Genomic DNA, 892,415 nt, shown 5'->3' on the forward strand with positions numbered 1-892,415 from the left:
TTGTTAAATGTGCTATTATATTTTCTCGTATATCTTGAGGCAGACCAACCTCATACATATACTGCACATATTAACAACTTTACTGTATAATATTTGTTCACTCGAACTCATCTTTTCGCGGCGCCCCCATCCTTTTAAATTTTCGCGCCATGCTTTTCCCGCGTTTTGGTTCCCGCCAAACTTCTGTAGCCTCGCATCTTGTAACCTTCATAGTGTTTTCACTTCTTTTCTTTCAGGCTACAGTGCATCTCGTCATCGGCAAGAAGAAGGAGCAACAACCGCCTTCCTGTATCCTTTACATCACACTTCTCTTCAGCATCAGTTCTTTTGCATCTACATCTGCAGGGTTATCTCGGTGTCTTTTGTTTGCCCTCTTTATGGCCCTGGCCCCTCAGGCCTTGACCCCACTTGGTGTCCAACCTTGTCGAGGTGGTGGGGCTTACGCACTAAGGGCACTAGAGATTAACCCTCTCTAAAACTATCGCGTTTTCCGCTTCTGGGTGTAGGCGTCTTCGCGCGCCTACAATATTATTAAATAAAATAATGTTTATGTATTATCGGAAAAAACGTTTCTCTGGTATTTTTATGATTTAACTTTTAATGTCCGCCATTATATATTAATTTTCGCGTACCACCAACCAGCAACTACCGCAGGTTGGAAAACGCTGTTCTAAAGATTTAAACATTCTTGCATTTTTGTCACGTTCTCCTAAATTTAGTGGAATTAATTCTTTTCATGCTTTTCGTTCTTGCAGGTCTCTGGTGCAATATTGATCTATTGTACCTCATTAATTTTTATTCCATATATTATATTTTTCATCCCTTATGTTTCTACATTTACAATTAATTATACCCCCTGTTATTTTTTAGGCAAATGTTGTAATAAGAGAGTTGTATTGTGATAGTCTGTCTGAGTACATCACTATTTTGTAGTTAATGAATGCAATAAAACAATAATTCAACTCCAATTATCAAATTAGTAAGATACATGCCTAGAACTACTCGTAAAAATAGTTAAATTTAGCCTCGGTTCTCCTAAGTTTATTTATGTCCATGATATTATTTGTCATATTATGTTCCGAAAGGTGTGTCCATGTACATTTAATGGTGAATATGGGCTTTGTTTCTGATATTGGATTTGCTTCTGGTGGTGACCATTTCTGGTTAGCATGTGACAGGTAGAGATGGATATCAAACCAGTATGACATACCATTACATCCGGTCTACTGCTAAACCCGGATATTATCCCCCACCAGTTTTCATTCACCATATACAAATATTTGTTCCATACATATTCCTCTCTTTTATATCTACAATACATCCACCTCGTACATATTTTTTTCTACAATATACTCTTTTCATGCTTTAACCTTCTCTTCCTAGTTTTCAAATATGTCTAAAGCCTAACTTAAGCATTAATAATATCTTTTTGCATTGTTATGAAGTCGTTTATTTGATGTGTAATCACGTTATTTGTTAAAACTTAACAAAAGAAATCATTTTGTGAGATAATTGCACCTTAAAATGACAAAACGAATTTTTCCAGTTAAATTATTCAAAATTGTGCAAGGATCATTCCACAATACTTCTATACCAATTACCAACCAAGTACGATATCTCGGACTACATCTTGACAAACGACTAACTTGGAACCCCCACACGATACTCAAACGAACTGACCTCAATCTGAGGTATAAAATGTTGAGAAGACTACTCGACAAACGATCAAAACTGACCCTGACGAACAAACGAACACTATAATATAGTATATTATACCGCTCTACTTACCCCAATATGGACGTAAGGAATACAACTCTACGGAAGTGCCAAAAAATCAAACATCAACCGACTTCAAACCTTACAATCAAAAATTCTAAGAACAATAGTTAACGCTCCCTTCTACGTCTCCAATCATACTATACACTCTGATCTCAATATTCCTCTCGTTTCTGGAAATAGCCCCAATCTCGATACACAAAACTCCATTCAAATCTACACAGTCGCTACAACCCTCTGATCCACAACATGTCTACCACAACACTTCCTTCTAATCCACAGCGCAGACTAAGGCTGGAAACATAGTGGCGCGGCGAGCAAAGCGGCGATGATAGCTGCTTCAAATCAAAGAGAGCGACGAGCAGCGAGCAAAGATTCGCATGCACATAGTGACGAGTTTAGACGCGTTTCTCCTTTCGACGAAACAAGATGGAGGAACTATTTTTATATGAAAATTCTTCGTTGAAACTTTGGTATTTGCAGCAGCTTAGTAGTAAGAGCTGCAGTGTACACGACATAAATAAGTTTAGAAATGAACTTGGTGAATTTCATCACTTGTACCAACAACTTCGGGAGCATCCTGGCAAGTTTCATGCGTATTTTCGAATGTCTATATCAACATTTGATTACATATTAGCCCAGTGTAACCCCATTAATCAAAATCAAATTTTATTGTTTTTGAGTAATACAGCTCATAACATGAGTTAGGCACAATATAGAAAAATTAACTATTTAGGTTATTTACTAAATACAAATCTGTGTAACCCCATTAATCCTAGCAGTTACTTTAAGATAAGAAAATCAAAATAAATAAAAATAAAATAGAAATATATGCAGATAAAAAGAAATTAGTCAATTAAAAAAACACAATAATTTTATTAAATCACTACACCATGATTTGTCGTAAATTAATGTTGTTCATCTGAAAAACTGGAGTAGTACGACGCTACAGAAGAAGGATTGGAGAATTCGTTCTGATCAGAAGTAGTAGGACGTGAAAATGTAATTTAATTTTGCCTAGTATTTAGATGAAAGTTAGCATTAAGGGATTGAGAACCAAATTAAATGTAGCAAAAATTACCTGAATTCTCCATTAACTACTAATTGTTAATTAATTTAAACTATTAATTATTAAAAACTATTGTAGCTTCACAAATACTATGGCCCCACAGAGGTTTCTTTAAACAAACAACCAATAATGTATCAATACCCATAACCTTTGAAAAATAACCTTTACAAATTGAGCGCGATGAGAGCGAAGAAATCAAACATGTCATAACGCTTCGCTCTACTCTTTATAGATAGCGTTGCTCTATCTTTGCTTTGCTCGCCACTATGCGCGGTCCCATATGTTTACCTGTGTTTGATTTCGCCGCTTTGCACTTCTCTATCATCGCCGCTTTGCTCGCCGCTCCACTATGTTTCCAGCCTAAAGCGGCGGTGGCCACGCGACCATCTCAACAAATAATGCCGACCTCCTAGGATGGTTACTGCGTAAGCTTGCTAATCTGGCGAACTAACGGCTTCCATCACTGGATGGTCGTCGTTCACTCCAATCACGCCCTTGGCGCACATGCATGTGCGCGTGAATGTATGTACACACATATATCGTATATACGTGCATGTGTATTTGCGTCATCCCTTATCTCCCATCTCTTTTACTTATTGTACTGCATAAAGTTGCAAAATAAATAAACTAATTAAAAAAAATTATTCAAAATAAAATTCATTTGCATTCAAAATTCAGGTTTAGATGAAATCGTACTTTCGAAAACAAATCAAAAAAGTGAAAAATGCATTCAGTGAAGTGGTACTAACAGTTTTAAAATAGTTAACAAACTCCAAATTATAACCCCAGATATTTAGCTCTTCCTTTAAAATGTGAAACCTTCAGAACTGTTTATCTTACCAAAAAAAGTACTTTAGAGGAAAGAATACCCAAGGGAACAAAAAAATATCCTCTCTCAGAGTCCGCTTTATCAAAGTTCCTCACAAAATTTCTCTTAATTAAATTGCAGACCAATGATACATAGTTTAAAGAAGATGTATCTATATATCTATACATCTTAAAGTGTGAACAAGTATTTACTAATAAAATATGTAAGTACACAATTATAAATTTTAATAAAGTATTTTGGATTACAAAATAAAATACGGCGGCTCTATTTTCTTGCTTAATGTGACCAAAAAACCAGAAAGCGTAAGCTAACGAGTGCCGCGTTATTGAATATAATATGCTTGTGGATCTAGAAATATAATATGATACTGTAAATTAGCAAGGTTCAGAACATATATTTTGATATCGCGCGTGTATGTGTGAGTGAAGGCAGAGGTCGTGCCAATTCCATCACTGAATGATAAATGCTTCATATATTTTTTATGATAGATGTCATATTTTTAATGTGCAAGACTGAACAAAAAAAGATCTTCTATTCTGAACTATTTTTAGAAAAAATAATTTCTTACAGTTTTTTGTGTGTATTATATAAATATATGTATTTGTTCATAAATATTTCAAAAATTTTCCCCTGCTTGGAGTTCTGACAGCCATCTATCAAGGCTAATTGAATTAAGTTATCTTCGTTTTATCTTCTATTTCTTCTTCCTTTGGCGCTTCAGCTCTTACAGGGTCTTGGCCTCCTTTAGCAGGAAATCCCAACCATCTCTGACGTCCTTCTCCACTGTCAGACGTCCATCTTTTGCACATTATCCTCTTCATCCTACAGCCAACGCAACCTGACCTCCAGGCCGACCTCTAGGTCTTCTGTCTTCTGGGTGTCATTTATAGAGGAATGTAGTTCACTCAACCTTCCCACTTTTATGACAAGAGTCTCTATAGAGACTCTACAAGAAGGACAAGACTCTATAGAGACAATAATCTCTATAGAGCTATTACAAATTCGGCGTTTTTACGAAGACGGTACACGTCGTTCTCAACTACTGGTCCATAAATACATCACAAATCCTTCCTCTCCCAGCAATTCAATCTCAGCTCATTTGCTACAGTCAACACCCAAGTCTCCGCGTCATATAACAATACCGGCCGGAGAACTGTCTTATATATGGTGATTTTCGCTTGTCTGGAGACTTGTTTATTACAAATCACACTTCTTATCGCTCCCAGACAACTGTTACCTGCCAAGATTCGGCTACTTTGGTTTTCGCCGACCACATTCTTGGAAGTGAGGGGGGGTGGCTCCTAAATATATAAATTTCCTCAATCCCTCGAAACGGGTGGCCCGGCCAGCAAATCTCCGAATTTCCTTGTTCTGCTAGTAGTCACCATATCTTTTTCGGTGTTGATCTGCAGACCACAAGTGGCTGCTCCCTCTTCCAATTCCATAAAAGCGCTTTCTGCCTCGGCAGCTGATCTTGATATAAGCGCCACATCGTCTGCATAGGCTAACCATCCGGTTAAAAACACTGCCTCCTGGATTTAAGTTAATTTTCTTCATGGCCTATCTTCGTTTTATGTTAGCTCAAATTAAAATGTTTAAGAATATTTAAAACGGCAGAAAGACAAATGCTCAAAAATAGGCCAACAGATTTATTTGAAAAGATAATGGTAAAAATAGATTTTAGTTACCAATCACAAAGAAAAATGATTTAGAAAGTTTCATAAAATTTGCATAGCATGGATTTTGTACTAAAGTAATTACTCCTTCGGGGCCATATTGTTTTAGCATAAATACAATGAGTGAATAATGTTACTAAAATGAGACATCAATCAAACGGCGGCAAGAAACTGGCTACAATGTTTTGTTTCTTTTTCTAAAAAAAAAATAATAATTAAGGGAAGGATGAGGATAATTTTGTTAGCGAGCTTAGGCCACGCTATCATTCAGGTTCTGAATGCGGTTCGGCTGCTGCCTGTTAACCTTTACAACTCACTGTACGATGATGAAGAATGTTGTCAGAGAAAAGAGAGAAACTGTCCAGACAGGGCACCAACCACCTCAGATCTCATACCAAAGAATGATAATTATAATTGTAACACGAACTAACCTTATTCGGAAGTTAAACATATACATGTTCATTTGTGACTGGAGATGACAGCAGAGTTTCTAGTAATAACATTGCCCCCAACTGCAGCCGATATGTATTAAAACTGTCCGGTAGTTGTATAAGGGTTGATCGTCAAAAACTAAGAAAAAGCGTAACGTTGAAAAACACCCAACTTTGACAATTTTTTTTCTCTTTTTCTATAAAAGATAAAATTCCCAAATTTTCTTTAAAATAAAGGGCAAATCCTCCTTTATAGCTGTATTTTTTTTTGCAACAACCCAGATCTAATAGGTTTCGAGAAAAAAGTTGCCGAAAATGAGCAAAAACGGCTTTTTCAAAAAATGTTCTTGTTCTTGTTGTTGTTGTTGTTGTTGTTGTTGTTGTTGTTGTTGTTGTTGTTGTTGTTGTTGTTCTTCTTCTTCTTCTTCTTCTTCTTCTTCTTCTTCTTCTTCTTCTTCTTGTTACCTTTTTTGTAAACTGCGTAGCGCCTAAACGCGCGAACCGATTTTCATGAATGAGGTGTCATTCGATTCGGAATTTTATGTAGATGTGCCTTTTAGGGGTCTCGACGCTGTATATCGAATGGGAGAGGAGTTAGCCCCCTTAATGTAAGGCCCCCTCCAAAATTATTATTACTAATTACTCTGTAAATCTTGGCCCGATTTTGAAAAAATTTGGTAGGATGATAGAATTAGGGCTCCCCTACGTAACATTAAAGCGGCGATCAGCTCTTACACTTGTTAAGGGAAAGTATAGCAATCGTTTCAAATTATCGACACGTGAACCGATTTTCATGAATGAAGTGTCATTCGAATCGAAATTTTGTACATATTTGCACTTTAAAAGTCTCGACGCTGTGCCTCATAAGGAGGGGAGTTTGCCCCACCCAAGTAAGGCCCTTTCTAAAACTATTATTACCAATATTTCTATAACGCTTAGTCCGATTTTGATAAAATTCAGCTCGAATAAGTGGTTAAAGCTCCTCTACATTGCTGATGCTCTTGCACCTACTAAGAGGAAGTACTGCAATCGTTTAAATTATCAATGAGTGAACCGATTTAAATCAGTGAATTGTCGTTCGATTAAAAAATCTTTGCCTCTTTGCCTAAAAGTACTGCTATCGCAGTTTATTTTTCTTACTCCTCTTAAAAGGAAGTACGGAAATCGCAGTTTAATTTTGCTATTTACGTACAAATATCTTCCTATGTTATTCAAAACGCTTTTTCCAAAAAAAAATTGTAATTGAGCATTGTTTGGGGGACCGCAACTATAATAATTCTTTAAAAAGATCTCTCCAGAGGTAGTTACGGTTCCGACTTAACACCTTATCAGGTTATAATGATAGAATTGCTTATTCCAAATTTAAAAAAATCTGTAAAGCAGATATGTAACTTTGCAAATAGACAAAAAGGAAAACCTATCCAAAAGGTACAAAAATCTCCTTAACAAAAACTTACAGTTTAAAATGTTAAGTATAAGGGTTGATTAAACGCCAAAAGATACACAAATCAGCTTTGCACCCAACATTTCATTAATATTTAAGTAATTTTACTGCACTAATATTCATTAATATTTTTTAGAATTTATTAGATGTCACAGGCCCTTATGCTGGCCACTTCATTTATAATATTTATTTGTTATAATTATGATAAATCACATATACGTACATGCATGTTAAAGTAGAAAAAGACAAAGTTAGAGTAGGCTACTGTCTTGAATTCGTCTTACCGAAATATTCGTGAGCACAAATAACCCAGTTAATAACAAGTAGATTATTCAACAATTATTGATTTCTCAATTGTAATTTAATTTAGTCCCCCTAATTTTACTTATAGTAAAATACTGGAATAATTAGCTGTCCTAAAAATATGCATATCTTATTTACTTTATATTACATATATACAACATTGTGGGATGAATACCTAGATTGAGAATATAATTGAAGAAAACTATATTATTTGCGATAAAGCCAGATAATTATTACTTATTATTATAAACGTTTGACTACTTCATAAAATAACAATTACTTTAATCGAAGAATGAACTTAAACCGACGATTTTTATTTAAAAATAAAAATAAATAAATAAAATAAACAAAATCATTGATGTATGTTGGTGTAAGCATTTTCTAAAAAAGGTTTTGAATTTTTTAGCCTCATAATTTTTTTTTATTTTTTATAACGTTTTTCTTTTTAACCTGTAATTTTATAAATAACTAGATATTACAGTCAATCTACAGTGCTACTTGAACATATATTTTGTAGACGAAAATGGCCAGCATGAGGGTCTGTGACATCTAATAAATTCTAAAAAATATTAATGAATATTAGTGCAGCAAAATTACTTAAATATTAATGAAATGTTGGGTGCTTGCTGATTTGTGTACCTTTTGGCGTTTAATCAACCCTTATACTTAACATTTTAAACCGTAAGTTTTTGTTAATAATATACATAATTAACTTGCAAAAATAATAAAACAATAAGTAGCAAAAGGCGATGCGCAATAAAAAAGAAAAAAAGTTGCTGGACAGCAACATTTATGTTTCGCATGAGGTTCAGATTGCTGTGTAAGTTCCATTTGGTGCGCTCCTTCAGGGAAAAAGACGAGCTAACATTTAAATGAAAGAGACAAGGACACATAAGCTGAATGGAGCAAATATTATTTTGCTTAACAAAAAAGAAGCATTAAGAATGAAATTAATAAAAAATAGTTAGTAAGAAAAAATTCCTTTCTATAACCAAAATAATTTTCGAATGTCTACCTCAAAAATAAGTATAATGATAAAGCCCTTTCACTTGTATTTAGCTCATGAAGTAAGAATATACAGTGACTCCCATTAATATTGGGACACCTATTACAAAATGATTTAAAAGGAAAATGAAAACAACAGACAAAAGTTTGGATTTTTTTTTTTTTAAATTACATTAGCAACATCTGTGGAAATTATATATAAGTATAAATCGATGAAATTCCAAACTGTTAGGTAGCACTTTTTGAAAAAGTGTAAAATAAGGCTCTCAAAAATATTGGGACACCAGAAGTGCTAGAGTTTAAATGTTCAATATTTAAAATCTCCTACTATTTACTAATTGGTTGTTAATAATTTAATAATTTGCTTTTTGACTTACAATAGCCCTCAAACGATCAGGCATAGGTGAGACAAGTTTTTGGTTAATTCAGGTGGTGTTTTTTTCCCATTCTTCCAGGAAACATCGTTTTAATTCATTTTTGTTAGATATTATTCGTTTTTCTTAAAGCACTGGCTAAATATTGCCATAAATGTTCAATGGGATTAAGATCTGGTGACTGCGGAGAGGTTTGGAATGCTTTTGGGCAATTGTATAACAGTCACTGACGTATCACCCAAGCCGTAGGTTTGGGGTCGTTATCTTGGTAGAATTTAGAAGACCCTAAAATACCAAATGTTTGGGCACTTTTTTCAAATTATATTTTAATATATTACTATAAACCATTTTGTGCATCATTCCATCAATAAACACTAATTCTCCAAATCCTGATGCGGACATCCAACCCCAAACCAGAACTGACCCATCTCCACCCGGAGGTGCAGCTTTAAAACCCTTTAAAGTTGGCTGTAAATTCTTCTTTTCGAGTTCAGCATTCGCTTTCCTCCAGACCATAACCCTTCCATCTGACTGGAAAACATTAAATTTTGATTCATCGCTAGAGTATATCATTCCAAAAGTCACTATTTACATTGGAATATTTTTCGGCAAATTTCACTCTCTTAACACGATTTATCTTACTGACAAAAGGATTCTTCCAGGCTACTCTACCATGATAGTCGAGTTTTCTTAGCACTCTCCGAACAGTTTCTGCTCCATTTTTGCTCTCTGAACATGTCAAAAATTTCACATAGAAGTTTTGGAGCACTAAGTCGGTGATCTTTTTTAATTCTTTTAATATATAACGCTGCTCTCTCTCAGAGAGCAGTTGAGGACGGCCTTTTTGTGGGGTTGAAACAATTCTTTTTTCTTTTTGGTAACGCTGAATGATGTTCCACGCAGTAGATGTTTTAGGTCCGATCAGTTTTTCCGTCTCTCTAACACTTTTTATTGTCTTTGTGCAAAGAAATTACAATTTTTCTTTGTTCAATCGTTGTATTTGTATTTTTGCGCGACATGTTACACCTGGCTTGATTTATATAAACTAATTTAATTATTAATTTCATATTGAATATATGCTTAAGGTAAATATTTACAAATTGTATAAATATTCGGGCAAAACCTTGGACAAACTATAAATTATAATAGTGTCCCAATACTTATGAGAGGTAGAATTTGCTCTTATTATTATATATATTTTTTTTAATCTACCAAAACATTTTTATGTACTTATTTAAATAGTTTTTATTTAATTAATAGTAATTATAAAATGAAATGAATTTATCAAAATTTGAATAAATGGGTGCCACTTTTAATTTTCGTTAATTTTTAACTTCTGTATGTACTGTCCCAATATTAATGGGAGTCACTGTATATAAAATAATATTAATTTTCGATAAAAATGTCTCGATATAAATTTGTTTATTTTAGAAGAAGACGCATATGGAATATATTAAACTTTTACATTATTTAGATAAAGTCAAGTCTTTTTACTTATTTAAATTTTATTGTTTGGATACAAGTGATGTTTCTTAAATTCAGTTAAATAATAGGTCAGTTATTAATATAAATAAATAAATTGATTACTCTGTATTATTTTTATTACCAGATCAATATTACAAGATGTTTGACATGATATAGTACAACATACAATAATTGACGGAGAAATCTAACTTTCACAATCCAATTTTTTTTAACATCCATGAGAACTTATTAATTTTTTATAATTTAGAAATATCTGTTTTATAATCTAAAGAAATAAATTTTCTAAATGTATTTACACTATGTTACATATTACATAATATTTATAATAATTATTACTATCAAATTAACAAATACAGAGCAAAAAAGTCCTGCAATAAGTAAAACAAACTAACTGAGAAACAAAGAGATTGAGAATCCATTAGCTTAGCTGGACTCGCCAAAAGTAACATTAATGATAATCAATACTATCGAAATAACGCGGTCAATTCTGCCTCAGACATTAACTGAAGATTTTGGAAAGAATCTGAGATTGGAAACTGATAACTCTAGGATTACTACAGAGAAGAATGCAATTATTTTATTGGAAGATATCATTTGTAATGTTAATGCCTTAATTGATTCTGTTAGAGAGATATTATATTCGTAATATTATTAGTTATCCGGGAGTAGAATTTCTGATAGTAATGTTCAGAGGAGGTACATGTCAGAATGCGTGGGCTGAATTCCACAATTAAGTTTGTAATTCCAAATCAGTATCAGTAGGGCGTTGTCAGTCTGTAATTTGCTCTTGATTCGTTTAATTGGCTAGTAAGTAGCAAAATTTCTTTAGTTCTTGAGTTTTAAGAATGAATTATACTTGGTCAGAAAATGTGAAGTTGTATTAGGACAAGATAGAAGATCTGAAGTGATTAGAAAAGGTGCAAGAACATAGTTAAGTTCACCAGCTTCTACAGGGTTTAAAAATAGTAAATGGAGCTCTCATGAAAGAATTTGTTTTGAACTTTCACTGTAAAGACTGACTCCAGGTCCTTTTCAAATACTTTGTCATTATAATATGAATTTAAGACATTCCAGTACCTAAAAGATTCATTCGCGCACAGAGATTACTTAGAACATTGCCGTTATATAGATAATACTTTCTCGTTACGGATAACTCTGACCGTTGCCTGATAATAACTAACTGTCGGGGTACCTAGGAAAAGAAACCTCAGGGTTACCAGTTGGGAATGAACTCTCGGTAACTCCACGTTTAGTCTAGTGCACTTTTAGCTAATATCTTCTTTCATAAATATTATTTGAACAATCAGGGATAATAAAAATTCATCAAAAATATCTAAATTTGAACAATACAACCTTAAGTATGTTTACACTAGTAGTGAAAAAATTTAAAATAATAAAGGAATAACTAAAAATATGATGAATTTTTGTTTTCGCTTGAGTGTTTATTTATAAAATATAAATATTTTCTACTTTCTTTTTATTTTTGTATTTCATTCTCTAACAAAGATTTTAATAAAGTCTGGCTTATGTTCCTCTAAGGGTAAGAGTTTGGTGTAGGTCCTGTTTATAACATTAACTTTCGCTCTAATCTTAAACATCTTACCTTAGAGTTAATCTTATCTTCATCAAGAATACTTGATTTAATAAATTTATGATGAACTAAAATTGCATCAAAACAAAAAAAAAAATGAAAAGTTTCTTCGTCCTGAGGTGTAAATATTTTTATTTGAAAATTTACATCTCATTGCCATCTTATCTTTCTACTGCATTCTCGAGTCGATTTTAATGAATACTATTGCACATGTTTCAGCTTATCAAGCCTTCGTCTGCTTTTCATCTTTGGGCTCACTTTTCTCCGAACTAGTATCAACTTCATCTTCCTCCAAAATGGAATTACTGTAAGTTAACAAACTACTTTAATGAACTATATGTTTCATTAAATTTTCTTAAATATCCATGCATTCATTTTACACTTTCACATCAAACATCCTTTTAAGAAAATATTGAAGTCGGTAGGAAATGCCCTTAACTATTCTTTTTTTCGCATTTCCCCAGGCTAGATGAGTTTAAGGAAAATAGAGATTAGAAGATTGGAGGATTCTGTAAATATCGGTAGCTTTGGCTAACCCTTAAAATTCCATTTCTTATGTCTAGAGTCTAGACAAATTTGTGTTGGAGAATATTTGAGGAGAAAAGTCGTTTGTTGTTTAATGAAAATAGTTAAATCAACTATACAATCACAAAAACACTTTCTAAAACTGTTTTAAATCTAATCACGAATTTAATTTCAAATGGCATGGTACGGTAACTCCAGGGATTTGGCGTTAGTTACTAGACAGAGCAAACGGGGCATTGGAGCTGAACATTAATGCTCACACACACGGATCGGATCTGACGCCCTATTAGCATGCCCAATAAACACGCTAATGCAAAGCGATTTTAAGGAAAAATATTTTGAATTCGTTGGGATTAAATCAAATGTACTTTAGCTTATTAAAAGAAAAAAGAAATTTGCTTTTGATTGATCAGAACATTTTAGTCTTTCATGCCAATTTAATATACATATTCTCTTTGGAGTATATGTACCAAATATTAACAAAAATAGGCTAGTCAAATATAAAAATTAAAGCAACTGCAGTTTTGTCGTTATCTAGCTTGACCACCGGAGTTAACTTGATTCAAGAAGAAAAACGGAAATGGGTAGGAAATTATTCCCATAAAAAAAAATTATAACCCTTCAAACAAAATGATAATTACACATAAAGAAAGAAATATTTATTTACTATGAATTGAATATCAAGCTTTTAAAATATCTTATTATTTTACAAAAAGAAAAAGCTGTGTGCTAAATCTTTAACTTAGCGGCTGGACGCTCTTTCTCTTATCTTCATTGGCGCAAGTGTACATGTCACGACGACGATCAAAGTAATACTGAGTAGTGATGGGCTATTAGAGCGGACTCGTTCCACTGGAACGAGTCCGATGGTGGAACGAGTTGATTCAAATCCCTATTTTTAAAAAAAGTGATTCCGCCCCGCCCCAAAAAATTGAGGCAAATTAAAATGAAAATAATTAATACTGTAGTCGTTTACACTAAAATAAAACTGACTTGAGGCTACTATGTAGAAGTTCACTGACACATTCCAACTTGAAAGAGGAATCCACACCAAAATACAAAACCTGGCGAGCTTAAATACTGATGCTTGAAGAATAAAATAAGTTCCAAGGTTTTTTTAGAATATCAATTCTAAAATAACATTCATTTTATTATTTTGTTAATTTCTAAACAAAAGTAGGGGTCGATCTAAGACAGGGAGTCGAAGAAAAAATAATTTCGTACCCAATATAGCGAACCTTGCAAAGAAACACCAGGCACACCCATCTCATTAATTAAAAAGCAATGCTATAGTTACTTTACTTATTATTTAATATATTTTATTTTACATAAAGAAAATGCTGTGTGCTTAATCTTTAACTTAGCGGCTGGACGCTCTTTCTCTTATCTTCATTGGCGAAAGTTAAATCGTATACATGTTACTGCGACGATCAAAGTAATACTGAGCTAAAAAATAGTATTACTGGTTTACTTACTGCTGTATCCCTCCCACTCTATCACCTATTTCACAAACATTCGTCGATTGGAAATAGGTTTTAGTTAAATATTCGTTTCATTTGAAAACAAAAAACATTATAACGCTTCCTCAAGATGTTTTTAATTTTTAAAAATTTGTTTTTGTCCATTACTCTTATAAAATACGAAGAATTTCAAATAAAATATAATATACAAACACAGAATGATCTAGAATGCAGGTGGAATCAGTCGTCGTTACCATGGTAATGGAACCGTTTAACGACTCCGGCCCAACACCAGCAATTTCATTGGTTAAATCCACTGGAATTGGTGGAGTTAAATCCGGAGTGATTTAAATCCTTTTGAAACCGGACTCGTTCCATTTTTTCGTTCACTGAATCTAGCCAATAGAAAATGCTGGAGCTTTGCAAGGTTCGCCATATTGGGTACGAAATTATTTTTCCTTCGACTCCCTGTCTTAGATCGACCCCTACTTTTGTTTAGAAATTAACAAAATAATAAAATGAATGTTATTTTAGAATTGATATTCTAAAAAAACCTTGGAACTTATTTTATCCTTCAAGCATCAGTATTTAAGCTCGCCAGGTTTTGTATTTTGGTGTGGATTCCTCTTACAAGTTGGAATGTGTCAGTGAACTTCTACATAGTAGCCTCAAGTCAGTTTTATTTTAGTGTAAACGACTACAGTATTAATTATTTTCATTTTAATTTGCCTCAATTTTTTGGGGCGGGGCGGAATCACTTTTTTTAAAAATAGGGATTTGAATCAACTCGTTCCACCATCGGACTCGTTCCACTGGAACGAGTCCGCTCTAATAGCCCATCACTATTTCTTATTTCTTACTAATTTAGGATGAGGTAACAGGGCGATCAGATTTCATCCCGCTTTCACTTTATTAATATAAACGCGGAACTTAAATTAGTTTTATGGCACTTATTTGCTGTTAACTAAAGTTTTATTGTACTGTACGGTCTTATAAAATGTACTTTATGCTAACTATAATTTTTCTTAAGTTCAGAATTGGAAATCAATGCTTACTTGAGATCGAATCTTGAGAATTATAGTGAGAGAAAGTCATGTGCGTGTTTAAATCAAAGTTTTTCTTTCAGTTAAAATCTTATCACTCCCGAAACTGATAATTTGCTTCCACTAAACATTGTTGGTAATAAAATTCATAAACGTCTGCAGTAATAATTTTCAACTAGTCGCTACAACAGTATAAGTGTTGAGTGCCTTATTATGGCCGCCTATATAGGCATAAACACTTCAGTGTAGAATGTGCTCTGGTGTGCAATTAACATGGAAGATACTTGCATCTCACCCCCCCATAAAGTATGACATTTTGCTGACAAAACAAATGCATTCATTATCCAAAGTGTCCTTATCCGCCCCTCTTTTTAACATACTTGTAGAAATTCTGACAGTTAAAGTTAGTGTATTTTCTTTTACTGTTATCAAAAAAGTCTTGCTATTCCATTTCAGAAATTGAGCTTTATACCAGGTATAGTTAATATGAGATTTCCTCTTAAGCCGAATTTACTTATTTTAATTTCTACTAACATGAATATTTGAATGTTTTTGTTCGTCAGAACATTTTTTCAACTTCTACTTCTTTAACTTTTGATCTGGCTGAAAGTGAATAAATACCAAGAAATTTGTATGTACTTTCACACGATATTCACTTACCACATTTGATGGATGTTATTTATAAAAAGTAGCCTATTTCAACAAATTCTTTGAATGTTTTCAGTCAGTTTGCAGGAAAGAAACATAACTAAACTCATTAAAAAAGCATCTAGTTTTCTTTCTACGAAGTATAGGGCTTACTAAGACATTCGGTATCTGGCAGTTCAGTACTTCGTCATAATCATTTTCTCGCATACCATATCTTTTCTATTTTTTTTTTTTTTTTTGCCCGTTCGTCTATACTTTCCTATTCTGTACCAATCACCGCTTTCCTGTAACTAGCTCTCTTTTCACATTCTTCTTTCCATCATCACATCTTGATTGTGTCCTCGCCCTCTGTGCCCATCAATGTTGTTCATGCGTCAACTATGTATTTTTGTTTATCTTAACTTCTACTGACTACACTCGTAGGTTGGCCCTATTGTACTCTGTTTTGTCTATTCTTTCCAATCAACCTTTTTCAGAAACCTTAGCTTATATATTTCTTATTTTATGTCCAGGATTCTAACAAGTACGTGTGAGTATCGAGAGAAACGTATATCTATACCCAGACAGTTAGGCTTTCTTGGTTACTTCTCCATTGCTGAGGAAGCCCTTTTTAATCGCAATAAACATTTTATCTGCAGTACTATCCATTTCCTAAGCTCTTTGCCTTCAAAACCGTCTTCACTCAGGTGAGCCCAGAGTGCTGATGAGAAATTCGAGATCTGTTCCACTATTTTACGCTCTACCCCAAACCACTTTCATTCTCCATGGCAGTAGCATCTTCCTCGTTTTATCAGGTTACCATACCGAGCTCATTTAGCTTTTTGTCTAGGTTATTCAAATTGGTAGCTCTCCGTCGTAGCGAGAGGTTCTAAGTATTCAGCGAATGCTATGTGGGTAAAATGTAGCACTTCTTTAGATTAACTGCTTTGTTGGCCTTGTTTTGTCTATAGAATTATAAATAGAAGACTATATACCTCGCAGAATTTCATTATTGGTTTGAAAAACTAGCACACGTTGTGCTGTTCAATACAACCTAAAAAGAAATAATATGATATTTTTGTACGAACGTTGTCAAGTGCGGAGCAGACGATGATTCAAGGTCGATATCTATTTTCCATCTAAGCTGGCGTGAAGACCTTCTCCAATCTAGATGCATCTGATTAAAGTTAGCTTTAAATGATTTATTTACAGTGAGTAAATATTTCTCTCGGATCCTTTATTTTAAAGAATATATACATGTATACTCACATTAAGGATTCGAAAGAAAATATTATTCATTGTTAATAACTAATTTTTTCCATTTTCTCGTATTAAGTGGATTCAGGAAAAAATAGTTATTCAGTTAAAATTCAATTTCAAACATTTAACGCAATCTGGTGTTCCGCTTGATAGAAGAGAGTAGAAATAATGCTATTAACTGCGCTAAAAGATCAGTACAGCAACAAAAAGCTTTTATAAAAATTAAGTTTAAAAAGCAATGACAGATGGAGTTTTATTTGAAGTGTGTGTATGTGTATGGGAGAGAAAATTGTAAATGCATTCTTAATTTCCCGAAGGAGTTTTCTCTTATTCTGTACAGGTGTTCTTAGTCCTCCATAGTGTCTCTTGCAGGGTATGGTGTACCCACTAACAACGGGTACGCCTATGCCCTCAGGCCTTGTAGTAAAGTGACATATTGAATATTTGAACATCTACCCGCTGTTTATTTACTTTAAGAGCTGTCCATCTGACCTCTGGCCAAAGGTAGAAGACAAAATAATTGAGTAAGCAGCGACTGGGTTTCATACAAATAAAAGTGCCCAATTTGTTTTTTGAGTTCTCAGTTTATGGCTGAAATAACACTTTGACCGCATTTGTTTTCAAGGAGCAAATAACTTCTTTATCGCGGGGCTGCATCCAGGTTTTGAATTTTTTTAAAATAAAGGAATTAAATGAAATTAAAACCTATAAGAGGAAGTGGATTAGTCGCTTCAAAGGGATCGGCAATTCTGCAGTTATTCTAGCCTAACACCGATGACTCTCAATCTGTTAATCCTAGTTCGTAATATAATTATACGGAAAGATAATTTATTGTTTTACTATTTGATTTTAGCAGACTCTCAGGCTATTCTCAGCCCCAGCCAAGGTTTATGTTTTTCTTGCCGTAGAATGGAGGGCTCAATGGGAAATTGAATCGAACGCCTTCTCGGAGTAAGAAGCCTTTCCTGACCAACGGAGGTGTTCGTGACTTCCCCAGAAAGTCTACCTAAGCATTTGGATTTAGAGAAGAGGATATATGCTCTCAAAATGGAAAGAAATTCATGCACCAGTTATGAGGCATCCCAATCGTTGGTTTCTTTCTCCTTCTGGGTTTTCGCGAAGAGCTAGTGGATACTGGAGGTAGGATAGCCCCAGGGAGTGTTTCTCTCCAATTTGCCGACACCAACCCTTTTTCTAGAAATCCTGGGTGAGTTGTATTATTATCTGGGATGCTATAGTGTGAATGACCTCACCTGGTACCTGAGGGGTGCAACAAATCAATTTGGTCGCAGGATTCCCAGTAAATCAAAATGTATAACTAAATAAAAATAACGTATTCAAGGTAACGTTTTTTAAAAAAGTATTTTACAATATTAATGAGCATTAAGTATGTTGCGAAAATTCTGAGTCTTAAATAAATCGCTGGACTGGAGAGGAGGCGAAATTTATAAAAAGTACTTCTTTAGGGTGAGACTTAAAACTCTTGAGGTTGAAGAAAATTACCTACCTAGAATGCAAATGAGACTTACCGCTTCCTTCAAAGGACTGCTTATGTATTTACAGCAAACCTGTACATATTGAAGTCAACTAGCATATTGTTAGTTGGAAGAAAAATTGCAAGAAACTGTCTAGACTCTACAGAACTTAGAAAAAGACCTGACAGTTTTTCCATTATGGGTGTAATCCATTTAGTTGTAACATACATGATTAAAAATCACACGAAACTATGTTGTAATATTTTCTTCAGTGAAACTGACAAACAAGAGTTATCAAATTCACACCAGATTCCTACCCAACAGAGTAGTATGTATTCCCTACCCAACCACATTGCACAATATGTATTGTGTTTGTTTGCGTTGTATAGGTATTCTCTAGGGCGTATGTGTAAATACACAACATGTTGGAGAGCTGATACTTGGTAACGGACAGCTGCCAATACCAATAACCTGCCATTTTGTATAGGTTATCTTCCTACCTCTGGAGGTTATACAATACTATTAGCTGTTCAGATTTCTATATTTTTTTTTTATTACTATTAATAAGCTTTTTCACAGTTTTTCCTCTATGTTTCCCTTACTATTATGCTCTTAATACTGTCACATTTTATTTACATTGCCTAATTTTCCCTTGCAGTTAAATGAAATGATTGAAAATGAATGTTACTATTGGGAGTTCATACATCAATTGGTGGTTAAATAGACTGTAGTTAGTGTGCATCGGAATCCAAAATTAAGAAATTAAACACAGTCATCTGTAAGAGAATATATATGCCATTTATTCCATTAGTTCGCTCGATAAGCCTATTATCGGTCTATTATCTGCTTTGACTTCTACCCTCCCTGTGTTCAAACACATTTTATCAAAATCAAAATTTTGCAAATTATTTCACCAGCACAGTTCCTTTTCCAATGATGAATCCATTTCGCTCAGAGCGTAATTGAATTGTAGCGATCAGTTGTATTGACAATATCTACTTCATTTCGCTATATAATACGGGATGGAATCCTAATTATTATATTATTAGTATTATTGATAATATTACTTGTTAATATGAATGATCGATTAGAAAAATATAGAGAATAAATGTACATACTATTAAAGGCTCAAGAAACGGCAAGAATGGTGTTGTTTTAAATAAAATAAAAATATTCTTGTTTTAAATATTAAGTGAACGATGCTGCATAAAAGCACTTTAATTTTAATTAACATACTAATGCTAAAAAAAGTTTAATTGAACGAAGAAGCGTGTAGTGTGAGGTTGGATTAGATTTGCCCAGTTTTTGGGGTAGCAAAATAAGAGATGTTAATTTGCTGGTTTCCAAAGGAGGGTAAAGTAAAGTAATCGCCTATTTTTTCAGGCGGGGCTTAACGACCAACTACCAATTAGGTGTCGTGGACGAAGGCGACTAGCAAACATAATTTACTGTAAATTTCTTTTATTAACCATTAAATAAAATCCAAGGCCTAAGACCGGGGAATCGAACCCAGTACCACAATACATATTAGCTTCACAAGTCTCCTAAGGAGGGTATTTACCCCACCGAAATAATTGCGAGTCTTTATTTGAAAGGAAAATGTTTAATTATATTCTTATGTCCCTAAACCCCGGTAGTTGTTGGCTAAGGACGCCTGAAAAAAATTAAAAGGTATGTCTTTGAAATGATTTTGAAGGGATATTAATACTACAATATCCATTGAACGTCCATAAATAAATTTCATGGGAATAAAGATGACGTACTTAAAATCGAGTTGTTCTTGTAGGTTTTGGCGGTGGTATTAAAAAAAAAAAAGGGTAAAGTTTGTATTTTTTAAGATTCGTAGGTTTTTGAAATGATTTCTTCACACAGATTGTCCCAAGGCCATTCGCTAAAACATGTTCTCAACCTCCGGGTGGTTAGTTAAAAACCTAACATGCGCCAACAGAGGGTGGTCCCAAGCAGTGGATTAAATCTTAAACGTAGTTTAGTCATATTGAGCAGTTTCTAATGGACCTGAGGTGTAGCATCAGAGAACTGCTCAAGACTCTAGAGAAGCGATCATCGCTGCTTGCAATGACAGAAGAGTTTAAATAATTACTTAAAAGATAAGTCCTCCGATTACCAAATGAATTCCACCCGCTAAAAACAGTGGCCAGAAATAACAATGTCATCCTTTTTGAATTTTGTAGATGTTGTTTATTTAATTAAAATAAATGTTTACCTCCTCACTCTAAACTCATCGCCAGGTAAGCTGATTGCCGAAGATGGACTCCTATTTCTTTTGCCAGGTTGAGGAGTACTGTTCAAATCATTTACCATCTGCAAAAAAAAAAATAAAAAATTGCATAAATAAACAGATTAATAAAGAGGTAGAAACATTTAAGTTGGTTAATAATATTCATTTTAAAGTAAAAATGGTGCAACCACTCTCCTGCTTAAAATCTTAATGAGCCGCAGATGAAGGAGACCATCAAAAAAACTGCTAGGTCTTGGTCACTCGTTCTAAAAGCGTAAAATCGCTCAGTGGTAGAAGTGCCTTCCTCTTTAGGCCAAATTTGCTCTAGCATACTGAACGCTTCTAAATTAGTACGAGTATATTTCACGTTACTGCCCTGACAACCTTTTCACATCAATAACACTGACATTTCCACTTCTACGCAAATTTGAATGTTGTTTAACGTGGGGAACCCTCACACAAGACTTAAAAGACAGGGAATTAAACAGATGTAACAACTAATCAAGAGACTGTTAGGACCTAAATCCTTCCTATTGATACTCAACAATATCTTTCTGTACAAAGTACAACTGCCACTAATACTGAATTATTAAGCAGAATTGTGGAGCCTCGCTAAACCTTCCAATATCAGATTACATATCCATCCAGTCCAAGATCCTTGGAAATGCACCTTCCTAAAAAAATGTCCACCCTCATCCAGCAAATCATCCTGGACTCATTCGTCCAATCTTTAAACATCCACACATACACTTCCATTCGGATAATCCTCCAGATCGTTTAAAACAACATTAGTTCCTTGGTATCCTCTTCCAACGTCTTCCTGCAACCTAGATTGCTAGCCCTACCTGGTTTCTACTACCATGTCCTCCCAGATTTGGCGCTAAGAGGCACTAGGTGCACAATCCATTTTTTTAACTTCCCGCGACTTTAGGTTTTTATAGTTATACGCACAGAGATGAATATAATCTGTAAAATCTCCTTTTTTGGGTGTTGGGTATCCAAAAAAACGAGTTTACGGTGAAATCTAATCCAAAAGCGATCCGAATACAATACTTCTTTAAGTAAAAAAAAAATTGTACTAAAATTAAACGAGCGGACAATAAGAAGCAGAGTTTTCCATTTACCCTTGACAAATTTAGGCTCTTGTCAACCACTGCATCCGTTCTCTTTACATTCACCTTTCACTACATACACATGAACGCACGAGAGGAGTGGGTAGTCGTTCCCTATACACTCGCATTCTTCCGTATCCAGATAAAAACTTCATGATATACTGTGATTACCATGGCAACAAGCCCCAGAATAGAGCTCTCCCCTTTTAGATTCTCCCTTTTATCATGCAGAGCTTTAATTTAGGGTTCCTTTGGGTAGAAGCCTTTCTTAATATTTCGATTCCTTTACTTTAAGCCTCTATGAATGATTAAACAATTTTTGTTTGTTGGTTTGTTTCAGATGCGTTCAAAGCGTAGAAATTTATGCAGCCAAGCATTTTTAAAATGGTTACCTAAGCAACAAAAGAACTAAATTAACTACATATGATTGCTAACCAATGAAAGAAGTATGGTAAATTCAACAAATTAGAGAAAAACCTAAAAAGAATTCAATTAGGTTACATTCTCAGTAAGTTCACATTTCCTTCAAAAGTGAAATCTGACTTAAGAGTGAATACAAATATTACAATAAATGTTATTTAGTTATTATTGCTACAACGAGAAGAGAACCAGTAACTTCTAGAAGGAGTTAATCGAAAAGATGGCATAGCAACTCAGAATCAAATGATATTGCCTTTTACCTATCGAGTAACTTAGTGGAGTAACTTATCCTCAGATACAGAGAGCAGTTGATAAGCTCCTGGCTAACCTGGCTTGCGAGCCAAAGGAGGCACCTTTGAAGGCATAGTACATGCTGAACAAGTTGCGTAAAGTGCATTATTTGATAAATTAAGGAATAAGTTTGATCCTTTACACGAAAGATATTGATCACTTAAATATGTTGCAGGTTTCCAATTTTTTTGGCAATTAAACGCAACTCTCCCAAAATTACCAAATAATTATTAAACCTTTTTGTTTGTAACAGAAGGAAAAATTAATTTTTAGCCATTTTGTGTATGCTTGAAAACATCTAAAGCTCTTAACATTTGAATTTTCTTACCTTGGCAATATTTTTAGTAGAAAGGGGATGAAAAAATAAATAAAAATGACCTATAGCGTGCTCTTCTTTCTCTTTGATAACAAGTTAAAAAATTGAAATATGATTAATAAATACCAGATTTTGAAATAGCCTAGCACCTTTAATTTTGAAGATATCGAATTGCGGTTTCTGGTTTCTTTCATAACTTTATATACTCTAAAACTGTGTTTATGAAAATGGCGGTCAACTGTAAACCCTCACTTTTGGACGTGCGACTGCCGCGTATGCCGGGCAGGAATCTAAAATCAAATCACATATTCTGAAACTAGAGGTGACGGGCAACAAAGTTTTCCTCTACCATTTTTCGCTCAGATTAACCGTTTAAGCATGAAATGCATTTGAGCCGTCTTAAAATGAACACCCTGTATACCACTTTAAAGAGAAGTCCAGCCACTCTGTCCGCTCTACAAACCTTACAAAACTAAGTTTCTTATAAAATGTTTAAAGAAGCAATGAACCTTCCAAGTTTAAAAATACAAAATATCACAGGAGTAAAATGTGATTACACCCATTCACCTCATTAAACCATTTCCTAAAATCATTAAATTGACAACTGATTCGTGACCAACCAACAAATTGGAGATTTTTTCTGGTGAAAAAAACTATATTGAATATTTGACAGTATTTCCAATATTTCCATCAACTAATAAAAGAAAATTCTAACAAAAAAAAAGAAATAAATAGAGAGCTAAATAGGAAATTGAAATTTCTTTACAAAAGATTTTATTTGTAAATTCGTTTCTAATAGTGAGAAAGAGAGGATAGAAAAGAGAAGAGTTTCTAGAGAGTTTTTCCTCTAGAACTTTGATTAGGGTAGCTTTAGGTGAGTTTAAGTAGGTAAAGTAAGAAACGGAGAAGAATTACTTCACTTTAAACTTCAGTTGCAAATGAAAACTTGGAAAGCTAGGTAGGAAAAGCTATTTAAAACTTTCAATATTAACTAATAGGTAATAGGTGGTAAATTTCTTTTGAAACTTCTTTTTTGCGAAACTTTTGAAATTGTTAATTTAAGCTACACTACCATTTTATTAGTTACATTTCTTGTAATTTTAACAATCCTAATTCAAATTGAGAATCTTCTTCAAAGATGTAGTTTTTATTACAAATTATGGGTCAATTATTGTCTGTTATCTTTTAAAATGCCCTCATCAGTGGGAACACTGAAGGCACATACTCTTCAAACCACATTTAAAATTATGTATACGATCAAAAGAAACCGCGGTCATTGCATTAATTTATTTAATTGTTGAGCATTTGCAATGTTCAGTAACCCAAAGATTGCTGTATTGAAATTACGGCAAATGTAACAACTACTGTTTAATTTTAATTAAATTAAAATAATTACTCCCGTTTAATTTTGTGGTGATATGGATACCTATCGGGTGAATGTGATTAATTGTTTATTAACTTTTATATCTTTTGCAATGTCAGTGTTTACTAGACAGAAAGAGAAAAATTAAAAATAATAAATAAATAGGCTATATGTCGTGTTTTTAAAATTTTTTTTAGAGATTGAATTCTTATTAACATTTTGTAGATGACAAGACAATACAAGTAACTGTAACGTCCTTAAGAGATATCTAGATAGACGCAAAAGAATTGTTAAAAGCATTTTTCAGACTCCATTAGAAGTTCAAATTCAATAAAATCTGCACGATAAGTTCATGTTATTGAAGGGAGTAATGTAAGTAAAATAAATAATGTAAGATTTTTACAGCCATTTTTTTTTTTTTGCAGTATTTTTACAACTTCTTGCTGCTAATTCTTGAGATAACTGATTTTTTTTGTTTGTAATATCTTTTGTTAATAGATATTGTTTAATATCTTTTGCAATGTCTATGTTTATTAGACAGAAAGAGAAAAATTGAAAATAATAAATAAATAAATAGGCTAAATGTCGTGGGTGTTGAGGATATCTCGCAGTAATAAAAGGAGATGATGACTAAATAGCTTAGTGGTCGAAGAGTTAATTTATATTTTTATATAAAATAATAATGTATAATAAGGGAAGGGATTAGCTATGAGGTTAGCATACTGGACTCCCACGCGGAGGTCCCGGGTTCGAATCCAGCAGCTGACCCTTAGATTTTCTCTTCCTAGGAGCTTCTTACAGCTCACTGTCCGGTGATGGACAGTGTTGTCTGTAACGAGAGAACACTGTCCGGAGGCCGGCAGTGCACTGGAAAAAGCTCCGGGCGCTAATAACCTCAGCTGTTGATGCGCCAAAAAAAAAAAAAAAAAAAAAAAAAAAAATGTATAATAATTATAAGTATATATATAAAGCAAATATAAGTTTTAAAGTATTAATGCAGCACCAGAAATTTAAATATCAAGTACTCCTAATTTTCTACATTGATAGAGTTGAAATGTTTCTTATAGAACAAAAGAAAATGGATAAACATGTGGAACTGGCAGAAGTTGGTAGTTTAGTGTGTATGTGGGTAACATTTGGTGGAGAAACTGGAAATTCTACCAGAAATCAGCGTAACATCTTTGACGGCACGCGGGCGGCAATTAGGGGCACGTGAAACCACACCAGCAGCAGCAAGCACTAGCGCTCTCCTGGAAGCTTCAGAGTTCACTTATTCTTCTCCACTCCACAACGCGCGCGCTCTGCCAATGTTAGTCGGCAACTTAGTAAAATTAATTATTCAACTCCAGTGAGAGTTACTTTGTATGTGAGAGCTGGCTGGTAAGGAGACAAGGGTAAAGGCGGGTTTAGAGCCAGGTTTCTTCCTCACCACTGCTGTAGAACAAGAAGGAATTAGCTGCAGGTAGTGTCTACCGTATGAAAAGCCTCATAACCATGGCAACCACTGCTCTACTGTATAGTCGCTCTCTTAAATTTCAAATGTGTATCATCTATTGTGATTTTCTCAATTATTCACTAATTAATATTAAATCTTAAACCCTGTTAATTATTAACTTCATAATACATTTATTATAAGTAATTTAAATTAATAGAATTTCTTAAAATACGTTTACTACGTATCTCTTACCCATTGCTTTGGCCAAATTTAATATGAATAAAATATTTTTTCAAAATTCGGAATGAAAACAATATCTACTGTGCGACTTTTTTCGAAATTCTATTGATTTTTATGAACATAAAAATCTGCGGTGTATTTGAGACCTTATCTGAAATGGAAGATCTATAAAAGTTTAATTCCATCTCCCCTTCATGATAAAAAAATTGAGGTACTACTAAAAGCCATTATGCTTGTCTATATTGCTTCAAAAATTTCCATTAGTTAAGACTACGAGGTGTGGCTATTAAATAACGAGACTGATGCTGCTACAGAAGAACTATGTATTTGCCAAATCCTAACGACCGACAGCTGTGCAGTGTAAAGCCTTCTCTCTTTCGATTGCAGCGTCTCACGTGTTTGTAGAGAAATCTGTCTGACCGGAACCGTCGTTTATGTAAGAGGTGTTAGTTTCGTTTTACCGAAAACATGATACAACACATGTAGTAGAGCAACGAATTGTGAAATTTCACATGATACTGGGTAAAACCGCTACTGAAACTTATCTGATATTAAAAGAAGTTTATGGCGATGATTGTTTATCACGTGCTCGAGTTTTTGAGTGGTTCAAGCGTTTCCAAGATGGCCGAGAAGACGTCGGAGATGATGACCGCCCGGGTCGCCCTTTCACATCCAAAACGGATGAAAATATCGATTATAATTAATCAACATTACTACCGTGAGGTGCTTGCTTAACTTCGTGAAAAAGTAAGGGAAAAACGACCCGATTTGTGGAAGAACAAGTCATGGGTTCTTCATCAAGACAACGCGCCGGCTCACACTGCAATGTCTGTCAAGAGCCAGGTACAACATCCCAGTTTTAGGCCATCCGCCTTATTCGCCTGACCTGACCCCATATGACTTTTGTCTGTTCCCTAAAGTCAAATCAGCATTAAAAGGAACACGATTTTGGTCCGTTGGGAAGCTGTGAAAGAAAAAGCGGCACGCGTCATGCAGAAGCTTACAGAAAAAGACTTCCAGCACTGTTTCGCACAATGGTAAATTCGCACGGAGCAGAATAGGTCTCAAGAGTGGTAGCTTGCCACCACGGGGCAGAGACAGGCGAAGGATTCATTAAAGGCTATTCGCCGAGGCTGACTGCAGAATTAATCCGTCATGGCCGTGTGTGGCTATAAGGATGATTGTAGGCCTATTAAGTGGCCACTGCAGACTCAGGAAACCCGTGCATCGCATGGGACTGGCAGATGATAGCCTTTGCAGATTCAGGAAACGGCACTGCACGTGTTATGTCAGTGCGAGGGGCTCGTATGGCTAAGGATGTTACTACTCGGGGAAGAAAAACCAATGCCTGTGAGCTTTACCCAAGAGCCGCTCTCCAGCATCAAGAGTCTGATTAAAAGGACAGCTCTGGAGGGTGAGCTTTAGAGTGTGGGGAGCCACAATAGATCCAAAGGGGTCGCAGTGGCGTAGGCCTTAAAGCCGCCCTAGTTTAATCTATCTATCCTCCATTAAGTTGTAAGTCTAAAATCTGTCAACCGTTAGATGGTTATCCGTTACCATTAAAGTTTAATACAAAGTATTTCAATCGAGCTAAAACTCATTTTGAGTTTCTCAGAGAAAATAGTTTTAACTCGAATGCCTTTTAGAAATTGCTCTTTACCGCTCTGTCTCTTTTTCAGACGGGCTTTACGTTTCACTAGCAAATTAGGTGTCGTGAACGGAGGCGACCAGCAAACATACTTTACTATAAATTCCTTTTGTTAAGCAATAAATATTTTATCCATGGCCTAGACCGGGGAATCGAACACAATACCCACTATACATGCGTTACATATACATTAGCTTTGCTGGCCTCGCCTCTTACCATTCGGCTATCGTGCCATCTCTCTTTCTTTTTCTCTCTTATATTACAACTTTCCTGAAACGATATTCCAGCTTTTGCAATTTTAAAAGAAATCAGCCCCGTTTCTCATAGATGCCCTCAATTGAATTTTCTAGGAAAACTGTTTCAAATAAAAGTTATACATTTTTTATGTTTCAATCACTATTATTTGCTTCAATTAAATTTAGTTGTTCTTTTTTTTTTTTTTTTAGAGAAAATTTCAAAATATTTAAAAATCTGTTTAGTGAAATAGCACTTCCAGTCAATCGACTTTTAGACTCACTTTAATCTTTTTAGAGATAGAATTCTTATTAACATTTTATAGATGGCAAGACAATACAAATAACTGTAACGTCCTTAAGAGATTTCTAAATAGACGCAAAAAAATTGTTAAAAGCATTTTTCAGACTCCAGTAGAATTTCAAATTCGATAATCTGCACGAATAAGTTCTTGTTAATGGAGGGAGTAATGGAAGTAAAATAAATAATTTAAGATTTTGACAGCATTTTTTTGTTTGCAGTATTTTTACAACTTCTAGCTGCTAATTCTTGTGATAACTGAATCTGTTTTTGTATATATTAGGATATTGAAATTTTAACTTAGCGTAATTTTAACCTTTACAGAGTGAACCAGTAAGTATTGTCCATAGGCCTACTGTGTGTAGTACATCTAAAGTGGAGTTCAATGACGTATTGACCAACTTCATATTTTCCACTGTTCTTGAGTGACGTAACTTTAATTTTTTTTTCTAAAATCATTACTTTTTCCCAATAAAAATGTTATTACTCAGAAAGTTTTAGTCCGAATTCGATTCTGATGACACGGTTAGAAAAACAGATATATTTTCTAAAAATTGATACCATTTCGAAGCATAAGTTATTCTTCTAGCCTCAATCTTCCTCCTGGATACTGGAAAAATAAAAGTAATAGAATTTTTTAAGAAAACTCATTAGGCTCTTATGTGATCATTATCAGATCTAGGTGCTGGCACTTTTTAGTAAAAGTTTCCTTGTCTAATGGGCTTTCAAATGGTATATCATTTTCCAGGATTCTTTTTATCTTCGTATGAGAAATTACGTTTGTTTTACAAGAAAACGTGTTTACGAGCACTTAACAGTGTTAGTTTATCAAGTTGTTTAATTCATTGAAAACTCTTTTAGATGGATCAGTAGTCAATTTTCTAAAGTAGATTGTCTTAAAATAAGGAAGTCAAAGGTTACGAATTGCACTTTCAAAAAAAAATAAATAAATAAATAAAGGTTTTTTAGGTTTATTCACATTTTTTCTTTTTCAACAGTGTAGTTGTGCGTGTAATTGTAATTTGGAGTAAATACAAACTATCTAACGGTGTCATCAGAATCGAATTCGGACTAAAACTTTCTGAGTAATAACATTTTTATTGGAAAAAGTAATGAAGAACGTCACTCAAGAACAGAGGAAAATATGAAGTTGGCCAATACGGCATTGAACTCCACTTTAGATGTACTACACACAGTAGGCCTATGGACAATACTTACTGGTTCACCCTGTATAATGAGAATCTAATTGAAGGTAAAAATATTTTTGTTGAAAAAAAAATTGTTGAAATTATATAGATGGAAATACATAAATAAAAAATAAACCTAATTGAAGCGGAAAGACATAAAAATACCCTCGGGAAATCATAAAATATTTTCCTAGAAGATGTTGGTCCCTAGAGTAACACTAATACCACTAGTTTATACAGGGCAAATTTTATATCTGTATATATATATATATTTCCCAGCTAGTTGAAATTTCACGAATAGTTTCCACTTACAAAAAGCAAGAGAAGCAGATAACATTGTATACAGACATAGTTGCGAAATCAATGTAGCCCTCACTAACCAGTAGGAGTGCGTACTTGTAGATTTAAAGTACTAATTTTTTTTTCTTCATTTTATTTAAATCAGGAACAGTATTTCTCTTACTTGCTTATCAATGTGGCAACTGAATTAGAGTACAGAAAAAATATACCAATCAAATTTGTTCTTTACCATCAACAAAGTATCGTAGATAATAAAATCCAAGAAAAATTTAGGGGTCAAACTCAGCACCTCTTTCCCAATTTATTAATCCACACTTAAAAACCACTCTGCTCCAAAATTGTAGCACTGAATAAATTATCCCAAATCTACTTAGCTCTACTTTAAATACGGCTATAAATCAAGGCTAAACGATATTTCAAAAACTTTAAACTTTCCAAACTCCAACAATAAATTATACCAAGTTATAAACGACTGTTGTATCTCTTTTTAGGGATGTTACCAAAATATATCTTTTCTATTGGAATTTGCTACAAATTAGTGAGCTTTATCTCAGAACATTCCGCCTAGAGAATGGAGCCTACGCTTCCTTTCTCGCTATTTACCACCCCCAACCCCAACGGGTCAGTTTGGGGTTAGCTGGCAACAGTAGTAGCCAAACCATGCTCCCCTTAACACTCGGCAGCGGGCGGACCTTTGCAAACCAACAACTCAATATTGTTGTGAAGATAAGGCTCTCTAATGCAAGTATTGTGTTCATAAAGCGATTTCTCCGCCCACCACTGGCTGTTCTCAGTTTACAGTTAGATAAAGCGCATTGCCATTGTACGAATGTAATTTGTTGACTGCACGTTCAGAGGGCGTGCCTACAGCAAGTTCCATTAATTAAAGAGAATATCTGTATTGATAATAACTGAGAGTAGATAGCTTTAACAGTTGATAAATAATAGTGGACCTTACCGTAAGACCTACCCACATTGTTAATTGTTGGATCTTCTTATCTGTTAAGATCACTTAAATGGGATAATTGGTATGATTTATTATTTATTACCTGATATAATTCTTAAAATCAAACTCAAACATAAATATTTTTTTAAAATTAATTTGTTAAGTTACATCAGCGCTAGATGCACTATTAGTAACAATGACAATAACTGACCACTACAAACTCACTAATTTAGGGGAGAAGTTACCCAGTGATAACACTCCCTAAGTCGTCACCAGGATTAGCTACTCTCTTCAGAGGAGAGAAGCCACTGGCGTTTTAATCGTCAGGGAGGATGATCTGGAAGGTGAGGAGATGATAACTGGCGGACAAGAGGATTGGAATGAGAACTGATGAAGTTCTGATGAAAACTCTGAAGAACAAGTTCTTTCGATGGTTAGCTTACCGTTTAAAAATCCCGAAAGAAACCCTTATCTATTCCGATCTACAGCTCACTCTCAATATTCCTCCACTTGCTACCAGAATAATTTATTATGATCTCTCTTTCCTCTGTAAACTTCGTCATTCTCAAATAGACTGTCCCTTACCTTCTTTCTCTAATTTCTTTTAATATCTCATCCCATACTACACGGCATTCTTCTCCATTCAATGTACCGTACTGCAAACATAATTACGTTTTTTTACTCCCTTATCTTTCGTATGATGCGGACAGCCAATCATTTTAACTTTTCTTTGGCACAGATATACAAAATTTTCTAAATAAAGCCAGATGTTAAACATTTCTTTGAAGTATTTGTATTGTATAAATCTTTATAATAACCTCTAAAACGTAAAATAAAATACTAAAGCCTAATTATAAATCTAAATTATAAATACCTAAATTTGTTTTTATATGTTATTAATATTGTTGTTTCTGTAAATTGGAAATTGATCCGTTTTTATTTAAAAATAAAATAAAATAAAACTTTTGTAGCGAGTTCGTGCAACCTGGACCTAAAAACGGAATTTCCGTGTGGATAGTTAGATTTGAAATATTAATTAAAATAGTATATTAAAAGAAATTAGAGAAAGAAGGTAAGGACAGTCTATTTGAGAGCGGAGAAGCTTGCAGAGGAAAGAGAAGTCATTATAAATTCTTCTGGTGGCAAGTGGAGGAATATTGAGAATGAGCTGTAGATCGGATTTTCAAACGGCAAGCTAACCACCGAAAGAACTTGTTCTTCAGTGTAAACCATTTTACGTTAACGATAGTGCGGAGAATTTTAGATTGAGGAGTTTGAATTCGTTGAAGATTGGAGCGTTTCGTTGAAGCCCACAGTTCAATACCGTAAGTCCAGGTGGGTTTTAGTATGGAATTGTTAATCAGTCTTTTGTTATTATATGAAAGTCTTGAACGTTGGTTTAGTAGTCTTTTAAGTAGTCGATAACGCCTGTTAACTTCAGTTCGATTAAACCGTGTGCGCGGGTTCCAAGTCAGTCTTTTGTCTAAATACAGCCCAAGATAACGGACAACATTGGCAGGAGGAATTGGAACTGAGTCATAGAAGATCGGGGGCAGAGTGATGCGGCGGAGGATGAAAACATCAATATAAAATCAAACTCTAACGAGCATTCATCCTCTACAGTGATCAAAAAGGAGAATCTGTACATTTTTTAACCACAAGTATCTCTTTTTAGGGGCGACCCCTCCTTTCAAAGTTGACTCCCTTTTGTTTCCTGGACCGAGTACAATTGACTCCATCTCCCTGAATCCCTCCAGCTCTGTTGTTTACACCGGTTTTCAGCCTTACCTCTGCTATAATTGCTCCTCTCCAAAGCATTACTCGCCTTAATTAATTTTTGTTTTCTTTTGTCAAGATTTGTATATCTTTGGAGACACATAAGGGCAGAATTACAGTTTCTAATGAAGTTTGTAAAATGCAAATGTAATTTTGTCTCAACATTTTTTTATTATGAATCGAAAACCGTTATCATTTTTACTGTTCTTGATTCCTTATGTTAACGTAGTTCGATTATACATACGCAACAATGTTTTACTTGATAACTATGATAAAGGTAACCATCAATTAACATATTTAAATGATCTGACCTTGTAATTAGTTTTCCCAAGTTGTGGTGTTGATGTCCTTAATTGTGGATTAGAATTCTTATGGTTAGTTTCAATTGCGGACTTCAATAACATCTTTCCAACTTCCACATTTGAACTGTTTCTACGGCTGATAGGTCTTGTATCTTAAAAAGAATATATCACAAGATTTAAATCAAAGGAATGTTTTTTTTTAATGTTGTAATAGTAAAAGTTTTATATTTTAACTGATTTTTATTTACGCACATTGAGAATGACTGGAGATCTGCGAAAATCCTTAATGCGTCCGAAATTTTTGTTCACAAAGGTGTTAATTTGTGCATTCTGTTATAAAATTAACCACTTATATACGAGGATAAATATTTAAACGGAAATATTAATTAGTAGAATTTATTAATTAGAAATTGCTAGCTTCATTCGGTATTCAATCTCATTATTGCTTTTAATTAAGACATGAAAATTCATTTTTAATGGTTAATGAATTTTTAATGTTAACATTGTAAGAATTGTTATTTATCTGTATTTTAGAAAATTGAAATCTAGAAGAGGAAAGTTTCAGACAGTTCCAATGGATAATTTTTGAAGGTTTCTCTTTGAGTTTGTTCAAAGTACAATACTGGCGGACTGTTTTGAGGAAGGGTCTGAAGTAGGGAGGGTGACAGTGGAACGTTAGAGGAGAATTAATTCACTGGGCCATTCATCATATCCACCCTTCATAACTTCGACCTTGCTTTTCTCCACAGCCCTTCACCACTGGCACAAAGCTGACACGATATTTTAAATGAGCATTACTTTCCATTCCTCGCTTTGAATTTATCAAAGCGGAAATGAAAGAATTATATTCCAACATTTTTATTTTAAGTTCCATACATACTTCTTTTTGTACTGAATACTAATTATTTGCTCAAATGTTTAAAAATAATCTATAATGATGCCAAAATATCCATGATGGGCCCAATGTTATTTAAGTGTTAGGTTCTGTCAGTTAAAGTTTATGTATGATAAACCGAAATAGCAGCAAGGTTGATAAAAGTCTTGAAGAAATGGCTCGCATTTCATCCATTAAAGAGCAGCTCATATTTAACATACAACATCTACAAAGTACTTTTATCCTATTCTTAAAAGGAGTCAACTCTTTTAGGCATTTCTACAAATAATGCTATTATTATTTTTTAAATGATTTAAAACAACGCGTCAACATCTAAGGTTATTTCAGTGCACTGCCGGCCTCCGGGCAAAGTTCTTTGGTTACAGACAACACTGCCCAACAACGGACAGTGAGCTGTAAGAAGCTCCTAGGAAGAAAAAAGGGTCAGCAGCTGGATTCGAACCAGGGACCTCCGCGTGGGAATCGAATACGCTAACCGCATAGCTAATCCCTTCCCTACTGCTATTTTTATCTTTAAAATCGTCTATATAACATTATGAGCAGTTAAATATGTTGTGGGAAATGGATTACCACTTCCCAGTTATATCTGCGGACATTTCAGGAGAATTCTCTTAATAGCACAAAATTTACATATGGCGTGCTTCTAGTTCAGCCCAGCTTGGAATTGTGCCCAGCTTAGAACGACAATGTCGAGTACAGAACCTCCGCTTTCTTTTGACTAACCTTGCTTGAGAGGGCATATTCGACTTCCTCAGAAAGTATGCATAGTTACCATGTGGAGAAGGAGTGAATTCCAATTCTTGGGAAAGGGTTTAGACCCTTGGAAGTATTCCCAGTTAACTGAAATATTAGTTATTCCGATTTTCCAGCCCTCCTCTCTTCCTTCTATTTCACTAGAGAACTGGGTAGTTTGAAGTTCGAAGTGAGATGCATCCTCCCTGAAGATGTAGAGAGTAGAAGGATCTAGCCCCTGGGAGTAGTTACTCCAACTTGTAGGCCCCCTGATGCATAGGATTCCAATAGAAAGTTGTTAGTTATCCGTACGTGTACCTAAACCCGTCTAACTTCTTAATTTGGGGGTGCTTCTTGGAATATCTAAGGAGAGCGTGACAGGAACAGGTGCCAGGATTACAGGAAGTAGTATCGGGAGAGAGCTTATCCTAAGGCCGACATCCCTTTCTTTCTGGAGTTTCCCTCGAGAGGCCGGAAATGTCGCTGTGGTTTGGCTTTATTTAAAACCTGATACTTTTATTTACCATTCTTAACCAAAATTGAATATTAACACGTATTTTTTGGTTTTATAGGTGTTACCAGTGGATTTAGACAAATTCACCTCATACGTTATCAACTCGCTTGCGCCAGTTTAGGCCTCATCTTTCAAGACGTGACAAAAGAACCCCGATCTAATGTTGTCATCATCAAGGATGATTTTTGTATCGTAAGATACCCCACTATTCCACTGAGACCGCAGTCTACCATTCCTGTTAGTACCATTTATGTTTACTTTCAACAACTTTTGTAGTTACTTATTCGGGGATACATCTTCCTAAAGGCCCACCTAACATCCAGATCGCTATGACCACTTCATTGTACAAATTTCTTGGTTCCACATTATTTATTCATTATTAAAAAAACCGATTTTATTCGGTTTTATCTGCTGGAGAGCAGGAAGGCGAAGGAATTTACTCTTAATGTTACTCGAATGTTTCGAGATGGAGTGCAAATTAAGAATCGGAATTGACCATTTGAAAGATCGGGTACGTACTGTACGAATTCTCAATTTACCGACGGACTTAAATCTGCGAAGACTGATTTTTTCATTTTTTTGTAAATCTAATGTTTTTTTTTATATCTTACTGTCTTTTATCGTGCATCCTTCTGGAACTGGTAGGGATGTTCTGATAGACTATTTTGATTAGCATTAGTAATATCTGTGCTAAAAATTGGTATTTAATGGGCCATAATAACAAAATTTGAACCATCTAAGAATAAGATTGTACTGCAAAACTTAACCGTATCTATTTGTTACAGTAAAATTAATTTTATTAATATATTCGCCTTTATATTAATAAATGGTCATATAATATTTCATTTGGAACCAAAGATATCATTAAGGATGTTTAGAAGCTCTAATTGGGTTTGTAATTCGGTATTATCCTTTAAGCACATTCTATAATTCTGTTATGTAAAGAATTTAAAGTCACCTCTTCTATGCTTAAAAATTAGGATAAGTCTGTAAAAGCGAAATCAAATCTAATTTGACCGAGACAATTTATATGAATGAAGACAGAGGGACTTCAATTTAGGAAAATGTATCCTTGAATAATAAAAAGCACGGAAAAGCTTTTAAATTAATAAATGGGCTCTATTGATAACTTAATGATATTTTAGGCGCATTGAAATATAAGTTTTCTCTTTGTTCAAAAATATATTTTAGATTTCTACTCCAGCTTTTCCTCACTTTTTTATTGAAAATAAAATTATTATTTTTATTTTTTTTTGCAAAAGAAAATGTGCCTCCGACTTGTATACTATTGTCCTTCTGAATTGAAGAATCAGTGACCAAATATACTGAACAATATACAAGTTACACATATACACATGTAGCACCGTATTGGAATACTTTTTTCTTTATTATATTATTTTTGGGAGGAGTGAACCACGAATCTAATAACCATTTAGTAATAAATGTGAATCGCCAAAGGGCATTTGAAGTTTTATTTGGGATTCATAGAGGCGCTACATGATAGTCTGCAATCTAATTACAATTAGGTTACTCCCTTCGCAATGCAATTATAAATTTGTGTTCCCTTAAAATTTTAAAAGCAAATAATCTTTCAGGATATTATACTGTCAAATTTTTCAAGAATAATTGTTTTAGATACAAAAAATGAAAGATGAGTATCATACACAATTGTTTTGAATAAATATGCTAGAAATTTGGTTGGTTATTTAGAAATTTGGATTCTTTTCCTAATTCTTTGGCTTTTCATTCACTAAAATGCGAATAATAATGAGTTGCATAATAAGAATAGGTAGTGCATTTTTATATATTTAAATGGTATAGAAACAAAATAAAGTAGGTCCAATACTGGGAAAGTATTCTTGTTACCTGTACTCGTTTATTTAATTTGGGTTTTCTAAACACAGTTAAATAATTTTTGCAATTTTAATTATATTAAATCAAAAAATTTTACCAGTTTATTAATAATTTAATAAACCCTAATGAAATTGGTCAAATTAAAAAAGGAATATTGTGTACGATGGTAGCATTAGTTTGTTGTATCACCAAAAGATAGCATGACATGCTTTAACTTTGGAACATTACAAATGCTCTAGCTTTTTAAATTAAAACTATTTCTCACATAGTAACTACTTAACTATAAATAACATCGAAAATTTATATTCTTATATGTCCCTAAATACTTAAATTTTTAATCATTTTAAGTAAATTCATTCCTAACATAATATTTAGCAGAAAAAAGTTGTTCTGGACATCAGCAGCATTACACATTAATAGCATGAAAATCCAAATAAACCATAAGCATCTTTTGCTTTACCAAATGGTTTCTTTTAACACCTGATTCCCTTCAGTCAATCAAGTTAAGGTGGCAGCTTTTCCGTTCTCCAATTTTCATGTGAGTTTCATGTAAGTGTGGAAAAAAAAAACTTCATTTCTTCGTAGAACAAAAAATACTCCAAAGAATTTTTTCTTTTTAATTTTCTGTTTTAGCATATAGAATATTCTAAAAGTTTTCCATTAGCAATAATCGCACCTCAGGAATCCTTCATTGGTTTCTATATCATTGGTAGTTGGACTTAAACCCCCGTCTGAAAAAATTGGTGATTAGTTGATCCGAATTTTTACTCATATTTCGTTGCCTTCTATATTTGATAGTCACTGTAAAACGATAATTATGAGGGAAGCCAACTCTCCTATTGCTCTATCTACCAAACTTTTCTACATATTTACATCTTGTGTTTTTATTCCATTTAAGTCCTATCATCAAGAGTTATAAGCAATGATTGTTTCAACACTAATTTCTTAGTCATATCTTAAGTCTTTGACAAAGAGCATAATGCAATTAGGCTATTTATTTATTTAACTGCATTAAGTTTCGGTGAAGAATACCCGTGTTATGAACATCTTCATTACTCCAAGAAGATTCTTTCCCAACAAATTTGTTCTATTACCCTCTAATGCTTTCTTGCTGTTTACTTGGCAGAGAAAAAAAAGAAGCTGAACTCCGTTTCTTTTAGTTTCTTAATATTGGTATCAAAATATTATTTATTCAATAAATTTAATTTTGAATACAATAGTTTTACTCCTAACTTAATGTTCAGTTGGTGGGATTATTTTCCTAGGAAGGATGTAAACAATTAAGTTTGATTAATGTTTATATATTATATTTAAAAATTTACCTGTAAGTGATGAAAGGGACCCTCTGTGGTTGAACCTTATCATCAAACTTAATCTTTCGCAGCTTTCTGAGAGTCTTTCTTTTTCATCTTTCTCCAAATCTTCGGAATTGAGTTTCTCAACTTCTCCAGAATCTAAAAAATTTCAATAAGGAAATTATTTACATCTTAACAGGACTTTATTGGTAAGTGGCAAATAGTGACATTAAAAATCAACTTTTGACAGGTAACGAAGATGCTTGTAAGGGTAGTTCCATGAATTTCGGATTAATGACATCAAGAAATTATTTCTGTACCGTCTTTTATAATAATTATATAAACATAGTTTAAGTTGAAGAAAGATTATTGCTAATTTCAGTCATATTTTTTTTATTTTTCGCCTAGCTTTTGACCTAAGGACTACTCATCTTCTGGGATCATGCTTCTAACAGTTATAATATCTCTTACATTGTTACATCTAAGGTTGGTGTTTCTTTTCGGACTGTTTAGGTACTCCTAAAAAAAACAACACTCTATTATGTACTAATTTTAATACTGTCCTACGCTAAACTAACTTGAGATCTAATTCCTTCTCTCAAAATAAGGCAGAAATTATTTTCTATCCGCTAAAGTAGCCTAAAAAAGTTTACTTTCTTCTATTACAAAAAATAAGTTCAAAAAGGTTTGAAATATTTTTAAAATTGTGTACCTTTTGATTTTTCCGTAGTCTCTGAATATTTGTGAAGCCAGAAAAAATGCATTAATCCATATATTACACCTGCAGAGACCGCCAAAAGACCCATCAATCTAAATGATTGTCTAGTTCCAACTGTTCCAATCAGTAGACCACCGAAAAAACTTCCACTACCTCTGCCTTTGACAAATTATATTTATATTGAAGTTATGCTATTATGAAAAGCAAATGTTATGTTGTAATGAAAAGCAAAACAAAAAACAAAAGCGCTTACCTAGACTAAAATGTGCCATTCCTAGAACTCCAATTAAAGTAGCCAAAAGGCTTTTTGGGGCTATAATGGCGCAGTACGTAGCAGCTGCTACCCACATAAGGTGAACTGATAAAGATTCAATTGCTTCAAATGGAAAACACCACCAAGCATTGCTGGAATTCATGATGTTCAAAAAGTTATTTAATTGAAGTGAACACTCCAGAAAATTAATAATTTAAAATACTGACTCGATGTAGGAATAGCCAGTCAGGCGTGCTGCATGAGCAAAAAAAGCCACGACTATGATGTTTACATGTCCATACTTGCTGGTAATCTTCTCTGCACCATAAAGGAAAGGTATACTGCTCAGTGTTCCAACGGATACAGTTACTCCTGCGGAAAAAATATTTTGAAATATTAAGTGAACAATGAGCACTTTTCTTTGTTAAAAACAACAAAATTATCCATATTAAACTTGCCTAAAAGGTAGTTAGAAGCTCCAAGTTCTTTAAGGTATAGAAACAGATATGATTCTATAAAACCCCAACAGTTTCCGAGAATAAATAAAAACAGTATAAATAGTATAATGTGAGGCATTTTTATTAATCTAATCATATCCCTTAGTAGATTATCTGCAGGTAGTTTGGCTCGAATTGGCATCATTAACACAGAGAGTGCTGAGGCCGCCATTAATGCGCTGTAGGTGTAAAATGCAGCCGAATAATCTGTGTATCCTGAAATAAAAAAAAAAAAACTAATTCGTTTATGAGACTAAAACCAATCTAATCATTTTTGCAACAAACTTCATTTTTTTCGAACCTAATTTACGACTGCTGTAATCAATAAGAACTCCAGACAATGGTGAAAAGATGGCCATCCCAATTGTAGAAAAAAGACGTTCTCTTCCAAATTCTCCGCCATATTGTTGTACCATGTGTAAAGCAATAGGGTCCATAACTGTAACGGATGCTGACAACATGGTAGTTCCCAAAAATCTCAATGCAAAATAAGTCCAAAACACATAGTCCTCTGATTCCTTGTAGTCAGGGGGACAAACCTCTGGACCACCATCCCTGTTATCCGTTTTAGAGAAGCAGAAAATTATGTAAACTGAGATTTAATCATTTATAAACTGTGGAATTTAGATTTTGTAATGTTCAATTGACAATTCATTACTCAATTCTGATTGTTAATTAAAACTATTGAAATGGAACCAATGTACTAGTAAATTAGTGATTACTTCTTTTAATGAATACTTTCTGGAATTTTGAACCTAAAGAGACCATCTTCAGCATGCATCAACAACATGGTACATTAACAACTTTACATGAGTAACACAGTCATTCGCTATACAGGGAAAATGTCTATTGTCGGTGAGGTATCCAGGATGGTCTTTTTAGATTGAAATATTCAGTGCTAAATTAAATTGTTCTTAGCAAAGAAGTCATCCTCACTAATAAAATAAAAAAAACAAAAATAATATTTCACAAAATTAGACATAAACATTTCATTTCGTTTTTGAATTTTTAATGCAAGAATAATTTAGATATTTGTTTTTATTCATTTCTGTACAATATTTCAGAATTATGGGGCATGTTTTTGCAGAACTTCTTTACGTTCAGAGAAGCAAGAGTACAAAAGACTGTGCATTTTTTGTCTAGTTTCTTCAGGTATATTTATTTACTAACCTCTATTTATTTATTTGTATGCTTTTTTTATGTTTTATTTTGTGTTGATTTTATCCTTGCAGCTTGCTTTTTTTCTTTAATTCTGTCAGATTACTGATTTTCACCCATTTTTAGTGTTTGATTCCTCGGTTTCTGTAGTATTTGCAGACTACACTCTGAACATGATGAAAATCTTAAACTGTTCAGAATTAAAGAGTGATAGTTGTAATGTATAAATATTAACAATTAACGATATCATGCATAATTGCAGATCCATATTGAACAATTGAAATTTACTTTTAATCTGTAGTTATTATTACTGAAATCAGAATGTTTCACTTCTGTAAGGTACTTGCACTTTAAAAAAAAAAACGGCTACCTCTTCCAGGAATTATATTATTATCTACCTTAAATATAACAAAGGAAATGTCAATGCACTGCCTAAATTGAATCCTAAAATTTCTGAATTAACTCTGTTTGCTAGAAATATTATATGCAGGTATAGTTGCATCAGATCAAATCAATCATGTTAGATTAAATAAGTTATCACTACAAACTACATTTGAAAGTAGAAAGAAGAGGTGTGGGCACTCCGGCCTGCAACCGAAAATTATATCGCTCTTAAAATATTCCTCTTCTAAACAAAATATCATTTCCTAACATACCTCCTCCTAAGTATACTTTTCCTTGGACAGGAATAAAAAATCTGTAATTTGTAGTCCCTATCATGGAGAAGAACTGTGTTGATTAAGTGTCCCAATGAGGATTTTTTTTAAAATCTAAATAATTATAACAGAAAAATCTAGAATAAGCGTGGTGAAAAAATACATTTTACTATCTTCTAAATAGATGTTCAGAAAGCTTGTCTAAATTAAACCACACTTCTTGAGCATCCTCATAATAGGATTTTTGATTTCTTCTTAGAAGTTCAGAACGAGGAATATATTGATCCTTTACGAATAATAATAATAATAGAAAATATATATATAATTATTTTACCTAAACTGACAAATCTGTAGCATACAGTCAGCAGCCAATTCTCTTAGAGTGTCATATGTAAGATTTGTGGCTACTACAAAACCTCCACATCTTAGATCTGATTCTTCCAGGGCTGTATAATTTACACCATTCGTGACTAACATTTCTTTACTAAAATGTTGTCTAAAATCAGTCACAGGTTCATCACTGTCATCTGGTTCCATTTCAATTCCTATAAAGTTCTCATTCAAGTTAGAATATATTTGATATTATATAATAATATAAATAGATTAAATTCTGTCTTTATAACTATTTTTTTTAATTTGCTATGTAATTAAATCAAAATTATGTTATTCTCTAATTTAGGTTTAAAACTTGATAGAATTTCGGATTGAAAGTTTTTCTTTAAGTAAATACTTGATATGGTGGGACAGGAACATTTTTAAGAAGTTATTTGATTGGTTTTAATTGATACTCGTTTCTATGTAGCTGAAAGTGAACGTGTTGTAGAATTGAAATATTTCATTGTTATTTAAAAATGCTACTTTAATATTTGTAGAGTATACATACCATATTTTAATATATGAAGGGTTTGTAATAAAGACAGTATTGATAAGTGAGAAGTAAACATAAGGAAGATAACATATTAATAAATACTATCTTAGGTAACATAGATTAAACAAATAAAGAATCCACTTTGATTAGTTTTTTTGAGAGTAATGAGTTTTGTAGGAACAGTTATGAATTTTATTGCTTTACTCTCCTTTTAAATTGTAGATTAGCATTTTTTTAGTTTACAAATTTAATCAGTATCATTAAAATTCAAAAGTTTCAGTCATTTAATTGGTTACTTTATTGATGTTACTATGTTTGAATTCTTTGTACTTTTTTCTTAATTAGTTTCAAATGCTGTACCTTACCTAATTCTTGTATGAAATCAACTGTTCGAAATTGTGAACCACATCAATTCTATTAGATAAGTAAAATCTTGGCAAATTGTAAGTGATAGTTTTAGATACTGATTACATTTTTAAACTAAATATTGCCAAATCTTTAATTTAAAATGCAAGTAAAGATGTGAAATTCATACCTGTTCCTATAAAACTCACAAAAAAACTAATTGAATTGTTTGTACTTGAGGAATTCCATACTAAATATCAGATTGATCCAATGCAAAATTCAATGAAGTGAAACTTCGCAGAGAGGCTCATTGAATTCATCATGGTTTTATTGAATCTGTTTCGTTGAATGTATTTAAACCTTTATAGCGTATGCATTAAAGTACCATGTTTTTTATTAAAAGCTTTTGGAGAACAAATAATTTCCTGTATGGTTCTGGAGATCTGAGACATCATCTATGAACCCAATTTAAAATTTTTCTAGACTAGACGAGGCGATTTCATAGGTAAAAATTCATATTCAAGAATCTCCAATATCCTAAGAACAATAATAAAAGAAACTTCGTATCTCCATCAGACTTCTATTTAACTTTTAGAAAATAGTAATTTGTTATTGTGACTAACCAATAAGAGAAAGAGTTAATGTTTTTTGTTTTTAATTGCCCAAAAACTTCAGGCCTCTTTGAGGCTAGTTTTCTCTTCTTAAATCATTACCATTTATCAGGAGAGAGTCTAATAATACCGTTTTATGGAATCTTCAAATTCCATACAGATACAAAAAAAAAAAAAGAAAAAAGAAAAAATAATAATCACCAAGATGTTCCACTGGATCCATTAAATCTGGATGCATGTCAACAAGAAAAAAAGCTGACTGTTCTTCTTGGGGAGCCTCCGTGGCATTAGGTTTTAACAAAGTCAGTCCTGTAGAATTATCTTTGCCTTTTGCTTTTCCAGTTGCATTTTTGCCAGAATTCCCAACTTTTTTCTTTTTTCTGTTTGAAGAGAACACTAGTTTATAACATTGTTTTGTTTTTTTTACTCAGTAACATTTTTTGAGTATAACATATTTTGTTTTTTAATATTTACTTACTGAACATTAGTGCCGTTATGTTTTTTCTTTTCCAAATGGAAATGTAAATCTTCAGGTACAAGCCCAAAAGTAGGAATCTTATCATTTACGACAGAACCTTGAACACATCCAACCTATAAGCAAATCAATTTAGTTTAACAAAAATAATTTTTTTTGTAAAAATTTGCTACAAATGCGGTATAGATAACAAAATAGTAAGAGGTTTGTTTTAGAAAATTGTATTAAGGTTTAAGTAAAGCTAAAGTATTGTCTAATGACCAGACGTTACATATAATAAACTGTTTACATTCTTGATTGATGCTATCAGTTCGTCTTATTTTTATACTTTATTGTAATTTAAACTTGCCTCTCACAACTTTGAATAAAAAAATTCTCATACGAATTCAACAAAAATATTTTCTTACTCCGTTAGTGTTAATGAAAGTTGGTGGTCGAACAGCAATGCTTTGATGAATACCAGCTAGCAAGCTAGGTTTTTTCGTGGAATTCCTCAACAAACAGTAATCCTGACAATCATCAAGAACTAAATTAAGTTCTTCTTCTTCTGGACATTCCCTGCTAGGACAAGGGCTCCACCAAACCTGAAAATTGTGTGCCATTCCATTTCAGTAATTGTAATGTTCATGCACTGAAAATCCTTTCATGTACACTGGAGAAAGTTAGCTTTTCTTTCAGGGGAGTAAAGATATTTTCTTTTCACTTAGTCAAAAAAAAAATGCAATTTAATTTCAACGTCTAAAAAAAATAAATGTTTTTGTTTGAAGTACGAGTATAATTAAAGCTTTGCATCAGATAAAAAAAAGAGTAAAAAATTGTGTTAAAAATCTAACCGTTAAATTGAAATAGCCATCTTAGGTTTGGCCATTTTTAGTTTCTTTATATCTAAAGTTATTTTTTACTTTCTAGTGTACTGAAATCCAAAGGTGGTTAGTTTTGATAATGAGATGGTGTGGTACTTTTTTATAAAAAAAAATTGTAAAATTAGTTTAACCGCAAACAAATGATTCTTATATTTTTATTAAATGGGCTACCAGTTCCTAAGAATGAGATAGATACAAGCTCAGGAATTATTTTTTGTAATTTGTCTACAAAGTTGTTAATCTTGGGGTAAACAATGAATGTATAAAATTCTGCATATAGATTTATTATTTTATGGTAATATAATGTTTTAATAAGAAATTATTATCCGTACAGTGTTAATTTAGAAAACATAATTGTGATTTATATGCTTGGTAAATTGTTTTTCTTACTAGAGAACAATGAGACATAATTTACTGTATAGAGATAAGCTAGGAAATCATAATAATTACTAAGAGAGAATCTCACATAATTTGGTTTAGTAAGGTTTATGGCATTTTAAACAGAAGCTAACGTAAAAGAAAAAGAAAAAAAGAAGCTATCGTTTAGCCAAAAGGCCAACATTAGAATTGATGCATTTAAATTCTAGGACAATATAATATTTTTTTTTACGAACTTAATAAATTCAGTTGTGGATCTTAAGAAATATTTGTCGTTTAGATATTTTTTTTTATTTTAAAGCGAAATAAGCATTTTTTAAATTTATTTTCTGCTGGCAAGTAAATGTGCATGTTGTAAATGTGATAAATGCTAAAGGTAAACAGCTATCCACTTACAACCTTTGGATAGAGACGTTTAATAAGCTAACCAAAATGTTTTATTTACCTCAACTTTTCCAGTGTTAGGATGTCTTAAAACATATGCAACTGGCATTTTTCCAGGAATTTCCTTTTGCGGTATCATCATCAAGGCATGATGAAAGATACCATTGAGAACCAAAGCAAATATTACTACTGACTTGTAATGTCCAAATTTGTCTACCAGAAAGCCTTTTGTTTTGCACGAAAAAAAGAAGAAAAATATGTTTTAATTATTTTTTTTTTTTTTTTGCAAGTAATATTGTTAACCTACTCACCTGTCACAGGTGGACTAAGAAATGTTGTCAGTGGAAGTGCCAGATATACTATGGCTATTTCTTCTACAGTTAAACCAATACTTTGCATGTGGATTGTTAGGAATGGAAGTAAAGATGCACTTGCTAGGTAAGGAAACAAAGAAGATACTATTCACTTAACGGATAAGAGAAGAACTTTCAAAACAAATACATGGTGATGCATTTTAATAAATTAATAATTAGCTACGGATATTTATGTCTTGAACTCTGAGAAAGTTTATTATTATAACCTTCTTATTAGAACGGTATCTTATACAGTTTTATTGTAGGTCTCTGATGTATTCTGAAATACAATAAGAAAAACAGTAGACAACTAAAAGTAAAGATCCAGTTTCTTATAGCTGTACAATCTAAAGCTAATCAAGAGAATAATTTCAAGTTCACGAATTTTGGAAACAGAATGAAACATAAACTACTTTTTAATGTCTTAAATGGGTAAAAAATTGTCTTTTGTGATGTTAAATATAAGTTTAAAAGGATCCAAATATTCCAATAATTATTTTTCAAAGAGATTTAACGTTCATCTGTCTTTTTTGCTTATGAACTAATAAAACGATTAATATAACAGAAAAATGATGAAAAAAACAATAGTGTTTCTTCAAGAAAAACTAAGTGTGAAGGAAAACTAATACATAAATGGTATTAGAACAAATTAATTTTTGTTTCTATACTTTTCTAAATAATTCTATGGTTCTCTTTAAGTAAATCCGTCAATTTTGCAGGCACAATATGAGACAATAGAAGTTTATGATGCTGAAAAAGTTGAGGGTGCAGAGAAATAAACCATGGAGAACTGAAAAACAGACGATTATGATTGCATACATGTACTGAACGTGGGAAAGTGGAAATTCTGAAAATTCAATTTTGGATTCAAGTCTAAAATACAGAATTGTAAGTATAGTTCCTACAATTTTCTATTGCAATTTATCATTTCAATTTCTTTGCCTTTCGTTTCATTTTTAATATTCAATAATTCTCATTGTAAAACTTCATTGTAAATTTTTCCACCAAGCTTTCAAGATTAAAGAAACACCTACCTCCATACATCATAAACAGTGTTACTTTCAGCATAACCAAGTTGGGGTTGATTCCAAATTTTTCACAATACATTTCAAAACGAGACGGATTATTTTTTGGATCCAGTTGAGACGGGGATGCTGGGGAATCTTTTTCACCGTCGGACATGATTCCTTTCTATCTGAATAAACCCCTAATAAACCAGAACGTCAACTGCACTTCTCTCTTGGGGGGGTTTTCTTTAGTAGCCGGTCAGGGAATGAGGGAGACTGTTTATTATTTTATCACTAATCTTTTGATTATCTGGAAATAAATATTTGTCAACTTCCCACCAATGAACAGCAGACGGGGGCGGAAGAGTGTGGTCGAGAGGGGGGAAGAAGAGATTGCGGTTACTAATCTTTTATGTTTACATTATTACCAAAGCTTTTAGCATAAGTTCAAAAAAAAAATGTTATCTAGACAAAATTATATTTTAATTAATTATTTTACAAATATATTTTTTATTTTATTGCATACTATTTGACCATTACATGTTAAAGTTAAATAGCTTTAATGTTGTATTCATTATCAAATTAAATCTAAAAAAATATCGTAATCTAGAAGAATGTATTAAAACGAATCTAGATTGGACGTTCAAACAAGTAATTTGTTGAAATAATTTTTATATCAAGCATATCTCCCTTTCAAAACAGACAGAGATGGATTTTATTATTGTACATAATAAGAGTTTTATGCATTAATAGAAATAAGAAGCTTCTGCAAATGAATACTGCTTTTTTGACTACAAGCAGATCAAGAATTAACTTCAAATCATAATTAGAGATAAAAATAACACTAAAATAATAATTTTTTTTTTTGTACCCACATCAATACAAATTAATACATATCAATGCAAAACTGCTTGTAACAGTCTTAAAATCCATCTACAAAATAAAATATATTTTTAAAAAAAACTAGTCATTATTTTATCAATAGGAATAATACTCTAGTTAGTTAACAACTAATTCAAACATAAATTGAACATTTTTTAAATGTACTAAATCATTATAATTATGGTTAATAAACTAAGTACTACCTAAAAAATGCAATTGCTTTAAGAAGCACATATATTATTTATAAAAATAAATAAAAGTAGGATTCTTAACTGCGTTTATTTCACTGTATGACGTTAGTAATTATTTTAAGGGGTTAAAAGTCAAATCAAGAGCTTTATTTTACACATTTTCTTCACTGACTACTCTTTGAATTAGTGGTTCTTCATTTTCTTTGCATATATTTGGCTATCATTACATCTTGCTTTTATGATTTATGGTTTAACTATCCAGATTGGGCATAATCGTTTCACTTTGAAAACATCACTTTTATTGCATATTTGTAAAATATTTTTGAATTTAGTTTAGGAAATGAGATTATAAATCCTCTATGACTTTGGAAAATTGCAATATTTTTGAGTGATGGATGTTTCTACTTTTGGATTGTTTCAAACCAAAAAGTAAACCATTCTCCTTCATTCCGAGTTCATAAACACGGAACATTAAAAATCATTACAAATACAATATATAATTCAAAATAACTATTCAATCCTTTCTGGCTGAATGTTTTTAAATATTTTTGTCCATCACTTGCTTAGATTAGCTTTATAAAAGGGTTATAAAATTGTAAAATTAAAGTTCGTTTGGTTCGCTTAAAAGAATGTCTTCTGTAGTAATACCACAGGACTTATTGAAAAATTACCTATAATTTAATTGAATAATATGTTATTTTGTTAATTTTTTTGAAGTTTAAGAAAATACAAAATATAAATGCCTAAAAATTGATAAATTTTAATGCTTTTATTTTTATAGAATAATTATCTTTCACCACATGATATCTCATGAATTAAATTTGAAAAAAGGAGGGCTCAGCTACTTACAGGTTAATCAAACATTATCGTTGTTTTCTGATCAATTTTATATTTCACTTTTCTCATAGTATTAAGTGAAGAAATAATTATGAATAAATTTTCTTTTAATATTATTATTATTTTAGTAATTTGATGGTGATTCACATTCAAATCCTGAATATATTAGGTTAGCATTGAGAGGGAGGTTATATTATTGTAGTAGTGTCTTAATTCACTCAAGGCCGATGCAATGGAGGCTATATGCATTCTTCACTTCTTTTTTTCATTGAAAGTGGTTTAGTTCCGAGCGATTTTTATGTACAGTGTGATATCAGTTGTTTCGTCGCGTTTAACGTTTATATGGGCCATACGAAATGGCCCGTATAGGAGTAGTGGTTAGTTTAATTTAAACTAGAGTTGGACTATCATGGCTGACAGTGTAAGTATACTCTCTTCGAAAAATTCTGAAAAAAGTAAGCTTACCAATTCAGTTAGCCGTACAACTAGTGAAACCTTACGTCTAGCCGATCCCGATAAAGCGATTAGTCAACCTAATTCTTTATCAACGTCCACGCCAAAGAAGAAAACTTCGTTTCAAATAACTAGTGTGATAGTAGGGTGTAGGTCTAGTAATGATGGAGGTGACGATTCAGCTGATGATTTAGATGAGTCACATACAGAAGATATATCTGAAGTAGTTGACAATTCGAGAGTCACTGATATAGAGAATGAAACACCTAGTTATTCAGAAGATACGTTTTCCAAAGATGATGTTTTCTTCAACGCTTCATCATCTTTAGTGTCGGCTCCAGTAATTCCCACCAGTTCTCAGTATGGTTTAGCAATTTTAGCATCAACTGAGAATAGTGAAAGTGCTTCGAACCAAACTGACAATTGTGAAAATAGTGGAACGACAGTTGAAGTGACAGAAAGTGTTATAAATTTAGGTGTTGTTAGTACTAAACATGATCCTGAAATGAGAGACATGCATCCACCTGCACCTAGAACAGAGAGGTTTAAAGTGGTTAAAATTGAAAGTACTGAACCCTTTAAACGTGGCCGATGGGTATGTATGGATTATTTAGATCATAATATTGCACAAAATCAATCAGGTACTGTTAAAACTGATAGTGACGGTACTCATCAGAATACATTAACGACTGAATATTGTGCGCAAGAGAGTAATACGACGAATAACGTACCAGTTTCTGGTGCACCTGCAGAAGAGGTTACACAAAGTGCAGTCCCAGCATCTGCTCCTGCAACAGTAGTTGCTTCTGCACCTATAACTGAGCAAATTAATAATAATACTGCGAATATTCAATCAGCAGATAATAATCAACCAGTAGTGAATAACATGCCTATTAGCGCTCCATCTACACTTCCTTCTTCTTACACATCTGTTTCACCAGGGCAGTCTCTGCAGAGCAATATGCAGATGGCTCCTAATGCAGTTGTTAATACGCAACAACCCCAGGTGACACAACAGGCTCAAAGTCTGTCACAAGTGCATATGCAACAGATAATGGCAAATTCCAATCAGCATCAAAGCTTGCAGTCGCAACAAATGCAACAAGTTTTAGCTAATGCCAATGTAATGTCAATACAACAACAAACTCAACAACCACAACAGCCACAGCAAACCCAACAACAACCACAGCAGCAACCTCCTCCCCAGCAGCAACCACAACAAGCGCAGATGCAAAACCAGCAGCCTATTCAACAGCCCATGATGCAGCAACAAATGCAGCAAATACCATCAATGCATCAGCCTCAACAGCAGTATCAACCTCAGCAACAGCAGTCTATGGCGCAACAACCTTTTCAGCCTATGCAACAACAACAGCCTATGATGCAGCAGCAACTTCCACCTCAGCAGACCCTACAACCACAACTTCAACAAGTACATATGCCACAGAGTATACCTCAAAGTATTCAGCAAATGCCAATGCAGCAACAACAGGGACAGCCTGTTCAACAACCTCAAATGATGCAGCAACAGATGCCGCAAATGCCTCAACAACCTGTTCATCAAGTATCATATACACAACAACTGACTCAAAACCAACCAACTATTGTCTCCCAACCGAGTGCTCAGCAACAAGTACCTACAGGAATGTTACCTCATCAAATACATCCTCAGTTGCAAAACTTCCAACAAAATCAGATGCTTGCAAATATGCAGCCTCAACCAATCATGAATATTCAATCACAGCCACATCTGCAACCTCAGTATTATCCAACTTCAATGCCTCAAACTTCGACCATAGGAGGTATGCTACCAACCATGTCGCAAGGCAGCAGTTTACCTGTTTCCATGCAAGGTCCTAGTGCAACATTACCACCTTTGCAAACATATACTTCCATAGCTCAACAAATGCAGCAGGTTCCAGGAATGCCTCAGACGCCTCCTGTGCAAACATCAGTACAGTATTCCTTGCCATGTAGTATGGCAGGTCAGCAGCCAATGTCACAACCTCTTCCGAATATTATGCAACAGACGCCTCAAAGTTATGCAAGCATAGGATCTCCTGCACAATCTTACGCTTCAAGTGTAGTGAGTTCTCTACCGTCATCAATTGCGGAACCAGTGAGTGTCCTGTCATCTATAGGTACAACATCAGAGCAACCTCCTTTGGCGATAGCTACAGATTATATGCCAGCACCCACGGCAGCACTCTTAGAATCCCTGGCAGAAGTGACAGCTTCACCTGATGAACAGCAGCCCAGCAGTGAAGATCCTGAAAGGTCAGCCATAAGCTTTCTTTTGCTGGTAGTTTTAAGATATGGCACAGATTGTGAAATTTAGCACTTTATTTCCTCCATTTCCTTCTGTAGATTTTTTTTTCTTTAGGATGTAGATGGGATAAAAAAATTACTATTTTTTTAATTTATTTTTCACCACATGGTCACCATTTTGCTTTATACGCTATTTGCTTTTGAATGATTTTGCTTATTATTAAAATAAACTGAACTCCAAAAGCACTAGAAATTGTTTGTTTTTTGTTATTGTATTTTACGTTTTCTTGTTTCATTTCTAGTTATTTTTACTTTTTGGGGTTTTAGGTTTTCAATAAAAAATAGCACATCTTCATTTTTATTTAATTATTCTTGATTGATGCCCTTTTAATAAACATTTTTCTTAACTGACCTTTTTGTTTTCTCTTTTTGCCATATTATAAACAATGTTGATACATTTCTTTTGTGGAAAAATATTTCTTTTATAAAGTAATTGAAAGTAGGCATCTCCTTATTTTCCGACGAAAACATTCTTATGCCATATTATTAGCTTTTTTATTTTATTATGGAAAGATAATTAACAGTATTAATTCAAAGCTTAAACATTATTATTATGATTACCATTCATCAAATTATCATGTTTTCAGTATTTTAGAGTTTATTTCATTTTATTCCTGTTCAGAAAACTTCAACTTTCGCAAGCTTCATTTTTCTTTTTACTCTTTGTGTTTCAATATTTGCCCGACTAAGAAAATAAGGAGGTTGCAAAGGTTTAGGATCAAGATTTAAATGAAACATTTGGAGATAGATTTTAGAGGATTTTGTTTTTTAAGAAGAAGGTTTTTTTTTTTTTTTTACTTTAAGGACCTTTATTGTTCACTTATGAGAGCAGATTTTTTTGAATAGAATTGTTGTTTTTTTTTTTCTGTTGTTGTGTAGTTTGCGGGGCCTTGCGAGGGCTCTGGCCAGTGCGGCCCTTGAACTACAGCCACCAGCTGTACAACACAGGTGAGAGTGCGAGGTCATTGAAAGAAAAAGAAAATCCAAAGTAATAATCTTAAAATTTTGACTTTCCCCACCACTTACCGTTAACTTATTTATCGATCAATGGGATTTTAATTTTAAAAGTTGAACTTTGTGTGAAATTCAACTCTTAAATAAATTAATGTGAGGAAGATCCTGTGATGATATTTGATGTAAGTTTTTGTACACTATAGAGGATTTCTCTTAAAAAGCTTATCGACACAACCAGTTAATTAAAAAAATAAAGATAAAAGTGGGGACAGTTAAAATTATTGTTTCCAAAAATAAATAAACCTGTTTTTCTCAAATAAAATATTTTAACTCCACTACTACCTTTTTCGGTCCTTTCTGCTTGTGCTTGTCTTAAGTTGTTTTTTTTAGTTGATGTTTTTTTTTCTGGTTTTCAATGCTTACAAATGTGTTTGTATACCGTTTTTGTTTTACTCATTGGTTTGTTTTGTATTTTTGTTTTTTGTTTATTTTGGTTATTCGTTTTTGAACTAATTGCTCCACCCTCTATATCTTTTTAATGATTTTAATAAGTTTACTTATTATTATTATTATTATTTTTTTAACAGTATGTACAGGATGGTAAGTCTAAGTATCCAGTGGTTGATGCTTAAGGTTTTAAGAAAATCTCAAAATCATAAGGGATTAAGTGAAATCAGCATTTGTCCGTTTTGTTTTTTAAGAGCATAATCAGTAATCCTGAAGTTTGGGTGTGTTTTCATAATCAAGATATGATTTAATTTATTTTAAAAAAAGGGAATGCCATTGAGACAAATTAGAACTAGATGCGGTAGTCGAAGTTTATATGTGTTTAGAAAACATGGCAGCAAAAAATATAAATTGTTACGCTTATGTGAATATATTAATTGTTTTGAATAACACTCTTTCATTCAAATGACGAATGTATTTTTCTTTTATTTCGGAGTTTTTTTTTGTTTTTTTTTCACGTGATCTGTTCAATTTTGTGTTCACCATCTTCGACATGTTTGATACACAGTAGAGAGGAGAATGGCTAAAACGAAGTCAGGCTATTCCGAACAGATCTCCGAATTACAAGGCTTTAGATCGTTAACTGTAATCTGTACTAACCGTCAATTAATGGTAAATATTTTAAATTCATTTCGTTCATCTTGATTATTGCTGATCAGTTCTTTCATAGAAAATTTGGGATTGTAACTCTTTCGTTTCTTTTACTTTGCCTAAGTATATCCTGTATCTTTCGTTGTTGAGGAAAGAAAATTAATTGTTCATATAAAAAATGAAAATTTGGAGCATTTGCCCAGCAGATCTGGGGGCTTAAGTTATTAAATTTGGCGAAATAGTTAATTTTTGATCTTAAGAAATGATTTTTTTTTTTTTTTTTTTTGACACATACGAGTACAAAGGGAAAAAGGGAAGTTAGGTTTTAAATTTTTATGTTTTATTTTAATTTGCAAGCATTCAGAGGGATCAATTTGCACTTCTGTCTTAACATACACACGCTATATTCATAGATTTTTTCATAATGTTTATCCAATAGAAAGTTTTTATGCCGCAGAATTGAAAATTTATATATTTATTTTTGAAAAACTATAGTATAGGAACAGTATAACTTAGGGTAGTTCTGATTTATGACACGCCGCTGTTTACTTTATCACTACATTAATGAAATGGAAAAGAATATAAAAATATAAAACAAAAATCTATAATTTAGTAGGTATTTATTTATACTTTTGTAACTTTTCATTTAAATTTGTTTAATTTAACTTCAGTTTATTTAGTGACGATATAAACTGTAAAACTATAATATTAACCAGCTATTTTTTTAAAAAACTATTTCAGTCCTTTGGACTGGACATTTTATGAGTTTTCAGATCCTTGAAATAATGTGTGAATTTCTCATCTGATAAGTGAAAAGAGTCATGTTGTATCTGTTTCTGTTAACAGTATATTTTTAAATGGGTTACACATGGATTGTGTTTGTTTATGCAATATTTTGTAACAGTACTCACCGACAAAAAAAATAATGTTAATTCTAATCGGCTACCAATTCCTTGATTTGAATTTTCTAAAGGTTAATACTTTAAAAGATCGTACTGTACCACAAAATAAAAACGAAATTTTTTTTACTACAAAAACATATCGGTTAACACTGTTTTATACAACTTTTATTTTTTGTTTTCTTGTTTTTAAATACTTGTTCGCCTTGATGCTAGTGTTTATAGAACGTAGAGTCCAACATACTGTAGCATTATTTAAATATACAACAATGCTACAATTTAGAATCAGGTTAGAATCAGGAAAAGAATAATAATTCACTTAGAGATCGTAAGGGGCAGCACAGTTGTCACAATTTACCGAGTTGCTAATTTCCAGCTTTCTTTTAATTTGGTCCATTAACTTTCTGTTTTTATAGAAAAAAAAAGAATCTTTAATTGAATTTATGGGAATCTAATTAGACAGTGTCCAGTTTGAAATAGCTATTTATTTTGTTACATTTAGTTTGTTATTTAAAGTTTCTGTGACAGAATTTCGAATTTAAATTTCTTGTTTGTAATAATTTTTATAGTATTCTCAAAGCTGCAATCGAAATGAGATGTGAGTGGGTTAGTTTATCGATCAGCAAAACACCAAGAAAAAAAATCTGACACTTGAACAAACACGGTTTTCTCTAAAAGCAGCTTACATAACCTTCTTTTTTTCAAACTTCTAAAAGAGAAAAAAAATTATTTCTCTTAATATTCTTCTTCTAATAATAAGTGTATGTTAATATGTGGTGCATGTGGAAGATTTGGATGACTTCATTAAATTAATGGTGAAAATAGATTTGGCTCTTAGAGAAGAGGAGAATCTGAACTATTTGAATGGAATTCTTCCTCCTTTTACACATAATACTATAAACTGGACCTATTGGCGATATTATTTACCATTTAGACTCTCACTCTAAAAAAAGGCTCGAGTTGGTTCGTGTTGAGGATTGATTTGTATCTGACTGAAAGCAAATGTTTAATTGGGGATTAATCTTGTCAGAGTGTGCTCTGTCTCTTGAAACCCTCTTTTAACGGTTAGTTCAGCTCGTCCATAGATAGGCTTGACACTACTAATTGCATGAATATCACGAATTGCTAAATAAATTATCGAATTTATTATTAAATGCTTTTCGTTAAAAGCAGACAATTTACTTTCACCCAGTCTGGCTCACGAATTAAATCTCTGATCATCCTACTTGTTTCTTTCACTTGTTTTAATTTAGAATGTGGCCATTACATTTATTGTTATTTTTATTATTGTGGAAAAGTATTTAATACGTATCTATTAGGGAGGGGATTAGCTATGAGGTTAGCATACTGGACTCCCACACGGAGGTCCCGGGTTCGAATCCAGCAGCTGACCCTTAGATTTTCTCTTCCTAGGAGCTTCTTGCAGCTCACTGTCCGGTGATGGACAGTGTTGTCTGTAACGAGAGAACACTGTCCGGAGGCCGGCACTGCACTGGAAAAAGCTCCGGGCGTCAGCTGTTGATGCGCCACAAAAAAAAAATATGTATCTATTTAGACAATCCAAGATATTTGTCAACATACTTGCGATCAGCGCCTTTTACTTTGATTACTATTATTTATTTTAATAGCGCGACAACATCGGAGGTCATCAGAGCTCGAAACTTTTTTGCAGTGCACTGCCGGCCTCCGGACATTATTCTCTCGATACTAGCAACACTATTCATCACCTGGTTGTGAGCTGTAAGATGCTCTAGGAAGAGAAAATTTAATAGCCAACAGCTTGTTTCGAAACTTGAGATCTCTGCGTTGGAATCCATTATTCGCTAACAGTTAGCTAATTCCTTCTTCTTCCCTTCTACATTATTACAAATTGCTGCCTGTATTATAATCAAGTTCATTTTTTAATACTTTGTTTTCACACATGCTTCTGTTTTTTTTAAATCCGGCGTCTCAAGTTGGTAGAAGAGTAACTTACACATTTAGCTGAAGTAATTTGTTGCCGGCTCATGACTAGTTAAACTCCCTTCATTAAAAGCAGACAATTGCCCGGTATAACGGTAATTGTTGCATAAGAGAAAATATTTAAGTAATTTAAGAAATTAATAAATTAATTCAAAAATGTTTTTTGAATCTCTGAACTGCAGGTATTATTCCTATAAACTATTTCTCTGACTTAGAAGTACAAAATATTTGCTCTGAACTTTATTGCATACTGAAACTAATAAAATAGTAGTACATCCTTGTGACAATTGTTATTATAAGTAGTTATAATGAATATAATAAATTTCACTTTATGTTATTGAGTTTAATTACTCTAAATTTAGAACAACTTTCTTTGTGTTCCAATTATCCATTGAAATATTTGAAATTGTTTTCTGAAATAACCTCTTTATAGCCAAAACCCCAGATAATTTCACTTTACAATCCATAAATGGCCCGTATGGATTTATTTTTTCTGATTTTCAGATCAACTGAATTAGATGACCGGTTTGTGCTGCTGCTAAGTGCACATAAACTTTTTAGAAGTGTGACATTTGGCTGGCATGGTACTTGGTTGTCGCATTGCAGTTGCCCTGTATAATAGAGCTTTTTAAACGCTCATTAGAGGGTGATTTGTTTGTTTAACTGTCTTCTTTTTTTTAAAGAAGTTGTTGCTACTAGTTCTTTTGTTGAATGGAATTTTGTTCTTAGGAGTTGGCGGGGTCACGATTTGAATTTTTAGTGTTAATTGTGCCATAAATCCTGGATTAGTGTTGTTAACAAAATTTGTATTCGTTAGAAATAGTGGTAAAATATAGCTTCCCATCCCTAGGCGCCACGGTAGCCGAGCGGTTAAGAGGCAAGACCTGCAAAGCTAATATGTATTGTGGTACTGGGTTCGATTCCCGGTCTTTAGGCCTTGGATTTTATTTAATGGTTAATAAAAAAAAAAATTACAGCTAAGTATGTTTGCTAGTCGCCTCCGTCCACGACAGCAAATTGGTATCTTGGACGGAGGCAACCAGCAATATACTTTCTTATATATTAATTAATATCTCATATTAACGATTATATAAAATCCCAAAGCTCCTCCAGGAATCGAAACCAGTACGACTTTACATCTTAGCTTTATGTGCCTCGCCTTCAATCCCTCTCCCTTTCTAATTGCCTTAAGTAATATCTATAACTTTATTTGAAACATATTCATTAGCGAGCACTTTTTGGAGATGAAAGTAACCTGTGAAGTATTATTAAGGAACGGATTTTTATGTATTTAAAAATGCCAAATATTTAACGAAAATATGCATTTATTTTCGTCAATTATGTGGAAAATATGTGATTTTCTTAAAATATTTTCTGGAATATTTAAGTAAAATGGACATTTTTTTTATGAAAATGGAATTTTTTTTTGGGGGGGGGCAGTTATAATTATTTATACAAGAAAAGAATATTTTTACAATTTATAATAATTTATTAGGAACAAAATAATTTGTTTTTACAAGTTATAATGATTTATACAGCAAAGAACATTTTTACTATTTATAAAAAGATGTGTTAAATTTTCAATTTTGAAAACTTCACTCTTCGAAATTGTTTGCAACCACATGAAATTTCAAATGTTGGAACGTAAAGTGACGACGATCTGGGCGTAAGATGGACTTGTAACGACTAAAAGATCGTTCAACATCTACAGATGTTATAGGTGCCTTGCTGAAAGAAGTTATCTCGTTGGTTGTAAAGGGTACACGATGTTCTGAGGTGACTTCTGTTCCACTGATAATATCAGAAATCTGGCAGATGGTCTCCCACCCTTTGTACTTGCTCAGTACTTCTACCAGTTTTGATCTGATCAGATCTCCCTTACTCCCAGGTATTCCTTCCACCTTTTCGATGACTTTTTTTTTAACGTTGGACACGTTTTCTGTCAGTCGAACATTTTGGGACTCAAGTTGGGTAATGGCTTGTGCAAGAAATACGCAATTGTCAGAAATGAATGCAAGGTTCGTTCCTTAAATTAGGTTTCTCGAATAAAGACTTGGCTGTATTTATCGCTACTGCTTCGTCTTCGAGATGTGAAAGGACATTCTTGATTTTATTGTAGTTTTCATAGTAATACTGAGCTGCTTCCAGCCAAGTACCCCATCTTGCCAATATTGGTTCTGGTGGAAGGCACAAGTCTGGATAGAGATCTTTTAGCATTTTAATGCAACTTGGTGCTTTTAAAAACACTTTTTTAACCACTGTGATTCACAGTCTATGGTTCACAGTTCCTGTCAACCACCTCCCAATTATGAAAATATGCCCAAAATGAAAAATATGTACATATATTGATTAAATATGTAGAAATATTTATTTATTTTAATCAAATATGTATAAATATGCGATAACATCCAAATATGTGAAATAAAAGTAGACTCAAACAGCTTAAAGAGTGTCAGTATGAATACTTCTAGTTGAAAAACGTCTGTAAATTGCCTAGAAAAAAATATGTAAATACATACGAATCCGTTCCCTAGTTATGATAAATGCGCCTATTAGTTATTTAATGAAACTTTAGATTAAAAGAGTTGTACATTTTTTTAAAAAATTGTTAAATTACAGAATTCGAAAATTTATTACCCTGACATTCATACTTTACTGAAAGGTTTTCCATTTTCTCGCAATTTCCACTTAACTTGTTTAAATTTCTACTCTTCATTTTTTACTTCTCTTCACTATTTATTTTGTATTTATTGAATTTGATTTTTTTTTTTTAAATTCCGTGTAAATTGATTTTTATTTGATTCCTGTAATGTATCATTATTATTTGTTATTTGTTAAATATGTTCATGATATGAAAGAAATTTCATTATGTTACAGGTTTCTGTTTCAAGTTTCTAGAAAGATAAGAATTTAAAATTTAGATAAATAGTTAAGAGAATTTGGAAAAATTAATAAGTGCGAGAATCTAATTACATAAGAAAATCTAGTTTTCTCTGGTTATATATTCCATTATTCTGCATAACAATAGGAGTACGAGGGTCGTTTGAAAAGTCCGTGCAAAGTCAGAGAGACAGCATCACTGGCGCGTATCGAGGTTATGTTTAGTTAGTAGCATCTCTTGGAAGAACACACACCAAGTTTCAGCCAGATCGGTCTATTTCTTTGTGTTTGGCATTCGTTTGAATCGAGGAAGTCGAGTGATTTTCAAAAAATGGACGAAAAAGAATTTCGTGTGTTGATTAAACACTACTTTATGAAAGGCAAAACGCCTCAGGAGACTAAAGAGAAGCTTGATAAACATTATGGTGACTCTGCACCTTCGATTAGAACAGTTTATAAGTGGTTTCAAAATTTTCGGAGTGGCCATATGGGCACAAGTGACGCTGAACGTTCTGGACGCCCTGTTGAGGTTACTACTCCAGAAATCATTGATAAAATCCATGATATGGTGATGGATGACAGAAGAGTGAAGGTGCGTGAGATTGCTAGTGCTGTGGGCATCTCGAATAAACGGGTACATAATATTTTGCATCAACATTTGGACATGACAAAGCTATTGCTCACGCTTGACCAAAAAGGAAATCGTGTGAAGTGTTGCAAGGACGGTTTGCAGCTGTTCCAGAAGAATCCGCAGGACTTTAAGCGTCGTTTCGTCACTGTGGATGAAACATGGATACATCACTACACTCCTGAGACCAAAGAACAATCTAAACAATGGGTTACCAAGGGGGAATCTGCGCCAAAAAAAAGGGCGAAGACCGTTCCTTCGGCCGGAAAGATTATGGCGACTGTCTTTTGGGATTCGCAAGGAATAATCCTCATCGACTATCTGGAAAAGGGTAAAACTATTACAGGTGCATATTATTATTCATCGTTATTGGACCGTTTGAAAACCGAGCTGCAAGAAAAACGCCCACGATTGGCCCACAAAAAAGTCCTTTTCCATCACGACAACGCACCAGCTCACACCTCAGCAGTTGTGGTCGCAAAATTAATGGAAATAGGGTTCCAACTCGTTTCACATCCCCCCTATTCTCCAGACTTGGCTCCCTCGGACTGCTATTTGTTCCCCAATATGAAGAAATGGCTGGCGGGAAAAAGATTTTATTCAAACGAGGAGGTGATTGCAGAAACGAATGGCTATTTTTCAGACTTGGACAAATACTATTATTCGGAAGGGATCAACAAACTAGAGCAGCGTTGGACGAAGTGTATAAGCCTAAAAGGAGACTATGTTGAAAAATAAAAAAGGTTTACCCCCAAAAATGAAGTAGTTTTTATTTTTGCACGGACTTTTCAAACGACCCTCGTATATTCTATTATTGAACTCTAACTCCATTAGTTGTGCAATATTCTAAATTTGTAACTAAGTTGAATCGATAATTAAACTTTATTGCTACAAACAGAATATTCGCCACTTTAAACATTTAAAAAAAAGAAGAGAAAATTAATTATTTATATATAATTAACAACGAATGTAAAACGATATGATGGAATTGAAAAGTGAATCCGTCTGATGATTCTAAAATTAGCCGTGGATAGCAGACATGCTAACGGTCCCGGGTCCGTGCTGCCTCAGAGGTCACGATATCCTCAAGGACTTCTCTCTTCTAGTCGCTGTATCTAGTTTTCTCTCATTCTCCTTCTGGCTCTCTCTTCTTTTACATTTTACACTTTGTTCTGATCTTACTTTCACATCTTTCTCTACTTGAGAGTATTGCAATAGCGACTAATTCTCATAATTCCAGTTAATATCGAGAAAAAAAATAATCATTTAAATAAAGAATAATTTAAGTAATGGTAGTAAATTATTTTTAGAAAATACTGCATGTGCGCTGACATTACTTTAAGATCAAAACTGCAGAACTTTAAACTATATAATGTAAATGTGGTTAGTTCCGCAGAACTGGGGGATATTTTTGATTTTATCCGTAATAGCGCATGCGTGTTTATTGATATCCCTGACTGGATTCGTACTTAAATCTATCATCAGAGGGGGTATCAATCAATTTGATGAAGAGATTTCGATTGCAGGTAACAGAAGCGATCTTTACAGCAAACTGTTCAATCTACTTCTCTGATGATGAATGGAAATCCTGAATCCGGCCAGGTATACAATAAATATGCGTGCTTCGACGGAAAGTATAAAAAAATATTCAAACTATATAGTACTTTTTAAATATTATCATGAAAACTGAAATGAAGTTTCATCTCAAAATCCAAAAAAATTGGAAATGCGTATTTAAGACTTAAACATTATTCACAGATAAATTTTTGCGACCATCTGCTGACATTCACATTAATAAATACGAGGTCTGTAAATTAAGTAATGAGACTGATTTTTTTGTAAATTTTTTTATTCAAAAAGAATTACAATTCTATATTGTCACCTTCAAAATAACTTCCTTCTGAAGCCATACATCGCTGGAGACGTTTCTTCCACTCCTCATAGCAGAGCTCGAACTGGAATAGCCTTCAGCTGGTCGGTTACAGCCGTTTGAATGTTTTCGATTGTCCCAAAATGAGTTCCCTTGAGGTGATTTTTCAACTTCGGGAAGAGAAAAAAGTCACAAGGACTCAAGTCAGGCGAATAAGGAGGCTGAGGAGCCACAGGAATGTTTTTACTGGCCAAAAACTCTGTTTATTGAAATTGAAAAAAGCAAGGATGGCGAAGTTGTAAGATCAAATGCATGCTGATTTGTTTTTTCTATATCCACGGGGAATCTTCCACAAAGAGTTTCTACCTCAAGGTCAAACGGTCAATCAACACTTTTACCGAGAGGTTCTTGAAAAACTTCGAAAAAGGGTCATTCGTGTGAGACCAAACATCAAGAACAAGTGGGTGTTGCAACACTTTTAATACTTGTCACACAGCAATTTCAATAAACGAGTTTTTGGCCAGTAAAAACATTTCTGTGGATCCTCAGCCTCCTTACTTGAGCCCTTGTGACTGTTTTCTCTTGCCGAAGTTGAAAAATCACCTCAAGGGAACTCATTTTGGGACAGTCGAAAGTATTCAAACGGCGGTAACCGACCAGCTGAAGGCTATTCCAGTATCGGAGTTCGAGCACTGCTATGAGGAGTGGAAGAAACGTCTCCAGCGCTGTGTGGCTTCAGAAGGAAGTTATTTTGAAGGTGACAATATAGAATTGTAATTCTTTTTGAATAAAAAAATTTTAAAAAATCAGTCTCATCACTTAATTTACAGACTTCGTACATTCTCCCAATCCAAAAAAATTAAAAAAAATGAATAGAATGAAAAACTTATTTTCTTAAGACTAAGTAAATTTATTGTTGGTTGTGGTCAAAAAGGACTTCTTGGTTTATTGGTTTAAACACTTTTCTTTCGCTATTTACCAAAAGTTTCGGCACGGATGTGTGCCTTCATCAATGTCTAATTTGTTTGGAAGGAGAGTGTTATGCTCTACGGAGTTTGTGCTGTAATTAATTCATGCCTTTTAAAAATTTGCGCTTTCCTCTTTTGTTTTTTTTTGTTCTTAAACTTGCAGTTCCAGTCTTTCTGAGGGATGCATTATACTATCTTGATAACTTTTATGTATAGAAAATAAATTAGGTATACTTTGGTTTAGCCCCAGATATGTCTGTTTATTTGGTTCAATTTAGTTGTGCTCAAATGAAACTGACTTGAAATTAGTCTGACAGGAGATTATGATTCATTGTACTGTATATTTATTTTATAATTTCCTTAAAGAAAATTTCTGTTTTCAATTTACCAGAGCGGTAAGCTGTTACCGGATTTTATTCCAATTTGACAGTTTGTAAAGTCAAGAAAGAATTTTTTTTTATTGATTTCCCCGAAAACTCCGGATATTTTTGTTCCTTTTTTAAAAGCGCGTCTCCATTTTCGGTAAATAGCGGCTGGAGTATTTTTCAGTTTTCGGCCCGCCTCCGGACAGGGTTCTGTCGTTGCAGAAAACAGTGTCTTATCACCGGAGCTGTGAGAAGGCTACTAGGAAGAGAAAATCTTAAGGACTGTCAGCTAGGTTCATTGAGAATCCAGGGCGCTAACTACTCAGCTAATTCCATTGTTTGATTTTTTTTTAATTAAGCTTTTTAGTTTAATGGCGAATTTTAATTAAGTATAAACTTTCTGTGTTTGGTGAAAATCAAGGATTGAGAATTTAAGCCGAGTATTTTAAACTTAATTCTATTTTTTTAAATGTTAGTTTTTGCAATTGCGACTTGTCCAAATTCTCAAGGTAGACCTTGGTCTCTTAAGAAAACTCATTTACCAATATTTGTGAACTTATTAGTTGAGATTGTTATGAAACTAATTAACTTTACTGTTATGACATTGTTGGTTTTGTTAAATTAGTTTTTTAAATGTCCTTAATGACTTTTTAAATCTTTTAAAAGATAATCTTTAAATAATCTTTTTTTATAAACTTAGATGTTTAACGTTTCTGTAGGAACACATTTACTTTAAGCTTCCTTGTAGTAGTGAATAGATGTGGAGTTTAAAGCTGTTGCAATTAAAAAAAACTGAAGTATTAAAGACCAGATAAGAGTTCTAAGTCTCCTGTAAAAAATGTTTGAACAATTTACTCTATCCACCTTTTTTTACCAGATCAAAGCTGAACTGAGAGTTGTTATTGATTTAACAGAGGAATCAAACATTCCATATGCTGTGAAAAGAATGATTATTCCAACCATTAATCTGTATTTATTTCTTTTGCAAACTCCGCGAAGTTATTTTTCTATTGTTTAATTTATGCTAGTTTCATTAATTTTTTTCTATTAATTAAATTAAAAAATAAATGTACTTTTTATCTCCGTAATTGCCACTTTGTATTTTGTTAGTGTTAAATTTTCTAAATTTAAAGTTCACTAGATAAATAATTTTTTTGGCATTCCATGAATATTAATTTTTTTTTTTTCAAAAAAGATTTCAAAATATTGGAAATTGTTATTGCGTTTACCGTCAGATCTTGTTGTGAGTCCAAAATCCTTTGATTGGACTAAACGTTTCCTACTTTGCGTAAACACTTAACGTTTTCTCTATTTATTTTACTATCTAACCACAATCATATCATCCAGCCTTCAGTTCGAAAGATTACAGTACTAAATAATTCGTAGAAATTGATTTTAACCTATAACATCATTCTAAAAGTTTTCGTTGATAAGTTTGTTATGGAAAACCTTTTAAAAATAATCGGGCAACTCAAAATTGTTTAGAATTTCTATTAGTGCTGTAAATAAGTTTTTGACTTAAGTTTTAAATAATTGATTTGAATTTTAAGAGTTTTTTTCTAAATCCGATCTGTTAAGCTTTGTAAAGTGACTGATATTGTTCTAAATGTTGACATATAATAACAAAAACTGGTTAACGTTTACAAGTCAATGAAATATTTCCATGAACCCTCAAGGAGAACAGCAAGATTTTGGAAGTGATGAACGCAGAAATGTATAATGAAGAAGCCCTTTTTTTGCACAAGTGCTTAGTAAATGCCCAAAATGCTTCTAATTAATTACTCGAAGATGCCGAAATTGATGGACGAGGCGAGGTTTCTTTTACTTCGTATGCGATTTATATTTTATTTTTTTTGCGTGCATATCATAGCCTTTGACTAGACCAGCAGTGGTGCTAATATAGCCGACCTCCCTTGTGAGGTTTTGAGAGCAAATCTAGGATGTCATGTAATTTTAAGCAGGCAATTTTTGAAAAAATGCTTAAGTATACTTTTAAGTAAAGTACCGCAAAGTATTAGGCAGCATAGAATTCAAGGAAGGTGTTCTCCGGTTCGCATTATTGTTAGTGATTAGTATTGTATTTTTGTTAAATGTATTTATTTTATTTGTGTTCTTTTATGAATGAGTTATCTAAGAACAGATCCAGTATTTTATGTCAATTAAGCAATATATCTTAGTTTTAAGCTGCACCACTTGTTTGTTTATACTATCTAGTGTAAATAAAGTATTTCTTACTCGAACATTAAACGAACTTGCTCGATCAATGGCTTTAAACTCGAAATTAAACCTTGTTATAAAGTTATTATGAGAAATTAAGTAACTTTTAAATTATTTGATACAAACTTCGTACATTATTCGGTCCGTAATAATATTTCCAATAAGCAAGTATTTTTTTGTTAATGATAAATTTTAACAATTACCTTCATGTTAGATTAGACCAGGTTATTTAAGGAATTCAAGTTTATCTGTTTTCGTTTTTGGGTTATCTCAGAGAGGGAAAGACAGTCTGGATGTGAAACTATGCCCTAAAAATATCATTTCTTCCGCAGGAGACCTTAGAAATCAAAGAACAGTTAGAGAAAGTAACATTGATTTCTCGATATATATATTTTTGTTTGAATAACATTTCTAAAAGGCTGGAAACTGGCCAAAGATGTGATGTTTGGACTAGCTTATTGATGTACAGCTTACCGTCTTATCTCAAGTTCTAATTTATAGATCCTCCTATGTTATGGTTGGCTCGGTTAATCAAATACCATTTAGATAGATATTTTTTGCTTCTGATGTTCTCTTGAATAGGCTTGACTGTGTATTTAGTGAACGTCTTCATTCTCAGTTTCTCTTATTAATGCAAAAGAATTTTTTGTGCTTTAGTGTTCGTCTTTAGCAGTTGGTTTTATTCTTCTTTTACTTCAATGCATTTCTATAAATATAAATTGATTATATTTTCTATTTTTAGAATGGATTTCATAAAACATTTTCTTAAAGATAAAACACTTATTTGTTTTTTCAAACCAAAATGTTTTAGATGTTTATTTGTATTTATGACATGAAAGTGTAAAAGTACGAGGGTCGTTTGAAAAGTCCGTGCAAAAATAAAAACAACTTAATTTTTTGGGGGTAAACCTTTTTTATTTTTCAACATAGTCTCCTTTAAGGCTTATTCACTTCGTCCAACGCTGCTCTAGTTTGTTGATCCCTTCCGAATAATAGGATTTGTCCAAGTCTGAAAAATAGCCATTCGTTTCTGCAATCACCTCCTCGTTTGAATAAAATCTTTTTCCCACCAGCCATTTCTTCACATTGGGGAACAAATAGTAGTCCGAGGGAGCCAAGTCTGGAGAATAGGGGGGATGTGAAACGAGTTGGAACCCTATTTCCATTAATTTTGCGACCATAACTGCTGAGGTGTGAGCTGGTGCGTTGTCTGATGGAAAAGGACTTTTTTGTGGGCCAATCGTGGGCGTTTTTCTTGCAGCTCGGTTTTCAAACGGTCCAATAACGATGAACAATATGCACCTGTAATAGTTTTACCCTTTTCCAGATAGTCGATGAGGATTATTCCTTGTGAATCCCAAAAGACAGTCGCCATAATCTTTCCGGCCGAAGGAACGGTCTTCGCCTTTTTTGGCGTAGATTCCCGCTTGGTAACCCATTGTTTTGATTGTTCTTTGGTCTCAGGAGTGTAGTGATGTATCCATGTTTCATCCACAGTGACGAAACGACGCTTAAAGTCCTGCGGATTCTTCTGGAACAGCTGCAAACCGTCCTTGCAACACTTCACACGATTTCGTTTTTGGTCAAGCGTGAGCAATCGCGGCACCCATCTTGCGGATAGCTTTGTCATGTCCAAATGTTGATGCAAAATATTATGTACCCGTTCATTCGAGATGCCCACAGCACTAGCAATCTCACGCAACTTCACTCTTCTGTCATCCATCACCATATCATGGATTTTATCAATGATTTCTGGAGTAGTAACCTCAACAGGGCATTCAGAACGTTCAGCGTCACTTGTGCCCATATGGCCACTCCGAAAATTTTGAAACCACTTATAAACTGTTCTAATCGAAGGTGCAGAGTCACCATAATGTTTATCAAGCTTCTCTTTAGTCTCCTGAGGCGTTTTGCCTTTCATAAAGTAGTGTTTAATCAACACACGAAATTCTTTTTCGTCCATTTTTTTGAAAATCACTCGACTTCCTCGATTCAAACGAATGCCAAACACAAAGAAATAGACCGATCTGGCTGAAACTTGGTGTGTGTTCTTCCAAGAGATGCTACTAACTAAACATAACTCGATACGCGCCAGTGGTGCTATCTCTCTGACTTTGCACGGTCTTTTCAAACGACCCTCGTAAGTTGTTAATTCTGGATAAATTGAGTCTTTTTTAGTCTTTGCCAATTTAGTTGAAAAAACAACAGGTTTCTATGGCAACACTTGTTTTTATTATTGTTTATAGTTCCATTCATAATGGCTAAAAGGCGTGGTGGTATTACTAATGCTGGTGTGTATGTGTGTGAGTATTTGTTTGTATAAAGAAGTGATTAAATATGTTCACAGCTTAATTGCGTGCCATCGCATTAAGTAACATTGAGGGAAGTATTGGGTCAGTCCAATCGGTTAAGTAGTATTTAGTAGGGCGTTAGTGAATATATTGCAATGAAATTTGGCTGACGTCCCACATTGTAGACGGGCACAGTTAATTATCTGTTCACGAATGCTGAAATAGACGCCACAAGTTCAACTGCAGTAAATACAAACAACACTAGGCACACATTAATAATTTAACCTTGATAATGACTTTGTTCTATTATCTCTTTATCTTATTCGGTTTAGTGCTATTTTTTGTTTTTATAAAATTTGAACAACTTTATGAGTTCCTTCTGTTAGAAATAAGGAAAGGTGTTTATTTTTTGTTGATATCTAAAAATTTGTTTCTACATCTCTTGTCAGAATTAATATTTTAAAAATAAGATGGAAAATTGATTTCACCACCAACTTAATACGTAGTGTTAGACATGGCGCCGTAAATATGTCAAGTATATAAATTGTATGTTAATTTTGATTTAAATAAGTATATTGTTTATTATATATTTTGATCACGAATTTTGTCCAAGGTGATTGTAGTATATAATCTGTATATATAAAAATGAATGTGTGTCTGTTTGTTTGTTTGTACTCGATAGATTCAAAAACCATACATCCAATCGCCGTGAAAATTTGGGAAATTATTAGGTATATCTCCGGGAAGGTTTTTGCAATTTTTTTTTAAAATCAGAGTTGGGGTTCTAGGTACACCCGAATAAATATCCCAAAAATATCAAAATAACATTTAATTAGTAATATTTGTTGAAAGTGTAACCATGGAAACCATGAAAAACAGTTTTTTGCAATTAATTAATACGAGAATAAATTATACCGAAGATGGTGGAAAATCAATTAAACTAAAAGTCTCAACAATACTATTGACGTTGATAATCGTTGGGTAGTACCATATTCTCCATTACTACTAAAAACGTATTACGCACACATAAATGTTGGGTACTGCAATTCAGTGAAAGCTATAAAATATATTTGCAAATATGTGAACAAAGGAAGCGATATGGGAGTGTTTAGAGTGGAAAATACAACTGCATCTAACGATGAAGTCACCCAATATCAACTGGGACGCTTCATAAGTAGCAATTAGGCTGTATGGCGTATTACCTGTATATCATTTTCCATTCATGAACGATATTCAACGGTTGTTCATTTAGCTGTATATCTTGAAAATGGACAGCGTGTGTATTTTACATCAGAAAATGTACGTGCAAGAGCAATGTCACCACCGCCAACAACATTAACTGAATTTTTCACATTATGTAGAAATGATAACTTTGCAAGGACACTACTGTACTCTGAGGTAGGGGTAATTTTATTGTTAATTTTCATTTCGATGTATTTTATACATTTGGTCATTAATAAATTATGTTTCAAAACTGCCTTTTTGTTAAACACAGCAACGTGTGAACGGGTACAGCTAGTTTCTCTATAAATAGTAAAACTAATTTACTAAAAATATTGCAGCCTTTCAACGGTGGGTTGTTGTTACTTTCTAGTAACAGTGCTATCAGATGAGTTAGGCGATCTTGGCCCACAGTATGGTGGATATTTGTTGAGATTCACCAGTTTGTGAAGATACCGAAAAATCTAAGGGGGAGAAAGCACTCAAGAAACTTTCTTTTACTATAAGTTATTGCCTACCGTAAGTTGTAGTTTGACAAATCAATAATGACTAGATTCTCTTTTCGTAGAAGCAACTTACATCTCTGTGGCCGAGAATGGTGTTAGCGTTCTTTGCCACGGTGAAAAAGACTTTACGGAGCCAGTAACGCAATAAGAACATTGCTTTGGATGCCAGCTTACCTCGGATGTTGGATGTCTCCTATAATTATAATGAAAAATACCATTCTTCTTACACCAAATGGTTTTCGGGTATGTTCAAACCTTTTTTTTGGGGGGTCATATTCCTGATTCCCATTCATTTTCCATGACCGAACACTTTATCATTTCTAAAGCAGCCGCTTTCAGTTTCGTAATCTTGACCTATTTTTTTCGCGGTTTGCTGCGCTATTTTGGGAATTGTCCGTTTTCAGTGCACTGTTGGCATTCTGATGGTGTGTTTCGTTTTACTTAACATTATCCACTATAGAAAAGACAGATCTAAGATTCTCCTATAAAAAGAAAAAAATCTGAGGGAAGGCAGATGGATTTGATCCCGGGAACTCTGCTTGGGAATCCAGCGCACTATTCACCCATCTTATCCCTTCTCTTTGGTGGATGAAATTGAATATTCTCCTTAGGCTGCGTCTTCAGTAGAACCTCTTAAATTATCACATTTTAATTTTAGAGTCAATAGTATGTACTATAATTTATATATACATATAATTTTCTTAGCTGATTTTGTTGGTGAAAGTGCATAGGGAATCCTCTAAAGTGCTACTTCAGTCAGTCTATTGATTTAACTCTTATTTTAATATTAAGGAACAGTATTAAAGAATAATATCAGCTGTCTGACAGTGGAACCTTCCGTTTCTGAATTTTCGTTATTTCTCTAAATGGACTGGTACTTAGAATGCTAAACTGTACAAAAAATAAACACTTAATTTATTTTAATTATTTTTATAAAAAGATCGATGTTATTAATGCTACAATTTGTGCATCTAAATGCTCTTAATATTTGTAGATTGATTAAATCGTCCCAAATGTAAGTTATTTCTTATAGGACGGTCGGTTTCCCCGTAATATTTAAGTTTAACTAAATGAACCTAAAGTAGAATTCAGTGATAACCTTTCAGCGGAATTTACAGCTGATATTTATCACCCTCATCTTGGGATAACCTCAAAAGCTGAAACAGATTTTTTGTTAGAGTATTCGTTCAAACTGATCAATGTTGCACCCACTCATTGTAGCTAAACTGACGATAAGCTCATGATAAAGAGAAACTAATCAATAATTTTTCTCAATTGAAATCAATTCCGATTAGGCAAAAAATACAACACTATTCTCTTATTTGCAGATAACAACTGGTCACTGAATGTCCGCCAACTGTTAAATCTTGGATTCTTGTTAGCTACTAAGAAATATGTTACGTATTAGTCGCATTTACAGCGATAAGAAAAAAACAAGTAATGTCTTCAATTACACCATTTAGTGTAAAAAATAATGAAATAACTTTTCTAATAAATAAAAACTGCCACATTTTTGTATAGGTAGCGTCGCCTCATCTGTGCAACGCCAACCAAAATATCTGAAATCTGACTGCTTAGCCTCGAAGGAGAAATTTTAGTAATTCCATAAGAGAGCTCATCACTTAACGCGTCACGAGATAAGGTAGATTTCCAAAGAATTACAGTATATAGTACACACTATTAGGCTACACAATAATACTGTAATTCTTTAATAGATTATTCTCTAGTTGTAGCACTTTTAGAGGATGTAGGTACTCCTTATTTGGCTCTTTCCTCTACAAATCCTGATGGTCTTACGAGGGTCGATTGAAAGGTCCGTGCAAAGTCAGAGAGATAGTACCACTGGCGCGTATCGAGGTTATGTTTAGTTAGTAGCATCTCTTAGAAGAACACACCCCAAGTTTCAGCCAGATCGGTCTATTTCTTTGTGTTTGGCATTCGTTTGAATCGAGGAAGTCGAGTGATTTTCAAAAAATGGACGAAAAAGAATATCGTGTGTTGATTAAACACTACTTTATGAAAGGCAAAACGCCTCAGGAGACTAAAGAGAAGTTTGATAAACATTATGGTGACTGCACCTTCGATTAGAACAGTTTATAAGTGGTTTCAAAATTTTCGGAGTGGCCATATGGGCACAAGTGACGCTGAACGTTCTGGATGCCCTGTTGAGGTTACTACTCCAGAAATCATTGATAAAATCCATGATATGGTGATGGATGACAGAAGAGTGAAGGTGCGTAAGATTGTTAGTGCTGTGGGCATCTCGAATGAACGGGTACATAATATTTTGCATCAACATTTGGACATGACAAAGCTATCCGCAAGATGGGTGCCGCGATTGCTCACGCTTGACCAAAAACGAAATCGTGTGAAGTGTTGCAAGGACGGTTTGCAGCTGTTCCAGAAGAATCCGCAGGACTTTAAGCGTCGTTTCGTCACTGTGGATGAAACATGGATACATCACTACACTCCTGAGACCAAAGAACAATCTAAAGAATGTCCTCATAGACTATCTGGAAAAGGGTAGAACTATTACAGGTGCATATTCATCGTTATTGGACCGTTTAAAAACCGAGCTGCAAGTAAAACGCCCACGATTGGCCCACAAAAAAGTCGCTTTTCCATCACGACAACGCACCAGCTCACACCTCAGCAGTTGTGGTCGCAAAATTAATGGAAATAGGGTTCCAACTCGTTTCACATCCCCCCTATTCTCCAGACTTGGCTCCCTCGGACTACTATTTGTTCCCCAATATGAAGAAATGGCTGGCGGGAAAAAGATTTTATTCAAACGAGGAGGTGATTGCAGAAACGAATGGCTATTTTTCAGACTTGGACAAATCCTATTATTCGGAAGGGATCAACAAACTAGAGCAGCGTTGGACGTAGTGTATAAGCCTAAAAGGAGACTATGTTGAAAAATAAAAAAGGTTTACCCCAAAAAATTAAGTAGTTTTTATTTTTACACGGACTTTTCAAACGACCCTCGTATTTTGTTCGCTCATGCGCATACCTCCGCTCAGGCCTCCAAATCTTATTTCTTCATGTGTTCAATGTTTTTCAATATATTGATTCTTTAATTCAGTTTTTCTTGATCTTGAATTGCTGATTTGTTTTCATTTTAGAGGTTTGTTGATATGTTTTTTTACGTAGGTGGTGGAAATGTAGAGTTGATAGCATAGTTTTGTATTTTCTTCTGAATTAGATCGCGTGACCAACAGACGTTTATTAATATCTGAAATTTGATCTTCTTCATATCTGGTTGCTGTATGAGTTTTGTCTTACAATAGTCACCAAAATAGTCGTTCTATTTCATTTTATTAAATTTATATTTGTCATAACCTGACAACTTGATAATGTTTCATTTTTAATCATATAATGTTTTATTGAAATAGTTGAGGCTGCAAACAATTGTCTCTGGTTTTCAGTAGGAGTTAAATTTAAATTGGCTAAAAAGGAAACAGTACATTGGAGGTTCTTGTCTAGTTACGTAGTTTGTTAGTAGTTTGCCGCCTTTAATAATAAGTTTGATTTGTTTTATATTAGCTTTCAAAGATAATCATTCCCTTGGGGAAAAATTAGCATAATGAGACTTGTTAATTGTTAAGACCCCCCATAAAATAGATCTTTTTTCATTGAGTTTAATTTGCATTTTTTTTATAGATCACTTTTACAGATATTCTAGTAATATTGCCGAGTTAGGTTTCGAATTTTTTAAAGATTTGAAGTCCTCTGGTTTCAATTTAGAACTTACGTGGCAATTAGAGGGATGCCGTAAAAACGTTTGGTTCAAAATTGGCGAACCACAAGTACTTATCTTATTTTCGATACTCTATCGAAAGGCTTTTCTATGATTTTCTTTAATCTAGATGGACAATTCGTATTTATGTAGATCTAAGAGGTTTATTTGAACCATTTTTGTCATGGAATTTTAATGAAACATACTTTTTGGGTTGAAGGTCGAAGAGAGATGGTTTAGATTTCCTATAAAGTGTCTTTTTGTTTATTTTACAGTCCTGTCTCTTATAGTCACTAATAATGAGACTAAAATGTGGGACTACCGAATTTGGATAAAAAACGCCAGACCGGATGTGCTACTAAGTTTAAAGAAAACCTTCAAATTTGAACAGAAAAAAAAGGTTGGGGTGAAAGTTTCACGTTACTTTTTTTGTCTTTTTAAATAAATGATTTTTGTTTTTATATATAAAGTCAAAATGTTAAAAATATATTCACAACCGAGAGTATTAATGAAGAGTATAGAGTTCTTTAGATAGTTTTTCATTTAAATATTCTCCGTGATCTATTCAATAAACCTGTAATATCAAATAATGGTAATTTTGAAAGATGCTTTTGCCTCAATAGGCAAGTCAAAAATGTCTGTTAAGTTTGTGGTGTGGAATTTGGAAGGAATTTTTAAAAGACCTATTGAAAGCCGATGTATCTCAGTCTTTAAACTGCTACATTGGGATTACTAGGTCTATAGAAGGAAAGCTCTAAGTCATTTCTGTACGTATAGAATTAGAAATTTTATATTAGGAAACGATTTGGATACCATATGCCCTGGAACAACCTTTATTGGCCTCTTGAGCTAGCAAATCAGCCATTCTTTCGAAGCTTCTTTAGTATATTGAATGTTTATAGAATTATCTTGTTCGTTATGAACTCAAAGAGCTCTGTGTAAAGGCTGCCATCATCAGCTGCCAGAATAGTATTTAAATTGGCAGGTAACGGACATCCAGTCGCTATCACAGCCCTCCACAATCGTTCTCTTCCTTTAGTATAATTAGCACATTCCAGGATTAGATGGTTGGCGTCTGCTGTTATTCTAGAAGTACAGGAACACTGATGAGATGTTTCCACACCAATCCTGGCTAGATGGTGCGGCGAATAATTGTGGTTAAACCTCATTCTAATGAGTGTTCTAACAAACTTCCTATTGTAGTTTTTGTATCGATAAAACCAAGGTCTTTTGGGGACACCAGATTGGATGGCTGTGTAAAATTGGCCTTTTCTCGCCTTTGACAATTCGTATATCCGCTGCCATTCTGTATAGCACTCCGCTTTTGCATAATTTTTAATATCGGAGACTAAAATTGAGTATGGCGCTGTATGTTGTAAGGAGATCGCTTCCATGGCTTTACGATCCACGATTTCATTTCCTCTCAGACCTGTGTGACCCTTAATCCAGATTAAATGTACCCGATTTGCCTTTTCTTAGAATACTATTTAATAATTTGGAAGTTTCTAAGATTAAAGCGGGAGCATTATTTCCGAAATTTTGTAGTTTTTGGAAAACACTTTTGCGGTCGGTGAAAATTAAATCAAGGGATTGGTCTATTGAATCTACATACTTTAAACATTGATATACGAGGTGTGTTCAAAAAATAAGGTGAATTTTCATTTTTCTTAAAAAATATTTATTTATTCATCGATTTTTATTTTGTCTCCTTCAAAGTAGTCCCCCTCAGATATAATACATATGTGCCAGCATTTTTTCCAATCCTCGGAACAGTTCTGATATGCACTTTTTGGTATGTCCTTGAGCTCTCTCAGCGATTCGGTTTTTATCTCCTCAATCGTCGCAAATCTCCGTCCTTTCATGGGTCTCTTCAATCATGGGAACAGGAAAAAGTCGCAGGGCGCCAAATCTGGTGAATACGGTGACTGAGACATGATAATGTCATTCAACAATTCCTGAGCGATGCTCATGCGACGGTTTTTTTGATCAAAATTCAGCAATTTTGGAACGAACTTCGCTACTACACGCTTCATGCCCAAAATTTCCGAAAAAAAATTGCAGGACATGTGCCAACCGATATGCCGACAACCTCAGCAACTTCTCTAATTGTGATTCGACGATTTTTCTCAACATTTTCATCGGTTGTTGATGTGCTGGGGCGTCCAGGGCGAGCGTCGTCATTCACATCTTCTCGACCTTCTGTGAAAAGCTTGTACCACTTGTAAACATTTTTTTGACACAGAGTACTCTCACCGTACGCCACTCTCAACATTTCAAGTGTTTTTTAACACTTAATTCCATTTTTTACACAAAATTTGATGCAAATTCGTTGATCCATTTTTTCGACAGAAGAAAATCGCCGAACTCGCAAAACACTTGTCTTATTTATGCCTCTAACATACAAACTAAACATGCTATATAGCTACAACTTTGAAAATATGTTCGAGACAAGTGTACCAACATAAAAAAAAAAAGACAATCGAAATTCGAATGTACGTAGCCCGCGAAATTTGAAAATTCACCTTATTTTTTGAACATACCTCGTACTGCAAATAATTCGGCTGTGAATCCTGAAGTGAACTTATTTAATTTGAATTGTAAGGTGACGTCAGCGGAAAGATCAATCATTGCACATCCCATCCCGTCCTTATTCTTAAAGCCATCTGTGAACAACTGATATCTGTTGTCATACCAACCTTTGGAATCCAAATCGGCAGCTAATTCCAAAAATGTTTATAGAATGGGAGAAGTGGGAGAAGGGAAAATATTATTTATTTTAGCAGTTTTGGAAAATTCAGTTTTCTGAATGCATTTTTGAGATTGGTTTGGGTTTAGATGCAGTTTAAAAATAAAAATATTTTCCTATTAATGATGTTTCTTCCATCTTCAAAAGCCATGACGCACTTACAACGTCACCTCCCTTACTTCAAAAACATTCTAGTTCTTCTACTTAATAAAGTATCATCCTCTTCTCAGGAATAGCTACTTCTTTAAATTCTCTCAAAAAAACTGCTCCATTTTTTTAAGGTTCCCGCAGAAACTTCGCGATATTTCCAATTTCCACTTCGTAATAAATATACGAGGTGTGTTCAAAAAGTAACGGGAATTTTTAAATTTCGCGGGTTTGGAGAGTCTGATTGTAAATTTTTTTTTTTTTTTATTATGTTGGTACACATGCCCCTGAAGTACGATAAAATTTTCAGTAATATTCATTGTTTACTTCTTAAGTGACAGCCGTTAAGGTTAGACGTGTTTTTGTTTGTTAAAAAAAATGGATCAAAGAATTTGTATTAAATTTTGCGTAAAAAATGAAATAAAGTGTGTGAAATGTTAATAAAGGCATATATATGGTGAGTCTGCTATGAGTAAAACAAGGATTTACGAGTGGTGTAAGCGTTTCCAAGATGGCCGCGAAAACGTTGAAGATGACGAACGACCTGGACGTCCAAGCACATCAACAACCGATGAAAACGTGAAAAAAGTGAAAGAAATGGTTATGAACGATCGCCGAATCACAATCAGAGAAGTCGCTGATGATGTTGCCATATCAATTGGCTCATGCCATGAAATTTTTTCGGATGTTTTGGGTATGAAACGTGTGGCAGCAAAATTTGTTCCAAAATTGTTGAATTTCGAACAAAAACAGCGGAGAATGGAAGTTGCTCAAGAGTCAGTCAATGAAGTCGACAACGATGCGGATCTACTGAAACGTGTTATAACAGGTGACGAAACATGGGTTTACGGATATGATGTCGAAACTAAGGCTCAATCGTCCCAGTGGAGGCATTCTGGATCGCCAAGACCGAAAAAGGCTCGACAAGTGCGGTCGAATGTGAAGGTTATGCTCACTGTGTTCTTCGATTTTAATGGCATAGTGCATCATGAATTCTTGCCACAAGGTCAAACAATCAATAAGGAGTACTACCTACAAGTTCAACGCCGTTTGCGTGAAGCAATCGGAAAAAAACGCCCGGATTTGTGGCAAAACAATTCATGGATTTTGCACCACGATAATGCACCTGCTCACACACTTCATTGCTTGTTCGTGAATTTTTGGCCAAAAACAAAACTTTAACGATGCCCCAGCCTCCATATTCGCCAGACATGGCTCCATGTGACTTTTTTCTATTTCCAAACATAAAGAGAACATTAAAAGGCCGTCGTTTTACAAGCATAGATGACATTAAAAGCGAATCGCTGAAAGAGCTGAAAGCTATCACAAAGATCGAGTTTCAGAAGTGTTTCGAGGATTGGAAAAAGCGCTGGCACAAGTGTATTGTATGCGAAGGGGACTACTTTGAAGGCGACAATATTAATGTAGATGAATAAATAAATATTTTTTTCAAAAAACGAAAATTCCCGTTACTTTTTGAACACACCTCGTATGTATATTGTAAAACCCCTTTATGAAGTCGGTTATTTGAAACTTATCTCCCAATGGATTATTTTTTTATAAGAGATTATAAACCACTTATGCCTCTCATTGTTCAAACATAAGCGATCAGAAATTACATTGATTGATTAAAAACGAAAAGAAATTTAATTCGTGAAATTGATAAGGTTGCAATCTTGCGGGCGAGTATTAAGTCAAAAGATGGCATCAGCTTTACACCTTTCTTGAACACTAATTTAATCCAATTCAGCTCCCATCTTTTAGTGCTTCTTTACTAATTTAACCACTATTTATGTTCTAAACTCCTTGATCCTAAATAAAAATCAGCTGATTTGTTGTAAGTAATTATTTGTTGTTTGTTTACTTTCAGCAAAATTGAATGCTGTTGCTGACTAAATAAGAACATTTATTATTCATAAAGTGTCAAGCCTTGTGGACGTTATCCCATTCATTGAAGCGTACAGCTTGCTTTCTTTTTTCCTTTTTTTTTTTAGAATACCCACTTCCGATCGATTGCCACCCTGTGATGACGAAATACTACTCCCTATGGGTCATTCTTGTTTGAACGTGCTCACGATTCTCTGTAGCTGCCACCCTTATTGACAGTAAACTAGAGCATAGCAATTCTTTTTTCACTGTTCTATTTCATAGTTTTAGTCTAGGATATCTTCCCTTGTTTCAGTCAAATCAGGTAAAACTTTTTTTGTTTCATTTTATTACTGTTTGTTTACTTTGTTTATGGTAAATTCCATCCTAAGCATTTGAAGCTTGTTTTAATAGGAGTAATTTGAAACCTAAATGTTGATTTCTAAAATCAGAGATTTATCGTTTTTGGATGATTAATGATTTTGAAAGTTTCTTTTGTGTATAGCCAGCCACCTTAAGTCGTCTGAGAGTACAAACCAAACCCTGACCTATTCAAAGCCCTTTCGGATTATAGCTTCTTCAACGCAGTGGTGGTTCATAGTATATAGTCTTGTATTTGTCAGGAAATCCTTGTTAATATGTTACTGTACCCAATGTAGGATGTGTAAGCTCCAAAAATCTATTTTTAGTACGCAGATTTTATTATTTTCAGCCTGCGTGGCAAGAATAGAAGACCTTTTGTAATTATTTTTGTACTAAAAATTAGAATTTTGAAGAACCCAAACTGAATGGGAGAGACTCCATTATGTGTGAAAGCTGGGTATAGTTACAGGTTAATTGGACCATGACCAGAAAGTATTGGTGTTTAGATAGGATGAAAAAATAAATGGCATTTCAGTCAGTAAAATTTATTTTGCTGAGCTTTCGACCTAGGGACTAGGTCATCTTCAGGGCTAGTTTAGAAAGTAATACTTTTACATTTCAGGGTTGGTGTGTCTTCTGTCTTGTCTGTTCATGGACTCTGGTATATCTTCTGTCTTGTCTGTTCATGGACTCTGGTGTGTCTTCTGTCTTGTCTGTTCATGGACATGGACAAGACAGAAGACATACCAACCCTGAAATGTAATAGTATTACTTTCTAAACTAGCCCTGAAGATGACCTAGTCCCTAGGTAGTAAGCTCGGCAAAATAAATTTTACTGACTGAAATGGCATTTATTTGTTCATCCTATAGAAACTATAAATCAGTCACCAAAAACAATGAACAACAATTGGTGTTAAGGTTTACTCTGCGATATTTTTGTTACTAACTTTGTTCAGAATTATTATTAAAGAAGTCACATGTTTGATTTAATTCGAATGGAGTTCCATTGTTTTGAGGAGGAGTTGGTTGGGTGGCCCTTAGTTATTATTTGTTCCATAGAGGTATCTCATTAATTTATTTCGTTTACCTAGTGATAGACTAATTTGTATAAGATTCTCATTATTACAGTGGTTGTCTGGAATACAAACCCCTGCCTACCAAATATCTCTCTTCCACATTTGTAGTAGAACCACGTTACGTGTCTATAAAATAGGAAATTGATATAAAGTTCATTATTATCAGTACAAGTCTGTTTGCCTTGTCGCTTATCTTGTATTGCTTTAAAAAAATATTCGTCTTATTTTTCAAAAGCATTACATTCTTTTTCTAATGTGTTTTATATTTATATGGATATTGCTCTATATTTTTTTCAAATAACTATTGTAGTGAGTATTGGAAGGTAAAGTAAATCGTTACGAGTAATTTCAAGAAGTAGAAAAAATACAATTCCTTTTGATTGATTCTGGTCCAAAAGCTTAGTAAAAACAATATCTTGTGGCACCTAAAGAAATATAAAATTGGAGCTAGCTGCAATTTTTCAGATTTTCAAATTGAGCTACCATGTGAGCTGTTATTTTTTTGAAAGTGATATAAGTCCATTTTTCCATGTATCGAGTGATATTTAAGGTTTGGCATTTGAATTAATTTAAAAATATTCGTAAACCTTAATCTATTCAAGTGATGTTATTAACACTATACATCTTTTAAATTTTATTATGAAATAGTAATTATTACAATTCTTAAAAAAAAATAAACGATTTTTTTAGCTCCAAATGGACTTATACCACTTTCAAAAATAACATATTACAAGAAATAAAAACAGGAGTAAATTTAAGTCCATAATTTTATAGACATTATAGCTTTACTGAAATGGGTTTTTACGTAAAAAGTAATAATTAAAATGAAGACATTTAAATACACGAATAACCAAGTTTATTTTTTTAAATTTCAGTTACATTAATAATATAAAAATGAAAATTTAAGATCTTTAAAGCAAAAAAAGATATTTTAAACTTATTTTTCTTTTACAGTTAGCATAATATCTGCTAACGAGCAGCGTACACTGAAGTAGCAATAATCAAAAATAATTGCAATAAGAAAGTTGTTTTAATTATAATTATTAGAAATGGACTTATTCCACTTTCAAAAAGAATATTTTTGCGATAACATTTTATAGTCAAAACTCTTTTGTTGACTTTATTAAAAAAAAAATCGTACTCCATTGAATGTATGACTATAAATATGGAACGGATTTTTATGTATTTAAAAATGCCAAATATTTAATTAAAATATGCATTTATTTTCGTCAATTATGTGGAAAATATGTGATTTTCTTAAAATATTTTCTGGAATATTTAAGTAAAATGGACATTTTTTTTATGAAAATGGATTTTTTTTGGGGGGGCAAGTTATAATGATTTATACAAGAAAAGAACATTTTTACAATTTATAATAATTTATTAGGAACAAAATAATTTGTTTTTACAAGTTATAATGATTTATACAACAAAGAACATGTTTACTATTTATAAAAAGATGTGTTAAATTTTCAATTTTGAAAACTTCTCTCTTCGAAATTGTTTGCAACCACATGAAATTCCAAATGTTGGAACGTAAAGTGACTGGGCGTAAAATGGACTTGTAACGACTAAAAGATCGTTCAACATCTACAGATGTTATTAGGTGACTTGCTGAAAGAAGTTATGTCGTTGGTTGTAAAGGGTACACGATGTTCTGAGGTGACTTCTGTTCCACTGATAATATCAGAAATCTTTGTTCTTGCTCAGTACTTCTACCAGTTTTGATCTGATCAGATCTCCCTTACTCCCAGGAAAAAGTTCTGCTGGAAACTTGCGAAGATATTTAGCAACCAGTTGTTTGTTTGAGGCCGATGTTCGTGGCATTTCACCCAAAAAAGAATACACTAAGTGACCGAACGAAATGAATTGGACACTTCAACGAACGAGCTGAAAGAGCAGACAACGTCAAAGAACTAACAAGTGCCCGTCACTGTTTAGCAGCATTCTGTGTAAATTACAATAACCATTGTACCCACTGTGATTCACAGCCGTACAGTCTGTGGTTCACAGTTCCTGTCAACCACTTCCCAATTATGAAAATATGCCCAAAATTAAAAATATGAAAAAATATGTACATATTTTGATTAAATATGTAGAAATATTTATTTTAATCAAATATGTATAAATATGCGATAACATCCAAATATGTGGAAATATGTGAAATAAAAGTAGACTCAAACGGCTTAAAAAGTATCAGTATGAATACTTCTAGTTAAAAAACGTCTGTAAATTGCCTAGAAAAAAATATGTAAATACATACGAATCCGTTCCCTAATTATAAATATGGAAAGAATGTGTCTATATCTCACTGAAATTACCATTAACTCATTTTTTTAAAGAAGAAGAAGAAGAAGAAGAAGAAGTCTTTATTTAATTTACAAAATTACATACATGTAAAATAGTATTTCAATTACAGTGAAATTAAATAAAACTAAAAAATAAATTCCTTATAAAGACAAACAACATGGTCATTGACCGTCCGTGGAGTCTATGATTTATTGTTGCATTTTGTATTTATTTATTTTTGTATATATATATATTCTTTACTTCTATTAATATATATATATTTTTTTTAAATTATTATTATTATTTTTATACTCTTATTATTATTATTACCTTATATACTTCCTTCTTTCTGTCTTAACTATACAATATAAAACATAAAGCATTAAACCGAAAATTGGAAAACAAAAAATAGATTTATAATTATCCTGGATTAATAAGTGATACTCGTTTTGCATAAGCTACAGTACAATACTGAACCAAAGCAACCCAGTCTTTGCCGTTCAAATAATCCACAAAGCTCTGTCTAGAAAGAGTAGGCGAACCAAAGTAACGACCGCGCAGTTCAGCCAATGCCGGACAATCCGCCAGGAAGTGTAACAGGTCCTCATACTCATTAGTGACACATAGATTGCATTCAAGGTCGGTATTCTTAAAATATTTGTAATTCAACGGTAATAGATCACCTCGAATTTTAAATATCCATCTCATTGATTTCAAAGAAAAATCATCAGTTAAATACAATTTATCCTCTAAAGTATAATGAAGTTCTTTATAAAATGGGTAATAACTTGTATTAAATACCTTCAGTTTGCAAATGTTATTAAAATCACTGTTTAAAGATTCAATTATAATATTAAGCGTAGTTTTCCACAAAACGCTATTGTTACAATTTGTGAAGTTTAAATTAAAATTAATATTAAATTTTTCAGCCTGACTCTTAATTTCTGAAAATCAAAAAATATTCTTTTTTATTATTTCAGTAGCTAAAATTTTGGGATATCTATTTTCGGAAAGGTTTAAGGATCTGAGTAGATATTTATAGTGCAGTTTTAATGTGTAAAGGAAAATAGGCGGTAATTTGGTTTCGAAATGTATTAACGCTGAGGGTGCGTATTTTGGGCATCTCATTAATTTCCTCATGAAAAAATAAAGAACCCTCTCAACCTCGTCATATCTTTTCCATCCCCACAATTGGGCACCATAGCAAATGATATTTCTAGTAACTGAGTTGAAAATTCTAATTTTTGATGAATATGAAATATTATTATTATCAATAAATTGTGACCATATTAAGTTTACGCTCAGTTTTGCTTTTGATGACTTCTTTTTAAGTGTTTAGACATAGATAATGTGGGGGTAAGAACTATGCCGAGATATTTATATTCACTGACCACTTCAATTCTATTTAAGCCCAAAAACCATTTCTCATTTTTGGCTGGTCTACCGCCATTTCGAAAGACCATGACTTTGGACTTTTCTAGGTTGATTTTCAGGCTCCACAATTGGCAATATTCGTCGAGAGAGTTTATCATTAGTTGGAGTGATACCGGATCCGAGGCCAACAGGGCAATATCGTCGGCATACGCCAACATCTTTATCTTACATTTGCTGTTAACGACTACACCTCCCCCCAGATAGCTCTCTAGGTCTCATTTTTTTAAAAATCGGACTTAAACCACTTTCAAAAATAACAGCTCATGTATTATCCAATTATTATTTCTTAATGGAACTCGAAAACGTTCATTTTTAACAGCGAACTTCTAAATTGTAAATAATTAGCAGCATCTTTTCTGTCGAAATTTAACAAAAATAATAAATGCCCAACATTAAATGTTTAGAATCTTTGTTTTTTTAAATACTTTTTTTTTAATGAACTCTTTTGGCCACAAAATGAACAATACTGTATTTAAGTTTATCTACTTATAATTTACTGCAAATGGCTGTAGACAATCTCCTGTTGTTTACTTCTTTGGAAGTTTATAACCTCAGCGACAATAATTATTGGATCTTTTGTTCCTGACTCATTCTAATCTTTTCTAATCTAAAATAGATAACCAATTAAGTTCCCATTGGAATCTTCCGCTAACATTAAAACTTTCCTTTTATTAAGAAGGTTTTTTTTATGAATTTAATTTCTGAAAACTTTTTTTTTTATCCCTCCTGAGGGAGAGAATTCGTAGCAGCTTTAAGCAGTTGAGTAATGACAATTGTTATTTAATCATCTTATTTAGTAATTAATTCTTAAATAGCAAAACAAAGGCAGATCATTCGATGCTTGCCATTTACGTAAAATACAGTTATGTAGTGTTTTACAAAACTATAGAATAGCTAGACCAAATTTTGTTAAGTATTAAGATTGCAATTTTGATACTCCGCTGTTTCTATTGTATTTAATAGAATTCTCTCTCTTTCAGCGTGTATATTCTTTTATATATTTGAAAGACAAAAATTGTAGCATTAAGGAGTAGAAATCGAACATTCGTCCCAAATGTGTGAATAACCCCATGCTGAGGTAATTGGGTTGCCTAATGTTGGTCAGAAGTTATCGTAGCTAAACTACAAATGCATGTCCCCGGTGTTTCCATTAGATATTGAATAGAATTCTGCTATACTTTAAGAAAATGTTGCCAAGAATCTAAGACCAACTAGCTATTTAGGTTAAAACATATAGTGAGGGGTTGGATAACCTTTACAAACTTACTCTTAGCAAACTAGAGTTTGACCTATTCAACAGTTCAACCCTCTTTTAGACTTAGAGGCTAACAGCCCTTATTTCTGCTGTATATATTTTAGATGGTGCCCCCCCCCCCAAAAAAAAGAAGAATCTACCAACATTTAGCAAATACAGCAAGAAAGTAAAGTAAGTAATAAAGTAAAGTAATCGCCTATTTTTCAGGCGGGGCTTAACGTCCAACTACCAATTAGGTGTCGTGGACGGAGGCGACTAGCAAACATACTTTACTGTAAATTTCTTTTTATTAACCATTAAATAAAATCCAAGGCCTAAAGACCGGGAATCGAATTCAGTACCACAATTCATATTAGCTTCGCAGGTCTCGCCTCTAACCGCTCGGCTACCGTGGCGCCTGCAGCAAGAATAACAGAATCATTATGTTGGAGGGATGGGTCTCTGGTAATATTGGTTTGTGTTTCGATTCATCTAGGTTAGTCCACATCTTGGTACATAAATTTGTATATTGATATCAGCCGGGCTGCTGTTGTAGCTATCTATTATACTGATTCCACAGGATGAAAAAGATTCCTTTTGCCTGCATATTGTTGACTTCACTTACTTCATTAGTATCTCAAACAGCGTTCATACATAATAAACTTAGGAAGTGCTGGTTCGAAAAGTTAAGTTTTTAGATATTTCTTTCTCTGTCATTCTTATGAATTATCGAGAGGTTCACGGACCAGTTTAGTTCCAGTCACACTGTGTCGATTTGATTCCTTCGCATACCAGGACTTGCAGTCATTTATTTGACGTTAGATACTTAAATCTTAAATTGAAATGATACGCTCCCAACTTCTATTACCTTGTGATACCTATTGAAATCTCATTTTATCTGAAAACATATTAACAACAAAATATCATAGCTGCCGAAGATGTAATGTTCCATTTTTACTCAACAATAATCCCGAGATTTTTATATGAGATTATCTGCTCAATTGGAGATACACGAAGTGAAACTCATTAGCCTCTCATCTGTTCTATTTCCTTTATAGTAAAACATTATAACACCTTAATTATTGAATGCATTAATATTACTAATAAAAGAACAATTTACTAAACACAAAATGTTTTTATAGCCATTAAAATAATGAAGTACATCAACTCCGCGCCCTTGAAGATTTACCAAATATATAATTTGATTTGACATTGGTAATTTATATTGATTAAATTTCCTAATTCCTATTTACTGTGAATAAAAAAGTTTGAATTTTCTTGTATCTGTAAGAGCTGTAAAAAATATCAACAATAAATGTAGCAACAGTTTCGTTTGATAATCGACAGAATTTAGTTATTAAAGGCTAAATTTCTGAGGACTCTCTTAGATTAGCGACATATTTTTACTCTACTATTACTCTATTACTACTACTATCTCTATTATTATTCTATTATACTATTTAATCTTCCTTGTTTTGTAAGATTTTGTTTTCCGTGCTGTTCTTGTACAACCTTCTCATAATACGAGGGTCGTTTGAAAAGTCCGTGCAAAAATAAAAACTACTTAATTTTGGGGGGTAAACCTTTTTTATTTTTCAACATAGTCTCCTTTTAGGCTTATACACTTCGTCCAACGCTGCTCTAGTTTGTTGATCCCTTCCGAATAATAGGATTTGTCCAAGTCTGAAAAATAGCCATTCGTTTCTGCAATCACCTCCTCGTTTGAATAAAATCTTTTTCCCGCCAGCCATTTCTTCATATTGGGGAACAAATAGTAGTCCGAGGGAGCCAAGTCTGGAGAATAGGGGGGGGATGTGAAACGAGTTGGAACCCTATTTCCATTAATTTTGCGACCACAACTGCTGAGGTGTGAGCTGGTGCGTTGTCGTGATGGAAAAGGACTTTTTTGTGGGTCAATCGTGGGCGTTTTTCTTGCAGCTCGGTTTTCAAACGGTCCAATAACGATGAATAATATGCACCTGTAATAGTTTTACCCTTTTCCAGATAGTCGATGAGGATTATTCCTTGCGAATCCCAAAAGACAGTCGCCACAATCTTTCCGGCCGAAGGAACGGTCTTCGCCTTTTTTGGCGCAGATTCCCCCTTGGTAACCCATTGTTTAGATAGTTCTTTGGTCTCAGGAGTATAGTGATGTATCCATGTTTCATCCACAGTGACGAAACGACGCTTAAAGTCCTGCGGATTCTTCTGGAACAGCTGCAAACCGTCCTTGCAACACTTCACACGATTTCGTTTTTGGTCAAGCGTGAGCAATCGCGGCACCCATCTTGCGGATAGCTTTTTCATGTCCAAATGTTGATGCAAAATATTATGTACCCGTTCATTCGAGATGCCCACAGCACTAGCAATTTCACGCACCTTCACTCTTCTGCCATCCATCACCATATTATGGATTTTATCAATGATTTCTGGAGTAGTAACCTCAACAGGGCGTCCAGAACGTTCAGCGTCACTTGTGCCCATATGGCCACTCTGAAAATTTTGAAACCACTTATAAACTATTCTAATCGAAGGTGCAGAGTCACCATAATGTTTATCAAGCTTCTCTTTAGTCTCCTGAGGCGTTTTGCCTTTCATAAAGTAGTGTTTAATCAACACACAAAATTCTTTTTCGTCCATTTTTTGAAAATCGCTCGACTTCCTCGATTCAAACGAATGCCAAACACAAAGAAATAGACCGATCTGGCTGAAACTTGGTGTGTGCTCTTCCAAGAGATGCTACTAACTAAACATAACCTCGATACGCGCCAGTGGTGCTATCTCTCTGACTTTGCACGGACTTTTCAAACGACCCTCGTATATGTGTAAGAGAGACCTGAGAAGCTAATATGTATTGTGGTACTGGGTTCGATTCCTTGGTCTTTAGGCCTTGGATTTTATTTAATGGTTAATAAAAGAAATTTATAGTAAAGTATATTTGCTAGTCGCCTCCATCCACGACACCTAATTTGGTAGTTGGACGTAAAGCCCGCCTGAAAAAATAGGCATTACTATACTTTACTTATATGTGTAGGAATAAGTGTATTTTAAATTGAAATACACGTTTAGAGCTATTTAGACTTTGAAAATAAAGTGTCTTTTTGTTGGTCCATCTTTCTGACCCCTTCTATCCCGTCTAACTAATATGGATTATCGAAATTTTATCATAAATTTTTTGTTCTCTTTACAATGAACTTACAATGCTATTTTTTAAACTAAATTTTTCTTAAAATCCTATTTTCATAAGTATTGAATTAGTGTGATTCATGGGAAGTACAGCTAGATAGGCCTCCAAATATACCACCACTTCCCTGCGGTCTAGTGTTCTACAGCATCTGCATTATTATTTACTAATCTGAAGAACGTTATTTCAAATCATTTTAGGAGAGAGCAAAAATCTTCTAATTCCTCTTGAGATCTCTATTAAAATTAATCGTGCTCCCAAAAAAATATTTCAGTAAATCTGTATTTATGCTATAAAACGCTGTTAAAACCTTTATATATATATTTATATAGAGCCAAGTTTAAGCTCTAGTCGAAATCGCTTTCTGAAATTAAACAATACTTTCTGTTAAATTATTTCGATCAAAAATAAAATTTAGTTATAAACCTACCTGGTGAAAGTTTTTCTTCGATTTATCTGTTTTTGTTGAAGCCTTCAGGATGCATAAATCTGTCACAAATTTCCTTTGATGGCAAAAGTGTTTTCTATTAACTTTTGGATAGAGTGGGTAGATTGTGTTCCCGTGAAACGGAGGAGAACCTCTCCCATATTCAGTATCCTTCCGGCACACTGAAGGCCAGCCAATACAATGTGTTGGTATTTTTGTTGTGCAGTAATTGAATTTCACTTGGTATGCGACGTTGAATAGAAAACATATTCAATAGATATTTTAATTTTTAAATAGTTTTCAATTAACCATATTTTTTTAAGTTTTCAAATGTCCATAATTTTATATTCTTCATTAAAAATTTTTATTAAAATGATTATACAGTGGTACCTCGGTTTTCGAACGACTTGATTTTCGAACAAATCGGATTCGACCAAGAAATTCGAGATAATATTGTCCTGAAATCCGAACAAACATTTGGAACTCGATGAGCTGAGTTGTTTTTTATATTTACACTCTTAGATCTTATTTCTTGTTTAGAAACATGTTTTTACATAAAATATAAAAATTAGGCCAGTAAACCGGCATATTTCTGGGGCCTAGAAACGAAATAAACTGCATTATTTCTTATGGGATAAATTGTTTCGGTTCTTGATCAAATTGGTTTTCGACCGCACTTCCGGAACGAATTGTGGTCGAGAACCGAGGTACCACTGTATTATGAATAACGTAACACATAATTGTACCTTAGGTACATTTTATTTTTAAATTATTATTTAACGTGCCTCAAACTTCAAAGATTTATGAGCTATCAGTGCACTCCGATCTCCGCACAGTCGGCTGTAGAGGCTCCTCTAAAAGAGCAGCTCTCCATTCCAGTCCAGCTAGCTAACCTTGGCTTAACCCTTCGCATGGCCTTCTTTTAATAATATTCTAGGTTTTGCTATTTTTTTTTTGTTTTTGTAGACATTGTTGATGATCATCTCTCCCAAGTAGAGGCTCCTGACAGAGAACTATCTGGATTCCTGTAGGGAACTTCGAACAAGAGGAGATATCTTGTTCACTTTGTCTTTCTTCCAAGATAAATGTGACTAAGATAGGGCGGAGGTAAATTCTTGATCCTTGTACTTACAAGTGAGAGTTTATTTTACAAGTTTACTGAGAGTGATACTAATAAGAAAGTATTGTTAAAACTAGTCCTTTATGATATAATTGCAACACTGCCTTATACTTGTAAGTTACTAGTACGGAAAGGAACAGGTTATTTAAAAGTAGCAATTCTATATTTTGATTATTACTCTCTTTTTCATTGCAAAACTTAGAACATATGATCATTTCCGTGGCTACGTTAGTTCTTTAGCTGTGTAATATACCGTCGGCGATTTGCAGTTGTAGTTGTGGTTTCTTTTTTTGAATAGCTCATGCAAAGGAGTAGAATTTGTGTTAAATGTTTAATAAATCACCCGTTGTAACATACTGCACTAAAAAGTCCTCATTTGTTAGGATTTGTAGGATTGCTTTTAGTTAGCAATCCCAGTTTTTCCTGTATAAATTTCAATTTTGTACTCTTTTTAAAAAAATAAATTGCATTTTATATTAAAACAGTAACGTCTAAAAATATAAATTTTAAAAAAAATGTATATTTACAAAGAATGAAAGCATACTAAAAATGTTTTATTTTTTGCTTGAATGTGTTTTTAATATTTTTAACTATAAATAACTGAAGGGGTGGGATGTTCAGTGTATGACCCGCAAACCAACCTCAGTAGACTATATAAGTTACACCGCCATGCCTCAGTCTTTTCGGCTGAACTCACTGCCATCAATAAATGCGCAAATCTAGTGGCCTCGACAGAGGCACAAACAGTTGTCATACTTTCTGATAGCAAGAGTGTGCTCAACAAGCTTAAATGCCCCGGGCATAAAGCCGATTTCACGGTGCTCGAAACTGTCCACCTCCTGAAGAGAGCGGGTCTTAGCGGAAAGACAGTTCGATTGATATGGATTAGGGGCCACTCAGGGATAACTGGCAATGAAATTGCAGACTCTAAGGCAAAAGAGGCAATACGCCTGGAGAATCTAAAGCTCGAGAAACTGTTACCTTCAGATATAAAGAACTTCTCTAAACGTTCCTACTACAGGGCATGGTCTATAGATTACGAAAAATCAAAATATGCCAAAGGTAAATTTTACACCTCACTGCAGCCGACAATACCTAAAAAACCGTGGTACTCTGACTTCGCAGAACGTAGAAAGTTCACTACTACTTTGATACGACTGCGCTTCAACCATAACTTCTCGCCCCACCATCTCAGCCGTATAGGAATTTCAGTCCCTCCAATTTGCTCTTGCCCTTCTGATACAATTATAGACGCCAACCACCTGATCCTCGATTGCAATAGTCACCAGGATGATAGGGACAAACTGTGGAATGCAGTCATCAAAGCGAAATGTCCACTTCCTGCCAACCTGCATACCATCCTCACAGAACCAATATTCGAAACGTATCTGGCTATTTTCCAATTCATTACCAAAAACAAAATCAAACTTTGAAAATAAAAATAAAAACATAAAACATAACAGCAACTAAAACAAAAATAACAATAGTACTCATCATAACACATCCCATTAAATAATACACTAGTACATCCCTGGCTAATCTGCACAGACAGAAAGCCAACAAACAAACAAAAAAAAAAAAAAAAAAACTATAAATAATGTGTTTACTCAAGATTAAATCGTGCGGACACTTACTTATGTTACTTGGAAAGGTCATCGTTTTAAATAAAATCACTTGTGGATATATATTTGTAAAAAAAAATAATAAAGTTAACCTTGTATGGTAATGCGACTTAAATTGGGTGTTTAGTTAGCGGATGATTGCCAACGGGGGAAGGACTCGGATTTGCTAAATAGAATAAACAGACACTAATGTGTCATCCAATAGTTGGGGCCAGTCTTTGAAATATTTAATTGAAACGTCCTGTTTGCAAATTTGTAAATCTAGAGAATATAATAGTTCTGTCTCTCTCTCGTTCGCAAACATATTCTATTTCACTAAAAATTGTTATTCAACTTTTTTTTTGTTGTTGTCCTCTACAATTAGGTGGTTGATTCGTATAATTTATGTATTTTGTTTTTGTGAAATAGGTGCTTATATTAAAAACACTTTTTGTTTTTTGGTCAGGAACAAAAAGCTTCTAGCAAATATTAAATTTGAGTACAGATCTCTTCATCTTCTGTAGTCACAGCTTTCAGGAAAATTAAGAACATCAAATTATATTTTAAAAAAGCATCTGTTTTCATGGACACACTCAAATGAATTTGCATTGACCTCACTTATTTTTGAAAAATATGAAATTTGCCACTTTATGAGTTAAAATAATTTTAAATTATTGTTGAACTGAACTATTTTTACACCTCGTTCACTAATTTCGAACACAAAAAAGCCCTTAAGTTACTTTTATATAAACAGATATGTACAGCATAATGTACGCTTCAGTCACATAGCATTCAACAGTCGAAATAGGAGTGTAAGTGAAAATTCTACTTTTAAAGTAACTTTATCAGAATTTTGTGAATTACAATAAATAGTACACTTCAGTTTACTTATTACATTCGGGTCAAAGTTGAAAACTATTTTGAGATCCCTTTATAAAACAAATATTTTTAGCTCATGGCCTATTTGTGCACAGATTAATATATCTCAAAAGCAAATGCATTGCAGTAATCTCAAACATTATTCTGTTTTGATAATATCAGCTGTTCTGGATTTTTAAGGTTTCGGCAGGTTAATCGGTAGGTTTCAGTATGGTTAATCCTGTAGTACGACTATGCTAAATTGATTTTTATTTTTAATGATATTCCCTCGAAAATGTTTCGCAATATTTTTCCATACCAACTTTGTAAAGTATTTTGTATACACACATATTTATTTTTCCATTTCTTCCTAGGATATTTTGTGGGTGTGTTCTCGATGTGGTGCGACGTTCAACCCATTTTCAGAGCAATTACTTCTACGTCTTCCTACGATAACAATTAAACAAGAAATCATTGAAAACAAACTTTCCGAGTTTATATGGATTTTTTGTTTTGTTATTTTTGTCAACAACGTAATTATTTATCCAATTCTAAAATGGCTTTTACTTTTATTTGTTATATTTTCCAGAAATAAGGAATTAGGATTTTGGAGAATCTGAATTGGTTGAGTACCCATTATTTATGACGTGAAGGGAGCTGGGATTTTGAGTTTCTACACTTGAACGTAATAACATTGACCCTCTCTACTTACAGCAATGGAATTCAATCTTTTTCAAATGAATAAAAAGTTTGCTCTTTACAATATTGTAACATTGGAGTAGAAGAATGTGGTATGTAAATCGTAAGACATTAGATTTTCAAAAATGTTTATTAATACAATTATTAAAGTGGTATTTGCTGGCTACATTATTAATGAACTACTTGATGCTTATGGCATTAATATGCCACCAAAACCGTCTATAAAAACAAAAAAAAAGTGCATTACAACAAACTTCCTTGATTGTGGCATACTCTTTGTCGGCATATTGTCTGTTGTTAGTCACCACAGTATTCAGACTGAAATATGTTCCCAATTTGAGAGAATGTTCATCATGTATATTTATCGGCGGCTTTTCATATGGTCTGCCATTTCAGTTGCTATACATCAATGTACTGTAATTATTGATTCCTTCAAGTAATATATAAATATTACAGCTAATTCAAATCAAATATTTACAATTCGGAAAATTAATAGTGCCATGAAATCATCTATATAACAAAAAGCTGTGGGCACGCATCGCGTGATTCTAATTGATATCTATATTTTTATGATTGTTAGAATGAATTACGCTTATGTCAAACAAGTTAACTAATTTTCGCATGAGTAAATAAGTATCTCGTCGTTGTTCTGATTTCCGTAGGAGACAAAAATCATTCTTTAACGGAGGCTGCAACAGACCAATTTTCGGAATGAGGCAATTTTGATTTTTTTAAAATTTTATTATTATTACTAAACGTTTGCTATTCATTTCTGATTTATTTGATTATGACCGCATTAATAAAAAGTTAGTTTTCATGCAATAAGTTTGTCTTTTACTCGTTTATGCTGTAAAGTACTTTCAACTTTGAAGCGTAAAAATAAGTTTAGAAAATTAAAAAATTCAAGTCGTCTATTTGGGAAATTACGAGGGCCGTTTGAAAAGTCCGTGCAAAAATAAAAACTACTTAATTTTTTGGGGTAAACCTTTTTTTATTTTTCAACATAGTCTCCTTTTAGGCTTATACACTTCGTCCAACGCTGCTCTAGTTTGTTGATCCCTTCCGAATAATAGGATTTGTCCAAGTCTGAAAAATAGCCATTCGTTTCTGCAATCACCTCCTCGTTTGAATAAAATCTTTTTCCCGCCAGCCATTTCTTCATATTGGGGAACAAATAGTAGTCCGAGGGAGCCAAGTCTGGAGAATAGGGGGGGATGTGAAACGAGTTGGAACCCTATTTCCATTAATTTTGCGACCACAACTGCTGAGGTGTGAGCTGGTGTGTTGTCGTGATGGAAAAGGACTTTTTTGTGGGCCAATCGTGGGCGTTTTTCTTGCAGCTCGGTTTTCAAACGGTCCAATAACGATGAATAATATGCACCTGTAATAGTTTTACCCTTTTACAGATAAGCATTATTCCTTGCGAATCCCAAAAGACAGTCGCCATAATCTTTCCGGCCGAAGGAACGGTCTTCGCCTTTTTTGGCGCAGATTCCCCCTTGGTAACCCATTGTTTAGATTGTGTTCAGGAGTGTAGTGATGTATCCATGTTTCATCCACAGTGACGAAACGACGCTTAAAGTCCTGCGGATTCTTCTGGAACAGCTGCACACCGTCCTTGCAACACTTCACACGATTTCGTTTTTGGTCAAGCGTGAGCAATCGCGGCACCTATCTTGCGGATAGCTTTGTCATGTCCAAATGTTGATGCAAAATATTATGTACCCGTTCATTCGAGATGCCCACAGCACTAGCAATCTCACGCACCTTCACTCTTCTGTCATCCATCACCATATCATGGATTTTATCAATGATTTCTGGAGTAGTAACCTCAACAGGGCGTCTAGAACGTTCAGCGTCACTTGTGCCCATATGGCCACTCCGAAAATTTTGAATCCACTTATAAACTGTTCTAATCGAAGGTGCAGAGTCACCATAATGTTTATCAAGCTTCTCTTTAGTCTCCTGAGGCGTTTTGCCTTTCATAAAGTAGTGTTTAATCAACACACGAAATTCTTTTTCGTCCATTTTTTGAAAATCACTCTACTTCCTCGATTCAAACGAATGCCAAACACAAAGAAATAGACCGATCTGGCTGAAACTTGGTGTGTGTTCTTCCAAGAGATGCTACTAACTTAACATAACCTCGATACGCGCCAGTAGTGCTATCTCTCTGACTTTGCACGGACTTTTCAAACGACCCTCGTAGTTTCTTAATGTAACAAACGTCTTCAAAGCGGTGATCAATCGAATTCTCTCGTTCCCACATCCGTTGAACCGCCATCGGATAAACTGGGATCATAACTGCAGTTTTTTGTTTTTAGTGTTAGTTTAAATGTGACAGAAACAAGTTCAATATTACTAACTGATTAACTGTTAAAGTACAAACTCGTTTAATTGAGATAGCTTCGCCAGGGAGTGGCTCTGAGAAAGACTTTCAAGTGACAGAACAGCCTCAGAAATGTGTTAATTCCGTGGTGTCCCATAACGTTTCTTCTATTTCTTGTACGGCTGTTAGCTTCAAGCAAGAAGAACCTTGGCCATGTTCAATTACTCTCTCAATCCCTATCTAACCTCTAATAAGAATCAGTTTTAACATATTGGGGCAATATCGTATTACTTCTAACTTTGGTACTCAAGCGATGTACACCTACCAATGTAGTTCTAAAAGGTAGCTCACAACCAATTTGGTAAAGGTTTTCAGACATTTCTGTTACTCTGCACAGTAATAAAGTGAGAAAAAAGTAATCTGAGCATTTTATCATTGAGTTGTAGTTGAAGTACTTGTTTTGAGTTTAGGAGCGTATCGCTGTAAAAATTCCATCTTTGAAGATGATTGATGATTTAGGTGATGATAAAGACTAGTTGGTGGTTCTGAGAGTTTTACATCAACTTTTTTCATTTCTTTTTCTTCCTATCTGAAAGAAAGGATCTCACCACTCAAGTTCCAAATCGAGTGGATATTGCCCTGACTTGCCTATAAATAGAAAAATAAAGCAATTCTTCATTTGGCTATCTGCATTCATCCTAATTTAAATATAAAATTTATTAATGCCGGTATATAAATAAACTTGGAGAAGAAGTTTTTGAATGCCTATCGTATGTTAATTTTCTCATTGTCTCCTAGTTGCTCTTCATCCTCCTCTTCTGCTCCCTGGCTTGAAGGTCAATAATAGTTCAAGGTCTGTGGACATGGCTTCATTTATTTATACTAAAATATTTTGTTTTATTTTTGATCACCTAGGATTCTATTTGTTATATACATATACTTCGATATTGTTGTAACTACAATTTTATCTGTATGACAAAATCACATATGTCATCAAATTGTATGTTAGAGAGACGGTAGCGACTGCAATTTGTCATTCCAGTTTCATACTACAATGGAAATTGTCCAATTAACGTTAATAATACCTTTGTGTGGTTGGAACAATTGGTTCTGATTGAAATGTACGCACTTCACGAATCGCTTTTATCAATTACGTCAATGAGTATACTAACGGAATTTATTTTTTCTGTATTACAACGACGCAGTATACATTTGAACTTATATAATACAATATTGAACACATATTGTGTATTGTGTTTTATTATTTTATACTGGGGGTTATGAGGGTGCTGACTGCTCATGCTTCTTCTAAAAGCCCCAATCACGAAGAAGCTGTTACTAAAATTCGAAGTAAATAGCTATTTCATGTAGCTGTTGAGGTATTTTTTCTGTTCGTTTATTTGTGCTACAATCAGCGCATTGGCGCTATAAGTAATATTGATAACAGCGAACAGTAGAAGTGAACGAGCTGAGTAGGTACCCAGTGATAACACTTCAAAACGTTAGACTATTAGTTACTCTCTTCATTATAGAGGAGATCATGAAGCCACACTGGCTTGTTGGGTTGTCAGGAAAAATTTTTTTGAAGAAAGATTTGCTGTGATGGTGCAGGTTGAAGTGGATTTATTTAGATAAATACAAAGGAGCGTAGTATTGTAGATTGTAGATATTGAATTCTTTGGAGATTGGTGAGTTTGGTTGAACACCAATATGGGTTTTAAAAAAGCATTATAAATTAATCTTGTCTAAAGTTAGTTTAGATCTATCGTCTTCTTATAGTCTTTTCAAGTTGTCGATAGTGTCTGTTTAGTTCTGTCCTTTTAAGTCTAACTTGGCGATTCCTAGAAAATCTTTGGTCTATGTAAAGCCCAAACTAGCGTGCGATGTCCACTGCTGGTGGAGGTATTAAGGTTATAGAAGACTAGTAGAGGAGAGGTTATGTTTCGAGACTTAGTTTCATTAAGCTCTATAGCCCATTTCTTGGCCTTACGTTTTATGCAGATTTCAATAAGCTATTAACAAGATCATGATTTGTTGGACATTAAGGCGGTGTCATCTGTGTATGTACAAGGATCAGTACAAGGTATGTCTGAAGTGTAAATGGAATAAAGAATAAGACCCAGAATGCTACCCTGTGGAACTCAGCGTCAATATGCTTAAGTGATAATTTTTTTTTTACTTAAATTTAATTAGAAAGTTAAGCATGAAACTGATGTTTGAAAGAGTTACAGTTAGGAATAGTTTTCTTTGCAGAATTTATGTTGAAAGAGTTGTGAGGAACAACTGCAAAATATTTGCATACAACAACGTATTTTCTCGTAGTGTTGAACTATGTTCGCACTTTGTTTACACAAATTGCATTTATAAAGGTTATGAAGAAAAGAACTTTATGCATAGCTAGTAATTAGCGAGGCCAAGTAAAAATCACGTTTTATTTGTTTTAGAAATGATTAATGAAGGTCATTCAACATTTATGGTCAACAGACGCATTGATGGTCCCGTTGATGGTTTTACAGTTTTATTTTTATTTCTTTCCTGCAAAACATGCTATTCATCACTTATTTGTAATCGCTAAATGATTATGTAACAAGGACTTCTAAGTAAAAAAAGGATGTTCGCTTATAGAACTAGCGGTGGATAGAGCTGGACAGTACTGTTCTATCCCACGAAATTGGTATTGCTCAAAGAAAAAATGTGTTCTAAGTTTCAAAAATGAAATTACTTGTCAAATATTCGTCTTAAGGTTCAGTTTGTTAAAAGTGAACGATTTTTTCTTGATATTTGTTAAAACCACCGTGATTGTTTTGGATAGCAAGGGGTTGTTGATCAATATTTATTATTATTTATTATTATTTGTTTATTGTAATACAGCCATGCTGGTTACAAGAGTAGTAATACAAATTATAAAGAAAATACAAAAATTAAAGAGAATTTACATAATATTACACTGGAATATACTTCACATGAATAGTTTACTTTTCTCTCAAACATAGTGGTTTACCTATAAAATTAAAAACTCTGTACATATCTGTATCACCACGTACATTAACAAATTCTCTAATGGCCTCATTCTCGCTCAGCACCGCAAAGATCTGAAACTCCTCCCTAACGGCAGCATACCTTGGGCAACTAAATAACAGATGCTCCAGATCCTCCGTCGCACCCAGGCTGCAGAAGGAACACTCGCGGTCGGTCAAAATATTATGATGTTTCCCCCCCCTGCCGATAGCCTCATTATATGTACCCCAGCTAATCTAATCTGAATAAATAATCGAGATACTTTAAAGTGCACTCCACTGTGGGCCGGGGTCCATCACCATTGAGAGATTATAAAACTTGCTGAATTTAGAATTGACAAGAGATTCAAGATCCCTTGTTCTCAGATAGGATTCAGCCATCTTTACAGATGACGCAAAACCACCGTGATTGTTTTGCATAGCAGGGGGTTGTTGATCAATATTTATTACCAATTATTATTATTATTTGATTTATTTCTTAGTCTTTCTTTATAAACGCAGCTTTGATAATTGTTTGTGTATTATTACTTGAGTTTTATATTATTATTGCTTGTTTGATTTCGTACTAACATTTATATCAAATCTTTCAGATTTAGGCCATTGCACCTCACATTTCCATCTTAATTCAGAAATATGAAATCGTTGGGTGTTTCCTTATTCGCTTGTTTAGTTTTGGTGTGATTTCTTGTAACCTGAAAATAAGCTTTTCCATAAAATCAGCTGACCTGAAGTACGCCATTACTGTAACTATAACTAGTTTTTTTGTTTGTTTGTTTGTTTTGCTTATGGAACCACCGCTATAGGCAAACTTGACCAGAGTATTAAATTTTTGTTTAATTAACCATTCAAGATTAATTGAGGCTGCTGTCCTTGTTAGTACAGTAATTCAATGATACATTCACTCTTTTTTAAATGCCTATTTCCTCTGCTTTTTGATTTATTCAGATTTTTTAGTGTCAGGCAGCAAGTTGTACTAGGAAATGAAGCAGGTGACGTGTAATTTGTTAGCAGTAGGTTCATTGCTGCAAACGGAGTGTGTTCTGTAATTTTTTTTTTAGTTTGTTTAAATTCCAAAAAAAAAATCCATTTTCTATCCATACTAAGTTCATCTTAATTCCATTTAGTTCCTCATTCCCGTTCTTATTTAAAGTTTCTTGAAAGGTTAATTTAGCTGGCGAATAATCACCGCTTTTCAAGGCTGTGGTTTATCAAAATGGATATCTCTTGTTTAAAAAATAATTTATGTTGAAAATTTATTACGCTAGTTGCGGTAAGAAGTTGACATTGTGTGTTTCTTCACCAATCGCCAGATTGTTAATTTTAATTTCTATTTTTCAAACAATTTTCTCACTCATTAGTTACTTTATACTTTATATCCATCCTGAATTTATTTCAATTTCATTTAATATTTACGAGGGTCGTTTGAAAAGTCCGTGCAAAGTCAGAGAGATAGCACCACTGGCGCGTATCGAGGTTATGTTTAGTTAGTAGCATCTCTTGGAAGAACACACACCAAGTTTCAGCCAGATCGGTCTATTTCTTTGTGTTTGGCATTCGTTTGAATGGAGGAAGTCGAGTGATTTTCAAAAAATGGACGAAAAAGAATTTCGTGTGTTGATTAAACACTACTATATGAAAGGCAAAACGCCTCAGGAGACTAAAGAGAAGCTTGATAAACATTATGGTGACTCTGCACCTTCGATTAGAACAGTTTATAAGTGGTTTCAAAATTTTCGGAGTGGCCATATGGGCACAAGTGACGCTGAACGTTCTGGACGCCCTGTTGAGGTTACTACTCCAGAAATCATTGATAAAATCCATGATATGGTGATGGATGACAGAAGAGTGAAGGTGCGTGAGATTGCTAGTGCTGTGGGCATCTCGAATGAACGGGTACATAATATTTTGCATCAACATTTGGACATGACAAAGCTATCCGCAAGATAGGTGCCGCGATTGCTCACGCTTGACCAAAAACGAAATCGTGTGAAGTGTTGCAAGGACGGTGTGCAGCTGTTCCAGAAGAATCCGCAGGACTTTAAGCGTCGTTTCGTCACTGTGGATGAAACATGGATACATCACTACACTCCTGAGACCAAAGAACAATCTAAACAATGGGTTACCAAGGGGGAATCTGCGCCAAAAAAGGCGAAGACCGTTCCTTCGGCCGGAAAGATTATGGCGACTGTCTTTTGGGATTCGCAAGGAATAATGCTTATCTGGAAAAGGGTAAAACTATTACAGGTGCATATTATTCATCGTTATTGGACCGTTTGAAAACCGAGCTGCAAGAAAAACGCCCACGATTGGCCCACAAAAAAGTCCTTTTCCATCACGACAACGCACTAGCTCACACCTCAGCAGTTGTGGTCGCAAAATTAATGGAAATAGGGTTCCAACTCGTTTCACATCCCCCCTATTCTCCAGACTTGGTTCCCTCGGACTACTATTTGTTCCCCAATATGAAGAAATGGCTGGCGGGAAAAAGATTTTATTCAAACGAGGAGGTGATTGCAGAAACGAATGTCTATTTTTCAGACTTGGACAAATCCTATTATTCGGAAGGGATCAACAAACTAGAGCAGCGTTGGACGAAGTGTATAAGCCTAAAAGGAGACTATGTTGAAAAATAAAAAAGGTTTACCCCAAAAAATTAAGTAGTTTTTATTTTTGCACGGACTTTTCAAGCGACCCTCGTACATAACCTTTCTACTATAAATAATAATCACAAACCAATTAACCTATAAACTTTCCTCTTTACCGATTTTTTTTTCAAATTATTTAAAAAATAAAATTAGTATTTAAATAAAAAAGGAAGTGCACTCACATGCATAGGTGTCGCGAATATTTTTATACTGAAATTTAACACTTCCTTTACCTTGAAATGTAAATTATATGTTATGTAACCCGATAATATGTAATTATAGTAATTGTACTTTTAAAAAAAGTTTTTAGATTGTTTTTATCTATCATAATGTTTATGACATATTGTATCCTCTTTCAAATTTATGTAAATTAATGTTAATATATTATGGTTAATGTGATGCCCAAGGACGCGGAACAACTCATTCCCAATGGTCCCTATCCCAAAACCCAAGGGTTTTTTTTTTTGCCCCAGAAGATGCCTATCGACTAGCATTATTGTGAGATATGCTTCTTCAATTGCATATGCTATAACCATTCCATATACTGTTTTTTTCCACCTCAGTAGATGCCTATCGACTAGCATTATTGTGAGATATGCTTCTTCAATTGCATATGCTATAACCATTCCATATACTGTTTTTTTCCACCTCAGTAGATGCCTATCGACTAGCATTATTGTGAGATATGCTTCTTCAATTGCATATGCTATAACCATTCCATATACTGTTTTTTCCACCTCAGTAGATGCCTATCGAATAGCATTATTGTGAGATATGCTTCTTCAATTGCATATGCTATAACCATTCCATATACTGTTTTTTTCCACCTCAGAAGATGCCTATCGACTAGTATTATTGTGAGATATGCTTCTTCAATTGCATATGCTATAACCATTCCATATACTGTTTTTTCCACCTCAGAAGATGCCTATCGACTAGCATTATTGTGAGATATGCTTCTTTAATTGCATATGCTATAACCATTCCATATACTGTTTTTTTTCCCCTCAGAAGATGCCTATCGACTAGCATTATTGTGAGATATGCTTCTTCAATTGCATATGCTATAACCATTCCATATACTGTTTTTACCCCCTCAGAAGATACCTATCGACTAGCATTATTGTGAGATATGCTTCTTCAATTGCATATGCTATAACCATTCCATATACTGTTTTTTCCCCCCTCAGAAGATACCTATCGACTAGCATTATTGTGAGATATGCTTCTTCAATTGCATATGCTACAACCATTCCATTGTGAGTGCATCTCTCGCGAACAGACTTTTGGCGAAATACAGTTTACATTTACCTAGGTTCCCCTTCTATTTCGCCGATTCTTAATTTCTCTATTAGAAAAATTCTTTGTGATGTTATGACCTAAATCCAGTATCCACAGATCGGCCATAAAGATGCCATCTAAACCAACTCTTTTGTTTTCAGATTAATCAAATTGCAGTAAACCTTAGTTTATTTCGGCGAAACATTCTAGTAGAAAAACACTTTTAAGAAAAGTATTTAATTTTTCTGTATATTTCGGGTATTATTGGTGCCTTTCATTAAAAAATTCTGAAAGTCAGCCTAGCTTTCTTCAGGCCTTATGAGGAGGAGGAGGTGGTGTTTTATGGCAAACTAGAAAGAAAGTCTTTTGAAAACTCACTTTGTTGTTCTAAATTTCACTGAGAGATATGGAGAATACGAACTCACTAAAGCACAGGGAAACTCCAATTCAAATTCTTTCTCTAAAACTCCCTGAAATTAATTTTTCAAACAAAAATATTTCAAATAAATAGATCTGTTCAGTGTGCCTAAAGAATTAGGGATACTAATAAGTACTTCAAGTCTGTAAATAGATATAGCGACAAAAAATTATTTGGTTATTGTTATTATATTATTATTATTATTATTATTTTTTTTTTTTTTTTTTGGCGCTTCAACAGCTGAGGTCATTAGCGCCCGGAGCTTTTTCCAGTGCACTGCCGGCCTCCGGACAGTGTTCTCTCGTTACAGACAACACTGTCCATCACCGGACAGTGAGCTGTAAGAAGCTCCTAGGAAGAGAAAATCTAAGGGTCAGCTGCTGGATTCGAACCCGGGACCTCCGCGTGGGAGTCCAGTATGCTAACCTCATAGCTAATCCCTACCCTATATTATTATTATTATTATATGAAATATAAGCTGTCCCAGCTTCAATATACTTATTTATTAACCATTCAGATGTCAAATGCAATACACTTTGTAGAATTACATTAAAGCATAGTCGTAGCTATTTTAGGATTGACAAATCATCAAAAATACCCTTTTAACTTTAACTTTTAGGATTAAAATAAAATTACAGAGTGATAAATTGGACGAATAAGGTGGATGATTCAAAAGAACTGACTTTTTTTTTGTCAATAAACTACCAACATTCATTAAGTTGCATGAGTTGCAGCTAGGTGCATTAACATGCAGCAATATCCAACTGGTGTCATTTCTGTATTCTAGATGAATACATCGATTTTTATCCATTAAATACGCTTTAAAACATTAAAATATTTAGTTCTGAAACTAGACATCTGTAGTGGTTTGTCTGAAGTATTGGCAAGAATACTTAGTGAATAATAACCTAGTATTCGAAGCCAGCACTAGTTTTAAAATATGCTTTGACGTACTGTATATGGGCAGTATAAGAAATATAAACAAAAATAATTGGAATCGATTTTGAGAAAATCGATTCACAAAGAAAATTGAATAAATGATTGATTAATATCAAATTGGAACTATTTTTACTTTTATTTTAGAACCACCTCAAGCGACCGCTTTCTAAAAAACCTTTCAAAGTGTTTGAGGACGTCCAAACGTGTTCATTTCAAGTGAAAACTTAAAAACAGAAATTTACAGATAGCAATGCATTACTTTCTCCTTGTTTGAGATTTATACCCAGTATTGATGACGTAATAAGATGCAATTGAAAATTATTATTAAAGTGAAAACAATAATGTGGAAATTTGGGTAATATTCTTGAGAGTTGGTTTGGAAATGAAAGGTGTGGTGGATGTATCGTTATAGAGTGTCTGCCGCCTGTCTTGAGATTGCTCCTTTCTCCTCGCGTCTAGCCAGACTTGGACATTCACCAAGCCTTCTTTTTTTACTTAGTCACTTGAATGACCTCATTGTTTCTATATGATTACATTGTTTAATGTGGTAGCAGCTTCATTCTATTATCAATTAACTTACCTCTGTTTTCAACAAAACATTATTAGGTACAAGTCTGTTATATTCATCGTATAATTCTAGAATTCGAATGGGTTTTTAAGTTCTATACTTAGAGCATATGTTTTGGCTTTAGTATGTCTTGAAGCTTTTAGAGTTACCAAGTTGTACTTAGTTACATTAGGCCGTTCCACAAGATGGTCCTTTATAGTTTAGTGTTTTATTTATTTACATATTACCTAGTATTTTTTAAATATTGTCTCAAAAATCTATCTATTCTTAGTTTCTCTCAGAAGGTGATTTTTTTCATTTGTTTTCTCGCAATAACGTTTCGATTAGAATGTCTTATCATTTTCAATATTTGTGATCAAAACGTACATATTTGATTTTTAATGTTATTACTTATTTTCCAATATGATGTTCTAGAATGTAGTAACAATGTACAGGTTACTAGCAAGATAATACAATGTGTTTAAGATCAACCCTGTTTGCAGTTGGAAGTAAATATTTCGGACCAATCCAAGGGATGCTGCACCCATTTACGAGGGGGTACCCAAAAATAACCGGAATTGCGTTGCCGCGCATGGAGCTTATGTAGTACGCATTTCTGCCGCTAGACGTGTACAGCGCAATTCCTTGCCAGTTCAGTCCTGCCTGTGTTGTCTGCCTGGCTTGTTCTGTTCATCTGCAGTGATTGTTTTTACCAGCGCTGTTTTGTTCTTTTTTCGTTTTTTATGATGGCAAGTTTAAGTGAACAACGTGCAGCGTTGAAATTTTGTTTTCTACTCGGCAAAAATGCTGATGAAAGTGTTTTAATGTTGAAAACAGCTTACAAAGATGACGCTATGGGAAAAACTCAAGTATACGAGTGGTTTACTCGGTTTAAAAATGGCGACATGTCGATTGATGACAAACCTCGTTCTGGACGTCCATCAACTGCCCGAATCGACGAAAATGTTGAAAAAATTCGAGAGCTGGTGTTCACAACCGTCGACAGACAATTGATCAACTGTCAGAGAGTAGTGGGTTATCTTGGAGCTCGGTTCAGCGAATTTTAACGGAAGATTTGGGGATGAAAAGGGTTGCTGCCAAGTTTGTTCCTCGAGTTCTGACTGACAATCAAAAAGAACATCGAGTTGAAACATGTCGTGCTTTGAAACAACAGCTTGAAACTGATCCAGACTTTCTGTCAAAGGTCATTACTGGTGATGAGTCATGGTGCTATGGTTATGACCCAGAAACAAAGCAACAGTCGAGCCAATGGAAGACGTCATCTTCACCCCGACCAAAAAAATGTCGTCAAGTCAAGTCAAACATCAAAACAATGCTGATTTGCTTTTTTGATGCCAAAGGCGTAGTCCATTCAGAGTTTGTCCCCCCAGGTCAGACCGTCAATCAAACCTTGTATTTGGAAGTTTTGAAAAGATTGCGCAATAGTGTTCGCCAAAAAAGACCCGATTTGTGGCATACAGGAGACTGGTTCTTCCACCACGACAATGCACCTGCACACACAGCCATCTCTGTTACACAGTTTTTGGCTAAAAATTGGCATGGTTCCGCTGCCCCACGCACCTTACTCGCCTGACCTGGCTCCGTGCGACTTTTTCTTATTTCCACGCATGAAAAAGGGCATGAAAGGTCACCGATTTGACAACATTGAAGAGGTCAAGAAAAAAACGAAGAAGGAGCTGTCAGCCATTTCTAAAGATGACTACAAAAAATGTTTCGAACAGTGGAAGCACCGGTGGGACAAATGTATTAGTTGCAATGGAGAGTATTTTGAAGGGGATAAGGTTGTTCTGTAAAAAATTTGTAAATAAATAGCTTTTAAAAAATAATTCCGGTTTTTTTTGGGTACCCCCTCGTATGTAGTTCCAATGGTACTGTGCCAGTTGCCGAAAGTACTATACTAAAGGCCCTGTCCTGGCAGGATAGTGGTCCCTCTACTTCTCACAGCCTCTATGCTTTGTACCTAGTTCTGCATATTTTTGTTGTTGTTCTTCTTCTCTTCTGTATCTTTTAGAAGGATGTTAGTGTAGGGGACTGCCATTTCTTCCATCATTACTGTGCTCCGGTCCTTATCGTGCAGCAGAACGTCAGGTTCTGTTAATGTGCACTGCCTGGTCGTAGTTCAACCTGTGTCTGTTACTACTCAAAACATAGATTAACTATATTATTAAATATTTACATTTAATTACAATGGTAAAGTACCAATTTAAATTTTTACTTTAACCTTCATTAAAGTTTAAGTTTATATCGAAAATAAATTTTACTGTTATACTAAAAATTATTGGCGGAATCCCAAACTTAATATAATTAGAATGAAACGAAGATTTTAATTTAAATTTCTTCATTGAGAAATGAACTCATGTTCTATTGATAAAAGAAAAGTCCACTCAAAACCCAGCTGTTCCTCCAGGATATGATTTATTTGGTTGAATGACGTAGATTACCACTAACGTCATACCTACTGTTGAATAATTCACCAGTTACTATAAAGCAAACAATACTTTTGATTATGTCTCACCAGTTATTGGATTCCATTGTAATTTTCTTAGGAACATTTTTTCTTTAGAATTTATTGTAGTTATAAAATTTGTAGTGTAAAATTTTAAAGTCTTGATCTTGATGAAATAATTTAAAGCAAGTCTGGCTAGAATGTGGTTATAAACCTGAGTACCGTGGCTAGACTTGGGTTACCTTTAGGTTAGCGCATAATTAAAGCTATATATACCCATGGAAACATGATTTTCAAGCAATATTCCGTCTCTTTCTCTCTAAAGAGGGAGAGGATATATTGATTCATTTCTATCCTCAGTAGACTAGACCCCTAGTATACGGACAATCCTGAACTAAACATACCTTCCCGATGGTTTGTGATAAATACGTTAGGTTTCAGTTTAAAGGCAAGGCTGGTTTCTTATTTGCTACACTCAAGAAGTAAGCAATTATAGCTGCCTAGTCACTTGCTAACTCCAAGTGACGAAAAAGAATCTTCTTAGCAGTAAGGGTTACTACATTCCAAATACTTTATTTTGCATTTAAAGGTGCCAAGTAGATCTTTTAGTTAGTAATGTGCGCAAACTTCTCAGTAACTATCCATTCACATCCATCTTTGTAATGATAATTTTTTTTTGTGAAAACTATTTCTGGTCAGAGAACCTACATAAATTGTAAGTAAAGTAATCGCCTATTTTTTCAGGCGGGGCTTAACGTCCAACTACCAATTAGGTGACAGTGGACGAAGGCGACTAGCAAACATACTTTACTGTAAATTTCTTTTATTAATCATTAAATAAAATCCAAGGCCTAAGACCGGGAATCGAACCCAGTACCACAATACATATTAGCTTCGCAGGTCTCGCCTCTAACCGCACGGCTAACCTACATAATTGAATGTCAGAAAGCCAAGGAAATCTTATGGTCTCCTTCGCCGTCTGTTACTCTTTACGCAACACTAGAAGAGTTAAAAACATGCATAATATAAGTTTTACTCTTCAGATCCGAGGGGGGGAAGGGTTCTGGAGAAATCCAACTACGTATTTTCTTAAACTTTACATTGAAATTGAAAAAGTTTATTTACAATTTAAAAACAGTTGTTTACATCAAGTTAGTTGGTTGATTGATGGTTAAAGCAGAATATTATTTTGATAAATTATTTTTTCATTGTTTAAATAAGCTTTCCTCTTTGATATTATTCTTATCTTGGATTAAGTTCAGTTGATTGCTCCCAACTGATTCAAAGTACATTACATTTTTACTTTAAAATTTGTTGATTATACTGTTATTAGAGGAACATTTATATTCACTTTTTGGGCTACTTTTGAGTTTAAAGTATATACTTTTGTACAAAAACTGTAATTAGTGGTGCAAGATCCAAAATGACAAGACGTCATAGGGCAGTGATTAAATGTTATAAATAACATATATTAATAAATCTAACACAATGAAGATGATTGGCAAACAAATGATTATAATTGTTATTTTTAACCATTAGTAATTTCTTTTGATTTTACTTTGTGGCTATTACTCATTTTTCTTTACTTTTTGCTTGTAGACACCATTGAGTTCAATTCACTCGGAAATCTTCAAGAGGAGTTTCTGCAGATTGCTTTATGCACTAAAGTTGCTGACTATCAGAACTCTTGGTATATCTATGACAATATAGAAATAAACTCGTTATTGCGTTATATTGTAAATTTGAGAAAATTTACTCTCTTTATTATCTTGAAAACACACGTAAGTTAGACATTAAGTACAAATTTATATCCTTACTTTCCAAGTAAAAAATACTTTAAAATACATTGGTCTCACTGACTGAGTCAATGACTTTTTGTTCATAAAACAAATATATTTATGTATATACATGGTCCGTGTATAATATGATCTCTCCTTCCAGGAGATTATGGCAGAAGCTAGTTCATGTAGCCGAGTTGCCGGCCGGTTTGAAGGCTAACTGTTGTGATGTGCAAGTTTAATAGGCATGCGCACCAACTGCATAATCCAGTTTTAGAATCAATGCTCCGGCCGTACCAGACACTCGGGGTCGCTGTGGATAGGTCGCGCCACCTTTATTACTTTTGCAATGTCCAAATTAAGTTGGAGTTTACCGCAATTAATTAGTAAATTAACCTAAAATTAAAAAAAAAAAAAAAAAATTAATTCGTTAAACAAATCAGTCTCTATAAATAGTTACAACTAGTGCTTATATTCTTATAAATTAGGAACTTATGATTGGTTCAAAATCGTTTTTCAATTCCTAATATACTTAATGAAATAATAATGAATGTTTGATGGAGTAGCGTGGTTCTCCTATTTGCGTGGACACGCTGAAACCGCAGTGAAACTAAAATTGAAACCTCATTCAACTCCCACTCGCAAGAGAAGTGAAAACTGCTCTTATGCAGTTGGCTGAGATACCATAAAGCATTCTAGTGTTGATAGGGCTTTTTCGTTTATTCGTAGAGAGATTAAATCAAACTAGAGTTTTCACACAAAGACTGCGTTTATGATATAGTTTCAGATCAACTCAGGTATTCTAGTCGCAACTCTCTAGAGTTCAGTGTAAATCTTTTGAATTTCAGACCTTCATATTGAATATTTTTCCTAATTTATTAGATCAATCTACAATTAATTGATGGAACCTCAAATTTTTACCACTTAACCCATTACCTGCGATAGGCCCCATTTGGGGATCATAACTTTATTTAGGTTTTTCTGTCGGCAGAATTGAAAGTTTTGATACTGTACCCTTCTATATCTTTAATAAAACAGTGTGTAAACATTTTAAGTGAGTTTGGAATAACTAGAGTTCTTTTAAACTAAAAAATAACATTTTGAAGTTGTCAACACGCAAGGTGTGCGGTAAGAATAATTATGACTGAGTTCACAATTTAAAAAAAATATCAAGTAGTTAAAAACTTATTCTGCGTTTAATATGTGCCCTATATCTTTAACTTTTGAAACATATAGTTTTCTTTCCAAATGAAGCCTTTTGTTTCGAGTTTTGACCTTATATTTAGTGATCCCCATTTGGGGATTATGGCTGATAGAGGTACATTTTTTGTGAAATCAGTTTTTTTTTGTTTCTCCAGCTATGGGTTCAAAACAACTCACTTTGGGCGAACTTAGAGTCAATAGAAAATGATCCCTATTTTCTAGAATAATTTGATGATGGAATTGAGGGGCAGTGATGTTATGGACGTCATGAACTTACCACCAGATAAAGTAGCTGCTCTGACTGATGACGAGGAGAGTGATGAGAATGTCTTAGAATCTACAGTCCCAAAGAACCTACCAGGACGTATCGAAATTCATAACAATCTTCCTAAAGAAGGTATCAAAGAAGAATTACCTTGCCCGCCTAAAAAAAGCTAAAAAATGTCACCAAAAAAAAGCCTGTGAGGTCATCTTGGAAGAAAATCTCTTTGAGGGTAATAAGGTAACTTTAGAAAGAGAGGAAAAAAGAAAAGGTTCTTCAAGGAAAATCACCTGTACGGATGTTCGAAACCCTGATATCAGAAGACATAATGCTGTATATCGTGAAAGTGAGTGTGTATCTGGCGCTGCCAAAATAATCGTCATGAAATCCATTTTTCTATAGATTGCCTTCGTAAGTTTATTCTATTCCTCCTGCTTACTGGATACCTTTCTCTTCCGCAAGAACAGATATATTGGTACGAGGATGAAGATGTGGAAAACTTAGGAAATGCAGTGTAGGGATACATGTAGAATGTATGGAAAAATGGCGCTCCTATTTTCAAAAATTTGACAATTCTTATTAATTTTTTTTAAACCTAATATTTTAAACACTAAGTTACTTTCTTTTAATAATAAAATCATCTCTGTTGATGTATATACTTAGTTTTTACAAAGATCAAATGTTTTTTAAAAATTGATTTTTTGTACCTGTAGTTGCCATAATCCCCAAATGGGACTTTTCAAAAAAATTATTTTTTTTTAAATAAAATGAAATGTTTAAAAACTATTTATTTAATACTGGAGTTATTAAAAAACTATATTTTTTGAAAAAATAGTAAAATTTCTCAAAAAAAAAATTTGGCAGTTAATGGGTTAAAATGAAACCATCAGTCCAGTTTTAACCGTTCTCATATTTTAATCATTTGTTGTTAAGTTCACAAATCTGGCCAAAATTTGAAGCATTTTATTCATCTTTTTATTTATTTTTATTTAACTAACAGACATTGAAACGCCTTATTCTAAATAATCATGGAAACATGAAACCGGCTAGTTATTATTTAGCCTTTTAATGGCGTAGATTAGGCGCTAACTTCGGTGAGTTCTTTTGGTAAGTTCTACTGTTTTATGTGAAGGGACTAAGAGAATCTTCCTTCACGGTTTAAACCATGTATTAACCCTTATAATTTGCTTCAGACTTCTTGTATTGTACTTCTTGAAGTATTAAAACATCAAGGGTCGTTTGAAAAGTCCGTGCAAAAATAAAAACTACTTAATTTTTTGGGGTAAACCTTTTTTATTTTCCAACATAGTCTCCTTTTAGGCTTATACACTTCGTCCAACGCTGCTCTAGTTTGTTGATCCCTTCCGAATAATAGGATTTGTCCAAGTCTGAAAAATAGCCATTCGTTTCTGCAATCACCTCCTCGTTTGAATAAAATCTTTTTCCCGCCAGCCATTTCTTCATATTTGGGAACAAATAGTAGTCCGAGGGAGCCAAGTCTGGAGAATAGGGAGGATGTGAAACGAGTTGGAACCCTATTTCCATTAATTTTGCGACCACAACTGCTGAGGTGTGAGCTAGTGCGTTTTCGTGATGGAAAAGGACTTTTTTGTGGGCCAATCGTGGGCGTTTTTCTTGCAGCTCGGTTTTCAAACGGTCCAATAACGATGAATAATATGCACCTGTAATAGTTTTACCCTTTTCCAGATAGTCGATGAGCATTATTCCTTGCGAATCCCAAAAGACAGTCGCCATAATCTTTCCGGCCGAAGGAACGGTCTTCGCCTTTTTTGGCGCAGATTCCCCCTTGGTAACCCATTGTTTAGATTGTTCTTTGGTCTCAGGAGTGTAGTGATGTATCCATGTTTCATCCACAGTGACGAAACGACGCTTAAAGTCCTGCGGATTCTTCTGGAACAACTGCAAACCGTCCTTGCAACACTTCACACGATTTCATTTTTGGTCAAGCGTGAGCAATCGCGGCACCCATCTTGCGGATAGCTTTGTCATGTCCAAATGTTGATGCAAAATATTATGTTCCCGTTCATTCGAGTTGCCCACAGCACTAGCAATATAGAACCTTTTTTTCAGTGCAATAACGATCTCCGGACAATGTTCTTTTATATTACCAACAACACCATTTTCTGCAGCTTCTACTACAGCTTGTCATAAAAATCTGTTGGGTTAGCGACCTTTGCATGTCCTATCTAGCCTTACTATCAAAGTCTCATTTCTAATTACCAGGAATTTTTAAACCAATACTTTGCAGCTCAACTTTAAACTTTTTTTTTGTTTTTAATTGTGCGTTAATATCGCTTGAATATTCAAAATTTAGTTCGCTCATTTTCTAATTAAAATTTACTATATCAGTTCGTTCTAACAATAACTAATAATAATTTGACTCGTGCTACTTATTAGTGGATGAAATTTGCCATTATTTTTCATTTTAACATTATCTTTGTAATAGTTACCACAAATTCTTGTAAGTCGTGTAAACATAGGGGCTAAAGACAGCGATATGTAGAGGGTGTTGCTACAAATATCAGGGAATATAGTTTAGATACTAGAGTACATATTGTTGATAACAGATATCGTGCAGGGTCAGTTGTATATGTGGTTATCGTCATACTCCTTTACATTATATGTTTACTCGTATATTATATTCTTATTTTTTTAATGAAATTATAAATAGAATTCATGTAAAGATAATATTTTTATTTTTACTAGTTTTATTTATATACTATATTTACACATTACCTTGGACTTTTATAACTGTTAAAAAATGAACTAACTCATCGTCCAAACATCATGTTTTCTACTTCTTCTCAGTTAGAGAAGTGTTACAAACGTGACAAATTTTCGAATTGAAGAATTAAGTTGCAAAATGATTTAGCTCTCATGTTCTGAATTTTTGAATAGAATATCTCAGAAACTAAAAATTCAGGAACTCATTCTTGGTATTCAGTTTTGTTTGGGATTGATACCGCTTCTGAACTAAAATAATTGAATAAGTTTCTTTATTTCTAAGCACTTTGTAACTTAGTTAATTTAGTTTTCTGCGAATGTGAAAAGCCCAACTTAACTCATCGTCAAACTTCTTTAAAATATATGTTTGAACAATTAATTGTAAATCAATAGGACATGGCAGTAATAAACTAACATTTCAAAATTAATAAATAATTAACCTGGCATGCTGTGAGGTAATCACGTCACTATTGGCGTTCGGACGTTGTTTTTTCGTTAAATGTAACACATCCGTTACCTTAGCACTGATCTCTGAGGTCTTTTTTAAGAAAAAATCTGTGGGACCGTCACAACAATCTAGTACTCGATCAAGGGGGATCATGATCGTTCTGAGTACAATTGAATAAACAGAAATATTGAAAATTGTCCATGGATAGTTATAGTGCAATCTAACAGTTTTGGTGCAGTCTATTCAATTAAAATTGTGCAACAGTAATTATGTCATTATTAGCCATGAAAATAACCTAGTCCCTAGGATTGTTGTAAGCTTGGCAAAATATGTATTAAATCAAATAGACTAAAAATGGCAACAATTTCTCCTCCATTCATACCAACTTGAAAAGCAGCAGTTTTAGCTATTAACACGAAAACCTAAATTTGGCAAATGTATGTATTTACCTGCAGAGATGGCACTGTGCCATACTTGGCAGGAGTATACGTACTGTTTACTCAAATAACAACAGTAATCTACAATTTAATTTTTTATATTCTTTTTGCTCAGAGAGTGCTTTTATTAGAGAGAAATTGTTATATTCAATTACTTCGAATTAAGACTTTTTAATTAATAGTTGAATATTAATTTGAACATTAAATTGAGCTTAAAAAACTCTTTTTACTGAACCTTTTACCTCTCGTTTATTTTTTTTTTTTATGATTTAAGGCGCGTCAACATCTAAGGTTATTGGCGCCCGGAGCTTTTTTTTCAGTGTACTGCCGGCCTCCGGACAGTGTTCTCTCGTTACAGACAACACTGTCCATCACCGGACAGTGAGCTGTACGAAGCTCCTAGGAAGAGAAAAATGTAAGGGTCAGCAGCTGGATTCGAACCCGGGACCTCCGCGTGGGAGTCCAGTATGCTAACCTCATAGCTAATCCCCTCCTTGTTACGTTTATCTTTAAGAATATGACTTCAGTAAAAAAAAAAAAAAAAATCTAAAAAATCATTTAAAAAATTTATTTTTTTTGATGACGAATAAATTCCACAATCTGAGAGGGTTCTAAGGAGGAGGGTATGCTCTTGGTAATTTCTTAGATGTATTTATCTTTAAGGCATTGTACTCAGGAGGTGAAATGGAATTTCTCCCAATAGAATCTGCAAGTACCTTCGTTTACTTAGACCTAACTTCTATAATATAATTTCAGACTTTCTTAGATATTTTTAAAGCTAATCTTTCGGAGCTTTATAGTTATGTGTGTGATGTTAAAAAGAGCCACAAAATAATTTCGGAGATATTTGGATTACAATGTAACCGTAACCTGTCATTCAAGTACTGCTGATAAATAACATGTAATATCACATCAGTATTAAGTGGCCATTGTTACATTTCCATTTTTATGTAGCCAATTTGCAGAATCGTATTTTATAAGTGCAGCAAGAAAAGTGGTGTGCACTTTTCAGATCAGAATATTTTCCTTTTTTTTCTTAATTAATTGTTTTTAACCACAACAATAAATAAAATTAATGACAATGAATGTCTCCTTGGTTAACCGAAGCCACAACAAATCGATCTATTACAAATATAGAACTATCTTACTATAGTTCATTTGGACTACAACTACCCTGTACTTAACTTATATCCCCGTCAAGTGTTTCTTTCTTGGCTGAGTTTAGTTTCTTTTTATTTGTATTATTTTAACTGGTTTTTAAAACTAAAGTTATGACTGGTACTACCCAAACTGGTACTCCATCAAACGATGATCGAGTGACACAACAAGACAGGTGAGCTTCATAAAATACCAATATAAAGTAATTCATTAGTTAAACGTTTAGATCGCAGCACTTGACCATTGTTTCACTTGAGACTTATTTTGGCCAACTTTTATTTTATTGTTATGATTTATAGTTTATATATTTTTTTTTTCATTAGTGACTTTTTATAATGCATTAATTTATAATTTTATTTATTCATTTCTACACCTTTTTGAAATTTTTTGAACCTGTGTTGAAAATACTTTTCCTTGATTTAATTTCAATACTGATCACTTAGGAGGAGCAATTGGCTTACAGGAGCCTCTAGTATTATCACAAATTCACACCTTTTAAAAATTACTTACGAGGGTCGTTTGAAAAGTCCGTGCAAAGTCAGAGAGATAGCACTACTGGCGCGTATCGAGGTTATGTTTAGTTAGTAGCATCTCTTGGAAGAACACACACCAAGTTTCAGCCAGATCGGTCTATTTCTTTGTGTTTGGCATTCGTTTGAATCGAGGAAGTCGAGTGATTTTCAAAAAAATGGACGAAAAAGAATTTCGTGTGTTGATTAAACACTACTTTATGAAAGGCAAAACGCCTCAGGAGACTAAAGAGAAGCTTGATAAACATTATGGTGACTTTGCACCTTCGATTAGAACAGTTTATAAGTGGTTTCAAAATTTTCGGAGTGGCCATATGGGCACAAGTGACGCTGAACATTCTGGACGCCCTGTTGAGGTTACTACTCCAGAAATCATTGATAAAATCCATGATATGGTGATGGATGACAGAAGAGTGAAGGTACGTGAGATTGCTAGTGCTGTGGGCATCTCGAATGAACGGGTACATAATATTTTGCATCAACATTTGGACATGACAAAGCTATCCGCAAGATGGGTGCCGCGATTGCTCACGCTTGACCAAAAACGAAATCGTGTGAAGTGTTGCAAGGACGGTTTGCAGCTGTTCCAGAAGAATCCGCAGGACTTTAAGCGTCGTTTCGTCACTGTGGTGGATGAAACATGGATACATCACTACACTCCTGAAACCAAAGAACAATCTAAACAATGGGTTACCAAGGGGGAATCTGCGCCAAAAAAGGCGAAGACCGTTCCTTCGGCCGGAAAGATTATGGCGACTGTCTTTTGGGATTCGCAAGGAATAATCCTCATCGACTATCTGGAAAAGGGTAAAACTATTACAGGTGCATATTATTCATCGTTATTGGACCGTTTGAAAACCGAGCTGCAAGAAAAACGCCCACGATTGGCCCACAAAAAAGTCCTTTTCCATCACGACAACGCACCAGCTCACGCCTCAGCAGTTGTGGTCGCAAAATTAATGGAAATAGGGTTCCAACTAGTTTCACGTCCCCCCTATTCTCCAGACTTGGCTCCCTCGGACTACTATTTGTTCCCCAATATGAAGAAATGGCTGGCGGGAAAAAGATTTTATTCAAACGAGGAGGTGATTGCAGAAACGAATGGCTATTTTTCAGACTTGGACAAATCCTATTATTCGGAAGGGATCAACAAACTAGAGCAGCGTTGGACGAAGTGTATAAGCCTAAAAGGAGACTATGTTGAAAAATAAAAAAGGTTTACCCCAAAAAATTAAGTAGTTTTTATTTTTGCACGGACTTTTCAAACGACCCTCGTACGTACGAAACATTATGTATGTAAGTGTTAATTGAAGCAATACTTTTATAAGTTTTAAACAAAGTATTAAGCAATTATCTTATTGATATTATCTATTAATTATTTATTCCTTTGTTTTCTAAATAGCAATCTGTAATTTCATTTAAGACAATCTTGTTCGACTCGCCTCTGTTCTCATTCATATAGCGTATCGTTCTTGATTCTTTTTAAATATTGAGAATGTTTATGTGTGACGAGCAACATGAAGATCTCCAGAGAGAGAACTGCTAATATTAGTAAAGTTTACATCGATATGTATCACCGTTATTTCCAACACCTGAAATTGTTATTTGCCCATAAGCCACCTGAATAATTGGCTCATCTCCATTTTACGTTTCTTTATTATTTATGTAATATAACGTGTGCATGTGTGTGTGAGTGAGAGAGAAATAGAAAGAGAGTGATTGGGAATGATGAGAGAAAAGAGTCAGAGCCTATAAACAAATTGCCAGCAGAACTCAAAATATAAATAATCGCTACATACAAAATTAGTGTTGGATACAATCTGATGATTACAATCATATTATGTCACAATAGTTGGCAGTGTCTATTAGGATTCTTTTTTGCTAAAAATTCGTTGATAAAATATTTTTTAAAAAATAATTTATAAGCTTAACTAGTAAGGCAGATTTTTTAGTAATTGAAGCCTTTTTTGGTGATTATACTGTCTATTTCCTCAGTTGAAAGGTTATGAATCCCAGGTTATGAATGTATTTTAACTTCATCTTTGTTTTTATCCGTCATAGTACGCATGTTTATTTATCTATCCCTGACTGGTTTTGAACTTTCATCTGTCATCGTAGGTAGATTAATTATTAGTTTGGTGCAGGAAATTCGATTTTGTTTAAGTTTCCTTCTGATTAACTAAGTTAACACTAACTAATCATAATTGAAATCCAATTTTTTTACACGAACTGTTTAATCTAACTCAATATTATAGATGAAAGTTCGAAACCAGGGATTCAATAAACATTGTGCACTGTGGATGGTTAAAATCAAAGTTATTATGCAGTACTGCGGACCTAACCACATTTTGTAATAATGTTACTTATTACTATCTAAACAACTACATTATTATTCTATTTTGAATGTGAAACAAACTATTTTATGAGAAACTATTTAAGTAGTTGTTTATCTTTTTAGGAATTTGGTGTTAAAAATTGGTAGAAGTCAGGATTGGTTGTAGACATGAAGACTGCAAGCTGAGAAATATATAATGTATTTCAGGTCGTTTGTTGCTTTTCCTTGAATTAGATATCTGCCTTAAGTATGTGAATTCTCATTTGCATTCCCTTTTTTGTTGAACGGAAATGATTAGTTAAAAAATATGAAAAAGAAATGTAGTAGATAAAATTGCTAGATAAGTATATGTTTCTATATACATATGTGCAGGGAATGACAACATTGCAAAGAATGTTTTAATACGCCAATATGTAAAGTTTGCTGTAATTACTGTGATTCACTCGCTCTTAGAAGTGGTCAATAATTGGAACTTCTCTGTTGCTGGGCAGTTCTTAGTGAACTAATTTATTATTTTTTTTAGATAGCCGGTTGTGTATAATGATGTTGAGAATGGATGGCATATATTTAACAATTTTGAGCATTTAGAAATTTGTTATCGTGCTGGAGAGTTAGAACTACGTATAACATTACAATAAGGAAAAAACCAAACATCTTCATATCTTTTTTTTTCCTGATACTCAGAATTATTAAAAATAGTTTTATTGAATATTTCTCTATTCTCTTTGTTGCCCCAACTAACACTAAATTTCATAAACGAAACATTTTATTGGCTCGTAGGCTCGCAATGGCGCCTCGATCAGAAAAATAAAAAGCTTAACTCTCCTAAATCTGAACAGAAATATGCATCCAACTGCTGACTGCATTCTAACATGATTCTCTAATCTAAAAATAGTACACAAGTCTCTAGATTAAGGTAGATTTCATGGGTGTTGTCTTAAACTATTCCATTACTAAGGATAAGTTGCGGTAATCCAATTTCAATAGGGACTCCTGGTTGATGGTCTGAGTTTTTGTTCAACAAAGAGCCGAACTCTCAGCCATTAATACCCCCCTTCACACTGACAGCAAATATTCAAATAGGTGTACAGTTGGTGTAGAGTGATGTCTGACAAACTTACACAGGCTAACCGTTGACAGGTCCATTGCGTTGGCATGATTAACTCAGTTCGCAATGGTCTTCTAGGAGTCTTAGGAATGTCTGAATGAGTCACTTAACGCGATTGGCTAATAATGAAGTTTTTATGCCTGCCTCTAGTCTGAGGATTATCCCAACGATGTATTTTTTTGTCTTTGACAGCTAGTATTTCCGTACTTTGTTCTGCACTACTGCGGCAATTGTGGTTTGGCTTAACTTCATAGGGCTTGACCAGTTCTAGGGCCGCCTGAATTTACGCCTCCAGAATTAATTATCCTTCTCTTATAATCTCAACAGACCAATAGTATTGCAAATGGTTGTGCCTGAAAAGTCAGTTTTCTTGACTTACTGCAGGTCACATTCCTCGGAGTAGCACCGTTTTTCCTTGTTCCGATTCTGAAGAAAGACTGAAGTTTTGACCGAGGATTATTAATGACGTGTCAGTTTTTTTTTGCTTTTTTTTTTTAGGCATTGGCTTTCGCCATACAGCCAGCATCGTCTAGGTGCTTATCACTAGAATATCACTCACTCTCCAGTCTTACTTATAAATACATTCGCTTCACACATTCATCCCTCTTCTATATACAACTATTTACAGAAACTACAGCTAATGGATGGATCAGTACTCTATATTCCTGCCATCCTTATAGCTTAACCGAAATTAAAATCACCGTAATCCTTCTCTAATCATTTTCTTCCATTCATTCTATAACTTTTAAATACATTCATATTTCATTGCTAGCTCTGCTTAGACTTAAGCACATATATGTTGGTGGAGAATATTATGTCTTCGTAGCGAAATGGTGCATCTAAGTACCTGTATATGTCGTCAAACATTCGTTTCCTTTCCACCCCATAACGTGGACATATCATTTATTACATGTTTGAAGTTCTCCTCCTCATTGCAATCTACGCAAAGAGGAGAGGACCTTTTGTTGATCCTGTGAAGATACGATCCACACACTGCGTGGTTCGCTCTCAGCCTGCTTATTGTCATAACAACCCATTTACTAGTGACAGTTCGCTTAAACCATGGTTGTCTAGGTAACTGATCTGCCATAGTTTTATAGAATCTCCTTTTATTACCATTACTGTAATCTGTCTGCCATTTTTGTAGTGCTGCTTCAGTTATTTATGTTTTTGTTTTATAAGAAAGTTATTATCCTAAATTAAGGGATAGTTTTGAAATTTAATTGAATGGATTTACTCCTTAAATCAATCCGCCATCCGAAAATTTTTGACGCGCTCCTGTTATTAATAAGTCGGAACTTAGAACTTTTGAGTTCTTCGCCACATTTCATTAGAAGAAGTAATTAACAAATTTTTCTGAATGTGTTTTGACCTTAAATAATAACGAATACTTGATGTTTTGAAAACTATAATTTAATGCGTTATAACTTTTCAGAAATAATAGCATCAAAACATGCCATCACGAGTCATGCGTGTAGTCATCAATGAAAGCAAAACAGTAAGCAGTACTGTTCGGTAACTGTAACGTCATTTATTGTTGAATGGTGTGACATCATTTAAAAAAAGAAAAATAGGTAATTTAAAAATACATTTTTCTTTCCAAGGAAATAGCAGAAATCTGGCGAGTTGTTTACTTTTTTGTCACTATTCTTGTTGATTATCTTGACAAATGTTTTATCAGTTGATGGAGGAGGATGTCTCTTTCTGGAGGCATTTAGGGGAAGGTGTTGGTTTCAAGTAGTGGTTATCCACAACTGTGCCAGCTCTTCAGCCATCCAGCGGGTTGTCTTGGAAGTCTGCATTATCCCAGTTTCTTTTCATTTGGGAGAGCTTTCTTCTGAATATCTTGAAAAGTTATTGAAAAGAAAAAAAGGTTTAGCGAGTGGAGGTCCTTAACCGCTGGCACCCTCCTCCTTTTAAACCTATCCTGGGAAGCTTAAGGGAGTGGTCAAGCCCAACTGCTCTTTTCTAGGGTTTGCTTGGAGACCCAGGGCAGTTAGCAGGTGTTAGTGAGCTACACACCATATCTAATAACATTTCTTCAATTCATTTTAATTTATAGTACCAAATTTTTGGGCTTTAATTTTGTGATAACAATAGTATCCTTCACTTTTATTATACGAGGGTCGAAATCGTGTGAAGTGTTGCAAGAACGGTTTGCAGCTGTTCCAGAAGAATCCGCAGGACTTTAAGCGTCGTTTTGTCACTGTGGATGAAACATGGATACATCACTACACTCCTGAGACCAAAGAACAATCTAATCATTGGGTTACCAAGGGGGAATCTGCGCCAAAAAAGGCGAAGACCTCTCCTACGGCCGGAAAGATTATGGCGACTGTCTTTTGGGATTTGCAAGGAATAATACTCATCGACTATCTGGAAAAGGGTAAAACTATTACAGGTGCATATTATTCATCGTTATTGGACCGTTTGAAAACCGAGCTGCAAGAAAAACGCCCACGATTGGCCCACAAAAAAGTCCTTTTCCATCACGACAACGCACCAGCTCACACCTGAGCAGTTGTGGTCGCAAAATTAATGGAAATAGGGTTCCAACTCGTTTCACATCCCCCCTATTCTCCAGACTTGGCTCCCTCGGACTACTATTTGTTCCCCAATATGAAGAAATGGCTGGCGGGAAAAAGATTTTATTCAAACGAGGAGGTGATTGCAGAAACGAATGGTTATTTTTCAGACTTGGACAAATCCTATTATTCGGAAGAGATCAACAAACTAGAGCAGCGTTGGACGAAGTGTACAAGCCTAAAAGGAGACTATGTTGAAAAATAAAAAAGGTTTACCCCAAAAAATTAAGTAGTTTTTATTTTTACACGGACTTTTCAAACGACCCTCATATATATAATTCGTTATTCGGTAAAAACGTAACACTTTTACATACAATACAGAAATAGCATGGCTACAAGCCGTCTGCTGGAGCTGCCGCATGATTAAATTAAATAATAGCACTTTTAAATAATGAAAAAAATAAGAATTAAATAAATAAAACTAAAATAAAATTACACAATATTATGAATCATATCCCATATGTGATATATTAGAACCTAGATATTCTGTAAGGAAAATTGGATAATGTTGGACAGGTAATAAGAAAATGAAAAAGATCCTCAGAATCCTGCAAGCACAAAGGACTAATCTCAGTCTCTGGATCCTTCATAAGCCAAGGGACCTTGTTCAACGCCAATAATTCCCCTCTAAGTCTAACCATCCACTTTAAATCGTCAAACTTTAGTTTTACGTACTTATTACTAATAATTTGTCCAAATTGAGGTTTAATAACCATCAGCGTTCTGAATAATAAAAACCGTTCAGTATCTCTTGCTCTTTTCAGAGAGTCTTCACGGAAAAAAAGCTTTCATTTTTATTATTATATCCGAGTGCTGTTTAGGCCACTTTTATTATTTTATTTGGAAATAGTTTATCTCGAGATCTGAATCATTAGATCATTTTTTTTAGAATGGCTAGTTTTGCTGAGATTGATGGAAACACTATCTGCTTATTTACAATTATGGTTGTTACGCCCTAAAACTTTTCAAGTACTTTCAAATATTTGTTCCCCTTTTAATTTTTCGTTAATATCAAAGTAGCGAGATGTTTATTAAAATATGTAGGCCGGCCACCACCTCGTACGAACTACACTTCTGGAGAGCACCTTACACACACTCAAGCACACACTCACAGAGAGATAAGACAACTAAACTACTTAAACAAAGCTATAATAACAATAAGTCGGATAAAGTTACTTAACAAAATATTTAATATATGAATGAACATATATACGCCGCATGGGCCGCAGACAAGAAAAGTCGCAAGTCAGCAAGAGGGAAACTGGCTTTTCTACGAATTTGCAATCCTTGTCTGTATTCCAGCAAGTGCCAACTCTAACTGACAAAATCCTAAATAAAATCATTTTTCACACCAAATCCACAGCTGTGGTTAATAAACATAGCAACTACTTTCAAAGCACTGTTACATTACTCCCCCCTTTGGATAAAAGTGGAGTTACTACTAAAACTCCACTTTTCCAGCTCCGGGGAGATAGTTGATACTGCACCCTTATTCCGCTTCATATTGGCAGCCTTGAATGTTGATGGTCCATGAGTCCGCAGTTACTGAAATGTGGGTGTATCCCATTGGTGAGAATGTTGCCACCTCTTGAACTCTTAACATCTGGGGAAGCTATCGCGCCGAGGGCTCCTCTTGTCTTCCTTTTCCTCACACAGCCTCCAACGCTACTCCTCCCCTCGGTTACGTTTGCCGGGTGAGCCTCTTTCTTCCTAGGCGGTGCCTCGACGATCTCCTTGCCTATGTTTGCTGACTACATAAGGCAATCTTCAGCCCTATGATCTCTTCTCAAGGACACTCCTCTTTTAAATGGCTGGCTGCTTCGGAAATGGGCTGGATTTCCGAGTTGGCCTACCCAAAATCTCTCTTTGCTGGTATTCAGCTCGTAAAACATTCATTTTGATATTAGTTTGTCGGTCCTCTCATTTTCCCACAGTCATTTCTCTGTCCACATCCCCACCGCCGCACACGCCCATCCATATACTACTCATGTGAGCCCGAGTTATCACTACTAATAATTTGATTTTGTTTTACCAGTTAATGTCCAAATAGTTTAGTAGTCAATCATAGGTTTGAGAATAAATTCAGGTAGTTGGCCTTTATTCGTCCTCCATGCACTCTCGACGACGCCTCGGCCGTAGATTGATTCTAACTTCCCTAGGAATGGTGTTAGATTCCAGCTCGCTCTCCCGCCCACGTAACAAATGCATGGTTGTTACGCCCTAAAACTTTTCAAGTACTTTCAAATATTTGTTCCCCTTTTAATTTTTCGTTAATATCAAAGTAGCGAGATGTTTATTAAAATATGTCAGTATTCTAATAATAATAATAATAAAAAAAGTATAAATATAGTATTATATAATATATAGTATAATATAAAAGTATTATTATTATTTTATTTTACTTTTTTCTAACAACAAATATCGATATTTTGGATGCATTTCCAGACTATTGACTATACTTGTAGAGCACAATGAACGCATTCAATATATAGACTAGGTTTGTGGCAATGTAAATGGTAAGTTAACTTGTTTTGAATAAGGGAACGAATGGCCATATTCCTGCATCCCACCTCAAACCTTGCATATATTACGTACGTACATTGTTGTATTGAGAGGTTGATATGGCGGCTTGCAAATGTGTATTTGTTCTATCCCGCCTACAGATGGCCACGTTTGCCCTTGGCTGTACACATATCGCATAGTTATACCCTACACGCCTATTATTGTAGTCATGCTTCAATTATCTTTCTATTTGTTTTTCCTCATTCTTTCATCTTACAGAACCTATATATCTCCAGTCACTGGAAACAATTTAAATCTGTAACTTAATATTTACTGTAATAAATAAACATAGATCTCCAATTGAGAAGTCTCAAATAACCCAAGGACAACAAAAAATTAAACGTATTCCCTACAGCTTTATGAATAAAGTGAAATAATTGCCTATTTTTTCAGGCGGGGCTTAACGCTTACGTTAACGTGGGGACGGAAGCCCATACTTCTCTAAAAACAAAAAAAAGTAGTAATACGCGGGATTCGAACTGGGGATCTCCGTCATACAAAGTCACGCTCCTGATCACTAGACCAACAACCGCCCTTTGCAGCTTTATGTATTTATTTCTCGCCCTTTTCTTTGTAAACTTAAAATATTTTTAAAATAAGAATTTTGTGATGAAGGGAATTAATAAGGGCCCAATATCTACAAATGGTTAGATAAACAAACTTTTTCAGTCTCAATTGGATATTTAAAAAACATCTAGCGCAAAAAGAACTAGTAGGGTAAGTCCTCAACCTCTTTAGTAGGAAAGGTTTCGATTAACTAGAATTCAAAGAAGGAGGGCACAATAAGCCTCTTTTGGCTGCGATGCCATTGGGCACAGGTCCCGCCCCGGTAATTTAATCCTCAACATCAGTCTATAAATACATTTTTCGTGTGTTATATGTGTCCCAAAGTTTCATTTTATTGAGAGAAAAAACTCATTAAGTGGTTATATTGACAAATTTGTGTGATTTGGAAACAGAGGAGTTTGGCTGGGCAAAGTTTCTGTGAAGATTGTTTGCCTACGACAGAGGTATTTCTTTTAGACCATAGAAACAATGTACAGTCGAACCTCTCAATAAGGGTCACTGGCGGGGGAAAGCAAAGTGGCCGCTGTTTGGAGGTGGTCGTTAGAAGGAGGTAGGCAAGTTTCATAATGAAAAAATATGGGTTTTTTCCAAACATCTATTTAAAAATTGTTTATTATTAATTGATTTAAAAACGTACATAATTGCATAATTATTGCAGCTATATGATATGCATCTAATTTTTCTTAATTAACCAAAAAAATTTATCAAAACTATATATTGACTTAATTAATAATCTTTATAACAATTTTTATAATAATCATCACATTTATTCATAACAATAATAATTTATAGTAAAATTATCACCATACTATCATCTATTATTAGAAAAATGGAACAAACCTTTCGGCAAGTTGACGATGGCTCGATTTGGTTTTTGCTAAATCTTCCGACACATTTATTTTCTCTTCTAGAGTTAACCACTTTCGTTTAAGTGGAATATCGTAAAAAATAATATTGTTTGTCCAAAGTAATATTGAAAAATGATTAAAATGATACAAGATGTATGGAGCTTATTTAGGAAACTTTAGGAAAAACCAGAAAAAAAACAAAAACTTGAGAGGGGATAATTCTTTTTATCACCGCGTCAAACGAACTTTTAATAATAAGGTGGTCGTTGGTGGGAGGTGAAACATATAATCCGTTTCCCAAAATCAATGTCCGCGGTCGCTATGTAGAGTGTCCGTTAGGGTACGTTTACAACGGAGCTGTGAGTATAGATGATAGCAGAGATGATAACTGATAGAGTAAAATATAATCGCTGATTAGTGTGCACAACGGAGCTGTGATACATGCAACATGTCGAGTAGTGAAGAAGAGTTTTTATGTTCAGCAGCAACGAAATGGTATATTTAAAGAAAAAAAGATGTAGAAAATATCATGTACAGCCCATAAATAAAAAAACGAAGTACTTTGGGCGAATTTCACTATTTATATAAGGAACTTAGAAATTATCCGGATCGTTTTTTTGAATATGTGAGGATGGGTCCACCCACATTCGACTATATTTTAGAAAAAATAAGGTCAAAATTAAGAAAACTTTGGAAAAATTGTCATGGAAATCCTATAACCATAGAAGAAAAACTAGTGATTACTCTTAGGTTAGTAATGATTTTATTGAGAAAAAAACAACAAATAAATACGCATGAAAATAAATGTAAGCACGATTTAAAAAACAAAATATTGTTTAAAAGTAAATAATAAAATAATAACCAAAAATAATGAGTAAAGAGAGCACTAAATAATTTTTCGACGTCCATTTTGAAGCTCCGATACTGGAGTTCAGCTAGCAGAAAAATGAAAAATTCAATTCTATCATCTATGCTCGTTTATAGCAGCGAGTATAAGTCACTAGTCGAAGCTTCGTTGTGCACGCTCACATAAGAATGTACTAGGTTATTCTATAAGCGCTGATGCATCACTGCTATCATCTCCGCTATCATCTATGCTCACAGCTCCGTTGTGAACGTACCCTAAGACGGAGGTTCTTTTATTTAGAAAGTGTATAGGAGTAAAACGGGGAAATCCAAAAACTGTCCGTAAATGGAGGTGGCCACTAGTGAGAGTGTCCTTTATGGGCTCGACTGTATTACTAATTTTTGGTTGATTTTTGGAAAATTGAAAGTAAAGAAAAGTTCATATTTTAAATCGGTGTCGTGAAAACATATGAAATTCCCTTCATTTTAATTCATTTGTGAATTGTGCGGTAAATACTATTCATGTGCTGGTAACAACTGATTTTGATTCTGTGTGTATCAGACTAAATAGGTAAATGCCTCTTTTTGTGTTAGAATGAGTGTAGTATAGGATGTTTAGGTAGATGTTTGGATGGTGAGGACAAGTAATGGTATTAGAAATAGAGTAAAAGCTATGCTGATATCAACAGTTAGGTTGATTTGGCGAAGTGGCAATCGCCGGGAGTTGGGGGTGGCCGCTTGGAGGATGTCAGGCCGGGGGTGTGGTGCAGAATATCAGGGGAAGACGACGAGACATTGGCGTGTGACTAGGACAAGGTGGCGTGTGTTATTGCGTCGGCTCGGGTCGATATCTATCGCCTCCTCCAAGTTCTGTGTGCTTGGGCTAGAGAGGCTCTAGTGCGCTCTCCGGTCTGTTCCAGCGCGCTGTAATACCCCCCTATCTAGGGGAGTACTGCTGGTGCTGCTACCACTGCTGCTGCCTTTCAGTCGACTCAGAGTGAGGCGCCATGTCGGCCGCCGTGCTTGCCACCACTTCGGCACAATCGCCGGCCCTTGACCCTGTCTACCGATTCATCAAGAACTTCATCGGGTGAGTTTACTTGCGCCGCCCCCAACTGAATACAAAAAAAATAAAAATTATTTTCTCATTCTTACATGATTTGACAAAACCACCCTGTCTCTTTCCCAGCTTCCCAGTTTCTATCCCCTCTCCTCAGCTTTCAGAGCCCCTTTACATCCTTCCAGAGATTCCACATCTCTTCCTTCGATTTCTCTCCTTGTTTAGCTATTAAAGCCTTCCCTCTCTTTCTTATAACCCTACAGTAAACTGAAACGATAAATTTAATTTTCCCTGTCACTTTTTCATTGATCATTTTTACCCTTTTTACTATCTCCCATTTTGCACTTAATTCTTGAAGACAGTAGTGAATAATAACACCAAATTTGTGGGCCAGAATAGACAAGCCCCAACTTTCATGTAAGAATGAGTTCTCCACGTTGTAGTGTGTAAAATTTTTTACGCAACATCATCCCCCACTTCGACTTCACTATGGCTACCTACACATCATCATGTCTCTGTCAAAATAGTCCTGTCATTCATTTTATCACATGGCTTTAATGTTTATGCTGTCTTCTTTTTCAGTTCTAAAAGAAGTTCAGTAATGTAATTTAATTATTTTCATTTGACACCTATTTTGTTGATGTCAAGTATCTATTTTAAGAACCTTTACTATCTTAATTTTAATACCTAATTTTTTTTACCCCTATCAGAGAAAGTTGTTCCTTTTTTCGAAGTTATTTTCTTAAGTATTATGTCTTTTTTAAAAAAAAAATTAATTAATTGTCAGATGATTATAATTCGTAATAATAATAATTATCGATAATGATCGATAATTATAATTCGCAATAATTATAATTATCGATAATGATCGATTGAATCCCCCTCCACTATCCTTATTTGACTTCTTTGCCTATTTGTATTGCCCCACCCTTACACATTTTGGCCTCAGATTGGTCTGATAAGTTACGCTTAATTAGCTGTTTACTATTAATTGGGGTTTACATTTTATTTTATTTCAGAGGCATCTTAATGAAAATTTTATTATATAGTCAATTTTAACAATAACAATAATTAATAAGGGTCAAAAATAGTTGTTTTAATTTTAATGATTGTTTATTGGCGGTAAAAATGATGTGTCTACTTACAAAAATTATTTTTTAAGAAAAGAGTAACAAGTTTGTTACCCGCAATAATATTGTTCTGAGATCCTATACAATTTTTGAAAATGATTAATATACAAATAAATAGAAACCCAGATTTGTTTTTTGATTATTATGTTTGCATGCTGCATTTGTATTTTTGTCTATAAAGTTAGTTAAATAATTTTAGTAATAATTTTTTTTTTTTTTGCGTTTATTGTGCTACAATCAGCTATAAAAGTAACAAAGATACAATAGAGCAATAAATGAAGCAAATGAGTGGAGAAGTTACCCATTTCATTTATTTAGTTACAATCAACGCATTGCGTTATAAGCAACATTCACACATATCAGAGGGGAGAAGTTACCCAGTGGTAACACTCCAAAACATTCTATGGTTAGACACTCTCTTCAATTGAGAGGAGATCACGAGGCCACTGTCTTTTAAGACGTCTTGTCCGGGTTGTCAGTAAGAGTTCTAGAAGAAAGATTTTTGGAGCTAGAGGATTTTATATGAGATTGCAGGCTGAAGTGGAGTTTACTGTATCTTGTATTAAAGGAATGTTAAGGTCAGTGTGTATAGTCCAGGTTGGGAGACATAAAATGGAGCGTTTACAAATAGTTAGAAGTATTTTAGATTGTAGCGATTGAATCCTTTGGAGATTGGAGCGTTTGGTTGAACCCCACAGCTCTATTCCATACGCCCAGATGGGTTTCAAAATAGAAGTATAAATCAGTCTTTTGCTGTCCAGAGAGAGTTTTGATCTTTCGTCTAAGAGTCTTCTAAGTAGTCGATAGCGTCTGTTTAGTTCTGTTTTTTTATAGTAATAATTAAAAAAATAATATAATATTGTTCATTTTAGTATTTGCAGCATTAGTGTCAATGAACCTGAAGATCTGTTCTATTCATTACTGGGTTAGTGAAAATAATACCAGAATGCATTTTAATAGCTCCTAGAGGGCAATCTATCTCTTAAAAATGTAAGCTTTATGGATCATACCAATGGAATAATGGATAGGCATTTTGTTATGTCACTTTAAGTTTATTTAAAATCAAAATAAAATTTGGGACTAGCGCAGTTTTTGTTAATTTAGATGCGCAATTTGGCTAGCCGTAAACTGCATCACTGCATGGACGCACTGCAGTCAGTAAAAATCGCATGTCCAATTAACAGCTTAATTCGAGTCCCCAACTATGTAAGCTCTTCCTAGAATTGTTGCCTTAAAGTTTTTGAATTTTTGCTTTCTTTTACTTGTTTATTGTAGCATTTAATCTAGTTTGCTCTTCCTAATAAAATGTTAGTTTGTTTAGTTCGACCAAAGCAGGAAGTGTCTTAAGGGTTAGCTCCTTGATCACAATGCACATTCTCCAGTCCTCTGGCTCAAGGGATCTACGGTGAACTTCCTGAGCTATATAATACAGGCTAAAAGCCCCACTTGTCTTATGTAGAACTATGGACCACAAATTCCACAGCATGTCGCTCTAACAGGTTCCTAATGGCCTAAGAGCCTCTCGCTGACCCCATGCTAACTAAGCCTTAAGCCTAAAAACCAATAACAACGCCACTCTCAAGAAAGGAAGTTTTCCAGACGAATGAAAATTTCTTGCGGTGATCAACATTTTCAAGTATCGGATGATTTTGTTGCAAATCCTAAATCCTGCTGCATTCATTGCCCTGAAACTGTGTCTTAAACCATCCTGAAATCTACTCAAAACCTGACGTTACCTGTCTTTGTTATTGCACGTTATGTAATTCTTACTCTTATCAGATCTCCCGTTGGTAACATGATTTGCATGCTCTTAGACTTTACGAGGTCTGTAAATTAAGTAATGAGACTGATTTTTAAAAAAAATTTATTCAAAAAGAATTACAATTCTATATTGTCACCTTCAAAATAACTTCCTTCTGAAGCGACACAGCGCTGGAGACGTTTCTTCCACTCCTCATAGCAGTGCTCGAACTCCGATACTGGAATAGCCTTCAGCTGGTCGGTTACAGCCGTTTGAATGTTTTCTACTGTCCCAAAATGAGTTCCCTTGAGGTGATTTTTCGACTTCGAGAAGAGAAAAAAGGTCACAAGGACTCAAGTCAGGCGAATACGGAGGCTGAGGAGCCACAGGAATGTTATACTGGCCAAAAACTCGTTTATTGAAATTGCTGTGTGACAAGGAGCATGCTGATTTGTTTTTTCCACAGAATCGTCCACAAAGAGTTTCTTGACCTCAAGGTCAAACGGTCAATCAACACTTTTACCAAAAGGTTCTTGAAAAACTTCGAAAAAAGGGTCATTCGTGTGAGACCAAACATCAAGAACAAGTGGGTGTTGCATCACGATAATGCTCCTTGTCACACAGCAATTTCAATAAACAGAGTTTTTGGCCAGTAAAAACATTCCTGTGGCTCCTCAGCCTCCTTATTCGCCTGACTTGAGTCCTTGTGACTTTTTTTCTCTTCCCGAAGTTGAAAAATCACCTCAAGGGAACTCATTTTGAGACAGTCGAAAACATTCAAACGGCTGTAACCGACCAGCTGAAGGCTATTCCAGTATCGGAGTTCGAGCACTGCTATGTGTAGGAGTGGAAGAAACGTCTCCAGCGCTGTGTGGCTTCAGAAGGAATTCTTAATTTACAGACCTCGTAGTCCAAAGATTATTAAATGATTACCCTAAACTCTTATTAGAACCACCATTTGTTTTCTGTGCTTCAATGAACGCTGATTGAGTTCAGTTACCATTTCCAGCTCGGCCATATTTCCTCATCATGTCTTCTTCTATCCATTTGAAGATGATCATGACATCTCCCTCAATGTTCTTTTTCTTTTTTTTTTGTATTATTTCTCCAGTCGGAGGGAAGGCTCCATTATCAGCTTTGGGGGGGGGGGAATAAACATTCATGTTGGTAATGCTCTTCCCTGTGCATTTCTGTGAATGTAATCACTTTTTACGAGTAGATAGTATGATTAAAATCTAATCATTAAGAAAGTTCATTAAGAGCGAATGAAAGAGTGACCCAAAGTTTAGAGTTGGTGTTAAATGGAAGTCAAAGTGAGTTGGAGAAGCCCAAAAAAGCATGTTAACTCGCAGCGAGCAAGAGGAGATGACATGACAAGAAGGTCGTCATGCGATCATCTGCCGCAGGTTTTGGTGTTGTGAGAGGCGGTAGTCAGATTTATCTGTTATATGAGTAAGGCACGCCATACAATAGTTAACTTCAGCTAACAGCACTATTATCAGAGCTCCAGTAGAGGAAAAAAGAAAACACAGCTGGGTATCTAGTGCTTAAATGGAGCTCCCTCTTCTACAGATTGCCAAATTGACAATAGTAAATTGGCGAATACCAACATTATCCACTTTTCCTTTTGTTTATACGGTTGTTTCAATTTTCATAGTCCTTTCTTGGTTAATTTGTCTGCTAGGATTGTTCAGTAAAATGGATATGCATTTTTTCCCGTTTTTATTAATATGTTCGCAGACGTTTCATAATGTCGCAACTAGCCTGAAATATGAAAAATGTTCAGAAGCAGATTAATGAAAAATAAGTGGAAATAATAAAATTAGAAGAGACAGAGAAAAAAATATATATAAATCAAATCATAGTAAAAACTAATTATATTAAAACAAATCGACTTTAAAGGTGTAAATGTTGGTTATCCAACGATGACCATCATAAGTCATGAATGAAGTAAATTCGAAGGATGCCTTCTATATTATTAGACCAGGAGGTCGCGAGGGGAGATACTGGTCCTTCTTTTTACTAGTAGGATTTGACTGGAAAGTACGAGTATTACAGGACAAGTTGCGTATATCGAGACTGGACAAGATCAGGATCACAATTTAGGGGATTCACAGATCGGTGTGGTTGGTTGGTATGGTTGTTCACATGAAAGGGTTGCATCAGTAAATGATTCGAAGGGAGTTTTCATGGTTTTCATTGGCGTTTATCCGTCCTAAGGTCCTTTTTTGAAGTAAGAAAAAGTTTTTTTTAAAATTTGGTCTCTGTAGGTGACCATCTTTACTGAAAGACAGGAAACTGCAGAAAGTCCAAATTTAATATTTCAATTTAGTTTTTAGAACAAATGAGCCGACTAAAAGTGCCCACTTTAATGAATTATTATTTTATTTATTTTTATAGTAATTTTTTTCGAAAACGGCTGGCTTCAACAATTTCCGTTTTATTTGTTCACTTATTGAACGCGCAGATCGATGACTGTTTTAAGCCACTTTCCCCCCACCCAAAAAAAAAGTTAGTTTAGTAAATTCTGTGTTAAAGCAAGGTTTAAAAAATTGCCTCTAAAGTTCATTTAAGTGTAAATTACCAGCCAATTTTCTATGAACAGATGTGCTCCTAGACTGAATAAATGAGTTTTTCACACAGTGCAAACAAATTTTTTTTTTTTAAATAAGAAATGAACTTTTCTTTTTGAATTCCCAAAATGTTCTGTTCAAAGAGATAAGTATTTAGTTCAAAATGTTTTAGGATTTAATGCTCCAAATTATTGTTTCGAAAATTTATTTAAAATCGATAAAAATAGTTTTTGTAGATACGAGGGTCGTTTGAAAAGTCCGTGCAAAGTCAGAGAGATAGCACCACTGGCGCGTATCGAGGTTATGTTTAGTTAGTAGCATCTCTTGGAAGAACACACACCAAGTTTCAGCCAGATCGGTCTATTTCTTTGTGTTTGGCATTCGTTTGAATCGAGGAAGTCGAGTGATTTTCAAAAAATGGACGAAAAAGAATTTCGTGTGTTGATTAAATACTATTTTATGAAAGGCAAAACGCCTCAGGAGACTAAAGAGAAGCTTGATAAACATTATGGTGACTCTGCACCTTCGATTAGAACAGTTTATAAGTGGTTTCAAAATTTTCGGAGTGGCCATATGGGCACAAGTGACGCTGAACGTTCTGGACGCCCTGTTGAGGTTACTACTCCAGAAATCATTGATAAAATCCATAATATGGTGACGGATGACAGAAGAGTGAAGGTGCGTGTGATTGCTAGTGCTGTAGGCATCTCGAATGAACGGGTACATAATATTTTGTATCAACAGTTGGACATGACAAAGTTATCCGCAAGATGGGTGCCGCGATTGCTCACGCTTGACCAAAAACGAAATCGTGTGAAGTGTTGCAAGGACGGTTTGCAGCTGTTCCAGAAGAATCCGCAGGACTTTAAGCGTCGTTTCGTCACTGTGGATGAAACATGGATACATCACTACACTCCTGAGACCAAAGAACAATCTAAACAATGGGTTACCAAGGGGGAATCTGCGCTAAAAAAGGCGAAGACCGTTCCTTCGGCCGGAAAGATTATGGCGACTGTCTTTTGGGATTCGCAAGGAATAATCCTCATCGACTATCTGGAAAAGGGTAAAACTATTACAGGTGCATATTATTCATCGTTATTGGACTGTTTGAAAACCGAGCTGCAAGAAAAACGCCCACGATTGGCCCACAAAATAGTCCTTTTCCATCACGACAACGCACCAGCTCACACCTCAGCAGTTGTGGTCGCAAAATTAATGGAAATAGGGTTCCAACTCGTTTCACATCCCCCCTATTCTCCAAACTTGGCTCCCTCGGACTACTATTTGTTCCCCAATATGAAGAAATGGCTGGCGGGAAAAAGATTTTATTCAAACGAGGAGGTGATTGCAGAAACGAATGGCTATTTTTCAGACTTGGACAAATCCTATTATTCGGAAGGGATCAACAAACTAGAGCAGCGTTGGACGAAGTGTATAAGCCTAAAAGGAGACTATGTTGAAAAATAAAAAAGGTTTACCCCAAAAAATTAAGTAGTTTTTATTTTTGCACGGACTTTTCAAACGACCCTCGTACATAATATTTTTTTTTCGTATAGTCTCAAATGTCTAAAAGAATTGTCTAAAATTATGTTTAAACTATTCGACTTAATTATAAGATTAATTTTTTTTTTGTAAGTATAGTGACCTCAACTCCTTGCCAAAAAGATGTAAATTCTTTTGCGCATAAAAAGTGATTGATTGAAATAAGAAATGAACAAGTTTATGTAAAAATAATAATTTCCGTTTTTTAAACACTTTCATCTCGCCGGTTACTTCGAATTTAAGATATTCTTAAAAATTATTATAAGTTTATCGTTGTTTAAATGTCACATTCCACGATAGGAACAGAGCCTACAGGGCAAGGGGTTGACGGTGGAATCCTCTAACGGTGGAGAAGAAAGCAGCGAAAAAAAGCCGATAACACCTGTTGCAAATAGTTTCAATAAATAAGCATGTTTCCACAGGATTGTTAGTTGGTGAGGGGTTTATATTAGGGGGAAAGATTCAGGAAACCATCATTTGGACATATTATTGGATCTTTAAAACTTAATACTCTACTCGTTTCTTTCTATAACTTCCCTACACCGTCTGATTCCCTTACATTATTTGAGTTTGATTCAGACTGCGTTTTACTATTTAGAAATTTATGTATTACCTTCGCTTACTTCTAGTAATATATAATATAGCGTTCACGATGAATATTGGGTATTCAGTGTATTATCCGTTTTGTGGTCCCACAAAAGTTCATAAACTTTTCTATACAGGGTGTATGCGGAGGAGTGGTCGAAACTTCGGGAGGTGATTCAGCAGCTCAAATGCAACAAAAAATATTCTATTCACTTTGGCCCGATTCTCAATAGTGTCCAAGATATTTGCATTTTTAACTTTTCCGTCGATATTCGCGTTTTCCGCCATAAAAACGGCCGTAACTTTTCTATCCTTTATCCTACAACAAATCTGCTTATTCCATACGAAAGAGCATTAAATTTCCTGTAAATTTGCTCAATAAAACGTTTCTTATAACAATGAAATGTTTACTTTAATATCTAAAATGTTCGTTCTCAAAATTCGAAGTTTGTTAAAATTTTCAACTGTATTTTTTCAATGATTAATGAATCCATAAAAAATCCATATGATCTTGTAGCTCAATAAATGCGCAACTTCTTGATTCATTAATCATTGAAAAAATGTAGTTGAAAATTTTAACAAAAATCATCGAGAACGAATTTTTTAGACATTAAAGTAAAAATTTCATTGCTTAAAATGAACGTTTTGAGACTCTGGGTTAAGCTGATTTATAGGAAATTTAATGCTCTTTCGTTTGGAATAAGCAGTTTTGTTGTAGGATAAAGGACAAAAAAGTTACGGCCGTTTTTAAGGTGGAAAACGCGAATATCAACGGAAAATTTAAAAATGCAAATATCTTGGACACTACTGAGAATTGGGCCAAAGTGAAGAGAATATTTTTTGTTGCATTTGAGCTGCTGAATCACCTTCCGAAGTTTCGACCATTCCTCCGCATACACCTTGTATATTGCTAAGAGAAATCCGTGTGGGTATTTCTCAGCCAAGATATTCCATAATCGTAATCCTTTCTCTGTATAGCTAAATTGATCATTTCATGCAAGTTCATTACTTTCAGCTCTCTCTAGGTTATAACCTGCCAGTTATAACCTCAATCCTTTCTATAATGACTCCCTAAATTCAACTCCTCCTTCTTATAGATTTTTCCCTAAACAAATAGAATTCTTTGCATTGTTCCCCTTCACCTACCAAAGAGATATATTCTTCCTCGTTTATTATTAACCTACTTATAATGTCAACCTCCGTTTGCTGTAACTAAACTAAATTAAACATTAAAACGCAATGCCGTAATTGCGTACAATGACCCGCGGCGTGATGCCTTTGCGTGAAGTTTTGACGTTCTATACTTCCGCCCCCCAAACTTACCTCACCAATAGAATTTTATTTTTCTTTTCCTACTGCTATAAAAAAAAAAATTGTGATAACCACACTTGTTGATATTGAGGTTTCATGCTTCCTCAGGAGAAAATTTTCCTTAATGATGTGTAAAGTACATGAGTTATCCTTTAAAAAACTTCGCATACTATTATCATCTTCATTATATTAAGATGCTTTTTGGAAGGAAATTGTTGAAATTTTGTTTCTAGAAAATCCAATCAAAATTTTAAATTCTAACTGTATCACTGATAGTACGTATACTGAACTAGCGTCACTTTCATTGCACCATGCCAGGGGTCAATGCAAAGGCAACAAAACATCTTATTACTGTATAATTAGCTTCTTCTTTTTTACAGTGGTTTCGAATTATATCTCATCTATTTTATGTTCAACAGGAAATTTGGCCTTGAAAAGTTGATTTTACGGAGAGACTAATTGAATTAGAACTCTTAAATTTCAAATAATGGGCACCTAAAACATCTCATAGCTGCAGTAAAAGGAGGTCTGCAAGTATTTACCCTAAAAGAGATCTATAAGAGACGTAAAGCTTGTAAAATAACTTGAAAACGAAGCTTCAGAATTAGGAGATTAGTTACTCAGCGATTGGTTGAATCATAGAGCATTTTTCTAGTCTTCTTATTAAGACGTTGATTCATTGCATTTGTAGAAAACTGTACACTTAATCTTAAAAATATTTAATTTGAAAACTTTTTTTCCATTTGAAGATCATTTTCTATTATCTCAACATAGTTCGGTCAATGGTGGTTTATTTTCTCATTCTATTTTCGAAAATAAGTGCAGTAAATTTTCTATTTTAAATAAGAATCTGTTAAAAATATGTTTAGGTCCGAAGTGCTGGAATAATAAAGCTGATTTTTGACATCCATCATGATGTCCATCATTAATCAGTTTGGGGTAGAGAATTCGATGTCACTTATGTTTCCGTTTCACACGATATTTGCTGACTCAGCTACAACGGATCTCCCCTGTTGTTTATCTTCCTGGCATAAACAAAACTGATAGAATCTACACTTACACATCTGTAGGGTGTTTAAAAAAATGTTGACTTTTAAATTTTAAAGAGCGCCGGGCGGAAAATCAAAGTTCATTTAAAAACAAAAAGTTTCGTTCGAAATAGAGCGAAATCGATTAATATTTAGAGGTCGCTACCATTGATCAAAAAATTGTTGTTTTGCTTTTATTTATAAAAAATCTTTAATGTTTTATATTTTTTTAAATTATTAGCAAAACATGTTATAGTACAAAGTTTACATAAATGTAATTTTATTGTTAAAATTTAAAATTGATTTACTATCAATCAATCAATTCCAAATTATAACAATAAATGCAAAATATTCCCTAATTTAGAAGTTTCAGTAACCAAAATTATTTGTTTTTTAAATTCTGTTCGAAACACATAAAAAAACGAAGTGATTTTAACGTTAATTAATCGAAATCTTTCAAAAATGTATATTTTTCTTAATATTTTTTTTAATACAGTTTCTTTAATTATTCATAAGTTTGAAAGTAATATGGCGATTAAAATGATTCCCACTGCATTGTCTTTATAGCAAATTATATTTAAATAAACTTTGTACGATTACATGTTTCGCTAATAATTTTAAAAGATACAAAACATTTAATTAAGATTTTTTATAAATAAAAAGCAAAACAAAAATTTTTTGATCAATGGTATCGATCTCTAAATATTAATCGATTTCGCTCAAATACGGACGAAACTTTTTGTTTTTAAATGAACTTTGATTTTCCGTCCGGCGCTCTTTAAAATTTAAAAGTCTACATTTTTTTTGAAACACCCTAATGTTCATATAATCCTGTAAGTGGAATAACTTTTTAACGCAAAAAATTAAATAATATCAAACGTTTAGTAAACATACGAGGGTCATTCAATAAGTAACGAGACAAATTATTATTGCTCAAAAACGGTTTATTGAATCAGTACAAAACTTTGGTTACTTTTCAACATAGTCCCCAGCAACACTTATTCACTTGTCCCATCTTTCTGCTAATTTGTAAATGCCCTTGGCATAAAATTCTCTGGGTTGATCTCGAAGCCACTTTTGCACCTGATTTTTTACCTCTTCATTGGATCGAAAATGTATCCCTCGTAGACCATCTTTAAGGGGTCCAAACAGATGGAAGTCTGATGGGGCGAGGTCGGGGCTGTAGGGGGGATGTGGAAGGATCTCCCATCCCAGTTTCTGAAGTTTTTCTTTCGTCAGCTGTGCCGTATGTGGACGGGCGTTGTCATGAAGCAAAATCACGCCTCCAGTCAAGAGCCCACGGCGTTTCGTTCGAATTGTAGGTCTTATCTTGGTTTCCGGCATGTCAGTGTAGTACTGGCTGTTGATTGTTCTTTGGCCTTCAAGAAAATCACAATAAATTGGCCCCCGAAAATCCCAGAATACTGTTAGCATGACTTTACCGGCAGATGGCTGGGTCCTGAATTTTTTCCGAATGGGAGAAGTCGTATGCTTCCACTAAAGGCTCTGTCGTTTTGACTCTGGCTCATAGTGGTGGATCCATGTTTCATCACACGTTACAATTCTTTTGAAAAAACCTTCTCCTTCAGTCGAATATCGATTTTTCAACTGTTGACTGATTTGAAGCCGGGTTTCTTTGTGAGCGTGCGTGAGTTGTCTGGGCGGGCACCCATCTCGCACAGGTTTCCTTGTACTGCAGCTTGTTGTGAATAATGTTATGGACAGTTCCAACATTCGCGTTTACTTTTTCACTTATCAGTTCAACGGTGATACGCCTATTATCCCGAATTAACGCGTCAATCCGAGATTCGAGAGAGGAAGTTCCAACTTCGATCGGTCGTCCACTGCGTTGCTCGTCAGAAACTTTTGTACGGCCACTTTGAAACTGTTCTACCCATTTGTAAACGTTCGAACGATTCAAACAATTGTCTCCGTACACTTTTTGTTCTTCCACGGTGCAATTCTCGAGCGGACTCGCCATCGTTAACTGAGTAAATTTGAGGTTATGTTTACAAAATATAATTGAACAGCTGATCAGATGTCATCGCAAGGTTGCCAACTTTATGTCCTGAAAGTTTCATACGGATCAATTTAGCTGTTTTTAAGCAGTAGTAATTTGTCTCGTTACTAATTGAATGACCCTCGTATGTTGTGAATTGCGGCAATTAAGTTTTATTGCTATTTAATAAATAATGAAGTTAATACTGTACATTGCACTAAATTGGCAGATCAGAACGAAGCCTTAACTCTTCTAAAGAGAAACTTGTTTTAAAAAAAGTGATTGAAACCAAAACATCGCGAAACTCTCAAAAAATTGGTTCAGTATAAACTGCAATTCTATAGGGGGGTACATTTTATGTAAGTCTTACCATCCGTTCGTTTAGAAGTACGTAAATCTGAATCAAATTTGAACTTTCTGCGATTGTTCCAGGAATTTTGCATGTACTGACCACTCACTTTGGCTCTCGCGAACACCATTTGGGTGTTTTAAATCGTGTTTTGAAATTCTAAAAATCTGGGCGATTTCCTGTAAGAGTAGATATGAGAAAAAAATGAGAATAAATAAATAATAAGAAAACTTTCTCTAAGTGTTTCTTGAGGGTTGAATGACCAGCCGGCGAGCTAGTGGTAACTACGTCACAATTACCGCTCATCCCCTAGCAGTTTGAATCTATACACAGGGTAATTGCTACCTCAACCTTTGTGACCCACAATATTTTGTTATTGCTACGTTTCTGGTGTTGCCATGGTAATGTCCTTCCACCAATGTCCTTGGTCATTTCCAAAAAAGAGAAGATAAAAAAAAGGAATTCGTTATTTACAAAATTAGTATTTAGTAAATCTCAATTTATATCTACAATATATTAGTGTAACACGAGGTGTGGCTATTAAATAACGGAGACTATTGCTGTAAAACATTTTATTTTAAATTTATACATATTTAGTTATTATCATCTTCGATATACACCACTCCCCTATCACTACAACGCTCCATGCGAATTTACCATTGTTCGAAACAGTGCGCTCCTGCATGACGCGTGCCGCTTTTTCTTTCACAACTTCAACTGGGACTGAAATCGTGTTCCTTTTAATGCAGATTTGACTTTGGGGGAACAGATAAAAGTCACATGGGGCCAGGTCAGGCGAATAAGGCAGATGGCCTAAAACTGGGTTGTTGTACTTGGCAAGAAACGTCTTGACAGACAATGCAGCGTGAGCCGGCGCGTTGTCTTTCACAAATCGGGTCGTTTTTTCCTTATTCTTTCACGGAGTTGAGCAAGCACCTTACGGTAGTACTGTTGATTAATTATAATCGATATTTCCATCCGTTTTGGACGTGGAAGGGCGACCTGGGCAGTCATCATCTCCGACGCCTTCTCGGCCATCTTAAAAACGCTTGAACCACTCAAAAACTCGCGCATGTGATCAAAATTCATCGTCATAAACTTCTTTTAATAAAAGATAAGTTTTAGTAGCGGTTTTACCAAGTATCTTGTGAAATTTCACGACAATTCGTTGCTTTACCACATGTGTAGTATCATGTTTTCGGCAAAACGAAACTAACACCTCTTACACAAACGACGATTTCGGTCCGACAGATTTCTCTACAAACACGTGAGACGCTATACAATCAAAAGAGAAGGCTTTACACTTGCACAGCTGTCGGTCGTTAGGATTTGGCGCATGCATAGTTCTTCTGTAGCAGCATCAGTCTCGTTATTTAATAGCCACCCTCGTACGGACCCTGAAGAAGGTCCATATATTTACCGAAACGTTGGTAAGATGAAACAAAATTTGTGTTTGAATTTATTGATTGACCGCACCTCCAATATTCCCCAAAAAATCATCAATTAAAAACAGTCTAAAACCAAAATGTATCATTATGGTAATAGAGTTTGGTTCCCAGTCTAGGCCTTGGATTCTATTTATTTAATGAAAAGAAATTTAAGGTAAAGTATGTTAGCAACCCACCTTTCGTTGGAGAAATCTTATGTCCTAAAAAAAACGTTACCTAATTACTGCCTAACCGCTGAACATCTTTGCATTCAGAAGGAAATATGAAGAGGTCACTGATCTTAAATTTGGAGAAAATATGTATGTTAATGCAATTTTTATTTATGTAGTTATTTATTTAACAAGTGTGGAAAGTAGTACTTTTTCTCACGCGAGGCAGGGTTTGCACGCACGAGCGAGCGAAGCGAGGCGAGTGCAAGTGCAAATTGCCGAGTGTGAGGAAAATACTTAACACTCGAGTTAAATATTATATTTTTTCTGCAACCATTAGATTTATTAACTAAAAAAATTAAAAATTTCATTTTTACAGTGTACAAAAAGTAATTTATTTATTATAAACATTTATTGTTATATTACAATTATTTACATTACTTACGTATTTACATTACTTATTACATTTTCTGCTGTTTCTTTTATTGATGGAGGAGTGTTTTCTAAACAGGAATCACAAGAATCCATTTTAAATTTCTATAAGGTAACACTGTAACCTTTTTAACTGTTATAATTAAAAATATCTAATTATTTATTAAAGTATTATTTTTATTTCTATATTCCTTTCAATTTTTATTTTATTTTTTAAAATTCGTTTTTTAATTATTTAGATAAAATAAATTTAAATAAGCTTATTAGAGTTTTACAAAAAATATTTATGTTAATAACAAAACTTCTTATATCAAGGAAGCACAATAAAGTTTTTCCACTCACTAGTGCGGAAAGTGACCCTAATGGGAATTTTTCCCCACTAGAGTGGGAAGTTGGGCATTACACAGCTGATTTAATTTGAGTAATGAGAACTTCCCTACATGGTTGCAGAAAAAGGGAATTTATAACTTCAGAGAAATAAAAATTCACAATTTAAAATCATAGAACGAGCTAGTTTTGTCATGTTTTCTCTCAAATAAAGCGCATCAGATATCACGGGGAAGAGGAAAAATAAAAGTCGCAAAATATCTGACTAACACATTGCCAAGTGGAGATCAATAATTGTTGGGGACGTAAATGAGGTTCGTTTCAAATATTACATACTCGTATTTTATTTACTTCCATCATCTTAGCCAATTACTGTTTTACTCCCTGGAATGGAATTCACATAATTTCATGAATAAATTACCAACCAGGAAATACATGAAAGAAAAGAGGGTTTTTGCTGAAAAAAGCCCAACACGACATTTCATGTATAGCTGGTAAATTGGTATTTTATTCATTATTTAAGGAAGCGTTAGGTTATTGTACTACACTAGAACAAAACTAAGCGAAAACGCTATTAGTTAATATTACGCAGTATTAAGTACTTAATCGGGTCATGTCGGTTTCGCTTCGGGAATAATTTATTTACGAATTCCGGAGGTTATTCTGTTGATTGATAAAAACACATAAAGTGTAACAATTTCCCAGCTTAATTGATGATTTCTGTGTTCTTCTGCAACTAAGTCTATTTTCTTGTTAAAAATTACTTTTTTATTATTATTTATTTTTTTAAAATTTATTTGCTATTCACAATCTACAAAAAGAATAAAATGCAAATTAGTGAATATGATAAAAGAAGTCTTCATGACTGGCTTGAGCTTGAGGAGAGAAGCTGCCCCACCGGCAACACTCTCGCTGGAGTTTCTTGCACTACTGAAGCTGGTCAAGAGGCCAACAGCGTTTCAATCGTCGTGGGGGACATTTCTGGAATCGTTGTGGAAGCAAGATTTTTGAACAAGAAGATTTGTACAGAATGGAAGAGAGTCAAAGAATTTTCTATATTTAGATTTAGATACGTCAAGTTACGTATGAGATTTTGAGGTCGTTAAGGAGGGTGGAGTTACGAGAGACATACTCGTAAAATGGAGAATTCGTAATCTGATGGAGAATTTTGGTTTGAAAGGACTGGATCTTTTGTGAATTAGAAAGTTTGGCTGAACCCCACAGTTCAAGACTCGTAAGTCCAGATCGGTTCAAGTATGCTGTTTTATATTAGTCGCTTATGTACCAGTGGTAGTTTTGATTGTCTGCCAATTAATTGTAACAGTAATTTTTTATTAAAGTAAAGTAAAGTAATCGCCTATTTTTTCAGGCGAGGCTTAACGTCCAGCTACCAATTAGGTGTCCTGGACGGTAGCGACCAGCAAACATACTTTACTGTAAATTTCTTTTATTAACCATTAAATAAAATCCAAGGCCTAAGACCGGGAATCGAACCCAGTACTACAATACATATTAGCTTCACAGGTCTCGCCTCTAACCGCTCGGCTACCGTGGTTTATTTGATCACATTATGAAACGATTATCTGATCACATTGACAAAAATAACCTTAACGGAAAATATTATCGTAATATGATAACAATATATTTTTATACACTCTATATTTATCTCATGCCCTGGAGTACATTGTATCTATTTCAATTATTGAACACAAGCCGAAAATTAGTAAATTCAGCATGTCATTTGTTTTATTATTTTTCAAATTGTTTGAATCTAGATGACATTATTTTAATATTCTCTTTTTTGTCTATTTTGCTGGAAGATTTCTATCCACTTGTTACTCGACAATTTGACTCTATGTAAACGTAGAATAAGTTAATTTTTTTTTTTTTTTTGGAATCGCTAAATAATTGGTACATTAATATACTACAGCTAATGGCCCATTGTTCACATTCCCCAGATCTTCTGAAGGGACCTGGGGATAAAATTTACTTAACTTTACTGCTTGGCAGTACGAGAATCGGGCCAAGTAATATAATTGCCCCAATTCAATTCACTGAGCATTGCTCTTAAAGAAGCATCTTCATGGATAGGACTAACTGCGGAAGCGCTATGTTTCGAAACTAAGTTCTAACTCTTGGATTATGCTAGCAGTTGGCTTGCAAACGATTCCTGCAACTCGAAGTCAATCTGAGGGGTTTAGTTATCTTTCGCCTCTGTCGTGTTATTTTTTTTTTTTTAATTGATATAGAGCTGATTAGAGCTATCTTACGGGATGCACAGTGGACCATCTTGTTGTCTGAGAGCACATTACATCAAAAAATCGAAACGGTCAATCTCGTATATGCGAATGTGTTTGAGGTTACTCCGAGCAGTCATTGCCTTAGATTTTTTTTTTTTTTTTATTGCAATGAAAACTCTTGTAACCTTAATATAACCTTGTCTAAATTTATTTTTAACACAATGAAGCTTTGTTAAATATTGGTTGGAGGGACATTGGGGTAGCGTGCACTTAGCAAATAATACTGCGCTCGTAATGTAGAAAATGTAACTCTATTTGACATTGCAATCGCTCTTATAAATGGCATGTCTGTTCAGTTAATTTTGGCTTTTGCAAAATTTATTATGTATTATTGAACAGAATTTATTATGTATTATTGAACAGAATTTATTATGTATTATTGAACAAAATTTATTATGTATTATTGAACAAAATTTTATTACACATTGTTTCAACGCTAAGAGTGTAGAGGAAATTCTGTGCCCTCATACTTCGTACTTAAATACCTCTAGAAATATTAATTCATATTTAAAAAATAATAATAATTCCATAATTTAATAAAATTTATAATTTTCATAAAAAATAAAAATAAAACTTCTTTAAACGATTTGATAAACTGATGCAATTGTAATTAAGAAAATTCACCTCCACTGTGACTTATGGTAAATTGCAGAGCTTTATGCTGGTGACATCTTTAGTGTTAATCATGGTGACGGATATTAATTCATTTAACTAGATAGTTGTGAGTTAGAGCGTTCTAACACGTTAGTCAACTCAAGAAATAATTTCACTGTCTGCTGCTATCTCTAATGGTTCCAAACTGGAAACAAATTAATCTTTCTGGATCTGGAGCTTGGTTACGCAGGTACAATCACGTTTTCAATTATTTGTTGTTTTTTTTTAAAGCCGTGTTAGAACCCAAAATTAGAGTGAGTACGTAGTAGAACTCCACATCCTTGCTTAAAGCTCTTGAAACTCTTCTGGTATCTGGAGTTGCAGGAGAATGAAGGTATTATGTGTGAGGGGACGCGTTGGCTAGAGAGTAGGGTTCTTCGATATCATTCTGTGGTAAGGAATCAGCGGTTGCTATCACTAAACATTTTTGCAACAAGAGTTTGAGGAATGTATGTTGTAATACGTAGTAGAAACATGAACAGAGCTTGTCTCCAGGTCTATAAGGTTAATCATGGAGATTTTTGCGATGTTTTTTTTATCTTCCTTACTCGGTTTTGGGTTTTTCTTTTTAACAGAACACCTAAATACATCCTTGACTTTTTTAAAATTCTTATCACGGACAGAGAAGCTGCATGCTTGTGGGGCCGCCAGTCCGAGGAGAGACACAGTATGTGTCACACAGATGGTTGCAAGACGGAGGAAGCTTTGGGAGCCATAGAGTATGGGGGGGAGCTAAGCCAAGTTTGTCAGATTTTCGGTTAGCCTCGGTAGTCAGGCTACAGATTTTCAGGCGGAGATTGTCGCAATATTTCCTTTGTGCTGCTAAGATCATCATAAGACGGTTTCTCTCCTTAATAAGGTGCGCTTAATGGGCACGCTTGAGTGGTAGTCAGTCATCTGCACAATACGAACAGGACAGTCAGTTCTTCTGAGTCATGATAAATGAGTTGGGGAAACGGTATACTACTATTTTAAGTCAAGGTATCCTTTGTACTAATAATAGGATCAATGTATACGTGAGAGGCACTCTTAAAAGAAGGCTTAGATATATTTGGAGCTCGGGGATATCTTACCGATATTAAAGGAAGCCGGAGGTAGATTTTACTCGGCGGGACGGGACCCATGCCCCACGGCACTGCAGCCACCAAAGAGGCTTATTGTGCCTTCCCTTAAGTCTAGTAGGTGAAACCTCCCCTTCTGAGAAGGTAGAGGACTTTCCCTACCAGTTCCTTCTGCGCTACAATCTCCTCTGGTCTCAAGGTACCAAAGATATCGTAGCGCAGTCTCTCGAGTGCAACGCAATCGAATAGCAGGTGAGAGGCCGTTTCTTCCTCTTCCTGTCACAATCTGCACATCGGTTCCGAGCTAATAAGCCCTACCTTGTGCAGGTGTTTCCTGAACCTTCCGTGCCCTGTGAATAGGCCTGTAATCAGAATGATCTGATCCCTACCCAAAACCTAGAGTCACTTTGGTTCTTTGTTTGCACAGCAAGGGCATAACCCTCTTGCTGTGTTTGACCCTAGGAAGCATCACCCAGTACTTTTCATGTTCTCTCCAGATCCAGTCTCTGAGAGCCTCACGAACTGCACCCCCTAGTGATCCCCAGGATCCGGGCCAATTAAGGGAGTACTAGCTCCTTTCCTGGCCAACCGATCTAAATCTAAGCCAGAGGTTACTTCTGAGGGTATGTCCTTAGGTTTTTAGTATTTTCGAAGGGTGTACGGAAATGGTCATGCACGATGAACAATAATATATTGACTAATTTTTAATAGTTGTAGACGTCCTTGAGCTACAAATAAAACTTAGTAATTTTAATAAAATTAATTTGAACACTTTGACGTTAGTTAACCGAATAACTTGGCGAGAACATTATTTTCTGTAGACTGATTCTGAATGATCTCTTGTATTTTCTCTTGTTGCTAGAAGTATTACATCGTGTCCAATGTTAGAAGTAAGTTTTATAAAGAAATATCCAAAAACAAAGTTTTTAGCACATATTTTCTGTTATTGGTGACAGAGAAGAAGATGATAGAATGGATAGGAAACCGAGAATGGCTCAACAAAACACAAAATAAGGAAAACCAATCGTATAAAGGACACTTACCAATTTATTAATATTAATCAAAAGATTTAAGGGAAAATTATTACTCTCAAATCGTTCTTTAAGGTTCTGGATAGGGCAATATATTTGGAATTGACTTAGACAAATGGTTTTATTATTGACTCGATTTATTTTCTGGTCTCTGTCTACCATACATCAATACATTAATAATGTGAAAATGGATTACTCCGGAGTTGTACGGGTGGGGGGCGGACTGACTAAAAAAAATAGGTGGAGAGGAGATTCCAAGAAACTAGATCGATAGGATTACCTGGGGCTTGTAGTAGCTTTTGGGCTAATAACCACCTAGTTAGTTCACTGTTATAGGCAGACTAATAGACCATCCTAAGTAAATGGTTTGTTAATGTTACTGCCTATTTGTTCTTTCTACTTTTTTGTTTGCTTTAAATTTTAAAAACTTTAGTTAATGCTTAAAAATAAAATTGTCGCAACCAATAATCAAGTTAAAAAGTATCTATTTGTTTATTAGAGGCAATTTTGAGTTATTTATATCCTTAAAAGCTGTAATAAACTCTTTTACGTTGCTTAACACTAAACCTAACCGCCATTTATGCATAACTATTCCTACCATGACCGGTCAAATGACCGCACTTTAAAATCACTTAAATTTCTTATTTTAGAATGAAGATAATAATTATTAAACCTTGAAAAAGCACAGTCTCTTTTGTTTAAAAATAAATCTCGTAGATTTTACTCTTTTTTGCATCATTTTTTATAATTATAGGCTTCTTAATTGCGAATTTCTCGCATACGTATTTTTTACAGTCTAGACAGCATTTTTTAGTCTTACTGCCTTTGCAGTATCTTATTTGGCTATTTTCCTACCATTTGTTCGTGTACTAATATTTGTCATGCTTTTGCAATGGAAATATAAAGTTTTGCCTTGAAATCTCACTTCCGGTAGTTTTTGATACAAAATCCATGCATTTTATCCCAGGGCTAAGTCTAGGATATTGAAAACTATTTGTTGAGGCAATCTCCGAGATTTTCCACGGTTGTATTTCTTCCACGAGCTAATTTCTGCTAATTTCAGAGCGACAAAACTCCCCAAGCGAAACTATAGGTTCTCTGCTTTCAAGTTTTCTCCAAAAATGGAAAGCCTTTTATTGAATTGAACGCTAGCCAAGATTTGATACCAAATTTGTCCGGTTTATTTTGGCATGTACTGAGTAAATCTGCATCTTGACTTTTGTTGGGAACAAATGTCCTTGGAAGAGATATATGCTCCTTGGTTAGAACAGTTTTGACTGTTCTCTACGAATTTGTTCCAAAATTTAGAAATCAAAGCAAATTTATCGGCTTGTAAGCGATTATTTCTTTGATCCACTCGAATAAAACTCGAAAATTTTCGTCTATACATTTCTGCTCACAGTGTTTGAGAAGAATGCTCGTCCCTATTTTTGTTCCATAGAAAAGGGAAATATCGTACATTTTTCGCCTCATATGCACCACATGCAAACAATAATATAAACGCATTATCAAATTGAGTTTTCGAGAGAATTCTGTTACACAAAAATAATAATAATAAAATAAATAAAATAAAATATTAAAATAAGTAAATAAAATGAAAATATTCAGCCGGTCAAATGACCGGTCGCGGTAGTTAAGACGGACTACAAATTTTTCTCAAAAATCAAATATTAGGAAAAGAAGTGAATATTAAAAAAACAATTGTATACACATTTTAGAAAAAGTCGTGAAGTTTAATGGCGGTATGATGACGCTGTAATTGAAAATTTAAATCAAATTTAAAAAACGGTCAATTGACCGGTCGTGGTAGGTTTAGTGTTAAGAGCAAGGCTACAGCTTTTAACGACTTAACCAATCAAAATAAATCATCGCAGATGGAGATTATTAATTTGGTTGTCACTTCTTACGAGTTTAAATCTTTTATGGCCATAAATAGAATAAAAAGATTCGAGTGAATCATTAACACTAGATTTAGGCATTTCAGGTGTACATTGCAAGGATAAGTAAGCCCATTATTTGTTTTCGAATTTAGATTTCTCTTTCGGTGCAAATCTCATTAGAGCTAAAATTTGAACATCTCATTGCAGCCTGTACGACTGACTGCCTCATCTCACAGAATTGCTTATCCTTCCTTCTTCAAATGGACTATTAAACTTTGTCCGACCTCAATTTCACATTCTATTATTATTTTCTATTACTAGGTAACCTTATATCAGATTGAAAATAATAATTAGTTCAGTGTTTATATGGTAGGGAGAGTGTTGTATCTATTCACAAACCAGGACTGGTGGTGTAACCTCAATGTCATGGCACTCCTTAAAACTATTACCTTTCTCCATGGCCATTAAAAGCCACTTACCTTATTTACTATTTATTTTTTATCCCTATTTTGTAAGAGACAATATCAACTTACTGTGGGTGTACATTGGCCTGGACAAATATTTAACATGCTGTTAAAGTTAGAAGCACACTTATTCTGAGCAATAAAATATATTAGTGATGATACAAATACTCGAAAGATTCCACCTTAATTAGAGAAAAGACCCAAATATAATTACCACATGAATGGGGAAGAAGCAGCAAATTGCCATTCGGCCAGGTGATTGTTACCTACCACAACCATAACCATATCGTCCGTATCATATTAGCCAAAATTGTAAATTGTTAAATGAGCAACTTCGTTGAAGCAGTATGCTTACCTCCTCGTTCATTACAAGCGACTGCATTGGCCGTAATCAAGCAATATTTGGCGAATGGCGTTAGGTTTGACCAGGAATCGGATTTGACGCTCGATGTCACCAATTTAATGGGATTTCCAGCACCCAGTCACTAATTCCTGTTTCTTATTTACTTAAAACATTCATTATGTACTATTGTGTCCCAGTAAATTCAAAATGTAGTGAAACATCTCTCTTTTCCCATCCAATTGTATTCAAAAATCTCACAGGAAAAGGGCTTCTCTCTCCATTCGGCAATGCAGGATGCACGGATAAAATCAGCGTTACAATGAGCTGTTAAAATCATTTTTTAGATTCTTTTTTTTTTACAGTTTTCAATAACTTTTTCTTCGCCAAATTTACGGAGCACTTGGTAAATATAACAGAGGGCGATCGCATGATGTTAGCTAAGGATGAACTTCTCTTGGAGTACCATTACCGCGCAGTTACATACAATTGATGAGGCCCCCAATAAGTACGCACTATTTATAAAACGAATATTGGCTAAACTAAGTGTTGTTGGGCAACGACCTTTATAATTGTGGTAGGGCTTTTTTACTTAGGTCCAGTTTTACTTATTATTTATACCTGGCCCCGTTCTCTACACATTATACACATCAGACATACCTGTACAACCCTCTACACTACTCTGTACATATGCAGACGACACAGCCATATTAGCCACAAGTACACATCCTTCATTAGCTTCATACAAGTTACAGACACACTTACATAAAATAGAATCCTGGGCCAAGAAGTGGCGGATTAAAATGAACTCACAGAAATGCCACGTTTACTCTCCGGCGGGGCTCCTGTCCACCTGTCCTCTTCAACAGCAGTCCTCTTCCTTGTACAGATCTGGTGCTCTACCTTGGGCTCTACGTCTAGAAACGACTGACGTGGTACCACACACTAGACTTAAAAGACAAGCAATGACAAAACGTGCGAAACTGCTTTTTCAGACTTCTTGGACGACGCTCTAAATTACCCATTGAACTCAAACGCTTAATATACAGCACTATTCTCAAACCTGTGTGGACTTACAGGACTAGAGCTGTGGGGTTCAGTCAATACTCCTCCGACAGATAGCTGACGCTCCTTTCTACGTGACTAACCTCACCCTTCACAACGACCTCAACATTCCCTTCATAGACCAACTCGTCAAGACTAAATATCAAAAATTCCTCTCTAATCCTCTTGTACTGTCTCTCGCTTCCGCTGACATCCCTGATACTCCTCGCCGACTGAATCGCCAGTGGCCCCGCGACTTCCTCGTAGTCTGAAGGCCTAAACGCCATTATTCTCCTCTCTCCTCCTCATGATCTCCTCTTCACATTCTCCTCTCTCCTATAGAGAGTGCTACCGCTGGGTAGTTTCTCTCCTCCTGCTCTCCTCCCGCACCAGTTCATCATGCTCTTCTCATTTACTGATTTTATACAGTGTATACAGATTGTAAATTACAAATAAATTAAAAAAAAAAAAACTTATTATTTATTGATTGTAACCGATATTCGACTAGATAGACTAGTAGCCTTTGGTATCCATATTTCACCATACGAAATTAAGTTTATAGTATGAAATCTACTTGACTGACCGGAGATCTGGGATACAATCATTCTTGGCCAGCTTTCTGTTCTAATAATTAAGAACCTATTTTATTTGAAGTTTCTTAATAATGAATCTTGTTTTTAAGCAACCTTTAGTTTAAAGAATTAAAACATTCCATCATTTTATTTGTACTGTTCCTACCTTGTTGCTTATATTATCTCCTAGTTCTCTCTGAAGAAAGGAGGTCAATTCACCTACTTTTAAACTTAGATTAAAAACTTTCAAGGTCGACCAGATGAGATTGTTTATAGATACTTTTTAATTTATACTACGCATACAGACGCAGTCTCTTATCCCACCTCTGTCTGTCTTTCATTCTCTCTGGCATTTTGATATTCTATTTTTACTTCCAGAATAATGTATGCTCTTTCTTTTCTTAGCTATCGATAGAATGTTGGACTAAATTTGAATTAGATATGTATAAGTAGCACATAGGCGCTCTGTATTTAGCGGTTTAGGGCTGAAACTCTAATATCAATACTCGTATGCTATAAAACATATAATTTATACTATTTACATTGTGTGGGAACTTCTTGCTCTAAAACTAAATAAATGGTCTATAATACTTTTACATCTTTATTGAAATATGAACCTGTATCTGTCTGCATCTTAAACATAATTCTCTGATCTAAAAATTGGACTAACTTTGATCAGACCTTGGCACCCTCTGGGTGGAGCATCGATTGAAAGTCTTTCATTAGACTTCAAGCTTGAGGGCTGGAATTATTCGTCTGATAAGTGCCGAACTCTCTGTCATATCGCCCTTTATTATTTCACATTAATTGGGAAATACTTATTTAATCTATCCAAACTATGCAGGCGCAATACAATGCATATGTTCACTCAGTCTGCAGTCAGCAATGACTTTAGTTCATTCAGCCATGGATTAATGCAGCAATAATAAACTTAACGCTAGTGTCTAATCGTGAACTTTCCACCTACAAACGTTGCTGTACCTTTCACCCGCCATTTCTATGAAGTAGTTGTGCGTCCACCACCCTTATTTTCTTGCACTTCTTTTATTTTATTATGTAATAAATGTCTCGAGATCTTTTCGGTATACCACGGGAGGGTTCCTGAATTGTCCAGATTTTCCTGAATCTCTAGATACTCGGTAATGTGCATTCATTAGAAATGTCCATCTAGATAATCTCACACTTCTTTGCATTAACTTCTTATAACTTGATATCCAGCAGATGTCTGAGGAAATTACGATTCTGGTTTTGATTATCTTTCTCTGATAATATTAACATCACAAGTTACTTTCAACTAGCTCTTTCTGAAATACTGTGGCCATTTGTTCGATATTTCACAGAGTGATCAGTTTAAAGTATTTATCTAATAATAATTGTTGATTTCATAACTTAAAAACGACCATATTGCCTAAATTGTTTTGTGAACATAATCTCAAAAATTACCTTCATTGATAATTATTCTGTAATTGAAGGGTCAGTTTAGAAATAAAAAAAAGTAATGCATTTATTTCTCAAACGATTCTCGTTTCCATGGAGACTTATTCTCACCTTGAAGTATATTTGTATTTCCTATTCTTATTTTGTCCATTCTTATAGTAATAATAGTTATTTATTTATTTAACAAGTGTGGAAAGTAGTACTTTTCCTCACGCGAGGCAGGGTTTGCACGCACGAGCGAGCGAAGCGAGGCGAGTTGCAAGTGCAAATTGCCGAGTGTGAGGAAAATACTTTACACTCGAGTTAAATATTATATTTTTTCTGCAACCATTTATTAACTAAAAAAATTAAAAATTTCATTTTTACAATCTACAAAAAGTAATTTATTTATTATAAACATTTATTGTTATATTACAATTATTTACATTACTTACGTATTTACATTACTTATTACATTTTCTGCTGTTTCTTTTATTGATGGAGGAGTGTTTTCTAAACAGGAATCACAGAAATCCATTTTAAATTTCTATAAGGTAACACTATAACCTTTTTAACTGTTATAATTAAAAATATCTAATTATTTATTAAAGTATTATTTTTATTTCTATATTCCTTTCAATTTTTATTTTATTTTTTAATATTCGTTTTTTAATTATTTAGATAAAATAAATTTAAATAAGCTTATTAGAGTTTTACAAAAAATATTTATGTTAATAACAAAACTTCTTATATCAAGGAAGCACAATAAAGTTTTTCCACACACTAGTGCGGAAAGTGACACTAATGGGAATTTTTCCCCACTAGTGTGGGAAGTTGGGCATTACACAGCTGATTTTAATTGAGTAATGAGAACTTCCCGACATGGTTGCAGAAAAAAACTTTTTTAATAGTTTCAGTTTTTATTTTGCGATAAAGGATGATACGGGAACCATGTATGACCAGAATTTCGTAATTCGTAAAAATATATTGGACTAAAGATGAAAAATTCGGCCTTCTTTTTAATATTTATTGAATAATGAGTAAATACTCCTACCAGAAGTAGAAGTTCCTGATCTATGTGCGAATAGATAATGAGTTAAACTTCTCTTTAAACAAAACATGGATGCAATAAAAAGTAGTGTTATTGTAATAAGGGAGATATTACGACAATTTTATTATACATAGACCTAAGAACTATGATTACTAGCATACTAGCCTTCCTCACAAGATACTGAGTAAGTATCTACTTTACTTTCGAGTATAAATTATCATACTTTTATCTGACAGTTAATACATAACTGTAATATTACCTACAAAATAATATAAGGCATTAACCTATTTTTGTTTAATCTATACAGAAAACTATATAGCTACAAACACACACATTATATATGCAATACACATGTATACATTTTCCCCTATTATCAAAATACTCTATATTAAAAAGTTGCGAGACTTCATAGGAATTGGAACAAAGTACGGCGACAGTAACAGAAAGCTGGCCAAGAATGATTGTATCCCAGATCTCGGGTCAGTCAAGTAGATATCTTACTATTTTAATAATTTCTTGGCCTTGCCATTCTATTACAAACATATTGTCCGTTCTATTCCATCATTCCCATTCTGTCATTTTTCCTCCTAAGTATAATTTGTAGCGTTCCAATTAATATTAAGACGAATTTGTAACTTTACCATACATTTGTGGATCTTCTATTTGTTGTGGTTTCTTCTCTTTAAGTTCTTTTTTGTCAAACAATAAGTGCTTAGAATCATTTACACTATCCTACAGTCATTTCGATCTGGTACCATTTGTCTGGAATACCATCAAAAGTGATTGCGCTCTGGAAGTACAGTAGACAATTTAGAGAGAGTTCGTTCACCTTTACTGCAACTAAGTCTCTGCGGAGAGTACGCTGCAGATCAATAAGTAACTTACTGTTTTTAATACTTGTAGGCCTACTGCCAAATAAAGCTTTAAAATCTATCTCACTAATGTAGTGCAGTTTATCTTATTCATTCTAAAACTTACTGTACTCATTTTTGTGATTTAATTATAACTTGTATGTTTTCATTTGTTTACTGTGTCAAATGAATCAAATAAAGTTGATCATATGGGGTAGGTTTATTGGATCTCCTCAATGGAAACTGAAAATAAATCCAAGTACAATGCGTCAAAAGTATTTCAACGCTCCCACTTCAGTACTCATTACATTAAAACATTATTAGTAACAATATTAATTATACAATAAATTAATCACTAAGCAGTAATTGAACATCAGTTAATTTTGATCAATAAAAACAGTTCCAATTTCTAAATATTCAATATTTTACTGATTACATCACTATTTATTGTTTTAATTTATTAATGAAAAGTTAGCAATGGCAAGAAGATAGAGCCAAATAAACTATTTTAAAAAAGAACTTCTAATAAGGTTACCAACGGCATGATCTATGTGCAGATCTAATTTTACTTCTATGAGTAAGATCCTGTTTAGCAGATAAACTTTGATTGCAAGTACACCAGGACCAGTGGCACACTGTGCCTGAAGAGACAATCGACGCCGTGTTTCCAAATCTGGCCCACAATTCAAAACCGGTTTGTTTAATATTAAGGAGAATGTCTCACTATGGCGGTTGGGGCCATATTAAACGCAAGCCACAGAGATCTTCTACTGACCAGCGTACTTATCAGTTATCCTCTCTACTAACCTGTTTCATTTCAACTAATTTCTGCTTTCTAACCTAAAAGCAACTTTTTAGGTTGTTTAAAATTGTATCTACAGTTATTCCTTTACATTGATTAAACTCTGAGCAGACCCAGAGTTTGATACCTTCTTGTGTGAGGGAGCCATCCCAACATTAAGTCTTTAGTCAATGGAATTAGACATTTTACTTTGCAATTCAGTCGAAATCGCATTGCCTCCAAATAGTGTGCCTGCAAGCCTTGTCCATGACAAGTGTGAATTACTGAAGCTAGTAAACAGACCCGGATCGAGGATAAGGCGAGCCAGGCACTTGTCTTAGGTTATGATCAGTATACGGGGAGTCTAATTCATGAAAAATAACAATTAATAAGGATAAGAAAAAGCAACCTCAACCATTATTAACGTAATTTCTGAATTTTTATTAAAAATTGTGTTTGATCTTAAAATAACATCAAAATTAAAAATAACAAATGTCTAACTGGAATTCAGCTTGCTTAAAAAATTAATAATAAATCTATAAGCTCTAAAGCTATTAACTAGAAACGTGCATAATATTATGATTCATAAATTGTTAAATTGTCTTATGCGTTTATAAAAGTAATTCTAAAATTATAAATTTGCAATATTCTTTAACTTCTTATGGTTTTTTTTGCAATTATTCGAGGTGTGGCTATTAAATAACGAGACTATTGCTATAAAACATTTTATTTCAAGCAAGCTTGAATGTCGGCGAATAAGGCGGATGAGGCCTAAAACTGGGATGTTGTACTTGGGTAGAAACGTCTTGACAGACAATGCAGTGTGAGCCGGCGCGTTGTCTTGATGGTAACTCATGACTTGTTCTTCCACAAATCGGGTCGTTTTTTTCCTTACTCTTTCACGGAGTTGAGCAAGCACCTCATGGTAGTAATGTTGATTAATTATAATCGATATTTTCATCCGTTTTGGACGTGGAAGGGTGACCCGGGTGGTCATCATCTTCGACGTCTTCTCGGCCATCTTGGAAACACCCAAAAACTCGCACAAGTGATTAACATTCATCGCCATAAACTTAATAAAAGATAAGTTTCTGTAGCGGTTCTACCAAGTATCATGTGAAATTTCAGAACAATTCGTTGCTCTACTACACCTCTTACAACACAAACGACGGTTCCGGTCAGACAGATTTCTCTAGAAAGCACGTGAGACGCTGCAATCGAAAGAGAAGGCTTTACGCTGCACAGCTGTCGGTCGTTAGGATTTGGCGCATGCATAGTTCTTCTGTAGCAACATCAGTCTCGTTATTACCACGTAGTTCTTATTTTCGCAAGTAAGAACCCCCCTCGTAAGTTATTTTAGAGGTACTAATCCATCCTTATAAGTCTGGTGATTTTGGGTCTAGATCCGGCTCTGCAAGAGAACTAAGTAATGGCAACTTGATATTCTTTATTTATGTTGTGAATCGTTTAAATTATTAATGTCCAGTTCGGTTTTGAAGTCATTTTAGTCTGATTTCCCCAAAGGTATCCCAATATTAATTTCTTTAATTGTAGTTTGATATTTATACAGAATCATCCATTTTTCTCTTCTGTAAGTAATCGTTAATATATTCTCCCCCACTCAAAGAATTCTAGTAATAGTGTTTGCAAGTCCTTGGTCTATTTAATAGGGCACTTAAGTGCCCTATTTCAATTGGACCTAATATTTTATTCATACATCTATTCGTGACATATATCTCATGTAACTATTCTAATAATTTTAAAAAGCTGTAAAATACTTGAATTAATATCCACTATATCTATTTTCTCAGTACATCTTCCTAGCTAAAACGTGTCTCTTTATTTTTATGAAATAACAAATTTTAACTTTGTAGGTCGATCCATTCATAATGCAGAACGACCTGCCCTTGCCCTACTGATACACATTTTCCATTTCATCATAAAATTGCAAACCAAGGTCATTTTGTTTATCTGCTAATTTTTCTTCTTTCTCTTCTAGAAATAGTTTCATGTATACATAAAGAGAAAATAATTGTAATAACAACTTTAAAACCATTGTCAATACATGGAGTTGCAAAAATTTTACTTACTTATAAAGATTTAACTTATATATCCAGCCTAAGGTATTCTAGTCGATAAAAGAATTAATTTATATCAGATATTTTATTGTCAAATGTAATCATTTTTGTTCATCGAGGATGTTCCCTCCATGAACTTTGTGAATTACTAAAAGTTGGACATTTAAATTTTTTGGGAGTGCGTCCACTTACTAGACATGAATCAAAGCATGTGGAAAAATTATGCATGTTCTGTGGAAATCTGTGGCTATATATAATGTTCACTGATTTCTAGGAGTTGCTATTAAAAGGTATTTTCATTCACTTTTGGTGGCAATGATGAAGTAGTATTCAGTCGCTATAGCGATAACATTTTTATTGCTGAAGTGGCACTTTACTTTCTTTAGGGGCAACTAAATAGTAGAAAATATAAGTAGTAATTTGAAAATAACAGATTTATTTTCTATTAATCTATATCTATTATTATTATTACGTGAGATCTACAAGATATTGAACCTTCAGAATGGTTGAATCACTTTGGTTTAATGAACCAAATCTCCTTCACCCTAAAATTTCAAGCACTAATTCTTCATCAACCCTTACCTACTTAATTTAACATAATTTATAGTACAAGGCTTATTTTGGATAAAATTGGAAAAAATTCTTGCAATTGTTGCATCCCAGATTAAATGCGTTTTCCACTCCTCACGGCACAAAGTAGAAGAAGAAGAAAAAGATTAGATGCGATATTGACGCCATTTAGAAGGTAAAAGGCCAAAAGCAGTAATACTTTTATCTGACGCAAAATACAAATAGATTTATAGAAATTTCGATAATGAAGATAAAGTTCTGCACTTGTGGTGTAAATATATCTCGTAACTTTCTTTGCAGAAACTAGTGTCTTGATTGAGATAATTAGTAAATGGTTTATTGAAAGTTTTCCTTCCTTCTCTTTTTATAGATTAATTACTTTCAATTCTTCTAATTAATTATTCCAATAGATTGTAGATTGCACTACTGTGCAGTGTACAAGATATATTCTTATTTTATATAATATCTATAAAATAATAAATACCATTATGGAGGACGTCTTTTCTAGTGTAAATAATGTAACTATAAATTCAAATCCATCCATTTTACTCATCACTAGGTAAAAATTAGTGGCTATGTCCTCAAAACATTTATTACTTTTATTAATTAACATAATTTTGAAGACATACTAATTTATATGCATTGTTTTTTTTACTCCTAATTAAAAATATTAAAAAGTACATTTTGCTGTAAATGATCGTTTAATTGCTCCAAGGAATTGCATCTATTTCCATTTTTTTTTTTTTTTAATCGTTCTACTTTCTAAGTAATTTTATGAAAGGGATTCAAAGAGTGTGCCATTTTCATATTTCGGGGTAGGCTCATGTTATTTACTAAAGTGATGTGCTTCGAAACCAAGTCATGGGAAAAGATCGATTTAACATACAAGTTAAAGCTACATTAAGTGCTCGCTATAGAGCCCAGAAATAATTATTATTAGGATTTTTAATGAATGGTGGTTGTTTTAAGTTAATTATTTTATTCATAATTTTGATTTATCTTCAGCTTTCTTATCTTTATTTTGTATTTTTTTTTTTGCTTTGAAAAACTGCTTTATTGCTTGTTTTCTTAAACACGCTCAGTAATATCATTTCTTAAACTTTGTTTGGCCATTTTTCATTATTATATTCATTTCATTAATACAAATGACATTTTTCATCTGCATATTATCTTCCCCTTACTTTGTAAATACAATTTTTTAATTCATGGCAAAGCTAAAGAAAAGAAAAAAAATTCCTACTTTATTCTTACATTTGTAATTAATTTTTTAGTTAATTAATTAATTCATTTTTTGTTACAGTTCGTCAGGAGCGAGTGCTGTTGCTATTGATAACAAGATTGAACAAGCAATGGTGAGGATATTTTTGTATCAAATTTAGAGAAAATGCTTCTCACTGTAATTATAGTTTAACTAAATGGTATACAAATTTTTGGAGAGAAAAATTGAATTTTACTTATTTAAGGTAAAATTATATAGTACTATGGTTGACCACTTTGTCAGGAATTCATTCTGATCCTTGCGAGTATCTCGTTTGAACAACACGACAATAATCGACGTTCTCAACACTCGTTCAAAATATGCAGAACTTGTAGGGTTAGTTGATGTGCACATAACAGAAGACTACATTTTAGGAGAAAGCACATAGATAAAGGAATCAAGTGAATCCCAATAGATTTCTAGAAAGAATTAGATTTGGTATGATAGCCAAGTTAAGGGGCGTAACCACCATGAATGCAAAGCATGCACTCATTAGTTCTATTAGATCTCAAGTTTATAAAAATAAAAAAAAGACAATCAGCGCTACTTTATGCACAAAAGATTTTTGACATCAACTGGTAAAGCTTCTCAAACGAATAAAATCTTTACTGCCCGAAGAAATAATGGCTCAGTACTGGCAGCTGATAAAACTGCATACTGTTTAATGTTTCTATGTATATTTTAACAACCGGTAACAACACGATCCTGGCGGCTTCTTGTGACATCTCTTAACTTTCTTGCAAACCAAACAATTTAAGGGTTAGGTAGACTTTCAGTTCGTTGCAAACAGTTTTTCGTTCACGTTTTCTCTTTGAATTAATTGGGGCTTCGTATAAAGTGATATGTTGCTTTCTAATCCAAATTTTATAATCTATTGCAAATTATGCAAAAATCACAATTGAACTATTATTTGAGAAAACATCAGTGGTATAAATTTTGAGCAATTTTGAGATTTTTTAAAAAAAATTTAGTTGTGTTCATGCCTGTGAATTCAGGTTACACCACTGTCCAAGTTCTCTAAACATCCTGAGTTGTTTGTAATTCAATAACATCGAAGTGTTGAGAAATATTTTTCTAAATCATTTATTGTTAATTTTTCTTACCACAACGTTTTCCTTCTTAAAATTGTTTATCTACCTTCTTCTTCATGTAGTCCTATGGGCTATGGTTCTGTTTTTCTTAGATAGGAAATTCTGATTTGTAAAATTACAATGTTTGTTGTCATTCTAAGTTCTCCTTTTTTTGTCTTGTTCATAGCTTTTAGAGTTTACTTTATTTTATTAATTTTTTCCCATATTCTTCAGGATGTTTCTAACTGGTTGGAAATTGAACTTAATTCATAATACAATATAATTTCTTTAGCATTGCACTTTTTTTATTTTTCTGATCTACAATCATTTGTTTCAGCACCATTGCCTGTAGATTTTTTTCCACTTCACCTTTTTCAGTTTAATCTGTTTACACACCTATTCCGATTTCATTGTCTTGATTTTTACTGAGGACAGCTTCTAAGTCCGATGTTGCAGTTTCATTTAAAAAAAAAAAATATCTATTTTTTCTTTTTAAAAAAATATATTAATGACCAGAATTTGATTGAGTGGTACTGTAGTTAAATAAATGGTAGTAAGGCTATCTTGTTGTTTGCGAAAATCCCACAACCTAGCCAACATATGTTGCAAATTTGCTTAATTTCACTTATCTTCTGTTTTTTATTGTTAGGGGACCGATCCACTTAATGGGTTCTCGCTCAGACCAAAGCCGTGTACTTACTTAGGTTTCATTTCGATCCCTAGTTTGAAGTTAGTTTCTGGTTTCAAAAGCCGTCCGTGAGAGCATTACAAAAACTCGCTAAGAACAAGAATCTCTTTACCACACTTACCCTCTATGTAAGGAGGAAGTGGCCTTTGTCCTAAGTAGTAATCCTCCTTAGATCAGTTTCCTTATATTTAGATTACTTAGAAAAAAACAAAGTTTTAGATCATGGATGTAGATATGAGGAAAGGTGCACTTATGTATATGTTGTTTTTTTGTTGGCAGATACATCAAAAACTAGAAGTTGCAGAAAGCTCAACCTTGATATTCGTTTTGGTATCGCTATCGCTATTTGGTTATTGTGGTTTTCGATGAAATCAGATATTTGGAAAGGCAATTTCTTAAATCAGTGTCATGTTTCAGACATGTAGGTGACAACAAAAATGTGAACTACTAACTTATAAAAAATTACAGTACCCCTTCAGGCCCGATGGCCTGTTATCGGACGATGATTGGGCAAGATTTACTGCAGAAACATTTCCATTGTTGCTGAAAGCTCGATTGACTTCTTTATAATTGATGAAACGGTCGGTGAGCCCCTTGCCTCATTGCTTCAACTTTAATGAGATGATACATTTTTTAAACATAACTCTTTTCAAATACACCTGATCTTTATTGGGCTGCAAGAAAAAGAATAGTCATTGGTCAGGTTATCAAAATTGTCTTATGTACCTCGGCTTTCTTTATTAGCGTTATTGCGATGTTAGTGGCTTAAATTGATTAGTTTAAAGGTTTAGAATGTTCAATATTAATTTTAATTATATTTTTTGAGGACCCATAATTCAAAAAGGAAGACTTACTTTATGAGTTAGATTGTAGATTTGTTAGGAGAATGGTTATAAAACCAAATCCACCGTGATCTAAAAGCTTCTCTCTTAAGTGGCAGGGTTGGTTTTCATTATAATGTATCTTTGCGTAGATATTATTGGGCGTTTGAGTGGGGCTACTGTTCTAGTTATGCCTTGATTTCTATTTGTCTTAGTGCGCATTTTTTTCTTATGGTTTGTAATTTGCATTCCTCATGTTAACAGAGGAGGTTTTCCACAATAGGTGATCTGAAGTGTGGTGGCAACAAAAGCATTTTAAAAGCAAACCGAAATCTCTACACAATCCTAAATCAACCTCTGATGATAGATTTAAATCAAAACCAGAAATAAGAAAAATATGGAAGCTATTGTTTTTAAAATATACTATTTGCTTTACTTTCTCTAAACTCGCATTTAATTTAACTTGCTGCAACCTGACTTAATTTTGTAGTGGTATTTAATTATATATAAATGCATTGTTTCGTTTCAAAGTAAAATATTGAACAAGATAGATATAATTCTGAACTTGCACCAACTGTTTACTAACTAGTGAGTTTTTTCTGTGTGTGTTAAGTCATTCTTTAATCTTTTGACCACAGATTACCGAAGATTTGAAAATAGATTCCAATAGTTTTGGGATTCTCGATCCCATTTTTCTTTGTTCTTGCATTCTAGTAATTACGATTCGTTTAAATTTGCAACCCATATATGTAGTTCCCAGTGCTGCCAGACCCCCTCATTTACCCACACTTTGGACTTTTAAGAAAAACAAAAATGGCATCTATTACAAGGCAATTTCTGCTGCATACAGGAATTTATGTTGAGGGAATTTCAAAATTCATATGCAAATGATATTCTTGTTCGCATGTGGTGTAAAAGAAGATAACAGTATTGGCAGGTATTTTCTTTTTAACAAGATATCTTATTTACTTAAATCAGCAAAAGACATCCAAAATTTGGAGACTGATGCTAAATAGTGAATTTAAGTGGTAAATAATTTAAGGGAAAAAAGATTAAACATAACTGTCTTATGACATTCGTTCTTCAGTAAATATCATAAACTGTTCAGGGCAGGAAATTATTTGTCTTATCTATCACCTTTTTTTAACTAATCTCACCTAGAGGTAGGACCTTCTCAGACAAGAAGTCGTTCTTAGGCATTGCTTCCTTCAAATAGCAACACTCATCTTAGGATGAGTCAGGCGCGAGCAAGCACTACGACTTCCAGTGCGACCTTAAACTTCAGATAGCATTTGCTATCACTTACGCATTTCCAAAAGAGTAGAAACAGAGTTTCATCTATCAAATTACATTTACATTAAGGCACTTACCATGCTTGTTTCATCTACCTGCCTTTGGGCTCCCATATCCAGCTTAGATTTTACAATTCTATGGTTCCCAGTGATCTATCTAATTCCTTAAACTTTAATAAAACAATCTTTGATTCGGAGACAGTTTGGCTGCAAAGCTTTTTGAATGGCCTAACGCATAGACGAACCTTTAGAGAAGATGACAATTCTACTTGCTGCAATGTTTTTTCATTAAGATATTGGAGGACACAGCTTATATTGGCGAAGATGAACATTGCAGGGTCCAAAACTAAATAAATACAACTCTCCTCTCGAATTCTTGAAGGGCGTACATAAAGTCGAACCAATAAATTGTGTTAAAATGAAATTATTTAACCGCCCTCGACAACCCATTGTGGTAATATTTATTTAAACAAAATATGTTAACCAATATAAATTCAGAAGTAAAGAAATACCTAATGAAGTTGAAATAGCATTTCTTGAAAGCAATCATAGTCGCGAAACAGATAAGTTAGATCCTCAGTTAAAGTAATATAGAAGTTTAATACTTAAAATAAGCAAGCATTGTATAATTATAAATTGTGAATTAGGTACGAGGTTGGGAAGTTAGAGAAGAAATTTTATTCTTTTTATCATTTTGAAGACAGTGAATGTTACTACTAAAACATCAAAAACCAGGCCTAACAGATCTATTTTATTTGTCAGTTGATGAATTTCGTTATTTTATATTTAATTTATAGAGTGCAAGAGCATAGTTAGTAAAACATAATAGCTGACTGTGAATCTAAGATGTGGGAACTCATCAGTAGTGGTTACCTACAACAACATGATCATCTTGCGGTGTTGTGGGCTAGCAAAAGCCAAGTTGCCCACTATGTAGAAAATTAGTTCTGTTTAGTTTTTTGGAGAAGTGCTTCTTAGTCCTACACCTAATTGTTGAAAATCTTGCAACCTCTAAGAAGTATCCTTGTAATATGCTTTATCTTAGTAAAATTATGTTTATAATTCTCCCTCGGAACTTTATAGAATTTAGTGTCTCCTGAAAAAAGTTGCCTTACAAGTATCTGCATTTTTTTAACGTTAAAAAATTTGTTTAAAAAAGTGCTCAAAGAGTATCCTCACGTGGGGCAGTGGGTCACAATAGTTTTTCAAATTATGAACCAGTATCATAACAATAATAACAGTATTTATGGGTAATTACAGTATTTTCAAATTTGAATCCTGTCGAGTTGAGTGTAGATCTTGTGTGTAAGAATGTAGGTCTTGAATGTAGGATTTGTAAGTCAGAAACTTGTTCATATATTTATTGGCAAACATTTCATCACGGATGTATGCCTTTCTCAATGCCTTCTTTCGTAATGATAAAAAGGTGTACTGCAAATGAATGTTATTCTCTGAAAAGAGTATAAATTCCATCCGTGCAGAAATTTAGGTAATCCAAAAATCTATATTTAAGATCTCACCCTACAAGAGCTCAAATTATAAAATGGCGGAATGGTCTAATAAGTGAGCCAGCCCCACTTTTAAATACCTAATTTAATTGTTTTTCTTTTCTACAGGATCTGGTCAAGAGTCATTTAATGTATGCGGTCCGTGAAGAAGTTGAAGTATTAAAGGAGAAAATTGCTGAGCTAATGGAGCGTATATCCCAGTTAGAGTCGGAGAATAATATTTTACGTGCGGGTGCAAGCCCTGAGACCTTGGCACAACTACCAGCTCCGCAGCCGCAGCAGAATAATAACCCTTCATAGGTAAGGTGATTGACGTAATTTAAGTAAAAAATGTGTTAATAATTTCCTTTTGTGATTTTTCATTTATATTAGTTGAAAATTTTTAAGAGGAAAGCAATCGTAAAATAACATAAAACCTGTCAGAATTAAGGGAGAAGATATGACTGTACAGTCAGAAGTGGGACATAAACTCAATAGAATAAATTTTGATCCCTGAATATTTACATTTTTCCTCTGGAGTTTGAGCTTCAAATTCAGAAGAATATTAATAATTTTTTTTTTTTTCTGTTTCAGGCTGGCTGTACTTTCTTCTTGTATTTATAAATTTTATTTTGAAGTTCTAACATTTGAACTGAAGTGTGTTACCCTTCTCCTTATCTATATATCAAGCGCCATTGTTTGTTACACCCTCAAGCTTACCTTTAGAGTTTAGTTTTAGGACAGAAAGCAGGATGTCCTAGCACTCACACTTGATCTTGGCCAGCTTGCTGCAGCCCCAGCCTTCTTGTACACGCATCAGTACGCTCTTATTATATTGCTAGTCAAACAAATTATATATACTTTATATATATATAATATATAAAACCATTTGAATTTAAGGATTTGCACATTATAATTTGATCCTGCCCCATTTTGTTTTTTTTAAATCTTGTAAACAAAAAAAAAAATCCCTCCAAAACAAAACTTAAACAAAAAAAATTAATAATAAAGAAAATGCCTATTTGTCTCGACATTTATTGTATGATTATTAGATAGCTCTGATATGGTTTGTAGGTGTCTACGGCCATTTCTTTCCATATTATTATTCCTTCTTGTAACCTATTTTTATTATTATTCAAATTATTTAAGTATTTGTGTAAACCCTGCAAATAGATTATTATTAGCTTATTATAAAAAGGTGGAAAGTCTATTTTAAAAACAATAAAAGAAAAAAAAAATGTAATAACAATGTGGCAACTTATGTTTTAAGCAATTTCTCTCTTTTGAAAATTAATACCTAGAGAAAAAAAACATTAAAAATCAATGGCTCAGAAATTTGAAAAATCGTGAGATCTTAATGCAGTGTGTCTTGCAAGTGAAGCCGAAGATTGAAAATTTTAACCTAATGAAAGAAAAGAATGAATTATATTTTCGGTTAAAGAAGATAGAAACATTCAGAATGAATTAACACTGAGTCTAATCAAAAACCCGACCTTGACAAAAGTGCAGAATTTAGCATTTTTTATTTGATTCTTAGTTTACGTGAAGATGTAAGTGGTTATCCAGAGATATGCTTAACATAGGAAAAGATGCCAGAATGGCTGTGGTAAGATAGTGAACTATATTTTTTTTTGTCTGTAAAATGTATAAATATCTTTTTAATAAAAATAAGAAATGTTATTTCAACAAGAAATCTTGAAAAATAAATATATTAAATAAACGGTCTAAGTTTATTTCGTAGCATTAGTCTTTGTAGAGCTTTCTTCTACAATCCGTATTTTAATTGTATCTTCATAAAAATAATATATATAGATGTATTTATTTATTACGAGTCAAGTTGATTTAAAAAAAATATATACATGAATGAAAATGAATTGTGAAAAATAGATTTTTACCAATTGCTATAAATATATAAATATGTATAAATAATATCGTATAAAGACGAAAAGAAGAAGGAAAAAAGAAACAATTAAGTGTCTTTATTTAAGATGTAAAAAAAGAGTTGATAAATTTGATGATTGCTTTGATTTTTCTATGAACAAAAATGTCTCGACACCTGTACCTAATTAATCAAAGTTATTCCATCATTTTTTTTTTCTATTTTTGTTTTTATTTTTTTGGAAAAACTTGAGTTTCCTGGATTTGTCATGATTAAATGGTTTTACGTTTTTGAGTTGAATTCTATCTAACTCATGCATTAAGAAAACCAAGATATTCATTGTAAAGAGAAAAAACAAAATTTTTTCCATATTCAATATTGGGAATTATTCATAGTTTCCTTGGGAGGTTTTGTGAGGTTACATATTACTTAAATGCCATCTGTTTTAAAAGGTCTATTTAATAATAAGAATAATAGTAATAATACAAAATAGAACAACTAATAGTAACTAAACAAAATTAAAGTGTAATCGAAGCGAGTGTTATGATCTTCCCAAGAGATGAACTAAGTAGTAGAAAATTAAATTAAACAAATAAAATTGCAAATACCAAATAATAATAATGATAATAAAAATTATTCTATGAAATTTTAGAAGAAATTAAATTAAGAATTACAAATACAAAATAAATAAAACAATGGAGCGCGGTATCAAATTTACTATGTTAATATCATGTTATTTATACCTATGTATTTTTTAATATAAAAAAAAAAAAAGTGTTTATACAACTTTGTAAAAACATTGAATAATATTAAAAACTATTTAAAGGTGAATCTACCCAATATATTTGTTAATAAACAAATAAAGAAGAACTATCAAGAAAATTAAATAAAATAAATTAGCGCATTTTAACCAGCAAAGCAATTTCGCAAAACCCGAGAAAATCTCTCTTGTATCGGACAAAAGCGAAAACTAAAACGATCTAAGACTAAACAAGAATGAACAGTTTTTATTTTTGTAAATATTTCTTCCGGCAGATTGTTAAAATCTGAATAATATTTGTAAACTTGTTTGTAAAAATGGAGAAAACAACGAAAGTTTACAAATGAAAGAGAGTTTTTCTAAAGTAGCCTGAAAGTGAAAGTAGAAAAGTTTTACTAATAAAGAAAAATTTGATGAGATATACAAATTATAATCTGTTTTTTGTGATTTGTATAATTATGTATGGTAATTGTATGTTTTGCTTATATTTGTAATTTATACAGAAGTGATCTTGTAAGTTTGATTTCATTCTGCGGAAGAATCACTTAAATACTGTTCAATACTTTTCTATACCAATTTATTTTTAAGGGTCTATTATCCCTGGATCAAAAATAAATTAGTAGAAAGTGAAACCTTTACACTGATTTCTACCAAATATGACTCTTTATGCAGGTATAATTCATTGTACAACAGTGTCTCCTAAATCCATAATACTTGATAATAACTATACAAATATTGGCTTATATTTTGTAAGATAACTCCCCAAACGGATGTTATTATATTTCAAATAAAATAGTATAATCATACAATTTTGTTTAACAAAATCATCCTTAAATATGTCAAATCTAAAATTAAAATGCTGACTGCAAGCCTTTGCGTGATTATTTGGACTATACGGTAGTTAACATTCGAGATTTACCCAGATGAATTGGGCTTTTTAAATATGGAAAATGTATATTGCAGAAAACGAACATAGTAATTTATTAAATCTAGAATTACTTTATCATGACCGTTTCATTGAAAAATCATATACGTTTATTTTAATCTATTGCATATCTTGTTTTACTTTTTGTTATATTCCATTATTTTGGCGGGCTACTTAGGTGTTTAGGTAGGTACATCTTCTTAAAGGGGTTTGCGCCAATAAGTGTAACCCCGTCAATTTTCAGTTTAATTCTTTTATTAGCTCCAAACAATCTTTAATAAATACAGTGTACAGTTTATCTTTTCAAAATTACGAAAGATTTATATCTTAGAAATGATATGTTCTGATGCATGTAAATCCGGAACGTCCCCTAAAAGACCCGCATCGCTTAAAAAATTCTTCTGAAACAGCTGTAATTTTCAAGGGAATGACACCTCTTACTTCGTCTGCGAAGACCTCCGCTAACTGTGGCTCCGAAAGTCTTCCCTCTGATATAATCTTTGCATTTAAATCATCATTGTCAAAATTACATTTATTATAGTTGTGTGTGGAACTATCAATTCTTTTACTGCATATTTAGGCTTCTAATCACAATTTCTGTGAAGTCTCGCTCTCATCATCAATTACTGACCTCACTTGACATTTTAAGAGATTTGGCTTCCACTCCGAGATCTATGAGTATTCTTATTTTTCTTAAGAGCCCATGCATCCGAAACTATTACTTTTGGCTCCTCACAACTTACTAAGTTCGCTCCAAGTTTGACTCTAGGTTGCTAAGATTGCCCCTTACAACCGTGTATTGATCTATAACAACTAACTATTCCATTAACGTTGACTAGAAAATGTTACCCTAAAGTGATTACTGCTGAAGTTGGCTTAATTGAGATTCTCCCTGACCATGGTAAGCGAGATTCACTAGTAAGCCCTATTAAAGCCTAGGTGATGCCTTATTCGCCCAAAGTACCATCTTCTGAAATTCAACCTCTGGTTTTTTTTAAAGACTATGAATGGCCCTTCTCTCTTGATCACCAGTTTACGTTTCTTTCCGGAAAGGCCAATTTTTTCGTATGTACTTTTCGGTGTTCCAATCTGCAAAACTCTTCGCAGGAAACCCTGTTAGGTCTAAGTTTCATTGCTGGTAATTCTAGGTTAGATTCATGATTATAATGCGTCATTCCTGTTAGATCCTCTCCATACTTTTGTTTTTGTTGACATTCGCGCACATTTTCCGCTAACTGTCCTTTACTTTACTTTCCTTTTTCGCCTTCAACGGCACTTCAAATTGGTATGTTAGAAAAATTACTATTTAAATTGCTCTCTAATGGCTTGATGTATATTTTTTATTTATTTTATTTTAAGTATACAATCTTAGAATGCCTACTGTATTGCATGTGTCATATTTTGTTTGAATCAAAACAATTTTTAGGGTTGCATTGTCGATTCCAACTATTTCGTATTTAGTTACATCAGTCCATTCTTCCGTATGGGATGAAAAGTAAATATATATAAATTTGAGTAATCGGTTAATCTGAAAAATAGATATAAAATGATTAATCTACATTTGATGTTGGAAGAAAATCCGAAACATGTCTGGAATACAGTAAACATGCATGCTGCGACGAATAAAATCGAAGATATACCTAAAATTGACTTCTTTTTTTTTTACTTTAGGTAGGACATAGAACTTGAGTTCATGTTGGTAAGTATTCCTGAATTCAAATTTATTTTAACACTCTATTCTAATATAGAACTGGAGCCTCCCTAGGGAAGAAGATTCACACAAGATGAGCTTTATAATCCTTACTTCACAGGATAACTCTGGTACTTTCATAGTGTGAAAATATAATTTGTATAACACAGTAATTTTTGCAAGACGCTATTTCAGAAGGTTTACTATACAAAAAGACTTCAGTTGTTCTACATTTACATTAAACAAATTTCTGCGAAAAATCAACATAAAATATCCATTGTAGATAAATATTGCAATTATTATGGAGAGTAAAATGACTTCTGATTTGTTACTCTTATTCAACTTTTTGAATCTCAGAGTTTTGTAGACATGATATGCATTATCGGTGATCAAAATTTATCCATATCTTCTTTGACAAAATTTTATAATGGTAGAAAAATTCAATTTAAAAAAGAAAATAGATACAAATTTTTAAAAAATGTTAAAAAAAAGTTTATTTTTAAGGATTTCTTCTTTTTTTTTAATTTATTTTGTAATTTACAATCTGTATGCAGTATACAATCAGTAAATATGAAGAGTATGATGAACTGGTGCGAGAGGAGAGCAGGAGGAGAGAAAGTACCCAGCGGTAGCACTCTCTATATGAGAGAGGAGAATAAGAGGATGAGAGAGGAGAGTAATAATTTAGGTCTTCAGCCTACAAGGAAGTCGCGGGGCCACTGGTGATCCAGTCGGCGAGGAGTATTAGGGATGCCAGAAGAAGCGAGAGACAGTACAAGAGGATTAGAGCTAGTCCAGAGAGTAGTGTGAAATTTTTGGTATTTAGTCTTAGCGAGTTGGTCTATGAAGGGAATGTTGAGGTCGGTGTGAAGGGTGAGGTTAGTCACGTAGAAAGGAGCGTCAGCTATCTGTCGGAGGAGTTTTGACTGAAATGTTTGTACTATCCGTATGTTTGTAGGTTTGGATGAACCCCACAGCTCTAGTCCGTAGGTCCACATAGGTTTGAGTATAGTGTTGTATGTTAAACGTAAAAGTTCTGGGCAATTTGGAGCGTCGTCCAACTAGTCTGCAAAGGAGTTTCGCACGTTTTGTCATTGCTTGTCTTGTCTTGCTTGTCTAGTGTGTGGGTTTTAAGGATTTCTAGAAACTTTTTTGCCCAAAATTAATGGCTTTGTAAAAAACTTACTTCATTTTCTAAACATTGTTAACAATATCTATTTGAATTTGGCGCTTCTAAACAACTGATGAGTAACATAAGTTGACGTCATCACTGATACTACTGAATTGAGAATGTAGGTCTAGCCAGTTGCTAGTTCCACTTAATTGCCAGTTGTCCTTCCTACTGCCTATTGGTGTGTCACGTATTGCTTCCTATAGTAATTTTCGAAGTTTTTTTAATTTAAATTAAACCAAGTATTTAATGATAAGCAAGGTTCTTCGTAGTTAACGAGTTTCAAGGGATATTGTATGTCAATAACCGTTTGTCAATGGTTCTTTTCTTATTAAAAACAATCCTATCTTAATTGTGAAATTAGCTTTCTCATTCTATCCAATTAGTGCTGCTGTTAGTGTATTTAGAGAAAAATGTTTAAATTGAGCCTTCGCAATCTGGGGAAATTCCAGAATGATGTTAAATTATTGCAGTCTCTCAAAAGAGTCAAAGGAAGGTGAGTTTTATTTAAAACTATCTTCTGAAAAATAATTGGAAGATATTTTGCGAATCAGATTTCAAAACAATGTTTAGTTATTGTTACCTTGTTATCAAAAGTAGAATATGACTGCAACATTTCTTCATTATTGAAGGAATGATTGGTATAAGGATTGAGTAAAATTTAAATTAAGGAATAATAAAGCCTATTTGATATTTAATTGCGCTCTTATTCGAGATAAATTTGTTTATTCATAACCACTTTGGGAATCATTTGAAAATTTGCCATTTGTTTTTATTTTTGTATAATCTTGGCAAGATGCTAATGTCAGAAGGTTGTATGTTTTTATAGAACGTATCAATTTGGTCTATATTTACATTAGACTAACTAAAAACCTTATTCGCTTACTACGTTCCTGTATTGTATAATTGGTTTCAAATAGACATGAAATCAGTGATTAATTCTTACTGCAATAAATCCAAACATTCAAATCACATGCTGATTATTTTTATTTTATCAATGCTAATGATGTTTTGGTAAATAAAAACATGCCTCTCCATAGCCACTTGCTATCTAATTCGTTGTATTTCGTAACAGTCTAAGATTACTCACGATCGAAAATCTTGAACTTTGATCGTATCATGTTGATTAAATTAATATCTTTTAAATTATAGGTATTTGAAATTTCTGTCGATATTAATTAGATTTATTTAAAACTTTTGTTTGTCATTCACTAAAGAAATATTTAAAATGAATCCAATAAATTCATTGCTAAATTACTTCTTTCTCGGTTGTTCAATGAAAGCTCTCAGACTCTCGAAGCGTTGTCAGAAAGGAAATTCAGTTCCATTTATTAAATTAACTTCTAATTAAACCTTTAGTTTTTTAGATTTAATTAGATTCATCTAATTTATAGAAAATACGCCACGGCAGCCAAACCAAAAGAAGTAGAAGGTAAAGATAAAGCTCCAAAGGAATCGCAATCATTCATGATGAATCTCTTTCGTGGAGTGGTTCAACCAGTTCAAGTTTTTCCATATCCGGATGTCCTTAACGAAGAACAAACCGACACATTGAACATGTTGGTTGATCCTGTCAGGAAGTTTTTTGAAGTACGTTAGTGAGGAGCAATGCTTTTTTTTATTTTATTACGTGAAAAGAAAGATAATTTTAACTCAGATGTGATGAACTTTCAGGAAGTTAATAATCCAGGAAAAAATGATGAAGATTCAGCTGTAGAGCCCCAAACATTAGATGGGCTTTGGGAGTTAGGAGCCTTCTCTTTGCAAGTACCTCAGGAATATGGAGGATTAGGGTTAACTAACACCCAATATGCTAGATTAGTCGAAATAGTAGGGAGCCATGATCTTGGTGTTGGTATTACATTAGGAGCCCACCAATCAATTGGTTTCAAAGTAAGAACTAATTAGTCTGTTATAATTAGAGTAATCGCAATATATTGAATAAAATGTAGTACAATAGCACCCTCCGTTGGTTCCAATCCTTCCTGTCTAATCGTTCCCAATTCGTTGTCACTTCCGACAGTAATCCTTCTTCACTCCTTCCTTTGTCACGTGGTGTACCTCTAAGGTTCTTCCCTATCTCCCACCCTCTTCTCCATTTACATCAATGACCTTCCTCTTTCCATCTCTCATTCCCAGTATCACCTCTATTCTGATGATTTTCAGATTTACCTAACCTTTTCCCCATCGGATTTGTTTGAAGCTGTATTTAAACTTCAAGAAGACCTCAATAATATCTCAGCATGGGCCACGAACAATAAGCTTACCCTGAATGTAGAAAAGACCAAAGCTATTGTTATTGGCTCCAACCCACTCCTTAAATCATTGGCTCCTCTTCCTAATCTTTTCCTTTACAATATCCCAATAAAATATTGTTCCTCTGTGAAATACCTTGGTATCACTTTTGATCAAAACCTATCTTGGAAAAACCATGTTTCCCAAATCTCTCGTCGTTCCATCCATATCCTTAAGCAGTTTAATAGTTCCCGTCACCTTTTTCCAATTAAGACCCGGCAACTCCTAGTTTCCTCTCTTATATTCCCCCATTTCGACTATGGTTGTTTAGTGTATGGCGGTCTTTCTGGTGATATTGAAGCTAAGCTCAAGCGCCTCATGAACTGCTTCATAAGATTTATTTTCAGCATTTCCAGAGACTCTCGCATTTCGCACTGCTACGATGAGTTGAAGTGGCTTTTTCCTGTCTATCGCCGCCAATATTTTTTGGCTTCTTTCCTTTTTCAAGTCATCCAGTCTCAAAGGCCTTCCTATATTTTTCAACTCCTTAAGTTTAAATCCTCGATACATTCCCGTAATACCAGATCTCGCTCATCCGATCTCTATATTCCCTCTCACCGTACCTCATCCTTTGACAAGTCCTTCCTTATACGTGCTACCTCTCTCTGGAACTCCTTGCCATCATCTGTCCGCCATGCTCCTACCCTATCTATCTTTAAATCCCGTCTATTCAGTTATCTCCTTTCTATTCAGCTTCCTTCGAAATTCTAATTGTTTTAATTTATTTCCTTAATTTCTGCTGTTATTTTTATTTTCACTTTTTGTAAATACTTATTTATTTATTTTCTTTTAATCACAGGCCAAACTATTAAGGCCTCTATTTGTACCTGTATTTATTCTTAGGGGACAATTGTCCCAGAATAATAAATTTCTTTTTTATTTCTATTTCTACAACCTTCTATTAGTAAAATTTACATACGTCTAAATAAAAAACAGTTCAATATTGTACTCAGTTTAATACTGTTTTCTGTTTTTCATAATTCATAACGGTTAAACTTGAGTTATAATATTCCAGTATTATTTACATATCTCTACTTCTAGGGTATCCTTCTCTTTGGCAATCCAGAACAAAAAGCGAAATATCTGCCCAGAGTATCCACCGGCAAGGAATATGCCGCCTTCTGCCTTACTGAACCTTCTTCTGGAAGTGATGCTGGATCTATAAGGTGAAATTCCATAAAATATCTCTAAATCTTAGAAATTTTTTATGAATAAATATAAATAATTCTTTTAAACAGATCTCGTGCAGTCTTATCCCCAGATGGCAAACATTACATTCTGAATGGAAGCAAAATATGGATTAGTAATGGTGGAATTGCTGAAATAATGACTGTATTTGCACAAACACCTGTACAAGATCCAAAAACAGGTATGTATTTATTATGTAATTTTAATAATACGCTTTTCACTTGTAAATATATCTTCTTTTTCAAGTACTTATTACTTCAGGTCTTATTCTCAATAAAATCTGCAAAATTTTACCAATTAATTTTGTGTTATTCTCATATTTAAAGGCAGAGAAGTAGACAAAGTCACATCTTTTATAGTAGAAAGATCTTTTGGTGGAGTTACAAGTGGACCTCCAGAAAAAAAGATGGGTATTAAAGCGTCTAATACCACTGAAGTGTACTACGACAATGTTAAAATACCATTAGAAAATGTTCTTGGAGGTGTTGGCCAAGGATTTAAAGTAAATTAAAAATATATATATACTGCAATTTTAAGAAATCAGAATTTATTTTTTCCATTTTTGTGTATTTGATTATTTATCGTAGGTGGCAATGAATATTCTAAACAATGGCAGATTTGGTATGGCAGCCGCTTTATCTGGTACCATGAGAGCTGTAACGAAAAAAGCTGTCGAACATGCGACCACTAGAATACAATTCGGACGAAGAATAGATTCTTATGGGACTATTCAAGAGAAATTGGCTAGGATGGCCATGCTGCACTATGTTACCGAAAGTATAGCTTACTGCCTTTCTGGAAACATGGACTCTGGTTCTGTTGATTATCATTTGGAAGCTGCAATATCCAAGGTATTCAGCGTTTGCTTTAAAATTTTATTTCTTGGTCATTGAAAATCATTAGGGAAAATTGGTTTACTCATGTAGGCACTTTTTGTTGAGATAATTTTACTTAATACGTTAGTAATTGCGAAATAGATGGACAGCTAAACAGAACATTAGTTCCATGTACTAGTAATGAGAAAGATTGTGGAATATAATCGACAATTTTACTGTGAATAAATAGTTTTAATTGTGAACATTTTTCAAAGAAAATCGAATTGGGGGGGGAGCTCTGATAATATGGCTTCCATATTAATCTACATTTGTACCATTGTTTTCTCCAGTGTGGCGAACTCAACATTTTCAATATATTTATTAGATTACACTGACATTTAATTTCTCCTGTATTTTTAAAAATCACTTCTTTTGGGAAAATTTCTCAGAAATTAAGGAATTTAGGTAAAGGATTCTGATAGATATTTTATTTATTTATTTTTAAACTGCGTAAAATAGCTTTCAATGCAAAAAAGATTGCTACTTATTTATAAGCAACTTTAACATTTAGCGGGGCGGGTGTGGTATAGTGGTCAAGAGCGTGGCATAGTAAGCGGGAGATCCCCAGTTCGAATCCCGCGTATGACTGCTATTTTATTTGATAGAAAAAATTATTTATAGTCAAGTATAAGCTTCCGCCCCTGTCCACGACACCTAATTGGTAGTTAGACGTTAAGCCACGCCTGAAAAAAAAAATAGGCGATTACTTTACATTTAGCAGAAGAAAAATCCAAAGTTATGGGGGACTTTTCTAGGTATAATGATTTCACAAGTTTTAAAATAACAATATTTACTGTAATTATTTAGAGCCTAAAGGTTAATCTGTATTATTGGATCCAATTATTGAAAGTATTTTTATTTCCTGCCAGGTTTTCGCAAGTGATAGTGCTTGGGCAGTAACCGATGAAGCTATACAAATTTTGGGCGGAATGGGATTCATGCGAGAGACTGGATTAGAAAGAGTTATGAGAGACTTGAGAATCTTCAAAATTTTTGAAGGCACAAACGACATACTTCGCCTCTTTGTTGCTTTAACAGGTAAGTTCTTCAGTTGATATATTTAAATTGTACATTTTATGTTCGAAATTTGTTCTTAACGTTTCTTATTGCACCTATAACAATTGTTTAGAAATAGAACCTTCTTTTGGGATAGAAAACCTTTCTTTCAACTCCAATATTTTCTCTGCTCTTTTATGCAGTTCTAAGTTGATTCCCAATATCTCCATCATTGTTTGTAAAAGTTTCGAGTATTTAGGAATTTAATTAGAGGATCAACCATATCGAATGAAACCTCTAAATATTACTGTAAATAAAGGTTTTGTTATTTCTAAAATTAAGATTCATCCAAAATTCAGCGATATCATTTCACAGAAAGATTGTTTACATTTTAATTTTGTCAAGGGATTCAGTTCGCCGGACAACACTTGAGAGAATTGCAGAAAGCTTTTAAAATGCCAACCGCCCATTTATCGCTCATCTTAGAGGAAGTTACTAAACGTGGCCTGAGATCAGTCGGTTTGGGTTCGACACCGTCGTTGGCCCCGCATGTGCACTCTTCTTTACTGACTAGTGCTTCACAAGCAGCAAAAAGCATTGCTCAATTTGGACCTGCAGTAGGTATTATTTAGTATATCAGAAATACACATATTTATCTCTTATAAAATACTTGATTCAGAAATATTTAATAGAGAATATCCAACGTTACTTTGCGATCAAAAGAAACGTCTGATTTTGCTAAACTTGAATTCATTACTCTTTATTCATTTATTATATTGTGGTTTAATTTTTCAGGTGGAGAATATACTGATAAAATTTGGGCGTGGCGTGGTGGAACAACAATTCCTACTGAATAGGTTAGCAGCTGCCGCTATAGATATTTATGCAATGGTAGTTGTACTGTCCAGAGCTTCTCGATCATTACAAGGTGGATATTCTTCCGCAGAACATGAGAGTCTATTGGCAAAAGTTTGGTGTTCAGAAGTAAGTATTTGGCATTAGCATTGCTTGAGGGGTAATTTCTATTAGCTAGATGTTTAATCTTATCAGTAAATAATCAGACGATGAAAACATGAAGTTCAGAAGTAGTAATGCTAATAACACTTTGGTACAAATTTCAAGTTTCTCAAAAAATTATAGAATTTTATTATTAGAAATTTGATGATTCGCTTTATTTTTACTTTCAATATAAAAAAACTTTTTACAAAAGTAACGATCTTTCTCGATGTTCTAGTGACTGACGGATATTAAATCTTTGTAACGTTCAGGAGATATTTGACTTGAATTTCTGTTTTATTCGGAAATAACAAAAACAAAAGTAGATACCATAGCTGGACGCGAATTCAAACAGAACTATTCCACCGAGCTATTGCCTTCTCCTTGATTAAATTTATAATCCTGATCTTGAAGAAAATGTTTGTACTGAATTAAATCAACTTTTATTTCAATTTTAGGGGTTCCCTCGAAATGCAAGTCTTTAATGAAACTTGACATGTTTGAAACATTTTCCGAAAAAAGTGTGTTTTGCAGGTTTAATAGGCGCCATGGGTTCTAAGGCATTCGTCTAAAGCATTTTTTCCACTTTATAAGATAATCTCTCAAACCAAAGTTTAATATTTGCACGTTTCTGATGGAGCTTTTTTAGTAAACAAAACTTGTAATTACGAGGGTCGTTTGAAAAGTCCGTGCAAAGTCAGAGAGATAGCACCACTAGCGCGTATCGAGGTTATGTTTAGTTAGTAGCATCTCTTGGAAGAACACACACCAAGTTTCAGCCAGATTGGTCTATTTCTTTGTGTTTGGCATTCGTTTGAATCGAGGAAGTCGAGTGATTTTCAAAAAATGGACGAAAAAGAATTACGTGTGTTGATTAAACACTACTTTACGGAAAAGCAAAACGCCTCAGGAGACTAAAGAGAAGCTTGATAAACATTATGGTGACTCTGTACCTTCGATTAGAACAGTTTATAAGTGGTTTCAAAATTTTCGGAGTGGCCATATGGGCACAAGTGACGCTGAACGTTCTGGACGCCCTGTTGAGATTACTACTCCAGAAATCATTGATAAAAACCATGATATGGTGATGGATGACAGAAGAGTGAAGGTGCGTGAGGTTGCTAGTGCTGTGGGCATCTCGAATGAACGGGTACATAATATTTTGCATCAACATTTGGACACGACAAAGCTATCCGCAAGATGGGTGCCGCGATTGCTCACGCTTGACCAAAAACGAAATCGTGTGAAGTGTTGCAAGGACGGTTTGCAGCTGTTCCAGAAGAATCCGCAGGACTTTAAGCGTCGTTTCGTCACTGTGGATGAAACATGGATACATCACTACACTCCTGAGACCAAAGAACAATCTAAACACTGGGTTACCAAGGGGGAATCTGCTCCAAAGAAGGCGAAGACCGTTCCTTCGGCCGGAAAGATTATGGCGACTGTCTTTTGGGATTCGCAAGAAATAATCCTCATCGACTATCTGGAAAAGGGTAAAACTATTACAGGTGCATATTATTCATCGTTATTGAAAACCGAGCTGCAAGAAAAACGCCCACGATTGGCCCACAAAAAAGTCCTTTTCCATCACGACAACGCACCAGCTCACACCTCAGCAGTTGTGGTCGCAAAATTAATGGAAATAGGGTTCCAACTCGTTTCACATCCCCCCTATTCTCCAGACTTGTCTCCCTCGGACTACTATTTGTTCCCCAATATGAAGAAATGGCTGGCGGGAAAAAGATTTTATTCAAACGAGGAGGTGATTGCAGAAACGAATGGCTATTTTTCAGACTTGGACAAATCCTATTATTCGGAAGGGATCAACAAACTAGAGCAGCGTTGGACGAAGTGTATAAGCCTAAAAGGAGACTATGTTGAAAAATAAAAAAGGTTTACCCCAAAAAATTAAGTAATTTTTATTTTTGCACGGACTTTTCAAACGACCCTCGTATAATTGTTTTAATGACCCTGTCGTGAAAGAAAAAAGAAAAAAAATGGATCTATTTTCAAAGTTGTTTTTTTATGTTGTTTTTGACATACTATTAAACAGTTTTAAAACAAAAACTATTGAAATAAATTAAAATTTACTATAATTATAAAATATTTTATTTACAGGCATCAGCGCGAGTTGCACTAAATTTAGGAGCCCTAAGTTCAACTGAAAGTTTAGACAATTTTTCAAAACTTAGCCAGATTGCCAAAAATGTTTGTGAAAATGGTGGTTTCGTGCAAAATAATCCATTAAATCTTTAATTTATTATTACTGTTTATTTAGATCGTACATTGCAGTCCATTAAAAAAAGAATGTACTTTGCGATTTTAACCTCGTAAAACATTTTTAGCGAATTTGTAAATAATCATTTTTAGAAGCGTCTCGTAAAAAGAAAGCAAATTTGATATTGTGAAAAAGTTATTAAATGAAACTCAAGTAAGTTTTTCCCAAATTTGGGAGAAACAAAACCTATCATTATCTACGTCAGTCTACAATAGAGAAATTAAATGAATTTAATAATTCAAATCAATTTTTGATAATCACGAACAGACGATGTTTTACGCAACTCACTTATTATTTGTCATTCAAATCCTGTAGCCACTTTACATAGAGCAAAATACTTCACTACATGTACTATAATATTCTGAAATGACTGTCCCTTATTAATATCTTCTATTGATTTATTAATTGTGATTATTTTTTGTTCAAGCTATTTAAGCGGCGTAAATTTATTTTAATTTGTTGTGATACATTAAAGATTTTAGTGAAAGTATAATTTGCAGGAACCCGTTAGATGTAAATTTTGATCCCAAATTACATATATTTAGAAAACTATTACCTCTCTGGTTTCATGGTTCAAATGAAAATAACGTATTTAAAAATTATTTTAAACGATGTATTATATTTTTTAATCTTTTTTTTTTTAAAGACACCGCTATAAACCAAATATAAATTTATAAGTTTTGATCGAAATCAGCTATCAAAGGATTTGTAAGAAAGTTGAAAATAATTTCTTTGTACATAGATGAAATATTGTATACAAAAATTGTACATTTTATTGTATTAATGGTAGAAAACAAAATACCTTAATAAATACATATATTTTGTTATTAAATGCTGTGTAATTGGAGACCCCGACCGCAAAATTTGGTACGCAAGGTTGTGGAGAGGATATCTTTTTTGCAGAAAGGCGTTTGACTGTCAGTAACTGGCTTATTCTTAAAACCACTTACTTTCGGACAAATGCAGCATGATAACCATGACAGTCTCAAATGTGAAAGTTGTGCGAAAAATATTTTTATTATTATTATTCTTTAAAATAATGTATTTTAAGCGGTTTCAGGTTTAGACCTAAGTCTAAATTGATGCTCAAGTAATTTTGGAGACTAGCAGACTATCTTTTGAGATGAGATTTATGTAGCTCAGTAGTGCACGTGACCCACGAAATTCTAATTATACAAAGTTAGTTTATTATCTCTAAATGGAACTGATAGACTTACAATGTAATGAGTTTTAGAATCTTTGCGAAAATATGGAAAATAATAGTACTCACCTACTTCTTCATTTGTGCAGAATTCCCGCTTTCTAGCTCAGTTTTTGAAGGTGATAAATTTGGGAGCTTTACATTTCCTTCATATCAGTTGCTGTATCTCTTGTTCTATTGGTGTAATCTTTCCGAAAATATGTACAATTATAGTACTCATTTACTTCTACAATTGTGTAGAATTGCAGCGTTCTTGCGTATTTATGAAGGAGATACAAGGAGATGAAGTTAGAAAGCTACCTCTTCAATTGTTCTTTGTAGCTCACTAGGGGGTCTAATTAAGCTGATGCGCTGCACATTTAACAGAAGTTATTACCGCTTTACTAAAAATTTATAAGGGTGATGAAAATATCAATTTGTGTTTTAATAATGACAAGTCGGTAAAGTTAACTCACAATATTTTACTATCACAAACATAAGGTGCCCCTTAACCGAAAGACGTGGATCCGTACAAGCTAAGTGTTTTTGTGTTACATGAAAAATAGACTCCAATATAGGTTTGCTTTTTGCATCCAACCACACATGATAGATAGGTTGTACTATACCTGCTTAGAAAATGTGGAATGGTACTTGATTGGATCTCTGCTTGAAACAGCAACTTACTTACCCAGTTAACCGTTTCGACCTTGTTGGAAAATGTGTCCCCTACGTGCGTCGTACAAATTAAGCGATGATGAAAATATTCGTCAAACCCAGAGTATGTTTGATATGAAATTGGGTTGCAATGAAATGAATTTTATATTTGTTTTTTCGTTATTTATTTCATGTACATTTATTTATATTAACATAAATAGGAACCAAAAACCTCAAAAATAAATTTCGTTGCAATCGAATATACTGTTACTGTTGATCTGGTAACAGCTTGCTACACATTGATTTACTTTCTTCGATGGGACTAAAATATTTTCTAAATGACCTTATTATCTCAAATACGCATTCAAATGACAGTGTTATGGAGGAAATCCGACAAAGGATCATAAAACTCGGAAAAACCTGGTGCCACTAAACAGCTTACTCAATACTGCCCTTGCAGAAGTACCAAATTACAAAGAATGCACACTGCTGCAATTATCCCGAGTAAGTTGCAGCATTACAGACTGGTATTTATGCAAATGAATCCCTGACCAGATGATAAAATACCAACAATTATGCAGGGAAATATCTTGGCAGGTTAGTAGCCCACGGCGCAATTTGGATGATCGCTAAATCTTGAGCCAAAAAGAAAGCTCCGCCTCTTGAATACAGGTAAATAGGGAACAAAAGGATCCTCATCCTGTTTTTTATTACCAGGCGCGCCACTTACTGCCATAGTCTAGCCTAACACAATATATGAATTCGTTATTGATTCAGTGATGACTAATAAAAGACAAGGATACATTTACGAAGACTAATTCATACTTCTATCTTCTAATAGTTCTTTTTATTTCGACATGGCCTCAAAATATTCCAAAATTCTTGCAGTTAACTAATATATTTTAGTTTTAACTAAAATTGCAAAATCAACTACCGATGGTCACTACTGAAAACGCATGGCGAATATACTAGTCATAACACAAAATTTTACCTTTTTTCATGACGAATATCTTCGTCATAAACAGTTAACTGGTTAAGATAAAAAATATAAAATAAATCAATCTTTTTTAATGAAATTTTACTTATTCCTCTTTTAGAATTGGGAAGAAATAACAAGTATAACCCTTTTTACTTGCATTGAACTAAAATGCCCATTGCAAATTCACACTACTTCAGATTTATAATGTTTATTAAAGAGTTTGTCGAGACCTGTAAAGCTAATATGCTTTGTGGTGGTTCTGGGTTCGATTCCCCCAGTCTAGGCCTTAAATTAAGATTAATAAAAGGAATTTACAGTAAAGTATGTTTGCTAGTCGCCTCCGTCCATGACACCTAATTGGTAGTTGGACGTAAAGCCCGCCTGAAAAAATAGGCAATTACTTTACTTTACTTTTTAAGAAGTTTGTCTGTTGGTAAAAAAAATGACGCTTTCAAAAAAAAAATATATATATTTATTGTACATTATTACATTAATATCTACTTATTCTGCATGTACAGCTAATATGAATTGGTCCCTTTCATTAAATTAAATACTCTATACAACTTAATTTAAATGTTCTATATTCCCATAGGTTTCTTTATTTAATGCACCAATCTTAATATCAATTTTATTTTTTAACACAAATAAAAATTTGGCATTTAAAAATAAAATATTGTGAGAGGGACCTCATCGGTTTTCAGAACTCTTAGGAAGAGCCTGTAGTCTTGAGTTTATGCCTTCCTAACTAAAAGTGTACTTAAAAAAAGAAATGCCACCGTATGTATTTAAGTTAAAATTCAAATAAAATTTATAAAATATAAAATACAAGCCTAAATAATACAAAAATAAGTTTTTAACAATAGAAAGGTCATTTTATAAATTAGGATTTGGTTTTCTTACTAAATAAAAATAACAATATCACAACAATGTAAAACAGTAACACAACAATAAATATTTGGTAGAAAGAAAATATTGAGAGCTTGCAAGAAATTACCTCCTAGATCTTGCTAAAACTTTTTCCAAACTTTTGCTAGTATCCAAACCAAATGCGTCTATACATCTGCGATCCATTAGAGCAATTCTAGAAAAAAAAATATTAAAAACTAATAATTTTTTATTAATTCACTGAACGCTGACTTATTTTTTAAAGAATTGTTTGTTTTTATGTATTAAACAGAAAGATGTAGCTTGGATGTCAATTTAAATTCAATGCTATCGGAATTGTTTTATTCCATACATTACTTTTGGGCTTAATACAAATTATTAAACATTTAACTTCTTACGTTTTTCAAATTTTGATTCGAACATAAACTACGGGAAAAAATGCATCCTAGAAAATGTAAAGTTTCAGCTTAAAACATTCACTTTCATTCATTTTTAATAATGTTGATTTGCTACTGTTACACCTTTTAGCAAGAATCGAGGTTATCTAATTAGCGCGTTCAAAACTTTTAAGTTCCTAAAGATAAAATTCATCATAAAAAAAAAAAGGGTTATAAAAATAATACCAAAAAATACATTTATGAGAAGCATTACACCAAGGTAAGGGTGCCGTGGGCTAGGTTTCAAGTCACCTCTAATCTTTACAGAAGACATATCCCATACCTAACCTAGCAAGAATTTGTCACACTTCTTTACAATATGGATGGACAGAATTTTTTTTTTAGCCAGCTTGTTCTCACTATTTAATCCGGGACATAATGAAACGGCGTTGAAATGTTTCCATCAATCAGAAAATATCTTCTACATCTTGAGCAGTCTCCTTCAAGAAGCCTGGTATGAGATATTTTCTGTATTACGACAACAGGTCATTGATCACCTCATACGAAATTTTGCAGGTAATTTGTAAAAATTCCATTATCTCTTCTGATAGTGCAGTTACTTTTGGTCGCAGTTTATAATTTTAACAAAGAAATCTAACAACCTACACTGGAAGATAGAAATACTTTTTTACTCACCTTCCTCCGGACATGGCCTGCAGAAAATTCCAATAAGAAGTTCTAAGGTTCAATGGTTCTACGATAGCAACGTGAAACAATATGGCTGTTGAGAGAGCATGAAGAAATACTGGAGCCAATGGTAACTCTGGTACATAACCGTTTTCGCCAGCAAAATTGTAAAAAATCTAGAAAACCAAATTATTGAAAGGAAAAGACGTACTCCTTATAATTGCAAGGATTTTTGTTTACAATTATTAAATAATTAATTTACTTATTGTATATATTTATGAAGATTTTAAATAATAAATTTAAAAAAAAAATTATAAGATTTAAACAATCAGTCCAATTTACCTGGAATGTTTTCCACATGAAGTACAAAGCAATGGAGTTATCTCGATAGAAATAAAATGACAATCCAGCTACAAAACCAGCTGGGAAAGCTATAAGTTTATTATCACAGTCAAGTAGTCGTCTTAGAGCACAACTTACTCCCTAAACATAAACATACTATTAGTATTAATTGTTTTCATTAAAATAGATACAAGATTTTTCTGGGTACAGAATCCGAGTAAGCTGTTATACAGATACCTTCATAAATGGTACTCAAATAAATTTTACCAAATATATTAAATTAAAAATATGCTGTTACCATTGATTTTATCCTCCTCTACGTATGCTTTCCTTTTTTTCAGGTTTGCTTCTAATTTTCATTCGTCATAAGAGATTAATTCAATCAGTTGTAAAGAGACGTTGACTTGCATTTAGAATGTTTCTGTCACACATACACTTACTGATCCAGTCAGTCCATTAAATGATATAATTACGGTTTAATTAACTCTTCCGAATTTCCGATTTGCGAAGAAAAACTTAATTTTAGACACGGAATATCGAGCATGTCTATGAAATTGAAAGTGGGTCCAGTCACATGATTCTAATTACAAGGTTGATGGTGGTGTTAGCAAGTGTGGTGTGTAACAAAAATATTGCAATTAGATGTCTAAATATCTGTACTAAACTGTTAAATCAACCACTAATAATGGATGAAAGTAAGATTCCGTTCAGGAATAAGAAAAACATATGTGATTCGTCAGATAAAATCAACGATATAATGGGCCTAATCATATTTTCAACATATACGGTACATTTTATTTTAAAAATCTTTTATGAATAAGCTTGTTTTAATTTGAAATCATTAATTTAATTTAATTCAAATCATGAGATCGATATTTAAAGATTTTATGGCAGCTTTCTCAGGAAATCTTATTTTGCACAAATAGGCCGACAAAGTAAGTAAAACAGTAAATCTTTAATATTTAGATTTATAAACTTTAAAACTTCAATAGGTAAACGCTTTTTGTTTAAAAACTAAAGTGAAGTAATTTCACGCTTGTTTTATTACGAACGTAAAGGATTAACTACAGCTTTGTTGAAAAACTCGACGTTTAGTTTATTTCTTGATAAAACATTAAATAAATATGTAATATTAATCAAAAAAACTTTAAAAATATGTGCCAAACATATCTATGTGAATTCAAATGTGATAATAAAAGTTCAATTTTCGAATAAAAACTTTTATCAATTAACTAATTTTTTCTTCATTTAGGCGGGCACATCTGAATACCTAGAAGGATACATCCTCGTATGAAAGGAAAATCTAAAGTAGAATTCTAGATCTTAGTTGACTTTACCGCAAAGTAGACTTGAACTTGGAATCGCTTTACTCTAGAGCAGCGTTTCCCGAACTTTTTTGACCGCGGCCCGGTACGAGATTTTAAATTTTTTCGCGACCCACCTTATAAAAAAAACATTTATTTACAAAACAAATTTTATTTTTTAATAAAAATAAATATTCAAGTTATTTGTTTGTTTATTTCATACACAAAAATTGCATAATAATTATATAACAAAAACGTAAGTAATTAAAGACAATCCATTATCTTCATTTAAAACTTAAAGTAAATTTTGTTTTACATATTTTGACCTTAGTGCGAAGGATGATGTTGTTTTACATCACATAGTAATTTCAAATTAGGACTTAATGATGTTAACTTTATTCTCAATTACAGTTTCAGTACAGTTTCAAACACTTTATTAAGATCGGTGTCACATGAAATTTCAATTAAATTATCAACTTCTTGTTCACTAAGATTAAGCATTTCTTCCTTTTCAATATCGACAGAAGGCACTGAATGACGAATCGAAATCAGCCAATCAGAGCATCCGAATTTAAACGTTCCGGTAGGAAACGGTGGTAAAGGGTTGCCACCTGCAGTACTTGAAAAAGTTTCGAAAAATATTAAATTTAGAGCAAAATGTTATAGATATTTTGTGTTTTTACAATTTTTGCCACTACCCAGCTGAATTTTTCTGCGGCCCGGTGCCGGATCGCGACCCACACTTTGGGAAACGCTGCTCTAGAGTAGTATACAGTACCGCTGAGCCCATCCTTGATGACTACTTTAATTCTATTAATACGAGGTGTGGCTATTAGATAACGAGACTATTGCTATAAAACATTTTATTTTAAATTTATACATATTTAGTTATTATCACCTTCAATATACACCCCTCCCCTACCACTACAACGCTCGAAACAGTGCTGGAAATCTTTTTTTGTGAGCTCCTGCATGACGCGTGCCGCTTTTTCTTTCACAGCTTCAACTGACTGAAACCGTTTTCCTTTTAATGCAGATTTGACTTTGGGGAACAGATAAAAGTTACATGTGGCCAGGTCAGGCGAATAAGGCGGATGTGGCCTAAAACTGGGATGTTGTACTTGGCTAGAAATGTCTTGACAGGCAATGCAGTGTGAGCCGGCGCGTTGTCTTGATGGAGAACCCATGACTTGTTCTTCCACAAATCGGGTCGTTTTTTTCCTTACTCTTTCACGGAGTTTAGCAAACACCTCACGGTAGTAATGTTGATTAATTATAATCGATATTTTCATCCGTTTTGGACGTGGAAGGGCGACCCGGGCGGTCATTATCACCGACGTCTTCTCGGCCATCTTAGAAACGCTTGAACCACTCAAAAACTTGCGCAAGTGATTAATATTGATCGCCATAAACTTCTTTTAATAAAAGATAAGTTTCAGTAGCGGTTTTACCAAGTTTCATGTGAAATTTCACGACAATTTGTTGCTCTACTACATGTGTAGTATCATGTTTTCGGCAAAAAGAAACTAACGACCCCGTCAGATAGATTTCTCTACAAACACGTGAGACGCTGCATAGTTCTTCTGTAGCAGCATTAGTCTCGTTATTTAATAGCCACACCTCGTATCGCAACATATATTAAAAGCCAAAACCGATCGATTTTCGAGAAACTATGTAAAGTGAAAACAAAAAAAAAAGAATATTTACTGCTAACTTAAATTACATATCCGGAGGGTTATTAGTTATTACTAATAACTTAAATGCTGCGTTTGAGATTTACATCATCACAATAGTGAATTACATTTATATTTTTAATATTTATTATATTTATACTTTGTACTAACTAATAAACAAAGTAAATAATTCAAGAATACGGCCTATCGCAATGACACATGAAAAAGATAAGATGAAATAAATTAATATTGATTACTTACCCGGTATAACGTAGCAAACAATCCTAAACATAAACCCAGATTAAATGTTTCCATTCTCAAGGGAATATCAAAAAGAAGATTAGGCCTCTTCGTTATCTTTTTAAAATTAATAATTACTTTAATAGCTACTTGTACAACATAACCTTTAACAAATTTTTGGAATCCGCTCTGAAAAGGAAAAGAAATATTAAATTTCTTGTTTTTTCTTATATTAAAACCATTTTATTCTTTTCTTTTATTTCCTTAATTTCCTTTGTAACATCACCTAATATTTCAGCCTATCTGGCCAACTTCAGAGACTTTTTATTGAAAAATTGCAGTTTTAAGGGTTTTTTTTTACTTTATTTATTCCTAACTCCTTAAATATGTAGTTTTCTAGAGGGTTGGCCAGATAAAAACAAATAATTATTTCTTAGGATGCCATTCGTTTCGATCATTTATTTAAAAAGAATCTTCAGTGCTCTAAAGATGAATACATTTGGTTCTATCCTCACCAACCCTCCGGAACAAAGTAAAAAAAAATCCTTGTTCAATCCAAGTGATTAAGAATAAATCAACATTTATAAATTAATAAAAATCAAACATTCACTTGATGTACTTACACTAAAAGCATTGTGAACACAACTATGGTAATGAGGACAACAAGAATGTAGTGATAATGACTTTAATTTGAGTATTTTTGACTTATACCACTGAATAATTTGTTCATACAGGCTAAAATGATTTTTGTTAATTTCCTTTTGATCTGATGCCAAAAATACTTGCTCATCTTGCTTTACATAATCTTTCTCTTCGCTAGGTCCGACAAGGAACCTGCAAAATGAAAAATTTATATCAAATTCATGCTAAATTTCAATATGAAATTACTAAGATATAAAGAAAAGTAAATTAAATACCTAAGTAAAGAATAAACTGCATCTTTAGGAAGGCCATGACCTTTGTAAAAATATAATAAGTTACTAATAGATAGAGCAAAAATTAAAACTTCACCATAACGGATGGGTTTAACCAACTTTCTGGAAACAGCCATTCTAAAGAGAGTTTCCGAGGCCTGAAGATATCCAAAAAGAAAGTTTATGACAAACTTAACCGAACTATTGTATCTAAAAAAAAAACATTTAACTCACAAACTTACCACATTCGTAACGTACAGACTGAGAAGGGCTCTTCTTGATGGACGTTCGATCAATATTGATAATATACTTGACAAAAATGATGGAATGAACGACACAGTATAGAAATTATAATTTCCAATAATCCTTCTAAAGGTGAATTTGGAAAAAATATATCATTAAATTTTTAATTTATTTAAAATAATAAATGATAACATACCATATATTTTATAAATACTACATATATTTTAAACAAATTATTATGTGCAGAGTTGTCAGCAAAATATTCAGTTAACATAAAATAGTTATATGTAATATCTAATTAGGCCCTTCATGGGCTGTGATAAAAAGTACTTACTATCTAATACTGGTTAATCTCTAAAAAGGCCTAATACAAGTTTTATTAAGACCAGCCCAATAACTGTATAAATATCATTTAATTTGGAAAAAAATAAGTAATAAAAAAATGTAGAAAGCTGGCCTACGCAGACGATGAAGATATTACTGGAAGATCTTTCCAAGACGTTAAGAGGACGTTACCTAACCTAGTGAAAGCAGCTGAAAAAGGTGTAGCTCCTTGTAAACGAGAATAAAACCAAATTCTAGCAATTTGGTGGGCTGGCAAACTATCCACCTCTCGCAGAATAAGGTCGATTGAGTGGACTCATTTTTATGGAAGAAATATTCTTTTACTGGAAGCAAACTTAGACTAGAATCTCAATATCTTCTGAAAAATGGAAGAAAGACTGTTTAGTTTCAAAACCAATGACTCTCGGACAGCTATGAGAAAAAAAGAAGTAGGAAAAATGAAAACGGATTCTCTGAAATTCCAGATCCAGATTTCTTTAAGACTTCCATAGGTTTGACACAGCTCTCTTAAAAATCTTATGACCTTCGCCACTGTAAGAGCATTTGTCTATGGGGAAGCCAAAAAGCAACGAATGGTCACACTTCAACTGCTGAAGCCGAATATGTGTGGAAACCATGGAAGCGACTAAAAAAATGCGTGTACCTATATAAACAGTTGACGGAACTAGGTAACCTCCAAGATCCTACTATAACTTCACTCATAGTCAAAAGAGTAGTCAAGTTAACTTATAATTAAAATGGAATAATGGGACACATTGCGACAAAGCATTTCATACATTAGGCGAATACGGATGTAAAAACGCAAACTCTCCATGTAAATTTATGTTAACCGTGTCCTGTCTTTCTGAATTTGCTTAAAGAAAAATATCATCCCATGACTCTAGAGAAAGCGTATTCGTCCAATTATCGATGGCTGAGAATGGAAATTGCAGGTACCATTATATAAATTTAGAAATCATATGTGCTTTTAATGCAAACTTAGAATAAAAGTCTGAGTAAGAAACAATTTCTTTTGTACTGCCTAGCTCTAAAAATTCTGTTTTATAAATGTTATTTTAAATTTCTGAAGCTTTGGTTCAATTAAGGGAACTAATTAAAACCTTCTCAATAACTAATGCATAATAATTTTGCTTTGTGATTTCATTTCAATGACACAATTTTCTTATAATTAGCATTTACATTTATAAATTCACTTTTGAACAAACGAATTTCCAGTTTAACAGATTATTTATTTTTTGCGAGAGTACAAAATTTACAGCCTCGCTATTATCACCAGTTCACACAATGGATGCCGCAATTTTATAAGAAACCTAACTACATTATTATTTTATTTTAATTACATGTAAAAGCACGAATTTCCACATAAATTATTCTAATTACACAATTATGTTAACAATGTAAAGTAAAACATCCTTGGAAAGGTACTTCAATAGGCCTTTAAAAATGTAAATTAAACAAAAAATTACATAATTTTTGTTTTATTTATAGAATCATTTATATTTTTATTGTTTTTCATCACTGTTTTCTTCGTACACTATTCATTAAAGGTTCAACTTATTCAGATGAACTATTGATATCATTACACAATGCGGAAAGGGCTAGTAAATCATTACATCACACTGTTTATTTGACCTCATCTTCATATTTTTTGTAATCCTTTCAAGGCAACATGAACGTGACTTGACACCCGAAACAAACTGATTGTTGAAAACAAAATGAGAATGTGCCGGGAAAAAGTTTTGTTTTTTCCTCATATGTATTCCAGAAAAGTCATAGAGCGGCAATAAAATTGCCCAATTGCAATTTAACAGAAGGTTTTTCAAGTACGGGTTCTCAAGGATTTAAAGAAAAATAGAACGTTGAAGCACTTCACAGAAATATTTAATTATTTCGAAACTTCTAATTTTTGTGTTTTGGTTTCATAAGAACATTAACCGTTCAATTTACTTAAAAATTATGTTATCTCCACCTACTGACCTTATTTTGAACAAGATAGCCTTAACCTCAAATGTTTTGAAATTAAATGAACTTGTAATTCATATACGAGTAATCTGCATGACTTAAAATGAAAAGGGTAAAAAAAAATATTTTCTGGGTAAAAAACCCAGAAAAATCGAATGCATTGCATAAAAACTGTCTGGACGGACTTATACAGCTACTAGAATGCTTCTAGCACTTTAAATGATAATTCTGAGTTTCAAACAAAATTGAAGTTTTACCTGATCAAGCAAAGAACTGCTGAATATCCAACTCCATGAGATGTTAAAAATAAGCAAGACTGAAGAATCCCTAGCACTGTGTTCTTCAAATCTTTTTTAGTAGGAATTTTTCCTTTGAATAATAAAGTAAGCTAAAAAAAATATATATAATTATGAGTTATATTCGTAGTAAACATTAAATCTAACCCGTCCAAAAACACAAAAAAACTTACTGAGTAAGCAGCAATGTATATCCTCAGAGATTCTTTAATGCAAGGGGCCAACAATGATAAAGATGCCAGAACACAAGAATTACTCCAGGGATGAACATATTCAATGCAAGTAGTGTCAATAGTTTGACATTTACTCAAAATCATTGTGGATTACATATATTTTTTATATCAATATTGCTAACTCACTATTACAGATTCGATTCATTCTGAGTTACATAAAAATTAAGCGCTCTACAATTTAAGAAGATCCTCACTTAACGAATGCACAGTCCACAACCAGTACAGGCCCAAGCCTCGAGCAGTAATAACGTGGTTGACGAATCAAATAGTACTACTACAATCTACAATGGTACCTACCATTAGTGATGGGCTATATGAGCGAACGAATCCAATGGTGGAACGAGTTGATTCAAATCCTTATTTTTAAAATAAGTGATTCTGGCCAAAAAATTAAGGCAAATTAAAACGAAAATAATTAATACTGAAGTGACAAATGTTAGACTGAAATACAATTATAACTAACTTGAGGCTATCATTTTGGAGTCACTGACATATTCTAACTATTAAAATCAATCCACACAAGAATAAAAAACCTGACAAACATACTGGTGCTTGGAGGGGGCATAAGTTCCAAGGTGTTTTTGAAGATTGCCAATAATTATAAAAAAATAATATAATTTATTTCGTTTACTACTTAAAACTATATATAAAGCTTTATGTTAGGAACAGTATGTCAGTATGTTGATTTGTTCATAAAATAAAGTAAACAATATTATTTAGAAAGTTATTTCAAAAGTATCAAAGTAATAAAGTATCATAAAAACATCTACACACAAACACCTTTCGAAAGGTATACCATAAATAGTGGTTATTTCAAAAATTGTGACATAATTTCTTATTAATTGCAAAAAAAATAGGGGTCTAAACAGCGTCGGCATTATGAAAGGAATTCACCTACCATAAGAATATAATTGATCAGAAACATCAAATCTAGTAACATTTTTTGCAAACGTGTAATTTAATAATTAATTAATTAAGTTTATTCAAAAGTATAAAATTTAAAATATAAATAATAAAATAAATTGGCTGCTTCAATCTGAAAATTATCATTACTCAATGAAGTAATGTTTTTATAAGTAATAACCATGAAATAAAAAGGGTTCAATCCAAAAATTCTACAAATTAAAACTACCGTTTCTAAAGATATTTTCATCATACAGGAATTAAAGGTATAAATTAAAAAATTGAACATAAAAATTAAAGTTAAAAATTTTAAACGGATTAGACTTTTAGAATGAACTCTTAGCATTGTAAAACATTGTGACAGTAAATTATTTAAATTTGAATTAGGCCGTTGCAATTTTACTTTTATACTAAACTTTTTCTAGTGAAGTTATACTTACTGCCATAGAGTTATAAATCATTGGTTTATTTAGTTTTCTTTTCAACCAAAATAAACCATTTTTCATTTAATTTCCTTAAAACAAGTTAAATTTCGTCCAAAATTATTTAATTTTTATTATAAAAGCTACAGAAATACATATGCCATCTAGAACTGTTGATAAATTATTATTGATAAAAAAACTTAAATCAGTATAAATGAACGTAGTTTAAATAAGAAGTAGCGTTGCATGTCCTAAATAAATGCTTTTAGAACCGAACCTTGTTTTATTAATTTGACAGTTAGCTTATTTGTCAAAAAAATATTACTTTTCTTTGGTTTGAACGTTACCTTCCATTTTCCTAAAATATTTAATGTTTTGCCATATTACCCTACTAATTTTTTTCCCCCACTTATCTAGAATAACTTCTTATTGCCAACATATTTAACCCACAAGGTGCTGCCAACCAAATTGTTTAAAATGTGAAAAAAATTCAATTACTTTTTAAGATAAATAATTCCTTAAAATGAAATGTGTATTAAAATTATATTTTTATTTAAAATACGTTTGCTATGTAAATACTATTTTCAATAAAATGATGTATTTGTTGCAGTCGTGATTGGGCATTGTAGGTTGGTTTCTTTGCACTATAAAAGCAACCTAAAACGTCAACATAGCCGTGCTGGCAGCTACGTTGTTATAACTTTCATTTCAATAGTACCCTTACAGGAAGAAACATTTCAAAAGAGCTTGAATCTTAATTTTTACATAAATAATGGCTCCTAAACAAAGGATGCGTTTTGCAAACGAAAAAGCTAGCAAGAACGTTACACTAAGGGGAAATGTTCCAAAATCAACTGTAAGTATTTTCTGACTGTTCATGTACATGGATGTTTTTATTTCCTCAGTGTTTAGATTTATTTTAAAATTTGTCTCTTCCATCTTTAAATTCGTTTTTATCAAAGCATATCTAACAAGTGGTTGTTAACAAAATTTTCCCCCGATAGGTTCAAATTATAATAAGACAACTTGATTTTTTGTTTTTTATATGTTTTGTTTTTTTAAATCTAATTGAAAATCTTTGTTATTAATATTAAATACTAAACCTCATAGAATGCCAAATTCTAATGAACAAGGAAATTTGAGCGTAACATATGTTAAGAGTTGACCTTACAAATTTGTTTTAGCATTTTTTTTCTCTTTTGCTTTCAGAAAGCTGCGGATGAAAAATATCCAGTCGGCCCTTGGTTATTAGCACTGTTCGTTTTTGTGGTTTGCGGATCAGGTAATGTATTATTCTTTTTAAAATAAAAGTTACATTTGCTTTACCCACCTTGGTTCCGGATATTTTTCTGTACTACGTACATCACTTTTATTCTTTCAGCTGTGTTCCAGATAATACAAAGCATAAGGATGGCATAAACATGAGTCTGAATCATTTTTTTTTACTATACCGAAGTAACAAGAAGTAAATTAGCACAAGACCTTGTGATACTTGTTTCCCACTTACATCATAAAGTTTATTAAAATTCTTAGTTTTATTTAAAATTCCAAACAAAAAAAGGGAATTTTTTTGTATTTTTTATTTCAAATGCATTTATTTCTGTAAAAAATTATTTTCCCCCATTCTCTTGCATTATGCAAAAATGTAAATATTGTAAGGATATAGGACTTTGTTATATAATCAAGCATTCCAATAATGTGCATTGACATTAAATGACATTTTGAAAAGGAATAAATTTGTATCATATACAGAAACTAGTTTTTTTTCCCCCCCTTCATGAAGTCAATAATAGGATAGGGGAGATATCAATCAAAGAATAAAATAATAAAATCTACAAAAGGATGTTTATTTTGTGGCACACATATAAGTTTCATATCAGTAAGCCAAAAAAAAATTATATATATAACAGCATCAGCTATGTACTCATTTCCAGGTAAAGTGGGTTGTTGTTTAGTAAAAGTGCAAGTAAGTGAATTTGTAAAAAAAATGAAAGAAAAATTAAGTTAATATCTTCTGGAGAATGGCACTCCAGAGCCGCTTCCTCCACCTCCGCTACCTCCTCCCATGCCAATTCCTGCACATAATCATACAATTAACCAACCTTAGACGATCTGAATAAATGTATTATAGGGACCTTGAATAAGTTCTTTTTTTTTTTTTTTTTTTTTTTTTTTAATTAATGCTTTACTTTTAACATTTGTGAAAAACCTTTTATTGAAAATATTTTCCATCTCTAGCTACTACTTTTCCCTATTTTTCTGGCAACATTTGAATTCCACGTTGGAAAAATGACATTTCTTTTGAGGAAATACAAGAGTCGACCCATTTTTTTTAGCATCTTCATGGGAATGGAAGTGCTGTTCAGCCAGGTCATGTGCCATCGAGCGAAACAAGTAGTAATCAGAAGGGACAATGTCTCGTGAATAAGGCGGGTGATGTAGGACTTGCTACATGTATTTCCAAATAGGTGTGGCCGATCGTTGCCACGTAGCAAAATCACTGTCGGTGTTTCTACACGTATAGAAGCCGCTTTTCTGTCCACGCTCGGCTCAAACGCATCAATTGTATCCGATATCGATCTCCCGTAATTGTTTCCTGCGGTTTTAGCAGTTCGTAATCAATTACGTCCAGCTGATCCCACCAAATGCAGAGCAGCATCTTCAAACCATGGATATTCGTCTTTGCCGACGATGTTGATGCATGGCCAGGCTTACCCCACGATCTTCTACGCTTAGGGTTATCGCATTGTATCCACTTTTCATCGCCAGTCACAATACGATGCGAAAAAAAACCTTTTCTGCCGTTGAAGCAATTGTTCATAAGTGAAAAGACGCCTTTTAACGTCTCTCGGCTTCAACTCGTATTGGCATCCAATGTTCTTGCTTAATGAATTATTCCAAATGCTTTCAAACGTTTAGAAACCGCTGAATGATCAACTCCTAATGAATCTGCAAGATCAGCTAGCGTCTGACATGAGTCTTTATGATTGAATACTTCTAATTCTTCACCTTCTTCAAACTTTTTCGGTGCGCTAGAGCGTTCTCTATCATCAAGATCAAAATCATTATTTTTGAAACACCCATACTAATCTCGGCATGTTGTTTCCGACAGAGCATGGTCACCATAAGTCTCAACAAGAATTCGGTGTTATTAAAATAGTGCAATAAAATTCCCACCAAATATTCTTTTTTTGGCACGAAATTCGACAAGTTTAATAAAATATTAGGTAAACTGTTTACAATATAGGGCTCAATAACACACTTAAATAAAAGATTGATTGCAGTATCTCCTAACTGATAAGTCACCATCTCATTACCGTACTCACGTTTACTCAGTTCTGCCAACTTTTGGCAAAGAGCGAGAACTTATTCAACGTCATATTAAGTATAAAGTAACATCTTACTTCGGCTATATCCATTTCCACCTCCTCCATAACCACCCCTGTCATTGCTGGGAGAGTCCATGAACAGTTCAATGTAACGGTGCTGCATATGGCTTTTATCCTAAAACAGATAATAATGATATTTATTTTATTCTTTGCGCTCCTTTGATTATAAAAAAAAGCTAAAAGTCAAAACTGTGCGTTGATGCTATGAAAGTTCATGCCCAAAATAATTCCCCAAACCGTGGCCACTTAAATGTAAACTATCTGGAAACATATTTTATTGTTATAATTTCTATTCTTATTAGATTACATTTTTTTTAGACAAGTGGTTGATCTTCTATTTACGTATATAATATAAGAAAAATAAATACATGCATATATAAATTAATGAGAAAACAATATTATCAATTTTACGACGGACGGCTGATAAGTGGACAAGGAAAAAACAAGATAAGAAAACAAATTAATAAAAGCTGACTAAAGTGATTCATTTCATGAATTTAGCTAAATAACCAGTGATCATTAAATAGTTTATACGATACATAAAATGTATAAGTGAGACGTATTTACTATAAAATGAATATAAAAAAAACTCATAATTTTGTTAACAATTCATTGCTTTCTTTGATGAAATACCGTTACACTGATTTTTGACTTAATGGCGACTATTAAACAAGTCTATAGCTAATGTAAAAAATATTTAAAGAACATTGTAGGAATACAGGCTGCGGTATTACTAACTTTAATAAACCGTGAAAAGTATTTCTCTACTTAATCTAGCCCAATTGAATGCATGAAATGAAAACAAATGCTTCAATTCACTTGAATTTCAATTGGGCCATTACTGATGTAGTTCTTGTTCTAAACTACTCTGCTAAATTAATTTTCAAACTAATAAGCGCAAACGAACATTCACAAAGCAGCTGATGCGTTAAAATAAATAAATAAATTTTGTTTGAAAATATTCTGCTTAAATGGCGAACAATTGCAGAAGAATTCTATTATTACAATTTGGGTGGCGCAGTAGCAATACTTGGGTCACACAATATATTCTCTTAGGGTAAATTTAAATTGTGAAAACTTATGAGCATGCTCTAGCTTTCTAAGCTGCCTGTAGAGTACCTATACAAAGCAAAAGCATTTTTACAATTATTTCTTAGGAGACCACAGGTAGGACCAGCTAGTTAATTAGTTTCTGGTTGAACATTCAGGTGGGTTCTAAAATTCTAAAAGAACAATGCTTTTTGGGCTTAATGTTATGTTAAAGAATTTGAAATGTCACTAAAATTGTTTAAATTTATCGAAAGTCCTGATATATGCGACCAATGTTGCTGTTCATTACAAGACACAATTTACGTTGAAAGTACAAAAAATCTGAACGATACCTTGGTCATAGCTTTGAGAGAATCCTCGTGAGAGCTGAATTCAACGTCTGCTTCTCCTGAAGGACGCCCCTGATTGTCATAAAGAATCCTTATACTCACAGGAATGATCGGTCTAAAAAACTGAAAAAAGAAATGTTAAACATTAAAAATAAAATGAAATTTAATTTAATATTAGGAAATAAATAAATAAACTGATCACAGAACATCAAAACTACTAATCCTCTCTTTAGTAAAAACTATTTCTAATTTAACTACTGTAACAATTTGTAATTCCTATTCGATTCGAGTGTTTTAAAAAGATTAAGCTTTTCATTTATTTAGAAAATTATTAAAATATTGTTTAATTAAAAGTTTTTAGAAACTTGACGTTCATTAATCAAGGCAATTATTTAAGATTTAAACAATATAAGAATAAATATAATAAATTTAAGTGCTTTATGCACTTTAATTTATTATGCCAATATTATTATCCTCATTAAATATTACTTCTTAATCCGACCAGCAGCAAATCATGGTGCTTTAAAAGAGCAATATTAATTTAGGCAAGTTTATTTTCTTTCATTCTGTAAGATTTTGGACTTTCATCTATTTTCAAATTTTATGTTTATGTAGGAAAATTTTACTTCAATTTATGAGACATCCATCATCTGTTAGTATTTTTCACTAAATTAAGAAGGTAACTTGAAAATCCAGGACCTGTAGGCCACATTAAGAAAGGAATCAAAAATGCATTGTGCAAGGAAATCATTAACTTGTATTTATAAAATGGAAACTTAATTATAATTAACAGCTAAAATTCTAGTTGTATTATGTTCTAGCTCTATAAACAACTTTATAGAATTAAGCTATAAAATTCATACTAAAAAATCTTGTTTGTAACTTAAAATGGCTTCCTCTCCGCACAATTAGATTTTATTTTTTTTAAAAAAAAGCTTTATTGGTTTTGGTAACCATAAAACTATCGGGAAGTAAGATAAATTATTTTGGATTTAGTGTCTCAATGTAGCCATTCAAGGGGTATAACTGGATCCGGTAGTTCAACCTGAGGGAATAGTGCACTCAGCTGTCAAAAGAATTTCTTTTCCTTCTCTGAGAGGAATTTGAGATCACTGATTAAGGGAAGTCGATTGAGTGTTAATTCCAGATTTTGTAGTTGGGAGTCATAAAAGGTGAGGAAAAATTTAGGAATTTTAAAATATTTCATCGAACAGCTTACACCGTCTGTTCTGTGTTCTGTAATTTTTTTTTTTCAATAAGATGAAAACAATTCCTCAAAATACTAATTACCTGCGCCCAACTAGTACTAGACCAGTAAAATTGTAAGGAATAACAGAGCAATGCTTACTAAAAACAGATTAAGGCAATCCCAATTTTCATTTATCATGTAACGGCACCCAGCTCTCAAAAATGATCATCAGTTACTTTAAAAGATTTTTCTTTGGTTTTAAGTAGTTATTGTCCATATTCAGTGAATTAACTAATTCCAAAATAACATTAGGAAAATACTCTAACGAAACATAAAAATGAGAACTAACGAGTTGCAGAGAACTACGTCGCTTAAAAAAATAAAGTAGAACTTTTTAAATTTTTCGCTTTTATAAATAAACGTTAAACGTAAATTAATTTTTCTAAATACTTAAGTTATAATGTACATATATTTATCTATATAAATGGAACTTAAATAAACACAAATAATGCGCTAAAAATATAGGTTCTCTCTGGATAAATGCTACTCAGGCTCAGCTCAGGAGAATGATAACCAATGAACAATAAAAATCATAATAATACCAATATATATTTTTATATAAATGACTAAACGAATATTTATCTAATCACTATTTCCTCTAAATCCTTAGATAAATATCATGCTAATACTACAGTAAGTAAGAGAAGCCACTGTTCCTATTCTCTAAACTTCTCATCTGTCTTTAAGCCCCTGATTTGGGGCTTTCTGGTAGTATCATGATGAAACGCATGTTGCAAATTCTTTTTGAACTGCATTTTCCGCCAGGAATTCCAATAGCCCAAAACTAACTACGCACATAGGTCAAGATGTTTTACAGAAATTTAAACGCTTTTCTTGAAACATCAGGGTTTTAATTTTCTAGATAAGCGTTATAGATTGTTAAGGGATCTTATTTACTTGCAAAGATATTAATTCGGAATTTTTGTAATGCAGGAATTCGCAACATGCGTCCATAATTTAGAACAAAATTACACCTGGCCGATCTCAGTGATTTAAGAACCCATTTTTTTTTGTATTAATAAAATAGTGTCTAGATTCAGCAGATTTGTCCACTATTTTTTTTTTAACAAATTAAACTGCGGTTAATTTTTATTTGAATATAAAAACAAAGTATAAAGTCTGGATGATGTCAGCCTTCGAAATATGAATTTAATAAAATAATATTAATCTATAAACGGTACTTCTGATTACGATCTTAGCAAAACACAAAATGTACTTCTTAAAACTAAGTAGAAAAAATAAAAATACTACATAAAAAATTTATGAACTGAATCTTAAATTAACATTAATAAAGTTCGATTTTGTAAAACCTGCACAATAACAATTGGACTCACTTCTGCGATGTCAGCTTGTGTGGCCTTGAAAGGGAGCCCCCTCATATGAACACAGTGGGTAGGCGGTTGCCAGTTACCCTGAGGGCCACCTCCAAAACCGCCCCTGTCCATGTTACCCATGAGAGGCTTGATCCCTCCCCTAGGTTCACCCCAAGGGCCCCCGCTACCGCCACCCGCTCCCTGGTCCCAAGGTCCGTCGTCAAAGTCGTTGAAACCACCTCCTCCCATACCCCCCGGGCCGGAGTATCTGCTCGGGGCGCCTAAGCACAACGTTATCATATTATTGTAGAAGCATCAATGACGAACATCAGCTGAGAATTTGTCAATAATTACAATCTAATGTATATATAAACAAAATATGAACATTTATGTATAAAAAAAACTTTTTAGATGTCATTCAGATAACATCAAATACAAGATGAAATGTTGTTTCCAATTTCCCAACAGGGAGTTACCTTTGTGTGCACAATTAGTTGATTTAGGGTACGTTTACAACGGAGCTGTGAGTATAGATGATAGCAGAGATGATAACTGATAGAGTAAAATATAATCGCTGATTAGTGTGCACAACGGAGCTGTGATACATGCAACATGTCGAGTAGTGAAGAAGAGTTTTTATGTTCAGCAGCAACAAAATGGTATATTTTAAAGAAAAAACGCTTTAGAAAATATCATGTACATACCATAAATAAAAAACGAAGTACTTTGGGTGAATTTCACTACTTATATAAGAAACTTAGAAATTATCCGGATCGTTTTTTTGAATATGTGAGGATGGGTCCACCCACATTCGACTATATTTTAGAAAAAATAAGGTAAAAATTAAGAAAACTTTGGAAAAATTGTCATGGAAATCCTATAACCATAGAAGAAAAACTAGTGATTACTCTTAGGTTAGTAATGATTTGATTGAAAAAAAAAACAAATAAATACACATGAAAATAAATGTAAGCACGATTTAAAAAACAAAATATTGTTTAAAAGTAAATAATAAAATAATAACCAAAAATAATGAGTAAAGACAGCTCTAAATAATTTTTCTACGTCCATTTTGAAGCTCCGATACTGGAGTTCAGCTAGCAGAAAAATGAAAAATTCAATTCTATCATCTATGCTCGTTTATAGCAGCGAGTATGAGTCACTAGTCGCAGCTTCGTTGTGCACGCTCACATAAGAATGTACTAGGTTATTCTATAAGCGCTGATGCATCACTGCTATCATCTCCGCTATCATCTATGCTCACAGCTCCGTTGTGAACGTACCCTTACAGAACATATTTTACACAGGAACAAAAAAAATAATTGAAATTTTAATGAACTCAATGCAATAACCTTATTACAGACTCCCTTTTTCGTTTTTATCGCGGATTTAATGCTAGCTATGTTGCGATTTCTTCGAGAGCAGAAACATACTGACAGCAGCTCCCTCAAGATTGCGAATTAAAGAGGAATTTATTATTAAGGTAAAGTAACAGCGTCAACGAAACAGGATGCACAATGCTGCATTTCAGGAAATACAAATTTACGCCACTTTGGTACATTTAAGAATGCTACTCAGCAAAGTGATAAAAAAAAATAATTTAATTCCAAAAAGCGACATGACTAGGTAAAAACAATATTTTTAAATTTGTGTATCTTCGGTAACCTAGCAAGATTTTTCTGTAGACTGTAGACATAAGTTTGTGTAACCAGGGTTCAGCTGGTGGGGATTACATTATGCACTCAATATATACATTACGTTGCGTCCAGACGATCGTTTGACCCTTATTTAGATTTCGATTATGCAGCCTCAACCAGTAGGGTATTTGGAACTAAATTTAGAGGCAGATTCTGAATAATATTTGAGAACTACTTTGTTTTTTTAACGAATAATTTAAAAACTAGTAAGCCATATATTTAAATTTTTTCCTTTTTTGAATTACGCAAATCGAAAACAAATTTATTTATAAGAACTGCAGGGGCAACGTATTCAGAGGGACAAATAGCCTTTTCAGATCTGCCAATAGTGGAAATGCGTTTATCACATCCAGAAGAGCGGATTTGGCTCTGTAGCACAGAACATTACCGCCTTCAGGAACCTCTCTGTATATAAAAGTAGCTGTGAGATGCTAGGAACAAACCAAAATTAACCCAACAAAAATAAATGCTCACAATTAAATAATAAGCACCTTTTTTCGAATGGTTTTTTTTCTTAAATGCTTCGAAAATCTGTAAATGATTCAATGTACGTGATTAACCGTAACATTTTAGTTTCAACAAAAAAAAAAGTTTTTAATTTAAAGGATGAAAATCCAAGAAAATGATAAAATAATTATTAGTAGTAAAATTAAAAAAATAAGCGATTATTCAAACTGCGAAGAAAAATAGTAATATTTAAATAACTTACCTCCTCGAAAACTTCTCTGGCTACTTCGACTTGACATTCCAGAATATCTATTCATTCCTCCGAATCTTTCATTTCGATCGTACGGTGCATGACGTTGGTTCATAGAAAAACCAGATCTCATCTTTGGTCCGCTGGCTAGACGTGCTTCAGCCAAGCTGCTGCGAAATATCTCAATATACCTACATAGGGTGTACAGCCAAGGCAGACGGATAAGAGAGGAAACAGAATAAATCAATAATTCAATTATTTTGAAATGATTCATCAATAAGAAATTATAAACTAAAAAATATCCTAATCATTGACCAAAAATTTCACTAAAATTATAAAAAATAAATTTAATTACTTTATTCTAACTTTTTAAATTGTGTACTGATAATGCAAATTGATGTTACTGATTCAAAAATTATAACTAGTGAAATATAGTTATAAGATTCTAAAAAAATAAAATTTGAATAAAAGAATTGTTTTAAAAATGGCACATTTTCGTGTGCCACTCATTCACTTCAAACTATTTTGAAAAAAATAAACTAAATTCAAAAAAATCTTACATTCAAATACAAATTTATCCCTTTAAAAACATAATATAATTTGGTTTTGGAGTAAAAATAGTTTCAATGAATTAATCCAACTTCATATTAGCAAAGGTAGGTATTCTATTTTCATTCACAAAATTTATTTGACCAATGGTTTCCAAACTTTACGACTATACAAGTTGCTGAAATATAAATAGCAATAATTCTTCACAAATAGACTGAAGAATGACTTAGGTGAAAATTGATAGAAAATAATTTCTAAAGATGCAAACATTCAGGATATGTCCATTCAAAATCTATAGAGGACCAAAAAAATACTAATAGTCCATCACCAGAAGTTCGCTGCGAGTGATTGTCATCAGATATGAAGATTCTGAAGAGCTGCGCTGCGCTAAGACTTGAACCGAACTAAAATATACTCTTACTGAAGGGGAATTTTGACAGATAGTCGGTCAGTTTCAGTTTGGAAACCACTGATATCTAGTTTTTAAAACTCCATATTTACACAAGATTACCCTCCGATTAAATAACCATTAGTTGCAGATAATTTGAAAATAATATATGTAGACCAGTTTATTTTGATATCAAAACACTTAGTATTTTATCGAAATAATTTATTGAAATCTAATATTTTCAGCTCAATTTTCTTATATTTAAATATTAAGGCTTTCTAAAACGTGTAATCGTTATTTAAAGTTCTTTTTCTTCTAAAATTGAAAGCTTATAAGCATTCTTTCAGCTATTACTTGAAAGTAAATTCAAACAAGAAGAATGTTTATTTTTTTTTTTAACACCGCCTCCAACTTGCAGAAGTATCTAAAGCTATGATATTACAGCAGAAAAAAATAATACTTTGTTAGTGTAAAAGGTGACCAAGAATTACTTTTTGAGTCTTTACCAAAATTTTACTTTAAAGTAATTATTAGCAGGAAATTACTTATATATGGATTTTAAAAACAACTGCGAATTGGATTTTAAGTCTATATATAACCTTAAACATCTAAAGATAGTTAAGATTTTAAACATTAAATTCCTTGACTGCTGCAAAACGATAATAACTTAGATGCAGTTAGGCTAAAATGAGTTTTTTTTTTTTTAATAAGTAACTTTGCAAATTAAGAAATGTAAGCAAGCAATCCACTCAAAAGTCTGTGCGTTTTTTACTTAAACTCGCCTCACCTTTACAATAATACCTACTACTCTTCAGTTAAATCTCCGAATAAATAACCATAATGTCTTTTACAAATGGCCCGGTGAGAATGAAAGTGGCGTAAGTCTATTTTGAGCAGTTTTGTGATAAAATGAGTTTTGTGTTTAGCTCTGTAAAAAAAGGCAGATAATAAAAATAGCTTTACTGTTTTTGTTTTTATTATTATTATTACATAGAATCAAATTTTTTGGTGCATATTAGAATGTAATGGTATTTTAAATTATTTTAGAAAATGCAAAAATGTGACTTACTTCATTGTCATTCTCAATATATCTGGCGCAAGGTTAAATAAAGCGGCATTTAAAACCAATTTTAAGGGTTTTATTCCATAAGCCAATGCTTCAAAATGCAGAAGACTCTTCACAGAGACTCATCTTACTAGCAGATCTTATTTCAACATAACCGACTACACTATCCACAGAACTGATCACCCTGATGATTCTGCCCATAGAGGGCACTGCAATTCTAATAAAAAACTGTCTTCAACACAATCTGATCCCAACTAATCCTACCAATTCTCTTCAATCAACAGTCATCTCTCTCCCAATAAACTGAACAGACGATTCAAACTTCTCTCTAGACTTCTCGACAAGCGATGTAAACTCTCACTACAGAATAAATGACACTATGATACTGAAACCTGCCTGTACTTACGGAATGGAACTTTGGGGCTCCGCCAAAGCTTCCAATATCTATTAAATCCAATCCTTCCAGTCAAAAAGCACTCCGTCGAATCGCAAATGCTCCTTACTATGTCCCTAACTCTACCTTGCACCGAGATTTCCTTGTTCCTTATGTTTCAAAAGCTACAAGATCCCTTTATATTAAATTCCACACGTCAATCACCTCCCATCCTAATCCAGTAGTATCCCAACTTACTGCATTGCCTGAATATTCTCCAAGACGGCTGAAGCGCAGGTGGCCACGCGATCTTCTAAATGAAGTAAGTGCCAGTGCACAATAATGAACTCCTCTTTGGGAATGAGTGAATTCTCCCCTCATGTACTTATCTATAATCATGTTGTATCTATCAACAAAGCGTCACTTATTGCAGAAATATATTGCAGTTGTGGAAAGTAAAAAAAAAAAAAAATCCAAATTAAAGTTGAACTAATATCAACAATACTTAGGCTTATTTTTAGTTTTTAGTTGACTAAAACCATACAACAATTTACTAATTAATACCACACGACAATAAACTTCACCAAGGAAATAGACATTAAGAAACAATCTGGTGGACTTACGCCACTGTCATTCTCAACAGTATGAGCTTTTGATTAATTACTAAAACTTTGTGCTTCTCCTGATGGCCAATAAGTGCACTAAGAACTTACTGCATTGTCACTCTAAACAAAACAGTTGTAGAATACAAAGCTGTCGTTACCTTGATTTTAATAAAAAATGGACTTACGCCACTCTCATTCTCACCGGGCCAAATAGTTCCCTTTTTTAATATAAATTTAAAAGATGGTAAACTTTTCAAGTTGAAGTTACTTGATTTAAAAAGGGAGCAACTGCTTTGAAATGATTGTTAACTTACTAATATCACTACCAGAGCCAACAAATAAATGATAATTATAAAAACTAGCAAGTTCAGGACTTCTAAACGTCCTCTACATCCGTGAGCTTATATAGGAAGTTGTTAAGACAGAGACCTACGTCAAATAACTGTAACTAACACCAACCCGTATCAAAATATTTATCTATCAAAGGGAGGTCAAAACTGAACCATAAAAGAGCTATTGAACAGCACTTACTTCTAGAGAACCCTGCAACCAATCCTAATCACCATCTTCGAAACAGCTACACTTTTTGTTTTAACCTATTCAAAGAAATACTCTGTAGCGCTTATCAGCGGTAGTATAGGTTACAAATTGTGAAAGTTTAGAAAAACAAGGAAAAATTCAGGACTCTAATAAAAACTAATGTTTACATGAGTTTTACTAATTGAGATCTGAAGTATTTCAAACAATAATTCAATCGTCACCTATTTCCTGACCGATGATACAGTTAATTCATTTCTTTTATTATCAAACATAACGCTTGTTTTACAAAATATAATGTGCGTGTTATTCATTAATCATACTTGAACTGTTAAAAAAGCACAGACCTTTTGAACCTTGCTCTTTATTTCAATGAAAGATAAAATTAAAAATAATCACAAATTATTAAAGATCAACTCCAAATGCAGTAATTTAGCAAGGCTACATCTTTGAATTTTCCGCAAATTTGATAGGAAAAGACCAAAGCTTTTGAAACTGAAAATACAAAATAATAAATCGGGAGAAATCAGTGTTACTTTCAAAAATAAACTTTTACTGACTCTTATCCTTAAAAATTAGATTTTGTATGACCAATACTACATATTCATGCTAAATCGTAATTATATGAATGAAACAAAGATTGCTATTAACCCTTACCACCATTACAGCGAAGGTTAAAATCTTGACAAATATTAGAATATAAAAACTTTAAAAAACAACCTACCTCCCCTGTTTTTATTTAAAACTTATCAACCCACCGTCATAATTTATGAGTATTATACCATATCCATACCATCACTTCATCATCATCATCCCACCGACATCCCAACACATCTTGGACCATATATTTTCACAATATACGATTCTGTTTTTCATAGTACTGTGTCGGAACCCCACCTGTGTCCTATTTTTTCCTTGTGTTTCATCAGAGCCTTCTCAGCCGTCTCTTTGTTTACAAACTGTACGTAAGCCTCCCCCGTTGATCGCCCGTTGCTCTCCATCGCCAGAACTATCCCGTTATTCACTATCTCCAGATCTACCCAACCAAATAATCAACAATATCCACCTCAGTTAACAATACACAATAATTTTTTTTAAGGTTTGTGTATACTTGTTACTTAACTACAAGAACTAGGCAAATAAAAAAATATTAAGAACTCCATCCCCTAAGGGAATCCCATCGTTGAGAATTGGTACATGTACAATAAAAAAATAATTTAATTTGACACATGGGAACGCTAAAACCAAGGAGCATGTAATATAATTATATTGTTTATTGCATTTTGGGTCTTGTTTTGCACATTAACCATTTATTGTTTTTGAGGGTTTGACAACACAATCAACATATTGGTATTCTCAGGTACTGTTGGCTTTTAATGCCTCAATATATTGCTGAAGAAAACAGCTTATTTTTTCCAACATTCATTTCAAAGAGAAAAGTATACAGATGTATACAAGTAACATCCTAAAGTAATAATATAAAAATCGTTTAATTAATTCGGAATTTCGTTAAGAACGGATTAATTAAGATTTTTAATTATTGTTACGTATTCAGAAACATCAAAAACTTATCATTCCATTACTTATTAATAAAGAAACATGTGCATGTACCAATATTGATTCACGGTGATAATTCCCTGGATGAGATTTGAGGATGTCTATCAACTAGAAGTAATTTGGAGAATCTGTGAAACTTCGCTAACTTAAAAAAATTTACTATACAAAAATATTCTTGCAAAATTATATTTTATTGCTGCAAAAGTTGCTAATTACTACATTTTGACTTAGTTAGCGAAACTTCACTACTATTGCCCCCGTAAAAAATACATCTAACAAGCCTGGATAATTCTTTAAGGCTTTTTTAATTAAAATATTTGTTCAAAATGAAAAAAACAATAAAATTAACGAGATAAATTGATTACGAAAAATTAATAGCTTCCTCTACCTCTGAAAAAATTAGCAATTTCATCAATAGTGCAGTCAAATGGAAGTCCCCTAAGACGTACAGTTGCGTCATCCTTGCTCAGTTCCATGTTGTGTCCACATTTCTCAACTACCCAGTCCATTTCGGATTTCTTTGCTTTGAATACTGAAAATCAAAACGATTATCAAATTACAAAATATTAAAGTACAAGCAATGTGATAAATCAATGTTAACAAATCCAATTAATACCTTCAATATAACGATGACCCATGTAATCTCTATCACGTTTGCATGCTAACTCAACATCGTCCATGGTTTCCATTTCGATGTAGGCTTCTCCACTAGGGCGGCCCTGTGGCGATAAAGTCATTTGCACACCATTTTTCCCATTTCGTATGTTACATTCCGCTAAAATTACATTCATTCATTAAAATTACATTAATCAACACAACAAAACCAAACCTATATATTTACAGGTAAATATTTCATGAAAAAAACCGAAACGATCTTTTCAAGGGCATCTAAAAGTACTAGTTCTAACAAAACATTAAAAAAAGATGCATGAAATTAATTGTACTCACAGAAGAATTTTACGATGTCCTCTTCTGTAGTAGACCATGGTAGTCCTCTAACTTTAACAACACATCCTTCATTATTATTGGCTTGTCCCATTTTTCCTACAAAAAAATTATAAAATGTAGATAATGAACCTAATATTTGGGTATGAAACAAATTAGAAACAAGGGAAATATTAAGCAGCTATTAGCAAACTACCTAATAAAAATTAGTGTAATCAAATTGAAATTTTGCGCTTGTAACAGAACGTTAAATCCAACTAAATGAACTTAATTTAACCAAAGATTGATTCAATTTGGTCAGACACTACAACGAACGAATACGTTTACAAAAAGCATGAATTTCGCTAATAATTTAGCTCGAACGTACACTATAGATTAAACTCCTGCCGTTTCCAAGACCCCAAAAGTTAATTATTCGTACTTGGTTGATAATAAATAACGTCCAATTGCTACTGAACTCTGTTTAGCGTAGCTTGACCAGAAACAAAATGGCGATAACACCAAAGACACTTGGAATCCCAACAGCTTGTGAGATGACGCCCTAAAATTGTATTATTTCATTGGTGGAAGTTGGTCACGTGATGCACTGCATTCTTGATCACTCATGGTTACTTAATCATACTGTCCAGAGAACTCAGATCATCTCTCACAACATTCGTATAACAACAGCTGATCTTGTATAAGCACTAGTTTGTAGAATTTACATTTTACACTTTAATCTGCACATTAGAAGTTTGTGCTTGTAAATATATTTGTATAGTTAAAATGTAAATGGTTTTTCTGTTTGTTTTTACGTTTCTGTTTTATCTGAATCATTTGGCAACCATTTTTTTTTAACCCAAATCAGCTTAAAAAACCACGAAAATTGTAAATTTTTGAAAATGAGCTTCCTATTGTAAGTGTCGGTTATTTAATATTTTACTTTAAATTTATGCTGTTTTCAGTTAAATTGCCGTAATCTATTAACTTTTTGTACTTAGTAACTTGCTAAACGATTTTTTTTTCCTTTATTAAGTCTTAGAGCTTTTGTTTTAGTGGAAGCCGATCCTCTAAAACTTTCAAACCAAAGAAAAATATCCCTGAGGGAACTCATCAGTATGACTTGATGAAACATGCTGCTGCTACATTGGGGTCTGGAAATCTTCGATTGGCAGTTTTGCTTCCTGAAGGTGAAGATCTTAACGAATGGGTTGCCGTTAATAGTAAGTTAAATGAAGTGACTTTCATTATTAAATTTCTGTATCACTTTTTCATTTTTTATTGTTTTCTTTCTTTCGGCTGCCTGTAGTGCTACAGTGAAAAGTAAATTTATGTTAAGTTGGTTTATTGATCACCACTATTGTTTTGATGTTAACTTTCATACTTTTCACTACAAGTTTAATTGCTATTGTTTTCTAAATTTATTATACGTAGTCATTATCAGTTCTCATAAACAGCAAAAACTTCACCCTTTGTGTATTTTTTAAAAATTATTTTAACAAAAAAAGCTTTACTTCCACTTCATTCTTTTAAAGTAGTTGGCGTTTTAGTTGTATGATAGAAGTAGTTGAGTAGATTTTTCAATTGCTCTGAGTTCTGAAAACTTAGACCGAAGATAGTTTTTATACTTCTAATTCTTACTGCCCTATTGACCTTTCGTCTGCTAGAAGATGCCCTTTACTTCATGAAAATGTTAGCAGTTGATATTTAGGTTTATTATAATATTTTGTTGGAACCATGTGTATTTCTTAAAACGAAATTTGACCTATATTTCATGATCAATGATATACTATGATGTATTGCAAGTATTCTTGTATGAGGATTCTTTTTACTGAAACTTTTTATTGAAAAATAATTTTTCGTTAACTTAGTTACTTCCTTAAATCCTGATTCAATCAGGTAAATTCTCTAAAGTCAACTCAGTTTGAACCATACTTTTCCACTAATAATAACAGATGATTCATAACATTTAAGCTTATTGGAAGGTTATTGATTTCTTTGTCTAACTGTATGTAAACAAATTTATTTATATTTAATACGTTCATAGATATTTTTGGTTGCAGCTGTGGATTTTTTTAACCAGATAAACATGTTGTACGGTACGATCACTGAATTCTGCACTGAAGATAGCTGTCCGATTATGTCGGCTGGTCCAAAATATGAATATCATTGGGCAGATGGACATACAGTTAAGAAACCAATTAAGTGTTCAGCTCCAAAATATATTGATTATCTTATGACTTGGGTTCAAGATCAGTTGGATGATGAAACATTGTTCCCGTCCAAGATTGGTGTGTAAATTTTAAAGGAATTAAATAGTTTGTAAAAAAAAGGCGTTGAAAAACCAATAATAATTTCAATTTTTTTTTTTCTTGATAGGCGTGCCTTTTCCAAAGAATTTCCAGTCTATAGCGAAGACAATATTAAAAAGGCTGTTTCGAGTGTACGCTCATATATATCATCAACATTTCTCAGAAGTTGTTTCGCTTGGTGAGGAAGCTCATCTTAATACGTCGTTCAAACATTTTATTTTTTTTGTTCAAGTAAGTTTTATTTTAATTTACAAAAACAGTGAAAAAATAATTATCAGATGCTAATTTATACAGAAAAGAAGTGACTAAAGTACTTTGGTTCAGTCTCATTAATAAAATTATTGTCTTGCATCGTTAAAAAAAGAAAAGTTTTAATACCAAAAGTAATGAATTGATTTCTCAAATCAACTCATCTCACTAAAACGTTGGTGTACCCATAATAGTATCCATTTTTATTTTTTCAATAGCAGATATTTTTTTTTTTTTTTACATAAATCTGAAGCAATTTTAAGTATATTTTTTCAGTGAAAATTGATTTCAAGTATGTTGTGTTGGTGTCGAAACATTTTAAGTTTTTATATTTTCATCTTGGTATTTAATTTTGTGAAACAATTATTTTTTATTTATCTGTTATGTTCGAAGATTAGGTAGAATCATCAGAATTATTTTCGGCAAAATCGTTAAAAAACAAAAAAAAAATTAATTCAGTAAAGTTGCCCTTTTTGACGATTTTGAAGCAGAAGCGACAGGAATGCCATCTTTGAGCCTACTTTGCTTTTAATGTTTTGATATATTTTGTTCGCCCACGCATGCGTTCACTATATTACAAAGCTTTTTTTAAGTTCAAGGCATCTTCTCATAACATGTATTTCTGGGAAAAACTAAATTTCAATAAGTAATACGATTGTGTACTGGGTATAAGAAATATAAAAAAGATGTGCAGTGTAAATGTTAAGGTAATAATTCCTTTCTAATTGTTTTATTACAGGAATTTAGCTTGATTGATAGACGAGAATTAGCTCCATTACAAGAACTTATTGAAAAATTGACTGCAAAAGATGGTCGATGAAAGGTATTTTTTTAATTATTAAAAAAAAAATCCATTGAGTCAAAGATCTTTTGAAAAAAGATTTCTGAAACAATAAAATATAATTTAATGTTCCTTCCAAATTCAGCGTTAATTATGTGTCGGAAAAAAAAGAAAAAAGATGTACACATAATTTTTCTGTGTTTTGAGTGGTAAAAAAAAATTATGTAGGTGTAAAAATAATATTTAGTCATTGAAATTAATAGAGTGTGGAATGATTAAAACTAATCAGTAGCCAAAAAGCAAGCCTTGTGTGAAAGTCTGCAATCGCCTTAACACATTGATAATAATTACAAAATTTCGCCCACAAAAAAGAATTTTTGCAAACTTTTTCTTTAACGTTTGTATGATGCACTCTAAAAAAATTCTTATTGTGCAAAAAAACGAACAACCCAATTGCTATTTTTTAGATCGAAAGAAAAACCTCGATAAATTGAAACTTGTTTCTCCTGATTTTTTCTCTCTAGAATTTCGAAATTGTTTCTAAGTGAAATTCACATCATTATGTATTGAATTTTAAGTTATGCTAACAGTATAAACTGGCTTGATCATTTTTGGCAGTTTCTTCCCATAGAATTTTCTACAATTATTACTAGATTCCTGAAGGTTAGATTGACTTATCCATTTCTGCCATGTTGGTATCACTCCATTGAAATGTAACCATCAGCGCCTACTGTATGTCATGGGATTCTACCAAAACTGAGGGTGATCTCTAGCGATTGTCTGCAGTATTTGCCCGAATATGCAGAACTTTATTTATTTACAAAGAACTATAGTTTTACATTTCTTATCGAGCAATGAAAATTGAGTAGTAATTTTGGAAAAAATGATACTTCTTTTTCTGAGGGGTTCTGAGACCGCATCGAGTTAAAACAAGTACTAGCTATGTTAGATCTTAAGCTAATAATATATGAGGATACGATTGGATTCTTTCTTGGTCTACCACCAAATTTCTGCCCAAGTTGTTGTCACAGATTGTAAAAGAAATTGATTGAAATTTAATGAAGGATGAATTTGAATTTTATTAATTAATTTATTGCAATTATATGCGCTTAAAAAAAACATATTTGCTACACAGGCCGTTGGTTACAAGGGGGGACCAGTGTTCTTGAGCACAGGTTAGAAACAATAGATGAAAATACAATTATCCCTTTCTTATGCCAGAAAATTACATCTGACATCCCAGAAAATCATCCAGAACTTTCGTACACTGGATTTTGAACGGCTTCCCCTTCGTTGAAATCTTTTTTTTTTGCTGCAATATTTGAAAATAATTATTGATAATGTTTTTAAAAAAAACCGCAAAAGTTGTGTAACTAAAGGGAACAAAATACCATATAGTATTAAAAAAAAACTGAAAATACCCCCCTTTCCACTAATAAAATGTGAAGGTGCGTTTTATTTTGTACAAATGATGGATCTTTTATTAGATATCGATAGCAAGATTAGTTTATTATTGCCCTGATACATTTTTTTTGTTCATTTTATTTAAAAGTGATTATTAAACAATCATTGTTTATATAATTTATTGATTATATTGCTTTTATTATTTGTTTTAAAAATATTTATTATAAAACTATTAATAAATAGTACTATTTAGCTTCATATACATAATTACTAGTTTGTCACAATGTCAATAATTAATGAAAGCACTGCTCAGTCGTATATTTAGCTGGCACTTTGTATTGCACAAAGTAAAATTTAAATAATAAAGCTAGTAGTAATCAAGAAGTACTTATGCTTTTCTGTGTAAAAACAAAAACAAACTTTATTCTTTTAATAATAATTGTTTTTCCAATCAGGGTATTTATTTATAATTGTATAAAATTTGATTTTAATTTATTGACTACCTTATTTTTAACAAAAATACATAGTTTTATTACTTTAAAAGCCAGTATTTGATTTTAAGTTTTTCTTATTATTTTTTTCTAGTTATATTTTTGTGAAAATAGTTTGATTTTATCATTTATATATTTCATTTTTTTTTGCAAAATCGTGTAATTTTTTTTTTGTTGTTGCCTATTTTAAATACAACGATATAGAAGAAATAATTAAGTTATATATAGTATAGATACATGACTGAACATATCGAAATTATTGAAATCTTCATTATGAGTGTTTAAATCTGGGCTGTGGAATTAAATTTAGTAAACATAAATCCCTTCCAAGTTCCCTTATAAATTTTCACTTTCATTTCGAAAATGTATAAAAAATATTGTTATTGTAATCTTTTTATGTAGATTGTTATTTATTATGTAGATTGTAGATCAAAATGCGAATTCGTGCAGATTAATTCTTTACTAAATGTGTAAAGTAGAAATGTAATTCGACCTGAAGTCATTTTCATGATTGAAAGTTCCGATTAACGAATTTAATCTTAAACTAATACTTATTTGTGTGTCCTTAAAAGAATGTGTATAAAAGAACCGGACTATACCAAATTTTACCTTATGCACAAAGGTAAATAAATAGGCGCCTCTAAGGTTATATATAAATATGTATACTTCAAACCATATTAACAAAAACAGATTAGAAGTTTCATAATATTTCAATATTCGGTAAAATGAGTTTGATATTTGAAAATTCTAAAAACAACTACTTTGATATATTTTTATAAATGCAGAAAGATAATTAAATAATTATTGCTAATTTTATATTAAAACTGTCCGGTAGGACAGTTGTATAAGGGTTGATCGTCAAAAAACTGCACGAAAAAGCGTAACGTTGAAAAACACCCAACTTTGACAATTTTTTTCTCTTTTTCTATAAAAGATAAAATTCCCAAATTTTCTTTAAAATATAGGGCAAACCCTCCTTTATAATATATATATGCGTTAGACGAGCTTATGATGTTCGTATCACTTCGTTGATTACCACAATATCATAAGTGCAGGTAACTGTAGGCCGAGATATACGGATCGTCACGCTATCCGAATTGCATTTGAGATCATAGTTTTAACGTTTTTTTTCAACAATCCATTCATGCGATCTAATTGACCTATTGCCTTCTATTTCGGTCTTTAGAAGAGATCCACGTTACTCCTCACTACCATTCAGTATTCTTTAACATGCTTCTCACATTTGGAGCTCTCCAAGCCTTGAAAGCAGCCAGAAAATATATTTCATTTTCTTTATTATATCTCTCTGTTGTTTCCCTAACAGCTAGCTGCATTCAGAAATGTCAGTGATCTCTTTCGTGGTGAATCATGGCCAAATTCCCACAGTCTTAGAACTTTCTTTCCAAACAAATCATTTGCCTCCTGCCTGGAATCTTGAGACCAATATCTGCAAACCTAGCCAAAATTCAAAACTCATGCGATTAAGATATATTACTTATATTAAATATTACTATCCTATTAAATTGCTTCGACTGCCTTGGTTCCACAGGCCAGATTAAAGCAATATATTCTGCACATTATTTATGTAAAAAAAAAAAATTGGACTTACCGTTGCTATTGTTTCATTAAAAAAAAAAAATCTAACTTAAATATTAATTAACATCATTTCTCCTCACATTTGGGGATTTTATTTTTTTTAAATTAGTCCTAATTAGGGTTATATCTTATAAAATTAGGGATTTTCTGCAAAAATCATTTGGTCTAATTGTATGTGTTCTTGTTCTCAGTTTTCAGATATAGAAACCCATTAAAACATATTTGCTAAGATTTCTGTCTTTCAAAACTATAGAAAACTGATACTAAAAATTGTTATTCAAAAAAAACAAACCCATAACTATTTTTGAAAATATTTTCATTTTATTTTTTACGACTGACGATATTTTTTATACCTAATATTGATGTAAAAATTTAAATTATGTAGCAAAATGAAAAAATGTAGTCTTTCTGCAAGAGGATTATTACTAAGAAAATATTTTTGTTTGTGATATATTATTGTAAGGGTCAGAATTTTTAATTTATAATTGAAGGATCATTCAAAATTTCCTTAACTTTTTTTTATTTTTTTAAGCCACGCAATCACCATATTTCATTCTGTTAATTTTGTTTCTTGTTAACATTAATCGGCAATGGTTTACATAATTAAAATATAATACAGTCAACCCTCCTATAACGCGGTGAGTGCGTACCGCGTTATATGGAAACCGCGCTATAAGAAACTCAGATTTAACTGTACAAACCAGGCTAATTCGTAGCGCGTTGTATGGAAACCATCTACCGCGTTGTATGGAAACCGTGCTATAAGAAACTCAGAATTAGTACAAACCACATCATTCGTACCGCGTTATATGTAGACCAATAAATACAAAAGACAAGATAAATTATAATATATTTTTATTGAATTGAAGAGTTCATATAAGGAAATGATAAAAAAAAAAATGAAACAAAAATTGAAAGGAATATAGAAATAAAAATATTTAAATAAACTATTAGATATTTTTAATTATAACAGTTAAAAAGGTTATAGTGTTACCTTATAGAAATTTAAAATGGATTCTAGTGATTCCTGTTTAGTTTTTTTTTTTAGTTAATAACCCTAATGGTTACAGAAAAAATATAATATTTAACTCGAGTATAAAGTATTTTCCTCACACTCGGCAATTTGCACTTGCACTCGCCTCGCTTCGCTGAAGAAGAATATTACTTGCAGTATTGTGTAATATTGTCCAATTATAAACCACAAATAAACCGTTTGAGTGCCACGGAGCGATTTTGCGCTTCTTCGCTGTCGCTAGAACAGTGCCAGCAAAAAATTTCTAGAAAAAATTGGTCACCAACGAAACGTACTGTAAAAGAGCTCTGAGACGACTGAAACCGATGTCGTAAACGGCTAAGAGATAAGCTTGAATGTTTATATAAACATATCCAGTTTAAATCATTCATTGGGTGCACGGAAAGAACTACTGATGGGACGTTATTGAACGGAAACCGCGCTGTAAGAGTACCGCGTTATAGGAGGGCTGTCGCAATTTCAGCTCCGCGTTAAATGGAAACCGCGTTCTGAGAGTACCGCCGTTATAGGAGGGTTGACTGTATTTAAATTAAATTAAATTGAATGCGCGATCTCAAGTTATTATTTACAAATAAGTGAAACCAATTTTCAGAATTATGTGAATTAAAAATTAATACTTCTCTCTCTCAAAGTAAAACTTTTCTTTGTTTTCAATGGAAAAGTCATTATTAATTTTCTTTTAGTCAATTTAATATCTTATCATTGGTGTAATTAAATCTGGCATACGATTAAAAAAATGCTTTTATATGTTTGCTTTTTTCTTTATTAGTTGTTATTAATTGAATGTAAACTGGGATTTTTGTCATGTTATATCTCGATATTTTTTCGCTACTTTATTTTATTTATAAAAGAAATAAAGGGAAAAAGTAAAAAAATGTTCCATATATATGTTTTTGTATATACCTATATTATTATAAATTTTACATGTTAATAAAAAAAATTTGTTGATTGCGTAGATTTTTTTTATTACGTTCCTAACAAATGTAAGGCAAAATGCACTCTACTCCCTGTGTTGATAACGCCGAACATTACAGACTGCCTTGTCGATTTAATCTGGCAGTTAAAGGACATTTGTGATATTAGACCTGTGGCACTTGTAGGTTAGAGGAGATAATGCACAAAAATGACTGGTGAAAAAGTCGTGGACCTTGTAAAAGGACGTTTTTTTCTTAGAAGGACTACAGGGCACAATCAGCCTCTCTAGGCTACAGTCCCTGTTGATCAACACTTAAACCCATAGTCTAATTTACAGTTAGTAGATCTGTTATCTGTTCTACATGTGCTCTCTGCAATACAGGTGTAATAGAAAATATAGTCCATCTTCTGGGTAAGTGTCCCGTACTCCAGGAATTTAGAATCAGATGGCTAGGAGAAAATTATTTATCTTATGAAGAGGTGATAAATTATTTGCATGGTGACTACGGCTGGGACAATTTGTATGAATACACAAGGAGAGCCTGGAGTTACAGATTATATTTAATTTCACATTTCAATTTGAATTTTTTCATTTTATACTGTTAAGTTTTCTTTTAGTTTGTGAGAGTCAACTTGTCGGACGGACTACGGTCCATGTACAAGTGTTTTTTGTACATAAATCCAAAATCATTGTATTGTTTCAAAAATAAACACATTATTAATATTATTTACTCCAACCTTGTAGATAAATTAAATTATCTGCATTTAAGATTTGCGTAAGTTCAAATTACCGTAATTGCAATACTTAGAAGAAAGATGTAAGCAGAGCTCCCTCTTTCCAAGATCTTGTTTGTTAATTTTTGCATCAAGAGTTTTTAAAGGAAAATAAATATATATATTTATAATTGGGGGAAATGCCGATATTGCTGGTACAGTGAAGAAAATTCTTAGATCTTTCTGAAATGTCCGGTCACTTATTGATTGAAAAGTGCTCTTAGTTTGAAGGACAGGAAATGGAAGGTCGTGCCAGAATCCCATAATACTAGATGTAAAACTCGATATTAGGCTAATATGAACTTCTCACACAACACAGAAAAGTTATTTTTTTCTATTAAAGGGTTTAAAAAAAATAATGTTTTCTAGTTTTCCTACGAAAGTAATATCTAAGATGATGGTACCGTAGGGTAACTTCTCTCCTAAAGCTTATCACACTAATGTTATAGTTCAGATTTTCTGACTGTAGCAAAATTATGCAGAATTAAATTTTATTTTAATTTGTTTAGATTTTTTTTCAGTCTTCCTAAAGCACACGTAATCACTTTATTAGATAGAACTACTGTAAAGATACTCGTCTGACAACAGCGGAACCCGGTTTATAAATGGGTTTTTCCATGCATCAAAAAATTCATTGGTTGTTGGACAAGAATACGAAACACACTATTATAAATTAGAAATGTACCTCTAAGCGAGCAAGAATTGTTGAGCTACATGTTTTGGTCTGAACCACAGAACAAAATTCAAAATGTAGAGATTCAAAATAATGAGTTTATATTATTTAGACAAAGGACAAACTGTTAAAAGAGGATTTTGTTTTTTACAAATCAAAATGAAGTTGGTGTAGTTAGGTTACACATCACATTCACTTGGTATTTATCGCTTTCATTTTTTATTTCTTTCCTTCAGGATTTTTACATTTTATATAATAATTTGATTATATTTTTTAATTCATTTATTTACATACTCTTTCTTTCCTTAGAATGGAAGAGGGAGGTGATTCCAGATCAGATTAGAATATAAGCAATAATCTTTTAATTTAATTAACTTTAGGCCCTCTGTGAAACATATTCGATTTTGATGTTCTTCTAGATGTTGGAGAGTTTTTACATTCTTATCAAACTTTTCAAAATTATATTTCAGGTGGAGACGAGCTTTTTGAGGTTTCCTTTATTCTTACACATATGCTTGGGTTGATTTTTTTTTTAACGCTTGTTCTTGGCTTTTGATTTTTTTTTTAAATAAAATTCGTTCACTAGTAGCTTCTTCCTACATTGTTACCTCATCAGTACAACGTAAGATGGTGGGTTCCAAACTTTCCATTGTCTACCAATTATGAATTGTTACCCCTCCTGCATATTTGTAACTGTTTAACTTTATAAATGCTCTTCTTACATTACTTTAACCAAATAGCAGTAACAACCTATTAGAAAGCCGCATTAATCGCCATTACTGCCTAGACAATCACAGAATTTTTCAGATGCTGCTGGGGCCTAGCTGAAGTCGCTAAGACTGGTAACTACGTGAAATAACCGTGAGCTGTGCCACGTTGCGGTATATATAATAATGATCATATGTGTTAAAAAGCTGCCACTAACAGAGTAGAAAAGATGGTCACCTCCATTAGTAAGGATAATGTTTTTGAAGAAATTAGAAGGTATTACTAGGGCAGGCGTTGGGCTTCCTTATAGACCCAAAGAAACGACTCCTATTTAACCTTCCGAGAGCAGAGCTTGCTTTAAGCTCATCACTAGTCATAACTTTCTTCAAAATCATCTCTATACAACTAACTGCTGATTCGAGCCCAATACAACGCCCGTTGTACAATAACATCCGTATAAATTTCCGCCTTACAATATATTCATCCATATGACAGCCATTCTGAATGACTGAGTATACTGGGCTGCTACCAGAAAGGCCTGCAGTCGACATAGGCGAAAAATACAATTAATTTAAAGAATCAATGTTAAAGTTTAAGTTTTTAACAAAAAAATATTTTGTGGCTCCACGAAGTATCTACGTAATATTTACAATTTTCTGGCTTGTCTCCTCTTTGTTCTGTTTTGGTTTTGTAGCCACTTTAGGAACAGGATGTATCTAAATATATAAAAAGTGGCATTTCTGATAAAAGCTGCCTTTAAAGTTGTAGAGAATTGTCTGCTGACTAATATCGCAAACTTAACGACACTTAATCAGAACTAGGTTACCTAAGTATTTATTGCAATGATAAGAGAATTTTACAAATCACGATTCTAATTATTAGAAAAAGCCGAGTGAGGATTTCACAGCAATGAACTGCCAATTCTTTAAAACTCTTTACAGCACGTTTGCAAAGAATGGTAAGCCTTTAAAGTAAGGATTTTACTAGAGCTAAGATGTTTTTAGGTATAGGATGAAAGAAGATAAAGAGGGGATAAACTGACTAAGAGATGTGATGTCGCAGTCAGAGAAACATGTCATGGAGAAATGCAGTTCTGTGTCCCCAAAGCGATACTGGCCATCCGGCTCTGACTAAATGTCACTGACTTTATTCCACTAACCTAAATTTATGTTTTCAGTTTTTTTTGGGGAGAAAATGGTAGAAATATTCTTTAGAACTTTGGTATAAACATACATAACATATTTTTGTTCTCATAACAAAGTTAAGCTGTATCTTAGAAAAACTGTGTTTGTAGTTTGAGTATGTGTGAATCTTGCAAAAATCTCTTTTCGTTTTTAACTTTTAAACTTATCAAACATCAAATTAATGACATAAAAAAAGATAATCTTTTTAAGTAAAGGTGTTCCATGGAAATGATAAGGTCTGGCATTTACGATTCTACAATATATTAGCAGGTATACATTAAGATACTAGAGCGTGGCTGCTCCACTATTTTGAGTAGCCTGCAACACAGCTTTCTGATCAGTCTGAAGGACATATCTAAATCTTAGAGTAAGTGTGGATAGGTCTTACAGAGCATGTAATCAAGGTAATGAAGGCTAGTTACTCTCAAAATATATGATGTTTAATTATTACAGAGAATCAACTATAATTGATTCCCCTTGAAGGGACACGCTGCTAAGATCGATTTCCAATCGTTCGAGAGAGCCACACCTTAATTGGGGTACGATTCCTCTCTAACGGAACCTTGGCATTGCTATTATCTTTTGTTGTCTCATCCCAAAGTGCTCCCTAAACTATTCTTCGTAACAGAAAGTACACTTGACACATAGTCCTTCTTTTTTTTCTAGAAAGACAATCATTGGTGGCTCTATAGCGTACGGTTGGGCGCTTGCCACTACCCTTAAAGGCAATAATGGTGGCACATCTCAGCTATCTCTTTCTTACATCTCACATTCTGCCGATTTTCTTCAAGTTTAGAAATTCAGTTCCACTTTGATTCTTATTATCTTAAAAGAAAAGGGAAGATAGTGCAACATACTAATGGCATTTCAAAGAAAAACCTAACCATCCTTGTCTCTCAGAATTGCTCTAATCAGAACTTGTTAGAAAATGTTTTAAATAAAAATTGTATTGCAAATTTAAACATTATTGTTTATAATTATTATTATTGATTATATTATATATTACATTAAATTGTATTTTATTAATTATATTTAATTGTAATTGAGTGATGGCCCGTATTGTAAATATATCTAAATAAATTCATTACATTTATTACAAGAGAAAATTTTAAAAACTGAAATAAAGGATCAGTAGGCTGATTCTTTCGGTTGATCGTTTTGATACAAAAATTTGAGACACATATGTATACCGCTTTTGAAAACCACTTTCTCTTTGTGGAGACCTTAAGACAGATATTTCCGTTGAAATCTAAAAATTTCCACAATTTTTCTTAACTCTTCTTATTAGTAGTTTAAGAGGTATTAAAAAATTGTAGAGGAAAAAAGCGCGATCAGTACTAATAGGAGGACAGCGATGGGAGTGGGGTGCAGTTGGACACTCCAGTAGGAGGTTTGGTCGGCGTTTCAAGTCATAGTTTTCAGTACATGTGCGCCACTGTTTGTGATTAGATCGTCAGAAAGGAGTCATTGAGTTCGTAACAGAGAACGTGTTTCGTTTTATTTTTACAGTGTTTTGCCGTATTACTATGTGCATTTAAAAATAATCATTAAGTAATATTTATGTACATATAATTGGTAATAATGGAAGAAGTGACGCGAAGTGGATCGACTAGGAGAGCCAGATTGGGACGTCGCTTATCTAGGCGTCTTTCTTTGGTTACCAAGGTGCCCAATCTTCTAGGAGCTAGACTTAGGCAGGAATTCGGTTCCAGAGATTCCCTGAGGCAAGCCAGTCTTTACAAACAACCTGGGAAGAGGCTACTTGACATTACTGTCATTGCACCAGACAAGAGTCAAAGAATTGTGAGTAGAATTAATTATTATAAAAAATCGTTATCACTACAGCTTTGCTTTGTTTTATTCTAGTTTGTATTTAACTATGGATTAATAGTTGAAGATTTTTTTTTATTGCTAATGATATTGGAAACTACGTCTTGTGATTATTCATACTTTAGGTCCTGATAGCCGGTTTGCCTAATATGGATCGTAATTTCAGAGATAAAACGCGTAAAGTTACTGGCAAAAAAATAAGAGTAAATAAATGTTGCTGTTGAAAGTTTGAATTATATATCATCTTTAATAAATTAATAAAAGTCAATATTTTCTCTCCCTAGGAGCTTCTTATATCTCACTATCCAGTGATGGATAATATTGCTTATAAGGGAACACTGTCCAGGAGCCGGTGTGCTCTGAAAAGGCTCCTGATGGCTTCATCTTTTGACGCGTCTTAAATTAAAATAATATAACAATAATTTGCTAAGGGAAGGGATTAGCTGTGTGGTCAGTGAATACTGGATTCCAACGCGGAGATCACGGGTTCGAATCCAGTGGCCCTTAGATTTTTTCTTCCTAGGAGCTGTTCGGTGATGGACTATGTAGTCTGTAACGAGAGAACACTGTCCGGAGACCTGTAGTTCACTGAAACAGGGCCCCTGGCAGAGGTTACGCCAAATAAAATAAAGAATAAAAATAATAACAATCAGAGAAGTGAAAAATCTCAACTCTTCTCTAGTAATTAAATGTTGAGTTATTCGAGCCAGTTTAGTTGGAAATGTTGATATTTTAGAGAATTTAAAAAAAAACAGTTGCTAACTGTAGATATACGTTTTACAAATGTAATTAGAAAATTACTAGACATTAAAACTACAACTCAAGAAGTCAATGCTGTTCTGTACTTGTGAGATTGTCAAATTAAAGTGAACTCTGCTTGCAAATTTTTATTCGTGCACTTCCAAAATAATACAATCGTCTACGCTTCTCATAGATGTTGAAAGCTTCCTCGACGACTGTTAGGCAAAATGATGGGTTTTAGTTTTGAACGGTGTAGTTCTGGAATTAGGATTAATAGACAACATAATATAGTGATTAGAAATAAATTTTGTAGGTTCCTGTTTTGCCATTTTTTGTTGTTGTTGTTGTTGTTTTAATTAGGTAGTCAGTAAATTTAGCATTCAATAGAAATGAAACCTTATTGAGATTTTAAATAAAACTTTATTCTCTGCAGTGTAACTAATCTTATTGAAAACATATTTAATTTAATACAAAATATATGAATTAATTTATTTACTTTTTTATTTTATTTTATATTTTATTTATTTATGCTAGATTTTTTCTGAAGAACATGTGTTTGATAATACTAAATCTTCGAGCTAATTACAGTTTATAGATAGTTTACTTTCACTGGGACACGCTTTCTTGCAGCCGTATGGTTAAGCTTTGCCTACAAATGAGATAATATGCACACTGTAATGTGTGCACTGTTGGAGATTTCAAATAATAATTAATTTACTTAATAAATATCTTTTTAATTATTTTTCTTGCTAAAACATCAGAGCATTCCTTTTATTAGTAATTCTAATTAACTTCCTGCTTAAAAGGAACTAAGTTTATATAGTTTTTAAAATAATTTTCAGGTTTATTTATTAAATTGGGATTGAATTATTAATGTTTAGCGTAAACGAAGTTCCTTCCAGTTTATATCTAATTATTAGATGTACATTAAAAGAGTTTTGTTTAGGAGTGGCTGTAAGTGTATGAATGAGCTAGAGTTAGCCAATAAGGGTGGGTTAACTTAAGCAAATCAATCCAATATAGGCTCTGTGAACCTTTTGTTATGATTAATAACAAATATGTTGCTAAATTTCTGAGTCTGGAGAAAATTTATGCAACCAGAATTACGAATTTACTGAATGGACTATTCATTTTTTTACTTTTTTTTAAAAGGAGAAATTCTTTTTTTAAGGAATTCAAAGAATTGGGTGGTAGAAAGTGACATTTCCTTTTAATGAGCAATCTCGAGGATGGTAGTAACAGAAAATTTTATGAGTGATCACTTCGTATTTCTTTTAACTGTGAAATGGATTTAAGCCACTTATGAACATTTTAGTCAATTCTGAATAAGAAATTGTTAAAGTGCAAAGGAATAAAATTTAAAATCTTCAGGTGTCTTCAAGTTTCTTGATAATGGATGTACTATTAAATTAAGTATATACACAAAACAACTTCTTACATTTAATGATATGGCTGGTGCATTAATAGAAGACGATCCATTTATCAATATCGACAAGTAACAACTTTCACCTCATTCATTATTTTTATTACTCCATAATTCTCCAGCATATTTGATACAGATGTCTAATATTAATGTGGATTTTGGTAACACAAGCACTGAAAGTGGTAAATATCGATTAAAAGTAGTGATCTTACTGAATTATTTATTGCTTCTTCTATCATTTTGTATTTTCTATAGTTCCAAGTGTAATTAAAATAACTTCAGGTCATGTTTTACAATTCAACCAAAGAATTCACTTTCTCTTATCCATGTAAGAGCTAACACAGCATTGAAGGAGGAATCACTCGCTTAGCTCCGTTTTATTGCTAATAGGGAAATCTGAATTTATCGATCAAATTTCGTTGAATCATAAATATTACTTTACTGACAGAATATATCTGTTTATTGATCTCCTAATAAGCGATTTTCGATGATTTTTATTCAACATAGAATGGGCACTGTATACTATTTATAGTTCTAATGCCCTATCTCTTTTATGTGTAACATTTTTTTTGAGAGAAAAATTCATTTTAGAATAACTCTGAGTACTATTTCTTGTTCGATGAGACGGCACGGTAGTAGCTTCGTTGATGGCAGTGGTTCTTAACCAAGTAATTCCTGACGTAGGACAAAGGTAGAGCAGTGGGACTTCTTGAAAAAACACCAGAAGAAGTGGAGGTTTCATATCGACTATTGAGGAGGTTCTTGGCCAGACCATGACTATTGTGCTTAATTTCAGCAGGTCTTGGATCTGCTACCTAATCCAGGTGCTGAAATGACATGCTACTCTGACGTATCACCAATTTAATTCCGGTTTTAACATTCACCAATCTGTGAAGCTTGTGGTGTGTCTAACGAAGCCACACTCCATTTTGTAGAGAATTTTTAGCGCTTATGCTAGTACCAGATTTTTTGGGGGTAACGGTTTTTCTTCTTGAGATTTTCATTTTTGATAAGTTTTGCGAGCTATCTAAGTTCATTAAAAGCCCTGGGAGACAAAACTGCCAACTTCCCCAGCTTACCCACCTTTCTGATCAGGGAAAGAATTCTATCCAATCCTTGGTACCCTCTTCAAAAATAATGGGTGGACGGAGAACAGGAGGCACTACTTGCTTGCATTCCTTCCCTTATGGGTGCCGCCCTTCTGCGCAATCACGGCCAATCAGAAATACTATTTCATTTCCCACCTTATTTGTTTCCTTTCGAAACCATTTCTGGTAAACTATCAATTGACATACTTCTAAGATCCATCTTGAAACTAATACTGACAACTTTTTCTTTTTGCTGACTCTGTTCCCGTTCTTTACATTTCCTGCTGGAACAAATAATTCTTTACTCTATCTTGTCTAGTTAATTATTTCATCTTAGTGGCAATCCAGGTTCTTGCGTTATGTAAAAGGATCCCTTTAATATTGTACGTAGTACTCCTATTAGAAATATCTGTTCCACAACGTTTGTATGCAGCTTTTCTCGCGTGTACGCTTCCTTATTCGCTTCAAAATACTAACCTATCCATCCAATCTTATACACTTTTTCTTCTATCTATGAAATAACAAAAACAATAGTTCTAAACAAAAAGTGTCCCCAAAAAAATGTATTTATCTTTACAATTAAGTGGGGCTTACATTGAATTTACGAAGTGGAATGGAATTATATGCTATATTTACTACATCTAGTTCTTTAGTGGACTACATTCGAACAAACAGTGTAATAACGGTGATTTTTCAATATCCGAACTGCTATTTTTTGTTGAGAAAGTCGCTGCGTAATGTCGTAAACACCTTGTCAGGGTTAATTCCAAACCAGTTTTTTTTTGCAATAGGAAGACTTCATAACAACAGATGAAAATCGGAAATAGAAGTGTTTTCTATTTAAGATTGCAAAGAACATCTACAATTTTAATAATTTTTTTATTTGTAAAAAAAAAAACCTTGAATTATAAAAGAGAATTAGTTGCAAGTCAAGATGAAATGACACTTTGTTGTAATCACAATTTCCTCAATGAAAATAGTTTCCATTGAAGTACGTTTTGGAAAAAGTAATGTTTTTTTTCCCTTGAAGTGTGGTTCTCAATGGTTATAGAACTTTATAGAGCTTGCTGAATACATTTCACTTCAGCAAAACACTAACATAACAAAAATTAACAAAGTACCTCTATTGGGAGAACTGTAAATGTATTAAGAACATAAAACAAGTTGCCAGTTTCATTATTGTATTTATAAAAATCAATTAGTTTTATTTTTACTAAAATCATTAGATTTAAATATTCATTTAAAACCTGTGCATAACTTTTAAATTTCTGTTAAATGGTGTTTGATGTTACTCACAAACTTCTATTAGAAAATTTGGTCAAATGAACGACATTGCAACTGCACATTGCCTGCTCTGTTTTCAAGTTTTTCCATTAGTTGACTAATGCCCCCCCCCCAAAAAAAAACAAATGCAACGTTATTATTGTTTATTAATCTTGTCAACAAAAATCCTTTGAGAGAATTCTCATATTTTTAAAAGCAGAGTTAGTGTCTACACCAGATTTTTTTGTATCATTATTGTTTATGTAATGTAATATGTAACGGGTTATGGCATATCGTAACGTGTTCAGTTTCAGTTTGTAGAGTTCCTCTTAGAAGAATTTTAATGCAAACATAATTGTTCTGATTTTAATTAATATAGATAATTGTGGTGAATTAATTAATAGCAGGTTGTGTAAACATTTCATTATAATAAGGGAACAGAGTGTAATTAGGCCAGTGCAATATTGTGAGGATTTTAGAATAATATTAACAATTAAATTCCATGGTTCGTAGAATTGTCCCATGCGCTTTCTAAAAACATCCTTAGGAAAGAAGGCTTGGAACTGATTAGTTTTATCTTTCTGTTATCTATTAGAAGGGCCGCCAAAGATATGATTCATCAAACAAAATCGTCACAATTTGAACTTCTCTAATAGTTGTTCTGTAATTTGTAAATGAAATTAAGCTTTTGTAACGTAGTCACTAATTATTGAAGTAATATTTTATTTGCTGATTAGATTGCTGTGGATATTATTGTTTAGGTAAGATAGATTTATACAATTTTTATCGTCCACCGCTCTCTAGGCAACATTTTTGTCATTTAACGAAAATGCTTCTTTTTATTTTTATTTTGTTGACCTCTTTAGTTACTTACTGTAACGATATGTTCAGATGTTCACTGAGAATTTAGGCTACAATTTTCAGGTTTCAATTTTGTTTACCTTTTCTATGTTTTCACCACCTGTTTATTTTATAGCCGTTAGTTCTTTTTCTATCCTTTTCAGGAGAAACGTTTTGAGTGTCAATGAGAGTTAACTCTGACAGCAAGCGATATTTGATGTGATATTTAAGACTGATACACAAAACACAGCTGGAAGATGAAGTATGATTTTCCGTTCTGATTCAAAAGTTTGGAAATAAAAGACTGCTAATGATCAGATTGCCATTATTGATTTTTTTGAAGTTTGACTCAAAAATGTTCTATAAATTCCATAAACTAAGCTTAGTGCAATTTAGTTCTTTAATTCGGAAACATTTTTCTCGAAGAATAATTTAATGAGATTTTGGGACATGTGTAATCCGACTTCTCTGAAATTAAAATTGCTCTCAAATGAAGAAGTCAATCTAAGCAAATTCTAGGGATAGGGGTCCTTTTTGGTATGAAAATTCGTAAATAAAGCTTTAACATTTCTTCCCCATACATCTTCCACTAATGGGAAAGGCTACTTTCTCTGAGGTAGCACCCGGCACAGTTACCCCTGTGCTATTCTATTCGGCTCAAGTCGTTTAACGCCTTTGTTTGACGTAGTTTGAGCAGAAAAATAATGCTGGAGCCGTGAGGTCCTAAGAGCCCATTACAGCTACAGTGGTCCGGTGATGACAGTGTTGAATGTAATGAGAATTTAAACGCTGTCTTTGTGCCGGCAGTGCCCTCCATGAGTCCCCAGGTGACCTTAGTTAGTAATATGCCATAAATTAAAAGAATAATAAATAAACCGATATAATAAAATAGGTCAAACACATAATTACATTCTTATTCCATTTTTCACATCCACATTGTTATGCAAAATTTTACTTTCTGTTTTTTAATTAAATATTTTATTAATATCTTTTATTTATGGATTGAATTTTATTTAGATTTTGGCATTCATATTTTTGCATGGTTACTCCTTATTCTACTGACCCGATAGTTTATTACTTTCTCTATCATAATTTGGATATCACCAAAGTTTCAAAATTGAATTTGTGATTATTTTGTCTTAAATGGTTTTCCTATTTCTTTCATTACGATAAAACTAAGAGATAAATTAGCAGACGTGGACTTGCAACGAAATTCAAATTTGAGGATTCATAAGAACTATAACATGACTGCCTTTTTTTTTAAAACAAATTTACTCCAGGACTGGGAATCTGCCATAAACTAGAACTGTTGGGAATATCTCTTTACTAAATTGATGTTCAAGTTTCAATTCACTCTAAACATAACAACTCTTATTTGAAAATTATAGTCTTCTGGGGGAAAATAATTGCATCAATACATTAATAAAATCAAGTTCCATGTTATTAGTGAGATAGAGCGCGTTGTGATCGTTTTTAGTAAATGTTTTTAGCCATTGATTTTAGCTTTTGTTTATAATATGATTGCAGCGATAATGGATAATTATCATTAACAGTAGTTCTTACAACGATGGTTAGTACAGAAAATAGAAAATATAGAAACACTATTTAATTGTAAATAGAATAGTGAGCTTGAATGCAATAAACAATTCTCCTATTTCTCTGATTATCACTCAACCAATGTTTGTTAGATTTTCTAGCTGAGGTAAACATTATCATGAAATTTACCTCCTTCTTTCCATATTAGTATTTAGGAAAATTGTAATTTAAAACTTGGTTTTGTATATCAGAAAATCTCTTCAATGAAATGAAAGAAGGTTTAATTTTTGCGATGGCTATGGTCATTGTAGGAGCGATTTCTCGTCATAATATAAGCTGTTTCAGTAAGCAAGCATACAGACTAAAAAGGTGAAATTTATATGCTAGAGCCAGAAGTTAAGATAAAAATTCTATTTGCTGTGTGCTATTAATTGGAGAAAATGGCGAATTTATAAAAAATGAGCAATTTTTTGTTTTAATAAAATAAACTATTAAGTATGACAAATTTTAATTTTTAAAATAATTTCACTTTTATTGCAGAATTTGAAATTTCTTCGAATACCTACTGTGGGAAAATTCGTAAAAAAAATTTAAATTGTATTTTCCCCATTAATAATTGGCAATAAATAATTGTCCAGTCACAATGGAGAATGAAAGCTTGTAAACTAGGTGAGGAATGTTAGGCCAATCAAAAGGTGAGAACTGTTAGTTGGCCACGCCCACATTAAATAGAACACGCCCTTTCCAAATAAAATGTGTTCGAGTGTGTTCATTATGAAATTATTTTGTTGTTTTGTCCATAATTTTTTATTTTTTCTTACTATTGTAACGTGCGAATTTACACCGAAGCTGCACATTCTTAGTTGTCCTTTGTAGTTCAAATTAGTTTGCGAAGTCTAACAAAGTGACCTAGGTTTTTGTTTTTTTCAGATAGGTATTTCACGATTTTTTCGACAAATCTAATCCAATGAACTTATTGCAACTCATTATTGCTAATCTAAATGATAAATTATTAAAGGTTTAGTTGAAAATAATAGAAAAATGCATCAAATAAATATTATTTATTAGATTTTTATTTTAAAATCGAAAGTTATGACCACAGTTCATTGAACATTAACGATAAAACATTGTTACTTTGATATCTATCAGGCCTGTGACAAATTAATCTGTCATTAATAATGATAAAAACCACTAAAATAAATATTTGAGTTATGTAATAAGAAGAAAAAGAAATTTATTGAAAAAATCTCGATCTTTAGGCACTACTCACTAAATCTTATATTTAAGTAGAAAGGTTCTTCAAGAGAGCTGAGCGCACTTAACTCTTGAAGTGTTCCTTGACTACTTAATTAGGTACTTACATAATGATGCTCTTGTCAAGAGTGTTAATACTTGTTCAGGCTGTTGAAATAAGGATGAGCTATCTTATTAGGAGGCAATGATTTGAAGTTATCTCTATTAATGATTTTTATAAGTTCAATCAATAAGCTCTTAGAATGGATTGGTTCGTATAATTTTTTAATAGAATTATTAAAATATAATGAGAAAGTTTTTGAAGAGATTTTCGATCGAAAAGAACTTACTAAATCCAAATCTAATATCAAAACTTTCTTTTTTTAATTCTAAGGTACTGCGTCATTTCAAGAAGTGACTGATAAGTTTTTTTCAGGCTTGGATGGATTATTCAAAATAATAAAGCTCAATGGCGATGGACAAATCAATAGAAAGACATGCTGGGCTTTATTCACCGAAACACAATTGTCTTCTCCATTACCCAAATGTATTTTAATTTTGTTCTGCAATCTTAATGCCTATTATTTTAGGCGTGCATTACTATTGCTTTGGAGATCTGATCGGCTTAAAGTAAACAACTGTTTGGAACTTGATTGAATTCAAGGCCTTACGAGCAGGGAACCTAAATTTACTCTCTTTTGGTCAATTTAAGCCGAAATTATAACTTTTTCCAGGGGTTTTTACACGCTTATTTGAAAATAAGGACGAATCTTTATCTTACATCCAGCTCTGTTCTAATAAGTGGTGATCAGAGATTAAATTTACTCTCTTTTAGTCAATTTAAGGCGAAATTATAATTTTTCCAGGGGTTTTTACACGCTTATTTGAAAATAAGGACGAATCTTTATCTTACATCCAGCTCTGTTCTAATAAGTGGTGATCAGAGATTAAATTTACTCTCTTTTAGTCAATTTAAGGCGAAATTATAACTTTTTCCAGGGGTTTTTACACGCTTATTTGAAAATAAGGACGAATCTTTATCTTACATCCAGCTCTGTTCTAATAAGTGGTGATCAGAGATTAAATTTACTCTCTCTTGGTCAATCTAGGCCGGATTTATGACTTTTCCATTGTTTTTTTATACAATTTATTTGAAAATAAGGTAGATCGAAGTTTTTTTCATTAGAGGACATTTTTGAACGAGAAGGAATTTCCTTTAGTCGAAGGATTTTTAATTTTTATTTATTTATTTTATTATTATTTTTTTTTAAAGTTTAAGGCGCGTCAACATCTAAGGTTATTGGCGCCCGGAGCTTTTTTCAGTGCACTGCCGGCCTCCAGACAGTGTTCTCTCGTTACAGACAACATTGTCCATCACCGGACAGTGAGCTGTAAGAAGCTCCTAGGAAGAGAAAATCTAAGGGTCAGCAGCTGGATTCGAACCCGGGACCTCCGCGTGGGTGTCCAGTACGCTAGCCACTAATTTTTTTTTTTAAAGATTGTCTCTAATACGACATCTATTTCCGTAATTACAAACAAATAGATCAATAATTTTTATAGATTTTATTATTTTTATAGAATAGTTTGTTTTTGGACATTTTTCTACGTGAATTTCCGACGTGAAGTTCACACCATACGGTTCTAAATTTGGAATCTAGGGTGTTTGTGTAGCGTAAGGTTCGCTTACGATGCTATAACAATGTTAAAAGCAATTGGTTATTTATAAATTATGGAAGGTAGGTCAGCCAAGGGGCAAAGTCCTTTGCTACTTTTATTACATTTTCTTTTTTTTAAAGAATGTAACTCTCATAAAACTAATTATAACTTCTTTATGCTATTTGCGCGATTACGTGTACGCACGCTTAAATGAAAATATGTTAACGTTTTGCTATGAAATGTTCAAAACAGACTAATAAAAGTTTACTGAAATGTAATCTGTGCGCTTTCAAATATAGAAAAACTGAACTGTTTAATTTCTGAAAATAATAATATCATTATTTAGATAGGATTTGTTTGAAATTTTTCCAAACGGAAATAATTTTTATAAACATTTTTTTTAAGGTTAATGATATGTTTGTATCACTGTTCGAACATCTAAACATTTGTTAACAGTTTCCTTTGAAAATAGCTAAACTGCGCCTTGGTAAATTTAAATACTAAATTTTACTTAATAATTAAAACTAGATTTGATCTCTCCGAAAAGTAAAGTAATTTTATTATTAATAATAATTATAGTAACTTTAAGTCTATTTGGAATTTGTAAAGACCATATCTTTTAAAAAGGAATGCTTCATTGAATTAAACCACTGGTTCTTTTTCCTAGGTCTCTATGGCCTTTGAGGGAGTCACAGTTACATTCAGAGGACTCTAAAATAATTTTGAGATTTGTGGGGAGATAAGCTCAACAAAGAGAGCCATAGAACTTCTGCCCAGTTGACTTAATGATAATCAGCTCGTAGAATCTCGAAAGATTTTACCGAATTTTGAGAGTTTCTCGCCCAATGGCTGCTACAGATTTTATTCGAACTCAAAGAAGTGTTTACAAATACATATATCCAACAATTTTATTTGAAACCGGTGAGAATTTGATTCAGGATAGTTCTGAGATAGAGTGACTAGTAGATACCTACTTAAGTGATCAGAATTAGATATTACTCAAACGTTCGGAGTTCGTAGAAAATTTCTGAGTTAGAACTCAGACGATGGCAGTGGAGGAAGTCCGTGTGATTATTCCAAATTATTTTGCTAAGAACTTCTACTTCCACTGTAAGAGGATTCTGTGCAGATTAGGCCCAAAGCAACCCAGAGATTATGAATAGTTTTTTTAGAACAGATTTCAGCTACTTATCGCTGTATTTAGTTTCAGTTTACAAAGATAAAAGTAGTGCCTAAATAAGGAGTTTATGATTTTCTATTTTCTTATATGAATGTTAAAATCTCTATTTGCGTTTCTTGTCTAACAGCTTCTAAAAGAGACCGAAAGAGAAATGTTCTAATGCTAACATAATGTGTAAACAAAACATAAGTACATTTGACACATATTAATGAGAATTCTCTAGTTTACACGCAAGTACATCTGTAAGCGACTGAATAATGCCCTCTCTTATTTTCTATTTTTAATATCATCGTAAGCTAACATAAATGTTTTATTCTTTGATTGAGTTTTTGGCTTAAAAAACAATTCATTATTGATTTAATTGTACCAGATTGTACAAATTTAAAAGAGAAACCTCTTGTCAAATACGAATACAGTCGAACCTCTCAATAACGGACACTGGCGGGGGAAAGCAAAGTGGCCGCTATTTGGAGGTGTCGTTAGAAGGAGGTAAGCAAGTTTCATAATGAAAAAATATGGGTTTTTTCCAAACATATATTTAAAAATTGTTTATTATTAATAGATTTAAAAACATATACAGGGTGTCCCAAGCTATATGGATAACGACTTTTTCTCGGAAACTAAGATAGCTAGAAAAAAACTAAAAAATACGTGTTCCCTTAGTTTTTTGATAGAAATCCAAATTTAATTTGTAAATTTTTTTCGGTGCTTCCAGAAGCGAGATACAGGCACCAACTTCATTTTTTCAAATGAGAAGGTGCGGTTTTTATTTCAGAAACAGATTCCTCTATTTTTTTAAAGAAAAATTTACTTGAACGGTTTTTTTCTGTGAGCGATATTTTAGAAGTTAGGAATGAAAACATGATTCTTATAAGAAATGTCAAAATGATAATATTATAACGGTTTTTTGATAGAATAAGAAGAAAAGTACTATTTTATTATAAATTTTACTCCTCATTAATATTACAAATCATGCTCGAAATGGCCTCCACCATTAGAGATGCATTGACATGCTCTTTCCTGCCAATTGCCCCTTACTGCCAAAGAAATAGATTCGGCTTTAACCGACTTAAAGGTATCTATTATTCTCTGCTTTAGTTCATCTACAGATGCCATCCCGACTTGATTCTGATACACCTAGATTTAGAAATGCTTTTAGATAAGCAGAAATAAGGAAAGAAAGAAAAAAGTTATGAATAATCACCTTGTTTTTCAGGTATCCCTAGAGGAAATAGTCCATAGGTGTCAAGCCCGGTGAGAGAGGTGGCTACTGAATCGCCATATAACACGCCCATCAAATTGTCTATCGAGATATCTCTTTACATGCTTGATGGTGTTATATCGACACGGGGGGCGATTCAGTAGCCACCTCTCTCACCGGGCTTGACACCTATGGACTATTTCCTTTGGGTATCCCTGAAAAACAAGGTGATTATTCATAACTTTTTTCTTTCTTTCCTTATTTCTGCTTATCTAAAAGCATTTCTAAATCTAGGTGTATCAGAATCAAGTCGGGATGGCATCTGTAGGTGAACTAAAGCAGAGAATAATAGATACCTGTAAGTCGGTTAAAGCCGAATCTATTTCTTTGGCAGTAAGGGGCAATTGACAGGAAAGTGCATGTCTATGCATCTCTAATGGTGGAAGCCATTTCGAGCATGATTTGTAATATTAATGAGGAGTAAAATTTATAATAAAATAGTACTTTTCTTCTTATTCTATCAAAAAACCGTTATAATATTATCATTTCTTATAAGAATCATGTTTTCATTCCTAACTTCTAAAATATCACTCACAGAAAAAAACCGTTCAAGTAAATTTTTCTTTAAAAAAATAGAGGAATCTATTTCTGAAATAAAAACCGCACCTTCCCATTTGAAAAAATGAAGTTGGTGCCTGTATCTCGCTTCTGGAAGCACCGAAAAAAAATTTACAAAGTATATTTGGATTTCTATCAAAAAACTAAGGGAACACGTATTTTTTAGTTTTTTTCTAGCTATCTTAGTTTCCGAGAAAAAGTCGTTTTCCATATAGCTTGGGACACCCTGTATAATTGCATAATTATTTAGCTACATGATATGCATCAAATTTTTCTTAATTATCCAAAAAATTTATCAAAAAACTACATATTATTGACTTATTTAATAATGTTTATAATAATCATCACATTTATTCATAACAATAATAATTTATGGTAAAATTACCATCATACTATTATCTATTATTAGAAAAATAGAACAAACCTTTCGGCAAGTTGACGATGGCTCGATTTGGTTTTTGCAAAATCTTCCATAATATTGTTCGTCCAAAGTAATATTGAAAAATGATTAAAATGGTACAAGATGTATGGAACTTATATAGGAAATTTTAGGAATACCCAGAAAAAAAGAAAAACTTGAGAGGGGATAATTATTTTGATCACCGCGACAAACGAACTTTTAATAATAAGGTGGTCGTTGGTGGGAGGTGAAACATATAATCCGTTCCCCAAAATCAATGTCCGCAGACGCTATGTAGAGTGACCGTTAGACGGAGGTTCTTTTATATAGAAAGTGTATAGGGGTAAAACGGGGAAATCCAAAAACTGCCCGTAAATGGAGGTGGTCGCTAGTTAGAGTGTCCTTTATGGGAGGCTCAACTGTAATTCGTAAATGCTAATTATACATCATGATTAAAACCATAAAACTTGAAATGACAGCTACAAGAACTAGGAAAGGATTTAGGGCAGTGATGTTAGGTTCCATCAATGCTCTGAAGTCTCCTAGTAACAATGCTCAGATATTTCAGAAATTGTTTGTTCTTCCAATAAAAACTTAGTAAGTGTTAAAGATATCTTGATAAAGATTAAAATAAATTACTCGTATAATTATAGATTACTGTAACAGATTTTTTTAACAAGGTAATAATTTCATCTAAAATAAATAAATAAACCATTGGGACGAAATAACTAAACAAGGAGGCGAATTAATCACAAACGAAATACATTTGTGAGTCTTATTTCTCTTAGTTGACCTCATCAGTTCGAATGACACAAGGAGTTAGTAATGGTTTTCAGTAGTTGTGCCAATAACAAATCTGTCTCCCTTCCCAAGGGATCTATTTGTAAATTTTATGTATTTATATAATATATATCCTTATCAAATCCTTATTTAGAAAGAGCCAAGGCTCATCCTTAAATTTATAAATAATTTTTACGTGTAAAATAGGAAAAGCAATACGCTTATTTCAGCGCATTTATATATTTATATAAATAATAAATGCTCATATAAATCATGTCAACAGAGGTGCCATTTCCGAGACAGAATCCGAGAGAATAAAGTGTTTTTAGCTTCTGTAAAGCATTAAAAATAAGCATTAAAGGACAAGGTTTTAATCTATGTTTGCGGGAAGTGGAGGTTGATTAGGTGAAAAATCATTTTTGAAACCTTAATAAGAGCGGTATCAAAAATAAGTTCAAAATTAGAAATAATGACATATTCCTATATCGACTAATTCAACTATAATATTAAAATTCGAGGGATTCCAGTGAGCTTGTATCGTGCTCCATCTAGCTCGAGACATCCCATATATCTAAATCTTTTATTGTATAGATAATACTTAGATAATAATGTATTTTATGCATAGATAATGTATCTTCCATTGTCAGAAGGTGCTTAGAGTTTCTTACCAAAACATCTGACATTGCGTTCCAAGCTTCTTCTAAGTTGTTCATCTTCTTCTATCTGGGTGGACAATGCCCTGAAAGAAAATCCGTCTTTTCGTAGAATTTATTTTTCTCAGACCGAGGCTTGAGGTTATACAATTGCCTTCCTCAGACCAGTGATACTGGCTAAGAGCCTTCTTTTCCTCTGGGACACCTTCCGGTAGATCTGCAAAAGAGGAATAAACTTAAAACATTAGGGCTATTTTATTTTCTTCTAATTGTTGCAGGCATTGAAAGCCAACAGAATTTGCAATGACAATGGTTGGTTTCTCACAGCCCTACACAATGTAATAATGTAAGAAAAGTAATGTTCAAACAAAAACCAACATATACAAATAAATAATTAAGAATTTAAATCAATTGTGACACATATTGACAAGAACTTACGATCAGATGATTGCACTAAATATAACAATAAAAAAATCAATTTTTGGTTCCATTAAAACAATTTATGAAGTATGAAACATTGCAACTTGTTGCGCATCTTATTTTGCTTTTACATATTAACCGGATTAAGTATTAACTTTTCGAGTTTTTTCTAATTTCGGAGCTCTAACGATTTTATATTTAACTTGTCTTGTAAGTTTTGATAATCCCATAATTATTCCAAATTTTAAATTTTTACTAGTGTGACAATCAAGGGTAAATTGAACGTATACTTAAATTCCGCTTTTCAGAAACGTTGAGGATTTCATTAAGTAAAGCCTTCATTAAAATTATGGTCACCTTAAAATTGATAAAAACCTTAAACTTAATTAGGTATCAAATAAATTAAAAATAGTATAGACTGCTACAAAATGTTGCCCACTGATAAATCGCCCATTCTTTATCGCGGAGAGGGTCTTCAGCGGTTAGCGGAATCGAGAAAGAAAAAAAATCGTAAATTAGCTATAAAACTAGAAATAAATCATGGATATTTGTTTTGCCGAAAGGTTACAATTTATAGCTGTAATATTAATAGTATATTTCTGACTAAAACACCATTGGAAATTATTAGTAAGTTTATTTATATATCTAGGTGAAGTCTACCTTGATGTTCGTTATATAAATCTCTAGAGATTTATTTTAAAGGGTGCATTTTTATATACAAGTTTATATTTACTGATGCCAGTTCTGTAGCTTGTCTTATTAGTTTTATATAGTTCCGTAAGTTAAAGAACTGGCCAAACAGTAGGTTACAAATATGGATTAGTTTGTGATATATTGACAATAAAATATTTATCAGATGTGCATGTATTTGAAGAGCCTTGAACGTTGCATCCTGCACATACAGGGGCATTCTAAACTTATAACAATATTAAACGTTGTTGACGGAAAGTATGATTTCACGGGATTATTCTAGAAGAAATCTTCATTGTTTCCCCTTAAACTTGAAGGCTAAAATAAAATATAAAAAGAAATAGTTTTCTTTTTTCTAAAAGTGATTATTGGAAGACTCAGCATTTTTAACTCGCGCACTTTTACAAAACTTAAAACGAAAGTTTCAATAAGTCAGGGCTTTTCCAGAAATCAACTCGTATTAAGTTTGCGGATTTACAAATGTGTTTTGTCGGCTTTTCATTTAATCAGTTTTCTTTGAACTTAAAATCTGACGGTAATAAATAAAAGGGTGAAGTATGTTTTTTAAAATGGTTCATTCACTGAATTGGGACGTTTCCTGGAAAATGCAGAAACCAGGAAGTAAACTTGATGGTCTTCCGATTATCGAGCTAAACTCATCCATGGGGTGGTAGAATCAAATCAGAGCTCCTGTGCAGATTAATTAAGTTAATTTAAGGCGCCTCAACATCTGAGTCCATTGGCGCCCAGACACTTTTTAAAATGCACTGCCGGCCTCTCAACAATGCTCTCTTTCTAAGGAAGAAACTAAGGCCGGCAGCTGAATTCGAATCCGGGATCTCTGCGTAGGAATCCAATTCCCTAATCTTTGAACTAATCCCTGGCCTAACTGACTTCCAGTTTGCTTGTTAACCCTGGAGCTGAACTTTACTATAAAGGGATGCTTCTCTTTACTAGGGAGTCTTCAAGGTTTAACTTCTTTTGAATGCCTGGAGAACTGGACAACCCCTGTCCAAATTTAATTCAAGTTAAAAATTAATTAACTTAACCTACTTATGACAATTTTTCCTAAGCTGTAAAAACATTTAAAGTATATTCATTTTTCAGCATCATAAATTCTTAAAAGAGAAAAACAAAAAAAAAAACTACAATTATTTTAGAGATAATAATTATTTCAAACTAATGATAAACAAGTTTTTGAGAGCCCATTAAAACAGACCATTAATATTTGGGACAGATTAACATTAATTTAATTCGTTGGGGGAAAGCGCAGACAGGTAAAAACAGAAAGAGTAGTTAATTACAGTGAATCAGGAACTGCTAAAATCGAGTTACCTGGTTACCAGATTTAGTTTTTTTTAGGAAGGAATGTTCCAATTATCGAAATTGTTATTACATTTAGATGCTATGTGATGTGAAGGGTTGACTATTAATATCTTCAATGCTACAAGGATTTTATTACAGCATTTTTGATATAATATTTAATGAAAACGTAGAATAGATTTAAATACATCATTAAAACAGGCAAATAAAAATGAAACTGTTGTTTTCAATAAATGAATTCTAAATGTCACTGGTAAATTGTAAAGTTGCTTAAAAAATGATAACAATCCGTAAACGTAAACTAGCTCAAAGTTATTATAGAGAATAAATTTAGTTATCCTGTTATAAAAAAAACCTTAATATCTTACAAATTGTGACCTTGCAAGTGTGTTTCTCTGCCATTGAAGTAATGCTCTATCCAACCGGTTTACCTCAGACCAGAACCACATTAAAACTTAAAAGAAAGTTCGCTTCTGTGTTTATGTATTGTATGTATTTATATAGCACATTCATAAAAATACAAAGGTGAACTTCAAAATATATTTCGCGTTACAATTTAAAAGGATACGTTCTCTGGATGTGAAAATCTATATGTAAACACACATATGAATTTCTCTAACCTCTTTTTGATTTCAACTAAGGAGTTAATGAATATTTAGTGACATTTTAGAGGCAGCAGGTGAGCTTGGACTTGAAACTGGTAAGATTCCCTATTCGAGACCGGCAGAAGAATAATAGATGTAAATGTGTTGGCAATATAATAATAGCGAAGCATGTCGACTGTTATTGCCTTGGTTTTGAGATTTCTAACTGCGAAACAAGAAGCTAAATGCACGAAAATTGCATTATGCCTTGAGTACAGGATAAGCACTTAATCCTAGCCCAGACTCTTAGCCTTTTGCCTCCAGCTCTGTCTTCGTAATTCATTTTTCATCCATTCTTCTGTAATGGCTATACTATTTTTCGCCTTCTTTTTCTATATCTTTTTAAACATTGCACTTAGTTGCATCTCTTCTCTGATTTCCTGATTAGTTTTCCTTACAATACTGGATACTCGTGCATCATTCTTCCAATACTTCATTTCTAAGGTGCCACGGTAGCCGAGCGGTTAAGAGGCGAGACCTGTAAAGCTAATATGTATTGTGGTACTAGGTTCGATTTCCGGTGTTAGGCCTTGGATTTTATTTAATGGTAAATAAAAGAAATTACAGTAAAGTATGTTTGGTAGCCTCCGTCCACGACACCTAATTAGTGGTTGGATGTAAAGGCCGCCTGAAAAAATAGGCAATTACTTTACTTTACTTCATTTCTATGGACAGCTATTTCTCTTCTGATCCAATTTAATGTCTGTGCCTTCGCTTATAAACGAAATGATCTTTATATTGCTATTCCACAATAGGGTCCAGTTGAGAAACCTTCTGTGCCAAGGTGTTTCTTTGCTACTCTTCTCTGTGTGATTTCAGTGGCTACAAATGGACCAGACCATTCTTATTCTCTTCAACCACAAGATCATCTTGCATACAAAGTATGGGTTTTGTGGACTCAACCTAAGAACTCCTCTAAAAACTATTCCTAGGAAAGTGTCCACAGAATATGCTTCTGGTCACTCCTCGCCATCACAAGGTGAAGAAAAGACTAATGAAACTTCTGGAAGATAAGGGTGTTAAGTGTTTGACGATGTGTGTGGCCTCTGACATTACCGCAAGCGTCGAAAAGAGTCTTATTATTGATGCAACCATTAGATAGGAGACGAACGATTCTGATTCATATCCATAAGAATTTATAAGTGTTAAGTTCCAGTCTTATATTGATAGAACTGCCTTTTTCTGGCGTTACCTTCTCTGTTAGTGATTGATATTATGGTTCTTACTTATGTAATATTTCACTTTTGAACTCCACATTTCCTTATGATTGATTGGAAGTCAGTATCTTAGCAATAACCGGTTGAATCTGATTAGTACTAATTATAGGACATTGCATTTTAAGTATTAGTGATTAATAAGTTCTTTATTAAGTGGTAAATAAAGTTTTATTCCATTTATTTATATTAAACATGCAGAAGATGTAATATGAAAATGGAGTTTCTATTGATTTTAGCCATGTAAATATGTCGGCAATATTTATGTAAAAGAGAAGTGGTTTCTCTTTCTCCCAATAGTATTAGGGAGAAGTCCTGCCCGCGGGCATCTTATAACAAGTTAGCTCCAACCTGTCTCGCCAACTATGTTTTCTTGACTACATTATCCGTAACGCTTCTTACTTCAGCTTCGCCCTTGTCTTCCTTTTTATTAATTTCACTCTCTTCGTCTGTCTGACGATAATATATTGATTCCTACGGATAACATTCTCCACGTCTGCTTTGATCATTTCCCCCCCTCCTTACCCTGCACATAACACACACATAGATTTTGATAATTGGTGCCGACCGCCGCAGCAACTTTCGTCTTCCACCAAGAAGTGGCCGAGATTCCCACGAATGGTTTTGTGTGTATTTGGGCCATCGGGACACTACAAGACTCGTGTCTTCTTCTTCTTCCTTTTATTCTCTCTTTTCCTGTTTCAATTTAATTATCTTTTTATCATTTTTATAATAATTAAATATGTCCTTAATATGTCTGTTTTTTTGCGACAGTTCGCGACATCGAATGTTCTTTCGGGAATGACAATTGTTCCACAAAAACAAGGTAATGTTGAGCTCTGTTTGAAAAGTCTGGAATTGAACACTCTACGAGGTTCTAACTTATATGTTTTCTTCAACTCCTTACTTATAAACTTCTTCAAGAATTTTCTTTAAAAAAATCTACAAATAAAGGTTATTAGATCTTTATCTATATATGTTATCCATATTCGAACTCTTAATAGTGAATAGTCTGTGCTAAACTGGAAACATTAGCAACTCATTAGATCCCGTTAAACTGTATGTAACATATACCAGTTATGCCAAAATTGCATTTTATTAGAAGGGGAACCATTCCCATTTCTCGTCCAAACTGCATTTTCCTGGATAAATATCAATAAACAATTAGTTATCTATTAAAAACGTCTACAGTCATTCTCTTCTTTCAATATTTTATTACTGATTCCCAGTTTTCACCGTTTACTAAACTCAATTATACGAGGTGTGGCTATTAAATAACGAGACTGATGCTGCTACAAAAGAACTATGCATGCGCCAAATCTTAACGACCGCCAGCTGTGCAGCGTAAAGCCTTCTCTTTCGATTGCAGTGTCTCACATGTTTGTAGAGAAATCTGTCTGATCGGAACCGTCGTTTGTGTAAGAGGTGTTTGTTTCGTTTTGCCATAAAACATCATACAACACATGTAGTAGAGCAACGAATTGTCGTGAAATTTCACATGAAACTTGGTGAAACCGTTACTGAAACTTATCTTTTATTAAAAGAAGTTTGTGGCGATGAATGTTTATCACGTGCGCGAGTTTTTGAGTGGTTCAAGCGTTTCCAAGAAGGCCGAGAAGACGTCGGAGATGATGACCGCCCGGGTCGCCCTTCCAGGGCCAAAACGGATGAAAATATCGATTATAATTAATCAACATTACCACCGTGAGGTGCTTGCTCAACTCCGTGAAAGAGTAAGGAAAAAACGACCCGATTGGTGGAAGAACAAGTCATGGGTTCTCTATCAAGACAACGCGCCGGCTCACACTGCATTGTCTGTTAAGACGTTTCTAGCCAAGTACAAATCTGGGCGTAGAAAAATCAAAGTAAAAAACTTCTACACTATCTTGCCAAGTACATAACTCTCTCTCTACATAATTGTATGTATATATACATGTATGGTATGTATAGTAAAGCCTTCGTCAGTTTTTGTACATGACCTTATTGTTGTGTATACATAGATAGCTATAGTTTGTTAATACGTTTTGGAACAATCCTGTTTGAAGGCGCTAGTGTTGTGGCCTGCACATGGAACGCGTGCTCTTCACATATTTTTAATTTATATCTTTTCTCTTTTTTTTTATCTTTCTTTATATTCACAAAAATGGCTAAAAGTGATACTTGGAAATAACTTTCCCTTAGTTTTGGCGCACTAAATTAGACAACTCACTGGCAGCCTCTAAATTTTTTTTGGCACATATCGGTCTGTTTTGTTTCCTTTTATTTCTACTTGAATTTACATTTTTCTTTTAAATTAAGGTTCATTTAAGAAGTAAAAAAAAAAAGTTAATTATATAAAGAAAGGACTGCAATTACTCAATTTTTTTTTAATTTTTCATTAAAAATGTCTTTTTTTGTGAGAGTTCGCAAACGTTTGTTTGAAAATGCTTTGGGTTGGTGGGTCCAGGAGTGTGTGCTCATTATGACTCAAAAAAGTAAAATTGCCCTAATTTCAAATTTAATATTGTCTGGTTAAAAATCGGCATGCCGGTTGCGCCACATAGTGAATCGATTTTTTTTCCAAATTTTCTAAAAAAGCGACTCCCACAATATTCTTGAAACTTGACTGTTTTATCTAAAGTAAGCACACATTAGTTGAAAAGATAAACGAGAAAAATTATGTAAGAATTATTGATATTAATGTACATAACATTCTTTTAAGTAAACAATAACATACACGCTCCTTAATAACTCAAAAGTTAATTTATGTGTGGGAGGTGAGTGTCTAATTTATTTCCTGTTTATCTGATTAACTGTCAGAATGCGTTTTCGTCGATCAAACCAGATTAGTTTGGTTTATTTCTTTCACTCTTTTATTTCTATTCATTCTTTTTCTTTTCTTAAATATATCTTGAAACAATTTGAACACGTCGCCTGACACTCAGTTCATTTCAAAATGGAATAACGTTTATTTAGAAAATAATATTTCTGTTTAAATACATAATAGGGATTTCAATTCTGATGCGGAATGATTGGATCAGATGGTTTGTCGTTTTGAAACTGCAAATAATTGTTGTTTTTTTAATGAAATTCATTATTTATTCTACGAGGTGTGGCTACTAAATAACGAGACTGATGCTGCTAAAGAAGAACTATGCATGCGCCAAATCCTAACGTCCGACAGCTGTGCAGCGTAATGCCTTCTCTTTCGATTGCAGCGTCTCACGTGTTTGTAGAGAAATCAGTCTGACCGGAACCGTCGTTTGTGTAAGAGGAGTTAGTTTCGTTTTGCCGAAAACATGATACTACCTACACATGTAGTAGAGCAACGAATTGTAGTGAAATTTCACATGAAACTAGGTAAAACCGCTGCTGAAACTTATCTTTTATTAAAAGAAATTTATGGCGATAAATGTTTATCACGAGCGCAAGTTTTTGAGTGGTTCAAGCGTTTCTAAGATGGCCGAGAAGACGTCGGTGATAATGACCGCCCGGGTCGCCCTTCCACGTCCAAAACGGATGTAAATATCGATTATAATTAATCAACATTACTACCGTGAGGTGCTTGCTCAACTCCGTGAAAGAGTAAGGAAAAAAAACGACCCGATTAGTGGAAGAACAAGTCATGGGTTCCCCATCAAGACAACACGCCGGCTCACACTGCATTGCCTGTCAAGACGTTTCTAGCCAAGTACAACATCCCAGTTTTAGGCCTCATCCGCCTTATTCGCCTGACCTGGCCCCATGTGACTTTTGTCTGTACCCCAAAGACAAATCTGCATTAAAAGGTTCACGATTTCAGTCCGTTGAAGCTGTGAAAGAAAAAGCGGCACACGTCATGCAGGAGCTCACAGAAAAAGACTCCCAGCACTGTTTCAGAACAATGGTAAATTCGCATGGAGCGTTGTAGTGATAGGGGCGTGGTGTATATTGAAGATAATAATAACTAAATATGTATAAATTTAAAATAAAATGTTTTACAGCAGTAGTCTCGTTATTTAATAGCCACACCTCGTACCTCTTAAACGAAGCGGCAGATTTATTGGCCCGGGAAGGCTCTGCGGGACACTTCATTGGCCCGGAGCCCTGTTTTGGGGTTCCAAAGTGTGTTAAAGACTGTGACCATTAACTTATGGGTGCAGAGTAGGTCTCAGGAGTGGTGACTTGCCACCACTGGACAGAGGCAGGCGAAGCAGTTCATTAGAGGCTATTCGCCGAGGCTGACCGCAGAATTAATCCGTCAAGGTCGTGTGGGACTATAAGGATAATTGTAGGCTTACTAACTGGCCACTGCAGGCTCAGAAAACACATGCATCGCATGGGCCTGGCAGATGATAGCCTTTGTAGGTTCTGTCAGGAAGAGGAGGAAACGGCACTACACTTGTTGTGTCAGTGTGAGGGGCTCGTGTGGCTAAGGATGTTACTTCTCGGGGAGGAAAAACCAAGGCCTGTGAGTTTTACCCAAAAGTCACTCTCCAGCATTAAGAGTCTAATTAAAAGGACAGGTCTGGAGGGTGAGCTTTAAAGTTAGGGGAGCCACAATAGACCCAAAGGGGTCGCAGTGGCGTAGGCCCTGAGGCCGCCCTAGTCTAATCTAATCTAATCTAATCTCTTAAATTATCCTTGTTCTTAATACTTGACTTACCTTCTGTTTATTGCTTTTGCTTGTTTTATGCCTATTAGATATTGTGCATTCAAGCACCACATACTCGTATAACTTATTTCCGTCCTCTGTAATTCACTTCTGTAATGTAATTGTACTATTAAAGTGGACATTTTATGCGAGGAATGTTTTTCTTTTTTTTAGTATAGCATTTTATTAAAGTATTGTGCATTTTTGTGGTTGCACATTTTAAACTTTATTCGATCCGTTGTAGGTCAGTTTATGCCTTCTTCTTTGGCTTTAATCATCAGTGATAAAACATAGTTTCTGTGTAAAACATTGTTGCCTAGTTATAGGCTAAAATCACAGTTTGCTTACATGTACTTTATGTGACAATCTTTTAACACAAATAAAGAATTAAAAGGAAAAAAAAGATATATGTATAAATGGAAGTAACTGTAAAACAATGTCACCTGGTTCTGGTCTATGTGCCAGCTAGTCCGTTACCCCTCCTTACATCGAGTTGCATTACCGTTCATTTACCAACAATTGTATGTTTTACTCGTAAAAAAAATAGCCATTTTTAACTGAAAAATCATACCTGTTTACTTGATTTGATTTCCGATATGTCGTGAGAGTTTTGATAGTTCTAGACTTAATTTCAGTCAAATCTATAGTTGAATAAATTCTCTGAGAAATAAACATTTTCGACTGTGCTTTTTATACATTTATGTCTTTAATTTAACAGTAACAAGATTTAGTGCTCTTCGTGATCCTAGGCCAGCACAAAAACTTGTGACTATGATGGAATAGGCTTCAAGAAAACTTCAGCAAAGACGTATGTAACAACTAGCCTCTCGAGTATCCTACTGTGCGTTAACAAGAGCTTAAAAAGAAACGATTTAAGACCAACCCATGCAGATGTTGCATTTGAAAAACTAAATGTTTCTGCAAAGGGCCAGCAGAAAATAGGTTATACTGAGTAGTTCGTACGTTAAAAATTGAAGGAGATGTCTAATTAAAATCACAAGTCTGGCGTAGTTACTAATAGACCCTCTAGATCGCGTTGAGTAGGCTTGCCCCCCGCAATTTGAAAATTGTGTTTCAAAGCGCTCATAAAACGTAATGAAATTATGGCTTATTCGCCGCCGTTTTGTATTCATTTTTAAATGAATTATACCAAAAATGGTAGAACGTTTTTTGGTAATATGATAGCTTATAAAAGCGTAGATGTAAACATAAAGGTTTAATCTAATGATATGTAGTATAGTGTTTCATCTTATAAAGATTTTCTGAACGTAAAAAAAAACGTTTGTGTGATTCATCATTAAAATACTTAAAGTAATGATTAATCAAGTGAATCAGCTTGCACTTAGGAGAGGTCGTAGGCTGCTAGTTCATCTTTGTTTTACTTAAATCCTATTACTTAACATTTGTTTGTTACGATGCAATTATATAACGATTGTAAAGCAAGATCAATTATTACTAAGCAAATAATATTTCACCATTTTACGCTGATGCTATTCACTAGAGCTTTTAATATGAAAATATGATCTCATTTTCCTAAACGTTAAAATAAATAAACGTGTAATTTACAAAACAAAGAAAATAATGGGCCAAAGTGAACATTAAACTTTTGATTTTCTAAATTTCTACATTCATAAGTAATATTTGTGACATTTGCTTTTTTCAAAAAGAGACAACTCAAAAGAATCTAATGAATTTTTGATTAATGATATGAAATCAAAACAAAGGAAATAAATATACGAGGCTTGTCTTTACGCAATCTCTCCACTACATACATTCCTTTGATTAATGAACTTCTCAAGGCATGTTCAGCAACGAATACATTTGCCATTAGCTGGTACAACTGAATACTTCTTCGAAACTCGCTACAGTAATCATTTCTTTGCCAACTGCGGATTATAACTGGGAGGAAAGTGACTACATTTTGATTAAAATGAAATAAAAAAACTATCTTTACTTTGCGAATATAACTTTTTTAACAATTTTACTTTAAAGCAGATTTACGTGACTGGTATGCCATAATGAGACATTGTTTTATGACAGGTGTACGGTGATTATTTTTGAATAGGTAATTTATTTTAAATTGATTCTATTTTCATTTCTAGGTTTTGCAAATAGCAACCTTCGGCCACAGCTTTCATACCTTTTAATTTTGTTTTTAAGTTTACTACCTGACAGATTTTTTTATAACCTTTGAAGGAGATAAATATATATTCATTTCGAGGCAATGAGGATATGTGGTGTTGAAGATTATCCTCAACTGCCGGTTTTCTGCCCTTCCTAAAGACGAATCTGGATTTGAAATATCACGACCCAGTTTCAATTCGGGGAAGTCTTTTTTCAGAATATCTGGAAAGGATTTGTTGACACAGCAAAGAAAAGTAGGTTAAGAGTGGTTTTTCCGATTATCTTCTGGATCTTCCCTAGAGGAGTGTCCGGGAAGTTACCTGGTGTTGATTTTCTTAGAGTTTCTTTTAATTTTAGAAAGTATTCTTCAGAATATATTGAAGAGAATTGAAGGGAAAGCATATATATTTTACGCTCTTTTTTAAATGCTGGCTTGCAAGAACTTACGCAGAGAATCTGGCCGAATTCATTACTTGGGGATGCTGTAGGATGTTCTCATAAGTGTAGAGCTCGGTCAGTAGATTTATTTGGTCGTAGAACAGTAAACCTGATGATCAAGGTAAATTCTAACACGTGTGCAGCACTGTTAACTTCATTAAAGTTTAAATATGTTCCTAAAATTTAGAAAATAATTCTACTATAAAAACCTCTTTAGGACTTTAGAGTGGGCCTGCATAAAGTTTCAGAACCCTTTTCTGAAATAGACAACTCCAAAATTAAAGCCAAGTAATGGAAGACTGGATTTTAATATCGATGATAAAAGAAAATCGTTTTTCCAGTGTCAGTTTAGCCATTAATATTGATACAATAATCAGTCGAACAGTAACAATAATCTTGTTTAACAGTAAAATCTATTATTACGTTATTCTTTATTTAAACAGTTTATAATATGGTTTAAGCTACCTGCTAGTTGTTAGATATGGCGGATTAGAGCTGAATGCTCGTGCCGGTTGCTGTCCTTGGACCACATTTTATTATGTTGTCGTTATTATTTATATATTTTTCTTGTAGTCCTTAACTAACACTCTGTCCGCCCATTTTACCTTTATCTTTACCTTGTTTTCAATCTCTATATTCCTTCACCACCATGTCTATACACTGTAAATACATGAAGTTAAACTGAAAAATCGTATTTCTGATATAACCGTAATATTTTCTGAACGATAACTACTTTTATCATCTGAGTAAAGAAAAATACAATATTTTATTATTGACAAACATTCTTCCATTTATAATACAAATTCAAGTTTTTATTAATACATATATCTCGATTTCTATCAGTCGGAAGTCTATGTATTCTTGCACAATTATAGACTACAACTAACTCCACAATTGAGTGAAATATGGAGATTGTGGGTGCAATAATAAAAGAAATACAGGGAGATGAAGTTCACTGATCTTTCATAGTACCTGAACTTTGAATCGTTTTATCTCGATTTCTATCGGTTGGAATTCTATGTATTCTTGCACAATTATAGACTACAACTAACTCCACAATTGAGTGAAATATGGAGATTGTGGATGCAATAATAAAAATACAGGGAGATGAAGTTTACTGATCTTTCATAGTACCTGAACTTTGAATCGTTATATCTCGATTTCTATCAGTCGGAAGTCTATGTATTCTTGCACAATTATAGACTACAACTAACACCACAATTGAGGGAAATATGGAGATTGTGGATGCAATAATAAAAGAAATACAGGGAGATGAAGTTTACTGATCTTTCATAGTACCTGAACTTTGAATCGTTATATCTCGATTTCTATCAGTCGGAAGTCTATGTATTCTTGCACAATTATAGACTACAACTAACACCACAATTGAGGGAAATATGGAGATTGTGGATGCAATAGTAAAAGAAATCCTTAACAAAAACTTACAGTTTAAAAAGTTAAGTATAAGGGTTGATTAAACGCCAAAAGGTACACAAATCAGCAAGTACCCAACATTTCATTAATACTTCATTGATATTATTTAAGTAATTTTACCGCATTAATTTTCATTAATTAAGAATTTATTAGATGTCACAGACCCTTATGCTGGCCATTTTCATCTACAAAATATTTGTTCAAGTAGCACACCATTTAACTTAGATTGACTGTAATATCTATTTATCTATAATAATCAAACTATTGATTACAGGTGAAAAAGAAAACGTTATAATAAATAAAAAAATATGAGGCTAAAAAATTAATAAATTTTTTTAAAAAATGCTTACACCAACATACATAAATGATTTTATTTATTTATTTTTATTTTTAAATAAAAATCGTCGGTTTAAGTTCATTCTTCGATTAAAGTAATTGTTATTTTATGTAGTAGTCAATCTGGCTTTATCGTAAATAATATAGTTTTCTTCAATTACATTTTCCATCTAGGTGTTCTTCCCACAATGTTGTGTATATGTAATATAAAATAAATAAGATATGCATATTTTTAGGACAGCTAATTATTCCAGTATTTTACTATAAGTAAAATTAGGGGAACTAAATTAAATTACAATTGAGAAATGAATAAATTATGTTGAATAATCTACTTGTTAGTAACTGTGTGTTATTTGTCCTCACGAATATTTCGGTAAGACGAATTCAAGACTGAAATATTGTTTTAAATCCTCCGTGATTCAAATTTAAACAGTAGCCGACTCTAAATTTGTCTTTTTCTAATTTAACATGCATGTATATGTGACAACTTCAGAATAAAGGGCACATTAAAGAGAAATCAGAAGAATAATTTGGAATAGAGTTAAAATAAAGTACCTATTTATACGAAGATATAATATACATTTTATCACAATTATAACTATTATGAATGAACTGGCCAGCATAAGGGTATGTGACATCTAATAAATTCTTAAAAAATATTAATGAAAATTAATGCGGTAAAATTACTTAAATAATATCAATGAAGTATTAATGAAATGTTGGGTACTTGCTGATTTGTGTACCTTTTGGCGTTTAATCAACCCTTATACTTAACTTTTTAAACTGTAAGTTTTTGTTAAGGAGATTTTTGTACCTTTTGGATAGATTTTCCTTTTTGTCTATTAGCAAAGTTACGTCTGCTTTACAGATTTTTTTAAAATTTGGAATAAGCTATTCTATCATTATAACCTGATAAGGTGTTAAATCGGAACCGTAACTACCACTGGAGAGAACTTTTTAAAGAATGGTTATAGTTGCGGTCCCCAAACCATCCTCAATAACCATTTTTTTGAGAAAGCGTTTTGAATAAAATAGGAAGGTATTTGTAGGTAAATAGCAAAATTAAACTGCGATTTCAGTACTTCCTTTTAAGAGGAGCAAGAAAAATAAACTGCGATTACAGTACTTCTCCCTAAAAGGCAAAGATTTTGAATCGAACGACAATTCATTGATGTAAATCGGTTCACTCATTGATAATTTTAACGATTGCAGTACTTCCTCTTAGTAGGTGTAAGAGCATGATGGCACTTCACAGCCACGTAGAGGAGCTTTAACCACTTATTCGAGCTGAATTTTATCAAAATCGGACTAAGCGTTATAGAAATATTGGTAATAATAGTTTTAGAAAGGGCCTTATTTGGGCGGGGCAAACTCCCCTCCTTATGAGGCACGGTGCCGAGACTTTTAAAGTGCAAATCTGAATAAAATTTCGATTCGAATGACACTTCATTCATAAAAATCGGTTCACGTGTCGATAATTTGAAACGATTGCTATACTTCCCCTTAACAAGTGTAAGAGCTGATCGCCGCTTTAATGTTACGTAGGGGAGCCCTAACCCTGTCATCCTACCAAATGTTATCAAAATCGGGCCAAGATTTACAGAGTAATTAGTAATAATAATTTTGGAGGGGGCCTTACATAAAGGGGGCTAACTCCTCTCCCATTCGATGTACAGCGTCGGGACCCACAAAAGGCACATCTACATAAAATATTGAATCGAATGACACCTCATTCATGAAAATCGGTTCACGCGTTTAGGCGCTACGTTGTTTACAAAAAAGGTAACAACAAGAACAACAACAAGAACAAGAAGAAGAACAAGAACAAGAACATTTTTTGAAAAAGCGGTTTTTGCTCATTTTCGGCAACTTTTTTCTCGAAACCTATTAGATCTGGGTGGTTGCAAAAAAATTACAGTTATGAAGGAGGGTTTGGAGTAAGATTTAAAGAAAATTTGGGAATTTTATCTTTTATAGAAAAAGAGAAAAAAATTGTCAAAGTTGGGTGTTTTTCAACGTTACGCTTTTTCGTGCAGTTTTTGATGGTCAACCCTTATACAACTGTTCTACCGGACAGTTTTAATACAGGGAGATGAAGTTCACTGATCTTTCATAGTACCTGAACTTTGAATCGTTTTATCTCGATTTCTATCAGTCGGAAGTCTATGTATTCTTGCACAATTATAGACTACAACTAACACCACAATTGAGGGAAATATGGAGATTGTGGGTGCAATAATAAAAGAAATACAGGGAGATGAAGTTTACTGATCTTTCATAGTACCTGAACTTTGAATCGTTTTATCTCGATTTCTATCGGTCGGAATTCTATGTATTCTTGCACAATTATAGACTACAACTAACACCACAATTGAGGGAAATATGGAGATTGTGGATGCAATAATAAAAGAAATACAGGGAGATGAAGTTTACTGATCTTTCATAGTACCTGAACTTTGAATCGTTATATCTCGATTTCTATCAGTCGGAAGTCTATGTATTCTTGCACAATTATAGACTACAACTAACACCACAATTGAGGGAAATATGGAGATTGTGGATGCAATAATAAAAGAAATACAGGGAGATGAAGTTTACTGATCTTTCATAGTACCTGAACTTTGAATTGTTATATCTCGATTTCTATCAGTCGGAAGTCTATGTATTCTTGCACAATTATAGACTACAACTAACACCACAATTGAGGGAAAAATGGAGATTGTGGATGCAATAGTAAAAGAAATACAGGGAGATGAAGTTCACTGATCTTTCATAGTACCTGAACTTTGAATCGTTTTATCTCGATTTCTATCAGTCGGAATTCTATGTATTCTTGCACAATTATAGACTACAACTAACTCCACAATTGAGTGAAATATGGAGATTGTGGATGCAATAATAAAAGAAATACAGGGAGATGAAGTTTACTGATCTTTCATAGTACCTGAACTTTGAATCGTTATATCTCGATTTCTATCAGTCGGAATTCTATGTATTCTTGCACAATTATAGACTACAACTAACACCACAATTGAGGGAAATATGGAGATTGTGGATGCAATAGTAAAAGAAATACAGGGAGATGAAGTTCACTGATCTTTCATAGTACCTGAACTTTGAATCGTTTTATCTCGATTTCTATCAGTCGGAATTCTATGTATTCTTGCACAATTATAGACTACAACTAACACCACAATTGAGGGAAATATGGAGATTGTGGATGCAATAGTAAAAGAAATACAGGGAGATGAAGTTCACTGATCTTTCATAGTACCTGAACTTTGAATCGTTTTATCTCGATTTCTATCAGTCGGAATTCTATGTATTCTTGCACAATTATAGACTACAACTAACACCACAATTGAGGGAAATATGGAGATTGTGGATGCAATAGTAAAAGAAATACAGGGAGATGAAGTTCACTGATCTTTCATAGTACCTGAACTTTGAATCGTTTTATCTCGATTTCTATCAGTCGGAATTCTATGTATTCTTGCACAATTATAGACTACAACTAACTCCACAATTGAGTGAAATATGGAGATTGTGGATGCAATAATAAAAGAAATACAGGGAGATGAAGTTTACTGATCTTTCATAGTACCTGAACTTTGAATCGTTATATCTCGATTTCTATCAGTCGGAAGTCTATGTATATTTGCAGGATCCCATAAGTTGTAGGGAGGCATTACGGGAAAGCTTAATGAATAATTTTTCTTGGTACTTTACAAGTCTGAGTCTGAGGAATCGAAATGGAAGAAAGTCGTTGTTTCAAACCAGACTTTTTTTTAAATTGGTCTGTTTTTATTTTTATTTTACTATAAATTTAGAAGAATACAATTATAGCGCGTTAACCTCAACCTTGTAAAACATAATGAATTTTTTAATACGAATTACTATTTTAAAAAAAGAAACGATTTGCATACAATGTTGTTATTAGGTAACTGTTTGTAGGCGTACCGTCTGTACACAATAATCGTACGTTATTTGGGTCCATCTTTTGTTCTTAATTCAATTCGTTCAGTAATTATCTTATTTTCTTTTGAAATTATCTTCTTCTTTTTCTGTTGGTATTCAAGAAAAGTGATGGAGATTCTAGTAGTTTATTTACTTATTTTATTCCAAAGAAGTTCTACATTCTTGTTGAAAGCCATGGTTCATAAGACAATAGAGTGTTTCTTTTTTTTAAATTCCTTGTATAGCTTATTTAGCATAAAGATTCTTCTAAGACAATTCCATCAGAGAAGATGTGTTCATTCTTTCTGAACAAGAAAAAAAGTTGAAAGTTTGTTTTAGAGGGAGCGCCCAGATGCAGTTAGGTTGCTCTACAATTTGCCTTGTGTTTCCAAAACTTGAACCATTAATTACTTTTCATTTTGAAGCAATTAAAGAAGACGATAATTGTTTAGTTATTATAAAAGCAATCAAAATTTGTAATAATTATTAAAGAATAGCAAAGCGGATTTGTATTGTGATGCTGCTATCGATTACCGGCAGAAACTTATGGTCAAATATTTTTATACTCCTGCACAGTACGTGGTAATTAGTTAGAAGTGAAACCCTCCTGAAAAAGTATACTTTTCTTTTTACTAAACGTCACATGATGCGTGTTTTAGCAAAGTTAGGCCACAGTTTGTAAAGGCGTATACATTATAACTGTCCTATCAATGGGATAGTTATACTATATTAGGGTTGATCGTCAAAAACTGCAGGATAAACAAGCATAATATAGTGAAAATACCCAACTTAGGCAATTTTTTTTTTTTTCTCTTTTTCTATAAAAGATTATATTTTCTTTATAATATAGGGCAAATCCTTGATTTCAGGAGAAATCTTTATGCAACAACTTAGCTATAATAGATTTCGAGAAAAACTTGGCCAAAATGAGCACGAACGGCATTTTCAAAAATGGTCCTTGTTCTTTCTGTTTGTTGATGTTGTTTACTACCTTTATTGTTAACATACAATACCTTGTTAGTACCTTTATTGTTATTGTAAACATTTTTCATTTTTTTTTTTCTACTTTCTAATACTTTTTACAAACGAAAGTATTTTCCAGCTTTATTATAATTAGTAATTTATTTGCTAAAGAAGAATACGCCAGCACAAATTACATACAGTTAATAACAAATAAATAACTTTTACGGCTCATATATAAACGTTTTTAACTCTCCTTAAAATCTGTGTAATATATTTGTACTATTCTTAAGTATTTGTAATTGGTGAAGTTGCAAACGGGTGTGCGTGAATGGAGACTTCATCTTATTTCTGCCTCTTTCTCTGTAGAACTTGTTGTATGTCAAGTTAAGTGTTATACTTATTGGAACTGGAGTTGTGAGTCATAATATTAAATTGTTGTTTAAAGTTTTAAGTGTAACGAAAACAATACGATCCGTTACACTTACGTTATTCTATTATCACAAGTAAAGTGATTGGTTTTTCAGTTTATTGAACAAACACAAAGCTGCGATTTAGAAAAGCCTTTAACTAAAAGAAAAAAACCTTCCTTAAATGACAGTAATTAAGGGAAGTGGTACCAGTAACAATGTTGCTTCTTCAGCGCCATGTAATGTACACTGACTCTATTATGATATCTTCCTAAAAATAATTACTAACCAAAAGTTTAAAAATCACCTTAAAAGTCTATATAACTGTTAGGAATTTTGGGTGTATTTATGAATCATTTTTGGTATCACTTTACTAACCAGTAAAGTAGCTCAAATTTAGTTAATTTCTTAATATAGGCATTTAGATAAATCTTTATCGGTTTCACTTATATAATGTTGGGTAATAAAGTAATGCAGGAGTTTCTAATCTTTGAAATTATGAAAATAAATAAATTATGGTAACAAAATAACTTTTTTTTGCTTTGAGTTAGGTGTATGTATTAGTAACAGTACCGGTACCGAGACCGAGACCGAGACCGAGACGAGACGAGCAACCGAGACCGAGACCGAGATCGAGACATGATATATATCTCGTCGAGAAATCTCGGTCTCGTCTCGGTTTTTCAAATATTAATTTTTAGCTACAAAATTATAAAATTGTGTTCTTTATTAATAAATAATCATTAAGGGTATTGAATTAATTATTAAAAGATACGATTTTATTATATATGCTCAATATTACTGCAACTATTTGACTTCGAATTACATAAATAAAGTAAGCAAAGTAAAGTAATCGCCTATTTTTTCAGGCGGGGCTTTACGTCCAACTACCAATTAGGTGTCGCGGACGGAGGCGACTAGCAAACATACTTTACTGTAAATTTCTCATATTAACCATTAAATAAAATCCAAGGCCTAAGACCGGGAATCGAACCCAGTACCACAATACACATTAGCTTCGCAGGTCTCGCACCGCTCGGCTACCGTGGCGGCCCCCTTCGAATTACCTAATTTTTACATAAATTCACTAAATTTCACTATTCATATCATTCATTTATTCAATTTCATAAATTTCACTATTAATAATCTAATACTTTGAACTTTGATATTATTTGAATTATATTTTAGAATTAGTGAATTTGAAAAAAAAGACTATCTATGCACCTAAAAAATATTGCCACAAATTTTCGTTTTTAAGATACACTTTGCCCAAACATTGATACATAAAAGAGCTTTTACTGAGTCAGAAGTTAGAGAAGCCATTATCATCGCAGCTTGCGAAAATAATCTTTCCGATGGTACTGAAGTTGCACAGATACTAAAAATATCTTTCGCCATTCTAAACAAATTTTTGAAGGAATTCTCAAGTGTTTTCCACCATTCTAAAATGTGAACGTCTACTGGTGCTTGGTCTAATTCGGTGTAATTAATTATTTCTGTCTTCCATGCTTCGGTGATATTTGCTGATTTTTGAGCAAATGGTGCAAAAATATTGATGCAGTCGTCGTCGTCGTCAAAAGGTGAATCATCAGATTCTTTATCTTCACCAACAGCCATAACTAATGGAGCTGGAAGTTTGTTGGGAGGTGTATTTTTTATTTCACGTAAACAAAAATTCAAAAAAACCGAGACCGAGACCGAGATATCTCGACGAGACCGAGACCGAGACCGAGATCGAGACTGCATAAAGTCTCGCCTCGTCTCGGTCTCGTGCAGCACTAATTTCTAGTTTATTGGTCTTTGAGAAGTGAAAAAATATTAATATTTAAGGATTTTTTTTTGTTTCTCGTACCAGGTACCATGTAAAAAACAATAATTTATGTACAGTCTTTAACTAATGTGATCAATAATCAATGATAATTCAGTATCAGACCCTTTGTAGTTTGCTCGGCAAAAGTAAATAATCAATAAAATGTAATCAATTCAAGATGTAATCAATTCTCTTCGATATTGGATGAAAATCATTAAGTAGAAGTGCAAATTTAAATAATTAGCCTCTTATCTAAATAAAAATTGCAAAAAGATTTCTTTAATGTAAATATTATTGTTGGTTAGAAAGTAAATAATGGAGTAAATATCATTAAGAAGCTGGAGTAGGAAAGAATCATTATTCTAAGACGTTTCCATTGATGATCTTTTACTATGATCCCTCCATTGTTCTTTCTCCAGCTTCCGCGATCTTATCATCTTTTCCTCCAAGTCGTTTCCTGCTGAAGATTTCTGTCTTTAACTACATCATCAACAGCTTTATAATACGTTCCAGCCTGTAATACATCCTGGAAACATTATAGTAATAATCCACGAGAATCTTTTTTTTTTAATTTATTTTGTAATTTACAATCTGTATAAATATATACAATAAGCAAATAGGAGGTAAATAAGAAGAACTGGTGCGGGAAGAGCAGGAGGAGAGAAGCTACCCAGCGGTAGCACTCTCTATATGAGATAGGGGAATGTGAGTTCTTCAGACAGTAAGGAAGTCGCGGGGCCAGTGGAGATTCAGTCGGTGCGTATTATTAGGAACGTCAGACGAGGTGAGAGACTGTACAAGAGGATTTGAGCAAGTAGAGAGAGTAGTATGGAACTTTTGATATTTAGTCTTGGCGAGTTGGTCTATGAAGGGAATGTTGAGGTCGGTGTGAAGGGTGAGGTTAGTCACCGTAGAAAGGAGCATCAACTATCTGTCGGAGGAGTTTTGATTGAAATGTCTGTACAGCCCGTATGTTTGTAGGTTTGGCTGAACCCCACAGCTCTAGTCCGTAGTCATAGTAATCCATAGTAATCGTTTGAGTTCAATGGGCAATTTAGAGCGTCGTCTTTAAAGAAGTTTCGCACGTTTCGTCATTGCTTTTAAGTATAGTGTGTGGGTTTCGCATGAGCCATCTGTCCATGAAGTGCCCAAGGTAGCGCACCAGCTCTGTACAAGGAAGAGGATTTGCTGTTGAAGAGGATAGGTGGTCAGGAGCCCCGCCGGAGAGTAAACGTGGCATGCTGGCATTTCTGTGGGTTTATTTTAATCATCCACTTCTTTGCCCAGGAACGAGAATCATTAAATTTATAATTAAATTCTCATTCAAAAATAAATAAATATGAAGGTAATTTAAATTTTATGTTCCTGAACAATTAAATTGAAATGAATAATCTTGTTCCTGTAATTTGGGCAGTTAAATTTACTTTAATGTTACAATTAGAAAAAAAAGAAGATCTATCACTGCTTCAGTGTTCACTGTAATCAAATCGAAGAAAGCGATAAGTCTCTACTATCCCAGAATGACATTACATTCGATATTAATTGACAAAAAAAAGTATCAAAACCGAAGTGGTAAGCTAAATATACTCGTTAGGCTTAAATTCAAATAAAACCTTTTAGGCTGCTGCCTAGAAAATGGCAGAATAAATCGTACTCAGTCGAGTGAAAACCCAAAACAGGAAATTAATTGACACAAAATGAGAGAAATTAAAGGTTACAAATGCAAAATATCAGTTATTTGCATATAATTACGTAAATGACCTTATTTAAAAGGAATACAAAATAAAATAATTTAACAGCTTCTTTGAACTCATACTCCTTTAATTGCATGAAGACTATCTTGTAAGTTCCAAATACGATATTTATTCCAGACATTTATGCAGTTTTATTCGCCTTCATTGTATTGTAATTTAAATAAAGATTAACTTGTTCAATCCACCTTAACAAATTTTATTTTAAATTATAATTTTTTAAAGATTTATGGTAAATACCGTTGCATGATTTATTTTTGACTTTGTTTTAAATACTATTTTATGCTCAGGGTTGTATAGGTAATTACTTCTATTAAATCTTAAATGAGTAATAATAGTGTTTTATTGTTTTTGTTCAGAAGTATTTAGATAAAGAATGTTTTTGTAAATTTCATCATTAATAGATGATTTAAAGTTGTTTCAGAGAAACTTTCTGAGAAGATTTAAAACAGAAAAAGCGAATGTTCCTTTTGTTCACAGAAAATTTACTACTCAGATGTTTCGATTGATTATTTTCTTGCAAGATTTGGAAAATTTTCGTTAACTTTTTTTGTTTATAGAATTGTTGCACAGAAATGTTCTAGAAAATTAGCATTCAAGTGCATACTTTTGTAATTAATAAAGGAAAACGAGGATGTAAAGTAATATAATTACTAATTAGAAAATAATTATTAACAATTAGTAAGAGCAGTATTAGTTTCTTGTTATGAGAGTTGAATATATTAGATGGGATTTCTTTATAAAAGCGTAAAAATGTATAATCAGTCAATGATTAAATCAGTACAATAGGAAATAAATGAAATTGATTATTAAATAACTATATTTTAGAGCCAGATGTGTTCCTGCAGCACTCGCAAGTGATTTAACCCAGGTACTCAATGCATTTCACAAGGAAAAAGATTGAGATCTATGAGTTAGGGATAACTATTTCCTGAAGACAACTCACCCGTCCTAGCATTGCTCTTCTAAATATTCTGAAGAAAGGTCCACTAAGAGAGTTCTGGGTAAGGCTAATTCTTCTTCAACTCCTGGTAACTACCCAGGACGTTGAAAGCCTCAGGCTGGATGTCAGGAACAAGAGATATCCGCTAGTGCCTCTCAAACCATATAGGCAGATGTTCTAAAGTAGAAACTTCCAGGTCAAAGGAATCCAGGTCCTTCAAGGAATGCAAGAAAGATTGGCCGATATTCTGGAATAGCCTTTCTGGTGTCCCGTAGCCCTAAACGCCAGAAATCCCAAAATTACTCTCCCAAATTAAAAGTTTAGCATTGTTGTAGAAGAAGTGTACTAATAACCATCCAGTCTCTAGGTAAATCTCACGATACGAGGCAGATTGGTACATCTAAAAAAAGACTAACCTTCTCCAAAGAAAGTGTACGTCATACGCCATTTCTCGAAAACGAAACACTTTTCTTGCTTCTACCATCCATTTCTGTAAAGTTCTAGACAAAGCTAATTTGAATAAGGACTTCAAGAACTTGGGCTGGAAGAAGAGACGGATCTGCGTGCCGCAAAAAGTATCAACATTAACTTTCAATTAAATTTATCGATGCTCGAGCAGTTATCGATGCTGTGGGGAAGGTTCAGGATATTTTTTGCATGTTGCAATTTGTATAAAATGTTTCTTCGTTTTTTGTTTTAAAACCACAAACTATAGTTCTTTTTTTTATGTAATTTAAGACCCTTGTAATTTAAATAAATTAAATATAATTTATATTCATTGATACAAAGTCTAAACTTAAGATAATTTAATTACAGTATTTCAACAAATCTATCGCCAAATTTCGTATTACCTAAACCTGTTGCATTAAAAGAGGAGGGATGACCTAAATTTAGAATGTTTGGTGTTTCGCATTTTTGGTTGATATCTAAGTGTAGGTTTTATGCATGTTAATTTTTTGTAAACAACATTTGGGTTTATTTAATATGGTAAAAGATTTGATAAATTTCTCTTTTCTATTTTTAGAACTTGAACGCCGAATACAAGCGTCTTAAAAGAAAACCCCACATCGTCCTTAATTCCTACTGTATTTTATTTTGTAAAAAAAACTAGTTCTGTACTTCCTCCTGATTTGGTATTAACCAATTTTAAAATTCTTACTTTTTAAAATATGTCTTTACCTACTTATTTTTATTTCTTCTTTTGTAAACAGTTCTTCCAATCATTTCGAGTTAACAGAGAGAATTTGATTTCAGTCAATAAAATGTTCATAACAGAAAAGTATTGCTTTTTTGAACTTTATAAATTTGTAAATTCTTCTACAAACTTCCTTTCTTATCTTGTTTTTAACTTTTTAATTTGACATAAATTCTAAAAGTATTTTACTCTGACAATCAAAATAATTTATATTGATGGCTAAATTGATTTATTATTGTTTAATTTAAAAAAACAACAAATTTTCGTCCTTGATGGTTTTAATCCAGCTGAATGTTACAATGGGTTTTGATTTTATGTAAATGAGGAGTGGCCCAAAATTATTAAAGGAAATTAGGTTTCTCCTTTTATTATTTTATGGCAGGTGGAGTATTATTTAATCACGATATAAAGATTATTTCATGGATATGACAGGCATTGTTAATAACAATTTATTTCCAAAGAATATTTATTTAAAGAAAGAGTGGATGGTTTTCAAAACCATCCACTCTCTCAGTTGGTCAATATTAACTCCTTTTTGCTGATGGATTCTTTTTTTTTGGAATTTCAGAAACTAATCGCCAGGTTTTGTTAATGTAAAAACTCCAAACTCTTTAACTTATAGCCCCTACTTCTTTTGTGAGACCATCCATTCTGTGAGAACACTTAAAACAAACTATAAACTTGGCCAGCATTAGTCCATATTTACTTTCTAGAATTGGAATTTGATATTTTATGTTGATAACTTATAGAAAGAAAACGAGTGATTATTGAGGCAATTCATTGAGTGAATTGCGTGAGATTCGTCTAAGATTAAATTTTTATCTGCAATCGTTTCAATGATTCAGATGATTACATTTAGAGGAAAAGGCTAAGTGATTAAAAAAGCAAGTTTCCCATTTAGATTTACCTTTAGCTTTAGAAATATATATAAACTATGATCAGTTCAGTTTAAGTCAGGGCAGATAATTTTGCTCTTGGTAGTTATTATTATTGTACTAGTGTATCCATTAGATTTCTGTAATTGATTTAATTTTAGTAATAGTATAGTGATGTTAGACCAGTGAGTAAGATATCTATTAGGCTTTACTACAATTGAAATTTGAACTTGATTCTCTAAATTTATTCAAATAATACGCCAATTACGAGGGTCATTCAATAAGTAACGAGTCAAATTACTACTGCTCAAAAACAGCTAAATTGATCCGTATGAAACTTTCAGGACATAAAGTTGGCAACCTTGCGATGACATCTGATCAGCTGTTCAATTATATTTTGTAAACATAACCTCAAATTTACTCAGTTAACGATGGCGAGTCCGCTCGAGAATTGCACCGTGGAAGAACAACGTGCCGTGATCAGATTTTTAAGTCGCGGAAGGTGAGAAAGGTAGTAAAATCCACAAAAGAATGTTAAAAGTGTACGGAGACAATTGTTTGAATCGTTCGAACGTTTACAAATGGGTAGAACAGTTTCAAAGTGGCCGTACAAAAGTTTCTGACGAGCAACGCAGTGGACGACCGATCGAAGTTGGGACTTCCTCTCTCGAATCTCGGATTGACGCGTTAATTCGGGACAATAGGCGTATCACCGTTGAACTGATAAGTGAAAAAGTAAACGCGAGTGTTGGAACGGTCCATAACATTATTCACAACTAGCTGCAGTACAAGAAAACCTGTGCGAGATGTGTGCCCAGACAACTCACGGACGCTCATAAAAAAACCCGGCTTCAAATCAGTCAACAGTTGAAAAATCGATATTCGACTGAAGGAGAAGGTTTTTTCAAAAGAATTGTAACGTGTGATGAAACATGGATCCACCACTTTGAGCCAGAGTCAAAACGATGTATTTGCGATTGCAGAAGAACTGATCTTATTGTAATCAACTAGTTAAAAAATTCACTAAATAAGCACCAAAATTCTTCAATTGAATAGAATAAACGTTATTTCAGTAGAATGTTCGATAACTTAAACAAATAAATTAGGAAGGCCATCAGCTGTCTGTGAAATGAGTCAACTGTCAGGATTTCTTTCTTTTACATTTAGGGCGCATGAATCAGCCAGTAATAGATGGCATTTTTATTATATATTTTGAAGTTCCTTCACAACGTATTCACATTTTTTCAGAGTGCGTTATGAATATTGGTCAGTGCTTCGTTATTCATAATGTTCATTAAGAATTTAATACATAGTATTCCATAATGCGTCATTAGTAAACTATGCGAGTTCTTGTAGTTTCTTTTTAATTAATATAATGGAATTAGTTTATACATTAGGTGTTTAATCTGTCGCATGTCGCAGTCAATAAAGTGTGTTTGCTCATCTAGGACTCAGGTGTGTTGAGAGGAACCCACTGGAGTGGTCTTGGAGGTTATATGACGTGAACAGGAGTAAAATTACGATGGTCTGCAAGGTTATTGTGTAAAACCAGAAAGAGATTATGGATTAGTTCGGTAACGCAGGGTATATTGAGCTGTTTGGGGATAACTGAATTGTAAACTAGTTAAAGTGCTTTGACGATAGGACGTAGAAGATTAGATAAGAACGATTAGATTTACTGAATGTTGGAGAAGCCTTAAAATACCTGAAAAGATCATGGCAGTTCTTTACTCTTCATTTCATTGGGAAATGAAAAGTAAATCGTTCTCGTTTTAAAATATCGTCAAGACAATCGTTTTATATTGTCTCTCTTTTTGAAATCAGGAATGGCTCTCGAATTAATTAATTCTATTTAATAAAACACCATGCGTGGCGATTTATAACGTCAAGAGCCATAATTCTATGTAGATTATGAGACGAAAAATATAAACTTTTTTTAAGATCTTCGAGTGAAGCTTTAAGATGAAAAAGAACTAAAGATCCGTCTCAAACTACACTGTGAGAAGTGCAACTTTGGTTTTTTAATCTTTAGGTGCGGTGAATCTTTAGCATGAACAGGTGCATCGTAACAAATTGATCGGATTAACTATTTTTTAGAAAACTACTAGAATACTATCAGCGGTGTTTCTTTACTTAGCCTCGCCTGAAGCCTTCTTAGTGCAAAAACACTGGCCAACACCGAGTATCCTGAAAAATACGAGAATGCATTTCTAGGCACACAGAAAGTATTGCTAGTTTTACTTCCAAACATGCAATTTATATTTAAATTATGTCAAATTTTAATTAATATTACGTATTAAGATAATAATCCTCTCTCAAACGGTTGGCCCGCATCCTACATAAATTTTTATTTTATTTGCTTCTAATAATGCCAACTTTGATCGAATGCACAAGTGTGTACTTCTTAGCTGATGCGGGCTCAGTCTTTGCATTTTCAATAAAGAAAAAAAAAAACAAGAATCAAAAACGGAAGTAGTTTTTGTATGTAAACATTTTTTATGTAGATACGAGTACTTAACACCTGTTAGTTTATTTTTTAAAAAATAATAATTTCTTGCGGTTCAATGTTTTTATTTCAAGATTTTAATGAACTCTAAGCTCATTCAAAGATACAAATTATAATATCTGATTTGAGAAAAGAAGATTGGTTAAGTAAAAGGAATTGACCAGTTAGGTTCCTTTATAGGAACATCTTGAAACTTCAGTTCCCTTAGAACTCCAGTTTTTGAGGAAAAACAAAAAATCAAAAGGCATTTTAAGTTTAAAGAGGATTTGTTGAAACCATCGATAACCTATCGATCGCAATACATTCTCTCTCTCTAGTTAAGTTAGGTTAAAGTTATAGTTTAGTAACTAATTCACCAACAAGTTATTAATAAAAGAGTTTATTGATTCCTTCGTCTAATGAACTTCACCAGGTTGCCGTTTATCGGTCCAATGCACACGGCTGTCAGTTCTTCCAAACTGATACACTTTACAAGATTTCATGGTAAATCTGAAGTGTGCTGATCAAGCAAGGCCGGCTGTTGATGTTCATCCAACAATATATAATCTATTAATAGTTGAATGATTTTCTTAGCTACATCTTTATTGCAATTAGTTACAAACCACAGATCTGGAAAACACTTTGTACCTTCTTTACTGATGACCTATTTATTGATGGTAATGCATAAAATTTAAATATCGTTTTGATACTTATAATGTTACAATGTGACCAATGTTTAGTTCTGTTCTTTTACGCTGTTCGTTTATTTGAGTTTTATTTAAACAGAAATACTTTGTATTTCATTACAAGATCGGAAAAATCTTTGCTTGAATTCCCAATCAATTTCTCTTACGTTGATTCTCAAAATTCTAACAACCTTTTTCAAACTGCGAATTTAAAAATAATAAATGAAAAACCTTTAATTAAAGTTGAATTTATCATTGGAAACACGCTTTTTTTTTCTATTTCTAACCTCTTTCTTATTTTCATCCTTTATCAGAGGTCAAATTCTCTATAACTGCTGACTCAACCAGTGTTGAGGAATGAAGAACTAAAACTGATCATGAATGAAATAAACGTGCACCCACAATACGGTAATTATTTTGGGGAATCTTATTTTGAGAAGTTATTCAACTTATAAAGTAAAACCAGCTGTATTTTTCTCCCGGGGTAGTGACTCAGGAAAAACGGTTCTGGATTCCTTGAAGATTCTGTAAGAAATTGGAAGAAACATCAATATTCCTTCTGAATAATAGCAAGTCATTATCCAAGGAAGATTTAGGCACCCGGGAAGTAACCCTGATACTGGAGATGGATACTCTTTCTAAAACTCTCTCTGATCCTGAGATATGTACGAGGGTCGTTTGAAAAGTGCGTGCAAAAATAAAAACTACTTAATTTTTTGGGGTAAACCTTTTTTATTTTTCAACATAGTCTCCTTTTAGGCTTATACACTTCGTCCAACGCTGCTCTAGTTTGTTGATCCCTTCCGAATAATAGGATTTGTCCAAGTCTGAAAAATAGCCATTCGTTTCTGCAATCACCTCCTCGTTTGAATAAAATCTTTTTCCCGCCAGCCATTTCTTCATATTGGGGAACAAATAGTAGTCCGAGGGAGCCAAGTCTGGAGAATAGGGGGGATGTGAAACGAGTTGGAACCCTATTTCCATTAATTTTGGACCACAACTGCTGAGGTGTGAGCTGGTGCGTTGTCGTGATGGAAAAGGACTTTTTTGTGGGCCAATCGTGGGCGTTTTTCTTGCAGCTCGGTTTTCAAACGGTCCAATAACGATGAATAATATGCACCTGTAATAGTTTTACCCTTTTCCAGATAGTCGATGAGGATTATTCCTTGCGAATCCCAAAAGACAGTCGCCATAATCTTTCCGGCCGAAGGAACGGTCTTCGCCTTTTTTGGCGCAGATTCCCCCTTGGTAACCCATTGTTTAGATTGTTCTTTGGTCTCAGGAGTGTAGTGATGTATCCATGTTTCATCCACAGTGACGAAACGACGCTTAAAGTCCTGCGAATTCTTCTGGAACAGCTGCAAACCGTCCTTGCAACACTTCACACGATTTCGTTTTTGGTCAAGCGTGAGCAATCGCGGCACCCATCTTGCGGATAGCTTTGTCATGTCCAAATGTTGATGCAAAATATTATGTACCCGTTCATTCGAGATGCCCACAGCACTAGCAATCTCACGCACCTTCACTCTTCTGTTATCCATCACCATATCATGGATTTTATCAATGATTTCTGGAGTAGTTACCTCAACAGGGCGTCCAGAACGTTCAGCGTCACTTGTGCCCATATGGCCACTCCGAAAATTTTGAAACCACTTATAAACTGTTCTAATCGAAGGTGCAGAGTCACCATAATGTTTATCAAGCTTCTCTTTAGTCTCCTGAGGCGTTTTGCTTTTCATAAAGTAGTGTTTAATCAACACACGAAATTCTTTTTCGTCCATTTTTTGAAAATCACTCGACTTCCTCGATTCAGACGAATGCCAAACACAAAGAAATAGATCGATCTGGCTGAAACTTGGTGTGTGTTCTTCCAAGAGATGCTACTAACTAAACATAACCTCGATACGCGCCAGTGATGCTATCTCTCTGACTTTGCACGGACTTTTCAAACGACCCTCGTATCTTGGATTAGATGGGTTTCGCCTTGCACTACTGCATATTATATCTTATTATACAAAATGATTTAGATTCAAACAATATATTTATGTCCATAAATTTAATTTTTTTCATTAACTCACATTGAACTCAAATAACCGACCACACCTGCCTCTCAGTTATTCTACTGAGGAAAGAACTTGACGATATTTTTGAGGTTAAAATTGTGTTGAAAATAAACGCGTAACAAATTAGACATTAGGTGTCCGCGTATATTGTGCCCGAATACGAGTACAAGTTGTTGATCTACATTTCAAACTTAGTAACATATAGTTTACTAAAATTCTGTCTAACAAAACTGCTAGTTAAGTGAGTACATCTAAACCTAGAGAAAAAGAAGTAATAAGCACTCTTAGATAACCTATCTTTAACCAGTACTTTTTAGCTATGGAATTCTCTTTCAACATAATACACATATATATAAATAAAACACTTTTAAAGTTATTTTAACCAAAAATGTCTTCATGATAGTATTGTAATGAGGGCGGAATTAGTGTTAATATTAGATCAGCAGATCGTAAACAAGTGTATTAAATAGTTGACCAGGAAATGCGTACTTTGATTTGTATTGTCACTTTTGAATTACGGTTTTTATTTTTGTAAAATAATTAAGTTGATTCTAACTAGTCTTATCAATAAATAGGGTTACTACAATGGCTTCTTTAAAAGGAAAATCTTGTTACACAAGGAACATTTACCTCTTTTACTATTTTTATGGACTTCTACATCTAAAACTAGCCGACCTACGGTTCATTATCCAATCTAGGCAAAGATATCGAATGTTATGAAGAGAGAATAAGCGATATCAAGTAAAAATACCAAAGATTTCTGTTTTCTCTGCATTGCTACTACCAAAACTAGTCGGCATAAGAGTCAAGTTTGTTAGAAGAACTAAGGAATTTCTTGTAAAACGTCTATGATAGTTGTGGTAACTGTAATAACTATGTCAGAGGCTGTGATAATCTCTTCCGTCTTTTACTTTATAAAAAACAAAATTGTTAGATTCTACAATCTCCGGCAGTGTGATTGATTGCTTGCTTTAGTTATTAATTATGGTTTACCACTAAACCACTAAAACTATCTCAGTGAAAAGTTTATATAAGAGTTTTGTTGTAACTATTAGATGATCCTAATTTTGGATATTATTCAATTCTGATTGCTCAAATCCGATAGAAGCACCTAAACTAGACATCAATGTTTCAGCGATTTTTGAATCATGGTGACCACTCTCCTTAAAATACTCTTCCTTAAATTAAATCAATCGCACATATCTAGTCGATAAGTTACTTAAAACTTACTAATATTATATTTGCAACTAATTAACATCAAGATTACCTACCACTGATGGTTAAGTAAACAATTGAAGGTAATGACAATAATGATCAAAATGAAAATATGATTTATAAAAAGTTAAATTAACGTATATCTTAGCAATTTCGGTAGGTTAATTTTTATTCTTTACCTGTCTGATTGTTAGGGGATAACCTTTACTCTAAATTTAAATTTAATCTTCTTAATTGTTGAAACGACTGCTCAAAAGTAATGCACACTTTCTCGTTTCACTTGCCAGGCTCTTTTGGGCAACTTCCGAACTTAATGAATGAAAACTCAACTTCCCATGATCTTAATACTTTAGTAATGGCAGGCAGATTCAGATTTTTGTATAAACGAAGGAGAATCAAGAATATATTTATTCAAAGCTTGGTCTTTTGAAAGCAGACAAAGTGCAATTTGTTTGCTGAATCGATTAAGTAAATTGTGGTCTAAGTGCTATACGAAATTAATAAATATTATTGAATAAAACATTTATTAGATAGATTGTTTGCCGCACAGAATGTTGGTAAAAGTAGTAACCACAGACAAAAGAGAGAAACGCTGTAGTTCCGTTTTTGAGTCCACCACACGCGTTGTCGGTGTCCACATGTGCATTTTTTTTAAGCGTTTTATGTTGTAATTGGTGTCGTGGTTGGAATTATGGCACGCTTATCTTTTTCAAGTGTCAGATTGTACTAACGCACATAACTGTGTGTGCTGTTTGTTGGGTGTACGTTCGTGTAAGTACATTAGTTCCCATCACATCTGTTTTATGTGTTTTTTTCTTTTGTGCATTCTATTTTGTCGTTTATCTACTGCTTCTTTCCACCCACTAAATCGTTGTTCAGCGGTTTGATAACTTATTCAATATTTGTCACATTTTATTCACAGCTATTCAATTTTATATTTTGCTGCTACCGTTTGATTTATTATAAAGGTTTATTATTTATGTTTAAAAGTAAACTAAAGTAATGCCTATTTTTTTCAGCTTACTACAAATTACTTTTTACATCTTACTACAAATTAATGTCGTGAACGGAAGCGACTAGCAAACATACTTTACTGTCTAGTTCTCACGTTAAACATTAAATAAAATCCAAAGCCTAGACCGGGAATCGAACCTAGTACCACAATATATATGATTAGTTCTACAGGTCTCACCTCTTAACCGCTCGGCTACCGTGGCGCCTTAGAAATGAAGTATTGGAAGAAAGATGCACGAGTATCCAGTATTGTAAGGAAAACTAACCAGGAAATCAGAGAAGAGATGCAAAGTAGTGCAATGATGAAAAAAATATAGAAAAAGATAGGCTAAAAAATAGTATGGCCATTACAGAAGAATGGATGAAAAATGAATTACGAAGACAGAGTTGGAGGCAAAAGGCTAAGAGGCAAGCCTAGGATTAAGTGCTTATCCAGAACTCAGGGTATCATGCAATTTTCGTGCGTTAACTTCTTGTTTCGCAGTTTGAAATTTCAAAAAATTAAAACCAAGGCAATAACAGTCGACATGCTTCGCTATTATTATATTTCCAACACATATAAATTTATTACTTTTCTCGAATAGGGAATCTTACCAGTTTCAAGTCCAAGCTCACCTGCTGCCTTTAAAATGTTAATGTTACTGCTGGCTTCTAACTGAACGTCTATCTTGTCGCCTTTATTTTTGTTAATAAGAAAAGCTAAGATTTAATGCTGCTTTTTAAAGAAGTATTGTTGTTGTGAGTGAATTTTCAAAGTAATTCTGGTTGAAAGAATTTGATCAAAGAACTAGGAGTTAATTTTAGAACCAGAAGGTCCCAAAACGTAGTCCTAAGTTTTGTATATCTGAATATTTTATATATTATTCACTCTCAGAAAAATAAGTATTACAAATTACTAATTTGACTCTATTCCTTCCTTTAATTTTATTCACTTCCGGTAGAAAAAGAAATTAATATTAAGAACATAACTAATCGACTGACATGATCTTTGTGGCGGAACTGGTGGTTTAGTGGCTATAAGGTAGCCAGCCAGTAACTGGAATTGTGGGAAGGGTCAGTAGGGCATCGCTTCCCACCACTGTCTTTCTACATCACGACTTCTGTTTGTCTTAATTAGCCACTTAAAGCCACTTAATTGGACTCAGGAAATCTAAAGAAATATGAAGGAAATCAGATGAAAATTCTAAATAGTAAATTTTACACGATCAATAGTTCCTGTTATAGAAATTTGTGAAAATAGTTGGCGTAATAGTTTTAGGTGTACCCACCTAACTTTGCTTTTCCTTTATTTCCCCCATTAAATACATTCATTAGAAATTATATAACTGTATAAAACTATTTCATAGCAATTCAGTTAAAGGTGTGGTAAAGTCTGTCGTTTCCGTTTTATTCAGAAACACTTTTAAATAAATAAAATTGACACTCAAAAACTATTTATACAATAGTGAACATCCTCCATTGTGAAAATAAATAAATACAAACTTAGAATTACCATTTAGTCAATAAAAAATGACAATTTTCATTGTATCTTTATGACTGATTTTGTGATAAAATTCGTGGGAATAAATGTATTTTTTTTTCTTATTGAGTTAATTAATAATAATTAGTAAAAGCAATTTGGGTGTATTTCTAATCGATGATAAAGTTATTGTCAAAATGTCTGTTGTGAACACGCACATTACTTACAATTACGGTATTGTAATTTGAAAGAATATTTTCTTCTGTTAATGAATTTAGCCGAACATTCAGATAAGTAAGTTGGTAATCGTGGAGTAAAACATGTAAAAGTTCAGTTTATCAAACGTTTCAACTTTTAGAAGTAGTTTTTTAACTTCTGGGTTAACCTTCAGTAACAAAAGTATCAATGGTGAGAGAGTTATTGTCAAGAAATCATAGAAATGTAACAGAAATTACGTAAAAAATAGCCGACATTGGTTAACAGAAGCGGGGCCATTATTGCGTGATAACGCCAGCAAATGCATGTTTCTACAGATTACCGGCCAAAAAATAAAATAGAATGAGTCAGAAAGTACAGCTCTGCCACAGCCTTTTACATTTCTCAGATTTCTCTTCAACGGATTAAGCCATTCACCATTGAGGACAGTAAAGAGAGGCTTTAGTGCAGTGGTTCCCAACCTGTGGTCCGCAAGAACTAAAATATGGTCCGCGAAACAACATTTTTAATGTAATAATATATTTATTTGATATGCGGCCGCGTGTGCGGCGACGGCGCGGTTAGTGGGACGTCGAACGAGCTTAGAGCGTCTAAAAACAAGTCCAGAAGTCGACTAAAAAGCAAACGATGAAGTGCGTATCGCTTTGAGCAATCTCATCAATCCCAGGATTACCCATTTCTTGTTTAAGAAAATGCAAGCCCAAAAAGCACATTAATATAACTGAATATCACAATGTTAATTGTAGTTTATTATTAAAATCTAAAGGTAGTTTATTGTGATATTGAACCTTGTGGTCCCTGCTAACAACAAAAATATTAAAATGGTCCCTGGTCATAAAAAGGTTGGAAACCACTACTTTTGTGGAATTCCTTGAATCTTGAGGACTAATTTTTATAGTGATGGACTTGCTTCTTAGTTGGCAAAGTTAACTTAATCTTATTAGGGCTTAATTCGATTTAATCGAAGAAGTATTAGTCAAGTTACACAATTCTAAAGTATATTTCACATTCTGAAAACCGCAAAACTTTCCTCTCAACGAACAACATTATAATACATTATATAAACTTATTGAAATAGAATTTATGATACAGGATATGACTTTCAACCATCACAATGATAAGATGAAAGTAATTCACTACTGAGTGTGTTCTCTTATAGTACAATAACTATATAAAAAAGGGGTAATATTTATAGTGTAATTTTGCAATGACAATAGAGAAGTCTGGAGATTTTCTGAAAAGAATTGACGGAGATCTTGTAATGTTGGTGATATTGTTTCCATATAATTTAACGCAATAAATTATGGACCAGCAGTGGATATAACCACATTTGTTGTCGAACAATAGGCCGAAGCTTTCCCATTAATAATACTAAAGTTATGAGGGAAAGTGGTTTGGATAACTAGGGCGTAACCACTGTTATACTACACGAAATAATATAATAATTATTTAGTAAAAAAACAAACAATACTACTGTACGAAGTTGATGAGCTTGAAATCATGAACTTGTGTTAGGGCTTATATTCGCCGCTAGAAGAGAGAAAAAGTAATTGCGAATTACGAGTTGTGGCTATTAAATAATGAGACTGATGCTGCTACAGAAGAACTATGCATGCGCCAAATCCTAACGAACGACAGCTGTGCAGCGTAAAGCCTTCTCTTTCGATTGCAGCGTCTCACGTGTTTGTAGAGAAATCTGTCTGACCGGAACCGTCGTTTGTGTAAGAGGTGTTGGTTTCTTTTGCCGAAAACATGATACTACACATCTAGTGGAGCAACGAATTGAGAAATTTCACATGATACTTGGTAAAACCGCTACTGAAACTTATCTTTTCTTTAAAGAAGTTTATGGCGATGAATGTTGTTTATCACGTGCACGAGTTTTTGAGTTGTTTCCAAGATGGCCGAGAAGACGTCGGAGATGATGACCACCTAGGTCGCCCTTCCAAGTCCAAAACGGATGAAAATATCGATTATAATTAATCAACACTACTACCATGAGGTACTTGCTCAACTCCGTGAAAGTGTAAGGAGAAAACGACCCGATTTTTGGAAGAACAAGTCACGGGGTTCTCCATCAAGGCAACGCGCCAGCTCACACTGCATTGCCTGTCAAGACGTTTCTAGCCAAGTACAACATCCCAGTTTTAGGCCTCATCCGCCTTATTCGCCTGACCTGGGACCCCATGTGACTTTTATCTATTCCCCAAAGTCAAATCTGCATTAAAAGGAACACGATTTCAGTCCGTTGAAGCTGTGAAAGAAAAAGCGGCACGCGTCATGCAGGAGCTCACAGAAAAAGACTTCCAGCACTGTTTCGAACAATGGTAAATTCGCATGGAGCGTTCTTAGGGTTAGGGGAGGGGTGTATATTGAAGGTGATAATAACTAAATATGTATAAATTTAAAAAAAAATTGTTTTACAGCAATAGTCTCGTTATTTAATAGCCACACCTCTTATAGAACAATAAACTTATTAGTTATTATTACTAAGGAACGGATTTTTATGTATTTAAAAATGCCAAATATTTAATTAAAATATGTATTTATTTTCGTCAATTATGTGGAAAATATGTGATTTTCTTAAAATATTTTCTGGAATATTTAAGTAAAATGAACATTTTTTTTTATGAAAATGGATTTTTTTTGGGGGGGGCAAGTTATAATTATTTATACAAGAAAAGAACATTTTTACAATTTATAATAATTTATTAGGAACAAAATAATTTGTTTTTAAAAGTTATAATGATTTATACAACAAAGAACATTTTTACTATTTATAAAAAGATGTGTTAAATTTTCAATTTTGAAAACTTCACTCTTCGAAATTGTTTGCAACCACATGAAATTTCAAATATTGGAACGTAAAGTGACGACGATCTGGGCGTAAGGTGGACTTGTAACGACTAAAATCCTTTGAAATGAGGATTTTTAAGTTTGTGGAAAGGGATATCTGCTCTAACCAAAGCCCGACACAGATCTGTACTCAGAGTAGACTTACTTGATGATGGAGATGTAAGGAAGGCTTGATAGGACGTCCTCTCTTTCTTTCTGTTTTTATTCTCTATGTGCGATCCGGTGGCAATATGTTGGGTGACTTGGGAACGTTGAGAGCAAGAAACGCGCTTGTCACAAGCTGTGCAGTACAAAATGTCTCCATCACTTCGAAAAAGTTCTGCCGGAAACTCGCGAAGATATTTAGCAACCAGTTGTTTGTTTGAGGCCGATATTCGTGGCATTTCACCCAAAAAAGAATACACTAAGTGACCGAACGAAATGAATTGGACACTTCAACGAACGAGCTGAAAGAGCAGACAACGTCAGACAACTTCAAAGAACTAACAAGTGCCCGTCACTGTTTAGCAGCATTCTGTGTAAATTACAATAACCATTGTACCCACTGTGATTCACAGCCCTACAGTCTGTGGTTCACAGTTCCTGTCAACCACTTCCCAATTATGAAAATATGCCCAAAATGAAAAATATGAAAAAATATGTACAAATTTATTAAATATGTAGAAATATTTATTTATTTTAATCAATATGCGATAACACCCAAATATGTGGAAATATGTGAAATAAAAGTAGACTCAAACGGCTTAAAAAGTGTCAGTATGAATGCTTCTAGTTGAAAAACGTCTGTAAATTGCCTAGAAAAAAATATGTAAATACATACGAATCCGTTCCCTAGTTATTACATTTACCGAATTATGCATGTAATTCTGTAAAATGCATTTTTTTCAAAGAATGAATAAATAAAACTTATTTAAAAATGATTCCCAGGGTTGCATTATTTTAGTTACATATTATCAATATTTATTATTTGAAAAGTGCATAGGAAATAATATTTATATTTAAATTCTGATTATATATTTCTTGCAACTGAAAGGGTAACCAATTGTTAATTTCTATGTAAAATTCTTCCTCTGTTGAAGAATAAAGTATATATTATTCTACGAGGGTCGTTTGAAAAGTCCGTGCAAAAATAAAAACTACTTAATTTTTTGGGGTAAACCTTTTCTATTTTTCAACATAGTCTCCTTTTAGGCTTATACACTACGTCCAACGGTGCTCTAGTTTGTTGATCCCTTCCGAATAATAGGATTTGTCCAAGTCTGAAACATAGCCATTCGTTTCTGCAATCACCTCCTCGTTTGAATAAAATCTTTTTCCCGCCAGCCATTTCTTCATATTAGGGAACAAATAGTAGTCCGAGGGAGCCAAGTCTGGAGAATAGGGGGGATGTGAAACGAGTTGGAACCCCATTTCCATTAATTTTGCGACCACAACTGCTGAGGTGTGAGCTGGTGCGTTGTTGTGATGGAAAAGGAATTTTTTGTGGGCCAATCGTGGGCGTTTTTCTTGCAGCTCGGTTTTCAAACGGTCCAATAACGATGAATAATATGCACCTGTAATAGTTTTACCCTTTTCCAGATAGTCGATGAGGATTATTCCTTGCGAATCCCAAAAGACAGTCGCCATAATCTTTCCGGCCGAAGGAACGGTCTTCGCCTTTTTTGGCGCAGATTCCCCCTTGGTAACCCATTGTTTAGATTGTTCTTTGGTCTCAGGAGTGTAGTGATGTATCCATGTTTCATCCACAGTGACGAAACGACGCTTAAAGTCCTGCGGATTCTTCTGGAACAGCTGCAAACCGTCCTTGCAACACTTCACACGATTTCGTTTTTGGTCAAGCGTGAGCAATCGCGGCACCCATCTTGCGGATAGCTTTGTCATGTCCAAATGTTGATGCAAAATATTATGTACCCGTTCATTCGAGATGCCCACAGCACTATGCACTAACAATCTCACGCACCTTCACTCTTCTGTCATCCATCACCATATCATGGATTTTATCAATGATTTCTGGAGTAGTAACCTCAACAGGGCGTCCAGAACGTCCAGCGTCACTTGTGCCCATGTGGCCACTCCGAAAATTTTGAAACCACTTATAAACTGTTCTAATCGAAGGTGCAGAGTCACCATAATGTTTATCAAGCTTCTCTTTAGTCTCCTGAGGCGTTTTGCCTTTCATAAAGTAGTGTTTAATCAACACACGAAATTCTTTTTCGTCCATTTTTTGAAAATCACTCGACTTCCTCGATTCAAACGAATGCCAAACACAAAGAAATAGACCGATCTGGCTGAAACTTGGTTTGTGTTCTTCCAAGAGATGCTACTAACTAAACATAACCTCGATACGCGCCAGTGGTGCTATCTCTCTGACTTAGCACGGACTTTTCAAACGACACGCGTATTTATGTATTTTTTTTTATTATTTTTACTGTTCTTTTTTTAAAAAAAATATTTGGTAAATCAAGAAATTGTGTTCGTACCTTCACCATTTAGGTCAGTAAAGAGAGGCTTTAGTGGAGTTCTTTGAATCCTGAGGACCAATTTTTCAGTGATGGACTTATTTCTTAGTTGGCAAAAAAATATTCATCATAAAATTAAACTTTTTCCAATCTACCAGTGTTAAATGATCACAAACATACTCATATTGGAAGAACAGAAAAATGGTTTTATCGCTGTGTCCAGTAAGCTTCAATCTATCAATAAAAGAAAAAAGGATGAATAAAAATAAAAAATTCAAGGATTGTGAATAGAATTTGGTAAACAACATCAAACTTTGTTGGTAGGAGAATGTCAACAAGTGAGAGCTTTTGTTCCTAAATGTGGTTTTGGAATAGTCAAGTAGATTTCTATTTTGTAGTTCTAAATATGTATATATATTGTGACAGATTAATTCTGTAAATAATCTTGTTCTAAACTGAGTATTTTTTAAAATTTAGTGGAATAGCTTGTGAATTTAACTTTAATATTAGTTTATAACAGCTGGACCTTACGGTTTCTTATTTTTATATTATTTTATTTTCGCTGTTGAGGTGTCAGTGCCCTTCGAAGAGGTTATTGTGTCTTTTTCTAATGCTCAGCCTACAATATTGCTCCTGAGTTCCTGAGGAGTTCTACTGTCTTAGGACTTATAAGTTTTCTTCCTTCATTCAATAATATATTCAGTTAAAGCTGGATACTTTTTCGACGTTTTCAGTGGCTCCGTGTACTTAAGGGGTTATAGGCAGTCAGAAATTTGAAAAAAATCGAATTTTTTTTTTTATATATATATATATATATTAAAGTATAGTATCTCAGCATGTTGTCCTAAAATTTCAAGTCGATCCGAGTAAAATTGTAAGAGTGAAAGTGTTTACAAGCCTCGACCGTTCGAATTACCATCGCTGAGCACAGAGCTCAACTTGCTACGCGGGAGGCAAGAATCCTATGCAGACAGCAGAAATCGGAAAACTTGGACATTTTGGAAGACATGGAGGACTTATTTAATGGGCCTGTAATCGATGACACTGTGTAAGTTGAAAAAAAGATTTTCCAGGTTATATTCGCAAACCTTTAACCGCTGAAAACTTTAAACGCGTTTTTCTCAAAACTACGTTTTCAAAGTCGGTGGACAAGATATCTCAAAATCTACTGCACCGATCTTTTTGAAATTTTACGTATTTCTTTTACACATATTAAAATCGTACTTGGACGAAGGATTTTTTTTTTCTTCAATGAATAAAACTTGTTTTACAAACATAAAATGGTCAATTTTTTTAGTGAAAATCGTGAATCAAACTTTAAAGTTGTCCCAAAAATTAAAAATTCAATTTTTTTCTAAATCCTTCGTTCAAGTACGAGATAATGTCATCTACTAACGAAATCTTTTCGAAATTTTGATTTCAGATGACCCAGTCTCAAGATATCATGTCCACGAAAGGGTTGCATTTTTTTGACGTGTTGCATTAAAATATTCGCCATTAGTACAATTATTATTAATTTGTAACGAAAAAATTACAATAAGTTCTTTAAACATGGACTGATATGACGCAAAAGTTCCCGATTAAAAAAGTAAACACGTTTTTCCCCCAAAAAAAATTTGAAAAAATGACTTTTGGCGCCTCTGACTGCCTATAACCCCTTAAGATATGCAATATTTGCCAGGCGTGCTTGAACACCCTAAGTCGCTGGCTCCTGAAGCCTTTTCAGTGTCTGAGCTAGGCTCTGAAAGTGTTCTCTCGTTACACGAGCTCTGGACACTGTCCAGAGGCTCTTAGGAAGAGAAAATATCTAAGAATAACCATTTGAACTTACACTGAAATCTCGACGTTTTGACTTCAGCTCACTACTTTAAAGATAAACTCAGAATCAGAGCCATCCAGGGGCACTATAAAATAATTATTTTCTAAGATTCTCTGGCTTTACAAAATATATGATTGTTGAAGCCGAATTTGCAACTAACTAATTTGTCCAAATCTTCTTTTCAAATCTCAAAGACAACCTTGAAAGAGTGATAACATTTAGAAATGAAAAGAAAAAACGTGTTGCATCTGTTTAAAATTGAACTGAATAAAAATAAACAAGCTAAATTCTATAAATCACTTTTTTATGCACAGATGTCATCTAAAAATGCATTTCTATGAAAACACAATCCCAAGGTGAACATTAAAATGAACTAAAGAACCAACACTGTTTCCCAGCTCGTTCATAATTTGAAAGAAAACAAAAAATTGCAAAAATTCGAAGAGTTATTTGACTAAAAATAATTACCACATCTTTCACAAATATGACCTAAATATTTTTGGATAATCATAAAATTAATAGTCGAATAAATTTACATGATCAATAAGACCGGTGTAGCTTGCAAAATTTCACTTCACTTGTTAACTGCTGATATAACCCTAATAATAAAGTTATTTAAATAATGAAAGCAATCTCAAAGCGTACAGAAATTGAACAATAAAATATTCCTAAATCTCAATTTACATAAAAGTATCATGGTTGAGTACATATACTTATCAAGGTTGTTTTAACCTTGGATTAAAAAAGAAAAAAAAAAGACATCAGATATTTGAAACAATGATTGGGAGTCATGCAATTCTTAGAAGTTCCTAAATTTCAATGAGTTAGAGAAAACGTTTGCAATTTAGTAACAATGGCATGCAAATATCACAAACGTTTAGATAATTGTCTCTTATGTCTCGTTAATCTGAACATATGATCCATATAATGCTTATCGCTTCAAGAATAGATGTGTAAAATGTGCATTCATTGGAATTACTAGAAATAGAATAATATTGTTTTTTAAATATTATTAAATAATAAAATTCGAGTATAGTAAAACAGAAATAATTTTTCTGATTTCCCATATTATTTTTTCGCACCAAGAATTGGAATTGTGACACAGTAAACTTCAGAAGTTTTGAAAACGATCTGAAGTGTATTGTTTCCAAAAGCCAGCGATGTTCACATTCTTTGGACCATGCTATGAAAATGGTTAGAGACCAATCAAAAAATATTTTATTAAGGTTGGACCGAAAGTTTCGCCTATTTCAGAAGGTATATTGTAAAATTGAGTAACTCAACTAATGCTGGTTAGATTTAATTGAAATAAGCACTATTTGCTTTAGCAGATCTTGGGCGAAAAGAAGTTTGTGTATTTTATTTCTTAATTGTAAAACGATAACTAGATTCAAGGTTATATAACGAATGCAGTTTTTGCTTGGATGGTTCCAATTTTGATGGTTAACCAGAGAATTAAAAGTTGGTAATCTGTTGTTGAGAGGTCTAGGAAGAAAGAACTTACATACACCAGCTCATTTAATTTTTAGTCAGCGATTTGTGAAATTGAAAGTGGACTTTGTAATGCAATGAAATTGTCTACAATGTCGCATGTTGTGTCAAAATTTTGGGGAATTTTGGATTCATTTTGTTGGTAATACTTTCTGCATTGATGCTTTCAAAAAGGTTTTTTTAAAAAAAATATTTTACCAAGCCATTCACCACCGTAATTGTTTAACTTTTGATTTTGGGTTTGCTATGTGATCAGCTTATTGGATTCGGACAGCTGCTGGCCCTTAAGATTTTCCCTTCCTAGCAGCTTCTTACAGCTCACTGTCCTGTGATGGACACTGTCCAGAGGCCAACAGTGCACTGTAAAAAGCCCCGGGCGCCAATAACCTCAGATGTTGACGCGCCTCAAATCATTTTTTTTTTTTAAATTGATTTTGGGCAATGGAAAGTATTGAAGGGCTCAGTCTTGTTCTACCAATGTCAATAGAAATGTATTCTATTGTCGTACTGAATCCTATTTTCACCATATGTCACAACTAAATCCAAAAAAATGACCATGTTTGATGATGTCCATTGTACATTCAATGTTATTTTAATCAGATACTTTATTTGAAACATTTGTGAACATTTCTTTTAAAGCATTTAACTGTATAATTCGTTAGTATTTGTTAACTTCGTAGAAATCAAATTATGAATAATTTATGATAAGAAAAACTTATGATAAATACTTTATGTACATCTTATGTTATCAGAGGTCAGGTTTTTATTAGAGTTCATTATTTCTAATTTAAGATCAATGCAACTGTTAATGTGACCCCAGAAAATCATTGTCTCACTCAGCAATGGACGGAAAGTTTAATTTCTCTGATGACCTTCAGTTTCTACATTATCTCACATTAAATAAGTGTTAAGTTATAGTTCATTACATAGTTATCATGATGACAACTGAAGAATAAATTATTTTTAAGCAATATAATAATAAGAGTTACTCTATGACATCTAACTTGAAATTTTTGGACAAATTACTTAAAGCAATTCGTAAATAAATCTCTTTAACACCACGCTTTTTTAGCCCGACAGAATTTAATAGAATGACAGATCTGTATTTTTCTGCTTTCTATTACTTTTGACAAACGTAAGTATTAACCAATTTTATTTTAAATTAGGCGTCAGTCTATAAGTACCATGTTGCTAAGGTCGATTCCTATCGTTCAAGAAAACCCTACGATAATTGAGAGTAAGTTAAGATGGCTCTTAAACTGAATCGCAGACAAAAGTATCACTCTAATGTGCTACTCCCAAAACTTCTCTTCGCCAAAGAGGATACACTTGTCATGTCTTTTGGATAGATAACCATTACTTGCTTTTTGTCGTTTGTTTCATAGCTTAGGTCAGTCATTTCCTTGTCACCACTTATAGCGGCAAAAATGTCGACGGTGTTCGAAGATCCGTCTACCACCCGCAAATGAAGAATTATTTTCTCTCGTAAAATTCATAACTTTCTCCTACAAAATTTATCTTTGTTGACAAGTTTTACCATATGAAGGCGGCAATCGTTCAAGGGCAACTTGTAATGACTTGAAACAAGCAAATGCATTAGGAATTGCAGACTCTTTGCCGCATCTGTGTCACTGCCGTAAACTTATCTTTGAAAAATTATTATTATTGTTACTATTTTTTAAATTGTCATTTCTTCTTTAGCGTACTTATGTTAAACGTTCTGGAATTCCGCTCTTTGTTATAGATTTGTTTTTTGTTTATTTTGTAGAGGAATCGTGCCATAGCTTACTGAACATAATTATGCAATCATTGCACATAGAATTTCGCCCTTCACTTTACAACTAAAATAAACATTTCATTGAATATTAGTTTTAGTTTATCATGAAGACCTATACCCTACATTTTTTCGGTTGTATCTAAAAAAATTAAAATGTTAGAATTATTAATCACCATGTTAATAAATCATGTTCTATTTCTCTTTCAAACTCATAATAACCAAAACTACTTGTACAAAATATTTGAAGAAATATGATCGTACATTAAATCCATTTATTAACAAGCAATGAATTAATCTCATTTTAATTACATATTTTCATTATTCCTCATATTAAATGAGCTAACATTAAATCAAGAATGACTTTATAGAACTACAGAACTTAAATTTAATTTCTTTGCACTTAGAGAATACATTCTTTTAGGAATAAATTTAATGAGTTACTTTATTCTAGGCTCCAAGGACTACTAGTACCTGCAACTAGATCTATTCTCCTTCATCTAGTTCCAACCATCCGTATGTGAAACAAGTTTTGAAGTCAGATTTGAAGGTTACAGATAAATGATTTTATTTTTGTAGGTTCTCTCGAAAATATAAATGTTAAATAAAATTAATGAATTTGTTTTATAACAATCGCAAAGCTAGAATATACTTAAGTCTATCTAATTGGGAACTAGTACTTAACAAACGGAAGAAACATTAATATTAGCCAGGAGAACCAGCAAATTAGTCTATTATTGCGGTCCTTAGTACCGATATCTATAGCAGTTGTAGATTATACATATTAGGTCGCTTTACTATCGAACAAGAACTTCACTTGCGAAGGAAAAATTAAACATTAGCTAAAATAACAAACAAATTCATCTATCGTAGTTCTCCCCACAGATATCTAACATATAGCAAAGCTAGAATTTACTTATTAAGTCGATCTAATTGGGAAATAGTACTAAAAAAACTGAAGAAACTTTTGAAAATATTTGGTAACATGAACCGCAAATTACTGTATTTTGGCTCTTAACTCTTATAACTAAAGCAGTGATAGAATATATACATTTAATTAGTAATTATTAGTTAAAATGTCTAGCAAATTAGTCAATATTAGTTCTCTCCTTCGACTCCTGTATCAGAAATATTATTATTTCTTTACTTTTGTGTTGCAACAATAGAAGAATTATCTATGAAGTGTTATTGGTGCCAAGGAGAAATATTAACATGTCCGGATTTCCTATTCAGTATAACTGAAAAGCTAAGGATGTTCAATTGAGGGTACAGTAAGTGATAAGATATGAACAAGTTATAAATTCTTAAAAGTTATAACTTTTAATTTTTGGTGAATTACTGGCAAAAAAAACGCTAACTTAATTTGTAGATAAAAATAAGGAAAGGACTGAGATCGTGCCCTATTTTCGTTTTCGGAAAGGTTTTCAAAAAATTGGCCAGTGTATGTTTGCTTCGATCTATATGATCATTTTGGCCCAATTGAGCCTCCTAAGACTACAGAACACTGAAGAAATACTAAGACTACATTTTCGGCAATCGTCTGGAGAATCCAACGGCGAAATTCCCCTTAATCTTTTGTTTGTGAGGCGCCACGATAGTCGAGCGGTTAGAGGCCAGACCTGCAAAGCTAATATGCATTGTGGTACTGGGTTCGGTTCCCGGTCCTTAGGCCTTGGATTTTATTTAATGGTTAATAAAGAAATTTACAGTAAAGTATGTTCGCCTCCGTCCACGACACCTAATTGGTAGTTGGACATTAAGCCCCGCCTGAAAAACTAGGCGATTACTTTACTTTTACTTTTTACTCTTCTGTTTATAAAGCTGGAACTCGATGAACATCAAAAGAATGTAGCTCATTTCTGTAAAATACCATTTACCATTTATAGTTCGTTGGATGGCGAAGTAGTTGATATTGTTCATTAAAATATATATAATTTGAACTGTTGTAGTTCTTTAATTGATATTTTGTCCTTAAAAAGAGCTCCCCAATTAAATCCCCCAAAGTTTCCTTTGCATTCATTACAGAGCATCTTGTAATCAAAATCACAATAATCAAAATACTAATAATTGATTTTTGGTTTTTAGTTTAAAAAAATCTATTTTGAAAATTAGTCACTGTATGAGCAGTATAACTTAAAAAACAGAAATTTACAATAAGTTGATATTTCGAATCATTGCCCACCACAGGTCCCAGTAATAAGCTTTAGGACAAAATCAGCCAACAACAAATGCCCCATTATTTTGTCACGTTTTTTGAGATGTTCCCAAAAACGGCTCCTTTTCAATCGTATACTCTTTGTACACGAGTAGAACTTTAAGTTTTACTTAAACATTTTCTAAAGATCTGCAGTTCTGGCAGAGAGGTTGGTTCTCTCTAGCCGAGTGTTCTGATGATTGGCCTCAACATCTCTATACTCGAATCCAAATTTAAAGAAAACAAATTCAAGTAGATTTTTCCCCTAAAATTTAACTTAAATTTATAACTTATTACTTAAAAACATTTTATAATTTAAATAGCGTTAAGAGATAGATAGTTATGTGAGTGATTCTCAACAGACGACCAATTTTTATCAAATTATAAATGGTTAGATTTATGAAATAGCTTTAAAGTAGCATTTCAGCGCCGCCTGTGCAACAAGTTGAAAGATAATCTTCACTAGTCACGCCAAATGAAGAAGTTGCTGTAGTAGGTGGTCGCTACTGAATGAGTTTGCAGTTTTCTTTAATGTCTTTTCAGGCCAGAGTAATCTGTTATGTGCTGTCTGCAGTTACATTAGATTTAAATAATTGTGTGCGAATATTTTCCACAACAACAGTTTGCACATTAGGACTTAACTTGTCTTGCCTCTTGATTTTGATATTTTGTAAATGCTTTTTTATTTTCAATCTTTTTCTTTATTATTATTTCTTCCTTGTTTTCTTGTTTTTAAGTCGGGCAAATTTTGAATTTTAAATCATCATCAGCGATTAAGGAAGTCAATTTTTTTTTAAAATGCATGCTGGGGCACTCTTTGTCTGTGAATTGAATAAATTTGGAATTAAAAAATCTGCATAAGTGCCTAAATAAATTAATTTGGAGATCTCTAAAAATTCCTTAACTGGTTAGAAAATAAGTACAACAATTATCAGTTTCAAAATTGACCGTCTGATGAAATGAATGCCGTGCCCTCATCTCTCTTCGACTACTATTTGAAGTAATCGAAACGCTATAGCCTTAGGATCCTATCAAGGAGTAAAAATCACAAATGGAGCGGATAACACCAACATTTCACATAGTTTTTTGGACGTACAAACTTTTGTCTACATGTATCCAATATCCTTTTTTTATGCTACATTTGTTTACTGAAATATAAGTGGTTATTTTGAAATGATTTTTTTTAACTATTTGTGGGTAGATTCAGTCTTGGAAGCCCTAATATTAAGGCTTACCACTGTACAAATTACAACCGATTCTTTAGATCTTAGAATAAGTTCAGATTTACCGACGTCCGCCAACGAAATTGGCTCTGAAATTAGAAGTACGAGGTCTGTAAATTAAGTAATGAGACTGATTTTTTTAAAAAAATTTTATTCAAAAAGAATTACAATTCTATATTGTCACCTTCAAAATAACTTCCTTCTGAAGCCAAACAGCGCTGGAGACGTTTCTTCCACTCCTCATAGCAGTGCTCAAACTCCGATACTAGAATAGCCTTCAGCTAGTCGGTTACAACCGTTTAAATGTTTTCGACTGTCCCAAAATAAGTTCCCTTAAGGTGATTTTTCAACTTCGGGAAGAGAAAAAAGTCACAAGGACTCAAGTCAGGCGAATAAGGAGGCTGAGGAGCCAAAGGAATGATTTTACTGGCCAAAAACTCTGTTTATTGAAATTGCTGTGTGACAAGGAGCATTATCGTGATGCAACACCCACTTGTTCTTGATGTTTGGTCTCACACGAATGACCCTTTTTCGAGAAGTTTTTCAAGAACCTCTCGGTAAAAGTGTTGATTGACCGTTTGACCATGAGGTAGAAACTCTTTGTGGACGATTCCGTGGATATCGAAAAAACAACATGCATGCATTTGATCTTCGACTTTGTCATCCTTCCTTTTTTTCAATTTCAATAAACGAGTTTTTGGCCAGTAAAAACATTCCTGTGGCTCCTCAGCCTCAGGAATGTTTTTGAATAAAAAAAATTTAAAAAGTCAGTCTCATTACTTAATTTACAGACCTCGTATATATTGAGCTTCTAGTCGCAACAATATAATAACCATTTTTTTTAGTTCCAATACCAATAAAACGCTTCAGAAGTTTACAGTTCATACCAGGTGCGAGAACTACAGATGACTGTTAATTGTGGCAGTGCTAAATCGACCACAATGTCAGCCAGATCCGCTAATTGAGACCGAGTCTATAACTTTCTTTTATTTGTTTTCTTGCCATTAGACAGTTAACCTTTTCTGTTTTACTATACACTATTATTACTACTTAACATTTTTTTTTAAATTAATGTATACATATAAGTGTATGTATGTATACATTAAATTATTCAGGTCAATGGTATTATCATGCCATAAAATAAATTTATAAAATTATTTTAAAAAAATTATATCCAGGTATTCAAATTGTATGTATATTTGTATTTTTTGCCTCATTTATTCGTATTTATTATTTATATTTTGTGCAGAATTTTAGATGTATTCATGTGCACATAAAGGTCACTTGCAATAAACCTTTAAATGTGATTGATCTCATTTTTATGTTGTACGTGTGCATTTTATTATTAATGAAATACTTGTTTTATTTTATGAATACAAAACTTCAATTTTCAGTTTTTTTTAATAAAAATATTTTGTGCGTTGAGAAGTTTGATTGAAACATAAAGTTGGGCTCATTAGTTAAAATATAAAATCTACTTCCTTTTAGAAGAATCTCTTTTTTTGTTGTGTGTGCTATTTCCTTAATGATCCGAGATTCAAAATGTCAACTAGTTCACGCCAACCCAGTGCTAGCTTTATAAAATTTGATTATTTCCTTTAACTTTCTCCCTCTCATTCTCTCCCGCGCCCGCGCTTCTCTCTCTCTCACCAGATAAAACCTATTCATACCCGTGATATTAGTCTTTGCTGTAGTGATTGCGAGTGTGGTCTAGTAAAGTGGGAGATTGCCTGATCGAGGCTGTTGACATTGTGACAGAATAAGTATTTTTTTATTTTATTTACTTATTTGTTTTCTTGGGAATCACCAAGACACTGGATCTGGAGAGAACATGAAAAGAACTGGGTGATGTGTCCTGGGGTCAAACACAGTAAGGGTACGTTCACAACGGAAATGTGAGTATAGATAATAGCAGAGATGATAACTGATTGAGTAAAATATAATCGCTGATTAGTGTGCACAACGGAGCTGTGATACATGCAACATGTCGAGTAGTGAAGAAGAGTTTTTATGTTCAGCAGCAACGCAATGGTATATTTTACTGATTGAGTAAAATATAATCGCTGATTAGTGTGCACAACGGAGCTGTGATACATGCAACATGTCCGAGAAGTGAAGAAGAGTTTTTATGTTCAGCAGCAACGCAATGGTATATTTTACTGATTGAGTAAAATATAATCGCTGATTAGTGTGCACAACGGAGCTGTGATACATGCAACATGTCGAGTAGTGAAGAATAGTTTTTATGTTCAGCAGCAACGCAATGGTATATTTTAAAGAAAAAACGCTTTAGAAAATATCATGTACATCCCATAAATAAAAAAAACGAAGTTATGTAAGGAACTTAGAAATAATCCGGATCGTGTTTTTGAATATGTGAGGATGGGTCCACCCACATTCGACTATATTTTAGAAAAAATAAGGTCAAAATTAAGAAAACGGAAAAATTGTCATGGAAATCCTATAACCTTAGAAGAAAAACTAGTGATTACTCTGGTAAGTAATGGTTTTATTGAGAAAAAAACAAATAAATACACATGAAAATAAATGTAAGCACGATTTAAAAAACAAAATATTGTTTAAAAGTAATTAATAAAATAATAACAAAAAATAATACCGGTTTTCACCAAATGTCTTGAAAAACAGAGGTATTTTGAACAGCAGTCAAATTTGAAGCTCCGATACTGGAGTTCAGCTAGCAGAAAAATGAAATACTTAATTCTATCATCTACGCTCGTTTATAGCAGCGCGTATGAGTCACTAGTGACAGCTTCGTTGTGCAGGCTCACATTCGAATGTATATTGTTATTTTTTAAGCGCTGATGCATCACTTCTATCATCTATGCTCACATCTCCGTTGTGAACGTAACCTATGACTATGATGCCTTGGCTGTGTAAACAAAAGAACCATTGAGACTCAACGCTTGGGCAGTAGCAGGAGATAATCAGATTACTCTGATTACAGGCCTATTCAGGGGGCATGATAGGTTCAGGAAACATCTGCGCAAGGTGGGGGGCTTATCAGCTCGGAACCGTAGTGCAGATTGTCTCAGGAAGAGGTGGAAACGGCCTCTCACCTGCTGTTCGATTGCATTACAATCGAATGATTGCGCTATGAAACCTTTGGCTGTTGGAGACCAAAGGAGATCGTAGCGCAAAAAGAAACAGTAGGGAAAGTCCTCTATCTTCTTAGTAGGGGAGGTTTCGTCTATTAGATCCAAATTGGAGGACACAATGTGCCACTTTTGGCTGCGGTGCCTTGGGGTTTAAGGTCCCGATTCGCTATTGCAATCTTAATCTTACTTATTTGTATTAATTTTTTACCAAAAAAAGTTCCTTTAAATTCCTTGGTGGTGTTTACGATGAATATTTACAAAAAAAGTGAACAAAGAATACACCAAACAAAAAAGCAACCTCTTGTAATATAACTAAATCCAACTAGACATTAATTGAGAAAAAACTATTATCAGAATGAGAAATAATACAAAAATAGCAATGTAAAAAATATCATTAATACTTACCACCATTAACACTAAATAGAACAAGAATGCTGTCACAGTAAAATAGTAAGCCTAAATCAGTCGCTAATGTGCCACTAATCAAGTAAAGTCAAATTAGTTATTTATTGTCAAATAGGATAAAGTAATTTTTCAGACTTGAATGTTGCTCCTCCTGGAGTTTCTCCACTTTCTTTTCCTGATACAGGTAAAAAGTAAATCATCGATACCACTTTTGAATAGCGAATGAATCTCAAATTGAGTTCCATCTTACCTACAGTTTACTAATTTGGATCCAAAATCTAAAGTTCCCGCTCTTCTGAGACCAATTAAATAAAAACTAAATTTTGACACCAAACTTCCGAAATTCTCACTTCTCTTTCTGATTATAAAAGTTTATTTGAAACTAAAAGTAAATCTTCAAATGCATTATTTTCCCCAACATCCGATTGGTTGTGTTCAAGTTGACTAACAAAAATATCAACATTTTTCTAACTTTAGAGAATTTTATTGTATTTTGTGTCTTCGACCAGTTCGTTCCACATTTCAGGAAGTATAATCAAAAATAGAAATGTTCTACTTTTGGATTTCTTTAACTTTGCGACAGTAATAATTTTAGTTCATTACCTATCATAGTTGAAAATCATGAAAGCAATTAACGCTAGAGAGGGAGACCATAATACAGGATACATACATGCAAACTAATTATACCTTAATGAACTAAAAAAGATATTTTAAGTTGTACTAGTTTAAAAAATTACGCAGAATTCATTTTTATTTTTCTCATTTACTTATGATTTTACATTCAACAAGTGAATCAGATCTGGTCGCAGGAGTAAAAGGACAGTAACTACACAATTGTGGCACACTATTCAAGATATATTAAAGATTTAATCAGGTCGGAAGGAAGTTTGTGTGAACTCGCGGTTCAGCAGATTGCAATCAATGCATGGTTCAGGATAAAAAGGGATTGGATCAGTGAGAAAGAGCAGTACGAAGCGGATGTTAAGAACTATTATTATTGACACCTTCGCTTATTCATGACCAACTATTCTACAATATTGCATAGGCAAAAAGAAAACCAATGCCATTAAAATATATGAAATAATGATCCAAACTATTTACATTAAATTTAAAGTAACAATATAACTAACACTACTCCAAAGCAATTAAACATTCCAGGAGGAAAACTGAAATAACAAATCTAAAATTTATCTAGTCAAAATAGAAGGTAAATTGTTAATTTTCCGATGGTTTTTACTTTTTATGCTTTAAATCAGATTAACCGTACGTGTACGAGGGTAGTTTGAAAAGTCCGTGCAAAAATAAAAACTACTTAATTTTTTGGGGTAAACCTTTTTCATTTTTCAACATAGTCTCCTTTTAGGCTTATACACTTCGTCCAACGCCGCTCTAGTTTGTTGATCCCTTCCGAATAATAGGATTTGACCAAGTCTGAAAAATAGCCATTTGTTTCTGCAATCACCTCCTCGTTTGAATAAAATCTTTTTCCCGCCAGCCATTTCTTCATATTGGGGAACAAATAGTAGTCCGAGGGAGCCAAGTCTGGAGAATAGGGGGGATATCAAACGAGTTGGAACCCTATTTCCATTAATTTTACGACCACAACTGCTGAGGTGTGAGCTGGTGCGTTGTCGTGATGGAAAAGGACTTTTTTGTGGGCTAATCGTGGGCGTTTTTCTTGCAGCTCGGTTTTCAAACGGTCCAATAACGATGAATAATATGCACCTGTAATAGTTTTACCCTTTTCCAGATAGTCGATGAGGATTATTCCTTGCGAATCCCAAAAGACAGTCGCCATAATCTTTACAGCCGAAGGAACGGTCTTCGCCTTTTTTGGCGCAGATTCCCCCTTGGTAACCCATTGTTTAGATTGTTCTTTGGTCTCAGGAGTGTAGTGATGTATCCATGTTTCATCCACAGTGACGAAACGACGCTTAAAGTCCTGCGGATTCTTCTGGAACAGCTGCAAACCGTCCTTGCAACACTTCACACGATTTCGTTTTTGGTCAAGCGTGAGCAATCGCGGCACCCATCTTGCGGATAGCTTTGTCATGTCCAAATGTTGATGCAAAATATTATGTACCCGTTCATTCGAGATGCCCACAGCACTAGCAATCTCACGCACCTTCACTCTTCTGTCATCCATCACCATATTATGGATTTTATCTATGATTACTGGAGTAGTAACCTCAACAGGGCGTCCAGAACGTTCAGCGTCACTTGTGCCCATATGGCCACTCCGAAAATTTTGAAACCACTTATAAACTGTTCTAATCGAAGGTGCAGAGTCACCATAATGTTAATCAAGCTTCTCTTTAGTCTCCTGAGGCGTTTTGCCTTTCATAAAGTAGTGTTTAATCAACACACGAAATTCTTTTTCCTCCATTTTTTGAAAATCACTCGACTTCCTCGATTCAAACGAATGCCAAACACAAAGAAATAGACCGATCTGGCTGAAACTTGGTGTGTGTTCTTCCAAGAGATGCTACTAACTAAACATAACCTCGATACGCGCCAGTGGTGCTATCTCTCTGACTTTGCACGGACTTTTCAAACGACCCTCGTATAATCAAACATTTGCCTTAATATTAATCATCAAATGCAAAAACGCCAGATATTAGACAAATTAGAAGATAATTGGCGTTTTTCCATTGGTTTTCGCTTGTTATTTTTCAAATTAAATTGACCCTACATGTCCAATCGAGCATTGGCCTTAATATTAACTATCAAATACAGAAACTACAGCTATCTAGTCAAAATAGAGATAATGTGAGTTTTTTTCCGATGTCATTTTATTTTTTTTCTTTATTTTATTTTCTTTTGTCGGCTCTGGGCACACGTCATTGCCATGGCACTCATAATTAAATTATTTAAATTATTATCTTGTAACCGGAAGATTGTTACTGCCTTGTCTTTTTTCTGCGGAAAGTTATGCTATCCACTGACGCATTTTTAATTTATTAATAAATTCTAATGGAAGAAGCTATGATCACTCTTTAATATTTAAACGGATCTGTGTTACATGAGAATATTAATTATTTAACTTTGCTAAAGTTGCGTGTCATATAATGTCATAAAGTTAAAATATAGTCTTGCAAGTTTTTTCCAGTCATGCAGCTTCTTTTTTAGTAAAGTAATTATTAAAGTAGACATAATTAATAAAACTTACATCAACATGTGAACAAAAATATGAGGTTCCTCTTACAACAGGTCCAGATTTTATTTCTGAAACATTTAATTGAATCGTACATTTAAATTTATTATACAGAATAACTTTGAAATAAATGTTTTTTTCAAAAATAGAGGGTTCTCTAAAGAAGAGATTTGCGAATTTTCTGTACCGACAACTCAGTTCAACTGCATATTTATTTAATAATGTTTGGAAAAGCAGTTGATAAAAAAAGACACTACGCCATATTAACATCCAAACTGGTTGACTTATTTCTTCTTTACAAGTAAGTTCGAACACTAAATGAGTTTTTCTCGTCAGAGTCAAAACTTTACCGGCGTTTTTCGAGAATATTTGGAATACTTAGGTCATTAATTTGTGAGGTATTAATGTAAATTATTCATAGAATCCATTTTACAAAATTCATGTAAGCATTCTCGATGAAAACAAATTCAAAAATTTCTACATCTTTACAGAATTCACTCCTTTTTATAGGGCACAAGGAATTGTACAATTTTAATCTGCCAGAAATACGTCATTGGAAATTAATTGCAAAGCTTACTTGGATCGTAGTGCAATTGATCTAGCAGAAAATTATCTCAACTTTAATGATAAGTAATAACTATGAGTAATATTTACAAATTAGTTCGAACTATGCATCCATCAACATATTAACAGTTTGAGAAATAAGTGCACTTAAATAAACTGAATAGAATTCAGCCATCTCTTATTAAAAGGTCTTACATTAATTTAAATTCTTCTTAATTTACTGTTTTCTATTGCTCTTGGTTTAGTTTTTAAGTTCACTTTAGCTACATAATCGTCGGCATCCTGCTTTACTCTTCTTTAATTTGACTTAACTAACTGTGGCGTCAATTTGTCGCAGATTGAACAAAACTTTGAAGATAGTAGTTGTAAAACAAACGTATTTTGATATGAAAAGTCCCTGAACTAATCAATCAAATTAAAATTTAATTACAAATATAAATACTTAACTTTTATTTAAAAAATAAATTAAAAAAAAAGATTGTTATTTTTTCCCCTTAATATGTTTAAGGGGCTTAATATGTTTACTTAATACGTTCCCTTTTAATCTGTACAAATATTTATCTAATGAGTATATACAGGCGCTAAGCTTAAAACCTCAATTTCTGTATTGTTTCATTTTTGTATGTATACATTACGAGGGTCGTTTGAAAAGTCCGTGCAAAAATAAAAACTACTTAATTTTTTGGGGTAAACCTTTTTTATTTTTCAACATAGTCTCCTTTTAGGCTTATACACTTCGTCCAACGCTGCTCTAGTTTGTTGATCCCTTACGAATAATAGGATTTGTCCAAGTCTGAAAAATAGCCATTCGTTTCTGCAATCACCTCCTCGTTTGAATAAAATCTTTTTCCCGCCAGCCATTTCTTCATATTGGGGAACAAATAGTAGTCCGAGGGAGCCAAGTCTGGAGAATAGGGGGGATGTGAAACGAGTTGGAACCCTATTTCCATTAATTTTGCGACCACAACTGCTGAGGTGTGAGCTGGTGCGTTGTCGTGATGGAAAAGGACTTTTTTGTGGGCCAATCGTGGGCGTTTTTCTTGCAGCTCGGTTTTCAAACGGTCCAATAACGATGAATAATATGCACCCGTAATAGTTTTACCCTTTTCCAGATAGTCGATGAGGATTATTCCTTGCGAATCCCAAAAGAAAGTCGCCATAATCTTTCCGGCCGAAGGAACGGTCTTCGCCTTTTTTGGCGCAGATTCCCCCTTGGTAACCCATTGTTTAGATTGTTCTTTGGTCTCAGGAGTGTAGTGATGTATCCATGTTTCATCCACAGTGACGAAACGACGCTTTAAGTCCTGCGGATTCTTCTGGAACAGCTGCAAACCGTCCTTGCAACACTTCACACGATTTCGTTTTTGGTCAAGCGTGAGCAATCGCGGCACCCATCTAAACATAACCTCGATACACGCCAGTGGTGCTATCTCTCTGACTTTGCACGGACTTTTCAAACGACCCTCGTATATGAAAAGTTTTGTAAATAAATAAATATTATTTAAAAAAAAAAAGACCAAAAGACAGCCCAAAATTTTCTAATTGAAAAATTCCTTATCCGTCAATATCTACAACAAAATGTCAATAACAATTTACCAGCCATAAAAATCACATTTTATTACAAATCTTCTTAGTGGACTTCGAAAAGGCAAAAAAATGAAATATCTACTTCAAAGATTGTTTTTCAAGTTGTATGGTTTACTCCACACATGTTCGCTTATATGCAGTAATCCCTAAAAACACTTGTTTATTTAGGTTGTTTCCATTGTTGGAAATGTGTGTTGGATACTCGACTTCAAAAGAATTTGACATATTTTCCAGTTGAAAAGATTCTAAACTTAACATGCAAGTTAGGAGACTTATTTTGTTGTAATCGTCCCAACTAAATCCCTTCTTTCAAAACCTCTACGCACAACTGTCATTTCACAGTATATTTCCAACCCTCCTGTCCACTACTGAGTTACTCTTTCCTGGCATTACTTCTACCACATTCTTTCCATCTTGTTCTAAAGGGCTTTTAGCAATCTCTTTTCACCACACTTAGTCAATTGTCCGGACCATTTGAGCTGCTTCTTATGACTTGAAGTCCCTTCTAATGTCTTTGTTTTTAATTATATCTTTCTTGGATTTCCCTTCTAATCTTCTTTTCAGTTAATAACAATCTTCCCTTCTTTTCATTTATTGACCGTTTATGTCTCAACTCAAAATAGTACTAATTTGCTAAATTTAAATGCTAAATCCTACCAAGTTCATACACAGAATATAGCTCATTACTAAAGATTATCCAGATGTAAAATCTATTCTTTTTGAGCATTCTTAACTCCTGGAAGATTCCCACATTAAATTCAAATGCTAACATTCTCAATTAAACTAAAACAATACTTTTTCGTGCACACCCGTGTGTATGTGTGTTTAGTTCAAAAGTTTGGATGTAAATCTTTTCGGAGTATGAAATTACAAAGGAAATTATAGAGGTTTCACTCTTTTTTAGAGGTCATTGCAATTTTGTGTAGGTGTCTGTTGTTAATCTGTTGCATGTGAAAACATGCAAATTGCATGTCTCTTCCTATGAATTTTCATGAAACAAATAAATAAATAAAACAAGAATTAGGTATCTATATTTAGATATTGGACATTGAGGATAAAGTCCAAGCAATTTGTTCTACTCTTCTGGATATTTTTGTATTTTTGCGAGAAGTACCGGTATTCTGAAAGTTCCGATATCAAGTGGAGAAGATGTCTTTTATGATAAAAAAAAAAAGCAAAGAAAGAGCAAGAAAAAAAACATCCAGTCGGAGCAAGTAATTCAGGATTAACGAAGTTCAGACCTACTTTCTTCTATACCTTTACTGTTTGACCGCGATATTAAATGAAAATAAGAATAAAACAAATTTAGAAACTCTGGACTTCAATTTAATAAACAATTACTTACGTCTATTTATTTATCCATTTTTTATAGCCTTTTAAACAACTCTTGTCATGTAATGGGAACCTATTTTCATAGCGTTAGTTTTTATTAATATTTTTTGTATTTATTTATAAAGCTAGTTGTATTACTATTTTTTTTTTTTTTAATTATTAAAAACTTGATTTTATTTTTCTTTCGTTACATGAACATCCAAGTAGTTTGTTACGTGTTCTTACAATCAATAAATTTGTTTACATGATCAAAAAAAAATGTTCCTTATCCTGTAAGAATTGTATAATAATATTTTAACTCATATCCGCAGTTTTCTTTAAGGAAATTCTGCTTTTCATGTTTTACAATTATTTAGTTTTATCTGAAGCATGGAGTTTTTTTTTTTATTTCTGGATTTGAGAGTATTAAATTGTAGGTTACATCAATGAAGAGCTCTGTCAACAAAATAAAAGTCCTTAAAATTGTGGCCATGTTTATTGTGTGGTGACTATTTTGAAGATTATAAAGGACTAACTTTTTCAACCCCTAATTTCGCCAGAAAAATGTCGCAACAATAGTCTCATTTTCAAACGTTTTTCAAGACTAGGAGATCCACTGTCGTTTGTCTTTTTCTACTTAGCATTAGAGAAGATCATCATTACTCTGCGACAACCACACGGCTAATAAATGAACATAATCATCCATCACTGAGAACGACCAGATCTAAAAACATCCCTTTTTACAATAACCCAATAAAATATTGTTCCTCTGGTATCACTTTTGATCAAAACCTATCTTGGAAAAACCATGTTTCCCAAATCTCTCGTCGTTCCATCCATATCCTAAAGCAGTTTAATAGTTCCCGTCACCTTTTTCCAATTAAGACCCGGCAACTCCTAGTTTCCTCTCTTATATTCCCCTATTTCGACTATGGTTGTTTAGTTTATGGTGGTCTTTCTGGTGATATTGAAGCTAAGCTCAAGCGCCTCATAAACTGCTTCATAAGATTTATTTTCAGCATTTCCAGAGACTTTCGCATTTCGCACTGCTACGATGAGTTGAAGTGACTTTTTCCTGTCTATCGCCGCCCATATTTTTTGGCTTCTTTCCTTTTTCAAGTCATCCAGTCTCAAAGGCCTTCCTATATTTTTCAACTCCTTAAGTTTAAATCCTAGGTACATTCCTGTAATACCAGATCTCGCTCATCCGATCTCTATATGCCCTCTCACAGTACCTCATCCTTTGACAAGTCCTTCCTAATACGTGCTACCTCTCTCTGGAACTCCTTACCATCATCTGTCCGTCATGCTCCTACCCTGTCCATCTTTAAATCCCGTCTATTCAGTTATCTCCTTTCTATTCAGCTTCATCCGAAATTTCTCCGAATTGTTTTAATTTATTTCCTTAATTTCTGCTGTTATTTTTATTTTTACTTTTTGTAAATACTAATTTATTTATTTATTTTCTGTTAAACACAGGCCAAACTGTTAAGGCCTCTATTTGTACCTGTATTCATTCTTAGGGGACAATTGTCCCAGAATAATAAATTTCTTTTCTATTCTATTCTAAAAACCACCGCCAAGAACTCAACCCCTGGAAAAAGCAGCATCCTAAAGGTTCCACGCTAAAAAAAAAAAATACAAAAATGGTAACTTGACACAATTCTTTCTCGAGCAGCATGATTTTACTCCTCCACTGAACCAATGGGTCCCATTTCTCGAATATTCCAATTCATTTGTCCAATGATCTGAGGACAATTCTGGACCCTACTTTCCAAACTAAATATTGCAAACATTCGCTGCAACTTCAAAGTACCTACGAAAATAAAAAAGGTTAGTAATTTCACCGTATACTTACTTTTATGGTAGATAAAATATAAAGTAAAAATTGATTTATTGCTAGTTAACAAAGTTGTTTCAATTATTTTTCTGCAAAACAACTTTAACCATTTTATTTTATTAGATAAAACCTTATTAATTTTAATTTGTTTGCTTTCCAAATAAAGGGCGAGAGCTCAATTGATTGATGCATCGCTGCATAAAATATTTAATAAACTTAAATTAAAAGATTTAATAACTTCATCTGGAAGTCACTAAGCCTGGTGACTTAACTTTTAAATAATACTTGATTTTGTCTGTAAATAACTATCTATAAAAGTCTCATTTTTGAAGATAATAAAGTCATTTGAATGTTTCACACTTCATTTTTTTTAACAATTTAACTTGAAAAAGAACACAGACGCAGTTTGAGTTTGCTGGTAAATTCCTTATTGCATTCCACTTTCATCTGGCTTCCTGTCTTGGCCATGCAAATTAGTTTAGTCCGGAAACCAAGTTATTAAAAATAATAATAATAACTGATTACGTAAAACTGTAACAGTATCACATAGGGTGCAAGCAAAGAAATAATTTTACCATTAAAGAGTGTTTTAGCATATTGTATGCGCGTAATCATTTTTTAATTTTATTAACAAAAATGAGCACAGTCTCAGTAATCGTTTCATAACATTAGAATTCTAAGTTTCACTTTTTTTATCGTTAGGTCAGATCTTTTAAATGAATTTACTAAAATTCTGAAGGAGTAATGATGGTATTTATTCATTTTCCTTCTTCCTCGGGAAATTGAGAATTCCTTTCTTCGGTGGAAATCATGCGATTAGAAGACTAGTCTGTGATGTAACATCTTATCTATAGCAATAACCCTTTCTCTATGTCTTCAATCAGGTTATCAGTCTCAGGTGAACTCCTAATATTTGTAATTCGGGATCCCTTTACACTACTTCTCCCTTTATCTGCAAAAACGGCATCCGATCATCTTCAATAGTTAATCATCTTCACCTGATTTAGGGTGGAGAAGGTGCGTCAGGTCATTCCTCAAGTTACGGCCATACTGGGTCATATTGGCCAATGTGTGGCTGAGAATTATTGTAACAAAAGTTTAAAAAGTAACTTGAACAACAGCTGATTTTGACCATCGTAGCCATGCATGTTTTTATGTTACCCACATCGATTTCAGACTTGCATACATTGTCAGCGTCGATTAATCCGTTTGATGTAGAAAATGATTCACATTATATTTGCTAACTGTGGAATGTGCCCCAACAGAATTGGAAAGGAAGGAGTGAATTAGAGATGAATGGATACGAGGTATATTACCCAAGGAGATCCGTGCTCTTAATAATGTTTCCACTTTTTCACACAATTAGGCCTTGGATAAAGGAGACAAGATACTGTTCAAGGAAATCAATGAGATGAGATCAAAGGGAATAACAATTTAATACTCCTAACAGGAGCCGACCAATAGTGTAATCTAAGCTGGAATAGCTATATAGAACTCAGTGATTATTACTATTATCGTATGTATAACGGAGATTACGTAACAAGCACGTTTACTATTTAGATTCTTATTATAAGACTGAATTAAATCGGAGGTCAAATAATACTTTATTCTATCAGATTATTAGTTTCTATCATTATGAGTAATATAAAATTATTTATTACAAAAATGATGAATTATTCCATCAGCTAACAAAAATGAGAAGAATCAATTGCGCGTTCTAAATAAAATGCATTTTAAAAATGAATCGGGAAGTTATGAGTAGACTTTGTCAAGGATCTCTACTTTCTCCGACTAGAGCGCATTCTCTCGCCACAATTGTTAATTTATTCCGGTCCAATTTTATAGCCATTAATTGTGTAACATTTCTTAATTCTTTTTTATCTATTTATGTAAACTGTAATTAGTTATTTTATATTTTATTTATTGTCAACATTATTTTTTTACCCATTAATTTGTGTCGATAGCTGCCTAATTAAAATTTGATTTAATTATGAAGGGATGAAATTATAAGGAGATAAAATTAATTTATTTTGGGTAGCCTCAGCTTTGGAGCCCTAAAGGGAAATTATCCCTTTGTAAGAGAGAAGATTAAATCTTTTGATTTAAATCCTCCAATCGAGACCTTTAACTTCATTTCAGTGTGACATTCACAGTTCTTTGAGAAGGGAATTCAAATTCTTTATAGGACAGATGTGGAAAACCACGTTCCCACCCACAACTTTATATAATTAAGTTCAATCAACTTCGATTCAATAAGGTGTACCTAACAGAGTATAACTAAAATCGCTTAAAACTAGTTATGTATCGTTGTTTTGTGTCTGTTACATGGATACTCCTCTCACTCGGTCCTTCTTTCTCTATACACGCTATAAATTTATATTGGTAAACTGCACATGATTTACATATTTCTACAACTGTCGCAAACTTATAATAGAATAAACAATAAATCAAGATATTTATCTTTGGATTAAAGATATATTAGGTATAATTTTTCTTTTAATGAAATTTATGCTACATATCATTTCTTAAAACATTTAGTAGACATTTTAAAATTGTAAATCTATTTCAATAAAAATGTATCATTTTTTTTATATTGTTTTTCACACATTTCTCCTCCTTTAGATAAACATAGTGCTAACTAACAGTAACTTTTTTTTTTGCTACCAATTTAATAAAATAATACAACTAAGGAATTTACTCGGAGCAGTTTTATAATGCTCTAATGAACAGCGTTAATTAATCGCCTAGCACGATTCGTGCTTGTACTTTTTTTTTAAGGGGCAAACCTTTATGAATATAATGTACACAGATATTTTTCCAACTTGCCACACCTTCCGTTAAAAGTGCCTTTAATTGAATTTTCCTAAAAATATTTTTTTAAATAAAAGTTATAGATTTACTTGAATATAATCATAACCCTACTTCTACCCGATTCCTTACGAAATTAAAAAGTAAAGATCCCTTTTTTTGGCAATTGCTACCAAACAGGAGCCTTTTAAAGGTGGAGAGCTTTACCACGACTTAAACTTTGTAACCTGAATTGATTTGGTGGCTGCCAAACTTAAATAAGCTTAAAAGATAGAAAGATTATTGCCTTTTTCAATCATAACATACTTTATATATATATTTTTTTTGCCAAGCTTTCGACCAGGGGACTAGGAGAGCTTCAGGGCTTATTATCGATTTTAATTTGTTTTATTTTGTCAAATCTAAGTTCAGTGTTCTGACCTAAAAAGAAAAATGAATAAATTATTACAGAAATTTGAAGTAATCTTTCTTCTACATTTTTTGAACTTTCTGTCCACAAGCATTGGCCTTAATATTAACGATCGAATACACAAACAGCAGCAATCTAGTCAAATTAGAAGACAATTCGCTCTCTTTCCAATGGTTTTTACTTCTAATTCTTCAAAATAGCGGCCCTAGATGTACAATCCAGCATTGGCCTTAATATTAACTATCAAACGCGGAAACAGCAGCAATCTAGACAAATTAGAAGACAATTCGCTCTTTTTCCGATGGTTTTTATTTCTTATTCTTCAAAATAGATCAACCCTTGATGTACAATCCAGCATTGGCCTTAATATTAACTATCAAACGCAGAAACAGCTGCAATCTAGTCAAATTAGAAGACAATTCGCTCTTTTTCCGATGGTTTTTATTTCTTATTCTTCAAAATAGATCAACCCTTGATGTACAATCCAGCATTGGCCTTAATATTAACTATCAAACGCAGAAACAGCTGCAATCTAGTCAAATTAGAAAACAATTCGCACTTTTTCCGATGGTTTTTACTTCTTATTCTTCAAAATAGATCAACCCTTGATGTACAATCCAGCATTGGCCTTAATATTAACTATCAAACGCAGAAACAGCTGCAATCTAGTCAATTAGAAAACAATTCGCACTTTTTCCGATGGTTTTTATTTCTTATTCTTCAAAATAGATCAACCCTTGATGTACAATCCAGCATTGGCCTTAATATTAACTATCAAACGCAGAAACAGCTGCAATCTAGTCAAATTAGAAGACAATTCGCTCTTTTTCCGATGGTTTTTATTTCTTATTCTTCAAAATAGATCAACCCTTGATGTACAATCCAGCATTGGCCTTAATATTAACTATCAAACGCAGAAACAGCTGCAATCTAGTCAAATTAGAAGACAATTCGCTCTTTTTCCGATGGTTTTTATTTCTTATTCTTCAAAATAGATCAACCCATGATGTACAATCCAGCATTGGCCTTAATATTAACGATCAAACGCAGAAACAGCTGCAATCTAGTCAAATTAGAAGACAATTCGCTCTTTTTCCGATGGTTTTTATTTCTTATTCTTCAAAATAGATCAACCCTTGATGTACAATCCAGCATTGGCCTTAATATTAACTATCAAACGCAGAAACAGCTGCAATCTAGTCAAATTAGAAGACAATTCGCTCTTTTTCCGATGGTTTTTATTTCTTATTCTTCAAAATAGATCAACCCTTGATGTACAATCCAGCATTGGCCTTAATATTAACTATCAAACGCAGAAACAGCTGCAATCTAGTCAAATTAGAAGACAATTCGCTCTTTTTCCGATGGTTTTTATTTCTTATTCTTCAAAATAGATCAACCCTTGATGTACAATCCAGCATTGGCCTTAATATTAACTATCAAACGCAGAAACAGCTGCAATCTAGTCAAATTAGAAGACAATTCGCTCTTTTTCCGATGGTTTTTATTTCTTATTCTTCAAAATAGATCAACCCTTGATGTACAATCCAGCATTGGCCTTAATATTAACTATCAAACGCAGAAACAGCTGCAATCTAGTCAAATTAGAAGACAATTCGCTCTTTTTCCGATGGTTTTTATTTCTTATTCTTCAAAATAGATCAACCCTTGATGTACAATCCAGCATTGGCCTTAATATTAACGATCAAACGCAGAAACAGCTGCAATCTAGTCAAATTAGAAGACAATTCGCTCTTTTTCCGATGGTTTTTATTTCTTATTCTTCAAAATAGATCAACCCTTGATGTACAATCCAGCATTGGCCTTAATATTAACTATCAAACGCAGAAACAGCTGCAATCTAGTCAAATTAGAAGACAATTCGCTCTTTTTCCGATGGTTTTTATTTCTTATTCTTCAAAATAGATCAACCCTTGATGTACAATCCAGCATTGGCCTTAATATTAACTATCAAACGCAGAAACAGCTGCAATCTAGTCAAATTAGAAGACAATTCGCTCTTTTTCCGATGGTTTTTATTTCTTATTCTTCAAAATAGATCAACCCTTGATGTACAATCCAGCATTGGCCTTAATATTAACTATCAAACGCAGAAACAGCTGCAATCTAGTCAAATTAGAAGACAATTCGCTCTTTTTCCGATGGTTTTTATTTCTTATTCTTCAAAATAGATCAACCCTTGATGTACAATCCAGCATTGGCCTTAATATTAACTATCAAACGCAGAAACAGCTGCAATCTAGTCAAATTAGAAGACAATTCGCTCTTTTTCCGATGGTTTTTATTTCTTATTCTTCAAAATAGATCAACCCTTGATGTACAATCCAGCATTGGCCTTAATATTAACTATCAAACGCAGAAACAGCTGCAATCTAGTCAAATTAGAAGACAATTCGCTCTTTTTCCGATGGTTTTTATTTCTTATTCTTCAAAATAGATCAACCCTTGATGTACAATCCAGCATTGGCCTTAATATTAACTATCAAACGCAGAAACAGCTGCAATCTAGTCAAATTAGAAGACAATTCGCTCTTTTTCCGATGGTTTTTATTTCTTATTCTTCAAAATAGATCAACCCTTGATGTACAATCCAGCATTGGCCTTAATATTAACTATCAAACGCAGAAACAGCTGCAATCTAGTCAAATTAGAAGACAATTCGCTCTTTTTCCGATGGTTTTTATTTCTTATTCTTCAAAATAGATCAACCCTTGATGTACAATCCAGCATTGGCCTTAATATTAACTATCAAACGCGGAAACAGCAGCTATCTAGTCAATTGTACAGCTTCCGAAGGACCTACTCTGGCTACAGTAGGTAACTAAAAACCACTACCTCTATCGAACAGAATTATTAAACATTTTCTGAACTTTCTGTCCACAAGATTTTGTACGCGAAGCCACTCTAACTATCTAGTTTACTAGTTGGAAACAATACAATGGACAAAGATGGGATAAAATCATAACACAAGTGGCAGTATGCCAACAGTTGATCCTCTTATTAACAAGTTGTGGTAAACATGGCTCATGGAGGAAGGTAGCTGGTGGACAATACAACGATATGGGGCTACACTAGTGGAGTCGAAGATATTCTAGTACTTTTGTATTCAATGTGCGATCTTGCAGACGTGCAACTACGTCAAGGACCATGTAGGGCCCACTTTAAGGGGAGAGCATTGATATAAAACCTGGCCATCGCCACTTATATGGAGAAGGAAAGTGGGTAACAGTCTCAGGTGGGTATCACGCCTTGTTTGTGCTTTTAGGGTCTACTTTCTCTACTATTGTAGAGAGGAACTATTGTAATCATATCAAATATTACCCGCAGTTCATGTTCCAAGAGAAATACAGAAATTAGATCCTCTTTCTTGCTATGTGTGTGTGAGAATGCGTGTTTTATGCAATAAATGGATCGATAATTGATTAATACCATCTGCAGTTCATTATTGTAAACAATAGTTTCGATTGGTTCACTACAAAAACTAACAAGGCTTACTGAACATGATAGCTTAAACTACTTTATTTCAAATTTTTTTTTTATCTGGCCTAACTAGCTCAAATTTCTTTTCATTTTACCGTCATTTTTCGCAAGCAGTGAGTAGAAAAAGATCTACCTAAGTAGTAAAATATTGTGCTGCCCTGTATCGTTGTTCTTCTTACTGGAAAACACCATTAACCTAACTAGCTCATATTTCCTTAAATTTCTTTCATTTTTCGCATGCAGTGAGTAGAAAAAGATCTACCTTATTTCTAACATCTAGTGCTGGTATCTATAGCCATTCTTTATGCCGAAAAACACCTTTCATCATTCCAAACTAGGACACAGTTTGTTACTTTTTTTCGATCTTCGCATTGAGTGTGTAGAACAAGATCAACCATAGTTGTAACATCTGATGCTGACCTGTATAGTTTTTTTTTTATAATAGAAAACAAACTTTTTCTGGCCAAACTGGCTCAAAGTTCCTGACATTTCCTTCGTTTTTCTCAATGAATGTGTAGAAATAGATCTACCTTAGTTGTAACATCTAATGCTGGCATAAATATTTGTTCTTCTCACCGGAAAACACCCTTTATCTGGCATAAGTAGCTCACATTAGCTTATATTTCCTTCGCTTTTTGCATTAGATTTTATCTAGCCTAACTAGCTCGCATTTCTTTCCATTTCCTTCGCATTTGGCATCCTTTTAATAGAAATAGATCTACCTTATTTCTAACTTCTGATACTGATCTGTATCATTGTTTTTCTTAGCAGAAAACACCCTTTATTTTTCCAAACTAGCAGTTTCACAGTTTCTTACTTTTCTTTGATTTATTGCAATAAGTGTGTAGAACGAGATCAATCTTAGTTGTAACATCTGCTGCTGGCCTCTATATTTGTTCTTCTTAGCAAAAATCACCCTTTATCTGGCACAACTAAACACATATTCATCACTTTTTAAATTAAATGACTAGAAATAGATCTACCTTATTTCTAACATCTAGTGCTAGCCTTTATAGTTGTTCTTCTTATTTTATCAGGCCTAACTAGCTCGCATTTATTTCTGTTTCCTACATTTTTCGCAAGGAGTGAGTACAAAAATATCTACCTAAGATGTCAAATGTGCTGCCTTGTATCGTTGTTCTTCTTACCGGAAAATACCCTTTATCTTTCCAAACTAGCTCACAGTTTCTTACTTTTCTTTGGTTTCTTGCCATAAATGAATGGCACGAGATCAACTTTGGTTGTAACATCTAGTGCTGGCCTGTATAGTGGTTCTCCTTATCGGAAAACACCCTTTATTTGCCCTGAGTAACTAACATTTCCTTCATTTTTTGCATGGAGAAACATAAAACAGACTCTGGTTCTAAAGCCAGAATCGCAAGCAATATTTATCCAATATTATTTCACAAACAACAACAACAACAGCAACAATATTAATCTTTCCTATTAATCTCTGCTGCTGATAGATTTCAAAGTGTGAACGAAATAAAAAAAGAACCCACGCAGATTTTAACACAACTGCCTTTACAGTTCTAAAAGATGAACGGATATTAAATCATGTAGAAGTAGCGTGGTAGCAGCACATTAGATAATATCAGAAGTTATTGTAAGTTCTGGAGCTACATCATCGCTGTTATATGCTAAGACTTTTGGCCAAGGCTAACTGGGTGGTCTTATCGCCTTTCAACTTTACCTATGTGCTCTTAAATTTGACTTTATGGACACCTTCTGGGACTAATTTTCGTTTCATTTTCTTATCTTATGATTTTTTTTTTGTTTAATGCTATTATTGAAACAATAAAAAGGTTATTTAATGTTATTAGATTATTATAGTTTATTGTAAACTTATATTTTTAATGGCTCATAAAGTTTTGGAGATAAAAACAATAACCCTTACGTTATTATACAGATCAGAGATAGTGAGACAGTTTCTAAATATTTATTCCCCTCCTTTGATTTTATTTATTTTTTTTAACTTGTTTTGAAAAACTTTTGAACAAGGACAAATTCTAAAATGAGGTTACCTTCAAAGTGTTTTTTAATGGTTCTATAGTTTTTTATTTTCTTTTAAATTTTGTGTGTAAGAGGTTTTAGGGTTTTTTTCCTTTAGGTTTAAGCTAATGTAACACACTTTATTTGAGGTCTATCTTTTTGAATCGATCCTAACTCTACCTTAAGAAACAAACCTAACATTATTTTGTTTTTATATACAAATGTTTTGTATGCAAGATACTGTCTATTCTTATAAATTTGCAATAAATGTAACGAGTGAAGACATGATAAGACAAGGACTCGGCAAATCCTGACTAATAGCAGAAACAACTGGCGTTTCAAACACTCGTACGTTTTGCAGAGATGGTGTATGTAATTATTTGGGTTTAGCGAACCCACAAGTAGACTCTAGTTCATACCATACATTTAATACTTTCTTGATGCTTTGACGACTTAAATTCGTTAGATTTTTAGTGTTTTTTTTTTTTTTTAAGATGAAAACAAGAAGGAATGGAGTAGTTAATCTGAGTAGTTAACTGAGTAGTCAATCACGCGATTGTGTGATATACATAAGGGTCAAAAACTCCTAAGGGAACTATGAGACTGAACTGTAAGAACTCATGGAAAAATGACATTGTATCTTCCAAGCAATAATTTACGCAACAATTCTACTTAGTGGCCATTGAGAATTGAATCTTGCTAGAGCGTCATGTTCTTTACGCAATTGTCTCAGTAACAACCGCACATTTACTGTTGTAATTTGTCATTGCACTCTCGTCATTCATTTCCCATCAAATTTCTTAAATTTAACATCATCTCATGCGTAGTTACTTTAGTTCCGATCGACTCTTCTTTTAACTCCGTCTTTTTATGCAGTTTTATATTTAATTTATTCCAAGAATTCTGAGTCTATGCATTAATAGTTAAATTCATTATATTCAAATTAAATGTACTTGAGTGTATAAAACAATTTGACTATAAAGTAGTTAATAAGGTATTTGTACTTATATTATTTTAGCTAATACCATTGTGTGTATTATATTTAGTAACTTTGATACGCGATGAACAATAATAAAAACAATAATAATTATAAAACAAAAGATACTCAGTTCCCACAATTAGGCGCTCTTCCTTTTATTAAAAACAAAAATAATAATTATTTATTAACTTAAACGACCTTGCATGGTCACATCCATTTTAATTAAAGTTTGTTTTAAGTAATTTACATATGAATTAATTTGATTGTAAGCTCAACCTGTGGTTCAATTTTTTAAAAAAAAAATTTAGTTAATTTTGCAAATTTATTTGTTGGCTTATTATTAAGAATAATTTTCGAGAAATTGATGTAACAGGATACTTAGCAGATTCTTGCCACACTAACGGCTGCTTAAAATATAGGTGAACAACGTAAATTAGCAATTCTAACCATTAGTTGTGTTTCCATTTAGAATAAATTACCTTTAGAAGAACGTTTTCATTTCTTTCTTTTTGAAATCATTGAGACTTTTGGTTCATTATTTAAGCACTCGTGTGATTTCAAATTTGCTACATTATTTAAAGAAGCAATTCATTGTAAATTTATGCGAAGAACTTGAAGCTCTTTATTTTGATTTCGGATGATGTCGACTGACTAAATTGAAGAAGTTATCTCACAATAAAATATTAGGAAACTGCAGCTCTAATCATGAATTTTCGTTCACTGATAGAGTAAAGGAAAATTAACATTTTACAGTTTAACACTTACTGAGGCTAAAGACCTATCTAGAAAGATCTAACATTTCCTGATAAAAGCTCTTTGAAGAATTGGGTAGCCTTTCTATTTCTTTGAAGGTATTCTATTGCGCAGTACTTGTAGCATCATCTAGTCGGTAAATTCTTCTTCTTCTTTTTCTTCATTGTCATCACAACCCTTTTAGAAACTGATCCTTCTTCAGTTACTTCTCTCCACTCCTCTCTTTGATGTGCCGTATTTATATTCCGACTCATACCGATCACCCAGCTGTATATCATCCAGTCATAGCAACCGAGGTCTTCCCCATTTTCTATCCTTTCCGGGGTGGCAGTGAACAGCCTTTTCGGTATTCTCTCCATTCTCAGTGACTCAATCTCAGTCTTCCCCTTTAAGTTACATCTAGAAGAGATATACCACAATAATTGTAAAAATCTAAGCTGACGATGTTGGTTAAAAATGTTTTCGTGTTTTGAAGAAACAGTTACTCAAAAAAAACTGGTCTGATTACAAAATGTTTTTGTAGCCCTCTAGGCAAATCTCTAAATCAACCAATAAACGCGTTTTTTTTTATTTATTTCGTAATAATTGCCAGTGAGTCTCTGAAATGACTTCCTGCAATATGAGATTTAAGGATTTCTATTTGAACTCGAATCTTTCATATTAAGAAATATTTGAATGATTAACTTTTTTAAAATGGAATTTCCAATAAACTAGATGTGTAAGAACTGTGTGTTAATGACGAAATAAATTAATTATTTTTTCTTTCTGTAATACTACCAATTCTATTCCCTAAAAAAAAGAAATTCTCCGCAAATGTGGACTTTGAATCCTATCTCCCATTTCGAAACGAATGAGCTCAAAAATATGTCAGTATTACTTTCCACACTTTTGGAAATTCCTTCAAAGTGAATACTAATGTTTACAGGAGTTAGTTTTGCAAGAGTAATCTACATTCTACGCCTAAAATTGGTTTAGTCCTGAGTCAAGTACTTCTAAATTATGTTTTAATTATAATTTATTTAAAAATTTTGTCAATTATTTTCATTCTGATGAAATACTGTAGAATTTTTGACCAGCTTGTTGTGTCTTACTCATTGATCCAAAAGGCGCAAGCAAAAGTATAAGCTCTGAAGATGACCTATTTCCAAAATACGAAAGCTTTGGCAAAAAATATTAAAAATTTATGACTAAAATTGGCAATATTCTTTTATTCCTTTTGATAAAAACACTCGCATAAGTCTTAAGAAAATGAAAGTACATCAAACTTTGCTGATTGTGCTGAAAGTTTTTGAATGAGTGTCTAGAAAGTTCAATAGATGAGATAATAGATTAGTAGTAGAAGTAAGTAAGTAGTTAGTAATAAAAGTAAGCGAAGTGATAACGATTAGATTATAAAGACTTTCGCTGATAGTGCGATTATTGAAGAGGGACTGTTACAAGGATGTGAACTATCAGCGACCTTACTTAGTTTGTACGAGTACTTATTGATAAATTCGTAGAAAGTTTACGGCAAGGCGCACCTTGTGTAAATCTATAATACATTGTTTAGATAAAATTTCTAAAAGTAAAAGCCCAAAACAAATTGGGAGTATTGTAATGAATTCGTGATGAAATGTACCTTTAATTTAGTACAAACATTTTATCCTTGGGCGTCCTTTTTTGGACGAACTTTCAGGTCTTGCTTTGGGTGTCTAGAACCATCCTATGTTCTCAAAATCAACGCAGTTATTTCCAGTAAATCAATTAAACATATCTGAGTCATGCTTGGTTACGAAAGCTTTGTTTGCTCACCCAGTTTTTGTGGGAAAAATGGCTTTAGAAAAGGTAGAAAGAACAGAGAATCTTAACCTTAGAATTAACATGTCGTAAAAATTAAGTTGGTAAAAAAATGCAGATTGTCATGTATGCAGTAGAACTGAATTAAGAGCGAATCCTTTGAAATCCTTGAACAGTTTCCTAATGTCCTTCACAAGTAATCTCCACCTTGAACTTTTTCTATGATTTGATGATGACGGAAAATACAATTCTGGATTTCATTAATTGAAATATTTATTTAATAAAAAAGAAGAAGAAGCTCTTACGTACAAAAATAAACATTGTTATTCCAACTTTTCTGAATTGTACAAAGTTTCAGATAATTGTTCCAACGTGTTTTGTATTATTTCCTGTTGAAGTTGTTCTCACTTCAGTGTCAAAGTAATCAAAGAACAGTTTGATGTCCGAGCGTGTACCACTATAACAATAGGATCATTATTATTGCTTTAACAAGAGCCAACATTTATGAATGAACTTCTCAGAAAATAATGGGATTGTTGTCAAATAGTGGGGGAAGTACTCTCACACTTGTTAAGCGGAGTTCAACAATTCACTTGTGATTTCTATCTTTCTGTTAAGGACAGTAATTTTTATAAATCATTTACGTTTTAGATTGCTTTTGGTTTTGCGTATTCTTTAATTTTCTTGATCTGAATATTCGAAGGAAGTTGATTGCTTTTAATTGATTCGAAATTTACTTCTGCTACAAACGTCCTTAACAAGTAAAATAAGAGGTGTAATCAGGCGGCGATTCTTTCTCGAGTATTTATTTAGTAACATCGCCAAAGAAATCGGATGGCTAATGCAGTAACAGCCGTCGACTAAATACAGGAAAAGAATAGGATGATCAGAAAGCTAAGGGTCTGTTGTAAATGCTATAAATAAAATTGTCTAGAAACATAAAAATACCAAAAGCTGTTTCAGTAAAGTATCATTTTCCACTGGTTGATTTTGTCCAGAAGCTTATTGTCATGTATTTTTTTTTTTTGTGAAATCTAAATTAAATAACCAGATTGAAGTTTCTTCGTTTTCTGCTTTTAAGTTATGCCGATCAAACACACCGCTAACTGATGAACGAATTGTCTTCTAATTTGACTCGATTGCTGCTGTTTGTGCGTTTGATAGTTAATATTAATGGCAATGCTCGATTGTACATCTAGGGTTGATCTATTTTGAAGAATAAGAAGTAAAAACCATCGGAAAAAGAGGAATTGTCTTCTAATTTGACTAGATAGCTGCTGTTACCGCGTTTGATAGTTAATATTAAGGCCAATGCTCGATTGTACATCTAGGGTTGATCTAATTTGAAAAATTAAAAGTAAAAACCATCAGAAAAAAGCGAATTGTCTTCTGATTTGACCAGATTGCTGCTGTTTCTGTATTTGATAGTTAATATTAATGGCAATGCTCGATTGTACATCTAGGGTTGATATGATTTGTAAAGTAAGAAGTAAAAACCATTGGAAAAAGAGCGAATTGTCTTCTAATTTGACTAGATTGCCGCTGTTTCTGTATTTGATAGTTAATATTAAGGCCAATGCTGGATTGTACACGTAGTTTCGATCTAATTTAAAATGTAGAAAGTAAAAAAAAAAGTTAACATTTTCAGAAAATGTTCAATTTCAAAAGGAATAATTCATGAATATTATTTTTCTATTAGCACATTTTCAAGTGATAAACTTACTAGTATAGTGTCTGTGACGTTAGAAATGGTTCTGTCATACTTCCACAAATTATCTGTATGAAATAATAGTCACATAATTAGCTCATCAGATATTCATATTTTGCTCGCTTTAGTAACCAAATACGATCTGTTAATAAGGCAATGGAAATCGAAATTAAAACAGAATTTTAAATAAGTGAATGTTGCAGTTTTCAGTATTATTACATTTATACTGAATACTGATTACTTGTAAACTATGTGGAGCAACAAAAGTGTTTCCTAAAGTGAAACCAAAATTGTTAACTGTTTATTGTTTAATTAGTTTTCACTTTAAGACTGTGGCGTGCTTTGCTTCTTAACAAGAAATAAGACTGAGTCAATGAAAAGAGAATTTAGGAAATTGGGTTACTTTTATTGCTAAAGTAAATATATTATATAGATTACTTCGTGCTAATTATAAACTTCTTTTTTCTTTTTTAACTTTCACAAATTAATTTCTCAGTTTTTACCATCACTGGCTTCCTACTTTTTATCCTTAACTTTAGTTACATTGATCTGGTTCTTATTTTTTTTGCTTTAATATTTGGCACAAAATATTTATTAGGTCTCAAGAACTTTTCAGTAATTATAATTAAGGTCAGTCTAGTTATCGCTTATTATTTTTTTAAATTCTCCATTATATTTCTTTCAACATCTTCAAAAAAACAGTGTACTTCTCAACTCTTAAATGCTCATGAATAGTTACGCTACCAAAATTAGCCTTCAGACAACCTTTAAACTCCATTTAATTTCATTTGATAGTAAAGTATCGATTTTTTGACCATTTAAATTGAGAAGTTGGTATTTCTAAGTTTTATTTTTATTTCTAATTAAGGAATACATTTTCACAAAGTTATTAAGAGTTAAGTAATTATTTTTTTAAATTAACGCCGGACCTATTACAATAATATCTACTCGCCAAAAGTAGAACAAGATGCACGCAAGAATAAAGATCATGATGTTTTATTAATGCAATATAATTCACTTTCTGCGTCAGTTTATCGTATGAAGATTGTTTTACTTATTAAGTATTTAATAGTTTCACTTTTTCTCGACTGCTATTACATATTCTTTTCGCTTTTTAATGGTTGAAAATGAAAATATTTTATTCAATCTTTACAAGGCATAGAATCATGACCAAGACATAAGAGTATAATGATGTTTTACTTCAATAACTTCGAAAATTTAAAAAGAAGTTAGAGACATTAAGGAAACGTGATACAATTTAAGGTTATTTGCTGTAAGCTTTCAGCTTAAAACTGGTGGCTTCGTTTTCCGAGGTAGTTAGTTCCCTTGTTTGGGTAAAATCTTTATTATTACTTTCGGGAGGTGCCCCTCAGGCGGAGTATCTAGGACTACCAGCAGGAAACCCTAACTCTCTTCCATCACTCACATTGTAGCTTCACATTGGTTACCTCTAAATCTGCCACTCTCATTGCATTAACTATTCAAATTTACTTTTAAAAAAGTTAATAGTGTACTAAGGACTCGTCAAACCATAATCTGTTGACCCAGTATGAAAATAATACTGAAGAAACCACTCTTGATGGACTTAAAGTCAATGCAAAAATAAAAATCGTTCCCACGAATGCTGAATGATTAGAGACTTGAAGCTAACAAAGTTCAAGAGACTTTAGAGACGCTGGGGTTCAACTCCCGATCTTGGCCTTGGATTTAAGGTGTTAATATAAGCAATTTACAGTAAAGGATGTTTGTTAATTGCCTCAGTTTTATATTTTGACACCAAACTTACAATGAATTCTTCTTTTTATAAAAACAATAAGTCGCCTAACAATATCTTCATCACCATTCTTACACACTCAAGCCTATACAGGGTGTTTAACATAAGACTACGGTAACTTCGGGAGGCGATTCTGGGCATCATTTGCAACAAAAAATTCCATATAAACTATGGCTCGATTCGGCTCCGTTTTGTAGATATTTTTAATTTTATGTCTTTTCTAGGTGTTACTACTTTTTAGCAAAAAGTTGTCTATATTAGTTGAATAGTGCACGGTTTTTTCATATAAAAAGTTTTTGAGAAAAATGAAGTCAAAGTTTTTGGAAAAAATTAGAAACTTGCTATTTCCTATGTTTGGGCTACAAAGTAAAATACTTAATATTATTTTTTTGGAATACAAATTAGCTTATTTAAAAGGGAATTTAACCTTCTTTCTAATGAGATTATTAAAATAACTGTAGCTTTAATAGTTTGAGAAATATAGACCACTTTTTGCTAAAAAGTAGTAACACCTAGAAAAAACATAAAATTAAAAATATCTATAAAACGGAGCCGAATCGAGCCATAGTTTATATGGTATTTTTTGTTGCAAATGATGCCCAGAATCGCCTCCCGAAGTTACCGTAGTCTTATGCTGAACACCCTGTAGATGTAGAAGATCTATTAGTCAACTTATATAAGTTCCTACCTTACCATAACCCACAACAACATCGTGTACAACTTACTTTGAAGGAACTTGGAGAACATAGTCCCAGTTGGCCTTGGCCGAAGTAAGTAGGAAGAGACACTCATTTGATTACAGCTATTGAAGAAGAACGAAATGAATCAGGGATTGAACTCTTGCGAGTTTTTTAAATTGATTTAAGTATAAACTAAACTACTGGACTGCAATAAGATCTCAAAGAAAAATGTAGGTTAGAAACGCCATTCTAAAGTACAATTTTATTGCAAGTTAAATAAAGATTAAGTTTGTGAAATACCAGAAACTTTGCAGGTTAGAACCAATCGTGTGAATGTTTATACCATTTTTTGTGTTTGTTTTCATTCATATCAGTTAAGTGTGGCTAGATTATAGTTTATAGACCCTTCATGTTTTGTGAGTGCTCTTGAATTTACGAGTGTTTGATTGGTAATATTGTTTGATTCTCCTTGTTTATTGTTTAGTGATGTATTATCGTCTAAGTGGTACTCTTAGATACATTGACGAAAAAAGAAGCTAACTGATTGTTGAAAAGAAGTTCACATTCCATTGAACACATTTACAATTGCAGCGCTACTGTGGTGATAGTGACAGCTTGTGGAAGTTAAACTAGTTTTTTGTTTTTGTTTTAAATACATTTTCTTATCTTAGAAACCTGTTTTTTTTTAAAAGTAATAATTTGTTTGAATTGATTATGTCATACATTATAAAACTAACTGCACTCAACATTTTTTCCTCACTTGAATTGATCTCTTAATTTCAGCCCTTAGTCTAATAGCAAAATATGGTTCTGGCCAATAATCATGTCAAAATCAAAGATGATTGATTTGTCATATTCTATATTTAAATCTCTATAAAGCGGGACTATCTTTTTTGCAGGTAAGATCGTGGTGTTTCCGGCCAAATATGTATGCTGAACGCTTTAAGTTTAATTTCATAAAATATAAAGTATGAAATACATTGTCAGCCTGTCGGGTACCTCTGGATCCTGATTTTCGTCGATATTTTTGACTACAATGATGCGTTCCTAAAGCTATAGAACTCAAATTATGTGGCAAAACCTGTACATTCCAATTTGGATGTTACAGTTCCAGCCTGAATCGTATAACTTTGTAAACATTCATTCATGGTGATTGAGAGAAAACTAGATTGGCATATTTAATATGAAAACTCCATTAACAATTTCCATTCTTCATTGTTGAACTTCCATTATTCCAATAGATAATAAACGAAAGAAGAAAAGGAAGTTAAAGGAAGCGGAAATGTGTGACTCTCCCTCGTGTGTTAGTGGAGTTCAATTACATTTGTTGGAACACACCTTACTCTATATTATATACACAAGAGAAATAGAATTAAACGTCCGTTACCATACAAGACACAATGTACACACATATTTTGTGAACGTGTGAGTATATTTGTTACAATTTGCCAGATTGTGTCTTCAATTTACTTTTCTAAACAGCCAGTAGTCTGTTTAATAAGACAATAGAAGCCAGTATTTATGCATATAACCTGGACATGAGTCTTCCAGTCTACTTGTCAAAAAGTTATTCGTCTGGAACATGATCCTCTATTATCACTGCTCATTGTCGAAGTCCCTTGCTTATGACATCTTGTTAGTCCTTCTAAATGTTATCAAGTTTAAACTACTCATTTTTCATTAAACTTCTTTCTTATTTGGTAAGTTATACTTTTACGGAAAACTTGATAAGCTCATTACTTAATAAAGGCGTAAAAATTTGGGAGAAATTCTTACCTATATTGCTGCAAATTTCAATAAAACACTTCTTCGTAAGTTATATAAAATCGATCGGATAGAATCATGAAGATGAATAAAGTGCCGTTTGGAAAGATACCAGGAATTATATTGACAATATTTGCGAAGTAAATGAAGGGGCGATTGAATCACTTGAATACATTTTCATGGAATGCAAAAAAAAAAAAAAATATACCTACAATATTCAATAAATGACTCCCACTTAATAAAAATCCATTCAATTGTAAGCTGTAGGGTGGATTATTTGGGTGTAATTGGAGTGAACTTCATACCTATCGGATAAGTCTTCTTTTAAATGAAGTCCTTGGAATATTTGACTTATCTGAAAATAAAATTCATGTGGATAGTTTGGAGATTCTTATTTTTCAAATCAGATCAACCCTAGATGTACAATCCAGCATTGGCCTTAATATTAACTATCAAATACAGAAACTGTAGCTATCTATTCAAATTAGAAGACAATTCGCTCTTTTTCCCATGGTTTATACTTCTTACTTTACAAATCAGATCAACCCTAGATGTACAATCCAGCATTGGCCTTAATATTAACTATAAAATACAGAAACATCAGAAATCTAGTCAAATTAGAAGACAATTCGCTCTTTTTCCGATGGTTTATACTTCTTACTTTACAAATCAGATCAACCTTAGATGTACAATCTAGCATTGCCCTTAATATTAACTATCAAATACAGAAACTGTAGCTATCTATTCAAATTAGAAGACAATTCGCTCTTTTTCCGATGGTTTATACTTCTTACTTTACAAATCAGATCAACCTTAGATGTACAATCTAGCATTGCCCTTAATATTAACTATCAAATACAGAAACTGTAGCTATCTATTCAAATTAGAAGACAATTCGCTCTTTTTCCGATGGTTTATACTTCTTACTTTACAAATCAGATCAACCTTAGATGTACAATCTAGCATTGCCCTTAATATTAACTATCAAATACAGAAACTGTAGCTATCTATTCAAATTAGAAGACAATTCGCTCTTTTTCCGATGGTTTATACTTCTTACTTTACAAATCAGATCAACCTTAGATGTACAATCTAGCATTGCCCTTAATATTAACTATCAAATACAGAAACATCAGAAATCTAGTCAAATTAGAAAATAATTCGCTCTTTTTCCGATGGTTTATACTTCTTACTTTACAAATCAGATCAACCCTAGATGTACAATCCAGCATTGGCCTTAATATTAACTATAAAATACAGAAACATCAGAAATCTAGTCAAATTAGAAGACAATTCGCTCTTTTTCCGATGGTTTATACTTCTTACTTTACAAATCAGATCGACCCTAGATGTACAATCCAGCATTGGCCTTAATATTAACTATAAAATACAGAAACATCAGAAATCTAGTCAAATTAGAAGACAATTCGCTCTTTTTCCGATGGTTTATACTTCTTACTTTACAAATCAGATCAACCCTAGATGTACAATCCAGCATTGGCCTTAATATTAACTATAAAATACAGAAACATCAGAAATCTAGTCAAATTAGAAGACAATTCGCTCTTTTTCCGATGGTTTATACTTCTTACTTTACAAATCAGATCGACCCTAGATGTACAATCCAGCATTGGCCTTAATATTAACTATAAAATACAGAAACATCAGAAATCTAGTCAAATTAGAAGACAATTCGCTCTTTTTCCGATGGTTTATACTTCTTACTTTACAAATCAGATCGACCCTAGATGTACAATCCAGCATTGGCCTTAATATTAACTATAAAATACAGAAACATCAGAAATCTAGTCAAATTAGAAGACAATTCGCTCTTTTTCCGATGGTTTATACTTCTTACTTTACAAATCAGATCAACCTTAGATGTACAATCTAGCATTGCCCTTAATATTAACTATCAAATACAGAAACTGTAGCTATCTATTCAAATTAGAAGACAATTCGCTCTTTTCCCATGGTTTATACTTCTTACTTTACAAATCAGATCAACCTTAGATGTACAATCTAGCATTGCCCTTAATATTAACTATCAAATACAGAAACTGTAGCTATCTATTCAAATTAGAAGACAATTCGCTCTTTTTCCGATGGTTTATACTTCTTACTTTACAAATCAGATCAACCTTAGATGTACAATCTAGCATTGCCCTTAATATTAACTATCAAATACAGAAACATCAGAAATCTAGTCAAATTAGAAGACAATTCGCTCTTTTTCCGATAGTTTATACTTCTTACTTTACAAATCAGATCAACCTTAGATGTACAATCTAGCATTGCCCTTAATATTAACTATCAAATACAGAAACATCAGAAATCTAGTCAAATTAGAAGACAATTCGCTCTTTTTCCGATGGTTTATACTTCTTACTTTACAAATCAGATCAACCTTAGATGTACAATCTAGCATTGCCCTTAATATTAACTATCAAATACAGAAACTGTAGCTATCTATTCAAATTAGAAGACAATTCGCTCTTTTTCCGATGGTTTATACTTCTTACTTTACAAATCAGATCAACCTTAGATGTACAATCTAGCATTGCCCTTAATATTAACTATCAAATACAGAAACATCAGAAATCTAGTCAAATTAGAAGACAATTCGCTCTTTTTCCGATAGTTTATACTTCTTACTTTACAAATCAGATCAACCTTAGATGTACAATCTAGCATTGCCCTTAATATTAACTATCAAATACAGAAACTGTAGCTATCTATTCAAATTAGAAGACAATTCGCTCTTTTTCCGATGGTTTATACTTCTTACTTTACAAATCAGATCAACCTTAGATGTACAATCTAGCATTGCCCTTAATATTAACTATCAAATACAGAAACTGTAGCTATCTATTCAAATTAGAAGACAATTCGCTCTTTTTCCGATGGTTTATACTTCTTACTTTACAAATCAGATCAACCTTAGATGTACAATCTAGCATTGCCCTTAATATTAACTATCAAATACAGAAACATCAGAAATCTAGTCAAATTAGAAGACAATTCGCTCTTTTTCCGATAGTTTATACTTCTTACTTTACAAATCAGATCAACCTTAGATGTACAATCTAGCATTGCCCTTAATATTAACTATCAAATACAGAAACTGTAGCTATCTATTCAAATTAGAAGACAATTCGCTCTTTTTCCGATGGTTTATACTTCTTACTTTACAAATCAGATCAACCTTAGATGTACAATCTAGCATTGCCCTTAATATTAACTATCAAATACAGAAACATCAGAAATCTAGTCAAATTAGAAGACAATTCGCTCTTTTTCCGATAGTTTATACTTCTTACTTTACAAATCAGATCAACCTTAGATGTACAATCTAGCATTGCCCTTAATATTAACTATCAAATACAGAAACATCAGAAATCTAGTCAAATTAGAAGACAATTCGCTCTTTTTCCGATGGTTTATACTTCTTACTTTACAAATCAGATCAACCTTAGATGTACAATCTAGCATTGCCCTTAATATTAACTATCAAATACAGAAACTGTAGCTATCTATTCAAATTAGAAGACAATTCGCTCTTTTTCCGATGGTTTATACTTCTTACTTTACAAATCAGATCAACCTTAGATGTACAATCTAGCATTGCCCTTAATATTAACTATCAAATACAGAAACTGTAGCTATCTATTCAAATTAGAAGACAATTCGCTCTTTTTCCGATGGTTTATACTTCTTACTTTACAAATCAGATCAACCTTAGATGTACAATCTAGCATTGCCCTTAATATTAACTATCAAATACAGAAACTGTAGCTATCTATTCAAATTAGAAGACAATTCGCTCTTTTTCCGATGGTTTATACTTCTTACTTTACAAATCAGATCAACCTTAGATGTACAATCTAGCATTGCCCTTAATATTAACTATCAAATACAGAAACATCAGAAATCTAGTCAAATTAGAAGACAATTCGCTCTTTTTCCGATGGTTTATACTTCTTACTTTACAAATCAGATCAACCTTAGATGTACAATCTAGCATTGCCCTTAATATTAACTATCAAATACAGAAACTGTAGCTATCTATTCAAATTAGAAGACAATTCGCTCTTTTTCCGATGGTTTATACTTCTTACTTTACAAATCAGATCAACCTTAGATGTACAATCTAGCATTGCCCTTAATATTAACTATCAAATACAGAAACATCAGAAATCTAGTCAAATTAGAAGACAATTCGCTCTTTTTCCGATAGTTTATACTTCTTACTTTACAAATCAGATCAACCTTAGATGTACAATCTAGCATTGCCCTTAATATTAACTATCAAATACAGAAACTGTAGCTATCTATTCAAATTAGAAGACAATTCGCTCTTTTTCCGATGGTTTATACTTCTTACTTTACAAATCAGATCAACCTTAGATGTACAATCTAGCATTGCCCTTAATATTAACTATCAAATACAGAAACTGTAGCTATCTATTCAAATTAGAAGACAATTCGCTCTTTTTCCGATGGTTTATACTTCTTACTTTACAAATCAGATCAACCTTAGATGTACAATCTAGCATTGCCCTTAATATTAACTATCAAATACAGAAACTGTAGCTATCTATTCAAATTAGAAGACAATTCGCTCTTTTTCCGATGGTTTATACTTCTTACTTTACAAATCAGATCAACCTTAGATGTACAATCTAGCATTGCCCTTAATATTAACTATCAAATACAGAAACTGTAGCTATCTATTCAAATTAGAAGACAATTCGCTCTTTTTCCGATGGTTTATACTTCTTACTTTACAAATCATATCAACCTTAGATGTACAATCTAGCATTGCCCTTAATATTAACTATCAAATACAGAAACATCAGAAATCTAGTCAAATTAGAAGACAATTCGCTCTTTTTCCGATAGTTTATACTTCTTACTTTACAAATCAGATCAACCTTAGATGTACAATCTAGCATTGCCCTTAATATTAACTATCAAATACAGAAACTGTAGCTATCTATTCAAATTAGAAGACAATTCGCTCTTTTTCCGATGGTTTATACTTCTTACTTTACAAATCAGATCAACCTTAGATGTACAATCTAGCATTGCCCTTAATATTAACTATCAAATACAGAAACATCAGAAATCTAGTCAAATTAGAAGACAATTCGCTCTTTTTCCGATAGTTTATACTTCTTACTTTACAAATCAGATCAACCTTAGATGTACAATCTAGCATTGCCCTTAATATTAACTATCAAATACAGAAACTGTAGCTATCTATTCAAATTAGAAGACAATTCGCTCTTTTTCCGATGGTTTATACTTCTTACTTTACAAATCAGATCAACCTTAGATGTACAATCTAGCATTGCCCTTAATATTAACTATCAAATACAGAAACTGTAGCTATCTATTCAAATTAGAAGACAATTCGCTCTTTTTCCGATGGTTTATACTTCTTACTTTACAAATCATATCAACCTTAGATGTACAATCTAGCATTGCCCTTAATATTAACTATCAAATACAGAAACATCAGAAATCTAGTCAAATTAGAAGACAATTCGCTCTTTTTCCGATAGTTTATACTTCTTACTTTACAAATCAGATCAACCTTAGATGTACAATCTAGCATTGCCCTTAATATTAACTATCAAATACAGAAACATCAGAAATCTAGTCAAATTAGAAGACAATTCGCTCTTTTTCCGATGGTTTATACTTCTTACTTTACAAATCAGATCAACCTTAGATGTACAATCTAGCATTGCCCTTAATATTAACTATCAAATACAGAAACTGTAGCTATCTATTCAAATTAGAAGACAATTCGCTCTTTTTCCGATGGTTTATACTTCTTACTTTACAAATCAGATCAACCTTAGATGTACAATCTAGCATTGCCCTTAATATTAACTATCAAATACAGAAACTGTAGCTATCTATTCAAATTAGAAGACAATTCGCTCTTTTTCCGATGGTTTATACTTCTTACTTTACAAATCAGATCAACCTTAGATGTACAATCTAGCATTGCCCTTAATATTAACTATCAAATACAGAAACTGTAGCTATCTATTCAAATTAGAAGACAATTCGCTCTTTTTCCGATGGTTTATACTTCTTACTTTACAAATCAGATCAACCTTAGATGTACAATCTAGCATTGCCCTTAATATTAACTATCAAATACAGAAACTGTAGCTATCTATTCAAATTAGAAGACAATTCGCTCTTTTTCCGATGGTTTATACTTCTTACTTTACAAATCAGATCAACCTTAGATGTACAATCTAGCATTGCCCTTAATATTAACTATCAAATACAGAAACTGTAGCTATCTATTCAAATTAGAAGACAATTCGCTCTTTTTCCGATGGTTTATACTTCTTACTTTACAAATCAGATCAACCTTAGATGTACAATCTAGCATTGCCCTTAATATTAACTATCAAATACAGAAACATCAGAAATCTAGTCAAATTAGAAGACAATTCGCTCTTTTTCCGATGGTTTATACTTCTTACTTTACAAATCAGATCAACATTAGATGTACAATCTAGCATTGCCCTTAATATTAACTATCAAATACAGAAACTGTAGCTATCTATTCAAATTAGAAGACAATTCGCTCTTTTTCCGATGGTTTATACTTCTTACTTTACAAATCAGATCAACCTTAGATGTACAATCTAGCATTGCCCTTAATATTAACTATCAAATACAGAAACTGTAGCTATCTATTCAAATTAGAAGACAATTCGCTCTTTTTCCGATGGTTTATACTTCTTACTTTACAAATCAGATCAACCTTAGATGTACAATCTAGCATTGCCCTTAATATTAACTATCAAATACAGAAACATCAGAAATCTAGTCAAATTAGAAGACAATTCGCTCTTTTTCCGATGGTTTATACTTCTTACTTTACAAATCAGATCAACCTTAGATGTACAATCTAGCATTGCCCTTAATATTAACTATCAAATACAGAAACTGTAGCTATCTATTCAAATTAGAAGACAATTCGCTCTTTTTCCGATGGTTTATACTTCTTACTTTACAAATCAGATCAACCTTAGATGTACAATCTAGCATTGCCCTTAATATTAACTATCAAATACAGAAACTGTAGCTATCTATTCAAATTAGAAGACAATTCGCTCTTTTTCCGATGGTTTATACTTCTTACTTTACAAATCAGATCAACCTTAGATGTACAATCTAGCATTGCCCTTAATATTAACTATCAAATACAGAAACTGTAGCTATCTATTCAAATTAGAAGACAATTCGCTCTTTTTCCGATGGTTTATACTTCTTACTTTACAAATCATATCAACCTTAGATGTACAATCTAGCATTGCCCTTAATATTAACTATCAAATACAGAAACTGTAGCTATCTATTCAAATTAGAAGACAATTCGCTCTTTTTCCGATGGTTTATACTTCTTACTTTACAAATCAGATCAACCTTAGATGTACAATCTAGCATTGCCCTTAATATTAACTATCAAATACAGAAACTGTAGCTATCTATTCAAATTAGAAGACAATTCGCTCTTTTTCCGATGGTTTATACTTCTTACTTTACAAATCAGATCAACCTTAGATGTACAATCTAGCATTGCCCTTAATATTAACTATCAAATACAGAAACTGTAGCTATCTATTCAAATTAGAAGACAATTCGCTCTTTTTCCGATGGTTTATACTTCTTACTTTACAAATCAGATCAACCTTAGATGTACAATCTAGCATTGCCCTTAATATTAACTATCAAATACAGAAACTGTAGCTATCTATTCAAATTAGAAGACAATTCGCTCTTTTTCCGATGGTTTATACTTCTTACTTTACAAATCATATCAACCTTAGATGTACAATCTAGCATTGCCCTTAATATTAACTATCAAATACAGAAACTGTAGCTATCTATTCAAATTAGAAGACAATTCGCTCTTTTTCCGATGGTTTATACTTCTTACTTTACAAATCAGATCAACCTTAGATGTACAATCTAGCATTGCCCTTAATATTAACTATCAAATACAGAAACTGTAGCTATCTATTCAAATTAGAAGACAATTCGCTCTTTTTCCGATGGTTTATACTTCTTACTTTACAAATCAGATCAACCTTAGATGTACAATCTAGCATTGCCCTTAATATTAACTATCAAATACAGAAACATCAGAAATCTAGTCAAATTAGAAGACAATTCGCTCTTTTTCCGATGGTTTATACTTCTTACTTTACAAATCAGATCAACCTTAGATGTACAATCTAGCATTGCCCTTAATATTAACTATCAAATACAGAAACATCAGAAATCTAGTCAAATTAGAAGACAATTCGCTCTTTTTCCGATGGTTTATACTTCTTACTTTACAAATCAGATCAACCTTAGATGTACAATCTAGCATTGCCCTTAATATTAACTATCAAATACAGAAACTGTAGCTATCTATTCAAATTAGAAGACAATTCGCTCTTTTTCCGATGGTTTATACTTCTTACTTTACAAATCATATCAACCTTAGATGTACAATCTAGCATTGCCCTTAATATTAATTATCAAATACAGAAACTGTAGCTATCTATTCAAATTAGAAGACAATTCGCTCTTTTTCCGATGGTTTATACTTCTTACTTTACAAATCAGATCAACCTTAGATGTACAATCTAGCATTGCCCTTAATATTAACTATCAAATACAGAAACTGTAGCTATCTATTCAAATTAGAAGACAATTCGCTCTTTTTCCGATGGTTTATACTTCTTACTTTACAAATCAGATCAACCTTAGATGTACAATCTAGCATTGCCCTTAATATTAACTATCAAATACAGAAACATCAGAAATCTAGTCAAATTAGAAGACAATTCGCTCTTTTTCCGATGGTTTATACTTCTTACTTTACAAATCAGATCAACCTTAGATGTACAATCTAGCATTGCCCTTAATATTAACTATCAAATACAGAAACATCAGAAATCTAGTCAAATTAGAAGACAATTCGCTCTTTTTCCGATAGTTTATACTTCTTACTTTACAAATCAGATCAACCTTAGATGTACAATCTAGCATTGCCCTTAATATTAACTATCAAATACAGAAACTGTAGCTATCTATTCAAATTAGAAGACATTCTAAAACGAAGCTGTTTTTGGAACTTGTTGTAATATACAACAAATTCGTTAGTGCACGTACTTAATTTAAAATTATTTTCTTATCATTATATTTTTTTGCTGAAATTTAGTTAGCTGAAAACTAAAGATAAAAACTTATGAGGTACTTCACTTCAATTATTAATATCTGACACTATCTTGACTGTCTTGAAAATATTTATTGCACGAGCCTAAATTTTGATGCTGGCTAGTGTTTAAGCTGATGCCATTACAATAATTACAAACAATTTAATAAAAAGTAATAATAATTTAGATAAAGATTGGAATTACCGAAGTTTGACCAGAATATGGACTTTTAAGTGGTGGTCAAATTCATGGAATAAGAAAAACCTTAATTTTTATATAGATTTCAATATAGCCCTATGAGATGGCTTGTTTGCAATTATTTACACATAAATGGATGCCCTGAAAAATATTTAATCAGCTCTTTAAAAAGTTATCTATTTCTCCCCTTCCGGTGTGAATGATAAAGTGAAATATTAAATCAACTTTTCAAGAGGAAGTTACTTAAATTTCAACAATATATTCAACTTTCCTTATCTTAAGTAACTAATTATAACTGCGCATGTTACAACTTTAACCACTTTTTGTACTTAACGAATTATATAACATATTGAATCTAGTATTACATAGTTTGAGAAATAAATAACAGCTTGCAATGATTACTTTTTTTAATTTTGCATTTAAAACAAGCTACAATATGCAAATGTTACTATTTAAAGAAGTATTAGGCCAAATTTTAATGGTCAACTTTGAAAGTAAAGGATACTAAAATAATGTACATTAGTTTCACTATAAATTATCAAATGATAAATGCAACTCTCTTCATACAGTTGAGGAAACGAAATGTGAACATAAGCAACGAATTACTAAAAACTATAATTAGGATTCAGGCTACCTCAAGTTTTCTTTTTTGCCTTTGCTAATCCAGAGGCAGCAAAGCCAAGCAATCCCTAGATACCAGAATAATAGCTATTCCGTAGGAAAAATTGTCTTTTTCAATCCCTTGAATTATCCTTTTCCAGGTGACGTTCGTTCCTTCATAGATTTCGTTCATCTAAGGAAAAGGATGTTACTTCCTGGAGCTTAGCAACTACTGTCCTTAATTCATATTTGCAGCTGTAGTTGTATGTGTGGCGCTCACATTATGGTGTTTGGTGTCATTTCTCAGAGTCTTGCCCTCAGTATACCATTCGATTCGGGTATACCTAATTAGAGCGAAAACACACCACTAGCTATTAGAGAAACTGGATTCCTAATCAAGAGTTCTTCCTCTAGCAGAAACCTCTACTCATTAATCACTGGTATTATAATTATGGCCACCAAAAAAAGTAATCCTTATATTGGTCTGTCTATCGCTGGATAAATAAGGTTCATTCAATTTATTCAGAAAATACAGGCTTTAAAGTAATGTATTTACTACTTAAAAGTCTAAATAGTTTAGTTAGTATTGGCCAAGTCTAATTAGAAGACCATTTCCACTAATTCTGGGTTATGACTTTACAACTACAATAACTTCAAGTGTACAATCTAGTATTGGCCTTAATATTAACTATCTAATATAGAAACAGCAGCAATCTAGTCAAATCAGAAGACAATTCACACTTTTTTCAATGGATTTTACTTCTTACTTTTCAAAATAGATCGACCCTAGATGTACAATCGAGCATTGGCCTTAATATTAACTATCAAATACAGAAACAGCAGCAATCTAGTCAAATTAGAAGAAAATTCATCCTTTTAGCGATGGTTTTTACTTTTTATTTTTCAAATTAGATCAACCCTAGATGTACAATCTACGTAAATACCATTGGAAAAAGAGCGAATTGTCTTCTAATTTCACTAGATAGCTGCTGTTTCTGTATTTAATAGCTAATATTAAGGCAAATGCTGGGTTGATATGATTTGTAAAGTAAGAAGTATAAACCATTGGAAAAATAGCGAATTGTCTTCTAATATGACTAGATAGCTGCTGTTTTTGTATTTGATAGGTAATATTGAGGGCAATGCTCGATTGTACATCTAGGGTTGATCTATTTTGAAGAATAAGATGTATAAACCATTGGAAAAAGTGCGAATTGTCTTCTACTTTGACTAGATTGCTGCTGTTTCTGTATTTGATAGTTAATATTAAGGGCAATGCTCGATTGTACATCTAGGGTTGATCTATTTTGAAGAATAAGATGTATAAACCATTGGAAAAAGTGCGAATTGTCTTTTAATTTGCGTAGATAGCTATGCACAATCAAGCATTGGCATTAGTATTAACTATCACAGAATCTGAAGCTTTGTAATTCTTCTCATTTTCAAATTTGCTCTACCCTTTTGTATAGCACTGACTTTAATACTGTTATTAAAACAAGAAGTTACTTGTAGTAGTGAAATGGTCCAAATTTCGGGATACATTTTCATCAACCTTATTCTTGGTTTTCGTTTTAGTTTATTTTTTTAAATACTATTTAGTTTTTTATCTTTACTGGTGAATGAACTCATAATGTATTCTTTGGATTAAAAAAAAAAAAATTACTACCTCGTCAGTAGTAATTTCACTTAAATCAGTATTTTACTTATTAGCTCTCAATGTTAGATAAATGTTCACGTTTTTTGCAAATTTTACACTTAGTTTTCATGTTGATTAAAATATATTTAGCAACTTTTTTTTTAGAAAAGTCAGGCAAATTTAGGTTGTACTCAACCAAATGGAGCAATATAGCTGGTAGTTCATTATTTTTAGCTTTCATCCATTCAAGTATTAATATTTTAAAGCTGCTTTACACCAAAGAAAGCAAGAAATTGTATCTCGACGTTGGTAGAAGAACAAAATTTGACATGTTCCCATTAGCTTTCTTACTGTACTAAGAGAGCGAAAGAAAGATGAAGAACTAACTCTGTTGCTAACTAACAGTTTAAGAAACAGTTTCCATATTTTAACACAAGGAACATTTGAACTCATTTACAAATTAATGATCTAGACGGGAAATAGAACTGTGTTTATTGACTAATCTTGATCATGAATGAATTAAACTAATCAAAGAATTAATGAAAATATCAAATCATTCTTATTAATAAAAATGGCTTGTGGCAGTTTTAATACCAAACAGATGTTGAGAGGCTCTATATTCAAGCACAACACTCTTAATATACGGTGACCATTATTTTTGTATCAAAAAACAGGACAAGGAGCAAAAAAACATATAAAAAATATTAATACGTTTATTAACACGATATCGGTTATTACAAAACGATAGCCATATAATATGGCCCATATTCCGCCGAAACTGAGCGACTACTTGCACTATACACTTGTTAGTTAGTAACAAAATGTAAATAGTAACTCTTGTAAATAGAAAAAATAGTCAGTCTTTTAAAATTACAACAAATTTTGTTTTAATGTCACATTTTTTAAAACTATACTAACGACAATAATATACAAATATATCTAATTTTCACAATATGAAGATCAGATCTTAACAAAATCATACATAAATCTTCGAAAAAATATTCATATTTTCATTAATTTCATTAATTGAGTATAATTTAAATTTCATTGAAAAACAGGACAAAACAGTACAAATAAATAAAAAAACAGGACATTTATGCTTAAAAAAAAAAGAAGGACAGCGTCTTAAAAAACAGTACTGTCCTGCCAAAAACAGTACGAATGGTCACCGTATCATAATATAATGACAGCTACTTTTAATAATATTTTTATAATATTTGCGAGGAAGTGTTGAGAAAGAGATAAGGAGTCAATTTATTCATATTTCGTCTTTGTCGGCATCTGTTAAAAGGAAAACGGGTTTTATCTTTCTCAAATAAAACATCAGACGAATGCAGTAAAACTCAATTATCTAGCCAATAACATAAAGATTATAATTTTTGTATTTTGCTGCTATTGAAAAACTTTATACTTTTTTTTATGAAATAATTTTTAATGTATTTAAAGTAAACTTGCCAAGAAAATGTTGTGTAATTTCTACCAAGGCCGCTAAACTTACTTTCATTTACAAAAATAGGATTAAAATTGTATTTTAAATTAAGATATAACCATAATCTATGTTTCTTCTTTCAAGATAAACCATCTTGCGGATTATTTAGGAATCTTCGGAGCTTCTATTCCACAGAAAGTGAGCCATATCTTAAAGCATTTAACTCAGTTAATTTTTGAGTTTGATGGAAACCATTAAATCATGCAGTTAATTTTTGAGTTTGATGGAAACCATTAAATCATGCAGTTAATTTTTGAGTTTGATGGAAACCATTAAATCATGCAGTTAATTTTTGAGTTTGATGGAAACCATTAAATCATGCAGTTAATTTTTGAGTTTGATGGAAACCATTAAATCATGCAGTTAATTTTTGAGTTTGATGGAAACCATTAAATCATGAATCTGTTAATAAGAAAATCAGGTGATACTAATTTTTATTGTTTCAGAAACAATAAGAGTAATAACCCTTAATTACTTATGTCAGTTGAAGTCTCACCTTCCATGTTGAAGACAGTCAGTTCTCTCCATAGCTAATTCTTAAAAGCACGGCCTCTCAAAAAAACATTTTATCCAGGAAAGGCGTTCTCTGTAGGCCAGAAAACAAGACTGGAGACAGAATTGTTTTGATTTGTTCTTTATTAGTTACTCATGTAAGAACTTATCAGTTTGGAGAGGAGTTACTTACAAAGTTCCATATTCTGCGGGTTTACAACCTGCAAAATGTTACAAATAAAATATCTGAAGAAAAGACCGGCTCTCTTCGGTAAACCAATTGTGGCATCGCCGGCAACGAAACTAAGCACCAATGAGCAAAACGAGTGGTGAAATGCTACCAAAATCCTTTCCACTCATAACCTTTTTAAAACTAAAGGAGAAACAGTACGGAAAGTGGATGAAGATAACGCAAGCTCGGCAGATAGAAGAAGATGAGAAATGCTGGTGACAGAATCACTTGACAGTCAACTTCCTAAACGAGGCTTCTTAGCAGTCTTTGTAAATAACTGGAGTACCCGAATTTCTCTAAGAGCACCTGAATAGAAACCATAGAGTAGATTGCCCGCATGTGTAGCCGCAATGAAGAAGACATGGACAAGCAAAAAATCATAAAATATCCAATTTTAGACAACAATGAAACCCCAAAATGGTTTACCTATTCCTTAAGCAATAAACCCTGGCAAGCGAGAAATATTGCATTCTTGCCTTTCCCCTAAAACAAGAGTTACACTATGTATGTGACCGTTCTACCCCCAATTTGGATATAATTTAAAAAAAAATAATAATAATGTAATTATTAATAGTAGGATTGATTCTCAAAATTATTCATTTTTGGTAATCTAATTGGTTTAATTTGTAGACTGATATAACCTCGTTTCAGTGAGAGAATGGCATTGAATATACTTTTCCTTTTTTTAATCTACTTCTAACGGTTAGTGTAAATAATTTCTTTTGTTAAATTATGTAACTTATTGATTTCTGTGGTTTTTTTTAAAGGATTTCCACGGTAATATGATTAACAGTATGTAAACATCGAACAAATGCTTCAGCCTTGTAATTGTAAATCTCACATTTATTTTATTCTTTTCTAATAAGAATAGTTATTCATTACCTTTGAAGGTATAGCTGCATGATTTGATTTCTATTTGTTTAGTTAATTCAAAGTGGCAAATATTTCTAATTCTCTCCCTCAAAAACTATGTAAAGTAAAAATAATTGTGAGAATGATGTCTTCAATATCTTTAATTTATTAACATAAAATATTACACAATTGACAAAAATGCCACAGATTATTTATTTAATATAGCTAAATTAATTTTTGAAATATACTACTCATTTCTTACATATAATTTTATCTTTGTTTTAACAATGTTCTAATTGCAATCATATTATTTTTCAGCTATCTGGTGAATCACCTCAGACTGTCATTCAATTGCTGTCAGATTTGGCCACAGAATTCTCCATAACTGGCTGGCCTGATGTAAGATTAGCGGGAAGCCAAGCTGAAGTAGATCCAGATGCGGATGTATCACTGTTAGAAGCAGAAATACTTATCGTGGAAGATAAGCCCTCCACAATATTATTTGGTACGTTAGCAAAAACAAACAAACATGCTAGAATATTTTAAATGGTTACTATTAAGTCTTTATTTAAATATCTGGACATGTACAATGGAAGATAAATAATTAAGTCTAACGTAAAATTTCTAAAGACGCTTACCATTTCCAAAAGCTGCTGGCGATGACTTTATAAAAATTACAAATATAATAAGTAAAATAAATGTTTATACCTTATTTTATAAGTACACATTTACAGCCGAAATTACTTCTGTATTTTTCAATTGAAATAGATCTAAATATTAGCTAGGCTTGCCGTCTACGTATGCTATCCTTTTTTGCCCTAAAAGAAACATTCTTCAATTTTTTCTTTTAACAGTCAAATTGGAAAATAAATAATTTTTTTTTAATGAAAATAAATATCCCTATTAAATAAGATAAATTATGAATAATTACTCAGTTCTAATGAAGAATCTAAATGAATTCGAAAAATACCAATAAAATAAATTCATTTTTTAAACAAGCTAGCTAGTAATTAAACATCTTATGCGATCTAGCGGTTTGATTGTAAACTACTGCTTAAGAAATTTCTGTTAGCCTTAATTGCTGGTCATAAGATTAGTTCTCTTGTCCACCGCTAGAGTGCATAAGCTGTTTAATTTCAAGGTAGCTTATTATTTATTGGCGTATTATTTCTTGTATTTACTTGTGAAAATGCATAACAAATCATTTAACAAAATTGTGCAATATTTAGGTGATAAAATTTGACTTTATAGTTATTAAATTTACAAAACAATTTGGACAAAATACCTCTTAAAAGCATTATGAAAGTTAATTCTAATTGTAAAATACCATTAGCAATTTACTGTTGATTTATATTCTAGTTTCGATATATCGGAAAATTCACTTCTTGTAAATGGTTTGAAATCTCAGGCTTTTCGCATGAAAAGATAGAATTTTTTTTCTGGTTTTCTAAGTTGAAATATGAATAGAATAATTAGTAAATCATGCGAGAAAGAGTGCAGGACAGTCCATAAGCCCATTAAATATGACAGTAATAACAATCTAAAAGGATATTAGGAATTTAAATTTAAGCTTCGAATAGTATTTTTAAGTTGCCCTCAAATCCAATAATCAGATCAAAAAATTGAAGGAGTGATTGATGTATAAATTTAAACAGTTTGTGATTGAATGTAGTTTAAAATGTCCTTTTCTTCTATTGGTTTTTATTTGTCATCAGCTTCTAGCAGTTTGATATTTATTTTTTTTATTGGGAAATTTGTAAATGAATCTAAATTCGTAAATATAGATATGAATACCTTATATTTACAGCGTATGCTCCGCATTTGGTTTGGCGAAGTGAGTATGTAGGCATCGTGGCCTGTAAATTCTACCAATGGGTAGTTCTCACTTAGACCGCAAGAGCGCACATGATGTTTGATTTCAAGTCAGTTTGCATCAAAAGTTAATTGTTTATAAGTAAATTGTATGAAATTTCGCGGTTTGGCTGGTTCATTAAAGTGTTTTGATTTACACCAAATCATATTTCTGCAGTATGAATCGTGCTTTAATAGTTAATGTAATAAAATGTTAACATTATCTATAACGCTAGTGAATAGTTAAGTGTAACATTTTTTTCAAAAACGTATTTAAAAAGGATTAAGGGAAGCCTTCTTAGTATCTTCTTTAAAATGCATTGACAGGATTAAAGTGCTTATATAGGATGCACGTTACAATCAAATTATAAGGTAAGGTTCGTATTATTTATCGGAAAAAATTAGAAAGTAGAAACAGTGAAAATAAAGTAATTGTAACTTCAATAATTCTCATTGTGAGTTATTGGGATGTTGTATCTAAGTCGATAGTCATTTAACATTAACCAGGGAGTGCATGTACTAATTGTAAGGACGCAAACAATTTTATTACACAGCTGCAGCCAACTGCAAATAACCAAACTGCAGATATCCAAATATCTGCTTAAAGAATAATTAAATCCTCTTTCAAAGAATAGTGAAGTTGTACCGGAGTTAGACAAAAGGGAAGTGGTGACCGACAGTTATTGGTAATTCGCATTCACTTAATAGGAGAGAAGTTATAGCATGTTTCCATTTGATATCAGTGTAAGACTAATTTTCCGTAGCTTCTGCACAGATTAGGTGCAGTGGATAGATCTTTTATGTCCCAAGTGATTCCTAGGTGAAATGGTTGAACAATGCCTGCTTAAATATGATTGCGAGAAGCTGAGATGCTAACGGCTAGGCGTTAGAGAATAATAATGGTATAAAATAAAGATTTTACCAAAAAACAACTTTTAATCTAGCCAATATATCTTAAAGTTTTTTGTTTCATCGTGAGTTTCATTTTATTATTTTTGGATGGACCTAACAAATCGTAATTTTTAATTAGTTCATTGTCATTTTTTATAAATCTCATTAATCATAATTTTATTTTGGCTGTTTTGGCATTTTTCATGTGAATAAGAGATTCTCCATTCCTACTGATAAATGGAATTCTTGGCATACTCCTTTATCATTTGGGTCAGTGTAATTATCTACTTAGAAAACCTGAAATTTAGGTGTTTAATTGAATAAATTTGAAAAGAATAAGGAAGAGACATCTTAAGGTTGAGTTGGCCTAAATTATTTTTAAGTGGAATGATTTTTTTTTTTTCTATCATTTTAATCTTCATATTTTAGAACATATCACATTTTTAATTTTCTAAAACTGAAGAAAGGAACTGTAGTAATATGATGAAAAGAATATATAAAAAAGACACAGAACCTAACCTTAATCCTAACTCCAAAAACCTATTTTCGTTTTGATTTAGTGCCTTTGTATCCTGTATTATCAAAGTGAAATCTCTTCTTTTCTTTAATGATACTGTATATTTCAACAGGTGATAGAGGTCGTGACCTATGCAATAGCTGGTTGTCTGATGAACGGGCACACGTTTCTAGACTAAGAAGTTGTGTACCACTGTATGGCTCACCTTTGACACAGCTAGGTGTACTTGGTCCACAAGAGTTTGCCAGATTGTGTCAACCAATTGCAGCGCTCGCCGAAACATGTCATGCAGCTGCTAATAAGGTAGATTTTTTTTTATTTCTAAAGTTTTTAGCAAAAATACTTTCTTGTTTAAGTGGAAATTAATTTGTTTAAGCTGTACGATGTAATTGTTTTAGTCCCGTGTGATCGAAATTACTTCTTACTTTCTCGTGAATAAGACCGACTGTGCTAGATTCTTACTATCCGTTATCTGTCTCTCCTAATCTATAGGTTTCCTAACTAAGTTAACCTTTTTGTCCTCTTTTTGCAGATAAAAGTTAGCGCGTGCTGGAAATCTAACTTCCATTAGGAAACAACTGAAAGTTTCCAATTTTTTGTACAATTACAGTGCTACTTTTTTCGAATAGCATGTATATAAATATGTTTTGCAAATTATGTATTTTTCTCCTCAATTCATCCGATTTTTACTGGCGTGCCCAAGGCAACATCCCAGCTGTATTTAATTTGTACACATCCTGCTGACACACCGACTCCTCCAGAATACATCTTCGCTATTGACCAAATGTTGTTCTGGTCATCGTTTTCTGTTCTATTCAAAACTACCTAACTCTTCTTGAGATAAAATTGAATGTAGATGTAAATATGTAGCAACAAAAAATTTATTTACGGTAAACAACAAAAATAAACCTCCCTTCTAATTATCTAAACGGAATATCCATCCCATCGGTACACGGATGGCTCCAAGATGGAGGAGGACGTGGGAGCGGGAGTGTACGGGGCGAAGCCGAAATGTGGGTTCTCGGTTAGCCTAGGCAAACTAGCTACAGCTTTTCAGGCTGAGCTAGCTGCAATTAGGTTCTGCGCTGCCGAGATTAGCGGGCGAGGAATTATTAATTCTAAGGACGTAATTTTCTCGGATGGTCAGGCTGCTCTACGAGCTATAAGTTGCTACCAGGTCCAAACTCAAGGCTGGTTTGGGACTGTATGGGTGCCCTGAAGGAAATTAGTGCCCAATGTAAGGTCATTCTAGTTTGGGAACCTGGTCATTCAGGACATAAGGGTAACGAAGCGGCAGATTTATTGGCCCGGGAAGGCTCTGCGGGACACTTCATTGGCCCGGAGCCCTGTTTTGGGGTTCCAAAGTGTGTTAAAGACTGCGACCATTAACTTATGGGTGCAGAGTAGGTCTCAGGAGTGGTGACTTGCCACCTCTTGACAGAGGCAGGCGAAGCAGTACATTAGAGGCTATTCGCCGAGGCTGACCGCAGAATTAATCCGTCAAGGTCGTGTGGGGATATAAGGATAATTGTAGGCTTACTAACTGGCCACTGCAGGCTCAGAAAACACATGCATCGCATGGGCCTGGCAGATGATGATAGCCTTTGTAGGTTCTGTCAGGAAGGCGAGGAAACGGCACTGCACGTGTTGTGTCAGTGTGAGGGGCTCGTCTGGCTAAGGATGTTTCTTCTCGGGGAGGAAAAACCAAGGCCTCTGAGCTTTACCCAAGAGTCGTTCTCCAGCATTAAGAGTCTGATTAAACGGACGGGACTGGAGGGCAAGCTCTAAAGTCGGGGAGCCACAATAGATCCAAAGGGGGGTTGCAGTGGCGTAGGCCCTAATTTAATCTATTCTATCCATCCCATCTGCCAATCTTGTATACTATTTTGTACTATACATAGGCAAAAGATTGGAATCCTCACTCATGTTTCTGGGATTGGGTTCTGCAATCTCCTTCAAATATTACTTGAATATGGTAAATGAAAATTCAAGTCCAAACAGCTGATTGTGGAACCATTTATCTCTTAGGAACAAATAGATGTGTCATACTCTCTCTCAAGAAAGTTTGAGCTATAGAATGATGAAACACATTTTTTTTCAATATAAATATTAGACGAAACAGGTGTATCCCTGATAGGTACGCGCTTATAATAAAGAACATAAACACTTGCCTTCAACATTATGTAAAAACCAACACACATTTTAACTTGACATTTTTTTTTTTTTTACTAAAACAAATCAAAAAAATCTAAAATATCTACCATAAGTTTATAGGTTATTAACTGTCAATTTGACGTGTGATCGGATTAGCCTAAGGTTGTCTTCCGAAACTTTCTCTTTGAATGATGTTTACTGCATCTTTTCATCAGATAACTTTTAAAAGTTCTTTAAAAATCTTTTAAGAAATTAGATTTGTTTACTTCTTAGTTCTCTCTTTTAAGTTTTAGTTTTTTTAAATAACCAGATCTGTGTTTCTCTAATTAAATAACTTTAAAATACATCAGAGATTTAAGAATAATATTAACAAAATAAAATGATCTGTCAGAAATACTATGACAGAATTACCACCAATTAAAGGAGTTTTAAAGTCGTTGATTTTTCCAATAACCTTGGCCTATTTTCTTAATAGACAACACTACTTTTAAATGATGAGCCTTTTCTTATGCAAGTAGGTCTTTGCCACCATCTTATGTTCCATTTTGATTTTTGATTTAAATTTAGTAGTAGAGTTTACGAATCTTTTAAGATTTGGGAAAATGTATACGGCTACAGAATGATATTTAGTATTAGTATGTTTTTATGGAGACAATGATGGCAGGTTTAGAAGAACTGTAACATTAGGCTAAAAACTCTTGATTTCAAGTTTTGTTGAGATCATTAAGGTTGCTGACGGATTTCTTAAATAGAACGACTCACAACTAACCAACCAGAGTTGGGCGAAAAATAGTTACAACTAATAACTATGAATTGCAACTAAATGAGTTACTTCAAGTTCAAATTATTAGTTATGAATTCTCTCTGCAACTAAGAACTATGAAACCAACAACTAATTCGCAAACTACAACTTGTTTATTATTTATTGTCCCTGAATTCTAATAACAAAATGCTATCTACGAATCTATGCAAAATTAGTGGCCCTGAATGCCTTCTATAGAGTTCATGAGACGGAGGAGGAAACGTTCATCTATCTTATGACGAATTGTTTGAGAGATGAGGATAAGATTTAGGACGGACCTTGGTAGAGGAGCTTGGGCTGTATCCTCTTAAGATTGTTACTCGATTTGTTCGTACAGCTGTGAATCTTAGATGATTTTTTTCCCAGATCGGTTACTGTTGTTATTCTTCATTCGGGAAGGTTTCGATAGTTAGGGTTTTCCTTCCTTACCAATAATAAAGTACAATAGCCATTCAATAAGATATGTTTGGCTATTTCAATTTGATAATGTTTCTCTTTAAATAAAGTATTCTTACATTAACATAAACATTTTTCTCTGATACTTGCTTTATTCTTATTTACCTACTTATTCTATAACGGATCCTGCTGCCCGAGGTGAAAAGAAAATATTTTATAAGAAGTAGAACATTTCTGGAATAAGTCTTAAGTTTTAATAATTACTAATAATATGCACGTCATACTAATATAATAGTTCTCGTTTTTCTGGTTATATTTTTTGTTTTCAGAATTAGATTTACCTTAAAAGAAGATCGTTGTAAGTACTTATTAATATCCTAGTACTAGTTATCTAGCCTAGATTTTACTAGATGTCTCTCAGACATTTCGTGTCACCCTAAATCCCTGCTAATTATTGGAAGAGTTTTACACTAGTCTCCTACGTTTATTTTTACGTTGTCTACAACTAAAAAATCCTGAAAAACTGGTAAATGATTACCTGGTCTTCCTAGAAAAGTTTACTAGAAAAGTAGTTGAACTAAATATTTTTTTTTTTTATAAATAGTTAAATTTTCGGGGTCTGTATTCATGTTTTAGGCTTATTCAGATATTTATTAAGTTTTTAATAGTTTTAGTATGTATTTGTTACAGTAAAGCATCAATGATGTTTGTTTACAGATGAAGGAGGTTATTGACAACTGGGAATCTGGCCCAAGTTTAGGTATGTATATTCATTTAATTGAACTTAGATCTGTATTTTGAGAACTAGACGAGATAATGACACAGGCGTTACAATCGCTCGTAGATACGAATAATGCTGAACTATTATTTGATTATAATTACAATCGTGCTGATAATTTCATACTAATCAATAGGTTAATAATTTTTACAACTTTTTTTGCTTCCTTTGGCAATGGAGGAACTTAACCTATATTATTATTATTATTTTAATTATTTAAGGCGCGTCAACATCTTAGGTTATTAGCGCCCGGAGCTTTTTTCAGTGCACTGCCGGCCTCCGGACAGAACTCGGGACCGTCCGCATGGGAATCCAAAACGCCATCTATACCTTATTATTTGCATTTTTTGATGATTAAAGGCGCGTCAACATCTAGGGTTATTGGCGCCCGGAGCTTTTTCCAGTGCACTGCCGGCCTCCGGACAGTGTTCTCTCGTTACAGACAACACTGTCCATCACCGGACAGTGAGCTGTAAGAAGCTCCTAGGAAAAGAAAATCTAAGGGTCAGCTGCTGGATTCGAACCCGGGACCTCCGCGTGGGAGTCCAGTATGATAACCTCATAGCTAATCCCTTCCCTATTATTATTATTTTTTTTTTTGGCGCATCAACAGCTGAGGTTATTAGCGCCCTGAGCTTCTTCCAGTGCACTGCCGGCCTCCGGACAGTGTTCTCTCGTTACAGACAACACTGTCCATCACCGGACAGTGAGCTGTAAGAAGCTCCTATTATTATTATTATTATTAACAATTAGACTTTTACCATTATTGTACCTCTTCTTCCAGGCTTCTATGTTGCTTGCCTTCCTTACCAATTCTCTTATCCATCTTCTTAGCCTCCGCGTTTCCATCTTAGACTTGACCTACCTCGCGAGCTCGGCACTTAGTGCGTATCAGGCATTTCACCTACTCTAACAAAAATGAAGTATTATAAATACAATTTTAATTGAACCAACACAATATAAATACAGTTTTTACAATCCTGTATGCTTCAGCTTTGCTTTACAAACTCATACACTCGCAATGAACCTCTTTTTTTGGGGGGGGGGGGTTCAATGAATCCCAAAAGTATATTTCCATTTATTAGACAATTTCAAAGTATTTGAGGCAAACCCAGTGAAAGTAAGGGAAAGCTAAAAGTATAGTGTATGGTGGGTGTGTTTACTGTATCAATGTAGCTGTATCTGAGAGATTAAAACTACTTCAGTGTGGGTCCCAGCATCACACGACTTTCATAAGAGAAATGGCAACTTGATGATGAGTGGGTTTGCACGATGTGTTCACAAATAGAAATGGAAAGTTCTCCTTTATATTGAAAGATGGTGAAAATGTATTATGTATTTATGTGTAAGGTTTTGTGTATGGTTCAAAGTTCACATATATTATAAGCTTTTAAAAACATTCGTCTTATTTAAAACGATACAGACATATTGTTTATGACTTATTAGTTCTTTCTCATTAAAGTGAAGAAAAAAAAATAGACAAAAGTGTCTATGTATTAAAATAATGACATGGTTGAAGGTCACGATGATATATCATGTATTTGTATTATACTCGACAGTGCCTTATACATATATTGCTCTTCTACATACATAACATTACCATAAATAAATAGGTAATTAGAAAATGATTATTTTTTTGGTAGAGATTGTTTTGTCAGATTGGTTTTTCTTGATGATCATACAGTAATATACATCTTGTAGTCGTTCTAGCGAACAATGTCATATTGTCTCGCATCAATGTACACTAAAACAACTTTTACATATAAACACGCGCATCTTATATTACTTATTTAGGTCACACGTGATTGTTGAAGTAATTGTAGATCTGCTGAGAACGTTAATAAAACAAAAACAGAATCTGGTGTGAACACTTAATTTCCCCACTTTACAATGGTCTAGAACAGGGGTCCTCAAGCTGCGGCCCCCTGAGGACATTTATCCAGCCCCCGCCGCACTCCGGAAGGGGCATCTCTTTCATTGGTGGTCAGTGAGAGGAGCCCTACTTTTTTTTTTTTTTTTTTTAATGATTTAAGGCGCGTCAACATCTAAGGTTATTGGCGCCCGGAGCTTTTTTCAGTGCACTGCCGCCCTCCGGACAGTGTTCTCTCGTTACAGACAACACTGTCCATCACCAGACAGTGAGCTGTAAGAAGCTCCTAGGAAGAGAAAATCTAAGGGTCAGCAGCTGGATTTGAACCCGGGACCTCCGCGTGGGAGTCCAGTACGCTAACCGCATAGCTAATCCTCTCCCTAGGAGCACTACTTATATGTGGTGGTGCCGCAAAGCGCTGCGTCGCTCATGTACAATACTACTTCCGGTGACGCGGGACGCACGCGTCACCGCTCCGAAAACAGTGTAAAATAACAGCAGAAGTAGGAAGAAAGGCAAAAGCACTATAACTAAACCGGACATTGACCATCTCATTAGCCAAAAGCAGGTCCATAGTTCCCACAGAATTACTGGGCAGTTTGTTGATTAGTACGGCCCTCCAACGGTCACTGAGGGACAGTAAACAATGTAATCCTTAATTCTAAAAATTGTTCAATAATAAGTAATTGTGAATCGTCGTGCTTGTTTGTTTGTTTTGACGAATGTGTGAATTTTAAAAATTAGAAGCAGACAACGTTATTACATTGTAAGTATTTAAATTTTCTTATTTTCCACTTTAATGGAAAAGGCTTCCCTAAATCAGCTAAATTCTGTCTTCACGATCTAATGATCTGACTTGATTTTAGGGTAGTTTTTTCATTGTGTTCCGTTGTAATGTGTGGTATGCTGGTAAGTTCCAGTCAATGCGTATAAGTAGGTACAAAATTTGGCTGAATATTAATACTATTATTGTATTGTCTTTTTTGCACTTTTTTAAATTGCCGCACAAACTTTGTTTATTTTGGGAAAAACTGCACACACTTAAAAAAGTGTGCACACAGGTCACAAAAAATTAGAGGGAACACTGCTGGTGGGGTGCCAAAACTTGGTGCATTGGATGGTTTACAAGTGGCGCAAGCCGAGTTAACAGATAAATCCAAGTTCCCCAAGCTGATCTTGCTCTCAGTTCCAAAAAAAAAACTGTGGATCCGGAGTTATCTTCACCAAACGAGACTCTCTGGCAGATAATTGATCCGCTCATGATGCGCTCAACTTCTCATCCAGGAAATCATTTTGGACTATTATAGATTGGTGCTCCATTAAAGTGGCTTATATAAATTAATTTCGCTGTTGAGATGAAGATTATTCTTCTTCCTCCTTAAGGGAAGCGGATTCTGTTCTTATCTCTGTTTACCAACTCTTAACTGTGAACATAAGACGATATAACAAGTGTTCAGAGTAATGTGCTGCATCTGAATTCGTCTTTAAAAAACCAATTGGCGCATGGTATGCATGCCACCCTGGTCTACATTCTCACTTATGCATTTCTTGTGATTAAATAATTTACAGTGTACACACAGAAAATTTTGTAAAAACCATTTTTTCGGATTATAAAACGGATAATGGTGGTGCAAACTCTGAATTTGAAATTTACACGATTGGTATACCAGCTCATACTTGATAGAGTAGGAAAACATTAAAGTAATAAAAGAGGATTGTGCGACGAAAAATCTAATGTAAGAAAATTCTCATCAACTGCAATAAATACCACAAAAAGATATATAATTTTCCCAATCTACGAGAGTGGAAGCTAAGAAAGAAGAGCCCAGCAGAGGAGCCTGCGTGCTAACAACCCATAAATCCTAATAAGATCTTAACCGACAATTAATTACCTCACTAACTAGGTAAATGTTTAATAAACCTAGCCAAGGCATCACTAAAAATTAATTAATATTAAGTGACCTTATATGGATAATCTCCATTTCTTGTGATAGATAAATAAAAGGAGCGACTAAACTGCAGGCCATCTCCTTATTAATTAACATTTATTTAATATTAATTAGGAATAACAGATGCGCCTGTCAATTTATCTTCTAAAACAACCGGAATGGAAAAAAGAACTATGTTCGGGCATAATAACTAGAAATGGTAAAATCTAATCTGAATAAATAATATAAATATTCAACGCTGGTTTTCAGAGGCTCTTTCTTTTTTTAACAGCTTTCATTGGATTGTTGAAGATTTCAAAAATAATGTAAAAATTTACTGATTTATTGACTGTACAACCAACTAAAATCTGGCATGCTAAATGTTCACATAAACTTTCATTTACAGTTATCATCACACTGTTCAGATTTTAAGAAATGTAGCACAAGTGTAGAAGTAAGGGGACTTCTATTTCTATATTGAAGTTTTCATATCCTGTATCTTATCTTTTCATATGTCGTGTGAGTGCGCCCGCCCATTAAATTCATTCAAAATAGTTCCAGTAGAATGTATTGTGTACATGTAATGCAACTACTATTCAGTCAAAATTCTAGTTACTAGAAAACCTAACTACATAGGTAGTGGTAAGAGAAAGTCGTGTGAGTGTGCATTTTAAAAATCAAATTGGAAATAAAGTTAATATCAATAAAACCGAAAAAAGCCGACAGAAACCGATCGTATTTGGCTTAGAGATATAAGCGAAAGAAAGTCGTGTGAGTGTGTCTATTAGATGTTAAAAATTAAATAAAGTTAATAAACATGGTCTATTTGGGACGAAAATTGACGACAAAAACCGATCGTATTCGGCTTCTTAGAAATGAAAATTGAAAAAAGTCGTGTGAGTGCGTCTTTTAGATGTTAAAAATTAAATAAAGTTAATAAACATGGTCTATTTGGGACGAAAATAGCCGACAGAAACCGATCGTATTCGGCTTGTTAGAAATAAAAATTAAAAAAAGTCGTGTGAGTGTGTCTATTAGATGTTAAAAATTAAATAAAGTTAATAAACATGTCTATTTGGGCCGAAGATAGCCGATAAAAACCGATCGCATTCGGCTAGTTAGAGAGAAGTGAGAGAAATAATATTAAAAAGCACGGCTAAGGCTGGTTGGGTTACAGATCCAGTGATTCCTGGAATTTGAATTCTCTAACCCATCGTGCCTTGATGGCTTAGGTTTGGGACTGACTTTACCGCTCTGCAGTTAGTTTTTCCACTGTATCTCAGGAACGGAATATCCTAGAGACTTCAAATTTGATATTTCGTTCAGGTTCAACTACAGGAAGTGACGATTAATTTTTGGTAAAAATAGCTCCACCGGAAGTGCCACTTTACTGAATAGATTTTTCACTTGTTTACCTGTTTTTCAAAAACCGCTTCTTCGATTTTCTCCAAACTTGGTATAATTATAGCTCACAAATAGCTCTATAACTTTTATTCGAAACTTTTTTTTTTATACTTCGATTAAGGGCACTTTTGGGGGAGGGGGGTGGGTTAGTCAGTCCGATAGAAGGCCAGTTCGCTGTATATACGGACTTACTCTTTATGGTACGATCTTCTTCACTGAAGAAATATTTTGTATATGAAAATGGCTAGCATAAGGGTCACATCTAACAAATTCTAAACAAAATTAATAAAAATTTATTGCAGTAAAATTACTAAAAATGAAATCAATTGTAATAAAATGACGATTAAACGCAAGCTTTTTCGAACGTTTGTAAATGACTGAAATTACTGAACTGAAGTATGAATGAAATGTTGGTTACCTGCTGATTTGTGTACCTTTTGTCGTTTAATCAACCCTTATACTGAACTTTTTAAACTGCAAGTTTTGGTTAAGAAGATTTCTGCACCTTTTGGATAGTTCTATTTATAGTTTCATAGTACTATTACGAACAATATTTACACATTATACAACATCTCTGAATAAGATCTCCCTGCGTATAGTTCGCCTTTATATCTTGCAATATAATGAATCACCATCAACGGTGATTCGTCCTTTTTCAACCGGGACTTAAGAGCTGCCTCTAAAATTGTTCGTTCAGAGCAACTTACTGTTCTGGATCATTCAGCCAAGAACTTAAATTTCACAAAATTACATGTTTATTTATTTGTAATTTTTTTTAGAGATTCAGCGAATTGTGTTTCCAAGCCCTTCAAGTATCTGTAACAACCAATATTTGCAGTTACTAGGGGCCAATATAACCTATCAACATTCTATATAATGACGTAATTAATTAAGTTTATTGAGCTAAAATGAAGAATACTAAGATCAAGAAAAGGTTGAGGCCGAATTGTTTTTACCAAGTCTTTGTAATATAACCGTGGAATTCATAACGTCCTAATATTTTGTGAGATTCCCGATTTGATACACATGCACACTTAGAAGCGTATGGTGATAAAAATATTACCAAAATTTGATGTAATCTCAACATTTACCTCGTCCCAGTAGAGAGAAGATGCACGCAGAACAAAAAAATGCACCATATTAAAAATTTGTGTAGGTATAGATATGCATCATTTTATGAATATCTATATGAAAATTATGTACCTGATTTTACAAAACAGATAAGAGATCGTTAATATCCGCTAGATTGAAGCGATTTGATTTTACCATTGCAAAGATATACGTACACGGAAACGTTGCTTAGATATTTTTTTGTTACGTCATGTCTGATTAGAAATCTGATGAGAAGATTTCAAAAAAATATATTTATTCATGCGTAACAAATAATAAGAATTATTTCCACCTTGAAATCTGTGTCGAGATGTTAAAAGTTTAAATACTATCACGAGAATAACTTATTTTGCGTGCATTCGATCAGTTTTAATTTTGTTTTATTCGAGATACGATATGTGTATACACGTCGAACACAGGGCAAAACAACCATAAGTTTACAACGTCATAATAGTCATTGCAAGCGACTTTTTCTGCAATCTCTAGGGGCTTGAGATTACAGAGCATTCTGTGCTCATTCAAAATCTTGCACCGCCTCACGTATGCATTGCTCTAGTTAACTAGAGGGACGCAAGAGCTTTGAATTCTTGTGTACTCGTCAATGTAACGCACCGTTATAGAGATTTGGTTACACGCTTAACTGGTTAAGTTACATTACCATTGAATTTATGTTCTTTTTTTATTCTGTTATTTTATTCTATGTTTAATCTACAATAATTATAATATTTTGTTCAACATGTAACATATACATATTAGTGCCAACTCCACTTTGTGTACATCAGATGAAATTAATAAGATTAGATTTAGATTTACACGGCGGGACGGGACCCATGCCCCACGGCACCGCAGCCACCGAGGCTTATTGTGCCTTCCCTTAAGTCTAGTAGGTGAAACCTCCCCTTCTAAGAAGGTTGAGGGCTTTCTCTACCAGTTCCTTCTGCGCTATAATCTTCTATGGTCTCAAGATACCAAAGATATCGTAGCGAGTCTCTCGATTGCAACGCAATCGAATAACAGGTGAGAGGCCGTTTCTTCCTCTTCCTGGCACAATCTGCACATCGGTTCCGAGCTAATAAGCCCTACCTTGTGTAGGTGCTTCCTGAACCTACCTTGACCTGTGAATTGGCCTGTAATCAGAGTAATCTGATTTCTGCCCAAGCACAGAGCCTCTTTGGTTCTTTGTTTACACAGCAAGGGCATAACCCTCTTGCTGTGTTTGACCCCAGGAAGCATCACCCAGTACCTTTCATGCTCTCTCTAGATCCAATCACTGAGAGCCTCACGAACTGCACCCCTTGGTGATCCCCAGGCCAATGAAAGGAGTGTTAGCTCCGTTCCTGGGCTAGCTGATCGGCTGTCTCATTCCCCTTAATCCCCACATGGCCCGGCACCCACTCAAGTCGGACTTTATTGTGCCGAGCCAGTTGATCTAGAGCCTTTTTACATTCCCAGATCAGGGAAGAGGTAGTTCTGAAGGAAGAGTGCCGCTTGACTGTCCGAAAAAATGCAAATCTCTCTATTTCTAAGAGTCATTCGCAGATTTTCCCCAGCGCAAGTTTTAATGGCAAAAACCTCGGCCTGAAAGACGGTGGCATATCTCCCAAGAGCTCTCTCTGTTGAGTATCTTAGGTTTAACCCCATACACCCCAGCTCCGATCCCGCAGGCCATCTTGGAGCCATCCGTAAACCACATGGCTCCCATCTGGCACTGTTCTGTCCAGTTTACCCTCCACTCAGTCCAGATTAATAATAATAAAATAGAATTTAATATGTTTCAATTGTTCGGAGTTTAGAAGAAAATTTGTATTTCAGAACCTTGATGACGTAGTATTAAGAAAAAGTCGTTAGAGTGTTCACACCAGCTTTTTAAAAATAATATGAGTTGGATAAAGTTTAAGTATATCTTTAGAGTGATTCATAAGTATGTATGTATATGTTTCGGGTCCATTAACCTTTAAAAACTCATTGATCATGCTAGCTAGTAGATAGATACAAATACTTGGTGACAATTTAAAGAAGGGCTACATAATATAATGGATCAGAAGGGAAATGGAGAAGTCTACGTGACATTGGACACACACATTAGGGAGTCCTAAAGGTTTCCTAATCTATTGGTTATCTTGCCCTCTTTCTTCTCATTCATGTTTCCGAGATAATCTTTCCTCCACTAAGTTTTGAAGACGTTCAACAATCTTTACGTTTATGGCGATCGTTATGGAATGTTCCTTGAACCTACTAATGAGCTAGTCTTGTTTTGTTCCCACTGCATTGTTTTGTTTTCAGGTTATAAACACAAACTATGTAAATGCTATGGATGACAAGTTATCGCTTCTCCAGAAATTTTTTTTTTAATAATGCATGTCAATAACTTTTTAATATCATTAATCACAAAAGCCAGGTATGTGTCAACATAGTGTAAACATTAATTTTATGAATTCCACGAAATTACTGGAATTTCCAACCTTGCTTTATTTGATAAACAAAACAACTGTTGTAGTGAGAGGTTATGTTACCTGGGTAGGTTCTAGTCAGAGTAATTTTTGCAGTTTGAACTAACTCCTTCGAATATTAGTCGTTATATATGTGCCATGCTTCTAAAATATAGCTCTTAAGAATACATGTAAGTTGTCTCATTGTAAAGAAACTCCTTATAAAATTTTAGCAGAAAAATCTAAAAGAAAAATATATTTTTCAAAGGGAAGGAATCAGCTAAAGTGGTGATTCCCATGCGGAGATTTCGGGTTTGAATCAAGATTTTTTTTTCTTTCTACGAGCTTTTTACAGCTTAATGATGGAAAAGTGTTGTCTATAACAAGAGAACTTTTACCATAGGCTCAGGTGCCAATGCCCTCAGGTGGTGCCGCGCCCTAAATTGAAAAAAAGTCAATTTTAAAAGCATCCTTAAAAGGAGATGAAGAGTAGATCATTTTTAGAGTGAAAAGAAGACAGAAATTCTATTAAAGTATCCGTTCATTTTTTTGGATAATTATTAAAGCCAAGTCTCGATCATTCAAATTAATGTAATACTTCTTTAAGACCAAATTTTTAATTTTTCACAATACTATATCTTATATTTAACAAAATATTATAATATAGAAAGCAGTGATACACTTAGATTTACTTGCGTCACATTGTCCACTAACAAAATATTTAAATTTAATAAGATTTTTGAGTTTCAAAATGTGTCTCTGGTAATTCGAAGCTTACATTCCAACTAGAATGTTGACATGTCCATTTATGACAGAGACATAATTTTAAAAATTTGCAATAAAATTTTTCACAGTTAACGTGTTTTTTAAAAAAAATTAGAAACACAAAGAAGTCTTTAATAGTTTTCTTTTTTAAAAGGACATGCCGCCACAAACGGACATTCTAGTCATAACGATCACTGCAGCTTAGTATTCTTATATTCTAAGTACTTTTAATGTTACCTCCAGGTATGTTTTAATAATCCTTTATATATACTCGTAGAAACATTCAAAATTATTGATATATATTTTCTAACTGTAGGATACCTGTTATTTATCTAACTTTATTGTAATTAGTGTAACCACATACATACAAGGGTATCCATACATTCATACCGTAACGGTAACTTCCTATTTAGAAGTTTTCGCTTCTAAATAGTTTTACCTTACCAAAACCAGTATTTTTTTTATATCCGTTTTTTTTATTATTTTATTCAATCATTTAATGTCACGTGATGCACTTTCTTATTAAGATACTTTATAGGTTTTCATTTCTATGTTTGTATAGGTAATAATTTATGGCTTAATAATAAAAATCAAAATTCTTACTTCCCTGTATAAAAACCTTTAAAAAATTACGTTTACTAGAACTTCCCAGTTATCAGTCAGTTTTCTGGTTATTCCCAACATATTTTAATTATTCCTTATGCTACGTTTAAATATAAGGTTTGTGTGAGTACTAGAAGATTGGAAAAAATTGTTTATCGTAATAAAATATCATTAATTTACAATTTATAAATTCAGTTTTATGATATTCTTTAAATATTTCTTTATCCATAACATAACTATTATAATTCGAAGCAATCAGAAGTAATAACAAAACGCAAGATAGCACTAAGCATTTAAGTGGATTTAAGAAGTCCAGTCGAATTAAATATAATTTTTTGGTGATTAATTAAAATTAAATTATGATCTATACAATGGAAGATCATTTCAATAGATCATCAACTTAAAATATTTATAAATTCTTTGTCAACAAATATAATCAACTATTTTGTAAATCCTGGTAAGTGGAGATATCTAGTGGTACTTTCTTAAAACAGAGTTCGGTTTCTTCGTTTATGGTGATTTCTAGTGGTTAGTTTATAAAGTAAATATATAGTTACTTAGTTGCACCAATTAAGTTGGAATGTGCATAAAAGATCTGGGTAAGTGCATGCATCTAATAACAGCTTTAAGAAGGAATAAAAAAAGAGAAAACAATTACTATATATAATTTATGTTTAAACTGATTGTCAACTTTGGTTGATTCACTTAGCTGTATTTTTTTGATTTATTGAGAATAGAAAAGAAATCTTTGTTTAAACACTTAGATTTGTACTCCAAGGCGTTGAAATTATGCTTTAACTTGCAATTTTCTAAGACAGCATTAAAATACTTTTTACAATTTCCTTCGTTGATAAAAAGAATAGTCAAAATTTTAATTATATTTTTTTTATTGCCCATTCTTATTCTCCTTTACCACATTACTATAGATTGTTGTAATGTAGTTATGGTAATTTTTATTAAAATTTTATTTGGTGAACAATCCTTACATGTAAATCAGACGTTTGCTTTTAGAGTAAAAAAGGCTTCTTTAAGCCTGATTGCAAACACTTCATACTGAGAATAACAAAACTTTTTCTTTCGGTAGTATTCAATCACTTTTGATATAATTATTTATCTATAGCGTAAGTGGTTTTTCGTTTTTCAAGTTTATTGAAGTTCTAACAGTAGAAGCATAATTATGTTGTTATTCTAAACTAAGGGATTAGCTCAAAACATTTTGTTACATTGAAATTAACCCAATCGGTATTAAGAAAAGATTTGTTCTTAATAAGAACTAGTAAGTTATAAACATGTCCTCTTTTTTTAAAAAATAAGCTCATGGTCTCTCGTCTAAGTCTGTTTATTATATTAGATAGATTCTTACTTTCTACTTAGTTAAAACGTAAACCAGGCCAAGTTTGGCCCACTTTTCCGTGCTTTTGATTTAATTTCGGCCAGTAAGAGAAAAGTGAACAGCTTAATGGCTTTCTTGGATTTCAAATTATTATAGATTTACTTCATGCTGGTAGTTGTAAGAAGGTAATTTACAAAACTTTATTGGCGATTCCTCTGAAATTCGCTATTTCTCTTTATTGTCGCCAATCTTTGGTTACTCTTTGGACACACCAAATAATTCAGCAAATGATAGCACAATGTTGTTGTAGCATAAATGTTGAGGTCCTTCAACTCAACCTGAAGATTGTTAAAGCAACTCAAAAAGAAAGAAAGAAAGAAAAAAAAAAATCTTTTAACCATCCAGACAATTGACGTCCGTAATAGAGAACCAAAGGTTGATGAACTCTATTGTCTTAGCGTCTTGTTCATTAGAAGCATCTCTATTGATCACTAGGTTATTTATTGCAGTCTTATTCTTTTGTTTTTGTTTAGCATGAGCGATTTTTTTTTTAATTATATTGATAAAGAGTTTGGTAAGGTTATATACTCGTATACTGTGCCAGAAAGGTTAACGGAGAATTTGTTCTATCTTGAGGATGAAACTTTTGTGACGTTAGTTTTCTAACTGAGAAACAAGCTGTGGGTAGTTTAAATTTACAAACATGGCGGTTAAAATTGAGTCTCAAATGGACCTATCTCGATCGAGAAATTGTATCTGACGCAAATAGGATCAGTAATATTTTGATGCAAACATTTAACTCATTCAAGAATTGAATATTACTGGAGAAGGGAATCTTGCAAAGATTTTAGAAGCAGCCCTAGAATAAAGAGAAAGGAGTCTCTGCATTTCAGTAAAAAATCATTTTGATGCTTCTTAAAGATTAGCCAATTCTACGTCAAAGCTGCATTTTGGATAATCTATCGGATTCAGAATTTTAATTTGAAGGATGATCAAACTGCCTGCCCTCCATTGATGCGCTTGATGATTATTTATTGCGTTTTTGTTTAACTTTGGGTGAAAATTGGTGTGTTTTTAGTGTAGCAATCTACAAAGTGCCCTTCCTTGCTCATCAACATTGCCCACCAGATCCAATTGGCGCAGATCTTCTTCCTCATCTTCTGCTCGATACCATTCTACTAGTAGGTTGGAGATCTACCTCTACCGCTACGGCCACTCGGCACTTATACTTTCACACTACTGGACCATTCCTCAATTCCTTATATTCCTAACATGTCCATTTCTTTTTATTCCCTCTTCAACACCCATTATTCTCGTTACCTCTTCATTCCTCACCCAGTTTATCCTAGTCTTTTTCAAACATATATCCAAAAAAAAAATCTTTGAAGTCTCTTTATAATTGTGTTCAGGTTCCAGCCGCTTATAAAAGAACAGCTTCGTTAATTGTCTAGAAGTATCTTCTTTTTTTTTTTATTTCTTTGAGACAGTGCACCGTTCTAAATGATCGAATGCAGCATCCTTATTGCCATCCTTGCACGATACTCCCCTTCATTGCATTTGTTTTACCTCACCCCACTTGCTGCCCGAAATGGACCTCAGATCCCCAGGTCACAATTGCCAAAATTAACTGTATCCCTCTTAACTTAAAATTATTGCCCTTGTTGAGACTGAAAACCTAGTCTATTGGGTCTTTCAATGCTAATTTCTTGACCTTTAAGGATACCTTAAGGTTGTACACATATTTTGGGAAATCCGTTTTCATTTCTTTGGCAAAATGTGCACTCTTAGGCTGGAAACATAGTGGAGCGGCGAGCAAAGCGGTGAAAACAAACACAAGTTATCATCATATAGGACCGCGCATAGTGGAGAGCAAAGCGAAGATAGAGCATCGCTACCAAGAGAGAGAGTAGAGTAACGTGTTGTGACATGTTTGATTTCTTCCCTCTCATCGCGCTCAATTTTCTAGGTTAAAATGGATATTGCTGCATTTATTGGTGTAGTTTTTTTAAAGAAACCTCCTGTGGGACCAAAAGGATCTTCTCTACATCACAACCGATTTGTGTTGGATAAGGAATGGGGCAGGATTAATGGGGTTAACACTGAAATTCGTCCTTTTCTTGATTAACATGCCTTCAACACTGGTTAGTATGTAATCAAATATTGAAAGAGACATTCGAAAATACGCATGAAACTTGCTAGGATGCTCCCGAAGTTGTTGTTAGTACAAGTGATGGAATTCACCATGTTCATATCCTAGCCCTGTTTATATCATGAACACTACAGCTCCTGCTTCTAAGCTGCTGTAAATACCAAATTTTCAAGGAAGAATTTTCATATAGAAATAGTTCCTCCATCATGTCTCGTCGAAAGGAGAAACGCGACTAAACTCGTCACTAAGTGCATGCGACTCTTTGCTCGCTGCTTGTCGGTCTCTTTGATTTGAAGCAACTACCATCGCCGCTCCACTATGTTTCCAGCCTTAGAAAACACACCTTTGTTAGCCCAGTAAGAATTGTTAATTAGCGAGGAGATCAAGAATTTAATCGAAATTAATTGCTAAGGCTGGTACTTAGTTAAACAAAAAAAAAATCTTCAAGTTCTTCGGGACAAACTAAATTTAATGATTATGAGTGTAGACTAGTAAGTGAGTAAAAACATGCGATTACTTTATTTTACATTCTTCGAGTAGTCTCTACAAAATAAATAATGGACAGTTGCATCTGCAACGACTTAACACTTTCCAAAAAGGCTGGCATTACATTGAAAAGCGACCCCTGATCTTTGCCAATGTCCTTCACTGTGGCTGTAACCAATTTTGCACTTTGCAACAATAATATGATTCATAGGGTTGTTCAATTAGTTTGAATTTACATTTAAATTACAGATTTACATTACTTTTACTAACCAAACTAAATTATAAATAATTATTGTTAAAAACTGAATGGAGTCAGACTTATGTATAAGCTGTTAGTTTTAAGTGTTCGTTTTGCATAGTTGTGCATAAGTAATTGCAGATGCAATTCGACCTACGTCCACAGCTAATTCCAGACTATTTAGAGTTAGCCAACTATATTTTGTATTTTTTGAACTGATCGCTATCTACATTAATAATTATTGTATCTAGTGGAATTGTTTAATAATTCATCGGCAAATTATAAATTCGTTACAGAATTTTTTTGTTCTTCATTGTAGGTTAATGATTTTCGTAATTATCTCATGATTTCTACTCCTAAGTACTTAATTCTTTCTTATTTCTGATTAGTTACATTCTTTTTTTTAAAAGTCAATGATTCTTTTGAATGAAGGGAATGGAACTTTTTTTTGCTGCCAGAATTATGGGTAATTCTGAAGAAGGACGACGCCTTTTCATTGATAATTTGGAACTAAAACCGTTCTTTCCGCAGTTTATGATACCATCATTCTTGTTTGATATCTCTACTGTCTAATTTCTAACATTATTTAGTTTTTTTTACTGAAAATGTTGTATACTGGTGGTTCAATTGGTGAAGAACGATATACCAAACCAGGGGTTTTAGGAAGGGGCATTTATTTTGTTTTTAAGTAACTGGTTTTACTTTTAATAGTGTTAATAAAAGGGCATACATAAAATATAATTATTAAAAATCATTTGAAAAACATAATTTAAGATTTTACACTACTCTCCTTGTTACCCAGTTCGAGCAGGTGTTCCCCAGGGAAGTGTCCTTGGGCCTGTACTCTACACCATATACACTGCTGATATTCCTACCAATCCTCGTACCTTCCTTTTTACTTATGCCGATGATAACGCCATCCTCTCTCCTCATAAAGACCCGGTCCTTGCCTACCGCTTCCTCCAATCCCATATAGAATCTCTTGAGCCTTGGCTAAAGAAATGGAGAATTAAAATTAATGAAAATAAAGGTAATTACATTACATTCTCCCTAAGGCAAACTATCCTTCCACCCGTTTACCTAAACCTCACTCCTCTTCCCACAACAGATTGTGTTAAGTATCTAGGACTCTTCATGGACAAACGCCTAACCTGGAATCCACATACTAGACTCAAACGGAAAGAACTGAACAGACGATACAAACTTCTCTCTAGACTTCTTGACAAGCGATCTAAACTCTCTCTACAGAATAAACGACTTATCTATACTATGATACTAAAACCTGCCTGGACTTACGGAATGGAACTTTGGGGCTCAGCCAAAGCTTCCAATATCTACAGAATCCAATCCTTCCAGTCAAAAACTCTCCGTAGAATCGCTAATGCTCCTTACTTTGTTTCCAATCATACCTTGCACCGAGATTTCCTTGTTCCCTATGTTTCTGAAGCTGTAAGATCCCGATACTTTAAATTCCACACATCAATCACCTCACATCCCAATCCTCTAGTAGCTCAACTTACCACTCTACCAGGAAATCCTCCCAGGCGGTTGAAGCGCAGGTGGCCACGCGATCTTCTAAATGAAGTAAGAGCCAATGTACAATAGTGAACTGTACCTCTTTGGGAGTTTCACCAATGGGTGAATTCTCCCCTCATGTATTCATGTATCTATTCCATTATCATGTTGTATCAGCTTCACTTGATGCAGAATTATTCTGCAGTTGTGAAAATAAATAAATTAAAAAAAAAAAAAGATTTTACACTAAAAATAAATAGCAATAAAATGTGGTTTTGGGGATAATTTTTGAAAATAGTTGTAAATTTAGTAAAAATGCAACTAGTTCTTGGTTATTACTTTATATTTTGGGAGTTCCAATGGCTTTATCCAATTCTATATTATAGTAGAGCAGCGTTTCCCAACCCTTTTTTGGCTCGCGTACCACTTAGAAGTACATCATGATAAAGTGAACCACTTCGTAAAAAGATTGTAAAGTACAGTAAAGTAAAGTAATCGCCTATTTTTTCAGGCGGGGCTTAACGTCCAACTACCATTTACTAGGTGTTGTGGACGGAGGCGAATAGCAAACGTACTTTACTATTTCTCATTTAACCATTAAATAAAATCCAAGGCCAAGACCGGGAATCGAACCCAGTACCACAATACATATTAGCTTCACAGGTCTCGCCTCTTAACCCGCTCGGCTACCGTGGCGCCAAAAAGATTGTATTTCGCAAACTTTGTTATTCCGAGTGTGTTATTTTATTATTATCATCTTTATTTGTATAGAGGTACAATGTATCTGTTACAAAGGAGTTCCAAGTTCATGTTCACTTTATAAACTTTGTAAAGTGTAAGATCTTAGTTTTAACACTTTTTTAAATAATTAAAAATTGCATATATATTTATCTCTTCAAAATTATTAATTAATTTACAAAAGTTTTCTTTAGGATTATTATATTTTTGCTCAAATCTTTTAAATTAATTTCTTTTAAGCATTCAACTACCTGTAAGTGTACCAATTAAATTTAATGTTGCTTGGATAGAGCTTACTCATTAATTACAATCCAGTCTCTTTAAGCAGATCTTTACATAGTTATCATTTAAGCTCTGTCACATGATAATTCTATAAAATTTTCTTTATCTTTTATTTGATAATGATGTAGCTTTTCCTAAATTTTCTTTATAGAAGGGGTTTGAAATCAAATCATCATTTGTTTTTTCGGGTATTGGAAAAATACTGGATGAAAGGCAATTTTAATCCTGTTAAATTTGCTATTTTATTTTCTCATATATCTTGAGGCAGACTAACCTTATTACTGTAAATATTGACAATTTTACAGTATAATATTATTAATAAAAATAATTTTTATGAATTATAGGAACAAACGTTTCTATGATATTTTTATGATTTAACTTTTTTTTACAAGAGATGGGCTATTAAACTTAATGAAAGCAAGTCACAAAACATCACCTTCACTCTTCGGCGCATTACTCTTCCTCCAGTCACCTATAACCTAACACCTCTACCAGAAGTGAACGTTGCCCGCTACCTTGGGCTTTACTTAGACCAAAGACTTTCTTGGAACCCCCACACTAGACTTAAAAGAACAGAACTGAACAGACGCTATCGACTACTTAAAAGACTCTTAGACGACAGATCAAAACTCTCTCTGGACAACAAAAGACTAATTTATACTTCTATTTTGAAACCCATCTGGGCGTATGGAATAGAGCTGTGGGGTTCAACCAAACGCTCCAATCTTCAAAGGATTCAATCTCTACAATCTAAAATACATCGAACTATCGTAAACGCTCCATTTTATGTCTCCAACCTGACTATACGCACTGACCTTAACATTCCTTTTGACACTCAAGTTGCTAAAACAAGATACTGAAAACTCCACTTCAACCTGCAATCTCATATAAATCCTCTAGCTCAAAATCTTTCTTCTAGAACTATTCCTGACAACCCGACAAGACGCCTTAAAAGGCAGTGGCCTCGTGATTTCCTCTCCAGTGACGAGAGTGGCTAACCATCTAATATTTGGGAGTGTTACCGCTGGGTAACTTCTCCACTCGTATACTTCTGTTATTCGATGTTACTCTGTTATCACTGTTACTTATAGCGCTAACGCGCTGATTGGAGCATAAATAAATGAAAAAAAACAAACTTTTTTTTTTAATTTTTTATATTTGCCATTATTGATTATTTTTCGCGTACCACAGGTTGGGAAACGCTGTAGTAGAGTATCCGAATGAATTTTTCTACTGAATAATCCATCCGGATTAGGTGGATATTAAGTGGAAAGAAGAAAACTATTTGTCTGCCGGATTCGCAAAGCAATATCAAAGAATTCACTGTCCTTTAACTGACGTAGATCCTTGCTAAATATCTGCCCAGTACCAAATTTCCTTTACTAAGCCTTCAGCAAATAATGGTAGATGGTATTTCGTATACCTCACAGCACACGTACAGATGGCATTGGTCTTCCTAAAGGCATTCAGATGAGGTGCCACAGAATCATGCCCAGTCAAAACCCTGAACGCTCCAATCCCAACCTCAAAAGGTATCTTGCATTTTCCGGCATTCCTTCTATAAATCTCTTATAGTCTGACACAGACAGCATCTCACCTCCGGGACCTGAGCCCACTTCGGTTTTACTCAGACTGCAATTTTTTTCATAATCCAGGCTCTATATCGTTTCAAGATTGCTAAGGCAAGTTCAGATTCACAGAATAATTTTACTAGACCCTTTTCCTAGCTTGTTTTATCAGCTCTTTCAATGCCCTAACTTGTTGATTGTCCAGGGAACCAGTTAAGTGTATACAATTCTTCCCTGAGTTAGTTGATCGAAGCATTTTCTGCATTCTACTACTAGCTTAGAATACCAGCTTTGCTTGATTATCAGAGAAGATCTCCATTGGAATGTGTTGGGTTACTGTGAACGTATCTCACGTTGCACTACTCTAAAAACTGAATTCAACTATTTAATGCTTGACTTTAAGGGTATCAGTGAGATAAGGGCTTCTACCTTCTAACTTTCGCTTTGGCATCATGATGAAGAGACTATCTGCGGATATGGCCGTAGATAAATAGTAGCAACAGTGCTACTACACGGTGCGATTATCGTATGGTCATTCCTCGGATCTAACTACTTTTATACCACTGCTCTTACGTCATAAATCTTGTAAAGAATTTTAAAAACAACTTACCAACTATACCGTACGAATTAAAAGTATGAATTTTTTTTTTTGTTTTTTTTCTAAGTGAACGTGATAGTGCATCAGTTATATACAATTAAAGATGAAAATTAAGTGGGCTGTGGCAAAAGTTTACCGCCCTATCGCGCAGTAAATGGGAGAAAGTTATTTATTTATTTTTTTTTATCATTATTATTTATTTTTGGCGGGTCGGTGTGAGAGTGATGCAGCTGTTGCTGAGCGGGCTTCCAAGATATTACTTCTTGTTTGGCGGTCAGGGAACTTCTCTCCAATACAAGTTTGTAACATACGTTTTACTGCGCTATAAAGTATCGTACAATTTATTTATTTATTTTTGACATGTATTTCAATTTTTTAAATGTAATTTATTTAGTTAAACAAAATAATTATTATTTTCATTAAAACTTATTTTATTTTAATTGTTAACTCAAATTAAAACTACCATGTCTTATATACAATACAAAAAAGTGAATGTTAGTACAGTTCGAAAAAGTTCGTTTATTTAGGCTTTTAAAGGGGGAAAAAAAAATCTGGAACATTCAGAATTATACTTCCCCAAAATTTGAAACAATTGATGTAAAAATAATCGCTAAAAATAATCAAATTCGTTTAATAAAAAGATACTATCGATTTTCTTCAAATTTGAAAGTTCACTTTAGAATTGAATTCATATTAGCATTATATACTAAATTATTATAAATGCTATAATCAGTACATTATACTTTAATGACACTTTAGAGACAAGCGTCACTCATCTCCTCACCCTTCCCCATAGAACTGCTTTAAGAAGCATTTTTCCTTATACACAATTAAAGATGAAAATTAAGTGGGCTGTGGCAAAAATTACATGAATGCCGCCCTGAGCATATTAAATAAAATCATTGAAGATTTTTTTTTTTTTTTAAATTTACTAAAAACTACTTTTTTGGACCCTCAAAAAAAAGATATATCCGTTGAAAACAGAAATCATAAAGTTGACCTGATGACTATAATTTTCTTACCCAGCAGGGAGAATGTAAAAGTAGTACAAGATGGATGCATTAAACCAGCGTTTCCCAAACTGTGGTACGCGAGTTGCTAGTTGGTAGTACGCGACAAATAATCAATCATGGCGGACACAAAAAATTAAAGCACAAAAATATCATAGAAACGTTTTTTCCTATAATTCATAAAAAATATTTTAATTAATAATATTATACAGTAAAGTTGTCAATATTTACAGTAATAACGTTAGTCTGTCTCAAGATATATGAAAAAATGTAATAGCACATTTAACAGGATTAAAATTGCCTTTCATGGAGTATTTTCCAAAACCTGAAAACACAAATGAAATTTGATTTCAAACCCCATCTATAAAGAAAATTTAGGAAAAGCTACATCATTATCAATAAAAGATAAAGAAAATTTTATAGAATTATCATGTGACAGAACTTAAATGATAACTATGTAAAGATCTGCTTAAAGAGACTGATTGTAATGAGTAAGCTCTATCCAAGCAACATTAAATTTAATTTGGTACTTACTGATACTTGAATGCTTAAAAGATATTAATTTAGAAGATTTGGGCACAAATATAATAATCCTAAAGAAGAACTTTGTAAATTAATTAATAATTTTGAAGAGAAAAATATGTACGCAATTTTTAATTATTTAAAAAAAGTTTTAAAACTAAGAACTAACACTATACAAAGTTTATAAAGAGAACATGAACTGGAACTCCTTTGTAACAGATACGAGGGTCGTTTGAAAAGTCCGTGCAAAAATAAAAACTACTTAATTTTTTGGGGTAAACCTTTTTTATTTTTCAACATAGTCTCCTTTTAGGCTTATACACTTCGTCCAACGCTGCTCTAGTTTGTTGATCCCTTCCGAATAATAGGATTTGTCCAAATCTGAAAAATAGCCGTTCGTTTCTGCAATCACCTCCTCGTTTGAATAAAATCTTTTTCCCGCCAGCCATTTCTTCATATTGGGGAACAAATAGTAGTCCGAGGGAGCCAAGTCTGGAGTATAGGGGGGATGTGAAACGAGTTGGAACCCTATTTCCATTAATTTTGCGACCACAACTACTGAGGTGTGAGCTGGTGCGTTGTCGTGATGGAAAAGGACTTTTTTGTGGGCCAATCGTGGGCGTTTTTCTTGCAGCTCGGTTATCAAACGGTCCAATAACGATGAATAATAAGCACCTGTAATAGTTTTACCCTTTTCCAGATAGTCGATGAGGATTATTCCTTGCGAATCCCAAAAGACAGTCGCCATAATCTTTCCGGCCGAAGGAACGGTCTTCGCCTTTTTTGGCGCAGATTCCCCTTTGGTCTCAGGAGTGTAGTGATGTATCCATGTTTCATCCACAGTGACGAAACGACCCTTAAAGTCCTGCGGATTCTTCTGGACCAGCTGTAAACCGTCCTTGCAACACCTTCACACGATTTCGTTTTTGGTCTAGCGTGAACAATCGCGGCACCCATCTTGCGGATAGCTTTGTCATGTCCAAATGTTGATGCAAAATATTATGTACCCGTTCATTCGAGATGCCCACAGCACTAGCAATCTCACGCACCTTCACTCTTCTGTCATCCATCACCATATCATGGATTTTATCAATGATTTCTGGAGTAGTAACCTCAACAGGTCGTCCAGAACGTTCAGCGTCACTTGTGCCCATATGGCCACTCCGAAAATTTTGAAACCACTTATAAACTGTTCTAATCGAAGGTGCAGAGTCACCATAATGTTTATCAAGCTTCTCTTTAGTCTCCTGAGGCGTTTTGCCTTTCATAAAGTAGTGTTTAATCCACACACGAAATTCTTTTTCGTCCATTTTTTGAAAATCACTCGACTTCCTCGAATCAAACGAATGCCAAACACAAAGAAATAGACCGATCTGGCTGTGACTTGGTGTGTGTTCTTCCAAGAGATGCTACTAACTAAACATAACCTCGATACGCGCCAGTAGTGCTATCTCTCTGACTTTGCACGGACTTTTCAAACGACCCTCGTACATTGTATCTCTATACAAATAAAGATAATAATAATAATAAAATAACGAATTTCACGAAATACAATCATTTTTATAAAGTGGTACAATTCAGCATGATGTTCTACCAAGTGGTACGCGAGCCAATAAAGGTTGGGAAACGCTGCATTATTAACAATATTTGTTTCTAATTTTAATTATTTATTTTCTAAACTAGTGAGTGAAAAATTTAATTGATTTTTTTGTTTTAAATTTTTGTTCCAGCCGAAGTATTCTGCGATAAATTTTGGGAACAGTACGAGTTTTATCAGAAGACTTATCGCAGTGCTAGACAGTAAGTACAATCATTAGTTTAAAATTTGCGTTTATAGTGTTATGTTTAATGAATCTAGTAAATTATAGCAGAATAAATGCGTACCTTTTCCCTTTATTTTCAAGTACAAATCAGTATTGATTTGTACAATTATTTCATGTTTTGAACAAAGTTAGAGAGAGTTGATTGCTGTAACTGATTGCACAAAACTCGTTAACACATACAACTTCATATAAGGAAACGTATAAAACTTTTATTCTTTTAGTCGAAAACTAACGTTGCAACTTTCTCCTAAATGTCATTCACCTTTTCCCTCCCTCAAAATCAAATTAACGATGAAAGTAGACTCATTTTTCAAATTTCGTTTTTTACAAATTAAAAAAAAAAAATCCGGTAATAATCATTTGATTTAAATGTGGTAGCCACTGATCACGATTTCCGGATATTAGATAGTTAGAAATTCAATTAATCAGTTTTTATTGGTGAAGGGAACAAGTTTTTTTTTGGGGGGGGGGGTTGTATCAAAGTTTAAGAAGCGAGAAATGCCTTTTCTGAAATTGGTTCATCAATAGATTTGTATATTTAATTTTTAATCCGGAATATCTCGTACAAAACAGAAAGTAATGCCTCCTAAGTTACACCATATTGAAAAAACGCCATATAGCTTAAAAAGCAATAATTTAAACACGAGCCTATCCTGGGACACCCCTACAGACAGACCTACCAAAAACCTCGAATCATCATCAATTATTCTCTAATTAATCTCCAGACATCTTGGAAATTTCAATGCTCACTCAAGAATTATGCTCGGTAACTATTATTGTATTATGCTTGGCCCCGTTCTCAGAACATGGCCAAACCATCCCAACTGTTGGGCCTCCAAAATTTGCCGCGCTGGATGTACTTTTAAATCTTCTCTTATCCACGCATTCCTGATGCAATCTCTCCCAGTTTTACCCATTCGCATTTCAGCAGCCGGCAGCTTACTGGCACCGTTCAGCTTTCAGAGCCATAGAGGAGCAAAGGCAGAAATACCGTTTTATATAGCATCAAGACTCAACTCCCGCTTTCCAGTGGTACTTATTTGGTAGAATACACCGTTTGCTTTCTTTATCCTATTTAATACCTCCTGATCAATTCTGCCATCACGACTGATCTCTGACCCTAGATATTCAAAGTCAGTGACTGTCTGCAGAACTTCTCCATTACATGTAATTCGGGATGATGATTCCTCATCTCTCCCTATCCACATTACCTTACTTTTGGAAGTATTAATGATCAAACTTTTTCGGCGCAGTTCTTCCCCCTCTCTGTTGTCGGCATAAATCATAGTCTGTGCTTGTACCTGTTTCATGTTTCGGTATCCTATCAAAGTTCTAGGATTCCTTCGCTTACATATTTTTCAAATTTCGTCCATATAGATAATGAACAACAGCGGGCTTAAGCTGTCTCCTTGCTTGACTCCTTTTAGCAAATGGAAAGGCTCTGATTCCCTTCCATTTAGCCTTACTACACCTTTAGGATCCTGGTATAACGATTTATACCGGAGGATGGACGGAAGGCCAAGCAAATGCTGGATGCCAGACCTATTGGCAAGAGAGCAAGAGGCAGACCTCGAATACATTGAAAGTCTCGGCCGAGCTAGAGGAGAATCTCTTGCGGGGATGAGAAGGATGGCGCGGGATAGAGATCAATGGAAGGGTTGGATTGGGGCAGCTTCTCCACGAATTAAAGGAGATAGGGAAGAAGAAGAAGCTTGTCCCCATTATGCATAGACGCTATAGTAAGACTGCAATAAATAAGCTGCAAGTTTTCCAAAATTAAGTGCTGCGTATAGATTTAGGTTGGGAAGAACAAATTCCTATGCACTTATGGGCAACAACAATCTGGATTCGTTAGTTTTTTTAACTGAAATTCCCAAATTAATTATTATACTTAAATATTTAATAGTTTGTTGAGTTTAAGTATAAGATGTCAAATTTAATCAATTTTATTTTCTCAAAAACTATGGTACGTTGTAATGTCCAATAAAACTGCATCAATACAAACAGGTTTCTTTTTGCACTACCGATCAGCATTTAGAAAGAGTTTAGATGCTCTAGACCAGGGGTCCCCAAACTACGGCCTACGGGCCATATGCGGCCCCCGCCGCACTTCCCGAAGGGGCATCTCTTTCATTGGTGGTCAGTGAGAGGAGCACTATATGTGGCGGTGGCGCAAAGCGCTGCGTCGCTCATGTACAGTACTACTTCCGATGACGCGGGACGCACGCGTCACGGCTCCGAAAAATAACAGCAGAAGTAGGAAGAAAGGCAAAGCACTATAACTAAACCAGACATAGGACCATCATCATTAGCCAAAAGCAGGTCCACATTTCCCACAGAAATACTGGGCAGTTTCTTGATTCAAATTTACTTGTTCTTTATTTCAAATATTCTATTTGTTCCCGTTTTGTTTTTTTTTTTTTACTTTTAAATAGTTTTTTTATAGTTCGGCCCTCCAACGGTCTGAGGGACAGTGAACTGGCCCCCTGTGTAAAAAGTTTGGGGACCCCCTGCTCTAGAATATAGTAACATAATAAGTTCTATGGATGATGTTAATCTATTGGAATCTCTATGGAATGTAGATAAAATATTGTGCAATACAATTCAAGAAATAATTGCTTTGAAAGCTTAATAAATAAATGAAGAATTTTTTTACTTTCTATTGTGATACTATAATCGATTTGTTACATCGCCATCGATGTTACAACCTTAGTAAATCAAAATTTTCTAGCTTTAATAGCCTAAAGTGTTGCAAGGGTGTTTAGTTAGCAACGAAACTTCCATTAATATGAATTTTTATTCCTTACTTTGTTTTGCTCCTTGTAAAAACGTTTTTTGAGAGTTAAATGTGTGTGCTGGTTTGGATGTGTGTGAGTGATAGAACAGAAAATCTCAAAAAGTCCAAACTTTTTTTGGGGGGGAGTTTGATTTGAGTAAAGTATTTCGCATTTATTGAGTAATACATCTATTCTTTAGTTTAGGATTTAATACAATCATGTTTAAAAAATAATTTAGGCTTCATGATCTGTTTAATCGTAATTGGGAGTAATTAATATTTAAGTAATTTGTGTAGCTTATGATCTGTAAAGTATTTGGACGGCTCCTAAGAAGTAGCAGAGTATTCGGCGCAAATTCGAGGTGTGATATCTTGGATTGGACGTAGAAAGAGCTATTTAAAGATGAGATTAGAAGAGAAATATAATTGAATTCAGTATATTAATTTTCTGGGACACCCAGGAGGCTGTTCTAGCTATCTAGTGCTAAGATGAAGAATCAAGACAGTTTGAGAGATTTTGGATGGACGTTCTGATGACTGTTGGTACATATTGTGTGGGTGCCCAAGCACCTCAAAGGACCTAAACTTTTTTTTAAGGCTTAGCGAAGTAATAATGCAACCAAAATAATGCGTGATCGCAAAGTAGAACTGAGTGGATGATTACCTGAGACCAGACAAAAGGAGAAAAAGTTCATTATTTAGCCACTCGAGTAAGTTTATGACGTCACGACTCTTTTGCACAATCGTGGATCTCTTGGATTTGTCTGAAAGATGAAGAAACAACACTACTCGTATTAGAGTTTTATGCCGTCATTGTGAAGGGTAGCTAAGAGTGCGGTGTAGGCACGCGAAGACGCCTACACCCAGAAGCGGAAAACGCGAGAGTTTTAGAGAGGGTTAATCTCTAGTGCCCTTAGTGCGTAAGCCCCACCACCTCGACAAGGTTGGACACCAAGTGGGGGTCAAGGCCTGAAAGGGCCAGGGCCATAAAGAGGGCTAACAAAAGACACCGAGATAACTCTGCAGTTGAAGATGTGGAGAAAAACTGATGCTGAAGAGAAGTGTAATGTAAAGGATACAGGAAGGCGGTTGTTGCTCCTTCTTCTTGCCGATGAACGAGATGCGCAGTAGCCTAGAGAGAAGAGAAGTGAAAACACTATGAAGGTACAAGATGCGAGGCTACAGAAGTTTGGCGGGAACCAAAACGCGGGAAAAGCATGGCGCGAAAATTTAAAAGGAGGGGACGCCGCGAAAAGATGAGTTCGACTGAACATGCGGTATTTCAGAAATTGTGCCTTCACCCTTCACTCAACAGATCCTCTACTAACACTTCTCTTAGTGTAATCGAAGAGCTAGAAGGTTGCCACAAAAGATTCACTGGGTTGCTGTGGCCTAGGCTGCCCGAAAAAGCTTTCATAAAAGTAATCACTCTAATGGTACACCTAGATAATAGAAAATTCATATAAATTGTTTTATCATATCTTCAAAGAACACTACGCAGAAAGATTTGACACTTTTTACACCAAAAGAATAAGTGAAAGCGCTGCCGGATTGACATTATTTAATAGTAAACAGTCCGTAAATCCTTATCAGTGGTGAATCAATTATTTCCATTTTAGATTTGCGAACTGTATCTGTATTTTTAGTATAAACTTTCCCAGGTATGCATGGGCTGTAACCGCACCTAATGTTTTGTTGACAATACTTCTTACTTAATGAAATTGATTTTTTGTGTTAAATAACCTTTAATAGCCGATAATAATTCAACAATGATAAAAATGTACTTTTTCTAGTTTTAACAACCTTTAAGATCGTTACATTCTTAAAAATAATATTTAAATTAGTTATGAATTATATATCGCCAAATAACTAATCTGTAAAAAGAGACCTTTAAGAGTTTGAGGAAGTTAAACATTAATACTGGGATCATATTTTTTCCCTCACTTTCTTTAGACTTTTTTATCTTTAGTATTATAAATTTGGACAGCGATAATGATATGTTTTCGTATTCATAATTCGTGATAATGTTTTGTATAGATTGTGTGCTAGATATATTCAGTCCTCTCTCGAAACAGTAATCTTCAAGATGGTTTTTAAGGAATTTAAAATCACAATTTTCACTTTCGAAAATTGGTTTATACAGTTTTCTTATAAAATTTTAAGAAAATTTGGGGGTTAATTCCCCTCAATTAACAGCCTAGAGCTAACTGTAAAATCATTTTAAAATATTTGTTATCAGCAGTAATATTTTAGCTAAGTATTAATAGCATCTTGTAGGTGGCGCACTTAACGGGTTCACCGGTAAAGTAATAAGGGAACGAAGAGGTAGGTTAATTCGTGTTACTTTGAAGTGACGGTTATATTTTTCGGTTTTACATAGATTTACATTGTGTATTATTATTTCTATTAATTTTCAAATGTGTGATTATGTTCTCTTGGCTCAGTAATAAACTAAGGATTTTGGTGAAAAGGAATAATGCTAACAGGTAATTCCTAATAATTATTAATAATTTAAACAGAGTCTGGCAATATTGTATAGAAATTCAATAATGTTAAAAAAAATGTTACTACAATGAAATAGATTCTAGAAGCGTATTAATTTGTTTTGTGACACATGCGTTTAACTAAATCTGTAAGTTTAGACGTTTGAGTTGAATTATAACATTTTTTACAGATCGATGTTTCATTCCACATTGGCCTTAACAACATTAGTAACTGATTATTTTTAAAGATGTGTACTTTAAAATGCCCCAGCATAGTACAAAAAGATGCTTTTGAATAGATAGTTCGAGTCATAAATTTAAATTCTTGGATACAACTGATGTTTTAATTATTAATTTTAAAAGCAGTTTATTTCTGTTATTTACTATTCCATACAATAACCGAGCATACTTAGATTTTAACGTTAAGCTGACACTTATAAAGATGCAAATGAAATTGTAGCAACGGCCACTTGACTGGAAAATTGTTTTACAGGAAATCCAAATCTTCAACCATACATTGATAGAATAAACCCTAGTATATTCATTTTTACCAGATTCAAGTTCCACTTAAGATGAAGTATTGATCATATGATGAAATTTTATAACGTTCAAGACATTAGTAGAGTTTTTTTTAAAACAAAGTTTGAATTTTTCGAAATTTAGCATTATTTGAGAAATGTTTGGATCGAATATGGTGGCTATTGGAAGAGCCAGATCACTGGGTACGTCAACTCTAAAAGTATCTGCAAGAGTGAGTCACGGTTCACTTTCTTTCTCCCAAATCAGGTAGATCACTTGTTAGGAGTCAACCATTCACGAACTTAGTATATATTGTACTTTAAAGTCAACTTCCTTAATGCATTTCAACTTTCATTAGTGAGTATAATATATTGATTCTGAGAACGGTAAAGATTTCCAAAAATTTTGCTGATTCAAATCATCATCTTTTCATTCACCGAGATTAAATGACGAAACTGTTCACAAGAAATGTTGAGCGACATGTCTAATGTTCAAGAAAGTAAACGGTTAATAAATGAAATCTTAATTCTGATGTTTGCCAGAAAGAAACATCTAATTTCTTAATAAATCGCCTGGTTAAAATAATGCAACCAACAGTTTTAACTTTGTGAGAGCTCAAGTTTTTTTCTCTGATAGGAGAGCTCTTTGAGAATTACAAAATCTAAAGAACAGATGGTAATGATACTGTAAAACTTTAGTGGATTAGCCTGTTGCTGGCAAATCGACATTGTAAGTTTGAATAAACTATTATATTACCGTAGATGGTATTGAGGGTGCCATATTAGTTCAAATATATAAAAATTTACATGATTGCACGTCTTAGTAGATAAAATAAAGCAAAATGATGTGCTTCAGAATACTTTTTTTTTTTTTAAATAAGTTTTATTTCTTATTGGTTGGTTTATTTATTTCAATCTATTCCATTTTGAATTCTTAATACAATTTTTTTGTGTTAAAACAATCGTAAAAAAGTGTTTCTTTTATCTTGTTATAACCTTGTCAAAGAGGCAACCTTCTTCGAAGGTAATTTTTAGTTAATTCGTATTGCAAGTTACATTGTAGGTAGCGTACTAGTCAGCAGTTTTACTTTAAAAAAATGAATGAAGGTTTAGGTTCAATCTTTAAATTACTTAAAGTGGTTTAAATTTTTGTTTTACTGCTAATTGAAGAAAATAAAGTGAATTTGAAGTTTATATTTTTTGTCGTGAGTGATTATTACTCCTGTTTAGAGCTGAGTGTTCCACACGAGAACAAAGATGGAAGTTAAACACTATTTAAAGGTAATTTTTCATTGTGCTCTTTTTTTAAAACGGGTTTTGTACATCTATGGCAATAAGTAGGACTAATTATGGTAAATTGTTTGTAGTGATTTTTCCAAAAGTTACAATTCATTCTATTTTATAATTATATTAGGAAATCTGACTTAAGCAGACCCTCTACCTAATCTTAGGATTATAGGTTTTACTTTCTCTTTAAAAACTATTTTTTATGCTACAATTAAAGGGCCCTGAAACTTCCTATTCTAATTCTTCCTTTTCTTGCATTCATTTATAAATTTGATTGTTATAAAGAAATCAAACTTTAAAAAAAACATCTTTTAATGTGATCAGATTTAAAGTAGCCATTTTTATGTTTATTTTTCTTACTAAGGATTTTTTTTTTCAGACTATTGCGGGAAAAAGCGCGTTCTGATGATGATTTTCTTGAATTGTGCAAACTACGACGAGGTGCTGCCAAATTTGGACTTCAAGATCTTCTAGAATTACCGGTGAGTCTTCATTCAATAGTTTTATAATTATCTTTTCTTTTTTTTAAATTTTGTTTCATAAATTGTATTTATTTTATTAAAGGGAAGTGTTCTAATCACTGAATATATGTTATTGAATCACAAATGCTTATTTAAGTAAGCTTTAGTTTCTTTTCTTTACTGTAGTAAAAACATTGCCTGCTTTTTAGCTTGTGGCAGACTTGCAAACCTTCAAAGGAATGTGTCCTCCTGTAGAAAGCATTTCCGTTGTTGCATTCTCTTTGGAATTTTTGTTTTATTACGTGTAAGTCCTTTCTTATTGAAATTGCATTTTGTTTTATTGCATGCAAGAGAATGATTTATCGCGGCACGCCAAAATGGGTCTATTTTTTTTTTTTTTTTTTAAATTTTTACTCGCTTTTAATAGTCCTCCCAATTATTTTATACTCTGTTTTAAAGGTACTTTCGGATATGGACTTGAATGTTAGCGTTTTGCTGATCCTGGCTATTGGAGGACTAAATAAGAACGATTGTGAATGCCATTGTAAAGTGGTTTGCTCAAATTAGCCTTTTTTGCGTTTTTAACGGCTCAACCTTTTACACTGTAGATTTTAAAGGGCGGGACGGGACCTATGCCCCACGGCACTTCAGCCACGAGAGGCTTATTGTGCCTTCCCTCTAAGTCTAGTAGATGAAACCTCCCCTTCTAAGAAGGTTGAAGGCTTTCCCTACCAGTTCCTTCTGCACTATAATCTCCTTTGGTCTCAAAGTACCAAAGATGTCGTAGCGCAGTCTCTCGATTGCAACGCAATCGAATAACAGGTGAGAGGCTGTTTCCTCCTCTTTCTGGCACAATCTGCACCACAGTTCCGAGCAAATAAGCCCCCACCTTGTACAGGTGCTTTCTGAACCTACCCACGCCCCTGTGAATAGGCCTGTTACCAGAGTAATCTGATTTTTGCCCAAGCCTAGAGTCACTTTGGTTCTTTGTTTACAGAACAAGGGCATAACACTCTTGCCGTGTGTGACCCCAGGAAGCATCACTCAGTTCTTTTCATGTTCTCTCCAGATCCAATCTCTGAGAGCTGCATAAACCGAACCCCTGGTGATCCCCAGGACAGGCTCCGGGCCGATGAAAGGAGTGTTAGCTCCATTCCTGGGCCAGTAGATCAGCTGTCTCATCCCCCTTAATCCCCACATGACCCGGCACCCATTCTAACTGAACTTTATTGTGCCAGTAGTTCTAGGGCCTTTCTACATTGCCAGACCAGGAAAGAGGTCATTCTGAAGGAAACAATGGCCTTCAGCGCAGCTTGGCTGTCCGAAAAGATAGCAGATCACCCTATTTCTAATATTCATTCGCAGATTTTCCTCAGCGCAGGTTTTAATGGCCTTAGACTTCGGCCTGAAAGACGGTGGCATTTCTCCCAAGAGCACTCTCAATGAGTATCTCAGGTTTAGTCCCATACACTCCAGCTCCGGTGGTCCCACAGGCCATCTTGGAGCCATCCGTAAACCACATGACCCCTTTCCGGCACTGTTCTGTCCAGTCTTTTACACTGTTTGTTCAAAACCAATTTAAGATTGTTGCAATGAGTTCAAGCGTCACGATGATTGTCTTATTTAAATTTGTCCCTCACTTCAAGATTTTTGCGGATGTCTTAATTGTCTTTGCCCAATCATTTAGATAAAAATGATGAGTATTTTCCTCTCCTCTGTCTTCTTCTTCTTTTCAAAATAAACTTACTTATAATCTTAAAGCAATTAACTGATAATAGTTTACGATTTAATATTAACTCTAATTATAGTATTAAAACAAATGGTTATTGTATAGTGTGTAACGATTGAGTTGTTTCATCACATCGTGATTATGTCTGATTATTCTTGTAATAATAATATTTTTATTTATTTTTTTAAAACTAATAGGCCTAGCCCGCGAGCTGACTACGTTCAAAGGAATTCCTTTGACCATTGCCTAGAAAATTACTGTAAAGTGATAGATTTGCACTTCCGGCGTAATTTGTTTACATAGAATTCCTGCATAGAATTTTGGTTAGACATTTTGTTATCAAATTCTAAGCAAGTGTTAAAACTGTGCACTATCTAAAATGGCGACTATAGAGGGGAAATTCCCTCCTCCATAAGAAGCTCGCCGTAGATAAAGTTCAATAAAAGGTTTACGGTACTCCATAAATGCGAAAGATCAATAAAAATCATGGGAACCATTTTAGGAAAAAGAATCGATATATAAATTGAAAACCACTTCCGTAAAGTGGCTTTTTCAGTTGGCTGATTTCTTTTCCTTCTTCTTCTGGTGCTGCAGTCCTATAGTAGGACCTGGACCTCATTTAAGAAGTGGCTCTTCCATTATCTTTAGCTATTTGGCGCCATCTTCTAATACCTGCCTTTCGCAGATCACTTCCTACGTCATCCAACCATCTTATTTTATATAGAAACTTATGTCCAGTTCTGTGTATAGTTTCTTGAGTTCTTTTTTTGGATCTTCCATTCACCTGGCCGTAGATCTTCCGCAACACTTCTCATTCCCATATCGTCAGCATATTCTCGCATTCTTGTGACATTGCCCAAGATACTCGCTACCGTACATCACTTCCGGCCTTATTATTGTTTTATAAATAATAATTTTCGCCGGGCGTGACAAATTCTCAAACCGCTAATTTTCTTGAAATTTGGAATTTCCCTTGTTTATCTTGTAAGTGATAAAACCGTAAATCGCACAGAAGAGACACAATAGATAAAGCCTTTTCACACCCTTCACCTTCTCAATGATTGACATTACAGTAGCGGGACCCACGACACCTACAGGCTTATTATGCCTTCCCCCTTTGGATCTAATAGAAGAACCCTCCACTACTAAGGGTGTTGAGCACTTTCCCTACTAGCTCTTTTTGCGCTACTATCTCCTTTGGCCTCAAAAAGTTCCAAAGGTTTTATAGTGGAATCACTCGATTGCAACGCAGTCGATCAGCAAGTGAGAGGCCATTTCCTGCTCTTCCTGACACAATCTGCACAACAGTTCCGAGCTGATAAGCCCCCACCTAGTACAGGTGCTTTCCTGAACCTACCATACACCGTGAATAGGCCTGTAATCAGAGTAATCTGATTTCTACCCAAGCACAGTCAGTTTGGCTCTTTGTTTACAAAATCAAGACATCATAGTCTTACTGCGTTGGACTCCAAAGTCACATCATCCAGTTCTTTTCATTTTCCAGAACCGTCCTCTGAGAGCCGAACGGACTGCACCCTTGTTGATTCCCAGGCAGAAGGGGCACTGCTAAAATCCCACCCGTAATCAACAGACAGGCCAGTCTCTGCACCCTTGCTAGAGCCTTGATGGCTGCCTGTTGTTCAGTCTTCCTCCACCACACTACCTCAACGTAGGTGATAATAGAAATGACTGTTCATGTATAAAGCCAGTGGGTGTTTGTGGCGCGTGAACCCCATGTCTTCCCACAGGTTCTAGTAGTACCATAAAGAGCTTGTTTAGCCTTTAATATAACTTGATCTAGATGTGATATCCAAGTGAGTCTGGAATCTAGGACAATGCCCAGATACATCAGACACGACCACAGTTTTGTCAATTTTGACCAATTTTTGTAGCTATCTGTGTCCTTTCTCCTAGTAAAGGGGTCGAGAGTAGTCTTAGAAAGATTCACAATAAGCTAATCCTTCTACACCAACTTTCTATGATCTTGAGTGTTTCCTGCATGAGGTCTAGCATCTCAAGTGCACCACAGGAGCGGAGATAGGACCTCTCCCCTGAGGGCACCCCGTAGAAGACGTTCATTCCAGCGTGAGGTAGAGCAATCAACGGTCACCAGTGGCAGACCCCCACTACCACAGGAAGGTTACATTACAATGGGGTTTCGTCCGGTGCCCCAAGGTGATATAGCCTCGTCACTAGTCCCCATCTCAACTTGGGTAGGAATCCAGCGGGTCAGGAGAGGGATAGACAGGAAGGATCAAAGGTGGGATTAAAGCAAGGATTAGCAGTAGGGTTATACTACCACTGTGCCCTATGTTTACTGCGTAAATATATGGGGGTATTTCGGTGTATGTTGCTCATGTTTTCATGTTCTTAGGCTGGGTGTACCCGCAGGGACGCCAAGTACCCTGAACAAGTGGCTGGTCCTCTTCCTCCTACAAATAAATAATAAATACAAGAAAAAGAAAATTAGTAGACAAAGATTTTCTCAGTGAAATTTAGAAAACAAAACAACGCCATTACAATGCCAACTTTCTTTTTTGTGAGAAATAAGACAAATTTAAAAAGAATGGATTTCAAAAGGGAAGGGATTAGCTATGTGGTTAGCGTAATGGATTCCTACGTGGAGGTCCCGGGTTCGAATCCAGCTGCTGACCCTTAGATTTTCTCTTTCTAGGAGCTTCTTACAGCTCACGATGATGGGACAGTGTTGTCTGTAACGGAGGCGGCAGTGTACTGAAAAAAGCTCCTGGCGCAAATAACCTTAGATCATTGAAAAAAAAGAGAAAAAGAAAAGTGGATTTCAAAATTTTAAAGATTTAATACCAAAAGAAGATCACATATAGTTTATGAGGATGTAATAATAAAGAGAAGATTGAGAAGATTGGGCTGTGCCCAAGTTTATTGTCACGTAATTATAAATATTAGTTATTTCGTCACCCGAAGTAACCACACGACACCGAGCGCCCACAAAAGACAATACCCTACACAAGAAGAGCATCGTAAACAAAACACAAAAAGTAGAAAAACTATATATGCACTCACAAACATGCGTACCACATTAGATAATTTAAAAAATAAAAGAAGTACCTAATATATAATTATATATTCATTGACACAGAAATGAAACCTTTTGTGTAGACAATGATGAGATAATTGTAAGTACAATATTAGAGGTGTGTCCCACTCACAATATTATGTCTTCCCCATTGTTTGTGTCCATATTTGTGCCGGCTCTACATGACACGTGTAACGATCTGCTTGCTGTGTATATATATATATATGTATATTCCTCTAGCACAAATACTTCTTTCACTATAATACCACGTGCAATCACTATACTACTACACTATAATATATCCCCACGTGTACCACCATCTCAGTTTGTAAAGCTCCAGTAATGTAACTTCCAAGGGAAAACAGACGCTCGACTTACTGGCGACTTTTATCACTACTACTACAACTTTTTGTAAAAATAGATTCTAGTAAACTTAATTTATTTATTCACACACTTAGTCAAGTTTTTGAGAGGATGTTTATTTTACGTTCACTTTCTATTTCTCGATGTTTAACATCACAGGAGTCCTTCTTCCATCGGCTGGCTCTCCGGGGTGTTGTTTAATTTTAGGAATAGTAAGCAAAGATGCTCTTCTAAGAGATTTCTTACAGTCTGGAGTCTGTAGCGAGAGAGGAAAAAAAAAATAAGCTCTGGGCGCCCATGATCGATTTTAAAGTGCCTTAAACAGTTAAGCGTGTTTGACGTGTACGCTCGTTGTGAAAAATACAAAATTCCCATTAACTATAAAAAGCTCGAAATTTTAATAAAATTCAATAAGAATATTATTTGGTGGGATGTTTCCTTTATCTTACCAATAGCCAAGTATTTTATTCGGAGGTGGTTGGTGGGAGCCAGCCAAATGATAAGTGGTTGGCACATGTTTGGTCTCCGCATTAGAGATTGGGGAATTACCTCACACAAATAGAAGCTCTCAACCTCAGTACGAGCATGATTTCATTTTGCACAAGAATTCAAAAAGCTCTTTTCTTCCTTGTAAAAGCTATTGCGTCCCCAAATTAACTAGGCAATGCAAGACGTGAAGCGGTACAAGATTTTGAATGAGCACAGAATGCTGTGTAATCTCAAGTCTCTATAGATTGCAGAAAAAGTCGCTCGCAGTGACTATTACGACGTTGTAAACTTTTGGTTGTTTTGCCCTGCTGCGTTCGACGTGTATATACGTCATTGTCTGATTTTAATTTGGGTGGTTTTTTAAAACTAAATTCCACGCTTAACTGGTTAAATCTAAAAAAAAAATAACATTATCTACCACTGTTTCCCTGAACAGTGACTTATCTTTAATATTGGGCAAAGATATGAGATCAATATGCATCAGAATGCTCATAAAAATCTGGTATTAATATTCTCAAGACTTGCGGTTAATCTCAAGGTGTTATCTCACAAATTTGTATATAATTGAGCCATATTCAATTATTTTGTGCCAACATTATTCGGTTGACAAAACCGTACATTATACTCGGAAACTGACATCCCGAAATCCTAACCTGAATTCCACCTTAAAACGAACTATCTTTGAAAGAGGTCTTTTTTTTTTAACTCTATAATCATTATTGTATTTTGAAATCATTTAAAATAACCAAATGCCAAATTTGAGTAAGTAAAAAATAAAGTAATCGCCTATTTTTTCAGGCATGCTTTGCGTCGAACTACCAATTAGGTGTCGTGAACAGAGGCGACTAGCAAACATACTTTACTCTAAATTTCTTTCGATTTAGTTCAGGGATTTTTCAGATACTAAATACGTTTGTTTTATCTCTACTACCTCCTAAGATTTGTATTTAGAAATTCTTTCTTCTTCTTTCATGGCGCTACAACCCAGTGATGTGGGTCTTGGCCTCCTCAATATGTTTCCGCCAGTCGTCCCTATTTTTAGCAACCGCCATCCAGTTAAGAACTCGAAGGATGCTCTTAGCATCTTGAGCCACACCGTCCTGCCATCGTAACCTGGTCCTTCCAATTCTTCGTTTCCTGTCTGGTGTTTCGCGTAGAAGTTTGGAGGGAATTTCATCAGCATCCATTCTCGCTATATGGGCCAGCCCATCTCAATCTGCTCTACTTGATCCAATTTACTATCCGGTAGCTCTTCTAATAGTGCATACCAGCTCCCTGTTGTGCCTACGTCGCCAGGTCATGCCTTCACGATCTGGGCCATAAATCTTACGAAGAAATTTAGAAATTCTTTACTAAAAAGTTCTCATATTAACCATTAAATAAAATCCAAGGCCTAGAGTCCGGAGAATCGAACCCACTAAACCAACAAACACATCTTAGCTTTGCAGGTCCAGTCTCTTAACCGCTCGGCTACCGTGTGGAACTTGCCAAATTTATGTAATGTTGAAACGAAAAAACAAAATAAAAGCCTGTGAAAATGATATTTTGGGGACTTCATTGCATAGCTCTGAATAAGATAATCGCTTGTTATTCTGCCTTCAAAATTATTTATTTTATTGGGAGGCAAGAAAATGGATTCTTAAAACAAAATTAATACATTTTTTTTTCGAGCCTAACATTTATTTATTTGTATTTTTTTATTCTTTAAAAAAGGCAGTAGACCGTAACTAGATGATATACTATGATTTGTAACTTGAGAACCAATGGTTACTTTATGTCTAGGACTTGTTTTAAGTTTACAGATATGTCATACGATAACTACGAGATATCTGACCATATTGGCCGTGGTCGTAGCCGTTTCTATTTTATCTGATTAAAGTAGTTATATGTTAGCCTCCTAACTCTATCATTTTTTTAAAATAATATTCTATTATTTATTACTAATCTTGTACTTTCGCTGTACAGTCTTTATTTATTTTTTATTATACTGTGTAATCTTCAATTCTGTTGTAAGTAGTCGATGTTATGGTTTTGAGAAATCAAAGAAGGTATTTTTTTTATATATATATATCTTTCATCGGAGATTTGTTTCATAAATATTCTTATTTAAAAAGATTCCAATGGTACCTTTAGCTCTTTGAAAAGAATTACGTGCATATCAGTTGTCAAGCATCATTAAACGAACTGTAATGTTCGACACACGGTGGAGAGTGAAACCGAATTGTAGTAGTTGCATAGTTGCAGTAATAGTGCTAGAAGTTTTGCAATAACTTTGATCATTAGATCCGTCATGGATAGATAACTACATAACGGTTATTTTTCTTAATTTTCAGTATTGCAGAAATTATGGCCTTTTTTGTATTTTTTAAATGAAATAATCTGAGAGCATTGTTATAGAGGTTTAATTTAAATGGTACAGTTAGAGATCGTTTCCAGTTTCTAATTCATTTCTCAGCTTCCTCCTCTTTGAGCGGAATGAGAGTGATTATGTCTATAGTTAAGGGCAGAGTTTACATTATAAGAATACAAAGGCTTCTTAACAACCTAGATATTTGATTGTACGCTGCAAGTCTTGGTATCATTGTGATAGACTGGTTCTCGGGCTCCGGGCTCCGAGAAGAAGGGAAATCTTAAATGAACGCTCACACTATCTTTCATTGACTCCCTATAGTACTATTTTACTAATGTGTTTTATTGCTGCTTTATTTTTTACTTCCGTTTTATTAAATAATCCAATGATTTCCAATGATTTAAGGCGCGTCAACATCTAAGGTTATTGGCGCCTTTATTAAATAATGATTAATAATGGTTAAAAACTAAAATGGTTACTTTCCCTTTTGTTCCTTCTCCAAAAATTGACATTTGAGTAAATTAGTAGTGAAAAGTCGGTTACGCAAAATCCCAGTTTTGTGCATTGAAAAAATGCAGTTGAAAATTTTAACAAAAATCATAGAGAACGAATTTTTTAGACATTAAAGTAAAAATTTCATCGTTACAAGAATCGTTTTGAGGCTTTGTACAAGCAAATTTATAGGAAATTTAATGCTCTTTCGTTTGGAATAAACAGATTTGTTGTAGGATAAAGGATAGAAAAGTTACGGCCGTTTTTATGGCGAAAAACGCGAATATCGACGGAAAAGTTAAAAATGCAAATAACTTGGACACTATTGGAGAATCGGGCCAAAGTGAATAGAATATTTTTTGTTGCATTTGAGCTGCTGAATCATTTCCAGAAGTTTCGACCTCTCCTCCGCATACTCCCTGTATGTATATGAATGAAATGTTGGGTACTTGCTGATTTGTGTACCTTTTGGCGTTTAATCAAACCTTATACTTAACTTTGTAAACTGTAAGCTTTTGGTTGAGGAGATTTTATTGGTTCTAGAATGATCTCCTTAACAAAAACTTACAGTTTACAAAGTTAAGTACATATAAGGTTTGATTAAACGCCAAAAGGTGCACAAATCAGCAAGTACCCAACATTTCTTTAATACTTCATTGATATTATTTAAGTAATTTTACTGCATTTAATGTTCATTGATATTTTTTAGAATTTATCAGATGTAACAGACCCTAATGCTGGCCCAGTTCATTCATAATAATTTTTTGTTATAGTAATGATAAAATGTGCGTATATTACATCGTAGAAACTTGAATTCGTCTTAAAGAAGTATTCGTGAGCACAAATAACACACAGTTAATAACAAAATACAAAATAAGTTGTTATACAGTCAAATGTCTGTAATTAAAAAATTAAAGTAAATCACAAGTATTACAAATAATCAACTCTTGCCGTCGTAAAATAATTTGAAAATTTAGTTCGGTTTAAAGAAATGGCAGGGCATATTTGAAAAGAAGGGGCTGAATATCGGAACTGAAAAGACATCGTAACTTTTTACTTTCGATTGAAACTAGAATTTTGCGAATTTGTCATGACGCAATTCTTCCTGTAAAATTAGTAATACATATGATACATTCTCGTAAATAAAAAAGTAAATACTTAATAAGAAAGTTTTTATTTTTACATAAATAGCCCAGCATGCAATTGGAATTTAAAAGAGCCTTCCGGTTTTAAGTCTTTTCCCCTTTATCCTGTTTAGAAAATGAACTTTAAAGAGTAGAGTACAGTTAAGTTGTAATGCTAGGAGAATTAAGGGATAGACTGTAGTGGTATCTGTGGACAGTGGTACTGATGGTGCAGTTAGAGAGCTTTCTTAAACCTCCGTCTCAATTATCCTTCGCACAATATAACTTGTGTAAAAATTGGGTTTTTATCTTAATGAGAGAAGTGATGTTGCTCTTATTTATAAAATTGATGAGATATCTCGATCTTACGGTAATGTTTTGGATTAAACTGTTAACCTCTTAACCAGTTAAGCGTGTTTGACGCGTGTTCACGTCAAACCAAATCTCTTGTTACGGCGCGTTCGACGTGTATACACGGTGTGAAGAAATATAAAATTGCTATTAACTATAAAAACTCGAAATTTTAATAAAATATAATAAGAATACTATTTGGTGGGATGTTTCCTTACCAATAGAACTGCCAAGTATTTTATACGGAGGGCGGTGGAAGGAGTCAGCCAAATGATAAGTGGTTGGTACATGTTTGGTCTCCGCATTAGAGATTGGGGAATTACGCACACAAATAGAAGCTCTCAACCCTTGTGCAATGCCGTTTTTACCTTAGATAGAGGGTTCAGACCTCAGTACGAGCATGTTTTCATTTTGCCCAGAATTCAAAGCTCTCTTTTCTTCCTTGTAAAAGCTCTTGCGTCCCCCTAGTTAACTAGAGCAATGCACACGTGAAGCGGTGCAAGATTTCGAATGAGCACAGAATGCTGTGTAATCTCAAGCCCCCCAGAGATTGCAGAAAAAGTCGCTTGCAGTGACTATTAAGACGTTGTAAACTTTTAGTTGTTTTGCCTTGCTGCGTTCTACGTGTATACACGCGTCATTGTCTAATTTTAATTCCGCACACTGTGGGGGGTTATTTAATAAAACTAAATTCCACGCTTAACTGGTTAAAAAGGAGTAATTAAACAATACTTTGTGGTCCAACAGGGCCTGGAACCTAATTTGAGTCGGCCCATGGTCTTGCTTACTTCAGTCCCACTAGCTTAACGCGACTTCTTACCAATTCTGAACGTTCATCATCGCCCGCTTGAGTCCCCTCACATCACACCTATTTATCTACTCTGCATCTTAGGGCTTCCTCCTTACCCTTCATTACGCTGCATTAATTCTTTTTATTATTGTTCTATGCTATCTTGTCATCAGCCAACGTCTCTTCTTGCAATTCTTTGTTGATAAGGCTCGATTAAATCTCCCATTATGGTATCTTTAAAAGAGAAATGCACAAACCAATAACAGCATTCAGTGTCCTGACAAATCTCATCTGTTTTTTAAAATGTTTTATGAACATTTCCATGTATTTGAGGAAGTATTTCCTTTCAAAATCTTAAAAAAATATATTTTTTGTTTTTGTTTTTACATTTTGAGTTGTTTATCTATTATTATTCGTCTAATAAAATTACCATAGTAACGTTAGAAGTATACCTAGACAGGCTTTAATTTCTAAGCTGTCATTAAAAATGTTCTAAGAGATTCTCCAGACTAATTCACCAACATCTTGAGTTCTCTAAAACTGAATAATAATATCTTCTTACTAAAATTCTAATTTATTTCATACCCTCGTACCAAGTATATATTCCCTGGACGTCATATTTTAGAACACCATCTTATAATCCATTTTTCTTTCTACCGCTTCCTTTTCGAAAAAAACTTCAAAACCGCTTTGAACACTTGGGACTTCTCATTTCTACTTTACTTACAGATTAGTGACTTAACTTTATTTTTTTTTTTTTCATAACTAAAAGAAAATATACAAATAAATACAGGCAAGAAAGTATATCTGTACGCATTTATTATAAATAAATCCGGTATAACGGTATCCTAGGCTACATCTTAAATTTATAATAAAAAAGTAAGCCTTCCTTACATCTAATTCTCTAAGCGCTCAATTATATCTGATAAATGTGCTTTATTATTATTTTCTTATTTATTCCATTACACTGCTGTTCTTATCTTACTAAACGATCCAGATGTTGGTACTGAGATATATTCTATTAAAATTAGTTTTCTTTGCCTAAAGCTTTAAAAACTTATGACCATGTTATTAATGTTGCACTGAATTTATGTAATAATAGTTGCAATGTGCATTACCCTGTTGCACATACTTTTCTCTTTTTTGTTTTAATCTTATCAAAGTTGTGGATTTTAGAAAAACAAAATTAGCATAAAAGTTTTCTTTTACTGAAAGCTAACTTTTCTGTAATCTATGTGAGGTAGGGTGAGCAGCAGATAAAGGACATCCCTGTGCGCTAGGATCCTCTGTTCGGGACCCTTCAAGGAACGGAATAGTTAAGAACCATAATTTCTTCAGAAATTTTTTTTCGTAAAGATATATACCAGGTAATCTGGTGTTGATAAAGTCGAATATATTGAGAATACCGAAAAAAACTGGAGGCTGAAGCCTTTAGACCCATGAAGAAGTAACCTAGCATCTACCTTGCGTAAATCTCCCCAGTTAGGAGATGCGTTCGATTTAATTTCAGTAGGAAATGTCCATTTTGATAAAACCAGACTGCCCCATCAAAGACTGGATTCATTTGTTGTCAGCTCGAAGCTAGTCGTGGGAATGCCTTAGCTCTAACTCAGAGGTTCTTAACCGCGAATATGGTCCAAGTGTTCCGCGAAATTTCAATTTTAAATGTATTGAAATTTAGAAACTTAGGAAAGATACGAAAACAAAAAATTGTTCTTTTTTTTTTAATTAGAATTTAATTTTAAGTTCTTGCTAAATACCGAATTTCAAATTATTTAATGTTAGTGTTCCGCGAGAAAAATATATACATATAATTGTGTTCCGCGTCTATGAAAAGGTTAAGAACCACTGCCTTAGGTCGACAGCTTGGCAATAAAACAAATAAAATAAAAAAGGCTGAAATTTATTATGTATTAATGGGTTTATACCTAATTTAAGAACCACTGATATAAAGGGTTGAAAATTTTTTGGGTCATGAAATTCTGTAAAATTTTGGCCGTTCTATATCTCCCACTGTGAACCACGTATTGGTATGGAATTTTGTTCTCCTATACACTTTGTTTTTCACAATTATAAACTATAATTATTTTGTGCACAGATCTAAAAAGGTAGAAGATATAAAGGGTGGAAAATTTTTTGGGTCATGAAATTCTGTAAAATTGTGGCCGTTCTATATCTCACACTGTGAACCACGTATTGGTATGGAATTTTGTTCTCCTATACACTTTGTTTTTCTCAATTATAAACTGTAGTTATTTTGTGCACAGATCTAAAAAGGTAGAAGATATAAAGGGTTGAAAATTTTGTGGGTCATGAAATTCTGTAAAATTATGGCCGTTCTATATCTCCCACCGTGAACCACGTATTGATATGGAATTTTGTTCTCTTGTACACTTTGTTTTTCTCAATTATAAACTATAGTTATTTTGTGCACAGATCTAAAAAGGTAGAAGATATAAAGGGTTGAAAATTTTGTGGGTCATGAAATTCTTTAAAATTATGGCCGTTCTATATCTCCCACCGTGAACCACGTATTGATATGGAATTTTGTTCTCTTGTACACTTTGTTTTTCTCAATTATAAACTATAGTTATTTTGTGCACAGATCTAAAAAGGTAGAAGATATAAAGGGTTGAAAATTTTGTGGGTCATGAAATTCTGTAAAATTGTGGCCGTTCTATATCTCCCACTGTGAACCACGTATTGGTATGGAATTTTGTTCTCTTATACACTTTGTTTTTCTCAATTATAAACTATAGCTATTTTGTGCACAGATCTATAAATGTAGAAGATATAAAGGGTTGAAAATTTTTTGGGTCATGAAATTCTGTAAAATTGTGGCCGTTCTATATCTCCCACCGTGAACCACGTATTGTTATGGAATTTTGTTCTCCTATACACTTTGTTTTTCTCAATTATAAACTGTAGTTATTTTGTGCACAGATCTAAAAAGGTAGAAGATATAAAGGGTTGAAAATTTTGTGGGTCATGAAATTCTGTAAAATTATGGCCGTTCTATATCTCCCACCGTGAACCACGTATTGATATGGAATTTTGTTCTCTTGTACACTTTGTTTTTCTCAATTATAAACTATAGTTATTTTGTGCACAGATCTAAAAAGGTAGAAGATATAAAGGGTTGAAAATTTTGTGGGTCATGAAATTCTGTAAAATTATGGCCGTTCTATATCTCCCACCGTGAACCACGTATTGATATGGAATTTTGTTCTCTTGTACACTTTGTTTTTCTCAATTATAAACTATAGTTATTTTGTGCACAGATCTAAAAAGGTAGAAGATATAAAGGGTTGAAAATTTTGTGGGTCATGAAATTCTGTAAAATTGTGGCCGTTCTATATCTACCACGGTGAACCATGTATTGGTATGAAATTTTGTTCTCTTGTACACTTTGTTTTTCTCAATTATAAACTATAGTTATTTTGTGCACAGATCTAAAAAGGTAGAAGATATACAGGGTTGAAAATTTTGTGGGTCATGAAATTCTGTAAAATTATGGCCGTTCTATATCTACCACCGTGAACCATGTATCGGTATGAAATTTTGTTCTCTTGTACACTTTGTTTTTCTCAATTATAAACTATAGTTATTTTGTGCACAGATCTAAAAAAGTAGAAGATATAAAGGGTTGAAAATTTTGTGGGTCATGAAATTCTGTAAAATTATGGCCGTTCTATATCTCCCACCGTGAACCACGTATTGATATGGAATTTTGTTCTCTTGTACACTTTGATTTCTCAATTATAAACTATAGTTATTTTGTGCACAGATCTTAAAAAGTAGAAGATATAAAGGGTTGAAAATTTTGTAGGTCATGAAATTCTGTAAAATTATGGCCGTTCTATATCTACCACCGTGAACCATGTATTGGTATGAAATTTTGTTCTCTTGTACACTTTGTTTTTCTCAATTATAAACTATAGTTATTTTGTGCACAGATTTATAAATGTAGAAGATATAAAGGATTGAAAAATTTTTGGGTCATGAAATTCTGTAAAATTATGGCCGTTCTATATCTCCCACCGTGAACCATGTATTGGTATGAAATTTTGTTCTCTTGTACACTTTATTTTTCTCAATTATAAACTATAGTTATTTTGTGCTCAGATTTATAAATGTAGAAGATATAAAGGATTGAAAATTTTGTGGGTCATGAAATTCTTTAAAATTATGGCCGTTCTATATCTCCCACCGTGAACCACGTATTGATATGGAATTTTGTTCTCTTGTACTCTTTGTTTTTCTCAATTATAAACTATAGTTATTTTGTGCACAGATCTAAAAAGGTAGAAGATATAAAGGGTTGAAAATTTTTTGGGTCATGAAATTCTGTAAAATTATGGCCGTTCTATATCTCCCACCGTGAACCATGTATTGGTATGAAATTTTGTTCTCTTGTACACTTTGTTTTTCTCAATTATAAACTATAGTTATTTTGTGCACAGATTTATAAATGTAGAAGATATAAAGGATTGAAAATTTTTTGGGTCATGAAATTCTGTAAAATTATGGCCGTTCTATATCTCCCACCGTGAACCATGTAATGGTATGAAATTTTGTTCTCTTGTACACTTTGTTTTTCTCAATTATAAACTATAGTTATTTTGTGCACAGATCTAAAAAGGTAGAAGATATACAGGGTTGAAAATTTTGTGGGTCATGAAATTCTGTAAAATTATGGCCGTTCTATATCTACCACCGTGAACCATGTATTGGTATGAAATTTTGTTCTCTTGTACACTTTGTTTTTCTCAATTATAAACTATAGTTATTTTGTGCACAGATCTAAAAAGGTAGAAGATATAAAGGGTTGAAAATTTGGTGGGTCATGAAATTCTGTAAAATTATGGCCGTTCTTTATCTCCCACCGTGAACCACGTATTGATATGGAATTTTGTTCTCTTGTACACTTTGTTTTTCTCAATTATAAACTATAGTTATTTTGTGCACAGATCTAAAATGGTAGAAGATATAAAGGGTTGAAAATTTTGTGGGTCATGAAATTCTGTAAAATTATGGCCGTTCTATATCTACCACCGTGAACCATGTATTGGTATGAAATTTTGTTCTCTTGTACACTTTGTTTTTCTCAATTATAAACTATAGTTATTTTGTGCACAGATTTATAAATGTAGAAGATATAAAGGATTGAAAATTTTTTGGGTCATGAAATTCTGTAAAATTATGGCCGTTCTATATCTCCCACTGTGAACCATGTATTGTTATGAAATTTTGTTCTCTTGTATACTTTGTTTTTCTCAATTATAAACTATAGTTATTTTGTGCACAGATTTATAAATGTAGAAGTTATAAAGGATTGAAAATTTTTTGGGTCATGAAATTCTGTAAAATTATGGCCGTTCTATATCTCCCACCGTGAACCATGTATTGGTATGAAATTTTGTTCTCTTGTACACTTTGTTTTTCTCAATTATAAACTATAGTTATTTTGTGCACAGATCTAAAAAGGTAGAAGATATACAGGGTTGAAAATTTTGTGGGTCATGAAATTCTGTAAAATTATGGCTGTTCTATATCTACCACCGTGAACCATGTATCGGTATGAAATTTTGTTCTCTTGTACACTTTGTTTTTCTCAATTATAAACTATAGTTATTTTGTGCACAGATTTATAAATGTAGAAGATATAAAGGATTGAAAATTTTTTGGGTCATGAAATTCTGTAAAATTATGGCCGTTCTATATCTCCCACTGTGAACCATGTATTGTTATGAAATTTTGTTCTCTTGTATACTTTGTTTTTCTCAATTATAAACTATAGTTATTTTGTGCACAGATTTATAAATGTAGAAGTTATAAAGGATTGAAAATTTTGTGGGTCATGAAATTCTGTAAAATTATGGCCGTTCTATATCTCCCACCGTGAACCATGTATTGGTATGAAATTTTGTTCTCTTGTACACTTTGTTTTTCTCAATTATAAACTATAGTTATTTTGTGCACAGATCTAAAAAGGTAGAAGATATACAGGGTTGAAAATTTTGTGGGTCATGAAATTCTGTAAAATTATGGCTGTTCTATATCTACCACCGTGAACCATGTATCGGTATGAAATTTTGTTCTCTTGTACACTTTGTTTTTCTCAATTATAAACTATAGTTATTTTGTGCACAGATCTAAAAAAGTAGAAGATATAAAGGGTTGAAAATTTTGTGGGTCATGAAATTCTGTAAAATTATGGCCGTTCTATATCTCCCACCGTGAACCACGTATTGATATGGAATTTTGTTCTCTTGTACACTTTGATTTCTCAATTATAAACTATAGTTATTTTGTGCACAGATCTTAAAAAGTAGAAGATATAAAGGGTTGAAAATTTTGTAGGTCATGAAATTCTGTAAAATTATGGCCGTTCTATATCTACCACCGTGAACCATGTATTGGTATGAAATTTTGTTCTCTTGTACACTTTGTTTTTCTCAATTATAAACTATAGTTATTTTGTGCACAGATTTATAAATGTAGAAGATATAAAGGATTGAAAAATTTTTGGGTCATGAAATTCTGTAAAATTATGGCCGTTCTATATCTCCCACCGTGAACCATGTATTGGTATGAAATTTTGTTCTCTTGTACACTTTATTTTTCTCAATTATAAACTATAGTTATTTTGTGCTCAGATTTATAAATGTAGAAGATATAAAGGATTGAAAATTTTTTGGGTCATGAAATTCTTTAAAATTATGGCCGTTCTATATCTACCACCGTGAACCATGTATTGGTATGAAATTTTGTTCTCTTGTACACTTTGTTTTTCTCAATTATAAACTATAGTTATTATGGGCACAGATTTATAAATGTAGAAGATATAAAGGATTGAAAATTTTTTGGGTCATGAAATTCTGTAAAATTATGGCCGTTCTATATCTCCCACTGTGAACCATGTATTGGTATGAAATTTTGTTCTCTTGTATACTTTGTTTTTCTCAATTATAAACTATAGTTATTTTGTGGACAGATTTATAAATGTAGAAGATATAAAGGATTGAAAATTTTTTGGGTCATGAAATTCTGTAAAATTATGGCCGTTCTATATCTCCCACCGTGAACCATGTATTAGTATGAAATTTTGTTCTCTTGTACACTTTGTTTTTCTCAATTATAAACTATAGTTATTTTGTGCACAGATCTAAAAAAGTAGAAGATATAAAGGGTTGAAAATTTTGTGGGTCATGAAATTCTGTAAAATTATGGCCGTTCTATATCTACCACCGTGAACAATGTATTGGTATGAAATTTTGTTCTCTTGTACACTTTGTTTTTCTCAATTATAAACTATAGTTATTTTGTGCACAGATCTAAAAAAGTAGAAGATATAAAGGGTTGAAAATTTTGTGGGTCATGAAATTCTGTAAAATTATGGCCGTTCTATATCTCCCACCGTGAACCACGTATTGATATGAAATTTTGTTCTCTTGTACACTTTGTTTTTCTCAATTATAAACTATAGTTATTTTGTGCACAGATCTAAAAAGGTAGAAGATATAAAGGGTTGAAAATTTGGTGGGTCATGAAATTCTGTAAAATTATGGCCGTTCTTTATCTCCCACCGTGAACCACGTATTGATATGGAATTTTGTTCTCTTGTACACTTTGTTTTTCTCAATTATAAACTATAGTTATTTTGTGCACAGATCTAAAATGGTAGAAGATATAAAGGGTTGAAAATTTTGTGGGTCATGAAATTCTGTAAAATTATGGCCGTTCTATATCTACCACCGTGAACCATGTATTGGTATGAAATTTTGTTCTCTTGTACACTTTGTTTTTCTCAATTATAAACTATAGTTATTTTGTGCACAGATTTATAAATGTAGAAGATATAAAGGATTGAAAATTTTTTGGGTCATGAAATTCTGTAAAATTATGGCCGTTCTATATCTCCCACTGTGAACCATGTATTGTTATGAAATTTTGTTCTCTTGTATACTTTGTTTTTCTCAATTATAAACTATAGTTATTTTGTGCACAGATTTATAAATGTAGAAGTTATAAAGGATTGAAAATTTTTTGGGTCATGAAATTCTGTAAAATTATGGCCGTTCTATATCTCCCACCGTGAACCATGTATTGGTATGAAATTTTGTTCTCTTGTACACTTTGTTTTTCTCAATTATAAACTATAGTTATTTTGTGCACAGATTTATATATGTAGGAGATATAAAGGATTGAAAATTTTGTGGGTCATGAAATTCTGTAAAATTATGGCCGTTCTATATCTCCCACTGTGAACCATGTATTGGTATGAAATTTTGTTCTCTTGTACACTTTGTTTTTCTCAATTATAAACTATAGTTATTTTGTGCACAGATTTATAAATGTAGAAGATATAAAGGATTGAAAATTTTTTGGGTCTTGAAATTCTGTAAAATTATGGCCGTTCTATATCTCCCACCGTGAACCATGTATTGGTATGAAATTTTGTTCTCTTGTACACTTTGTTTTTCTCAATTATAAACTATAGCTATTTTGTGCACAGATTTATAAATGTAGAAGATATAACTGATTGAAAATTTTTTGGGTCATGAAATTCTGTAAAATTATGGCCGTTCTTTATCTCCCACCGTGAACCACGTATTGATATGGAATTTTGTTCTCTTGTACACTTTGTTTTTCTCAATTATAAACTATAGTTATTTTGTGCACAAATCTAAAAAGGTAGAAGATATAAAGGATTGAAAATTTTTTGGGTCATGAAATTCTGTAAAATTATGGCCGTTCTATATCTCCCACCGTGAACCACGTATTGATATGGAATTTTGTTCTCTTATACACTTTGTTTTTCTCAATTATAAACTATAGTGATTTTGTGCACAGATTTATAAATGTAGAAGATATAAAGGATTGAAAATTTTTTGGGTCATGAAATTCTGTAAAATTATGGCCGTTCTATATCTCCCACTGTGAACCATGTATTGTTATGACTTTTTGTTCTCTTGTATACTTTGTTTTTCTCAATTATAAACTATAGTTATTTTGTGCACAGATTTATAAATGTAGAAGTTATAAAGGATTGAAAATTTTTTGGGTCATGAAATTCTGTAAAATTATGGCCGTTCTATATCTACCACCGTGAACAATGTATTGGTATGAAATTTTGTTCTCTTGTACACTTTGTTTTTCTCAATTATAAACTATAGTTATTTTGTGCTCAGATTTATAAATGTAGAAGATATAAAGGATTGAAAATTTTTTGGGTCATGAAATTCTTTAAAATTATGGCCGTTCTATATCTACCACCGTGAACCATGTATTGATATGGAATTTTGTTCTCTTGTACACTTTGTTTTTCTCAATTATAAACTATAGTTATTTTGTGCACAGATCTAAAAAGGTAGAAGATATAAAGGATTGAAAATTTTTTGGGTCATGAAATTCTGTAAAATTATGGCCGTTCTATATCTCCCACCGTGAACCATGTATTGGTATGAAATTTTGTTCTCTTGTACACTTTGTTTTTCTCAATTATAAACTATAGTTATTTTGTGCACAGATTTATAAATGTAGAAGATATAAAGGATTGAAAATTTTTTGGGTCATGAAATTCTGTAAAATTATGGCCGTTCTATATCTCCCACCGTGAACCATGTAATGGTATGAAATTTTGTTCTCTTGTACACTTTGTTTTTCTCAATTATAAACTATAGTTATTTTGTGCACAGATCTAAAAAGGTAGAAGATATACATGGTTGAAAATTTTGTGGGTCATGAAATTCTGTAAAATTATGGCCGTTCTATATCTACCACCGTGAACCATGTATTGGTATGAAATTTTGTTCTCTTGTACACTTTGTTTTTCTCAATTATAAACTATAGTTATTTTGTGCACAGATCTAAAAAGGTAGAAGATATAAAGGGTTGAAAATTTGGTGGGTCATGAAATTCTGTAAAATTATGGCCGTTCTTTATCTCCCACCGTGAACCACGTATTGATATGGAATTTTGTTCTCTTGTACACTTTGTTTTTCTCAATTATAAACTATAGTTATTTTGTGCACAGATCTAAAATGGTAGAAGATATAAAGGGTTGAAAATTTTGTGGGTCATGAAATTCTGTAAAATTATGGCCGTTCTATATCTACCACCGTGAACCATGTATTGGTATGAAATTTTGTTCTCTTGTACACTTTGTTTTTCTCAATTATAAACTATAGTTATTTTGTGCACAGATTTATAAATGTAGAAGATATAAAGGATTGAAAATTTTTTGGGTCATGAAATTCTGTAAAATTATGGCCGTTCTATATCTCCCACTGTGAACCACGTATTGATATGGAATTTTGTTCTCTTGTACACTTTGTTTTTCTCAATTATAAACTATAGTTATTTTGTGCACAGATCTAAAAAGGTAGAAGATATAAAGGGTTGAAAATTTTGTGGGTCATGAAATTCTGTAAAATTGTGGCCGTTCTATATCTACCACGGTGAACCATGTATTGGTATGAAATTTTGTTCTCTTGTACACTTTGTTTTTCTCAATTATAAACTATAGTTATTTTGTGCACAGATTTATAAATGTAGAAGATATAAAGGATTGAAAATTTTTTGGGTCTTGAAATTCTGTAAAATTATGGCCGTTCTATATCTCCCACCGTGAACCATGTATTGGTATGAAATTTTGTTCTCTTGTACACTTTGTTTTTCTCAATTATAAACTATAGCTATTTTGTGCACAGATTTATAAATGTAGAAGATATAACTGATTGAAAATTTTTTGGGTCATGAAATTCTGTAAAATTATGGCCGTTCTTTATCTCCCACCGTGAACCACGTATTGATATGGAATTTTGTTCTCTTGTACACTTTGTTTTTCTCAATTATAAACTATAGTTATTTTGTGCACAAATCTAAAAAGGTAGAAGATATAAAGGATTGAAAATTTTTTGGGTCATGAAATTCTGTAAAATTATGGCCGTTCTATATCTCCCACCGTGAACCACGTATTGATATGGAATTTTGTTCTCTTATACACTTTGTTTTTCTCAATTATAAACTATAGTGATTTTGTGCACAGATTTATAAATGTAGAAGATATAAAGGATTGAAAATTTTTTGGGTCATGAAATTCTGTAAAATTATGGCCGTTCTATATCTCCCACTGTGAACCATGTATTGTTATGACTTTTTGTTCTCTTGTATACTTTGTTTTTCTCAATTATAAACTATAGTTATTTTGTGCACAGATTTATAAATGTAGAAGTTATAAAGGATTGAAAATTTTTTGGGTCATGAAATTCTGTAAAATTATGGCCGTTCTATATCTACCACCGTGAACAATGTATTGGTATGAAATTTTGTTCTCTTGTACACTTTGTTTTTCTCAATTATAAACTATAGTTATTTTGTGCTCAGATTTATAAATGTAGAAGATATAAAGGATTGAAAATTTTTTGGGTCATGAAATTCTTTAAAATTATGGCCGTTCTATATCTACCACCGTGAACCATGTATTGATATGGAATTTTGTTCTCTTGTACACTTTGTTTTTCTCAATTATAAACTATAGTTATTTTGTGCACAGATCTAAAAAGGTAGAAGATATAAAGGATTGAAAATTTTTTGGGTCATGAAATTCTGTAAAATTATGGCCGTTCTATATCTCCCACCGTGAACCATGTATTGGTATGAAATTTTGTTCTCTTGTACACTTTGTTTTTCTCAATTATAAACTATAGTTATTTTGTGCACAGATTTATAAATGTAGAAGATATAAAGGATTGAAAATTTTTTGGGTCATGAAATTCTGTAAAATTATGGCCGTTCTATATCTCCCACCGTGAACCATGTAATGGTATGAAATTTTGTTCTCTTGTACACTTTGTTTTTCTCAATTATAAACTATAGTTATTTTGTGCACAGATCTAAAAAGGTAGAAGATATACATGGTTGAAAATTTTGTGGGTCATGAAATTCTGTAAAATTATGGCCGTTCTATATCTACCACCGTGAACCATGTATTGGTATGAAATTTTGTTCTCTTGTACACTTTGTTTTTCTCAATTATAAACTATAGTTATTTTGTGCACAGATCTAAAAAGGTAGAAGATATAAAGGGTTGAAAATTTGGTGGGTCATGAAATTCTGTAAAATTATGGCCGTTCTTTATCTCCCACCGTGAACCACGTATTGATATGGAATTTTGTTCTCTTGTACACTTTGTTTTTCTCAATTATAAACTATAGTTATTTTGTGCACAGATCTAAAATGGTAGAAGATATAAAGGGTTGAAAATTTTGTGGGTCATGAAATTCTGTAAAATTATGGCCGTTCTATATCTACCACCGTGAACCATGTATTGGTATGAAATTTTGTTCTCTTGTACACTTTGTTTTTCTCAATTATAAACTATAGTTATTTTGTGCACAGATTTATAAATGTAGAAGATATAAAGGATTGAAAATTTTTTGGGTCATGAAATTCTGTAAAATTATGGCCGTTCTATATCTCCCACTGTGAACCACGTATTGATATGGAATTTTGTTCTCTTGTACACTTTGTTTTTCTCAATTATAAACTATAGTTATTTTGTGCACAGATCTAAAAAGGTAGAAGATATAAAGGGTTGAAAATTTTGTGGGTCATGAAATTCTGTAAAATTGTGGCCGTTCTATATCTACCACGGTGAACCATGTATTGGTATGAAATTTTGTTCTCTTGTACACTTTGTTTTTCTCAATTATAAACTATAGTTATTTTGTGCACAGATCTAAAAAGGTAGAAGATATACAGGGTTGAAAATTTTGTGGGTCATGAAATTCTGTAAAATTATGGCTGTTCTATATCTACCACCGTGAACCATGTATCGGTATGAAATTTTGTTCTCTTGTACACTTTGTTTTTCTCAATTATAAACTATAGTTATTTTGTGCACAGATCTAAAAAAGTAGAAGATATAAAGGGTTGAAAATTTTGTGGGTCATGAAATTCTGTAAAATTATGGCCGTTCTATATCTCCCACCGTGAACCACGTATTGATATGGAATTTTGTTCTCTTGTACACTTTGATTTCTCAATTATAAACTATAGTTATTTTGTGCACAGATCTTAAAAAGTAGAAGATATAAAGGGTTGAAAATTTTGTAGGTCATGAAATTCTGTAAAATTATGGCCGTTCTATATCTACCACCGTGAACCATGTATTGGTATGAAATTTTGTTCTCTTGTACACTTTGTTTTTCTCAATTATAAACTATAGTTATTTTGTGCACAGATTTATAAATGTAGAAGATATAAAGGATTGAAAAATTTTTGGGTCATGAAATTCTGTAAAATTATGGCCGTTCTATATCTCCCACCGTGAACCATGTATTGGTATGAAATTTTGTTCTCTTGTACACTTTATTTTTCTCAATTATAAACTATAGTTATTTTGTGCTCAGATTTATAAATGTAGAAGATATAAAGGATTGAAAATTTTTTGGGTCATGAAATTCTTTAAAATTATGGCCGTTCTATATCTACCACCGTGAACCATGTATTGGTATGAAATTTTGTTCTCTTGTACACTTTGTTTTTCTCAATTATAAACTATAGTTATTATGGGCACAGATTTATAAATGTAGAAGATATAAAGGATTGAAAATTTTTTGGGTCATGAAATTCTGTAAAATTATGGCCGTTCTATATCTCCCACTGTGAACCATGTATTGGTATGAAATTTTGTTCTCTTGTATACTTTGTTTTTCTCAATTATAAACTATAGTTATTTTGTGGACAGATTTATAAATGTAGAAGATATAAAGGATTGAAAATTTTTTGGGTCATGAAATTCTGTAAAATTATGGCCGTTCTATATCTCCCACCGTGAACCATGTATTAGTATGAAATTTTGTTCTCTTGTACACTTTGTTTTTCTCAATTATAAACTATAGTTATTTTGTGCACAGATCTAAAAAAGTAGAAGATATAAAGGGTTGAAAATTTTGTGGGTCATGAAATTCTGTAAAATTATGGCCGTTCTATATCTACCACCGTGAACAATGTATTGGTATGAAATTTTGTTCTCTTGTACACTTTGTTTTTCTCAATTATAAACTATAGTTATTTTGTGCACAGATCTAAAAAAGTAGAAGATATAAAGGGTTGAAAATTTTGTGGGTCATGAAATTCTGTAAAATTATGGCCGTTCTATATCTCCCACCGTGAACCACGTATTGATATGGAATTTTGTTCTCTTGTACTCTTTGTTTTTCTCAATTATAAACTATAGTTATTTTGTGCCCAGATCTAAAAAGGTAGAAGATATAAAGGGTTGAAAATTTTTTGGGTCATGAAATTCTGTAAAATTATGGCCGTTCTATATCTCCCACCGTGAACCATGTATTGGTATGAAATTTTGTTCTCTTGTACACTTTGTTTTTCTCAATTATAAACTATAGTTATTTTGTGCACAGATTTATAAATGTAGAAGATATAAAGGATTGAAAATTTTTTGGGTCATGAAATTCTGTAAAATTATGGCCGTTCTATATCTCCCACCGTGAACCATGTAATGGTATGAAATTTTGTTCTCTTGTACACTTTGTTTTTCTCAATTATAAACTATAGTTATTTTGTGCACAGATTTATAAATGTAGAAGATATAAAGGATTGAAAATTTTGTGGGTCATGAAATTCTTTAAAATTATGGCCGTTCTATATCTCCCACCGTGAACCATGTATTGGTATGAAATTTTGTTCTCTTGTACACTTTGTTTTTCTCAATTATAAACTATAGTTATTTTGTGCACAGATCTAAAAAGGTAGAAGATATACAGGGTTGAAAATTTTGTGGGTCATGAAATTCTGTAAAATTATGGCCGTTCTATATCTACCACCGTGAACCATGTATTGGTATGAAATTTTGTTCTCTTGTACACTTTGTTTTTCTCAATTATAAACTATAGTTATTTTGTGCACAGATCTAAAAAGGTAGAAGATATAAAGGGTTGAAAATTTGGTGGGTCATGAAATTCTGTAAAATTATGGCCGTTCTTTATCTCCCACCGTGAACCACGTATTGATATGGAATTTTGTTCTCTTGTACACTTTGTTTTTCTCAATTATAAACTATAGTTATTTTGTGCACAGATCTAAAATGGTAGAAGATATAAAGGGTTGAAAATTTTGTGGGTCATGAAATTCTGTAAAATTATGGCCGTTCTATATCTACCACCGTGAACCATGTATTGGTATGAAATTTTGTTCTCTTGTACACTTTGTTTTTCTCAATTATAAACTATAGTTATTTTGTGCACAGATTTATAAATGTAGAAGATATAAAGGATTGAAAATTTTTTGGGTCATGAAATTCTGTAAAATTATGGCCGTTCTATATCTCCCACTGTGAACCATGTATTGTTATGAAATTTTGTTCTCTTGTATACTTTGTTTTTCTCAATTATAAACTATAGTTATTTTGTGCACAGATTTATAAATGTAGAAGTTATAAAGGATTGAAAATTTTTTGGGTCATGAAATTCTGTAAAATTATGGCCGTTCTATATCTCCCACCGTGAACCATGTATTGGTATGAAATTTTGTTCTCTTGTACACTTTGTTTTTCTCAATTATAAACTATAGTTATTTTGTGCACAGATTTATATATGTAGGAGATATAAAGGATTGAAAATTTTGTGGGTCATGAAATTCTGTAAAATTATGGCCGTTCTATATCTCCCACTGTGAACCATGTATTGGTATGAAATTTTGTTCTCTTGTACACTTTGTTTTTCTCAATTATAAACTATAGTTATTTTGTGCACAGATTTATAAATGTAGAAGATATAAAGGATTGAAAATTTTTTGGGTCTTGAAATTCTGTAAAATTATGGCCGTTCTATATCTCCCACCGTGAACCATGTATTGGTATGAAATTTTGTTCTCTTGTACACTTTGTTTTTCTCAATTATAAACTATAGCTATTTTGTGCACAGATTTATAAATGTAGAAGATATAACTGATTGAAAATTTTTTGGGTCATGAAATTCTGTAAAATTATGGCCGTTCTTTATCTCCCACCGTGAACCACGTATTGATATGGAATTTTGTTCTCTTGTACACTTTGTTTTTCTCAATTATAAACTATAGTTATTTTGTGCACAAATCTAAAAAGGTAGAAGATATAAAGGATTGAAAATTTTTTGGGTCATGAAATTCTGTAAAATTATGGCCGTTCTATATCTCCCACCGTGAACCACGTATTGATATGGAATTTTGTTCTCTTATACACTTTGTTTTTCTCAATTATAAACTATAGTGATTTTGTGCACAGATTTATAAATGTAGAAGATATAAAGGATTGAAAATTTTTTGGGTCATGAAATTCTGTAAAATTATGGCCGTTCTATATCTCCCACTGTGAACCATGTATTGTTATGACTTTTTGTTCTCTTGTATACTTTGTTTTTCTCAATTATAAACTATAGTTATTTTGTGCACAGATTTATAAATGTAGAAGTTATAAAGGATTGAAAATTTTTTGGGTCATGAAATTCTGTAAAATTATGGCCGTTCTATATCTCCCACCGTGAACCATGTATTGGTATGAAATTTTGTTCTCTTGTACACTTTGTTTTTCTCAATTATAAACTATAGTTATTTTGTGCACAGATTTATAAATGTAGAAGATATAAAGGATTGAAAATTTTGTGGGTCATGAAATTCTGTAAAATTATGGCCGTTGTATATCTCCCACTGTGAACCATGTATTGGTATGAAATTTTGTTCTCTTGTACACTTTGTTTTTCTCAATTATAAACTATAGTTATTTTGTGCACAGATTTATAAATGTAGAAGATATAAAGGATTGAAAATTTTTTGGGTCTTGAAATTCTGTAAAATTATGGCCGTTCTATATCTCCCACCGTGAACCATGTATTGGTATGAAATTTTGTTCTCTTGTACACTTTGTTTTTCTCAATTATAAACTATAGCTATTTTGTGCACAGATTTATAAATGTAGAAGATATAACTGATTGAAAATTTTTTGGGTCATGAAATTCTGTAAAATTATGGCCGTTCTTTATCTCCCACCGTGAACCACGTATTGATATGGAATTTTGTTCTCTTGTACACTTTGTTTTTCTCAATTATAAACTATAGTTATTTTGTGCACAAATCTAAAAAGGTAGAAGATATAAAGGATTGAAAATTTTTTGGGTCATGAAATTCTGTAAAATTATGGCCGTTCTATATCTCCCACTGTGAACCATGTATTGTTATGAAATTTTGTTCTCTTGTGTTATGAAATTTTGTTCTCTTGTATACTTTGTTTTTCTCAATTATAAACTATAGTTATTTTGTGCACAGATTTATAAATGTAGAAGTTATAAAGGATTGAAAATTTTTTGGGTCATGAAATTCTGTAAAATTATGGCCGTTCTATATCTCCCACCGTGAACCATGTATTGGTATGAAATTTTGTTCTCTTGTACACTTTGTTTTTCTCAATTATAAACTATAGTTATTTTGTGCACAGATTTATAAATGTAGAAGATATAAAGGATTGAAAATTTTGTGGGTCATGAAATTCTGTAAAATTATGGCCGTTGTATATCTCCCACTGTGAACCATGTATTGGTATGAAATTTTGTTCTCTTGTACACTTTGTTTTTCTCAATTATAAACTATAGTTATTTTGTGCACAGATTTATAAATGTAGAAGATATAAAGGATTGAAAATTTTTTGGGTCTTGAAATTCTGTAAAATTATGGCCGTTCTATATCTCCCACCGTGAACCATGTATTGGTATGAAATTTTGTTCTCTTGTACACTTTGTTTTTCTCAATTATAAACTATAGCTCTTTTGTGCACAGATTTATAAATGTAGAAGATATAACTGATTGAAAATTTTTTGGGTCATGAAATTCTGTAAAATTATGGCCGTTCTTTATCTCCCACCGTGAACCACGTATTGATATGGAATTTTGTTCTCTTGTACACTTTGTTTTTCTCAATTATAAACTATAGTTATTTTGTGCACAAATCTAAAAAGGTAGAAGATATAAAGGATTGAAAATTTTTTGGGTCATGAAATTCTGTAAAATTATGGCCGTTCTATATCTCCCACCGTGAACCACGTATTGATATGGAATTTTGTTCTCTTATACACTTGGTTTTTCTCAATTATAAACTATAGTGATTTTGTGCACAGATCTGAGGCCATCTTATGTAATTTAAATACAATTCGGGTCAGTAATTCGATTCAATTATTCACTTTATTATTTACGATTAAAAAAAAAAAAAGAATATAGGATAAAGAGTACTCTGATGTCTTTAAATAGTTACCCTAATAGTTTTTCTATGGAAATCAAAGATTCAACAGTTTTTAAGAACCACAGACCAATCTTATAATAAAAATTATAATTAAGTAATTTTTTTAAAAAAATGTTATTCCAACTTCTTTTAAGACACTTGTACTTGAGTTTCAGGGCTTCTCTTTATTCTGTTATTGTGCGTGTTTTTCCGCTTCAATGGAATGTACTTTACGAGTAGTTATCTTTTTCTCTTGTTTTTTAATTTGTTGTCTTTTTAACATGTGAACTGTAAATGAACAATTACAGGGCGTTGTTTTTAATAGTGTATACCCACACAGACTCATATTACAAATAGATACATGCACACTAACACTTTGGTATTTAGGACAAGTAATAAACTTTGGACAAAGAATAAAAAAAGACGATTTTACAGACAATACTAAGTGTTTTATTCACTGTATGTTCATTATAAAACTAGTGATTACATCTTTGATCTTGGAATTTCGTTATACATGTTCTACATGGTATTGATTTGTGCTGTATTATAGAAAACAAAAATTTTTTTTAGAGAGAAATATTATTAGGTGAAAATTTGTATTTATCTTTTTATAGTTTTCGTAAAACGTGAAAATCTGTTCGGAAAACGTATATTTATCTTCCGCTTTGTCTTTCTAGAGCAGTCTTTCTCATAGTGGGTGATAACATCCCCTTGTGGGACGCTGGAGGCCTACAGGTGAGGCGGTAAAGGGGCCCAGAGAAAATTAGGGGGTTTTTGAAGCGGTTTAAGGGGGCGAGAAGGCTGATTTGTGTTTTTCTAATAGTTTAAAGTAAAATCAAAACCTGCCTACTACAACTACCATCGATTATTTCGTAGTTTCGTTAATTTGGGCTACAAAAGCCAATCCCGCAATTGTACCCTGGATTGTGGTCGATTTGTTCAACGATTTTTTTGATAGCATCACCATCTTCGTATTTGTGTGAACGTCGATTTAATGCTATGGCAACGCTGCTAACTAGAAAGAGAAATCGTTTACATGTTACCGAACGCCGTGACTTACGGCTGTTTTTTTTAGGGGCAAATTCGAGCCTAATATTAATTAGTAATTGCCTATTTTTTCAGGCGGGCTTTACGTCCAACTACCAATTAGGTGTGGTGGACGGAGGCGACTAGCTAACATACATTACTGTAAATTTCTTTTATTAACCTTTAAATAAAATCCCAGGCCTAAGACCGGGGAATCGAACCTAGTACCACAATACATATTAGCTGTGCAGGTCTCGCCTCTAACCTCCCGGCTACCGTGGCGCTTCTATCCAGATCTCTGCAAGCATAAAAGACCAATCCTTGCTCGCGTAGAGCCAGAGATGCCTGTGTAGGTAAAGTAGACTCCTACTCTAGTGAGTGAGTGAAAGACTGAGCTATTTTCATCTATCTTTCACATTTTTCATTTTTCTTTTTTTTAGTTGTAAGGAAACCCTACTAGTTTTGAGTTTTCAACTACCAATTCCTTCTTCGAGAACCTGTCTAAATCCTAGACAATGGTGAGATGGTTTTTGGTAGTTAGCAGCTACTAGATTGTTAGAAAGTTGACTTTATGAAAGGTTCCATATGAAATGTAAACCTTCTAAATTGCCACTTCAGGCAGAAATTAGGCGAAATTCAAGGCCAATGGCGATTCAAACTACAGTAAGAAACTAAAGAGCCTGATATTAACAAACTTGTTAAAAAACATCCGATTCATCCTTGACATTAGTTTTAAAATTTAAATTGAAATGTTCGCTTTAATTTGAATAAAAGTTTTCCTAAATATTATTTATAAAGTTTCCGTTCTATTGCTCTCATTCGAACAGTCACATTTAAAATGTAATTTCGAACTCAGAAACAGGATAAGACTCATATGGCATGCTATAATTATAATAAAGTAATGATTGCGATTGAGATTTTTAACATGTGGTAAATTTAGAGGGCGCTAGGCGAAATAAGTTTGAGAACCACTGCTCTAGAGGCTCGTATCATTTTCAAACTCTGACCTCACAACCGGTTTCGTCATTACTAAGATTAACTAGATCTAAAAAATACTCATTGTTACTTGACGCTAAGCGACAGCTCTAGAGGAGCTAAAACTTTAAAGTTCTTAGAATTTTCAGTACTGATACTCAGTACTGTGTGATTTTCCTCGACCAAATATTTCTTTTAATTTCAAAATCCAACTAGATCTATCCCAGTTTCTCAATCACCTCTCAGCCATTTTGGTTCCCAGTATCATATGGAATTTTATAAGAATTAAAGAATAGAACTGAATATTATCACCTGGACCATCATTAAAAACTGATATTAAAAAAAAATAAAACCTTGTACCAACTATTGGAGCATAAAACTTCTTTAACAACATTTCAAAACTCCATTAAGTAATTAAAACACCATTAAACTCTTTATCGTCCTTCTCAATAAAAGATTTCGTCCTTCATAAACTAAATTAAAGACAACTATAGGAGAATCTGTTAGAAGAGATTCCAGTTTATATATATATATATATTATTCCAAGATGTTAGTCGCCTGCGGACTCATACCTTGATATTATTTTTAAAGCTCTAGAGTTTTTGGATTCTCTTATAAATATCTGTGTACAATTACATTTATATGCTCTCATATTGATTAAAAAAAAAAGTACTTCATACTAGTATATTACTATTCTCAAGTTTTTTTTCTATTTCTGGTTGGTTTCGAATTTTTATCCATCACCAGAGAACTTCCAAAAACAATACTACTGTCACATATAGCAAGTTAAGCATTCATTAACCTAAACTGATGGATTTAACTCTATAACTCTGATGATTATTCTTTAATTTAATATACGTCGCGTAAACAACGACTGACGGTCTCAGGATAGTGCTCCTCTCTCGTTACTGGCAACACTGTTCTTGAGCGGTAAGATACTCCTAAGGAAGGAGTAAATATAAAGAGAAATTGCTGAATTCAAATCATTCAGTGCTCGTGGATTAGGTGTTTTTTTCTAGGAAGGAGAGACCTTGAAAGACTCCAGGCGCTAATGACCTCGACCAAGATGTTGCCGTCCAAAAAGGAGTACTCCACAAAAAAGTGAACATTTTACTCTTTTTGGATTGATTTCCATATTAACTCCCCAAACAACAATAGCATACATAGAGTCACCGTTTAATAAATTCTGGAAACGAATTCTGTTCTTGTTGCTTGAAGGTTAGTTGGTAGTTTGAGTCACAGACTTGGGACAATACTCCAGTAATTAGGTGCTATATTGTTTTAGGTCAAACTATGAACGGTCATTTCTTTATTTAGAATAATTAACTATCAACAAAGCTAGTTATTTTATAATATATTGTAGTCTATTTTGCGTCGACATTTCTCTGAAGGCAGTTTTTAGTTTTTAATAATTTCATTTCTCTTTTAATCTTTTGTCATTCAGATTTTGTTCCTTTAAGATCACTTATAAACTTTAGGAGTTTTGGAAGTAAAATAATATTGTTCAGATCTCTTAAATGTTTCTTAAATAAATTTCATTTTACTGCAATTATTTCTTGAGCCATAATAACTCTTGTTTTTCTGAATCTTCAGGCTTTTAATGATGATGAGAAGAGAATTTTTTCATACTCAAAGGCTTGAAACAGTCTTTTGGGAAAATCTTTTATAGTTTCTCTTCATCACGAGTTTCTGCAGGAAATTCTTTCCAATCCGAGAAAAATCCTTAAAAGCTTTTGATGAAGTTCTCAAAAGTAGATGAATCAAAAGAGTACCAATAAAGATAGTTTCAAAAAAAACTTGAATCTGGTCATTTCCGAAATACCCTATCTCCGATTACTGATATTTTAATTAAGAACCAGCGCACATTCCGCGAGGAGATACAACGAAGTTTCGTCCACTCCCCTCGGCTACACTTTCTACACAGAGGTTGTGCAGCTAGTCTCTCATTCTATGTAGATATTTCTTCATGATGTAAAGCTCTATAATTAGGGTGGTAATCTTCTTCAGCTCCGCTAGCGTTCTGCCAAGAAGGTTAGTTGAGCGGTCCTCGTCAGCTCCTTCCAGAAAAAAAAACTATTGTCCCATTCCAAGCAGTCTTCTGCTTACGAGAAAAAGCCTTTGTCTTAGCGTATTCTTCAATGGCCACTATTGAACATGCATAGTGATGCAATAAGTTTTAAGGCCTGAGGTATCTGCTAGGTCTCCTTTTCTGGTAAACCAATTCGTCTACTCCATTACCTCCGACTCAAGGATCGGTTAGAGGCGAGACTTGTAAAGCTAATATGCATTGTGGTACTGGGTTCGATTCCCTGTCTTAGGCCTTGGATTTCATTTAATGGTTAAAATAAAAATGAAATTTACAGTAAAGTATGTATGCTAGTCGCCTCTGTACGCAACACCTAATTTGGTCGTTGGACTTTAAGCTCGCCTGACAAAATAGACATTACATTTTTAGGTTTTCTTTTTGTGTGGTTCGCCATAGCTTCCAGTTTTTTGCAGCAATCGTTGGCAGTCTTCAATCAGAGGCAGTACGCTTCCAAAAACTCGTTTCATTGACCTGCATATCTTGATCGTAAGACAAAATAAAGCAAAATGTTAAACAATTAAGCGCTAGCGGTAATTCTTCTTCGTGTATATACTTTCTCTGCTAGTATCTTTTAGAATTGCCAGCGTTTTAAAAGGAATGTGACTTCATTATAAAAGTTTTACCATTAAAGACATAGAAATTATATATATAAGGATATAAATGGTTGAAGTAATAGCTAATGGTGGTTACTGTACACACATTAAGGATACCTGGTACTTAAGAATGTTAATCACCTTGTACTAGAGATTTCAAAAAGAAAGTTAATCTTTAGTAAAATACAACAGCCTGAACCGTACAACATGTTGGCCTTTAAATGGGTATGACTCGGACAAAACATGTCATTCACACAAAACTATTTAACTTATCTGTTAACACTCGATAGGTAAACAAATTTCTATCATACTGTTCAAATAGTTTGCGCGTGTGTTGCATTTAGATTTAGCAAAATGAGGGAATCTATGCATTCTGAGATTTTTCTCTTCTTACTGCAGTTTGAATCGCCATTGGCCTTGGATTTCGCCTAATTTTTGCCTGAAGTGGCAATTTAGAAGGTTTATATTTCATAAAGTCATGTTTCTAACAATCTAGTAGCTGCTAGCTACCAAAAACCATCTCACCATTGTCTAGGATTCAGACAGGATCTCGAAGAAGAAATTGCTTGTTGAAAACTCAAATCTAGTAGTGGAGCTGGAAAACTCGGGTTTCCCCAACCAAAAAAAAAAGAAAAATGAAAAATGTGAAAGCTAGATGAAAATATCCCAGCCTTTCACTCACTCACTAGAGTAGGAGTCTTTACCGTCATTACCTACACAGGCATCTCTTGCTCTACGGTCTTTTATGCTTGCAGATATGTGGATAGAGGCGCCACGGTAGCTGAGCGGTTAGAGGCGAGTCCTGCAAAGCTAATATGCATTGTGGGTTCGATTCCCGGTCCGGACCTAGGATTTTTATTTAATGTTTTAATGTGAGAACTTTGCAGTAAAGTATGTTTGCTAATTGCCTCCGTCCACGGCCACCTAATTTTGCAAGTTAGGCGTAAAGCCGGCATGAAAATATAGGCATTACTTTATTCTACTTTACATCTGGATAGATTCCACGGGGAAACCACTGTTTTAGTAAATCATGCACACTGAACAGAAATGTGCGCAATACACCAAGACACCCCCGGTACACAGCCTAGGATTTCGGTTCTCAGGAGGCTGCTTAAAATTGGGATTAATCCAAATCAAGTAAAGGTCCAGATGTCCAAAGATCTTTTTTTATTTTTTGTTAGAGCGCGTCAACATCTGAGGTTATTGGCGCTCGTAGCTTGTTTTCAGTGCACTGCCGGCTTCTGGCAATACTGTCTATCTCCGGACAGAAGCTCCTAGGAAGAGAAAATCTAAGGGCTAGCAGCAGGATTCAAAGCTGTGATCTCCGCTTTCGAGTATCCTGATTTCGCTAACCACTCAGCTAATCCATTCCCTAGAATTATTAAAAAAATCCATTATTTTAACTAATTAATTATGGAAGCATAAAAATACTTTTTTGGTTCACTCATTCACACGTCCTTGTAGTATAAAAACATGATTACGAGGTGTGACTATTAAATAACGAGACTATTGCTATAAAACATTTTATTTTAAATTTAAACATACTTAGTTATTATCACCTTCAATATACACCCCTCCCCTATCCCTACAACGCTCCATGTGAATTTACCGTTGTTCGAAACAGTGCTAGAAGTCTTTTTCTCCTGCATGACGCATGCCGCTTTCTCTTTCACAGCTTTAACGGACTGAAATCGTGTTCCTTTTAATGCAGATTTGGCTTTGGGGAACAGACAAAAGTCATATGGGGTCAGTTCAGGCGAATAAGGCGGTTGAGGTCTAAAACTGGGATGTTGTACTTGGCTAGAAACATCTTGACAGACAATGCAGTTTGAGCCGGCGCGTTGTCTTGATGGAGAGAACCCATGACTTGTTCTTCCACAAATCGGGTCGTTTTTTCCTTACTCTTTCTCGGGGTTAAGCAAGCACCTCACGGATGAGTAATGTTGATTAATTATAATCGATATTTTCATCCGTTTTGGACGTGGAAGGGTGACCTGGGCGGTCATCAACTCCGACGTCTTCTCGGCCATCTTGGAAACGCTTGAACCACTCAAAAACTTGCGCACGTGAATTGCCATAAACTTCTTTTAATAAAAGATAAGTTTCAGTAGCGGTTTTGCCAAAATTCATGTGAAATTTCACGACAATTCGTTGCTCTACTACATGCATAGTATCATGTTTTCGGCAAAACGAAACTAACACCTCTTACACAAACGACGGTTCCGGTCAGACAGATTTCTCTACAAACACGTGAGACGCTGCAATCGAAAGAGAAGGCTTTACGCTGCACATCTATCGGTCGTTAGGATTTAGCGCATGCATAGTTCTTCTGTAGCAGCATCAGTCTCGTTATTTAATAGCCACACCTCGTATATCCATTTTAATATTTGGACATCCTATCTTTTCATGAGATACCCTCAGGATCCTTTCGGAGTACAGTCCCTAGATTGAAAACCCACTATCTATAAACAATCTGATTTTATAAACCAACCTAATCACCGCTGGTACTCCAAAATTCCCAATTACTCTTTAATCCAAGCCTCTGCAGACCGTAAGCATGTTTGCATTATTGTGAATGCCACAGTCGATGATCAACTTTGGTTCGCCAAGAAATGGGAAAGCTCTTGAACAGAAGTATCTCACAGAACAAAATTTAAAAAGAGGTCCCAGGTCTTCTAAATTTACCAAATATTTCTGTAATTTCTCTCCCATAATGGCCAGATAAGTAACACAGTAAAAATGTTTACTAAAAGGTCCCAAAGAAAGATGGTAATGAGGACATTGTTACTGTATAGTGTTCCTTTATGTCAATAGCAATCAATCATCTATTTCTACTTTGTCTTCTAATAAATCACATATTGAGGACTTTTAACTCTAGATTGGCTATCTACTTCTTGCTTCAAGTCTTTACTTTATTGTTCCTCCTCCATATCTCTTTAATGCTTCATAATAAATGTCACTTTAATGATGAACTATGATATGGTTTTGGTCGTTGATGATGGAGTCCAACTATCTGTAGTTGGTACCATCTACACTCTCTTCTTGATTGTTGATAATCTCTCAACTCGTCTCCCATCACCTGTTATCCATTTTTATTATCTCAAAATGACTAATTTATCTACAAGATAGAATTATTTATAATTATATCGAAATACATAAAATTCATTTTACTAGATCATATTTTTGCGATTATGTACATAATTAGGCACACTTGATGTATTGAATGTAAAAAAATACATCTCACGAGAGTGCATCAAAAATGGTTTATTAAATCAATGCAGTTTCCACGTAATCCTCACCAATTTCTATTTACTCAACTTCTATCCTCACCTGTCTCATCTATTCCCCTCAGCAAAGATTCATTTTTCCTTGATCTCGAAGCCAGTTCTGTACTTTTTTTCTTTGCCGTAGAACTTCTCAAAGAACTCGAAGCTTTTTCTTTCTTCGGAACTAACAGATAAAAAGGTGGGCAACGTCTCCGGTCTGTAAAAGGAAGATGATATAGGAGCACCTAAACCACTTTGTCTACAGTTTCCTGAGTCACTTGTGTCTGCAAGTAGAAGCACGTCTTCTGCCATCCCGGATATTTCCTCATTGGCGTGGGCTTGATTTTGTTTTCTAACATGTCTGAGACTGTTGATTGGCTCTTCCAAAAAAAAAAAAAAAAAAAAAAATAGAAAGTCGGGGCCATAGGCACTTCCGGAGCGCTGCTCGCCGCTTACGTTTTATCCGTTTAAGTGCATTTTTCCAATTCGTTTACATTTACTGCATATCATCTATTCACAGCCATCGTTAAACCCTTCTTTGTAAAACAATCGTAAGTTTACTGTATACCGTAGTTGAATTAAATTCAAATTACTGTGCAAATATCGATATCAGAGATCATTGTCATGTAATAGCGCTTATGTCACTCGTAGTAATAGAAATGTATACTTTTATTTTTATGTTTAAAAATTATGAAATGACTTAGCAATAGTCGGAACATCAAGCGGCACTAACAGCTGGTAGTATAGGTATGCCCTATACAAAAGGGCAAGATTGAAAGATGGAAAAATAATGACTTTGTAAAAAAATTGTTCCATCTAAAGGACGACATTCTTACCTATGTTATCCTGTAAGACCATGTCAGAGCGAAATTAGGGCCAAAATTACTTTGCACATTCTCTGCAAAATTACTTTTTCTTTCAAATATTCCGGTTTTTTAATTATTTGAAATAAAACTTAACAAATACGAGGGTCGTTTGAAAAGTCCTTGCAAAAATAAAAACTACTTAATTTTTTGGGGTAAACCTTTTTTATTTTTCAACATAGTCTCCTTTTAGGCTTATACACTTCGTCCAACTTTTCCAGATAGTCGATGAGGATTATTCCTTGCGAATCCCAAAAGACAGTCGCCATAATCTTTCCGGCCGAAGGAACGGTCTTCGCCTTTTTTGGCGCAGATTCCCCCTTGGTAACCCATTGTTTAGATTGTTCTTTGGTCTCAGGAGTGTAGGGATGTATCCATGTTTCATCCACAGTGACGAAACGACGCTTAAAGTCCTGCGGATTCTTCTGGAACAGCTGCAAACCGTCCTTGCAACACTTCACACGATTTGAAAATCACTCGACTTCCTCGATTCAAACGAATGCCAAACACAAAGAAATAGACCGATCTGGCTGAAACTTGGTGTGTGTTCTTCCAAGAGATGCTACTAACTAAACATAACCTCGATACGCGCCAGTAGTGCTATCTCTCTGACTTTGCACGGACTTTTCAAACGACCCTCGTATAAGTTGAAAAAAAAATAAGTCTTAGAAATACTAGAATTAAGAGAATAAAACAATTTTTAATGATTTAGGATAAAGTTGTTGACGTTGGTCAAAATAACTATTAAAGCATAGTTCTCTCAAACAGAGAATCTAATCCTTTATGCTAGTATACTAGGATGAATGCAAAAATTACTGGCGAGAAATTCGGGATTAATTAGGCTATCCAGAGTACCAGTATTTGTTCCTAGTATTATTTTTAGGAGAGCACAAAATGCACTAGAAGAAGTGGCTATAGGCTTCTTACTCCGGGTACTTAAACGAGATAATTCATCATTTACTGGTATAGACTGTGCAGTGATGTTAGCGGTGTCTTCTAAGCGGGGAAAATATAAGGCAGCACGATGGGCTTTGCAATTCCAGAATCCGTTCACGTTGAGCTAAATCTTTTCATCTTACTGTTATCATTATTTTAGGAACAGCAACTGCTGGCTCATTGGATTAGACTTTCGGACAGTGTACGCTCGTTACAAACAACACTGTCCACCGGACAGTGAGCTGTAAGAAGCTCGTAGGAAAAGAAAATCTAAGGGTCAGCAGCTGGATTCGAACCCGGGATCTCCGCGTGGGAATCCAATACGCTCACCGCAAAGCTAATCCCTTCCCTAAAAAGATTATTATTATTATTATTAATCAGACTTTTGCCATTATTATACTTCTTCATGATTACCTTCCAGGCCTGTAAATACGCTAAATTAGGATTTAGCGCATGCATAGTTCTTCTGTAGCAGCATCAGTCTCGTTATTTAATAGCCACACCTCGTATATCCATTTTAATATTTGGACATCCTATCTTTTCATGAGATGTTGCTTGCCTTCCTTACCAATTCTCTTATCCATCTTCTTAACCACCGCGTTTCCATCTTAGACTTGACCTCCCTCACGGTCTCTTACTGTCCAGATGAATCTCATGTTATAAACGTGGAATCCTATTCTTCTCCATCCGATATTGATGTCTCATCCTACGCAATCTTATAGTTTTAACGGCTACCACCAAGTCTTTTTCTACCGAAGAGTTAGTTTAGTTATATATTTTTTATTTTTTTGCTTGTTCAATACATGATGTTCTCTAAAACCGCAGATAGTTTGCAGAAACTTCCTTCCCCAATAGTGCAAACGAAGTTTTTGTCTGGTATAGAGTCCTAATTTTAGCCTTATTTTTATAAATTGATCACAGTTTTGTAATGTTGATTCTCGTATTTCTAGACAGTTCTTTGCTTATCAGCGTTGACCAAAATCCCGCCCGCAAAGCTGTGCTGAATATTATATTTAGCATCCTCGTCCCTGCTGGTTAGAAGAGATCCGTTAAAATTTCAGCTCTGAGACTGTTTCAAAACCAATAACTTTCACCGTTCAAAATCTCGAATCTTCTTTAGGTTACCATGTATTTTGTGTTTTCTCATTGTTGGTCGTAGCTTGTCGAACTCTTTTCCAACTGTTTTTGGGAAATTGCAGCTGTATTATAGTTATCTACATTTTTTTTTTTGAAACTTCTAAAATGTGTTGCTTAATGGAATACCATCAAGACTTGGTAATTACTTAATCATTACAGAAATTATTGATTCCTTAATATTTGCCTAAAAGTTCTTTATGATTCTACTTTTGTTTTTTTAAAGAAAAAGAACACATAAAAAAAATCTACTGTATTTAAAATATGAAAACAAACTTTTTTTTGTGACAAACAATGGTGAAACTTACAATTTATCTGCATATATAGTATGCTCGACGAACAAACAATACTCGTGATTTGTTCCAAGTTTGTTTGTATTGTTTTTTTTTATTCCGTTGGAGAACAGTTCGTACACTGTTTGCTGGCTAGCTACTCGCTGGAATATATGAATAAGAAACTAAATCAAAGGAGATATATAAGGAGGCTGATGGTGTTAATTTCAAAGAATGCTTGGCCCAAGTTATACATGGCAAGAGTGTCTCGTATGTAGAAAACACTGGTTATGTTGTTTGTATGAAAGAAGAGCTTACAATAGAAGAGCGTGTTCCTTCCATTATAGCCACTAGATGAAGGAGTTCTCCTCTTGTAATTAATATGTTCCTATAATAGAGGGCGTCAGTGTAAAGTAGCGCCGTTCTAGTCGGTTATGATGTCATTTCTTTCATTCTAAACACCATCTCCATCTGATTAATCTTACAATTATACAGTCACACCTGTATTGTAACTTGATATTGACGCTTGTGTTAAGAATCAGTCAGATTGCATTAGTGTAACGAATCAGTGAAATAGCATTATTCCTCTTATTTAATACATCGTATTGATATATTTACATGTAATGCAGGTGAACAGTTAAAGAATGCCTTAACTGCTTTTGTGCTAGGTCTATAAAGTTAGGAACAAATCGCATAACTCTTGTCTGTGTGGAAAGATCTGTAGGGAAGATGGAATTCGAGGAAGGTGGAACGGCTGAGAGGGTGGAAGAACGATTGCGGCATGGTCAACTATGATGATATCCACCATACCTTCTTTGATTGCGAAATTGATGGACTTCTGGAAGTCTGAGACTTGAGCTTTAAATCGGCTGTAGTGCATTGTCAAGAAGATACTTTCCAGTTATGATCCTTGGGTGATGGTATGCATCTTAGTCTTGATGGTACTATAAAGGAAAAAGTAGGAGCTAGATTTACACTGCTGGTAATATGAAATTCTAATAGATAATTAGATGATAATTTTAGTTTTTTTTGTACTCTATTTAATTTACAACGATCTATTGGCAACAAGTAAATCAGATTACAATACATAAATAAAAATGGCTGGAAAGATTTGAATGAGGGTCATCCAACGATAACCGAAGGATACCCTTTTCTATTATGCGATCAGGTGATCGCGAGGCCATCGACGCTTCAGTCTTCGGCGAGGATTCAAGGGAAGAGTAGTCTGAGGACAAGTTGTGTAAGAGCGGATTGAAGTGTTGGGAAAGTTTGGAATGAAATTTAGTGTATCGGGATTTCGCTAGGTCAAGGGCAAAAGGGATTTTTAGGTCACTGTGGATAGTGTGATTGCTAACGTAGAAAGGAGCGTTTAGGATTGTGCGTAGGAGTTTCGATTGATGAAGGGATTGAATGCGGTTGAGATTGAAGCGCTTAGCAGTACCGTACAGTTCAAGTCCGTATGCCCAGATTGGGGCTAATAGGGCTGTGTAGAGTTTTTTTTTTGTTCGTAAGAGACAATTTGAAGCATTTGTCGAGGAGAGATGATGAATAGATTCACTAATAGATATTAGGAGCGAGAATGAGCAAACTTAGAGGCATCACTCTGATATTATGCCCAGTGTGGGTTTTCTTGCCTATAGAGTAGGAGATTTAATCTGTGGAAGAGTGTCTCTCGGTGGCGATCGCCAACTGAAGGTGCATTACGCATTTTTCCCTCTCTATTAAAACATATATATAGTTAGAATTATTCTATAATTGATGTTACGAGTATTTTCGTTTATTAAATACTACGGGTCACAAGCGGCGTGCGTTATGCCTTGTCTTATGCTACAGCGTGATACTCTGGTATACCAATGTCACACCAATTCGGAACACTGTTCTAAAGAATCTCCATCTATAAGTCCATTTTTTCTAGAAAAATAATCCGGGGGTTGCAATCTTTTGTTTTGCTATTCATTTTCACAAGTACAGGTAAATTACTGCAACAAGTGAAGCTGTTACAATTAAGAAGAATCAAGTGGCCACCAGCGTTTCAACTATTTTGGAGGATTCCCTGGTAATGCAATAAGTTCGGGAAACTAAAGGGTTAGATTAGATTAGATTAAATTAGGGCGGCCTCAAGGTTGTGGCTCCTCGACTTTAGAGCTCGCCCTCCAGACCCGTCCGTTTAATCAGACTCTTTATTCTAGAGAGTGGCTCCTGGGTAAAGCTCACAGGCCTTGGTTTTTTTTCTCCCCGAGAAGTAACATCCTTAGCCACAAGAGCCCCTCACACTGACAGAACACGTGCAGTGCCGTTTCCTCTTCTTCCTGACAGAAATCTACAAAGGCTATCATCTGCCAGGCCCATGCGATGCAGGTGTTTTCTGTGCCTGCAGTGGCCCAGTTAATAGGCCTACAATTATCCTTATAGCCTCTAATAACTAAAGGGTTAGGATGTGAGGGAACTGAGGCGAGGAAATTAGCGTAGCAGGATCTTGTAGCTTCACAAACATCTGGAACAAGGAGATCTCGATGCCTAAGGTAGAGTTAGAAACAACGTTAAGGATTGGTTTGTGTAGAAATTGGAAGTGGATTTCTTTAGCCTAGGGTCTAAGGGATTCTATAAGGTATTAAAGGGAGCTGTGGACAGGACAGAGTCTTCATGAGTGGAATTAGCTGTTCTAAAAAACAAAATGGTTAGCTTAGACGATTCCAGAAGCTTAGAAACATTTTTTCCAGTAGAAAATAATAACCTAAAATTAGACTAAGGATGCGAAAAAAAAGTCGGATTCCTGAACGGACAATGGTTAATATTGATACTAAAACCGTCTTCCACGAAACTGGCGACTGTACACAAGTATATAGAAGGTATCTGGGACATCACTCTGGTTAGCAGAATGGAGTCCAATCAACTTGCGTGATCCGAGTTTTCCTTTATTTTTTTCTCTCTCTCTAAAAATAAAAATAAAATAAAAAAAAATGCCTAAAATAAATAATAATAAAAAAGGCTTTGCCAAGGAATTCAGTTTGGGGTAAATGGGAAGGTGGGTCACGTGTAGATTACACGTGCCTTTTTTTCTATCAAGTTAGTCCTTCATAAATATTTCGGTACCGTTACAGATTTTCTTCTATACCTATGATTATAGTTGAAATATTTTATTAATTCTTTTTTTTATTATTATAACCAATTGGATTTACATTGAGCATATTTTAAAGAATTCAATAATTACTTTTAAAAGAATACTAACGGAAGCATGTAGTGAATCAATAAGAAAAGGAAGTTACCACCGTTTAGTAACATGGCTAGCTATATCGCGCCCAAGGTTATTTTTTTGTGCTGTTTAAATAAATATTTTGTTTTTAATTAAAACTGATTTTTGTTTTATAAACCGGGCCAAGCCAGTAAGAACATTCAAATCCATTTAAATTTTCTCGAAACCTGGTTCTGGTAAAATGGAAAATAAACATTAATGAACAAAAAATCAGTGCACATTACGTTTACTTTACGAAAATCTGCGAGTCCACCAGTTCAACTGAACGGTGTAACTATTCCTCCAGCTGACGTAGTACGATACTTAGGACTGTACATTGACTCATGTGGAACCCACATACTCGACTGAAACGACAAGACGTGAACAGACGCTACAAGCTACTTACTAGACCACTTGACCGCAGATCCAAAGTCGACTTGAATACAAAGTGACTATTTACGAGGGTCGTTTGAAAAGTCCGTGCAAAAATAAAAACTACTTAATTTTTTGGGGTAAACCTTTTTTATTTTTCAACATAGTCTCCTTTTAGGCTTATACACTTCGTCCAACGCTGCTCTAGTTTGTTGATCCCTTCCGAATAATAGGATTTGTCCAAGTCTGAAAAATAGCCATTCGTTTCTGCAATCACCTCCTCGTTTGAATAAAATCTTTTTCCCGCCAGCCATTTCTTCATATTGGGGAACAAATAGTAGTCCGAGGGAGCCAAGTCTGGAGAATAGGGGGGGATGTGAAACGAGTTGGAACCCTATTTCCATTAATTTTGCGACCACAACTGCTGAGGTGTGAGCTGGTGCGTTGTCGTGATGGAAAAGGACTTTTTTGTGGGCCAATCGTGGGCGTTTTTCTTGCAGCTCGGTTTTCAAACGGTCCAATAACGATGAATAATATGCACCTGTAATAGTTTTACCCTATTCCAGATAGTCGATGAGGATTATTCCTTGCGAATCCCAAAAGACAGTCGCCATAATCTTTCCGGCCGAAGGAACGGTCTTCGCCTTTTTTGGCGCAGATTCCCCCCTTGGTAACCAATTGTTTAGATTGTTCTTTGGTCTCAGGAGTGTAGTGATGTATCCATGTTTCATCCACAGTGACGAAACGACGCTTAAAGTCCTGCGGATTCTTCTGGAACAGCTGCAAACCGTCCTTGCAACACTTCACACGATTTCGTTTTTGGTCAAGCGTGAGCAATCGCGGCACCCATCTTGCGGATAGCTTTGTCATTTGCCAAATGTTGATGCAAAATATTATGTACCCGTTCATTCGAGATGCCCACAGCACTAGCAATCTCACACACCTTCACTCTTCTGTCATCCATATCATGGATTTTATCAATGATTTCTGGAGTAGTAACCTCAACAGGGCGTCCAGTACGTTCAGCGTCACTTGTGCCCATATGGCCACTCCGAAAATTTTGAAACCACTTATAAACTGTTCTAATCGAAGGTGCAGAGTCACCATAATGTTTATCAAGCTTCTCTTTAGTCTCCTGAGGCGTTTTGCCTTTCATAAATTAGTGTTTAATCAACACACGAAATTCTTTTTCGTCCATTATTTTTGAAAATCACTCGACTTCTTCGATTCAAACGAATGCCAAACACAAAGAAATAGACCTATCTGGCTGAAACTTGGTGTGTGTTCTTCCAAGAGATGCTACTAACTAAACATAACCTCGATACGCGCCAGTGGTGCTATCTCTCTAAGACCGATATGGAGCAGAAGTGTGGGGCTCAACCAAACCCACTAACTCCAAAACGCCTGCAGACTTTACCGTCTAAAATCCTGAATGCTCCATACTGCATTTCTAACCTTACCATACACACTGACCTTCACATCCCTTTTGTCTCTGATCTAATAATGTCTCGCTACCGCAACTTTCACAGCCTCCTAGCTCTCTCCATCCTAATCCTCTTGTACAACAGCTCTCCTCTCCTAACCTCCCAGACAAATCTTCCTCGTCGCTTGAAGCGGAGGTGGGCCTAGGGACCTACTGATGTGAGTGTAATATCCACTGAGAAAGAGTTCCATCAATGGGTGATTGCTCTTACATGACATTCAAGAGAACTTAACTAGTTTCATCAAAATCTATAGAAAGAAAAGCATTTTCTTGGAGCTCTTAGCAAGGAAGAAGTTGGTTACTACCAAATTTTTTTTAAAGTTACACATCCTACAAAAATTTCGGATTATTGCCAAGAGTTTTTTGGAATAAAAATAAAGGAAAACTAAATTTAAGTGTACTAAATTGTAATAATAAAAGTATTAAAAAAATATATTTAATTGCACGTTTTAACTGCAACAGTGTTACGCGAGTTTTATTATTATTATTATTATTATTACTATAAATAAAGTAGAACAAATTGCGTACAAGTTGTTTGTTAACTATAAAGCACAAATAGAAACAAAAGCTAAATAAAACAAGAAACAAAAAGTAATTCGAAACAAAAAAAGACCACAAAGACAAAAGATATCACAGCATCTCTGGTGTAGATATAAAGGTAGTAGTACTTTACGCCGATTGTGTTTATTGCTGCTGTTGCTACACAATATAATTCCTTCTCAAAATGCAGTTATTCTTGGTTTGGGAGCCTGTGTCTCTAAACCACTCTACTCTGAGCTCGGTCCTAAAGTTTTTCTTTTTGTTGTAAGAGTCTAATACAAGAATAATAATAAATTTTCCATCAACACATTTATATCGTTTCTACTTCTTTCTTCTTTTTTGCTGTGATAAAAATCAATTCTTTTTTTATACTTTTCTTTAGTCGACTCTTCCAGCTCTCTGTAAACATTGAAAACAGTATGCATATAAAGTTCAGCTTCTAGAGAACTTAGTGACTTGTTCTGGTTTTAAGCGCTCAACTCAATTTCTTACTTCTCTCCCTGGAATAAAAAACCAAATTTCTGAAGAAAACTCAGTCGAACAAGGAAGTATCCATTCAAATAAGATCTAATATATCTGATACTTGAACTGAAGCTTCGGATTCATTCGTGCTGATTTGTTTTTATTTTCTTTCTTGTAAATTGAAGTTTACATCTCTAAATCCAGGCTCTCCGTCAACAAATAAATAGTATTATGGGTCACGAAATGGTATGTTTCCAAATTCAGTTTTTATTCCCTGAACTCCCATATTCCCGGCAATCGCGTGGCCAACGCCCACTTCCGTCATCGAGTTTGATTATCTGGAAAGGATAAAGTAGTGAAGCGGATTAATTAGAGAATTTGAATGTCCAGAGTCCAGAAAAACGACCATTAAACTTGTTTATGGCCAATTGAATTCGATTTCCTTGAATTATTTGCTTAGATCCATTGGTTTTCTATTGGGGGAAACAGTAAGGAGTATCCAGCGAAGAATTTTGGACTGCGAGTCGTTCACAGCACAAATCGATTGAAACTAAACCTGTCCAGGTAGGACAGTTGTATAAGAGTAGATCGTCAAAAACTGCACAAAAAAGCGTAACGTTGAAAAACACCCAACTTTGACAATTTTTTTCTCTTTTACTATAAAAGATAAAATTCCCAAATTTTCTTTAAAATATAGGAAAAAATCTTCTTTATGCGAGAATAACTTTTTTGCAACTACGTAGAGTAGATCAAATAGATTTTAAGAAAAAAGTGACCAAAAATGAACAAAAACGGCATTTTCAAAAAATTTCTTCTTCTTCTTCTTCTTCTTCTTCTTCTTCTTCTTCTTCTTCTTCTTCTTCTTCTTCTTCTTCTTCTTCTTCTTCTTCTTCTTCTTCTTCTTCTTCTTCTTCTTCTTCTTCTTCTTCTTCTTCTTCTTGATACCTTTTATTGTAAACAACGTAGCGCCTACCGATTTCCATGAATGAGGTATCATTCGATTCGGAATGTTATGTAGATATGCATTTTAGAGGACTCGACGCTGTGCATTTTTAGGCGGAGAGTTTGCCACAACTCAAGGCCTTCTCCAAAACTATTTTTACTAATATTTGGATAACGCTTATCCTGATTTTGAAAAAAAATCTAGCTAGAAGAAGTGTTTAAAGCTTCGCTACTTGACTGTAAAGTGCCATCAAGCTCTTACACCTACTAAGAGGAAGTACTGCATTAGTTCAAATTATCGACGTGTATACCTATTTACCGTCATTGAATTGCCATTCGATTTGACTTTTATGAGGATATAATGTAGTTTTTGTGGAGTTTGCTCCAGTAAAGTAAGGCCTGTCTTAATAATGCTGGTAAAAATAGCAATGTTTTAGTGATGATAGTTACTGAGATATTGAAGGTTAAATTTTGGAGTTTTTGTACATCGTTCAAATTTCAATCTTGTATATCTCTCTTTCTATTGCTCCGATTTTAATGAATTCTTTACCGAATTGTAGAGAAAAGTTAGCTCTGTTAGTGGTACAAATAGCAATGTTTTAGTGATGATAGTTATTGAGATATTGAAGGTTAAATTTTGGAGGTATATGTCTCAAGATATTTGATATTTGTCTCAAGAGAAAATATAAAAATATGTAGAAAAATAAGTAAGTGGTTGAATGAAGCAAGTGTCTTTTCTCCTGATAAAGTTCTAATTTTGAAGTTCTTCAAAGTTGAGTAGTGGAACTAATGAATAGAAGTAAACATTTTGTTGTATTTCCTAACCCTATTAAATTGATTATTTTCGGTAAAAGTGGAATAAAATATAATCAAGCAAGCTTACGTATTAATTAATCAAATGAAATTCACTAGTATTCTGTTGAAATACTTAGGGGGAAGTTGCCTTCTATAATCGACTAGAGGCCGTCGCAACATTTTGTTTTTATTACAATATTTTAGTTTTCTCTCAACAGAGGTCAATAATAATGCAGAGGAAAAAGTAGCAGGCACAGTTCTTAGTTTTTTGAAGTTCCACCGCCGACAGAAAGTGAAATACTAAGTAATTTACGATGAAAGATTTGTTTAGTTACAGCTAGTAGTGACTGCTGTAGTGAATATAGGACACGGCAATATCCTCTCTAGCATGGGCATAAAAACTATTCTGAAATGAAAATAAAAACCTGTAGAGCTATATAAATTTTTATTCTATGATTTATTGTTGGAAATTTCACGCTTACTTTCTCTAAGTAATTCTCATCTGAAATACTAATAGACTTTCTCTTAGTGCAACAATTATCATATCAGTTCAGTCTTGTTTTTAAGCAGTAATCTAATTCACACCAGATTTATTTATACTTTTACTGTAACAATTATCATTATCAGTTCAGTCTTGTTTTTAAGCAGTAATCTAATTCACACCAGATTTATTTATACTTTTACTGTAACAATTATCATTATCAGTTCAGTCTTATTTTTAAACAGTAATCTAATTCACACCAGATTTATTTATGCTTTTACTGTAACAGTTGACATCAGTTCATTATTGTTTGATAATCTAATTCACTCCAGATTTATACTTCTATTGCAACAGTTGACATTATCAGTTCAGTATTGTTTTAAGCAGTAATCTAATTCACTCCAGATTTATACTTCTATTGCAACAGTTGACATTATCAGTTCAGTATTGTTTTAAGCAGTAATCTAATTCACTCCAGATTTATACTTCTATTGCTACAGTTGACATTATCACTTCAGTATTGTTTTAAGCAGTAATCTAATTCACACCAGATTTATACTTTCTCTTACTGCAGCAGTTATCATTATCAGTTCAGTATTGTTTTAAGCAGTAATCTAATTCACACCAGATTTATACTTCTATTGCTACAGTTGACATTATCACTTCAGTATTGTTTTAAGCAGTAATCTAATTCACACCAGATTTATACTTTCTCTTACTGCAACAGTTATCATTATCAGTTCAGTATTGTTTTAAGCAGTAATCTAATTCACTCCAGATTTATACTTCTATTGCAACAGTTGACATTATCAGTTCAGTATTGTTTTAAGCAGTAATCTAATTCACACCAGATTTATACTTCTATTGCAACAGTTGACATTATCAGTTCAGTATTGTTTTAAGCAGTAATCTAATTCACTCCAGATTTATACTTCTATTGCAACAGTTGACATTATCAGTTCAGTATTGTTTTAAGCAGTAATCTAATTCACACCAGATTTATACTTTCTCTTACTAGATAAAGTATTATATGTGTGAGAAAGTCGTTATTTCCAGATTTCTCTGTCTAGAAAATAAAGCACCTCGTCCATCTTGCGACTGAGATTATGTTAGATTTATGGTACCAATAAAGTTGAGAAATTTGAACTAGAGTCTCCCTTGCCATTGAGACATTCTTCTCGCAGTAGTTTTACCTGCAATACAAACTTGTTTGGAGGGATTAGCCTATCTGATTTTAGTACATCTGTTTTCCTGAAAATCATTTTAATTTTTGCCTCTTTTAATTACTGCAATGATTTTTTTATCAAATTTTATGCACAAAATATCTTCCTTCAATTCCAATCTGATTTCTAAATAGATCAGAGGAAGTAATTAATCCCTTAATAGTTGTAAATTATTACAGCGTTATATAATCCTGTCCTATTCTCTTCCCAATCTATTAGTTTCTTTAGCTTTTAATTTTACTCCATCTTGACATAATTTTCTTTCTTTTTGTATTTCGGATAAAGAAAATATTTAAACTCTATTTGACGTTAATTATAAGTGATTTCCTGTCTTTCAAAATTTCGAAATTCTTTTTTTTGGTTTGGGCTTCTCTAATGATAGTTTTCAGATCTTGATATTTCAACATTTTTTTATTCGGCTTTTTTAGTTTAAGTAAGCTTATAGTAGAAATAAAGACTATTTATATTAGAGTATTAACTAATGACTTAATTGTGGCCAGCTGGTAATGTTTATATAATGCGGTTTTACCATGATGTAATCAATTAGTTATCTTCTGTGCTGCATTCTTGGGTAACTTCTAAAGTTTTGTAGTTCTTCCTTGAGTTTAGCTGATTTTTGTTAATTTTCCTCTGGTTGATTCTCGTGCAGCTCTCAGTTTTAGTGGTATAATAAATATATACTCAAATCATTAGCATTTTCATAATATTCAGATCATTTTATTTGAAATTCATTGAGTGTGGAGAGCTCTTTGGGAGGTCCTAGTTTAAATCAATAAAATGCAAAATCAAGTTAATAAATTTTCAAGTGATTCTTAGATTTGTTCTTTTATTGATTCTTTATTTCAGATTTATGGTCAAGTAGATTCATTTATCAATTTTAACTTACCTCATATCAATTAATTTATCTTATTCTACCATTTCTTGGCTGACAGGTTTCTTACAAGTTCACCTACTGCCATTTATAACTCTGATTATTTGACAACTAGATAAATGTTTTGCGTGATTTTTTCTGTCGTTTGATGGACTTTACTAGGCCGAAACAGGATGCTTTTGCAGATTTATTATTTATCCTGTTAACGTTCTATAGGTACACTCCTTGTAACTTCTACACTTACTCGGAACGGTTGGAGAAGTAAGTTTTTGTTTTTTTGACAGCATGAAACTGTAACCCGTTCTGCTTCCTGTTTTTTTTTCTAAAGTAATAATTTAAAGTCGTGAACAAATAGGGATTGATTTGTCAGTGCGAGGAACTCCTGAAATCTATCTTTAGAATACAAAATCTCTGGCTATACTTCCTTGGAAGGGGGCAGCTTCTAGAAGCGAATTACTCTGGGCTGGCTGAATTCAATGTGGTTAATAACTTGGCAGATTACCAATGTATGGGACAGGACCTCTTTCTCAATTTTCCCTTCAGTAAGTGTAGGTATTCACTACTGCTGCTCTTATCAGATCTATTGGTGTCCTCTAAGACACACATCACCCATCCGAGGTGACCAAATAGCTCACCCAGATATCCTGGTGAAGATCGACAGTCTTACCTTAACTATCCTCTACATTTTCCTTACTAAATGTGTTAAACAGCTTTCCCGAGAGTATTCTTCTTAGTGTTCGAACTCCTGTTAACTCCCAACGATCCAGAAAATCTTTTGGAACAAAGGTAAATCGATTGTCAGATATAATCTTAACCTAGTGCCCTATGCCGTTCCCCAAAATTAATCATTTCCAAAATCAGCCCTCAAATTAAAATTTCTAAGAAGGTAGTAAACTCCTCCAACTCCGATCCTCTAGTGCAGGGGTTACCTACCGGGGGTGTGAGACGATATTCCAGGTGGTGCGAGTAAAATCCAGGTAAATAATAGGATATTTTTTTTTTTTTTTTTTTTGGCGCATCAACAGCTGAGGTCATTAGCGCCCGGAGCTTTTTCCAGTGCACTGCCGGCCTCCGGACAGTGTTCTCTCGTTACAGACAACACTGTCCATCACCGGACAGTGAGCTGTAAGAAGCTCCTAGGAAGAGAAAATCTAAGGGTCAGCTGCTGGATTCGAACCCGGGACCTCCGCGTGGGAGTCCAGTATGCTAACCTCATAGCTAATCCCTTCCCGATATTACTTTTATTCAAATATTTTTATTTCTTCTGATTAAGATATCCAATGAGCTTGTTAGAAAACATCTCATTTGTTTTCGTTTTTTTGAGAATATTTCACATCTTTTTCTTCTTCCTTCAAGGAGTTCCCTAACCTTGCGCCAAGCATCCACCCTTCCCTATTCTGAGCGTCGCTTTTGCATAGACCTCTCGCTATCATTAGTTCCTTTACCTACGCGAGCCAACTATTCATACGCCTTCCACTTCTTTGCCTACCAGCAGAGAGCCTTTTTTTGGGAGGCGCGTAACGGCTCATGCGAAGAACATGTCCAAACCACAACACAGCCTTTTATCGTCCACTCTATCCAGTATGGTTTTATCTATACCGACGGCTTCCCTTATAACCATATTTGGAACTCTATCGAAGATTGTTTTCCTTAAAAATCTCCTCCAGAATCCCATTTCTGTCGAATTAAGGGTATTGCGCTCTTTAGTTGTCAATGTCCACGCCTCGGATCGATACAGTATTAGGCTTTCTACGAGGGAAGTGTAGATTTGGTGCTTAGTGAGTATGCTCAAAGCGCGGTTCAAGATTACGGAATTATTATACTTGTTTTGATTTGAACAGATCACATACTACGTGTTAAGTAGAATAACCTGTGATATAGTTACCTCTCTGTTTACTTTTACAATCAGATGTCTATCTCACGTTATCTGTAATCACATTGTTGACTTAAATTTATTCTTGAATTGAATGTTAATTTTAATTAATACAAAATTTCAAAGGGAGTGTGAGGTTCGAATGGAAATTGCTTTAGGGGCGAATAAAAGGTTGGAAACCACTGCTCTGGTGAGATACTTTGTTGAAACGTGGAACTGATTCGTTGGGATTAACCACTTCTGGGCAAAACTAATAATATCTAAAGGCGCCACGGTAGCCGAGCGGTTAAGAGGCGAGACCTGTAAAGCTAATATGTATTGCGGGTATAGTAGGTTCGATTCCCCGGTCTTAGGCCTTGGATTTTATTTAATGGTTAATAAAAGAAATTCACAGTAAAGTATGTTTGCTAGTTTGCCTCCGTCCACGACACCTAATTGGTTAGTTGGACGTAAAGCCCGCCTGAAAAAATAGGCAATTACTGTACTTTACTTTACTTACTATTAATATCTATTAAGTTCAGCTGCAAGTCAATTTAGTGGCTCCATTAAGTGCACGTGTTTGTTCATAATAGGTATCAGTAAAATGTATGATGCATTTATGGTATTAAACTAGGACTGTATCTGTGGAGACCCGCTATATTAAAGAAGTTACGAACATCTTCTACTTCTGCAGTTACTAAATATATTATTGTCAATGTTTGAGAGTTTATACCGCATGTGTTTGTTGGAGGATACCTGGCAGGACGCTAAGATTCCTGAAGAAGTTGCCGCTAGTCTGTCACAGTGTTAACCACGAGAGCTGGAAATTACACTTCGCTGCTGGTTTGAATTGATCTTATCCAGCATATTTTAGTCTTTTAGTGCATATGGTCCCTTGGGCAATCCTAGGGAAATCAAACAAATCACCTCTTGGTGCCAAAACCTATCATCTAGGAAGTGAAAGAAGCCTTGGATTATAAAGCAGTAGTCTTAATACAATAAGAAATTATTCAATAAAAAAAATTTATAAAAAACGCTAAGAAAATAAATAATGCATCTTCTAAGGATACCACATTTTTCTTTGTACTAATAATAATAGATGAGTGCGACCAATAGGGTTCTAAAAGTTTTTTCTCCTCCTTTATTTCTTTGGGTATAGTTTACTTTGAGTAGTTTGTATTATCAAGGTGTTGTGCTGCAGTAGAGAGAGAAATAGGCAGATCCATGTGGCCCCAGGTAGCCAGCCAGACATGGCGGCATTACTCAGAATCCATTTCATCCCTATTCACTTATTTAATATCTCTTCTCTATTCTCTATTATACAGTATATATGACATATACACAAAACTAAATCAACCCTGGGCACTGCAGTTAGAAAAATAATTTACATTCCCTTTTTTTTTAATAGGGTGCTGTTTTTTAAGTATTACCAAACAGTAAATGCTTGGCAGGATGTTAAAACTGTCCTTGTTTATGGTTATGGTTATGGTTATGTACGTACGCACATTGTGTGAGAGAGAAGTAACTATAAATGCCGCCAGAGAGCTCACTACGACCATCAAAATGTTCTTCAAAAGTATTTCTGACTATAATATTTGTCTTTCTCTTCATTAAGCTGAAATTAGAATCTGTATTCTAAATTTTCTGAACTTTAAAAACATAAGTTGACAGAATCTCTGTCCGTAGTGTAGCATAGTTGGTTCATCTGGGTAGGCTGCAGTTAGGAAGAATAAAAATTAAAGCCATGATTAACATTTGTTGTAAATTTGTTTTTATCCCACGATTAAAAACAATTATTTATTTTTTCAAAAAATATACCCCAAAGAGAGCTTATGCCCAGGGATGGTTTTCAAAAAATATACCCTAAAGAGAGCTTATGCCCAGGGATGGTTTTCAAAAAATATACCCTAAAGAGAGCTTATGCCCAGGGATGGTTTTCAAAAAATATACCCTAAAGAGAGCTTATGCCCAGGGATGGTTTTCAAAAAATATACCCTAAAGAGAGCTTATGCCCAGGGATGGTTTTCAAAAAATATACCCTAAAGAGAGCTTATGCCCAGGGATGGTTTTCAAAAAATATACCCTAAAGAGAGCTTATGCCCAGGGATGGTTTTCAAAAAATATACCCTAAAGAGAGCTTATGCCCAGGGATGGTTTTCAAAAAATATACCCTAAAGAGAGCTTATGCCCAGGGATGGTTTTCAAAAAATATACCCTAAAGAGAGCTTATGCCCAGGGATGGTTTTCAAAAAATATACCCTAAAGAGAGCTTATGCCCAGGGATGGTTTTCAAAAAATATACCCTAAAGAGAGCTTATGCCCAGGGATGGTTTTCAAAAAATATACCCTAAAGAGAGCTTATGCCCAGGGATGGTTTTCAAAAAATATACCCTAAAGAGAGCTTATGCCCAGGGATGGTTTTCAAAAAATATACCCTAAAGAGAGCTTATGCCCAGGGATGGTTTTCAAAAAATATACCCTAAAGAGAGCTTATGCCCAGGGATGGTTTTCAAAAAATATACCCTAAAGAGAGCTTATGCCCAGGGATGGTTTTCAAAAAATATACCCTAAAGAGAGCTTATGCCCAGGGATGGTTTTCAAAAAATATACCCTAAAGAGAGCTTATGCCCAGGGATGGTTTTCAAAAAATATACCCTAAAGAGAGCTTATGCCCAGGGATGGTGAACCTTTTTGAGACGTGGGTCAAATTTTGTTCATTTTTTTTAGTACTAGCTCTTGGGTCACTAATGCCCATTCGCACAAGAGTTAAGTTTAAAAATTTGTAAACTGAATATTTTCAAAACTAAACATCTTTGAAATTCAGTTGGCTTAACGGGTAAAACGGGGACGAAACAAGTGCTATGGAAGTCTCTTTTTACAAAACATAACTGAACAAAACCTTAAAAAAGTGTGTTTTATCTGAAGAAAAATTCTAAATATGGTTATTTGCTTTGGGTTGTCGATTTTTTTTTAACAAACAAAATATGAGTAAAATTATACATTTTATTTGATATTTTGTAAACACTTTTGCTTTATTTCAAATACTACAAAAGCATTTGTCGTCATTTGCGTTTTAGAACTGTAATGATCAAACTAAAGGTTATAGATAGCATTTAAATTGCTTTTGTGTCAATGCGTGATTGAAAAAAAAGTACAGATAGAATATAAATTATCCACACAATTAGAAAGTCTAAATCAACCCGCGTAAACAAACAAATGGTTGCCTAGCAATTGTGGGTCAGTGAAAAAGCTTGCGCGGGTCAGTGTCTTGCATGTGTCATAGGTTCGCCATCACTGGCTTAAAGACCATTGGGTCTTTAGTAAGTAAAGTAATGCCTATTACAAAGTTCTCGTATTAACCAATTAAATAAAATACAAGGCCTAGACCGGGGGAATCGAAACCCAATAAACCAACAATACACTTTAGCTTTGCAGTAGGATCAAGACAAGTTTGTCTTTTCTCTTGTTCAATCATATACTCACTTGATCCAAATTTTCTTTTAGAATAATAATAAATTCAAAATTTCGACAAGACAGGGCAGGATCCTCTACACACTATTTACGGCTGACCTACCAACTCACCCAAACACTATCACCCTTACCTATGCCGATGACACGGCAATCCTTTCTCCAAACATAGATCCTGTCGTGGCAACACGAACCCTGCAATCCCATCTTCACATCCTCGAACCCTGGCTTCGGCAATGGAGGATTAAGGTAAATGAACCCAAATCTAAACATGTAGTCTTCACCCTAAACAAAAAAACACTCCCTTCTCTTTACCTGAATAACATTCCTATCCCCCCTGCGAACCAAGTACGATACCTTGGCCTACATCTAGACAAACGACTAACGTGGAACCCTCATACTAGACTCAAACGAACTGACTGCAACTTCAGGTACAAAATGTTGAAACGACTACTTGACAAACGCTCTAAACTTACTTTACTGAACAAAAAGAGACTCTACACTGCCCCTGATAGCCCCAATATGGACATACGGAATTGAACTTTACGGTACTGCTAAACGATCCAACCTTAACCGTCTTCAAACCCTACAATCCAAAATCCTGAGAACCATCCTCAATGCTCCTTTCTATGTCTCCAACCATACTATCCATTCCGATTTAAACATACCATTTGTCTCTGACCTAGCCCAATCCCGCTACACAAAATTTCATTCCAAACTATCCTTCCATTTTAATCCCCTAATCCGTGACCTACCCTCAAGAACACTTCCTTCAAATCCTCATCGAAGACTAAAGCGGAGGTGGCCGCGCGATCATTTAAGTGCAGAACGGCGGCCTCCTAGGATGGCTGCTGTGTAAGATTGCCTTCTTGGCGAACTAGCGGCTCCCATCACTGGATGGTCGCCGTTCACATCGCTCATGCCAATTTGTATATATATTTATTTATATGTACATTATTCACACATCAATTTTGCTTGTTGTATATATGTACAGTTGCAGAAATAAAGAAAGAAAAAAAAAAAAAAACAGGGCAGGTGGCTAGAAAGTGAACTGAGAAAGTGAGAGAGTAATTTTTATTGCACAGACTGCAGTTGCTGCAGTTTCAAGTTTATATTAAAGTGCTTATAATTCGAATTACCTCTCACTTTACGTGTAATTATCCATCTAATAAAAAAATTTAAATAATCAAAATAACGACACACATATTAAGACGATGTATGAACTTGTAACAGATTTAGACAGACATGAACTCGCCCTATTGAATATATTGTGAAGCGGAAATCAATTAACAAGACTTTTAATTATTAATTAATTTTTATTAATTTCAGACGATTAATTGCAGACTTTCATACTTTCCCCAATTGCATTAATCCAAACACTTTTACTTTTTTTAAGGCTGAGTCTAATTCAAACTAACTGTTATTTTTTTATTTCCCAAAATTAACCTTTAGCATTAATAAATTAATTTAGGAATTCACTGTCGCTCTCAATATTTATACAAAACGATTTCTGAGCCCAAATGTAAACCAGGTTGAGCGTATTAATTACATACAATTTGGCCACTGTATTTATTGATTTTTTTAATTCTATAAAGTAATTTTCTTTGGCGCCAATTTACTTACTTTTTTATCGGTCTTCAACCTTATTTTCAGCCTTTATTACTTCCCTGTACTGTGCGAAACTTTCATTTTGATTTAGCGACTTTATTAAGCGTCATTAAGTTTTTTATTTAAAAAAACAAGCCTGCTCTCATTATAGGCTATTTAGACTTTGTATAAATTATTATAGTCAAAATTATATTTATAATAAAGTTTTATAACTTTCTAATTCATTTTAAAAAAACATCAAGTGCTTAAAAACTGGTTTTAGTTTTAAGTATTGCTTCGAACTTAGATTTCCTTTGAGGTATATTTTATCAGTTTTAACTCGGGAAATCACTGACCTTTACCATAAAACTTCTATTATAGTAATAAAATAACTATAAAATAGTTATTTATTTAACAAGTGTGGAAAGTAGTACTTTTCCTCACGCGAGGCAGGGTTTGCACGCACGAGCGAGCGAAGCAAGGCGAGTGCAAGTGCAAATTGCCGAGTGTGAGGAAAATACTTTACACTAGAGTTAAATATTATATTTTTTCTGCAACCATTTATTAACTAAAAAAATTAAAAATTTCATTTTTACAGTCTACAAAAAGTAATTTATTTATTATAAACATTTATTGTTATATTACAATTATTTACATTTCTTATTACATTTTCTGCTGTTTCTTTTATTGATGGAGGAGTGTTTTCTAAACAGGCATCACTAGAATCCATTTTAAATTTCTATAAGGTAACACTATAACCTTTTTAACTGTTATAATTAAAAATATCTAATTATTTATTAAAATATTATTTTTATTTCTATATTCCTTTCAATTTTTATTTTATTTTTTAAAATTCGTTTTTTAATTATTTAGTTACATTAAATAAGCTTATTAAAGTTTTACAGAAAATATTTATGTTAATAGCAAAACTTCTTATATCAAGGAAGCACAATAAAGTTTTTCCACACACTAGTGCGGAAAGTGACAGTAATGGGAATTTCCCCCCCTAGTGTGGGAAGTTGGGCATTACACAGCTGATTTTAATTGAGTAATGAGAACTTCCCTACATGGGTGCAGAAAAAAGTGATTACTTTTTCATATTCAAATGATTAACTGCGTAAGAAAAGTATTCCGATGGTATTTCATACGAGGGGCACTACTTATATTTTGAGTCTTGGCACACTGAGTGTTGTCAGGTGCTATCTGACGTTTCCACTTGAAAGTTTCGACATTTTTGACCATAACCTTCTTCAGAACGTTTTGTTATTTGAGCGCGATTTGTGTTGTTTACAGTCACTTGAAAATTGTGTCTCAGCGAAAAAATGGAATTAACTCGTGAAAATTTTCGTGCAATGATTTATTTAACGACTTTCGACTTGGATTATCAAGACAGGAGTGTATCGATCAACTTACTTCCACTTTTGGCGATAAAGCCCCATCCTTTGCCACTGTGAAATGCTGGTATAACGAATTCAATCGTGGTCGTCGTTCACTCATCAAAATTAAAGCTTTTTTGGCTATTATGGGATAATCGCATTTTAATGTTAATCCAAAATGAATTAATTGACTCTTCCGAATATTTGGAAATTAAACCTCGATTTAATTTAGTTTTTAACTCTACTCGGAATAGAAAAAAAAAATCGTTATAATATTTATTGTATTTCATTTCTAAAAATTTGGCGGCACACTTCAAAACTTTTGCGGCAAACGGAAAAGTGGCGCGTACACAATGATTGAGAATCACTGTTCTATATAAATATCTTTATTAGAGTATTTGTTCACCTTTATTTGGTGACTGATCCATTAATACAAGGGGGAAGAAAGCTTACGCACAATTTCAGTCATGATTCCTGAACAGTCCGAACAGACAACATGCCAAATCATTAAAGTGAACACCACCCACACTGTAGAACAAATTATAATTATTAATAAAGCCTAAACCCTGAAGGTGACCTAATCCTTAGGGCGAAATATTGCCATTAATACGAGGGTCGTTTGAAAAGTCCGTGCAAAAATAAAAACTACTTAATTTTTTGGGGTAAAACTTTTTTATTTTTCAACATAGCCTCCTTTTAGGCTTATACACTTCGTCCAACGCTGCTCTAGTTTGTTGATCCCTTCCGAATAATAGGATTTGTCCAAGTCTGAAAAATAGCCATTCGTTTCTGCAATCACCTCCTCGTTTGAATAAAATCTTTTTCCCGCCAGCCATTTCTTCATATTGGGGAACAAATAGTAGTCCGAGGGAGCCAAGTCTGAAGAATAGGGGGGATGTGAAACGAGTTGGAACCCTATTTCCATTAATTTTGCGACCACAACTGCTGAGGTGTGAGCTGGTGCGTTGTCGTGAAGGAAAAGGACTTTTTTGTGGGACAATCCTGGGCGTTTTTCTTGCAGCTCGGTTTTCAAACGGTCCAATAACGATGAATAATATGCACCTGTAATAGTTTTACCCTTTTCCAGATAGTCGATGAGGATTATTCCTTGCGAATCCCAAAAGACAGTCGCCATAATCTTTCCGGCCGAAGGAACGGTCTTCGCCTTTTTTTGGCGCAGATTCCCCCTTGGTAACCCATTGTTTAGATTGTTCTTTGGTCTCAGGAGTGTAGTGATGTATCCATGTTTCATCCACAGTGACGAAACGACGCTTAAAGTCCTGCGGATTCTTCTGGAACAGCTGCAAACCGTCCTTGCAACACTTCACACGATTTCGTTTTTGGTCAAGCGTGAGCAATCGCGGCACCCATCTTGCGGATAGCTTTGTCATGTCCGAATGTTGATGCAAAATATTATGTACCCGTTCATTCGAGATGCCCACAGCACTAGCAATCTCACGCACCTTCACTCTTCTGTCATCCATCACCATATCATGGATTTTATCAATGATTTCTGGAGTAGTAACCTCAACAGGGCGTCTAGAACGTTCAGCGTCACTTGTGCCCATATGGCCACTCCGAAAATTTTGAAACCACTTATAAACTGTTCTAATCGAAGGTGCAGAGTCACCATAATGTTTATCAAGCTTCTCTTTAGTCTCCTGAGGCGTTTTGCCTTTCATAAAGTAGTGTTTAATCAACACACGAAATTCTTTTTCGTCCATTTTTTGAAAATCACTCGACTTCCTCGATTCAAACGAATGCCAAACACAAAGAAATAGACCGATCTGGCTGAAACTTGGTGTGTGTTCTTCCAAGAGATGCTACTAACTAAACATAACCTCGATACGCGCCAGTAGTGCTATCTCTCTGACTTTGCACGGACTTTTCAAACGACCCTCGTACAAGTAAAAAAAGTTAAGCTTAAAATTAGCAATAATCTTTCTTCCCCTTAAACCAAAAAAACATTTACTCGCCAATTTTTTGCCGGCCAACAGCAAAACTCTCTTCTCTTCTTACAGATAACAGTAAATAAAAATAAGCAGGTTATTGCTTTACTTTAAGTAATAATTCTTTTGGTGAAAATGGTTGGACATTAATGGTTATTAGGTTCTCTCTGTTGGATACCTCGTAGAATGGAACCAATATTTATACTAACTGATATTCGCCACTCATGTACAGTTCTTTACGTGCAGTTAATTTGCACTATTGATTGGCTTCTAGTTTAACCGCCCTGTAACTCTGACAGAGTAATTCTAGACGATAAAGAGAAGTACTCTGGCCTACAATTCTACTATATCCATGATTCCTAAATATTAGCGCAGAGTTTTGCTTTTAACTTTTGATGATTATTTTAATCGTTTGTTTTATTCATTTGTTACAGGTAAGTGATGGTTACGGCTAAACAGAGTTGAGTGAGTAAAGAATTTGGGTTCAGTTAATACCAAGTAAGCTAAGCAGGTTTCTATGACTGTGACTAGCTTTAGTTTTGTTTTAAATTATTTTCTTGTATTTAAACTGAATTGTATTTCCAGTTTATGTGCACCAAATTACGTTACCTGCACTAATTATTGAATTTATTACTTTAATTATCAAAAAAATATGCAGCCACTTTAATGATTTCTCTCGGTAAATTGTGTCTTAAGACAAAAACTAAAAAATATATATTTATCCATATTTAGGTTTTAATTGTACAAAAAAACATTTATTAATTGAATAGACAATTCGTCCCTTTAAATTTCAAAATGATCAGTAAATGTGTACGCATTACCTTTACGGAATTCTCTGGTTATCCCCCAGTGGAACTAAGTCAGAGATTCTCAAACTTATTTCCTCTACCGCCCCCCATTTTGAGAATCAATTATTTTCTAGTGCCACCTAAAATTTTGTAACTTTACCACATCTTAAAAAAATCACAATTGCAATCATTACTTTAATTTAATTATAGCGTGCCTTATGAGTCTTATCCTGTTTCTGAGTTCGAACTTACATTTTGAGACTGTTCTAATGAGAGCAATAAAACGGCAACTTTAATTTTGAAAACTAATCTAATGTGAAGGGATGAATCTGATGATTTTTAAACAAGTTTGATTAATATCTGGCTCGAATATACTCCAAAAAACAGGTTCGGTAACATGCAAACGATTTCTCTTTCTAGTTACGACGAAGGTGATGCTGTCAAAAAATCGTTGACCACAATCCAGGGTACAATTGCGGGATTGGCTTTTGTAGCCCAAATTAACGTAAAAACAACTAAATAATCGATGTAGTGTTGTAGGCAGGTTTTGATTTTACTTTAAACTATTAGAAAAACACAAATTAGCCTTCTCCCCCCCTTAAACCGCTTCAACACCCCCCTAATTTTCTCTGGGCCATTTACCGCCTCTCTGTAGGCCTCCAGCGCCCCACAAGGAGGCCTTGTCGCCCACTTTGAGAAAGACTGTTCTAAATGGAATTACAATCCCATCAGCTGATATACGAAGGCCAACTGATAGAATGTTTGTATATTTGTTCCGTTGAGATTGTTGCATTCTCTGATAATTTTAAGTGTTAATTAATTGCAATTATCGCATTTTTCATTAAAAAATTTGAATCCATAATTCAACTCTATATAATCACTAAGTTGAGCTTTTACTGATTATTATTATTTATTTATTTCTTTATTTATTTTTGGCGCATTGACAACTATGGTCATTAGCGCCCAATTATTATTATTAGTATTATTATTATTTTTTTTATTGTATCATTATTATTATTATTATTTTTAATGATATAAGGCGCGTCAACATCTAAGGTTATTGGCGCCTTGAGCTTGTCTCAGTGCACTGCCGGCCTCCGGGCAGTGTTCTCTCGTTACAGACAACCCTTTCCATCACCGGTCAGTGAGCTGTAAGAAGCTTCTAGGAAGAGAAAAAAAATCTAAGGACCAACAGCTAGATTCGAACCCATGATCTCCGCGTGGGAATCCAATACGCTAACCGCATAGCTAATCCCTTTCCTATTTTTACTAATTTTTCATTTAAATGAAAGTTTGGTAGTTCGTTACGTGACAGGAATTTTAATGGAATCGTAATTAAGAGATCGTATAATTAACAATTTGATTAGGCATATTTCAGAGCTAATTTTACTAAAAGGAGCATTTGCAGATGTCTAGATCTTAGATAAAATACTGTCGTCTGTTCGCTTCCTTCTTTTATCCTTTAGAAATCAAGGACACTATCCTTTTTTTTGTCACTTTAGAATCTGGGTTAGTTCCTTTTAACTTTTTTTTTAAACTCTCTTAATTATCCTTTATCGTCTGTTGGTCTGTAGGTACATGTCTGAGTCCAGCAAGTTCTTCATTAAACTGTTTACTTTTATGGAGAATTAACTATAAAGTAGTGTAGAGTTGACCTTGTCTAATCTATAGAGAGAGTGGAGGCTAAGGCGGCTTCATTGGATTCGAGAGTTTCTGCTTTAAAGCTGCAAGGACCGTTTGAGCTCTAAGTGAGTCCTCTAATTTAGAAAACTGTTCATAAGGATAGAAAGGATAACGCCAATATTTCAGTCATGATTTTTATTATTATTATTATTTTGCCGAGCTTTCTCGACCTGGAGGCTTAGATCATTTTTAGGGCCTATTGTGAATATAATGTTTTTAAATTGTTATTATAAAGTTGGTGTATCTTCTGTTACTGTCAGCTTAAACTGCCTTTGAACTCAGGATATCCTCGTGGGAATCCTGTACTCTAATCTCTGAACTAATCCTTTCCCTTAGTTAAAATTTGTTTAAGTGCCTATTTTTTCAGGCGGGCTTTACGTTCAACTACCAATTTGGTGGCCGTGGACGGAGGCTACTAGCAAACGTACTTTACTGTAAATTTCTTCTTTTAACCATTAAATAAAATCCAAGGCCTAAGACTGGGGAATCGAACCCAGTACCACAATACATATTAGCTTTACAGGTCTCGCCTCTAACCGCTCGACTACTGTGGCACCTCCCTTTGTGAACTGTTTTTTTAGATTACGTTCAAGCAGTTAATAACTTTTTTTAAAAAAAAAACAATTGAATATAAATTTTGAGCATTTTTTGGGGATTGGTCGTGGTAGGCTTCCCTCCAAGGTTACATTTTAGTTTAATACATGTTTTTTTGAATTAGATTTTTACCTCTCCAACAGAAAGTCCGCCATCCACCTAAACTCTGCCTCCTTATACCCCTATCCAATCGCAGCAGGCGTTCCCCAAGGCTCCATCCTAGGTCATATCCTGTTCATCACTTACATAAATCCCCTCTCTAAACCTCCTCATGTCAACTTTGCCTTGTACGCTGATGACGAGGCCTCATACACGCCATCTTGGAGAATGGACACCATCACCAACAGACTTACTCTTGCTAAAGACAGACTAACCAAATTCTGCAATAAGTGGAGAATTAAAATTAACGAACGCAAGACTGACACTATACTCTTCACCAAACGCAGACCCTCCTTTAATCGACAAATTAGACACAATAATTCTCTGATCCCGTGGTTTGCCCACGTTAAGTACCTAGGCCTAACTTTGGACAATAAACTGACTTTCACTACGCACGTTCAGGACAAAGTAAACTCAGGCAAACTGGACTAGTAAGACTATTAGTTCCCTTTACTCTCACGTGACTCCAAAATGACTGTTACCAACAAACTCCTCCTTTACAAAGTAGTCATTAGGCCGAAGTTACTCTACGCCTGCTCCGCCTGGAGCCTGGACTTGTAGTAGTGAACATCAAGAAACTCCAGGACAACACAAGTACAAATTTCTGAGACTCGCAACAGACTCTCCACGACGCACTAGAATTGACTCACTCCACGAGGCTGCATCCACTAGCCCCGGTACACTCCTATATCCGAAATCGTCTGCTGAAACTCCCTTTCCTTACTCTAGAATGTCATCCTAAAAAACACTGCCTCCTACAGATCCTTCTATTCCCTACAGACACAGAAGACACTAAAACAGATACTCCTCTAACTCTCTACACTAGCTGCATTTTCCTCTCCTTTTTCCCCTGCATTCTTATCCTGCTCATCTTAACCTTTCTCGTTCCTCACTTGTTATGAAGGTTAAAATTGTATTGTGCATTGTACTTCATTATTTATTATTTATTTTTTTGTATGTATTTTGAAATAAATCTGTATGAGTTAGATTTTTGAAAATATTAGTTAAGAGGTAGTCGTGCGAGTTTTCAAACCAGATATTTTTGGTATTTAATTCAACCCCCGCCAAAAATATAATTGAAACCTTTTACTGAATCCTCGGCTTCCTTGATAGAATTGATTACTTCCGTCAGATATATACAGTTCTTTACCTGTTCTAAAAAATGTTAGTCGTGCGTAAAATCAATCCCAACAATCAGATCGCTTGTGTTTCCTACATTATTTGATTGAGTAGTTTTGATATTTGAAGTTTATTTATTTTTATTTTTGCAATAGATTAGCTGAAATCATTTTTTTCTTTTTTGTTTTCCTGAACTGCTGGCGTAGTTACGCTGCTAAGCCTGTAATTTCACAGTTACCTGAGTGGCTAACCTGTACCGCGGAAAGGGAGTAACGTTGTTCAACTGTGTAAAACACTACGTATTTAATGTTTTGCTATTAATCATTTTCCCTACTATAATTCTTTGCTTTCTTCTTGTCAAAATTGTAGTGCTTAATGTGGTAAAAAATAAAAGAGTCATGACTCTTTGCTACAGCTAGCTGTTTGTATATTTGTGCGTTTCCTGTACTGACAGGTAAATTTAAGATGTAATTGCTTTCTGTGGTAGGTGAAAGTAAAAAATAAAAGTCGACTAGCAAACTTTACTACAAAATTTCACGTATTAAGCGTTAGATAAAAAACCAAGGCCTAGACCAGAGAATCGAACTCGAGGCTTCTTTTAGCTTTGTGGGCCATGGCCTCGGTAAGTATTTTGTTCGGAGGGGCGTGGAGGGAGTCAGCTAAATGATAAGTGGTTGGTACATGTTTGGTCTCCGCATTAGAGATTGGGGAATTACGCACACAAATAGAAGCTCTCAACCCTTGTGCAATGCCGTTTTTTACCTCTTAGATAGAGATTCAGACCTCAGTACGAGCATGATCTCATTTTGCACAGAATTCAAAGCTCTTTTCTTCCTTGTAAAAGCTCTTGCGTCCCTTAGTTAACTAAAGCAATGCATACGTGAAGCGGTGCAAGATTTTGAATGAGCACAGAATGCTATGGTAATCTCAAGCCCCAGAGATTGCAGAAAAAGTCGCTTGCAGTGACTATTACGGTCGTTGTAAACTTTTGGTTGTTTTGTCCTGCGTTCGATGTGTATATACGTCATTGTCTGAATTTAATTCCGCACACTGTGGGTTTTTTTTAAAAACTAAATTCCACGCTTAACTGGTTAAAATCGCGTAAAGATGCGATTTAATGGTACTAAGATAGTTTTTAAGTGTAATGTTAACTAACCGATAAATATAATAGAAATAATACATAATAGAAATAACTATATATTTGAATAATACATACGTATAGTATAATGACTTCTATCTTGTGGCACTTACAGTCACTCCCATTAATATTGGCACACCTATTACAAAATGATTTAAAAGGAAAATGAAAACAACATACAAAAGTTTGGGATTTTTTTTTTTAAATTACATTAGCAACATCTGTGGAAATTATATATAAGTATAAATCGATGAAATTCCAAACTGTTAGGTAGCACTTTTTGAAAAAGTGTAAAATAAGGCTCTCAAAAATATTGGGACACCAGAAGTGCTAGAGTTTAAATGTTCAATATTTAAAATCTCCTACTATTTAATAATTGGTTGGTAATAATTTAATAATTGCTTTTTGACTTACAATAGCCCTCAAACGATCAGGCATAGGTGAAACAAGTTTTGGTTAATTCAGGTGGTGTTTTTTCCTATTCTTCCAGGAAACATCGTTTTAATTCATTTTTGTTAGATATTATTCGTTTTTCTTAAAGCACTGGCTAAATATTGCCATAAATGTTCAATGGGATTAAGATCTGGTGACTGTGGAGAGGTTTGGAATGCTTTTGGGCAATTGTATAACAGTCACTGACGTATCACCCAAGCCGTAGGTTTGGGGTCGTTATCTTGGTAGAATTTAGAAGACCCTAAAATACCAAATGTTTGGGCACTTTTTTCAAATTATATTTTAATATATTACTGTAAACCATTTTGTGCATCATTCCATCAATAAACACTAATTCTCCAAATCCTGATGCGGACATCCAGCCCCAAACCAGAACTGACCCACCTCCACCGGGAGGTGCAGCTTTAAAACCCTTTAAAGTTGGCTGTAAATTCTTCTTTTCGAGTTCAGCATTCGCTTTCCTCCAGACCATAACCTTTCCATCTGACTGGAAAACATTAAATTTTGATTCATCGCTAGAGTATATCATTCCAAAAGTCACTATTTACATTAAAATATTTTTCGGCAAATTTCACTCTCTTAGCACGATTTATCTTACTGACAAAAGGATTCTTCCAGGCTACTCTACCATGATAGTCGAGTTTTCTTAGCACTCTCCGAACTGTTTCTGCTCCTTTTTTGCTCTCTGAACATGTCAAAAATTTCACATAGAAGTTTTGGAGCACTAAGTCGGTGATCTTTTTTAATTCTTTTAATATATAACGCTGCTCTCTCTCAGAGAGCAGTTGAGGACGGCCTTTTTGTGGGGTTGAAACAATTCTTTTTTCTTTTTGGTAACGCTGAATGATGTTCCACGCAGTAGATGTTTTAGGTCCGATCAGTTTTTCCGTCTCTCTAACACTTTTTATTGTCTTTGTGCAAAGAAATTACAATTTTTCTTTGTTCAATCGTTGTATTTGTATTTTTGCGCGACATGTTACACCTGGCTTGATTTATATAAACTAATTTAATTATTAATTTCATATTGAATATATGCTTAAGGTATATATTTACAAATTGTATAGATATTCGGGCAAAACCTTGGACAAACTATAAATTATAATAGTGTCCCAATACTTATGAGAGGTAGAATTTGCTCTTATTATTATATATATTTTTTTTAATCTACCAAAACATTTTTATGTACTTATTTAAATAGTTTTTATTTAATTAATAGTAATTATAAAATGAAATGAATTTATAAAAATTTGAATAAATGGGTGCCACTTTTAATTTTCGTCAATTTTTAACTTCTGTATGTACTGTCCCAATATTAATGGGAGTCACTGTACCTAACCTCAGAAAGTGAGAGTAAATATAACTTGAACTCAAAAAGTGGTTCATACAATATTTACACGAACAATTTCAAGGTAACTTTCAATACCATAAAAATTTAAATAATAAATAAATAAAATAAAAAATATTTAATAATTATTATTACCATTAAAACATTCACTTAACTTTCTCTTTTGTAGGAATCCCGTTTAATTGACAAATCGTTTTTGGACCGGAAATAAATGTAACCACCTATATTATATAAAGATTACGGAAGTACACTCTACATATTAAAATATGGCACTTTGAAGTAATGCACTTTGCAAAACTTGTTGGAAGACAATATCTCTGGTGAAGGTTTAAAAATATTTAATTCCCATTTTTATGGTGATAACGCTGTATGGGCGTACCAAAAGGTTATTTGAAAAATTTATTAAAATTTAAAGTTATTAAATGAGGTTTTTAATAAAGAATTTAAATAGAGGCAATTTTAATAACATCTGCTTCTGGAAGTAATGCGTTTCGAGGCCATGTTAAGTGATATTAATTTTTCTGCTATATGCACATTTAGTGGACCTCTAGTTCCCGCAAAACGGTTTTTATTAATAAATGGTTCTGGTTTCTTGTGGGTGTTTCAAAGGTTTAAAATCCTTCTACACGAATTGGATTAAATGGATTTTTATTTTTCTGAATAACACGCAGCTTTTTTAGCACTTTTCGGATGTATATACGAGCTTTTTTCTATAACTTTTTCAATAAATTTTCATTTTAGGGTAATTTTTAAGGAAAGGAGTGTATGTTAGGCAACTTTTTTAGAAGTGATGCCTAATTTACGACTGACTGCCACCTATATTGAATGAGAATTAAATGTGTTGTTAATATTTGAAGTAAAGAACGTATTTTCAGGACATTTAATATCCGGGTATCCTAAACTGACAACTATGACTCGCATTAAAACATTCTGAAAAAGACCATAATTCCTGCTATATTCCCGAATTTGCAGAAAATCTGAAAGAAATGGTCGTTTGAATAATGATTCTCGACAGGACTTTTTCAAAAAAACTTAAGGATTCAAAATTAGCGAGGAATCTGTCACATAAAAACAACAACTCGTCTTTTTACCAACGTTTCGACATATATGTTGTCTTCTTCAGGTCAGTAATATAAAAATAAATAAATTAAATACAATAAATTCTTTATAATTATTGAAACTTACGTGGCTGTGCGGGTTGGTTGAGTTACAGAAAACTAAGAGCCAGAACTGGAGAAGCAAGTATAATATATACAGAGATAGCGGGACTTACACGGGAATTTTGGTAATGACAATGGGACAGATACAGTAGACTAATTACAATGTTCAGTTTTGACAAAAGAGGAGTAAATAAAATAGATATTGCTTATGAACTAAGTACACATGAACCAAATGATGATATTTGTCGAAACGTTGGCAAAAAGACGAGTTGTTGTTTTTATGTGACAGATTCCTCGCTAATTTTGAATCCTTAAGCTAATAATTTACGGTCGTGAAAACTATATATTCTTTTTCGAAATAGTTGAAGAAAAGCTACAAAAATATGTTTATTCTGTACTTTTCAGAGTAGCCATTCTGTTTCCAGTATATACTGAAATCACTTTTGAATTTCCATAACATAGGGCTGTTTAAGGGTATAAATAGGTTTAGGGTTGGTTATAAGAAGAGCTTTGTATAAGCCTAACAAAACTTTTAATCCAATTAGAGGAGACTAAAGTCACACAAGAAAAGGGTCGTTAATCTAATAAAGCTTCACCCCTTTTCTGAGTTATGTTAATGTGTAAGTGTAGATATACGAAGAAGAAAGCATTAGCTCTTTATATAAAAAACATAAAATGTAATAATAATAAAAAAAATAAAAAACATTATAATCGTTCTAATGAGGATGGTATCAGGAGTGTACGCTACGATAGGAGCTTGCATAGATAGAAGTAAGTGGGGAGGGCTGTGGTGTTTGAATGAACGCGGTGAGAAGGGGCAACTGATTCGCTTGTCGGTCTACACGTTCAACAGTCTATAGCCAAGTACTTCTTGGTAGATATTGGTACACCAGAACATAAGAGCTTTAGTTTTCTTGTTATTGTTTATCATAGTTTAGTTTATAATAATTACTTCCCGGATTTCTGCTATCCCAAAATAAGAAAGTGTTTTCCCACCATAATTCGTGTGATGTAGTGTTTTGCGTTGATTTTTTTTTTTTTAGTATGTTGGGTCATATAGTGCATAGATTGCAGACATTATCACCGGTATCATCGCCAAAACCAAAACGTCGACCAGCAAAATCACCAGCGGCTCGTCGTAGTTTAAAAGAAGAATTCAGGGAGATACAATCTGAGCCGGAAGATGTTGCTGTAGGTATGGTCGGTGTTGATAAGAAGCCCAGGAGTAAAAGGAAAATTGAAAAATTACGGGCGAGAAGATTGGAAGTTTCAGCTCCATTACAAGGATCGAAATCTATGGGCCGATTGGATGGATTGAAACAGGTACCCGTACTGGTTTCATACCGTTTTTATTTTATTTATATCGTAATTCCCTATCTGGTAATTTACTCGCTAATAACATCATGCATCATCAGGATCTTCGCAAAATACGCGTTAAGAAACATCAAGTTTTTTTCCCCACTAGCCAAAACCACATGTTTTTCTCCGAAAAACACGTGTGGATTCTTGTAAACCCTTGCCAGAGTCACTGACATCGAAAAATATGTGTCAAAACTTAACTATAGTTTTATTATTCTAGACCAATTTTGATAAATTATTCGTAAAAAGCATTTTTAAATATTTATTGACAACTTTATTATACACCTTTTGTGTAATTTCTATAAATAAATAATACTAGTATATTCGTATTCTATTCAACAATACTGCAGAGTAAAACATTGAAAAACTGGGCTGGTCTTATCCAAGAGCAGGTAATAAAACAGTGTACCGTTTTTACAAGAAATTTTGCCCATTTCTTATTGAAGTTTGTTTACCATGTTTTTTTTTTTTTTATCTATATAAACAGATCAGCAATAACTAACCAATATTTAAAACTAAAAACTTTAAAACGAAGGTTTCATTTCAAGGATTTAAAATTAATTTAGAGAAGTTTACTTTTAATAACACGTTCAAAAAATTAATTCTTCTTTTAAACGAGTAAATAACCTCAAGACTCTGTAGTTTATAAAATGTAACTAATAATATTTGTAGTAATTTCCATACCATAAATCTTAATAATTAAATAAGAGACAATTTCTAAAGAATTTTGTGTTTTGGTAAGTTCATTATTAAACATTCATGATTACGCCATTGTTTCGAACTATTTTTAGTTCATTTTCAGGGCTTAGATTTTTCATTTATACCTAAAATGTAAATAAATACCTTAAAAAAGTATGTACATAGTTGGTGTCAATTAAAAATCTAAGCCCTGGAGATAAATTAATATAATTTTTATATTAATACATTAATTTATAAATTAAATATAAAATTCGAAACGTTGCCGTAAAGATTTCTCATTTATAAGCTAACTAAAACTCAAGATTTCTTAGAAAAAAATATTTATTTAAAATTAAGCGATTATTTAGATCCAATAATAACTGTTCAAATATTTGATGTGTTTTGTTTTCGCTTTTATTTTCATTGCTGACTTTTATTTATCTCTTTCATTTAATTTTAAATGTTGATAGCAGAACGTTTCCAATAATTTAGGTATTGCTTGCCTTCCCCCCAATCATCGGTTCTAACAATATCTTTGCATGTTATTATAGTTGCGATATTGCGGTATTTCCTTTTTATAATTTTTATGAAGTTATCCGCTTTTATAGGATGATTATTCTATAAAAAAAAAACATGTTCAAAACGTTTACTGTACGCTTATCCTGAAGATTGTTTTAGATATTGTGGCGAACCATATTTCCTTATTTTGATGTTTTGTTTTACTGAAATAATACAGGAACTAGTTTTGTGTCTATTAAGGCATGTGAATTGTGAGAAACGGAAATGATTAAAATAATAGTTTGTACTATACAAAAAAAATTGAAAACAAAATTGTTTTAATTGTTTTGTAGAATTCTTAATTATTGTTATTTAATTCATATGTGTGGGATTACTCGTTTGTAATGTTCAGAGTTAATTACAAATTACTGGAAATGTTTTAATTCAGCTGGAATTATATAATTATATTGAAAAATTATTTATTTAATTCTAATTGTTTTTTTAAAGTCATCATTTTATTTATTACAAATTATTTGAAGAACACTAATGTTGTGTACTAATAACTAGCCAATCTAGAGGTTTCCCGCCAAAGGGGCGTAACCCTTCGCGGAGTATTTTTAACGCGCATGCGATTCTTGTTATTTATATTAAAACTTGTCTTCAGTACAGGGAGCTTCTTCATCCACTTCGGGCGCTTTTACTTGTCCTAGTTGATTTCTTATTCTATTTTCTTAATGGCTTCGAACCGGTTTGTTGAGACGGTTGCTGCCACTCGAGCTCTCCACTGTTGGGTGGTGGTAACGCCCGTCCACCAAGATCGACTTCACTCTTTTAGAAACACATCTGGTTTATTTAAGCGTTCTTAAACTTCTCTCTCTCTTTAGGCTGTCTCCCTCTTTCTCAAAGCTGTTTTTACTTCTTTTTTTTTATGTCAAGCTTAAAATTACCTATTTATTTTATGTTTTAGGCATCAGTAATTAATTATACTTATAATTTTTGGAGACTGTATTTTGTTTTACTTTAATATACTGCATAAAAATAAATGAATATGTTGGGGGAAAAACTTACACGACGTACCTCAATTCTTGAGATTTTGGTTAATACATTTTTTCAAAATTCTAATTTCTAAAACTCACTTTTTTGGTTACTAAACTAATATAAACCCAGGGTTGGGCGACATTTTTCGTCAACAGACATAATGAATTTTGATCCGTTAGAGATTGGCAAAAATTTAATTAATTAATTAAATTCCCATTCAATTGAAACAAAATTTAATTTTAATAATTATTAAATTAGTTAATTGAATTCAGTTCAATTTTAATTTAATTGGATTTTAATCTATTAAAATTTTTAATCATAAAAAAAATTAAGATTGAATAATCAGAATTTTAATTGGTTGAATTAAATTCCAAATTTAGTTTTAATCTATTAGGACGATTAAATTTTTTGTAATTTAATCAAAATAACCACAACTGCCAATCGTTGAACTAGGGATCGGGCTAATGAACCTTCATTTTGTCTAGCTGGTGCCACCTCACCACCACCAATATTATAAAATCTTTATAAATTTCTTAAACTCGACACCTTCATTCTACCAATACAAGCGCCATCAATTGTTGAAAGTGCTTGGAGACTTGAGACGAACTTTTGAAATATCTTCTCACTGACTATATTGTTCCATTTCTGTTGCTTCTCAAAGACCCTCCTCAAAAATGGTGAGGTTGTGCCACCATCTCAATGTATTGTGTAAAAGAGTGCTTGAGGATTATCGCAATTCTTTTTCTTTTTTTTTTTTTGGAATCAGTTCTGATGATGTTTCCACTGACGTCAGTGGAATTTGAGTGGAACTAGAGCAATTGGTTTGGTAGGGGCACCATGATCAATAGAATTTTTGTCATTGAAATCTGTAAAAACAAAATAGCCATAATAGATTGTTTAGTGGAGGATTGACAAGTAATACGAGTTTCCACCAGAGTGGAATAGCAAAGGTGAAAAATAAGAAGCTTAAAGTACTCACTTCACTAACATGGAGATGTGTAATAGATAGATTGACAAAATATAAGACTATTACATAAGTAGGTTACATGAAATGAGGTAAAAAATAAGTTAAATATGAGGGTAAGGTAGTCCTAAATAAAATCTAGTGAGTCATCAACATGGTTAAATATGTGTGAAAGATAGTCCTATATTAGTCTAGTGACTCTCCAATGAGTCTGAGTTGATCCTATAAGTCTAGAGAGTCTCCAACAAGGTTAAATATGAGTTTGAGGTGGAACTATTATAGGTCTATTGAACCTCCAACATTGTTATATGTGAATGAAAAAACTGCATTTATGTTTTCACAAATTCTCACTAGATTTCTCCACCAGATAGAGTATAAAGTAAGCGAACAGCCTATGTAATGGCGGCTTTCTTGTATACAGTATGTCCATTTCTGGTTTATCTATTTTACGATTAAAGAATAAAAATTCTGAAGTTTTTTTTGTTACTGTTAACGATAATTTTTTTCTTATGTAAATCGAAAGTTTATCAAATACCTATGGGAGAAATGTTGAAAAAAAAAATTTAAATTAGTTATTTCATTGAAATTATCAAGTTTAAAGTAATGGCCAATCCCAATGCAGACCACAGTGGCAGACTGTGGGCGGGTCATGCCCACCTCTAGTGTAACCACGCCCCTTCCAATGAAAACCAGTTATGGCTTGATCAAAGCTTATTAACAATGGAGCTTTAATACCTTTCACTTATTTTGCTTAATCTTTTATTATTTTCTCATATTTTAGAAATAATATTAATCTTACGTAAATATTGAGAAAAAATGCTAACAATTTATTTGAAATTAAAAATTATCAATTTTCAAGAAATTTTTTATTAAGTTAAGGTCGTTTTCGTGTAGTTTTAGCCAATATTCAACAGTTTCTCTTTACTTTCTCATGAAAAGAATCTCTTATGAACACTCACATGACTTTTTCTTACCATAATTTACGGATATAATTGAATTTACTAGTAACTTAGAGTTGCATAGTGAAAAGAAAAAATGAATAATAATGTTGATAGAATTGGACACTCTAAACCAAACTATTAATTGAGAAAAAATTACAAGCCAAACTGACATTTAAGCTTAAGTACGCCTTTAGATAGGCTTCAACTGAATCTTATCAACAAATTCATAGTAAATTGTAGAAAAAGCCTTTCTTTAAAACTGCACTTTCGGTGTATTGATTTTCTGTCTTCTTGGAGGTTTGATTAGAAATTTAATAATTAATACTTAGGACGATACTTAGGACTGTACATTGACAAGAGACTCACGTGGAACCCACATACTCGACTGAAACAACAAGACATGAACAGACGCTACAAGCTACTTACTAGACTACTTGACCGCAGATCTAAACTCGACTTGAATCACAAACTGACAATTTACAAGACTCTGTTAAGACTCATATGGACATACGGAGCAGAAGTGTAGGGGCTCAACCAAACCCTCTAACTCTCCAAACGCCTACAGACACTACAGTCTATAAAATCCTACGGAAAATCCTGAATACTCCATTCTACATTTCTAACCTTACCATCCCTTTTGTCACTGACCTAATAAAGTCTCGCTATCGCAAATTTCACACCCTCCTAGCTCTCTCCATCCTAATCCTCTCGTACAACAGTTCTCCTCTCCGCACCTTCCAGACAATCCTCCTCGTCGTTTGAAGCGGAAGTGGCCTAGAGATCTAATGTGATTAAATCATTGCGAAAGAGTTTCACCAGTGGGTGATTGCTCTAATCATGACTTTACAAGTGAACTGACAATTGTTGCAGTTGTAAATGTACTAATAAAGTGAAAAAAAAAAAATTAAATACTTAATTAAAATTAATAATTGAAACCTTATTTAAACCCTCGTAAAATGAGAGTATAAGATGGTCCTATGTAGGTCCAGTGAGGTCACCAACATGGTTAAATGTGAGTGTAAGGATGGACCTATCTAATAACGTTTAGATATCTTTACTAAATGAATTGTTTACTGAGAGACATCTTCCTAACATGATCAACATTTTATTTTTATGGCCACAGAGTTAGACGAGTCCAAAATTTGGAGAAGTTCGTCAACAATCCTAGACTCGATTCCAACGCAGAGATTATGGTTTCGCATCAGCAAGGTTTCGAATCCAGCTGATGGCACTTAGATTTTTTTCTACTTCTTCTTAAAAGCTTCTTACAGCTTACTGTCCGGTGTTAGATTGTTAATGTCTATAACGAGAGAATACTGTGAATGCAGCTCAAGAAAGACTTACCTGGGCTACTAAAGAGACCTGGCAAGCAAGGAAGAGGTTGCCAAAATCAACATCCTTCTTATGGAGATATTCTGCCCGGAAGTGGGAACTTTTTTAGATGAAAATTGTTAAGAAGGAAGGAACACTAAATATAAAAAACAGTTCGCCAGGAGCTTCCGACACGAAGATAAGACCATAGTATTCGTTTTTCTTTAAAATGGCCGGAACCAAGAATTAATTTATTATATATAAACCAATTTTCTATTGTATCTATTTCCACTGCTTGAACCAGATAACAATAACACGTAACTGTTGGGGAAAAAAATAAGAAAAACTAGGAAAAGAACACCATTTCTTATGACAGAATAATTCTGAGTAGCAGAATTATTATACAGAGTACGTATTATTTGTGAAGATTTGACATTTAGTGTTGGAAAATAGAGATTGTTACATGTATGGCATATAAGACATGAGGTCAGGTGGCATCATGACTTTTTATGTCAGTGTGTGTATTGTTTAGATCGTCTTTCTCTGTCCACACGATGACGATGATCTTTTAAGATCACGTACTGCTAGTCTGGAGAGGGGCTAGCAGGAGAGAGGTAACATCCTTTCACCCTCAGTACTAACTTAAGAGAGCGAAGACTCTCTTCTTTCTAGATTCTCAGCCAATATTCTTGGTCTCTTCGTGTTGGCTATTTGGTCATCATTGGTCTAGAAGTTCCATCACATTGCTTCTTCTTCAAACGCATCTTTTGAGTTCTTTGTTTTAATGTTCAAGTTTAAATTTTAGGCTTGAAAATAAAAAGATTAACTTGGAATCTTCATACACGACTTAAGACAGGGATGACCAGAATGTGACGCAAGCCGAGTTACAAGATAAATCCTAGTTCCCCAAGCTGATCTTGCTCTCAGTTCCAAAAAACTGTGGATCCGGAGTTATCTTCACCAAACGAGACTCTCTGGCAGATAATTGATCCGCTCATGATGCGCTCAACTTCTCATCCAGGAAATCTTTTTTGACTATTATAGATTGGTGCTCCATTAAAGTGGCTTATATAAATTAATTTCGCTGTTGAGATGAAGTTATTCTTCTTCCTCCTTAAGGGAAGCGGATTCTGTCCTTATCTCTGTTTACCAACCTTTAACTGTGAACATAAGACGATATAACAAGTGTTCAGAGTAATGTGCTGCATCTGAATTCATCTTTCTAAAAACAATTGGCGCATGGTATCCCTGGCTTAAGAGAACAAAACTCAACTAGATGCTTTTGACAACTGAAAAGACTACCAAACCACAGATCAAGACTCACTCTAGACAACAAAAAAAGACATATTTATATAACTGAATTAAAGCCTTTCTGGACCTATGACATCGAACTATGGAGTTCTCAACCAACCAAACACTCAAAAATCTCCAAAGACTCCAGTAATTTGTTGTCTCAAATTCTTAGCTCCTCTAGTTAGAGGTCACCAATACACAAACCATTCACACAGACTTTAAACATTCCTTGCGTCACATAAGTTGCCGGCAAACCTGTTACAAGCAATTCCATATATTCTGTTTACGATCTCCTGATACAAAACCATTTCTTCCAGAAGATTTTCTGGTATCTCTTCAGGACGCCTTAAAAAAGGCAGTGGTGACCTCATGATCCCCTATTCTGACTGCAAAGAGTCAGTAAACAGATTAAGATATTTTAAAAAAATTTTTGCTGACAGACAAATTGACAAGACTTCTATCAAATAAATAGGTTGACAAAATATAAATCTCTTTTGAAAATATGTTTAGATTCGCAGTGTTGGGAAATATTGCTGATTTATTAGTTTTTTTAATTTTATTTTTATTTTTATTAGTTCATTCATTTTTCATTATTACTGATTTTATTTATTATTAGTCAGCAAATGCAGTGTCAGGCGGTAACATAAAGTTAAGCTGCATTCTTTAAACTAAACTATTGAATAAAAGTGCAAGACCATTCAGGGATACAATAAATATGCGTGTTAAGACGAATACAATCAACGATAAGCTTCTTTCCTAACGGAATTGCGAAAGGGATGCTGCATGGTAGAGATAAGGTAGGATTTTGTGGAAAGATCTTACTGTGCTTACTGTGTAGTTTCAACTAAAACGAGGAATACCGATACGAGGTCTGTAAATTAAGTAATGAGACTGATTTTTTTAATTTTTTTTATTAAAAAAGAATAACTCTTCTATATTGTTACCTTCAAAATAACTTCCTTCTGAAGCCACACAGCGCTGGAGACGTTTCTTCCACTCCTCAGAGCAGTGCTCGAACTACGATACTGGAATAGCCTTCAGCTGGTCGGTTACGCCGTTTGAATGTTTTCGACTGTCCCAAAATGAGTTCCCTTGAGGTGATTTTTCAACTTCGGGAAGAGAGAAAAGTCACAAGGACTCAATTCAAGCGAATAAGGAGGCTGAGGAGCCACAGGAATGTTTTTACTCGACCAAAAACTCGTTTATTGAAATTGCTGTGTGACAAGGAGCATTATCGTGATGCAACCTCCCACTTGTTCTTGATGTTTTAGTCTCACACGAATGACCCTTTTTCGAAGTTTTTCGAAGAACCTCTCGGTAAAAGTGTTGATTGGCCTTTTGACCTTGAGGTAGAAACTCTTTGTGGACGATTCCGTGGATAACGAAAAAACAAATCAGCATGCATTACGATCTTCGACTTTGCCATCCTTGCTTTTTTGGGCCTTGTAGAGGTTGAAGTGTGCCCACTCCATGCTCTGGCGCTTTTGTTTCTGGGTCGTACTCAAACACCCAAGACTCGTCACCAGTAAAATGACACGTTCCAGAAAATGGGAGTCATTTTCAATTGAATCCAAAAATCACCTCAAGGGAACTCATTCAAACGGCTATAACTGACCAGCTGAAGGCTATTCCAGTATCGGAGTTCGAGCACTGCTATGAGGAGTGGAAGAAACGTCTCCAGCGTTGTGTGGCTTCAGAAGGAAGTTATTTTGAAGGTGACAATATAGAATTGTAATTTTTTTTGAATAAAAAAATCAGTCTCATTACTTAATTTACAGACCTCGTATAAGCATTGCTTGTGAGTAGCAGACTTTATAGCAGAATACTTTTAGAGATAGATGCTTACTGTCTTTTGAAGAAAGACAAAAAAAAATTAATCTGACAGTCATTCAAGGCGCTATAAAGTTGGACGTCAACATTTCTTTAGTGCTGCACGAGAAACGAGACAAATCTCGGTCTCATCGCAGCTTGCGAAAATAATCTTTCCGATTGCACTGAAGTTGCACAGATACTAAAAATATCTTTCGCCATTCTAGACAAATTTTTGAAGGAATTCTCAAGTGTTTTCCACCATTCTAAAATGTCAACGTCTACTGGTGCTTGGTCTAATTTGGTATAATTAATTATTTCTGTCTTCCATGCTTCGGTGATATTTGCTGATTTTTGAGCAAATGGTGCAAAAATATTGATGCAGTCGTTGTCGTCGTCAAAAGGTGAATCATCAGATTCTTTATCTTCACCAACAGCCGTAACTAATGGAGCGGGAAGTTTGTTGGGAGGTGTATTTTTTATTTCACGAATCGACTTGTTATAGCAGGCAGATATGTTATTTGGGTCTTTCATTTGGCGCGTTTTTAACATCTTTTTGAAATTATATAAAAATATATAACAGTAATAGTAATATATGATGCATTGAAGTGTAAGTAGTTGTCTTCTTTTACACACATTTTCATTACCAATATATAAATTAAAATAATTATTAGAAAATAATAACATTTTTTGAAAAGATTATTAATAGCAAACCGCTTTTAATACTTAAACAAAAATTCAAAAAACCGAGACCGAGACCGAGACTTGAGCGACCGAGATCGAGACTGCATAAAGTCTCGCCTCGTCTCGGTCTCGTGCAGCACTACATTTCTTGATGTGCTGCCTTAAATAGCAGAACGAGAAATCAAAATAAGGAAATCTTAACGAAGAAACAATTATGACTAACAGTTACAAGAAATAAATAAATACCTATGTTTTTTAAATTGAGCAAACGTTTTAAAAATGTAATTGAAGATATCTTGGACCATGATAAGATTGCGATAAACTGCCCCACCCATATATTTTTAATGTTTTAATAAATTTAATTTTTATAATTATTTGTTAAAAAAATAAATTAATTTTAAAGAATGACTAAAATAATATGAGATAAAAACAGTATAATGTGTGTAGAACCAAAATTAGTGAAAGTAGTAGGGTTGTGTAAGATGTGAAAGTGTTTGTGAGATGATGAGTTCGAGGTTTGCCTGGGGATTGCACTAGATCCAAAGTTATTGCAAATATCAACTAATTTTGCTAATTTTCGGTGTACCTAAGGCCTTCTTTAGGTCCTTAATGTTAGAATCAGATAATTATTAGAAGATTAATAATTGAATCTATAAATAATAGTTTCTACACACCTTAAATACCAATTATTAACTTTTTTTAAGGAAGTTGTATTAATAAAAATTAATAAACCAAGTTCCTGTATTCATCAAGGTTATTTTTGTTGTATGGTGGGAATTTATAATATTTAAAAAACAAAAAAAATGCTAAGTTTTCTATGGCTAATTAATTTAAAAAATAGTTATAAAATAATTAACTTTCTAACTTATAACTAACTTTATTAAACTAACTTTATATATAAACAAAAGATAACATTAAATTATGTCCTGGTAAAAGTTTTAGATTTCTATTCGCTTGATCATTTTATTTATTAATTTCAAATCATTTATTTATTTATTTTCCTTATGCGAATTTAAAATTACATTTTTCTTTAATTAATATTTTTTGTTTTTCAAATTCAATATTATCTTTTGTGCTGTAAACAGTTTTCGAGAAGGAAGAAATTTATTGTTTACACGTATTTTCCTATTTCTAGTGTTAGTTAGGTTTGAAGAAATATTGATTTACTTAAGGTATTAGTAAGCCCAATACAGTCTTTTAAATCCCTTTCACGGTGAAGTTTATTGTTATTATTCTGGAACAGCTGCAACCATCCTTGCAACACTTCACACGATTTCGTTTTTGGTCAAGCGTGAGCAATCGCGGCACCCATCTTGCGGATAGCTTTGTCATGTCCAAATGTTGATGCAAAATATTATGTACCCGTTCATTCGAGATGTCCACAGCACTAGCAATCTCACGCACCTTCACTCTTCTGTCATCCATCACCATATCATGGATTTTATCAATGATTTCTGGAGTAGTAACCTCAACAGGGCGTCCAGAACGTTCAGCGTCACTTGTGCCCATATGGCCACTCCGAAAATTTTGAAACCACTTATAAACTGTTCTAATCGAAGGTGCAGAGTCACCATAATGTTTATCTAGCTTCTCTTTAGTCTCCTGAGGCGTTTTGCCTTTCATAAAGTAGTGTTTAATCAACACACGAAATTCTTTTTCGTCCATTTTTTTGAAAATCACTCGACTTCTTCGATTCAAACGAATGCCAAACACAAAGAAATAGACCGATCTGGCTGAAACTTGGTGTGTGTTCTTCCAAGAGATGCTACTAACTAAACATAACCGCGATACGCGCCAGTGGTGCTATCTCTCTGACTTTGCACGGACTTTTCAAACGACCCTCGTATTCTTAGCAATCTCTAAGATCACCAGACAAACATTCTACAGCCTCCAGTTTAACATCTTGAAGTACGATTTTTTTTTTTTTTTAAATTAGTCATTTCTACATTTTAATTCAAATTCATCTGAATTCCATCGCTGACCATTTGGGGGTTGAATTCTTATTAAAATTCATCTCTTTCCATTTGGTTTCTTGCGAATTTAAATTTATCTTCGTCTTTTGATCACTTTGTGCCTTCATTTTCAAATTCCACTGCATTTTTTTTTTTTCCTGAAGAACCTTCTTCTTTTCATCTACTTCTTTCATCTCACTTAAGACACTATGAGGAGTGTTTTAAGCATAGGGCCAAGTCCGGACTTGGACACAGTACTGCAGTATTTAATTTTTGTTTTTTAGCTTTGTATTCCATCCTATCATGGTACCTCAAATTTTTATTACATTTCTGTCGTGACTGCTGAGGTAGAGGTATCCAATTGTAATTTTAATGCTTACAAACTTGGCCAGATTGTAGTAATGCAAAATTCACCGAAGTAGTACTCTAGCCCAACTTATCCACTTATAAATAATTTTGCTAGAAAAATTTGTCCAATACCTATTATTGATATCGTTTATTTAATTGTAATATTTTCCGACGAGTATTTAGTAGTTTCTTATAATATTAAGACAATTGCATTACCATAAGTAATTATTCACATTACTGAATACTTCTTCAAAGGGTACTCGTGAAATCTGAGTTACTCTTAATTGGAGAATTTTCTCTAATTAGAATATGTGTCCTCATGTTGTTGTTACTTAGTTTATTTGTACGAACGTCATGGCTATCCATCAGATATTGATATAACAAGCATTAGATTGTATAACCCTCTTACAGTAAGCCAGAATCGACTGTCTGGGATCCCTAAACAAAAAGTGGTTGGGATGTTTGAATCCTGAATCCAATGCTTAGGCATAACATTTTTTTATTTTGCATTGAATTCTAAATTAAGTAAGAAAAATTATTAGACTGACTATATCGTTGGGAAATGTCTTAAGCTATAAGTTCTAATATGACTAAGGGGTGGAAAATATGAATCATCCTTTGGATGCTGCAGCTATAAGATGATGCATCATTTTGTTCCCCTTTCTTATAAAGATTTATATATCTATACTCTTTACGCTTAATATGAGAGGATTTTGTAGATAGTAAAAACTTTTTACAAGCCGGACGGAAGTAGCGCAGTGGATAGTAAGGGAAATAATGTTGGCTGTCCTGGTTCCTCTCTCTCACTCTCGTCGTTCTATCATTGATGACTCGTCGTATTTATTGTGCTAGAACTTTCACCGTTTCCGTTTACGGTTTCCGCTTTTTCGCCCCTTATTTATACTGCTGGCTAGTTCATAATGTGCAAGGACAATAAAAATGGGCGCTAACTCTTCTGTCGTTAAACTGTAATTTCCAAATGACTCCCACCACCTACATTGTCGCTGCTTTAACAAAAATTTTATGTCTATTCTTTTTATTTTACGACAGTTGATCATCCTTTCAATAAATCAACTACTATTTGGTAAAAATACTAGTTGACAAGAAAATGTACGTATTACTAAAAAAAGTCATGCGAGTGTACATATTAAAAATTAAATTGGAAATAGTTATCAATAGAGCCGAAAATTGACGACAATAACCGATCGCATTCGGTTTGTTAGAAATAAATTAAAAGAATGACATGTGAGCGTGTATATTAGATGTTAAAAATTAAATAAAGTTAATAATAATGGTCAATTGGGCCGAAAATTACCGACAGAAACCGATCGTATTCGGTTTATTAGAGAGAAATGAGAGAAAAATATTTAATAGCGCGGCTAAGACTGGATGGGTTAGAGATCCAGTAATTCTTGGAAATTTTCTACTTTTCCTACTAATTTGCTGTTTCTGTAACCCATCGGTCTTTTAATGGAATAGGTTTGAACTGAATTTAGGTCATTGCAGTTACCACTATATCTCGGGAACGGAAAATCGCAGAAACTTCAAATTTGATATTTCGTTCAGTTGCCACCAGGGGAAGCTACAATAAATTTTTGGTCAAAATAGCTTCACCAGAAGAACCACTTTACTGAATAGATTTTTCACTTTTTTAACTTTATTTTGAAAACCGCTTCTTGGAATTTCTCCAAACTTGGTATAATTGTAGCTCACTAATAGCTCTACAACTTTTATTTGGAACATTTTTCTGGATTACTTCGATTAAGGGCGCTTTAGGGGGAGGGGGTGGTGGGTCAGTCCGATAGAATGCCAGTTCGCTGTAATATATGGATTTATTTCCTATTAAACATTAATTAGGATTAATCCAAGAATCTTTATTTGAAGAAAATTGGTCAATCGGAAATACCACCTCACTAAATCAATTTCATTATTCATTATTTGTTTTTGACTGGTTACACTTTATTCGCTTAAACTGTATTCTTCAAATTTTTACTAGAGTAAAGTATAATTCCGTATAAGTTTTATCTTTGGGGTGGGGCTAATGCTTTTATCACATATAGTCATTCAATTATAGCGGAAATATGCTGTGAGTCAGCGGTCAATTCGAGTAGGATAACGTATTCTTTGATCTGTTATATAAAATTATTTCGCTAAAGTTGGCAGTAATTATAACTGCATTTAGTATTATGATTAAAAGCACTTTTCACATTTAGTTTGATTACGTCGATAGTACTGATGTCATTATCTGTTTTTAAAAACAAAAACAAATAAAACGCCCACTTGGAAATTTTGAAGAAACAACTTGAGCTAAAGCAAACAGTAGTATAGAGTCACTTGGTTGACAGGACATGCCTACGTACTGCTGCTAAAATAATGTAGGCGATTTGTTAGTAAACATCGGACTGGAGATGAGAATTACACTCGTGACAAGTCTCACGGAGGTGTAAACAGTGAGAACTTTAAAAACAGAACCAAACCAAAGAAAGTAACCAGCCTGGAGCAGAATTAGCGACTGTGGAGGGGGGAGGTTGATGCTGTTGTCCCCTACACTTCACCCTAACCATTCATACAAATCTACTCTAGTTATCTCCTTTGTAGTCATACTTACTCATGGCCAGCTCATATTACATAACATTTGATTTTACTTATCGCGCCACAACACAATTTATTAATGGAAATCTATTGTTTTCCTTAAATCACACAATAACAAGCTAATTTCTTTCAATATAAACAAACAAAAGCTTAATAAATGGATATTTTTTAGGAGTTTAATGGGAAAAACAATATTAGAGAACCTATTATTCTTCAGTATCTTATCTGGAATAACAGCAGCTGGTTTTTTATTGCTTCTATAAACTTTATTCTCTCCATTATTGTTAAGCAGTTTCTAATAATTTTAGTAAACTAAAACCAGTTACTTTGCTAGCTTTATTTAGTGAAACCACAATTTATTATTTATTGAAGTTTAATTACATATTTCTTTTAAATTAGCTTATCAATAACATTCTTTCTTTTTATCTATTTATTTATTATTATTGTTTTTTTGCATGAATATTTACATGAATTCTTATATTTTAGAATTCAACTTGTTGAATACTTTTATTCGATTTCATTATAAACTGGTGTACTAGCTTTATTTAGTGAAACAACAATTTATTATTTATTGAAGTTTAATTACATATTTCTTTTAAATTAGCTTATCAATAACATTCTTTCTTTTTATCTATTTATTTATTATTATTGTTTTTTTGCATGAATATTTACATGAATTCTTATATTTTAGAATTCAACTTGTTGAATACTTTTATTCGATTTCATTATAAACTGGTGTACTAGCTTTATTTAGTGAAACAACAATTTATTATTTATTGAAGTTTAATTACATATTTCTTTTAAATTAGCTTATCAATAACATTCTTTCTTTTTATCTATTTATTATTATTAGTATTTTTTTTTGCATGAATATTTACATGAATTCTTATATTTTAGAATTAATCTTTTATTCGATTACATTTCATTGCAAGCTGGTGTACCCAATCCTATTCAGGATAAATGCTATTTATTTTAGGGAAAACTTTTCCAATTTTCTTAATATTATTGTAGTGAGTGAAAAGCGAACTCCTAACAAGGAATCAATACTTTCAATTATTGCACATTGACTCACAGTAATTTGTTAAAGTATTGAAAGAGATAAATAATTTATAGACATTGTGGTTAATATTGAAGTTTGACATTGAATGAAACACTTGTAAAAAAACAAACTACTTCTAGTCATCTCTGGACAAACAGAAAGATTACTGACCGAACATGGTAAAGAGTGAAATAAGATTGTTGAGAAGTTGGAAATAGGAACTCGTTTTAGGTACAAACTTACAAACTCAAGACAGAGCTCTTAAAATGGTTTTACACCGTACATGTTTCTATTAAGGAAGTTTATGCGAACGAAGTTTTTACAAGTATTAATGTAAATGCGCTGTAGATAGTGTTGTTTTATAAGAAATTATAAAAGCTGACTTTGAAACCAGTTTTATAATTTGTAACTTCGTGTTTGCTTTTTTTTTTTACTATATTTTATTAAATTTAAATTGCTTATTTATTTAGAAAATAAAAAAAGGGAAAGATTTACCCAACTTGGTCCCCATAAGGTAGATTGTTGGACTCTCTAATTGCTAGCAGAACTAACTCTTTGTGAACCAGCCCCATTGCTGGGCTATTCTCTGCAACATTACTCGCAACTTTTCGCTACACCGGAGTACATCTTTCTGTGTTTCACTACTGTTCATGCTAAAGGTCGCCCCCCAATTTTACATCCGGCATCCCTTACGGTACAGCTTAAAAAGTGTTGAACATCCTCCTCGTACCTCTCTGTTCCACAACAACGTGGCTTTCTATCCCAAATTTAGTGATATCTAGTTTTACTTTTTTCCTATTGAAAGGAAAATTTTAAATTTTGTGTTTACGCCGAAAATGACCATTTTAAGACCCGCCTAAGTTTAGAAAGAAGTGGTGTTCATTTTCTAGCAGAACTATTCAAATTTAATATTTCGGTTAGGTGCTAACAGAGTATCCGTAGAAGGACTTCACGTAATCCAGCCAAGAGATCTTCTGTATCATCCTATAATCGTCTCAGTTTGGCACCGCATTGTTCGTATCCTCCACAGCGACTGCTCTTCTTTTTCCATTCCATATTCGTAGCATTATTTGTAAAGACCCAAGTTTTTGAACACCGCTATTTCTAGTTTCTTTCATTTTTGTTGTTCCAAGTTACTTAAGCCATACATGGTCTCTCAGCCACTCCGGCTGTTGCGTTGGTCCGATAGTTCTTATTGTCTTCAAATAATCTTGTCCCATTCTTGAAGATTACAGCATATAATCTTCTTCTCAAGTTGCAGGTGTTTACCTCTACTTCTTTGTATATAATATCGCCTTACTGAAAAACATCGAATAAGCGTATAATATAATGTTCACTGTTACTTCTTTTTTGTGAATTAAATTCATTACTAAAAAGCTTTATTATTCTTCTATTCCATTACAAACTCTTCTTAGAATTTCTCCTTCTAAATGCTCTGGCCCTTTGCGCCGCATAATGTGATAGAACCAGTTTGTATGACCGTCCTGTGAGGGAATGTAAGGAATAGAGTAGAAAAAGGACATAGCCTCCAGTGGGGGTTTTCTTTTGCACACTCCATAGTTCTTACTTCTATGCTCCTACTGACCTTGAATCACATTGTCCCATTGTCTTTGACTCAGACATATCTAAAAGGCTTTCTTCTGACACCATTCTAGAGGAGTAACTGCTCCTGTATTTTCTCTCCTCCTGTTTAGTTCACTAAAAACGATTCTCTACCCAGACGAGCTAATTTTAGAAGATAGAGTGGCCTTAATTTTGGCTATAAATTGAAAATAAAAGTGGAAGAACTCTTATTCTACACTGAGACATTGATTTCAATTTTGATATCGTCTGGATTCGATCATAAAGTCGAAGAAGAACTACAAAGTTATATTCTGCCGAACCAACTCGGTAACTTAACAAACATGGAGAGAGAAAAGATAATTAAGTAATAAAAATTGTTGTTATTTTTTGAAATTCTCTTGAGACTAAATATTTTTGGAAAAGTTAAATTTTGTTTTTTTCTTTAAACTTTTAAATAAGCCACTAAAGAAGCCTCTTTCATTTTGTTTTATAAAATTCTAAAAATTATTATCTTTGCAAGTTGTTCAGGTTCCTTTTTTGATTTTGATTTTTTCGTCTTTAATGGTCTGCTCAAGTTGACTTTTATAGCTCTTAATGAACGGGGGCAAGCTCAACCTGGCCATATTTTAAGGTTGCATTCGGTTGGTAAATTAAAAAACAAACCATATCTGTCTGCCACATTTATTTTTTCTTTTTCTCATGTCCAAAAAAGACATTTGCAGATCTCCCTGAATCCAGCATCTTATTATAAATGTTAAAAAAAAACATCAAGATTCCATTTTTTTGACATCTTGTGGTAATGATTTTCTCGTTTGCCAGAGAAGTTCCTTAATTTTTCTCGTTTAATCGATTCAAACACTGCTTTCTTTCAGGTGCCTTGAGATGGCATTTCTGGTTAATACCTAGTTTTACCTGGTTTATACTTTACTTTTGGGTCTATAATATGAATGTTATTCCCTGCAAATGGGGGAGGGGGATCCATTTTGACAAGAACATCTTTTCTGTATTAGTCATACTGATTTGTAATACGCGAATAATATGGCTTGTAACATTCCATTTCTGTCTGAACTCTTAACTCTTAAGCTGTGATGCCATCTAAACTGTTGTTTTTCTAAACTGCTGTCATTTTTACATAGTATTGAATATTTTTATTAACTTTGACACATCGTAATATAGCAGAAGATAGATGCTGAAGTGACCTTAACTTTTTTTTACGAAGAGAAGCAGTTCTCTCTTGTTCTTTGTACCAATGCTAAAGTAATTCTTATTGAATAAGGAGAACAGATGATTCAGTTAAGAGATTGGAATCTTTAAAGAAATCGTTGCAATTCTTTTTCCAATTTTTAGTCGGGAGTAGCACAGTTTCTCCTGTAAATAATGTGCCCCAAGAAGTACTATCGTGTTTTGAATTCAGCCCCAGTCATTTTCTACTCAGTGGAAAATGAAGGATTTCCTTTTATATACGAGGGTCGTTTGAAAAGTCCGTGCAAAAATAAAAACTACTTAATTTTTTGGGGTAAACCTTTTTTATTTTTCAACATAGTCTCCTTTTAGGCTTATACACTTCGTCCAACGCTGCTCTAGTTTGTTGATCCCTTCCGAATAATAGGATTTGTCCAAGTCTGAAAAATAGCCATTCGTTTCTGCAATCACCTCCTCGTTTGAATAAAATGTTTTTCCCGCCAGCCATTTCTTCATATTGGGGAACAAATAGTAGTCCGAGGGAGCCAAGTCTGGAGAATAGGGGGGATGTGAAACGAGTTGGAACCCTATTTCCATTAATTTTGCGACCACAACTGCTGAGGTGTGAGCTGGTGCGTTGTCGTGATGGAAAAGGACTTTTTTGTGGGCCAATCGTGGGCGTTTTTCTTGCAGCTCGGTTTTCAAACGGTCCAATAACGATGAATAATATGCACCTGTAATAGTTTTACCATTTTCCAGATAGTCGATGAGGATTATTCCTTCCATAATCTTTCCGGCCGAAGGAACGGTCTTCGCCTTTTTTTTTTGGCTCAGATTCCCCCTTGGTAACCCATTGTTTAGATTGTTCTTTGGTCTCAGGAGTGTAGTGATGTATCCATGTTTCATCCACAGTGACGAAACGACGCTTAAAGTCCTGCGGATTCTTCTGGAACAGCTGCAAACCGTCCTTGCAACACTTCACACGATTTCGTTTTTGGTCAAGCGTGAGCAATCGCGGCACCCATTTTGCGGATAGCTTTGTCATGTCCAAATGTTGATGCAAAATATTATGTACCCGTTCATTCGAGATGCCCACAGCACTAGCAATCTCACGCACCTTCACTCTTCTGTCATCCATCACCATATCATGGATTTTATCAATGATTTCTGGAGTAGTAACCTCAACAGGGCGTCCAGAACGTTCAGCGTCACTTGTGCCCATATGGCCACTCCGAAAATTTTCAAACCACTTATAAACTGTTCTAATCGAAGGTGCAGAGTCACCATAATGTTTATCTAGCTTCTCTTTAGTCTCCTGAGGCGTTTTGCCTTTCATAAAGTAGTGTTTAATCAACACACGAAATTCTTTTTCGTCCATTTTTTGAAAATCACTCGACTTCCTCGATTCAAACGAATGCCAAACACAAAGAAATAGACCGATCTGGCTGAAACTTGGTGTGTGTTCTTCCAAGAGATGCTACTAACTAAACATAACCTCGATACGCGCCAGTAGTGCTATCTCTCTGACTTTGCACGGACTTTTCAAACGACCCTCGTAAACCAAATTCAGATGTATTCCTAAAAAAACAGGAATTTGATTTCCACATTTATCCATTTCAACGAAATAAACGAAAGAAATCTGCTTTAAAAAGTAATTAATTAAGAAAATTATATTAAACACATTTTTTACGTGTCACCAATCGAATTTTATATATAGGAAATTCCTTAAAACTTTTTACGTTTAATTTTATAAAGTAAAGTAATCGCCTATTTTTTTCAGGCGGGACTTAACGTCCAATTACCAATTAGGTGTTGTAGGCGTAAGCTCATACTTTACTATAATCAAATTTTTTTTCTAACAAATAAAAAGTAGCCATACGCTGGATTCGAACTGGCGATCTTCCGCTCACAAAGCCATGCTCTTGACCAGTAGACCATCACCTCACCTTTCCTTTATATCTCCTTTCCTTTTTTTTTGGCAATGAAAAATTGCTAATTTCAAGAAAATAATTAATTTTTCCCACTTTAATTAGAATAAAGGACAGAATGGTTCAGAACAGATTGTTTCTTTACACAATTTTATTGCGATACACGAGAAAATTCAATAAGAACATTTTAAATAGACATCAAAACTTACGATAGTAATATGCACGCTTAATAAAACACAATTCATTCATAACTAATCTGTTTTTATTATTATACAATAAAGACAGAATACAAACCATTTCCAATGTATAGATAAACATTAAATCTAATATTATACATGTTTTTAGTTTTTAATTTATATGACAAGTTAATTGGATAGACTTCTTTAGGTATTTAATAGACTTGTTGGGAACTTTTATTTAATATTAAAAGATGATATAGATTTAATACAAGGCTCCCCTTTTAATATGATCCGTATATGTAGTTACCAATAATCTAATATTAAAGTTTCTTGTGTACATATCATCCACTGATTTTTTTCTTATTTCAGTTTATCTTTTAGGATGAACTTATAACTATTAAATAAGTTATTTTTTCTTCTTTGTAAGACGTTCTATTTATTTATTTATTTTTTACAGTCCCTCCATGTTTATATTTTTTATTAATTTATATTTGTTTGACGTCCATATTATCTATTATTATACTTCTTATTATGTATCACCTGCATTATAATTTTCTTCTCTTTTTATTATAACTGTTCTTTGTGATTATTTTTTGTTTTTTTAAATGATTTTGGTGTTATTTTTCTCGTTGTGAAGATGAGTCCAGATCGTGCTGGTAGTTCGACTTTCTTACAACTTAACTTGTCTTGTCTGGTGATTGATTGTGCAGACTATGCGTGCACTATAGTTTGAAGACAAAAGGGCTAGAATTTCCGCACAAGTATTCAACTTTAACTTCCTATATAATCCTCTTTATTATAATAATCCTGAGGGTTTTTTTACTATATTTAAGAATTTACGTAATCTCTAAGAAATGAATGAATAATATCGGTTCTTCATAATAGTAACAAAATACTGTTTGAAAAATAAAACACACCGGTTTAAAAACTACAAGTTTTAAGTCTGACGAGAAATACACATTGTTCGGATTTTACGTCATTCTAATTTACGAAATTTCTTAAAAATGAAAGTGTTAATCATTTTAAAATAGTTGGTGGGGATAGCAATTTAAATTTTCAGACTAGGATTTATGACTGGATGTAAATTCTGTATCGATCTTCTCCCCTTTATCAAATCCAACTCTCAGATCTTAGTATTCGCCATATAATTTTTGCCGTGAAATATTTTAAAAATAAAAACAGTTTTACGTTTCTGCCCATGCAGGGTGTAACAAAATACAAGGAAAAAATGTTTAAGGGAATTTTCCAGCTACTTTAAAGGGAAATGACTAGATTGTAGTTCATTAAAATTTTAAAGGAAATAGATTTTCATAGTAAAAGGTTCAAATAACAGAGGCCTGTGTTCTAATAGAAACGTAGATTAAAGGAAATCATTGGAGCTATTAACCAGAAAATATGGCTTTGGGCGTGGTCATCATTAAAGTTCTACCTTCTGATTGGCCAATTCAACCGCCCCCATATTTTACACCCCTTTCACTTAATGGGGATTGGATAATTATTTTAGATTTTTAAAAAGTAATTTCCCAGAATTATTGGTAATCTTATTTACGTATAAGGGAAAAAAGAAAATTAAAAAGATTTGTATTATTTCAAGGAAAAATATGGAAAAAATTAAAATCTGCGTGAGTCATAGCTAAATCCGCCATGTTGAGATTTTAATTTGTGGAAGCACTTCTAATGAAACCAGGTTTCCTAGACATTATTAAATAAGCATGTATTTTAAGAGTGTTGCTGGATTAATATTCAATCCGAGCAATATTGAAAACGATTCGGATAAAAACGTTTTAGAGAATTATTTCTTTAACACGAACCTAAACTTCTCACTTTCCAAACAGAATTCACAAGAGGTTAGGCCTCTCTTCCACCTCACAAACTCTTTAAAATGAGTCCCTTTGTGTAGAGTGAAACCACTATGCCCAGCAAGGAAGCCAACCTGGAATTTGAGAGATATCCATGTGCTTCCTCGTCATAGCAAAACAGCATTTTGATTGATTACTGGCAATCCCCCCCCCCAAAAAAAAACTCAACGCCAAAGATGAATAATTTTGACATCCAAATTCTGTTTCCAGTGAAATCTTAACTTCAATTTCTAACTGCCCATTTCAGAGCTAAGATTAAGATTAGAAAACGGGACGGAACCTACGCCCCTCGGCACCGCAGCCACAAGAGGCTTATTGTGTCTTCCCCTTTTTTGGATCTAGTACATGAAACCTCCCCTCCTTAAGAGGTTGAGGACTTTCCCTACTAGTTCTTTTTGCGCTACTAACTCCTTTGGGGGTCTCAAAGTTCCAGAGGATTCATAGCGCAACGCAATCGAACAACAGGTGATAGCCCGTTTCCTCCTCTTTCTGACACAATCTGCATATCGGTTCCGAGCTAGTAAGCCCCACCACCTTGTACAGATACTTCCTGAACCTACCGTGCCACATGAAAAGGCCTCTGTGATCAGAGTAATCTGATTTCTGTCCATGCCCAGAGTCTCTTTTGTTCTTTGTTACACAGCAAGGCCGTGTTTGACCCCGGGAAGCATCACCCAGTTCTTTTCATGCTCTCTCCAGATCCAGTCTCTGAGAGCCTCACGAACCCTCACCCTTGGTGATCCCTCTACAATTTGAGAACAATATAATGTTTTACAAACTGTTTAATCTTGGTAATAATTAATTAGGGACACTCAGACATTGAGAATGTGAAGAAAATTTCTTAGTTAAAACCTTGAGAATTGTAGTTAGAGAAGGTCCTTGGCATACAGCTAGTTTGCATTCTCTTCTGTTTTCATTTATTCAAAATTTACAGTAAAAGTTTAATGTATGTATTTGTTGAACAGTCACCTGTTGAATGTCATTAGAAGTACCGGTAAAGGAAAATTGAAAAAAATACAAAAAAGAAGAAGAAAACACTGCTCTAGATAATAATGGTATAATGTGCAATGATGCATAAAACACGGAATGATCCGGGACTTTAATGGCCAACCACTCTCTTAGATTGGCCAGGAAATGCACGCTCAGATGACACCTTTAAGGATTTTTATCTTACTTCTTATTGTAGCAGTTTCTTGATATCTAAAACCGTTTATTTTAATACTAAGCTGAGAAATTGATTAACTTATTTTAAGATTTCGAAATATAATTTATTAAATTTCAACAATATTTATAATCATTTACGAAGATTTTTTTTTTTTACAAACTGATCGTCGGGGTTTTAATGGTAATGAAGCTGGAGTGGCTCGCCTAGGTGAGAAGTAGATAGTTAATCAAAGGTGCAGGATGCAATTAAGGGTAAAGACTGTTACATCAGGTAATTTATGAAAGACTTGACCCTGATAATGTCTGAGTCTCGACTGCACTTGCTGCATTCTGTAGGGGAGATGAATTGGGTGAGGGATACTGCGAGGAGGGAGGAGAGGGAGATTGAGAGAGAGAGAGATAGAGGATACTGTTTGACCTCCACGTTGACCTTCAGCCGTAACTGAACCTCCTCCTCTGTGGCCCCAGCCGCATTTCTTTATAGCGCTCAGTCGCAGGCCGTACCACTTGATGCCTGTTTTTATGCGTTCGTTCAATTTGTACTGGATGAAGTTCATTTTTTTTTTCGATTTAAAGCTACCCAACGGTAGCACTTCCTACAGGAAATAATCTTAAGGAAGTTCCGGAGCTACTGGCGATTTAGTCGGCGAGGAGGATTGTTTGGAATGACGGTAGAGGCGAGAGATTGTACCAATGGATTAAAGCAATTTGAAACTTTTGATATTCCCTCTTGACAAGTAGTTGTACGAATAAGATGTTGAGGACAACGTAACAGTAACGTTAGCCACGTAGAAAGGAGCATCAACTATCTGTCCGAGTAGTTTTGACTGAAATATCCTGTACAATCCGTATGCTTGTAGGTTTGGCTGAACCCCACAGCTCTAGATCGTAAGTCCACATAGGTTCCAGTCGTTTGTCTATTAAGAGCTCCAGGGTAGTGCACTAGATCTGTTCGAGAATGGGACTGAACTACAAACGACTTATCTACACCATGATATTTAAACCTGCCTGAACTTAAGGGAATGGAACTTTGAGGCTCAGCCAAAGCTTCCAATATCATCTATAGAATCCAATCCTTCCAGTCAAAAACACTTCGTAGATATCGCTAATGCTCCTTACTTTGTCTCTAACTCTACCTTGCACCGAGATCTCCTTGTTCCCAATGTTTTTTGCTCCTGCAAGATCTTGTCGCTTCAATTTCCTTACATTCTAAACTCACCTAAGTTTCCCAACTTACTGTATTATCAGGAAATACTACAAAACGGTTGAAGCGTCGGTAGCTCTCTGTACAGGTAATGATCTTAAGGAAGTTCTGGAGCCACTGGCGATTCAGTTGATGAGGTGGATTGTTAGAAAGATGGTAGGTAGTAGAGGCGAGAGATTGTACAAATGGATTAGAGCAATTTGGAACTTTTGATATTCCCTCTTGAGAAGTAGTTGTACGAATAAGATGTTTACATAGAAAAAAATATTAACTGTCTGTCGGATTAGTGTAGATTTGAATGTCTGTACAGTCCGTATGTTTGTAGGTTTGGCTGAACCCCACAGCTCTAGTCTGTAAGTCCACATAGGTTTGAGGATAGTATTATATATAGGCGCCACGGTAGTTGAGCAGTTAGGAGGCGATACCTGCAAAGCTGATATACATTGTGGTACTGGGTTCGATTTCCGGTCTTGTATGTATATTAAATAGGATGAAAAAATAATTGCTATTTCAGTCGTGATACATTTATTTTGCCGAGCTTTCGACCTAGGGATCTTCAGGGCTGTGGAACATGTTTACAGATTGTTATCAATGATTTTATTAAAATGAATATGTTTGAAATTTACAAAAATTATTTACCTAGTTTAGAAAGTAATACTATTACATTTCAGGGTTGGTGTGTCTTCTGTCTTGTCTGTTCATGGACTGAGTGTGATCGGTCTATGTGTGATATGTGTTAGGTTGTGGGGAAGTCAGTGTTGCCAATTGTCAAGTATTTTGTAGTAAGTTGGCGTATATGTTGTTTAAATTGTATGTGTCAGTTTTGAAATTTAGACTGTTTTCTGTCTTAGATATGTATATCATCTCTAATGATATACATATCTAAAGCACGGCAGAATAAATGTATCACGACTGAAATGGCAATTATTTTTTCATCCTGTTGAAACTAAGAATCAGTCACCAAAAAGAATGAACAACAATTTTGTATTAAAGTCTGAAATTATCCAAGTAGTCTGGAAAGCAGTTTCGCACGTTTCGTCATTGCTTCTCTTTTAAGTCTAGTGTGTGGGTTCCACGTGAGTCGCTTGCCTATGTAGAGCCCAAGGTAGCGCACCAGATGTGTTCGATAATGGGACTGAACTACAAACGACTCATCTACACTATGATACTGAATCCTGCCTGGACTTACGGAATGGAACTTTGGGGCTGAGCCAATGCTTCCAATATCTACAGAATCCAATCCTTCCAGTCAAAAACACTCCGTCAAACCACCAATGCTCCTTACTTTTTATCAAACTCTACCTTGCTCCGAGATCTCCTTGTTCCCAATGTTTCTGCACCTGCAAGATCTTGTCGCTTCAATTTCCTTACATTCTAAACCCTCCCTAAGTTTTCCAACTTACTGTATTACCAGGAAATAATCCAAAACGGTTGCAGCGTCGGTGGACACTTGATCTTCTTGATGGGAAATAAGGTGGTAGTTACTCAGTAGTGAAATAATACTTCTTTGGGTGTATTACCATCGGGTGAATTTTACCCTCATGCTAATCCTAGTATTTATCAGCTCAGTATCATGTATCAGTTTCAATTGTTGCAGAAATGTGCTGGAGTTTGTGAAAATATATAAAGTTACAAAAAAAAGAACAGAATTTTTTTTTTTTATAAACAAATAAATTCTTTATTTGAGGGCATATTTTAGATGCCATTATAACCTGAAAAGTAGCAGGGAAGGTTATGTAACGATTTCCATTTAACCTCTTTTTCCCAAATTCCTCTTAGAATCTTTGCTCTCTTAAAATATTTCTCCTCACAATAGCAAAAAAACTGAACGCAAGAATTATGAAGTTCGTTTATACGAGATTGAAATAGTAATTCCCCTGTACATGGTGAGGATGATGCTGTTATTAACTTCATCTTACATGCCAGAACACACTTTTACCTAATATTGTACCAAGCTACATACAGATGTTGAACTGAAACTGTAAGATTCGACCTAGAAATTGTAAAAATATCTATTCTTTTCCAACCTCCAAAGAGATATCGCCCATCGTGTTTCTGATGATAGCTGGATTTTTTTACAATAAATAACCTCGTAGTAATGTTTTCGATGCTACCAAGTAAATAACTCCTTGGGTACGTGACTTGCCTTCCACTAATCTCTCTCGGCAGTTGTGCGCAATTTCATCTCTTTTTCATTCTTATTTGTCGACGGATAAAAGAAATATAAATTGCCTTAAAACTAATTTTAATGTTCATTTTGATAATGAAGGTGACCCAAAAATAAAATATCAAGCTATTAGCAAATAGTAATAATAATAATAATAATAATAATAATAAAATGTTCTCAACATTATTATTTTAAATGTTCTAAAAGTAAAAATAATTAAGACGCTTTCAAAAAGAATTACCTTGTTTATTATAAAGTAGTAAGTTTCCTGCAAGAAGCTGTAAACAAAGAAAACTCGATGTTTAAGAAGAGTGTAGACCTAGTCAACAATCTCCTTAACAAAAACTTACAGTTTAAAATGTTAAGTATAAGGGTTGATTAAACGCCAAAAGGTACACAAATCAGCAAGTACCCAACATTTCATTAATACTTCATTAATATTTAAGTAATTTTACTGCATTAAATTTCATTTATTTTTTTGAATTTATTAGAGGTCACAGACCCTTATGCTGGCCATTTTCGTCTACAAAATATTTGTTCAAATAGAACACTATTTCTTAGATTGACTGTAATATCTAATCAACAAACTATTAATCACAGGTTAAAAAAAAAAACTTTATAAAAAAAAATATGAGGTTAAAAAATTCAAAAACTTTTTTCAAAAATGCTTGCACCAACATTCATCAATGATTTTGTTTATTTTATTTATTTATTTTTATTTTTAAATAAAAATCTTCGGTTTAAGTTCGTAATTCGATTAAAGCAATTGTTACTTTATTTAGTAGTCAAGCGTTTTTAATAATAGGTAATAATTAATCTGGCTTTATCGCAAATAATATAGTTTTCTTCAATTCTCAATCTAGGTATTCTTACCGCAGTGTTATATATTTGGAATATAAGATATGCATATTTTTATGACAGCTAATTATACCAGTATTTTACCTACTATAAGTAAAATTAGAGGGACTACATTAAATTACAATTGAGAAATGAATAATTATTGTTGAATAATTTACTGGATATTACCTATGCGTTATTTGTACTCACAAATACTTCGGTAAGAAGAATTCTAGACTGAAATATTGTTTTAAATCCGTGATTCAAATTTAAACAGTAGCCGACTCTAACTTTGTCTTTTTCTATTTTAACATGCATGTATATGTGACTACTCAGAATAAAGGGCCTAATAAAGATAAATCAGAAGAATAATTTGGAATAAAGCTATAATAAAGTACCTATTTAATTACGAAGACATAATATACATTTTATCATAATTATAACAAAAAATAAAATATTATGAATGAACTAAGGGAAGGGATTAGCTATGCGGTTAGCGTATTGGATTCCCGCGTGGAGGTTCCGGGTTCGAATCCAGCTGCTGACCCTTAGATTTTCTCTTCCTAAGAGCTTCTTACAGCTCACTGGCCGGTGATGGACAGTGTTGTCTGTAACGAGAGAACACTGTCTGGAGGCCGGCAGTGCACTGAAAAAAACTCCGGGCGCCAATAACCTCAGATGTTGACGCGATTTAAATCAATAAAAAAAAAAATTATGAATGAACTGGCCAGCATAAGGGTCTGTGACCTCTAATAAATTCAAAAAAATAAATGAAATTTAATGCAGTAAAATTACTTAAATATTAATGAAGTATTAATGAAATGTTGGGTACTTGCTGATTTGTGTACCTTTTGGCGTTTAATCAACCCTTATACTTAACATTTTAAACTGTAAGTTTTTGTTAAGGAGATTTTTGGACTTTTTGGATAGATTTTCCTTTTTGTCTGTTTTGCAAAGTTACATATCTGCTTTACAGATTTTATTAAAATTTGGAATAATAAATTCTACCATTATAACCTAAAAAGGTGTTAAGTCCGAACCGTAACTACCACTGGAGCGATCTTTTTAAAGAATGATTATAGTTGCGGTCCCCCAAACCATCCTCAATAACAATTTTTTAGAGAAAGCGTTTTGAATAAAATAGGAAGATATTTGTACGTAAATAGCAAAATTAAAAAGCGATTTCAGTACTTCCTTTTAAGAGGAGTAAGAAAAATAAACTGCGATTACAGTACTTCTCCCTAAAAGGCAAATATTTTGAATCGAATTCATTGATGTAAATAGGTTCACTCATTGATAATTTTAACGATTGCAGTACTTCCTCTTAGTAGGTGTAAGAGCATGGTGGCACTTCACAGCCACGTAGAGGAGCTTTAACCACTTCTTCGTGGTAAATTTTATCCAAATCGAACTAAGCGTAATAGAAATATTGGTAATAATAGTATTAGAAAAGGCCTTACTTGGGTGGGGCAAACTCCCCTCCTTATGAGTCATAGCGACGAGACTTTTAAAGTGCAAATCTGTACAAAATTTCGATTCGAATGACACTTTATTCATGAAAATCGGTTCACGTTTCGATAATTTGAAACGATTACCATACTTCCCCCTAATAAGGGTAAGAGCAGAACGTCGTTTAAATGTTACGTAGGAGTGCCCTAAACCTTTCATCCTGCCAAATTTTATTAAAATCGGGTTAACATTTTCAGAGTTATTAGTAATAATAATTTTGAGAAGGGGCCTCACATATATGGGGCTAACTCCTCCCCCATTTGATGTACAGCGTCGAGACCCCCAAAAGGCACATCTACATAAAATTCCGAAACGAATGACACCTTATTCATGAAAATCGGTTCACGCGTTTAGGCGCTACGTTGTTTACAAAAAAGGTAACAACAAGAAGAACAACAACAAGAACAAGACCAATTTTTGAAAATGCCGTTTTTGCTCATTTTCAGTAACTTTTTTCTCTTAATATATTAAATCTGGGTCTTGACAAAAAAATTACAGTTATAAAGGAGGACTTGCCCTATAATTTAAAGAAAATTTGGGAATTTTATCTTTTATAGAAAAAGAGAAAAAAATTGTCAAAGTTGGGTGTTTTTCAACGTTACACTTTTTCGTGCAGTTTTTGATGGTCAACCCTTATACAACTGTCCTACCGGACAGTTTTAATAAGAACAGGTTTGCCTAGCGTGTGTATGTGTAGTTGTCACTTGTCACAAATAATACATTGATATTTACTGCATACTGGATAATTCAATTTATTTAAAGTTAAGTTGGTCACACTGTTTTACATTCCCTTTAACCAACCAACAGCTGATCTACAGTTTACCGGCATCTTACTCTAGTTGTTACTTCTCGTTTATAAGTATAGTTTTTCAAATGAATGTTGAATGTGTTTTAAGGTGTAAAGTTTTTGTTCATTTATAGTATCTTTTTTAGATTCTTTTCTTTGTGGTTGTTAACGATTGCTGTTGTTTAATAGTAGTGTGTTTTATGATTATCGAATTGGATTTGAAAATAATATGAATGCCTGCCTGCAATTGATGATGATGTTCGATGTTAAGAGAATTATATGCAACTTAAAACAAGGTAGGACTTCATAATATCAAGAATTTAGTTTTAAATAGTAAACGAATAAATATTTGTATAATTAACATTTAACCTTACAAATTATATTTCATTTGACTGTTTACTATTTACAGCACTCGCTGCGCTAGTGCTGTTTTCATAAAGCCCTTTATTGGTCCACAATTTGCCTTTTTTAATTTCATTTAACGTTTCATTTCATTTGTTTAATGTATGATTACAGTCAAATGTGACTCAAATTGAGTTAGAATTTTGATAAAATAGTAACGGAAACTGAACGTTCTCACCTAAGTAGAAATAATTATTGAAGTAATGACGGTATCCGTGGCTACAACTGTACCAAAACGAAAATAATAAGTTGAACCTTTCCCTGGTTATCGTTTTTGGGATATTCTATCAACAAAATGAAACTTTAAACATTTGCCGTGCCTAGGAGACCCCATTTTGGTGAATTAACAGATGTATGAAGGGGTTAAAAATAAAGATAGAGAAACCATTAATGATTCTTTTGCACCAGAGAGTTTTATGATGTTGCATGCGGTTGGATTATGTGAAAAACTCATGAACTGGTTGTCCTTTAGATAAAAAACAAACCAAACTGTGTCTTCATTTGATTTCCTAGAGCGTAACTGATAATTATAAAAATATGAGAAAAACTTCATCGAAGTTAAAAGTAAAAACAACTTCTTTATCTTCGTATCTTGGTCAACTTTCTATCAAGTCTTACCATGTAGCAAGGCAATAATTATTTATTTGCAATTATATTTGCAAAAAGTTTTAGGCCTGTTGCCTATAATTAACTAAACAACAACAAAATGTTAATTTAACGTATTAACTTCAAATTATGGAGATAAAATATGGCGTGAAAAACACGACCGATTTTAGTTACTTAAATTTCATGGAATTTACAATTTAAACTTAAAAGAAGTTCAATTAAGTATTATACTTAATTTTATACTTCAGTACAATTTAAATTGTAATTAAATACTATACAATTTAATACTTAAGACGCTTCAACAACTGTGGTCCTTGGAGCTTTTTTCCGCGCATTGCCGGCTTTGATGTTTTGTTGACTGACAAGCCCACTGTCAGCATCATACACGCTTTCCATGATCTGACAGTGAGCTGTAAGAAGCTCCTAGGGAGGGAAAAAAGCTGAATTCAAACCCGGTATCCCCCGTGTAGGAACCCAGTAAGCTAGCTACTGAAATTTTGTTGCGCCTACAAAATCAAATAGAGGTGGTTTTTTTCCCCAACCACTTACACTAAAACTTCAAGAAAAATTTAATTAAGAGCCAACTGAATTTAATGATTTAAGGCGCGCCAACATCTGTGGTTATTAGCGCCCAGAGCTGTTTTTCAGTGCACTGCCGGCCTCCGGACAGTGTTCCTCTCGTTACAGGCAGCACTTTCCATTACCGGTCAAGTGAGCTGTAAGAAGCTCCCTAGGCAGAGAAAAATCTAAAAGCTAGCAGCTGGATTCGAACCCGGGACTTCCGCGTGGTAATGCAATACGCTAACCTCATAGCTAATCCCTTCCCTCTCTGGTACTCTTACAAGTAATATGTATGTACGTCCGTAAATTTTTGCGATAAAATTAAAAAAAAAAAAGATATAGTAACAATAAACTAAAAATCTTAACTTAAATCTGCAATGGTGACAAAATAGAACTAAATAAGGAAAGAGTGTTTCCCTCATCATTCGTAATGATCTGTTTTCTGGTATCTTAGTCTTTAAGCCCAGTAGACTACTAAAGTAATATCGGGTCATTGCTTTTCTGTCCTTAAGGTCTATAAATAAGTTGCCATTCACTTTTAAATTAGTTCACTGTGTATCTATAAATAATCTCTGTATCTATTTTTCTTTACATTACATTTAGACGGAACACCAGTGTATATCTTCTGCAAATGTCGTCCATTCATGTCATCTTATTCTAGATTCAAATTTGTTTGCGCTAAATTTTGTAGTTGTAAATAAGTAAATACAGTCGAACCTCTCAATAACGGACACTGGCGGGGGAAAGCAAAGTGGCCGCTGTTTGGAGGTGGTCGTTAGAAGGAGGTAGGCGAGTTTCATAATGAAAAAATATGGGTTTTTGTCCAAACATCTGTTTAAAAATTGTTTATTATAAATAGATTTAAAGACGTACATAATTGCATAATTATTGCAGCTATATGATATGCATCAAATTTTTCTTAATTATCCAAAAAATGTATCAATAAACTACATATTATTGACTTAATTAATAATTTTTATAATAATCATAACATTTATTCATAACAATAATAATTTATGGTAAAATTATCATCATACTATCATCTATTATTAGAAAAATAGAACAAACCTTTCGGCAAGTTGACGATGGCTCGATTTGGTTTTTGCAAAATCTTCCAACACATTTAATTTTCCCTTCTAGAGTTAACCACTTTCGTTTGAGAGACATATCGGCAAAAATAATATTGTTCGTCCAAAGTAATATTGAAAAATAATGAAAATGGTACAAGATGTATGGAGCTTATAGAGGAAACTTTAGGAAAAACCCAGAAAAAAAAACAAAAACTTGAGAGGGGATAATTATTTTGATCACCGCGTCAAATGAATTTTTAATAATAAGGTGGTCGTTGGTGGGAGGTGAAACATTTAATTCGTTCCCCAAAATCAATGTCCGCGGTCGCTATGTAGAGTAGTGTTGTTCAGTTAAGGTTCGAGCTGAAGGCTCAACCGAGTCGAGCTTCGACTCGAGCCTTTACGGTTTGAGCCTTCAGAGCTCGAAGGCTTATAGCCCTCGAAACTGGAGCCGTGAAGCTCAAGTTGGAGGCTCAAAACCTGGAGTTGAAGGCTCTCACAAAGTGCAAGCCTTTTTAAATCCTCAAGGAATGACGAGTAATCAATGAGCCACGAACATTTTAGAAATTATTGTATTCATTTATACAAAAATATAAATGGAATTTATTAATGGTACAAATAAAATGCTTCATATAAAAAAAAAGCTCGAGCCTTTTGAGCCGAGCCTTGGAAGCTCACCGAGCTCTCTGTGAGGCTTCAGCTCGAACACTGACTCGAGCCACCCGTTGAGCCCTGAGAGCTAGAGCGCTCAAGGCTCGAACCTTATAGCCTTATAGATCAGCTCTTGAACAACACTAATGTAGAGTGTCCGTTAGACGGAGGTTCTTTAATATACAGGGTGTTCATTTTAAGACGGCTCAAATGCATTTTATGCTTAAACGGTTGATCTGATCGAAAAATGGTAAAGGAAATATTTGTTGCCCGTCACCTCTAGTTTCAGAATATGTGACTTGATTTTAGATTCCTGCCCGCATACGCGGCTGACGCGCGACCAAAAGTGAGGGTTCGCAGTTGACCCCCATTTTCATATACACACTTTTAAAGAGTATAAAAAGTTATGAAAGAAACCGGAAATCGCAATTCGATATCTTCAAAATTAAAGGTGCTACGCCATTTCAAAATCTGGTATTTATTAATCATATTTCAATTTTTTAACTTGTTATCAAAGAGAAAGAAGAGCACGCGATAGGACATTTTTATGTATTTTTTTCATCCCCTTTCTACTGAAAATATTGCCAAGGCAGTAAAGCTAGTATTTTTCTTAATATCGGGAAATAGGTCGTTTTCCGAGTGATTTTCTAAGAAAAATCAAATGCTAAGAGCTTTAGATGTTATCAAGCCGTCTTAAAATGAACACCCTGTATAGAAAGTGCATAGGGGTAAAACAGGGAAATCCAAAAACTGTCCGGTAAATGGAGGTGGTCGCTAGTGAGAGTGTCCTGAATAGGAGGCTCGACTGTAAATATCATAAAGGCTGTTCATCTAGAAGAACTCTTTTTTTACTTGGCCAACGAAAAAGTCATTTTACGAGTTACAAATAAAGTAACTTCTTATTTGCATTTTATTGCATGAATGCACTAACATAAAAACACAAAAAAAAACAAATGAACTTCTCTACGTATTTGCAGAAATTTCTCCACGTTATTTTATTTTTACGCTGTACCATAGATTACAACATGAGAACATCATGGTAAAGCGTGGTATAGTCCAGCACGTGACCAAAAATATCACTCGAGAAAGAAAAAATTGAAAAAAAAAGAAATAAATACAGGAAAAAAAAAATAGTAAATTCTTCAACATCTTGCAGTGTTGTAATGGCGCACAGTAATTCAGCAACTAGACAATCAGTTACGTCACTCACTTAAAGCGTAACGTCACACAAAAAAAAGAAGAAAAAAAGATCTGAACGGATTTTTGCTCCGCAACTATACAAAAACACTATCGCTAGCTTATATAATATCATTGTGTGTGTGTGTGAGTTCGGAAACTCGATTTTTCCACGTGTCGTCGTCACAAAGCTGTGGGCACCCTTCCTCTATTTCTGCGCTTTCCACGGTCGGAAATCACTCTATAGATTTATTGGCAAACCTGTTATTAAAATAGTGATTGCTATAGCAGTGGCATACTGTAACAGTTGGTAATTTAATTTCTCTTTTTTTCCACCCGTTCTTGCTGCATTAGTTCCTCTCTCTCTGATTCAATGATTTTATCAAACGACTTTATATTTTCTGTTTAAACTGACTTTTAGATGAAGTATTCAGTACACAGTTCTTTTTTACATCATAATGCACAGTAATTTTTTAAAATTTTATGTCTTTTTTTTCCCACAACTTTATAACTTGTAATAAAAATATTAATAAAAAATTTAATGACATTTTGTTTTGTACTAACTAAAATAGGAATTTTAAGAAATTATATTAACAGAGATATTATTAACAGATAATTAGTACAATAAAGTAGTTTTTTTTTACAAGTTTTAGATGTTTAAATAACGGCCTCGTAGAAATCGAATAAAGATAGCTGAATATTTAATAACATAGACCCGAGCGGATAGTTGAGATTTAATTATGGAGGCTGAAGAGCCTAGCTAGAATAAAAGATATTATTACTATTTAATAGTTTACTAGCTCAAGAAAGAGAGAGATAATTACAATAACTAATTAGTCTAAACTATAATATGCAACTATTAATAAATGGAATTATTAAACAGATTTGATGACGTGCAAAATAACGATATAGATGCTGGTGATTATTATTATTATATTTATTTACAAAACTTTACATATGTACACAAATTTGAAGAGTACAGAAATTGAGGTTTCAAAGCTTAGCGCCTATACAGGGTGTCCCAAGCTATATGGATGACGACTTTTTCTCGGAAACTAAGATAGCTAGAAAAAAACTAAAAAATACGTGTTCCCTTAGTTTTTTGTTAGGAATCCAAATTTAATTTGTAAATTTTTTTCGGTGCTCCCAGAAGCGAGATACAGGCACCAACTTCATTTTTTCAAATGGGGAGGTGTGGTTTTTATTTAAGAAATAGATTCCTCTATTTTTTTAAAGAAAAATTTACTCGTACGGTTTTTTTCTGTGAGCGATATTTTACAAGTTATGAATGAAAACATGATTCTTATAAGAAATTTCAAAATGATAATATTATAACGGTTTTTTGATTGAATAAGATGAAAAGTACTATTTTATTATAAATTTTACTCCTCATTAATATTACAGATTATGCTCGAAATGGCCTCCACCATTAGAGATGCATAGACATGCTCTTTCCTGCCAATAGCCCCTTACTGCCAAAGGAATAGATTCGGCTTTAACCGAGTTACAGGCATCTATTATTCTCTGCTTTAGTTCATCTACAGATGCAATCCCGGCTTGATTCTGATACACCTAGATTTAGAAATGCTTTTAGGTAAGCAGAAATAAGGAAAGAAAGAAAAAAGTTATGAATAATCACCTTGTTTTTCAGGGATACCCAAAGGAAATAGTCCATAGGTGTCAAATCCGGTGAACGAGATGGCCATTGAATTCCTCCGTGTCGATAAAGCACCATCAGGCATGTAAAGAGATATTTCGATAGTAAATTTGATGGGCGTGTTATATGGACACGGGGGGCGATTCAGAGGCCACCTCGTTCACCGGATTCGACACCTATGGACTATTTCTTTGGGGATACCTGGAAAAACCTTTGGGGAGACTTGGTTCGTTTAATCCAACCTGCATACCTTTGTAGGTTAGTTCATGGATTTTGATGGGTTCTCTAAAGTCCTGTTCTGCTAACTCCTGAGAGATTTCCTTTTTTTTTTACTCCAACGATTTTTTTTGTTAAATTTTCTCATATAAAACACCAGTTTTGGTATTCTCATTAGAATTTTCTCAAAATCTCAAGCAACAGATGTTTGTAAATTTTGAATTTCATCGTTACTCTAAATGCCAACATGTTTCTAAAATTTCTTATTTTTCTTTGAAACATTTTTTTCTGGATTATTAGATTTGAATTGGGAAAGAAATTCTGGAATTTATTGTGGTGGTACACCTGCTAATGTACACGCTGCAGAAGATTTACTTTCAGTAAACAACTTTTAGGTTAAAACCAAGAAGTAAAATCTACTGTTTTACCAGTCATCTATTCTTATTTCAAACTAACTGGTAAATGGTGACTCCTAGCACCGATTTCCATGACTCATATTTGATATTATTGTGCCAAAAATACAAATTAATACAAATTTTTCTTTTTCTTTTTATTTTTTAAGAGAGTAGAATTCTTTTCACAGTAGTTTTTGCAGTTGTAGAAGATTGGCGTTCGGCAGATAAGTTGTCCCGTTTGATCCTCCAGTAATGATCCTTCAGAACCTCCATTGAATGTAACTCGTGCGGTAATTCTGGGTGATCAACTTGTTCACAGTTCTTGATTCCCCCGTCCATTCACTCTCTCTATATCTAGCCATGGTTATTGTGATAGTCTGTCGGCCGTACATCCTCCTTTATGACAGGATTCCTTTTTAAGTCGAACTAAATCCGTTAGTTGTTTTGTCTTTTTATTCCTTTTTTACATATATTAATTTCTTAAATAGTTATTTGATGCTTATATTCGTGTCTATTCTTAGTTTTGTTGCGAATTCAAAAACCAAATTCTGAAAAGTGGAAAAACTGACCACCAACTCACACGATAACATTCTAAACATATTTGATTGACTGAATCTTTCCAAATATACGAGGGGGTACCCAAAAATAACCGGAATTGCGTTGCCGCGCATGGAGCTTATGTAGTACGCATTTCTACCGCTAGACGTGTATAGCGCAATTCCTTGCCAGTTCAGTCCTGCCTGTGTTGTCTGCCTGGCTTGTTCTGTTCATCTGCAGTGATTGTTTTTACCAGCGCTGTTTTATTCTTTTTTCGTTTTTTATGATGGCAAGTTTAAGTGAACAACGTGCAGCTCTGAAATTTTGTTTTCTACTCGGCAAAAATGCTGATGAAAGTGTTTTAATGTTGAAAACAGCTTACAAAGATGACGCTATGGGAAAAACTCAAGTATACGAGTGGTTTACTCGGTTTAAAAATGGCGACATGTCGATTGATGACAAACCTCGTTCTGGACGTCCATCAACTGCCCGAATCGACGAAAATGTTGAAAAAATTCGAGAGCTGGTGTTCACAGACCGTCGACAGACAATTGATCAACTGTCAGAGAGTAGTGGGTTATCTTGGAGCTCGGTTCAGCGAATTTTAACGGAAGATTTGGGAATGAAAAGGGTTGCTGCCAAGTTTGTTCCTCGAGTTCTGACTGACAATCAAAAAGAACATCGAGTTGAAACATGTCGTGCTTTGAAACAACAGCTTGAAACTGATCCAGACTTTCTGTCAAAGGTCATTACTGGTGATGAGTCATGGTGCTATGGTTATGACCCAGAAACAAAGCAACAGTCGAGCCAATGGAAGACGTCATCTTCACCCCGACCAAAAAAATGTCGTCAAGTCAAGTCAAACATCAAAACAATGCTGATTTGCTTTTTTGATGCCAAAGGCGTAGTCCATTCAGAGTTTGTCCCCCCCAGGTCAGACCGTCAATCAAACCTTGTATTTGGAAGTTTTGAAAAGATTGCGCAATAGTGTTCGCCAAAAAAGACCCGATTTGTGGCAAACAGGAGACTGGTTCTTCCACCACGACAATGCACCTGCACACACAGCCATCTCTGTTACACAGTTTTTGGCTAAAAATGGCATGGTTCCGCTGCCCCACGCACCTTACTCGTCTGACCTGGCTCCGTGCGACTTTTTCTTATTTCCACGCATGAAAAAGGGCATGAAAGGTCACCGATTTGACAACATTGAAGAGATCAAGAAAAAAACGAAGAAGGAGCTGTCAGCCATTTCTAAAGATGACTACAAAAAATGTTTCGAACAGTGGAAGCACCGGTGGGACAAATGTATTAGTTGTAATGGAGAGTATTTTGAAGGGGATAAGGTTGTTCTGTAAAAAATTTGTAAATAAATAGCTTTTAAAAAATAATTCCGGTTTTTTTTGGGTACCCCCTCGTACATGGTGTCCCAAGCTATCCGGTGAACGAGGTGGCCACTGAATCGCCCCCCCCGTGCCCATATAACACCATCAGGCATGTAAAGAGATATGTATCTCGATAGGCAATTTGATGGGCGTGTTATATTCAGTGGCCACCTCTCTCACCGAATTTGACACCTATGGACTATTTCCTTTGGGGATATCTGAATAACAAGGTGATTATTCATAACTTTTTTCTTTCTTTCCTTATTTCTGCTTACCTAAAAGCATTTCTAAATCTAGGTGTATCAGAATCAAGCCGGGATTGCATCTGTAGATGAACTAAAGCAGAGAATAATAGATGCCTGTTAGTCGGTTTAAAGCCGAATCTATTTCTTTGGCAGTAAGGGATAATTGGCAGGAAAGAGCATGTCTATGCATCTCTAATGGTGGAGGTCATTTCGAGCATGATCTGTAGTATTAATGAGGAGTAAAATTTAAAATAAAATAGTACTTTTCTTCTTATTCAATCAAAAAACCGTTATAATATTATCATTTTGAAATTTCTTATAAGAATCATGTTTTCATTCATAACTTCTAAAATATCGCTCACAGAAAAAAACCGTTCAAGTAAATTTTTCTTTTAAAAAATAGAGGAATGTATTTCTGAAATAAAAACCGCACCTTCCCATTTGAAAACATGAAGTTGATGCCTGCATCTCGCTTCTGGAAGCACCGAACAAAATTTGCAAATTAAATTTGGATTTCTAACAAAAAACTAAGGGAACACGTATTTTTTAGTTTTTTTCTAGCTATCTTAGTTTCCGAGAAAAAGTCGTTATCCATATAGCTTGGTGCACCCTGTAGATCTACAATATTCAAAATTTAACGGTCACAAACAGAGAAAACAAAAAAAAAAAAAAACTGCTGATTCTAATATTAGCTAACATTAAACAGACAAGTGGAAATCAACAGGTGTCAGCAATTTACAATCACTTCTTCCTTTTTAACAGCCAAATCAATAATAACAATCATAAATTTGTCGATTGCTTGGTATATTCATTCTGTTTGCTTGTTGGGCAGGAAATTGAATACATTAAAATAAATCATACAGTAGTGGAGTATGATTTGTTATTTATAACAGGTGTTTATATTTATTATTATTTTTTTTTTTCAATAAATTAGCCTTGTAAAGAGCATAATTTCAATAAATAATAACCTATATTATTATAATTTATGATTGGCCAATTTGTGTAGCGAACTGTTATAATAATAAATAAAAAATATCATATATTGAAGAATCGGTCAGTTCCGTGAAGTTAAGTCTTAACTAAAACGCATTTTGTCCCTTGAAACGAGAAAATTTGAATCTTTCAATTAAATTTGTTACATTTGACTCTACTCAAAAAAAGATCTTGCAGGGCTTTAAAGTTGAATAAATCTTAGATTTCTTGCAAATATTCTACATAAATTTGGAAGATAAGAGTTTCATCTATTATTCTAATCAATAATCTTCTAATAAATTAAGATGGAGTAGTGTTGCTTCCTAAAATATATTTTAAATTTTTTAACATTAAATTAACTCAGTAACTTCTTAACCAAAACTTACAGTTTTAAATGTTAAGTACAAGGTTTGATTGAACGCCAAAAAGAAGTGCCCAGCATCAATATTACATACTTCATTGATATCATTTCAGTAATTTTACTGCATTAAATTTGCATTATTATTTTTTAGAATTTAATTAGATGTCACAGACCCTTAGGCTGCCGGCCATTTCCGTTACAGTAATGGGCCTTCTACCGGCTGCCTACTCCCCTCCTGCAAAAGTGCCCTTAATCGGAGTATTACAGAAAAATGTTTCTAATAAAAGTTATAGAACTATTTGTGAGCTATAATTATACCAAGTTTGAAGGAAATCCAAGAAGCGGTTTTTGAGAAAACCTTAAAATAGTGAAAAATCTATTCAGTAAAGTGGTACTTCCGGTGGAGCTATTTTGACCAAAAATTTATTGTCGCTTCCCCTGGTGGTACCTGAATGAAATATCAAATTTAAAGTCTCTAGGATTTTCTGTTCCCGAGATATAGTGGATAAACTAACTGCAGAGTGGTAAAGTCAGTCCCAAACCTATGCCATTAAAGACCGATGGGTTACAGAACAGCAAATTAGTAGGAAAAGTAGAAGATTTCTAAGAATTACTGGATCTCTAACCCATCGGTCTTTAATGGTATAGGTTTGGACTGACTTTACTACTCATAGCACGGCTAAGGGTACGTTCACAACGGAGCTGTGAGCATAGATGATAGCGGAGATGATAGCAGTGATGCATCAGCGCTTATTGGTATAACCTAGTACATTCTTATGTGAGCGTGCACAACGAAGCTGCGACTAGTGACTCATACGCGCTGATATAAACGAGCATAGATGATAGAATTGAATTTTTCTTTTTTCTGCTAGCTGAACTCCAGTATCGGAGCTTCAAAATGGACGTAGAAAAATTAATTAGTGCTGTCTTTACTCATTATTTTTGGTTATTATTTTATTATTTACTTTTAAACAATATTTTGTTTTTTAAATCGTGCTTACATTTATTTTCATGCGTATTTATTTGTTTTTTTTTTCAATAAAACCATTACTAACCTAAGAGTAATCACTAGTTTTTCTTCTATGGTTATAGGATTTCCATGACAATTTTTCCAAAGTTTTCTTAATTTTGACCTTATTTTTTCTAAAATATAGTCGAATGTGGGTAGACCCATCCTCACATATTCAAAAAAACGATCCGGGTAATTTCTATGTTCCTTATATAAATAGTGAAATTCACCCAAAGTACTTCGTTTTTTATTTATGGGATGTACATGAAATTTTCTAAAGCGTTTTTTCTTTAAAATATACCTTTTTGTTGCTGCTGAACATAAAAACTCTTCTTCACTTCTCGGACATGTTGCATGTATCACAGCTCTGTTGTGCACGCTAATCAGCGATTATATTTTACTCTATCAGTTATCATCTCTGCTATCATCTATACTCACAGCTCCGTTGTAAACGTACCCTAAGCTTTGAAATATCATTATTTCTCTCTTTTCTCTCTAACAAGCCGAATGCGATCGGTTATTGTCGGCTATTTTCGGCTCTATTAGCTTTATTTTCAATTTAATTATTAATATGCATACTCACACGCCATTTTTAGTAATACGTATGTAGTTGGGTTTCTTTGTAAACTAGACTATTTTTACCAAATAATACGAGTAGTTACTTTAACTCACACAATATAAAATTCTACTGGAACTATTTAAGAAAAATTCACTCAGAAAAGAAGCAAAACTTTCTATTAATGTCTCTAACGATTCCATATTTATTGTTTCGCTTTATACCCAACAAATAAAGCTCGCTTTATGCTTCTTCGCCACACATCCGCACTTTCTTTTCTTAGCTTTAGTAGTGGAGACCAAGTTTGATAGCCACAGGAATGCAAACAATATCATTCTCCTAGAGAAAGCTTTTGAAAATTTCTACACAATGTTTAAATAATAGTTTAATTATTTTTAATTTTTTTTATAGTTTTAAGAAAACGATTTAACCTTGAATTCTAAAATTCTAAATATCTTATCTTAATTTTGAACAGATTTCTGAAGAATATTTTTATCACTGGACTCCCACGTGGAGGTCCTGGGTTCGAATCCAGCTCCTGACCCTTAGATTTTCTCTTCCTAGGAGCTTCTTACAGTGTTTTCCGTTACAGAGTGCACAGAGTCGTATTATTGTACCTTGTTATTTTGTATTCTACATTTTTCAAGTCTTCTTAATAGATCTGTATCAATAAACAGTTGGTCCTTTACATACGAGGATCATTTGAAAAGTCCGTGCAAAGTCAGAGAGATAGCACCACTGGCGCGTATCGAGGTTATGTTTAGTTAGTAGCATCTCTTGGAAGAACACACACCAAGTTTCAGCCAGATCGGTCTATTTCTTTGTGTTTGGCATTCGTTTGAACCGAGGAAGTCGAGTGATTTTCAAAAAATGGACGAAAAAGAATTTCGTGTGTTGATTAAACACTACTTTATGAAAGGCAAAACGCCTCAGGAGACTAAAGAGAAGCTTGATAAACATTATGGTGACTCTGCACCTTCGATTAGAACAGTTTATAAGTGGTTTCAAAATTTTCAGAGTGGCCATATGGGCACAAGTGACGCTGAACGTTCTGGACGCCCTGTTGAGGTTACTATTCCAGAAATCATTGATAAAATCCATGATATGGTGATGGATGACAGAAGAGTGAAGGTGCGTGAGATTGCTAGTGCTGTGGGCATCTCGAATGAACGGGTACATAATATTTTGCATCAACATTTGGACATGACAAAGCTATCCGCAAGATGGGTGCCGCGATTGCTCACGCTTGACCAAAAACGAAATCGTGTAAGGACGGTTTGCAGCTGTTCCAGAAGAATCCGCAGGACTTTAAGCGTCGTTTCGTCACTGTGGATGAAACATGGATACATCACTACACTCCTGAGACCAAAGAACAATCTAAACAATGGGTTACCAAGGGGGAATCTGCGCCAAAAAAGGCGAAGACCGTTCCTTCGGCCGGAAAGATTTTAGCGACTGTCTTTTGGGATTCGCAAGGAATAATCCTCATCGACTATCTGGGAAAAGAGTAAAACTATTACAGGTGCATATTATTCATCGTTATTGGACCGTTTGAAAACCGAGCTGCAAGAAAAACGCCCACGATTGGCCCACAAAAAAGTCCTTTTCCATCACGACAACGCACCAGCTCACACCTCAGCAGTTGTGGTCGCAAAATTAATGGAAATAGGGTTCCAACTCGTTTCACATCCCCCCTATTCTCCAGACTTGGCTCCCTCGAACTACTATTTGTTCCCCAATATGAAGAAATGGCTGGCGGGAAAAAGATTTTATTCAAACGAGGAGGTGATTGCAGAAACGAATGTCTATTTTTCAGACAAATCATATTATTCGGAAGGGATCAACAAACTAGAGCAGCGTTGGACGAAGTGTATAAGCCTAAAAGGAGACTATGTTGAAAAATAAAAAAGGTTTACCCCAAAAAATCAAGTAGTTTTTATTTTTGTACGGACTTTTCAAACGACCCTCGTACATATCTATACTTTTTTAATTTAAAAATGTTGTGTCCAATGTTAATATCTGCCCCACTGTTGAGGTAGCTTTGAACACAATATAAAATAGAAAGAAATGATATTACTTTACTCTGAATCTACCTTCTAGTTCAGAAATCAAGAATGACTCAGTTCGGGATGTTGTACCCGAAGTGATGGGTTCAGGAAGTTTGAACAAAATATTCCGTTTTGTTGCGCTTCTTAATGTAGCTTCGAACCCACTTTCCCCTTCTCTGCGATTAAACAAAAAAGTCACAAACTTGCAGGTCGATAGGGGCACATTTTAACTGTGATGTTGTGAAGCAAATAGAGTTTTGTAAATACTAGATTTAAGAATACGAATTCCAAATGTTAATATGGACTAACAATAGTTACACCTTGTCCATTACAATCTTCACAATACACTTCCCGAAGATGCAACAAAAATTTTACTTCCACCTTACAAAATATAACATTCCTCAATTCTGACTTCACCGAACAATGAAAACGAAGGGAAACTCTGCCCAATTATACAACAGGTCTACCACATTTGGAGAAAATTACCAATAATAAATGTTTTAAATATTTGGCGAGAAATTGAAACTGTTCAAAGGTGCACCCGGTTCAAATGTGCCCCCTCTCCCTTACATATTATTTAATTTTAAACAAAAGACAGATCCAATATTTATAATGAGTAACCGATTATATAAAAAGTAACTAACTAAAAAATATCATCCATTTAATGATAAGATTATTATTCCCTTAGTGATGTTCGTTGGTTTTGTAAGTCTGCGAGAATAGTTTCCTACTGAATGAATTACTACTTGTTACAGTTGCAAGACGTCGTTTCCATAGTTACATAGAAATAGCTGTACATATTATGTAAATGGCCACACCATGTACCCAACTACTCACATATAAATATACTGCCATTAATTGTAGTTTATTTTATTTAAATTCATGCTATTTTGCGGGATGGTTGTCAATCCGTTAATGTCCTGAAGGAGATTGTCACGAACTCTCATTATCTTAGTAATAATAAAAAAAATAAAGAAGTGGGGTAAAAAAATGTTCGCTAAAGACCGAACAAATTAAATATGTTCTTTGTTTTTTTGTCTGTTTGTCTGGAGTAGTTAACTTGATGGCATCTAGTCAAATTAGTGTTTTTTATTTCTCTATTGAAACAAGTTAATTCTGTTCCTCTGTACAGTAAGACAAGCAAGTAACGGTTCTAGCTTTTTACGTGCATTTTGCTCTCTTTTTTTCTGTAATTTCCCCCAGTTAACTCAACATTTCTTCAGTTTTCTGAAACATGCATCAATCTTTTAAAGCATTACTTGGTCCTATTTAGCTCTTACCATGATTGTGTAGTAGTTTCTGCCTTTCACCCCAAGGAGAAAAATATTGTCATTATTTTAATTTCAATTTTACACAAAAAATATAAATTTTCTCTTTCTCTCAAATTTGCTAATTTTTTGGCTGCTTTTACTTATCAACTTTCGTTCAAAGTTTCGCCAATCAGAAATGAAGCTTTCTTGATTGATTTTTTAATGATTGTCTCGGAACGCTTAAATTTTTGAACTATTTTTCCCGTTTCTCTTACTCTACTAAGAAAAAGTTATTGTAATCGTGCATATTTTCTATTTTAAGATTTCACTTGAAATGTCCATTTTTGAGGTATCCTCAATTCGGGAAAAAAAAAATGATTTTTAAAAAAGCAGTCGGTGTGTTATGCGCGTATATGTTTTTGTAAGTAACCATTAAGTTCAAAAAAGAAAAATAGCAAAAAGTTGAAATTTAATATTTCGGTTAGGTTCTTCAACTTTACGTAATGGATTTTCGCTTTTCTTAAAATTTTCTTGTAGCCATTCCTACGATTTTCTTTAAATTTGGTGAAAATCTAAAATATTTAAAAAAAACTTCTCAGGAAAAATTACTTCTGAGGCTAATTAGGCTTATCACTACATTTTAGGCCTATTTCTATTTATTGTATACTGTATTGCCGTCTGTATATTATAATTTTGGAAGGGCCTCACATACGTAGAACTAACTCCTCCCACATTAAAAGCACAGCCTCAAGTCTAGATGAAAATTTTTTGAAACAATTGAATGCTGTTTACAAAAAGTAAGAATAACAATTAGGAAAGAAATTAGCCCAGTGATTAGCGTATACAGTGGAACCTCGCATAACGAGCACCTCTCTTAACGAGTAATTCGCATAACGAGTAAAACAAATTGATTCTTATAGCGAGCGATGTTTCGCATAACGATAGTTTTCTAATATTTCGCTGACTGCGCTGTTTTCGCTGACTCATCGAAAACTGCGCATTCTTCGATTAGTCATTCCTGTTTACGCATATGCGTTTCATATTCTCCACGTATCTAATGCATTGATACAGTCGAAACCGAACTTCACCGAATGAGTGGTGTATAGGGGAAGTCCATATAGTGATATTTGTGTTTAAATATTATTGTGTTTATTTTGTTATCCCTCTAACAAAATGGCTTCGAAAAGAATTAAAATAACGTTAGAATTGAAACGTAAAATCATTGAGAAACGAGAAAATGGTGTAAGTGTGGCTGATCTAGCAATTATCCCCTTTTATTTTAATTTATATGAAAAAAATTGTTTCGCTTAACGAGTATTTCGCGTAACGAGTAAGGTTCTGGAACGAATTATGCTCGTTAAGCGAGGTTCGACTGTACTGGATTCAAAAGCGGATATCCCAGGTTCGAATCCAGCTACTAGTCTCACTGTGATGGACAGTGTTCTCTGTGACGATAGAACACTCTCCAGAGGCCGGCAATGCACTGAAAAAAACAAAATTCGGGCACCAATCACATAAGTAGTTGACGTGTCCTAAATAAATAAATAAAGAACAATTTTGGGCGACTAAAATCGATTAAATTTTTCTTGTAATCGATCTGGAAAGAAAATTTTTTATCCGGAAGTAGTTCATTTATCCAGTGATGATCGTTCATTTTCTCGAATGTGGCTGCCTGTCCTTTCTATAGAATTCTTGTATACATAACATACATACATAAAGTTATAGTTTTGGCCATTTTTCTCAAGTCTTAAGAGGGTTCACTCCAGGTTTTTCAATTTTCTATTTTGGGTAGGCAGGGCGAGGGTTTTACAGGAAATTAGAGAAGGTATGAACTCATCCACTTTGGCCAGCAGTTTTGTGAAAGACGTTGATTTTAAGAAGGTACCGGAGTAAACTATGGCGTCTCGTTTCCTTCAACAGTCTAATTTTAGTATGAAGAACGTATTACTATATTGAAATTAGAATAAGGCAAAAAAAAAAAAGAAATTAAATTTGAAAATGACTTTATTAAGAAGTGCTGTGCACCCAAATGTTTTTAAAAATATATTTCTTAAATAAAATAAACAACACTAAACTGAAAATAATAATGAAGGCAATAAAGCTGTGAAGAAGATAAGATCTCGGTGAAGGAAAGATACAAGTTAAGAGTAAAAGAAATGGTGACGTGTGTTGCAGAGAAGAAGGAAACTGGATAGCAGTTAAATGCGCGCTGCCAACATTATAGTATCTATACGTGCGTAATGCACCTGTCCCTATCAGTGGTTACTTTATCGGGCCGGGTTTGTTGGACGCAAAAAAAAAAAAAAAAAACGCGCCAATACTTTCCCCGCCGGAGGCTGTATAGAAAGCAGACTCTTGCCAGTGAAAGTATGGGAAACGCCCATTTACGGAAACTAGTACGCACTGAACGGTAGGAGCAAAAGTGGCTCCCCTTCTAGCCTTGTTTGTCACCGTTGTCCTGCGTAAAAGACATCTATCTGTTCGTATATGGGTACTAATCTTGTAAAATTAACCTTCTATTAAACAAGAAACTGATTTTATTAAATTATTGACGTACCACAATCAAAAAGTGACGTCGTACTTATAGCGAGCCAGTTTTTTACTAATAGAAAACAGTTGAATTAACAATGAGACCAATGCAACTTTTTTTTTTACGCGGTAGATACGTTCCTTAGAAAACTGTGCAAAAAAATACAAGTAAATTTGGGGATATGTTCCACAACTTTAAATAAATCGTGTATAATGAAGTAAGAGGGTCGTTTGAAAAGTCCGTGCAAAAATAAAAACTACTTAATTTTTTGGGGTAAACCTTTTTTATTTTTCAACATAGTCTCCTTTTAGGCTTATACACTTCGTCAAACGCTGCTCTAGTTTGTTGATCCCTTCCGAATAATAGGATTTGTCCAAGTCTGAAAAATAGCCATTCGTTTCTGCAATCACCTCCTCGTTTGAATAAAATCTTTTTCCCGCCAGCCATTTCTTCATATTGGGGAACAAATAGTAGTCCGAGGGAGCCAAGTCTGGAGAATATGGGGGGATGTGAAACGAGTTGGAACCCTATTTCCATTAATTTTGCGACCACAACTGCTGAGGTGTGAGCTGGTGCGTTGTCGTGATGGAAAAGGACTTTTTTTGTGGGCCAATCGTGGGCGTTTTTCTTGCAGCTCGGTTTTCAAACGGTCCAATAACGATGAATAATATGCACCTGTAATAGTTTTACTCTTTTCCAGATAGTCGATGAGGATTATTCCTTGCGAATCCCAAAAGACAGTCGCCATAATCTTTCCGGCCGAAGGAACGGTCTTCGCCTTTTTTGGCGCAGATTCCCCCTTGGTAACCCATTGTTTAGATTGTTCTTTGGTCTCAGGAGTGTAGTGATGTATCCATGTTTCATCCACAGTGACGAAACGACGCTTAAAGTCCTGCGGATTCTTCTGGAACAGCTGCAAACCGTCCTTGCAACACTTCACACGATTTCGTTTTTGGTCAAGCGTGAGCAATCGCGGCACCCATCTTGCGGATAGCTTTGTCATGTCCAAATGTTGATGCAAAATATTATGTACCCGTTCATTCGAGATGCCCACAGCACTAGCAATCTCACGCACCTTTACTCTTCTGTCATCCATCACCATATCATGGATTTTATCAATGATTTCTGGAGTAGTAACCTCAACAGGGCGTCCAGAACGTTCAGCGTCACTTGTGCCCATATGGCCACTCCGAAAATTTTGAAACCACTTATAAACTGTTCTAATCGAAGGTGCAGAGTCACCATAATGTTTATCAAGCTTCTCTTTAGTCTCCTGAGGCGTTTTGCCTTTCGTAAAGTAGTGTTTAATCAACAAACGAAATTCTTTTTCGTCCATTTTTTGATAATCACTCGACTTCCTCGATTCAAACGAATGTCAAACACAAAGAAATAGACCGATCTGGCTGAAACTTGGTGTGTGTTCTTCCAAGAGATGCTAACTAACTAAACATAACCTCGATACGCGCCAGTAGTGCTATCTCTCTTACTTTGCACGGACTTTTCAAACGACCCTCGTATTAACATTTTGTACAGCATAAATACACTCCCTCGTTCAGTAACTGTAGTGTAAAACGGAAACATAAGTTAAGATCAGAAATCTCCCTATTAGACTGATTAAACTACCTCTTGATGATGTTTCTTAGTCCAAAACCGATTAGGGACATGTTTAAACATGCGTGTTCGGACAAGTTAGTAGGGAAATCAGCGAAATTATTGAAATATTTATGGGAGTGCGTCCAGGTATGGATTTCTTTTAAATCTAAAATGAAATACCTTAAAATTTTGGTTGTACTCTTCAGCTGTCCTTATCTTTAGAACAGAGAAGTGAGGTTACAATTGCTAGTATATCACCGACTAAAAGAAGTATTAGAAAACCTCAAGAAATGTGTTCAGTATTTCTAAGAAATATTTTATTTAATATTGCCACTTTCCTTAATTTTTTTTTAAACTTCATGTCTTTGGGGAAACAAATAGCTAGGTTGTTCATGACATAAATCAGAACTAGAAAGCGAAAATTACTTGGGAAGTTTTGGATTATAGTGAGCAGCCCCTGAGTAGTATTTTATTTGAGTTTAATTCTGATGTTTTTTTCCCCTACCTCTAAAGAAATCGTGCGGAGAGAATGAAGGTGCCTGCGAGTAACAAGACTTGAGGCAATCAATTTAAAGCATAAGTACAATGCCTACTTTTTCAGGCGTGTGCTTCACGTCTATCAAATTAGGTGTCACAGAAAGAGGCGTCTATCAAACATACATTACTGAAAATTTCTCATAATAACCATTTAAATAAAAATCAAGGCTCAGACCGGGGGGAATCGAACCCACTAAACCAACAATGCAGCTTAGCGATGCGGCGGGTGTAGTCTCTTAACCCACTCGGCTACTGTGGCCCATCGCGTCTCATATTTTTTTAATTAAGTACATATTTAAACCTAGTTGCTATTACTTCACTATAATTAAACTTTATGCTAATTTTATTTATGATTTTTTTTTCTCTGAAAGGAGTGTAGAAGGATGGTACCGAGAAATCGCTTCCAAAATATCATATTTTTCCATTTATTATTGGCTAAATTTTTTTTTCAATTTTTTATATTAAACTTTGCTTCTGTGGAACTGATATTCCATTAATTCTATAAATTTCCATGGATTGAAGAGATCCTAAGCGTTTAGTATTGTGCAGAACGAGCGCTATGCGGGACACCTTTTGAACCATATGCATACAAAGTACCATATTATAGCGGATAAATTCCAGAAATCCTTCAGGTTTTTTTAAACCGGTTAAAAGGTCTTGAAGATGAACGCTTATAACTTCGTTTGTGGGCCTAACATATTATAGCATTTTTTTTTTTTATTTATGTATTTTTTTATATAGTTTATTTTTTTTTAAATATTTTTCGCCCAGAAAAAGAACGAAAAATTTTCAGATTTCAAATTGGTGTCAGATTCAGTGTCGGACCCGTCATTAAACTTTTCTTTTTTTTGTGTGTGTGTGTGTGTGTGTTTTTAGAATTTTCATGAAAATGGTTACATCGATTTTTTTTTAAACTTGGTATTCTCATTTTACATAATGTAAATAAATAACTTTTATCTGAAATATTTTCCCAGAAAGTCCTCTTTAGGCAATTATGGGGGAAAAAATGACTATAGTTTTACTCTACAGTGTCATAAAAATGTAGGGATCGACTTATTCTAAATTTTAAGACAATCGATTCAGAGGTTGGGTCAATTCATTGAATCCGGCAACTATTTATCTAAATCTTCCGTTATCTATCATAACGTTTCTCCAACCTTTTTTTTGGCTCCCGTACCACTTGGTAGTACATCTTGCTAAATTGCACCACTTCGTAAAAATGATTGTATTTCGTGAACTTTGTTATTCCAAGTGTGTCACATTATTATCTTTATTTGTATAGAGATACAATGTATCTGCTACAATGGAGTTAAAGTTCATGTTCACTTTATAAACTTTGTAAAGTGTAAGATCTTAGTTTTAAAACTTTTTTTAAATAATTAAAAATTGCGTACATATTTTTCTCTTCAAAATTATTAATTAATTTACTAATTAATAGTTCTTCTTTAGGATTATTATATTTGTGCCCAAATCTTCTAAATTAATTTCTTTTAAGCATTCAACTACCTGTAAGTACCAAATTAAATTTAATGTTGCTTGGATAGAGCTTACTCATTACAATCCAGTCTCTTTAAGCAGATTTTTTACATAGTTATTATTTAAGTTCTGTCACATGATAATTCTATTAAATTTTCTTTATCTTTTATCAATAATGGTGTAGCTTTTCCTAAATTTTCTTTATAGAAGGGGTTTGAAATCCAATTATCATTTGTGTTTTCGGGTTTTGGTAAAATACTCCATGAAAGACAATTTTAATCCTGTTAAATGTGCTATTATATTTTCTCGTATATCTTGAGACAGACCAACCTTATTACTGTACATGTTAACAATTTTACTGTATAATACTATTAATTATAATAATTTTTATGTATTATAGTAAAAAAACGTTTCTGTGATAAATTTATGCTTTAATTTTTAATGTCCGCCATTATTGATTGTTTTTCGCGCACCACAGGTTGAGCAACGCTTATCTATGATATAGCTCTGTTACCAATATAAGGGAAGTGGCAGGCAAGATTGATTTTTCTTAATTCCAATTTCAGTCTTAACACTCAAACTGATGAGTTTGATAACTAAGCGTTACATTTAACTCGTTACAGTAAGATTTAAGTCTTAATTCAACATATTTGCTTAAAATATTACTGTTACAAGCGATTAATGGTAGTGAAACGTATGCAGTATGTAACATGATCGCTGAGGAAGTCTTAAAAATAGTTTTGATTTTGTAGCATGGATGTGTTTATTAAAAACGTGTTTAGATTAAGGCAGTTTATCTTAGATAAGTTACGAGTTTAATTTTTGGTCAACTGATAGTTCTATCTTTCTTTGTTTATTTTTTTATTTTATGCAAGTATTTCATTGCGTATTTATTTATCTATTCTAGAACAATAAAAAAGTTATATTTTTTTTATATTTATTATCAGAAATTTATTTATATTATTCTTTAAAGTGTTGTTTGTTTTCGCGCTTTGTTTGTTGGCGTTTCTCTTGTGTACACAACTACCCTTTTGTGTGAGCTCTGCTCCTTCAACAAACAACAACAACAACGAAATGTTTGTCAAGATAAAATAGTAAGGGCGAGGTGGAAGATGTGAATTTAAAAAAAAAAAAGGAAAAAAAAGGAGTATAGAAACGTCATCCTGGCGAACAAGCTTCCTAAAAATCAATTTTGGTTCTTACTGATGAGACTTCAACACTAAAATTTAAAATTGGAAAAGTTGATCAAACTAAGGCTTAATGTGATATTAGTACCTTGGTACTAATAAGGAAGTAGAGGTTTTTCTTCTTTCTGATTCCTTTTGTCTTTATTTGAGGCTATTTTATGTTTCCTCATTCATGTTAATGATTTTTTTTTCACTTTATTAGCCATATTTACAACTAAAACAAATGTTGCAACAAGTAAATTTGATGATTCTGGTTAAATTCACTAGAAAGTCGTGATAAGAGTAATCACCCGTTGGTGAAACTCTTTCTAGGTGGATATTGCACTCATATCAGTAGGTCCCTAGGCCACTTCCGCTTTAAGCGACGAGGAGAATTGTCTGGAAGGTGAGCAGAGGAGAGTGGTTGCACAAGAGGATTAGGATGGAGAGCTTAAGAGGCTGTGAAAGTTGCAGTAGCGAGTCTTTATTAGAACAGAGACAAAGGGGATGTGAAGGTCAATGTGTATGGTAAGGTTAGAAATGCAGTATGGAGCATTCAGGATTTTAGACTGTAGTGTCTGCAGGCCTTTTGGAGTTACGAGGGTTTGGTTGAGCCCTACACTTTTGCTCCGTATGTCAATATGGGTCTTAACAGTGTCTTGTAAATAGTCAGTTTGTGATTCAAGTCGTGTTCGGATCTGCGGTCAAGTAGTCTAGTAAGTAGCTTGTAGCGTCTATTCACGTCTTGTCGTTTCAGTCGAGTATGCAGGTTCCAGGTGAGTCTCTTGTCAATGAACGTCAGCTTGAGGAATAGTTACACCGTTCAGTCGAACTGGTGGACTCGCAGATTTTCGTAAAGTAAACGTAATGTGCACTGATTTTTGCTCATTAATTTTTATTTTCCATTTGACCGGAACCAGGTTTCGAGAAGATTAAAACGCATTTAACGATTTAAATTTCATTTAGAATGAATAAAAATGTTTGCTGCAGATGTAATTGTGCCACACACATACCTATAAAGGACAGTTACAGTACGATCTTTTCAGCACTTTTTAACGTAATGCTTTTATATTGTTGAGATTAACTATCTAAATAGAAAATACATTTGGACAGTTGTTATTGGCCTCCATTAAACCCTTTTCTAGTGCAATCTTAGATTAGAACATCCCCTTCATTAAGATTATACAAACTTTCACCTATTAGTTTATAACGTTTCCATTAGTATAGGTATACTTTTTTTATGCAATAATTGTACCTGAACTAAACATTAAAACGAGTTTGTTTTTTTTTCTTTTATCCACTTTCTATCTTGTAAAACTGGACACTCTTCCTGTAAAAGATGTAAAACTAAATAAATAAAATACGAGTGCGAACCTGTGAAATGGACAGCAACTTCCTTGAAACACAGTTCCTAATGTAGATTGATTCTATTTCCTTAAAAACAGGAATTACTGCAATGAATATATATCCCTTTTCATTCAAATATTATTGATATATGAGCCATTCACTGGTCAAATCTATTAACTTTATAAACTCCCAAAAAATGGAGAAATGCGATGAAATAATGTACATTGTTTTTTTAAAATTCCGTCTTTTTTTGCCTTTTTTTTTGGCATTGGCTTCCGCCATACAGCCAGCATCGTCTAGGTGCTTATCACTAGAATATCACTCACTCTCCATTCTTACTTATAAATACATTCGCTTCACACATTCATCCCTCTACTATATCCAACTATTTACAATGGATGGATCAGTACTCTATATTCCTGCCATCCTTATAGCTTAACCGAAATTAAAATCACGTAATCCTTCACTAATCATTTTCTTCCATTCATTCTAATCGGTTATAACTTTTAAATACATTCATATTTCTTTGCTAGCCCTGCTACAGATTTAAGCACATAGATGTTGGTGGAGAATATTATGTCTTCGTAGCGAAATGGTGCATCTAAATACCTGTATATATCGTCAAACATTCGTTTCCTTTCTACCACATAACGTGGACATATCATTATTACATGTTTGAAACCTCCTCCTCATTGCAATCTACGCAAAGAGGAGAGGACCTTTTGTTGATCCTGTGTAGATACGATCCGCACACCGCGTGGTTCGATCTCAGCCTGCTTATTGTCGTAACAACCCATTTATTAGTGACAGTTCCCCTTAAAATTCCTGTTTATAATATAAATTCAAATAAATTTACTGTTACCATTCAGCGCCTGCTACAGAATTTGAGTTGGAATTATAGCAACGATTTACAATTGGAGCACGGAGTTAATCAAAACTGATCCTGACGAACAAACGAACACTATATACCGCTCTAGTTCCCCCCCAATATGGACGTACGGAATACAACTCTACGGAAGTGCCAAAAAATCGAACATCAACCGACTTCAAACCTTACAGTCTAAAATTCTAAGAACAATAGTTAACGCTCCCTTCTACCTCTCCAATCACACAATACACTCTGATCTCAATATTCCTCTCGTCTCTGGAAATAGCCCAATCTTGATAAACAAAACTCCATTGAAATCTACACAGTCATTACAACCTTCTGATTCACAACATGTCTACAATAACACTTCCTTTAAATCCTCAACGCAGACTGAAGCGGCGGTGGCCATGCGATCATCTCAACATTTAACGCCGACCTCCTAGGATGGTTGCTACGTAAGCTTGCCAATCTGGCGAACTAAAGGCTTCCAATGGATGGTCGTCGTTCACTTCACTCACGCACGCCCTTGGCGCACATGCATGTGCGCTTGTATGTATATACACACATATAGATGCGTGCATGTGTATTTGCGCCATCCCTTATCTCTCATCACTTTTACCTATTCTACTAGATACAGTTGCAAAATAAATAAACAAATTAAAAAAAAAAAATTAATGGATTCGTAAAATCTTCTAATTTTTTTTTTTGTAAACTGGGTGTTTATACCAAAAACTTTTAATTGAATGATTATTTTTCTGAGAAAATCCATTTTTGGTTTTTTGAGATGCGTTAAAATGTTCCTAAAAGTCAAAATCTCGAGAAACAGTAGTAGTGAGGAAGTCATGTGAGTGTCCATATCGAGTCTTACTTTCTAACTAACAGCTGGAAGAACTTGATAAAGAAATTTATCGTCAAATCTAAGCAAATTTATGATAAAACAATTTTTTATAATTAAATAAAATGAATTGCTGTATCGTATTGCCGCAAGCTGTATTCACTGTTTTATATATTATACTAGTATAGCACTTTCATGGAGATATGCAAGAGGCAGAATGCAATGGCTCTGTACACCACGCGTCTTAAGTTACATTACTTACAGTTAACCTGTCTCTAGACGAGAGAATGAAGATAGTTTTAAAACTCCCCTTCTCGCCCCTGTGAACTATCTTGATCTCAAAGTGGGCTCTCTTTGTGCACTGACTCCTCTTCTTGCTCGGAGTTGTGTTCATAGAGATCCTATCAGTGCTTACTTGAATGCACTTGAAACTAAGAGAGAGTGATGCATTCCCATGCATATTTCAGTGATAAACGTACCTTGTGTATTATAAATCAGGCAACTTCTACGCAGAAATTGTTCACTACTTAAAGAAGGCGTATTTTATTTTTTTGAAATTTTTGATGATGGAGTTGTGTAGTTGATACTAGCCTACTTGCGAGTGGGTAACTTTAGAATAACAGGTGCACCGCAACTGTCACGGAATTGGTGCATCGCTTCTCTATTGCTATCAACCTCTTTTGGTCAACTCTCCATCGGTCTAGTCTCGATGTTTCTCTTTAATTCATGACTATGTACAGAATCTTGTATCTAGCCTGTTGCATTACTTGGCCGCTGCACAAATTTGTTTTGGTGCATTATTTGTACAATATTTCCATAACCTTTTCTTTTTTTCTTATACTTACAATTACTCTACTTGTAAGAGAAGGTGTTGTAGTCGAGTTTCGACCAGAAAGATCCGTTTTCTGGTCCTCAGAGTCAGAAAAAGCGTTTTTCTTTTTAACAAAATGGTAAAAAGTATCAAGAAATTAAAATTGGATATGTTCCCTTAAGGCGGCTGACATGGGACGCCAAAAAAATAGTTCTTTGATCAGAATCGCTCAGCCGAAAGTAGCACTTTTTCTGAATTGATTTTTACAGTTTTTATTTTTTTTGAACATTTACTCAAAAATGACTCCAACGATTTCACCTAAACTTGGTGTACTAACATTATAGATATTATAATGAATAAAGTATAAATAACATTATCGTTTGAAAAGTCCGTGCAAAGTCAGAGAGATAGCACTACTGGCGCGTATCGAGGTTATTTTTAGTTAGTAGCATCTCTTGGAAGAACACACACCAAGTTTCAGCCAGATCGGTCTATTTCTTTGTGTTTGGCATTCGTTTGAATCGAGGAAGCCGAGTGATTTTCAAAAAATGGACGAATAAGAATTTCGTGTGTTGATTAAACACTACTTTATGAAATGGCAAAACGCCTCAGGAGACTAAAGAGAAGCTTGATAAACATTATGGTGACTCTGCACCTTCGATTAGAACAGTTTATAAGTGGTTTCAAAATTTTCGGAGTGGCTATATGGGCACAAGTGACGCTGAACGTTTTGGACGCCCTGTTGAGGTTACTACTCCAGAAATCATTGATGTGTAGAGTCACCATAATGTTTATCAAGCTTCTCTTTAGTCTCCTGAGGCGTTTTGCCTTTCATAAAGTAGTGTTTAATCAACACACGAAATTCTTTTTCGTCCATTTTTTGAAAATCACTCGACTTCCTCGATTCAAACGAATGCCAAACACAAAGAAATAGACCGATCTGGCTGAAACTTGGTGTGTGTTCTTCCAAGAGATGCTACTAACTAAACATAACCTCGATACGCGCCAGTAGTGCTATCTCTCTGACTTTGCACGGACTTTTCAAACGACCCTCGTATGTATCAAAATACTGTTCCGTTTTCTCTGGATTATGATATTCTTGGTATAATTTACCTTTTGTCCGCCATTGTACTTTACTAATAAACTCCTCATATTTAAAACATTAAATAGAATCCACGGTCTAGACTAGACTAGTACCGCAATACATCTTAGCTTTGCGTGTATAGCCTCTAATCGCTCGGCTACCCAGTCCTTGTACTGATAGAGGCGCTATCAAACACCACTATTTAAGCTTCACCAACTAACCTGGTTGGTTAATGTTTTGTAACAAATATTTGGCCTTTAAATTAGAGCGTTCTTTTTATTTATCAAATGATTACATATTTGTATATGTATTAATAATTTTTATTTCGGCATTTCGCTTAGAAATGCAAGAGCCCTTGTTGAGCTGAAACAATTATAAAATTCAAAAATAAATAGCCATAACTTTAGAGCTCTTTCCTCTATATCTAGGTTATTTGTTACATATTTAGCAATAAAAACAATAGATACTCTATTACTTAGCAATCTAAAATCGATTATCACACTAAACATATCTATATGTAGAACTTAAGAGCGTTTATAGAAGAAGTGAACGGGTTTTTGTTGCAAGTTATGTTGCAATCTATTTTCTGATAATAGTCTATCCTTATACTCTAATATAATGTATGATCATATTGTAACATTTATTTGTATCACTAGTTATATTATATATCAATAATTATATTTTATAAAATAGAGCAAATGCTGAAGGGGAATTTATTGGCTTTAGGGGGATTTATTATTTCATTTTGCGAACTTTTTTATTATTACTCGTATTATTTACGTTATACCTTTAGGGGGTCTTCAATTGATTCTATTTTTATTGATTTCTTTATTATTTAAATCATCTCTTGCTGTGCTCAATTTTCGATTTCGAATTTTTAAAGTAAATACTCATTTTGTGGTCTCATGGGTCCGGAAAAGTGGTTTTTATATATTGATATGTACGTAATTTTGGAATCCCCATGGTATATTTGTAGTCTCTATTCAAGCGATTATCACCAGATAATATAGATTCTTCTGCAAATAATTTTAAAAAATAATAACCCAAGCAAATGATTTATTCGTTTTGAAGACCAGTAAAAAAGACAAGATCATTTACACTCTCGTACGAGATGTGGCTATTAAATAACGAGACTGGTGATGCTACAGAAAAACTATGCATGCGCCAAATCTTATCGACCGACAGCTGAGCAGCGTAAAGCCCTCTCTTTCGATTGCAGCGTCTCACGTGTTTGTAGAGAAATCTGTCTGACCGGAACCGTCGTTTGTGTAAGAGGTGTTAGTTTCGTTTTGCCGAAAACATTGATGCTACACATGTAGTAGAGCAAGGAATTATCGTGAAATTTCACTTGATACTTGGTAAAACCGCTACTGAAACTTATCTTTTATTAAAAGAAGTTTATGGCGTTGAATGTTAATCACGTGCTCGAGTTTTTGTGTGGTTCAAGCGTTTCCAAGATGGCCGCGAGAAGAGGTCGGAGATAATGACCGCCCGGGTCGCCCTTCCACTTCCAAAACGGATGAAAATATCAATTATAATTAATCAACATTACTACCGTGAGGTGCTTGCTCAACTCCGTGAAAGACTAAGGAAAAAAACGCCCTGATTTTTGGAAGAACAAGTAATGGGTTCTCCATCAAGACAACGCGCCGCGGCTCACACTGCATTGTCTGTCAAGACGTTTCTAGCCAAGTACAACATCCCAGTTTTAGGCCTCATCCGCCTTATTCGCCTAACCTGGGGCCCCAAGTGACTTTTATCTGCTTCCCCAAAGTCAAATCTGTATTAAAAGGAACACGATTTCAGTCCGCTGAAGCTGTGAAAGAAAAAGCGGCACGCGTCATGCAGGAGCTCACAGAAAAAGACTTCCAGCACCGTTTCGAACAATGGTAAATTCGCATGGAGCGTTGTAGGGATAGGGGAGGGTGTATATTGAAGGTGATAATAACTAAATATGTATAAATTTAAAATAAAATGGTTTACAGCAATAGTCGCGTTATTTAATAGCCACACCTCGTATACACACACATTTGGCTCCCTCAGCTATTAAAGGCGATGATCCAGATGCCGGGCAATTTAATTAACCCAGTAGTTGATGCACCCAAAATATACTCGTATATATGTAAAATGAAGCGGCCATCAAACCACAATCAATGAACTCAATTGTCTGTAGACATTACCTGTGTGGGCAAGACATAAAAGGATTGGAATTTAGATTATTGCCAACATATCTCAACAAACGTGTATTATACAATATAAATTGTAACCAGTTAAAAAAAACAAATAAAATAAAAATGAATAAAAGAGATAGGCAAATGAAACATTACTAGATAATTTGAAGGAAATTACCGCGTAATTGCCATACACAATGGGATTTCTCTATTTTTTCCTTCCCTTCTAGTTACCATGCGTGTGCAGACCTTGCTGATTTTCAAGAATAATGAATTTCTATTGTTGGTCAAAGTGCACGCTTTTCAGACTACAAAGATGTTGAAGAATTTCCTTGTAGGTGTTGCATGTGTATTGTTTAAACAAATATAACAACATCGTAAGCCTAAATATGAGTTTTTGTTATTTGTTAAAACGTATTTACCATTGTTGCAAATTATTTACTGATCTGAATACAATAGCAGCATTACTTAGGATTCAACAATTGAGGCTGGTGCCTCGAGGCTGCTCTTCAAAACTCTAGATCCCATTATTGTCTTTATCCTTCTCCTTAGGTTATTTGAAGGTTTCTTCTTCTTCTTCTTTTTGTTTCAATGCCCCCCATCTCCTTTGATTGACATTGGAAATTGATAATCGCCTAACGGTAGTAATGCGAACCAGTACAATACTGTTATGGGTACAATCACAAGATTGCCGTTATTATTAGCTGCACCAGAGGAGATATGATTGTAACACTTCTGAAGATTACTTGATTAGAAACGATGAGTACCTGCTACAATCTTTGGCTGTAATTTCTTCTACTTATTGTTGGGAAATGGTGGTTCATTCATCGCGGTTCTAACTTTCTGGTCACTGTGTTCTTCATTGACCTTTCTGATGATCTAACAATTCATTGCATTTGGGGAAAATCATAATAATAAAGATTCTATGTTAGAGTGTAACAGCATAGCAAAATACACAGAAAAATGAGAAAACAAATCAGTTTCCCCAAAATCAGCAAATCCATTTTTGTTATCCTTCAGTGGGCTGTGTGGATTTTCAAAAAACAAAAATCCAAGCTTTTTATAATTTGTCATCATTTCCACATCTTTCTATGCGGTTATTATCACAAATATCAAATATAAGCAACTTCTACACTTCAAAAGAAGCTTCAGATACAAGCTGTTATTCATTTACGAGGGTCGTTTGAAAAGTCCGTGCAAAAATAAAAACTACTTAATTTTTTGGGGTAAACCTTTTTTATTTTTCAACATAGTCTCCTTTTAGGCTTATACACTTCGTCCAACGCTGCTCTAGTTTGTTGATCCCTTCCGAATAATAGGATTTGTCCAAGTCTGAAAAATAGCCATTCGTTTCTGCAATCACCTCCTCGTTTGAATAAAATCTTTTTCCCGCCAGCCATTTCTTCATATTGGGGAAGAAATAGTAGTCCGAGGAAGCTAAGTCTGGAGAATAGGGGGGATGTGAAACGAGTTGGAACCCTATTTCCATTAATTTTGCGACCACAACTGCTGAGATGTGAGCTGGTGCGTTGTCGTGATGGAAAAGGACTTTTTTGTGGGCCAATCGTGGGCGTTTTTCTTGCAGCTCGGTTTTCAAACGGTCCAATAACGATGAATAATATGCACCTGTAATAGTTTTCCCCTTTTCCAGATTATTCCTTGCGAATCCCAAAAGACAGTCGCCATAATCTTTCCGGCCGAAGGAACGGTCTTCGCCTTTTTTGGCGCAGATTCCCCCTTGGTAACCCATTGTTTAGATTGTTCTTTGGTCTCAGGAGTGTAGTGATGTATCCATGTTTCATCCACAGTGACGAAACGACGCTTAAAGTCCTCTGGATTCTTCTGGAACAGCTGCAAACCGTCCTTGCAACACTTCACACGATTTGAAAATCACTCGACTTCCTCGATTCAAACGAATGCCAAACACAAAGAAATAGATCGATCTGGCTGAAACTTGGTTTGTGTTCTTCCAAGAGATGCTACTAACTAAACATAACCTCGATACGCGCCAGTAGTGCTATCTCTCTGACTTTGCACGGACTTTTCAAACAACCCTGGTACTATCAAACAAATGTTAAAGTGCTTTTTATAAATGCTGTATTATAGACTAACCTCAGCGTAATACAGTCACAAAAGTATAATTTAATTTTAATCAATTATAGTCTGAAAATGTAGTTACTGTGTTAAAAGTAGAGCCAATTCCAATGTTATCCATTTCTTTAACTTCAATGTATGAAGATTTTTTTTTTAAATTTTTGATTTTGATTTTACTAAATTTTCTAACTAAATATTTTTTTAATTTTCAGGTAAGTCCCAGAATCATTTATGCCTACAGTAAGGCGACATTATGTGAGTACTTAAGTTTTGATAAAATGTTATAAATAATTAAAATTATTATTTTCTTAGATTGTGGTTGGTATTTCTATAGTTAACCCCAGCATTACATTCCCGCTTCGTCTGTCTTGGTGCTGACCAAGAATCTCTCAGTTTCTGAAGCTTACTTAATTAATTAATGAATTTTTTAACTTTATTACTAAAATTTTAGTCTTATTTAGAAAATATAAACACTATTCATTTATTCTAAAGGAAAAGAACTGGGATTAATTTAAAAAGTCGGATAGTTTTACTTTTCAAACGAATCCTCCCTAAAATAAAATAAAATTAAGGTACACTTTTGCTTTCAGCAAATTTTTTTGTACACTCAATCAAACTGTAGAATTGCCATACTTCCCCTTAACAGAAGTAAGAGCAGAACGTCGCTTTAATGGTACGTAGGGGAGCCCTAACCCTTCCATCCTGCCCAATTTTAACAAAATCGGGCCAACATTATATAGGGGTTATTATAAATAATAATTTTGGAGGGGGCCTCACATACATGAGGCTAACTCCTCTTATATTTGATGTACAGCGTTGAGACCCACAAAAAGGCACATCTACATAAAATTCCAAATCGAATGACACCTCATTCATGAAAATTGATTCGAGCGTTTAGGCGCTACAAAAAAGGTAACAACAAGAAGAAGAAGAACAAGAACATTTTTTGAAAATACCGTTTTTGCTCATTTTCAGCAATTTTTCTCTCAAAATCTGTAATGTCTGGGTTGTTGCAAAAGTAAAAATTACAGTTATAAAGGAGGGTTTGCCCTATAATTTAAAGAAAATTTGGGAATTTTATCTTTTATAGAAAAAGAGAAAAAAAATTGTCAAAGTTGGGTGTTTTTCAACGTTACGCTTTTTCTTGCATTTTTTGACGATCAACCCTCATACAACTGTCCTACCGGATAGTTTTTAATTATTTACTTCAGAAAGTTTCGAAATACTTGCATAACCCAAAAGAAAGTCTCTCAATGGTTCAGTAAAGTACAAACTAAAATAAAAAGCTTCTATAATGAATAATGTTTTGTAAACAATGTTGGGGTGTCCCCTTTCTATGGTTCTATTTTCCCCCAATTAAATAAACTAAAATGTGACAACCGTACACGGGGCTACAAATCATTTGTGGTCCAACACATATGGGGGCCCCGTCACCATCTTAGATTGTTTTTAGTCCATGAACATGTCTCAGTCGATATGATTGATCGATATTTCTCTTAGCTTTCTGTGAACAAAAAACTAAAAAAATATACCTCGGCCTAGTCCCAACAGACACAACACCAATTAAAGGTTTTCTCGCTTACCACAGTAAAAACAAAAGAAGTATTTGTCTTCTAAAGTCTCTTGAGACCTTCATTAACTTCTTACATTGAGACGAAGCGATTGGCTCTATTGGACTGTAGTTAAATTACTGTTAAAACTGACTGTCAACTGTTAGCTGTCATATAACAGCGAATGCAGTGCATTATTCAATTGCTTTTTTTTTTGCCCAATTTTCGTCCTTCTTACATAAAATTAATGACAAATTACTTGGAAAAACATATATAAGCGTTTGATGAATATATATTATATATTTTATATTGGAATAAGCGTTAAAAGTGAAAGCTTACAATTTCGTAAGATTGTTTAAAGCATGAATTTCGACCACGTAACTCACGTTGAATGAATTGATGTAGCCTAGCGGTTTAATGTGTTCTGTTCACCTATTCTGTACAAGTTCTTTTTTATACTCCTACTGGGCATTCATACGTCATTGATATAATTTATTTAGAGAGTTAATTGGAATGAAATGGACCATAAAGCTGCGTGCTTCTACTTTTAAAGTGGTGATATAATGTTTTATTATTTCTAAATAGTATTTGAATCAGTTTTCGGCTATCTCATTGTCTGTCCACTACTAATTGTCTTTTAAAAATCTGGACCTGTTTTCTCCATGATTTTTGTGGGGGATTCAGTCCTGACTGTAGGCCCACAGCCTTACTGATCTGCCATTTGGGGTGATTCGTCTTTACGTTTAGTTGAAGATGACCGAAAAACATGTAGCTAAATTCATAATAAAGGGAAATAAGCATATTGAGTGAGACCAAATTGTCCAAATTGGGATCTTGCACTTTTATTGCTAAAATATCCTACATATTCTGTCGTAATACAAGAATTCCCTACTCTGGCATATGGTACGGATGTAGAGAAACTAAGATTAATCCGAAATGAACAAAATATACATAATATTTTGTTAAAGGCGATAGTTTACCGTGCCAGTCGGTACGCCAAAAAAGAAATTTTAGTCTGTAATCTGTTCCCTAATACTGTGAATGAAATATGCTAAATATATTTATATAGTTAAAATGCATTTATGTAAAGATAAAAACCAATTTAATTAAAACAGTCCAGCAGGACAGTTGTATAAGGGTTGATCGTCAAAAAGTGCTCAGAAAAAGTGTAAAACGTTGAAAAACACACCCAACTTTGACAATTTATTGTCTCTTTTTCTATAAAAGATAAAATTCCCAAATTTTCTGTATAATATAGGGCAAATCCTTCATTATAACTGGAATTTTTTTGCACCTACATAGATTTTAAGAAAAAAGTTGCCAAAAATGACCAAAAACAGTATTTCAAAAAATGTTCTTGTTCTTTTTTTTTGTAAACTATGCCTAAAAGCGTGAACAGATTTTCATGAATGAGTTGTCATTTGATTTGGAATTTCATGTAGGTGTTCTTTTTTGGGGGTCCTAATTATAAATGATTACCAGAGTTTCAGTTTTCGTCCATTAGGACATTAATTTAAAGATATACGTTATCATATTGGACCCACGGTAGCCGAGCGGTTAGAGGTGAGACCTGTTAAGCTAATATGTATTGTGGTACTAGGTTCGATTCCCGGTCTCTGGGCCTTAGATTTTATTTAATGGTTAATAAAAGAAATTTACAGTAAAGTATGTTTACTAGTCGCCTCCGTCCACGACACCTAATTGGTAGTTGGACGTTAAGCCCCGCCTGAAAAAATAGGCGATTACTTTATAAATGATTATTGTTGGTTAATTGATGTCACAAACTGATCTCATGGACGAATAAACTTTTAGCTTAGGGATTTTTCCCTTCAAAACTGCTCAAAATATGGTTTCAGTACTTTTTGTAAAGTGATTTTTATTATTTAGTAAAATTAAAAGTTCAGAAATACATCTACTTTTGTGGTTAGCTAATAGCTGTAATTAATAAATAGTCTTCTATAGTATTTTTTTTTTTTTGAAATTGTGAATAAGCAAGGAAGCAATCAATATGTTATAGTCTTTAATTAAAAGTAATTTTCAAATTTCATGTTAGAAAAATTTGAATAAAGTCTAAATTATGGTATGACGCCTTATCACCTTACTTTAAGGTGCTACTTTAGATCTTTTTTTTTTTTTTTGAGTATATCCTCCCAAAAATAATTTAAACACCCATTTGGTATCGTGGCATTTCCGGTTGGATGAGATTGAACCCAGTAGCTTATTTGTTGTAGGGTTCCTATCTAAACCAAAAACCAAAATTTAGCTGTACTGAAATTTGTTCTGTTATTGAGTAAGCTGGCTTCCGTACACCTCACAGACAACTTTTTGTTTCAAATTCTGTGATATTAACAGCACAGTTACATTCCTTTAATAGTTATTTTTGGAATTTGTGGATAGGTATTTGTTACCACTCCGCCTACCACGTATATCTATTTCTACTGCTATTTAGTTGTTGAAAGTGGAAGAGCTAATAAGGTGGTATGTATACAGAGAGTGGCATGCAAATTGTTGAGCTATTACAATAGATTGTTGGTAAGTGTAGAGCAGTGCACTTTGCTCTGTTTTGTGTACACACTGTGATGATGAAGGCTGTGGTACAACAATAGCCGCGGCCCCTGGCTGAAGAACATGGTTTTGTCGCGCGGTGGACAACAACAACAAGGTGAGAGCGCGCGTGATCGCACGTCCAACCGGTGCACAGTTAGACCTATTTGTCCACCTCAGTGTGCCCGGCCACTACTTCCTTTTCATCTATCTCTATTCTTCGCAAGCCCTCATCTCTCTCTCTCTGATTCACTCACTCTCCTCGCTTGCTATCTTGCCCGGAACTGTGTGATCTACGCCCCCACCTTCTCCGCAGTCACAGCAGTTTACGGTATTCCTGCTTGTAGACAATGTACAAAATCAATGGGCACGCTTCACTCAATTACCTTCTTTTAACAATTTTTACTTCCTTATCCTCTTCCAACACTATTAAAGTTTTGTAAACCGTGATGGGACATTGCCACTTTCAGCTGGTCTTTTATCTTTTTTCCTTGCTTCTTTCTCTTAGAAGCATTTGCAACTTGGAACTTGTTTCAATTCATACTATTGGATCATACTATTTTGCACCTAAAATTTGAATGAATATCAAAATGTAATGTATGAAAAAAGCATAAATCAGTTCTCCATCAGAGCAATTTTAAAAGTAGCTTTTAAAGAATTTCCATCTTTTATTCGTACTGCCTCTTACAACGTAAACAAAGTGTTGCAATCGCGCCAAATTTACAAATTTGAGATTTCACATAAATTTTAGAGTTCAAAAAAGTTTTTTTTTTACAAAATGTCTCAGTACCCCAAGAAAGATAGATAGACAGATAATAAATCTCTATTTTTTCAGGCGGGCTTTACGTCCAACTACCAATTAGGTGTCGTGGACGAAGGCGACCAGCAAACATACTTTACTGTTAATTTTTTTTATTAACAAATAAAATCCAAGGCCTAGGACCGGGAATCGAACCCAGTACCACAATACATATTAGCTTTAAAGGTTTCGCCTCTAACCGCTCGGCTACCGTGGCGCCTTATAAATCTTTATTATAAATATGTACAATAAATACAGACCACCCAATTCTGGAATTTGTTAATAACTCTAAAGAAAGAGAACGATTGTGCAGGGCTGTTCTAGCGACAGGATGTTCTTTACCTGCCTAGTCTAAACACTATACTTGCATCTGATGATGGCAGCATTTACACAAAACTCTTTGAGTTCATAAAAAACAAAAAAACAAACAGGATAACGCTTTAATTAATCAATATACTAAAGAAGCTTCAAACATCCAATATTCAATAGGATGAAAAAATAACTGCCATTTCAGTCGTGATACATTTGTTCTGCCGAGCTTTCGACCTAGGGACTAGGTCATCTTCAGGGCTGTGGAACATGTTTTCAGATTGTTAACAATAATTATAATACAATGAATATGTATAATGTAACGAAATTTACAAAAATTATTTACCTAGTTTACAAAGTAATATTTTTACATTACAGGGTTGGTGTGTCTTCTATCTTGTCTGTTCATGGACTGAGTGTGATCGGTTTTTTGTGTTTGGTTGTGAGGAAGTCAGTGTTGCCAATTGTCAAGTATTTTGTATTAAGTTGGCGTATATGTTGTTTAAATTGTTGACGTCAGTTTTGAAATTTAGACAGTTTTCTGCCTTAGATATGTACATCATTTCCAGCACTTTCCTTTTTTGTGTGTTGGTTTCTGATTTAAGTATCTTTGTGTTTGGGAAATCGAAAGTGTGATGATTTTCTGTGCTGTGTAAGGAAAGCGCTGTGATATTCTTTTTTAGTTTAGTGTTGTAAGAGTGTTGGTGAACAACGAACAGCTGTCCAATATTTAAATGGCTGAATTAAAAATAAATTAATAATTAAATACAGACATGAACTTCCAATGCACAATACATTATAACCTTCATAACACTGTTATGGGGAAAGTTTAAGATGTGAAGGATACAGAAACATGCATGGAAAAAAAGGAGGAAAAAAACCTGCAGCTAGAGGAGAAAGTTAGGGGAAGGATATGTTTTAGTCTTTTGTGTCCTGTAGGGAAATAGGAGGATCTGTAGGAGGCTATTTCGTGGCAGAGTGGGTTAGAATGACAGTCTAGAGTGGGAAAAGGAGTTTCAGCAGACGGATTTTTGGATATAGGAGTGTACGACGGGGGATAATGGGTGCACATCTCGTAGGAGTGATTCAATTTTAGTACATCGAGGAGAGTCTGTCGCTAAGTTCTGAGAAATTTGTTCTTGTGTTGTCCTGGAGTTTCTTGATGTTCACTACTACAAGTCAGGGCTCCAGGCGGAGCACCTCCAAGAAAAATATCACAAAGAAGATGTAACTTCATATTTTGATTAGCACCTAACCGGGGAAATCTGATTGCAACAACCTGATAAAATTTTCCATTCGTAAGTGCATTTTACTGAATGCATTTTTTTTTTTCTTATTTTGTCGGAAATAACTCTCACGATTTTCTTCAAAAATTTTCTATAAACATTTTACTCTAGGGGGCTGTGGTTAGGCTGCACTATTTCAGTGTAATGTACAGTTCGGTTTTCATATTATTACAAAAAGGGATAAAGTATTTTGTCCAAAATTCCGTGTTTTAAGGAAATAAAACTAACGGTAATACAATTTTACTGATTGCATTTTTCAAAATTTCCTAGACCTTTTTATGAGAAAATGCCCTTACTATGATAGTTCCAAGTTCGAAAGTTTGGCCAAATAATATTTTAATAAAAAAAAACTTATTACTGATATTGGTTTTGAATAAGATGATGAAGTTAACTTGTCTTTAAAGACTACTTGATGATGATGTTTGGGCAAATGGCCCGGTGAGATGCATCTTTACTCTAGGGCTTGGCAGAAAGATGATTTAAATTAATGGTAGAGAAAGATGATGATGTTATTTAACATTATTTCAAAACTACAATTACAATGATTAATTACGGCTCTGATTAATAACTATTCAATTTTTGTACGAATGACTAATAATAATGTAACAAATACCCTAATGTTACTAAAAGTAAATCTTAAGTAATAGTAGTTTAGTAGCGAGTTTGTCAGTACGTAAAAAAAATAGGAGCGGTCGATTGCAGTCAGGTTATTTGTAGATAGTGAAATTGTTATTGGAAGGCAGTGGCAGACAGAGGAGTTTAGTTCGCCAATAGCTTCAGGCAGTACACGCTGAATCAGTGAATCTGGCCATGAAACGACTGTTGCTTGTATCCGGTAAAATATTTAATATCAAAAGTGCTTACAGAGAAAAAAAACAAAATGCTATTTTCACTTTCTACAGTGTGTACTTCCGTTTGATGTAATCGTTATTATCATCGTCTTCTGATAAGAAAAATATGTTAAATCAGTCGCATATTTAATGAAACAGTGAAAATTTGCAGTTAACTGATTTAAATAAAGTAAATAACATTATGTTTAATGTATTTTGGAATTCTCAAAATTTACTACAAAATGGTGGTCAACAATATTTAGATAAATTCGTTGCTTTTTCAAGTTATAAGTAATTCTTTCTGAAATAAGATTGGGTGGCCCTTATATTATTAAATTTAAACTCAATAATACAATTTCTACAATCAAACCCAAAGATCATTGTTTAATGTGTAATAAGAACGAGCTGGAAACCTTAATTGTTTATCAGCTGCCCAGTCTATGAAAGTTTTAGAATCCCACTCCGTATATACAAATATAGTAATCCTTTTTATATATATATTTATTTATTTATAACCTGTACATATACATCAAGTAAATGTGTTCTTAATTGTGTTATGCACAGATTGTAGGCTGAATGCTGGAACTTTCTAGAGGTTGGAAGGAAGTTTAGGAAATTGGTAAAAGGTCGTGGGGCCAACCCGGAGGATTGTCGGGATGGATTGTTGTGGATAAGGCTTGTGCTGTGGGTTTAGGATGTATGGTTAGGCTATAATGGAAATTAAGGAAGCCGAGAATGGATTAGGTCATTGACAAAAGGGATATTGAGATCTGTATGGAGGGTTAAATTGGATACATAGTAAGGAGCGTTAACGATATGCCGTAGGACTTTAGATTGAAAGGATTGGATTCTTTGGATGTCGGAAGGTTTCGCAGAGCCCCACAACTCAGCTCCGTAGGTCCAGATGGGTCTTAGTAGTGTCTTGTATACAGTCAGTTTGTTCTGTACATTCATGGCTGATCTCCGCCCTAGCAGTCTTCTTAGTTGTCCGTATCGTTTATTTAGTTCTTGTCCTTTCAGTCTAGTGTGCGGGTTCCATGTAAGTCAGCTGTCTAAATACAGTCCTAGGTAGCGTATTTTTGTGGAGGTTATAGTAATTTTAAAAAAGAACTTTGTAAATTAATTGATAATTTTGAAGAGAAAAATATGTACGCAATTTTTAATTATTTAAAAAAAGTTTTAAAACTAAGAACTTACACTTTACAAAGTTTATAAAGTGAACATGAACTTGGAACTCCTTTGTAACAGATACATTGTATCTCTATACAAATAAAGATAATATTAATAAAATAGCACACTCGGAATAACAAATTTCACGAAATACAACCATTTTTACGATGTAGTACAATTTAGCATGACTACCAAGTGGTATGCAGGCCAAAAAAAAAGGTTGGGGAACGTCTGTTCTTAAAAATCCGTAACAATATGCAAAGTTAATTGTTATTTTAATTATTTACTTTAATAAAGGGTTAATTTTATCCTCCAATGTAAGAATTAATTAAAACTGTCCGGTAGTTGTAAATATAAGAATCCTGTAAACGATCATAAAATCAACCAAAGCACAGGTTCACTTCGGACCCATTCTGATATTTTACTTCATTAACTGTTTCTATAGCGTAATTCCATTCTAATATACATATATATACAAACACACATACATACACATATACATACATACATGTACTAGCATTAATGACTACTCCGCAACCATGGCACAATATTATTTCTTATAGTTAAACATTTTTTTAAATAAGTACATAGGTATTTAATTTTATATAAAGTAGTGCAGTTTAATATAAGGTCCAATTTGTCCAGCTCGGTATGCTCATTTGTGAAACAAAATTTATTTAAATATTTTGACCTATAAATTGCAAAAAATTTACATTCCAATAAAAGATGTATAATCGTATCAGAAAAATTATCCGAACAGAGAACACAATCACTTTCTGGCTTAAATTCATATTTTATGTTATTTACTATTATTCTTGGGAATTTATGATTTACTAAGCGTACTTGTGCTATAATCTTTATAAACTCAAATGGAATATTTAATCTAATATATGACTCTCTATTATCAAATGTAGTAACGAACCTGATGAAACTGTTATATTTAGTATTATAAATTTTGTTAATATCGATACTGACTAAATGGCATTTATAAGCATTAACTAAATTATTTTTATTTTTGTTCACCTCTATGTAGTTATTGCTTTCCCATAAGTGCACAGCTCCTATTTTTTCCAGACTACACCTGAGATAACTACACCAGTTGAAGGGTATTTGTTGACAATTATGAATACTGTACAATCTATTGTAACACATTCTAGGAATGCGATCATTACCCATTTTGAGCAGTGTTACCCACCAGCTAATTAATCTTTTAAAAATTTGTAACTCCAAGTGAACTCTGCCAGTTTCAAATCTTAACAATGCATCAGGAGTTGATCTAGGCAATTGTTGATGTTATGAGTTTGATACTGAAGGTCTTTCTTATTCTTTGTATTTGTTTATAAGTATAATTCTTTTTCGTTTTGTTTATTTTGTTATTAGATCCATTTAAAAGTCAGCTGAACTCATGCTACAAAAATTGTATTTTTTAAGCAAATAAAGTATAAAAAAACTGTCCGGTAGTATGACAGTTGTATAAGGGTTGATCGTCAAAAAGTGCTCAGAAAAAGAGTAACGTTAAAAAAACACCCCTACTTTGACATTTTTTTTCTCTTTTTCTATAAAAGATGAAATTCCCAAATTTTCTTTAAAATATATGGAAAATCTTCCTTTATAACTGTAATTTTTTGCAGCAATCCAGATCTTACAAATTTCGAGAAAAAAAAAAGTTGCTGAAAATTAGGAAGATAAAGGCATTTTCAGTAAATGTTCTTGTTCTTGGGTATAACTAATGTTACTGTTTTTTAATTCCGATAATTTTTCTTTTGCACTGTAAAACGTCAATATCCTCAATAAAATGTACTTCTTTAAGTACCTAATCATTATAATACAAACCTTCTTATATATAATACTCTATCCACCCACACATTCCTATAAAAATAGTAATATATAAAGAGGCAAATACCAAACAAAAGAGATTGTATTATATAGATTAAAGTATACAATTTGTCAAGTTGTAGTAATGTTGTTGGGTACAGCCTTGAACTCCACATGAGCAACAGCAAAGCTACAATACTCCTTTATTTGTTTCATTGTTTTACTACTTTTTTTCGACAACTGACCGAGTTAACATGTATTTCACTTGTTACATTTTATCTCCGTACACGTTCTTTTATTTAGTTTTATCCCAGTATGAATCTTAAAGACCTAACCTTCATGATATTTTTGCTTGTTGATTCTACTTCGTGTTTATTTTTTTTTTTGCCTCGTAAATGTTCACACCTAGTTCCTTGTATTTATATTTTTTTTTTACTTTTTAAAACATTGGTGTGCATTTCATGAACATATTGGGTAGGGTGACTGCCCTAGGTCACCACAGTTCAAGGTGATACAGCACGAAATTGTGTTCAGTCAGTTTTTTCTTTTTTTTTAGAAGAGAGACACTGTTGGAATTTTTAAATTAATTTAGCTTGCAAGTTTTATGCTGTTTTTCTTGTCAACAGATTTTTTTGGTGGTTCCTATTTTATTAAAATTGTGTGGAGGATTTAATGTTGCAGTAGTTAATTTTTTTCATCATCTTGATGAAGTTTAATGAAGGCAGCATTCTTTCTTTTAGACATCGTAGGAGTGTCTTGCACTATTTTAGGTGCGAGCAATAAATATTTCTGACTATTAAAGTATGTTTCCTCTACTAACAATGCACTTTCAATTTAATGCGAAATTTGCATTCCCGGCTTTCGTCACCACATTTTAAAAATATAAAACTATCCTCTAATTATATATTTGAATTTGAACACTTAGAAATTTGAACACAATTATTTATAAAAATAATAAAATTTAATTGTTATTTATAAAAATCGGGCCTAGTTTTACTATGTTATTATTTTTTTTTTTTTTAATGATTTAAGGCGCGTCAACATCTAAGGTTATTGGCGCCCGGAGCTTTTTCCAGTGCACTGCCGGCCTCCGGACAGTGTTCTCTCGTTACAGACAACACTGTCCATCACCGGACAGTGAGCTGTAAGAAGCTCCTAGGAAGAGAAAATTTAAGGGTCAGCAGCTGGATTCGAACCCGGGACCTCCGCGTGGGAGTCCAATATGCTAACCTCATAGCTAATCCCTTCCCTCCAACAATGTTATTAATAATAATTTTGGAGGGGGCCTCACATACGTGGGGCTAACTCCTTTCCCATTCAATATACAGCATCGAGACCCCCAGAGGGCTCATCTACATGAAATTTCGAATTAAATGAAACCTCCTTCATGAAAATCGGTTCACGCGTTTAGGCGCTACGTTGTTTACAAATATGGGTAACAAAATGAACAACAATTTTTCCCAATTTTCTCTCGAAGATTTTGTGTTGTTGCAAAAATAAGTTATAAAGGGAGGATTCACCCTATATTACAGTGATGGCGAACCTATGACCCGCGGGTCAGACACTGACCCGCTCAAGCTTTTTCACTGACCCACAATTGCTAGGCAACCATTTGTTTGTTTACGCGGTTTGATTTAGATTTTCTAATTGTGTGGATAGTTTATATTCTATCTGTAATTTTTTTCAACCACGCATTGACACAAAAGCAATTTAAATGCTATCTATAACCTTTAGTTTGATCATTACAGTTCTAAAACGCAAATGACGACAAATGCTTTTGTAGTATTTGAAATAAAGCAAAAGTGTTTACAAAAAATCAAATAAAATGTATAATTTTACTCATATTTTGTTTGTTAAAAAAATCGACAACCCAAAGCAAATAACCATATTTAGAATTTTCTTCAGATAAAACACACTTTTGTAAGGTTTTGTTCAAGTTATGTTTGTAAAAAGAGACTTCCATAGCCACTTGTTTCGTCCCGTTTTACCCCGTTAAGCCAACTGAATTTTAAAGATGTTTAGTTATGAAAATATTCAGTTTAAAATTTTTAAACTTAACTCTTGTGCAAATGGGCATTAGTGACCCAAGAGCTAGTACTAAAAAAAAAAAAAAATGAACAAAATTTGATCCACGTCTCAAAAAGTTTCGCCATACCTGCTATATTATAGAGAAAATTTGCAAATTTTATCTTTTATAGAAAAAGAGAAAAACAAAATTGGTCAAAGTTTGGTGTTTTTCGTGCAGTTTTTGGCGACCAATCAATCGAAAAATTTTCTTTGATGTAATTTTTTGACTCAAAACCTGGCGGTTTTCAAAGAAACAAACCAAATTTTTTAATTGAATATTTATCATCATCGGTAGCTAATTTTAGCAAAACTTTATTGCCTTTTGATTATTTCATTAGCAAGTTTATCGCCCGGCTAGTCAAGATAAATTTTAAAGATTGGAAAACAAAGAAGTTTTAATTCTAAAATTTAAAAAAAAATTAAGAACTTGATTATCAGTTTTTATGTGCTTTTCAAATATATGAATTATATGCGCACGGTGTATTTTTTTGTGTGTAGCTCTGTTCCAGCCAGTTATAGCTCTTTCCGCGAAGGCAAGTGTACACTTTCACGCACCTCTCTTAGGTCATTAAAAGAGCCGCCTTTAGAACTCTTGGCTGTTTAACGCACACCAGCCCTCTTCGTGGAGAAAGTTCTTACAGTCTAGCCACTTTACTAACCAAGCTGGTGTGTTTTTATTTCGGTCTTGCAAAAAAGAAAGTGGACTCTGACTTAGAAGTTTATTGATTTATCCCTACAAATATGTCTGCTGGTTTGGTCGGCCTACTTCAAACAGCTCATTACTTAATTTTCCCTTCTTTTTTCAAGTTTATGTTTTTTCATTAGCTACGAATTACAATTTTTGTAAAGTTTCAGACGTCAATTATTACCACCCAGTTGTCTGAGAAATCAAATTATCCACTATTTATCTGAAAACCAGTTTTCATTCCACTTACATAGTAAATTTGTACTGATCTGAGAAGATAACTTTCCTCCATTGCCCAATGTGCCAATTGCTATGGTCCCTGGCAAACAGATGTCCGGCAATTTGGTGCCTTCTTTTTTGGGGTACCTGGAACGCAGGCCACCGATTAAGAACGGTTTGAGTAGAAATCATGGTTCCTGTGGCAAGCCTCTGAGGTCACTTTGGATAGCAAATGAGGTGGTTTGGCGATTTCTGTGGGCTTGTAGCCGCATGAATCGGTGGTCCTCATTTAATTGAAGTGGATCTTGGCTTGGCCCTGTCCTGGTTTTCTCGTGAATCCTCCCGTCTCCTGGTATCTCCCCCCCATAATCATTGGGATTACAGAACGACACATTTCCTGCACTCCTAGGCTTTCCTCAATTAATGTTACAGCCCTAAAAACGTCAAATTCGCGAAAGATGCCGCCTTAAACCTTGCAAGGGATCCATAACACATAAAACAGCAGCAAACACCAGTAAAAACTGCACGACACTACGTTAAAGACTGATGGAGATTGAGTAGAAATGGCCCCATATCGGTCAATATGAACAAAGTTCAAGATATGTTTTTTTTTAATGATTTTCAGTGCACTACCGGCCTCCGGACAGTGTTCTCTCGTTACAGACAACACTGACCAACACCGGACAGTGAGCTGTAAGAAGCTCCTAGGAAGAGAAAATCTAAGGGTCAGCAGCTGGATTCGAACCCAGGACCTCCGCGTGGGAGTCCAGTATGCTAACCTCATAGCTAATCCCTTCCCTAAAGGTTCAAGATAACAAGGAGAACAATGGCCAAAGAAGACAATAGCCTTTTGAGACAGGTCTGAGGGTTTACCTTAATCCTAACCACAATTATATCTCTTGCAAAACATGTTCCAAAGTGCGCTCATTTACTTGGAAGAACTACTATAAAGTGACCCTTAATTTTTTTTTTGCCGCGCGTATTTTTTAGAATCTCTGACCGGTTTCAGTATAAATATAACTCAAACGTACGGAATTTTTTTTTTAAAAGCAAAGGCAAGTTGTGAGTTACCAACTCTAGAATGATAGTAAGATGTGTGAGTCTTTATGCCAGATCTTTTTGCATCAAGAGAAAAATATTACATTAAGTTTTTTGTACTTTTTCTTCGTAAACTATTGGAAGAATAGTGCAATCTATTCCATAATGCCGGCTTGTTATATATTTTCTCTTATTTTAGTAGCTCTAGTGAGAATAGATATAGTAAAGCCGAATTGTATAGGCGTATGACATGATGTATCATCATGATAAGTGGTCGGTTTCTCGAAGTGGAGGCTGAAGGCCTTCTATTAGCCTGGCTGGTTGCAATGATGAGCCACACGTTTAGAAAACTAGTAATGTACTGTCACGCGTTATTTCTTCTCTTCATCATCCTCCTCCTCATCTGCTTCTTCTTCTTCTTCACCACCATCATCATCATCCTCTTCTGCTTCTTCTTCCTCTTCTTCATCATCTTCTAGTTGGTCTTCTTTCTCCTTTTTTTGTATTCTTATCTCGGACTATCCTCTCCCGGTTTGGCTGGCTGTGCCTACCTCCCTGGACGTCTGTTCAAATAAAAATTCCATCACGTTCCCCTCTTTCTCACTTCTTTATTTCTATTCCCTTTTAGAATAAAACACATACATTCAACCTATACATGTATAATATGTAGGTGTACATTTCCCTTTACTGTAGCACTAACAACTACTGCAACAGGCATAGTATCCTACAAAGTGGTAGGCCATCATACCACAGGACGACCTTGGCAGCTTCACACACCCGCGCGCGCGCTCTTATAGGCACATTGAACAAGCTAGGCCGCCGTACGGTCATATCTGGCTGACAGGTGCTTCTTCGCTGTTTGGAGCGAGGGGGCAAAACGTTTATTTAAAACAAAACACAAAAAACATGCCTTTCTTTAAAATTTCCCTTTATGTATATTTAGTACTCTGGTTCCTTGTACCTTAATTCCTTTAAGTGTTCTTTTGTGGAAGGATGAAGCTCCAGGATTAAATGCATCAGTAGTGTAAAAACAGATTATGGATGCAGAAAGGAAGGGCAATCAGAATTAAAACTATTAAAACTGTCCGGTAGGACAGTTGTATAAGGGTTGATCATCAAAAACTGCACGAAAAAGCGTTAGGTTTAAAAACACCCAACTTTGACAATTTTTTTCTCTTTTTCTATAAAAGATAAAATTCCCAAATTTTCTTTAAAATATAGGGCAAATCCTCCTTTATGACTGTAATTTTTTTGCAACAACCTAGATTTGATAGATATTGAGAAAAAAGATGCTCAAAATGAGCAAAAACGGCATTTTCAAAAAATGTTCTTGTTCTTGTTCTTGTTCTTCTTCTTGTTGTTGTTGTTGTTGTTGTTACCTTTTTTGTAAACAACGTAGCGCCTAAACGCGTGAACCGATTTTCATGAATGAGATGTCATTCGATTCGGAATTTTATGTAGATGTGCCTTTTGGGGGTCGCGACGCTGTACATGGAATGGGAGAGGAGTTAGCCCCTTTTATGTAAGGCCCCCTCCAAAATTATTATCATTAATTACTCTGTAAATCTTAGCCCGATTTTGATAAAATTTGGTAGGATGACAGGGTTAGGGCTCCCCTACGTAACATTAAAGCGACGATCTGCTCTTACACTTGTTAAGGGGAAGTATAGCAATCGTTTCAAATTATCGAAACGTAAACCGATTTTCATGAATAAAGTGTCATTCGAATCGAAATTTTGTACAGATTTGCACTTAAAAGTCTCGACGCTGTGCCTCATAAGGAGGGGAGTTTGCCCCACCCAAGTAAGGCCCTTTCTAAAACTATTATTACCAATATTTCTATAACGGTTAGTCCGATTTTGATAAAATTTAGTAAGAAGAAGTGGTTAAAGCTCCTCTACGTGGCTGTGAAGTGCCATCATGCTCTTACACCTACTAAGAGGAAGTATTGCAATCGTTAAAATTTTCAATGAGTGAACCGATTTTCATCAATGAATTGTAGTTCGATTCAAAATCTTTGCCTCTTTGCCTTTTAGGGAGAAGTACTGTAATCGCAGTTTATTTTTCTTACTCCTCTTAAAGGGAAGTACTGAAATCGCAGTTTAATTTTGCTATTTACGTACAAATTACCTTCCTATTTTATTCAAAACGCTTTCTCAAAAAAATTGTTATTGAGGATGGTTTGGGGACCGCAACTATAATCATTCTTTAAAAAGATCTGTCCAGTGGTAGTAACTCCGACTTAACACCTTTTCAGGTTATAATGATAAAATTAAATTTATTATTCCCAATTTTAATAAAATCTGAAAAGCAGATATGTAACTTTGCAAAACATACAAAAAAGAAAATCTATCCAAAAGGTACAAAAATCTCTTTAACAAAAACTTACAGTTTAAAATGTTAAGTATAAGGGTTGATTAAACGCCAAAAGGTACACAAATCAGCTAGTACCCAACATTTCATTGATATTATTTTAAGTAATTTTACTACATTAATTTTCATTAATATTTTTTTGAATTTATTAGATGTTTCACAGACCCTTATGCTGGCCAGTTCATTCATTTTCTTTTTCTTTTCTTTTATGATTTAAGTCGCGTCAACATCAAGGTTAATGGCGCCCGGAGCTTTTTTCAGTGCACTGCCGGCCTCCGGACAGTGTTCTCTCGTTACAGACAACTCTGTCCATCACCCGGACAGTGAGCTGTAAGAAGCTCTTAGAAAGAGAAAATCTAAGGGTCAGCAGCTGGATTCGAACCCGGAACCTCCACGTGGGAATCCAATATGCTAACCGCATAGCTAATCCCTTCCCTTTGTTCATTCATAATATTTTATTTTTTTGTTATAATTATGATAAAATGTATATTATATTTTCGTAATTAAATAGGTACTTTATTTTAGCTTTATTCCAAATTATTCTTCTGATTTATCTTTATTATGCTCTTTATTCTGAATAGTCACATATATCGTATGTATGTACATGCACGTTAAAGTAAAAAAAGACAAAGGCAGAGTCGGCTACTATTTAAATTTGAATCACGGATTTAAAACAATATTTCAGTCTAGAATTCGTCTTTCCGAAGTATTTGTGAGCACAAATAACGCGTAGGTAATATCAAGTAAATTATTCAACAATAATTATTCATTTCTCAATTGTAATTTAATGTAGTCCCTCTAATTTTACTTATAGTAAAATACTGGAATAATTATGTTAGCTGTCATAAAAATATGCATATCTTATTTATCTTATTACAGTCAATCTAAGTTAAATGGTGTTCTACTTGAACAAATATTTTGTAGATTAAAATGGCCAGCATAAGGGTCTGTGAAACATCTAATAAATTCAAAAAAATATTAATGAAAATTAATGTAGTAAAATTACTTAAAATAATATCAATGAAATGTTGGGTACTAGCTGATTTGTGTACCTTTTGGCGTTTAATCAACCCTTATACTTAACATTTTAAACTGTAAGTTTTTGTTAAAGAGATATTAAGTAGAATTAAAGAAATTTAAATTTTAATACTAAAACTGACAATCTGCAAGTGACTTTTAAGAATGATACAGAAGAACGGAATCAAACCCTCATAACATCCAGAGAATCTAGAGCGCCAATCTAAAGACTTGAGATGAACGTCAATACTCTATTCTAGACGATACCCTCCACAGTGAGCCTCAACAAACCTTCTATTTCCAAATCAGTCCGATAGCCCTACTCTATCCAGTCATCAGCATCATCCTCAAACTTCCATTTCCTACCCCCGAAAAACTCGATCTTATTGTTTAAAACGGCAATGCCCTCCATTGGCTCCTCATGTGATCAAGCTTGATCTTTATCTTATGGAAAACTTCCAGCAGTGGCTGGCATCTCTCTTATCACAGCTCGTCTGCGGACCTAAGGAGGAGCGATGCCTCGAATTCTCGGCTAGAAGAAACATCTTTTTCTTCACTTATGGTAACGTCTCGCGCTTGCTGATGTGTAAATCTCTACATCAAACTGTTAAATGTAACACTGGTGCTTGCTGAAAGTTCGAAACCGGTCGAGAATACAATAAACATACTTATGACGGTTTGAAATCAAAATTACCCAGCACTGCCTACTAACAACATTTAATGTATGCTTCCTTGAACTGTACCTAGACAAAAGGTTGACATGGAATCCCCATACTAGACTGAAAAGGCCAGAAACTAACCTAATGCTTCAAAACTTCTCGCCAGACTACTTGACAAACGATCGAAACTCAGCCTAATTAACAAAAGCCTCTTATACCTACTGCAACCTATTTGGTCATACAGCATTGAAGTATGGGGATCGACTAAACCGTTCCAACACCCTACGCCTCCAGACGTTACCAGTAAAAAATACTTCTGAAAATTCTTAACTCTCCATTTTATATTTCTAACCTTATGTCTGCAGCCGTACCATTCGTAGTGACCTCAAAATCCTTTTACGTTAAAGACCTTGCTAAAACTCAAATTCCATTCCTCTACAGCAGCTCAACGTAATCCTTTAATCGTACATCTATCTTCTCCCGCAATCCCAAGGTAATCCTCCAAGAAGATTGAAAAGAAGAGAACATGACCTCGCGATGTACTCTCATCATAAGGGCAGTATAGTATACTCACGTTAATGGAGTGACACCACTGGGTGGGTCATATTTTCCTGATATTTTTATCTTATATCGCATTTGCTTGTTGCAACAGCTGTTGCAGTTGTGAATTTCAATACAAGATTAAAATAATAATAATAATATCCAAGGGAAGAAATTAGATAAGCGTTTAGCGTACTGGACTCCCACGCGGAGGTCCCGGATTCGAATCCAGCTGCTGACCTCTTAGATTTTCTCTTCCTAGGAGCTTCTTACAGCTCAATGTCCGGTGATGGACAGTGTAACGAGAGAACACTGTCCGGAAGCCGCCAGCGCACTGAAAAAAGCTCCGGGCGCCAATAATCTTAGATGTTGACGCGTCTTAAATCATTAAATAATAATAATAATTATGTATTTAAATTAAATGTGTGCATTAATTAGAAAATTAAAATATAACTAAAATTTAAAAATAATAATAATTCTAATTGGTTATCACAGAACTGCACAATTTTGTAAAAGAGTTGGTCATACTTTTATTTCTCTATGGACTACATAGCATCCTAACTGCATAGAGATATTGTGAGGGCTAACAGGCCAGCTGAGTAGCCTATTTTACTGACGGGTGGTCTCCATTATCATTGCCGTTGTGGTTAAATTAGTTTTTAATGTTTCAACAATCAGGTGTACCAACTCCTCCAAATTGCTATTTCGTATGTTATATTTCTGTTTAAATAGAGCATGCACTTGATCTCAAATTACAATCTTTATAGATGTATTAGTTGTCATTTCCTCCATTCCATCGTTTGGCCGTTATAATCACATCCTTTTTATATCTATGCCAATAATAATTAAATATATTTTTTTATTTTTTGGGTTGAGTACATTCTCAGCTTTAGGGCTTAAGATAAGATTTCTCTTGTAACATTTCTCCAACGTCTGGCCTTCCCATCTAAACTTCTAGGGACATTTTACTTCCAGCGCATGGAGTTAACATCTTGCCTTTTTTTTTCTGAGACAGTCCAAGATTTTGATGGAATATGGCAGTATATGGAGGAAAGATCTCCTACCTAAAGCATCTTTCTGGTTTACTTCGAGACCTCTCATTAAAACCTTTCCATAAAGAATGTAGCTGCCAGCTTTCGATGGATCTTGACCACATCTAACTCGCACTGGCTCTTGGAGGACCTCGCTTTTCCAAAACCGAACTCAGCTGCCAAAATATAATTGAACTTTTTCTATCCTTACATCATATTAATAATGAAATATTATTCTTTTACAGTAGCAGATTAATAATTACGTTAGAGGTTGAAAAAAGAGCTTAATTTTTTGTTTTTCTTAATTAAGGGAAAAGCGATACTCGATCATCTACTTTCATTTATTAACTACATATTTTTTCATCACGGACTTTTTTATATATTTAGCTATTTTAATCATTTAATTTGATCTGATTTGCTGTGTGATGATGATGAAGGTACTTCTTGCTTGGTCGTTAACATTCTTTGTGTCTCGTCTTTCACTATAATTTATTTTCTAAGTTTATGATCTCATTTATAAATCTTATTTTAGATCTCTGTGTAACAAAAAAAAAGGAAAAAATTGTAGAATTATATTTTATTTTAAACAATACACGTTAATGTATTTGTTAATATAAATAGTGACTTTAATGGCCGCATATGATGGAGTGAAACAAAGTTTACTGTGTCAAAGAAATCTTTATTCATTTTTATTCTGGCTAAATCGAAGAAATTGAGGAACCTTAAAACGGGTATTTTTTGCTAAACACTCTAAAAATTCAATTCCATCGGAATAATTCTTAGTACAGGAAGAGAAACTGAAGCTACAAAATGGCTTTAAGAATTTTCTTCTATTTTTGAAATTACCAGCACAGCACTATTCACCAGTGTCACAGAGTAGTAGACGCCATTGCTTCCTCTCTGGAGCGGAAACAATATTGCTGTGGGGCCTTTCTTGACGAGGCTCAGGCCTTTGATCGAGACTGGCACCCAGGACTATTGTGGAAGTTAAAGAGTGCTCTTCCATCAACTTATTACTTGATTATACTATCATTTCTTACCGACCGCTTCTTTAAGATAAGTTGTGGATCTGCCTCTTCCGACTACTCTCTGGCACGGGCTGGTGTACCTCAAGGAAGTATTCTCGGACCGCTTCTCTATACTGTGTACACATCTGACCTACCAACTGACTCAAACACACTGCTCTGCACTTACGCTGACGATACTGCTATTCTCTCTTCTAACTCAGACGCCACTACAGCCTCCTCTCATCTACAATATCATCTAAACAAACTAGAACCCTGGGCCAAAAAGTGGAGAGTCAAATTCAATACTCAAAAGTGCGAACAGATAACTTTTACTCTGCGTCGTAATTCTTGTCCCACTTTAAATTTTAACTCAATTCCTCTTCCTTCTACTAATTTAGTTCGCTACCTTGGGATGTACATCGACAAAAGACTAACGTGGAATCCGCACACTAAACTGAAAAGACTAGAACTCAACCGACGAAACAAATTACTGTTACGTCTAATTGGCAGACAATCCAAACTACCACTGGAACATAAACGACTAATATACAACAGTGTACTTAAACCGATCTGGACTTACGGACTTGAGCTGTGGGGTTCAACCAAACATTCCAATTCACAAAGAATACAGTCCTTCCAATCAAAAATTCTCCGTCAGATTACGAATTCTCCATTTTATGTCTCTCTAACTCCACCCTCCATAACGATCTCAAAATCTCATACGTAACTGGCGAATCCAAATCTAAATATAGAAAATTCATTGACTCTCTTCCATTCTGTGCAAATCCTCTTGTTCAAAATCTCGCCTCCCAAAACGATTCAAGATCGTCCTCCACGACGATTGAAACGCTGTTGGCCTCGTGACCAGCTTCAGCAGTGCAAGAAACTCCAGCGAGAGTGTTGCCGGTGGGCAGCTTCTCTCCTCGTGTTGATCCAGTCAGGAAGACTTCCTTTATCGTATTCACTTATTACGAATTCTATTCTTTGTACATTGTGAATAGCAAATAAATTAAAAAAAAAAAAATTGAAATTTTAACTTCTTTTTTTTTGGTAAAACGAATAATTTTCTTGGGATAGTCAGGGATTGTGAAGAGTAGTTAGTTTCTTGACGTGTAGAATCGAATTAAATTACAGCGACCTGACACAATGTGCTGGTTATAATGTAGATTAGAAGGTATTATCTTCAGCCCTAAAGTAATAATCCCACACCGTGTACGTTTCTTATTTGTGTTTGTGTTTAATTAGCTTATAAAAAATATTTTTCACTTATTGCTGTGAGTTTTAAGTGATTCCAGCGAGTCTGCAGTGATTGCTGTGAGTCTGCAGTGATTCCAGTGAGTCTGCAGTGATTGTTGTGAGTCTGTAGTGATTCCAGCGAGTCTGCAGTGATTGTTTTGAGTCTGTAGTGATTCCAGCGAGTCTCTGCAGTGATTGCTGTGAGTCTGCAGTAATTGCTGTGAGTCTGTAGTGATTCAAGCGAGTCTGCAGTAATTGCTGTGTCTGCAGTAATTGCTGTGAGTTTGCAGTGATTGCTGTGAGTCTGCAGTGATTGTTGTGAGTTTGCAGTGATTGCCGAAAGAGAAAGAGAGAGAGAGTAATCTTTGTATTTTGCGTCAGAAAAGTGTTTTATTAGAATTATTAAGAGTTTATATTTAAAGAATCCCAAGTGAGCCATAAACAGTGTGATACTAACTTTGAATGGAATGTGAAAAGGTTATGAGGTGAAGGTTGGAGCTAAAATTCTAAGAGGAGTAAAATTAAAAATTGGAATTTTTCTCTTTCTTAATTACTTATAATTACTTAACTAATGTTTTTAATAATTAAAAAAAATCTAAAATGAACACGTAACACTACTCGCTGCAGTTGTCTGTGTTGAAATGTGCATTTTCTTCCTTGTTATCAAACTATACTGTGTAAAAGAAGGTTTTGAAATCGTTTAGATATTATATTTTCAATTTTCAGATGAAATATCATTAATTAGAGAATTAGATCCAAGTATATCTTTGAGAGATGAGCAACAGGTACTATGAAAAAAGTGCTTAACAGCCAGCAACGTTGCCGGATCTATGGAAGTCGATTATTGTTAATTCCTGTCCCGGGTCTCATAGTCCCCACAATGATGGTTTAGTGTGTTTCTGTGTGGAGGAGGGGGTAATATTTTGTCCGGAACTACGGCCGGAAACCACACAACTATTGAAGGACTTCCGTGTGCGCGTATAATTTTGTATTAATTTCCAAGTGTGTATAATTTGATGATATAGTATAGTTTGGCGATTCTGATCAGTTCTGGTTGCCGATTTAAATGGACTTTGAACTCGTCTCTTTCACAAAAATTTAAAAAAAAAAAAAATTAACTTTTATGCCGAGTGATCCATTTAAAATGCACCAATCGCTAATAACTTTTTAGGAAAGCGGAAATCCAGAAAAACATATTAAATAAACTATATGTTTCATTTGGTCTAGTTTGCGATTTTTCGACCCCCGATGCTGTATCTTCATTTTTGGCGGAGTTACGGCCAAAAAACCCGATTGGGGTTTCATAAGGACCACTGGTTTTGACAATGATTATGAAAACTACATAAAAAATTGTGAAAAATGACGTTGACCTCGTTTCAATATCCTTAACATTTGTAGAGATATTTAAGATCAAAGTTACAATTTTATCTATTCGTGAACGGTTTCCAATATTAATTTTCCAGCAGAAATACACGTTTTGGGAGGTCCTCTGACTGCAAAAAATTGTTATTTGTGACGCAAAGTAATGGTTGTGGGTGAATCAGAATAAATTTGTTTTATCATCAAATAAAAGCAATCATCACATCATTTTAATGTACCCCATATGCAAGACTTCTTGACCTATGATCACGTGAAGAATATCTTGCCAGGGTGTTAGTCTAGTGATCAAGAGCGTGGCTTTGTAAGTGGGAGATCTCGTGTTCAAATCCCGCGTATGACTACTTTTTATTTGTTAGAAAAAATTGTTTATAGTAAAGTATGAGCTTCCGCCTCTGTCCACGACACCTAATTGGTAGTAGGACGTTAAACCCCGCCTGAAAAAATAGGCGATTACTTAACTTTACTTTTCATTGTACGAGTATTTTCATGAGGATTGAAAGGGTAAACAAGCCCTAAATTTGTTTCTTATTAATATTAAATAGGTTTCAAGCCCTATAAAGTAAAGCCTGGCTATACCCCTCTGAAAATGGTGCCCTTAATCGAACTTTACTTTGAAAAATTTTTGAAATATAAAGATTTACATATATGTTGAATTAGTATATTTAGTTTATAAAGGAGTCGTTTTCTTGAAGTTCCTTACAATAGAACCTTATTATTGGGTTCTCTTTTGGCACCTAAGTATTTGGTGTTAAAATTTTTAAGTTTCAGCAATTTTTTTCGTTTTTGAGTAACGGTTGGTACACATGTAACCAGAGACAGACACACTCACAACCAATCAGTTCGTAAAAATCGAGTTTTTTTTTCGCGCTCTATGAACGTTAAATCGGTCATTTCCTGTAAAAAGTCAAAATCAGAATCTTACGGAAAGTAAGAAGTGATTGCCAATCAATGAAAACATTGATTGTCCTCCAAGAACATCTGTCCGTCCAACAATATACCCAAATGGCATAATCATAATGACTTATTGGAGATGTAATTTTCTTTTTCTTTAATAACAATGGCATTGATTGAAATCACATAACTGATCTCGTATAACGGATATTACTAGAACCATCCTTTTGCCAAGGACATAACCGTAGCAGCGTCTTCTTTCTTTCATTTTGTATTCGCCTAGAGAATAGTTTTTCGCTAGTTTTCCTTTTAAAAGGCCAATCTTACCCTGGCAAGTAGAAGGCGTAGTTATCTTTTCACCCATCCGAGTTTGCTGTGTTTAATAACATACTTGCAAACGCTATTAACGTTACACTTTATGCGCATTGTGTCGATGCCCTTTCTCAATTTTTTGTTTTTGTTTCAAACATCTTAATATCCTTGGAACAATTTTTTTTTTAGGCTTTCCTTCATTATTACCAGTTTTTTGGGAAACTGTTGCAATAATGGTGACGTTCGATTTTTGAGATTTCAAACGCATTTATTCATTTTGAAAAATCAGTATCACTTTTAAGTGGTATTGAGAAATTGGTCCTTGTAAAAGTAAAGTGAATCCCTATTATTTTTAGGCCAAATTCGGGGTCCCAGACGGAGGCGACTAACAACCATACTATTAAATTTCACATATTAACCATTAAATAAAAATTCAAATGCCTAGAGACCAAATTATATCTTAGCTTTTCATGCCTTGCTTCTCTAACCGTTCAGCTACAGTGGCGTCTACAAGTTAAGCTAAAAGTTGAAAAAATAAAAAGAAAATTATGTAACTATTTAATATTCATTTTAAAGTTCCCCAAAAAATGATTTTTACAAATTGGTCTTTGATTTTTTGAGCAACATGACTCAGAACTGTTATCTCCTTTTTACGTCGCAACTACCAATTAGGTGTCGTAGACGAAAGCGACCAGCAAACATACTTCACTGTAAATTTCTTTTATTAACCATTAAATAAAATCCAAGGTCTAAGACCGGGGAATCGAACCCAGTACCACAATACATATTAGCTTAACAGGTCTCGCCTCTAACCGCTCGACTACCTTAGCCTCAGGCTACCTTTGTGCCTTAGTAGTTATGTAAAATTTGATATTTGAAATTATCACAAAAGGAAATAAGCTTTTGTAATTTTTCATTTTGGTCATCAACTTAGTGGGAATGCGAGTGTAAGTTGACTTAATCGATTTTTTATTTTGGGGGAGGGGATTTTCTTGAAAATGGCTCCAACTACTTCCAGGAGAGCGTTTAGATGTCATTGTTAACTTCAGATAAATTATTTATTTCAATTTTGTTTCCATCATCAAAATATATTATATTCTTGTATTGTACTTTGTTTTGATTTGCCAATTAAAAAGTCGTAATTCGTTGTCGTCAAATTTTTGCTTTAAGAACATATTGTCTTTAAAAGTTAATAAATAAATTCAATAAAGAAATAACAAGGGGCGGGTGTTGGTCTAGTGGTCAAGAGAGTGGCTTTGTGAGCGAAAGATCGCCAGTTCGAATCCCGCTTTTGACTACTTTTTATTTGTCAGAAAAAATTGTTTGTAGTAAGCCATGAGCTTCCCGCCCCCCTTCCATGACTCCTAATTGGTAGTTGGGACGTTAAGCCCCGCCTGAAAAAGCAGAAGATTACTTTACTTTAAAAGAAATAACAGTGTAGAGATTTTTAGGGTAACATTCTGGTTGAAGTGCCTGTTTTTTTCTATAATCACTTGCTCACTAAGAATGGCTGACCAAGTGAGTTCGTCTCTATTCAGAAGGCTGCGTTCTATTCCGTTCTATTGAGAGAGTTCATCACTGCTTAGCGTGCACTAGTAATAAGGCCATGTTTTGGGCATATGTACAAACAGATGGGAAAGCCTTCAGAAATATTTCACTCATCTATTGATGATAATAGACAGTTGTTTTAAAATAATTTCCCGTTTATATACAATTTAATGACAAGGATATTCCCGTCTATTGTCTCTTTACAATACAAACTTCTTAGACTATTAGTCTTTTTTAAATAAAAATTTCTTTTTAACTCATCATTACTTTTTACCATATTTTTAATTGACAGTTGTTTATTTTTTCTTTTGTTAGTTTTCTGGTTAATGTTATTTTAAACAATAACAATTTTGTTGTCGCCATTGTTTATGATCATTACTTAATACTTCCCATAGTCTTTTAATCCATAGTTTCGTGTATATCCTTTTTTTGATCCTTCATTCTTCTTCCTACTCGCATCATTTCTTTTTTTTTCCCTTTTTCTTTTATTAAATACTCCTCTGTGTTGGTTAAAATGTACAGTTATGTAAGAAACGAATCGATGTCAAGGCCTGCTACTTGAGACTTCGTGACCTATACTGCATCTCTTCTTTCAATATACTTAACGCCTTCTCTTTGCCAAGTATTTTCTTTTTTTTTGTTATTTTTGTTTGTCTAGTTTAATGTAAATGTTCTAGTTAATTATAACAAGTTTCTTATTGGTTTGTTTATTTTACGACCTCTAGACAAAGTTATTGGATTGCTTCTTTTCAAATTATTCTCTACAGTGATCCAAATAAACAAATACTGGTAACAATCGAAGTATTTCTTGACTAATTCTTGACCAGTCAAGGTAAACCGTACCATATTAGGGTGGAAAGCTAAGAAAACAAATTGTCACTAATATGTACATATCTGTTTATTATTAACAATTTTCTATCTTTTTTTATACACTAAAAATAAAATTTACTGCGAACTAAATGATTTTTTTTAATTTTTTGATTTTACACCTGAACTATCGTTTTAAGGATTCTGAGTTGGAAAAAGTGGTTTTTATAAATTGCAAATAACTATTTGCAATTTGGTTTGTGCAACGAACCTCAGAAAAGGGAAAACTTAATTTGGTTTCCATCGTGTTCACCAATGATTTTGATTTACATTTTAAGATTTTCTTTTCTCTCATCTAAATTATCAAACATTTTTCCATTAAAATGAATTATATTAGTGGCTAGTAGATGGATAAATATGTTGATATTTTATGGTGCCTGCTATTTCATTCATAATTTAGACCACCAATATAATGTCTAAAACTCTTCAACTGGAAAAATTAATTATGGCTTTTTTTTTTTTATTTTATTTTTAATTAAGACGCGACAAAATCTGAAGTGATTTGGCTTCCGTAGGTCTTTTCCAATGCACTGCCAGCCTTCAGACAGAGTTCTCTCGTAGACAGACCACACTGTCCATCACCCGGACAAGCTTCTAGGAAGAGAAAATCTAAGAGCCAATAGTTGGGAGTCGAAAATGGAATTTCCATTTGGGAATCCAGTACGCTAACCGCATAGCTAATCTCTTCACTTATCAGTTTTATTAAAACTAAAAGAAAAGACTCATTTTCTAGAATAAATTTTATTTCTTTACTTTCATTTACCTCCTGATAAGGAATATTACTATGGCTCCAACTTCCGGAAGTTTTCACCTCGTTCATTGGTTGTTCCAAAGAAATTTGGTAAATGATTTATGATGTGACCCACTGTTTTTTCTTTTTATTAAATTAAAACTGTTTCCGGTAGGACAGTTGTATAAGGGTTGATCGTCAAAAAAGTGCACGAAAAACCGTGACATTGAAATACACACCCAAATTTGACAATTTTTTTTTCTCTATTTCTAAAAAAGATAAAATTCTCAAATTTTCTTTATTATATAGGGCAAATTCTCCTTTATAACTGTAATCTTTTGTAATAACGTAAATTGATTAATTTTCGAGAAAAATTATGCCAAAAAATTGGCAAAAAGGCGGCATTTACCAAAATTGTTCTCGTTCTTGTTGCTGTTGCTTTTGCAACTAGTTTCGTCTGGTTTTTCGAAAAAAGGTCATCCATTACTCGTACTATTATCTACGAGGGTCGTTTGAAAAGTCCGTGCAAAGTCAGAGAGATAGCACCACTGGCGCGTATCGAGGTTATGTTTAGTTAGTAGCATCTCTTGGAAGAACACACACCAAGTTTCAGCCAGATCGGTCTATTAATTTGTGTTTGGCATTCGTTTGAATCGAGGAAGTCGAGTGATTTTCATAAAAATGGATGAAAAAGAATTTCGTGTGTTGATTAAACACTACTTTATGAAAGGCAAAACGCCTCAGGAGACTAAAGAGAAGCTTGATAAACATTATGGTGACTCTGCACCTTCGATTAGAACAGTTTATAAGTGGTTTCAAAATTTTCGGAGTGGCCATATGGGCACAAGTGACGCTGAACGTTCTGGACGCCCTGTTGAGGTTACTACTCCAGAAATCATTGATAAAATCCATGATATGGTGATCACAGAAGAGTGAAGGTGCGTGAGATTGCTAGTGCTCTGGGCATCTCGAATGAACGGGTACATAATATTTTGCATCAACATTTGGACATGACAAAGCTATCCGCAAGATGGGTGCCGCGATTGTTCACGCTTGACCAAAAACGAAATCGTGTGAAGTGTTGCAAGGACGGTTTGCAGCTGTTCCAGAAGAATCCGCAGGACTTTAAGCATCGTTTCGTCACTGTGGATGAAACATGGATACATCACTACACTCCTGAGACCAAAGAACAATCTAAACAATGGGTTACCAAGGGGGGAATCTGCGCCAAAAAAGGCGAAGACCGTTCCTTCGGCCGGAAAGATTATGGCGACTATCTTTTGGGATTCGCAAGGAATAATCCTCATCGACTATCTGGAAAAGGGTAAAAAACTATTACAGGTGTATATTATTCATCGTTATTGGACCGTTTGAAAACCGAGCTGCAAGAAAAACGCCCACGATTGGCCCACAAAAAAATCCTTTTCCATCACGACAACGCACCAGCTCACACCTCAGCAGTTGTGGTCGCAAAATTAATGGAAATAGGGTTCCAACTCGTTTCACATTCCCCCCTATTCTCCAGACTTGGCTCCCTCGGACTACTATTTGTTCCCCAATATGAAGAAATGGCTGGCGGGAAAAAGATTTTATTCAAACGAGGAGGTGATTGCAGAAACGAATCGCTATTTTTCAGACTTGGGCAAATCCTATTATTCGGAAGGGATCAACAAACTAGAGCAGCGTTGGACGAAGTGTATAAGCCTAAAAGGAGACTATGTTGAAAAATAAAAAATGTTTACCCCAAAAAATTAAGTAGTTTTTATTTTTGCACGGACTTTTCAAACGACCCTCGTATAATAGACTTATGCGTTTACATGTTGGGACTGATCGATAAAAAAAGTTACATGCTACGTTTTTTTTATCTCCGATTTTATAAAGAAAATAAAGTTAGTTGAAGATTAAAAGGAATTTAGGGCAAGCCAACAGATCATTATCAATGTTTACTGTAATTCTAAAGTCTTTATCATACTGATTCTAAAAAATATACTTACTGTCTAATCTCGGTTATGTTTGGTGATTGCTCGTTGTTTATGTATACGTCAGCGTCTGTTTAGTTTTTAACTGAGTTTGTGATTATAACCTACTTAGTTATTTTGATAATAAATTGTTTTTTAAGAGGAAAACTAAATTATTTGGAATAACATTTTCAATTCCAGGGATGTGTGAGATATTTTTACTTATTTCGATTGCGCAATAATGCTTTCATTTATACCACAATAAGTGCAACCCGAGTGGAGTTTATTAACATCTGGGAATATTTGCATTCTATTTCAATCAAAGTGCATGTTTGACCTTGTAGATAGTCAACGCATTCGCATTTAGAGACAAAAAAAAAGAAAAAGAACTGGTTAATAATCTTCATGAGTCTTCGTCATTCCTCAGGAATTGGTTTTAAATTATTAAGCTAGAAAACAGAAGGCCATTATCTGTCTTAATTGTTAAGGAAATTCTAAATTTCCACATTACTTCTGCATACTGCAATTCCCACGAGTTCTACCTATGCATTTTCTTCCAAACCTGGAATTTCAAAAAGTATTGTACAGTTTACAATCGGTACTTTACAAAAAATTGACTCTTTAGAGGGAATTTTACTACCATTTCTCACTATACCTATCTTATAAGACATATGTATCTTATAAAATATACATATCTTATAAAATATAAGACATCTTGCCAGTGAGGTCTGCAATAAAGGATGTATTTTGTTTTTCATTTACTTTATTATTATTTTTTTTTTTTTTTTTTTTTTTTTTTTTTTTGGCGCATCAACAGCTAAGGTCATTAGCGCCCGGAGCTTTTTCCAGTGCACTGCCGGCCTCCGGACAGTGTTCTCTCGTTACAGACAACACTGTCCATCACCGGACAGTGAGCTGTAAGAAGCTCCTAGGAAGAGAAAATCTAAGGGTCAGCTGCTGGATTCGAACCCGGGACCTCCGCGTGGGAGTCCAGTATGCTAACCTCATAGCTAATCCCTTCCCTTTATTATTATTATTATTATTATTAGACCATCTTATATTTTCCAACTCTTCAAGTTCAAATCCTCGATCCATTCTCGTAATACTAGATCTAGGGAAGGGATTAGCTATGAGGTTAGCATACTGGACTCCCACGCGGAGGTCCCGGGTTCGAATCCAGCAGCTGACCCTTAGATTTTCTCTTCCTAGGAGCTTCTTACAGCTCACTGTCCGGTGATGGACAGTGTTGTCTGTAACGAGAGAACACTGTCCGGAGGCCGGCAGTGCACTGGAAAAAGCTCCGGGCGCTAATGACCTCAGCTGTTGATGCGCCAAAAAAAAAAAAAAAAAAAAAAAAAAAAAAAAAATACTAGATCTCGTTCCTCTAATCTCTATATTCCCTCACATCGTACTTCATCCTTTGACAAATCCTTCTTAATTCGCGCTACCTCTCTCTGGAACTCCTTACCTTCATCTGTCCGCCATACTCCTTTCCCCTTTCCATCTTTAAATCCCTTCTGTTCAGTTATCACCTTTCTACTCAGCTTCCTCCGAAATCATAATTGAATGCTTTTATTTCCTTAATTTTAATTCTTATTTTTGTAAATACTTAGTTATTTTTTGGTTTATAAATATTTAAAATACAGGCCAAAACAATAGGGCCTCCAAAAAATAAAAGTAAAGTAATCGCCTATTATTTTCAGGCGGGCTTTACGTTCAGCTAGCAATCAGGTGTCGTGGACGGAGGCGACTAGCAAACATACTTTACTGTAAATTTCTTTTATTAACCTTTAAATAAAATCCAAGGACTAAGACCGGGGAATCGTACCCAATACCACAATACATATTAACTTTGCAGGACTCGGCCACTTAATCGCTCGGCTACCGTGGCGCCTTAGGGCCTCCAATTGTACATGTTTTTATTCTAAGGGGACAATAGTACCAGGATAATAAATTGATTTTTTCTGCAACCATGTAGGAATGTTCTCATTACTCAATTAAAATCAGCTGCGTAATGCCCAACTTTACCTCACTAGTGGGGAAACATTCCCATAGTGTCACTTTCCTCACTAGTGAGTGGAAAAACTTTATTGTGCTTCCTTGATATAAGAAGTTTTGTTATTAAATATTTTCTGTAAAACTTTAATAAGCTTATTTAAATTTATTTTATCTAAATAATTAAAAAACGAATATTAAAAAAATAAAATAAAAATTGAAAGGAATATAGAAATAAAAATAATATTTTAATAAATAATTAAATATTTTTAATTATAACAGTTAAAAAGGTTATAGTGTTACCTTACAGAAATTTAAAATGGATTCTAGTGATTCCTGTTTAGTTTTTTTTTTTAAGTTAATAACCCTAATGGTTGCAGAAAAAATATAATATTTAACTCGAGTGTAAAGTATTTTCCTCACACTCGGCAATTTGCTCTTCGCTTCGCTCGCTCGTGCGTGCAAACCCTGCCTCGTGTGAGGAAAAGTACTACTTTCCACACTTGTTAAATAAATAACTATTATACCTATCCCCAGAATGGAATTTTTCCAATTTGAAAGTTATTCAAAACAAAGTTATGGATTTGAGAGTAATTAGAAAAAATCCATTCAGTTAAGAGGTTCTTTCTATCGAAGAACTTCTTTTGAATTTGGAATTTTTACTGATAGTTTAGTCCTCCTTCCTATATTCTAGTACTAAAGGAGCTTTTTACAGAGAAGCCGGTAGTTAGGTAAAATCACGCTGATGTCCCCTTGCAAAGCCTATTCCGGATATCTGTAATTGGCTCTAAATCAAAGAGTGGTTGTACTCTAAGAAAGTAGTTTAGTAGTTTCCATTCCGATTCACTGCTCAGGCTCTTTAGAGAAATCCCCGGGATTAGAGCGCCGGATTAATGGGATAACTCCTCACTGGAGCCTCTTAATTTTCCAGAAAGGATATATCCTGTCCCAATATACCTGGCGAACACCTACAAGAAGAGAGAGCACAGATTGGAATGAGCACACTCCAAGTGTAATTTCCTTCTCGAGAGAAGTTGCGCCGTTCTTCACCAACCGCCATTTATACAAGTTTTCTTGTGGAGGTAAAATTCCTCCCTCCCTAAGATCAACCAGGAAGGACCTCCTTTTAGTCTTAGTCCAGATGTCTCTGAGATCATAAATTTTGGGTAAAAAAAGAAGCGTATCTACTATAGCGAGCAATGACTTCACATTACACTTCTTTCTACGCGCTTCTCTGTTTGCACCTTTGCCCATTTAGCATATATTTGTGACATAAGGTTCAAATAAATGTTGTAATACATGCATAAGAATTTTTTTACTTTGGCTACTTATTTTTTACAATAATTTCTTCTTTATTTTAAAAAATCTGCATATTTGCTGAAAAAGTTAAGCTTCCAGATATTGAATACAGAGGCGCTTTTTTTCCCCCACTCTCTCTTTGTAGAAACTGGCAAGTCATTTGTCTTATGCAAATTGTGTTGATGACTTTGCAGAAGAAGTTTTTTTTTTAAGAAAAAACGAAATAAAACATTTCTTATATGCAGGAAACGCTAAAGAATTGTCAAGTTACGATAATGGGATGGCTAATTTGTGAATATAAGCACTCGCGGAACACAACTCGCGGCTGCTGGGTTCAAGGTCACTAAGTGTTTGTCCAGCTTCAGTATATATTACCGGTCGCTCGTGTAGAAATATTTTTTTAACCAATAAAAAACTTTTATTGGTCTCGTAGTGATTTTATTTCTATTTTTATACGAGTATATTTGCGAGATATTAATCACCCACCATTTTTTAATTAGAGCAAAGCTTAAAAATAAGTTTAATCTTTATTGAGTCATATTTGTGAATGCTTTAACAAAAATACAATACAAAAAGATATATTAGCTTTGATTTTAAATAAAATAAACAGAGGCTGCTACAGGTGCATCAATTAGTAGAGATAAACTCTTATTAGAGGCTAGACCCGCAAAGCTAAGATGGTTGGTTTAGTGACAGCGTTTTCCAACCTGTGGTACACGTAAAATAATCAATAATGGCGGACATAAAAAATTAATTCATAAAAATATCATAGAAACGTTTTTACCAATAAATACATAAAAATTATTTTAATTAATAATATTATACAGTAAAGTTGTACAAGTAATGAGGTTAGTCTGTCTCAAGATATACGAGAAAATATAATAGCACATTTAACAGGGTTAAAAATTGTCTTTCATGGATTATTTTCCCAAAACCCGAAAACACAAATGATAATTGATAACTATGTAAAAAATCTGTTTAAAGAGGCTGGATTGTAATGAGTAAGCTCTATCCAAGCAACATTATATTTAATTGGTACTCACAGGTAGTTGAATACTTAAAAGAAATTAATTTAGAAGATTTGGGCACAAATACGAGGGTCGTTTGAAAAGTCCGTGCAAAGTCAGAGAGATAGCACTACTGGCGCGTATCGAGGTTATGTTTAGTTAGTAGCATCTCTTGGAAGAACACACACCAAGTTTCAGCCAGATCGGTCTATTTCTTTGTGTTTGGCATTCGTTTGAATCGAGGAAGTCGAGTGATTTTCAAAAAATGGACGAAAAAGAATTTCGTGTGTTGATTAAACACTACTTTATGAAAGGCAAAACGCCTCAGGAGACTAAAGAGAAGCTTGACAAACATTATGGTGACTCTGCGCCTTCGATTAGAACAGTTTATAAGTGGGTTCAAAATTTTCGGAGTGGCCATATGGGCACAAGTGACGCTGAACGTTCTGGACGCCCTGTTGAGGTTACTACTCCAGAAATCATTGATAAAATCCATGATGGAAGAGTGAAGGTGCGTGAGATTGCTAGTGCTGTGGGCATCTCGAATGAACGGGTACATAATATTTTGCATCAACATTTGGACATGACAAAGCTATCCGCAAGATGGGTGCCGCGATTGTTCACGTTTGACCAAAAACGAAATCGTGTGAAGTGTTGCAAGGACGGTTTGCAGCTGTTACAGAAGAATCCGCAGGACTTTAAGCGTCGTTTCGTCACTGTGGATGAAACATGGATACATCACTACACTCCTGAGACCAAAGAACAATCTAAACAATGGGTTACCAAGGGGGAATCTGCGCCAAAAAAGGCGAAGACCGTTCCTTCGGCCGGAAAGATTATGGCGACTGTCTTTTGGGATTCGCAAGGAATAATCCTCATCGACTATCTGGAAAAGGGTAAAACTATTACAGGTGAATATTATTCATCGTTATTGGACCGTTTGAAAACCGAGCTGCAAGAAAAACGCCCACAGTTGGCCCACAAAAAAGTCCTTTTCCTTCACGACAACGCACCAGCTCACACCTCAGTAGTTGTGGTCGCAAAATTAATGGAAATAGGGTTCCAACTCGTTTCACATCCCCCCTATTCTCCAGACTTGGCTCCCTAGGACTACTATTTGTTCCCCAATATGAAGAAATGGCTGGCGGGAAAAAGATTTTATTTAAACGAGGAGGTGATTGCAGAAACGAATGGCTATTTTTCAGACTTGGACAAATCCTATTATTCGGAAGGGATCAACAAACTAGAGCAGCGTTGGAAGAAGTGTATAAGCCTAAAAGGAGACTATGTTGAAAAATAAAAAAGGTTTACCCCAAAAAATTAAGTAGTTTTTATTTTTGCACGGACTTTTCAAACGACCCTCGTATGTTTGCTAGTCGTCTCCGTTCATGACATCTAATAGGTAGATGGACGTAAAGCCCGCCTGAAAAATGGACATTACGTTACTTACTTTAACACTCTTACTTATTACCTCTAATAAACATAAGAATAATGCCCAATTTTTAATTATAGTACATCGAGAATATGAGACTTATTAAAGAAAATAAAAATCTATTTTTTTTGGGATTCTTTTATTTTATTTTAATTTTTTACGAGAAGGTATTAAGCTGTGCGTGTACTGGATTTCCACGCGGAGATCGTGGGTTCGAATCCAGCTGCTGGCCCTTAGATTTTTCTCTTCCTAGCAGCTTCTTACAGCTAACTGGCCGGAAGCCGGCCGGAAAAAATAAGAAAGATAATCTTGCTTTTCCAATTCTATACCAAATTCACTTTTTCTTGATTGATGCGATTTTGCAGTATTTATATTTTATTTATTTTTATTAATTAGATGTTCCGCCAGCTCTGTACATTACATATTACAAGGTAATAAGTCCTCTATTAAGATGCTAAGGAATGGTTTAATTGACTGTATACAGAATTGTGAATATTACCAATAAAGAAAGCCACTCAGAGTTCAATACCACAGAACTTTGTAGTATTTTTTATTTAGAAGTTTTGCTCCATATATTGTGATGCTTATCTTGTACGCTATTTCGTTATTCCTTCAATGTATTTATGTTAAAAGTAGTCAGAATAACGGGCAAACTGGTATATATACATTATGTATGACTTAAACGTATTCTTAACTTATGTACGTATACTTTATTTAAAATTGTTAGAGTCACTTGTAAGTATTATAAGTTATTAAGGCCCTACAAATCCTACATGTTCTCGAGCATCCTCATCATCATATTCCAGGCGCTTCGATTACATGCCCTTCTTCACCTATCAATTAATCTTAACCAGATCATCCACCATTTCAAGAGAGTCCATCCTTACGTGCCATCACAAAGTGGCCCTTCCCTGGCCACCTTTTCTCACCAGAATGCTCTTCGTCTGCTTTTCTACATCCATTCGTCCCATCTGAAACACAGTCATTGGGGGCTGATTGTACAAATTATGTAAGAATTGAAGTTTTTACACGACCTACGCAGAAATGACATTTCTTAATTTTTGATTGATATTAAAGTGAACTGTTAAGGCTCTACCTAATTTTTTGCAATGTATCCTAAATCGAGGAGTAAATTCTCTTTAAAAGAACTCTTTTTATTTTCGGAGGCGGTGAATTTCCCAATTACTTACTGGTTATAACCAGCCATTTTTAGGAAACTATTTCTAATCAAAAATTGTAGATCTACATAAATGCAATTATTGCACCGAATTTTAAAAAAAAGTCATGGGAATAGTTTTTGAGAAAATATAAAAAAAACTGGAAAATGGTTTAGGAAAGAAGTAATTTCCGGTTACCGATTTTGACCGGAAACCCGGTGTAAATCCTCATGGAGTACCTAAGCGAAATATTAAGTTTGAACTTGTTGCGTTTTTTTTGTTTTAATTACGATGGATTTTTTAGTTGGGAGTTGTGAAATGAAAGCAAAGGGTCGCCGCTGATCGCGATGGGAAAGATTGGCGATAATAATTAGAGGATTAGTGTAAGCACATCTTAGGGTCGGCAGTAATGTGCAATGAGGAATTGGCAATATTAATGTGAAGCCATTATAAATTCCCAACCCCGTAAGTTGTTTTTTTTTTTTTTTTTTTTTTTGCGCATCAACAGCTGAGGTTATTAGCGCCCGGAGCTTTTTCCAGTGCACTGCCGGCCTCCGGACAGTGTTCTCTCGTTACAGACAACACTGTCCATCACCGGACAGTGAGCTGTAAGAAGCTCCTAGGAAGAGAAAATCTAAGGGTCAGCTGCTGGATTCGAACCCGGGACCTCCGCGTGGGAGTCCAGTATGCTAACCGCATAGCTAATCCCTTCCCTGCCCCGTAAGTTGTGTATTCGAAGTTAAAACATTTATTTAGTTACAATCAACGCACTTTGCGTTATAAGCAACAATAATAACAATAAGCAACATATAACACTCTAAGTGGAGAAGTTACCCAGCGGAACACTCCAATAACATTCTAAATTCTACTGACTCTCTTCATCAGAGAGGAGATCGCAAGGCCACTGTCTTTTAAGACGTCTAGAAGTGTTGTCTGGAGATTTTCTTGGAAGATAGATGTTGTATCAGTGGATTGTAATGAGATTGAATGTTAAGATGGAATTTTCTGTATCGTGTTTTTGCAACTTGTGTGACGAAAGGAATGTTCAAGTCTGTGTGAATGGTTTGGTTGGTGACGTAGAAAGGAGCGTCCAACTATAGAGCGAAGAATTTTGGATTGCAAGGACTGGATCCTTTGGAGGTTTGAGCGTTTGGTTGAACCGCACAGTTCGATGCCATAAGTCCAGACTGGCTTTAATATACTTACATATATAAGTCTTTTGTTGTCCACAGTGAGTTTTGATCTGTTGTCGAGTAGTCTTTTCAGTTGTCAGAAGCGTCTGTTGAGTTCTGTTCTCTTAAATCGAGTATGAGGGCTGCATGTAAGTCTTCTGTCTAGGTAAAGCCCAAGGTGTATTTCGAAGTTGGACAATTTATTTTCATTGAACTTATTCATGAAATAAATACTATCACGAGCCCAGAAACAGATGCTCTGGACTCCTTGGACAGACGTCATAACATGGTGAATAGGTTAAAAATGATACAAAGAGTGTTGTCGAAAGGGAAGTTGTCAAAACAAAGGAATATTTATCCCTCTTAGTTTCCGGCAAAAATTATTGATACAAAACCCACTGGAGCAAATACCTTATTAGCCTTTATCGAAGATTACTGAGCTATTTATCTGGAAGAGATGATATTAGCTGGATATCTCGTCTGAGAAGGCCCCTAATGCAATGGGGAAGTGCGAGTGAGACCACTGCAACTTTTGTGCTCTTCGGAAATGAACATCCTAGCAGAGATGAGTAGATATTAGAAGCAAGGGCGGGTAAGATGAAGAGCAGTTATTGATGTTGTTGTAAATAACAGAGTGTGCAACAATATCACCGTTGTAGCAATACGTAGGGGCACAGCAAGAATGCTGAATATATTTTTTTTATAAACGTTTTATTGAAGAAGAATCATTTGGTTTTGAAACTATCTGTAGATTATTTTTAGGTATTCCTGTATTTCACTGTTCATGATGATGTGAATGGAACATCATTGCCTGCAGCATCTTTTCACTCCAATCAGCCCTAAGTTGAAATAAAGGTCTATGACTCAGAGCCATACGTAAAGACTGGGATGAAATACTGTTTTTTTGTACTAGCTGACCTTTGCCTTTATCGAGCTATTCATGTTTCGAAGGATTGATCATATTGCTGGTAATATCTGTTCCCCCGATCATGATTCTGCTTCTAATATTCCGACTGATATCTTTTCTAGACGTATTTATCGAACCAAGATATTTGAAAATTGATAAATGGCTAAAAAAAAACTACAAAGAAGTCATCCACAGCTGACTAGATACCAAAAATATAGGAAAATAACTTTTGTAAGGCGGTTGTATACCCGTTGACAGCTATACTTGGATATGATAATTTATGCTCAAATTATGTATTTATCTTCACTCTTCTTTTTTATGGCGTGATTTTACTGTCTTTCCTGCAGTTTGTGTTACTCCATTTTTCCCTAATATACCAAAACAAATGTATCCTTCTGATGACGTGGAAAATTTGAAGGAAAATATTGACATCTCTGGAAAAGAATATGATAATGTTATTATTGGAATTCATAATATTGTTCCATTGAAAGTGGAGGACGTCGTCATCAGAGTAATTCGTTTGGAAAAAGAAAAAGATAAATACTATATCGTCTGTTGTTTTTTTTTTATCTTAGGACCTCTTTGCCTCAGTGTCTCTTTAGAGCTCACATTCTATACGCGTACATTTCTTGAGGTCATCACAGGAGTTCGTCCGGTGAGTCATTCTCTTCCAATGTGTGGTATTCCAGGACAGTCCTTCCTTCCCACTGGTCCTCTGTGTCCTTTTTTTCCTTTTTTTTTTTAAATAATTTATTATTTTGTATTGTCGCTATTGCTTTTAAAGAAATTTTTTATTTCTTTCTATACTTTCCCTCACATATGATAAAAGGCCATACTACGATCTTGAGGGATTTTAATAATTTTATGAAACGATTACCAAAACAGCAAATGTCTATCACTCTACGGCATACTCTTGGCTCGATTACAAATCTCTTACTGCAGTAAGAGAAATAAAAATATTAAATTAAATACTTTTCATTGTAATATCTGTGAAACGTTTGAGAGTAACTGGAAGAGCTTGGTGCAAAAAGGAGTTATCTACAGTTTTTTAAAATTTTTAGTAGGGATAAAAAACTAAATATGCTTTAAGATGTATTCCTTATGTTGTGTCTGCTGTAAGGATTAGTTAATATATTGTGATAGGGTCATTTGGGGCTCAATTTGAACTTTCAAGGGCATTTTTTTTAAGCTTGCTATAAGCAAAAGTTATTTTGCAGCTAACTCTTTTTGTGCACCAAAATCATAATTTTCAGTAAAACTTGAGTACATATAAAGTACTTTAGTCAACAGATTTCTTGTTTTTGAGCTTTTAAGTGGCATTTTGTGTCTGGTCGACACAAAATGTATATTTATTTAGGTATATTATTATGCCTGTCAAAAAGAAAAATAATAATAAATCTACCCTCCCACGCGGAGGTCCCGGGTTCGAATCCAGCTGCTGACCCTTAGATTTTCTCTTCCTAGGAGCCTCTTACAGCTCACTGTCCGGTGATGTAACTGCACTGAAAAAAGTTCCGGGCGCCAATAACCTTAGATGTTGACGCGCCTTAAATCATTAAAAAATAATAATAATAATAATATCTACCTAATATAAACATTAAATAAACCTAATATAAAAATTTTTGTTTGATTAATTGCATCATCTTTTCTGTTTGGAGCAAAAGAAAGTTATCTGGAGTAGAAAACTCATTTTTGCTCCAAATCTAACCCTAGGTTAGAGAATAAGTAATAATAAAAGAGTATAAAGACTCGTATATGCACCAAAAGATGTAGAATTGAACATACAATAGGGGGGCGCCACTAAACACATTTTCTGAAAAAAATGTAGATAACTCCTTTTTGCACCAAGCTCTTCAATTAGTAAATGACTGTTCATTATTTTTGGTGACTGATTCATAGTTTCAGTAGGGTGAAAAAATAATTGCCATTTCAGTCATGATACATTTATTCTGCCGAGCTTTCGACCTAGGGACTAGGTCATCTTCAGGGCTAATTTACAATATACTACATCATTAGAGGGTTGGTATGTCTTCTGTCTTGTCTGTTCATGGACTGAGTCGATGACTGAAACTGGCAATTATTTTTTCATCCTATTGTAATTAGTAAATTCAATAATTAGTAACTCCTGCCTATAATCCGTGCTGTTCTTACAGACTTAACAAGACTAAAGGACTGATTCTCCTGGGACTTCCCCAAAAGGGCCATCATGAGTCCACTACTCTTCAATCTATACTGCTCAGACATTCTATACGCAGACGATATAATGATAACAACTTCCACCAACAAAGAGATTAACCAATGCATTACAGACTTAACGAACATCCTGTAGACGTAGTAACAAATTGGTTCCAAAGATGGAAGCTAAAACTGAATCCTTCTAAATACAGCAGCAAAAAATCTTCTCCCTTCGTAGGTTCCGGATTGGAGAGGTTCGCTTGTTAAAACTCAACAACCCAAGAAATTCCCTAGAAAATAGAAGAATCAAAGAGTACGCTACTTTGGTCGTAATCCTTGAATAGCCACTAACCTGGAGGCTGCAATATCAATACTTCTGAAGTTTTACCCATTAATTAACAGAAACACTCCAGCACTGTACTGCTCTAGAAGACTTTCCTTAGACCAGTCTGGATTACAGCTAGCTACACACAGACGAAAAGACTACAGACTTTCCGAAATAAAGTACTACGAATTGCTCTGAACGTCACCATGGTAAACTAGGAACCCAGAAATACCCAGAGAACTGTACATTCAAGGCCATTCACACTAATATGACCCAACTAACTGACAAATCTTTCAAACACTGCCATCTACATCTTATCACCACCTTGGCCAGCCTACAACTCCAAGAAGACTGAAACCAAGACTGTATCAGATCAACTTTTTTCCTTTGTAAAGTGTTTAATTCTTTTGTATTTACATTGGAATCCTACCATTAAAAATTAAATTGTTGATTACAGTATATCACAATTCATTTCTTTCTTTTATAAGAATATAATATAATATATATATATTTAAGTGTGAGACATTCCTTTTAATTTTATATTACTTTATCTTTAGTTGCATTGGTTCTTTTTCTTTTTATTCGGCCAATTATATTCTCTGACTTGGCGCGGTCACGTTCTCTCTCTTGGTTCGTTGACATTTCAGGAAACTCTTCTATTGTACTTTATCGCAATAAAATTTTCTAACGTTAAGTTTTAAAAAAAATATTAAGAATATTAATTGTAATTGAAGGTTCGCCTTTCAGTTTATTAATAAATTTATTTTAGCTTAATGCTCGTCAAAATATGAGATTATCTCTCGTCACAGAAAACACCGTCCATTTCCGGACAGTGAGAAGCTCCTAGGAAATGAAAAACTTAGATCAAGCAATTGGATTCAAATACTGGATCTTCGCGTGGGTATCCAGTACTCTATCCAATAACTACTCACCTAATCCTGACTTAGTGCTGCACGAGAAACGAGACAAATCTCGGTACCGAGACCGAGACCGAGACTTGAGCAACCGAGACCGAGACCGAGATCGAGACATGATATATATCTCGTCGAGAAATCTCGGTCTCGTCTCGGTTTTTCAAATATTAATTTTTAGCTACTAAATTATAAAATTGTGTTCTTTATTAATAAATAATCATTACGGGTATTGAATTAATTATTAAAAGATACGACTTTATTATATATGTTCAATATTACTACATCTATTTGACTTCGAATTACATAAGTAAAGTAAGCAAAGTAAAGTAATCGCCTATTTAAATTAGGTGTCTTGGACGGAGGCGACTAGCAAACAAACTTTACTGTGAATTTCTTTTCTCAACCATTAAATAAAATCCAAGTCCTAAGACCGGGAATCGAATCCAGTACCACAATGCACATTAGCTTCGCAGGTCTCGCACCGCTCGGCTACCCTAGCGCCCCCTTCGAATTACCTAATTTTTACATAAATTCACTAAATTTCACTATTCATATCATTCATTCATTCAATTTCATAAATTTCACAATTAATAATCTAATACTTTGAACATAGGTATTATTTGAATTATATTTTAGAATTATTGAATTTGAAAAAAAGACTATCTATGCATCTAAAAAATATTTCCACAAATTTTCGTTTTTAAGATACTCTTTGCCCAAGCATTGATACATAAAAGAGCTTTTACTGAGTCAGAAGTTATTAGAGAAGATCTTTTATTAGTCATTATCAACGCAGCTTGCGAAAATAATCTTTTAGATGGCACTGAAGTTGCACAGATACTAAAAATATCTCTCGCCATTCTAGACAAATTTTTGAAGGAATTCTCAAGTGTTTTCCACCATTCTAAAATGTCAACATCTACTGGTGCTTGGTCTAATTTGGTATAGTATTAATTATTTCTGTCTTCCATGCTTCGGTGATATTTGCCGATTTTTGAGCAAATGGTGCAAAAATATTGATGCAGTCGTCGTCGTCGTCAAAAGGTGAATCATCAGATTCTTTATCTTCACCAACAGCCATAACTAATAGAGCGGGAAGTTTGTTGGGAGGTGTATTTTTTATTTCACGAATCGACTTGTCATAGCAGGCAGATATGTTATTTGGGTCTTTCATTTGGCGCGTTTTTAACATCTTTTTGAAATTATATAAAGATATATAACAGTAATAGTAATATATGATGCATTGAAGTGTAAGTAGTTGTCTTCTTTTACACATATTTTTTTTTCTTTATATCAATAACAATATTCTTATAAATTAAAATAATTATTAGAAAATAATAACATTTTTTGAAAAGATTATTAATAGCAAACCATTTTTAATACTTAAACTAAAATTCAAAAAACCGAGATATATCGACTAGTCCGAGACCGAGATCGAGACTGCATAAAGTCTCGCCTCGTCTCGGTCTCGTGCAGCACCTGACTATTTATTGTTCAATTTCATATTGTGTATTTTTTTTTTTAAATTTTGTCGGACTCTTCTTAAAATAAAGGACGTCTCCTGAAGATAAATGCCCGTACAGTCCTGAGGTAATTCATTAGTCCGCTAACAGTTTTACTGAATATAAGAACTGAATATTTTTATTAGATGGTTAGATGGAACTCTGTCTGTTTTTCATGTTGAAGGCCGTAAACCTACGTAATTTGTCAAATTTTTAATTTAAATGAATGTTTTTGGGTAATGAATTATCATTAAATTCTTTTCAGAGGATAAACCGCGAAATTTCTGTTCTCTGTACATTTTGCTTCACCATTTTCTTCCTGAACCTATGCTGTCTTAGGTCTTTATGTCCTCTAAACTATATTAATAGTTTGTAAGGAAAGATAAGCGTGTTTAATAGTGTATATTTTAAAATTTATAACTTAACAAACACTCTTTAATTTATATCGAAATAAGCACCAGCTAGAATTTTTTTATTTTGAAATTTAGACTAGCGCTAGCGGCACTATTAGTAACAACAACAATAATTTACATTACTACACATCAGCTAACTGAGGACAGAAGTTACCTTAGCGGTAACACTTCCTAAGTAACCTCAAGGTTTACCAACTTTTTTCAGAAAAGTGAAAATCGCGAGGCCCTTGGCGTTTTAATCGCCTAGGAAGATGATCTAGAATGTGGTAAATGGGCTGACTAGAGGATTGAAATGAGACTGTAAGGTAGATGACTGTTTTTAGAACGAGTTCGAACAACTAGGACTTACAAATAGAATTTCTAAGACTTTGTGGATGGTTAGATTTGAAACATAACGATAGAGTGGAGAATTTTAGACTGAAGAAATTTAATTCTTTGAAGAATGAACCCCCACAGCTCAATGTTGTACGTCCAGGTGAAAAAAACAATCTGAACAAAAAGAAGTTCAATTGATGCCTGATGTTCTCGCAAATCACCTCGTACGTTTTCACAGCCTATTTGATAAAACTAAATATAAGAAAAGACTAAATAAAAGTTTCTGTTCTTAAATCTGTGACAATATAATCATAGAACACGTCATTTCTATTTTCTAACAAACCATTCTCTCGAGATCGTCACTTTTAAATTTAGAAATGACGTAGAAGAAACTTCACTGTATAAGCTTTCTTATTTAAAAAAAAAATATTTTTGTTTAAAGCAACCATTATGTTGACGCAAGTTATCTGGTAGTTAATTTTAAAGATAATACGGTTCTCTTAGGATTAAAAGATTTTGGTGCTGCATCTAATCCTTAGTTGATCCTATTCCTAGGAGGCTCCTAGCTTTCTGATTGATTCCCTTTTCCAAAGGTTCTGAACATACATACCCATCACTCTATTTGTTCCTTTTGTGACGTAAATTCTTAATTCTTAAAGTAAAGTAATTGCCAATTTTTTTCAGGCGGACAGAACTACCAATTAGGTGTCGTGGACGGAGGCGACTAGCAAACAAACTTTACTGTAAATTTCTTCTTTTAACCATTAAATAAAATCCAAGGCCTAAGACCGGGAATCGAACCCAGTACCACAATACATATTAGCTTTACTTTACTGGTCTCCCCTCTAACCGCTCGGCTACCGTGGCGCCTAATCTGAATCCTTAATCTCAGCCATTTAAGCGGATGTCATTTGTATACTACCTATTTCCTGCTCTAGATATTAGCCGAACCGTGGGCTCTACGTAACCAAAGACTCAAAATGAAAATGAAATGAAAAGGATTAAACTTACATTTTGACTGGATCTTCTTCATTTAATATTCTTTGTAAAGTAATCAATATTGATTAGAAATATGCGCGGATATGCTGCAGAGTTTACTTCAATAATCAGATTTTATGATTCGATAAGTACGAGGGTCATTTGAAAAGTCCGTGCAAAAATAAAAACTACTTAATTTTTTGGGGTAAACCTTTTTTATTTTTCAACATAGTCTCCTTTTAGGCTTATACACTTCGTCCAACGCTGCTCTAGTTTGTTGATCCCTTCCGAATAATAGGATTTGTCCAAGCTCTGAAAAATAGCCATTCGTTTCTGCAATCACCTCCTCGTTTGAATAAAATCTTTTTCCCGCCAGCCATTTCTTCATATTGAGGAACAAATAGTAGTCCGAGGGAGCCAAGTCTGGAGAATAGGGGGGATGTGAAACGAGTTGGAACCCTATTTCCATTAATTTTGCGACCACAACTGCTGAGGTGTGAGCTGGTGCGTTGTCGTGATGGAAAAGGACTTTTTTGTGGGCCAATCGTGGGCGTTTTTTCTTGCAGCTCGGTTTTAAAACGGTCCAATAACGATGACCAAATAGTTTTACCCTTTTCCAGATAGTCGATGAGGATTATTCCTTGCGAATCCCAAAAGACAGTCGCCATAATCTTTCCGGCCGAAGGAACGGTCTTCGCCTTTTTTGGCGCAGATTCCCCCTTGGTAACCCATTGTTTAGATTGTTCTTTGGTCTCAGGAGTGTAGTGATGTATCCATGATGAGCAATCGCGGCACCCATCTTGCGGATAGCTTTGTCATGTCCAAATGTTGATGCAAAATATTATGTACCCGTTCATTCGAGATGCCCACAGCACTAGCAATCTCACGCACCTTCACTCTTCTGTCATCCATCACCATATCATGGATTTTATCAATGATTTCTGGAGTAGTAACCTCAACAGGGCGTCCAGAACGTTCAGCGTCACTTGTGCCCATATGGCCACTCCGAAAATTTTGAAACCACTTATAAACTGTTCTAATCGAAGGTGCAGAGTCACCATAATGTTTATCAAGCTTCTCTTTAGTCTCCTGAGGCGTTTTGCCTTTCATAAAGTAGTGTTTAATCAACACACGAAATTATTTTTCGTCCAATATTTGAAAATCACTCGACTTCCTCGATTCAAACGAATGCCAAACACAAAGAAATAGTCCGATCTGGCTGAAACTTGGTGTGTGTTCTTCCAAGAGATGCTACTAACTAAACATAACCTCGATACGCGCCAGTGGTGCTATCTCTCTGACTTTGCACGGACTTTTCAAACGACCCTCGTAGATGAAATTTGGTTTTTGGTTAAAAATTGAGTTTAGTTTGTTCTACAATTTTTACAATTTCGTTGATCAGATTCTTCTAAATTTATACTTTTTCTGTGCTATTTTCAATTAAATGCCACCTAACCTAAAAACTAAACCCACATTCAATTGAGAAACACATTCTTTGATTTATTAATCGTTATTATAGCTCGATTCTAATATTATATTGTTAGCAATTATTTCAATTAAGTAACTGTGCTGTGACGTAATAAATTAGTAGTAATAACAAGGTTATTATCTACTTGGCTTTGACAGGAAATATGCCATCTAAAGTTGAATTCTTTGACTCAGAATTCGTTATAATAATGTAGAAACGTTTTATGGGTTAATAAAAAAAAAATTAGAAAGAATTGTTGTCATTTATATGATATAATTTCAAATATATGCAGGCCTTTTTCTTGTAACTAGAATCTAGAAAAATGCAACAAACAAGGTCCGGGTTTGTTGCATATTCATTATTAGCGACTATAGCCAGTGAGAAATAGATATTATAAATGAATAATCGAGTAAGATGGGGGATATACCATGAAGCAGAAACCACTCTAGCAGATTGGTTAAGAGTCAGAGGTTAGGAATGTCGGTTATGCTAGGCAAGGCGAGTCCCTTCCTAAGGCTTGTAATACTTGCTAACAGTGTTTTCATACTCTAATGTATTTATATTTAATAATATGAATTAATACAAAAGAATTGTGTGATTTAGATGGTCCTTGAGTGACGGCCTCATTGGATTAATTCAGTTTTACTATTTCGGAAATTAAGGCTTGGTGAATTGAGAATTGGTTCTTGATAAGGGGAGCCTTCTTCAATAGAAACACTTTTTTTTTATTGCTTTTTTGTTTTGTCTTAAGAATTATTCCTCCACTTTGCGAACAGCCTGGCTCATTTTCTATCTTATTGTTTCTTTCAAGCTTACTAATAAAACTATTATTCTTATTCTGTAACAGCTGTTGTCTTTCTCCTCCCTCTTCAGATCGATGTATACATATTCTGGTAGTTTGTTCTAATGCACTTTTATTCACTCATACAGAACACCAGGAGGTGTTAGAGAAATAAAATTGAAAGCTTCGTAGCTCTTTATTTTTGAGTTTAATTTAGACCATTCTGGAAGAAGTACTTGCTTACCAAAAACTAGTTGTTAATGAATTAAAATATTGTTTTGAAAGTTTAGAAACAGTAAGACACTCTTGGTCCATTTGGTCAATTATAAATAATACTTACAAATTGGTCTGTGGGTATGGTTCTGCCGTAATCCGAAAACAAAACCGTTGACATGGAACTAATAGACTAAATCGAACTGAATTGAACCACAGATAAAGAAACTATTAGACAAACACACTGCTAGCTCTAATATGGACTTACGGACTAAATCGAACTGAATTGAACCACAGATAAAGAAACTATTAGACAAACACACTGCTAGCTCTAATATGGACTTACGGACTTGGAGCTATACGGGACTACCAAACTCACAAACCTCAATCGCTTTCAATCCTTACAATCCATAATTCTAAGCGTACCATAGGTCAAAGCTCCCTTTTACATCTCAGGCTGGAAACATAGTGGAGCGGCGAAAACAAACACTCTCTATAGATAGCGTTGCTCTATCTTCGCTTTGCTCTCCACTATGCGCGGTCCCATATTTTTGGTTTGTTTTCGCCACTTTGCTCTTCGTTATCATCGCCGTTTTGCTCGCCGCTCCACTATGTTTCCAGCCTCAAACCTCACTATCCACACCGACTTGGAATTAATTCCCTTCGTTTCCGCCAAAGACAAACTCCGTTACCTAAAATTCCATTCCAAACTATCCCCCCTCATTCAAATCCTCTCTGTCCAAGCTCTCTCAACCTCAAAAATCTTCCCATAAACCCTCCTAGACTTTTGAGACACCGATGGCCGCGCGATCATCTGAATGCCTGTGACGTCGGCTGTCCAGAGAGTCAGTAGTACTTCTTTTAGCAATTTAGGGCCTAACCTTAAGGGAAGTACCCCCTTTACTGAATAAATTTTTCAGTTTTTATTGTACACCTGACTGGTTTCGAACTTATATTCTCATCAGAAAATATATTAAATCAGTTGGGTTTAGAAATTTCAAACTTCACTTATGTTTTTGTCTTGCATAGTTTTACAAGTATTTGATGCAACTGAAATTAAATTTATGAAAAGTCTAAATAAACTTTCGGCTCCTAAATCTATGGCATTCATATCTCGGAACATATCAGTTCTATGTTATTTTCTAACAACAACTCACTAATAGAAGGAAATATTTCACTTTAATAGAAACCCCTTCTTCTAAAATGTTATTAGCCCATAAGTAATTGACCCGGAAAAGATAATGATGAATCGAATGTTTTATTGCATCTGAATATAAAATTAAAGAGTCGTTGAATTAAATTAAATATTTTCTGTGTTATACGAACAGAAGGTACGAAGGAAAAGTTATTCCCACGTAAGTTGAGGAAGTTGGTTACACATTCTCCTTAAGATGTATGGCTAGTAATAACTAATAGAAATGTGCTATTAAATATTTCTACAGTTTTCTCTAGCTAAGAGTTATGTTACCTTATATTGTTTTATGTATTCTTTTTTAAATTATTATTATTGTAAACGTCATTTAAAAGATATAAGTATTATAAATTTCAAATTATTATTTTTAATATTTGATATTGATCTTAGTGATTGGTTCTGACTAATTTATCAGATAATAGTCGTTATTTCTTTGATTTCTTATCTTTTAAACAACTTCAGTTATAAGATTTATGAAATTTTATAAGAATTATAATTGCTTTTAGTTTTTTGAAAACACAGTTTCGAATATTTCTTTTAAGAGTTCTTTGAGAATGGAATTTAATTGTTTTAGGATAGACTGTGTAGATTTGAGTGGAGTTTTGAGTAGCGAGATTGGGCTATTTCAGAGACGAGAGGAATATTTAGATCGGAGTGTATAGTATGACGTAGAAGGGATCGTTAACTATTGTTCTCAGGATTTTTGACTGTAAGATTTGAAGTCGGTTAATGTTCGATTTTTTTGGCACTTCCGTAGAATTGTATTCCATACGCCCATATTAGGGCAAGTAGGGCGGTATACGAGTTGTGGCTATTAAATAACGAGACTATTGTTATAAAACATTTTATTTTAAATTTATACATATTTAGTTATTATCACCTTCAATATACACCCCTCCCCTATCCCTACAACGCTCCAAGCGAATTTACATTGTTCGAAACAGTGCTGGAAGGTCCTTTTTCTGTGAGCTCCTGCATGACGCGTGCCGCTTATTCTTTCACAGCTTCAACGGACTGAAATCCTGTTCCTTTTAATGCAGATTTGATTTTGGGGTACAGATAAAAGTCACATGGGGCCAGGTCAGGCGAATAAGGTGGATGAGGCCTAAAGCTGGGATGTTGTACTTGGCTAGAAACGTCTTGACAGAAAATGCAGCGTGAGCTGGCGCGTTGTCTTGATGGAGAACCTATGACTTGTTCTTCCACAAATCGGGTCTTTTTTCCTTACTCTTTCACGGAGTTGAGTAGTAATGTTAATTAATTTGTAATCGATATTTTTATCCGTTTTGGACTTGGAAGGGCGACCTGGGCGGTCATCATCTCCGACGTCTTCTCGGCCATCTTGGAAACGCTTAAACCACTCAAAAACTAGCGCGTGCGATACAACATTCATCGCCATAAACTTCTTTTAATAAAAGATAAGTTTCAGTAGCCGTTTTTACCAAGTTTCATGTGAAATTTCACGACAACTCGTTGCTCTACTACATGTGTAGTATCATGTTTTCGCGCAAAACGAAACTAACACCTCTTACAACGCAAACGAAGGTTCCGGTCAGACAGATTTCTGTACAAACACGTGAGACGCTGCAATCGAAAGAGAAGGCTTTACGCTGCACAGCTGTCGGTCGTTAGGATTTGGGCGCATCCATAGTTCTTCTGTAGCAGCATCAGTCTCGTTATTTAATGGCCACACCTCGTAGAACTGAACATAAAACTGATTTCATGATCGATCAGAATATCGATCGGATTTAATAACAGATTGTGATGTGCACAATAATGTTTCGTTTAAAACAAAATTTTTGAGCCTGCGCATAAAGTAATTAAAAGTCTCCCCATCTGATCTCAAATTTAATCCGAATTAAAAAACCAGTTAATGAATCTCAAATAGGCACTAAATAATCTCCTAACTAGTTGGTAACTGACCATGCAAGGGGGATAAACCTTGTGTTCCCGGCTAAAGCAGCTGGGCAATGTAAATTAACAAAATGAAAGTTATTTTCTTGAAGTCATTCCTTGAACCAGTGCAATTAAATTTTTTATAATTTCATTAAAAGTATTATTTTTTATTTATTTAAATCTATCAACAACAGTTCCCTTGTTATTACAAATTAATATTCCCTTCAGTAAAAGAAATTAAATTAAGTCGCTTGTCAGTGACCAGGAGCTTGTTGTAGTGGTTAAAGAAAGAAAACAAGTCTTAAAAGAAACCTTACGGGGTCCACTTTCTTTGATTACTCTAAGTCCCTACTTCGTATTCTAAAAACAGATTTATCAAGTGTCCTTCTACAAATATTATTATGACCACTGATGCATCATCACAGCACTTTCTCCGTTTATTTTTTGTTTTTTTTGAATGTCATGTGACCTAAATATATTGAGAGGTTTAGGCTGGGGTTAAAATCTTAAATGTGGGTACTATTCGGAAACTTTAGGATGTATTTATTATTGTGTCACTTTAAGTTCTTGTTAGCCCTCCACTGCCAACTAGAAGGCTACCTATTTATTAGTAGCTAGAAAAGTAAAAGTAATAACAAACATCCAACTAACTCCTTGGAGTCCATTGCTGGGTCCTGGTCTGCCCAGGAACCCACGCCCTCCTATCTTCCTTTATCCATCGCCGCACCCACTGAATCTGGGAAATTCATTCAGCAGACATGCGTAGTGAGCAACAGTTTGCTTAATCTTTTAATTTTTTTTCCCTGTCGACCAATTTCTCTTCTTTTCTGGTTCCACGAATAGCAATTTTGGGAATTGCAATTTCCATTTTGCACACACACACACACATTAAAAATAAAGAATGGAAAATCTAGAAAAAGATGAGAGCGGTTAGTCAAGTATCCCGTGCACCATTGCTCAAACAAAGCGTATTTTAAAATTGATCCTAAATTAAAAGCGAGTGTATTTTAAGAAGGAGGGTTACTACCATTTTAAACCTGGTAACCGCTCTGGTTACTCAAGGAAAATCTCAGGGCTAGAGGAGACCGTCAGATTAAGTGTGAAATTTTGCATAGACCTCACCTCCAATTTCCCTAGGCTGAAGCTAGGTTTTCTCAAGCCCTCTATCGCATGGGCCTGGCAGATGATAGCCTTTGTAGGTTCTGTCAGGGAAGAAGAGGAGGAAACGGCACTGCACTGGTGTTTTTGTCAGTGTGAGGAGGGGCTTGTTTGGGCTAAGGATGTTACTTCTCGAGTGGGAAAGACCAAGGACTGTGGAGCTTTATCCCAGAAGTCGCTCTCCAGAATTAAGAGTCTGATTAAAACGGAAGGGTCAGGAGGGCGAGCTCTAAAGTTGGGAGAGCCACAATAGATCCAAAGGGATCGCGGTGGCGTAGGCCTTTTGAGGCCGCCCTAATCTAAATCTAAGCTCTCTAGAGAGTGTAGTCCGAGATACTTGGTTAACATTTTGGTATAGAAGTGTTGTGGAAGGAGAGAGGAGTGAGAGTTTTCTTGTTAAGAGTGAATACTATGTATTTAGATTTCAGTTCATTCACTTTGATTCTCCACTTTTGCAGCTAAGACTCCAGAAGATTTAGGTGTGATTGGAGTGAAGAGTGAACGGCATGCTATTACAAGATCTAAATGTGGGGATAGAATTACAGTATCCCTTATATTTAAAATGACCTTTCTTTGAATAAAGACAGGATGATTTCACTATAATGGCGAGTTCTGCATGCAACGTGTGAGTTGTTCGGTTATTTCGAACCATCGCTTCTGGATGAGCACCTACTTTGGTACCACTTCAACAAGACTTGTATTTAGAAAATTTAATTTGCATAATATCATCAATATTCTATTGATTTAAGAGGGAACGAATATTAAAGGAGATGTAAATTAGATAGGAAATTCAAAAAGTGCATGAGGTGTCAACATATGCGTAATAGTGTGTTTACGAACTGTTATCGAGCAAAGAATTTGGTATTTCCGAATTTTTTATTCTGTCAGCGAACGAACTGAATCATTTCCACATAAATCCGTTATTAGCCATACAAATTGAAAGTCAACAATATTAGAAAAGTTATTGGCCGAGTAGAACTAATTTTTGCATCAAGCAAAGAGTTCCTACCATATTGGAATACTATACATAAAAAACGCTAACCGCGTAGAGTGAGAGAAGGAGTTTTCAGAGAGTATGAGAAAGAGAAGAGATTGTAGACACGATCCGTGACTAACTCTAGCTGACAGCTATGATATCTTTACACACAGAAACCTATCTCTTCATAGATGAAATTTCCCTCCATTACTTAACTTGTTGAAAAGAAGAAGAAAAGTGAAAGACACGTTTTTCTCGAAGTGAAAATGGAATTTTACTATTTTTAAAGGTGTCAATTGAAAACTCTGCTTCGAAAGGTTACTCGCTTACTACGTGCAAGGTATTCTATGAACGGTACTAGACGGTTTCTATTTTGTTAGGAATAATTCACAAATAGAAAAAGATGAATCGCATCTTAACTGAATAGGTAATAGATATGATCAAATCAATGGCGAGTAAGAACTAGTGTTTAAATTTCTTTGCGGATGCAAAGATACTGATGTTAGAATTTTTGAAAACCCCAAAGCTGGTCACAATTAAGGAAACAGTTTTTCTAAACTCCCTTGATTTTCCTCCAACGTACTACTACATTGTAATGTACGTTTTAACAATTTCAATACGATTTGAAATTCCAATTTTGAATAATTGGATTTCGGGGAATAGCTCTAGGATAAAATCCAAGATAAGGGAACCTGGAGTTCATAACGGATTTACCTTCTAGTTTATCTATTTCAGTCCAAGATAATACTGACCTAATTTGACAATCTAATTTTGAACGTGCTAACAATAAGGGAGCTGAAAATGTTCATTTGCCATCTGCAAATAGCCTAACCTATACTGTTTGGGTAAATTAATTAACTTCAAATTACAATTTGAGCAGTAAATAAAGTAAAGTAATCGCCTGTTTCTTTTATGAACCATTAAATAAAATCCAAGGCCTAAGACCGGGAATCGAACCCAGTACAACAATACATATTAGCTTCGCAGGTCTCGCCTCTAACCGCTCGGCTACCGTGGCGCCCCGCAATAACCTTTATATATCATAAACGTGGTAATATCGCAATAATAAGTAATACCACAATGTGATGAATACACGAAGACAATGGCACAAGGACCGCTCGGACCCACTCAGTTTGAGCATTTTTCGTACTAATTTTAATGGTTACCCGTTTCCTGACTTATTAAACCTAATTTTGATGTTTTTAAAATTTTTATTAGTCATTTCAAATTGGGAGTATGGGTTTATTATCCCATAACTGTATTAGGTTTGCATTTCATTTATTTATTTTTATTTTTTGCCGTGGTATTTGAGCGAGATATGGTGCGATCTTAGTCATACAAATAACTAATATGGGAGTCTTTCTACTATGTTCAAAGACATCTAACCTAAATCAGTTTTAACGTTGTGATGATGTACGTAGCATCAAATCAGAACCACAATTTACTACAGTGCCTTCAATGCTCCGATTAACAATCATGTTAACAATAATTAGTACCAAGTTTGTGTTAGTAATTATTTATTTTATTTTATTGTTTCGAGACTTTCGTTTTGACGAAATATTCTTGGGGGACAATTACTTTTTGGTTTTTAATGATGAACTACAAGTGAACTGTTTAAACAGGCGGCTTGTGGAAGTAGAAGATTAGTAGTTATGTCTCTAAAGGTCTAGGGGGATACCCCTCTGATATTTGATATTTTTTAAGTTTATTTCTTAAATTAAGGCGCGTCAACATCTGAGGTCATTGACACCCGGAGCTTTTTCCAGTGCACTGCCTTTTTACAGACAGAGCTCTCTTATTAATAACCACAGTGTCACAATAAGCTGTAAGAAGCTTCAAGGAAGAGAAAATCTATCGGCCAGCTTCTACATTTGAATCCAGAATCTCCTCATTGGTATCCCCAGTATACGCTAACCAATGATCTATTCTCTACCATATTCCTCTCTGATGGGAACATGTTTCGACAGGTTTAGACTGCAGATTTTCAAGACTTGGGAAGTGTGTCAATGTCGGCATTTTTTGTAAATAAATATTTCTTTCATCGCCCTAACTTCAGTGTTTGTTAGGGTGATATTACTTTGTCTACTTAAAACTCCTAATTAGGTTTGGTTCGGTTATATTTGGAGAAATATCATTTTTTTGAAAAATTTCTTGTTCATATTTACATTCTCAGATTGGCAGTAGCGTACGTACGGTGGTTGGCTACAATGGGGCTGAATCTTCTATTTTCTATCACAGAAACTTCTAATACTACACCACAGTTCTCTAGATCTCCTTGCAGTCTCTTCCGAATATCGGATTTATCTGCGTCGTAGCCGTAAAATATAATAATTACGTTCGACATAAAAAGAAACCTACAATTCAGTCTGGCTAATCTAATATAAGTTCCCTGCAAACCTCTGTCCAAATTTTTCGACCTAACAGATTCATTTTCTTCTTATCTATATTGCATAACCAAGTTACAGATAAGGCTACTTCAGAGGAGTTACTTCAGTGAAGTATTTACTGATATAAAAACTGAAGATTAACCTTGGTGGTAGTTTACCAAGATATAATAAACCACGCCACGTTACTGCTTATAAAGTGGCTATAATAAATATTATAAGAGATGAATGTCTGGCCAGATAGTTGTTTTGAGTTGCAGTAAGTTCGGCAGATGGACCCCTACAGGTGTGGTACCACAGGTGGTCTAAATAGAAGCGTGTACAGCCATTAGGATAGTTAACGTTCTGAAATAGTTCTATATTTAGATTAATATATCTTTTCTTTTTTTTGTACGTTATCTCTCACGCTTGGTAACAGGTAGTGTTGCGATCGAATAGATTTTCCGCTTTGCCTTATAGTATGTGTGTTAGTCGTGGTATGCTGTATGCCCGCCTTCAATGATTCAATAAAGAAAATGAGAAGTTACCACAGTGAGTTCCACAATACTGAGGTATTCCTCAACCAAATATTTCTTTTAATTCCAGCTTCCAACTGGATCTATCCCGGAAACGATCTTCTCTCAGTCCGTAACCGTGGAGGCTTTCTTGGATGCCGTCTATCCACTTGTCCTTAGGTCTACCCATTCTTTTTCTTCCTTCGGCTTCCCAGTCTAGGATTTCCTTAGCCATTCTTCCAGCTACCATTCTTTATATATGGCCGTACCATCTAAGTTTCTTTTCCTCCGCCTTCTGCGGCACATTTTTTTGAAACGTTCATTCTCTTTCCAATTTCTTCATTCCCTACTCTTTCAAGCCTTGATATTCGTGCTACCCTTCTCCAGTAATCCATTTCGGTGCCTAGAAGCTTTTTTTTTTCCTTAAAGCAATTAATTACTTAATACTTAAAAATGAGGCAATAACTAACTATTAGAACGGAAGCTCAAACTGGCTTAGATACAGCGCAATTAGCGGTTAACATTTAGACTCTCTGCTGATGAAGACGTGATATACGATATGCTTGCTTATTGTACTCTTTGTTGTAACTAAATCCCATTGGATAGACCAAAACATTTTAGAGGTAAAACTGTTTTGTTTTATGTTATCTCAATTAACTCCCAACTTCCAAAAACTTGGGAGTTACTTGAATTATTTAAATTATTTTCCAGTTTTTGAATTATTATTTCGAATTCTTCAGCTTTTCGTCAGATTCTGCAGGCTATAATAACTGAATAAAAGTAATTTTTTATTCAGCAGTTATTCTAATTAGAGAATTACGGCAGTTACCAAGTAAAGGCAAATTCTTAGAATTAGCGAAATATCTTTGAGCTTATTGCGATTTTTCTAGTTTTTCGTAGTCTTTTTTCGTAAAAATCAGTTTTTCCTAATCAAAAGGACCTCAAAACAAGAGTTTTTTTTCACAGGAAACTGAAAATAAAGTCCACTTGATTGCACCTTCCTTCAACAAGGCCAAAGAGAAAGTAAAGACTATAAAAAGTGGTCCGATAAAAGAGTGAAAAAGTAGGTTGTTGATAATATATAAACAAGCTCACTGGGCTTCTCTTGTTTAATTAAAACCAAAAATAACTGTTCTTTGGCGCTTATATTAACAAACGATGGCGATACGTGGAGGAGCAAGCCTGTTTTTCTGTTTAATATATCCAGCTATCCAATGTGCGAAGCTTTACATTATGTATGATTATGAAATTACTTATATTGGGAGAGATTTCATTTATTATATTGTTAGATTAGGTAGTAATTTCGTAACTTCTATTTTTCTGCGTCTTTAATCTATAGAAACAATATTCACACGAAGTGAAAACCAAAAATATATGTTCAGGAAAAAGTAGAATAGTAAGCCATGTTAATACGACCAGGAAATTAATTCTAAAAATTAATAACAGTGGTAGAAAATGATAGCCTTTATTTAATGCCTCATATTATATTATAAATATATGTCTATATTTTTATTATTATAATTCCATTGGGCACCATTAGTGAAGTAATAGGCACAAAAATCCTTCATTTCACTTTATTTCCGATGGAATTGTTATTATTGTTTGTACATGTCGGCTAAAACTTAATTAAAATATCTATGTCGTGGACTAATTTTAGTGCAAATAATCTTTAACCATTGCTTTAAATATTTTGACCAATAAACTTCTTCCCTATCATTTGTTATTTGCCAAATATACTTAACAGCATTATCCTCCTTTAAAGAGAAGAAACCCTATCACGTATTTCGCATTAAGGTCAACCAATCATTTTCTAAACATATATTTGGAGAGAGAACCCCAAAATAGAGGGATCACTTTTTTGGGGAATTGTTAACTGCAGCTGGACTTGTAATGGCATTAAGGAGCTAATAAATGGTGAAATGGCGGGGAGAATGTCTTTAGTCATTAAGTGTGTTGACTAGAATGCACCATGTATAGTGAAGAGGAATGCTAACATCTACTCATGACTAGAGGAGAGATCATCAATGATTAGCGTGCTCAATTGGGATTGAATCTGAGATTCAGAATTTTTTCTGAAAAAGAGATTATTTTTTCCCCAAAAGGTTCTTGCAAACTGGTGATGGACAGTGTTGTCTGTAACGAGAGAACACTCTACAGAGAACTGAAAAAAAAAAGCTCTGAGCGCCTAAGAGATATCAAATGTTGATGCGTCTTAAACTATGGCTATAAAATAACAATAATACGAATATACGAGGTATGTTCAAAAAATAAGGTGAATTTTCAAATTTCGCGGGCTACGTACATTCGAATTTCGATTGTCTTTTTTTTTTATGTTGGTACACTTGTCTCGAACATATTTTCAAAGTTGTAGCTATATAGCATGTTTAGTTTGTATGTTAGAGGCATAAATAAGACAAGTGTTTTGCGAGTTCGGCGATTTTCTTCTGTCGAAAAAAATGGATCAACGAATTTGAATCAAATTTTGTGTAAAAAATGGAATTAAGTGCTCAAAAACACTTGAAATGTTGAGAGTGGCGTACGGTGAGAGTACTCTGTGTCAAAAAAATGTTTACAAGTGGTACAAGCTTTTCACAGAAGGTCGAGAAGATGTGAATGACGACGCTCGCCCTGGACGCCCCAGCACATCAACAACCGATGAAAATGTTGAGAAGAATCGTCGAATCACAATTAGAGAAGTTGCTGAGGTTGTCGGCATATCGGTTGGCACATGTCCTGCAATTTTTCGGAAATTTTGGGCATGAAGCGTGTAGTAGCGAAGTTCGTTCCAAAATTGCTGAATTTTGATCAAAAAAACCGTCGCATGAGCATCGCTCAGGAATTGTTGAATGACATTATCATGTCTCAGCCACCGTATTCACCAGATTTGGCTCCCTGCGACTTTTTCCTGTTCCCATGATTGAAGAGACCCATGAAAGGACGGAGATTTGCGACGATTGAGGAGATAAAAACCGAATCGCTGAGAGAGCTCAAGGACATACCAAAAAGTGCATATCAGAACTGTTCCGAGGATTGGAAAAAACGCTGGCACATATGTATTATATCTGAGGGGGACTACTTTGAAGGAGACAAAATAAAAATCGATGAATAAATAAATATTTTTTAAGAAAAATGAAAATTCACCTTATTTTTTGAACACACCTCGTATACAGATTTATTTTATAAGATGGTGGCATTGGAAGTTATCGATTTCAAGCTTTTTTTATTTTTTTGCTTCTATATAAAAAAAAATCGTGATTAATCTTAGGGATTAGCGAATACTTGATTCCAAAGCGGAGATTCTGGAATCGAATCCAGCTGCTGGCCCTCCGTATCTCTCTTCATATATTTCAGAATTACAAGAATTCTTTACCGAATTGTAGAGAAAAGTTTGCTCTATAACTGATATAAATAGTAATGTTTTTAGTGATAATAGTTAATGAGAAATAGAAGGTTGAATTTTGGAGGTTACAGATTCGTTCAAATTTTAAACCTTAGTATTTCTCTTTGTATTGTTTAGACTTCTATGAATTATTTAACGAATTGTAGAGAAAAGTTAGCTTTATAAGTTGTATAAATTTCAGTGTTTTAGTGATAATAGTTAGTGAGATATAGAAGGTAGAATTTTGGAGGTTACAAATTCGTTCAAATTTCAAACTTTAGTATTTCTCTTTGTATTGTTTAGACTTCAATGAATTATTTAACGAATGTGAGATATAGAAGGTTAAATTTTGGAGGTTTGCAAATGGTTCAGATTTCAAACCTCTATATCTCTCTTTCTATTGTGCCGATTTTAATGATTTCTTTTCCCAATTGTAGAGAAATATTAGCTCTATAACTGGTGTAAATAGCAATGTTTTAGTGATGATAGTTAATGAGATATAGAAGGTTAAATTTTGGAGGTTTGCAAATGGTTCAGATTTCAAACCTCTATATCTCTCTTTCTATTGTGCCGATTTTAATGATTTCTTTTCCCAATTGTAGAGAAATATTAGCTCTATAAACGATATAAATAGCAATGATTTAGTAATAATAGTTATTGAGAAATAGGTTAAATTTTGGAGGTGTTGCAAATAGTTCAAATTTTAAACCGCTATAACTCTCTTCGTATTGTTCCGATTCCAATGAATTCTTAACGGAATTGTAGAAAAAAGTTTCCTCTATAACTGTTGAGGCTTCTTCTGGTGATGGACATCATTATCTGTTACGAGAGAACACTGTTCAGAGGCCCATAGTGCTCTGAAAAAAAAGCTCTGGGCGCCATTGACCTTAATTGTTGTCTCGCCTTAAATTAAATAATAAAATAAATAATTTTGAAGTGATACTTGTACGCCTTGTTTCAATATGGCACCCTGTCTAAAAGAGGCTCGCAGAAGCTATTACAGCACTTTATCTCAGAAAGAGTAAAGTTAGAGAAAGTAAAGTGTCTTATCAGGAAATGCTACAATCAGATGTTGGAAAAAAATTATTTTGAGATCAATATCTTAAAATATTTGTGGCTTAGTGTATTTTTCCTCTTAATTGGAATTCAAGCCAGCGAAATGGTGATTTATCGTCTGCCTCATCCACATATAGGGGATATGTTCTTCAAGTTGTCAGCTCTTAAATTCATTCCATCCGGGAATTAGTGAGGCTGCACATAGAGGAGGGTTCGCCCCCCTTAGGAAAGAAAACACTGTTAAAAAGAATTTGCAAACTATCTATCATATATAATAACATCAGTAAACTGTTCACGTGCAGCTGATTGCAACGGCATCAGCTGTAATAAATAATTTTTTTTAAAAAAAAGAAAGAAGTCCATTGCTGTGATATAATGTAAAAATGCTAACACAATGTAGTTATGCTCGCTTGGCCATTGTAATCGTTACATACATTCTATTACATATTCAGTTTTTGTATCCTTACCTCTACCTAACCGTCTACCACCAATACAATATAACACTTTAACTTACACAGAGAAATATGAACACGTGAATATGAGCCAGCTAAAACTTGTTGCAATAAATTTTTTACATCATTATCATACAGATCTCAAGGCTGGCCGCCATTTTTTTTTTGTTTTTTCACTTGATTTTTATTATATGTATAACTTATCACTAACCATTCTTTATTAACTTTGTTAGTTGTCTAGAATCTCCCGGTGAATGAGGTTTTCTTTTTTTTTAATTTTTATTTTTAAATAAATCTTTTCACTGATAAGTTTCCCCACAATTCAACAACTGTTTAGTATATATACAGGAATGTTTAAAGTCTAAGAATTGTTGAAAATAATTATGCGAGAAACCAGTTTGGTATATATTTTTCTTTTAAATTTGTCTTTTGGTTAGATGGTCAATGATGGCTACACCAGTGGCCTTTTCCATGATATTTCTGGCTTATTTTCTAGACTAAAAGCATAGTTCTAGACTGAAAAGACAAGAAACTAACCAATGCTACAAACTTCTCGCCAGACTACTTGACAAACGTTCGAAACTCATAACAAAAGACTCTTATACCTACTGCGACCTATTTGGTCATTACGGCATCGAAGTATGGGGAATCGACTAAGCGTTCCAACTCATTACGTCTCCAGGAATTACAGTCAAAAAATACTTCGAAAACTTCTTAACGCTCCGTTCTACGAGGGTCGTTTGAAAAGTCCGTGCTAAGTCAGAGAGATAGCACCACTGGCGCGTATCGATGTTATGTTTAGTTAGTAGCATCTCTTGGAAGAACACACACCAAGTTTCAGCCAGATCGGTCTATTTCTTTGTGTTTGGCATTCGTTTGAATCGAGGAAGTCGAGTGATTTTCAAAAAATGGACGAAAAAGAATTTCTTGTGTTGATTAAACACTACTTTATGAAAGACAAAACGCCTGAGGAGACTAGAGAGAAGCTTGATAAACATTATGGTGACTAGAACAGTTTATAAGTGGTTTCAAAATTTTCGGAGTGGCCATATGGGCACAAGTGACGCTGAACGTTCTGGACGCCCTGTTGAGGTTACTACTCCAGAAATCATTGATAAAATCCATGATATGGTGATGGATGACAGAAGAGTGAAGGTGCGTGAGATTGCTAGTGCTGTGGGCATCTCGAATGAACGGGTACATAATATTTTGCATCAACATTTGGACATGACAAAGCTATCCGCAAGATGGGTGCCGCGATTGCTCACGCTTGACCAAAAACGAAATCGTGTGAAGTGTTGCAAGCACGGTTTGCAGCTGTTCCAGAAGAATCCGCAGGACTTTAAACGTCGTTTCGTCTCTGTGGATGAAACATGGTTACATCACTACACTCCTGAGACCAAAGAACAATCTAAACAATGGGTTACCAAGGGGGAATCTGCGCCAAAAAAGGCGAAGACCGTTCCTTCGGCCGGAAAGATTATGGCGACTGTCTTTTGGGATTCGCAAGGAATAATCCTCATCGACTATCTGGAAAAGGGTAAAACTATTACAGGTGCATATTATTCATCGTTATTGGACCGTTTGAAAACCGAGCTGCAAGAAAAACGCCCACGATTGGCCCACAAAAAAGTCCTTTTCCATCACGACAACGCACCAGCTCACACCTCAGCAGTTGTGGTCGCAAAATTAATGGAAGTAGGGTTCCAACTCGTTTCACATCACCCCTATTCTCCAGACTGGCTCCCTCGGACTACTATTTGTTCCCCAATATGAAGAAATGGCTGGCGGGAAAAAGATTTTATTCAAACGAGGAGGTGATTGCAGAAACGAACGGCTATTTTTCAGACTTGGACAAATCCTATTATTCGGAAGGGATCAACAAACTAGAGCAGCGTTGGACGAAGTGTATAAGCCTAAAAGGAGGCTATGTTGAAAAATAAAAAAGGTTTACCCCAAAAAATTAAGTAGTTTTTATTTTTGCACGGACTTTTCAAACCACCCTCGTATGTATCTATCCTCACTATCCATAATGATCTCAAAATCCCTTTCATTACAGATCTCGCTAACACTCGTTTTCTCAAATTTCATTCCACTCTACAGATCTCATCCTATCCCTCTCATGGAACACCTATCTTCCTCCACCATTAACAGATAATTCTCTAAGGAGAATGAAGAGAAGATGGCCTCTCGTGATTTACTCTTATCGTGAGAGCAGTATAGCAAGAGCACGTTACTGGAGTGACACCACTGGATGCCTTCTCCACTCGTGATTTTCTTTTATTTTCTTTATTAGGTACCATATTTACTTGTTGCAACAATCGTTGCAGTTGTAAATTCCAATAAAATATTTTCAAAAAAACTTTTCCTCTTCATCTTATAGCCTTGATTGACAGTATAATCAAAGATAGTGCTATCTAATAGCATGTTCTGATATTAAAAATTGCAAATTTAAACATAAAATGCAGTTGAGTATTCTGTTGCTTAACAAGAAGTCTGAAGATTGATGAGACCCAAAAAATGCTGGCTCTCTGATCTTTGGGATTACTTTATTCAATGCACACCTATGCATTTGAGACTAATTGCACGTTTAAATCCAATTTTTCCAGCGAAGAAACTGAAGTATTATAAAGGTCAAAACAAAATTAAATTAAAAATTTAATGTGATCTCAGGTTCGAATCCAGCTGCGAGCTCTTAGATATTCTCTTACTATTTTCCTACCTTCTTATTGTCGGTTTTGGTTTATGTTGTCTTCAACGAGAGAACACTGTCCGGAAATCTCAGTACTCTAAAAAAAAGCTGCGGGAAAATAAATTCCGTATGCAGATCACCGCAATGATATTTGTAGAAGGAACACACTGTCTAATTCTACTCATTTAATTCTAGACTAATTGCATCCTAATTGCACTCCATTATCCACATTGTGTTACTGATTTTAACCAGATTTTATTATTGTTTTTTCTTTTGCCACATCCATAAATATGGGCTCGTACAGTGGATTTCTAACTGATTCAATGCGCCACCTGGACCCAAAAATATATGACAGATCTATGATGAGGTTATTTTTGCATTTTAAATAATTTTTATCAATTCTTTTCTCCATTATAAAATAAGAACAAAACGCCTAGATTTCAGCATACTTTCATGCTGAATTCGAAATTTAAAAAAAAAAAATCATAGTTTCATAGCCTAATTCCACTTGTGAAACTATTAATTTTTAAGAATTTACTTGTAATTTAGTCATTAAAGTGGACTAGATCGAATTGTACAGAACGTAGCTGCTTAATTCGCACGCGTGGGTGCGTTAGGAAACCTGGAAGCCCATTATGAAGTGGTTACGCCGAGAACGGTTCTCTGAGGAATTTCAGGCTGAAGACACAATGCATTTTCGTGTACATTTTCACATATTTAAATATTCAATTTAAACAATAGCATTAATGCATTTCTTTTATGTTTCAGGTGAGTTTTTGGATTTGTTTTCTGTGAGTTATTTTCTTTTTACTTAAATTTTAGACAATAACAGTAATAATAATAATAATAATAATAATTTTTTTTTTTATGGAGGGGAAAATGCGTAATGCATCGTCGCGGGAGAAATGCCCACGGTATGTGGGACCCTCACCCACTAATAAACCCACCTCCCCTAGAGGCATTGAAACCCACCCTGGAACTACTTACGCATTACTTCAGGGTGGTGCCTCACAATAGCTCATACGAGCTCTTACCGGCCTTCATTCGATTCAGTATTATGACAGGAGCAGACGGAAGTCCAGCTCCTGTTTCTTTCTTTTTAATATTACCTTGGTAAAGGTAATCACCCGGTCCCAACAATCTCTATGGGAGAGCATAATCGCTACTATGTTCTCGGGCGCGATTCTCCCGATCTCTTGCTCCAAGCTCTCCCTCTCCGGCACCCATCTATCACACATAAAGAATGTGTGATGGGCGTCATCGAGGTCAGAGTCTCCGAAGATGCATGACGGGTCTCCAACTTTCCCCATCCTATACAGGTACGAGGTGAAGTACCCGTGCCCCGTAAGAAACTGGGTGAGGTAGTAGTCGATCTCGCCATGCTCTCTTCCGGCCCACACAGAAGGGTTGCCAATGAGCCGTGCAGTCCATCTGCCTCGGGTGTCCATCCTCTCATGCCAGGACTGAATAGAGTGATCCCTGGCCACCCACCACCTTCGCCTCCGATCTTCCGAGGACTTCCTTTAAATCGTAAGCCATCTTACGTTCCTGGGCCAACAAATCGATGGGGATCACTCCAGCCACCACTAGTGCCGCAGGCTCTGAGACCGTTCTGTAGGATGAGGCGATCCTGAACGCTCCTCTTCTTTGTACCGAAGCCATCTGCTTTCGGTACTTTTCCTTTTTAAGCGCGTCGGCCTAAACTTCACGCCCGTACAGAAGTATGGCGTTTGTTATCGACATCAAAAGTCGCCGTTTACTCGACGTCGGTCCCCCAACATTGGACATAAGCCCACTCAGAGCCGATGTCACCTTCGCAGCTTTCTCCGAAGAGTGCCTAATCTGTTCCCAAAACGAGAGTTTAGTATCCAGGCGAACCCCCAGATACTTGACCGCGCTGCTGGCGATGATAATAATAATAGTATACTCTTAGATTTTCTCTTCCTAGGAGCTTCTTACAGCTCACAACTCACAGTCCGCTGATGGACAGTGTTGTAACGAGAGAACACATTCCGAAGGCCGAAAGAGCACTGAATAAAGCTTCTGGCGCCAATAACCCCAGATGTAGACGCGCCTTAAATCACATAATATAAATAAATAATAATAAAAACACAGTCCACTCCAGCTGTAGAATATAAACTTAGCAAGCGTCATCGCCTGTATGTAGCCCCCAAATGTAGCAAAAATAGTTGAAAGAGTTTCTTGTTGTTCCAGTATTACAACATGGATAAAATAGTTTTAGTTTACATAAGCTGGAATAACTTGTTTGAAAATAGTTTCTAGAATAATGCGTGAAGTATTTACCTACTATTCTATGAACTACACATAGAATAGTAATTACAGTTTGGAGGAAGAAGCGGTAGGAGCAGTCTGTGATAGACCGACAGGTATATACACTTTCATGCAAGAGGTAGAGCGAGCGAGCGAGATAGAAGTATTATAGTTATTCCTTCAAGAATAAGAAAACCAAAAAATAAAAATAAAAGGTTTGATAGTAAAAAACAGGTTATAAGAAATTGGATACCCTATCGGTTACACTTTCCTAGTTCTTAGTCCCGATGATTGAGTTGGTTATTGTGTGCCCTGGCACGAGCCTTCGTCTGCCTGCTCCTGGGGGTTGTGTAACCTTTCTAGAAGTTACTGAGTTTCCTTCCGTACAATGAACACGTTACTCATTATTGTGTTTATTATCAAATCCTGCTTTTTATTGTAATTGTACCACTCTTAAATCTAAAACCACACTTTTTTGGATAAATTGCATAAGGCTAAGTTGGCTATTAATGTTACATGCAGAATTTTTATAATTGAAAATGAAATTTTGTATTTCAAAAAAATTAGAAGTATTTAATGCAGCAGCACGCGCGTTCAGTTATTTGTTCAGGATCAGGTTCAGGTTCAGTAGATCAGGATTTTCCCTTAGTTGGATTGAATTCACCTCGGCTATGAGATCTATCTTCCCAGACCATAACTAGGTATGAATTTGCATCGCATTGTAACAGAATCCTCTACACTAAATGACCCTAATAATTCGTCCTTTCTGTTGTCTGCAAGAGTTGTTTCTTGTTTCCTAGTCATCTTCTTCCTTAACCTGGACTATTTCCGGGTACACCAAAGCCAAGAGGATCCTATACGAGGTGTAGCTATTAAATAACGAGACTATTGCTGTAAAACATTTTATTTTAAATTTAAACATATTTAGTTATTATAACCTTCAATATACACCCCTCCCCTATCCCTACAACGCTCCATGCGAATTTACCATTGTTCGAAACAGTGCTGGAAGTCTTTTTCTGTGAGCTCCTGCATGACGCGTACCGCTTTTTCTTTCACAGCTTCAACGGGACTGAAATCGTGTTCCTTTTAATGCAGATTTGATTTTGGGGGAACAGATAAAAGTCACAAGGGGGGCCAGGTCAGGCGGATGAGGCCTAAAACTGGGATGTTGTACTTGGCTAGAAACGTCTTGTGACAGACAATGCAGTGTGAGCCGCGGCGCGTTGTCTTGATGGAGAATCCCGTGACTTGTTCTTCCAAAAATCGGGTCGTTTTTTTCCTTACTCTTTCACGGAGTTGAGCAAGCACTTCACGTGCTAGTAATGTTGATTAATTATAATCGATATTTTCATCCGTTTTTGGATGTGGAAGTGCGACCTGGGCGGTCATCAACTCCGACGTCTTCTCGGCCAACTTGGAAACACTTGAACCACTCAAAAACTTGCGCACGTGATTAACATTCATCGCTATAAACTTCTTTTAATAAAAGATAAGTTTCAGTAGCGGTTTTACCCAGTTTCATGTGAAATTTCACGACAATTCGTTGCTCTACTACATGTGTAGTATCATGTTTTCGGCAAAACGAAACTAAATACCTCTTACACAAACGACGGTTCCGGTCAGACAGATTTCTCTACAAGCACGTGAGACGCTGCAATCGAAAGAGAAGGCTTTACGCTGAACAGCAGTCGGTCGTTGGGATTTGGGCACATGAATAGTTTTTCTGTAGCAGCATCAGTCTGGTTATTTAATAGCCACACCTCGTATGTTCGTGTACATTTTTTATATAAATGTCCTAATGGAAGGAACCTGAAACTATGGTATTCATTTGTACTTCTATTGAAGCGAAAACTACCATAATTCGTAATTATAAGTCCAAAACATCTCCTTATGTTACTTTGGGGAGTAATGTAGCTAAAAATCCTTGCAGTTGTCCTTGTAGTACGAGTAACAGTACTATCCAGAATGAAGGAGTTATACTCTAAAATTGTAGATAATTGCTTAATCCAACAACAACAATTTCTGGATAGCAAGTTTTCGGATTGTTCCAAGATAAAATAAATATTTCGATTTGTGGGATTTTGCAGTTATCTGGAAATTGTCAGATTTTTAGTTATTATTATTATTTGTTATTATTATTATGTCTTATTATTATTGTTATTATTATTATTGTTAAAACATTCTTCCAAGTATGTTGTAGATGCATCCGTAAGGTAGATATTATAAAATTGAATATAATACTAACGGAGTACTCAAGGTTAGGTCAACAATATGCATTTTATGATCTTGCAACATGACAGAAAAATGGCTTCGCGCGCACCTACACATAGACAAAACATATATAAACAAGTTATATTACGCATGTTTTATATTCAGAATCTACTCTTAAAGGTTGGGTACATAGATGTCCATGTTCGTTGATAGTTCATGGCTTGTTTGCTTTAAGCATATGATACCTTACCCCTGTCAAACTTCACTTGATGGACAGTATAGCAAATATACTTTGATTGAAGTTATATAATATATCGAACGGGTCTTTGCATTAACGTATAACGGTTCCCTTTTACCACCTATATTTGCTCTATATAATAACATTATGTTAGTGAACGCTTTCCCTCCCAACTTGTTCCTACCACTTGTAAAGAGGGGAAATATAGCAACCATACTGGATTTTAGGTTTTAACAATTTTTTTCTGAAACACGGACGTCGAGAAGTCTCCAATATTTTTTTTTCTGAAACACGGACGTCTAGAAGTCTCCAATAAAAACAAAGTATGTTAGAAATTAGTCTCGAGTCTGTGACAAAGACTTCATTTCTTTTATGGACCAGATGATGTCCAAAAAGTTTTTGCCCCAACCACTTATCAAGAATCGTTTCCCAAGATATTTTGGTTGTATCCTTCAGTAGATAATCTTGACAGATTTTATACTGTGTGACTGAAACCACAAAAATCCTTTCCAATAGCTTCTTTAAAAAAAGAAGTGTGAAATAAAATATTATTTCTAGAGAAGGTTAAGTAAATTATAGACCACTTCTCCTCATATAGGCGATGAATTGAGGCTAACCAAATACTCGTTTGTCTTCAGAATAAAGTTTGACATTATTAGCTTTAATTTGATACTATCATCGTGAAATATAATCTTCAACTTAGAAAAAGATAAGAAGAAGATACTTAGAACCAATAATTGATATACATTGATCTAATATTGAATTACAAAAGATTAGTAGGAAATATTTCATATCGAATTTCCATAAGGTGAAAATCAAGTTAAAAACAAATATATATTTCTCCTTTCAGTTTGTTCACACAAACATACCTTCATCAATAATTGCAGTATCAGAGAAATGCATAATTAGAAAGTACTACTAGAAATATGATAGTAAAGATTGGAAATTTCAAAAGTTGCAGTCAAGAATGGAAAGTCCAATCAGATTGTGCCATTTAAACCAAAGTAAAAAGTGCATCGTAATTTTATTGCAGTATTGGTGAATCATAAGCATGCTTCATGTTTGAAAGAGAATTGTCTCATTAAAAAAAGGTGATTAAATAGCAGTAATAAAATGAGAGAGTGGGCGCTCAAAAAATTCATTGTTTCTTTAATAAAATTTTATTAGAACGTATCAGCCGGTTTTCTTGCTCGCTTTATCGAAAATCATCGATTAATAAGGAAATCGAATGACTGGTGAAGTTAATAAAAAAAATTATATTTCAAGTAATCTTGTAATTAATGAAGATTTTGCTACTATTTTATAGATCAACCAACCGCTTGAGCATCAAAGATAATTTTTATTTATTTATATTGATAATCAAGCTGGTGATTGGCTTAGTGAATCTAATAAAATTACGCTCCAATCTATAGAAGATTGTTGCTCTTATGCTGGAAATAGATTCCGTATCTTTTGGGGAGATACAGGATTTTTGTTCTCTCTACCTGAAATTAAACAAAATCTTCAGGTTCATTCTAAGTGCTGGTTGCCAGGGACATTTAAGTTTGAATCGACAGAAGAAGTCCGATCTTATTTGCCCGCCACATGTTTCATAGATCACCTTCCGAAAAATTGACTGAGAGATTGGCCGCGAAGTTCAGCCTCATCATCCTACAAACCTCCATAAGATCTTTTCGCTAGAAACAGATTTATAGAGTAACTGGTTAACTTTTGTTGCTGTTAAAATCTTTACCATTGCGAGCCGATTAAAAAAAAGACATTGGTCGAATTTCTTGACTCTTGAGGACTCAATTTATTACAGTGTTCGAATAAATCTTCTTGTTTCTTGTTGGGCTGTTGCTGATACCAAGAGCACTTATTGAGGGTAAATTGACGGAGAATTATTTGAGTTAAACTCTGAAACTTGCATCAATATGCTTGCATTTAGGTTATTCAGTAAAAATCTGTACAAAATTTCGATTCGAATGACACTTCATTCATGAAAATCGGTTCACGTGTCGATAATTTGAAACGATTGCTACACTACCCCTTAACAAGTTTAAGAGCAGAAAAGTCGCTTTATTGTTACGTAAGGGAGCCCTAACCCTATCATCCTACCAAATTTTATCAAAATCTGGCCAATATTTACAGAGTAATTAGTAATAATAATTTTGGAGGGAGGCCTTACATAAAGGGGGCTAACTCCTCACCCATTCAATGTACAGCGTCGAGACCCACAAAAGGCACATCTACATAAAATTCCGAATCGAATGACACCTCATTCATAAAAATCGGTTCACGCGTTTAGGCGCTACGCAGTTTACAAAAAAGATAACAATAAGAAGAAGAACAAGAAGATTTTTTGAAAAAGCCGTTTTTGCTCATTTTCGGCAACTTTTTTCTCGATACCTATTAGATCTGGGTTGTTGCAAAAAAATTACAGTTATAAAGGAGGGTTTGCCCTATAATTTAAAGAAAATTTGGGAATTTTATCTTTTATAGAAAAAGAGAAAAAAAATCGTCAAAGTTGGATGTTTTTCAACGTTACGCTTTTTCGTGCACTTTTTGACGATCAACCCGTTAATACAACTGTCCTACCGGACAGTTTTAATCAAAAATGGTCAATGCAATTTTTTTCAAAATTATTTTACCACGAAATCCCCATCAACTTCTATGCACCGTGGACTGGTCGCTTACGCTCTTGAGGCCACTTTTTTAACTTACAACACCCACACCCTAAAATTCGCCCGATTCATACCAAGTACTGCCACCCTGTTTTTTGTTTCATCCTGAGAGAATATTCCTGACGGTTATGCACTTTCCGAGAATAAAAATATCTGATCACAGAACGCTGTTCTTTCAAAAATTCTTTCTTCTTAGTGGTGCACGAGAAACGAGACAAATCTCGGTACCGAGACCGAGACCGAGACGAGACTTGAGCAACCGAGACCGAGACCGAGACGAGACTTGAGCAACCGAGACCGAGACCGAGATCGAGACATGATATATATCTCGTCGAGAAATCTCGGTCTCGTCTCGGTTTTTCAAATATTAATTTTTAGCTACAAAATTATAAAATTGTGTTCTTTATTAATAAATAATCATTACGGGTATTGAATTAATTATTAAAAGATACGATTTTATTATATATGTTCAATATTACTACATCTATTTGACTTCGAATTACATAAATAAAGTAAGCAAAGTAAAGTAATCGCCTATTTTTTCAGGCGGGGCTTTACGTCCAACTACCAATTAGGTGTCGCGGACGGAGGCCACTAGCAAACATACTTTACTGTAAATTTCTCATATTAACCATTAAATAAAATCCAAGGCCTAAGACCGGGAATCGAACCCAGTACCACAATACACATTAGCTTCGCAGGTCTCGCACCGCTCGGCTACCATGGCGGCCCCCTTCGAATTACATAATTTTTACATAAATTCACTAAATTTCACTATTCATATCATTCATTCATTCAATTTCATAAATTTCACTATTAATAATCTAATACATTGAACTTTGATATCATTTGAATTATATTTTAGAATTTTGGAATTAGTGAATTTGAAAAAAAAGACTATCTATGCACCTAAAAAATATTGCCACAAATTTTCGTTTTTAAGATACACTTTGCCCAAGCATTGATACATAAAAGAGCTTTTACTGAGTCAGAAGTTAGAGAAGCCATTATCATCGCAGCTTGCGAAAATAATCTTTCCGATGGCACTGAAGTTGCACAGATACTAAAAATATCTTTCGCCATTCTAGACAAATTTTTGAAGGAATTCTCAAGTGTTTTCCACCATTCTAAAATGTCAACGTCTACTGGTGCTTGGTCTATAATTTGGTGTAATTAATTATTTCTGTCTTCCATGCTTCGGTGATATTTGCTGATTTTTGAGCAAATGGTGCAAAAATATTGATGCAGTCGTCGTCGTCTTCAAAAGGTGAATCATCACATTCTTTATCTTCACCAACAGCCGTAACTAATGGAGCGGGAAGTTTGTTGGGAGGTGTATTTTTTTATTTCACGAATCGACTTGTTATAGCAGGCAGATATGTTATTTGGCGCGTTTTTAACATTTTTTTGAAATTATATAAAGATATATAACAGTAATAGTAATATATGATGCATTGAAGTGTAAGTAGTTGTCTTCTTTTACACACATTTTCATTACCAATATATAAATTAAAATAATTATTAGAAAATAATAACATTTTTTGAAAAGATTATTAATAGCAAACCGCTTTTAATACTTAAACAAAAATTCAAAATAACCGAGACCGAGATATCTCGACGAGACCGAGACCGAGACTTGAGCGACCGAGACCGAGATCGAGACTGCATAAAGTCTCACCTCGTCTCGGTCTCGTGCAGCACTATTTCTTCTAAACGGACACGTCATCGTAACTAAGGATAACCTAACCTTAAAGGTTATGTTTACGTAAATATTAATCCAACAGCTGACTGATACTGTTGCAAGGTTGCCAACAATTGAAAAATATTCAATTCCCTGCATTAAGCGTCGCCTTCACCCAATACATTTCTCTTTTTCTTGCTTTTTCCTTTTTTTTTAATAGAATGACCCTCTGCAACATAGGCAAACCTTGCTAACTTCTTTGTCGCATTGGATATATTCTTAGATTATTTTATTAAACTGCTGAATTATTTAATCTAAGCTAAAAATTTATTGATCTTTATTCAAATTGCATTGTGATAATACGGAATCTACATAATTTTTATTCATGACTAAATCTACTTAGTATCTTTTACAACAATTTTTATAAAAAATAGCTGGACATACTACAGTGAGCTTTTAAGCCGATCTTTAATGATCTTGTAGACTTAGCTTTCGTAAAGCTTCGTTCTTTTGTAGCCACTATAAATAACTGGAAAATACAGATTTTTTCCCTCCATTGGTAATGCTATTTGCAAGGTTCTGGTTTTTTAAATGTCCTTAAGAGGTTATATTCTAATAAATGCATATTTAAATATAGTGAAACTAATTATAGAATGATATAAACCGACATATAATATTGTGTGAAGATTTATTCAAGTGGAAATTATGTTAATTATATGCATCTATTTTAGTTGAGTGTCTTTTTCTGTTTTTATAGATAGAACTTGTCCAGCGGTAGAAATTTTATTCTTCTTATTTTTTCTTCCAGCATTAGAGTTTTATAAATAAAATAATGGTTTATAGAAAATACTTTATTCTATCCATCAATAATGTTATATTCAATTAAAAAACTGTTAATTTCCTTTAAAAGATTTGCATAAAAACATGCTTTGTCAATTTGAATTTACGGAATTCATCACTCTGTTCAATTTATGGTTATTTGCATTAACATACGAGGGTCGTTTGAAAAGTCCGTGCAAAAATAAAAACGACTTAATTTTTTGGGGTAAACCTTTTTTTTTTTTCAACATAGTCTCCTTTTAGGCTTATACACTTCGTCCAACGCTGCTCTAGTTTGTTGATCCCTTCCGAATAATAGGATTTGTCCAAGTCTGAAAAATAGCCATTCGTTTCTGCAATCACCTCCTCGTTTGAATAAAATCCTTTTTCCCGCCAGCCATTTCTTCATATTGAGGAACAAATAGTAGTCCGATGGAGCCAAGTCTAGAGAATAGGGGGGATGTGAAACGAGTTGGAACCCTATTTCCATTAATTTTGCGACCACAACTGCTGAGGTGTGAGCTGGTGCGTTGTCGTGATGGAAAAGGACTTTTTTGTGGGCCAATCGTGGGAGTTTTTCTTGCAGCTCGGTTTTCAAACGGTCCAATAACGATGAATAATATGCACCTGTAATAGTTTTACCCTTCTCCAGATAGTCGATGAGGATTATTCCTTGCGAATCCCAAAAGACAGTCGCCATAATCTTTCCGGCCGAAGGAAGAACAGAACGGTCTTCGCCTTTTTTGGCGCAGATTTCCCCTTGGTAACCCATTGTTTAGATTGTTCTTTGGTCTCAGGAGTGTAGTGATGTATCCATGTTTCATCCACAGTGACGAAACGACGCTTAAAGTCCTGCGGATTCTTCTGGAACAGCTGCAAACCGTCCTTGCAACACTTCACACGATTTCGTTTTTGGTCAAGCGTGAGCAATCGCGGCACCCATCTTGCGGATAGCTTTGTCATGACCAAATGTTGATGCAAAATATTATGTACCCGTTCATTCGAGATGCCCACAGCACTATGCACTAACAATCTCACGCACCTTCACTCTTCTGTCATCCATCACCATATCATGGATTTTATCAATGATTTCTGGAGTAGTAACCTCAACAGGGCGTCCAGAACGTTCAGCGTCACTTGTGCCCATATGGCCACTCCGAAAATTTTGAAACCACTTATAAACTGTTCTAATCGAAGGTGCAGAGTCACCATAATGTTTATCAAGCTTCTCTTTAGTCTCCTGAGGCGTTTTGCCTTTCATAAAGTAGTGTTTAATGAACACACGAAATTCTTTTTCGTCCATTTTTTGAAAATCACTCGACTTTTTCGATTCAAACGAATGCCAAACACAAAGAAATAGACCGATCTGGCTGAAACTTGGTGTGTGTTCTTCCAAGAGATGCTACTAACTAAACATAACCTCGATACGCGCCAGTAGTGCTATCTCTCTGACTTTGCACGGACTTTTGAAACGACCCTCGTAGATGGCGGATTTATATTACTTGAAATAATAATAATTAACACTGTCCAGTTAGTAGAACATTTGTACAAGGGTTGATCTTGAAAACTGCACGAAATAGCATAATGTTGAAAAACATCCAACTTGGAACGAGTTTATGTTCTCCTCTTGTACAATATACAGTTCCTAATATTTCTTTAAAATAAAGTGTATCTCTTCGTCAACTAGTTTAATTTTTGCAACAATGATGGTTAATCAACGTTGGTTTCTCGAGTTTTCGAGAAAAACTATGCCAAAAGTAGGCAAAAAACCGGCATTTTCAAAAATTGTTCTTGTTCTAGTTGTTATTTTATTTATTTATTTTTTAAACAATGTAGCGTCTAAACGCGTGAACAGATTTTCATGAATGAGGAGATGTTATTCGATTCAGAATTTTATAGAAGTTGCGTCTTTTGGGGGATCTCAACGTTATACATACTCCTCTAAAATTATTCTTGATAACAGCTTTGTAGTTGTAGGCACGTGTTTATAAACTAGCTTTCTGCATTTAAGGCTTCTTTCAAGACTGATCATTGTTACCACAGAATCGGTAAATTCTATCAGGACGTGGACCAATTGCCGAGATATCCATAGATACATCACGATCTTAGAGCCTGATATTTCTGCAGCTTCTCTGCTATAGTAAGGATAATGTTGTAGTCCAATGGCTGCTTAGACTTGTAAAAACTGTCATGTTCGTCTCCAATTTAGTGTATTTAATTTAGTTGTGGAGAGATGTTCGCCTCTTTGCCCTAAATCATGTGTTAAAAGTGTAGCAGTACCACTTATTGTTATTGATATTTTTTTTGCCTTTATTTTGGCATTGGCTTTCGCCATACAGCCAGCATCGTCTAGGTGCTTATCACTAGAATATCACTCACTCTCCATTCTTACTTATAAATACATTCGCTTCACACATTTATCCCTCTACTATATACAACTATTTACATAAACTACAGCTAATGGATGGATCAGTACTCTGTGCTCCTGCCATCCTTATAGCTTAACCGAAATTAAAATCCCGTAATCCTTCTGTAATCATTTTCTTGCATTCATTCTAATCGGCTATAACTTTTAAATACATTCATATTTCATTGCTAGCTCTGCTATAGACTTAAGCACATAGATGTTGGTGGAGAATATTATTTAATTATTGTTAGCGTTGAATTCGCTCTCGCATTTTGAACTGTGATTTAGCAGCCACGTAGGCTATTTGTAGTGAGTACATTGGCAGTTTCGGGCATTAAAACTCCTGTAATTAAATATTTATTACATTTCAAGCCAAGAATCTTCTATCATTACTTCCTAATTAATCTAGTACTATACAAAATCCAGTTCTTGTTCTAAATTATTGCTGAAACTATGCGAAATAATAGTTGGAAAATCTGAAATCTCGGAGGGGGATAACACTAGTTTAAGCAGTTTTCGCCTGCTTCAGTTTTTTAAATTCGAAAGAAAAACATTAAATAAATTTAAAATCTAATGATTAATCGTTCCTAAAAAATACGTAAATTTTAGAAGATTTGAATAATGTAATTAAACAGAAAAAAAAAAAACCAGTCTGCAGTCGTATTATGCGATTATTGTGGACAGTTCCCTCAAAACGATGAATGAAGATTTTTGAAGAGAGATCCTGTAAAGACTGGTTTTGTGAGTTTTGACGAGCAACGCTGCATAATTTTGCCTCGAGGGGCAGTTTTAAACTTGTTCCCGTAAGTAGAGTGTCTAGTTTGATGTAGTCTTTTTTGTTAAATGTTTTTATTTTTAAAGAATATTAGTTTTTGAAATTAATTTGAAGTAATCCATCTTTCATTAGTTAATTCATAGTTCTATTTTAAAATAGTGTTTAGTTTTAATAGCTTTTCTTTTCAACACTATTATTTATTATATTACAATTAGGACTTCCTGATGTTCAATAATAAATAATCAAAAAGAGATAATAGATAACACTTTAATTTATAATAATATATATAATAATATAATAAATAATATAATAAAACAAAATAAAATAATAAATAAATAAGTAAAAATAATAAAATCACTGGAAGGGCATGAATGAAGACCAACCAACGATGACCATCATAAGTCGGTTAAAGTAAAATACGTACCGAATGGATTGAATACGGAGGATGCCTTAGTGTTTTATCTCTCGACCCGGTGATCGCGAGGCCATCGGCGCTTCAGTCTGCGAGGAGGATTTGAAGGGAGGTTAGTGCAGGACAAGTTGCTGATTAAGGGGATTATGATGTAGGTAAAGTTTGGAGTTGGAATTTGATCCCAGCAGGATTGGGCAAGGTCAGAGACCAATGGAATTTGCAGGTCTGTGTGTATGGGTCTTGTTGCAGACATAGAAGGTTGCGTCAGTGATGGTTCCAAAGATTTTTGGACTGGAGGGTTTTGGATCCTTTGCTGTTCCAGATGGGAGCGAGTAGGGCTGAGTACAATCGTTTCTTGTTTGTAAGAGTCAGTTTTGATCAATTGTTTAGTGGTCTCCTTGAGCATTTGATTAGTCGTTTGAGATTCAACGTAAGTCGTTTGTCAAGGTATATTCCAAAATAACGAACGGTATCCGCTACAGGAATCGGAATGTGATCTAGTTACAATAGGCGGAGTATTTTTCTGTTAAAAGTTAAAGGATATGCTTCGGGATTTATTTTCGTTTACCTTTATTCTCCATTTGCAGAACCAGAGTTCAAGGATATCAAGTTGGACACTGGTTTGCTTGTTATTAAACAATAATAACCATAACAATAATAATAAGGGAAGGGATTAGCTATGCGTTTAGCGTACTCGATTCCTACGCGGAGGTCCCGGGTTCGAATCCAGCTGCTAACCCTTAGATTTTCTCTTCCTAGGAGCTTCTTACAGCTCACTGTCCGGTGATGGACAGTGTTGTCTGTAACGAGAGAACACTGTCCGGAGGCCGGCAGTGCACTGAAAAAAGCTCTGGGCGCCAATAACCTTAGATGTTGACGCGCCTTAAATCATTAAAAAAATAATAATAATAATATTGTAATAGCAATAATAATAATAAAAATCTTATCGGAAGTGAAGTTGGCCGAATTTTATTTTTTTTGCGTTTGATTATCTTACATCCTCTTTGGCCACCCTTTCCTCCCCACTTCCGCGCACTCCTTTGCTTTGTTTATTTCCTGTAACTTCCTGTCCACGGTCTACTTCCTTTCACGTGACCATAGTACAACTAAAACATTATTTCAATTCAGTTTTTTAATGTTTAACAAACAAAATAAAATAAAAAAATCCTTTTATATCCTTTAGAAAGAAGGTCCTAAGAAGACGTACCTAGTTAGTTGATTATAACTATTTGCGAGTAAAGACACGGCCAACTAGATTAATTGTTTTCTAAACGATTATCTCTCTGATTTGGGTGGTCCTTTTTCTCCAATTGCAGCTTCTTTAAGGACAAGATAATTTTATTGTGTCATCAGGTACAAAAGGAAAACAAGTCAACGGTCCTTTGATTAAATAATAATATAGAAGAAATTAGAAATTCGCTCAGTTGATTTTAATTAGATATATTTATTCGGGAAAAACAGGAATTTTAATTTTAAAGATTCGAAATTCCCTGAAAAGAAAAACAAAAAGCAGCTTATGATCACCACCCTTTTTCAAAAAGGAAATGTCAAACTTGGAATCCTGTTTTGGTACTAATTCCTACTTCTATTACTAAGGTCGCTTTTGACACTGAGTTTCAGCGAAAATCCGCCTAACCTTAATTTTATACTTCAGTACTTCGCTGATATCTCGAAAATGGTTTTGTAGGCCTAATATACGAGGTGGTGGTTCCCACGTAAGTTGAGGAAGTTGGTTACACATTCTCCTTAAGATGTATGGCTAGTAATAACTAATAGAAATGTGCTATTAAATATTTCTACAGTTTTCTCTAGCTAAGAGTTATGTTACCTTATATTGTTTTATGTATTCTTTTTTAAATTATTATTATTGTAAACGTCATTTAAAAGATATAAGTATTATAAATTTCAAATTATTATTTTTAATATTTGATATTGATCTTAGTGATTGGTTCTGACTAATTTATCAGATAATAGTCGTTATTTCTTTGATTTCTTATCTTTTAAACAACTTCAGTTATAAGATTTATGAAATTTTATAAGAATTATAACTGCTTTTAGTTTTTTGAAAACACAGTTTCGAATATTTCTTTTAAGAGTTCTTTGAGAATGGAATTTAATTGTTTTAGGATAGACTGTGTAGATTTGAGTGGAGTTTTGAGTAGCGAGATTGGGCTATTTCAGAGACGAGAGGAATATTTAGATCGGAGTGTATAGTATGACGTAGAAGGGATCGTTAACTATTGTTCTCAGGATTTTTGACTGTAAGATTTGAAGACGGTTAATGTTCGATTTTTTTGGCACTTCCGTAGAGTTGTATTCCATACGCCCATATTAGGGCAAGTAGGGCGGTATACAAGGTGTGGCTATTAAATAACGAGACTATTGCTTAAAAAACATATAATTTTAAATTTATACATATTTAGTTATTATCACCTTCAGTATACACCCCTCCCCTATCCCTACAACGCTCCATGCGAATTTACCATTGTTCGAAACAGTGCTGGAAGTCTTTTTCTGTGAGCTCCTACAAGACGCGTGCCGCTTTTTCTTTCACAGCTTCAACGGACTGAAATCCTGTTCCTTTTAATGCAGATTTTATTTTGGCGGAATAGATTAAAGTCACATTGGGGCCAGGTCAGGCGGATGAGGCCTAAAACTGGGATGTTGTACTTGGCTAGAAACGTCTTGACAGACAATGCAATGTGAGCTGGCGCGTTGTCTTGATGGAGAACCACGTGACTTGTTCTTCCACAAATCGGGTCGTTTTTTTCCTTACTCTTTCAGCAGGAGTTGAGCAAGCACCTCACGGTAGTAATGTTGATTAATTATAATCGATATTTTCATCCGTTTTGGACTTGGAAGGGCGACTAGGGCGGTCATCATCTCCAAAGTCTTCTCAGCCATCTTGGAAATGCTTGAACCACTCAAAAACTTGCGCACGTGATACAACATTCATCGCCATAAACTTCTTTTAATAAAAGATAAGTTTCAGTAGCCGTTTTCACCAAGTTTCATGTGAAATTTCACGACAAATCGTTGCTCTACAACATGTGTAGTATCATGTTTTCGCGCAAAACGAAACTATCACCTCTTACACAAACAACGATTCCGGGGTCAGACAGATTTCTCTACAAACACAGTGAGACGCTGCAAATCGAAAGAGAAGGCTTTACACTTGCACAGCTGTCGGTCGTTAGGGTTTGGAGCATGCATAGTTCTTCTTTAGCAGCATCAGTCTCGTTATTTAGTAGCCACACCTCGTATTTTCATTTATCCTATTGAATATTTCTGAAATGACGATTTTTCTTTTTTTTAAATTAATTTATGAAGTGTGCGCGTATATATAAACTAACAATTCTGTATTCTGAAGAATAATATAGAAGTTATTGTCAAGATTGTTCGGAAATTTCTATTCAAAGAAGATAACCAGCCTTGGCTCATCAATAAACCAACACGCTTGTATGGTCATTCTATAAGCTCTCACTCAATATATTATCTATTTAACATGCGTAACTGTTTTCTAGAGTTTTTTTTATTATTAGAAGAAGAATGGTTATACTCTTAACCTTTACAAACAGCTTACTAAATGCAATATGCATACTTCTGTTAATACGTGACAGGTATTGTTGTTAGATAGAGCGCGCACGTGGATTAAATATGAACTGGATATTGGTGCTACTATCTATTGGTAAAAATATGAACTAGCTTGATTTTTATTGAAATCATAATAGTATTTATTTTTAACGTTGCGCAGCAGCACTTTTGTATGCTTCTTTTTTTTGGCGTTATTTTTTTTTTGGCGCATCAACATCTAAGGTTATTGGCGCCCGGAGCTTTTTCCAGTGTACTGCCGGCCTCTGGACAGTGTTCTCTCGTTACAGACAACACTGTCCATCACCGGACAGTGAGCTGTAAGAAGCTCCTAGGAAGAGAAAATCTAAGGGTCAGCTGCTGGATTCGAACCCGGGACCTCCGCGTGGGAGTCCAGTATGCTAACCGTATAACTAATCCCTTCCCTTATTATTATTGTTATTGTTATTATTGTTTAATAACAGGCAAACCAGTGTCCAACTTGATATCCTTGAACTCTGGTTCTGCAAATGGAGAATAAAGGTAAACGAAAATAAATCCCGAAGCATATCCTTTAACTTTAACCAGAAAAATACTCCGCCTATTGTAACTAGATCACATTCCGATTCCTGTAGCGGATACCGTTCGTTATTTTGGAATATACCTTGACAAACGACTTACGTTGAATCTCAAACGACTAATCAAATGCTCAAGGAGACCACTAAACAATTGATCAAAACTGACTTTTACAAACAAGAAACGACTGTACTCAGCCCTACTCGCTCCCATCTGGAACAGCAAATGATCCAAAACCCTCCAGTCCAAAAATCTTTGGAACCATCACTGACGCAACCTTCTATGTCTGCAACAAGACCCATTCACATAGACCTGCAAATTCCATTGGTCTCTGACCTTGCCCAATCCTGCTGGGATCAAATTCCAACTCCAAACTTTACCTATATCATGATCCCCTTAATCAGCAACTTGTCCTGCACTAACCTCCCTTCAAATCCTTCTCGCAGACTGAAGCGCCGATGGCCTCGCGATCACTGGGTCGAGAGATAAACACTAAGGCATCCTCCGTATTCAATCCATTCGGTACGTATTTTACTTTAACCGACTTATGATGGTCATCGTTGGTTGGTCTTCATTCATGCCCTTCCAGTGATTTTATTATTTTTTTAGGACAGTGAGCTGTAAGAAGCTCCTAGGAAGAGAAAATCTAAGGGTCAGCTGCTGGATTCGAACCCGGGACCTCCGCGTGGGAGTCCAGTATGCTAACCTCATAGCTAATCCCTTCCCGTTATTATTTTCCTTTAGACTTTTATCAAGTTCGTTATTCATTTTAACATTTTACTTTCTATTTCAACAATTTTTTATTTTAATTCTCATTGAAAGAAATTTTTAGACAGGTTTGTAATCAAGTTATCAGATCCAATTGTATACTGTTTGCTTTCATGTTCTCAAAACAAATTATATCTTTCATATTGTTTAATATTTTTAAACATAGTTTATCTGGATAGTATTTGGATAGCAAACTATGCCATTTTGTGAAAGTGAAATTAAAAAACACCGTTTTCACCAATACTTCTAGCACAGTACATTCATAAAATAGCTTTGTAGTACAGATTTGAAAAATAAAACAATACGAAAAAACAAGGCACCACCACCCAGAACTAGTAAAATTATAGACTCGAAACTTTCACTAGCAATAACCTAAATAAATTATTTCAATGGTGGTGTGGAGAAATGACAACAATTAAATAATAAGTTTAATGATGCGTTACGTAATCGGAGTTTTACGCTACATTTTCTAATAAAGACTTGCTTCGGACGAGCTGATCGATTATCCTCGTACCCTATTTCATCCCAGGCTTGCTTATAGGTGAAGATTCAGCTGTTTTTACATTGTTTTGGGTGAGGGGAACGTTATAATTAATATCGATTCATCATGTGAGCCGTTGAATGCATAAATCGATTAACTCCACTGTTGTGAATTATCTTTAAATTTAAGTATCAATGCAGTTGGTTCAGCTTTTTATTTAATTTTTTTTTTATTTATTAATTTGTTTTTACTCTATTTTCACAACTGCAGTATAATTCTGCAACAAGTGAAGCTGATACAACCATGATATATAGAATAAATACATGAATAGCATGAGGGGAGAATTCACCCATTGGTTCGACTCCTAAAGAGGTACAGTTCACTATTGTGCACTGGCACTTACTTCATTTAAAAGATCGCGGTGGCCACCTGCGCTTCAACCGCCTGAGAGGATTTCCTGGTAGAGTAGTAAGTTAGGACACTAGTGGATTAGGATGTGAGGTGTTTGATGTGTGGAATTTAATATAACGGGATCTTATAGCTTCTGAAACATCAGGAACAAGGAAATCTCGGTGCAAGGTAGAGTTAGAGACATACGAGGGTCGTTTGAAAAGTCCGTGCAAATTCTGAGAGATAGCACCACTGGCGCGTATCGAGGTTATGTTTAGTTAGTAGCATCTCTTGGAAGAACGCGATTGCTCACGCTTGACCAAAAACGAAATCGTGTGAAGTGTTGCAAGGACGGTTTGCAGCTGTTCCAGAAGAATCCGCAGGACTTTAAGCGTCGTTTCGTCACTGTGGATGAAACATGGATACATCACTACACTCCTGAGACCAAAGAACAATCTAAACAATGGGTTACCAAGGGGGAATCTGCGCCAAAAAAGGCGAAGACCGTTCCTTCGGCCGGAAAGATTATGGCGACTGTCTTTTGGAATTCGCAAGGAATAATCCTCATGGACTATCTGGAAAAGGGTAAAACTATTACAGGTGCCTATTATTCATCGTTATTGGACCGTTTGAAAACCGAGCTGCAAGAAAAACGCCCACGATTGGCCCACAAAAAAGTCCTTTTCCATCACGACAACGCACCAGCTCACACCTCAGCAGTTGTGGTCGCAAAATTAATGGAAATAGGGTTCCAACTCGTTTCACATCCCCCCTATTCTCCAGACTTGGCTCCCTCGGACTACTATTTGTTCCCCAATATGAAGAAATGGCTGGCGGGAAAAAGATTTTATTCAAACGAGGAGGTGATTGCAGAAACGAATGGCTATTTTTCAGACTTGGACAAATCCTATTATTCGGAAGGGATCAACAAACTAGAGCAGCGTTGGACGAAGTGTATAAGTCTAAAAGGAGACTATGTTGAAAAATAAAAAAGGTTTACCCCAAAAAATTAAGTAGTTTTTATTTTTGCACGGACTTTTCAAACGACCCTCGTAGTTCTCAGGATTTTGTATTGCAAGGTTTGGAGTCGATTGATCTTTCAACAGTTCCGGTGAGTTCTATTCCGTGTGTCTCATCCGTTTAGTTTTCTACAACATTTGCGCATAAGTTTTTAAATAATCGTGACAAGAAAATGTTAAAATTCTCTGGCTTCACGACTTTAGATAACATGGGAAGAATAAATTTGACTAGTTCAAGGAACAAAACAAGAAAAATAGGAGATTCTACTCTTTCCGTTAGGAATAAAGAACATTTTGATGATAAAAAAAAAAAAAATGCATTTTGTTTATGCAAATATCCTCTTATAATAATAATGAATTCATGAATACTAAGTCTAAACAACCAAAACTGGTTGCGCTATTCATTAACAGATAGAGTAGCTTTTAGTATGCAACGATAATTTTGCAGAACGTATGAATTTAATGCAGTCGGACGGGGGTTAAAATGTAGTACAAAGTGTAAGCAATAGACACTGATAAATAAGTTGAAAACAAAAAAAAGTGCAACACCTGTATGAGCAGATCGCTAAAAAGTGCAACACCTGTATGAGCAGATCGCTAAAAACTGCGCAAATTTGTTTTCTTATTTTTCAATGAAGTTAGAAGAACATTACAACTTCAGTATAAACTTGTCACGTTAAGTGAGTTTAGTATGCTAAGTTTAAAACAGGCTTCTCCACATATACACTCTAATTTTTTTTATAAAACCAGACTTTTTAAATTATCTATCTAAGCGGACTTCATTTCAAAGCACTAACTTTAATATACTATGATATGAACTTGCCGCGAAATAATAAAAATAAAAAGTAAATAAACAGACAAAAAAGTAAAGAGTGTTGAATGTAGTTGGCAAACTGGTTAAGTTGGCAGCAGTGGTTTGATTGTCGTTTCACTTAGGATGGAGAAAATTTTGAAACGGGTAGTTATTTCCTCTTGTACATGGCTATATTAAAGATAGGCTATAAGTAGGTACTACTATGCACCCAGTTCCATTCAGCGGTGGCTAACTAATGTTGCAACTGGAAAATTCGTATGCAAATTGTTTAGGTTTAAAGATCTAATATAATGCAAGCCAACGGTGCTCTCGTTTTTGCTTTCCCATCTGTGTGTGTAATGTGTCCACTTCTTTCATTCTTGTTCTTTATTTAGAATCTGCATTTTTATACTTCTTTGGCTAGGTTAAGAAAAGCGGTCATGCTGAATTTTTGAAATTGAGGTCTTCCCTGGGAGGAAATAGATGCTTTTTGGTACACCTTTTGTGTTTTCGAATATTATGTGGTCCATTTTCTCCCCTCCCTTTGATAATAATCTTAAAATTGGGATTTTATGTTCTACTAGCATCTCCTCTCGACGTGAATATACACTTATTATGTGTATATTACTAAATAGAATGCATAATAATTAACGAATAGATTAAAAAGTAAGATTAAAATAGGATATCGTTGGCTTTATCCGTGGTAATACGCACGTTTACTGTATTCCTGACCAGTGTTGGACTTTCGTCCATTATCAGAGGTAGATTTTTCGGTTCGCTTATGTTTTCGTGGTAAAAAGATTGACGTCAATTATTTTTTTTTTAAATTATAATAACATTTAATTACTAATAAATCAATTTGGTACATTTATATTTATTTTAATCTATTCGTTTTTATTTATGTAAAATACATAATACATGCACCACATACATACACGCACATGCATGTGCGCCAATGGCGTGAGTGGAGTGAACCACGACCATCCAGTGATGGAAGCCGTTAGTTCGCCAGATTGGTAAGCTTACACAGCAACCATCCTAGGAGGTAGGCTTTAAGTGTTGAGCTGGTCGCGTGGCCACAGCCGCTTTAGTCTGCAAAGTGGATTTGAAGGAAGGGTTGTAGTGGACATGTTGTGGATCAGAGGGTTATAAGTAACTGTGTAGATTTGAGTGGAGTTTTGAGTATCGAGATTGGGGCTATTTCAGAGACGAGAGGAATATTTAGATCAGAGTGTATTGTGTGATTGGAGACGTAGAAGGGAGCGTTAACTACTCGTATTGATCTTAGAATTTTAGATTGTAAGGTTTGAAGTCTGTTGATGTTCGATTTTTTGGCGCTTCCGTAGAGCATGTTGTGGATCAGAGAGGGTTATAATGACTGTGTAGATTTGAGTGGAGTTTTGTGTACCGAGATTGGGCTATTTCAGAAACGGAGGAATATTTAGATCAGAGTGTATAGTGTGATTGGAGACGTAGAAGGGAGCGTTAACTATTGTTCTTAGAATTTTAGACTGTTAGGTTTGAAGTCTGTTGATGTTCGATTTTTCGGCGCTTCCGTAGAGTATGTTGTGGATCAGAGAAGGTTATAATGAATGTGTAGATTTGATTGGAGTTTTGTGTACCGAGATTGGGCTATTTCAGTGACGAGAGGAATATTTAGATCAAAGTGTATAGTGTAATTGGTGACGTAGAAGGGAGCGTTAACTATTGTTCTTAGAATTTTAGACTGTATGATTTGAAGTCGGTTGATGTTCGATTTTTTTGGCACTTCCGTAGAGTTGTATTCCGTACGTCCATATTGTGGGCAAGTAGGGCGGTGTATAAGTTTTCTTTTGTTCGTCAGGGTCAGTTTTGAACGTTTGTCGAGTAGTCTTTTCAACATTTTATACCTCAGACTGAGGTTAATTCGTTTGAGACTCGTGTGAGGGTTCCATGTTAGTCGTTTGTCAAGATGTAGTCCGAGACATCGTAATTGGTATAGAAGTATTGTGAAAGGAGAGTTTTCTTATTTAAAGTGAATACTATGTATTTAGATTTCAATTAATTCACTTTGATTCTCCACTTTTGCAGCCAACGCTCGAGAAGATTTAGGTGTGATTGGAGTGCTCGGCATGCTATTACAGGATATTACAGCATGCTGTAATAGCTTTAAAAAAAAAAATTCAAGACGCGTCATTGGCATCTTATAACAGTTCACAGCCGACCACCGAACAGTGTTCTCTCGTTACAGAGAAAAGTTTAGCTGAAAATTCAAATTAAAAATCTAGACCATTACATTTTATTTACACACAGATTAAGAGATATTGAACAAGTTTTATTTGTTCAATATTATATGTTTGTAAACATTTGTTATTTTGTATTGTTATATTTGGCTGCACTAACATGCACTATATAGTGTACGTATGTGTAGATTATAGTTAGCATAGGTATAGTAACACAACAGCCTTGTTAGATATGCAATGTGAAAGTTAAATATTGGAATGTGCGGTCCAAGGACTCCCACCTGTAAACCTAACTGCGGATTTAATTCTCCTCCAGTCGTGACGCTCACAAATCAATTAGTATTAAAAACTTTAACATTGCGAACTGTTCTACAATTCATATATTATAATTTAAATTTAATTTATATATTTATTTCGAATATATTCATATATTTTTTTAATAATGAAATACATGAGTATAGTTTATGACATTTACAAAGTGAATGATGTTTACATTAGTTAGGCACTTGTTCTAAATAAGTTCAGTGATATTTAGTGAAGAGAAACCAGAGCTATTGTACCCTGACCTAGTTAACTTGAGGTTACCAAAAGTTTAAAACACTTTTAAGAACGCAAAAACTATTTGAAACTTGAAAATTAGTTATTTTTTGTGGTTTGGACAGGATTTTCTCTTAATAATACAACTTTTCTTGTAAAACTATGTTTTGAGGGGGGAAAAAAGAAAAACTGCAATGTGGCATTTCCAATGTGGATTTTTCTTCAAATTCCAGTTGAAATTCTCTTTCCTCCAGTCCGCAATCGTGGTGACTCTCTCGGACGTCTTCTATCCACTTTTCTTCGGGTCTACCCATTCTTCTTTTTCCTTCGGCTTCCCAGCCTACGATTTCCTTAGTCATTCTTTCGTATTCCATTCTTTTTATATGGCAGTACCATCTGTTACTTATTTTTTTGAAACGTTCATTTCTCTTTCTTGATTCTTTATTTCTTCCTCTTTTATGTTTTGGTATCCGTGTAGTCCTCCAATAATCCATCTCTGTGGCTACAAGCTTTTTACTCACACATTTAATCCCTAATTATATGATGATAAGGCTGCTCATTATACTTACAAATGTAAGGAGCAGCAAAGGAAGCTTACTCCTTTTTTTCTACCAGAACTGCCTAAACAAGCGAATAAAGATTCTAGATCTGCGTACGAAATTTAAAGAGAATTCTTTGTGCCTTTGTCGAGGAAATGTTAAAAAACGAAAAATTTGAGGTTAGCTGTGTCCAAAAGCTAATTTATTATCAGATATCATGGGGATGCAGAAATGAAATATCAAAAATCAAATTTGAAATATCTCTGATTTATACCCGTTGTTTATTGTTACCCTGATCGGTTTAGGACTTTCACACATCATCAGAGGAAGAATAATGCGTTTGATGCTGAGATTTTAACATCAAACAATGTTTCCTATGTTTGCTTACTAAGCTTACTTAGCCAAGTTTAGTGCGAGTGGAAATCTCTACTCCAAAAACTGACTAATCTATCTCAGATGATCTCTTGGAAGTTCCATACTGGTCAGAGATTCAATAAACATGCGTGCTACAACAGGCAAAATCAAAGGTATTATCCAGTTTTTGGGCACCTTATCACATTTTCAATCTAATCGTCACCATGTTTTTTGAGTTATGCGGACGAAAAACTGACCGACAAACTCAAAATAAAATGTCAGACAGTTTTTTTTTTTTGAGGTGGGGGAATCAGAGAGAAATATTTCGGGAGTAAACTCAAAAAATTTCCAATTTGGTACTCAGACAACTACTTGAGGTTGTTTTAGTATTTTGATCCCTTTTTTTCGATACTAGTACTCCCAAAACTGGCCTACCACACTTGTACAAGCTACCTGTGCCTCCAGAATAAAATGCAGACGAGAGAACATTTACTTGGTTAAAGTAAATGAAGCTTTGCTATTTTAAATGCTTTATTCTATACTGGTACTTCCAAAAGTTGCCTACCACACCTGTACAAGCTACCTTTGCCCTCATAATAGAATGTAGGTTACAGAACATTCATGATTCTTATCAAAGTAAAAGAAGCTTCATATTTTGAACTATTTTAACCCATTATTTACTAGTATTTCCAGAAATGATGAAAAACAGACTGACAAACTCAAAATAAAATGTCAATGCGGGAAATCAGAGAGGAATATTTCTTGAAAAAACTCGGAAACATTTCCAATTTGATACTCGAACGGTCATTTGAGGTTATTACAGTACTGTCGGAGGTAACAATGAAAGAATGGTTTGTGTTAACCTATTGCAGCAGGGATGCTAAAGATCTTTACAAGAAAATGGCTAGTCGATTTTCCGTGGGTTAATAAATTATACCAACACACACCCCGTTGGAGTTAATGGATTAGCCACTTTTTTTTTCTTTTTTTTAGGCCATCTGGCGCCTCTGCAGGTATCCCAGGCTAAGACGCCAATGCTCCAATGTTGCTCTTATGGCCTGGAGAAGTTAAATTCATGCATGCAATTTTTGGGTTTAATGAACCAAGGTTAACTCTCTAGTTCTATCGTTACCTGCACACTTTTTCATCCTTACCACAATTAACCTTTACTGCTGACATTTGTGTATCAAACACTTGAAAGAGAGACAGACTGAGATCACAGCAACCGATGGTTTAGAAACGATGTTGAACAGTACGGAATAAAAAAACTTCGCTGTTTGAAAGTGAAGAGTTAGTAACAGCTGATTCTGTGCATTGCGAGACGGTAACTAAAACTCTACACCAAAAACTACCTCTAACGATGGATGAAGCTCTTAAACCGGTCAGGGTTACATGCTACGGACGGATAAAATCAAAAGAGATGCAATAATACTATAATGAACCGTAAAATACTAATTTATTAATTTTCATACTCGTAAAACAAAAAAAAATATATATATATATGGGCGCCTAGAGTAGTATATACACTTGTTGCGTTGTTTAAATGAGTTATGTCATGTGGTTGTGTAGTTGTAGTTGGTAGTTTTCATGATAGTTCAAGGCAGCAGTGGTCCCCCCAGGGGTCATCCTCCTCGGAGACCCCAGTCGGGCCCTCTCTCCTTCACTGTGCAGCATCACTAATAAATATAATAAATAAATAAAGGAAAGACATTATCTTTTCTTATTTAATAAAAAAAGAAAAAGAAGTGATAATAATAATGGTTATAAAAAGAATAAGTCCACTCAGAAACCAGTTTTAGGTTTAGGTCATATGATATATTAATATAGAGATAAAGGTACGGAAGTGTGAATTCTTAATTAGATTATATTTCTTATTTGGTAGTGAATAGAAATAAAATTAAAGCCCTTAAAATATTGCTAGACTATCGTAACTATTTTAAATTTTAAAAACCCATAAAAGCTGTTCTTAGTTTAAATGCTGTAGTTTGATAAGTTTGCCACTATAGGTTGACACACCTTTTAGGTAGACATTCAGCACACTATTGCATTTTCTCCTTGGTTTTTCACTATTTTATTCACAGTTTTTCTATTTTGATTTTTCTCTGCAAAAATTTAGTGTTAAGGAATAAAAAAAAAAGTTGCTGAAAATTTCATCTTTAAAGTAAACGATATTTAAACGAAGTAAACAGTCTAGTTCAGGTATTTTGTTCCTTAACTATATTAATTTTTTAAACTAAATAAATAATAAAATTATTTATTTTAAATATCAGATTTAAATATTCAAATCTGCACGATCCCAATACCATCTCTTGGTATTGGAAGATCAAGTTGGTATCCATTTTTTTTCAATTTATTATTGTCCCGATAAGAAATGAAACCGGTTACCGTAATTTTATTTTTATAATTATTTATTCTTTGAATGAACAAATATATTCTTCATTCCTGTCTGTAAGTTATTCTCCATCAGGTAAATTGGTATTAAATACTCGTACTTTAGAATTGGGTGGGATTTCCTGTTACAGGTTACAGGAAGGTTATAAGAGATTATTCTCCATTCTGACGTAAAGAGTTGAAACAACAACAACAAATATAGCCACTTCTAGGAATAAATATTCCTGATTATTCATTTTTTTTTTTTTTTTCTTTAATTTAGCACAGTTTATTGCACAATAGGGTATGCTTTAATACAGCGTTTCCCAACCTGTGGTACGCGAGTTGCTGGTTGGTGGTACGCGAAAAATAATCAATAATGGCGGACATAAAAAAAATCATAGAAATTAAATCATAAAAATATCATAGATACGTTTTTTCCTATTTCAAAAAAATTATTTTAACAAAATATTATACAGTAAAGTTGTTAATATGTACAGTAAAAAGGTTAGTCTGTCTCAAGATATACGAGAAAATAAATATAATAGCACGTTTAACAGGATTAAAATTGTCTTTCATGCAGTATTTTCCCAAAACCTGAAAACACAAATGATAATTGGATTTCAAACCCCTTCTATAAAGAAAATTTAGGAAAAGCTACATCATTATCGATAGAAGATAAAGAAAATTTAATAGAATTATCATGTGACAGAACTTAAATGATAACTATGAAGAAATCTGCATAAAGAGACTGATTGTAATGAGTAAGCTCTATCCAAGCTACATTAAATTTAATTTAAAAAAAGTTTTAAAACTAAGATCTTACACTTTACAAAGTTTATAAAGTGAACATGAACTTGGAACTCCTTTGTAGCAGATACATTGTATCTCTATACAATGTAAAGGTAATAAAATAACACACTCGGAATAACAAATTTCACGAAATACAATCATTTTTACGAAGTGGTGCAATTTAGTATGATGTACTACCAAGTGGTAGGCGAGCCAAAAAAAAGGTTGGGATACGCTGCTTTAATAAACATATGCATTTTAGTATAATCATTAAAGTGTTAAATACATTTCTGGTAACCTAGATTTTGTCTAAAGTAAAAATGTCAAAAAAAACAAAAAGAAACCCCAATCAAATATTCAATCCGCCTATTTTGATGTTACTTTACACACATCGAACTGGAATTTGTTAAGCAATTTAAATTGCCTAAAGGCATAATCGCGACACCGATATAACTACTTAAAACATACACATGTAAAGCCGCCTCTTATGTAATAAAACGTTTGCGCAAACTTAAACGGCATGTGTGTTTGTATTTGTCTGATTTTATAAGGACATACCCTAACTTCTGAGTAACTCAAAATATTTTTTTGTATATTTTTTCTTTGAAGTTTTTTTTTAAATTTTAATATCATGTATATTTCTTAATATTTACCTTCCCTAGTTAGTAAAAAGGAGTGTTCAGATTATATCAAATTTTTGATTAGTATATTTTAAAGGAAATTTCCACTCTAGATCATTCTTAACACTGCTATTTCTTGTCACTAATCCCAAAGTTTCTTTTGCTATTCTACTTCCTATCATCTTGAACCAAACTCCTATACCAACTGTGGACAAAGTACGCTACCTTGGACTGTACCTAGACAACGGAATGACATGGAATCCCCCATACTAGACTACAAACCAACGCTACAAAACTTCTCGCCAGACTACTTGACAAACGATTGAAACTCAGCCTAACAAAAGACTCTTATATCTACTGTTACTGCGACCTATTTGGTCATACGGCATCGAAGTATGGGGGATCGACTAAGCGTTCCAACTCACTGTGCATCCAGACATTACAGTCGAAAAAATACTTCGAAAACTTCTTAACGCTCCGTTCTATGTATCTAACCTCACTATCCATAATGACCTCAAAATCCCTTTCATTAACGACCTTACTAAAACTCGTTTCTTAAAATTTCATTCCTCTACAACAGCTCATCCTAACCCTCTCATAGAACACCTATCTTCCTCCACATTACCTGGTAATTCTCTAAGGAGAATTATAATTTATAGTATGTACTCTTAGAAGGAAAATCCTACCTCCTATCATCTTGAACCAAACTCCTATACCAACTGTGGACAAAGTACGCTACCTTGGACTGTACCTAGACAACGGAATGGCATGGAATCCCCCATACTAGACTACAAACCAACGTTACAAAACTTCCCGCCAGACTACTTGACAAACGTTCGAAACTCAACCTAAATAACAAAAGACTCTTATATCTACTGTTACTGCGACCTATTTGGTCCATACGGCATCGAAGTATGGGGGATCGACTAAGCGTTCCAACTCACTACGCCTCCAGGCATTACAGTCAAAAATACTTCGAAAAATTCTTAACGCACCGTTCTACGTATCTAACCTCACTATCCATAATGGCCTCAAAATCCCTTTCATTCTAGATCTTGCTAACACTCGTTTTCTCAAATTTCATTCCTCTACCGCAGCCTATCAGAAGAACACCTATTTTCCTTCACTTTACCAGGTGTTCCTCCAAGGAGATTGAAGAGAAGATGGCCGCCCCGCAAGTCCACTCTCCTCATAAGAGCGGTAAGAGCTACTATATTCACGATAATGGAGTGACACTACTGAGTGCCTTCTCCGAGCCATATTCAAGTTATCGTTTCGTCTTATACACGTATCACATTTGCTTGTTGCAGCAACTGTTGCAGTTGTGAATTTCAATAAAATATTAAAAATAAAATAAAAATAATCCCAAATTTCTAATTTACAAATTTCGTTCAAACTTCGAACTTATAAGTAGGAACCCATTTTCACTTTATAATTGTCCCGATAAGAAATGAAAAAATATATTCTTCATTCCTGGCTGTTAGTTAAATTACCAGTTTCAAATAGCAGTTTTTTTTTGGTCTTGCCTGAAACCGCCATAGCCTCTAGATATTGAATCGACTTCTGTATAAATCCTCAGAATTTTATTGATTTGCCCATGTAAAATTAACAGACAAATGTGAATCTAGAATAAATTGACCAATTGAAGAAGATACTCCCGTGGTATTATCGCTTCTTCACGTTGGTATTAATGAAGATGAACACAAGGCCATTGGTGCTTCGCCTGAAGGGAGAGTATCGAGTAAGGTTAGGCTTGGATAGCTGCTGTAAAAGAGGATTTCTCTTATTTATCACCATTATTTGGTGTGTAACTTGTAACTTGTGCCCAAACTGATTATTGTTGTAATCCATTACTCATCTTTTTGTTTTTTAAGTCAAGTTCCAATGTTTGCCTTCACAGCATCATTACTGCTGACTTCAGGCGCCACGGTAGCCGAGCGGTTAGAGGCGAGACCTATAAAGCTAATATGTATTGTAGTACTGGGTTCGATTCCCGATCTTAGGCCTTGGATTTTATTTAATGGTTAATAAAAGAAATTTACAGTAAAGTATGTTTGCTAGTCGCCTCCGTCCACGTCACCTTATTGGTAGTTGGACGTTAAGCCCCGCCTGAAAAAATAGGCGATTACTTTACTTTACTTTTTACTGCTGACTTCAAATTTACACTTTTATTAACAATTATCTTTTTGTTTTCCAGGTAAGTCACTCAATCTGTGAAATAACAGCAAACTTCTCTCTTAAGGTATGTCGTCCATTATATTATCTACTACCCAAAAAGAGCTCTTTCTCGCTAGAAACATTATGTAAATAATAAAGATAATGGATACAAACAAGCCCTTAATATCTCAACTGTCTAGTTCGCTTACTAGCGGAATAATATCAAACGAATAAAGGATACTTGGCGAATATATACTCGTAGTGTACTAGTACCAACATCTCACGTCCCAACTTTAACTTCTTTTTTTGCTTTTTTTTATTTTCTTAATTCTAATATCTGTGTTGGCAGCAGTGTGTACATGTTCTGGTCATTTCGATTCCCATCGCATCTCCTTAGGGCACGTCACGCCGCCGACGCCATTCACCCCCGTGTGTTGCTTCTGTAGTTTAGCTGCTGCTATTCGTTGTTGTAGTTAAACTCGGTATCACGATTTTATACTCTGCAAAATGGTCCCTCTCCTATTATGGTTTTGTCTTCATCTTAACTTTTGTTAGATTGATAAACTGTATTGTGGAGGAATATATGTTTTTGGTTTCTGTATCTTTTTATTCTTAGCTGTTCATCATTATTTCTTTACAAAATTGTTGTTCAAATAACCAGATTTTTCTATTTATTTCATCTATAAATGAAATATAATTCTAAACTAATAAAAGGTTTATTACTTTACACCAAGTTTTTATTATAATAATTATATTTAATTTTGAATTATTTAATGTTTTTATTTATAGTAAGACCAAATTTTCTTGAGTAGGAAAATGTATTCTTCATTGTTTACAACTAAGTAGAATCGCGTCAGCATCGTGAAGAATATATAGAGGAAATCACGCCCAGTCCTCGGTAGTATAGTGGTAAGTATCCCCGCCTGTCACGCGGGAGACCGGGGTTCGATTCCCCGCCGGGGAGATAATTTTTTTTTTTATTTCAAAATATTGAAAGTATTTTTTTTTTCACGCAGAATAATAAATTATTGGTCCAAATAATAGTTTTATTCTAATTTTTGTTTAATTTTAATTAATTTAAAAACCAAAAAAAATTGTTCAGTCTATTATATCAAGCTAATAGAGATGGTGCTTTATAGATCAACTCATCAAATGAGTGTTTTAGACACAAGTCCTCGGTAGTATAGTGGTAAGTATCCCCGCCTGTCACGCGGGAGACCGGGGTTCGATTCCCCGCCGGGGAGATAATTTTTTTTTTTATTTCAAAATATTGAAAGTATTTTTTTTTTCACGCAGAATAATAAATTAGTGTCCAAATAATAGTTTTATTCTAATTTTTGTTTAATTTTAATTAATTTAAAAACCAAAAAAAAAGGTCTATTATATCAAGCTAATAGAGATGGTGCTTTATAGATCAACTCATCAAATGAGAGTTTAAGACACAAGTCCTCGGTAGTATAGTGGTAAGTATCCCCGCCTGTCACGCGGGAGACCGGGGTTCGATTCCCCGCCGGGGAGATAATTTTTTTTTTTATTTCAAAATATTGAAAGTATTTTTTTTTTCACGCAGAATAATAAATTATTGGTCCAAATAATAGTTTTATTCTAATTTTTGTTTAATTTTAATTAATTTAAAAACCAAAAAAAATTGTTCAGTCTATTATATCAAGCTAATAGAGATGGTGCTTTATAGATCAACTCATCAAATGAGTGTTTTAGACACAAGTCCTCGGTAGTATAGTGGTAAGTATCCCCGCCTGTCACGCGGGAGACCGGGGTTCGATTCCCCGCCGGGGAGATAATTTTTTTTTTTATTTCAAAATATTGAAAGTATTTTTTTTTTCACGCAGAATAATAAATTATTGGTCCAAATAATAGTTTTATTCTAATTTTTGTTTAATTTTAATTAATTTAAAAACCAAAAAAAATTGTTCAGTCTATTATATCAAGCTAATAGAGATGGTGCTTTATAGATCAACTCATCAAATGAGTGTTTTAGACACAAGTCCTCGGTAGTATAGTGGTAAGTATCCCCGCCTGTCACGCGGGAGACCGGGGTTCGATTCCCCGCCGGGGAGATAATTTTTTTTTTTATTTCAAAATATTGAAAGTATTTTTTTTTTCACGCAGAATAATAAATTATTGGTCCAAATAATAGTTTTATTCTAATTTTTGTTTAATTTTAATTAATTTAAAAACCAAAAAAAAAGGTCTATTATATCAAGCTAATAGAGATGGTGCTTTATAGATCAACTCATCAAATGAGAGTTTAAGACACAAGTCCTCGGTAGTATAGTGGTAAGTATCCCCGCCTGTCACGCGGGAGACCGGGGTTCGATTCCCCGCCGGGGAGATAATTTTTTTTTTTTTTTCAAAATATTGAAAGTATTTTTTTTTTCACGCAGAATAATAAATTAGTGTCCAAATAATAGTTTTATTCTAATTTTTGTTTAATTTTAATTAATTTAAAAACCAAAAAAAAAGGTCTATTATATCAAGCTAATAGAGATGGTGCTTTATAGATCAACTCATCAAATGAGGGTTTAAGTCACAAGTCCTCGGTAGTATAGTGGTAAGTATCCCCGCCTGTCACGCGGGAGACCGGGGTTCGATTCCCCGCCGGGGAGATAATTTTTTTTTTTTTTTCAAAATATTGAAAGTATTTTTTTTTTCACGCAGAATAATAAATTAGTGTCCAAATAATAGTTTTATTCTAATTTTTGTTTAATTTTAATTAATTTAAAAACCAAAAAAAAAGGTCTATTATATCAAGCTAATAGAGATGGTGCTTTATAGATCAACTCATCAAATGAGAGTTTAAGACACAAGTCCTCGGTAGTATAGTGGTAAGTATCCCCGCCTGTCACGCGGGAGACCGGGGTTCGATTCCCCGCCGGGGAGATAATTTTTTTTTATTTCAAAATATTGAAAGTATTTTTTTTTTCACGCAGAATAATAAATTATTGGTCCAAATAATAGTTTTATTCTAATTTTTGTTTAATTTTAATTAATTTAAAAACCAAAAAAAAAGGTCTATTATATCAAGCTAATAGAGATGGTGCTTTATAGATCAACTCATCAAATGAGAGTTTAAGACACAAGTCCTCGGTAGTATAGTGGTAAGTATCCCCGCCTGTCACGCGGGAGACCGGGGTTCGATTCCCCGCCGGGGAGATAATTTTTTTTTTTTTTTCAAAATATTGAAAGTATTTTTTTTTTCACGCAGAATAATAAATTAGTGTCCAAATAATAGTTTTATTCTAATTTTTGTTTAATTTTAATTAATTTAAAAACCAAAAAAAAAGGTCTATTATATCAAGCTAATAGAGATGGTGCTTTATAGATCAACTCATCAAATGAGTGTTTTAGACACAAGTCCTCGGTAGTATAGTGGTAAGTATCCCCGCCTGTCACGCGGGAGACCGGGGTTCGATTCCCCGCCGGGGAGATAATTTTTTTTTTTATTTCAAAATATTGAAAGTATTTTTTTTTTCACGCAGAATAATAAATTAGTGTCCAAATAATAGTTTTATTCTAATTTTTGTTTAATTTTAATTAATTTAAAAACCAAAAAAAAAGGTCTATTATATCAAGCTAATAGAGATGGTGCTTTATAGATCAACTCATCAAATGAGTGTTTTAGACACAAGTCCTCGGTAGTATAGTGGTAAGTATCCCCGCCTGTCACGCGGGAGACCGGGGTTCGATTCCCCGCCGGGGAGATAATTTTTTTTTTTATTTCAAAATATTGAAAGTATTTTTTTTTTCACGCAGAATAATAAATTATTGGTCCAAATAATAGTTTTATTCTAATTTTTGTTTAATTTTAATTAATTTAAAAACCAAAAAAAATTGTTCAGTCTATTATATCAAGCTAATAGAGATGGTGCTTTATAGATCAACTCATCAAATGAGTGTTTTAGACACAAGTCCTCGGTAGTATAGTGGTAAGTATCCCCGCCTGTCACGCGGGAGACCGGGGTTCGATTCCCCGCCGGGGAGATAATTTTTTTTTTTATTTCAAAATATTGAAAGTATTTTTTTTTTCACGCAGAATAATAAATTATTGGTCCAAATAATAGTTTTATTCTAATTTTTGTTTAATTTTAATTAATTTAAAAACCAAAAAAAAAGGTCTATTATATCAAGCTAATAGAGATGGTGCTTTATAGATCAACTCATCAAATGAGAGTTTAAGACACAAGTCCTCGGTAGTATAGTGGTAAGTATCCCCGCCTGTCACGCGGGAGACCGGGGTTCGATTCCCCGCCGGGGAGATAATTTTTTTTTTTTTCAAAATATTGAAAGTATTTTTTTTTTCACGCAGAATAATAAATTATTGGTCCAAATAATAGTTTTATTCTAATTTTTGTTTAATTTTAATTAATTTAAAAACCAAAAAAAAAGGTCTATTATATCAAGCTAATAGAGATGGTGCTTTATAGATCAACTCATCAAATGAGAGTTTAAGACACAAGTCCTCGGTAGTATAGTGGTAAGTATCCCCGCCTGTCACGCGGGAGACCGGGGTTCGATTCCCCGCCGGGGAGATAATTTTTTTTTTTTTCAAAATATTGAAAGTATTTTTTTTTTCACGCAGAATAATAAATTATTGGTCCAAATAATAGTTTTATTCTAATTTTTGTTTAATTTTAATTAATTTAAAAACCAAAAAAAAAGGTCTATTATATCAAGCTAATAGAGATGGTGCTTTATAGATCAACTCATCAAATGAGAGTTTAAGACACAAGTCCTCGGTAGTATAGTGGTAAGTATCCCCGCCTGTCACGCGGGAGACCGGGGTTCGATTCCCCGCCGGGGAGATAATTTTTTTTTTTTTTTCAAAATATTGAAAGTATTTTTTTTTTTCACGCAGAATAATAAATTAGTGTCCAAATAATAGTTTTATTCTAATTTTTGTTTAATTTTAATTAATTTAAAAACCAAAAAAAAAGGTCTATTATATCAAGCTAATAGAGATGGTGCTTTATAGATCAACTCATCAAATGAGAGTTTAAGACACAAGTCCTCGGTAGTATAGTGGTAAGTATCCCCGCCTGTCACGCGGGAGACCGGGGTTCGATTCCCCGCCGGGGAGATAATTTTTTTTTTTTTCAAAATATTGAAAGTATTTTTTTTTTCACGCAGAATAATAAATTATTGGTCCAAATAATAGTTTTATTCTAATTTTTGTTTAATTTTAATTAATTTAAAAACCAAAAAAAAAGGTCTATTATATCAAGCTAATTGAGATGGTGCTTTATAGATCAACTCATCAAATGAGAGTTTAAGACACAAGTCCTCGGTAGTATAGTGGTAAGTATCCCCGCCTGTCACGCGGGAGACCGGGGTTCGATTCCCCGCCGGGGAGATAATTTTTTTTTTTTTTTCAAAATATTGAAAGTATTTTTTTTTTCACGCAGAATAATAAATTAGTGTCCAAATAATAGTTTTATTCTAATTTTTGTTTAATTTTAATTAATTTAAAAACCAAAAAAAAAGGTCTATTATATCAAGCTAATAGAGATGGTGCTTTATAGATCAACTCATCAAATGAGAGTTTAAGACACAAGTCCTCGGTAGTATAGTGGTAAGTATCCCCGCCTGTCACGCGGGAGACCGGGGTTCGATTCCCCGCCGGGGAGATAATTTTTTTTTTTTTTTCAAAATATTGAAAGTATTTTTTTTTTCACGCAGAATAATAAATTAGTGTCCAAATAATAGTTTTATTCTAATTTTTGTTTAATTTTAATTAATTTAAAAACCAAAAAAAAAGGTCTATTATATCAAGCTAATAGAGATGGTGCTTTATAGATCAACTCATCAAATGAGGGTTTAAGTCACAAGTCCTCGGTAGTATAGTGGTAAGTATCCCCGCCTGTCACGCGGGAGACCGGGGTTCGATTCCCCGCCGGGGAGATAATTTTTTTTTTTTTTTCAAAATATTGAAAGTATTTTTTTTTTCACGCAGAATAATAAATTAGTGTCCAAATAATAGTTTTATTCTAATTTTTGTTTAATTTTAATTAATTTAAAAACCAAAAAAAAAGGTCTATTATATCAAGCTAATAGAGATGGTGCTTTATAGATCAACTCATCAAATGAGAGTTTAAGACACAAGTCCTCGGTAGTATAGTGGTAAGTATCCCCGCCTGTCACGCGGGAGACCGGGGTTCGATTCCCCGCCGGGGAGGAATTTTTTTTTTTTTCTCCGTGTTTTAAAATTTTGATTTAATTTTTTTTTGCTTAGGATTAAATTACTATTCTAAATAGTTTTATTTTTGTTCAATTTTAAGTAAATAAATTATTAGTTTAATGAATAAAAAGTAATGTAAGCTGCGTCGAAGCACAGAGACATAGAGATCTAACCAAACATATGTGCTTTAGGGAAGTACTCATTTAATGAGGGTTTAAGTCACAAGTCCTCGGTAGTATAGTGGTAAGTATCCCCGCCTGTCACGCGGGAGACCGGGGTTCGATTCCCCGCCGGGGAGGATAGTTTTTTTTTTTTTAATGTAATAATTATTTTTTAAAAAATGATTTACTGTATTGCTGCTGGCTGTTTAACCTATTTTGCAATCCAGGTATATATTGTTAAAACTTTGGTTTTTACTGTATAAATATTGCTTGTCCCGTTAATAATGAATTCATTCAGTAGTAGTAGGTGGCCTACCACATCCTCTAGCGCAAGCTTGAGGATTGAATGTTAGTGCAAGTATGAAGATTAAGAATTGAAAAAGGAAGTAAGTTCAAACTTCATATTTCATGTTTTTTTTTGTCCTTTTGGCTCTAACGGAAAGAGAATGATAAAAATTCTCGAAACCGGATGTAGTCTAACTTTATTTTTGTGTGTGTCTTAAGATGGAGCCTGTATCGTTCAAGTTGTGATTACAATATCTCCTTGGTAATTTGTTGACATTTCTAAAGGGGAATTTGAAAAAAAATTTACCCTCGTGAACAGTCTTGTGTTTACTCCAGGATTTTGTAAATCCAAATGGATTTCTAGATTGTAATCCTATTTAAATATTTCGCAAAAAAAACAATTACTTCTGTTTGAATGAGCTTAAAGTTTAACTGGCGTGGATTTGGGCTCCCCACAGGGGCAATTCTTGTTTATCAATATCCAACTGACACTGATTGTCGTTGGTAGAATATTGGCTATTGGTAACCAGTGGTCGTCGTAGTCCATACCGACTTATATGGTGATTATGTATGCATGCGAGATAGTTACTTCTCTTCATCCAATGGACTTGTATCTATCTCAGCCAGATAGATACTTATATATGGTATTGTGTATTCTTGTATCGGTGCAATACACGACGTGTACACATACAGTTCTGTCACGTTAAGTTCACTTCTTGCATTATTCATTTATAAACCTAAACCAAACTAAAATAGACATAAATACAGACCACTGTTCCAAGTTATAGTTCTTTTTTACTTCAAATTCTTTAAGAGATTTCCTACTGCTAGCACATTTAAATTGTTTTAGTTTTGAAATTGTGTCATTTTATTAGAACTCATGTCCCTTTCATTTTGCTGGAGACAGACTGCTCTCGCTATCCCCTCCTTTATCTTTTCTTAATTCTACTGAGTGATAGTATATTAATTTTATTGGTATCTCCTCGTATAAATAGGAACTGAAAACTAAACACATTACGTCACAGAACTGTTTACTGCCCAAATTTTGTTCGTTTTTTTTATAATAATGACTGTTAACTAGAGGTGGTGTGGATGCCTATCTTTACCGAATCCTTACACTTTGAAAATCCTTCGAAAAATCACCAAATGATCCGTAATCCTCCATTAAAAACCTAAATATAGATGGATCCATTCCCTTCGTGTCTAAGATCAAAAATTCTTCAACACCTAATCCTGCCATCAAGACGATCCTCTTGTATACCCATAGCTTCCAAGCGTTACCTTACTCGATACTCCCTCTTAGACGATTGAAGCGCTAGTGGCATCGAGATTATCACCGCGCATAGTGGGTAGCAAAGCGAAGATAGAGCAACGCTACCAAGAGAGAGTAGAGCAACGCGTTGTAACATGTTTGATTTCTTCGCTCTCATCGCGCTCAATTTTCTAGGTTAAAATGGATATTGCTACATTTATTGGTGTAGTTTTTTTAAAGAAACCTCTGTGGGACCAAAAGGATCTTCTACATCACAACCGATTTGTGTTGGATAAGGAATGGGACAGGATTAATGGGGTTAACATTGAAATTCTTCCTTTTCCTGGGTAATATGCCCTCAACACTGGTTAGTATGTAATTATATGTTGAAATAGAGATTTGAAAATACGGATGAAACTTGCCAGGATGCTCCCGAAGTTGTTTGGTACTTGTGATGGAATTCACCATGTTCATGTCTAGTCCTGTTTATATCATGGTACACTGCAGCTCCTGCTTCTAAGCTGCTGTAAATACCAAATTTTCAAGGAAGAATTTTCTTATAGAAATAATTCCTCCATCATGTCTCGTCGAAAGAAGAATGCGACTAAACTCGTCATTATGTGCATGAGACTCTTTGCTCGCTGCTTGACGGTCTCTTTGATTTGAAGCAACTATCCATCGCCGCTCCACTCTGTTTCCAGCCTTTTAGACGACTGAAGCGCCAGTGGCCTCGAGTTCATCTTCACTAATTCCAACGCCCAACACATTGACACTCATGTCATTTTATTCTAGATTCACATTTGCTTGCTTTAATTTAACAGTTGCAAATAAATAAATTGAAGACTTAAAAAAACTCATTCACTTTTCGAAAAGCTAATCATAATTATAATATTATGAAGATGATTGTGACAATTTCTCTCATTACTATAATAATTATATCATAAAGAGATTACAATGGAGCTAGACAATAGAAGATATAACAGCCGAACTCTCGTATCTTGTACAGTTATCAGCATTATTTAGTCATCACAATACATAAAGGTATTTAATACTATGCCCAATTGGAAATTCCAATTCGTATTCATATTGTCCATTGTAGTGTCATTGTTGAATCGTTCGTCCTAATTCCCGTTAATGACGTTTAGTTTTTTAATGACGTCAAAAAGAAGCGCGTGTGGATTCAAGATTTTTTTTTTTGTACTTACAAAAGTATTCTCCTTTTAAAAATGGGTATTATTTTTTAGGAAATGTTGCTTTAAAAGACTTTTTGAGATGTAGCTTCTACAGCAGGAAGAAAATGAAATGATTTTGGAAGAAAGGTAAAAGTGCTGAAATTCCCTTTAGTAAGTGACTACTCTTTTAGTAAATCTCGTTACTGCTTTTTGTTCAGCTGATATTCCGAATTTTTGGAATTCTGGTTACATATTTTTTTACATGACTGTAAAAAGACACTTTAGAGAGATGTCTAACTCACTCCCTCGCTGACACCGGTCTGTCTTCTAACGAGTATAATGATCTATTGTGCCTCCATACTGGTGCCCAAGTGAAACCCCACCAAAACACTCCCTTGAATCCAAGATCTCCAGAAATCTTCATGGTCAGTCCTAGATTGGGTATGTCCTTCTCCAGAAGCTGGTAATTTTCCAGGTGGTCTACTTCTCTTCCTTGAGTAGGTGGCATCGCAGTCAGTTAGAATTTGCTTTGTCACTTCCATTCTTCCAACTCTCTGTATTGTAGCCTTCATATGCTATCACTTTCAAGTTCCTGGCATCCTCTCGTCTATACCAGCCTAATAGAACTTACCTTATAATCAAGCCCAGCCTCAAATCAATCTCATTCATTCATCTTTCAGTGGTGATTCTTATACATTCTGTAATTGTTTAGATGGATTTCTATCGTCTCAAGACCTAGGTAGGCTGGTCTATAGGGTAAGTTGATCTCGGTAAAAGCTGCCGTCTATTCTGCAAAAAAGTAGTTTCAGTGCCTCAAAAAGAGGGATTTGGCACTTTGCTTTAACAAGAGTGTCGGTCATGTTATTTCCTTACACACCAAATATTACGGCTCCCAAAATGAAGTAACTATATTTTCTATACTCGCATTATAAATCATATTCTATACCAAATTATACTTAATAAATTTTGTACTTATAATACTACGGGTTCTGCTTTAAACTTTAAATAGAAATATTGTTGCATTCAAAAAATGATTTCTTTGACTAACTCATCAAACCCATCGTTTGGGCTCAGACGGGAATGCACCTGCCTTGATCTTGGTAATTATGCATCTGTTTTTAGGCGGAGTTGGCCGCCATTGAGATGGCAGCTACCTTACTCCGCTGGATGGGATTTGCCGATACTGATATTAGGTTCTTCACGGATAGCCAGGCTGCAATTAAAGCTCTGGCCTCTCCTAGTAAGAACCAAATCTCGGTCAATTCTTGCCATGCTGCTCTTAATTTGTTAGGAGCTTTGAAATACTGTTTCGGTTGCTTGGTCCCCTCTTGGTCACTCTGGGATACCGGGTAACGAACTTGCTGATGAAACAGTAAAGGAAGGAGCTGCGTTGATAACAATGACTCCTCAGCCCATTATCCCTGTATCCTATCCGGCGTTGTAGAACAGAGGTGGAGCAGTGGATGTTGAAGGAACATTGGAAACGGTGGAGATCCCGAGCTGACTGCCGTCAGGCTAAAGAAATACTTGGCCTGTCAAAAACGGCTATAGTTGGTTTTAGCAGGTCCCAGATCCGCCAGTTGGTTCAGGTGGTTGAGTGGACATGCGAATTTAGTGTATCATCTTTTTCAAATGCGGCCTTACCCAGTCACCAATTTGCGCTGGCTGTGGTGAGTCCAATGAGACTTTGCGGCACTTTGTAGAGGTGTGCCCCGTTTATTCTAAAACTAGATTCCTCGTCTTCGGAAGGCCAAATGTTCCCCTACCGGGGATTGTAGCTGCTGGTAATCTTTACCAGAACTCTCTAGGTTTATTCAGTACACTGGGCGATTGAGTCGCCATGCTCCCTAGTGCCCTGTTACTACTTTATTAGTTGATTATATTGACATCTGGCAACCTTTAGCCGGATCTGTTGTTTTAAAGCCCCGGTGTCTCTCATGAGATGAGGCGGGGAATAATGGGCATTTTGGATTGCCTGCGTTCCTTCCCCTTTCTGGTGGAGTCGCCCTTTTAATACAATCTACAATCTAACTCATCAAACGGCTTCTTTACTGTAGTGTTCCGAGGCTGATCCAACATTTTCTGTTTAAATAAACAATGAATTCAATTTCAAAATAGAAAGTGCCATACGTAATGCAAAGAAAAAAATAGAACTAGTATGTAGTAAATTAATGAAATTAGAACCGCAATGTTACTTTCAGAATCTGGACGGAACATAATTTAGAAGTACCAGTGACGTTTCATAATCAAGAATCTGAAGTACAACACTTCCGGGATCAATGTAGCAACCGCATAAAAAGGAAAACAACAAATCTTCGATGTTGTGATTTACTTCTTTGTATACATTATCCGATGAAACTATAAAATTTTATTATGTATATATACGAGGCTATCTACGTATAATAAACAAAAATGCATCCTTACGGCAATCAAGAAAAGATGCAACAATTTTTTTCCAATCGAGTCCAGAGATTTAGTTGAAAATAAATCGCCCAATATTAATAACTTTAACTTTTAATTCTCTGTGTGAGTTGCCGTTGATTGCACCAAAGAGGTTATAAAATGTACTAAGACCATTTAGTTGTATCAAGATGCTGGGGATAGTATATAAATATCTCTTTGAGTGCATAAAAAGAATTTTTATGATTACCTCGGTATTTATTTTCCAAAATAAAGTACATTTTTATTAGTATATAACCGTGTCTACCTTACGCCTTAATTAGAATTTATTAATACCGCTTAGTAAAGGGAAAGATTTAATATGGAATTAAAATCCAGGGAATAACAATTGAAAAAGTGGTAATGTATGAAAGAGAATCGGGAAATATGATTAGAAATAAGTAATTTTATTAGTTTTCTAAATCCTACAAAAATTCGTTTTTCAGCGGTTAGCTATCTTTGATCATAATGGCGGGCGACGTAGTAGAACCAAATCATTAGCATGCTCTCCAGCTGTTCTAACTCATTTTTATCAGCTTTAATTTTTTTGATATCCATCTGTATTATAGAATGCCATAGGAACTAGTTCCCCCAGCTTAAAGCTTGGACCATCTATTATTGTGTAATATCTTATCATATTAATTTGGACTATTAGTCTCTCGTAACGTTGCTTAATCCAGCTGCTCGCTGCTCCTCCTCTACCTTTGCTATCCAGTGAATATTAGTGTCATTTATTTTATTTTAGAAAAATTTGTACAAAATAATTTATAATAATAAATAACTAATCCAAACCCAAACTTTGGATTAACTTGATTACTTTTAATAAATCTTTCAGATTTAAACCAGCTGGAAGATTTTTAAAAAATAGGAATTAAAAGGAGCTTTTAAAAAAATCTTTCAAAAATTAGATCTTTTATTAGGGAATAAATTGAAATTTCCTCTCTGTGATTCAGTTAGCAGTGTGTTTTTAGGCTTTTTTGATAACTTGATCTTTTCTCGAACGTTTACCGCTCCTGTTGAAATACAGGTATTCTCCATTTACCATTTATTGAGCGTCCAAAAATTGATTCCACACATCTTCTCTTTCGACTCAGTCGATGAAAGGGAATATTAAATCATGGATTTTTTTTTTTTAATTTCTAAATAAATAGAGGTTAAATAGAGGTTATAGAGGTTAATTTGATTGGTTTATGTTCCTCCATTTTGTGCTACTACTTTCTAAATTATTAGAAAAATGTCCAGATTAATTAATTAACTTTAATTTTACATCTCGTTCATTAAAACTTTATTATTTTTATTAAAAGGTTAATTGCATTTAGGATAGTCGAACGCAATAATTCTTTTATCTATAAAAGATGTTCTTGATTAAGGTAAATAAAATAACTTCCTTCATAAAAGCGATCTATAATTTTGAAAAATTCGACTGTTGAAAATATTGATTTACATTATCAGATCTTGTTGTTCTAGTCTGGACGGAACAAGTTTTTGGACTTCAGAAAGTATTAAGACTAGAAAAGCTGAAATTAATTTTTATAAAAGTTAGCGAAAAAAAGGGAAGGAAATCAAACGCTATCTAGTGGATATTTCAGTAATGATTATTGTTCTCTTAGACAAGTGCTGCGCCTGGCGACGGTGGAAGACACTAATTATTTTCTAATATTTTTTTTTTACTAAAATACTATCAAATAATTATTTTATTTTAGATTTTATTATTATTATTTTTTAATTAAAACCGTATAAATATGTGAGGTTTTTGGCGCCCTGTGCACTGCCGGCGTTCGGTCAGTGTTCTCTCTTTACAAAGAACAACAGTCCATCATCGGCCAATAATTGCGAGTTAGTCAAAAGTTTAATCAATATTTTTTAATTCTACAAGGGCCTTAAAGTAATTATATTCAAAGCTTCTCTGAGGTGTGTTCTAAGGAAAGTTAATTTAGGACAAAAAAAAAACGAGGTTAGAAAACCCTTTTAAGCAGGTGGAAACAATTTTTCAAATTATTGTTTACATTTAAATGGTTAATTTGTACTGGAGATTAGTATGTTAATTTAAATTATTAGTATTTAACAACAAATATGACTTATTTTATAAATTTCTGTCATTTGTCTTAATTTTAATTTTTTACGTATTTATTGTTATCCATGCCGTCATAATTATCTCTTAAGGGAGTTAATTAACTTTAAACATACCACAAATATTTATGTTCAGTTTAGTAAATAGTAAATGAATTAGCAGTATTTATGTAGTATATTTCATATTTTTCTTAGTGTGATTGTGTGCGGCGTATATATATGTACATGTATTAAAGTTATGGTAGTTTATAAAATATTATAACTACCCCAGTTATGTGTCCACAGTAATGGTAGAGACAGGTAATAAAATATATAGGGGGACCTTAGTGCGCATTCTTAGAATAGGGAAGTAAATACTACATTAGTGGAACCTTTATTAAAGTATCTTCTTGTTGTTGGTAAGAGCTTTTGCAAGTTGGAAACACTTTCTGTGTTTGGTGTGTACAGTCACTCACGGAAGTAATAACCCATGATGGGCTCTCGGTGTATGCTAGCCACTGTTTTTTTTTTTTTTTTTTTTTTTTTTTTTTTTTTTTTTGGCGCATCGACTGCTGAGGTCATTAGCGCCCCTAATCGTTTTTTTCCTCTTTTCTTTTATCCACTCGAGCTGGGTCGGCACGCGTCACCTTCGGGCTTCCACATACTGCACCTTGCAGAGCAAGGTAGGGTGGAGCCCAGGTATGTTGGAGTATATATCCCACCCATCCCCTCTTGACCATCGATCCAGTCGACGAGGGGGAGAGTGGGATATATTCGTGCCTTCCCTTATCTACACAAACTAAAGATATTAAAGCAAGACCAAAAGTGTTCTATTAACACATGTAACTAATTACTAAACCTAGTCTACCATAAGGAGGCTATTTCCTTAGAACTATGATAATGTGCAGTACTTTTAACAAATTTTCCTGCACATTCTAAAATAAACTTAGTCTAAAAATTAACCTAGAGGGGTTGAAATACTTTTATAAAATTTCTTTCAACCCCGTACTGTGATCTATCCTAAACATTCATGTCAATAAATACATTCATGCCAATAAATACATTCATGCCAATAAATACATTCACACTAATAAATACATTCACGCCAATAAATACATTCTCGCCGATAAATACATTCACGCTAATAAATACATTCACGCTAATAAATACATTCAAGCTAATAAATACATTCACGCTAATAAATACATTCACGCTAATAAATACAATCGCACCACAAGGGGAAAGTACTCGATATTCCTTTCCCCTTTAAAAGAACTAAACTATAAACTAACCTAATTCTTAACCTAGATTTTGCTATATAAATGAATATCCTTTAAATATGTAAATAGCCTCCTTATGTAAGGAGAACCCTCTTCAAGAATAGCGCGCTTGTCATGTGGCAGGCCTGCTCTTTCTCTTTGGCTACGCAGTGCCTGACACCCTTCCAACACGTGCGACACTGACAACCTTTCTCGGCATCGCGGGCACCTCGGCCTTCTTTCGGCAATGAGGAGGTACCCATGTGTCAGACGTGTATGTCCAATCCTTAGCCTGGTCAAAATCACAGATTCGTGCCGCGGGTAGTTCTCGACTGTAGCATTCAGAACACGTGGTTTTATTTCTTTTAATTTTTCGTTTGTGCGGTCCCACTGCCCTTGCCATTTACTTCTCATTATAAGTTTTATATATAATTTTAGGTCAGTGGGACGCACAGGGATGACTACATCAGTAGTTGTAGAGGCGGCGCGTTTGGCCGCCTCGTCCGCTCGTTCATTACCGGACACACCAATGTGGCCCGGGACCCAAGCGAACGTCACCCTTTGACCACGTGAACGCAACTCAGATAAACAATGGAGAATTTTGAAGACCAATGGGTCCGTCGAGAACTTATCCCGGAGAGCCATGACTGCACTTAGTGAGTCAGTTAACACCAACGCTTTATTGTAATTTTTGTCAATTATTAGCTTTAGGGCCTGGCATATAGCATATAACTCGGCCGTGTACACCGATGCATAATGAGGGAGTGTCCAATTAAGGGTAACTCCCTCTGTGTACACAGCGCTACCCACACCGTTGCCCATCTTCGACCCGTCCGTAAAGACAGGTCGGGAATCATAGTAAAAATTCATCATTTCTAATAACTTTTGTCTATAGACAACGGGGGGAGTTTCTTCTTTTTTGTGGATTGCCAAGTCCATGCGGACATGTGCAGAGGGCAATAGCCAGGGAGGGTCAGGAGCAAAACCCCAATTCATAACCTCCCCTAACTCGATGCCCTCCGCTGCTAAAATTTCCTTTGCCCGGACCCCGAGGGGCCTCGTCCGCGTGCGTTGGTGTCGAAATTCCATATCATGTGGGCTCTCGAATATGGCGGGGTACAAGGTATGAGACCGTTTCCCCCATATTCCAGCTGCGTAGGCCAGGGTGAGTTGTTCTCTCCTGAGCTGGGGTGGCAACATCCCTGACTCTACGTAGAGGCTTTGTAACGGACTGGTTCGGAAGGCGCCTGTAAATAATCTAATTCCTTCATTATAAATTCTATCTAGTAATTTCAGGCGAGACTTGCGCGCAGAGCTATAAACCGGGGCTCCATATTCTAATTTTGGACGGGTGAGCGTAGTGAAAATACGTTTTAAAATTTCCCTTTCCATCCCCCACTTATAGCTTCCTAAAAATTTTATTATGTCGAGGGTTCTCCTTGATTTTTTGCTAGTGTAGTCTATGTGATCCTGCCAGGATAACTTAGTATCGAAAATGAGGCCCAGGAAACGAACGTTGGGTTTGTACTGAATGGGTGTGCCTTCCAAGTATAGCGTTGGAGCATTATGCTCATGTCTTAATCGACAAAAGTGTAGGCACACCGTTTTAGTTCTAGAGAACTTAAACCCGTTCCTATTGGCCTCATCAGCCACTCTATCTATCGCCTGCTGTAGGAGTACATTGACCTCGTGTAAGTCCCTGCCAGCTAAATAAATGGCGAGGTCATCAACATACAGTGATATCTTTAGGGGATCTCCTACTACTTCGGCTAAGCAGTTGACCGCTATCGTGAAGAGTGTGACACTTAGTACCGAGCCCTGTGGTATTCCATTTTCCAGATGATACTGGTCTGAGAGCACTGACCCCAGACGAACTCGAAACCTTCGTGACTCCAAAAAACCATGAAGGAATTTTGGTAATTTCCCTCTCAAACCCCATTCGTGACACTTCCGCAGAATCGCATGCCTCCACGTAGTATCATAAGCCTTCTCGAGGTCAAAAAACACGGCCAGCACGTGCTCTCTACGCATAAATGCATTTTGCACATATACCTCCAGGTGGCTCACTTGATCCAACGTGGAACGATGTCTGCGAAATCCCGCTTGATGCTGGCTGTAAAGTCCTCTAGTTTCTAATACGTAGACTAATCTATAATTGATTATAGATTCGAGGACCTTACTCAAGCATGTGGTCAACGAAATGGGTCTGTAACTGGAGGGATCGCTGGGGTCTTTTCCTTCTTTAGGGATCGGTATGACAATTGCTTCCCGCCAACCATCAGGATATTGGCCGGTCTCCCATATGGTATTATATAACCGGAGAAGGCCTTCTTTCTCAGTTCCATTCAAATTTTGAATCATAGCATATGGGATTCCGTCCACACCTGGAGCGGAATCTCTACATTTCTTTAAAGTATTTTCTAATTCATGAATGGTCAGCGGTTCATTATAAGTTTCACTGATAGCGGTTTCAAATTCGAGTGGCTGTTGCTCCACGTTACCTTTTCGCCGGAGGAATTCTGCCGAGTAATTTTGTGAGCTGGAAACTTGAGCAAAGTAACCAGCTAAGGACTCAGCTACCTCTCGCGGCTCGGTAACGACGACATCATTGACTTTTAATATTGGTATCGACGGGGTTTTGCGTCCGCCAGAGAGAGTCTTTATTTTGCTCCACACCTCCTTCAAACTCGTTGACGTGGAAATCTTCGACACGTAGGAGGTGAGACTTGCCCTTTTTGATTCATTGATTATACGTCTCTCTCTGGCTCTCAGTCTTTTAAAATTTATTAGATTTTCATCCGTCGGATACCTCTTGAATCTATTTAAGGCCTGCTTTGTAGCTGCTATGGCGCTTTTACATTCTGGGGTCCACCATGGGACGGGGGTTCGTGGGACTCTCCCGCCAGCTCTCGGAATGGAACCACCAGATGCCTCTTCCAGGGCCTTGATAAACAGCTCGCTATCCAGAGTGGTATTTCCTGTAGGGGGTGGTATAACCACTCTGGCGGAATAAGCAGGCCAATTTGCCTTGTTGATGTCGTATCTCCGTGGAATTACAAAGTCGGATCTGGAGATGGAGCTCGACACTAAGATTGGGAAATGGTCGCTATTATATAAATGGTCTAGTGTGGTCCATTCTAGACGTACTGCTATGGTGGGAGTTGCAACACTCAGGTCAATCGCACTAAAGCCTCCCGAGTGTGCATTGAAGTGTGTTGCTTCACCACTATTGAGGAGCATCAAGTTGCTATTATCTATGATCTCCTCAAGAGCTCTGCCTCGAGCATCAGTCCTGGCTGACCCCCACCAGGTGTTGTGACAGTTGAAATCCCCCATCAACAACACCGGCGCAGGGAGCTGCGAGAGCAGGTTCTCCAGATCACTTCTACGCCAATAGATGTCTGGCAGATATATGCTAACTAACGTGATCTGTAGTGGTGTAGCTAGACGCACGGCAACAGCTTGTATATTAGTTTGTAGGTTGAGCCGCCTGCTAGGGATATTATCCCGTACACAGACGACTACACCACCGTGCGCCCTCCCACCTGGGGCAGGTTGTACCTCATGACTGTATATTTTGTACCCAGGTATGTGAATGATATGACCAGGGCGGAGCTTCGTTTCCTGGAGGCACAACCCAAAAGGACGATATTCCGCCACCATTCGGCGTAGTCCTTCTTTATTACTAGTATAGCCCCGCAGATTCCATTGTATAATTGACTCAAACATTATGATTTTTTCCCAATATTAAACCTGGCAGGATCTTTTTAATATCTAATACATTTAAAATATTAAGTAAAGGTAACCTACAATTCATTATGGTATAAAATAAACTCAGTGTATGGAAATAGCTGCTAAAATACATGGATGCTGTGATTTGGTTTAACTCTACAATACATTTACTCAGTGGCACACTTATCCTTGGGTTTGCCTTTAGGCCAACCCTTTTTTCTTCGTCTGGGAGGATTGTCAGAGGCATTTCCCCCCTCCGATTCTGATGCTTCAATGTCCGTCCCCATAAGAAGCCACTGCTTCCTGGGGGAGCGAACATTGGATTTGGAGGACGTTTGTCCTTCCATTAATGATTTTTTCCCCCTAGTCCTAGTAGGGTAGGGGGGTGACAGAATCGTCTTTACTTTCCGCCTCAGGGAGCGTTTAGGTGGACTGACCACTTTCCACTCCCCTTTGGAGGCGGTTACATTTTGAGGTGGGGTTAACCCCACCTTTATGGCGCCCCCACTAGTAGTGGGAGCAGTTGGAAGTAGCCCTGAAGCTACTGTCTCCCCCTGAGGGGAGCTTAGTTTTGATGGTGGGGTCGAACCCACCTTTGGGACTACTCCCCTTAAAGCAGGGGAGGTGGGTAATGGTGGGATTTCTCCCACTTTTACAATTGTCCCCTTTAAGGCAGGGGAGGGGCCTTTTATTAAGTGCCCTTGAATTTGGGCGGAGTTTTTAGAGTGTGCCACTGGTATGGGTGTCCTCAATTTTTCCGCAAAAGTTATTGCACTCGAAGCATAAGCGTTACTTTCTACTATTGCCCTAGCCTCATGGTAGGGCAACTGCTGCAATGTCTTAACTTTTTGGATTTCCTTTTCTTTTACTAATGTAGGACACCCAGAGGATCTGGCAGAGTGTTCCCCGCCACAGTTTATGCAGGTTATTGGGGGTGTGCACTCACCATCATGCATGGGCTTTCCACATGTGCACACCGCTTCTGGAGCCTTGCAACGCGTTGAGGTGTGCCCGAATTTTTGACACTTATAACATCTCATTGGAGATGGTATGTACGGGCGCACCTTCAGTTTATAAAATGCTGCATTTATTGATTGTGGCGGTTTAGGTCGATCGAAGGTGAGGACAAGAGAAGCGGTGTCCACTAAGGACCCATCTTGCCTTCTCTTGATCCTCCTCACCTCTACTACTCCTTCATCTGCCAAACCCTCTTTTATATCTTCTATTGTGCTATTTAAAAAATCCCTGCATGTAATTACTCCCTGTGAACTATTTAACCGTTTGTGAGGACCAGCCTCAAGTTCAGCATCCATATATTTTTGCAATGTTAAGATTGCTGCTGCTTGTATACGGTTCTCAGCTTCTATACAGATAGAACCATCACCGAGTTTTTTTACACTTTTGGTCTTGCCCACAATACTCTTTATAAATTTATTTAGCTTAAACGAACACTCGTTTGAAAAAGTACCCTCCTTCTTTTTAACTACAAAGAATCTTCCCCAGTTGTCCTCTTCGAGATCTATGAATTTATAACCTACCTGACTCTTGCTTACCTGCTTGTTGCCGCCCTTGGCTTTCTTCCTTGGCGGGGAAGAGGGGCCAAATGGTTGCAGGGTGAACTGCAAACCAGATTCCGTAATTCCAGTAGAAATGTCCATGTCCTCGCCTTGTCGTTGCCTTGTTTTGACTGTTGTTGGTTGGGATTGAGAAGGATGGGAAGTGGGGAAAGTATTATTAGAAGGTTGCTGGTTCGGGAATAGGAGAGGTAAAGGGAGAGGGTTATTTGGGGAGGGAGTGGGATTGGAGGTTTGGATAGGGAAAATAGGTGGGCTGAGCCCTAGGGGGTTGATTTGATTAGCCATAGTAATCAAAAGGGATTCATCAAGGTTCGTGGGCCCGCCTCCACGGACGCTCAAATGGACCCGGTTACTGTCCGGGTGGACCATCAAACCTTGATATAGTCAGGTGCCACGGAAGACAACGTTCCGGTACCAGGTACCGACCCGTGCCCCCGTGACCCCCTTCCTACCCCTAGGAACCTGTCTGAGACAGTGTTCCCTAGCCGATTTCCTGAAGTAGGGGTATCCTCCAGGTGGAGCTCTCGGGTGAAGCCGAGGCCAAAGACATGTGTTGGGATAAGAAGCCCGCAGGTCAACGTCTCCCTCAATGCCCAGGATCCTCTTTTCCACCCTAGCCCCAAAGCCTCGCCACGGCACGCGAGGGAGAGATATTTATACTCTGACTCTCGACGAGTGCGTGTCCTTGTTCGTGCAGTGTGTGTGATCGTCTGTATAGTGTGAGTGTGAAGGTGTGAGTGAGATGTGTGGTGGGGAGCTCGAGTTTGCCTGTGGGTTTGCTAAACCCAAGTAGCTGCACACATCAACTACCTCTGCAGGTCCTAGGTGTAGTGTGTGAGTGTTTGGGGTGTTAGTGTGAGTGTTGAAGTGTTGTTAGACTGGGATACCCGCAGGGACGCCAAGCTCCCTGAAGAAGTGGCTAGTCCACTCCCCCCTACGGGGGGCTAGCCACTGTTTTATAGAAAGTTATGTGGAGAAAGAAAAATCAGTGGAACTTTTATTTATATATCTAGTTTTAACTTTTAAGGTTAAGATGACGTATGCACACATCATCCAAGTGTTTGGTTTGTCGCTGGGGGGAGTGGGGGTTTAAGATTCTCTCTGAGAGAAAGAGAGAATTATTGAGCTAAAGATTCTCTTTTAAACCTTTCCTCTTAATTCTATTGTGCCATCTATATAATAATATTCTTATCTAAGGACAAGTTATACATGATTTAACACTTGTTAACCTCTCTTCACTTTTACATCATAAATATGCTTGGGTTATTTCTTTTTGCAGTCTTATTATATACATTATGTTATTTTTATTACACAACTCATAATAGCGTAGATGTACTTCGTAATTAAAAACAAATATCTCGCTTTGTTTATATATTATATGGGGAAGTTTTATATCATTACTTAGTATTTTAAAGAGAAACTAGGAAACAAAAGCCGTTATTATTTAATGGTAATATAAAAGAAATAAACTTTGAGATTACCTAAATTTAATTGCTTATTCTGACCTAAGCTACTGAGGAAATTAAACATTAAATGCTAAAGTTTTTCTTTAATTTTAATGCAGAATATCTTGCATTTCAATATTTAATTCGATACGAACAAACTCTTTTTTGTATAGGCACCTTAAGGCTGTCAAAAACATGCGAATTTATCATGTTGTCATTTATAATCGATTATTCCTTTGGCCTCACGTACGTGGGGCCAACTCCTCTCCCATTCAATATACAGCGTCGAGACCCCCAAAGGGCTCATCTACTTGAAATTTCGAATTAAATGACACCTCCTTCATGAAAATCGGTTCACGCGTTTAGGCGCTACGTTGTTCACAAATATGGGTAACAAAATGAACAACAATTTTTCCCAATTTTCTCTCGAAGATTTGTGTTGTTGCAAAAATAAGTTATAAAGGAGGATTCACCCTATATTACAGTGATGGCGAACCTATGACCCGCGGGTCAGACACTGACCCGCGCAAGCTTTTTCACTGACCCACAATTGCTAGGCAACCATTTGTTTGTTTACGCGGGTTGATTTAGATTTTCTAATTGTGTGGATAATTTATATTCTATCTGTAATTTTTTTCAATCACGCATTGACACAAAAGCAATTTAAATGCTATCTATAACCTTATAGTTTGTTCATTACAGTTCTAAAACGCAAATTACGACAAATGCTTTTGTAGTATTTGAAATAAAGCAAAAGTGTTTACAAAATATCCAATAAAAGGTATAATTTTATATGGACTTACGGACTCGAACTTTACGAAACAGCTAAAAAATCCAACATCAATAGACTGCAAAGACTCCAATCCAAAATACTCCGCCGCATAGTAGACGCTTCATTCTATGTTAGCAACCACACACCATACATACAGATCTCCAAATTCCACTCATCTCCGAACTTGCCAAAATTCGATATAAAAATTTTCACCAGAAACTCTCACTTCATCCCCCAACCCTTTAGCTGCAAACTTGTCTTCAACTACGCTACCCTCCAATCCTCGAAGACCCCGTGACCAAGTGGGTAACTAATGGCGGCCATCACTGGATGACCGTCATTCACGTCTGCCACGCTATTAATATACACTTATCGCATTTACTTATTGTACCCTGTAGGTACAGGTGTAAATTACATTAAAAGGAAAAAATAAATAAATATTTTGTTTGTTAAAAAAATCGACAACCCAAAGCAAATAACCATATTTAGAATTTTTCTTCAGATAAAACACACTTTTGTAAGGTTTTGTTCAGTTGTTTGTAAAAAAGAGACTTCCATAGCCACTTGTTTCGTCCCGTTTTACCCCGTTAAGCCAACTGAATTTTAAAGATGTTTTAAGTTTTGAAAATATTCAGTTTAAAATTTTTTAAACTTAACTCTTGTGCAAATGGGTATTAGTGACCCAAGAGCTAGTACTAAAAAAAAAAATGAACAAAATTTGACCCACGTCTCAAAAAGGTCTAGGTCATCCCTAGAGACTAGGTCATCTTCATGGCTAATTTACTGGACTCATGAGGCAGACATGACAGTAAACACACCAACCCTCTAATGATGTAAAATATTGCATTGTCAAATTAGCCCTGAAGATGACCTAGTCCCTAGATCAGAAAGCTCGGCATAAAAATATATCATGACTGAGCCTCGCAGTTGTTTTTCTTTCAACCTATCAAAAATATTTCTTTAGAAGAACCAATACCTTGTATAGGGTTCTACTGATACCCCTTTGGTCGAGCATCTTCTAGCAGTGCCACAAGCCAAATGATAACCTCTCTCATTTCTGTTCTCCGGGTGTTCTTTGTGAAGGATCTTTGCGAACCCGAGACGCCGAGAAGGTGTGTATTTTTTTCAACTTTATTTACGATTCAAAATATTATTTATACTCATAAGAAAATTCTTGCTGCGTAAATAAATTATTTTTCCTTTAATGTCTACATATGAGTTAGGAGTGAGGAACACCATTATATACTAGTCTAGTCCTCCATAATTAAAAGATATCATTTACACACAGAAGTTTTTATAATTTAATATACATCCACCATTATGGCGACCATAAATATAAGCATATATGGTAGGGGAACACTGTCTGAGGCGTTCTTGCACATAATATTTATGTGGCAATTTATACTCAGTGCACATTTATATTATATGCGCCAAACTGGCGTATGTATACACTTGTTTAAAAAAAATAAAAAATAAATAATAAAAATTAGAAAAGTATACGTACATGTTTGGAAAAAATAGCCTGTTACCATCTACCAAACTCTGTACACAAAAACCGGATGGTTCAGTTTCTTTCTTATGAGTGAGATTGGGTTTGGTTTAATGTAAATTAGAATTTCACTACCATTAATACTTCAGTGAAGTTGTAGTAAACAGAAGTTTTTTACAACTTGTTTACTTGTTTTTGAAAATCTGTCAAGAATATTGCAAAATTACTAAAAATAAGTTTTTCAATTAAAACTATTTCACTAATAAATGGGTTGTTACGACAATAAGCAGGCTGAGAGCGAACCACGCGGTGTGTGGATCGTATCTTCACAGGATCAACAAAAGGTCCGTTCTCCTCTTTGCGTAGATTGCAATTTCAAACATGTAATAATGATATGTCCCCGTTACGGGGTAGAAAGGAAACGAATGTTTGACGACATATACAGGTATTTAGATGCACCATTTCGCTACGAAGACATAATATTCTCCACCAACATCTACGTATGTGCTTAAAGCTATAGCAGAGCTAGCAATGAAATATGCATGTATTTATAGCCGATTAGAATTAATGGCAGAAAATGATTAGAGAAGGATTACGTGATTTTAATTTCGGTTAAGCTATAAGGATAGCAGGAATACAGAGTTCTGATCCATCCATTAGTTGTAAGGTTTATGTAAATATACTGATGGACAAAATTAGCGCACCACTCAGTTTTTGTTTAGTTAAAATTAAATAAATTATCTTCCGCTTTTGTTTTGGACGTACATCACTTGTCTATAGCGATTTAGGGAGACAAGAGGTCATTCAAGAAGAGATGTACAGCAGAGAGAGAGACGATAGGTACATCCGGCTCCTGGCTTTGCGAAACAGGGAAATGAGATAAAAAGTCTCATAAGGCAAGTCCGAAATGTTTCCATCTCCAGTAGGACTGTTAGAAGAAGACCTAATGAAAGTAACCTTAGAGCCCGACATCCTGCTCGTGGCCCTCTCCTTACCACAGTTCACAAAATGACCAGGCTTCAGTTTGCACGTGAACATGTGATTTGGACTTTAGACAACTGGAAGAGAGTTCTCTTTACAGATAAGGTGAGAATAGGCCTAAATTCTTCAGATGGCCGTAGTTACAAATGGCTTATTTTTTCAGTCAACAATATTTTGAAAGTCCAAAATTTGCACAAACTGGAAATAATAAAAAAAATAAGGGTGGTGCGTTAATTTTGTCCATCAGTGTAGTTGTATATAGTAGAGGGATGAATGTGTGAAGCGAATGTATTTATAAGTAAGACTGGAGAGTGAGTGATATTCTAGTGATAAGCACCTAGACGATGCTGGCTGTATGGCGGAAGCCAATGCCCCCAAAAAAAGGCAAAAAAAAAAACTATTTCACTGACCATCTTTTTGTATTTTAATGTTTTATATGATTTAGAAACATCTCCATTTTCTGGCATCACTTCACCTAGAAGCAGTACATTGAACTTCCAAAATAACCTTACCCTCAAAGAGCTGTAAGGCCCCACGCTGTCTAGGATTCCTATTCCTCCATTAACCCTGCCACAAAATTTCCACCTGATCTGTCCTAGCATGTGGTACGGATTTTTGTTTATCCTCTTGGCACAATATTCAGATCCTATTTTTACCTTCCTCCGTTCTTAACTTTCTATTTTTCTTTTCTATTTTGTGTACCTGCGTTTGTTGATTATTTAGGACTTTTAAATGTTGTATCCCTTTTTTTTTTACGAGCTGGTTTAAGGGAAATTGCTTTTATTTGTTATTATTTTTAAAGCTAATGGTTTTTGGAGCCTTATTTCTCAAGAAAACCTTACATTCTTGGACTTACCAGTCTTATAATTCACTGTCAGATATTAGTTTAAATATTACTCCCTGTCTGTGCCAACAAGCGAATGTACTTCTCTTTAGACACCATAGTAATTATGGCAGGGTGATTTATTACTGTCACTTAGAATAAGTAAAGGGATTTGGCCAAAATTCCGGCATTGTTTATTTACCGGAAGTCCTCTAAATAAGAGAAATGGTCTTTACGTAATGCGTTTTCTTCTTTTTTTTTTCTAAAGAAGTATTTTTACCGTGTCTCAGTCTTAAACCAGGAATCTCCAGAATCCTAGATTTTAGCCTCGAATCAATTCAGAATCTTTAACAATAAAACTTAGATCTCAAGTGTATCAAAATTTACTTCGTTCTGACAAAAAACACTGCCTCAAATTATTGAGTAAGCGGACAGATTTATCTCTAATCGTTGTATTTTGCTCTCTGTACATGTATTACAAAAATAATGAAGGCTGTGGATTACAAAACGTTTCCTTTTTTGGAATTCAGATATACAGGGTGATCCATTTAAAACATACCAATCGCTAATAACTTTTTAGAAAAGCGGAATTTCGAAAAAAAAACCCACGAAGTAAACTATATGTTTTTTTTTGGTCTAGTTTTCAAATTTTCCTTCCCCGATGCTGTATCATTATTTTTGGCGGAGTTACGGCCAAAAACCCGTTTGAGGTTACATAAGGACCACTGGTTTTGATGATTATGAAAACTACATAAAACACTGTGATAAATGACGTTGACCCCGTTTCGATATCCCTAATATTAGTCGAGAAATTTAAGATCAAAGTTACAATTTTATCTATTCGTGAACGGTTTTCAATATTAATTTTCCACCAGAAATACAAGTTTTGGGAGGACCTCTGACTGCAAAAAATGTTATTTGTGACGCTAAGGACAAAAATAATAATAATTGAAGATTTTAAAACATGTAGTGTAATGTAATGGTTGTGGGTGAATCAGGATAAATTTGTTTTATCATCAAATAAAAGCAAATCATCATATCATTTTAATGCAAGAAGTCGTATGCTAGACTTCTTGGCCTAACATTACAGTAAAAATATCTTGCCAAGGATGGGCGGGTGTTGGTCTAGTGGTCAAGAGCGTGACTTTTAGCTCTAGGGCAAAAAAAAGCATCGATATTTTTCTCGATTAATTCAATTAATTAAGAAATTTGACTTTTTTTTTTCAATTTTACTGCATTCTTAACATGTTGAAACAGAATTTGTCCAAAGCATCTGACCCACCAAAAATCTGCCTTAACCTGTAGGTTTTATTATTATTCTAAATAGCTGCATTCGAAGCATAAAATTTCCAAAATTAGTTCTTTTAAAAATAAGGAATGCATTAAGAAAAGGATAAATTATACGTTTGTAATAAATGGTAAATATTAGAAAATTGGCGTTGAAGTATGGTGTTCAGAAAGAACATTAAAATAGTTTTGGAATGCCAAGAACATCTTGTCTGAGTTAAGTTGAACTCTGATCTATCCACCGCTACTGATATACGAGCATTTAAATAGTTCCTTGCTCATCATTTCTATACCGTGTACTATCTTTGCGCTTAATTTCTTAAAAGTGAATAGAGAAGAAGAATAGATTTCCTAGCTATGTGCCAGAGGTAAGCGCTTTTTAAGTTTTAGAAACAGGTTTAGGAGAAGAAGTGCGCAGCTGCTGGTCTGCTCCAAACACAGGCTCACACACACGCTCACAAAATCACCAAATAGATACAGAAACTTGTGCACACAGACTAGCACAGTGTGGTTACCCTGTATTTTTTGAGGTGTGGTTTCCAGGGCTCCTCCATTCATATTAGCGCCCAGACCGTGGTTCACGGGCCTTGACAGATCTCTTAGACTGTTTGACGCAACACACCTCATTCTACTTTGGAATGCCTCTCTCCTCGTACCTTAATATCCTCAATTTTTCCTCTCTCTTTCTGTCTAACGTTCCTTCTTTCTTTTTAATAGATTACTAGTTTAGTTCAACTGAAACTAGTTTCTTTAGATTGTAAGTTGTATTTTTCATTATAAAACTTCAACATCCACTACTTTTGGTTTCGAATTTTACGACTATCAGTTACCAACACTTACTTGGTTTTATAATTTTACCTCTGGACTATAAAACTGAACGAGACAAAACCTCAATACATTACCTTCACTCTAAGAAGCATCACTCCTCCTCCTTGTCGTTTACAGTCTTAAGTCCTTTACCGGAAGTCAACCTAGTTCGTTCGACGTGTATACTCGTTGTGAAAAATATAAAATTGCCATTAACTATAATTATAATTATAACACTTTCAAAAATTCGTATCTACAAAAAGGGAGTATATGGGGGGAGATCTAGGCTTACTAGATATCATTTAGGTTTCTTTTATTTATTGAAGGAAAATGTAGTGCTAAGTATTATCTAAATAACATGATAAGGCAGACATATTCTACTATTTATATCATCAAGAAATGAGATTATTTGCTTTTGAGTTGAAGAAACAACTTAACTTTGGTTGTGTTCTCAACTATACAACGATGCGCCTAATCCGATTAACTGCAACTGAATTCTTTAACAAGATTTTGCTGAAAATATGCTATAACATTCAAAAAGAAACGAGCAATGACATGTTTTCCTCTGCTAATGCAATTTAAGAAATCACCGTTCACGTCAAACCAAATCTCTTATTTCGGTGCGTTTGACGTGTATACTCATCGTAAAAAATGTAAAATTGCCATTAACTATAAAAATTCGAAATTTTAATAAAATACAATAAGAATATTATTTGGTGGGATGTTTCCTTTATCTTACCAATAGAACTGCCAAGTATTTTATACGGAGGGGGTTGGTGGGAGCCAGCCAAATGATAAGTGGTTGGTACATGTTTGGTCTCCGCATTAGAGATTGGGGAATAACGCACCCTAATAAAAGCTCTCAACCCTTGTGTAATGCCGTTTTTACCTTAAATAGAGGTTCAGACCTCAGTACGAGCATGATTTCATTTTGTACAGAATTCAAAGCTCTTTTCTTCCATGTAAAAGCTCTTGCGTCCCCTAGTTAACTAGGGGCAATGCATAAGTGAAGCGGTGCAAGATTTTGAAAGAGCACAGAATGCTCTGTAATCTCAAGCCCCCAGGAATTGCAAAAAAGTCGCTTGCAGTGACTATTATGACGTTGTAAACCTTTGTTTGTTTTACCCTGCTGCGTTCGACGTGTATACACGTCACTGTCTGATTTTTTAAAACTAAATTCCACGCTTAACTGGTTAATAGAACAGAGCTCTCAACAGACGTTTTCGACAAATTTAAAAAGACTACTTGACAACAGATCCAAAGGACCCATTTGTGTAATTGTATTTAAAGCTCATCTTGGCCAATGGCCACTAACTTAGCGAGTTTTTCAACCAAACGCTTAAATTTCCAAAGACTTCCAAAGTTCTTGCAGTCTAGAATGCTTTTGCTCCTACAGTTGGGGACGCTCCTTTCTATGTCTCGAGACTTGGAAACAATCCTTCCATCACCCAATTTGCAGTAAATTCCATTCTTAACTTCTTACAATCTCATCACAATCCACTGGGTACATACACCTTTCTTCAATGGCCACTTTTGAGACCACTTAACAGACCAGAGTGGTGGCCTCACGATCTGATCTCTGTCCAAAGATAGTACGTAGAAATGTGCGGGTGCAGTACCTTAGCTGTAAGCTCTTTTCCTGCATCAGCACTGGATATCCTTTCTTAACGCTTATTCTGAAAAAGATTGTAAACGGGTTAATCGACTTTGCGCGACATGCTTGGCATTATCGCGGTGATTTGACCATCACAGTCTTGTTGCTTCCAAGGCTTGCGTGTATTTCTTTTAAATATATTAATTAGGTATATTACATTCTTCAGTTTTTCATTTTTGCCATCTAAGTTTTCTTTTATATTCTTGAGATTAGCAGGTATCGTATTATCTGTTTCTATTTCTTTTTCATTTTTAAAGCTGTCATTTTTTTATTTAATTTTTCTATCTAATATTCTAGTTTTTGTATGATGTGTTACTGAAGTATTTATTTTGGTTTATTTATTATGCGTTAACCCTCCGGCAGACGGAATTCCCATGCCGTAGAATGTTTTTTATTTTTATTTTGAATGAAAATATATTAATTTTTTGGTCAAATAAAGCATTATTATTATTTTTTTAATGATTTAAGGCGCGTCAACATCTAAGGTTATTGGCGCCCGGAGCTTTTTTCAGTGCACTGCTGGCCTCCGGACAGTATTCTCTCGTTACGGACAACACTGTCCATCACCGGACAGTGTTGTCTGTAAGAAGCTCCTAGGAAGAGAAAATTATTATTATTATTACTACTATTATCGTGAAATGTTATCTCTGGGTGACTGTGGGCTAACGATCTCCTCAAAATTCTCCAAAACTAAATAAATGCAGCTTATTAATTAAGAAGTCCTCTCTTCATTTTAAATCTTTGGCACCTAAAGTAAATTATTAAATTTAAATTTTCGTTTTTGAATTTACAGTGGAACTCATACACACACTGAGGGTCATTTTTTTTTTTTTAAATCATATTTTTGACTTAGTGAATCTCAAAAGCAGATATTTTCTGGTAATTATTCAAAATCTCGAAACTGCGCAGATCACAGATCTTATTCAATAGTGCAGTAAGAACAAAAAACTTTTTTTGCCAAGAAATTCTTCTCTCTTTTTCTCTTTTGAATCACCCTTTTGTGTCGTCTAGTTATTCGCTGCAGTAAATCTAAGAAAACTTGGTTATTTATTTGGTAAATACCAAAGACTAGACACTTTACCAGAGGGTTTACTACATGGTTATACGTTCCAAGTGTGAAAATATAAGCAATAAAGTGGGTTTTATTCTCGCTTCGCGCTAACCAAATATCTATCTCCCTAAGCCTTATGTTTTATGTGAATATCCCAGCGGACTGTTATATTCACAAATGGAATAGATAAGTATTTACTGTTTTGTGGTCAATGACGTAGCAAGCCTGAGCTGAGTTTTATCCCAAACAAGTTTTATTTACACACTGCCTACAAAAAAAATCTTCGTATATATACAACATATATGTATATGATAAAACTATTTAAAATAAATAAAGGTTTCTTTTTTTTGTAAGATAGTGTGATCTGGTACACGTTACTCTGGAGCATTTCTAGTCTTTAAAGGGCTGTTGTTTATTGAGTGAGAATGAATCGCCCATGGTTCTTCAGTTTAATCTGTCATTCAAGATTCTATTACGAAGTTAGTTAGCCAACTTTTACTTATTTATACAATACTATATTTGTGAGGGATAACTACTAGTTTGTAAGGTTATTTAATACAAACTTATTACATAAATAAGTCTCATTAGGTTAGTTAATTGTTGTAGTACTGTTCATCTTTATTGACTGATTCATTAAATCCAAGTTGAAGGAAGATTTTTTGCCGATTTCAGCCATAATTTTGATTGTTAACCTTGAATCATACGTCATAATATCTACGAGGGTCGTTTGAAAAGTCCGTGCAAAAATAAAAACTACTTAATTTTTTGGGGTAAACCTTTTTTATTTTTCAACATAGTCTCCTTTTAGGCTTATACACTTCGTCCAACGCTGCTCTAGTTTGTTGATCCCTTCCGAATAATAGGATTTGTCCAAGTCTGAAAAATAGCCATTCGTTTCTGCAATCACCTCCTCGTTTGAATAAAATCTTTTTCCCGCCAGCCATTTCTTCATATTGGGGAACAAATAGTAGTCCGAGGGAGCCAAGTCTGGAGAATAGGGGGCATGTGAAACGATTTGGAACCCTATTTCCATTAATTTTGCGACCACAACTGCTGAGGTGTGAGCTGGTGCGTTGTCATGATGGAAAAGGATTTTTGTGTGCCAATCGTGGGCGTTTTTCTTGCAGCTCGGTTTTCAAACAGTCCAATAACGATGAATAATATGCACCTGTAATAGTTTTACCCTTTTCCAGATAGTCGATGAGGATTATTCCTTGCGAATCCCAAAAGACAGTCGCCATAATCTTTCCGGCCGAAGGAACGGTCTTCGCCTTTTTTGGCGCAGATTCCCCCTTGGTAACCCATTGTTTAGATTGTTCTTTGGCCTCAGGAGTGTAGTGATGTATCCATGTTTCATCCACAGTGACGAAACGACGCTTAAAGTCCTGCGGATTCTTCTGGAACAGCTGCAAACCGTCCTTGCAACACTTCACACGATTTCGTTTTTGGTCAAGCGTGAGCAATCGCGGCACCCATCTTGCGGATAGCTTTGTCATGGTCCAAATGTTGATGCAAAATATTATGTACCCGTTCATTCGAGATGCCCACAGCACTAGCAATCTCACGCACCTTCACTCTTCTGTCATCCATCACCATATCATGGATTTTATCAATGATTTCTGGAGTAGTAACCTGAACAGGGCGTCCAGAACGTTCAGCGTCACTTGTGCCCATACGGCCACTCCGAAAATTTTGAAACCACTTATAAACTGTTCTAATCGAAGGTGCAGAGTCACCATAATGTTTATCAAGCTTCTCTTTAGTCTCCTGAGGCGTTTTGCCTTTCATAAAGTAGTGTTTAATCAACACACGAAATTTTTTTTCGTCCATTTTTTGAAAATCACTCGACTTCCTCGATTCAAACGAATGCCAAACACAAAGAAATAGACCGATCTGGCTGAAACTTGGTGTGTGTTCTTCCAAGAGATGCTACTAACTAAACATAACCTCGATACGCGCCAGTAGTGCTATCTCTCTGACTTTGCACGGACTTTTCAAACGACCCTCGTACAGTGGCCATAAATGGATTACATACCAATCTTTTAAACAAATTACAGTTATTAGTTAGTTTAATTTTTTATAATTAATAATATAATTATTGAAGGTGATCTAGCCCCTTGGTCGTAAGCTTTACTAATTACTAAATTATGACTGAAATTGACCATACTTTTTCTTTGAAGACCTTTATTTATTTATTAAAGCTTTTTTTTTTTTTTAATTCTGACGTATTTAATTTAAAAAAGTCTTATAAGTGTTGACGTCAGATTTCTTTATGGTAGTTTTCGCTTCAATAGAAGTACAAATGAATACCAGAGTATCAGTTTCCGTCCATTAAGATATTTATACAAAAGATGTACACGAACATACGAGGTGTGGCTATTAAATAACGAGACTGATGCTGCTACCAGAAGAACTATGCATGCGCCAAATCCTAACGACCAACAGCTGTGCCGCGTAAAGCCTTCTCTTTCGATTGCAGCGTCTCACGTGTTCATAGAGAAATCTGTCTTACCTGAACCGTCGTTTGTGTGAGAGGTGTTAGTTTCGTTTTGCCGAAAACATGATACTACCTACACATGAAGTAGAACATCGAAGTGTCGTGAAATTTCACATGAAACTTGGTGAAAACGTCTACTAAAACTTAACTTTTATTAAAAGAAGTTTATGGCGATGAATGTTGTATCACGTGCGCGAGTTTTTTGTGTGGTTCAAGCGTTTCCAAGATGGCCGAGAAGATGTCGGAGTTAATGACAGTCCAGGTCGCCCTTCCATGTCCAAAACGGATGAAAATATTGATTATAATTAATCAACATTACTACCGACAAGTGCTTGCTAAATTCCTGCTGAAAGAGTAAGGAAAAAAGGACCCGATTTGTAGAAGAACCAGTCATTGGTTCTCCATCAAGACAACGCGCCGGCTCACTCTGCATTGTCTGTCAAGACGTTTCTAGCCAAGTACAACATCCCAGTTTTAGGCCTCATCCGTCTTATTCGCCTGATCTGGCCCCACGTGACTTTTATCTGTTCCCCAAAGTCAAATCTGCATTAAAAGGAACACGATTTCACAGTCCGTTGAAGCTGTGAAAGAAAAAGCGGCACGCGTCATGCAGGAGCTCACAAGAAAAAGACTTCCAGTACTGTTTCAGAACAATGGTAAATTCGCATGGAGCGTTATAGGGATAGGGGAGCAATAGTCTCGTTATTTAATAGCCACACCTCGTAGTCTGTAAAATAGTATGTATTATTGGCTCTCTCCACTGGTACATTTTTAAATCTGATTTTTTTATTTGCGACATAATAATGCATAAGCGCGAAATGACGAGCTACACTCATTTTACCGGAGGCGGTTTTAATATCTGTAGAACTAAATTAATAGTTCGGGTTTTTAATGAGGTTTCAAAATATCTGGTAAAGAATCGTTTGAATTCACTTTGAGGCTCCATTAAATTGAGGGAATCTGTGAATATAGAACAGTAACGAGAAAGTAGATTGATTATTATTTTTAGCAGTTTCACCATAACTGAATATAGAGTTAATCTTCTGCAAAACCTCTTCAAACAATTTCCACTAAATTGTAACAAAAGTTTTGCATTTATCAACATTGCTTTTTGCAAGATAGTACTGAATTTGTTATAATTTTTCTCTTATCTTTATTTAGTTTTCTTAGAAAATGATTTACATTTCATTAACATATTACTAGATAGTGTCGGAGTAGTTCCCCACGCAATAACAACATACCTTTACATCTACAGAGATCTAGAAGCCCTTTAGCTGTATTATCAACATTCCAGATCTGCAACATAGTTTATAATATTATAATAGAAAGTGTTTGGTAAACAGTTGTATCAGTGTTGTGTTTTTATTGCATTCAAATAAAAAGAAAACTAGAGAACAAACCACTTTCCTAAACATTTATTAATCACATAGAACTGCTCTATGCCCGTTACACGCCTCTAGAGAAAGTAAATAGAGAAAATAAATGCAACACAATATGTGCATATATAGCGGAGCTGATATTTACAAGAAAATAGAGCTTATTATATTTTAATAAAACGGAGATAACAATAAAAAAACTTTAGGTTCGCCTAAAGGCTAGCATTATTATTCCAGAAATGGTTCTAAAATATTTTAAATTTATTATTATTATTATTATTATTATTATTATTTTATTTTTTTTTTTTTAATGATTTAAGGCGCGTCAACAGCTGAGGTTATTGGCGCCCGGAGCTTTTTTCAGTGCACTGCCGGCCTCCGGACAGTGTTCTCTCGTTACAGACAACACTGTCCATCACCGGACAGTGAGCTGTAAGAAGCTCCTAGGAAGAGAAAATCTAAGGGGTCAGCAGCTGGATTCGAACCCGGGACCTCCGCGTGGGAGTCCAGCTCGCTAACCACTCAGCTAATCCCTTCCCTAAATTTATTATTATTATTTCTAATTTAAAACGTTTTAAGAAACTATACCGTATTTTGTCAGGAAACGATGTTCTTAGCGGTAGTTTAATACGATTTTTGTCGCTAAGTGTGATTTTATAGATTACCCACCTTAAATCCCTTATCAGCCTAGCATGTAAATAACATTTCATAGCTCATAGTTAAGTAAAATTCATATCTAAGCAGTTCCTTCAAAAAATATATTTTATTTTGTTCATTTTCAGTATTTTACTTTATTTTCATTGTGTATTACTTAGATTTTGAGAGAAGGGATTAGCTTAATTAGATTAAGGTACTATTGGATTCCCACGCGGAGATCTCGAGTTCGTATCCAGCTGCTGGCTCTTCGCAGGAGTTTCTTTATAGCTCATTGTCCGCCGATAGCACAGTTGTTGTCTGTAACGAGAGAAAACTGTTCAGTGCACTGAAAAAAAAGCTCCGGGCGCCAATAGCCTCAGATGTTGACGTGCCTTAAATCATAATTAAAAAATGTTATAAAATAATAAAAATGAGCCTTTATTTATTTTGTAACGCAAACCAAACTCTTCTGTTTATTATTAATAACATAATAAAAAAGATTGATTCTTGACAAAATGTGAGTTTATGAATTAAGGGATGGTACCATCGGCGAAACCGCATTCCCCCTCGACGACCAGATTGATGATGTAAGAGGGGAGCGCAGTCCGAATCCGATAGCCTAGGCTCCACCTTGCTTTGCTATGTAAGGTATGTGTGTGGCAGCCCGATAGGACAATAGGTACCATCCCAGCTCTAGTGGCCTTTGTATAAGAAAAGAGAAAATGTGTGGTGAGCGCTAATAGCCATAGATGTCGATGCGCCGGCAGAAAAAAAAAAAATAAATAAAATAGAGTGAGAAAACAAAATGGTTACCAATGTTATGGAGGTCTTGTATACAAATATTTAGGCCTTAGCATTATACTCGTAATTTAAAATACTTATTTCTGTAATTTGCGTTTTTATTTTACTTTTTATAATAAGCCTTTAGTGGTTTGTTAGAATGAACAACTACCCAATTAAAAACAAAACTTCAAATCTTAAATTTTCCCTCCCTTTATTATATTTAGTACGCAACTGCGTAATGCATAGACTCAACAAGCAAATATGATAATGTATAAGTACGTCATGAATATGAAGCAGAAAAATAAAATAAAGTAATAAGTAAAGTAAAAACAAAATAAAATAACAAATAAGTTAATCAAATAAATCACAGGAATGGCGTGAATGAGGGCCATCCAACGGTGACCATCATAAGTCGATTAAAGTAAAATACCGAATGGATTGAATACGAAGGATGGCCTTGTTTATCTCTCGACCAGGTGATCACGAGGCCATCGGCGTCTCAATCTGCGAGGTTAGAGCTGGACAACTTGCTGACTAAGGGATTATGGTGTAGGGAAAGTTCGGAGTGGAATTTGATCCCAGCGGGACTGAGCGAGCCATAAAAATTACGATTACGATTTTGTGCTGCCATTTGCCATTAGCTATCCTGGTCCAGGTCGCTTCATCTTGAACTCCCAACTGTTTGACCCACCTATCTGCTACCATTCTAGCAGTTCTATCTGCCAAATCCTAGTCGAGATTAAGTACGGGTATTTTCTCTATCATCCTTGGCACTACTTGTTTCTAAGACATCCTTATTTTTCTTACTTTTCCCATAGAAATTCAGTTTTAGCAATTTTCTTTTTTGCTTTATTCTATACATTTACATTTGCCTCAGTTTCCAGCTAGCTAATTATTAAAACGACATTTACAGATTCTCTGCGATAATTGTTGGCATGTTTGAAGTATACTACGTCGCATTCCTAGTTAGGTTGTTTTTATTCTTGTTTCCTGTCTTCGTCATTGGTTGAGATGGCGTGTGGAAAACAACATATTTCTGCTTTAGAACCCACCCTAAACATTCTCTCTTTATTGTGTCATCAGAATTACCTTTTATTTTTTATTTATTGAAGTTTTAACAGTTTATACTCAATTTTCTTTTTTTATTTAATTTCCTTATTTATTATTTAAAAATGTTGTATCTGGGATTATATTTTTTAACTGGTTGTTACGATCATCCAGTTCTATGGTATCGATTTGGGCTTATTTTATTGTGCCATCAACCTTATGGTTTCTTGATCGGTTACAATTCCAATGAATACGCACTATACGATAAGGTTATAGCAAGTGACAAGGCTGTAGAGGCAAATCTATGTATTTATACTTCTTAGTAACTGTGCTGGAGCAGGTGAAAAATTTCAAGTATCTGGGTGCCCACCTAAATGAAGAAGGAAGAATGGAAGATGAAATAAAAGAAAGAATAGGTGCGGCAGGAAGATTTTTTCACGCAATCAGAAACAGCTTCATAGGGAAGAAGGAAGTCTCTATGCGGGCCAAGGTCACTGTTTACAAAACGGTATTTTTGCCAATCATATCCGACTCAAGTGAATCGTGGACCCTATCAAAAAAGTTAGAGAGCAAAATCCAAGCGATGGAAATGCGTTATTTAAGGAAGATTTTGGGGAAGACGAGAAGAGATAGGATAAGAAATATAACAGTGAGGAAAGATATAGGTGTAGAACCTTCCATAGACATAATAAAAAGAAACCAACTCCGCTGGTACGGACATCTTATGAGAATGGAGGACAATAGAGTTGCCAAATTAGTATACGAGGCAAGAACAGAAGGGAAAAGACGTCGAGGTCGCCCTAGAAGAACTTGGGAAGAAGAAATACGGGAAAGCCTACAGGAAAAAGGAATAGAATGGCGAAAAGGAAAAGAACTCGCCAGGAACAGGGACGAATGGAAAAGTATATGCAAGACCTCTACACTGTCTAGGCGGTAGAAGAGGACGGATTATGTATGTATGTAGTAACTCTTGAGTGAAACCCCAGTTTGGGCTCAGATGGGAACACGCATCAGCCTTGACCTTGGTAATTATGCATCTGTTTTTCAGGCGGAGTTGGCTGCCATTGAGATAGGCAGCTACTTTACTCCGCTGGAAGGGATTTGCCGATACTGATATTAGGTTCTTCACGGATAGCCAGGCTGCAATTAAAGCTCTGGCCTCTCCTAGTAAGAACCAAATCTCGGTCAATTCTTGTCATGTTACATTCTTGTCATTTGTTAGGAGCTATGAATACTGTTTCGGTTGCTTGGTCCCCTGGTCATTCTGGGATTTCGGGTAACGCAAAGGAAGGAGCTGCGTTGATAACAATGACTCCTCAGCCCATTATCCCTGTATCCTATCCGGCGTTGTTGAACAGTATATTTTGAAGGAACATCGGAAACGGTGGAGATCCCTGAGCTGACTGCCGCCAGGCTAAGGAAATTCCTTGGCCTGTCAAAAACGGATATGGTTGGTTTTTTGCAGGTCCCGGATCCGCCAGTTGGTTCAGGTGTTGAGTGGACATGCGAATTTAGCGTACCATCTTTACAAATGCGGCCTTATCCAGTCGCCAATTTGCGGTGGCTGTGGTGAGTCCAATGAGACTGTGCGGCACTTTGTAGAGGTGTGTCCAGTTTATTCTAAAGCTAAATTCCTCGTCTTCGGTAGGGTAAATGTTTCCCTACCGGAGATTGTAGCATCTGGTAATCTTAACGAACTTTCTAGGTGTATTCCAGTGCACTGGGCGATTGAGTCGCCATGCTCCCTAGTGTTCTAATTCTTTTGCTACTTTATTAGTTTATTATATTAGCATCTGGCAACCTTTAGCCGGAACTGTTGTTCTAAAGCCCGGAATCTCTCATGTGATGAGGGGTGGGTGTGGAACAATGGACATTTGGATTGCCTGCGTTCCTTTCCCTTTCTGCCCGTCTAAAGCAATCTAATCGAATCTAACTCTTGAGTTCCCGGTAAAACAAGTAAGTCTTCCAGATTCGATAGATTTGAATGAAAATCCACGATTCGGAATCTATTTCAAAAACTCGTCACCAGTTGTGGGTTTATAGCATTTAGACTACTTTTACCTTAATTCAAAGGCTATTTATTTACAATATGATTAAAAATAGACTTAATCAGTTGACAACCTAAATATTCATTCATAACGTCAGGGAATATTAAATGTTTAAATTGAAGAAGACTTAAATATTTCTTCAACTCTTATAACCTTCTGGTAAAATATGAATAAAAAGGTGTATTAATGGTTCCTAAATAAGAACACCGTTGTACAAGAGAAGTAATCCCAAACTCAAACAGCAGAATCACTTAAAGAGGTTAAGTCCCGTTAAGGAACACACCATTTATCCATTAGAAAGAAATAACTTAAAAAAAAAAGAATAATCACAAAGAATATCTATCCTCGTTGTATATCCAGTTATTCAGGAATTTATCTTATGATCTAAAAAGGTACACGATCATTGACACAATTTGGGGCCACAATTAGTGTGATTGTGAACTCACCAGTACACACACATACAATGTATGACCTTATACAGTAAATTACCTTCACACTACTCACATTTAGAGTGGAGGAATAAATGGATAGGTGAAATATTGTAACTATTTTCTTCTATATTGTTATCTATTATCTGTGTACAGCCTCCATTATTAGTGTACGTGCGAGAGGCGACCAACTATCTACGTTATTAATGATATTCTCCTGGTTTTTATTCTTATATTTTCTAAATAGATGATTTGGCGTTTCAAAGTACCACTAAGTGTTTTATAATATAAAAAATTATTTAAACCATACTTATCGGTCTGAAGCCGCCATGGCGTTATTTTATTTTAGTTTTTGTTGTAAAACTGGTATTAATTTTATACCACAAATGCATCTAATAGGATCATAGTTATTTTTTATTACTTTTGATTGCATCTATTCTTGTTCGTAAAAGCAATTTGTTACGAAGAGTCGGCTGTATAAGAGGGTTGTAACTAAATTAAAAGAAAATGTACCAATTAATGAGGAACCTATCCTCAATTTTGATACATGGAGTGCAATCAATTTACAAAAACTTTTGCTACTGAAGTTTTTTTGAAATTATTCATTGATACTTACTTTAAAGATCACGGTTCACATCTTGAAATGCATAAAATTGCATCAGTAAGACCTCAGAACAGCTGAATGAGAAAATAAGAGAAAAATGGTGCTAATTCTAAATGGTTTCTCAAATAATTATTCGAATATAACGTTGATTTTATAACTAGTAGCATATTTGTTAGTTTTTTGGATTTCTCATCGATTTAAGGTTTTCATGCATCATTAGAAGTTGATTCATGGGTTTGGAGTAGAGAATTTGACTCCTACAAATTGTTTCAGTCACACATTACTCTTGCTGACTAAGTGACTAAAAGATTACGTGCTGTGAATCAGTAAAACTTAGAATTTTAATAAATAATGAAACATTTATTTGGTTAAAACATTAAAATATAGATAATGAAAATTAACGTTTAAAGGTTTATGTTAATTTTGGAATAGATTTTGTAGTTGTACTATTTATTAATTTCTTCCCAAATGATTTCAAAGCACTGCATGCCTTGCTGCATTCAAGGAGGATCTGCTCCTTGCCAATTATTATGGCTTGCTGTTAAGAGATTCGGTTTAAACGAGGCTAACTTTTTACATATTTGCTCACTGCTCAAGCTAAAGCTTCTCAAAAAGCTGATACATTCATAGGAAATAAATCTCTTCAGATGTGATTGTATTACATCATTTACATTTCTTAGATTCGGGAAGAGATCTCCGGATGGAAACATTCCAGGTGACCATAAATTGTATCTCTGGATGGCCACAGTGGACTAATGATTCCCATATTAGTCACTTTGCTGTACTTAGAAGTGGAGAATTATTGACCCAATTTATTAGTCATCGTTGACTATAAAGTGCAATAAAGTGGAAAATGATTTTTAACTCATAACGTAAAATTATCGCTACAATTTGTTATGATTTTGTGAATAGTTTTTCAGTTAGGCTTCCCTTTTGTATATATCAACGCCTTGTTTCTTAATTACTTACCAATTATCTTTATATCGTTATAAACTCAAAAAAAAAAGATTAGCTATGCGGTTAGCGTACTGGACTCCTATGCGGAGGTCCCGGGTTCGAATCCAGCTGCTGACCCTTAGATTTTCTCTTCCTAGGAGCTTCTTACAGCTCACTGTCCGGTGATGGACAGTGTTGTCTGTAATGAGAGAACACTGTCTGGTGATGGACAGTGTTGTCTGTAATGAGAGAACACTGTTCGGAGGCCGGCAGTGCACTGAAAAAAGCTCCGAGCGCCAATAACCCTAGATGTTGACGCGCCTTAAATCATAAATAAATAAACAAAATTAAAATAAAAAGGCTTCGCGAATTTATTTATAAAAAATTTGCATTTTAAAATAGAATATTAATGTTTAAAAAGTTATAATTAAATGTAAAAAATCTCCTTCAAAACAATATTTTTAGCCTTTTTGAGGGAGTGTTCTTTGAAATTTTTGAGGTTATTTACGAGTATATTCATCAAAACATCATTTTTTAATTTATTTACGTATTCACTCGATTTTTATCTCACAAAGAATATACAAAAATACGTGCATATATTAATAAAAAACTAGAAGAAAAAGTCGAAATTAGCGAGAGCCTTTATTATAGGAGCAATGTATTCACCACATTCCTCGGCTACCACTACACACACCACGTGTGTACCACGTGAAATCTCCGCTGAAATGTTAATAATGACCAGCATTTCCTGAACAGCTGAACAACGTCAACGACCCTCCTCCACCTCGTCTTTGACCACTTTCTTGTTATTCAAGTGAGCATTCTTTTACTCCTTCTAGAATGTTGTTTGCTTTTACCATACTTTAGAAAAAGAAGAACCTTAAAGTGATTTATTGGACGATAATCTCTAACGTTAACAAGCCTTCTAAATCTTCTATTTTTAGTTTTTGGGGTAAATTAGGTAAATAGTTATCTGTCTAAATTAGTATTTAAGAATGATGTTGATGATGCTAAGAATCGTAATTCATCTTTAATGTTTGCACTTAAAGAAAAACACTCCTGAACTACGTGTCCATAAGTTTAATTGTTGAATTTATACAATAAAAATGAGAAATAGGTCTATTTTTATAATTTATGTCGGTTATTATAAATCTGTTCGTTTTATTGGACCCTTTATTGGACTTCGAATTTATCTTTAGACATAACATAAATTGAGATTTTTCGCTGATTGTATCTGTTACAAAGGAGTTCAAGTTCATCTTCACTTTATAAACATTGTAAGGTGTAAGATCTCTGTTTGAAAACTTTTTTTAAATAATTAATAATTGCGTACATATTTTTCTCTTCAAAATTATTAATTAATTTACAAAGTTCTTCTTTAGGATTATTATACGAGGTCTGTAAATTAAGTAATGAGACTGATTTTTTTTTAAATTTTTTTATTCAAGAAGAATTACAATTCTATATTGTCACCTTCAAAATAACTTCCTTCTGAAGCCACACAGCGCTGGAGACGTTTCTTCCATTCCTCATAGCAGTGCTCGAACTCCTATACTGGAATAGCCTTCAGCTGGTCGGTTACAGCCGTTTGAATGTTTTCGGCTGTCCCCAAAATGAGTTCCCTTGAGGTGATTTTTCAACTTCGGGAAGAGAAAAAAGTCACAAGGACTCAAGACAGGTGTGTCAGCGCCAGAGAATGAAGTGGCACACTTCAACCTCTCCAAGGCCCAAAAAAAACAAGGATGGCGAAGTCGAAGATCGTAATGCATGCTGATTTGTTTTTTCAATATCCATGGAATCGTCCACAATGAGTTTCTACCTCAAGGTCAAATGGTCAATCAACACTTTTACCGAGAGGTTCTTGAAAAACTTCGAAAAAGGGTCATTCGTTTGAGACTAAACATCAAGAACAAGTGGGTGATGCATCACGATAATGCTCCTTGTCACACAGCAATTTCAATAAACGAGTTTTTGGCCAGTAAAAACATTCCTGTGGCTCCTCAGTCTCCTTATTCTCGCCTGACTTGAGTCCTTGTGACTTTTTTCTCTTCCCGAAGTTGAAAAATCACCTCAAGGGAACTCATTTTGGGGACAGCCGAAAACATTCAAACGGCTGTAACCGGCCAGCTGAAGGCTATTCCAGTATCGGAGTTCGAGCACTGCTATGAGGAGTGGAAGAAACGTCTGCAGCGCTGTGTGGCTTCAGGAGGAAGTTATTTTGAAGGTGACAATATAGAATTGTAATTCTTTTGAATAAAATTTTTTTTAAAAAAATCAGTCTCATTACTTAATTTACAGACCTCGTATTTGTTTATGTGGAGTTGGATTCTAAATTTTTCATAGACTGCTGATAAACAATTAATGTTTCCAGCTCGTTCTTATTACACATCAAACAATGATCTTTGGGGTTTGATTGTATAAATTTTATTCAAAATCAATGAAATTGAAACAAAATAATTACTGTAAATTTAGAAAAAGCAATGTAAAAATGTGGGCATTTAGACCAGTAATATCTCGTACAACTTCTATTATACCAAAGTGTTGTTGAGCTGGGGAGAAGTTAGTTGTAAACAACACTAATGTTAGTGATAACAGGTTGGAAATTCGAGGCTAGACCCTCTTAGTTCTTTATCTCTTACCTTGACATTGTCGTCTCCCATAATGGTAGAATAATAACCCAGATAAGAACGTCCTAACATTACTACTGCTATCCATTTGTACGGCCTGCTTTTTTTTACCTTTATATTACCTACAGATTCTGGGTTACCCAGGTCAAACAGATCTCAATTTTGTCCTTACCAAATTGAAACTGAGAATATCTTGTTTTTACCGTCTTATCGGCAAATCCTACTCCTTTTACAAGTTTCCTTAATACAACCAAGCTTCGAGTCTGGAATGACTACTTGTTCTTCACAGCCAACAAGCTATTCCAAGATTACCCTTATTGTGGCAGTCATTTGATTTTATAATTGTGCCGTTGAGGTTTACTGGGTTTGACGCTACAACCGTCTCTGAAGAGATTATTGAATATCTAGAGAGGCCTTCCTCAGAAAATGTGAAACCTCAACCACCTTCAGGTTCTGGGTTCTGACACTCCCAGTTCACTGAACAAGCTCAACAGCATCGTCCCCCAATACTTATTACGTAGAGGCTGTTGGAGTTCCCCGAAGTTGGGTCATTTTAAACCAATCCCTTACACCCTTTACACTTGTCAATATGCCTTCTCATCCTTTTTACAATACTATCCACCTCTCTGATGATACAGCAATCGCTGTATATATAGATCAGCTGAAAGAACCTAGCTTTATGCTATTCTTGAATCTCTTAACTAATCTTGAGAAACCAAAAGCATCTTGATCTTCTTTTCTTTAGAGGTGTAGAGTCGCTCTCATCTGCTTCAACCAAATCCCCATCCTGAATGCGATCTGACCTCTTTGACCTCTCTTTAGGCTTTCCCAGTGTATAACTTCCAGACTTGCGGGTACTGAAATTCTCGTGTAAGAGAGAGATATCACCTGTCCAACAATGTGGATAGTGGGGAGAGATAAGAAGTTCCTAGGATTCGAGATCGCCACAAAGAAATCCAGTTACTAAAACCGTTGAGATAATCTCCAAATTGCTACAGTAATTTTCCAAAACCGAATTCACAAGCTTGAATCACTTTTCCTAGCTCAGGGGTCGGCAACCCGTGGCTCTTTTATCAAAATTTTGTGGCTCTTCAGAATGTCGAAAATAAATTTTATATTTCAATTTTATTGAAACAAACGAAAATTTAATTTATTAAAGCAAAGATATTTTTTCAAAAAGAATTTTAAATGTGATTGGTTAGAAATTGAATAGAATTATATTAAAATACAGTACGTAATATATAGGACTGCCGCCATTTTCACTCAAATACAGGTTTAGTTATTATTTATTTGTTTATTTACTTTGCAATATGTGAAAATAAATATATAAAACATTTAAATATTGTTGAATGTAACAAAATAATAATTTGTGAACACAAATGATCTACAGAGTTTACGAGGGTCGTTTGAAAAGTCCGTGCAAAGTCAGAGAGATAGCACTACTGGCGCGTATCGAGGTTATGTTTAGTTAGTAGCATCTCTTGGAAGAACACACACCAAGTTTCAGCCAGATCGGTCTATTTCTTTGTGTTTGGCATTCGTTTGAATCGAGGAAGTCGAGTGATTTTCAAAAAATGGACGAAAAAGAATTTCGTGTGTTGATTAAACACTACTTTATGAAAGGCAAAACGCCTCAGGAGACTAAAGAGAAGCTTGATAAACATTATGGTGACTCTGCACCTTCGATTAGAACAGTTTATAAGTGGTTTCAAAATTTTCGGAGTGGCCATATGGGCACAAGTGACGCTGAACGTTCTGGACGCCCTGTTGAGGTTACTACTCCAGAAATCATTGATAAAATCCATGATATGGTGATGGATGACAGAAGAGTGAAAGTGCGTGAGATTGCTAGTGCTGTGGGCATCTCGAATGAACGGGTACATAATATTTTGCATCAACATTTGGACATGACAAAGCTATCCGCAAGATGGGTGCCGCGATTGCTCGTTCACGCTTGACCAAAAACGAAATCGTGTGAAGTGTTGCAAGGACGGTTTGCAGCTGTTCCAGAAGAATCCGCAGGACTTGAAGCGTCGTTTCGTCACTGTGGATCACCCTCGGGCTACTATTTGTTCCCCAATATGAAGAAATGGCTGGCGGGAAAAAGATTTTATTCAAACGAGGAAGTGATTGCAGAAACGAAAGGCTATTTTTCAGACTTGGACAAATCCTATTATTCGGAAGGGATCAACAAACTGGAGCAGCGTTGGACGAAGTGTAAAAGCCTAAAAGGAGACTATGTTGAAAAATAAAAAAGGTTTACCCCAAAAAATTAAGTAGTTTTTATTTTTGCACGGACCTTTCAAACGACCCTCGTATTTAAACTACCATCCTTGCGGCTCTTGGTAAGATTTATTAAAATTATTTAAGGAGAAATGGCTCTCTACTTGAAATAGGTTGCCGACTCCTGTCCTAGACCATTTTATTTTGCTAACATCTTAAAAATGTATTAAAAAATTGAATAATAGTCAAGTTTAAATTCGTTTTTAGTTATCGCTTGCAAAAAAATATAAAAGAAAGAACTCTACCATGTTTAATTATTTTGCAGCACTTAAGTCATTTGCTGGGGACTAATTTCTTAAACAATTAACTAATTACTTTCAAATATATAATTATTTTTTCAAAATAAAACAATTGGAAATACCGTTTTGCTTTTAATATTCCTTTTCTCGATACAGTTACTTTATTTTGTTACACTAGTGGATAGAAATAATATAGCAACACCTCTTCTGCAGCTAGAAATATGTATTTAGTTAGGTTAGATTGTTGTAAGAGTGCAGCAGTAGTTTCAGCTGCAATGGCTGTTGAGTTGAATGGAATGTAAACCTGCATGTACTCGAGTGCACTCTATGAATACTTGCTGGAAATAATATCAATTATAAGATTCTCATGAAATAATGGAATCTCTTTGCTCGCAATGAGTAGCAATAATTTTAAAAATTATTACAATAAAATACTTGTATTATTATTAATATTACATACATTTATTATATAATAAATTATTTCTTAATAATGTGACATTTACTGGTTACAATATGTTATATTTATATCTTTTAGAATTTGTTTTTTCTTTCCAATTTATTAGAGAACTTTTATTACATTTTAAATAATATATTATGATCTCATTTGTTCTTAATGGTGTTGCAGTTGTCCATTTGAAATGGTGAATATTTTCCTCTTGCAGCCACGTCATAAATTTATGCTTTTTGAAACTTGGATCTCTGCGTTCGTATAATTGCAAACCCAGATTTTTATCGATTTACTTGTCTGTTGAATGAAAAAACTATAACAAATCCAATTTTATTAGTTTTGCTCGAACAAAAGTGGAACAAGATTTTAATTTAGAATTTAATAAAATCTTGAAAAGTTCTCCCTGATTCAGTGATCTGGTGTCATCAGGGAGTTGAAGATTTTTTTAGAGAGAATTTAATTTAAATTTTAGGGAATAAAAATAAAAGTAATAACCGTTTGAGTTGGCCTACTGGACTCCTACGCAGAGGTCCCGGGTTCGAATCCAGCTGCTGGCCCCTTAGATTTTTTTTTTCCTAGGAGCTTCTTACAGCTCACTGTCCGGTAATGGACAGTGTTGTCTGTAACGAGAGAACACTGTCCGGAGGCCGGCAGTGCACTGAAAAAAGTTCCGGGCGCCAATAACCTCAGATGTTGACGCGCCTTAAATCATAAAAAAAAAAAAAGTTTGATTTAAAGCTATTCTTTTATTTATTTTTTGCATTTTTCTTTTGTGAGTTTAAAATTTCTAAAGAAAAATACCTCATCAAACTCCATTACCCATAATACAACAGGTGCATCACTTCTTAAACAATAAATATATCCTTAAAACATGAAACTTAGCGTAATTTTCAGTTCTAATACAATAAGACTTAATTTTTATTTATATTTCTATAAATAATATGAACCATTTGAAGAACTAGTAAAGATCGTTAAGAATGAGAGCTGTCAGTTAAGGAGTGGGGGGAAACAAATAACCAATAAATAATCACAATAAATTAATAAAATTCTCGAACGATAATCTCAACACAAATAAAGTTTCGTAACCTTCTTTGAGGTTGTTTTTTTTTGTTTCAGTTATTGTAGAGAACATCTGTTCGTTGCTGATAAATGCGCGTATCTAAGTATTCAATTTGGAAAAGTATTTAAAACTTTAATAGCTTCTAAATGTCACCTATAAAATCTTAAATTTTTATTACCCCATATATTTTATATATAGCTATTAGTAATGCGTTATTTATTTGTTTTATTTTCTGTTTTGTTCCAGGTAAGCTTTAATATAATAATCGATTTTTTTTTTATCGATTGATGGTCACAAGCTGTAGTTTATTAGGTAAGATCAGTTATACTAGCTTTAATGTCTTAAATTAGACGTTTAGTTCAAGGTAATTTAGATAAAATATTTCTTCTTTATCAGCTGGCAATTTCTCTCAGCTTTAATATATATTAACCTAATGACTTTGTTCGCACTGTTTATGTCTAGCAATATTTCAATTCTAAAACGGGTGGGATATTGCTTTTATTTTTAATATAGAGTTATTTATTATAGAGGCTTTGAATTATTTAAATTATGTTAGCGAGTTCTATCCTAAAGGAGTTATATCCGTGTACTTATCAGACTGGTCAATATTTTAAAGTAGTTTAAGGCGAATTATAGATCCTGCATTTGCTGTGAAAAGACTATGTTACCGCTAGTCTAATTGTACTTCTATTTTATACCAATAGTTCGCTCTGTAATTGCAGTAGAAGTCTTTGCCAGACTTTGCTCAGAAGAACTTAATTCGATTATTGTTCTAACCAGAATTCTTTTCAGATTTCTGAAAGATGAATTGAGTTGCTGATAAATGTTCTTATTTCCGACAGAATCATCAATTATTTTGTTTTCTTGAAATGTCCACCCTATCCTAAGCTGCTTAAAAGTAACTTAAAATGAATTATGTTGCTTAAAACTTGACTGTTTCAATCGCGGCACCCATCTTGCGGATAGCTTAGTCATGTCCAAATGTTGATGCAAAATATTATGTACCCGTTCATTCGAGATGCCCACAGCACTAGCAATCTCACGCACCTTCACTCTTCTGTCATCCACCACCATATCATGGATTTTATCAATGATTTCTGGAGTAGTAACCTCAACAGGGCGTCCAGAACGTTCAGCGTCACTTGTGCCCATATGGCCACTCCGAAAATTTTGAAACCACTTATAAACTGTTCTAATCGAAGGTGCAGAGTCACCATAATGTTTATCAAGCTTCTCTTTAGTCTCCTGAGGCGTTTTGCCTTTCATAAAGTAGTGTTTAATCAACACACGAAATTCTTTTTCGTCCATTTTTTTTTGAAAATCACTCGACTTCCTCGATTCAAACGAATGCCAAACACAAAGAAATAGACCGATCTGGCTGAAACTTGGTGTGTGTTCTTCCTTAGAGATGCTACTAACTAAACATAACCTCGATACGCGCCAGTGGTGCTATCTCTCTGACTTTGCACGGACTTTTCAAACGACCCTCGTATGTTGCTCCAAACTTGACTATTTCAACCGCGTTAGGGACCGTATTCCCTACCGGAAATGTGAACTGCTATCCGATGACAGGAGCTATAGATTATAATTTGTCTCGAAATTCTCACTCACTAGCTTTTTTTTTTTGATTCAGAAGTCTTTCACTACTGCAAAAACTAGTTCACAGTGCAAATGGTGGCTTCTACGAAACTATATCCAAAATATAGAGCACCCGAAGGCTTTCTAGTATTGAGTTTGGCTTTATTTTGTCCTTTATTTAAAGATGCCCTCGAGTTGCGAGGAAATTGATCATGGTTGTTGTACATTGTCAAACTTATTAACACTTTTTATATTTCACATTTTAATGAATAATATGCAATTACTAATTATTGTCTTATTAACAGATGTTGGCAACTTTCTTTTTATTTATGTATATATTTTTAATAATTCTTCCATTAATTTTGTATGATTACTTGATTTACATAATTTTTTTAAAGATAAATTTTAAATATAATTGAGAAATAACATCACCTGTCGAGGACATTCTTTTACATAAATGAGTAATTTAATTAAAACTGACATTATAGTAATTAGGTTGGTTGTTACGCTAGATAATTTCTTGACTTTTTGGCTAGATTCCTCCATATATAACTTGAATTTATTTTTATTATTATTATTATTTACTTAGGTTATCTACGCAATATTTTCTCTGCAAGATCTGGGGGGAAAAAATAGATGTTTTTCCTTATTTTATTTGTATCTGTTTTCGTGGAGCTTTCTGTCAAATTCAACGACCCTGATCAAAATAATTTTATACATTTTTAAGAGGAGTATTATTGGATTTCAAATATAGTTAATGTAGTTATAGTCCATTTGCGATAAATAGAACTGTAACTGAAAAGCTATTAGATTCTTCCTTGCAGGTCTGTTGTTTCGGCATTGTTTTGTGTTTTCGCAGATGTATCATTTCTTTGTGTACAATAACGGAAGGCCAAAGAATTATGGCCACCTCCTAACTATTCCATTATTTTGTCTTAACTTTTAACACCAGGTGAGAGTATACTTGGCCCCGTTCTCTACACAGTATACACATCAGACATACCTATACAACCCCTCTACACTACTCTGTACATATGCAGACGATACAGCCATACTAGCTACAAGTACACATCCTTCATCAGCTTCATACAAGTTGCAGGATACACTTACATAAATAGAATCCTGGGCAAAGAAGTGGATGATTAAAATGAACCCACAGAAATGCCACGTTTACTCTCCAGTAGGGCTCCTGTCCACCTGTCCTCTTCAACAGCAAATCCACTTCCTTGTACAGATCTGGGTGCGCTATCTTTGGCTCTACATAGACAAGCGAATCACGTGGAACCCACACACTAGACTTAAAAGACAAGCAATGATAAAACGTGCGAAACTGCTTTTTCAGACTACTTGGACGACGCTCCCAAATTGCCCATTGAACTCAAACGTTTAATATACAATACTATCCTCAAACCTATGTGGACTTACGGACTAGAGCTGTCGGGTTCAGCCAAACCTACAAACATACGGACTGTACAGACATTTCAATCAAAACTACTCCGACAGATAGCTGACGCTCCTTTCTACGGTGACTAACCTCACTCTTCACTACGATCTCAACATTCCCTTCATAGACCAACACGCCAAGACTAAATACCAAAAATTCCATACTATTCTCTCGACTAGCTCTAATCCTATTGTACTGTCTCTCGCTTCCTCTGACATTCCTAATAATCCTCCTCGCCGACTGAATCGCGAATAGCCCCGCGACATCCTCGCAGTCTGAAGGCAGAGGCATCATCCTTCTCCTGTAGAGAGTGCTACCGCTGGGTAGTTTCTCTCCTCCTGCTCTCCTCTTGCACCAGTTCATCATACTCATCACATTTACTGATTGATTGAATAATCGATTTAAATTAAATCCGATAAGGTAAAATTTGTACACGATTTCATTTAAGATCTAGTCTCTATAATATACATCATTATTTGGTGAAAATTAGTTTAAAAGTTTTTCAGTTTAGGCATCCCAAGTGTAGTCACGGATTTGTTCTACATTCTGACGTTAACTAGCCAGACTTACGTCATAAATTTATCCACCATTATTTGCTGTGAAGGTAGACCATTCAAAACTCCTTTTAAAGGACATAAATACGCTTAATTTTTACGTTTTTTTAAAGCCACACTTTTATGGGGTTAAAATAACGGTTAGTTTGAATAATCCCTGAGCAAAAGAAAAAGACGAACAAAGAGATTACTAGATATTAACAGAGATAATATTGGTGTCCTATATATCCTGGTAACTGCAATAATCTGCCCCCATGTAGAGGAGAAAAACGCATTAAACGAAATCACCAATTCTTTGGAACCCGCAAGAAAATTATTGTAAATAATGTAATGATTTTTTTAGTAGTAACTGTACGCATGCGTGTAGGAGGATAATTTGTGTAGCTAAGGAATTTGACCAGCTCTTGTAGCCAAACCAAGATCATATTAGATGATTGGACGACATTGTGCTTTAAAACTGCTCACATTACCTGATCAAAGATTGTGTTCTGAGTAGTGTGGGAGTCAATACATCCTGTCTTTTAATCTGACGTTTATTTTATTATTATTATTTTTTTGAATTTCGTTAGTGTATTGTTACGATAAAATGCATCGCAAAATATCTTTTCCAATGTGTACACAAAATACAGGAATTGTTTCATCCTTTTTTTGCGATTTTATTCACTGTATTTCGCAATCTGGCTTGTACATGACTTTTAAGTTGTTTTTTGACAGTAAGTTTTGGTACCCGAAAAGTTAGTTGACTCTAAATTGTCATTAAAGGAACTATTGTCGAAAATATCTAGCTCTAAAGAAATAATCGATTCAGTGAACTGATACTTCCGACCAGCCCAGTATATCTTCAAATATAGTATTTCTATTACCTATTTTAATTACCGTCAAATTGCTGTTGATAAGTGCACAGAACAGCCTAACCACTCCTCTAATTTAGTCTTTCTCAAAGTGGGCGACAAGGCCCCCTTGTGGGCGCTGAGGCCTACAGGGAGGCGGTAAAGAGCCCAGAGAAAATTAGGGGGGTTTTGAAGCGGTTTAGGGGGGGGGCCGATGGCTGATTTGTGTTTCTCTAAAATTTTAAACTAAAATCAAAACCTGTCTACTACACCTACATCGATTCTTTCGTTGTTTAGTTAATTTTGGCCATAAAAAGCCAATCCCGCAATTGTACCCTGGATTGTGGTCGATTTGTTCAACGATTTTTTTGATATCATCACCATCGTCGAATATGTGTGGACGTGGATTTAGTGCTGTGGTAAAGCTGCTAACTAGATAGAGAAATCGTTTGCAAATTACCGAACGCGGTGACTTACGGCTGTTTTTTGAAGTAAATTCGAGCCTGATATTAACCAAACTTGTTAAAAATCATCAGATTCATCCCTTCACATTAGATTAGTTTTAAAATTAAAGTTGCCGTTTTATTGCTCTCATTAGAACAGTCTCATTCAAAAATGTAAAGTTTGAACTCAGAAACAGGATAAGGACTCATATGGCACACAATAATTAAATTAAAGAAATGATTGCGATTGTGATTTTTAAGATGTGGTAAAGTTAAAGATTTTTGGTAGCGCCAGAAAATAATTTATTCTCAAAAAAAAATGGGCTGAATAAGTTTGAGAACCTCTGCTTTAATTAAAACTGCCCGGTAGGATAAGGGTTGATCGTCAAAAAACTGCACGAAGAAGCGTAACGTTAAAAAAAAACACCCAACTTTGACAATTTTTTTCTCTTTTTCTATAAAAGATAAAATTCCCAAATTTTCTTTATAATGTAGGGCAAATCCTCCTTTATAGCTGTAATTTTGTTGCAACAACCCAGATCTGATAGATTTCGAGAAAAAAGTTGCTGAAAATGAGCAAAAACGGCTTTTTCAAAAATTGGTCTTCTTCTAGTTGTTGTTGTTACCTTTTTTGCGCCTAAACGCGTGAACCGATTTTCATGAATGAGGTGCCATTCAATTTCGGAATTTTATGTAGATGTGCCTTTTGGGGGTCTCGACGCTGTACATCGAATGGGAGAGGAGTTAGCCCCCTTTATGTAAGGCCTCCTCCAATATTATTATTACTAATTATTCTGTAAATCTTGGCCTACAAAGTACAAGTAATACCAAATTTTGGTAACTAACAAAAAACTGAAAGTTAAAAATACAAAAACTGATTTCAGCTAAACAAGTTTTAGTATAGTAATGAAGATTTAATTTGCTGTCGGCTTTCTTTATACTTGACAACCAGCCGTGGTGTTGCTATAAATATGGAGGCCAGTGTATTATGCATTCATTATACATATCATTATACATATTTACATTGTTATTAGTTCGGTATTTATAGATTATTGTAAAAGAGAGCGGCCATCCCCTCTCCGCTTCTTCCTCTAATAGAAATTAAGTATTTTGTTTCTTTACTATGAATATTTATAAGTACCATTATGTCGTGTAATTTTTCATTCAAGCAATAAAAACTTAATGGACCTCATTTTATTTTTGGTTTTTATTCCGAGAACAAAAAATAAGAACAGCTATTAGAAGAAGTGAGAGTCAGTTTTGGAAATTAGGCAAAAATTTAGTGCTGTTTTTATGGAGTGTTATTCTATTTTTGTTAACAAGCCAGGGTGGTCTTCGTCTGAAGCTACTAGGGTTCTGTAATATGTCTCAACTAATTCACACCCATCAATTACTTCTACCTTCTTGTTGGGAATGGTAGGACATAAAACTGGTGTTTTTTTTTGGGGGGGGGGTCTAAAAGAGAACTACGATATGGGTGGAAGGCAGAGAAAGTGAAATTAGTATTGGTCAGATATTTAAGAGAAATATATGTTTTTGCGAAGGAGTGTCCTTTAGTCCCAGCAGCTAGAAAGGGGCTCGAAAGATCGTTTCCGGTGTCCATTTTTCTTGTTTCATGACCACTCCTTGAACCTCTTCTTTATATTCTGTATCTCATTTCCTCTATTTATTGCTCCGTGTTTACTATACCCTAACATTGTCTTCATTGTCTTCTTCTTCTTCTTAATGAATCGTTTAGCTATTCAATGACCGTAAAAGAAATATTACAAGATATATCCTGGCTACCTATCCGGCTCCTAATTCATCAACATAGTCTGGAGTTCTAGTAATGTTGTTTTTTTAGACTACGAGGTGTGGTGGCTGTTAAATAACGAGACTGATGCTGCTACAGAAAAACTGTGCATGCGCCAAATCTTTAACGACCGACAGCTGTGCATCGTAAAGCCTTCTCTTTCGATTGCAGCGTCTCACGTGTTTGTAGAGAAATCTGTCTGATCGGAACCGTCGTTTGTGTTAGAGGTGTTAGTTTCGTTTTGCCGAAAACATGATTACTACACATTTAGTAGAGCAACGAATTGTCGTGAAATTTCACATCAAAACTTGATAAAACCGCTACTGAAACTTATCTTTTATTTTTAGTTTATGGCTATGAATGTTTATCACGTGCGCGAGTTTTTGAGTGATTCAAAAGTTTCCAAGATGGCTGCGTGAAGACATCGGAGATGATGACCGCCCGGGGTCGCCCTTCCACGTCCAAAACGGATGAAAATATCGATTATAATTAATCAACATTTCTACCGTGAGGTGCTTGCTCAACTCCTGCTGAAAGAGTAAGGAAAAAAAACGACCCGATTTGTGGAAGAACCAGTCACGGGGTTCTTCATCAAGACAACGCGCCGGTTCACACTGCATTGTCTGTCACAAGACGTTTCTAGCCAAGTACAACATCCCAGTTTTAGGCCTTATCCGCCTGACCTGGCCGCCACATGTGACTTTTATCTGTTCCCCAAAATCAAATCTGCATTAAAAGGAACACGATTTTTGGTCCGTTGGGAAGCGTCCTGCAGGTCTCACAGAAAAAGACTTCCAGCACTGTTTCAGAACAATGGTAAATTCGCATGAAGCGTTGTAGGGATAGGGGAGGGGTGTATATTGAAGTTGATAATAACTAAATATGTATAAATTTAAAATAAAATGTTTTACAGCAATAGTCTCGTTATTTAATAGCCACACCTCGTATACCTTCAGTTCTTAATGAATTTACCTTAATAGACATTTTTTAAAGGATCTCTCGGATTTTAGTATTGCGCGATGAAGTAAGTTTTTGGAAATAGACAAATGGTAGTCAGAACATAGATTAATACCAGCTACACAGCCAATATGTGTCTCATTAAAAAGATGACCATTTCTAAAGTATTAACAAATTCCAAATTTATAACACTAATTTGTACTTTTCAATTTTTAAGACTGTTTAAATATTTCTATAACTAATGTCTGTGAACTATTGCTGCATGTTTATTGCATCACTTACTTGGTTTTGGACCTTCAAACATCATCAGAGGAGATTAATTTTAGGTTAACAGGTTTTTTTTAAATAGAAATTTCGATTTCACTTTCTTTACGCTTATTTAGTGACTCATATGACGATGTGTCAGAAATCGAAATCTCTACAACAGACCGATTAATCTATCTCTAATTAGAGATAAATGTCCGAAACCTGCCAGAAATATCATAAATATGCGTGCCTATAACTAAAAACTGCTTAAATTACATTAATCTATTGCAGTTGGCCTCAAAATATTTATTACAACTTTCATTTTGACAAAAATACATTATTTTTATACAGGATATTTGGCGTAGACTCCAAAAATTACTTCAAATCTTATGAGATTTCTTTGCACCACGTTGAAACTATTAGATTAGGGCAGCCTCCAGACCTACGCCACTGCGACTCCTTTAGATCTATTGTGGCTCCCCTCACTTTAAAGCTCACCCTCCAGACCTGTCCTTTTAATCAGAGTCTTGATTCTGGTGAGCGACTCTTGGCTAAAGCTCCTCAGGCCTTGGTTTTACCTCCCCGAGAAGTAACATCCTTAGCCATACGAGCCCCTCACACTTACACAACACCAGTGCAGTGCCGTTTCCTTCTCTTCCTGACAGAACCTACAGAGGCTATCATCTGTCAGGCCCCATGCGATGCATGTGTTTTCTGAGCCTGCAGTGGCCCAGTTAATAGGCCTACAATTATCCTTATAGCCCCACGCGGCCTTGACGGATTAATTCTGCAGTCACCCTCGGCGAATAGCCTTTAATAAACTCCTTCGCCTGTCTCTGCCCCAGTGGTGGCGAGCCACTGCTCCTGAGACCTACTCTGCACCCACAAGTTAATGGTTGCAGTCTTAACATACTTCGAAATCCCAAAACAGGGCTCTGGGCCAACGAAGTGTCCCGCAGTGCCTTCCCTGGCCAATAAATCTGCCACTTCGTTTCCCTTTATGTCATGAATGACCAGGTACCCAAACCAGAAAGACCTTATTTTGGTCACTAATTTCCTTCAAGGCACCCAGACAGTCCCAAACCAGCCTTGAGTTGACCTGGTAGGAACTAATAGCTCATGTTTAAACTAAACTATAGTCCTCTGTGGTTATGTACGTCTTAGAGATTTGGTTTTTATCATAAAGTAATCACTAACGATTTTTGGGAGTGTTGTAGGAGAAAAATGGTGGCTAGACCGTAAAAGGAACGAGTCTTCGCGACAGATGTTTCAGTGGATATCTACTGAAACTGTAGGTGGAGGTTGTCTAGAGGATTGTGGTGCCTAAATAAGAGTTGAAGGACTCTGTTAAAGGAAGGATTAGCTTATTGACTTAGAAGACTAGGTTCCTTTAATTTAGTTCGCTAGGGCCCTTGCACTTGGACAAGTTTTACATATAAGAAATATACTATATTTAATAAAGAAATGATGTCGTGGGTCCAAAGGTTATACAGGAAGTTAACAAAGCCCAAACATCAATACCGATGTTATAATTTATCTATTTAATTTTATTACAAGCCAATTGTAATCCTTTCATACAGTTAGCCGTGGTAAAAGTTAAAGCCAATCTTATTTTTTTACTTTTGATTGATCAATCTAGACGGCAGTTGTCCTTGGCCTCAACCTCTCTCTATGTGTGTAAACCGCACTGTTACCTTTCCAAAATATTAATAACACATAACTGTTGTTCTGAATCATGGGCTCTCTTGATTAATGGAACTTTTAAAACAATAAAAAGAAATAAAAAACAGAATAGAAAAGTTTTTCTTTTTTTGATGAAGAATGTTCTGGGCAGTCTCTTAGAATGACTTTAAAAGAATGTAGCCATTTAAATAATTTCCTATCAGTTTGAGATTTTAAAAATTCTATGTTCCTTTTTCTAAGTTATTCGAGTTCAAAATTCACGTGGTGCCAAACTTTGTCTTTGTCTTTTGTTTTTTTTAAAAAGGATTTTATCCTTACTTTCTTTTACCTATAAAAAAGCTTAACCAATTCCTGAGGTTCACAATTGCATTTTGATCCGAAGTAGGGGAGAGGGGGGCACATTTGAACAGAGGGCACCTTTGAACAGTTTTAATTTCTCGCCAAATACTTAAAACATTTATGATTGATAATTTTCTCCATATTTTGTGGTAGACCTGTTGTATAATTTACTGAGTTTCCCTTCGTTTTCATGGTTTGTAAAGTCAGAATTGGGGAATGTTTTATTTTGTAAGGTGGAAGTAAAATTTTTGTTGCATCTTTGGAAGTGTATTGTGAAGATTGTAGTGGACAAGGTGTAAAGTATTGTTAGTACATATTAACATTTGGAATTCTTGTTTTTAAATCTAGTATTACCAAAAGTCTACTTGCTTGCCAAAAAGTGTTGGATATTATATTTTCTCTTATGGAAGGAGAAGGGAGCACATTTCAACATCTCAGTTAAAATGTGCCGCCCTACCGACCTGCAAGTTTGTGACTTTTTTTTTTGGTTTAATCGCAGAGAAGGGGAAAGTGGTCCGAAGCTACATTAAGAAGCGCAACAAACCGAATATTTTGTTCAAACTTCCTAAACCCATCACTGCGTGTGACTCGAACTGAGTCATTCTTGATTTTTGAACTAGATTTCAGTGGTTTAAAAGAGAATGTAATGTACTAGTGAGAGAAATAACTGATAGAAGTTAGATTCAGAGTAAAGTAATATCATTTCTTTCTATTTTATATTGTGTTCAAAGGTACCCCACCAGTGAGGCAGATATTAACATTTGGCACAGAAATTTTTAAATTAAAAAAAATATAGATATGTACGTAAATTACTGTTTATTGGCATAGATCTGTTAGGAAGACTTGAAAGTTGTAGAAAACAAGATAAAAAGGTTCAATAATACGATTCTGTGCACTCTGCAACAGAAAATGTAAATTCTGTTCAAATGTGCCCCCCTCTACCCTACGTGCTTTTCAGTTCTCCGGATCCCATACTTACGAGGGTCGTTTGAAAAGTCCGTGCAAAAATAAAAACTACTTAATTTTTGGGGGTAAACCTTTTTTATTTTTCAACATAGTCTCCTTTTAGGCTTATACACTTCGTCCAACGCTGCTCTAGTTTGTTGATCCCTTCCGAATAATAGGATTTGTCCAAGTCTGAAAAATAGCCATTCGTTTCTGCAATCACCTCCTCGTTTGAATAAAATCTTTTTCCCGCCAGCCATTTCTTCATATTGGGGAAGAAATAGTAGTCCGAGGGAGCCAAGTCTGGAGAATAGGGGGGATGTGAAACGAGTTGGAACCCTATTTCCATTAATTTTGCGACCACAACTGCTGAGGTGTGAGCTGGTGCGTTGTCGTGATGGAACAGGACTTTTTTGTGGGCCAATCGTGGGCGTTTTTCTTGCAGCTCGGTTTTCAAACGGTCCAATAACGATGAATAATATGCACCTGTAATAGTTTTACCCTTTTCCAGATAGTCGATGAGGATTATTCCTTGCGAATCCCAAAAGACAGTCGCCATAATCTTTCCGGCCGAAGGAACGGTCTTCACCTTTTTTGGCGCAGATTCCCCCTTGGTAATCCATTGTTTAGATTGTTCTTTGGTCTCAGGAGTGTAGTGATGTATCCATGTTTCATCCACAGTGACGAAACGACGCTTAAAGTCCTGCGGATTCTTCTGGAACAGCTGCAAACCGTCCTTACACGATTTCGTTTTTGGTCAAGCGTGAGCAATCGCGGCACCCATCTTGCGGATAGCTTTGTCATGTCCAAATGTTGATGCAAAATATTATGTACCCGTTCATTCGAGATGCCCACAGCACTAGCAATCTCACGCACCTTCACTCTTCTGTCATCCATCACCATATCATGGATTTTATCAATGATTTCTGGAGTAGTAACCTCAACAAGGCGTCCAGAACGTTCAGCGTCACTTGTGCCCATATGGCCACTCCGAAAATTTTGAAACCACTTATAAACTGTTCTAATCGAAGGTGCAGAGTCACCATAATGTTTATCAAGCTTCTCTTTAGTCTCCTCAGGCGTTTTGCCTTTCATAAAGCAGTGTTTAATCAACACACGAAATTCTTTTTCGTCCTTTTTTTGAAAATCACTCGACTTCCTCGATTCAAACGAATGCCAAACACAAAGAAATAGACCGATCTGGCTGAAACTTGGTGTGTGTTCTTCCAAGAGATGCTACTAACTAAACATAACCTCGATACGCGCCAGTGGTGCTATCTCTCTGACTTTGCACGGACTTTTCAAACGACCCTCGTATTTGTACAAATTAAATTTATTTAAGAATACGTGTCTTATATTTGATTTTGGTTTTTTTACACGTCTGTGTGGTCTTTGAAGATTACTTGCCCTGTACAAAGTGTTCAGGGTGCATTGTATACTTTTTTAGTTACATATTGTTGTGGGGGAAACAACATTTATTAGTGCAGCATGCAAATTATAAGGTCATAGTGCATACCAATATGCAGAATTCATAAATATTTGAAAAAAAAATTAGTTTCAAAAAATAATCAATCAAACTTTTAATGAATAAAAAAATAAAACAAGCTTTAATTAAAAGTTGAATCAAAATAAAGTTATAAATAAATAAATGCGGCTAGTCAGGTTTGATAGAGGCTTGAAATAATAAATTCTTTACACATAGATATTCTTCTTGGAGTAAGAACCACACTCTGTGAATATATCAGTAGGGTGTACTTCACTCACCAAGAACTTAGCATGTCTTCTATAAGAATCTTCTATTGAATACAGAATTAAGAAAGATAGTTGGCTGGATACATCGCTAATACCAAATAGAAACCATGGCTGCAAGTGGGGTGGGAGAAGCTAAACAAACGATAAAAGAAAATATACTAAAGAGAAATAAATCATTTAGTTGTGAGCGTGGTTGGACACGTGGCCACACGTGTATCAATGGAATGACATTATGAATGTAAACATTCATGTTAAACAAAAAAAATAGCTTATTAATGGGTGTGGTTCTTCTAATGTTTCTTAATAATTAACAGCTATAATATTCCAACTTTTACAAGGCCTAATGACGTGTTGGGACGCTGAACACTGAGGCTTTTATGCCCTAATAAAAAAGCTTGCGAGAATATTACTTTATTGATGAATGGCTACATCTAATTAAAAATAAAGATTATTATAATTCTTAGCACATTCGGAGAGCAAGATCGTTAGCCTAACCTGTATTAATTTTTATGTAACTCAAAATTTTGCAGGTGTGGCAACAGAGGCAAACAAAAATGCCGTTGCAAAAACATACACGCGACTATTAAATTTTCAAAAAGGTCACTAAAGATTACAAAAAGAAAAAAAAATCTATTGTCTCAATGAAATTCACTTTTTGATCTGCCAATTTTCTTAAAATTTTGGAATTTTCTGTGCAAATTTATGCTTATTAATATTTGGTAAGTTGTAATTCCGTACATTATACCTGAAATGGAACATTAGAGGGAGAGCCCAACCATCTCCTCGTTCTATAGTTGCTCTTATTTGAATTTCTCCAGCAAAATATTTGAAATAAATGTTTTTAGAATTAATTATGGGCGGATCGTTGACAAGAAAACTAAATCGTATGCGTCAATTTTTACGCAAAAATCTCAACAAAAAAAATCAAAAAATGATTCTGTGAGATACTTCCTTCCGGTTGGTTGATTTTATCCAAAAATTTATTTTTCAAATCGTAGACAACAAAACATCAAATTTGAAAATTATTTTTTCAGGCGGGGCTTAACGTCCAACTACCAATTAGATGTTGTGAACGGAGGCGACTAGCAAACATACTTTACTGTAAAATTCCCTTTATTAACCATTAAATAAAAATCAAAGGCCTAAGACCGAGGAATCGAACCCAGTACCACAATACATGGTTAGTTTCGCAAGTCTCGCCTCTAACCGCTCGGCTACCGTGGCGCCTTAAACAATCCTATATAAAAAAATAGATGATAATAATGATTCTTCCTTTAAATTAGACATAATTTAAATATTGTAGCAAAACTCCATTTCTTTATTCGTTTATTACAAATGATCGCAGCTTTAAAGATTCTATTACATAATGGTAGATCTTATTTAGGTGTTCATATGAGTTTACTTTGAGAATATTGATTTAATGGGGACTCCTTTTTGGAGGAACTCTCCCAGGTAATGTCTTTTCAGTGGAGAGTACAGCGGACAAAGAGAAAGTGCTCCAGGGTTTTAGTTCTATTTAAGATTGCACATCGTGTAGATCGAGTTGTGTGTATGTGGTAATAACCATTTCTAGACCTGATTCTCAGTGTCTTATAACTCGATACTCGAATCTGGCTGACCACTCTTGAGTTTGTCTAAAGATCTAGTGTGACAGTCCTGAAATCTCCTGCTTTAATGGCATATTAGGGCAGCCATCACTGGATGGCCGTTGTTTTGCCAGACATGTTTAACACGGTCCTTGTTGGCCAGTTGCACACTCATGGCAAACGAGACCTTCGCGTGTATATCTACTTGATGACCAGTGTTGAAAGCTTTTAAAACAAAATATAATTAGCGTTAATAAAAATTAAAGCTAAATTACTAAGTTTTAAGGATATAATAAATTGGTTGATTAGGTTACCCCTGCCTAGTCCCCAACTATTACATAAAATTTTGCTGCACCTCTGTGCTAGCCGCTTTTAACTAGAAACTAGCGTTCTGAAAGCATTTACACAAGGTCATCAATGTAATACAATACATTGGGAAGTCTTAACAATCAGGAGGTTTCCATTAAGAGAAAATTGTAGTTCCTTGTAGTCTTAACAGTTTGGTCTTCTTCTTTCTTCTTTGTGTGTGTTGTTTCATTGTCTTCCTGTCTGGGTACATCGTTTAGTGCCGACCTATCTTGTCAGATTTTATCTAGCAAAAATTATCACAATTCTGGAAACCTGAATACATTCAGATAACAGATTCAGTATTCTCTTGTACATGTTACGAGCATCAAAGTTCACGTTAGATCCTTAAGGAATCCCATTCAGGACACACCTACAAAATTCTTCTCCCATTTTTTTTTGGTTTTTATCTAGATTTCTTACATTTTATTACTTCTAATAAATCTAAGATTTTTAAAAAATTAATCACTGTGTTAACAATTACTCTAGTTAACTAAAGAAAACCTTACTTTAAAAAATTTTTTTTTTTCTTCGATTGCTAATTAATGTGCCTATCTTTTTACTCAATTCTAGAACGTTCAAATTTTCAGTTTCTGTTTTTGCGCACCACTGCTAAAATTGTTCTTAATTTGTGAGCTTTTAAGTAAAGTAATCGCCTATTTTATCGGGCGGGCTTTACGTCCAACTACCAATTAGGTGCCGTGGACGGAGGCGACTTGCAAACATACTTTACCGTAAAATTCTTTTATTAACCATTAAATAAAATCTAAGGCCTAAGACCGGGGAATTGAACCCAGTACCACAATACATATTAGCTTTACAGGTCTCGCCTCTAACCGCTCGGCTACCGTGGCGCCATCGAAAGCTTTTATATTTACATTAATCACACTAACAAATATTATGTGGTGTAAGGGAATTAAATTGATTTTCAAGTTCAATATTCATAAAATATAATTGTAATTGAAGAAAGGGTTAAGTGTCCATTTTATAGATTTTTCAGGAGAGCAACTTTAAAGTTTGAAACGTTACAGCTTCTGTAATTTATACATTGCATAGAATGGAACATTCTTTAGTATTCCTTAAAAGTATAAAACAAATATTTTTAAAAATTGGGGGCCTCTGTATCTATTTGTCTGTATGTATATTTTCCAGTTTCTTAGTATAACCCTCGAATCAGATTGTGAAAATAAGAATATAATGTAATATAGAGATCATATTTCACTTTATAAACTCCAAGCAACTCCCACGACAAAATTCTGTTCATCTGTGGAGTCTAGTCATCAGGGTGTTCATGGCTAATTGAGTTTCAGAAAATAATAATATTGCTTACAAATTTTCTGCTTTTATTTTGAATGAACTTAATGTAAATTTTAATTATACGAGTATACCTTTCATAAAACCAGACAAAAAAATTAATACAGCTTAGAAATCCACACCTGCAGGACTTCACTCTTTCTGTCCGTGTTTTGGATGGATTTCATCCGTTTTCTCAGTGCATACCATATGTGGCTATAACTCTTGAGACTAAGTTGACCTATCTAAAAGTTTGTGTGATGAACTCTAGATAATGTACCAAAAACTCACTTTCGTCAAATTTGGACTTAAACCCCTTTTTACCATGTAGTCTTCTTGTTACGTCTGATCTGACAACACGATACTGAGAATAATTTCACGCGATAGTGTTAATACTTATTTATTTAATACCTCTATAAAATTAAATAAATTGCAGGAAACTAATAAATACTTTATTTAAAACTTTATTCTAAAATAAGAATGGCAATAACGAGAGATCGCATTCCGGAGTCGGTAAATAATATTTGGTCAGCAATAGAGAAGAAATATACACCTTTAACATCTACCTAAATATTTTAAGTTTGTCGATAAATTATATTGTCAACAAGAATGTACAGTTCTTTTTTTGGTTTGCTTTTATTTTATTTAAGTGAAACTAGGGAAGTCATAAAAGATGTGTGTACACGTTTAAGAGTTGAGGAGGGTCACGGCCCTTTGCGCGTGACATCACTATACGTCTTCTTCTGGTTTTTAGGTGGGTGCACCATCTCCTCCTCAGCATGCACCCATTTAATGGTATATTCTTGTTATATTATCACCGTCTGCGTTGATAAACTGCAGTTATTATTATAACTTTAAATTTTTAAGAAGAGCTTTTGTTTTCTTTATTTTTTTTTCTACGTTTTTGTTTATTTGATACTTGTAATAACTTACGACATAATCAATAGTGTAAACGATAGGAAAGGAACAATTTGAGCGCTGAAAAATTTCTACTTTGATATTTTCTGAATTCAAAACAATGGTGTTTTTTTCCAAATTAGGCTCTCTAATTGCACCCAGTAAGTGGGGAAAGAGTACAGCAGTGGGTTCGAATTTGTTATTTGGTTGAAAAGCCATTGCATACTCATCAGCCAACTTTAGAACAGCCACTTTGCTGGATAGAAGTTGGAATTTTTTGAAACTCTATTTTGCTATATATCTCACAAGTTTCTCCTTTTAATGATTTTATTTTGTGTTTTAATCGTATTTATTTAGAGTAAATGTAATTGTATTGTATTTATTGTATATAAAGACTTGCTCTTACAGCGAGTTTGATTTATACAAAGCGTAGTCCTTAACAAAAAACAGAACACAATTTTTTAAAATTTTTGAACACAAAAGTAATGTAATCGCCTATTTTTTCAGGCGGGGCTTAACGTCCAACTACCCAATTAGGTGTCGTGGACGGAAGCGACTAACAAACATACTTTGCTGTGAATTTCTTTTATTAACTATTAAATAAAATCCAAGGCCTAAGACCGGGAATCGAACCCAGTACCAAAAATGCAGATTAGCTTTGCAGAACACAAAAGTAACTAAATAAATAAACCATACAAAAAAAGAACATAAGTTATAAAAACAATAAGGACTCTTTTTTACAAAACTTAGAAAACTTAAAAATAGAAAAGACGTGTCGATTACCAAAATAATCGAATACATCTTAGTACAAATAATAATAATAATAATTTTTAGGAATATTGAGGTGAGGTCATCAATAAATACAACTTTTTTGCTTTATACCAACGTTTCGGTAATTTTTACTAACTTCTTCAGGGTATTATAAAAAAAAGTTTGTGAAGTTCAATGTAGAGCTATATCATCATAACTGTTCTGATGATATAAATTCAAATTCAAATCCAGAAACAGTTGTATTTATTGATGACCGCACCTCGATATTCTCCAAAAATCATCCATCAACAATGGTCGAAATAAACCAAACTCCATCAATAATAATAATATAAGGGAAGCGATTAGATATGCGGTTAGCATATTGGATTCCCACTCGGAGATCACGGGTTCGAATCCAGCTGCTGATCCTTAGATTATTGCTTCCTAGGAGCTTCTTACAGCTCACTGTCCGGTGATGGACAGTGTTGTCTGTAACGAGAGAATATTATTCGGAGGCCGGCGGTGCACTGAAAAAAGCTCCGGGCGCCAATAACCTCAGATGTTGTCGCACCTTAAATTATTAAAACAATAATAATAATTAAAAATTTTAGTTCATCAATATTCGATTAAGAATTTTCTTAAAGTTTGACAATTAATCTTAAATATATTAAACTGTTCAATTTAGCTTCATCATTGATCACTAGCAAAGATCGCATTGTATTTTGAGCGAGATATATTTGTGTCTGAATGAGGTAAAATCAGGGTAATGGTATAAATTATCAACTTCGCCAGATTTACAGAGTTCTCAAGATTTAAGTCCTGACAATTCATGCTTTATCCCAGCTAGAAATAGGAGAGAAGTATTTTTGCTTGCTAAGCGAGTTCGCGATATTAGCCTTAACTTCTTTATTTCAGAAGGAAACTGAAAATGTGGCTCTAGGAAACCTCAGAGCGCTGATATTTCTATAATAATTTTATTAAATGAAGAGTTGACAATTCGTTTTCTACATCTTAGGAGATTTAACATACTTTTAAAGGACACTTAACAATCTCTTATAGTTCAGTGAGGCTTCTTCATGGTTCTGACTAATCCAGGAATCCAGATTACCTCCAGTCCGATCAGTATGAGATAATTTCTCAAATAGGCACACCAATTGTTAGGTATTGAATTACAGCTTATAAGTTCAACCAATCTAACATAGCAAAGCTTGAGAATTTGTTCTTCAGGCATTGCTAATAGCTTAAGCCATCAATTAAATGCATCTTCTAAATATTTTCTACTGATTATGTATGAAGACGTCCAGTTTCTGCTCTAACATAGCAATTCAGTGTAAATAAAGCAATTATACAGAGTAAATGTCCCTTAAGTAGGTAACATAAAAACAGGTTTTTAATCCATAATATTTTAAGCGGGGAAGAAGGAGAAGTAGAGAAACAGCGTACGGGGCCAGTTATGTTGTAGGAATTAGCCAATCCTAGGCATAGTATTGACAATCTGTTATATAATATAATGTGCACCTTAGAATGTAAAAAGAGGCTTTATCATTTTAGATAGCTTATAAAGTTATATAAATAACAATTATTATACAAAAATCTAATGTAAAAATCTAAAGATAGTTTAAGTTGAAAAAAAAAGGCAAAAAAAATGCGCGAAATGTCCTTGAGTTGGTTAAAGAAAAATATTATAGAGGGGAAAAATGTGATATGTGTAACCTTTTTTGATCATCATTCTGCACCTTCCTTCATCTTCAGTGTACATATATTATTTCAATAGCCTATCTTGAGAACTTCTCATGAATATCTTTAATGATGAGAAAAAAAAATAGCAAGGGTAATAACACTGGTTAAAGAAGAATGGTCACTAATTCTCGCAAGTTCTCATCAGTTCTGTTTTAAAGCATTTATTATTTTAAAAAAGAACTCTTTCCATTTGACTCCCATTGCTTGACCATTGCTTCCATGATCGTCGATAAGTTACAGAGAAAAAAACTATCTATTATTTATTTTACTTACACTAAAACAACATTTCCATAATGAAGTTATATTAAGATTCATGTTATTACGTGTTTTATCTATTGTGAAAAACATTACTTTCACCTATTTTACTTTCCTGTCTATGATTTGGCAGCAATTTTGTTGTGCGCTATTGTTTATACTATTTTAAAGAAAAAAATTATGTTTCGCTTAAATTACAAAATATAAAAGAACTTTATTTCCACAATTCAGAAAACAAACAAAAAAATAGTTCGATTCCTATATTAACCAATTTCATTCTCGACAATTTGAATTGTTACAGCCATCTTTCTTTATTTTTTTGTTGATTTTCTTTGGTTCACAGTATTTATTTTCACAACTGCAGTATATTTCTGCAATAAGTGAAGCTGATGCATGGTTTAAACATGAGTAACATGAGGGGAGAATTCACCCATTGGTTGGACTCCCAAAGAGGTTCAGTTCACCATTGTACGAGGGTCGTTTGAAAAGTCCGTGCAAAAATAAAAACTACTTAATTTTTTGGGGTAAACCTTTTTTATTTTTCAACATAGTCTCCTTTTAGGCTTATACACTTCGTCCAACGCTGCTCTAGTTTGTTGATCCCTTCCGAATAATAGGATTTGTCCAAGTCTGAAAAATAGCCATTCGTTTCTGCAATCACCTCCTCGTTTGAATAAAATCTTTTTCCCGCCAGCCATTTCTTCATATTGGGGAAGAAATAGTAATCCGAGGGAGCCAAGTTTGGAGAATAGGGGGGATGTGAAACGAGTTGGAACCCTATTTCCATCCCAAAAGACAGTCGCCATAATCTTTCCGGCCGAAGGAACGGTCTTCGCCTTTTTTGGCGCAGATTCCTCCTTGGTAACCCATTGTTTAGATTGTTCTTTGGTCTCAGGAGTGTAGTGATGTATCCATGTTTCATCCACAGTGACGAAACGACGCTTAAAGTCCTGCGGATTCTTCTGGAACAGCTGCAAACCGTCCTTGCAACACTTCACACGATTTTGTTTTTGGTCAAGCGTGAGCAATCGCGGCACCCATCTTGCGGATAGCTTTGTCATGTCCAAATGTTGATGCAAAATATTATGTACCCGTTCATTCGAGATGCCCACAGCACTAGCAATCTCACGCACCTTCACTCTTCTGTCATCCATCACCATATCATGGATTCTATCAATGATTTCTGGAGTAGTAAGCTCAACAGGGCGTCCAGTACGTTCAGCGTCACTTGTGCCCATATGGCCACTCCGAAAATTTTGAAACCACTTATAAACTGTTCTAATCGAAGGTGCAGAGTCACCATAATGTTTATCAAGCTTCTCTTTAGTCTCCTAAGGCGTTTTGCCTTTCATAAAGTAGTGTTTAATCAACACACGAAATTCTTTTTCGTCCATTTTTTGAAAATCACTCGACTTCCTCGATTCAAACGAATGCCAAACACAAAGGAATAGACCGATCTGGCTGAAACTTGGTGTGTATTCTTCCAAGAGATGCTACTAACTAAACATAACCTCGATACGCGCCAGAGGTGCTATCTCTCTGACTTTGCACGGACTTTTTAAACGACCATCGTACACTGGCTCTTACTTCATTTATAAGATCGCGTAGCCACCTGCGCTTCAACCGCCTGGGATGATTTGCTGGTAGAGTGGTAAGTTGGGATACTAGAGCACGGGTGGCCAACTAGAGGAACGCACGCAATGTCTGGGATGGAATTGCGCTGTACCATGGACTTTGAAGCGATCGTAGAAGACAAAACTTTCTAGCAATAGTTTAGTGCATTCTGGGAATTAGCCAAGGTCAGAAATTCACAAACGAACAAATAGTGCAACAACTTATACATTGCAGTTGATAAAAAAAATTAAATTGCATTTTAAGTTAGTAAAAAGTGAAAAAGTGTCGGAAAATCGAATTTTTTAGGTACCGCATGCTGCGGAATGCTGCCACCAAAAGTTGGGTCTGGAAATTTATTTTCTTCATGAGCCTATATCTCGAAAACTTAATAAGTGATTTAAAAAAATAATATATTTTACTTATCTACCCACACCTCGCTGGAATGCACCTTATACCGAAACACAGTGTATAAACATAGTATGCATTTCACACCCCTTTTTCCCCCTTAGACTGCGCCTATGTCAACAAGACGATCGGCGACACACTTTTAAGATAAAGAGTAGATTTTATTTACAGAAAAGTTGGCCTCCCCTGTACTATAGGATTGGAATTTGAGGTAATTGAAGTATGGAATTTAATGTAACGGGATCTTACAGCTTCTAAAACATCAGGAATAAGGAAATCTCGGTGCAAGGTAGAGTTAGAGACATAGTAAGGAACATTAGCGACTCGACGGAGTGTTTTTGACCGGAAGGATTGGATTCTATAGATGATATTGGAAGTTTTGGCTGAGCCCCAAAGTTCCATTCCCTTAAGTCCAGGCAGGTTTCAGTATCACGGTGTAGATAAGTCGTTTATTCTGTAGTGAGAGTTTAGATCGCTTGTGGAGAAGTCTAGAGAGAAGTTTGAATCGTCTGTTCAGTTCTTACCGTTTGAGTCTAGTGTGTAGATTCCAGGTTAGGCGTTTGTCCATGAAGAATCCTAGGTACTTAACACAATCTGTTGTAGGAAGAGGAGTGAGGTTTAGGTAAACGGGTGGAAGAATAGTTCGCCTTAGGGAGAATGTAATGTAATTACATTTGCTTTCATTGATCATATTTCTCCATTTCTTGGAGAGAATTGCCGTATCATCGGCATAAGTAAAAAGGAAGTTATGAGGATTAGTAGGGATATCAGTGGTGCAGAGTTCAGGCCCAAGGACACTTCCCAGGGGAATAATAAGACAACAATAATGAGAATAAGACAATGATGAATGGGAAATCTGACTATACTTGCACATCAGTTTTAGTTGTTGTTAAATTTAACCATAAATAATAAATTCTTTACTAGGCCCTAAAAAAGTGTTTTTTATGCAGGAAGTTTTCTGATTTTCTTATTTATGTTCACCTATTTTTCAGTTCCTCACCCGAAAACGGTTTTAAAGATCAGAGAGATTCATTGACTCCTTAGTTTTTTTGGTTTTTTATGAACTCATATTCTAACAAGGTATCTTAGGTTTGAGTTTCGATATCACTTTTTGGTGAGGTGGAATATTTTGAGGATAGAATAATGTTTTCCAGTAATTCAGTCGGCCCGCCCTGTCAATCCTTTCAAGTTCCTTAATCCTTTACCTTGATGAAGGATTAGCCCTTTTACTTCCACTTTCTCATGGTTTTATTGTAAAAAAAAAATACTCAGGCTTGCCGCTTTCCTATTTTTTATTACCCATTTTGCTAAAAAACAATTTATTACACTAAAATACCAACCAAATGACATACTTTAACCCTTTTTATATGTGTTTTGTATTTTATGAGAACAGTAATTGACCGAAGGCTGCCATAACCATCTGTGTGCATTCAGGTTTATACCGTCCATTCTCTTTAAACACACGTACTACTATTGTTCATCTTAGCTCTTTATTTATTCCTTCTTCTTCACTTGCTAAGGTTTCTTTTATGTTCTTTATGTTTCGGTTTTTTGTTATTAGTTGGAACTTTTGCTATAAACTCGAAACTAGAAAGTAGGTGACATTAAATAAACTGTTTTGAAACTGTGCGACTTGAAAACTGTCAAGAAATAGTTGTAATATTTTATTTTGTAGAGAATTCCGGATTTTGGAGTGCCTAAAGATATTGCCAATCGCTTTTTAAAAAGTTTAAATTTAAATTCTATTTTATTCGACAATTTAAGTGTATTTTGGAGGCCAATTATTGTTATTTATTTGTTCATTCTTTGTATTCGTATGTATTTTATTGTTTTATTGTTAATTTTACTTTTTTCATTGTTTGCTTCTACTTTCTGTTGATTGATTGATTTAGCATCAATTTCCAGCAGTCGGATATCTAAGCTGTATTTTTGTTTCATTAATTTGAACTGCTATATTATGAAAGTAAAGTAAATGCGTATCTTTTCAGGCCAGCTTTACGTCCAATTACCAAATTAGGTGTCGTGGACGGAGGTGACTAGCAAACATACTTTACTGTAATATTACTTTTATTAACCATTAAATAAAATCCAAGGCCCAAAGACCGGGAATCGAACCCAGTACCACAAGCTTTACAGGTCACGCCTCTAACCACTCGGCTATCGTGGCGCCTTGATTATTATCATTAATTCTTCTATTTTGAAAAAGTATCCTTTAATAAAATTACCCCTTTTTCTGTTAGCTCATTACAAAAATGCCCTTTTAAAAATAGCATTAGTGCCAGAATTCCTCTCAGTTGCCATCAATATTTTCTATGATCATCTATCTCTCTCTTCTGCAGCATCTAGTTACTCCATAACTTATACTTCACGCTCGTAGTTAACATTCTTAGTTATTGTTATTATTTTTATTTATTTTATTACTTGAGGAATTGTAATTGAGGAGTTATTATATTGCATTGACTCCCCCCCCCCCCATCAAGAACAAATAAACAAAGTGTAAAAAAAAATCTAAAGCTAATATTACGAAACTATAGAAGGCTACTAACCATATGACTTCACTACTTTCAAGGACATTTACATATATATCTGTTTTATTAGGTAGGTATAATGTGGAATTATAATTAATCCTTCAGAATAACAGATGTTTTTATTATTAACAGGTGTTCAATCAGATGACTTGAGTAATTTGTTCATCTGTTGTTTTATTTCAAATCATATAGGTACTAATTTTGTAATTTCTATACGTGGAGGATCTTGTTTTTTATTATTTATCTTTTATTTTTTTATAGTTTTTTTTAAATTGTAGTTTTGTAGTTTTATTATTTATTTGATTCTGACCATTTTACAAAATTAGAACTTAATTGAACTACAAAGCAGCACTAGTAAAACAGATATAAGATTCTTTCAAATGCTTGAGAATCAAATTTAAATATAATTTCAATGAGATTGTACAAAGGACTTGTTCTTCTTCTTCTTCTTAACTGGCGCTACAACTCCTGCAGAGTCTTGGCCTCCTCAAGACGTGCCCACCAGGCGTCTCTTTCCTGCGCAGCCGCCCTCCAGTTTCGGAATCCTAACATAGATGCAGCATCCTTTTGCCACATTATCCTCCTAGCGCAGCTTTGGTCCTGTCTACCCTCCTGTTTCCTTCCAGCACTTTCTTAGGAATCTCATCTTCACTCATCCTAGCTATATGTGTCCTGCCCATCGCAGCAGTCTACCAAGCTATATTACTTTTACTTTATATCAGGATCCGTGAAGAGAGTGTACCCTGATTCCTGATTTTTTTTCTACTTCTCCAATTCGGCCCATCGTAGGTAGGACCATAGATTCTACGGTGCACCTTCCGCTCAAAAAGCGAAAGGGCCCTGTACATCTGCCTTGTTCATCGCCCACGATTCGGTACCATAACTCAGCACTGGTCGGATGAGGTTTTTGTAGAGAAAATGGCTTTTGTGTCCCGAGAGATGAGTCTAATTTTTCACATGCCTTACTAGGCCAAAGTAACATTCATTAGCGGCCATTACAAAGGATTTTACAGAAATTAATAAAAAAAAAATAAATGCCAAATAGTTTCCGAGAACATTTTTTTGTGATCGTACTGATTTTAGATTTGGAATTTTTGCCCGAAAGATCTGTTTTGAAGTTCCCGGAATCCGGAAAAGGAGTTGTTTTTTTTAAACGAATCTTTGTATCTCCATAATAACTTAAGAACGAAAAATTGCTGCAAGTTCGAATCGCATAAAGTTTGGCTTAGATGCCCCAATTATGTTTTTTGTTCAAAAATCACGTCAAGTTTATCACATTTTTCTGAATAGATTTTTCTTTACTTTTTCAAGAATTTCCCTAAAAAGAAAATGGCTTCTACAATCTTATTTAAACCATGAAAAACATTACATTTTAGTCTCAATTTTTGGCAGAAAAGAATACAGTCGACTCTCGATAATTCGAATTTTTCGATAATTCGAACTTTACAGCTGTTAACTTCGGTAAATCGAAAAAATTCAGTGTATTTAGATAAGCTCAATAATTCGAAATCCTTTTCTTAACAACAGGGGGAGAGAAGGCTCTATAATTCGAATTTTCCCTAGTAATGTTTACTTCTCATTTTCCGCTCATTGTTCATTTCCTGCGTAATGTTTCCCTCCTTTCAACCCAGTTTAACTTTCCAGTTCTCTTTCTTAGTTTGTCTGTTCTTCATTTTTTTAATTAGGTACATATGTATATTATTATTTATTGAAATGTTAATACATATGTAACTTTTTTGTTCTTTTTTGTCGTTTTCATTATTTTTACTTTTTTACTTGAGGTTATTTGTCTAAAACTTAGGTAAGCTCTTACGTATTTTCAATATACGTATGTACATACATATATACGAGTACTTAATAAAAACTCTTAATAATTCGATTTTTTTTCCCTTCTTGATAATTCAAACTTCTTGATAATTCGAAGTCTCGATAATTCGAATTTTTCTTGTAGCCCCTTGGATTTCGATTTATCGAGAGTCGACTGTATCTAGTTTTTATTACCAATATTAGTAAAAAATGATCTAGAAATTTGACCTATAAATTGATTATAAAATGAATTATTTTAACTCCAAGGATAAATTTGTAATTAAATTGTTAATGAACTGAATTTCCTTTTTGTAGTATTATGTGCAAACAGTAGAGCACCTGGTTAATTGTCTGGAGTCAAATATGTTTAGACTTAGTCATTCTGTCAGTTCGTAACTTTTAATTTCCCTATTTTTCTTCAATTTTTCCCTACTTCCGGCCATTGTTTTTTTATTATGATTTTTTAATATATTTTTATTTGGAGGTTATGTAACTTATGTTGTTGTTCTTACATCATATTTTAATGGTCTTTTAAAATTATTTATAATTGGAATCTTATCTTGATGGACAAAGAAATTATTTCAGCGAGGATTAATTTAAAATGAATTATTATATTATTATTATTTTTAACAGTTTAGTCTACCTTAGTTGGTTAACATTCACTGGAATAATCAAAAAATAAATCCGTGAAATTAAACATACAAAAAATCGAAAGTGTCATACATTGAATCAGTTCTTCTATCTCATTTTATAACAAGTAATCAAGTCAAAATATGTTTTCACGGTCAATGTTAAACATATCGGATTTTATGAGTACTTATCCTAAACAGGTTTTTTAAAGGCTATCAAAAAGTTAGGCTACATACGAGGGTCGTTTGAAAAGTCCGTGCAAAAATAAAAACTACTTAATTTTTTGGGGTAAACCTTTTTTATTTTTCAACATAGTCTCCTTTTAGGTTTATACACTTCGTCCAACGCTGCTCTAGTTTGTTGATCCCTTCCGAATAATAGGATTTGTCCAAGTCTGAAAAATAGCCATTCGTTTCTGCAATCACCTCCTCGTTTGAATAAAATCTTTTTCCCGCCAGCCATTTCTTCATATTGGGGAACAAATAGTAGTCCGAGGGAGCCAAGTCTGGAGAATAGGGAGGATGTGAAACGAGTTGGAACCCTATTTCCATTAATTTTGCGACCACAACTGCTGAGGTGTGAGCTGGTGCGTTGTCGTGATGGAAAAGGACTTTTTTGTGGGCGAATCGTGGGCGTTTTTCTTGCAGCTCGGTTTTCAAACGGTCCAATAACGATGAATAATATGCACCTGTAATAGTTTTACCCTTTACCAGATAGTCGATGAGGATTATTCCTTGCGAATCCCACAAGACAGTCGCCATAATCTTGCCGGCCGAAGGAACGGTCTTCGCCTTTTTTTGGCGCAGATTCCCCCTTGGTAACCCATTGTTTAGATTGTTCTTTGGTCTCACGAGTGTAGTGATGTATCCATGTTTCATCCACAGTAACGAAACGACGCTTAAAGTCCTGCGGATTCTTCTGGAACAGCTGCAAACCGTCCTTGCAACACTTCACACGATTTCGTTTTTGGTCAAGCGTGAGCAATCGCGGCACCCATCTTGCGTATAGCTTTGTCATGTCCAAATGTTGATGCAAAATATTATGTACCCGTTCATTCGAGATGCCCACAGCATTAGCAATCTCACGCACCTTCACTCTTCTGTCATCCATCACCATATCATGGATTTTATCAATTATTTCTGGAGTAGTAACCTCAACAGGGCGTCCAGAACGTTCAGCGTCACTTGTGCCCATATGGCCACTCCGAAAATTTTGAAACCACTTATAAACTGTTCTAATCGAAGGTGCAGAGTCACCATAATGTTTATCAAGCTTCTCTTTAGTCTCCTGAGGCGTTTTGCCTTTCATAAAGTAGTGTTTAATCAACACACGAAATTCTTTTTCGTCCATTTTTTGAAAATCACTCGACTTTCTCGATTCAAACGAATGCCAAACACAAAGAAATAGACCGATCTGGCTGAAACTTGGTGTGTGTTCTTCCAAGAGATGCTACTAACTAAACATAACCTCGATACGCGCCAGTGGTGCTATCTCTCTGATTATGCACGGACTTTTCAAACGACCCTCGTACTTCTTATAAGTAAAAGTGGATTAGCCACCATTTCAGATCTTGGTCCTGCTGTATTCCAGTTCAATGAATCGATTAACATTTTCATTTTGAATAAATAGGAAATATTTTTTCCCTGATGGTTTTAAGTTTTATCAGTATTTGTTTTATTAGAAATTAATAAGAAAATCCGCTTTTGAATTTTAGTTTATGAAACAGAGAAATAGAAATAAGAACGACGTAAATTTAATCTTTATGATTGAATATCTCGGCAGCGGTTTGAAAGATTGAAGTGAAATTAACAGCATTTTTCTTCATTTTTGTTTTAAATGCAATTGTAAAAAGTGGGGGGTAAACCGGAAATCGCTACTTTTTAACCCTTCCCCTATTTAAGGGGTAAGGCGGCAATAAAATAAAAAAAACACTAACACAATCACAAACTAGAGAGAAAATACTTCATCAAACTTTGTGTTCGTTTTTTTGGTATATCTCCCTTCGTTTAAAAGTTTGGCCCATTTAAATGGGGCACCCTATACAGGGTGTATGCGGAGGAGTGGTCGAAACTTTGGGAGGTAATTCAGCAGCTTAAATGCAACAAAAAATATTCTCTTCACTTTGGCCCAATTCTCAATAGTGTCCAAGATATTTGCATTTTTATCTTTTCCGTTGATATTCGCGTTTTTCACCATAAAAACGGTCCGTAACTTTTCTATCCTTTATCCTGCAACAAATCTGCCAAAAAAAGGAAGTGTTACAAGATCGAATAATTGCCAAAATAAGAAGTTTATTTATATACAAATAATTGACACATATAGCAGTCTATTTTCGTTAAAGTAGGCCAATCAACGAAGTTAAATTTTCCCTATTGGGCAATGAACCAATTGAGTCATATGCTAGTGACAATTTTTGGAAGACCATCACCTCATTTTATTAATTTTTAAATGTCAGGTCTTTGTTTAATTAAATGATTAATCCAGAACCGCGGCGTGTCTCGAGGGTAGGCGAAATGTTTTAGGGGCGCCACATCAGTAAAATATTGAACATTTACTAGTAGATAAATAAAAAATATATCGATTGTTAATTTCGTTTAGTAAAGAATAATCATTTCATTAAATTGTACGGTTTACCAACTTACATAATGTTGAAGTTGAATATATAATTTATTCTTTGTTGAAAGATTAAATGAAATGAATGGGTTTAATGAATTATAATAACCTTGAGAATAGAATTAAGAAAAAAGTCGTGTGAGTGTGAGCACCAGATTTTGGCCAAACCCTGGGCTAAGTGATGCCTATTTTTATAGGCGGACTTTAAAGGTCCAACTACCAAATTAGGTGCCATGTACGGGGAAGTGACTAGCAATCATATTTCACTAATAAATTCTCGTATTAAATATTAAATAAAAACCAAAGGCTCAGAGATCAGGAATCGAACCTACTAAACCAACAATACATCTTAGCTTTGCGGTCCTTGCCTATAACCACTCGGCTATCGTGGGCACCCTTGGCAGTATAACTCATTGTTTCCTATTTTTATTAACGCATTTTCTGCAAATTTAATTCCCCCCCCCCCTTAAGCATTTATTTTGTTATTTTTAATCCTTGAGCTAAGCTTTGTGAACATTTCACTCCGTAAAAGATGTTGATGAGGAAGTTAACAATTTTAGTATAGTTCTCAGGATTTTTTTTTTATGATTATGACGTTGATTCTTATCGGATTTTCAAATGTATTCATACTTCCGGTGTCCAAGGTCTGTTGTAAGATTCATTTTAATTTTGTTTATGTGTTTACCTTGCTCTATTGTTCATAGTTTTCCCAAATCCTTGAAATTTTAGGAAGGAAAGATAACATTTGTTCTTCACTTGGTCCTACAATTTTGGTTATTATGTATTTGTATTTTCCGGTTCTTCTACTTTGAATTGTTTCTCTTTATTCACTGCAGCTATTCAGTGGCTTTTGCGAATATTTGAAAGAAATTTGTGAATCATAATGTTTAATGGTTCTCTTCTTAACATTTTTTCCCTATAATTAAATCTTTTTTGATTTTGTTTTCTTTGAAAGCAGTTAGACATATTTATGGACTTGAAACTGGCCCACAAACTCTTAAGTCATACGTGCTGAATTCTTGGCATTACAGCTTTAAAAAGTTAATGTTTATTTCTTGACTTTTAACTTTAGAATATTTTTCCAGCATTTGGGAAAATTTTGTATGGGAACGGCTTTAAAGTATACAAGGGGTAAAGGGGGTTAGTGTCAGGTGAAGGTACTACAGGTGGGAATACTTAGAATTGGGACAAAAAGTTCCCTTCACTTCAAAAACTGTTTCCTTCAAGGTAAAAAGCCCTTTGTATTCATTGATTACCTGACTTTATTTGTATTAGTTTTCTGAAGGAAAAATATCTTTACTTAGATTTGCATTTTTACATTTTGAAAACTTTTATCTTATTTAATAGTCTAAAAATTTAATTGGAGAATTTAAAAAAAATACTCACGTTAATGCCTTTTCCTTTTTTCCCCAAATTAATCTTACGAGGAGTAAATAACGAGACTATTGCTATAAAACATTTTATTTTAAATTTATACATATTTAGTTATTATCTCCTTCAGTATACACCCCTCCCCTATCCCTACAACGCTCAATGCGAATTTACCATTGTTCGAAACAGTGCTGGAAGTCTTTTTCTGTGAGCTCCTGCATGACGCGTGTCGCTTTTGCTTTCACAGCTCCAACGGACTGAAATCGTGTTCCTTTTAATGCAGATTTGACTTTGGGGAACAGATAAAAGTCACATTGGGGGCCAGATCAGGCGAATAAGGCGGATGAGACCTAAAACTGGGATGTTGTACTTGGCTAGAAACGTCTTGACGATGCAGTGTGAGCTGGCGCGTTGCCTTGATGGAGAACCCATGACTTGTTCTTCCGCAAATCGGGTCGTTTTTTCCTTACCCTTTCACGGAGTTTAGCAAACACCTCACGGTAGTAATGTTCATTAATTATAACCGATATTTTCAACCGTTTTGGACGTGGAAGGGCGACGACCCGGGCGGTCATCATCTCCGACGTCTTCTCGGCCATCTTGGAAACGCTTGAACCACTCAAAAACTTGCGGACCTAATTAACATTCATCACCATAAACTTCTTTTAATAAAAGATGAAGTTTCAGTAGCGGTTTTACCAAGTTTCATGTGAAATTTCACCGACAATTCGTTGCTCTACTACATGTGTAGTAATCATGTTTTCGGCAAAACGAAACTCTTACACAAACGACGGTTCCGATCAGACAGATTTCTCTACAAACACGTGAGACGCTGCAATCGAAAGAGAAGGCTTTACGCTGCACAGCTGTCGGTCGTCAGGATTTGGGCACATGCATAGTTCTTCTGTAGCAACATCAGTCTCGTTATTTAATAGCCACACCTCGTATAACGAAGTTTTTTTACTCAAAACTATTTTTATTAACAAGTGACAAGTCCTGGGGGAAGAATTAACTGTGGTTAACATACTGGATTCCCACGCTAAGATCCAGCTAATTCGAATCCGGCTGCTGGCCCTTAGATTTCTCTCTTCTTAGAAGCTTCCTCCTGCAGCTCAATTGTTCAGTGATGGGCAGAGTTGTCTGTAACGAGAAAACACTGCCAAGAGGCTAGTAGTGCCACTGAGGAACAGTTTGAGTCGCCAATAACCTTTCGTTATTTACGCGCCTTAAATTCAATAAAAATAAAGAATGAAAGTACTTTAGTTGGGCCTAACAGTTATGTTCATCAAGAAAAGTAAACAATGGCATACCCGACAAATTTTCATTTTAAGGTACTGGCTGATTTTGACCAGGAAATAGAAGTGATAGGTTACTATAATGTTAACCACCAAAAGATTAAATTTTTTGGAATTTCCTAGGGGGTTTAGAATTTAAAATTTAGAAACCTCTAACGTAATTTGAAACTTCCTTAATGTTATTCGTCAAATTTGGAATTCTAGCAGTGATTCTATTTTAGCTAGTAAGAGTTCGGATTCCATAATAAGATTGGCATCTTTGCAAAGTTAGAAGAGCAATTAGAGGCGAGGACCTCAGAGCTAAAGTGCAATGTGGGTACCTTGGGTTCGGTTTAATGAGAAAATTAATGTATGTCCGCCATCATGACAGCTAATCGGTAGCTGGGAGTAAAACTTGGTTGAAGTAATGGGCATTGCCAAACAAATTTTTTAAAAGTCAAGACCAAAACTGCATTGAAATGGTTCTTTTTTTTATATATCTTTTGGTCTAGGATGTGTGTAATTTCGACATATTTGGGTTTCAGAAATGTATTCCTTTGTTCTGAATATCGGGCACTATAGTTCCCAAATCATTTTCTCAAAATAGGCGCCACGGTAGCCGAGCGGTTAAGAGAGGCGCGAGACCTGCAAAGCTAAGATGCATTATGGTACTGGGTTCGATTCCCGGTCTTAGGCCTTGGATTTTATTTAATGGTTAAATGAGAAATAGTAAAGTACATTTGCTAGTCGCCTCCGTCCACGACACCCAGTAAATGGTAGTTGGACGTTAAGCCCCGCCTGAAAAAATAGGCGATTACTTTACTTTTTTTTTTACTTCATTTTCTCGAAAAATATTTCTTTAGCCTCAGAACATACGAGGGTCGTTTGAAAAGTCCGTGCAAAAATAAAAACTACTTAATTTTTTGGGGTAAACCTTTTTAATTTTTCAACATAGTCTCCTTTTAGGCTTATACACTTCGTCCAAAGCTGCTCTAGTTTGTTGATCCCTTCCGAATAATAGGATTTGTCCAAGTCTGAAAAATAGCCATTCGTTTCTGCAATCACCTCCTCGTTTGAATAAAATCTTTTTCCCGCCAGCCATTTCTTCATATTGGGGAACAAATAGTAGTCCGAGGGAGCCAAGTCTGGAGAATAGGGGGGATGTGAAACGAGTTGGAACCCTATTTCCATTAATTTTGCGACCACAACTGCTGAGGTGTGAGCTGGTGCGTTGTCGTGATGGAAAAGGACTTTTTTGTGGGCCAATCGTGGGCGTTTTTCTTGCAGCTCGGTTTTTCAAACGGTCCAATAACGATGAATAATATGCACTTGTAATAGTTTTACCCTTTTCCAGATAGTCGATGAGGATTATTCCTTGCGAATCCCACAAGACAGTCGCCATAATCTTACCGACCGAAGGAACGGTCTTCGCCTTTTTTGGCGCAGATTCCCCCTTGGTCTCAGGAGTGTAGTGATGTATCCATGTTTCATCCACAGTGACGAAACGACGCTTAAAGTCCTGCGGATTCTTCTGGAACAGCTGCAAACCGTCCTTGCAACACTTCACACGATTTCGTTTTTGGTCAAACGTGAGCAATCGCGGCACCCATCTTGCGAATAGCTTTGTCATGTCCAAATGTTGATGCAAAATATTATGTACCCGTTAATTCGAGATGCCCACAGCACTAGCAATCTCACGCACCTTCACTCTTCTGTCATCCATCACCATATCATGGATTTTATCAATGATTTCTGGAATAGTAACCTCAACAGGGCGTCCAGAACGTTCAGCGTCACTTGTGCCCATATGGCCACTCTGAAAATTTTGAAACCACTTATAAACTGTTCTAATCGAAGGTGCAGAGTCACCATAATGTTTATCAAGCTTCTCTTTAGTCTCCTGAGGCGTTTTGCCTTTCATAAAGTAGTGTTTAATCAACACACGAAATTCTTTTTCGTCCATTTTTTGAAAATCACTCGACTTCCTCGGTTCAAACGAATGCCAAACACAAAGAAATAGACCGATCTGGCTGAAACTTGGTGTGTGTTCTTCCAAGAGATGGTACTAACTAAACATAACCTCGATACGCGCCAGTAGTGCTATCTCTCTGACTTTGCACGGACTTTTCAAACGACCCTCGTAGTTATATTTGATCTTCCCCGTTTTAATTACTACTTCCTTTCCTTTGTTAGTCCTGCTCCCAGCTCCTTTCTGTACCTTACTAACAATAAATAAAATCAGGTAGCTGAGTCTGTTGAAAGGGTGATAATTTTAATCTAAGAAGAAGGGATAAATTTATGCAGGATCGTTTTTTTTGTTCACTTCTTGGAATAAGGTAGTTCGAGACCTTCGGTTCTTTTGCTTTCACAGTTGCACTAACTTTTCTATTCATTAGAAAACTGTAATTTATAGTATGATTATGGTATAAATCAAAATGCACAGAAGTTCTTCTTAGAAAACATAATAATTGGTAGGTATACTTATGGTAATTTGTTTATTTGATTGGAGGGGTACCCTTTGTATGCTACGGAGTCTTCTATTGAAGAATTCACTTTTCTCAAAAGGTGTCTGTTTATGTACTTCTGTTATATTTAAAAATTTAAATAATTTTGTCTCTTTTCATCTTTATTTTAATTGATAACTCATCAAGGTCCAGAATCTTATAGTTCTGAAATTGAATTTGGAGTAACATTAAAAGCGCCCCCGTAATGGGGATTCAATTTTTATCAATAGAGGAGATTCCTCTGTTTGAGTAAAACACTTTAAGGTCTTCTAAAATATTAAAATTCGTTAAGTTCGCCTTAAATCAATTTCATGCTTAAAACTAGATAAAATTGTTTTCTAAAATGAAAATACGTTTTCAATTTAAGAAACATTTTTCCTCCATTTTCCTTGAATTGTTTTTTAAGCTTACTTGCGTCTTGTGCTTATCTTTTTTTTTAATAACAAAGTTATATATAAATTATCTATATCCACTTATTACGTTCTATTTCACGTCATATCCAATACTATGTACTCTATAAACTGACCTTTGTCTTTCATTCTATAAATAGTTATTATTAAAGAATTACTACAACTTCTCTCTAGAATTATGTTATCATATATAGTTCTATTTTTGCATACACATTATGTAAAGAGGTTTTACTTTTATTTGTAATGGGACGGAATAACTAAAGAAGACCTATTCTTTATTATTTAAGTTAATTTAGTGTAACATTTTTAGATAATTTTATTGAAATCACTTAAGAATTGTCTTGTTTTGTTCTAGGTGAGTACTACTTGCAAAATATAGAGCTGGTGTGCACCATCCGCATGAATACGGTAAGGTAAGGTGTCGCTCATACAGTAGATCTGATCTAACAGTGATCCTTATCTTTTTTCCAAATTCCACAAATTCCATTTCGCCTGGCTTACATCAGAAGCTTATTAGGGAACATCCATTTTGATAAATTTAGGGACTAAGGATATTTTTTACACTCTCTTTCCAGTTTTCTTTGGCTAAAGTTCTTCCCCAAATTCCCTTACAATATTCTACAAGATATCCTGTAGAAATCTGCTACATGCTAGAAACTTATCTTTGAATGGATGAGTTAATGTAAGAGAAACAAAAAAGTAATACAAATAAGATCATAGCATTGTAAAAACAAGTCTATTGAAGCTTCATTTGAGTTTATTTCAACAAAGTTCTTTGTTATTGGATTTAGCAATTATGCTTTAGCAAAACTTACTTGAAGAACTTTGCAATAAAGGATGAGCAATCCTACACAATAGATGCATTTCAAAGGCTATTAACTTGGATTGCAACGCTGAGTTGGATTTGATTCTCGTTTTGGCTTTGACGTGGATTTTTAAGCAAAATTGTGAAATTGGTTTGCTAACCCGGCAGTCCGTCCACGTCTTGTGAAGGTCAATTGACTATATTTCTGCTTCAGGAGCAAGATTTCTGAAAAAAAAAAAAAAAAAAAAAAAGATGGCTAAACCACCTCTTTTTAGAGTTATAAAGACAAAACTAATTTCGAAACTTGTGCAGGATTTATTTTCGAAGACTTTTCACTTATTTTCTTCAAGTTTTACTTTACAGAAATGAAGATAAATGCCCTCTGAATTGAATCAATCGGTTCTTTTTTGGATTTATGCTACGTTTAACTGGCTCGAATCGTGCGGTTCAGCTAAGAATTGCATTATCTAGACATTACACCAATGCTCCATACTACGTCACTAACAGAAGCATTCACTCAGATCTAAAAGAATCTTTCATTCAAGACTTGAAATCACTGTACAATCCTTGCCTTTCCACAAAACCCAATCCTCTTTATTGACCAGCTTTCATCTTTGACATTTACAAGTCTTCTAAAGCTCTGAATTAAACCTTCGACTGGCCTCGTGATTTACCTGGCGGCGAAGGTCACAATAAAATTGATTGATTTAACATAAATGGGTGGTAACTCCACACAGGATTATTGTATCAGTTTAGTGCTGGAGCAATCAATCGCACCTGCATCTGTAAATTTTAATATCCATTTAATTCAATATTGTTCTTCATATGATTAATTTGTTTTTTTTACTGGTCTTATTTTCTCCGACAATTAGCCAATTTTAATTTAATTTCCATAATCGAGACTTCCTATATTAACGTAAATCTTCTTCTTTTAATGATGATACAAACTATATAATTAGCCGATTTGCATAACATTATTAATAATATTATGTAATTATTATTTTGCATCTTTATGAGAATTTTTTATAGTACCATTCTTTTGGGAAAAAATTATATTAACTTCAGCTGGACGTACCAGGAAACACATAGAACATTAACTTCCCTTGTTCAGTTATCGCTCCAGGTTCGTTTAAGTGATTTTGTTTAGTTACTCAGCTTTTTTAATTAATCTAGAATAATAATTTTTGGGGAATTTCTATAAATTTAATATTCCTCTGAGGTTAAATAAATCCTCTGAATTCTTTTTTTATATTTTTGATCAGTATCTTAAGACTCGGCTACTCCATTTTACAACTTTTCGTAAGCTGTATTGCATTTTTCAATCCTTCTCTCATTGTATTCAGAATTTAAAATTCCAGGAGCCTTCTGAATAAAGGCTCTTGCTATCTGTTAAAAGATGTATAAAATGGTACTGGTCAACCAGTATGAGTCTCCCAAAGTTTTTAGACACTTTCTGACCTTCATTGCTGTGGATGATTCACGTGAAGTGAGGGTTGTCGGCTGTTCTCACGAGATGTAAGCAGCTTTACTGACTAAGTGGATCGTCACATTGAAATAAGGGTAATTTCAACAAAGGGAAATTGAATAATATTGGCTAGTCGTCCTAAAAATAAGAATTCTATTCTTACGCGAGGTAAATATAGGAATGTTTTGTGCATTCCTCCTCATATTTTTGGAAAGAATCTCAAAATTAACTTTTTCTTCGCCACATTTAAAATAGTATTTGATCAGATTAGAAACAATTTCATCTGTCAACAGGCCTCATTTTTATAGATTCAATTATTATGATCGATTAATGTATCTTCCAGTATATTGAATTGTAATGAAATGAAAGCCATTTATCAAAAAATGGACAAAAAAGAATTTCGTGTGTTGATTAAACACTACTTTATGAAAGGCAAAACGCCTCAGGAGACTAAAGAGAAGCTTGATAAACATTATGGTGACTCTGCACCTTCGATTAGAACAGTTTATAAGTGGTTTCAAAATTTTCGGAGTGGCCATATGGGCACAAGTGACGCTGAACGTTCTGGACGCCCTGTTGAGGTTACTACTCCAGAAATCATTGATAAAATCCATGATATGGTGATGGATGACAAAAGAGTGAAGGTGCGTGAGATTGCTAGTGCTGTGGGCATCTCGAATGAACGGGTACATAATATTTTGCATCAACATTTGGGACATTTATTTGTTCTTAGTTTAAAATAATTTATCTTTAACATAAAATCTGTGTAATTTTTTGTTTTTAATTCAAAGTCATTTAAATTTAAATAGATTTAAAAAATATATATATTAATTTAAACAAAATTATGTATTATTTACTTACATATATACTTCAGAGGTTATCATTTACACCTTTATTTACACGCAGTATTAATACTAATACACCAATATTAACCAGCATATTTTATTTTGTATTTATTTATTTATTTTTATTTTATATTTATTTATCCATTTTTATTTTATTTTTACCGAATTTATCACTGATTTGATTTTTTGCATTTTCTCTTGTGCTATCCAGGCTTCTACGTACATATATCGTATACTGTACTTATTCTACTCCATTATGATCTGTCTAGGGCAGGGGTCGGCAACCTATTTTAAGTAGAGAGCCATTTTTCTTTTAATAATTTTAATAAATCTTACCAAGAGCCGCAAGGATGATATTGTAAAGAACTCTGTAGATCATTTGTATTCACAATTTATTATTTTATGATATTCAATAACATTTAAATGTTTTAAAACTGTCCGGTAGGACAGTGGTAAAAGGGTTGATCGTCAAAAATTGTACGAAAAAGTGTAACGTTGAAAAACACCCAACTTTGACAATTTTATATATTTATTTTCACATATTCAAAGTATATAAACGAATGAATAATAACTAAACCTGTATTTGAATGATGAAAATGGCGGCAGTCTTTTATAATTACGTACTTTATTTTAATATAATTCTATTCAATTTCTAACCAATCACATTTAAAATTCTTGTTGGAAAAAATATCTTTACTTTAATAAATGAAATTTTCATTTGTTTCAATAAAATTGAAATATACAATTTATTTTGGGCAGAGCTGAAGAGCCACACAATTTGGATAAAAGAGCCGCGGGGTTGCCGACCCCTGGTCTAGGGCGACTCTCTTCCATGCTACTCAGCCGCAGCATTTCTTCATCTCTTGATCCCATTTTATTCTTGGTCTACCCCATTTTTCGTTTTAAATCTAGGAGGCACCATTCCAGGATTTTCTTTGCCCAAACTGCCCATCTTCCGAACGCACAATATGGCCTAGACCATTTCCATTTTTTTTTTTTCGCTGATCACCAGACTGATTGGACCAAACATTTTAAACGTCTTCATACACCTTAATAAGTCTTGGGAACATTACCATGAAATAACTTGTGAGAACATGGTTATGAAGAACAGACTTGAAATCCAAAAATACCAATCATAGAACATTGTAGAAGGTGCGCAATGCTGGCGCTTAATGTCAGTCGTATCCACGCATGTTTATTGTGCATGTGACCAGTTTTGTGCTTTTACTCATCATCAGAGAGGTTCATTCAATGAGACTGAAACATATTTGATGTCGAATTCTTTATACTGAACTGATGACAATGGTTGAAGGTCCAAAACAGGCCTGAGATATCTACAAAACAGCTACAGAAAATGCTAACTGCTTTTTTTACTTCGAGATAAAAGTCTGGGGTCCTTTGATCGTCAGATGTAAAGCCTAAAAAATATAAGCATCTGTTAAAATTCAAAATCTTGAATAAGTCTCTCTGGTTAGAATTGAATAGCTTTCAAAAATTTGTTGTTTTAAGCATTTTAACTGCGTAAATTGATCTTAGAATACATTTTTCAACACCGGATTTGTCCATTATTATTTAAACAACGCTTCATCTATTAAAGGAATTATTACTAAGCAACTACTTATGTGTATAAGTTAAGTAATTTTGTAGTATTGTATTAAGATTGAAAATAAAAATAAATACTGTGTACACGTTTAAACATTTCACGAAGTTTGAGTGTTGTACGCGGATTCTTTATCTGGCACGTTGTATCTCTTTACCTGGTTGCAATTCAGCCTTACCCCTCGTAGGTTTCTAATAATTCAACAATTAATTCTCTCTTTTTTTCTTCTTGTTAATAAATATCTGTGCGCGCACATATTTGTCTGTTTGAATCATTCATATTCATTTCATTTCTAGCAACAATATGTTATGTCTTATATTTAAATTTAGCACTTGACCCAATCATGGGGTAGTGTTATTAACGGGCCCAGATCTACTGTCTTCCCCTCTCACTGGATAGTGACGTGTTCTTGTGTAAATAAATTACTATAGATATTGTTGTATATATGTATAATATATAAATACATATGTACATAGTTGTCCAATGATGTAATACATCATATTGAACGTGCAAAACTGGGATAGTTACTTGTTTTTTATTGATATAATTATTGGCTAGAACTGTTCCAACATCCTTCGCGTATTCTTGTTATATTACTCGTGTTTTCTTTTTCAAATATATATTTCAGTTAATCACATTCTTGTGTGTTTCTTTTACTTTCGAATTGTTACTTTTGGAGTTAACTGAAGTTTTTAGATATAGGCTTCGTTTCACTCACGTAATTTTTTTTCAATAGGATGAAAAATTAATGCCGGTTTCAGTCATTATAAACTTTATTATGCCGAGCTTTCTGACCTAGGGACTAGGTCATATTCAGGGATGTAGAAACATATTTACAGTGTGGTAACAATAATTATATTATCAATTAATTATATTACAATGAATATGTATAATGTAACGAAAATTTACAAAAATATGATTACATAATTTACAATATACTGTTTTACATCATTTAAAGGTTAATGTGTCTTCTGTCTTGTCTGTTCATAGACAAGAATCGGTCTGTGTGTAATTGTGTTTGGTTGTAAGGAAGTCAGTGTTGCCAATTGTCAAGTATTTTGTAGTAAGTTTGCGTATATGTTGTTTAAATTGTTCGTGTCTGTTTTGAAATTTAAACTGTTTTCTGTCTTAGATATGTAAATCATTTTCTAGCAATTTCCCCTTTTTTGTGTGTTGGTTTCCTGATTTTAGTATCTTTGTGTTTGGGGAAATCGAAAGTGTCATGATTAGGTAAATAATTTTTGTAAATTTTCGTTACATTATACATATTCATTGTAATACAGGGTGACCCAGTGAAAATGACCACATTTCTTTTTTGAATAACTGTGGTGGTAACACTGCTACAGGGACGAACGCGCGCTCTATGGTTAGTAGAGACCTGGGAGATTCCTGTTATCAACATTTTAGTAATCATGGAACGTTACACTGCAAAAGAACGAGCATTTTGTGTAGAAGCGTATTTTCGAGATAAATCGGTTGTGAAAGTTCATAGAGCGTTTCGTAAACAGTTCAAAGTTAAAAGTAATGAATCTGTTCCTACGCGAAAATCGATCCTCAGGTGGGTTGAAAACTTCCGTGAAAGTGGCAAGACGACTGATAAGATTCATCCAGGTGCCAAAAGAACAGTTCGTACACCGGAAAACATCGGAAAAGTTTGCCAAACAATAAAAATTAGTCCAACTCGTTCCGCTCGCCGTCACGCAGCTTCTTTAAAGATATCAAGGGAATCTGTGCGTCGAATTCTAACCTCAGACTTGAACCACCATCCATATAAGTTGATGATCGCTCAAGAGTTGAAAGAAACTGATTACCGACAGAGATTACTTTTCGCCGTAAACATGTTAAAGAAATTGGACGATGGTGAGATTGATTTAAATAATCTTTTAATGAGCGATGAAGCTTATTTCGAACTCTCTGGATCGGTAAATGAACAAAACTTTCGATACTGGGCAAGTGGTAATCCGCAATTCATTCAAGAAAAACCGTTACATAGCCAACGAGTTACGGTGTAGCGTCGTGGGGAATTATCGGACCGTATTTTTTCGACGGAACCGTCAATGGAGAGAGGTACAGGGAGATGTTAAACTTGTTCCTCATCCCCCTATGATTACTAAGATTCAGTCACCAAAAATAATGAACTGTAGTAATTTTCTTTTTTTAAAACCAAATCTGATCACCTACTTCTCTTACTTACAACTCTGGACGTACTAATTTAATTCATTTTTACCAATTTCTGTCTAAATTATTATTAATTTTTGTCAAAATTTCATCCTAGGAGCTAGTACATGTTTTTTGGTACCCTATCTTGTGTGTTTTTTGTTTTTTTTGGAGTTTCATGCATCATCAGAGATTGATAAAGCTCCTCTCACTCAGTCAGCTGAGATAGAAACATATTTGAAGTCAAATCCTCTACACTAAACTGATTAAATCAATCTCTTAACTAAGAGATGAAATTCCAAAAACCGGCCAGTTATATTACCAAAAAAAGCAAACCTGCGTGCTGTGACGGAAAAAAAATCAGTGATAATTATATTTGAGTTGAACACACGATATAGTTTAAAATGATATCGTGATAAACATAAAATATACTTTATTAATTATTATTTTTTTGTAATCTGTGCTGAATAATTAACGTTCTCCACTCGTTTTGATTACATAATTTAACTGGACTTCCACATATATTTTTTTTTTTTGGTATGGTGGTTGGTTTAAAAATTATGTTAATTTTAAAATGCAACTTTTGCTAGTTGGTGTGATTGTAGCTGTGGGATATTTAACGCAATGTAGTGCAATACTTAATCGATCTAGATGAATGTAATGTACGTATATTATGCTAAGTTGACAAACAGCCGTAGGCATTTTCAAAATAAATAAATAAACTATCTCAGAAAAGTGAAATTTATATTGATTACAGTGGTAAATTGAGTAAAGTTCCGATTTTGGGGTTTCCTTTAAACTCAAAAATTTTTGGCTACCAATTTACGAGGGTCGTTTGAAAAGTCCGTGCAAGGTCAGAGAGATAGCATCACTGGCGCGTATCGAGGTTATGTTTAGTTAGTAGCATCTCTTGGAAGAACACACACCAAGTTTCAGCCAGATCGGTCTATTACTTTGTGTTTGGCATTCGTTTGAATCGAGGAAGTCGAGTGATTTTCAAAAAATGGACGAAAAAGAATTTCGTGTGTTGATTAAACACTACTTTATGAAAGGCAAAACGCCTGAGGAGACTAAAGAGAAGCTTGATAAACATTATGGTGACTTTGCACCTTCGATTAGAACAGTTTATAAGTGGTTTCAAAATTTTCGGAGTGGCCATATGGGCACAAGTGACGCTGAACGTTCTGGACGCCCTGTTGAGGTTACTACTCCAGAAATCATTGATAAAATCCATGATATGGTGATGGATGACAGAAGAGTGAAGGTGCGTGAGTTTGCTAGTGCTGTGGGCATCTCGAATTTACGGGTACATAATATTTTGCATCAACATTTGGACATGACAAAGCTATCCGCAAGATGGGTGCCGCGATTGCTCACGCTTGACCAAAAACGAAATCGTGTGAAGTGTTGCAAGGACGGTTTGCAGCTGTTCCAGAAGAATCCGCAGGACTTTAAGCGTCGTTTCGTCACTGTGGATGAAACATGGATACATCACTTCACTACTGAGACCAAAGAACAATCTAAACAATGGGTTACCAAGGGGGAATCTGCGCCAAAAAAGGCGAAGACCGTTCCTTCGGCCGGAAAGATTATGGCGACTGTCTTTTGGGATTCGCAAGGAATAATCCTCATCGACTATCTGGAAAAGGGTAAAACTATTACAGGTGCATATTATTCATCGTTATTGGACCGTTTGAAAAACCGAGCTGCAAGAAAAACGCCCACGATTGGCCCACAAAAAAGTCCTTTTCCATCACGACAACGCACCAGCTCACACCTCAGCAGTTGTGGTCGCAAAATTAATGGAAATAGGGTTCCAACTCGTTTCACATCCCCCCTATTCTCCAGACTTGGCTCCCTCGGACTACTATTTGTTCCCCAATATGAAGAAATGGCTGGTGGGAAAAAGATTTTATTCAAACGAGGAGGTGATTGCAGAAATGAATGGCTATTTTTCAGACTTGGACAAATCCTATTATTCGGAAGGGATCAACAAACTAGAGCAGCGTTGGACGAAGTGTATAAGCCTAAAAGGAGACTATGTTGAAAAATAAAAAAGGTTTACCCCAAAAAATTAAGTAGTTTTTATTTTTGCACGGACTTTTCAAACGACCCTCGTAAATAAAAAAAAAAATTATTTATTTATTTTAAATATCTATAGAGCTAACCATGACAGATAATATTATATCCATTTTTGTAGCAATAAAATACAATAGAAATCAAAATAAAGAGAGATAATAGTTAAAATAGAAATGGACAGATGTTGAGCGCGGGAAACATAGATAGCGTTAGTGGTCAGGTTTGAAGTTGCACGTTGGTAGAGCGCTGTTCAGATCAAGTGTAGAAGTGATTGTGTAAGGTTCGACTACGGGCTAGCTGTGTGCACTTGTGGACACTGTTCCTTTTATAGTTTTTTTTTTATTTTAATTTATTAAATAAATCCCATTATTATTTTTAAAATTTAACAACTATTAATTGTGGAATTATTCATTAAATTTAGTGTGTTACTTAATTTTACTTGGTGCAGTTTATGAGGATATTTTTGTTTTCAATTTGAAACATAAAACAATTTATTAACCATGTGGATTCGTAAATTTGGAGGTAAGCTCCACCCCTTTTTATTATTTTAATTTTGTCATTTATCACCTTCTTCAGTTATGGGGTAATCTTAATTTCAGAACAATTAAGTAATGTTGTAGTTAATCACAATTAAGGAGCAAAATAATTTTTATGTGATTATTGTATTTATTTCTATACAATCTTTGTTCTTTAATAAATACTAACTTATTTTTCTTGTTTTCAAAACATTCATTGTCTCGTATTTTAGTAGATGCCGGAAGCTTTCATTACAATCAACAAGTGTTGTTAGTCAGTTTGCTATAAAATTCTATATTGTTTATTTCAATGCAAAAAGGAAAATCATTTTTTGATAAAATTTAAAGTAATCTGTTGTAATTACGTGATAAATAGGATTAATTCTTGATCATGCCTTTTAATAAGTTATTTAAGCCGGTTTCTGATAGTAAAATATAGAAGAAACTGGCAATTTCCTAAAATTTGAAATATTGCCTTCATTTCTATTGATTTTTGAAGCAGCAATTTTAATCTTATAAATAATAAATGAAATCTTAAGTTAGTTTGTCGAGTTATTTTAATATTCAGAATAATTGACAACCTGATATTTAGCAAATGAAATGATTCTTAAGAATGGAATGTTAAAAATCTTTTTAAACTGTTTTTGTCTATGAGGAAATATAACTTTGATTTTATATCTTGAGTTATTTATATAATAAAGAGAAAATGAGAATTCTATTTGATAATTGAATTTTGGAAACTAATAATGTTGAAAAAATACCACTTTCTGTATATCGTTCATTTTTCCGGAAGTCCTCTAAACTCCTTTATTTTAGTTTAAATAATACTAGATAGCCTCAGTAAGACCTTTTTTTTGTGAAATATGGGGTTAAATTCTCACACAATTCAAAATTGTTTCCGAAATATTGAGTATAAATCGATCATTTTTTGACCAAATTTTTCAACTGCAATTATTGTGAGGAATCCTTCACCCTAATTGTATTTACAAATAATTGATTTTTAATCACCTTGGTCCAATTAAAAAAATATAGTTTTATTAAAAGGTTGAGAGGACAATGAATGTTGTTCGGTTATGTGTTAAAAAGGTGTGTTATTCTCTGGTACTTTATGTATATAGTTCTACATACTCCATATAATTTGACCTTGCTTTAAAATTACCTGTATAATGTATATGTCCTTTGTTTTATACATATTCTATAGTTTTTTTTAATGAATTTCTTTATTTTTTTACATTGTAACACATATTTCCTTATAGAAACAGTAGCTAATTCATTTTCTACCAAGCTTTAGTAGTTCCATTCATAAATGGTTCAATCATAATTGAACTAATTTGTTTTTTGAAGTGGTTCAGGACAGTTTTTTACTCTGGCTTAATTTTAGTAGAGGATTTTTAAATGTTGAGCTAAAACTAAAATATTTTAGTTTTATTCGTAGCAATCAAAACTAATCTGTGACTGCAAACCGGCAGATTATCTTTCACCTGTAAAAGCTATAAATATGTAAAAGATATTTTTATAAAGTCCAATTTCTTGAGTTACATTTAATAAATTAATATTGTTATTTTGGTGTTCTTTTAATTTCAAGCACCATTGTTGCCTTGTTCAGGTGCTTCTTGGGTTGGTGAAGTGTCGGTGTACTTCAGAATTTAGTAATGAAGTATTTCTCTAATTATTGCTCAATATACTTCCTCTTGTAATTAAAGACCAGGCCAATAATAAATCACTTTATATTAAAGTAATCGTTTAAAGTGAACTTGTACTTTGTTAGTTCAATTTTTGAATGTGAGAGGGGGCACATTTGAACAGAATTTACATTTTCTGTTACAGAGTGCACAGAATCTGTATTATTGAACCTTTTTATTTTGTTTTCTACAACTTTCAAGTCTCCTTAAGAGATCTATATCAATAAACAGTTGGTACTTTACGTACATTTCTATGATTTTTTTAAATTTAAAAATGTTGTGTCAAATGTTAATATCTGCCCCACTGGAGGGGTACCTTTGAACACAATATAAAATAGAAAGAAATGATATTACTTTACTCTGAATCTACCTTCTATCAGTTATTTCTCTCACTGCTACATTACTTTCTCTTTTAAACCACTGATATCTAGTTCAAAAATCAAGAATGACTCAGTTCGGGTCACCCGAAGTGATGGGTTTAGGAAGTTTGAACAAAATATTCGGTTTGTTGCGTTTCTTAATGTAGGTTCGAACCACTTTCCCCTTCTCTGCGATTAAACCAAAAAAAAAGTCACAAACTTGCAGGTCGTCTCCTTCCATAAAATAAAGACTTTTGTAAATACTAGATTTAAAAATACGAATTCCAAATCATAATATGGACTAACAATACTTACACCTTGTCCACTACAATCTACACAATACACTTCCAAAGATGCAACAAAAATTTTACTTCCACCTTACAAAATATAACATTCCTCAATTCTGGACTTTACAAAACTATGAAAACGAAGGGAAACTCTGTCAATTATACAACAGGTCTACCACAACATATGGAGAAAATTACCAATTCTAAATGTTTTAAACATTTGGCGGGAAATTAAAACTGTTCAAAGGTGCCCCCCTTTCCCCTACAATTAGTATTAAGGGTCGGTATTGATTGATTGAGTACGCTTCTGAAACTTGGAAGGATCTAAAGATTCATTCTTTTACTTCTAGCCCTCTTCGGATGAACACCGTCCAATGTCTCAGATGTTGCTGCGCCTTAAATTTTATCTAAATACTTCAAGTAGATCCTCATAAATTGCTCTGAAGTAGTTTGATTCTTAGAATAATATACTTACGACAGAATTAAAGGAATTTTGAGTCCCGTTGACTGAATTAATTAAGTACAAAAACCTGCTCTAAATTATTGGTAAGCCGGTGTTTTATTTTCTTCGAAGATTTTAGTCTGCAACAAGTTTTCTGTTTATTTTCGTAACTACTCCACCCTGTAGTAAGGACAGACTTGGTGAAGGGTGAATAAAAGCTACCTGTGAACAGCTCTGCCGAGCAGGTAACTGAGGGACAGAACAGAAAGCACCTGTGTGTACTTTAGAGAGATAGATGAACTTTAAAGGTAGCCAAGGGAATCGCCCTCCACAGTTCCCCTTCTTGTAGGGTTGCTATTAAAACAGCTCTGGTTTTTTTGGGGAGGTCTCGATTTACTCCCTCTCCGAACGGATACTGTTACCAAGATACAGTGAACACTCATAACAGCTAATAACCCTTTGATCCTCTAAATAAAAAAAAAAAAAAACAAAGGGCAGTTTTTACGTCCTCCATACTTTCTTTCAAAGTCATGGGGTTATATATCTTCAGCTTTAATCTTGACATTATGTCTGCCATATTCTGCGGTTGTGGGATTCTAATGATTTAGATGGGATAACCATAATAGTTGCCCAAAAAAACCTTTTGGAATGCTGTGCGGTTCAACGTAATCGGATTCCAATTTATTTTGAAATGTTCATTTCTGTAATATGATCATTTTTATCGTACAATAACAATAGAATTGTTAAGAGGTAAAAATCTGTTGAAAGACACCCTAAGATAAAATGCTGAGTTAGTTATGCAGGAAATTATAGTTTTGGGGGCCTTAGGTTTCTAAGATTATTTGACATCAAGTTTTATAAACACCTGCATTGGATTATATGGATGACGGTGCATGGACTGTCGTTTTCCTTTCTCAACCCAACAAAGTAAAGTTATCACATTATTATAGATTGTAGTTGCGAAGAATGCTTTTCAAGTTACTAAGTCTGATGAGAAATTGATCTTTTTTTTTTTTAACCAAATGCTGAGAACGGTTGATTGTATAAAGGCTAGGAGTTCCTCAGAATGTTGTTGGCTTCTGGGACTACTATAACATGCAGACATTCTCCTCGTCACGAAGTTCAAATGTATGGGTGGGTGTTCAGATTAATAAGAGGATCGAATGAGGACTTCCTCAGGACTTTATACAGTGCAAAATTTCTGTTGTACATAGTATAACCAAACAGTACCTCCATTATTTGTACGTAACCTTGACGAAACCCAGAAGTTCGCAAGATCTTTTATATGAGATTAAATGAATTGACCCAGAATTCAATTTGGTATTAGGCAAGTAATTGAGATTCTTGAGTTCCACGTCTGATTTGAGTTAACGTCAGCTTTTTTTTTTTGGTCTCTTGATGTGTAGACTAGAGGTTGCCAAAGTGGTCTATGTAACAAAAGTAGGGGTCGATCTGAGCCAGGGGAAAAACAATTTCGAACCCCAATATAGCGAATCTTGCAAAGAAACACCAGGCACACCCATCTCCTTAATTAAGAAGCAATACTGTAGTTACTTTTCTTATTTATAATTACTTATTATTTAATAAATATTAAGGTACTTAAATTTCAACATTAAGATATTTTTCATAAAACTATTTGTTACACTTATTGTAAAATTACTTTAATAAATGTTTAAAATCATAAAATAAATGTACAAACACAGTACCTATAGATAGTTTTATTTTAATTAACTGAAAATTACTTTTAATTTGGGGTCGATGGAGATTTCGAAAAATTAAATAGTGGTACCTCAGTTTTTGAACGACTTTTGACTTTCGAACAAATCGGTATTCGACCAAGAAATTCGAGAAAATGTCCTGAAATCCGAACAAACATTTGGGGAACTCGAACACCCGAGATGAGCCGAGTTGTTTTTATATTTACACTTTTAGATCTTATTTCTTGTTTAGATACCTTGTTTTTACATAAAATATAAAAAATTAGTCCAGCATATTTCTGGGGCCTAGAAACGAAATAAACTACATAGTTTACATTATTTCTTATGGGATAAATTGTTTCGGTTCCCGACCTCACTTCCGGAACGAATGGTGGTCGAGAACCGAGGTACCACTCACTGTATAGAGGGGTCCATGATCAAAAAAGTTTGGCGACCCCTGGTGTAGACTGTAAAACAAAGTCCAAATTTAGCTTTCAATTATTCAGCTTCTCTGATCTCCATAATATCAACAATAACTGGAGATTCGAAAATAACTGTTGTTTAGTTAAACTATTAACGTTGTCCCGATTTGCCTTGTTCTCTTAATAAGTTTTCTCTTAATAATTAGTGTTGCATATATAGATAATTGCAACTAGAGATGAAGTAATTATCTTTAAATTGACCGTTAATAGGACAATTAGTTTTTTAATTGGCTGCTATAATTTATTATACTTACTACTTTCTTAATTGCGTTACGATGTTAGGTAGATTACAAATTTAATTTTTCAAAATTAAATTTAAATGTTGTAATTTTGATCATCCTTTTGTGACTTTGATCCTTCTGTGGGAAAGGAAAATATTAAGGAGAATATTTGGACCTGCGAGGACAGAGGAAGGCTTCAGAATCTCAGGACGAACCAAGAAGTGGCTGAACTGTTGCAGGTGAGCCTGATATTGTGTCTTGCATAAAAGGCAGGAAGAGTGCAATGGTTGGGACACATACACCGAATGGAGGGAGGATACAAGGGCTCCAAAAAGAGCGTTGTATGGGCATCCTGGCGGGAAAAGGCCCCGAGGCAGACAAGGCTGAGATGGCTGAGGGACGTGGAGGACGATATTGAGGCAGTCGGCCTGCAAGGTTGGAGAATGGCTGCGAGGGGCCGTGAACGGTGGAAAGCTGTTGTGTCTGAAGTCCAGGCCCTTCATGGGCTGGGATGGCCAAGAAGTAGTAGTAGTAGTGATTTTGATGCAATCGATACAATTTGATCGTTAATTCTAAATAAAAGCAGTATAATTTAGAAGGCAGATTTTTTTTTTGTAAAGATGCCTAAACTGTTTGTTAATTTTTTAAAAGAATTACCATGTAATTCTGTAATGAGGATGGTCGTTAGTTATTTTCTGTTTAAAAAGTGTCGCATCAGCTATCCAAAATTTGTGGTTTTCGGTATTACTTCGTTCCAGGGGACGGGTAAGCTCAATGGTTTGAGTACACTGGATTTCCGTGGAGAGTTCAAATCCAGCTGAGATGGCCGTTAGTTAATTCTGCCTTAGAGCTTCTTACTGCACACTGTCCGCTGATAGTACAGTGTACGGAGAGGTCGATAGTGCACTGGAAAAAGCTCTCGGATGTTGATGCTCATTAAATTCAAAAAACCTAAATTCAGGGTACCTAACTTATATGCCCTTAATATAATTAGATTAATGAGCATTGAGAAGGGACGAAAGACCTGTGTAAAGCCCCTATGCTTTACCCAGGATGACGTATATACCTAGCTGGTGCGTAGGTTTATTTAGTAGGATGCACATTATGCAAGTGTTAGCGAGGGTGGTAATGGTGGAGCTTAGATGGTGTGGGATTGCTGTAACCCAGTAGTCGCATAAATCAAAACTATCTTCTCTGGTTGAAGGTTAGAGCGCTCAAATTAACAACTTCTGTTTATAATCTTTCAAGACTTGGGGATACCCTAAAGGGACGCCAATATCTTGGTAAAGAAGTGGCTGGCCTACATCTTTCTACAGGAGATGACCATCTTGAAAGACAAATACATCAAACCTAGGAAAACAAAAAAACTTACAGTCGTTCTTTTACCATACTCTATCGAGAAGTTATTGGTAATCGTGCAGAATTTCTATGGTTGGTTTTTACAGGATATATCTGTTTTAAGGTTACCGGAAACCGTAAAAATAGTGGTTACTAAAAATGTAGATCTACAGTAACTCAAAATCACAAAAAATGGGGAAATTTTTAAATCAGCTCTACCGATTTCTTTTAAATTTCTAACTTCTTTTTTACAGTTAACATTGGATAGTGAACTGCGAAATAAAACCTCTAAGACAGTGAAAAATCTCTCAAAAAATTGTTTGACTTTACGGTGGTTACTGAACAGGACAGACTAAAAAAAATATTACAAACAGATCAATTTGAAGTACAGTAAAAGCTCCTTATTCGCGCTTCCTTCATTCGCGTTTTCACTATTCGCGGATTAAAAAAATGCGACCCAATTCCTATATTCGCGGAAGTACACTATGATAATAAAAGGATTCCAATAGGTATCCAACCCAATATCCTTTGTAAATGCCGTCAAATGGACTAATAAAAAAAGTAAAATAGATCTTAGTATTACAACTTTGCCTAAAGTATGTTGTTAAATGATATCGCCGAGGACTTTGACATAAGCCGCCTTCGCCGCGATCGGTGTTTTTGAGAATGTAAACGCACAGAATGAAGGCAATTGTTCGTGATCCAACAATAGAAAAAATGGAAGCGGCGTTGTCATTATGGATCGAAGACCGCATCCAAAAAAAGGGTGCCCCTGAGTGGTCCAATGGTCCGGGAGAAGGCAAAGTATCTTTACGCTCATTTTAAAGAACCTGATGGTAGTTGTAGTGGGCAAGTTCAAACTTTGACTGCAAACAAAAGCTTTTAAAAACTGCCAAGCAAGAGAAAATTACAAAATTCTTCAAACCATTGCCTAAGCCTTAAGATAATTAATCAAAATGTTCAAAAACTTCAATTAAATTGATTTTTTTATATACGAGGTGTGTTCAAAAAGTAACGGGAATTTTTAAATTTCGCGGGTTTGTAGAGTCTGATTGTAAAATTGTTTTTTTTATTATGTTGGTACACATGCCCCTGAAGTACGATAAAATTTTCAGTAATATTCATTGTTTACTTCTTAAGTGGCAGCCGTTAAGGTTAGACGTGTTTTTCGATCTTGGCGATTTTTGTTTGTTAAAAAAAATGGATCAAAGAATTTGTATTAAATTTTGCGTAAAAAATGAAATAAAGTGTGTGAAATGTTAATAAAGGCATATGGTGAGTCTGCTATGAGTAAAACAAGGATTTACGAGTGGTATAAGCGTTTCCAAGATGGCCGCGAAAACGTTGAAGATGACGAACGACCTGGACGTCCAAGCACATCAACAACCGATGAAAACGTGAAAAAAGTGAAAGAAATGGTTATGAGCGATCGCCGAATCACAATCAGAGAAGTCGCTGATGATGTTGCCATATCAATTGGCTCATGCCATGAAATTTTTTCGGATGTTTTGGGTATGAAACGTGTGGCAGCAAAATTTGTTCCAAAATTGTTGAATTTCGAACAAAAACAGCGGAGAATGGAAGTTGCTCAAGAGTCACTCAATGAAGTCGACAACGATGCGGATCTACTGAAACGTGTTATAACAGGTGACGAAACATGGGTTTACGGATATGATGTGGAAACTAAGGCTCAATCGTCCCAGTGGAGGCATTCTGGATCGCCAAGACCGAAAAAGGCTCGACAAGTGCGGTCGAATGTGAAGGTTATGCTCACTGTGTTCTTCGATTTTAATGGCATAGTGCATCATGAATTCTTGCCACAAGGTCAAACAATCAATAAGGAGTACTACCTACAAGTTCAACGCCGTTTGCGTGAAGCAATCCGAAAAAAATGCCCGGATTTGTGGCAAAACAATTCATGGATTTTGCACCACGATAATGCACCTGCTCACACTTCATTGCTTGTTCGTGAATTTTTGGCCAAAAACAAAACTTTAACGATGCCCCAGCCTCCATATTCGCCAGACATGGCTCCATGTGACTTTTTTCTATTTCCAAACATAAAGAGAAGATTAAAAGGCCGTCGTTTTACAAGCATAGATGACATTAAAAGCGAATCGCTGAAAGAGCTGAAAGCTATCACAAAGATCGAGTTTCAGAAGTGTTTCGAGGATTGGAAAAAGCGCTGGCACAAGTGTATTGTATGCGAAGGGGACTACTTTGAAGGCGACAATATTAATGTAGATGAATAAATAAATATTTTTTTCAAAAAACGAAAATTCCCGTTACTTTTTGAACACACCTCGTATTAGTTTTTTTTATTTTGTCACCTAGGAACGTATCCCCTATAATCCCATATAAATTACCATTCCGTATTCACGGTTTCTGTATTCGCGGCATATTTATGGAACATATACCCCGCGAATAAAGAGCTTTTACTGTACTCAAAAGACTTTCCAAAACGTTTATTTACCAAGAAATCTGCTCGAGAACAAAATTGTTAGTAAAATAACGTAATCAAAAAAGATGAAAATACGAGTACTTTTAGAATTTCAGAAAGATACAAATTATAGCGTCACTGTCCCTTTTAATAGAAAGTCATCTTTAAAAAAAAAAGCTTTTTAAAGAAATAATAAATTTTAAATTTACTGGACAAGGGAAACAATTTAAAATAAATCCTTTAGATAAAAATGTAAAATAAAATCTTATGAATGGAAATTATTAGATATTTTTCTCTCCAGTTAATTATATGTATTCTTTTTTGCCTTTTCGAATTTTGATGCCGTGTTCATTGGGCCAAGTTAGCATCTCATTATTTAAATAATTTATTAAAGCTATCTCACGGATTTTGTTCCCAGATACGCTTTGATTTTGTTCCAATTTGTTTTTTTGTTCCTTCTTCTTCCTCCTTATCTCTGACTAAGGTACTTAATTTGCATGTTGTATTTTGGTCGTTTTAACATGCGAAGATGAACTTGTTTAAATAATTTGCATTTTTTTTAAAAAAAAAAAAGATCTATAATTCTAAGTGATCTCAATATTTTTTAAAAGGTATGATTTAAAAACACAACTTATTATTGGGTTGGTGCAAAAATAATGCAGGTTTTTATATGCCAAAAAAAAAATTTATTATAATTTGTATAAAACTAAGATTATTTATTCAAAATATGTTCCATCATTATCAACACATAGTTGCCAACGTGTCAGAAGCATTCTTATTCCCGTTTCTAAAAAATCTTTATTTAAACTCTCAATAAACTCGCGGAAGGCATTTTCGGTTTCACTTCGGTCCCTCAAAATTTTTTCCTCTTAAGAAGTTGTCCAAATGTCTAAATAAGTGGAAGTCCGTCGGCGAGAGATCGGGGGAGTATGGAGGGTGCGGAAGTGTTTCATATTTCAATTCCTCAAGTTTCCTGAGAGTTGGCATTGCGATATGTGTGGCCTGGCGTTATCGTGAAGAAGAATTGGTCCTTTCCGATTCACCAATGCTGGACAAAGATTTTGCAATTTCCTATGCATTTTGTCAATTTCTTGACAATATGTTTCAGCCGTGATTGTTTCGCCAGTATTTAGGAAGCTGTAATGAATAACACCTGCAGTAGACCACCACACTGTCACCATTACTTTTTTCGGGTGCAGGCTTGGTTTCGCAAAATGTTTTGGTGCTTCATCCTTGTCCAGCCACTGGCCTGACCGTCTCCTGTTGTCGTATTGGATCCATTTTTCATCACATGTCACGATTCGATTAAGAAATGGTTCATTTTGGTAGCGCAACAGAAGAGAATTGCAAATTTCAAAACGCCGATGTTTTTGGCTCTGGGTCAATTCGTGAGGTACCCACGTGTCGAGCTTTTTAACTTTACCAATTTGTTCGAGATGGCGAACGACTGTTGAGTGGTCAACACTAACTTCTCTCGCAAAGTCCCGAGTGGTTTTGCGAGGGTTATCTTCCACCAATGCCCTAAGATGGTCGTGATCAACAACAGAGGGCCTACCGCGACCTTCCTTGTCTTCGAGATCAAAATCTCCAACACGAAACTTTTGGAACCATCGCTGCACTGTACATTCACTGATGCTTCCTTCACCCCAAACAACATTGATGTTACGCGCAGTTTGAGCCGCACTTCGACCAAGTTTGAACTCGTAAAAATAAATTTGACGAAAATCTTGTTTTGACATGGTGAATAGCGGAGGTCTTAACTCATACAAAATGGAACACAAACTAAACTGATATTTGAGGAAAACAACATTAATAAACATTGTTTATAATCCATTACCTAGACTGGAGGATTATCTTCGTTTACTTGGCAAGCAGAAGTAAACAAAAGATGAAAGTTCAAAAACCTGCATTATTTTTGCACCAACCCAATATATTCTTTATGAAAAAGTTTAAAACTACTTAAGATATTAAGTAGTTAGAGAAGGATGGGTTTTAGTCTTTTGTGTCCTGTAGGGAATAGAAGGATCTGTAGGAGGCTATGTCGCGGCAGTCTAGAGTGGAAAAAGGAGTTTTGAGGTGATTATTTCCAGAATGGAGCAACTGCATTTCTGTAAGATATTGTTTGAATTCTAATTATTGTTGGTGGATTGTTAGAGAGCGTTTTCTAGTAAAAATAACACTAAGTTACTGTTTTATTTGTAACGAAAGAGCACTGTCCAGGAAGCCGTCAATGCTCTGTAAAAAGCTCCCTATGCGAATAATCAACAAGATGTCGAAGTGCCTTAAATTGAAAAAGTATAAATAAAGTAAAAGACTTGTAACTTGTTCGTGAAACTTCAATTCCAAAAAAAACTTGCAATATTCTTGCTGTAAGAAGTAAAAGTTTAAAAAAAATAAATGGTTGCCAAAATGAGGCTGTACCACATTTTTAAATTCGTAACAAATAAAAGGCAAAGCCATTTGAATATATATTGCAAAAAAAAAGAAGAAAGAATTCACTAAATTTCTCTTTTATACAAGTGGCAGTGGTTTTGCCAAGAGAAAGTTGAGCTGTTGGTTGTCAACTCCGTAGCCTGGATGAAGTTTGACTAGTATTGCAAGTAAACAAGGTGATTATTTCCAGAATGGAGCAACTGCATTTCTGTAAGATATTGTTTGAATTCTAATTATTGTTGGTGGATTGTTAGAGAGCGTTTTCTAGTAAAAATAACACTAAGTATTGTCCTAACAAATAGAAATCCTAATTTTGTATTCAGTGGAGCTGAATACTGAAGAATTATTTTTAAAATTCCCAGCAATGAGAGTAATTCAAGCACTATTGTCCCAATAATTATATTATTTTATTTTTTTAGCATTTCTTTAAATACATATGTATATAAAAATAGTTATTTCCTCGTTTATAACTGCATTTTTGTTTTGCAATAATCGCGGATCAAATACGAGCGTCATTTGAAAAGTCCGTGCAAAGTCAGAGAGATAGCACCACTGGCGCGTATCGAGGTTATGTTTAGTTAGTAGCATCTCTTGGAAGAACACACACCAAGTTTCAGCCAGATCGGTCTATTTCTTTGTGTTTGGCATTCGTTTGAATCGAGGAAGTCGAGTGATTTTCAAAAAATGGACGAAAAAGAATTTCGTGTGTTGATTAAACACTACTTTATGAAAGGCAAAACGCCTCAGGAGACTAAAGAGAAGCTTGATAAACATTATGGTGACTCTGCACCTTCGATTAGAACAGTTTATAAGTGGTTTCAAAATTTTCGGAGTGGCCATATGGGCACAAGTGACGCTGAACGTTCTGGACGCCCTGTTGAGGTTACTACTCCAGAAATCATTGATAAAATCCATGATATGATGATGGATGACAGAAGAGTGAGGGTGCGTGAGATTGCTAGTGCTGTGGGCATCTCGAATGAACGAGTACATAATATTTTGCATCAACATTTGAACATGACAAAGCTATCCGCAAGATGGGTGCCGCGATTGCTCACGCTTGACCAAAAACGAAATCGTGTGAAGTGTTGCAAGGACGGTTTGCAGCTGTTCCAGAAGAATCCGCAGGACTTTAAGCGTCGTTTCGTCACTGTGGATGAAACATGGATACATCACTACACTCCTGAGACCAAAGAACAATCTAAACAATGGGTTACCAAGGGGGAGTCTGCGCCAAAAAAGGCGAAGACCGTTCCTTTGGCCGGAAAGATTATGGCGACTGTCTTTTGGGATTCGCAAGGAATAATCCTCATCTGGAAAAGGGTAAAACTATTACAGGTGCATATTATTCATCGTTATTGGACCGTTTGAAAACCGAGCTGCAAGAAAAACGCCCACGATTGGCCCACAAAAAAGTCCTTTTCCATCACGACAACGCACAAGCTCACACCTCAGCAGTTGTGGTCGCAAAATTAATGGAAATAGGGTTCCAACTCGTTTCACATCCCCCCTATTCTCCAGACTTGGCTCCTCTCGGACTACTATTTGTTCCCCAATATGAAGAAATGGCTGGCGGGAAAAAGATTTTATTTAAACGAGGAGGTGATTGCAGAAACGAATGGCTATTTTTCAGACTTGGACAAATCCTATTATTCGGAAGGGATCAATCAACAAACTAAAGCAGCGTTGGACGAAGTGTATAAGCCTAAAAGGAGACTATGTTGATAAATAAAAAAGGTTTACCCCAAAAAATTAAGTAGTTTTTATTTTTGCACGGACATTTCAAAGGACCCTCGTAGATTTCGAGGAAAACGTTGCCAAAAATGGACAGTAACTGCATTTTCAGAAGTTTTTCCTGTTTTTTCTAATAGTTTTTCCGTTTTTTATTTATTTCTATTTTTCTTGTTTAAAAATCGTTGCATTATTTGAGCCGATCATTGCACAATTCGATTAACTCCACAAAACAAAATATGGAGAAATGCGTTGAAATAATGTTCATTGTTTTTTTATAATCCTGTTTATAATATAAATTCAAGTAAATTTACCGTTATCATTCAGCGCCTGCTACTGAATTTGAGTTGAATTATTGCAACGATTTGCTTTAGACGACTAAATTAATCAAAAATGGCTTCTGTAATAAATTATTATTTAATGACCACAAAAATTTTGGCCATTTAATGGTGTTAATCTTTATTATTTGGGAAATTTATTAATGAATATAAAAAGCTATGACTGATCCAAGTGCTTTTGTTATTTAAATTTAAAGATATTTCAGAGAAAATGAAGTTAATCGAATTGTGCAATGATCGGCTCATATTTAGAGGGGGCTTTGATTTGAAATAACTTCGCAAATCACTGCTTTAATTCAATTTTCAAAACAATTACGACTCAGTCAAATTGATTCGATAAATACAACTCCTAAAGGAAGGTACTTCTCCTACAATCTCAACGTTACTGTTCAGTTCGCGAAACCCCCAAAAAATACGCGTAACCTAGCAACCATAGAAAAACAAAATCCTTTAACCTGTTAAGTGTGTTCGACGTGTATACTCGTGAAAAACATCAAATTGCCATTAACTATAATAACTCGAAATTCTAATAAAAATACAGTAAGAATATTATTTGATGGGATGTTCCCTTTTATCTTACCAATAGAACTGCCAAGTATTTTATACGGAGGGAGGTGGTGGGAGTCAGCCAAATGATAAGTGGTTGGTACATGTTTGGTCTCCGCATAAGAGATTGGGGAATTACGCACACAAATAGAAGCTCTCAACCCTTTATACAATGCCGTTTTTTTTTTTACCTTAGATAGAGGTTCAGAGCTCAGTACGAGCATGATTTCATTTTACACAAGAATTCAAAGCTCTTGCGTCCCCTAGTTAACTAGGGGCAATGCATACGTGAAGGCGGTGCAAGATTTTTGAATGAGCACAGAATACTCTGGTAATCTCAAGCCCCCCAGAGATTGCAGAAAAAGTCGCTTGCAGTGACTATTACGACTATTGTAGACTTTTGGTTGTTTTGCCCTGCTGCGTTCGTCGTGAATACACGCGTCCATTGTCTGATTTTAATTTCGCACACTTGTGGGTGGTTTTTTTTAAAACTAAATTCCACCGCTTAACTGGTTAAACATCTGGGTAGGTACTACTTAAAAACGAAAAATAACGTCTTCAACTGGTACAACTTAATAACAACTGCCTAACTCAAACTGATTTCTCAATCATTTCTTCCTCTCCTTCCCCTTCTATTCTGTTCTTCTCTTTCACTTTCCCCTACACTATTTTAATCACTCGATAACTTGTTAATTAAAATTGCCTAATAATAAAGAAGCTGAAGTTCCAGGTAGGTTTAGTAGTAATTTAAGTACGTAGTTAACGCCAGACGTGTTTTGGGCGTTTTGATTCTCAATTTGAGCAATTAATTTTATTCTTCAGATCTTCTATCCCCAGGTGACAGTAATTTCTGGTAAAGACTGTTGGAAAACTAATCGCCCTGAGTCATTGTACTGGAGCAAGCAGTTCGCGTGTTTTCTCGCCTACGTCCAGCTAATTAGAAGTTACTACAAAGAATGAATGAAGTGAGTGAAAAGAAATATATATGAGAATTAATAAACCAAATATCTTTTTTAAAAAACATGATTACCATAAAAGAGTTAATAATTCCGGTCTGTCCGGATAGATTTGTGAGCAGAATGATGCCGCATGGCGGTCAGTTATACTATACACACAGGTGGGTATAATTTACAAAAATGTAACTCCGCGGTGCTATTCCGCAGGATCACCTTGTGAGCTGGGTCCCCACTTAGCCCTTGATTATATTTTAACAAGCTGTTCCCTCCCTCCTTCAGCTCTCTCATACACACGCACACGCCCCTCCTTATAAAAAACTTCACCTGTAATTTCTTTCTGAAAATTATACCTTATTCACTTAGAATATTTCCTATTTTTTCATCCTTTTTTTTTTAAGTTTCTGTTGCTTAACTTGTGTAAGAGGAATTATTGTAATCGTGCAGATTTTTCTATTTGGTCTTCTCACTGGAAATTCCCTGTTTCGAGGCCCTCCTAAATCCTAAGAAGTGGCTTTTATGAATTAGTTTCTTCTAATGTCTTTATGTTTTAAAATTTAATAAAATTAACAGCGCTGAATAAAATCAAACGTATGTTTGTTTGACATGTAATAATGATATGAACACGTTATGTGGTAGAAAGGAAACGAATGTTTGACGATATATACAGGTATTTAGATGCACCATTTCGCTACGAAGACATTATATTCTCCACCAACATCTATTTGCTTAAGTCGATAGCAGAGCTAGCAAAGAAGTATGAATTTATTTAAAAGTTATAGCCGATTAGAATGAATGCAAGAAAATGATTAGAGAAGGATTACGTGATTTTAATTTCGGTTAAGCTATAAGGATGGCAGGAGCACAGAGTACTGATCCATCCATTAGCTGTAGTTTATGTAAATAGTTGTATATAGTAGAGGGATGAATGTGTGAAGCGAATGTATTTATAAATAAGACTGGAGAGTGAGTGATATTCTAGTGATAAGCACCTAGACGATGCTGGCTATATGGCGAAATCCAATGCCAAAAAAAAGGCAAAAAAAATGTTTGTTTGAATCCTACGTAATTAGCAGAAAATTTGAGTACGAATGTGGGATGCCACAATAAGGTTTTTCACAAAAATTAGTGCACCGAAAGTATAGTAGCTTTGCCGAATCTATTTTTCATCCATTTATTTATGAAAGGAATTCCTTAAAAAAAAATGGCTGGCACCAATTTTATTTAACTTAGCTAATTTTACTTTAAAGATTTCTTAACTTTTATTTGGAAAATTCCTCAAAGGACACTCCTGGAAGAGAGGAATGGTTTGGCATTTCTCCTGAGTGCCGTTATTGTTTATTTGTACTGGCTTGTCCCGTTAAATCTAAATTAGATCCAAATTACTGTTTATTATTTTGGGTGACTGATTTCATTGTTTCAGTAGGATGGGGAAAAAAAAAATTAATGCCAATTTCAGACATATTTTGTATTATTATTTTTTTAGTTGTTGTGCCGAGCTTTCGCACAGCATAGAAGATAGCACATCACACTTTCGATTTCCCCAAACACAAAGATACTTAAATCAGAAATAGATATCAAAGACAGAAAACAGTCTAAATTTCAAAAAAAAACCACACTAGATTAAAAAGATCAGAACTAAACAGACGCTATCGACTACTTGAAAGACTCTTAGACGATAGATCAAAAACTCTCTCTGGACAACAAAAGACTAATTTATACTACTATTAGGAAACCCATCTGGGCGTATGGAATAGAGCTGTGGGTTCAACCAAACGCTCCAAAGGATTCAAACGCTACAATCTAAAATACTTCGAACTATTGTAAACGCTCCATTTTATGTCTCCAACACACTGACCTTAACATTCCATTTGTCACCCAAGTTGCTAAAACACGATACAGAAAACTCTCCACTTCAGCCTGCAGTCTCATATAAATCCTCTAGCTCAAAATCTTTCTTCAGAAACTCTACCTGATAAGATACGACAAGACGCCTTAAGAGACAGTGGCCTCGTGATCTCCTCTCAAGTGAAGAGAGTGTTACCATATAATGTTTTGGAGTGTTACCACTGGGTAACTTCTCATTTATTACTCTATTGTATCATTGTTACTTATAGCGCTAACGCACTAATTGTAGCACAATAAACGCAAAAAAAAAAAATCAAAACAGACAAGAACAATTTAAACAACTTACTACAAAATACTTGACAATTGGCAACACTGACTTCCTCACAACCAAATACATAAAACTGATCACACTCAGTCCATGAATAGACAAGACAGAAAACACAACCAACCCTGTAATAATGTAAAATATTACATTGTCAATTAGGTAATCATATTTTTAAATTACATTGCATTATACAAAATTAATTTTAATATAATTATTATTGTTAACACACAGTAAATATGTTCCACATCCCTGAAGATGACCTAGTCCCTAGGTCGAAAGCTCGGCATAATAAAAATATACAAAATTTGAATTTGGCTATCCGGATGTACCACTTCATCTAATAGAATTTTTACGTACTTTGAATTATTTTCAAAAACAGCGCCTACGATTTCACGAAAATGTATAGTGATTACAAACATACAAATCTTCAACTCGTACTCTGGGTAAAATGGCAAAGAGGTAATTGAATAGATTCACAAAATGTCTGTGTTGATTAAGTTATAATAGAATAGAATAAATCTTCATTACCATATAAATATGTACAACAAAAATAAATATACGAAGCACCAATCTACAAAACATTGAAACCTTCATAACTAGTGAGGATAACAAGAAAGATTAAGGTGTAGGATACAGAATGCAAGGAAAAAAGGAGAGGAAAAACCTGCAACTAGTGCAGAAAGTTAGAGAAGGATGGGTTTTAGTCTTTTGTGACCTGTAGGGAATAGTAGGATCTGTAGGAGGCTATGTCGCGGCAGTCTAGAGTGGGAAAAGGAGTTTTGAGCAGACTGATTTTGGATATAGGAGTGTACAGGGAATAATGGATGCAGTCTCGTGGAGTGAGTCCAATTTTAGTGCGTCGAGGAGAGTCTGTCGCTAAGTCTGGGAAATTTGTTCTGTGCTGTCCTGTAGTTTCTTGATGTAGCTACTACAGGTCCAGGCTCCAGGTGGAGCAGGCGTGTTTTGATTAAGTGGATTAGATTGAAATAGTCCAGTCTTATAGCAAAACTGGATGCTGATGAATATCCTTCTTAAAAATAAAACTTGATACACCAGTTTTTAATCAAAGAATCGGATGGACTAGTTGGCGATGGATAATCGGAGAGTTCTTTAAGAGAGAAAATTAGGAACAGGACAGTGGTTGCTACAAAATAGGAACATTGGCAGATTCTTCTAAGGAAGAATGACGTCTATGTTACTTGGTTGTAGCTTCAGTAAAGGACGAAACAGGAATGGAATTACAAAAAAAAAAAAGAATTCCTAATTAAGTCAAAATTTATTTTAAAAATATTTCCCGAACATTCTTAACCTAAGATTAAGAGGGGGTATGTCTCTTTTCTTTTTAGTGCAGTTGGCCCCCCCCCTGAACAATAGATAATCGTGCACTAAAGTGAATATGTGACCAGCAAAGTATGGCCAGCAAGTTATCACGTACTATTAGAAAAGAGTTATTTATTATTTTAGAAAGCCTGCCAAACCGTTTGGTGTCACTGACCGGCGGCCATGTCCAAAAAAAAAAATAAAATAAAATAAAACTTTTTAATACAAACATGCAGAGAAGGCTATAGCCGCCGGTAGACAAGCCTAATAGAGGATGGTGTCTATAGCCTTTTCGGCAGCCATCTTCCTTCTCCACAACCAACATATTCATGCATACTTACTTGACATTCTCTCTCACTCTACAGGTGGTTGGATGAAATTATCTCTATCTATCTCTTTTTCTGTTAATATTATAAGAACTTTTTATATGTATACACATATATTACTGAATTTTATGGTTTAGCTAAAGGAATTCGTTTCCGGTTTAGAAATAAATGCAAGTGAGAGTTCTTTTTTTCTTTCCAGTAGCTCCCGTTAGGTTGTTGGACCATAAGAAGGAGTGTTTATTTGGGAGCATTGTGTGTTTAGGACATGTTAAGTCCTAACATCTTTCTCCTATTCACATTTGCTGAACTTGAAAATGAAGCAAATGCTTTCTTCCATTTCATATCGCAACCCTTTACCCCCCACATAAAGGGCAGAGTAAATAAAGGTAAGGCAGCCATTCGAGTGTTATTCCCACTGTTCTGCAGGGACTCTAAGAGAATAAACTCCTGCTGCACAAGGTAGTGGTTAGGCCCATGTTACTTTATGCTTGTCCCTCCTGGAGTTTGACATGTCAATCCAACATCGCTTCGCTGCAAATAATCCAAAATAAATTCCTCAGGCTTGTGACAACTTCCGCCCGCTACACCCGTGTTATAGACTTACACTCTTACACCAACATGGACTATGTAGAACACTACATCAAGTACCTCGCTACTGGTTTCTTCAGCAAGTGCGAATCCAGTCACAACCACCTCTGCAGACGAATAGGTGACTATAATGTGGACACGGTGCACAGGCACAGGAGAGTTAGGGACTCCCTGAATTGAAATCTCTCTTATATGCTACTGGTTTTCCATCATTTTCCCCTTAGTGTAGAATATAATTTAATAAATTAGTTTGTACAGAAACTATGTCTGGAGGTTATAGTTCTTAACTGGCATTCCATTGTGTATACATGTATTTTATGTGTGAAATAATTTTTTTTATCTTTCTCTCTATCATATCGCATCAAAATACGAAAACAGATCCTGGTACCCCCAAGTAGATGTAGTTTCTTTTCTTTACGAGGTCCAAGGATTCTACTACCCTCTAGTCGTATTTGACGACATGATCTTCTCGGTTCTCAATTGGCCAAACATCTCATACTCGTAGCTTGACCAATAGTCGAAAAAGGAATTTTTCGAAAATTTTGTCATGATTTCAGTACTTTACGTCAGCGTTTCCCAATCTTTTTTTGGCTCGCCTACCACGTGGTAGTACATCATGCTAAAAATTGTACCACTTCGTAAAAATGATTGTATTTCGTGAAATTAAAGATACAATGTAACTGTTACAAAGGAGCTCAAGTTCATGTTCACGAAGATCTTAGTTTTAAAACTTTTTTTTAAACAATCAAAATTGCGTACATATTTTTCTATTCAAAATTATTAATTAATTTACAAAGTTCTTCTTTAGGATTATTATATTTGAGCCCAAATCTTCTAAATTAATTTCTTTTAAGCATTCAACTACCTGTAAGTACCAATTAAATTTAATGTTACTTGGATAGAGCTTACAAATCATTACAATCCAGTCTCTTTAAGCAGATCTTTACATAGTTTTATCATTTAAGTTCTGTCACATGATAATTCTATTAAATTTTCTTTATCTTTTATCGATAATGATGTAGCTTTTCCTAAATTTTCTTTATAGAAGGGGTTTGAAATCCAATTATCATTTGTGATTTCGGGTTTTGGTAAAATACTCCATGATAGGCAATTTTAATCCAGTTAAATGTGCTATCGTATTATATTTTCTCGTATATCTTGAGACAGACCAACCTTATTACTGTACATATTAACAATTTTACTGTATAATATTATTAATTAAAATAATTTTTATGAATTATAGGAAAAAAGGTTTTATGTACGCCATTATTGAATATTTTTCGCGTTCCCCCAGGTTGGGAAACGCTGCTTTACGTGGTAAAAGAATCATTATTAAACTCTCTAACCAACAGGTTTGAGGAGGTGGTTTTAGTTAGTGGGCGGGGCATAGGATTTTTAAATACAGTAAAAGCTCCTTATTCGCGCTTCCTTCATTCGCGTTTTCACTATTCGCGGATTAAAAAAATGCGACCCAATTCCTATATTCGCGGATATTCGCGGAAGTACACTATGATAATAAAAGGATTCCAATAGGTATCCAACCCAATATCCTTTGTAGATGCCGTCAAATGGACTAATAAAAAAAGTAAAATAGATCTTATTACAACTTTGCCTAAAGTATGTTGTTAAATGATATCGCCGAGGACTTTGACATAAGCCGCCTTCGCCGCGATCGGTGTTTTTGATAATGTAAACGCACAGAATGAAAGCAATTGTTCGTGATCCAGCAATAGAAAAAATGGAAGTGGCGTTGCCATTATGGATCGAAGACCGCAATCAAAAAAGGGTGCCGCTGAGTGGTCCAATGGTCCGGGAGAAGGCAAAGTATCTTTACGCTCATTTTAAAGAACCTGATGGTAGTTGTAGTGGCAAGTTCAAACTTTGACTGCAAACAAAAGCTTTTAAAAATCTGCCAAGCAAGAGAAAATTACAAAATTCTTCAAACCATTGCCTAAGCCTTAAGATAATTAATCAAAATGTTCAAAAACTTCAATTTGATTTTTTTATATATTTGTTTTTTTTTTATTTTGTCACCTAGGAACGTATCCCCTATAATCCCATATAAATTACCATTCCGTATTCACGGTTTCTGTATTCGCGGCATATTTATGGAACATATACCCCGCGAATAAAGAGCTTTTACTGTATTTACAAAATGATTTTCCAATCTTTTCCGGTTCAAATAAATACCAAGTTCCGCCTTTATTCAATTTACTTTTATGAAAATATTTGACAGATTGCAATAACATGAGATATGGGGCGATGAAATGTTCAATAAGAACTCGCAACTTCTTTTGAGCAATGTGTGATAGAATTGTTGATTGTTCTACAGAAAGATGTCCATAGATGAAATAAGTAGTAGGATCCACTTGGCAAGAATTAGATTGTTGTATTTATTTATTTACAGGACCTAGTGAATGAATGAATGTTAGGGGGAGCATGTCCAGTGTGTAGGATTTACTAAGTGCTTACCGGAAGTCAAACTTAAAATGATAGGTCAGTGCGCGTTCTGCCTGAAAGGGGGCAAAAAAACAAGACGAAACCGGAAGGACAGGTGTCTGTTTTATATACAGAAGATGTTGAACCCTCAATATTAGAATTAATTATTCCTTCTTAAAATAAAATTCGAATCCCTGCCACCGTCACCTGTAATAAAAGTTGACCAATTTCGGTTCATTAAAATTTGATTATTGGGAATCTGTTTTTAATTTTGATCGTTAAAAAATTAAAATAGTCAAATTTTTTAATGTTAATGAAATCCGACTGAACATATTCCGGATTTAATGAGCGTGTTGAAATAAATATCTGCTTGTCATTCTTCAAACAAATTGGACTTTTTTTGCCGTCACTTTTAAAATTCAATAATTAATCTTTTCTGTTGCACAAGAATTCCAAAAAATTCGGTCTTCTTTATCCAATAACAAACTATTAATTTCACTGAATAGTTTGTTAAATTTTACTTCATTTATTTGATTAATTAATTTTTGTTAATTATTTTGGCCCCCATTTGTTTTTGTTTTTTTGGCCTCTAATGTGCCGTTTGTGTGTAATGTACGGCCCTACATCTTGTGATCTGATAAAGAGACTTGTATTTATAACTTATTGAGAGTTTAAGTTAAAATTCGGATTTTGAAGTAAAATCCTGAATCCGAGGTATGAGCGAATGGTTCACTTTGCTAGTTGTAATGTTATGTAGCAGGGATGGCGAACCTTTTTGAGACGTGGGTCAAATTTTGTTCATTTTTTTTTAGTACTAGCTCTTGGGTCACTAATGCCCATTTGCACAAGAGTTAAGTTTAAAAATTTTAAACTGAATATTTTCAAAACTAAACATCTTTAAAATTCTTAATGGGTAAAACGGGACGAAACAAGTGGCTATGGAAATCTCTTTTTACAAACATAACTGAACAAAACCTTACAAAAGTGTGTTTTATCTGAAGAAAAATCTAAATATGGTTATTTGCTTTGGGTTGTCGATTTTTTTTAACAAACAAAATATGAGTAAAATTATACATTTTATTTCGATATTTTGTAAACACTTTTGCTTTATTTCAAATACAGTAAAAGCTCTTTATTCGCGGGGTATATGTTCCATAAATATGCCGCGAATACAGAAACCGTGAATACGGAATGGTAATTTATATGGGATTATAGGGGATACGTTCCTAGCTGACAAAATAAAAAAAAAACAAATATATAAAAAAATCAATTTAATTGAAGTTTTTGAACATTTTGATTAATTATCTTAAGGCTTAGGCAATGGTTTGAAGAATATTGTAATTTTCTCTTGCTTGGCAGTTTTTAAAAGCTTTTGTTTGCAGTCAAAGTTTGAACTTGCCACTACAACTACCATCAGGTTCTTTAAAATGAGCGTAAAGATACTTTGCCTTCTCCCGGACCATTGGACCACTCAGGGGCACCCTTTTTTGATTGCGGTCTTCGATCCATAATGACAACGCCACTTCCATTTTTTTCTATTGCTGGATCACGAACAATTGCTTTCATTCTGTGCGTTTACATTCTCAAAAACACCGATCGCGGCGAAGGCGGCTTATGTCAAAGTCCTCGGCGATATCATTTAACAACATACTTTAGGCAAAGTTGTAATAAGATCTATTTTACTTTTTTTATTAGTTCATTTGACGGCATTTACAAAGGATATTGGGTTGGATACCTATTGGAATCCTTTTATTATCATAGTGTACTTCCGCGAATATAGGAATTGGGTCGCATTTTTTTAATCCGCGAATAGTGAAAACGCGAATGAAGGAAGCGCGAATAAGGAGCTTTTACTGTACTACAAAAGCATTTGTAGTCATTTGCGTTTTAGAACTGTAATAATCAAACTAAAAGTTATAGATAGCATTTAAATTTTTTTTTTTTTTTTTGCGCATCAACAGCTGAGGTCATTAGCGCCCGGAGCTTTTTCCAGTGCACTGCCGGCCTCCGGACAGTGTTCTCTCGTTACAGACAACACTGTCCATCACCGGACAGTGAGCTGTAAGAAGCTCCTAGGAAGAGAAAATCTAAGGGTCAGCAGCTGGATCCGAACCCGAGACCTCCGCGTGGGAGTCCAGTATGCTAACCTCATAGCTAATCCCTTCCCTAGCATTTAAATTGCTTTTGTGTCAATGTGTGATTGAAAAAAAAATACAGATAGAATATAAATTATCCACACAATTAGAAAATCTAAATCAACCCGCGTAAACAAACAAATGGTTGCCTAGCAATTGTGGGTCAGTGTCATAGGTTCGCCATCACTGTTATGTAGGGCTCCCAGGAACGTTTCAGGTTTACAAAAATTGCAAATAAGAATTAAATGTAAATATTTGTTGTAAGTGCAAAATTTATGATTTGGAACTTTGAGAAACAGGGCAAAGTACGTGCTGTAAGAGCATTATTATTTAGGATCTCTTCTTTCTTATTAGGATCGCCATCGAGTCCATTTAAGAAGTATTTTGCAAATTAGGAGACTAGTTGTTTGAAAACGCCGCTGGAAGTATGTGTAGGAAAGAAAATTTTCTCCGAATGTAAACTGAATAAGAAGGACACCTTGAGGCGTATGATGAAGGATATTTTTTTTCCTGGAAAAACCGTTAGTACGGAGTTATTTCTATTGTAGATCCTGGAGGTGGAAGTCGCGGTGATATAGATCAGTGTGGACCGCAAGATGGGACACTATCTGAGCTTGGATCCGTTATAACGTGTTTATTTTAAAACACCTACTAGATTTCGGATTTCTATCCGGTGCAGAAATATCGTAAAGTTCACTTTTAAAGTAACTGTTTTGTTACATGCATCATTGATTGGAGATCAGTGTACTACAAATGCAGAAAAAAGATTTGCTTATAACTCAGTCAATTTTGTGAAATTTCGTCCTGTATTCGAAACTGCAAATCTTCATTGATTAAGTTCAATCACAGTTTTTGACTTTTAACTTTAGCATCATATTAACACCTCGATTTGTTCCCTATTTGAAAAACATCTCTTTCTACCAGTAAGTCTTTGAGATCGCTTTGAAAATTTTGGTTTAACCCAGGGGCCGGCAACCTATTTCAAGTAGAGAGCCATTTCTCCTTAAATAATTTTAGTAAATCTTACCAAGAGCCGCAAGGATGATAGCGTAAAAAAAACTCTGTAGATCATTTGTATTTTCATAAATTATTATTTTATGATATTCAGTAACATGTTTTATATATTTATTTTCACATATTGCAAAGTAAATAAACAAATAAATAATAACTAAACCTGTATTTGAGTGAAAATGGCGGCAGTCCTATATATTACGTACTGTATTTTAATATAATTCTATTCAATTTCAAACCTATCACATTTAAAATTCTTTTTGAAAAAATATCTTTGCTTTAATAAATGAAATTTTCATTTATTTCAATAAAATTGAAATATACATTGTATTTTGGGCAGGCTGAAGAGCCACAAAATTTGGATAAAAGAGCCGCATGCGGCTCGCGAGCCACGGGTTGCCGACCCCTGGTTTAACCAAAGTTTAGCTGGAAATTCATCTAAAATCAATTTGAGAATAGTGTCAAAAATTCTTGCTACACAAGCAGTACTTTATCTTAAATTTACCCCTGAAAAACAAATAATTAAAATTAAAAAGTGACCCAAAATAAAATCAATTATACTGGGAGACGTATCTGTAGGCGCGCGAAGACGCCTACACCCAGAAGCGGAAAACGCGATAGTTTTAGAGAGGGTTAATCTCTAGTGCCCTTAGTGCGTAAGCCCCACCACCTCGACAAGGTTGGACACCAAGTGGGGTCAAGGCCTGAAGGGCCAGGGCCATAAAGAGGGCAAACAAAAGACACCGAGATAACCCTGCAGATGTAAATGGAGAAAAGCTGATGCTGAAGAGAAGTGTAATGTAAAGGATACAGGAAGGCGGTTGTTGCTCCTTCTTCTTGCCGATGACGAGATGCACTGTAGCCTGAAAGAAGAGAAGTGAAAACACAATGAAGGTTACAAGATGCGAGGCTACAGAAGTTTGGCGGGAACCAACACGCGGGAAAAGCATGGCGCGAAATTTAAAAGGAGGGGGCGCCGCGAAAAGATGAGTTCGACTGAACAGTATCTTTAATTGGTACACTGCGTTTTAATAGTGCTCAAATTAAATCGCGAAAAACTAAAAAATACTTGATTTTCGAAAAGCATTAAGGTACTCAGTTTATTTATTTATTTTTTTTATTATTTATTTATTTATATTTTAGAAAAAAAAGTTGATTTTATATACTTCTTTTATCTTAAATGAGGAATTTAAGATAAAGCCATCTTGGATCTAATAAATATTTTATGTTTCGTTATAGTTATATTTCATAGTTTACTGCTTTCCAAAGTTGCTAGTATTTTTTTTTGACTAGGCTATCACCGAATTGATAAAACATGAAGATATCACTGTACAAACTTCTAAGATACCGTCAAAGTTCTTTTGGGTGCGCGCGTGTGTATGTGAAGGTCCCCGGGCCATAAACACTATGAATATTTTTACATTTTTCTATTTTTTTTTTTAAAGCTCTAGTTTTTATAGTGTTTATATTTTATGTATTCTGTAATCTGTAGTAATAAAACCAGCCAAAATCTAACTTTACAAAATAATATCGGCGACAGAATTCATACAGTGCCGAACAAAAGTCTGCATTACACCCTGAAAATCTGTCTTTTATCTCGGTCGAAAAGGATATCTCGCGTGGCTTCTTTGAATAATGTTTGCAATGTTACGATATGAATATCCTTGATTATTTAATTTAACTATTAATCTGCGTTCTGACACTGGAATTTCCTTTCTTTGGTGAACCATTTTAAATAATAATAAATTCTTAAATAACTCAGATCCGCCTATATTCACGTTTCATCTAATACTAATAAATTTGTAAATATTAAGATTTACCCTAACTAGTAAGTATTATTATAATATTGAATTTATCAATTCTGTATGACGACTTTTGTTCAGGCATGAACTCCGATCTTTTTATTTATATGCAGCGGGACATGGCAGAGGTCTTTTCATCTCTCATATATATATTTAGTAACAATAGTTACAAATGGTTAAATCACATTTTTACTCTAATAATTCTTTATTTTGAAAAATCCCGAAATATTGTGGTGTATGTAGACTTTTGTTCGGCACTGTATATTCATTTAAATTTCTAATATGAGGAATATGGCGACCTGTCCAGTTTTTTGGGAAATACGAGAAAATATAATGCTAATTTCAGTCATATTATGCTGAGCATTCGACCTAGGGACTAGGTCATCTTCAGGACTGCGGAACCTATTTTTAGTATGTTAACAATAATAATATTAAAATGAATATGTATAATGTAACGTAATTTACAAAATGATTTACCTAATTGACAAGGTAATATTTTACATCATTTAAAGGGTTGGTGTGTCTTCTGCCTCTTCTGATCATGGACTGAGTGTGATCAGTTTTATGTGTTTGGTTATGAGGAAGTCAGTGTTGCCAATTTTGTCAAGTATTTAGCAATAAGTTGGCGTATATGTTGTTTAAATTGTTGGTGTCAGTTTGGAAATTTAGACTGTTTTCTGTCTTTGATATGTACGTATGTCATTTCAATGTGTTCCACAGCCCTGAAGATGACCTAGTCCCTAGATCAGAAAGCTCGGCATAATAAACATATATCATGACTGAAACTGGCAGTTATTTTTTTTTCATCCTATTGAAACAATAAATCGAGTCACCAAAAATAACGAAACAGAGAAAATACACTCTTGGGGGTTTCGCTCAAAAAGGGGGACGGAATTTGTATGATCGTACGCATACGAAGGTCGCTTGAAAAGTCCGTGCAAAGTCAGAGAGGTAGCACCACTGGCGCGTATCGAGGTTATGTTTAGTTAGTAGCATCTCTTGGAAGAACACACACCAAGTTTCAGCCAGATCGGTCTATTTCTTTGTGTTTGGCATTCGTCTAAATCGAGGAAGTCGAGTGATTTTCAAAAAATGGACGAAAAAGAATTTCATGTGTTGATTAAACACTACTTTATGAAAGGCAAAACGCCTCAGGAGACTAAAGAGAAGCTTGATAAACATTATGGTGACTCTGCACCTTCGATTAGAACAGTTTATAAGTGGTTTCAAAATTTTCGGAGTGGCCATATGGGCACAAGTGACGCTGAACATTTTGGACGCCCTGTTGAGGTTACTACTCCAGAAATCATTGATAGAATCCATGATATGTTGATGGATGACAGAAGAGTGAAGGTGCGTGAGATTGCTAGTGCTGTGGGCATCTCGATTGAACGAGTACATAATATTTTGCATCAACATTTGGACATGACAAAGCTATCCGCAAGATGGGTGCCGCGATTGCTCATGCTTGACCAAAAACGAAATCGTGTGAAGTGTTTCAAGGACGGTTTGCAGCTGTTCCAGAAGAATCCGCAGGACTTTAAGCGTCGTTTCGTCACTGTGGATGAAACATGGATACATCACTACACTCCTGAGACCAAAGAACAATCTAAACAATGGGTTACCAAGGGGGAATCTGCGCCAAAAAAGGCGAAGACCGTTCCTTCGGCCGGAAAAATTATGGCGACTGTCTTTTGGGATTCGCAAGGAATAATCTGGAAAAGGGTAAAACTATTACAGGTGCATATTATTCATCGTTATTGGACCGTTTGAAAACCGAGCTGAAAGAAAAACGCCCACGAAGGGTTCCAACTCGTTTCACATCCCCCCTATTCTCCAGACTTGGCTCCCTCGGACTACTATTTGTTCCCCAATATGAAGAAATGGCTGGCGGGAAAAAGATTTTATTCAAACGACAAGGTGCTTGTAGAAACGAATGGCTATTTTTTAGACTTGGACAAATCCTATTATTCGGAAGGGATCAACAAACTAGAGCGGCGTTGGACGAAGTGTATAAGCCTAGAAGGAGACTATGTTGAAAAATAAAAAAGGTTTACCCCAAAAAATTAAGTAGTTTTTATTTTTGCACGGACTTTTCAAACGACCCTCGTATGTTATTGTTAAGTTTTCTAGCACCACTAAAGTAAAACAGTATTCTCCGAATATACGTATAAGTACGTGTCCAAACTCTTGTTTTGTGTGGAGGTTCTCTGCTTACAGAAGAACTGTTTACAAGTGTGAGAGAGACTGACTATGGACAGGGCGAAACGGGCCGTTATACTTCACTTACTGCAGCCAATAGCTAGAAATGAGTCATTCATGTTTCTAGGTAGTTTGGTACCTGCGGTTGGTTCCTCTCTAGTAAATTGGAGTGGACAATTCCCAAGTCTGCAGTTATATTTTTTTTTTGGTGAAATTAATTTGCTAAAAAAAATAAAAACGCTAAATGTATTTAGTTTTCTATTACGTTTAACCCTTTGATTGCTCGAAAGCACTGTCGCTCTCCTCTGTAATTTGTCTCAATAATCTTCTTCCAGAATTCCATAAATTTTTCTTTTTGAAACTTAATATACTTAGCAATACAAATTATGTTTGATATATCAGGTAAACATTTCTAAAACAATATTTCAAGATTGATTTTGATAGAAATCATTTCCTGTACCCACTGCAAAAACGAATGAAAACCGCTAGTATCTTTCGTATATTTATCGAATAAATCTCTGGTATTCAAAGGGTTAAAAAATAAAATCCACCAATAAGAATTTGTTATGCTACATCGTTCATTGTAGTTACAAAGATGAGCTGAATTAATGACGTTCAAGCAAGAAATAAAAGAACGTTTTTTTTGCATCAATATTCGTGTATTTGATGTTATATAATTGTTTTTCAATTGGATAGGATATCTGCCACTTTTTTTGGGTAAAAACAATGGCGTCACTAGTGTTAATGACAGAAATCAAAGGAAAAAGACTTGATTAGCTAGGACATTTTAAGCTCATGGATAGAGGATATGATAAATGGAAAGTTATATAAGAGAAAAGCAGGAAAATCGATGTACCGAAAAGAAGATAGATTGAGGAAATTATTGATGTTATTGCAAAGCACAATATAACCTGAAAACTATGAAGTAAAGTAATCGCCTATTTTTTTTCCAGGCGGGGCTACTAATTAGGAGTCGTGGTCGGGGGCGGAAGCTCCATACTTTACTATAAACAATTTTTTTTCTAACAAATAAAAAGTAGCTCCATACGCGGGATTCGAACTGGCGACCTTCCACATACGAAGCCACGCTCTTGACCACTAGACCAACACCTTCCCCCCGCTAATAATGAATATCGTTTGGGGTCTTTGCTCCAGATTTTTAATTTTTGTCCAAATATTTCATTTTATAAAATTATAAGTGAGTATATTCGGCTCCTCGAATCATTTTAGTCCTTTTCTTGGTACTCATCATTGCTACCTTCTGTGTTGTTTTGAGTGTTACGGGCAATCATTTTCAAAATGATGATTTGAAAAGAATTCCCTCCAGTTTGGCTTGAAAGTTTGCCATACACACGCCCGCCCATCATCTATGTGGATGATATACTATCCTAGTTGGCGTAATGATGACCATAGTTTTGCTCACTACCTCAATCATCATCATCATCATCTTCATCAGTTGCATTCCTTTTTTTTTAACATCCTCTTCACTATCATCACCAAACTATCATCTCCAGCTTTTCAGACTCTCTCACTCATTCATCTACTTCTTGCTCTACATCGGGAAGACCACCACCATTAAGGCAAATTTAAGTTCTACAAAAAAAAAACCCTGACGTAACTGTTTTGTCAGACTAGTTGGAGGACACAATTGTAGGGTACAGAAGTATATAACTCCGCGCGTGCGCATTTGTGCTGATAGAAAGAGAGCAAATCCAAAAATTGGCGATGGTCACAGACCATTTAAAAGCACTTCTAGATTAGTTTATTCTAGCCACAGGCTTGCCTCCATTTTTTCTCTTTTTAGCCCCTTCCATAATTAACAAACATTAATCATGAAGCAATGATATTGTTCTTGTCGATTATTTCTATAACTATCTACTCTTTAGTGTCTTGCTTGTACAGTCAAAGAAAAAAAGAAAAAGAACTTAGCAGACATAAATTCTTTACTACATTAGATCTTTTCTTTCTGGTTAGAGTGTTATTATTTTTTAATTAGTATATTTGTATTCGGATTTACAGGGGGCTCCTTTATAGAGACGGGTGCGCCATGCGCTGGCATTTTAGCTGCAAGGATGTTATAACCTTTCACTAACTACCGAGTTGCATTTCACTTCAAATTATCAAGTCGATCTCTAACAACTGACTGGATTCAACTCTTAGGTCATTCATGCCACCTGTACTTGCTTTCATCTTAGGCCTAATATTACAGGATAAAGCTATAAACATTCCCATATCCTTCAGAAAGGTTTTTTTTGTAGGCAAGTTAGGCCCTGAAAAATAGAGCAATTTGTGGAAAAATTGTGTGTATGGACTTAACAAACTTTCCTTAACAATAACCTTAGATGTTAACGCGCCTTAAACATTAAAAAAAACAAATGTTTTGGAATCTGGCGTCACAAGAGTAGAAATAACCATTTTTTTGAGTTGATTAATTTATTTCTCGGAAGCTGGTTTCATATTATTTAATTAATTTATAGGTAATTATTTAAATTGAGGGATCCATTGAATGCCATAAAAGCAATCAATGAAAGTAGATTTTATTGTATTTATTTTGACTAAAAGTAAACTCCAATGACCTGTAATTTCATCACTTTCACAGATTACCACAAAAATATTCTGCAAGCATTCACTTACAAATTACCAAAGAGGTCATCGTAGTTATTCTATTTGGATGGTCGCAGTCGATTTCGCTTCATTCATTCGCTTTTTATTCTTCTGGAAAGCAACGTCTTTCAAGTTGGACGTCTCAATCAAATTATTTATTTTAATAGACATATTAACCAGCTGTTCCTGTTTGGAAGGGAATAATTCGTTGCTTTCTCACGGGGCCATTGGCTTGCTGAGTTGTCCAGGACATAGAGATCTTCTTTTTTTCCTAGTAAATTGTCATTGTTGGCATTAAAACAGAATTATTAACATAAAAAACGAATGTCTTTTTTTCCAAGATATATATTCTTAATTCCGGTATCTAAAGCCAAATCTTGGAGCAAATTATTTTCTTAGTACGTTCAACTTCCTTTTTTGTTTTGATAAGGAAAACGCCTGCGGGGTTCATCCAGTTCAAAGTGTAATCCATGACTTAAGGAAAATGGTTAAAAAGTCTGGCTGCTTAAGTTTCTGCCTCCGTGATCTGATATTTTGGAATTCGTCTTGGGTTCTTTATCAAATATCTAACTCTTAATTAATTTCAGTATTGTCTAGCCAAAACAAATGAATGCTTGTTAATATAAGCTTATCGATAATCGAAGGAATCGATGTGTAAATTTTTTTATGATAACCTGCCCAATTTTGCTGAAATCTCAAATAAATTACAAAATTTCTATTTGAAAGTTGATTTTTTACGATGCAGGCTAGTAAATACTCACTTTCATTAAAATATTCTAGAAACTAGATTCTAAGGTCCGAAATCGGGATTTATTTATTGTATTTTTTGGTCTTTAGCCATTTATTGGCTTTGAAGGCTTGAAAAACCTAACTGATTGGCTCCTAATGTTGCAAATTATCTGTATGTTGGCGGAAAAAAATCAGCCCCGATCTTCTTGTTGTATTTAAAATGAATAGTTACTCTATAGCCTGTTCCACTTCTTTCTTCTTCATGACTTCCACAAGATAAGATTACAGGTCTGTTGCATGAGATAATGGGTATCTTGAGCGGTTGTAAATGCAGCTTCACCAAAAAAACGGAAAAGAAAGCTCTTATAATAATATGATCTTGGAGCTTTTACAGCAATGTGGTATCCAAGCGCACTAGATTTATACCTAATTTTGAGTATCTCACATACTCAAGTGTTGTCTTGGATTTGTATTTGTCTGCAAGGATCTAGGTGCCTTTGCAGATAATCCAGGCCCAGTTTTCTGAAAAAAAAATATTACTTTGTAAGTACAGGAATTACACATTTAGAGTCTGTAAAAGGTATTTTTGGAGGTGCGCAACTACCATTGGCTTAGCGTACCCAAAAATTGTAGCCCACTATCGAACAATAGCTTCCATTTGTCACAATTGAACGCTTCAGATATCCTGGAAATCCTCTTTCCGTTTTATTATACCTCAAACATCGTAAACTTCCTTTTCAGTTTATTGTATTTCACTCCATATTGACATAGATTCATAATCTAGCCTTCTATGGAAAAAATGGTTAGAACTATCAAGGGAACTACCGCATAACCATAACTGGAAGTTCGAGGATTCGTGATAGGATAGTGGCCTTCGACCCCTGCAGAGACCTCTCACGGTCGTTTTGAGGTATAACTATTTTTTTACTCTCCTACTCTTCATAGTTACTATCTTTTGAGGGGACATTATTGTATTGTATTTTTTTTATTTTGTTTATTTATTTATTTAATAGAAGGTTCGATGACGAACATTACCATTTCCTAGTATGATTCTGCGCACTTATCACCTCTTTCCGCTAAAGTGCCCTCAATTGATGACTAAGCCATTTTTCACTTTTGTTTTCGGCCTTTTGTTTATTATTAATCTTTAGTGTTGCAATAATACCAGATGATAATCTTCGGCAGCAGCTTAAAACAGCTTAGGAACCTTTGAAGTATACGTATTTCTCTCGAAAATAGGCGCCACGATAGCCGAGCGGTTATAGGCAGAAAACTGCAAATCTAAGATACAATAATCTTAAGTATTGTGGTACTAGGTTCGATTCCCGGTCAAGGATTTGGGTTTTTTTACTTAATGATTAATGTAAAAAGGTATGTTTGTTAGTCGCCATCGTTTACGACACCTAATTTTAATAGCTAGACGTAAAGTCGGCTTAAATAAATAGGCATTACTTTACTCTACTTTTTTTCCATCATCGAAAAATCTTTTTTGTGCAGTTCAGTTCCCTTTTTTTAAAATGCCAATGTTCGATTACAAATAATAGATCTGTATTTTACCAAGATCAACTAAAAATGTGTTTCAATTACGACTGTATTCATTTACAGAAGCCTTGAAATAGAAAAATGCATACCAAATACCATTCCCACTGGAGATTTGTAGCCAACAGTAGCGCTCATGAACAATAACGTTTAATGTACAAACTATACCAAAAATACCTTTTATAATTATAAAAAAATAACCACATCTAGACACGATTTGTGTTGACAAAAAACCAAAAAAAAGTAATTTACAAAATTTAAAAGGAAAAATTTTGTGAAATTCTATCGAATAGTTTTACTAATAGCAAATTGAAGTAGATATTATCCCCAAGATTCTAGAAAGTAGCTACTTAATTTAGTTGAAGTTCATTGGCCGCCTAGTTCCAACTATTCGTCCGCTCCACACCCAATCACGAGTAATTACTCCTAAATATAGTAATATTTTTACTACTTCAACAAAATTCAGTTCACTTTATATTGGAATTATTTCATAATAGAGCTAGTCCAACAATTATTCTAGTTGTATTAGCTATTTTCAAAAAAACTAGAAATGCATATCATATTAGAACAATATTGAAAACAATTTTTTATAAAAATGAAAAACTGCAAAGCAGTGTAACCATTCTGTGTGCATCTTAACCCTTTTTCTACTTATGCCCCATTTTAGAGGCACCACCTTGTAGTTTTAAAAAAATTATTTTGGAGGGGAAATCAACACAAAAATTAAAGAAAAAAAATCTTTACATCAACTCGGCGAATTCTAAGCAGTACCACTTATAGTTCTTAGGTATATTGTTATTATTACGAAACAAAAAAACAAAAAAGTTAAAACCATTGGTAAAAGCTCGTGTGTTCATTGGGCTTCTTTTGGTCTCCCAAATCACCAAAAAAAAATTCATCTGTGGTGAACCCTTGAATTTATTTATTACCTCCTAGGAGGTTTTAAAGCTTCAGGTTAAGGAACCACTTTTCTATAGTGAATTGAAAATGAAACTAGTTTAAAATGAAAAGATTGTTAGCTACTAATTCTAGAGAGAGCTATGTCGCGGTTCAATATTATAATAACTAAGTGAAATGAGGAAGGGCCTTGACGATATGTATTATATTAAAATATATATTTTATAATATATGTCTCCACACTTTTCTGTAAAAAATATTGAAAATACATCAAATTTATTATTGTTATTAATATTATTCATGCATAAATTTACAAAGAGGGCTTCTCTTGTATATTTTTTTCTTTACAAGTGTATTGACCTGCTTCCCTTTCTTCCTCTTATTCATTCATACTCTCCTAAGTGATGCAAAACAAGATTAGTTAATAAAGAAAAATTAAAATTACCACCTCCTACGTTGATTCCAAAGTTCACGACTCTTTTATTACACAATGATCTATGCCAATGCCTCCTTTATATTCGTCTAATGTGATGACTAAACTGTATTTCTGAGAGAAGTTCATATGCTTTCATGGTGACTCCACGTTTTCTGTCTCTTTATAAAGCAATAATTATATATAAAAAAAAAGGAATTTTTAAAAAATAAGCAAAAAAACTGACTGGAGAGTACTGTCTGTCGTCTTTTCTCACGTCTACTTTCTTAGGAGCTCTATCTTAGGTCTTATTTCCCTAGGAGCTCTAACTTAGATCTTCTTTCCCTAGGAGCTCAATCTTAGATCTTTCCCTAGGAGCTCTAACTTAGATCTTCTTTCCCTAGGAGCTCATTGTCCGATTAAAATGACCTTTCTCTAATTGTTGGAATATTTTAGTAATATACGATTCAAGTCAGGGATACAATTAACTATGCGTGTGTTACGACGGATAAAAATCAATAGAAAATAATAAAATAAAATAATAAAAACTTGTTTAACAAAGTAATTGAATAAATAATTTTATTACATCTCAAATGAGTAAAGTGAATTTTCAATTTGCATCTTATAATTGATTTGATTATTTATGTATTAATTACTAAATGACCTTGGAAATTTTACAGTCCTCTGTAATTGTACTTTTCAATTGTTAAAAATTAATTTACGTATGTTTTATTACCAATTGTAGATAGGAGTGTCAAGGTTGAAGTAAGATGTTGGCTAGAAAAATGTAATACTTTTCATGTTGGTGCTCTAGTTGATGGATATGCAGCACTTTAGTTTCATAGAAATTATTGTTTTGATTTCAGTTTTTGAAACCAATCGTGTGAGCCTGAAGTCTATTGCTTAAATACTATTGCCTAAGTGAGGTCTTTTAGCCTAAATTCTTGAATATTCAGTTTACTGCTTTTTTTCCCCTTAAATAATTTTATATTGTATGTTGTGAGAAGGTTTTCTTGAAACTCGAACAAGAAAAACGAACAGAAAATACTTGCCTATTTTTTTTTTTAAGTCCACTTTCCTAGGAGCTCTATCTTAGGTCTTCTTTCCCTAGGAGCTCTATCTTAGATCTTCTTTCCCTAGGAGCTCTGTCTTAGATTTTCTTTCCCTAGGAGCTCTATCTTAGGTCTTCTTTCTCTAGGAGCTCTATCTTAGATCTTCTTTCCCTAGGAGCTCTGTCTTAGATTTTCTTTCCCTAGGAGCTCATTGCCCGATTAATTACACTGAGAAAAACTCCAAGGCGCCAATGACCTACATATTGAAAATTTTAAGCATTACTTTAAAAACAGTTTTTCCTTTTCATTTTATAAGAATTTAATCTTTTTTTTATAATGGGAAAAATAGTTGCGAGATACGAGGATTATCTTTATTTTTGGCTTTCATTTTTTTTCCAAAAAACTTTTTTTTATTGGATAAAGTTCTTTAGATTCAAAAAAACAAAGCTTTCAAATAAATTTTGCATTAAGTTTTCTATAAAAAAACTTGAGTAAGATTGAAGTAAAAGTAAAAAACCCAAAAATTTTTTGAAATAAAAGTCAACTTCTAATTAAGTCACTTTTTAAATGTAATTAGACGTTTGTTTTTAATCATTTAAATTTTATAGGTGGATATTAAAACCTCAACTTAAGCAAAAGTTATTAGTTAATACGACAGAGTGAAACTATTGTTAAATTTCAGCCTTGTTTTGTATTCTAAAGTGAATAATCATTTAATAATTTCACTTTTGGACAAAACAAAAGCTGAACTACGTATAATTGATTAAAACAAAGATCAACCCGCGCAAAGAGCTAAGTCTTTGTTTCTACTACTTTACGAGACAAACAACAAGATGATATTGTGTAGGCACTGTAGGAAGGTGTATAGCTTTCTGCCCAAGCCTCGGGGGCAGCACAGTTTTATCTTATTTTCGCTGGCCCACGCTCTTTCTCTTTGATCCGGCTTGTTCTTCTCTCCTGTGTCGTCATCAAAACTGATTGATATTTTTACATCCTTGTTCAGGTGCGTTCAATATTTTCTTACGAGGTTATGAATAATGTTTAGCAATTTCTAGTTTGTTGTAAAATGATGTCGCTTAAATATTGTATAAAATTGGTTCAGTGAGATACTTTCTTATGATGATTATATTGTTGAATATATTTCTTAAAAAAGAAATAAAAATAATATTTTTTTTTCACTTTATTAGTATATTTACGACTGCAACAAATGTTGCATCAAGTAAATTTGATGAAACAGGTTAAGTTCTCATGAATGTCATGTAAGAGCAATCACCCACTGGTGGAACTCTTTCTCAGTGGATATTACACTCACATCAGTAGGTCCCTAGGCCACTTCCGCTTTAAGCGATGAGGATTATCTGGAAGGTGTGTAGAGGAGAGCTGTTTTACAAGAGGATTAGGATGGAGAGCTAGGAGGCTGTGAAATTTGCGGTAGCGCAAAAGAGGCGGTAGATCAGAGGCAAAAGAGATGTGAAGCTCAGTGTGTATGGTAAGGTTAGAGATGTAGAATGGAGCATTCAGGATTTTCCGTAGGATTTTAGACTGTAGTGTCTGCAGGCGTTTTGGAGTTAGAGGGTTTGGTTGAGCCCCACACTTCTGCTCCGTATGTCCATATGGGTCTTAACGGTGTCTTGTAAATTGTCAGTTTGTGATTCAAGTCAAGTTTGGATCTGCGGTCAAGTAGTCTAGTAAATAGCTTGAAGCGTCTGTTCAGGTCTTGTCGTTTCAGTCGAGTATGCAGGTTCCACGTGAGTCTCTTGTCAATGTACAGTCCTAAGTATCGTACTACGTCATTTGGAGGAATAATAATAAATAAAAATAAATATCCTAAAATTAAATCAGTTTCAGATAAATAATAGATAATTTATTAATGTAAAATAGTAGCAAGTAATCAACCGCAAGATAAGATACCAGTATATTGTAAACAAACACTTGTAAGTACGATATACAGATATCAAGGGAAGGCTTTAACTCATTGGTAGCATACGCGACTCTCATGCGGAAATTGTGGGTTCGAATCCAGCTGTCGACTCTTTAGATTTTTCTTCTCTTACGAGTTGTATACAGTGTTGCCTGAGACAAGATAACACATTCTCAAGGCCGGCAATGCACTGAAATTAGCTCCAATGAATTAATTTAAGGAAATATAAATACATTTTAAGTTATATCTTAGCAATTCTTATTTATATCTTGATGTTAATCAAGCTTCAAGTTAATATTATTATGTTCTAAATATAAAAAGCTGCCTATCCTTCAGCGTATGAATCTTTCTTCTAATGTGAATTTCCCAGAGAATTGAATAAAATAGTTAAAGATATTTTTATAAAAACGTTTAGTTCACACTGGATATATTAAAACTGTCCGGTAGGACAGTTGTATAAGGGTTGATCATCAAAAACTGCACAAAAAAGCGTAACGTTGAAAAACACCCAACTTTGACAATTTTTTTCTCTTTTTCTATAAAAGATAAAATTCCCAAATTTTCTTTAAATTATAGGGCAAACCCTCCTTTAGAACTGTAATTTTTTTGCAACAACCCAGATCTAATAGGTTTCGAGAAAAAAGTTGCCAAAAATGAGCAAAAACGGCTTTTTCAAAAAATGTTCTTGTTCTTGTTGTTGTTGTTGTTGTTCTTCTTCTTCTTCTTCTTCTTGTTACCTTTTTTGTAAACAACGTAGCGCCTAAACGCGTGAACCGATTTTCATGAATGAGGTGTCATTCGATTCGGAATTTTATGTAGATGTGCCTTTTGGGGGTCTCGATCCTGTACATTGAATGGGAGAGGAGTTAGCCCCCTTTATGTAAGGCCCCCTCCAAAATTATTATTACTAATTACTGTGTAAATCTTGGTCCGATTTTGATAAAATTTGGTAGGATGATAGGGTTAGGGCTCCCCTACGTAACATTAAAGCGACGATCTGCTCTTACACTTGTTAAGGGGAAGTATAGCAATCGTTGCAAATTATCGACACGTGAACCGATTTGCATGAATGAAGGGTCATTCGAATCGAAATTTTGTACAGATTTGCACTTTAAAAGTCTCGACGCCGTGCCTCATAAGGAGGGGAGTTTGCCCCACCCAAATAAGGCCCTTTCTAAAACTATTATTACCAATATTTCTATAACGCTTAGTGCGATTTTGATAAAATTCAGCTCGAATAAGTGGTTAAAGCTCCTCTACGTTGCTGATGCTCTTGCACCTACTAAGAGGAAGTACTGCAATCATTTAAATTATCAATGAGTGAACCGATTTAAATCAATGAATTGTCGTTCGATTAAAAGATCTTTGCCTCTTTGCCTTTTAAGAAGAAGTACTTTAAAAAGATCTCTTCAGTGGTAGTTACGGTTCCGACTTAACACCTTATCAGATTATAATGATAGAATTGTTTATTCCAAATTTTAAAAAAATATGTAAAGAAGATATGTAACTTTGTAAAATAAACAAAAAGGAAAATCTATCCAAAAGGTACAAAAATCTCCTTAACAAAAACTTACAGTTTAAAATGTTAAGTATAAGGGTTGATTAAACGCCAAAAGGTACACAAATCAGGGAGTACCCAACAATTCATTAATAGTTAAGTAATTCTACTGCATTAATTTTCATTAATAAGTTATTTTTTAGAATTTATTAGATGTCACAGACCCTTATGCTGGCCACTTCATTTATAATATTTTTTTGTCATAATTATGATAAATCACATAAATATGTACATGCATGTTAAAGTAGAAAAAGACAAAGTTAGAGTAGGCTACTGTCTTGAATTCGTCTTACCGAAATATTCGTGAGCACAAATAACACACAGTTAATAACAAGTAGATTATTCAACAACAATTATTTATTTCTCAATTGTAATTTAATTTAGGCCCCCTAATTTTACTTATAGTAAAATACTGGAATAATTAGCTGCCCTAAAAATATGCATTTCTTATTTACTTTATATTACATATATACAACATTGTGGGATGAATACCTAGATTGAGAATGTGATTGAAGAAAACTATATTATTTGCGATAAAGCCAGATAATTATTACCTATTATTATAAACGTTTGACTACTATATAAAATAACAATTACTTTAAAGAAAGAACTTAAACCGACGATTTTTATTTAAAAATAAAAATAAATAAATAAAATAAACAAAATCATTGGTGTAAGTTTTTTATACAAAAAAAGTTTTTGAATTTTTTAGCCTTATAATTTTTTTTATTTTTTGTAACGTTTTTCTTTTTAACCTGTAATTAATAGTTTGATTATTTTAGATAACTAGATATTACTGTCAATCTACAGTGCTACTTGAACATATATTTTGTAGACGAAAATGGCCAGCATAAGGGTCTGTGACATCTAATAAATTCTAAAAAATAACTTATTAATGAAAATTAATGCAGTAGAATTACTTAACTATTAATGAATTGTTGGGTACTCCCTGATTTGTGAACCTTTTGGCGTTTAATCAACCCTTATACTTAACATTTTAAACTGTAAGTTTTTGTTAAGGAGTTGATATATACACTTTTTCTTTTTCTTTTAATATGAATTTTCTAAAATTGAATCAAAAAAGAAGCTATGGCCTATCTTTTAACGTGTTGTTATAGAAAATCTAAGACACTGTTATTGTATACTGAGCACAGCTCGTGGGAAATTCACATCTATTGGAACTTCTGTTTGTGTTTGTACGCACGTTCATTGGTTCCTGCTTTGTCAGCGTTTCCTTTAACCGTACAGTACCACTCATGAAGCTCTGTGCTTCTTAAACTACAGGTCGCGATCTCTCGAGGCAGGTCGCGGAAATATATTGTGAAATGATAAATTTCACCTGTGTTATCTGTCATCTTTCCTTAAAAATATTTTATTATAGTCAGCATGTATAATATAGAGTTCATGTTATTTTTAAATTAGGTAAATTCAGATGCGTAAATATTTGCGGTTCCCTTAGGACATTTATTCGGCCCTCGCCAATATTCAAATATCGTCTAACTTGGCAGTTTTAGGCCAATTTTCAGCAAAAATTAAACAAATTGATTGGCTCCATTATTAAAGGGTTTATTAAACCCATATTAGGGTTTAAATACTGTAAGTTAGTCAATAGTCACATTTTAAAAACTTGTTTGCTATATATATGGGAAGAAGTCAGCTAATTTGGCTATATCCATTTTTTTTTTTAAATTCAGATTACTGAGTTGTTTAATATTCTGCGAAGTAGTTTAGTTTTAAATACCACAAGTCGATGACGCAAGCGTTCGCACCTTGATGAAGCGGTGCGCTTTCGACTTGAATGGTTAGCGTAGTGGGGGTAGTTGAGTATTACGCGAATGTAGGAGAATGAAATTAGCCGAGAATTGTGACTCATTTATTATTACTTGGAACATTTGTAAAGAGTGGAATGTAACTTGGATTGGCGGTGGGGGATATACTCGTAACTAGTGGTAAATCCTATTCGAAGATTTTTGAGGGGGGAGATGGCAGAGATTGGAATATTGGCGGATTTGGATTCATTAAGTCACACAGTTTTTAGTGATACTCTGGGATCAAGTTTTAAAAGTTCATGATTATTTAGAGCTCTTTATTTGGATAGTGGGGCGCGCATGTTGGGGTCCTTGGACCAAAAGTTGTTTCTATCTAACATTTTCGACACCACTTCAGTTCTACCACCAGCTTTAAAGTTGTGACTTGCATTTTAGTACGGCCTTTGATTATGACAAGTGTACAATCGTTGCAACAGCCACCAATTGCTGCATTTGTGTCTCCAGATGTGCATGTTTCTATTGTGAAGTGTACGATGAATCATGTCTGGATTTACGTTGATGGACATGTTACAGATTGTTTGATTGATGGGATTACACCAGCATCCAGTATTTTACTGGAAGAACAGGTAATTTAGGGCAAATGGGGGGTTATATCCCTCACTTAGACATATGTTTTACTATTTTATTAATTAATTTTTGGTTTAGTTTTACAAATTAATTTCCTAATGACAAATCAAACTTAGTTCAATGCCTTTTTGAAACTGTCATTTCATAATCGGGTTTCAAGGGAAGATGGTAGGTCTTTTCTGGTTTCGTTTTAGATCTTTCTTGAATTACGTTCTTGTATATAAATCTTTTATTATGTAAATGTGCATATTTTGCATTTTCTTAGAGGTTTCTCTGGCTGATTTCAAATATTTACTAATAAGCAGTTGTTTCTTTAGATAGATGTTTGCTAGTGATTCTTATTTAATAAAAAAAAACTGTCTAGCTCAGGGGTCGGCAACCCGCGCTCTTTTATCCAAATTGTGTGGCTCTTCAGCCTGCCCTAAATAAATTGTATATTTTAATTTTATTGAAACAAATGAAAATTTCATTTATTAAAGCAAAGATATTTTTCCAAAAAGAATTTTAAATGTGATTGGTTTGAAATTGAATAGAATTATATTAAAATACAGTACGTAATAAATAGGACTGCCACCATTTTCATTCAAATACAGGTTTAGTTATTTTTTTATTTTTATTTTTTTCTGGCGCATCAACAGCCGAGGTTATTAGCGCCCGGAGCTTTTTCCAGTGCACTGCCGGTCTCCGGACAGTGTTCTCTCGTTACAGACAACACTGTCCATCACCGGACAGCGAGCTGTAAGAAGCTCCTAGGAAGAGAAAATCTAAGGGTCAGCTGCTGGATTCGAACCCGGGACCTCCGCGTGGGAGTCCAGTATGCTAACCTCATAGCTAATCCCTTCCCTATGTTTAGTTATTATTTATTTGTTTATTTACTTTGTAATATGTAAAAATAAATGTATTAAAACTGTACGGTAGGACAGTTTCGTCAAAAACTGCTCGACAAAATGTAACTTTGAAAAACACCCAACTTAGACAATTTTTTTCTCTTTCCCTATAAAAGATAAAATTCCCAAATTTTCTTTATATAGTAGGGCAAATCCTCCTTTATAACTGTATAAAACATTTAATTGTTATTGAACATCATAAAATAATAATTTGTGAGTGCAAATGATCTACAGAATTTTTTACATTATCATCCTTGCGGCTCTTGGTAAGATTTATTAAAATTATTTAAGGAGAAATGGCTCACTACTTGAAATAGATTGCCTACCCCTGGTCTAGCTGCATATTCTGGTTACTGGATAATAGACCCTCTACATTCTATGGACATTACAAAATCAAGATCTTTAATAAACATATGCGTCGATACTGACCCTTAAACCATTCTATAATTCCTAATCCAGCTAAGCAAGCTCTACTTAAATTTTCGGCTGACTGATTTTTACCCAAAAGTTCAGTATCAGATCCTATAGTGGTACTTTAACTTAAAGCAATTTAGAAAATTTTACAAAATCTACCTAGTATTTTACACACATTCTGCACATCAACTACTTTGGTCAGTAACCTAAAACAAGCTGATAATCTAGAGAAAAATTTTGACCAAAATTTGGGTAATATTTTTGGTAGTATACACAAATTTTAATTGTTTACATTGTACCATTGTACAACTCGTTATCCGTTATCCTCATCTCAATTAATCATTTAAACTGTCCATGTCGTCTGCAGATTTATTTGTTCGCCATTTTCTTATTAGCTAGCTCAAATCGTGATTTTCTTAGCATCAAGAATAATAATAGTAAGAAATGAACATCGGAGCGGAGAAAAAAAAAATCGGATCTTTTTTTCCTTAATTCTTTGCCCCTCAGGGTACAGTGCTGGGTAAAACCTATGCCTAGTTTTGCACATTGGTCGTTAATTGGGGTGTTGATCGGCTTCTTATCGGTATCTCATTGGGTTTAATTAAGCTGAGATTCTGTGAACACTTCCTCAGGCTATCTGGGTATCTCAGGATGAGCTTGAGGGAAAGAGTGAGGTGGAGTTAGACCAGTTTTTTTTGCTCTATCTTAAAATTATTTCATAATAAGTACACTCCCCTTATCATCGAACCTCTTCATTTTTTTTATCAAGAGTTATGGAGTAGTAGAAATTTAATTTTTAAAAATGAGTAATTTTTACATCTGTTACATTATTATTAAGATCTGACTTACACTCTTATTCGCTGAAAGATAATTCATTTTAGTCATAATGTTTTTATTTACTTATTTATAGATGGAATGACTATAGTTTTACTTGCTTTTGAATCAATGAATCAATTTCCAAAAAAATACGTATAGAATTGGGTGCAAATTACGCTTTTGACGAGTAATTTTGTGTTTTAAATGAGATCATTCTTCAAAATTTAGAATTTTTGTCTAACATTTCATTTCTTCGTATATACAGGGTGTATACGGAGGAGAGGTCGAAACTTCGGGAGGTGATTCTGCAGCTCAAATGCAACAAAAAATATTCTCTTCGCTTTGGCCCGATTCTCAATAGTGTCCAAGATATTTGCATTTTTAACTTTTCTGTCGATATTCGCGTTTTTCACCATAAAAACGGCCGTAACTGTTCTATCCTTTATCCTACAACAAATCTGCTTATTCCAAACGAAAGAGCATTAAATTCCCTATAAATCTGCTCAATATAGAGCCTCATAACGTTTCTTATAACAATGTAATTTTTACTTTAATGTCTAAAAAATTCGTTCTCGATGATTTTTGTTAAATTTTTCAACTGCATTCTTTCAATGATTAATGAATCAAGGAGTCACATAATTTCAGAAAAAGTTGCGCATTTATTGAGCTTCAAGACCATATGGATTTTTTTGGTTTTTAATAAAACCCTACCCCGAACAGAGGGGTGTAAATGCAGAAAACTGGGATTGGCGAAACCGACTTTTCACTACTAATTTACTCAAATGTCAATTTTTGGAGAAGGAACAAAAAGAAAAGTAACCATTTTAGTTTCTAACAATTATTATTTAATAAAACGGAAGTAAAAAGTAAAGTAGCAATAAAACGCAGTAGTTGACTACAATTGTTGGTGCAACTTATTTGAATGACATAATGGAGGTTTTTTTTATCAAAGTTAATTAATAATAATTCAAAAATAAAATGGTTATTTTCTTTTTTGTTCCTTCTCCAAAAATTGATTAGTTTTGAATTATTATTAATTAACTTTGATGAAAAAAACCTCCATTATGTCGTTCAAATATGTTGCACAAACAATTGTAGTCAAGAAACTAAAAATTTGCCACAATTCTTTCCCACTTCCTTGTTTGAATAGTTCGAACGATTTTTGTAGCAATTTTAACTAGGCACCTGCCTATTGCACTTTTTCACTTCTGTGTTTTATTGCAACTTTATTTTTTACTTCCGTTTTATAAAATAATAATTGTTCTAAACTAAAATGGTTTCTAAAATGGTAAAAATTGATATTTGAGTAAATTAGTAATGAAAAATCAGTTCGCAAAATCCCAGTTTTCTGCATTTACACCCCTCTGTTAGGGGTAGGGTTTTATTAAAAACCAAAAAAATCCATATGATTTTGAAGCTCAATAAATGCGCAACTTTTTCTGAAATTATGTGATTCCTTGATTCATTAACCATTGAGAAAATGCAGTTGAAAATTTTAACAAAAATCATCGAGAACGAAATTTTTAGATATTAAAGTAAAAATTACATTGTTATAAGAATCGTTTTGAGGCTCTATATTGAGCAGATTTATAGGAAATTTAATGCTCTTTCGTTTGGAATAAGCAGATTTGTTATAGGATAAAGGATAGAAAAGTTACAGCCGTTTTTATGGTGAAAAACGCGAATATCGACAGAAAAGTTAAAAATGCAAATATCTTGGACACTATTGAGAATCGGGCCAAAGTGAAGAGAATATTTTTTGTTGCATTTGAGCTGCAGAATCACCTCCCGAAGTTTCGACCACTCCTCCGTATACACCCTGTATATACGAAGAAATGAAATGTTAGACAAAAATTCTAAATTTTGAAGAATGATCTCATTTAAAACACAAAATTACTCGTCAAAAGCGTAATTTGCACCCAATTCTATACGTATTATATACGAAGTGTTGGTGTTAATTGGTTAAGAAGTTTGGTTTTTGTAAAGTTGAAGATCCCCGATTTCGAATCTTGCATGTACCTACTTTTTGATTTGATGAAAACCAAATAAATATATATATTTTTTTTTTTTTTTTTTTTTTTTTTTCCTGCCGGCGCATCGACGTCTATGGCCATTAGCGCCCACCACACATTATCTCTTTTCTTATTCAATGGCCACTAGAGCTGGGATGGTACCTATTGGCCTATCGGGCTACCACATACATATCTTGCATAGCAAGGCAAGGTGGAGCCTAGGCTATCGGATATCGGACCGCGCTCCCCTCTTACATCATCGAACTGGTCGACGAGGGGGAATGCGGTTTCGCCGATGGTACCATCCCTTAATTCTTAAACTCACATTTGGTCAAGAATCAATCTATTAAAGTAAATTATTTGGGTTTAGCTTCAACTAAACATATATACTATATAATCACGATGCCTTATCCGCTTCAAGTATATAGTCTATCGTAAGGAGGCTATTTCCGTAGAATCTAACTCGAGTGTGCAGTACTTTTAACAAATGTTCCTGCACACTCTAAAAGTGGGACCTAATCCTAAATGAATTTAAACCTAAGGGGGGTTGAAATACTTTTATAAATTTCTTTCAACCCCGGATTAAAAGCCTAAATCTAACATTCGTACCAACATTCTCGCAATAAATACACTTATACTGATAAAATCATTCACACCAATAAATACATTCACGCCAATAAATACATTCACGCCAATAAATACACGCTAATAAATACATTCACGCCAATAAATACACTCACGCTATTAAACACAACATACTACTCAGTCATACAAGGGGAAAGTACTCGATATTCCTTTCCCCTTTAAAATTTCTAAACTAAACTAACCTAATCTATACCTAAATTTTATTATAATAATTTATGTTTTTCAAGAAATCAAATAGCCTCCTTACATAAGGAGAACCCTCTCGAAGAATTGCGCGTTTGTCATGTGGCAGGCCTGCTGATTCCCTCTGAATTCGCAGTGCCTGACACCCTTCCAACACGTGCGACACTGTCAGCCTTTCTCGGCATCGCGGGCACCTCGGCCTTCTTTCGGCAATGAGGAGGTACCCATGTGTCACACGTGTATGTCCAATCCTTAGCCTCGTTAAAATTACCGATTCATGCCGCGGGTAGTTCTCGACTTTGGCATTTCGCACACATGGCTTAAATTCTTTAAGTTTTTCAGATACATTATCCCACTGACTTTGCCACTTTTTATTAATAATATTTTTCATATACATTTGTAAGTCAGTGGGTCGAACAAGGATGGTATGATTAGTGTCTATAGAGGCTGCTTGTTTTGCAGCCTCGTCCGCCCTTTCGTTGCCAGACACGCCAATATGGCCCGGCACCCAGGCGAATACCACCTTTAGACCATGTGCGCTTAACTCAGACAATAAATAGTATATTTTTATGACCATTGGGTCTGTCGAGAATCTATCCCGGAGAGCCATTATTGCACTTAGGGAATCTGTTAATATTAATGCTTTGGTGCAATAATTTTCTTTGATGAACTCTATGGCCTGGCAAATAGCATAAATCTCAGCCGTGTACACGGTTGCACAGTGCGGGAGTGTCCAACTGAGGGTGACTCCCTCCGTGTACAAGGCACTTCCAACTCCGTCGTTTACCTTCGACCCGTCTGTGAAGATCGGTCGGAAATCGTTATAAAAGTTTAAAAGTTCCAAAAGTCTTTGTCTGTAAACGACGTGTGGTGTTTCTTCTTTCTTAAATATTGCCAGGTCCATGCGGACGCATGCGGAAGGTAATGTCCAGGGTGGAGAAGGCGAGAAGCCCCAATCCATCACCGAACATAATTGTATTCCCTCCGCGTTTAAGAGCTCTTTGGCCCGAACTCCAAGTGGGCGCGTCCGCGAGCGTTGTCGACGGAATTCATCTTCATGTCTGCTCTCGAATATGTCGGGAAATAAGGGATTAAATCGTTTCCCCCATACTCCGGCTGTGTAGGTCAGGGTAAGCTGTTCTCTTCTTAGCTGAGGAGGCAGCATCCCCGACTCTACATAGAGGCTTTGTAAGGGACTGGTTCGGAAGGCGCCTGTAAACAATCTAATACCTTCATTATACACTCTGTCTAATAGCTTCAGGCGTGACTTACGCGCAGAACTGTAAACTGGGGCTCCATACTCAAGCTTAGAACGGGTGAGACATGTAAAAATACGTTTCAAAATTTCCCGCTCTGTGCCCCATTTGTAGCTTCCTAGAAATTTCAGGATATCGAGGGTTCTCCTTGCTTTTGTACATGTGTACTCAATATGTTGCTGCCAGGTTAACTTAGTGTCGAATACGAGGCCCAGGAAACGAATACTCTCTTTATATTGAATTGGTGTGCCATCCAAATACAGTGTTGGAGGTATATGCTCGTGTCTTAAACGGCAAAAGTGTTGGCACACTGTTTTGGTTATAGAAAACTTGAATCCGTTTCTGGAAGCCTCTTCAGCCACTTTGTCTATTGCCTGTTGTAGGGAGTCTCTCATCTCTTCAAGGTCAGTTCCTGATAGATAGATCGCTAGATCGTCAACATATAATGAAACTTGGGTGAGATCCTCTACAACTTCGGCAAGACTATTTACCGCTATTGTGAACAATGTTACACTTAATACCGACCCCTGTGGTATTCCATTCTCTAAAATATGTGAGTCCGAAAGGACCGACCCCAGACGGACTCGGAACCTTCGTGACTCTAAAAAGCCACGGAGAAATCTTGGCAGTTTCCCTCTCAACCCCCATTCATGACACTTTTGCAGAATCGCATGTCTCCACGTTGTATCATAAGCCTTCTCGAGGTCAAAGAACACGGCCAGCACGTGCTCTCTACGCATAAATGCGTTTTGGACGTAGACCTCAAGGCGACTCACTTGGTCCAACGTGGAACGATATCTGCGAAATCCTGCTTGATGCTGGCTGTAAAGTCCTCTCGTTTCCAGCATATATACTAGTCTATAATTGATTATGGATTCGAGGACCTTACTCAAGCAGGTAGTCAATGATATGGGCCTATAATTCGAGGGATCACTGGGGTCTTTTCCTTCTTTAGGGATCGGTATAATTATTGCTTCCCGCCAACCATCAGGATATAGTCCGGTCTCCCATATGCTATTGTACAGTCCAAGAAGGCATTCCTTCCCAGTTGGGTTCATATTTCTTATCATACCATATGGGATTCCATCCGCACCTGGGGATGTATCTTTACTTTTCTTTAGAGCATTTTCTAATTCTTGCATGGTCAGCGGTGCATTGTAGGATTCCTCAATAGCGGTTTCAAAGTCTAGTGGCTGTTGCTCCGCGTCACCTTTTCGCCTTAAGAATTCTGTAGAATAGTTTTGTGAACTAGACACCTTAGCAAAGTGTCTAGCCAAGATCTCGGATACTTCTTTTGGCTCGGTGACGACGACATCGTTATTCTTTAGTACTGGTATCGACGGTGTTCTGCGACCGCCAGAGAGGGCTCTTATCTTGTCCCACACCTCCTTCAATGTCGTTGATGTAGATATCTTTGACACATAGGAGGTGAGAGTTTGCTTTTTTGATTTCCTGATTAAACGCCTCTCTCTGGCTCTTAGTCTTTTAAATTGTATTAGATTTTCCTCCGTTGGATACCGTTTTAGTCTATTAAGGGCTCTCTTTTTTGCTGCATTGGCTGCTTTGCATTCCGGGGTCCACCAGGGAACGGGGTTTCTTATGACTTTCCCGCCTACCGAAGGTATTGTATCCCTGGCTGCTTGGGCCAACGCCTTCCCAAATGAAACAGCATCGAGAGTGGCATCCCCTGTTAGGTTAGGTGCCACCACACTTGCTGCATAAGCACACCAATCTGCCCTTTTGATGTCATATCTCCAAGGCGTTACAAAATTTGCCCTAGAGATGGAGCTCGACACTAATACTGGAAAGTGGTCGCTATGATACAGATCTTTTAGTGTGGTCCATTCTAAACGAACAGCTAAGGTGGGTGTTGCTACACTAAGATCAATAGCGCTGAAACCGCCTGATCGTGCATTGAAATGTGTAGCCTCACCACTGTTGAGGAGCGTCAAATTAGCATTGTCTAGAATCTCCTCAAGAGAGCTGCCCCGCGTATCGGTTCTAGCTGATCCCCACCAGATGTTATGGCAGTTGAAATCTCCCACCAAAAGCACCGGGGCGGGGAGTTGCAAGAGCAAGCTCTCCAAGTCACTTCTCCGCCAGGATGAGTCCGGCAGGTAAATAGTAGCTAAAGTGACTTGCAGTGGTGTTTTTAAGCGCACGGCTACAGCTTGAAGATGAGTTTGTAGCGGCAACCGCCTGCTAGAGATGCCATACCGCATGCATATAGCTACACCGCCATGCGCTCTCCCACCTGGGGCAGGTTGTACCTCTTTGCTATATGTATTGTAACCGGGAATTTGAATAAGTTGCCCCGGGCGGATCTTTGTTTCTTGGAGGCACAACCCGAACGGACGGTATTCCGCCACCATTCGGCGTAACCCTTCCACATTATTCATAAAGCCCCTCATGTTCCATTGCAGAATGGATTCACACATATTAATGTTTTGTATTTATTATTTCTGGCAGCAACCAAATAGTAATTATTAATTTTAATCTACATACCAAATTATTGATTGTACCTTCACATATGATTATTTCTATATACATGTTTGATTAAAGTAAATAAGTTTATTGTAACTGAATTGAGAATTTCTATTCTTTACTCAGTGGCACATTTTTCCCGAGGTTTGCCTTTAGGCCAGTTCTTTTTCCTACGTCTGGGAGGGTGATCAGATATGTTCCCACCCTCCGACTCAGAAGCGTCAATGTCCGTCCCCATTAGCTGCCATTGCTGCCTTGGAGATCGGGCATTTGGTTTGGGGGACGTTCCTCCCCCTTTATGTTTATTAAATTTTCCCCTTATATTTGTAGGATAAGGGGGTGGCATTATGAGCTTTGATGCTTTCCTCCTCGAAGAGCGTCTTTGTGGGTTTACCACTTTCCACTCTCCTTCGGAGGAGATCGCTTGCTTTAGGGGGGGTGGGCCCCCTTTTAAGTCGCTCCCACTAGTTGTGGGAGTGATTGATGGTAGCCTTTCGGCTACCAGAGCCCCTTGTGGGGCTTTTTCATTGGGATGTGGGATGTTTCCCACTGTTGGTATTGTTTCCCCTGGGGCAGGGGTGGTACGGGCCGGTGGGATTTCTCCCACTTTTACTATGTTTCCCCTTAGGACAGGGGTAGAATCTCTTAATGGGCAAAGTGGCGGTGCCTTTACTTTCGCTGAAAATGATATTTCTGGGTTTACAAAGAATTTACTTTCCACAATTGCCCTGGCCTCATGGTAGGGTATTTGCTGAAGAGTTTTTATTTTTTGAATTTCTTTTTCTTTAGCGAGAACCGGGCACCCAGTGGATCTAGCAATGTGGTCTCCGCCACAGTTTACACAAACTATTGGCGGTGTACAATCATCTTCATGTAATGCCTTGCCACATACACACACCGCTTCTGCAGCTTTGCACCTCATGGAGGTGTGGCCAAACTTTTGGCATTTAAAGCACCTCATCGGCGATGGAATGTACGGACGTACTTTTAATTTATAAAAAGCAGCATCTATCGCTTGGGGAGGTCTTGGACGATCAAATGTGAGTACCAGGGAGGCAGTATCGACTAAGGAACCATCTTGCCTACGTTTGATTCTCCGTACGTCTACCACGCCCTGGTCAGCCAGACCTTCTTTAATATCCTCTATGGTACTGTTTAAAAAATCCCGGCAAGTAATTACTCCTTGAGAGGTATTTAGACGTCTATGGGGACTTGCTTCTAATTCGGCATCCATGTATTTTTGGAGTTTTAGGATGGTTTCTGCCTGAGCACGAGTTTCAGCTTCGATACAAATAGAACCGTCATTTTGTTTCCTTACACTTTTTGGCTTTCCAATAATTGATTTTATAAATTGGGCTAGTTTAAATGAGCATTCATTGCTAAATGTCCCATTTTTCTTTTTTACAACAAAGAACCTTCCCCAATTGTCTTTTTCCAGGTCTATAAACTTCATCTGCTCTGATTCAAAAATCCTCTTGTTGCCGCCCCTGGCTTTCTTCCTTGGCGGGGAAGAGGGGCTGAATGGTTGCAACGTAACTTGCATCCCAGTTAGCATTTTTCCAATTGAATTGTCCTTGTCCATGCCTTTCCGTTTACCATTACTATCTGTCGAAGGAGTGAGAGGGATTAATGTAGGAGAGGGAGATATAGTGGGAAGGATAGTTGAGGAAGGGAGGGGATTATTATTGGTATGAATTATTGGAAGGGATGGTGTGGGAATAGGATGGGATAGTGGGGGAGGTGGTTTTGTTGGGCCAGGCCCAGAAAGGGTTTTTAGATTATTCTCCATAATAACCTACGATGATTCATCGAGGCACGTGGTCCCGCCTCCACGGACGCTCAAATGGACCCGGTTACTGTCCGGGTAGACCATCGCACCTCGACATAGACCGGAATTTAGGAGATTCGTAATCTCTCCTCCTGAATACGTCACTTTTCACGAAGAAATAAGTATTTATATGAAATTCTAATTCTATATGTATTTCTTTTTTGGTTTTTTAATGTGACTTTTACACAGTCAATACTCATTTAACATCGATTTAACATAATTTTTTATATTAAAAGAAGAAATGATTTTTTTGAATTTCTGGCCCCATATAGAATCATTTATACTAACTTGTTTTTAACAAGTTGTTTTGGACAACCTGCTGTGTTATTTATTTACAGCTGGGGAGCTAGTTGTATGGTTTCAGTTTTGGCATTACTAGATTCCATTTTTGTTATTCCAATATCATAACATTGTTTATATAGATGGCTGTGGTGATGGCAGAGTTAGTCTGCGTAACGGTAACTAAAATGTTCAAAATACCACAGTACTCATTAATTTTTCGCTTTTTTTTTTTTCATAATTGGCAATACTGTTGGCTAATCTGGCATTTCCTCTTCTTCTAGACCAGCCTAGTCATTAATAGGCTCATTAACTCGGTCTCTAATTCCTTCCTAATTTTTGATTTGGTGTATGTTTAACAACTATTTATTGCATTCTCTTTTCTATACTAAGTAATTGGTAAAATTGGCTTAGTCTAATTTGTAAATTATTTAAGGAGTCGCTTATTAGTTTGAAATTTAGTTTGAGTGTAGTTAAATAGTAGTGAACTATACGAATGGTAAATCTGATATGTGGACGAATTTAAAGGAGTATATAGCAAACATTTATAAGGTAAATCTTCTTAAATATTATTTAAAAATAATCAGCGAACAAATTTAAATTTAATTCTTAATGATTCTAGATGTGCCTACTGTTTACAAGTCTTTTTCGATGAAGGTTATGGATAATGGCTCCCTCAGTTTAGACGTTTGTCACTAAAAGCTGTAACTATTCTCTTACTTAAGAGTTTCGGTTCCTCCTTTACTGTAGTAGATGAAGTATTTTGTGGAGGTGCATCTTTATAGGGTTCTTACCAACGTTCCCTTTTAACATTTTATGGTCTTAATGGCCATTATAGAACCTTAACAGAAATACCAAGTATTATTGTATCATCATAACCTTGTGCCTTGAAATTTTGTAGGCTAGAATCCGCTTTTTCTTTTTTAAAAACTGAGATTAGACAATCCCAGAGCGGTTTCTTTTGAACATAACTTAGGTTAGACTTAAGCCTAACAACTTGGGTTTAAAATTTTGTCAGAGAACTATGATTCTGGAGAAGCTGTCTCTGTTACACTTCTTTCAATTGCTCTCTTTTTTATACGGAGATATTACTAATTACTAACTTCCTCACGTTTACTGATTCGATGATATAAGATGTCCGGAGTAAATTTCTAATTCCTGATGCTTCACGTAACCTTTCCAGGGCAAGCTTTTTGATGGACGTTCCCCCAAGTAAAGGAGGAATATCTGCCATCTTACGAGGGTCGTTTGAAAAGTCCGTGCAAAAATAAAAACTACTTAATTTTTTGGGGTAAACCTTTTTTATTTTTCAACATAGTCTCCTTTTAGGCTTATACACTTCGTCCAACGCTGCTCTAGTTTGTTGATTCCTTCCGAATAATAGGATTTGTCCAAGTCTGAAAAATAGCCATTCGTTTCTGCAATCACCTCCTCGTTTGAATAAAATCTTTTTTCCTGCCAGCCATTTCTTCATATTGGGGAACAAATAGTAGTCCGAGGGAGCCAAGTCTGGAGAATAGAGGGGGATGTGAAACGAGTTGGAACCCTATTTCCATTAATTTTGCGACCACAACTGCTGAGGTGTGAGCTGGTTGTCCTGATGGAAAAGGACTTTTTTCTGGGCCAATCGTGGGCGTTTTTCTTGCAGCTCGGTTTTCAAACGGTCCAATAACTATGAATAATATGCACCTGTAATAGTTTTACCCTTTTCCAGATAGTCGATGAGGATTATTCCTTGCGAATCCCAAAAGACAGTCGCCATAATCTTTCCGGCCGAAGGAACGGTCTTCGCCTTTTTTGGCGCAGATTCCCCCCTTGGTAACCCATTGTTTAGATTGTTCTTTGGTCTCAGGAGTGTAGTGATGTATCCATGTTTCATCCACAGTGACGAAACGACGAAAGTCCTGCGGATTCTTCTGGAACAGCTGCAAACCGTCCTTGCAACACTTCACACGATTTCGTTTTTTGGTCAAGCGTGAGCAATCGCGGCACCCATCTTGCGGATAGCTTTGTCATGTCCAAATGTTGATGCAAAATATTATGTACCCGTTCATTCGAGATGCCCACAGCACTAGCAATCTCACGCACCTTCACTCTTCTGTCATCCATCACCATATCATGGATTTTATCAATGATTTCTGGAGTAGTAACCTCAACACTTGTGCCCATATGGCCACTCCGAAAATTTTGAAACCACTTATAAACTGTTCTAATCGAAGGTGTCAGAGTCACCATAATGTTTATCAAGCTTGTCTTTAGTCTCCTGAGGCGTTTTGCCTTTCATAAAGTAGTGTTTAACCAACACACGAAATTCTTTTTCGTCCATTTTTTGAAAATCACTCGACTTCCTCGATTCAAACGAACGCCAAACACAAAGAAATAGACCGATCTGGCTGAAACTTGGTGTGTGTTCTTCCAAGAGATGCTACTAACTAAACATTACCTCGATACGCGCCAGTAGTGCTATCTCTCTGACTTTGCACGGACTTTTCAAACGACCCTCGTAAACCTGTTTAAAATAAAAATAAATAAATAAATAAATAACCATTCTGTTCTCAAAACTAACTTCTTTTATTTTTGCACCTTCAGTGTGCTCTCCATTTTGCCAGAAATTTCGATACTGATTACATAATTTCAAGCTAGAAGGTCCCCCCTATATTTATATGGTTATAAATTAATGAAATAAAAACGGCCAATCATTTTTACAGAAAGGTTATATGGAAAGGACCAGTTTGATTACAACAACAAATACAAATATTATTTAAAAGAAAAATGAATAATATTAAAGGCTAACAACATTTGAACAAAGTATCCAATAACATTTATTTATTTCATTTAAAAATACAGACATGTTGAAATCAACCAACCATTCACTCCATTTTTTTTATTTTACATTTTAATTTTCATTTCAAAATTAATATTGAAAAAATCTTAAACCTGTTTTAAAAAGAGAGACGCCTTTCTAAATTGTAGTACTTAACAAATGTAGGTGATTTTTTACTTATTAATTTTTGGTTTTTACCAAAATTGTACGTTAATTAAAAACGGATCACATGTATCAATTTTGAAAAATTAGGTTAAAAAGTTCGAAGATTTTTAACTCTCTATTTGTAAGGAAGTTATTGTGAGCTTATAAAATTTTAGAAATTGCTCTTTAATGATAATATTCGCTGTGAGGTCCCCTGAAAACGTAAAAAAAGATTTTTTCTTTCAAATTGTTGGCGTCCGGAGCTTTTTCAGTGCACTGCCGGCCTCCAGACAGTGTTCTCTCGTTACAGACAACACTGTTCATTATCGGACAGTGAGCTGTAAGAAGCTCCTAGGAAGAGAAAATCTAAGGGGTCAGCAGCTGGATTCTCAAAAATTGCAGAAAGATAAAACTCAATATTTTGATTTCGTCTCACCAGGTAAGCAGGCTATAACTTCTTCTACTTCTTCTGGCTCTACAACCCAGTGTTGTTGTGGGTCCTCCTCAATATGTTTCCGCCAGTCGAATATCTCTGTCTCTAGCGGTTGTCATTCAGTTACACAGTGCTACAGAGGATATTCCTCGCTTCCTGGGCAATCCAGTCATCTGGGTCTCTTCAAAACCCTCCAAAGACACGCCCAGCAGTTTTTTGGTGTAGAATCTAGCCGGCAGTCAGCCTTGCCATATGGTCTGCTCATCTCAGTCGGTTTAAAAATTCAATCCAAACTACTGATTGGGGCTCCTTTGTCATAAAATACAGCTCTCTATTCTGGTCTATGTCACCAAATCGTGCCGGGCCCTAGATTTTTTTGTAGATCTCTCCCCTCGTAATATATCAATTTAGTTTTAACGTCCAGTTTTGTAATGTAGCTAATGTTAGTTATACACTAAAACTGTTTTAAGTTTGTAAAAGTGGTTAAATTATAGGTGACTTTTCTGTATTTTGTATTTAAAAGTGCAACAATAGATAGAAATTGGACTTCCCTTTTTAAATTAGCTGATGAGTCATTGCCAGTACGCCTGCCATACTTCTTATGGAGTGTAGACTAGGAAGGTTATCGCGTCATCTGTGTGCAACATTGCAGAGGGAAGATGTCATTGTCATTTGCGAAAGGTTTTCTTTTGTTCTCTGTTGTCCTAAAAGTATTGTAATCGAATCGATGTTGCAAAATGGGAATGTTTACCTCATTATAAATAATTAAGTTAAATAATTTTAGTTTTTCTATTCTTTTGTACTGAAACGACAAGATGTGAACAGACGCTACAAGCTTCTTACTAGACTACTTGATCGCAGATCCAAACTCAGCTTAAATTACAATATTTTCAATTTACAATATACTGTTAATATGGACATACGGAGCAGAAGTATATGGCTCAACCAAACCCAAAACGCCTGCAGACACTACAGTGTAAAATCTTAAGAAAAATCCTGAATACTCCATACTACATTTCTAACCTTACCATACACTCTGACCTTCACATCCCTTTTGTCACCGATCTAATAAAGTCTCGCTACTGCAACTTTCACAGCCTCCTAGCTCTCTCCATCCTAATCCTCTTGTACCACAACTCTCCTCTCCACACCTTCCCGACAATCTTCCTCGTCGCTTGAAGCGGAGGTGGACCTAGGGACCTACTGATGTGAGTGTAATATCCACTGAGAAAGAGTTCCATCAATGGGTGATTGCTCTTACATGACATTCAAGAGAGTTTCATCAAATTTACTTGATGCTACATTTTTGTTGCAGTTGTAAATACAGTGGAACCTCGCATAACGAGCACCTCTCTTAACGAGTAATTCGCATAACGAGTAAAACAAATTGATTCTTATAGCGAGCGATGTTTCGCATAACGATAGTTTTCTAATGACATTTCGCTGACTCATCGAAAACTGCGCATTCTTTGATTAGTCATTCCTGTTTACGCATATGCGTTTCATATTCTCCACGTATCTAATGCATTGATACAGTCGAAACCGAACTTCACCGAATGAGTGGTGTATAGGGGAAGTCAATATAGTGATATTTGTGTTTAAATATTATTGTGTCTATTTTGTTATCCCTCTAACAAAATGGCTTCGAAAAGAATTAAAATAACGTTAGAATTGAAACGTAAAATCATTGAGAAACGAGAAAATGGTGTAAGTGTGGCTGATCTAGCAATTATCCCCTTTTATTTTAATTTATATAAAAAAATTGTTTCGCTTAACGAGTATTTCGCGTAACGAGTAAGGTTCTGGAACGAATTATGCTCGTTAAGCGAGGTTCGACTGTATACTAAAAAAATAATTCTTTCTAGATTAAGCATAAAAACTTTTCTGATAAAGTGCCTCATTCAAGTCCGAAGTACTAACATCTCCTCACAAAAAAACCTAGCTAAAAACCATGTTTATCGGGAATATAAGTTCCAAAATAAATCTGATAAGTGTTCTTAACTTGAGGTTATTGCTCTCCCAGTTCGAGAAATCCCGAGGTAAGGTTTTTAAGTAAATCTACCTAACTTTACCTTTCCCTTAGTACTGGAGTTCCTACTAAGGGCCTCTGCCCTCATCTCCAACACTCCCATATTTGTCTTTTACTTCTCTACGCCAACCTTTCTCACCAATTTCTTTCGAAATATTTTCTAGACCTTTCAGCCATCTTAGGAAAGGAGTTCTTTTTTTTTTAGGCTCACTGGGGAATCTGAGAATATTACGTTGAACTTTATAAATAACTAATAGAAGTTTTGCTAAGCACTGTTATTTATTATAACCATTCATTTTTATTAAAACCTTAGAATGTTACAAAAATAAAATATACCAAGTCAGTTATAATTTTAATATATTTGCAGCAAGAAATGGTCGAAGTTTTGAGTGTTTCAACGTTTCGAAAAAAAAATAGAAAAAAGTCTTGCCTTCACCACGATGAGAGAGACCTCTGACGTTATTCGCGGACCTCGCCAAATCTAAAATTAATGCCATTCTTTCTTCTCCCTCTCCACTAACTCCCATATCTCTTTGTACCTTCACAATTCAAATCCTCCTGCTCCTCCTCCTTGCTTGTTTATAAATATACTCTTCTTCAGTTATGTAAATTTTAGTAGGTAATATTTTCTTAGATATATCTTCAAATAACCATCGTGGACAGTGTAAAATATCTACGCATGAGTACATTATTTATTGTTAGATTTATCCTTCTGATCAATATTTTGCTTTTAATGGACTGCTGCAGCCTAGATGGTAATTTTTATTGTCATTGAAAATTTGGATTATAATCCTCAGAATTATTATTTGCAAAGAGGTTTTCACGCTTGCCTTTTTTACGTTTGTTCGTTCGTTTTATCTTTTTTTCTTAAATAAAGAGGTATTACCGGTAATGTCTATTTTGAAGTTATTTAACAAAAGAAGTTTTTAAAAAAAATCACAGACTGGTGAAATTTTATATATTTAGATTTGGTCCCCTACTGAGAATCAGACTGTAACTTAGCGAACAAAATTGTTCAGTTGGGATTACTTCTTTGTTTGTTTATTCTACTTCTCTTTGGCGCATTGACTGCGATGATCATTAGCGTCCTAAAACTAGTTTTCTTCCTTGTTCTAGAGCCACTCGATCTGGATGATGGTGCATGCTTAATGCCATATTAGCTTCTACACGCCGTACCACTTATAAGTATAACCAACATTACAATTACAGAAAGCAGAATTATAAAATCTGAAACTATTATACAGCAAAACCTGAATAACATTGATTGAAAAGAAACTCTCACTATCTTACTTACTCACTATCTGGTTCGAAAGTCCTTAAAGTACTTCCTCAACAATTTTTCCCCATCGCGGTCTGCGACCTTAAGGCGGCCATCTTCTCACTGCAACCCGACGAAGGTCTTTTTCCACATCATCCAGCCATCTACGAGGGGGTACCCAAAAATAACCGGAATTGCGTTGCCGCGCATGGAGCTTATGTAGTACGCATTTCTGCCGCTAGACGTGTATAGCGCAATTCCTTGCCAGTTCAGTCCTGCCTGTGTTGTCTGCCTGGCTTGTTCTGTTCATCTGCAGTGATTGTTTTTACCAGCGCTGTTTTGTTCTTTTTTCGTTTTTTATGATGGCAAGTTTAAGTGAACAACGTGCAGCTCTGAAATTTTGTTTTCTACTCGGCAAAAATGCTGCTGAAAGTGTTTTAATGTTGAAAACAGCTTACAAAGATGACGCTATGGGAAAAACTCAAGTATACGAGTGGTTTACTCGGTTTAAAAATGGCGACATGTCGATTGATGACAAACCTCGTTCTGGACGTCCATCAACTGCCCGAATCGACGAAAATGTTGAAAAAATTCGAGAACTGGTGTTCACAGACCGTCGACAGACAATTGATCAACTGTCAGAGAGTAGTGGGTTATCTTGGAGCTCGGTTCAGCGAATTTTAACGGAAGATTTGGGGATGAAAAGGGTTGCTGCCAAGTTTGTTCCTCGAGTTCTGACTGACAATCAAAAAGAACATCGAGTTGAAACATGTCGTGCTTTGAAACAACAGCTTGAAACTGATCCAGACTTTCTGTCAAAGGTCATTACTGGTGATGGGTCATGATGCTATGGTTATGACCCAGAAACAAAGCAACAGTCGAGCCAATGGAAGACGTCATCTTCACCCTGACCAAAAAAAATGTCGTCAAGTCAAACATCAAAACAATGCTGATTTGCTTTTTTGATGCCAAATTGATTCAGAGTTTGTCCCCCCAGGTCAGACCGTCAATCAAACCTTGTATTTGGAAGGTTTGAAAAGATTGTGCAATAGTGTTCGCCAAAAAAGACCCGATTTGTGGCAAACAGGAGACTGGTTCTTCCACCACGACAATGCACCTGCACACACAGCCATCTCTGTTACACAGTTTTTGGCTAAAAATGGCATGGTTCCGCTGCCCCACGCACCTTATTCGCCTGACCTGGCTCCGTGCGACTTTTTCTTATTTCCACGCATGAAAAAGGGCATAAAAGGTCACCGATTTGACAACATTGAAGAGGTCAAGAAAAAAACGAAGAAGGAGCTGTCAGCCATTTCTAAAGATGACTACAAAAAATGTTTCGAACAGTGGAAGCACCGGTGGGACAAATGTATTAGTTGTAATGGAGAGTATTTTGAAGGGGATAAGGTTGTTCTGTAAAAAATTTGTAAATAAATAGCTTTTAAAAAATAATTCCGGTTTTTTTTGGGTACCCCCTCGTATGTCGAGGGCGCCCTCGAATTCTTCTGCCTCTTGGATTTTCTTTTCAACAGTTTTTTCGGGGCACCCTTCCTGCAGGCATCATCTCCACGTGTCCCCCAACCATCTCAATCGTCTTTCTCACTAAAAAATTAGCTATAGCCGGCTGAATAGGTTTGTTTTCCTTCCTTTTTTTCTTTTAGAATAGACACAGAAGAGGTATCGGTATCATAAAGTTTCTGGCCATCATCGTCTGTCGTATTTCCGGTGGGTGGATTCAGAAACAACAAATTCTCTTCCACATCTTATCACTTTAGGCTGATCGTTTACATCCTTTTTTATCAACACCAAACCATTTCTATGTCAAACAGAGTTTAGCGATCCCCTGTTTCTTCAAATTTCTAGCCGATTGAAATAATTTGTAATTAAATGAAGAAAGTAATTCGTTGACGTAAATATACCTATTGGAGTCACCAGGAAAAAGTTTGTCTTTAATTTTTTTTTTTGGAATTTATAATAAACTTATGTTTCACTGACATATGTAAAAATTTAATTATAATTGAAGGAGAATTATTCCGACCAAATTTACGACGATATATATTATCAACCATGTTAGCGTTCCATTTACTATTGTATGTGGTGCATCATAAAAATGAATGAAGTGAATGAGATAGAGCAGCGGGCTAAAAAAAATGGAAAAGACTCAGATCCTCTTCAGCCTCACAATTCCACGATGTCCAATGAAGACTTAAATCGCATAGTCTTTCCTCTTCAGTCTTTCCCAGTGAATCAATCTTTTTATACAGCAATAAAAACGTTTTTAGTAAAAAATATGATAAAATCTTTCCACTTATTTTATTAAAGAATCATTCGTTTTGCTTATTAGAATAAATGATTGTCCAAAGTGCCGCCTTATATGGAGGGGAGAGTGGGTAGGAGAAAGAATGGTAGTTACAAAACACTTAAAACCCTGTCATTACACTTATTGCCGTGATTTTAGGTTGCAGATAAACATTTTTTTTGCAAAAGAATCAGCGGAACCGGTATTAGTTAGAGGCAAAAATAAAAGAAGATCTAACTTAAAATAAAAAAGAGAAATAATAGAAGAATGTAAAAGTAAACTTTGTTATATAAGATAATATTTTTTTATTTACCGTTGCGAAACACCCTTTTCCTTGCAATAATTGCGCCGTGATTTCTTCGTCCATACATTTACAAGGATGAGGTTGTAGTTGTTTAAAGTAGTAATGGCAGCTACCGTTTCTACTTTTTTCGTGCGAACAGGATTACTGTGCTAAAAAAAAAATAGAAAAGTAATCATGAAATAAAATACAAAATTAGTGAACAAGGCACAAAAAAATAAAATAAACGAAAATGTCCTGTTTTGAATAAAACGTAGTAATGCTATTTTGTTATTTATTAAAGATCTAGAAGGACTTTGCCATCTGCGGAAGGATCTGCGGAAGAGAACGTTTTTATGTATTAATATTCTTCTGGAAATTTTGGGTACTTTTCGAGGTTAACTTTGGGGGGGTTTATCACAGCTTTACAATTAAAAGCAACATTTATTTGGTAGCCCAAACGTTTCGTACATTTAGGGTTTTGCAAAGATAGTTAATGTTTGCAAGAACTATCCCTATCGCATAATGTTGTGTCCCTCTTAATTGCAATCGCAATATTTTGAGATGAACTGAAATCAAGCACCGCCTTATTATCCAACCAGGCTACCACCAGATTTCGGTCAATTGTTTCCACGTTGCTCTTAATTTGTTAGGAGCTTTGAATACTGTTTCGGTTGCTTGGGCTCCCCTGGGTCATTTCGGTCATTCCGGGTAACGAACTTGCTAATGAAACAGCAAAGGAAGGAGCTGCGTTGATAACAATGACTCCTCAGCAGTGTTCCCTCTAATTTTTTGTGACCTGTGTGCGCTTTTTTTAGGTGTGTGCAGTTTTTTCCAAAATAAACAACTTTTGTGCAGCAATTTAAAAAAGTGCATATAATAAAAAGAAAAGATAATACAATAATAGTATTAATATTCAGCCAAATTTTGTTCCTACTTATACGCATTGACTCGATCTTACAGCTTACCACACATTACAACGGAACACAACGAAAAATCTACACTAAAATCAAGTCAAATCATTAGATCGTGAAGACAGAATTTAGCTGATTTCTGTGGCTTCCCTTTTCAATTCAAATGAAAAATCAGAAAATTTAAATACTTACAATGTAATAACGTTGTCTGCTTCTAATTTTTTCAATTATTCGCCACACATTCGTCAAAACAAACAAACAAGAACGGTAATTCACAATTACTTATTATTGAACAATTTTAGAATTAAGGATTATTAATGGCATTTATTGTATAACTCCTCTCTCCTGCCTTTTTGTTTTAACCATTCTGCATAAATTTAACTTAAATTTCAATTGTTTCCGTCATTCATATATGATTTTACTCTCATCAGCATATCCATATGTTCCTGCAATCGATTTCTTTGTTTCGTTTTAATCCAAAAAATTTTGAGCGCGCAAATATTTTTCATGTGCGCCATGTTTAAATTTATGTGCGCGCGCATACGCGCACAGCTTAGAGGGAACACTGCTCCTCAGCCCCATTATCCCTGTATCCTATCCGGTGTTGTTGAACAGAGGTGGAGCAGTGGATTTTGAAGGAACATTGGTAAACGGTGGAGATCCCTGAGCTGTCTGTCGCCAGGTTAAGGAAAACCTTGGCCTGTCAAAAACGGCTGTGGTCGGTTTTAGCAGGTCCCGGATCCACCAGTTGGTTCAGGTGGTTGAGTGGACATGCGAATTTAGTGTACCATCTTTTTAAATGCGGCCTTATCCAGTCGCCAATCTGTGGTGAGTTCGATGAAACTGTGCGGCACTGTGTGGCAGAGGTGTGTCCAGTTTATTCTAAATCTAGATTTCTCGTCTTCGGGAGGTTAACTGTTTCCCTGCCGGAGATTGTGGCACCTGGTAATCTTTACCAACTGTCTAGGTTTATTCAGTCCACTGTGGCGATTGAGTCGCCATGCTCCCTAGTGTCATATTTCTACTTTATTAGTTTATTGTATTGGCCTCTGGCAAACTTTAGCCGGATTTGTTGTTTTAAAGCCCCGGTATCTCTGATGTGATGAGGGGTGGGCGGGGAACAATGGGCTTTTTGGATTGCCTGCGTTCCTTCCCCTTTCTGGTGGAGCCGTCCGTCTAAATCAATCTAATCTAATCCAACCAGGGTCCCATCCAAAAGATGTTTCTAAGATTGGTGACCAAGGAAGGGAAGAGAAACGTCCTTTCGTAACCATCTACTCCTCCTCACTATCCCAAAAATTCCTACACGACTCCAGCTCCCGGGCTTAAACGAAATTTTTTACCTGAAGCTACCTCGTTTTGTCTTCAGTTTTTTGGAGGTAAGGGGGCAATTAATTGCTTCAAACCCGTTATTGCTGCCAGAATAATGCACTTTTGAAATTGCAAAAATCTGTAATTCATGTGGCAGTGTTCTCGTTTTATCAAAATAGATCGATTAATCGATTTGAAAGTTCAAACTTTTGTCTAAATGTGTAACAACTTTTTGATCCTAAATACCACCAATTAAAATCATCAAAAGTGATCAACAATTTCTAAAATATATTGAGATCATTTTGTTTACATTGCGAACTTTAAAATATTTCTAACTTAGTTTTTTGATTAGCTGTTATCTTTGCCGTTGTAAGAATAGCAAACAAAAGTTGATGCTATTTCTCTCTGTTACGTGTTAAAAGTTCATCACCTTTTCTAGTGTGGCATGCACCATGTATTTACTAGAGAAATTCATTGGATCTTCACAGATTTATCCTTTAGCATTTTACCCTTTTAAAAAAACTGTTAGGTAGGTAATGTTCTCACGAAATACTAAATAACTTATATAATATAGATGTTGTATGTATCATCTTGCTCTACCAGGAACACGTCTCTAGTTACCAAACTTCCTTTTTTCATCATGTAATGGACACTGTGCTTATCTTTTTCATTACTTCTATTGTTTACTGGGGACATTGCTTATCAAATGAGCAGCATTCATATGATTCCCCTACTTCTAAATCGCCGCTGAATGATAATTTTTAATCAATTTGTAGACTCTTCAATCAATACTGCCTTATTTTTGTTATAAAACGACAGAAATACGCTGGCAAGAGCCAAAACTTGCAGTTATCTTAAGTTTTAAGACAGAATTGTTGGTCGCTCGTTTTTAAAAGGAATTTTAGGGAAAGCATGGTGCAAAAATGACAATCGTCTTAACTCTCATTCTTTGTATAAACGCCTAACAACTGATTTGGGAGAACTAACAGTTTCAGTCTTATGCAGTTAGTTAATTTAAATTGTAATGTAAATGCGTTCGAAGGAGCAGAGATTATTTGCACTGAGTAACTTAGGAGTCAAAGACATATTGAATTTTGTTTATTTTTCTTCTTCTTTCGACGCTACATTTTATTTCCTTGTTTTTGGGTATATTTGATTGGGTCTGTTTCCACAGTGCAAGAAGAATTCTTGCCACTGTTAAGTGCCCAACATTCTGGACAATACAGGCCAAAACTTGCGACAAACGCTTTGTGGTAACCTCCAAGCTAACCTGCCTCGGTCACAAAAACACAGAATTCAAAGTTCTCAACATCTTCCTGCTTGATTGGCATTTCATTAAAATGTCCATGACATTCATTTTATATCTTATAATTACATTCTTTAAAGTATTATACAAGTATAATAAACACTCACACACTACACACGATAGCAATGGCTAAAGGATAAATTGGCCAAATATTAAGGTCGAAAAATGTTACCGCTACTTTTCAAGAATAATATGGACATGGTATTATAATTTGGTAGAATGATTCAGCATTCCAGAACCATATAAACTATTCTTGGGTGTCTTGTGAGATGGTAACTCAAAGTAACTGAGGATATAACAGTAACAGTTAAGAGATATGTTTGTAAAGAATCCAATTGGACTGCTACAGTGTAGCATCAACATTTATACAGACGAACTGTTATGGCTCCGCCGCGCACAGTTATAAAATAGAGCTTTTAGTAAGCAAGCGATTATTTTTAGTGTTAATTTATTATTTTAGTGAGTTTAAGAACCCAAACATTATCCGAGTTAATTGAAATTTATCTATTTATTAATTGCTTACAGCCATTAACTATTTATAGATTTGGTTTATAGATAATTGTATCTAATTAAGACAAAGTTACTCTCATTATCCTGTATTATTGCTTTTCTTTCATTTAAGACTTAATAGAAAGTTTAAAGCATTTGTTTCTTAAACTATAGTAATGATTATAAGTGTATTTTGTTTAAAGTTTAATTGGTTATTCAAGGTGGAAAATGTGGTGCATATTCGACACAAATGGGTCGCAAAAGACTGAATAAAACGTTTGTCCAGTCGAAAATTGACTATAAAAATGGTTTTCACTAAACAGTTACTGCTCCCTAAGTGTCTGAAATGAGCTTATTGAAATTTATAGGGGGTTTTCTGCTTGAAAAGTTGGAAAACGCGAGTGAAATGGTGTTTTGTAAGGGCTTAGGAGGGCATTTATAACCTTCTCAAAATGGTTACATGAATTATAGCAATGAAGGAGTAATTAATGGAGAAGTTATTATGAGGGTTCCCTAAAAGAAAAGCCTGGCCAATTCCGGGTATTGCAGCCGGGTTATGTCCTCCCTGGGAAATATGACAGGTTTTCTCTAGGGGGGACATTCTCGAAACAGAAGGCACATGAAAAAGCTGAAGATCTAGAAAGTATATGGCAAAATAAATGTGGATTTTGTGGAGGAAATAAAGGAAAATCCAATACACCTCTAGTGACAGCTGGGAAATCTTCAGATTCTGGAGGATTACTCACATAGATCCTAAGATTTCTTCCGACATCTGGGACTGTAGGGATCTCTCTGGCACCAGTAAGGTGATGCAATAGATCTTAAAGTATGCAGTAACCAATTTCATATCCTAGGGAATATAAATAAGCCGCTGGAAGTCCAGAATAGAAATATCGAACTTAAGATCAAATTACTTTTTAGACGAAGCCCACCCAATCAATACCCAAAAACATTTAACAGATCCTTCTATTTAACCTACATTTATCAGTTACACAAAACGTTTAATTGCAATTTAAAAACGCAAATAGAAATCAATGTGCAATTTTAATTAAGGTAGCATAAGCCCTGAAAATGTCGTCTTCCCTAGGTTTCGAAGCTTAGTAAAACAACAAAATTTTGCAATAATTTGATTTCCCTTCCTTACAGCATGTTGAGAAAGGCAGTTTAGTAAGGTATTTGTAAGGACCTATACTCACAAATAGCACATAACTTCTGACAATCGGTTCTATATTTAGAGCACCAGTTAACATTTTTATAACCTTCCGAAAGGGACCAAGAAAGACAGTTATATTCTTTAGTGGTGTTCTAGAGGAGTTGGTAGGTCAATAATCTCTCAAGAGTAAATAACTCGTCAGCAGAGAATTATTATTATGTAATGTGAAAGTCAACTTACTTATTTAGTCCAAAAAAAAATTTTTTGTTCTTCACAAATCTATTTATAAGAACTAAAAACTTGTTCCTTAAAGTTTAAATCGAATTCTACCTTAATTGTAAGGATGTCGGTGAAGAATAATGAAGTTTAAGTTGTGAAATTAAAATTGAACTCTTTAAAAGGAAATTGCCAACATCCCACTTCCTATATTTAGCCAAATTATATGTTTAGCTCACATAGTTTCCGGCTGATGTGGAAGTGATTGACATACTTTAATAAAATTTGTCATGATTAATTTTTAAAAACTTGGGCAAAAGTTGATTCTCTTTTGCTTTCTGATAAATATGTAAAATTCAATGATAAATGATAAATTTGCTAGTAAACTTACGAAGTCGAAAATGTTTATGGGTTGGGCTTTTCTTATTGCGGGAGGAAATAATTCTATTTGCTAAGAAATCTTTAACGAAATACTGAAAAACTAATTCGTACAAAATTAAAAATATGTGGCCGTAACCATCAAAAACTATTAAAGCGTATGTTTGTAGGTAAAAATTACATTACTTTGTAATATTTCTCAAGTTCCAGTAATTCTTTCGATTGTTCTGAGTTATTTAAACACTACCCAGATATCAATGAAAAACCTTTTACGGTATTGAGCTTGATAGAGGAGTCGAGAAATGGAGGAATCGTTTTGAGGAAGTGGATTTGAATATTGCCTTTCAGAAATAATTCAATTAACACAGTCTGCCAATGCTGCCATTACTGAAAAAATATAATGTGCCGAAAAATACTTCCTGATTTCATGCAACTTCCGTTTGATTTCATTGACTATGATCTTGTAAAGAAGAGATAGTCTCTTATAAACCTAGAACGACAACTTTTATCACAGGGCTAATCTGTAATTACAATCTATTATTGTCTAGCATTTAATTGTTACTTAAATCGATATTATGCTCTAGTTATTTACATTTTATTAACTTAATTCAGGCAAATTTCCTCAACTCTTACGTAAATCCAAAATGATTGTTACCAACAAATTCCTCCATCACAAAGTGGTCATTAGACCGAAATTACTCAACGCCTGCTCCCGCCTGGAGCCCTCACTTGTAGTAGTGAACATCAAGAAACTCCAGTACAACTCAAGAACAAATTTCTCAAACTTAGCGACTAATTCTCCACGATGCACTAAAATTGGACTCACTCCACGAGACTGCATCCATTATTATCCTCGTACTCTCTTATAATCCAAATTCAGTCTGCAGAAACTCCTTTCCATTCTAGATTGCCATCCTAACCCACTCTGCCGCGACATAGCCTCCTACAGATCCTTATATTTTCCTACAGGACACAAAAGAATTAAACACAACCTTATCTAACTTTCTGCACTAGCTGCAGGTTCCTTCCTTTTTTCCCTGCATTCTGTATCCTACACCTTAATCTTTCTTGTTATCCTCACTAGTTATGAAGGTTACAATGTTTTGTAGATTGGTGCTTCGTATATTTATTTTTGTTGTACATATTTATATGGTAATGAAGATTTATTCTAATCTATTATAACTTAATCAACACAGACATCTTGTGCATCTATTCAATTACCTCTTTGCCATTTTACCCAGGGTACGAGTTGAAGATTTGTATGTTTGTAATCACTATACGTTTACGTGAAATCGTAGGCGCCGTTTTTGAAAATAATTCAAAGTACGTAAAAATTCTATTAGATGAAGTGGTACATCCGGATAGCCAATATTCTTCGAGTTTGGTATTTCAGTCATATTTTGTATATTTTTATTGTGCCAAGCTTTCGACCGAGGGACTAGGTCATCTTCAGGGCTGTGTAACATATTTACTGTGTGGTAACAATAATTATATTAAAATGCATATGTATAATGCAATGTAATTTACAAAATTATTTACCTAATTGACAATGTAATATTTTACATCATTTAAAGGGTTGGTGTGTCTTCTGTCTTGTCTACTCATGGACTGAGTGTGATCGGTTTTTTATGTGTTGGGCTGTAAGGAAGTCAGTGTTGCCAATTGTCAAGTATTTTGTAGTAAGTTGGGCGTATACATACTTATGTTGTTTAAATTGTTCGTATCTGTTTTGAAATTTAGACTGTTGAAATTTATCTTTCTCTAACTTTCCACACTAGCTGCTGGTTTTTCCTTCCTTTTTCCTTGCATTCTTATAACCTTTCTTGTTAACCTCAGTTGTTATGAAGGTTACAATGTTTAGTACACTGATACTTCGTATATTTATTCTTTTCTACATATTTATTGTAATAAAGATTTATTCTATTCTATTCATTATTAACTCGTTAAAATAAGCTTTCATTCTGCAGAATTATTAGAATAACGGTATTGTTGAATATTGTTCATTGTTTTTGATGATTGGATCATTAATCCCAGAGGAAGAAAGATTATTGGCTAATTTTAGTCATAATTTTTTATTATTTTTGCCAAGTTTGCGACCAAGGGACTAGGTCATCTTCAGCGTTCATGATTGTTGACCAATATATTTTAATTTTTTAACACCAAAGGTTGGTATGCCTGCTTGTTTTATTTTGTACTGTAGAGGGAATATAATGTGTTATTAAAAAAAATATAGCTACTGCAATTTTTAACAAGAATTAATGCGAATGAAGGAGGAATCCTGTGACAGGCTCCATTGTGCCCGATTGTCGTCGTTCCTTTCACTAGCACAAAGTTTCTCAGAAATGTTTAATAACTTGTAAATACAGTTGGGAATGCATGAAGATTACAAAACTGAGACAATATGAATGAAACTGACTTCACTTTCCCTTTTAGAACACACTTGCATCTCCATATCTTATCGTACTACCATCTTTCACTTAAGTGGCTTCGTTTTTTCTCTTCTTGTTCCTTTCTTTCAGGCAATCTGTCTGTCTGCTGTTATTTCGTTCCAATTATGACTTATTGCGCTGTCACGTTGCGCAGTTTTTATTTCATTACGTTAGTTCTTTTTTCTCTCTCCTCTCTTGTTTTGTCGTCTGCTGCGTTTTATGGTAGTATTTTACTTAGCTGTGAAGTGTGCCTTAACTATTTATTTACTCTGTTTATTTAAACATAGTTCGTTTTGTTGCTTACAAAGTCTCTCTTATTAATGGTCTCGACCTTTTTTTTTTTCCAAGAAATCCATTTGCAGGAAGTGGCAAAAAAGAATCTGCAATATCCTAATAAACAAATTATTAATGATAAACAGGAAATGCTGGATTAGCAGAAATGTTTCGCATTTGATTGGCATTAAATTCTAAAAATTATTACTTATAATTTTATATATTCTCTATAATCATTTTGCTCTCATGGTTATTTTTATGAAACGAATACTTAACCAGTTAAGCGCGGAATTTAGTTTAAAAAACCCCCTCAGTGTGCGGAATTAAAATCAGACAATAACGTGTATACACGTCGAACGCAGCAGGGCAAAACAACCAAAAGTTTAAAGTCACTGCAAGCAAGCGACTTTTTCTGCAATCTCTGGGGGCTTGAGATTACCAGAGCATTCTGTGCTCATTCAAAAATCTTGCACCGCTTCACGTCTTGCATTGCCTAGTTAATTTGGGGACGCAAGAGCTTTTACAAAGGAAGAAAAGAGCTTTTTGAATTCTGTGCAAAATGAAATCATGTTCGTACTGTGGTCTAAACTACAGTTTCTGTAACTCAACCATAGCCACGCCCTGAAGAGGACAATATATTTGTCGAAACGTTGGCAAGAAGACGAGTTCGTTTTTTATTTGACCGATTCCTCGCCAATCTAGAATCCTAAGTAATCCCAATTTACGGTCTCGAAACCTATATATTCATATTCATTACAAGGTTCTGTGATCTTTTTGTTAGGTTAAATTTTCTTTGATTTGATATTATTCTTTCTTAGCTGATTCCCTTTCCAATGACGTCAGATTATTATCAGGAAACCATCGCTGTTAATTAAGGAAAGCTAAAAAATCTAGTTATTACTCTTGGGTGGTCCATAATATGATTCAGGTCTCTACAGTAATTCTTACCCCCCCCCCTCACGACCCTTTGATTTGGAAGTCAATTAAAATATGGCAGACTAGCTTTAGAGATTGTTTTAGATTAGACTACAGCTGGGGAAAACGTCGATTCATTCTAACTAAAAACAAAAAACGTTCTCACAGAGAATTCCCTCTTCCTGGCTGATGTGCAGTGCCTTCTATATCTGATGAACTTACATCCACCCACAGCTTGCAGTCAGTATCATCTCTTCTATCTCATTCAAAAACTTATTACTCTTTGTAAACATAAAAGTGAAACTTGTTTTCTATCTTCAGTTTTGCCCATCTTCATGTTGCTTGCTATGATCATTATGCCTTCTAGATTGGATTCACTAGTGAAATTCTCTGTTTTTCCCCCTCTCATATTGCATATTATTACGTACCTTCATTTTCATTTTTTTTTTCTAACATCATCCTTCAATTTTAATGGTGTTCAGTCTAATACGTATTTTACTTTCTCACGTTATTTAGATTCCATGATACTGCTCAATAATTCTTAATAATAATAAGTACAAAATTTTTAAATTCTGACTTATAATTTCTATTACTCGACTAAGTATTGTCACCAAAGATATTGTATAATTGTAAAGACGTGGCCCACCAAATTCGGAAAAGTGGTTTTTACAATTTGGTTTTTGTCTTTTGTCTGCTATTTGGTTTGATATTTAGCTTAGGAGTCAACAAAGAATGCCTCAAATTAGGTTTTGATCAAAATAGATCTACTGACAGTGGTACCACATTAATGTGACTCAATTTTTGTTTCATTATTTCGGATTTGATTATGCTAATTATGCATAAGTATACTTTTAAAACTTGTACAGAAATTCGATAATAAAGGCACACCTAGGAGAGGGCGTGTTTTTCCTTTATATAACAGTTCATTGTTCTGGCTGGCCACCTGTATAGTATTAATAAAAGTTAAATGTAAGATTGAATTTTCAAATTTGGATGAAAATCAACTGAAAATGCCACTTTACCGAACAGAAAATTTCCGTCTTTTAATAATTTCTTAGCAATCACATCCTATGACATTTTTATTTTAACGTTTTATGTTAAATTTGGTTTGAATACAATCACAAAAAACCTACAACTTTTACTAAAAACATTTTTTCCCTGCAATTCGATTATGGGTAAGTGTGATTGTATCGATTCCATCTAAAGCAATCAGTAATATCGTGTTTTATAGAAGTACTTCCATGGTATGGAATTTTACTTCCTTCTTGCTGGATTTTTCGAAGTTAAGTTTCCCTTACAATTAAAAAAAAAATCCTTTTCGAGGAGCTTTTCTTTCAAAATAAAATAGTTTTTAGAAAATTTTCTGCTTGTATTTATTCTTTTTTTAAATTATCCAAAAACGGGGGGGGGGGGAAATTGCAGTTAACTGAAACATTACATTGCAATTTGGGGTACTGACTCGTCTGGTGTTCGAAAATCTCTAAAGCGGAAGTTCCATTTTATTAAATGGATTGTTTGGATTAATATAGATTAGAAATGGATCGATATGATCCTAGCTCTCAAAAATATAATCAGTGGAGATTAAATGAGTAGCTAAAAACTTTGAACTCTTACGGTAAATCACATCTCTTTTTATTGCTATTTACTTTATACTGATTACACCAGTAATAGAAATAAGTACTATTTAATTTCATTATTTTTTTAACTTCTTCCATTTTGTTCTAGGTAAGTGACGTCAGATTAAAATAAAGAAAGAAATCTTTTCAATGTAAGTACAGTTTTTAGTCTTATACTTTATACTTATAATTAAGGAACGGATTTTTATGTATTTAAAAATGCCAAATATTTAATTAAAATATGCATTTATTTTCGTCAATTATGTGGAAAATATGTGATTTTCTTAAAATATTTTCTGGAATATTTAAGTAAAATGGACATTTTTTTTTTATGAAAATGGATTTTTTTTGGGGGGGGGGGCAAGTTATAATTATTTATATAAGAAAAGAACATTTTTACAATTTATAATAATTTATTAGGAACAAAATAATTTGTTTTTAGAAGTTATAATGATTTATACAGCAAAGAACATTTTTACTATTTATAAAAAGATGTGTTAAATTTTCAATTTTGAAAACTTCACTCTTCGAAATTGTTTGCAACCACATGAAATTTCAAATGTTGGAACGTAAAGTGACGACGATCTGGGCGTAAGATGGACTTGTAACGACTAAAAGATCGTTCAACATCTACAGATAGGTGCCTTGCTGAAAGAAGTTATCTCGTTGGTTGTAAAGGGTACACGATGTTCTGAGGTGACTTCTGTTCCACTGATAATATCAGAAATCTGGCAGATGGTCTCCCACCCTTTGTTCTTGCTCAGTACTTCTACTAGTTTTGATCTGATCAGATCTCCCTTACTCCCAGGTATTTCTTCCACCTTTTCGATGACTTTTTTAACGTTGGACACATTTTCTGTCAGTCGAACATTTTGGGACTCAAGCTGGGTAATGGCTTGTGCAAGAAATTCGCAATTGTCAGAAATGAATGCAAGGTCGTTCCTTAAATTAGGTTTCTCGAATAAAGACTTGGCTGTATTTATCGCTACTGCTTCGTCTTCGAGATGTGAAAGGACATTCTTGATTTTATTGTAGTTTTCATAGTAATACTGAGCTGCTTCCAGCCAAGTACCCCATCTTGTCAATATTGGTTCTGGTGGAAGGCACAAGTCTGGATAGAGATCTTTTAGCATTTTAATGCGACTTGGTGCTTTTAAGAACACTTTTTTAACCGAGGAGATTAAGGAATCTACGTCACTGAACAAAGATCGGACAGTTTCTGATACTCGATGCAAGGCATGAGCAATACAGTCACATGAATTATATTAGGATAAAATACCTGAATAGATTGCCCAGCCTTGACCATGTTGGGGGCAGCATCAGAGAGAAACAAAAGAACTTTTTCGTTCAAAACTCCACTGGGCCATAGGATATGCATTGAGGCATCGAAGAATCGTGAAATGGTGGAATGATTGCATTTTTCGAGAACCTCACAGTTCAAAAGGAATGGCTTTGAATCCACATCAGCATCACTGTCAAGTTTTCCAATAACTGCATTGGCAATATACCTGCCCTCAACGTCAGTGGTTTCATCAATTGACACCCAAATCGGTCCATCTTTGATATGTTCTCGAATTTTGGTTAGTGTATCTTTATAGATATCTTCCAGGTAGTTTTTTCGCAGAGTGCTCTCGTCAGGCATTTATTTTCCTAATATAGGTCTCTAAGAATCCTTTGAAATGAGGATTTTTAAGTTTGTGGAAAGGGATATCTGCTCTAACCAAAGCCCGACCCAGATCTGTACTCAGAGTAGACTTACTTGATGATGGAGATGTAAGGAAAGCTTGATAGGACGTCCTCTCTCTCTTTCTGTTATTATTCTCTATGTGCGATCCGGTGGCAATATGTTGGGTGACTAGGGAACGTTGAGAGCAAGAAACGCGCTTGTCACAAGGTGTGCAGTACAAAATGTCTCCATCACTTCGAAAAAGTTCTGCTGGAAACTCGCGAAGATATTTAGCAACCAGTTGTTTGTTTGAGGCCGATGTTCGTGGCATTTCACCCAAAAAAGAATACACTAAGTGACCGAACGAAATGAATTGGTCACTTCAACGAACGAGCTGAAAGAACAGACAACTTCAAAGAATTAACAAGTGCCCGTCACTGTTTAGCAGCATTCTGTGTAAATTACAATAACCATTGTACCCACTGTGATTCACAGCCCTACAGTCTGTGGTTCACAGTTCCTGTCAACCATCTCCCAATTATGAAAATATGAAAAAATATCTACATATTTTGATTAAATATGTAGAAATATTTATTTATTTTAATCAAATATGTATAAATATACGATAACATCCAAATATGTGGAAATATGTGAAATAAAAGTAGAATCAAACGGCTTAAAAAGTATCAGTATGAATACTTCTAGTTGAAAAACGTCTGTAAATTGCCTAGAAAAAAATATGTAAATACGAGTACATACGAATCCGTTCCCTACTTATTATACTTCATAATACTCATTATTTTAATTTAAAAATTGGTACTTGTAAGTCACTTTCAATCCACATTAGGCGAAAACATTAAATGCATGTTTTTCTTAGTGAATTTACAGAAGTTTATCTCCTTCACGCGAACTCGATAATTCATTGATCACTTCAATAGTAATTTAAAAAATATTGATTTGTTGCTAAAAATAATTCTATTTTATACCCAATTAGACCTCAAGAATTTGTTAAGGGAGTCCAGTCTTAGTGGGAATTTCTTTTTTATCTCCAAATCGAATCTATAAATAAAGAGCTTACGAATGGATACAGTTTTATTATTAAGAGGGAAATCTATTAATAGGAGCATTATAAATAAAACTTTATTGCATTGTTATTTAAACAAAAAAAAAAGTGCATAAAAAGAAGTTTTGTTAAAAAAAGAACCACATTGTTTAGGACTTGGAATAATTTATGTATGGAAGGATAAGACAAAAGGAAAATTTTCAAGATTTCCCACGTGTGTTTCCAGTTTAGTGGGAAATTATCTCATCATCGGATAGTTCTTTATAATACAGCAGTACATTCGCTTTCGGTTAGCGTAGTAACGGGCTTTAGAAAGTAATCCTTATCTTTGTAGTGTTTCATTTAGTAAAATATCTTGGTTATTGATTCATCAATTTGCAATATTCTTAGAGAGGTGCAAAACAGTGTGCTTTAGTTGGTTCTGCAATTTCTTATTTTAGAAATAGTTTCTCGAAAGTAGTATTCCCGAAAAAGCTAACTAGCTAGAATGTTTCAACTTGCGACAGGACACCCAAACAACTAAGAGCTTAGAAAATCTACTATAAGAATGGTGTTGTCCAGCCTTGACATTAGCTCATTGTCATCCCCTCTCCCGTGGGCTCTTCTACTGGTGCCCTGGCAGAGTGAATGGTGTGGTACGTTCTTTCGCGATTATATGTGTATGTGTGGATGTAGACAAAAAAAGGTTTGGGCTTGGCTAGGCCCTTTCTCTTACTACCGTAAGTGTTTGTTTTTTTGTGAGAGGATTGTGCCTTCTGAATAGCTGGGTTCATGATTAGTGTTTTAGGATTCTGCTCTTTCCTTGGGTCGCTGATCAGTCTTTTGCGTATACTTCCGATTGTGGTATTAGTGCATAATGGTATTCACTGCACGAATCGATTAACTCCACTTTTTAAAATATCTTAAATTTAAGTATCAAAGCACTTGGTTCAGTCATAGCTTTTTATATTTTGTAATAAATTTCCCAAATAATAAAGATTATATACGCCATTAAACTACAAATTTTTGTTGCTCTTTGAATAATAAATAATTTATTTCAGAAGCCATTTTGATGCAACTCCTTGCTATTAATGTAAATCGTTGCAATAATTCAACCCAAATTTAGTAGCAGGCGCTGAATGTTAACGGTAAATTCTTTTGAATTTTTTGTTTTAAGGAGTTATGCAGCGAACGGCTCATTTAAAGATTCTTTTTTTGAAAAAATATAGATCAAATTATTGATCCGCTCGATTAGAGCGAAAGTATAGACACATACGTTTACTTATGATCAAGTAATACGCAAAGTAGCTCAAATTGGTTTCACGCTTCACCACAAAAGGGGTGCTTTGGGTTTCAAGTAGTACCTCCTTAGATTTCTGCTTTCTTGTAGCCACTTTATATCTTCCAATGACCGAATTCCCTGCATGAAAGCTTAGTATGTCTTAAAATAATAATACAAATTATAGGAAGGTTATTAGATTGCTTAGCGCTTTGGATTTCCATGGATTCGAATCCAGAACTTTTGGTAACTTATTTGGTTACTAATGCGAACAAGAATAATTATTTCCGTTTTTGTCTAGCTGCATGAATTAATTTAAATAAAGCTCCTAAACTTTTTTCTAGCCTATCTTCACATTGACAAGCGCTAAAAATGCGGCACTTAAAAATTCACAAAACTGTGACCAAAGTGAAGTTTATGGATGGAAGATATAAATCGCTAATTTAATAATTAAAATGTATATTGTGGGTGTTGTTAGCTATTATGCATGATTAAGTCGATCTTTCGCCCACTACAGCCTCTTCATTTTAGAATATAATTATTAATGTATTCTATTCACTATGACAGTTGGTGTTGGCTCTCTGATATCATCCTCGAAAGATCTTGTAGGACGTTTCTCTCATCTTCACTCATTTCATTTCTAATAAAATAATTTGGTTAATTTATTGTTATTTCATAATAACTTTTAATTTTTTTTTGAAAGCTTGAAACCTTCAATTTTACTTTATTTATTTTTATGTATTATATTAAACATTAGTGGTTGCTTATTGAACAATTGTTCGTAGAACATATATGTTAATAAACAGTGAAATATGGTTACACTGTCTTTAAGCTGTGTTATATAATGGTCTTAATACTTAAGGTTGGCTTCCTTCTACTCAGGTGTACAGAACGTTTAGAATGTAGATTGCAAATTTTAAATTACTTTATTCATCTCGTAAAATATGTTAATACAAAGGGCTCCTAAAATTAAATTTGGTGCGAAAATTTAAATGCCTTCTTCTTGTTACTCTTCTCAAAATTCCCTAAATGTTTTCTTCAATCTCAGAACGAATTTTTTGTCCTAAAAGTGAACAATAAAAAGTTGATGTGATATTAACCGTTCATTGCACAACATAAAACCAAAAACAAAAAAGGAGAAATGCGATGAAATAATGTTCATTGTTTTTAAAAATTCCTGTTTTTAATATAAATTCAAATAAATTTACCGTTATCATTCAGCGCTATCTACAGAATTTGAGTGGGAATTATTGCAACTACTTACATTAGGAGCTCGGGAAGTTAATCAAAATGGCTTCTGAAATAAATGATTTAATGTTTAATTGCCAAAGAAATTTTGGCCGTTTAATGGTGTTAATCTTTATTATTTGGGAAATTTATTATAAATATAAAAAAGCTATGATTATTATTATTATTTAAAGTATTTATTTAAACATATTACATACTTAAAAAAATACAATAATCAAAATAAAACAATCATCTCTAAAGACGTAATCATGGTCATAGACCGTCGGTGGAGTCGAAAACGAAAAAATCGCATTGAAATAAATAAAATATGCTTCAAGATAATGAAATAAAAAATAAACTATAAACAGTATATAATGTGGTAAATGGGTTTGGGTTTTGTTATTCACTATATACCAATTTTTCCTATAAAAGAAGATTTTATTTTAGTCCAACAATACAAAGTTACCTTATAATACAAAGTTATCTTATAAACAAATAAGTAAAAAGCTCACCTATAAAAGAAAATCGGTTTTTATAGTCATTTACCTAATTAAACCTCACTTCAATACTATAATAGAAAACTGCACACTGCACATTCAATATTTTTATGGCGTGCTAACCTCCCTTAACCTTCCTCAAAAACAAAAAGCGCGCCAAGATAACTAAAATAAAATAAATAAAAAGAAAAACAAGATAGTTCACTCTTACAAGTATTAATACAAATGTGATGATACAATAATACTTTAAGAAACAGAAATAAAAAATAAACTATAAACAGTATTAATCCAAATGTGATGATACAATAATACTTTAAGAAACAGAAATAAAAAATAAACTATAAACAGTATTAATCCAAATGTGATGATACAATAATACTTTAAGAAACAGAAATAAAAAATAAACTATAAACAGTATTAATCCAAATGTGATGATACAATAATACTTTAAGAAACAGAAATAAAAAATAAACTACAAACAGTATTAATCCAAATGTGATGATACAATAATACTTTAAGAAACAGAAATAAAAAATAAATTATATAAATTACGTATTAATATAATTAAGTATTACGGAATGAAGAGAGGTGAACTAATCAAATAAAAATACCTACTGTATAGCTCTAAATTCTTACACAAATTGAGATCAAATCACACAATAAACACTATGAGTAGTTTAGAAGATGAACATATGCTGCTTTAATGTAACTCACAATTGAAAACCAATTATGACCATTCATGTAGGCCAATGCTTCCTCTCCAGAGAGTTGCAGTTGGCCAAGGATATCTGAGCCTAATGTCAGATATTCTCGGGCAGCTTGTTGTAAAGTGTGATATATATATACCGTCAGCTACAGCATCATTGATTGCATAATTGGCAAGTGTCATTTTCAGCTTAGAGGGTCCGATATGTTCACGCATACCTTTATATTGATAGACGGAAACTTGAAAGTCTGATAAAGCTATGATTAAACCAAGTGATTTCTAATTTAAATTTAAAGCTATTTCCAAAAAGTGGAGTTAAATCAGTTTGTGCAATTATCGGCTCATATAGTACGAACTTTACCGGTGACTCTAGGAGCCAGGTTCGAGATAAATAGTATAGTTTAGCAAAGTTATTTGAATATTCAAAACTGTTTACTAAACGAACTGTGATTTCAAAGTTTCTCATCTCAGAAGGCCTAAATGCATTTTTTTTTTAATTGTAAAGCTAATTTAGAAATGGCGATTAATCAATCACCTCTGTAAAAAAGTTTTTTTTACAGAATCCAAGAAATACGTAGCAAATAAAAATGCTGTTGTGTTAGAGAATAAATATTTGATTCGAATCACACCTGTGCCTAAAACAAATTATAACTGACCTTGGGCCAAATATTTCTTTTTCTCTTTTTCCATTACCCAACGGATGCACTCTAGATGTTCTTCATAGTCAAGTAGTTTTAGTCTGTCAGTTGTGGTGTGAAGTGATGACTAGACTCTCTATAAGGTGGTAAACCGCAACATCTATTAGTCACCATAAATTACTTCTTGCCAAGTCTATTGGCGGTGTTTTTCTCTGTGACTTATTTCCTATCACAAATTGTTTGCATATACCAGTAGAATATATAATAAATCATTGTCTGACTAAAAAGAAAGTAAAGTTGACTATATTACATAATGTTTGTACAAGTTCCACAAACAACTTGTTCTTATTTATTCTATTAATGAGGAATTATGTATTTAGTTTGTTCTCCTTGAGCAGCTTTTTTTGTACCGTTAATATTTATTCTGTCTTATTTATTATAATTATGTAACTATTTCTTTGTTAATCGTATGGTTTTATTGGTTACTTGACTACTTATTGGTGTTTTGTTGGTTATTAATCCAATATAACTGGTAGATCATTGTCTAGTTCTTTCCACTAGAAGCGGGAGCATTATTTACGGAGACGTGGCTATTAAATAACGAGACTGATGCTGCCACAGAAGAACTATGCATTCGCCAAATCCTAACGACCGACAGCTGTGCAGCGTAAAGCCTTCTCTTTCGATTGCAGCGTCTCACATGTTTGTAGAGAAATCTGTCTGACCGGAACCGTCGTTTGTGAAAGAGGTGTTAGTTTCGTTTTGCCGAAAACATGTTACTACACATGTAGTAGAGCAACGAATTGTCGTGAAAATTCACATGAAACTTGGTAAAACCTGTACTGAAACTTATCTTATATTAAAAGAAGTTTATGGCAATGAATTTTGTATCACGTGCGCGAGTTTTTGAGTGGTTCAAGCGAATTGCTTAATACTTACTTTTTTTCTATTTGAACTGAGATAATAACAATTTGCATTTAAAAAAAAAAAACCTGTCCAAGTTGTTTAACATATCTACAAAGGATTTTTGGAGAAGTCATAGCCTGTATGTTAGGAGAAGGATGTCTAGATGCAGCGAGCATTATATGTCTGTGATGTTCATTTCACGGTTTACCACCCAAATGGTGTGTAGGTTCATTGACGCATAACGCTACGTTAGAGGAGTGCATCAGTATCCTACCTCTAGTTGGAAATGGAAAACCAGGAAGCGTAACACATTATTTCTTATTAGAACAAACCCCAGTAACCCTGGTTACCATTATCAATGTCTGTTTTTCTTTTCTCATTTTCCCAAAATGCTTAAGATCTCTTAGGAAGACAGAGTTTTCATTTGATCGGAACATCTAGTTAACTTAGATCGCCCAAGAAGTTGATCAAAAAAAAAATTGTTTGAGAAATAATCTAGTTTTTCTGAAACATTAAGGTACAATTTGCACGCAGATTGTTTGCACGTAATTTAGGTAAGGAAAAAAGTGCACAAATTGCATAAATAGCAGATCAATTTTAACAGAATGCAATCAAGAACAGTAATCAGCACCGAATAGGCAAACAGAGCTAACTAATCTTTACAATCAAAGTTGGTATACGTAAAATTAAGTCTCGTTCAAGCGAATTGTTTTTGGTAAGTTATGTTTCTATTTTAAATAACCATCAAATCGTTACAGAGAACTATAACTGCGACATTAAACTGACTACATTGTTAAATTTCAATTGCCAAGCATAACTAATATAGTCCAGAATGAACACCAGAGCCGTTGGTTCTTGATTAATAGACGAAACTTCTCTGATTTCTATATTTTCTTTTTTAGGACGTTTTGGTCTTAAAGTAAAGTAAAGAAATCGCCTATTTTTTCAGGCGGGGCTTTACTTGCAACTACCAAATTAAGTGTCATGGACAGAGGCGACTAGCAAACATACTTTATTGTAAAATTTCTTTTATTGAACCATTAAATAAAATCCAAGGCCTAAAACCGAGGAATTGAACCCAGTACCACAATACATATTAGCTTTACAGGTCTCGCCTCTAACCACTCGGCTACCGTAGCGCCTATAAGACGTTTCGGTCTATTAAGGACATCTTCAGCATTTATTAGACCGTATTCTATAAAAATACGAAAAAAAAAATAATATACAATACGATTTAAATGAGTTCTGCTATTAATCAAGAAACAGCCGATACCAATCAAAGAAATACTTGATAAAGTCCAAAACATTCTTAACTCACTCTCTACTTTTTTGTTCTGGCCAAACATCCAGTGCGAGAATAAGTTTTTACACAGACCAAAATTCTGTCAAATTTCAAAATTTAGTTTTTAATTTTTTAACAACAACCAGACAGTATTTTAGCCTTTCTATACCATCATTTTATATTAATTATCATGAAAAATTGTGACAAAAGTATTTTTACTTTAGAAGTAACCATGGAACAGACGAAAGTGGAAGATATTCTTCGTGAGAAAGTAACAAAGTTATGGGAAACAGGAAACGCAAGTCTCTGCCAGCTATTTACCGGAAGAACAATGCCCTGTTGATCTTCTCTATACAACCACTAATCTAAAACATACACATGAACAATGTCTCAGTTTATTTCTTGTATGGGGTCGCTTACATACTTCTTTAAGTTGCAGATTTTGCTTGTACTTATATGATCTTATATAGTCTTATTATAGTCAAAGGTTCTAATTTAAAAAAACAAAAACAGCTAACTCCGAATTACCGTTATTTTACTTACAACTATTTGAAACACTACTCAATTTGACAAGAAAGTCGGACATTTCTCATAAATTAAAGCAGATTATATTTATAGTTACTGTAACTGTAATTAATTGCTGTTTTTCTTATTAAAAAACCAAAACAAAATCATGTCATTACACTCATTTTATTGTTCTTACTGTTTAATTTGTCAATTGTACACAATTATATCTGTTCGTGAATGGAATATTTTTTTAAACAAGCCAGTTAGAAGAAGACAATTACTAGTTTAATAATTAATGACATCACAATGTCATGAGAGTATCTAGAACCCAAATATATCAACCTACAAATGATAAACATTATTAATTTCGTCCAGATTTCAACTCTTCTTGAGGTCATACGAGCAGAAATGGTGGTGCTTCTTAATTAAAGGACTGTTCATTTGACCATCGAAAGGATTTATTCTCAGAATAACTAAGAAAGGAATCGAAGAAAAGAGGTTCTCTGGTAGCAGGGGTGGTTATCCGAGAAGGTTAGCTTCCAAGATCTGGAGCTTCCCGAAAGACGGAATGATACAAAAAGAATGTAGCATCTTTAGAAGTTTTTTCCGAATCCCAGACTCTCAGATATTAAGAAACAATCTATAAGTCGAAGACACCAATTTGCTAGCAACTTCTAAAAGAGATGCGTTCAGATTAAACTGGACAGTAACTTTACTGACAGAAATATTGTTATTCTCTTCAAATAAATAGGCTGTCAACAAAGCGCTGAACTTCTGCGTTTAAAGGATGGTTTAAGAATACTTTAACCATCTCTCAACGAACTAGGCAAAGACAATACAGCTGACTTTCTTGGGGGGTGGACCAGCTCATGCGGTTTGTGGAAGGGAATAAGATGGCCAACATCCTGGCATCGCTCTCAAAATCTCTCTTTTATGGGGCTCAAGATTTTGGGATAAATGCTAGGACATTGGAGAATGAAGTAATGCGACCTTTTATCCAGTACATCTGCACAAGTTCTTGGTTTCAGACTTTGACCAAGAAAAAACTGCGCCCCTGAACTAGAGTCTGCGATGTATATCTATGCATCTGCATATAATCGAATCAACTTGTTCCAAAATTTCAAGACTATAGAAAGTAAGGTGAATATTAAAGAACCAATTATAGTAACTATGTCGCTTGAAAGAGGATGTCGAATGATGAATCTTTTAGCAGCTTATTGGAGGTTAAGAAATGGAAAAGACAACGCCATTGAAAGCACCACGGAGTGCACGGTGACGCGTAGATTCTTGACTTATTATAGAAAAACTTGACTTAACAAAAAACGAGTCTAAAAAGAGAAAATTGCCCTTTCATGGTCTTCCCCAATGTTGTTCTTTTTTTACCCTCTATTAACTTACTTTCAGCATTTTGACGAGCGTTTGTATACAATTTTTTTTCTCTCTCTCTCTCTATTCACTAAGACAGAATGTTGGCTGTAGCAGGTCTTACTAGAAGTAGGGATAGCTGGGCTATACCAGCCGGTAATGCTGCAGATAATTCTCCAGTCTAGCGACAGGTTGAAGATTTATAATACTTCTTCAGGGGGAGAACTTGGCGACCTCTGCAGTCGGCCGCACCAAACTGCTCTAAATAACACCAACACTGTTCGCGCATTTACACTAGCACATACTGCAAGGTGCGGTTCCGTCTTCTAATTATAGCTATATACAACTTAGAATTATGTACACCTCACAACTTTTTAAACAACCTTAAAAATATACTGTGAATTAAATATTTACATAAATTTCATGTGTTTATATTTTGCAATACTATGAAAGTAAAAATCAAATTTAGATACTCGCGATATTTTTATATGGAGACCTTAAAACTTAAATATTTAATTCCCAAAATTTATCTGTGATCTAACAACTTTCTTTGACTGACTAGTGTTGGAGAGACAGTGAGCAATCTAATCTACGTATTATTTTTGGAATATTGAAGAAAGTATCTTTTCTTTTGTGGAGGAGATGGTCCTACCTTGAGTGAATCATCTTTAGAAAATGAATTCTCAGAAATAAATAAATTCTTGACATCTTCAACTATTTGTGAGTCATTTTAAAAAAATTTTGTATTCATAAAGAGGAATATCAAGGTGGCAATGGATTGTGTGACAACCACTACCGGAATTTTCATTCATCTTAAAACTATGTTGTGAATGTATTTAGAAAGAATTAAAGACGATCAATAAGGCCTTGCAATTCTTAATTCTTAATTAAGGTGTGTAACCTACTCATTCTGTTTTCTTGTATGTATTATAATAATATATCATTGGCTCATTTTCTGCCATTGCTAATCAGTTATCTTTTCTTTATTCTTGGGTAAATGAATCAGTCACCCCAAAAAAAGATGAACAATTCTTCTATAAAACATTTCGTTGTCCCTTAGTAGATTTATTTTTCACTTCGAAGGAAACCTAATTTGACTTACTTCTTTTAGAAAGCGTAAGATCTATTTTAAAAGAGGGAATCATGGCTTTCTAATTATTATTTACTCCAAAGGAAAACGTTTTTCCAGAAACTGTTCGACTTTTTTTTAAGGAAAAAACTAAATTTTAATCTCTTTCAAAATAGTTCTTTTAGTTGGCCGCACACTTCTTTTAAAGATTTCTAACAAACAGTTGGAAGACCATTCGAACGCCTCTTATAAGATGTAGCGTAGTTAGTACAATTGCTTTCTGAATTATATGTTCTCTAGCCTGAAATCTGGTCACTTTTATGGACAGACAAAGGAGTTAGCCAAAAGTTATGGGAAGCCATTTTTGGAAGGAAAAAGCAGAAATGTTGACTATTGCTCAGTTGTGTTGTTGTATTTTGTGCTACAGATCATGTTTACCTTTAAGATCAGACTGTTAGTAAGCATCTCAGAATGTCACAGAAAGCGACGTAGATCCTCATTTTTCTGGTACCACTTCTCGGTGATGGTTGCGTAAGCCATTGGAGTCAAGGTGGCCGGTAGCTTGGCATTGCCCATGTCGCTGTTTTCACGATAATGCACGTACCCAAGGGGACTAACTTTGATGCAGATTGAGCTTAGAATTTTGTAATAAAATAATATCCTTTTTCAATGAATGAAGTAGGGATATTTATTTTTTGTAATCACTTCGTATGAAACTCTCTTGAGACAAAGTACAGAACAGGTAATCTGAATGAGCTGATCTGATTTTTTTTTTTTTTTTTTTTTGACGTGTTTAAAATATTCAAGAAATAGTGTTATACATATTTAATTAATATAAAACTGTGGAGTTAATTAAAAGTGCAAATATCGCTGGCCTTGTATGCATTCAAGGGTCATTCGCCTTGCATTCCCTCGCTCATGTCTTTAATAAAACTTAACTGCTTTCGATATATTTTATTTATTTTTTTAATGTCGTATCTACGGATTTAGAAGCGCTTAGATATTTATAGTTTTATTAATAATTAAATGAACAGTTCTTAATTAAAACGAATGCAGGTTGCAACTTAAGAGAACGCAGTTCATTAGCTTGATTGCTTTTTTTAATTTTATAGCTTTTAATTTTCAGTATTTTCAATGATTCAAAAAAAAAATTATTAACAGTGAATTTGATGACGTACGAGAATTGTTTGGTGAATGGAGATGTCTGTGAATGGATTGAGTTGGGATTGGATGAGGATTCATTGGCATTTTTTTTGTTGAGGTGTAGTAGGAGGTCAGTATGAAGGGTTAAGTTGTAAAGCTGATCTTTTTTCTGAGAGTATTGACATGATTTCTGGATGATACGAGGTGTGGCTATTAAATAACGAGACTGATGCTGCTACAGAAAAACTATGCATGCGCCACATCCTAAAGACCGACAGCTGTGCAGAGTAAAGCCGTCTCTTTCAATTGCAGCACCTCACGTGTTTGTAGAGAAATCTGTCTGACCGGAACCGTCGTTTGTGTAAGAAGTGTTAGTTACATTTTGCGGAAAACATGATACTACACATATAGTAGAGCAACGAATTGTCGTGAAATTTCACATCAAAACTTGGTAAAACCGCTACTGAAACTTATCTTTTATTAAAAGAAGTTTATGGCGATGAATGTTAATCACGTGCGCAAGTTTTTGAGTGGTTCAATCGTTTCCAAGATGGCCGGAGTAGACGTTGGAGATGATGACCGCCCAGGACGCCCTTCGACGTCCAAAACGGATGAAAATATCGATTATAATTAATCAACTCTTACTACCGTGAGGTGCTTGCTCAACTCCGTGAAAGAGTAAGGAAAAAAATGACCCGATTTGTGGAAGAACAATTCATGGGTTCTCTCCATCAAGACAACGCGCCGGCTCACACTGCATTGACTGTCAAGACGTTTGACTCTAGCCAAGTATAACATCCCAGTTTTAGACCCAGTTATTCGCCTGACCTAGCCCCATGTGACTTTTTTTCTGTTCCCCAAAGTCAAATCTGCATTAAAAGGAACACGATTTCAGTCCGTTGAACAGGCAATTAATAGGCAGGTTAACAATAGTCAGCTGCGGACTTTAAGCATTTGAACATTTGAATCAGTATCAGAAATAGACCAGAAATTAAATCCAATATTTACATCCCAACTGGTATGTGCCCATTCCTTTAGAATCTGTTCAATTGTTCAGCCAGTCCTAATTAAGGAATTCATGCTATTTATATCTGTAAAAACTCGACAGACAGAGGCGCCTTATATGAAGAATGTTTTTTTTTTAATTTTATTTTAAGGTCGACTTTGCTACGATATCTCAACCTACGCATATTAGGTGCGTGGTGGGCGTTACGGTTAAACGGTATTCTGTCCAGTAAGGAAATAGCTGAGATCGCAAAACTGATTCTCTCTTTCTCTTGTATTCTGTTCACCTATTTTTTTTTTTTATTTCTGGAATTTTTTAACATACCTTTCAGATGTTCTGGTTTTTGTGCTTCTGTAACTTTCTTAAACTTTAGAAATTCATTAATTACTAAAATTTTACTTTTAAAGCTATCTAGAGCACCCTAAGTCTGTCTTAATATTGGTAATATACAAGGAAAGAATTTGTTCTAACTCAATATGTTATAGTCTGAGGCGTATATTAATACGAGGGTCGTTTGAAAAGTCCGTGCAAAAAACTACTTAATTTTTTGGGGTAAACCTTTTTTATTTTTCAACATAGTCTCCTTTTAGGCTTATACACTTCGTCCAACGCTGCTCTAGTTTGTTGATCCCTTCCGAATAATAGGATTTGTCCAAGTCTGAAAAATAGCCATTCGTTTCAGCAATCACCTCCTCGTTTGAATAAAATCTTTTTCCCGCCAGCCATTTCTTCATATTGGGGAACAAATAGTAGTCCGAGGGAGCCAAGTCTGGAGAATAGGGGGGATGTGAAACGAGTTGGAACCCTATTTCCATTAATTTTGCGACCACAACTGCTGAGGTGTGAGCTGGTGCGTTGTCGTGATGGAAAAGGACTTTTTTGTGGGCCAATCGTGGGCGTTTTTCTTGCAACTCGGTTTTCAAACGGTCCAATAACGATGAATAATATGCACCTGTAATAGTTTTACCCTTTTCCAGATAGTCGATGAGGATTATTCCTTGCGAATCCCAAAAGACAGTCGCCGTAATCTTTCCGGCCGAAGGAACGGTCTTCGCCTTTTTTGGCGCAGATTCCCCCCTTGGTAACCCATTGTTTAGATTGTTCTTTGGTCTCAGGAGTGTAGTGATGTATCCATGTTTCATCCACAGTGACGAAACGACGCTTAAAGTCCTGCGAATTCTTCTGGAACAGCTGCAAACCGTCCTTGCAACACTTCACACGATTTCGTTTTTGGTCAAGCGTGAGCAATCGCGGCACCCATCTTGCGGATAGCTTTGTCATGTCCAAATGTTGATGCAAAATATTATGTACCCGTTCATTCGAGATGCCCACAGCACTATGCACTAACAATCTCACGCACCTTCACTCTTCTGTCATCCATCACCATATCATGGATTTTATCAATGATTTCTGGAGTAGTAACCTCAACAGGGCGTCCAGAACGTTCAGCGTTACTTGTGCCCATATGGCCACTCCGAAAATTTTGAAACCACTTATAAACTGTTCTAATCGAAGGTGCAGAGTCACCATAATGTTTATCAAGCTTCTCTTTAGTCTCCTGAGGCGTTTTGCCTTTCATAAAGTAGTGTTTAATCAACACACGAAATTCTTTTTCGTCCATTTTTTGAAAATCACTCGACTTCCTCGATTCAAACGAATGCCAAACACAAAGAAATAGACCGATCTGGCTGAAACTTGGTGTGTGTTCTTCCAAGAGATGCTACTAACTAAACATAACCTCGATACGCGCCAGTGGTGCTATCTCTCTGACTTTGCACGGACTTTTCAAACGACCCTCGTAGATTTTTCATATTAATCAATAAAAGGAGTAAAGACCAAAATCACGAATCAAAGCTAGTATCCAGTCTCGTCTATCTTGAAGCTATTTCGTCCGTAATACATAATTAAAAATTCATATGTTGTCTTACAATTTTTTTTTTATATTGTATAATTATATTAGTTTGTTAATATAAAACTATTAGACCTCCCACGTTGGTTCGTTTTTACTATAATTTTATTAAGAATAGTTTTATTTTTTACCGAAAGTTGATTCGAGATTAATCAGGGTGGCTGTGGCAAGCGATTTAATAATACTAGAACAACTCTAAAGTCAATGTTGCGTAACTTAAATCGAATATCTTACTCCAAAGAGGTTATAGTTGTTTTAACTTTACTAATTCTAGCTTTTTTTTTTTTTTTTTTTTTTATTATTCTGTTTCAGTAGTTTGTTTTGGGTACTAGGTGGGATGGTTTTTATAATTTTTAATTTTATTTTCTAAAGATGGCGCTCCACTGTTGAAGGTATATCTCTGTCCAATCGCATTTCTGTTCAAACACTCCATGACTTCAGAAATATACAACTTCTTTGTCCGGGCTCCTTTAATTTACTGTGGCCATTTTCCCAGTTGGACACTAATTTTGATAAACTTGTTTCTCTGCCATTCTTAAATGGCTATAAGTTCCAGCCTTTCACTTTCGACATTTGAAGACTGTTGAACTTCTCTTTGTTTGTTTTTTTTTTTTTTGTCTACAAGCTCCACTAAGAACTCTCTATTTTGTGGAGTTACAGTTGTATTATCTTCGTAAATTTATCAAAAAATATGATCTCTTGATTTTAAACTCCGTAAAAAATAATAATAATAATAATAAATGGTGAAGCATTACCAGTGACTGTTACTGGTTCTTCCCCTCACTACCTTCTGTTGGACATTGCTCCTAAATGCGCGGCCCAATTATCAGCCAAAATACCCCACCAAATAATTGCAAGATAACTGTTTCTTATGCAACTAGAATTTTTAATATAACTTATCCAACAATCATTTAACGCCATATTACGATTTTTTAGTGATCAATTTTATCAGATCAAATATGGAGAACAAAACTAGAATTATTTCTATGGTAACCATCAATTTAAATGATCTGCTCCAGTAATTTTAAATGCATTTGCATTATTATTATTATTTTTCCTCTAACTTTATCTCCTAGTGTTATACTCGTATATTTATAGTGAAATTATATTTTTCTAGATCAATTAAAGTACCGCTACTATTGTTTATTACCTCACTTCTTACTTAGATTCTTTATTAAGTATCAATAATTATTTTTATGGCTCCTTCTTTATACGAGCCTATTTGTAATAAACCTGTACTAATTGCATATTTGTATATCTGTAACAATTATGTGCATCAGTTTTGCTGGAAAATGCACTAATAATGACACTTTTGGGGTGAGGAGTGACTGTTAACTTTGGGCTGAGCATTTACTTAAATTCTTTACGCGATTTTAAACGTTCGCAGCTACTGTTTTAGCCTGTTGCTAAGAGTTCTGGAACTCTTACTTCTTTTGCGACATTTTTATGCCCTTTTCCTGCTCTAGATCTTCCTTAAAATGTCCTTGCAGAGTATTTATAAAATAATAATTCTTGTAACAGAATTTTTACAATTAGCATTTCTGTTTATTTCTTTAAGTTCGATTACCTAATTTATTCAATTTATTGGCATATTACTGGGTCTTAATACGAGGTGTGGCTATTAAATAACGACACAGAAGAACTAGGCATTCGCCAAATCCTAACGACCGACAGCTGTGCAGCGTAAAGCCTTCTCTTTCGATTGCAGCGTCTCACGTGTTTTGTAGAGAAATCTGTCTGACCGGAACCGTCGTTTGTGTAAGAGGTGTTAGTTTCGTTTTGCCGAAAACATGATACTGTACATGTAGTAGAGCAACGAATTGTCGTGAAATTTCACATCAAAACTTGATAAAACCGCTACTGAAACTTCATCTTTTATTAAAAGAAGTTTATGGTGATGAATGTTAATTACGTGCGCGAGTTTTTGAGTGTTTCAAGCGTTTCCTCAAGATGGCCGAGAAGACGTCGGAGATGATGACCGTCCGGATTGCCCTTCCACGTCCAAAACGGATGGAAATATCGATTATAATTAATCAACTCTTACTACCGTGAGGTGCTTGCTCAACTCCGTAAAAGAGTAAGGAAAAAATGACCCGATTTGTGGAAGAACAAGTCATGGGTTCTCTCCATCAAGACAACGCGCCGGCTCACACTGCATTGTCTGTCACAAGATGTTTCTAGCCAAGTACAACATCCCAGTTTTAGGCCTCATCCGCCTTATTCGCCTGACCTGGGACCCCATGTAACTTTTATCTGTTCCCCTAAGTCATATCTGCATTAAAAGGAACACGATTTCAGTCCGTTGAAGCGGCACGCGTCATGCAGCAGCTCACAAGAAAAAGACTTCCAGCACTGTTTCGAACAATGGTAAATTCGCATGGAGCGTTGTAGGGATAGGGGAGGGGTGTATATTGAAGGTGATAGTAACTAAATATGTATAAATTTAAAATAAAATGTTTTACAGCAATAGTCTCGTTATTTAATAGCCACACCTCGTAGAATAACGTATTAAATGAGGGTAACATCAGTGAATATGGGATATAAAGTATTCACTCTGCTCCAGTATGGCTCCTAGAGTTCTTGTATCTTGAAAGAATTCTCATAATATAATATATGAATATTTTATATACTCCATACAGTCTCCCCAACATGTGTGTGTAACGTTCCAGCTGTCTGGGTTGGGCCAAACAGATCACGACATCTCTCGTTCTTCTTGAGATCGGACAGGCCGGGGCCGTTCTCTTCATGAACTCCACCACCACTTTCAACTTGTTCTTCTATGTTGTCTTCGTGACTTTATTTCCCTCTTTTCTATGCCCAGTGAACGTTTTATATACATTATACAAACGTAAGGCACCAACCATGAACGACCTTGAACTTGTCATCATAATTATATAACAATACTTGTTTTATCTATTTCCCCCCCCCCCAATCCCAAAAACAAAAAGAAAATCTGAATACAGTACAGTACATCAGTATTTTGTAAGCTGTATTTTTAAATAGATGTTATTAAAGTTTTTGTTGTAAGAATATGTGGTTAACTGTGTTGCTTGAAGTTTGAACCAAAGCAAAACGGTACAACACAAAAAGAACCACAACAATAACGAAACTGAAAATAATATTAGAGAAAAACTATTGGAAGGAACTTTATGGTCTGTAAATCTGTATGTCTAGTCTTGTATTTTCTAGATGATGGAACAAGATGATTGAACACTGTCTTCCATATTGGGGACCTTATGGTAATGTTTGAAAGCTTTTCTTTTTTTCTATTGCGTTGGCCAAGTCTTCGTTCCGCTTGACATTCCACATATACTTATGGCTCTTTTCGTCGGAAAAGTGTTTTCATTATCATTGTGGAAACTCTTGATCTCTTCATAAAAACTATTTACTGATTCTTGCTTGGTAATTTTATTTTTTTTATTTTTTGTTGAACTTCTATTTGCTTGTATCAGGTACCAAATCTTGAACGGGTTTAAAGGTGACGGAAGATCACCTAAAAAGTCAACTATTTTATTTATTTGTGAAGCTTCAGCCATATAAATGAGTTCAGTATTTTTTTTTTTTTTTTTTTTTTTTTTTTTTTTTTTTTTTTTTTTTTGGCGCATCAACAGCTGAGGTCATTAGCGCCCGGAGCTTTTTCCAGTGCACTGCCGGCCTCCGGACAGTGTTCTCTCGTTACAGACAACACTGTCCATCACCGGACAGTGAGCTGTAAGAAGCTCCTAGGAAGAGAAAATCTAAGGGTCAGCTGCTGGATTCGAACCCGGGAAGTTCAGTATTTATACACAAAAAAGTAAAAGTAATAAAAATACTAATCTTCTATAAAAATGAATATAAATAGGCAACAAAAACAATTACTTAACCCATATTGTTGAAGAATGAACTAGAAAAGAATATAAATATTAATTCAAATTATAATAAATTAATATTATTAAAAAAAAAGGAAAAAACCCGCTTCTTAAAATAAAAAAGAATATTAAGTCAATAAGACTACTGTTAAAAATAATTAAAAATATAAAAACCATAAATGAAAAACACTAATCATACATAAGCTATTCCTTCAAAATGAAGGACCACAATTTTAGCGTATATGCAGTAAACAAAAATCATTTATCTAATTGATCTCTACGAGGGTCGTTTGAAAAGTCCGTGCAAAAATAAAAACTACTTAATTTTTTGGGGGAAAACCTTTTTTATTTTTCAACATAGTCTCCTTTTAGGCTTATACACTTCGTCCAACGCTGCTCTAGTTTGTTGATCCCTTCCGAATAATAGGATTTTTCCAAGTCTGAAAAATAGCCATTCGTTTCTGCAATCACCTCCTCGTTTGAATAAAATCTTTTTCCCGCCAGCCACTTCTTCATATTGGGGAACAAATAGTAGTCCGAGGGAGCCAAGTCTGGAGAATAGGGGGGGGGGGATGCGAAACGAGTTGGAACCCTATTTCCATTAATTTTGCGACCACAACTGCTGAGGTGTGAGCTGGTGCGTTGTCGTGATGGAAAAGGACTTTTTTGTGGGCCAATCGTGGTCGTTTTTCTTGCAGCTCGGTTTTCAAACGGTCCAATAACGATGAATAATATGCACCTGTAATAGTTTTACCCTTTTCCAGATAGTCGATGAGGATTATTCCTTGCGAATCCCAAAAGACAGTCGCCATTATCTTTCCGGCCGAAGGAACGGTCTTCGCCTTTTTTGGCGCAGATTCCCCCTTGGTAACCCATTGTTTAGATTGTTCTTTGGTCTCAGGAGTGTAGTGATGTATCCATGTTTCATCCACAGTGACAAAACGACGCTTAAAGTCCTGCGGATTCTTCTGGAACAGCTGCAAACCGTCCTTGCAACACTTCACACGATTTCGTTTTTGGTCAAGCGTGAGCAATCGCGGCACCCATCTTGCAGATAGCTTTGTCATAACCTCGATACGCGCCAGTAGTGCTATCTCTCTGACTTTGCACGGATTTTTCAAACGACCCTCGTATATAGGACAAACGATCAGTACATGTTGGAGGGTCTCGATTTCATTGCGATTATTGCAAATTGGGCACAAGAATTATAATGAAAATAGCATCTAATTCTATTCTTAAATGAAAGTCTCAATTGGCTAATAATTCGCAACTTGACGATGCTAGTTCTGAACTCGAGATAATCCTCACCCAAACCCAGGGTACTGATAGATCTGTAGAGTAGACTATACCGCGAGTTAATTGCAATGTTCACATCAATACTTAAATAGTGATTACTGAATTTCTTGTTTATGTCAGATACCATTCTTCGGGCTTCGAATGTACAGTTCAGTGACAAAAAAATGTTCAGCACTAATTGTAACAAGCAGTCAACTAAATATAAAAGAACATAGAATTAATTCGAACATGAGAGATTTTTAATTACAAAATAGATTCTTCACAAATTAAAATAGCTCATCAGTTTCTCCTAACTATAAACATCCTCTTTTAGAATCAGCAATCTGATCTCAAGTGGTATGCAAATCACATAATATTGCTGACATTTCTAACAAGTTTATTTTTTTTGTTTCAAGTTTTATCTGTTTCAGCTTTTAATTTTAGTTTACAAAGCATTAAATTAGTAAGTTTTGTCAAATTTGAAAGAAAGATACAATAATTTAAAACAATTAAAAGAATATTTCATTTCTTGCGCTTTGTACCATAAAGTACAATAAGATTCCTACTCCATTAGCAATTTTCTGTAAAGTAGACAAGTAATTGCCTATTTTTGTAGGCGGACTTTAAAGGTCCAACTACCAAATTAGGTGCCATGTACGGAGGTGACTAGCAATCTTATTTTACTAATAAATTCTCGTAATAAATATCAAATAAAAATCCAAGGCTCAGAGATCAGGAATCGAACCTACTAAACCAACAATACATCTTAGCTTTGCGGGCCTTGCCTATAACCACTCGGCTATCGTGGGCACCCTTGGCAGTATAACTCATTGTTTCCAATATTTATTAACCCATTTTCTGTAAATTTAATTAATTTTTTTTTTAATTCCCCTCTCATCTAAAGTTTTCTTTAGAATTTCTTTAAGCATTTATTTTGTTATTTTTTTAATCTTTAAGCTAAGCTTTGTGAACATTTCACTCCGTAAAAGAACCAAATATAATATGCAATAAAATTCCTGCTCATTTAGCAATTTTCCGTAATTCTGAAACTGTTCATTGTTCAACGTACTGTTCATTGTTTGTTTGCCTTATTCTATATTCACTCTTTTTTAAGAATTTAAGCGTCAAAATAAATTTTGTAGCTTAATACATTGAATAGAATCTATTTGAATAAAAGGAAAAGTCAAATTATCTAAGAATAATTCAATTGTCATAAAGTTATTGTTTTTCCTTTCATTTAGTTGTACTTAATTTTATTTCGCGCTACTCTCTGTCTTTTAATATTGAAGATACGAATTATTGCGATAAAAGTCAAATTTTCACAAATAAAAATCATCTTGTGGTCTTCGTGAGATCAACAAAAATGATTGTTGCATATTGGGTTAGTTCATGTGAGTGTGTTATGTTTCAGTGTAAAACGAAAACAGCGCTGAAAGTTCAGATTTAATATTGTGGTACCATCAGGGTATCCACTGGGAAAAGATGGAGTGTGAATGATGCCTTATGAAGGGCCATTTTTTTTTAGTAAAGAAAGGTCCACCATTTTGTTTTAACTGTCTTAAGGGTTGAATGTATTGTCTGAATCGGGTTGCAAGAAATTTGAAAGGTAATTTATTTTATTGTACTTAACGGATTTTCTAGTTTCACCAAAATGACTAAAATATTTTTCTGTTTGGTAAAAAAACTTGGTTAATCTGTATCATTGTTTTAGGATTCTTTCTGTTTGAGGTTAGCTTTCCTTTAAGGTTTACATTTCAGTGTAAAGTACAAGTTACAAACTTGTTAAATGTTGGTAGGAATTCTTATATGACTCGGAAATGTTCTCAGTCTGAATTATAATCTTGAAAATAGTACAGTTTTGGACCCCTTTAGTTGTACGAGGGTCGTTTGAAAAGTCCGGGCAAAAATAAAAACTACTTAATTTTTTGGGGTAAACCTTTTTTATTTTTCAACATAGTCTCCTTTTAGGCTTATATACTTCGTCCAACGCTGCTCTAGTTTGTTGATCCCTTCCGAATAATAGGATTTGTCCAAGTCTGAAAAATAGCCATTCGTTTCTGCAATCACCTCCTCGTTTAAATAAAATCTTTTTCCCGCCAGCCATTTCTTCATATTGGGGAACAAATAGTAGTCCGAGGGAGCCAATTCTGGAGAATAGGGGGGATGTGAAACGAGTTGGAACCCTATTTCCATTAATTTTGCGACCACAACTGCTGAGGTGTGAGCTGGTGCGTTGTCGTGATGGAAAAGGACTTTTTTGTGGGCCAATCGTGGGCGTTTTTCTTGCAGCTCGGTTTTCAAACGGTCCAATAACGATGAATAATATGCACCTGTAATAGTTTTACCCTTTTCCAGATAGTCGATGAGGATTATTCCTTGCAAATCCCAAAAGACAGTCGCCATAATCTTTCCGGCCGAAGGAACGGTCTTCACCTTTTTTGGCGCAGATTCCCCCTTGGTAACCCATTGTTTAGATTGTTCTTTGGTCTCAGGAGTGTAGTGATGTATCCATGTTTCATCCATAGTGACGAAACGACGCTTAAAGTCCTGCGGATTCTTCTGGGACAGCTGCAAACCGTCCTTGCAACACTTCACATGATTTCGTTTTTGGTCAAGCGTGAGCAATCTCGCGGCACCCATCTCGATTCAAACGAATGCCAAACACAAAGAAATAGACCGATCTGGCTGAAACTTGGTGTGTGTTCTTCCAAGAGATGCTACTAACTAAACATAATCTCGATACGCGCCAGTAGTGCTATCTCTCTGACTTTGCACGGACTTTTCAAACGACCCTCGTAAAGGTTTCTTTAGTAAAAGTGTTAGGACTTGGTTAACATCTGGCTTAAGATGTCCACCCTTTAAGCGATCTTTTCTGCAGCAGATGATTTGTGGAGAAGTTGTATTTTTTGTGTATTACAGCCAATAATTCGCTTCAGTGATTGTCATCACGCACTTTTTTCTCGATGATAACCAATTATTATTATTATTATTATTATTATTATTATTATTATTATTATTATTATTTCTTTTTATCTATAGTCAATTCCAAAACGATGCTAGCCAGTGTAGAGAAATAGAATTTCGACCACGAATCCATAGCTAGAGCCCCCCCTAAACTCTTTCTCTTTTTTACAAAATTATACGTTTATCTTCGTATTGATAGTTTAGGAGTAGAAGGAGCTTTGATCAAGGACGAAGGAAACTTGATGTAGAAGGATGAAGACAGGAAGATGATGAAGGTGGAGGGAACCGCATTGCGGAATATAGATATCGAAAGTGCCTCTCTTGCTGCACACTGTGATTTCAACTCCCATTTATTTCCCTGTTATTATTCATGTCCAGGATTCACGTAGCAGACAACAACCCAGCGGCATGCCTAACAAAGTGATTTGGATACCCAGGCTAGAAAAGAAAGATAGATTCAGAAATTCTTTATATCTATTAGGTGTGTATTTTTTTGAAGGTGGTCGTAATATTTTGCGATTGGAATATACTTATTGACAGAAATCTATTATTGTTGGATGCATAATTTTTCCTTTTTTTATATTTAATGCTACAGTCAGATTGTTCAATTCTCTTTTATTGTCAATTTGATTGGACAATGTTTTTATTACATTTTACGTTGGGAGTTCATTAACCTCTTTAGGCCGAGATCATTGAGCTACAAGAATTTCAGCTTCATTTTACCTCTTGATTGAAATTGATTCTATAATCTAGCAGTTCTTAAGTATAGTTAAATCTCCAGGATGCCAAATCATAAGAGTAGATACAGGAGAGTCGGTAGGTCTTGAAATCGAACTTGTCGAGCATGTGAGATATTCCCTGCGAAGGTTGAGTTTAGACTCCAAGCCTTGCTCACTTCATTTAAGGGCCATCCCTTGAAGCTCCTTGCATACTTGGGAGATCCTTAATCTTTGTACGTTTCAACAGGACTTCATCAAATTTCCTCTTTCTACACCAAGACCTTGTGTTTCTCAAAAGTTTTGGAGGAAGAGCTATCCTAGGAATTTATCTTGAAAATATGATTAGGTTCGCATTGCTAGATAATATCCGCAACATTTGCTGACTTGAAAGCTCTCTGGCCTTGGTTTTTCCTCCCCGAGAAGTAACATCCTTAGCCCAGACAAGCCCCTCACACTGACACAACACCAGTGCAGTGCCGTTTCCTCCTCCTCTTCCTGACAGAACCTACAAAGGCTGTATCATCTGCCAGGCCCCATGCGATGCGATGTGTTTTCTGAGCCTGCAGAGTGGCCAGTTAATAGGCCTACAATCATCCTTATAGCCCTCACGGCCTTGACGGATTAATTCTGTAGTCAGCCTTGGTGAATAGCCCACGATATTTCCTAGCACTGTGAAACCAGCCACAATTTCAATAAGTTTCTGATTATTTGGCCTGAATAATGCTTGCTGAATTGAAACAGTAGGTTAGAAAACTGAAAAGAACGATCACAAATCTCCATTTTGTGGACAAAATTACAGGTTCACACTCATCGTTATGCACCTGAGGTGCATCAAATTTGAGGGTTCTACCTCTAACGGTGCCCCAATAAGTAGATTGCTTGGGAAATCTCAGTGTCTTCGAGGAAGAGGTAGTAAAAAAAATGATAAAAATTTGGGCAAAAATAATCTAAAATAGAGAACAAGGAACTGATAAAAACTAACTATGAAGTGATAAATCTTGGAATTCATAGAAATCCATTCTACTAGTTTAGAATCAACGCACAAATGATTACGTTAACATATGTTTCAGCTTAATCAATATTGTTGAGATGGAAAAAAATGAGGGAGATATAGAAGGCTGTGACTATAGCACACATTTACAGCATTATATGGTCTGTGATGCGTGCGTTTGCGAGGTACGTGTTTGAACCACAATCTGAACTGGGTAGATATACCCACTGGCTCCCTCTTAAACATTACCCAGAGCCCACATCCTTGTAGGCCTATTTCTACTGCTTTTTTTTTTTTGCTATCTCTTTCTTTTAGAAACTGCAGCTAGAATGTGATCCGCTGATGTCAACGTCCCGGGAACGGCCGCGTGTGTTTATAGCTAACTAACTGCGTAGAACTTCCTTCTAGTTTCTTCTTAATCTAAACGTCTCTTCGACTTGTGTCCCCTCTTGATACTTAGAGGACTTTGTTGTTCTCAGTTTGTAAAGAGGCTACTGAGTTAGATGGAACAGCTGGTCACACTACAACTACCACTGTTTACTAAACATAACATACTCTTTGCTTTTTTTTTTGTAAACAACTTGTTAACTCAAATTAGACAACATACTTTAAACAATGTGGGTCAAGAACAAATTTTCAAGTTTATTAACCAGAAAGATGTAGTGGAGAGGGGAGCACATTTGAACAGAATTTACATTTTCTGTTACAGAGTGCACAGAATCGTATTATTGAACCTTTTTATCTTGTTTTCTACAACTTTCAAGTCTTCTTAACAGATCTATATCAATAAACAGTTGGTACTTTACTATATTTTTTTAATTTATAATTTTGTGACAAATGTTATAATATCTGCCCCACAGGTGGGGTCACCTTTGAACACAATATAAAATAGAAAGAAATGCTATTACTTTACTCTGAATCTACCTTCTATCAGTTATTTCTCTCGACTACTACATTACTTTCTCTTTTAAACCACTGAAATCTAGTTGAAAATTCAAGAATGACTCAGTTCGGGTCCCCCGAAGTGATGGGTTTAGGAAGTTTGAACAAAATATTCGGTTTGTTGCGCTTCTTAATGTAGGTTCGGACCACTTTCCCCTTTTCTGCGATTAAACTAAAAAAAGTCACAAACTTGCAGGTCGGTAGGGCGGCACATTTTAACTGTGATGTTGAAATGTGCCCCCTCTCCTTCCATAAAAGAAAATATAATATCCACCATTTTTTGGCAAGCAAATAGACCAGATGGTAATATGGACTTACAATACTTACACGTTGTCCACTACTATCTTCCAAAGCTGCAACAAAAATTTTTACTACCACCTAACAAAATAAAACATTCCTCAATTCTAACTTCACCGAACAATGAAAACGAAGGGAAACTCTGTCAATTATACAACAGGTTTACCAACAACATATGAAGAAAATTACCTATCATAAATTATTTAAATATTTGGCGAGAAATTAAAACTGTTCAAAGGTGCTCGCCGCTCCCCTATTTAAATTTCTTAGGCACATCTGTTGGCTTCTTTTTTTAATATTTCTGTATCTTTTTCTGAAAATACCGATTATTTAACGGAGATTAGAGGATTCTAGTCCTTTTTAGGCTCTGGCTAGAGCCTTTCCAAGTTCAGGTACGAAAGCGTGGATTGCCCAGTGTCACACTTCTCAGAATATAAAAAAGAAGAATTAGTCTCAGAAGTTTCGAAGGATCTAACAAAATTAAGAATGTAAACTGATGAGGGAAGGGGATTAGCTATGTAGGGTAGCGAATTGGATTCCCACGGAGATCTGAGATTCGGATCCAGCTTAATGACCCTTAGGTTTTCTCTTCCTAGGTGCTTCTTATAGCTCTTACTGCACTTGATGGACAGTGTTGTCTGTAACGGCGGTGCACTGAAATAATAAAAAAAAGCTCCGGGCGCCAACAATAATCTCAGATGTTGATGCACCTTAAATTAATATATGTAAAAATCCAAAACTAATGTACTTAAGTGAAATCAATCTTCACACGGACCGCTACGCTTAGAAGATAAGAACAGACGTTAAAATGGAAGAAATAAACTTCAAATAAAAGACGTAGTAGAAAGGAAACAAATAAAATCGGAGGTTCAGAGATTACATCATATCTGGCAGGTAAACCGCCTCTCCCTGCAAGACATTAAATGCAATTCCAGTATTTACCGTTAATGTTGCATTCTTTCTGTTATGTAGGCACTTGTAAGAGAGGTTACATCTTTGAAAATCTTTTATAATTTACATTATTAACCAATATTGGGTAATAGAATTTATAAGATGGAAGTTATGTCTATAAAAACAAAAAAAAAGAAAAAGAAGATTGTGAGTCTCAAACTAGAAGTAAAGAAAGAATCCCCAGTGTGAGATAAAAAGACAAGCTTGTTTCTTGTATTTGTGGTTGACCTCCAGATACTCGAATACCGACCTTCTGAAGGATTCGCCCAAGTATCCTCAAAAGCTATTCAGGTCGTTACGAACGGTACACAAGGCCGGGTATACAAAAGTTGTTGTTGTTGTTGTACATGCTAGCCTACAGGCCCCAGCTAGGCCACCACCGCTTGCCCAGAAGAAGAGGAAGTTACATTGGGGCGGGGACAAGGTTGCTGCTTTGTTTCTCTGTGTGCGTGTTTAGGCTCCTATAAGAACATACACACACACTGGAAAGACATGACTCTGGATGGTCCCTCTGTTTTCTGGGTCAGATCACAGTTTTGCTCAGGTTGGTTACTTTGGCGCCCCCCTACTCACCAAAAAAAGCCAGTTTTATCCTGTTTTTCTTCTAAATCTATCAGCCATTCGGATAAATTTGATCATTTATTTTATTTTTTCTAAATCTAGGCTCAGTTTTTATTTATTTTATCCTTAAAGTTGTAAACTTGAAAGGATAATAAAAATATTTTAACTGGAAAGAAAATATTTAGGTCAAATTTGTTCTGTTTATTTTTATAACACGAGGAATTTGGCCGATCTTACGGAATTATGTCATGGGGCAACTATGCAACTGTTAAAAAAAAGAACATTTACCGAATCGTACATTCCTTAAGGAATCAAAATTTTTCCAACATATTCTGTTAATCCCCAAAATTCTTCGACTTACTATTAAGGCACCATATCTCCCCAAAACATTGAAGACTCTTCACCAAAGGGGTTCCTTTTTAACTAAAATCCTTCTTTTGGCTTTCTCCAAATTTGCACTCTCCCACATCTGCAGATTTTTAGACTTACTATTTGTCTGCAGTCAAAACCGTGGGGCTATAAGGATAATTGTGGGACTAGTAAACTGGCCACTGCAGGCGCAGAAAACACACGCATCGCATGGGCCTGGCAGAGGATAGCCTCCCCTTCTTTTATTGTATTATCTCACCATCTAGGATACGTACAACTTCTTCAGTCGCTTCCTGTTCTATAGGCAAGCATTAAGCATGCCTCTCCTTCAGTGGCAGACTTAACTTAGCATTACTCAATCTCAGGAAATATTCCAAGAGCATTGCTTTATTTTTACAGTAATTTAATTTATCTAGGTAATAGAGTAGATTATACGTTACAACGTAAAGTTAAGCATTGATCTGAGCTATTAGTTCCTACCAGGTCAATTCAAGGCTGGTTTTGGGACTGTCTGGGTGCCCTGAAGGAAATTAGTGACCGAAATAAGGTCTTTCTGGTTTGGGTACCAGGTCATTCAGGATATAAGGGAAACGAAGCAGTAGATTTATTGGCCCGAGAAGGCACTGCGGGACACTTTGTTGGCCCGGAGCCCTGTTTTGGGGTTCCGAAGTGTGTTAAGTCTGTGACCATTAACTTATGGGTGCAGAGTAGGTCTCAGGAGTGGTGGCTTGCCACCACTGGGCAGAGACAGGCGAAGGAGCCGAGGCTGACTGCAAATTTAATCCGTCAAGGCGGTGTGGCTATCAAGGATAATTGTAGGCCTATTTACCGGCCACTGCAGGCTCAGAAAACACATGCATCGCATGGGGTCTGGCAGATGATAGCCTTTGTAGGTTCTATCAAGAGGAGGAGGAGGAAACGGCACTGCACCGGTGTTGTGTCAGTGTGAGGGGCTTGTCTATGGCTAAGGATGTTACTTCTCGGGGAGGAAAAACCAAGGCCTGAGAGCTTTACCCAGGAGTCGCTCTCCAGCATTAAGAGTCTGATTAAAAGAACGGGTCTGGAGGGTGAGCTTTATAGTAGCTCCCACTACTCTAAAGCTCACCCTCCAGACCCGTCCTTTTAATCAGACTCTTAATGCTGGAGAGCGACAATAGATCAAAAGTGGTCGCATTGGCGTAGGCCTTGAGGCCGCCCTATTAGAATCTCTAGTTGTCTAGTCATATGGCCAGTACATCCTTCCATTGTTGCAAGGTATCCTCTTTATTGACGCTTGAAGAACTATACTAAATACATGGACTTTTGGCCCCGGCCGCCTTGATGATAGTCAAGCTTCAAACAAGAATGAAGGGATTTAGAATTTGGTTAGATTTGTGAATTGTACATTCGTCATAGTCATATTTCGTAGTATGTACATTTAATCGGACTTTATTTTGACCACCGTTAAATCTACCTCCCAAATCTGCTAAGTCAGAACTAATATCAGTACTCTTATTTGTATTCTAATTAAAGCGACTTTGAAGTATCCTTCGAACTCCTTTACTTTAATTCCTGTTTAAATGTACCCTGGAGATACCCATCGCTTTTCGAATCCCCCTTAAACCTCCGCTGCTTGATTTCTCCACCAAGTTAGTAGTCTATAGCTTGATCTACAAGAGTAGTAATACTTAATTTATTAATTTTATTATTTAATTTATTGTTTATTTTGAGTTATACTGCTCATCCACATACTACAGTTGGTAAAACCTAATTTTCAGCACTTGAGAGGTCCTGAATACAGATATTTCTCTTAAAAACTGAAAAAACCGGAAACCTGAATATTAGCGCAATAAACTTAGTCTAAATAATTTAGAAACAATACATTAAATACGCGAGGCACAATATGTTGTTTTACTGTAAACACGTTGATTTAGCCAAGCTGTATAAATTATTATACATATTCGGCGCCTGTACTTCCCTCAATAGAATTCTGACGTAGAAAGAGGGTGAGAGGTGGGATGTTGTTTGTTGCGGAAGTGGTCTAGATGGAGACGCATCATTAAGGGAACAAGTTAAAGCAAGCAAGTTGGATTGTAGCGGAGAGTCGTTTTCCAGGGCCAGTCTAACAGAGATGTAAGATGGTCTGCTTAGTGACCGACCCACAAGGCAGACTGCTGTAGTTCCTTTTAGATCATGGTAGCTTGGCCAGGAATTCGCCATCTATAGCGCCACTTGTTATCTACTTGCACACCAACAACACCATTACACAAACTCTCATCATTTATATTTAAAAAAATCATTTTTTTTTATCTTTATTTTCATTTACTTTTAGAATTTATAAATAAAAATTGACTCGTTAATTAATCTTATCTATTTTTGTCGCACTTAAAATTAATTCCAATTATTCGTTGTGATTTGTTTTCATTGTAAGAACAAGCGATAAACACCTGTATTTTTGTTAATAAAACATCTATTCCGATAGTTTGACCTGATCGAAAACAATGTTTAAGATTTGTAAGCGATTCGTAAGGTACGATTCGTAGCAAATAATAATTGTTGGCTTGTCCAATCTACGCTACTGGCCAGTGCACCTAATTATTGACAAGACAGCGTGTCAAACCAAATCTCTATTACGGTGCGATCGACGTGTATACTCGTTGTGAAAAATATAAAATTGCCATTAACTATAAAAACTCGAAATTTTAATAAAATACAATAAGAATATTATTTGGTGGGATGTTTCCTTTATCTTACCAATAGAACTGCCAAGTATTTTATACGGAGGGGGGTGGAGGGAGTCAGCCAAATGATAAGTGGTTGGTACATGTTTGGTCTCCGCATTAGAGTTTGGGAATTACGGACACAAATAAAAGCTCTCAACCCTTGTGCAATGCCGTTTTTACCTTAGATAGAGGTTCAGACCTCAGTACGAGCATGATTTCATTTTGTACAGAATTCAAAGCTCTTTTCTTCCTTGTAAAAGCTCTTGCGTCCCCTAGTTAACTAGAGCGCAATGCATACGTGAGGCGGTGCAAGATTTTTGAATGAGCACAGAGAATGCTCTGGTAATCTCAAGCCCCACCCAGAGATTGCAGAAAAAGTCGCTTGCAGTGACTATTATGACGTTGTAAACTCTTAGTTGTTTTGCCCTGAGTTAGACGTGTTTACTCGTACACGCACACTGTGGGTTTTTTTTTTTTTTTTTTTAACTAAATTCCACGCTTAACTGGTGATTTACATAGCTGGAAGATTTACATAGCGCTCCAAGTCTAAGCAGGGTTCAAAATTTATGGATCTAAAGAACAAATCAAAAATAATTATAATAATGCATAAAATATCGAAATTCGTCATAATACTTTATTATTTTATGTAAAGCATATTTTCTTTTAAAAGAAGGTTGCTTCTCCTGCATAATATTTTTTTTTTCTTTAATCGCAGAATTCACTTTAACGTCCAAATTCTCGCACTGGGACGAACTAGGACAAATTGGGGTACAGGTAAAGGTTAAATTTTCTAAAATCTTGATGTCTACAGATGGATCTACAAATATATAATTATTCAATCAATGGTACTGCTTGCTTTAAAAATACTGCTTATGCAAAAACTTGACTAAAAATACAATAAAGATCACTACAGTTCGTAATTCAGGTTCTAAAATCTGTTTTTAACAATGGGAAAAGGTAGAGACTTACATGAACTGAGAATGTTATATACCTATTGCTATTCACCCAATCATTGCATTAGTTATAAGAAAATTACTTAGTAATTGTGTATTACGTAAGCGAGCAAGTTTTTCCTTGAAAGAAAGTATGAATCTTACAGCAAGCGTTGAACTCTTCAATTCCAAATAATTGGTGGTTGTAAAGGAGTCAAGTTATATAAAGAAGAAAAAAAATGATAAAGTTATTTGGAATAAGTTAAACAAGAAGTTATCACGAATAGCTCTAACAGTGTTCGGTCTATAGTTTTTTTTTTCGAAACAGAAAAAAAAACTAGAAATAATAATCTTAGATTTAAAAAGAACTAGGTGTGCGCCAACTGGGGCGTGACCCTGGCGAAGTAAGAGGTAACAATACTGCCAATTACTGTTCCCCAGATCTACCGCTGTGCGCTGTTGCACTTCGTCTCTATCACCACTACTGCATTCTTCTGCAATTTATTATCTCTACTATATTGGGGTGTTTCCAAAGTGCTCCATTGCGTTCAAAATTGTAATTAGATTGGTTGGTACGTATTTATCATTCTTTATTTCTCTAACTCTGCAGTCCTACCAACTTGTTTATTTTAACACCAGAAATGAATTGAAGTTCTGGATCTGTTATTTACGACCAGATAAGGGACTTGTCTAGTTTAGGCATTATTTTTCTTTTGAATATTAAAAACTATAAAGTAATTTGCATGTCATATCTCACTAAGCATCTTTTTTTGATATCTCCTTCGCATTTAAAGAAAACTTACATTTTTTTATTTCATTTTTTGCCTCTTTCACTCCACGTCAACGCATTCTTCTAGACCAGCATCTCCCAACCTGTGGTACGCGAAAAATAATCAATAATGGCGTTCATAAACAAATTTAAAAAAATTAAATCATAAAAATATCAAATAAACGTTTTTTCCTATAATTCAAAAAAATTATTTTAATTAATAATATTATACAGCAAATTTATAGAAGTAATAAGGTTAGTCTGTCTCAAGATATAAGAGAAAATATAATAGCACATTTATCAGGATTAAAATTATCTTTCATTGAGTATTTTCCAAAACCCGAAAACAAATGATAATTGGATTTCAAACCACCTTCTATAAAGAAAATTTAGGAAAAGCTACATCATTATCAATAAAAGATAAAGAAAATTTAACAGAATTATCAAGTGACAGAACTCAAATGATAACTATGTAAAGATCTGCTTAAAGAGACTGGATTGTAATGAGTAGCTCTATCCAAGCAACATTAAACTTAATTGGTACTTAAAGGTAAGTTGAATGCTTAAAAGAAATTAATTTAGAAGATTTGGGCACAAATATAATAATCCTAAAGAAGAACTTTGTAAATTAATTAATAATTTTGAAGAGAAAAATATGTACGCACTTTTTAATTAATTAAAAAAAGTTTTAAAACTAAGATCTTACACCTTACAAAGTTTATAAAGTGAAGATGAACTTGAACTCCTTTGTAACAGATACATTGTAACTATCTCTGTACAAATAAAGATACTAATAATAAAATAACACACTGGGAATAACAAATTTCTCGAAATACAATCATTCTTTCGAAGTGGTACACCACTGAACATGATGTTCTACCAAGTGGTAGGCGAGCCAAAAAATGGTTGGGAAACGCTGATCTAGACATTTTGCATCTTCTAAAAAACTTTTATCTTACATTTAGAGGTGTTTGCTTTGGTACCTAAGATCTAAGAGGATTTTTGGTCATTTTTTCTTCTTCTACTGTGTAGAGCAGATACCAAAAACCTCTAGTACACACTAATACCAATGGAAGTACACTGCAGATGAACATGTCCAGTTATTATACGTAAATACAAGAACACAGTAAATCTAACGTCTAGGTAGCGTTTAATGGCCGAATAGCTTCACAAAAACCCTGTAACTAAACCCTGTGGTTCAAGTCTAGATCCAAATCATTCATTCATTTTATTAAGTGGCCCTAATAATTTTCTTGGAGAGTTGAGCTGTTGTTTTCTTTTATTTCTTGAAGCTTAACTACCTGCATTCATACAACCAGCTTGTCAACTCTTGCACAAGAACATCGAGCTTTTTCTTACAAATTCCGGGCGAATGTAAGTTCATTACGACGATATAGGTAGCTTTGGTAGTCTGCGAGAAGAACTATCTTGTTTTTTGAGGCAATGACTTAGATATTCAAGCGTAAAACTTGATGCAGGCATTTTCCCGTAAAAAATGTATCTGTGCCATAAAGCTGAACTTTTTTAATTAATCAATGATGTGAACATTTAATCATAAAAACTGACCTTGATTACTTGATTTGTAGGTTAAAATTTTTTTTAAATTAAAATTGCTTTTTAAATAATTTGAAAATGTCAGCATATGATAATATAGAATTTCTTCGGAGACTACAAAAAAGGTTTCTTCAAACCCGTCTATATACGAGGGTCGTTTGAAAAGTCCGTGCAAAAATAAAAACTACTTAATTTTTTGGGGTAAACCTTTTTTATTTTTCAACATAGTCTCCTTTTAGGCTTATTCACTTCGTCCAACGCTGCTCTAGTTTGTTGATCCCTTCCGAATAATAGGATTTGTCCAAGTCTGAAAAATAGCCATTCGTTTCTGCAATCACCTCCTCGTTTGAATAAAATCTTTTTCCCGCCAGCCATTTCTTCATATTGGGGAACAAATAGTAGTCCGAGGGAGCAAAGTCTGGAGAATAGGGGGGATGTGAAACGAGTTGGAACCCTATTTCCATTAATTTTGCGACCACAACTGCTGAGGTGTGAGCTGTTGCGTTGTCGTGATGGAAAAGGACTTTTTTCTGGGCCAATCGTGGGCGTTTTTCTTGCAGCTCGGTTTTCAAACGGTCCAATAACGATCAATAATATGCACCTGTAATAGTTTTACCCTTTTCCAGATAGTCGATGAGGATTATTCCTTGCGAATCCCAAAAGATAGTCGCCATAATCTTTCCGGCCGAAGGAACGGTCTTCGCCTTTTTAGGCGCAGATTCCCCCTTGGTAACCCATTGTTTAGATTGTTCTTTGGTCTCAGGAGTGTAGTGATTTATCCATGTTTCATCCACAGTGACGAAACGACGCTTAAAGTCCTGCGGATTCTTCTGGAACAGCTGCAAACCGTCCTAGCAACACTTCACACGATTTCGTTTTTGGTCAAGCGTGAGCAATCGCGGCACCCATCTTGCGGATAGCTTTGTCATGGTCCAAATGTTGATGCAAAATATTATGTACCCGTTCATTCGAGATGCCCACAGCACTAGCAATCTCACGCACCTTCACTCTTCTGTCATCCATCACCATATCATGGATTTTATCAATGATTTCTGGAGTAGTAACCTCAACAGGGCGTCCAGAACGTTCAGCGTCACTTGTGCCCATATGGCCACTCCGAAAATTTTGAAACCACTTATAAACTGTTCTAATCGAAGGTGCAGAGTCACCATAATGTTTATCAAGCTTCTCTTTAGTCTCCTGAGGCGTTTTGCCTTTCATAAAGTAGTGTTTAATCAACACACGAAATTCTTTTTCGTCCATTTTTTGAAAATCACTCGACTTCCTCGATTCAAACGAATGCCAAACACAAAGAAATAGACCGATCTGGCTGAAACTTGGTGTGTGTTCTTCCAAGAGATGCTACTAACTAAACATAACCTCGATACGCGCCAGTGGTGCTATCTCTCTGACTTTGCACGGACTTTTCAAACGACCCTCGTATATTCGAGTATATTTCTTTTTTACTTGTTATGTTTGGATCCCAAATAAATCAAGTAATGTGATGTTTCGAACTTTCAATTCAAAAATGGTGAATTCATACAAGTCGCAAAAATATCGTGATTTTGCAAGCAGTTATCGTGTTAAATCGTGTTAGTTCGCCAATCTCTTTTCATTCCATCATGGTTACATCCTATGTAACATCCGGTAAAAACTATAATTTTATAAAAATATCTTTCATTTAGAAATTATCTAACTTTTGTTAACTAATGTAATAACTTGCAACACGTAAACTTTATCTAAAATTAAGAAAATGTAATTTTTTTTGTAAAACAATTATAAAAAAACTAAATTACACTTTCTAAATATTATGCAAATATTCTAATCATACTGTTGTATAAGTAAATTTTTAACATTATATATTTTTTTTTAATTTTAGTAATTTGGAGTTCCTGAAGTGGGTAATACAAAAAATAATCTATAATTATTACAAAATACCCTAAAATTGTTTTGGCGTTTCAACGCTGCGAAATGATGGATTCCTGTTACTATAGTTACACAAAGAACAATTTTACAAATTTTGCTTTTTGTTTTTTAATGAATGTTCATATTCTTCATCGACTCTCATACCTTGTTCTCTATTAACTGTATTCGACTTCCTCTTTGTCGTCAACTTTATTCTATTGGTTTATCCTTTCCATTTTCTTCTATTTAAACTATATTTCATTCCTATCTTTTGAATTTTAACCTTTTTGCTTTGCTTCTAACCTGGCTATCACTCGTGTTACCGTTATATTTTTTTGTGCTTAATTCTTTTCCTAAATTGCTGACACTTAATGGAGGCAGCAACGATTTAATGTGAGCAATAATTTTGGTTACTGAAACTTCTAAATTAGGGAATATTTTGCATTTATTGTTATAATTTGAAATTGATTTACTATCAATCAATCAATTCCAAATTATAACAATAAATGTAAAATATTCCCTAATTTAGACGTTTCAGTAACCAAAATTATTTATTTTTTAAATTCTGTACGAAACACATAAAAAAATGAATTGATTTTAACGTTAATTAAACGAAATCTTTCAAAAATGTGTACTTTGTTTTAATATTTGTTTTAAAAAAATACAGCTTCTTTAATTATTCATAAGTTTGAAAGTAATATGGCGATTAAAATGATTCCAACTGCATTGTCTTTATAGCAAATTATATTTAAATAAACTTTGTACGATTACATGTTTTGCTAATAATTTTAAAAGATACAAAAGATTTAATTAAGATTTTTTATTTAAAAAAAAAAAAAAAAGAAGCAAAACAGAGTTATAACTAGAATGAATGGAAGAAAATGATTAGAGAAGGATTACGTGATTCTAATTTCGGTTAAGCTATAAGGATGGCAGGAATACAGAGTACTGATCCATCCATTGGCACTGCATTGTGGGAAATAATTAGATAGTATTGTAATTAGAGTATCATTAGCAAATTGTTTGCACAGGTTTTTCTTTAAGAAACTAGTTGATTTAACGTGGCTTGAGTATGTATAGTTTTTAGTCTAGGACTTGTTTATATAGAGAGAAATGCGGAGGAATACATAGATTATTAGGAGTATAAGGAGGGTATATAAATATGAGCTGAACAAGGAGTTGATGCAAATTAAGAGCTGAGCTGACCGGCCTCAGTTGGAATGCGAACCGCTACATTAAAACGGTTTCGGGACTGCGTCCTCCCTCTTCTCCGGGCTAACTGGGGCCTCTCCGGACCCTCCACTTACACAAACACACTCCATCACATATATATATACATAGGTAGCTAACAGATATATGTACATACAAACAAACTAAAATGTCCACACATACCATTAGAATGTTTTTCTTTATTTTATTATTTTCAGGTTAATCAATATTGAAATACACAAAACAGTTTGTAATTGAAGAATATCTCCTCACAGCTGAGACAGATTCTTTTATAATACAGAAAGACCATTTTTTTTTTTACTTTATTTAGTCTTACACAGTTATCTTTATTAATATTTTAATTATAAATCACCATGGTAACTGTATTTAATTCTTGTTTTAATAAAAATTTTATCTCGTGACTTATTGCTTTAGATATAACTCTAAACTTGTCAAGAATTGTTACTATCTTACAGTGTATTATAATCGTCAAGATTTGTGGTACAACCCTATCGCCACCTTTTCCCTTGAATTGGCCTCACCTTATTTTGACTTAACTAAATTGAGATTGTGCTAGAGTTTGCCTATAGCCCCTAAACTCAACCTGAATCAGTTGTTGAACAACAGCAGGCCTTCCGTAAGACATTTGCTGACGGAAATCACTCGGATAGTCCGTGATTTGTCACTTGATAGCTTAAAGTGTTATTACTAGGGAACGGATTCGTATGTATTTACATATTTTTTTCTAGGCAATTTACAGACGTTTTTCAACTAGAAGTATTAATACTGACACTTTTTAAGCCGTTTGAGTCTACTTTTATTTCACATATTTCCACATATTTGGATGTTATCGCATATTTATACATATTTGATTAAAATAAATAAATATTTCTACATATTTAATCAAAATATGTACATATTTTTTCATATTTTTCATTTTGGGTATATTTTCATAATTGGGAGGTGGTTGACAGGAACTGTGAACCACAGACTGTAGGGCTGTGAATCACAGTGGGTACAATGGTTATTGTAATTTACACAGAATGCTGCTAAACAGTGACGGGAACTTGTTAGTTCTTTGAAGTTGTCTGACGTTGTCTGTTCTTTCAGCTCGTTCGTTGAAGTGTCCAATTCATTTCGTTCGGTCACTTAGTGTATTCTTTTTTGGGTGAAATGCCACGAATATCGGCCTCAAACAAACAACTGGTTGCTAAATATCTTCGCGAGTTTCCAGCAGAACTTTTTCGAAGTGATGGAGACATTTTGTACTGCACAGCTTGTGACAAGCGCGTTTCTTGCTCTCAACGTTCCCAAGTCACCCAACATATTGCCACCGGATCGCACATAGAGAATAAAAACAGAAAGAAAGAGAGGACGTCCTATCAAGCCTTCCATACATCTCCATCATTAAGTAAGTCTATTCTGAGTACAGATCTGTGTCGGGCTTTGGTTAGAGCAGATATCCCTTTCCACAAACTTAAAAACTGGTAGAAGTACTGAGCAAGAACAAAGGGTGGGAGACCATCGGCCAGATTTCTGATATTATCAGTGGAACAGAAGTCACCTCAGATCATCGTGTACCCTTTACAACCAACGAGATAACTTCTTTCAGCAAGGCACCTATAACATCTGTAGATGTTGAACGATCTTTTAGTCGTTACAAGTCCATCTTACGCCCAGATCGTCGTCACTTTACGTTCCAACATTTGAAATTCCATGTGGTTGCAAACAACTTCGAAGAGTGAAGTTTTCAAAATTGAAAATTTAACACATCTTTTTATAAATTGTAAAAATGTTCTTTTCTTGTATAAATAATTATAACTTGCCCCCCCCAAAAAAAATTCATTTTCATAAAAAAAAAAGTCCATTTTACTTAAATATTCCAGAAAATATTTTAAGAAAATCACATATTTTCCACATAATTGACGAAAATAAATGCATATTTTAATTTAATATTTGGCATTTTTAAATAAATAAAAATCCGTTCCTTAGTTATTACATTTCTTTATTAAACAATGTTAACTTAAAAGAAGTACATATATTTTTGCATTGATCTGATAATAGCAATATTAAACAACTTGCTTTTATATTTCCTAAAATTAGAACTCAACTATACTTATTTTTATTTTAATTGTTCTAACCTTGGATTGGATGGTATGTAAATAAATTTAAAATGACAAAATTGTAATGGAGTACAACCTAGATTTAAGGAACTATTTTCTACATCTATACTCTACCAAGGATGAGCTCATCACTATGTTTAGTTAATTACAGATCATCACAACTCTTTGTCTTCATGAAACGATGAAATCTGTCATCGTTTTGTGTAAAGAAGTGTTAAAAAAAGACAATCAGCACGTGCTTTGAAGTTTCCTCTATCTATCTTCCTTAATACCTCCTTTTTATATACTCGTATTATTCAAGTACTTTCAGGACTTTGTTTTGCAAACTACAAAAACATTTTGAATTTAAATTAACTGTAATAATAATTGTTAGTAAAGATAGTTAAAACTATTGGCAATACATCGCGCATCTGACTTGTGCAATCAACTAGGAAGAGCATTGCATAAATACTATAGTTTGGCGTGCCTAAAATGCATTTACATGAATAATATTGTATTCATGGTGGTCTAATAGATTTCTTTTTTACTATTTTTTGACAGAAAATTCTATTTTAAGGCCCCCATCTTGGGAGCGTGATTTTTATTGGGCTTTTCTGTAAAAGTACTGTACGCTATTAAGTACGCTTTTATTGCTAACACAATACAAAACCAAAAAGAAAAAAAAAGAAAAATTAAATGTGTTACTAAAATTTCAATTTGGTTAACAATTCCAAAATAGAAAGTACCATTTATGGATGCAATGGATTGTTCACTATTTCTTAGTTGAATTTGTCACTTACCAATTTTGGCATATATTTATATACAGTTTATTTGAGTAATTTTTGCTACTTTGGCCAATTTGAGAAACTATGGATGTATCTATCTTTATGGGATGAATTTAAATTTGTAATTTCTGTGAAATTGCTGGCATTTTTAGATTATTATTCTTAATTAAATTTGAGCCTTAGGAAATGTGTAAGAATTTCAGAAATTTTTATAAACGACTGCTCCAGATTTTGTTTAAATTCGAGCGTGAGTTCTATATTTTGCGCTTTATTCAGAAGAGATCTATCATTGCTGAATCAACAAACGATCATTCAGTTTAAACATCATCATTAGCCCTAGAGACTGGTAAGGTTTTAGGTATTTCTTGGTGACCTATTCTTTAAAAATGAATTAAGGTACTTTATTTATGATAAATATTTTATTAATTGATTGTAAACTATTACATGAGATGTAACTATAACAGTAGACTAAAAGAGAATGTATTCACAGCACGAGTTACAGATGAGTGTAGAATGAATGCGTACGGGCAAACATCCAGAATCTTAGCATTAACTGCCTTAGTGGTTGTTCGTAAAGGTTTTCTTTGTTTTGTTTTTTTTTCCTGAATATTTTATTTCTTTTTTAACCTTGGCCATTTCTACCTGTCCTCACACTTGGCAATCTGACAGAAATGTTGAATGCGTACTATGTGCGTGCTGGAGCACTTTTAATTAAGGCCAATAAATATGTATCAAGGTGTTTTGCTAGTATATTGCGTACTCTTTATGCGTTATGTTTGACTTATAAGTGGATACAGTGTTGTTTGTTATGTGATGTGGTGCCATAGTTCTAACGATTCATGTAAATTAGTGGTTTGATTCAAAAGTTATTGGCTGATCCGAGCCATAGGATTGCCAGTTATATAAGCTTGTCTAATTAACTCGGATCGTATGGATTTGTGAGTTGGAATAAATCATTACAGGACTGTAAGATGGAATTTACATTAAGATGCAAAAGGATTGTGCATAGCTTGAATTGGTTAGGTACCCTATAAAAGAGTTACTTTCTACAGAGTTTATGAAGCTTCATCTTAAGTAATTGCAAATGCACTACGATAAAAACGCATCTTGTATAATGCAGTAAACTGCAATATCGCCTGTCAGTCCTGTAGTGCCACCTTTTTATCACATTTTTACAGCTACTTGTTTACCCACTGATGATGCCTAACGGTTTAGTAACGATACTCCTATTTGTAACCAGTGGTTACTTTGGCTTTACAGCTCACTGACAATGTTTTCTTTAACGGGAGAACACTGTTCCGAGACTGGCATTTGAACTGGGAAGGCACCCGGGCCGCCAGTGACCGACCATAAGTTATGACCAAAAAAAAGAAATAAAATCACTATTTGCGGTTGACCAATTTTATTATTATTATGCAGTCGTGTGCAATGAAGTGCATCTCTGATAGTGAGGATACTCTATTGCTTCTAAAGCTAAACTTAAAAGTTTCACATATTTGTTGGTTGCAGTTTGTGGGTGATATTTAAGAAATGAAACCAGTTGCTCTTCAAGATTTTATATATTTCTCGTCAAAAAAAAACATTGATTTTATTAAATATAGTTTCAAATTCGATATTAGGACGTCCAAATTGACGAAATGCACTTCTTTCTACAGAACATTTAGTGCATTCTTACATGCCGGCAATTAGGTACATAATTCCTCAGAGGTTACAGTAATTGTGTCTTGTTACTAAGATATTTATTTTGAGTTTTAGTCAGTTATGAATGAAAAGAAATCTTTACGCCAGCGTTTCGAATTATATTTAGTTCATCTTCAGGGCTTCAAAACAAAGAATACGTGAGATCTTTGTGTTTACACAATTTCATCTTGAAAACCAAGAACTTAAACATAATTAATACGAAAACTATTAACAGTTACTCAAAACTCATTCAACAGTATTAATGGCATACTCAACGGATTCGGTAAGAGAATCTCCATCTTTCTTTGCTCACCAAAAAAAAAAGAAGAAGTTTAAAGATCTCCAAAAACTCTTTTAAAGAATTTGATGTCAAGGAAACTTGACATCTGTATTTCTGTGCTGAATTAAAAAATTTTAAAGGTAGTTCTTCCACTGTGAGGCATTTCCCAACGTCTTTCTACGACCTGTATTTTATGATCATGATATAGACAGGTACGTTATTCGGAAGAGTTCGTTAAGAGAGGTTTTTACTGACATAAAATTGAAGATTCGCTCAGCTACAGTCTACCCAGAAAGATATACAGTCGAACCTCTCAATAACGGACACTGGCGGGCGAAAGCAAAGTGGCCGCTATTTGGAGGTGGTCGTTAGAAGGAGGTAGGCAAGTTTTACAATGAAAAAAATATGGGGTTTCTTCCCAACAACTATTTAAAAATTGTCTATTATTAATAGATTTAAAAACGTACATAATTGCATAATTATTTAGCTATATGACATGCGTCAAATTTTTCTTAATTGTCCAAAAAATTTATCAAAAAACTACATATTATTGATTTTATAACCACTTTTATAATAATCATCACATTTATTCATAACAATAATAATTTATGGTAAAATTACCATCATACTATCATCTATTATTAGAAAAATAGAACAAACATTTCGGCAAGTTGACGATGGCTCGATTTGGTTTTTGCAAAATCTTCTAACACATTTATTTTCTCTTCTAGAGTTAACCACTTTCGTTTGAAAGACATATCGGAAAAAATAATATTGTTCGTCCAAAGTACAAGATGTACTTATATAGGAAACTTTAGGAAAAACTAGAAAAAAAGAGAAAACTTGAGAGGGAATAATTATTTTGATCACCGCGTCAAACGAACTTTTAAGAATAAGATGGTCGTTGGTGGGAGATGAAATGTATAATCCGTTCCCCAAAATCAATGTCCGCGGTCGCCTATGTAGAGTGTCCGTTAGACGGAGGTTCTTTTATATAGAAAGTGTATTGGGGGTAAAACGGGGAAATCCAAAAACTGGTCCGTAAATAGAGGTGGTCGCTAGTGAGAGTGTCCTTTATGGGAGGCTCGACTGTAGTCTAATAAAGAATAAACGTTTTAGGTGAGATGTGTACTATGGTTGAGTTATCTACAAGGATGTATTTTGCATCCATTAGAATTGACTTATCCTCTGCGGAATATAATTTCTTTCAACTTTACTGTGTTAAGTCAATTGTCGTCCCAATACTGACTTCTTTTATCGAGTAGAAATAATTTTAAATAAATATTTGTATTTGAATTCAATCTGCTATTTATTCATCAAATAATTCTCTTATTCCTGTTTACAGATACACCGTTTGGCCCAATATGAGGAATATTTCCAGAACTATCTGTCAGAAGCGCAGAACGAACAAATCCGTGACCATGAAGAACTGCAAGCTGCTAGAAATAAAGCTAAACAGGTGACTAAACTTATATTATTTACTTGTGTCTCCCAAAAAAGGATAGTATCATTAAATAATTTAGCCAGCTTCTATTCAATCAGAGTCTTGTCTTTTCTATTAACAGCTGCAGTGCTAAAACATAAATACTTTTATCAAACAAACATTCTTAACCTCCTTTTTCTTTTTCTAAAGAAGTTATGTTAGAAAGGTCAGAAGTCATAATGTTACCACATTCCTTTCGTGTCACATCAACTATTGGATAAACACCATTTAATAATGATTTAAAAAAATACATATACCATGTTTTATTAATAGCTAAAAACATGTTATTTGTATTAAATTGAGAAATAACGTTAATTATTTCCCAAATTAATGCTTAAGAAAATGTTTAATTTTAATTAAATTGGACATAAGTGTGCAAAAATTTAAAATGTGAAGTATTGCTGATCGCGGTCTTGGCCTTGGATTTTATTTAATGTTAATAAAATAAATACACCTGATTGGTAGATTGACGTTAAGCATTACAAAGAAAATAGGCATTTACCTTATTAAATATATATACTCGTATATACAGGGTGTTCATTTTAAGACGGCTCAAATGCATTTCATGCTTAAACGGTTGTTCTGAGCGAAAAATGGTAGAGGAAAAAATTGTTGTCCGTTACCTCTAGTTTCAGAATATGTGTCTTGATTTTAGATTCCTGCCCGCATACGCGGCTGACGCGCGACCAAAAGTGAGGGTTTGCAGTTGACCCCCATTTTCATATACACAGTTTTAAAGAGTATAAAAAGTAATGAAAGAAACCGGAAACCGCAATTACCAAAAATATTGCCAAGGCAGTAAAGCTAATATTTTTCTTAATATCGGGAAATAAGTCGTTTTCCGAGAGATTTTTCTAAGAAAAATCAAATGTTAAGAGCTTTTGATGTTCTCAAGCATACACAAAATTGCTAAAAATTAATTTTACATCTTTTACAAACAAGAAGGTTTAATAATTATTTGGTAATTTTGGGAGAGATGCGTTTAATTACCAAAAAAATTGGAAACCTCCTGCCACATATTTAAGTGATCAATATCTTTCATGTAAAGGATCAAACTTATTGCTTAATTTATCAAATAATGCACTTTCGCAGCTTTTGCAGCATGAACTGTGTCTTCAAAGATGCCTCCTCTGGCTCGCAAGCCAGGTTAGCCAGGAGGTTATCAACTGCTCTCTGTATCTGAGGAAGCACCCTCTTGTTTGTAAAAGATGTAAAATTAATTTTTAGCCATTTTGTGTATGCTTGAGAACATCAAAAGCTCTTAACATTTGATTTTTCCTAGAAAAATCACTCGGAAAACGACTTATTTCCCGATATTAAGAAAAATATTATCTTTACTGCCTTGGCAATATTTTTAGTAGAATGGGGATGAAAAAATACATAAAAATGACCTATCGTGGGCTCTTCTTTCTCTTTGATAAGAAGTTAAAAAATTGAAAGATGATTAATAAATACCAGATTTTGAAATGGCCTAGCACCTTTAATTTTGAAAATATCGAATTGCGGTTTCCGGTTTCTTTCATAACTTTTTATGCTCTCTAAAACTGTGTATATGAAAATGGGGGTTAACTGCAAACCCTTACTTTTGGACGCGCGTCTGTCGCGTACGCGATCAGGAATCTAAAATCAAGTCACATATGCTGAAACTAGAGGTGACGGGCAACAAATTTTTCCTCTACCATTTTTCGCTCAGATCAACCGTTTAAGCATGAAACTCATTTGAGCCGTCTTAAAATGAACATCCTGTATAGATTATATTTTATTTGGAATGACATACAAAATTTATTTTTCAGAAAATGTGTGCATTAGTAATCTTTAAATTGTTCTAAAAATACTAGAGGCTACTCGCAATACATTTTGTTAGTATCTAGAAGGCTGTGGTTCGTTTCAGTTTCTCGAGTTCTAGACTATAATAGTGCTCACAACTTCACTCGAGCTATGGGTTGTTTGCCTTGTAATGTTCTGCGTAAGCTTTTAAAAAGGAAAATATGTGAGAAAATAAATGTAAGTGTAATGATTTACACTTGAAAAGATAAAAAATAAAAACTATTACCGGTTTTTCTACAGCTTCTGCGCATGACATTTATTGTGTTTTGAATAAATGTCATGGTCTTATTTATGTCCACCTCATTATTATTATAATTATTACTATTTTACATCGTGGATAACTTAGCATGGAATATTTTAAGAAAACCTTTCAACGTGATTGAAATGAAGCCAATACTTTTGTAGAGTTTATAATTTCTCTTGATAACTGTTACGATGTGTGCTTGGATTTAAGTTCAGTATTGTTTGGTGAGACACTTTTTAGAGAAGCTGCGACTATTTCCGCTTTTTGTCCATTTTGGACAGCTGCGAGCGTTACAACAATTCGTAGGTGTTTTTTAATATTTATCTAGATCCAATATAACCTTTTGCTATTGTTTTTCTTTGGATTAATCTTTTACTTTAATCTACTTTTTTTAAAAGAATAAAATTCACACTAAGCATTATAAATTAGTCCATAAATTCTGATTAATTATAATGAAACTTTAGTCTTAAATCCTACATAATCTCTCTTTAACTATTTTTTATCTCTAAGAAGATAATTATGTTTTTTTCAGATAGATCATTGTTTTGTCTAAATTAATTCTGAAAATATTCCGCATTAACAATTGAACAATATGTTCTCTTCTGCTATTTTAATGTAAAGTTTATGTTAATTATATTTAAAATATTCGTGTACATCATTTATTAATATGTTGCCATTGGTTTAAAAATTCTTGCGAGGGAACAATAATATTAAATCAGTGGAAATGAGGCAGCCGAAACAGTAATGTTCTATCCTGCCTACACGTAGCATTGAATTCCAATCATCTCGTGACTATAACGATAACTATATGAAATCTAAAACAAGTGATGTATGATCGTGGTATAGAAGTATCGATAATCGAGGAACATAATGGCTGATATCTTGTATATTTACTAGTGGGCAAAGGTTTTTTTTTTAATCGATTTTTTTTAATGAAATATCTGTGGGTTGTGGGTATTTATACAAATATCTTCAAATAAACTAATGTAAAGAATGTAATGAGGGTCAAAATTTGCGTAAATATACTGTCCAGTTGGATATATTTGCACTTTTCGAGTTTATTTATTCGACTACACTACTAGGAGTGGGAGGAAAGCGATTGTTTTCTGCAGCGAAACAGTGAAATCGGTCATCTTTCTCGCCTACAACTCCTTGGATGGCCCTTGCACGGAGAAGTTTAAAGATGGTAGGGTGTTATGCTTTCTGAGAAAAAGATTGTTGAGGTGTTACTCAGTCCTCAAATAGTCAAAAGATATGTAGTTATCTAATTGAAGCACTATGAAATAGTAAGGCTGCTAACTGAGCTTTAGTGCTGAATAAGAGGTTTTATTCAGTATTATTTATTAATTATTATTCCAAATTATTTGCTGATTTATTTTTAAGTATTTCTTCTAATTACGTCACTTCCCTCCAACAAAGTGTACCTCAGGAGAAGTGTTCAGTAATGCTAATAACTAATGATAGGAAATTAATTACTTTAATATTTTAAGGAACTATTATTACATGCCCAATTTATTACATTATAACCAGTTAAGCGCGTTTGACGATTATACACGTCAAACCAAATCTCTATTACGATGCGGTCGACTTGTACGAGTATACTAGTTGTGAAAAATATAAAATTGCCATTAAATATAAAAACTCGAAATTTTAATAAAATACAATAAGAATATTATTTGGTGTGATGTTTCCTTTATCTTACCAATAGAACTGCGGTGGGAGTCAGCCAAATGATAAGTGGTTGGTACATGTTTGGTCTCCGCATTAGAGATTGGGGAATTACGCACGCAAATAGAAGCTCTCAACCAAGAGAGAGCTTGTACGAGCATGATTTCATTTTGCACAGAATGCAAAAAGTTATTTTCTTCCTTGTAAAAGCTCTTAAGTCCCCTAGTTAACGACGTAATGCAAGACGTGAAGCGGTGCAAGATTTTGAAAGAGCACAGAATGCTGTGTAATCTCAAGCCCCTAGAGATTGCAGAAAAAGTCGCTTACTGTGACTATTACTGACGTTGTAAACTTTTGGTTGTTTTGCCCAGCTGCGTTCGACGTCTATACACGCGTCATTGTCTGATTTTAATTTCGCATACCGTGGGGTTTTTTTTAAAACTAACTTCCACGCTTCACTGGATAATAGATCAAATTTAAACACAGTCTTCCTTGCAATATAATTTTTGATTCCTGGAGTTTTAGAGTTGTAGTGGTGGATGGGGGGTGCCCGCTGCATCATAAAGTGCAATTTTCCTTGCATCGTAATCATCCCCCCTCCAATTACATCCAAAATTTGCTGAAAATGGATTATTTAGAAGAGAGCAACAACAATTTAAAAACCCAAGATATTGTTTGTAACTTCCTGGTTCAAAATTTTGAAAAGTACTACTGGATCTTTGATAATAATTCAAAGATTTCAATTACTTTAAAATATCATTGTCTCTTTTAAAAACATTTAGAAATACAAAAGCTAATGTATTTATTACAATCAAGTGTGCTTACAGGAATATATTTCTAAATTATGTATTGCCAGTTCCATTAGGACGACAGAAGTTGTTCTCCTTAGCTAGGTCCGGACGCCATTACATAACCACATATTACCTCTCGTTTTGTTGTGCATTACTAAACAACCACTGCTTGTGTTCCGCAATAGACAAACTTGATTCAATTTATTATTCTTGGTTGGTCGGGAAGGGACTCTTTAAAATGATCATTCTTATTCAGAAAGTTTTTAAAAGTGATCTTGAGAAAACCAGTTACTAGAGATTTATTTGATTGGGAGCTCAATAGCAATAAAATTTCCTTTTTAATGTAAAAGATAAACAAATCTGAAGCAGTTTCTCTAATCCAAGCAAACCAAAGGGTACTTCTAAACTCATTTTTCAAGCTTTATTTTTGATAGAATAAGGTCGATTGACAAAACTGTCTTGCACAAATGAATCTATTAAATGAGGCCGATTGATTGGCAAAACTATTTTGCACAAATGAATCTATTTAAGGAGATCGAATGGCAAACTGTTTTGTACAAATGAATCTATTAAATGAAGCTGAATGGCAAACTGTCTTGCACAAATGAATCTATTAAATGAGGCTGAATGACAAACTGTCTTGCACAAATGAATTTATTAAATGAGGCCGATTGATTGGCAAAACTATTTTGCACAAATGAATCTATTTAAAGAGATCGAATGACAAACTGTTTTGTACAAATGAATCTATTAAATGAGACTGAATGGCAAATTGTCTTGCACAAATGAATCTATTAAATGAGGCTGAATGACAAACTGTCTTGCACAAATGAATTTATTAAATGAGGCCGATTGATTGGCAAAACTATTTTGCACAAATGAATCTATTTAAAGAGACCGAATGACAAACTGTTTTGTACAAATGAATCTATTAAATGAGACTGAATGGCAAACTGTCTTGCACAAATGAATCTATTAAATGAGGCTGAATGACAAACTGTCTTGCACAAATGAATTTATTAAATGAGGCCGATTGATTGGCAAAACTATTTTGCACAAATGAATCTATTTAAAGAGACCGAATGACAAACTGTTTTGTACAAATGAATCTATTAAATGAGACTGAATGGCAAACTGTCTTGCACAAATGAATCTATTAAATGAGGCTGAATAACAAACTGTCTTGCACAAATGAATTTATTAAATGAGGCCGATTGATTGGCAAAAATTTTTGCACAAATGAATCTATTTAAAGAGACCGAATGACAAACTGTTTTGTACAAATGAATCTATTAAATGAGACTGAATGGCAAACTGTCTTGCACAAATGAATCTATTAAATGAGGCTGAATGACAAACTGTCTTGCACAAATGAATTTATTAAATGAGGCCGATTGATTGGCAAAACTATTTTGCACAAATGAATCTATTTAAAGAGACCGAATGACAAACTGTTTTGTACAAATGAATCTATTAAATGAGACTGAATGGCAAACTGTCTTGCACAAATGAATCTATTAAATGAGGCTGAATGACAAACTGTCTTGCACAAATGAATCTATTAAAAAGTAAAGGATATAAAATTCTAAAGCATCCTTATATAATTCATGATTTACTAAGTGTTATGTGGTATAACTGGGAGATATTAGATGTTGAGGAATTTTTTATTCAGAAGTAAACGTAAACATTGGCCCAAGAAAGAGGCCAATAATAATAAAAATATTACAGCAACAACAGTAATAATGAAAGAAAAAAAAAGTAGAAGAAAGACACTAACTATAGTCTTAAAAACCACATAATGACGACATCCGGTTTGGCTGGACAGGACAACGACCAGGTTCTGGATTTATCGAGAGAGTATATATGTTGATATTTCTGTCCCTTTCTCTCGCAGTATGTTTAAATAATTACGTGCGAGCGAGATAGAGCAATTTTGTGTATAACTTCCCTAACATAGGAAGGAGAATCAAAATTAAAATCAAAATAACGGAAACAGTTATGGCGAATTGAATTTGAAATCAAATAACTGCAAAAGTTTTTGGATTCCTTTTTTTGAAATGTACATATTTTGAAAATTACGGATAGTTGGAGTAGAAATTAATGATCCTAGATGGTTAGATTATTATTAGTTTTTATAATCTGGAGGAGAAGAAGAAGAGGAGGATAAAGCAGATAGGAGACTGTGCGCCAAGAGGCCGGGATGTATGATGAGAGCAGGCGGAGTAGCAGAGTTCTAGAACGCACATCTGTCCCGACAGGAATGCGGTCTGAAATATCAACCTTAATTCCAGAGGTGTGATTGCACAATATATACAGAGCCACTTAACACATCCTTCTTACCTTACAGTAATAATAATACTTCACAATTAATTAATTATTATTTATCTTCTCATTAAGTGAAGCATTATTAAGATAACATTGGTGAGCAGTGGAAGCATCTATATTTTATAAGCTGTAATTTGAAACATAAAAATAAATTAAAATAAGAAAACACGAGTTCACAAAATCTTTTTAATTATTCTCTTATAAACGGTTTGATTTTTCCTTTTATATTTGTATTTTTCCATTCAACTTACTTGAAATTCACAACTGCAGGGCCAAAAAAAAGCTCGTGTAAAATCACAAAAATTAATCATTTATTTTACACCACCACTTACACAAACATGCAGCTTTTAGTCCTGCAATTATTAGGCCGAAGACTCGGTAAAGAAATCTCGACAAAATTCAGTGGGAATAGAAAACTAAATAAACAGGAGGAATCGAAGTCTTTGTGGTGTGGTATATTGTGCATATTTAGCAGAGTTCTGTAAGATTCGTCTTGTGGAGTCTTAAGGATTGGCGAAGAATTTTGGACTATAATTGATTTAAAAGTAAAGTAATGCCTAGAGGGTGGAATTAATTTCCAAAAAAACTTTAGATGAAGTCGTCTAGATCCCCATTAAATAGGGTGAATATCCAACTGGGAGATTATTCCTTTATAGCAGGAACTCAGTTCAAATATTTGGGGACCATTTTGACTGAAAAAAATGAAATAGTAGAAGATATAAAGGCTAAGATTGCTGCAGGAAATAGATGTTATTTCTCTCTACGGAAAACCATCTTATCCGAAATGATGTCACGAAGAGCTAAATTGCTGGTTTACGAGACCATTGTCCGGCCGGTAGTTACCTATGGCAGTGAAGCATGGGTATCGGACCAAGGATAATGAGTGTCTTCCAAATATTTGGGAAAGAAAGATTTTAAGAAGGATATTTGATCCTGTAAAGGTAAATAATATTTGGAAGATCAGAACTAACAATAATCTTCGTGACTTGTATGGCGAACCAGATCTGATCTGTTTCATTAAAGCCACCAGATTAAGATGGTTAGGGCACGTAGAAAGGGATGTCCGAAGCAAGGATGCCAAAAAAAAATTGTTATGTGGAAATCCAGAGAGCAGAAGAAAGAGAGCACATCCTCGCTTAAGACGATGTCGAAACCGACATCAGAAGGCTGGGAGACAGAAGATGGAGATTCCGTGCTTTGAGGCCAGGGTCTTTAAAGTACCGTAGCGCCCTGTAGTAATGCCTATTTTTTCAGGCGGGCTTTACGTCCAACTACCAATTAGGTGTCTTGAACGAAGGCCACTAGCGAACATACTTTACTGTTAATTCCTTTTATTAACCATTAAATAAAATCCAAGACCTGAAGACCGGGAATAGAACCCAGTACCACAATATATACTATCTTTACAGGTCTCGGCTACCGTGGCGCCACTTATAATTGATTTAAGACGATAGATATTGGAATGCTTAGCTGACTGACCCATTTTTCTTGTACCCAAGATTATGGCGGTTGCATTATTTAATTTTTTTGACAGTGTTGTTATTATTCTTCAGTAGGAGAGAAATCCCTATGCTATACTTAGCCACTCTGGGCCCTTTACACCAGCACAAGCTGAGTCTAGGATGAAAATACAGTCCCAGTTCTGAGCCTATCTAAGAGCAAGGCCGAACAAATCGATCGGAAAAGCAGCCGGCCTCATCACACCCTAAGCAATCTTTCTGAAGATTGTTTCTACCCTTTTTCACCGGGTACCCAATACCTGTTGCCCTTTCGAGTCTCCATTAGTACTTTCTGTTTACGTTTCTCCTTAGAGGTAGGGTTCAAATGTTAATATAATCGCTGTCAATTTTTTGTCTTCGGAGCTGAAGAGACGGTTGATGAAAAGTTAGGCCTAAAAGTAACCTTGTCCCGCTTTCATTCTAAAATTAATTTGAAGACTTACAGGACTTAGTAAAATGATCTGTTATAACATGGATGGGTTTTATTACCCATCCGGTCTCATAAACTCTATAGAAAGGCTCGTACACCCTCATATTGTAAAGATGTCTCTTTGGGCCAAAATTTTCAATGTGGAAACCAACCAGGTGCCGAAGAGAAGTCTGTTAGAGAGACCACAACATCTGACCTACTCTGGTCCTACTAAGGATCAATGTTTTGGGACTATCACCAGACCTTAATAGCTCAATGCTTTGAGGCCGTCCTTGCCCTGGAAATTCGACATGCATGTGCATATATGTTAACAGAAACTGCAGCAAGTGTGAATGGAGATTCGGTCAAAACAAAGTCCTTCGCTATTGCTTGCTTCATAAGATTAAAAAGGGTTTAGGTCTTAATAGGATAATGATTTCTGATGAACAATTTAGGCTGTTTCTATCTGAGGTTATTATGTTATCTGATTTGTTTTGAATTGCAGTAAGTATTGAATATTTAAAAGACAAAATAATTTATGGATGTAAGTATTCAGTTTAAAACAAATCAAAATGTAGTCTCAGAGAATGTATATTAAATTAAAAACGACTACGTATGTTTGGTGGAAGATTAATGAAAGAAGGTAGCAATTATATCGTTCTTAATTAAAATCGTGTAACTTTATTAATAAAACAAAAAAGATAACTAACACATTTCAATTCTGAATCTTGTCTTCAGTTAAACTTTTCTCTCAGAAATGAGAGCAAAAAGAATGGATCTTTCTCCTAACAGCTAACAATAGAGTAAGAAAAAAAAAACAAAGATCTAGCATTGCAGAATATAGCGGGGGTACTAACAAGATGGAACGGAGAAGCGCCCCTTTGGGGTATGTGCACGTTCAGAGCGCCCCCAGGGGTATGTGTGGTCCAATGGACCATGTAATTATAACTTTTGTTATTAAATATCAAGAATGGATCCTACAATAGTGCTAGCTGCAAGCAGCACATGGCTGACCCAATAAAACTGATGGGCACATTGTCTTGATTGCTTTCTTAAATATACATTGTTAACTGTGACACTAGAGGCGCCACTGACCAGGTAACCCTAATACTAAATAAGAAACCTAAATTAAACCTTCATTTAAGGCACCTAGTTAGAATTATTCTACCATCTGTTGAGAGTATTGTGAACTAAAAAACAAGTCTAAGTTTGTTTAGATTCATCAGTTTCATTTCTACAAGTTACTTTTCTTTTTAACTTCGGTGGCAGCGTTGCTTGGTCCTAATATTACCATTGATTGTTGTTCATCAACATGATTGATGGTGAAATTGATTAGTGTTGCCAGCGGGAAGACATATTATGACAAGGGCTTTAGTATGTATGTTCGATCAGTTTAAATTAGTTAGAAATCAAGTTCGTAGACATAAGTCTACGATATCAACTCATATAATGAGGAAAGTATATTCAACGGTAATACCTCGAGTGATTATAATTTTGTGTAGATTTCTCGCTCTGTCTTGTTTCCATGTTACTTAAACGATCGTCTAATGGCGATGAGATAATTATCTACTCAAAATTACAATTGTGGTCCAATAGTATAATTTCGTAAGTGATTGGTCAAAGGTGTTGACTTACTAAAATATAAATGCTTAACAAGTAGATAATTCTCCGTAATAACTATTTAAATGTTCATTAATACTCATTTTAAGCATTTTATGTCATGTATACGAGGTGTGTTCAAAAAGTAACGGGAATTTTCGTTTTTTGAAAAAAATATTTATTTATTCATCTACATTAATATTGTCGCCTTCAAAGTAGTCCCCTTCGCATACAATACACTTGTGCCAGCGCTTTTTCCAATCCTCGAAACACTTCTGAAACTCGATCTTTGTGATAGCTTTCAGCTCTTTCAGCGATTCGCTTTTAATGTCATCTATGCTTGTAAAACGACGGTCTTTTAATCTTCTCTTTATGTTTGGAAATAGAAAAAAGTCACATGGAGCCATGTCTGGCGAATATGGAGGCTGGGGCATCGTTAAAGTTTTGTTTTTGGCCAAAAATTCACGAACAAGCAATGAAGTGTGAGCAGGTGCATTATCGTGGTGCAAAATCCATGAATTTTTTTGCCACAAATCCGGGCGTTTTTTTCGGATTGCTTCACGCAAACGGCGTTGAACTTGTAGGTAGTACTCCTTATTGAATGTTTGACCTTGTGGCAAGAATTCATGATGCACTATGCCATTAAAATCGAAGAACACAAGCTTGAGCATAACCTTCACATTCGACCGCACTTGTCGAGCCTTTTTCGGTCTTGGCGATCCAGAATGCCTCCACTGGGACGATTGAGCCTTAGTTTCGACATCATATCCGTAAACCCATGTTTCGTCACCTGTTATAACACGTTTCAGTAGATCCGCATCGTTGTCGACTTCATTGATTGACTCTTGAGCAACTTCCATTCTCCGCTGTTTTTGTTCGAAATTCAACAATTTTGGAACAAATTTTGCTGCCACACGTTTCATACCCAAAACATCCGAAAAAATTTCATGGCATGAGCCAATTGATATGGCAACATCATCAGCGACTTCTCTGATTGTGATTCGGCGATCGTTCATAACCATTTCTTTCACTTTTTTCACGTTTTCATCGGTTGTTGATGTGCTTGGACGTCCAGGTCGTTCGTCATCTTCAACGTTTTCGCGGCCATCTTGGAAACGCTTATACCACTCGTAAATCCTTGTTTTACTCATAGCAGACTCACCATAAGCCTTTATTAACATTTCACACACTTTATTTCATTTTTTACGCAAAATTTAATACAAATTCTTTGATCCATTTTTTTTAACAAACAAAAATCGCCAAGCTCGAAAAACACGTCTAACCTTAACGGCTGCCACTTAAGAAGTAAACAATGAATATTACTGAAAATTTTATCGTACTTCAGGGGCATGTGTACCAACATAATAAAAAAAAAAATTTTACAATCAGACTCTCCAAACCCGCGAAATTTAAAAATTCCCGTTACTTTTTGAACACACCTCGTATATGTATTCAATTTATATGTAAACATTTACCATATGTAAATGGTGCGTGAAGAGTAGGAGAAAAACTATCCAGCGGTAGTACTCGCGACAGGATATCGACTATGATGAAGTTCTTTAGTCTGCGAGGAAATCTCGGGCCCATAGACTTTTACAGACAAAATTATGGATTGTCGAGATTAGATGCGAGAGCCTGTTGTAAGAGTTTGGGGTGTTGTAAGGAAGTTATGGAGAATAAAGTTGGTCACTTAGTAAAACAATATCAGGTTATCTGTCGGAATGACTTCAGCTCTATAATGTAAACCCAGTTATAGTTTTGATAATGATTAGAAGTTTCTGTTCTACAGACGATTTCGAGAGTCGTCCAAGGAGCCTGTCTCTTCTGCTTATTTTTATTAGAGAGAGATAGACATATGTGTTTCTTTATTTAAAAATTGTTTCACAGGAATTAGGATGAACCGTAATAATTATCTGTTGCAACTAAAATACAAACTAATTTCTTCACTTTTTGATTTACTATTATTCTAATGAAGTGGCAGTAAGAATTTCGAATAATTATACAAGTGAACAATATTGTATATTGCTTGATATTTTCCTTAGAAATATATAAAAACAGCAGCATAAGAATATGCAATCAAAACAAACTAATGAAAGGCAATAGCATTATAAGACTAAATTATATAGAATCTAAACAAATCATAGACAACAATAGTGTGATATTTCTTAAAATTAAACACTTACTAGTTTGTGTTTATAAATAAATAGTTCACATTGGTTAGAGATTTGTTCAAATTCTGATATTAAAGTAAGAAATTAATTTTTGTTAATTAATTAATCAAGTTGTTTTTACAGCCGATAATTATGGTAGTTATGTTCTGAATTGACGTCCCTATTTCTGCACATCTTATTTACTTATACTTTATTTTATAAAATTTGAAAATATAGTCCAAATGTAGTTTTAGTGTCAATTCCAGTATTGGGAGCGTCTTCGTTTCTAAAGATAAAAATATAATTAGGGTAAACTTGTGGAATATTAAATAGCTTTTTAAAGAAGGGGCGTAGAATTCTCGCCAGCTTATCGCTAAATGCCATTTTTTTGTTTTAATGCCCAACTAAGCCTAAAGGTAGCTGGAATTGGCCATCAGATTAGTAAATATTTTCATGCGTTATACTCTTTAACGCCACGATAGGCTATCTAACAAAGTAGGCTTTAGAATATAGTCTGCCTGTCCACACATCTGACCGCTTTGTCCTCCAATTTCTTTAATTTTCTCATCTTAAGGGAAGAGAAAGAAAACAGTTGTTGAGATGGTATTCTATTAAAAATGATAGACCTATTTAAATGCTGCTTACATTTTTTTTTTATTATTATGATTTAAGGCGCGTCAACATCTAAGGTTATTGGCGCTCGGAGTTTTTTTCAGTGCACTGCCGGCCTCTGGACAGTGTTCTCTCGTTACAGACAACACTGTCCATCACCGGACAGTGAGCTGTAAGAAGCTCCTAGGAAGAGAAAATCTAAGGGTCAGCAGCTGGATTCGAACCCGGGACCTCCGGCGTGGGAGTCCAGTATGCTAACCTCATAGCTAATCCCTTCCCTTGCTTACATTATTATTATTATTATTATTTGTGTTTACATGAAAGAACTATTGTATAAGATTATAGAGGAAAATGGTAGAATCTGTGGTGTTGTCATTACAATGTGAACACTAGATAGAATAGGTAACATTCAGCGTCCGCCGGCCATTCTTCACTCTGTCTGTGTGGACACATTCTCGCACGCTGCTGGTGTTGTTGAAAGGCAGCCAGCCGAGCAATCAGCCAAAGGTATTGTTGTCGCCCCAGAGCACAACCTCTTCTTCATCTTTCTTAGCCACCACTCACGTTTTCATAGAGGGGAAATATAAAGAAAGAAGATTTTAAAGTCTTTTGAGTAGAAAACGTCCATCTTTTGAGTATATATTCTGGTACCTTCACGGATACTCTGCTTTTCAACAGTTTCCTTTTATTTTTGGGCCTTAAGATCTATTTTCTTGTTTATTTTTATTCTTTATGAAAGCTTCTTCTTTTATCTGGTTTACCCGATTATTATTAATATTTTACTAAAAATTTCACCCATTCCTAACTCAACTTTTATTAGCTTAATGAAAAAATTGGAGATTATCATTAGGTTTCTCTTCCTCCAAAGAGAAAGGTAAATTGTGATTTTGCATTCTGATAGTAATTTATTTTGCTTCCTTATAGGTGTCAACATTAACTCTCCGTAGTCTAGCGCCATTTCTTTGCAAGTTCCCTAAGTAACTCTTTGTTCTGTAAAGTTTCTGCCGAGGACATTTCTTGCTTAGTTGGCAGTTAGTATCCAGCTTCTAAGTCCTAAATCTTCTATGGAAATCGCAATCATAAGAATCTCTTTATAAGATGGCTGTCAAGAAATCAGTCTTCTAAGTCCTAGGTTTGCAGCAAGCTGCCATACTTAATCGAGTAATACCTCTGGCCAAAAAAAGAAAGCTTGTTCATTCAAGGACCTGTGCCAAAATTTACGCCAGTTAGTTATAATCAGGCACGGATGGCTTTTAAGGGTTACACAGGGTCTGCTGATTGGGTACTGCTGCTGGCTCAGAAGACCTATGATGGATGTTGGCGGTCATTGTAGGTTCTACGCAGGTGAAAGCACTCCTCGTTCTCTACTCTTCTGGGTGTAGCTTAGACTGAGGCTTCTCAAATTAAGAGTTGAAATGTCCACGGCGTTGAGATTGTGGCGGCTTTGGGAATTGCTTGCGTTGGTTATACAGGGGATGCTGCATCCTTTAGATCATCAGAGACTGAGCTTCTTTTATTCTATTATCTCACCATGTAGGATACGTACAACTTCTTCAGTCCCTCACTGCACTATAGTCGAGCATTAAGCATGCCTCTCCTTCTGTGGCAGACTTAACTTAGCATTACTCAATCTCAGGAAATATTCCAAGAGCATTGCTTTATTTTTACAGTAATTTAATTTATCTAGGTAATTACACCTTGCAACGTAAAGTTAAGCATTGATCTGAGCTATTAGTCCCTACCAGGTCAACTCAAGGCTGGTTTGGGACTGTCTTGGTGCCCTGAAGGAAATTAGTGACCAAAATAAGGTCTTTCTGGTTTGGGTACCTGGTCATTCAGAATATAAGGGAAACGAAGCGGCAGATTTATTGGCCCGGAAAGGCTCTACTCTAGAGACAGGCGAAGGAGTTGTTCATTAAAGGCTATTCGCCAAGGCTGACTGCAGAATTAATCCGTCAAGGCCGCGTGGGGCTATAAGGATGATTGTAGGCCTATTAACTGGCCACTCTGCAGGCTCAGAAAACACATGCATCGCATGGGGCTGGCAGATGATAGTCTCTGTAGGTTCTGTCAGGAAGAGAAGGAGGAAACGGCACTGTACTGGTGTTGTGTCAGTGTGAGGGGCTCGTGTGGCTAAGGATGTTACTTCTCGGGAAGGAAAAACCAAGGCCTGAGGAGCTTTACCCAAGAGTCGCTCTCCCAGAATTAAGGGTCTGATTAAAAGGACAGCTCAATAGATCCAAAGGGATCGCAGTGGCGAAGGCCTTGAGGCCACCCTAGTCTAATCTATCTATCTAAGCATTGATCTGGAGACATCTCCTCAAGAATCGCTTAGTCTATTGCAAACTAGCTTAGGCTTCCCAACAACTCCAGACTCTGGAGAAAAGTGGATAGTGAACGCTAGTTTCATTGATCGTCTCTACTGTTGAAGCTCAGCGTTTAAAAAACAAAAAGTTGAAGTGGCCAGATTGCTCTGCAATCCCATCCCAGCAGAAGAAGTACAGTAGAAGAATCAACAGACGGATATTGAATCCACTCTATGCTTCTAACGCTCTTCCGCTCTCCTCGGTCCCTTGATACCATACAAACTTCTTTCTTCTCTTTACCTCCCTCGTATATAAGATCTAATCTTATATATGAATAGATGAACATAACATTTGATTTTCTATCTTGTAATTAATACCATTTATCAAAAAATAAAATCAGTCGCTTTAACACAATAAATTGTTATTAGTTTACAATTATTAATTAATTTGTTTTGATGAATTCAGTTTTTGTTAATTGGTTCCTCTTTTGTAGCGTATATTTATTTGTATTTAAATTTTATTCTAATTTATCGCTGTTATCCCAGCTTAGCTTTTTAATTTATTTCCTGTTCATGTTTTACGTGCCAAATCAACTTTTGTTTAATTTTTTAAATTCATCAGACCTCTCCTAAACGAAAAGAAACAGCATTATTCTGATTATAGAATAGAAAAAAACGCTAGTTTTGCGTAAACGTCCAAATACGAGGGTCGTTTGAAAAGTCCGTGCAAAGTCAGAGAGATAGCGTTTCGAGGTTATGTTTAGTTAGTACCATCTCTTGGAAGAACACACACCAAGTTTCAGCCAGATCGGTCTATTTCTTTGTGTTTGGCATTCGTTTGAATCGAGGAAGTCGAGGAATTTCGTGTGTTGATTAAACACTACTTTATGAAAGGCAAAACGCCTCAGGAGACTAAAGAGAAGCTTGATAAACATTATGGTGACTCTGCACCTTCGATTAGAACAGTTTATAAGTGGTTTCAAAATTTTCGGAGTGGCTATATGGGCACAAGTGACGCTGAACGTTCTGGACGCCCTGTTGAGGTTACTACTCCAGAAATCCATGATATGGTGATGGATGACAGAAGAGTGAAGGTGCGTGAGATTGCTAGTGCTGTGGACATCTCGAATGAACGGGTACATAATATTTTGCATCAACATTTGGACCATGACAAAGCTATCCGCAAGATGGGTGCCGCGATTGCTCACGCTTGACCAAAAACGAAATCGTGTGAAGTGTTGCAAGGACGGTTTGCAGCTGTTCCAGAAGAATCCGCAGGACTTTAAGCGTCGTTTCGTCACTGTGGATGAAACATGGATACATCACAACACTCCTGAGACCAAAGAACAATCTAAACAATGGGTTACCAAGGGGGAATCTGCGCCAAAAAAGGCAAAGACCGTTCCTTCGGCCGGAAAGATTATGGCGACTGTCTTTTGGGATTCGCAAGGAATAATCCTCATCGACTATCTGGAAAAGGGTAAAACTATTACAGGTGCATATTATTCATCGTTATTGGACCGTTTGAAAACCGAGCTGCGAGAAAAACGCCCACGATTGGCCCACAAAAAAGTCCTTTTCCATCACGACAACGCACCAGCTCACACCTCAGCAGTTGTGGTCGCAAAATTAATGGAAATAGGGTTCCAACTCGTTTCACATCCCCCCCTATTCTCCAGACTTGGCTCCCTCGGACTACTATTTGTTCCCCAATATGAAGAAATGGCTGGCGGGAAAAAGATTTTATTCAAACGAGGAGGTGATTGCAGAAACGAATGGCTATTTTTCAGACTTGGACAAATCCTATTATTCGGAAGGGATCAACAAACTAGAGCAGCGTTGGACGAAGTGTATAAGCCTAAAAGGAGACTATGTTGAAAAATAAAACAGGTTTACCCCAAAAAATTAAGTAGTTTTTATTTTTGCACGGACTTTTCAAACGACCCTCGTAAATGTTCAAGAAAGTTGAAATATGAATCATCAATGTTGTTTCATTGTTTCAGGCTGTAAAGAGAGCCCAAGAAGAAAGCGATCTTGAAAGGATTCAGGACCTGTTTCCTAACGATTGTCTTAGACTGTATGATAGAGATGTGCTCACAATGGTAAGAATATATCGTATTTTTTTTTTTTTTTTAATTCAGAGTCTTGATAGTTCTTTTAAATTTCGAAAAAGATCGCGAGATTATCGTGGCAAATTTTCGTGTCTGAACCAAACAAACGGCCATTCATTTCTTGAATCTATTTTCCAGGCATTGACTTTATAGAATTAGTGAGCACAAATACTATTTGGTATATTTAAAAAAAATGGTTAACCTCCTCGTAGACTGAGGCAAAAACGATGGCCTCGCTACCATCTGGTCGAAAGATAAACAGGACACATCCTTCGAATTCAATTCATTCGGTATTTTGTTTTAACCTTCTTGTAATGGTTATCATTGGATGACCTTCATTCGAATCTTTCAAGTCGATTTTGATGCGTTGTTGCTTTTTTTTTTTTTTTGCATGACAAACTTTTACGCAGCAGTTATTGAATGAATGAAGAAAATGAAATCTCCTTGATTGAATTAATTGTTAATAATGTGAATTGCTTCAATGCACTCTCTTTTTTTTTATCATCACTTATCGCTAGAATTAAATAAAACCGTTTCTAAGTGTACATCCTAATAAAATTCACTTTAACCGCAGAGTTATTGCGAACTAAATAGCAGACATTCTGTGTACCAATTACTTAATTCAAATGTAATCTAATATAAAGGAAACTGCTAATAGCTTTTAATTGATTTTAAAAGATAGATTGCCCTTTTTGTAATTCGAACGCTTGGAAAGTATGTAAGTACGATCATAACTTAATTTCTAACTTTAACTACAAAAAAACTAGTTCCACCTAAAAGGAGAAGACTACAAATTCTAATGAAAATCATTTGAATACTGGAAGATAGTCTTAAATAATTCATGCATCCCATTTAGAACCTTCTTCAATATTCATCTTGCAGCAAACATAATTTGTAGTTTTATTTATTTTTTCATTTGGTTTTTGTATGCTCACATTTAATTTATAATTTCCTTCAACAAAATAAACCTTTCAGTTAATTTATGAAACCTCCTCTCATGGTTATTCCTGAATTTAACTTTAACTTAACTGAAAATAAACCATCCAATGCAACATTTTTCAATTTGACTTAGTAATTTATTTGCACTTTGCTTAGATTTGTTTCAATGCAATTCTTGACTCCTGATTTTATTTAAATGCAGTTTTATGCATATGTTATTATTATTTTTTGTAGTAGTTTTATAAGAAAGAAGTGGAAAATGCCCCACAGTTGCCTTGCACATTTATTCGGTTCCATTTACCATTATGAGGTTTGTACCTGCCAGTAATCTCACTAAAAATCTTTCTCTAGCTAAGAGTTACATCCAGAAATATATCCACTTGTTTTAATATTAGTGAAGGAGTTAGCTTACTGTTTCCAATGCGGAGATCTCGGATTCAAATCCAGTTCCATCCCTTGGCTATTCCTATTCTTCTTACAGCTCTCTGTCCCGGTGATGGACAGAGTTATATGTAACGAGAGAACGTATATCACTCGGATATTGACAGGTCTTAAATTTAAAAAAAATCTGTATCTTTTTATTTTGTAAAAATTTACTGAAACCAGTGTTGCCAATATCTACAAATTTGAGACAAGGAGGAATTGTTCCTCTCAATTTTTGTTTTTAATTAAAAGAGTCCCATAATTAGAGTTGTAAAAAGATTCCGTTAGAAGAAATCATTCCCTATTTTAATCAGAACAGTGATGATAGATTAAAAGAGGCGAACATTTTATGAAGTAACTAATGTAGCATACAAGGAAACACGTTGCGCATTAATTAGAGAAGTTTTACTCTAACATAGCCCTAACTAAAAAAAAAGTCCTCAAATTTTTGCTTGGAATATTGCTATAAGAGGAATTGGGAAGGACGTATTTCCTGATATTTCCCCTCCAAGAATTGCTTCAACCAATATTATATTTTATCTTTTTTAATTAAAATTTCAGAGGATGAAAGGACTATTACGCAAGCGGTCCAGCACCGCCGCTAGATTGCAGCGAGCTCTCTCGGCTAAATCTCTTCGTCCAGAATCTCCACCACCGCAGAGACCCACACCGCAGGCAGAAAAACGGCAATTCATCATGGAGACCAGAGTTCAGTTTACTGCGGTAAGTAGTTAAGTAATTGGGAACACAGAAGTGTTCGTTATTGTTTTTTAGTTAGGAGTCTCTTTGGACATGTTTCTTTAAGAGTGTGATTACAATCAAGCTCTTTATTACATTGGAGAATATCTTCCATGGAGAATAATAAGCGATAAGAGACTGCTGTCCAAGCTGTAAGCTACTCAGTCCCGATATAAAGACAATACAAACTGTAATGGCTATTTTTTTTCCAAAGTACCATCAAATATCAAATATCAAATATAAAAATCAAATATCATCACATAGAAGGAAACGACTAGTAAACATATTTTACTTAAAATTTCTTACTATGAAAGATTAATAAAAGTTACAAGCCTAGTCCGAGTATCGAACCCACAACCACAATACAATTTAGCTTTAGCGCTCGGCTACTGTGGTGCCAGTATTATATCGCATCTTTATATCACACTTGTGTAGCCAGATCGTGTGTAAATATTATATTTACCAACAGAAGTTTGATAGTGTTGTTGGGTAGATAACTTCTTCTTTACACATTTACTATAAAACCTCGTTTCTTTCACTTATTTACTTCGATCACACATTTTTAATTCAGGAGGAATTAGAGAAGGAATTAAAAAAGAAATTTGCACTATGGAAAGCATTCCATTATGGTTAAGGTGGAATTGTAGCCTCCAGACTGGTGACTTCGTGACAGTAATAAATCAGTCTATGGTTAAGTAGCACTTTGTAACTTGAAAATGAACTCTGAGCAAAACTACAAATTTATTTATATTTGTAAGTCTTTTTTAATAAACAAATCGTTGTTTAAAAAATATGTGTAAATAATAATCATCATCATAAATCTAGAAATTCATGATTAAAACTATAGAAACGTGAAATCATAGAAACCGGATTTTTAAAATTGCAATTAGGTTTTTTTATTTATTTATTTAGTAAATATGATGAAAACAAGTTTATTCTGTATGTACGTATTTTATTGATGTTTATATAATATTGAAAATAAAAGTTTTAGAAAAAAAAAAAAAAAGTAAGAATAATAAGATTCAAGGACAAGCAGTTAGATTATTGTGGATGAAGAGTTATAGTGGAGAACAAGTGTAGAAAGAATAAGAGGACATGATGATGATGAAGGCCCCTGTAGTGTGGAGGAGAGTTACATCAGGCGGGCGGGAGTTTGCGTGAGAGATGCTTGTTTGGAGACTGTGCCGTCGCGCCGCCGTCGTTGGTGTAGGGGAAGGAATTACTTTGTTTTTGTTTTTAACTCATTATTTGTAATCTTCATAGAAAGATCACGACCTACAAACATACACTCTTTACGTTTTATAACATATAACATGTTTAAAGGTAAAGAAGGTAAGGATGGTAGGGAGAACTGCATTAAACCCTATCCAAACCTAGTTACTCTGGGTCATTACTTAGGTCAACTTGCAGCTAACTTTTCTTTTCTCAAGAACTGAAAACAATACAAGAAATTACCATAACCATTCTCAACTAAATCTTCTTTTAGTTTAGTTTAGATCAGCGTTTCCAAACCTGTGGTACGCGTACCACTGGTGTTCGCGAGTTGCTGGTTGGTGGTACACGAAAAATAATCAATAATGGCGGACATAAAAAAATTAAACATAAAAGTATCATAGAAACGTTTTTTCCTATAATTCATAAAAATTATTATAATTAATTATATTATACAGTATAGTTGTGCAAGTTATAAGGTTAGTCTGTCTCAAGATGTACGAGAAAATATAATTAACTATGTAAAATTCTGCTTAAAGAGACTGACAGTATGCTCTATTCAAGCAACATTATTGGTACTTACAGGTAGTTGAATGCTTAAAAGAAATTAATTTAGAAGATTTGGGCACAAATATAATAATCCTAAAGAAGAACTTTGTAAATTAATTTAATAATTTTGAAGAGAAAAATATGTGCGCAATTTTTAATTATTTAAAAAAAGTTTTAAAACTAAGAACTTACACTTTACAAAGTTTATAAAGTGAACATGAACTTTATAACAGTTACCTCTATACAAATAAAGATAATAATAACAATAAAATAACACACTGGGAATAAAAAATTTCACGAAATACAATCATTTTTACGAAGTGATACAATTTAGAATGATGTACGCGAACCAAAAAAGGTTGGGAAACGCTGGTTTAGATTATAATAACGTTAAGCAGCACTGGGCCTACTAGTAATGAAATTGGCCGCAAGGCTGAGCTACTTGCTGGAGGCTCCTATTTCAGTAAACTGTTTTTGTATTTGTAACCTTTAAATAAAGTTCAAGATTGGAATATTACATTGCCTACTAAATAAATAAATGAATTATATTTATAAATAAAATCAACCAAGTTTGTAAGCCGTGTTTTTTTCTATTCAGGCAAGTAACTATTTAGTATATCACATTGAGATCTAGAAAAATTTGAATTAGCTGAGTGCCAATAATCATGATATCGGATTTCCAATAATCCTAATCCTTACGATTTTTCTTTAGGATTACTAAGTTTAAAGCCACTGTCAATGTTAATGCGGCCACTAAATTTAAATTGATTTTTTCCTCTTAACTTTGTTATAAATCATCCATCGACTGTATAAGTTAGAATGCCCACCATACTGCTAATATTTGAAACAATTTCAACTAATTCAAAGTTATATTTGTTTCCAGTTCTTATTATTTATTAAATTACTATTTAATTAAATAGGAAGAAGTTCATGCCATACTTAATTGTTAAATATCAATTTACCTACATAACAGGGCAGAAAGTTAATTGCAAATAATTTAGCTATACGGATGTAGATTACTACTGTTTAGCTGTTTCCTGTTGGTAACGTAATTAATAAAAACGTAACAAAATAAAGTCAAATTCACTTATTGTTTTATTGAAGTTTTGCTTTACTACAAAAAATAGTTATAGATTTAGGAGGTTTAATTTCCACAGTTTTTTTAATATTCACTTTATTCCGCGCTAATTGTTTAATTACTTCCTTTTAATTTGATCAGCTCCATTTAATTCTTTCCTTTTATTTTTTAATTGCAAGATCTTTTCCCCCGTTCTGTAGTTCATAACCAGTTATTTCTTTGACTCTGTGTTTCTTTTTGTGCCTGTTCGCTACAGAAATTTAACGCCTATATACAAGACTTCCATGTTAATTTAACGTTTGCCTGTAATTTGTTAGAAGATTAAAAAACAAAAAATATATACTCTCAGAAGTTTGGTGTCCTGTTTGAAGTCGCTGTTTTTCAAATTTAAATTAGATTCTCCTTTATAAAATGTTATTTTCTGAAGTAGAGCCTGCCAAGTCAGCTATCCATCCAATAATGGACCACTCTCTAGTTCCAACGTATTATTACTTTAAGGTGTATTTTTTTTTCTTTACTTATTTCGTAAAGAAAAAAGATTTATTATTTATTTTGTTTTTAAACAAAATACATTTTTATGAACTTATTTTGCTTCTCATTAAAAATTAAGGTAATCCATTTGTAGAATATTGTTCATCTTTTTTTGGTGACTGATTCAATAATCTAAAGGGAAGAAAGATTATTGCCTATTATTTCTTTTATTGCCAATCTTGAAGGCAAACATAATGTAAAACTAATTTTAATACCGGACAGTTTTAATAATTAGTAATAAGTAAAAGCTCTGAAGAAGACATAGTATCCTATGAAGACGAAAGCTTCGCGATAAAACTAATAAAAAAAATTGATATAATCTTTCATTTCTTTGTAATTCACTTAACCCTGTTTGTTACAAAAGTGATGAAATTAGAGCAACCCATTGCATTAAAATGTATCCTAACAATTTCACTGACAGCCTAGATGCATCCTTAAGGTATTAAACCGATGCTTAATATCATACCTCTATGTTTTTTTTATAATTGTGAACTACCAGTAGATTTTTAATTAAGATAAATTGATCGTTGTCTATGATCTCAGAACATGTTACGGTTCTCTGATTAGATATCTGCCACAATTTGTTATCTAAATTGGCAAAAAAAAAAGTGTTTAAAGCCTAATTTGTTATGAAAAAAGCTTGATTCTGTTACCTTTATTAAAACGTCGTGAAGTTGTACCACGTATTGCCGTTTCAAAGCACTTGTAAGTTTTGTGTACAAATTGACGCTCTGGAATCTCTCTGAACTTGTCTCTAGCGTCCCTGCCTCAGCACTAGAACAATATTTTTTTTTTACTATTGTGAGCACAAAAAGGAAGTATAACGTTTGAAGTGAAGTGATGTTAATACGTTTTCTAGGAACATACAAATTATTACGATAAAATTTCCGTTTTTCTTCGATGTTGAAACATTTTAAAAGCTTCGTTCAGCGTTCATTAGCTACGAGGGTCGTTTGAAAAGTCCGTGCAAAGTCAGAGAGATAGCACTACTGGCGCGTATCGAGGTTATGTTTAGTTAGTAGCATCTCTTGGAAGAACACACACCAAGTTTCAGCCAGATCGGTCTATTTCTTTGTGTTTGGCATTCGTTTGAATCGAGGAAGTCGAGTGATTTTCAAAAAATGGACGAAAAAGAATTTCGTGTGTTGATTAAACACTACTTTATGAAAGGCAAAACGCCTGAGGAGACTAAAGAGAAGCTTGATAAACATTATGGTGACTCTGCACCTTCGATTAGAACAGTTTATAAGTGGTTTCAAAATTTTCGGAGTGGCCATATGGGCACAATTGACGCTGAACGTTCTGGACGCCCTGTTGAGGTTACTACTCCAGAAATCATTGATAAAATCCATGATATGGTGATGGATGACAGAAGAGTGAAGGTGCGTGAGATTGCTAGTGCTGTGGGCATCTCGAATGAACGGGTACATAATATTTTGCATCAACATTTGGACATGACAAAGCTATCCGCAAGATGGGTGCCGCGATTGCTCACGCTTGACCAAAAACGAGATCGTGTGAAGTGTCGCAAGGACGGTTCGCAGCTGTTCCAGAAGAATCCGCAGAACTTTAAGCGTCGTTTCGTCACTGTGGATGAAACATGGATACATCACTACACTCCTGAGACCAATGAACAATCTAAACAATGGGTTACCAAGGGGGAATCTGCGCCAAAAAAGGCGAAGACCGTTCCTTCGGCCGGAAAGATTATGGCGACTGTCTTTTGGGATTCGCAAGGAATAATCCTCATCGACTATCTGGAAAAGGGTAAAACTATTACAGGTGCATATTATTCATCGTTATTGGACCGTTTGAAAACCGAGCTGCAAGAAAAACGCCCACGATTGGCCCACAAAAAAGTCCTTTTCCATCACGACAACGCACCAGCTCACACCTCAGCAGTTGTGGTCGCAAAATTAATGGAAATAGGGTTCCAACTCGTTTCACATCCCCCCCTATTCTCCAGACTTGGCTCCCTCGGACTACTATTTGTTCCACAATATGAAGAAATGGCTGGCGGGAAAAAGATTTTATTCAAACGAGGAGGTGATTGCAGAAACGAATGGCTATTTTTCAGACTTGGACAAATCCTATTATTCGGAAGGGATCAACAAACTAGAGCAGCGTTGGACGAAGTGTATAAGCCTAAAAGGAGACTATGTTGAAAAATAAAAAAGGTTTACCCCAAAAAATTAAGTAGTTTTTATTTTTGCACGGACTTTTCAAACGACCCTCGTATATAGTCGAAAGTTACAATTAATTAATCGAAATTACTTATTTATTAAGTAAATCTTGAAAAAAATAATATAAAAACGGTACAATATTATAGTTTATGTGAAATTGAAAATTTAAAACAAAGTAATGGCGTCATCTTTATTTTATTGTACAATAGATCTTATTTTTATAGCTTCATTAATTTTTATTGAAAAAATAAGAAGTTCTTTCTTAGAAGTTTTCATTCACTATTAATAATTTCTTTTAATTGAAATGACTCAGTTGAACTAAATATTGTATGTATTAGTTTTAATGGTACAATATTATCTTTCTAACTTTTATGTCTGAAATTCGTAATTCTTTTCTTTTAAAGTTTTGTCTTTTTGTTTCTTATGAATTGAATTATATTTCCTACCTGCTTGTTAGTTAATCGCCATTGTTTACTTTACAAACTTTACCTGAAAAAATTTCTTGTGATTGTTAATTGTTACAGTATTCTCTTAAATTCTCCAACACATTGTTATTGTGATCTTTAGACTTTCGTAAATAATAGAAAGGGTTTGGATTGGGTTTTCCATCTTTTGGTCACCTAAAATATTCTTTAAAAATTTTAGAACTTTTGCTTTTAACTTTATAACAGTTTAAGTTTAAAAAAAAAATAATAATAATTTATCACGTAATCAGCGCAGCCAGCGACACAATCAGAAAAACTTATAAGTAGAGATTACCAACACAAACTTTGCTTTTTTTGGGGGGGGGGGAACTTATCATTGAAAATGGATGAAAACACAAAATTAGTTGAAAATTTTAATAAAACTGATGGAAATTCTATTGGTTAAAAACTTGATGTTATCCACAGCGCTTCAGAATTTCCCGTTTTTCGGGATAATCATTGATTCCTTTTCCTCTGGACGAAAATAGTTGTGCAGGTTAGTCTTGACGGCCATCATTGCCACCTGATAAGCTTCCAAAAAAATAATGTCAACAGAGATGAAGGGAATACTTAGCAAAAATTTTTTTTTTTTTTTATTAATGTCTTGTTCTTTATAATACTTCACTTAGTTAGTACTTCAAGTATTATTATATTAATTTTGGCAAGAAATGTATAAAGTGATACATGTTCCGCTCTTTTAAAAAACTATTTTAACCTACTTCATCAGCTACTGTGCATTAATAAATTTACTTCTGTTTCTGTTTTAGGGCGTGCAAAGCCAGGAAAGACATCTGTTTCTGTTCAACGATCTATTATTAATAGCAAAAGCAAGATCTGGTGGTAATTTCAAATTAAAAGAAAAAGTACGTGTATCCGAAATTTGGATGTGCCTGTCCGGTATTGAAGAGGTTAGCGAAGTGACCAAATCAAGGGATACTTCTTTTGTTTTGGGCTGGCCGACTACCAACGTTGTGGCCACTTTCAGGTAGTTGAAAAAAAATATTTAAATTTATAAAACTTTCGCTTTAAATAAGGAAACAATAAATTTTTACAGGATCTACCATCATAATTAAGTACATCCTGCTTCATTTTGTTCCTTTTACTTTTTTTGCCTTCACTATTGTGTCTGATTTCATTATTATTACTATATTAACTTGGAAGTGATGTCCTCCTTACTTTCAAGGAACAGAGGAACCCACATTTCGAATTGCTTAAAATATTATATTTCCTTATTAAAGTGTTGTAAAAACTGAAGTTGATAAATGAATTTATATTTATCGTTTCCTTTAAAATCAATTTCCTTTAGACAGATTGAATAGTAATGTTCTATCCAGTACCACCTGAAATTATCAGTTGTATTTAAATGCCTTATCTACTTTTAAATAATAATAATTATTATTTAATATAATTTGATAATCAGGTAGAATTCTGTTATGGAAACGCTTACTTGAATCTCTTAGACTAATGTACGTAATAAAACTTTTTTGAAACTGATTTTGTGAGAAACAAAATCGTTAAATACGACCAAATTTGTATGGCATTGAGGATCTTTAGCTCAATTTCTTTCCAACCGTGAGCAGCAAGGAACTATAATTGGCTTCGTCCCCTACAGACATACCTGTGGATCCTTCTACACTACTCTGTGCATATGCAGATGACACAACCATACCAGCTACAAGAGCACATCGTTCTTCAGCTTTATACAAATTACAGACATAATTACATAAAAATATAATCCTGGACGAAGAAGTGCAGGATTAAAATGAATCCACAGAAATGCCACACGTTTCCTCTTCGGCGGAGCTCCTGTCTTCTCCCACAGTAATCCTCTTCCTTGCACAGATCTGGTGCACTATCTTCGGCACAAACGTGAACAAAAAAAAAAAAAAACGTGCGAAACTTCTTTAAAGACTCTACTTCAAATTGAATGACGTTTCAGAAATGCCTATAGAACTCAATAACACATGTGGATTTTCGGACTACTACAGCTGTAGTGTTTAACTGAACAATACCGGATTGTCTAAAGGACATTTCAAACTCAAACGTCCTGGCTAGACGATATTATCACAAGTTTCATACTGTTCTCTCTGATTGTTCTAATCCATTTGAACAGTCTCTCCGTCTCTACTCTTAATCTAAACCATCACGCTGACTGAATCCACCAATGGCCCCGGAACTTCCTACAGAACTGAAGATCATAGTTTCGATCGCTTGTAGAGAGTGCTACCCCTGGGTAGTTTCTCTCCTCCTGCTCTTCATGCACCATGCATATCTTTACTACTCATTTATTTTATTTTTTCTTTTGCGTGGGAGAAAAATGCCAAAGGCACCTTCCGACGATCTATCGGGTGTGTGTGGCTCGACCCACTTAAAAACCCTCTCCCCTTCAGGCGTAAAATGTCCATCCCGGAACCGCCAAACAGCATTACTTCGGGATGACGCCTCGTAAACTTGGCTTTCTTTCTATTTATACTCTTCAATTACACCTGCAATTATTCCAGATCCTTTCTTTTTCTTATTAGGATACTCTTTACCATGGAAGAGACCCTCACCCAAGCTTCCTCATCTTCCAGCATCCGTCCGACGATGCTGTCCGGAGTTATCGGACCGGTAACTTCCCGCAATCTTCTTCTTTCCTGTACCCAATGTGTACATACTACATAAAAAAGTGTGCAGGGCGTTATCCGAGACCGTGTCTCCGTAAATGCACGCCCCAGACGGCCTTTTTCTGATTTTATTAAGGAAACCTGCGAAATATCCGTAGCCAGTAAGGAATTGTGTGAGGTAATAATCCACCTCTCCATGTTTCCTATCTGCCTAGATCACCGGATCAACAATCAACCTTGCAGTCCATCGCCCTTGGTCGTCATTCGCCCAGCAGTCTCTCCATTCTTGTACCAGCCGAGCAATCGCCCTCTTTCTCATTTACTTATAGTATACATTTATATACAGATTGTAAATTAATAAAATAGATTTTTTTTTTAAAGTTCTCGTTTGATTAGTTTCTTTGGCCAGGAAGGCGGGTCATTTTGAATGAATATTTAATTACGGTATTTTGTAATAAATTAGGACCACTTTATTCCATAGATTAAATTCTCATTGTGACATAGTTTGATTTTTTAATTTTCATTGAAGTGTCTATATTTTATTTGAAGAGTAATAGCTGGCCTATTTGATTTTACAGCTAACAATAGAAATGTAGGTTTATCACTTCCAACACATTAACTTCTCCATTGTGAAAGCATACATGTGAAGACACGAGATATTGGTAAAATGAAGTGCCCATGACATTGTGATAAATGTTTAAACAATGCTTATGTCTTCTTTAGTAGTCAGTAGTGTCAAGATGAAACTAATAATAATTGAGGAGGCGGTGATACTTTGCTGATTTTGCTATTTTGTTTACTATAGCGCTCCTATGTCAGCTGATAATAATACAAGTGTGTAGGATGTCGTCATCATATTCTACATATCTTCATTGCCATTGTTCTGTTGTAACGCGGCTGCGCACTATACTCCCATTGCTTTACTGTTATTGTCCTGGTTCACCTAATTTATTTCATCAATACAAAACAAGACAACCAACTAATTAGACAACGTAAATAAATATGTTAAACAATAAAGAATTCACTAATCTAAGAGCTACTTCCGGATTAGCAAAGGTTTGGCCTCCATATTCGTTTTGAGTATGTGAGGTCCATCTCCTACTTACTACTTATGGACGGTCATCAAGTTATTAATGATGTATCATTAAGGTGGGTATCCGATAATGCAAACATTTGGCATGAAACGCTGACTTGCGTATCTCCCATCTCCAGCAGTTTTCGTGGTTATATTAGACCAATTTAATTGTAATTAAAAGTTGGAATTTTTACTAAAAACAAAAAGGTGATCGGTTGTAAAATCACGGAACAATTCAATTGTAGAGGCCAGTAAAAAAGAAATAGAAATGGTCTATGTAAAGGAATGATGGTATTACACGAGCCGTTCGATGCACAAATCGATTAACTCTATTTTTTGAAATATCTTTAAATTTAAGTGTCAAATCACTTGGTTCAGTCATAGCTTTTTTGTATTTATAATAAATTGCCCAAATAATAAAGATTAACACTATTAAACGGCAAAAAAATTGTTTGGCCATTGAATAATAAATAATTTATTTCAGAAGCCATTTTGATTAACTCCGTCCTTTAATGTAAATCGTTGCTATAATTCCAACTCAAACTCATGCAGCAGGCGCTGAATTATAACGGTATACTTATTTGAGATTATATTATAAACGGAATTACACATTATTTATTAAACGGAATTACACATTATTTATTAAACGGAATTACACATTATTTATTAAACGGAATTACACATTATTTATTAAATGGAATTATAAAAAAAAACAAAGTACATTATTTCATCGCATTTCACCACATTTTGTTTTAATCGAGTTGTGCAGTGGACGGCTCATTAAAACTGTCCGGTAGGACAGTTTTATAAGGGTTGATCGTCAAAAACTGCACGAAAAAGCGTAACGTTGAAAAACACCCAACTTTGACAATTTTTTTCTCTTTTTCTATAAAAGATAAAATTCCCAAATTTTCTTTAAAATATAGGGCAAACCCTCCTTTATAACTGTAATTTTTTTGCGACCTTCCAGACCTAATAGATTTTGAGAAAAAAGTTGCCGAAAATGAGCAAAAACGGCATTTTCAGAAATTGTTGTTGTTGTTCTTCTTCTTCTTCTTCTTGTTGTTGTTGTTGTTGTTGTTACCTTTTTTGTAAACTACGTAGCGCCTAAACGCGAGAACCGATTTTCATGAATGAGGTGACATTCGATTCGGAATTTTATGTAGATGTGCCTTTTGGGGGTCTCGACGCTGTACACCGAATGGGAGAGGAGTTAGCCCCCTTTATGTAAGGCCCCCTTCAAAATTATTATTACTAATTACTCTGTAAATCTTAGCCCGATTTTGATAAAATTTGGTAGGATGATAGAGTTAGGGCTCCCCTACGTAACATTAAAGCGGCGATCTGCTCTTACTCTAGTTAAGGGGAAGTATAGCAATCGTTTCAAATTATCGACAAGTGAACTGATTTTCATGAATGAAGTGTCATTCGAATCGAAATTTTGTATAGATTTGCACTTTAAAAGTCTCGTCGCTATGCCTCATATGGAGGGGAGTTTGCCCCACCAAAGTAAGGCCGTTTCTAAAACTATTATTACCAATATTTCTATAACGCTTTGTCCGATTTTGATAAAATTTAGCACGAAGAAGTGATTAAAGCTCCTCTATATGGCTGTGAAGTGCCATCATGCTCTTACACCTACTAAGAGGAAGTACTGCAATCGTTAAAATTATCAATGGGTGAACCTATTTACATTAATGAATTGTCGTTCGATTCAAAATCTTTGCCTCTTTGCCTTTTAGGGAGAAGTACTGTAATCGCCCGTTTATTTTTCTTACTTCTCTTAAAAGGAAGGTCTGAAATCGCAGTTTAAATTTGCTTTTTACGTACAAATACCTTCCTATTTTATATAAAAAGGCTTTCTCAAAAAAATTGTTATTGAGGATGGTTTGGGGACTGCAACTATAATCATTCTTTAAAAAGATCTCTCCAGTGGTAGTTACGGTTCCTACTTAACACCTTATCAGGTTATAATGATAGAATTGCTTATTCCAAATTTAAAAAAAACAGTAAAGCAGATATGTAACTTAGCAAAATAGACAAAAATGAAAATCTATCCAAAAGGTACAAAAATCTCCTTAACAAAAACTTACAGTTTAAAAAGTTAAGTATAAGGGTTGATTAAACGCCAAAAGGTACACAAATCAGCAAGTACCCAACATTTCATTCAAGCTTAGTTGATATAATTTAAGTAATTTTGCTGCATTAACTTTTCCTTCACATTTTTTAGAATTTATTAGATGTCACAGACCCTTATGCTGGCCATTTTCATCTACAAAATATTTGTTCAAGTAGCACTGTAGATTGACTTTAATATCTATTAATCTATAATAATCAAACCATTAATTACAGGTTAAAAAGAAAACGTTATAAAAAATAAAAAAAATTACGAGGCTACAAAATTTAAAAACTTTTTTAAAAAAATGCTTACACCAACATACATCAATGATTTCGATTATTTTATTTTTAATAAAAATCGTCTGTTTAAGTTTATTCTTCGATTAAAGTAATTGTTATTTTATGTAGTAGTCAAACGTTTATAATAATAGGTAATAATTATCTGGCTTTATCGCAAATAATATAGTTTTCTTCAATCACACTCTCAATGTAGCTGTTCTTCTCACAATGTTATATATATGTTATGTAATATAAAATAAATAAGTATTGCATACTTTTAGGACAGCTAATTATTCCAGTATTTTACTGTAAGTAAAATTAAATTACAATTGAGAAATGAATAGTTGTTGTTGAATAATCTACTTGTTATTAACTGTGTGTTATTTGTGCTCACGAATATTTCGGTAAGACGAATTCAAGTCTGAAATATTGTTTTAAATCCTCCGTGATTCAAATTTAAACAGTAGCCGACTCTAACTTTGTCTTTTTCTACTTTAACATGCATGTATAAGATGTGACAACTTCAGAATAAAGGGCATATTAAAGATAAATCAGAAGAATAATTTGGAATAGAGTTAAAATAAAGTACCTATTTAAAAACGAAGATATAATATACATTTTATCATGATTATAACCAAATAATATTATGAATGAACTGGCCAGCATAAGGGTCTGTGACATCTAATAAATTCTAAAAAATGTGAAGGAAAAGTTAATGCAGCAAAATTACTTAAATTATATCAACTAAGCTTGAATGAAATGTTGGGTACTTGCTGATTTGTGTACCTTTTGGCGTTTAATCAACCCTTATACTTAACTTTTTAAACTGTAAGTTTTTGTTAAGGAGATATATACAGGGTGAACCAAGTAATGTCCATAGGTCCACTGTTGTGTACGTAGTACATCTAAAGTGGAGTTCAATGACGTATTGGCCAACTTCATATTTTCCACTGTTCTTGAGTGACGTCACTTTAAATTTTTTTTCTAAAATCATTACTTTTTTCCAAAAAAAAATGTTATTACTCAAAAAGTTTTAGTCCGAATTCGATTCTGATGACACGATTAGAGAGACAGATAAATTTTCTAAAAATGAACACCATTTCGAAGCGTAAGTTATTCTCCAAACAGTCTCGATCTTCCTCCAGATGCTGGAGAAATAAAAGTAATCGACATTTTTAAGGAAACTCATTAGGCCCTTATGTGACCATTATCAGACCTAGGTGCTGGCACTTTTTATAAAAGTTTCCTTGTCTAATGGACTTTAAACGGTATATCATTTTCCAGGATTCCTTTTATCTTCGTATGAGAAATTACCTTTGTTTTACGAGAAAACGTGCTCACGAGCGCACAACAGTGTTAGTTATCAAGTTGTTTTAATTCATTGAAAACTCTTTTAGATGGACCAATAGTCAATTTTAAAGTAGGCTGTCTTAAAATATGGAAGTCAAAGGTTACAAATTGCACTTTAAACATTTACTTCTGAACTCTCTGAAATATTTGAGAAAATGTTAGCAAATATTTTAAACAAGTACTATTTTTATAAAAAAAAAATCCGAATTCGATTCTGATGACACGATTAGAGAGACGGATAAATTTTCTAAAAATGGACACCATTTCGAAGCGTAAGTTATTCTCCAAACAGCCTCAATCTTCCACCGAATGCTGGGAAAAAAAAAAGTAATATTTATGTCAAAAGAAAATTAAACAGTTGAATTTATGCTATTTTCGTATTAAAGCTTCCTTGAAACATGGCATTTTTACTAGGGAAGTGACGGAAAGCAAAACAAAATATTCATTAAAGTTGCCGCTTGTGTTCAACCGATTTTCTACAAAATTTGAACTGATTTACCTTATCTGAAACATTTTGAAATTGATAATGAGACCGCATTGTGCAGCGTAGTAGCTATTACAATTCATCTTGTAGTGCTGTAGATCGTCAACTCTGTCTCCTTTTTGATGATTCTTTGAAAACTCCTTCAATATCGTAAACATCATCCCCCGGTAGTTTGAACAACTCTAAATTTAATTTTCTCAGACTAATGGTTTGCAAAGAATGTTTAGATGTCAACTGAGTGCACTTTAAAAATTAATAATGTGTACTTTTCTTGCTTAGAGAACGTAGGCCAACTGCAGAATTGTAGTACTGCCTCTACAATGGAAATTCGCCTTTACTAAGGGCAGATGATTAAAAAAAAAAAATTATTTATTGACAGGTTAAAGTAATATAACCTCATTCCAACTGAATTTACAATCAATAAAATCTGCACGTGCATTCCAGCCAACACAATTGGCTAAAAATATAGAAGCCACTGTGTAAGCACGTGGTGTGCAACACGTGGTTTGTAAGCTATCCACCACCATCCTTCTCTTCTACCACTAACCATTTCTGTTCTGGCCCCCTTTGATGATGAGAGCCTACACAGCTAACGGACCACCTTTATTATAAAGTAACTTGAGGACAAAAACTTCCTTAGTGGTTGGCTAGTTGTACATACATAACGGTAGCCATAGGATATTCGCCACTTTGCCAGACAGTCTGGTACCAGGGTTTCGTCTCTACTATACATTTCTATAATTCACAAAAAATAAGAACAACGAGATGTCTCTTGTTTTATTATTTTTACCTTCCCTTACTTTTCTATTGTAATCGTACAGATTCTTAATTTGGAGATTCTTGTTATTAAAATTGTTTCACTTTAAACTCGATCTTATTAATCGATTCACGCGATTTTAAATGAAAGCTTACAATCGATTGATTCTGCTGCTCCAAAAATTTTAAAAATAAATATTCTTGAAAATATATTTTTTTTTTTTACGTTTATTTTTGCTCCAATCAGCGCGTTGGTGCGCTATAAGTAACAATGATAACAGTAACAACAAATAACAGAAGAATACGAGTGGAGAAGTTACCCTGCGGTAACACTCCAAAATAGGCTATTAGTCGCGCTCTCTTCACTTGAGAGGAGATCACGAGGCCACACTGTCTCTTAAGGCGTCTTGTCGGGTTGTCAGGAAGAGTTCTAGAAGAAAGATTTTTGAGCTAGAGGATTAATATGAGATTGCAGACTGAAGTGGAGTTTTCTGTATCGTGTTTTCAGCAACTTGGGTGACAAAAGGAATGTTAAGGTCAGTGTGTATAGTTAAGTTGGAGACATAAAAAGGAGCGTGTACAATAGTTCGAAGTATTTTAGATTGTAGAGATTGAATCCTTTGTAGATTGGAGCGTTTGGTTGAACCCCACAGCTCTATTCCATACGCCCAGATGGGTTTTAAAATAGATGTATAAATTAGTCTTTTGTTGTCCAGAGAGAGTTTTGATCTATCGTCAAAGAGTCTTTTAAGTAGTCGATAGCGTCTGTTCAGTTCTGTTCTTTTAAGTCTAGTGTGAGGGTTCTTGAAAATATAAAATTCAGATTTAAATAATTTACTTACAGAAAATCATTGGGGCTTTCCCCCCCCAAAAAAAAGATGTGGAAATCATAAAACAGAGATCGATAAATGGAGATTATTTTTTAAATTAAAGGTTCCCTTTATAGAATAGTAGAAATAAAAACTCTTATTATTTTTATAACATGAAGAAGGTAATTTTAATTCAGTAAATTTTAATAGTTAATGAGATTAAATCTGCGTTAATTAATGTAACTATCTAGAATACAGAGTTTAGGGTAAATCCCATAACACTTGGTTAAGGCTTAAATCTCTCCTACTAAAAGTTCGAGTTCTCTAACCCCGGTAAGTCCCCCCGAATTTCGAACGCAACTCTCTACCTATACATTTCTCTGATGTGTGTTACTTTCAATCCAGGCACCATCCCCAAAAATGGATCAAGGTTCTGACACTCGTTGGGCACAACAAATAAATAACGTTATCACACTGAATATTATGATTATTACTGAAATTACCCTGATTATTATGCCTGAAACTATATTTTTTTTTTCAAAACTTTTTAAGCAATTTAATCATTTTATGCGTTCGTATAAGTCTGAAGTGAATTTGCTCTAGGAACTTCTTCTGTTGCCATTATTAAAATTAGAATCAGGACCAGTTTTTATCCAGGAATTAGCATTTCAAGGTCTTGGATATATTACGAGTACATCACAACTTTAAAAAAGAAAAGAAAACTAATTTAAATTAATTGAATTTTAATGAAAAACAGTCAGGTTTTTTCATCTCATTATTTCCGGTCTAAATTATTTTTGTAAATTATGAAAAGGTTAAATTGTTTTTTTAGAACTCACCTGTTTCAATCTGTATAATCCAAATTTATTTGTGAACGTAGGCGTACGCGTATACAGGTTCTGAAGGTTTGTTTAATAGAAAATGATGGAGAGGGCAAAAGCCCTTTATTTCCTACTTTACCAACGTGGTAGGGATGAAAGCAGTAAGGTGGGTGAAAAAAAAGGGCACCCCTAGAGGACAGCGAACAAAAGGCCACGAAGACACCTACCCAAATTTCCTACACAGTGCAGCCCTCACAGTTCAGCTCTCTGCTAGTCTTACAATGTATTACAGTGCGTCCTGTTCGTCTAGTCCAGTGTTCATCTAACTGTGTTTGCATTAGTTTTAATTTTTTTTTTTTTTTTGTTCCTGGAGCAAGATTTCTAATTTTATCAAATTCTTACCCATTCTTCACCGAACTTATGTCGACGATGTTGATGCAAGGAGAGGAACAGAGTGTCGGATGTGGTTGGAGGACGTCAAAGAAGGGCAAAAAGTTCCTTCGTTCTATGTAAGCTATTTTAATATTGATGTTAAATTATTATCTACAATGATTGTTGACAATCATTTCATTGATTACGCACATTGTTAAACATTGCACAAAATAGGTTTTTAATATTTATGCTCATAACAAATACGTCTCTACTAAAAAAAATCTCACCCTTATAGGCCAGTCAAATTAGGCAAAAAAAAAGAGAATAAACCTCAGAATGGGAGATAATATTCTATAAACTTGAATAAATCTTTGTTTTGGCATTTTATAAGTTAGCTCAAAAGTCTCATAGAATCTTGTGTACGCGTCACCGGTAATCAGTGGTCAAAGGTCACGAAAATCGGTTTCTTTGCAAATACATATCTTGTTTCCTTTGCTCTAAATGACATTAAAAGTTTTTACCAAGAAGTTGTAGAGCATAAAATTCTCTACAAATTTGGTTCTATGCAATTTTTCATACAATTAATCGTTCTTGGGATTTTATAGAATTACAAAAATATTACAATTACTAGCCTGTACCCGGCCTCGCGTTACTGTGGCTCAGACTGGTTAAATAGAACTATTCCGTACAATCAAAGAGTTCTAAGGCTATGTCATTTTGGAATCGAATTGCTGTCCGAATCAATCTATTTAGGAACGTTTTACCAGTATACTCCTGGCGTATATCTAAGAAGAAGATTTCTCCCAGCCCTGTTATTATTTGATCGTAAATGCCTTTTAGCTCGTTAGATTAGGAATATTTGATTGCACGTACAACACTTACTTGTGGTAATTTTGTTCACGACGCAATTCTACATCGAACGAAGCAGCAGCAGATCCATTCGGTACAAATCTTCAATCATTATCAACAGTTCTTTATGTTTCTGCTGTGAAATCCATGTTCACATATGAATTTTCCTTGTGTATTCAACGAATGTAGTTCTCTTGAAGACAAAGGAGAGCAGTAAAGAGGTAGAGAGAATATCAAGATATTATCCTAAATTATGTTCTACTGTTACAAAAGTTCCATTTTACCTCGTTTTTTGTCGGGAATTTTTGCCAATTACATAATATCTCTGGTTAGTTTTATTTTTTACCCATTATTCGTTCCAAAATATTTAAATTTGACGTTTAAATAAACATATATATGTATTCTATTAGTTTTAAGACTTATTGGGAATGAATTTCATAAATTTTCCAACTATTTTACGTATTACTCAATAAATATTTTCTCTTAACTTTTTTAATTATCATCTTCTAATGCTCGAGTATATTAAATTATTTCACCTCAATGCAACGTTTTACTCTAAAGTTTTTTAGATTTAATCAAACCATCTAATCTAATCAAGGAGCAATGATTTAAAACTTGAATATAATGAAACTCAATAAAGAATAAATAAATTATCACAACGCTTTCTTAGAAACTTTATTCATAAAGTTGGATTAAAAAAAAAAAAAATTAAGTTCTACATAATAATGCATTTTTAATTTAATAATTAAAACTTTATTATTTAGAGTAAATTAATTACAAAAACTAGTAATATATTTAAAAAAAGTAAAATTTTTAAAAAATCCTCTTAAAAATACCACAAAAAAACAAAGTTTGTATCCGGGAAACATAATGCTGTAGGAGCTAAGGGTAGAATCGCAGTAAAAAGGAGTGGGAGAATATCAAGATATTATCAACCAATCAGAATGAAAAAGTACAGTGGCCATATTTTGTACAGATAGGTACTTAATTCCTATTGGCTGATGTTTCCCTTTTCACTGCCCCGCCCATTACAGTCAGATTCTTACTATAAGCTCCTATACCATTATGTTCTACTGATACAAATGTTGCATTTTACCTTGTTTTTTGACAGGAATTTTAGCCAATTACTGGATATTTTGATTTTTTACACATTATTCGGTCCAAAATATTTAATTTGGGCCTCTAAATAAATATATAAGTGCTTCATTTGTTTTTAAGATTTTAGGTAATGAATTTCACTGTTTTACGTATTACTCAATAAATATGTTCTCTCTTTAAAACACCTAGAAATTATTTAATTATTATTTTTTAATGCTTGTGTATATTACATTATTTCACCTCCTCTTTTACGACGAAACCTAGTATAATTGATAAATGATTCTTTGAGTGAACGAACTTTCAAATTGACTTTAAGTTGGTGTTTTCCTTTAAATTAAAAGAATAAAACAGAATTGTGGATTTACGATCTATACGTACGTTGATCAATGAAAAAATTCGAAAATTTCATTTTAAAATAGAAATACGAGGTGTGTTCAAAAAGTAACGGGAATTTTTAAATTTCGCGGGTTTGGAGAGTCTGATTGTAAAAATTTTTTTTTTATTTTGTTGGTACACATGCCCCTGAAGTACGATAAAATTTTCAGTAATATTCATTGTTTACTTCTTAAGTGGCAGCCGTTAAGGTTAGACGTGTTTTTCGAGCTTGGCGATTTTTGTTTGTTAAAAAAAATGGATCAAAGAATTTGTATTAAATTTTGCGTAAAAAATGAAATAAAGTGTGTGAAATGTTAATAAAGGCATATGGTGAGTCTGCTATGAGTAAAACAAGGATTTACGAGTGGTATAAGCGTTTCCAAGATGGCCGCGAAAACGTTGAAGATGACGAACGACCTGGACGTCCAAGCACATCAACAACCGATGAAAACGTGAAAAAAGTGAAAGAAATGGTTATGAACGATCGCCGAATCACAATCAGAGAAGTCGCTGATGATGTTGCCATATCAATTGGCTCATGCCATGAAATTTTTTCGGATGTTTTGGGTATGAAACGTGTGGCAGCAAAATTTGTTCCAAAATTGTTGAATTTTGAACAAAAACAGCGGAGAATGGAAGTTGCTCAAGAGTCACTCAATGAAGTCGACAACGATGCGGATCTACTGAAACGTGTTATAACAGGTGACGAAACATGGGTTTACGGATATGATGTCGAAACTAAGGCTCAATCGTCCCAGTGGAGGCATTCTGGATCGCCAAGACCGAAGAAGGCTCGACAAGTGCGGTCGAATGTGAAGGTTATGCTCACTGTGTTCTTCGATTTTAATGGCGTAGTGCATCATGAATTCTTGCCACAAGGTCAAACAATCAATAAGGAGTACTACCTACAAGTTCAACGCCGTTTGCGTGAAGCAATCCGAAAAAAACGCCCGGATTTGTGGCAAAACAATTCATGGATTTTGCACCACGATAATGCACCTGCTCACACTTCATTGCTTGTTCGTGAATTTTTGGCCAAAAACAAAACTTTAACGATGCCCCAGCCTCCATATTCGCCAGACATGGCTCCATGTGACTTTTTTCTATTTCCAAACATAAAGAGAAGATTAAAAGGCCGTCGTTTTACAAGCATAGATGACATTAAAAGCGAATCGCTGAAAGAGCTGAAAGCTATCACAAAGATCGAGTTTCAGAAGTGTTTCGAGGATTGGAAAAAGCGCTGGCACAAGTGTATTGTATGCGAAGGGGACTACTTTGAAGGCGACAATATTAATGTAGATGAATAAATAAATATTTTTTTCAAAAAACGAAAATTCCCGTTACTTTTTGAACACACCTCGTATAATTCTTCAAGAGTCCCAATTAATTTTACACATTAAACTTCTAAATCAACATCAAAGCCACTTCGATGTCAGATACTAAGTGAAGAAGATATATCTATATATGTATACTAAATTAACGTGAGATGCGCATTATAGCTTAAAACTAAATATAAATAGACTAATTTTTAAAATTTTACACGTTGATTAACCTTGAATTGAATGTAGTGTTTTTCCCAAATCTAAGGAATGGACATTCTTTCTGAAACTGAAACTTGTTTTAATGTTTCACATTAATGTGTGATTTGTATTTCTTTTTAATTTATATATTTATGCTTTAGGTATGAAGTAGTGCGTCATCTATTATAGGCATTCAGAATTCCGTGGAATGCATTCCTAATTTTAGTAAAAATATTTTGTATCATATTAGTGAGGGATATGCTTTAAGTTTAGTTTACTTATTGTAAAGTTACAGGAGCCCCCATAATGTGTATAATTCTTCAGCCTGAGATATTTAACTTGATTTTACAGGTGTAAGTTTTTGTTGTGTTAGGGCGGGGCCAGCCGCCGTCTAGTCGACGTCTTTTGCCTAGTTCAGACTGTCTGTACTTCCATTAGTTTAGTGACATTGTAAAGTCAGTACTCTGGACGAAGATGGGTGCTGGATCGCTCCACTCCCCAGGGAGTCTTCCACTGTTCAAATTCCTCCAGTTCATTGTTTCTTCTGAAAGAAAACAATAGCATTGATCTGAACTTTCACTTCCCTTTTTTTTACAGAATTCTACTTTTAATTCCGACCACATTCAAAACGAAGACAACTAAAACTCATTGTCAAGATATAAACGCATTTTATGTTTTATACAGTAAATACTGTTTATACGAGTAAAAATTATTTTTACTTTAGTCTTTTAAGCATATTGTCTTCAGATCTGACTGACTGTGAAGTCAGAATAACTAAAAGCTATAAGCTAAATTTTTATTTTAATATCAAGACTCCTGATCATTTTCCGGAAAAAGTAATATTTTTACTAACAAATCAAAAAATACCCGGGATTTCAACTGGGGATCTCCCACTTACAAAGCCATGCTTCATAACCTTCTTCTTCAATACTTTTATAACCTCTAAGAGAGCATGGACTTCCCTTTTTCTTGAAAACATAAACGATATACATATTTAGTCTTTTCCGTCAGACGATTTGTGATTAGCTGCCACTAATTGGGTATCGATCCATATTCTGGTTCGAATTCTATCCGGAACATCTTTTAATTACTTTGCTATTAATAAACTTTTTGGCCATATTTTGGTTCTCTGATTGCTCAGATCTTTAGCGAATCAGTTTGAAGTTGGTTTTTTGGTTTACGGATTCATTTATCTAAGTCTAAAGCGACATTTTACAGTTCGTTTGTTTAATTAGATTTTTATATCCACTTGATTTCCATTGAATATGGTGTAATAAACATTACGAGAGTTGTAGTGAAAATTTTTTTATTGGCCTAGGAGAAATATACTTCGATCTTAGGCAAATAATCAGTATATTTCTTCTAGCTACTTATTTGTGAGAATAATGCATTCAGTAATTGTATGTGTGTCAATATTTAATGAATAATCGTTGAAAAAGCGCTAAAGCTTTATTATAATATTCTTTCAATTCCAATACAATCCCATTATATTGTATTTCTTGAATGATACGCAAAAAAAAGAAAAAGAAAAGCATTAACCATGAATTCTAAATTTAAAAGAAATTGCCCATTAGAATGGATAGAATTTCTTTAAAGGAAGTCATATGTGACCATAGTTATTTTAATTGTGTCAAATTAGAGTGGAGTGTATTAGAAAGACAGTTTCCTTTCATTAAAATAATAAGATTTCTTTTTGTTTACTTGCAGTACGCAAGCTGCCCGAGATCTATGGTGGGCCAAGTTGACTGAAGTTGTAAATATAGAGAAATCTAAAGAACCTTGTACTACCAACGTACAGGTCACTTACTATGATCAAGCTACAGCAATTGAATACGTAAGTAAATATTAATATTTATTCACTTTTATAATATTACAGTATCTTTATGCTTTGGAAACATTTACATAAATATGCACTGATTAGTTTATAGTACATAATGCTCTGGTCGGTGTACTGTACTTTTATATTGTTTCATTAATTGTGAAGAAGCAACTTAAATCTAATTATTTGTTAATGGTTTTGTTTGTGTCTTGCAGTAAATTGAATTACCAAAGAGTTGTACATTTTTACAAGTAATAATATTGTTCACTTGTTCTTATTTCAGTGCAAAACATTCAGCGTAGGACCAGAAGAGACTGCACGTAGTTGTATAGCCGTAGCTTTGGATCATTTAGAACTTGGCCGCGATCCCGGACAGTACCAACTCTGGGCAAAAACTGCCCGTGATGAAGCACCCTATCCACTACTTGGCCATGAGCGCCCTTTTGCCATCAAACTATCCTGTCTACGGGATAGTCTGTCTGCTGAAGAAGGATTTGATTTGGATCATTGTAATAATGTGCATGATCCGTTGGCCAGGTGTCACTTCATACTTAGGTATGCATTACCTAATTTTCTTTGCTTAATAGCAAAGATATCTTGCTTAAAAGTGATAAATTAGTGTATTATTGTAATTATTATTGCTAGTATAATTATTGTATATGTTTTCTTTGAACTAAGTGACGCAAACGTTTTAAAATTCTGGAAATTTCTATGAAAATACTGACCCCCAAAAAAAGTGAAGCTTTTACAAGGAAAAAAGATAATGGCCAATTTCAATAATAATTTTTTTATTTAATTTTTACCAAGCAAGGTCGAAACTTAGAGACTTAGGTTATCTTCAAGGCTGTGGAACATATTTTACAGTAACTGATTACAAAGTACATTAATTTGATTTAAAAACAAAAAGTACAGATTACAAAAATTAGTCAGTTACTAATATTTCCACAGCCTTCAAGATAACCTAGTCCCTAGGTCATAAGCTCGCCAAAACATAAATACAAATTCTTACTGAAATTGGCAATTATCTTTCTTCTTTTTGGGTTAATGATTCAGTCACCAATAAAAAATATATTTTTTCTACAAGTAAGTCGAGAAGCTTTTTGGCGATTTATGTATCAAAAGATTTACTTTAAGGGCTTTGATTTTGTTTCACGGACCTTTTTTGACAGTTAGGTAAAGGATCACTTGGAGTCTTCTCAGAATAATTACTTATTAATCACTTAAAACAAACTAAAATTAAAATATGAACATAATCTCAGTATATGTGAACCTATTTCAGTTAGGAGTAAGTTTGAAAATAATAAATAATAATTCGAAGGGTTCTGTTTGTTCTTACTCGTTCTTTCGACGAGAGAGCACATTCAATATGGGGTTCTCAAGATTCGACAGTTACGATATAATGTTGTTAATTTAATGTTAAGCAACCAAACTCAATACTTGAAGAGAAATTTTTTACTAATTGAATTGTGTCAAGCCAGTTAATGTTTCTTACCATCATTTTATGTTTAAAGGAGCGTTTGTAAGACTCCAGAAAGTGAAAAGAAGTGTCAGAAGAAAGCAAATGGTGGTCGGATGCGGATAGGTCAAGTATTCAGAAGGAGTGTGTCGAAAGAGAACGCTACCGGTTGTTTATTTGGTCTACCCTTATCAAGAATCTGTCAGGGCGATCAGCTACCTAGACCAGTCATGGTAAGAGATAACATATTTCTACTATAAACATTATATTTTGCCAGGGTTGTTCTTTTTTTCTCATAATTTTTGTTTAAATTGCAGAGCATGCTCCAATTGGTGTTTACAAAAGGACCATTTACTCAAGGCATCTTTCGTAAATCGGCCAATGTAAAATTGGTGCGCGAGTTAAGAGAAAAACTGGATCGTGGTGATAATGTACCATTGGATCATGTGCCAGTGCCAGTTGTTGCTTCATTGTTGAAAGAATTCCTGCGTTCGCTGCCAGATCCATTGCTTTGCGCTGGACTTTATCCAAGATGGAGAGCAGCTCTGGATGCTCCAAATGTACATCAACGTCTACTCAGGCTAAAAACGTACGAATTTGATTTTATGAATTTTCATATATTTATATTTAGTAATAAATTATTTTTCAATTTTTTAATTCATTTTTTTTCTATTTTTTACAGTGTTCTGGAAGAATTGCCAAAAGTGAACCGAATTTTATTGTGTCACGTTCTGTGCGTATTACATCACGTCGGTCGCAGGTCCTGCACCAACCTTATGTCACCCACTAATCTTGGTGTCTGTGTCGGACCGTCACTTCTTTGGTCAGATTCTGTTACTCCGGCAGATTTACGAGCAGTACCATTACTTGTGGAAACTCTAATAGCCCATTGTGAATACTTATGTGGGCCAAGATTGCCGCATTTACTCGGCGATCCTAGAGATTCTGGTACCGAAGAATCAGATTGTAAGCATTTTCAAGGAAAACTATTAATATTAATGATTCTTTCACTATTACTTCTCCTTCATAAATACAATATCTTACACAATTGCATATTCTTTTTGCAGCGCTTCGAAGAGATGATTCTTCTATAGACAGTTTGGAATGCAGCCCACCTCCTAGAAAGGACAAGATCTCTCTGAGCCGAGACTCAGGACTAACTATGTCTGATTCCCAACTATATACGCCTGATGAAGAAGAAAGTGGTTCAACATCTTCATCAGGATATGATCCTGCATTTGATCCCCATGCTAAGGTACAGAATTTTAATTGTCAAGAAATGTTTACGAATAAATTAGTGACCGTATTTTTTATTGAATTCTGAATGATATTTGGGTATCAGTACAGCAAAAGCTATTTCTGAAAATCGATGGCACCAAAGTGCAATCGCATATGGTCTACCCAAAATGCTTTCAAATGGTTCATCCACAATGTCCTGTCCTGACTTTAAAGTGTACACTGCTCTAAAGGATCTGTGTTAAAGAATTTGCGTTCACTGCAAATTAGAACTAAAAATTAGGAAAATTCAAATAAGAACACTTCAGAGAGAATGGATTGATTAGGTGCATTCCTCTAAAGTGTCATTTTTGTAAAATGTACTCCATTGTACTGTTAAGGAAGATTAAAGCGTCCCACGGAAGTCTCACTACTCAGTAGATTGTTCACTTTCTCAAAATGGCCTCCAGGCTTTTCTGTTAACGTCGTATATTTATACATAGATTTATTTTTCATTAAATGTTACAGGTGACCCCAACGATGTCAGTGCCAGGAGAATATGTAAGAGTGTATGGCGGTTGGGAAGAAAGGATAAACCCAAATTTCCAACGTCAGGCTTGGTTTAGACAGAGATCGCGTCGACTGAATTCGATACCTCAGGCTAAACCGGAACAAGTTCGACGAAGCGCTTCGGAAGAGTCACTTTTAGATCCAGTACCACCAGCACCGCCTCGTCCTCCACCATTGAAACCTGATCTCAAACCATTCGATCAGCTGTTTAAAAGGCATCCACCGCTGAGAAAAGTTACGGCCGTACACTGTGAAGTTATCTCCGAACCAAGAAGAAGGCAGTACCGAGAAACCCCAACAGATGCCAACACAGCTACAACAACAATGGTGACTTTGAACAAAGGGACAACCACTCCCACTGGCCGACCAATACTATCGGCTAGTACGGCAGAACTAGCTCCCAGAACCCGGCAAGATGATGATTCTTCCACACTGTCCGATGATGACTGGACACCGCACGTATCTAGATCTAATTCGAGAGGTCACGATGTGGCCGGTCCCAGATTGCGACATTTACCGCCAGTGCATGTGGAAACCACATCGTACATCCGAGGGCGTAGCAAAGAGCCGGCGCCCACGCCTCACAGGTCTAGATCTCTGCCTCCGACTCATCATCTCCACCAACAAATACCCAGGCAACCTCTAACTTCGTACTACATGCCACATTCATCTCAGTATATTGTTACCACTGCATATAGAGACGATGAATCTTACGTTTGATAGCTTTAAAAATTTTGCCATGTTCTTGTAAATATTACAAATCCTTTGTGTACAAAAAATAAAAAAATAAAAAAAATAAATTGTGTATTTAAATAACCCAAAATTTATATATGTATTAAAAATTTGTGTGTACATATATATTTGTATTTGTATGAACTGTGATTCATTTATAGCGAGACATTAGGTAATCTAGCCATATTAAAAATATATAAAGAAATATTACAATTTTATATTATTTTATCATTTATAAATATATATTTTTGTGTTTTTCTTTTGTTGTTGTTTTTTTACAAAATCTGAATTCAGATAAGAACATATTTTGGGAAGACTTTGTTGTAATTCAACAGAACTTAACTGTATATATCATAAATTTGTAAAAACCATTTTTGAGGATCATCCTTTAAATCAATAAAATCAATTATAAATTCTAATTTTATTTTCTTCTTTTAATGCCTTCTTCTTTTTAATTTGACAAACAAGTAAGTTGTATACGTAATCTGGCTAATTTATTTCAAAATTGGATTAACGTCTGCCGTCAGTACTTCAGATTGAGCGTTAAATTTGTTGCACAGCAGTCAACTATAAATTTCTCATGTAAACCATTGAATAAAATCCTAGACCTACTAAATCAATCGTAGTACCGCAACACATTAAACACAAAGCGGGGCTCGCCTCTAACTGTATGGCTACCGTGGTGTTACATATAAACGTAATATGTTCGCGTAAAATCAATATGACTTTTGATATTGGTAAAGATTCATCTCTTATTAGTGGACAGGACAGTACAAATCTTATTGTGTAAAACACATTACTGGGTTTGATGAATCGTAACTGTTACTCGATTTCTTTCATCACGATGTACCAGGTCTTCACAGAAAAAAATAAAAAGTTGTGCATTTCGTGGAAAAATCACCAATTGGTACAGCATAATTATCGTAATTGTTGCTAAAAGTACTGTACAGTGAAGGCTGCAAAATCCCCAATAATTATCTAGGAATTTCAAAGTCTTGAGCAGCCTAATTATGTAGGTACTCGTAAATACAGACAAACTTTTTCTAGTCCCACTAATACCGGAAAATGGAACTTAATTATAATATTAAGTTCCACAATATTTTCGTTTCTAAAAATTTGGAAAGTACATTTTGGTTCAATTAACTCGACTTATAGTTGATTTTTTGTTTAGTGTTTAAATTTCAGAGCTATACCAATACAGATTTAACTAAGGGAATCATTTCCCAATTATTTGCCTAAGAATTTTATTTAAAACATACCTGCTAAAACTTAACGATCTTTGAAAGTACTAAAAGAAGTGGTAATTTCGATTCCATTGTTTTTGATTGCCAAAATAAACCTACTTTTATTAGCAAACCATAATACTTTGCTGACGAAGTCTCTCCTCCAAAATGTTTTTGGTCCTGATCCAAAGAAGATTAGTCCAAGAAGCCTGAATCAATAGGGAAATTTGGAAACAAAGAAGCTATCAATGGTAGCAAGTAAAAACCTCATGGTTTGTGATCCGAAGATTTATCTGGGTATAGAACAAACTTTATACCAAGTTAGTGAGCAGTTCGAACTGGTTACGATGTTCCTGGTCAGAGGAAAGACAAAGAGCAAAAACTTGATGACCAGTTAGATGACAAAGGAGGGTCAGTCGAAAATTGTTGTGAAAGGGTTGACTGGTAATGTAAATTAAATCGCGAGAAGTAGAATCGTGGAAAATGATAAGATTTTAAGAGTTGTTGAAAGAATATTATTATTTATTGCTTCTATTTCCAGTCATTCCTTATATTATTATATTAAGTTTTTCAGCGTCAACGTAAATATTATATGCGTAATGTAACTAACGAGCATAGTTACAAATAATATTTATATGACTAACTAAAAGAAAAATGAGAGAATTTTCATTATATCCTCGGATAATATAGTTAATTTTATCAATAGAAGTGCGAGACGGAAACATAAGTAAAGTTAAAATCTCTGCACCAAACATTTTAATCTTTCTCTGTTGATGGTCCGAAACCTGTCTGGGATCCAATAAACGCGCGCAACGACGGATAAATATAAAAATAACTTTTATAAATATTATAATTTATTATCATAATCGTATGTAATCTGTATGTGTTAAAAATACAATTTTAATGAATTTTAGGTGTAAGAAGAATGCCTATTCCCTAAAGTAATAATCATACATAAATAGAATTTACTTCACAGAATATTTCCTGCGTATTATCACAAGTACAAAATACCATTTCAACAGAATGAAGCTAATTAAAATTGTAAAATGTTCCATTAAACAATGTTATGTTTGTAGAATGATTAAACTTATTTGCTATCTCACCAATGTATCGAGAAAGATATTTGTAAAGATGGTGATTTTTTTTACACATAAAAAAATTGGCTATTAAAAACCAGAAATTTATAAATGATAAGTAAACTTTAATTAGTAGATATCTGTTTTTTTTTTGTCTGAAATTTCAAGATATGTTGTGCGTATGAGTATTTATGGTACACTTGTCAATTGGGCGACAGTATTAATAAACTACAAAGAAATAGGCTGAAGCATTTCCTTGTTTAATTTCACTATTACTTGAATTAATTCTAAATTTATTATATTTACTGGTTAGAAATGGTTAAGCGAGGGAGGTTGAGTCATTGAAGCTGTAAGAGCATGGAAGAATACCCTAGGTGTTCTTTGCCAGTCATCTTGGCGTCAGCATAAGAAGAGCAAAAATCTCGTATACGATACATCTTTGATTAGAGCAAGACCTTAAGGTATTAAGAGGGAGTGTGGTTCAGAATCAAAAGGAAGCGTTAAGCGTGGTTTATGCTTTTTAGGTGCTGCAGTACCAGCATAGAAAAAAGAAAAAAGTTCAACGTGTTCAGCTGATGCTTTATTGCATCTTGAACGAAATCAGTACTGTTCCTCAAGCATTCGATCGATTTTGATATCCGGGCTTACTGTAGATACTCAAAACTATTCTTCCTCGAACCTATTATTTAATCTTCACACACGTCTTGAAATTTCTAACCGCTTCTACTGTATTTTATTTATGTAACAAAAAATTCTTCATTTTGTCATGCAAAGACGGAGGTTCCTCAGGAAAACTCCTTGGACACATTCTTTTCATACTATTGGCTTCAGACCTTCCAATTCACCCACACACCACCAACTTCACTTACGTGGAAGACTAGCCATCCTCAAACAACATTTACACCCAGTCCAGTTAATTCACTCCTTACAATAAAATGACTGAACATGTGAAAAGAGATGAGAACCATCAATCGATGGCTCACCAAGAGTCAATTATTGAACTGCACCGTCGATTAAATCGCGCGGGGCCAGCGCATTTTCAATCTTATATCTTCGGCTCTTCCTGACAATCCCAACGTCGATTGAAACTGCGCTGGTCCCGCGATTTACTCGGTGGTACATTCATTAATTGGCTCTTTGAAAGCCACGACGGGAGGTTCTCCTCTCTTATCACATGTTCAGATATCTGTTTTAGTTGATGCCGAGGCAATGCCGCCTACGGTTGTAAATTTCAAGTTAATTGTAAAAGAGAATGTAGTAGAATTTATTAGCAGCTACAAAGAAAGTACTGTTCTTAACAATTCGACTTCGACGCTAATTTAATACAAATAAATCAAAAGTCCACCCTTTATAAAACCAATCCTCTTGTTATCGCAAACTACTTTTATTTTTTAAAAATTTTTTCTCGGTTTACAAAACAGCAACTTGAAAAGTCGGTCATTAGAATTTAATGTGACAGATAAAATGTCTGTTATATTTAAACGTGAAAAAATATTTAATAAAGTTAATGTACCTCGACTTATCTTTTTGCTTTTTGAAGTTAACGAGACAATTCCACTCAATTTTTATAATAAAAAAAATAATCTCAAGAAAATATTATCCCTTCCTACGGAATCCTGACCTTGCAGCGTTTGAGTCAAGTGGTATATTTGTTATCTATCATACCACCTTCTTATATAACAAGTTATAATAAACAAACTGATTTAAAGTTGTCCCTTGGGCCGTTCTCTTACCAGAGAACTGGTTTCTATAAAAACTTCTCGCCCTGTTTGAGAAGTGGAATATGTAAGCAAGATTCCGACAGTTGTTATTGGATTATACTATAGAAATAATGGCAGAAGTTAATTTTAAGGTAATTGATTTTTTTGCTTATCATATTTATAGACTTCTAATGATTCTCTGGTATTAATTTTCATTCATACTTTATTGAGAATTAGTTGAGGATCGAAAGTAAAAAGTTAACTTTTCTTTCTCTTGTTAAAATGTTTTTTGTTTGAAAAAATTCAAGGAGATATGTTTGGTTATATCTCGTAGTAATTGGAGTTCTCAATTGGTCAATTAAAAAGAAGCAAAAAGAAACTGATAAATATAAATATAAAGTATATTATTTTGGAAAAATAAAAATATGTGGATAGGTACAAAGCCAGCATTGCTATTGTGTATGTTTGTATGAGAAAATAAAAGCTTATAATGCTTTATTTTTTTTGCTTAGCGAATAATTTGGTTTTAGTGCGATTCATATTTCAAAATCTATCCCATTTGCTAGGCGTAGAATGAATATTTACAAATTCTACTTACATTTTTAGAGCCTTCTCATCAGAACATACTAATAATTAATTATAAATGTAAGTCTTTCATTGAAAGTTGATTGATTTTACAAGTTCAAGCCTCTATTAAAATATTGCAACTAACAAGAAAATGTTTTTTCAACTATCAAACATTTCAAGGAAAAGCAAGAAAAAAGCTATTTTTTTCAAGGAACTAAATTTTAAACAAGCTTTTCAGAGAATCATTTAACTTAGGCTTAAGCAGAGGCTTTTCTTGAAAAGATGATCGGAGAAACATTCCTTTAAACATTTATTTTCTTGATAAAAAATATTTATAAATATTTTCAATATTTAACATTTACTGTGTAATTTGCTATTTTGTACATAATATTAAACGATGATTCCTGAAATTCGTGAGCTTTTAAAAAACTTTCTAAAACATGGAGTAACCAATTAAAATTAGCATAATGTCATCAAGAAAATGACCTAAAGTTGCTCTCCTATGAGAGTTTGTTATTCAATTTTAATCTTCTTTTAAGTGAAAATTATTCTTATCTTATGTTCGAATTTGAATATATCATAGATTTTTCTCTGAAACACCTTATCAGAAGCTTCTTGCATTGTTAGGTACCTGTTTAGTTAGTGGATTACTCAATTTTTTCTTATTTTCTTGGTCCTCTCACCTATTCAAATTTGTTTTGTTTCGTGCGGTGAGAGAGCATATATGTACACAAGCACACCATAGTGTGTGTTTGTGTGTACCTACTATATGTGCTGCTACTATAGTGCTTCATTTTCCTTTATCGTAAGCTACTATGAAAGTAGCTTACACAGCTTTTAATGTACATATTGAATTTAATTAATGATTGAGTTTTAAGTGTAAGTTAAGGTTTTACTTCATTAGGAGACTTTTCATCAATCAATTTGGATCAATTTCCAAAGAACGTACAAAAATGAAAACGAGAAACTGTTAGGTGAGATAGTGGTGTTGCAATCCATGTGGGATTCTAATCACAAGAAATAAAAAAGAAAAGACTCATTACATAATCTAAATAAACTGGCTCATGCTTTATACATTTCTTTTTTTTTCTAATTTAAATTCAAAAGATAAATTATTATAGAATGACTTGATTATTATGTGAGCTCTTGGCAAAATTTCAAAAGTATATTTGCAGCATCATAAGTGCAACATGAAGTTCTTACTCGAGGTTTTAAATGATTTAGATTTTCACCAATTAACTATAATTTATTGTTTTTCTCTAAGACTTCGGAGTAGGTGCAATCTTCAACTCATTTTTACGTATATTTTCATTGATATTCAAAATAGTCATCTCTTTAAAAAGCTGAAGATCCACAATATATTCCTCTATTTTGTGGAATTTTCTAATACATTTATTTACATTATTACACAAAACACCAAAAGATAATCTACATATTTAAGTCTATCCAAGGCAGCTGTTTCTATGGTTCTATTGGAATAGTTTAAACCTAATATTTCCCTTGGAATTTTCTAATTTACAAATGTATATATCTATATAATTAACAAAAAATGTACAGACCTAATTACATGCTAAAAAAGTAGCCTTTTAAGGCAAAAGCTAGTTTGTTTCTCTTTTAGTCTTTTAACATAAAATTTTATTAGTATCTGACAGGATTCGGAAATGAATTTGCTAGTGAAGACCCAAGATGCCCAAATGCTTTACCCAAGGGGCAAAACAATCCACAAAAATGTCCATATGGTCTTTATGCAGAACAACTTTCAGGAACAGCATTTACTGGTAATTCTTTTATTTTAACTAACGGCATTCACTTATTATTAAAAGTAAAATGAATCAAAAACATTTTTTTCTTGTTGCAGCTCCTCGAGAATTCAATAAACGATCTTGGTTGTATAGAATAAGACCGTCAGTTTTGCATGATCCTTATCAAAAAAATGAGTTGGGTTATTCGCCATTAAACTGGGAGCAAAAACAGAGAGAGAAGTTGAAAGAACTGGAAGAGGATTGTCCTAATCCAAATCAAGTAATATTTTACATCTTCTTCTAAGTGTGAACACTGGGCTGCCAGAGTCGTCCATCCACCTTTACTTGCCAAACAGTTTTAACATTTTACAGACAATTCGAAGTTAACAGTGCTTTGAATTATTTCTGTTAAGAGTCATTTCTAACTTTGACTTCTCTGATCTACTAATAATAAATAATAGGTTCATATTGATTTAAAGAAAAGTTATTTAAAGCTGAAATGTTGTGAAAAGTAAGAAAAACCACGGACTTGTTGCTGCAAACTTAACTCAAAAAAAGTTTTGAAAAAAATAGTGATTGCTCAAAATCTTTTCAGATGAGGTGGAAGCCATTTCCTTTACCACCGAATTCTCGTCGTATTGACTGGCAGGAAGGCCTATTTCCAGTGGCCCAAGCTGGAGATACAGCGAGTAGAAATGGGTTGGCTGTACATATCTATCTATGCAATGCTGATATGGACAAAACTGCATTATTTAATTCGGATGGCGACTTCCTTATTGGTAACTTTTTTGCTTTTGCCAAAAAAAAAAATTATCTATTAGATGTCCGTGTGAGTGTGTGTATATATATTTCATAAAATATGTAAAATTGAGAGACATAAAACTGTTTTCAGTTCCTCAACAGGGAGCTTTAAAAATAAAAACTGAATTTGGTCGCATGAGAGTCGAGCCAACTGAAATTTGTGTTATTCAGGTAACTATAATTAGAGTTTTGTAAAAATAGTATGAAAACTACAGCTTTTACAGACAGTCCCCTGATGTGAGTGCCCTTGTTTATGATAACCACACATAAACCTGATCATAATGCTTGCTCATAGTACACTAATTAATTGATTCATTAAAAGTTTTCTGATTAGCTGGTAAAAATTAATTAAAGTTAAACAAAAGAGCAAGGTTGACAGAGAAGGGTTTAATGAATTGTTAGTAATATTTTATTTTGAGATTTTGCAGTAAAAATATACTAATCCCTTTTAAAAAAATTGAAAATAATTTATGCTTAATCACAAATTTGCAGCAAGGAATGAGATTTAGCGTTTCCGTAGAAGGACCATCAAGAGGATATGTTTTAGAGATTTATGGAGGTCATTTTCAATTACCGCAATTGGGTCCAATTGGTTAGTTATTTATAATAATCTTAAAGCGATCGATAAAGATGATTTATAAAATGAAGTATATAAAATTTATGTGGAGAAACCTATTGTATAATGGAATTGTTGAAAAAGATATTATAAACTCATATTCATTAATCTAATTCCATTTATCTAATTTCCTCTTAATAATATAGATCAGTAAAATAAAATTTCTGTCACATTCAGGAGCTAATGGACTGGCTAACCCCAGAGATTTTGAAACACCTGTTGCTTGGTTCGAAGATAACAATGAAGAGTATATTATTAAAAACAAATATCAAAATACTTGGTGGCAAGTAAAACAAGATCACAGCCCCTTCGATGTGGTAGCTTGGCATGGAAATTATGCACCGTTTAAATATGATTTAAAGAAATTCATGACGGTCAATTCTGTAGCATACGATCATTGTGTAAGTAGCATGCATGAAATTTTGGAAAGCTTCTTCATATGAATACAATAAAATATTGAGAGTAAAACAAAATCTAAATTTGTAGGATCCATCAATATTCACCGTATTAACGTGCCCTTCAAATAAACCAGGAACAGCCATAGCAGATTTTGTTATATTTCCGCCTAGATGGTCAGTGGCTGAGCATACTTTCCGTCCACCATACTATCACAGTAAGTCCTGCAAATTATAAAATTATTGTAATTTCAGGGAACATTCTTTCAAATGTGTAGATTACGTTGATGGATTTGATGCACGTTAATATCTTTGAGTAGGTAAGCGCAGATCTTCAAGCTATAACAATAAACAATTACAAAATCATTGTCAAAGACTGAACTGCTTATTTTAATCGAAATTACTAACGATATCTATAAGTTTTTTTTTTCTCTAAAATTTCAATAGGAAATTGTATGAGTGAATTTATGGGCCTAATAAACGGCACATACGAGGCAAAAGAAGATGGGTTTGCACCTGGAGGAGGATCATTGCACTCAATAATGACTCCCCACGGACCTGACACGGATTGTTTTGAAAGTGCATCCAATGCTGAACTAAAACCAATGAGACTTGGAGACAATGCTCTGGTAACTTTATATTTTTTCAACTTTTTTTTTTTAACACTCTTTTATTTAATGTACAACTGCCTATTGGCAACAAGTAAATCAGAAATGTTTACAATTCATAAATAAAAATGGCTTGAAAGATTTGAATGAGGGCCATCCAACGATAACTATCACGAGTCGACTAACACAGGATGCCCTTTTCTATCATGCGATCAGGTGATCGCGAAACCATCAACTCTTCAGTCTTCTGGGAGGATTCAAGGGAAGAGTAGACTGGGACAGGTTGTATATGAGCGGATTGAAGTGTTGGGAAAGTTTTGAATGAAATTTTGTGTATCGGGATTTGGCTAGGTCAAGGACAAAAGGGATTTGTAAGTTAGTGTGTATAGGTGTGATTGCTTACATAAAAAGGAGCGTTAGATGTTGGTGCGCACAATTTTCGATTAAAGGGTTTGGATACGGTTGAATATAAATAAAATTAAAAATGTACTTTTAAAAGTTGAAAAACAGAAGTATAAAATACAGAAAATCTAAAGAAGTCAAATTAGTCAAATATAAAAGAATTCTACGCTACATTAGCAGTAACTTCAAATAAAACTTACTTCATTTTCCGTTCAGTAAGGCAGGCGACGAAGTTAAAATTAAAACTTCCTAAATTTATAACATGTAGAAGCAGAATTTGACTAAAATTATTAATGTCTAGGAACAAGCAGGGATGGCATTAAATCCCCTTAATTTCGGTTGAAACGTTTCTAGTTAAGTTTGTTGCATTGCATTAAGACTATTTTCGTCCAAAAAGTCAATGTTTTTGTTTCGACTAAAACAATTAAGTTTTTAACTTTTTGATCTTGCGCGAGCGACTTTTGAACATTTTAAGTTGTCCATTACCAGTAGCAGGTATTACTTAAAAAATTTCGAAAAAGAAAGAATGCTTAAACAAAGGTTCAGTAACCTCTATTAGTGATTACCCATATCAGTATTATCCATTTTCTGCTGGTCACTAAATAATGCTTCAGAAAGGATAAAAATTAAGCCAAATTTCCACACTTCCTGAAGATGATCTATAATAATAAGAGAAACAGACAGTATTCCCTTCCATAAAACGTATTATTATTTTTTTTCCAGGCATTCATGTTTGAAAGTTCTCTTGGTTTGAAAACTACGAAATGGGTTAACAATTACTTAGACCTAAATTACCATAAATGCTGGGAAGGACTGAAAAAACAATTTAGTCAAATCAAAATTAATGTATAAAAAATTTTTGTACTGAAAACAAAGTGGAAAATTCTGCAATTACCTTAACCTCAACATCAAGGGAATTTCTTGGTTCGTCCCTTTGGTTCCAGCCTGATGGTCCCATTAATGCAACTGTTATTCCCTATAAATGTTATTCATTATAAAATAAATTACAGAAATTGTTTATAAATATCTTTTTATTTAGATTTCAACATAAAATGTCTATAAATATGTATTTTTTAAAACTTTCTTGTTTTCACTTTCTTTTTCTATTGTACAGTACACATATATTAGTTTTTACTTTTTTCCACAGAAATCATATAATTTCTTAGTTGAAATAAAAATATGTTTATATTTTATATATATATATAATTATGTACGATATTTCATTTTGTAACAAAATAACTTACAAATTTTTCTTTTAAACTGTGGCCAAAATCTACAAACACTAGCTTTTTTTTTTTTATATAAAATAATAGAAAACAATTTATAAACAGTAGTTTATTTACAACTATATTGTAAACTAAAAAAAAAGTTTAAGCTATATATATTTCATTAAAATAAAATACAAATAAAGGACAACAAATATATACAAACGAAGATTTCTTATAATTTTCTAATAATAATATTAATACTAATTTAAAAAAAAAAAAACTGCCAGTGATGAATATTTTTGCAGAAAAAAATTTAACATAATTTATTTTTAAAAAATAACCATTTTTACAAAAATTTATAAAAATAAGAAATTATATACAAAAGTAAAAGTAAAAATTCATACGACAGAAAGTAGGAAATACAGTACCTGAGGAAAAAGCCTCAACACTACAAATATAAATGAAAACAAGAACTGAAATAGAAAAAACACTAAGTGCAACTTTAGCGCTGCAGTTTTCTACATAAACCACCTCTAATAGTTTTAACAATAATAATTAAATAAACTTTATAAATAATTTTGTTTAAATGGACATCTTACTTAATAAAACAAAAAAAAAAAAATTCACTAATATTTTGTAAATATTTGTTATGCAGTTCTTTTTTATGCACATTTAATTTACAAATAGGTCGAACTAATTGCACCAATTTTTGTATTTTTTTTATTTAACTCATATCCCCGTTTATAATTTCTCCACTTGGAATTCCTCCAATTACTCTAAACTACTTCTTTTACTTAGGATAGTTTAGTAAATAATAAAAAATAAAATAAAACACAATTACATGTACTTTGTACATGGTGCCTATATACACAGTATACAGGATTTCGTTTCATTTTTCTAAGGGAAGCTTAAGAATAATTAAAAATTGACTAAAAAGTATGAGTAAGTAGTATATAAAAAAAAAAAAAACTGCCTCTATTTACACTTACATATGTACATGCGAAATTTGTTAATATTATCATTTAAGCCCTTAGCCTTTATGTGTACATATTATTGTTGTATATAATGAAACATTTTTCAAAGAATCGAATTCATACCTTTGAACTGCAGAGGATTCAGATTTTGTTTACACATATTTTAAATTAATATTCCTGGGTTAGATAATTGCTACTTGTTTAAAGTTTATTTCATTTGGAAGACCACCAGTTCTTAATCTCAGATCTCATTTCCAATAACAGTTTACTATTTTAAATATACATATGTATATATAATTTTAACTAGATTACACTAAAATTATTTTAAAACAACCTAAAATAATTTTAAAAAGGCAAAAAATTAATCACGTCATAAATTAAACCTTACAAAATAAAATACTGACAAAAATAAATTATATTTTAAAAGGCGCTAAAAAAATCTTTTATTACAAAAAAAAAAGTGTCCAAAAATATTTTTGATCTTGTTTTATTGCTGGAATTATAATTGAAATTTATAATTATTCTGAGCGCAGACTTTAATTAGGGCTAATAATTTAATTTCTTTAAACTACTGTAGTATATAATTACAACAAAGATAAAGGGTTTTATTCTTTAAAACTTTTATTTAGGAGCAGAGTAAGCATTTAAAATAGAACATAGTGCTCTGTCTTGCCTAATACTTTTCTCCCATTTTTGAAATAGCCAAATAAATAGAGAAAATATTTAAATAAATGCATATTTTCTTTTCTTTAGTCACAAGAGAGTGAAGTGTTCGATCTCTCTCCTGTTCTGCAACAATCTTTACACATAAAAGTAATAAATAAAAAAAAGGGCACCTTTAAATTAATTAAAAAAAAAAAAAAAAAAACTGAAATCACTAATTTGTGTTCAACATTTTTGGAGTTCACATATATACATATCGTGGTGGATATGAGGAATGTTGAGGTCAGTCCCTAGGAGGCTGATGGCGTAGTATATGGCGATAGACGCCCACTGACCGCTATGTATCCAGATCGTCATCATGCTGTGATGAAAAGTACGATACAAGTCCACCAAATTCTCCACCTTCACCATCGTATCCACCACTAGAGGGCGGCATCGTCAATGGTCTATGTGGAGGTGGCGGTGCCGGAGCTGGTGGTGAGCCGTCTTGTCCATAATCACCCATATCTTCTGCGTAAGGATAGTAATGATGGGGCGGTTGTTGGCCGTACGGTGTACCATATGATTGGGGATATATCCTCTGCAATTGAGCTCTTTGCTGAGGCACTGGTTGCGGATATCTGAAATAATTTTTAATTTTAGGTAAAAAAAAACTTTTTGGCGAGGATGTCAACGTTACAAATCTAACCTAATTTTTTAATTACAGTTTCAATAAAACTCAGAAAATTTGTTTTCTAAAATATCCAACACTATTCCACCTTGTCTCTCTCAGAGTTAAATTTTTGGCTAGATTTCACTCAATCGAAAGGTATCAGACTAGCAGCGTCAATTAAAAGTACATTGACACTATTTAATTTTAAGGTCAACCAAAAATAATAAATAAAAATCAATAAAGAGGACGAACAGCAAAAATAAAGAAAATCCTTTTACATTTCATCCTTTCAGTTCAGTATAATGCCAGGACTTACCACCCTCTCTAAATATAGCTTGCTTTTTCAATTTTTCGTCAACCAGCACTTCAATTTTTTTCAATTTATACCCTAAAATTGTTTTTAAGAAAAGAAACTTACCTCTGGATAAATCGATGATGGGGTGGCTGAGGCCTGTAATACCCACCTTGTAACATGCCTCTAATGACACTAACGTTCTCTTCGGGCCTTCGTTTTGGTGGTTCCGGAGGTGGTGGGGGTGTGGCTAATAACTTTTGTGGAGAAACCACTCTTATGCTGGGCAACACCTCTTTAGGTTCTTCTTTAATTTCAACCACTGGAACTGGCTCTTCTTTTACCTTAACTGTTGCTGGGGATATTGTAACAGTCGGAGATGATACTTCCTTCACAACCTGAGACATACCAATTTCAATAAAATCAATATCTACTAAATATAGAAAACATAAAAATAACACAATACAAAACAAACAAACAAAATACCGGAGGTCTTGAAGGTGGTTGTGTGACTATTGGTTGAATAGTCACTGACTGTGTTAGCAAAGAAGTTGGACCAGTATGCTGGGTTAATGAAAGTGGTTGTGAATACTGAGTGCGTAAAGGAGGAGGATGATGCTGCTGTGGAGGTGGTGGAGGAGCAGCTGGTTGAGGTGGTGGTGTTGAAGCTGGTTCAGTCTTAAGACGATGGGGAGGTATAATTGGTGCTGAAGAAGTTACCGTTGGTTTAACAATTTCGGGTGCTTTGGTTACCATAACTGACGACTTTGTCACTGGAGAGGTTATTTTGAGTGGCTGGTTAGTCGGTTGTAATGCTGAAGTGGCTGGCACTGCAGGTGGTGCTCGTGGTACAGTAACCACTGTTAAAGATGCGGATGCAGGAATTGGTGTTCGCATTGGTGTAGATGCTGTTATTGGCACTCGAGTTGGTACAGCTGCTGTTACTGGTACTCGAGTTGGTACAGCAGCTGATACTGGCACTCGAGTTGGTGTAGATGTTGTTACTGGCAACCTAGTTGGTACAGCTGCTGTTACTGGCATCCGCGTGGGCCCAGAGAATGTTACTGGCATCCGAGTGGGGACAGATGCTCTAACTGACGACATCCGTGTCAGAGCAGATGCTCCTAATGGCATCCGAGTCGGTGCAGATGAAGTTATTGGCATCCTAGTTGGTGCAGACGATGTTATTGGCGCTGGAGTCGGCACGGTTACTCTCACTGGTGGTACTACTAACGATGTAGTACGCAGTGCAGTTTCTATCTCTTCTTCTTCATCCTCCATTTCTTCTTCTTCTTCCTCTTCCTCATCTTCTTCAACGTTTTCTTCATCCTCTTCTTCTATATCTTCTTCATATTCTAATTCTTCTTCTTCCAAGGACTCCTCAACTACTGGTGGTGGTATCTTTTCTGCAACTCGGGTATTAACTTCTTCTTCAACTTTTTCCTCTATTTCTGGGCCTTCATCTGTAATAAACAACATTAACCACATATAAAACAAATCCTCGTATCTATTGACTTATTTTTTTTAATCAAATATTTTATCCTACCGGATTCGTCATTTGGAAGAGATTCCTCCTTTTCTGGAATTTCCTCTTCATCTTCCTCTTCATATTCATCTTTATCTAATACAAATTCTTCTTCATCATCACTCAATATTCTCTTATTTTTAGCTTTCACTTCCTGTAAGTAAACGTTTGAATGAAAAACAGTGGGTTTGGATGTTCACTAAAAACCGAATAATATCAGAAGAGTATTTACTTCAACCAGATACTCTTCCGAATAACTACTTCAAATGAAACGTTTTAATAACTATGATTTTTATTCCCCTCAATACTCGAAGGAATTTTCTACTTCTGCATTATGCTTCATCTCAGGATTATATTTAATTTGAGTTGTTTAAAGTTTCAGTAAATGTTCCGAGCAAATACTCATCTACAAAATCTTATAATTTTTTTTCTTTTAAAACATTACTCGGAAAAATTAGAAAAAGGTTACCAACCTCATCACTGTCACTTCCAACGACTTCTTGATAATTGATCTTTTTACCTCTGGTCCTTGGACCGGGATCTTCATCTTCCAGTGCAAGGCCATATCTTATCTGTTAATGAAAAATATATTAGATTTGGTCAGTCAATGTGATTTCAATGAGAAAATGAGAAAGAGTTACCTTAGGTTTCTTTGGTTTAGTTCTTCGTGGAGCATCTGAGTCGGAATCGAAAAAGCTTCTGGAATTTTTCTTCTTACCTCTGCTTCTTTGACGATTGAAAGCCCTGAATGCTTTACTATAAAATGATTGTTTTTTTAAATGAAGGTATTTTTCTCCGTACTTTGATACATAGAACTTAAATTTATAAATAATACCTCCTCTTTTTCCTTCCTCTCCAAGAAGTATCACTTGATTCACTTTCAGAAGAATCCCAAATCCTTCTACTCTTTTTCTTTCTGGGTTCATCATCGCTTTCTTCACTATCGTCGTTAACTGAAATAGATGATGCAAAGTTTTTTTTATAAAAAAAACACACACAAACTAACATTCTTGGGCTTTATCAACTTCCTTTTGAAAAATCACTCAAAATTTGCAAATTCCAAATTATTTAAGTGTTCTTATAAATAATTGTCATTAAATTTCAAGCCCAAGCCTCGTGGTTTAAGTTTAAGGGCAACTTTGAAAGTCACATTTTATTCTTGAGCTACTTTCAGTAAAGATCATAATACCTACAATTAAATCTCTGTTCCAATTAAACCTAAACTAAACAAATATATGACGCAGATTTTCAGAAAAAGTTTGATTTGAAATTAATTATAAACTTATCGAACTTTTTTTTAAAAAGAAGATCGACTCTAAGAAGGGGGATGGCAAGTTAATGATATCTACTACTTAATCAATCGATGCAAACGGACTGAAGTGATCCCTATTAAAATTATAACATGTCAATTGATGATCAACAAACTGAAACACATGTTTATAACAACTTTGGCATCCTGTTAGTTTTAGTGGTTTATTTTGGGTTCTTTCACATTCGGAGCTTGGGATTTCCGGCTTATTACTTGCGTTAGAAAGAAACTTAACATAGGTGTAGCGTTATCTTTCTAATTTAGTTTTATTTAACATCAAAATTCTTTATTAACTTGATTCTGTGAGAGAGAAATCGAAACAGTTTAAAGGAAAACTAGAAAATAAATAAAATATAGAAAAACAAAGTACTTACTGAACTCTCTGTCTATCCTTGATATTCTAGCTCTAGAAGACCTTCTAAGTGGCTGTCTCCTTTCACCTCTCCAATTACCTGATTCATCACTTCCTTCACCATCGGACTCCTCTTCCTCTTCTTCCTCGCTAAATAAATAATTCATAAGAAGATGGACAAAAGCAAAACACCACAATTTTCAAAATAATTTATCAACGAAATTATTACTAACCTTGAGCCTTTGAAGTCTTCATCAGAATCACCCTGTTCATCGCTAGATAAGTCAAGATTATTTAATCTCCGGGGCTTTTTACGTCCAAAAGACGAACGTACACTCTTAGGAACTACCGGTGGTCTCCAGTTGTCACCATTTTCACACATCTGCGAAAATATTTAGATATTGAAGTAACAATACAAAATATAATAAAAAATCACTTCACTTTCTGCTTTTTTTACTTTCTTTTACACTACTACTAAGCAAAAGAAAATATTGCGACTATGTTTAAATTTCAATTTTTCACCAAAAATATCCGTTTTGAGGTCTCTGAACCCAAAAGTATTTTTTTGGGAACAAAACATGTAATAAAATAAATATCGCGAGAAGAGGCTGGATTGCTACGTAGCGATTATCATCTCTCAATTGGCTCCAATGATGTTTTTTAAACTTTCTATTCAGATTGTACTCATGTTGATCTATAAGGTTTAAGTGCTATTCTGGGAAAATACAAAATGTTAAAAAGACCACGTCAAACGTTCCGAACTGATTCTAAAGATAACTATGTACCGCCTTACTTGCCCCAAAAGAGCCAGAGACCCTGTGTTTGGCTAGGAATCAGATTACTCTGATCACAGGCCTATTAACAGGGCATGGTAGGTTCAGAAAACATCTGCACAAGGTGGGGCTTATCAGCTCGAAACCGCTGTGCAGACTGTGTCAGGAAGAGGAGGAGACTGCCTCTCACCTGTTGTTCGATTGTGTTGCAATTGAGCGGTTGCGCTATGAAACCTTTGGAACGTTGAGACCAAAGGAGATTGTAGCGCAAAAAGAACTAGTAGGGAGTCCTCAACCTTCTTAGAAGGGGAGGTTTCAACTAGACTCAAAAGGGGAAGGCTGCAATAAGCCTCTAGTGGCTGCGGTGCCGTAGGGCGTAGGTCCCGTCCCGTTTCCAATCTTATCTTATCTTACTTGCCCCAAAATGGACATTTCATACGGAATTCAGCTGTAGAGCTGTACTTCCATAGGGAAGAGCTAAAAAATCCAACATCAACCGGTTTCAAACCTTACAGTCTAAAATTCTAAGAACTATCAGTCCTAAACATTCCTCTCGGTTCTTAAATAGCCCAATCTCGCTAAATAAAACTCCACTCATATTAAGACAACTCTATGATTCACAACATGTCCACCAGATAACTTCTTTCAAAACCACATCGCAGATTAAAGCGGCGGTGGACACGCGAGCATCTCAACATATAACGCCGATCTTCTAGGATGGTTCTTACTTAAGCTTACCAACGTGGCGAACAGCTCTCATCACTCGATGGTCATTATTCACTCCATTCATGTCTCTGGCATTTTGTGGAATCTGAGTGTTCGATTTAATTTAATAAGAGAGGATAGAGTTTCTACAAGTTAGAGGAGGGAAATCAGAAAACAGAGTGCGTGTCAACGATTAAATCCAAATTATAAATCTTATCCAGAAAGTTTAATTAAGAATCTACCACCTAAATTTATGTGTGACCATTTTTAGATTAGTAAAATTTTCTGGTGTTCACATAAGATTTTCCTATGTTTAGGATATCAAGCAGGATCATGTGTTAATAATACGCAATGCTCCGATAACCGTTCATCTCAACAGTTGCAGCGCAAATGTTCGTGACACTGACATTAAATAATTAATTTCTGCACAAATTACCTCTTCCTCTCTCCGTGGTGCAATTTCACCATTTTCAGCTTTTGCTGCTTCTTCCCTTTCTGCTTGTACAATATTAGCAATATCTTTACCACGCCCTTGATTTCCTGCACCTTTCACAGCCTCCATTTCATCCTAGAATTTAAAAAAAAAATTGTTCAATTTTAAAACTGATTAAATAAATATTAAAATTCAGAAACAGACATTTTGAAACGCTGAAAATACCTGAATGGCCGAATTGATAAGTTCGTCAAATTCATTAAACCTATAATTTGTCTGTATAGTTGCCCTTCTTTGACGCAGCTGGTACACTGGTTCATCACTGTAATCAGTCTCACTACTTTCAGAGGATGAACTTTCTTCGCTACTAGAACTACCATCGTCTTCATCGTCTCTATATTTTCTACCTAAACTTTTTTTCTTATCTCGATTACCACTACTTGCATCTGGTAGAACATTTGCCAGACTTATGCCAACATACGCTAATCTCTTACGTCGTAGTTCTTCATTTTCACGACGTTTAGTGTTTTTTTCAAATGTTCGAAGTGTTTCTTTTAATCGGGACACAAGCATTGCCTAAAAAATAATTTAATAATAGTATTAATAAACAAAAGTAACATTTATTTTAAACGTTTGGTTTAAGCAGAATAGAAAACTTTACATGTTGACAAGGGGGACAAAACCAATCTCCTTCTGGTATAAGCATGATCGGAGGTCGTAAACAAGAAGCGTGATATCCATGATCGCATTTATCGCAAAGTAATATCCATTCTGGATGATCCGCTTGGCCACATTTTTCACAAGCATAATCTTCGTACGCTTTGTCGGCAATGTCTGCTATAGTCTCTTCTCCAGTAACAACACATTCACTTTCTCTTGCTACTTCACCTGCAAATAAGAAATACAAAATAACTAATTTAATTTTTGTCCATATTAGCCATGAGAATCTCATAATTTGTTGAAAGATATTAAAACTGGCCGGTATAGTTGTACCTAACAATGAAAATGGTGAAAAGTATGAAAAATGGTAGAGGTCGTTAACCAAATACAGGTTTATCTAATCTTCGACTCTTTAATGAAATGAAATAGTACATTAAACGAAAGATAAAATTCACCTTTAATGGCCGTCCTCGCTCGCCTGACGGGAGTCGCAGTATCCTCGCCGTCTTTCTCTAAATCAGATTCTGGAGAAAATTCATGATCAGATACCACTTTGCCAACAGTATATTCTTCTTCTTCGTAATCGTAATAGTGTTCTTCTTCCTCTTCCTCTTCTTCTTCATCAGATGAACTGAAAGTAATCATAGTTTTTTAGTTTATTATTCGTTGCCAATAATAATAATAATAATAATAATACTATTACATATTACAGGGAGTCAGCTTCGTACATTTTTTGTTTTACATCCAACACATTTCCATTACAAATAAAAGAAATAAATGAAAATGAGCGTAATTAGTTAAATAAATTAATTAATAATAAACCCCTTTTGAAAACAAATTAATTAAAAATAAGTGAGTAAATAAATAAAAAGCTCCATATAAATTAAAGTAAACATTTTAAGGAAACATAAATAAAGTAAAATAAAATAACTCAAAATAAATTCAACGCAAAATCTCTTCTTTTAATAACAGCCAGCATATAGAACGCTATAGATTTCTCAGTTTATTCAAATCAGTAATCATTAACAAATTGACTGAATTTTCTTCCTCGCTGATATTTTTATCAATCTATCTTTGTAGGAATTGGTCTCTAGAATTTATAATATAATGGGCATTCGTTACTATTATTATTCTTTTGCCGAAAAAAAAGTTCAGAAGTTATGCTTAACTTCAAAATAATTAACCTAACTTTAGCCGGGAATTTTAGCTAGCAATAGCTGAGGAATGTTCTTATGAATTGAACAAGGCTCGGCCTAGAAAGGAGGCATTTGTACTACCCATAAAGTGGGATAATTAGTGAATAATTCTGAAGAAGAATATTAGTAAAGTAAGTTAGCATTTTGCCCAATTTCTCTGTAATACCCATATTACTGGGATAACATTTTTAAAATATATAAAATAAGATAAATAGAAGAATAAGTAAGGTATTTAGCAGAAAAGTAGTGCGTACACTAAAAGAAAAATGTTACGATTTAATGAAGTAGCTCTTTCGGTTTACGAATTAGGAACAAAAGTTAGTGAAATAACATTTGAATGCCTAATTTAAGATGTGTTGTGGTCAAGGGTTCTTCGATTTTATTAAATAGTTAATAAGAACAAATTATAATAAGGCAGGTATGCTAGTCGCCTTCGTTTGAGCCACCCAATTTGGTAGTCAGATGTGAAGCAAACTAGAAAAAATATGCAGTAGTTCACTTTTTTAAAAAAATGTAAAAATATAAAGGGGCAATTATAAGAAATGAATTCTAATAATACAATAGAGACTATGGACTGTCAGTCCATTAAGTTTAAATTAAGTTTAAATTTAAAAACTTTACTATTAAGAAATAAATCAGCAATTTAATTTTATAAAGCACTTTTTCTTATTAGGAGAGAGATAATATTAATATTCCAAGATTACCTGGTGCCCGAAGAGGACTGCCATGGTCTATCGAGAGTAAAGTTTAGTCCATCTCGTTTCTTCTTCTTCTTTTTCTTCTGCAGCTTTTCTTCAGGAATTTCCACATAACTTTCATCACCATCTTCACTTTCCTAAAGAGACAAAGCATAAATTTAGATTCTTAATTGCAAGCAACTATTAGTTTGGAAGTTACTGGTAGTGTTAATCATTTAAAGCAAGCCGATAAAAAGAGAAACGTACCTTAGCTTTTTTCTTGCTTTTCTTTTTTTCCTGTTTTTCACTCTAGAAAGGAAAAATAATACATTATACATACTCAAATATATATAAAAGCAGAAAACGTTAAAGAAGCAGAAGTATGAATGAGAAATTTAATAATAATAATAGTAATAATAATAATAATAATAATAATAATAATAATAATAATAATAATAATAATAGTAATAATTTAGATTTTCTCTTCCTAGGAGCTTCTTACAGCTCACTGTCCGGTGATGGACAGTGTTATCTGTAACGAGAGAACACTGTCCGGAGGCCGGCAGTGCACTGGAAAAAGCTCCGGGCGCTAATGACTTCAGCTGTTGATGCGCCAAAAAAAAAAACAAAAAAAAAACCAGTAATAATAAATTTTTTTTTTTGGAGAGGGAAAATGCATTATGCATTTTTGGAGCAATTCCCATGGTATGTGGGACCCTCATCCACTAAAAAACCCAGCTCCCCAACAGGCACAGAAACCCACCCTGGAACCACTTACGCATTACTACAGGGTGGTGCCTCACAATAGCTCATGCGAGCTCCTACCGGCCTTTATACGATCCTCTATTACGACAGGAGCAGACGTAAGAAGTCCAGCTTCTGCTTCTTTCTTTTTAATATTACCTTGGCAAAGGTAGCCACCAGGTCCCAGCAATCTCTGTGGGAAAGCATAATCTCAACTATATTTTCGGGTGCGATTCTCCCGATCTCTTGCTCCAAGTTCTCCCTCTCCGGCACCCATCTATCACACAAAAAGAATGTGTGATGGGCGTCATCGAAGTCAGAGTCTCCGAAAACAAATGACAAGTCTCCAACTTTCCCCATCCTACACAGGTACGAGGTGAAACACCCGTGGTGCCCTGGTAAGAAACTGGGTGAAGAGAAGTTGACCTCGCCATGCTTTCTTCCGGCCCACTCAGAAGGGTTGGCAATAAGCCGAGCAGTACCTCTGCCTCGGGAGTCCGTCCGTCACCTCTCATGCCAGGACCAGAATTGAGTGATCCCTGGCCACCACCTTCGCCTCCGATCTTCCGAGGACTTCCCTTAGATCGTAAGCCATCTTTCGTTCTTGGACCATCAAATCGATGGGGATCATTCCAGCCACCACCAGGGCCACAGGAAGAGGCGATTCTGAACGCTCCTCTTCTTTGTACCAAAGTCACCTGCTTTCGGTACTTTTCCTTTTTAAGAGCGTCGATCCAAACTTTACACCCATAAAGAAGTATGGCGTTCGTTACCGACATCAGAAGTCGCCGTTTACTTGACGTCGGTCCCCCAACGTTTGACATAAGCCCTCTTAGCGCCGATGTCACCTTCGCGGCTTTCTCCGAAGAGAATAATATAATAATAGTAATAATAATAATAAAAATAAGGGAAGGGATTAGCTATGAGGTTAGCATACTGGACTCCCACGCGGAGGTCCCGGGTTCGAATCCAGCTGCTGACCCTTAGATTTTCTCTTCCTAGGAGCTTCTTACAGCTCACTGTCCGGTGATGGACAGTGTTGTTTGTAACGAGAGATCACTGTCCGGAGGCCGGCAGTGCACTGAAAAAAGCTCCGGGCGCCAATAACCTTAGATGTTGACGCGCCTTAAATCACAAAAAAAAAAAAAAATAATAATAAAAATAATAATAATAATAATAAACTGTTATTGCTGAAAACTTACAGTTTTAGCAGTACTTTTTTTCTTCTTCTTTTCTTTTAAAGACAACAGCGTTGCTTCTTCGATTGCTCTTCGTTCAGCTTCTTCTTTAATCTTCAACTGAGCTATTCTCCTGGAATGTCTTACTTTTCCGCAGCCAGTGTCATCGCTTTCAACTGAGGCAACCAAGTCTCGTTCTGTCAGTCCTAAGAGATTTACTGTAAAAATTAAAAACAAATTTAAAAAGTAGTAAATTACATGAGAAAAGAAGGAAACTTGGTATCATATTCAGATGTTACATTTAAATTGCGCTTATTAGACAGCAACTAGTCTCAAGCTACTTATATTCAATATTTTTGTCAGATCGACTGGTATACACAGTTGGAATATCAACTTTGGCATTCATACTTTTGGATTGTTTTACAAATAAATCTCATATTTGACCGTAACATCTTTTTTTGAGAGTAGGAGGATGTCAATTCAAGTGACATCGAAACCAACCCTCTGTAAGGATATCCTTTCTTAATAGTTTTGAACTGATAAGTGACAGTTATTATTATATTAATTAAACAAAAATCTCACCTCTCCTCTTTCCTTTAGTATCAGGAGAAGATTTTCCGCCTTCATTATGTTTTCTTTTCTTATCTTTTTCCTTCTTTTTAGTCACATTTCCTTTAGTCACTCTGGCAGAGAGTGGAATATCTTCTTCATCTTCACTTTTAACTTTAGCCTCTAAATTTTCTTCTCCAATTTTAATTTTGTCTCCACTCTTAACGTTAGGCTCAATATCTTCATCAACTGTAGCTTCCCTTTTCACTTGTTTACAATCACCAACTTCTTTGTTTCCTTCATCTTCCACGGCCTTATTACCTACTTCTTCTTTAACCTTCAGATCGGTTTCTTCTTCTTCTTCTTCTTCATCACTCTCTTTTTCCAACTTTACACTCTTCTTATTCTTTTGAGTCTTTGGACGAGCGGAAGTTTTTTTCGATCGGGATTTATTTTTAGAAGTTACTTTTTTAACGCTTTGCACTTTTTTCCCTCCAGACACACTTGCCGCTTTGGTAGCACTAGCCTTTGCAGGTTGTTTGGCCTTTGATTTACTTTTAGGAGAGGGTCGATTTTTCCCTTTAGCTGAAACAAAAAACAAACTTATTGACTAACAAATAACATCTAAAACAAACAAAAATCAAGAGTACATTTTATAGAAATGAGTTTTAAGAACAATCTTCTAGAAAACATTCAAATAAAACTGAATTCTCAAGTGCATTTTGTAATGTTAATTAATTCAGCCCAAAATAAAAATTGAAATTCGCCCAAAACATCGAAGAAATCAGAACTAGATTAGAAAATGGACGGGACCTATGCCCCTCGGCACCTTAGCCACAAGGGACTTATTGCACCTTAATCAGAACTATCTATTAACCTCTAATTTAATTTAAGAATAAAAAGATCAATTCTAGCGAAACAAAATAATGAGTCCCCTCAATTCTTACATTGTCATTTCGGTTAGGATTTCTGCATTTATATTAGTAAGTTGACTGTAAGAAGAGAATATATATGTATATTGAGATAAAAATGCAGACAAACCTCTTAATTTTACTTTCTTCCCTCCAACTACTTCTTCGTTTTCATCCTCTTTGGTCTCAGCTACTTCCGATTCTTCTTCCGACTTATTCGGTATTTCAGTTCCTCTCTTTCTCTTAGGCGGCCGTTTTTTCGGTAGTGGTGGAGGTGCTTTGGCGTCCAAAATTTGAACTTTCTCTGGAACGTCCAAAGGTTCTTCCAAAGAAAATGATGAAAGAGTAAAGCTAGTTGCCTTCGGTTTTGGAATAGTTTCATTAACTTTTTTCTTGGATTTTGCATTTTCAACTTTTTTCTCTTCTTTTTTACTTTTCTTTTCTTCAATAACATTACTGTTTGTTGTTTGAGATTGATGTAAACTGGATCTAGTTGTTCTTCTACTTGAAAGTCTTCTCGCAGGAGGTGTTTTCGGTTCTTGTAGTTCATCAACTTCCTCGGTTTTACTAGTCTTTGAGGGTACTTCGCCTTCATCAGTATTACTGTTTTTTACGACAGTATCCTCTTTTTTTGGTACTTTAACAGACTGATCTTCGGTTTCTTCAGATTTTACTTTTTCATCAAACTCTTTAGGTGCTTTATTATTCTCCTGCTTTGTCACTTCCGAGGTTTCATTTATTGGTTTTGCTTCCTTCTCATCTTGAATTTCAGACTGTTTTTTATCTTTGGCTTCTGCCTCAACTTCCTGCAATACTCCAGACTCAGACTCTTCTTTCTTTGATTCCTTTTCGTTAATGTCTTCTAATTTTACAGTCTCCTCAGAAGACTTCATTCCTTCCTGACCACTGCTTGTTGGAACTGCATCTTCCTTATTACAATCTTCATTGGTCGGCAAGATTTCTTTACTTTCTGCGTTAACATCTTCCTTTTCTGGTTCATTGTTTTGATTTCTTTTGCTTTTGGAGTTCATAATCTGATTCTCAGCGATTCCTTCAGACTTCTCTTTATCCATCTTATTTCCTGAAGTTTCCGCGTTATTTTCTTCTTTTTCTTTTTGTTCAACACTAGGCCCTTGAATATTCTTAGCTGTAAACAAATCATTATATTTTGCGCCTTGTTTTAATTCAGTATTTTGATTTTCATTTTTATCTAAACAATCTTCTATTATCACTGTTAACGTTGCATCATCATTTTTACCTTTCGCCATAATCCCAGCTCTACTTTCCTGTTGTTCATTTAACTGTTTACTTTCGGAATTCATTTCATTACAAGGGGCATTATATTTCTCAGCTTTTTTCTGTTCCTCTTTCTCTTCATCTTTTGTGCTAATACTAACATTTTCAACAGAAACTTCACTGATGGGTTTGGCAACCTTTACATTATCGATACTCTGTTCTTTCACATTATTATCGTTTTTGTTGTTTAATTCCCTTTCATCATTATTATTTACAGTTTTACTTGGGACATTTACTTTTTCAATTACTTCTCTCTCTTTATCTTCGGAAACACTTTCAACTAATTGCTTATCATTTGTTTCAAAATTTTTAGAATCATCAATAGAATTGCTAAGTTCTTCATCTTGTTCATTTTTATTTTTAATTATTGTATCACTGGAATTGTCACTTGTTTCACGATTCTTACTTTGTTTCATTTCTTTTTCACTAGGACATTCTTCCTTGGGCAATTCACCGTTTATCTCATCTACAGAATTTTCTTTTTCTACGACTTCATTAGACTTTGTGTTTTCCATAGACAATGAGATTTCCTTTTTTTCTTTTTCTTCCCTGAAAGCGTTTTCATTTACTGTTGGCGAGTTTATTTTATCTTGACTTTCTACAGAATTTTTAAAATTTGCTGATAAATCAATAGCTAAATCTTTACTATTGTCATTATTGGTGTCTTTTAAGTAAATTGTTGATGCATTTTTCTCTTGATCTTGTCGAATATCTGCTGTTCCTAATTCTAAAGAAGATGGTCCAGTGCTGTCACCATGCTTTAAGGGCATATCTCTTGCAGTTACCAGTTTACTGTCAATGCTGAGGTCCTTCTGAAGACTTCCTGGCCCGAAAAAGAACCTGAAATAAGTTAATTTTGTTTATTTGCTTGATAATTTTAGTTGGCTGCAATAAAAGCTACATATGATTTTGAATTAACTGTAATTAAAGATGGTGTAATGGAATAAGTTCTAAGTCCTACAATTTAATTATCTTACCAACAAAACGAGTCCTTATAATTCGGTAGGGGCATTCAAAAATTCTATAAAATAAACTTTCTGGTTTTAAAAAATTACTACAAAAATAGGTAAGGTTTTAATAGCTGGAGAGGTTAATCTGTGAAAATAAAGGTTACCCATGCTGGGTCCCATTAATTCTTCCCTCTTTCAAGAACTAGTCTGTTACAGACGCCCGACTTTAGTCTTAGATTTGACCATCTCAGTGGATTTGGCTTTTGGCCACTACCATCAAAATCGTCAATTTACTTTATTTTTTTTTTCCTGTAGGCAATGTCTTTGGGAAGTCTTTAATTGAAATAAATAATTTTTAGATGGTGTTTTTTCGTTACTTTATTTTACACTGCCAACGTTTCGTTCTACTTTTTCTATTCGCTCAACCTCTCGCAGGGTTGTAATCAACTTAGAATTGAAGGGTGGTGAATCTTATGAGTCTCAACATCTATAAATCTTGTACTTCCGTAAATTAACAACCACAGTTCAATTATTCGTAATAAGAAACCTTTCTGACTGTTTCCCTTAACACTTTTCTGAATTAAGTCGTATGTAAAAACAATAATGTAAATAAAATTGTTGCATTTGTTTATTTGTATCCATTATACAAAAAACCAAAATCCAAAAAAGTAAAATTGAGTTAAGTTTAACTTTCTCAATAGAAGTTGTTTAACAGACCTTAAATTTTAAATTTTAATTGAAGAAACAGCGAAAAAATATCGTAAACAACGAACATTATCTAAACTTGGTTTCAGGCAAGGTCCACCCTCGACTGAGTAAAAAAATCTGGGATTGTGGCTGACATTAAATTGTCATATTCTGTGCAATCAACTAAGAACTAGCTGTAACAAAGAACAGTTGGAGAAGGAACCCTAAAGACAATGTTGGAGAATGTTTACTGAACAATCAACCTGTAGAACAAACAATGCGGTATACTTTCTGCACATTTGTGCAGATATACATTTTCCCTTCGACAATTTGAACTGCCTAATATAAACCAATGATTAATTAGATGCAGAAAAATTCAGTCTATGAAAATATTTACTGAACCTTTTAGGGATTTCATCCCTATTGGAATCATCAACAGTTTTGTCCGAATTACAAATTGCTTCGATTGACCATAGTTTAGGTTTCCGCTCAGTAGATTGTGTAGTGGGTTTTGTATCAACAGTAGATGATTTTGTTGTTTCTTGTAATTGTGGACCTTCCATTTTCTCTGGATTGCCCATATCACAATCAGCACCAGAGCCTTCTCCAAAAAAATAAATTACATCCTCTTCTACGATCTCACTGAAAGTGGGAGGTACAGCTTCGCAATCGCTTCCACTACCAACACCAATTACATATCTGCGAAAAATTAAAAAAAAATCCATTATTATTATTGTCGGCGAGTAAAAACATTTTTAGCATAATATGAACGAAATTTTAATAGCTTATATTTTTGTAATCTAGTATCAGCCTTAAAGTATTTTATTAAACTTAGGCTTAGAAATTTCATCTCTGAAAGAAGTTTTGGCTTAAAGTTCAGATTGCTAAGGCTATTTTTCTAGTTCCAACGCTTTGTGGGCTGCAATACTGTGGCAAATCTTTCTTCACCATAAATGGCTGTAAAAGAGGGACTACAATGGATGGTGTTTTCAAGTCAGGCAAACTTTTGCCCTCCATGTCGCCCTAACTACGTCTCAGTCTAACTACGTAGACCTTGATAACCAGTTAAGCCCTTGGATTTTTAAGAAAACGATTCATGAATTGGTTTTATCATCGCATATAATCTCACAGCACAAATTTATTGCAACTAGCTCTGTCTGAAAAGCCAGTTTCCCAAAGCTTATAGAAATAGCACATCTCGGATTGGCGCCGAACACTTAATCTCACATTTCCTCTACCCTGTAATCATTCGAGAACTATTCAAAGTTTAAAGTAATTACTAATGACTCAATAACTAATGTTTATTTTGATACTTAAAGAGAAGATGTAGCCTAAAATGTAAACGTAGACTTTTGCTCTAATTTTAAATATTCTTCTCTGCGAAAATTAGTTTTTTAAGGAGGGGATGTTGGCGGGGTTGTGTAGGCCGAACAGAAAAATGTTCTTTAGTGTAAATGGCAAATTGGAAAGAACAAGCACTGCAAGAACGTTCCAAGAACAACACTAAAGGTACCAGTCGTACACAGAAAAACAGTGCTATCCCCTATTCTAGGCTCTAGTTCGTTTGGTGAAAACATAGTTTCAAATGGCAATTAAGAATAATATGATTTATCAGGGTAACCGTTTGGAAATTAGTTAAAACTTTATTAAATAAATACCTCACAGGTTCTTCAATGGATTCACTAACAATGAAGCTCTTGGCGTGACAGAGATCATCTAGTTTTGCTTTCTTAGGACTACCAGGACCTGGAGAATTTTCTTCAGTTTCTTTTATAGGTGTTTTAGATTTGTCATTTGTAAACTTCCCATTTTCATCGTAAGTATTTTCAGTTACCAGTACTTTCATTTCTATTACATCATTTATTTCTGATTTATCTGCAACCTGAATAAAAAGAGAGAGTTAGAAAAAAATTAATGAACGAAATAAAATAAGATCAGGAATTTTTAGTATTTTTCCCTTACATCATGTGAAGATGATGCTTTCTCTACATCTATTCTTGTAACTTCTTTGTCCTTTACACTGTCAATTTGTTTTGTTATTTTACCGCACAATATTTTTACTTTATCTATGGATTTATTTTGTTCAGCGCTATTTATATTCAATTTTGAATTAACTGAAAATCAGAACAACATAATTTTAATGGTAGTGCATAAACTGTAATAAAATAATTAATGATTGACATAGAAGAGTTGTTGGTAACAGAAGGTTGACAAATTTGTTTAGGCCAAGCAGAAAAGAAAATTGGAAGAATTTAACTAAGGTTGTAATAAAAGGGAGAAGATCGAGCAGAACAATAAATTTATTAGCTAGACCGAAAAACTGAATAAGGCAAAGTACGGAGTTTAATGTGAAGAAAATTAGAATTCTAGTTCACTGGAGTGGTCATGCTTAAACCGGAGATTGTTCTAAAAGATCTGGAGGGGGAAGCAAGATTAATATAGAATATGGGGAATTCAAACCATTTAATAATAATGAAAGTAATAGAACGATTACTAATCTAATGTAGCCCCACAATACCTTCTGATTTACAAAAATATGAATAAGAAGATGCAAAAGGAGGTCATAACCAGAGGGACTGGATATAATCTTGAATGATTATCTGTTCTATTAATAAGAAAAAGGATATTTGAAGTGCTTCAATTTCAGAAGTCTTTCTCTGTTATCTTGCATTTACACGACAATAGTAATAATTCTGAGCTAACTATATTAGCGATGAAAGGCCAGTACCAGGATTATTTTTATAAGAGGAATTCCTCAATATATTTCTAAAAATTGTAGTAATAAAAACAAAAGGATGTAAGTTTATACTTTGATTTTGCGCAGTAAAGAAAAAATTGTTTATGAATAAGCATCGTCTAGGTGCTTATCACTAGATATTACTCACTCTCCATTCTTACTTATAAATACATTCGCTTCACACATTCATCCCTCTACTATATACAACTATTTACATAAACTACAGCTAATGGATGGATCAGTACTCTATACTCCTGCCATCCTTATAGCTTAACCGAAATTAAAATCACATAATCCTTCTCTAATCATTTTCTTGCATTCATTCTAATCGGCTATAACTTTTAAATACACTCATATAATTCATATGAATTATAATTAAATGCGAAGCTACTCATTCAAACTATTTCTAAATACTCGTAATGCTTAATTAATGCTTCTCTCTATGAAAAAATGTAAATACTGTAAGGAATATGAATTTAAATCAAAACATATAGAAGAAGGGATTCGGGCTCTTTGAGAATGATTCTGGGAGAAATATAAAAAAGTCTGAGAATTACACATAATGGTGGATTTGATACTCCGGGAAAGATTTTTTGATATTGATCACTTAAATATACAGAGTGAACCAGTAAGTATTGTCCATAGGCCTACTGTGTGTAGTACATCTAAAGTGGAGTTCAATGACGTATTGGCCAACTTCATCTTTTCCTCTGTTCTTGAGTGACGTCACTTTAAAGTTTTTTTCTAAAATCATTACTTTTTTCCAATAAAAATGTTATTACTCAGAAAGTTTTAGTCCGAATTCGATTCTGATGACACGATTAGAAAGACAGATAAATTTTCTAAAAATTGATACCATTTCGAAGCATAAGTTATTCTCTAATCAGCCTCAATCTCCCTCCGAATGCTAGAAAAATAAAAGTTATCGAAATTTTTTAGAAAACTCATTCGGCTCTTATGTGAACATTATCAGACCCAGGTGCTGGCACATTTTATAAAAGTTTCCTTGTTTAATGGGCTTTCAAACGGTATATCATTTTCCAGGATTCCTTTTATCTTCGTATGAGAAATTACGTTTGTTTTACAAGAAAACGTGCTCACGAGCGCACAACAGTGTTAGTTTATCAAGTTGTTTAATTCATTGAAAACTCTTTTAGATGGACCAGTAGTCAATTTTAAAGTAGGATGTCTTTAAATAAGGAAGTCAAAGGTTACAAATTGCAATAAAAAGAAAGAAAAAATAAATAAATAAATAAATAAATCTAAACTCTGAAATATTTGAGAAAATGTTAGGAAATATTTTAAACAAGTACTATTTTTATAAAAAAAAATTCATATAGTTTGTATTTACTCTAAATTACAATTTCACACACAACTACCCTGTTGAAAAAGAAAAAAATGTGAATAATTCTTAACAACCCTTTGAACCCACTAACAGATAATCGTTATATCTGAATTAGGTATTAACCAATACAACTAGGTGTCTTACAAATAAACTTCCCTTATCTGTTCGACTTGGTTTCAAAATTTTCTATTGTACCATAACACTGTTGAGTACTCGTGAACACGTTTTCTGGTAAAACAAACGTAATTTCTCATACGAAGATAAAAGGAATCCTGGAAAATGATATACCGTTTGAAAGCCCATTAAACAAGCAAACTTTTATAAAAAGTGCCAGCACCTAGATCTGATAATGATCACGTAAAAGCCGAGTGAGTTTTCTTGAAAATTTCGATTACTATTATTTTTCCAGCATTCGGAGAAAGATTAAGGCTGATTAGAGAAAAACTTATGCTTCAATTTGGTATCAATTTTTAGCAAATTTATCTGTGTTTCTAACCGTGTAATCAGAATCGAATTCGGACTAAAAATATTTGAGTAATAACATTTTTATTGGAAAAAAGTAATGATTTTAGAAAAAAACTTTAAAGTTACGTCACTCAAGAACAGAGGAAAATATGAAGTTGGCCAATACGTCATTGAACTCCACTTTAGATGTACTATACACAGTAGGCCTATGGACAATACTTACTGGTTCACCCTGTATAGCAGGAGGTTTCCAATTTTTTTGGTAATTAAACGCAACTCTCCCAAAATTACCAAATAATTATTAAACTTTCTTGTTTGTAACAGATGTAAAATTATTTTTCAGCCATTTTGTGTATGCTTGAGAACATCTAAAGCTCTTAACATTTGATTTTTCTTAGAAAAATCACTCGGAAAACGACTTATTTCCCGATATTAAGAAAAATACTAGCTTTATCGCCTTGGCAATATTTTTAATAGAAAGGGGATGAAAAAATACATAAAAATGACCTATCGCGTGCTCTTCTTTCTCTTTGATAAGAAGTTAAAAAATTGAAATATGATTAATAAATACCAGATTTTGAAATGGCCTAGCACCTTTAATTGTGAAGATATCGATTTGCGGTTTCCGGTTTCTTTCATAACTTTTTATACTCTTTAAAACTGTGTATATGAAAATGGGGGTCAACTGGGAACCCTCACTTTTGGTCGCGCGTCAGCCGCGTATGCGGGCAGGAATCTAAAATCAAGTCACATATTCTGAAACTAGAGATGACGGGCAACAAATTTTTTGCTCAGATTAACCGTTTAAGCATGAAATGCATTTGAGCCGTCTTAAAATGAACCGTATATAAGAAAGGCTGGATTTACGCCAGAACAAGAACGAGTACAAATAGATAAAATCCAAAAAGTAAGTACAAATATTACAAACCTTTCGTTGTAACAGTATTTCGTAAATAACCTCGGACGTCCATCTTGCTTTTTAATTGAATCGTACCTTCATTTCTACTTTCAACCGGGTCTTTACCATTAGCAGTTCCAGTGCTATGTGATCTATTACTATTGTTTGTCCCTTCTAGTAAATTTTTACTATCTTTTTTATTTACTGAGCTCCTAGAAGGTATTTCCCTATTTTCAACAGGCTCTACAATTCCTTTAACACATGAAGATTTTTTAGCTACTTTTGAACGATCTTTAGCTACAGTTTTTTTAACGCAACCACTTATAGTAATTTTCTTCTCTTCTTCTTCATCTTCTTCTGGGCTCCTAAAACACATCTTTTGCGAATTGGTTGGTCCCTGTATATTTTTAGCAGAAAATAGATCATTGTATCTAGCAATTTTATCTGTGTAAATATTATCCTTAATTTTTCTATCTAGACACTTTTCTATTATATTAGTCAACGTACAATCGTCATCAGTTGCCAAAGTTTCATATTTACGTAAATCACATTCACTATTACTAGTTAGGTCATTTTTACTTTCAACTTTTGTTTCTAATTTCGATTCGTACTTTGTTTTATTCTCGCAGTATTTAGTATTAATGTTTTCTTCAACTATTTCGTTCATAGTAAATTCATCGTTCAAGTTTTTGTTGGCTAATTTGCGTGGTTTTACCTCAGGAACATTTGGAATTAACGTTTTATTTTTGACTAGCTCACCATTTTCTTTGTCATTTATTTTCTTCAGTTTCTTATCTTTTTTAACTAAATTAAGTACAGTACCTTCAACAATCTCAGAACTATTATCTAATGAAGTGTCCTCCTTCATAAGGTTTGTATCGGATTTCAATTTAGAATCACTGCTACTTTCTTTATTTTTTACCCAGCTGCGTTCTGAACAAGGAACTTTAATAACAGAACAAGGCACTGGTCTATTTCCTCCTATTAAGTGCACTTCATTTGGAGCAAAACATCTGTTATTGTCTTTTTCTTTTTTTGAAACAGTTAAATCATCAGTTTTCTGTTGAACAACTGATTCTGAAGAATATCTAAAACATAAGAAAAGATTAACCATCATAATATTAGTTTAAAGTGTAAAACAAGAAGACTGAGCCCAAGACTATATCAAGATCTTTGAAGAACTGAACTCCATTTGGAATATTTACAAATAACTATAAAGCTCTTAATGAGCTGGCCCATATTTAATTTAATATAATAGTATATAAATGCAATAAAATTTACCTTTTGGTAGTACAATTTTTTTGAGAATTTTCCGGTGCTCTTTGCAAATTACAACCATCAGCTTCATTATACTTGATAACTGATGCATGTGTTGAGGATGTAGTAGGATTATTGTTCTCAATACAAGAAGACCGTCGTATGGAATCCTGCGTTTGATCTTCAAAACTTGGATTACCCATGTTACAATCAGCACCTGAACCTTCTCCAGAAAAGTAAATTATATCTTCTTCAATAATCTCACTGAACATTGGAGGTACAGCTTCACAATCGTTTCCAGAACCTGGTCCTGTCACATACCTTTAAACAAAGAGAAAAAGAAATAAATTATTTATATAAATTATTGAATATCAATAAATGTAAGACAGAAAGACGTTTAGGGGCCACATAAAAACAATTTGAAAATGAGTCAAACAATTTTCTTTATACAAATTTTGACGAATTTTTTTTTTTTTAACATAGTTATTTCAGTATTCCCAATAAATATGCAACCATAGTAAAAGTTGATATTAATTTCTATTACTTCACGGGTTGTATTCGTTTAATCTATAAATAAGTATAATTGTTTTATAAAACGTAGGAACTAACTTTTCTAATGTTAATCTAAGCAAAACGCACAAGGCTTTTTCTCTTGTGCGTATAGATTAAGTTTAGATTATTTTTAATTTTAAGGCGCAGCCAATATCTGTGGTCATTAACACCCAGAGCTTTTTTTCAGTACTTTGACGACCTTCGGGCAGAGTTCTCTCGTTATAGACAACATTTTCCATCACCAGACAGTGAAGAGCTTCTATGAAGTAAATATCTAATGGCAATCGGTTGGATTCAAACTCGGGATTTCCGCGTTGAAATGCAGTTCGTTACCACTCAGCTAAACCCATCTCTTTTATTTCATCATTTTAGAAAAGGAAATAGAACATGATAACTTACAAACAAAAATCTATGCCGCTTTCAAAAGTTAAATGAGACCTAGTAATGCAGGCAAGTTTTATGTCCACCAGCTGGTCGGATATGAAACGTTTTTAATTTCTCATATTGATACATTGAATAAAACCCAAGCCTTCAGACCGAGTATTGAACCCATCTTAATCAATCAATTGCGGCTACCCATAACATTGCCTGATATTAACTCAGGCAAAGAATAACTTTTGAGTTAATTTATTCAATTTTCACTTATTTAAATAAATTTGGATTTACGGAAAATAAATTTGTTTTATTAAGACATGCTGTATGTGTATTCATCTAATTCAAGGTCAACTTGGGTACTACCCAAGTTTTAAAAAATGGCAGTTTAGCCTTAAATTGGAAATAGACATCCTGGACACTTTCTTCTAGATCAAAAATTTTTGAGAGAAATTATACTCTCAGTAACAATTATGTTACAATAGTTTCTATATCATTGATCCAATCGTTTAAAGTAAGGGTTACGAAATGTTAACAAGATTAGTGTCCAGAACAGTATTTTCAATACGGTTAAATTTACCAAAAGTCCATAACCCAGTAAAGAATAAAAAGATTTATTCCAAAAATTCTGATGGCAAAAGCAGTGTGTGGGAGATGTCATCTAACTTTCGTAATAATGAGGTATGAAAGATTCGAGATTTGAGCGTTTTTAACATTTGAAGGAATTAAGGTGGATGGATGGTAAGTCCTCTAATAATAATTGGCTTTATTTTAACGAATATCACATGAAACTTGCTACTGAAACTTATCTTTTATTAAAAGAAGTTTATGGCGATGAATATTAATCACTTGCGCAAGTTTTTGAGTGGTTCAAGCGTTTCCAAGATGGCCGAGAAGACGTCGGAGATGATGACCGCCCGGGTCGCCCTTCCACGTCCAAAACGGATGAAAATATCGATTATAATTAATCAATATTACTACCGTGAGGTGCTTGCTCAACTCCGTGAAAGAGTAAGGAAAAAATGACCCGATTTGTGGAAGAACAAGTTATGGGTTCTCCATCAAGATAACGCGCCGGCTCACACTGCATTGTCTGTCAAGACGTTTCTAGCCATGTACTACATCCCAGTTTTAGGCCTTATTCGCCTGACCTGTCCCCATGTGACTTTTATCTGTTCCCCAAAGTCAAATCTGCATTAAAAGGAACACGTTTTCAGTCCGTTGAAGCTGTGAAAGAAAAAGCGACACGCGTCATGCAGGAGCTCACAGAAAAAGACTTCCAGCACTGTTTCGAACAGTGGTAAATTCGCTTGGAGCGTTGTAGGGATAAGGGAGTGGTTTATATTGAAGGTGATAATAACTAAATATGTACAAATTTAAAATAAAATGTTTTACAGCAATAGTCTCGTTATTTAACCACACCTCGTATGTGTAGGCTGTCTAGGAGAGGAGTTCTAAAGACAATACAGGACGGTCTAAAAGTTCTATTGTGACTCCCTCATTTCTGTTCATGGAATTTACGGTCAGTAAAATGTGTGATTCATGAACATGTGAGATGGGTAAAAAAGTGTGTCGCCTTTAGACTGCTTTTAGAATTTTTTTGCAGAAAATGGGGGTTGCAGAGAAAGACGCAATTTAAGATTTAATTTTATTTTGGAAATTAATTAAAATTCCTCGACTTCTATCAATGAAAATACAAATTAAAAAAAAATTTAAATCAGTTTTATAAAAAAACAAAATTAATTATAATTAACTATGCACTAGTACCTGACAGGTTCTTCAACTGATTCCCCAATAACTGCATCCGAAGACTTATCTTGTGATTCGCACTTCTCATCCAATTTTAGCTTCTTCGGAACAGGCTCCACGCTCAAATCTTCAGCACCTTTACTATCAACTTCCTGCAACTTCTCTTCCGACAAATCTTTTTCTATTTCTTCTTCCTTTCCTGTCTTTTCTACTAATCCATCTATTTTCTCTTCCCCCTTGGCTATTTTAACTTCAACCTTGTCTTCATTAACTTCGACTTTCTCTTCATTAAATTTTTCTGACATATGTGATAAAATATTTGTCTTATTCGCGGACATTTGTGTAATAATATCTGTGTTTGATGAAACTAGTGATACGTTTTCCTTAACATTTTCCTTTACGTCAATATTATTCGAAACAGGAACCTTTTTATTGGTGTTTTCATCAACATCTTCGGCGTAAGAAATATTTGTTACTGGCTTTTTTTGGATATAACCATTTAGTGTACTACTTATCACTATTTTTTCAACTTTTACACTATTAATTTTCTTATCATTGCTATCTTTTTCTGGAACTAACTTGTCTTTCTCTGGCTTTTTAATAGCAAAATGTTTTCCTACACCGTTTTCTTGCACACGCTCCTCTAAATTGTCATCTTCTCCATCCTCATCTTCTTCCTCTTCTCCTAAATCCTCCTCTTCTTCACCAGTACCAGAACTTTCTTCATCTTCTTCTTCTTCAAGTTCCTCTTCGTCTGCTGGAACCTGACCAGTATCAGTGATTGGTTTCTCAATTTCTTGGCTGGTACTATCTTCATTCAATATTAAATTTAATTCTTGCTGGCCCTCCCCAGAAGATAGACTATCAATTAAAGATACCAAACCACCTCGATCCCTGCAACACCCATGAATGAAAGAAAGGGCGTCAATTAACTGTGTGGTTTTACATTATACAACAAAAAATAAAAATTAAAAAAAAAATATGTGAAGCCAATTTCTTTTAAACAACTGCAAGATGGTGTTTAATATTAAATTTTGAATATTTAAAAATCAAACCTCAGGGTAACGCAATAAATCCACGCCTTCTTTGGGAAACTTAAATATTATTTAAGTTACAAATTTTATTTTTTTCTTATTGTCCAAGTAAGCCACAAAAGAAGATTTGCATAGGGGGATTACCTAATCTTTTGTATGACTTCTATTTGTTTAAAAATGAGGCCCCCAAAAGTCGCTTTAAAGGGAACTTTACTCTCGAGATCCTTTTCAATTAATTATTCATTATTATTATTTATTGATAGTAATCAAGCTTGCGAAGGAAGAAGAAAGAATGGTAGCTTACTATGAAAGATGTTCGAATAATAGGGAATTTTGAAACTATCCAGTATCGCGGACGGCTTACAGGTGATTAGGCAATCGGTTATTTATTAACCTTGAATTTGTTTGCTATTATTGAGTAAAATATTCTCTCTTATTCGACAAGAAGTAACTAGGTTTTCTGAATGGAAAGCTATAAAGATACTGCGCCTTGAAGCATATCTTGGTTGGAATAACAAGACACTCAATTTAGACTAAAAAGTGAGTTTCTGAACACTTTAATTCCTTCAAACAGTAAATTTTGGGCATTTCTTTTTTTGAAAAAAAATGACGGTAAATTAGTGATTTACTTTATTATTGGGAAAATACTTAACAGTTGCGGCAGTTACGCTTTATTTAATTGAAATCGAAGAAGCAGTAAAACATTTAACAAGTAACCTTGAAAAGTTCAGAGGTGGCTATGAAGTGACTTTGATGAGACTTTTTTTGGGGCAATTGGTGAGTCGAATGCATTCGAGGTATATACAAAAATGATGTAAAAAAGATAATGCCTGAGGTAGTCGAAGAAGTAGTTAAAAGGTACTCAAAAGTGACCCTGTTATATCCAACTATCTGGAGTTTTAATTGGTCAGGTAACATTAAAAAAAACAAAAAACATGATTTGAACCTGGTTTATCGCAGTTTCAATTTATCTTCAGCAGGATATGCTCGGTCTCCGGTTAGACCAAAGAAAATAATTGTTGACGTCTTTTGCATCCCAGTAAGAATACAACAAATTTAGCTTCTTGTTGTACTTTTTTACACCATGAAAGTGAAGTAAAGATAATTTTTGTTATTAAGGACCAAAAAAGAATCAATGAAGACCAAAATATGGCAGAAAGATTGCGTACTACAGTCTTTTTAAAGAGTTGTTAATTTAAAATTTTAAAAAAAAGGTATCAAACAAAAAATTGATTTTTAAAATTAAACATAGACAATTTTTTATACACCACACTGGGATTATTTCTAAAACAATTTCATTATGGGACTCTAGCCATCGTACACCATTCGACTTTCCAAGTTAAAAAAATGTAAATGATAAAAAAATGATATTGGCTAAATAAATAAAAAGAATTTTTGTAATTAAAACTAACTTTGCTACAAGATGCCACGTTTCTTCATCGGGATCTTCTCTGTATACACGAACGTGGGCTGCAGGATCAAATTGACACCAATAAGTTAGTCCATTTTGATCACGACCAAGTGGATCAACTCGTAATTCAATAGACATCAATTTGTTCACTTCTGTTTTGAACTTGTTATTACAATCAAACTGCAGCTCAAGAAGGTTCTGTGGAAATCCATTTGAAAATGTATAAGTTATAACAATTAGGATTTAAATAATTTTCTTAAACATGTGAAAGATTAAAATGAAAACCTCTTCTAGTTATTGGTAATTGTCTAATTAATTCTTTTCACAAAGGAATTACAAAAGCAACAGATGAAGATATCGTTTAATAGTGCATTACTCTACTAAAAATGTATTTATTCCTGCTTAACGAAACATAGATACTTATTCAAGAAAAATTGCGAATTTCAAACACAACTAAGAATGATCACGCTTCAGTGCCAAGTTTATAAGTTTACAGCGGTAAGCTAGCTTCATTATTTGAGTGTTAAACAATGACCAAAACAAACTTAGGTAGAAAAGATCAAGTTTAATAAAAATTTGAAGATAAAAACTTCCAAAGTAGAATTAATAATATTAACAAGTGTACAGTTATTTATTGACGAATTCTTGTTTACAAAATATTACATTGCATAACAAAATTTTTCCTTTAATTACCCACAAAGACTTAGTATTAGCAAATTTAATTTTACAAATCTTTAAAAGTTGCAATTTGAACTTAGTAAAAGAATAAAAGTTTATGAAGAGGCAAATGTACGTACCTTTAGTAACCTAAGCTTTACAGAAAGTTTAGATTTCTTGTAACCAAATCTTTCAAGCTCCCATCCATCTTGCTGGGAATAGGTATGGCAGAATTTTGATAATCCTCTTTCCCATTTATCAACAGAAATAGTTTTTCTAGCTTTTCTCATAAGTTTAATGTGTAGATCGATTAGTACTTGAGACACTGTCACAATGAAAAGAAAATTGAAGTTAACCTCAACTATATTTAAACTTGCGAAGTAACTTATTTTTTTCGAAAATTATTGCAGGGAAGATGATCTAGTAAATCACAGTATATTTTAAATAATTTAAGAATAAGAGTCTAGTAGGATGGGTCAGAATTTAACACCACATAATCATTATCATCCTAAAGCAGATCAACATAAAGTAATAAAGAATATCAAGGAATGGATTAAGAAAATTTATAAGCTACAGCTTCAAAGAAAAAATAAATTAAGTATAAGAATTCAAGAAAATTGTTAGAACTTGAGAAAATATAAATACAAGGGAATGAAAACGCTTGTGGGAACTTCTGTCATTAACAATAATAAAAACACTTACCTTCTGTCGTGTCTTCCAGCATTTCTTGCAGTTCTAAAAATGAAGGATGTGGAATGCCACATTGTGTAGAAAACTTTTCCAGAAATGAACAAATAACAGCAAAGTTAGGATCTGATGTACAAGACGACGAAGAGGCTTCCTTCTCGGTCGCCATTTTTCACTATCGTCTCGTTTACTACTACATACTAAAACTTGAAGCAAATGCACTGTGAACACCCCATGAAACTAGCAAAAATAATTACATTTCTTCAACAAAATCTAGTTTACAGCGTGTATAAATTTTATAATGTGTTTATAAACTCAGACTGTTGATTTTAAAACAAATATACGGATCAGTCCATGTTTCTACTAATAATTGCTGCCAACAATAGTTGTCAATTATCACTGATTAGACAAAAACCTTAAGATTCAATATTATCGTTTTTAAAAAAGTGTAATATTAAGGCTTCTGAGAATTTGAGTGTTAGCGGAGGAAAGGCAATTTTAAACAGATAAATACCTTGTTTCTTAAGAAATAGAGTAATGCCAATAAAAATTGAAAATGGCTATTGATTGGTGCTGCTATCTACAATCATCAGCTATTCTCCTTTCAAACATCGCAGGTTATTGAAACCTTCATTTTTGTTTGTAAACAGGTAATTTTTTTTACCATTTTTTTTATGGATCCGGGTAGCACCAAATAAAAAAAAAATGAAAATAAATTATTTGTTGATAAAATACCTTTGTTCATAAATTATAATTTCCTTAAATTTGTTTTTATGTATTGGATTTAGAAATAAACAGTTATACATATCCATTAATAGTGCATTTTTTTTTTTATTTTTAAATCTCCAAAAGAGAAATAGGCATTTTTTCTTGTGCAAACATAAATTTCTGATTAGAAAATCTTTATTTTCAAGAACTTTTACCGTGCTAACTTTTAGAAAACCATCTAAATGTTTAAAGAGTGTAGCATATTGCAGAAGTTAATTATACCATACTTATAAGGGATTCTTTCATATAGAACTTATTTACATACACTAACCACTATTTCATTGTCAATTTTACAAACGTTAAAAACAACGAGGTTATCGTAGAATATACTGTGTGTAATAATTCAAGAATTGTTTCCTCTTAACAACTGTACTAAATATTATTGTTGACATTGTGTGGAATCAAAATTTAGGGACATTGCGTGACAATAAATATAAAGTTACGGCAGAAGGAATCACAAGAAAGCGCATTTATTGGTGCCGTATTAGTACTATTATTCTTATCTTTACTTTGCGGTAAACACAAATGTGAAATTGAGTGGATGAAAATATTGACGTTTCAGTTTTTAACATTTTCTTGAAAACAGTTCCTACGACTTTACCTTGGTACTAATTACATAATTATAGACCTACAACTTGTAAGTAATGGTGGAATCCAGCAGCTTATGGACTATATTTTGTATATTAGCATTTAATTTGTTAACAATGACATTAAAAATAAAAGATTTTTATCACTCATTCCTATTATTATAAAATATTCATGAACTATAGCAAATGCAGACCAACAATATAAATATATCCGTATGACTGTAGTCTCAAGCAAGAGCTTCGCAAGTGCAATGAGAATAATTCTGCACTAATGTTATGAATTATTATCAATCCTCAATTGCACACCGGACCTGGCAAGTTGCCTTGACAACAGACACATTTGACCAGACTAGAATTGCCCCCTTTCATGATGTCTAACCTAAACTTATCCAATCCTATACAAATTACATTCCAATATATTCATAATAATGTATTCATTCTTAATATGATCTTAAATTTCAGCAGAATTTTACTGAAAAGATAACGAAGCGACGTAAATGCCACATCCGCCATCGCTAAATATATTTGTAATATTAATATTAACCTTTATTTTTATAGTTAATATTCCAAATTTAAAGTAAATTGTTACGAGTAATGGTTCGTTTGAGTAAATAAACAAAAATTAAATTAACTATAGTATAAAATGTGGAATTTGGAAGGACAAACATGTCTTGAATGTAGGCCCAGCTCACGAGCTAAGGGATTCTCATGTGAAGCGTAAAAGTCACGAGCTATAAAACAGTTTTAAGACCAATGGTAAGTGCCCCATCAATAAAAAAATCCGCGGAAGAAATGAGCCAGAATTTTGCTGAGAAAGAAAAGTGGATGACATTTTTCCAAGCCGATTAAAAATGGAGAAGAGATATACAGAAACCGTAAAAAAAGGAGACGTTTAAAAGGGAGACTGATAAGCAAGCTGGCGATTCCTCAAGAGCGGTCCACTTTAGACCGCAGCAACGCGGAAAAAAGAAGTTTGTATGAATAACAGAATAGCAAAAAGAATATAAAATATCCTACTCAACCACAAAATATATCTGTATTCCCATTATACGAGGCGTGGCTATTAAATAACGAGACTGATGCTGCTACAGAAGTACTATGCATGCGCTAAATCCTAACGACCGACACCTGTGCAGCGTAAAACCTTGTATTTCGATCGCAGCAACTCACTTGTTTGTAGAGAAATCTGTCTGACCGGAACCGTCGTTTGAGTAAGAGGTGTTAGTTCCGTTTAGCCGAAAACATGATACTACATGTAGTAGAGCAACTAATTGTCGTGAAATTTCATATGATACTTGGTAAAACCACTACTGAAACTTATCTTTTATTAAAAGAAGTTTATGGCGTTGAATGTTAATCACGAGCGCGAGTTTTTGAGTGGTTCAAGCGTTTCCAAGATGGCCGAGAAGACGTCGGAGATGATGACCGCCCGGGTCGCCTTTCCACGTCCAAAACGGATGAAAATATCGATTATAATTAATCAACATTCACTACCGTGAGATACTTGCTCAACTCCGGTGAAAGAGTAAGAAAAAAAACGACCCGATTTTTTTGGAAGAGAACAAGTCACGGGGTTCTCCATCAAGACAACATTGTCTATCACAAGACGTAGGTTATAGCCAAGTACAACATCCCAGTTTTAGGCCTTATTCGCCTGACCTGTCCCCATGTTACTTTTATCTGTTCCCCAAAGTCAAATCTGCATTAAAAGGAACACGATTTCACAGTCCGTTGAAGCTGTGAAAGAAAAAGCGGCACCAGTCATGCAGGAGCTCACAAGAAAAAGACTTCCACACTGTTTCGAACAATGGTAAATTCGCATGGAGCGTTGTAGGGATAGGAGAGGGGTGTATATTGAAGGTGATAATAACTAAATATGTATAAATTTAAAATAAAATGTTTTACAGCAATAGTCTCGTTATTTAATAGCCACACCTCGTAGGTCCTTGTACAAGAATACGAACTCAAAAATTAAGAACTTTTCCCCACAAGTTGTAAGAAGAACAAAAAAAAAAAAAGACTTCAAAATATTTAAATAACCAAACAAAAGTAGAATTCTTTTCTTTGAGAATTTTAAGGATTCACAGTAAAAAAAAGAGTAAGTAATATGTAATACTAACAATCATCATAATTATTGAACGATAAAATTTATAAATTAAAAATAAAGAAATGACAGAACCAATGCAACATTAAAAGAAATAAATAAATTAATTCCATTAAAAATTTACACAGAAATTTGTTTGTACGGTGCTGCCGTCTCTGAATGTTTCCGTGAATTCAGGGACATAGAGACACCGTGACCTACAAAGCGAACAGTAGAGTGGATAATCCCCACTTTCTTATTTCGTTCTTATTTACGATTCTACTTCCCCTTCTCTGACGTAATCTTTTTTTTTCATTGTTGCTAATCCTCGGTGTTTGCTTGACAATTCGAATTATTTTATAAAAAATTATTAATATTCCATATAATTAAGTTTTAATTAGATCGAAAGGTCTACAACAAACGCATATTTCTTAAATCGATTACAGCAGTATCAGATAGTAAAACTATTGTCAAAGTTAGAATTTTTTTCTATACATCAACTGCTTTAAACATTAAAAAAGTTGATAAAACCACTCAATATGAAATAGTGCATTTATTGCTGACTTAAATCTTAAAAAGAAATATTAACCATTATTGAGTTGGCATAAAGAAAGGTATGTAAAATAATATTGTTAAGTGTTCGGAATCCGCACATTTAAATGCTAAAAAAGAAATACTAAAACAAAAAGATTCTTTAATATTTCCCGTTTTTGTTAAATTCCGATTAGCATTTTAGCCGACGTATGTATATAGTACGAGAACGTGTGTGTACACGAGAAAAGATTTCTCTTTTTGTTTTAATTTTCCTTTTTAAGCATTTAAATGCGCGGATTCCCTACCCATAACAATATTAAACAAATGCGTATGAACTAACCCTGGCATTCATGAAGAATGTTACAAGGAAAAGAAATGGGAAATCTTGTTACTCAAGCAACATTTACCTATTTTACTATTTTCCTGAACTCTACATCTAAAACTAGGCGACATACGGTTCATTATCAAATCTAGGCAAAGATATCGCATGTTAGGAAGAGAGAATAAGCGATATCCAATAAAAGTACCAAAGATTTCCGTTTACTCTACACTGCTACTTCCAAAACAAGGCGACCTAAGGTGTATGATATAGTCTAGTTTGTAGGGAAATTATAAAGGATGAAATTTGTAGTTAAACTGTCTAGGATTCACCTTCTTAATCATTTTTTGTGCACTTCTACTTCCAATTGTAGCGTGCCAAATGTGTCTGATCAAGGTCTTGCATAGGTATGAAGCTAAAGTTGCCCGAAATAGGAATTTATATTAAATCCAGTTATGATTGTCTTGTTTGCACTTTTTTTTCTGAAGTTTCACACTTCAAACAACCCGACGTAATTTATATGATCAAGTCCTGGCATGTAAATGGAATGGTGGAATCAGAAAAGTCGGAATTTCTAGTAGAACTATAAACGTTTCACCTCTTTTAGCATCTTTTGGAATTTCTACTTCAAAATCTAGCT

At 34.2% G+C, this 892,415-nt stretch overlaps 10 protein-coding genes, 4 long non-coding RNA genes and 17 other non-coding genes across 43 annotated transcripts; 24 read left to right on the forward strand and 7 right to left on the reverse strand.

The window, feature by feature from the left end:
* Nucleotides 1-10,490: 10,490 nt before the first annotated feature.
* LOC141457755 (uncharacterized) lies at nt 10,491-46,615 on the reverse strand. Of its 2 annotated transcripts, none has more exons than XM_074134983.1 (16): nt 46,366-46,615; nt 45,290-45,412; nt 45,040-45,203; nt 43,761-43,937; nt 43,357-43,469; nt 43,080-43,258; nt 41,389-41,599; nt 39,542-39,795; nt 39,202-39,456; nt 38,971-39,115; nt 38,744-38,895; nt 38,485-38,649; nt 37,800-37,931; nt 32,492-32,634; nt 20,598-20,695; nt 10,491-12,303 (listed from the first exon to the last, which is right to left on the reverse strand). In XM_074134983.1, exons 1-16 carry the CDS (start codon nt 46,511-46,513, stop codon nt 12,207-12,209), a joined length of 2,556 nt encoding a protein of 851 aa, XP_073991084.1. In that variant the 5' UTR covers nt 46,514-46,615; the 3' UTR covers nt 10,491-12,206. The 2 variants fall into 2 exon arrangements, with proteins under 2 accessions (XP_073991084.1, XP_073991086.1); XM_074134985.1 differs by having other exon boundaries at nt 10,491-12,288; nt 46,366-46,614.
* A 1,821-nt stretch (nt 46,616-48,436) lies between these two features.
* Nucleotides 48,437-166,557, forward strand: LOC141458644 (uncharacterized). 2 transcript variants are annotated; one of them, XM_074136910.1, is made up of 5 exons: nt 48,437-50,978; nt 51,909-51,977; nt 157,794-157,845; nt 163,239-163,430; nt 163,704-166,557. In XM_074136910.1, the coding sequence occupies exons 1-4, from the start codon at nt 48,658-48,660 to the stop codon at nt 163,428-163,430; spliced, it is 2,634 nt and encodes an 877-aa protein (XP_073993011.1). In that variant the 5' UTR covers nt 48,437-48,657; the 3' UTR covers nt 163,704-166,557. The 2 variants fall into 2 exon arrangements, with proteins under 2 accessions (XP_073993011.1, XP_073993012.1); XM_074136911.1 differs by lacking the exon at nt 51,909-51,977.
* Nucleotides 54,446-68,490, reverse strand: LOC141458651 (uncharacterized). The gene is made up of 3 exons (XR_012461088.1): nt 68,364-68,490; nt 65,345-65,576; nt 54,446-54,689 (listed from the first exon to the last, which is right to left on the reverse strand). It is a non-coding gene; the product is annotated as an uncharacterized lncRNA (long non-coding RNA).
* Nucleotides 86,344-108,712, forward strand: LOC141458653 (uncharacterized). The gene is made up of 2 exons (XR_012461090.1): nt 86,344-91,763; nt 106,914-108,712. It is a non-coding gene; the product is annotated as an uncharacterized lncRNA (long non-coding RNA).
* Nucleotides 166,558-169,663: 3,106 nt separating the features above from the next.
* On the forward strand, nt 169,664-178,994 carry Acadvl (Acyl-CoA dehydrogenase very long chain). Its single transcript, XM_074136912.1, has 11 exons — nt 169,664-170,030; nt 170,929-171,124; nt 171,209-171,427; nt 172,871-172,995; nt 173,068-173,198; nt 173,344-173,519; nt 173,605-173,868; nt 174,762-174,930; nt 175,294-175,505; nt 175,684-175,872; nt 178,003-178,994. Exons 1-11 carry the CDS (start codon nt 169,948-169,950, stop codon nt 178,138-178,140), a joined length of 1,902 nt encoding a protein of 633 aa, XP_073993013.1. The 5' UTR covers nt 169,664-169,947; the 3' UTR covers nt 178,141-178,994.
* A 2,430-nt stretch (nt 178,995-181,424) lies between these two features.
* LOC141458647 (transmembrane protein 135-like) lies at nt 181,425-190,764 on the reverse strand. Its single transcript, XM_074136913.1, has 9 exons — nt 190,417-190,764; nt 190,205-190,335; nt 187,640-187,766; nt 187,401-187,555; nt 187,107-187,317; nt 186,505-186,672; nt 183,267-183,407; nt 182,934-183,100; nt 181,425-182,056 (listed from the first exon to the last, which is right to left on the reverse strand). Exons 1-9 carry the CDS (start codon nt 190,558-190,560, stop codon nt 181,966-181,968), a joined length of 1,335 nt encoding a protein of 444 aa, XP_073993014.1. The 5' UTR covers nt 190,561-190,764; the 3' UTR covers nt 181,425-181,965.
* Nucleotides 190,765-192,441: 1,677 nt separating this feature from the next.
* LOC141458650 (stress-associated endoplasmic reticulum protein 2) lies at nt 192,442-193,556 on the forward strand. Its single transcript, XM_074136922.1, has 3 exons — nt 192,442-192,657; nt 193,011-193,083; nt 193,183-193,556. Exons 1-3 carry the CDS (start codon nt 192,574-192,576, stop codon nt 193,218-193,220), a joined length of 195 nt encoding a protein of 64 aa, XP_073993023.1. The 5' UTR covers nt 192,442-192,573; the 3' UTR covers nt 193,221-193,556.
* A 68-nt stretch (nt 193,557-193,624) lies between these two features.
* Nucleotides 193,625-208,085, reverse strand: glo (heterogeneous nuclear ribonucleoprotein glorund). Of its 2 annotated transcripts, none has more exons than XM_074136914.1 (10): nt 207,913-208,085; nt 207,549-207,644; nt 207,217-207,375; nt 206,989-207,132; nt 205,941-206,079; nt 201,538-201,716; nt 199,153-199,412; nt 196,573-196,692; nt 195,206-195,305; nt 193,625-193,876 (listed from the first exon to the last, which is right to left on the reverse strand). In XM_074136914.1, the coding sequence occupies exons 2-10, from the start codon at nt 207,637-207,639 to the stop codon at nt 193,806-193,808; spliced, it is 1,263 nt and encodes a 420-aa protein (XP_073993015.1). In that variant the 5' UTR covers nt 207,640-207,644; nt 207,913-208,085; the 3' UTR covers nt 193,625-193,805. The 2 variants fall into 2 exon arrangements, with proteins under 2 accessions (XP_073993015.1, XP_073993016.1); XM_074136915.1 differs by having other exon boundaries at nt 207,742-208,085.
* Nucleotides 208,086-208,184: 99 nt separating this feature from the next.
* Nucleotides 208,185-227,140, forward strand: mats (MOB kinase activator-like 1). Of its 5 annotated transcripts, none has more exons than XM_074136921.1 (6): nt 208,185-208,440; nt 208,581-208,747; nt 209,588-209,815; nt 209,904-210,067; nt 210,825-210,908; nt 226,994-227,140. In XM_074136921.1, exons 1-5 carry the CDS (start codon nt 208,427-208,429, stop codon nt 210,903-210,905), a joined length of 654 nt encoding a protein of 217 aa, XP_073993022.1. In that variant the 5' UTR covers nt 208,185-208,426; the 3' UTR covers nt 210,906-210,908; nt 226,994-227,140. The 5 variants fall into 5 exon arrangements, with proteins under 5 accessions (XP_073993022.1, XP_073993021.1, XP_073993019.1 ...); XM_074136920.1 differs by lacking the exon at nt 226,994-227,140 and adding an exon at nt 216,688-216,706; XM_074136918.1 differs by lacking the exon at nt 226,994-227,140 and adding an exon at nt 212,002-216,341.
* On the forward strand, nt 221,062-847,875 carry LOC141458643 (rho GTPase-activating protein 20-like). 4 transcript variants are annotated; one of them, XM_074136906.1, is made up of 17 exons: nt 221,062-221,447; nt 329,360-329,546; nt 332,413-332,603; nt 336,370-336,412; nt 358,709-358,778; nt 366,245-366,347; nt 801,358-801,471; nt 818,928-819,026; nt 820,959-821,120; nt 827,920-828,137; nt 843,372-843,498; nt 843,767-844,038; nt 844,995-845,172; nt 845,257-845,528; nt 845,622-845,905; nt 846,007-846,194; nt 846,683-847,875. In XM_074136906.1, the coding sequence occupies exons 1-17, from the start codon at nt 221,226-221,228 to the stop codon at nt 847,442-847,444; spliced, it is 3,492 nt and encodes a 1,163-aa protein (XP_073993007.1). In that variant the 5' UTR covers nt 221,062-221,225; the 3' UTR covers nt 847,445-847,875. The 4 variants fall into 4 exon arrangements, with proteins under 4 accessions (XP_073993007.1, XP_073993010.1, XP_073993008.1 ...); XM_074136909.1 differs by lacking the exons at nt 221,062-221,447; nt 329,360-329,546; nt 332,413-332,603; nt 336,370-336,412; nt 358,709-358,778 and adding an exon at nt 363,909-364,063; XM_074136907.1 differs by lacking the exons at nt 221,062-221,447; nt 329,360-329,546; nt 332,413-332,603; ... (1 more) ...; nt 358,709-358,778; nt 366,245-366,347 and adding an exon at nt 436,408-436,889.
* LOC141457986 (uncharacterized) lies at nt 263,796-277,781 on the reverse strand. The gene is made up of 3 exons (XR_012460696.1): nt 277,507-277,781; nt 275,697-275,909; nt 263,796-264,918 (listed from the first exon to the last, which is right to left on the reverse strand). It is a non-coding gene; the product is annotated as an uncharacterized lncRNA (long non-coding RNA).
* TRNAD-GUC (transfer RNA aspartic acid (anticodon GUC)) lies at nt 593,211-593,282 on the forward strand. Its single transcript has one exon. It is a non-coding gene; the product is annotated as a tRNA-Asp (tRNA).
* On the forward strand, nt 593,491-593,562 carry TRNAD-GUC (transfer RNA aspartic acid (anticodon GUC)). Its single transcript has one exon. It is a non-coding gene; the product is annotated as a tRNA-Asp (tRNA).
* On the forward strand, nt 593,765-593,836 carry TRNAD-GUC (transfer RNA aspartic acid (anticodon GUC)). The gene has a single exon. It is a non-coding gene; the product is annotated as a tRNA-Asp (tRNA).
* TRNAD-GUC (transfer RNA aspartic acid (anticodon GUC)) lies at nt 595,148-595,219 on the forward strand. The gene has a single exon. It is a non-coding gene; the product is annotated as a tRNA-Asp (tRNA).
* TRNAD-GUC (transfer RNA aspartic acid (anticodon GUC)) lies at nt 595,421-595,492 on the forward strand. Its single transcript has one exon. It is a non-coding gene; the product is annotated as a tRNA-Asp (tRNA).
* Nucleotides 595,695-595,766, forward strand: TRNAD-GUC (transfer RNA aspartic acid (anticodon GUC)). Its single transcript has one exon. It is a non-coding gene; the product is annotated as a tRNA-Asp (tRNA).
* On the forward strand, nt 595,969-596,040 carry TRNAD-GUC (transfer RNA aspartic acid (anticodon GUC)). The gene has a single exon. It is a non-coding gene; the product is annotated as a tRNA-Asp (tRNA).
* Nucleotides 596,249-596,320, forward strand: TRNAD-GUC (transfer RNA aspartic acid (anticodon GUC)). The gene has a single exon. It is a non-coding gene; the product is annotated as a tRNA-Asp (tRNA).
* On the forward strand, nt 596,524-596,595 carry TRNAD-GUC (transfer RNA aspartic acid (anticodon GUC)). Its single transcript has one exon. It is a non-coding gene; the product is annotated as a tRNA-Asp (tRNA).
* TRNAD-GUC (transfer RNA aspartic acid (anticodon GUC)) lies at nt 596,797-596,868 on the forward strand. The gene has a single exon. It is a non-coding gene; the product is annotated as a tRNA-Asp (tRNA).
* Nucleotides 597,070-597,141, forward strand: TRNAD-GUC (transfer RNA aspartic acid (anticodon GUC)). The gene has a single exon. It is a non-coding gene; the product is annotated as a tRNA-Asp (tRNA).
* TRNAD-GUC (transfer RNA aspartic acid (anticodon GUC)) lies at nt 597,345-597,416 on the forward strand. The gene has a single exon. It is a non-coding gene; the product is annotated as a tRNA-Asp (tRNA).
* On the forward strand, nt 597,618-597,689 carry TRNAD-GUC (transfer RNA aspartic acid (anticodon GUC)). Its single transcript has one exon. It is a non-coding gene; the product is annotated as a tRNA-Asp (tRNA).
* Nucleotides 597,892-597,963, forward strand: TRNAD-GUC (transfer RNA aspartic acid (anticodon GUC)). The gene has a single exon. It is a non-coding gene; the product is annotated as a tRNA-Asp (tRNA).
* On the forward strand, nt 598,166-598,237 carry TRNAD-GUC (transfer RNA aspartic acid (anticodon GUC)). Its single transcript has one exon. It is a non-coding gene; the product is annotated as a tRNA-Asp (tRNA).
* Nucleotides 598,440-598,511, forward strand: TRNAD-GUC (transfer RNA aspartic acid (anticodon GUC)). Its single transcript has one exon. It is a non-coding gene; the product is annotated as a tRNA-Asp (tRNA).
* TRNAD-GUC (transfer RNA aspartic acid (anticodon GUC)) lies at nt 598,741-598,812 on the forward strand. Its single transcript has one exon. It is a non-coding gene; the product is annotated as a tRNA-Asp (tRNA).
* Nucleotides 789,281-795,697, reverse strand: LOC141458652 (uncharacterized). Its single transcript, XR_012461089.1, has 3 exons — nt 795,349-795,697; nt 790,532-790,601; nt 789,281-789,613 (listed from the first exon to the last, which is right to left on the reverse strand). It is a non-coding gene; the product is annotated as an uncharacterized lncRNA (long non-coding RNA).
* Nucleotides 847,876-851,446: 3,571 nt separating the features above from the next.
* hgo (homogentisate 1,2-dioxygenase) lies at nt 851,447-857,610 on the forward strand. Its single transcript, XM_074136927.1, has 10 exons — nt 851,447-851,607; nt 853,665-853,800; nt 853,881-854,044; nt 854,360-854,543; nt 854,657-854,736; nt 855,058-855,157; nt 855,359-855,582; nt 855,668-855,794; nt 856,024-856,205; nt 857,310-857,610. Exons 1-10 carry the CDS (start codon nt 851,587-851,589, stop codon nt 857,436-857,438), a joined length of 1,347 nt encoding a protein of 448 aa, XP_073993028.1. The 5' UTR covers nt 851,447-851,586; the 3' UTR covers nt 857,439-857,610.
* Nucleotides 857,611-859,371: 1,761 nt separating this feature from the next.
* Nucleotides 859,372-887,826, reverse strand: LOC141458654 (uncharacterized). Of its 3 annotated transcripts, none has more exons than XM_074136925.1 (27): nt 887,500-887,826; nt 886,938-887,122; nt 886,142-886,338; nt 883,714-884,589; nt 881,047-881,343; nt 879,796-880,853; nt 876,283-876,434; nt 875,979-876,202; nt 874,723-875,019; nt 871,518-873,523; nt 870,510-871,061; nt 869,952-870,145; nt 868,273-868,314; nt 868,033-868,163; nt 866,588-866,763; nt 866,134-866,360; nt 865,698-866,048; nt 865,476-865,607; nt 863,795-863,943; nt 863,584-863,711; nt 862,736-862,853; nt 862,542-862,656; nt 862,374-862,472; nt 861,922-862,054; nt 861,129-861,838; nt 860,502-860,773; nt 859,372-860,051 (listed from the first exon to the last, which is right to left on the reverse strand). In XM_074136925.1, exons 1-27 carry the CDS (start codon nt 887,651-887,653, stop codon nt 859,769-859,771), a joined length of 9,258 nt encoding a protein of 3,085 aa, XP_073993026.1. In that variant the 5' UTR covers nt 887,654-887,826; the 3' UTR covers nt 859,372-859,768. The 3 variants fall into 3 exon arrangements, with proteins under 3 accessions (XP_073993026.1, XP_073993024.1, XP_073993027.1); XM_074136923.1 differs by having other exon boundaries at nt 860,862-861,838; XM_074136926.1 differs by lacking the exon at nt 883,714-884,589 and having other exon boundaries at nt 860,862-861,838; nt 887,500-887,782.
* Nucleotides 887,827-892,415: the final 4,589 nt, after the last annotated feature.

This window comes from Rhodnius prolixus, unplaced genomic scaffold (genome assembly GCF_049639745.1).
Source record: "Rhodnius prolixus isolate KJV_2025 unplaced genomic scaffold, Rpr scaffold_5, whole genome shotgun sequence".
In the NCBI taxonomy this organism is placed as follows: Eukaryota; Metazoa; Arthropoda; class Insecta; order Hemiptera; family Reduviidae; genus Rhodnius; species Rhodnius prolixus.

What these genes read in the sequence shown, in the direction of transcription:
- LOC141457755 (XM_074134983.1), bottom strand. Translation starts at nt 46,513, where the DNA reads ATGTCCGACGGTGAAAAAGATTCCCCAGCATCCCCGTCTCAACTGGAT. An exon ending in TCTTAGTCCACCTGTGACAG is followed by an intron (nt 45,204 to 45,289) that starts GTGAGTAGGTTA and finishes GCAAAACAAAAG; the next exon opens with GCTTTCTGGTAGACAAATTT. An exon ending in GATGAGTTTAGAGTGAGGAG is followed by an intron (nt 12,304 to 20,597) that starts GTAAACATTTAT and finishes TCATTAAAGTAG; the next exon opens with TTTGTTAACTTACAGTAATT.
- LOC141458644 (XM_074136910.1), top strand. Translation starts at nt 48,658, where the DNA reads ATGGCTGACAGTGTAAGTATACTCTCTTCGAAAAATTCTGAAAAAAGT. An exon ending in CCACCAGCTGTACAACACAG is followed by an intron (nt 51,978 to 157,793) that starts GTGAGAGTGCGA and finishes TTTTTGTTACAG; the next exon opens with TTCGTCAGGAGCGAGTGCTG. An exon ending in ACAAGATTGAACAAGCAATG is followed by an intron (nt 157,846 to 163,238) that starts GTGAGGATATTT and finishes TCTTTTCTACAG; the next exon opens with GATCTGGTCAAGAGTCATTT.
- Acadvl (XM_074136912.1), top strand. Translation starts at nt 169,948, where the DNA reads ATGTTTAAATTGAGCCTTCGCAATCTGGGGAAATTCCAGAATGATGTT. An exon ending in TGGAAGCTGCAATATCCAAG is followed by an intron (nt 173,869 to 174,761) that starts GTATTCAGCGTT and finishes ATTTCCTGCCAG; the next exon opens with GTTTTCGCAAGTGATAGTGC. An exon ending in TTGCTCAATTTGGACCTGCA is followed by an intron (nt 175,506 to 175,683) that starts GTAGGTATTATT and finishes TTAATTTTTCAG; the next exon opens with GTGGAGAATATACTGATAAA.
- LOC141458647 (XM_074136913.1), bottom strand. Translation starts at nt 190,560, where the DNA reads ATGATTTTGAGTAAATGTCAAACTATTGACACTACTTGCATTGAATAT. An exon ending in GTCTGTACGTTACGAATGTG is followed by an intron (nt 187,556 to 187,639) that starts GTAAGTTTGTGA and finishes GGATATCTTCAG; the next exon opens with GCCTCGGAAACTCTCTTTAG. An exon ending in GTGTTCACAATGCTTTTAGT is followed by an intron (nt 186,673 to 187,106) that starts GTAAGTACATCA and finishes TTTCCTTTTCAG; the next exon opens with AGCGGATTCCAAAAATTTGT.
- LOC141458650 (XM_074136922.1), top strand. Translation starts at nt 192,574, where the DNA reads ATGGCTCCTAAACAAAGGATGCGTTTTGCAAACGAAAAAGCTAGCAAG. An exon ending in GAAATGTTCCAAAATCAACT is followed by an intron (nt 192,658 to 193,010) that starts GTAAGTATTTTC and finishes TTTTGCTTTCAG; the next exon opens with AAAGCTGCGGATGAAAAATA. An exon ending in TTTTGTGGTTTGCGGATCAG is followed by an intron (nt 193,084 to 193,182) that starts GTAATGTATTAT and finishes TTATTCTTTCAG; the next exon opens with CTGTGTTCCAGATAATACAA.
- glo (XM_074136914.1), bottom strand. Translation starts at nt 207,639, where the DNA reads ATGGGACAAGCCAATAATAATGAAGGATGTGTTGTTAAAGTTAGAGGA. An exon ending in GGGTCATCGTTATATTGAAG is followed by an intron (nt 207,133 to 207,216) that starts GTATTAATTGGA and finishes TTTGATTTTCAG; the next exon opens with TATTCAAAGCAAAGAAATCC. An exon ending in AATTGCTAATTTTTTCAGAG is followed by an intron (nt 206,080 to 206,988) that starts GTAGAGGAAGCT and finishes TTGGTTGGGTAG; the next exon opens with ATCTGGAGATAGTGAATAAC.
- mats (XM_074136921.1), top strand. An exon ending in CGAATGGGTTGCCGTTAATA is followed by an intron (nt 208,748 to 209,587) that starts GTAAGTTAAATG and finishes TTTTGGTTGCAG; the next exon opens with CTGTGGATTTTTTTAACCAG. An exon ending in ATTTTATTTTTTTTGTTCAA is followed by an intron (nt 210,068 to 210,824) that starts GTAAGTTTTATT and finishes GTTTTATTACAG; the next exon opens with GAATTTAGCTTGATTGATAG.
- LOC141458643 (XM_074136906.1), top strand. Translation starts at nt 221,226, where the DNA reads ATGGAAGAAGTGACGCGAAGTGGATCGACTAGGAGAGCCAGATTGGGA. An exon ending in GCCCTCCACAATATTATTTG is followed by an intron (nt 329,547 to 332,412) that starts GTACGTTAGCAA and finishes ATATTTCAACAG; the next exon opens with GTGATAGAGGTCGTGACCTA. An exon ending in AAGCTACAGCAATTGAATAC is followed by an intron (nt 843,499 to 843,766) that starts GTAAGTAAATAT and finishes TTCTTATTTCAG; the next exon opens with TGCAAAACATTCAGCGTAGG.
- hgo (XM_074136927.1), top strand. Translation starts at nt 851,587, where the DNA reads ATGGCAGAAGTTAATTTTAAG. An exon ending in TTCAGGAACAGCATTTACTG is followed by an intron (nt 853,801 to 853,880) that starts GTAATTCTTTTA and finishes TTCTTGTTGCAG; the next exon opens with CTCCTCGAGAATTCAATAAA. An exon ending in CCGTCCACCATACTATCACA is followed by an intron (nt 855,795 to 856,023) that starts GTAAGTCCTGCA and finishes AAATTTCAATAG; the next exon opens with GAAATTGTATGAGTGAATTT.
- LOC141458654 (XM_074136923.1), bottom strand. Translation starts at nt 887,653, where the DNA reads ATGGCGACCGAGAAGGAAGCCTCTTCGTCGTCTTGTACATCAGATCCT. An exon ending in CTAAACCAAAGAAACCTAAG is followed by an intron (nt 862,473 to 862,541) that starts GTAACTCTTTCT and finishes TTTCATTAACAG; the next exon opens with ATAAGATATGGCCTTGCACT. An exon ending in TTGGAAGTGACAGTGATGAG is followed by an intron (nt 862,055 to 862,373) that starts GTTGGTAACCTT and finishes GTTTACTTACAG; the next exon opens with GAAGTGAAAGCTAAAAATAA.